Source organism: Aspergillus luchuensis, chromosome 7 (genome assembly GCF_016861625.1).
Source record: "Aspergillus luchuensis IFO 4308 DNA, chromosome 7, nearly complete sequence".
Taxonomy (NCBI): domain Eukaryota; kingdom Fungi; phylum Ascomycota; class Eurotiomycetes; order Eurotiales; family Aspergillaceae; genus Aspergillus; species Aspergillus luchuensis.
The window spans coordinates 956,702-2,041,119 of record NC_054855.1 but is presented as its reverse complement, the minus strand read 5'-3'; the positions used below and the strand labels follow the sequence as shown (position 1 = coordinate 2,041,119).

General features: G+C 47.8%; 343 protein-coding genes and 8 non-coding genes across 351 annotated transcripts in view; 181 read left to right on the top strand and 170 right to left on the bottom strand.

The window, feature by feature from the left end:
- AKAW2_70708A (putative triacylglycerol lipase) overlaps window positions 1-1,494 on the top strand; it is a gene marked incomplete at both ends in the record, with an annotated part of 1,739 nt that extends 245 nt beyond the window's left edge. The window contains 2 exons of the mRNA XM_041683319.1: window positions 46-393; window positions 451-1,494. Of these exons, the coding sequence (XP_041547592.1) occupies window positions 46-393; window positions 451-1,494 (1,392 nt within the window). The remainder of the gene's footprint in view (window positions 1-45; window positions 394-450) is intronic.
- A 399-nt stretch (window positions 1,495-1,893) lies between these two features.
- Window positions 1,894-4,713, bottom strand: NOP14 (snoRNA-binding rRNA-processing protein NOP14; the record flags this gene model as incomplete). Its single annotated transcript, XM_041683318.1, has 2 exons — window positions 1,894-4,365; window positions 4,426-4,713. The coding sequence occupies 2 exons, from the start codon at window positions 4,711-4,713 to the stop codon at window positions 1,894-1,896; spliced, it is 2,760 nt and encodes a 919-aa protein (XP_041547591.1).
- A 206-nt stretch (window positions 4,714-4,919) lies between these two features.
- On the top strand, window positions 4,920-6,120 carry AKAW2_70706A (uncharacterized protein; the record flags this gene model as incomplete). The annotated part of the gene is made up of 5 exons (XM_041683317.1): window positions 4,920-4,962; window positions 5,018-5,137; window positions 5,191-5,251; window positions 5,305-5,441; window positions 5,504-6,120. 5 exons carry the CDS (start codon window positions 4,920-4,922, stop codon window positions 6,118-6,120), a joined length of 978 nt encoding a protein of 325 aa, XP_041547590.1.
- A 144-nt stretch (window positions 6,121-6,264) lies between these two features.
- On the bottom strand, window positions 6,265-8,732 carry AKAW2_70705S (putative origin recognition complex subunit 3; the record flags this gene model as incomplete). Its single annotated transcript, XM_041683316.1, has 8 exons — window positions 6,265-7,252; window positions 7,302-7,423; window positions 7,472-7,745; window positions 7,791-7,930; window positions 7,985-8,219; window positions 8,273-8,346; window positions 8,404-8,619; window positions 8,670-8,732. The coding sequence occupies 8 exons, from the start codon at window positions 8,730-8,732 to the stop codon at window positions 6,265-6,267; spliced, it is 2,112 nt and encodes a 703-aa protein (XP_041547589.1).
- Window positions 8,733-9,030: 298 nt separating this feature from the next.
- AKAW2_70704A (pentatricopeptide repeat protein) lies at window positions 9,031-11,604 on the top strand (the record flags this gene model as incomplete). The annotated part of the gene is made up of 1 exon (XM_041683315.1): window positions 9,031-11,604. The coding sequence occupies one exon, from the start codon at window positions 9,031-9,033 to the stop codon at window positions 11,602-11,604; it is 2,574 nt and encodes an 857-aa protein (XP_041547588.1).
- A 464-nt stretch (window positions 11,605-12,068) lies between these two features.
- Window positions 12,069-13,025, bottom strand: SEC66 (Sec63 complex subunit SEC66; the record flags this gene model as incomplete). Its single annotated transcript, XM_041683314.1, has 3 exons — window positions 12,069-12,446; window positions 12,529-12,857; window positions 12,926-13,025. 3 exons carry the CDS (start codon window positions 13,023-13,025, stop codon window positions 12,069-12,071), a joined length of 807 nt encoding a protein of 268 aa, XP_041547587.1.
- Window positions 13,026-13,757: 732 nt separating this feature from the next.
- AKAW2_70702S (chromatin segregase YTA7) lies at window positions 13,758-18,796 on the bottom strand (the record flags this gene model as incomplete). Its single annotated transcript, XM_041683313.1, has 2 exons — window positions 13,758-16,651; window positions 16,705-18,796. 2 exons carry the CDS (start codon window positions 18,794-18,796, stop codon window positions 13,758-13,760), a joined length of 4,986 nt encoding a protein of 1,661 aa, XP_041547586.1.
- A 1,573-nt stretch (window positions 18,797-20,369) lies between these two features.
- Window positions 20,370-20,850, top strand: AKAW2_70701A (uncharacterized protein; the record flags this gene model as incomplete). Its single annotated transcript, XM_041683312.1, has 3 exons — window positions 20,370-20,501; window positions 20,580-20,706; window positions 20,795-20,850. 3 exons carry the CDS (start codon window positions 20,370-20,372, stop codon window positions 20,848-20,850), a joined length of 315 nt encoding a protein of 104 aa, XP_041547585.1.
- A 320-nt stretch (window positions 20,851-21,170) lies between these two features.
- On the bottom strand, window positions 21,171-24,059 carry AKAW2_70700S (putative C2H2 finger domain protein; the record flags this gene model as incomplete). Its single annotated transcript, XM_041683310.1, has 5 exons — window positions 21,171-22,050; window positions 22,115-22,810; window positions 22,874-23,137; window positions 23,195-23,925; window positions 24,054-24,059. 5 exons carry the CDS (start codon window positions 24,057-24,059, stop codon window positions 21,171-21,173), a joined length of 2,577 nt encoding a protein of 858 aa, XP_041547584.1.
- Window positions 24,060-28,152: 4,093 nt separating this feature from the next.
- AKAW2_70699S (putative C2H2 finger domain protein) lies at window positions 28,153-31,782 on the bottom strand (the record flags this gene model as incomplete). The annotated part of the gene is made up of 1 exon (XM_041683309.1): window positions 28,153-31,782. The coding sequence occupies one exon, from the start codon at window positions 31,780-31,782 to the stop codon at window positions 28,153-28,155; it is 3,630 nt and encodes a 1,209-aa protein (XP_041547583.1).
- Window positions 31,783-35,137: 3,355 nt separating this feature from the next.
- AKAW2_70698S (uncharacterized protein) lies at window positions 35,138-39,397 on the bottom strand (the record flags this gene model as incomplete). The annotated part of the gene is made up of 2 exons (XM_041683308.1): window positions 35,138-36,026; window positions 36,360-39,397. 2 exons carry the CDS (start codon window positions 39,395-39,397, stop codon window positions 35,138-35,140), a joined length of 3,927 nt encoding a protein of 1,308 aa, XP_041547582.1.
- Window positions 39,398-41,157: 1,760 nt separating this feature from the next.
- AKAW2_70697A (putative NADH-ubiquinone oxidoreductase 178 kDa subunit) lies at window positions 41,158-41,938 on the top strand (the record flags this gene model as incomplete). Its single annotated transcript, XM_041683307.1, has 3 exons — window positions 41,158-41,274; window positions 41,444-41,688; window positions 41,782-41,938. 3 exons carry the CDS (start codon window positions 41,158-41,160, stop codon window positions 41,936-41,938), a joined length of 519 nt encoding a protein of 172 aa, XP_041547581.1.
- A 452-nt stretch (window positions 41,939-42,390) lies between these two features.
- Window positions 42,391-43,714, bottom strand: AKAW2_70696S (protein-histidine N-methyltransferase; the record flags this gene model as incomplete). The annotated part of the gene is made up of 3 exons (XM_041683306.1): window positions 42,391-43,065; window positions 43,132-43,440; window positions 43,556-43,714. 3 exons carry the CDS (start codon window positions 43,712-43,714, stop codon window positions 42,391-42,393), a joined length of 1,143 nt encoding a protein of 380 aa, XP_041547580.1.
- Window positions 43,715-44,395: 681 nt separating this feature from the next.
- On the bottom strand, window positions 44,396-45,840 carry CYS3 (cystathionine gamma-lyase CYS3; the record flags this gene model as incomplete). The annotated part of the gene is made up of 4 exons (XM_041683305.1): window positions 44,396-44,974; window positions 45,042-45,489; window positions 45,567-45,652; window positions 45,724-45,840. 4 exons carry the CDS (start codon window positions 45,838-45,840, stop codon window positions 44,396-44,398), a joined length of 1,230 nt encoding a protein of 409 aa, XP_041547579.1.
- A 1,055-nt stretch (window positions 45,841-46,895) lies between these two features.
- Window positions 46,896-47,895, bottom strand: RPC25 (DNA-directed RNA polymerase III subunit RPC25; the record flags this gene model as incomplete). The annotated part of the gene is made up of 7 exons (XM_041683304.1): window positions 46,896-46,940; window positions 47,011-47,188; window positions 47,245-47,308; window positions 47,367-47,453; window positions 47,523-47,619; window positions 47,723-47,821; window positions 47,884-47,895. 7 exons carry the CDS (start codon window positions 47,893-47,895, stop codon window positions 46,896-46,898), a joined length of 582 nt encoding a protein of 193 aa, XP_041547578.1.
- Window positions 47,896-48,401: 506 nt separating this feature from the next.
- On the top strand, window positions 48,402-50,548 carry AKAW2_70693A (CCCH zinc finger protein; the record flags this gene model as incomplete). The annotated part of the gene is made up of 2 exons (XM_041683303.1): window positions 48,402-50,276; window positions 50,339-50,548. The coding sequence occupies 2 exons, from the start codon at window positions 48,402-48,404 to the stop codon at window positions 50,546-50,548; spliced, it is 2,085 nt and encodes a 694-aa protein (XP_041547577.1).
- A 2,558-nt stretch (window positions 50,549-53,106) lies between these two features.
- AKAW2_70692A (GPI anchored serine-threonine rich family protein) lies at window positions 53,107-53,850 on the top strand (the record flags this gene model as incomplete). The annotated part of the gene is made up of 2 exons (XM_041683302.1): window positions 53,107-53,314; window positions 53,381-53,850. The coding sequence occupies 2 exons, from the start codon at window positions 53,107-53,109 to the stop codon at window positions 53,848-53,850; spliced, it is 678 nt and encodes a 225-aa protein (XP_041547576.1).
- A 1,961-nt stretch (window positions 53,851-55,811) lies between these two features.
- Window positions 55,812-57,176, bottom strand: AKAW2_70691S (uncharacterized protein; the record flags this gene model as incomplete). Its single annotated transcript, XM_041683301.1, has 3 exons — window positions 55,812-56,993; window positions 57,056-57,107; window positions 57,169-57,176. The coding sequence occupies 3 exons, from the start codon at window positions 57,174-57,176 to the stop codon at window positions 55,812-55,814; spliced, it is 1,242 nt and encodes a 413-aa protein (XP_041547575.1).
- Window positions 57,177-59,424: 2,248 nt separating this feature from the next.
- AKAW2_70690A (uncharacterized protein) lies at window positions 59,425-62,139 on the top strand (the record flags this gene model as incomplete). The annotated part of the gene is made up of 2 exons (XM_041683299.1): window positions 59,425-61,741; window positions 61,802-62,139. The coding sequence occupies 2 exons, from the start codon at window positions 59,425-59,427 to the stop codon at window positions 62,137-62,139; spliced, it is 2,655 nt and encodes an 884-aa protein (XP_041547574.1).
- A 273-nt stretch (window positions 62,140-62,412) lies between these two features.
- On the bottom strand, window positions 62,413-62,979 carry AKAW2_70689S (DUF1993 domain-containing protein; the record flags this gene model as incomplete). The annotated part of the gene is made up of 1 exon (XM_041683298.1): window positions 62,413-62,979. One exon carries the CDS (start codon window positions 62,977-62,979, stop codon window positions 62,413-62,415), a length of 567 nt encoding a protein of 188 aa, XP_041547573.1.
- A 490-nt stretch (window positions 62,980-63,469) lies between these two features.
- On the bottom strand, window positions 63,470-64,800 carry AGNR1 (uncharacterized protein; the record flags this gene model as incomplete). The annotated part of the gene is made up of 3 exons (XM_041683297.1): window positions 63,470-64,243; window positions 64,309-64,546; window positions 64,637-64,800. The coding sequence occupies 3 exons, from the start codon at window positions 64,798-64,800 to the stop codon at window positions 63,470-63,472; spliced, it is 1,176 nt and encodes a 391-aa protein (XP_041547572.1).
- Window positions 64,801-65,876: 1,076 nt separating this feature from the next.
- AKAW2_70687S (uncharacterized protein) lies at window positions 65,877-66,854 on the bottom strand (the record flags this gene model as incomplete). The annotated part of the gene is made up of 2 exons (XM_041683296.1): window positions 65,877-66,398; window positions 66,504-66,854. 2 exons carry the CDS (start codon window positions 66,852-66,854, stop codon window positions 65,877-65,879), a joined length of 873 nt encoding a protein of 290 aa, XP_041547571.1.
- Window positions 66,855-67,564: 710 nt separating this feature from the next.
- Window positions 67,565-69,189, bottom strand: nop12 (rRNA-processing protein NOP12; the record flags this gene model as incomplete). The annotated part of the gene is made up of 2 exons (XM_041683295.1): window positions 67,565-69,040; window positions 69,106-69,189. 2 exons carry the CDS (start codon window positions 69,187-69,189, stop codon window positions 67,565-67,567), a joined length of 1,560 nt encoding a protein of 519 aa, XP_041547570.1.
- A 1,479-nt stretch (window positions 69,190-70,668) lies between these two features.
- On the top strand, window positions 70,669-72,930 carry AKAW2_70685A (uncharacterized protein; the record flags this gene model as incomplete). The annotated part of the gene is made up of 4 exons (XM_041683294.1): window positions 70,669-71,545; window positions 71,603-71,672; window positions 71,731-72,217; window positions 72,283-72,930. 4 exons carry the CDS (start codon window positions 70,669-70,671, stop codon window positions 72,928-72,930), a joined length of 2,082 nt encoding a protein of 693 aa, XP_041547569.1.
- A 1,100-nt stretch (window positions 72,931-74,030) lies between these two features.
- On the bottom strand, window positions 74,031-76,879 carry AKAW2_70684S (RNA-processing protein PTA1; the record flags this gene model as incomplete). Its single annotated transcript, XM_041683293.1, has 7 exons — window positions 74,031-74,454; window positions 74,524-75,344; window positions 75,396-75,744; window positions 75,801-76,004; window positions 76,066-76,196; window positions 76,250-76,415; window positions 76,542-76,879. The coding sequence occupies 7 exons, from the start codon at window positions 76,877-76,879 to the stop codon at window positions 74,031-74,033; spliced, it is 2,433 nt and encodes an 810-aa protein (XP_041547568.1).
- Window positions 76,880-77,738: 859 nt separating this feature from the next.
- Window positions 77,739-79,118, bottom strand: AKAW2_70683S (uncharacterized protein; the record flags this gene model as incomplete). The annotated part of the gene is made up of 1 exon (XM_041683292.1): window positions 77,739-79,118. The coding sequence occupies one exon, from the start codon at window positions 79,116-79,118 to the stop codon at window positions 77,739-77,741; it is 1,380 nt and encodes a 459-aa protein (XP_041547567.1).
- Window positions 79,119-80,014: 896 nt separating this feature from the next.
- Window positions 80,015-80,460, top strand: AKAW2_70682A (uncharacterized protein; the record flags this gene model as incomplete). The annotated part of the gene is made up of 2 exons (XM_041683291.1): window positions 80,015-80,134; window positions 80,194-80,460. The coding sequence occupies 2 exons, from the start codon at window positions 80,015-80,017 to the stop codon at window positions 80,458-80,460; spliced, it is 387 nt and encodes a 128-aa protein (XP_041547566.1).
- A 1,530-nt stretch (window positions 80,461-81,990) lies between these two features.
- Window positions 81,991-82,516, top strand: AKAW2_70681A (uncharacterized protein; the record flags this gene model as incomplete). The annotated part of the gene is made up of 3 exons (XM_041683290.1): window positions 81,991-82,004; window positions 82,162-82,286; window positions 82,437-82,516. 3 exons carry the CDS (start codon window positions 81,991-81,993, stop codon window positions 82,514-82,516), a joined length of 219 nt encoding a protein of 72 aa, XP_041547565.1.
- A 556-nt stretch (window positions 82,517-83,072) lies between these two features.
- Window positions 83,073-85,652, bottom strand: STT3 (dolichyl-diphosphooligosaccharide--protein glycosyltransferase subunit STT3; the record flags this gene model as incomplete). The annotated part of the gene is made up of 6 exons (XM_041683288.1): window positions 83,073-83,343; window positions 83,398-84,523; window positions 84,576-85,169; window positions 85,232-85,312; window positions 85,437-85,460; window positions 85,523-85,652. 6 exons carry the CDS (start codon window positions 85,650-85,652, stop codon window positions 83,073-83,075), a joined length of 2,226 nt encoding a protein of 741 aa, XP_041547564.1.
- Window positions 85,653-86,060: 408 nt separating this feature from the next.
- On the top strand, window positions 86,061-86,843 carry AKAW2_70679A (CSN8/PSMD8/EIF3K family protein; the record flags this gene model as incomplete). The annotated part of the gene is made up of 3 exons (XM_041683287.1): window positions 86,061-86,257; window positions 86,318-86,499; window positions 86,569-86,843. 3 exons carry the CDS (start codon window positions 86,061-86,063, stop codon window positions 86,841-86,843), a joined length of 654 nt encoding a protein of 217 aa, XP_041547563.1.
- Window positions 86,844-87,346: 503 nt separating this feature from the next.
- AKAW2_70678S (ATP synthase subunit e) lies at window positions 87,347-87,832 on the bottom strand (the record flags this gene model as incomplete). Its single annotated transcript, XM_041683286.1, has 3 exons — window positions 87,347-87,417; window positions 87,543-87,726; window positions 87,809-87,832. The coding sequence occupies 3 exons, from the start codon at window positions 87,830-87,832 to the stop codon at window positions 87,347-87,349; spliced, it is 279 nt and encodes a 92-aa protein (XP_041547562.1).
- Window positions 87,833-88,027: 195 nt separating this feature from the next.
- AKAW2_70676A (putative dynein intermediate chain) lies at window positions 88,028-90,374 on the top strand (the record flags this gene model as incomplete). Its single annotated transcript, XM_041683285.1, has 3 exons — window positions 88,028-88,333; window positions 88,415-89,194; window positions 89,250-90,374. 3 exons carry the CDS (start codon window positions 88,028-88,030, stop codon window positions 90,372-90,374), a joined length of 2,211 nt encoding a protein of 736 aa, XP_041547561.1.
- A 498-nt stretch (window positions 90,375-90,872) lies between these two features.
- Window positions 90,873-92,460, bottom strand: AKAW2_70677S (uncharacterized protein; the record flags this gene model as incomplete). The annotated part of the gene is made up of 5 exons (XM_041683284.1): window positions 90,873-91,192; window positions 91,268-91,719; window positions 91,777-91,900; window positions 92,107-92,239; window positions 92,302-92,460. The coding sequence occupies 5 exons, from the start codon at window positions 92,458-92,460 to the stop codon at window positions 90,873-90,875; spliced, it is 1,188 nt and encodes a 395-aa protein (XP_041547560.1).
- A 708-nt stretch (window positions 92,461-93,168) lies between these two features.
- AKAW2_70675A (uncharacterized protein) lies at window positions 93,169-94,552 on the top strand (the record flags this gene model as incomplete). The annotated part of the gene is made up of 6 exons (XM_041683283.1): window positions 93,169-93,339; window positions 93,391-93,427; window positions 93,490-93,566; window positions 93,622-94,001; window positions 94,060-94,127; window positions 94,194-94,552. 6 exons carry the CDS (start codon window positions 93,169-93,171, stop codon window positions 94,550-94,552), a joined length of 1,092 nt encoding a protein of 363 aa, XP_041547559.1.
- A 498-nt stretch (window positions 94,553-95,050) lies between these two features.
- On the bottom strand, window positions 95,051-95,530 carry AKAW2_70674S (uncharacterized protein; the record flags this gene model as incomplete). The annotated part of the gene is made up of 1 exon (XM_041683282.1): window positions 95,051-95,530. One exon carries the CDS (start codon window positions 95,528-95,530, stop codon window positions 95,051-95,053), a length of 480 nt encoding a protein of 159 aa, XP_041547558.1.
- Window positions 95,531-97,800: 2,270 nt separating this feature from the next.
- On the bottom strand, window positions 97,801-99,454 carry AKAW2_70673S (putative MFS transporter; the record flags this gene model as incomplete). The annotated part of the gene is made up of 4 exons (XM_041683281.1): window positions 97,801-97,824; window positions 97,883-97,982; window positions 98,052-98,416; window positions 98,480-99,454. 4 exons carry the CDS (start codon window positions 99,452-99,454, stop codon window positions 97,801-97,803), a joined length of 1,464 nt encoding a protein of 487 aa, XP_041547557.1.
- Window positions 99,455-100,978: 1,524 nt separating this feature from the next.
- AKAW2_70672A (uncharacterized protein) lies at window positions 100,979-102,100 on the top strand (the record flags this gene model as incomplete). The annotated part of the gene is made up of 1 exon (XM_041683280.1): window positions 100,979-102,100. One exon carries the CDS (start codon window positions 100,979-100,981, stop codon window positions 102,098-102,100), a length of 1,122 nt encoding a protein of 373 aa, XP_041547556.1.
- Window positions 102,101-102,738: 638 nt separating this feature from the next.
- pmt4 (dolichyl-phosphate-mannose-protein mannosyltransferase) lies at window positions 102,739-105,185 on the top strand (the record flags this gene model as incomplete). The annotated part of the gene is made up of 3 exons (XM_041683279.1): window positions 102,739-102,966; window positions 103,036-104,680; window positions 104,731-105,185. The coding sequence occupies 3 exons, from the start codon at window positions 102,739-102,741 to the stop codon at window positions 105,183-105,185; spliced, it is 2,328 nt and encodes a 775-aa protein (XP_041547555.1).
- A 406-nt stretch (window positions 105,186-105,591) lies between these two features.
- AKAW2_70670S (pirin family protein) lies at window positions 105,592-106,644 on the bottom strand (the record flags this gene model as incomplete). Its single annotated transcript, XM_041683277.1, has 1 exon — window positions 105,592-106,644. One exon carries the CDS (start codon window positions 106,642-106,644, stop codon window positions 105,592-105,594), a length of 1,053 nt encoding a protein of 350 aa, XP_041547554.1.
- A 934-nt stretch (window positions 106,645-107,578) lies between these two features.
- On the top strand, window positions 107,579-109,159 carry YOS9 (PRKCSH domain-containing protein; the record flags this gene model as incomplete). Its single annotated transcript, XM_041683276.1, has 2 exons — window positions 107,579-107,695; window positions 107,759-109,159. 2 exons carry the CDS (start codon window positions 107,579-107,581, stop codon window positions 109,157-109,159), a joined length of 1,518 nt encoding a protein of 505 aa, XP_041547553.1.
- A 1,257-nt stretch (window positions 109,160-110,416) lies between these two features.
- Window positions 110,417-114,221, top strand: SLA1 (cytoskeletal protein-binding protein SLA1; the record flags this gene model as incomplete). Its single annotated transcript, XM_041683275.1, has 5 exons — window positions 110,417-110,614; window positions 110,808-112,136; window positions 112,202-112,232; window positions 112,285-114,135; window positions 114,196-114,221. The coding sequence occupies 5 exons, from the start codon at window positions 110,417-110,419 to the stop codon at window positions 114,219-114,221; spliced, it is 3,435 nt and encodes a 1,144-aa protein (XP_041547552.1).
- A 1,905-nt stretch (window positions 114,222-116,126) lies between these two features.
- On the bottom strand, window positions 116,127-118,361 carry AKAW2_70667S (putative C6 transcription factor; the record flags this gene model as incomplete). The annotated part of the gene is made up of 1 exon (XM_041683274.1): window positions 116,127-118,361. One exon carries the CDS (start codon window positions 118,359-118,361, stop codon window positions 116,127-116,129), a length of 2,235 nt encoding a protein of 744 aa, XP_041547551.1.
- Window positions 118,362-118,895: 534 nt separating this feature from the next.
- On the bottom strand, window positions 118,896-120,187 carry AKAW2_70666S (phosphosulfolactate synthase; the record flags this gene model as incomplete). Its single annotated transcript, XM_041683273.1, has 6 exons — window positions 118,896-119,391; window positions 119,457-119,539; window positions 119,601-119,680; window positions 119,737-119,774; window positions 119,831-119,868; window positions 119,939-120,187. The coding sequence occupies 6 exons, from the start codon at window positions 120,185-120,187 to the stop codon at window positions 118,896-118,898; spliced, it is 984 nt and encodes a 327-aa protein (XP_041547550.1).
- A 3,692-nt stretch (window positions 120,188-123,879) lies between these two features.
- AKAW2_70665A (phosphatase PAP2 family protein) lies at window positions 123,880-125,394 on the top strand (the record flags this gene model as incomplete). Its single annotated transcript, XM_041683272.1, has 3 exons — window positions 123,880-124,272; window positions 124,379-124,913; window positions 124,973-125,394. 3 exons carry the CDS (start codon window positions 123,880-123,882, stop codon window positions 125,392-125,394), a joined length of 1,350 nt encoding a protein of 449 aa, XP_041547549.1.
- A 2,077-nt stretch (window positions 125,395-127,471) lies between these two features.
- AKAW2_70664A (PWWP domain protein) lies at window positions 127,472-129,667 on the top strand (the record flags this gene model as incomplete). Its single annotated transcript, XM_041683271.1, has 5 exons — window positions 127,472-127,637; window positions 127,725-128,214; window positions 128,280-128,655; window positions 128,716-128,944; window positions 129,000-129,667. 5 exons carry the CDS (start codon window positions 127,472-127,474, stop codon window positions 129,665-129,667), a joined length of 1,929 nt encoding a protein of 642 aa, XP_041547548.1.
- A 1,269-nt stretch (window positions 129,668-130,936) lies between these two features.
- ppmA (type 2C protein phosphatase PTC7) lies at window positions 130,937-132,262 on the bottom strand (the record flags this gene model as incomplete). The annotated part of the gene is made up of 1 exon (XM_041683270.1): window positions 130,937-132,262. One exon carries the CDS (start codon window positions 132,260-132,262, stop codon window positions 130,937-130,939), a length of 1,326 nt encoding a protein of 441 aa, XP_041547547.1.
- Window positions 132,263-133,222: 960 nt separating this feature from the next.
- On the top strand, window positions 133,223-134,991 carry AKAW2_70662A (putative pre-mRNA splicing factor; the record flags this gene model as incomplete). The annotated part of the gene is made up of 3 exons (XM_041683269.1): window positions 133,223-133,264; window positions 133,370-133,403; window positions 133,484-134,991. 3 exons carry the CDS (start codon window positions 133,223-133,225, stop codon window positions 134,989-134,991), a joined length of 1,584 nt encoding a protein of 527 aa, XP_041547546.1.
- Window positions 134,992-135,496: 505 nt separating this feature from the next.
- Window positions 135,497-136,285, top strand: AKAW2_70661A (J-type chaperone JAC1; the record flags this gene model as incomplete). The annotated part of the gene is made up of 1 exon (XM_041683268.1): window positions 135,497-136,285. One exon carries the CDS (start codon window positions 135,497-135,499, stop codon window positions 136,283-136,285), a length of 789 nt encoding a protein of 262 aa, XP_041547545.1.
- A 1,523-nt stretch (window positions 136,286-137,808) lies between these two features.
- Window positions 137,809-139,642, top strand: AKAW2_70660A (uncharacterized protein; the record flags this gene model as incomplete). Its single annotated transcript, XM_041683266.1, has 2 exons — window positions 137,809-137,834; window positions 138,007-139,642. 2 exons carry the CDS (start codon window positions 137,809-137,811, stop codon window positions 139,640-139,642), a joined length of 1,662 nt encoding a protein of 553 aa, XP_041547544.1.
- A 3,206-nt stretch (window positions 139,643-142,848) lies between these two features.
- Window positions 142,849-144,099, top strand: AKAW2_70659A (tellurite-resistance/dicarboxylate transporter family protein; the record flags this gene model as incomplete). The annotated part of the gene is made up of 1 exon (XM_041683265.1): window positions 142,849-144,099. The coding sequence occupies one exon, from the start codon at window positions 142,849-142,851 to the stop codon at window positions 144,097-144,099; it is 1,251 nt and encodes a 416-aa protein (XP_041547543.1).
- Window positions 144,100-149,497: 5,398 nt separating this feature from the next.
- Window positions 149,498-149,947, top strand: AKAW2_70658A (uncharacterized protein; the record flags this gene model as incomplete). Its single annotated transcript, XM_041683264.1, has 1 exon — window positions 149,498-149,947. The coding sequence occupies one exon, from the start codon at window positions 149,498-149,500 to the stop codon at window positions 149,945-149,947; it is 450 nt and encodes a 149-aa protein (XP_041547542.1).
- A 4,088-nt stretch (window positions 149,948-154,035) lies between these two features.
- Window positions 154,036-154,335, top strand: AKAW2_70657A (uncharacterized protein; the record flags this gene model as incomplete). The annotated part of the gene is made up of 1 exon (XM_041683263.1): window positions 154,036-154,335. One exon carries the CDS (start codon window positions 154,036-154,038, stop codon window positions 154,333-154,335), a length of 300 nt encoding a protein of 99 aa, XP_041547541.1.
- Window positions 154,336-159,818: 5,483 nt separating this feature from the next.
- Window positions 159,819-160,975, top strand: AKAW2_70656A (uncharacterized protein; the record flags this gene model as incomplete). The annotated part of the gene is made up of 4 exons (XM_041683262.1): window positions 159,819-160,030; window positions 160,099-160,332; window positions 160,404-160,478; window positions 160,567-160,975. The coding sequence occupies 4 exons, from the start codon at window positions 159,819-159,821 to the stop codon at window positions 160,973-160,975; spliced, it is 930 nt and encodes a 309-aa protein (XP_041547540.1).
- Window positions 160,976-163,245: 2,270 nt separating this feature from the next.
- Window positions 163,246-163,608, bottom strand: AKAW2_70655S (uncharacterized protein; the record flags this gene model as incomplete). Its single annotated transcript, XM_041683261.1, has 2 exons — window positions 163,246-163,296; window positions 163,465-163,608. 2 exons carry the CDS (start codon window positions 163,606-163,608, stop codon window positions 163,246-163,248), a joined length of 195 nt encoding a protein of 64 aa, XP_041547539.1.
- Window positions 163,609-164,619: 1,011 nt separating this feature from the next.
- On the bottom strand, window positions 164,620-165,837 carry AKAW2_70654S (RNA 3'-terminal phosphate cyclase-like protein; the record flags this gene model as incomplete). Its single annotated transcript, XM_041683260.1, has 1 exon — window positions 164,620-165,837. The coding sequence occupies one exon, from the start codon at window positions 165,835-165,837 to the stop codon at window positions 164,620-164,622; it is 1,218 nt and encodes a 405-aa protein (XP_041547538.1).
- A 335-nt stretch (window positions 165,838-166,172) lies between these two features.
- On the top strand, window positions 166,173-166,894 carry BNA1 (3-hydroxyanthranilate 3,4-dioxygenase; the record flags this gene model as incomplete). Its single annotated transcript, XM_041683259.1, has 2 exons — window positions 166,173-166,204; window positions 166,357-166,894. The coding sequence occupies 2 exons, from the start codon at window positions 166,173-166,175 to the stop codon at window positions 166,892-166,894; spliced, it is 570 nt and encodes a 189-aa protein (XP_041547537.1).
- Window positions 166,895-167,600: 706 nt separating this feature from the next.
- AKAW2_70652S (CAP-Gly domain containing linker protein BIK1) lies at window positions 167,601-169,631 on the bottom strand (the record flags this gene model as incomplete). Its single annotated transcript, XM_041683258.1, has 1 exon — window positions 167,601-169,631. The coding sequence occupies one exon, from the start codon at window positions 169,629-169,631 to the stop codon at window positions 167,601-167,603; it is 2,031 nt and encodes a 676-aa protein (XP_041547536.1).
- Window positions 169,632-170,389: 758 nt separating this feature from the next.
- On the top strand, window positions 170,390-170,815 carry AKAW2_70651A (uncharacterized protein; the record flags this gene model as incomplete). The annotated part of the gene is made up of 1 exon (XM_041683257.1): window positions 170,390-170,815. One exon carries the CDS (start codon window positions 170,390-170,392, stop codon window positions 170,813-170,815), a length of 426 nt encoding a protein of 141 aa, XP_041547535.1.
- A 62-nt stretch (window positions 170,816-170,877) lies between these two features.
- On the top strand, window positions 170,878-172,290 carry AKAW2_70650A (putative serine/threonine protein kinase ENV7; the record flags this gene model as incomplete). Its single annotated transcript, XM_041683255.1, has 3 exons — window positions 170,878-170,997; window positions 171,079-171,691; window positions 171,746-172,290. The coding sequence occupies 3 exons, from the start codon at window positions 170,878-170,880 to the stop codon at window positions 172,288-172,290; spliced, it is 1,278 nt and encodes a 425-aa protein (XP_041547534.1).
- A 1,329-nt stretch (window positions 172,291-173,619) lies between these two features.
- AKAW2_70649A (putative MFS transporter) lies at window positions 173,620-175,650 on the top strand (the record flags this gene model as incomplete). The annotated part of the gene is made up of 9 exons (XM_041683254.1): window positions 173,620-173,813; window positions 173,876-174,083; window positions 174,132-174,148; window positions 174,201-174,303; window positions 174,350-174,795; window positions 174,841-174,927; window positions 174,974-175,027; window positions 175,080-175,409; window positions 175,467-175,650. The coding sequence occupies 9 exons, from the start codon at window positions 173,620-173,622 to the stop codon at window positions 175,648-175,650; spliced, it is 1,623 nt and encodes a 540-aa protein (XP_041547533.1).
- Window positions 175,651-177,231: 1,581 nt separating this feature from the next.
- Window positions 177,232-179,528, bottom strand: AKAW2_70648S (oligopeptidase family protein; the record flags this gene model as incomplete). The annotated part of the gene is made up of 2 exons (XM_041683253.1): window positions 177,232-179,398; window positions 179,497-179,528. The coding sequence occupies 2 exons, from the start codon at window positions 179,526-179,528 to the stop codon at window positions 177,232-177,234; spliced, it is 2,199 nt and encodes a 732-aa protein (XP_041547532.1).
- A 1,203-nt stretch (window positions 179,529-180,731) lies between these two features.
- AKAW2_70647A (putative salicylate hydroxylase) lies at window positions 180,732-182,267 on the top strand (the record flags this gene model as incomplete). The annotated part of the gene is made up of 6 exons (XM_041683252.1): window positions 180,732-180,818; window positions 180,876-181,046; window positions 181,100-181,252; window positions 181,312-181,392; window positions 181,449-181,899; window positions 181,960-182,267. The coding sequence occupies 6 exons, from the start codon at window positions 180,732-180,734 to the stop codon at window positions 182,265-182,267; spliced, it is 1,251 nt and encodes a 416-aa protein (XP_041547531.1).
- Window positions 182,268-182,690: 423 nt separating this feature from the next.
- Window positions 182,691-185,453, top strand: AKAW2_70646A (uncharacterized protein; the record flags this gene model as incomplete). Its single annotated transcript, XM_041683251.1, has 5 exons — window positions 182,691-182,827; window positions 182,887-184,072; window positions 184,137-184,406; window positions 184,481-184,622; window positions 184,669-185,453. 5 exons carry the CDS (start codon window positions 182,691-182,693, stop codon window positions 185,451-185,453), a joined length of 2,520 nt encoding a protein of 839 aa, XP_041547530.1.
- Window positions 185,454-186,399: 946 nt separating this feature from the next.
- On the bottom strand, window positions 186,400-193,098 carry BRR2 (ATP-dependent RNA helicase BRR2; the record flags this gene model as incomplete). The annotated part of the gene is made up of 2 exons (XM_041683250.1): window positions 186,400-186,931; window positions 186,986-193,098. The coding sequence occupies 2 exons, from the start codon at window positions 193,096-193,098 to the stop codon at window positions 186,400-186,402; spliced, it is 6,645 nt and encodes a 2,214-aa protein (XP_041547529.1).
- A 448-nt stretch (window positions 193,099-193,546) lies between these two features.
- MSH1 (mismatch repair ATPase MSH1) lies at window positions 193,547-196,699 on the top strand (the record flags this gene model as incomplete). Its single annotated transcript, XM_041683249.1, has 3 exons — window positions 193,547-193,906; window positions 193,984-194,905; window positions 194,958-196,699. The coding sequence occupies 3 exons, from the start codon at window positions 193,547-193,549 to the stop codon at window positions 196,697-196,699; spliced, it is 3,024 nt and encodes a 1,007-aa protein (XP_041547528.1).
- A 120-nt stretch (window positions 196,700-196,819) lies between these two features.
- On the bottom strand, window positions 196,820-197,584 carry AKAW2_70643S (ureidoglycolate hydrolase; the record flags this gene model as incomplete). Its single annotated transcript, XM_041683248.1, has 1 exon — window positions 196,820-197,584. One exon carries the CDS (start codon window positions 197,582-197,584, stop codon window positions 196,820-196,822), a length of 765 nt encoding a protein of 254 aa, XP_041547527.1.
- A 1,768-nt stretch (window positions 197,585-199,352) lies between these two features.
- AKAW2_70642A (glycoside hydrolase family 76 protein) lies at window positions 199,353-200,926 on the top strand (the record flags this gene model as incomplete). Its single annotated transcript, XM_041683247.1, has 4 exons — window positions 199,353-199,443; window positions 199,548-199,792; window positions 199,845-200,294; window positions 200,345-200,926. 4 exons carry the CDS (start codon window positions 199,353-199,355, stop codon window positions 200,924-200,926), a joined length of 1,368 nt encoding a protein of 455 aa, XP_041547526.1.
- A 355-nt stretch (window positions 200,927-201,281) lies between these two features.
- Window positions 201,282-203,204, bottom strand: AKAW2_70641S (MDR family MFS transporter; the record flags this gene model as incomplete). The annotated part of the gene is made up of 4 exons (XM_041683246.1): window positions 201,282-202,007; window positions 202,070-202,529; window positions 202,582-202,919; window positions 202,971-203,204. The coding sequence occupies 4 exons, from the start codon at window positions 203,202-203,204 to the stop codon at window positions 201,282-201,284; spliced, it is 1,758 nt and encodes a 585-aa protein (XP_041547525.1).
- A 2,068-nt stretch (window positions 203,205-205,272) lies between these two features.
- On the top strand, window positions 205,273-207,009 carry AKAW2_70640A (uncharacterized protein; the record flags this gene model as incomplete). The annotated part of the gene is made up of 4 exons (XM_041683244.1): window positions 205,273-205,790; window positions 205,888-206,398; window positions 206,453-206,586; window positions 206,646-207,009. The coding sequence occupies 4 exons, from the start codon at window positions 205,273-205,275 to the stop codon at window positions 207,007-207,009; spliced, it is 1,527 nt and encodes a 508-aa protein (XP_041547524.1).
- A 395-nt stretch (window positions 207,010-207,404) lies between these two features.
- AKAW2_70639S (cytochrome P450) lies at window positions 207,405-208,927 on the bottom strand (the record flags this gene model as incomplete). Its single annotated transcript, XM_041683243.1, has 2 exons — window positions 207,405-208,197; window positions 208,407-208,927. The coding sequence occupies 2 exons, from the start codon at window positions 208,925-208,927 to the stop codon at window positions 207,405-207,407; spliced, it is 1,314 nt and encodes a 437-aa protein (XP_041547523.1).
- Window positions 208,928-209,153: 226 nt separating this feature from the next.
- On the top strand, window positions 209,154-210,288 carry AKAW2_70638A (Zn(II)2Cys6 transcription factor; the record flags this gene model as incomplete). The annotated part of the gene is made up of 5 exons (XM_041683242.1): window positions 209,154-209,170; window positions 209,220-209,248; window positions 209,306-209,784; window positions 209,832-209,878; window positions 209,934-210,288. The coding sequence occupies 5 exons, from the start codon at window positions 209,154-209,156 to the stop codon at window positions 210,286-210,288; spliced, it is 927 nt and encodes a 308-aa protein (XP_041547522.1).
- A 1,451-nt stretch (window positions 210,289-211,739) lies between these two features.
- AKAW2_70637S (Tim17/Tim22/Tim23/Pmp24 family protein) lies at window positions 211,740-212,804 on the bottom strand (the record flags this gene model as incomplete). The annotated part of the gene is made up of 6 exons (XM_041683241.1): window positions 211,740-211,797; window positions 211,867-212,090; window positions 212,143-212,356; window positions 212,469-212,495; window positions 212,582-212,697; window positions 212,790-212,804. The coding sequence occupies 6 exons, from the start codon at window positions 212,802-212,804 to the stop codon at window positions 211,740-211,742; spliced, it is 654 nt and encodes a 217-aa protein (XP_041547521.1).
- Window positions 212,805-213,385: 581 nt separating this feature from the next.
- On the bottom strand, window positions 213,386-214,433 carry RPF2 (rRNA-binding ribosome biosynthesis protein RPF2; the record flags this gene model as incomplete). The annotated part of the gene is made up of 2 exons (XM_041683240.1): window positions 213,386-214,358; window positions 214,420-214,433. The coding sequence occupies 2 exons, from the start codon at window positions 214,431-214,433 to the stop codon at window positions 213,386-213,388; spliced, it is 987 nt and encodes a 328-aa protein (XP_041547520.1).
- A 425-nt stretch (window positions 214,434-214,858) lies between these two features.
- Window positions 214,859-218,301, bottom strand: VAS1 (valine--tRNA ligase; the record flags this gene model as incomplete). The annotated part of the gene is made up of 4 exons (XM_041683239.1): window positions 214,859-215,862; window positions 215,922-217,934; window positions 218,032-218,151; window positions 218,271-218,301. The coding sequence occupies 4 exons, from the start codon at window positions 218,299-218,301 to the stop codon at window positions 214,859-214,861; spliced, it is 3,168 nt and encodes a 1,055-aa protein (XP_041547519.1).
- Window positions 218,302-219,642: 1,341 nt separating this feature from the next.
- On the bottom strand, window positions 219,643-220,859 carry CKA1 (casein kinase II subunit alpha/alpha'; the record flags this gene model as incomplete). Its single annotated transcript, XM_041683238.1, has 4 exons — window positions 219,643-219,741; window positions 219,794-220,213; window positions 220,261-220,634; window positions 220,745-220,859. 4 exons carry the CDS (start codon window positions 220,857-220,859, stop codon window positions 219,643-219,645), a joined length of 1,008 nt encoding a protein of 335 aa, XP_041547518.1.
- A 516-nt stretch (window positions 220,860-221,375) lies between these two features.
- Window positions 221,376-222,354, top strand: AKAW2_70633A (ribonuclease P subunit p30 family protein; the record flags this gene model as incomplete). Its single annotated transcript, XM_041683237.1, has 2 exons — window positions 221,376-221,451; window positions 221,543-222,354. 2 exons carry the CDS (start codon window positions 221,376-221,378, stop codon window positions 222,352-222,354), a joined length of 888 nt encoding a protein of 295 aa, XP_041547517.1.
- A 1,578-nt stretch (window positions 222,355-223,932) lies between these two features.
- AKAW2_70632S (uncharacterized protein) lies at window positions 223,933-226,021 on the bottom strand (the record flags this gene model as incomplete). The annotated part of the gene is made up of 2 exons (XM_041683236.1): window positions 223,933-224,452; window positions 224,508-226,021. 2 exons carry the CDS (start codon window positions 226,019-226,021, stop codon window positions 223,933-223,935), a joined length of 2,034 nt encoding a protein of 677 aa, XP_041547516.1.
- Window positions 226,022-227,081: 1,060 nt separating this feature from the next.
- On the bottom strand, window positions 227,082-228,326 carry AKAW2_70631S (DUF3431 domain-containing protein; the record flags this gene model as incomplete). The annotated part of the gene is made up of 1 exon (XM_041683235.1): window positions 227,082-228,326. The coding sequence occupies one exon, from the start codon at window positions 228,324-228,326 to the stop codon at window positions 227,082-227,084; it is 1,245 nt and encodes a 414-aa protein (XP_041547515.1).
- A 1,453-nt stretch (window positions 228,327-229,779) lies between these two features.
- hrdA (E3 ubiquitin-protein ligase HRD1) lies at window positions 229,780-232,209 on the bottom strand (the record flags this gene model as incomplete). The annotated part of the gene is made up of 3 exons (XM_041683232.1): window positions 229,780-231,921; window positions 232,025-232,129; window positions 232,186-232,209. The coding sequence occupies 3 exons, from the start codon at window positions 232,207-232,209 to the stop codon at window positions 229,780-229,782; spliced, it is 2,271 nt and encodes a 756-aa protein (XP_041547514.1).
- Window positions 232,210-232,977: 768 nt separating this feature from the next.
- Window positions 232,978-234,731, top strand: AKAW2_70629A (putative MFS transporter; the record flags this gene model as incomplete). Its single annotated transcript, XM_041683231.1, has 2 exons — window positions 232,978-233,229; window positions 233,313-234,731. 2 exons carry the CDS (start codon window positions 232,978-232,980, stop codon window positions 234,729-234,731), a joined length of 1,671 nt encoding a protein of 556 aa, XP_041547513.1.
- Window positions 234,732-235,602: 871 nt separating this feature from the next.
- AKAW2_70628A (putative GPI anchored glycoprotein) lies at window positions 235,603-236,456 on the top strand (the record flags this gene model as incomplete). Its single annotated transcript, XM_041683230.1, has 3 exons — window positions 235,603-235,734; window positions 235,801-236,045; window positions 236,123-236,456. The coding sequence occupies 3 exons, from the start codon at window positions 235,603-235,605 to the stop codon at window positions 236,454-236,456; spliced, it is 711 nt and encodes a 236-aa protein (XP_041547512.1).
- Window positions 236,457-237,460: 1,004 nt separating this feature from the next.
- Window positions 237,461-239,114, bottom strand: AKAW2_70627S (COP9 signalosome complex subunit 1; the record flags this gene model as incomplete). The annotated part of the gene is made up of 4 exons (XM_041683229.1): window positions 237,461-238,477; window positions 238,534-238,814; window positions 238,877-238,921; window positions 238,982-239,114. 4 exons carry the CDS (start codon window positions 239,112-239,114, stop codon window positions 237,461-237,463), a joined length of 1,476 nt encoding a protein of 491 aa, XP_041547511.1.
- Window positions 239,115-239,843: 729 nt separating this feature from the next.
- AKAW2_70626S (uncharacterized protein) lies at window positions 239,844-241,015 on the bottom strand (the record flags this gene model as incomplete). Its single annotated transcript, XM_041683228.1, has 10 exons — window positions 239,844-239,976; window positions 240,031-240,066; window positions 240,119-240,145; window positions 240,202-240,327; window positions 240,380-240,424; window positions 240,472-240,512; window positions 240,578-240,607; window positions 240,666-240,812; window positions 240,859-240,948; window positions 241,001-241,015. The coding sequence occupies 10 exons, from the start codon at window positions 241,013-241,015 to the stop codon at window positions 239,844-239,846; spliced, it is 690 nt and encodes a 229-aa protein (XP_041547510.1).
- A 157-nt stretch (window positions 241,016-241,172) lies between these two features.
- Window positions 241,173-241,550, bottom strand: AKAW2_70625S (uncharacterized protein; the record flags this gene model as incomplete). The annotated part of the gene is made up of 1 exon (XM_041683227.1): window positions 241,173-241,550. The coding sequence occupies one exon, from the start codon at window positions 241,548-241,550 to the stop codon at window positions 241,173-241,175; it is 378 nt and encodes a 125-aa protein (XP_041547509.1).
- A 669-nt stretch (window positions 241,551-242,219) lies between these two features.
- AKAW2_70624S (uncharacterized protein) lies at window positions 242,220-242,922 on the bottom strand (the record flags this gene model as incomplete). The annotated part of the gene is made up of 3 exons (XM_041683226.1): window positions 242,220-242,585; window positions 242,657-242,751; window positions 242,814-242,922. The coding sequence occupies 3 exons, from the start codon at window positions 242,920-242,922 to the stop codon at window positions 242,220-242,222; spliced, it is 570 nt and encodes a 189-aa protein (XP_041547508.1).
- A 1,942-nt stretch (window positions 242,923-244,864) lies between these two features.
- YPT35 (uncharacterized protein) lies at window positions 244,865-245,808 on the top strand (the record flags this gene model as incomplete). The annotated part of the gene is made up of 5 exons (XM_041683225.1): window positions 244,865-245,296; window positions 245,389-245,414; window positions 245,470-245,564; window positions 245,620-245,677; window positions 245,736-245,808. The coding sequence occupies 5 exons, from the start codon at window positions 244,865-244,867 to the stop codon at window positions 245,806-245,808; spliced, it is 684 nt and encodes a 227-aa protein (XP_041547507.1).
- A 727-nt stretch (window positions 245,809-246,535) lies between these two features.
- On the bottom strand, window positions 246,536-248,886 carry AKAW2_70622S (putative choline transporter Hnm1; the record flags this gene model as incomplete). The annotated part of the gene is made up of 13 exons (XM_041683224.1): window positions 246,536-246,702; window positions 246,779-246,963; window positions 247,042-247,173; window positions 247,234-247,291; window positions 247,359-247,571; window positions 247,628-247,655; window positions 247,709-247,732; window positions 247,789-247,976; window positions 248,035-248,223; window positions 248,274-248,450; window positions 248,501-248,551; window positions 248,629-248,709; window positions 248,778-248,886. The coding sequence occupies 13 exons, from the start codon at window positions 248,884-248,886 to the stop codon at window positions 246,536-246,538; spliced, it is 1,602 nt and encodes a 533-aa protein (XP_041547506.1).
- An 878-nt stretch (window positions 248,887-249,764) lies between these two features.
- On the top strand, window positions 249,765-251,375 carry AKAW2_70621A (Zn(II)2Cys6 transcription factor; the record flags this gene model as incomplete). The annotated part of the gene is made up of 1 exon (XM_041683223.1): window positions 249,765-251,375. One exon carries the CDS (start codon window positions 249,765-249,767, stop codon window positions 251,373-251,375), a length of 1,611 nt encoding a protein of 536 aa, XP_041547505.1.
- Window positions 251,376-251,720: 345 nt separating this feature from the next.
- On the bottom strand, window positions 251,721-251,792 carry AKAW2_t70009S. The gene has a single exon. It is a non-coding gene; the product is annotated as a tRNA-Arg (tRNA).
- Window positions 251,793-252,520: 728 nt separating this feature from the next.
- Window positions 252,521-254,105, bottom strand: AKAW2_70620S (sn-1,2-diacylglycerol cholinephosphotransferase; the record flags this gene model as incomplete). Its single annotated transcript, XM_041683221.1, has 6 exons — window positions 252,521-253,427; window positions 253,475-253,552; window positions 253,608-253,651; window positions 253,714-253,839; window positions 253,899-254,002; window positions 254,078-254,105. The coding sequence occupies 6 exons, from the start codon at window positions 254,103-254,105 to the stop codon at window positions 252,521-252,523; spliced, it is 1,287 nt and encodes a 428-aa protein (XP_041547504.1).
- Window positions 254,106-254,954: 849 nt separating this feature from the next.
- Window positions 254,955-258,942, top strand: AKAW2_70619A (transcription initiation factor TFIID subunit TAF2; the record flags this gene model as incomplete). Its single annotated transcript, XM_041683220.1, has 4 exons — window positions 254,955-257,279; window positions 257,342-257,710; window positions 257,761-258,555; window positions 258,610-258,942. The coding sequence occupies 4 exons, from the start codon at window positions 254,955-254,957 to the stop codon at window positions 258,940-258,942; spliced, it is 3,822 nt and encodes a 1,273-aa protein (XP_041547503.1).
- A 565-nt stretch (window positions 258,943-259,507) lies between these two features.
- SMG1 (putative small nuclear ribonucleoprotein SmG) lies at window positions 259,508-260,173 on the bottom strand (the record flags this gene model as incomplete). The annotated part of the gene is made up of 5 exons (XM_041683219.1): window positions 259,508-259,534; window positions 259,607-259,639; window positions 259,730-259,804; window positions 259,993-260,064; window positions 260,144-260,173. The coding sequence occupies 5 exons, from the start codon at window positions 260,171-260,173 to the stop codon at window positions 259,508-259,510; spliced, it is 237 nt and encodes a 78-aa protein (XP_041547502.1).
- Window positions 260,174-260,420: 247 nt separating this feature from the next.
- Window positions 260,421-261,692, top strand: AKAW2_70617A (uncharacterized protein; the record flags this gene model as incomplete). The annotated part of the gene is made up of 2 exons (XM_041683218.1): window positions 260,421-260,499; window positions 260,560-261,692. 2 exons carry the CDS (start codon window positions 260,421-260,423, stop codon window positions 261,690-261,692), a joined length of 1,212 nt encoding a protein of 403 aa, XP_041547501.1.
- Window positions 261,693-261,923: 231 nt separating this feature from the next.
- AKAW2_70616A (uncharacterized protein) lies at window positions 261,924-263,938 on the top strand (the record flags this gene model as incomplete). The annotated part of the gene is made up of 6 exons (XM_041683217.1): window positions 261,924-261,997; window positions 262,056-262,225; window positions 262,273-262,625; window positions 262,690-262,971; window positions 263,044-263,797; window positions 263,865-263,938. 6 exons carry the CDS (start codon window positions 261,924-261,926, stop codon window positions 263,936-263,938), a joined length of 1,707 nt encoding a protein of 568 aa, XP_041547500.1.
- Window positions 263,939-267,308: 3,370 nt separating this feature from the next.
- AKAW2_70615A (uncharacterized protein) lies at window positions 267,309-268,730 on the top strand (the record flags this gene model as incomplete). The annotated part of the gene is made up of 1 exon (XM_041683216.1): window positions 267,309-268,730. The coding sequence occupies one exon, from the start codon at window positions 267,309-267,311 to the stop codon at window positions 268,728-268,730; it is 1,422 nt and encodes a 473-aa protein (XP_041547499.1).
- Window positions 268,731-269,655: 925 nt separating this feature from the next.
- On the bottom strand, window positions 269,656-270,815 carry APA2 (putative bis(5'-nucleosyl)-tetraphosphatase; the record flags this gene model as incomplete). The annotated part of the gene is made up of 2 exons (XM_041683215.1): window positions 269,656-270,567; window positions 270,690-270,815. The coding sequence occupies 2 exons, from the start codon at window positions 270,813-270,815 to the stop codon at window positions 269,656-269,658; spliced, it is 1,038 nt and encodes a 345-aa protein (XP_041547498.1).
- Window positions 270,816-271,373: 558 nt separating this feature from the next.
- zfpA (putative C2H2 finger domain protein) lies at window positions 271,374-273,470 on the bottom strand (the record flags this gene model as incomplete). The annotated part of the gene is made up of 2 exons (XM_041683214.1): window positions 271,374-272,842; window positions 272,903-273,470. 2 exons carry the CDS (start codon window positions 273,468-273,470, stop codon window positions 271,374-271,376), a joined length of 2,037 nt encoding a protein of 678 aa, XP_041547497.1.
- Window positions 273,471-288,017: 14,547 nt separating this feature from the next.
- On the top strand, window positions 288,018-288,867 carry AKAW2_70612A (uncharacterized protein; the record flags this gene model as incomplete). Its single annotated transcript, XM_041683213.1, has 2 exons — window positions 288,018-288,536; window positions 288,598-288,867. 2 exons carry the CDS (start codon window positions 288,018-288,020, stop codon window positions 288,865-288,867), a joined length of 789 nt encoding a protein of 262 aa, XP_041547496.1.
- An 18-nt stretch (window positions 288,868-288,885) lies between these two features.
- Window positions 288,886-289,206, top strand: AKAW2_70611A (uncharacterized protein; the record flags this gene model as incomplete). The annotated part of the gene is made up of 1 exon (XM_041683212.1): window positions 288,886-289,206. The coding sequence occupies one exon, from the start codon at window positions 288,886-288,888 to the stop codon at window positions 289,204-289,206; it is 321 nt and encodes a 106-aa protein (XP_041547495.1).
- Window positions 289,207-289,406: 200 nt separating this feature from the next.
- On the top strand, window positions 289,407-291,259 carry AKAW2_70610A (CocE/NonD family hydrolase; the record flags this gene model as incomplete). Its single annotated transcript, XM_041683210.1, has 2 exons — window positions 289,407-290,660; window positions 290,735-291,259. The coding sequence occupies 2 exons, from the start codon at window positions 289,407-289,409 to the stop codon at window positions 291,257-291,259; spliced, it is 1,779 nt and encodes a 592-aa protein (XP_041547494.1).
- A 146-nt stretch (window positions 291,260-291,405) lies between these two features.
- Window positions 291,406-292,344, bottom strand: AKAW2_70609S (dihydrodipicolinate synthase family protein; the record flags this gene model as incomplete). Its single annotated transcript, XM_041683209.1, has 1 exon — window positions 291,406-292,344. One exon carries the CDS (start codon window positions 292,342-292,344, stop codon window positions 291,406-291,408), a length of 939 nt encoding a protein of 312 aa, XP_041547493.1.
- An 867-nt stretch (window positions 292,345-293,211) lies between these two features.
- Window positions 293,212-295,197, top strand: AKAW2_70608A (acetyltransferase SAS4-like domain-containing protein; the record flags this gene model as incomplete). The annotated part of the gene is made up of 2 exons (XM_041683208.1): window positions 293,212-294,010; window positions 294,074-295,197. The coding sequence occupies 2 exons, from the start codon at window positions 293,212-293,214 to the stop codon at window positions 295,195-295,197; spliced, it is 1,923 nt and encodes a 640-aa protein (XP_041547492.1).
- Window positions 295,198-295,841: 644 nt separating this feature from the next.
- Window positions 295,842-297,604, bottom strand: AKAW2_70607S (neutral amino acid permease; the record flags this gene model as incomplete). Its single annotated transcript, XM_041683207.1, has 8 exons — window positions 295,842-295,925; window positions 295,973-296,116; window positions 296,181-296,378; window positions 296,427-296,641; window positions 296,694-296,834; window positions 296,888-297,219; window positions 297,274-297,360; window positions 297,414-297,604. The coding sequence occupies 8 exons, from the start codon at window positions 297,602-297,604 to the stop codon at window positions 295,842-295,844; spliced, it is 1,392 nt and encodes a 463-aa protein (XP_041547491.1).
- Window positions 297,605-300,484: 2,880 nt separating this feature from the next.
- On the top strand, window positions 300,485-301,994 carry AKAW2_70606A (putative MFS transporter; the record flags this gene model as incomplete). Its single annotated transcript, XM_041683206.1, has 5 exons — window positions 300,485-300,638; window positions 300,714-301,328; window positions 301,376-301,612; window positions 301,691-301,774; window positions 301,825-301,994. 5 exons carry the CDS (start codon window positions 300,485-300,487, stop codon window positions 301,992-301,994), a joined length of 1,260 nt encoding a protein of 419 aa, XP_041547490.1.
- Window positions 301,995-302,716: 722 nt separating this feature from the next.
- Window positions 302,717-303,329, bottom strand: AKAW2_70605S (uncharacterized protein; the record flags this gene model as incomplete). The annotated part of the gene is made up of 2 exons (XM_041683205.1): window positions 302,717-303,235; window positions 303,294-303,329. The coding sequence occupies 2 exons, from the start codon at window positions 303,327-303,329 to the stop codon at window positions 302,717-302,719; spliced, it is 555 nt and encodes a 184-aa protein (XP_041547489.1).
- A 949-nt stretch (window positions 303,330-304,278) lies between these two features.
- USB1 (HVSL domain-containing protein) lies at window positions 304,279-305,373 on the bottom strand (the record flags this gene model as incomplete). The annotated part of the gene is made up of 3 exons (XM_041683204.1): window positions 304,279-304,714; window positions 304,797-305,022; window positions 305,124-305,373. The coding sequence occupies 3 exons, from the start codon at window positions 305,371-305,373 to the stop codon at window positions 304,279-304,281; spliced, it is 912 nt and encodes a 303-aa protein (XP_041547488.1).
- Window positions 305,374-307,559: 2,186 nt separating this feature from the next.
- AKAW2_70603A (uncharacterized protein) lies at window positions 307,560-308,370 on the top strand (the record flags this gene model as incomplete). The annotated part of the gene is made up of 2 exons (XM_041683203.1): window positions 307,560-308,195; window positions 308,251-308,370. 2 exons carry the CDS (start codon window positions 307,560-307,562, stop codon window positions 308,368-308,370), a joined length of 756 nt encoding a protein of 251 aa, XP_041547487.1.
- Window positions 308,371-309,817: 1,447 nt separating this feature from the next.
- On the top strand, window positions 309,818-311,762 carry ERO1 (ER oxidoreductin; the record flags this gene model as incomplete). The annotated part of the gene is made up of 3 exons (XM_041683202.1): window positions 309,818-309,916; window positions 309,999-311,566; window positions 311,627-311,762. 3 exons carry the CDS (start codon window positions 309,818-309,820, stop codon window positions 311,760-311,762), a joined length of 1,803 nt encoding a protein of 600 aa, XP_041547486.1.
- Window positions 311,763-312,449: 687 nt separating this feature from the next.
- On the top strand, window positions 312,450-313,950 carry pex13 (peroxin PEX13; the record flags this gene model as incomplete). Its single annotated transcript, XM_041683201.1, has 3 exons — window positions 312,450-312,501; window positions 312,597-313,124; window positions 313,181-313,950. The coding sequence occupies 3 exons, from the start codon at window positions 312,450-312,452 to the stop codon at window positions 313,948-313,950; spliced, it is 1,350 nt and encodes a 449-aa protein (XP_041547485.1).
- A 3,551-nt stretch (window positions 313,951-317,501) lies between these two features.
- On the bottom strand, window positions 317,502-318,822 carry AKAW2_70600S (Clr5 domain-containing protein; the record flags this gene model as incomplete). Its single annotated transcript, XM_041683199.1, has 4 exons — window positions 317,502-317,773; window positions 317,893-317,982; window positions 318,033-318,331; window positions 318,602-318,822. 4 exons carry the CDS (start codon window positions 318,820-318,822, stop codon window positions 317,502-317,504), a joined length of 882 nt encoding a protein of 293 aa, XP_041547484.1.
- Window positions 318,823-321,443: 2,621 nt separating this feature from the next.
- Window positions 321,444-321,794, bottom strand: AKAW2_70599S (uncharacterized protein; the record flags this gene model as incomplete). Its single annotated transcript, XM_041683198.1, has 1 exon — window positions 321,444-321,794. One exon carries the CDS (start codon window positions 321,792-321,794, stop codon window positions 321,444-321,446), a length of 351 nt encoding a protein of 116 aa, XP_041547483.1.
- A 3,680-nt stretch (window positions 321,795-325,474) lies between these two features.
- AKAW2_70598S (uncharacterized protein) lies at window positions 325,475-325,786 on the bottom strand (the record flags this gene model as incomplete). Its single annotated transcript, XM_041683197.1, has 1 exon — window positions 325,475-325,786. The coding sequence occupies one exon, from the start codon at window positions 325,784-325,786 to the stop codon at window positions 325,475-325,477; it is 312 nt and encodes a 103-aa protein (XP_041547482.1).
- A 714-nt stretch (window positions 325,787-326,500) lies between these two features.
- ATG6 (beclin 1) lies at window positions 326,501-328,224 on the bottom strand (the record flags this gene model as incomplete). Its single annotated transcript, XM_041683196.1, has 2 exons — window positions 326,501-328,038; window positions 328,140-328,224. The coding sequence occupies 2 exons, from the start codon at window positions 328,222-328,224 to the stop codon at window positions 326,501-326,503; spliced, it is 1,623 nt and encodes a 540-aa protein (XP_041547481.1).
- A 680-nt stretch (window positions 328,225-328,904) lies between these two features.
- AKAW2_70596A (Myb-like DNA-binding domain protein) lies at window positions 328,905-330,548 on the top strand (the record flags this gene model as incomplete). The annotated part of the gene is made up of 1 exon (XM_041683195.1): window positions 328,905-330,548. One exon carries the CDS (start codon window positions 328,905-328,907, stop codon window positions 330,546-330,548), a length of 1,644 nt encoding a protein of 547 aa, XP_041547480.1.
- Window positions 330,549-331,027: 479 nt separating this feature from the next.
- On the bottom strand, window positions 331,028-332,563 carry AKAW2_70595S (putative cysteine synthase; the record flags this gene model as incomplete). The annotated part of the gene is made up of 5 exons (XM_041683194.1): window positions 331,028-331,203; window positions 331,264-331,880; window positions 331,955-332,073; window positions 332,126-332,185; window positions 332,273-332,563. The coding sequence occupies 5 exons, from the start codon at window positions 332,561-332,563 to the stop codon at window positions 331,028-331,030; spliced, it is 1,263 nt and encodes a 420-aa protein (XP_041547479.1).
- A 247-nt stretch (window positions 332,564-332,810) lies between these two features.
- Window positions 332,811-334,262, top strand: AKAW2_70594A (uncharacterized protein; the record flags this gene model as incomplete). Its single annotated transcript, XM_041683193.1, has 2 exons — window positions 332,811-333,168; window positions 333,238-334,262. 2 exons carry the CDS (start codon window positions 332,811-332,813, stop codon window positions 334,260-334,262), a joined length of 1,383 nt encoding a protein of 460 aa, XP_041547478.1.
- Window positions 334,263-335,086: 824 nt separating this feature from the next.
- On the top strand, window positions 335,087-336,221 carry AKAW2_70593A (uncharacterized protein; the record flags this gene model as incomplete). The annotated part of the gene is made up of 4 exons (XM_041683192.1): window positions 335,087-335,525; window positions 335,593-335,705; window positions 335,762-335,985; window positions 336,041-336,221. 4 exons carry the CDS (start codon window positions 335,087-335,089, stop codon window positions 336,219-336,221), a joined length of 957 nt encoding a protein of 318 aa, XP_041547477.1.
- Window positions 336,222-336,272: 51 nt separating this feature from the next.
- On the top strand, window positions 336,273-337,114 carry AKAW2_70592A (uncharacterized protein; the record flags this gene model as incomplete). Its single annotated transcript, XM_041683191.1, has 4 exons — window positions 336,273-336,315; window positions 336,382-336,557; window positions 336,634-336,916; window positions 337,002-337,114. 4 exons carry the CDS (start codon window positions 336,273-336,275, stop codon window positions 337,112-337,114), a joined length of 615 nt encoding a protein of 204 aa, XP_041547476.1.
- A 124-nt stretch (window positions 337,115-337,238) lies between these two features.
- On the bottom strand, window positions 337,239-339,199 carry AKAW2_70591S (indolepyruvate decarboxylase family protein; the record flags this gene model as incomplete). The annotated part of the gene is made up of 2 exons (XM_041683190.1): window positions 337,239-338,867; window positions 338,948-339,199. The coding sequence occupies 2 exons, from the start codon at window positions 339,197-339,199 to the stop codon at window positions 337,239-337,241; spliced, it is 1,881 nt and encodes a 626-aa protein (XP_041547475.1).
- Window positions 339,200-339,635: 436 nt separating this feature from the next.
- PEX5 (peroxisomal membrane signal receptor PTS1) lies at window positions 339,636-341,683 on the bottom strand (the record flags this gene model as incomplete). Its single annotated transcript, XM_041683188.1, has 3 exons — window positions 339,636-340,776; window positions 340,855-341,435; window positions 341,513-341,683. 3 exons carry the CDS (start codon window positions 341,681-341,683, stop codon window positions 339,636-339,638), a joined length of 1,893 nt encoding a protein of 630 aa, XP_041547474.1.
- Window positions 341,684-342,100: 417 nt separating this feature from the next.
- Window positions 342,101-343,657, bottom strand: AKAW2_70589S (nucleic acid-binding protein; the record flags this gene model as incomplete). Its single annotated transcript, XM_041683187.1, has 4 exons — window positions 342,101-342,536; window positions 342,608-343,126; window positions 343,206-343,360; window positions 343,589-343,657. 4 exons carry the CDS (start codon window positions 343,655-343,657, stop codon window positions 342,101-342,103), a joined length of 1,179 nt encoding a protein of 392 aa, XP_041547473.1.
- Window positions 343,658-343,922: 265 nt separating this feature from the next.
- On the bottom strand, window positions 343,923-346,829 carry AKAW2_70588S (uncharacterized protein; the record flags this gene model as incomplete). The annotated part of the gene is made up of 7 exons (XM_041683186.1): window positions 343,923-344,216; window positions 344,273-344,980; window positions 345,031-345,807; window positions 345,865-345,896; window positions 345,955-346,177; window positions 346,234-346,648; window positions 346,705-346,829. The coding sequence occupies 7 exons, from the start codon at window positions 346,827-346,829 to the stop codon at window positions 343,923-343,925; spliced, it is 2,574 nt and encodes an 857-aa protein (XP_041547472.1).
- A 2,235-nt stretch (window positions 346,830-349,064) lies between these two features.
- AKAW2_70587A (putative RNA interference and gene silencing protein (Qde2)) lies at window positions 349,065-352,414 on the top strand (the record flags this gene model as incomplete). Its single annotated transcript, XM_041683185.1, has 4 exons — window positions 349,065-349,360; window positions 349,426-350,561; window positions 350,618-350,862; window positions 350,915-352,414. The coding sequence occupies 4 exons, from the start codon at window positions 349,065-349,067 to the stop codon at window positions 352,412-352,414; spliced, it is 3,177 nt and encodes a 1,058-aa protein (XP_041547471.1).
- A 1,079-nt stretch (window positions 352,415-353,493) lies between these two features.
- AKAW2_70586S (uncharacterized protein) lies at window positions 353,494-355,076 on the bottom strand (the record flags this gene model as incomplete). The annotated part of the gene is made up of 2 exons (XM_041683184.1): window positions 353,494-354,687; window positions 354,768-355,076. The coding sequence occupies 2 exons, from the start codon at window positions 355,074-355,076 to the stop codon at window positions 353,494-353,496; spliced, it is 1,503 nt and encodes a 500-aa protein (XP_041547470.1).
- A 1,559-nt stretch (window positions 355,077-356,635) lies between these two features.
- On the bottom strand, window positions 356,636-357,348 carry RPB7 (DNA-directed RNA polymerase II subunit RPB7; the record flags this gene model as incomplete). The annotated part of the gene is made up of 4 exons (XM_041683183.1): window positions 356,636-356,645; window positions 356,726-356,895; window positions 356,960-357,040; window positions 357,100-357,348. 4 exons carry the CDS (start codon window positions 357,346-357,348, stop codon window positions 356,636-356,638), a joined length of 510 nt encoding a protein of 169 aa, XP_041547469.1.
- An 849-nt stretch (window positions 357,349-358,197) lies between these two features.
- On the top strand, window positions 358,198-358,951 carry AKAW2_70584A (2-hydroxy-palmitic acid dioxygenase MPO1; the record flags this gene model as incomplete). The annotated part of the gene is made up of 4 exons (XM_041683182.1): window positions 358,198-358,230; window positions 358,298-358,321; window positions 358,374-358,433; window positions 358,499-358,951. The coding sequence occupies 4 exons, from the start codon at window positions 358,198-358,200 to the stop codon at window positions 358,949-358,951; spliced, it is 570 nt and encodes a 189-aa protein (XP_041547468.1).
- Window positions 358,952-360,239: 1,288 nt separating this feature from the next.
- Window positions 360,240-362,352, top strand: ATP1 (F1F0 ATP synthase subunit alpha; the record flags this gene model as incomplete). The annotated part of the gene is made up of 5 exons (XM_041683181.1): window positions 360,240-360,311; window positions 360,489-360,658; window positions 360,794-360,850; window positions 360,914-361,034; window positions 361,102-362,352. The coding sequence occupies 5 exons, from the start codon at window positions 360,240-360,242 to the stop codon at window positions 362,350-362,352; spliced, it is 1,671 nt and encodes a 556-aa protein (XP_041547467.1).
- Window positions 362,353-363,369: 1,017 nt separating this feature from the next.
- MTD1 (methylenetetrahydrofolate dehydrogenase (NAD(+))) lies at window positions 363,370-364,680 on the top strand (the record flags this gene model as incomplete). Its single annotated transcript, XM_041683180.1, has 4 exons — window positions 363,370-363,566; window positions 363,749-364,382; window positions 364,448-364,537; window positions 364,597-364,680. The coding sequence occupies 4 exons, from the start codon at window positions 363,370-363,372 to the stop codon at window positions 364,678-364,680; spliced, it is 1,005 nt and encodes a 334-aa protein (XP_041547466.1).
- A 412-nt stretch (window positions 364,681-365,092) lies between these two features.
- Window positions 365,093-365,908, bottom strand: AKAW2_70581S (signal peptidase complex subunit 2; the record flags this gene model as incomplete). Its single annotated transcript, XM_041683179.1, has 3 exons — window positions 365,093-365,377; window positions 365,439-365,737; window positions 365,863-365,908. 3 exons carry the CDS (start codon window positions 365,906-365,908, stop codon window positions 365,093-365,095), a joined length of 630 nt encoding a protein of 209 aa, XP_041547465.1.
- A 322-nt stretch (window positions 365,909-366,230) lies between these two features.
- EMC3 (ER membrane complex subunit EMC3) lies at window positions 366,231-367,288 on the top strand (the record flags this gene model as incomplete). The annotated part of the gene is made up of 5 exons (XM_041683177.1): window positions 366,231-366,280; window positions 366,350-366,383; window positions 366,446-366,809; window positions 366,868-367,029; window positions 367,095-367,288. 5 exons carry the CDS (start codon window positions 366,231-366,233, stop codon window positions 367,286-367,288), a joined length of 804 nt encoding a protein of 267 aa, XP_041547464.1.
- A 257-nt stretch (window positions 367,289-367,545) lies between these two features.
- On the bottom strand, window positions 367,546-368,340 carry AKAW2_70579S (uncharacterized protein; the record flags this gene model as incomplete). The annotated part of the gene is made up of 2 exons (XM_041683176.1): window positions 367,546-367,638; window positions 367,705-368,340. The coding sequence occupies 2 exons, from the start codon at window positions 368,338-368,340 to the stop codon at window positions 367,546-367,548; spliced, it is 729 nt and encodes a 242-aa protein (XP_041547463.1).
- Window positions 368,341-368,718: 378 nt separating this feature from the next.
- Window positions 368,719-372,249, top strand: AKAW2_70578A (MET18/MMS19 family protein; the record flags this gene model as incomplete). The annotated part of the gene is made up of 6 exons (XM_041683175.1): window positions 368,719-368,800; window positions 368,911-369,184; window positions 369,251-369,348; window positions 369,411-369,550; window positions 369,603-369,791; window positions 369,841-372,249. 6 exons carry the CDS (start codon window positions 368,719-368,721, stop codon window positions 372,247-372,249), a joined length of 3,192 nt encoding a protein of 1,063 aa, XP_041547462.1.
- A 428-nt stretch (window positions 372,250-372,677) lies between these two features.
- AKAW2_70577S (uncharacterized protein) lies at window positions 372,678-376,589 on the bottom strand (the record flags this gene model as incomplete). The annotated part of the gene is made up of 6 exons (XM_041683174.1): window positions 372,678-375,716; window positions 375,768-376,118; window positions 376,186-376,284; window positions 376,346-376,397; window positions 376,452-376,477; window positions 376,533-376,589. The coding sequence occupies 6 exons, from the start codon at window positions 376,587-376,589 to the stop codon at window positions 372,678-372,680; spliced, it is 3,624 nt and encodes a 1,207-aa protein (XP_041547461.1).
- A 1,168-nt stretch (window positions 376,590-377,757) lies between these two features.
- Window positions 377,758-379,393, bottom strand: AKAW2_70576S (uncharacterized protein; the record flags this gene model as incomplete). The annotated part of the gene is made up of 3 exons (XM_041683173.1): window positions 377,758-378,596; window positions 378,666-378,797; window positions 379,312-379,393. 3 exons carry the CDS (start codon window positions 379,391-379,393, stop codon window positions 377,758-377,760), a joined length of 1,053 nt encoding a protein of 350 aa, XP_041547460.1.
- Window positions 379,394-380,587: 1,194 nt separating this feature from the next.
- Window positions 380,588-381,301, bottom strand: AKAW2_70575S (GPI anchored serine-threonine rich family protein; the record flags this gene model as incomplete). Its single annotated transcript, XM_041683172.1, has 2 exons — window positions 380,588-381,094; window positions 381,155-381,301. The coding sequence occupies 2 exons, from the start codon at window positions 381,299-381,301 to the stop codon at window positions 380,588-380,590; spliced, it is 654 nt and encodes a 217-aa protein (XP_041547459.1).
- Window positions 381,302-383,038: 1,737 nt separating this feature from the next.
- On the top strand, window positions 383,039-383,983 carry AKAW2_70574A (uncharacterized protein; the record flags this gene model as incomplete). Its single annotated transcript, XM_041683171.1, has 1 exon — window positions 383,039-383,983. One exon carries the CDS (start codon window positions 383,039-383,041, stop codon window positions 383,981-383,983), a length of 945 nt encoding a protein of 314 aa, XP_041547458.1.
- Window positions 383,984-384,275: 292 nt separating this feature from the next.
- On the bottom strand, window positions 384,276-386,044 carry noc4 (ribosome biosynthesis protein NOC4; the record flags this gene model as incomplete). Its single annotated transcript, XM_041683170.1, has 2 exons — window positions 384,276-385,311; window positions 385,380-386,044. 2 exons carry the CDS (start codon window positions 386,042-386,044, stop codon window positions 384,276-384,278), a joined length of 1,701 nt encoding a protein of 566 aa, XP_041547457.1.
- A 236-nt stretch (window positions 386,045-386,280) lies between these two features.
- On the top strand, window positions 386,281-387,218 carry atp4 (F1F0 ATP synthase subunit 4; the record flags this gene model as incomplete). The annotated part of the gene is made up of 4 exons (XM_041683169.1): window positions 386,281-386,311; window positions 386,377-386,831; window positions 386,912-387,134; window positions 387,193-387,218. 4 exons carry the CDS (start codon window positions 386,281-386,283, stop codon window positions 387,216-387,218), a joined length of 735 nt encoding a protein of 244 aa, XP_041547456.1.
- A 1,021-nt stretch (window positions 387,219-388,239) lies between these two features.
- AKAW2_70571A (tetratricopeptide repeat protein) lies at window positions 388,240-390,055 on the top strand (the record flags this gene model as incomplete). The annotated part of the gene is made up of 6 exons (XM_041683168.1): window positions 388,240-388,833; window positions 388,887-388,926; window positions 388,988-389,081; window positions 389,192-389,498; window positions 389,677-389,741; window positions 390,025-390,055. 6 exons carry the CDS (start codon window positions 388,240-388,242, stop codon window positions 390,053-390,055), a joined length of 1,131 nt encoding a protein of 376 aa, XP_041547455.1.
- A 10,082-nt stretch (window positions 390,056-400,137) lies between these two features.
- AKAW2_70570S (putative bZIP transcription factor) lies at window positions 400,138-402,121 on the bottom strand (the record flags this gene model as incomplete). The annotated part of the gene is made up of 2 exons (XM_041683166.1): window positions 400,138-401,242; window positions 401,313-402,121. The coding sequence occupies 2 exons, from the start codon at window positions 402,119-402,121 to the stop codon at window positions 400,138-400,140; spliced, it is 1,914 nt and encodes a 637-aa protein (XP_041547454.1).
- Window positions 402,122-411,776: 9,655 nt separating this feature from the next.
- AKAW2_70569S (CCCH zinc finger protein) lies at window positions 411,777-413,397 on the bottom strand (the record flags this gene model as incomplete). The annotated part of the gene is made up of 4 exons (XM_041683165.1): window positions 411,777-412,348; window positions 412,454-412,509; window positions 412,562-413,300; window positions 413,352-413,397. 4 exons carry the CDS (start codon window positions 413,395-413,397, stop codon window positions 411,777-411,779), a joined length of 1,413 nt encoding a protein of 470 aa, XP_041547453.1.
- A 438-nt stretch (window positions 413,398-413,835) lies between these two features.
- On the bottom strand, window positions 413,836-415,186 carry AKAW2_70568S (transcription factor IIF subunit TFG2; the record flags this gene model as incomplete). The annotated part of the gene is made up of 4 exons (XM_041683164.1): window positions 413,836-414,225; window positions 414,288-414,484; window positions 414,535-414,799; window positions 414,887-415,186. The coding sequence occupies 4 exons, from the start codon at window positions 415,184-415,186 to the stop codon at window positions 413,836-413,838; spliced, it is 1,152 nt and encodes a 383-aa protein (XP_041547452.1).
- Window positions 415,187-415,991: 805 nt separating this feature from the next.
- Window positions 415,992-417,298, top strand: AKAW2_70567A (uncharacterized protein; the record flags this gene model as incomplete). The annotated part of the gene is made up of 2 exons (XM_041683163.1): window positions 415,992-417,209; window positions 417,266-417,298. The coding sequence occupies 2 exons, from the start codon at window positions 415,992-415,994 to the stop codon at window positions 417,296-417,298; spliced, it is 1,251 nt and encodes a 416-aa protein (XP_041547451.1).
- A 579-nt stretch (window positions 417,299-417,877) lies between these two features.
- Window positions 417,878-419,059, bottom strand: AKAW2_70566S (uncharacterized protein; the record flags this gene model as incomplete). The annotated part of the gene is made up of 3 exons (XM_041683162.1): window positions 417,878-418,681; window positions 418,738-418,808; window positions 418,873-419,059. The coding sequence occupies 3 exons, from the start codon at window positions 419,057-419,059 to the stop codon at window positions 417,878-417,880; spliced, it is 1,062 nt and encodes a 353-aa protein (XP_041547450.1).
- Window positions 419,060-421,504: 2,445 nt separating this feature from the next.
- AKAW2_70565A (aldehyde dehydrogenase) lies at window positions 421,505-423,133 on the top strand (the record flags this gene model as incomplete). The annotated part of the gene is made up of 4 exons (XM_041683161.1): window positions 421,505-421,965; window positions 422,014-422,407; window positions 422,473-422,924; window positions 422,989-423,133. The coding sequence occupies 4 exons, from the start codon at window positions 421,505-421,507 to the stop codon at window positions 423,131-423,133; spliced, it is 1,452 nt and encodes a 483-aa protein (XP_041547449.1).
- Window positions 423,134-423,839: 706 nt separating this feature from the next.
- On the top strand, window positions 423,840-424,695 carry AKAW2_70564A (uncharacterized protein; the record flags this gene model as incomplete). The annotated part of the gene is made up of 3 exons (XM_041683160.1): window positions 423,840-423,897; window positions 423,958-424,374; window positions 424,427-424,695. The coding sequence occupies 3 exons, from the start codon at window positions 423,840-423,842 to the stop codon at window positions 424,693-424,695; spliced, it is 744 nt and encodes a 247-aa protein (XP_041547448.1).
- Window positions 424,696-425,167: 472 nt separating this feature from the next.
- On the top strand, window positions 425,168-425,641 carry AKAW2_70563A (uncharacterized protein; the record flags this gene model as incomplete). The annotated part of the gene is made up of 1 exon (XM_041683159.1): window positions 425,168-425,641. One exon carries the CDS (start codon window positions 425,168-425,170, stop codon window positions 425,639-425,641), a length of 474 nt encoding a protein of 157 aa, XP_041547447.1.
- A 65-nt stretch (window positions 425,642-425,706) lies between these two features.
- Window positions 425,707-426,060, top strand: AKAW2_70562A (uncharacterized protein; the record flags this gene model as incomplete). Its single annotated transcript, XM_041683158.1, has 1 exon — window positions 425,707-426,060. One exon carries the CDS (start codon window positions 425,707-425,709, stop codon window positions 426,058-426,060), a length of 354 nt encoding a protein of 117 aa, XP_041547446.1.
- Window positions 426,061-428,814: 2,754 nt separating this feature from the next.
- On the top strand, window positions 428,815-431,003 carry osm1 (putative fumarate reductase Osm1; the record flags this gene model as incomplete). Its single annotated transcript, XM_041683157.1, has 5 exons — window positions 428,815-428,854; window positions 428,921-428,989; window positions 429,075-429,312; window positions 429,377-430,833; window positions 430,906-431,003. The coding sequence occupies 5 exons, from the start codon at window positions 428,815-428,817 to the stop codon at window positions 431,001-431,003; spliced, it is 1,902 nt and encodes a 633-aa protein (XP_041547445.1).
- Window positions 431,004-431,486: 483 nt separating this feature from the next.
- AKAW2_70560S (uncharacterized protein) lies at window positions 431,487-432,563 on the bottom strand (the record flags this gene model as incomplete). Its single annotated transcript, XM_041683155.1, has 1 exon — window positions 431,487-432,563. The coding sequence occupies one exon, from the start codon at window positions 432,561-432,563 to the stop codon at window positions 431,487-431,489; it is 1,077 nt and encodes a 358-aa protein (XP_041547444.1).
- A 1,660-nt stretch (window positions 432,564-434,223) lies between these two features.
- Window positions 434,224-436,143, top strand: CDC55 (protein phosphatase 2A regulatory subunit CDC55; the record flags this gene model as incomplete). The annotated part of the gene is made up of 6 exons (XM_041683154.1): window positions 434,224-434,267; window positions 434,469-434,509; window positions 434,615-434,712; window positions 434,772-435,417; window positions 435,493-436,058; window positions 436,120-436,143. The coding sequence occupies 6 exons, from the start codon at window positions 434,224-434,226 to the stop codon at window positions 436,141-436,143; spliced, it is 1,419 nt and encodes a 472-aa protein (XP_041547443.1).
- A 1,427-nt stretch (window positions 436,144-437,570) lies between these two features.
- SIN3 (transcriptional regulator SIN3) lies at window positions 437,571-442,280 on the top strand (the record flags this gene model as incomplete). The annotated part of the gene is made up of 7 exons (XM_041683153.1): window positions 437,571-437,671; window positions 437,750-437,817; window positions 437,908-438,563; window positions 438,633-438,733; window positions 438,783-439,488; window positions 439,554-440,894; window positions 440,949-442,280. 7 exons carry the CDS (start codon window positions 437,571-437,573, stop codon window positions 442,278-442,280), a joined length of 4,305 nt encoding a protein of 1,434 aa, XP_041547442.1.
- A 2,115-nt stretch (window positions 442,281-444,395) lies between these two features.
- coaT (acetyl-CoA hydrolase ACH1) lies at window positions 444,396-446,155 on the top strand (the record flags this gene model as incomplete). Its single annotated transcript, XM_041683152.1, has 4 exons — window positions 444,396-444,538; window positions 444,606-444,846; window positions 444,908-445,873; window positions 445,928-446,155. 4 exons carry the CDS (start codon window positions 444,396-444,398, stop codon window positions 446,153-446,155), a joined length of 1,578 nt encoding a protein of 525 aa, XP_041547441.1.
- A 915-nt stretch (window positions 446,156-447,070) lies between these two features.
- AKAW2_70556A (oxidoreductase, short chain dehydrogenase/reductase family) lies at window positions 447,071-448,129 on the top strand (the record flags this gene model as incomplete). The annotated part of the gene is made up of 1 exon (XM_041683151.1): window positions 447,071-448,129. One exon carries the CDS (start codon window positions 447,071-447,073, stop codon window positions 448,127-448,129), a length of 1,059 nt encoding a protein of 352 aa, XP_041547440.1.
- A 399-nt stretch (window positions 448,130-448,528) lies between these two features.
- AKAW2_70555S (uncharacterized protein) lies at window positions 448,529-448,957 on the bottom strand (the record flags this gene model as incomplete). Its single annotated transcript, XM_041683150.1, has 3 exons — window positions 448,529-448,565; window positions 448,656-448,780; window positions 448,880-448,957. The coding sequence occupies 3 exons, from the start codon at window positions 448,955-448,957 to the stop codon at window positions 448,529-448,531; spliced, it is 240 nt and encodes a 79-aa protein (XP_041547439.1).
- Window positions 448,958-452,539: 3,582 nt separating this feature from the next.
- Window positions 452,540-454,516, top strand: btgE (putative cell wall glucanase (Scw11); the record flags this gene model as incomplete). The annotated part of the gene is made up of 2 exons (XM_041683149.1): window positions 452,540-452,720; window positions 452,805-454,516. 2 exons carry the CDS (start codon window positions 452,540-452,542, stop codon window positions 454,514-454,516), a joined length of 1,893 nt encoding a protein of 630 aa, XP_041547438.1.
- A 1,866-nt stretch (window positions 454,517-456,382) lies between these two features.
- On the bottom strand, window positions 456,383-456,904 carry AKAW2_70553S (EthD domain-containing protein; the record flags this gene model as incomplete). The annotated part of the gene is made up of 2 exons (XM_041683148.1): window positions 456,383-456,679; window positions 456,755-456,904. 2 exons carry the CDS (start codon window positions 456,902-456,904, stop codon window positions 456,383-456,385), a joined length of 447 nt encoding a protein of 148 aa, XP_041547437.1.
- Window positions 456,905-457,529: 625 nt separating this feature from the next.
- gliI (aminotransferase gliI) lies at window positions 457,530-459,008 on the top strand (the record flags this gene model as incomplete). Its single annotated transcript, XM_041683147.1, has 4 exons — window positions 457,530-457,718; window positions 457,790-457,994; window positions 458,066-458,481; window positions 458,562-459,008. The coding sequence occupies 4 exons, from the start codon at window positions 457,530-457,532 to the stop codon at window positions 459,006-459,008; spliced, it is 1,257 nt and encodes a 418-aa protein (XP_041547436.1).
- A 198-nt stretch (window positions 459,009-459,206) lies between these two features.
- Window positions 459,207-460,766, bottom strand: AKAW2_70551S (uncharacterized protein; the record flags this gene model as incomplete). The annotated part of the gene is made up of 1 exon (XM_041683146.1): window positions 459,207-460,766. One exon carries the CDS (start codon window positions 460,764-460,766, stop codon window positions 459,207-459,209), a length of 1,560 nt encoding a protein of 519 aa, XP_041547435.1.
- A 616-nt stretch (window positions 460,767-461,382) lies between these two features.
- Window positions 461,383-462,339, bottom strand: AKAW2_70550S (alpha/beta hydrolase; the record flags this gene model as incomplete). The annotated part of the gene is made up of 1 exon (XM_041683144.1): window positions 461,383-462,339. One exon carries the CDS (start codon window positions 462,337-462,339, stop codon window positions 461,383-461,385), a length of 957 nt encoding a protein of 318 aa, XP_041547434.1.
- A 544-nt stretch (window positions 462,340-462,883) lies between these two features.
- AKAW2_70549A (uncharacterized protein) lies at window positions 462,884-464,106 on the top strand (the record flags this gene model as incomplete). The annotated part of the gene is made up of 4 exons (XM_041683143.1): window positions 462,884-463,036; window positions 463,099-463,477; window positions 463,527-463,644; window positions 463,713-464,106. The coding sequence occupies 4 exons, from the start codon at window positions 462,884-462,886 to the stop codon at window positions 464,104-464,106; spliced, it is 1,044 nt and encodes a 347-aa protein (XP_041547433.1).
- Window positions 464,107-464,843: 737 nt separating this feature from the next.
- On the top strand, window positions 464,844-467,111 carry AKAW2_70548A (putative NRPS-like protein biosynthetic cluster; the record flags this gene model as incomplete). The annotated part of the gene is made up of 2 exons (XM_041683142.1): window positions 464,844-465,155; window positions 465,213-467,111. 2 exons carry the CDS (start codon window positions 464,844-464,846, stop codon window positions 467,109-467,111), a joined length of 2,211 nt encoding a protein of 736 aa, XP_041547432.1.
- A 92,470-nt stretch (window positions 467,112-559,581) lies between these two features.
- AMY1 (alpha-amylase) lies at window positions 559,582-561,625 on the bottom strand (the record flags this gene model as incomplete). The annotated part of the gene is made up of 9 exons (XM_041683141.1): window positions 559,582-559,869; window positions 559,949-560,189; window positions 560,255-560,401; window positions 560,467-560,629; window positions 560,688-560,916; window positions 560,985-561,093; window positions 561,163-561,278; window positions 561,364-561,402; window positions 561,458-561,625. The coding sequence occupies 9 exons, from the start codon at window positions 561,623-561,625 to the stop codon at window positions 559,582-559,584; spliced, it is 1,500 nt and encodes a 499-aa protein (XP_041547431.1).
- An 11,949-nt stretch (window positions 561,626-573,574) lies between these two features.
- Window positions 573,575-574,734, bottom strand: AKAW2_70546S (glycoside hydrolase family 28 protein; the record flags this gene model as incomplete). The annotated part of the gene is made up of 2 exons (XM_041683140.1): window positions 573,575-574,459; window positions 574,507-574,734. The coding sequence occupies 2 exons, from the start codon at window positions 574,732-574,734 to the stop codon at window positions 573,575-573,577; spliced, it is 1,113 nt and encodes a 370-aa protein (XP_041547430.1).
- Window positions 574,735-577,341: 2,607 nt separating this feature from the next.
- Window positions 577,342-579,137, bottom strand: AKAW2_70545S (carboxylic acid transport protein; the record flags this gene model as incomplete). The annotated part of the gene is made up of 5 exons (XM_041683139.1): window positions 577,342-577,655; window positions 577,751-578,099; window positions 578,163-578,341; window positions 578,397-578,527; window positions 578,581-579,137. 5 exons carry the CDS (start codon window positions 579,135-579,137, stop codon window positions 577,342-577,344), a joined length of 1,530 nt encoding a protein of 509 aa, XP_041547429.1.
- A 2,476-nt stretch (window positions 579,138-581,613) lies between these two features.
- On the top strand, window positions 581,614-583,611 carry TRK1_2 (low affinity potassium transporter; the record flags this gene model as incomplete). The annotated part of the gene is made up of 2 exons (XM_041683138.1): window positions 581,614-582,867; window positions 582,928-583,611. 2 exons carry the CDS (start codon window positions 581,614-581,616, stop codon window positions 583,609-583,611), a joined length of 1,938 nt encoding a protein of 645 aa, XP_041547428.1.
- Window positions 583,612-588,755: 5,144 nt separating this feature from the next.
- On the top strand, window positions 588,756-589,601 carry AKAW2_70543A (uncharacterized protein; the record flags this gene model as incomplete). Its single annotated transcript, XM_041683137.1, has 1 exon — window positions 588,756-589,601. One exon carries the CDS (start codon window positions 588,756-588,758, stop codon window positions 589,599-589,601), a length of 846 nt encoding a protein of 281 aa, XP_041547427.1.
- Window positions 589,602-591,782: 2,181 nt separating this feature from the next.
- AKAW2_70542A (uncharacterized protein) lies at window positions 591,783-593,155 on the top strand (the record flags this gene model as incomplete). Its single annotated transcript, XM_041683136.1, has 2 exons — window positions 591,783-592,036; window positions 592,096-593,155. 2 exons carry the CDS (start codon window positions 591,783-591,785, stop codon window positions 593,153-593,155), a joined length of 1,314 nt encoding a protein of 437 aa, XP_041547426.1.
- Window positions 593,156-595,020: 1,865 nt separating this feature from the next.
- On the bottom strand, window positions 595,021-600,046 carry AKAW2_70541S (putative eukaryotic translation initiation factor subunit eIF-4F; the record flags this gene model as incomplete). The annotated part of the gene is made up of 6 exons (XM_041683135.1): window positions 595,021-595,165; window positions 595,217-595,593; window positions 595,650-595,733; window positions 595,795-598,497; window positions 598,687-599,118; window positions 599,366-600,046. 6 exons carry the CDS (start codon window positions 600,044-600,046, stop codon window positions 595,021-595,023), a joined length of 4,422 nt encoding a protein of 1,473 aa, XP_041547425.1.
- A 2,325-nt stretch (window positions 600,047-602,371) lies between these two features.
- On the bottom strand, window positions 602,372-603,386 carry AKAW2_70540S (interferon alpha-inducible IFI6/IFI27 family protein; the record flags this gene model as incomplete). Its single annotated transcript, XM_041683133.1, has 2 exons — window positions 602,372-602,592; window positions 602,762-603,386. The coding sequence occupies 2 exons, from the start codon at window positions 603,384-603,386 to the stop codon at window positions 602,372-602,374; spliced, it is 846 nt and encodes a 281-aa protein (XP_041547424.1).
- Window positions 603,387-603,523: 137 nt separating this feature from the next.
- Window positions 603,524-604,686, bottom strand: AKAW2_70539S (HVA22/TB2/DP1 family protein; the record flags this gene model as incomplete). The annotated part of the gene is made up of 3 exons (XM_041683132.1): window positions 603,524-604,316; window positions 604,377-604,526; window positions 604,658-604,686. 3 exons carry the CDS (start codon window positions 604,684-604,686, stop codon window positions 603,524-603,526), a joined length of 972 nt encoding a protein of 323 aa, XP_041547423.1.
- A 1,251-nt stretch (window positions 604,687-605,937) lies between these two features.
- Window positions 605,938-606,994, top strand: AKAW2_70538A (NRDE family protein; the record flags this gene model as incomplete). Its single annotated transcript, XM_041683131.1, has 2 exons — window positions 605,938-606,003; window positions 606,062-606,994. The coding sequence occupies 2 exons, from the start codon at window positions 605,938-605,940 to the stop codon at window positions 606,992-606,994; spliced, it is 999 nt and encodes a 332-aa protein (XP_041547422.1).
- A 1,890-nt stretch (window positions 606,995-608,884) lies between these two features.
- Window positions 608,885-610,406, top strand: egl3 (putative extracellular endoglucanase/cellulase; the record flags this gene model as incomplete). The annotated part of the gene is made up of 4 exons (XM_041683130.1): window positions 608,885-608,980; window positions 609,040-609,104; window positions 609,161-609,258; window positions 609,310-610,406. The coding sequence occupies 4 exons, from the start codon at window positions 608,885-608,887 to the stop codon at window positions 610,404-610,406; spliced, it is 1,356 nt and encodes a 451-aa protein (XP_041547421.1).
- Window positions 610,407-612,271: 1,865 nt separating this feature from the next.
- Window positions 612,272-613,630, top strand: AKAW2_70536A (alpha/beta hydrolase family protein; the record flags this gene model as incomplete). The annotated part of the gene is made up of 1 exon (XM_041683129.1): window positions 612,272-613,630. One exon carries the CDS (start codon window positions 612,272-612,274, stop codon window positions 613,628-613,630), a length of 1,359 nt encoding a protein of 452 aa, XP_041547420.1.
- Window positions 613,631-614,144: 514 nt separating this feature from the next.
- AKAW2_70535A (Zn(II)2Cys6 transcription factor) lies at window positions 614,145-616,168 on the top strand (the record flags this gene model as incomplete). The annotated part of the gene is made up of 2 exons (XM_041683128.1): window positions 614,145-615,020; window positions 615,080-616,168. 2 exons carry the CDS (start codon window positions 614,145-614,147, stop codon window positions 616,166-616,168), a joined length of 1,965 nt encoding a protein of 654 aa, XP_041547419.1.
- A 112-nt stretch (window positions 616,169-616,280) lies between these two features.
- AKAW2_70534S (MCT family MFS transporter) lies at window positions 616,281-617,865 on the bottom strand (the record flags this gene model as incomplete). Its single annotated transcript, XM_041683127.1, has 4 exons — window positions 616,281-616,710; window positions 616,762-617,345; window positions 617,408-617,514; window positions 617,616-617,865. 4 exons carry the CDS (start codon window positions 617,863-617,865, stop codon window positions 616,281-616,283), a joined length of 1,371 nt encoding a protein of 456 aa, XP_041547418.1.
- Window positions 617,866-619,913: 2,048 nt separating this feature from the next.
- AKAW2_70533S (uncharacterized protein) lies at window positions 619,914-623,408 on the bottom strand (the record flags this gene model as incomplete). Its single annotated transcript, XM_041683126.1, has 4 exons — window positions 619,914-622,735; window positions 622,792-622,920; window positions 622,971-623,179; window positions 623,230-623,408. The coding sequence occupies 4 exons, from the start codon at window positions 623,406-623,408 to the stop codon at window positions 619,914-619,916; spliced, it is 3,339 nt and encodes a 1,112-aa protein (XP_041547417.1).
- A 790-nt stretch (window positions 623,409-624,198) lies between these two features.
- AKAW2_70532A (5'-methylthioadenosine/S-adenosylhomocysteine nucleosidase family protein) lies at window positions 624,199-625,981 on the top strand (the record flags this gene model as incomplete). The annotated part of the gene is made up of 2 exons (XM_041683125.1): window positions 624,199-624,701; window positions 624,784-625,981. The coding sequence occupies 2 exons, from the start codon at window positions 624,199-624,201 to the stop codon at window positions 625,979-625,981; spliced, it is 1,701 nt and encodes a 566-aa protein (XP_041547416.1).
- Window positions 625,982-633,108: 7,127 nt separating this feature from the next.
- Window positions 633,109-634,782, bottom strand: AKAW2_70531S (uncharacterized protein; the record flags this gene model as incomplete). Its single annotated transcript, XM_041683124.1, has 2 exons — window positions 633,109-634,540; window positions 634,595-634,782. 2 exons carry the CDS (start codon window positions 634,780-634,782, stop codon window positions 633,109-633,111), a joined length of 1,620 nt encoding a protein of 539 aa, XP_041547415.1.
- Window positions 634,783-635,918: 1,136 nt separating this feature from the next.
- On the bottom strand, window positions 635,919-637,520 carry AKAW2_70530S (uncharacterized protein; the record flags this gene model as incomplete). Its single annotated transcript, XM_041683121.1, has 5 exons — window positions 635,919-636,268; window positions 636,407-636,861; window positions 636,915-637,038; window positions 637,092-637,218; window positions 637,287-637,520. 5 exons carry the CDS (start codon window positions 637,518-637,520, stop codon window positions 635,919-635,921), a joined length of 1,290 nt encoding a protein of 429 aa, XP_041547414.1.
- Window positions 637,521-638,952: 1,432 nt separating this feature from the next.
- AKAW2_70529S (cytochrome P450) lies at window positions 638,953-640,724 on the bottom strand (the record flags this gene model as incomplete). Its single annotated transcript, XM_041683120.1, has 5 exons — window positions 638,953-639,127; window positions 639,184-639,350; window positions 639,411-639,521; window positions 639,587-640,461; window positions 640,526-640,724. The coding sequence occupies 5 exons, from the start codon at window positions 640,722-640,724 to the stop codon at window positions 638,953-638,955; spliced, it is 1,527 nt and encodes a 508-aa protein (XP_041547413.1).
- Window positions 640,725-643,502: 2,778 nt separating this feature from the next.
- Window positions 643,503-644,814, top strand: AKAW2_70528A (uncharacterized protein; the record flags this gene model as incomplete). Its single annotated transcript, XM_041683119.1, has 2 exons — window positions 643,503-643,902; window positions 643,988-644,814. 2 exons carry the CDS (start codon window positions 643,503-643,505, stop codon window positions 644,812-644,814), a joined length of 1,227 nt encoding a protein of 408 aa, XP_041547412.1.
- Window positions 644,815-647,235: 2,421 nt separating this feature from the next.
- Window positions 647,236-650,137, top strand: AKAW2_70527A (serine/threonine protein kinase; the record flags this gene model as incomplete). The annotated part of the gene is made up of 2 exons (XM_041683118.1): window positions 647,236-647,934; window positions 647,987-650,137. The coding sequence occupies 2 exons, from the start codon at window positions 647,236-647,238 to the stop codon at window positions 650,135-650,137; spliced, it is 2,850 nt and encodes a 949-aa protein (XP_041547411.1).
- A 233-nt stretch (window positions 650,138-650,370) lies between these two features.
- On the bottom strand, window positions 650,371-651,259 carry AKAW2_70526S (putative mitochondrial genome maintenance protein Mgm101; the record flags this gene model as incomplete). The annotated part of the gene is made up of 2 exons (XM_041683117.1): window positions 650,371-650,641; window positions 650,730-651,259. The coding sequence occupies 2 exons, from the start codon at window positions 651,257-651,259 to the stop codon at window positions 650,371-650,373; spliced, it is 801 nt and encodes a 266-aa protein (XP_041547410.1).
- Window positions 651,260-651,462: 203 nt separating this feature from the next.
- Window positions 651,463-651,881, bottom strand: AKAW2_70525S (uncharacterized protein; the record flags this gene model as incomplete). The annotated part of the gene is made up of 4 exons (XM_041683116.1): window positions 651,463-651,531; window positions 651,593-651,657; window positions 651,713-651,744; window positions 651,811-651,881. The coding sequence occupies 4 exons, from the start codon at window positions 651,879-651,881 to the stop codon at window positions 651,463-651,465; spliced, it is 237 nt and encodes a 78-aa protein (XP_041547409.1).
- Window positions 651,882-651,957: 76 nt separating this feature from the next.
- On the top strand, window positions 651,958-654,268 carry BPL1 (biotin--[acetyl-CoA-carboxylase] ligase BPL1; the record flags this gene model as incomplete). The annotated part of the gene is made up of 5 exons (XM_041683115.1): window positions 651,958-652,009; window positions 652,123-652,759; window positions 652,824-653,387; window positions 653,437-653,708; window positions 653,769-654,268. 5 exons carry the CDS (start codon window positions 651,958-651,960, stop codon window positions 654,266-654,268), a joined length of 2,025 nt encoding a protein of 674 aa, XP_041547408.1.
- Window positions 654,269-655,376: 1,108 nt separating this feature from the next.
- Window positions 655,377-656,982, top strand: AKAW2_70523A (cytochrome P450; the record flags this gene model as incomplete). Its single annotated transcript, XM_041683114.1, has 2 exons — window positions 655,377-655,772; window positions 655,828-656,982. 2 exons carry the CDS (start codon window positions 655,377-655,379, stop codon window positions 656,980-656,982), a joined length of 1,551 nt encoding a protein of 516 aa, XP_041547407.1.
- A 2,127-nt stretch (window positions 656,983-659,109) lies between these two features.
- Window positions 659,110-659,976, top strand: AKAW2_70522A (uncharacterized protein; the record flags this gene model as incomplete). The annotated part of the gene is made up of 1 exon (XM_041683113.1): window positions 659,110-659,976. One exon carries the CDS (start codon window positions 659,110-659,112, stop codon window positions 659,974-659,976), a length of 867 nt encoding a protein of 288 aa, XP_041547406.1.
- A 1,009-nt stretch (window positions 659,977-660,985) lies between these two features.
- On the top strand, window positions 660,986-661,491 carry AKAW2_70521A (uncharacterized protein; the record flags this gene model as incomplete). The annotated part of the gene is made up of 4 exons (XM_041683112.1): window positions 660,986-661,072; window positions 661,135-661,208; window positions 661,266-661,325; window positions 661,389-661,491. The coding sequence occupies 4 exons, from the start codon at window positions 660,986-660,988 to the stop codon at window positions 661,489-661,491; spliced, it is 324 nt and encodes a 107-aa protein (XP_041547405.1).
- A 1,089-nt stretch (window positions 661,492-662,580) lies between these two features.
- Window positions 662,581-665,275, bottom strand: AKAW2_70520S (uncharacterized protein; the record flags this gene model as incomplete). Its single annotated transcript, XM_041683110.1, has 5 exons — window positions 662,581-663,509; window positions 663,563-663,703; window positions 663,759-664,017; window positions 664,067-665,048; window positions 665,112-665,275. 5 exons carry the CDS (start codon window positions 665,273-665,275, stop codon window positions 662,581-662,583), a joined length of 2,475 nt encoding a protein of 824 aa, XP_041547404.1.
- Window positions 665,276-665,571: 296 nt separating this feature from the next.
- Window positions 665,572-666,645, bottom strand: AKAW2_70519S (zinc-binding alcohol dehydrogenase family protein; the record flags this gene model as incomplete). The annotated part of the gene is made up of 1 exon (XM_041683109.1): window positions 665,572-666,645. One exon carries the CDS (start codon window positions 666,643-666,645, stop codon window positions 665,572-665,574), a length of 1,074 nt encoding a protein of 357 aa, XP_041547403.1.
- A 503-nt stretch (window positions 666,646-667,148) lies between these two features.
- On the top strand, window positions 667,149-668,083 carry AKAW2_70518A (EthD domain-containing protein; the record flags this gene model as incomplete). The annotated part of the gene is made up of 3 exons (XM_041683108.1): window positions 667,149-667,276; window positions 667,343-667,988; window positions 668,048-668,083. 3 exons carry the CDS (start codon window positions 667,149-667,151, stop codon window positions 668,081-668,083), a joined length of 810 nt encoding a protein of 269 aa, XP_041547402.1.
- A 420-nt stretch (window positions 668,084-668,503) lies between these two features.
- Window positions 668,504-670,331, bottom strand: AKAW2_70517S (CocE/NonD family hydrolase; the record flags this gene model as incomplete). Its single annotated transcript, XM_041683107.1, has 3 exons — window positions 668,504-669,783; window positions 669,847-669,970; window positions 670,029-670,331. The coding sequence occupies 3 exons, from the start codon at window positions 670,329-670,331 to the stop codon at window positions 668,504-668,506; spliced, it is 1,707 nt and encodes a 568-aa protein (XP_041547401.1).
- A 1,482-nt stretch (window positions 670,332-671,813) lies between these two features.
- Window positions 671,814-672,058, bottom strand: AKAW2_70516S (uncharacterized protein; the record flags this gene model as incomplete). Its single annotated transcript, XM_041683106.1, has 2 exons — window positions 671,814-671,855; window positions 671,930-672,058. 2 exons carry the CDS (start codon window positions 672,056-672,058, stop codon window positions 671,814-671,816), a joined length of 171 nt encoding a protein of 56 aa, XP_041547400.1.
- Window positions 672,059-678,255: 6,197 nt separating this feature from the next.
- Window positions 678,256-679,161, top strand: AKAW2_70515A (SDR family NAD(P)-dependent oxidoreductase; the record flags this gene model as incomplete). The annotated part of the gene is made up of 2 exons (XM_041683105.1): window positions 678,256-678,691; window positions 678,761-679,161. 2 exons carry the CDS (start codon window positions 678,256-678,258, stop codon window positions 679,159-679,161), a joined length of 837 nt encoding a protein of 278 aa, XP_041547399.1.
- A 510-nt stretch (window positions 679,162-679,671) lies between these two features.
- AKAW2_70514S (uncharacterized protein) lies at window positions 679,672-680,132 on the bottom strand (the record flags this gene model as incomplete). The annotated part of the gene is made up of 2 exons (XM_041683104.1): window positions 679,672-679,893; window positions 679,938-680,132. 2 exons carry the CDS (start codon window positions 680,130-680,132, stop codon window positions 679,672-679,674), a joined length of 417 nt encoding a protein of 138 aa, XP_041547398.1.
- Window positions 680,133-680,709: 577 nt separating this feature from the next.
- AKAW2_70513S (uncharacterized protein) lies at window positions 680,710-681,426 on the bottom strand (the record flags this gene model as incomplete). Its single annotated transcript, XM_041683103.1, has 1 exon — window positions 680,710-681,426. The coding sequence occupies one exon, from the start codon at window positions 681,424-681,426 to the stop codon at window positions 680,710-680,712; it is 717 nt and encodes a 238-aa protein (XP_041547397.1).
- A 1,577-nt stretch (window positions 681,427-683,003) lies between these two features.
- Window positions 683,004-684,011, bottom strand: AKAW2_70512S (uncharacterized protein; the record flags this gene model as incomplete). Its single annotated transcript, XM_041683102.1, has 1 exon — window positions 683,004-684,011. The coding sequence occupies one exon, from the start codon at window positions 684,009-684,011 to the stop codon at window positions 683,004-683,006; it is 1,008 nt and encodes a 335-aa protein (XP_041547396.1).
- Window positions 684,012-684,758: 747 nt separating this feature from the next.
- AKAW2_70511A (uncharacterized protein) lies at window positions 684,759-685,933 on the top strand (the record flags this gene model as incomplete). The annotated part of the gene is made up of 3 exons (XM_041683101.1): window positions 684,759-684,955; window positions 685,019-685,351; window positions 685,429-685,933. 3 exons carry the CDS (start codon window positions 684,759-684,761, stop codon window positions 685,931-685,933), a joined length of 1,035 nt encoding a protein of 344 aa, XP_041547395.1.
- A 2,090-nt stretch (window positions 685,934-688,023) lies between these two features.
- AKAW2_70510A (fungal specific transcription factor domain-containing protein) lies at window positions 688,024-688,697 on the top strand (the record flags this gene model as incomplete). The annotated part of the gene is made up of 2 exons (XM_041683099.1): window positions 688,024-688,145; window positions 688,235-688,697. 2 exons carry the CDS (start codon window positions 688,024-688,026, stop codon window positions 688,695-688,697), a joined length of 585 nt encoding a protein of 194 aa, XP_041547394.1.
- Window positions 688,698-689,600: 903 nt separating this feature from the next.
- Window positions 689,601-691,386, top strand: GIT1_2 (plasma membrane permease, mediates uptake of glycerophosphoinositol and glycerophosphocholine; the record flags this gene model as incomplete). Its single annotated transcript, XM_041683098.1, has 6 exons — window positions 689,601-689,747; window positions 689,824-689,873; window positions 689,924-690,040; window positions 690,098-690,249; window positions 690,303-690,671; window positions 690,725-691,386. 6 exons carry the CDS (start codon window positions 689,601-689,603, stop codon window positions 691,384-691,386), a joined length of 1,497 nt encoding a protein of 498 aa, XP_041547393.1.
- Window positions 691,387-692,574: 1,188 nt separating this feature from the next.
- On the top strand, window positions 692,575-693,498 carry AKAW2_70508A (uncharacterized protein; the record flags this gene model as incomplete). Its single annotated transcript, XM_041683097.1, has 2 exons — window positions 692,575-692,874; window positions 692,929-693,498. 2 exons carry the CDS (start codon window positions 692,575-692,577, stop codon window positions 693,496-693,498), a joined length of 870 nt encoding a protein of 289 aa, XP_041547392.1.
- Window positions 693,499-694,200: 702 nt separating this feature from the next.
- On the top strand, window positions 694,201-695,355 carry AKAW2_70507A (5'-methylthioadenosine/S-adenosylhomocysteine nucleosidase family protein; the record flags this gene model as incomplete). Its single annotated transcript, XM_041683096.1, has 1 exon — window positions 694,201-695,355. One exon carries the CDS (start codon window positions 694,201-694,203, stop codon window positions 695,353-695,355), a length of 1,155 nt encoding a protein of 384 aa, XP_041547391.1.
- Window positions 695,356-695,732: 377 nt separating this feature from the next.
- Window positions 695,733-695,805, bottom strand: AKAW2_t70008S. Its single transcript has one exon. It is a non-coding gene; the product is annotated as a tRNA-Phe (tRNA).
- A 487-nt stretch (window positions 695,806-696,292) lies between these two features.
- AKAW2_70506S (glycoside hydrolase family protein) lies at window positions 696,293-697,414 on the bottom strand (the record flags this gene model as incomplete). Its single annotated transcript, XM_041683095.1, has 1 exon — window positions 696,293-697,414. One exon carries the CDS (start codon window positions 697,412-697,414, stop codon window positions 696,293-696,295), a length of 1,122 nt encoding a protein of 373 aa, XP_041547390.1.
- A 1,044-nt stretch (window positions 697,415-698,458) lies between these two features.
- AKAW2_70505S (uncharacterized protein) lies at window positions 698,459-698,779 on the bottom strand (the record flags this gene model as incomplete). Its single annotated transcript, XM_041683094.1, has 1 exon — window positions 698,459-698,779. One exon carries the CDS (start codon window positions 698,777-698,779, stop codon window positions 698,459-698,461), a length of 321 nt encoding a protein of 106 aa, XP_041547389.1.
- Window positions 698,780-699,325: 546 nt separating this feature from the next.
- GAS1_3 (glycoside hydrolase family 72 protein) lies at window positions 699,326-701,122 on the top strand (the record flags this gene model as incomplete). The annotated part of the gene is made up of 5 exons (XM_041683093.1): window positions 699,326-699,403; window positions 699,461-699,498; window positions 699,556-699,581; window positions 699,633-700,361; window positions 700,416-701,122. 5 exons carry the CDS (start codon window positions 699,326-699,328, stop codon window positions 701,120-701,122), a joined length of 1,578 nt encoding a protein of 525 aa, XP_041547388.1.
- Window positions 701,123-701,417: 295 nt separating this feature from the next.
- Window positions 701,418-701,522, top strand: AKAW2_t70007A. Its single transcript has one exon. It is a non-coding gene; the product is annotated as a tRNA-Ser (tRNA).
- Window positions 701,523-703,274: 1,752 nt separating this feature from the next.
- On the top strand, window positions 703,275-703,347 carry AKAW2_t70006A. The gene has a single exon. It is a non-coding gene; the product is annotated as a tRNA-Lys (tRNA).
- A 900-nt stretch (window positions 703,348-704,247) lies between these two features.
- On the top strand, window positions 704,248-705,147 carry AKAW2_70503A (glutathione S-transferase; the record flags this gene model as incomplete). The annotated part of the gene is made up of 5 exons (XM_041683092.1): window positions 704,248-704,321; window positions 704,408-704,561; window positions 704,629-704,739; window positions 704,795-704,986; window positions 705,061-705,147. The coding sequence occupies 5 exons, from the start codon at window positions 704,248-704,250 to the stop codon at window positions 705,145-705,147; spliced, it is 618 nt and encodes a 205-aa protein (XP_041547387.1).
- Window positions 705,148-705,829: 682 nt separating this feature from the next.
- On the bottom strand, window positions 705,830-707,329 carry AKAW2_70502S (uncharacterized protein; the record flags this gene model as incomplete). The annotated part of the gene is made up of 7 exons (XM_041683091.1): window positions 705,830-706,210; window positions 706,271-706,668; window positions 706,726-706,808; window positions 706,862-706,951; window positions 707,002-707,025; window positions 707,086-707,156; window positions 707,210-707,329. 7 exons carry the CDS (start codon window positions 707,327-707,329, stop codon window positions 705,830-705,832), a joined length of 1,167 nt encoding a protein of 388 aa, XP_041547386.1.
- A 771-nt stretch (window positions 707,330-708,100) lies between these two features.
- Window positions 708,101-709,269, bottom strand: AKAW2_70501S (uncharacterized protein; the record flags this gene model as incomplete). Its single annotated transcript, XM_041683090.1, has 5 exons — window positions 708,101-708,584; window positions 708,650-708,792; window positions 708,848-709,066; window positions 709,113-709,217; window positions 709,267-709,269. The coding sequence occupies 5 exons, from the start codon at window positions 709,267-709,269 to the stop codon at window positions 708,101-708,103; spliced, it is 954 nt and encodes a 317-aa protein (XP_041547385.1).
- An 839-nt stretch (window positions 709,270-710,108) lies between these two features.
- On the top strand, window positions 710,109-711,110 carry AKAW2_70500A (uncharacterized protein; the record flags this gene model as incomplete). The annotated part of the gene is made up of 2 exons (XM_041683088.1): window positions 710,109-710,770; window positions 710,855-711,110. The coding sequence occupies 2 exons, from the start codon at window positions 710,109-710,111 to the stop codon at window positions 711,108-711,110; spliced, it is 918 nt and encodes a 305-aa protein (XP_041547384.1).
- Window positions 711,111-711,644: 534 nt separating this feature from the next.
- On the bottom strand, window positions 711,645-711,757 carry AKAW2_t70005S. Its single transcript has one exon. It is a non-coding gene; the product is annotated as a tRNA-Leu (tRNA).
- A 1,117-nt stretch (window positions 711,758-712,874) lies between these two features.
- Window positions 712,875-712,987, top strand: AKAW2_t70004A. The gene has a single exon. It is a non-coding gene; the product is annotated as a tRNA-Leu (tRNA).
- A 2,263-nt stretch (window positions 712,988-715,250) lies between these two features.
- AKAW2_70499S (uncharacterized protein) lies at window positions 715,251-716,609 on the bottom strand (the record flags this gene model as incomplete). Its single annotated transcript, XM_041683087.1, has 1 exon — window positions 715,251-716,609. One exon carries the CDS (start codon window positions 716,607-716,609, stop codon window positions 715,251-715,253), a length of 1,359 nt encoding a protein of 452 aa, XP_041547383.1.
- A 157-nt stretch (window positions 716,610-716,766) lies between these two features.
- Window positions 716,767-717,639, bottom strand: AKAW2_70498S (histidine phosphatase family protein; the record flags this gene model as incomplete). The annotated part of the gene is made up of 4 exons (XM_041683086.1): window positions 716,767-716,833; window positions 716,883-717,092; window positions 717,156-717,534; window positions 717,591-717,639. The coding sequence occupies 4 exons, from the start codon at window positions 717,637-717,639 to the stop codon at window positions 716,767-716,769; spliced, it is 705 nt and encodes a 234-aa protein (XP_041547382.1).
- A 1,117-nt stretch (window positions 717,640-718,756) lies between these two features.
- Window positions 718,757-719,343, top strand: AKAW2_70497A (uncharacterized protein; the record flags this gene model as incomplete). Its single annotated transcript, XM_041683085.1, has 2 exons — window positions 718,757-718,831; window positions 718,906-719,343. The coding sequence occupies 2 exons, from the start codon at window positions 718,757-718,759 to the stop codon at window positions 719,341-719,343; spliced, it is 513 nt and encodes a 170-aa protein (XP_041547381.1).
- A 932-nt stretch (window positions 719,344-720,275) lies between these two features.
- Window positions 720,276-720,551, top strand: AKAW2_70496A (uncharacterized protein; the record flags this gene model as incomplete). Its single annotated transcript, XM_041683084.1, has 1 exon — window positions 720,276-720,551. The coding sequence occupies one exon, from the start codon at window positions 720,276-720,278 to the stop codon at window positions 720,549-720,551; it is 276 nt and encodes a 91-aa protein (XP_041547380.1).
- Window positions 720,552-721,001: 450 nt separating this feature from the next.
- On the top strand, window positions 721,002-721,343 carry AKAW2_70495A (uncharacterized protein; the record flags this gene model as incomplete). The annotated part of the gene is made up of 1 exon (XM_041683083.1): window positions 721,002-721,343. The coding sequence occupies one exon, from the start codon at window positions 721,002-721,004 to the stop codon at window positions 721,341-721,343; it is 342 nt and encodes a 113-aa protein (XP_041547379.1).
- A 2,489-nt stretch (window positions 721,344-723,832) lies between these two features.
- On the top strand, window positions 723,833-724,168 carry AKAW2_70494A (uncharacterized protein; the record flags this gene model as incomplete). The annotated part of the gene is made up of 1 exon (XM_041683082.1): window positions 723,833-724,168. The coding sequence occupies one exon, from the start codon at window positions 723,833-723,835 to the stop codon at window positions 724,166-724,168; it is 336 nt and encodes a 111-aa protein (XP_041547378.1).
- Window positions 724,169-725,228: 1,060 nt separating this feature from the next.
- AKAW2_70493S (alpha/beta fold hydrolase) lies at window positions 725,229-726,152 on the bottom strand (the record flags this gene model as incomplete). Its single annotated transcript, XM_041683081.1, has 1 exon — window positions 725,229-726,152. One exon carries the CDS (start codon window positions 726,150-726,152, stop codon window positions 725,229-725,231), a length of 924 nt encoding a protein of 307 aa, XP_041547377.1.
- Window positions 726,153-726,719: 567 nt separating this feature from the next.
- AKAW2_70492S (class I SAM-dependent methyltransferase) lies at window positions 726,720-727,625 on the bottom strand (the record flags this gene model as incomplete). The annotated part of the gene is made up of 1 exon (XM_041683080.1): window positions 726,720-727,625. The coding sequence occupies one exon, from the start codon at window positions 727,623-727,625 to the stop codon at window positions 726,720-726,722; it is 906 nt and encodes a 301-aa protein (XP_041547376.1).
- Window positions 727,626-731,942: 4,317 nt separating this feature from the next.
- On the top strand, window positions 731,943-733,422 carry AKAW2_70491A (uncharacterized protein; the record flags this gene model as incomplete). The annotated part of the gene is made up of 2 exons (XM_041683079.1): window positions 731,943-733,307; window positions 733,363-733,422. The coding sequence occupies 2 exons, from the start codon at window positions 731,943-731,945 to the stop codon at window positions 733,420-733,422; spliced, it is 1,425 nt and encodes a 474-aa protein (XP_041547375.1).
- Window positions 733,423-735,111: 1,689 nt separating this feature from the next.
- On the bottom strand, window positions 735,112-736,029 carry AKAW2_70490S (uncharacterized protein; the record flags this gene model as incomplete). The annotated part of the gene is made up of 1 exon (XM_041683077.1): window positions 735,112-736,029. The coding sequence occupies one exon, from the start codon at window positions 736,027-736,029 to the stop codon at window positions 735,112-735,114; it is 918 nt and encodes a 305-aa protein (XP_041547374.1).
- An 882-nt stretch (window positions 736,030-736,911) lies between these two features.
- Window positions 736,912-737,280, bottom strand: AKAW2_70489S (uncharacterized protein; the record flags this gene model as incomplete). The annotated part of the gene is made up of 1 exon (XM_041683076.1): window positions 736,912-737,280. One exon carries the CDS (start codon window positions 737,278-737,280, stop codon window positions 736,912-736,914), a length of 369 nt encoding a protein of 122 aa, XP_041547373.1.
- A 582-nt stretch (window positions 737,281-737,862) lies between these two features.
- On the bottom strand, window positions 737,863-738,202 carry AKAW2_70488S (uncharacterized protein; the record flags this gene model as incomplete). The annotated part of the gene is made up of 2 exons (XM_041683075.1): window positions 737,863-738,033; window positions 738,092-738,202. 2 exons carry the CDS (start codon window positions 738,200-738,202, stop codon window positions 737,863-737,865), a joined length of 282 nt encoding a protein of 93 aa, XP_041547372.1.
- A 1,000-nt stretch (window positions 738,203-739,202) lies between these two features.
- Window positions 739,203-742,467, bottom strand: AKAW2_70487S (uncharacterized protein; the record flags this gene model as incomplete). Its single annotated transcript, XM_041683074.1, has 5 exons — window positions 739,203-740,009; window positions 740,069-740,974; window positions 741,074-741,718; window positions 741,778-742,001; window positions 742,068-742,467. 5 exons carry the CDS (start codon window positions 742,465-742,467, stop codon window positions 739,203-739,205), a joined length of 2,982 nt encoding a protein of 993 aa, XP_041547371.1.
- Window positions 742,468-744,227: 1,760 nt separating this feature from the next.
- Window positions 744,228-744,440, top strand: AKAW2_70486A (uncharacterized protein; the record flags this gene model as incomplete). Its single annotated transcript, XM_041683073.1, has 1 exon — window positions 744,228-744,440. The coding sequence occupies one exon, from the start codon at window positions 744,228-744,230 to the stop codon at window positions 744,438-744,440; it is 213 nt and encodes a 70-aa protein (XP_041547370.1).
- Window positions 744,441-744,941: 501 nt separating this feature from the next.
- AKAW2_70485S (uncharacterized protein) lies at window positions 744,942-745,434 on the bottom strand (the record flags this gene model as incomplete). The annotated part of the gene is made up of 2 exons (XM_041683072.1): window positions 744,942-745,058; window positions 745,156-745,434. The coding sequence occupies 2 exons, from the start codon at window positions 745,432-745,434 to the stop codon at window positions 744,942-744,944; spliced, it is 396 nt and encodes a 131-aa protein (XP_041547369.1).
- Window positions 745,435-746,791: 1,357 nt separating this feature from the next.
- Window positions 746,792-749,057, bottom strand: AKAW2_70484S (Zn(II)2Cys6 transcription factor; the record flags this gene model as incomplete). The annotated part of the gene is made up of 3 exons (XM_041683071.1): window positions 746,792-747,645; window positions 747,697-747,974; window positions 748,027-749,057. 3 exons carry the CDS (start codon window positions 749,055-749,057, stop codon window positions 746,792-746,794), a joined length of 2,163 nt encoding a protein of 720 aa, XP_041547368.1.
- Window positions 749,058-749,629: 572 nt separating this feature from the next.
- Window positions 749,630-750,752, bottom strand: AKAW2_70483S (uncharacterized protein; the record flags this gene model as incomplete). Its single annotated transcript, XM_041683070.1, has 3 exons — window positions 749,630-749,798; window positions 749,852-750,548; window positions 750,623-750,752. The coding sequence occupies 3 exons, from the start codon at window positions 750,750-750,752 to the stop codon at window positions 749,630-749,632; spliced, it is 996 nt and encodes a 331-aa protein (XP_041547367.1).
- Window positions 750,753-751,817: 1,065 nt separating this feature from the next.
- Window positions 751,818-754,662, top strand: AKAW2_70482A (Zn(II)2Cys6 transcription factor; the record flags this gene model as incomplete). Its single annotated transcript, XM_041683069.1, has 6 exons — window positions 751,818-752,042; window positions 752,113-752,210; window positions 752,276-752,774; window positions 752,824-753,413; window positions 753,466-754,418; window positions 754,493-754,662. The coding sequence occupies 6 exons, from the start codon at window positions 751,818-751,820 to the stop codon at window positions 754,660-754,662; spliced, it is 2,535 nt and encodes an 844-aa protein (XP_041547366.1).
- Window positions 754,663-754,874: 212 nt separating this feature from the next.
- On the bottom strand, window positions 754,875-755,776 carry AKAW2_70481S (RraA family protein; the record flags this gene model as incomplete). Its single annotated transcript, XM_041683068.1, has 2 exons — window positions 754,875-755,501; window positions 755,555-755,776. The coding sequence occupies 2 exons, from the start codon at window positions 755,774-755,776 to the stop codon at window positions 754,875-754,877; spliced, it is 849 nt and encodes a 282-aa protein (XP_041547365.1).
- Window positions 755,777-755,939: 163 nt separating this feature from the next.
- On the top strand, window positions 755,940-758,436 carry AKAW2_70480A (uncharacterized protein; the record flags this gene model as incomplete). Its single annotated transcript, XM_041683066.1, has 3 exons — window positions 755,940-756,041; window positions 756,100-756,545; window positions 756,603-758,436. 3 exons carry the CDS (start codon window positions 755,940-755,942, stop codon window positions 758,434-758,436), a joined length of 2,382 nt encoding a protein of 793 aa, XP_041547364.1.
- Window positions 758,437-759,416: 980 nt separating this feature from the next.
- Window positions 759,417-761,088, top strand: AKAW2_70479A (sugar porter family MFS transporter; the record flags this gene model as incomplete). Its single annotated transcript, XM_041683065.1, has 2 exons — window positions 759,417-759,662; window positions 759,721-761,088. 2 exons carry the CDS (start codon window positions 759,417-759,419, stop codon window positions 761,086-761,088), a joined length of 1,614 nt encoding a protein of 537 aa, XP_041547363.1.
- Window positions 761,089-762,109: 1,021 nt separating this feature from the next.
- On the top strand, window positions 762,110-763,220 carry AKAW2_70478A (alpha/beta fold hydrolase; the record flags this gene model as incomplete). The annotated part of the gene is made up of 3 exons (XM_041683064.1): window positions 762,110-762,481; window positions 762,592-762,945; window positions 763,044-763,220. The coding sequence occupies 3 exons, from the start codon at window positions 762,110-762,112 to the stop codon at window positions 763,218-763,220; spliced, it is 903 nt and encodes a 300-aa protein (XP_041547362.1).
- A 693-nt stretch (window positions 763,221-763,913) lies between these two features.
- Window positions 763,914-765,221, top strand: AKAW2_70477A (uncharacterized protein; the record flags this gene model as incomplete). The annotated part of the gene is made up of 3 exons (XM_041683063.1): window positions 763,914-764,066; window positions 764,127-764,605; window positions 764,669-765,221. The coding sequence occupies 3 exons, from the start codon at window positions 763,914-763,916 to the stop codon at window positions 765,219-765,221; spliced, it is 1,185 nt and encodes a 394-aa protein (XP_041547361.1).
- Window positions 765,222-767,287: 2,066 nt separating this feature from the next.
- AKAW2_70476A (cytochrome P450) lies at window positions 767,288-768,953 on the top strand (the record flags this gene model as incomplete). The annotated part of the gene is made up of 4 exons (XM_041683062.1): window positions 767,288-767,483; window positions 767,537-767,895; window positions 767,959-768,558; window positions 768,612-768,953. The coding sequence occupies 4 exons, from the start codon at window positions 767,288-767,290 to the stop codon at window positions 768,951-768,953; spliced, it is 1,497 nt and encodes a 498-aa protein (XP_041547360.1).
- Window positions 768,954-770,836: 1,883 nt separating this feature from the next.
- AKAW2_70475A (putative alkaline lipase) lies at window positions 770,837-771,970 on the top strand (the record flags this gene model as incomplete). The annotated part of the gene is made up of 6 exons (XM_041683061.1): window positions 770,837-770,927; window positions 770,976-771,103; window positions 771,152-771,215; window positions 771,274-771,644; window positions 771,703-771,747; window positions 771,809-771,970. The coding sequence occupies 6 exons, from the start codon at window positions 770,837-770,839 to the stop codon at window positions 771,968-771,970; spliced, it is 861 nt and encodes a 286-aa protein (XP_041547359.1).
- Window positions 771,971-773,134: 1,164 nt separating this feature from the next.
- AKAW2_70474S (uncharacterized protein) lies at window positions 773,135-773,575 on the bottom strand (the record flags this gene model as incomplete). Its single annotated transcript, XM_041683060.1, has 1 exon — window positions 773,135-773,575. One exon carries the CDS (start codon window positions 773,573-773,575, stop codon window positions 773,135-773,137), a length of 441 nt encoding a protein of 146 aa, XP_041547358.1.
- Window positions 773,576-774,317: 742 nt separating this feature from the next.
- AKAW2_70473S (uncharacterized protein) lies at window positions 774,318-774,638 on the bottom strand (the record flags this gene model as incomplete). Its single annotated transcript, XM_041683059.1, has 1 exon — window positions 774,318-774,638. The coding sequence occupies one exon, from the start codon at window positions 774,636-774,638 to the stop codon at window positions 774,318-774,320; it is 321 nt and encodes a 106-aa protein (XP_041547357.1).
- A 1,049-nt stretch (window positions 774,639-775,687) lies between these two features.
- On the top strand, window positions 775,688-780,724 carry AKAW2_70472A (uncharacterized protein; the record flags this gene model as incomplete). Its single annotated transcript, XM_041683058.1, has 7 exons — window positions 775,688-776,008; window positions 776,061-776,111; window positions 776,183-776,384; window positions 776,462-777,529; window positions 777,594-777,888; window positions 777,945-778,773; window positions 778,826-780,724. 7 exons carry the CDS (start codon window positions 775,688-775,690, stop codon window positions 780,722-780,724), a joined length of 4,665 nt encoding a protein of 1,554 aa, XP_041547356.1.
- Window positions 780,725-781,257: 533 nt separating this feature from the next.
- On the bottom strand, window positions 781,258-783,233 carry AKAW2_70471S (GMC family oxidoreductase; the record flags this gene model as incomplete). The annotated part of the gene is made up of 2 exons (XM_041683057.1): window positions 781,258-782,236; window positions 782,302-783,233. The coding sequence occupies 2 exons, from the start codon at window positions 783,231-783,233 to the stop codon at window positions 781,258-781,260; spliced, it is 1,911 nt and encodes a 636-aa protein (XP_041547355.1).
- Window positions 783,234-783,457: 224 nt separating this feature from the next.
- Window positions 783,458-784,672, bottom strand: AKAW2_70470S (phytanoyl-CoA dioxygenase family protein; the record flags this gene model as incomplete). The annotated part of the gene is made up of 1 exon (XM_041683055.1): window positions 783,458-784,672. The coding sequence occupies one exon, from the start codon at window positions 784,670-784,672 to the stop codon at window positions 783,458-783,460; it is 1,215 nt and encodes a 404-aa protein (XP_041547354.1).
- Window positions 784,673-785,454: 782 nt separating this feature from the next.
- AKAW2_70469S (uncharacterized protein) lies at window positions 785,455-787,690 on the bottom strand (the record flags this gene model as incomplete). Its single annotated transcript, XM_041683054.1, has 4 exons — window positions 785,455-786,299; window positions 786,363-786,978; window positions 787,040-787,349; window positions 787,596-787,690. The coding sequence occupies 4 exons, from the start codon at window positions 787,688-787,690 to the stop codon at window positions 785,455-785,457; spliced, it is 1,866 nt and encodes a 621-aa protein (XP_041547353.1).
- A 4,605-nt stretch (window positions 787,691-792,295) lies between these two features.
- Window positions 792,296-792,817, top strand: AKAW2_70468A (uncharacterized protein; the record flags this gene model as incomplete). The annotated part of the gene is made up of 2 exons (XM_041683053.1): window positions 792,296-792,338; window positions 792,402-792,817. 2 exons carry the CDS (start codon window positions 792,296-792,298, stop codon window positions 792,815-792,817), a joined length of 459 nt encoding a protein of 152 aa, XP_041547352.1.
- Window positions 792,818-795,390: 2,573 nt separating this feature from the next.
- Window positions 795,391-797,208, top strand: AKAW2_70467A (uncharacterized protein; the record flags this gene model as incomplete). The annotated part of the gene is made up of 4 exons (XM_041683052.1): window positions 795,391-795,726; window positions 795,777-796,176; window positions 796,225-796,771; window positions 796,827-797,208. The coding sequence occupies 4 exons, from the start codon at window positions 795,391-795,393 to the stop codon at window positions 797,206-797,208; spliced, it is 1,665 nt and encodes a 554-aa protein (XP_041547351.1).
- Window positions 797,209-799,094: 1,886 nt separating this feature from the next.
- On the top strand, window positions 799,095-800,690 carry AAT2 (aspartate aminotransferase; the record flags this gene model as incomplete). The annotated part of the gene is made up of 4 exons (XM_041683051.1): window positions 799,095-799,409; window positions 799,495-799,626; window positions 799,693-800,541; window positions 800,595-800,690. The coding sequence occupies 4 exons, from the start codon at window positions 799,095-799,097 to the stop codon at window positions 800,688-800,690; spliced, it is 1,392 nt and encodes a 463-aa protein (XP_041547350.1).
- A 141-nt stretch (window positions 800,691-800,831) lies between these two features.
- Window positions 800,832-802,051, bottom strand: AKAW2_70465S (putative SNARE protein (Ufe1); the record flags this gene model as incomplete). Its single annotated transcript, XM_041683050.1, has 3 exons — window positions 800,832-801,072; window positions 801,149-801,858; window positions 801,929-802,051. 3 exons carry the CDS (start codon window positions 802,049-802,051, stop codon window positions 800,832-800,834), a joined length of 1,074 nt encoding a protein of 357 aa, XP_041547349.1.
- A 221-nt stretch (window positions 802,052-802,272) lies between these two features.
- On the bottom strand, window positions 802,273-804,037 carry AKAW2_70464S (putative PB1 domain protein; the record flags this gene model as incomplete). Its single annotated transcript, XM_041683049.1, has 4 exons — window positions 802,273-802,302; window positions 802,356-803,780; window positions 803,826-803,975; window positions 804,023-804,037. The coding sequence occupies 4 exons, from the start codon at window positions 804,035-804,037 to the stop codon at window positions 802,273-802,275; spliced, it is 1,620 nt and encodes a 539-aa protein (XP_041547348.1).
- Window positions 804,038-806,393: 2,356 nt separating this feature from the next.
- CCS1 (copper chaperone CCS1) lies at window positions 806,394-807,303 on the bottom strand (the record flags this gene model as incomplete). Its single annotated transcript, XM_041683048.1, has 4 exons — window positions 806,394-806,911; window positions 806,970-807,104; window positions 807,151-807,223; window positions 807,286-807,303. 4 exons carry the CDS (start codon window positions 807,301-807,303, stop codon window positions 806,394-806,396), a joined length of 744 nt encoding a protein of 247 aa, XP_041547347.1.
- Window positions 807,304-807,631: 328 nt separating this feature from the next.
- Window positions 807,632-809,187, top strand: AKAW2_70462A (uncharacterized protein; the record flags this gene model as incomplete). Its single annotated transcript, XM_041683047.1, has 3 exons — window positions 807,632-808,167; window positions 808,226-808,640; window positions 808,735-809,187. 3 exons carry the CDS (start codon window positions 807,632-807,634, stop codon window positions 809,185-809,187), a joined length of 1,404 nt encoding a protein of 467 aa, XP_041547346.1.
- A 213-nt stretch (window positions 809,188-809,400) lies between these two features.
- Window positions 809,401-811,118, bottom strand: AKAW2_70461S (uncharacterized protein; the record flags this gene model as incomplete). The annotated part of the gene is made up of 2 exons (XM_041683046.1): window positions 809,401-810,970; window positions 811,030-811,118. 2 exons carry the CDS (start codon window positions 811,116-811,118, stop codon window positions 809,401-809,403), a joined length of 1,659 nt encoding a protein of 552 aa, XP_041547345.1.
- A 710-nt stretch (window positions 811,119-811,828) lies between these two features.
- On the bottom strand, window positions 811,829-813,126 carry AKAW2_70460S (uncharacterized protein; the record flags this gene model as incomplete). The annotated part of the gene is made up of 2 exons (XM_041683044.1): window positions 811,829-812,499; window positions 812,553-813,126. The coding sequence occupies 2 exons, from the start codon at window positions 813,124-813,126 to the stop codon at window positions 811,829-811,831; spliced, it is 1,245 nt and encodes a 414-aa protein (XP_041547344.1).
- An 856-nt stretch (window positions 813,127-813,982) lies between these two features.
- AKAW2_70459A (uncharacterized protein) lies at window positions 813,983-814,557 on the top strand (the record flags this gene model as incomplete). Its single annotated transcript, XM_041683043.1, has 3 exons — window positions 813,983-814,185; window positions 814,245-814,480; window positions 814,532-814,557. 3 exons carry the CDS (start codon window positions 813,983-813,985, stop codon window positions 814,555-814,557), a joined length of 465 nt encoding a protein of 154 aa, XP_041547343.1.
- Window positions 814,558-815,857: 1,300 nt separating this feature from the next.
- Window positions 815,858-816,977, top strand: AKAW2_70458A (uncharacterized protein; the record flags this gene model as incomplete). Its single annotated transcript, XM_041683042.1, has 4 exons — window positions 815,858-815,906; window positions 815,969-816,108; window positions 816,182-816,574; window positions 816,621-816,977. 4 exons carry the CDS (start codon window positions 815,858-815,860, stop codon window positions 816,975-816,977), a joined length of 939 nt encoding a protein of 312 aa, XP_041547342.1.
- A 402-nt stretch (window positions 816,978-817,379) lies between these two features.
- Window positions 817,380-819,090, top strand: AKAW2_70457A (class I SAM-dependent methyltransferase; the record flags this gene model as incomplete). The annotated part of the gene is made up of 4 exons (XM_041683041.1): window positions 817,380-817,553; window positions 817,606-817,875; window positions 817,938-818,139; window positions 818,198-819,090. The coding sequence occupies 4 exons, from the start codon at window positions 817,380-817,382 to the stop codon at window positions 819,088-819,090; spliced, it is 1,539 nt and encodes a 512-aa protein (XP_041547341.1).
- A 223-nt stretch (window positions 819,091-819,313) lies between these two features.
- Window positions 819,314-819,804, bottom strand: AKAW2_70456S (phosphatase YCH1; the record flags this gene model as incomplete). Its single annotated transcript, XM_041683040.1, has 2 exons — window positions 819,314-819,624; window positions 819,690-819,804. The coding sequence occupies 2 exons, from the start codon at window positions 819,802-819,804 to the stop codon at window positions 819,314-819,316; spliced, it is 426 nt and encodes a 141-aa protein (XP_041547340.1).
- Window positions 819,805-820,190: 386 nt separating this feature from the next.
- AKAW2_70455A (mitochondrial 37S ribosomal protein bS21m) lies at window positions 820,191-820,898 on the top strand (the record flags this gene model as incomplete). Its single annotated transcript, XM_041683039.1, has 1 exon — window positions 820,191-820,898. One exon carries the CDS (start codon window positions 820,191-820,193, stop codon window positions 820,896-820,898), a length of 708 nt encoding a protein of 235 aa, XP_041547339.1.
- Window positions 820,899-821,185: 287 nt separating this feature from the next.
- AKAW2_70454S (uncharacterized protein) lies at window positions 821,186-822,461 on the bottom strand (the record flags this gene model as incomplete). The annotated part of the gene is made up of 3 exons (XM_041683038.1): window positions 821,186-822,100; window positions 822,181-822,196; window positions 822,286-822,461. 3 exons carry the CDS (start codon window positions 822,459-822,461, stop codon window positions 821,186-821,188), a joined length of 1,107 nt encoding a protein of 368 aa, XP_041547338.1.
- Window positions 822,462-822,866: 405 nt separating this feature from the next.
- PGI1 (glucose-6-phosphate isomerase) lies at window positions 822,867-824,585 on the bottom strand (the record flags this gene model as incomplete). The annotated part of the gene is made up of 2 exons (XM_041683037.1): window positions 822,867-824,028; window positions 824,086-824,585. The coding sequence occupies 2 exons, from the start codon at window positions 824,583-824,585 to the stop codon at window positions 822,867-822,869; spliced, it is 1,662 nt and encodes a 553-aa protein (XP_041547337.1).
- A 2,120-nt stretch (window positions 824,586-826,705) lies between these two features.
- Window positions 826,706-829,168, top strand: AKAW2_70452A (uncharacterized protein; the record flags this gene model as incomplete). Its single annotated transcript, XM_041683036.1, has 3 exons — window positions 826,706-827,434; window positions 827,481-829,004; window positions 829,076-829,168. The coding sequence occupies 3 exons, from the start codon at window positions 826,706-826,708 to the stop codon at window positions 829,166-829,168; spliced, it is 2,346 nt and encodes a 781-aa protein (XP_041547336.1).
- Window positions 829,169-829,808: 640 nt separating this feature from the next.
- On the top strand, window positions 829,809-831,349 carry LGD1 (mandelate racemase/muconate lactonizing enzyme family protein; the record flags this gene model as incomplete). The annotated part of the gene is made up of 4 exons (XM_041683035.1): window positions 829,809-829,853; window positions 829,917-830,021; window positions 830,075-830,680; window positions 830,747-831,349. 4 exons carry the CDS (start codon window positions 829,809-829,811, stop codon window positions 831,347-831,349), a joined length of 1,359 nt encoding a protein of 452 aa, XP_041547335.1.
- Window positions 831,350-831,614: 265 nt separating this feature from the next.
- Window positions 831,615-832,620, bottom strand: tim21 (the record flags this gene model as incomplete). The annotated part of the gene is made up of 5 exons (XM_041683033.1): window positions 831,615-831,700; window positions 831,757-831,856; window positions 831,925-831,979; window positions 832,054-832,238; window positions 832,309-832,620. 5 exons carry the CDS (start codon window positions 832,618-832,620, stop codon window positions 831,615-831,617), a joined length of 738 nt encoding a protein of 245 aa, XP_041547334.1.
- A 748-nt stretch (window positions 832,621-833,368) lies between these two features.
- GLO3 (ADP-ribosylation factor GTPase-activating protein) lies at window positions 833,369-835,120 on the top strand (the record flags this gene model as incomplete). Its single annotated transcript, XM_041683032.1, has 6 exons — window positions 833,369-833,434; window positions 833,529-833,664; window positions 833,724-833,907; window positions 833,967-834,664; window positions 834,722-835,039; window positions 835,092-835,120. 6 exons carry the CDS (start codon window positions 833,369-833,371, stop codon window positions 835,118-835,120), a joined length of 1,431 nt encoding a protein of 476 aa, XP_041547333.1.
- A 655-nt stretch (window positions 835,121-835,775) lies between these two features.
- AKAW2_70448A (uncharacterized protein) lies at window positions 835,776-836,528 on the top strand (the record flags this gene model as incomplete). The annotated part of the gene is made up of 1 exon (XM_041683031.1): window positions 835,776-836,528. One exon carries the CDS (start codon window positions 835,776-835,778, stop codon window positions 836,526-836,528), a length of 753 nt encoding a protein of 250 aa, XP_041547332.1.
- A 408-nt stretch (window positions 836,529-836,936) lies between these two features.
- Window positions 836,937-838,960, bottom strand: FOL1 (folic acid synthesis protein; the record flags this gene model as incomplete). The annotated part of the gene is made up of 5 exons (XM_041683030.1): window positions 836,937-837,924; window positions 837,987-838,195; window positions 838,245-838,579; window positions 838,739-838,755; window positions 838,806-838,960. 5 exons carry the CDS (start codon window positions 838,958-838,960, stop codon window positions 836,937-836,939), a joined length of 1,704 nt encoding a protein of 567 aa, XP_041547331.1.
- Window positions 838,961-839,450: 490 nt separating this feature from the next.
- On the top strand, window positions 839,451-840,725 carry AKAW2_70446A (nitronate monooxygenase; the record flags this gene model as incomplete). The annotated part of the gene is made up of 4 exons (XM_041683029.1): window positions 839,451-839,463; window positions 839,556-839,817; window positions 839,885-840,386; window positions 840,435-840,725. 4 exons carry the CDS (start codon window positions 839,451-839,453, stop codon window positions 840,723-840,725), a joined length of 1,068 nt encoding a protein of 355 aa, XP_041547330.1.
- A 1,501-nt stretch (window positions 840,726-842,226) lies between these two features.
- On the top strand, window positions 842,227-843,032 carry AKAW2_70445A (uncharacterized protein; the record flags this gene model as incomplete). The annotated part of the gene is made up of 2 exons (XM_041683028.1): window positions 842,227-842,675; window positions 842,726-843,032. The coding sequence occupies 2 exons, from the start codon at window positions 842,227-842,229 to the stop codon at window positions 843,030-843,032; spliced, it is 756 nt and encodes a 251-aa protein (XP_041547329.1).
- An 87-nt stretch (window positions 843,033-843,119) lies between these two features.
- Window positions 843,120-844,626, bottom strand: AKAW2_70444S (cytochrome P450; the record flags this gene model as incomplete). The annotated part of the gene is made up of 2 exons (XM_041683027.1): window positions 843,120-843,618; window positions 843,677-844,626. The coding sequence occupies 2 exons, from the start codon at window positions 844,624-844,626 to the stop codon at window positions 843,120-843,122; spliced, it is 1,449 nt and encodes a 482-aa protein (XP_041547328.1).
- Window positions 844,627-845,086: 460 nt separating this feature from the next.
- AKAW2_70443A (uncharacterized protein) lies at window positions 845,087-846,915 on the top strand (the record flags this gene model as incomplete). Its single annotated transcript, XM_041683026.1, has 5 exons — window positions 845,087-845,165; window positions 845,230-845,290; window positions 845,343-845,575; window positions 845,631-846,473; window positions 846,533-846,915. 5 exons carry the CDS (start codon window positions 845,087-845,089, stop codon window positions 846,913-846,915), a joined length of 1,599 nt encoding a protein of 532 aa, XP_041547327.1.
- A 3,946-nt stretch (window positions 846,916-850,861) lies between these two features.
- FCY2 (cytosine permease) lies at window positions 850,862-852,547 on the top strand (the record flags this gene model as incomplete). The annotated part of the gene is made up of 3 exons (XM_041683025.1): window positions 850,862-851,089; window positions 851,185-851,401; window positions 851,460-852,547. The coding sequence occupies 3 exons, from the start codon at window positions 850,862-850,864 to the stop codon at window positions 852,545-852,547; spliced, it is 1,533 nt and encodes a 510-aa protein (XP_041547326.1).
- Window positions 852,548-852,951: 404 nt separating this feature from the next.
- On the bottom strand, window positions 852,952-854,029 carry AKAW2_70441S (uncharacterized protein; the record flags this gene model as incomplete). Its single annotated transcript, XM_041683024.1, has 2 exons — window positions 852,952-853,541; window positions 853,600-854,029. 2 exons carry the CDS (start codon window positions 854,027-854,029, stop codon window positions 852,952-852,954), a joined length of 1,020 nt encoding a protein of 339 aa, XP_041547325.1.
- Window positions 854,030-855,298: 1,269 nt separating this feature from the next.
- On the top strand, window positions 855,299-856,714 carry AKAW2_70440A (Hsp70 family protein; the record flags this gene model as incomplete). Its single annotated transcript, XM_041683022.1, has 4 exons — window positions 855,299-856,119; window positions 856,197-856,257; window positions 856,307-856,454; window positions 856,515-856,714. The coding sequence occupies 4 exons, from the start codon at window positions 855,299-855,301 to the stop codon at window positions 856,712-856,714; spliced, it is 1,230 nt and encodes a 409-aa protein (XP_041547324.1).
- Window positions 856,715-857,195: 481 nt separating this feature from the next.
- tif35 (translation initiation factor eIF3 core subunit g) lies at window positions 857,196-858,665 on the top strand (the record flags this gene model as incomplete). The annotated part of the gene is made up of 4 exons (XM_041683021.1): window positions 857,196-857,212; window positions 857,324-857,948; window positions 858,301-858,472; window positions 858,613-858,665. 4 exons carry the CDS (start codon window positions 857,196-857,198, stop codon window positions 858,663-858,665), a joined length of 867 nt encoding a protein of 288 aa, XP_041547323.1.
- A 7,707-nt stretch (window positions 858,666-866,372) lies between these two features.
- AKAW2_70438A (NDT80 / PhoG like DNA-binding family protein) lies at window positions 866,373-869,872 on the top strand (the record flags this gene model as incomplete). The annotated part of the gene is made up of 5 exons (XM_041683020.1): window positions 866,373-866,382; window positions 866,872-867,097; window positions 867,922-867,974; window positions 868,053-868,149; window positions 868,201-869,872. 5 exons carry the CDS (start codon window positions 866,373-866,375, stop codon window positions 869,870-869,872), a joined length of 2,058 nt encoding a protein of 685 aa, XP_041547322.1.
- Window positions 869,873-872,797: 2,925 nt separating this feature from the next.
- On the bottom strand, window positions 872,798-872,956 carry AKAW2_70437S (uncharacterized protein; the record flags this gene model as incomplete). The annotated part of the gene is made up of 1 exon (XM_041683019.1): window positions 872,798-872,956. The coding sequence occupies one exon, from the start codon at window positions 872,954-872,956 to the stop codon at window positions 872,798-872,800; it is 159 nt and encodes a 52-aa protein (XP_041547321.1).
- Window positions 872,957-874,645: 1,689 nt separating this feature from the next.
- AKAW2_70436S (uncharacterized protein) lies at window positions 874,646-874,920 on the bottom strand (the record flags this gene model as incomplete). The annotated part of the gene is made up of 2 exons (XM_041683018.1): window positions 874,646-874,838; window positions 874,907-874,920. The coding sequence occupies 2 exons, from the start codon at window positions 874,918-874,920 to the stop codon at window positions 874,646-874,648; spliced, it is 207 nt and encodes a 68-aa protein (XP_041547320.1).
- Window positions 874,921-876,380: 1,460 nt separating this feature from the next.
- On the bottom strand, window positions 876,381-878,742 carry faa4 (long-chain fatty acid-CoA ligase FAA1; the record flags this gene model as incomplete). The annotated part of the gene is made up of 5 exons (XM_041683017.1): window positions 876,381-876,470; window positions 876,523-877,667; window positions 877,730-878,125; window positions 878,189-878,214; window positions 878,288-878,742. The coding sequence occupies 5 exons, from the start codon at window positions 878,740-878,742 to the stop codon at window positions 876,381-876,383; spliced, it is 2,112 nt and encodes a 703-aa protein (XP_041547319.1).
- A 1,743-nt stretch (window positions 878,743-880,485) lies between these two features.
- On the top strand, window positions 880,486-881,751 carry AKAW2_70434A (S-adenosylmethionine-dependent methyltransferase; the record flags this gene model as incomplete). The annotated part of the gene is made up of 3 exons (XM_041683016.1): window positions 880,486-880,546; window positions 880,678-880,839; window positions 880,928-881,751. 3 exons carry the CDS (start codon window positions 880,486-880,488, stop codon window positions 881,749-881,751), a joined length of 1,047 nt encoding a protein of 348 aa, XP_041547318.1.
- Window positions 881,752-882,324: 573 nt separating this feature from the next.
- Window positions 882,325-883,760, bottom strand: AKAW2_70433S (uncharacterized protein; the record flags this gene model as incomplete). Its single annotated transcript, XM_041683015.1, has 2 exons — window positions 882,325-883,299; window positions 883,377-883,760. 2 exons carry the CDS (start codon window positions 883,758-883,760, stop codon window positions 882,325-882,327), a joined length of 1,359 nt encoding a protein of 452 aa, XP_041547317.1.
- A 6,192-nt stretch (window positions 883,761-889,952) lies between these two features.
- Window positions 889,953-892,206, bottom strand: HSP70_2 (Hsp70 family protein; the record flags this gene model as incomplete). The annotated part of the gene is made up of 4 exons (XM_041683014.1): window positions 889,953-891,733; window positions 891,858-891,923; window positions 891,985-892,111; window positions 892,180-892,206. 4 exons carry the CDS (start codon window positions 892,204-892,206, stop codon window positions 889,953-889,955), a joined length of 2,001 nt encoding a protein of 666 aa, XP_041547316.1.
- Window positions 892,207-894,122: 1,916 nt separating this feature from the next.
- AKAW2_70431A (uncharacterized protein) lies at window positions 894,123-896,685 on the top strand (the record flags this gene model as incomplete). The annotated part of the gene is made up of 5 exons (XM_041683013.1): window positions 894,123-894,142; window positions 894,218-894,286; window positions 894,342-894,824; window positions 894,876-896,549; window positions 896,601-896,685. The coding sequence occupies 5 exons, from the start codon at window positions 894,123-894,125 to the stop codon at window positions 896,683-896,685; spliced, it is 2,331 nt and encodes a 776-aa protein (XP_041547315.1).
- A 1,047-nt stretch (window positions 896,686-897,732) lies between these two features.
- Window positions 897,733-901,877, top strand: AKAW2_70430A (SKI complex RNA helicase subunit SKI2; the record flags this gene model as incomplete). Its single annotated transcript, XM_041683009.1, has 6 exons — window positions 897,733-897,962; window positions 898,021-900,520; window positions 900,573-900,852; window positions 900,905-901,092; window positions 901,147-901,326; window positions 901,377-901,877. The coding sequence occupies 6 exons, from the start codon at window positions 897,733-897,735 to the stop codon at window positions 901,875-901,877; spliced, it is 3,879 nt and encodes a 1,292-aa protein (XP_041547314.1).
- Window positions 901,878-902,555: 678 nt separating this feature from the next.
- Window positions 902,556-906,162, top strand: AKAW2_70429A (putative nonsense-mediated mRNA decay protein (Nmd5); the record flags this gene model as incomplete). Its single annotated transcript, XM_041683008.1, has 8 exons — window positions 902,556-902,645; window positions 902,714-902,792; window positions 902,911-903,371; window positions 903,445-903,629; window positions 903,686-905,553; window positions 905,605-905,783; window positions 905,836-905,953; window positions 906,005-906,162. The coding sequence occupies 8 exons, from the start codon at window positions 902,556-902,558 to the stop codon at window positions 906,160-906,162; spliced, it is 3,138 nt and encodes a 1,045-aa protein (XP_041547313.1).
- Window positions 906,163-908,069: 1,907 nt separating this feature from the next.
- On the top strand, window positions 908,070-908,291 carry AKAW2_70428A (uncharacterized protein; the record flags this gene model as incomplete). Its single annotated transcript, XM_041683007.1, has 1 exon — window positions 908,070-908,291. One exon carries the CDS (start codon window positions 908,070-908,072, stop codon window positions 908,289-908,291), a length of 222 nt encoding a protein of 73 aa, XP_041547312.1.
- A 401-nt stretch (window positions 908,292-908,692) lies between these two features.
- On the bottom strand, window positions 908,693-909,634 carry vip1 (putative actin cytoskeleton protein (VIP1); the record flags this gene model as incomplete). The annotated part of the gene is made up of 3 exons (XM_041683006.1): window positions 908,693-909,296; window positions 909,402-909,488; window positions 909,552-909,634. The coding sequence occupies 3 exons, from the start codon at window positions 909,632-909,634 to the stop codon at window positions 908,693-908,695; spliced, it is 774 nt and encodes a 257-aa protein (XP_041547311.1).
- Window positions 909,635-910,237: 603 nt separating this feature from the next.
- Window positions 910,238-911,316, bottom strand: AKAW2_70426S (uncharacterized protein; the record flags this gene model as incomplete). Its single annotated transcript, XM_041683005.1, has 3 exons — window positions 910,238-910,915; window positions 910,974-911,047; window positions 911,109-911,316. 3 exons carry the CDS (start codon window positions 911,314-911,316, stop codon window positions 910,238-910,240), a joined length of 960 nt encoding a protein of 319 aa, XP_041547310.1.
- Window positions 911,317-914,702: 3,386 nt separating this feature from the next.
- CPA2 (carbamoyl-phosphate synthase (glutamine-hydrolyzing) CPA2) lies at window positions 914,703-918,447 on the top strand (the record flags this gene model as incomplete). The annotated part of the gene is made up of 3 exons (XM_041683004.1): window positions 914,703-915,063; window positions 915,233-918,282; window positions 918,340-918,447. The coding sequence occupies 3 exons, from the start codon at window positions 914,703-914,705 to the stop codon at window positions 918,445-918,447; spliced, it is 3,519 nt and encodes a 1,172-aa protein (XP_041547309.1).
- Window positions 918,448-919,281: 834 nt separating this feature from the next.
- AKAW2_70424A (S-adenosylmethionine-dependent methyltransferase) lies at window positions 919,282-920,871 on the top strand (the record flags this gene model as incomplete). Its single annotated transcript, XM_041683003.1, has 3 exons — window positions 919,282-919,521; window positions 919,579-919,878; window positions 919,957-920,871. 3 exons carry the CDS (start codon window positions 919,282-919,284, stop codon window positions 920,869-920,871), a joined length of 1,455 nt encoding a protein of 484 aa, XP_041547308.1.
- Window positions 920,872-921,337: 466 nt separating this feature from the next.
- On the bottom strand, window positions 921,338-922,436 carry RPS15 (40S ribosomal protein uS19; the record flags this gene model as incomplete). The annotated part of the gene is made up of 5 exons (XM_041683002.1): window positions 921,338-921,407; window positions 921,478-921,774; window positions 921,988-922,045; window positions 922,326-922,344; window positions 922,419-922,436. 5 exons carry the CDS (start codon window positions 922,434-922,436, stop codon window positions 921,338-921,340), a joined length of 462 nt encoding a protein of 153 aa, XP_041547307.1.
- A 673-nt stretch (window positions 922,437-923,109) lies between these two features.
- Window positions 923,110-923,521, bottom strand: aspf8 (ribosomal protein P2; the record flags this gene model as incomplete). Its single annotated transcript, XM_041683001.1, has 2 exons — window positions 923,110-923,280; window positions 923,363-923,521. 2 exons carry the CDS (start codon window positions 923,519-923,521, stop codon window positions 923,110-923,112), a joined length of 330 nt encoding a protein of 109 aa, XP_041547306.1.
- A 663-nt stretch (window positions 923,522-924,184) lies between these two features.
- Window positions 924,185-925,273, top strand: AKAW2_70421A (uncharacterized protein; the record flags this gene model as incomplete). Its single annotated transcript, XM_041683000.1, has 2 exons — window positions 924,185-924,190; window positions 924,245-925,273. 2 exons carry the CDS (start codon window positions 924,185-924,187, stop codon window positions 925,271-925,273), a joined length of 1,035 nt encoding a protein of 344 aa, XP_041547305.1.
- A 675-nt stretch (window positions 925,274-925,948) lies between these two features.
- On the top strand, window positions 925,949-926,187 carry AKAW2_70420A (uncharacterized protein; the record flags this gene model as incomplete). Its single annotated transcript, XM_041682998.1, has 2 exons — window positions 925,949-926,045; window positions 926,108-926,187. The coding sequence occupies 2 exons, from the start codon at window positions 925,949-925,951 to the stop codon at window positions 926,185-926,187; spliced, it is 177 nt and encodes a 58-aa protein (XP_041547304.1).
- A 294-nt stretch (window positions 926,188-926,481) lies between these two features.
- Window positions 926,482-927,339, top strand: AKAW2_70419A (ATP-dependent (S)-NAD(P)H-hydrate dehydratase; the record flags this gene model as incomplete). The annotated part of the gene is made up of 1 exon (XM_041682997.1): window positions 926,482-927,339. The coding sequence occupies one exon, from the start codon at window positions 926,482-926,484 to the stop codon at window positions 927,337-927,339; it is 858 nt and encodes a 285-aa protein (XP_041547303.1).
- Window positions 927,340-928,446: 1,107 nt separating this feature from the next.
- Window positions 928,447-928,845, top strand: AKAW2_70418A (putative adhesin; the record flags this gene model as incomplete). Its single annotated transcript, XM_041682996.1, has 1 exon — window positions 928,447-928,845. One exon carries the CDS (start codon window positions 928,447-928,449, stop codon window positions 928,843-928,845), a length of 399 nt encoding a protein of 132 aa, XP_041547302.1.
- A 375-nt stretch (window positions 928,846-929,220) lies between these two features.
- Window positions 929,221-931,806, bottom strand: MCM7 (DNA replication licensing factor MCM7; the record flags this gene model as incomplete). The annotated part of the gene is made up of 4 exons (XM_041682995.1): window positions 929,221-929,280; window positions 929,342-931,259; window positions 931,308-931,438; window positions 931,492-931,806. The coding sequence occupies 4 exons, from the start codon at window positions 931,804-931,806 to the stop codon at window positions 929,221-929,223; spliced, it is 2,424 nt and encodes an 807-aa protein (XP_041547301.1).
- A 487-nt stretch (window positions 931,807-932,293) lies between these two features.
- Window positions 932,294-936,102, top strand: pex1 (AAA family ATPase peroxin 1; the record flags this gene model as incomplete). Its single annotated transcript, XM_041682994.1, has 4 exons — window positions 932,294-932,404; window positions 932,469-932,708; window positions 932,757-932,835; window positions 932,888-936,102. The coding sequence occupies 4 exons, from the start codon at window positions 932,294-932,296 to the stop codon at window positions 936,100-936,102; spliced, it is 3,645 nt and encodes a 1,214-aa protein (XP_041547300.1).
- Window positions 936,103-936,254: 152 nt separating this feature from the next.
- AKAW2_70415S (uncharacterized protein) lies at window positions 936,255-937,980 on the bottom strand (the record flags this gene model as incomplete). Its single annotated transcript, XM_041682993.1, has 3 exons — window positions 936,255-937,418; window positions 937,475-937,587; window positions 937,647-937,980. The coding sequence occupies 3 exons, from the start codon at window positions 937,978-937,980 to the stop codon at window positions 936,255-936,257; spliced, it is 1,611 nt and encodes a 536-aa protein (XP_041547299.1).
- A 2,183-nt stretch (window positions 937,981-940,163) lies between these two features.
- AKAW2_70414A (putative ABC multidrug transporter) lies at window positions 940,164-944,809 on the top strand (the record flags this gene model as incomplete). The annotated part of the gene is made up of 3 exons (XM_041682992.1): window positions 940,164-940,358; window positions 940,408-942,922; window positions 942,984-944,809. 3 exons carry the CDS (start codon window positions 940,164-940,166, stop codon window positions 944,807-944,809), a joined length of 4,536 nt encoding a protein of 1,511 aa, XP_041547298.1.
- Window positions 944,810-947,883: 3,074 nt separating this feature from the next.
- Window positions 947,884-949,108, top strand: AKAW2_70413A (uncharacterized protein; the record flags this gene model as incomplete). The annotated part of the gene is made up of 4 exons (XM_041682991.1): window positions 947,884-948,042; window positions 948,096-948,468; window positions 948,523-948,640; window positions 948,703-949,108. 4 exons carry the CDS (start codon window positions 947,884-947,886, stop codon window positions 949,106-949,108), a joined length of 1,056 nt encoding a protein of 351 aa, XP_041547297.1.
- Window positions 949,109-949,738: 630 nt separating this feature from the next.
- Window positions 949,739-951,615, top strand: AKAW2_70412A (acyl--CoA ligase; the record flags this gene model as incomplete). Its single annotated transcript, XM_041682990.1, has 3 exons — window positions 949,739-949,838; window positions 949,953-950,588; window positions 950,648-951,615. 3 exons carry the CDS (start codon window positions 949,739-949,741, stop codon window positions 951,613-951,615), a joined length of 1,704 nt encoding a protein of 567 aa, XP_041547296.1.
- A 228-nt stretch (window positions 951,616-951,843) lies between these two features.
- AKAW2_70411S (uncharacterized protein) lies at window positions 951,844-952,913 on the bottom strand (the record flags this gene model as incomplete). The annotated part of the gene is made up of 2 exons (XM_041682989.1): window positions 951,844-952,418; window positions 952,664-952,913. The coding sequence occupies 2 exons, from the start codon at window positions 952,911-952,913 to the stop codon at window positions 951,844-951,846; spliced, it is 825 nt and encodes a 274-aa protein (XP_041547295.1).
- A 5,117-nt stretch (window positions 952,914-958,030) lies between these two features.
- Window positions 958,031-961,441, top strand: AKAW2_70410A (uncharacterized protein; the record flags this gene model as incomplete). The annotated part of the gene is made up of 1 exon (XM_041682987.1): window positions 958,031-961,441. The coding sequence occupies one exon, from the start codon at window positions 958,031-958,033 to the stop codon at window positions 961,439-961,441; it is 3,411 nt and encodes a 1,136-aa protein (XP_041547294.1).
- A 1,578-nt stretch (window positions 961,442-963,019) lies between these two features.
- AKAW2_70409A (uncharacterized protein) lies at window positions 963,020-965,437 on the top strand (the record flags this gene model as incomplete). Its single annotated transcript, XM_041682986.1, has 3 exons — window positions 963,020-963,859; window positions 963,941-964,193; window positions 964,251-965,437. The coding sequence occupies 3 exons, from the start codon at window positions 963,020-963,022 to the stop codon at window positions 965,435-965,437; spliced, it is 2,280 nt and encodes a 759-aa protein (XP_041547293.1).
- A 548-nt stretch (window positions 965,438-965,985) lies between these two features.
- On the bottom strand, window positions 965,986-967,110 carry GAR1_2 (putative glycerol dehydrogenase; the record flags this gene model as incomplete). Its single annotated transcript, XM_041682985.1, has 4 exons — window positions 965,986-966,191; window positions 966,251-966,631; window positions 966,685-966,981; window positions 967,035-967,110. The coding sequence occupies 4 exons, from the start codon at window positions 967,108-967,110 to the stop codon at window positions 965,986-965,988; spliced, it is 960 nt and encodes a 319-aa protein (XP_041547292.1).
- A 744-nt stretch (window positions 967,111-967,854) lies between these two features.
- Window positions 967,855-968,028, bottom strand: AKAW2_70407S (uncharacterized protein; the record flags this gene model as incomplete). Its single annotated transcript, XM_041682984.1, has 1 exon — window positions 967,855-968,028. The coding sequence occupies one exon, from the start codon at window positions 968,026-968,028 to the stop codon at window positions 967,855-967,857; it is 174 nt and encodes a 57-aa protein (XP_041547291.1).
- Window positions 968,029-968,277: 249 nt separating this feature from the next.
- Window positions 968,278-969,287, top strand: AKAW2_70406A (inositol oxygenase; the record flags this gene model as incomplete). The annotated part of the gene is made up of 2 exons (XM_041682983.1): window positions 968,278-969,171; window positions 969,231-969,287. 2 exons carry the CDS (start codon window positions 968,278-968,280, stop codon window positions 969,285-969,287), a joined length of 951 nt encoding a protein of 316 aa, XP_041547290.1.
- Window positions 969,288-970,297: 1,010 nt separating this feature from the next.
- On the bottom strand, window positions 970,298-971,431 carry AKAW2_70405S (putative NAD binding Rossmann fold oxidoreductase; the record flags this gene model as incomplete). The annotated part of the gene is made up of 2 exons (XM_041682982.1): window positions 970,298-971,038; window positions 971,105-971,431. The coding sequence occupies 2 exons, from the start codon at window positions 971,429-971,431 to the stop codon at window positions 970,298-970,300; spliced, it is 1,068 nt and encodes a 355-aa protein (XP_041547289.1).
- A 959-nt stretch (window positions 971,432-972,390) lies between these two features.
- AKAW2_t70003A lies at window positions 972,391-972,462 on the top strand. The gene has a single exon. It is a non-coding gene; the product is annotated as a tRNA-Glu (tRNA).
- A 1,593-nt stretch (window positions 972,463-974,055) lies between these two features.
- Window positions 974,056-975,929, bottom strand: AKAW2_70404S (uncharacterized protein; the record flags this gene model as incomplete). Its single annotated transcript, XM_041682981.1, has 5 exons — window positions 974,056-974,664; window positions 974,736-974,825; window positions 974,883-975,466; window positions 975,527-975,681; window positions 975,754-975,929. 5 exons carry the CDS (start codon window positions 975,927-975,929, stop codon window positions 974,056-974,058), a joined length of 1,614 nt encoding a protein of 537 aa, XP_041547288.1.
- Window positions 975,930-978,749: 2,820 nt separating this feature from the next.
- Window positions 978,750-980,561, bottom strand: AKAW2_70403S (uncharacterized protein; the record flags this gene model as incomplete). Its single annotated transcript, XM_041682980.1, has 4 exons — window positions 978,750-979,494; window positions 979,551-979,687; window positions 979,743-980,175; window positions 980,269-980,561. 4 exons carry the CDS (start codon window positions 980,559-980,561, stop codon window positions 978,750-978,752), a joined length of 1,608 nt encoding a protein of 535 aa, XP_041547287.1.
- Window positions 980,562-981,559: 998 nt separating this feature from the next.
- On the bottom strand, window positions 981,560-988,492 carry tor (putative TOR pathway phosphatidylinositol 3-kinase TorA; the record flags this gene model as incomplete). Its single annotated transcript, XM_041682979.1, has 3 exons — window positions 981,560-987,302; window positions 987,356-988,307; window positions 988,366-988,492. 3 exons carry the CDS (start codon window positions 988,490-988,492, stop codon window positions 981,560-981,562), a joined length of 6,822 nt encoding a protein of 2,273 aa, XP_041547286.1.
- A 1,623-nt stretch (window positions 988,493-990,115) lies between these two features.
- On the top strand, window positions 990,116-991,386 carry GRE2_3 (SDR family oxidoreductase; the record flags this gene model as incomplete). The annotated part of the gene is made up of 5 exons (XM_041682978.1): window positions 990,116-990,137; window positions 990,203-990,254; window positions 990,310-990,442; window positions 990,530-990,820; window positions 990,880-991,386. The coding sequence occupies 5 exons, from the start codon at window positions 990,116-990,118 to the stop codon at window positions 991,384-991,386; spliced, it is 1,005 nt and encodes a 334-aa protein (XP_041547285.1).
- Window positions 991,387-991,635: 249 nt separating this feature from the next.
- AKAW2_70400A (mitochondrial 37S ribosomal protein bS1m) lies at window positions 991,636-993,012 on the top strand (the record flags this gene model as incomplete). The annotated part of the gene is made up of 1 exon (XM_041682976.1): window positions 991,636-993,012. One exon carries the CDS (start codon window positions 991,636-991,638, stop codon window positions 993,010-993,012), a length of 1,377 nt encoding a protein of 458 aa, XP_041547284.1.
- A 486-nt stretch (window positions 993,013-993,498) lies between these two features.
- Window positions 993,499-994,023, top strand: RPS17 (40S ribosomal protein eS17; the record flags this gene model as incomplete). Its single annotated transcript, XM_041682975.1, has 3 exons — window positions 993,499-993,519; window positions 993,592-993,717; window positions 993,805-994,023. 3 exons carry the CDS (start codon window positions 993,499-993,501, stop codon window positions 994,021-994,023), a joined length of 366 nt encoding a protein of 121 aa, XP_041547283.1.
- Window positions 994,024-994,553: 530 nt separating this feature from the next.
- AKAW2_70398S (Rtr1/RPAP2 family protein phosphatase) lies at window positions 994,554-995,558 on the bottom strand (the record flags this gene model as incomplete). Its single annotated transcript, XM_041682974.1, has 1 exon — window positions 994,554-995,558. One exon carries the CDS (start codon window positions 995,556-995,558, stop codon window positions 994,554-994,556), a length of 1,005 nt encoding a protein of 334 aa, XP_041547282.1.
- A 1,155-nt stretch (window positions 995,559-996,713) lies between these two features.
- Window positions 996,714-1,000,454, top strand: AKAW2_70397A (SH3 domain protein; the record flags this gene model as incomplete). The annotated part of the gene is made up of 3 exons (XM_041682973.1): window positions 996,714-998,448; window positions 998,507-998,602; window positions 998,656-1,000,454. The coding sequence occupies 3 exons, from the start codon at window positions 996,714-996,716 to the stop codon at window positions 1,000,452-1,000,454; spliced, it is 3,630 nt and encodes a 1,209-aa protein (XP_041547281.1).
- A 483-nt stretch (window positions 1,000,455-1,000,937) lies between these two features.
- On the top strand, window positions 1,000,938-1,002,260 carry cwc25 (U2-type spliceosomal complex subunit CWC25; the record flags this gene model as incomplete). Its single annotated transcript, XM_041682972.1, has 2 exons — window positions 1,000,938-1,000,963; window positions 1,001,039-1,002,260. The coding sequence occupies 2 exons, from the start codon at window positions 1,000,938-1,000,940 to the stop codon at window positions 1,002,258-1,002,260; spliced, it is 1,248 nt and encodes a 415-aa protein (XP_041547280.1).
- Window positions 1,002,261-1,002,624: 364 nt separating this feature from the next.
- Window positions 1,002,625-1,005,300, bottom strand: AKAW2_70395S (putative AP-2 adaptor complex subunit beta; the record flags this gene model as incomplete). The annotated part of the gene is made up of 6 exons (XM_041682971.1): window positions 1,002,625-1,003,651; window positions 1,003,701-1,004,129; window positions 1,004,180-1,004,544; window positions 1,004,598-1,004,673; window positions 1,004,740-1,004,924; window positions 1,005,262-1,005,300. The coding sequence occupies 6 exons, from the start codon at window positions 1,005,298-1,005,300 to the stop codon at window positions 1,002,625-1,002,627; spliced, it is 2,121 nt and encodes a 706-aa protein (XP_041547279.1).
- Window positions 1,005,301-1,005,886: 586 nt separating this feature from the next.
- AKAW2_70394A (ER membrane protein complex subunit 4) lies at window positions 1,005,887-1,006,620 on the top strand (the record flags this gene model as incomplete). Its single annotated transcript, XM_041682970.1, has 3 exons — window positions 1,005,887-1,006,018; window positions 1,006,104-1,006,456; window positions 1,006,545-1,006,620. The coding sequence occupies 3 exons, from the start codon at window positions 1,005,887-1,005,889 to the stop codon at window positions 1,006,618-1,006,620; spliced, it is 561 nt and encodes a 186-aa protein (XP_041547278.1).
- Window positions 1,006,621-1,006,956: 336 nt separating this feature from the next.
- On the bottom strand, window positions 1,006,957-1,008,588 carry bna5-1 (kynureninase; the record flags this gene model as incomplete). The annotated part of the gene is made up of 4 exons (XM_041682969.1): window positions 1,006,957-1,007,399; window positions 1,007,454-1,007,937; window positions 1,007,994-1,008,337; window positions 1,008,399-1,008,588. 4 exons carry the CDS (start codon window positions 1,008,586-1,008,588, stop codon window positions 1,006,957-1,006,959), a joined length of 1,461 nt encoding a protein of 486 aa, XP_041547277.1.
- A 260-nt stretch (window positions 1,008,589-1,008,848) lies between these two features.
- Window positions 1,008,849-1,010,121, top strand: AKAW2_70392A (HesB/IscA family protein; the record flags this gene model as incomplete). The annotated part of the gene is made up of 2 exons (XM_041682968.1): window positions 1,008,849-1,009,301; window positions 1,009,750-1,010,121. The coding sequence occupies 2 exons, from the start codon at window positions 1,008,849-1,008,851 to the stop codon at window positions 1,010,119-1,010,121; spliced, it is 825 nt and encodes a 274-aa protein (XP_041547276.1).
- Window positions 1,010,122-1,010,918: 797 nt separating this feature from the next.
- Window positions 1,010,919-1,012,501, bottom strand: AKAW2_70391S (putative eukaryotic translation initiation factor 3 subunit EifCl; the record flags this gene model as incomplete). Its single annotated transcript, XM_041682967.1, has 2 exons — window positions 1,010,919-1,012,040; window positions 1,012,193-1,012,501. 2 exons carry the CDS (start codon window positions 1,012,499-1,012,501, stop codon window positions 1,010,919-1,010,921), a joined length of 1,431 nt encoding a protein of 476 aa, XP_041547275.1.
- Window positions 1,012,502-1,013,358: 857 nt separating this feature from the next.
- Window positions 1,013,359-1,014,199, bottom strand: TVP18 (Tvp18 family protein; the record flags this gene model as incomplete). Its single annotated transcript, XM_041682965.1, has 4 exons — window positions 1,013,359-1,013,659; window positions 1,013,713-1,013,808; window positions 1,014,071-1,014,086; window positions 1,014,163-1,014,199. 4 exons carry the CDS (start codon window positions 1,014,197-1,014,199, stop codon window positions 1,013,359-1,013,361), a joined length of 450 nt encoding a protein of 149 aa, XP_041547274.1.
- A 421-nt stretch (window positions 1,014,200-1,014,620) lies between these two features.
- Window positions 1,014,621-1,016,134, top strand: AKAW2_70389A (uncharacterized protein; the record flags this gene model as incomplete). Its single annotated transcript, XM_041682964.1, has 4 exons — window positions 1,014,621-1,014,663; window positions 1,014,736-1,014,784; window positions 1,014,834-1,015,881; window positions 1,015,940-1,016,134. The coding sequence occupies 4 exons, from the start codon at window positions 1,014,621-1,014,623 to the stop codon at window positions 1,016,132-1,016,134; spliced, it is 1,335 nt and encodes a 444-aa protein (XP_041547273.1).
- Window positions 1,016,135-1,016,332: 198 nt separating this feature from the next.
- AKAW2_70388S (uncharacterized protein) lies at window positions 1,016,333-1,017,368 on the bottom strand (the record flags this gene model as incomplete). The annotated part of the gene is made up of 2 exons (XM_041682963.1): window positions 1,016,333-1,017,194; window positions 1,017,268-1,017,368. 2 exons carry the CDS (start codon window positions 1,017,366-1,017,368, stop codon window positions 1,016,333-1,016,335), a joined length of 963 nt encoding a protein of 320 aa, XP_041547272.1.
- Window positions 1,017,369-1,017,851: 483 nt separating this feature from the next.
- On the top strand, window positions 1,017,852-1,018,817 carry AKAW2_70387A (hemolysin III family protein; the record flags this gene model as incomplete). Its single annotated transcript, XM_041682962.1, has 1 exon — window positions 1,017,852-1,018,817. The coding sequence occupies one exon, from the start codon at window positions 1,017,852-1,017,854 to the stop codon at window positions 1,018,815-1,018,817; it is 966 nt and encodes a 321-aa protein (XP_041547271.1).
- Window positions 1,018,818-1,019,914: 1,097 nt separating this feature from the next.
- Window positions 1,019,915-1,021,057, top strand: AKAW2_70386A (uncharacterized protein; the record flags this gene model as incomplete). The annotated part of the gene is made up of 2 exons (XM_041682961.1): window positions 1,019,915-1,020,244; window positions 1,020,293-1,021,057. The coding sequence occupies 2 exons, from the start codon at window positions 1,019,915-1,019,917 to the stop codon at window positions 1,021,055-1,021,057; spliced, it is 1,095 nt and encodes a 364-aa protein (XP_041547270.1).
- Window positions 1,021,058-1,021,361: 304 nt separating this feature from the next.
- AKAW2_70385A (SDR family NAD(P)-dependent oxidoreductase) lies at window positions 1,021,362-1,022,557 on the top strand (the record flags this gene model as incomplete). Its single annotated transcript, XM_041682960.1, has 4 exons — window positions 1,021,362-1,021,524; window positions 1,021,608-1,021,798; window positions 1,021,913-1,022,064; window positions 1,022,146-1,022,557. 4 exons carry the CDS (start codon window positions 1,021,362-1,021,364, stop codon window positions 1,022,555-1,022,557), a joined length of 918 nt encoding a protein of 305 aa, XP_041547269.1.
- A 1,549-nt stretch (window positions 1,022,558-1,024,106) lies between these two features.
- AKAW2_70384S (serine/threonine-protein kinase) lies at window positions 1,024,107-1,025,454 on the bottom strand (the record flags this gene model as incomplete). The annotated part of the gene is made up of 2 exons (XM_041682959.1): window positions 1,024,107-1,024,744; window positions 1,024,821-1,025,454. 2 exons carry the CDS (start codon window positions 1,025,452-1,025,454, stop codon window positions 1,024,107-1,024,109), a joined length of 1,272 nt encoding a protein of 423 aa, XP_041547268.1.
- A 7,051-nt stretch (window positions 1,025,455-1,032,505) lies between these two features.
- PRP4 (putative serine/threonine protein kinase (Prp4)) lies at window positions 1,032,506-1,035,033 on the bottom strand (the record flags this gene model as incomplete). Its single annotated transcript, XM_041682958.1, has 3 exons — window positions 1,032,506-1,033,980; window positions 1,034,049-1,034,269; window positions 1,034,315-1,035,033. The coding sequence occupies 3 exons, from the start codon at window positions 1,035,031-1,035,033 to the stop codon at window positions 1,032,506-1,032,508; spliced, it is 2,415 nt and encodes an 804-aa protein (XP_041547267.1).
- A 580-nt stretch (window positions 1,035,034-1,035,613) lies between these two features.
- TMA7 (translation machinery-associated protein 7) lies at window positions 1,035,614-1,035,952 on the top strand (the record flags this gene model as incomplete). Its single annotated transcript, XM_041682957.1, has 3 exons — window positions 1,035,614-1,035,635; window positions 1,035,703-1,035,792; window positions 1,035,858-1,035,952. The coding sequence occupies 3 exons, from the start codon at window positions 1,035,614-1,035,616 to the stop codon at window positions 1,035,950-1,035,952; spliced, it is 207 nt and encodes a 68-aa protein (XP_041547266.1).
- Window positions 1,035,953-1,036,447: 495 nt separating this feature from the next.
- On the bottom strand, window positions 1,036,448-1,038,244 carry AKAW2_70381S (uncharacterized protein; the record flags this gene model as incomplete). The annotated part of the gene is made up of 2 exons (XM_041682956.1): window positions 1,036,448-1,038,011; window positions 1,038,078-1,038,244. The coding sequence occupies 2 exons, from the start codon at window positions 1,038,242-1,038,244 to the stop codon at window positions 1,036,448-1,036,450; spliced, it is 1,731 nt and encodes a 576-aa protein (XP_041547265.1).
- A 1,325-nt stretch (window positions 1,038,245-1,039,569) lies between these two features.
- Window positions 1,039,570-1,040,351, top strand: AKAW2_70380A (cytochrome b5-like heme/steroid binding domain-containing protein; the record flags this gene model as incomplete). Its single annotated transcript, XM_041682954.1, has 4 exons — window positions 1,039,570-1,039,582; window positions 1,039,659-1,039,686; window positions 1,039,788-1,040,025; window positions 1,040,121-1,040,351. The coding sequence occupies 4 exons, from the start codon at window positions 1,039,570-1,039,572 to the stop codon at window positions 1,040,349-1,040,351; spliced, it is 510 nt and encodes a 169-aa protein (XP_041547264.1).
- A 522-nt stretch (window positions 1,040,352-1,040,873) lies between these two features.
- On the bottom strand, window positions 1,040,874-1,042,688 carry ish1 (double-strand break repair enhancer MSC1; the record flags this gene model as incomplete). Its single annotated transcript, XM_041682953.1, has 5 exons — window positions 1,040,874-1,041,381; window positions 1,041,435-1,042,226; window positions 1,042,278-1,042,425; window positions 1,042,483-1,042,533; window positions 1,042,604-1,042,688. The coding sequence occupies 5 exons, from the start codon at window positions 1,042,686-1,042,688 to the stop codon at window positions 1,040,874-1,040,876; spliced, it is 1,584 nt and encodes a 527-aa protein (XP_041547263.1).
- A 985-nt stretch (window positions 1,042,689-1,043,673) lies between these two features.
- Window positions 1,043,674-1,044,700, top strand: AKAW2_70377A (PQ-loop repeat-containing protein; the record flags this gene model as incomplete). Its single annotated transcript, XM_041682952.1, has 3 exons — window positions 1,043,674-1,043,741; window positions 1,043,802-1,044,059; window positions 1,044,130-1,044,700. 3 exons carry the CDS (start codon window positions 1,043,674-1,043,676, stop codon window positions 1,044,698-1,044,700), a joined length of 897 nt encoding a protein of 298 aa, XP_041547262.1.
- A 490-nt stretch (window positions 1,044,701-1,045,190) lies between these two features.
- NTF2 (nuclear transport factor 2 family protein) lies at window positions 1,045,191-1,046,175 on the bottom strand (the record flags this gene model as incomplete). Its single annotated transcript, XM_041682951.1, has 6 exons — window positions 1,045,191-1,045,298; window positions 1,045,426-1,045,524; window positions 1,045,599-1,045,670; window positions 1,045,744-1,045,808; window positions 1,045,980-1,045,997; window positions 1,046,169-1,046,175. 6 exons carry the CDS (start codon window positions 1,046,173-1,046,175, stop codon window positions 1,045,191-1,045,193), a joined length of 369 nt encoding a protein of 122 aa, XP_041547261.1.
- Window positions 1,046,176-1,046,562: 387 nt separating this feature from the next.
- On the bottom strand, window positions 1,046,563-1,048,992 carry AKAW2_70376S (uncharacterized protein; the record flags this gene model as incomplete). The annotated part of the gene is made up of 1 exon (XM_041682950.1): window positions 1,046,563-1,048,992. The coding sequence occupies one exon, from the start codon at window positions 1,048,990-1,048,992 to the stop codon at window positions 1,046,563-1,046,565; it is 2,430 nt and encodes an 809-aa protein (XP_041547260.1).
- Window positions 1,048,993-1,049,453: 461 nt separating this feature from the next.
- AKAW2_t70002S lies at window positions 1,049,454-1,049,580 on the bottom strand. Its single transcript has one exon. It is a non-coding gene; the product is annotated as a tRNA-Glu (tRNA).
- A 2,558-nt stretch (window positions 1,049,581-1,052,138) lies between these two features.
- AKAW2_70375A (uncharacterized protein) lies at window positions 1,052,139-1,053,398 on the top strand (the record flags this gene model as incomplete). Its single annotated transcript, XM_041682949.1, has 1 exon — window positions 1,052,139-1,053,398. One exon carries the CDS (start codon window positions 1,052,139-1,052,141, stop codon window positions 1,053,396-1,053,398), a length of 1,260 nt encoding a protein of 419 aa, XP_041547259.1.
- A 2,410-nt stretch (window positions 1,053,399-1,055,808) lies between these two features.
- On the top strand, window positions 1,055,809-1,057,950 carry AKAW2_70374A (uncharacterized protein; the record flags this gene model as incomplete). Its single annotated transcript, XM_041682948.1, has 1 exon — window positions 1,055,809-1,057,950. One exon carries the CDS (start codon window positions 1,055,809-1,055,811, stop codon window positions 1,057,948-1,057,950), a length of 2,142 nt encoding a protein of 713 aa, XP_041547258.1.
- An 896-nt stretch (window positions 1,057,951-1,058,846) lies between these two features.
- Window positions 1,058,847-1,059,318, top strand: AKAW2_70373A (uncharacterized protein; the record flags this gene model as incomplete). Its single annotated transcript, XM_041682947.1, has 2 exons — window positions 1,058,847-1,059,051; window positions 1,059,116-1,059,318. The coding sequence occupies 2 exons, from the start codon at window positions 1,058,847-1,058,849 to the stop codon at window positions 1,059,316-1,059,318; spliced, it is 408 nt and encodes a 135-aa protein (XP_041547257.1).
- Window positions 1,059,319-1,059,698: 380 nt separating this feature from the next.
- Window positions 1,059,699-1,060,510, top strand: DPM1 (dolichyl-phosphate beta-D-mannosyltransferase; the record flags this gene model as incomplete). The annotated part of the gene is made up of 2 exons (XM_041682946.1): window positions 1,059,699-1,059,799; window positions 1,059,877-1,060,510. The coding sequence occupies 2 exons, from the start codon at window positions 1,059,699-1,059,701 to the stop codon at window positions 1,060,508-1,060,510; spliced, it is 735 nt and encodes a 244-aa protein (XP_041547256.1).
- Window positions 1,060,511-1,060,679: 169 nt separating this feature from the next.
- Window positions 1,060,680-1,061,726, bottom strand: AKAW2_70371S (uncharacterized protein; the record flags this gene model as incomplete). The annotated part of the gene is made up of 2 exons (XM_041682945.1): window positions 1,060,680-1,061,642; window positions 1,061,697-1,061,726. 2 exons carry the CDS (start codon window positions 1,061,724-1,061,726, stop codon window positions 1,060,680-1,060,682), a joined length of 993 nt encoding a protein of 330 aa, XP_041547255.1.
- A 684-nt stretch (window positions 1,061,727-1,062,410) lies between these two features.
- AKAW2_70370A (transcription factor TFIIIC subunit TFC6) lies at window positions 1,062,411-1,064,724 on the top strand (the record flags this gene model as incomplete). The annotated part of the gene is made up of 2 exons (XM_041682943.1): window positions 1,062,411-1,063,827; window positions 1,063,877-1,064,724. 2 exons carry the CDS (start codon window positions 1,062,411-1,062,413, stop codon window positions 1,064,722-1,064,724), a joined length of 2,265 nt encoding a protein of 754 aa, XP_041547254.1.
- A 3,171-nt stretch (window positions 1,064,725-1,067,895) lies between these two features.
- AKAW2_70369A (uncharacterized protein) lies at window positions 1,067,896-1,068,819 on the top strand (the record flags this gene model as incomplete). The annotated part of the gene is made up of 1 exon (XM_041682942.1): window positions 1,067,896-1,068,819. One exon carries the CDS (start codon window positions 1,067,896-1,067,898, stop codon window positions 1,068,817-1,068,819), a length of 924 nt encoding a protein of 307 aa, XP_041547253.1.
- A 931-nt stretch (window positions 1,068,820-1,069,750) lies between these two features.
- AKAW2_70368S (uncharacterized protein) lies at window positions 1,069,751-1,072,980 on the bottom strand (the record flags this gene model as incomplete). The annotated part of the gene is made up of 2 exons (XM_041682941.1): window positions 1,069,751-1,072,668; window positions 1,072,716-1,072,980. 2 exons carry the CDS (start codon window positions 1,072,978-1,072,980, stop codon window positions 1,069,751-1,069,753), a joined length of 3,183 nt encoding a protein of 1,060 aa, XP_041547252.1.
- A 1,694-nt stretch (window positions 1,072,981-1,074,674) lies between these two features.
- Window positions 1,074,675-1,077,510, top strand: VPS35 (vacuolar protein sorting-associated protein 35; the record flags this gene model as incomplete). Its single annotated transcript, XM_041682940.1, has 4 exons — window positions 1,074,675-1,074,811; window positions 1,074,891-1,075,528; window positions 1,075,582-1,076,540; window positions 1,076,590-1,077,510. 4 exons carry the CDS (start codon window positions 1,074,675-1,074,677, stop codon window positions 1,077,508-1,077,510), a joined length of 2,655 nt encoding a protein of 884 aa, XP_041547251.1.
- A 1,268-nt stretch (window positions 1,077,511-1,078,778) lies between these two features.
- NST1 (putative stress response protein Nst1) lies at window positions 1,078,779-1,082,551 on the bottom strand (the record flags this gene model as incomplete). Its single annotated transcript, XM_041682939.1, has 4 exons — window positions 1,078,779-1,079,248; window positions 1,079,305-1,079,415; window positions 1,079,473-1,081,359; window positions 1,081,429-1,082,551. The coding sequence occupies 4 exons, from the start codon at window positions 1,082,549-1,082,551 to the stop codon at window positions 1,078,779-1,078,781; spliced, it is 3,591 nt and encodes a 1,196-aa protein (XP_041547250.1).
- Between the last annotated feature and the right edge of the window lie 1,867 nt (window positions 1,082,552-1,084,418).

The window sequence follows — 1,084,418 nt, the reverse complement described above, 5'->3', positions numbered from 1 at the left end:
GGTTGGAAAATGTATTGCGAGTCTGTGCTAATGCCTAGGGCGCAGCATGGCCCCCGGTGTGTTCCCACCAGCCAATATCCCACTCCCGCAGGCACGTCTGAAGATTGTCTCTTTCTCGATGTATACGCACCCAGCTCAGTGAAAGATATTACGAGACTGCCCGTTTTTGTTTGGATCCAAGGGGGTGGCTTTAATGCCAACGCCAGCCCCAACTTCAATGGAACAGGATTGATTGAAGCGGCCAACATGTCCATGGTTGTGGTCACCTTCAATTACCGAGTCGGTCCGTACGGCTTCCTCTCTGGATCCGAGGTGCTGCAGGGAGGAAGTGTGAACAATGGCCTGAAGGATCAGATTAAGGTCCTGGAGTGGGTACAAGAACATATCAGCAAGGTATGCGAACACTCGAAGAAGCCATTTAACTACTGCTAACCGCAACCGCAACCGCAGTTTGGAGGCGATCCCAGCCACGTTGTCATCGGCGGCAGCAGCGCAGGCGCAGCGTCCATTACTCTCCATCTTTCAGCATACGGCGGCAAAGACGAGGGACTCTTCCACGCTGCTGCCGCAGAATCCCAAAGCTTCGCCCCCATGTTGACCGTCAACCAAAGCCAATTCGCCTATAACAACCTGGTCATCCGCACCGGCTGCGCAAGCGATCCAGACACTCTCGCCTGCCTCCGCCGACTAAACACCACAGAACTGCAGCGCGTCAACATCAACACACCCTTACCCACCGCCCAACAAGCACCTCTCTACATGTACGGCCCCGTCGTCGATGGCTCCCTCATCCCAGACTACACATACCGACTCTTTCAACAAGGCAAATTCATCAAAGTCCCCGTAATCTTCGGCGACGACACCAATGAAGGAACGATCTTCGTTCCCAAAACAACATCCACCGTCGGCGAAGCTGACACCTTCATTCAAGACCAATTCCCCAACATCAACTTCACCCACCTAACCAAGCTGAACAACTGGTACCTCAACGAAAACCAAACCCGCGAGTTCCCCAAATCCTCGCCCTACTGGCGCCCCGCTAGCACCGCGTACGGTGAAATTAGATACATCTGTCCGGGGATCTACATGTCCTCTGTGTTCTCGGGCGCTGGTGTCAGCAGCTGGAACTATCATTATGCCGTGCAGGACCCCGCCGCGGAGGCCTCAGGCAGAGGTGTCAGTCATACCGTGGAAGAGAATGCCATCTGGGGCCCGCAGTATGTGAGCGGCACGCCGCCGGCGTCGTATTCCACTACGAATGCGGGGATTGTGCCGGTCATGCAGGGCTACTGGACGAGTTTCATTAGGGTTTTTGATCCGAATCCGCTGAGGTACCCAGGGAGTCCGGAGTGGGAGACGTGGAATAATGGGCATGGAGCAGATTATCGGAGGATATTTTTGCGCACGAATGAGACGAGGATGGAGACGGTGTCGGAGGAGCAGAGAGAGAGGTGCGATTATTGGAGTAGTGTTGGGCCGGACTTGTCGCAGTGATTACATTGTCTTCGATTGTTAATTTGGGTGGTGAAGTTGCTGGTCTAGTATATATATAGTATTAGTGTAAATTATACGTGTATTAAATAGATGCGGAAAGATGATATTGTATAAATCAAAACATTCTTTTTTAGCTGCCATTCCACGATCATCATTCCCAATGATCAAACCAAGTAACTATAATCACGAATATATACATCTATATCAACTAGCTTCATCAAAATTACCAAAAAAAACCTGCCCGGCACACGCAGCTAGACCGAGCAGACTCGTCGACATGGACCCATGTGTTGAAGAATAATGCAACAAAAGAAAGAGAAGAAAAGGCGAAACAAGTGAGAAACGCTGCTTTCCCACATAGAGCAGTGAACAATTGATTGATGATTATGATTATCATAATCACCGCTTGCCCTGCCGCAACCTTTTCTCCCTTTCGTAAGCATTCGCCTCGCGACCCTCCTCGTTCTGCACCTCCGCCACAAGTCGCTTGTACTTGCGCTCGTACTCGGCATCGCGCTCCTTCTTCTCGCGGAGCTTCTCGCGCGCAATGAAGTTGGCATCCTTGCGAAGCTCGCGCATCGCTCCCTTGCGCTCGCGCTTGTATTCCGCCTTGAGGCGGTTGCTCTCGGCACGCTCGCGGTCCGGGTCGTAGTGCTTGTCCGGGTTGAAGGACTCTTCGAACTTGGGGATGGCGGTTTTGATGGCCAGGGGCCGGTGGTTGTGCAGGAGGAGGGGTCGACGGGTGAGTTTAGCTTGGGATAGTTGGGTGGTAACCTTGTCCAGGGTGGATTGGATGGTGTCCCGCACTTGAGTGGGAATGAGTTTCTTGTTGCCCTTAAGGCTGCTGCGAAGGTGGTTGAGGACGTTCTGGACTGGAGTGAAGATCTCGGTGTAGGCGGATTTGCCGGTCCAGAGGTCGGAGGCGGTGCCGAGGAGGGTGACGAGGGTGGTGAGCAGGGATAGCTTGAGCTCTTCGGGGTTGGAGGGGGATTGGTCGGTCGTGTCCCAGAAGCGGAGCTTGCGGGAGGGGATGGTGGTCTTAGAGGAAGAGAGGTTCAGGCGCAGGGAAGTTTGGGGGCTCCGGAGGGGGAAGGATCCGAGACTCTCGCTGGGCTCTTTCGGGCTGAGGTGGCACAGCATGTTGAGGGTGTAGTTGATGAACTCCGGCATGTAGCGCTTAGAGATGGACTGGTATTGCAGGAGTAGGCTGGCTGCGTAGGTGCCGGCGGACGCATCGGCGAGAGTGTTGACGATGCCCTGGCCCAGGTAGCGCGAAATGCAGAGGTGTGCCGGGGTTGCGATGGCGTGGAAGTGATCGGAGGTTGGGAAGGTGGTGGCAATGCCGGTGAGGATGACAAGGTCACCAGCACGGAGATTGAGCGGACGCTCCGTGGCAATCTGGCGGAGCTGAGCGCGATACGCCTGGCAGACGGTGTCAGGGTGAGTCTTCGCCAGGGAGTGGATGTGACGGAGGATGTTTTCCACAATGGCGAACGGAGGATGTTCTGGTAGATCGGCCATGTAGGCAACGTGCTCGACGAGAATGCCTGCGAATCGGCCGAGCTTCATCTTGTTGTCGGGGTGAAGACGGGGATGGTGCAGGGCACGAATCCGCTGGATGACGACAGGGAGGTCCTGCATGGACACATCTTTGATGATCTCCAGGAACTCGTCATGACTGCCGGGACAGGGGTATGTGTATGCCAGGCCGTCGGTGGGCTCTTCGGTGCCGTTGGGAGCAGTTGAAGCAGCGTCGGACTTGCTATCAGGGAGCGTAAAGCCGTTGATCAACTCGTCCTCCTGGTCATCCTCAGGCTCCTCTTCGGACTCCTCTGCGGAATCCATCTCCAGATCGCTTTCATCGAAGGAGAGACTGGCATTGGACCTCGTTTCCACAAGGTCGTCGTCGATGATGAAATCGTCTTCATCTTCGACTCCCAGTTCGGGACGAGTGCTCGTCTCGGCCGTGGGCTGTTGCAAACCGAAAGCTTTAGCATCGTCCGGTAACGACTCCTCATCGTCATCCTCACTGCCTTCTTCCTCGTCACTTTCCTCTTCATCCTCCTCTTCGTCCTCGCTTGACTCCTCACCGCGCATTCGTCGGACACGCTCTTCTTCCAGTTTCTTCAACCGCTCCGCCTCTTCCGCTGCCTTCTCCTCTGCCGTCTTCGTCCGGTCCGTCGGTTGAGACCTCTTATCGAAAGTGAGCTGCTTCAGGCGCTGGTCATACTCCTGCTCGGTCTCGTTCTGTGACTTTCCGGCCAGCAGTGCCGCACGAGCGGGGTCCATCGAGGCGAAATCGTCCTTTGGAGGCTCCGGTTTCGGGGGAGGCTTCACGCCTCTCAGCATATCGAAGAGATCGGGAAGACCTTTGTCGAGTTCCTCTCGGAGATCGTCGTCGTCTTCCTTGGCTTTCTGGCGCTCGGCTTTGTAGAACTTGGATTTGGCAATGACTTCTTTCATTACTTCGTGCTTCGACTTTTTGCGCCCTGGCTGCTCTTCCCCTTCCTCATCGTCAAACACTATATCATCGTCTAGATCCTCCTCATCGGCAAACTCTCGCTTTCTCTTGCGAGGCAGTTCCGAATCCGATTCTTCGTCCATGTCCAAATCGCCTTCGTGGAAGTCATCTCCGGGCATGCCTTCTCCAAATGACAGAGACTGGCCTTGATGTGTGAGTTGGAATTCTTCGTCGTCATCCTCCAGGTTGAACATCGACTCCTTGCGCAGTTTCTTCTGACTCTCACGGGCGAATCGCTCGGCAGCCCTCTCTTCGGGAGTCATTGTCGGATCATCCTCACCGAACCGGCGATCGAGGATTCCACCAACTTTGTTCTTGCGGTCCATTTCGCGCAGAAGAGTATGACGTCTCTGTATAGGAAGTACCCCGTCAGTGACACCCCACGTCGAAGGGTTTCCAGCCTAGCTCACCTTTTCTTCACCAAGAGACTTGGTCACACCGGGCCTCGCATGGCCAAGCTTCGACTTAGGCCCGACATCGCGCGTGGTCACATCGAACTTGGGGCGCGAAGTGGCCTTGATCTCGAACGGGTTGAAACGATCGCGAATGGCCTGCAGAGCGGATTCCCGCTTCATGCGATTTTGCGCGGACACACCAGTCTTCGCATTCTGACGCTTTTGTTTCTTGGACTGCTGAGGACCCAAGACTCCGCCCTCGCGGAGGGAGGCCTTGAGCTGTTTGAGCTGCGAAGGCGGCATGGCTGCGTGTTGAACGTCGATAAACAGCAGAAAGCGATGCTTGGGATCTCCACTGAATTTTTTGGCCGAAGAAAAAGTGGGCTTACCGCCTCGGTGGGTCAGGTTCTGCCGGCACTATTGGGGCTGCCGCGTGACTCCCCGCTTTTCCTCCGCTGCTGGACTTGCAACTATTATCTCATCGGCTGCCAGAATTGTCGAGATAAACCATGGGGTCTCATATGAGTGATCGTGTTGTGTGGGTGTGTCTGGGTATGTTCGTCGATCTTGACATGGATATAATTTAGCAAGAACTAACTGTGTCCAGGCGTCTCGCTGTTCTTCGCCGTGCGCGGGATTGTCACGGACCTCCGCCGAGTGCGCGAACTGACGGAAATCAAACATGTTGAGAAGGAGGATAAGATGATCAGTGAGGGGACGGAGGATGGTCCGTCGGTGTGCACTCTAATGATGTATACGCTGGCTAATCTATCAGTACAGCATTGAACTTAGACACCTTGCTGAAGCTCTCCGATAGCACCAGCTATGATCTCCGTGCAGCGTATGACCGGCATCGGATTTATTCAATAGCGACCAGCTAATATAGGATTACAGGGCTCTGCGCATTATCGCTGAACGATCTACCAAGGGCGAGACACGAGACCTGCTTCTCAAAGACCTTGCAACCAGGAACAAACAACGGCGGGGCAAAGCACTGACTGCCATGCACTTTCTTGTTTCAAACCGCGCTCGTATGCATCAACTACCTAGATTGCCTTACTATGAGCTCACATATGCTAATGAGTCTGTGCAGTCTCACGAACCTCCGTATGCAGCCGATTGAAAGACCCAGCCACCTACAACGCACTCATTGACTGCCTGTGCATCTTGACCGACGAACACGTCGAAGAAACAACAAACACAATCTCCCCCATCCTGCCAAAGACAAGACCTCCTGGTGAGAAGAAGGCACTTAGTATTTTAAATATCATTCTGCAAGAGAATGTACCCGCCGCATTAGAAGCCGGCATCGTGAGCCGCTGGCTAGTCAACTACCCGTTCCCGTGCGCCCTATCGGAGCCCTCCCGAAGACAGGATGTGGTGCTTCTTATGAAGACTTGGTGGATGGATGATACCGTGATGAGTGCTATCTTCGGTACCTTGTCTTCCCATCCCGAGGGAGCCAAGCAGCTGCGCAAGTATGGGTTGATGGGCAGCTTGATGGAAGAGAACGATCAGGATGACTACGATAGCGATGTGTGGATGGTTGATGGGGAAGATACGGCCGGGACTAGACGAATTCCAGGGCGGCGTCTTCGCACCGCTGAAGAACAAGCCGTTAGACGTCGCAGACGGGAAGCCATGGTTTTGAGCGATGGAGGACGTCCATTGGGAAACGATGACATTATACAGTTGCCTGTTTCCGAATGATGAACGATGGGCTACATGGATGAGGGATCGATTAGCGATGATGGTTGCTTTGCATGTTCTTTATGATACCCTTGGTTTCGAGTATGAAAGTCGCCGTATGTGATGATGACGAGTACTATAGCTTAATATACAGTCAATATAAATCTACAACCCCATCCATGCGCTCTTCGCCACATGGTCTGCCTTCTTGCGGCTACTCTTTACCATACCCAGTGCCTTGAGTTCCGACAAAGCGCGGTAAAACAGGGCCATGGTAGTGCGTTCATCACAGGAATCGCCCTGTTCGCTTTCAAATACCGCATAGAATGCCTGCCAAAGGTCATAAACATTGACCAGTGACCCGGACTCCAGATACAGTTGATACAGAATAGACGTGGCGGGCTGATTCGCGGACACCCTAGCAGCAGCCTCGGGTTTCTCCGGGGAGTCTGAGATGAGGTAATCGAATGGATTAGACAAGGCTCGTTCCACTGCGAAGCGTGGCCGTGGCGAGAAGATCTCTTTCAGAGGGTTTCTCATGTCAAAGAGGAAGATCTCATGCAGGACGAGATCTTGCGGGGTCTCGAGAGTTTGCTCGAAATATGCTTCGAGCAGGGCGTGGAAACGGTCGATAAGTTGGGTATACTCAACGTGCTCTTGGGGCAGCTTTGCTTTGCCTTTGCTGAGCTTCACCCGCTGCTGGACAACGGTTGTGGCGACGACGGAATGACGCTTGTCATAGGCGGTGCGAAGGGGTTCGGTGCCTTGATACGATTGTATTAAGGCGTCGAATTCGGTTTTGACCTGCTGTAGCTCGGGACGGTCTGCTAATGTACTAGGCAGGATATTTAGTACTTCCAGGAGGGTGGTGGAATCTAGTGTCTTTGCGGATTGGAGGATGTCGGTCACCAATTGCGAGTCTTGGAGCTCTCCTGATAGTGCACGGATTGAGAGTTCTGATATGCTAGTCTTCTTGACGAGGCTGAGTTTCTTCAGTAGCAGGTGCGTCAGTTTGACGCACTGAAAGAGATCGCGCATCTTCTGCTGTCCGTCTTTCAAGTGCTGCAGACATTGCTGGAAGAGAAATTCATCGTTTTCGAGCAAGTCACGCACTTGCTTGGCCGAGCCTTGCTCAATCAATTCTTCGCAATAACTGTTACGAGTTTAGTATAGCGAATCATGATGATGAGCAACTGACTTACAATCGGAAAGAAGGAAGATTCCGGATCGCCTCGCACACAAGACCCTGTCGCATGCTCGGAACCACCTCGTCTGCAATAAGCACCGCCAACGGGTTTGCGAAGAAATGTGACATGTACGCGTACTACAGGTGTAAGCTAAATGTATTGACACACGATCAGATTGAACATACCTTAACCGTTCGACTGAAGGCCTCCGGCGTCTGGAAGGAATCATTGGATTTCTCGAACAAAACATTCGTGATGTTCCTCCCCAGCCATATCTTCCCATCCTGTTCTGCTTGTAACCTCCCATAGATGCGGTCAACGCAGTTGCTCGCTTCATGTATTTCGAAATATCTACCCCGTAATAAGGCGACAGTTGACCGCGGCAGTCTCCCCTCAAAGAGTTCCACGGATGTCGAGATGCCGAACAAGAGTGTGAATGGTATCCGATCAAGCCAGGAGCTGGACAATTAGCCGCAGTGCCACACAATTCGGGGATGGACTCACCTTAGTAGAGACAAGAGATCCGTAAGAATGCCCGGATCGAAGGCTTCACTGTCTCGAAATGCAAGAACCAGCTTCTTTATGCCTTTCCGCTTCACATAGTCGCCTAGCAAGTCAAGATCGTAACCGAGGAGTCTAGGGCCCTGTATTGGCATTTAGCGCATGCCCTGTTGTGTTGTTGGGCTGTACATAGTCACCTCTCGGTCTGTAAGGAAAGATTGATAGCCATCGTTCCCCTCCGTGTTCGTGATAGCAAACCGGATAATGTTCTTGAGGGTCGTTTTGAGGTTAGGCGCATCACCGGATTCCAGCACAATAGCTCCACCGTCTCCCGCCGTGGTGAATTGGTCGTTAAGTCTGGCCAGCAAGCGAGCCAGCGATGAGACATTGGAACCCACGGTCACTAATGCCGCCGGGATACAGCCATCGTACCTGAAATTGTCAGGACATGCAGTCAATCCTTAAGAGCGAATATGCGCGCTTACGTTTGAGGAGAAGTCGAGCGGACAAAGGACGAAACATTGGAAAGGACCTCGGAGTCGACATCATCTAGAATTTCCTAGCCCGGATATTAGTCTTATACCACTATAATCTCTTCCAACGATACATCACTGACCTGAATCTTTGCCTCCTGGGTTGACCATAGTTGCTGGTATGTTTTATACCGCGCTTCGACGGACTGCTCGTCCTCCTCGCCGTTGAGGAGTGGTACGAAGGGATGTGCTTTCGATCCATCTTGTTCTTCTTCCTTCTTCTGAGCTACCTTGCGCCGTTTCGAGGGACGTTCCCCTGAGGATTTGCTTTGATCGGCGGGCGTGTAGATATACACACCCTTGGGTCCGTAAGTACGGGTTCGCGACAAGGGCATTGAGGGAGCGGTACCTGATTGTTGGTGCCATCTTTGGGCGCATTGGCTGCCTCCACCTCTAACGAGCCGAGATCCATGATGACCAATGTCTAGCACAAGGGGCAATGGAGCCTATTGAAAGGGACAGCTTGCGGGCTAGAAAGAAGCATGGAACGAGTTGATTCATGGAGTGACTTTCTTTGCGGCGATCGAGCTCGCGGTGGCGCTAGTCCCGATCGGGATGAAATGGTTTTCCGCCGCGGAGCTGCCATTCTTATTCTTCTTCTCCATCATCTTCCTGCAATTCTCGCTTTTGTGTGCTTTCTTACAGCTGTCGGTCGGTTTTATTTCGCATATCCATACAACCTTGTTCCATGATTTAATCGCCCATACTTGATGCTCCGCCAGGCTGTCCGAGGAGCTCGTTGGTATCAGCATGTGGCCCGCGGAAGTCCGTTCTTCCCGCGAGCATTCGCCGCTGTAGCGCCACGCTCCATACATTATGGCGGTCCCAAAGACAAGATAAATTTCTACGAGCAGGATACTCGTAAGAGCAAGACACGGAGGAAGGTCGATCCGGAAGCAGAGGGACGCGCCGAGCAGGAAGACGCCGAGAAGGAACTCGCCCGCCTGACCCAGGAGTTGGAAGAGCTGAAGGAAGGCCCGTTTGGTCCAAACAGTCAATTCATTCGAGAATTACCCGAAGAGGATAGGGCTATTGCGCTGGAAGCACTCCGGAAATATGAGGAGGATGAGGCGGCTGGGGCAGCCGATGTCAGTATAAAGGATCTCTACGAGAAAGAGCTCGACGGTCTCTTGAAGAACGAATTCGAAACCCTGGTCAAGGAAGAGGAGAACTGGCAGTCTGACGAGGAGGATGATTCGCGTACACTGGTTGTGCGGCGCCCATACGAAGTGGAATTGGAGAACTCAGACCTGCAGCCGTATGCCGACAAGTTGAACAAATGCCTTCGACGGATTGCAAGCGGCGACTCTAGCGTGCGCTGGGAACAGGAACTGTGGAGGTGGTATCGCCGATGCAAGCAGGTCGTTCCAGGATTTGTGGAGTCCTTGTCTGAGGAGACGCTGACTCTCCTGTGGGATACCCTGGCCCTGAAAAAGTCCGCCAAACCCCAGGAAACCGCACGGGCACGCACACTGGCTGAAGACTCGCTATCAGCTGGCCTCACCCTTTCCACGCCTCGTATTCTCTCTTACATCGAAACACTCCATGAATGCGGGGATACTCAGGTGGCATTAGAGAAATGGGAAGCATATCAGGCTGAGCTCAGCCAACGGAAAGAGGACCTGGAGGCATACTGGAAATTAGGAGTCCGGCTATTTGCAGCAGAAAATGATCCTCAGCGCGCACAAGATATTGCGCTGGCCTTTTTAGCAAACGACAAGTCACGGCAACCACGCATTCTGATTCCAGTCATTACAGCCTGGGGCAAACGGTCTGGGAAGGAAGCGGAAGTCAAAGCATGGGCGATGTACCTGCAGCTCAAGGCATTCCTAGAACGGAAGATGACGATGGACGACTATGACCAAGTCAGCATTGGCTTGCTCAAAGCCGGCCGGCCGAGCCTTGCCATCGCCGTATTCAAAGACATGATGGTAACCAACAGCGATCCCCGACACGACTCAACCTCTCTCTACAAGGCCGCCGTCGGCTTAGCAGGCAACCTGCAAGCGTCCAGCATCTCCGAACAAGACGTGAACAAGGTCTCCCTTTCGACCCTGACCGTCCTGCCACGGAAGTTCCAGAACCGCTTCTTCTACGCCAGCTGGATGAAGAAACTGATTGGCATGGGCGAGGTCGACTCCGCCGCCATGGTCATCGAGCTGATGTACGAACGTGGCGTCAAGCCAGATGCAAAGCATCTCAACGGAGTCATTGCCGCCTGGCTACGCGACGGCAGCAGCACCTCGCGCGAGAAAGCCGAACGCCTCGGATGGGCCATGGTCCAGCAGCGAATCGACCAAGTCTGGGCGCGCACTTCCACCGAGAAAGCCCCCCAACTCGACGTAAACCAAGAAAGCGCAGAGGACGTCCGACTGCCCGAGTTCATGAAACGGCCCATGCCCGTTGCCACGATCGAGACCTTCTCCATCCTCCTCCTCCATTACACACGGCGCAGCGACGACGACATGATCAAATACCTCGTCAAATGTCTCGGCGACGGCCGCATCCACCCGAACTCCTACTTTATGAACCACCTCCTCTACGCCGAGCTCCGCAAACAAGACATCGGCTCCCTCTGGAACAAATACCAATCCCTATCCGCCATTACACAACCCGACCTCGAAACCTACGCCTGCCTCTGGGACTGCGGCAAGCTACAATACGACCGCGGCCGAACCGCCTACGTAACCGACTTTCCCTCCGCGCGACATCTCTTCTCCGACATGATCCACTGGTTCACCAACCTCTCCGCGCGCGCACAAACCGCCACCCGCGACGAATTCTCCAAGGAACTCTACGACCAAATTATCCGCTGCTTCTGTCTCTCCAAAGACCTCCCCGGCACGCTCATCGCCCTGTACACCATGCGCGCGCACTTTGGCTTCTTCCCTGACGACACCACGGCCCGTTTGATCGTGCTACAGGTCGCCCGGTTAGCAGGTGTTCCGGCTGAGACGCCCAAGCGCCGACTCCGGCGGTTGTCCAGTACACCTAAGAGCAAGGAGAATATCAGCCATGTGAATCGGCTCGTAGATATCCTCAGTGATCGGAAGCTCGGGGCGCTCGCGGCCCGTGGTCTGGAACTGAGTGATCTTGAGCAGCCCGAGCGCGAGCAGTATCAGTTGGAGGTTATGACGGAGTTGTTGCGCGTGGTGATGGGTCGGCGGGCGGCTGGAGGGGAGGGTCACGATGCGGTGGAAGAGGAGATTGCGAAGGTTGCTGAGGAGATGGGGGTTACGGGTGTGGATTTGGGGGTGTCGCTGGGGGATGATTTGTTGTTGTAGGGGGTGAGGTGTTTATGAGCATGGGTGGCGTTTGGCTGTGTCTTTGGCTTCTTGTCTAGGTTGTTGGTGTGGGTGTATATATAAAATGGTGATTCTGGGGGTATACATGTAATATATTATAGTATCATGATAGAATCGGATGTCCTCTCTTCAATTTGGCTTCAACCACGTTGTTCCCAAATGTCGGTAATACTAGTACTAGTACTACTACTATCAGGTAATATACTTGACCGAGAACTACTCTGTTATATGTCAGTGTCATGAACCCTCACTGGGTCGCAACACCATTGCACTTGATATTCCACCTTGATCACCCTATACACTACAGCCATCAACCCAATCTACTTAATAGCTGCTAGTATCACCAGTATCAGAAATAGATAAGGATATATATTGTGATCATAATACACCGCACCCATATAACCTAATTCAAACCTAGCAAAAAGAAAAGATAAATGTCAAATCTATTTCTTCGCAGAATTCTGCTCATCCGCCTCCACCAACACCGCATCATCATCACTCCCCGCCACCGAAGGCGGCGCACCAGACGACTCAGGCGTCTTAGTAGCAGGCGTAGGAACACCGGAACCCTCCTCACTAGTAGTCGTTGACGCAGCAGTAGCAGGCTTCTTCTCACCGGCCTCCTCTACCACCTCCTCCTTCTTCTCCGCCTCGACATCCAACTCCTTCATATACCCCTCCTTCCTCTTCTCCCACCACTGCTTCTCTTCCTCCAACTTGGCCTGCTGCTTCTCCATCCGTTCCCGGAAAATAGCATTATTCAGCATTTCATTCGCAGATTGGAAGATCGTTTGGCCCCAGCCGGGAACGTAGGCGTTTGCCTGTTTCATTTCCCCCAGTTAGTATATCACAATTCCCACATAATATATATGGATATAAATAAAAGGGAGGGGATGGTCTTACCTCAGCAACAACATCCCTAACCTCATCCTCCATTTCCTTCTCAGCACGGAGAAACCGCTGCCACAGATCATCACCGACACTACCGCGCTGGAGGAGCATAGCGAGTGCGCCCTTTTGTGTGCGCAGGGCCATGACGCGTTTGATGTCTTCGATGGCGCGACGCAGGAGAGCGGATTTCAGGACGCTGTCGGGTACGGAAGACGGGAGTTTCTTGCCGTTGGGGTTCTTGCTGGCATCATTGCTGGCGGAGGGGTCGAGGTGTAGGAGGGAGAAGTAGATGTCGCGTTGTGTGTGTGGAGGGAACCAGGGTTCCAGGGAGAGGGACTTGCCTGGTTTTTGTGGTATTTGGTTAGTTTTGGGGAGAGGAGGAAGGAAGGGGGAAGGGGAAAGGACGTACGGGCTTTGCGCTTGCGGTAGAGGGAGGAGAAGGTTGCGAGGGAGCCGAGGAGGACGCCGAGGTAGGCGAAGGGAACGGCGAGGGTGAGCCAGTTGACCATTTTGGTTTGTTGTTGTGGTTTCTGTGTGTGGTGTGTTTGGTATGTGGTGAGTGTAGGTTGGGTTGGGCGGTGATGTTGGTTGGTTATGGTGTGTTTGTTAGACAGAGGTCATAGTAGGGACAGAAGTCTTGGGTGTGTATGCTCGCGACAGATGCAATGAACGAATGAATGGACTTGCAGTTGTCAATTAATTGCCTGCAAGGATCAACCCAGCCGGGGGTGAGAGTTGTGAATGGGTGAAGGTGGTTGTGGTGGGCGGACGATTGCGGCGGACCAGCGGAGATGGAAGAAGAAAGCGAGGATCGACGAAAGGCCAGCCTGGTGTCTTGGCCCGTCACATGCCACCGCCTAGCAGCCATTTATTTACAACTACTTCTTTGAACTATACTCAAGAGTCAAACATAGCAGTTAGAGTAACTGCATAGATAGTATAACCATCGTAGATGTATTCCCCAGTCTATCTACAAGAATACAGCCTTTTCCAGCTAATTCAACACGTCGGCAACAATATGCTGCACGCCCAGATACATGCAAGATCCAAACAAATGACCGCCCATAAATCAGTACCAGTAGCAAAAAGAGCAACGCAGAGCAAGCAACACAACAAACAAAAGTCCAAGACAAGCAGGTATAAACATACGATACAATCCATGTCGCTTCAAAGAGGTATAAAGGTAAAGGGGGTATGATGGTATCCCACAAAGCAATCACACATGAAAAACGCTCTTCCATCTACAACGGATACAGCTGCTCCTTCGTCTTCTGGCTGATCGGCCCGATCTCCTGCATTGCCTGCATGTCCTCCAGCACCTCGTTGAACGTGTCCTGGATTCCCGCTGCCACCTTGCTCCGATTCCATTCTCCCCGCGTCTGCCATAGGTAGTCCATCAGGTTCGTGTTGATCTGCTCTAGCTGCTCCACGCTGCAGCCGCTCGTCCGCTGTGTGAGCTGCTCGTGCAGCTTCTGCACGTATTCCAGGTCAAGCGTTATTTTCGGCGACAGGTCCTCATTGTTCAGCAGCGACTGCATTCCCGCCGGCACATGCGCTGCCGGCTTGGTTGGGTGGTCGAACAGGGGTACCGGCGGCTGAGCCCGTGGCTGCGAGTGCGCCGGGCCATTTTCCAGCGGCGCCATATCGGCAGCCGGTCGGGGTGACGGCTGGCTGCTGTCTCCCTGTTGCGTATCCGGAAGATGTTCCTCCTGCGATACCCGGTCCGGGTACTGCGTGAGATCGGGGAAATCATGTCGCATCCCTTGAGTGGCTACCGGACTCTGCGTGTACGGATTTGGCACCGAGGACTGCTCGGACGACTTCTTGTCCGACGTCGTCTGTGTCGTCGATGCCTCGTTAGTGTACTCGTGAGGTTGGGATCCGGGCGCCATGGGCGTCATGGGGCCCTTCTGCGAGAAGCTTGAAATTCCCGACTCCCGGCGCACCTGCTGCGATGGCGCGGTGTGTGAATAGGGAGGTTTGGGCTGCGCCGACGGACCAAACGAACTCGTCTGTGTCTCCCTTTCGGCAGAGTGATCCGAGTTGGTCATGTAAGTATCACCATCACCATCCGGGCGCTCCTCATGCGAGCCGTTACTGGTGAGCGCATGCGTACTGAGATCGTTCAGGTCCGATCCGCCCCCGGTATGGTAGCCATTAGTGATGAAGCTCACTGCCGACCGACGGGTAGGCGTCACCGGTCGGGCCGTCTCTTTCGGACCAAGATCCGGGAACGTCTCACCTAGGACCACCGGCCCGCTGGATGGGCCCGACTCTGTGTTGCCGTGCGGGACTCGGTTTGCCGCCGCGCGACCGATCAGGCCTGCCTCCTCTTCTTCCGCCGCCTTGCGCGCCTTTTCGATGGCAAGTTTCTCTCTCTCCAGTTCTCGCACGTAGACCCCTTCGCATTCCGTCACCAGAGCGGGCTCAGTTTGCTCGATGGTAGCAATATCCACCTCGACATTGGACAACAATTCGTTGGCGCGCAACAGTCTTTCCTGCTCTCCTAGCTGCCGGGCGTCCTTGGCGAGCCTCTTAATGTCTGCCAAGAAGTCCTTGGGCCGCTTGTAGTACCCGTTGGAGAGCCGCTTCTCGATGGTGACTATCTCGAGGTTGTAGAAGAATTTGCCCGACACGGCCTCGCGCAACCCAGGCACTCCATTCTTGTCGAAGGCCTTCTCAAACGGCCGGAAGGTGGTGCGCTGTTCAATTGGTAGATCACTTGTCACGATGTTCGGGTCTTCCTCCTCCCAAAGGTAGCGAATCTGCGATTCATCGATAACGCCAGTGCGGAACCGCTTGTACTTCTTGATCTGGTCCATGATAGGCTGGATGCGGATCTTGAGTAGGTTAAGAGTTTGGTGGTCTTTCTTTTTCTGCGCCTTGAGCTGCTCCTTGGAGAGGGGCGTTGCCGGCTTAGGGGGCGGTGGAGGTGCAACTTCCAACGTCTCCAGCTCCCTCTTCTTCCGATTCTCCGGGTCGGGAAGGTGTGCAGGTGATGTCTTAACGTAGTCAATGACTTTTGTAAAGTATTCGTAGCGTGCCTCGCTACCTGGCGCTCTGAGATCGTAAAAGTTTTTCTTTGAATACCCAAACAAGTTCCGCAGCACACCGTTGTCCATATCCTCACCTGCCGACTCCTGCACGCCCAATAGCAGCACAGGATCGGTCGGAGGAACTGACCGCAGTAAACCCAGGAACGTAGACATCACGGCCGGGCCGACGGTATCAGTCCAAGCCTGGATGTTCGGGATGTAGATCACACTCGGCTTGTGCCTTTTGACTTCGGCGAAAAGCTGGATGACGGCGGCCTCCGGTGACCGAGTCGAGTCGCTGAGCAGGGTAGGGAGATCGAAAGCTTGAACATGAAGTCCCTCGAAATGGTGCAAAAGGGCGCCGGCCAGATACTGCTGGCCCATTCCTAGCGGCCCGCGGAGCAGCATGCGAGGACGGAACACCCGGGAGCGATCGAACTCCTGCTGCATTTGTTCGCGCTGGAAGCTTCCTGATCCTTCCGGTTCCTCAAACTGCGCCTCTTCTAAGGCTGTAAGCCTCTTTCGCTGCGGCAAGATCAAAGACAACAAATTCTTGATCTCTGTGAGAGGCGTGCGCAGCAAAGGCTCGACCGAGGGGGGCAGGGGTGAGGCACCCGACGAGGTTGATCGCTCCGACGACGGGACCATCTTCTTGATCGCCAACATGAAATCCTTGGGGGTCACTTCAATGGTCTTCGGGTCGATGAGTAGCTTCTGGTTAGACTTGTAGATTTGGGGGTATCGTCGTTGCACTGCATTGAGGGCTGCCTCTGTGCAGAGGGCACGAAGATCAGCACCACCATAGCCCTTGGTGATCTCCGCCAGCTCATCCTTGATGGGACCAGGCAGCGGTGGATCCCAGCCCTTGGTGTGGATGTCCAGGATAGAACGTCGGCCATCCTTGTTGGGCAGTGGAAAGTAAAATTCGCGATCGAAACGACCCGGGCGTCGAAGAGCTGGGTCAATCGAGTCGGGACGGTTCGTGGCGCCAATGACGATGACTTGTCCACGTCCATCCATACCATCCATCAACGCCAGCAGAGTGGATACAATCGAGGCATGGATTTGTTCCTGCTTACTTGACCGTACAGGTGCCAATCCTAAAGCACTGTTAGCTCTCAATAATCTCCCGACAAAAAGGGGACTCATTTACCATCGATTTCATCGAAGAAGATAATGCTAGGCTGTGTCTTTCGAGCCTCTTCGAAGAGCAACCGAAGCTGTCGCTCCGCTTCACCCACCCATTTACTTAAAGCGTCGGCACCCTTGCGCATGTAGAAGGTCACCTTACGGCCATTCGAGCTGACACTGTTCGCCAATGCTCGGGCGAGCAGCGTCTTACCAGTTCCGGGGGGTCCATGGAAAAGCACACCTCGCGGGGGTACGATGTGGAAGCGTTGGAAGATCTCTGGATATAGTAGCGGCAGCGACACCATTTCCTTCAACTGGTCGATGTGGCCCTGTAAGCCACCCACACTGTCAAAGTTGACGCTCATGTCCACACCCAACGGGTCAGCATCAGCCAGTGTCTGCTTGTCTTTGACTTTGCCGAGATTTGCAGGCGTCCCGGCGTGGCCCTGGGCTGCATCGGCGCTGTGAGTCTGCGTACCCACGAGGCCGGCACCAGGCTGCGCAGGGCCCGAGATGGAACCCCCTGCACCACCCTTGGGATGCTGCATAACCTCGTCGTCACTACTATCGCTGTCTACCCCACCCGTAGCAGCCGGTGCGCCCGGGGGCCCCAAGATGGCAGACGGCCCGCCGCCTCCGAATGGCCCATATGTGGGAAACAGGGTTCGCTGCCAACTGTTGCCGCCGCCTCCCCGGCCGCGGCGTGAAGGGGATTCATTGACTTCGTTCTCGGCCTCCTCAATGGGCAGGATCAGATCAGGCCGGATGATGCGGTAGTCAACATCCTTGCGACTGCGGCGAGGCTTCTCGTAAACAATCTCCTGTTGCACTCGCCGACGAGGACGACCGCCGCGAAGATCCTCCAATTCCTCTGCGAGCTCCTCCGCGATGTCAGCACCCACTTCGGACTGTCCCCGGGATCGGGACGCGCGTTTGCGGAGACCCGGGCGACGGCCGGCGGTGCTGTCCTCATCCTCCTCATGGGCCTGACTTCCCTTGCGTGGTGAAGCTTGCGACTTCCCAGACTGTGAGATCTCGTCGTCGTCATTAGACTCTTCTTCCTCTGGCTCGAAATCACTCTCTTCGTCGTCTTGGCGTTTTCGTTGTGAACTTTTCGGCTTCTTTCGACTGGACCGGCGCGGCTGTGCAGCCTCGTCCTCCTCGGGCTGCTCGGCCTCGTCGTCTGCCTGCTGGCTGCGGTTGGGTCGATTCCTCCTTCGTGTCGTCGGGCCCTCATCCTCGTCGTCGTCGTCGTCGTCGTCGTCGTCGTCATCGTCGCCGCCGCCGCCCTCCTTTGCATCGCCATTTTCAGACTCTGGAACGAACCCTTCATCATCTGCCGTGGTTGTCTCTTGTCCCTCGCCTGCTGCAGGCGGCATGCCGTCCTCAAAGCTGATCTGAACATCGCTTTCCATAATTTCGAGTTGAGAGCCTTTGATCTCCATGGTGGTCTCATCGACCATCTCTTCATCCTCCTGCTTCGGCTGCAAGTCCTCCTCCTCCTCATCGAGCACCGGGGCCCGCTTCGAGCCACGGGACCCCCGACGCCGCTCTATCTCAGGGCTCCGTGTGGTTCCTCGTTCGACGGTCTCCATATGTCGTCCGGACGTCGTTAGGGCGTGGAAATCCTCCGATGGATCCCGCGTGCGCCGAGTGACCCGGCGGGGGCCCTGAAAGTTTTGTTTCAAGGCGTCGCCGACCTTCAGGGTGACCACCGTACTCTTGCGTTTCTGGGGCGAGGGTTTAGGGCGTTCGTCATCGTCCGTATCGTCGTCTTCGATGCTGCTGGATTCGGGCTCGTTGTAGAGGGGACGGTTGGTAGCGGCCCGGCGAGCGACTAACCCGCGAGCGTTGCGTTGAGCGTTGGTATCATCTTCCTCTTCTTCGGACTCGGCGAATGAAAGGTCCTCGGCCTCGTCGAAGATCTCGTCATCGGAGATGATGTCGTCGTCGGAATCGCGACGGGCCCTTTTCTTGACGGGCTTGGACTTCTTCTTGGACTTGGTTCGAGAGGCGGAGCGTCGAGATGAGCGCACGGGATGATCGCTGTAGTCGTCATCGTCCGAGTCGGACTTATTGGCCAACTCCTCGATGGAGCGCTTAGCACGAGGCATGATGCCGCGCCAGACAGGGGATCTTTTGCGAATTGCCATGTTAGTAGGGTGAGCAAGACGAGGAAGTGATGGATTAGCAAGCAGAGGATGGAGGGAATGACAGAGAGTAGAGAAGATACAAGAAGCACGAGGGCGATGAAGCGTGGAGTTGAAGCCAGAGACGGGGAAGATGTCCCGCCGCGGCGATTAAACAGCGGAGAAGAATGACAGTGGCACTTACAGAGGCCAATGTAACAAGAAAGTGAATGGGGGAAATGGAAAAGGCCCGTTGCAGTCCGACAGGAAAGGCTGGTAGAAGGGGAAGCAAAACTCGAATACACTCACTCGGACAGACACACACAGAGCGAGCGATGGAGAGGTCTCTCACTCAACGAGCGACGATGATGGTAGATTCTCAGGCAAACCCACAATGGAAGCAGGTTTCAACGGCCATCAATTATTAATGGAGAAGGAAACAGAGGCCGTTGAATAATACAACACGAGGGTAGGAGAGGGAGTGGGAGGGAAGAAAGGAAATAAAAAATAGAAGACGACGGCGAAGCGCAATGCGCCAAAAGCAAGAGGAGAGAGAGAAAGGCAGGGAAATGAAATGAACGGAGCGAGGCTCACGGACTGACCAACCGGAAGGGACGCGTCGCATGCAAGCTGCTCAGCACAGGGGGAGGGGAGGGGATTGGATCCCCGATGGAGAGGAGGGAGAAGAAAAAGATAAATGAATGAATAGGAAAAAAGAATTCTCCAGAGTGGCCAAAGTGATAGATAAATCCACCGGGGAAGGAGGACGATGGATAGATCAAGAAGACCGGAGATGCTCACAGCAACAAGCAGTGAGAGAGAGACACAAGAGAAGCAGCAGCTGAACTGCGCGGGCAATTCAGTGACCGGTAGCTGGCCTCAGGCCACCACCCACCCGACCCCGAGTGGTTACTAACCAGCAACCAGTTCCTAATGTAGTCTAGCGTAGCCGCCAATCCAGGACTGTGCGCACCACAAACCAAACAAGTATCAGCCCTTCCCATTCTTATCTTCGCTATTTCTGCCGTCCTGTTCCCCCCCGTTCCTTTCATAACAACATTCAACCCCCCTCCATACCCCAGAACAACAAACTCCCCAATTTCACCTTTATATAGACTGAATACACAAAACCAAAACTTAATTATCTCCTCAACTAAACAATATCTTCTACAACCTTTCCAATCATAACCCACCAAAAAATACAAAACCTTCTCCAAGATAGAATCATCAAAAGCATCGTAGATCTTGAACCACATTTCAGCCCCATAATGTGCCTAGATAGTTAAAAAATAAAAATAGTAGCCCACGATTTTTTCCCCACGAAGCTTATCGCCCTTAAACTCCTTGCCCCCTCCCCGCGTGTTCTCGACTTTCGCCTCTCGCTTGATATCATGTGACTGTTTGGCCCGAAGGCATCGCTGAGTCAGCACGGTCCGTCTTCTCTCGCCGAAAGCAACTTTCCAACTTGCGGAGATAACAATACATATCTACTACATAAACAAAAAAAAATCATATGTATTATCACTTCTATTCTATCTAATATCTACCATTGAAATTCATGAAAATGTTCTCCCGCTCCTTCAACCCCCTCCTCCGCTCCCGGATCCCCATCACTCAGCGGGCCTCCCTGTCCACCTCCACTGCCAGATGGAGCCAGGACTCGTCATCATCCAGTGCTTATAGGGAAGGAGTAAGTATATCCATCTGTTTATCTACTTTACCTGACTGTCTCACCATAAGTCAATTCAATGCTAACCCATGCAACCAGATGGCCCGCTACAAACTCTTCGTGAGTCCCTTCGCCAAGGTCTTCCTCGGTGCCATCTTCACCTATCAGGTCATCCACTGGACATGGCTGAAGTTGGAGATGGATGAGTCTAAGGCGGAGAAGAATAGTAAGTGTCCTTTATCCTCTACTTAATATTGGTTCTTGTGCTGTTATGAAAGTGAAGGACAGAAATGTGGCTGACTGATCCCATGTAGAGGAGGTAGAGGCGCTGGAGAAGAAGGCTAAGGAATTGACCGGCGCGCAAAAATAAGCGTTTCGTCGCTTCGTTCAATTGGTTTATTACTTGTCTCTTGGAGTGTATATATACCCCTACTTATCTTATATTTATATATTCATGTCTATGCCGAGTGCTTGTAGTACTGGTAATATTGTTCTTGAATCTTGATTGTTGGTATGCGTGTCTTCGTTATATATATGTGTGTATCCTAACGCTATGAAAAACAAAACAAATGATGTGACTGGACGTGGCTAAAGTTACATGCCCCCCCTTATCTGTCATGAGGATCCTCCAACCATAGTAGGCTCATCAATACTGTAAAGATGGTGGAGCACCGCTTGATCCGTGCCAAGTTATTGCATCACCTCGTGCGAGGCTAGACCGACACAATAAGCCGAGCTGCCTTCGTGAGGCAACCGACTCGGCTGCATGGTGTCGTCACCACGATAGAACGATCCCCATGAGGAATCGAGTCTTGACCGTTTGTCCAGACCTGCCATCTGTGCGGTATCTCTGTGAGGGTTCGTTGGAGACTGCAGCGCCGGAAATTTCCGCTTCCGCAAATTCGACGATTGAGGGTAAGAATTAGACTGATTGTGTTGCAACGAGTCGGTCTCGGGCGTCGGTTCCTCGTCAATTGCCATCAAGTCATCCTGCAGTGGCTCGTGCTCGGCAGCACATTCGCTGCTCACGGATTCGTCATCGCTGATTTCATCCATGGCCGGCTCACTATCATAACCGTTACCGTCGGCCCGTTGTTTCTTAATCTCGTCCCGCTCTTGGCTCTTGGTTAGATGTCCAGAGGGGAGGAGCCAGTCTTCCACGCGCTCGCCTTTCTTGAAATGCTCGACATCGATGTGGTTATATCGTTCGTTCCAGGCGCCCACTCCCTGTGTCTTCAGGGGCAGCAGGACCCGACAGAAACCGCACCAGTAGTGCGAGGGACGCGGATCACCGTCGCGGTTGATCCGATTGTTGCACAGCGACGCCCGGACCTCGTCATCATCGGTTTCGTGATGCTTCTTCAGGTGCTGGACGTATATCTCCTGGCGGTAGAATAGGCGCGCACACGGGAGGCCCTCTTGCGTGGCATCGGGCAGGGTGCACCGCCAGCACTGCGCGTGGAAATGCTGGGAATTTTCGTGGCGCTTCCAATCGGCCTTGCTGCCGAAAGTCTTGTTGCACTTGGAGAATGTGCATCCATATGGCCGTTCGTGTCGCTTCTTATGCTTCCTTTCAAAACGACTCAGTCAGCAAAGTCCCGGCTGATTTCAAAGAAACACCAAGGCTCACTTACTTCATCTCACATCGCAGACGTGTCCGCTTCGTGCAAAATTCACATTGAATCCAGCCCTTCTTCTCACGGTCTTCATCCGGAGTGGCTTGGGAAGGGGCGTGGCTGGAGCCAGACGGCCCTGACAGACGATCGAGGGCAGCGGACAAGATCCTTTGTAGCATATCGCGCTTGCGGTCCGACAGCTCCACATTCTGGTCGACAATTTCGTCCCCAGACTCGGATTGCTGGCTCCGTCTTCGCTCGTTGGTGTTCATGGCCTTTGTCATCGCATTGATCATGTTGACTGCAGCTTCATTGACCATGTCGTCCATCTTTCCGTTTCTGGCGGTGTCGAGCTGGGAGGGTAGGGGACCCTTTTGATCCAACGAAGATTCCAGATTGAGGGCTCTCAGAGCGGGCAGCTCGCTAGGGAGTGGCTTTGCAAGCGGCGGTTGGACCGATGCAGCGTCAGCGCTACGGTCGTTGTACTCTTCATTCATTCGCATGACGGTATCTGGTGTGAGGGTTTCAGGAGACGGGAATCCCCTATCAACGCTAACTGGTGAGGCCGAAGAGCCTTGAATTGTATCTTTCGCAAGGCTCTCAGACTGGGAGACTGGTTCGGCCTGTAGGGTTGGCGCTTCTTCCGACAGGGAATCAATGAAAGAGGACCCCAGCTCCTGCGGCTTCACGCAGGTTTCATACCACTCATGCGACCTAGATAACATGTTAATGCCTCCATCTTGTGTAGCTGATACGCAGAGTGTTCAAGTGACTTACCTCCGTAGCAGCTCCTCAACGTCCTCGTCACTGTGCATACGAGCAAGATGTTGACGGAAGTTGTCCAATCGAGGCCATTTCTTATTCCGGCGTGGGCAGTTATGTCCAAAGCACATGTAGAGGACTTTCGGCCCCCGCTCAGGCTCCTGCTTGTGAACACACTTCTTGTGACGAGCAAGGTCGTTGATGGTACCGAACCCCTCTTTGCGGGTGCAGTTCGGCTCGTCGCATTTGAAGAGCTTCTTATGTCTGGCTTCGTGTTTCCTGTGACAGTCAGCTTCCTAGCCCTTTTCACTGAAGCAAGCACCTAAGGGAACGCACCTCTTGTCGGAAGGACACTTGCCAGTCCATTGACAACCGGGGTAGTCGCACTTGATCACGTCCTGGCACAACAAGGACGGAGAGTCCAACGCATCCATGGCGTCACCATATGGGGCGGTGTTGAGGTCGAGGGCGGATACTCTATCATCCTGCTCGTGGTCGAGAGGTGCCAGGAATGGGCTGCAGGCCGACTCGAGGGCGTATGATGCAGCCACAGAGCGTGTGGTGCAGCCCTGCGTACTATATCCGGAGTCGGACAGATGGATCCCGGTATACTGACTACCAGCCTCGGAGGGAGTGCTGTGATGTCCACTTGATGATCGGCGATCAAGGCCGTAGACTTGGTGCGAACGCGGGACAACGAACGCAGCAGGATAGATGGGCCCACCTGTTACTTGGAGCGGGTTCCACGCCTCTTGGTCGTTTCTCCATCGTGCCAGCGGAGGGTAGGCGGAGGCATCGAATAGCTGGGGGAGGGGCGAGGATGTCTGCTTGTGATACAGTGACCATGGTTGAAGAATGGATGGATGACTAGGATGAGGAATGGCTGGCTCGGATGCGAATTGGAAGCCCAAGAATGACGCCGGATCGCCCAGCGTGAGGTCGGACGGGGACAGCCCGTCGGATGAGAGGTCGACCTGCGAAGAACCTGACGTAGGCACTGCCCGAGTGCCCATAATGCCTTGTAGGATATCACTGGAATTGTCCCAGGGCTTGCTGGGATCGGATGTCTGTGTCACCAAGAGTCAGCTCTGGGCCCGTCTCTTGGCCGGCCGGGCATGTACATATATCCCGCCCGCCGGTGCATGACTGAATATTCAGGGGGGGGGGAATAAACAAAAGGAAACCTGCAACATACACTCATGATGTGTGTGATAATGGCAGGATGAAGCAGATCCTACAGGAGTAAGCTCACCCGCTTTCTCGGTGTGTTATTGGCGAGTAGGAAGATAGCCTCTGGCGAGACGGGAGGAGAGGGCGGACACTGGGAGGTTTATCATATAGCAAGAGGGGACGAAACCCGTCGTGAGGGAACCGATCGGGTTCTAAACCGAGACGGTGATGATGAGCCACAACGCTCCTATTGATGATCAGGTTCCTTTTCCCTTTCGGGGTGAAATCGTTGGGTTAGGAGATTGTCGAGCACTGGGTCCCAGCTGAGAAGAAGGAAATGATAGAGAGCCGGTTGATCGACCGCGTATCACTAGAAGGAATAATATATTGGGAGACCAGAGGAGGAGGGAGGAGAAGGAAGAGGGAGGGGAGAATCAGCCGTGGTCGGCGACCAGAAAGACACCTGGGCTAAACGAAAGCAGGAAAAGAAAGGGAGGAGAGTGGAAATCAGCCGGATGAGCGACCGATGAACCGGAGAAAAAGAAATGGGAGGAGAAAAGAGACGAGACGAGCAGAAGAGGAGAAGGAGAAAAAAAAAAAAAATAAATAATAAATTTCACAAAAAAAAGCAAGACAGCGAAAGAGGGGGAACGATAGGAAGAGCGACTGGAACTAAGCATGCAAGAAGACGAGGAGCAGCAGCAGCAGCAGCACAAGCAAGCAGTAAGCGAATAGTTGGATGGGGAACAATGGCAAAGTGGATGGGAAAATACGCAGTCCAAGAGGTGAAAAAGGAAATAATGCAAGTAGAAAATAAAATTAGAGAAAAATAAATAATAATTAAGAATAAATAAATATACCGAATAATTATATCATTACTGTAAGAGTAAAATAAAATAAAATAAAAACCGACAGAGAACAGACGACAGGCCGGAAAAAGCAAAACTGGAGAGAGACCGAGAGAGAGAGAGAGAGAGGATCGACCGAGGATCTCCATTACAAACCCTCAAAATGCCTCCCCCCCACGCGATAACGTGTCGAGGTGAGGGAGGGATTGAATCAACAATCCAGAAAAAGAGGCATCCCAGGGCCCCATCAGAAAGCTCTGACAGGACGAGCTAATCGAAGCGGATGGTCATGGCATGTCCCACGTCAAGGTCTCCGCAAGCTGGCATTGCTGGAGAAGAGGAGGCCAGAAGGAATGCCACGCCGATCATCCTTAGTTAATGCTCACTCATCCTTCCATCCACTGGGTCTTCCTGCTGCAGGTCTTTTGGCTAGCACTTTCATTGCGCTTCCCCGATCGATCGATCCCAGCAGACCAGAGAGGAGTGAGGTGACAGGTTGAGACTCTACAATATGTGGAACGAAGCTGGGGGAAAGGGAAAAAGCTGCTGGAGAACTGGAGCCGGTCTAGAGAGGCCGGTGGACTCCATCCATCCCGTTAAGCATCCAAGCTAGTCCAGACGGACCTGTCAGAGCCAGTAAGCCGACCCACGGTACAAGACTCGATAGATCCTCTTTCCGATAGGCTGGGTCGATAGGAGTGGATGGATGGATAGATTGATTGATGGGATGGATGGAGAGAGATTGATGGATGGATGGAGAATGGCAAGGACCAGCTATCGTCCCTCCTCTACCGGCACTCGGGATCCGATCGAGATGCGATCCCAACGGGCGACACAAGGACCCTCTGGACCCATGGATGATGGATGATGGATTGATAGATAGTAGGAAGAGGAAGAATAGTCCGACAGACTAGACTTCTCGCTAGTAATGGGCTGTATTGACTTCGGCGCAATTATTCTCAGCCATCATCATTCCTCATCATCGTCGTTCTCTTCCTCTTACTCCCCACGGATAGTAGTTGTCGTTCTGAATTTCTTTTTCTTTTCTTTTCTTGTCTTGTCTTTTTCATTTTTATTTTTTTTTATTTTTTTCCCTTTACTTCTACCATTTTCGTATTGCTCTTTTCTCTTCTTTTCTTCTCTGTTTTTTCTTCGGTCTTCTTTTATTCCGTATTTATTTGCTTTTTATTTTTCTTTCGCTGTCGTCAACTGTTGCTTTTGCCCTTTTCAGCTTTTTACTACCACCTGGCTGGGGCAGGATCATCCTTGTTCTGTGCATCTCCTCGGAGCCTCCGTCTTTCTCGTATTTAGGCATTCAAGTGATACTATCCGGCATCACTAGCAGCTCGACGGGAAGGGGGAAACAAAGTCACAAACAGCCCGCATTCAGACTGTCTGTCCATTGTGCGTCCTCCCCGGAGCAGGCCATACTCGGTCGAGTAATCAGTCACTCCAAATGAATTGGTGGGAAAGCAGAGGGGGTAAGGGGAAAGGAAAGGGAAGAAGAAAAAAAGAGAGTAGAAGCCCTCGTATGTAAGGTGGTTGAGCGATCATCACGCGGCCGCAGCTCCATTGGCTGCAGGCCCATCGCCAGGGGAAGAAATCCGGTTCAACAAAAGACGGGGCGAACCTTTTTCCCTCGCGGAGAGCCGGACTAAAAGTCACTAACGGGGGCTGTGTCAGTAAGGAGGGCCCCCGATAAGCCGTTCGTCGTGAAGTGACAGCCTGGGTCAATACCCACTTGGTCAATCTTCTCGCTTGAAATCTTCATTGTCTCTGTCGCTCTCCTCCCTCTCCCGCTATTATCCACCCCGTTTAGGTTTCGCGTCTTTCATTCCCCCCCCCCCATCCTCATCCACCCCCGGCGAGTGATCAGTGAAGACTCCGATCGAGAGGGTAGGGTAGGGTAGCGAACCCTTCACCCGCGTCCCGGACGATCCCTCAGGGAGGTCCGTTATGGATCTACACCCAAAGTCATCACACTGCAGCAATCTATCTGATATAGTCTACTCGACTGACTGACCACAAGCAGACTGGTTGCATAGAGAAGGATGTTAGCTTCCCCATTTCTCTTCATTTGCCTTTCTTTCCATGTTCGTTATCTTTCACTTACCCATTCCTCCGAAACACACGACAGACCTACCTAATTTTACACCCCCTTCCCCCCAAGCTAGATGCATGCCGGAACCCTCAATACCTGTAGAGGTAGAGACCCAAGAGAGAAAGAGTAGCGTGTCCAGTAGTGTCATGGTCGTCGATCGACTAGTTTAGTTTCCACGCCTTTCCTCCCCGTGGATCCCTTACTCCCTTTCTTTCCCCATCATCATCCCGGTCTGCCTAAAAATATCACCTCCAGCGTCAGATCACAGCCCGAGGGATCTCCTTCAATAGAGCAACGGTTGAGGTTTCAAGCCTCATGGGCTGTGCTCGCAGCGTCGTCGTAACCACGGGGGGACTATGCTTTCACCCACCACCACACCTCCCATCCTGTGCTTCCGCCAGGGTCGTTGATCAGCCGTTGGTTTCGCCTTCTCCGACCCGACGTTGACAGGCAGCGAGGAGGGAATCTTCCGTCCTGCGTTGAATGTCGTCCGGATGCCATCCCCTCACCACCCGCTGCAGTGTGCCGTCAAGTTTCTCTGCGACGTGCGTCGTCTCTCCTCCAATCATCGCATCCTGACCAATTGACAATTTGGGGGCCACGCGTGCAGCGTGCATACGATGTCAGTAGGTAGCACACAGGGCAATAGATGCGAAACTAGCTCATTCCTAGATTGACGGGGTTCGGCGACCATCGTAGTCCTGGATCTCGGCTGACGCCATCCATCCCTGGCCAAGCCCCAAGAGATACGCCGAACTAAAAAAATTAAAAATCGGAACCCAAAACCTATCTGGACAAGAAAATAAAAAGAGATTAGGAGAACCTCTAAGCAGGTCAAAAAGGAATCCTGTAGGAGAAAACCGAACCACAGTAACATACATGCATACAATACAATATTCCTTCCCAAGAACGGTCAATGGTGCAATGTTCAATCCAATGGTGGGTATATAGGTGGATGCAGATCAACAAGATACAGAAATAAGACCTAAAAAGCAGAACAAGAATAAAGAAGTAAAATCCTTTCCCCAAAAATCTGAGAGTGGTCATGGGAGTATTTCCTAGGATAGACGACCGTTCCAAGCGCATTCCATCCTCCACCCTTCATGATCTGCAACTGCTGCGTTAGGGTCATAAGCCCCGTGAGACGTTACGGCGTCGCCTCTCCCGATCGAGGATCAGGGCTGTTCTCGGTAGCCCCCCGGAACGTAAGGCATGGCCGGTGGCATCGAGCCTTGATACCCATAGCGGTGGTCCGTGGAAGGTGATACGTAAACTGGCCCCTGATGATCATAGGTGGGCTGCATGTCCGTGGGGGATAGGGAGAAGCTATACGGGTCCTGCAACACACTGAGGTTTGGACTGGGGACCCTCAGTCGAGGCCCAGCGTTGAAAGGGGGCGGATAGGTGACCGAATTCTGATGCACCGGCATGAGCCGCGTCTGATCCGCACTCCCCCCTGGCAGGCCCATTATGGGCGCATCATCGTACGCGTCAATTGACTCAGGCTCGGCGGAGATCCAACCACCAGGCATGGTTGGCAAGTGGGGGGAATATGACGGAGTGAAGGACATCATAGGCTCCTGGGCGTTCTCGGCATTATTGCTGGCGTATGGTGCCTGCGTGAGATCCATCGATGCCACCGAGGGTCCGTCAACGCCATCCGAGTTTGGCATATAACGGCTGGCTTCATTTGGTGGGGTCCCTGGATTCAGTCCAGGAGCGGGCTCATCGCTAGGACCAGTAGTCTCGATCATTGGAAGATCCCTCTCATCTACAAGCGCCAAAACGGGCATAGCGATCTGTTCCATGTGCTTGGCCAAGTGCACCGTTAGCTTCTTCCAGGTGCTACAGACATTACCGCAAAAGCGACACGGTTCGTCCTTGGGTCCCCTGGGCGTGTCATGTCGACACTTCTCTACAAGGTCCCAGAGGTGTTCAATCTCCCGCTCGCGATTGCTGTCTTCCTGCGAGTCCGGAGAAACAGATTCGCCTTTGGTCTTGGTCGACGCCCCCTGGTTTTTCGGTTTCTTGACTTTGGGCTCTGGCATCTTATGTTCCCTGACAAGATGTTGTACAAAGTTGTCCTTCCGGTAGCAAGTATGGTTGCAATCAGGAACCGTACACGTCCACCACTCTAGTTTTCTATGTCGCTCACTTTCGTGTCGGACCCAATCAGCCTTTCGCTTGAAGGACTTGGGGTCCGAGCACTGTGGGAAGGTACATGTAAATGGCTGCACATCTTCGTGGACATGCTTGGTCCAGTCTGAAGGTTTCTGAAACTTCTTGACTTGGAAGCATACCGGGCATTCGAACTCCGCTGGCAACCGTTTGACCGGCGGTAGGGGTACACCCGGGGGAAACTGTGCTGCAGTGACGGCGCTTTCTCCAAGCTTGTGAGGATCGTCCTCGACCGCTCCATGACCCGGGATATGAAACTGCGTGTGAGCAGCTTCGGGGCTAGCGCGAGGTGCCAGCAATTTTGCCTCGCCACCCAATGCGAAACAGAACTTCCCTGATTTACATTTTTTGTTGCCAACAGCACGTGTATGGCTTTGCTTGCTCTCTACTAGCTTCCGGTACCGACGAAGCTGCTCATGAGCAAAGCGTTCAATTAATGCGGGCGGAAGTCGGGGATTGATCTGCGTGATTTGGTTCTTGAACCCCTCGAGAGTCGGCACCGGCAAATGCGATGGGAGCGGGAACTGCATCACCAATCCCTTTTCGTCCACCATGTCGTCATCCTCATCATCTGCATTGGCTCCCGCGTGGTCCTCTCCTGGACTCTTCTGCGGGGCTTCGTGGTGGTTGCTTGCCCGTGGTGAGTAGGCAATGTTGGGGATCGGTGGTCCGCCATGACTGGTCATCAGGTCCATCAACCCGGGAGCTGAAGCCCTTGGTAGCTCACTTCGGCTTCTTCCCCGACCTTTCAGATATGTCCAGGGGCCTGTGGCTGGATTTGGCGACGCAGCCCGGAGGGAATCTTTGCCTCCAATAGCCGCCATCTGTCCGGCAATAGCGATCACGGCACTGCTTGTGTTAAGGCTTGGAGACCTGGATCGACTGAGGTTCAACCGGTGAGGGAAGCTGTCCTTTCTCAACGGGGGACTCTTGACATCTTCAGCTTTGCTCGCGCCCTCCGTGCTGGGGGGAATGATTGAGAGATCCGATAGGCGCCGTTTCAAGTTGCTGGAGGGTTTTCTGTGTAGGAATTTTCGGAGGCTACTTCGTCTTTCATGTTTCTTGTCATTTAGTGACATATTTTCGAAGGAGCCACCTGGGCCGATAATACTGTTGACTTCTGCATCGTTCAAATGCCGGGTGCCCCAAGTCGCCGAGCGCGAGGCGGTGTCAATGTCCTTGGCTCGTCGTTGATATTCTACCATGGCAGCACTCGAGCTTGCAGGCTGCATCCGCGTCTCCTGGGGAAATGCGCCGTGCTCAGGATCCCGCCATGGAGGAGCTCCGAGGAACTGATGTGGGGACGGTTCTCCATCTTCGGGTCTCTGTTGCTCTTCCTCAGGGGCAACTTCTGCATCCTCGTGTGCCCACCTCGCTTCATTGACACTGACAGCTGGTGAGTCTGATCGGCTTTCTGCACTGTCCGACCCGCCTTCACTGATGCCATCATCGCTACTTTCATGGATCAAGATCCCAGGCCCCGGTACGGCGGGTTCCAAAAGTCGAGATTTCAGGGAGAAGTAATCCGGCTGAAGCGATGGGTCCCCGGCACTTTTGGCTCTGCGTCTGCCTCCCAGGTGGCTACGATTCCCACCAAGCAAGGAAGTGTCCTCGTCTCCTGCCTCACTATTCGCAGCGCTTACAGATGCTGACCATGACTGGATGTCGGCATTCTTCTCCTCTAGTCGTCGTCGATTCTCCATCTCGTTTGGACTTGGGACGAAAATCTCGTCTCGTGACGATGGCTCAACGCCGCCTTGCCCGGTAGTCATGTTGGGTAACCAGGAACCGTCGTTCGCTCGTGCAACTGTGTAGCTTTGCCCGGTTGCCCCGTAGCTTTCTTCGACGCCCTCATTTTCGGAATCACTGGTCATATCGTTCGGCGAAAGGTGGTTGGAAGTCAGACTCCTACGTCGCCCGGCTGAAGAAGCATCTCTGACCGGTGAGTCCCCGCGGGAGTAGCTTTCGATCTTGACAATAGGACTCCTTGCTCTGGCCGAATCCGGCAATGCATGAACACTGAGGTTATCGCTCTGGGGACTTGTGATCAATGACAGTGCTTGGGGTTGCCGCGCCATAATGTCGGGCTCATCAGTCTGAGACTTGATGTGATCCGTATCTGGCAGTAGACTAGATTCCCTGACCGGAGTCCAACCAGCTTGCTGTGGCGACAGCATGGACGTTGACGAGGGCAGCATGTCAGTAGCCGAGGTGTCAATATTCGGTAGGGGCCGCGCCATGTTGTTGTCATGTTGCAGTGCATTGTTCCCAAAATCCACGTCCATGCCAAAACCTGCGGATAATATATCGGCGCTGGGGGACGTGTGCGCACTCATATCGCTCGAAAAGTCATCGGTTGGGCTGAGAAACTCTGAGTAAGAAGCCGCTTGACCATTGGCATGTCCATAGGCTAAGTCATCGTGTGTTTGTATATTCAAGGGAGACGATGGATTTCCTGTGCTATGGTCTTCACCAGGAACAGGCGTCAATCTGATAGCGGAGGACTTGAAGGAAGCTTCATCGGGGTCCAAGGGGGCCGAGAGGTAAGGGTCGTGGTAGTTGGAATCGTAGAAAGTCATATCGGTGGGCGACTCGTCCTGGATGAGCCTCGGTGATAAGGTGGACATGCTTGCAGTGGGCCTTTGGGGTCGTATCGACCGTGCGATGCGCGCGGTAAGAATTATGCGGTGGATACAAGCGATCACCTCTTCAGTAAGAAGAAGTCTCGGTGATCCAAGAAAACAGCTGGGATTCTGCTGTTCTGCAGGCTTGGTTTTCAGTCTGTCTCGGTGAAGCAGACTACACACAAAGACCAGTGAACGGGAATCCGAGATAGCATTTCTAGATCGACATGGAGGAGAACAGGGCGCCTCGGCGTTCGTAAGCAGCGAAAACGGCGTAGAATCAATGAAGATTATTCAGGAATGCCCCTTAAATCAGTATGTGGCGGGCGCAACGTGAAGTGGGTAAGCCACCGTCGCAGTAAGCCGGGAGGAGCGAGTTAGTAGAGCGAGGAACAAATGAGGCCAAGACCCGAGCTTGGAGTACTAGTACTTAGTCACGAGCGAGGGGAAAACAAGTGACTGAAGATTGCAGAAGAGAGTTCAGCTAAGCGGGACGGAATCCTGAGTGGAGCGACAAGCAGTGGAAGTAGTACGGGGAAAGGGAAGGGGAAAACGATGGATTCAGGATGTTGGTTAGTTGTTGGTGGTCCAAGTTGAGGTGGTGAAGAGAAGTAGTAGAGAGAGGCAAGCGTGGGGGAGGGAGGGGGGAGGGAATAATAGAGAGGATAGCGATAGTAGTAGGATAGATTACGGGTATTAAATGTATTTCGATAAGTAGAGCCGCAGTCACGGGGAACGAGGATGAGAGAGAATAACGAGCGAAATAATGGGTGGGAAGGGGAGAAAGTAGGGGGAAAAAATAAAATTAAAAAAGAGAAAGCCCAGGAAACGAGGCTCTGGTCTTGAGAAGCCTGGCCTGAGAAGATGACGCGAAGGAAATGCGAGAGATTAAAGAGTGCTCAGGGTAGTGAGGGTGAGTGAGTGGGTGAGAAGAGACGAAGAGAAGAGAAAGAGAGAGAGAGAGAAAACGAGGGAAAGCGCAAAGGCGCCTTGCGGCTGTGACTTGACAGGGAATCCACATTCACCACTCGAAGAGAACTGAGCCACATCGGAAGGGGGTTGGAGTGAAGCTTACTCTGTCTAATACTACTAGTAGTACTCCTGTAGTATTAGGGGGGGCCAGTCAGGCCAAGCTACTAAATTTCCAACCATCATCTTCAATTGTCACAAACCGGATGAAGGCCTCAATCTGGCTGGTGAGAATGGCGACGATACGCGCCGGCGTGCAGCATTGCGGGCCACTCACAGCCAAGCGGGGTACCAACTAGTCTAGTAGCCAAACCAAAAACTAACAAGTTCAGGTACCAATCAGTCATAGTTAGTGTTGGTGGGGTGGTGGGAATTGCAGTTTATGTTATGCCATCTCCTGAATATTCACAGTGCTTGCTCTCTCTCTTCATATGTTCAGAATAATTTACTATCACAGCACAGACCTTTCCCCAATCATCCTACGAAAATGTCATAAAAATAACAGAGATAATAATAATTGGTTAGTAGAAGAAGAATCAATGAACAAGATAAAATAAAAATAATAATCCGAAGTCTGCACGCTGCTGATCCCTTCCTCTCAGACTATCTATTAACCAACCCTATGAACATCAAAAAAAGAAACCCACATGCTACAAATGATCAGTGGATCACAAACACACAACCCAACCCGATGAACACCCCATTCCCATCCCTACAAGGACTCCAGTCAAACCATGGATCCATCCTAACCTATCCGTCCACATTCCCCGTCATGAAAAATTTCAAAAGCAGCTCGGAAATTCGCAGGGCTCGTGCCGTCCCCACCAAGTTCCCCACTTGACCTTGATTATCGCAATTTACTAAAATACTCGCTCATCTCTTGTCACAAGGGAAGGAGAATAATAATAACTGGTAGAAGTGTGAGTGTTTCTATTCTTGCCATGTACCTACTACTTTACTACTAAACGTATCTACTGCATGCTTACTAGAGTGGTATACACCACAATGTCAGCCCAATAGTATAAGCAGTTATGCTGCTGCGGTAAATACTAAGTAACTGATGATAATATCGGCAGTTGCTATTTATAACCCCCACTCCCGTGCTGAAACGGTAGTAGCTAAAACTCAGCCACGACACAAGCCACCTTCTGAACCCCCGATCCACTCTATCTATCTATCTACTTTGTAACTCATCTACTACGGTGTAGAGTCTTGGTACTCAAGTAGCACAATTTTAATGGAAATTATTTCTTGGCAATAATGAGATGTTTTTTCCCCCGACTGGATCAGCCCTGTCTGAGGCTGCGCAAGTTGGGGTCAGAACCGGTGGAACATCTTGGCAGTTGAAGTTTGAATCCATTGCATGTACTCAAGTAGTGGGCATTATGAGCGGTGAATAACAGTGGACTATACTTGTCAAACAGTGGTACTGTGAAAGCCTTAGTCAAATCATGGAGGTAAATGGAATAGATTTGTCACACCGTCAGGCTGCTCTCTGTCTAGAACTCTCGCGAAGAGTATCCTGGTGTAACCGGCTTCCTCTCCCCGGATGTGGGACACAGGAGGCTCAAAGGGCGCGCACCAACCAAGCTTTGGCGCAGAGAGACTGTATGTTACAAATGTGTGGCAATGGCTGATCTTGACATCATGTTCGTGGCTGTGCAATTGCGCCCGGGTAACTGACTAACTACAGTACTTACCATGTATCTAACTATCTAGCTAAACTAAACCAACCAGACTGGTTGGTCTATGGTCTTACAGGGTACTTGTCGATTGGGTGAAGTCAATCTTCGGTTGGAAGAATTGCAAACAATCGGAGTAGATTGCTCATATGATTGATTCTGTCATTTCTCATCATGTCTTCATTGTAGATCATTCCCCAATCTCCTGCGCATCTTCTCATCACTCGTCCATCATATCCACTAAGTACATGCTGTGTAGGTGCTGTGAGGGGCTTCCAGGTCCTGGTCATAGATAAATATATAGTAGTAGTTTCACATACAGTATTTGTTTGTTACACATGAAATAAACAATCGCTCGCTAAAACACGCAAAGACGCAATCGTAACATATTCAAAAGAGGCATAACCCCGAAATGACATGATAGTGTCGAAAGGAAGAATAAAAAATGTGTCAGAAAAAATACATTGGTTAGAGAAAGGAATGGGTGCTGGGGGCCCTCTCATCAGAAATCGTTTCGGTCATGATCAAGAAAACGTTGGAAGACATAGGAAACCCAAAGGATTGTTGTGGCCCCGCAGCCCCGCGAGGGCCGGGCCGGCAAGACAAGACAAAATGGGGAAAGATCAAAAGTATATGAAACAAGCCGGTTATTAAAACAGTATCCTGGTCGACATAGCCACTCACATCGCACTACTCGAAGCTTTCGTTCATGCCCTCATGCCGTCCCGACTCCGGCGGGGAGAGGGCGACCCATCTGAGCGGCTCGAGTCTCTTGAACCACGACGAGGCGAGTCTTCTGACTTCTTCGCCAACTCTTGGAGACGGGCCATGACCACAGGGGAGTCGGAGTACAGAACACAGCCACGGGAGTATGTGCAGGGGTTGTACTTCTCTTCATCGATCGCGAAATCCTCGTGCGCTGCCTCGCGCGTGATCCGGGGGAAGGTGCGTAGGATAACATGACGAGTGGGGTCTTCCTTGGAGCTAAGGCTGCCCTCCTTGGGGGTGCCATACTCTTCCCAGTCATCATTGGAAACGGCATCGGCATCGGGTGACGGCAACGAGGCCAGGATCAGCTCTCGCTCCACGCGCGCAAGTCGCCAGGTCTCAGCTGCAAGCTTGACAATCTTGCGGACTGAGACGAGAAGAGCATCCAGGTTCTTCGGGTCGGCAAAGTGCTTGAGTTGGTCGATGATCTCGTCAACAATGACGGCCGCCACCACGTTGATCGATTGCTTGGCGTCCGAGGTCGTGTACGCCGCCTTCAGTGTCTGCTGTCTCCAGAACGCCTCCCGTCTCACGGACTTGCGGCGGATATCCATCGACAGCATCTGGAAGAAGGTATCGGCCTTATCGAACCGGCGGCCCAAGGTGAACAGGAAGGGATGGAAGATGCGGTAGGTCAAGGTCTTAGAAATGACATGCTGAACATATGCTGAACGAAGCTCGACGGATGCCGGGGTGTTATCAAGGAACGATGGTAGTTCCGATGGAAGTTTGGATAGAATGTCCTTGGGAGGATCAATTGGAAGGTACGAGAAGTGCTCCTTGGACAAGGAGACAATAAGCCGAGATAGTTGGCCGAAACAATCCAAACTAGATTTCGGAGATGTTTATCAGAGCACGTACATTTATAGCGTTATCAACATGTCATCATAGTCATCATCATGATCAGTCTATAGAAAAAGACAGGAGAACAGGAGAAAAGACAAAGGAAATGAAACAAACAAAAGACTGTGGTCTGGTTCTGGTTCTGGTTCATGTTCATGCAGAAAAGAAGAAAAATGCAAACATGACATCGACATTAAAATGCAAAGATAATGCAGAAGAAAGAAAAAGAAAAGGAAAAAGAAAAGAACATCGGAAGATGAGAGATCATAAACGAAAGTCGGGTACTAAAACACATTCTCAATGCACTGGGTCACTTACAAGAATGTATCACCCTTCGTGCTCTTGAGGTCAGTGGCTTCTCCAAGGCTGTGAAGAGTCTTTCTCAACCTGTCGCAATCTTTGTCCAAATTATCAATGGTGAGGCGCATTCCATCCACCGCATGCTGAACCTGTTTCTCCTTGACAAGATTATCCTCCTCCAATTTCTTGTTCTCCCGCTCGCAGAATTCCAAGGCCTGGATCTTGTCCGAGAGCCGTCCCTCCAAGTCGGTCTTCTCATCAGCCCACTTCTGCTGCCGGTCGCTGTGCTCCTTCTCCATCTCTGCCACCTTCTCTGCGTGGCTGTTGTTGAGGGACTCGACTTCGCTAGCGTGGGCCTGACGAAGGTCCTCCATCTCCTTGGCGTTGGTCTCAATGGTAACCTCCAGTTCCTTCTGCTTGTCTGCGAGTTCGGTAGTTCTGGTTTCAAGTTCTTCCTTTGTCGAGCCCAGCTCGGCAACCTTGGAGTCAAAATCGGCTTGCAGTGTGTCGTGCGCTTCCTGCATCTGTTGCTTCTGGTTCTCGTAATCGTTCTTCATCGCGTCCTGCTGGTCGAGCAACTCGCGCTCGCGTGCCGCGAGAGCCTCAGCTGCTGCCTTCTCGTCTTCTGCCTTGATCTCCTCGAACATCTCCGTCAGCTCCTTCTTCTGAGTGGCAAGAGATGACTCCTTGTCTTGTCTGGCAGCCTCCATATCCCTCTCGTAGGTCTCATGTGCCTCTTGAAGGTTGGTGTTGAGGGTCTTGACCTCCTCCTCCAGCTCGGCCTTCGTCTGCGTTAGCTCCTCATTGGCCTTCTCCGAATCATGTAGCCTCTCCTGAAGGTCCTTCTTCTTCTCATTCTCGTTGCCCAGCTCCATGCGAAGTTCATTGATGGTATTCTTCAGTCTCGTTGATTCCTCCGCACTTTCACTGGCCGCCTTCCGCATCTGATTCTGCAGGGCATCGATGTAGAAGTCTTTGTGCATCAATTCCTGCTCATGTTGGTTCTTCATCTGCTTGAACTCGGACTCCCGCGCCTGCAACTTGCCCTTGGTGGTCTTGTAGCTATTGAGCAGCCGGCCGATGTCGGGAATGGCATCCTGGATCCTCTGGAGAAGCTCAATAGGCTCCTCATGTTCGTGCGGAGGCGAGATGGTACCTCCTTTGCCATTGAGAGGATGGCCATTGCCGAATCCCAGGTTCTGCAAAGCCTGGAAGGAAGCAGCCGACCCGGGGTCTATTGAGCCTCGAGGGGTCGGGTGCATGTTGGGGGAAGGTTGGTAATAGGCATACTGGGGGAGGAAGCCATTGGCGCTCATGATAGGCGAGTGATAGGAGGGGGGGTAGGGCGGTATGGCGGTTGGCTGTTGATGCATCCTCGCCGTCATTGGCGGAGGAGCCATCTGTGGAGACATCATGGGAGACATGTGCCCACGTGCTAGAGGACTGCTGACTTTCGGAACGGGTGAAGCGGGTTTCGCGACAGGCGAGACGTGTTTCTGTACAGGTGACACGGTCTTTTGCACAGGTGATGCAACCTTCTGCACTGGAGAATATTGTTGCACGGCGGGTGAAGCTGATTGAAATACGGGAGAAGCGCCTGGCGGTGTGGGAGAGGCACTCCTTTGCGACAGAACCGTTGCTTCCCGTATTGGCGAGGCGGGTTGGGCCATCGGTGAGGTATACTGCTGCACCGGAGAATGGTAAGGTCGAACTGGCGACGCAGATTGGTGCACCGGTGAAGTGGCACGTGGTGTAGCAGCAGCGCTCTGAGGACCAGGCGACATAGACTTGAAAGATGGGGATGCAGTGCGTTGGATTGGTGAACCGCTTTGAGGAATCGGAGAACCAGGCTTCGAAGCGGGAGTAGCGCTCGAGGGGGCGAACGTATCAGAGAAAGGAGTAGGTTGAGCGACCACAGTGTCGGCGAAAGGCTCAGACATTTCAGGAATATGCGAGTAAGTCTCTGGAGCTCCGGTGTTGGAGCCAAAGGGTGCTGCCACGAATGAGCTGTCCGCCTGGGGCTGTGGTTCCTCCAAGGGCTCCCACGACTGGGTCGGGACGAATGAAGAATCCAGCGGTGTCTGCGGTGCTGTTACTGGCGTCTCCTCGACTGTTTCAGCGGCGCCGCTAGCTTCAAATTGGAAAGGGTTGGTCTCGTGGTGCTCCTCAGCGTCACCCGCGTGTTGTTCCGATGTGCCTATTTCCTCCCAGCTCGACTCTTGTGGCTGTTCAGAATAGGTCTGCACATCGTTCACGTCGGATTGCTCAACTTGGGCGGGCTCAGGAACTTCCGGTTGCTCGAACCCACCCTCCTCGTTCGCCGGCGACTGGACTGGTGCCTCGTCTACGGGCACAGTCGAGTCTGGCTCGACGGAAGCCTGTGGTTGCTCCAGTTCTGGTTCTTGGTTTGGCACCGACTCTGACTCTTGTGCAGGTTCTGGTACGGTTTCAGATACGGGCTCTGTTTCTGCCGGCTGTGATTCGATCGGCGCCTCAGCTGCAGGTTCAGCTACAGCTTCAGTTTCGATTTGAGCTTCAGCGTCAGTGGGTGATTGTTCGTGTTGCTGCTCGTCAGGTTGTATGTCTTGCTGTTCTTGCAGACCCTCTGGTTGCTCTTCTGCTTGTTCCGATGTGGGCTCAGGCTGAGCTGTCGGTGGCTCCTGAACTTGCTCTTCTACTTGCTGGGGCTCTGGTACCGGCTCTTCAGTGGAGACCTCTGGCTGCGATTGCTCTTGCTGCGGGTCTTGCTGGTCCTCCTGTTGGACCTCTTGTTGGCTCTCAGGCTGGACCGCTGGCTCCTCAGTGGAGAGCTCAGGTTGAGGTGCCTCTGGTGGTGGTTGTTGTTCCTCTGTCTCTGCTTGTTGTTCTGGCTCAGGGGTAGATAGCTCAGGCTGAGGTGTTTCTTGTTGTTCTAGTTGCTGTTGTTGTTCCTCTTGTTGTTCTTCTTGTTGTTGTTCAACAACAGGAGGGTCGGGCTGAGGTGTCTGATCACCAGAGGTCTCTTGGTTCTTGCCCTTCTTATTCTTTTGTTTGCTAGCGGACTTCTTCTTTGCCATGGTGGGCGATAGTGATGCGTGCCCAAGTTAGAATAAGGCTGTAAGACGTGTTCCCAATAGCTAAAAAAGTAACACGGTCAGCGGAGACTAGATTGGGTGGCTGCGGGTTTAACACTGTACATTTGTAAGCGCGTTCGGCGGCGTCGTGATATATTCCGAGTTGATATAGATACAGAGCGAAACGCAGGGGCCCGACAAGGTAGGTGATCACACGGTCAGGCAGGAAAGAGAGTAAGAAAAAAAAAATTTAGGGGGTAAGGAGAAAAGAGAGGGAGGAAAAAAAATTAGGAGAATAGGGAAAAATGGAAAATAATGCTCAGGCCCGTTGAGCAGAAGGTATGCAGGTGGGCGCAAATGGTAGGAATACACGGAAGACAAATCACCGGATGTCGAATGGCAAGTTTGCCAGTGGACAGACACTCCGGAAAGCCAGGATAGTTTTCCACACGCTGGCTCTTAAAATAGTTGAATTCTGAGGAATGGGATTCGAGAGAAGAGACGACGTTGGGGAAAAAGAGGGCAGCTAATAACCGGTTCCCAGTCACGCCCAAACAAGAAAAAAACTGCATCTACAAAGGGCTCCGGCCAGCCTCAGGGGGGCTGGGCGAGGCGCGACGGCGGACCGAACCTTAGAGGGCAATTGATACCCATTCTACCAGGGAGTCATAGACCGTAGGAGTCCGACTAGGCGAGAGAAGGCAAGAGTACACACTTGGGTGCAAGAAGGGAGTCATCGGAGTGGACCGAGGCGTTTGAGTCGGGACTCGAAGCGGATCCAATCAGCAGGCGGTGTCACCAGCATTGGGCATCAACGACTCGATCATTTGGGGGTGGCAGGGTGAATCAGAAGACGAGCAGCGGAGCAAGCGTCCTAGAGCATGCTATTTCGAGAGTCCAAGAGTCCGAGCTCTCTCTCACTTTCAAACACCGCCGAGGGGAAAGAAAGAGAGCGAGATGAGGGGGGGGCAAGTCGAGTGGGCGGGGAGTGGACAACGCTAACCAACGATCGATGACATGTCGCTGTTGATATCCAGACGTTTAGGAGCCCACATGAATTGGCAGAACCTGAAACCCAATTGCTGCCGCGCTAATCGCAAGCAGTGGGGAGCGCCATGTTGAAGTGAGGCAGTTAGCCATGCATCGGGACCACCCAGGGTGTGCGGTGTAGGAACACCATGACTGACGAGCCAACACAGCGACCCGCTCACACTTCACTGGATGGAACTGCCCCAACCCCCGTTCAAGGCGAAAAGGAGGATTGATTCCATGATCCCTCCAGGATGTTGCTGCAGGTAAGGCGAAGATCGGGAGGGTCTGACGGTCATCATATCATATTTGACCGACATGCAGGAGAGTTTAGGCCGACAGATGAGGGGAGTAGAAGGAAGGATGTGTTTGCACCGTAAGATGTCCGGGGCTGCAGGGAAGAAGAGTAACTAACAGGAAAGATTTACTTGCTCACTGACCAATCCACATGACAGTTGACAGACCGACTTAGTCATGGCAGCCTTACTGTTGTCCCTAACTAAGCTAACCAGTTTTGGAACCTCTACGCTCTATTGCACTAGTCCCAATATGGTTCACGTCACATGACTCACAATCACTGGAACTGGACCAATCAGCCCAAACCCAATCCAGCTTTCCAATCACGTGCACTCCGCCTCGAACCGCCTTTCTGCGCTTTCAACCTCCCAAAACCCCCCCCGGCGACGACGACATCATAACTCGATCCGCCGCTGCCAATTGTCTACCTCCACACCATGTTCTTCGCTAGGCGATCGGTGGCTTCGGCGCGGCTCCTACTGCGGAACCAGCAGCCCCGGCGATTCGACTCGCACGCAGCTCACCATGCCGAGCCTGTGAACGAGAGCTTCGGCGTACGTTCTCTCCCCTCCTCCAATGGGAACGCAAATGAACCCTCCCTCCCTACTACCCTCGCCCGACATTTACATCCCATTATACCCATTTGTGGCATTGGTTCCTGCATGGACGAAAAAGCAAGGCTCTCAAAAAAAGCTAACATCCTGATCTTACGCACCCATACAGCGCAGTTTCTACGTCACCTTCGGCACCTTCGCGTCCGCCTTCGTTCTGTACCAGGTGTCCAAGTCGAACGATAACTCCGGCTCCCCTTCATGGATCACCAACCTCATCCACAAGTGGACTCCGGACGAGAAGATCTTTGAGCAGAGAAATGCCATCCACACGGCCGCCATGGAGAAGGTCGCTCATGACCGTCACTTGTTCGCGAGTCAGGGTCCTCGCGAATTCATTGAATTGAAGCAGCCTGAGTACGTCAACGCATTCATTCCTTCTCCCCCCCCAATCATACCTCAATATGCGGAGTAGTACTAACCGGGGATTTTTTTTTGTTTTCTCTGTAGGGTCAGCTTCAGCGCCGTCGCTCCTTACAATGTCGCCCCCGGCCAGAGCGCCGATCTGAGCCATGTTGTCGCTCACTACCAGCGCCAGAATCAGGAAATGGAGGCCTCCCGTGTGGCCCGGATGCAGGACGGCAAGGTCGTGTCTCTTTATGAGTAGGCGAGCATATTGAACTAAGGAAAATGTGATTCTGTTGTTGTTGTTGTTGTTGTTGTTGTTTTTCTGTGTTATGAATATGTCGGTAATAGACATAGGAAGCAGGGCTTGTTGTACATATACCGGGCAGTGTTCAAGATATTTTTTTTTTCTTTATTCTTATTTTCCATCACTTATTTTCCGCAGATGCGGTTGTCTTCGGCATGGGCTTACTTAGAGATAATCTGCTGTAATCGCAAGCAATAATTATGTCTGTAAGTCCCTGTCGATCAGTCTGGCCCCATAACTGATACTACTAATGCCCAATATAAACAGCAGAGCCAATAACATCACACCTTTATCTAAGCTAACGCTACTCACCATAAACCAGAGTTCCTCAAGCCATGATATAGTACTTATATATATATAGTACTACCCACAACCCTAACTAAACAGCAATACCGATATCAACTCTACTAAGCACACCTAACCCCCAAAACCACCCTCCCGACCCCCTCAGACTTAACATCCAACCTCTCCTGCACATCGACCTCGACCCCCAGAGTCCCAGCAACACCACCCAAAACAGCCAAAAACTCATCGACACCCCCACCAACCCCAAAATAGACCTTCTTCGCCGCGACCAACGCTGCCGCGCTCTGCTGCTGTCCTCCTGGCGCAGCAGCAGCACGACGCAACAATGCGACTAACGTCTCGGAGAACGCCCCCAGCGACGCAGGCGAGTAGATAGTCTCGGAGGCGAGGACGAGTGTTTGGGAGTAAGTTACTTCCTGAGTGGAGAAGAAAACCAAATCCACGAAAGCGGGCGACCAGGCACCGGAGATGAAGGAGATGGTGATGCCGCGGGCAGAGATGTCATCTTGGAAGGATTGGATGAGGGTGGGGGTTATGTCGAGGAGTTCGTCTTCTTCTTCTTTTTTTGGCTCTCCTTCGGACGGGGAAGGGGAAGATTGTGTGTAGTGATACCATGTTAAGAGGAGGTTAGGGAAAGTGACGAGACGGAGAACGGCAGAGTTGTAGTCTGCGAATGTAAAGTGGGTTCTCTTGTTTTGCTGCTGCTGTCCTGATGCTGGTTGAGAGAGGAGTTGTGCGAAGAGAGATAGTGAGGGGATGGCGGTGCCGGCACCGAGCTGGAGATTATTGTTAGTATCCCATATGCTGGGGATTATTTAGGGTAGGTAGGTAGGTGTACATACCTCAATGATATGTCTATCACCAGTAGCCGTCGACGCAGCCAGCTCATCGGTGTCAACAAGCACCTTGGCTAGGTCAACCGCACATTCCCAGGTCTTGAACCCGCCTTCGTAGAAATTGGGCTTGATGTCGCCTTTCTCCAGACCGGCAATTAATTCCTCGTTGTTCTCGTCGGGAGTATCCTCGGCCATGAGTTGGGCGCGGATGTCGAAGATGTCCCGACGAGCGAGGGTGAGGTGCTGGTTTGCAGGGGTAGTTTTGGTGGGTAGTCTGAGCTTGTTGAATGAGATTTGAGATGGGAGTGTAGGGATCTATGGAGTGTTAGTTGTTGATACTCGAATGTAACAATAGAGTAGGGTAGGGTAGATGAGAGGGATATATCTGAGTGATAGATACTAGAAGAGTGCCATATATTGAGTTACTCACCCATTCAGCCACATCATGTTTCTTAGCTGGAATCAGCTCTGGGAGTGTAGAACCCGCACCAGCATTCTGGTCACTGTGAGTCTCGTGAGTCTCGTTCATTTCCGTATCATCGATGTCGATATCGTCCCCCGCAAAGCCGAAGCTGAATGTGGATGTCATGATGTATTGGAGTTCTTTGTGAATAGTCTCAGCTATCAACGACCAGACCAGACAGAGTTATCTATGAAGGGAACTTTTGTATGCCGCTTGCACAGCCGAGTCCGATGTCTGAGAAGTAGAAGATGGATATCCAGCAGTGAGGTGGGGGTATCCTATGATCTACTTCAATGAAGGATTGAATAGTCTGAGCACCGTGTTGATCCGGGGGAAAGCTCAAGACAATTAGTCAATCTCAGAAGACACTATCTCCGATATCTCCTGTCTAGACAGAGTTCGATGTATATTAAACCGTCAATGCCTGGTTCTTTTCTCTTGTTGCTTCATTCGTCCAAATTTTGCATTTTCGTTATCGGGATGACTAAGCATTGTGATTGGGTGCTGAAACCGGTCCTAGTATACTAGTACTTACATCGCGTATAAATTTGGTCTGAAGGACGAATATTATCTTTATTTTGATTTTCACTGATACTCTATGTAGTTACTAGGATAATTCGTACAACTACTTGTGTATAGTTGCTTGGCTTTAGAAGGTATAATCTGGTGTCATGACCGGGCCCGCAAAACTGCTACACAAGACCCTCTATCGTCTCACATTTATATATAATATCGTAGAAACGCTCTATGTATCGTCCCAAACACGCAGATAACGAAAAGAACAACAAAGAATCACCACGAATTCCTCTAAGCGGATCCGTTCTCGACCTTAGTCGCAGCCACAGCCTTCTCGAGAGCCTGAAGAGCATCGGCCAAGAGGTCCTCGGAGTCCTCAACACCGCAGGACATACGGACGAGGTCATCGAAGACACCAGCAGCCTCGCGCTGGTCCTTGGGGATACCAGCGTGGGTCATGCTGGAAGGCACCTCGCAAAGAGACTCGACACCACCCAGACTCTCGGCCAGAGTGAAGATCTTGGTGTACTTGCAGAAGAGATGAGCGGCTTCCTGGCCGCCCTTGATACGGAAGCTCAGCATACCGCCGCCCATGCCGTTGCGGTGCTGCTTGACGGCAATGGCACGGTTGGGGTGAGAGTCAATGCCGGGGTAGTTGACGGCGATGACGTTGGGAGAAGCCTCGAGGGCCTTGGCGACGGCGGTGGCGTTAGTGGTAGCCTCGCGCGCACGCAGGTGGAGGGTCTTGAGACCACGGTGGGCGAGCCAGCAGTCGAAGGGGGAGGGGACAGCGCCGATGGCGTTCTGGAGGAAAGAAAGGCGCTCCTGCAGGCTGTCGGAGTTGAAGGCGGCGACACCCATCAGGACATCCTGGAGATTATTCATGTTAGCATGATGCCCGTTGCTAGGGAGGAACGGTGTCAAGAGTTGAGCTTACAGAGTGACCGTTGATGTACTTGGTGACGGAGTGGACGACGATATCGGCACCGTGGTCCAGAGGGTTCTGAACGTAGGGGCTCAGGAAGGTGTTGTCGACGACAACCAGGATACCGTACTTGTGGGCGACGGCAGCGATCTTCTCGATATCGACCAGGCCGAGGGTGGGGTTGGAAGGGGTTTCGATCCAGACCAGCTTGGTCTCGTTGGGGCGGATGAGCTCCTCGACGTCGAGCTCAATGCAAGGCGAGAAAGTCACCTGAACGCCATGGGCGGAGGCAACCTTGGTGAAGTAACGGTGAGTTCCACCGTAGACATCGGAGACGGAGACGATGTGAGAGCCCGCGGCGAGAGACTGGAGGATGACGGCGGTGGTGGCAGAGCCAGAGGAGAAGGCAAGGGCATATTTGGCGTGTTCAAGAGCAGCAATGGCCTGCTCGAAGTTGTCACTAAATTCCAGCAGTCAATATCCATGCAATCAATGTATCTCAGCTATCTCAGCTATAGCGATTCCGTTCTGACTAACCGGTTGGGGTTCGAGCTGCGGGTGTATTCGTAGAGACCGACGGGGTTTCCGACGCTGGTCTGCGCAAAGGTGGTGGAGAGGGAGATCTATGGGCCAGCTGATTAGCGCGTGCACCGTAGAAGTGAAGGCAGTGTTCGGAGAAGAATGCGGAACTGACAGGAGCAATGACAGCGCCGGTGGTAGGATCATGGGGAGCACCAGCGTGGACGGCCAAAGTTCCGAAGCGGCGATCCTGAGGAGTCGACGCTCCGTTCTGAGTGGGGAGAGCAACCATTGTCACGAATTTGGGGGGGAAGAAGGAAGTTTAAAATGGAGTATACGAAATGGGGAATAATAGAAGAGGAAAAAAAAAGAAAAAAGCAAAAAGTGAGTAAATCAGAACAATAAGTCGCTGATAGTCTAAATGCGCGCGAGTACTTGGTCTTGTAGAGCAGTTGAATGCTTAAAGACAAGAGGTGGATGATGAAATCACAGGGCCCCTGCAAGACGCAATGCGGTCTAATATAAGCAGGCCAACCTTCAAGGTTTCTAGGGTTGCGATTTGTAATGGGCCAAGGAAACGAGAGAGAAAAATAAATCGGTGAGACGCAGAATCCCAGGAATGATAACGAGACGAGCCGCGCACAGAGAGAGGGGGCAAGTTTGCTTGAAAATTTCTGGCTGATGCCGGGTTTCTTTTACGTTGCGCAGACTGGATGCTGGAGAACTATAGGACGAAGTGGTCGAGAGGGACCCGCGCCGAGTTCCAGAATCTTTCTTCACTTTCTTTTTCCTTTTTCTCCACCCCGCCAGTTTAATCGCCGCCTTTAACCGTCGCATCGCCGACGCCCTTCCGTGCTGACAGCCGAGTTTAGTTCCCACTTCTATTAGTGAAGGTGTGTCTGCTTTGGTATTGTAAGGTGTCATTTGCATCCCTATCTCTATGTATGTACGCCCTGATTTATCTAGAGTCTGCAACGGTGCCCCTTCCCCCCATTCGGCATGATTGCACGGTCGCTGGTTGCTGCAAGGGGAAGTAATGATCCATGGTTCCTGGGGATGGGCTCATACCATCCCTTCATTTCGACATCAAGAATCACTATTGCGCCAACCTGAACAATTAATAAAGCCAAGATCATGTCATTATTCGTCTATCGATGGGATTCTTGATCATCTCTCTCTGCAACCTCCATCCCAACGTGGTATATCCAAATTTCCCCCCTTTACTTTTCACTTTTCTTCTGAACCCACTGTATGTAAGTAGTAGTAGTGGTAGTAGTAGTGTACAATGCAATCCCATCCACGGAAAGCTCTCGTATTCTTCCTCTCCAAAACAAAGCAAGTCATCAATCACCACCATGAAATCGGACCCAATCCGGCCATTTGCATAGATCCCTATTTCACATACATGTGAGAATGTCTTCAACATAAGATAATATATTTGAAAGTAAGGCAAGTCACTCACTATAATCGAGTATGGGGGTTTCCGCTCGATGGCGGCGGCATCTCCTAGATCCGGCGCATTCGGGATCTGGTCGTGCCATTCTTCCATCTCAACGCGGAATCGAACAACTTCACCAACATCAAAGTAGAACGTGGAGCCATCTTCGTTCTCCCAGATCCAGACTTGATCCGCGTAGTCACTGACATCAGTTAGCAAGGTGGAGAATTGCAGAGCTAAATTAGGTGGTACACTCACAATCTGGCGCCATCCAGGAGTAGATCAGGGGGCACGAGGATATCGTTGAAGAATTCCACGGCAACTAGTGAGTGTCAGCATCATATTTTGTCATATACATGGGTATAGAAATGAATGCCCACCCTTGATGCCATGTTCTGTCGCACTCGAGATCTTCCCAAGCATGATCTCGCCCTTGAACGGGCGGAAGACTATCAGACGGAATTTGACTGTCACTAGGTCAGTTTCTCTGCTACACTTTAAGAGAGAGATGATGGTAGTTAGGAAAAGTAACATACCATTTACATTTACAAGTCCAGTACCATGGCCAATCAGACCATCTGAAGACTCTAGCAGGTCATAGAAACCAATACATAGGCCGATTTTTTGAATGACCTGACCACAAAGAGGTCAACGATGTTTCACCCACAAGCATGGCTCGCAGACCGTGCTAAACATAAAGCACATAATAAGAGGAGAATCACGCGCTGGAACATACTTTATTGGCATACTTCTCGTTGATGTTATCTTCGAGAGCCACAGCGCTATATTTGGAGAAATCCTCCGGGGAGATCTGGATAAGATCCGAGATCGTAGTCTGTGAGATACAGGTCAGCTCATACTCCAATATAGAGGTGGAAGTAGTAGTCGATCACTAACAAGAATGAACATGATGAATCGAGTCGCTTGACGTAGCGCTCAAACGGCCGGCGGGGAAGAAGAAGAAGAAGAAGAAAAAAGATAAGGACGACGGAGATGATAGATTCTTCTTTTCCTTTCTTTCTATTTCAAGACAAGCATTCGGGTGGGAGTATTCAAGTGGTCGGGACTCAATCCCATATTAGAAAGCTAGTTCAATTGTCCTCCATCCAGCAACCATTTTACAATTATTATATTGGAAATCACTTTTAGCAGCAGCAGCTCAATGCGAGAACCCCCGGCATCCAGCCAATGGCAGCCGGCGGATCTGCCATGAAATTTTTGCCTGGACAGTGAGGTAGGCCCCACGTGAGCGGCACGCGATTCCTGATTCTGCTCGGAACGGAACAACCAAAGAGGCTCTGTCACTGAATCTCCGGCCGCCTTTTATTGAGTTGCGCCCTCGTCAGGTCTTCGCAATGTCGGGAGGATGGCGTGCATGCTGTTTCTCTTCGAAGGTCGTCTGAGATCTTCTCGCCATGAACTCCCAGGGGTTCTCTTTTCCTCCTCCCCCTCCCCCTCCTCCCTCTCAGCAACAACAACCGCAACAACCGCAACCGCAGCAGCAACAACAATACCGTCACCATAATGCCAACTACCCTTCGCAATATGGCGGTCAGGGATATCACGGCCAACGAGGTGGTCATGCTCATGGCGGCCACTTCAGAGGACGTGGGAGGGGCTATGGTAACCGGGGAGGCGCCCGTGGAGGTCACTTTATGACACCAGATAACCGCGCGTACCCTACCGCTACACCGTCTACTGGCTACGCTCAGATGAACTACTCTGGGTATGCCACGCACCCCAACCCAGTAGCCCAAGTCACTCCTTCGCCATCGCAAAATTTCCAACGGGCTCCGAATGCTTCTTCCTTCCCTCCTTCGCAGCCTTATGCGCAATCCGCAGCCCGGGTGCCGCCTTACCAAGGCCAGCCTAACTATGGGGGAGCTTACACTTCGCCTACGGCTCAACCTGGGTCTATGTATCCTTCGGTTATGCCTGCCCAGCAACCGGTCAACCAGCCAGTTCAGACGCCGATGGTTGCCCCTCCTATGCGCTGGGGGTTTGAGCAAACGGGACCGGCAGGCTCCTTCGCCGGAGCTCAGCGCGGCGGACACTTCAACGGTTACAACGCTCAGTCACATACTGGGGATAGAACAGCACACTATGCCAACAAGCGCGATCATAATGCGGCCTTTGGGAAGCCCCAGTCCGTCGCACCCCGAGTTCCCGCACCGCCTCCGGTTCCCAGCTTCGGAAATCCTCTTCCCGTCAAACCCCCGCCACCAGCTGACGCCACACGGAAGCCAAAGAAGAAGAAGAGAAAGCACAATCAGCTTGGATTGACCCCGAGAACCGAAGAGCATGAGTCGAGCGAGGATGAGGACGATGTGGATGAAGAAGCGAGATTAGCCGGAGGAGCTGCCGACGCCGCAGCTCTCAAGATCACATATCGCGGGAAAACTTCCACATTGCAGTCGCCGGAAGAAATTGCGGCCTGGATTGAGGAACGGCGAAAGCGGTATCCGACGCAGGCGAAAGTGGAAGAGAAGAAGAAGGCCTTGGAAGAGGCGAAAAAAGCACGCCAAGAAGTACAGCGGCAGAAGGACCAGCGAAAGCAAGAGTCAAAGCGAGCGCAGAAGGACGGTCGGAATAAGAAAGCGCACGACAAGCAATCTAATGACCAACCGGCCGATCCCATGGATGCTGCAGCGAAGGCGAAGGAGAAGGCGGACAGACTGCGGCGAAAGCTCATGAAGGAAGAGAAACGGGTGGCCAAAGCCGAGGCAGATGCTGAAAGGGCTTTGCTGAGGGCTGAAGCACTGAAAAAGGGATCAACCGATGCCAATGTAGACGAAAGTTCGGCCACCGCACAAGTCCCACCGGCTCCAGAAACTGGAATCAAGGCAGATGCAGATTCGGAAGACAAGTCTGTCAAGCCCGGGCCCGCTGCGGCCGATGGATCAGAAGTCACCAACGGCGACACGACGTCTGCAACAGACGTCAGAATAGACGCTGGGAAGCCCGAAGAGGCTGGGGACGAGGCCAACATCTCGTCTCAAGATGACTCCGATAGCAGCGATTGGACATCATCCAGTGGGTCAGATTCCTCGTCGGATGAATCCGACAGTGACTCGGACTCTGCGCCGGAGGAGGCGACTACTCGACGAGAAGGACCGGAGCGGGTGCTGCCACCCCCTCGCGAGAGTAAGAAAAAGCCATGCCATCACTTTGCTCGAACCGGTCGCTGCAGGAATGGAGATAGATGTCGGTTCTCGCACGAGGCACCTGAGCGAGGAAAGAAAGCGACGAAGCCAACGGAGCCGAAGGGGCGAAAGGGGCTTCTACAAGCGGTGAGTCCAGGAATTCCTAGGCTTATGCTCCTGAGAACGTGACTAATATGTGCAATTACCAGCTCCTGGACCGCCAAAAGGGAGAAGAAGACCGAAAGGTCATGGAAGCAATTGCATGGCTCGGGGAAAACGGATTCCTAGATGAGCCCAAGGCCCAAGAGGACACTAACAAGTCGACTTCGGTGACCGAAGGCACGGAAGCTCCGCAGCAGGCAGCCCCCAAGGACACAATCTCGGGGCAGGAAACCGATGCTGCCCCCGTGACTGCCTAGTATATAGTGTGGCACCATCTCGAAGGCCGTATCGTAGTGTGCTGTATATACATAGCTAGACTAACGCATTATAGTACGTCTCGTGTCAGGCTCCATCGCGCTCGAGCACTTGATATTAGTGACTCGTGCCTGTAGGCTGTATAGTGGGGAGTCATTTCAGTGTTCTCTCTTTAGTCCAGGATTGAGCTCAGACAAATCAGAGTTCGGCCATTGAGTATAGAAGCACTTCGGACGAGAGCGTAAAATTGCCATCGCACCATAATGGCCACCGGAGCTCACTAACAAGGCGATGCGGCTGCAACCTCGGTTTGAGCCGACTATAGATAGTAGGAAGTCAGGAAGATGGTAGGATGGATGGGTGGGATGGGTGGCGCCTCCCCGCTTCGCGCTGCGCTTGTGGGTTAGCTCAAGTTGTTAGTGCTCTCGTAGATATTTTTTTAGCTCCTCGCTGTACACTAAGTGAGGACCTCGAATGCTGGCATAAACGCTCGGACGGAGTTCATTTCCCATGATAGTCTAGACAGGATGGATGCCTAGCGAGGGCGTGGGTCTTGAATCTCCATACAGGATTAGAATGCCTGCCTGACAGTGTCCGAGGGAGAGAACACAAGGAGGAAGGCGAGAAAAGTCTAGCCCATAGTGAGAGTAGTGTAGGTAGTCCAGGGGAAAGAATGATGTCGGCGTTAAGTAGAACGATAGACTAAGTCGACGGAGGGGAGGTTCGAGGGGTGGGGAGGGATAATCCTTAACGAATTGGGAGTTGAAGTGGATGAGAAGCTTTGTGTCTAGATTACTGGATAAGGAAAGCGTGAACTTTGGGTCACTGGGAGAGGAGCCGAGAGAACTGGATACTCCTAAAGGAGTACCTCTCCGAGGAAGAGAAAGAGATAAGGGCGAATAAAGAGGTTCGTATAGCAAGTACTATGGACCCCTGGTTTGTGGACAGGGATCTCGATAGTGTGGTGGGTGGCTTAGATCCTGGAGATGTGATGTCTCAGTTCATTGAATCGCTTCTGAGCTTTGTATTGAACAGTAATTTAGTTAGATGGAATACTATATGGGAGTAGTCGGGTAGCTGCTTAGTTGGATACTACCGCAGGCCAAATTAATAATCGTGATCGGCCGCATCCACATGTCAGTTCCGCACATCCTGATAAGATAGACTGTTGGACACTAACAGCCGTCCAGTCGGATAGCCAATGTTGTCTTATGATACTTGCATTCAATTCCAATAGAAAAGAGCAAGCGTAGAAGGACTTGTGTTACAGCACGTCGGAAAACAAAGACAATCATACATCCAACAAGAGAGAAGGTTCCAGACTGACAGACAGACAGTACTAATAATACGGTGCCCTCGAGCTAGTCCCGAACGAGGGCATCAGCAGCTCCCACAAACTTTGGAGCGGAGTGGAACATGTCGGCGAGGGTTAATTTCATTTCTGCCCAATGATCGTCCGCGTGCCCTGAATTGTTGCTGCAGGAATTGGAAAAAACGCCCCTGAGCAGATACCACCTTTTCTGCCAATAATGCCTCTCTCAATCGTATCGAGGGCTATATTTACTTACACTTTTTCCAAGCGTCTCCTTGGCTTGTCGCTAAGGAAGTCATTCAGAGTCCGGACTCTCGCGGATAGGTCATATAAAATTTGCCATCTGTCTAAGTATGTATCTAGTGAGAGCTAGCCACTGTAGCCGACGAACCCCCGGTCGGCGAGCGAAAAATAGTACCATTGGAAAGACGCTACACCCGAGTCGGGTCTGAACTCTCCCAAAATGGACGAGAATGAGGGGATCCGAACCGGACTTCCACCGGAAGATGAGGCCAGAAGAGAAAGCAGTTGAGCGACTAGTGACGCCCAAGGGGGATTAGCGCAAGTGGAGGAGGTCCGATACAGCAGGTACGCCCGGTACGCTAGACCATAGGCTGGGCTGGTGTGGCCAGGAACAGGAAGGTCCGGATGTCCACTAGTCACAGGGTCATCCAATCCATTGTGCCCTGCGTCGGTCTGTCCGCAATGACAATGGATCCCCCCCTCCTCCTCTTCTCGTGTTTTTTTCCCACTTGATTTTCGCCGTCTGGGTCAAAGTCGGGCAATTTGTACTAAGAAGGTAACCTAGTCTAACTTAAGCCAGGTAGGCAGTAGTCTAGTGTGCGAGTAGACTAGTCTAGTATCTACCTAGTAACTTTTCTCCAGTCCAGTCAATACTCACGGACTAGTAAGTATACATAGACATCCTCCTCCCCCCCTCCCCGGTGGTCCGTTCCTTCCTCTTTTCTCTTCTTTCTTTCTTTCCCTTCCTCGTGCGATTTCCCCATTCGACGTCTGTCCTTCGTTCTTTCGTCGTCTGCATCTACTGACTCACCCCGGTTCACTCTTTTTGACCGTCGAGACTATCCTTCCTCTCCCTCTCTCCCACTTAGAAGTCATTCTTTTACTTCTGTACCACCCACACTTGCATCGCGTATTTACGCTTGTATATCGCATACTATCCATTCCCCATTATTGTACCGAGTCATTCTACTACTCACATATACTCCTCCACCAACATCCATCAATATGCGTTCCGTCTTCTACCTTGCTCTCAGCGCCATTGCGTCTCTCGCGGCCGCTTCCGACAACCCGTTCAACGTCCCTGAGGGTGGCTACACCTTCACCGCGGGCAGCCCGACTACTCTCACCTGGGACCCGACTACTAATGGCACCGTCACCCTGAGACTCCAGTGGGGTGCTGTCTTCACCACCACCACGGGCGACCTTATTGCCGGTAAGCTCCCGCTATGGATATGGTGTGGAAATTTTTGATGAGATAGGTGCTGACGAGACCATTTAGGGAGCATCGACAACTCTGGTAGCTACTCTTGGACTCCTTCTGCCGATCTTGCGGCCCGCTCGGACTACACCGTTGAGATCATCGATGATGATAACACGGACGATGTTAACTACACCCCGCGCTTCTCGGTTTCCGGTGCTACTGGAGCGGTGACCACCAGCACTGCCTCGTCAACCACGTCTTCTGCTTCCAGCACTAGTTCTTCCACCGACCAGACCTCCACCGTGAGCGCCACTACTCTGTCTACTACCACCTCGAGCGCTAGCTCTTCCACCTCGACCACCACGGCTGCCTCGAACTCTACCGTTTCGGCAACGTCCTCCAAGACTGCCTCGTCCAGCTCTTCGAACACCGCGAGCTCCAGCGCTGCTACCGCCAGCGTCACCACCGTGTCCACCAACGCCGGTATGGCCAACCAGGTCTCTATTGGCATGATGGCCCTTGTCTTTGGTGCTGTTGCGCTCATCTAAAACTATGACGTTCTGATTTCTCTGCCCGCCTGAGGGCTGCCAATTCCGTGGTCGGGTGATGATACCTTTTCTTACTTTCTGGTACATAGATTTTTGAGCACTTTTTATTTACGCCTTCTTGCATCCCCCTTTTACTCTTCTCACACCCTCTTTGAACTTTCTTCTTCACGTGCCCTGTTGGATTGTCAAGGATTGCATGGACCTTTCCCGTTGCTGAAGAGTATCCTTTGTGTCTCGGAAAAAGATGTTACAGATCCCGGCTTTCTCTGCCAATTTTCGCTCCTGGCGATGGTATGGGTATGTTAATTATTACTACGACATTGTTTTTGTGTCTCCGGATGGATGGACCTAATGGGTTGGACATCGGACTTTACGGAGTATGTAGATATGGATTGTGTAATGAATGACTACTAGCCTATCATGCATGCATTAGACAGATGACTCGGAGCGCCCCTGGACGAAGGGGTCGGTGCGTCGTAGCTGTGTGTAGTGTGTACACGGGACCTGCATGGTGAGCCCGGTGAAGATTCTGACGGGGTGGAGATGGGCATACCTTGCATGGCCCACTAGACTGCAGAAGACCGTCTGGGATAAGTTGGGGACATGCAGGGTAATGCTAGAGTGGAATTGGAAAATTCGAAGGATTATAAGACGATATATTAATGAGCCCAGGAAAACGAATCCGACAAGTACGTAGCCTCAATAAAAGGAATGATTTAATAAACAAATACCCCATAGGTAGGGCCGAGCAATGCCGGCTAACAGATAAAGTGAAACAAAACAATCTAACTATATGATAGGGATAGATCTAGAATATTATAGACTCCGTCGCCTCGACCTTTTCGAAATTAAGGCCGGTAAGTAAAAAAACAAAACAAAGGAAAAAACCAAGAACAAGACAATGAGCGTACGTAAAATGACAATGCGAAAAGGAAAATCGAAGGAGATGATCCAGACCCATTGGGCAAAGAAAAGGGCTCCACGGTAATCAAACCCAACCGTTAAATAAAGGGTCCACCCGAGTAAGTAAGTAAGTTAAGTAATCCAAGTTATCCACCGACGGACGGGCAAAACTTCGGTGTGTGGAGACTGGAGAGAGAGAGGCTGACTGAGTGACTGACTGACTCTTGAAATTTGAGATGGGTAATTTAATTACACTGCGACATTTTTTCTTTCTTTTTTCACTTGAAGATGAAAAAGATATTCCTTTTACTGTTACTTCAGTTTATTTATGGATATTATATCGAGGTTTAATTCTGATATTATTATCAAATATTGGTTGGTGAAATGCAGTATATTGATTTGATTGGGATTTGCTTCTTTGCCAAGATGACAGGACAGACACAACAGATGGATGGTATCGGGGGCCTTTTGTTTGTTTGGGGTTGTTGTTTTGGGACCTGCAAGGCACGTGAGGGGTTCAGTTTGTCTTGATTTTTGGTTTCGGGTGAGTTCCATGGTAAAAGACAGTTTTCCTGCCCGAGGAACCAATATTTTGATAGCTGTCCCTATTATAGATGAGTTCCTTTTTTCTTTTTCTGTTTTCTACCCCTGAGACAGACGGTGATGTAAGGATGGTTGGGGGAGGTAGTAATTTAAGGACTTCGACTCGAGGAAAAAGATTCTTTGTTTGTTTGAGATTGTCTATCTCTGTTACCTGAGCAGGAGCTGTATTGTATGCATGTTATGCAATGATACTAAGCCAGAATTATGTGCAAACTGCAGTAGTTGCAGCAGCTGACATTGGAATCGATGAAGAAAGTCAGTCCGAGGGAAAATCAGGGAAAACGACAAGCACGGATGTAATCGATATTGGGATTGACTTGATCGGCGGGAGACTTTCATTTAACTTCTGCGGGGAGGAGTATGATTGGTGGGTTGGCGTGACGGGATAGGGGGAATCTTAATTTCCGTTGGCACTTCAGAGTATTCAACTTGGATTCGGGATTATCGTTATCTATTTAAGCACTTTGGAGCTGTGCAATGGCCATCGCTATACTCATGCGGTTGTGATGATCTCTTTCCATCAACCCGTCCGCAACTTGGCGCAAGGTCTCTACGTACGGATCATCGCTTATCTGTGATGCGATCTCGGATAGAAGTTTCCCGTACGCCCAGATATCGTTCTGTTGACGTTGTTCAAAGGGAAGATCACACGGTGGAATGTCGCTTAGAACCTCGGGTGCACACCATTCAGACGTAAATCCGCCGATGCCGCTGATGTCGATGAGCACTGCGTTTCCGTCGGCGTCGAGAACAATATTCGACGGTTCCAGGTCCATGTGAGTTTTCTTTGCCACGTGGAAGCGATTCAGCGCGGTTCCGATCTGGATGGGCCATTGCTTCCAGCGGTATTCTGTGACGCGACGATCGGAGAGGACCTGCTGTAGTGTCCCTCCGGGATATGCTTCTAGTAGAATGCCCGTCACAGCCAGTGGTAAGCCGGTGTCCCAGTCAAAGGACTTGTAAGGGTTCGTAGATACGGCAATCCCAGCTGCCTGCACTATGTTTGGTACTCCAGCGAAGTAGTTGAGGTTCTCTAGTTCCTTGCGAATGACCTCGGTATCGTGACGTCGATAGAGAGGGCGGTCCACTATCTTGAGGACGTATCGCGTCTTGCGGTGGTAGACCCAGAATACCCCGGGCGTGATTTCAGTAGCACCCGTCAATTCTTTGTGGTGAAATTGTCGGAAGGAGGGGAATTCGTCGCATGAAGGATAGGCGACGCTGCGAAAGTCTTCTCGGACGTTGCATCTTATAGCTGTAGTGGGATTTGGCAAGGTGCCAGAAGCATCGTCAAGCTGGAGCTCCCTTTCATGACCGGTTGCTGTTGGATCTCCTATGATGATCTCTGTTACGGTGTACGGGAGGAGAGGAAGCAATTTGTAATCTATTCGTCGAACAAAGCTCTGGAAGAACTCGCGCCGTTCACGCTTGGTGGTTTGCTGCTCTCCGGCGTTGTCGAGGTGGAGGTTGGCGGTCGGGCCTACTAGAGTCACTTTAATCCAGAATTTGTTGCCTTCGATGTGATAGATTAATGTTTGCGAGCGACTGATGGGTACCGCATTTCTTTCTGTCGTATTGCCCAGCTCCTCAGTGTATTTTTTGAGAGCAGTGCGAGCTGAGTATTTAGTCATATTGTCCTGAATGAATAAGTTAGAGAAGTCTGGGATATCAGTTGGCCAATGCACGGTAAGTAACTAACTAACAAGTGCACGGGACAGCAAACATGACTAATCCATGTAGAATTGCAGTGACTGATTAGTTAATAGTTAGTATGACTTCTAATTCAATGCAAAGACGCCATCGCTTAGCCACTGGTGCATATTGCAATTCAGTTAGTGCAACTGATGCCCCATCATGTTGAGAACTCGACCGATGCACGGGCATAATATCCTCGGACTTAGACTCCCAGAATGAAGTAGTTCATCCCGATGCATATAGTATTGTATAGTGGCTTATCTCGGGTGCCTAATTTGTATCCCCGAATGCCCTCAAACAAGCTTTCCTGTTCCCCAGATTAGGCGACAGTATTGCTTAGCGTCGGGTACACGTAGTGAATGGATTTGCCCCATTCAAGTCATCAAAGTCAAGGTCTGTTTGTTTGGTTCGGAAGTGAATAGCCAGTGGGTAATCCTATTGGGAAATTACAATGTGGGGATACGACTATTCATAGGCTGCTAGGAGTGGTACCAGTTTGCCATAGAAATTTGATTAGTAGTGCCCATATGACTGCTCCCTCCCCATAGGAAGAAACAGTTACTGCACCTGTGATAGAACAAGACACCGTCACCACAAGCCAGACTCTAGATTGGAAGGCATTCCATGGATTGCCAGTAAAGAATGGCATGGACAGGAATTCTCCAGCTCCGCTTCTATCTAGATCAGGTCTCTATGGCTTATTCCGATCTCTTAAAGATTTTCCTGGTTCAAGATGAGAAGGGTGTCACGAAGCTCAGGTAGTCAAGTTCGCACACTCCCCCATATAAGGGGCCAGATAGTAGTTACTACAAGCACCATCAAGTTCCAGACTTTAATGTTCATTTCTACAACATCTCCCGCCCTTAAAGTATATTCCAGCTATCAGATCAAGAAGGGGGACGTCTGGCAATGCTCTACTGCATGTTAAAAGACCACCTGTCATTAGAGGCATCTTCATAAGGCCAACATAGAACGTGAGCCCCATTGGCGGTATTGCCATTATCGAGATTGATACAATGATTCGGATACGCCTCATTCATGATCCTAGAGGAGCATACATTAGATCAGGCAGACAACTCTGTTGGGGATTGCCAAGATGTATGTGGAGCAGTGAGCAAGGTTCCTGTGTACCTTTAAAAAGTACCAACTACCATCGTCAAGGTCAAGAACTTGGGCTCCCAAATTAATCCTGATAACGTAGACAAGATCGTTCAAGATCGTTCTCCGGTTTGGGCATGGTTAAAGATAGCTTAATTACTGGGTGTTGAGTACTGAGAATGATATGATATGCGAAGGGAATGATTGTGGTGGAATATATATTGAATTTTGTGGTGAAGGTAAGGAATACTCTTGATGTAGATTGGTGAATTCTACTGATAGATTTCTCATTATAAGTACCCCCGGGGCTGGGCTTCCAGTTGCGGGAGTGTCACTCAACTGACCACCAACTATACGTTTCATTGATGACATTACAACTTATATATGGGACTTGATATACGCATCAGTTATTATAGTCACAGTGGCTGTTCTGGGTCAGCCATTATATTAATGTTGATGGGAAGTGGTGGAACTGCAACGTCACCAAACCGACTTCTCTCCGGTAAAAGCTCGACCAACGAAAGAGGATATATCAAGGTGAAGAATCATGCTAGAATCCTGGATCAGATGTATGCCACTTATATCCTCCTCAGTTGTCAAAAACTGTAGAGGCTCTGAGGAAGAAACTTGACTGAGCTCGGAGCGATCAGATATATACAGATATCATATAATGGTCTCTCTTATTCTGGACATCTTCCAGTTCAATGGCTGGCCCTAGTCCAGAAATCAACGTGTGATCCCTCAAAATGGAACGCACAGTCTATATATATTTGTTCAGCTCTGAGTGCTATTTATGGCACCATAGCTGTCTGTGCATCAGCCGCTTGTCACCAAGGGAGCGGGGGTAAAGTGTTTGTCCTACTGTAGCCTCACGCACCCTGCCTGCTAATAAAAACCTCATCATCCTCTTCTGTTTGACACTGGAGATGTGTTGATTACAGAGGGTCATATATACCGCAAAGATCATCCATCCTGAATACTCAGAACAACTGTGTTGCACTTGATATCACTGGTCCTGAGGTGTTTTCGAGGAGACTCCTGAGTGCACGCTTTGCTGACTCGTTAAACCCCAGTGACTTGGGGCCGAGACTCGACGAGTGAAAACTTGTCTACCTCCATTAACAGAATCACAGTCTGGCATAGGTGGCAAATCAACTGCTTCCTCGATCGAGTCAGCGAGCATACCTTGTTCGGATTCAACTAGAGACTGGCGACCACCAACTCGATCTTCTAACGCAACCCATTCTCCAGGTCCTTTACCAACCCAAGTCCACCATGTCTGCATCGGCACCTGATCGTCAGGATCAAGCTGAGTTGGCTCTGAGACTGCGAAATACCATGGTCGCACCGGCATCCATTCCACAGGACCAAGTTGAGCTGCCTTTGCGACCGCGAAACACCACGATTGCTGCATCGGCGCCCAACAGTCAGGACGAACCTGAGCCGACTCTAGGGCAGCTTCCTCTTACATCCGCGATAGATATCTCGCAAAGCACGTTGGGACCTGTGCTTCGGAAAGAGCAGGATGCTATTCAAGAAATCTGTGGAGATTCCATGCCGCAGGACTTGGTGTCACGATCAAGGGCTCTTCCTTGGTGTCACACGGCCTTCGAACCGATGAGAATAGCAGACATCGAGAATCTCAGCTCCTGGGGCCAAACCGATCCAGGTGCTTTGTTGTACAGCCCCGCTTGCAAATTAAGACTTCAGGACGCCAGCATATGGTTTCTTTTGACCGACGGCCAAATCCCCGAGCCACTAGTTCAGAAGTTTGCCCATGCTATCTCCGCCGCAGGTATTCAGGGCACAGCCTGCGTGATAACGCTATTTGGATATCCGGAAAGTTCACCATTTCGCTGCAATGTCTCAGTTGGGATGTCTGCGTTTGCCGTGGCTCCACATTGCATCTTTCTCTTCTCAGATGTGATAACTGGCATATTGTACGTGCTACAAGCCAAGGGGAATTTCTCGACTATACTCCAGGCAGACAAGCAGTTTGTGCCCTTTGGAGAGGGTACGAAATGGGCGGACCTGGTGACAATCAGATACGACGATCTCAAAAGAGTCAAGGTCCCCAGACCCATCAAAATGTCCCGGGATATTGTCATACTCCCAAACGGAGTCCATTTTGACATGAACAGTATTTATACTGGCTTGATATCTGAGACGGACACACTTCACCTGCTATCGAACTACGCCGCCTTAGATGGCGTCATCCTGGCCGCGAAGACACAGGGTCACATTGACAAGATTCAAATGTGGATTTCGAATTCCCGTCGGACTATGAATTCGATGGATAAGATTCTGCTTGAGCCACGTGAAGACTTAGATGGGGAAGCAAAAAGTGTACTCCTCACCCTTCTGGCCTTTCTAGGCGAAGATGGATCACGACCATGGTCTCTGTGGCAAGCAATTCTTAATTCAAATCAGTCCTCAACTGCAGAGTTCATCAAGTCAGAACTCCGTAAGCAGCATCAAAGGAACTGGGACAAATTTAAACAGAATGTGAGAGCAGCTCATGAGCATTCTTCCCGGTTGGAGATGACCTTTGAGGATGTCTCGAGAAGATTAAGCGGATTGACTCGACGCCAGTCTTCAATGTCCCCAAGCGATCTAACCCCAATGAGTTCGCCAGATGCAGGAAATATGCAATATATTGGAGCCGCGCTTTCGTTTCAACAGAGAATCAGCCCACTTGCACATCTTTCTAGGCCTCCAGCTGATGGACCACTAGACTGCGAATATCTGTTTTTACCAGGATATAGAGACAGAAGAAACGTCGCTGCAGGATGTGCAGTTCCCCAGCACTACCAAAAGTGCCCTATATGTGGGACTGTTCAGACGATACAGTGTCTTCTCCTCCAAACCCCACGCGACTATAATGGCACACACCATGTTCCACAGGCCAATAGTTGTGCCAGGCACCGCTATCCAATGGTCTTGGGTAGTTACCCCGAGACGGATATAATCTTGCCCCTGTCAGCGTGTGATGCTTGCGCCTGGATACTGCTCGAGGTTAGAGAACTGCCCAATGGCCAGCGAGTTGATGCTGCATTGCCGCTGGTCTCTCTCGCCAAGGAGGTAAACCGACGGCAATGGGTCCGAACACTTGACCGAATATACGAACGCCGCTTTCATGAGAGCATCATTCTATACGTCTTTCTCTCTTCCGTTTGCTTCAAGATGCAAGACATATCCAAAGATAGGGAGACTGCCTCTAGCCTAATGGAGTGTCTTGGGTGCTGCTCCAGAGCAATAAGCCGACTTCCTGGCGAGCCTTGGAAGGCTGGTCTTTTACCAGTCCCAGAATCTACCTCGACTGGCAATCATAGATTGCGGACGCTTGAAAGACTTTTTATAACAGCTTTCCCTCATTCTCACACCACCAGTCGGCTTGAAAGCTTCCTACATTACCCTATTGAGGCGTCCGTCGTTTTTATCCGCATTGCCAGTCAGATGGAGACCATAGCGCCACACATGATTGAGCTCTACGTGTGGAAGCGGTTGCTTTACCAGATAGCCGAACATTACGCAGCGTTGCGCAGAGAGGAAGGGCCCGAAGAGGCTGATATATGCCTCAGAACCACACTCGGTGAGTCATTCCCTTTCACTCCTGGATGGGAGATGGCAGCCAATACTGACTTATTAGTAGAACAGCTTCCATCACTTTACTCAGTTTCTGTGGCCCAGCTGGGTAGCCATCTCCCATCACTTGATCAGTTCAGACGCCTGGATAATTACTTTGCGCCCATTGAGACAACGACCAAGTATAATGCTGCTCTGGCTGTCTTTCTGCACATCATGCGGAAAGTCTCGATTCTACTCCAGCATAACCACCCTGAAGTGGGATTATTTGTCAAGTACATAGAGGACTATGGGCTCCAGGTACAGCAGGCAGACAACCAATCTTGCAACGTATTCGATGAACCAACGCTAGTTGGAGGAGGTGACGTTGAGAAGATGGTCAAGGATGTCTATGAGTTGCATTGAGGGAAATTGGATAGAGTAATGCCTTTCTTTTTTTGGATCACTAGATGGATATCATGGTAGTATGACCATCAACCTTGAGTCTATGGAAAGGTACCTATATTCTAGTGAAACCTGGTAGCTACTGTTACTCCCAATGAATCAATCTCCATAAAGCGAAGGAGAGGAGAGATGTCCATATCTATTCCCAGGTAACCACGTACCTAACTAAACCAAACCCCCCAATATCGTACATACATACATACATACAGCACTTAATCAAACAAGAATCAGATCTCAACCCCACAATTCCCCAAACCCAGCATACAAATCCCTCTTCCCAATCTCCACGCCCTCCATGCGCACAATCGCATAAGCAATATTCAAATGAAAATAAATATTCGGCAGGACCATGGTATGCGCATACGTCGCATTCGTCACATCGATCTCGACTCCGGGTCCCGCGGGCGCAGGCTTGACCGTCTCGGCATGGGAATTCACCACCTCCTTCGTAGTAGCGTCATTATCCGCATCTTTCAGAAGCTCCAGCACTTTGTCGATGCGCTCGTAGCACTCCGCGAAGGATTGCGGGTTACCCTCTGGTAGGAAGGTTGTGGGGAGAGTGTCTGCCTCGGGGTGGTTGGTGAGGCGGGCGTAGAGACGGACGGAGTTGGATGTCACGAGGCGGATTTGGTCGGTGAGGGGGTACATGGTTGGATGGAGGCGGGAGTTGAGGAGGAGGGAGGATGGGTTGGAGTGGGTGCGTTCGGCGGTGCGGAGGAGGTGGAGGAGGGTTTTGAGGATGCTGGTGAGGATGGGGAGGGTGGTCGCGTAGAGGGTTGAGGTTGGTTTTGGGGGGGACATTTTGGATGGTTCAATTATTATTATTATTCTTGTTGTTGTAAGATTGGATGGTTGGATGATTGATTGATTTATTGATTGGGATTGGGAGTGGTTGTGGGAAGGGCTGGTTGATTGACTGTATTTATGTAGTCTGGTGAGTGAGTCACTGTGATGGATGAATACAGGATGCTTATATAGTAGTGGATGGTGGAACTACTAGCGTCGTGATTAAAATCCAACATCAGACAAAGTGGATATAGTCTCGTATTATAGTGTTTCATAGCCACAGTCCTCCGAGATGGTTGTTGTGTTTGTCGCAGGAATCAATTGTCTGTTGATGCTATTTCAACTTGGTTACTATATCATGCCTATGGCCATACGCATTACGAGATGGATGGTAGTTAGAAGATATATCATGCTCTTTGCAAGATTATTATATTCGTTCAAGTCATATCCCGACCAGCGGTGACACTGACGATGCACTATACTCAAGTCTGCTAAGAATACAGCCCTACGACACCCACTGGGGACACACCCGCTTCACAAAGTTCATAAACTTGAAGAAGCCGACCGCATGCTCGACGTTGCCATACGGATCGACCACCCGCTCCGGGAAAGCGATGCCCGCCCCATACAGACCCCGGACAACGCGGCCGTTGGAGTCGCGGAAGCCTCCCGAAACCGGGTCGAACTCGGGCTCCAATGAGGAGCCGTTGATTGACAGCTCTGGCAGCGGGTCCCGTGTGAAGCCGACGGCCTGTACCAGGTACGAGCACGAGGGCAGATGCCGCTCATACTGTGCTTGTTCCTGGTTGTCGCCGCAGTAGACCTTGGTGATGAACCGGCCAGCCTCGGAATGTGGCAGCTTGTCATCCTCCAGTTGCTGACGGGCGAAGTCGGCGGCAGACCCTTTGAGTCCGGTGTTGTCCCGGAGAATCCAGCCGTCCATGAATTCGGCATACCGCAGGGAATGCCGCGTGAACCACTTGATACGGAGCTCGGGATGGGATGTGCGGGCCAAGTCTACCAGGTTGAGGAGGGCAAGGATGGCGCTATGCGAGGCTCCTACTACGGCGACGGTCAAGGGCTTATCTCGGGGAAGATGCGACACCAGGTCGCTGGGCTTCAGTACGAGATCCAGGTCCAGCCTTTCGATGTGGTGCCCGGGAATAGAGATAGAGACCTCGGTTGGGGATGACCCTGTGCACACGACGAGTCGAGGCGTCAGCACCTCGACTTCATCCTGCGAGTCCTGCAACCGGATGCGAACGGTCCAGGTAGCAGTCTATGTCGACGGTCAAATGTTAGCGATGCGGGATCCTGAATGGCTCCTAGAGCGCTATAACTGACTTTCTCGGCCAGGTTGGCAGCTGTGACAACTCCTCGACACGGCAGAACCCGTTCCATCTTTGTGATGCCATCGGTAAGAGCACGAACCACATCAATAGCATGATGCAAATGACAGGTTTTATTTTGGTCGAGTTTGGCCATCGTCGTAAATGGGTTGGGGATACGAGTGTTTTCGATTACAGTGCGGAAAGGTTGAACGGCCGTAGCGTACGCCTGAAAATAGCACACCTTGGTATTGCTGATTGAGCCAACAGAACCAGTCAGCAGGAGTGTTCCTCTTCTGGCACCCTGAAGCTCATTCTGACGACCAGACCGAGGATTTGCTCACCTAGGAACCTCGCGGTATCTCTGGTTTATCCGGCCACCTTGGAATAACGGGTCAACCCAGGCAATCTTCCCTCCAAGTTGCTTCTCCAGGAGATTTCCCACAACCGCCAGACCGGCTGGACCGGCTCCCACAACGACAGCAGCACATTTCTGGGGTTGAGCCATGCTCAAATTGCTCCTATAGATGGGGTGGAGGAAATAATAGCAGAAAGTCGGGATATCACAAATTCACAGGGCTGATAAAAGGGTGGTTGTGACAATCGAAGCGTGATCTCAAAAGAGCGGGAGAGGCATTTATGGGGATGGGAGTCAGAACGCCAGGGGAGCTGGGTCGTATTGCCGGCGTAATTCTCGGCGAAACAGGCGAACGAGAATCAAGGCCATGTTTTGGCGGGAGAGGGGAAGCCACGAAACACAACACCATGAATGACCGCTGAGAATGGGATAGCCGAGTACCCCGATGGCCTAGATAGGATAGGCAGATGGGAAGAAAGCCGATCAGCCAGTCAATCCGCTCCAAATTCGAGTCACGGCGCAGGAAAACTGCGCAGAAACAAAGTCTCTCGGGCGAGATAACGCATGATGCCTCCGCTACGGCCGGTCAGGCGGTGATAACCGCACTGCTCACTGGTCACACTGAGTGTATCACCGCTTCTCGCACGACTGACCGGTTGTTGCGCAAACCAATGTGGCCAGCCCCACCCGGATTCGCTCCTGGAACATCCTGGGCCGCTTTCCGTCGGCAGTCACATTCTGTCGTCTTGGCTGGGAATGAAGGAGGGCCGCAAGGCGTAGAGGAGTCGGGGGGAAGGTCACCGTCAAGTAGGGAGCAACATTGAGCTTCTGTCTGGTTAATTGACGGGACTGTGTCTTCCAGTTTGGTCCAAAGAGGGAGGACAAAACCAGCGTTGCTGGTGATGGAGGAAGAGAGCGACCTTATATTCAAATGCACAGATGACGGGATTGGGTGGTCTTGGCGCAATTGCGTGATCGCCTTGGGGAATGAGGTGATGCTCTCTCCGGCCTGATTTGGCAGGCTACCATCTATACTACCCAGATACAGTAGTATACCCAGTCTATCGATAGCCGATAAGGATGTATAGTTACAGCTGTTTAGTAAATAATCCCCAACAATAACACTACGTAGTTCATAACTACATATCTGCTTATTGCTCCTCAGAGATTTACTTGTTTCTAGCTCTCGTGCGCTCTAAAGAGGCTGCTGACTTAGGATCCCCGCATTAGACCGCCCAAAACACCCGCACTGACACTCGCTGCACATGGTTCGACCACCCTCCAAACCGTGCCCGACCCCAGACAGCAATCGCATCTCCAATCTCCAGACTGCGGACTTGGCTTCCATCCAGTGTGGCTCGTCCTCGTCCCTGAGTTCGTTCAATTTCCTCCGCTTCACTCGAGTCCGGAGCGATATCATCCTGGTAGTGCCAAACAATAGTATGCTTTTGCGAACCTGGCACGGCCGTCTTATTCGACTGTAGCTTATGAGCCGTTGGCAGCAGGTTAGGATGATCGGGCCCAAAATGGAATGGACCCTGCGGTGGAGGCTGATTATTTGCAGCTTTCTTCTGATGTGCTGAGTGAATGACTTCGGTATCAAACCACGAATAAGAGCCCCCGTATTGGCCGCGAGACCCTGGGCCGCCACCCCATCCCTGATCGTGAGATTCAATAGTAAAGATGATCTGGCGGCATGGATGAGTGGTCCGATGGGGCAAAGGCTTTGGAGACGGAGTATTCAAGGTCTGGTGGTTTAAACACGGTGTCAGCAACAATAACCCGATGAGAAAGTCTCCGGCTGGAGTGAGACGCATGCAAACTGCCACAGTAGGCCAAAAGCTCCAACTTACCTGCACATCATAGCACAGAGGTACCGTCGTTAGAACAATCTGGTCCTGATCTTTCCTGATAACAGTCTCTCCTTCCAGGACGGACTCAGAAGAAGCCCAATACTCGGCTGCGTCCATAATCATATCTACAATTTCAGCTGGCAGCAACTCTTGCGAGTTCCTCGTCCATTGCCAAATATGCTGTAGCAGATACCGAACCTTCAAAACATCGAAACAACTGGGATAGTATGTGTCACCTTCCGGGGAAGAGTCCTTGTTATCCTCGTCTGGTGGGGTGCTTGTATCGTTGTTGTTGGGGGGGCGGTTTGGTCGTCGCCTTATAGCAAGCCGATTGACTAGAGGCAACATCATTATGTTTGTAGCCTGCGAGCTACTTGAAGGGGCCTCCTTAAGTTTGTACCGATACAAACCTAACGTTGGCTCATGCGAAACGACAGACTTAGAAACGGTCGTAGTTCGGTATCGAATCTAATTGTTGCCTTGACGAACTTAGCCAACGGGCCAACATAAGACAGCTACAAAATGAAGAGGATTGCTCACTCAAGACAAGCTCATTTCAATGGTTGGGCTCAGGCACCAGTCTGACTCAAGTGATGTCGGTCAACTTAGTGTAACCGTTTTGATCTCACCCCGCCTTCCGGGCAGAATGATAGAGGGGGAGGAGAGATACAGTAGGCACCACACGCGATGGTTAAAATATGGAACGAAAAGTCTATCAATGATTTGACTAAAACTAGCATTCATAGAAATATGTTACATGTCGGTTTATAAGAGTAGAGCGCTGCATATGTGAAGGGCGATAGCAGTGAGTGATATCGCCAGGAGAAAGGCGGCGCAATCTATAGGTGACGTCATGGGCGTGTTCCTGAAAGGGCCAAAGTTACACATCGCGTACAGCAGAACAGGCACAATACAGACAGTTCACAACCGATGAATTGGCATGCAACAGATGGATATCTACTTAACGAGTCTCGTATCAATTGGCTTTTTGACATGCAAAATACACCCGTGAAAATAGAATACAGATTTAAAAAACGCCAGTAAGCTCACATCCCAGTCCATTAATCGGTCTTCCCCTTCTTCCAACCACCAGCGGCTTTGTAGGCCGCAGCACGCTTGCTGCTCCGGTTGTTCGGCTTGCCCTTGGAGCCACGGCTCTTCGTCTTGACCCGAATGTGCGAACCTTCGGTGGCCCGATGGCCTTCGAACACCAAGGAGTTCTGCGAGATGGACTTCTGCGCATCCGCCTTCACCTTGGCTGCACCGGCCCGGCCAAAGAGTCTGCCTGCGCGACCCTGAAGGGTCTTGTCTGCCTCACCAAGCGTCTTCTTCTGGCCACCGCCGTCTGAACGCTTCTTGATAACCTTCTTGGCCCGGGACACGCGGAGCTTGCGGGGAAGCATAGGCGGGTAATGCTTTCCATTGAGTACAAGAGCCTCCTCGACACAGTTTTGATCATAGAATTGAACGTAGGCAAATCCTTTGCCGACACGAGTGAGGCTGTCGCGAACCACGCGGACTGATTCAACATTTCCATTCTTGGGCTTATCCTTATTCGAACGACCGGTGTGAGCGTTGAAGGTCCGCCAGAGACCTTCTTCAACATCTGCGGGGGCTCGCTTTTTCTTCTTCTGCTCATCGTCGGGCTTGACCTCATTGTCGACAAAGTCCAGATTACCAACGAAAACACAGCGTTTGTGGTCGATCGGGGCAGGATGCGCGACACTGTCAACACGCAAATGCCGGTCCAGAATCACGGTACCGTTGAGCGCAGCGGGAGCCTTGCGCGCGGCTTGCACAGTGCTGTAGACGGCATATGCGTTGGTGCACGGCGTCGTATCATCCAGTACTTCTTGCTTGGCAAATGAGGCTCGCTTGGGGACTCCGCCACCACTGGCAAATGCAGTGGAGCGGAAGCGAATAGATTCCACCTTGTGAGGTCCAGTAGACTCCGGAAGCGTAGAGAGGAACGATCCTAAGTGTTTCAGGAGGGTCTTCTTAGCGGACTTGGACTTGATCGCCTCACTAGAGACATTGCCCAAGAAAACAGTTCGGTTAGATTTGTCCAATTCCTTCGACTCGGCATCCCCTGTCTGGCTCTCGTGCTTCGGGGCGGCCGTCTTCTCCTCATCCTCTTCAGAACTCTCCTCATCATCTTCTTCCTCAGATTTCTCGGCATTCTCTCCCTGCTCACCCTCTACCGTCTTCTGTCGCTTCGCCTTCTCTTCCCGTCTCTTTTCATCCTCCTTCTTCTGCTCCTTCGCGATGCGACGCATGTATGAATCTTCGACATCTTCTGCAGTGGTCCTCTTGCGTTTGCGGCTGGGCGCCTCGGCGGCTACTTCGGCCTTGTCGCTGCCCTCATCGCTCGATGCTTCCGGGGCTTCCTGCATCTCCTCGTCCTCGGGCAGAGATTCGTCTTCCAATTCGGAGAGCACATCTTCGCCATCTTCATCCTCGTCATTTTCAGCAGTGCGCTTGCTTGATTGGGGAGCGGGAGCGGCGATTGTGACGGAAGGAGCTTTTACTGGGCCAGCCTAATGATGCCGTGGCCATGTTAGTTCAAGATACACTGGCGAAGCAGAAGGTGTGTGTTACGCACACTTGTCTCAAACAGGGCAGCGAGAGTAGGATCAATGGAGGCCTTTGCCCCCAAGAGAGGAAGAGAATTGTCTGACTTTCCCATAATGATAGAAGGCTAGGGATCCAGTCCCTTTCGAAAAATGGAGAAAAATGTAAGATGGAAAAGCTGACAGGCCTGTAACTGTCAAATTTCCGTATTGTCTGCGCTTGGCGTTTCTGTTCTGATATTTCCTACTTTTTTTACTTTTTCCTCTTTTTTTTTCTGGGTCTCGGCGATAGGCGCCGGATCAGTCACGTGGGAACTGATAGCGGTCCAACTGATGAAGGGGCATTAGAAGTCTCAGCCACAAGGAAATCAAATTTTGATAGCCGACCCAAATGAAATGATCCTATACCCACCTGAAAATATGACAATTACCATTGAAATTCCTGTTGTCCTCAAATGGGCGAGACACCGAGGATGATAAGATGGTCGCACGTCAAGGCGGTGAGACTCCACGGGGCGCGGCAACAATACAGCCGGCAGAACGCGATACAGGCGGTATACGGGAAGAGGAGCAGCGAAAGGGAAGCGGCCGGCCAGTCAGTGAATCAATCTCCATCATTGCTGCTGCTGCTGCTGCTGCTTTGCTGCTCTGCTGCTGCTCTGGTTCTTTCTCCCTCCGCCGCCGCCGCCTCTCCTCCTCTTTTCCTCTCACCTCCAAGCTGCCATCGCTTCCCTAGCGCTTCAGACTTGGTGGTCTTTATCTCCAGACTCTTTTCCCCACACTACTCGCTCGCTTTCTGCTGGTTTCAACAATTTCCTCATCCAACCGTCTACCCTCCTCTTCCATGCCGCCCATCCTCCCGCTACGCTGCACTGTCGTCTTGCCCGCTTCGTGAGCGTTGACTTTCACCACCTCCTCCTACGTACAATACTTCCTCTCGACGAGAGTTTGCTTGCGCGGATTCTGGCGAGTGCATTCATACTACATATTGGTCAATACTTTCGAGTTCTTCTGGCTTGCTCCTATCCTCTCTCCGCGATCGCGGTGGTTCAGGGAACCGGACTCGGTCGCGGCAGCTGCGTCTTACGAGTTTCGCTGCTGGCGCATTACTGAACGGTATGTTCTTCGAGGCTTTTCTTATGGATACTTGGTTGGTGCCAGATACTCGCGATGTTGTCACGGCTCTGGGACCTCGAGACAGCGCCCTGAGCGTTGCAGTTGGGTCGGCGCAGTTCCCAGAGCCCAAACCGGGAGCGAAAGTCACTTTCGCTCCGTCTGGGGTGTGATCAGAACCTCCGCACCGCCTTTGGCAACCCTCTTTCTCCCCTCTCATCCTCGACATTTTCCTCTTCCACTCTTCTCCCCAGCTAATGAGTTTCATATCGCCTTATTTTGCCGTATCATGTTTTTTCTCAAGTTGTCTAACGTTTTGTTCTCCATTGAACTAGATTTACGACCCTGATCCTACCAACAACCACGGATTTGCCTACCCCCCACAGGTCTTCAGACCACAATCTCCACACACCACGCCCTCAATTCTTCCTCTCTGACCTCCCCCCTCTTTCTACCGATAAACCTCATACTCGCGCATAACCATGGAGGTAGCCGAAAGCAGGGAGCCTGTTTCGGTGGGTGCGCCAGCTGGAGCAGACTCTGCCGTCACCAATGGCGAACAGAACCTCCTTCTGGACGACTCATTCATGGGTGATGATAGATCTAGCAGTTTGAGTGAGATTGATGACGTATCTGAAAATATTCCATCCGACTATGAGTCTCCGAAGCCCGATAAAGTGGCCCCGGAAAATGATTCAGAAGCGGAAACGGAGCGCATTGAGGACTCACCAAACTTCCGTTCAAAAACAAATATCGTCGTGAGTGCCTCTGGCTATGAGCCCAGTCCCAGCAAGCTGGCTCAGTCGACGACCTACGATGATGTGGAAGATGACGAAGAGCACGTGGCGGACGATTCCCCCAGTAAGCCCCGTGCTAAAACCACACGCACCGCTGAAGTGGACAACGACACACCCGGGCTCGATGACTCTGCGCTTTCAGAAAGCACTGGCAAGAAGCGCAAGCGGCTAGAGTCCGGTGACGAGGGGGGTATGGAAATCGACGAAGAAGATTTGCCGCCCCAGAAGCGCCGTGGCTCAGTCAAGAGTGACTTGAGCGACCCTCCGCCGGATGACCTCGTACTCACACCCGAGCCAATGGACGAACCTCCAAAGCTTGTCGAGGAAGACATCGCAACCGACGACATCCCGGAGTCAACCTTACCTGCGGTACCTGCTAAGGGTAAGAGAGCCAAGAAGGGTAAGCGGAAGGGTCGGAAAACCAGAGATGTCGACGATGAAGCCGATAACGGTGCGCTTGAGACCGGCGCAGAGGCCGATGACGTTGGCGATGATGATGCCGCGGAACGTGGTGAAGATGCGGATGACGGTGAAGCTGCTGCCGCCAAACTTGAGGAAGAGTGTAAGTTGCCCCAGAGATGCAGGCTCCAGTTACTCCGATTCTGATCTCCACACCTAGCAGCCAAGAGGATATCTGCGATGGATTCTCTCGCCGTATTGGAACGGGAGTTTGCGACCCTACGAGACAAGTATGAACCCATTTATCTTTGTGTGTTATGAGCAGATTACTAACCACATGGCTGCTAGGATCTATGACGAGAGGATTTCAAAATTGAACCGAGAGCTAGAGATGCTCGACGCAAAGAATCCCACGCATCCTGAGTACCTGCGGCAGCTTGAATGCATCGGACGGTATCGCGATACGAAAATCAAATACGAACAGACACTCTTTCAGTACAGGATGAAAGCCTTGTTGAACAAGAGTCTAGCTGAACGTGCTCAAGCGCATAGCACCTACTTTCAACGGACACGAGATATTCGCGAAAAGCATTCAAGTGCGATCAGCAAGCAGTTTTACTCTATCCAGCACGATCGCTTCAAGACAGACGAGATTAGCCCGCAACATTACATTCCGTTCCCCACCCGCCGGTCACAGCAGATCGCCCACCAAACCGCTTACAACCAAGAGGTGTCTGTCATGGCAGGAGTTGCCAAATACGTCGGCTTTCCAGCTGCACCTGCGCTGTCCGCTGCACGGCCATCGGAGCTTGATGAGGATCTAGAAAAGATGGGTGTAAGTCCAATCAAATCATAAAACTTTTCCGACGGTGAACGTCCAATCTGACATGGCATACGCAGATCTCCATCGAACCACGAGTTCCCGCATCACAGGCTCAGTCCACGCTCCCGCGGGGTGCCATGCCGGCCATGTCATCGAACGTCTACCGCACAGCTGCAGAAGAAGCTTTCTTGGAGCAGACGCCATGGGCTAATCCGCAGCATCCCATACATCAGCACCAGCAGCTGCCACAACGACCGCAGAGTCGGGTCTTTGAGAATCCTCGGGCTCCTGTGTTCACAACACCTGCCGCACAAAAACGAGTGGTTGACATACACGCACCCAACGGGTCTGCCTCCACAATCGCCGAAAACTCCTCAGCCAACAACACCCCCTACGACCAAGAACAACACCCTCAACATCCCGGACCCTTTGCAAACCCCGATTACGAGGCGGAGAGGAGATCTGGGTTCCGATCATTAAGTTCCTCTCCCCTCGATGTACGCAAACCACATCCCGCCTCGTATAATACAACACTCGGTCACCGCTCTCCCCAAGGGACCTCACAAAATGCCGCCTATTCACCACCTTCGGCCCGACTCGGTCTCTTTCAGTCGGCTACCGTGAAACGTGATTCCTCGCCGCCACTCTCATCTCGACCGGTCAACTCCATTCATCAGTCAACAGGACTCCTTGGCCCTGGGTCGAATCAGATGGCAGCGCGGTAATGAAAGTCTATCACGCAGCACCAAACTCACCATCTACCATCATTTCTTCCGAGGTGTGGACATTCTCCATAGCTCAATGTACAGGGCTTCGCTTTCAGGTGTTGTAGAGTGTTTTTAATGTATGTACGGATTTGGCATGTATGACTGGCACCAACAGGGACGAATTCAAGTGATCTATCTATTCTGCAATTTCTGCCGGTTCCTCTTATCTCACTGTTTTTTTGATGAGGAACTGCTTTGGGGCAATGTGTGAATATGGGCGAACGGATGCATCGGCTGATAGCTAATACTTTTTGCTGGGGGTTTTCTTCTTGATCTTTTTTTCTCTAAACAAACACCGTCTTCTCTTCTTTCTTCTTCTTATTTTCTTGCAATTCACGATACATACTACATATGCCCACGGTGTTATGTCTTAACCTCTTTGCTCTCTTGGCGTTGTTGGAATATGTGTATTCTTTCTCTGTTTATTACCACGGAAAGCCGTGCATAGGAGGTTTATTAGAATAGAAACTCTCTTTCACTGATCAGTGCAAACTCTTCAATTCTTATTTTATTCCTGTCTTTCGATCTTTCACCCTATACGGTGTGGCACTAGCACATCCCGTATCACTCAGTAGATACGGAGTGCAGACACTATTCTTTACCAAGCCACAAGCCACACGTACCGGATCAACATCTCCGCGCGGAATTAATTCCAATGCTACATAAGCCATGTATTGAATAATACTCTCCCTTGGTATAGATTGATAGATAGATAAGCCCCGCTAATACGAATACATGGATATCATTCCCCCCCACATCTAGATAAGATAAATAACTACTGTAATACTATAGTTAGTACTACTTAGTTGTAATGAAGCAGACAATGAATTGATTGGCTATTTAGTCTATGCGAGTGACGCAATCAGAAAGGAGATGGGGTGGGGAATCATCCGTAACAGAGGTAGGTATTGATGGATTTGCTTGTATGTATGTATGTATGTATTCTCTCTCTTTGATTGTGTCTGTTGCAAGTTACAAAGTGATACATAACAGGGTAGGTATTTCTTTAAATGCGAGAGGGTGTATTGGTGTTGGTTACGGACGCTTCCTCTTCTTGCTCAGGTGGTGGTTGGGGTGGCATCTGGTTGTGATTGTGGTTGTTGTTGGAGCGGCGGGGGAGCGGGGTTGGATTCATCCGTGCCGTTGGTGAGGGGGGTGTTGGACTCTGATGATGTGATAGGGCGGGATGCGAGGGTGGTTTGCTGCTGCTGCTGCTGCTGAGGCTGAGATTGAGGAGTCTGGGATGGTGTTTGTTGCCCATCTGGTTGTTGTTGCTGTTGCTGCTCTTCGGTCTTCTTGGGACGCCATTTGGCGAGTAATTTACCGGCCAAGGGACGGGATTCCTCGTCTGAAGTGTGGGGTGGAATGGTTAGCGTTGGGGTAGTCTGTGCGGGGGAAGATAGCAACATACAGGTATCGTAGACGTCCTCGAGGGCGTTGAGACACATCTCCCGTGCGGGGGGTCGGAACATTATCAGGTACCTTGGAATGTTGTTAGCTTCTTGATACTTGAGGGTTTCCTCTCTTCTTTTGGGTGGGTATGGAACGTACAGTAGAGATTGAATGCATAGGTTCACGCGCTCTGGATCCTTTGCTAGACTGGCCACTCGCTTTGTGATTGGGATCGTCACCTCGGGTATCTCACTGAGGAAGCGGATGAAGATCTTCGTGTCCCGGGAGTCCAGGTACGGGAGGAACCCGTCCAGGAGTCGCAGGACCCAGTGGTCGTAGTGTAACGGGACTGTTACCTCCTCATCCTCCTCGCGCCGATGCTGCGCAGTAAACTCCATTTGCATCCGGTCGTTGTACCATTCCTCGTTAAGCCACATGATGCCAATGTTTACGCGACCGCGAAAGTCCTCTAGGATATATCGGTAGAGGGTTTCTCGGATAGAGTCCGATATTGGGGCCTTTCCCTTCTCGACTTTTCCGCTTCCCGGTTCCAGACCAGCTGGGGCCCGAGTGGCAAGTCTAGTGAGCAGGGTCACCCAAGCGTCACGGTCGAAGGTGCTTCCAGCAAGGCGAGCAAAGCCTAGTTGCTGTTGACTCTTCCCTTTGGCTGGGTTAGGGGCAACTCCGGTGGACGTCAACATGCCAAACACTCTCCCAACAGCACTTCGACCAATGTCTGCGGCCTCATCTTCCGTCAGAGGCGGTGGCTGGGGTAGAACGAAAGGGCCTAGAGATACTAGGTCCGGTTGGAGGTCGGCCACTTCAGCGGATACGGCTTCCGCTTGTTCGGCTGCCGGTTCGGGAATGTCCATGGGCTGGTACTCGGGTTCGTAGTCGTCGTCATCTTCTGCCTCCGCTGGGGCTGCCGGAGGCTGTGCAGCCTGCTGCTTCTGAATTGTTTGATACCGCATACGTATCGCCTGCGGCTCCGTTAGCACTGATTTTTCTTCCTTATTTGGAGTTCAGCATACATCAATGGACTGCTGCATCATCGACTGGTCGACACGACCTAGGAGAGGAACAACAATCTTGAGTACAATATCGGTAGGCAACTGCTTCACATCGAAGTTCGACAGCTCCCGGTCTTCGGTGAGCGTAAAGAGCTGTGAATAGCTAATCGGGCCTGGTGGCAACGGCGGAACCTTGATCAGAGCTGGCGTTTCAGCATCGAGTTTCGCCCGTTTAGTGTTGTCTAGACCGTCCGTTGGCTCGGTAGGCAAACCGCGCTTCCGCGAGGCTTCGTCGGCGACTTCTATACGCGATTGCATCAATCGGTCGATATATTGCTGCATCTTGCCCGCCAGGGGGTGGTTGGGGTTCCTGGGTAGATCCATCAGCAATCCATCCGCTTATCTTATCCCACCATGTTGTCTCACCTCTTGAGTATATTGATCATCACTGCTCTGGCAGTCCGTTCCATCGACTTGACCCCAACTCGGACCGAGGGAGTTATGGGAGCGCGCACTTGTCTCGCAGGGTAGAAGTTCATGATCGCGTTGATGATCTTATTGCCCACGGATGGTCGGGTTCGAATGAGGACGGCCAGGCAGTTCAAAGTCGCATTGACGAGAAGGGGATCACTTTGAAAGTATTAGCGACATTTTACGTTAACTACCGCGGATGGAAAGGGGTCTTAAATACCTTGATTCTTCTTGGAAGACAGACAAAAGTCGATCCAGCAATCCGGACGCCTCTGCTTCCAAGTTTGGGAGAGACAGGATAGCATGGTTTCGGGGCACAATGGCCAAGGAGGTCTCATTCTGGTCGGGTCGCTAGGAAGACAGCGTTAATCTCAGCGAAATACGCAAGATCTCAGTGAACATACTCTAGGGTCGGCGATGGGGCCATGCGTCTGCACGTGGACGACTCGCTGTACGAACTTGATACAGCAGATCTTGACGGGGAAAGGGAAGGAGTCCCATCGACGCAGGATGTCCTGTTTGATGGCTGTCATGTTCTCCCAGGCGGTTGCCTCTGCGGGATGATTGATACTGCAAGGTCAAGCGTTAGTACACTGCGAAGCCCAATGGGTGCTCTAAATCACATTGCAGCATCATGCAGCAATCTACGAGAGCTCTCCCGAGGGGGCGAAACAGAAGCAAGCATCAGCCACCTACATATGCCTAAACACCAGCGGATACAAACTGGCCGCATTCTGCACTATATGTTTCAAAACCATGGGATCCTTTTCCGGCAATTCCAATATCTCTCGTAATGTCTGCAGCACGTTCGGGGCCAATTGTTCCTTCTGAGTCGAAGCCAACGCGGGACTGGCAAACGTCTCGGCCAGGAACTCCGATCCCCATCGTCGCAACTCCAGGCGTGTATTTGCGCCAATTAACGGAAGAACACCGTTCACGATCTGTGGGTAGAAGGCAGCATCGCCAAGGACGAGGTTTCGGGCGGCGTTGAGCTGGGCGATCTGATCGACGAGGTGATCGGTCGACTGAGCCATTACGACTGGTTCAATGGCCGACTGAGCCGGCCAGATGGAAGGAAGGACGAGGTTTGAAAGATCGAATTTGTAAAGCAAAAGGGGAACTGGTTGGGTTTGTCTACGCAGGGGAAGGGGAAATTCACGGTGCAAGCACCGGGCTTAGAATGCGACTAGATAATCTGCCGACGCGGCGCATACAGCGTAAAGGTGAGTACCGGTGATTGGTAAATATGAGAAGAAAGCAACGATGACTCGGGCGGAAACAAAGAGGTGATATAGGTAAGAAATACCAACCGAGAGACCCGAGGGGGGAAGGAGGAAAGGTGGAGGATAATGGTAGTTGTTGTTGATGGAAGAAGTCAAGCTGAATGAATGGATGGACGGAAGCCGAAGCAGGAATCTGGCCGGCGCTTGACACAATGGTCACGTGAGTCTGTCTCGCGGCATCCACCGTCATTTCCCTTATCCTGTCCCCCCATCCTCATTCCATATCTATTGACATCCTTTCTAATTGGACCGTCATTCTCATCCAGGAAGGGCTCAAAAGTAAATGTGCCTAATTGGTCGTTGACAATGGCATTTAGTCCCGATGCATCCTTAGTATAAATACTCATTATGCAGGTGTTAGGGATTCTACCCTAGATTAATTGATGATCGGCCGGCACCAAAATGCCTCGAGCACATCCATGAGTCCAGTATGAGATGAAACCTAGCACCATGTGGATATACTAAGCAGCACTGCTAACACTGTCTAAAGTGCCTTGTACCTGGCATCCTCAATTTAGAGACAATGCTAGTAGAGTCAAAGAGAACTTCAGTCAACACCGTCACGTAGTAAAGTCCAGACAGCCAATATACCACATTTCACCAGCCATTATCATGCCAAGATCCGGTTAAACAGTGGATCCTTCTCAAGCAATTGGGAATCCCCAGCTTTCAGGGTGATGCATACTTCCCACATTGGAGACGACCCACTTTTCTCCAAGGACGTTCGTGACGGCAGAAAGATACACCCACCAGGGACAAGCGTGAGCCCGGGCTCGAAGTCTACAATGTGGCCCAGTCCAGCGCCAAAATCTAGTGAAAAGACCTTGAGACCTCTCCAGCTGGTTACAATGATCCCCGCGGGTTCTGCTTCAACCTTGGTCCAATCTTCATTGTCGGCGACGGCGGCTGATGCGCTATACATGAGAGTCTTGTCCATGGTTGTAAGCTTCATGCGGATACGCAGTGCCAACTGAGCTAGATGTAGGAGATCCGCATCATTCCCTGTCTGGCCTGCCATCTCTTCAGAATAGATATCGTCATGGACAGGGAAGATCGCGTTCCCCAGGTAGGTCTCTGGTAGCGGAGGATCAACTCGGCTTCGTAAATCAACGGCCATTAGAAAATCGGCGCTTTGGGTTCTGTCTGCTCGCTCCGGGTGAAGGGCTCGGTCGACACAGATGGCCAGTGTTGCGGTAATAACATCGTTGCTAGAGATCCACTCTGAGGACTGCAACTGAGGCATGAGTTGAGTACAAATGTCCTTCACCTTGGCGACTTTCTCGGGTCTGAAGGTGTATCGCTTTGTCTCGACAATAGAGGACAAGGCAGATTCCATTGCATTCCATTGCTCAGTAGAAATGTTGGGATCAAAAACAGGCGTTCCCAACTCAATGCTGTGGTCCAGGCGCTTCACACATTTAGATGGAAAATTTGCGACTTCCTTCCGGAGGTCATCATGGGTCTTCGCGATATTCTGCACGAGGCTGGTTGTAATTTCTTCGTTGGTTGTCTTGCAGCACTCGGCCACTGCTTCCAGGATCACACCGGCCCCGGTACCATCAAAGACGCTGTGCCAGAAAGACATGGCCACAATGATCCTGCTATTAAAGACATTTGCCTGAAAGCGAAGAACAGGACGCTGTTGAGAGGCTGGGATAAATGTGGGCAGAGGCAGATAGCACTGGATCGGGTGAGAATGAGAGTCTGCATCGCCGTCAAAGTGCTTGATCTTCAGCATAGGGACATCAGAAAGAGGAACACATGGGGGCGCAATATGCATTCGGTTCTTGGGCCCGTCTGGCACACTATAGAGAACCACATCTCCGGCGAGCCAGGACAGTCTTGAAATCAACCTGTCAATTCCTTTCTGGAGGGTGGAGAGGGCTGTCTGCGTGTCGGTCGTGTCGAAGTACAGGATATACGGCAGGAAGAGCTTCGCCGGGATGTGGTCAAGTGGGCTTAAAGCCAGCAGACCAGGGCTATCCGACATGCTGGAAGATTGATATGAGGAGAATTCAAGTGGAATAATACAGTCACGGAGTTTGCTGTTGTTCAACGAGGTGATGATCCTCGCCGTTCAGACAAGATCTTTGATGCGAACCATGTCCTTGACAGGTTGCGGTCGTCCCATCCCTCCTGAATCCCCTTTAAAGCAGCCCACTACGGCCGTTCAACCCCGAAATTAATAGACCAGATATCAACGGTGTAACCGGGGTTGTTGTTAGTCTGACGCCGCCGCATACATAAATTGCGCCTCCCAGTAAGGTGCAAGATGCCATCAGACTCGAGCCAGTCAGGGCTGAGCCGGCTGATGCGGGTTCATGACAAAGTCCAAGAGCCATTCTCGCAGCATCACGCCTTGATTATGATCAACGATGGCTGGCCTTTACTGTGTAACATATCTCTTTGATCTTTATGTCAATGGGCGAGGCATTGACGCCATCTTGGCCGTGGCAGCCTCCGCGACCAACGGTCACTCCCCGGTTCATGCGCCAAGTGGGCCACTATGACAGCCTCGAATCGAATGTTGGTTCATGTTCGCCTTAAACAACAAAGTGGCACAGCACCGGCCCACTTGGTCACTTTCAGGATTAACTTCCCTGTTCGATAGATTAATTATCATTTCTATTATGTCTTTTAACAGGATATCTACCCTGCAGTCGGCCGCATAAGGGACGGATCCCTGCAAGTACACGCACTTAATCATTTCAGTAAATGGACTGTCGCGATGTCTGGATTTATCTTGACCGGAACGCCGGTCAGGGGGCTATTGTCGGTTTTTTTGCTTGCAGATTCCTCTTTACTGTTGCTATACTCGTTCAAATCAGCTCCGAATGATGAAATAAAACAAAAGCCAAGGAAGTCACCATAGCGGCTGACAAGAAAATGACCGGTACAGATGGCTCTCCAATGCATCTTTCTGATCCGGCGCCTCCAATGGTGCACACAGTGAGGGGAGTGATTGGCGCATTCGGTCTTCTCACCCTGATTGTTTGCTGTCTTAGAGTATGTTTACATTTCCGCAATGGCAGCATACACGGGCTGATCGACCTGCGTCTCCCTAGCTCTACCTTCGAGGATTTATCATGCACGCTCTCGGTCTGGATGACTGTCTTGTTCTTCTTGCCCTGGTATGTACAACTTTCACACAGGATGAAGATGAACCCGCTCTTAACCGCACTGAGCAGTCCATGGTCCTTGTGTTCGCGGCCCTCTCCATCATTCTTACAACGTACGGAATTGGCTACCATCAGGATACTGTTCCTACTGCAGATATGATCATGACGGAGAAGGTTAGTGCCTTTTCTGTCCTTCTATTCTATAGACGCTGACTTACTGTTTCAGTACGTATATATCTTGTTCTGCCTATATTTCTGGGTGGCCTTGGCTGTCAAATGTAGCCTTACTGTTTTCATCATGCGGGTGTCCCCAACCAAATGGATCCGGCGGATTGGTCTGGGAATCATGGTGCTCATGGTCATCGTGACAATTTCGGGGGAATTACCCTTGATCTTCCAGTGCTGACCAGTGCAGGCAGCGTGGGATTCGACTATTCCTAACTCGAAGTGCTTTTCCAATGCTGTGTTAGAGGACCTCCAGCTGTATCAGGCAATCCTGATGTTATTATTTGATGTGAGCATTATCACTCTTCCGATGCCAACTATCTGGAAGCTTCAAATGCCTATTCAGCGTCGTTTGTTCATTATTGGACTGTTTTGTCTTGGTATGTTTGCGGAGTCATCACTTGCCTTTACTGAACATCCTAGGCTGGTTGATGAAGGATTCGTGACATGCAGTGCCGGGCTGGCACGCATCCCGCTATTGGATTTCCAAGTCAACTCAACTGACTATACATGTATGACCTGTCTTCTCTCCGTTGATACAAATTTACTCCACTAACCGCACATCCTAGACGTCGGTGCTGTTCCCCTCATATAGATGAACGTCGAATATGCGCTCGGTCTAATCACCGGCTCTTTACCTTCGTTGCGCGTGCTTCTAAGAAACATTCCGGGGCTGAACAGCAGCAAAAAGAGCACTGATCCGAGCCGAGATTGGAGAATCGGCCCTTCTCATAGCGGATACCAGCTCAGCGAACGGAGTCACTGGGTCCTTGAATTCAAAGGGAAGGGTAAGCTCGATCTTGAGAGTTGCGATAACGAAAGCCAGCAGCAGATAGTCGTAACCACGACAGTGGAACAGGTATAGATACTGCTGATAAATGCTATCATTATATTCTCTTCCTTATAGCCTGAGACTTTCTAGCAGAGTATATAGCCATTGCGTGATCCTTTGACTTAGGTACAAGATGAAGTAATGAGAGGTAGGAGATAAGTAGTACAGAAGACCTCACAGAAAAGCGATAGGCGGTAAATTAAAAGCATCATACAGATGGAACTCTCCCATAATACTACTACTACTACGGTCATGATTATTGAAGCCTGTGATCAAGTACTAAGAGTAAGTTGTAATAGCCTTATAAGAAATATATAATTGGCAACTGATACTACTACAATTCCAAGAGAGTCCGACCTGATGCTAATCCAACATCAATGACCCAATCTACTGCATTTAAACTACGAAGATCCCATCAAGAGACAGATATATGAGAGCATCATGCAATAAGAACGAGTATACGGAGTATAGAGATAAACAAATTAAGTCCCCGCGGCTCCGCCTCGGCCAGCCACCACCAGCAGCCCGCCAAGCCCGGGCCGAATCCCCCCAATGAAGGCGTCAGTCGATCCTCTTCAAAAGTTCCCCGTCCACCTCCGAAAAGAAAAAAAGGCGCGCGCCCTCTCCAGAACCCTCACACTCATCCCAAGCCTCAACCAGTCAGCAACGGACTCATCCTTTTCACAATGCCTGCCGGAATGTACGTCCCAATATTTCCCCCCTTCCATTGCTTATTACATCCCCATCCCAGACAGAACACCCCACTACCACCTAACTACCCCGATCACCCCATCCCATCATCCATCGCAAGAGAGAGAGACACACTGACTGACTCATACCGTCAATGGGAAATACAGCTTCAACTCAACCTACTACGGCAAAGACTACCGCGCCGGAGCGGCTCTCCTCCGTGCCCGTCGTCCGTATTTGTTCAAGAATGCCTTGACCGGTCTGGCCTTGGTGTCTTTTACCATTAGTGTTTGTACGTTTCCATACCTCCTACTACCCTCCTTCATATACTCAGCGGTTGTCCTTGATGATTGTCGCTGCGCGCATGCGCAATGCTATCCCATTACACCCCCTGAACCTACTCAAGAGATAACAACCAGCTAATGTCATCTCCGTTGTATAGACGCCTACACCATCCGCGCCGTCGGACAGGATGAGTTCTCGGACGTGAAGGTTCCCGATGAGCCGGCGAAGAAGCAATAATTGATTCGAATATTGAATATTGCATTTGCGGATAATTGCTATCATTGTTACATTTACTTCCGGTTTCAGCGCATGCTGATCGAGCTGTGTGCTTGGATTGATTCGATTTAATTGATTGTTGATGGTGTATTGGGATTGGAGTTAGGTTTGAATAACTTTGAATATACTGTATATTTATCTTTTTGTGTGTTGGGTTTGTGCTGGGTGTGGTGGCTGATGGGGAGGATGTGATACTAGGGAAGGGAGGAGATGGATGTGTGTAGATGATGTTGCTGATCAAGTGGAAATCTCTGCTCGCGTCTTCTTATTATTTATCTGTATATTATTCGAAGGATATCCGTGTTCAATATGTCATTATCATTCTGACAAGGTTCAGCTTGGTTGCTCAAGGGTCGAAGTACAGTCTACGCTTCTAACCAAATGCACAACTTCTATAATTCCGCCTATATGGTGATGTGACACGTACAAGAACATGGAATTGAAAATGACATGCTAAGAAATGAAGAAGGGATCGATTTTACACCCAACCTGGTATCTATCAACGACACCAGGCCCTTTACTCGGTCCGCAGGACACGAGGGCCCTTGCGCTTGGTGGCGCGCTTGCGCTTGTGGCCCTTGTCAAAGGCCACCGCGTTGTTGTGGTCACGGCCGAGGTTGTCGAGATCCTTGACCTTGTAGATACGGATGATCCAGTTCTCACTGGTGAACGCCTCCTCGAGCGTGTTCAGCTGAGGGCCTTCCGCGGGGAGTCGAGATCCACGCACGCGGTCAACGGCCTGGCCGGGACCGAACAAGGAGTTGAAGTTGTAGTAGGACATTTTGTACCTGCAGTCATTGTTAGTGGCATATCAATGCCATGGCAAATAGGGGATATCTTACATCAAGCTGTTACGCATGGTGGGGGTGGCACCGTCGTCCACCCGGTACTCACCGCGGGCAGTGAAGAAGTCACGCTCCTTGACCTCGTCGGGCCAGATACCCTCGGCGATACGGACCATCCACAGGAACTTGTTGATGTCGTCACCGGAGTAGCCCAGCAATCCACCAAACACCACCAGCACGTAGTCAACATCGTGCTGACGGAGGATGGGGTAACTGACCTCCTCACGGGAGCTCATCGCCTTACCAACAGTGGCAATGTGGGTGTTGTTCCACGTGTTGTTGTCAACCAGGGTAGGGCGGTCCGCCATACCACCGATCTGGTAGCCGTAATCCCACCAGGACATGATCTTGGCGTTGTGCTCAGTGTTCTGGCGGAGCCAGTAGTACGCCTCACGGTAATCATCGATGATGTGCTGGCTTCCATCAGGCAAGCGGCTCGCGAGAACCACAGATGGGGAGGAGTAGGCGTTGGAGGTGACCCAGGTGCAGTGCGCAACGAAAAGAAGCAGATAGATGACAACGGAGGAGGTCATGACAGCCTTGGACAGGTAGGACGTGACCCCGACATCGGGCTTCCTGGTGGAACGAAGACCGTCCGAGTTGTCCTCGTTCGCCTTGGCGCGGGGGTTGGGGCCGTTCTTCGCGAACACATACGTGTCGAGAATGGTGGAGAGGGCCAGAGCAGCCGCAACACAAACAATAGGGGTCAGGGTCAACATCAGACGAACCATGACACCGGCGAAGTAACTGGCAAGCACCGAGTAGATGATGACAAAGACGTGCTCATCCTTGAGATCGCGGAAGCACATGTAGACACCAGCAGGGAAGAGCCAGATCAAGAAGTTCAGATCAAAGAAGAAGGCGGGCCAAGCGGTGGGCTGGTGCTCGGAGACGGAGGCAATGATAGGGATGTGGATCTTGGCATAGCCGGTGTCCCACAGAGAGTAGAAACGACCGCTCCAAGGGGCAATCACTCCGGACACGGTGAGGACGACAAGTCCGACGAAAGCGATTCCGAAGACAACGATGATCATGGTAGTCAGAAGTCTCTGGAAGTGCTTGCCCGGGATGAAACCACGGACGAAGTCAGCAAAGGCCACGAGCTGAATGAGGCCGAAGACACCTGGCAAGGTCAGTACAAACTATTTTCTCTAGCGGTTAACGAGAGTACACACCAAGTGCGGACATGTGGTCACTGTTGCGAATCGGCAGGAATCCGACGAAAGGAATCTGCATACTGGCCAGAGTTCCCAGAGCATACCAGGTGGTGTAGCTGATATAGATACGGGAGCTGTATCTGCCCATGCACAGAAGAACGAAAACGTGCAGAGGGATCAAGTTAGTGATGAAGACATATCCACCCCAGGCAGACACCATGTAGCCGTAGAACAAAGCTGCCAGAGAACCCCACATGATGGAGCCGTTCTTGACAGCCTTGATCCACAGGAAGAAGGTGAACACCAGCAGGAAAATAGCAATGGCCTCGTTATCGTAGCTGCCCGCGACGGAACGAGAGATGTATCCGGGGACGATACCCATGAAAGCAGCCGCAAGAAGACCAGCGGAGGGGGATGTCGCCATCTCGCGAGTCAGGAAGTACATTGCCAGCGCAGTCAGACCGGAGAAGGCCGGGGCAAGCAAGACACAGATGTTACGGATATCGACAGGGATGGTGAGGAAACGCAAGACGTGGTAGATAACACCGCTGGTCACCATCAGACCGGGGTATAGCGTGCCACCAGTGACACGTCCCAGGGGGTGCCATGTTCCTGAGCAGCATCGTCAATCAGTATATGCAGGTGGTAAAGCATGCTTGGCACGAAGAACGTACGGTCGTCGAACCAGTCCCAGAAGCTCTCAAAGCCATGGGAGACCAGGTATTTTGTTGCGCGGAAGTTGAACCAGGGGTCGACTGTAGAAGGGAGCTACATTAGCATCGGGTTGCCTCTGAATGGGAGCTGCCTGCACACGGTGTCGAATGCCGGGATCCGCGGTAGCGTCAAGGTATAGATGTGAGGATTGGTATCAAAACATACACTCGTGAATAATACTCTCGAACCCTAGAGGGTCAATGTTAGTGACGATAATTCAATTGATCAAGTATATGAGTCAAGAGACATACGGATAACACTGAACAGACGACTGGACACAGCGGCGGCGGCAATGGTAGCTAGAATGATAATCCGCAGAAGGCCGCGTGTTGTTCTGCCGGAGTTACCCTTCAAGAGGACATCGAGGGGTGATTCGGCCATAATGGCCAGGGGAGAAAAGAATCAAAATCCAATGGGAAAGAAGATGAGCAAACAGCCCTCGACCTGTCCCGGGAGCTGATGAGAGGGAAAGGGTTGGGTGGTGATGTGAACGGGGGAATGAATTGAAGAGTGTCGAGAGCTTCGCAAGGTGGTCTCTTCTGGGGCTTGGCGCCAGGTACGTAAGTCACCCAAGTCAAACCACAATACTTTGTTACTAGTTCCCTTTTCCGTTGCGGGTTTGGGGGATTTCCTCCGAAACGTCCCCGCACCGTCAGTGCTTAGTATCAGCGCAAGTCTAGTTGACCATCACTCGATCATCCGAATCGTTACGCCCTGTTTCAAGAAAATTTATTAAATTTTTGAGAATTAATAGTCGAACTCTCGCGATCGCTCAACAGTCATCTCACCATGGATCTTCCCCCACTCACACAAGAGCAACTGACCGCCGTCGTTGCCTCTGCTAAATCGCCGACGGAGCTCTACGAAACACTATCAAACTATGAAAGCGAAGCTTGTCTGCTCTCCATGAAAAAGGGCAACCACACGGAGCTACTCAGTCTTTATTATTCTACATTCTTCTTCTCCAACCTTCTCGTAGACAAAATGTGAGATATCCCGAGCTACTCCCCCACAGTTGGGAAATCGCTAATCCGCATATTATTCAGTCCCGAAGCTCGTTTATCGACACAACGCGTGCCACAAGAATTACTACAAAATGACTCGTCACTACAGAACTGTTTGACACTTCTCCGAGCGGTCTGGCAACGGAAATATGAACAAGTTTATAAGATTCTGCGAGAACTGCCGTGGCCCGAAGCACTCCGACCCATAGTCCAGAGTTATGAATGTAAGGCAAACCATCCTCTCGAATATGCCTTGCCTTTGCTACATCCTTCATATACTAACCTTACCCTAGCTCATTTCCAGGAAAAGACGTTAAAGGAAGCCAGCAGAGCCTATGAGGCGATAAGGCCAGCAGCCGCTGCAACCTATCTCGGTCTGGATGCTGCCGCCGCACAACAGGGTGACCCGGCCCTCATGCAGAAGTTCATAGCGTATGGATGGACATGGGATCAGGAAAAAGGGTTGTTGCACCCGAAACCGATCGTCGATGAAGTCCCTCAGAAAGATGTTCGGTTGTATAATGAACTGAGTCAGGTCATGGCCTTGATCGGAAATCGCCGGAGTTGAGGGTCTCTGGGAGTCTGCAAAAACAGGGGCTACCTTGCAACTCGATTATCCTACAGTAATAGGCGGGACATGACGGAGAGATTGGATGACTACATATCTAGAGCGCAACATCCCGGGTCCGCACGTAACGACTTGACGGCGTCACGGAGCATATCATAGAACAGCCCCATAACAATGGGCATAATATTGCGCAAGCGCACTCAGTACGAGAAGAAGATCAGCAATGAAACCGAAGCATACAGAATCTCTTGCTCTTCTGGTCCAACTGTAGTGATACAGACGCACAACAGCCCAGGGTATGTACAAGATGCGGGGATGATGTCTATAGGGGAAAAAGAAAAATCATTCCTTTCGCTCGCAATGACACGACTCTGGGAAATTAGACCAAACAATAATACATAATCGGGGCCGACCCGAGATCTCTCGCCTATACCTTCAAAGAGGTACGACTCTTAGAGAGATAACTGCAACTTCATCTGCGTGCCGTATACTTCGATTCCATTCTAGTTCTCGCCAGCCTTCATCTTCAGGAAAGCCTCAAGGTCAAACCGGCTGTCCTCGGGATCCGTAATGACTGTGCAAGTTCCCTAGTTAGCATTGGGGGGTCCGGTACATGCCGCTGGGGGTCCCAATGGGGACTGCAATTGGGAAACTGGTAAAGGGGATTCAGAGTCTGGAAAAGCTAGCACCAAGACGTACCTCCGCTGTTTTGCGTGTCCTTGGGCGCCGTCTTCTTCCTCCACTCAGCCTTGGCCTGCTCGATCAGGCGCTCCTGGCGGGCATATTCGCGTTCGGCCTCGGCGTGCTTAGCAGTGGCGGTGATCGAAGACTGGTGGTAGAAACCGTAGACGAGACCGGCAACGAGGGCCGAATAGCGCAGAACCTGGATGGGCGAAGGGAGCGGGTTAACCTCGAGGGTCCTGTATCATGACAATGGGTCCAGGGCGGATACTGATGACACTCACGTTGACACCCTGTGTGGTAGCCATCTTATGAGAACCCTGGCCTCCGGAGCGGCGAATGGAACAGATCAGTGAGACGAGAGATAGCAAGGCCGGATTCCGAGCGACCGTTATGAAGGGATCGACTGTCAATGGCTGGCAATCGGACAGGATACTTAGAGAGCTGGTAAAGACGAAGTTCCTGTCGCGAGTTTTTCCGGACCGTCGGGCCCTTTGGCGCTTATGTCATCACCAATCCGGGTTTCCCTGGGCGCGGGACAGACACGGGGAAGGTTCAAGGGAACGCGAACGAACCCTCCCCGTACTTTTATTTACTTCGTCCCCCAAGTTGAAAGACCAGCCAGTTCGTGGTCTGGAGGGTTTCACCTTCCGTTACTCCCTCTCCTCCCCATCATGTCCTCGGCTATGCAGCAGCGCAAGGCCGAGATCCTTGCCAAGAGAGCCAAACTCGCCGAACTGAAGCGGCAGAGAGAGCTGCGGCAGAAGGAATTCTCGCAAACCCGAGCTAACACCGGCGATGCTTCTGAGGTACAGAGACCCTTTCCCCTCACTTATGGTCGCCCATGTCGTCTGAAAAGGGCCAGCGCTTATGTCTACTTGTCTTTCTAGGTTGTCTCCCCCGCCCCCAGCCGCGCTGATAGTCGAGCTGAGCTCGATGATCTTATCTCACGTTTGGTTGACCGCCCGGGGTCGGCTTCCATCAGCCACGGGGCCGATGGCCTGTCACGGAAAGGAAGCAGGCCTAATTCAGTCCTGAGCGCTAGCCAACTCAGTGGCGACAACACGGAAGCATTCAGTCCAACTACGCGACCGCTTTCACAGTCAATTGCTGTTCAAACGGTCGGAACCGAGCCGTTTGTCGCGGCTCCTGAACCACAGCCCGCCCCTGAGCCCAAACCCGAAGTTGTCACATATAGTAAAGGAGTCCAGACGGACGACTTGAAACCATCAGGCGCCACAGAGTCAGACGATGAAGAGAACAATGGCAGCAAGAGAGATAGCGAACGCGACGAAGAAATCCGGAGGAAGCTCCGCAAAGAGATCGAAGAGGAGCTGCAGGCCACACAACAGCATGCTGACAATGAAGCCAGCGCCGAGGCCTTGAATATGCGTTACCCACTCCGTACATTAGATGATGACGAATTAAAGGCTGTCACGTCCTCTGAGGACTTTCTGGATTTCGTTGAACGATCAGCTAAAGTCATTGAACGGGCACTGGACGAGGAATACGACGTGCTGGCAGACTACGAGCTTGGAGGCGTGGATGGTGAACTAGAAGACGACGATGAACATGGACGGAAACGGCGCGGAATCAGGGAGGTCTGCCAGTTCTGGGACGAGCGATGGAGCAAGAAGCGTATGATCAGTGATCTTAGCTTTTCGCCAAAGGTTGGTCGCTTTTATCATCATTATGAGCTTCGCATTGAGATCTGACATCCCACAGTTCCCCGAACTTGTTCTGGCTGCATACACCAAGAACCCTTCTGCCCCTCATGAACCCGATGGTCTCGTCCAGATCTGGAACCAACACCTTCACTCCCGACCGGAGTATGTCTTTCATTCTACCTCCGACATCTTGGCCGCCAAATTCTCCCCATTCCACCCTAATCTCATTGTTGGCGGCTCGTACTCGGGGCAGGTACTGCTTTGGGATACTCGGTCGTCGCGCGCAGGCGGTGGCGCTCCCGTTCAGAAGACGCCGTTGACTGGCTCCGGGCATACTCACCCGGTCTACAGTATCTCCATCATCGGAACACAGAATGCCCATAACATTTTGACTGCATCAACAGATGGCGTAGTCTGTGGTTGGACGGTCGACATGCTTTCCCAGCCTCAGGAATACCTCGAACTATCGACTCCCCCACCCTCGAAAACAGAAGATCTTGCACCCACGACCATGTCATTCCCGCAGTCCGACCCCACATTCTTCATCGTTGGTACTGAGGAAGGAGGGATTTACCCCTGCCATCGTTACGATAGAGCCGGTGCTAAAGCTGGTACCGACCATCGCCTCGTGTATCGCGGTCATAAAGCCCCGATCATGTCCACTGCATTCCATCCCGCTCGCGGTCCAGTTGATCTGGGCGATCTCATGCTTAGCTCTAGTCTGGATTGGAGCGTGAGGCTCTGGCGCATCCGTCCGCCGGCCACGACTGCCCCTGCAACCTCTGCCATAGCCACAACTCAAGTCGTGGAGCCTATCCTTGACATTAATCGGGAGGATGTCGTGTATGACGCACGATGGTCCCCTCATCGCCCCGGTGTCTTCTCTCTCGTCGATGGTGCTGGAAACCTCGAAGTCTGGGACCTCTACACGGACACCGAAGTCCCCGTCGTGAAGACGACACCGTCCAAGGGCCGTGGAGGCATACTGACGAGAAGTCTCAACAAGGTAGCTTGGGAAGAGCGCGAGGGCAGGCGCATTGCAACGGGTGGACTCGACGGTGTGGTTACTGTCTTTGAAGTCGGAAAGGGTCTCAGCGGTACTCCGGAAGATGTGCCTGCCGATGAATGGGCGGGCATGAAGAAACTCGTTGGAAAGTTGGAACAACAGGACCGGAACAACTGATGCGCATTCAGCTCCTTTTGCGAAATGCAAAGGAACCAATGACCGTCTTGTGACTTCCCAGCGAACGAAGCGACAAGGTCGGTTTATCGTCTCCTTCGCTCAAGTCTGTCCTCGCCAGCCAACAATCCATCGATTGATCCATCCGAGGTGCTTTAGTCTTCTTCCCGATCTGTAACACATTTTGAGCGGCGCCGCTGTTTAGTTTATCATATACCCCGAGGCACCTCGTTGATGTATCTATATTTGTTCCAAGCTAGAGAAACGAAATGGGTTCGAATATTTCAGAGCCAGCCAACATTTGTACATACTACCTGCTCGACCGCAATGGTTCCTTTAATGGAGCCAGATGCCGTAAACGTATAGTAGGACGAGTACTACAGTGGACTAGAAAATAAGCGTGCAATCACGAGTCCCATGTGACCATCTTAGATGGAGACTTCAAATTCCTATCATTCCCGTCATCAAATCTCGACAATCTATCTATATACAGCATTCCATTCATTTATGACTTTTGACAGCCTCAATAACACCCTCCCCACCACCAGGCGGCTGATGGAAAACAATCTTCTCCAGACCAACAGAGTTAAGCAACTCACGCCATTGCTTCTCAGACCGCTCGAACGCGCCAACTTGGACCATCATCATGATACTCATGCACGCAGTGGGAAAATCACAGTGTCTATCCGGGATGATATACTCATTAATAATGAGGCGGGAATACCCCGGTTCCATAGCTTCGACAATATTGGTGAGGATTTGGCGGGCTTGCTCATCGGCCCAATCATGAAGGATCCAGTGCAGAAAATATGCCCGAGCACCTGCCGGCGAGATAGTTAGCGTCGGTGTGTTTTATCACGGTCTTGATTTGTGTGTGGATCATGGAGGCATCATACCTTTGACTGGCTGCGGAGTGAAGAAATCGTGAGACATCAGGTCAGTTCCTTTCGGGGGAGACTTGATACTCGATACGACGTGTGGCAGGTCTTGGAGGACGAGACGTCCGGGAAGGGTGGGGATTTTCTCGTTCAAGGCATGCAGGTAATGGCCCTCGCCTCCTCCGACGTCGACGAGGAGGATATTGTTCGCTGAGTCGTTGAAACCGTCGGTGATGGAGCTTTTGATGTCGAACCAGTCGGCCCAGTTCGGGGTTGTTTGCTGCTTCAGGGTCATCCATTGCTGGAAGTCCTTTGCCAGGGAGGGGTTGTGACCAAGCCATTCGAAGTAACTGAGCTCTGTGTTCATTGCGAGCTGGAAGGGTGTGTCTTTGGCGGATTTGGGAAATTGGTTGTTGTTATTGCGGAAGAACTCCGGGGCTCTCGTGGTACAGAAGTTGCCGATATCGAAGCTAGAGTGGGTATCAGATGAGGGTGTGCTGGCATGGTGGTGTGTCCGAGGGTCTTACCATGCTCGAGTTGTGGCTTCGAAGGTAGGCTCAGCCATTACCATTGTGAGAGGGGAAGGTTTGTATGATTGGACATCTTCTTCCAGAACGTAGCCAGAAGCTGCGAGTAGCCTCATGATTTGGTCTAGGTGGTGCCATGTCAGTATGCTTTATTCAGGATTTTGTCGGCATATGTGTTTGGCGCATGCCATGCTGCTGCATCTGCAAACTATTACGATCGACCCTTTCAGAGTGGGACCGCAGAGAAAAGAAGCGTGTATCCATCGCCGACCCACGAGTTCACATTTGATGAGGGCTAATATGGAGATTGATAAGATAAGGGAGATCTACCCACGAGAACTACACTTGCGCCGGATTCGCTGGCGATCTGCTGTGTGGTTGTTGCATGATTTTGGTTATCTCTGATAGTCTTGAAGACATCGAGCTGGACACCCATACGAAGTGCCATAAGAAGGACGGAATTCTTTCCATGCAAGTTAACGGGCATCACAACGGGAAATGGGCAGCATAATCCTGAAAACTCACCATAACAACATCCTGAATGACTGTCTCGGCTGGAGAGCCCAAGGCTGCCAGCAACCCCTGTGCGGCTTTGATGGCCTTGAACCGGGTGCTATCGTCGATTCCATCTCTGCTAGATTGGACGGCGCTTGTTAGCTCTGAGATCTGACTATCAAGAGACATTTTCTAGTCCGGCTCTTCGTGCTGTTTTGCTCGTTCTTGGTGGCTAGATGCAATATCCTGCAAGGACGGGTGAACATACAGGAGCCAACCTCAGATGTCGCGGATAGAGGGCTTTAGTATGATGAAAGGATAATCGGAACAAAAGCTGAGGAATTGCAAGCGTGGGGCCCCTGACTCGCGTGATGGAGGATACCCGAGAACGAATAGGATGGGAGATCGAGCCCGAGCACGATGTTAGCGTGCCTTAGTGGACACAAATCTGCCAGGAACTGGACACTCAGCGGCATAATATGTGGGCATAGTATCGGATCGAGGGTCGGTTCCAGAACCTGTGCAAGCCATCCGAAAGCCATGTGGGGATCGGCGGAGATTGAGTTTCGCGAATGATGCGAGAACCATCGATTTGGATACTCTTTTGCCCGTGGCACCAGCACGGCACACTCAACATTGCATTATGTAATTGACTGGATCCATCGTCCAAGAGTTTCAAAGACGGTCCCAGTGAAGCCGGATGCTCTCATTCCAAGGAACACGGCTTGAAGCTAACAGCTGTGGTCTTGGCCCTGTGCGCAATTAAAAGATGAAATTCCCTCACCCATTCAAGGTCCTCTTGCTTCGACAATAGTTGCAGGCTGCAGATGCGTGCAATTGTTGCAGTAGCAGCCTGGGACCTCCAATGGCAGATGAAAAGTCGAGTTTCAGGTGGCGATGAATGCACGATCTGATTCCGATGTCCCATACAACGGCGATGCGCTGATCGGCGTGTCCGTTGCGATTGCCGTTGTTCAGATCGTGGTGGTTATAGCACGCTTTTATACACGACGACGTCTGCAGCAGCTGGCCTTCGCTCTCGACGATTATCTGATTCTTCTGGCATTGGTACTTGCCTATCTTTCTGGTTACTACGGTTTTGTGCTTACATTTTTGCAGATCGCCAGCTTAGGCCAATCGGCTTTGTACATAATCTGTAAGTGGAAAATCTCGATAATGCGAGACCAAGCACTGACCGTTGGGTTTCTTTTCGCATAGTGGTCAAGCTCGCAGGAGTCGGACATCACATGGAATATGTCGAAGAGACGCCTGAAAAGCTGGTGATTTTGGAGAAGGTATAACCCTCTTGTTTGGTTGTTTACTCGGATATGCATGTCTAACATAATTCAGGGCCTGTACGCCAACGAGATTCTCGACTTCCCGTTTACGGTCACTCCAGCCAAAATATCCATTCTGGTCTTCTACCTCCGAATTTTCACCACTCGATCGTTCAAAATAATGGCCTATATAGTCGGTGCCATCGTACTCGGACACGGCCTCGGTATCCTATTTGCAGCCATCTTTCAGTGCTGGCCGATAGCATACGTCTGGGACAAAACCATCGAAGGAGGATCATGCTTCAATCAACTGGCCTTCTACCGCTACGTGTCACCGCCAAACATCTTGACAGACGTCCTCATCCTGATCATGCCATTGCCATATGTCTGGAAACTACATACGCGAAAAGGGCAGAAGTTAGCTTTAACAGGAGTATTCCTTCTCGGCAGTTTGTAAGAACTATATACTCCACCACCCCAACATCACCGGAATGAATTAACTCCCCACCAGAGGAACCGTAGCCAGTATCTTACGAATGACAATCTTCTTCCAAGAAAACGCCACGACCGACCCTACCTGTACGTCCCTTCCCCCGTTCCTAATCTACAAATAACCCTACTAACCACCTATTAAATACAATACAGGGACATCCACCAACCTCGGCATCTGGACCATCCTAGAAGGCGGCATCATCATCATCGCCGCCTGTCTCCCACCCATTTGGCCATTGATCATGCGCATCCTCCCTCAACAGCTACGCAGCAAGGGATCATCACAGACTCCGCAGCGCTACTACCAACGCCGCTACCCGACTAACCAGGCCAATGGCAAGACTCCGGAGGGCTTTTCTCGACTCGGAGATAACAGTCAGTCGCGCGGATCGCATGTCCCATCGCTGGGGAGTCAGACGATCGTGGCGCGTGAATCTGAGTATTATTCGGAGAATATCTCGTTGGAGGAGGCGGTGCATGGGTATAGGGTCGTGGAGAGGGAGGGGCCGTAGATTCTTTGATGTATGAAAGTATCATTGTTTTTGGGTGTTATGAGTTTAATGATGAAATCTGAACTGATTTATAGTGATATAGAAGTAAACACAATAGGAAACCCTCTACTTATTCTAGTAGCTGTATTAATGAGATTTTTATGAAAGATATATATGTATGAAGTTCACGTTCACGACTAACTCATGTGTGTGTGTGTGTGTGTGTTGGAGTTGTCTTCTGCATTGATTGTTTTGCTTTTGACATGTGTGTTATATTTGTTGGTATATTACTTGGGTGCTCAGACAATAGATCGTTTCCCAGCGCTGCCATGCTACTATGTATGTACTATCTCCCTACCCATTGATTCCCACAACCTCCCCTCCTAGAAGGAGGCTCTACCATAACAACAAACTCATTACTTAATTTTCGCTATAGAACAAAGCTGTTGAGCTTATCCAGATCAGAAGTACAAACGAAAAAAAAAAAAAAAAGAATGAGAGACCATGCGTACACAAGTCTCAGTGCTCATTACTCCACAGACTCTGAACTCGCCGAGCAAAGTAGTCCCGGTGCTCCATTTCCGTCGTATATTTTTGAGCAATTAATTCTGCCCGTTTATCGTACTCCGTCCATGTGGTCAAATGCTGCGTTTGCGCCATGAACATTGCCTGGTCCTCACTCTCTGACCTCCAGGGAGGTTTTACACACAACGAAATCCTCTCAACCTCCCTATCCCTCTGATACACTCTTTTATTAGCATTGATGTGATAGCCTTTGACGTTGTCGTAGTCGACACGTAGGGCCCACCAGATCTTCTTGTGGTTTCTTCCGGTGTCGTAGTTCCCATATATGCCAGAAACCAGGCTGTCATCCGCTCCGTGCAGCCCGAAGGTGTATAGAGCCACTCTAGAGTCTCTGATTAAGTCTTTTGTGAGGCCCAATGCTTCCTTCGCGTATGCTATCGGGAAGGGAATGTCGAGAATGATTTGCTCAGCCATGGTGGATCTTGGGGCGGATTATGGAGGAGCCAAGAAGGCTGCTTAATGTTTTCTGATGGTGAGTTAGCATAGCTGTGCTCGTTTGATTTCTGTGGGGCAAGGAATACACACCCAAACCCTGGTGGGCAAACTGATGCTTCAGCTAGTGTAACAGGAGTCTGGAGTAAATGGACTGCACGGAGATGGGAAAGATGTTGGCTGAGCAGGGGATATTGGGGGTGGGGGGCCAGCTGTTTATGTCTGGATCGACAGACAGCCTTGGATGTCTTCCGCTTCTATGCAGCCTAATCGTAGTAGGCAGCCTCGCATGCAATCCCAGCGCCTACTTCACCTACCTGACTGGCCCGGGCATACCGGCCTTGCACCCCCGTAGGTGGTAGTAGTGGGGGCCAAGCGCACATCCCTCCATTTACCACTCCTACTGACCATGACCATGTCATCCAAACAGTTCCAATTCGTCGAGTAGTATTTCCTTACTTGAACTCATGGATTGTTGGGTTCGTACGGCTGGAAGATCACTATCGCGGGATTGCATACATCGAGCTTAGCGTAATACTTATCAGAGAAGAAAAAGAAATTATTTAGAATTACTCTATTTATTATTACTACTACTGCTGCTTTATTAACTTACACGGGTAGCAGAGTATTCAATAGCTGGAAAACTAGTATTAGTCTGGGGACTCTATATACATCTTTGATAATCTTACAGGTCATATTGGATGAGTGACATCTGTCATGGTCAGAATACTATAATATCTTCTGTCCAATTATGCATCTCCTTCTCATGGACAAAAATCTGACAACTTGTGATACTTTGATAGTGGAAAGTAAGAAGATTGAAGATTATTACCTTTTCTATTATAATTCGCGATATATGGTGTCATTAATGGCTGCGGTAGACTACAGTATAAGGCCCATATCCTGCAGAAACTTACTTCGATTGGCTGCTCAGTAGACCCTTATTCCATCAGTTCACGACCCCGCACACTGGGTATGAGCCAATGAAAGCTGCCCTGATGCAGGCTGATAAGCAGCTACTATGTATCTAATAGAAAGAATAATCAAGAAGGAAAACTCCCTGAGCTAAGTAGAGCCTGATAAAAGATTTAAAGCATGACCAGTAATTTGATGATGATGATAAAGGCTCCGGTAATCCGAAGTAGACACCTTGAATATCTTTAGAGAGAAAAACTATGTATTTATAAGCGAAAAAATAGAAATAAAATAATACGCTCTAGTACAGGTCCTTTGTTCACATCAGAAAATCCCTTAACCACGAGCCCTAATTCACGCTGGCTGCTCTATGCACCCTCTAAAAAGAGAAAATCTAAGTATCATGGAAAACCATTTTATTACTTACTACCTAATATTTCTTTGATCTGGTTTAATAATATGTATACCAGTTAAGCTAAGCTAACAGGGACAGGAAAGTGATCCTAGGGTTTTGATAATCAGTTCATCCGGCATATAGCACACATAATATTATCTTTAAGAAATTTCCCATAGTCCTCCTTGGTGTAGTTAGTCACATCAAAGCTAGCAAGCTGCTGCATGTAATACTCTGGTGAATGCTTATTCAGTGCTCTCCTGTTCAGAGTCGCTGTCGTCGGACAACTGGTCAAAATTTCAACAGCGGCGAGCCATCATTTAAAGATATAGAGCAACAAGCAGTAGAAATGGTTTTTGACGAGAAGAAACGCTCTTGCTTAAGGTCTCTCTGTAGTACTCGATGTCTCGCCGATTTGGGCAGCCCATCTGCCGTCTTCTAGTCTAAAGTAGTATTATATGCATGGCTCAGGTGTGCTTATAGTAGTAGTATATATAAAGTCAACTAACCTCGATTTTAATAATACTGGAGAATGAATTGGTCATTGATGACAGATCACAGTAAGGTGAAATTTCAATGGAAACACATCTCTCTCACCTAAACCGTCTTTTAAGTAAGCGTCATATTTATATACGAAATCCTGTTACATGCCCGGCTCAGTTTGAGATGACTTATAAGTATACTACACACCACCCCTTACGTAGTAGTGCCCTCTTTAGATTCTTATTATGCTATAGTGCAATCACACTTAATCCAGAATACTACTACTCCTCGACGAGGATTTTCAAGATTCATGATGGGGCTAGTACAACTAGTAAATTCGATCAATGCTGCACGTTCATTTTCATTACTGATCTTGAGTCGTCATCATGAATAATGATATAACTATGTATATCTTCTTTGATTCTAATATGGCCTTGCCGTATATAACCAGAAACGGTAATTAATAAGTATAGCGAAATCCGACCTGCAACGCTTTTATTAATAGGGAAATTTTTATCAATAGCCTCATAAGCAAGACATACCATATTCTGGATAAGCTTTCCCTTGTGCTTTTGCTGCCGATTGAGGTGCCAGAAAAACAAGGTGAAAACACATACTAGAGCTATCATTAGGATATGGGATCTTTTTATCGATTAGTAAATCGGTCATTACTTTTTTTTTTCTTTTTTGTTTTTCTTGGGGTGGGCTTACCCGATAGACACCCACACTGCCGTCTCATATCGTGGTGCTTCCTGCTGTCGTACAATGTAGCTACCCGCAACACCGCCCAGGCCATTACAGGCTGACACTGCCGCCGCTGTGGTCGCGCGGTTCCATTGGCCAACCACGTTGTTCGCCATGAAGGCGTTCAGAGCTGCCCAATTGGAGACGTATGCTCCTGTCGCGAGGAACGTTCCTATGTATCGGACGGTGACTTGCGTGGATGACGGGAGGCCGAACATGAGGAACCCGGCGATGAGGCAGAGGGCGTTGAAGGCGATGAGGGGGCCGCGGATGCGGAGTCTGTCTCCGACGAAGGAGGTGAAGATGACGGGGATGACAGCCCAGTAGTATGGCTAGTAATAGGAAGCTATTAGTATCTGGCTCATGTATAGGGGATATACAGGTGATGGTATTACCGGCGTGGATAGGAGAATTGAAGCGTTGCTCGAGAACCCCATGCCATCCTCGAGAATCATGGGGAGGAAATAGTTCAACGCAGTTGATACCAGGTTCAACAGGAAGTACATGCATGCGAAGCCGTACAGTTTTGGGTCGGCGAAGGGTGCGAGAACCTTGCGCCATGAGAACGGGTCCGGGACGATATCATCGCGGTCTGCCTTGATGCGCTGAGCAGCGACACGGGCCTCCAGCTCGGACATGAAGCAAAAGCTGCGATGCGCATTCTCTGGAAAGTCGATGATCCACCAGTAGGTGGCTATTCCAATGACACAGCTAATGAGGCCCTGCACGAGGTACATCCAGCGCCAGCCTTGCATGCCTGCTTTTCCATCCAACAATTCTAGTCCGTAGTTCACGATGTAACCTGTCGCGAGTCCGATGACTTCACCCGACTGCATCAGGGCGAATCGCAGCTGCTGCTCCCGCCGCGGGTACCAGGCGCTGATGAGATAGGTCAGACCCGGGTAAATTCCCGACATGGACATACCCAGGAGCACGCGGAGGGCGATCATCTCCTTCCAGGTGTGAATGAAGGCCGTGCACATTGTGATCAGTCCGAAGGCGAAGGCGATGCATGCGAACCAGATGCGTGGCCCGACCCAGCGGACTGCGATGGTCGACGGCAGCTGGAAGACGATACTGGCGATGGTGAAGATGAAGACTGAGACGGAGTATCGCGTGCCAACTAGATCAAGGTCGTCGGGCATGCTGGTAACCGAGGCTGATGACAAGATGCCGGAATCAAGCAGATTGAGACTGCACAAGATACCGGCAATGGTGCAGAGGCGCAAATCGGTCTTCCATCGGATTCGAGTCTCGAGAGCCTTCAATTCTTCCGGGTCGAGATCCGCGTAACCTTGGGCTTCCCGCGTGCTTTCGACCTTACCATGGTGGCTCTCAACGACAACCGTCTCGGAATAATTGGGGTCCATGATGCACACGCGAACGATCGAAGAACAGATGCGACAGTCGCGAGCGTAGTGGCATATTCTGAGGCAGACGTTGAGCTACGTTTCTGAGGGGGAAGAGTTGGCAGCAGCCAGCTTATCTATCATGACTCCTCCACTTTTAGTTTTCAGCGGGATTTGGACAGCTTGCGACCCATGCATAACTCCGTTCGCTAGTCGTTCTTCAACCTGGACGGCCCTGCAAAATTTGTCCCCATCTAGGGCATCCATTGGCTAGGATAAGCCGGGAGATCTCCGAAGGAGAGCTGGGCCCTCGTAGCGCCCGACGCTGCATTGGAAGTCGCGGGGCATTAATCAATCGCGATTGCGACTAGTGATGGCGAGGGCAGACAGCCATGCTGATCGGTGGCGGTTTAATATCTAGCTGATGAAGCTGATGAGATTGTTTGCGTGGATGCTGCAAGAAGCCAATCGAAGCATGACTTGGTAGACTTTTGCTTTTGTTTAGCGACTGACACATGACACTGTAGGAGAAGCAATCATAATGCAGAACAAGCTCCAGTGGGGAGTGTATATCTTGAATATGTCCGAGTGACTATGAGTGGAGTAGCAGTTGTCCTCTTACTGTAGTCTAGACTACTAAGTTGTAGTTATGGCGAGCTGATTAGAAATCGATGGTTGGATAAGCAGATCCCGAGCTGAAGTGCGCATCAAGAATGCAACCAGCGACGAGCAGGAAACTATTTCCATGGTGAGACAACTTCTGCATGGTCCAGATAGAAACAAGCATACAAACATTATATTTAGTTACGTCATTGACGTGATTGAATTTCTGGAAGCAGCAGAATAAATTGCTTCTTTGACATGTATAAAAAGGTAAAGTCCTGCCTGAGGTTGGGGATCCGCATGATCCCTGCTTGGATTGGAATTCATTGAGAGTTAAACACTCAGCAATTCTTCTACACCCAGTTTATCTCTGCTATCTGTCTAACCATTATCCACTATCTATAAATTCCTCCAAGGATCGCCTCTCCATTCCAGTTGATTATTTGCTCCTCTCTCAATGGCTCACGGGGAACTCCATGGGTCCATCTGGCCCCCCCGCGTCTTCTCTCGTCAAGCCTGCGACCCACGCCGGTTCTTTCGGGCGAAGGGAGCCAAACAGCTCCGTGAGGAGATCCATGGGTTGAAAAGGAAGGGGACCTAAACACCTGCGATAGCCACGCTGCTGATTCTGACTGACTGATCGTCTGTCCTCTCCATTCCCCCCTGATTCTGCCATATAGAAAGATGGCTCTCTCCTCCTGATATTCATTCAGTTCTCTCACTCTCTCGACTTGCACTTGTGACTGCGCGATCCTGTGTACCCATACCTGCTGGCTGTGACTGATCCAATCTTCCCTTTTCACCGCCGCAGCTTTTCTCCCCCCCCCCCCCCCCCCAATTCAGCTGTCGACAGAGCTCCCCTCTTAAATCAACTTGCAGCTGCCACCTCAGCAGTACCTTCAGGCGACTTGCGCAACCCAGTCTCCTTTCTTCCCCTCCAAGATGGTCGCACTCATCCCCCCTCCTGAGCCCCGCACCCTGCTGCCACCTCTACTCGCCTGTCTTCCTACGGCTTTCGTATCGCCTCAACCCCCTCCGGCTCTGCTACCCCTCCTGTCTCCCATTCTACGTCAACGGGTTAAGATTCTAAGCTCAGTATCTGCCTCACCCACCGAATCATGGCTTCGACTGCTGTGCTGGGATGCCGGACAGGCGGAGCGCCTCCAAACATTGGTGGATGGCGCAACCTTTGAGCCACACCCAGTGTCAGGCGAGATTGAGCTCCCCGACGAGCTCCCCGTCAGGTACATGCGTGTGGACGAGGAGACCCTCCGGTCGCGCGTGATACTTCCCGAATTCAGTTTGAAAGTTATCTACCTCTGGTGCCCCGACGATCAGGAAGGCGGGGGCCCCGCGTGGCGGGTAGCAGAATTGTTGCCGCAAGAGGGCAACGTCGACGACGGTGAAGACTGGTCTGTGTCTATCGGAGAGGCCAACGCTCGCCAGAAAGACCGCCTGCTAGAAGATGCCCTGAAAGCTGGTGAAGCTGCTGACCAGGCAAAGAACCAGAAGGAGGAGGAGGAGGAAGATGATGACGATGACTACTGGGCTCAATATGATGCTACCCCTGGAAGAACACCTGCCAACAAGACACCCGCTCCGAACGCCGTTTCATCCCTGCAGCAGTCGGAAGCGGATTACTTTTCCCGCTACGGTGATGTACAGCCTGCCATGGATAATCATGATCCCGAGGAAGACCAACCCGAGGTCGGACCCTCCTCCCTCAATGGCGATATGCTGGCCAAATTGCTTCAGCGACAATTCAATGGAGACGAAGCTGACAAGCCGACCAATACTTCAAATGGTGTTGCTACCAATGGAGATCATGCTGGTCTAAACCACCCTCGACCCTCCTCCATCTCGTCTGCGAGCTCCGAAGCCGTGGCCCGACTCGAACAAGAGGCGGAGAACCAGTCGGCATATGAAGTGGGCGTCAAGCAGCACATTGGCTCGAGCATCAAGGGTCTGTTCCGACTGGCCAAAGCTACGGGCATCTCGCGCAGTGACTTCCAGTCACTTGTCAAGACGGAACTCGAATTACTGAATGTGTCGGATGACGATTGAAATAGGTGAATTTGGGGTTGTTTTTCTTTCTTCATTTTCTCAAATTGTATATACTGCATGCGGTCATGTTCAGCGTTGAGGTGCATTGATTTGGCATTGGATATCCCCGGGTAGTTTTGAGGAATACGTTGATCGGGTTCATCAGCACCATCATGATAACATTATATAATAGCTCAAATCCAAATATTGAATTTCCAACGGATAATGACGATCAAACCCTGGAGGCAGAACCACACAAAGCGCTGAAGTACACGTGTTTCATCGCGCGATGTTTCCCATAAATTGGCCCTGGACGGGGGCTTGTTTCAAGTTCGGACCAACGCCTTGTTCCGTTCCGCAAGCGTTTGGGAGGCCAGAAAGACACGCAATCCGCCCCCATCGGCAACAAGAAACCGCCCCCCTCTTGCTGCTGCGGCTGTGACCATTAAGTATATTCATCCCTCCGGTCTATCATGTTCTTTTCCTGACTGGCTTTTTCTTGCTTTTTTTGTAAGTAGCCCTCCTACAAAGGCACCAGCATGCGAATGCTTTCCTGCCCGCTCCGTCCAGCTTGCTGATCTGTTCCCCCCGTATGCGGCTTCTAGAAGTCCATTAGGTGTCTTTCGTTCGTTCCTTTTTCTTGACCACACTACCTAATCATGTCTTCATCTCCTTCGCCCTCTCTTCGCAAGAGGGGCGGCAAGAAGGAGAGTACTCCCGTTCCTGCGGATAAATTCTCTTCTCCTTTGTCCAAAGCGACTGCTCCTCGTTCGGAATGGGATTACTGGCTGGCCATTTCCATTCTGACCGTGCTTGCATTCGTCACCCGTTTCTACAAGATTTCTTACCCCAACGAGGTCGTTTTTGATGAGGTGCATTTTGGAAAGGTAGGCTTGCAATCAATTGATCGTTATGAAGCTCCATCATGGCGGGTTGCTGACAGGAATCTGCTCTAGTTTGCCTCGTACTACCTCCAGCGCACTTACTTCTTCGATGTCCACCCTCCGTTCGGCAAGCTCCTTTTCGCCTTCATGGGCTGGCTGGTCGGTTATGATGGCCACTTCCTCTTCGATAACATTGGTGATTCCTACATTGAACACCAGGTCCCCTACGTGGCTCTTCGGGCTATGCCGGCCGCGCTCGGTGCCCTGACTGTTCCCGTTGTGTTCCTGATCATGTGGGAATCTGGATATTCGCTGCCTGCTTGTGTTTTGTCCGCTGGTCTTGTCCTGTTTGACAATGCCCATGTCGGAGAAGACCGTTTGATCCTTTTGGATGCCTCGTTGGTCCTGACCATGGCCCTGAGCATCCTCTGCTATGTCCGCTTCTACAAGCTGCGTCATGAGCCATTCGGACGGAAATGGTGGAAGTGGCTGCTCCTGACCGGTGTGTCGCTTAGCTGCGTCATCTCCACCAAGTACGTCGGTGTCTTCACTTTCGTCACCATCGGTTCCGCCGTCATGGTTGATCTGTGGAACCTCTTGGATATCCGCCGTCGTGGCGGTGCTCTCACCATGTCCCAGTGGGGCCAGCACTTCGTTGCTCGCGCTTTTGCCCTGATCATTGTGCCCTTCTTCTTCTATCTGTTCTGGTTCCAAGTCCACTTTGCCATCCTCACCCGCTCCGGCCCCGGCGATGATTTCATGACCCCCGAGTTCCAGGAAACTCTCAGCGACAATGTGCTGAGCGCGCAGTCTGTCGGTATTGAATACTACGACACCATTACCATGAAGCACAAGGATACCAAGGTCTATCTTCACAGCCACCTCGAGAGGTATCCCCTTCGGTACGATGATGGACGTATCTCCAGTCAGGGCCAGCAGGTTACCGGATACCCTTACAACGACACCAACAACCAGTGGCAGATCATCCCCACGGTGCCTCTGGATGTAACGGATACCAGCGGACACAAGGTGCGCAACGGTGATGTTGTTCAGCTCCGCCACATGGGCACAGACACGATCCTGCTCACCCACGATGTTGCCTCTCCCTACTACCCGACCAACCAGGAGTTCACCACTGTCTCCCATGAGATTGCCAACGGTGACCGACACAACGACACGCTGTTCGAGATTAAGATCGAGAATGGCAAGCCTGGTCAGGAATTCCGCACTCTGTCTAGCCACTTCAAGCTGATCCATATGCCCACCCGTGTGGCCATGTGGACTCACACCACGCCGCTGCCCGACTGGGCCTTCAAGCAAGCCGAGATCAACGGCAACAAGAATATCCTTCAGACCAGCAACTTGTGGTTCGTTGAGTCGATTGAGTCCTTGGAAGAGGACAGTCCCCGTCTGGTCAAGGAAGAGCGCCAGGTCAAGCACCTGCCCTTCTTCCGCAAGTACCTTGAACTGCAGCGTGCCATGTTCTTCCATAACAATGCCCTGACCAGCAGCCACCCGTACGCGAGTGAACCCTTCCAGTGGCCTTTCCTGCTCCGCGGTGTCAGCTTCTGGACCAAGAACGACACCCGGGAGCAGATCTACTTCCTTGGTAACCCGGTCGGATGGTGGATCGCCAGCAGTCTGTTGGCCGTGTTCGCCGGTGTCATCGGTGCTGATCAGCTGTCTCTGCGTCGCGGTGTCGATGCCGTGGAGGAGAGTAAGTGAAATTCCTTGTGACCCCAGCAAGCAGCTACTAACGCGTGACAGTTTGGGGCCAAGGCTCTCGTTCCCGTCTGTACAACAGCATGGGATTCTTGTTCCTGTGCTGGGCCGCTCACTACTTCCCCTTCTGGCTGATGGGCCGTCAGCGTTTCTTGCACCACTACCTTCCCGCTCATCTTGCTTCCGCTCTTGTGGCTGGTGCCTTGATCGAGTTCATCTTCAACCTGGAGCCGCTCTCGGTTATCCAGCGTGTTCGTTCCGAGGACGACCCGTCGGGCAAGGCCAAGGCGTCGGCTTCGGTTGGACGCTTCGTTACTGCCAAGGAACGTATGGGCACCAAGTCACTCATTGCGGGCTGGGCCGCGACCCTGGTCATCCTGGCTGGCACGATCTACGGATTCGTCTTCTACGCCCCGTTGACCTACGGCACCCCGGGTCTGGATGTGCCGGGTATCCTTGCCCGCAAGTGGCTGGGCTACGACCTGCACTTTGCCAAATAGATGAATGGCGGTTGATTAAGCCTGCAGTTGGCAGGAAAGAAGAGTATGTAGAGTTGGTGAACTCCGGTTTTGGCCGGGGTAGGCGTTCTGTAAGATATAATAGGTGTCTTGGGGTCAGATTCTTACGTCCATCCAGAACCGCCCCTTGGCCTGACTGGATGATTTTGCTCGATTTCTGAGTTCTCCCTGTTGATATAGCGAATGTTATGCATCTAAACTCCTTACTATCTTCAGTATTGATCATACGGATTCACACTACCATAATTCTACTTGAGGAAGCTCCACTGATCTCATCACTCATAATAGTATTCAGTGATCTATACAAACATTCAAAAAAAAACTCAAACCAAACGCCAATACACAATACAAATCTCATCTAGCAGTTCCAAACAAACAAATATAACATCTAATAAGCCATGCGCTTCCCAATCTCACTCTCCCAATTCCTGGACTTCTCAAACCCATTCGACGCAGTCTGAAAGTCCACCATAGCCTGATACACCTCCTGCTCACTGTTCAGGACAAACGGGCCATACTGCACGACCTTCTGATCCAACGGCTGACCCGCCACCAAGATGAACCTTCCTTCCTCATCCGCATTCTCCGGCACCGACGCCTCGACATAATCTCCCTGCTGCTCAAACACCACATTATGAAACTCCTTAATCGTCTTCGTCTCCCCACCAGACCCGAAAATCGTCTTCCCAGCCAAGGTATACGCAAACGCATTCCACCCAACCGGCAACACCTGCTTGACCCGACCACCCGGCTTGACCGTCATGTCCAACAACCAAACAGGCGTATACGCCAGATCCCTTACGGAATCCACTCCATGCGACTGACCCGAGATGACCTTCACCGTGACGCGCCCATCATCCGCCTTCGCAATGGGGATCTCCGACGCCCGCAGATCGCGGTACCGCGGCTCGCACATCTTCAATTCCTTGGGCAGGTCCACCCACAGCTGCATGCCCACGTTGGGACTCCCATCGGGATTCTCGTGCGGCATCTCCGCGTGCATGATTCCCCGGCCGGCGGTCATGAATTGTAGGTCTCCGGGGCCGATCGTGCCCCGGTTTCCGGCGAAGTCTTCGTGGTCCACACCGCCCGAGAGGAGGTACGTGATGGTCTCCTGCCCGCGGTGTGGGTGGTCGGGGAATCCGGCGCCTTTGCCGATCGTGAAGTGGTCCAGCATGAGGAAGGGACTGAAGTTGCGCAGGTTGCGTGTGCCGATGGAGCGGCGGACGCGCGCGCCGGCGCCTTCGGCTTGTTCGATGGCGAGGAAGGCTTGGCGGATGGCGCGGGGGACGGACATGTTGGATGGATTTGTGGTGGTGGTGGTGGTGGTGGTAGATGTAGTAGTAGTAAAGTATCTAGTGAACTGGTTGAAGAAAGTAGATGTATTGCAAGTCAAGACAATAGCAATGATAGCGATGAAAAACGAAACGAGGAGTTTCATGTGGTCCTGTGAACGGCCTTTTATAACCTTGTCAGGGAGGGTAATGCGAATGATATAGAAGGTGCTGGCTACGATGGGATAGGATAGAACTTGGGGTTTAGTCAACTTCTTATAATGATTTGGGTAAGCTGATGATTCGATTTAGTTTAAAACTAGGTTAGTTAGCTCAGCTTAGCTTAGCATAAAGTAAGTAATCATAATCAGAATGATTCTTTTTGGCTGGTGGGGGTAAAAGGAAAGTCAATTGTGGGGGAGAGAGAAAATAGTATTACTACGTTCTTCGTAACCAGAAGTAATGCTGGATGTTGCCCATGGGTCGCGTTCTTACAAAGATTGCCGTCAGCAGTTTTAGCGCCATTATTCAGGGCTGACTCAGTGGGGTCAGTGCAGCTGAGCTGGGCTGTCTTTCTTTTTTCCGTGGACGGATGAATTGGGGGGTTAGTTAGTCAGTTCTTCATAATGACGGTTAACTAGTCAGTCATGATTGATTGGGAGAATGGGTGGTAACTGTATAATTCTGGAATATGCTATCGTAATCTGTGCTTCTTCGAATGCTGGTAGTTGCATAACTTTGTACTGCAGTAATTACAAGTTGAATTACTTGCTTTGTAGGTGCGCACGTGCTGATAAGATATATCCCCGGCTCTCCGCTGCTGCGCTGCTCTTCCCAACTGGCATGTCCCTGGGTGCATCACGGCCTCGAAGATCATCATACCCCAACTGTAATCCTGATTTTTATGCCATCATATTTACAATAATGTTCCCTTGATCGTATTTCCCGTGTATTCATTCCTAACCCCTCACTAAGCCACTGGCCACCCGTCTCCGTCACGCACCCAATCAGGCCAGATCGTCGCATTCAGGAACACCGCGGCCGGCGGCCTTGACCCCGACCCATCTCAATTGATACCCCGTCCCCTTTCTACAATCGACCATGCCTCGTCGAAACCAGGCTGCACATATTCTGCTAGCGCTGGCGTGTGCCAGCTCTACAGCTTGGGCTAGCAAGAAGGCCTTCAACATCAATGATGACCTATTAGCTTACCCTCAAGTATGCATCGCATCTCACTTGTGCACCCCTCACAGCCCAAATCTAACCGACTTCTACGTCTAGTTTGAGGTACATTTCCCCGATGACTACGTCCTCGATTCCCACGCCAGAGAGCTTCTACGAGAGCGCAGTGATAGCTCTTCGACCTTCGCCGATAATCAAGAGAAGTCCGCCCAAGTGTACCTAGGCCGCAATACTCATGACAACAACCACGCAACCCCCCGCGATGGCGACGACGGATTCAGCTATGAGGAAATGCTTCTGGGAGAACAGCGGTTCCTCTGCCAGATCCCCCGCGTCGATGTTGACGACCGGACCAATGCCACCGGACATCCTCACGAAGCGGACGAGCAGAAGGAGCTGGCGCGCGCGATGGATCGGGGCCTGGAGCTCCTGCGCGAGATGGAGGGCAAATGCATGTATTATATATCCGGATGGTGGTCCTACTCTTTCTGCTACAAGAACCAGATTAAGCAGTTCCACGCCCTCCCTTCGGGAAGTGGCGTTCCCAACTACCCGCCTATGGAGGACCATACAACACACTCCTTCATTCTGGGCAAATTCCCTCAGGGAGAGGGCGACGAAGATGAGGTAGAAGGGGCTTCAGACCAGAAGAAAGCTGTCACAGACGTGGCAGAGCTCCAGACGAAGGGCGGCTCCAGGTACTTGGTGCAACGATTGGATGGCGGCACGAAATGTGACCTGACAGGTCGGGACCGGAAGATCGAGGTCCAGTTTCATTGTCACCCTCAGTCGACAGACCGCATTGGTTGGATCAAGGAGCTGACCACATGCTCCTATCTCATGGTCATCTACACCCCGCGTCTATGTAACGACGTTGCCTTCCTGCCGCCCCAGCAGGACGAAGTACATGGAATAGAGTGTCGCGAGATCCTAGAGCCGGAGCAAGTATCGGACTGGGAAGCGCTCCGGGAGTATCAGTTGGCGCAACGACTAGTAGAATCCGCCGTGCTGGAGGAGTTCCCGGTCGTCGGAGATATCCAGGTCGGTGCTCAGAAGCTGGTGGGATCGGAAGGCAAGGAGATCGAGAAAGGACGCGTCGCGTGGGCTGGAGAAGAGATCATTGAGGTTGTGGCCAAGCGCGAAAACGGAGAAGTGCAACAATTGTCGCGCGAGGATCTGAAAAAGCACGATCTGGACCCAGAGAAGCTCGAAACGTTGAAGAAGCGCTTGGAAGAGTGGGCCAAGGGCAAGGACTGGACGCTGGAGGTCATCTCAGTCAATGGAGAACGTCAACTGCGCGGCCTCGTTGATGATGACGAGGAGGAAGACAACGGAGAGGGCTCCCAGGAAGAGATGGTCTCGGATGCTCCTTCCAAGGAGACGACTGAAGCAGAGACGGCAGGGCAGGAGCCACAACCGCAGCACCAGGAAGAACAGCAGCCATTGGAGACCGACGAAGCTGAGGAGGTAAGCAAGAAGCGGGTGAAGGATGAGTTGTAGCTATTGTGAGGGCTTTGCTTTTGGTCGATCGGGGTGCCCTTGTGCAACTTTCCTCTTTGCGTCTACCATGTGTTTTCTTCTTCTAGCGTGCGTTCGTAGCTACGGCTGATTATATCCCATTGCATAGATTACGATTATCCCGGTTGCCGTGTACTGGGACTATTGACCTGCCATTAATTAAATTCAATAAGTATGAAGTACATAGTAGTCTCAATTCCGGCCCATGGCGAGCACAAGAGCCAATAATGGATGGAGGCTTCCGGGGGGGAGGGGAGACCATGCGTGCCCAAAGAGGCTGGGCTGACCGATAAGGGGGGGAAGGCGGGCATTCCAGGCTTGTCCGAAGCATTATTGCCGTTCCCATTCAATTGTCAAAGGGATCAGGAGAGAAAGAGATAAAAATTTTTGTTAGGAATAATAGTAAGAGAATAAAATCACACCGAGTTACGGAGTAGAGAAAGAATTACTACATTTATTCTTGTATAAAGACTTTGTCAGGTGCAGATATGATCGATCGAACACCTGCTTGCTGGCTATTAATAAACTAAGTAAAGTAATAAATCCAAGAAAACGTGGGTGCAGAAAACGTGACCGCCCGGCCCCCTCAGCCATCCGCGACTCTCTCTTTTCGGGCTGTTGCTCTTCCTTCTGCTGCTGCTTCATCGCCGGTCCAGTTCGGTCCCTTTTTCCCTTCACCCTCTCTCTTTCCCTCCGCTTTCTTCTATTGCCCGTTTCTATTCCACTTCTCTTTTAATACTTTACCTTTTAAGGGCTACTGCATACCTTCCCGGTTTCTTCCCTCCGGCGAACAAGCCTGATATTGAATTCCCGTTTAGACTGCCTTTGAATCCACTACTACTACTACTACTTACTATCTACGTACTGCTTGGGTGCTTGCCAAGGCTGCCTCCCTCCACTTGGACCACTTACGTACCTGCCCACTACTAACTAAACTAGTGAGAGCAGAGAGATACTTACTCGACTCGGTACGTTTGTTGCACGGGTCTCCTGTCTATCACTCACTCTTCCTTCCTCCGCCCAATCTACCGATCTTCCTCGTCTGTACATACTACTATTTACCACCCTAACTTCCCACCCCTCCATTCCCTCCCGCCTTTTATCCACCCGGTTCGTCCGGCTCATCCTCTCCTGATTCCAGGCCCACAGCCTCGCTCGTCCACGCTGCCCTCCGCAGCCGCGGCACACAACCCCCGGACCCTTCTCCATCGCCGTTTGGCTACCTAACGGCTTCCCACCATGGGTTTCCTCGGTGTCTACACGGCCATCTACGACTACCTCCCCCAAGCGGAGGGGGAATTAGAGCTACGCGAAGGCGATCTGCTGTACATCCTCGAGAAAGGCGAAGAGGAGGATTGGTGGAAGGCTAAGAAGAAGGCCGAGCGTGAGGATGACGACGAACCCGAGGGTCTCGTCCCAAACAACTACGTCGAGGAGGTAAGGATTTTTAAAGGCCCCCCAAACATCTTTTGACGTAGAGTCGGACTATATCTTCAAGCTTGCATGCGTCATCGTCCGGTGTATGGTCGCCGCGGCCGGCCCCTCACGCTCAGGGGTACCGGCAACGCTGCAACTCTTGTCTTCAGATTTGAGACCGCTTGTGCTAACGCAATTTCTGTCGGACACGTAGGCTCAACCAGTACACTCGGCCAAAGCGCTCTACGATTATACACGCCAGACGGACGAGGAGGTCTCCTTCTCCGAAGATGCAGACTTGATCGTGTATGATACCTCCGACCCGGACTGGACCTTGGTCGGTGTCAACTCCGATTACGGCTTCGCCCCCGCGAACTACATCGAAATCCTTGAAGATGCAGGCGCGCACCATGCCCCTGCACCAGCCATCCCGTCTCCTCCCCCCGCCGAATCTGAACCCGAACCGGCGCCACCCGCCCTCCCGCAGCGACCGACGGTGACGGAGGAAGAAGTCAACGGGACCAGCGCAGCTCCTCCAATTGATGCCGTGCAGAATCCTGCCGCCGCGGCCATCGCAGATATCATCCACAAGCAGCATGCCGCTGCGACAGAACCGGAACCACCCAGAGCCGTTCCCCCGCCCCCTCAGCCAGCACGGCCAGCGTACGATGAGCCCGAGGAGGAGCCCTACCGGAACGAGCCCTCGCCACCTCCGCCTGCGTTACCACGGCGTCCTCCGTCCGAGCAGATCTCGTCGCCAGTCTCGCTGGATTCTCCTCCAGAGCCCGCTCGGCCTCCTCGTTCTCAGGTTTCTTCGGTGCGCGACAGCGACCGCGGCGGCCATGTGCAGGAATCGCCCCCATACAGCAGAGTCGGCCAACCGACCCCTCGTTCCCCTTCCGGCTACCATATCTACAGCATCAATGAGATGGTGGAAGTAATGGGCAAGCGCAAGAAGATGCCCACAACCTTGGGTATCAATGTCGCAACCGGAACCATCTTTATTTCGCCCGAGGAGGGTGGTGATGTGCAGGAATGGACCGCAGACAAGCTCACCCATTATTCGATTGAAGGAAAGCACGTCTTTGTGGATCTGGTCCGGCCCAGTAAGAGCATCGATTTCCACGCGGGCGCCAAGGACACTGCTCGGGAAATTGTCTCAGCCCTGGGTGAAATTTCCGGCGCCTATCGCGCAGAGGGTCTGAAGGAGGTCATCGCCGCTGGTACCAGTGGAGGACAGAAGAAGGGCCAGATTCTCTACGACTTCATGGCTCAAGGAGACGATGAGGTGACGGTGGCCGCGGGCGACGACGTCATCGTCCTGGATGACGGCAAGTCCGAAGAATGGTGGCAGGTGCGGCGTGTGAAGAACGGAAAGGAGGGTGTCGTCCCAAGTAGCTACATTGAGATTACCGGAACGGTCGGGACTCCGGTGATTAGTTCCGAACCGGGCCTTTCCACTGTAGAGAAGAATCGCATGGAGGAAGCGCGCCTAGCCAAGGAAGCTTTGCGCAAGTCGCGGACCGATTCGGTTGACGGTCAGGTATGTTCCTCTCCCGAAAGCCCGGGTGTCAATTGCTAGAGGTGATGCTGACTATTTGACGCCAGAAACGCGATAGCAAGAGCAGCCACAAGCCGAGTAAGTCATCACGTTCGCTCTCAAGTGCTGAGTCTGTTGCTAATGGAAGCAGAACCGGATCCGGCCAAAACAAGGCAATGGACTGATCGCACCAAAACGTTCACTGTCGAGGCGCAATTCATTGGCCTGCAGGATGGCAAGATTCATCTGCACAAAATGAACGGTGTCAAAATCGCGGTTCCCATCCCGAAGATGTCCGTCGAGGATCTCGAGTATGTAGAGAAGATGACAGGCGTGTCTCTCGACGAGGACAAGCCGTTGTCGGACATCAGACGCCGTTCTCAACGTGTCGAGCCTGAAAAGGCCCGGTCCCCCTCTGAGGGCAAACGTGCTTCAGCTACCGCCGGAGCTTCTTTCCAGCAATCCGACTATGACTGGTTTGACTTCTTCCTCAAGGCCGGCGTTGGCCCGCACCAATGCGAGCGGTATGCCCAAAATTTCGTCAAGGACTCCATGGACGAGGCCGTGCTTCCGGACATCACCCCAGAGGTGCTGCGCACGCTCGGTCTGAAGGAAGGCGATATTTTGCGAGTGATGCGCTACCTGGACAACATGTTTGGCCGCACCGGAGCCAAGTCGAAGCTACGTAACGTAAGCTTTGGCGGCGAAGAAGTCATCGGGAATGGCGAAGAGGGTGCCGCCGGCATCTTCTCTGGCCCTGGAGGTGTCCTTCGCAACAACACTCGTAAAGGCCGGCCCACTCCCACCTCGCCAGCCGGCGATGTGGTCGACCCTAAGGCCTTTGAGCAGAAGGATGCTTCGCAGCCTGCAGAGCGCAGTGCGACACCCCCCACCACTGCTGCATCTTCCGAACCCCCGGTTCAGAAGGGCTTCGACGACGATGCCTGGGAGGTGAAGCAGCCCAAGCAGCCTGCTACTCCCGCCGCCGCTCCAGCTCCCTCGACGCCAGCTACTCCCTCAAGCCCCCCTCCGGCTGCGTCCTCTCCCGCCACGACACAACCACCGGCTCAGCAACCACTCGCAGGCGCGATGGCTGACCTGTCTTTGCTTCAAGCTCCTCTTCAGCCTACGCCTGCGGCTCCTGCCCCGCAATCTCCGCCGGCGCCCTTGCCAGCTCTCCAGCCACAGCCGACCATTCAACCCCAGCACACTGCGGTGCCCGCAACGCAAGTGCAACCACAGCCGACAGGAGCCACGCCGGGCTTCTTCTCCCAGTTGGCACAAGCCGCGCAACAGCCTGCTCCGGGTGCCCAAGGGTTCAGTCCTCAAGCAACGGGCTTCCAGCAAGCTTCAAGACAACGCCCCCAGCCGCCTCAGAACATGGGACAGAGCTCTTTGCTTCCTCCGCCACCCCAGCGACCCCTCTCCGCGCCCCAGAACTTCCCTCAGCAGCCAAACTCGTTCGGTCCGCCTCCTTTGCAACCCCAACTGACTGGTATTCCTCAGTCGGGACCGCAGATTGCTCCGCCGGGACAAAGTCTGGCCGAACTGAACCAACAGCGGTTCCAGCCCACTCTCCAGCCCCAGCCTACTGGTTTCATTCCTCAGGCTCAATTCCAGAATGGACTGGCACCGCAGCCCACCGGTTTCCAGCCGCAGTCCCAGTTCGGAATCCAGCAACAGCAAGCTGGGTACCCGGGTCTGGTGCCACAGCCTACAGGCTTCGGGGGCTTCCAGCCGCAACCCCAGCAGCCGATGCAAACCGGCATCAACTCCGTTCTGCCTCCGCCTCTGCAGCCCCAACCCACGGGTATGAATGGTATTGGCAGCATGCCTTACAGCGCACCTCCTGTGCCGCCAATCCCACAACAACCTACGGCTGCACCATTGCAGCCACAGCAGACCGGTCCCGCCCCTGCTGTCCGGTTTGGTGTGAAGAACGAGCCTCCCAAGAAGCTCGCTCCTCAGCCGACCGGTCTCCGGGCCAATCTCGCACAAGCCAGTAAGTTCATCTACTTTTTTTACTTTTTCGGGTTGGGATCAAGCTAACGGAACTCACCAGCGCCTACCAATCCGTTTGGATTCTAATTCAAACCTGTATATATCAGTCTGTGACTTGGCGACACACGATTTTCCTTTACTATACATGGTCGCTTGCTATTTCTTGCTGGCGGGAATGGCATGCACATCATACATAAATGATGCCGCGGTTTGCTTTCATTACTGCCACTTCTGACGCTGTAATGCGTATATCAGAGCTCCCTCTCTCTCTACCTTAGTCATGGCCGGACGCAATGGACCCACGCAGCGAGTTCTGAAGCAATGTCTCGAGTCTTGTTTACATGACGCAGCTTCAGCGATCTAGAATTTCTTTCTGATGTTCTCTTCTCTCTCTTACCTCGACGCTGCTTCCATCCCATCAATACGTAATATTGGGAAGACAGAAACTCACCCCCATTCTTCTGCTTCCTGGTTTCTTTTGTATCCTATATTACCTCACGGTCTTCTTGCCGTGAGAGTACACATCCGCCCCCCAAACTTCTTTCCTATCAACTCGATCCTCATGCTCATGCTGCACGCTTCTTTTGCGTTCGGCCGGAGGTGTTGCATTCGTTTCTTCTCACCTTCTCATTCCGATTAATTCCTGAACATGACTATCTCTCTTGTCCCCGTTATACGTTCCGTTTTTCCTTTTACCCTTTTTGCTTTCTGCTCGATCCCGATGTGCATCTTCTTTTTTGCTTTGCAATCTTTGCATTACATGTACGGTACATATAGCTCGTGATTCAGCAGATAAAATAGGGATTATTAGTACTACTAGTGTACGATTCAGTTGCTTGGTATTGCTTGGTATTGCTTGATATTTGCTTTACTTGGATGGCGTATCACGGATACATATAATAGGTATACACGGATTACTATGATAGTAACAATATATTATCAGGGTGATGGCTCATAGAATGTGTCGATCACCTGATAAACAGAAATTGACCTTCCCAAGAGTGTGTGTAAGTGAATGAAGGATTATTGTTAGTAATTATACATTCCTCCTAAATTAGTAAATAAACAATCTGTAAATAGTAGTAGGAAAGAATGATTCACTGAGCAAGTGTCCCAATCAAGAGTGGTAGGTAGCTGATGACAATGCATTGAGCACTGTCAATAAAGACTAGTTGATTTGAATAAGTCCAAGGGTTACTTACAGTACTTAGTAAATCACTTTCAAACAATCAATAAAGGTCATCATCCATCTGTATTCACATAATAGTTAGTATCTACCGACTATAACATATTATATACTTAGAGTGAACCGAGAAGGGTGTGAATGTGGGTGCTATGGGGAAAAACAATGTTACTACTAATAATAATAATAACTGAATATAAATATAACATATATCATTACTGGTGGAATTATAGGTTTCAGGGGTTGTTGAGTACTACTTAGTAGTGCCTGCCCATCTTGGCGCAGTTGGTATGTTGTATGTAGTCTGGTAAATTTAACTGACAGTTAGAGTGACGGTTGGAGATGGGGTATATGGATAGTATTTTGGCAGTGGCAGTGTGCCCTGGTTGTATTGATCACTAGTATTTAGTCATCGGGATGTATTGAGTGAGGGATAAATTCAGTCGGGGATTGTAGTATGTCATATGTTTGTAGGTTTGTATGTACACGAGAAATGAAGTATATATGTGTTGTATGTATGTATGGATGGTGAAGTGGTATTGATGGAAAGTTCCAGTTTGCTTCATATATACATTGCCAAGAGATTCACGACTCCAACGCCATTCCACGCCACGCCAATTCAGACACGTTTAGTTGAGATCAGATAATATAATTGGAGGAAGGATGGAGGTTCTGGAAGAGGTCGAGAGTCATGAGGAGTCGTGTCGTGATCGGGTTGGATTGAGTTCAGATTTCCGGAGTAGAGATAATGTGACAAGTAGGACATATCTGCACTCAATTTCCAGCTGCATTGTGAGCTAGAAGATGCTTCAAGCATCTCCCCAAATCCCAAATACGGGAAGGTCTTCGGCCATATAGAGCAGGCCATTGTCCGGGAGAATCACATCCGAGAGTGGCGTTTGCGCCCCTGGAGCATCCGGAGGCATTCCACCGGCAGGGATGGTACCGCCTGGGGAACAGCCGATGGGAATTCCGGTTGTGGTGAGCGTGGAAATTGCGGTGTCGTATGGTAGCGTGTCGGCGCCTTGTGCGCCATAGAGCGTATCCCAGATGTCACTGTCGGTTGGGCCAGTGGCGGTAGTGGTGCTTGTAGTTAAGTCGGGCGGCTGAGAAGCAGAAGCTCCGGTGAGTTTGTCGGGGGATAAAGGAGATGGTACAGCGGGGGGTTCTCCGCGATGACTGCTCGGGGTATTTGTTTCGGCAATGGGGGTTTCTTTGGCGGGCCCGACTTGGCCGAAGAGCTGGTCAACTTGTCGGCTGCGGCGCTCCATCCAATGGCGGTTCCGTCGACGAACATACTCCGCCACTGCGCCTCGGAGATACTTGATGATCTGGAAGAAGCGACATGCGTGTGGGTCGTGGGGTACGAAGAGGCCCAGAAATTTCTCCGCCTTGTCCATGCCTTCCTCAAGCGGGAGCAAATTGTCGTAGTCGGCAAAGAAAGCGGCTCCCAACACCACGGCCGAGTTGAAGACGGAATTGATAAGGAATGGGAGTCTGCGCGGCAGGGTATTGTAGCGAGAAAGATCATCTACGATGTTGAGTCCGCGCAAGGCAGAGTAAACACATGCGTCGGCAAACAAGGCAATGCGGGAGTTGCTGGCCCTGCTGTCGGAGGATCCTGTTGTCTCAGTCCTATTCCGCACATATTGGGACACTCGGAAGATGAGGAACGGCCGAGTAAGGAGAATAATCGACCAGTAGTAGGAACCAAAGATGTGCGCAGCGGACAAGGTGCCTTCCAGCGTCTTGGAATCCAGCCGCTCAGTCTGCATCTGCAGAAACACCGGAAGATTGCGCACCCAAGCTCGATGTTGATTCGATATGGTTTCTGCGACGTTAATCGAGACGACTTGTCGCATATAGACTTCGGTCAGGATACGTTCGAAGATCCGGCACAGTGAGATCACCGTCATGGACAACTGCTCGTCCGGGTGAAGGCGCTGTTGCTCCCCTGGCGAAATCCCTTCTTCACGCAGATCATAGTCAAAGTCTAGTGTCGCAGGAGGACGTCCTAAGGAGGCACAAAGGTACAGATCCATCATACGAAGACTCTTCCACACCCGTTCTCGAGCCCGCCGTTCCCGGGTGCAGAAAAGCGCATTCGCGTCTTTCCGGTGAATTCCAACCGCATACGCGGCACGAAGCGCGATTCCCAAATTCATGAAAGCTCCGTTGCGTCGACAGGCTCCCAGCATGTACATCGAGATCAAAACATAGGACTGGATTGTATATATACTCGGGGTCTCCGTGAAAGCAGAAAACGCTAACTGACGGCCGCTGACGAAGTACTGCTCAGCCAGAGATTGATTGATATCAGACACCTGCGCGCCAATCGCAAGCACGAGATAAAATATCGAGCTGACAGTATCCTCATCACCAGTCGGATTCTCGACCCAATTTGCAAGCCGGGGGTGAAACTCGTTGAGGTCGAACAGATCCAACAGCGGGCTTGTAGCAAGCACAAACTGGCGCGCAAGCCTCTGAGCTTCTTCATTGCTTGGTGGCGATATCAACGGTCCTGTTTGTGTTGTAGAGCCACTCTGGAACGCCTCCAGCATCGAATGTCGCGAGTTGTCCTCCGTGAACTCGCATCTGCCGATCGAAGTCGATACGATCCTCCGCACACTCTGTAGGAAAGACAAGCTGGCGGAGTCGCCAACGTACATGAATTTGCCTTGTCCATCACGCAGTAACCTAGCCACCTTGGGCACAGGCGCTGTTCCATCCTTGTCATCCGTAGCCTGTTGTTCCATATTGGCACTCCGGTCTTCGAGCGAGTTCAAGAGTCGGTCCATGGCGGTCTGACGCTGTGGGGTCGGGACTAACCGTTCGCTGAGAAGCATGGTGTCCTTGGAGCTGCTGCTATTCGGTTTGAGCAGTCTCGCCGGTTTGTCGGAGAAGTGACACTCGGATTCTTTGCGCCGTTGGATGCAGATCGTGCATGGCTGTTCTCCGTTGCATTTTTGTTTCCTCCGCTTGCAACTATCGCAGGCGCGTCTGCAGCGGAGTCGGCCCCCAGGGGGTGGATTAGCTTTAGGCATGATGGTGCATGAAACTGATATAGCGTCTGATGATTCGGGCCCGTAAATCCGCTCGAGCCACAATCGCAAAGTGATGTACCTGACGAGGAGAAGAGGTGCAGACCGCCTGCAGGGGCAAACCGCGGGGTCGGTCTGGCCGGTGATGAGGGGGGGAGGGGGTTTGTGTCAAGACCCAGGCTGACTAGCCGAGTGTTGGATTGAACATCTCTCTAGCACACGGGAGAGAGCCAGAACGGCAAAGATATGCCCACAGGCAGATGGCGAGTCAAGCAGGGAAGGATGGCCAGAACGGAAGGATGATGGGATGCTTGGCCGCTTTCCCCGGATTGAGTCGGGGCCGCCTATTGGGGGGTCGGCGCTGACTAAGAATAATGGATCATCATCGGGCAACTTGCTTCGACTTCAAACCATCGATGGCATTATTGGCGACTAGTGGCTATTTACGGCCTTGATAACTACTTTCGTACATTTCCTCCGATGCCCGGCATGACCCGCACGGCTCACATCACTCCCTCTACGGCCGAGTTGGTCCCTTTACTCTGGCCGGAACGACACAATCTTGCCCCAGGTATCGGCCGTGCCCCAGATTCCATGGCGCAAGCATGACAACTGCACAATCTGGCTATGATCCACAAACAGATTCACATCAATACCAAACTCCCGGATATACCAGTTGTACACCTTGGGATCTGCCGCCTCGAACATGACGCGCTCTGGGGGAAGTTCCTTCATGATCTTGGACACCACATCAGTCCGCCACGACTGCACGTTCTCGGTGATCCCTTCCGATTCAATCATCAGGCGCTCGACACCTGCGTCAAGGAACTTGCGCCCCATGTTCACCAGCTTGGCCGGGTCGGAAGTGCCAATCGCCTCCAAGCCAGACGCCGGAGTGTCACCACCAGCACCAAACTGGATTCCTAATTCAGGCTTCGCCTTTAGCTTGTACGAGTGAACCTTGTCAACAAGTCGGAGCCAGTCGTCTTCAGGGAAGGACAGGAAGCCGGACGAGAGCTCAACCACGTCGAATCTGCCGAGAGGAATTAGTTGGATGAGCTGATTCTCAAGCAAGCATGGGCATAGAAATAACCGTACCCCAAGTCCTTGCACTTGCGAAGATATTTGTCAAAGACGGCATTCGCGTCAGGGTGAGTAAGTAGATGTTCAGCCCATCCGCCCTATGCAGAAGTCACTATTAGCAAGCCTATACCGGCGAACTCTTCCGAGCAAGAGCCTTACGGTCGAGACATAGACATTGTAGTCATGAGCAAGGTCAATCAGTTCCCTCAAGGGTTTCTCCGGAAAGAGAGAGAATGATCCTAGAAGGCTGTTTAGTATTTGTCTCTTGTCCCACCAGTCTAGCGGTAGTTTTTACCTCCTGCAAACTTTAAGCCGTCGACATGTGTTCCCATCCTGTTGAACATTGATCAGAACCCAGTCCTGTGGCAGAAGTGGTGGGTATTGCTCACGTCTCAAGCACGTCCGCCAAGTATCTTTTACCCATCACCTACGATTACGGATCAGCTCTCTGCTTTAGCGCGAGCACTCTCGCCAGGCTGTGCGTTGACATCGCATACAGTATAGTATGGGCCTCTAATTTCAGTGACACCCTTCGTCCGTGGCTTCGGGGGTCGGGGGTTTGACCGTGCAAATCCAAATCCATTTTTCTTGTCTTGAAGCAATGTGACCTCTTTCTGACTAGGAGGGGTGGAAGAAAGCGCTCGCGAAGCTCCCGTCAATACGGCAACTTTGGGAATCTGAGGTGACGCATGCTGGAGGATGCTCCTCGACGGGGCTGGGGCCACGCGGGATAGAGTGGAAAACATTATGTAGACTGATATTATGCTCTGGATAAGGGTGTATCAAGGAGAGTAATTAAGACACTATGTATGATTTTCCATTAAGGCTGACACTGGTTGTGCAAGCACATCAGAAGCTTCGGTTCCTTATAGTATGTGTTCATCTCTGTTCACCTGAATCCGGTCATGTCAGGAGTCACAAAAGACTGACGTAAAGGATAGCTCATCACTGAGACGTGGAGGAGACAGTGACAATCATTGGTCCCTACCGGCTGACAGTTAGGAGAATGCATTGAACGATAAGCAATAAGAACCCGTGATTCTCTTCCATTGCGGAACCGTTGTGTACCCCTGAGCAGTATTATGTGCTCACTGGCCAAAATTCATTGGTACTTCTGGGATGAATGGGGAATAGCGATGAAGTCAGGATGGCAAAGGCACGCGTACATGACGTCATTTGATATATCCGGTAAGTATGTATATTGAGTAGTTATCAATCCAGTTAGTGGGTTATTAGGGCTTAATGGATCAGGTCGAATGAAGCAAAAATATCTGGTTGCTGATATTTATCGACATAGAAATCCCTAGTAGGCATTTGGTAAGAGGAGCACACATGCAAGTACGTCGGTGCTTTGGTCGGTATGGATTCAACGATCTTCCCGCGCCGAGGTAGAATGATTAGTATTCGGGTCAAGCTTCGTAGCACCTAGGCACCGATTCAGCAACAACGATTGAGGGTCCATGGATACAAGATCCTCCCAGTAGAGTTTCTCCAGGGCCCGCATATGAAGGGAAAGTATTGGCGACGGAGCTTCGGAGACAAGCGGGTTTTGGGTCGGCACTTGGCACGGAGCGGAAGTCTTCCGGTCGCCGACGAGGATGATTGATAACGATAATAATAATATTCAGTCCCCCTATAGTAAATCGCATGATTTTTACCTCAACAATTGGTTGGTCAATTAATGAAACTTTGGTTGGGCCAACAAAAAGGCTACCGTCACACAGCCTCAAAAGACCTAACGCATGTATACTGCATGTAGGTTACTTATCTGTCTGCCTACAAGCACTCCAGAAGACCGTCTCATTGGAGCACGTGGACAATGTTAGATGTTTAAATAGAAAACAAAAAGTGATTGCCTACAATATTCTGCACTCTTTGTGAAGTATACGGGCGATCGCACCAGCCGTCTCGCAGGACTCAGTGTGGGATCACTAAGAATAGTGACAATCTCGGTGCACGGAACGTGGTAACCCCGCTTCAACTCACAGGGTGGATTGATGATCAGGAAGGCAAACCGTCGAACTAAGTGGATGAGACGAGAACAGACTAGGACCTCGGAAACGGATGTTTGTCGACCGCTGCGGAGCCCTCGGAAGCTATACGAAGTCCCTTGTTGTTAGGCGTTACTCCATAGTATTAAGGATAAAGTGATTTATGCGGGGTTTTATGCATCTGGACTTCTCCTGCCTTGGAAATCATCCCGTGGTCGAGACGGGAAGGGTTGCAAATCATGCGCCAGCTCTGTAGTTAAGCTAACACTAAGATCGGGAACCTGCCGTGATGCTTTTTGTACGGCTGAGTTGGTTTTTAATAGTAGGGATACGGGAGTGGCTTCGGAATCTTGGGGTTTCTAGGAGAGATACGAACGCTGATCGGATAATTGAGGCGCTCGATAAACATACAGGGGAAAACTGTCACGATGTCATCGCACGTCCTGGAGGCGTTTCGGGTTTCCACCTGACAAGGGTCATGAAGAGTTGAAGAGAGCAAGGACAATTGACCGTGGAACCAAGGGGAGAACAGGGGGGTTCCCACAAAGAAAGCAGGACCAGAAACGAAGTAATCAATATCTAGTCTAGATTCCGCTCACTGGGATCGCCAAGCAAGAAAGTGGACTGGCTGAGAACAAGGCTGGAAGCCTCGACCCTGTAGGGCCAGTATTTACATCGTATCGTATTCGCGATCGAGTACGAGTAAAGGCTCTACTAGGCTTCGTCGGGAGGGGAGTACATGCATATATTCAACGTAACCTGAGCACTTCACAGAGAGGCAACATAGACTGAATGAATTGATACTTCAGCATTTTCATCTCCTTCGTCGTCCATTTATCGGCAAACTTTCTCGTGCCGTCTTTTGTGCAGCGTGCTTTCCTGCCCATCCTGGCCAACATTCCGCTGACTCATGTGACGTCTTTCCGTAAGCTTACTAGCTTGCGAGCATGATGTAGGTAGGTAATTACCAAACTGGGAAGTGGATGCGGCTGACATAGGGTTTCCAGCCAATGGAAATAGCTCCAGCTGGTCTGACTTGGAACATAATCGTGGTAACAATACTAGTCGTGACGAGGATTGTCTGGTCGCGACGGCAAAATCCCTGCAGTGGATGAGAGACGGACTGATCGAATCTGGTAATTATCCTTACCATTGAACCGTGAAATAACTTACTCCGTATTAGCAGGTCGCTTTTTTTGCTGTCACCGCCAGTACAGAGTAAGGCCCAGCAAGTGGGAGCAAGGACCCATGTTCGTGGATCTTCCTCGACCTTTTTGACAAACCTTAATGGGCCTAATTGGGTGACACCGACAAAGCAATTTTCTTTGTGACTTCACCCATACCTTCCCCCCAATAAGTTACTAATAGGCATTCTAATGAGGGTGAAATTAGCATCCAGGTCCAAAATAGGAGGTCAGATTTAATTGGTATGATTACTGGAACGCGGATGTTTGACCCTTTCTGCCGTCCCTTTTCAGAGTTTCAATCTCCTTCCCCCCTCCCCCAAACGGATGGCTTTGTTTTATTCGGCATCCGGAAGCTCCGACGATGGCGTTCTCTCTGAGCCAAGTAGTGCTGGTGGTTCCTTGGTTTGCTGGCCCCGATCTCCAGCATGTGTTAATTATCACGACATGGAAATGCGATGCTAACGGGGCCTAATTTGGCCAAACACAACCAAGTCAGACACCGAAGAACCGGTGAAACCCACTTTGGAGAGCCATGTCATCCAATCCAGTGAGGAGCGATCCCTTATTTTTTTTATTTTTATTTTCATTTTTTTGCTGCCCACTCAGGGTCGGTGGTTCGGACTGGTTACATGCCTGCTGCTTTTTTGGTACTTGACTAGTATTTCTCCAGCCAAGCAGGTCAGGCTGGGCTGAGACCCTCTCTCCCTCTCCCTCTCCCTCTCTTCCTGTAGTACCTACCTAGTACCTACGTACTACTTACTTACTTTACCTATCCTAACTAAATCAAAACTAATCAACTAATGATTATCTACTAATACCCACACCCCCCCAAAAAGACGCAAGCAAGTTCCTACTAGTACCATCTGCCACTAGGTTGCACTGCGTAAGGTACATAAGTGCCGCCCCCCACTGCTGCCCATCTCAGAGAGCAATACTTACACGCTACTGCTACTAATTCAAGCTATTAGGCGGGAATAATTCAGCCCGCCCTTCCTTCTTACCGGTTTGTTGTTGTCTGGTTGGCCTTGCTAACCTGACGATGCTCTCGGTGTTCTTCAAGCCTTGTCTCTCTGTGCTTCACTCTTTATAGCTTGCCCCGCAGCATTCCAGCTTGGAATCTTGGAGCTGCTTGGTCTTTTGTACTTCATTAGTCTTAATCCTCACCCTTGATTTTCTTTCCCTTTCCATACAGTCGACTATTCCCACCTCCTCCCCCGGTATAGCGCATCTATTTTCCCACCCCGAGGAGGTCACACCATCATGGGAGTTGGAGCGTTCCTGGAGCCTCTGACGGTCATCGTCCTTCTCTTTGGAGGTACCTGGATCAACCGAACAACAGGATCGTTCCCTGCACGCAGAACCCGCCGCAGATCCAGCATCCCTTCACGTGGCAGCTCTCCTGATGCGACAGAGTCCGGACTGTCCACACCAACCGCAAAGGACGGCCTGCTGTCTCGTCGCTTGTCCTCATCTTCATCGGCACTCCTACAAGATGGCCAGAGTCGGTGGCGCAAGAGGCAACTGGGGATCTTTTCGTCGACCTTGGAGGTCACCTCTCCAAACACCATCGTCTTCCAAGATCGCCTGCTTAGTCGCCTCCTACGCAAGTTCCCTTTCTTAGTCGAATGCTGGTACTGGGCGTTAGTGTACTGGGTATGATACTCGAACCCTTGTGTTCCCTACACTTGCTTTACTCGAGTCCACAGCAACTACTTGCTTTCCAGGTTCTATGTGGCAATCGCTAATGTTCATGCCATAGACTTACCAACTAGGTCGAGCTTTTACTGCCGTTACGCTGCAAGAAGGCACCGTCGACGTGGCGAGGAAACATGCGCTACAGCTGATACAGGTTGAAGAGGCGCTGGGACTGTTCTTGGAGGTTCCTATCCAACGGTTCTTCCTCCGGCACACCAGACTCATGATGTGGACAAACTGGATCTACTCCTTTATTCATATCCCGGGAACCATTGCCTTCCTCGTCTGGCTCTACTACTACACGACCACTAGAAACCGATACGATGAGTCGCAGCCTGGCAAGCCTCGTGGATTCATGAGTGGCTCGCCCGCAGGCCCGCGCCTCTATCAAGCTCGCCGTCGAACACTTGCCGTGTGCAATCTGCTTGCGTTCGTGGTGTTTACTTTGTGGCCCTGCATGCCACCTCGACTGTTGAGCGACAAGGACGCGCAGGGTCCTGATGCAGCTCGGGGTCGTAGCTATGGATTTGTGGATACGGTGCATGGCGTCAACGGTGCAGGCAGCGTTTGGACCGAAAACCGCTTCTGCAACCAGTACGGTGAGTATTTATTCCGGGAACCACTTGGGCGAGGAGACCGCTGACCAAAACACGCACAGCCGCCATGCCCTCCTTGCATTTCGGCTACTCTCTGATGATTGGTCTCACGATCATGACCATACCGCTGCCGCCACATCATCGTCGGCGCTCGCGCATCGCGATTGGCCCTGTCGCGCTGCAGGTTCCGTCATGGCGCCGACTCGTCTGCCTGGCCATGGGCTTTGCTTATCCATTTGTCATCCTGGCCGCCATTGTCGCGACTGCCAACCATTTCATTCTGGACGCCGTGGCCGGTGCCACGGTGTGTGCTCTTGGGTGGAAATTCAACGGCATCCTGTTGAACCTGCTTCCCCTGGAAGACTACTTCCTCTGGGCTCTTCGTATCCACAAGCCGGTGCCGACCGCGCTGGAAGAATTCGAAGGGGCTGATGGGTGGACTGATGATGAGGGATTGCCTGAACATACTTCCCTTCCTTGGTGAGCGAGTTTGCGCTGCCTCGAGAGTAGCTTGTCTTCCTACATATATACCGTGGACTTGCATGATACCCTTCTGGAAATGGCTTCTCACCTCGTTTTTATGAACCTGTCATGACTCTTGATCTGTATTAATTACATTGATGGTACCGCCGGTCGGTCGTTGGGGCCGTACTATTCTTACTGTCCGTGCCTACTCTCCCTCGATCATCCATATGCTCCGAACTTCCCCTACTGTGTATATGGCGACCTGCTTTTGATCAAAGACAATGCATTTAATTTTTTATCTCTACTCAACATGATGAATGGTTTTGGGATGACTTTAGTTCTTGTGTAAGTCAAACATCGTGCACAAATTGGGATGATGATTGCTATATAGTAGTAGAACTAGAGACGAATTCAAGCAGGAAAGCAGGTGGGGGTGAATGGGGATGAATGAACGTCAGAACAGAATAACACGAAGATACCCTCCAGGTGGCTGGTGAGAAAAGGGAAAAGATGGGATCATTTAAAATTCTGCTTGTAGCACACGACGAGAAGGATTTGCAAGGTATTGATTGTCAGTGTTACTTGCGTGGGACTGACTCGACAAGTGCCGGACGGGGTGTTGTAGATGGGGAACACTCTACTAGGCTCATTGTCCCGCCCTTTAACGCACGGAGTCGATGGAACGAGCAAGTCTCTCGGAATAAGCCTGTAAAATCCAATGCGGAAGTGGGGGGATTAAGGTCAGTTGAGTGTTGTACTGGGGGATATAGATTTAGGATGGCTGGTGGTTTGGCAGCCAGCGAGGGAACTCTTTCTCCTGGCGTCAACCATCCGTCTTTCCCTTTTGTTGCCTTGTTCCCCCCGACCAAACAACTACAGACGCATTCTCACCATCACCCCTACTTCCTCCTCCCCCGTCGACTCTACCCTCTCCAAGATCCAGAGTCGATTCCGGGTGAGATTTGACTCCGGTATACTTGCTTGTTCACCTAGCTTCAACTCCTCGTCCGAATCTTGCAGATCCTTGCGACCGCGGGGTTTCTGGTGTTCCTCAACATCCTCAAACTAGAGTGATCGGATTCGGCGGTGCGCGACTGGATTGTTAGCTTCAGGTGAGTCGGCGATTTGGATGTCCTATGCAAAATAAGATACTAAAGCCCTGAACAGGTTGTGTCTCAACACCAAGTACTTGTGTGCACTCTATTTTGAGTCCTATCCATCTCTTGAATTGGCCCGTGATATTCGCTGTCTCGGTGATCCAAGCAGACGAGCAGACTGCGGTTCATCCGTGGGTGTTCATCACTACGATTCTACTGTCGCCGATTTCCGAATAGCCCCTTGGCTTTTTCTTTCCTGCTATTGAAAGCTCCGTGTCGTTGTTGTGCAGCAGCAGCGACTTCGCGTTTCCGGCTGCTGGAGGATCGTCAATCGCCGGGGAGTTTTCGCGTCACGGCCCATTAGCAGCATCACCATCATCCATTCAGCCATTCATCACCACAGGCGTCCCTGTATCGCCGTGTTTTTGAAGTGAACTGGATCGGATTCACCCATCGATTCTACGTTTGGGAGAAACGCCACGATTCTCAGCAACGACCCCCCTATTGGAAGCTCTGTCTTACAGTTGCCACAAGCGCTCCGAGACACGACACAGCGGTCTGCCGTGATAGGATCCCCCTCCTGCCCAATTGCTAATACAAGGGTTATTGGGGGCAGCTCCAGAAAGCCAGTGTTACTTGTCAAGACCAGTTGTGGTGGTGGTTGACATTGATCAACTTGTCTCTTGTCGTTGAAGCGTTTGCGTCATTTACGGACTGGGCGCAGCGCCGCTTTGCTTTCCCACCCCAAGAAGTGCAACGCGTTGTCGACTTCCCGCCTCCCGGCGTCGCGACCTTCTCCACCACCACCTCTCGCTCGCTCGCTCTCAACTCTCACTCACTCACTCCTCTCCTCCTCCTTCCACCACATTACCCTTCCCCTCGAACCTTCCACCCCACCCAAACCTTCTTCTCATCAGAAGGCTTCGTCTATCCTCTTCTCCTTCGCATCCTCCTTCCATTCCCCCCTCCTGATTAATTTCCGACTCCCGGTTGCGCATCATGGCCGAGGATACCCCTGCTGCCTCGGCGCCCGCCCCCGACGCCGGTGAGTCGTCCGTCGAACGCGCTCCCGCTGATGCCCAGCCTGCTGCTGCTGAGTCTGCGCAAGAGCCTTCCAAGGAGAAGGAAGAGCAGCAGACCAATGGTCCTGAGGACAAGCCATCTGGTAAGCTACCCCAGCACCACGCCCTCTCCTCTCGTCGCGGTCTTGCCTAGTGGCGCTCGCTAATATCACCCGCCCCATGCTTAATAGCGACCGAAACTGCCACTGAAGAGGAGAAGAAAGAGCCCGCCTCAGCAGAGGTTGAGGAATCGAGCGCACCCGCCGAGTCTGCCGACGCGAAGAAGTCCGATGAGAGTGCGGCCGCGCCTGCAGAGCCCGAAGCCGCACCAGCATCGGAGGCCAACGGAACACCCGCATCCGCTAAGAAGTCTGGCGCCGCGAAGCGGAAATCGACTGGCACCGTGCCCGAGCACAAGTCTAAGCTGAGCAGAAAGAAGTCCCAGATCCGTACCACACATTTGAACGCAAAGCCCGGCGAGTACTACCTGGCGCGTCTCAGGAGTTTTCCCCCATGGCCTTCCATCATCTGCGACGAGGAAATGCTCCCGCAGACTCTATTGAACACGCGTCCCGTGACGGCTCAGCGCCCCGACGGAACCTACAGGGAGGACTACGCCGATGGCGGCAAACGCGCTCACGAGCGGACCTTCCCCGTTATGTTCTTTGAGACGAACGAATTGTGAGTAACACTACATTGAGCTTGGATGAAGCTTGCGACATCGAGTTGGCTAACGAAGACCATAGCGCGTGGATCCCCAACACCGATCTGACCCCTATCGATGCTGCTGGCTGCAAGGAGGTGTCGGAGAAGGGCAAGTCGAAAACTCTCTTGGCTGCGTATGCTGTGGGTGCCGAGGGCCATGACCTTCAGCACTTCAAGGACCTGCTGGCAGATCACCAGCGTGCCCTGGAGCAGGAGATCGAAGAAAGGGAGGCTCAGGCAGCTGCCAAGGCCGCCGCCAAGGCAGAGCGCGAGGCCAAGAAGAACAAGCGCAAGAGCATGGACGTGGTCGATGACGAAGATGTCGACATGGACGATGCTGATGAGGAGACGAAGAAGCCCAAGAGCACCAAGAAGCGCAAGAAGGACAACGACTCTGAGGCCCAGAGCGAGGAGAAGGTAGGAGAGAGCTGTCGTGCTGAATTCGGGTGACTGTCGAGCTGACTTATTCCCGTCTAGCCTGCGAAGACTCCCAAGACCACCACGAAATTGAAGTTGACTACCCCCAAGACTCCGGCCAGTGAATCTGGAAAGAAGGCTCCTGCTTCCAAGGGCAAGCAGACCGCAAGCAGCAAGAAGGCCGCTAAGGCTGCTGCTAGTGATGATGGGGAGGAGTCTCGCGCGGAATCCAAGGAGCCCGAGAAGAAGTTGACTCAGGAAGAAGCCAAGGACAAGAAGGAGAAAGAGAGTATGTGTGGGACCAACCTGGTGGCCTAGGAACGTGTTATGCTAATGATGACTAGTTCTCTTTATCCGTCACAAGCTTCAGAAGGGATTCATTTCTCGCGACCAGCCACCCAAGGAGGAAGAAATGACTCAAATGTCCAACTTCTTCGGCAAACTTGAGAAGCATGCGGACCTTGAAGTGTCCATTATCCGTGCCACGAAGATCAACAAGGTCTTGAAGATGATCGTCAAGCTCAGCTCCATCCCTCGCGACGAGGAATTCCAGTTCCGGGCCCGTGCGATGAGCATTCTGTCCAAGTGGAAGAACTTGCTGGATGCGGATGCCACCGGACCCTCAGATGACAAGGAGAAGGGAGACAAGCCCAAGGCCAACGGTGTCCACAAGGAGAGCAGCGTTGAGACGCCGGCTAAGGGCGATACCGAGAACGAGAAGGAGGATGATACCAAGGAGAGCAAGGCTGACACTGCGGAGCCGCAGGATGAGCCGATGCCCGATGCCGATGCGGCAGAGAAGCCACAGGCCCCTGAGCCGGCTACGGAGGAGACTGAGAAGGAAGCTCCCAAGACCGAAGAGGCTACGACGGAGAAGGCAGTGGAGGAGAAGTCCAGTGAAGAGAAGCCAACCGAGGGCAAGGCGACGGAGGAAAAGGCCGATGCTGAAAAGACAGAGGAGAAGGCTGATAATGAGAAGACGGAAGAGAAGCCGGTGGAGACGGCAGCATAAAAGTGATGCTGATGGAAATTGTTTGCCGTTGTTACCACCCACATTGATTGTGGCGTTTTGTTTACTTGCCTTAGTTTATGGGCCTCTCTGTGCTGTGACTCCTCTCTGCGTTGTCTTGTTTGTTTTAATTTTTTTTACTATCCAATCCAACCAAATCCCCCTTTTTCTTCTTTCTCTTCTTCCTCTTGGAATCAAATTCACGAAGCTGGAAAAGTCAAAACACATGCATGCAAGCGTCGTTGAAAACACCCTTATCTGTGATCATGGGAAAGCTTTCACCATCATCTCTTTTGCCACTACGGGGTACCATCTGTACATCCATCATCCATGTCCATCTTCTCAATTGATAATTGATAGTGGAGTGGATAAAGAGATGCATATTCCCCCTCTCCGGACCTCAAAATGATCAACACACAACACCCAGTATGCCCGATTCCACGAGTAGGGATTGATTGATTGATTGATTGATTAACAAGCAAGAAGAAAAGAAGACTCTTACTTACTCTTTCTCCCTTCATTTTACCTCTATCCCACCCACTCACCCACCCACCTAAACCTTCCCGCCCTGCTCTGTCTGCTTTATTTCAATCCTGGAAAAAAAAGGAGGATATATCATCGATGCTTAATTACCGGGTTCTACTGCTGCTGCTGCTGTTATTATTTGCTTTGTTTGTTTTTTCTCAGCTTGCGGGAAAGGATGAATCGAGATTGTATACTCATTGTGCTTGTTCCTGTTAACTTTCTTTTTTTACATCTCTTCTCCCCGTTGTGCCGTATTCGTGGATGCGAGTTGAGTAGTTATTCTATCTATCTAAGGACTTATATCTTCTACTACTTATCTACTATGCTTACTAGTACTATCCTGCTCAAGTAAAGTATCTGGTATGAAGTTTCCCTTGTCAAGTCTATCAATAATAATAATAAAGTTCTATCTTGCTCTCATCCGTCTCTACCTGTTTTTTACCAATATAAATGCTGCCCTGACCAAGACCAATAAGGAAAAAGAAAAGTATAGTACCTGATGACCGCCGGAGAAAGAAATGGGAAAGGAAAGGTACAACAGTGTGTCACTGTGTATATATATGAATGACGTTATCCAAGCAGGGAGTATAGGTATAGAAGAGGTGTAGGTATAGGTATCGGCATGAAAATGCATGCATGTGCATGTGAATGGAGGGTCGTTCATGAAACAAAAGTCCAGTAGAAGGAAAGAAAAGAAATATTATACTGGAGGCAGAGAAGCCTCGCTTTTGGCAGAAACACCTCTCATCATCCTGAGTATCCCTCGTCCACGGCAACTACTGCCACCACACTGATATCGTCGACCTTCCCGCCGCGATACCAGTCACCGGGGTAATAGCGCTGGGCTTCCTTGGCGAAGGGTCCGTCACGACGCATGTCCATGCTGGCCAGTTTGGCCTCGCCGGCGATCGTGGCGGCGATGAGGGACTGAAGGGTGTAGGTCTGCTGGCGCGTGCTGGGGGAAGATGATTTCGGAGAGTCGGGCTCGGAGGATGGTGAGGAGGATGGCGTAGGAAGAAGAGAAGACAGACCCTCTGGGCTGGTTAGTTGTTTGAGATCCTCCGAGGGACGGATGCCCGCGTCGGGATCGGCGGTCCAGGCGCCCGTGAGAACCATGCGACTCGTGACAAGCTTGAGCATGTCTTGATTGTTGAGGTTGTCGAAAACACCGTCAGTAGCTAGGATGAGGACATCTCCATGTTGCATGTGGAGGTTGGTGACGGCCGCGTCGCGCGGGAAGTCCTCGAGAAAGGCGCCGCCAAAGATGGACGCCTGAGCGCGCATGCGCGGCGGAATGATGCTGAGTTGGTATGGGGTATTGAAGCCGTGGGTTTGCGGGACGGTGTAATGGTGGACGGCGGCAAGGCGAAGGAGAACTGAGCCCGAGTCGCCCAGGTTGGCCAGCTCAATTCGTCCATCTGGATATGCCACGCCGACTGACGCGGTGCTGCCTCCGGCTCGGATCGTCTCATCTGCGACGACCTGGTCGTATCCGGTCTGGAGGAGGTTCTTTGGTCGTAACTCTTCGACGGGCGACTCCCAGGATATGGCCGACTGAGCCATATAGCCACATAGCGCATGCGAGAAGTCTGCTGGATCGACGCGCGACTCAGCCCAGCCGCCCACACCATCGGCGACTCCAAAGGCTACTGCGCCAGAGTCCTTTCGGCCGACTCTGCTCACGAAGAACGCATCCTCACCACTATCCGGCCTCCTCTTTCGCCGGAGCGCCTTGTTCTCTGTGTCTGTTGCGACGCCAATGGCTTCGTGGAGGTCGGGGGTGAAGTTATAGGTGTTTTTGGCCGGATGGAACCGGCGGCCTTTGCCGGAAGAGGACGCGGCGACGCGATATGAGATTCGCGGAGTCGCCGAGTCTAACGGCGACGTGGAATGAAAGGCACGGCGGGAGAATCGCGGGGAACGAGATGTTGAGGCGAGGGAGGAGACGAGGGGGTATCGGAGGCCAGAGGATTTCGGAGCCGAGACAGAGGCCAAGAAGCCGTCCCTAACAACGGCGTGTAGGCTACTGCAGGCTGCACTGCAGGCTCTACCGGAAGACGCCAGTGCGATCATCAGCGAAGGACCGGATCGTCACCTTAAATCCTGTCTGTGCCAGCAGGAACAGGATGTAGTCGGGATGGAGCAGGGAGACCGGGGGAGCATGCGAAATGGCGAGCGAGACAGCCGCCGGGGAATTGAAAGAGTGGAGAGGGTCACGACAGGGCCAGAAATGGCCGGCTGATCAAAGACAACAAAAGTCGGGGATTATGTGAGGCCAGGCGAAGGGGAGAGACGAGGCGATCCAAGCTGGAAATTTCAGATTGCTGGGCCCGACGGGACTCCCGACCGCCTGGCGTCATCGACCGCCTCCGCGAGCATCGAGGAGTAAGAGGAATTTCCCGGATAAGCAGATCGGCGATTTATTCAAGCTGGTCGCTAATTAGTTGCTGGTTGCTTGTCTGATCGGAAAAAGGAAAGCGAATTCGACGTAGGAAGGCAGAGGGGTTGCTGATAGACATAAAAGAGCGTAGATACTCCGGGCGCGGAGCAGCTCCAGAGTAAAACCATGGACTTAAATTAAACTCACCGATTCAGCACACCGCTGGGTTGGGTAGTAAAGAGTTGAAAACGTGGTCGTCATCGTGCATGCTAGTGTCAGTCACCGTCTAAGGCAATCGGCCAGAACAGAACAATAAAGAAGGAAAGAACAGTCACGAGAGGCGAGGAAGTTGCGATCGAATTGGTGGATGCCGCCTTTTTCGGGCTGCCAGAAGAAATCCGAGAAAGGAAGGAAGGAAAGCAAAAGTGCCACTGTTTTGTTGCTTTTCGGCCTCCGCTTGTCTTCCACTCCTCCATCTTCCCTGAACCCCAAATACCCCTTCTGTTCCAGCTTCTCATATTATCGCGCGTCTGGACGGGATCTCTTTGGGATACCTGTTTCAATCTCTGTTCCCATTCGAACCACCCCGTGGCTGTTCGTGTCGGGTCTAAACTGTCGGAGTATCTGCGCACCCCCCACCCACTGCGCCCATCATGATGCACCCGTCGAGACAGGCGTACGTGGAGGAAGCTGAGGTGAGCAATCCTCTTCATCGTTATCTGTTTCTTCTCCTGGCGTTTCTATAGAATAGCGCCGGAGGATTCCTCCGTTGACATTGCATATACTGACGTCGTTTCCAGGACACGGACATGGGCATTGACTTGGCGAACATCCGTAAGTATTGCGCCTCTATCGAGATCCTATGTCGCTAGGTCATCTACAATGTATCCATTGCTTATCACCAATCTGTCTAGCCGTCGACCGCAATTATGACCTCCCTTCCGCCGCAGCGGGCATTCCCGCCGAAAGAGCGTCAGCCATCTTGTCACAGTTCGAAAGGAAGCGAAGAGCCGCAGCCATGGCGGTCCCGACGGATGATGGCCGGGTGCGCGCACGACTACGCGAATTGGGCGAACCGATTACATTGTTTGGAGAAGGCCCTGCGGATCGGAGAGACCGACTGCGGGAATTGTTGACCGATCTGGCAGAACGACAAGAAGCCGCGGCGGCAGAGGGCGATGTGGAAATGATGGAGGCCATGGGTGAAGGCGATGAAGAGGAGGCAGAGCAGCAGGAGGAGTTCTATACGGAGGGCACCAACGAGCTCTTGCAGGCCCGGAAGGACATTGCACGTTTCTCGTTACCTCGCGCAAAGGCGCGTGTGGCCCGACTCAAGGAGGAATCGACCATACCTCTACGCACGCATATCAAGCATCGAAAGGCGATCAAGGAAAAGCTACACAACTTCGACCTGTACGGATCCCAGATTGCGGGCGACCGCCCCGTCAGTATCTGTCGATTCTCTCCCGACGGGCAAACTATTGCGACCGGTAACTGGGGCGGTGGCATTCGCTTGCTTACAGTGCCTAATCTTGAAGAGAAGCTGTCACTCCAGGCACATAATGATCGAGTCGGTGGGCTTTCATGGTTTCCCGGAGCTACGCTGCCTACGTCGAATGTGTCGGAGTCAACGGTGAATCTAGTGTCGGGAGGAGGTGAAGGAAATGTCCGCCTGTGGTCTCTAGACAAGGATCAGCCCTTGGCGACGCTATCTGGCCACAGCGGCCGTGTCTGCCGGACGGAATTCCACCCATCCGGCCGATATGTTGCCTCTGCTTCTTACGATACCACCTGGCGGCTGTGGGACGTCGAAACTACGGCCGAGCTCTTGTTGCAAGAAGGACATTCCCGTGAGGTGTACACAGTCGCATTCAACAATGACGGCTCGCTCCTGGCGAGTGGCGGATTGGACAGCATCGGCCGGATTTGGGATCTCCGGACTGGCCGCACGGTCATGATTCTGGAGGGGCATATTCGGGAGATCTTTGGAATGGATTGGGGCGTGGATGGTTACCGAGTGCTGTCCGGTTCGGGCGATGGCTGGGTCAAGTGCTGGGACTTGCGTCAAGTTCGGAATAGCGGTGGCATTGGAGCGCATAAGAGCGTGGTGTCCGATCTCCGATGGTACAAGGGCGCGGAGGCAGACTCATTCCTTCCCTCGGCGGAGGGCCGCATGGACGTTGACGGTGCCACACCAACGGATGAAGCTCCGGCGCCTGTGCAGCCCAAGAAGTCAGGCACCTTCTTTGTGAGCAGTGGCTTTGATAAGAACGTGAATATCTTTAGCGCGGATGACTGGTCGTTGGTGAAGACGTTGAGTGGACATGCGGGTAATGTCCTCAGCACCGACATCAGCGCCGATGCCCAGTGGATTGCCAGTTGTGGACACGACCGGACGGTGAAGCTCTGGGGAATTGAATGATGTACATGTACTATAGAACAATCAAGTGATAATGACTGCCCATGAATTGCTCCTTGTGAAGTCCTTCGTAAGTACAGCTGTGAAGATGAGGCAATTCGTCACTGTAGCGTAGCATCCGATTCACGCCCAGACTTATGAGGAATATACATCGTTCATCGGTAATATATCTTCACCACACTGTTCAGTATCAAACCTAGCTTTACAACACCTCATCGTCTTGTATTTTTTACTATGTTCATGGAGTGTGACATGGTGAGACAGGACTTATCCCATCGTTTCCTATCTCAAACAGAAAGCGGTGAACATCATACATCATAATCACATGACCCCTCTGCAACCGCCACCCTATTTTGCCAGCAATTGCCACACACCGCCTTAACAAATCCGAGGCAAATCCGACAATCCATCAACAACCGCCATCTCCGAGTCCGAGCATCATCTTTCCAACAACTACCACAGTCCACCGAAACCAGGACACCTCACAGCATTCCGCACAAGATACACAATGCTACGAAACAGCCGTATTGCATCGCGGCTCGTCCGCACAGGCATTCTTCAAGCCCGCACACCCGCATCCCCGCACACTTCCTACCTACACCAACAGCATCCATCATCTCTACTATCATCATCGCCATCATCATCACCAACAACAATCAATACCTTCCGCCTCGCCTCCACAACAACAACAACCACAGACACCACCAACACCACCCCCGACATAACCAACCACTACACGATCTTCAAACAAACCCTCCCGGCCGGCCCACCCCCATCCTCCCCCTTCGACATCCCCACTGCCGACCTCCGCCGCGAATTCCTCCGCTGGCAATCCCTCATCCACCCAGACAAATACCCACAGGGTCCCCAAAAGCAACAAGCGGAGGCGCTATCAGCGCGCATCAACGAAGCGTACCGCACTCTGCTGGACCCGCTGCAACGGGCTCAGTACCTCTTGCGCGAGATGCACGGGATAGATGTCACGGCGGAGGATGGGGCATCGAAGCATGCGTTGGATGCGGAGACGTTGATGGAGGTCATGGAGGTGCAGGAGACGATTGAGGAGGTGACGGATTCCGGGGAGGATGCTGCGGTTGCGGAGCAGAAGATTAATGAGTTGAAGGTGGAGAATCAGGGGAGGGTGGAGGAGTGTGTGAGGGTTCTTGGGGAGGCGTTTGATAAGGGGGATGTTGAGTTGGCGAGGAGGGAGTGTGTTAAGTTGAGGTTTTGGTATAGTGTGGGTGAGGGTTTGAGGGAGTGGGAGCCTGGGTGTAGGGAGATTAGGTTGGTTCATTAGATGGATGGGATTTGGAGGAGATTGGTGGGTGTGTATGATTTTTTGGGGGGTTTTTTTTTTTTCGTTGGATGTATAGAGATACCAAGATTATCTTATGTGATTACTAGTATAGAGGGCTTGATGATAGAATGAGGGAGCAATCGATCATTTTCCACTCTTAATCACAGTCTTTACTACGTAAGATATGAGTGCATAGACTGCTACTGCTACTGCTATTATCAATGGGAGAAAAGTATATTCCTGAAAATGAATACCACGACGCTAAAATGGCCATTATAATCGTCAGTAATATGCTTTGAGTTGTTAAGCAACTATAATATAGTAGTTCATCTAACTCGTGGTCGACGACGTGCTGTCAGTGGAGTCTCTAGCTGTCACTTCAGCAAGGGACTAACTACTAAGTTAACTACTACTTACTGATTGTACTTATCTAGTTCAGTTCGGGGTGGATAATTTCCGCGAGGGTCCCACAGTTGTGACCTTTTTATGGAGATTTTTATTTTATTTTCCGTTTTCAATTGAATGACTCGAAACTCACGATTATATATATATTTCATTCCCTAGAGTGTAGGAAGTTTCCGGTGTTGCGGATTAGGGCACGGCAGTATTCAAAAGATTGAACTTTCAACATTCAATCTTTGATTCATCAGCACACTTGGATAATTGATTGAACCTGCAACTACGAATCTATGAAGCACTTTCAATTAATAAGAAAAGACAAAAATAGTCACTTGACCATGCACTCCAACCACCCCCACCACCGCAATTGAACTTCTACGCCAATGAGCTGACCGCCGTTGGGTCCCTAAGAGGCTGGGATGAAAAAGGCTTCCCATCGGGCAACAATATGACTGGAACCAGCAATACAACACCCACACCCGCACATGGGCAAGGATTGGCCTCGTTAGTGGGGAATGCGAACCATCCCAGCCATCCTGTGACTCCTATGGTTGGTTTCATTGCCGCTGGAGAGCAGATTCTGTCTCGTGTGAGATGTTGTTGCATTGAGAGCGAGCGTCTGGTTGGGCATGAGGATCAACGGGCGATTTCCCATCATCAATCTATGAAGTCCCCTCTGCTGCAGCCCGTGCAGGATACATATGTTACACCCAGGGATAGGATATATTGCTACAAGATTCAACCAGTCCGACGACGCTGATCTCTGGCTAGCGACGCCCATGCATCACCTGGTGGTCGCGATAAGACGAACTAAACGGGCCGTTGGTTGGCATCGCAAAAGCTGGCGGTCAACCCACTCCGAAACCCGTTAGCGATGCACACGTAGCAGACTGCCTTGACCCAGTTAGTCGGCTCCTGCGCCTATAGCTGCTTTGGCGTAGGGACTAGACACCCGGAGGGGAAAATTTCCAGGGCGCATGTATGAGTGGAGAGCTCCGCAGACAGACAGGAGTATTGGAGGATCGCATATATTAATCGCATTCTGAGTCCGTCTGTCTGTCGGCCCTTTTTTGCTTTCAACTCAATTCTTGTTGTAGTCACAAGGAACGCAACAGTTTTCGCCAATGGAGTCTGATCGGGACTTTAGTAGGTGAGTGCAGACCTTCAATCATAACCAGAATTGGGACTCTAGCCATTGCGATCTCTCGAATGACTCACACCATTTTGTCCGGCTTCTGCGCTTGATTCTTTTCTTTCCTTCTATCTCTGCTTCATGCCAACCACCACAGTGCTGCCACTGACCACGCTCTGGATGGATACAGCATCGTCCATTCACCGCCATTTACTTTTCTGGTCGGCCCCAACCACACCAAGCTTACCATCCAGTCCGGCCTCGCCCGTCATGTCTCCCAGCCACTCGACCATCTCATGAACAGTGGGGAGACCCGCGAGTCAAAGCACCACATCGCTGTTCTGGAAGAGTATGACGTCGAAACTTTCGTCGCCTTCTGCGAGTACGCCTATACCGGCGACTACCGTGTGCCGCCCCCGGGGTCGCGCGAAGAGGACCGCGAGGAGCAGGCCGTAAACAATCCGTTTCGCGGTGTTTTCTCCAACGATCCTTCCAGCCCAGCAGCTATTCCTCCGCGGGCCCCGACACCCCCTGGTCGACCGGTAGACCAACCCCATGGGGACGACCACGACAAGTCTCTCGATGATGGGTGGAGTCGTCCGGACGAAGAGCACAGGCCTGCTGTAGTGGAGCACAGTTTCCCGGGCAAGGATGACGACTGGGAGTGTGCCATTGCTGATGATGAGCCTCAAGAACCAGTACCTGCGACAAAAGAGGCAAGCGAGCAGCCTCCTCCAACTCCCGCAGCGGAGCAGAATGATGGCGATGGATGGGACGCCATTGGAGATGATGCATCCAAGGGAAAAAAAGGTAAAAAGAATAAGAAGGACAAGAAAAAGAAGAAGGGAGCGGCCGCAGAGGAAGCCGCGCCCAACCTGACACCTCCATCCACGCCACCCCCCTCGAACTCGAAGCCGGAAGAGGAAGCCGCCAATCCTGCTTCTGAAACCAACGCAGTGTCTGAGGATGTCCCTCCAGCTCCTGAGACTGCAGAGATACCTCCTGCTCCGGAGCCAGCTGATACTGCGGCGGCGGCGGCCTCATCGCCCACCGAGAGCTGGGAGCACACTGCGCCCACGCCTCCAGAAGATGGGGCAGACGCCCCCAGCAAAGAGGACAACAAAGACCCGAAGGAAGAGACACAGCAGAAGGAGAGGGAAGAGTCCAAAGAGCACCAGGGAGTCACGGCCAGACGACAGACGGGTCCAATGATCGACACCTCTTTCGCCAGGCAGCAGTACTCCCGGATGAACGAGAAAGGAACCAGTCTCTGGGACGAGTTTTCAGCCATCGACTACGTCGACCCCCGCTCTTGCTCCGTGACGAGGCCTCCAAGCGTTATGTCTGCTCGGTCCCCGTTTGAGCTGCCATACCTGGTCTTCCATGCCAAGCTGTACGTCTTTGCGACCCGATACTTGATCCCTGCGCTGGCCCAGCTCTGTCTCCGCAAGCTCCATCGCGACCTGCTGTACCTGGGATTCGCGGAATCGAGCATTGAGAGTGAGGACGAGGAGCAGCATAGCCTCAACACCACCAAGGCCAGAAAGATTCTTGATCTCCTGCACTACACGTACACCAAGACTACTCGTCTGGAGCCGATCACCCCCACGTCAGCTACACAGCTGCGGGATAACGAGCTACGGAAGCTGGTCGTGCACTTTGCTGCCTGCAAGGTGCGTGATTTGGCGGCCTACTCTCCACCAGTAGAGAGTGATCTTGTATCTCCGTCGAGCAAACCATTGAAGCCTTCAGCGCGGGGCTTCCGTGCCTTGCTGGACACCACCACCGAGCTTGCTTCGGACCTGGTGTATCGGATGATGATGTGAATGCCCTTGCACTGCGTCTGATCTCTCCACTCGTTTCTTCTTCTCTTTCTTTCGATACGATTCTTTCCAAGAAAAACTCCAATCCATCCTTCCTACATGTATATCCAGATACGCACGACCACAGAACCAACAACGCACGACAGATGGCATGAGATGCATGACCTGGCGTACGGGATGACAGATAAGTGTATGGAGTCTGTTTCAAAGTTTATGCGCTCGTCGTTCCCACTGCCAACAACGAATTTCCTTTTGTGTATATGATGTTGAATGATTATTTGCTATGAATTACCCTGGCTCCATCGTGGATGCGTAATAACAAGCACAGCTGAGTTTGCGTCGCAATGAGGTATCCTGATAGCGTATTGTATTGTCTTGGGGACAGGTTGCATGTGCATGTTTAGCGTTTCTGCATGTTGATCCAAGCCGCGCGAAGCGAGTTCCAGATTCTTCGCCTGCCTAAGATTTGACCTGTGTCTTGCAGCGGGCAGCATTCGTCTTACTTTCCCTGTTGTGTTATCGGGTAGTTGTTCTAATTCTAGCCGTGTCACTGCGGGCCATTGTCCATCTGCAGGGGGGTCCAGAAGCCGATCCGGGTTGCCGTGAAGAGCTGGGCGTTGGACATCATCTGCAGCCGATGTCGTCGCCTTGACGGAATCCTAGTAGATAGTGGCCATCAAACTCGCGCTTCATCTCTAGGCACTCTAAGGGGGGGAAAATGAGGAAGTGCATCGCCACTGGCTTGGCATGTTGTAGGCAATCACATTTTCCAGGAGTTCCGGAGTACCACGAAGTAGGCGAGGAGATAAGGGAGTCAAGTCACAGAATGGAATGACGACTCGAGGATTAGGCGACAAGAAGGGGATCGCCAGCGGACAAGAACGCCGAGATAGTTTCATCAACGATCTATCGAGTCTCAAGTATCTCGATAGATGGCTGAGCCATGCTTGGCGGCGATCCGGCCAAGAGCATCCAAGAGACGGAAGGGAAGGATCGGGATTGACTTTGTGAAGGAGTAGGAAGAAGATCAGTTCTATCTCTAACTGTCTACTCTATCTGGACTATCTGGACTATCTACTATCTGGTCCATCAGGTCAAACGTTCCGGAGGAAACTCGTGCCAAGGGATGCCCAGCCAGGATTTCCTCTGATGCCTTTCCGTCTTCCTCCGCTCCTTCCCCCCCAAATTTCACTTTCCCACAAACACAAACAACTTCTTCATTTTCCATCCTCTCCTTCCCAATTGTCTGTCTGTCTCCCCACCCCCATCCAGTTGGTTGAATAGGTTCAGTTTTTGCCCTCACCGGTGACCTCAATTTATGCGTATATGGGCCTGTTTTTTACATTGTTGCCATCCATGGGTCACCCGCATGGGTCAGGGCCCACTTCCGATTCCCCCCTCTCCATTACATTCTTTGGGTTGCGGTCGACTTTAGTTCTCTGACTGTCCACTCCCGAACCTCCCAAGAAATCTCCCGCAGTCTTAATAGTATTGGCAAAAACCTTCCTGCTCGCTTCCTCTCCCATATTCTGGGCATTTTATAGCCACCACTACTTGGCAGCGGAGATGCCATGGTGCGCTGTCGATCCTCCTCTTGGCCATCGCTCATCTGGGGAGCGAAACAGGTTGGAGAAATCAGCGCACGTTGAAGATTCCTGGATGCGCACTACAATGCATTTGCCCGCTTGATTGGCGCGGATGGTGTCCATCGAGTTCCACTTTTCCAGCTCCAACCTTGTCTTTGGGACTGCCTCCCGACTGAGTAAGTGTACTATCTCTGGTCCTCCAGGCTCCTGCTACTACTGCTACTGCTGTTCCTCGTCTCGTACCTTCCTGCCTCTGTCTCCCGTACCTAATCCTCGGTCCGAACAGGGCTTAGCATCGACCTCCTCCCGTTTGGCCACTCCTTTTGCCGCACCCGTCGCGGCCCATGTCGTAACTCTCAATGGGCCGAAAAGGTTTCGGGATGGATCCAGGGGCAAAAAATCAATCTTCGAAAATTCGGTTTTTTTGTCCCCGATAACAACACTCATCAAACTCAGATGTATCACCACCAGTTCAAAATTGAGACGAAGTTATACAGGTCTCTTGGCCGATTTAGACCTGTGGTCCCTGATGTGGCAGCGATTCTGCGGTGACAAATGCTGGCAATGGGCACGTCCGCACTCTCGGGGAATTTCCGGACCCCAACCCTTCAAAACGGGTAAAATTCTGTGATAATAATAACACAGTGCGTGGCGCATACCATCAATTCTTCTACCCAGAACTGAATTGCCCTGCCAGTTGACGTTGTCGATGCATACCGACCCACTGATGCAGAACCATAACCTCGCATGGCTTGGCGGAAGAGAGTCTCTGGAAGGTTGAGGATCATGAACCATCTACTCCCCTAGCCATCAGGTTCAACCTTCGCCTCCTATGATGCTTCGACTGAGTGCCGTGGATCCCTGTCCGCCTTGGCAATATGGTGGCCCCCCCTTGTTATGATTCCTAATTCTCCTGACCTAAATTGGAGATTACATACGCCTAGATATTGGGCCCCGCGATACTGATTATCTCAAGTCTAGACTGTGATGCTCTTCGCCTGGTGAGCCAACCACTCTTGCCATGCCCCTGCAGGTCGGCTGTTATGCTCTTGGCCATGCTGTGTTGACACTTGAAGGACGATCTTTCTGGCAGCCCAAGAAGCACTGCCTTACTGTAGCCCCAAAGCATAGGGGTTGATGCGTAGTCTTATATGACCTGTGGAATGTCCTGTCTGTTGGAGGTGCAATACATCGCTGGTAGTCGAGCTCGTGGAACAATTGGTTCTTCCAGAAGCCATTGCATTACCTGAGCAAACACCCTGTCTTACCAGAATTTTTTTTTTCATATCCACTCCACAATTATCAATTCAGTTCTCCGTATCCCAAAACGTTTTTCCGTGCTGTTTCGCTGTGGGCCCCCGGTGTACAATAGTAGTACGGGTCCGCTCAGCTTGCTAAGGCCTGGTCACCCCTCCCTGGTTAAAAGGCTGGCTCATTCCTTTCGAGGCACTTGAACCAGGCATTGTCTACTTCTTGATATTCTCCTACTGTTCACGAGCAGGGAAGCCGGTGGCTTTTGCTCTCCATCAGTTACACTGCCTCGCACATCTTCTCTATTCCTATCTTTGATTTCTTCACCTCATATCTTATACATCACCGTATAGACCATAGTCGATCGGCACTATGAACGTTGAAACGAGCCTCCCTGGCTCGTCTGGTTCGGATCTGGAAACCTTCCACCATGAGACCAAGAAACATGCCAACCATGATTCCGAGATAACTGTCAATCACGAAGCCGACTTAGGCGTCAACCATACATTCGAGAAACCAGGTCGAGTGGGCCTCCGCGAGCGTCTACGCCATTTTACCTGGGCCTGGTATACCTTGACCATGAGCTGCGGCGGGTTGGCCCTCTTGATTGTCAACCAGCCTCATGACTTCAAGGGCCTGAAGGACATTGCCCGGGTAGTCTACTGTCTCAACATTGCATTCTTCGTCATCGTCACTACTCTCATGGCCATCAGATTCATCCTGCATAAGAACATGTTGGAGTCTCTCGGCCATGACCGTGAAGGTCTCTTCTTCCCGACCTTCTGGCTCTCCATTGCAACTATGATCACTGGCTTGTACAAGTGCTTTGGTGATGACTCGAACGAAAAATTTACCAAGTGTCTCCAAGTCCTCTTCTGGATCTACTGTGGCTTCACCATGATCACCGCCGTCGCTCAGTACTCATTTGTCTTTGCCACCCACAAATACGAGCTGCACACCATGATGCCGTCGTGGATTCTGCCAGCCTTCCCTGTCATGCTTAGCGGTACCATCGCGTCCGTTATCGCAAGTGGACAGCCGGCTAGTGATGGAATACCTATGGTCATCGCTGGTATTACCTTCCAGGGTCTTGGTTTCTCTATCAGTTTCATGATGTACGCCCACTACATCGGACGACTGATGGAGGTCGGCTTGCCGAGTTCCGAACACAGACCTGGAATGTTCATCTGTGTTGGCCCACCTGCCTTTACTGCCCTCGCTTTGGTTGGTATGGCTAAGGCGCTGCCTGATGACTTCCAGATCGTCGGTGATCCCCACGCTGTTATCGACGGACGCGTCATGCTGTTCCTTGCTGTCAGTGCGGCCATCTTCCTTTGGGCTCTGAGTTTCTGGTTCTTCTGCATTGCGGTTGTTGCTGTCGTCCGCTCCCCGCCCAAGGGTTTCCACCTCAACTGGTTCGCCATGGTCTTCCCGAACACCGGTTTCACTCTTGCCACCATCACCCTGGCCAACATGTTTGAGAGCCCAGGCGTCAAGGGCGTGGCCACCGCCATGTCTCTCTGTGTCATCATCATGTTTATCTTTGTCTTGGTTAGCGCCATCCGGGCCGTTATCCGCAAGGACATCATGTGGCCGGGTCAAGATGAGGATGTGTCTGAATGATTCCTCACACCGCCTTGGTTCCTTTTCCATTTCTTGTCTCATATTTTAGCCTCAGCATCTTTTGGGTTTCAATGTTCTTGCATCTCTAGCGGTGAATTCTGGTGAAACGATTATATGCATACACTATATTGAGCGCTCATTCTTTGTGTCAGCCTTTTTACGACTCCTTTGGATTGTTGTTCTAGCTACACAGGCGTTTGGGATACATTATAGATTTAGAATTAGACTTTTTTCATGTCCTACAATCCCCCTTTCTTTTTTATTGTGATTCCACCGGAAGTTCCCTAAGGTAGAGAGCTAGTAATGACCCGCGTTCTCCTGCGTGAACAGCAACCCGATCCCTTTTTGCTACACAATACGGACTTTCTCGTAGTGTGATGTTCATTACGAGAGACTGCGTGGAATGGTATTTGTCGCATCGACCCGTTCACTCTTGCCTCCGTTCACACTTTTCGACCGTTCACTATCTCCACTTCCTATTCGGGGCGAGAGATGTCTCCATTCCACGAGAATATGTGAATCCTGATGTTCAGCGTAACGCCGTGAGGCTCTCATTCCACGATATGGGCCCTTATTCCACGGTTTGAAGCCCTCATTCCACGACTTCCTCTCTCATTCCCATGTATAGAGTGAACGGAGGCACTGGACTGTGAACGATGATCTGGACTCTGATGACTGATGATTCTCAGGTATAAAAAGGCCCTCCTTTACTCTCCAAATCTCTCCTTCGCATTCTCCCCTCCTCTCCATACTCAGAAAGGTCTCAAGCATCGATCTGACTGCTCATCAGCTCATCATACACTCTTTTGAATCATCATCATCTCTATCGTCTTCATCATCTGCATCTTCATCACACCCTCTTTCGAAACTTAGATGGCTACTGTATCCTTTCATTACTTTCTTCTTCCTTTCTAGTCATTCCTTATCTTCCTGCTTGATACTGCTTCTATTGTAACCTCATTATCTTGTCTGCTTCCCTTCTGTCAACGATGTATCCCTACTCAGTGTTTTGCCTCCCCTTCTACACCGCATACTGCCCCTCATGTAATCTCCACACTCTTTCTCCTGCTTTCTTACGCTCGCCTCACACTCTCCGTCATAAGTTGTCAAGGAGGGGTAATATACCTTGCTTTGGGGACCCTCCATCGCCTCACCTGATCACTTTCTTTTTTGGGGATGGGGGTTTAGTCTAACGAGCGGGGAACAACCCTAAGAAGCCGTCTGTCCCGATGGCACGACCTTCATTTGTTTCCGTTATACGTCACACCACCTCATTTGTGGTATTATTTCTGTTTTTCTTCATTATGACTCTCATTTGTGCTGTTTTTCTCTTTGGTGCCACGTGGGCCTATCCAGTTGGCCTCACTCAAGTTTTGGGGCGGGATGAGATCGACTAGCAGCAACATCCGCCTCATCTCGCCTAGCGAAACTGGAAAATCTCAGCTCGCATACCGAGTACTTCTAAAAACCCCCCGGGGAAATACCGGCTACGATGGGTTTGGCATAAGCCGGCTTCTCCGAATTCCCCGACCGTCGTGGGCATGCATTCGGCTTCGGCATGCCGAGGGAGGCTCTCTTTGCCACGGCATCTCCAAGCTCATTAACGCCGAGATACCCACAGTAAGCATAAAAAAGCCCCTGGTTCCAGCCACTCAGGAAAACTAACCCCACTTGGTCAGGGCACACCATGGGGATACAATCACCTTTTGGGTCACCGGTCTTGCCTCGGATGAAGTCCGTCGAGCAACCTGCCACTCTGTCATTCTTATTGGAAACAAGACAGAATAGCGTTGAAAAAAAAAGCTCTTCTCGGCGACGATCCAGCCCTCGATCGGCTCACTGTGCCGGAAGATCGTACCTCGGCCATCCAACCACATCCCCTCGATTATTATGCATAAAACGCCTTTTTGTGCTTATTCGACTTTGCATTTTTTGTCCTCTATGCTTATCCTCATGCCAATTTTCATTAATCTTTTCTTTGCCCCCCACCCAACGCGCCGACCGAGCGGTTTGCATCTCCGCAGCAGTTCTGACTCGCGTCCCCCTCTTCTCCAAAAACCGCCTCAGTCGTGGCTCCCTTACGACTCCTTATTGCATTGTCTCTCGTAACAGAATCACGCCATGATGCCTCAACAACTCTGAGACGCCCTTGCACAACTCCGCGGGACATTTAGTCTCCATCGTTCACGTGCAGTCCACCCCCGATGATCTGTGGCCGCGTTAGTGATTTCTATGACATACTGAAATCAAGCCCCATGGAGAAGGCCTGCGCCGACGATTCTGATTACGGCAACTCGCCCGTCACGATATATACGCTGCGAGACCAATTCTATACCCCATCTATCATTCGGTGGAGATGGCATATACGAGACTTCTCGACCTTGATTGGCTGGCCCAGTCTTCATCAACACCACTGACAGCTCTCACCTATACACAATGGATAATGTGCCAACCAGTGCAGAATTATATAATCTCCAAAACGGTGTACAACATTTCGACGCTTTGCAACAGGGTCGCGAATGGTGACTATAATTTCAACCGTCGCTGCGTACATATTTCGACACTATAAGCCCATCGAACACACCCGAAGGGCCAGCGGGGAAGAAGAAGTGCACTACTGTATTGTATACAATATATATTCCCGACATTTTGAGCCCATCGACTCTTCGGGCTACGCTATATATCGGAAGTAAACAGAGAAACTTTCGAGGCATCAGAAGGCTTCGTTGATCGGAACGAAAGCGACCTAGTGACAGATCCTCGTCACTTTAACAGATCAAGCACTGGCTGATCGGCTCCTTGACTTACGGCATATAGTGGAGGAACAACAGAGGAACTTCCGAAGCATCAGAAGGCATCGTTGATCGGGACGAAATCGACCTAGTAATAGATCTTCGTGACTTCAAGCGATCCAGCACCAGCTCATCGGCTCCTTGGCCTACGCTGTATATTGACAGGATGAGTGTGGACGCTTTCGAGATCTCAGAAGGCTTCGTCGATTGGGACGATAATGATCCCATGAGCCCACGAAATTTCATTCGCGACGCGACGCTGGCTCGTCGATGCCGCGCTGGAAGAGCCACTGATGTACGCTTTCGACATTCTGCAGCCATACATGCTCTCTCCACTCACTGCTTCGAGCCGAATAACCAGTTCTTCGAAACGACAAACTCAAGTCATTCCTTCGCTCTATATACTGGCACTACAATCAGCACGACGTTTCACCTCGTCGCTTCGATTAGCTAGCTGAATTTAGCCTTAGCTCCAAAAGGGCTCGGAAGAAGGAGGCATTGAGGGACTTTGTCCGTTGGACGGTCGCTCCTCTTAGCGTTCGACTGCTCCCTCTATATAGCGACTGTGCAGGTACCAGTCAGCCTCTATATATCTTTCCATCGCGGCTGGTCCGTGAACCATGGATATAGCCTCCAGAGTGGCAGTCAAAAAAACTCTACGAGGCAGCTTTCTTTAGGAACACCACTTCGATTCCCACATTGGAAGAGTTCGCTCGACGCAACCTATCAGTTGACGGGGCTCTCCTGAAACCGGAATCTCCTTAAAGCGAAGAAAATCTTGAACTGCGACGATGGTCTCCTTATCTTTCCGTCGATTCATTGCTCCGTGGCGTTCTCGCTTCGACGTCCACTGCTCCGTTGTCTCATCTCTTGAAGCCCAAAGCATTTCGTCGCTTCATTGCTGCGTCACTTTATCGCTGCGTTGATCACCTCCTGGCTAAGTCCTGCACTTCATCGTCTGCAGCATGACACAACACACCCCTCCTCACAAGAACTACGACGAAAGACATCGGACTAGCAGTCTAAATCTCTCATGTCTCTCACATCTTTCACTTCTCGAATATCGATGATCGAGGTTAAGCTTGCCAGAACAGTACCGAAGCGGAGGGCATGAACGCAGGCAATGGTGATGGCTCCGGCAAACGTCATCAGAGCCCATTGAAGATAGCATTAGCGATTCGAGGACCGAGAAGAAACGCCACAACCTCGCTACTCGTACGCATGACTAGGACGAGCTTTCCGACCGTCTGAGCGTCAAACTTCAATCTGATCGCTGCATAGACCGTGGTCTGTCTTTCTGTCAGCCTGACACTGGCTGTCCGATCTCCAACATCATACCCAAGTGGATTGAGCTGGTAAACCTTGGTTCAAGAACCATCACGAAAGGCACATCGGATTCAAGGTATTTCGCAGGCACTATTACTGGGAAGCCTGACTCAATCATATATATAAAGGCTGGAGTCAATACCTTCGAACGCGATTACGACCAGTGGAAGACGTTAGCTCTCGCAACAACGATGGCTCCGGCAAAAGTCTTATAAACGACCACCAACCGTCTTCGAAAACTACGACGCAAGGCAATATATATACGCGATGGAAGCCAACCTCGTCAAGGATGCCTTGGCACATCGGAAACCACAGGACTGAACATTGGAAGCCCCAGGAATGAGAGGACAACTTAAGGAGTGAGAATGCTTGCGACATCGGCTGCTGTCGCAAACGCTTCTCACACCCACAAGACTCGGAAACAAAACTTATCGGTGGTACCTCGTGGTCAACTTACAAAGTACAGCCATCGTCATACTTTCCTATATACACTTCAGTGTACAAGATGCCTTGGCGAATTGTTTGTCTGCGACAACTGTTTCGTCAAGACCAGTCAGCGTCCGCTGAATACTCTGGCATTCCCAAAGCAACTGCGTTGGCGCAGGTTCGCTAAATACAACGCAAGGCATCACTTTCTCCAAGAGTGTCGCCGCGATTGCGTTTGCCAATTACTATGGAAGGCATCGTTCTCGCCAATCTTACGACGATGGCCTTCCAGGTTGGTGATACACAATCGCCAGGACTTGCGCAGCAATGGAAAATCTCCTAGAACTACCTGATTGTTCCGTCGCATTATGTCTCCCTCCAAAAGTGACTGGTCGCTGCGAAAGCTCATCGTTCTTTTCACCTCGACAATCCAGAGTCACTGAGTCTGAACTTATCTCATCGAGCTATGACTGAAGGCAGGGTTTGCCAATTACTACGGAACGCATCATCTTCCTTGAAGCAGCGCTGAAGACATCAAGGATGCAGCCAATGGAAATCGCACAGCATAAATTGCTTGCGGGAATCGTCGCCGATACATCGGTCGCATCATGTCGCCTTCGAATGGTAGCTGGTCGTTGCGAAAGCTCATCGGTCTGTTCACCTTTGCAAATCCACAGAGCCAACAAGTTCGAACTTATGTATTCGAGCCGTGACTAAAGGCAGGATTTGCCAATTACTACGGAACGCTTCATCTTTCCCCAGCATAACGAGGGAGGCTTCAAAGACAAGGCCACTAGCAAATCGCACAGCATAAATTGCCTGCGGGAATTGTCCCCTGATTCTTCGGTCGCATCATGTCGGCTTTGGATGAGGGGATTCAGCCATCTGGCATCACACGGCATAAATTGCCTGGAGGAATTGTCACTTCATTGTTCCGTTGCAACATGTTGTTTTCAGATGATGGACAATTCCGTCTTGACATCACTGCTACGCTTGATGACCTTACATCTGCCGACGAAAATTATATCTCTGCACTCGCTCTGACAGACATGCCTCCTTGCATTCTCCGTCTCCGTACAGAAAGCAGCCTTACGATCAACGAACCAGGCTCCTCTTTGAGCAGTCGTACTCGTGTCAAGACCCTGGCATATGACACAATCTTGGCTAACTCACGGTTTTTTGGCAATGACTTGGACTTGGTGCCGCGGAGGTCACTTACCGTGGGTATTCAGACTATCATGGATGCTCGCGAAGTTGTCATCGTGGCTACCGGTGCTCACAAGACTCGTCATCAGCACGGATGAGAGCAAGTCGGCAATCGCACAGCATAAATTGCCTGCGATGTTCCGTCACAAGATGTTGGATGATGGGACACAGCCATCTGGAATCACACGGCATAAATTGCCAGCAATAATCATCGTCGCCTGACTGCTCCGTCGCTTCGCATGATGGCTGATAACTGAGAGGCTAGACTCACTCAACTTACAAACGCCTCTGCCTGATCTGGTAACCCTACGCTCTTCATGCAGTCAAGGACGATGATTATGCTACCTTCGGGAAAAAAAAAATAAAAATAAAGAAAGAAGGAAGGAAGGGAAAAGAGAAAGAAAAAGAAAAGGGAAAAGGGAAAAGGGAAAGGGAAAAATAAAAGACAAAAAGAAAGAGAAAAGGAAGCCTTTGACATTCGAACGATGTCCGACAGTCCTCGAGAAGTTCGAAGAAGGGTAACAAATCGGAATAAACCCCTTATATATAGAAGGCCTCCGAGCTTTGGTATGAACCATGACGGAGTGCGTCTCGACTACAATATTGTCCTTCAAAGGAAGCTTTTCGAAGAAAAAAGCCCATACGAGACATGCAAATTCGTGCACGAAGTCTACAAGGATATCATTATTCTCACCGGCTGCGACAAAAAGCCAAGCACCAAGCTACCTAGAGCTGTGATTTTGGACTGCGTCACAAGCTCGCTTTACACAGCGACGTATGGTGCTGGTGGAAATTGCCTACCTTTCATCATCGCAGAAAACAAGCGAGAAGAGTAATCGGTGGTGAAATCACTTGGAGGCTTAGTGGGTGTCATTGCCACTTGAAATCGCGATTGCGACTTCGTATATCGATGGTGACCTCGACTTAGTTGTCACTCTCACAGCCGTCTTACGATCCGACACAATCTATATACAATCTGACCCAGTGTCTCAGCACATTGCGGCGTCGACTCTTATAAGACTACAACGATCATCTTCGGATTCAGCAGCGATGCGATATCTGATGGGGCCTATAATTTCACGGTCGCAATCTACGGTTCCGACGCTTTAGTTTCACGCACTTTTCTAAAGCTGTCCAACCTCTGCTACCGCATCCGAAACCTCAAGCCCACTTCGATCGAACGACCCAGTTATGACTATTGCATCGCTGAATCTTCTAAGCATGGCATGGCTTCACAAAAACGCGTCACTGAGCCTTGCTACAGTCCCTGGTCGATCCTATAGCAGCTATGATGCCTATTATAACTTATCGTAACACACAACGATGTCCAGTTACTCTTTCCATGCGGTATCTGCCAATTGCGACTTCTCGTCGAAAAGACAAACGAAGATCACTATATACGGCTGCTTGAGTACCTAGGTGGACTCTGAACTTGACGATGCTCCGTTCAATAGTCTCATTTTGGGCCTGGACGGGTAGTTCGAATCTTCATTTACTATACATGCGGCCCTCGAGCCTGCTTTCAACCTCGACATTACTGGGGAGATGCTGGATCTTTCTGAAGGCGATCTTTTGCTTGAGTCATCTGCTCAAATGGACGAGATGTCGAAAAACGCGACATAAAATTATCATCTAAATATTTTTTTGGCCACGTCGCATGGGATCAGCCATATCAGAAAAAGAGTGAAACGAGAAAAGGTAGATCCATCTTCGGCCATAGAACTGGCAAAAGGCAAGCTCATCAGCAACCACCCTGAGCAAAGTTTGAACAAGCTTCGAACAACAGTATTGCCGGAAGCGCATTTCTCAGTGTAGCAGGTGGCACAGTGGGTGACGGGTTTGCCCGTCATGAGCTAAGTGCACCGATGATGCTATACACAAGTTCTCCCTTCATCGGTCCTGAGGTGAGCCGTGATTGCCAATAGAACCGACAGCAAACACCTTGCGTCAAATGCTCTATCTCGAATTGTTGGCACACGGTCTGGGTAACGAAGCGACATCTACTTCTTCAAGTTCTCAAGTGTCCTTACGCAAGCGACCGTGTGGTATCGCTCTTTCCAACCCATCGCTTGGTTCTTCCTATCTTGCCGGGGACATGCTCCTTCGATTGTTCTTTCTTTCGGCAACCATCTGCTAGAAGCCGGCATCGAATTCTCTTGAGCTGAATGGCCGAAGGCGATGCATCCAATGGTTCGGTTGCGACGATATTCTTCGCAAAAGAGGAAGCAGCAAGATATATTGCGGTTGGCTCGAATCTCGGCGATGATAAAGAGACAGCACTCTGTCGCGAAAACACTTTGGGGTTCTTGACAACCTCGTTAGCAGCCAAACTCCAATTTCGTCTACATCACACTCCGGCTCTGGTCTCGGTGCATGCCAAAGCTTGGTGAAAATCAATGATCGAGACGGCGACGTTATCGCTCTCAATCCTTCGACGCAGACTCTCATTTGGAAGAAAACACTCCAAGCAAATACCTAAATTCTCTGCTTGAACGTTGGGATCAAAAACGCGGATGACATCGACCATGGCTTCATGTCTTCGTCCTCTGATCACTCTCAATAATTACAAGCCCTTCGACACTGGCTACTAATCTCATTCTGCACGAATACATACCTGTGTCCTTGTACCTTTTTCATCTAAGGAACATTTCAAAATCTCCTATTCTTCAGAGGTAGATCTAGCCGATCAAGAGTTCACCTGGCCCAAACACACAGGAGAACCAAGCCCAAAGCGACAACCATTTCTACAAAAACGCCTAACGCATTCGGCTTTCCAAGGCAATGAAGAGGATTGGAAGCACCCGATCTCCCGTGCCATGGCCCACACGCATCACGAATGCCTTTGTAATGCTGGATGATGCGAAAGCGCTTATCTTTCTACCACAACAGACTTTCGCAAATACAATTGCCTCTCGATGCTGCAACCAGCCAGTGGTTGGGGTTGCATACGAACCCCAGCAGGGCGATTTCTCTATCACGCTGGGAGAAATCGTCGACGCTGGGACCACTCGACCGGATCATAAAACCCATGCCGTTATAACACAAGCGCTCGTCCTTTACATCTCTATCGCTCATAGCTCATCTCTCAAACGAGTCAATGCTTTCGCCATGACTTAAGAACACAAAGGCGCTTTTCTTAGGCTTCAGAGAAAGTTAGTCGAGGTTTTATTACACTTTCGAGTGGAAAGCGCTTCCTCAATTACCGTTTCACTGCGCGGTTTTATAAAGCCAATATAACCAACTCGCTTCACAAACCAATTCAGCTCACACGCACAAGTTAAAGCCATTGGATAGCCTTCTTTATGGCTTGGGCTATCGATCATTCTGAAGCGAATGGGTCGCTCAGAATGACTATATCCACTGGAGAGTGAAGTGAGAATTTCACCCCTGGAGAAAAAATGACCATGGGTATCTCAGATATCTCGCGTCGGAGATGACGACAATCGGTCGGAATTCCACTATAATCTTCACTTCAAGAACGAATGTGGCACAAAATCAAGGCCATCATTAATGTCGTTCTCTGGCTTATGTACGCAAAGCATGGTAGCATGCTACGGCCTATAGCCTACGTTTATATAGAGTGGCTCATTTTGAAGCCAACTTGTCATGTGGTGGCAGTTTGATCGCCAAAAGGGATCAGACGAGACGGGGTCCAGCATATGCTCAAGCTTGGTGCCTGTGGAAGCGGTTATATCCTCTGTAAGTTATCTGTTGCTCAGCTGGATGCTATCTATGTGGTTACTAACCTACCTACTTCCAGAGTCTCGATCGATCGATCGATCGAAGAATGATCGCTTCTTTATCTTCAGATATTATACACAGTCTTCGCTCCTCATTCTGATTTTACTATAATGGCGACCATTGAAAATCGACTTCAGCTACGATCTTCCGAAACTGCTTGCAGAGTTCCACCAATGCTGCTTGCACCGTGTGTGGGGGTCGACAGTAACTTCACCAGAGAAGTTTAACCGACTATATATCTCTATCTTGTCCAATGCAGCGATGACTGGGTTCATTCTCGACAAGATCTTGCTCAGAACTGACGACGAGGCACCTCGCTTCTATCTCTACTCTTCCATGTAAGGGCGGGTGTCTTCTACCATCGTCAAGAACTTGAGCATCTACTCAACAATTTGACAACCTACAGCAGTACAATACATGCTGCTTAGAAACATGAAGATCCTTCATGCTAACTTTGCCATTTTTGACTGGGAAGATTGCAAGGCAACAACGCGAGCAAAATGGCCCTGCCGTTTGCTTCTCGATCACAACTTGTACAAATGGAGGCTTGCACAATATTATACCAACATCGAAAGCGCTGTTCTATTACTATCGAAAAGTTGTTGTGGAACAAGCGAGCAAACTCGAAAAAGCTCGTGCTGCATCTTTGGCGGACAGCAGAATGGTAGATAGTCATTTGCATGACGGCCTTCTCTTCGTGCCAATTATACCTCGCTTTCTCATGCACATACTCAATCCTTTCTAGATTTGGTGGACGCCAAATTTAAGGAAAAATGCGGTCGAAAATATTCGAACTTCGGAGACAGTTGCATTGAATCACCAATCGAAAGCCCAGCAGTCTGATAGTACCAAGACGAGATCGCTTTCGAATGAGTGTGCTTTTCTCATATCGACCAAGGATGATCCTGTCAACAACCTCGACTGTCCGTCTACAAACAGGAAGAACGTATCTAGCCTACAGCCGATACGATGGTGCAGCGTTATAACTCCCGAAAAAAGGGATTGCCTTTAGATCTAATCACAGTATCGAGGCTATCAATAAGCTAGCGTTGTTCCACTTACATTCTTCCGTGATCTTCGAGTCTCGTGAGTGGTAGAGTGTGGAGAAAAGGAAAATGGGAGGTCGTTGGCATACTTGGCGAACCCACTTCCACCCAGACCACAAAGAGCAACGTCAAGCTCTGTCGCACACTATGGAACAACCGACCACAAGTTTCGAAGTTCCGGAGACTAAGGTCGACGAACAAATCCTCTTGCTCAAAGAAACAAAATATATAATTCAAGAGGGGTCTGAATTAGTGCCATTCAAACCCGAGTTCAGCAAAGCTCTATATAAACATGCCACCTCACATTAGCAGATACTGGCTAAGAACAGGGCCATAATGTCGGCACTCTTTGGCTTACGCGAAGCAAAATGTCACATCTATTGAATAAGAAGCCATGTAGACAGAGATCGGATTGGATCCTGCATGGAAGTCGAAATGCAGTGTCTGTGGCTCACGACTGGAGCTTTCCACAGACTTCAAAGGGGCATCCCACGATAGTGACATCCTCAAAAAACTCTGGAACTGGTTAGTTCTACCATGCGCACAATACATTCGACGCAATACTCCAGTGAAAGAAAGAACCTGCCAATTTACAGTGATTGACCTTTCCTCGAACTCACGCACTTCAGTCGCTGCCGATTGACTGGCTCAATCACTGCGTTGGCTGTGATGCAGTTCCAAAAGAAGCTCAATCAACTTATTATCGGGCTCATGGTCAGAAAATGGTCGAAGAGAAGACGCCAGATTTATATTTGACTATAAATATAGTCTACTCTCTCGACAGTCATTGTCCAAGGAAGAACACAGTGTCATGGCATCTTATTCGGCCAAGTTGACAAGACTCGTCCTACTCTACCTCACCATGGACGGAACGGTGTTCTACTTTTACTCTACAAAGACTATGATCCAACGAATGTTATAAAGAGATATTAAGCTTATAGCCAAGGAATATTTCCTGATGATCGGGAACTGGTGTCTTCCCTCTGACTCGGGTTTCCCTCTTTATTTACAATATGGGTGCTCAAATTTGATACCTCTTGGCGACTGCGCTTCGTGTAAATGGGACTCCGACAGCTGAAGAACAGTGGTCTGGTTTCTCTATCTACACAAACTCAAGTCCTGAACATAAAGAGGAAGCATTTACGAACCACAGGAAGCCACGAACCACGTTGGCTAGTCAATAACATCTCTACTTCTTACATCATGACTAGCCACACGGACAGGGAAGCCGATTTTCCATAATGGTGTCTTTCAATCCGCTTCTGAGGCTCCCAGGCGTTCGTCGACTGCCTCAATGTTTCTCCGCTTACTTCTGCTTGTTAAGCACTAAGCTGCCGGTCGGGCTTGCAATTTCGACGGACGAAATTCTCAAGTGGTGGTTCTACTTGTCTACACTCCATTAATCTTGCTAAGTTGCTTGATTGGTCCTTGCTGCTTGGAAGGTACAGCGACCTGCTTGGAAGCTGCTCAACTCCTGTTTCGATGAGCCTGGCTGATGCTTCTTTATCCTCTCTTTATCTTCCTGGAATCAGGCTTGCGACATAGAACCTCCAATCAGCCAGCGCGCAGACAAAACTCATCCAGCTCCGTCCTTTGAATGATCATCTATACACGCGACAAAAACTTATGAAGCGGCCCTTCAGACATTATTTATAATCTATAACTTGGACAGACGCGTTATAATCTCCGCTTAGTCGCATGCGAAGGAAAAGCCGCGACCTTACCCGCTATGAATGGCAAGTTGGTACACTGGGCCTTCTCAGCGCCTTTATCGACGCAGCAGTAGCTGTTGTACACAGCAACGTGGTATCATCCGATCACTGCGAATTGGCATGGCCCAAGCGAATCATGTTTAAAGGTACTAAAGTACCATATCTCGATCGAAAGGATGGTCATGTCATCATATTGTCTCTACTCAATGTCCGCGAAGAAAAGCCGCGAACTTATCCGCTATATGGTGGCAAGTTGTTAATAGGCTTCTTAATGGCCCTTTAACAACGCAGTGCTACTAAACGCAGTAATGTTGAATTATCCCATTACTGCGAAGCAACAAGGGCATGATCTTTAAAGGTACAATAGTACCGTATGCCCGCAGTAGTGTGGGTTCATCCGATTACTGCCAAGTATGCTTGCACACCTAAAGGCATGATCCATAATAGTACCATAGTACTATATTAAAAGTACTATGGTACCATATTAAAGATACTTTATCGACCGAACAAACGGTCTTATCTCTATATGATTCCTAAAGGCCGAGATAGTCATCTCGAGACTCGCTTCCCACTACTTATGGTGGTCTTCTTCGGGACTTATTGATAACGGGGCTTATATTCACGACTTATCTTCCTAGTCCCTGAGACGTACGTGGACGTAGCATGAAGCTCTAAGCATGCTTAAAGGCTGTCGATACTCTTTTCCCTCCATTCTAATATCGAGGACAAAGGGGTACCTAGCACATGGCGTGTCCGTGTAACTTTTGACGCTAGAGCCGATGTTCCTAAACATCTGCATCTTCTCTGCCATCCTGCTGGGTACCTTCTATCCTTTATCCGGTACGTTTCAGTTGGTATTTGAAAGCGTATATGGCTTCGAGCTATGGCAGCGACGGTCTTTGTTTCCTGAGCCTGTTCGTCGGGATGCTCTTTGCCATATTCTCAGATTCTTTCTGGCGTCGCAACAGAAAATGGCATACGTTCTAGCCATCTTTCGTACTCAATGCGGACAAGGAGAAAGCATTAAGACATTTTTATTCCCTTTCTATCACGCCAAAGTTCAAAGCAAAAGGCAGATAACCTGGTTTAAAACAAAACGCAGGATCCAGAAACATAGCAACCATCATGATTAAGTGATGGTACCTATGGAAATAGAATGGCGAATCTCCCAACTGAAGCGCCGTGTTACTTATTGCATCGATGTACCGTCCGGCATGGATTATTGTTCCACTTTAATAAGCTCGACTGGCTCACCTTTGGAACGGTCTAGACACCTCCCAGACCCAAAGAGCCTTGGATCATGGTCATGTTTACACGGATAAGTTAAACATTCGCGCACTACTTTATTGAATTTATCTTTGAATGGATAAATTGCATGAGCCTCATATACTCGACTGGGGGTTCGCGGTGCCTGCTCGACGGAGTGGTGAGAGTGAGCGGTTGGAGATAAACGCATGGCGTTCTCTATATAATAAAGGCCTGCGCAAATAGCCTCATATGAGGCCGTTTTATCAACTCGATCTGCGAATTAGCGCCCCTTGATCCAAGCCAGTCAAGACGATAAACGACGGCGGTCGCTGGGAGTATACATGGTATGCCCCTTTTCGGGACGGTCCTTCTATCATTGATGTTGCCTTTGATGAGATTTACCCTCTTTTCAAACTGCCCGCAAGACTCCACTCATCCAGGGCCGCGGTTTACTTATTTACTTCACCATGCAATATGAATGGTGACTTACGATCGCTCCCTCCAGTCTGGGGGTCCAATGTCTAGTTCATACGCTTCTTATGAAGGGTATAAGGCCTTGTCTAAGCGAATTATTACTATATTACAATGATTAGCTCCTCATATATCGGTGCGATCTACTCAACCGGCATACGCGGTCGTCAGATAAATGACGCAGGAGTTCATGGAGTTGGATGCATGGATAGCTTCCTCCAAACATGACTTTCCAGAAATTCGAGTCAAGACAAGTGAAAGCTTACAGACTTGTCTATCTCTTTGCCTCCTAAAGGACATGGACAATAATTGAAGCGATCCGTCAGCTTATCAGACTCCCATCGAGGTGCGACTTACCCAGCCCTTTTAGGTCGCATATATGATCGTCGGGGCTACTCTCGCAAAAGAACTTATACTTGGCTGAATGGGACGATGGAATATTCCCGTCAATAACGTCTTTCCAGAAACTGGGCTCAGATGAGGAAGAGTCTTCGGACATGTCTGCCTGTGCTTTTGCCCTTTTATAAAGGATGTTGGGGGGCGTTGCTACAGACAATAGGCATTTCTAGAGATATCTGTTTAAGAGTTCTAGTATGGTCCACGCCACACGATCATCGACCGACCATGCTTCTCAACTCTATATAAAGGCTACTCTCAGCATCGCACCACCGTTATTTTATATCATTTGACTTGAAATTGTTTACGGTGTCATCGAATATCCTGCATATTCGTTCGGCACCATAACTCTCGCCGAGGAGCTCCGCTCGAGGATTTCGCGGGCTGTCATTGTCTATCTGGCATTCTGCCGACGCTTCTTATGACTATCTGCCGGTGGTGTTGAAATGGGAACGATATCGTCTTATTGAAAGCTATGGATTATAATAGCGAATGATGAGATGGGGGGAACTCTTGGAATGAATTTGCATGTATTATTCGACTCATAAATTGAGTTGACTTATTCGTATTGAAAAGGAATAACATGAATACGAAGCTATAAACAAAGTTATAGACTTCGCTTCTTCTATTTTATCATCTTAGCGATGGAGTATGATCGATGTCAGCAAATGTTTATACTTTTACTTTAATAAATAGTATATCTAAACGTAATCAAACAATACAATATCCAGATCTGGCTCTAGGCCGAGTCACCTGCACTGCCCCGCTCAAGGAGCAATTCCTTGTTTCACAAAAAAGGACGCTACCCACTTTTTATCCAAATGAGATATAGATACTAGGTATCAATGACATACGTAGAATTAGAGTATAAACAACGTGGACATCTCGCCTCACATGCGTTGCCAATGAAGTCTGAGACTAAGTTTGATCCGCTTCGGCAGAGTGGGCACATCACTTCAAATGATTCGAGGAGACTCAGATCGATCCCCACAACCTCGCGAAATGGCCCAAAGAGGAAACTTTCATAATGCGGATAAGCTACATTAGCCTTGAAGGGGAACATGGTCAATGTAGTATTCCCCTTAGGGGTCATCTATCTTCCTCTTTAGGCCAAATTGCGAACCTGTTGGTCTATGCGACGTGGACCGGATACTCTTTCTACAAATGCAACAGAGGTGACTCACGTTCATTATGAAACCCGCAGATCTATATGTTGGAAGTTATATGAACTCCTATTTCTCCAGCTAGAAATTGTTTATTCCTTGATACAAGTGTTCAAACCGGCCCTGTCTCAACAGCTTCCAACACCGATCGTACAGTCTTTTTTTCCCAGAGCCCCTTGTCTTTTAAAAATCATGGCCTTCAACCGTATCGCTGTCTATGGTCACCGTGGATTCGTTGGCTCTCGAATTGTCCCTGCCCTAATTGCCTCTGGAGCTCCAATCACTGTTCTGCACCGCCCTAGCTCAGACACTTCCAATCTCCCAGAACATGTGAGAAAGATTGAAGTCGACGTTCTTGATGAAGACGCGCTGGTTGATGCCCTGCAAGATATAGACATTGTGATGTTAGTTCAAGAGCTCCTTGCGCATTTATGACCTTTTCGGATCTATGCTAATGAAATTTGTCACAAAGTTCTCTTGTTGGAGACGAGGGAACCGACAGACAGTATGGCTTTGTGAAAGCCATCCCTAGGACTAAAGTCCAGCTGTTCTCCCCTTCGGATTTCTGTCTGCGCTATTGTGAGCAGGGAATGCGCATGCCCTGTATGAAGGCAAAAGCGAAAGTTGAAAAGGCTTCTAAGGATGCTGGGATTCCAACTACCGTCATCCACGTAGGAAATTTCGCTGAATTCACCTTGAGTACAACGTCAGTCTCGTTAACCAATGTACCCGGGATGTATTATGCTGTAACTGACTTTCTACTAACAAAAATTATAGGGCAGTGGGTGTTGATTTGCAAAATAATATATTGGTCTACACTGGCAACTCTGCTAGCGAAAGAGTCACTATGTGGTGCGTTAACATTTTCACCAACCAGAGACTCCCTTTATCTTAAAAACCCCCTTTGGGTGTGATGTTTAAGCTAATAATTCCTTTGTAGCACCAAGGTCTACGTAGCAGCTGCATACGTGGACATATTCACCACCAGACCTATACACACCATCCAGAACCGGACTATCACCTTATCAGAGCTTGCACCAACAGGCATGGAAATTGCTGCGATCATGAAAGAGAAGAACGGCAGGGACCCCTCTATTGTGACGCGAAGCTTAGAGGAAATCAACCAAAGGATTGAGGATTCTCTCAGCAAGGAGAGTAATCTCGCTGTCCCGGCCTATTGCCGCAAAATGTGGGGAACGGGAGAAATGATGAAGATGCTTCCCGATGATTTATGGAAAGTTGAGGGCTACAGGAAAGCAAGTTTAGAGGACCTTGTCATAGGAGGGAAATTGGATAGCTATAGGGTACTACCCGATCATGTATTGGAGTATCTTAGAAAGATGCTCTGATTACTACAGACCAGTGGCAGCTGGTGGTGGTGGTCTTCTTGCAGCTTTCCTTTAAGCATGTTCGTCCAACTTGTCTCGTCCGTATCAAATGAGGGGACACAAATCGGATGAGTGGGACATCTCGAATCTATACTTTCACTATATGTTTTCCATTTTTGGACAAGCTTCAGGCCTTAAGACTGCGGCAGTTGTTTGAAGGCACGACTAGATCCAAAAAATCTGTTTCACCATTGCTCTGCCCGGGTTTAATGAATGCTGAATGGAATTCGGGGTGTCATACTCTCTTGCGGAAGCTTCACCGTGAAGTGGGCTTTAGTGATCTAGTTTATTTTGCGGGCACATGAGGTATTTTTATGTTATCGTACGATTAAGTGCCCCGAACAGGAGTAACGGCGTTCTATATCTAACGCGTAATGATCTCCAGAAAGAAGATGACAAAAACGTGTTCAACTTAGTTGTAGTTGATCTTTGCTAAATACATACTAGTGAAAGAAACATGCTATCGGAAGATGATGTTCGTGACGTCTTTTACTAGGGAAGGCACGGTTCAACGTCGCCTTCTTTGGAAAAGACGTTGTCCTGGACGTTGTTGCCCTCGACGGCTATGTAAGTATGATATGGATGGAATATGTCTTTGTTTTACGACTTCTTGATCATTTCTGTCCACAAAAGTCAATTTATGGGTGTGTGTGGAGACTTCCGCGAATACGGTGGCTTCTCTAATGTGGTAGCAGTGATGAAGATGGTAAGGTGCTTAGTTTGTTGGTGGAGTCGTCATAATATTCAAGATTTGGAGTCGAGGATGGACTATTTAATTATGATGTGTCAATTCAATTCAATTATATCTATAATTAATTCAACTTATTCTTGTAACTTGCAGTTGCATTCACATCCTTGACCTCATTGGACCGGGCTATAGGATGCTATGCTATATAAGCAGTGCTTCACTGTGTGAAGTAGGATGTGGCCTTGCATACTGTCAATTCCCTCAAACTCGCAGAAATCGAGGCATGATTGTTTGAGACGGAGTTAAAATCGATATTGCAACGTAGTGGACAAGATTGAGCCTACGATGGTCTACAGGGCACCATAAGAACACTGCTACGTTAATGTGAAGTATTGGAACATGTTAGAATTTATGTATTGATTTCTATCCTCCCTTACGGCCAAGGAAAACTCCCCGTAGGGTAGAAACCTTGACCAGGACGATACAGAGTTGCCAATCTGCATATATAATCCCCAACCACCATCAGTCCCTATGAGATGGTTAGTACCAGTATGTTGGGAAATCTGTTCTGGTTCACTAACCTATCGGCTAACTCTCCTCGCTTCCCTGCGGGGTGGCACTCTTTGTGTTTTCGCCAGCCTGCAAAGCCATCAGTACTAGTTGCAAAATAAGTGGCAGGACTACTTACAAGCTCTGTCACTTACTGGGCCTGCCACTGTGCAGGTACTCGCTCTTGGTCACGTCCCCTCCTGTGTATAATTGGTGCCCCAGTGGATATCAACCGGGATATCCTAGCGCTCGATGACTGCCTTGTTTAGCCATAGCCATATAAGAGATGTTGATAGGTATAAATGGCAGGCAGTTTAGTGCTGGGCTATGATAACAGTCAGCGTATGTTCCTCCCTAAATATGACCAAAGGGCACTGACATATGCACGGTAGAGGCTAGCCTGACGTGCGGACGATGTTTAACCAGCCTACAACAGTCAGCTCTGAACTCAGCCTGCTGACAAGGTATGACATACAAGTTCTGTCACTTACTGGGTATGACCGCAGCGCCAGGCATCGAAACAGGAGGACAGATAAAAGAGGAGGAAGGGCCGATGGTGGCCAGGAATGGGGAGGAGAAAAAGGATGGGTGGAAGGCACTGATTACGTTAGAGAGGCATGATATGATGAGCAAGAGGACTAACCAGAGCATTTCCCTTTTGGAGCTAGCCTGCGTGGTGGGCTGAGTGTTTTTAGCCAGCCTGGTGACTGTCAGTATAAGAAACAGCAAAGCATCTGGTTGTGACTCACAAGCTCTGTCACTTACTGGGCCTGCCCACGGGGCGGCTTATGCTCAGAAAGGAGGTGTTACGCAACTATCCCTGCTTTATTGCTCAGTTAGTAGCTAACTGCCTTGCCATCACACAAGCACCACCAGAGAAGCTCTGATGGAACCCATGCTAGACAAGGTCAAATCCCTAAGTATGCCCACCAAAAGAGCCTAGACGGCGGTCAGCCCAACCAGACCTGAACGAGCACTTACCCAAGCAGCATGTTCATAAGATCGCTCGAAGCAGAAACAGGGAAGGAACGACGGCGAGGAATACCTGTGAAGAGATGGCAGTTAAGCAGATTAGCAAAGGCAAGGAAGGTTGAAAGTGAAAGAAAAGGGAGGAAGGAAGAGATAAGGATAGAAGGAGAGAGAAGAGAAAGAAAGAAGGGGGAGGGGAAGGCCGTCATTATCGCCAGAGAGACTAGGCCGAAGACGGGCATACAGACACCGGCAGGGAAGGAGCAGATGCAGAACTGCGACTTCCTCTTCGGGAAGGTTCGAGCTGCATGGAGAGGCGGGCAAACTGCATCCAAGCCGGGATGACACTCCAAGGACGAGCAAGTGCGGTCAAGGTTGGACAATCCATCTGGTATCGTTCTCTCGCAAAGTCGGCTGCCTTTCGAACAGCATCGTTAAACGAACGAACGATCTGGTGTCAGCTTTAGAAGAATCGGAAAGACGAGCGTCAAGTCGAAGCATCGGGTATCGCAATCCATGTTGACGGCGTAGTCACGGGTGTACGGGCATCGACGGTTCTGGCAACGTAATGGCAAATTCTCCGATTCGTAGGCGAGCAGTGTTCCTAATGAGGTGGGCGGGAAGGCGACGGTGTGGATAGCTGGAGTTATATCCTGTCAAGAGAGTACTAAGTCGGGGGAAGAAATCAGGACGGAGCCGAGCATCTTATATTCATGCTATTTCTATGTACAGGAACGACGATCCATTCTCGTCTCAGAAACTTAAACTTGCTGCATGAAGCACGTCGGTTAGGCCGCAGCCAGCAAACCCTACTTCGAACTGCCAATCCCATTCCATCTTCGAGTGGCTCCCAGCGGTGAGGTGGAAGCCCACATACCAAACAAATAAAGGGTATCACGGAAATATGAACAACAAAGTGCCTCACGAGAGCACCCACTCGCCAGTCCGAAGCATCAGATTGCCCTGCCAGGAGATGGGAGTCCAACAGGCCAAGATCCGGGCTGCGGTGTGCGGCGAACAGCTGTCGGCTGGGCGCCAATCTCAGCCACGTGGCACATGACCCAAGTGAGCGATGCAACTTGGCGATAAAGAAGGTAAAAGTCGGAGGTCGAAGACGAAATGCAGCTTTTATTAGAAATGACGTGGTCTGCGCTTTTCCCCTCAGTGGAGATGAAACCATGGCCCTTCCCTTGCGCCTGCGTGATACACCGCTGTCGCCAGGGGCAGTACCCGGCGCTCACATTGGGCAATCAGATGCAAACTGGCCATACTCTGAAACCACGCTGTGACAGGGCCCTTGAAGCTCCACTGGACAGACCAACCGACCAGAAAAAGGTCGGTAATACCTGAAACAGCCGACCGCGGAGTTGATGTGAGGCTGATGTTGGGTCTTCAACAATCAAGCAACCTTACGGCCAACGTTGCCAATGCCGCGGCCAACCACACTGATGATCACGTCCCCATTCTCATTCTCACCACTCGCGTCTCTCAGACCCCAACCCGGAGCACCGAACTTGGTCAGGTCCCTGGCCAGCTGGATGGTGCTCTCCTCGGCGATCACGTCCCGACCAACCTGGATTCGTCCAACATCCTCCGATCCCATCGTCATCAGACCTAGCATGGTCGGAACAGCTGCAGGGGCAACGCAACCTCCCTTCGAAACGGCCTCGAGTAGCTGGTAAGCACATCGCTTCCCAATGTCTTCAGGCGCCTCGCCGCCTGCGGGAGGCGACGCCACATCGGCGGAGAACAGGCAGCCAGTAGACGACTCAGCGACCAACGAGAGTCCGAAACCAAGACCAATCTTCTTTTTCGCGGAGGGGTTGCTCTTCTCGGGGGCAGGCACGAGCGGCGCCGACGACACATCAGAGAAGATATAGGTGTCAGGGACGAGTGGGTTCAGAACACCACGGGCAGTTTCGATCATTCTTGCGTTATTGGATGCGGAAACACCGACAGAGTAGGCCACACCGCGGACCTTCTTGATGCGACCGGCGTTCATGAGGTGCAGGGTCTTCGGCAGCCGGAGCTGGTGGCCAAATACTAGCTGAACTTCTCCACCGCCGCCTCTGCCATTGGGTCCAGGGTTCGATCGCCGTAGGATACGCAGCTCGATGTTGTTGAAAATTCCAAATTGGTTGTAGAGAGGGAGAATGGCAGTCCGCACACTGTCCACGGACATGTCACCAGTCGGGGTGGACGAGGTGATCACACCTGGACCAGTAAAAAGGACCTTGATGGGCGCCTTGGAGAAGGGTGCCAGAAGGCAGAGTGGCAGCAGATAGTAACTCACACCACGATTGCACCCTGCAGGGAGCTCGTGCCTGACGACACCTCCGCTGCTCGTGGCCACGCCTGGCGAACTGCCTGTAATGAGACCGGGCTTATAAACAAGGATAGTACCGGTGTACGAGATCTCCATCTGGGAGCCATTGGTAATGGACTCCAGGAGACGGAGGAAGGAGATCTCATGAGGAGCGAGACCGGGATTCGTAGGCGACGAAGGACGGATCTGGGAAATTTGAATCGTGCGGCCGGTCAACGAAGCGAAGACGAGACGGTACACGAAGTTCTTGTGGGAAGTGAACCGAAGAGGGGGTTGAGATGTTGACGCCATTGTAGCTGTACTGGAGACTCTGCGAAATCTCCGTGGTCAATCAACAATCTGTAGATCGAAAATCTTCGTCGGCGCCAGATGCTCGCCTGGACCGCAAAAAGCGAATCGAGAAAATCTGCCGGGGCGGAGTTGTTCCGGCACCGAGCGCGGCGTTAATCCGCGGTTATCTCCGGGACGGATAAGGACCCTTCACCGGATAGATGCGATGGGTTGGGTTGATCTGATCTGCATTTATAATCAGTTGCTTTCTTCGATTACTTTGGTAATTGTCCATATTTATCTTCACTCTATCAATCCACAATACTGCACACACACAGATACAGCACATCGTCAACATGCTTCCACCAGCACTCAACATCCCCAAATGGTACAGTAATCCACCTCCACATCGCCACTACAAACTACTACTTCCTACTACCCCTCCCCCGCATTACCCTCAGCTACAAACAAACACACCCAACACAAACCACCCCCTCCCCAAATACACACATATGGACATTACTAACTTTATCATAACAGGCTTGAAACCAACTCCCACCTCCTCCAACCCCCCGTAAACAACTACTGCGTCTACCACCCCTCCTCACCCGCCACCCAAGGCTACACAGTAATGATAGTCGGCGGTCCCAACGCCCGAACAGACTACCACATCAACACGACGCCCGAATTCTTCTACCAATACAAAGGCTCCATGCTCCTCCGCACCGTCGACGAATCCACCACTCCGCCCACCTTCCAAGACATCCCGATCCACGAAGGATCGTTGTTCCTGCTGCCGGCGAACACGCCGCACTGTCCCGTACGGTTCAAGGATACGGTGGGCGTGGTGATGGAGCAGCCGAGGAAGGAAGGGGCGGTGGATGCGATGAGGTGGTATTGTCGTAATAAGGATTGCGGGGAGGTGGTGTGGGAGAAGAAGTTTGTTTGTACGGATTTGGGGACGCAGGTTAAGCAGGTTGTCGAGGAGTTTGCGGGCGATGAGGAGAAGAGGACTTGTAAGGCTTGTGGGGTTGTCGCGAGGTCGAAGTACGAGGAGGGGGAGGTGGTGCAGCCTTAGTTGTAGGACTCCTTTGGGGGAGGGCTGGTTTGTTGATTGGGGAGCTGGTTAGTTAAGAGTCGAGTGGTGGGCGGTGTTGTGGTGAAGAGATACCCTGTTGACGATATATATGGTTGGTTGGTTGGATGTAATAGTAGTTGTGTAAAAGTATCTATTGTCTGCTTTCTAAACTACCAGTAGTATGATGCTAGGTGTTTACCGAGGCAGGGTATACGTGGAAAGTGGATTCTGATTCCAATGTATAATTAAAGAGGTATCAGGCACAGTTCTGGATAGGGGAATATAAAAGATAGAGAAATAGCCACATAGCCAAGAAGCCGCTGTGACCAAAACAGGCAAGTAAAACAGTCTAAAGAATGTGACAGAAATAAGAAAAAGGCTAGTAGAGTAGTGGCACAGGAATGTAATGCAGCCGCTTTGAACAATCAGCAACCCTTGCAAAGCGCGCTATGCGGTTTCATACAGCCAAGGTAGAAAAGAAAGACCAGAAAATGCCAACATGATTATGTTGTTTATGAATGAACAAGAAGATGGATATCCTGAAAATGTGTTTAGACATAGTGCGCCTTGAACAGAAGAATACCAGAAATGACAGGTCCACTAAGCCGACATATAGGGCACACATCTCAATCATCGGTGCACGTAGCATCATGACCATTCGGTCATTATGCTGCCATGAATCTCATGCATCGGCATTCCGCTTCCATCAATCATCAAATGGACAGTCAATGCTCTCGTGGCCATCTCTCTCGCAAAGAGCACACCACTTAGACTCGTCAACGACGCCGCTTTCCTTGCCGCCAACAGGGCCCAAGGTTGAGGAAGAAGCGGACAAGTTGTTCGCTTCCCTTAGTCCCTCCATCACAGCATCACGGCCCGTTTTCTGAGGAGTCGCGTCCTCTTCATGTGAGGACGTGGACGGTTCACCCGTGGATTCCTCTGGAGTTGGCTTTTCATCCACAGAGCTGTCGTCATGGGGTGCCTCGGCAGCATCAGGGACCTTCTTACTTTCTGCGCCAAACATGTTGGTGCAGGTCAGAATATCGTGCCCTCCGGTTTCACAGATCTCGCACCACAAGGAGCCACCGTCCTCCGAGCGGCCGTCTGACTCGTGCATGGTCTCCAGACGATGATGAGAAGCGTCCGAAATACCGCGGTGGCGGGTAGAGTAGGCCTGATATTGTCCCTCGTGCGGAGGTAAATCTTGCCAGTCGTGGGGAACGACTGTGCGATCCGAAAGCCGATGCGCATGGTTGATTCCATGGCCGTTTGTGAGCTTCCCATTGACGCTGGGGGACTTTTGGTGGTTGGGCGACGAAGAGACCGCGGAGCCGGGAGCGTGTGTTTCACCATTCAGCTGCAACTGCTGGAGCTCGCGTTCTAGTTCTTCAATGCGGTATGTCTTTCTTTCGGCGATGCGTTCAAATTCCTCGACACGTTGTTCCAAGTGAGCCACATGGTCGGGATCATGGTTCGGCGGGCTCGTTCCAAATCCATTCTGTTGCAGGGCATGCAAATCTGGGTCGCCACGGCTCAAGGAGTGGATGATTGCTTTTAGACCACGGATCTCATCATCCTTCTGCTCCAGTTCCTTCGAGTACTGCGGCCCATCACTAGCTGCATGGGAATCCTTGGAATCCCGCTCCTTCTGTAGTTCGAGCTTTGTCCGCTCGACTTCCCCGCGCAAGAACTCAACTTCTGCCCTGGCTTCGGCCTCACCACGCCGGGCGTCCTCCAGACCTTCTTCGAGCTCCGACACCAATTCTTCCAATTGCTTGAGCTGTCGCGCAACAGCCTCGACATCCTCCCCGCGGTCCTGAAGCTCTCTATTTTGTTGCATCAATTCGTCCAGGCGCTGCTCATAAACTCGCTCCGTCTCGGAAGCAGCGATCTCTAAAGTATCCAAGGTGCTTCGGAAGTCGGCGCGGTGCAAGTCAAACTCGGCCGTCAGCTGAGCAATTCTCTCGTTTCTTTCACGCAACTGGGCCCGGATGGACAGCGAATCTGACCCCTCCAGTTCCTCCAGAGTTCTCTGAAAGTCGGACAGGGTATGAGCTTGCTCATCTAGCTGCTTATCTCGGTCGAGAAGTTGGTTCTCGAGACTCTTGATGTGATCCTTCAGCTCTTGCACCTCTGCTGCCATCGCTGATTGCTGAACTTCAGATACTCTAGATGCCGGACCATCATCCTCTGTGCTCACCCGGCTGACTCGCGAGGGAGGGCGGTCAGAGGCGCGCGACGGGGCTTTGATAGGACTGCGGGGGTAGGTGCTGGAGGGAGCGGCGCGGGAGGCTGAAGAGGGCGTGCGTAGCCCGGTCAAGGTGAGCTTGGACGGCGGAGGTCCTCTAGGAGATTCAGGGCGGGGGAGGGAAGGGCGTCGGACGCGTGGTGGGCGCATTGCGGGACCAGGGCCAACGGACTTGCTGAAATTGACCGGTCGGGAGGGGGTTGGAGGGCCGGTGCTCACTGTCGAGGTTGGACCAGACGAGCGCTTGGTGACGTATTTGTTGTTGTTCATAGGCACAAAGATCCCTGAGCCGGGGACAGACGTAGAGAAGTATCGCCTGCCCTCGACATCTCCATTGTTTTTGCCTCGTCTGGCATGCTCCGGCGCCAGCTCAATGCCTGCAAACTTTCCCGGCTTGCCCGCAACACTTCCCAGATATTTGACCGTCCCGAACATACCCCCGGGGACATTGACCAGGTCACCCACCTGGACGTCGTCGAGGGGCGCCATAGCGATGGGGGATGGGACGACTGGTGGTTGCGCTAAATAGAGGGGGTGGTGGAAATGAAGTCGACTTATACCGCACGAAGGAGGGGGAGAGCTTTTAGAGAACTTGCGACGGCGGGATTTAAGGAATGCGTTTAGAAAGGGGTGGTTGCAGAAGTAGTAGGGAGGTTGGAGAGGTGACTGATCATAGGCCAGTCGTCATGGTGTTTGCTGGATGCTGGGGTTCAGCTGCGAGGAGGAGAGGCTCGGAGGGTTTGTTACCTTATGCCGTCCAGCGTTTGCCTCAGTTGGGCAGCGAAGGACGGAAAAGAGAAAGAGCCAATCCGTCCGGTGGATAGCAAGAGATGGACTAGAGACTGAATTGTTCAGTCAGTCACTGCCTCAGGGAGTGAAATACAGAAGCAAAACAGTTGCTAAGGTTGAACGGCCAATGCTGTGTCGTCATGCTAGCAGGGACAGGGGACCCCTTCACACCGTCTAGTTGGTCACAGTTGGCCGTCGAAGACCAATTATTCTTCCATCTTCGCATCGCAGCGGCCTCGGCCACAATAAACACACGAACCATGGGTTGCTTCTTTCGGCGGGTGGCCTTGCCCCACCGGCCCGAGTGGGTGTTATGTATTTACAGCATACATGCTCATACCTGCATTAATCATGCGAAACCCGTCCATTCTGAGTATTCTGTATCAGTATGTACTGGTATGTATTACCCACAGAAAAGTAACAGTTTACCACCAGCTCCTTGGCGGGCTGACTAACGCATGACTAGTGGATGCCTTTTCATGCCTCAGGTTCTCCATCTCACCACATCATCGACTGGCTCTCGTTGCATCCACTCACTCACTAACTCCGCCTCAATTCAGTCCACGGATATCGACTCCGGTCTGAACACGCGGCTTCTAAAAGTATTCATTAATCGGTTCACGCTCTTCTCTCTTCCCTCAACCTCCCCAATTCATCTCCTCATTCCCTTCCTCCGCTGGACCTTACTTTGTACATTCCATCTGCTCAAGGGCCTCGGATCATTTGCTCTTCCCCTCTCCCTTGCTCCGCCGCCGGCTTCTTCTGCTGCCTGTGCGCCTGCGCCATCGTCGGGGTGGATCCCAGCCGTCAGAACGATAGTGCCGCGTAGTCACCTCCTAGTCGCCACGGGGACCCCGTCCCCTACAGCTATCGCGGCTCAATAATCAGCTTCCTGTAGCTGCATTGTGAATAGCTTTCTTTACACCGGCGTGCTCCTACACCCACCATGGCGCAATACTTCTTCGATCTTCTCTACAACTTCACAGATTGCATGTGCTGTTTCCCCAGCACGCCGCAATTAAAGATCAACAATCGTAGCTTTAAATTGCTCCGACTCCTCGGTGAGGTATGATTGATTGCCTCGGGCTAATGGTTTACTGCACGACACCCGGAACGCGAGATGCTGACAATAAACGCATCATGCTAGGGTGGTTTCTCTTATGTCTACCTCGTTCAAGACAAATCGACCTCGGAACTGTTTGCGCTGAAGAAGATCCGGTGTCCCTTCGGTCAGGAGTCCGTTTCCCAGGCGCTGAAGGAAGTGGAGGCCTACAATCTGTTCACTACCCAGAACAACATCATTCAGTCCATCGACCACTGTGTGTCCACCGAATCCGGCTCGAAATTCCGCGCCGATGGCGGCGACGCAGGATCGAAGACGGTCTACATTCTCCTACCATACTATCAACGGGGTAACCTACAAGATGCCATCAATGCGAACCTCGTCAACCATTCCCGCTTCCCGGAGAAGCGCTTGATGGTGCTGATGCTCGGCGTTGCCAATGCGCTTCGAGCGATGCATCTCTACCGTGTGAAAAGCGGTACGGGTCCTACACGCAAGGCTAAAGCTGTGAGGAGAGAGGGTGCAGAGGCAGATGCGGACACTGCTATGCGGATGCCGAAACCGAAGCGACGCACCAGCCAAAATGTGGATGAAGAAGAAGAGAACGAGCCATTGATGGATGACGAGGTCACAATAAGTCAGGAGGGCGTGCAAGACGGCGATCTTCGCCCGTATGCCCACCGGGATATCAAGCCCGGTACGGCTGCTGCTGCTCCTATTGTAGCTACTATGCGCTAATGTTTGCTTGCAGGAAACATCATGATCGCCGATGATGGCCGTACACCCATTCTCATGGATCTCGGATCGTTAGCACCCAGCCCCATTGCTATCACCTCCCGGTCGCTCGCCTTGGCCGTCCAAGACACTGCTGCGGAACACAGCACGATGCCGTATCGGGCACCCGAACTGTTCGACGTCAAGACGGGTTCGATTATTGACACAAAGGTGGATATCTGGTCGTTAGGATGCACGCTCTACGCCTGTCTGGTAGGCAAGAGCCCCTTCGAAGCCCGCAGCGAAGAGACAGGTGGCAGCTTGAGCATGTGTGTATTGGGTGGTGATTGGCGATTCCCCGACGAGAAATCGAGTGCGACCAAGGGCAAGGGCAAGGCCGGTGGCGATGATAGCCGCAAAGATAACACGATGCAGATCAGCGCGCCCGTAAAGGACGTGGTCCGCAAGTGCCTGCAGGTGGAGCCTGCAGACCGGCCGGACATTGATGAGCTGATACAAATCCTGAAAGATGTTATCAAGGATCTTCCTGAGGAGGATGACATTGCCAGTGGTTCCAGCTAGTGGGCTGCAGTGTCTACCTGTTTTGAGTCCTGTCGTGAGTCAGCTGGTGGGCCTGTTCCTGTCGGGTTGAACTCGTGCGGAATTGTCTGGCCCTGGCCAGATTGTATTATACCAGCCAGATCTGCACATATCACCTCATTCTCTCTTCCTGCATCTTTCTGTCTGTGGTTATTTGGGATTGTCATCGAAGATTCTCTGCTGTGGTTTCCAGATTCGTGAACTTGATACCAGAATAATATTAGCTGCAGGCGGCAGTTTGATTCCATTCCTCCTTGTTTATTGGGGGCCAACCCGGCGTAGAGATGATCGGTTTGGAGGATCCCTGGTATCTTTGATAAGATCTGGGGGCATCCCATGGGTTGACGATGATCTGGGCTTGTTCTGGCCCATTCGCAGAGTGATTCCGGCACACCAGATATCCCCCCGTTAGCCTGGTGATTCCCATTGAGAAAGTACGAATTAGATCATTATCCAACAAAGCTGATAAGATAGCTAGCTGAGTCCACCCGAACGGAGTACAAGGACTACCATGGCTCTGTCCAGTGTGATCCGTGCTGGAAGGGGGCCCATGTTTAAAGCGGAGTAAGTCCGTGAGCATCACATCTGTCCCCATCGAAGAGAAACGATCGGAGCGATGCACCAGTAACATCTGCTATCAACGGTCTTTTCCTGGACTTCCAATAAAGCAGCCTAGGCTAATCCCGATCAGCCTGGCGAGATACGATTTGCCGACAGCCCCGCGCCTCGCTTTAGCAACTAAACCGGTTAGCGATGGATGACGTCTGGATGGAGTTAAATGGGCCCTGCGCGGGGAAGTTCCATGCCGGACGGGTGGTTATCCAACTTATCCAGCTGCCATCAATGGATTGATCTGCTGGGAGGAGATAGCAGAGGTGGATCCCAGGCTTCTTTAGTTATCAGCTGGATAGAGAGTGTCATTCAGAGCCAACAATTGAGCGGTTGTCAGTCTGCCTCCTTGCTGCACAACGGAATGTCTTCCGCCTGCTTATCTGGTGGATGATGATAACAGAACCTACTAGGCTGGTGGACCTTTTGACGGATATCGATATGGACTTACTCTTTTATCTACTAGCATTGCTAGGGATGGGGTCTTGCAGCGGGGATGGCATATTTGCTATTTGCCGACGCTTTGACTTGATTTGTTCTGGTCGTTTTCGGAGTATTTCTGATAAACAGCCTTCGACCACCTCGCCTGCTGCTGTCATTGACGTTACATTCCTTTCCTTTCATTCCTCCCCATCTCCCCACTCTCTATCCTCCTTTTCTCTCTTATGAAAGACTTGTGCAGTTAATCCAGTATCTACCAAAATGACTCCAGGCCTCGATCGGACTGCTATTCCGGGCACCGTGACGCTGGTGGATTTGGAGCATGTCCTTGCCACCCGTCATGCGGATCGCGGCGATAGTGACATCGTTCTCATTCCGGAACCGTCCAATGACCCCGATGATCCCTTGAACTGGGCCCCATGGAGGAAGACCTTGTCTACCATCTGTGTGAGCGTGTATGCAGGATGATTCTATTAAGTTGATCTAGTGGATGCGGGTACTAACATGGGACCTGCAGGTACACTCTGTTTGCTGGTATTGCATGTTCGGTCGTCTACTCGGTGCTCACGCAGCTCTCCGATGCAACCGGTGTGTCGGTTGATACTCTCAATGAGGGAACGGGGTATATGTTTCTGTTCGCCGGATGGGGGCTTTTGTTTTGGCAGCCACTAGCGCTGCAGTATGGCAAGCGTTTGACATATATACTTTCTTTGGTCGGCATCTTGGTATGTACCCTGGGAACTCAACACTACCAGAACTAATGTATTCTACAGGGAACTTCAATGTGGGGGTACGTTCTCACATTTTGCGATAGGCGTATGTGTAAGTACTGACTCTGGCAGTCCCTATATCCACACCAACGGCCAGTGGATCGCGCGCAGTATCCTTTCGGGTTTCTTCACGGCTCCCATTGAAGCTCTCCCAGAAGTAACAGTAACTGATGTGGTAAGTCCATCGGATTCCATTCTATCAGCCAAAGCTGACAGTTCAGTACTTTACCCATGAGCGGGGAACGTACATGGCGCTATATGCATTCTTCCTGGCAGGCAGCAATTACTTCGCCCCGGTCATCTGCGGCTTCATCGCCCAGTACCAAGGCTGGCAATGGGTGTTCTACTGGCCCAGCATTTTCTGCGCCTTCAGCATTGTATTTTTGTTCTTCTTCATGGAGGAGACGAACTACGTGCGCGAGAAGCCATCAGTCGCCGAGGTGACTCCAACAGAAGCTTCGTCGCGCACGTCCGAGCAGGGTGAGAAGGAGAAACGTCCTGCTGATGTGGCACAGCAGAGTGACACAGAATGCGGGGTGATATACCCGAAGAAGACGTATCTTCAGAAACTCTCGCTTTTAGGACCCAGACTGCCGAGGAACAATATGTTCCGCCGGTTCTACCACACATTGTATTATCTGAGCTGGCCGGTGGTATTCTACGCGGGGTATGTTTGCCGCAACAGTTGGTTCTATGTAGCTAATCATAACAGGTTTTCCTATGGCTCATACCTTATCTGGTTCAATGTGCTGAACGGAACAGCTTCTATTATTTTAGGCGGCGCACCTTATAACTTCAGGTCGGTTGCTTCATTTCTAAATCATGCATTATGCTAACCTGCATAGCTCTGCCATGGTCGGACTTAGCTATCTATCCTGCATTGTGGGTACAATACTAGCGTGAGCTTTCCGAATCTTCCCAACTAGACAAAGAACTAACTAACAGCAACAGTTCCCTCTTCACCGGCCGCTTCAGCGACTGGCTCACCGTCCGACTGGCGCGACGCAACAACGGAGTTATGGAAGCCGAGCAGCGTTTGTGGCCATTCGCCATTTGTCTTCTCCTCGTGCCAGGATCTCTGTTGCTCTGGGGCGTAGGCGCTGCGCACGAAGTGCACTGGTTCGGACTCATCGTAGCGATGTGTTTGCTGGCGTTGGCGAACACGTGCGGTATCACGCTGAGCGTCAACTACCTGGTTGACAGCTACCGGGAGCTGAGCGGGGACGCAATGGCGAGTGTGATCTTGGTTCGGAACACCATGTCATTTGCCATGGGCTATGGGTATTTCCTCCCCTATCCTTCCACGGTGGTGTCTTGCCAAGCTAATAACTGCAATAGAATAACACCGTGGGTAAACCACCTCGGATACCAAAACTGCTTTATATCCGCTGCGTTCGTAGGCATGGCATGCGCAGCAGTATTCCTGGTGATGATCAAATGGGGGAAGTCGTTCCGAATGCACAGTCGCGAGAAGTACTGGCGAATCGTGGAGGAGAATTGGGCGAGAGGGATGGGGCATTAGTAGCTTTGCCAAAACATCATTCCAACAATGAAGTTCACCAGGACGCCATCATATATATATACACACACTCGTGACAAAACCAACCATGATAACAAATGATAGTAGTAGCAGTAGTAAGTAAATGATCACCCCCTCCCCATCTTCCACCTCATCGCATACTCCCCCTCATACCTCGCCCTCAACATCGCCTCAAACCACTCCCTCTCCATCCTTGCCAACATCTCCTCCGCCGTTTCCTCTTCCTCCTCATCCACCACAACTTCTTCCTCTTCCTCTCTAATCTCCCCCTCCTCAACCTCCTCCCTCCTCCCCTTCCCCCTCCCTAATTTCCTCCCCCTAGAATGATGATAATCCCCCTCACACCCCCTCAACCCAATAAACCTCCCAAACCTCCTCCTTTTCACCTCCAACCCCACCTCTCCATCCCCCACATACCCCCCCTTACCACCATCACTATCATCCCATCGAAGCCACGGTACAATCCTCACCGGATACCAGAACGAGCCACGGACCGGCGGATGCACCTGATGGAAATGCACAGCGAGTCTGTCGAGTTGATCCGACGTGAGGAGGTTGTATTGCAGTAGGGAGAGAGGGAAGTCCGGGTGTTCGTGGCCGGTTGTGCTGGAGACGAGTGGGTGGAGGGGTGTGCGGAGGTGGCGCAGGATGGCGGGGAGGTGGGGGTGGAGTTTACTACCCTTTCTCTCTCTCTTTTTTAGATGATCTTTTGGGGGTTGGGACGAGGGGGTTGAGGTGGGTGCTGGTGGTGGTGGTTTGGGGAGGATGTGTCGATATCGGGGGGTTGTTCTTGGTGGTAGAGGTGAGGATGATGGTTGTGGTGGTGGTGGAGGGGAGGAGGGTGCAGGTGGAATAGTAGTAGGTGATACTACCGGGGTAGTAGTAGTAGTAGTAGTAGTAGTAGTAGTAGTAGTAGTAGTAGTAGTAGTAGTAGTAGTAGTAGTAGTAGGTGATGCGTGGTGGTAGTAGTAGTCCTCCGGAGATGGAGGGTCGACGGATAAATACTGTCTGTGGTGATGTCGTCGCATTCGGCGTCGTTTAGGTGCTGGTGCTGGTGCCGATGCTGCTGCTGGGGATACTGCCGGTGATGGATCAGGAGATGGTGATATAGTTTCTGAGATGCGACGCTTGCTCATTGTCAACAGACTCTCTGAGTTGGTAGTATATTGCCTGTCCTTCCTAGAGATAGTTACTGGTTCTTCGAGGAACAACATGTAATTATATACCTTTACTGCTTTGTTGATTGCATCTACAATGTACTCTGAAAGTAACTATAAAAACTTGAAACGGGGGTCGCCGGCCCCTTGTCTCTGCACAATAGCATCACCCGGTCTTTGTGGGCGCATTGTTGCATAAAGAGATGGTATTTCCCGCCTCATCTTGCTCCATTGTTCGTATCCGCTTGATAGCTATGTATGGTGTAGTGCGAAACAGTAGCTACACCTGTTATAGCGTTATAAAGGTATTGGACAATGCCGACAAAGCATCGCTAGATGAGCATATGACCTCGTATTTGACTCCGCTGAATATACTACTAAACACTAATCTATACAGAACCAGTGTTCAGCTAGAGGCCCCATCCAACGTCACTTGCTGGAGGCGTCGCTCCATCGACGCTTGCTTCGTCGTGCTAAACTCTGCAAATTCCCGCGATGCCGGCGGCAGTCCCACATACTTGTTGATCCAGTTGAGCACGGTGTGGTGCCACATGAGCGAGTTCTCCGGGTTGAGCACCCAGTGGTTCTCGTCCGGAAAAGTCAAAAACGCACTTTCAACTCCCCGCATCTGCAGCACGTTGAAGGCAGCAAGACCCTCTGCGATCGTCAGCCGGTAGTCCAGCTCATTGTGGATCACCAGATGCGGTGTCTGCCAGTTTGCGGTGTGTCGAGACGGGTCCCAACGCTCCCAGTTCTCAGGGACCTTCCACAAGGGGCCCTTGAGATCCCGCACAGGGAAGTAGAGCTCCTCGGTGGAAAGCATCGACGTCATGCTGAAAACTCCATCGTGGGTCACCAGAGCCTTGAATCGTCGGCCCAGTGGGTGCCCCTGGATCCAGTTGACCATGTAACCGCCAAATGACGCACCGAGCGCCACAGCACGGGATGTGTCGACGTACTCCAGGTTACTCTCAATATAATCGAACCCCTTCTCGAGATCTATATATGGCAGGCTGCCGTAGTTGCCACGGATCTCATCCGTAAACTTTTGTCCGTAACTGGTGCTGCCTCGGGGATTGGGCGTAACCACCACGTAGCCCTGCTCAGCAAACACCGCCGGATTCCAGCGCGTGCTCCACTGATCGCACCAGGCACCCTGAGGCCCGCCGTGGATCAAGTAGGCTAACGGGTACTTCTTGCCCGGCTTGAAGTTAGAGGGCTTCACAACCCAGGCGTGGACGGGTGTGTCGTTCGCTCCTCGGTACCAGATCTCATCCACCTGCGAGGGCGAGAGTCCGAAGACAGCACCGTTGCGACCGATGGAGGAGATAACGCGCACGTCGCTGGGAGACTCGGGATCGACAATGGACCAGACGCTATTTTCCACCAAGCTAGTGCTAGAAATGAGCAGCTTTGTCGAATTCTTAGATGCGGGATAGACGTCCGTGACGTAGCCCGCATCAGTGATCTTCTTTAGCTTGTCCGGAGTCGCATGGCGAATATCAGCCATAGGAAGCTGGTACAACACGCCACGGCCATACTCCTCGACCTGAATGAACAAAGACTGGTCGTCATTCGAGAACGTCAGGCCAGACGGGCTGGAATCCCACAACCCCTCTCCGTCTGCGGAGGCAAACACCTCGATCATTTCGCCGTTCCAGGGGTTCGGCACATATAAGATACGTCTCTTATCCGACTCGTAACCGTCTTCGCGCATGGCGAGAACAACAATCGAGCTGCCGTCCGAAGTGAGGATCGGTGAAGACATGGCACCCTCGAGTCCCTTGACAGCGCAGACCTTGGCCTCCAATGCGTTCACACCGGTCCATGAAAACATAGGGCAGTAGTAGCAGGAGCAGGAGGTGTGCGTGGCAGGGTTAAGGTCCGGATCTTTCGCCACGAAAACAATGGCTGAGGGGCTGATGTCAAAATCGCCGGTGCCCCCGAATGGCGGGATAGGGGCCTCAACACCCGCAAGACCGCTCACCGAAATCAAGTTCGTCAGGCCTGACACGGAGTACTTGCCCGCTTGCCTGGTAGCTGGCGACAGAGGGGCGCGCTGCAGCAAGCCATACCAGATGGCATTCTTCTGAGGCTCGATGTACGAGTCCCAATGTCTCACGTAGAGCGACGTAAAGAGCTTCCCGGTGCTGATTGGTTTCTTTGCGTCATGCGGATTATGAAGTGTCCCATCAGGGTTAGCCTTACCAGTCACAGCAAAGCCGATCTTGCCCGGCTCGACGACCGTGACCTTGAGATCGGAAACTGGGCCAGGGACCGTTCCCGCCGTGTACGTCTTGTCTGCCTCACGTGCATCCCCCACAATAAAGCTGGTATTGCCATTGGCCTTGGCCTTGAGCCAAACCAGCTGGTTGCTGTCACCCAGCCACTGCGGACAGCTGGCGCCAGCGTCGTTGGTGATCAGAGCCGACCGACCAGTGGCGATATCCAGAACGCGGATCTCGTTCGTTTTGGAGTGAGATTCGAACGAGTAGGTTGTCTGAGTGTAGACAGCAAGGGTGCCTGAGGCGTTCGGAACTGGTCCGGAGCGCCTAGGGGCTCCGAGCAGAACCCTGACAGGTCAGCTTTAGTTGCTTAGATAGAAGAAGTGATGATATTTGTAGATAAAACGATGAAGTGAGCTCTGCTGCTGGTATTGGTGATGGCTTACTCTGGAGTAAACTTCATGGATCGGATGGTCATGTCACCTGCATCGAAGAAGGGTCAGTAGCTGATCGATGAGCAGTGATGAGATAGGGGGGGGGTGGATTACTGTTCCTGAACAACAAAAATTGATACGAATAGCCAGTGAGGAATGGACAAGTGCAGTTCCTCCTCGTGGCTGATGGATGTCAGACGAGTAGGTGTAAGAAAGATGGAGGAGAGCTGCAGGCAGATGAATGAGGAATGGGGACCGTGAGGGGAAGCAGCAGAAGGAATGAGGTGGTCGGTGAGGGGAGTTCCCTTATCGGCTGACCCATCATCTGCCAGCTTCTGCCATCATCTCTCCCCGGGTCTCCCAACGGAACTCCGGCTAGTCCCTGTTTCCACAAAGTTACTGGAAACTAGATGGCAAAGTTCGGCAGATCCCAATTCTAGCATATATAACCGCGATTTACATTGATTCGAGTTGATACGGGATCCCGAGAAATGCGGGGAATCAAGTGCCTACTCGCTACTGTGGTTCACCCCGGTGGGGACCTCAGGCACTCCATAATGATCACCGGTTCGCCCGCTCGGTTGTGAGAATCATGCCAAACAGTGGCCAGATTTCCTACAAACCGGCATAAACTTTGCAACAAAATCTGATGCTATCCAGAGATAGTCTTATATCTTAGTGGGGAAAATATTGATGACCTAGAACGGTTTGGTCTACCCATACCACCCGTCATGTTCGGCCTCTGCTGCAACCGGTTTACCAAAAGAAAAAAGGAAGGAGACCACAAACAAGCACAGCACTAGCACTGTCAGCCAGAGACCTGCAGATCGTGAACTAAGGGTCCAAGTCTCCGAGCCCTGCAGAAAGGATGTCTGACATCGTACCGAGGATTCGCCATTGCAGACAGCGGCTTCGACTCATTGCCACGGAAGGGATGCGAGCCATACAATCTAGTTTAGCATTTAAGATGTGAAGGATAATTTATGACTTCATAGCGCAAATGCAAAACACCGGTTCACTTGGTTCTCTCCTGTCCGGTGGAGCTACCATACAAAGGTCCGATGCTCAGCCAAGAACCGATCGGCTACTGTGGGCAGACCGAAGAGAGATGCCGAGTGGTCTGGCCGAGAACTTGATTCAACCACGTGTATAAAGCAAGCAAGATGTCCACTCGATAGCCACACTAAAATGTTTTCCGCTGCACGTCTACTTACTTTAATACTCTTCAATATAAGTGCTGTATTAAAATGCCTTTGAAGATTGTCGTGGTTGGTGCTGGCCTGGCCGGTCTGGGCGCAGCCATTGCGTTGAACCGCCAAGGTCATGATATTGAGGTGTGTCAATATGGGCTAAAACTATCGCTAAATTCCCAGTGAAGCTGACTTAATCAGATCCTCGAGCAGTCCGGCTTCCTAAATGAAGTAGGAGCTGCAATCCACATGGCGCCTAATGCCACGCGCATCCTCAAAGATTGGGGATGCAACTTAGAGGACCTGCAGCCGGTCCACTGCAACAAAATGCGGTTGTGGGATCACCAAGGAAACCTTATGCACATCCCAGTTGTAGGTGCTTTTCTTAAGGGTCAGATGGTCGATCAAGGCTAATAATCATGCAGGTGACTAAGGACACCCAGGAAGCGCTGGGTATCTACGATGAGTGGTTGCTCACACACCGAGTGGATTTGCACAATACTCTTAGAGGCTTAGCTGCCAAGGAGGTCAATGGCAAGAAGCCTACTATTCACTTGCGTTCTCGTGTAGCTTCGGTGGTCAGTATATATTCTGCTTCGTTCAGTGTTTCCAAGTTACTCACCTAGATGATTGGTAGGATCCCGAGGCTGGAGTGGTAACCCTCGAGGACGGTACCAAGTACACTGGTGACCTAATCATTGGGGCGGATGGCATGCATGTACGAACGACGCCCTTTGTGGAACCTATGTCTAGTATACTAAATTGTTCTACTAGTCTCGGTGTGTTAGCAGTGTCATCGGTGGACCTACCAAGAAGGAAAGCACAGGGCAGAACTGCTTTCGCTTCCTTATCCCTGTCTCCAAGATGAAAAGCAACCCTCTCACTGCCTCTCTTTTGGAAAAGATGGGATCGGACGCTGTGGACGTTTTCACCACGGAGGATCGCCGATTAGTCGTCTATCCCTGTCGTCACGGCGATCTGCTCAATATCGCCGCTATCCATCCCTCAGGAGCCGACTCTAGCGCTAGGGAGTCTTCTTGGCTAGACAGCGGCAATTTGGATTCGTTGCTTGAAACATGCAGTGTGTTCAGCCCTGAGCTTCAAGAAATGTGCAAATTGGCAGAAGACCTGAAGCTCTGGAGCTTGGCGTCTCGTTCTCCGCCGCGCACCTTCATCCGTGGCAAGCTAGCACTCATCGGAGATGCCGCCCACCCAACACTGCCTCGTGAGTTTCTGGTGACTCCGGGCTTATGCTGCGCCCATTGCTAACTACATTATGACGTAGACCAGGGCCAAGGCGGTGCGCAGAGCCTCGAAGATGGAGCAGCTCTGGGTGCCCTTTTCACCCCCGAGTGTACCAAAGATGATATCCCGGGCAGACTGGAACTGTACAACAAGGTACGCTATGAGCGATCTGTAACGGTGATGCTGATGTCCAAGGTAAGCGACGATCGCCGGGGCCAGATGTTGGACGAATTGAGGACCTATGTGCCCGATGCCGAGTTGCCTCCGGATATGTTTTCCTACACCTGGAATTCGTACCCCTGTCGGGAAGCTCAGCAGCTTCTCCGGGCGGCTCAAGTGAGCGCCTAATCTATCGTGACTCTTTCTAAGAGTACTGCAATAGACCCGAGTGCTTATAGTCTGTCACTCTTTTCTGACCCTGCCCAATAAGCCTGTGTACTAAATAGAATTGTTAAAAGGTTGCTTAATTTCACAGCCCATGTATAGATATCTAGGAACTGCACAGAAATGCCGTGTCAGGTTCGCGTAGGCAATCAAAGAGGAAGAAAGAGAGGTTAGATGTGGAGTCTTTGTGGATTGAACGGAGGAAGTGGGTTAGTGGATGGAGTCCTCTTCGGGATTAGCGGCGATGGCCCGAAGAGCAGGCCGAATCCCATGCCTCCCCAGTCCCTTTCCATCCTGGTAACAGCAACTACAATGCTACCTGAGTGCCTATCATTCAGTCCTTCAGGTGATGCTGCGCAACTTATACTTACAGAAGAATCTGGTGCAATGCAATCCACCCAGTGGCGCTGCGAAGCTTGCAATGCTTCATTCCAGCGGCCCGAGCACTATCAGCGCCACATCCGCACTCATACCAAGGAAAAGCCCTTTGCTTGTGTCGAGTGCGGTCAACAGTTCAGTCGAGTGTATGCCCTCGTTTACTTGTGAATTGAGTAGTACTCTCAAGCTGACATGCAGTCTGTAGAGACTCACTTGCTCGTCATCACGGCACAAGACATGAACACATCGTCTCCAATGGCAGCGCGCATACCAGTGAGCGACGTCGGGTAGCGCAGGCATGCAAGCAATGTAACTTGTCCAAAGTTCGCTGTGACGGACAGAAACCGTGTCAGAGGTGTCAGAAAAATGGGGCCGACTGTATTTACCAGTCACCCCAGAAGCGCAAGCTCGCGAATGCTGCTGCTACAACGCACCCTTCAATCTCAAAACGGCACCGTGGTACAGCTACACCTCAGAACTGGGAATCTTCTCTCACACCGGATCAGCAAGATGATGAAGGAGCATCAACCCAGCTCCCAGAGGACATTATTTCACCACCATCACCTACCACGCATTCAATGACTCAATTGCAGCCTACAACGTCAAGAGTAAATGCCAGGAGCATGGAAAACGTGGAGGCGTTTGGAAGTGGCAGTCACCTTACGAGCCACGTTCCAGCAGCTACGCACGAGAGTACATCGGCCTTGCTCGCCACCGATGGGATGGGGTTTGAGAGCTTCCTGGGCCTTGACATCGATGCTAATGTGCTATCTGGTATCCTAGAGCAGACCCCTGCATTGAACGATGGTCCGAATGATTTGTGGCTGGCCTCAGCAGAGACGGAGTCCTCATCTTCCCCTTTATATACAGTCTCGAGGATAGCTCGGCCATTCCTACCGTTGACACCAAGTGCAGTTGCCGAAATCTACGGTGATGATCACTCTCTGGAAATTGACGAAGCCATGGAACCAAGACGGTATTCCCCAACTGCTATCACCATCGATGCACAGCTGTCCTTCCCAGACATGGAGGGCCTGCCTATAGAACGAGTGGACGAAGAGAACTTTGCCCACGTGAACGACGTGCCTGCTGCAGCGGTGGAAGAAGTACATCGTGTGGCGCGGATCATGCAAGGAAACCCGACCTTTCCACCGTTCACTGAGCTGAAAATCCCACCCTTGCCGGTAATCAATTCTTGGGTGCAGCTGTACTTTGAGCACTTCCATCCCGTTTTCCCCATATTGCACAAGCCGTCTTTCTGTACACCTGGCACGCATTGGCTCCTTATCTTTGTCGTGAGTGCTATCGGCGCTCAATTCTCCGGGCTCCCACATGCGCAGACCTGTTCGAGAGCTATGCACGAGCTGGTGAGACGTCAGTCCATGCATCTGGTAAGTGAGGTCCCACAGCTTATATGCTCAATGCTTTACGGTTGACAATACACTTATTTGCTAGTGTGAGAATCTGAATGTACATGCCCGGGAGCTGTGGCTTATGCGGGTCTTCCTTCTCAACCAACTGGGGCTGCGATACTCTGGCGAACGGAGGGCCCTAGAAGTCGCTGAAGTGTACCAAGCGCTTCCAGTTACCGTGGCTCGGCGAAGTCAGATTTTTAGAAGCATTGTATCCCTCCAGAAAATCCATCAGCTAGAGCTCCCAAATGCCCAAAAATGGCAAATCTGGACTCTGGATGAGGAGAGGCGACGCACCGGTTACGCTATCTGGGTTAGTGGCTCCCCAAATCTTTTCGTGCTTACCTGGACATATAAGCTATTACAGCGTCTGACGTGGTCATGCAGCTAGCGGATACAGCTTTCTCCATACATTTTGATTTGTCTTCTATAGTACGGGACGATGAGATGCAGAATACCCTGCCCCAGGAAGAGGAGCTCTGGGAAGCGGCGACAGCACAGGGCTGGGCTACTTTCCCAACACGCACAAGTAGGTTTCGATATGCCATTTCCTATGGTCACTTCTAACATATCAGGCCGAAATAAAACCTTTACATTGGAGCATATTGCTTCTGATAGAAATTGGTCGGCTGTCTGGTCTAAAACTGGCACTCTTGGGAAGCAAGCTATTATCCAGCTCCTACTTAATGCCGTCAGTGGTCACCAAAAGCTCTCAGGATCCTCATCATCGGATTCAAGTGAAGTGGATAAAGATTTGAGACAACTACTGGAGATCATAGATAATGAGGAAGAATGTTCCTCCCCTGAGCTCAAAGTCTGCGCGACTCACAGGCTCATGATTCTCTACGCCCTCATGATCACCAATATTCCGAAACTGCCATTACTACCTACAGCTTTGAAGATCAAATGCCGGCAGCTGAGTGAGTTTGACTTTGGCAAACTAGCTGATGAATGGGGCCCTGTGTCACATAAAGGAAGATCAGCCATCTTTTACGCCGCACGGGTACTCGAAACCGTGCGATCCCATCACTGTGCACATTTTTCCACCCCCGTCTTCTTCTTCCGAGCCGTTCTAGTGATATGGCTGTACTCTTCACTCTGCAACCCCCAATGCTACCCTTCTCCCGCGACTGAGGCGCCGTCTATTACCCTCCGTGCCCCGGACTGGGGTGGCATGAGCGCTGTTGAATGGATCAACACTGGCTGGGGCCGCATCAAACTGCCCGGAATTGGTGATATCATGTCTGATCGAGGCCGCTCCAGATTCTTAGACGAATCAATCATGAGCCTCAGAGCGCTGAAATACTGGGGTATCAGTAGGATCTATGAGCAAGTTCTGACACGACTACGAGCGCCCTAAGCAACCTGCTGGTCTGGATTGTCCTCGATATCACTCAATATTCACTACATTATCCATTCCGTCTGTTTCCTTTCCAATAGCTCGCCCTCCACCAAAGCCCCTGAGGCTAGATATGTCATGAACTGAAGTGAAGGACCCATGCTCTTTCGGCTCGGGTCCACAGCACAGCCCTAATCGGTAAATGGGCACGCTCTCTCGGGTTTCGGGCTTCCGACATCCGCTGAATCATCTCTCCAACCATGGCCAGCAGATATTGTTCCTAACCTCAAAAAGGTAGGGATATGCAAAAAAAATCCTTCATTAGGCTAAAGAAGAGCCCATGAACTACCATACGCTAAAATCATGTAAGTCTCAAATACCAAACAACGCTGACAATCATGAAGTCAGTCTGTCGAGTCGGCTCGGCTCGGGCCCGCAGCAGCCATACATCCCACCTCCTGTCTCCATTTGGCTTCTTCTTCCAAACGGGATCTTCTTCATTTGAGTATGTTTAAGGAATATGGAGACTGTATTTCCCAGTGAAATAAGCCGCACTTGTACACATGGCCACTGCATAGTGATTGATTTATGTGGATTATGCAGGTAGCCAGGATTTCGGATTTAGTTACGAGAAGAGGAAATAATATGTTTCTTCCTAATCCTTCAATATCTCATGACGGTCTTATTTCTTACTAGAAGCATGCTGGTTGAGCTACAAGAAGGCAGGTTGAGTGAATTCAGGGATTGTGCCTCAGAATATTGCCCGATAGACTCTAGTTAGTAGTAATTTACTCCTATGAGAAATAGTGTACGATAGACTTCACACGTGCGTAGAAAAAAAAATCATAACTTTGAACAGCGATTCATGTTATTCCACATTACACATATAATTACAGAAATGCGAACCATAACGAAATCATTCTCAACCGGAACCATCCGCGGCGAAGAGATTTATCCATCAATCCATCTACTCCTCGTCTTCCTCTTCCTCGTCCTCATCCTCATCCATTCCCTCGGCAGCCGTAACAGTAAACGTAGGAGCCTGATCCACACCAACGTAACTGTCGCTCATCAAGTACAAAGTCAGCTCGTGCTCACCAGGTGTAGGCACGATGTATTCAAGACGCAGCTCCAACTTGCGACCGATAGTGATACGCTTGATAGCCAGCAGGTTCTTTGTCTTCTCGTCTCCGACCACGAGCCACCAGTTCTCCATCTTCTTGTTGGGGTAGAAGGGTGCGTGCACGGAGGTGTCGGGCTCTTCGTCTTCTTCGACCTCGCGCTCGATCTTGACCTTGAGGTAGCTTGGCTCGCCGGAGGTGACGCTCTCTGGATCTTCGACTTCGAAGTCCAGTTCGAGGTTGGGGTACTTCTCGTTGGTGAAGGCCGCGGCTTGTGCCAGTTGTCTGTTGTCCAGGCCGAGGCGCTTGACCAAGGTCGCGTAGTCCTTGTTCTCGGAGGGGTCCATGGCTTCCATGAACTCGAAGATGTCGTTGATGCTGGGAAGGTTGTTAGTGATGGTGGTATGAGAGGGAGGGGATGATGGGACATACTTGTACTCGTTGGCCACCTTGATGGCGTCGGGGCCGAAGTGAGGAATCTGCTTCAGAGGGCTGTCGCGGTCCCACATGGCCTGGACAACCATCTGAGACATCTCCATTGCGTTCATGGCGTTCAGATGGCCCTCCGAAGAGAGAACATCGACACATGCGCTGAGCAGGTTGAGAACCTTGCTGACAATGACCTCCTGATCCTTGGCAAGATCAATCGGCAACTGCATACGCGAGAAGTGAGCTTGCAGCAGCACGAAGGCCTTGAAGTGCGGCGAGTCGTAGGCGACCTGCGACATCTTGACAGGCACACGGTCGTATACGCGACGCAGGATGTGGTCCTCGTGACGGCGCATCTGGATCGACTCGAATTCTGTGGCTGACGTGACAATCTCCAGAATACCCTTGAGCTTTGTACGAGCCGACAAGGAGAGAAGGAAGGTCTGCATCGTGATGAAGGAGATGTTGTAGTAAGACCCAATCATGGCCGCGTTCAGAGGCGATACGCTGTCATCCTCCTCATCCAGGTCAACGATCTTGGCATCCGACAGTTCCTTCAGCGTGTTCTCCAGCAGTTCCGACAGGAAAGTACTGAGGCCCTCATGGCTGACATCGGCCAGACCGTAGAAACTGGGGTTGGCCAAAAGCCGACGGTAGAAGTAGGTGTGAGTCATCCAGTCGATCGCATCTTGAGTTGATCCAATCGTTCTGGTGCTGATCTCTGTGACGAAGGCGTCATGCAAGTAGGCTTGCAGGTGACTCTCAACGGGCAGAGCTTCGTTCAGGAACTTCTTGTAGTATTCCCGCTTCACAGCCGGGACCATGAGCACACCACGACCAATCTTATCCTCGCCAGGACGAGAGGCCTTGCCGAACATCTGGAGAATCTCGCTGATAGGGTAGTCGATATAGCGGTGCTCCCGGCCTTCGAAGAACTGCGTTCCCATGACAACTACGAGATGTGCGGTGAGATCGAGCTCCCAGCAGACATCTCTGGAGGCAAGGAGGACTTGGATTGCACCGATGCTGAAGAGATGAGAGACAATGCGCTTGTCAGTAGCGCTGAGCGCTTCGTGGTAGTAACCAATGCCATGTGACAGTGACTCTGCGAGAGTACGTTCATTGATGCGGCTCAGGAGAGGCGCCAGCTCATTGACATCGGCGTTAAGGAACCGGTCTTCATCATCGTCAGTAGCGCAAGCAGCCAGGAGATCCATAGCGGTGGAACGAGTCTGCTTGCGGCTAGGCACGAACACAATGGCAGGCTTGTCGGGGGATAGTTGAAGGATCGAAAGATACGCTGGTCTGGCCATGGCGAGCATGAGCGAGGGGAAGTGGGGGATGGTGAAAGACTGGATATGAAGCTCAAGAGGCACCGGCCGGGCATGCGGGCTGAAGTTGTAGATTGTGTGCTTGTTGGCACCAATCCACTCACCCAGGTCGCGAGCATTGGCAAGCGGCACACTCAGACCAACAATACGCATGCCACTCTCGGTTTCCAGCGCCATGGAGTGCATACGAGAGACCACCACCTCGTACACATATCCTCCATAGCCACCGAGCATTTGGATCTCATCGGCGATGAAAAGCTGCACTGCCCGGACGTTCTTGCGCTTCCGCCACTGTCTGGACAAGACATCCCATTGAGTAGGGGTGGCAAGGACAAGATCGGCACGTTCTAAAAGCCTGAGGTCGGCAGTCGTCTCTCCAGTAAGCTTCACAATAGTCTTTCCGCCGGCGATGTTGCTCAGTCGCTTCTCCCAGTCGACAAGACGTTGGTCAACCAATTCCTGGAACGGGGCAATGTAAACGGCCCTGCCACTGTCTTCCTGAGCCCAATGACGAAGCAGCGCAAGTTCTGCGCAAACAGTCTTGCCACTGCCGGTAGGAGCACCGATAAAGACATTGTCATCCGTATCGAACAGGGACTTGAAGGTCTGTGTTTGGATCTTGTTGAAGTATTGCCATTCAGGGTACAGTTGCTGGTATTCATCGCGCTTCAATGCCTTGATGGGGGCGCGTTGCATATCCAAAAGAGGAGTGTGCGGGGGGAAGCGCTCTGGAAGAATGAGCTTCTGGAAAGAAACAGCGATCTTCGTTTCCGAGTGCATCCAACGGTCCGAAACGAGCGAGATGAAGTAGTTGGGGGGCATGGGTTCGGTGATCGGAACAGTAAATTCGACGAGGTGCTCGTTCATCTCGGACTGTGCAATGTCTCCCCGGAGAAGGAACTGATCATGGAATAGAATTTCCTCTCCATCGCAATCCTCGACCAAGATCCAGAAGTCCTGCGCGTTACCATGGAGTGCCTCGTCCCAGACAAAGTTGGGGGTGATGGTCAACTCAACCCGGAGCATAGAACGAGTGACAGGCTGGACCTGTGCTTGAACTTCCAAGCGAGGGAATTTGGAAACGAGGTCGCAGACGACACGACCGGCCTTCGGCATACCGAGAAGCTCACCCATGCGAGGAGGATCAAGGTCGAAGTAACTAGCCCATGGCACATCGATTCTTTCAGCCTTTTGCAGGATGTCCCTAGGACAGGTTGGGAATTGACGCAGCGGCGTCATCGTCGGCCACATCCGTCGCTCAGCCATCTTACAGAGGTTGAGAGCCGTCTTGGCCACAGATGACCAGCCCTTCTTCAGGGATATCTCAAAGAGGGCGCGTAGAATACGACCAGCCGACTGTGTGACATAAACCATATCTGCCATAAGCGCCAGTCCCTCAAGCTTGAGTCTGGAGATATAGGCCTGCAGTAGAACATTGATCTTCGAGTGAGGCTCGTCGATGCCTTCCTTGACGGGAACAGGCACACGTCCCAACAACTTGGCAAGCTCGAGCTTTTCATCTTGACGGACTGGAATGTACTTGAATTCGTCACTCAAGGCGAAAATACGGAAGAGTTCGATGGGTGTGATAGAGGGCTGGATGTGCTGAGAGTACGTCAACATGGAGTTGTGGCCAATGTAGTAATGAGAGGCGATGCGTCCAAGCTCAGTCGACTGCAGGCGTCCCGTCTTCTTGTCATACTTGACAAGGCCTGCCCGTTCCAAGATGACTGCTGCAGAGTGGACAAGATCGACACGCTTCTGCTCCAGTGCCTCGTCGTCCTCATAATCGGCGCCAACGCTGTACAACCCGGGTGAGCGAAGCATACGGACGAACAGATAAGTGTATCCTAGCCAATCAACACCCTCGTCGCGCGTGCGAATATTGCCAAGAACGATCTCAGCGTTCATATTATCCGCAAGTTTACTCATAAGCTGACTCTCGATCGGCAGCTGCTGGTTCATAAGCGACAGATAATACTGAATCTCGGTCTGCGAGGTAATGATAATACCCTCACCGAATGTGTCGTACTGAGGTCGTCCAGCTCGTCCCAACATCTGGAGAACATCCTGAGGACTAAGTTCAACCCAGCTACCCTTCTCAGGCGAATAGATCTGGGTACCCTTGATGATGACGGTATGAGCAGGCAGGTTGACACCCCAGGCGAGAGTTGCCGTGCACACAAGGACTTGAATGCTACCATCACTGAAAAGGGCCTGAACTGAATCACGATCCGCAAGACTGAGACCAGCATGGTGAATACCGAGGCCGTAAGGCAGAAGATCTTTAAGGGAGGGATCGTCCACGGTCTCGGCTTCTTCGGCCAAAATGGCTCTACTGGCAGCATCGCTCCGCAGGATCTGACCAATGGTCTCCATCTCAAGAGCCTTGTCTCTGATGTACTTGGCGGTTTTGGCGGTCTCCTTTCGGGAGTGAACGAAGATGAGCATCTGATTCCTCCGTTGTCCAACCTGCTCAAGCACCTTGTTATAGCAAATATCGTTCATCGTCTTCAGCTGCTTGATAGCCTTCTTGTCGGTAACACCAATGAACTCCTGCTTCAGCGGGCATGGCCTATAAGACCCGTCGAAATGGAAGAGGCCCTTGAGGGGATCAACGCGCAAGAAGCTTGCAACGTCACGGTAGTTGGGCAGGGTAGCACTGAGACCAACAATTCGTACAGGGTCACCGGTCTGTTCGACCTTGCGAATCGTTCTGCTGACGATGCTCTCGATGACAGGACCACGGTCATCGTGAAGAAGGTGGATTTCATCTATAACAACAAGACGAACGAGCCTTGTGTAGCTCGTTTCCGACGCCTTTCTTGTAATGACATCAAACTTCTCGGGGGTGGTCACAATAATCTGTGTTTCAGCAATTTGCTGTTTGGTAAGCTGGCGATCACCACTGAGTTCAGCAACCTTGATGCCATACGGCTCCAGTCGCTTGCCGAGGTTTCCGACTTGTTCCTGAACCAGCGCCTTCAACGGGGAGATGTAGATGATCTTGAAGTCATCCAACATAATCTCACCGGTTTCGGGGTTGCGGTTCTTTCCGATTTCGCGGAGGATGGTGAGCATGGCAACATTCGTCTTTCCTGATCCTGTGGGAGCACAGACGAGCATGTTTCCATCGTCATGGAACGCAGATGGGAAGCACTTGGACTGGACCCGATTGAGCTCCTTCGCACTACCAAAGCCGACACGAGCCCACTCGGGCAGTTCGGTAGCAGGGATGTTCTTCTCCCCTGGCTCTCTCTTTGCCTGCGGAGGGGGCACATGAATCTCCTCATAGCCCTTGAACGTCCGCTTCGTAGAGCCCTGTGGTAGCTTAACGTTAGGATTCGTCATCAAGTGGTTGCCCTGGTGGAAGACGAGGTTTTCCAGGTTGATCAGCCTCTTGGGCTGCAAGCCCCTCACCAGCCCTCCCTCTGTAGGCTTCTCCTCGGGTTGTTGAGGTGCACTCGGGACATCGACGTCCATCAAATCCAGTTTGATCTTCTTCTCTGGTCGACCTGCACCTTCGGAACGAGTCGATTTACCCCGGATCTCGTCCAGAATCTGGCGATGTCCAGCCTCGACCATCTCACTCTCTACCAGGTGGCGGGCGTCTGCGTCTTCGGCCACTCGACGCCAGCGAGTGACCCAAACGATCTTATCCCGGTTGGTGACCAATTTGGCGACAAGGTCGGGGTTCTCGTAGTCGAACAATTCCATCAGGTCGTTTTCAACATCACGTAGCGGCCGCTCCGCGCCATCCTCGCCCTGACCACCAAGGATCTCAAGTGCTTGTGTAGCCTTTTCATGCTGTATGTGGGCATCGGAGTATGCGGCACCAATTTGACGCTGAAGCCAATAGGCATCGATCTCCCGGGCAGGTACCGTTGATCCCTTGTCTCGTCGATCTGTATCCCGACCCAGGCCACCATCTATTACCATCTCTTCGGCCTCCTCAAGACCATCGAGATCCGCCTTCTCAGTGGTTGTCTCGTCGATTCCTGTAGCTTCTTGTTGATCGGCCTCTTCGTCCTCCGAGAGTTCGTCGTCATCGCGTATCTCATCCACAGTACCCATGCGCTCGTCGTCCTCATCCTCCTCATCGAAAACGACGGCAACACCTTGGCGCTCATCCAGTTCGCCTTCACCTTCACCTTCCAAACCTTCGCCCATTTCTTCATCTTCGTCCTGCGCGTCGTAGTCCGTAATCTTCTTGCCGAGGTTGACGAGCTCATTGAACTCCTTGGGGTTCATCGAGCTTCCGAGCAGGTCATCGATCTCCTTCTTCTTGTCGAAGTCCTTCATCTCTTCATCCTTCAGCAATTCCAACACTGCATCAGCGGCACTTCGGACCACTTCGTGGGGGACGTCGCCAAGGTGGGTCGCGGTCATGGTGAGAATAAGGTCGTAGGTAGCTCGGGTGGCAGGCGTGCGGGGACGGTACTTGAGGCCCTCAATGAGGGCATCTGCGGCAGAGAGAATCCCCTGGCCTCGTAGTTGTGCCGGTTGACCCCGTTGGGTCTTCCTCTGTTCACGGGCAAGCACGTCCTCACCCTCTCGAATCGCACCGCGTTCAATGTCCGTCGGGCCGATAGTCTTTTTCTTCGTCTTAGGCGCATCATCACGCGCCATCCTGCCGCCCATCTCCCGGATACTTATGCGACCAGCGAGCGACTCTGGGTCTCCGGTGGGTTCATCGTTGACGCGAGAGATAAAACGACGGTCCGCCTGGAGAACCAGGTTGGACATCGCCGAGTACTTATATTGAGAAATATTCTGGTCCGCCATTTTGATGGTATATTATAACAAAAAACAATAGAACAAATGGTAAAGCGAACGTGCTGCGACGGTAATGTGTCGACTGGGCTCGGTGGAGCTCAGGTTCAGCCGGCGCGTCGAGACACCTGCGACAAGTAATGAATTTCGTGACGGTATGGGATCCTAAAAGGCTTCACAAACCTGGACCATCCTCCGGCAGCAAACAAGCACAGGGGTCGGCGCAAGGTTGCAAGCTGCTTGGGAGGAATTGGAGGAGTTTGAGTGAGTTGCGTTAGAGAGGTCGCGGGAAGTTCTTGTCAAGCAGATTTGCGTGGCAAGGCGGGAAGGTTTGGCGAGCGGGAGCCTGAGGTATACACCCGCTCGCCGCTTTTCTGCCGCGCTTCTCGGCCTGTCATCACATTGTATAGTTGCTTGTTCCCTTTCTCTCAACGCGCCGAGGACAACGCGCTGTTTCGGGATGATGCGCGCTCATGGACTACATATGTCCTACCTATGTCAGTCCCAAGCCCGTTCAATTGCTAGACCTGACATATTCCCACCATATCGTTGCCATGTACACAGGACCATCTGCCATCATGCCCGGCGACCGTCCACGCTTCTCCCCAAGGTAACTTGTTACTCGGTGCCGCGGCGAGGCGCCAAAACGAAGACTACTGTAAAGTTGAAAGATCTGCCCCAGGGGGCTTTGAAGCTGCAGCCTTATCAGGAGGTGGTGGATGACGCCCCCAAATATCCGGCTGTTGTCCAAGGACACTGGAACAATATGCAGAAGTTCAAAAATTGCGTGATCTTAACTAGAGTAGGCGGCTTCTACGAGGTATGACTACCAGCTTTATACTCCTTCTAAATCCGTGGAGTACAGATTTTCTGAGAGTATCCCTAACCTTATCCTAGCTCTATTTTGAGCAAGCTGAAGAGTTCGCCCCGTTGCTCAACCTTAAGCTTGCCTCCAAAAAGACCAGTGCCGGCCCTGTTCCTATGGCTGGTTTTCCCTTCTTCCAGCTAGACCGTTTCCTAAAGATTCTTGTTCAGGATCTGAACAAGTATGTGGCTGTCAGCGAGGAATTTCCGAATGCCGCAGAAGACAAGCTCCGATCCGGCGGTCTTCTCTTCGAGCGTAAGGTGGCCAGAATCATCACACCTGGCACATTAATCGATGAGAAGTTCATGGATCCTTCCGAAAATAACTTTTTGTTGGCAGTCTACATTGATAAATCTTCGCTGAAGGAGCAGTTGAAGCAACAGGATGCCTCATCCTCGCAACAGCACGTCCTATTATCCGCATCCCAAAACGTAGGCTTGTCCTGGTTGGACCTCTCCACAGGCGACTTCTTTACGCAAGTAACTACAGCACAGATGCTACCGTCTGCTATCGCCAGGATTGGCGCCCGAGAGATACTCGTGGACCAAGGTCTCCAGGATGTAGTCGGACAGGAGCTGCAGTTATTGATTGGACACGACCAACGATTGATGACTTTCTTCCAATTTCCGAAAAAGGTTGCGCCCATGGCCCGATGGGAAGCTATGCTTGAAGCCCCTGTATTAGACGCCGCCGCAGAAACGTTTACGCGTGAAGAAGTTGCCGCCGGGTACAGTCTCTTGGAGTATATCCGGGTTCAATTGCAAGGCTTGAATATGAAGCTTCAGCCTCCTCGTCGCCGACACTTGGACGAGTCAATGAGCATTGACCGCAATAGCTTGAGAGGTCTAGAAATACTGGAGACTGCCCGTGATGGCTTTGGGAAAGGAAGCCTACTTCATGCAGTGCGGCGGACCTCTACCAAGAGCGGAGCACGTTTGCTGAGAGACCGTTTAAGTATGCCTAATAATCTCTCTTGACCATTCTCCAAAGTCTAACATTGTGGCAGCGTCGCCTTCCACTTCTCTATCGATAATCAACGAACGGCTTGACCTTGTTTCGATATTCATCGAAGACCGTGATCTGCACGACAATGTGATTCAGTTTCTCAAACGCAGTTATGATGCCCAACGTCTAGTTCAGAAATTTACACTTGGTCGGGGTGACCCTGATGATTTGATCTGTCTTTCAAGGGCAATTGAAGCCTCTAAAGAAATCCGACAAGTTCTATCAAGGAAGTGGCATAGCGAGATTGATAGTCAAACCAAGCGCAGCATTGGAATTATGGTCGACCGAATTCACATGGATGGGCCTACAGTCTTAGCTGACAAAATCCTGGCAGCAATTGACGAGGAGGGTCTGCTGCAGAAGCAGCGCATTGAAGACGACACAGCTGCAGAGGCAGCACTTCTAGCACAGTCTGTCACTCTGAATGAGGGTATACCAGAGGACATGGCTGCACTACCGAAGAAAGTCAAGACAAAAAGTAGTGATCGATCTAACGCAGCTGCGGATGAGGGGACGATTGCCGATACCTGGATCATGAGACGAGATGCAAGCCAAGCTTTAAGTGAACTTCATCAGGAGTTAGAGCAATTACACACAGCAAAATCAGAGCTAACACAGCGTCTCCGCGAGTCGGTGGGTTCATCTGCGCTAACACTCAAGTGGACTCCGGGATTGGGTCACATATGCCATGTCAAGGGGGCTAAAATCACCCAAGAATCATTGGAGGAACTTGGAGTAACACGAAATGTCTCGGCCACCAAGTCGACGAGGTCGTTTTACTTACCAGCGTGGACAGAGCTAGGCGGTCAGATAGATCAAGTGAGGGCTCAGATCCGTCAAGAAGAACAAGTGATCTTTGAGCATCTGCGACGGGAGGTCATCCTCAATCTTGTCAAAATCCGACGAAATGCAGCCGTTATGGACGAACTCGACGTCGCATGCTCATTTGCCACATTGGCACAGGAACAGCAACTAGTGCGCCCGATCCTCAACGAAGGCACGAGTCACAAGATTGTGGGCGGACGTCATCCCACAGTCAAGCTTGGACTCGAGGAGCAAGGCCGACGGTTTGTCAGCAATGATTGCTTTCTCGGAGGCCCAGAGCGTATATGGCTTGTGACCGGTCCCAACATGGCAGGTAAAAGCACATTTCTGCGACAAAACGCACTCATCACTATCCTAGCCCAGGTCGGGTCATTTGTCCCTGCAGCGTACGCAGAGATTGGCTTGGTTGACCAGATCTTCAGTCGCATCGGAGCCGCTGATGATCTGTTCCGAGACCAGTCTACATTCATGGTGGAGATGCTGGAAACAGCAGCTATTCTCAAACAAGCAACCTCGCGCTCGTTTGTCATCATGGACGAGGTCGGGCGTGGGACCACGCCAGAAGACGGAACTGCCGTCAGTTTTGCATGCTTGCATCACCTGCATTATCACAACAAATGCCGGACACTGTTTGCGACTCATTTCCATGTCCTTGCCGACATGACTCACAACTTTGACACCCTCGGGAGATACTGCACCGATGTCAAAGAATCCGCTTCTGGATCATTCTCATTCGTCCATCGACTACGCAAGGGTGTAAACCGCGAGTCGCATGCATTGAAAGTTGCTCAATTGGCCGGACTACCCAGGGAGGCCATCGAACTGGCAAAGAGCGTGCGTCAGCGATTTTCTAACCACAACAACAGCCCACAATGGGATGAGAACTCGGCACCAAAACATACAGCAAACGGAGCCTGAAACTGCCCATACCATCAGTAATGTCATATCATTCACAATCTATGTACAATAGCCATTTTGATAAGAAGGTACAATGAACCATATACCCCGCAAAAGCTTCCACCCTTACTGCAACCGTTCTCAAAGCTTCGCCAGAGCCTTCTTAGTTCCCTCGCCCGATACTTCTACAGCGATGCCCTCCCCAAACCTCACCTCCTGACAATCCTCATCCCCAACCCCATTCACAAACTGCACTACCACAAAATCCACCCTCCTCTTCCCAATAACCACCATAGGCGCATGCCACGTTCCCGCCCCATACGTAACAGCCTGACCACCCCTAGCCACAAAGGCCCTCAAGCGACTCAGATCCGGCGGATCAACCACCTTTACAGTCTTCCCATCGTCCGTCCTCGCAGTAGCCGTAGTGCCCTTCAAGGAAGGCGCCACAATAACCAAGTAGAACGGCTCCTCCTCCACCTCGCCTCCCGCGCCTGACGTCTTCACCTGACTCGACAAATCAATTGGGGTGAAAGTTTGCGTAGTGTAGGGGTGTCTTTCCAGAATGCGCACGTCAAACACATTCACATTCTTATGGGCGACAGTGCGGAGTTTGCGCGGAAAGCACGAGAACATAGTCATGCGGGCGGAAGAGGGCCGGCCGCTCGGAGCGGTGGAGTAATTATCAGTCATTGGACCGATCGGGCTGTACTTCAGGGCAGAGGATTGATTGGCGAGGACGGGGACTGGCGATAGCGTTTTCAGGGTACTCTCTGGTGGAGGAGTGGTGATATTGCGAGCTAGGGGAGATGATATGGCTGTGCCGAAATCGGAGAAGGCATCTGGGGTGAGGGGAGCGGGGGTGAGGTTGAGGAGTGGACTGGTGGTGAGGGTTGGTGGTGGCATTGTTGTGTGTTAGAAGTATATGTTCTTTTTCGGGTTATTTGCAAGAAGAAATAATGTACAGTTTGGAAGAAGTATTGAAGGTAGGGGGACCTGCCCGAATGGTTGAATTGAGTGGTTTGATAGATGGGGAATGAGAGGAGAAGGGCGGGATGAGGTGATGATTTGTTATCTAAGTACCCCAGAAGGGCATCGGGAGTCGCCGTCATAGTATCGACGCTAAGATCGGCGGTCGGAAGGGCCCGACGTCAGATTGATTGGGTTGGAGAAGAGGAGTAGATCAACGTTGCTCTGCTATAGAAGGGGTCTTTTCATCATTGATAACATCATTTGTGGGACATGGGAGAGATCCCAATTCTTGTTCTGGGAGATGTATTTTTGGAAGTAGTAGTTCCTCCTTACCGGAAGTTTAGCCCTCTTCCCGGGCCCGTCACTTGCATTCTGGCACATTGAGATGCGGGTCGCAATGCAAGGGATGACGGGCGTTTAAAAGATTAACAAGTGTCATTCAATGACCGCATTATCTATTGAATTGTCCCGGTTTCAATGGTTGGTCACTTCCAAATGTGACCTATCTATAAGGTCAGGTGATCAGGTTCCTCTACGTACTAGTACCTTCTTCTCCTTCTTCCGTCTATCTTCACCTCTTCGGCTTCGCTTATACACTGTTATTTATGTTCTCATACGGCCACTGAATATTTTCTTAGTGGTTTCACAATTGAACTCGGAGCAATACAATTCGTGATCATATCAAGTGTGTGATAGATCTCTGAATACACACAATCCAGCAGCAGTGTTTAGCTCCAAATATATATTCAGAGATAGTACTATGCACGCTACTACCAGCCATCCAATTGATGCTGGCAGACGAAGAGCTGAAACAGTACTGGAGTTTTTCACCATCACCTTAACACACAGGCACACCGATTTCTCTTCCTGATAGCGAAATCATCAACTCCTTACCTTTGATGCTTTATTCTCGTGAATAATTTGCTAGGATCCGTCAGTTTCCTTTGGACATGCAGGATCAGCTGAGTCAGCCAATGGACTGCCACGTGAGGCTAAGCCTCTGACTAATCGGGGCGATCCATCGGGGCTGGCAAAAAAGCCAAAAAACCGACGAGTAAAACCGACTTCACGGTAGTGGATCGGCAGTGGAATCTCCCGGTCTAAAAGGTTGAAAGCGTTATCGCGCTTCGCTTGGGCTCCACAGAGACTCGTCAGTAGTTCGGATTTTGGATGCCAGTTTGTCTGGGCATCTTCCTCGGCGCAGGCTTGTCCAATGCTTTGTGGACAACGAGTGGATTCTCCCCCTCGAATTATGCAATCAAAATGAGTATACTCATCAGCTGCCAATTGATAGTCTGGAAAACACACTGCTGAAACTCGGTCCTCACCGGGATTCTGGTCTCCTTATATTTCTTGGATCAATAGTGTGACGCACCAGGTACCGGAAAAAGAATTTCGAGCTAGCCTTAGCTGGATTGAGGTCGGACTTAAGGCATGCAAAATTCATTCGGACAAGAAATGGCAGATTGTTGGTTGACGTACGCTGGTGCGGAGGGTGACGACTCCGGCTTAGGCAGTCACTTTTTTGTTGGCGCCAATCCAGTCTCATAAGGTGAACTCTTTGCCCACCAGTTCCGATCCAGTCAAAGGCGTTGAAATGCCTTCCCCGGTTCGCTAGTCTTTGCCTCCTGTTCGCTTTCGGGTTTCCGTTCCTTATCTTGTATCGATATCCTGTGATTGTGCCGTCGTGATCTTCTTTCCAATGGCGGGGAATCAGTGGCTACGATGTGTGCTGATTCTGGCCCTGGCGGTACTTGGGGTCCAAGGTATCAGTCTTGATATCAGCAGCGAGGGTATGTGATTCACAATCCGTGGTAGCTAATCGGGCCTGATATAGGGTTGATGGCTCAATCCCCGCAACCCAAACGCAGATGAACCTAACCGCTCTCGTTCACAGATTCGGTCAAGAATGCAGCATCAACCGCCGCCTACGGCATGATGAAGCATTACAAAGGAAATGAATCTGGCGAAATTCCGGGCAAGATCCCCAATACTTGGTGGGAAGGTGGCGCCATGTTCATGACGCTCATGCAATACTATCACTACACGGGGGATTCCACCTACAACCAGGAAGTCATCCAGGGCATGCAGTGGCAGTCGGGCGATTGCGATTACATGCCGGCGAACTGGAGTAGCTACATCGTGAGTTTCTCGCCTAATGACTGTCCCTTGCCCAACTAATAAAGGCATCCAGGGTAACGACGATCAAATGTTCTGGGGTTTGGCCGCTATGACTGGTGCCGAACTGAACTTTCCCGACTCTAGCGATGGATACTCCTGGCTTTCACTGGCGCAGGGTGTCTTCAATACCCAGGTCGCCCGCTGGGATAATTCTACCTGCGACGGGGGTATGCGGTGGCAGATTTACACCTACGAATCGGGTTATACCATGAAAAACGCCATTTCCAACGGTGGTCTGTTTCAACTGTCAGCTCGGCTGGCGCGCTATACTAGCAACCAGACCTACTATGACTGGGCAGAGCGCATCTGGGACTGGTCGACCACGACGCCGCTGTTGAGCAACTCAACCTGGAACGTCGCTGACTCGACATCGACGACAAACGACTGCAGTACCCAAGGAGATAACCAGTGGAGCTATAACTACGGCGCTTATCTTGGAGGAGCTGCGTACATGTACAATTACGTAGGTCAGCCCACAGCATCGAGAAATGATTAATTCCTAACCTGTCACAGACCAACGGTACCAGCACCAAATGGATGAACGCCGTCGATGGCCTGCTGAATCGCACGTTGAACACGTTCTTCCCTTCGAGCCACGGCGGTGAAATCCTAACGGAGATTCTATGTGAACCGACAGAGGTGTGTAACGACAACGAAATCATCTTCAAGGGTCTCGTTTCTGCCTGGCTCGCCTACACAGCCCTACTGGTTCCGTCCACCTACAACAGAATCCTGCCCAAGCTGCAAGGATCTGCCCAGGGCGCTGCCGCAACCTGCACCGGGTATGGTAACAACACCTGCGGCGTGCGATGGTGGAACAGTACCTGGGATGGCTGGAGCGGTCTCGAGGAACAGATGAGCGTTACCAGCGTCTTCTCGTCGAATATGATCGCCTTCAACTCCTCGTCTGCACCGCTGACTTCCAGCACGGGAGGCAACAGCACCAGCAATCCGTCGGCCGGAACCGATGACAGCTCCGATGACAAGACCATTCTAAGCACGATCACCACGGGAGACCGCGCGGGAGCGGGCATCGTGACAGTTGCTTTTGCTGGGGGTTGGATTGGCTTGATGGCATGGTTGATGCTCGGTTAATGATACCATAATTGGCGTTAGTTTTGTATATATTGTGTAAATAATTAGACGACGATATGTCTGCAAAAAACACCATTGCAAACACTATATTAATATATGAGAAGAAGATTCATATGACAGTGTTCGGGTGTATTGCTATTAGGGAGTGTTGTATGTACATCAGTTTGCTGGTAATTGTCACGGTATCCTATCAACTTCAAAAAAAGAAACACAGTATCTTGCATGGTATATAGACCGAAAAAAATCACGAACTTTGATAATCATTCTAATGCGATCGATAACCGCTATCACGTAGAAAAATGTCCCCGATAACCGGCCACAAGAGCACAATAGCATTCCTTCCCAAGGAAATGACCTACTGTTCCAACATGGGCTGCTTCTCCTTCAACCCGGTCTTCGTCTCCACATGCTCCTCGCTAAGATGCTGACGAGTGATAAACACACTAGCAACGAACCCACAAGCAGCCAGACAAGCATACATAATCCACATATTACGAAGACTCCACGCATATGCATCCGCCACAGCGTGTCGCTGAGTTGGATCCTGGACCGCGCGAACGGCATCAACATTAGCTGCCGCCTCCGTGCCAGAGAACTCAGCCAATAGCGACGAGGACAGCCCCGCAGCCTTGAGACCGTCCTGTCGCATGTCCATGCTGTTCTGGAACACCACACCCCCGAGCACTACGGACATGGCCATTGCGACGTTGCGGATGAAGCCGAAGGTGGCGGTTGCGCTGGCGGTGTTGGCCTGGGTGATGTTGCTTTGGAGGGCGAGGAGAGGCGGGAAGAAGAGCATTCCGCAGCCCATGCCGGCGGTGATTTGGTAGCCGACGATTTTTCCGAGGGAGGAGGTGGCGCTGTAGTTGGTGAAGAGGCCTACTCCGAGAACTACGATGGCAGTGCCGGCCCAGATGATTTCGAGGTAGCGGCCCGTGCGGTGGATGAGGAGGCCGGAGAAGAGACTGAATGCTGCTTCGGTTAGGACGAAGGGGAGGATTAGGACGCCGGAGCGGAATGGGGTGGATTCTTTGGCGGATTGGAAGTAGAGGGGGAGGTAGTATTCTGCTCCGAGGTAGACCTGGTGGGAGGGGGAAGGGTTAGTGGTGTGATTGATGTGAGGATGTTGGGGGAGGGTCGTACAAAGCCATGTGTGAAGTCGAGTAGGAAGCAGGCGACGTTGGACCGGTTCCTGAATACGCCAAGGGGCATGAGGGGGTATTTGGCTAGCTTCTTCTCACTGTAGATGAAGGCGAACGACATCAGACAGCCGAAGACGATCAGGCAGATCACCTTGGGAGAGCCCCAGGGGAATGTGGCGCCTCCGAAGTCCAGACCTAGCAGAAGCAGGATAATGAGTGCGAGCATGGAGAAGCTCCCCCACCAATCCACGACTTTGATTCCGGCCAGGACGGGGGTCCTTGGATTGTGTATGTCCAGGAACACATAGAGCAGCACAAAGGCCGTTCCACAGACGGGAAGATTGATCCAGAAAATCCACCTCCATGAAACAGATTGGGTGAAAGCCCCACCTACGATCGGCCCTAAGGCACCAGCGATGGCCCAGATGAACTCAATCAATCCGAGGAACAGACTGCGGAGTCTATCTTAATGTCAGCTACATACCAGAAAAGAATAAGAGGTGTGAGCAGTACCTGACGCTGAACAAGTCAGAAATGGTGATTGTGATCAGCTGGATGAGGCCACCACCAGCTATACCTTGTATACCACGGCCGGTAATCAGCATGGGCATACCATTGGCTTTGGCGCAGATGATTGATGCTACAAAGAATAGGGCAACGGCTGTGAGGAGGATAGGTTTTCGCCCCCAGATATCGGACAGATTGGCCCAAATGTTGGAACTGGCGGCATTGGCGAGGAGATAGGCACCTCCGATCCATACATAACCGGATGCTGAATGCAGATCGGACGAGATTGTAGGTGTAGCAGTAGCCACAATGGTCTGATCAAGTGCGGAAATAAAGAGCGCAAGCTACCTCTTATAAGCAGGGTGTTAAATAGGAAAATCTAGAGAGAAACACACCGAAAGGGCAAGCATAGTTGCAAAGATCTTCCAGTTACTGCGAGGTCCAGGAGTCTCAGGTTCATCGGACTGAGGTCCGTGTGGGGGAGTTTCTAGATCTTGTGCATTGGATACTATATTCTCCGAACCGCATTGATCAGGTCCATAGTTCTCGCTCACGGTTCCGGACGTGGATAGCATTTCGATTGGCTGCCGATCGGCACCAATCGAATTTCTAGAAGAACCCAACGCCATTGGGACCTCTTCTCCAAGAAATGGAACGCCAATATCAGCCTGTAAGGATTTTGGCGAGGAGAAGATAGGATGGGGAAGATGGATGCAGGGCGAAAAGATTGAGTCACGGCTGTTTGTTCAGTTTGTCTGTGTCTTGGCTGGGGTTCCCGTTTGCCGACATTCTCTCCATCTTTCATCCCTTCTTTGCCGAGTGAGTAATTAGAAGTAGAGCGATCTCATAGACACAATGCTTATGCACGTTGCAGGCTTCTCGTCGCTTAATACTGAAGGTATGGATCTAGCGTAAACCCCACGTCAATTGTATGACAGTTCATCGTTTTGAGTTGTTGACAGCTCCACTCTGCTGGCGCATAGTATATACAGTAATTGGTTTTAGTAGTATGATCTAGTGAGAAAGGTCTAGTACCGTAGTACTTATCTGAACAGGATGCCTTATTTTCCTAGCCCAAAATGAAGTTATATCATCAGGCTTTGTTGTGCACCCGTTACGAAATAGGGGAGACCCAAGACCGAAAATGTCGTCTCCAAAGACCGGAGGGATATTCCAGTCATAGCCAGGAGGAGATCACAGTGTATGATGTGATGAGCATGGAGAACACTGAGTGCTTTAGCAACCTGTTCACACCATTGGAGTCGAAGTTGAAGGGTTATATCTGGCATGTTATGTTGAACGTAATCTTTGAGATTCCCATCGTCCAAATATTCCATAGTGAGGCAGCAAGTTTCTTGATCCCAACTCAGTATTTTGAGAAGACATGGATGTTCTCCTATCATTGCATAAACCTTGGCATCAAGCCGCATATTACGACGGTGGTATTCTTCTTCAGGAGGGCAATATGGATTTGGAATAGGTGCCTTCATAACGGCACCAGAAGGCAATCGCTCAAGAATAGCGGTTCCTCCCCAAGCCAAGGGTTTGCCTTTGGTAACATGAATCACTTCTCCTGGACGTGCTTCCGGTATCTTGCCGAGACTTGAGGATTGCCCTCCTTCTGTCAATCCAGAACACATATGTAGGTTATCTCCTGAGGATAAGGTTTGGGCAGGTTACTCCTTTCTACGGTTGATTGCCTGGTTGTCTTCTAGGTAGAAGTGGTAAGGAAACAGTGAATCACACATGATAGAATTGAACATACTGCGTCTGGCTCTGCTTCCAAGCGGCTAGGGCACTCATTTTCAGCATTTTGTCTATGACGAGGAGCATTGCTGTAAAGAGACTACTTATAGAAAAGTAAACGAAGTAAAGAAGAAGACCAGATGGGATCAATGAACAGTAGCAAACTCGGCATCATAAATCTCATCAATGTCATCAGCAAATTACCTCCGGACTGTGTTTTTTTTTTGAGCTGAATCATGATACTGACTCGCAGTAAGGGAACTGCGTAGGGGTGATAGATTGATAGAGGGATAGTGTGAGGAAACGAAGACCAAAGAGCGATGTTATAATAGTTATGCACCATTTATTAGTAAGCAAAAAATAATATTTATGTTCATATGTCTCGTCTCTTGATTGCTTTACTGCAACAATCAACGTTCAACTGACGAGCACCATGCTCGCATTCTAATTTGATGGAATCCTCACACCGGCTTAATTCTTTTCCCTAGGACCACTTCGGGCTCCAAATAGCCTCTCGAACGACCGGAGTATTGTTGCATCGGCTATACGGATAGGCGTGTAAGCGACACGAGGTGTCTGCTAAGTCGAAATAGGCTTGAACTCCGCCTGCTCGTCTGTCGGAGTATTCCTACCGAGCTGTTCCTTCGAGGAGTTAGAATCCACACTCCGGACCAATGTGGGAGACCCTGGAAGTCCCTTCCCCAGTTTTCGGGGATTCTCCGCGTCTGGTGCATCTGCAAATGTGGAGTTGACGGCACAAATGACGCATTGGCGGCCAATGTAGAATCTACTAGCTTGCCGTCCTCGGAAAAGAGTGAGCGATCAAGCATCATGCTATCAAAAACTTAGAAGTATTAGTATGGCTGTATGTCACTTTCAACATGGCGTTAAGGTCATTGCTTCTCTGCTGTCGACCCGATTGAACCTACCAGTGGAAACTGCAGCTTAACAATGGGGGTAAGAGCCTTCAGCTTCTTCGTTGCTGCAGCTCAGCTTTCTGCAGTGACTGCGGCAGCATCTCGTCTAACTGTCGATACAACCGTTGGGCGGCTGTATGGCATGATCAATGGTTCAGCTCCGGATGTTGCGCAGTTTCTTGGGGTTCCCTTTGCAGCACCTCCTGTGAACGAGCTACGATTTGCACCTCCCCAGACGAAGCCTGCAGAGGCAATAATCGATGCCACGAAGATTGGGCCTTCTTGCCGGCAATATCCGTTGATCACAAAGACAGACCCATCTGTGTACACGTTTGACTCTCCTTGGCTACAACCATATGGACCGACATCAGAGGATTGCCTGACTCTCAATGTTTGGAGCCCATTGCATGCCGTCAATGAGACGGATGAGCCATTGCCAGTGTTGATCTGGATGTTCGGCGGAGGGTTCTACGAGGGAGGGCTCTTGACGAACGGTTTTGATCCGAGTAATTGGATCCAAAGGACACAGTCTCATATTGTCGTCGCCATCAAGTGAGTCCTTTTTCTTGTCCATTGCTTGGATCCGTTTTGTACTTGGCAACGGATGTCTCTCCTTCTCGGCCTTGCAACTGATCTCTTACAACTCTAGCTACCGGGTCAACATCTTCGGCTTTCCCAACGCTGCAGGCCTGGCTGAGACCCAGCAGAACCTAAACTTCGGACTTCTTGACCAAAGATTCGCCGTTGAATGGGTTCGTGATAATATTGCTGCTTTTGGAGGAGACCCATCCAAGATTACTCTCTGGGGCCAGAGCTCTGGAGCAGCCAGCACGGATTATTACAACTACGCCTGGCCCGATGATCCCATTGTGTCTGGCCTGATCATGCATTCAGGCAGTGTCTTTGCTACAGGTTCCAGTGTGGACTTCGAGCATACGAACTTCACCTTTGTGGCTGAGCACATGGGCTGCGGCGATCTCTCCCCTCGAGCAGAATTGGCTTGCATGAGGAACGTTAGCGCAGACTCCATCATTCAGTTTTACGAAAACTACACCTTGTACTCGACCGGTCCTACTCTGAAGTTCACAACTATTGTGGACAATGTGACCAAATTTGAGGACTACACTGCTAGGGCTAATGCAGGAAATTACTCAAAGCTTGTGAGCAGCTACCGTTCCTGATACTCGTTCTATGCTGATTGTCTTGCCATCAAGCCCGCTATTCTCGGCACCAACGCCAATGAAGAAGCCTCTTTGGTTGCTTGGGCTGGACCCCAAGGTCCAAACATGACCTACGTTCACGAAGAGACCGTGTCCACCCACCTCTGTCCGGCAAACTACAATGGGCAGTGCGTCTTTATCCACCCCATGTTTTCCGCTCAAATCTGATCGTTTATTGATAATATAGTCTTCGCTACAACACCTCATCCCTCTCCTTCCGCTTCTTCAATACGGCTAACTTCAGTAACATTTCCCCTCGACCTTGGGAAGGGGCTTACCACAGCTCCGAACTCCCCTTGCTCTTTGGCACATACTCGGAGTATGGCGGACCCGCTACGCCTTTCGAGACCGCCGTAGCATCCCACTGGCAAGATCTCTATGTTGCGTTCATGCGGGACCCGGTCAATGCGCTCCCAGCAATGGGATGGCCTGCGTATCATCCTGATGGGTATGCGATGATGTTTGCTGCCAACGGGACCGTTACGAGTCTGCTGCCAATGAGTACTTTGGAGACCCCGTGTGCTGGCATTCCCGAGCCAACTATAGGATGAATGCAGTAGCTGCACTGCCAGCAGGAGCTGGGAGAAAGCCGAATATGAGGCAGAATTGGACGAATGTACATACTCTGTCAATAGTCTACACTAGGTATATAAAGAACTGGGTTACTGAGCCAGCCCAAGGGAGGCTTGGTAGCTGGGAGGGGTACGACAAGGAGGCATGTATGAGTTTTATACCATCGCTTCATATACAGACCATCGCCAGGGATGGTAATTGATACTTGAGATAAGATCTGTTAAATACCTCCCATGTTCTGCGTATGCAAATATTAAGGCTTCGGAGTAACATTGGCATGCCCCAAATTACTTACCTACATGAGAACGCAATTTTCAGAAAGTCCACCTCCCATTTACTGTTGCTGATACTTACTCTACCAAAACATCGTAATCTACTCCCGTCTCGTGACAACAACAGGCAAGCTCCCCGTATGCGCACTAAACGTCTCCATAGTCTCCAACTCCCACCCTTCCTCCCTTAAGGTAAGATCATACCTCCAGACCAACGCCGCAATAACCAACTGCATCTGAAAATAAGCAATATTTCGTCCCAGACATCCTCTTCCTCCCTGTGAGAAAGCCAGAAACCCGCGCTGCATATCACGCGACCCAGGCTGCAACCACCGCTCAGGGATATACCGCTCGGGATCGAGACCGAAGACATCCGGATAACGGTGGACGGTATACGTGGATAGAGATACGGTAGTGCCTTCTTCTAACCACTCACCAGACACCATCATACCTCCCTTCGGGACAACGCGAGGAAGACCACCGGGGATGGAGGGACGAAGACGTAGGCCTTCATCTATGCAGGCACGGAGATAGGGAAGGTTTTTGACCAAGTCATATGATATGGGGTTTGATGAATCATTGTGTAGTGGAAGTGCATCTGCAAGTTCCGCACGAAGACGTCGGACTACGTGTGGATTGCTGGCGAGGTACCAGATGATGTTGGTCAGAGAGATTTCGGTGTTTCCTCCGGCAGCACTGAAGAGGTTTTGGGCCTCTGTCACTAGTTCACCCAGCTCCAAACACAGAGGTTGCTCGCGGTTTCTGTCCCAAACGAGCGTGGTCATAAGATCGTCTAGTGGCGGGAGACCTGCGTCCACTCGCTCAATGTCCATGCTTACTCGTTCGCGCACAAAGTGCGTGGTGATGTGTTGGAGCTGGTACCGTGCTTCCAGCCTGAATGCCAGCAGGTTAGATGCTTGAGCATGACCCTGAGCTTTGGTGCCCATCCGAGGCTGGTGGAGATGTGCAAGGCGCTACTAAGCAGATGGTGAATTTCGCCTTTGTATGGGGACCCGGACGGTGTTTTGATAGTGATACTGGTGCTGCCTCGCTCTATGAAGTGGGGATTGTGGTGGAAGAAAATGTCAAAGATGAGGTTGTACAAGAGGTGCATCATTATCTGCTTCATGTCCACTTCCTCCCCCTTGGAAGAGTCCAGTATGCGCGAGACACGCCGCAGGTGGTCTTGAACCACATGCTCGAGCTCAACGATACGTTTCTGGGAGAAGGCAATGGCAAATCGCTTTCGTTTGATACTATGGATATCTCTATCCTGAGCGTCAGATACGTTGAGGTGAGTTGAGTTGAATGTCTGGTAAAAATCATCTTTCAGTGCTGGTGTTCCGTGGCCGTAGATGTGGCGGATTGCTTCAGGCGTTGAAAAGGAGAGGTGGGTTGGCCCGACTCGAACAATGCTGCCATATTTGAGGTGTGCTTTATGAACTGCCACGGTACGTGTACGAAGATATTGCTTCCATACTCTCCAGAGATCAGTTAAGGGAGCGACTGACACTCCAGGGAAGCGCTTCAGACCTTTGGGGTCACGAAGATATGTGTATATGGGGGCGAGGACAGCCTTGAGAACGATAAGAATACTAAACACGACAATAATCTCTTTGTACATGATGTGCTGATATCAGAAGCCAAATAGCAAGCAGTATCCTGCCTCAATCTTCTGTCACGCAGCTCGATGCCAGATAAAGCTGATATACTTGCACCCTCGGCGCCGAGTTGCCTGATCGGGAACATTGCAGCAAACCAGGGCTGTCTGAGACTTCCCCGCAAAGGAAGAAAAGACCGAGCATGTCTTTCCACCATCCTCACTGCTGCCGCCTCCCGAATGCTGGAAAATGCGCAAGAAAACCTGGTAAGTTGTCTCTTGACTGCAGAGTTGTATGCTGACCGAGACAACGCAGTCTGACATGCAAATCTCGCAAGGTGCGATGTAAGGGCCCAGTGAACTCGGAGATTATGCCAGGTCTATAGAGCTGATCCCTCACAGGCGATGGAGTTCAACCTGTCTGTAGTCGCTGCTCGAAGTCAAGTCACTCCTGTCGCTACGCTCAACATCGGTCTAGGACCATCGCCTTTCGACATAGCAAATTGTCGACTCTCGTAGCTCAAGCAGAAGGATTCACCCAAAATGCTGAGATAGACGTTTCAGTCTCAACACAGCACCCTGCATCTACTCCGGTGGTGATAGAACCCACTCAAGTGCCATCAACGTCTCTATTTCCTACTGGACCGGTGGTGTTTGCTCTCCCCGCTAACGACCGAGCCCTACCGCATAATGTCATTCGCTATCCTGCCTCTGAGTCAGGAGAAGCAACATCGAGTCCATCCTTCCCACGAAACCCGTACACAGTTTCGCCGACTGCACCAATCCCCAGGCCTGGTTTCTTCTACAGACATGCGCTTCGGAGACTAACAACCATAGAGGGCGAACTATTACACTTCTTTGTGCAGAACATCGGACCCTGGGTACACCAACCATCTAATAGTACGATCATGCCCTGACAATGTAACAGCTAGATGTCACCAGCCCTGAGCGCCATTATACATATACCGTTCCTCGGTATCCATTCACATCCTTTGCTCTCGCAGAAAGCAAACCTAACAGCAAACCACAGACTATCGCTCCAATGCACCCTCCTCCACACAGCCATCATGGCCTGCTCCGCGCACATCCTCCGCCTCCTCAACCCCGAGCGAACCGAGCTGTCATCCGAAGAAGACAAATACCAATCCACATGCATCAATCTCCTCATCCCAATCCTCAACGACGTAGGCTCAGCAGTCCAGGACGAAGCCGTGCTCGCCACCATCACCATCCTCCGTATGTCCGAGCAATACGACGAATACCACATAGACCGCCAATGCCACCTAGTCCCAGGATCATTCGCACATCTCGACCCTTCTGTGCAAGCATCCACCCGCACAGGGGGGTCTACTACAAGCGACCTTCTACTCCTACGTGCGGGCTGATATCCGCATGGCCATTCTCGGCCGCTGCAGCACTAAGATCGCTGTATCTAGCTGGCCATTGGACGAAAGCTATCCCCAGACAGATGCTGACTGGGCGAATAGGATGACGTGGCTGCTAGTTCATGCGATCAATCACTGCTTTGGTCGTGAGTGTCCGGGTTTGTTGCCGAGGGCTCAGTTAGATGAATATATCGATGACTGGAGGGGTAATGTGCCGGATACATTTGAGCCGTATTACTATGAGGAGCAGGAACGAGACACGTTCCCGGTGATTAGGTTGCTTTGTCCATGGCATGGTATGTCCTTCCCCAATGTCCCAAATCCTTGAGACTTCCCTTTTCACGTGTTTACTCAGGTAGCTAACCAATCGATCAATAACTTATGAATGAAAATATAAATAGTCGTCGGCCTCCATTTCTACCACACAGCCAAGATCCTCCTCGCGTCGCACTTCCCCCAACCATCACCACCGCACACCACCCCAGATACAAACATCAACACGAACAACACCCTAACATACCACCACCACCACCTCCTCAAAACCACCATCCTTCCACACGTCTACGCGCTCTGCGCAATATCCTTCTCAAACGACCACTTCGGATGCCGGATCAACGCCTCCCATTGTGTCGCTATGGGTGAGTATCATACCCCACCTCCTTTCCTACCCTAGGATCCAAAGTATACTACCGGTATTGTGATATAGTCAACGGATATATAACTTAGGTCTTTGAACCTACTGGAGCTAACCTTGTATGACTGTATCGCAGGAGCACAATTTCTCACCGGTCGAGGAGATCAATGGCGCGTAATAGAGTATTTCAGGATGTTGGGGACGGAGAATGCGTGGCCGAGTCGGGCGTGTTTGGATATGGTGGGGGCAGTTTAGTGTATTATTTGTTTACTTTTACTTGCTAATAGGTTATCATCTAATACATTACGTGGGTCGATTCTGAGAACGGAGTTGGATTGATTATAGGAGATGGATTATTTTGAGGAAAGCTAAGATATGATGATCTAAAGTAGGAGTAGGAGGTAGTATGCATCAAGCTGTCGGAGGATTAATGCACATGCGTGCAGTTTGACTATTCTCCGAATTGCATGTCTAAGCTGTATTTGTAGATCGAGTTTACTTCGTATTTGAATTATGACCTGGATGACAATCTGATACCTCAACAGCTACCGTTACCTATCTCTCTCACTCTATCTTATCATGTACACCACATCACACAACCACCATCACTACCAACTCCCTATCCGCCAGCGGGAGGGCTCGAGTTTCTGAATAAGAATACCCTAGGCATAGACATGAACAAGAAAGAAAAAAAAAAACAATGCCAACCTTGACACCAATCTATACGCCCCGTGAACGCGACAACCCAATGAACGAAAGTATAACAAACCAAAAATTGAAACCCAAGTGCTTAGCACGGATACACTCCACACCACCTCTATTTGTTGTGTATCAAGAAATTGCGGAACGAATCCCAGTGGTCGGAGTCGGCGTAGCTGCAAGAGTCAGTATATAGCCACCTAGACGGCCTTTCGCAGGCCACTAGAACAGTAAAGAGGACGTACATATACACCATACTGCTCCTCAAACTCGACATCAGGGTATCTGGGTGCCACCGGAAAATATACATGACAAAGGCCCATGTCAAACTGGCGAATACTGGCCAGGCATTACTCTCCATCTTGGATCTCGCATCCGGAGTAATCGACGACGACAGCGGGTGCATGTTGGGCCGGACGGCCAGTTTGGCCATTGCGAGCATAACGCGCGCGAAGACGTAGATGACGATCTGGACTCCCGTTAACTTCTGATCATCGCCCCCGGCGTCGTGGGATTCCTACCTGTTGCGTAATGCTCGTCTTGTGTCTTCCAAAGACCACGTACCCTCCTACCAACCCAGCCATGAAACTATCGTATCTGCCTTCCTTTCCGCCAGTGGTGGGGTTTATATTGCGAAGTGCGAGCATGACGCCCTTCCAGATGAGTGCGAAGGTGGCTAGGTTGCGAGCGTGTTGACGGGTAGCTTTAAGAACGAGCTTGACCTTTTCTCGAATTCTGTATCAAGAAACATCGTTGTTGTTAGCTTTCGTGGTCTTCAACCGTGCTGACTGGGAGGAATACCCATGGAGAGGGGGGGAAAGAGGGACAGAGGAATGCGGGCACTCACGTTCCGGAACGGAAGAGGAAGATCATTCTGCACAGAAAGCACATAACTGATTAGCTCTGACCTATACCATAACCTGCTATAATAACAAGGGTAGTATGATATGATATGCATACACTAAAGCATGCGGAAACCGCACTTTGGCACCGTAGACGGCGCCATTGCGCACACCTTTGACGAGAGCTAAGAGCGGCGCAAGATCGGGGTTTGTGACTAGTGAGTCAAGACGGGACTGTATTGCGGTCAAAATCATATTTATCTCAAGTTGATTCAAGCTTTTAAGGTCTGGCTGTGTTGGAATGAACAACCGGCTTCATAACTCACCATTAGAGCATCCATCTTGTTCTTTCTTGTTTGGTCGTCGGACCTCGGCACGGATCCGGTGAGTGAGCGCGGAGGTTAGTAGGATGAGGGAGTTTATTTCACGTCCGGACAGCTTCCAAGAGCAGGGAGAGTATGCAGCCGCAGTCGCCAGGAGCACTGCTTGCTTGCTTCATAAGGGAGGGAGTGGCAGGGGAGCATGGCAAGTAATGATGGTGGGGGAAAGGAAAGGAAAGTCGGCATTTAAGGAAGGGAAGCAGATCCGCGACGAGCTCCAAAGATCCTCGGCATGTGAGAGCCGAACGTCATGTCACGTGGACACACCGGAATAGAGAAGAGTAGTAGGATTAGTTGCATGTTAGGTTGATGAAGATTTATTGATCATATATTTTGAACAGTAACAACTTTTTGCATGTCTAAAACATCATCACATATCAACAATACCGGTCCGAGCGAGCTGCTTTGACCTCAGTCAAGAGTGAAATCCAAACCCCCGGAACGCCGATAGAGAGGTAGACTATACTAGATAGTAGATAGACAATAGTAGACGACAGTATGCGCATCAAAGAAATGAATAAACTGTAGTGTGATCAAGCACATCAGGCCGTCTTCGTCCGCTTGCGTCCCTCATCCTCCGAAATCTCATCCACATCCATCATATCGGCATCACCCTCCTCATCATCCGACTCGACACCAGCACGACGCTTCAAACCCTTCATCTTACGAGTCTGCAGACCGCTAAGATCCTGCTTACCCAGATGCACGCGACCGATCTTATCACCGATCGAATCCAACCCAATGTTCTTCTTGAGCTTGATCTCCTCATTCGGCCGCTTACCCTGCTTCATGGCCTCCTTCATGACCTCCCTCGGCGCCTCTTGCAGACGTCCAACCTTGAAGTCAAACTTAGGACCAATCTCATCCAACTCCACACGAGGCAACTTATGCCCACTGCGCTTCGTCCGCAACTTGTACCAGCGAAGGTGCACAACAGGCGCCAGCCCGTCCGTGGCCTCCTCCGCGCCAATCATCAACACATACTGCAGACCCTCAACATCAATCTTATCACTCGTCTCTCCCTTGAACATATCCACAAACATGCTCTTCAGCATAACATGCGCCGTCGACGTCTCATCATCCCAAGCACTGCCCGAGAACAACAGCATCGGCCGCATGCCAATACCAATCTGCAGACTCTCCAACCCAGCCGTCTGGTCCTGATTCGGCAACAACAACAGCTCACACATATCCAGGATCTTGGAGTTGAACACCCGAGCCAGCGTCACGCAGTTAGGGCGCTTCTTGTTGCTGCTTCCGAACACGACCATGCCGCACTCGTTCTTGTCGGCCAAAAACTCCAGGCTCTCAACGCTCTCGAACGGGTGGATGTTGGCATTCTTCTTGTGGAATAGAACCGAATTGGGCCGAGTCAGTGAGTGGAAGGTCTTCAGCACCGTGTGCAGCGGTTGAGGGCATTTCGATCCGTGAAGGAGAAGAGTCCGTTTCGGGGGCTCGATAAGTTGCGGCTCTTTGGCTTTGAGGATGCGCGCGGTGCGCGCGTTCTTAGGTTTTCTGTTTTGATAGAATCCATTAGCCGTATTCAAAGTAGTAGTAGATTATGGTATCAACGTACACTTCTCGGAGCATCTTGGCGGATGGGACGAGATTGGGGGGCAGTGGAGGAGATTGAGAATGCTGGAGTTCGCTGCGGAAAATGAAAAAAGGCGGAGCAAAAACTTTTGGCGGATGGGGCTTGGCATCGCTTATCGATAAGCTTATTGTCTCCACGCCAACATCAATGCTCCTGCCTGCCAGTTAGGATACATCTATTTCTATCATATTTACTTAGATATTCTCTTTATTGGTAGTGAAATACGGTGTGCTCTGAAAGAAAGTTATGTGACATAAGTATTCATTACCAATAAGGGAGTGTAATCGGGTCACGTGCAGCCACTACATACAAGACATACAATATCATCGAAATGAACAAAAAGAAAAACTGTTATTTTGGTGTCTAAGTCCATTGTATGTGTATCACTGATATCTACTCAAAGCCCATCAACTCAGAGCATCTACTCCAACCGCAGCTTCTCGAACTCGCGGATCTGCTCCTCCAACCGAGCGGCCTCGCTCTCGGCATCGCGGAGCTTCTTCTGCTCGGCCTCGCGAACCTCGGGCTTGGCCTTCTCCCAACCAGCACTGCTGATCAGCTTCTGCTGGCGACCAACGGTCTCGCGAGCCTTCTCAAGACTGGCCTTAGCCTTGTGCTCCTGCTCAAGGGCCACCTCCTTGGACACACGGAGGTAGACGGCCGCCTGGGAGCTGACAGGAGCCACAACGCAGCCCGACGGGGGAACGGTGTTCTCAGGGCCAAGCACGCTGAGATCGCCCAGGAACTTACCACCAAGCGACTTGATGCTGGTGAGCTCGTCGGAGATGGTCTTGTAGCTGGTGGCGTCGTAGGTCTGGATGACGACATCGGCCTTGGTCTTGATCTCATACTGGGCCATGATGGACCGGACAGCCTTGGAGGTGTTGAGAATCAGCTCGTAGGCAGTCTCGGCCTCGACGTCATCGAACTCGGGAGTGTACTCGGGGTACTTGGCCTTCATGATCGAGATCGTGGCATCGCCCTCACGGCGGGGGAGACGTTGCCAGAGTTCCTCGGTGACGAAGGGCATCATGGGGTGAATGAGGGTCAGAGCACCCTCCAGTGCAGTGTAGAGGGTCTGCTTGGCAGACTCCTGCACCTCAGCGGGGACGTCCTCTGCCAGGAGGAACTTGGAGTTCTCGATGAAGACGTCACAGAGTTGGCTGTACCAGTACTGGTAGACGATCTGAGCAGACTGGGAGAACTCGCGCTGCTCCAGGGTCTCGTTCATCTCCTTGGCAGCCTGGTTGAACTTGTGCAGAATCCAGCGCTCAGACAGAGACTCCTTGCCGGTCTTGGTAGGGGTAGCCTTGGGCTTGAAGTTGTCGCCCAACTTGCCAAGCACGAACTTGGTGGCCTGGTAGATCTTGTTACAGAAACGGCGGTAACCGTGAATGACCTGGACGTCGAACGCAATATCACCACCTACATAATGGATGTTAGCAAGAGTTTCTTTTGCTTTGAGTTTAGTGGGTGAAACGTACCGCCAGTAGTGTAAGAAACCAAGGCGAAGCGCAGAGCATCAGCACCACACTCGGGAATACCCTTGGGGAAAGCCTTCTTCTGGTACTTGGTAGCAGTAGCAACTTCCTTCTCGGCGAGGTTACCGGTGAGCAGCTTGGCGTGGAGTTCCTGGAGCTGGATACCCTCCATGACATCCAGAGGGTCAACAACGTTACCCAGAGACTTAGACATCTTGCGGCCCTCGGAATCACGGATCAGAGAGTGGCAGTACACCTCCCGGAAGGGAACCTGGCCGGTCATCTTAATACCAAGCATGATCATTCTGGCAACCCAGAAGAACAGAATATCCCAACCAGTCTCCAAGACGGAAGTGGGGTACAGGTTCTCCAGGTCGTGGGTCTTGTTGGGCCAGCCCAGGGTTGAGAACGGCCACAGTCCAGAAGAGAACCAGGTATCAAGGACATCAGGATCCCGGACCAAGCTGAACTTCTTGCCAGGGAACTTGGCTTCAGCCTTCTCCCGGGCAGCCTCCTCGGTGCGGCCAGTGACCCAGCGCTCGCCATCGCTGTCATCGTTCTCCTCACCCTCGATCTGAACGAAGTAGGCGGGAGCCTGGTGACCCCACCAGAGCTGACGGGACAAACACCAGTCGTTGATGTTGGTCATCCAGCGGTAGTAGCTCTTCTCAGCAGACTCGGGCTTGATGACAATCTCGCCCTTCTCAACGGCCTCGAGAGCCGGCTTGGCGAGACTCTCCATCTTCATCCACCACTGGGGCTTGAGGATGGGTTCGATAACATCGTTGGACTTGGCGCAGCGAGGAATCTTCATGGGGTTGTTCTCCCACTTGACGTACAGACCCTTCTCCTTGAGCATCTCGATGACCTTGTAACGGGCGTCGAAGCGCTTCATGCCAGCGAAGGGACCACCCTTGCTGTTGAAGGTACCATCGTCGTTCAGCACAGAGATGAACTCGAGGTTGTGGGCCTTTCCACGGTTGAAATCGTTGAAATCGTGGGCGGGGGTGATCTTGACGGCACCAGTACCGAACTCGGGGTCGACATCCTTGTCAGCAACGATGGGCATCAAGCGGTCAACGAAGGGGTGGCGAGCGTTCTTGCCGACCAAGTGGGCGTAGCGCTTGTCGTCGGGGTGGACAGCAATACCACTGTCACCGATCATGGTCTCGGGACGAGTGGTGGCGATCTCGATACGCTCGGTCTTACCATCGACATCGACCTCGTAGCAGAAGTGAGTCAAGACACCGAACTCGATCTTCTTGTCGTAGCCCGGCACGTCGAGGAGAGTACGACCCTCAACCTCCTTGTTCTCAACTTCGAGGTTGGACAGAGAGGTGTTCAGAGCCACACACCAGTTGACCAGGCGGTTGGCACGGTAGATGATGCCCTCCTCGTGGAGGCGAACGAAAGTCTCCGTGACGGCGGCGGACAGGTTGGGGTCCATGGTGAAGGCCTCGCGGGTCCAGTCGAAGGAACCACCGACTCTGCGAAGGGCGTTCTTGATGTTGGCATGGTATTCCTTCTTCCAGTCCCACACGCGCTCGAGGAAAGCCTCACGACCCAGGTCGTGACGGGTCTTCTTCTCCAACTTCCAGAGCATCTTCTCGACGACACTCTGGGTGGAGATACCGGCGTGGTCCATACCGGGCAGCCACAGGGTAGTCTTGCCCTTCATGCGCTGCCAGCGGATCATGGTGTCTTGGAGGGCGTTGGTAAGGGCGTGACCCATGTGCAGAGCACCGGTCACATTGGGAGGAGGGATGGGAATGACGAAGTAACCTTCAGGCTTGACCTTGTTGTCCGAGCCGAACTCGGGCTTGAACAGGCCGCGTTCCTCCCACCATTCGTAACGGCCAGCCTCGATAACCTTGGGGTCGTACGCATCAGTAGTCTTCTCCTTCTCGACCTTAGGCTTCTTCTCGGCCTTGGGGGCGGCAGTCTTCGCAGCAGCGGCCTTGGCCTGCTTCTCGGCGAACTTCTTCGCCTTCTCGGCCTTGCGACGTTCACGCTCCACTATAGATATCCAGCGAGTTGTCAGAATGTTGTTGCATCAGGATGTCGGGTGGTGGCAGGACCGTATGGTCCTATGGTCCGGAGGATGGTTACGTACGTTCCTTCTCGCTCTTCACCTTCTGGCCCTCGGCGGGCTGAGCGGCAGCATTGGCATCCTGGTTCCGCAACTGGTCGTCGGCCTGGGGAGGAACGTCGACGGGAGCCTTGGGCTCACCAGCTAGAGTAGGCAACGGGTGGTCAGTCAGTCAGTTATTCACATTGAGCCCCTGCGGGGTGGGATGGAACGATAAGAGGGGAGGGAGGGAGGAGTAGTGGGAAGGCGACAAAGGAACGTACTCGGGTTTTGGGGAGCAGAGGGCTGGGCCATTCTGGAAAATGGACGATATAGAGAAAGGGGAGGAGGGAATCTCCAAGGCGCCGATCGCGCCACGAACCGACGGATAAGTATCTTGACCACCGGTGACTCAAACGGCGATAGAGAGAGCAAGAGGGGGAGGGGTTGGGTCGTTGTGCGAATGCGGGCAATTAAATTTCCTGGCGCAGAGCAAAAGATCGGAACGAATCAGAGCATCCGGGTGCGGGGCCTGAGGTCTCTTTCTCCCCCAAACAGTGGAGAACGCAGTGTGCCTTAAGTCGGAACTAAAGTAAACTGCTCGTCAGTCCCCTATGCACAGTGACAGATGTCAGAAATTGGACTGGAACTACCCTCGGTTTTTATGTTGGACAGCGATTGGGGATTCGCAATGTCGTCTTCCTTTTTTGTGACTCATCTGCTAGTCACCTCCGCGGATGAAATCCTGCACGTCCTGCGCCGGTTTGAGTCAATGCTCGGGTCACGTGAGGGCACGGCCAGACCGTCGCTCTACTACTTTATTTGATATCAGACAATCACAACTACAACAGGATGGACTACGTCTTTCCTCCAGTCACATCATATGGTGCCTTTGGTAGAGCCTGTGCATACGTCATCTAGTCTGTCGAAAGGCATCTTTTGCTCTATGTAGCCTCCAGCACTCCGCGAACCCAGGCCGGTCTCCCAAAGTGCCGGCCCTAGTCCATTAACACCCACCCATGGAGAGATCGGAATCAAGATCAGATGAGCACCAAAGATAACTAGTCCTCACGCCGATGTCAATGACGTATCAAACTGGAATTTGGCATGCAGATTATGGGAGAAAACGCCAGTAAAATGGCAAACGCGATAGATTGAATTGCAACGCAGACACATGTAAAACGAGATCCCATCAACACCAGACCAACTAGTCACGCGGAAAAACGGAAACGAGAAAGGCGCAGAGTATGGGGAAAGGTTATATGGTTACGCAGGTTCAAACAGGGGAGCGAAAGTCCTTCCCACTCTAAACACCGTCTCATAGATTCCACTCACGGGGTATGCCAAGAGGATTGAGTCGAGATATATTAGGCGTATGTCATCTGTCATCATCGTCGTCTCCGTATGCCATAACTCATCGCACCCGTGGCGCTTTCATTCATGCCACGACAAACTTCCCCCCGGCCCTTGCGGCACAATGTTTTGTGACGTTTTTATAGTATTAGATCCAGCATCCCATTCCAGACACAGACTAACTCAACATCCGAATCAAATCTCGTTATCACATCGGAGAACGACACTGGAAAAAATGGCTCGCTGCAGCGAGGATACCGATGCAGGGGTATGAAAATAGTCCTATCAGCACACGTTCAACTCTTAGGCAGTCGTGGTGTTGTTCCGGGCAGCCTGAGCCTCGGCCGCCCGCACGGGGGCGAAGTATGGATGAGCCATGGCCTCCTGGGCAGTAAGGCGTTCCTGGAAATCATCAGCAGGTGGATCCTCCTCGAATAGGGGGGATATTTCATACAGCATGGTCATAGCGGAGTAGTTTGTCCAAAAAGTCAATCGCTTCATCGCTGACGAAGCGCTGGTTCTCAGCATTTACAAACGAGAGCCAAGGCTTCCGGGGAAAGCGAGAAAGGATCTCATCATATTGAGGGTCCAGCTCAATCTCATATTTGTCCAGGTACTCGAACAGCTCCTCGGTACCAAGCACCTTGGCGATCTTCACCAACTGGTCGGAGTTGCTGTTACCGTGGAAGAAGGGCTCCTTGCGGAAGATCATGGAAGCAAACATAGCTCCCAGGGACCACATGTCCAGAGAGTAGTCGTATTCTTGGAAATCAACAAGAAGCTCAGGACCCTTGAAGTAACGGGAAGCGACGCGGACGTTGTATTCCGTGCCCTTGTGGTAGAATTCGGCAAGACCCCAGTCGATAAGGCGGAGCTATCCATATCAGCATAATGCCGGCGGAAATTTGAGCGGAGACCTACCTTGCGCTTCTCATGGTCAATCATGACATTGTGAGGCTTCACATCCCGGTGCATGATACCCTTGCTGTGGCAGAAATCCAGGGCCTTCAGAAGCTCGAAAACATAGTAACGGACATCATAGTCGGAGAACCGCGGGTAGAGAGTCCGGAAATCCGTGTTGTTGACATATTCGAACACCAAGCTTGGCGTCTTGCTCTGACTGTCGCGAACCACGTCCAACAAGGCGACCACATTGGGGCCACCCGCCAGGTTCTGAAGGATCTTGATTTCACGCTTAATCTTCTTCTTCTTGACCGGCTTGAGTACCTTGATGACGCATTTCTGGTAGTTGACAACGTTGATGCCCTCGAACACTTCGGAGTACTTTCCGCGGCCTGTTCCAAATGGTGGTTAGCACAAAACGTACACAATTCATTCGCCGTGCGGCCGGACGACGTTTTTGGTGTATTTGCGGGTAGATGACGGCCGGTCGTATTGGCCTTACCGATCTTGCGGACCACCTCGTAATTCTCCAAAACACCCCAGGAGATGTTCACACTGTCATAGTCCCAGTAGGACCGGGGCATGTGTTCGTTAACATCGGCATAGACGCGCGCCATGTTGATGGCGGCTGGCAGGCAGATCCGGAGTCAGCCCACAATGAAACGTATATCGATGATAAAAAGCGGCGGGGTAGGAAGGGCGGCGAGCGAAGAGGCGTCGTCGCGAGGGGAGAATTGCGATGGAGGGGACAGACAACAGCAGCTGCGAGGCCAGGTATGGTGGGGGCCTATGTCAAGAAGGCAGCCGTGCTATCGTCCGAAGCCAGCGATTAAGGGGAGGGAGGAGGGAAGAGGTGAAGGTCGAGTATAGACTGTCTTTGGGGATGGAGATCAGAATGGGCTTAGGCTAGTAAGAGCGTTTCGCTCCGCCTTTGCAGTCACGGGACTCCCGTTCGTTGAAGGCTAGATCACCTGCCGGCCCGGAATAACCTGCATTCCCGGCCGATTTCTCGATTGCCGTTCTCGGACAGTTCTTTTGCACGCGGTCGCTATCCTTTTGCTTCTGCTGCCCGTCTCCAACGTACTCTCGGCGCGCATTCGAGCTTTTTAAGCTCGTCGCAAACTGCCAGCATCATGTTCTATGATCTCAATCTGCCTTATGCCTCGGATGATCCCGAGATCTCCAATACCTTAAGTTTTCTTGCAGAACGTGCGTCATGTTTCTCCCCTCGGCACAAGACCCGATCATCGAGCAGTCCCTCCCCCTCCACGGCCACATGAAGCGCTGACCTGACGACCAGTTGGTTACACCACCGTTGCCCTATCCCAATCTATTACTGGAAAACTCCCCTCAAATCCTACTCCCCCACCAGCGCCAAAGAATGTTCCCAAGGGCCTGACGCTCCTCACTCGCCTGAACCTGACCCTCTCCGACCCAGCGCAGAACCAGCGACTTGCCAGCCTGACTCAGGTTTATGATCTCGTCGCAATAAGGCCCACCAATGAAAAGGCGCTCCTAAATGCATGCACCAACCTCGAGTGTGATATCATCTCGCTGGATTTCTCCATACGACTGCCCTTCCACTTCAAGTTCAAGATGGTTTCCGCTGCTATATCACGTGGGGTTCGATTTGAGATCTGCTATGGACCAGGAATCACCGGGAGCGGACTTGACGCTCGCCGCAACCTAATCGGGAATGCGATGTCGTTGATACGAGCCACGCGCGGCCGGGGAATCATCATTTCGAGCGAGGCGCAGCGAGCTCTGGCTGTTCGGGCACCCTGGGATGTGATCAACCTGGCATGCGTTTGGGGTCTTTCGCAGGAGCGTGGCAAAGAGGCGATCTGCGAGGAGGCCCGGAAGGTGACCGCCTTGGCCAAGCTGAAGCGGACCAGTTGGCGAGGAATCATTGATATCGTGGCAGGGGGAGTGACTAAGACGAAAGCGAACGTACCGTTGCAGAAGAAGTCCCAGGAGGCCACGGGCGATAACTTGAAGAGAAAAGCATCGGTGGGGTCAGAGCCAACGGGCGAAGAGGCGGAGAAACCGCTGTCCAAGCGCGAAATGAAGCGCCGGGCCAAGAAGGCTCGGTTGGAGTCTGCCGGAGCTTGAGCGAGTTCAGCTGAGGGAACCTTATGTGCTACAGCGGAGCAAGGGCGCGCTTGTCGATTGCCCAAGTTGCTCGCGGATCCACATTCCTCGCCTATCGTCTGCAGGCTGACTCTAGGGGCCTTGTGCCGGTCAGGCCGTCAGCTTGCTGGTGCGACTGACAGTATACTTATGACGAAATGAACCAACCCAAGGGAGCTGCAAGAGCCCAGGACCTCTATATCACCGAAGTTACTTGGGTTTCTGACAGGAACAGACTCCTGACATCTGGCATCACGACAGCGCTTGAATCACCAGAGCGCACTTGTATGCTCGATGATTCAATACCGGTGTGATTAGCCGCAGCTAGCCTTGCCATTAGACTTTAGGCATATTAAAGTCGCCCTTGTAACGAATCAACGCTAATCAATGACAAATTACCGCATCCGTGAATATACCTAGCGTCATCCTTTTGGACAGTACTAGTAGTTAGGAAGTCACTATGACATCCATGCACTTTTATACCAGTACAACTTATTCGAGCATCTGTAGCCATGGACCAGTAATAATATATATAATTTCACCTGATATCAGATAATAATCAATAGTGAGAATATCATACTAACGGGCAACCGAACCAGGCTTTCTCTTCGCTGCTTGAGTCTACTATCTGACTGCTAACTTACTCTGACTTCTAACTGATACTGCATGCCAATCACTAGTAAGTAGTTACTACCGCTCAGTAAATACCACCACTAGTAACTATACTACTAGGATATAGCGCAGATAGAGTAGCTATCACTGCTAGTCACCACTATTTGAAGACAACCTGTTCTTTCGCTCGAAAGAAAAAAAAAAAAAAAAAAAAAAGAAGGATGTCCAGGAAAAGGAAAGGTATTCCTTCTTCCACTACGCAACTACTATACACTTTTTAAGCAGCAACTAACCAGCACTTACTAGTAAATATTGAGCTTTCTTCTAGGCAATAGAATATGAACGAACAGGTCCCGTAAGTGTCTAGCACATAGTAATTATTTTAGGATACTATTAAAGTTTGTTGTGACTACATTTTTTTTTCCCCAGGGAAGGCAATATATACTTGCTAGTAGTAATTTACCACCACTACTACATCAGGGATCAACTACTTGAACTAATTGAACTATAAGCAGGCAAAAGACGATAATAAATAAATATCTTACACATTCATATTTTCATTAATCATCTTTCAATAAACTCATCCACCATCCCCTTAACATCCAGTCCAGCTCAGTACGTAACCCAACCTAAGAAATCATATACACAGACAAGCATCCATCCATCCAACCAACCATCCATCCCCGTCCCCTACCAACCATATCTCAACAGGATCAGAATTGAAAAGTCTCATAATCTCATCATCACATGCAATGCATATCATCAATGCAAGGACCACCAGCACCAGGGTATGATAACGAACTCAAAAGCAAGAAGGACAATAGCCTTTGTCTCCGAAAAAACTCCACGCAAACCCAACTCAACCAAAGCAGATTAAAGCAACCTAGAATCGACAACCATGACACACAAGTTATATCGCAGAAAATGATTCAATGAGCGCCAATTCCGTCAAGATGCCGACGCCGTCCCGTCTAATTCAACCAGAACTCGTAGGTCGCCATCCATCCAGTCCACATTGCTGGCTGAGACGAGGGCCATTGCCCACTCGTTGTCGTTTTGCACCGGGGCCAGTCCATCTGGGAGCCAGACCTTGAATTTCCAGTTAAGTTGAGAGACCCAGTCCATGTTAGTCTCGGAAGAGAGGCCTGGCAGTTGGCCGGCGAATTTGCGGGAGATGAGCTGCTTGAGGGTTTCAAGATCGGTGCACTGGCTTCCCGGGATGTCGAAGCGGGGATGCGCGCGTTTTCCGTCTTGGAGAATGTTGATTCGGAGTGAGACGTTGGTTGGAGGAGACGGAGAAGAGCCGACATTTCCAGAGACGGCGCTGGGGAGAGGTGGGAAATTAGGAGGAGGGAATGGCTGCGGTTGGGGCACGGGTGCCTGGCTGTGGGGTGATTGATGGACATTGTGCTGGGTCGCCAGGCTGTCTCGGATGATCCGCGAGATATCACGGGTAATGCTACTAGCACTACGGGGTTGTTAGTATAGTATGCAATGTGCTAACCGTTATGGTGGGAACGTACAATTCATTTCTGGCAGGCCGGTCTGAGTTCCCGCCAACACGCCAACGCAGGTCCGAGGTGACATCTGCATTCAGGATGCGATGGAGGTTCTCATCCTCACATGGCGACGGACAGTCATAACCGCCGTTGTGAATGACCTGAAAGTGGCTATCAATGGCAGCGACCAGTCCACGCCAATCCGGTTGCTGGAGACCCGAGATGTACCACAGGTTGTCAAGCTCATAATTGTGATTGTACATGTCATATGACTTTGAGAACGAATCCCAGTCAGTCGAGTACCCATCCAGCAAGAGATCCGTGAGACCCAGATCCACCTGAGACCCGGTCCCGAGCTGCGGTTGTGGTGCCGACAACCCGGTCTGTGCAGAAGCATAGTCGTCCGGGATATGGTGGTGCGAATGCATGTGGAGTTGATCATCTGTCGGTGTGGTCGCGTTCAGATTCTGCAGACTGTCTTCTGTCTTGCGTCTCCGTCGCTCTTCGGTGCCACCCCCTTTTCTAGTCTCCACTGCATACTGCCGCTGGCGCTCGTTGGTGACCATTCGGCGCAGCAAAGGAATAACCAAGGAGATGATCTTCTGCTGGTCTCGGGGCCAGATGTATGTCCTGGGTCCCATGCCCTCGTTGACAACATTCTCGCCAAAGAAGCGCTCACCATGGCCTTCGACCTCAAGAAAGTGGCGCACGCAGTTCCACAACCGCAATTTAACCATCTCCGTGTCTCCCTTTCCACGCTGACCAACACAGTCGCGCCGCTCCGGGTGGCGATCATCCAGCATATATGCCTTAGCCGCCGCCTGCAGATGCAAAAAGTTCTCCGGCGAGAGCTCCAGCGACGCAAACAACTTCGACATCGGCGGACGAGTGTACTTCTTGTTACTCGACGGTTGGCGGAACAAGGCAGCGGCGGAATGCAAACCCACAGCGCGAGCTTCGGAGAGTGACTGCGACGGCGCGACACCCAGACCCTCCCCGCCATAGTGATGCGCCTGCTGGTGATGATGCTGCTGCTGTTGGTGGTGAGGGTGGTGAGTGCCTGCAAGGCCGACAGCAGCTCCCGCAGTCAACGCCGGATCCAGCGCATCCTCATTTCTCTTCCGTTTCTTCGTTGGCACCCTGGTAAGTCCACCGGAAGGCTGGCCATGTTCACTCATAGAGGCAGACCCCGGTCCGCGCATATGCCGCTGCGGTCCCATTCCAGCACCAAAACTTGCATCTGCAAAGCTATCCTCATCGATGTGGGTATCCGTACCATATTCGAGGTGATGCTGGAGTCCCGCGGCCCCCGCCGCAGCAGCGACAGCGGCAGCAGCAGCCCAGTCGGAGACTTCCTGACCGGCAGCAGCAGTGGCGGCCTCCACCAATCCAGCTAGTTGATTCTCACTGGGCGCATATCCGCTATTTGCAAGGTGGTTATTAGGATCGACATTAGCGGAGGTGGTCGGGTTGGTCGAGAACTCGGCAGCCGAAGTGGACGGAGGATGTTGATGGTTTGAGTTGGAAGTCGATGCCATTTCAGTTCGAGTCGCGTGAGCGCGTGAACCGAACAGTCACTCAAAGGTATGCAAGCAGAGCGATATTAGGGGAGTCACGCAAATAATAGAATTATAACACAGAAGTGCGGCGCGGCGAAGCCGTCACAACTCCAGACAGCTACAAGCTTGATTAGTTGACCGTATGTGGTAACCAAGCTTCAAAGCCCAATTAACAGAACCTGAGCGTAGGGTAGACACTCTGAAACACCGAGTCGTCAGCTCGTAGTTCGTGGACCGCGATTTGGAGCGTCCGTCGCGTGCGGGTGAGAGTCGACGGTGCTTGTTGACAGTGCGCCAAACAACGCAGCTTCTAGAAAGGACACCCGGTGCTCCCGGGCAGGGAGGAAAACACGGCCGCCTACGGCGAGCGGGGCGCGTGAGTGAATAGCAGATCAGCAGCTCTCAACAAGAGACAAGAAGGTCTCGCGCAAAAAGGCGAGGACGGCGATATAGTTTGTATAGATGGAACTGTTTAACCCGATGACGCTGTTTGGCTGGTTTGAAGGAGGAGCAGACAGTGCAAACTCTGCAGGGAAGACGCCGTTGCACATTGCCCAAACTAGTTAGCCGTGGTGGACCCGGGTCACGTGTTATACGCCAGTATCATCAGGCATCCACATCACTGTCCACACTGACAGTGAAGGCAGTCAGCCAACTTATAGCATGATTACTACATAACATGTGCTGTTTAGGATAGTTATATAAATGGTTTTCGTTATTCAATTTGGAGCCTGCCAAACTGGTCCTAGTTGCAATGGATATCACAAGATCTGGCACAATCCCCAGCACATCATCCAAATATCGCAGGCCAAGAAAACATATCAAACACAATGAAATCAAAAATCGTATCTATACCAGGCATCACAGCAAGCCACCTGGACCCCAGACAAGTCAAATATGAACACAAGAAGATGAAGATGATGGTATATAGTCCCTCGCGACCAAGAACCGAGAGGTTATGAGATGTCGGGGTCTGAACAAAGAAAGTCAAAAAGACAATGATCGTCAATAAATCCTAGGCACTCTCAATGGAGAATACTTAGAATCCATCGCCCTCCTTCCAGGGTCTCCCGACTTCGCGGGCGCGTGCTTCGGGGTCCTTGCCACGTTCCGTAGCATTTACCACCAGTTCATTGATGAGCAGCTCCTCCATGTCGATCAGATCTGCGAGCGTCAGGTCCTCGCCTGGCTGCGGGAAACTCAGGTGGCTTTCCTCGCCCAGCGTCCCGCTCATGCGGGTCAGCTCGATCATGTCGGCCCGAACGTTCCATCCTTTGAATTGCTCCTCGAGCTCAGACTTCTTCGCATGGTGGCCTCGGAATGCATCGTACTCCTCCTCGCCGCCAAAGCAGATGCCGAATCCATCGCAGTAACAAATGTGCTCCTTGATGCAGTAAACGTTCTCTCCGGTGAAAACGACATGCCATAGGTATTCCCAAATTCGACCGGAGATGTAGTCGCTGAGCTCTGTCCGGAGCATCCAGTCGCGGAAATATACGAAGCGAGCTCTCGGAATGGCATGAATACGGTCGCGCGATACGGCGAATTGAGCGCAGCAGGGTTGGGCCAGAACTTCCGGGATCGGATCATCGGGGAAGATCTCACCCCAGGCTCTGGCCAGCATAACCTCCTCTTGCTTTGTTTGGTCCTCCACCAAGGTTCCCGGGTGCAACCAAGCAGGACAGCCGGGACTCCACGTGCATCGCAGATTTACGTAGCCCTGGCGGACCACCCAGGCGGGGTTCAAACGGCGCAGGAGATCAGCTGCATCTCCGGCAAAGAGGTCATCATTGTGCCAAGCGAACTGATGCGAATGCATGAAAGCGACCACATCAGGTAGGATGTCATAATGTTCGATGATGTAGCTCAAATAGACCATCACTTCATGACCCTTATTCTTCGGAGGATGCAGAGGTGCTGACGGGTCATCGACGGCATAGATTGCTGTTTGCCACTCAGGAAGCTCAACCTCCATCCAACTGGTATCTTCATCGGAAGTCTTGGGCACCACGAGCGTCTTCGTGTACGTTGTCCCAGAGGGCTTGGGGAGGCCAGGGACGAAGTGTGGCTTGGGTGCATACGGCGTCCGAATCGCAGGCTCTTCGTGAACCCTGGTAACATTGAAGCGTACTGACGGCGATGGAGAGGGGGTCGTGGCCAGTTCACCCAAACCGACGACCTGCGTCGCTTGTTCCCATTGTGACGAGAGGCTTCGGATGGCGAGGAGGATGAAAAGGATGAAGGCAAAGCCAAACAGGGGCACAGCCCGGCGCGAGGAAATCATGGAAGATAGCGTGATATGTTAATCGGGAAAGGAGACACAATAAAGATAGATGAACTGCGATTGGACGAAAGCGCTCGATCAGCAACTGCGCGAATGCGATGAGGGTTTGTTTGAGATAGTATGGAGCCAGGCAAAAGAGTTGCTCGCAAGGACTAGCAGCATCTAGGCCTAGCAACAAAAGTAGGGGCAATTCACCCACCTTGATATCCAAACGCTACAGAAGACACAAAGAAGCCATGGAAGAATAGGAATTGGAGATATTGCAACAGTCGGGAACAGTTGTCAAATCCCCGCGAAACTCCAAGAACCGAAGGGCGAGATGCGCGGCCACAGCCGGTCGAAGGTTCCACGAGCCAAAGAGAGAGGGGCAGGGAGGAACGAGGACCGTTCGTAGGGCGAATTCATGCGACTGGGGACTGGACAAGAAGAACAGATTGGTCGGACAAGCCAGCTAGAAGGAGGCATACGCAAAAAGATGGCGCAGGAGCGGGTGGGAGACGCGGGCGGCGGCGGAGCTGGCGTCAGCGCTGATGACGACGATCTTGGGCCCTGTCGAATGAGCCCAACTTTCCTCGAATTAAGTATAAAGACTAGATCGAGAGGTTCAGATGTGATCCAGCACCGGGAATCCAGCCTTTTTTTCCTGTAGGGTTACCGGCCACCGGGACTGGCTGGTACTCTCTAAATTGCTTTTGCATCCCGGAGAAATTCACGCTTGTTCCCCACGGGCGCAGGTTGGATGTTGGCCCGCAATTATGATTGGAGGCTGGCTGTCGCTGCCCCTGGATCGCATTTTGCCCCCCGAGACATTTTCTGTGATCGATCTGATGCACGGTGCTTATAGTCTGGATGTTTAGATAACTCGAAGAAACGTCGATGGAGTCTAGTAGGGAGTCGAATCTTAGCTAGAGTTCTGACAGACGCTATGTTATGTTGCACCTACTAACTATAGTAACTATGGAGTAACCCCTTGGCAATTTCAGATCCGCCCTTTTTCCAGCCAAGGTGGGTACGACAACCCTTCTTCATGCAATCCTGTCTACCTTACTCCGTAATAGTCTACAACGAACTGAAATTAAAACCAAGGAATTGTCACGATCATGTTTCTAGTATGTACAGATATACACCTGGTTATTAGAGACCCTCCTGATTCGCTGGACAAGGGGCTAATGTGGCAGCAAAGAGTAGAATGAAACCGGGACTGGTGTAGTAGGGGAAAATGACCATGCATGAGCCACAGTTCCATGGAATTCAACATACAGGCAATGGGGTATGAGTGAGAGCCGCTTCAAAAACGCCGGTAAAATGGACAACTTCCCCATAAGATGGGGTCAACACCAAATGAGATGGTAATACATCAAGCCAAGATAGAGACACCAGGTATGGAAAGGCAAAGACGAAAATGGGGGAGAAGAATTTCGCAGAGAGGAGAAAGAGTCAAGGAAACCCATCATCACGTTTCATCGTCAATTACATCTTCCACCGTTGCTACCCGTGCTTTCCCCTTTGAGGCCGAGTCTGATTCCTCGGCGTGATTCGCGCCGTCAATGTCGTCGGCGGTAGTGCTCTCGCCGTCCATCTGGGTCTCGGGCGCTAAATCAGTCCACTGTTGGGAGAGTGATTCCACGCCCGATCCCGTGGCTGTTGACGTTGCTCCCGACTGCCAATTGGGCAAATCCTGGGACGTGGAGGGTTCGGTGGCCGCCGCAGGCTCACTTTCTTGACTGGCAGCCGGAACAGTTGCTGTCGGGGGAGGGACCTGGGAGTCTGATGTAGGGTCAGACGTTTGGGCTGTTCCGGTTTCAGGAACAGTAGGGCTGGCGCGTTGTTCTGCTGGCTGACTGGGGCCCTGCTCCGGGGAGTGAAGGGGGATGAGAGACCATCCCGCGGGGAGACTCAGTCCCTCGGGAAGTCGGCTATCTCCAGCATTCATGGCGGGTGTCTGTGGGTCCGAGATGAACTGACGGCGCATGGTAACCGAAGAAGTCGAGGACGAGACAGCCGGGGGGTTCTGGAATGCGATACTTTGGGGGACAGTAGGATTGGCCTGGAGATTGCGAAGTCGCTGGAGTTCCGTCTGCAGTAACCGCACCAGATGAAGCTGGTCGGCCGTGACACGCAGCGTTTCAATCTCCTGGACAATCTGTTGCTCCATCTGCTGCAACTGAGTCTGCATGTTGGCCACGTTTGAAGCAGGGTTGGGGGCAGCCTGCGGCGCTGGGATCGGGAGAGGCCGTCCGAATCCGAAGCCGAAGCCAATTTGTCGGGCATTCGGAGCATTGACGTTGTTAGCTTGTGGCACAGGCGCATTGCCTTGATGGATCTGCTGGTGAAGGTTGTGGAAGAGGTCACCCCTGCCCGCACCGAAACCGATTCTGAAAGGCCCGAATTGGTAAACACGCGCTCTTGGTAGTCCATCTGGTTGCCCATCTCTGGCTTGGTTGCCAGCGGCCATGTTCTGAGCACCAGCATTGTTCTGGTTACCACCATCGCCCGCCCCCCCGGCCCGGGGTGGCGCAATAACTGGGCGTCGACAGGTGGGGCAGTTCTGTTGTCTCTCAAGCCAGCTTCGAAGACAGGCAAAGTGTAGAATGTGACCACAAGGCAGTTTCTTGGGGCGCAACCTCTCAGAGACCCGGTTTCGCTGTTGTGCGCCCGCCGGCTGGTGCCAATGGGTCATTTCTTCGCGACAAATGATACAAACCTCCTCGCGTGCGACTTCCTCGGCGGTGGCATCGGGATAGCGTTCGTTCATGTCGCGAGTAGCGTTGCGGTAACGCACGAAGTCCATGATGCGCCGTCCGAAAGACCGAATAGTGACGACAACGTCGCGCAGGATATGTAATGGGAGACCGTAGAATGTGAACAGGATCGCGAAAAAGGTGAGATATACTGTGAGCTTGAGGAAATCGGTAAGCAGGTCAAGGTAGAAGATCCAGCGGCCCTTTTCTTCCCAGCCAGGCACATCCAATTCCATCTCGTCGATATCGTTCTCATCCGGCAGGTTGGGAGTGGGCCCAGTCTCTCCCGATTCGGCGTACTGGCGCAGCGACTCCTCCCTGGCATCTCTAATTTCGCGACGGCGCTCCTCAATTTTAGCCTTCATTTGGAGATGGGTGATGTAGATCTCGACCAATGAAATGACGTAGCGGGCAGCAGTTGAGCTGGAGAGGATGGTGAGAACGGCGAATTCGAAGCCGAACATGACCATCATATCGGGACGTGCCTGTTCAAGGACGGTGCGGACGCAATATCTCAGCATAAGCGAGTTGAAGAGAACTGAAAGGAGCAGCGAGGCTGCGAGTCGGATGTGGAACAATCGCGGATTTGCTGGGGGTTGTTGCTCAAGAAACTCGACCCGACCCTCGCCGATCCAACCCCAGACCTTTCCAACCAGCAAGGAGACGAACATGACCAAGAACCAACCGCCCAACTCTCCTCTGAAAATCGTCATCGCCAAGCATGTCTCTGTCACGGCGAACCATGCTTTCTCGTAGAGCTGTTCCGTTTCTATAGGTCGAAGAGGTCCGTAAAGGAGACGTTGAAGCCAGAATAAAAAGAAGCCGACCGCTAGCAGGCTAATGTTCATCAATATCTAAGCAATCATATGTTAGCTAATTCATAAACGAGGAGTGAGGCATCCAATGTTGGGAGCGCCGAGGGAGCGCCTGTTGAAACCCGGGGCGGGGAAAGCTTACCATGAGATTTGCACTGCTCTGCGAGAGGTATACGCATGCAGCATAGAAGTTTGCTCTCTGATGCAGCGCTTTTAAGAAGACGCCAGTTGCCAGGGCAGCTGAGGCCTATGAAGACAAGTCAGACTGGATCTACAACAAGGAGCAAGCTGAGGGCGACATACCCCAGCATACACGGCCAATCTCATGGCGACGGGGAGAGGAGGGTGGGCGCAATGCCCGCTTTCATGAACAAGGGCGTAGCAGCTGGGCTGGTGAACACTCTAAAAGATCATTGAGGGGAGGTTGAGATGAAGAGGGTAAGCAGTAATCACTAAGAGGGAAAGAAGATGAGGAAGATCGCGTGGAGAAAATAGCCAGGATGGGGGGAAGAATGGGTGGATGAATGGATGGATGGAGATGTTCTGGACAGCTAATCTACTACTCGGTATCGCCCGGTACCTGGTACTGCGTAATGTTACCAATCCTGGAGTCACCGCCTTGGCAGCTGACTGTCCATTACTTCTTTCGGCGTTTGGTCTTCATTCTTGTTCATGCTTGGATAGTTGGAATATTAATCAATCTACAGTTATGAAAAGGAATTGATGGGATCTTTCTAGATGCAGGTCACGAGATCACATACAGACTTATGTGTACTAGAGAAAGTCTGAAGCTTCTGGAAGCTTAACTTATTACTACATTGCTTATTGACGTGTTACTCGTCTTCCTCTCCACTTGATCAGGTGACGGAGAGCTGGCCGGCATCCGGTGTGATTGACAGCTCCGTCATCGGTCACCGATTATCAGCTTCGATGGACGGAAAGTTCAGATCATATCAATCAGACAGTATAAATAAACTGTTGGACGGGCTCTGGATAAAGCTCGAGCAGCTCGACAGAACCGCTCCATTAGTTTGGACATCCATCCAAGCCGGAATGAGCTAAGGTTCACTCTTCCCTGTCTAGACTATTCTCACCATGGCTTCTCCACGGACACTATTCACGGCCAGCCGCGTGCAAACATGGACCTACCTGCTTGGCGTGTGTCCATTCTCGATTGCATTCCTGGTCTTCATCAACTCGTCCATCTCATTTGTCGTCACGGAATTAATTGGACTCCGTGACGGAGAAGGTGATGCGGTCGGAACCTTGGGCTTTGCCGACGAACTGCTTGCCCTGGTCGCCTGCCCCTTGTGGGGAGTGCTGTCGGATCGCATCGGCGTCCGTCATGTAAGCGCTCACCCCGTTGCTATTTACCCCCCAAGCCAGTTCACTTGTTGTAAATCTTCTCATACATTGTGTCTATTACATAGGTCTGCACTACCGGTTATGCTATTGTGGCGCTTGCCTTGGTCCTCTTCGTTCAAGCGAAAAATGTCTACCCCCAGTTACTCCTGGGAAGGCTGTTGTTCAGTCTTGGAGGCGCCGCAGTATCAACAATGGTCACAGCCGTTCTTCCAGCCGTAGCTGGCTCACACTCATCATCACAGCATCATTCTACATCAGACTCCCGGACGAGTAAGAGCTCATCCTCCCGACTGGCTGGATATGTAGGCATGTGTGCGGGATGTGGCGCGCTCGTTGCTCTCGTCATCTTCCTGCCCCTTCCAGCTCGGTTCCAGCAATCAGGACTTTCCCCTGCGGAAGCTATCCAGCGCAGCTACTATCTTGTGGCTGTGGTATCTCTAGTCATCAGTATCCTCTGTTTCTTTGGGCTGAGAAACCTCCCCGGAGAAGAGGGGAAGTCATGGAGCTCGCTGTGGTCCGCACGTCGGCGCGGGACGCCGGATAGCGGCGAGGCGTGTTCGTATGCTCGCAAATTCCAATTGCCATACCTCGAGCAGCTGGGCATTGCGTTCGCCCTGGGGTTCCGAAATTCAGATATCTTTCTGGGCTACTTGGGCGGATTCGTGGCACGGGCGTCGTCCGTGGGGATCTCGCTGTTCATCCCGCTCGCTGTTAACCATTATTATCGCATGTCGGGGCTGTGCGGGAACCAAGATGGCGAGGCTGAGAACCCTGGCGATCTAAAAAAGTCATGCCATAAAGCCTATGTGCTCGCTTCGATTCTGACAGGGGTCTCTCAGCTAGTCGCGCTGCTTGCAGCGCCAGCCTTCGGCTATCTGTCGGAGCGATCGCGACGCCGTCACGTGCCGCTTTTGGCAGCCTGCTGTGCCGGCCTTGTGGGCTATACCACTTTTGCCTTGCTGCCCAGCCCGGAATTCAGCGGGGAGATGGGCAGCCCCGGTGTATTTGTAGTCATGGGCTTGGTTGGTATCAGCCAGATTGGAGCGATTGTCTGCAGTTTATCAGTGCTGAGCAGCGGCATTCTCAGTTTGAGCGAGGTAGGTAGGATGGAGGACCAGTGGTGGAGTTCACCGAGTGAACCCAGCGAAGATGAGGGTGAGGGTGAGGAGGAAAACGAGAACAACCCAGTCGACGACGAGGAAGAGGAGCACGGAGAAGACCGACCTCTCGTGGCCCATCGTCCCGGCCGGAAAGAGCGGCATCTTTCGCACCTGAAGGGCTCAATTGCTGGGGTATATTCCCTGTACGGTGGAGCGGGTATCCTGCTCTTAACCAAGCTGGGTGGGCTCTTGTTCGATGTGCTGTCGTCGGGAGCACCGTTCTACATCATGGCTGGGTTCAATGGGGCATTGCTGCTGGCAGGCCTGGTGAGTGGATTCATTGGGCACTCACGATCCGCTGGACCAGCTGGGTTCGGTGTGTAGTAGCGTCTCCATTGTTATGTGTTTCTTTGTCTAGGAGACAAGGATTCAATGCAGTAGCCCAGCTGCTAAAAGAATTAGTATGGTTTTGTTTAGCTTGAACGATGAGCCGCAGCCGGCGCCTGTAGTCTACCGTGGCTCAGTTCGACTAAACATCTAGTCTAGTAATGAGTTTTTTGTTTGTTGCGGCGCTTTGAAACGAAGAATTTCGGCCCCCACGTCTGGCCCCAGTTTGGCTGCCGTGCCTCCGTTTCACGGAGAGATCAGGAGAAGTGAGAATGAACCAAAAGGAAAACTCTTGTACTATGAATCCAAATTACTGTTTGGTTTTCGAGGGCGCGGAAGAACTCTTGTCATGATCTTGAGGGAGATCCTCGATCCATCTAATTTCCCCGGCTCCATCAGCAGCTCCACCAGACAACAACCACCACCACATCCAAAAACCTCCATCCGTCAGCGCTTACAGGTTCTTCTCTAGGCTGTGTTGTTAGTTTCTCAGCGCCCATTAGTGCGAGAGGGTCTGCTTCCTGGCTATGGCCAATTGGGCAATTGCACTGCGATGTTTGACTGCGCCCCCAACAAGCGCTTGATGCCAGACCCTGTCCATCTCCAACCCTCTCAGCCTCGCCGCCATTTGCCCGTCTGCCTTCCAACACGCCAGGGGAGAGGGGAAAAAAATGGATTTCGCCCCCATGGCCCTGGACCCCATCCTGACGGGCCTTTATTTACCTCGCCATGCCCAGCGAACATGTTCCAAGACAGTCTCAATCCAAATCAACTCTCATCCTCCTTTTTCTCCTCATTCTCCCTAAGTCCTCACATACATACAACCCTATATACCCTCCTCCCTAATTCAACCATATAATCACACATCATGCGTCTCCAATTGACTACCTCTCTGGCCCTCCTGGCCACTGCCTCCACCGTCGTCGCTGACGATGTCATCTCGGTCCTCTGGCCTTCCTCTGCCAGCGGCGAGAACTACAACGCCAAGCTGATTGGAACCGTACGTCTTCTCCAAACATCCCCCTTTCACCATGGTATGCTTCTCCAGATCTAACTCTCATCCTAGACTGGCGGCGACCTCACCACCCTGGTCATCAACTGCCCGGCGACAGCCAGCGCCTCCGTGACCAGCTCTCCCGCTGCCACCGCCGCAACCACCAGCGCCGCCGTCGTCAAGCGTGCTACCACCGCCTCCAGCTCTGACGATGATGATGACGATGACTTCAACGACAGCTGCAACATCCCCGACAGCGGCGAGACTCTGACCGTCGGCAGCAGCACCTGGGCCTTCACTTCCTCCGGTAACGAATTGTAAGCTAACCCACACGCCTGGTCCCCCCGCAATTCCATATAATATCCGTCTGTATACTTACCACACCAAACAACAGCTCCCAACAGGCCACCTGCTCCTTCACCGGCACCACTGTCGCTTCTTGTGCCTTCACCTACAACATTGACACCCAGACTTCCTCCTCCAGCGGTGTTACCACCACTCAGCTTAACAAGGTCCCCATCACCATCACTTCTACTGCCTCTGCCACTGGCACTGCTACCGGTGGTGCCTCCACCGCCTCTGCTACGGGTGATGCCTCTGGCTCTTCTTCTTCTGCCGCCTCTACCGGTGCTGCTACTACCACCAGTGACAGTGGTGCGTTCGCTACTGGCGCTAGCCAGTGGGTTGCTGGTGGTGCTGCCATGATGGTTGCTCTGGCTATGGCTTAAACAGTACCACATATAGGTATGTGGTTGAGCTGTGGAAGTAGAGATGTGAGTGTTCCATAAGTGGAAAACGAAGCAGGTATCATAGTATATCGGAAAAAGGATATACAACATACACTACACAATGTCAGCATATAAAACCCTGCATTTAGAACTGCGCGCAAGCTGGATGGGAAAATGAGGCGTGGTGGATTTGATTGATTGATGATCATGTACCACAAGTGAAGAATGGTTTCTTTATTTTTTTTTTATTCTATATGTCTATCTATTTACTACTACTACTATTACTACTACCCTTATTGATGTGTTTATTATGATTCTAATCACCTCAATATTATCATGTCAATTGATTCCATCCAAGTTGAGATATGCTTACACTCTGTCAGCAGTTGTATACTTTGATAATATTAGGGAAGAAGTTCCATACCTATACTATATGTATGTCCCAACAAGACCTCCTTCATCTACTTCTAGTTCACACAAACCAACATCCACTATAGACATTAGACACACCTTACATCACGTGCATAAAAAGCGAAGAGCAAATACACAACTTACATTGTCTTAGTTCTAGGAAATGACCGGATAAGGCTCGTATTGTGTTACTAACCAGTACTAAAGTAATCAATGACCTGATGTTTGTTTCTCGGCATCAGACCCAAAGGAAGGCGTTTCTCTCTCTATTTGAGAACGCGAATAGGAGCCACTCCAATCTTTCACACTACAAAAATCCTTCAGTACTTATGAAGTACAAGAAGAAATAAAGTACTGTCCTTGGAGAAACTGGTTTCTGCAATAGATATATATCTCACGTGCTATGTCTCCCCACATATCAACATGGCTGAGAACGTGAATCGATTAACCTACTCCTTCTTCGCAATATGTGAACCATACAGGATGGTTGTACAAGAGGAGGTATCTCAAATAGCTAATGGTAATTTGATAATCTTTGTCGTATCTCATTCATCAGCTGATTGGCTGGCTGGGTGGCTAATTGGCTACTAGCATTACATGACCCCCGGACCGCGCGGAAGGAAATTGCCAAAGGTATCCCCGCCCTTTCCCCGGTCATCTCTCGGGCGTCGCTCGTCTGAACGGACCTCCAGTCCGGCTTGGATAATGTTAGTTCGCAGAACGCGAATATGTGCTTCGCGGATGTAATTATCCAAACTATCCAGGATGGACTGCTGGACGTCAGTGCGCAGATTGACCTGGTTGGAGACCAGCACCTTCTTTTCCAAGTCGATGCGCGCGTCGAGAGTGCCATCCTGAATCAGTTCGATGAGCTCCTGCACGAAGGGAGAGTTGGAGTCTGTAGGGTCGGCTTGGCCGCCTATGACTCCCGGGGCGAACATCTTCGTCATGGATTCGAGGGTCACGCGGCTGAAGGGTACGAGATACTGTTGGATGGACTTGGTGCGGATGCGCGTGAACAGTGTCTTGACATGGCGCTGTAGGTGGACGTCGAGGAGGTAGTCGGCCTTGTAGGCTTCTAGAATCTCAAGACAGGCTCGGAATTTAGAGTTGCAGAAGAATGAGATCGCCCGGCGGATGTGCGGCTCCAGCTCAAGGAAGTTGCGGAAAGAATTGTTGTCGAGGACGCGACGTTGTAGCTCATTGCGGTCCATTGATGCCAGCGCGCAGAGCCCACCGTAGACTGCAACGTCGTTTGATGTGAGTACTTCGTTGTAAGAGTCTCCTAAGCTCGGATCGGTGGCCAAGAAGCTGTTCGCAGCATCCACATATGCACCAGAGTGTAGCTGGGAAAGGCCCAGCGCAGCAGACATCTTGGGCTCGTTTTTGGCTTGCTCCTCCTGTTTCGATTGCAGATTGCGTAGCCGGTGCACATTCGTCTGCACATTGAGCCAGTCGCCGCGCTCAATTGCGACATTAATAATCTTGAACAGCATCGATGCAATGTGCGTTGGTGTAGTACAATAGTCCCTCATACGAGAGTATGCTTTGGAAGCCGACACAAGGTCACCTATCTGATTGTAATGTTGCCCGAGGTCTTCGTTGCCCATCTATAAGCAGTTAGGAAACGGTTTCCAGTCACCTCACCAGAGTCATCTTAACGTACCCTTATGCTCTCTTTGATCAGGTTGTTCTTATAGCCTCTGAGCTCGTGTTCTAGTCGATCTGTTTCCGCCTTAACAGACTTCTTCATATGATCCACCCAGTTTGTATCAAGTGTTGCCTCAGGGTCACCGGGTGCAACTTCGGCAAGTGCCCGAACTGCATTTTCGTATCTGGAAACATCCCTGCCGCCCTTGGCTTCTGCAACTGCGGCTTTCAATGCCTCGACAGAGAGATAAGTGGAGCATGTGCCTATGAGGAACAGTCGATTGAATCTGGTTCGGCCTAGGAGAAAGAAGTGGGGTTAGCCACAGCAAGGAGCGCGTGTGATCTAAGGCGTAACGTACCAGTGTAGTTCGCAATATATGACTCGAGTTCAAACTTAGGCGGATCTAGAAAATGAGAGTTATTCATCGCTGTTCCTTTGGATCAAACCAACAGAGCCAACATACCATCAACTTTCACCAGAGGACCTGCTACATTTCCACCCAAAGACTCTAAGTCCACGCCCCCGGCACCAGTGACTGACCCAGCACTTTGAGCTGGAACAGCCCCATAGAAAGGGTCTGACTGTGTGTAATCCATGTCGTCAATTCCGTGCGGCTTTCGGCTACTGACACGCGAGGTAATATAGAACGATGTATGGGGCCAAGAGCAAATCGTATGGAGAGACTTGTTCGGTCCGTAGCCTCCGGGATGTGTAGTCGAGTATCCACGAAACTCCTGACGTTGGAATGCAGTAAATCAGGCGTGATAACGCCGCACAGGTAGAGGCGAAGTGGAGAACGAGCGGGTCTTTAAGGCGTAGGCGTCTGCGGATGTCAAGGAACGGCTTCTTCCAAGTTCATATATGATGATCCAGCAAGGTCGGCCACTCAGCAGTATGAAGCGCAATCTGCAAATCAAAACAGCAGTATGCAAGCCGGCAAGGTGGGATGTGCGGGTGAGATGATCTATCGCAAAGGTCACCGACGGCCGCATCATTTGGCCCGATCTATCGACGTAGCTGCCTAGGCTGCATTTACCGCCTTTATGACCGCCTTGTAGCTATCCCTACTTCATTCCTCAGGCCACCATCAGGCCAGTGCCTGCATACTAACTGGTCTCCAGTCACTACATAATTACTGGTCGTACCTAGATAGTCACACCCGATATAGTAAATTTTTTCAGGCTGTATCTTTAGATACAAAGTCTCTCCCAAATACCCCTTGTAGTGGTTGACAGCTATTCTGCGTTACCATTAGGTTCGCAACACTCCATGTCCCCACTAAAAGCCCTAGAAACACTGCGAAGAGGTAGTCACAACAGGCCTTGCTACACAATAGTAAACAACTCTGTGCAGTGATTTTCGATTATCTCGTTAGTCTGACTTGAGTTCATCACCACGAAATCATCGGCTGTGACGAGCGTATCGAGAACGATCAGATCATCCGCAGGTTGTGACCGACTAGAGAGAATTGCAATCAGTATAATTCTCTGCCATACTCCACAGGGGGCCTACCTGGCATCTACAGCGTTTGGACTGATTTCAAGCTCTCTTCTGGCGTGTTATTACGGAGATCGGCACCAAAGAATGGGATTATACTTACTCAACTCCCATCGTCACGTCAGTGTCACTAATACAACAGTCAGATAATCATTCTTCGAGTAGCGTGGCTTCGAAACAACATACCTAGTTGCAGTTGGGACAGATGATACACTCTCTGCCTCAGGGGCAGGTAGGCTCGGTAGGTGGTGCGCAGGCAACGTCATTTCTTCCGCTGGAATGGCTTGGGCATTCGCGGGGCCAGAGGTCAGTCTTAACCAGCTTAGTTAGTGAGAACATAGAATAAGGATTATGGACCACCTACGCAGCTGCGGGAATAGCAGGCAGTCTAAGCATGCTTGATGGAACACTTATCTCATCAGTCACCATATTCCAGGAAAGAATCATATATCTTACCTGGGCGTTGTTGCAACAGCATGTATAGGACCGCGTCGGCTCTACATCAGATGGCCTTAGCATAAAGTCATGGCTAGTCCCTGTCAAATAGCTGCAGAGTACATACAATATTTAGAGCATGATTTCCACGTCTCGCCTGAACAGATGTACTCAGCACTGTGCAATATTGACAATTCAGCTCACGGAGTACTTACAACATCTGTCATTCTTGCTCGAACACGCTCGCGCCGTCTGATTGCTCGTCGTCTGTTTCTGTTGCGACGGGTCACGATTCTATCGAGAGCTCTTTGAGTTTCCGTGAGGTTCACTCTGGTTCCAGGCTGGTGTGATATCATGAGAGACTGCATGAGGATTAGTAGCCGCGCTGTAACAGCCAGTTCAACGTACAAGTTCATATAGGCCCCGGCAAAGTGTGAGGAAGTTACATTGCGTATCTTCGTGTCCAGGTCTCAAGCAGAAACGACAGAAACGGGATCCCTAAAGTAGCTATTAGAGTAGGATTATAACTGATGATGAGCACTGCTCTTACGCGGTCACCAGGCATGTTGTTTATAACAGAAAGCGAAACCCACGAGGCCTAACCTCAAAGACGTCGATAAGATGGTCAGACACAAGGCAAGGCAAAGAGCACTTTGGCGGTTATTGCTCGTTCTCACAGACTCAAGATTAAATGGAAGGTTGTTATAGGATGAGAGATAGCCTTAAGAAACAAGGGGTGATGAAGAGACACGAGTAGTAGCCGGAGATGAAATGAATGGATTAAGTCCTTTCGATGTGTGGGAGAAGTAGAAGACTGTCATCGAGGGGGAAACAGAATCAGCGCAAGGAAAGGTGTTGCAAAGGAAGAAGTGAATGGGTTCCGTGTCGACTAAATTGGCAGGAACACTGGGGTGACCTGCCCCGGCCAACCGCAGACCCGCCAGTGTTGTGGGTTGCCCAAAGAAGTTGCTGAACACATTGGAAGAGTGAATGCAAGATAGGAAAGAAGCGGGGACAATTGCTGCCAATACGTGGAGAAGAGAGGTTGTTGTTGCTCTGAGTGCGGATGTTGTTGACCTCTCTGAGAAAAAGATGCACATAAGCCATGCTTTGTGGTAAAGAGGGGCAAGTAAGAGTTGGGGAATTCTCGTCCCAGTCGTCGACTGTGATCCTCTTCTTGGTAGAAGGTCCCATGAAGAATAGTATCAGTACATTAAGAGCAGAAGGTGGAGAATTCTTCTTCCAAGGAGTGTAAGAATGTGTAAATGACCATCGCGCGGTACATCTCCACTCCAAACTCGACTCACTTTGTCTTCACCATACTGCTGCATTCTGATTCGAAAGCAACAAATGCCCAGGGATACCTTTCGGGGATAAACAGTCGCTCGTCTCGCAACATAGCTACCAGTCGATGCCATCCCCTGCAGCCTTTTGCTCCCAGCTGGGTAAATTGTTTGTATCTCATCTGGACATCAGAAACTGCGCACTACTGCCTCAAATGTAGCACGCCTGGATCAAAGTCTCTATTAGATCTGGAAAGAGTGGATGGTCTCATGAATTCCCATTACATAAATTGTGTCGACTTTGAAAGAAGACGCCCCATCAATTAGCTGCGAGCGCTCTCAGTGAAGAAAGAAGAATATTTCAGAGATCAACAAAACATGCGCGAAAAATGACTATTACATAAATGTGGCATGCCCCATTACAAATGTTCCAAACTTGGACTTGGTAGAGATGGCATAAACTTCATACTGACTTGTAGCCTGGTCTCAAAGCAATGTTGTAAACCCAGCCAGGAAAGCTCCCACAACTACAACCAGGCCATATACCTGCCCAAGGTCAGTCGACGGCCTGGCTGCTGCTCCCTTATCAGGGACTCCAGTAAATGGCGGAAGGGAAGTTGTGGCTGCGGCAGTAGTGGAAGCAGCGGTGGACGTCACGTTTACACGCTTGGGGTCCTGTGCACCACAGGGGTGCTGAGACCGGCAGTCTGACTGGCAGCTCGAGTCACCATTGCATTTAGTGACACATTCGTCATTCTCTTCAGTGCAAACAAAGTATGGGATGGTCTGTGAGTACTGTGATGAGTTGGGACTCAGGCCATTGCTACAGATGCACTGGTATTTGAGAGTTTTCTGCATTCAATCCCCATTGCATCAGTCAAGATGAAGTACATTGGATAGATAGGTTTATCATTCACACTTACAGCGTCGCATGTGTTTTCTTTGGGTGAGCCCGATGTGTTTGGCAACTGATAACAAAGTAATGGACATGACGAGGTCTGAGCCTGACACCATTGCTCTACCGTTACACAGTCAGATGAGACATTTGGCACCATAGTATTGCCTGCAGAGAGAACATACTTCTTGTTTCGATCGGGACGCTATTGGGATCAATGGAGGAGGTGGTGTTTTGCGAGAGAACCAGGCCAACCACGGAGGTTATAGCAATGAGGGGACGGAGGAGAAGCATATCGAGTGGCGTAGAAGCGGTGGGTACGACAGCGGAACTTGAGGGATACTGAAAGAAAGGACCTTGAACTGTGACGATGATGCAAGATGTCAGTGTTGATCTCTGTAACTAATGAATGGGAATCTGGGAGATATGATAGCCTCGCACATACGTGTTCAGTCTAGGGCAGCTTGAAGTGTAGTAGAGTTTTGGACAGGTAGTATGCCAATCTGATGGAGTGAGCTGCTAGTGATATCAACAACGAGGAACTCAAATAGGAAATTAGCAAGAGCTCAGGACTGCCAGAGGGAGAACCGAGAGAAAAGAAATTAGAAAGCCAAGAGGGCAAGCGATAAATAGTGAAAAAGCTGGCGCTCCAAGCTCGGTATAAGTATTCACGCACACCGTACTACTTTTCGCCCGTTACGCGAGGTCAGCTTGGGGTGGTGGCGGCGCTATCAGTTCCCTAAAGCTCCAGACGGCTTCTTCTGGATCCAGCCATCAAATTCCAGGCCGGGTTGGCAAGAGCTAAGTGAGTGGCTAGTCTCCATCTTTCTTCTTTTCTTTTCATGACTGGAGTCCGGTCCCATTGACCGTATGACTCTTTACCCACTGGGGGGAATGACAACGACGGGGCCAAAACAGGTTGAAGACAGAGGCGAGGGAGCAAGACAAGAAATGCCGGAAGAGAGTCCGGTCGAGTTGGTACCACTAGCCGATTGGCAAGTCATCTAGCAAAAGCTCCATACAGTACGATAGCAGATAGGACTAAGTTTCTGTCTGAACCCTCGTTGGCGGGTTGCAATATCGATTTAGCCTGTCAGGTAACATGGCCCCTCTTTCCTCCCTGCTTGCTTTGCTGCTATGTTTAGTTATCGTTCAGCCATTGACTGCAGGTTTGGGAGAATTTGCCAGCGCGCCTGACTTCTGCATGGAACAGAAAGCAGCAGACCAGCCTCTGATGGTGTGTGGATGTCTCAGAAAGAGACCCAGTTGATAGGGTGAATCTTTCCAGATGGCTGACAGCCGACGGGGACGGGGAAAGCAACCGCACCTCGGCTGGAGCAGGATTGGGGGAGAGGGAACCCGCATTGTCTCAGTTGAAGGACCCCGACTGGGCGATCCTCCATTACTGGAGAATGCCTGATTGGGCAAGGCTACTCTTGGCTTTTTCTAGCGTGGACCCTGGTCACTAGCCCCAGTTGGGACTAGGAGGAATGAACTAGTTCTGCGCCAAATTGGCTAGCGGGAAATAATGCGGCCGGAATTGGATTATCCAGATTAACTAGCCTAATCCTGAGAGGTTTTGAGTCTTGCTTCTGCTGCACAAAGAAAGCTTCCTGCGTGACCTTTTTTGGGTCTCATTTTTGATGCAGAATGGAGATCTCTTTCAAACAAAAAGCATAACCTTCGAACTAGATGTCTTGTGGTAATTTATCATACTTTCACCCATACCGAACAGACCTACTACAGTAACTACAGTACTGTATGTCTTTGCGGGTGCTAGATAAGCAGCACATGACTCGCTCCTTCTGGGAAGGCGTTGGGCGACGTGGTCCCGTGATCCCCGTTGGCTCCTTTCGGAACACGGAGCGTGGCCGGTGCAATGGCTTGATATCGATCGTCAATCCATGGGCTTCAAGCAGCAATCCCTTCCCCATCTGAGACATTCTATCTTATCAACATCCCTTTCCCCTCCTTTCAGAGTCTCCGCTTCTCTCACTCTCGGGTATCATACCGAGCTATACCTGACCTAAACCCGGGCTGACACCCTGTGGCTTTGAAACGCAGTACACAGACCTCCTGTTGTACCAGCAAGCTTCACTAGTAATTCCCGTATGTGACCGAACATTTAGCCATCCCCCGCCACTCATCTCCTCTTTCGTGGTTGCACGCCGTTTACCAACCTATTATTAGTGACAGCCAGGCTCGCATTTGTCCCGTCCACCGAATATCTAGATGGATGGAGCCAGCGAATGAGGACATCGCCTCCGTGCCTCCGCACCAGCCTCGCCCTTCCTCGCCTACCCAATCTTCGTCCCCTCCTTCGGACATCATAAACAATGATACTATAGCTGCATCCCTCTCCGACGGGGTCGCTGTGAGCAACGGATCGATTCTTCCTCGGGCACAGGACCTTTCGAATAAGGACCGTCCGGTGTCCGGCATAGTTCCGCCGTATTGGAGCCACCATAGAAATGCATCCAGGGCTTCACACATCTCTCTCGACCAGGCGCCAGGAATTACATTAGAGGACCATACAGAGGATCCAGATTGCGAGACTAGTCGTGGTTTGTGGGCGAAAAGTGTGGTTGTCGATGATCATGTCGTCGTACAAGGCAAGACGGGCATCGGATCCTATGTCGTGTGGAATTGCAGGATACAGACACTGGATGTACGTCAGCGTTCTCTCTCCAGGCTCTCGTCATTGCTATGCGATGCTATCTCACCATGCTCTTAGGAGATCTATGCGCTAATGACTTGCAGGGTGGTCCCATCACCGTTCGTTTAAGGTGAGCTTGGGAAATGCACTCAATCGTTGGTCTTTGCTAATATTTCTGTCCCTAGATACTCCGAATTCGACGACTTGCGACAACGATTGGTGGCATCCTTCCCACATGCGAAGAATGCCCTACCTCCACTTCCTCCCAAGAGCGTTATATGTACGTCTGAGACAATCCACACGAGTCTTGAGGCTGACTGACGGATGACACCCAGTCAAATTTCGCCCTTCGTTTCTTGAGTCCCGCAGGGTTGGATTGGAATATTTCTTGAAGTAAGCAGCAGGAACATGGTTTTTGTCCGTGGCTGATAGCTAACATCAATCGGCATAGCTGTGTCCTCTTGAACCCTGAATTTTCCAGCTCACCAGTCGTCAAAGATTTCTTATTCGGGAGACTGTGTTAATCTCAGCATATCACTGAACTCAATATCTAGCTACACCTATTTGATATAACGGACTCGACGATGTTAACGCCTACCTCGGATAATTATTGCATTGGGTGACGATCCAAGTAGGGACAACAATCCCTGCAAATGTAGGGTCGAAATCGACTAGACAAGCGATAGCACTAATGCAGCCTTTGAGCTGCTATATATTAATGCGCAAAGTTTACCCCATTCATCTGGACGGTAGCAGATGCATCTTCACTTGCAGCTGAAGGGATCGTCTTGCTTACGAAACTGAAATTGAAGGATCGAAGCTCTGAGAGGCTTAGAGACCGCTAATCATCTTTCCACAATTCGTCCATCGGACGCTATATGTGGCCGCCATATTTCCTATTGCGGATATGGGCGTCTAATTGACTTCTAGCTCAGTACTCAGAACAATTATGACTTGACTTTCAACACGTCAGCCACCTTGCACTGCAGGCATGCAAGAATTGCGACGTTGTTATTACATTTACTTTCTCCCGCCATCCGCAATGCATATGCACAGTATACTTTATTTAGCGTCAAGGATTTAATTAGCCTCAATGGCCATAAATAGCCATATATGCATGTCCGGGGCACATGCAGTATCATAGTCCAGAACATCCCAATTATTCCTAATAAATACACAAACATATCTCATAAATTCAATCTTGACTAAACCTCAGTCAACCCACGCAAGACCAAAAACCAAACCACAAACTCAGCTCTTCCCCACAAGGTCAACCACCACCGCCTGCGAGGCATTCTTCTCTTCCTCCCTTACCTTCTCCATCCGTCTCGAATACTTCTTTCCCGCCACAATCCACCACAATAGCTCCAGCAGCAGGAACCCACCGACACATACACACGTATAATTCATATTCGAGGCTGTCATGTAAAAATTAGCACTAATAAGATCCGACATCAACACAGACAAAGAGAGGGAGTATGATATATAACTCACCAGTAACAGGCATATCATAAGGAAACGAGAAAAACACAATTGCAAAGACCAGCCATGCAACAGTGATAATATTGACCGTCATTCCTGATACGTATTCTAATGAGAATGGGCCACGGTGCATGGTTTTGCGACCAAGGAGAACGTTTGTGAGGATGGGGACGAGGTAGGCGATGTTGTTGATTGTTCTGCGGGCGCAGGTCAGTATTATGGGGGACTTTCGCTTGATGTATCAGGGGTTGTGGGGAGTGATGGGGGTTGCGTACACAGCAGAACTCATCATCGAGTTGAATGCGGTGCTGGAACCAAGGTAGATACAGCCTAAAAGTGCAATGATGATACCCACGCATAGCTGGGCGTTGATGGGAGCTCCGAATCGTTTGTTGACTTTGGAACAACTTGAGATATGGTTAGTGTCTGTGGTCCAGGTTTAATGGGTTAGTTGGTGTAGAACGTACAACTTAGAGAAGGGAAGTCCGTCGTCTCTGGCAAATGCCCAGAGCATTCGCCCGGTGCCTATTGGAGTTACATCGTTAATATATAAATGGTTGATTCGTAGCTTGAAGAGGCAGTTCAGTCATACTCAGCTGTGAGCCGATCACGCATGGTCCGACTGCAACCCAGAGAAGGAAGACGAGGGCAAAGGCACCTCCGCGGCTTTGGGTTGCCTGGCGAAAGAGCTCTGCGAGGGGAAGACCTGTTGGGGAGTCGGCGAGGCTTGCGTAGTCCTGGACGGAGAACATAAGGCTGAGAAGGTAGGTGAAGCCGGTGACGAAAGCTATGGCGAGTGTGCAAGCTAAGAAGACAGTTGCGTTAGTATATATTATAGAGGAACAGAGTTGTTTGGCGTACCTAGGGCTAAAGGAGCGTTTCTTCCTGGCTGTTGCAGTGTATAGTTTAGCTTCTGATCAGGAGCTAAAGTGTGATACTTACGTTTGGCATTTCCTCGGTGATGTGCTGTAGTTCTAATTAGTAGTTAATTACTTCCATGCAACGCGAACTGGAATACATACAGTGATCCCATCTAGGCCGCCTAGACTGTACAGAGGGTTGACTAGGCCCGTTATGAAACAGACGACATTGTTCTTCCAACCGGTTTCGTTGATCCAGGTTCGAAAGACGAATTCTGTGTCATTGTGCTTGGGAGCAGTGGCTGCGACGGTGACCAGGATGGCAAACCAGGCCAGTTGAAGGTAGCATACTGTCCCGACACCCTCTGTTAGCAAAAGAGCCACATAAAGTGAGAAAGTTATACCAACACGAGAATTTGTTGATTGCTGGCATCCACTTATTGCCAAACATGACGATTCCAGAGGTTATGACGTTGAACCCTTGGTACGCAACGAAAGTCATCCAAGGCTGCACAACAAGGTTGGGTCTGTACAAGGCAATGAGGGCGATAAAGTTCGACGAGTAAACGAGGTTCGTAGAGGCAGTGGTAAATATCCCTATAGACATCAGCATCAAATGACTTAGCAGATATTGTCGAGGCTCATACAGCCGAACACTGTGCTCCAGCCAGTCGCAAAGCTTAACACATTGCTGTAACGTTTCGGAGCAATGGCTGCAATCCAGTGATACATCCCACCTTCGACTGGGTACGCAGAAACAAACTCCGCTAGTGATGTTCCCAGAAAGCATTGCAGGATAAAGACGAGGATAAATCCGTAGATAACTGGGAAGGTCAATCTCATGGCATTGTTCTAAAGTTACGGGGCTCCGTACGGGCACCGGGACCGCCAGCGTTGATGGAAGTGATGAGACCTAGGCCAAGTCCTATTGAGATATAGGTTAGATATTTTTTGGCGTCCAGAATACACCCTTGTTCAAGTGTGTAGTGGCACGTAACTCACCAGTCCAGGAAATGGTACAATTTGCAGCCAGACCGATGAGACTCCATACTGAAAAGTGACGTTTCAGCTCTTGCTTATGGCCTGTTGTATCGCAGGTAAAAATCCCGTTAGATGTGTGGAATTAGAAGCTTTGGTGACATTGAACTTACCCATCTGCGCCAGGCGCAATTCATCTGCATTCTGGACCCGAATATTGCCAGACTCTTTATCATCAAGGGGCTGGGCAATGGGCGCCGCAGATTTTATGGAATTGTCCATGCTGATTATGACCTATTAGGAGCTTTAAGTATTGTTGGTTTCAAAGGATAAATTGTGCCAAAACATCCTCGTGTGGACATGGAGATCTAGATGTATGGACTTTTTAGCATGGCCGCCGCCTTATCAGCGACACACGACAGTTATCAGACTTTATCAAAGCGGGGAATACTTATCTCGAGCACCGGACATGTTTCGAGATCACCGGTTGCCCGGACAGAAAGCCGGAGAATTAGTACGACTGGTCTCACGCTCATTGGCGTGGATAACAGAGGACCAGTCATGCCGGTCGCGGAGAAAGAAAGAAGATCCTCCTTCCTCCCGCCTCCCTTGCGGTGATGGGGGGGATTGACCATTGGGCATCAGGTGCCCTAGAGCCTCATCATTAGATTCCAGGCTAATGCTACGCTCTCCTTCATCTATGTTTCCGCTCGATACTGTGCTCGTCACATTTACAGTGCAAAACAATCTTTCTTTATGACAGCCAAGAGTTAGTCCATGGTTGTATTATTTCAGTCAGGTATATATCTGTGGGCGTCGCTAACACAGGCGAACAAACCAAGGATTATTCCACGAATAAAGCTACTAGTACTATACCTTCCCCACAGAACTAGACTTATCGAGGCAAGATAAGCTCAGCCTTGATTGCTGCAGATTGTTGCTGATGCTGGTTGGAGAGGCAGACACCAAGCGTAGTAAGCGCTACTAACTGCTGCCGGTTAGGGATACTAAGTTCTACTTACTTAGTAGTGGCGATCTATTGACCAACAGAGCTTCACCATCACCTTACTAAGCTATGCCTCAAACGCCCCTAATTACCATAACCGACTAGGATGTGAGCTAATTACTGCGCTCGATGATCTGACTCAGGGTCCAAGTTCATGCTTCTGCAGAATTCCCGTTGCTCGAGACTATCCGAAATGGAACCTAAAAGACGGAGAAAATATGCCCCCAAGTCCCGCACCGGATGTCGAACATGTCGGACGAGAAGAATCAAATGCGATGAGGCTCCTGGAGCGTGCAAGAACTGCACCTCCACCGGACGGACTTGTGATGGGTACGATTTCACCCGACTTCCAACAAGTGTCGGCGGGCATTTGCACAACGCTAGTCGCCCAAAGTTTCAGCTGCGAGTCTGTCTCCCCGGAATGAGTTCAGACGAACGTCGATGTTTTACCTACTTCCAAACACATACCGTGCCTAGGATGGTGGGATTCTTTGATTCGGAACTTTGGCAGCGACTGGCACTCCAGTTGAGCCAAGCCGAGGCCGCTGTATGCCATGCAGTTGTTGCTCTAGGGGCTTTGCATCAAGACTCCGAAGCTAGAGGAATGCTTGTGCAGAAAGTTGACTTGGATCGTAATGACCACCATCGCTTCGCGCTCGAGCAGTACAACAGGGCCATTTCTGCCCTACAAAAACGCCTGCAGTCAAACGATCCTCAGGCTCGCTTGGCTGTGCTTATGTGCTGCGTCACCTTTGTTTTCTTTGAATACCTTCAGGGCAATCGGGCAAAAGCATTCGCTCATCTTCAGAACGGGCTTCAGGTTTTGGCGAATCGCAAGGGGAACGAGGCACGTACCCTTGTAATGTCAAAAGTATTCCAGACGGCCCAAGAATCTACGGCCGAAAGGGCACTTCTGCGAGCGTTCGCACAGCTGGATGCTCAATCCGCGTTCTTCAAAGTATCTGGCCCCGTTACTAGATTGGGAGCACAGAACGGCTACTTGACTACTGATATTCTCAACCAAGAATTCGACTTCCAAAGCTTGGAGGACGTCAAAGGCAAGCTAGATCCTTTAGGAAATGTCATCTTCCGCTTTCGAACCACCTGCCGGTCATTGCTCTGCAATCCAATGACCGACGTCCTTCAACTCACCGTCGAGCACCACAAGCTACGGACTCAGCTAATGAAACATATCTCGGCCTTTGAGGCATTCAGCGCGCGAATCCATCTATCTAAGATGACCACCAAAGAAGCACGCAGCTTGGATACGATAAGACTTCACCATATCGTCTTAATGGTGGATCTGGAAACCGTACTTAGCCGGTCAGAGCTCGTATATGACTCCTATCTACCAGAGTTCCGAACATTCGTGGACCTTTGCGAGCGCATCATAAACAGCATGAGGGCAGAGTACGGCCAGGCTCTCACCAAAATAGTAGCCGACATAGGCATCATTGCTCCACTAGGCTGGACCAGTCTTCGGTGTCGAGATCTCCCCACTCGACAACGAGCATTAAGTCTTCTTGATTCTTGGCCCCATTGCGAAGGGCCATATGACTCTCGATTCTTCGCAACTCTGGCGCGTCAGGTAGTCGCTATCGAGAGTGAGGGTGAGGTAGCAGGCTTCATTCCAGAATATGCTCGTGTGCGCGACACGTCTCTGGAGATGTTAGGGGATGGACACCATGCAGTGCTATGCTATACGCTATCGGACCCGGAAAAGATGGACCTCCAAGTACATCGACGGCCGTTTCTTTTCCGATGATCTGATTAGTTTGGCCTTGTCATGGTAGAGACCACAAAGCTTATAGAGAGAAATGACTATACTATAGACTAGAATCCCATTTTTGTTTACTCAGACCTCTGGACAAACAAAAGGCGCGCAACGGAATACATACATAAGAAGCACAGTTGAACTATACTTACTAGGCCACATGCACAAGTTCATCATTCATATCGACCAGAAAAACCGAATTCCTACAGCGTACAGCCGAACCTCGAGATATATAATTAGCTGCGGCAGAGTGGAGTGGGGTGTATGTAGCATGCCATCGCGGGAAGAAGTTAAAAGGGTTCAAGTACAAAAAATGGAAAACAAAAAGAAATATTCCGACCCACATGGGACTCGAACCCACAACCTTCGCTTTAGGAGAGCGACGCTCTACCATTGAGCCAATAGGCCAGATCTTGATATATCGCTTTTTATATATGAGTTATAATGCTACTATTGATGAAATGGAATGCTTGAAAACTCGATCTGATAATGATAAGGTCTGGCTTTGTGGGGGCCATATGTGAATGAGAGACAGTCTTCGAAGTTTGATTCGAGCCTACCTTAGTAAGTTGTTCCTATTAATCGGTCTCGGTCATCGCATGATCTTCGTTGATGGGTATATCTCATTCATGGTGCGCATCTTCTGCAGTTAATGGTCGCTCTGCGTCTACTGCACAAGAGTGCTACAGTCCAAAAATCAAGATTTTGTACTCTATACAACTCTATCATTTCATTAGGAGCTATTATACTGTCTATCATCGAACTATATACCGGAAAAAGCTTGACTAGGGACGACTGTTCTGCGCCCGCGTCATCCATCCACTCATGTCGTTAAGTTCATCAGCCTGAATGCTGGTGGCATAATCCAAGGGGGGGACATTAGAATCGTAGATATGGGAGGACATGTACGTCGCCAAGGTAACCAGCAGGTAAGGAAAAAGAAAATGATGCTGCAGCTCGGGTCTGGTTATTTTAGGAAAGCACGAGTTTTCCGCTCTCGCCAATTCCAGTTGCGCAGTCTAAGGTCCAAAGTATTCAACAGGGAACGTGTAGACTGGGCAGCCATTTTATATACCGCGAACACAAAGGTATTTATTCCATCAGATGCGTTGTTCACACGCATCATAGGAAGATAGTCAATGGCTCTTGATACCCCCTTTGCTGGGATCGGAGTTTGGGTTGAGGGGCTGGTTCTCGCCAAACTCACGATAAGCCCTGTCTCTTGCTGCCGACTTGTCGCGACGGATCGTCAGACAGTTGATTCCGAGGAAAGTGGTGATCCTGTTAATCACAAGGAAGGCCCAGTGCATGTACACAACAAAGGCAAACACAAGGTAGAGGCGCAGGTACAGTAGCTCCACCCAGGCGCTCACCATAGGGAATCCCAGGCGGGGAAGGTTGGCTAGGATTGCGCCGCCAATGAGCGGAATCTGCAGCACCGTCCAATGGGGGAATGGCTGCCGTAACAGATGAGCGAGAATGATCTTGGTCGTCATGCGTCCAAAGACAAACGAGATGGTCCAGCAGTAGAGGACTAGTCGGTTCTCCGACAAAAGCGTCGAATACGGAGAGAAAAGCCAAGCAATGTTGCAGCCCGTGAATACAATCATCGGCACCCATTCCTTGAAGATGGGCGCGACCGGAAGGTTCTGCTTTCTACGAGCAGCAATAACATTGAGGACGCAGCCTGGCAGGTGTCCGAGGAAGAAGGAGAGGAGGAGAATGGGGACCCAGAGATCCTTCATCGAGTTGTTCCCAAAGATTTGCGGGTAGTTCAGGAATTCAACGATCGGTCGGCTCCAGATCTGAGGGCCATAGATGCCAGAGGCAATCATAATGGCGATCGCGATAAGAAGGCCTTCAGTGGGGCCATTGAAGTAGCCAAGGTAGAGTGTATGGGTATGGTAGGTTTCCCAGGTCGAAAAGTACATTGCGAGGCAAGGGACGAGAGCAGTGTAAGCACCAAGCTGTGAAGAGCCATAGCCCATGGCAGCAGTCTCGAGAAGACTAGCCAGAGTGCAGTTCAGAGAATCGATTCCGTGGCTAGAGAGAGTTAGAGCCTTGCATTCTATGCCTGGCTGGCCACTTACTCGAACAGCTCTCCCAAACCGCTGGATGTCCCCGTTCTGCGCGCCTGTTTTCCATCGACGTTGTCCAGCGTAGAATACCTTGGGACGCTATTAGAAGTGGTTTATCACAGCAACCGTGTAGCCATATACTCACATCCACATGCCCAGAGCAAAACTATAGTATAGCCAGGAAGGAGCCTACAATGACAACAAGTTAGCCTCACTGTACTGATAAAGAGCGCTTCCACGAGTCATCTTACAGGTCCCACGAGATCAGGCATATAGACTTCTATGAGCATCACGTTGCCCACAATGAACAGAAATCCCAAGAGAGTGACCATGTTGGGGGCCAGCCAAAGCGGCAAGATTTCGACGAATGCATTCCACTAACCCGCCCATGTCAGCGTCAGGGTATGAAGTATAGATCGGACCAGGGCGGCAGTACGTAATGCCTCAGTATATAATTGGAGATATAGGATTTATCGACACTCGAGTACTTGTAGCTCTTGAGGGGCAAGAGCACGTCGTCGGAAAGCGAGTCTTGGATCGCTATACAATGCGCGACGCGAATTAGCTCTACAGTTACGTTGGACTGAATGAGTGCTGCAGCAGGATATTACGAACCTTGGATCTTTTTGAATATTACACTCATCTTGATTTCGAATGTACAGCTGGAATGTTGGGGCAGAAAAAAAAAGAAAAGACTATCTCGGGGGGAAGAAATCAAACTTGGCTCATATCGCGCGGTATGCGACTAGACGGACAAGACGGGGATGGGGGAAAAGGAAACCAAAGCGCAATCAAACGGACAACGTCAACGCTCTATCGCATATAAAACGAGGGGGGAATACAGACAACGGAATGCTGCAAGATAGAGGGAGGGGGGGATGTATAGGGGAGAAGGGGAATGAATCCAAGGCTTTAGAAAAAGGTTAAAAAGGGTTTCGAAGAAAAGGGACCCGAACGGTTGACGATGCGGCACCGAAAGAGGAACGAACGGGCGGCTCCTCGCGCCATCCGCGGATCGGAATCACGTGGCGGTGCCAGCTCCGCAGGGAAGCTTTCGACCGCAAAGAGAAACGCGACAGGCAAAAAGATAGAAAAGCGATTGTTCAGTTTGATGGTTGTTGGAGGGACGATCCCAGGTCGTCCATCTCCTCTCGTGCTACTCCTCATTCCAGTCTCTCCTCTATCCCTCCCCATCCCCGTCCTCACGAACGGTCCTTTCGTGCCAAACCTCACTTAGTGTCAAGATCACCTCGAACGCTTGCTTGCTTCCCTTCGGTGTTGTTCCCCGCCCGTCGAAGCAGCTCTCCATCTCTTCCCAGTGAACAGTCTCTTCGCCCCCCCGCCTACACGAGATCGAACACCATCATACTCAAAGTGTCTGTCGGGATCAACGCGGTCGGGTGGGAATAGTCATCGCTCCTGGAGCTTGGACATGACGGTAGTTGGCCATCGTGGCGCTCGCGGCGCAGTGCACGACTGAGTATCTTGCGCCATGCCAGGCGTCGTGGAGACCCCAGCTGGGCCTGTCAGGCCTGAGCTGGGATTCACCGTCGCGCATCAGAAGGTCGAGCTTGAGATCGACTTTGCCAGCAAGAGCCTCAAGGGAAAAACGGAACTCACGATCCATCCGCATCACAAAGACCTTCGCGTTATCCGGTTAAATTTCCGACAAGGCGAACTCCGGCGTATCAATGTCAGTGGCAAGGTACCTAGCATCAAATACACGGACCCTTATGACACGCTTCAACTTTACGGCCCTCATTATCACCAGCGCCTCGCGACGAAGATAGATGGACTACTCAAATCTCCGCCAGAATCTGACCTTCTCATTACGGTCCCCAAGAGCGTCCGGATCGACGAACTTGATCCCTCTTCGATTGAAGCTCAAGACCAAATGACCTTACGTGCTACGGGTTCCGCTGATGATGCAGAAGGACCTTTAAGCGCCAAGGCAACCGAATCGTCACTTCCACGCTTTACGGCCCTCACGGTTACCATCGACTTCGTCATTGAGAATATTCGGGATGGGTTGCAGTTTGTCGGATTAGAGAGTGGCGACAGACGCTATCCTCACGCTTATACAACCAACTCCCTAGGGTACGGCGCTTGCTGTCCTCTCTTCCCCTGCGTCGACGATCCTTTGTCGCGCTGTACGTGGGAATTCTCGATCAAGTGCCCGTGCTCCTTGGGTGATATGTTTGATCGTAAATCCCGTGATCATTCCGGCGCCTCGGGTCCCAGTCGCTCGAAGCCTGCTTCTGGACATGAAAGGTATATCGCTCCGGACGATGAGACTCTTGATTTGTCTGTCGTCTGTTCCGGGGATTTGACGGATGAAATCATCGACCCAAAGGACCCTACCAAGAAGACGGTTTCGTTCGCCTGCTACTCCCCTCTATCTGCCCAGCAACTTGGATTTGCCGTAGGTCCCTTTGAATACATCAACCTCTCCGATTTCCGCGAAAGCGACCAAGACGAACAGCTTGGTCTAAACGCCATACCGTTGCACGCATTCTGCCTCCCGGGTAGAGGAGATGAAGTCAGGAATACCTGCTTTCCTATGGCGAAGGCGATTGACTTTTTCTCACTGTCTTATGGATCGTACCCGTTCGCTAGCTATAAGATATGCTTCGTGGACGACACACCTGATGCCACACTCCCCACGGCTTGTTTATCGATATGTAGCAGCCGCCTCTTGTTCCCCGAAGACATTATCGACCCGATGTATGACTCTACTCGCAGCCTGGTTCACGCCCTATCCTGTCAGTGGATTGGTGTAAACATTGTGCCAAAAGAGGCGACGGATACATGGGTAACGGTCGGTGTCGCCTGGTACATCACGGATACGTTCATGCGGAAGCTCTGCGGGAATAATGAATATCGCTTTCGATTGAAACAGATGTCTGATAGAGTATGTGAGCTGGACTACGAACGTCCGTCGCTCTACGACATGGGTACGATATTGACGATAGATCCGTCCGAGATTGATTTCATAGCGCTCAAGGCCCCGCTTGTTCTGTTCATCTTGGACCGGAGACTTACGAAAGCGAGTGGCAAGGCAACGATGTCGCGTATCATCTCCCGTCTTTTCCTGAACTCCCGGATGGGTGACATACCGAATGGTGCCGTCACGACTTCCCTTTTCCAGAGGACATGTGAGCGACTCGGCCACGCAAAGCTTGATTCATTTTTCCAGCAGTGGGTATACGGGGCGGGATGTCCTCGGTTCCAAGCCACGCAGCGATTCAACAAGAAGAAGCTTGTGGTTGAAATGATGATCCGGCAGGTGCAAGCTGATGCTTCAAGTACGCGCGACTTAGACAAGAATGCGTTCATGCGGGATGTCAAGGAAGAAATACGGGGCGTCTATGCAGGAGTTATCCAGCCGGTTTTTACTGGATCCATGACCATTAGAATTCACGAAGCTGATGGCACGCCTTATGAACACATCGTGGAAATCAAGGAGGGTGTTACGAAGTTCGACATACCTTATAATACCAAGTACAAGCGTCTCAAACGAAACAAGCGACAAAAGGAGCGTGCAGCTGCCGTAACAGGCGGCGACCCTAATGCCGAAGCTCAGGAAGATGTTCTGCTTTACTGTCTCGGTGACGTTTTGCAGACCGAAGAAGAGGTTGCTGAATGGAAACTAAGGGATTGGAGCGAAGAAGAGGAAGAGAGAATGAGCAGAGAGTCCTATGAATGGATTCGCATGGATGCAGATTTTGAGTGGATATGCAAGCTTTCGTTGGCGATGCCAGGGTACATGTACCTGTCGCAGCTTCAGCAAGATCGAGATGTTGTAGCGCAGCTGGAGGTCAGTCAACCCCTTTACTCATTTAGGTGACTGGACTGGAACTGACAATATATGATATCCAGTCATTGCAATACATGGCGATCCAGCGAGAGCACGAGCTCATTTCGACCATATTCGTCAGAACACTGATGGATCGAAGATATTTCTACGGAATTCGGGTGGCTGCCGCTCGAGCTCTGGTGAAACATGCTACGGAAGCTGTTGAATGGGTCGGATTGTTCCACCTCGAAAGAGCTTTCCAAGAACTGTTCTGCCTTCCAGGATCCCCAATGACTCGTTCCAATGACTTCTCTGACAGAGCAGCATATTTTATTCAATTAGCCATTCCTGAGTCCATATCTAAAGTACGTGACAGTAACGGCAAAACACCCATGCGGGTCAAGCGTTTCCTTTACGACAAGTTGAAGTTCAACGACAACTCAAACAACGAGGTGAGTACATGAGCCATTGCCTGATTGACCCGACGCTTATGCCACGACAGTATTCGGACAACTTCTATGTCGCGACCTTGATGGAATCGCTATGCCATGCTATGTTGGGCAAGCCTGAGCGGCCCTCAGACGAGATGGACGATTTTGACATGGAGCGTGTATTGGCGGCTCAGGCAGAAGAACAATTGGAGAAAGATGCCATTGCAGAGATTGATAGGTATCGCAGGATGGATGAATGGTCCAGCTCTTTTCAAAACATCTATTCGCGCGCCGCTTTGCGCTGCCAAGTGCGTCTCATGGAGGCCAAAATATTGAGCCTCGATATTATGCAATTTCTGCCGTATACTCGAGCGGGAACATACGATCTCCTCCGCTTGGATGCGTTTGAATGCCTCATTGAGCTTGACATCTTCCAATACCCCGAACTACTGCGATGGTTCATTTTCACCATGTCAAACGACTCTTCTGCCCTTATCAGGTGTCGCCTACATAACTTGTTCGGAAAGGCTCTCGCACCAGTCGCCTTTGGCCGTGAAACTAAGGAGGAAGCGCCTGCTAGCAACACTGATAACCTGATTATCGAGCAGGAGTCTTCAACCGAGGTCCGCCAGGCCGACCTTGCCCGGAGACAGACAGTTACCGGAGCCTTGAATGCGCTCAAGAAGGAGATCTCCGGCGATCAACTGCTGAAAGAATCTCTTTGGGCGGCGTGCAATTCTCCCTGCATTGGAATACTCGAGCTCTCCGAGTTTACCGATCTTTGCAGGGTTCTCTATGACGCAATCACGACTCGGATGGTGTCTCTGAAATACCCTCGTTACTGGACCGTGAAGCATCTCGGAAAGGTACGTAACATGAAAGAACAACATTTCTACTGAATTATTGCTAACTCAACCCAGGGACGCATGCACTTCGTCCGAACAAACAAAATCCGCACGACACTCACACCCTCAAAAGATACAACAGCCGCCCCGAAACGCAAGCGCGAAGAGCAAGGCATGGGACCACCGGGCCCTCGTATTACATTCAAGCAGTCCAAGGTGGCATCCAGTACTACACCATTCAGTCCAAAGCCACCATCGCAGCATATTCCAACAAAGCTGCACATTCCAAACCTTCCCTCCCCAGCTTCGTCAGCACAGCCTAAGCCAACGACTGCACCATCTACCCCATCCACGCCCAGTGGCGGTGGGTTCAAGCTGAAATTGAAATTCGGCCAGAAGCCGAAATGAGCTCAATTTTACTCACAGCTGTCTTCATTACACAAAATTCTAGATACCAATTTTAACTCGTATAGCTTCATTCATTCTTCATTGTTTGGACTTTGGGAACGGAGGTGGGCTGATTTCAGGTCAAGGAGATGCATGGCGTGGGGGTTCTCTTTTTTACTTTTATTATTCTTTCTAGTATTCTGGGTTATCTCCACAGGGTATTATCTAGTTCCAGAGGCCCATTTGATTATTGCCGGTGGGATAGGTTGGGCATTGGTTTGCCGAGAAGAAAAATGATAGACCATAACTGACTAGCTGTCATGGATCATTGCGTTGGGACAATGCACCCATCTCCCTCTTGAGCAAGGATGCCGTAATCTGATACATTCCAGATCTCTTTGTGCGTGAAGTATCTCTCGTAAATTGTTTGAAATGAAGATTTCTTTCTTTTCTGTTTCCTTTTGAAAGCGAGATGCCATCGATCATTCCGTGAGCAACCAACCCGTGAACTCCTTTGCAATTAAATCATTTCCCACAGTGAAGGTATAAAAAGACATGTTGACTTTCCCCGTCCACCCGCAGCAGTTTATTTGTCGCTGATACGTTCCAAGGCCTATTTAGAACAGCAGATTAGTCTCCTGGTTGGTACACCACTAAACGTGGTCCTATGGTAGGTGATACTGACCTCGAGCATAACAACCGAGTTACCGCGAATGACCTAGAAAGACGAACAGACCGTCATTAGCTTCCTGCCCCTCCTAGTCTCCAAGGCAAACGTAAATGTCCGGGAATGGGAATGGTCACATACAATCATTCCGATAGCGACCTTCTCTCCACCCTGCTTCTCCTCGAAAGCCTCATCAAGGACGATGTTCATGAACACCTGGATCATAATAGCGCAGACGTCAGTAATCCGCACACACATACACACTCTCCCCGCCCCCTCTTTCACCCCATGGATTGAACCAAGAATATCACCGATATTCGACCCCATCCAAGGCACATCAACCCGTATAACAGCGACACAGCAGGCAGAGCAGTAGGGAACAGAGGGACACAGGCGCGACGTACATCATAGCCTCGCAGGATACCAATGACTTTGCGGTTGCCGTTCAGTTGGCAGAATACCCGCTTTTCCATGTACTGTTGGAAAACCGCAATGTTAGCTTAGGAGCTCTGTGTCGGGGGAAGGTTGGCGGAATATCAATCGCGATTCTCGTACCTTCTTCAACTCGGGCTGGGCTTGAGGCATCTTGAATAGTGTGTTTTGGGGTCTAACTGTCCTATCGTAACGGCGAGTCGGGCGCGTTGCGGAACTTTGAGATACAAGCAGTGGGAATCAGCTGGGCCCGGAAAAATGATGTTCCCGCAAGCTCCAAAGAATCGCGGAGCTGCAAGTGACGCCAGCGGGGTTTCATCTTTCAGGCTTTTGGCTGATTTTATAGCTGGGGACTTGGTTTGAACAAGGAGACTATTCGGCTTTTTCATTCCCTTTGACAATGAGTTCCCAATTTGCAAATCGCCGAAAGCCCCGCAAAATTGGTGGCGATGATGAGGAAAATGACGCCGACGAGCAAGGTTGGTATCTGCGATCAAGCTCAACTTTACGTGATGGATATACTAATTGAAGGCTGGTAGACTCTGGACCTGTTGTCAAACGTCCTCCGACTTCGAAAACGAAGCAAAAGTCGAAGATGCGCCTTTCGTTCGGCCCCGGCAGTACCTCGATGGCCGACGATGACGACCAGGAAAGCGAAGTTGTCATTCCCAAACGACCTGGGCTCGCGAAACGGGCTATAGAGAAGAGCGCATTTCAGCGATCATTGACACCGTCGGGCGCAGGTGGTCAGATCCCCCTCCGGGTAGGGCCTGAGCAGGATAGGCCGAGTTACAACGACGAATATCTAAAAGAGCTCCGAAACTCGACACCCTCTACGCCGAAGCCCGCCGCTGAGGACGAATCGGAGAAGACAATTGATGTGGCTGCCAAGTTTGGTGAGGTCATGAAGGTTTCAACCCCTGCTGCTATTCCCAGCGAAGCAGAGATTAGAGAAAAGAAAGCTCGGAGAGCCCGATTAGCGAAGGAAGAAGCGGCGCTTTCCACCGAGAAAGACTTCATTTCCCTCGAGGATGATATGGAAGAGGACGACTGGGATCTTCAAGCGCGGCGGGAGGATACGAGGCTCGTCCGTGACGATGAAGACTTCGCAGAAGGATTTGACGAGTTTGTTGAGGACGGACGTATATCCCTTGGGAGGAAAGCAGAGAAAGAGCAAAAGCGAAAACAGCGGGAAGAAATGCGTGAACTTATTGATGATGCTGAAGGTCTGTCGGATGAGGATGATTCAGACTTGGAGGAAAAAGCAGCGTACGACGCCAGTCAGGCACGAGCTGCTATGGGTGCGAGCAGAGACCCTATCGACCGTCCGCGCACTCCGCCCAAGATGACCTCGTTACCCCGTCTGTCGAACTCACTTGAGCGTTTGCGTATGAACTTGGCGGTCCTAGAGAAGTCAAAGGCTCAGATGATCGACCGTATGGAGGAACTGAGGAAGGAGAAGGCGGACATAGCTGTTCGGGAAGTAGAAATCCAGGCTCTGATCAAAGAAGCTGGAGATAATTACGAGAAGCTTAAGCAGGAGGCTGGAATCACTCCTGGCTCGGATGGGAACCTCTCTACAGCCGATGAAATGGCGAATTCGCGAGGCTTGGAGGGTCTTGGAAATTCGGTGACAGCATCTGCAAACAACTCTGAGCATGAGGAGCCTTGATGCTTCAGAAATGCTTCATTGACGCCTGCCGCACGGTCTGCGGTGGCTGCCTCTTCGAAGTCCCTGTCCAAGAGCATCACCATCGCTCTTTCCGAGACAACACCAGTTGCTCTTCGTATCGAAACCGATCGACTGCGCCAATGTCTTGACGACCACCGACCAGGACTGTTCTTACTCCATATTTCATGATACCCATCGTTTAGTTGTCTAGTTTCCCTAAGGCCCATCACTATGATACCAATACTCTTCAAGTCCTGGTTTGACCACCCGTCGAGTAGAGATAGGCGTGCCAGAGCAGCCACGCAGTAAGTTGGACTTTCGGTTAGGAGAGATGGTACTTAGGTGATTTCTTAACTTCACTAGGCAGCGTAGTGTCATTGCGTTCATTGAGTCGCCAATTGACGAGAAGGAGGGAGATCTTCCGCATCTCCGTCAACAATCCGAGGCAACACCCATCGAGCTATTCTTTGACTTGTTCTTCGTGGCGAATCTCTCCACCTTTACAGCTACACATGAGATCAACAACGTAGAAGGTATACCAGCTCTCTAACATGGTTTGATCACAAACTGATGCTGCCAGCTTTGTGGGCCTACATTGGCTTCCTCGGGATCATCTGGTTTACCTGGCTTCAAGTCACACTATTTGACATCCGTTTCGCGCGAGACTCGATCTTCGAGAGGATTTGCAAGGCCCTTCAATTGGCTGCTATGGTTGGATTTGCCTCGGCAGGTTCAAGGTTCACCACACGTGTTCAACCAGAAAATGTCTGGGCCTTCCAGTCCTTGAGCCTTATACTCGGTGGCAGTCGGCTCTTACTCGCCTTGCAATACACTGTCAACGCCGTGTTTCTTCGGCGGCGTATGATACCTGCAGCTCGGGGCGTATCCATTATTGCCGGGATGCAATTTGTCTCAAGTTTGACCTACCTCCTGGTAAGTTACCTAAGGCAGACAACCATCGGTTAGCTCGTACCCTTGTCAAACTGACTTGCTATAGATGTATTATGCCTTCCGACCCCGTGAGGGAGTCAACCCCTATATCTGGACCGTTTGGTTTGTTCTATTTGGGGTCGAGATGTGGGTAGTAATGGGAACTTCAAGCGCCACACCTGGGATTGGACTTCAAGATACCCATCTCAACACAAGAATGGGCCTCCTAACTCTGATCATAATCGGTGAAGGTGTCATATCTGTCACTAGGCTCGTCAACCGGACAGTAGGCCCTGGTGGCTGGACGAAGTGGTCGTTTGTCCATATCCTAGGCGTCACAACTAGTGTGGTATGGCCCCGATGATTGACTGACCCACTGTTCAGTTCGTTTCTAATCGGAATCCTAACATGTCAATTTCAGTACTTTCTGTGGCAAGCGTACTTCGACCTTTCTCCAAGACGTGTTCTGGGCAAGTACTCTCAGCAAATATGGGCCCAGCTACATTTCCCGTTCCATGTGGTCCTCATTCTCCTCCTTGAAGGGTCTCAGATCCTTGCCTTAAGTCTGGATATCACATTGAAACTCCGGTACCTGGCGGAAACCATTCTGTGGGCTTGTGAAGACCCACGGCCCAGACCCGACTACGCCATACGAATTCTTCGAGCTACGATTGTTGATATGGAAATCGACTATAGCCGAGGGGCCGTAAACGAACAGATTACAATCTCCCGGATCTTGGATGATCTCCCCAATCACCCGCTTTGTCCCTCCCGTCGGACGGGCCAAGTCCCCATCGCCCGAGACATGCTCAGTGACCTGGTAGGGAATGTAACTGCGGCGCTGTTCTCCACCATGCGGATCATGCCTTCGAACCACCCTGATCCTGGCCGCTTGAGTAGTGAGCAGCTGCTGAGAGGGTATGTGGCCCTCCTAGAATTCGTCTATGTGTACTATTTTGCCGTGGCGTCACTCTCCATGATGTTCTTTGGTGCTTTTGTATTATTAGCGCGTCGTCACACGCTCCGCAGATGTATGGGCATCAGCGCAGCGGCCCGCGTGTCCCTTGGTATGCTCCTGGGAAGCCTAATGAGTTTCTCTCGTCACTTTCCGCTCGTCTATTCTTTCATGACATCCCCCGCCATATTATATGCGTTTACTCTTACATTGTTCATGGGTGAGCTACTAGCCATGCATTGGGGACGGAAAGGATGCTTAGATCCATCTGCTGACGAAAGTCACAGTGTTGCTGATGGACCGGCTTTTGGACCGGTACCAGAGCCACGGCGGACGGACGCAGGAAAGCGAAGTACCCTGAAATCACCCTGGCGGACCCCATTCTTTACTATACTATCTTTCCTGCATGAACCATCATCCCCTGTACAATCATATCCTTATACAAAGGGCCGGAAAAAGGGCGGCCAGCGGGGGTCTGCGACGATCTAACCATCTATCCACTTTGCGTAGGGCAATGGATGGCCTGGCTGTTGAGGGATGGAACTGTCATCTACCGACACCCGCGCAGGGTTCTAGCATACATGCATGTGGAAATAACAAATTAGTTCCCGAGCTCCCAGTAGGAAGGAATACCTCCATCCACGCCTCGGCCAGCCGGGGTTTCTCGACGCGGCCATGTACAGCAAAATTGCAGGAAAAAGCAAAATGCAAGCAGATTATAGTCACGATCCACGCTCATTGCGTAAATCTGGAAAACAGATTTGAAAGAAGACGGACACGCCATTGCCGCAAGCCAGCACCAGCAGCAGCAGCAGCAGCAGCAGCAGCAGCAGCAGCAGCAGGAAGGCCCGTCGTCAGCAAACCGGAACGACGGCAGCTGCAGCGGGAACAGACATAAGAGAAAGACTACTGCCGTTTTCCTTCCCTACTTGCTTCCTTAGCAGCAACAGTCCCCACCGTCGTTAATTCTGTTATTTCTCCGAATCTCTTCAGGCTCAAGCTCCGTCGATCTGAGCTAGTCTTCCGCATGCTGATCCCGGGGATTTGCAGAGGGTCGTAGAATAATCCCGTTATTGTCATCATCAATGGGGAACGCTCAGATCCCTACCGCCACCATCCCACGCGTTGTGTCTCCTTAATGATTTTCTTCTTCTATTTTTTGTTTTTCCGGTTTGTTCCTCAAGGATACGTGGTGAGTGGACCGTGCTGGACTGGTCTAGTCTCTCAGCGAAAAGGAAAGGGTGTGGTGAAACCCGTGAAACATGCTCATCCCGACGGTGTCACCGTTTCTACCCAACATCCGGGATTCCCGCAGGGAAGGTGTGTGCAACTCTCAGAAGATCCAGTGCATCAGGCTAGGACAGACGAGGTCAGTACTTTCTGTCTCTCCTTTCTTTCTTGTGTTGACCTTGGGCAGGCTAGTAAGCTCCCCTGTCTATGGAGGAAATTAGTTCTGTCACCACCCCATTCCACCCGCAACCCCCGGTAAGTCACAAAAGCCCATTCGCAGCCCGTGCACACATACATACATGTACGCGTGTGTATGTGCACATGCTTGGGGATGGTGTCCGGAGGAAGGAAGACCCACACAGGCTATACGTAGGATTTCCAGCAGGTGCAAACATACAGTGCACATGATAGATCTGCAATGAGCCACACGGAGCGAAATAACGATCGTGCGGGGAAGAAAATCCTGGTAGGGATCAAGGGGGTTTGAATGTGGTTTGTCTTTGCTTTTTCTTTTTTTCTTGATCGGGGATTGTTTGTCTTGTCTTGCATTGTGCGAGACGACAGTGGTGGAAGTGAGGCCAAAAAGTACCGTGAGATGAAAAAAAGAAATGTATCTGTAGGTGCCGTATGATGTAAGTTTCAAAAGCACCCTGTCATCGGGCTGGATGTCCGGAAGAAATGGCTCATGCAGATCCTATCGACCTCTCAAGCTGGACTTCACTTCTCTGGGGTCTAGGGAGCAAACCGGAGACCCATCCGGCATTTGACTTGAAGAGCAGGTTAAGCTTAATCTCCGACCGACATTTGCGCCCACTGCTTCGCCATGACAGATGGGCACGTCTGATTTGCACAATGACGGATGCAGAAGCGTTTGGGGCTGGCAGGACCTGGTGAAAGCTGGGGTGCAATGTACTTGGATGGCTTCAAGCGGTGAATCGGGAAACCTTATCGTGCAGGACCAACACGGACGCTTCTTTCTCCAACTTTCTACTTGCTCTCTTGCTATTGGTCTTCATGGGAACAGCTTCTGCGGCACTTTTGATCTTCAGAATACATAGGCCCTAGGTAGCGTGCAGTTGTCTGAGCTCTGGTGGATACCTGAATGATGGGAATGATCTGCATATGCAGTTTAATTCCGGCTTGTGCGGTAGCGCGGGTTTAAAAGGTCCGCAGCTGTTAGGGCAAAAGAAAGCAGTCAGATAAAGCATGTCAGTCGAGCCAATGGCGGAGAAAACCATACCTAAAGATCCGAACGGGAGCTTTCGGAACCATCCGGCCAAACGTCCCATTTTCTGGAGGTAATAGATGTTCTGGATTCTTTGGTATGAGGTCGCAGCCACCGCATCGCCTGAGGATGGTAGGATAAAGCGGATGTGCGAACAAAGCCCTATGTGGCTACCCGATTAGCGTCCACTGCTGCAAAACAACCACACCAGTACAACTTCGTCTGAACACCAGGACATTGAGTTCCCTTTTCCTAGAGTTCATCTTCTGCGCCACAAAAGATGGCTCTTCTTTCAAGGATCGTCATTCGGACCATGCGCGGCAGATTGCAAAAGAAGAGTTTGACTGATCGTTATGGGAGTTTGGGAAATCATGCTAAACCGAACCATGTGCCGTGATTGATCTTGTTCCGTAATCCCCATGCCTATTTGAACAGAAAAGGGTAAAGTGCTTCGATCAGCATTTTCTAGCGTTCAGGCCGATATAATCTTGGAATGAACAAGGGTTAAGCTCCCGGCGATGCGAACAGTTCAAGCCATATCGGAACATGGTAGCCATGTAATTTAGGAGCTAATGCGCGAGGGCGTGAAAGGGTCATCAATATGGCTTTATATTGATGTTGAAAAGCCCCGGTGTTCTCGAGTCAGATCTCTTTTGTCCTCGAGCGCGGTGCTGTGTCGTTACCTTTCCTTGGGGACTGAGACAGCCTTCTACATCCTCCGTTGGATAAGACATCACCTCTCATAGAACGAACCGTGAGTTCCATGAACCCTGTCCAGCTACTTCTCGAATGGCAACTGTTGCCTAAGAGGCTAGACTTCTGAGACATCATTGCCATTCTATCTGTGGCGGACAAGAAGAAGCATCACTCATTCGGTCGTCGAGCAACTGCAGAGAAGGCGGGAACCACACCGTCAGAGGCGCCTTGTGCCCATTACTTCCTCCACCGCTCAGTTGTGTTGCCTTCAGGGAAATCCCGTCTGATCTTGACACCTTCGGTCATTGGTTCCTTTCAACCCAATTTGGAAAATCAAACAATCGCAGAGTCATCAACACTCAGCCCTCATTGGTGAGTCATCCGAGAAAGTGAAACCCCTCCATATAGATCTTGGTGTACTGAGCAGCCACAACAGTCCCTGCAGGTGCCCTAGTAGCCTGATAGCGTGCATGACCTGACACCAGGATCCAATGCATAGTATTTGCCCAACGTCTATCCAGAGCATAGGGGACAGTAGCGGTGAAGAGAGCAAGAAAGATATTGGTCTTTGTTTAAAGCCATGCTGCGCGTCCTGATCGCTTCAAGAGACCGAAAGGCAGTTACCGTTAAGGAAAACCTTAATGCGTTAAACTTTCATTCCCATCTCTTCTTCCTAGACAACCGCGAGTCAATCTCCCATGGAAGACCTTCTACCTGGCATGACACCGCCTCAGAGCTCTCTGTGATACACCTTGAAGGCGAACGGACACATCACCTCATGGAGAACGACGAGCAACTGCATACACATTTCATCAATATGACGAGCAACGACATGACAATGCGAAACTTGCCCCAGATAGGGTGCCCTTATTGTTTTCCCAACTGTTACTCAATCTTCGAACCCGGAAGAACCGCCGCAGCAGCACACGGGCTTCAGTTTCTAACTGAAGAGCAAACTCATCACAACAAGCCGCAGGAGATAATGCACTTCATCAAAGTTGAGGATGGTTGTCAGTTCGAGATCCTTGATGCCCACCCACACGTCCCACAGACATCATTCGCCGATGATAATCTTTATTCCAGCGATGCTGCTTCTGATATAAACCACCAGGCCGATGATATGAATGATTATTTTGCGGTCAGCGAGCCCGTCCCACCCCTTATGGCGGAGGGGGAAACACCACTCGGGGCACCCATAACCATCCTCGATGAATGCATATCTCAGAACAGTGTGCCTCTTCTTGAACGGGACTGGACAAGCGTGGAAGAAGTAGCACTATCTGAGTCCCAAAGGTCGTCACTTGAGATTCCAGCACCAGCTGCAGATAGCATTCTTGATGCAGCTAGCACATCGCTTCCTTTGCTAGCTGCACAGGTTCATCAATTATCGCACTCAGCCAGTGAAGACACTAGTTCTGGTCTATCCATATGGGACGCAGGGAACTTGTCGAATGAGGCGCAATTTTACGGAGAAATCAACAGCGCACTGGCTCAGCTTGCGGCAGCGAACATTCATCTGGATCCGTCCACATTTGAGAGTGACGGTTCAAGCGCTGCCCAGTCCCTACTCCTCCCAGGGGCCTCCCAAAAGGCTGATTGCCCGGCCATGCTTTCGATCGGAAGTGGATGCGCAGCCAACCAAAGGTGTAATGAATCCTTTCCTATCACCAATTCCTACCAGCACCATGAGAGCCGGTATAGACTTAATGAGCCTTGGCCGCTACCGAGTTCCAGTGACATAAGCCATGTTGACCAAGGGAAACTACTTGGCAGGCCACTTACGTGCCTACGTGACAAGAGAAACGCATTCTTAATCGACTGTAAGCTCCGTGGGTTGTCATATAAAGATATCAAAAGGATTGGCGGTTTCAAGGAGGCCGAGTCGACTCTGCGTGGCAGATTCCGCACGTTGACAAAATCTAAAGAGCAACGCGTGAGGAAGCCACAATGGCATCAAAACGACGTAAGTCACCTATCCCGGTTACTTTTCTCATCCCCCTAGGTCTGCATTAAAGCTGGTACTGATTCACGGTAGATTCGCCTTCTCTGTGAAGCGGTTAACGTGTTGTCAGAAACCACGGGCCATGACAAAAGCCGTTACTCCTTCTGCTGGGCTCGCATTGTCAATCATTTGCCGAAGGTTTCATGGAAGAGGGTAGCTCAGTATATCAGAGCCCATGGGGGAACCTATCATTTTGGAAATGCTACCTGCAAGAAGAAGTGGTGCGAAGTCCATGGCGTGAAGATGTAGGGTTGATTGGAGTGGGAAGAGTTATAAACTCCGACGGTTGAGAGTCTTTTCAGTGTCAAATGGACTTGCAATCAAGAAACACTCACTTATTGTGAGGGGGCGATCAGTGAACAAATGAAGAGTGGGGAGGGGGATATCGAAGCAGAATCGGGAATAGTAAAGAGCCAGTTGTGTTGTCTCCATTTCGTTGTCTATTCTCTCAGTCAAATAGAATTCACTTGGGCTGATAGAACTAGGAGTGTTGGGGGTTGAGCATACAATCATGGTCAGTTTGGGGGAGTTGTCAACGGAATCCAGGAGGGAAGTGGCAGGAGACTAAAGAAGAAGCTGCCATCGCAACTTCCAGCTACTGCCTCGCCACGTGATCAGCTTCTTTCTATCCAAGACTTCTCTGTTAAGTACTACAAGTAGTTGGTCTGTATGTGTAAGCTGATGCGTCCGTGGCGGATTGTCTACCCTTAAGCTTATTCGGACTCAGCTAAGTAGCAGCTCCTACTAAGACCCTCTTGTTCGATGGCCGGTCAACACTCCTGAATATGAAACCATACAGACCGAGGATTGCAGATTGCTATGCGTAGTCCTGCTACAAGTCTGCCGCAAAGACGCTCAGTTACTTCTATTCAATATACCTCTCATGCAAAATATCTAATCAAGTCATATCTCTGCTCATATCGATCTACAACAAAGAAACTTCCCGCGCATCTGGCTGAGGGTATCCAATAGCTGCAAGCACATTATGTAGCGAAGTAGAGTTCCGACGCAACTCGTCCCATTCGGCCTCAGCCTTGACCATGAGGGTACCAGCAAGGACTGTGCCGTTGAGTGCGACAACGCCCGCCTCCGCAACATCTACAGCTGCTGTGGAGTCAACCATAATCCGGGCACTTTCACTCCGCCTCGGGCAGATCAGCATGGTTGTCTCGGTCATAGCAAGATTGTAACTAATGGCGGCAGGACCAGCGACTTGGCCGGCGTCACTGAGGCCTCCCTTGGCCGTTGCTACTGCCGCTCTGTACAGAGACAGGTAGATCTGATGGAGAGTTTCACTAGAGGGGTTTGGTGGCAAGGGACGAGCAAAATGCGCAAAAGGCACCTGAGCCAAATGTTGGTAACCAGTCCCGCTGGATGTAGGCTGCCGGGCCACGGCGTCAATCAGGGGCTGCCAGTTTTCAGAGTCACCTTGTGCCATGGCTTCGACGGGAAGAAACTGTAGATGTCTGTGGGGTTGACTTGCACCGCTCTCGTCACCAGAATTGAAGAAGGCAAAGAGTTTCTTGCTCCCTTGGCCCTCCGGCTGACTTCCCTCGGCCCATGCTTTGATACAGGCAAATGCGGCTTCCAGGTCTTCCTTGTCGAGGAGGTCTGTCTGCGACTGCCACGCCTTCGTAGCAAGAATGAAGTGATTCGGTATTACAGGGAATTTGTTCAGGACCAGCACGTGTGACGGGTTCTCACGAGGGATCTGAGCGAGGAGAAGGTCGGGAGACGGATCTTGGAAGGGATCGGGTTTCGGGCCACTGGGGGCCTTATCAGGTTTAGGGGCGCCTGTTGGTTTCTTCGCAAGAGCCGGGCAATAGCGAACTTGATACTGGACAGCACAAGAGAGGAAAGTCAGTAAGCTGAAGTCGGAGACAGTAGAACGGACAGTGACTGAGAGAACGTATTTGTATGTGTGTGTGGTGCGGGGATGGATGGGGGTGGCTTAGTTACCGGTATGCTTGATGTGCGGACGGTCGCAAGATGCGTCGAAGAGAAGATTAAGTGACCGGCATCCCTCGCAGCGACAAATCGCCTGCTTACCAGGGAAGACAGGCTTTCCGAGAGACCCAACTGCATGTTGCGAGGGCGTGTGTGATCTGGGTTGTTGATCAGGAAGGCAATCTGCCATGCGACATCCGCGGGAAGGGGAAAGTGTGGGGCAAAAGGCGGGCAGAAGACTCCGATCGCTGGCCGGCCCGACTACGGATAGATAGATAGATCTACTGCTGAAACCTTGTTCACGCTGTTCAAATAGAGGCAACGATATATATGCTTGCTCAATTGCGATTCTTACATTCTGAAGAATCTACCTTCCCATTTTGAAGTAGGATATGACCTGCATTCCAAGATAATCTCGTTTTAGTTTCCAAAACGCCCAATCCATAACCAAAACCAGAAGCAAACATAGGGGATATTATTACAGGACCACGGGCGCAGCCTCCATGGGTGCCCATCAATAGAACAAGAAAGATCTGCAGAGTGGTGGTATCAAGGTAAAACTGGTCGAACACAGAAAAAAAAATAATCGCTCTCGTCATGCCACAGATGCAAAACCCACGATATGCAAAATATGACAGTCAGAATCGAACAAAAGAGGGGGAATGGATGGAAATGGAGTCCTGTCTTCCTCCAGACTTAGTAGGTCATATCCATGGACTCAGCGTCATGCGGCCGGTACGTATCAGGCAGCAAAACAGCCGGTTGTCCAATGAGCTGGGCGGACTGATTGTCGGCCCAAGGGCCGCGTTCTTCCTCATTGGCACTGAGAACACCCTCCGCACGCTTCAGTGTCTCGACATCCAAGTCAGTCACGTAAGCCTCGCGGTTAGTGCCATCCCGTGCACCACCGGGAAGCTTGACGCGGACTTCGAACTCATTGTCGAGCATCATCTCGTCCTTCCACAGACGGCGCTGTCCATCAAAGACACAGAGGACACGCTTCTTCGTTTTGATGCTGCTGCTAGGGCAACCCCAGGACTGGGGGTAACGATCGCGGTTGTTTCGTCGCTTGGATGTAGTTGCACGCATCTTAGCATTGGCATTGGACGAACCTTTCGTGACAGCGTTGTTGACGCCCAAGATAGGACGGGCTACCGCCCCTGATCCCTTGGTGCTCTTCAGGGAGCCTTTGCCCGAGCGCAGGTTCGAATATTCGTAAGCGTCATCATCGTCATCATCATATTCGTCATTGTATAGGTCGACGGTGCCAGCCGTGTCGTTCAAGTTGTGCTTCTCCATCGTCTTTTGCACCTCCTCATCCGCTTCGACTTCGGAAAGCAGCCTCTGGTTGATGGCTTCGCTGGGCTCTGCCTGTTGGACAACCCGAAGCACACAGTCGTCCAGATGCTCGTAGAAGTCCTGGGCGTTGCCGAACGTAACGGAGCAAGTTGAGCACTTGCCGGTCGCATCGGGGTTGTAGTTTGATGCTCCCTTGCTTGCCGCTGCAGCTGGGCTCCTCTTCCGGCAGTTGGGTGGTGTCTGTTCGACGCCATGCACGGATGTCAAGTGGCGCTTGAAGACGTCCGCCCTGTTAAAGCTCTTTTCCGCGGGTGACCCAGACCCCGGGCAGAAACCGCAAACCATCGTTCCTTTGTAGTGAGTAAGCGTATGACGGTTCTTGTCATACTTGCGTGCGAACCCCTTGATATGGTATTCGCAGGTGACGATGGGGCATTTTTCGGGCCTCTCTGACTGGTGTGTCAGAATATGAGCCTTGAGGTCCTTGAAGACACGTCTGCACTCCGGGAAAGGGCATCGGCCCTTTTCCTTGGTGTCATCGTCGGACTCTGCATTACTGGCAGCCGGGCTCGGATGAGAGCGCTGGGACTGAACCGACGAAACTGATGACCTCCGGTCATAGGAGGATGGTGGTCGTGACTGGGGAAGGGCAGGAGCCATGGAAGGGGAAGAGGTCGGCACAACATTGGGATGCTGTGCGAACGGTTGGTTCGCACCGTAGCTCTCCGAGGGATGGAGGTGGGAAGGGTCAGGGGACTGAGGAAGGAACGCGCTTTGCGATACGACATAATCAGGCTGTTCCGGGAATGAGATGGTGGGTGGGTGGATGGGATGTTGCTGTAGCATTGGCTGGATAACAGACGGGTCTGAGGTAATCTAGTGGTCAGCAAGGGCCAGAGGACAGCGTATCGGACGTTGTAACCCACCAACAAAGCTTTCTGGGCATTTTTGCTGATAGAAACCCTCCGAGTCCAGTGTGTTGCCAAAATACTCATTGGGGAATAAGTCACTCATGACCGCAGTGGGAAGCCCCAAGCCATTCGTTGTCTGGACCCAGTCTTCCGAAATGACATGCGCAGAACCCGTATTGGGCGATCCGATGGCGGAGGAGGAGGCGCTTGCAACCGAGGGACCAGACGCAGTAGAAAGTCCAGGAATGAAGTGGTCAGAAGTATAAGGCAGGGACGGGGGAGTGGCGGGCATGGGTGGAAATCCGGCAGCTTTATTGGAGTCCGAGTAAGACTCCGAGTAGACAGGCGGCGTACCGTAGTTGGAGGACTGCGGTACACCGGATGGGTCGTGGGTCTGGCTAAAACCTAGATCGTCCACATGGAAGGCAAGAGGATCGATAAAGGTGCTAGGATCCATGGGGTAGGACTGGAAGTATGGGGGATGCTGCTGCTGTCTGGACGAATCCAAAGCCAGCATTTTGTTGTCACCGGTGAAGTGGGTAGGGAATAGTACAAAGTCGGAGTTGTCTGCGTGAGATTGCATGCCCACGCTCCGTGCAGTGGTTGGTTCGTTTCTTGGCTTCCAGGTTGGAGGATGCGAGGGTTAATGTAGAAGAAGAGGAGGGATGCAACCGATCTGCAAGATGATGAGCGTTAGCAATCTGATGTCTCAATCAATGGCATGAAAATAATGTCCGGCAAGACTCCCCTGGACCCGAGGGCTTGGGAGAGAATGTTATTGAGTTCAAAGATTGGGAACGGCCCGCTCGGGGAACCTACTATGGCTTGATAGTCTTGGTATTTATCGGGAGCCTAGTAGCGACGAGACGAGCAAGCTCCAAACGAGGTTCGGGGAATTTCCCAAAGAGGTCAAAAGAGGGAGCTTTCGAAGAACGTGTCTAAAGCTCGGGGTTTGGATGTACCAACCGCAAGGCGACGAAGTGTGTTGTCACTTGCAGATCCGAATCTTGGGGCGCTGAGGAGGCAGAAGAGGCAGCAAAAGTTTAACACCGCAAGCAGCAGAAGATGGATGATGAGGTGCGAAGCAATGGGGTCTTGGAAAGGTAAAAATAAAAGAAGGTAGGTGGGACACTGCGTTGAAGAAGAAGGAGAGGGCAGTGCAGAGGAGGTAGAAGAGGACGAACAAAGTAGGTAAGGATTCCCTTTTTGTAATGGTAATGGGAGAGTTGTCTCGCTGACAGCTTCACCAAGGTCCGACCCGTATGTGAGGGAGAAAGAAGAATGCGGAATGAGGATGGTAGAGGAAGATCAGATGGAGGGGGAAGGGAGGGAGTAAAAGCATAGATAAATGTTATATGATTGCTGGCCCTATGAGTCGCGCAGTGTAGGACTTTACGGAGTGGATATTTAGTGGACTGGACTGGGATTGACCAACTACGGACGAACTAAGAAAAAACCACACTAAAAAGTAAGAGTCGAGCCCATCGCCCGACTAGATAGTACTGGGGCGGGGGGGTTGCGTGCACCATCGCGACAGGGGAGCAGTAGAGCCTAGTGTTTAGCGCGGTTCCAAACGGACTGGGGTGGGTTGTGGGTGTGGGTGTGAGTGATGCCGATGATGATGATGGTGGTGATGATGATGATGGGTAGTGGGTGGTGGGTGGTGGGGAGGGAAGGACCACTAACTAACCACTAACTAACCAGAGTGGAGGACTGAAAAAAAAAAAGAAAAGAATTAAAATAAAATTGAAAAATGAAAAGAAAAGAAAAGAAAAGAAAAGGGTAAAAAAAAAAGAAAAAGGAACAGGGGTAACGCTGCTAGTAGGCAAAGTAGAACTGCAAAGGTGGAGATGCCGGGCGAGCAGGGGCAGGCAGTGAACCGGGCCTAAACCAAGTGGTAGGAGTAGGTCAGGTATGTGGTATTATTAGCACCTCGATACGCCGTACTGCTAGTCGGGTCAAGTCAGTGTACGAAAATAAGTATTACCACTAGCCATCATGCATCATCCATCCTGCACTGCCAGCCGGAGGGTTCACTTGCAGGATAACTTTCTGTTGCTTGGGAGTTTTCTTTACTTTTTTCTTTTTCCTTATTCTATTTTAATTTTCTTTTTCTTTCTCATTTTATTTTCCCAATTTCTCTATTTTCTTTAGGTCATTTTCATTTTAAAGCGATCTGCTCACGAATAATATCGTAAGGATATGTTCATATGCTCATTTTTCATTTCATTACTTTTTCTCGCTTTTCCTCTATCAGAAAATAATCTGTCGATTATTGTGTTTGGTTGTTTCCATTCGATTTCCTCTACACGATACTGTAAACAGTTATTCGTCCGTTCAATGCATTCTTTTTCTTCTTCTTGCCTCTTTCCTGAATCAGTCACCAATCTTCTGATCAGATTGTGTATGTGCTTATCTACTTACACTCATGAGAGTAATCATTACAACCCCAAATAATACAGTATTATTCGGAGATGCTCGATACCCAAGTCCTCCCCGATGATTACCTAAAACGGTAATAAGGGAACCCCATCTGCGATCCACTCCACGGCCACCCAAACTTTTGTCAAAGCCTCCACATTTACTAACCTCTAGCAAGCATTTCATACAATCGCCCTTGGAATTCGGGCCCTATCAGAATGTTAATCGACTCGCTCTTTTCCGAAATTCCGTGCACCCCCTCTCCCCATTTTTCCTTTTTTTTTAATTCATTTTATTTTATTCATCGTCTCGAGAGGTTTTGATTGGATACTTCTTATCCATGCCTCTTTGTGGTTTCTTCTTTCGCACCACCTGCATGTAAGGTACTGTCGAACTGGGGAATTCGCGAGCCCGTATCGTATTCGGGTACGACATAACTCCTGAATAAGTAGTATTCATTTATGAAACACGTCCCTTTGAATGTGTCTAGAACCCAAGTATCTGAGCGATCGATCGTAATAAATTAAGAATGAATAATATAAGCTAAGGACGATACTAGGAAATAATGATCTGGAGACCTGGATGCCTACTACGGGGTCGCCGTACCCCGTGCATTCCTGACATTCGTATCCGCAGGTGTCATCGGCAAGTCCGTAGTGGCACACGCCCATCCTCGGTTGAAAACTTGGCATTAATTTGTCGGTAGCCCATTTGACTATCTACCAAACCTTGTCGGTTACGTAGCAGTTTTAGCGGTTAGATATTTGTTTATTTCCCTTCCTCCGCATTCCTGCTAATCATGGCACGGCCATTGTTCCTGATAAGATGGTGGCAAAAAAGTTTTCTTTCCCCCTCCTCAATGTCTTTCACTAGACGATGTGACCTCCTGCGAGCGGATAATTGCTATGTTTTATAGGCTAGTGGCTACACCATCACGGGGATACGGACTGGGCAACACTTAGTGCTTGGTGACCTATCCGCTTAGTAGTGCGTGTCCAACCATTTAGTATCTAGTCGAATCCTCAAGGAGAAATCCAAACGAGCGAATGTGTCATTGACTTAACACACACCGCAGAGGAAACAGACGTTTGAAAAGTTTAAGGGTAATCAATTCTACCGTCAGTGGTCGATCTGTCATTCTTTTCCTCGGGCTGTGAAAAACAAAAAACGAAAAAAATGCCTATGGCGGGACGCTTCCTTCGTCCCATCAATGTGGTTCAGATCGTCCTCAATCCAGGAGGGACGTGGAGGACTCTTACTAGCAGCAAACTAAGCAACTGGATCTGGGCCGTGGCCGCCAGTTCCGAACACCCATCGCTCAAGTCGCCGACCTCATGGGTCCTTTTGACGATCTTAGCTCAGCTCCACTCCTCACAACACCCCTTTCAGAAATGTGCATTTTCCAGCGATCGGAACGATTGGTCAGTAACTCACGACGGACAAATGAAGCGTCATGGACCGACGACCCTCTTCGATCCAATCAGACTTCCGAGATTGTCCCAGACGGGAAGACGATTCTCATTTAGGGCGTCGGGCGAGGACAATCATCTTGCCCAAACTGGACGAACACGGGACTAGGGTTTTCGATATAGACAGAGCCGCACATTTTTTTCACCCTCCACTCGAGAGAGAGAGAGAATGTGTGTGGGCGGGCAATCTACGACTTTGCTATAATGTGGAATATTATAGATTTCAATAGTCCCGTCCTCAAATACGCCGAACACGTTGGGGGGCACACGACGGTCCATCGCACGTTCACCGTAGGAGAGCATGGCTGTCAAAAGGATCATGACATGCCTTGGCTTAGTCCCACGAAGCTGTCGCTTCATTCTTCCCATTCCAATCAAACCGGTATGGAACGCAAGTCAAACATGAGAAAAATGACATCGTGGCTGCCAGGTTGAGTGGGTCCACTGTGGCTCATGCAAGGCTGGGTAGTGTTGTTACATACCCTCCCATACTTCCATACGATCACAATACCTGAGTATGACAGGAGTAACAAAGGACAAAGAAACGACCGATCTGTGCCTATTACTACTACTTTGTAGTGAAAAGTCCCTTGAATAAGCCCCTCCCATTTTTAATTGTCCTCCACAAAGGAGGATATCTACACGAAATGACAAGATATTGTGGACCTAGGGGACACTTGGCCTGCAAAACGCTTCGAACTTGACAATCTACAAGGCAATGGACTTTGTCCCCCTTGTCATCAAGCCACAGAAGCGGTTTTGGCGCAGTATGCAGATGTAGAATGCAAGCGGTTGGGTTCGAAGAATTCGAAAACCAGTGACGAACGCACACACCCGACGCTCTTCTCCGAAGGGGGGCGCAAGAAGAAGAGACGCTAAGTCGGTGAGGACGGAGTTCCCGACCCGACCTTAGCGCCACATGTTTGGTTGAGCCACATCTTAATAGTTAATACTTTTCATCGTGTGTCACCGGGCGGATCTTACCGCACTTTCCATTGGAAGATCCCCGTGCGCTAATGCCGCAATGAGGATTGATCGAAGTGAGGCGCAGCACTCTGCTCCTCTCTTTCACCGCTCCCTCGGGTCGCGCTGTGGCATCCATCCTGTTATGTGGCTCTATCCCTATGTCATAGATTATCCACATGTTGTCTTGTCTCGGTCAGAATGTCGTCGCACGTGGTAGAACTGACCGATAGCCGAAAATTTTGGCGACGAGGTTCCCGGAGCATTGTTGCTAAGTTTGGCTCATCTATGTGCGACGGATCAGCTCCGTGGCTGGTCGCGGTAAAAACTATTCCACTACGATAGTATGAAGTAACACAGTGCACCACGTCACAGAATTCTAGAATGTGTTGATAACCAGCCCCAATATTGTTGCACAGCGACAGATGCCTCTCCGGTGGGGCATGTTTTGCTTCCTGTTCCTCCTTTCTCTTCCAACCCCTCACTCTTTTCTAGAAGTCCCAATATTGTGGCTTCGTTTCACTGGTGTGCTGACAGGGTATCCTAGATGTTCAGGAATCCTGTGACTTCTACCTAACTTTGGGTACTAGTATGCACTACTGGTCTGGGCTCTATCCATTCCCTACAGCAATATTATGGGTAGGGAATCTTACTCCGGTTGTGTGCCTCCAAAATCCTAATAATTTGAACTGACCCACAACTTATTATATGACCTTATGTGTGATAAGGGACACCATTTGCTTGAAACAGAAAAGCGAGCTCCATTCCTTTTGGAGCGTCGACAGATGACAAGTAATCACGTCTTACTCGGGAATTACAATGAAGCTGACATGGACGTGCACTCAGGGGCTTCACGTACTGAGCCTTTCTGTACACGAGGGTAATACGACACCCGAATCCCACCCAATGTATCCGCACGTGGCAGACCACGTCAATATGCTGATGCGTGTAACTTAATTGATCCAGATGAGATTTCAAAACTTTACCATGCTGACGGTCCCTTATTTTGGAGACACTCTCTCGGTGCGGCAGGGAAGGGCCATCGCCCACTCTTCTTTTTTTCTTTTTTCAGTCTTGCTGACACCAACGGCTTATTTCTTATTTCAGTATCTTGCAGCTAGCTCAAAATAAATATACCAGCACAAGTAGTCGGCGAAAACAGCCTGGAACATTTTCGTGCCAAACTGCCATTCAAGGAGCATCCCTGATCATCAGAAACTTAAGGTGACAGGTAATCCCAGACATTCCCAAGGATTGACAATGAGGGGTTCGCTAAGCCTTATTTCGGGTGCGCCCAGAATGTCAACTCGACGGAGAAAATAGTTAATCCCTGCTTCCATGTGTCAGACTCAAAACACACAAGTACGAAAGGGAAATCTCTTCTATTGCCAAGGGAAAATGATTGGTATTCGACTCATCGAGGAAATGATCGCCCGGCCACTAATTGAAAGATATCAACCTGACCACATTATTTGGTGGTGAAAAGACCTGGAGTGGGCTATTCTTAGGATGCTACGCTCCCCGTCAAGTAAAGTGTCTTAAGCGCCCACATGAGCCACACCAATCACGAAGCACAATAGGACCAACACGGCTAACACTCAGTACTACTAGACCACTATCTTATCCACAGCATCCGATATCTCCGGATGCTGCTGCGGGCATACAGAATTAGAAACAACACAGTGCGCCTGTAAGGTACGCAAGAAGTCCCGGATCTTTTCATCAAGTGCAGCACTGAGTTTAGAAGCTGATTCTTCTGATGAGAATCATCCTGGACGCATTCTGGATGGTATAGTACACTTTGGATACGGAAGTGACACATCCATCATGGCGTTCCGACGGATCGTGGCCGAGTCTCCACTGCACCCCACTTTTTAGAGAGACTGTTTCGCATGTCAGTGTGTGTCGGGTCCCAGCTGGCAGGTGCCAATTTTTCCAGGGGGCGCCCCATCGTTGTTGTCGCGACGACAGATAACTGATGGACCATTACTGTGGATTAACTATGGGATGGCTAGACTTTTGGCCCCAAATTTTACGAATGTCTAAATTACCTCGGCGTTGCGTGGGATGCAAGGAAGCATCCCTCGCCCGCCATCGTGCTTGGTCAAGTAAAGTAAGTAACACAAAGGATTCCATTAATATCTTCCTTGGCCTCGTCTCGTGGCGGCGCACTAAGAAACCCAGGAAATTCTGTCGCAGTTCCAAACAAGTGCCCGACTGTCTGATGCTAGACATTGCTAGACTATAGATAGACGGCAGCTAATTGATTAGCAAGTGTCGAGCAATGTCAGCGCTTTGTGGATATTTTTATGTTGTTGGGACTAGTCCTGCTTAGCTGCATACACTACTTTGTGTGCTGGCGCTTGCATTCGCCCAAACATAAGCGCTGGGATTCTAACCCCGGGCACTGTCTTTCCCTGCGGTCGCCAGTAGGAGATCAGGAAAAGGCTTCCAGAACAACATTCTTGCCGCCCATGAAACCAACTTGAAACAAATTCGATGCTTCCATAGGACTGCTATTTTGAGGGATGGTGAAAGCCATCGCACCTTGTTACTCATGACCTGGTTTTCTTTTCTTTTTCTTTTTCCTTTCTTTTTCCCGTCCCGAGCATCGGACACTCGCGTGGAAACCTTACGGACCAGAAGTAAGCGCTTGCAGCAATCCTGTTTATCAAGCCGTTAGGAAGCTACCAGCTACTAGCTTTACTCTATTGATTTTTTGGGGAGTAGGAATGATAACGGGTCTGTCCTGATTCACTCAGCTGTTTTTCCTTCTCTCTTTTTCTTCCTACTTCTCCGCACACTCACGGATTGATAAGCGCCCGGGTGTTGTGGATAGTCTTGTCGGCAACAATGTATGTCAATCAAGCTAAGTAGATTAAATAAACGAGTATTTTCTGGGGGTATGTCGGCCTACCTGCTAGTTATTCCAAATCACCCCTGACCCTTGCTCGCACGGGAAGACCCCGGTATATTAAATGACTCAGTAATACTGAGTTAGGTGGTAACTACTATTCACCTATCATTGAGACCTAACTAACCAGATAGATGGGTAGATAGACAGATAGTATAGTAGTACTTCATGTTCCCCTGACGACTTCCCTCCGTCCATTAGTACTTAGTCTACATCTCCTCGCCAGTCAACCCCCTTACTATCCTGGGGGCCATTAAGGAAGGACCAACGGAAATCCACGACCAATCTCCAGTGCCCCAGTCCAAGGGGGGAAAAGGTAAGTAAGTAGCTTCTCGGCATGCGAACTAGTAGATCTAGTGCCCGTACTACGGTCCCGGGGAGGCCGGGGAAAGAATTTAGCGTAGCACTTGGCATGGCGAATTCACGACCCTAATGGTGCACCTTGGATGGGCCACTTAATCAATCTATATTGCTTGAATATATTAACCTGCATCGTTTAGGAATTATGATTGACAGCTAACAGATTTGTTGGGAATTACTAAATAATACTAGTTTCTGTACCTAACTAGAAGACTGCTAACTTGGGTAATTAATTACTTAAGTGCTAAATGCATAAGCGAGATTCTTCTTGCTGATTGGCACGACTATATACCGCTTTGGGAAGGTTAGGTACGTGGAGGTCTTACAATGTAGTATTTCGTGTCGGGATTGAAGTTGAGGTGAAGTGCCTGATTAATTAATGAACAGAGGACTAAGCTAGTCTGGTACTTTGTACTTTGGATGGATTGTTGCTCCACTCAATCTTTTGGGTGTGTGTGTTTTTTGGGGTCGGGGAGGACGGAGGAGATGGGTGGTCTAGCTGTCTGGCCCAGACCTTTCTCTGGACGACTGACTCTCTCCACATTACGCACTTTACTCTCCCTTCATATTTTCTGTGCCAGGGGGCACTTATCGGATATCCGTCCTCCGATACGAGGTATCCTGGGATTTATGCAACCGGTCACTGACTTAACCCTAAGGTCTATAGACTGAAATTAATCAGGAGTCGGGTCATGCTTTGAGGCAGTACGTGGATTCCACACGCTGGCTGACACACGGATTCCCCCTGCGTCGATCCTGGAAATTACGAACAATAACAATATTCAGAGGAAGGAACTTCAAGTTGGGTTCTGGATCGTGATTCTGCTGGCTGTGGGTATGGTTACCCCTCCGTGTGACAAATTGTCGGGTCAACTTCCTGCTGGTCTGTCCCTGTCCCTGTCTCTGCTGTCGCCAGTGGAGCTGTCACGAATCATTAATTCTTGGGATGTACCGCCATTGCCGTCTGCTAATATCCATAGCATCCTTTCGATCGCTCTGTTCCTTCTACGAGACTGGTGTCATGTCGATCTAGGATGGCTTACATGGCCTCGCACTTTCTGCAGCTAAGGTCGATATCTGCAAGCCGCTCAGTAAGCCATCAGTGCCAGACAAGGGGGCGAGAGGGGGGGTGAGAGAACGAGAGAATGGCCTTGTACTCGGGATCCTTTCGGCGACCATCGCTCTTCATGCATGGCAGAAGACCCCGCGATTCACTCATGTCGTCCAAACACCCAGCAGGAGTCGTATGCACAGACCAGACATAAGCCAATAACTCCTCACTGACCCCCTCTCATCCTAGCAAACTTGTGCCGATCAGTGTCGACGAACCTGGTTATCATCTGACAACTAGCTTCCTCTCGGTGTTACCCAGTCAGGATATGTCGAAAATCGAGTCCCTGGCTTGGGAGGTCGGGCAGAGAGAGGGAGAAAGAGAGACACGACGTATTACTTCCCCTCGCAGTCACGGAAAGCTTACGCAGATGTGAATGATTGATTGATCATTGTTTGTTCACCCTGGGCATTTGTCTTGGGGTGTAACCTGCACACGCGAAACCCATGTAACACTCGCCATGCAGACAAGTTGCACCTGGAAGCTAATCAAGGTTTTATTATTACTCACTTATCCGGCTAGAGGAGCCAATGAACTTGGGGAAGAGCTACTCGGTTTTTCACCTGCTTCACTCGAGGTTACACAGAAGAGGGGTTGGACTGCCTTGGATAGAGAGGGGAATGGATGCTGTTGGACATCACAACTGACTACATATCTGGGCGGATGTCATCTACATACTACTTTCATCAGGTCCTTCCGGATTCTGCTTGGAGTCATGCAGAGGAGGGACCGATCTCTGCGACCCATGATCATCCACGGACATGGCAGCCACTTGACGGTTGCACCATACCCTTGGGGACTTTGTTGTCGATCACGGCGAATCCACGGATGGATGCATGGTTACCATACCGAACTGTAGTTACCGCGTATCCGGCAAGACCAGAACTGGCTCAAATTTGAGCGCAAAGACATTCGCTCACTCGGAGATCCGGGTAATAATCAATTTGAATCGACACTAAACCAGATCCCGCGGGACAAGATCTTGGGTCAGTCGCTGATCAAATGCACTGACTTAATAGTCGCTCGGGGCATTCGCCAGATTAGGTTCCGACCGCGCATGTCTTCCTGAAGTGGTCGACTACAGGCCTGGCAGTCTGAGCGATGCAATCCATCATACTGCTTAATCCCCACCATAGACTTGTGTTGTCTTAGTTCGAGTTCTAGTTCTCTCCTTTTACAGTCGGTCGGAAGCCTTCTCCGGATTCAGCAGGTCCTGCGACATAGGCGCGGGGAAGCAATTCAGAATTTTCTTCAGGTCCAGACTCTTGAGTCGACGACTGCTTCCCACCCACTCCAGCAGATAGTGGCCCCCATTCTGGCTCGCACTTCTGTTCCGCTACTACGGTTAGGGAGGGTCCTTACTTTTGACGGTCATGGATGCTCCGCATTCGTTCCGAGACAGCCATTTTTCCATTCATTCCTCTCTGATTTGCGCACCCCTGCTTAGGGTGATGCATTTTCGGTCAATCACGATGCGCAATGAAGATACGGGATTGGTACATCACATGCATCCATCATGAGCTGCCTATCATGTCTTCCTATTATCCCTTATTCTCTCTATGCATCGCGTAGGTAGGTACCTGCCTCCTCCAGGTGGCAGAGCGAGATCGGAAAGGCCTGAGGGGTTGACCACCACACAGTACTACGTAGAACGGCTACCCCCCGCATGAGAATGAGCGGCAATGATCAGCGCATTGTGCCCATTAGGGCTCGACAGGAGCGCAAATCAGCACTCTGACACCCACAAACATGACTCGGCATGTCAACCTGCATGCAGCTTTTTACTATACCATACCGAATCCACTGAAAGAAAAACAAAACAGAAGAAAATACAGGACCGTCCTGACGGTCCCCGAGATGGATGCCGTGTGCCTGACGCCCGATGAGAATGTGGCTGGGGCACACGATGGGCCCGAGCTAAGTGGGTGAATTGCAACCTGCTTTGGAATAGTCCATGTGGCTAAGCCCATGGGCTAGGGATGCGATTTGCCCCGTTCACAAGCCTATGACAGCAAGCATGGGCGCCTTCAAACCCCGAGACACTGGCACCAAAGAATTTCTTCTTTTTAGCGCCGAGTGCACATGAGGCGGTGTCACCCGCCGCCGTGTCTAGTGTGTGGGTGTGCACAGTCTTTGACGGAAACTCGGGACGGTCGTGATAAAGCACAGAGATCTGCAGCGCCGCGCCCCAGATGTCAAGCAATAGTGTCGGCATGTCCGATGAATAATGTCTCTCCTGAAGCGAGTGCCTTGCGGGACTAATACTGCATATATCATAACGGACTTGCCTTATCCGACTGAATAAGGTAGTAGTCTAGTCGCTTTGATTGATGATGCATGGATCTGCTCCTCCGGAAGCACTTACCCCGTTCCAAAGCAGACACTTCAACTGCTTAGTTGTCTCCAACCTATGACAGTGCGTTGAAAATTTTTCCAGTAGTCGGGGGCGCGATCTTCATCGCCCAGTCCAGGCCCTTGCCCGACAGTTGGAGACATCGTGGCATCTCCCTCCCCCTTACCTAGACGACTACCGTCCCCCTTACGACAGGAGACAGAACAGAATAAATCCTAAGGCAAAGAAAAAAGAAATTGACTAGTAGCGGTTACGACGGGAGTACACCCGGAAGCTAATTCCCCAACATGTCTATCCCTAATCGAAACAAACGGATAGACCCCCAAAGGTACCACCATCATAGTTATGGGACCCCGACTACGTACTCAACGGAAGGATCACCAACCTTTTGACATCTATCCGTACTAGAAAGCATTCTGGGTCTGGGGCCGTATTTTGCCACAATGGATCCAGTGGATGCTGTCTATTGAACATAGTTGCGGAGGAGAGTTTCCGTTAACAATGCCTAATTTTTTCTTGTCAGTTAGTTGGAGAGTTAAGGGAAACCTTCTCCACCATGCAGCTGTCAAAGCAAGCCACGAGGCTAAACTGGACGTCTAGACTGGGAGCTCAGCTGAAAAGGATAGTCGTTTATGATAGATAGTAAACAATGAAACGAATCGCTTAGGAGAGAGAGGAGATTTACATTGCGATGAACTAAGTGAGGACACACGTACAAAGTACGAATACTAACGGTAGAAGCGAGATTTACTTACTCCCACAGCATAACTTACTATTTACTCAGTAGTAAGTAAGGAACTAGTTGCCTTCACAATAAGAACATAACCACAATGCGTTAGCATCATAGTACATCATCAACTAACTTCTAGAAAATATAGTATACAGTTTTTACTCCGAACAACCGAAGAGACAATCGCAATAAAATAATACTAATAATACTAAATATAACAAAACCCCCCGATTGACTCAATCGTAGAATTAATCAACTTACTACTATCCCTTGATTCATTCCCATTCAAACTCACCGATGTATATATATATGCATATGTATGGTTGCCGCTATACCCGCAGAAGAAGAAGAGGAAGAAGGCATCTACTTATTTACTTGCCAAGTGTTACATCCGCAAGGGCACACAACATTAGCTAAGAATAGTAGTAGATCGGATAATTTATTTGACTCAAGCTTGTTGCCTTTTCTTTGCCTTCACTACATTGTGGACCATATCCCGAACATTACTTGGGAAGTTATCTAGCTATGTTAGTTTAACTAACTAGTTAGTTAGTTAGTTAGTTCGATAGGTTAGAAGTGTCAGTTGATAATGACGATGAAACCCCCCCCGGGCTCGAGAGGCGAATTTGAATGTAACCCATCCAAGATACTCCGTGAATGAAGCGAAGCGAAGGGATGAAAGGATGGGAGAGTCAAATCCCTAGCAAGAATCTTGTTTTACTCTAGGATCTAGCCTAAGATCTACTGGTTGCATTGTGGTTGGTGGTGTAGAACTTGACGATGGTGTAGATACTATATCATGTGGCGATATAGTTATGAGTACGTAGTAACTAGATAAATGAGACTAGTGGATATGATTTGATTGATTGAATGACGATTTGGGTAAGTAACTGAGTCATGGATGGATGGGATTGTGTACCTACAGGAGGGGATACCAACCAGTATCTCGGTCTCTGATACCAAATAGGTAGATACATTGTCGGGCACACTTGACGCATGTACAGCAGTAGTAGGAGATAGTAGTAGTTACTTATTTTACTCACATGCACGAAATCGCGATCGAATAAACGGCGAACACCGATAACTGGGAGTAACTACTAGTATCACCGAAGACATCCCCTGAATATCATTATATGTGTACAGTAGTATCTGTCTATGTATCTATTACTCCGTGAATAAGTATGTAATAGACAAATGATAGATACTACTTATTGTCGTTACATCGCTACATAGATAGACTGGCAGGAATAATACTAGTAGAACAGTGAGTAGTAGTTACCATTCCCACGGATAGTTAGATGTGACTGATGAATAGCCATCCCATCTCGGCCCGACCATGAAAACAACAAGAACAAACAAACAAAACAATAAATGAATAAAAACACCAGTACTATGTACGTTATTGGCCACTTCGCCTAACGACAGCCACTAGTAATAGTAGTAGTTATTCCTTCGAGTAATAATATTGACAATTTACGTATTCACCTATATACCTACAAAGTAGTAACTAGTAGAGAAGTACTAAATAGCTATCGTCATAAGGGAACGGAATTAACGTACGAATCCAAGTTAGGGAATAGGGAATCCCCCAAGGAAGGGGAGACTAAACCTATTCGGGGAGGTGGACATGGAAAGAGGCTGGCTGAACCTGAACAACAAAAAAACAAACCGAGCCCATGTTTTTTGTCTCCTTCCCCGTAGTTCATGCCCGAAAAGGGCAGGTATTGACACCATCCATCCATCCATCCCAGCACCCATTTTTTTTTCTTTCCCGCCAGTCCAGTCCATTCCAGTGAGCCGGAAACTAGGAGGAAGACGGGGAGGAAATTAGGCAGGTAGTTTTGCACCGGGGTTGGGTTTAGTTTCGTTTAGTTTGTCAGTTAGCTTGACCTTTCGCGGGATAGGGGAATACTAGGAGTACCAGACACTTACCACCTACCTGGACAGGATAGGAGGCGGTGCTACTGCTGCTGCTGCTGCTGCTATGATGCTAATCGGTTAGTCCGGTTGGCCGGGTTGGTATTCGGAAGTATCGGATTTAAACCTGACTGATTGATTGAACTTGACGGACCTGCAGATGGGGTTAACTTTATTACTGGTTAGGTTGTGAAACTTTACTTTTACACTGATGTTTATCGAAGGTCGATTTGTGAATGAGATGCGTACAATTACCAGTTAGATAGATGGATGGATACACGAATAATGGTGTGGACGGATACTGAATCCTCAGTAACAAACAGCTGCCTCCCCCACCAATTATCATCATTCCGAACAGACAAGGTATCCATTCCCTCAGGATGCCTTGCAGCAATCAGGCTCGCATTAGTTGCTTCTGCAGGTTGCCCGGTTTTTGCCACTTGTCGTCACAGTCGCTTTTCTGCTCTGTGCTGTGTGGTGCAGCTAGTCTAGCTCCCCGGGATTTGAATGTCTGTTTGGCTTCTTATCACTGTGCAGATTAGTGTTGGTTTAGTGCAGATATTGCTGGTCATGTGAATCTCCTCCCTGTACTCCGTAGGTAGTATAGTGTCTATCCCATGTTTGATATGGGCAGTACCAAAGATGGGCATATTCTGTCCTAGTTAGTTAGCTATGTAGCTGGCTATTCAACTTCGAAGGAGGTCTAAATACACTTATGAAGTAGCTACGAACCATGGTTTCTATACAGCTCAACCATGGATCCCATAAAGAACCATTGTATACCCGATGCGGCAACAATAAAGAACAACCCCCAGATAAAAGAATCATGAAACCACCAGACCCCGGTCATTTCTCTACATTAGAGTACTGAAGAAAGAAAACAAGAAATGCCATGAAATGCCATGAAATGTCCAAGACATCACTTTATACCCCTTGTCTCATCTCGCTGATCCTCACCACCCTCTTTCTCACCACCATCACCATCCTCCTCCTTACACCACCCACTTTTCTCCCACATATTATCCCTCCCATATGTCCCTCACAATTCCTAAGCCTACCAGACCAGACTCACAGTCGAGTCTTCAACGAGCGCCCTGAACTCGAACGAACAGTCAACGACTCGGACGAAGTCCAGACATGGGAATCCATCCTCCTCCCGCCCGGTGGCGGAGGCATCCTATCTCATACAATTCCCGACCGTATCCATCTCACCGCTGACGAGAAGAAAGAGAAGAAACTCCTCAGCTGGGGGATATCAATGTTCCATCAACTGCACTGTCTGATTGTGCTGCGGGCGATTGTCTTCCCCGAGACGACGGAGAACAAAATCAACTCAACCAGTCAGGCGCATTCGGGCAACATGGTGCATGACAAGGTACATTGGGCGCATTGCTTTGACTATATTGCTCAGGTGGGTTTTCGTTCATTGTACTTGTCTACCTCTCTGCTTTGCTCAAATCTGACCATGATAGGGCATCCTCTGTGCTGCAGATGACACGATCGAACGGCCCCGGAAAACAAAGGACTGGCGCGGTAAGACCATCTTCGACATCGATGGGGTGGGCGCGGTGCATCAGTGTCGAGATGCGAGGGTACTGTGGCAGGCGTCAGTGAAGTCGATGGAGGAGCCGGTGGATATGCAGGGCTGGAGGGAGGGAATGGGCGTGCGGGCGTTCTTGGGCGAGAGGAAAATGGGGGACGATGAGGAGGTGCCGGAGTTGTATAGCTTGGGTATGGAGTAGTACGTTCAACTTGCTGTGATGATAGATGTTGTATCCAAGGATGTTTGTTGCTCAGCTGAGACAGGCGCAAGTCACTTGACCCCAGCCAGGCCAGTCCTCCATCAACTCCGCACTTCCCCACTCTTGCGCTTTCTTTCTCCATCTTCTTCCCTGCTGTTCAGCCATTCCGGCTTTGTTCTGAGCCTGTGGATGTGTTCCCACTTGCCTTTCCCACTTCCCGAGGCAGATAATATAGATGTCATCGCTCGGACAATGGCTGCAATTCGGCAAATGCCAGTCCTTCTACCACTCGATTATGGACAAATGCCAGGCAGTGGTCGATCGCGTTCAAACCCATGAAGCAGTTCCCACACCAATCACCTCATACCTCCCTATATACTCAAAAGATGCGTCGATAGTGATGTGTTCCGAATGTGGGGGACCAGCAGTGGGGATGCGGGGATCTCTATGGACACCATCCGCTACTTTATATAAACTGCTAGCAGACCACCAGATACTACCAAATACTCAGACCCTAGACCTCGTTCAAATCAAACATCATGACTACCACTGAAGAGAAGATTCGTGCTACCTTTCCCGACCTCGAATGGTTCCCCCTCCCACCACCGGCATTGCATCCTGCCTACAACTATCAAGGCTTCCACCCAGGCAAGAAGACAGTCCTTTCCGCAGGACATGTGCGATCTCCAGGTCATCGCGCATTCCACACAGACGTGCTCTTCGAGCAGGATATAGCCATTACCCTCCGCGATGGCATCAAGATATACACCGATATCTTTCGTCCTGTCGACTCCGACGCCAGCCCCGTCCCAGCCATCATCCCATGGAGTCCCTATGGCAAGACAGGCACCGGTCCGCAGAGCTACGACAGCATGGCGCCCTTCCGCGCTGGGCTCGAGAAGAGCCGGACCTCAGGTTATGAGAAGTTCGAAGCCCCCGATCCCGCCGAATGGGTGCCTCGCGGCTACGCCATCATCAACATCGACGCCCGCGGCGCCGGCAACTCCGAAGGCAACATTACCTTCTGGGGCCAACAAGAAGCCGAAGACATCTATGACACGATCGACTGGTTGTCCAAACAACCCTGGTGCAATGGCTCCGTCGGGATGGCAGGCAATTCATGGCTCTCCATCGCACAGGTCAACTTCGCCTCGCGACTCGAGCATCCTGCCCTCAAAGCCCTCGCTCCCTGGGAAGGCTTCACCGACCTATACCGAGACCTAACCATGCGCGGTGGCATGAAGCACAACGAGGCTTTCCACAAATTAATCCTCACCGGCTTCGCCGGTCACGAAACCGCAGAGAACATGCCCGCCATGCTAAGCAAAAGACCCTTCGACGACGCCTACTGGCAAAGCAAACGCATCCACACCGAACGCATCGGCGACATTCCCCTCTACATCCTCGCATCCTACTCCTCGATGCTGCACACGCGTGGCTCCTTCGAAACCTTCCGCACCGCCAAAAGCACCCGCAAATGGCTCCGCGTACACCCATACCAAGAATGGTACGATCTCTACCGACCGGAGATGGTCGACGACCTCTCGCGTTTCTTCGACCGCTACCTCAAGAACATGCCCAATGACTGGGAAAGCACACCACCCGTGCGCCTCTCCCTCCTAGGCTTCGAAGGCAGTTCCGTACCCACCATCCTCGAACGCCCCGAGCAAACCTACCCTTTGACCCGGCAGGAGCTCAAGAAATTCTACCTCAACGCATCAACCAAGACCCTCCAGCCCTCTCTCCCAGACACAGTCACCTCAACAACCCATTCCGCTCTTCACGGCACTTCCGTACGTTCCCTTCCACTCACTCCCCTACCCATACCACCCCCCTTCCCTCGAACCCCATCCTAACAGAACAACAGGACTTCACCCTCCACTTCCCCACCCCCACCCAGTTAGCCGGGTACCCCCGCGTCCACCTATGGCTCTCCACCCCCCACCACACAGACATGGACATCATCGTGCAAATCCGCAAGATCTCCACGACCGGCGAACTCCTCGAACACCTTAACTACCCGTGTCCCGTGCCCGTCGACGCCGTCCCCAACGTCAACACAGCCAAGACGCTCGGGCCGCAGGGGTTTCTGCGTGCGTCGCATGCCGTCACGCGCGACGAGACGCTCTCCACGGAGCATGAGATCGTGTATAAACATGATCGCGCGGAGATGATACCCGCCGGGAAGATCGTGCCGATTGATATTACGTTGTGGCCGATTGGGATGGTGTTTGGGGCTGGGGAGGGGATTATGTTGAGAGTGGCGGGGCGTGATTTGTGTTATCCGGAGGTGGAGTTTGATGATCTAGTGGGAGGGGAGGTGGAGGAGCAGGTGCATGAGGTTCATTGTGGGGAAGGGTTTGATTCTTTTTTGGTGTTGCCGGTTGTATAGATTAAAGATGGTGATGATGGTATGTAGAAGAAGTGGGAGTAAGTAAGTATCTCGGGATGGATATTGATTGCGTTTGCATGTATATTTCAACCTGGTATATAGTAGGGTAGGGTAAGTAGGTAGGTAGGTAGATACAGAGTGAAAGGCTAAGCCTGCTTCTCCAATTGCCTCTCCAACTCCATAGCCTCCGCAAACGAATCCTTCCACGCCGTCGCCTGCTCCTCCGACGGCACCACACAGGGCCGTCTCGGCAAGGCTCCATATCCACGGTACGTCTGCAAGGCACTCTTGACGGCCACAAACCCACCCTTAATCGCCTGCCAATCCGCACGCGCCACAATAGCCTGCAACCTCTGAGCCTCCTCGACCTGACCAGCCTGATACAGCTCCATCACACGCACACTCAACCTCGGAATCAGATTAGCCACGCCACCAATCACTCCATGACCGCCTGCCACCAGCGTCTGGAGCGTGAAGTCGGCGGAGCCACCAAAGGTCAAGAAGCCCGGTTCAGCGGCGGCAGCAATGCGCGCCAATTTACCCGTGTTTCCACAAGTCAGCTTCACGCCGACGATGTTGGGGTGTTCCGCCAAGGCGAGGATGTCGTCTGAGGAGAGGTCCAGGCCCGAGGAGGCGCCGGGGAAGTTGTATACCAGGATAGGGATGGGGGAGGCGGAGGCGACGAGACGGAAGTGGTCGAGGAGGTCTTTGGGAGAGAGGAGGGATTTGTAGTACGAGGGAGGGAGAATCAGGGTATAGTCGCCTCCGGAGGCGGCGGCGTCTTGGCACAGTTGGATGGTCTCGCGGGTGGAGGCGGCGCCGCAGCCGACGATGAGCGGGGCGGAGGGCGCGTGGGTGTCGAGAGCCTGTCGGGTGGTGGAGGTGATCAGGTTGCGTTCTTCACGGCTGAGGTGGACGGCTTCGCCATTGCTGCCTTGCACGACGAGACCGGTCACGCCGGCTTGGGCTAGATAGGTGGCGTGTTGGGCGGTGGTGGTCAGGTCGAGGTCTTCATTGGGAGAGGTGAAGAAGGCGACGGTTGGGACGTAGATGCCGGGTTTGAGGGGGCGGGGGGTAATGGCCATTGTGGAGGTGGTGATTGGGTCGGTGATCAATCTGGGGTAGTAGATGTGGTGGTGAGGGAAGTATAGAGAGTGGTGGTGGTGGATGGGGTGAATGCGGGGGAAGATGAAGGAGGAGAAGGAGGAGGATAGATGGAAAGCAATGAGGATGTCGTTGCCATGATATAAGAAAGTAAAAAAAAGCCAGTGGGTGGCTAGGAGGGGAAACAGTTCCAGTCAAGTTTGGAGAGAGTCGGACATTGAGCCGGTTGACTCCATCCAGACAGCGTCGAGCAGAAAACAATCCAGCCAAAAACCCCCACGCACCCCACACTCTTCTCCAGCAGATCCCCTCCTATGGCAAGTCAGGGTAGCTCCCACCCCCACGTCGTGCAGGGAGACATTATGGTAGAGGAATGGGGTAGGCACCGGAGAATTGGTTCCTCGGAGAAATGAAAAAGTGAGCCCGGAAAAAGGAGTGAACGGGATGGATATGAGATTGAAGTTGATGCAGTGAGAGAGTTGGAGAAGGAAAGGAGAGGAAGAAGTAAACATGTTATAAGTAAAGATGTATGTATGTATGTATGTATGTATGTAGGCTAGTCAAGTGAGGTATCGTTGTGACAGGTATCATACACCATAACGGTAACACAGGTCCGGTCAGGTACTGAGACATACCTCCTGCGGTATCCGTAAAGATACAACTTTCAACTCCTCCCCAATCCGGAACAACATCCAGGCCTGCAGCTGCGATTCTCGAGTTGCTTCAATCCTACCAACTTCAATCCTCCGAATCGCCCCCGCCTGGCCCTGACATGCCGTGCACGCATCCCTCCTGACCTATTTTCCCCCCACGTCTCAATTCCTCTCTCCCCCCCTCGATCCTCCCGAATGACCTCCACCACCCTGATGCCTGTCCGTGTCTCCCTGCGACGAGATCCTCCTCATCACGGCCATTCCCCCGACCAGCCGGACTCCGAACCACCAGCAAAGCGAGCTCGTCTCCAGACTCAATCGTCATCGCGTCGTCGCAAGAGCTCCCCCGATCTGCTGGACACCACCACGACGGAGAACTCATCCTCCTCGGCTGCCACACCCTACAAACTCTCGTCTCATCATCATCCCCTGCGCCGGCGGACCTCGACGCGCCGCCCGCTGGCCAGCAATAATCCCACCTCGTCGTCACCGGCCACTCCGCGACCGAATCCCCGTCCGAATCCCCGTCGCATACTCCGCAATGATTCCACCCCCACAATCACATCATATTTCCTTCCTGTCGGTCGCGAATCGCCAGATCCATTAGATACCATTTCTCCCTCCGCGACGGCCAACTCGTCGGTCTCGCGGAGGGTCGCCCCGGCGGGGACACCCTCCGCCGTCACCACCACCGCCGCCGCCTCCTCTTCCGCCCGTCGCCCGCGCCGCTCAACTGCCGCCGCTGACCCCGAGCCTGAGGCAGCTGCAACGCCTATACAGCAGCCTACATCGGCCTCGATAGCATCTAAACCCTCTCAACCTGCCCCAGATGCGACCCCGCAGCAGCCGACAGTTCCGACCGAGCAGCCATCCACCGGGCGCGAGCAACGGCGCTCCCTCCGCTCCCATGATGGTGGCTCCCGCGCGCGCAGCGAGCTGGCGCTCTACTTTCCCAACTATGAGGAGCTCCTCAGTATGGAGCCGCCAAAGACCGGTAAGACTGCAGAAGAACATGCTTGATTTAACAAAATGTTCGGCTGACAATTGGCCTGCACAGAGTTTCTCGCGGGAAATACCACCATCAAACTCCTCGACGACCTCCACGAACCGCTCATACCATCCTCCGACCCCATTTCTGATACCGATACACCCTTTGGAAACCCTCTCGTGAACCTCCACAACTGCGAAACAATCACCCTTCCCGATCCGTCTACCTCCCCACGCATACCTCCCACCGCCGAAGATTCTCCCACAACCTCTCCCGACCCTCTCAGCGAAGAAACCTACTTCCGCCCGCACCGGCGCAATGAGCGACAAGAAAAGCAACTGCGCAACATCGAGCGCGACCGCGCCCAGCACGAAAAGCAAAACTTAGACCGTCTCCTGGATGACCTCCAAGGCCACGACTGGCTGCGCGTCATGGGAATCACCGGACTGATCAGCGACCCGGAGCGCAAACACTTCGAGTCCAAACGCACCTACTTCATCCGGGAGATCTCCGCCGTCCTGCAGAAGTTCAAAATCTGGAGGGAAGAAGAAAAGCGCCGCAAGTCAGAAAAGGACAAACCGGCCGAGGAAGAGCCCGTCCCACCCACCACCGCTAGCAGTAGCAAAAAGGACCACTCCCCAGAAACAACAGCCACATCCCCCAACGGCGACCCAGAAGACGGCACCACCCCGTTATCCGACGCCCAAAGCTGCGGTGGAGATCCCCCAGACCCCAACGACGTCGACGCCTGGGCAGCAAGACAACTACATCAGGAAGCAAGATCCGCCACTACAACAACCACAGCAAACACCACGAATCCTATAACCACAAGTACCTCAACGGGCAAGAAACTAACCAAACCCTCATCCTCCACCAAACACAAAGCCACCGCCTCCAACATAGCCCCTCCTCCTTCTCCTCCTCCTCCACCACCACCACCAGCAGAAATATTACCCCCCGAACCCACCAAACCCTTCACCTCCTTCTACTCGAAACCCCATCTCCGCGAACTAGCCCTCGCTGGACCAGCCCGGAAAGGTCGAACCCGCTTAGCCTTCGGACAACCTATTCCCGAGATTGAAGAGCGCGAGTTCGAGCTCCCCGCGGAGATTCTCACGCCCGAAGCGATCGATTCGTGTCGACGGAAGAGGCGAAGGATGAAGAGGGCGAGTGGACGCGGGGAGACGGGGTAGATTGCATGATTGCATTAGATTACTGGTGTTCTGTTTCCCTTCTTTCTGCATTTGAAGAGGGAATTTACTGGAGTGAGTGTGTTTGGTTTGGTATGGGTTGGTTCGGTATGGTACACTATGGATGGCGTTGAACAGTGGTTTGTTTCATTCTTTCGAATTCTCTTCTTCGTTTTCAATTTTCTTTTCTTTTCTACTTCTCTATACTTTTACTTTACTTTACTTTATCTATTAGGGTTTCTTAGTTTTGTCGGTGGACGGTTTACATATACCATTTTATTCATCTATTCTTATCGTTACATCTCTTCCTGTTTCTAGGGATAACTTCCCTGAGACTTTGTCCTCTTTCAAGTCGGATACATGGTCTGTTGTGTTATATCTGCGGCATTTAGTGCTTTGCTTTGACGCGTGGTGGGATTGGAGTTACGTTCATGGTCAAGACACTGGAGTCGGTTGGCGTTAGTCTCAAGCTTGTCATGCTTTTTCTCGATATCGATCATGCGCATAATGTATTTACAAGTTTATATACAAGACTCCATCTTGTTCATACCAGGACATCATAACGATCGTAACCAAGGTCGACCCTCAAACGCCATATTCCCAGTCTATCACGAGCAAACAGACAATTGACATAACCTCATCACACATTAGACAGTACTCATGCAGGTGAAACTGGCATGGTGGGGATCGTCGTGGATGGCCTTTCCGGAGACATAGAGCCCAAGACCGCACTGTATATGTGAGTAGACTGGTCTGGATCAGTGGAGGATATACATACCAGACAACATCCAACTGCCAAAGCAAGCAAGTTGACAGCAGAAAGGGCGAATTTCTTCGGAGACGAGAACCATCGGCCAGAGTTCATGTAGAACCAGAAGATCGCGCTCAGGCCGAAAGTGAACCAACTGGCGAAGAGCGCAGTCTGCATATTGTTAGACTGTCCTTGACTTGTACAAGTGCAACTGGGACCAGGGTGTAGGACATACAACCAAGCTCAGCAATTTATTGAACACTGGAATCGCTTCCGCAATGATCCAGGCGAGCACCCACAGTGTTAGGACAATTGCGGTCCAAGAGCCCACGGCAGTCCAGGTACGCTTATGCATGTGGTCAGTGCCACGGAAGATACGCACATAGACGGACTTGGCAGACACATGTCCGTTGATAACGCCGGCGATGATGATCTGTATGGTTGTCAGAAACCAGCATTGTTATACGGAGTTGCAACATACTGTCGGAAGCGCAATGCCATAAGCAACTTTGGACACAACCGTGCTGGCGGAACCCAGTGCGGGAGAAGTAACTGTGGATCCCCCATAGCAGTAGATCACGACGGCTGCAACGAGATAGAGGGTCATATCGACGCTCTGCAACAGCATCAAGGCTTTGGGATAGTCGGCTGGATTTTTCAATTCCGCTGCAAGGCTAAAGAATGCAGCATGTCCAGCTATAACAGGATTAGCTTGACAATCAAAGCGACTTCGGCAGCGGATACTAACAAAATGCAAAGACGATATTGGCCACCGCGGTGAAGCCGTGGATTAGGTCGGTTCTGACCGTTGCTTCAACTACCTTCCCAGGGTGTGAGATACCCACCCCGATCATTGTGATGAACACAGATGACAAGATGCTAATGAAAGCTGGCTATAGTCAGCGTCGCTCTGCACGATAACTACAAGTTTGGATTGCTTACAAATTAACGAGAGCCAGGACATCTTTTCCAGAGTGCGCGGCAACGAGCACGCGAAAGAGACAACCAGGCCCACCACTCCAAAGACGATGGAGCACGTGCCATGGTCAGTCAAGGCATTCATGGCAATCGTGAAGGTTAGCAGGTGGCTGGCCATGATGAAGATGAGGAATATGATCTGGGCAAATCCCAACAGCTCACGGCCAAAGCGGCCAGCAAGCACCTCACCCGCATCAGCCATGTTGCAAACGTGCGGATACCTCCACTTGAACTGGCCGATCACATAGCCCGTGTAGGTGGCCAGGCCACCCAGGCAGACCAGGATAATCACCGAGCTGGAGGTGGTGATGTCAGTGACAGATACCTCACAGGAGGTCGCATGCACCTACGGGACTAAACCCAAGCCGGCAACGGCAGCAGGCAAGGACAGCACCCCCAGGGAGACTGTTTCAGCCACCATGAGCAGGCCGCATTGCCTAGATAGACGTCAGGAACAATGTTGAGATATGTAGTACAATGGCTTGCATACCACCACTTGAGGACCTTGTACTTGACCTCCGCAAACTCTTCATTCCCAAAGGCATCTTGTGTCTGCTGAAGAGCGAGGTCTTTGTTCTCTCCGATTTCGAGAGAGCTCTGTTCAGTCGACACTTCCTTCTCTTCCCACAGCTCCTGGTCGGCCACCGTGGGGGGTGCCGGATAGATCTCTGAAGATCTCATGATGACGGCGTTACTGCTCGAGCAGAGTACAGAACGAAATGCTCGAGTTGTAGCACTTGAGCCCGTGCAATGGAGTAAAGAGACAGGCTCCCTGTTGACCTCAGCCTGCTCGTTATAAATATGAGGAGGGAAAGGAGCTGCGGGACGAGGAAGAGAGAGAAAACAAAGTGATTGCCTGGAGGAGCCGAGTTAAAGGCACATTGCAAAGAAATTGCGTTATTGCCATGGAGCCGCACGACCTTCCGAACAGCCAGCCTCGTTGGGGAGGGGGTTGTTCAGGATGTCGCATGCATGCGGTGGAGACACTCGAAGACGTAACCCAGACTTGCACTTGCCGTGAACCACGGCTTTCCCGATTCTGCAGGAATCGGTTCCACCATGATTTGACAGTTAAACTTCCGCGGATATCAATCTATCCCTTCCTTGAGGTCATCCAGAACCGAGCTGCAAGTTCAAGTGTCACAACGCCGGGCAACACCGGCAGGAGAACATCAGGCACTGCCTTGATTAAGCATGACTGTGGCATTGCTCGTGATAAGAGTGATACATGGCAGTGTAATTTTGCATTAGAAAGGGATTCCTTAGTCGATTCCAAGAATGCCCAGCCTTTCCACTTCCTGTTTGAAGATCGGCCTGTGTAACCCTGCCGGTCCCAGGCTGACTTCTGGTTGGCCCGTCACCCTCTGTGAAGATCCAACGTTACACTGGGCTTATCGGACGGATGCGACGGGCTGCTCATCCACTTTACTACTTACTACTTATTCACTTGTTCATACTCGCCATTGTTTCTGGATTGGGATACCTTGCTATGATTTAATATAGTTAATGTTGGCTACTTAAGCTTCAAAGGAGCTCAAGAACGTTCTCAACATGACATAAACCGCTCTCAACAAGACGAGGCATTTTACACCCCCGAGGCCATCTCAGGTCGCCATTGCATACCGCTCGTCATCAGTAATGTGCTCAGAGAATCCGGATAAAGGCGGAATGGGATCCCGCTTTCTTAATCAATTGGTCATGGAAATTCATATCCTCAGTTTCTCTTACATGTACAGTTCCTGCTTTGCGGGGAATATAACTCACCCCACAAGTATTATCCCTCATGGCTGGGGTAGAATTGATTTACTAGTCCAGGAATTTACCAGAATTGGCTTCCTTATGTCCAATGGGCGTCGGCCATCCCCTGATCTGGAAAAGATCGTGGATGCAGGGACCACACGGCATAAATACCATCCCCACCTCTAAGCGTTACCCCGTATTCGCCCAAGAAGATCCGGGGTAGATCTGTTAGGAACCCGGCTAGCTGCGGACAAGATGTCTTGACACTGCGGGGTTTGTATACACTGCTATTATCGAAAGACTGCCGTAGATTGTCACATGTATGCGTGTTAATGCAAAGAGGATGAGGTGGATGGTACTATTAAAGAGCAAAAGAATCGAACAGTATACTCTCTTATCGTGATGTACCTATAGAGAGTGAGATAGACGACCGGCCCAAAGACGTCGATTCTGTAGGTGTGCTACTGTACCAGGACCCTACTACTAGTACTTCTTTAAATCGATAAAGAGTGATATTGCATAGGCTAGGTCCGTTGAAGGGTGGTTTCTCGTTTCAGCAATATGTTTTCCGTCTATTCAAGTAGTCTCTGGGACCCAATGGGTACTAACTATCATCTCCCCTCATACCTCTTTGTGACAATCCCATCCCTTTCTCTTCATCATCCTCATGCCCAAGTGGCCAGGCAGCTCTTTGGAGGTTCAGATAAGACCCCCATGGAACAGGGCTACCTTCCAGTTGAACTATCACAACAAATATTCATCCGTCCAAACCGCTCTCCACCGCTCTTCTCTACCATTGAAACCAGCTCGCAACCCGACTGCAGCTTCATATGCCCTCAAATTAGCATTCATTCTCCCTTAAGACCATCTACATTACTTCTCTGCCAGAACATGGGCCAGCCAGCCATTATCTCGGAACGACCCGGATTGCGAACTACTGTCCAGACTGCATCTACGGCATTCGTATCTGGCACGAAAGACCGAAGAATGGAAACAACAATTTTCTCGTCCCCAATATCGCGAAGATAAACTCGGTTCTTCGCTGCCATACAGAGTGTTTTGCATCAGCCAGCCTGGGTTCGGTAAGACTTAATTCCTACAAGCCACTCCTACCCTTCCCCAAAGAGATGAAAATCACTTATCATTCCAACGATGATGTGATATGACTACAGAATAGCAGTGCATCTCCACTCTTCAGTGTTGAGCTACATCCACGACTACGCTTGGGTTACATGTTATCAACTTGAGCGACAAATAGCTATTTGATAGCAATCATTAGAGATCAACAGTTCAGTATGAAGCGTTTCCACGCTCCCTCGGCCCGAGTCCCCGATAACCTACTCAACACCAGGAAGGTCCTTCCAGGCGCTAATCGTCCAGCAATATGGAGACCATGAGTAAGCAGCTGGCAGACCTTCCCAAAACGGCAAAACAAGACGCCATTTGCCCGCTCGTCCACCTGACTCGGCTCTCGCCAGTCTCATCGCAGTTTTGACTCTGGTCTGCACGATGTGAGTCCCCAAGCAGAATTTGGAGTGGTGGGCTAGACCCCAAGATCCACATGTGGTTCCTCACCGACAGATAGAGAGGCAAGCTGCCACACCTCGCTTGAACTTCGGGTTTACCCCACCATCAAGCATCTCATCAACTGGGGTCGGTTTTTAGGTAGCCGCGATTACCTGCTATAGAGCTAAGCGACAGTGGAGCTAGTTGCTGCTGCCAAGGATTACGGTTGCTTTCTCTCGTATATAAGTAACTGGCTACTCCAGTGCGCGGTTGTCCTTCTCAATGCGACTCATCAATCCAGTCAATCAATAAAACATGGGCGACCACAGAGAAGCTGGACATGGCAACTACGCTCAGGATGAAACCACTCCGGCTGATGAGTCTACGTTCCTCCTTCCCAAGGATGTAGGAGATGTCAAAAGCAAGATTCTCAGTACCAACTTTGCCGCATTGATGGCCGGGCTGAACGGTACATTGCCCCGCCCCCTGTAACTCGCTTGCGATCGCAAACCGAAGCTGACAGTCGAATGGGTCGATCATAAAGATGCTGCATTGGGCCCTCTGATCCCGTACATACAACCGAGTTATGATGTTGGTCTTCTGCAGGTGTCCATCATCTACCTAGTCAACTTTGTGGGTTGGGTTGTCGCCTCATTCGCCAATATTCATGTCTGTTCTCATATAGGAACGGGTGGTACATTGGTCCTGGGAGCAACCATTCAGTGTCTCGGCTATGCCTTGATGTTCTGGAGTCCGCCTTTCCCCCTCTTCGTGGCAGCATTCTTCTTCACTGGTTGCGGCGTAGCTTTCCAAGATGCCCAGATGAACATGTTCACTATAACTGTCAAGGACGCCCATCGGTGGCTGGGCATTTTGCATGCCGTGTATGGCGTTGGAACCATCCTCGCACCATTGATCGCCAATACGATTGCCTCAAGAATGCCAGTCTGGCACCATTACTACCTTGTGACCATGTTGCTCGGCGTACTAAACATCACATCTCTGGTCTGGACCTTCAGAAAGGGGCTCTTCCGTCCGAATGTGAGCAATGCGAAGGAGACGGCCGGCAAGGAGCTTCGAGAAACAGTGTCAAACAAGACTGTGTGGATATTCAACGGCTTCTTCTTTTTGTACGTTGGCGCGGAGGTGACTGCTGGAGGTACGTTCTTCCATGATTGGAGCCAGCTCCTTGCTGACGTGTTTCAGGTTGGCTTGTGCAGTTCCTTGTTTCGGTGAGAAATGGCGACCCTACCAAAGTAGGATATATTGCGTCCGGCTTCTGGACCGGCTTTACCTTGGGCCGTGTTGCTTTAGCGGATATCACGCATCGCTTGGGTGAACGGCGCATGGTGTTTGTTTATACCGCGTTGGCTGTGGCGATGCAGCTATTGTTCTGGTTGGTGCCAGACATCACTATCAATGCAGTCACAGTGTGTTTCCTGGGTGAGTATGCTCCATCCCAGCGCATTGCGAGACACAAGGTACGCCACTGTTAAGAACACTGCTAATAGTTGGCACCAGGTTTCTTTATCGGTCCTTTCTACCCAGTTGGACTCTATGTTCTCACCAAGGTCATCCCAAAAGAACTTCACGTGGGAGCAATGGGTAAGTAGCTGGCATGTGAATGTGGACTTGCTCATGCTGATCATCAACAGGATTCACTGCCAGTCTTGGACAGGCAGGGTCTGCTGCATTCCCTTTCCTAACGGGGGCGGTGGCCTCCCAGGCCGGCGTCCAGGTTTTGCAGCCCATCATGCTGGGGCTGCTCATTGGGATTGCCTTTTTCTGGTGCTTGGTCCCTAGACAGAGGCCAATCACGCTTTGAGTAGATGTAGGAAGGCCATAGTGGCGCTACATTTAAGATGCGGCGCTATACCTACGCATGGGCAGTTTTGCTATGTTGATAAATAACATTTCGATCCTTGGACCGATGTGGTTTGATGAAGATATGCTGCTTCCATGAACATCACGAGTATCATGCTCTCAAGGAAGTCGAGAAGCATTTTCACTTCGAACCTGATCGTTCAAGCACCATCTCTAGGCGCGCGTCTGGACCGCAACATAGATGGCAAGTCGCACACCCATTAACAGGGTGTTTAAACCGTCAATGCATATAATGATGTGTCATTATTGGTTCTTGTTTCATCACGGACAGCACTAGTCAATAAGAGCATTAGCAACGGAACTTAGAATATGATTCAAGTCCAACAAGCAGCAATGACAAGTAAGCTCAGAGAGAAGATTTAAGTCGACATAGCCTTACACATCCGCAGATGGTATGGCGCTCCGACTAAGGATGACTGATACGATGTTTTCATCATGTAGGAAGCAGAATAGCAAGGAAGCAAACAAACAGCGTAAAGTAGACTTACCATGTCAGAAAGATCAGGCTGGTGTGCATGCAAAGCACCTTGGGTCTCGAACACGAATGTCGATACTGTCTCCTGCAGGGCCGCGGAACCCAGAGCGGCTAAACGCAGCACATATACCTAGGCAGGCAGGCAGGTAAATTTGAGGCAATCACATGAAAACCAATCTGATCAACCCTCAATCATCATACGAAATGATCCTCCTGCCCGTAAACTGCGGCACAGGCCTAGAAGCCGCCTTCGAATTCGTATTCGAAGCAGAAGCAGAAGCAGAAGCACCCCCAGCCCCATCCCCATAATCCATCTTCACATCCGCATCTTCTTCTGTACCAGCTGCGTCGGTCTTTACGTCCGCGTCTGCAACTACGGCACGCTCCGCAGCAGCAGCAGCAGCCGCCGCCTCCTCTTCCTCCCGCAACTCCTTCTCCCTCCTCAAGGCATGGATCTCACTATGTCTGAATATGCGGATTTGTTCGTCCGTGAGGGTGCGTTTCACGCCATCGGGGTAGTAGCCTAGGTCTTCTTCTTCTTGTTCTTCGTAGTATTCATACTGCTCTTCTTCCAAGGTGTATTGTTCTTCGTGGTTGTATGAGGGGTATTCTTCGGGCTGGTTGGTATTGGTCACTTGTTGTGGCTGTGGTGTCTGGGCGATGACGCTCCCAGGGAAGTGCTTTGCTTGGAAAGCGTAAAGGTCTTCCTGTGGGGGTTAGGTATTTGCTTGCACATTTGATTATCTTCTGGGGAGGATAGCGTACGATGGTAATGGGTGGTGGTGGGGTGATTAGGGACATTTTGGAGGGTGTGGGATGATTTTTTTTGTTGGTTAAGGGGGGGGGGGGGAGAGGATTGAAGATGAATTTGAGGATGAAGAAGATAGCTAGCTAGCTAGGTAAGCTAAGCTACGCGTGTGTTGGTTGGTGGTGGGCGGGTTAGCGGTTTGTGACGTGCCTGGGGCGGGATGTATTGTATTGTATGGGACGGATGAATATTACGGGTGGTTGGTTATGCTGGTGTGTTTCATAATCTACACAGGATGAAATTTTACTGGGGAAATAGACCAGACTAGAAGTATCTGAGACTATTGTTGGTTCGGTAAATGGCTTTACTTCTTAGTAGTTCACTATGTTTGATGGTTGAAAGGTCTGGTGATTGTATTGAGAAATTGCAGAGTGTGCATTTCTTTTGGGTATTGCTGTTGATGGAATATATATATTCTCTTATGACTAACAGTAGTAAGTAGTACTGTTAGTAGTAGTAGCTTGGTCGATAAATAAATAGATAGACAGACTATTAAGTACTTCTAGCGGTTTCACGGTATGGTGCCTGGTCGATGCCCGTGTGGATACTTAGTAGCTTGAGGTGCTCAAGAGGTAGAGAGTTGGAACAACAATCCACTACGACGGCATAGGCTACAATATTGCTCATGGGATGCAGTTATTACGACATAGTATGTGAAAAAGTTATGCACTTCTAGTAGTTACTAGTATATCTGTCAGGAGAAATCTAGTAATATAGGAATAGCCGATGCATGTTCGAGTTACACTGGGCACAGTAATTGACCGGTGTTGGTAGTTTCGTGCTCAATTTCTACTACTTCGATATCTTTGAACCTGGAAGCTAGTATAACCAGTAACCAATTCGGTCCCTGATATACTATGAGTATCGCTGGAAGAGTCAGCGTTAATATAGCAAAACCTTCCATCTACGTGCACTTCTATGTCTATATAACTTGTCATCGCTCTACTGCAGTGGTATACTAGAAACATGATTCCCAATCTTCACCTTGACACAATCAAACCGCACCTTCAACTCACGTGCCCTACGCAAATCCACACCTCCGATCAGCTCCCTCTCTGCAGACAATAGACCCGTCAAGCTCCATGCCAACGAGATATGGAAGCAGTGAGAGTAATCAGCCCCAGACTGGCCAGACTGGCCAGACTCGCTTGACACCCGTGGCAGTGTCGTACCACCACCATTTGACTTCCACTCAGCCGCCACATCCTGCGACGACTCGTATAGAGGAGGCTGTTCAAACCGCGCCAGGGCTCGATTAGACAGCCGAAGAAGACGATTCAAATTATCTTCCTCTGGCTTTTCCGCACGTAAGACATAGAACCACCGCGTCTTTTCGTAATTTGAGACACAGTCGAGGCTATTTGTCGAGACGTGGAACCTTGCACAGCTTGTCAGCATGATGAATTGGATCGATCACGAAGATAATAGTCCCCAAGAAAATAAGCAAGTCAGCTACTTACGTTGGAATTTGCGACTCTTTCAGCTGAGACTGAAACATGTCCAAGAATGACTGTCGCTGTTCTGTCCGTAGCACGACCGGTCTAGACAGACTAATGTGGAGGGGCAGTTGTGCGCCAAGATCACTATGTAGTAGGCTGTGGAGCTGAATCGTGCTTCCATCGAGCCTATCCTTGATCTGCGCTATGACATCGCTAAGAATAGAAAGCTCATCTTTGGATGGGTACCCTGTAGATTGGTCATACGGGTGTTATTTCCGTTCTCGAGAACCTAATTACTGCCAGAGGATGCTGGTGGTGGTGGTAATGATGATGATGGATGACACATACACTCCAAGTAGATGTGGGTCGGCCAGTTCCCTTCAACATGGGGAATGACCCTTTTTCGGCCTCCGTGGAGACTGGGGTCGTCGGTCACGCTGACACGAGTGCTGGAGGCATAGAGATCGTGAAACGCGGCTGGTAAGGGTGGGAGTGAGGAAGATGGATTGTTGGCGGCTTGACGGGGCCTTTTTGCTGGGGGCTGAGGGGGATCGTTCTCTGCTTCAGACTCAGATTCAGAATATTGCACCAAAGCCATGACAGGGTCAGGAACATTGGTTGGAAGTGGTCATCCAGGATGAATTTGGTGGCCGCAGTTGGAGTAGTAAATTGTTGTTCCATCGGGTCGGCATGGTGGAGCCGGGCTGTCCGTATTGAAACTCTGCTTTTTACGGGTAGGGCTGCCAAGACTCGCCAGTTGAAGCTGGAAGGGGTTCTAGATTGGAGTGGACTTTTTACAGATGAATAGAACACATCATGGTTTTGATTCTGTGAGAAGAATGTTCTGTCGTGAGATGACTCTTCTTCCTTTTCTTTTTTTCTTGATTACTTTCATGGTGGCTCCAAATGTCTACTCTGTACGCTGAGGCGTCCGTCTTACTGTCTCAGCAGAGGTCAATAGCGATCGGACCACAAGGGACCACAAGGTGAGCGAGGACAATAGCGCGATACTTCATCGACTCTTTGTTTGTTAGCATTAATTATTGCCCAGAAGACTCCGTAGCAGCAGGGGTATGGGCGCATATTGGATGGATTACGTCGAAGCTTGTTCGCATTATCCATGTCACCTCGGAAGGGTTGGGGCCCCTATCCATGGATAGACCTCAGCCCCCCCTGACAGGGAGAGAAAGTAGACCGAATGTACCTGGCAATATGCGTTCATTACACCTGGATCGTTTCTAATTATAAGCCTGCAATACTTCTAGTCCCTGAGGGTTCGTAGGACGAAATCTAGACCCTGTGTAACACAATCTCCATGCATTGGGTCGCCCATGCAGACCGTCGCAGACTGACATGCGATGCGGACCATCAAATTACTTTGTGCGTGGATGAGTGTGTAACAAGCAACTCGTAGAAGCGCCTGTCGGAAGCATGCAGATGTTAATACTGGCGCGTGCTTTTTAGTCGCAAACCAAAACTTGTTTCAAGACTAGCAGGGCTAGATCCAGCCCGCCGTTGGCGCTATCATGGTCACTAAAGATAAGCTTAAAGACGGAGCTGGAGCTCACTCAGCATAGTGGGTATTATTCCGTAGGTCACTAGTTAACTCAATAATATTTTAAGTCCGTACACCTCCCGTTAAGATACTCATGATACTCAACCTGTTTCTTTCAAATGATGTAAAATCGAATGTCAGAAGGAATTTGCAGGATGTCGCAGTCAGTTGGGGTTGGGAAAGTCTGGTGGTTATGATGTCAAGACTCCAATTGCAGAGGAAGTTGGTGCAAATGATTTAGTCAGCCGGTGGATGGTGGCCCTGGGCATCCACAGCTGACGACGACACGACAATCATGACGGTGAGAATTGCCACTGCGACTCCACTAGAATCCCTCAGGGACCTTCTAGAGGTTCCATGGTGATTTACTAATATCTACCTGGGCCATCCTGACTGGTTCTTCAAGTCTAGAACCGGGAGGGGCGGAGGGGAAGTGCCCTGGGGCCCGAGCCTTCCGCGCACCTACAGAATGAGGGCATTCCGTGCAAAGTCCTAACTAAGACTCGACAACAGGAGATGTTGCCCAGGTATTTTCATCATCGAAGAGAACATCCGATGCAACCGAACCGGTCTAGTCTTGACCGGACGTACTCATTTGTAGTAGACTCTAGCCTTATCGATAGGAGGCGTAATAGTACAAACCCACCCCCGGATCGCGTGGAAGCAAAAGTGAGCAAATGGAAAAGCAATGCGGCGCTACTCGTCACGTCACGGTCCACCGGTTCGGCTTTGCACTTGCATGACCAGCGATGACCAGAGCCTAAATAATCATGATCAATTATGAACTCTCCCCTCTGCTCTTCTCGCCTCTTTTACTCTCCGTCTTGTCCTCTTTCTCTCGTCCACTTCATACTTCTTCCTACTACTCCCCATCTAACAACTAAACCACTACCTTGCAAACCAACTTATACTACTTACTCTCTCATACTTCCAAACCTACTCTGCCACACTCATAACCACACAGACCCGCAGCTTCAACGTTACTCCCCAACTCTATAATCAATACCCGACTTCACCGCTGCTAAGCCCCACCACTCTTTTGAGTTACGGGCTGCAGACGCAGGCAGTCACTAGTAGGCAATACTATTAAACGCCTACATACATTTATAGGGAATCCCGTTGTCCCTATATATACCTAACTCTCATCCTCCAACTTTGAGAGGCATCCTCATCCCTCCATTTCTCTCCTCCCTTCGTATTTTTACTTCTTCCTCCGGCGTCCAGTTACTATGGCGTCCGCCGTTCTCCCAGTCTGTGCGACCCCATACCGGGCCTCTTACTCCCATCGGTATCCTTCCAACCTGATGGACACGGGCGTTGAAATGGATTCGTATGGATCCTACCAACGCTTCCAATCTCCCTCTCCCAGTCGGCGGTCCTTGAACCGTCAGCGCTCTACGTCATTTCCCTCCGTCTACTATTCGGGCTCTCCGGAGCACCATCCTGTCGAGCCTCGACGGAAGAAGGAGAGTAGTTCTCGGCGCCGTCGTCATGGCAGCCCGTCGAACCCTCAGCCGGCCAGATACTCGAGGAACTCGATGCTGGTCAATCCAGACGTTATTGATCGTCTGGACAGTGCGAGTCTCTGCCAGTACCATCACGAGGGGCCGTACGATGCTGTCTATGCGGAGAGGAACTACCACACCAAGCAGAGCCCCGTCGAGGCAGTCAAAGATTCAACTGCCGAGACCTTGAAGGCGACTCCGAAAGATAAAATTAGGGACTGCATCGATAGTCACCGTCCTCTGGATGGAGTGGCTTATTACCCTCCAGGTCACACAGACATGGAGGGCCGCACCTACGAATACGAGGAGGGGCCGAACATGATGAACGACTATGGAAACTTTATGCGTTGTCCGGGTCAAGTAAGTTTTTGATTTGCTGTGCATTGTTTTGCAACAGGCTCTAACATCCTTCTAGAAATTCACCGATGAGGATTTCAAAAAGGACCCCTTTTACAATGCACCCCACCCCAAGCCATTCGCGTCGCTCCGGAAAGCGCTCAGTATCCGTCGTCGCAAGCGCAGCGGAACTTCTTAAACCAGTTTATTTGGACTTTTTGTATACGGCCGCACTACAACATGCCTTTGCGGTTAGTTCGTCTATAAGACCGCAGTCTCTTTGAGAGAGCTGCGAGAGTTGGTGTTGGGTTTTGTGATGATTTTGGAGCGTTATTTTTCTATATGTATTTTACCATGATTCCCCTGCTACACCGGTCATGACCTCGGTGATTACGGTATGACATGATGTGTCACGCTCGGAGTTGAAGCCTGGAGTATCACGGTGGGAGGCGTTCATGGTTGCCACAACCCCTTTGATGGGTTTGAATTGGGAATATCCATGGTTGTTCTTACTTCTGCTGTCTGACAGTCAAACTTGACGATTCACAATCTGCCACTGCTCAATAAACCTGTAGAGTGCATACAGCGTAGTTATCTGTCCACCATACGGAGCCGCGTTAGCGTAACAATTCATCCAGTGTGTTGTATTGCACTACTAAATATACTACTCATACTCCTATCTGGAACAAGTAATCTGCGAGACATGCATCTGACATGTCCTAGAGCCTGCGGAACCTGTATGACTTCACGTCAAAGCGCATGGCATAGTTACTCGACCTACTAGTAATTATCCCTTATCAGTTTGTATATTGACTCGGCGAAATAAGAAAAGTAACTAAACCGATAAGTGATTTCATTCTGGTAGTTACTAATTGCTTGAGTATCGGGCATCTCATGTACCGTGACCGTAATAGCACTCCATGTCGCTCCTGACGCCCCTTAATCTTACCAACACGGCCATGCGACAGCATGATCTTGATCTCGTTATCCCAACCCGTCAGCTGATGCAAGGACTTGAACGTTGCGAGTTGCGATCGCTGAATAAACCACTATATATTGAAATCCTTGTGAAGTACCGCGCTAATCCCCCAAAATAACAACAAAAAGAACAAAGACAGAAAGTCGATTTGTAACCACTTTCTATAAGATATAGACCCATACATCTAGACTACCGTGGATCATCGCAGTGGGGAGCTGTCTGAAACAAGGGTTTTCTTTTTGGCGGCGATAAGCCGGCGGAGATGGAATTGATTTGATGACTATTGATGACTACTTGCGGATCATGCAACTCCGCGCCACCAAGGACAACTTGTCCACTTCGCAACGGACATTCCTTGAATACTCAAGTCCCCTCGTTCCACCTGCTTCTTTATTCCCATCATTCGTTTTTGCTTCCTTTTGCTGCAGTTGGAACTGCATCACCTCTTGTGCAGGGAAATGTCATTTGGCCTGATCGCGATTGACCGTTGACAATCCAGGCCTCCCTTCCGTCGCTGATCTTCATGTGAAGGACCCTGCTTCTTGGCTTACCTACCATAACCTTCATTGCATAGCTTCACTCTATACACTTTGAATTTTTGTCATACACTCCGATCCTTTCCTCCGTTCTTGTCAACTCGTTTCCGCCGGTCTCCGGCCATCCCAAGATGCGCTCCGCAGCCAAATTTTTCTATCTGGCGGTATTTGCCCTGTCGAGGCTTTCCAATGCCGAGACTGGGCTGCACCATAACCAGGACAAGTGTGCGGTAAGTCGATCCAACGCTCAGGCATGCGCTTTGGCTGCATATTGAAGACCAGACTTGGCTGATCCATTCTCATCTCTACCAGATTGACCCCACTGCCATGGTGTCCGACGCTTGTGTCTCCTACGCCACTATCGATCATTTGAACGATCAAGTCTACACCCTCCTCCAATCCATTACGCAAGATACCGATTTCTTTTCCTACTACCGTCTGAACCTCTTCAACAAAGTCTGTCCGTTCTGGAACGATGCGAATAGCATGTGCGGGAACATCGCATGCTCCGTCAACACAATCGAGTCCGAGGACGATATCCCGTTAACATGGCGCGCGGAGGAGCTGAGTAAACTCGAGGGACCCAAAGCAGGCCATCCGGGCCGCAATCAACGAAAGGAGCGACCTCTTAATCGACCGCTCCAGGGAATGCTAGGTGAAAATGTTAAAGAGAGTTGTGTGGTGGAGTATGATGATGAATGTGACGAACGGGACTACTGTGTTCCCGAAGATGAGGGTGCTAGCGGCAAGGGAGACTATGTCAGTCTCGTTGATAATCCAGAGCGGTTCACGGGGTACGCCGGTATGGGCGCTCACCAGGTTTGGGACGCAATCTATCGGGAGAATTGCTTCCTCAAACCGGTGCCAGAGCTGTCACCGGTGACCCCTCAGCTGGGTGGTCTTCAAGCGGTCAACGATTTCCGTCATGTGCTTCAGCAGGAGCTGAAGCGCCCCGACCTGCTTCCCTTGGACAACGAGTGTCTCGAGAAGCGCGTGTTCCATCGTCTCATCAGTGGAATGCATGCGTCTATCTCGACCCACCTGTGCTGGGATTACCTCAATCAGACGACGGGGCAATGGCATCCTAACCTTCAATGTTTCAAAGATCGCCTCCACGATCACCCGGAGCGCATCTCGAACCTGTACCTCAACTACGCGCTGGTTTCGCGGGCCGTGGCGAAGTTGCAGAAACACCTACACAACTACAACTACTGCGTCAGTGATCCGATCCAGGATGCCATGACTAGGGAGAAGGTCTCCAAGTTGACCTCGACCTTGGCTGATCGCCCTCAAATTTTCGACGAGAACCTCATGTTCCAGGACCCCAGCGCTGCTGGCTTGAAGGAAGACTTCCGCAACCGATTTCGCAATGTCAGTCGCCTGATGGACTGTGTCGGATGCGATAAATGCCGCCTCTGGGGCAAGCTTCAAGTGAATGGGTATGGCACCGCTCTGAAGGTGCTGTTCGAGTACGACGAGACCAAGAATGGCGAGAACCCGTTGCTGCGCCGGACTGAGCTGGTGGCACTGATCAACACCCTTGGTCGCATTTCTCACAGCATTGCGGCGGTCCGGAGTTTCCACCGGGCCATGGATGTGGGCGATGGGGAGGTCTTCACCATTCCCGCAAGCATTGCGTCCAAGGATCGCAGTGGCAAGAAGAAGACCCGACGACTTCTCAAAGACGGTGGCTCGACCTTCTACTACGAGGATGGCGATGATGACAACTTTGTATACATCACCGAGAAGCTTCCGTGGGAGAAGGTCCGAGTACGCCGCGACACGGATACAGCCTGGGACGACATGAAGGCTGAGCTCTCTATGATCGGGGACATTCTCGTCTACGTGCTGAAGAGCTGGGTCAATGCACCGAAGACATTGTAAGTGATGGCGCCCGATAACGTTCACTGTTATTTCTGTATACTGACTAGGCATTGCAGCTTTGAAATCGCCGTCCTGGAAATCGCTCGGGTATGGAACTACTGGCTGGGTCTGCCTGTGCCACCACGGTCCTGGAGGATCCAGCTCCCCAAGCGACCCGCCCCTCCGACACCCCCAACCCATGAGGAGCTTTAGACACTAGAAGTTGGGAGACGTGGAAGATGGCGGTGACTGGGATTCTATTGTATAACTAGCGTCGTGGAGGACTAATCTTTTTCCGATCTGTTTGGGCCGGCGTTGTTGACGATGCCTGTTGGAAAATCGCATCTCGGGAGTTCTGGGAGCATTTAGGCCGCTGTACATTTTCATTTTTTCAAGCAATGGGCCTGAGCATTTGATGGTGATATATTACATTCAGATAATTTGGACAGCAAATATGATATCCCACTCGATAGATAAGTGACTATCTACTAACTATCGGACTAAACCCAAGTAGATGATCGATAAGTGGTAACTAATCATCACCGGGGACTTAACTCGGCAAGCGGGAAGCCTCGGTCCATCGGGACCACATGCGACCTTTTCTCCTCTTTTCTGGCTTTTTCTCCACCGCCTCCATCTCCATCGCCATCCATCGCCTCTCATTCATTCATTCATCCATCACATTCAGTCCATCCAATCCATCCAATCTATCGCCCGGGCTGTCTCTTCTCCCCCTTCCCCTCTCTTCTTCCCCAGACTACTCCCACCCCCAGCCCCCCCTAATCCTTCTTTCGCGCTATTCCCACCGTCTCTCGCTCTCGCTCTCGCTTTGACTGGCCTCCTCTGTGAGGTCCATCTCCATGCGAGATTGCTGAGGTACCAAACCCCTCCCGCATATCCATGGCGTCCGTTTCGCCACCCAAACCGTGGGAGAGGGCAGGCGCTGCTGCTGGTATGTCCACAGCTCTCTTGGAACACAATACAACAATAAATCACTTTTTTACGTCTGTCTGCATACGGGGTAGCTGACATGTCACTCACTTGAAGGGTCTCCTGCTTTGACAACATCATCGGCGGCTACTCCGACCGCCTCATCCGCGATGACGGCCAGTTCGACTACTCCGACCGCGGCCGCCAGCGCCTCGGCCCCCACAGCCACAGCATCCTCGACATCTACTGCTCCCGATTTACCGTCTCGTCCTAATACCTTGAATTCCGTTGTCAATCGCACCGCCTCCAATTATTCTCCCTACTCGGCCTCCCGGTTCGGCGCCAGTCCTTACGGCGGCTACGGAAGCTACTCGTCGCCGTACTCCCGCTTCGGCACCATGGGCTCCATGTACGGAGGCTACGGTGGCATGGGAGGCTATGGCGGCATGTATGGTGGTATGGGAGGCATGGGAGGGATGTACGGCGGGATGCCCGGTGATCCCAACGATCCCAACAGCCTGACGAATTCATTCAGCCAAAGCACTCAAGCTACGTTTCAGATGATCGAGAGTATCGTGGGTGCGTTTGGAGGATTCGCTCAAATGCTGGAGAGCACATACATGGCGACTCACAGCTCCTTCTTTGGTACGTTAATACCTTTGTCTGTGCGTGTTGCTGTCCTCTCACTAACAGTTGTCCAGCCATGGTCTCCGTAGCCGAGCAGTTCGGCAACCTCCGAAACACGCTTGGCTCCGCCCTCGGTATCTTCACCATCATCCGCTGGTTCAAGACCTTGATCGCGAAGATCACCGGTCGTCCCCCGCCGGCTGATGCTACCGCACTCACTCCGTCCGCCTTTGCAGCATTCCTCAGCGGCCGCTCCTCCCCCGCCACCCTGCCGGATGGCACTCCCGCTCCCCCCAAGCCCTCTAAGAAGCCGTTCTTCATGTTCCTTATCGCCGTCTTCGGTCTTCCCTACTTGATGGGCAAGCTGATCAAGGCTCTTGCTCGGTCGCAAGAGGAGCGTCGCCAGCTGATGCTGGGTCCAAATGGGGAGCCCGTGCAGGGCCAGGGTGCACCGCTCGACCCTTCCAAGCTTGACTTCTGCCGTGTGCTCTACGACTACACACCTGAAGCCCAGGAGAGCTCCGGCATCGACCTGGCCGTGAAGAAGGGCGACATCGTCGCTGTCCTTAGTAAATCCGATCCGATGGGTAATGCCTCGGAGTGGTGGCGTTGCCGTGCCCGTGATGGCCGCGTCGGTTATCTGCCCGGGCCGTACCTGGAGACCATCCAGCGCCGCCCGCAACAGCAAGCGATCACCTCGGGCAGCGAAGCTGGCAGTCGCAGCAACTCGATGCAGGCGAGCGCGTCTGAGGAGATCGCCGCGGAGGCTAAGAAGCCCGAACTGAAGGGCAAGATGGGTGATATTTCGCCCGAGAGCTTCCAGAAGAGCGCTTTCTACTCATAACCGTCATCCATCCATTAATCTCCCTCATACACATATCTATAGTATCATAGTTACACTTCCGACGCGCACACTCACCCGCACACCCCAGCTTGACTGCATGCATGCATGCATGTCTGTATGTTACGAACCACGCGAAGCACGTGGCAGGACCTAGGTTGACCGCCTGATGATGACTTATTACCAATACTTTTCTTTTTCTTCTTTTCTTTTCTGTCCCCTATTGTTATTGTCGCCGGATTACCGGATTTGGATTGTCTAGCGTTGGGTACCTGGTATATGGGCATGTTTCCTTTTCCTTTTCTCTACTTTCTTATTCTCTTCGAGGGATTGAGTCATCATTTTCCGGTGCATGTTTGTTTCAGCGCAAAAAAAGAAAGATCTCCTTTACTTTTCTTTCTTTTTTTTTTTTTTTTTTTCTCTCTTACCTATATGGTTATCTCATGCAGCGGGAACGAAATATAGTATATTCATCATCATCATCATCATCATCATCATCATCTACTATCTATCAACTTTACTTTTTTTCACCTTCGGCTTTTTGTAAGAAGTACAATCGACATGTGGCCTACGTACTCACTACCTATCCAATCCAACATACATAGTAAGTTCTTCAATTAGTAAGTTCATGGTACCTAGTTACTACTACGTACATATCCATTCACCGAGAGGGAAAAGCAAGCTCACTCACCTAGTACTAGTACTACTAACTAATTGATACAATTGAAAACAACCAACTGACCCTTTCCCACCAACCAACAATCACCTCAAGTCCAGATAATGCATTCAGTCACTGTAACCTAAGTAGTAGTAATAGTAATCCACCCTATCCATTAACCCAGTAACCAAATATAATAAAAGTAACTAACCAACCACTTTATCTATTGTGACCACCACCCATTTATCCACTGCATTACCTTAATGACCCCATCCATAAAACATACACATACACTCCATTTTAGTCGACAGGCAAAGAAGACGTACAATTCACCAGTTATATGAATAGGTACTAGATAGGAGACCAAAGTATGATATGAAATAAACCATGTAACTAAATACATACATAGTATGTACATACTGTATCAATATTGCGCCACCTGCTAACCTGCTGACTGACCTGCTAGTGATTTTGCATACAGCGCAAGGATGAAAAGACGCTATCTATATGCATTATACATACCTTCTACCGTTACGTTCTGATTCAATGGAGCTACTACTGTCCATTGTCACTTCCTATGACGTTATTGCGGTGGTGGTGGTGGTGGTGGAAAGGAAGAAGGAACTAAAGTAAGCTAGCTAACTAACTACTGGGCAAGACGGGAAGTACGGAGGCTTTAGCTGACTTGACATCATCGTGCAGATCTGAGGCATCCACGGAGTTTAGTCCAAATGGTGCAGGAGGGGGGAAGGAGGAGATTGATTAAATTGGCCTGTTACTAAATAATAATATACGAATCGTTCGATGAATAAATAGGGATCAGGGCATGTGTTCAATTGGTGTAGTTGCTGCCCAATGGCCCAATACGTACTTTTGGCATGCCGTTTACATCATAGAGAGAAGGTACATCTTTGTAATTCCAGTCATAAGTACAGGTGGTAGATGATCTGTAAATATTGAAAATACATCAAGACGAAATTTAGGTAGATAGATGTAGGGAGCTGATGCTTCTAGATTGCGGGAAATCAGTATGACGCCCTCATTTGGGGCCACAGGAGAAACCAAATGAGCTATCGACGTGAAGGGTAATTTGAAATCTCCCCAATGACATTATTAATACCAAAGCCTGTGAGGGAGCAGGCGAGTGAGGATGAGCGAGTAGTTAGTCTATGCAGTGAGTCTGATAGACTGACAGGGACTAAGAGAGCTAGCGTCCGCGGGCTTGAGGATCAGCGAGGGCCTCATCAAGAATCCAAAACCACCGATGCGCTTCGCCCCTCCGATCTGCTGCTATTCATCGACTTTCAGCAGCCCCAGCATTTAGGCCAGGCGCACGCGCTCACTGGTACCAAGTTGTAGGTAGTCGGGCTCGGCTGCCGCATCGGAGACAAATCATCTCACATCAGCCCCTGTTTTCGCCTTCCCATTGGTCATTCTTGGCAGGCCGTGTCTGTAGCGGATATCGTTTCCTGGGCCTGTAGAATCGCTCGCGTTTTGTTCTTTCATGGGCCTTTGCTTTTTCCTTACTGCCAGTCTTCTCCCTTTTCGGGCTATGCTCTTTTGTGATCCCGGTCTTGCTGTCCACGGGCCCTAGCCACTTCAAGAGACCCGAAATAGAAAGATTAATCTATGTTAGTGGTACAGCAGGGTATGGAGGACTTGGCCCATCGGTTGACTTGCTCTAGAAGTAATGGCCCGACCACGACTGCACTACAGCTAAATGCAGGAGCGCTGTTATGTTTCCTATTCGGACTCGTCACGGATCGCTGTTGTCTGTGCTCAACCATGGTAGATAGAGTGATGCACGATCGGATCATATCTTCTGTCACCACTGGATCGACAGCCGTGATGCTAGCATATCAAATTATACTTATTGATCATTTAACAATGACGATCGACAGTCCCGATGATTCTGCATGCTGTCTCGATATTTGGATGCTCTGCTGGTATGATCAAACCAGAAAAGCCAACCCATAAAACAAACTGCAAGGATGACCGGTCTACTGGGTCCTGAAGGGAGACAGCAAGAAGCGGTTGTCTAACCTCGGCGATAGACCAGTGCATGGCTCGCCTTGTGATATAGTGTGACGATCGGAATTGATGACAGATTTGGGAGCCTTCGTATTGAGCCCAAGCACCGTGAGGGCAATTATGCGTTTCACCCCATCGCAGAATGTGCCATGCCACCCTTCTCCATGTTCATCCACTTGGCTCATAGCCAGTATGCTTTGTTGAACCGAGTAGCATGTAATTGAGATATTGAGCGAGAAGTATAGCCGCTGGTCCGATAGAGAACACTTCCGGTCATGCCTTGCATTTGGGAGTGACTCAGATGGAAGGCCGACCGTGGCAACAGTTGAACTCACGGTTGTATCCATACGAGTTGTGGATACCGACCAATTTCCAGATGTGCATAAATGGGGTCCTTCCCTGGATCGCATTCAACGAACTATCATAGTAGGGGCCGAAGAATTCGCCGAGCAAGGTTTGCTGCACTCTCTGAAGGATGTGTAGTAATGAGGTCACTAGAGTCACAAGTCAGACAATGTTTATACCATCAACAGCCAACAACCGCAGATGTCACCGTAAAATACCGCAATCTTCTTTCATCTTAAGGGTGTCTCGCAACCTACATTATACCGATTTCCCAATATATTCAAGCCATGGATGCTCTATATAGTCGGCACTCTGTGAAATAAATGAACGGGAAGAAAAGAAATAAAAAACAAAGGGAAATAAAGTGGAATATTACAGAGGGGACACCAAGTGGAGAAGGAGGCAATCGACTCAACCTGCCAAAGAACAGAATATAGCAGAGTAGAAGGAGGTTGACAGATATCCAAGATCTTTCTTTGTTTTCGTCCAAAGACATTGATGTTCTTCATTTTCCTCCTTCTCACTGCCCGATTGAGCGAGAATGCTGGTCAGAATTGGAGGGCTGGTGGCTGCGATCCTCGGCAGGAACAAATCGGGACATTGATTGATCGAGAGTTCTCGAAAGCTTCAAAAGCTTTTCCTGAAACATCTCGAGGGTCATCCAGCCATCTGGCCCCTGGACCCCGTCAGTCATTGGTTTCGTTATGTCGTTGGTCATAGTTCCGGATGAGACTGATAAAGATCGCGCGCTGCCAATTCCTGGATTACGAACTGGTTCGGGTGGATCGTCATCTGTGTTATCTAGTCAGTGAAATCTTCCACCGTCTCAACTACATGTTGCTTAAAACCAACAAAATACCTGGCCAGGGCACGTAGTAAAGGGAAATCAAGAGAAGGGTAGGGGATCTCACGGAAATGTGACGGTGTTTCTGTTGAAGGTGATAATGTCATTGCTCGTTCCTCTGGCGGTGGGGTAAAATAGCTCATATCGGAGGGAGTTTCTGACGACATGAGTAATTGCAGCACTAGGGGCGGATTGGGAGCATCTTACCTGGTTCGGGGCTTGTTGCCTGGATCGGCTGGACGGGCTGGACGGGCTGGATGATCTGATGGCCCTGAGGACTGTGCGGAGGGTCCTCGCGGGAATTATTGGCCTCCATGTTCGATCCATATCTACGGACAAAGCGTGAGATGCGTTTGGAGTCGACTTCCTGCCCAGCAACACGAAAACCTGTTTGCTTGCCTCGGGCCGCTCGTTTCTGTTGCTTTCGGATCATGACATGGACTTCTTTGGCCTTGATATTCTTGCGGACATGCCATGCAGCCAGGCGATCTTTGTATTGTTTTTCTCTAGAAAGTTTGAATGTCAGGGGAGCCTATAACCAAGCTGATTCGTCCAGGAGTGGGGAAGGGAAGGGAAATAAAAGAAAAAAGCAACATCAATAACAATGACGCACTGTCCTCTTCTTCCGCTTTTGGTGGTTAAAGGAAGAAACAGCATATTGCTGCAGAGAGACAAGCAATGCAAGCCAATAAGTGCGAAGAATGACAAATACGAGGGCGAGTGGGAGAGGCAAGAAACAGGGCAGGAATGGCAAATAAGAGAAATGGAGGCTGTACGATGCAACAAAGTTATAGTCACGCTCCATGATCCTCTTCACATCACGGAGCTTGAGCTGATTGTCTCGGTAGAGACTCTCGATAGCCGTGCGATACTCATTCCAATCTTCTGATTTGCGGGGTCGGAAAACGGTTGATGAAGAGGAGGTTGGAATGGTAGTGATGGAGGAGGTGGTGGAGGTGGTCGTGGTGGACGGCGGCGGAATAGAACCCTCCATCATGAATTAGTCACTGGATATTCCTCGTCAACCATACTCTGAATCGGAGCGGGACGTGCGAATCAGCTAGGCGGAAGCTCGATATCACAGCAGAGATCGGGAAGAGTAGTTGAAAAGAGAGTTAAGGAAAAAGGGTGAGTGGGAAGACGGGAGTTGAAAGTGGAGAGGCTAGATAGATGACTTGAGGAAACTAAGAAGGTCGAAGATAAAAAGGCGAAGTAGGAGGGCGAAGTGGTTATGCAGACAGAAAGCCGTACGGAGAGGAGACGTCGTCAGGAGAGGGGGAGTCGTGTCAGGGTAGCCAGAAAGAGTAGTAAGTAGTAAGTAATTAACTAGACTAGCTAGCAGCGGCGGAGGCTGATGAAGCCAAAGGCAGCAGCAAGAAGCAGCAGCAGCAGTAGGCGCGAAACAGGGTCGCGGTCTTACTAGCAGTTAGCTGGTGGGAGTAGATCGTGTTCTGCGGAGGGCGGGAATTGGTGGTGATATAGTTCGGGGGATTTCAGCGAGACCGAAAGAGTATGTAAGTAAGTAAAGTAAATTAGAAAAAAAGTAGTTGTTAGTTAGTTAGTCTTGTCAGTTCTGTCAAGTCAAGTGCTGTCGAGTTGTCACAGTGTTCGACAACCGCCAGCCAAGGCGATAAAATCAATAGCGATAATCTTAGTCTGGAAAAATCAGTAGAAAGAAAATAAGGAGGAGTAAGTAATGGCGACAGTAATAATAATAAATGATAATACTACCACAGCTAAATAATAATAGCAACCATAACTATTACTCTCTGGTTGCTGATGGGAAAAATAATTAGACTAATTGATGAGGAGCCAGCAGCGGGTTGGTTAGTACTACGGGGTATGCATGTCAGTAAGAGTAATGTACGTTGGCTGACCGGCCATCTGGATCCTTTCCTCCCAACCAAACGATGCCAACAAACAGGAGAAAACAGCTTTGGAATGAAACATTCGGGAAGTAAAGTAAGTCATCAATCTCCTGTCCAATTGGGGAAATAGACGCATTTTTTCAAATTTAACTCTGTTGGTTACAAGTTATGGGCGTATTGTGAGAGGAGAGGGGGGGAAGGAAAGTCAAGAGTATCATAAGAGAAAATACAGAAAACAGAAGGGTATAAAAAAAAAACACAAAACGGAAAGAGGAAATAAATTACATCAAAACAAGTGCTAATTCGGGCCATGAGAAAGTAAACATTGTCAATACCGCAGACCGGAGGCGTCTGGGCAGCAAGTAAGTACTTCCTCTCCACTACTAGGCGAGGATCCCACAGGGCAACCGGGTGGTTCGCCGCTGGGGTAAACCTAGTACGGGCGCTAAATAAAAGTACCGCTGCTGACTGGCAGGGCCAATAGCATCCGCCTACCCTTTGCGGCGACCTGCTGCTGAAAAGCCCGCGGATGTCGCTATCCTGGTTCCCGCGAGCCAATCATGGATTATATGAAGTGGTCCGTGTACTTTTGTCACGTTCTGTCTGACCGGTTCTGTATGGATGTATGAAGTTCCGACAGTTCGCGGTTTGTCGTAATTGTAATAAACCATCAGAATGTGGAATCACAATTATCATCAGCAGCAGCATCATCATCAGGTGGGCAGGCACTAATTTAGGCGTTACGAGGTACCTTGCCTGGGTCAACCTGGTCAACCGCCTCGGAAGCTAAGACCTATTTCCTGAATAGTGCAGGTGTATCGTTAAAACGGAAGGGGGGGGTGATTACATCCTTTTTTCTTCTTGAATTTCGTTTTTATTCCTATTAATTTCTTTTCTTCCCACCCTAAATGTTTTGCAGATGTGATATAGAGGAAGTTTGGGTTACAACGGTATGCCAGCATGAAATGTGGCAGTCGCAAGTCAGGCACTTCTAAATATCTATCTATTACTACTACCTCTTACTATCTATCCCTTTTAAAGAGTGAGGCACTGCTTGGTATACCCGGGTAAATAGCCTGGTCGCCTCCTTCGGGAAAAGGTACCCAGTTGCTCTAGACTCCTGGTACTTACTAACACCTTGGAGAATATTTCCACAATGACGCCATGGATGATTTTTTGCTTCATCCGCAACAAACGCCAAAACTGAAGCTAGTATTCTCACCTCTGCCGGGTATAAAACTGAAAAAAAATAAAAGGTGTAGACGGAAGGTTGAGAACCTGGTTCAATGCGCAAGAGAAAAAAAAAAAGAAAAGAAAAGAAAAGAAAACCGAGACACCTTGAACTGAAGCGCCGAGTTCTTTAGTCTGCGACCCATCCGACGGCCATACTACTTGGGAGTTAAGTGGTCCCTTCATATAAAATATGCGCCATTTCTGCAGGTGCAACAGCTCGAAGGATCCGTCTAGCTCCAACGTATATATCCAAACCCCAGTCATACTTCCGTTGCGTCTCCTAATTACTACTAGTAGACTCCTGACACCAAGGAGCTCGTTCCTCTCAAGCTTGACAGGGGGGGAGGGAGTCGGGGAAGGATGTCTACCTGTTCGCTCAATCATCGCCCCAAGATCTGCTAAAGGTACAGTGAGCATAGAACCCAGTGATCTAGAAAGGGAAAGAGCGATCATGATCATGCCAAATCATCAAGAATGGGCCAATACTCGCCTTAATTTATCTGCCAGCACTGTAAGATCAGGTTGCGGATGAAAAGGCTGCGGCTGCATTCTTTTCCTTCTTTTGCTGACATTTCTTTTTTTTTCCTTTTGGCTTGAGTTGGATTCGTGGATCTTCGGGACGGGACTTCCATACACGCGTCCGTGTGTTGATGAGTGGGCTCATGACCCGATGTGGCAAAGTTGGATCATAGCAAGGATCATAGGATGAGGCCTGAGCTCTCCCAAGCGAAACTTTCATTTCCATGACTGTGGCTTGGACGCTACCTTGATCAGGGGGGGAGGAATTGCCTCGTTTCCGAGAGAGAGAAAAAGGGATCACTCCAATTCCTTCCCTGTTCACATATTGGAAGCAATTCACTGCAGCCATTTCATTATTTCTCCGCCGTGAGAGTCGTCCCAACTCCCATTATCAGGTTTCTTCCTGAGCACAATCTTGGGACGATATTCAACGACAGCTGGAACTTTCGGCCCGTCAAGTTGACGGTTCGGATCGGAGGTCCGCCCGTTTTCCCACCCAAAGTTCTGCCGGGGATGCAAAAATACAACAAGAGCATAGGTACGGTATTTACGACCGGAGCCATTGTATGGACTATCTTCCTTCTTCTTAGTACCTGTCCAAGCTTGCCGAGTCGGCCTGAGCACGACCACTGTGGAATATTATTAAGAAATTTAGTAGCTGGCATTGTTCCAGTCCTTACAGTTTAGAAAAACATTATGGCTGCCTCTACGGGGGACTTAACATGAACAGGCACCGATGCAGTCTGACAAGTGAGTGGGTTGGATCAATGAACTTGTTCTTGTTACTCTAACCGTTTTTTCATTCTGGCTGTCAGGGTTGGGATCGGTTCGATTCAAGTATTGTATGTGCCTCACTAAACCGGCCACTGATCAACTTGGTTTCGCCCTCGTCGACCGGTGCATGGATTCGCCACTAGCACTCTCGGGGAACGATACACTTTCTGTCTTGATCGGTGTCTCACCATCACTTGCTGCGAGCAAATACTCGGCCCATGGGGATCTTCATGATTGATGACATCAGAACAGCCACAGAGGACACGAACCGCGGGAGCACAGACTGCCTAGGGCTCTATACTTAAATGATATAACTACTTGAAGCCATGGCTAGTGGCTTTGTATACCTTACCTTTCTGTACTGGTACAACACCGTGGAAACAGCACCATCTTGCCATTATATTTGCGATCCACCAACCTTGGTGCAGGATAACGATTCAGGCTATTGGAGCCCCGGCGCTGCGCATTACCTTGGAAAATGAACCAGGACATTCAGCAAGGTGCGCCAGTTAGCCAAGGGCTGACAGAGGTCAGCTTAGGTACTTTCGCACTTACCGGGCAAACCTTCTACAACCTTCCACATAGTGCATGTTGTCATCTGGTTCTGATGAGGCCTATTCTGTTTCTCTACTGTGACCCATAGAGCAGAGCGAGCTGAGTCCTGCTGAGCACAGCTGAGGACGACAGAAACTCACTTTCGTGCTCTGGCGTATGCCAGCCAATGTCATTTGAGGATCGCCCATCCTCGTGGGAGGGATCCAGCCAGCCACATTGCACGGTATAAGATATGGTCCGATGAATGGTGGGAGAGATTGTGCTGTATTAATTTGTTGCCCCTGATGGCTCTCGTTCTTGGGGTTGGAGTTTCAATCACCAGCATTCGATCTCAGGTTTCACATGCTGTGTCCGCCAGCAGATCCAAAAGGCCATCCTCGCTTGGGTCAGCACTATCCGTACGTTGCTCAACATGGTGAGGCTAACCTAGTGGGCTCTGCGGAAGAGCCGAACTTTCTAATCCTTCCGTCCAGTATTGTAGGCATCTATGCTTCAACGCCTCGGCGTCCTGCTGGCTGTCGGGCACTCTCTTTGCAGCTGACATAGGATTTACTCAAAATGCTTCCATGCATCGGCACTAGAAGGCTAAGTCCAGTCGATCATCGCCATGCGTCGTCGTCCTGAGAATCAAGTTATCGACCACGACATATCACAACTGATGCCTGATTTTGTTTTTCCTTCGAGGACTAACTCCTTTAAGTTCTAACATATCGAAGCAGCCTGCCCACCAAACCCCCCTTCCTTGTCCCAAAATGCCCGTATCTGTGTTACTTGTGTAAAGATACGCGATACAGTATGATACTCCATCCTAGTAATTCCTGCCTATCAGTGTCGGGAAAATCCATACTAACCCGTTCAAATCCATACCAAAGCAAATTCCACCCATGCCACCCTTTGATAACTATAAGAAAAGAAAAAAAGGAAATAAATAAAGCGCAGATAGACAAGAAAACTAAAAGAAGCAATACCATTTCCCTCGCTGTCTCTTGTTTTCTCCCTCCGCTCGGGAACTCACCCGGCCAAAAGTACCTACCTACATGCAGTGATGAAATAACCCATACCTATCTAGGTAGGTAAGCTGATAGCCGGATAGTAAGTAGTAGTAGTAGCAGCCGTAGTAGTGATAGTAGTAGTTCAGATGCCCTCCTCCACCCCCTCCTCTCTCTCTCTCTCCCTCTCTCCCAATCAAATATATCCTCCGCCCTAAGATTTAGTTCCGCTAGCATCACGTAAGGGCTGAAACACAAAGCACTGCATGCACGACGACAACCTGGACCATTACAATATTACTAGGTAGGTACCAAATGCAAAATGTCCATGTACTATATATGTATGTAAGCATTGAGATACATACATACATACGTACATACATACATACCGCAATACATAACATACATCCATACATCCATACAACCGGAAATGGAACAAGGCAACCACCGGCGGCATGCATACTTGCATCCAATCAATCTATACATAGATAGATAGATAGAATCCTAAGTACAAGTACTACTACTTAGATAAGTATTTACCTACCTACCTACCTAACGGAAGGGAGCAGGTTTTTTTTTATTGCTAACTTACTTCTTTCTCGGGGTAAATAAATGAGTAAGTAGTTCTTGGACGGGTGGTCTATCTGTCTGTCTTTACTAACTGCCAATTTAGGTTGTTTATGGGTGGACCCCCCACCCCCCACATATTTTTTCCGTGTCTTGTTTTGGAAAAGAGAATAGATTGATTATGGATGGGTGGATGGAATGGATGGGTATATAGGGAGGTGATAAGTACTGGGGGTGGTTTGGCAAAAGTACATATGAAGTTCAGAGGGATAAAGGGACCTAGCTTTGGGGGGGGGGATGTTCATATTACAGATTTTTATACATGGTGAGCTATAAACTAAACTACGGGGGGAAGATATAATGATTCTGGTAATTGGTTGTGGATTTTATGGCTGGTACTACTTACTTACTACTCCGTATGTAGTACTTAAGTTGGGGGGGAAGTTGATAGTAAATGGGAGCTGTAAGGTGGTTGTTTTTTCCAGTCTCACTACTAGGTATGTACGTATGTATGTATCTATCTAGTACCGAATCGACTACGGATTTTCAAAACAAGAAACGGAAGGAGAGGGAAGAGAAAAAAGCAGGTGGACGAGAGAAAGAGGAGACGCTAATGTCGCGCCGTGAATAGTGCATCCGTTTCCCGTGCGTGTCGCGCCCGCCAGTCCGTCACTTAGACAATGCGCTAAGGGACATCAATTAGAGGAAGGAAGAGGAAAAAGATGAGGAGGGGAAGAGCGGATGGGGTGGATGGATGGAGACGATGGGCGCTACCACAATCGCCTCCTCCTCTTTTCCTCTCCTCTTCCCTCGTGTGGATTGGCATGGGATGTAGGAGTTATCTAGCGTGGTTTTTTAGGGGTGTGGCCCCCCGGGGGCGGGCCGAAACATTCCCAGCAGTAGGTTATGTTTTCTTTTGTGACGGTTGTAGGATCATCCCTGGGCTATCTGTATGACATTGGAGGGTGAGGGGAGGGGGGAGGGGAGAAGAAGGAGCGAAGAGAAAGAGGAGCGCAGAGGGCGAGATTGAGAAAGTGGGTAAAGACCCAGCGCCATGGATCCGCACAATGTCCGAATGATGGTGGCTGCATCTCTAGGCTGATTTTCCCTTTGTTTCCTTTGTTTTCGCTCCCGCGACGCGGCGTCAACTTTCGTCCATTTGGCCTTTTCGTTCGGACTTGCAGGGAACCTGAGGGTTTGGCGCGCCCGACACGCTGGACCTGCGAAATTGAGATGAAGGCGCTGCAGTCCAATCACGATGCGAGCGCTGCAAATGGCCAGTCTGCGGGTGTCTGTGATCGAAAGAAGCAATGGAGGGTGAAACAGGCAGGAAGGCAGGCAGACGAGTCCAGGCAAGGCAGTCATGTCCGATGGGAAGGGAAGCCATGGCTGGCTCCCATGTGGCCCACTGTCTATCTTGCCTCTCCAAGGATAATCGTACGCAGGAGTCATTCATGAAGCCAATCCTGCATCTCGCTTACAGGATTGAGTGTCTGGTCGTGTCAGATTTCGGAGAGCCCACACACACACCCTCTCTCCTCTCACACACTGCTCCCGACAACTAGAGGACGATCTCCCGTCTCTACCACATTTCACTCAAAGGCATCCGTCAAGGCAGGCTGAACCTTCAGCCAATACCAGCAGGAGACTCAAAGTGACACTTTCCCTGCTTGTCTATCCCTGTCAGGGCCGGTCCACTGGATCCTAGCCGGCTTGTCGAGGAGATCATCGTCCTCTCCCGACACCGCCAGCGTTTTGACGCAAAAACTGGCCACGGAAGAAGACAAAAGAGGCAATACGTAAATAGCAACTACTGCGCGGTATAGTTGATCATATGCTGCTAATTCTCACTGGGACAAGATTGCTGCTGATGGTCATGCTACAACCGCGTGATGCAAGGAAGAGAAAGCATGGTGGACTGAATACATGCTGAAGTGCCATACTGCCAGCTCACACGGCTGATGACCAGATCTTCGCTTTCATCCATTCAAGTTTCAACTGGTCCATCCGGTGAAAGCTATGATGAGCGAAGTACGTTACCCAACATCGGGTTGTGGGCTGCAGGGTCGATGGGAATCAGTCCCATTGATGATCCCAGTGGAAGTAAAGCAGGGCAGGGGGTTGCAGTCTTGTTTAATCCCGCACTGTCGGTCTATACCGGATGACGGCTTCATTTGGTCGTAGGGTTAGACGTAGGCATCCCGGCTTGTTCGCCAGCTGCAACTGCTGCTGCTGCGACGGCAGCAGAATTACTGGAACCCGCGCTAGCAACGTTACTCGCATGCGCCAGCAGGAATTTACAACAGGTCAGGGTGTATTTGCATGCACGGGTCCAAGTTTCGTCGTTCTGGTTGAAGCCAAGCTTGATACTGGCGTCGCCAATCTTGTCGCGCTTGATCTCGTATGGAAGCTTCAATCCGGGCACTGTAGTGTTAGCCTGACCCCGGCGGTTTGAGGGCACAGGCGCCGGCGTCTTCTCCACAAATTCACCTAGTTGACGTAAACATTCCAGAAACGCCACCATGCCTGCATCAAACCGGCGGTGAAGCCAAGGTAGATTTAGGGGCAGCTCGCCCGAGGAGAACAGGTCGAGGACGGTGATCTTGGGCGGTGCGGATGACATCGCATTTGCTCCACTCAGCGCCGACTGAGCCGGGGACGGTCGAGACTGTTCGATCTTCTCTATTCTAGACATAGATCCCATTGGCTTGATCTGGTACCCTTGGAACTGGAAGCCTAACTTGTCGGCGATGGTTGCTAGGAGGAGCGCTGTCTGACCCCAAGCAGCATTGATCTCGGGCCAGTCCACCGATGGGTTAGCCAATCGACCAAGCCGCAACCCGTTGATCGTTCCAAAGTAGCCATCGTGACCGATGCAGAAAGCGTCATTGTACACATTGGTCCTTTGTAATCTTTCAAGCTGGCGAGAGTCATGGTCGTATTTCATATTTAGCGCATCGCGTTCGTTCTGAAAATCGGAGAGGGTCAACGCAAATGAATTGCGATCACGCCAGAACTTTTCCTCTTCAAGATCCAATTGACGGGCTTCCTCCTCCAGGCCGGCGATTTCTTCATCCAAAACTGACTTTTCTGCTTCCAACGCAAGGAGTTCTTCAAAGGCGAGCTTCTCCGCATCCAAGGTCTCCTGTAGCGACTTCTGGGCCGCCTCGAGCTCTTCAGCTGTGGGGACAGAGGAGTTTAGGTTTCGCAAGAATGAGATGTATGCATCCCGCTCCTTTGTGGCATCTGCTAGTCGTTGCTGTAAACCGTCCACGAGCATCTCTGTACATTCGGTGCAAATGGGATGGTCAATGTCGGATCGCGCGGAGATTATATCAAACAGCCGACTTGTTCGTTCGACTTGATCTGCGAATGATGCGTCGTCCGATCCGCGATCATTGGACTGTGTGCTGGCCGGCAGCTTACTGTTCGCGGGATTATCACTGCTAGGACCGGGCATTCCATGTGGCGGCCCAACTTGAGACTCCGTGAGCATCACAAAGGACATGTTACCACTGTCCCCTCGGCCCAGCCTTGGAGGGTTGGTCTGGCTACTGCTTGCCTGGCGGGGAGCTGGAACAGATCTCCGATATACCGGTGATGTAGCATGTTTAGAGGCCCGGTCGTAAAGCTCTCGTCGCTCTTGGGGGTAGGAAGGTCGGGATGATGAATGAGTGCCATGGTCCGGCAGAGATCTACCTGTTGAGCCTGGAGAGTTCGAGATGAGAAATGGTTAATTTCTGGCATGATTCCGTGCAATTAAACAGAGAGAGAGAAGGGAGGAGAGGCCAAAGCTGAAATTAACGTACCGATCAGCAGGTCGAAGGCGGCGGGGTTGAGGGACTCGAGAGAGCCATCCAACTTCAAGGGAGTCCGGCACTTCTGGCAATACATGGCGAAATAATGGAATCAGCCACCCTGGCATTATTATGATCGTGAAGGGGAAATGGTGATTTTGTCTGACGGGAGCCAGGAAGAGATCGAGACGGACGAGAGGGAGCTTTGGGGATGGTCGGCAGGGGATCGCATTTCACGAGACGTCATGCGGCAATCCGTGCGCGGCGCGTGTTTTGGCGTCGTTCTTTCCCCGACCGGCAGTTTCAATGGTTTCTATTCACTCAATGCAGCTCCAGACAATCGGAATGCAAAGTCGGTTGGTCTAAGACTCTGACTGGAAGGTATGCATAGTCCGTGTTACTCTCTTTGAGCTGAGCCTGTTCCGAAGCTTTTGAAATGTGTTTATGTTGTTCCCTAATCATTGAAATGTCTCTCTCTCTCTCTCTCTCTCTGTGCACTCGGGAGTTACTATGTCACTCCCAGTTCCTTTCTCAGTCTGCTCTACCTTGTCTCGTTTCGTCTTTACCTCTATGAATTGGCAGTTCCGCTGCTTTGTCTATTTATACTACCTGTTACTAACTACAAGTGTAAAGAGCTCTCAACAGGCGATGTCACAGCCTTGATCCAAAGACCTTTCGCTCGGTGTTTCCCGCAGAAGCAGCGCTGGAAACCTTCTTCGTCGCTACTCTCCCCGTCCAGCGCACCCAGAATAATTCAGCTACAAATTTAACGAGACAATGGAAAGGCCCGCGAAAAGACCACGCTTCTCCATGGGGCCGGAACCCGAGGAAGAGGTGGACGACATGGACATTCACGAAGCACGTGCGCAGAATGATCTCCGTCTGAAGTCGATCTTCGAAGGCATTTTTGAAAAATACGGCAAGGACTTTACGAACGTTGGCGACGAAATTGATTTACAAACCGGAAATATAATCGTGAACAATGGCCACATCCAGGCCATGGAGGGTGAAGATGATACCGGGGAACAGAATGGTTGGCTGTTTGAGACGGATTTATCTGCACCTCCAAATCCCGATGCGGACAATGTTAGGTTGGGCAGTTCTGCTCATTCTCCTGATGCAGAGGAAATCGGAGGTGATGCTGCAGGAGATGACGGCGGCACGCAATCGCAGCATCCACCGACGTCGATGCCATGGCAAACAGGGCTGGTCCCGGACCAGCCATGGGACGCCATCATGGGCGAAGCAGCCAATGACGACCCGGACACTAACGACGAGAGGTCTAGTGCGGACTCGCTGCTGGATACTGCATTGTGCGTCCAGAATAACCCGGATGGCTCTCGGGGCCGAAAGGTGACGGCAGATGCCACAGGGAAACCGACCATCAAAAAAGCAAATTCTGCGGCTGAAGCATCCGCCCAATCCAAGGAAGTCAAGTTCAGTGAGGCGGTGGAGGCAATATGGCGCGTTCCTGAAATTAGCGGGGACTTTTCTACGCCTACATGGAACAAGTCACGTCCTGCATCTTCTTTTAATACAGTGCGGTCTCAGTCTCCACCGGGATCAGGGTCTATCTGGGCACTTCCTTGGTCCTCTCGACGGGGCTCTGGACAGAAACGCGCAACGAAGCCTCAGAAGTCACCGCAGGGAAGGAAGCATCATTCTAGCCCCGTCGTGTGCGACTGGTCCTTTGCAGAGACGCCGGACGGAGACGAATCCGACGATCCGTTGCAGGAAGACTATGAACCCTCGCCGACGCCCAAACGGGGCGTGGAGATCCGAGGAAAGCGCTCGGAATCACACACCCCAAGCCGTGCGAAAGACCGATGCGAGACTTGCCAGCAATACTTTGGTCGATCAGATTACATTTCCCATTTGAAGGGCCTTCTATCGCAGGCCTCCGATGGCCAACATGATCAGGCAGCCATGCGGAAGCATCTGGCCGCCATAACCAACTCTCATGATTCAGAGAAGCGGGCAGCAGCGACCAGCACTTCCGCCCAAAAGAGTGGGGCTTCCTCTGAAAATATAACGAAAGTAGCGGCGGAGAACACTCCAGACGATCCTGATACGATGACGCCTACGAAGAAACGTGTTCGGACGTACATTAGTCCAGATGAAGCAAGGTTGATTATTGAGATGAGGCAAGTACAGGGGAGAAAGTGGAACGAGATCGTCGAGCGACTTCCACACAAAAACCTGCCCCAACTCCTTAACTGGAATAAAACGCACTGGAGTGAACGCCGAGCGAACCCGCCTCCATTGTCCAGACCGTGGACTAAACAGGAGCGGGAAGAGTTAATCAAAATCAAAGACCAACACAACCTCTCGTGGGCCACCGTCCGTGCAAGACTATCTGGACGCCCAGTTGCGGAGATCGAATTCGAACTATTGCAGCTCTGGAGTGGCGAGGCCGTTTAATGCCCACGAAGAAAGATGATTGGGTGCCCGTGTCAGACTGACAAGGACGGGATGAAGCCGATTCGCGGCAACTGAGTCAGAGTTCGATTCGATTCAGACGTGCAACCAGTCAGTGGGGACGATCGCCTCAAGCACGACTTCTTGCCAGATTCATGCCACGACCCACTAGGGCAAGTCTAGATGACAGGAGGGCCGTAGACAATCGCGCGGTTCTATCTAGCGCGAATGGGAGCCACCGCCACGGTTCGTCCGGGTAAGGCCGAGGGGATCCCAGCTTGTCGGTTTCAGCGGCAACGAGCATGGTTCTGGCCGCCGCCATGTCCGACACTAGCATCAGCTTCATGCATAGCGGGAATAGCATGTTTGGGCTTTGTCGCCCCTGTCCAGGGGTCTTCCCGGAGGCCCATAGATGATTATTTCTGCCTTGTCTTTCTTTGCCCGTGACGAACCCCATGCTTGTCCGCAATGAATCGTAGCTTCTATTGATCCTCTTCCTTTGCGTTCAAAACATCTTCCAGCTTTGTATCCACGGCGCCACCAACATCTCCGGCTTTGGCCCAGAACCTAGAAAGATGTCTCGAACCCGAATCAGACAGCACTGTCACAATCCTGTGACCGGGTCCCAGCTTCATTGCCGTCTTCACGGCCGCGAAGCCTGTGTGATGGGAGATTTAGCATGAGTAACACGGCAAAGGAATTCCTTGGGAGCACTCACAGTTCACGGCACTGCTACTGCCGATGAATATGCCGTCCTTTTCTACAAGCCACCTAGCCATAGCCAAAGCTTGAGCGTCCGTCACTCTGACTGCGTCGTTAACCAGCTCCTTCCCAGCCTCAAAGTTCGCCGTCACACGGTTGATCCCAATTCCTTCAACAATAGTATCGACTTGTCTTCGTCGTCTAGTGCCCTCCCTCTCCTTGTAATCGAACATGACGCCAAAGCGAACACGATTGTACAGTCCACTTCCCTGAGGATCGGCCAGCACTACATGCAAGTTCGGTATCTTTGGCTTCAGGAAGAGCGCCACGCCAGAGATAGTACCCCCAGTCCCAGCGCCCGCGACGAAAGCATCCAGTTTTCCCTCGCATTGCGCATAGATTTCAGGCCCCGTGCCATTGAAGTGTGCCCGCCAATTGGACTCGTTCTCGAACTGGTCAGCGAAGAAACCCCTTCCGTCCGTGTTCGATGCGGTTTGCGCTTGCGCAAGAGCTCGCGCCCGGTTGACGAAGTTATCCTTTTCCACAATGGGTGCGGGTGGTACGCGGTCGACAATGGCGCCTAGTTTAAGGAGGAGATTGGACTTTTCAATCGCTTGGTCGGATGGCATACAGCTAGAGCATATCGTTAGTATGAGAGCTTGTAGCGGGGTTGTAGCAAAGTGGGTGTAGGGCTATGGGAAACGGACATGTGCGCGAGATAGCCTTTCGCACGGGCTAAGGTAGCCAAGGAGATTCCCGTGGAGCCAGAAGTACCCTCGTAGATTGTGTCGCCTGAATGAGGTCTTAAAATTCCGTGTTCTTCGGCCTGCGGGGGGGTTGTAAGAGACAATCCAGAGGGGTAGGGTGGGTTGCGTTACTATTTGAATCATGCTCAGCGCGACGCGATCCTTGGAGCTTTGTCCAGCTCCATTGAGGAACTGCAACATTGTTAGATATACCCCAATTAATTATTGTTGTTGAAGGTGTAATTAAATTGTGGACGATGTAAGAGTGGAATGACGTACTTCGGCCTTGCCCAAAATCTCGCACCCTGTCGCATCGGACAAAGATTTGATTCGAAACAAAGGTGTATTTCCAATGCAGCCCTCAATGCCTTCGACAATGGCGGGAGGGCCTGGTCTCGCGCTCAAGGCATCTTCGGAGGTTGTTGCGGCTGTCTTCGCTTGCGAGCTTGCATGGTAGTAGTCTTTGACGCGGCGCTCTATTTCCGGGTAGACAAGATCCTTGAATCCCAGCGTGAGAAGAACACCAGCGACAAAGGCAGTGCCGATATACAGATGCGAACGGTCATCCATGCTTAGAGGGGATCAAGTATGAGTATCTGCAGTGCAGAGAAGAGAAGATATCAATTTCTATCAATTCATCTACGTCAGAAGCTGGTCGGAGAAGAGACCGGAGAAAAAGCTCGGGCCAACCAGAGCAACTCCGGCCAATGGATTTCGTGATTCGTCGCCTGACCTCCTCACTCTCTCGCTCTCTCTTCGTCTTTCACGATCCCTCCTCGGCCTGCGCTTTGCTGCTGCTCGCCGCCAATTCCTCCTCATGGACTCGCCAGTCCTGAATCAGCTGTTTCGGCAGCTGTTTCAACATCCTGCCTGTCGCCAATCATGGAGATCCTCATCTGCCCTGTCGGGGCGCCGACCGGGTTGCGTGCGCCTGTCATCCACCCCATCCCGTCAACAGTCTCGCAACCTCAGTTTCCAAAGTTTTAAGAGACGCCTCTTTGGACATTCGAAACTAGACCCTGGAACACTATGGGCCCCGCGAGATCAGGTCATGGAAAATGTCGACAATTTCGAAGAGCAATTGCAGGCGTATCCGTTGGTGACGGCCAAAGAGCTCCGTCATCATCGTGAGCGGCCGCGACAAGTGAAGATGCTGACGAGAGAATTTATCGATGGTTGGCAGGCCTGTCCACTATGTGATTGATGGTCACTGATGCTAATGATCTTGTCTCGTTCTTTTCTAGACAGTTTATACAATCACAATTACGGCTACTTCTCGAAACACGCCACCATTTTCCGCCCCGGAGAGCCATTTTATTTCAATGAGATCGAGGACGGTCCGGCATTTTATCGCATGCTTGGGCAACGTTACGACGAATTTGAGGATCAGTTGGATGAGACCAATCCAGATGTCGCTCGTCAACTGTGGCACACGCCAACGGAGCTTTTCCGACCTTATTACGGAGAGACGATTGCACGGTACTTGGTGTCGAACTACAAGTTGACGCTGTACCCCTACCACGACCTGATCATATACGAAATGGGTGCCGGTAATGGAACCATGATGATGAACATATTGGATTACATTCGCGACACAGATTACGAGGTTTATCAGCGGACCAAGTACAAGATCATCGAGATTTCGCCGTCACTCGCATCGCTTCAGATGCAGAACTTGACCGACTCGCTGGACGCGGCCGGTCACTCAGACCGTGTGGAGATCATCAACCGCTCGATTTTCGACTGGGATACATATGTACATTCGCCGTGCTTCTTCCTGGCGCTGGAGGTGTTCGATAACTTTTCCCATGATCAAATCCGCTACGACCTCAAGACGGAGCTGCCTCAGCAGGGTGGAGTGTTGATTGACGCCAACGGCGAGTTTCTCGAGTACTACAATACGCAGCTGGACCCGATTGCTTCTCGCTTTTTGCGAGTGCGCCAGGCTGCGGCGCGACGGAAGTTCCGCACTCCCTTGACCTCCAAGTACATGAAATTGATGCGCAGTCAGCTGCCCTGGCAGGAGGGCCATCGCTACAGCCTGCCGGAGTATATCCCCACGCGGCTCATGCAGTTCTTCGATATCCTGAACACCTATTTCCCGGGCCACCGCCTGATCGCCAGTGACTTTGACACTCTCCCGGATGCCGTTCCGGGTGTGAATGCGCCCGTGGTGCAGACGCGATACAAAAGACGGACAGTTCCAGTGTCGACACCATTCGTATGTTTCTCTCCCTTCCTTCCGTGTGCTAGGTTGGCCGTATATTAACTTTACATTAGGTCCACCAAGGATACTTCGATATCTTCTTCCCTACTGACTTCAACACCACCGAAGACATCTACCGTGCTGTCACGGGCAAGTTGACGCAGGTGATGAGCCACGAAGACTTTATGCGTCGGTGGGCGTATATTGAAGACACGGAGACGAAGAACGGAGAGAATCCGCTCTTGACCTGGTATAAGAACGCCAGCATGTTGATCACTGTGTAGAGGCGTCTATATGTACCATAGTATCAAATATCCAAGCAAGCATATCTCTGTATCTGCTCGTGTTTTGTCTCTGCCGTAACTCTGGTGCCTCGGCACCTGACGGAGCTTCATGGTTGGCGGGCCTTTCATCCGACCCTCGAACCACCTCTTCCATCCACTCCTTCTCCCTTCTCCTCTATTCCTTCCCATCATTTCATCCATCCATCCAAAGCACCAAGTTGCTAGCCCGTGAGGGGAAATCGGCACCAAATCCGGTCAGCTTCCCCTCCCATCCCCGCAGCATCATCCGGATAGAAACCTAATCCATCCTCCCCCGAGATAGGCAGGATAAGACGATCAGGAGCCCTTGATTGGCAGCACCACCGATATCATCCGGCCGTGCAACTTATCTCCTCCCTTGGTTCATCACCATGATAGCCAACCGTGTTGGACTGTCGTGTAGGACACCTGATACCCATCCGGCTTTAAGTCCGGCGCTGTGGCCTCTTCTTCCACCGTACGACTCTGGAATCTTCAATGGTTTCAATTCCCCCCATAGTCCTTCTTACCCATCTGCCCAAGACATCCTATATCCGCAAAGCTAGTATATAGAACATAACAACCATGACTATCCCAACCTGGAAATCAACCGTCTACAAGAAGCGCGCAGCTCAGCTGGCCGCTATTCCACCTAGTTGGCGTCTCCCGGAGTCCATCACTGCCGATCCGCCACTTAACGCTCTAGAGGCAATCCGCTCCTGTGACATTCTCACGGAGAAAGAGCTGGAATGGACGGAGATAAACGATAGTACTGTGCTGCTTTCCATGCTGGCGAGCCGCGAGATTAGTTCCGTTCAGCTCACGACGGCGTTCTGTAAGCGCGCGGCCATCGCCCAGCAGCTTACCAAGTGCTTGACGGAGATTTCCTTCGACAGGGCGCTGGCGCGGGCTCAGGAGCTCGATGATATCTTGGAGAAGACGGGGAAGGTGACGGGTCCGTTGCATGGGCTGCCGGTTTCGATTAAGGATCGGTTCGATGTTGAAGGGTTTGATACTACTGTCGGTTTGTGTCCATTCCCTGGTATTATTCCTTCTGGGAGACGAGTGGTGACTTAACTACTTGCATGTAGGCTGGGTCGGACTAGTTGGTAAACCCGCGCAAAGCCACAGCAGTATCGCCTTGTCGTTGGAGTCAATGGGCGCAGTGTTGTACGTGAAGACGAATGTGCCGCAATCTTTGATGGTATGCAATCATTATCCTTCTACCTTGCTCTTGATGACAGGCGCTGATTGAGCCAGATGTCTGATTCCTACAATCATGTGTTCGGACAATCCATCAACGCCTTCAACAACCAACTCATCTCCGGAGGAAGCTCCGGCGGCGAAGGCGCCCTCATTGGCACGGGTGGCAGTGTCGTTGGTATTGGAACAGATATCGGGGGCTCAATTCGTATCCCAGCCAATTTGCAGGGTTTATATTCGATCTGTCCTACTACAGGTCGAGTACCATGGAACTGCTCGTTGTATGGCTCCATCGCCTTATACCTGACTCTATAGACAACGGCTGACCATCCCCAGCATGCACCAACACTACCTCGTTCCTCCAGTCGCAGGGCCCATGGCCCGCAGCCTTTCCAGCATCGAACATTTCATGCAATCCCTCCTCGACTCCAACCCTTGGAACATCGATCCAGGCTGCATTCCAATCCCTTGGAGAAAGGAACTCGCTGCGAAACCCACAGGTAAACTACGACTATGAATAGTCTACGACGACGGCGTAGTCAAGCCGCAGCCCCCAATCGCCAGAGCCATGCGCGAAGTTGCAGAGAAACTCAAAGAGGCTGGTCATGAAGGTGTGTACACAGTCCACAACCCCCCAATCTTCTTATCTCCTCAACTTCCACTGATCATATGGGTAGTCTTCGAATGGGACACCTCCCTCCACGTCACAGGTCAAAACCTGTGGACAAAAGCCATCCTCGCCGACGGAGGCCAACACTGTCGCTACCTATGCGACATTGTCGGGGAGCCATTAATCGAAGGAATGGTCGTAGGGACAGAGAAAGATGAACTGACCATCTCAGAACGCGAAGAGGTTAGTCCCATACCCCCCAACCCATCTTTCTGTCCCATAGTCATCATCCCATGTTAACATAAACAAATATATATAGCTCGAAGAAACCAAATGGGCCTACCAAACCACCTTCCTCCAGCAATGGACATCAAGCAACATCGACGCCCTCCTGATGCCCGTCACGCCCTGGGTCGGCTACCGGCCGAAATCCTGGGTCGTCAGTTCCCAGTGGCTCGGCTACACGGCTCTCTGGAACTTGCTCAATTACGCAGCTGTTACTGTTCCGGTGGCTAAAGTGGATGGTGCGCTTGATCAGCCCGATCAGGAGTGGTTGGAGCATGTGCCTAGGAATGACTCGGATCGGTTTAATTGGGAACAGTGTATGCATACCCTCCTTCTCTCTTCTCTTCTCCCGTCCCTTTCTGGTTTGTATTCTTGTAGAGACTGTTTGCTGACGCTGTCTAGATGACCCTGAACTCGTCAAAGACATGCCCATCACGGTACAGATCGTTGGAGGCCGGTTTGGTGAAGAAAAGGCTGTTTCGGTGGCTAAGGTGTTGGATGAGGTTTTGCGGTAGTTGTAGATACTACATACTGGGGTATTCTGCTATACATTGGGCGTATATACTAATGTATAGTCTCAGACATGTGATGATGTACAGACAATATGAAGTGCATTCTGGTATAGTCCCCGCACATCGCCTACAGCTTCGCCTCCCTCTCACCACTACTAGAATCATCTCCCTTCGCCTTCCCCTGCCACGCAAACCCAATCTCCTTGCCAATCCCCGGCTCAACAATAACATTGACGACAGTCACACACTCACTCTCGAACCCTTCCCTAGTCGCCCTCTCCAACTCCTCCTCCGTTCTAACAAAGAACCCCTTTCCACCACACATCGTCGCCAACATCTCATACCTAGTTTCGTAGAGCAGACTCGTCGAGCGCAGGCCCTTCTTCGTCCCTCCAGCATCACCACCACCACCACCACTCTCAGAAGCCTTGGTATCATTCCCCACCGTCTGACCCTGCAATACCCTCCAATCATCCTCACTCACCGAATCCCCGTGATATATGCCGGAGTTATTAACCACGTAGATAAGTGCCGGGATGCGGTACCGCGCTAGGGTCTCGATTTCCATAGCGCTGAAGCCGAAGGCGCTGTCACCTTCGAAGGCTACAATTTTCTTTTGCTTGGTGGAGGTGGTGGATGGGAGGGCGTTGTATGCTTCATGCGCTGCGACGATGTACCCCATCCCGACGCCCATCGTGGCGTAGGTGCCTGCGTCGAGACGTTGGCGAGGATGGTTGAGCGGGAAGATGGAGCGGGAGATGTCCATTGTGTTGGCGCCTTCGGAGACGTAGATGATGTTTCCCTGTTCGAAGGGGGAGAGGGTGTTGAGGGTCGATTTGATGATGTGGTAGGCGCGCTGGTAGGTGAGGGGGGTGTTTGGTGGTGTAGGACGGAGGGCGGCGGTTTGGGCTTTGAGTTCGTTGCGGTTGGCGGAGGAAGTAAGGATGGATGTGAAGGTTTCGTTGGGTTTATTAGACGATGATGATTGGGAAGAAGTAGGGGAGTATTTCCAGTTAGAGAGCGATGAGAGGAGTTGGTCTACGACCAGTCCGATGTCTCCTAGGATGCCTAACTCGGCTGTTCCGGCGTTGCGGCCGATTTCTTCGGCGCATATGTCCACCTGGATGATCTTGGCCGTTGGATTCCATTTGGGTGCTTCGCCGAAGTGGAGGATCCAGTTCAGACGTGCGCCGAGAATCAAGACAACGTCGGCGTGCTTTAGGGCTGCGCTACGCGCGCTGGATGCGTTCAAGGGGTGCGAGTCTGGCACAACGCCCTTTCCCATGGGTGTGGGTAAGAATGGGATCTGGGTCTGATCCACGAGCTGGTTGATTCCGAGCTCTGCGCGCGCGTATGCGGCGCCTTTGCCTATCACCAAGAGTGGGGAGCGAGCGGTGCGGAGCAACTGCGCTGCCTTGAGGATCAGGGCTGGGTCTCCGCTCGCCTTTGGCGGCGAGGGGACGAGCAGGGTCTCGGGCTGCGGGAGACGGTATCCAGGGGAGGATTTGCCTTGGATGATGTCGGCGGGGAGGTCGACGAAGGTCGGGCCTGGGCGGCCGTACCAGCATGTGCGATAGGCATTCTTGATGGCGCCGGGGATGAAGTCGAGAGAGGAGGCGCGGACAGCGAGCTTGGTGTGGGGGGTGAGCAAGGAGATGGCGTCCAATTCCTGGAAGGCGCCTTTGGTGACGCCGGTGGTCTCAGCAGATCCGGCGAGGACCAGCAATGGGAAGTTATTTGCGGAAGAGTTCCCGATCTGGTGACAGTCGATAGTCTGGAGTTAGCACGATGGCCAAGAGCTGGCTAGCGGTGGAGAGAATGCTGGAGTAAGCTTACCCCGGCCAGCGCGTGGAGAACTCCCGGCCCTCCGACAACTAGACAGACGCCCGGTCGGCCGGTCATGTATCCGTAGACACTGGCAGCATAGCTGCAGGCCTGTTCGTTGCGAAAGGCCACGAATCGAATGCCCAGGTTGATGGCCTCTTCGGCGATCTCGACCACAGGGATGCCGACAATGCCGAAGATGACGGTTACCCCTAGATCGCGCAGCGATCGGGCGATCAGTTGAGCACCGGTGACCACGGCCATAGTATATAGTGGAGTTTTCCCCTTGCAAGGAGAATTGTGAGAGCAGTGCTGCTTCGGCGAGATGTCGTGCGGAGCTCGAGTTGAAGGAGGAGCAGGAGAAGAGCCGAGGCAAACAATGGCGGATGACGCAAAGGGGTGAGTGGCCCCAGGCAGCCACATGAATAGTATACAACAAAGGGATGGAAACTGTAGATAATTGATTACAACCATTTGATTAGAACAGAATATCTACAGATAATTCGCATTCTCATTTACACTGCATATCTCAATGAGCTTCGTTCAATACGGCATCCCTTCGTGGACGCCAGTCCGCAGACAATCATTCATATGGTATCCATATCCAAAACATCACCTTCCATCCAGCTAGACAACATCTCTCAGCAGACCAGGCTGAGAATGACCACTATATGCCCTTTGACTATGCTTAGAGCTATGCTTAGAACTCAAACTCCCGCCGGAACACATTGACATCCATGCCCGCCACCACCTGATCAGCCAGATCACGGCGTCCCATCTGGCTAAAGACTCGCCGCAGCGTGTCGTACAGGTTGGTGCTCTGGTTCTGGCTGACATGGATCATGCGATCCAGCTGCTCGTCGTCAATGCCACCCTCGCCTCCGACAATCTCACGCGCCCGCTCTCGACCTTCCTGTTCAACCACCCGGTGCATCGACAGTGCTCCCAGCAGGTGTTGGGCAGCTTCTGGGTAGCAGCCGATGTTGATGCACGACACACCCAGGTTGTACCGCGCCCGGACGAAGTTGGGGTTGATGTTCAGCGCTTGCTCGTAGGCTTCGATCGCCTCCTCGGAGCGACCCGAGTTGGCGAGCGTAGCACCCAGACGGTTCCACAACAAGTGGAGCTGCTCCTGTTGGTTCGAGGTACCAGATTCCGTGGATGCCAATGCAGCAGAGAAGCAATCAACCGCCTTGTCGTACTCCTCCGCGCAGTAGAAGAGAACTCCCAGACCGACCTGGACGTCCGGGTCCATTTGCTCGCCCGAAGGCGATAGCTGAGCAGCCTGAATGAAGAGATCGGTGACACGGTCGTGCAGGAGCTGACGATCCGTAAAGCCCAGGTCGGCATCCGATGAAACATCGTTGGGGTTGATAATCTGGGGGTACTTGACGGACAGCCAGCGCTCCAGAGTGCGGTACGATGTCGAGTCATAGCCCTCATTGGTGTAGGAAACAGCCAGTCCCATCAGCGCATCCAAGTTGTTAGCATCAATCTTCAGGGCCTGCTCCAGCGCCCTGATGGCCGGAAGTTCCTTCTCATTCTGCGCCTGGGCCGATCCCAGCATGGTCCAGGCCTGAACATGTTGGGGGTCTTTCTGGACTGCCGCCTCGAAAGCCAAAGCAGCCAAAGAGAGGTTTCCACCCTCACGCATAATCTTCACTCCCTCTTCGAAAGGATTGTTCACGCTCCGGAAAACGTTATCTTCTTCGAACATATAGTCGCCTAGTTGAGGATTCCGGAAGCGCGTGTTAAGCGTATCGAATCCGTCCCATTCGCCCATCTCACCCATATGCAGGTTGTCGTCAATGTTAAAGTCGGTCTCGCCCTCGGCCAGTTTCCTGTTTGTTGCGGTCTCAGCTTGGACCCGTTGCCACACGCTTTCAAAGGCACTATCGCCCGAATCTTGGGGGACTGACCTGTCCAGATCATTCAGCTCTGCCTCCACAGCTGCGTTGGCTTCATCGTCCAATTTCTGAGTATCCGCCGTCTCCATCTCCGCAAACTGTGCCTCCCAGTTCTCATCGTCCAACTCCACCATCCGTCCCTTGCCCTTATCCTGTGTAGTCGCCTCCGCTGACTGCGGCTGCTGCTGCATCGCCATAGGGTTAAAAGTCTGCGGCATCATACCCATTCCACCCATGCCCATATACCCGCCCATACCCATGGGCCGTTGGTACCCTGCCATCATCGGCGACGGGGCAGACGCCACAGGGTTAGCCGTCTGCGGCATGCCAGCCCGACTCTGCTGCTGAAACCGGGCAAATTCCGCGGGCGTAAATCCCGACGCATTGTTCATCATGGGACCTTGCGGCCCGGCAAATGCAGCCTCCATGCGGGCATGCTCGCCCGCATCGAACTCGGCAGCCCAGCCGGGCGAGCCCGTCCGGGGAGGTGTGGTCTGAAACTGATCTAGCTCACGTCGCAGCTGCTCCATGGCGAATGGTTGCGGTGGAGCACCGGGGATTTGGCCGGGTTGTTGGGCGAATTCGTCCATCATCTGAATAGGATTATCAATCAGGCATTAGTACTGGATAAGGATGTATAGTTTCTGATAGTATACGGTTCACTTCGTACCTGATCTTGTCCTCCCATCATACCCCGGGACCGCATGCCTTCTTGCATGCCTCCTGGGCCCCGCCCCACGAGGCGATCTCTCTGTAGGGACTTGTCATCTTGGACGTGCTTGGTGAACTGAGTCAACGGATTGCCTGCCGTCGAGCACTCGGCGCCACCAAGGAAGGACATGTTGTGTGTGTAGTAACGATCGTAGTGGTCTGGGTCTCAGTTATATCATGAAAAATGCAGGGGTAGATGCGGAGAGGTCGAGTATATGGTAGAGCTGATTATAAAGCAGATGTAAATGCGAGTTGTCCGAGGAAGAACAGCTCGAGCGCCGAACGTGGGGTTTCGGAGAGAGGCGCTACTGCCGATCGGAAAGATACCGAGGCTCCCCGACAGTCACGTGGACTGTCACTATCATGCTACGGAGTATACTAGTCTATCGATACAGAACCCCCGAGATATATTCCAGTCAGTCGAATGCAATTTCGTTAATATACAGACCTACAGTATGTAGGATATATCGTTCAATTAAAGTACATGAGACCTCTCCTCCTTTGACATGTTTACACAAAATGATCCTGATGCCAACCGCTCAAACTATTATGACTGCTCCGCGGGAGCAGACTTGTCGTTGCCAACCACGGTCCGGCTCGTGGCCTTGCTGTAATCCAGACGCAGTCTGCGTCCGTACGGGAGCTTGTTCTCAAGGACAGCCATGGCCGCCTTGGCACTAGAAGTGCTGACGAACTCAGCGTGAGCGAAACCGCGAGCCTGTCCAGTGCGACGATCAACCGCCACACGAATATCAACGACATTCTGAACGTCCTTGAACAGCTCGTTGAGGTCCCGGTCCGTCATCTCAAAAGGCAAGTTACCAATGTACAGCGTGCGGGTAGGAGCGTTCAATTGCCGGCGGTGGTAGACATTGTTCTGAGCGAATTGCACGGTCACGCGGCGGCCCTCGAACAGACGCAAGTTCAAGGCATCCACTGCGCGCTGGGCGGCGTCGATAGAGTCGAACTGGACATAGCCGTATCTATACCCGGGTAGTGGTTAGCTCTATACTGTCCTGCCACAGAAGGAATAAACTCCTTCAAACTAACTTACCCTTTGCTAATGCCCCGGTTATCAAGAACGAGAACCACCTTCTCAACAACACCATACTTCTCCATCGCCTTCTTCAGATCCTCACGAGTCACATCATAGAAGATATTGCCAATGAAAACCGTCTCCTTGGGGGTCGGCGGCTCCTGGAGTCGTCGCCTCCGCGCTTCCGTCTGCTTCTCAGCGTCAGATGTTTCCTGCTCCTGCTCCTGCTCCTGCTCCTGCGGCTTCTCCTGCTGAACCGGCCTCTGGCTACCAGCCTTCAGTTCTGTCTGAATAAACCGAATCGAGGGCTCTTCGCGCGACTGTTCCACCTCCTCGGTCTTCTCGCGCTGCTCGCTCTCCTCTACAGGTTTGCGCTCATTGTTCACATCGGTACTATTCCAACGACTCTGCAAAGTAGGCTGCGAAATCCGGGCAGGAACTGCCAGGCGAGGTTGGAGGGAAGGAAGTGCTCTGGTTGAGCGTAACGGCGCTGGGGCTGTGGAAGACAGCAGCCGGCAAGCTGCTCGGAAACAATGCCTGTGTCCGAATCGGAGTGTTAGAAATGTACACAGATATCAAAACATCGTCTCGAGGACATGCAGTACCATCAACTTACATTTTATCTGTAGGCCAAGGAAAAAAAGAGAAATAAATTACTTCTTTCTGGCCTCGTTGGGATTTTGGGGAAACTGCACTGCTGCTGTCTGCTGCTGCGGCTTGATTGGAAAATCTGGTTCGTCCGATCCGAGGCCGGTTGTCACGTGATTCTGCCTGTGCTGGGAGTTTGACTAGTAGTCTAGATATTATTTGGATTGTGTTTTTTCTGGTTTGAGGACAATGTTAATGTGGAGAATCCTGGGAGCTTCGTCATTGTTGAAACTAGTCCTTGATGTAGTGACGGTGCTCGTCTTTAGATGTTGATGCTCGGAGACTACATAGTATATATATCAGCACAGTACATACACTACTACTAGTCAAGAACTTTGAAACCATACGTACTGAATGTGCGCCACTTAGTAGTATATGGAAGGAGATTATTTCAAGAAACTGAATGTAACGCCATTCCATATTTGCACCTGACTAGGAGTCACTTAATTTACATTTTTGCTTTCTTTAAACCCTCCATTCATTAGTACCAGAGTTCATATCCATTCAGACACCAAACCCGCAAAATATACCAACAGAAAGATATGAACACGCCTCTTGTGAGGGGAGATAATCCAACCAAGAAGGAACCATATGGACAGAGGAATCGTACAGCACTTAGCCATCACATTAACTTTTGACATTCATTCTGTATATACTGCGTTGCCGGAATGAAGCCGAGAGACAATCAAGTTCCCGGCCCTGTATTACTTGGATGTTGGAGTGGGTTGGCGGCAAAGGCTGCCGCCGCAAGTGGAGTGCTATTGTCATAGCCACTGCTGTCCGGAGAGAAAAGGTTAGGGGGGCCGCGGGGCATCGAGCGAAGTCGATCAGCTCCGCCACTCTGCACGGCGGACAGTTGTACGGGTGAAAGAGGACTTTGGCTTTGCTGCTGCTGCTGTTGTTGTTGCACCTCGGCCGAGGGCCACCATTGTGATGACGCATCTAGCGTCGAATTCTGAATATAGGTATCCCAGGCATCCTGTAATACTTTAGTTAGAGATGGCTCACAAGATTACACCATACAGAAACACGTACCCAATCCAGATTGAGCTGCATATCAGGTAGCTGCCCAAACATTGCGTTGAAAGGCGAAGGCGCTCCTGGCATGTCGACCGTCGTTCCTAGTGCACCCTGCGCTGGCAAGGGCGCATCTGTCATCTTGTACGTAGGATCGTTGAGGACTTGGTGGCCGGAATTGACAGGGCTCATTCCGCTGCTAAGGAGACCCAGGGTCATCGCCGCACTTTGTTTCTCATCCTGCGGCTCAAATGTCGGCGCAGGAGCAGTACTTTCAGGATATCCAAGGTTCAGTTTTGAGAGCATCACCCCAAGGGCGGTGCCTGCTTTCCAAGCGTCTATCGTCTCGTCCTGAAGTTCCTCCCATATTCCCTTGGATCGCCGCAGGGCGGCTATTAATTCTTCTCGTCGCTCTCTACCCCAAGCAAATGAGTCACTGGATACTCTGCCTGCAGCCTGAAGTCGTTGTCCATGATACATATCGATGCAAATAATCGTCGCTGCCAGGAGATAGTCGGTCGAGCCGAGAGAGGTAACCCGATTGTGTCTACTTCGTAGTCGCCCCATGGGTTGAGTTTCAGTGTGGAGCAACGATTGATACCGCAGCAATTCCATTGCAGAATCTATGCATGTTCTTCTTGAGTATGTGAAGCGAGGGTTCTCGTGCGCTCGAACTAGGTATTTTCGATGGAGGACGCATTGCGCTTTGTGGTACACACTTGCAATCTGCAAATAGTCAGGACAAGCCAAACACAAACATCGCGGATTGGACTTACCGTAAAGCGAGAAAGAATCAGAGTGGGTGACTCCCGTGGAGAGTCTTCAATCGGACGAACAAGCAGGTGCTCAGGTATCAAGTCTCTAGCTCGCCGAAGCTGCGCATCAACCTCCATAACAGTGTCGTAAGAGACCGGAGTTTGAAGGGGGGCTGTTATTTCGAGGACACGGCCAAAGACAAATGTCAAGCGTGACTTGGCAATAAGATACGAGATTGGTGTAGGCTCATTCGGGGGTCGAGACGGAGGGAGCTCCTTGCAGTTCTCATCGAAATCGTCATCATACAAATTCCGGGGGAGTTCCGTGTCTGTGTCAGACGTGCGAATCATGTTTGGAAGGCCAATTTGAGAGGAGCAGAGTAGATCTGCCTGCCGTACGAAGGACCACACTCGGCGGCGCATTTCACCCTGGAAGGGGGTGATGTTGGGAAACATCTTCGAATCGCGATGGTATCCCATCCTCATGGCCAGCCTCGTAATCACACCCACCAGCACCCAAACTGATACGTCCGCTTCCCGTGTCTGGCAGAGGTCTCCATGAAGATGGAATATCAAGCTTTCAATCAGATTTGGATATGATTTGGTAAAGTCAGCCAAAGTAAGGCACTGCGCAACAAGATTCCTAAACGTGCCAGCCATGTCTAACGATTTACCCCGGAACTCCGGTGGCTCGTCTCCATCACGATGGTATGATAACATGGCCAGCCGCATCATGGCGAAGAGCATGGCAATCCAAACAGTGCACGTCTGCGAAGGATCCTCCCAGTGACGGTTGTACTAGACCACAGTTAATGAACTGCCTCCCCTCCGTTAGGGGGAACAATTTTGACTTACCTGGGCTTGGAAGGTTGGGCCGTGGAGGATATCTATTGCTATGTCAGCTCTAACAGTACTTTGTGTAGGTGGACGTAATCTCTGACTCACGAGTCGAAGGGTCGTAACAGCTGAAGTATCGTTCAATCAACATGTCCGTTGTATACTTTGAAGGAAAAGAAGACATGATTTCTGCTCGGCTAAGCGGCTTTGTAGCTCCAAACAGTAATGCAGAGCCTGAAACATCGGTAGGCAACTTCGTTGCCTCCAATTTCTGGGCTTGTTCCTCGTACTGTTTTTTGTGCGTCTGGAAGAAATTGCGGACTTCCGTGATCTAGAAAGTACCATTAGCACAACGATCGAAGCTGGTTGAGAATCAGATAGACGTACATCATGCATTACAGTAGCCCAATGGGCTTCGCTGAAATACCACGACTTGTTATTGTCGACTTTCATTATGCCAAACGATTTGGTGACCTGCTCGGTGTCACTCTCCTCCGGAGCATTGGGTGCGTCGTCCTCTATGTCTACATCTCCGGTATTTGGTACAGAGCCTGTGCTACTGCTATTGCCAGATATTGCAGCAAGGGCTGCAGCTGGACCGCCGGCCTGTGAACCGTTTGTCATGAGGGACAGAACAAGATTCTCAAGCCGGTCGATGCGATTCTGCATGTCGTCTGGCGAACTTGAAGCAGACAGCTGAGGTGGATTCTTCTTTCGTACGTTTGCCTGAGCATATGAACATGATGTGGCATCGCCTCGTTTGATACAGTTCTCACAAGGTTGTGCACGGTTACATTTCAACCTGTTCAAGAATGGTGAGCCATGTACGGCGCACTAAAAGTGAGCAGAGGCACTTACTTTCGTTGCCGGCAAGGCGCACAGGAAAGTGGCACCCTGTTTCTCTTCCTAGTAATTTTATGAAGACCTTCCGGCGAGAATGCGCTAGCGCTCGATGAGGTTGTGGATGGAGGAGTGGGAGACATTCTGCTTTAAAGACGTTTGCTGAAACGGTTTCTGAACCAGAAAGCAACGTTGTATGATAATCCGGACACCCTCAGGACACCCTTGATCTTGTCAGACTTCTCCAGAGCTGATACTGTGATACGCCAGACCGAAGCAAACAAACGGGTAGACAATCGTATAGTGGGACGCAGTGCGCGGCCTCCACAACTGGAGATTCTTCCAAGTGTCCGTCAGATGTTGTGATTGGAAAAATGGCGGTGTCGCAGTACGAATCCAAGCCACGTTCCGACGGTCGGGTTGGGTGCAGATAGGAGAGCGTGATGTAATGAAGCGCCGTGTGAGATATCGACGGGACGCAACTGCTGGTACGGGGGTGTGTTTGCGGTTTCACTCAGCGCAGTGTGAGACGGCGCGCGAGTCGAAAGTTCTGCTCGGAGACAGAAGTCAAGGCCAATTTCGCGCGATGTGGCTAGATCCTTCGCTCTTCTGCAGCTGCTGAAAGAGGCGGTTGGCGGAGGGCGAGGTGCGCTGAGCACCAAGGAGGGGCGCGATAATGTGGATTGGGGGGTGCTTTGCGGTCCGTCCAGTAGTCCGCAAGCAGAACTGGCAGCTTGCAGTCAAGGTCGCGATCACCTCAGTGCTGTCCAGAGCAGCTAGGCGCACAGGGGAGCAGCTGTGGAAAATTCAAAGAAAGACCCGGGAAAGGCCGAGTCGAATGATGGAAAGGTTGAAGGATGGGTAGGATGGATGGAACCCCAAAGGACCGACGACGAGTGTCTAGAGGCACGTTTCGGTGCTTAGTGTTTAAGTTGGTTATCTCCGTTATCGCCTTCTGCCCTTTTTCCAGAGGCGGTCAATATGGTCCTCAGGCAACAGCTGACGTAAGGCGGGATGGGAACATCAATTTCCTTTTTCGAATTCAAGAAGTAGAGAGAGGAATCAAGCACGGCTTACTGTCCTCTCACTTGGATTCCAACAGCATAGAGACAGAAGCAGAATTTGCAGTGGACACGGTTATGTAAGACGGCTATTCAGACCTCACACTATACTGCAAAAGGATTTGCGTCATAAGTACTTTTGATCTACAAGATGGCACTGGTCCCGTTTGTCTCGCCATGGGTGCAGCCTGGACCCGGGCTGTGATGGTCTTCCTGAGACGCCGTCTCAATCCTTAGGCTGAAAATGAGCTGCTTATTTGCCCGCTTGGTCCCGATAGTGGAAAACTAACTAACTAACTACATTACATGGTGCATATCTAGTTGTCTCGTATGATCGTTGATTGGTATCAACCATACACAACTTGTGATACTGGGAGTAGAAAGGAATAACCAACGAATCTGGATGCACAGTAACACCAAGACGTTCGCTGACAGGAAGTGTTATTTCTCCAAGGAAGAGCCAGTCGGATCGAGCCTGAGCGAAAGAGTGCCGACGCAGTATTGATCCGTGAGCTCATTCGCTTCCACTAAGAAATATTTTCCACCCAAAAGGCAGCGGCAGCAGCAGCTGTCAATCTACTAGTGAGGAACATACTTTGCTCTTGTACTCACTCCGATGAGTCCAGAAAGCTTCTGGCCGGATTGCGGACCCATCCAAGTGGATCCTCTTTATTTCGCTTTGTCAAATCACCCTATCAAAGCCATGGGAGAAAAACAAAGTCAAAGATGAGCTGATTTCCGCTTTCTGGCAGGCTGACCATGGCTACATAGATACCCCGTATATACTGGTTCTTACCGTTATCAATGCCCCTCATTTGCTCCCAGCCTAGACTATATCCCCATCATTTCTCTTCTATCCAACACCATGTGAAACCCCGGTCTCAGACCCAAATCATTGGGCGGCAGTCTTTGTTCCACCATGTGTGCAGCCTTCCGGTCTCCCCCCCTAAACGTCATGCCTCGATCAGGGATTCCCTTCCTAGACAATTGAATACAGTAAGATGATTGATCTATCAGTTGCGGTCGCATAAGTACACCAGGCCCACCAGCCATTCACCGTGTTTTACTTCATTGCCAACTCAAGGCTGCATGGCCATCCTTGCCGCGCCGTCTTGTCCTGTGAGTGAATGAGCAGCAGGCTGTGCTCCCAGCAACTCGATGTGGGGTGTGTTAGCAGCACCTACTAATTTACAAGCGCTCATCCCCACACCCCAAAACCTTCGCTCTGCCTTCATCCTCCCTGCAGCCTCACAGCGTGTCTATCTAGGTTGTGAGCTGTTGTGAAAGATAACTTATTTGGTGAGAAAAGCATCTGCCATGTCGTCGGGAGGTCAGCGGGGTCGTGGTAGAGGAGATCGGGGCAAAGGCGGAGACCGTGGTCGGGGCCGCGGCGGTGCTCCCAGAGGTGGAGGTGCAGGCCGAGGCTCGACCACTGAGCTCCCTATCCGTCCCGGTCCCAGTGATGGCGGTTTTAGAGGTCGGGGAGGAAGAGGTGATGGTGGTGGTGGGAGGGGATATGATAGAGGGCGAGGAAGAGGCGATGGGTTTCGTGGTGGCCGCGGAGGTCGGGGAGGAGGGCGAGGCGGTTCTGATCAAGGCCCGTCGGTATACTCGTGAGTAGCGTCCCCACGCGTTTGGCTGCATTGCACGCCAATCTAACTTTTGATGGCTACCTTAGTCCGGGTGGACCGGTCCCTACCCCCAGTCCCCAGGTCGAGAAAACTGAAAACGCTATCGGAGCAGCGGTGCTTGCGAAGAAGCAGAAGAAAGCTGCGGAGTGGCCGCTGCGGCCTGGTTTTGGCACCCAGGGACGGCCTGTCACGCTCTACGCAAACTATTTTGAGCTAAAGTCGGTGGGGAAGCAGCTATACCGCTACCACATCGATATCTCAGGTGACGCAGCTGGGAGAAAGCCTACCGGCAAGAAAGCCCGTCACATCGTGCGATTGTTGCTTGAAGAACATTTGGCTCAGTTCCGTAGCAGTGTTGTTACCGACTATGTATCCACGCTTATTGCAAACCAGAAGATCCTGATCGAAAAGGAGGCCGCCGAATATGATGTTCGCTATCGGGATGAATATGAGGACGAGTACCCCGAGGATCCTAAGGTCTACCGGGTGAGGTGCCAATATACAGGCACCCTCAACCCATCCGACCTCCTGAACTATCTCACATCTTCTGATGCTGCTGCCATGTTTGCATCCAAGGCCGACGTTATACAGGCCATGAATATCATCCTGGGCTTTCAACCCAAGAGTGATCCCACCATCGCTTCTGTCGGTGCCAATAAGCACTATGCTATCTGTGGAGGTCGTGAGGAGAAATATTCTCTCGGTGACGGGCTGGAGGCTCTCCGGGGCTTCTTTGTCAGTGTTCGTGCCGCAACTTCGCGTCTTTTGATAAATGTGCAGGTCAAGTACGTTGCCTGCTACCAAGAAGGCCCGCTGGCGCACATCTTCGGGTTGTATGAGCCATTCCGCCCTCGCGAGCTCAACAACTTGCGTCGGTTCATTCGCACCTTGAGGGTTCAGGTGATTCACATCAAGAAGACTAACAAGAAAGGCCAAGCTATTCCACGGTTCAAGCGCATTGCTGGTGTTGCAATTCCGAGAGACGGTGCCTCGCAGCCAATGCCTCCCAAAGTGCCAAGACTTGGTGCAGGCCCTAAAGAGGTGGAATTCTTCCTTGACGCTCCAGGTCAACAGCCGTCGGCATCACAGCAGACTTCTCGCTCGAAGAAAGGAAAGAAGCCCGTCAAGGCGGGACCTCAGCCGGCTGGCAAGTATATCAGTGTTGCTGAATTCTTCCTTCAAAGTCAGTGCTCCCCCGGCCTATCCTGATGTTGCGTCATTTAACATTGTCATCTGCAGATTACAATATCCAATGCGACCCAAAGATGCCCGTTGTGAACGTTGGGACGAGGGAGAACCCTAGCTATCTCCCCGTTGAAGTGTGTGAGGTCGTGCCTGGTCAGCAGGCTAACACCAAGCTTACACCTAACCAAACGCGGAACATGCTAAACTTTGCTGTGCGAGGCCCGCCGCAGAATGCTCAATCAATTGTGGCGCAAGGGACAGAAGTGTTGGGTCTGGGAGCGTCACCAAATCCCACCCTCGTGAGTATCTCTCCAAAGCTGTTGTGAGTGCTTTGTTAACGTCTGTGTTCAGGTGGACTTCGGCATCCAAAATGATCCGAGGCTAATAACCGTACCTGGACGAGTACTACCGGCGCCTAGCGTTCTGTACAGGGACGAGAGCAAGCCGAGTCAAAAGCAAATCAAGCCCTTCTCAGGAAGTTGGAACATGAGATCGATCCGGTTTTCAACGCCCACGAAGCTGCCTTCTTGGACTTGGCTTGCCTTGGACTACGAAGGCGCGAGATATCCGGCTATCAAGCCCGAAGACTTGAGCGCCAACCTCAAAGGCTTTACGGATAAGTTGAACGAGATCGGCGTGAATGCCAGCCCACCAAGGCCTGGGCAAACTCTACTTTTGACAAGGAGGGGATATGATGAGGAGATCAGGGAGTATAATACAAAGGCCATCGACAGAGCCGTTGCCGAGCTCATTGAGAAGCACAAGCCCATGCTCATACTGACGGTCCTTCCGAGCAACGACGCTGATATCTATAACATTGTTAAGAGGGCCTGCGATTTGACGCACGGCGTCCGCAATATCAACGTCGTTGCCGACAAATTCAGAAAGCCTAATAATGATCAGTATTGGGCAAACGTCGGGCTCAAGTTCAACCTCAAGCTGGGGGGCAACAACCAGCTGATTGATCCTAAAGAGCTAGGCCTCATTGGACAAAACAAGACCATGCTCGTCGGGGTGGATGTGACTCATCCTTCCCCTGGATCCTCCTCCTCCGCCCCTAGTGTTGCTGGCATGGTTGCCTCTATCGATTCGACTCTCGGTCAATGGCCCGCGGAACTCCGCATCCAAAAGCCCCGAGAAGAGATGGTCGCCGAACTCGACACCATGCTGAAGGCTCATCTCCGACGCTGGGTTCGTAACCGGAAGACCTATCCGGAGAACATCATCGTTTACCGCGATGGAGTCTCCGAAGGCCAGTACGAGCTCGTGGTGCAGCGCGAACTCCCTCTCCTCAAAGAAGCATGCAAGGAAGTATATCCCGCCACCGACACCTCCAAAGGCCTCCCTCGTATCTCAATCGTGGTCGTAGGAAAACGTCATCACACGCGCTTCTACCCAACCAAGCTAGAGGACGCCGACAAATTTGGCAACCCGGAAAACGGCACCGTCGTCGACCGCGGCGTCACCGAAGCCCGCAACTGGGAGTTCTACCTGCAGGCTCACACTGCCCTGAAGGGTACCGCTCGCCCGGCCCACTACTTCACCGTCTGGGACGAGGTCTTCTGCCGAGAGAAGGCCATGCCCCCATACGAAAACGCCGCAGATATCCTCGAAGGCCTCACCCACCGGCTCTGCTACCTCTTCGGCAGAGCCACTAAGGCCGTCAGCATCTGCCCGCCCGCCTATTACGCCGACCTGGTTTGCACCAGAGCTCGTTGCTACCTTAGCAAAGTCTTCGACGAAACCCCGACCGGAAGTGTCATCACGGGCACTGACCCTGGCTCTTCTGCTCGGGAGTTCCTGAACGTCAAGATCCATCCGAATGTTAGCGACACTATGTTCTACATCTAGGATTGTGAGAAGATGTTCGGATGGTGGACGTTGCTTATGAGAACTACTACTCATGATATTTGGATAGTTGCTGATTCGAGATAAACCATGCCTCTTTGCCACGTGGATGATTGATGATCTATCTAACCCGCATTTCATTGTTTTTTCCTTCATGAGATACGGATGGGGATAATGAAGACTTCTACACTATTTAGTTTTGTTTTATCTTGAGTTACTACTATCTGATGTTTTGAGTGAACCACCCCCAGATTTTTTTTTTTTTTTTTTTTTTTTTTTTTTTGACCCACAAAAAAATACCTTTCTTACATACTGGCCCTTTTGGGGAGATATTTTGATTTTTGTTATTTTACTTTACTATTTTTTTTTTTTTTTTTTTTTTTTTGAGGATGCATGCATGTAGTACATATCATATGTGACGGTTGTATGTACCCAGAATGAGCCAAATATGAAATACATCGTCACATTATGTTGATTGAACTACACATGAAAGATAGATTCAGTTTTTAAAAATAGTACTACTAATTCCATCAGGGAGAACTACTACTATGCTATTAGTCGCTGAACCTGCCAATCAATCAAGAGGATGGTATTTCATTTATCTGGGCATACAGAATGTGCCGACTACTGGTATTTGACAAACAATGCGTGATGTAAAATGATAATGAACCAAAGCAACCAAGGACATAACAAAGAGAATAAAAACTGGCGGTGGAAAAATTCTTACAAGAAGCGAAAAAAGACACATCAAGTAAGCAATAAGACAAAATCATATTGAACTGTAGGTAAACAAAATACACAGCTAGAAACTGGACGTGAATCGAAAAACACAACAAGAACAGAACATGTGGTTTATCATAGATCCGTGCATGCGTTGACTCTGCTATCGTTCACGGCGGGTAATAAGTATCATATGCAGGCTTTTTTTGGGTGCGCTCTTCAGTGAAACATGATGTGGAAGACTTGTCGTCGCTCTATGAAAATTTAGTACTTGAGTAAGGAGCGGAGGCCCAATGTTCAGTGAATTCTGATAGACAGGTGGGTGTAGACGTTCAGCTCATAGAATGATCGGAATACATCATTCAGTTCTCTCCCATGTCCCAGCTACGCTGGTTGAGATGACGGATGGCGCGACGCTGAGGAGGTGCCGCCTTCTCCGGCGACTGCTCGGGGTCATCCCACGACGACTGCATGTTCTTGAGAGCCTTCTGGCGATCCCCGCCAACAGGCTTCACGTTCTCACTGCTGACCTTGCTGCTCTGGGGCGACTCGGCGGTGATGTTCCAGTGGGTCTCGTAGTCCTTCTTGCGGTTGGGGCCGTTGTTGACAACAGACAGAGGGGCGTTCTCGCCAGCGGCTTCCTCTTCTTCGTCTTGGAATAGGTGGTTCTTATAGAGGCTCAATCCCTTGTTCTGGAAGGAACTGATGATACGAGGGGCGTTCTTGTCCTCGGCGGGGTCGTCTGTCAGGACGAAGTGGGTTTCGGCGTCGCGACGGGGACGGTGCACCGGGGGATGGGCCGGGGGCGAAGTGAGGTCCGGCTCATCATCGCTCCAGCCAAAGTGACGGATTTGCTCTCCACGAAGCGGACGCTTGGGCTTCTCGGGCGTGACAAAATCATCAAAGTCCCAGTGAGGCGCCTGGCGCGACACAGGACGGCTGGGCTTTTCCTTGATCTCCCTCTCACTGTTGTCCCCACCGAGCTCAAAGTGATCATATCGCTTCGGGTTGGCCCGATAGGCAATCTGCTCGTGACCACCTTCCGCAGCGACGGTTTCATCATCGTCGAAGATACGGGAGCGCTGGAAATTCTTGCTGGCACCAGCTTTGGGAGCGATCCTACTCCGGGACGGCGTGTCGGGAATATCGGCGTCTTCGTGGAAGATTTCCTTGGGGTCGCGGGGCGGGGGCTTTGCAGATGCAGGAGCACGAGGTGCGCGAACTGGCTCGCTTCGGTCCTTTTCAGGGGAGAGGAGCTCGAAGAGTGACTCAGCGGCGTGAGGATCTTTGATGTGTCTCTTTCCGGGGGAACCCTTCTTGCTACGTTCCTCGTTGCTCTCGGTTGTTGGGGGGAAAGAGGCCGACGTAGGTCCGTCGTCACCTGGGTTGGATGAAATAGCGGACTTGATCAGGCGAATCTGATCCTTGGGTTCGCGAATCGGCCAGCCGCGACTGCGGGATCCGATCACTTCGACTTGTTTCAGTAGCGACGCTTGGTCCCAGTAGATTCGGACATTTTGGATCTGATTCTGCGAATTGAAGCGAACGATATGGACCTGCGCAAAGGAAACAGAACACGGCGTTAGTACAGGGATATAAAGAGACGAGGGAGGTCGTCACAAGGCGCCCGACGTACCGTGGGGAAAGTCGCGACGTGGTCAGCCAGGAAGTTATCGTCCAACGAGGGAAGATAGGCCCCGCCTCCAGATACAAACTCTAGGGTAGTTTCAATGTCCAAGCAGAGGGAGTTGGCGCTCTCAATCACATCCAGAACATTCTCCGACCTGGTCTTGACAATTCTCTGCTGCTTGGTGAGGTGGCTGACCACCGTGGAGGCGCCATCCAGCTTGGTGGTGGTGGTGATATAGATCAAGGACGCATTGGAGGCCAGGGGCGCCGAGGCTGGGTTAGCCAGAAAGCGCTGGTACACGTCTTTCAAAGACATGGTGGATTCGAGTGGATTAATATGTCAAAAACGAATGTGAGGGGGAGAGAGTGTTGGGTTGGGGTAAAGGAAGGACAAAACACGGGCAGAGAGTGAGTAAGTAGTAGGGATGGATGTGGATGTTTGATGACAGGCCGAGGGAAGCTGAGAGAAGGGGAAACCGCCCGTTGCAGATTGGCGCGAACCACGGTTTGGCAGGGAATGGGGGGAGTTTCAGCGCTCGATTAACTTTCAAGCACAGAGTACCGAGTAAACCTGGACTAGGCTAATTGGAACGAATAAATGGATAAATGAATGAATGAATGAATGTGCTGAGGATGTGAGTCTTGAGAGAAGAGGAATGCAGGCAGAAATCAAATCCAAACAGAGGGAGAAATCAATCGCCACGGGGGAGTTTTTGGACTTTTAGTTGTTGTTGTTGTTGTTTATGATTATTATTATTATCATTTATTTTATTTTTATTATAAGGGCCAGATTCACAACTACAAATTTGACTTCTTCCAAGGGGGGTCTGGCGGATTCACCGTGAGCTATTCTTATACCTAACAACAACAACAACTACTACTACTACTACTACTACTACTACTACTACTACCAACTGCACCACCAATTGATTGATTATGAGCCATTCCTCGACTAATATAAGGTCTGGTTTGCCGTCCGGCACAGTAGACTGCTACTGAGAGTGACGATGATCAAATAAAAATCAACATGTGTCTTCAGACTCTGGCTGACCTGAATCTATTCGGGCCCATCACAATCTCGCGAGAAATCTCCCACGACGCTAAGGACTGGGGAAAGTCAAATGAGCCACGCGCACGGCTCCGACGATGGACACACCAGCGTTTCACTAATCGTGATGGGCCACCAACTAACTAGTAAGTACTAAGTAACTAAGTAACTAAAGTAACTCCCCGCGTCTCTCCGGCAACTGCGCTTGGGCTCGGCTGGGTTCTTTATTCGTGCTGCCTGTCTGCATAATTCGGCTCACTGCACTGCACTACACTATGTATACTTGCTTGGCTATGTAAGTAGTAGGGAGTAACCGGAGTCTAGATACTATTAGACTCAGGTCCCAGTACTGGTCGTGGTCTTTCATCTATAAATTAGTTCGTCTTTCTTTATTTTCTTTTAGACCTTCAGTCCGGCAAGCCAAATTCGGAAGTGTCCGCCTTAGATATACACACATATAGCTATCCTCCTCACTGGCCTGGGAGAACCTATGCCCTCCCCCGTCGCGGTTTTTCTTCTCAGGTGCATTTAGTGGCTGGTTTCGCAGCAATCAGTCAGTCCCGTTCGCCTGCGCGGGTTTCTGCAAAGAAAGAGGGCCACGATATCATGCCGGTGGATGATATCCAAGCCCAAGACTCCGGCCTTGGGCGCGCTCTCATCATTCTACCCGTGGGCGCACCTCCTTGCAAGGCAGAATTCTTTCAACATGGTTGTTCTTGTGTGAGAAATTGTAGAGTAAGGAAAGGGTATCAACGATCCTTTCAATAGTCACGCGATATCAATCATTAGGGTAAATGGTGGAGGTTAACGGCACATCACAAAAGGCATTACAATGGTCTGGTTAGGAAAAAGGAAAGTAAAATGTCAGTACATCTGCGTTGAAAAAAACTAATCCCCAGAGAGGTTGGGAAACTCACCCGAGGTAATCTTCCTTGATTGTTCCAATGGCATTGATCGCCGCAACGTCGGGCTTCACACCGAGAATCTTAAGCCGTAAACTGGTCCCCTTCTCGATGACTTGATCCGCATGGTCTGTGTATTGCGGCGGTACTGTGTTCGGTTCCCATTTGATATCGGAAGGAATGTTCTTGCCAACTCGTTAGCATCCGACAAGACTAGGTGATCCAACTCAAACTCGGTCGTCGACATACTTTCCGTGCAATGAAAACAGACAATGGACCGGCCAAAGTAAAGATACCCGTGGGCTTGACAGACGTAACAATCGCATCGACCTACAGGGTTCTGGTCAGAATCAAATGCAGCCCGGTTTCAGTGCGACTCCAAAACGTACGGTCTCTCCGCGGAAGGGCTTCCAGATAATTGCACGATACTTAATCGTATATTCTGCCTGTCCGCTGCCGGGGAGCACCCGTCCTTCGCCAATATCAACCATGTCCATCACACAGATCACGAAATGGTCGCCCGTACAACGTCCCTCTTCCTCCTCGTTTAACCGGTTGATGAGATACTCGCGCATGTTGGGCCCGAAGTAGGACGGGTGCAAGGTGATAACCTTGACCTCTTCTTTAAGGAAAAACATGTTGTAGACTTGTGATGGTCGATAGTATGATACACGATTTTGGTTCAACAGCCGGTGCGGTGGGGGTTTCGGTTTACGCGATAGATCAAGATTCAGCCAGTATCTTACTGTTTCCCGGGGATTGGATGGCGCAGTTCGAATATTTCAAGTGGCCCGTATCGTTAGTCCAGAGTAAGTTGAATCGCTATGAATGAGTGAAGCGAATGAACTAGGTTTGCGACAAATGGACGAGCACTTGCCGCCAATACTTGATGACAAGATATCAACGACTGGGAAGACCAGAAAACTGATTCAGCAAGTCAACAGAAGAAGGGAGCGCGCGTTCAGGATAAAGAGCGCAGAACAGAGCAATTGCAGCAGATAAACCCTGCCTTCAAACAAGATCGGACGAGAAGAAGGGGCAGTCACCCGTTAATTCGACACCAAACTCATAGCGGTCACGGATTTCCGTCTGATCAGCTCGAGCTGGATACTCTCACGTGACTATCTGGAGAGCACCCCCACGACGGTCATTAATTACACAGCCATACGCCGTTACAGAGCCAATAGAGAGTAGCTCCGCGCACTGCCGGTCATGACGAGACGCAGCGTGTAATTAATCACGATATCCTCGGTCCTGCCTTTGTGCAACGAGTTTACCTAGGCCGGGATGACGTCTGCACAAGCATAAAGCCAGGAACAAATCATAGAATGTCCTATCTCTCCACCTGCTGATCGGGTCAGATCAGGCAATATCCCCAGACAAGAAACATAGCAAAAAAAAAGGAGCTGGTCTCACGCTCACCGTTATTCTTTTGTTGCGCCCATCTACGTCGGACTTTCGAGCCATAGCAGTAATAGCATTTCAAGATGGCCTTGAATCTCGAAAAGCAGCTTCTGTTTGTAAGCCTCTACCGCAACACCTATCACTGTGTTTGGCGCAAGATTTCCATGCTAACGAGCCTTGCAGTATGGAGCCTATCACAATAACCCAGTATGCCATACTATTTGCCCCATTTGTGGCTTGCTCTAATGGTCCCGCCCAGGTCAACGTTGCGATACACATCACATGCGTGCCGATACTTTTGTTCACAGGAATTGCTCTGGTACGAAATGCTATTCCCTCAACCCTTCATAGCGATGGACCGCTAACGTGTTATGAATCTACTAGGCGTCGAACACACCGGCTTTCGTGAACCTACCCGATGCGCTGCAGATCCAAAACCTTCCTCCTAATCTCGGAACGATCGCAGCCATCATATACTCCACGTTTTACATCCTCCTCGAACCTGTTGCAGGGGCACTGGTCGCTCCCCTTATACTCGCCGGTGCGGCCTGGGCGAACCATCTACTGGCTACGTATGGCAACAGCGTCAACTACTGGTTTGCTGGAATCCATGTAGTGTCCTGGCTGGCTCAGTTTGTCGGCCATGGTGCCTTTGAGCGCAGAGCTCCGGCCTTGCTGGACAACCTCGTCCAGGCACTTCTTCTGGCACCCCTCTTCGTCTGGATGGAAGTGCTCTTTTTCTTCGGCTACCGTCCGGAGCTGAAGGCCAGATACGATCAGAATGTGGAAAAGCAGATTGCAGCTTTCAAGGCGCAGAAGGGCAAGACTGCCAAATAAGTGCTGCTGTAAAGTTATATGGTAGGATGACCCGATCTCTATTTTTACATGGGAGTTGCATGGCTAGTAGCGGTGATTTTGCTGCGAGTTATGTTGCCATGTCAATGATTCGAATTGAGAGCATTGCTCTTCCTTAGCATTAGTTTTTGGTACCTCTTGGAGTTTTTGAGATTGATGTTTGCAGAGTGCAATGTCTGTCAACGCTACAGTAACAATATCATACTACGTCGGTATTTGAATTTAATCATTAATGAAGAGCGAAATATCCCAAGGGAAGTGAATAAACCAATGTTGATGCAGGCTTGACATTCATGCATCCAAAGTGGATCATGATGTAAGCCCCGGAGGTACGGAGTAGGAACCTGGGCAGTGAGCACTGTAAGGAGGGAAAATGGGGAAGGGGAAATAGGAAAAAGGTCGGGTATGGTTGGTATGTGAATATAAGAGGGGGGTTTTTATTCTGTCATACAACATGCACAGAAGAAGAGGAGAACGAGAGACAAATTACATATAATTAAGAAGGGAAAGTTTGGGACAAGTCTTGGACTTTGACGGGCAGAAGGAGGAGAAAAGAGGAGGTATATGCTGGGTAGCGGTAACATACGAACGAACCAGTTGGTTCGCAGCCATGGGAAGGGCCCATGTCGAGCCGGTGTTTCCCACCGGGACAACCGGTCAAAGCAGTGAGGTGAGTGAGTGCGGTGTCGAGCAGAACGGGGCGGGTTGTTGTTGGCAGGGCCCTGCGGGCGGTTGCTGCGACGAAAATGAACTGAGTAAGCCAGCCAACCAGCAGTATCCGCAGATCCGAGAAAAGGAACAAATGAAAAATGGGATGGCCAGGTGGCCCGGAGAAACAAGCGGTTACCGCTTTCCCTCAACCCCCGTCAATTTTGAAGCAACAATGTTAACAATTCCCTACCATAATAATTTTTTTCATGAAAAGGGTTCAAAGTGTAGGGGAACTAATAATAATAAATTTATGGACTAAAAATAATGTAGTAGTAGATCGGTGGGAAAAAAATAGTAGACAAAAAAGGTGATGGAATACATCACCCGGCAACGAGTTTCTTTGGGGTGGGTGGGTGTCCCGTGAGCGCACTAGGGCGGCTTCGGAGGTTGGTGAGGTCTCGGCAAACTAGGATTAGTGGCAGTCCTGAGAATCCTCCCAACCCCGACGACAAAGCTCTCCTTCCATCCATCCACAATCCTTTCTCCTCTTCCTCCCTCCCCCCAATTACATCTCTCCTTCAGAGAAACCACTCTCCCACTCCTCTGAACCCCCATCACAATGTTCAGAAACGCTTTGCGGCAGTCTAGCCGCACCGTCGCGGCTGCCTCTGCCACTGGCAGGATCGCTTCGGTGAGTCCTATCCCTGTCCAGGTCGACCATACCTTCGCCATCTGGCCGATTCCATCCAAGAAGTCATCTCAATGATGCTTGCCATCGCCTCTCTACACATCGCAATGTTTCCTGCTTCGCTTTTACGCGTTTTGACTGCGTGGTCGTGATGTTGACAAATTTTGCGTACGACTACAGGCTCGCGCGGCTGTTCCCGGCCCCCTCTCTGGCGCCTCCAAGCAGATCCGTTCCTACGCTGCTGAGGCCAAGGCCTCTCCCACTGAGGTCTCTTCCATCCTTGAGCAGAGAATCCGTGGTGTTCAGGAGGAGGCTGGTCTTGCCGAGACTGGACGTGTCCTTTCCGTCGGGTACGTGACGAATTCTCCCTCGGTTGAAAATTTTGGCCGCCGCTTCAATTCCATCGATATCATCGAAATTTTCGAAAATCCGGCCATTGTTTGACGCTCTCCATCGAAATCAATTGAAACTAATATCAAAAATAGTGACGGTATCGCTCGTGTCCATGGCATGACCAACGTCCAGGCTGAGGAGCTGGTCGAGTAGGTGCCCCCGTTTTTTATATATGCCTTGTTAATGTATCAATCCAATTAACAAATCATTAGGTTCGCCTCTGGCGTCAAGGGTATGTGCATGAACCTCGAAGCCGGCCAGGTCGGTGTCGTGCTTTTCGGTTCCGACCGTCTCGTCAAGGAGGGTGAGACTGTCAAGCGTACCGGAGAGATTGTATGTATCTCTTTTTATTCTTTTTTCACGCCCAGATATCAGCAATTTTACTTACAAAATCATCTAGGTCGATGTCCCCGTTGGTCCTGAGATGCTCGGCCGTGTCGTCGACGCTCTCGGTAACCCCATCGATGGCAAGGGTCCCATCCCCACCAAGACCAAGAGCCGTGCTCAGCTCAAGGCCCCTGGTATCCTGCCCCGTCGCTCCGTCAACCAGCCCGTCCAGACTGGTCTGAAGTGTGTCGACTCCATGGTCCCCATCGGCCGTGGTCAGCGTGAGTTGATCATTGGTGACCGTCAGACCGGTAAGACCGCTGTCGCCCTTGATGCCATGCTGAACCAGAAGCGCTGGAACAACACCTCCGACGAGAGCAAGAAGCTTTACTGCATCTACGTTGCCGTCGGTCAGAAGCGTTCCACCGTCGCTCAGCTCGTCAAGACCCTTGAGGAGAACGACGCCATGAAGTACTCCATTGTCGTTGCTGCTACTGCTTCCGAGGCTGCTCCTCTGCAGTACCTTGCTCCCTTCACTGGTTGTGCCATGGGTGAGTGGTTCCGTGACAACGGCCGCCACGCCGTCATCATCTACGATGACCTTTCCAAGCAGGCCGTCGCCTACCGTCAGATGTCCCTGCTGCTCCGTCGTCCCCCTGGTCGTGAGGCCTACCCCGGTGACGTTTTCTACCTCCACTCTCGTCTCCTTGAGCGTGCCGCCAAGATGAACGAGAAGCACGGTGGTGGTTCCCTCACTGCCCTCCCCGTCATTGAGACCCAGGGTGGTGATGTCTCCGCTTACATTCCCACCAACGTTATCTCCATCACTGACGGTCAGATCTTCTTGGAGTCTGAGCTGTTCTACAAGGGTATCCGTCCCGCCATTAACGTCGGTCTGTCCGTCTCCCGTGTCGGTTCCGCTGCCCAGGTCAAGGCCATGAAGCAGGTCGCCGGTTCCCTGAAGCTGTTCTTGGCTCAGTACCGTGAGGTTGCTGCCTTCGCCCAGTTCGGTTCCGATCTCGATGCCTCCACCAAGCAGACCCTCAACCGTGGTGAGCGTCTTACCGAGCTCCTCAAGCAGAAGCAGTACTCCCCCATGGCCGTCTCCGACATGGTTCCCCTGATCTTCGCTGGTGTCAACGGTTTCCTCGACGCCATCCCCGTCGCCAAGATCCTCCAGTGGGAGTCTGACTTCCTTGCTCACCTCAAGAGCAACCACCCCGAGATCCAGGAGACCATCGAGAAGGAGGGCCAGGTCAGCAAGGAGCTCGAGGCTCAGCTCAAGGAGATCATCCCCACCTTCAACAAGTCCTTCAACGCATAGGTGAGCAACACAATGCTCTTGGGCGAATAGCCCGCCATGTACCGAATCAATCCTGACTCTATGTGTATAGACAAGATAGCTTGTACAATTTGAAACCCACTGTTTTATTTTTTTTCTGTTAAACCAGAGCTTCGGGTCGGTCGAGATATTGGATGAGGTGTAGTTTGAAACTATGCGATGATATTTTACTGCCAGATCTATGTAGCTTATGGGACGACGGAGAGCAGGGTAAAGCGGTGGTGCGGAGAAAGGCAAAAAAGATACGATTAATATCCTGTACGTTTAGATCATTTCGCGCGACAAAGGGAACGGAATTGGACGGATTAACTGGTTTGGCGTGTAATACCTTCCAGCTGGTCTCGGCTTATGAAACCTTTGTCTACATATATGCAGCCTGAATATGATTTCCTTTGTTCGATTAAACTTGGTACTCTGACGGCTGCGTATGAAGTAGTCTCTAGTAGTTGGTCTGATAGTCCAGTTGAACTACTAAAACGCTCCAGCTTGGATCTCTGGCGGTCATAGCGGCCAGTCTGGGGTAACTCGACCCAGCACGAACCCATGGCATTAAATGAGGGTCAAGGAGTGGGATATATATAGAAGCCATTGGGGTCTCATTGCCGGGTGGCGCCTTCTGCCCCGGTCGAAGTGGTAGACATAAAACTACTAGGGTAGATGATCTGGGGTTGAAAACTGCAAGCACTACGGGGGTCCATTCGTGTAAATGTCATATAGCCAGCAATCTGATGTCAGAACCATACCATCTGGGGAACCAAGGGACAATCGTCCCAGTAAATTTGCGGGGAATGAATGGATACTGGATGAAGCTGTGCTGCTCGCCGTCTGGAGCCGATGGGATGGGCCGAATGCGGGCATTGCGTTTATCGATAAGCGAGCAGCCTTTTCCGTCCCAAAATTTCGTTTAATGCCCCTCCGCCATAGCCCACCTTGAAAGTAGAGAGTGTACTCCCTCCCATCCCAGTTGCTTCGAATCATTCTTCCCTCCCATTCGCAAAGATGGCTACCACTTCTGACTCGGTCCCGGCCTCTTGCAAGGTCATGCTCTCGAAGCATGTTGCCAATCGCCTGCTTGCGGAGGTCCAGGAGGGCGTCCATACCCTGGAGAAGCCGCCTCACTTGGTGGGATTCCTTGCCAACAACGACCCCGCGGCGTTGATGTATGCCCAGATGACGGAGAAGACGTGTCAGGAAAAGTGAGCATTCTCCCAAATTTTCACTCCCAGTTGCGTCCGTCGTGCCCCTGTGGTTACTGCGTCTGGTGGCCCCTCGGCGCGCATATGACTCAACCCTGCGATGTCGGAGCTCTCCTGGCACGCAGGCAGTATTGTGGGATGTCACTTCGTAGCTAACGTAGTCTTTTTTACCCATTGCACAGTGGCTTCCGCTACTCCCTCCGTGAAGTTGCCCGCGATGATCTCGAGCAAGCTATCCTCGCTGCCAACGCCGACTCCGATGTCAACGGCATCATCGTATACTACCCCATCTTCAACAACCGCCAGGACCAGTACCTGCAGCAGATCGTCGACATAAATAAGGATGTAGAGGGTCTGAGCCACCGTTACATTTTCAACATGTACCAGAACATTCGTTTCCTTGACCCCGAGACCAAGAGACAGAAGTGCATCCTCCCCTGCACCCCCCTCGCTGTCATTAAGATCCTCGAATACCTCAACATCTACAACACGATATTGCCGTACGGTAACCGCCTCTTCGGACACACTATCTGTGTTGTGAACCGCTCTGAGGTGGTTGGTCGCCCTCTCGCTGCTCTGTTGGCCAACGACGGTGCCTGCGTCTACAGTGTCGATATCACCGGCGTTCAGAAGTTCACCCGTGGTGAGGGTCTGAAGAAGGGCAGACACGAGGTTGTCGACCTGGAGGATAAGACCCTGAAGGATGTGGCACCTCTGTGTGATGTTGTCATTTCCGGTGTTCCTGGAGAGAAGTACAAGTTCGATACCAGCCTTCTGAGAGAGGGTGCTGTGTGTGTCAACTTCTCCAGCGAGAAGGTACGTTCCACAACCATTTACAATGATAATACTTTATTTCAAAGGCTAACATAGGGTGTGAACAGAACTTTGGACCTGAGGTCAAGGAGAAGGCCTCCATCTTCGTTCCTTCCATTGGAAAGGTCACCATTGTCGTCCTGATGCGCAACTTGCTGGTAAGCAATTACTTCATATCTTCGCCGAAGCAACTTCATCCACTAACTATGTCCTGCAGAGACTCATCCAGAACAGCCGTATGGATGACGTGAAGCCCGCTGAAGCTACCGAGCGTCCGGGAACCCTGGAAGCCGCTAACTAACCATCCTACACTACGACCAATATTCTCTAAAACGTGCCACGGGAGACGAATCAAGAAGAGCCAGTCATAGATTCCTTTTTACTTCCACTTCTTCTATTGTATCTTTCCACTCAAGCCATATATCATGCGACCCATGCATTTTTGTATAAAAAAGACAAAACCTATGCCTCACTTTGGTCAATTATTCCCTGGTTCTCGCCTCTTGAACCCTTCCACGTGTGGGAAATGAAATGAACATACATGTATCATGTCAATATATTATTCCCTACGTCCATATTACGACCGAATCCCTGAACGACAAGACACACTTTCATTTCTGGAAAGAAAAGAAGACTAATGCAATCAAGGTCAATAAACTCCAATTTCCTTTCCAACCCACTAGATTATCCACAGCCAGCACCCCATATACATTTCACTTCCTCCTCTTAACGTCCTTGCTCTCCTCCTCAACACCTACTAAACTCGCAACACCCCCGGTCTTCTTCTCCGTCTCCTTGGCCGCCAACCCCAGAACCTCAATCTCACCAGCCAGCCAGGCCCTCAAAGGCTCGGGGTGGAATGTCCCATCTGCAGCAAACCACTTAGTGAACGAGGTCTCGATCTCCTTCTCCTGCAGCGTCTTGCCCTGCGCCGACTTATACTGGACCCGCAGCTTGTACAACGGAGAGTGCTTCTGCACGGAGGAACGAATGATGATCTAACATATCGTATTAGCTCACAGCCGAACTAACCCACTTTTCAGTAATATTGGAACGTACCGTTTCACCCGACTTCCGCTTCCCACGGAATACCTCACCTGCCTCAACAGCCCAAACCCAGTACGTGAGAAGCGAGTTCAAGGTAAAGTAAGACAGCACGGCTGCGATAATCCATGGTGAATGTGTCGCCTCCCAGTTAAGCTTGCGTTCAGCGTAGAAGCTGAACCCGGCAATGGCGACGGCAGCGTAGCCCAGGAATAGGTGGACATTGGTCTTGGTGTGGTCTTGGGCGAAGGTGTAGGGTTGAGGGAGGGAGCCGAGGTAGGGAGCTAGGGCGTCATCGGTTGTTGATTTTATGTCTGTTCGATAATATTGTTAGCTATCTCCATGAATGCGGTACATAGAAATGCGAGGGTAGTAGGTATTGCGTCGTGAGTGATAATATGAATGTATGTAGTAATACTGATGTCTATCGCGAACTAACCATTGACCGAGTAAACGGGCACTTTTTGGACTTCTGAGGACGCCATCTGGGAATTTATCTTTGAAGCCAAATGAGACAAGATAGAGTACTAATACCCCCAGCTCTTCAATGTAAAATAATTCAGGAAAAGGTGGAAGAATACTTCGTGGAGCTCTGATCTAAGCCGGGGAAGAGTTGCGGCGAGCTGTCCCTTTCGCAAGCTAAAGCGGCGGCAATGGCATGCGCCAAGGCAAGTCAGTCAGTCAAGTCAGCCAGCCCGCCGCGCCGCCCCATCCAACTTCCGTGGGGAGCTCCGTGTGTCTTTCTCTGCCTCCGAACCGCAACCCAAGGGATTAGACCGCACCTAATCTTATTCAATTCTGCTCACGATGGCTCTGCAAGGCGTTGAGCAGACGATCCTTCGGGATCCGGCTCTATTGTGAGTTTATTGCTAGGCACTGGGCGCGGTTTGATGCGTAATACTGATGTGATCGACTCGCACCTCTAGCTACTGGATTGTGTTCCCTATCACTGTTGTTATGGTATGTGCACCTCATCTGCTCCATTGGTGACTAGGATATATGCTAATGTTATCATCCATTAGATTCTGACAGGTATCCTCCGTCACTATGCCACCGTCTTGATGAACAACCCCCCGAAGCCGGCCTCGACGCTGGCCGAATCCCGCGAACGCCTCGGACTCATTCGCGGCGTCAACTTACGGAATAACTCCTCCGTTCTCTCTAAGGAATCCTTCGAGATGCGCAAGAACTACCTCGTCTCTGCCTACCAGAGCGGTGCTTTCCTCAAGGACCCCGCTAGCCGCGGCCAGCCGCCTGCGAACCCAATGACCGATCCTGCTGGCATGGAGGCCATGATGGGCATGATGAAGGGGAATATGATGATGATGATCCCGCAGACGCTGATTATGAGCTGGATTAATGCGTTCTTTTCAGGATTCGTGATCTGTAGGGCTTACCTGATACACTATGAGGGGGGGAGATGAGCTGACATGAGTGCTACTAGTGAAATTGCCTTTTCCGCTTACCATTCGGTTCAAGTCGATGCTGCAGTCTGGTGTTATGACCCGGGATTTGGATGTCAGATGGGTGTCCAGTCTTTCGTGGTATTTCTTGAACTTGTTTGGACTGCAGTCGGTCTTTGGGTTTATCTTGGGTAGTGATAATGGTTAGTTCGATGTGCTTTCTTATCCATCAGGTTGGAGTGAGTGTTGCTGACATATTTTGCTTTAGCGGCCAACCACATGGCTTCGCAAATGGCGTCGATGAACCCTGCTGCTGGGATTAACCCGTTCCAGCCCGGCCAGGATCCCGATAAGTTGTACCAGAGTGAGGCTGAGAATTTGGAGGTCATTGAGCACTTTTGCATCCTGGATGGCGTTGAGGAGAGAGTTCTGGCTCATTACGCGGGCAGGAAAAGCTATTAGGTTACGATTGGTCTGGCTTATGGGTGTGTTTGGACTCTACTTGTTGAATATATTAGATGAAGTGCAGATGTATCAATATGACATACTAGTAATATAAGTGCAGAACGTGAGTAAGTACTAAGACGCGAGTGTCCTCATTAATAGTCGCCTCTGCCACGAGACCGTATCCGGGCATCCATCAATCATGAAATCATCATCAATATCATCACAAACAATAACGAAATATATAACCATCATGACAGTCCGCCATCAGAAACCTAAGTATAATTAACGACCCCATTCAAAATCCACAATTCCCCATTCGACACCTTCTCAGCAACACTATCCACCTCCACATTCCCCGGTTGAATCTACCACAACACAGTCAGCATCACATCACAGAAGCAACGGAAAAGAAAAGAAGAAAAAGAGCATACATAAATCTTCCCACCCTCCCCTTTATTCCACGTTACCTTCTCCCCAGCAAGGGTAACCCCCTCATCACCCTCTCCCCAAGGACTCCCCACAACAACATGCGCCTTCACAAACCTCTCCAAATTCTTCCTAGCCCGATCCTGCCCCTCATCACCCTCATACGCCCCAGCCTGCCCAAACCGCTCATAATCCTCAGGATTCTCCCACGGCTTGCGCGGCAGGTTCTGGATCGCGCTGTTCCGCGGTGCCAGGACCGTCACGTTGCTTGAGGGATCATTGAAGCGGGATTCTACACTGTCGAATTGCCGGGTGAGCGAGGCGTAGACGTTGATGAGACGGTTCTTGGGCAGGACGTCGGAGATGATGGGGTTTTCGTGTGAGGAGGATTTGCTGCCCATTTTGTTGTTGTTGGTGGGTAGCTGTTGGGATAGCCACTCTTTGATTTCGGAGAGGTAGGGATTGTTGTTGTTGGTGGTGTCTTGGAGGTGGAGGTCGTGACGGAGGTGTGGTGCGGAGACGAAGGGACGGGGGAGACGTTTTCGGAGTGGGAAGCTGTTGTTGGCTGTGGATAGAGTGGTGAGGATGATTATGATTAGGGTTAGGGAGGATGCTATGAGGAAGAGGGGTTTCTTGGTCATTTTGATATTGGGATCTTTTTATATAGATTAAGTTATGTGATAATTAGATGGTATGGTATTGTGGTGGAGGTGATCGGCCTGTCAGCCGGACTGGGGGATGACGCAACGGCCAACAGCTAACTAGATGTAATCTAGATGTAATCTAGTTTGTTAGTTAGGGAGGGACTTTTGTAATAGCTGGAGAGTAATATGGTCAATGTAGCAGCACGTGATGCCTATCGATAAGGGCAATCAATGGGCGGGCCACAAACGGCGTCATGTTCCGGTCGCGGAGAAGATAGACTGAGGCACTTGACTAGTTGCTTTCTTTCCTCCCCCTCCCCCTCCCCCTCCATTTGCCCCCTCACCTGCGATTTCCGACGTCTCACCTGTCACAAGATGTCGGCGTTGCAGACGTTCCTGCTGGTCGTGGACCATGATAAGCAGGAGGCCAAGCAGATCGCGGAACGAATTGCTCAAGGTACGTTATGTTTGATGTTCCCATGCACCCCCCGCCGCCGCCGTCGCCGCTGCTACAGCAGATTCACAGATGATGGACTGGGACTAACTACTATTGCTGGGGACAAAAAGATGTGGAGACCAAGAAAATCACGCTCATTGAAGTCGTGCAGTCGTTAGGAGAGTACATCAATGACGAGGACCCGATTCTGCGCGGCAAGGCCGTTTCCTACCTCACGGCCGTGATCAGGGCGCTTCCCCCGAAGTTCCTGTCGAGACAGCAGATTCAGGTTCTGACGACTTTCTTCTGCGAACGGATTGAGGATGGAGGTGCCGTCGCTGGGTTGGAGACCTTGCAGAAGCTGGATCGGTTCAATAAGGCGTTGGCTGAAGAGGTTGCGCGGGCGTGAGTGCATCTGATATTGATAAGGTCATGCGTCGCGCGGACGGGATGTGTAGCTGACTTGTGCAGTGTCTTCGAGCGCTTCGAGGAGCTACAGTCTCGCTCGCAGTCTCAGAGGTTCCAGGTTTACCAATTGCTGAACGAATTGATGATCAATCATCGTGCCGGTGCGTTTCCATCATCCATACTTCCTTCGGTCTTGATTTGCGGGAATTGACTGATGGTGCAGCCCTCCATGATATGGGTGACGAGTCCCTGGTTGGCATAGTGAACTTGATGACGGGTGAGAAGGACCCACGCAACCTGATGCTGGTTTTCTCGATCCTCAAGGTGGTGATGGTGGAGTGGGATGTGTCCAACCATGCTGAAGTATGTATTGCATGTGGTGTGGGTGTGGTCTTTTGATAACTGACATGTGAAGGCTCTGTTCGACTCTGTCTACAACTACTTCCCCATTACGTTCAGGCCTCCGCCGAATGATCCCTACGGTATCACTGCTCAGGATTTGAAGGATCGCTTGCAAGATTGCATTTCGGCGAATAGTCTATTTGCTCCGCACGCTGTTCCTTCTCTGTTGGATAAGCTTGACTCCACGTCGCCCAATGTCAAGGTACGTGTTGACAAGACTGCGGCCCTCATGCGTTCTAACAATCCTATAGAAAGATGCGCTCAATGCACTTATTGCTTGCGTCAAGTTGTACGATCCAAACACCGTGTCCAAGTACTCGATCACCATCTGGGAGACTCTGAAATTCGAGATCCTCAATGCCCAGGAAGAGTTCCTTTCTGAGCTCTCACTTCAGGTCTTGAGCAGCATTGCGCAGCGCTTGTCGGAGGGCGTCACACAGGTCTCCGATCAGTTGCCTCTTGCGCAGTTCTTGCGCCCTATTACCAAGGAGTGCAGCGAGCAATTGCAGGAGCCTCAGCAAAAACAGGCGAAGCCTGCTCAGCAAATCCTCAGCTCGACTTCCGCAGCGTCCGCGGCCTCGTTCACGCTCATTGTGCAAACCGTCGTCGCGCCACTCTTGACGATCTACCAGGAAGCTGATGGAATTGCTAAGCAGAGAGCTCTGCTAGATACATTGACCGTTCTCTTCGATTCTGCTATTCAGGTATATGGCGCATGGACATCGCGGGAGTCGGAGCCTAGTCTCAGCAACCCCTTGCTCGAATTCAAGGACCAGTTCTCGGACATCTTCGGCCAGGCTCTTATGGGCGTTATCAAAGAGGAAGTCTCGTTCCGCACCTCCGCCCTGAAGGGATTCTTGCGCTTGTCTACCCTGCGCAACTACTTCCAAGACAACGAAGTCGGACTCTTCGTACAATACCTTGACGAAATCCTCCTCAAGGAGGAATCGGTCGGTCGTGACGATCTGAAGAAGGAAGCCATCGCTGCCCTGACTGAAATCTCGAAGTACAAGCCTCGTCTGATCCTGGACATCACTTTCCCTGCTTTCGTGGCCACGCTTCCTGACTCCGACGATGGGTCGAACCCTGGGTATATCACCACCCTCGAGACTCTCGCACAAATCAGTGTTGAGAGAGATATCTTCGACACGCTTGTCCGTCGTCTGCTCAGCAAGTTGAGCATACTGTTGCAGAAGGAAGATCCAGGGTCCGTGGACTACCCCAGAGCCATCCTCTTGACTATCCTTTATGTCATGAACCAAAGGAAACTCGAGGAGACCCCAAACCTGGACCTCTACTACGACAAGATCGTCGTGAGCCTGTGCCGCAGCGCAGCAACAGCAGCTCTAGGCAAGGCCCCGAACAACATCCTAACCGACGCTACCGTCCTTGATGTCCTCGGAAGACTATGCAACGTCATCATCAGATCCCTTCCTCAGAGCAAGCACGACGAAGTCGTTTCCAACATCTACACCCTCTTCGCCTCAGCGGATGGCTTCCAACAGGTGCCTTTCACGCCCTCCCCAACCGACAGCCACCGCCGCACCATGATCCTCTCGACCTACCTCCTCGCCAGTCTCCCCCGAGACACGAAGAACCTTCCCTCCTGCACACCCCCCGTGATGTCCGACCTCCTCACAGACATCGCAAGCCGCTGCACGACCGAGACCGAGACCGCCACCCAACTGGCCTTCCTCCGCCATCTAGCCCTCTACATCAACAAGCACCTCAACAAGGAAGATCTCGATCTCGCAACCTCCCTCTTCGACACCCTCCTCCCCCCAACCACCCAAGACCCCCAACTCACCACCCCCACCATCAAAACCCTCTTCTGGCTCTCCAAAGCCCTCATCCTACGCCTCTCCCCCAAAACCACCCAAATCCTCACCACCCTCCTGAACCTCCTCTCCTCCTCCTCCGAATCCACCAGCACCACCGCCGCCCGCGGCTTCGCCATCCTCCTCAAAGACGACGAAGTCCTCTCCCCAACCAACCACGCCAACATCCGCCTCCTCTCCAAACAACGCGTCTTCACCACCCTCACTCCACTCATCTCCGCTCGCATCCGCGAGGTCAACGTCGCCGGCAACACCACAACCACCACCACAGCACCAACATCACCACACATCAAACCCGCCCACCTAACCGCCCTCTCCGGCATCCTCTCCACCATCCCCCCGACCCTAGTCATGCCCGAACTCCCCACCCTCCTCCCCCTCCTCCTTCAAAGTCTAGACCTCCAATCCGCCGACTCCCAGCCCGTCCGCGCCGCCACCCTCGAGACCCTCGCGGTAATCATCCGCGACAACGGCGTCACCGTGATCGAAGATTGCGGACACGTGCAAAGCCTCGTCACTCGACTCCTCAAGACAGCCGAGCATGCACCAGCTACTGGAGCCGTGAACGGACCCAAACTGCGCGTCGATGCCCTCAAGTGTCTGTTCTTGCTTGCGCAGACGCCGGGTTCCGGTGGTGTCGCCGATGCTCCCAAGGTAGCTAAGGCGGGTAAGCTGTCGCCGCTGTTGCCGGTGAAGAGTCAGGTGCTTCGGGCGTTGAGGACGGTGCTGGATGATCCGAAGCGCGATGTTAGGAAGGCTGCGGTGGATGCGAGGGGCGCTTGGCTTAGGGGGGTGGATGATGCGGCGGAGCAGGATGATTGATTTGTCTTATCATTATTCTTCCCCCCTCTAGTACTTTCTATTTTTTTCGTTATGTTTTTTATGTGTTAGAAGGGAGGGTATATTTTGGTTTTTGGATTCGAGTTTTGGCTGCATTCTTGGTACGGGGTACGTGCTGCATGCTGGCTGCTCCTGAATGTAAAACGTGTGGTGGCAATAAAGGCAGAGAATTAGATGGAATGTATAGACAATTGGATACTGTGCATAACACTGATGTGAAAGTGACGTTCTCGAAAATAGCTGCATGTCGGTAGGGTCTCGACCTACGCAGACGTTTACGTACCAAAAATCAGAAGTGCTGTAACTACAAAGAAGAACAGAAATTGTAGCAATCACAAAAGAAAACCTGGTCATATTGACTAAATTTCAATTTGATCTCATTGATACTTCCTCCGCACTGCACCCCGACCTCACCAAAATTCCCGCTCCAGCCCTTCGAACGTTTCTCTCTGTGGGCAGGCGCTACCTAGGTCTTTAACGCTCTCTATGTCATCAAACTCGAGGCCCTTTGAAACGGGTACAATCTGAAGCGCGCCGGAGTGGACTGATGCCTTGGTTGAGACGTTGGCCCTCTGGTTGAAGTAGCCAACACCATCTGCCTTCTCAACTACCAAGCTAGTGAGACGCAGGAGATCCCCGAGCCCCCCGGTCCCAATGGCCATGGCGACTGGACTAAGTGGCGCATCTGGGGTTATAAGCGATGCATCCCTCCCGAATAAGTCGACGCTACACCAGTCTTCTGCACGCTCACCAACCTCAAGGTCGACATTGCTCTTTAAGAGAGATTCAATAGCTGGACTGACGAGCGAAGCCTCATACCAAAGCCTTCCCCGTCTGATCATCTCTTGAGGTGCCACCGCACGGGCGCGCACGGCTGTTCCTTCAGCGGCACTGGTCCCGACAATCAGATCCTGAGTCTCTAGTACCTGCAGATATAGATCTCCAGTGACTTCATTTGAGGGAGCCACATCTGAGCGAATGAACTTATGCCGAGTCCAACGCTTCATGTATACCTTCTCAATAGAGATCGTATTCCCAGCTGGAAGGCGGGTGAAAATGCGCAGAAGTGGTTTGTCTGCGGGTATCCAAAGATGGTCAATCATATGTTGAGCTGCTGATGCAAATTCCGGTCCACAATCGGTGACGCAGTTGACACTAAAATTCGCATCCCAGATTTGTAGTGGGATATGCAAGTTAACGCCCCCAAGTGATGAAACCGGCTTCCTCAAAGTATGACCACCCTGTTCATCAATGACAAGAACAAGAGGTTGACCAGGCTTCGTTCGGCAATGGAACTCATAAGATACATTGTATTCGTCATACTCTTGTTCGAACAGCCGGCGTTTTCCTTGCGCCTTGGACGTCCTCAGGTCAACAAGATGGTCAATGTCTGCACCAGAGGTCGTCAATCTATTTATGAATTTCGTCGTCGGTGCGGCCAGACCCGTCCGTGGCTTGAAGATCTTCTCCCAATCGCTGAAGAGCATCACTTGCTCGCAGCATGGCTTTGGGAGTGACGGTACTAAGATCAGCCCGATTTGCACCTCCAAAGTGATTGCTCCTGGGAATGTTTCAGCTGCCTCTAGAGTGGGCTTCAAGGCCTCATACAATTTCTTGATGTCTTCGTCAATATTCCCGCCCTCCTGGATTTGCTGTTCTTCTTGTTCGTGGCTCGCCGGTGTTGCTATTCTCTCCTTGATCGGTCCAGAGCCATGTTGGCTCCCTGAAACATCGACTGACGGCTTCTTGGCGGGCCTTGGAAGTATTCCCCAAGCATCTTCAAGGGTCTTCTGTTTCTTGGCTTTAGCCTCGGCCTTGCTAGTAACCTTGTCTTTGTTACTTGAATTAGGTGCTTTCTGTGTCATAGTACGGCGGAAGGCTCTCGTCACGACCTCATCATCGAGGTGTTTCGCTGCCCCGTGGGATCTCTCAATTTCCGTGACTTTGTCATGAGCTAAATTCCCCTGTGCCTGGCGTAGAGTTGGTGCATCCTTGTAAGCCTGCTCCACGATCAGTGATTCGCCTTCGTTGCTTTCATTGTAGACCATGGTCAACGAAGCTAGTCTGTTTGTCTGCTCAAACACCATCTCACTGCTGTGTGAAGTAGCCCTTGCGTTACTGAGTGGTGCCACCATATCACCGCTGAGTGAAGCGTCTCTGGTTCTGCCGGAGGAAGTCGCCCTTTCATTGCTATGAGAGGGAGTTCTGTCGTGGCTTGGGGAAGTTTCTCTGTCATTGCTTAGAGAAGTCGCTTCTTGCATGGATTCCGTGCTGCTAAGCTCTAACGGGGCCCCAGATGCCTCAAAAACTAAACCGGCAAGATCAAGACCATTGCCCTTGTTGTGCCCGACCACTTCTTCTGAGGCCGGGGTTGGGGAGACCGCAATTCGACTACAAGACAGACTCGATGGCACTAAGGCCGGCTGATAGAAGGAAATCGTCGGTTTAATACTAGGTCCGTCAGTTGTTACCGGCCCAAGAATATCAACAAGCTCCTTCCGGTTGTTAAGCTTCTTCTCCTGCCCCGGTCGGGTGTGGGGGTAGGTGCGGTGGTCGCTTTTCATAGCCTTGGGGGCGCTTCTGTTAAGACCATATTTTGTGGTGTCAAAACCCTGGATAAGACGCGGCTTGTTCTCCGGCACTGTTTGATCGATGGTTGGAGCTACCTGAGCCTGTGGCGCCTGCACCTCAGCCATCGGATCTGCTGTAACATGCTGGCCTGCCATGCCAGTTTCGGTGGAGTAGGTCATCTTCCACTTCTTACGACCCTTAGAGACATCGCCTTCAGCCTCCGCAGCTTGATCCACAGCATTCTTGAGTTTCGGCTCTGCACACCCCCGAGATGATGATGGCTGTATCCCGTCAGAGGTGATGAGTCTGCGCTGTTTGATACCTGGTGGCCTCTTAGTCATTGGAGCAGGAGATTTCACAGCTGACTGCTCGAGATGAGGCACAATTCTCATATCTGCTTCGGGTATAGGAACAGAATTTTCAGCACCAGTTCCCTCCACAACCCACCGATTCCACTGGTCCACTTGTTTTGCCTTCTCAGGCGTTAAATAAGGATGTGTAGCGATGTCGCTGGAAGCTGTAGCCGGAGCTCTGGCTCTAGCAAGCTCATCAACAGTACTCAAGGCAAGATATTCATCGCCTATTCCAATCCCTTGAAAGACGAAGTCATTCCAGAGACGTGTTCTTCCAGGCTCCTCGGTTATGTGAGGTGGATTAGTGATATTTCTGGGCTCTCTGAATGCATGGATCTCCTCGTCGAAGGGTAACGGCACAGTGACGAACATCTGACCGAGTTCCCAGGTGATGCTCATGTCTGGGTCGGTCAGAAGGCGTCGAGCAGTACTGTTCAGACTGCCGTAGCTCTGCATACGAAAACGTATGCGGCCGTTATCCGGAGTAGCATTCAAATTTGCTACTACTGGGTTCAAAATAGAGCTCTGTTACACAAGTAAGAAAATGACATGTACTCTAGCGAGACGGACACTTACCAGGGGCTTCTCAATCCGAGTGAGTTTCGCCAAGGCATCCTGTACGTCTTCGACGGACTTCCCGATCACTCGGATGCCATGGCCTTCGACAACGCAAGCCTCAGTCCCAGTCAAAGCCGCTATCTGCGAGAGAAAGTCACGGAACCTGTTGTCTGAAAAGCAACCCACGCCCCCAGTGGACGATAGCCAGAACCTAGTGACAAGAGCTGCGGGGTTAGGTATCAAGTCCTGGTCAGAGCTGTCTGACAGGGCTAGAAGCCCGCCTTCTTCGTCCTTGTCCGAGTCGGAAGCCACGGTGTCTTCGTCGACAGGCATAGTGGCAGAGACGTCAAGTTGATTGATCCGAGGCATCTAAAATTTCTGCTCGTTAGCGAGATGTTCTGTTGAAGTGGGAGAACAAGAAAGCCCCGAGACGTACGTCTAGCAAATCCTTATTCTCCTGACCATCGATGAAGTTTGATACAACCTTTGCAATTTGAGACGTGCTGCCCTCCAGATTACCCTTGACCTCAAGAACCTAGGCAAACAACTTTGTTAGCATTCTGAATCAAGTATTACTGGGTGGGATATCAACACACGTTGTCGTGCTTATGGTAATGATATTCACTGTCATACTGGTTTTTGAGTTTCCTACAACAGTCAGCTTCAATCACAGAAGAAGCGTGTGTTGGGTAGAGTCTTTACTTGATCTGATCTGTAACCTCCTCAACCTGTTATTGTGTTAATGCGGATCACCACGATATAACAACACTGGCTTTTGCTTACCCCAATATCTTCAAACGCCCACATCGACGCCAGCGTGAGCCGCTGCGTCCCCGACATTATGTTAATTGAAGATGTGAAAGATCGTGCAAATGAACTCTATGATGGGGGTGGTCAAGAAAACAGAACGAGATTGATGGTGATAACCGATGAAAGACGAACCAGTCAAGGCATGAACGAGATTACGAAGAAAAGAGAGGAAAGACGAAAGGAGGAAGTGGGAAAGAAAACAAGAAGTGGTGCTTGGGGGGAAGATGGCGGGGCAAAGGGTGGTCAGTTAATTCTCATGGCAATGAAACACCGGGGAAAGAGCCAGGGTGAATGGCCAGTAATCAATAATAACACGGGGCGAACTTTAAGGGAATCAACACAGGCACTTGCACAAACACAGAGCGGGTGGATGCAGCTGGAATTCCCTGCGAGTGGACGCCACTGGAACAGTCACGGTGTGTCATTGAAGTTAACAGAAATACGGTCTGGGCAAGAGAAGGCAAAGCCCGCGTTCTGTAGACCATGAAAGCAACTGCATCAAGGCACAGTGAAGTCCCTGATCCAGAAAGAAATACAAATACTCCCAGAAAAGGATGAGATGGTGGGGGAGATTTGCCGTTAGCAGCACAGGAAGAGGCCGTCCCAAGCCTTTCAAAGGAGAGTTCCGTCACATAGGAAGTTTTTGCATTACTGTAAGATTGCATTGTTGACATGCAAAGAATAAAAAAGTATATCTACACGGATACTGCCGTTCTGGTCATCCGAACACTCTAAACACAGGGTGACACGCAAGGACATGATGGTCTATTCTTCCGGGGTATCGAGCAATCCCAAACTCCAGATCTCTTCCAGAGATACTGTGGAGTGTGAATATGAGAGAAAAGAGAAACATTGAAGGGAAAGAGAAAGAGTTGTAAAGAGAGGTGGACAAGAAGAGGGGAAGGAAAAGCAAAAGAGTGAAAGAAAAGAAAAGAAAAAAAAAGAAATTACAAGAAAATTAAAAAGGGCCACAGCCGGAAGGTTTCCGTCTTCGCTGTCCAGGCGCAGACATGGCCAGTAACCTCCGTGCTGAAGGCATAAAAGCGCCGATAAAAGGGACGAAGATTGAGTCGAATATGCCAGATCAATGTACCCGCCATTGAATCGAAGCTGCGTAGGTAGCCCAAAGCGTATTCTGCCCAGTAGCAGCTTTCCCAGGTACGTTCCTTTGAATCGTCATTGGAGAGGGGGGTATCATTTATTCGGCATCCTTGATTTGGTGCTTGACTTGAATGGCCCATTTCATCTGCCCCTGGGTTTCTTGCAGCGCAGCAAGGGCCGCATTGATTTTGGCCTCACCCTCACGTCCGCTTTCAATCAGGGATCTCAATTCTTCGTCCTGGGTGCGTTTGTAGGCTTCGTACTCGGCGAAGAGGGCCTCGAACTTCTGCCTGCTGCTCTCAAGCTCACGATCCTTCTCGGCCATCAGTTCGTCCAGGCGCTCTACATGAGTGTCTTTTTCGTCACTTCGTTTCTTCAAAGCGACAAAATCATCCCGGAGCACCTTGAGCTTCTTCAGATGTTCCGCCCGTTCCCGTTGTCCGGTCTTCGCCAGCACATCATACTGAGTTCGAGAATGATGAGAGATTTCTTGGAGCTCGGCACATTTCCGATGAAAATCGTCTCGAGCTTCATCCATCAATTGAGTTGTCTTCCGAGCCTCTCCCTCAGCATGAGATCTCCGGTCTTTTTCGCCTTGAATTTCCAACCGAAGCTCTTCGATTTTCTTATCCTTCCGTGAAATGGAGTGCAGATTGGTCTCATTCGCTTGTTCGAGATTGCGGAGTCGTTCGGTCATATTCTGGACCTGGATCTTGAACGCATCGTTCATTCGCTGGGTCTCCTCGGCCCTCGAGCGATAGACGCTACAATCGCGGGTCAAACGCGCAACCTCCTCCTGTAGATTGTGTATCACCCGTCCCGACTTTCCCGTCGCTGCGTGGCCGACGGCGGATGACCATTCGGTTGCCGGAACATCGCCAGATATGGAATTGTGGATACCGTTCGTGCCGTTCGGTGAGGGGGCAACTACCGTTTCTACACACGTGCACACGAATTAGCTGGGGTCGAGGGCATGGGAAAGGGGGAGGGGGCGGAGATGCTTACCTGTGGACGACTCTTCCGCAGCGGATGCCTTCTGACGCTCCGGGGTACCAATTTCAAAGAGGCCATTGTACTGATGCATGTTCAATTCCGTTTCCACATGTGGTAAGCTCACACGAGGCGCTCGTTGGGGATCTGACGTAGGTAGCACAAGCATGTCCGAGTCAGCATTTTTTGTTCCTGCCTTAGGGGACTTCTTGACCCGACCGAATCGGGCCATTCCGAGCAAAGCGGATAGGGTTGGAATGTTGGCTAAAAGGCAGAATAACCGCAAAGGGCAATGCGACAATGAAGGGAACGGAGTAGGTATCCAAGCAGCAACCTACTCCCTTGGGAGGGGAGGAAGGAAGACCACGTAGGATGCCACTCCGTAGCCGGAGTTGGGGCCGCAGCAAGGAGCAAGCCAGCAACTTAAATCGACAAAACGAACACCGCCAAAGACAATAACTGAATTGTACAAAAGCAAATCAAGGGCGAGATACTAGTAGACCTAGTAGTAAAAGGTGCGCCCGCAGACTTTCTGACCCCGGAATTGACAAACGAGCACGTCGCGGGGAAGATTGGGAACTTAAGTGGCAGATGATGATAGGGATGCATGGAAAGGCACAAAATGACGAGAAAGAAGGGGAAGAAAAAGCGCAGCACATACCACGAAGTGGATCAATGCTTGTTTGCAGATCTGCAGCACGAATATTATTATTGTGATGAGGATTAGAATGGTGCTTATTCATCGCCGAGACATCAGAAAAAAATCCGAGATTGCGGTGGAAGAAGTTGAACTCGATGGATGCAGAAGCCAAAGGCGGCAAGTGCTGAAACAAGTAGACAATGACAGGGTCTGGGTCACTCTCAACGCACCTAAATGTACTAGTATTTTACCCGCTGATCCGCGTCGACAGCAGCACGAACCATAAACTCGCGCAACTGGGTGAATATCGTAGGGTTCACAGGAGACGAGAGGCTGAGTGATATATATATATATATAGTATCAACTACTAAGTATGGACAGTGATAAGGGAGGGGCAGTAGTATGGTTAATCGGTGCAGTCGAGTACTACCGAGAGTTTGAAAGGGAATGACCGGTGGTGACTCTGTCAGTTGCGAGTAGAAATAAATATTTTCTGGGAAGATGAGAGAGATCCCCGCACTTAATAAAGATGCAGCCGGAACTGCTGGGCAGCAAAAAAGAAAAGAAGGCACTAATAGGGATCGAGATGTCTGATGATGTGAGGTGTCTGCCTGGCAGCAAAAGAACAATAATAATAATAATAATAATTAAATGAATAAGATGAATTAAGAATAGTAGCGCCCGACCTGGGACTGCCGCCGCTAACCACGGCCGCTAGAAGCAAAACCTGTCTTTCGGATCCAATCCCCTCTGTTCGCCTCCCCCCATCGATCTTCCTACTTGAAACAATCCAGCCTCACTGTCAATTATGACTTGTAGGAACAGTCCGATTGATGATGCACACAAATTTACCCAACTCCAGACCTGTAATCAGTTCAACGATTGGCTAGTGGACATTGTACATGACATAATAAACTCGTTGTTTGCTATTGGCTACACTAACTAGAAGTTGGCTATCGAAAACCCTTTTTGAAGGGAAACCCCCATCACTCGTAATATCCAACCGAACCTATTCCCGCCTTCAGATATCGTCTCACGCCTGACCATTCAAAAACCCATAATCGTGAAATCTCATTATATACAAAGGAAATCTGACCAAAGGAGCGACTCACACCAAGGAAAAGTAAAGGTAAGGATGGGACGTTTTCGAAACAGAAAAGAACCATATGAATAGAAATTTTGTCGTGATGACTGAGGCCAACATAACTGGCAGTTCCCGAACCTCAGAACTGAAATAGACGATTAGATCCCAATGCTCATGCTACCTACTGAGGACTTCGGTCCTCCCACGTCAGATTCAACAGACGAGATAGAAACCCATAGCCACGATGCCAAGGACCAGATCAAGAGAGACCATCTGGAAAGGTGCGCCACCATTCTGCATTGCCGCCGCCATGGCACTCTTACTGGAAACATTGGAGTTACTGTCGTGGTTGGCATCCAATGTGAAATTCGTTGTCGCATTGTTGCCAGGCAAAACACTGTTCACTTCATCCCGGGGAGCAGTGTCGGTGGGTGTAGGAGTTGGTGTAGTCTGTGTCTGGGATGCTGTTGTCGTCTCCTGTGTGGAGGTAGTTGAGCTTGCAGCTGAAGTTGCAGCGGTTCTTTCCGAGTCATTGTTCAACGTCACTAGCCCCGAATAGTTTACCTGCCCATCCTGGTCGATCTGAAAGGCATAATCTGAGCCTGGTTCCAGAGAGTTGTCAGGTGTCCAAGTGTAAGAGCCTCCCTTTGCATCTTTGGTCAAGACTTGGACAGTGTCGAGGTCTGCGGCTGCTCCTTTACGCAGGGTGATCGTAACAGGCTAGAAATGTCATCAGCAAAGTGCACCAGAAATACTCAAGGAATGAAGAAGGGATCGTACAGCATCAGAGTCACTGTCCCAGTTCAAGGTTGTAGGGGCGCCGGCATCAATAGTAGTCGGCCAATGCGTGAAAGCCAAGGCTGCCTGGGCAATCTGGACTTGAGCCAGACACGCCGCAACAGCAACAACTGCCTCTGTAAAGCGCATAGTTGCCGTAGTGCCAATGTTTGTAGGTCAGGTATCAGAGATACGAGATGCAGTTACTCTCGCAAGCAACACTGGTTGATGCAAGCCGCTATCAATGATGACTCCCCTAGTACTGGTTCACTTCTTCCTGCAAAGATCTCCGCAAGATCTCAGTGAGTTGACACACCTTGGGGATTCCCTAGTAAGTACAGTCACGATGTCCTATACTCACCCTTTTCCGTGTAGAGCTACCGTCCAGAACGTCCAGAAATCGGTGTGGCTCGTACAGAACAGAGATCTCCAGAGGTGTGAATGGCATCAGGGCTGGACGATGGACTTTTATTTCCCTCCTTTACCCGTGCTTTGTTTACCTCCGAGTATGCTAGCATACCAGGTGAAAGGCGCGACAAACATGCCGGCATTGAGCACTAGCATTCCGGCTACGCTGCCCATGACTGGCACAGGCTCATGTGTAGGAATGTAGCCGAAGTACCGAGTCGAGGCTCTACATTCCCCTCCGCGCCTTTCACAAGGGGTGGGACTGTGACAGCCCAACGGCCTATCTTAGCTGGATCTCTCCGAGTTGGATTGAATACGATCGCGAGATGAAGCAGATATCTATACATTGTCTCAGCAGCACCTGCCCCCATCCGCTTCAAGGGCGGACAAACCGATTACTTTGAGCCGTGTTAGAACTTAGTAAAGTGTCTCGCCACATGTTGAGTCATCGGAACATTCAAGTATGTGTCCTTCATTCAAATCGTTTCAATATCTCTAGGCTCATGGATTTAGATTTCATTTTGCAAGAGCGAAGGGCGGTTATGTCACGGCTCTACATACTTGTGCATTCCCAACCTGAGGCCGTAATTCCCCAGAAAGTTGCACCATATCGAGTAGTCTATTCTGCCATCCACAGGGGAGGAAAATTAGCTTCGCGTGGTGGGCGGACTTCAAATCTGCAAGGGGTAGATCCCGAGGAACGCGATGGACTGTATCGGGCATGGACTGATGGAACATCATCATAACTTCTTCAATTTGTGTCAATCGGGAGTGCAGCATGTGCCGATAGCTCGGCCAGTCTCGGTTTCGCACTCCAATCAATGGTTCTACGGAAACTTATCAGAAATCCTCTAGAAATGCCCGATCCCGTAGGAAAGAGGACAGAGACGGGTTCCTGAAGTGAACCAGGGTTCAGAGTTTCCAAAAATATCAAAGACCGAACAATCGTCTGGTTTTCCACGAGAATCGCAACGGTGAAACTCGATCCTGATTGTTCGGTTACCGAAAGCGGAAAGCAGTTGAGCTTCGTCTGTATCCACATCGATAAACTACGACCTAAACGGTCTGTGAAGATACACTTCCCGATAAGCGATACGTGAAAAAGGCACTATCCGGATGCATCCTGTTCTATTCTCTGCTGAAGTTACAGTTGCTTCCACTTTGAACGCCGAGTGGATAGGCTCGTTCCTTCCCTGCGGATAATGGATCCATCCAGCGAACAAGAAAAGCAGGTTAAGACCCCCAGGAGGAAGGACTTTGACTTGACTTATTCCCTCATTCATTTATGTTCGTTTCTCCGGCCATAAAACTGTAATATTGTTGCCTTCCTATTCCTAGCAAATGACATAGACTGTCCAGTCGCTCGTTAACACCACACTCGTTTCTTTAAAAAGTTTCCCTTCTCGCGTTTTCAGTTACTCGAGTCTCTTGAAACTGCAATTTGAAAACCATTTCCTTTCTAACCTGGTATCTTCTTTAATGCTGCACTTTCTGCTTGGGATGTTACACGCGACCTTGCCCGTCTCTCTCAAGCGCAGTGCGTCCTCTTCGCTAGTGTGTGAAGCTGAGCCAGCACAGTCGACCACAAGAACAACAGACCCCAGCATCTCGCAACGGTTCTATCGATCAGTAGAATGTGAAGGCCGACATGAGACAGCCGAGTTCCCCGACCAAACGCTAGAACAGTCACCTGCTGTGCCGCACCAAGAGTCGCTCGAGCATACACGAGAAACTGCTCTGCATACGCTAGCGCTTTGTCGCAATGTCATTGCTAGCCTCGAAATAACACGACTCAGCAAATCTCGAACTGGGCTACACTACTGGCTAGGCTTCTGGGACCGAATCTATGGCCGACAGTTCGCTCGTTTACTCTCCTCTCGAGTGACCAATACATTAGCCAGGATCGATGCGCTATTTCGCGCAGTCTCCGGAGACCTTCATGAGCTCACACGACGAATGCAGCATGCTGTCACCTATGCTACATCGGAGAAAGAAATCCTGCGTCTGCTTGAGCGAATGGAAGACGAAGTCAGTGTACGCCGCAAGCGGAGACGGAAGAAGGCACAGATTATCATGAACAAACTGCGTGCCAGCATCGAAGCAGTCCCGATTAAAGTTACTGATGAGCTTTTCGATGACTTGAAACGCGGCGTGTTTGCCTTGGATGTGTTTTGTGATTACCACCCTGGGGACCCGGAGGCAGAAGAGCATGAACGGCAGGCATTGCAACCGATGAATATGGTGACAGTATCACCGTATCTACAACCGTGGCACGAATCGGCAGCGGCCGGAGCGTATATGCCTCTATCAGCATACACAGACATCCACCCGGACTGGACGGAGTATGCGGGGGACTGGATGCATAGGGTGGATTATCGCAGTCGGCAACCTCCTCCAAACAATCCTGCGGCGCACCATAGGTAGATCGAGTCTGAATCTGGGTGCGGAATGAAGATAACGGTCCTGGATAGATTTGATCATCTCCTATAGTGGCCGCTCACGGTCAGGTTGACCTATGACACTATTATTGTTCTTATAGATTAGACCGCAAACTATTGTGATTCATGCTTTGATGGCAGATAGATAAACTTGAAACTTTTAATAACTTTTCTTTGAACCCATCCGTGTCCCGCCAAATCTAATTATGTACGCTAAAAAATGTCAAGTCTAAGAAAAAGGGCACAGCCGTAGAAATAAACAATATATACCTTGCTCATCAAGCAAAATCCCACAATCCTCGGACATAGCTTCCAGGACCGGAATCCTGGCCACCATCCTCCTCCAACAACCGATCGGTAAAGATCCGCCTAGGTATTTGATACTCCACCACCGGCGTCCTTTTGAACGGCTTGTCCTCAGTGCCCAACTCTCCCTGCAACATACCCTGGTAAGTGTAATCCAGGAAATCCTCCAAGTTATAGAACTGTTTCGTGAACTGCTCAGAAATGATGTTCGCGATAGCAGCCACATTAGGATGATAATGAGACTGAAGAGTCTCAATCTCCCATAAACTGCTCTCGATGGCGTTTGTGCGGGTCGGATCAGGCTCAGTAGGATCGAAGGGATCGTCCATGCCTTCTGCTTCTATCTGAGCCTTGAGCCCCTCGTCGCGGATGTTGCGGTGCATCATGAAGGCGCAGGTCGGGTGTTCTTTGAGGAGGTTGTACATGAAGGGAACGATGGCCACGATGGCAGTGGGGGGCGCGTTGAGAGAGAGGCGAGAAAGACGCTTGAGGAAGCTTGCGATCAGGGCGGCGGGCAAGTGGGTAGAGGCGAGGAAGGTGTTCATGAGGCGGAAGAAGCGGGAGCGGTGCTTAGAGTGGAGGAGGTCGGCGTCGAGGAGCGAGTAGAGCTTTTGGTAGAATTGGGGGTAGTCGAGGTTCTTTTCTTGGATGAGGTAGAAGAGACCCGAGAGGGCGAGGAGAGAGGTGGCTCCTCCGACGTTGTAGGAGTCTGTTAAGAAGTCCATGAGGAGTTCGGGGCGGTTGAACCACGGCTCGATGTTGTGGACCATGATGCGCAGGAGGGTTTTACGCTGCGATTGGGAGAGGTTGTTGCGCAGGATGGCGAGCCAGGCGTCTTGGGCTCGTTTCTTGTGCGAGTTCACGGAAAGGACCTTTTTGTTTTGCTTGCTGGATTCCGTGTAGAAGCTTTCGAATTCGTGCTCCGCGCCGGGTACGGAATCGCATGCTGAGAGGATGGAGATTAGGACGTCGAGGGTCTCGGATGGTTGTTCGGTGTCTGCGTATTCGCTGTTGTATTGTGTCAGTGGATGTGGATTGGTGTGGATTTTTCTTGGTTCTGTGCAAGTGGAACGTACGCAAGTTGCATGAATGTGTAGTACCGCACGTCTTCGAATTCCTTTGCCTTCTCGATAAATTCGGAGAGCACCGCTTGTCCATTCTGGGCTTCAACAACCGCCTCGAAAACTCCCTTGAACAAACCCGATGTCCATTCCTGAGTGTTGTCGCCGGGGAGGTGGGTAGCACGTTCGTTGATGAGGCAGAGGCACAAGGTCAAGGCGCTGATCTGCTGGGGGTTAGTACCGTACGAATTTGTCCAGTTGGGGGAGATACGGACCTGAGAAGAGGAGTCGCATTCGCGAATGATGGACAGCAAGAGCTTCTGGTACTCCCGGCAGCGTTCCTTCAGCCAAGCTACAATGATTTTCTCATTCTCTGCGGCGCGGCTGGTCTCCGTCAAGTTTCCACCAGCGATCAATCGGCTGAAAACCCGGCAAAGGGCCACGGCAACAGCCATGTTCGGTTTCGACGAGCCATCGACATTGAGCATGGAAATCAGGGTCGCAATGTTGTTGTAGTATTTTCGCGACTCGGAAATTTGGTCTTCCAGCTGCTGGATATCGGCAATCGCATTGGGGCTCTCGGTCTCAGCGACTGCGCGGCGCTTGGAGGAGGGAACGGCGCTCGACTTGACATTTTTCCTCTTCTTAGAGGTGACGGCTGCAGTTGTAGGGGCAGGCATGGTCGATAGAACTGCAGATATCGCGCAAAATCGGGGAGACTTGACCGACAGGCAGCACAGCAGTTCCGACATCAACCATGAATTTTTGGAGATCCCTCGGTTAGCGGTTTTTCCGCCCACTGGCGCTAAGCCCGAGCGGGTTAGAGTCTTCCGCACCGTCCCAACCGCCATCCCGACCTCAGTCTCCTCATTTCCGTTCATCCATCACATCCTGTCAAGGTCTGAACACTGCTACAATGGCTTCGCGTTTGGCTAAGAGCGCCCTTGGTATGCCGAACTAGACTCTTTTCGGCTTGCTTTATCAACTGGCTATGATTGTTAACGCCCCCTAGGTGCTGCCCGGCTCCGGCCGACCCTTCCCACGCGCAACGTCGCTCCCATCACTGCCACCTTGACCGCGTCTCGCTCGGCCTCCAACGTTCCCACCGAGGACCCCAAGAAGAAGGCTCAGTCCATCATCGATGCTCTTCCTGGCAACTCCCTGGTCTCCAAGACCGCCGTCCTCTCTGCCGCTGCCGGTATCTCCATCGCTGCCATCAGCAACGAGCTCTATGTTATGAACGAGGAAACCGTTGCTGCTTTCTGTCTTCTCAGCGTCTTCACTGCCGTTGCCAAGTACGGTGGCCCTGCTTACCGTGAGTGGGCTGAGGGTCAGGTTCAGAAGCACAAGGACATCCTGAACGCTGCCCGTGCCGACCACACCAACGCCGTTAAGCAGCGTATGGAGAACGTTCAGGAGCTCTCCAGCGTTGTTGAGCTCACCAAGCAGCTGTTCGCTGTTTCCAAGGTACATTCAGATCCTTTCCACACTCATCCGATCGAAATATCATCGGGTTAGCGGATACAGGAAGCTAACGGTACGTACAGGAAACCGCTCAGCTTGAGGCCCAGGCCTACGAGCTTGAGCAGCGCACTGCTCTGGCTGCCGAGGCCAAGCAGGTTCTCGACTCCTGGGTTCGCTACGAGGGCCAGGTTAAGCAGCGCCAGCAGCGTGAGCTTGCCGAGAGCGTCATCGGCAAGATCCAGAAGGAGCTTGAGAACCCCAAGGTTCTCCAGCAGATCCTTCAGCAGAGCGTTGCCGATGTTGAGCGTAAGTGGACCACATGTGTGCCGCATGATTTCTGATACGATGCTTACAATTATTTTAGGTATCATGTCCTCCAAGGCCCAGTAAATGGACTAGCATGAATAGCCCCGCCGTCAGCCTATGTACAAATTAAAGATCTTTCCTGTTGTCGTTAGACATACCAATACCAAATGTGGTCCGTTTAAGAGACGTGTAGCCGAGTAGCTAGACCTAAATCACTCGGTCTAAAGCCAGTATGGATCTAGATGGTTGAATTTGTGCATTCTCCCGTTATTTTGCCGTGGAGGAATATGTTTCGCACCAAACTGTAATTCCACGTATTTAAACACTTCTAGCATCCAATGTATGTTATTACTTACTACTCCATACTAGGCTTGTATTACATGCCTCTGCTATTCGGCAGTTGAATCATGTGGTGGCTTCAGGGTGACTGTTTTGGGATTATGCTATTTGTTTGATATGATGCATCAACAAGCCAACACTGTGGTGGAGTAGCTGGGCTGTGCCCTGCAGGGCTGACGAAAGCCCTCTGCTGACGACAGTCTTCAATATTTTTATCGATTTCTTTATCAATAAATCCGTCTTCTTTCTTCTACTGGGTCATGAAACCCCTACAACTGCGGTTGTGGTTGTTGGAGGGAACAATGAGGGACGCTCTTTCAGTTGCCGGGAATTCATCAATCAGGACATTAACCAGGGGTTTCGTGTGGAGCATCTACAACTACCAGCGCCATCAATTCACAACGCTCGTCCAGCAGCGTCAAACCAATCAGCCAGGCGCAGTTGCTCGAGTCTTTATGTGTGACATGACAAGATGAAGAAATTGCCGCCGCGGAGGCCAAGACACCAGCCAAACCGTGGTTTGGCTGTGATTTAAGGAACGATAAAAATAACCATGACAGGGAATCCATCATCAAAGTTCACAGCCTCGACTCAGCGCCTGTGCCCTGCCACCATCCTTGTATACGGCTGAAGCGTCTGTTACTTTAAGCTCTGATTCCCTTTCACCAACTGTCTTCTCCGATTCCTTTCCTCATCATCTTCTCCCCATTTTCTTTACGGTTGTGGCGCTGAGTATCCACCCTCCGCGATAAGCCGCCGCGCAACAATGCCGCTCCGCGAGATACTTCACAAGAAGGACGCCCTCAACAACACGGCCGACCACTATGCGTCCGGTGCCGTTCCCACGACCTCCGGGAGGATTGTGCCTCAGATTACCTTCATTCGAACCGATACAACCTCCCAAGAAGTGATTCGTCCGCCTGTCTTCGACGGAGATGCCGATCACCCCGACGATCGATATCTAGAACCCGTTCCTCCTTCTCCTTCGCATCGCAAATCGTTGAATCCGTTCCGTCGCTCGCGTGCTCCCTCAGAGTCTTCGGGTACAAGTTCACCAACGCGCCCGCGCGGAGAAAGACGGCTGACGCACTTGCTGCACTTGGATCGCTCGGGGTCGCGGAATTCCAGCTCGTCATCAGTCAACGTCCCATCCGACCTTCCGCAGATAAATTGTGATAGAGGCGATGAGCAAGAAAGGGAGGCACAATGGGAGAAGAGGGCCACGATGCTAGCACAGCGCAGCCCGCAAGCCGGAGCTTCGTGTCTGTCGCCTACTTCGCCGACAGGCTTCGGATTGGATGGCGCGCCATCGAGGTCGCGGAGTTCTAGTCGGAGCCGCATAAACGATCCAGAAGGGGATGTAAGTGGTCAGATTGCATTGTTCTCAATGCATTTTATCTAATTGTGGCATAGATCAATGTACAAGAAGCGATCCGACTTCATGAAGCTGGAGGTATGGGCATAACTTGGGGTTCGGCTGTCCGCTTGCTCAGTCACTTACACCTGGTGTACAGAACTCGAACGGTCGACAAAGATGTTTGAGCACCTGGCGGACCCTAACGGTGCCAACAATGCACTCAGTCAAGTGCTCTATGGGCTAGCGCTCCGGTAAGTAGCAACCGTACCTTTGTTGAGCTCCATTTACGCCCGACTCTTATCGTTGTCTGCGTATTCGATGAACACTATTGCTACGTGATACTGATTTGGGCTTGATATAGACATGGTTGGGGCTGCTCGCCAGATCCTGATAGAGCCGTCATGTATCTCTCGGCCGCAGCGTCCAACTCGGCATCGATAGAGTCTCAGGCGCTCCAGGCCGGCATCAAGAAGGGCGGATCTGCCAAGGGAGAGCTAGTGTTGGCTATTTTCGAGCTGGGAAACTGCTTCCGTAATGGCTGGGGCGTCAAGAAAGACCCAGTCGCAGCGCGACAATACTTTGAAACGGCAGCCAACCTGGGTGATACCGACGCGATGAACGAGGTTGCTTGGTGCTACCTAGAAGGGTTTGGCGGGAAAAAGGACAAGGTTAGTGTTGTTTGCGTAATGGTTCATTCGTGATGATTATCGCAACATGATCTGCCCGTGTCCTGAGGGCCTCGCAGCTCGGGCATCAATGCCTGAAGCCCGCATCACTCTTTGGATCCGTCGGTGCTATCTGATCATCTGTATGAGCAGTTGACTGACTTGCAACGCCATGTTTTAGTTTACGGCCGCCAAATACTACCGATTGGCCGAAGAGAAAGGCAACAAATTAGTGGGAAATTCCTGGTACGTTAAATTATCCCTATTCAGCGTCGTATTTTCATTGTTTGATGCCCATTTCTGGGTCCTCCACGGGGCCAGTGTGATGAGCATTGCCTCAGACCCCAGCGCTCTGCACCCGGCTCTCCTCACTTGCTGGTGTTGTTGCGGGATGCATTGATAGGCGCTCGGAGTTTCCGCTTCCCTGCGCCATGCAAACCAGCGTCACGCTCTCCGCCAACCACAGCCCCATTCCCCCCCATCAGCGGGTTTCTGGAGTTTAGGCTGACATGATCTTGTTCAACGACAGGATATGGAAGGACAAGTACAACCCGCACTGAACCGCTAGGGCTGTGTACCTGCTGTTTCTAGTTACTACGACCTTTCATCCGTACCGTCCCATCAGATGACGATGGCGTTTTGGACCGAGCTGAAGCGAAGGCTAGAATGCTTCCACCTTCTCAGCCGGCTTCTTGCGGCCCAGACGTCCTTCTCCTTCCCACTTCGTATCCCAGCTCTGGGACACAGACCTCCTTACCTACTACCTTTTGCCGATTAATTTTCTTCCATTCTTCGCTACCATCACCATGAAGGGAACGGCAATGATGATGACCCAAGCATCCAGCCTCATCTTTTTTCCTTACTGACACCCAATCTCAGAGCGTACTTTTGCTTGCTTCCCTTCCCCCGGATGTTCATACTACTTCCTTTCTTGGACTTTTCTTCTAATGTTACATACATGCATACATACCCACTCTGCCTGTGCCACAGCCACCAAAGCAGAGCGAATAATCGCTATCATTATACCATTACCCACCCCAATTTCCTCTTTTGTCTCCTCTCAGGACCCACAAAGTACCTTGCATGGAGTAACGTGTATGTGCATGGCATAACATCGCTTCGCATCATGTTGTTTGCGTTCGTGGGCTTGCAAGGGTCCCAGTAACATACATTACTTTAGACTCACCCGTCACGTTGCATATTTATATACAAGGTAGACCACTTACTAGGGTAAGTAAGTAGGTAGGAAGTTACGTAGTACTATTTACTTCCTGAACAAAATGCATTAATCAACCAATAATACATTATATATACATGATGACCTGAGGTACGCACATATACTAGTCCACCCAAATAAGCACAGTAAATATTGGATGAACAGAACAGCCGTGTGCAGAATTGTAGCTGGCCAATTGGCTCCGTGGAATCATTGTTGAGAGTTAAATGCACTGTGTTGCGGGAAATGTCTCAATCTGTGTTCTTGGAAGTTTGTGAAAACGATTCAAGAAAGGAGGCTGGGGATGTTCCTCCTTTCAGTGAGATGATTGTTCTTGGGAAAGAGATTAGACGTGACAAGCGTGTGCTGTTTGACGTTATAGCTGGCCACTTGACTCCGCGCAGCAGCTGTTGTCGAGGTTGATGTGGAGTGGTTTCGCTTAGCGTCGTACTGATGCCTTCTTGGAAAATTGTGGAGGCGATTACTGAAGAGGGGAAAGAACAATTGATCAACATGAGACCATGTGTTGTATAAAAGTATAGCTGGCCAATTGCTGTTGCTCAGCCGCTGTCGAGGTTGATGTGGAGTGTCTTGTATGAGTTGTAGTTATGTTGTTCTGGAAAGTCTTCAGAGCTGACTGAAGGAACGAGGTAACCTGACGAGTCTAGTGGATGTTGTTTTCTCTGTCGGTTGGTTCAGGTTGGAACTGTTATTGGAGTCCCATGTTTCTTTCGTTGTGCTGGAGTAGCACTGTCGGAAGTGTAGGATGGTGTGCGAAGGTTATCTCTTCATCAGAATAGTGTTCTGGGTGTGTGATGGCACAAAGAAGAAGAGTGCACGAAGCGTTGAAGTTGGCTCTTCTTCCTGTGGTAGGGTGAGCTCAAATTAATTGTGTCCTTTTCGATGTGTTATAATAATGCCGTGGGGAGTTTTGTATAGTATGCGAAAATGACCTTTCCGTCTGAAGTGGCTTCCGGTTCGTGTGATGACACAAGGTGGAAGAATGCTCGGAAAATCGGATGAATAAAGTCTCTGTCGGTTGTGTGAGCTCGAAATAGTCAAGCCTCTTTCATTGTGCTCAAGTAGTACTGTTGGAAGTGTAGTATCAATTGGGAAGATACTCTTTTTATCAGGAGAGTGTTCTTGGTGAGTTCCAATAGGAAGATGCTTGACTGTTTGGACAGACGACCTTTTTCTGCTTATTGGGTAGACTTGAAATAGTTGTGCGTGCTTTGTCGATGTGCTGTAGCGGTAGAAATATTATCGACGGCACATGGGGCAATGCTGAACTCTGGGTCATAAGTGTCTTCTTCGTTTCTGCATATCGCAAGTATGAAGAAAGCAAATGCCAAGTAACAGAAAACACTTTCTATACTGTAAGGGAAGAAGACCTGCGCGTTTTTCGCATCTTTGAGCTTCTTTTTATGTCCTTGCTATCTTTTTCTCCTTACTGACAATGAAGTCTTATATGCGCTCTGACTATCAGCAGGCAGCACGTCATCATCTGATATTATCAGGATGACTTCTAAAGACCCGGTGTGTCCAAGATAGTCCGTCGTTGTTCCAAGTCACTGGAGTAGTTCAGTTCTTCTCTCCAGGTGAGGCGAACATGTCATTGAGCAGTTTCGCATTGAAGAAAGGTAGAGGGATTTCCTTTGTTAAATCCTCTTAGATAGATGGACCCCATGAAACCATGACAGACAGACAGGCGTATAACCCGTCAGTGACCCAGAGAGTATCATTGCCGTGTTCGTACCGTACATGCAATTCTTCATCCACTTCTTCGAAAAGTATGTACGTGAACTTCCACATAAGCAAGATGTGAGATGGTCGAGAAGTACACTTGAATATTTTCAGCAGTGCAAGCGATAGCCATCCGTGTCGATCTTAAGTTCCCAAGTATTAACTTCGTCGGAATAGTCTGACACAACTGGTATGGCGCGCAATCCTCCATTCTCCTCGACCGGGGGAGTCAAAGCAAATGTTGCTATTATCGCGTCGTTTCAACCCAGTCATGGCCGTCATATTCTTCCAACCACCAAACAGGCAGTCGAAGCATTTGTTCCAGATGTCATCAAGACGAGAGTAGCATCACATGGAGAAATGGCCCCGTACATTGGCTTGAGAGCTTTCCCTCGGCGGGCCATTGATTATTTGAAGAGTGATCAAGGTGCTGCTCGACGTGGAACCTTCTATGGAAAGAAACCCGGTTTTTGAGAGGAAGATTTGGCTGGTGTTTATATAGGCTAACAGGCGCAAGCCTTCCAGCTCCGCCGGCGCTATATCGGAGAAAGATGTAACTTATCACTTGCCTCCGAAATTGACTTTTTGCCGGATCTGACTCGTAGCCGTGATTGTACAGCGCCCAGAGAGCATTGGCTGATGGTTTTCGCCGCATCCATCACGCATCTGGAGCATCAAAAGCAGGAAAGAACCAGTGACCTTTGTCAGCTGCAGGTATGCAGTGAAAGATTCTAAGCTGGTGATTCCCAGGGAAAACGATCCGTAGACATACCCTTTGTCTGCTTCGTCTAAGCCTTTCCTTGAACACACCACCCGGCATTCGGAAAACGATACTCGGGAACAGGAAGATACGATGTTGGACTTAGCGATGTGAACTAAACTGGAGACTTTAAGCTTCGCGTATCAAGCAGATGAAGGCCACTTCTGCTGGTAAATTCCATTGGCGATGAGGTGTGAAGGAATACCGACAACGAGCCACGTCCAACGGCATCAATGCGGTGCACATGAGAATCGTGCACCAACCTTCACCATCGCTCATGGGAAATATCTCCTTCGGATACAGAAGAAGATTCCTTCTCATCCGGCCATTGTGCTTTCTTTGGCAATGACACGGACTGGCTGATCCCAACAGCTAGGGAGATGCCTGTTTTCGTAATAGTCATATCCAAAGGATAGAAAGGTGACCCAGTAAGATGGCGGAAAATATATGGGGCATGTCAAGGCGGTAAGCTGGCATGAAGCGTCCATAGATGGCCTGTACCTTGGCCATATAAATCATCTTCGGTTGCTCGGTGTGTTACACAAGCGTCCATTGCTCAGAGCGATGTGTTCTGCTGGTCATGAATCGAATCTTGCATAGCGGGAATGAGCCTTCCAAGATATGCACAAGGGCGCGATATGCAACCAATCAAGGGAGATTGCTGTGACATTGTCCTTTGAAGCTCCTAGACTGAGTTGATGTTGCAGGTATCCAAAAACGCTTCATTCGAGGAGTGAAAGATGAGCTGATGTCCCAGAAGCCTTTGAAGTACGTACGCTAGTCCATTAGATATACCAAGTACGTCGTTGCGCATCTTGGCTGTGTTTAACGCGTCGGAGCTTTCGGCAGCACTGATTGAAATCACGACAAAGGCTTTGATGACAGGACGGAGTGGTTTCCATATTCATCAAAGGTTGCTAGAACACGAAGCTGGATTGTTTTTCGCATTAAGTGAACCACAGGCCTTGGCCACGGGGAACAAATGGTACTTTTCATACCGCCAGACACTGCTCGAGCAGTTGCCAGAGAAAGGTAGTGAGTAAGTGGATGTTAGGCACTTTGTCATCCTATAAATATACTGACTCTTCCCTCTTCTGCGTCACGGACCAAGTAGTCTGTTGGTGGAGTGATCACAGAGACAATCACCCAGTCTACTCGTCAGGCAAGAGAGACATTTCACAGTGACGGAGCTTGAAGAACACCGTCGTATATATATGGCAGATAAAGGTTTCTTTCTGCAAGCTCCGTTTCCTCATCAGTAGACGATTTTGACGATTCTAGACGCGTGCAACTCGTCCTGTTGAAATTCGTCGTAGAAATGACGCCAAGAACGGGTAAGAAAGTGATTGAATAGCTCATGAATGATTCTTGGAAGACCCCAAGTGTATTCGATATAATTTATATTCCACAAGCAATTGTATTCTTCGTCACTCTGAGACTGAAGCCATCTAACACTGCTCTTGCTTGGCAGTGATGTGCGAACGATACCCGGCAGGGTGCCTTGGTGAAGCACATTTTGGCGTGCGCTTAGTGGTACATCGATACATTGCATAATTCGATGAAGCTTCCATTGTATGGCTTCTTCAATCATTATAATTTTGATCCTCTGGTATGGAGCGGTTCCCGAAAACGTTGCTTCTTGGCCGGGTTGGAATGCGGTTGATAACCACACCCAGGCTGGAGGTGTTTGTCATTTTGTCGAAAGACAAATACGTATATGGTATATAATGACTTTGAGTCGAAGTATGGCTGCCCAGCTTCCGTATGAGCTTCATCTGTTCGCTATCGGCAGGAGGCTCGAAAAAGGAGGAAGTATCTCGTAAAGCAGCGATTGAAGATACTCGGTATTCGGACATCTGTTTGGGCTGTGGCATCTTGGTCAACAATTATAGGCGTATATAGACTAGAAACAGACTTACTGCAGAGTTTCCCTAGAATCTAAAGCAGAATGAAACCAAGTGGGCTTCGTCGAGGAAAGTATTTCTGTATCACAAATCTTTGGGATATCAACATCGCTGGTCATTCCGCAGAAGAGCGAATCCCATGAGGCGCTCTTCCCGGAATGTGGGATTGCGGTGATTAGGTATCCCAAAGACGCAGTGCAGACGTGTCCATAGTGGGTTCCTTTTCTTTGTAGGAGGCACGAAGCCTGAGCCGGTGATTTTGTAAAGAATGACGCCCCGGCACGCACCAATGACTCAGGGGATGTATCCCCTCTCTCATTCGTCTTGTGGAACAACACTACCGTATGTGATAGGGGCTTAGTATAATTCGTCATGCCCGATGGTATCGCGCACAAGATCGGATACGATATTCGTCAGCGAATATGAAAAAAGGTAGGTTTGGTTGTGTGTGAAGCTGATTGGACATGACGGATCCAAGAGATGGGGAGAACCACTTGTCGAGCCCCACCCAAATGATGGGTGTAACTGATTGTTTTGACCGAGTTGAAAGCGAGTTCCTGCCATAGGTTGCAGAGAATGACGATGTGCTGTTCCTTGGATATTTCCTGGAGAGCGACCACACTTCCAAGCCAACATCTTCTCCCTCGTTTCTCGTAGCCCCGAGGAGATACATCAGCCTTCTATCCTCTGGTGAATCACATTGATAAAAGATCTTGTTTGTATCAGGAGCGAAAGTCGCAGGCACAAATTCCTCATTGTAATAAGCCCATCCGCCGTATTCGTGAGGAGGGTTTGTGGGAAGAGGAGGATGAGGTCATGCTGTAGGTTTCACCGCGGTATGAGCAAAGAGGAATATGGTTTCAATGTCAGCCTTGGGTGCCGCAGGTTAGAGATTGGGGCGAGTGGAAGATGGAGAAGTCTTTGCGAGGGTTGGCCTCCGTATTGCTTCTAAATAGAATTCAGGTGCGCCATCCTAGAGAAGAATTACACGGCACAGAACATGACACGCTTGGTCTGGGGTATATAGGCAAGCAGGTTTCACAACTAATAGGCCACATCGCCCGCACATTCGTTTTTTGGTAGTATACCCTGCCTATAAAAGGAGGGAGATAGTTCGGTCTCTAGTTGTCAATGCTTCCGTATATGTACCCATGACGGAGACCTGTTGCGGTCTAGTATCTCTGCAATTTGAGGAGTATGAGTGGATTATGTTTCATCGGGTAGTGGTCTCGAATATCGTCACCTGAGAGTTAAACCCGTCAGTTGAATGGTCAAGCGTTTGTTAACGAGGACTTAAGACTTACTCTGCTGGGGATATCCCATTAAAGTTGTGTATAACTGTTTGCTCTAGCATGGCTTCCATGGACGCAGACTGAAATATGCTTGCCCATGACGTATAAGCGACCGTTGTTGCCCGAATCCCAGGCCAATATATGACTCATCTTATAATATGAGTAGTCAAGGTCTCGAAACCCCTTCACAATGAGATGAATAGTAAGGGGAGACTCAATGTGCTCTGTCACAGAGTTATTGAACGCCAGAATAGCCGGAATGGATGATTTCATCTTCAGCTCTGCGGGTTCGCGACTTAAAGTCAAGCGATTATAATTTGGTGGCTTTCTGATTTATTATAGATATCTGTCTGATCCTTGCAGAATCATAGGAAATCAGAGTGCAATAATACTGTAGAAGAGATGCTGGAAGTATTAGAAACGGTATGATGGCTCCGCGTTCTCTTGGAGCTCGCATGGGTGTGACAGAGAGTCGCTAGGAGACTGGACAAGGGTCCTCGATAGTAGTGATTCCAGTATATCCACATCAATGTGTTACTGTGTGCGAGCAAGATTGAGCGAGTACAGTAACCGTGCTCGTGCATCCTGTGAAGTTATGTCTCACAAGCTACAAGCAAGTGGAACCTTGGTCTAGGCCAAGAACCAATTCCACCTGGACATGTCGACAGACCAGTTCTAGGTTGCTCGAAACCAAAGGGACATGTTTTGAGTAAGGAAGGTCGTCATCAAGTAGAGCATGCGAGATACACATGCGATTCCGTGAATTGTTATATTATTTGTTATATGATCCAGTCGCTTTGTGCTTGTTCGATTTGTTGACAGTCGCGCAAGTTCTTTCGGTGGTCACCGTATATAGAGGAGGAATTGACCTGGACCCGTGTTGATGGAAACGTGTAACACGACTCATCGTAGAGACCTTGTCGTCACTGAAATGGTTGCTGATCCTACAAACAGCCCAGCAGACAGTGTGATCCCACTGTAGCGGGTACTTTGTTAGAGAGTGATCTAATTTCTGTAGATGCTCCCGTTGTTCACTCACAAGACAACAAGACTCTGCAGAACCCAGCTTCGAGCGATATGACGTTGGCTTTGCAGCGATGCTGCGACGCCAGATTCCATTTGGTTGGGAAGCAGACGATTTTCTGGGAAAGTCGCATGCGTGTGATTAGCTGGCACCGGATGTTCCCGAGCTTTCGCCATAGACTTATGTGAATTGGTCCGACATGTTGTAGATCGTGCCAATATATGTTTCAGCACTTTTGAAGAACGCCTTCTTCGCAGACACTGCGTCCGATCGATACTAAAAAGCCAAGTATCGGCTGCTCCGTTAGACATTTCTAGGAGCTAGCGGGATAAAGCAGAGGAAGATGACGCGCAGAGCTTCTTCTGATGAATGATACTGCGCTCAGCAACGCTCTGCCTAGATCTCAGTACATTGTCAGTATGAGAATGGTAGTGAGAGTCAGATGTATGCAAGAAAAGGATGGCTGACTTAGTATCAGCTCCAGCAGTCTGATATTTGGCGCTGAAGCTGTATAGCATGAACAGAGTATAAGCTAGCGGTCTCGACGCGATGGTGAGACCCCCGTCAAATGACCATCTATGCTAGTGTTGCTGTTCAACTAGGGGCGATATAATGAAGGTCGTGTCCAAACCCGTTCGGTAAAGATGTATAGAAGGTATAGTAAGGAGAGATGCCTGACACTTGCGACGGTCGCGACCGCTTGAAGCTTGCAGGGCCGATCCACGGAAGCCTGAGCCTTCATTATCTTCAGAACTGCTATCACCGCAACTGAATTCGCGGTTGGGAAGCTTTTGCATCTTCCAGGGATATAATGCATGGTGAGTAGTGCTTATCAACATACTCCACGGAATGATGTGTAGATGATGCTGCACACCAGCGCTGTAGCGATGAATATAGACCATCCACAGTGTAGCCCCTAGAGGATATAGGGAATCAGCTGGCCCTATTATCCAGAGCACAAAGAGAAGAGTATAATGTGCTCCTCTTGAGGTGAGAGCTTGACAGGTTCTTATTGACGGGGTATAGAAGGCGAATTAAGAAAGATCAGAGATGAGAATATGGTAAGCCATGGGCCTGAGTCGCGTTGAGCAAGCGACAGACTCAGTAAAAAGAAATAAAGAAAGTAGTAGCTTTGCTTAGAGAGGTGTATATAGATCAGACGATAGTATAGTATCGCTCATGAGATGAGAGCCATGTTAGGGTAGTCATAGTGGAGATACCCTTTGTCTATACAATTTTTTTTTCTGTGTTATGAGAAGGATAAGAAAGAAAGGAAAAGCTCAGATGAGAGAAGAATCAGGACCCGTATTTATAACTGCTCATCCCAGGAAGAGACGGAATACAATCGCCGCGGTGATGGTCGTTTACAGTGACGGGGATACGTAGTGACGGAGACATCTAGTGACGGCGTAAACGGGACGTAGTGATTTGGAATATGGGGTGGCGTTTTTACGTTAATAGACAGGGTGAAGAGATGGACAACCTTAAGAATCTAGTGGGCTTTTGATCGTGAAATATGATAATCATGAATTCGCACCTTCACAATATCTAGGAAGGTAATATGCCTACAGTGACGCTTATATCAGGCGAATGATTACATTCATTGTCAATAGCTTAACAGGCAGTATTTGTGTGCAAGTCCGAGACCGGAAGACTTTTATTCCATGTGGTTGGCCAAACTCCTTAAAACATTGCTGCCAATACTATATACAGTACAAAAAGGTGATCCACAGATGACAAACGAAATATAGTTCTTTCAAAAGAGTGGACGGGACAAGCCCAAGATCATCTGTGTCATGCCACATGCACATGCACGGGCATTTGTCAAGTATCTGACAAAAGAAAGTAAACGAGTGGTAGGTTGCAGAGCCATCCAGTATGGCTTCTCAGCAGACCCAGATCGAATCATCATCGCAACATAGACATTAACAGGCATCCCACATCCCAAATCATAAACATGTCAGTCATATCATAACAATCATAGCAAATGCCACTGCAGCCCAACCTATTCCCCACGCGATGCACGCAAAACCAAAGCAAAATCAAAAACCACAACAGTTCAAAAGCAATAAAACAGAAACCCGAATCCAAGTCATATGCAAAATGTAAGCAAGCGCTCGATATGTTCCGTCCCGTTGTTCCGTTGGACTGCCTGCGACGCGCAGGCAATGTCCCATGGTGAAAATCAAAAGATGCCATCCGTGAAAGAAAGTCATAAAAATCGACGAGAAGGTGTGGAGGTAGATGTAAACGACTGCAACATATTTCAGATGCTCGAGAAATCCACACTCAACTCGGAGAATGAGAAAACGCTGGTACGCCGATAAAGCCGAAGGAGTGCGAAACGTAGAACAACATCGCTAAATTGTCAGACGAGGTCATCATGAAGCTAGTCCGTAAGATATATCCAGTCGAAGTGAATGGTAAGCTGTCTATGTATGTATATGGCTAAATCTGGCTAAAACTGGCCAACAGTCGTATGTCGTTAAAGCATGTAGAGAGAAGGTGTACGTCTGTCTAACTGTAGACGACGTAAAGGAGGCGGAGGTGGAAGCACAGAACTCGATCAGTTTGCTTGTTTGGATGCAGAAGAAACGCAGGCAATGTAACTTTGTCTGGGCACGGTGGAGATAGAGGGAGAGAAAGGAGAGAGCTGAGATGGGCGATGTACGGTCGGCGTGACCCAACCATCGCGGGGCTAAACTACTGGCTGAAGCCGGAGTCTTCCTCCTTTACGGGGGCGACACCATATTCCTGAACCATGCGTCTGAAGTCTCGGATAACCTTTTCAGGAACCCGGTCCCACATGAGGGAACGAGAGTAGACTTCAGAGGTAGCCTTGTTCGGAAGCTTGTGGGCAACGTTACCACGCATCGCAGCGAGCGCCTGCTGCAGATTAGAAGGCTGCTGCTGCTGCTGCTTGTAGTCGACACCCGCATCATCAAAAGTCGTCAAGGAGTTGTACTGGTCCGCGTTGAGAGCGAAAACCTGCTCCTGTTCCTGCTGCTTGGAGGGCATGGCCAGGGTGTTGTGGAGTTCATCCAGGTTCGACGGTGCCGCTGTGCCGGTCATCTGAGCCATCTCGGCTCCAGTGATGGTGGTAGGCATGGGCATGGCCGACGAGGAAGCCACAGCGCCTTGGCCCTGAGCAAGCTCGGGCGGAGAGGAAGACAGAACAGCCCGGAGGACGTTCGCGGACTCAGCGCGATACTCCTCCGAGAGCTGAGGCATGGAGCGAGCCGACAGCGTAGAGCTGTTGGAGGCAATGAATGCTCCGAAGAGAAGGCACATGTAAAAGGCGTTCCAGCTGAAGGGGTAGTCGCTGGTCGCAGACTTTTCCTTATCGTTCGTGGAGACCACCAACGAGGAAGAGTGTGCCGTCGAGGTGGGAACAGACTCTGCGTCAAGGGAGAGGCTGTTCACCATAGTAAAGTCTTCCCAAGGACTGCTGTCCATGGTCAAGTTCTCAAAGTCCGAGAACTCGGTGGTCATCGCAGGAGCGGCGGTTCGTGCGTGTCTCTCAAGCTTCTCCACGGTCTCCTTGAGGATGTTGTTCTTCTTTCGAAGATCAGCAGTCTCCAAGGTGTGCACCCGGATCAGTTCATCCTTCTCCATGTGCATGGTGTTGATGTACTGGGTGATTTCCTGCTGGGCGGCCATCCATTCGCTCTTCTCGCGAAGGAGTTCGGCCTCCCGTAGGCGCATGTTCTGCAGTTCCTCCTCGAGGTCGCTAATGACCTGGGTGAACTGCTTCTTCTCCTCTTCCAATTTCTCGGTGTGGAGCTTCTTGCGCTGACGGGAATCCAAACTAGAGGACAAGATTAGATATGGGCTGATGTCATCAATGTAAGGGGGGGGAGGGGGCAGTGGGTACTTACGCAGCTTGACGGTTCCTCAGCAGCCGCTTCTGTTGTTTGAGTTCCTTGATCTCCTCCTCATTGATTGACTGGCTGATCAGCTGGTCGATGTTGCTCAACGTCCGTTCTGCAGGAATCTCAAAGCGAGCGTTCTTCTTCCGGATCCCATCCCGGCGCACACTCAAGGGGGAACTGTTGCGGTAGGTCGGGCTCTTGGTTGGCCGCGACATGGCATCAGGCAGATCCGTTGCAGCGGGCATCCAGCCCTGACTGGACTGCGGCGACATAGCCACAGTGGCAGGGTGGGCGAAGGCCATGCCGGGACGGTAGGACATCGAGGGGATGTTGATGGTGCTGACAGGACCGACGGCACCGCCAGCAAAGGGGGCTGACGAAGCGTGATCCAACTCGGAGGGAAAGTGATCGTACATGGCGGTAGGAGTGCAGGAGCCCGATTCCTTTGCAAGCTGCCAGGAAGCCTGGTGGCCGTATGGAGCAGATGGATGAGCGCCGTCTACCCGCATGAAAGGATTGGGGGCGGTTTCAAAGAAAGCGTGGCCGACTTGGGAGTTGTGACGGGACTGTGTGCTAGAGACGGATTGGGAGAAATCGGACCAGACGGAATCTCGATGCGCAAATGCATCGGGTGCATGGTCATATGAGGTTCTCCGGTGGTCGGCAACAGTGGAAGGAAGTTCGGGGGAAGTAGAGTCGAGGATCTTATCATCAAGTACACTCATGTCGTCTTCTTCTGAATATGACGGTTTGGCATCCAATGTAGAGGGGGATTGTTGGTAGAAGTCAAAGGATTGTTGAGAATACCTTGCCATAACTGTGAATGTGTATATGACGAGGATAAAGATGAAAAATGGTGGCTTTGATCAAAGGAAAAAAGCCCGTGGTTGCTTGTAGAGCAGTCAAGAGGCGGTGTGTAAAATAAAGGTTCGGGAAAAAAACAGGTCAAGAGGTGCGGGGTTTTAGGGTGGTTGGTGAAAGTATTTAGAAAGTCTCAAGCTTGTGTAAGAATGGGAGGAATGAAGAGATAACCCGTGAGAAGAAAGACGAGAGAGTATAATCTCGAAAGAGTCTCAAGGGAGGAGGATTGGGGGGAATGAAAAAGGATAAGGTGTGAAGAGAAGTAGATCGATCGGGTGGTGGTCAAGGTGTAGAGTAGTAGGAACTAGCGAAGTGGAGGCAGAAGAGGAGCAGGGGAGGGAAGAAGAGGAATAAGTATAATATGAAGGAGGAGGGGAGGAAAGGTAAAATCGAGGTCTCTTGTGATCAGACAGAAACCTCTCGCGAAGAGAGTTTGAAGTTCAGTATATTGATTGATTGTGATGGAGGACAAGAGCAAGTGACAAGCGGGAGGGGGAGTCCATATATCCTTCGGGGCTGAATCAGGAAACATGCGATGAGGGAGTCCCTGACCAAGTTCAGAATAGTAAGACTGCTTTTCGACCCAGCACGAAAATCTTAGGATGAGTGAATATTTTTTTTTTGTCTTCCAGAAATTAAAATAAAAAATAAAGAAAAAATAATATTCAGATTAAAATCCCAAGAAATAAAAAATGCGAATAAAAATAAAAACACTAACTATAATCATAACCATACTTTCTCTCTGGGACCTGACCCATAACCTACAGACGGACCAACAGCGGCAATCATGAGGAGAACCAGAAAAATAGGCACTAGAAAAAAATATGGGAGAGAAAAAGAAAATAACAAAAATAAAAATAAAAAATAAAATAAGGAAAAAATCAGGAAGAGAAGCAGAGTGAGTGAGCCCAAGAGAAAACACCCCAAAAAAAACCAAAACCAAAAATCCCACCTAATTCCCGTGCCCATGATTTTCCCACGGCCTTCTTTCTTCCCTTCTCCATCGGCCCTAAACAAAGTAGTAGGTAGAACCACAGACCACAGACCCATCGCTCGCACTTCCTCGCTCACTAATCGGCCGTACCCCCCAAAACCACCCAACGAGCATCCGGCGGTCAGCGGAAAAGTCAAAAGACGAGGCGACATTTCTGACTGCTCCCGAGATTAACGAGGAGCGATCATTGGATGCTTCGTTGGGCAGACGTGCAGCTGGCAGGGGAACCTTTGGGACGAGAAGGGTGGATGAATAATCATCGTTCCTGGCTGGTTACTCGCCCAGTGCTTTTGACTAGAGACGAATCATGATCGTGACGCTGCTCGTGTAGTACCCATGATGATTGATCTTATCCCCTGGGTTGGTAAAGGTTGAGGTTATTCACATCGTCAAATGTAGGTACTAACTAGCGGACTAAGGAGGCTAACTAGCGAGAATATTGCTGCTCTGGAAGAATCCCGATGATCGCCTTGCCGGTAGTCTACTATCTACTGTAGTACTTTATTGTAGGCCTAACCTTCTTCATTTTATTTCCCAATTACATCAAAGGAAGCATCACCTTTATCCGTGAGAATATACTTACTATTTACTACCTAATCCATCTAGCAATAGTAGTAGTAGAAACTAGAAAGTAGGAGATACCTACCGACCTTAGTAAGTGAGTATGCTTTTCACCAGACGCGACTCATACATAGTGCAGGATGTGATAGATGATAGGCCGAAGGAATTCGGTGGGATCTTCCCCCCAACTGTCGCATAATTAGAAGAGAATAATAATCAACCCTAACCGCCAAACCTAACCAACAATATCGACAAAGAGCCCTCGCCCGTCAATAACGGCGGCTATATGCCGTTGCCTGTCTCAACTAACCTTAACTTTTGACTTTGGGAATACCAACATCAGTCAATCATCCGGACCGATGGATAGCCGCTCGGGATGAGTTCTCAACTGGGACTCTACTTTTCGTAGATACTACCCTTCCCAGTGAGTGCCGGTCTCCGGGTAAAGAGTGGGTTAGAGACCGGAGTCGTACTAAGTAAGTCCGTAGTAGGAGGAGTAGGGACCATAAGTTTCCATGCTAGTATAGTTAGTTAGATGTCTGTAAGTAGTGTAGTGGGTGCAGAGAGTGGTCGGTATCAGAACCATGGTTAGTATTACGGGTGGGGCCACAAATCGGATATCGAGAGCCTATCGATTCGATCATTCCTGACAGTACGACCCCTCTATCCGATACAGTCGAAACTTCCGTCAATCCATGTGCCTGTCCTTCTCTCTCTGTGTGTCTGTCTGTCGCTCTCTGCCAGTCGCTTATCCCGTAGCAGCCCGAACTCAGGCATGCGATTCCCTTCTCTATCCCTCCCGACAGTAATCGATTGAATCACATCCGGGAACGCAAAACGATTGATTGGTACCTGGGGTCCAGCACACTGGGTTCATGGTTTCAAGCACACACCACACCACAACACATCCCCTCCCTCCCTATTCAACCTCAGGTTCGATGATGATCCCATAATGTACGTACATATGTCGGTGGGTAGGTACCTGAACAACAGGCCCGTTCATCCTACCAGGACCTGAGGAGGGGGGCTCTCTTGGCTCCTCGGTGTTTTGGATTTGGGAAAGATGATGCCCAAAAGAGGAGATCGTCTGTGCGCTCAGTCAGTGTGCATCCATCCCATGATCGACCCCTGGGATAGGGCGAGTCGTGAGTTACAGGACGATACCAAGAATACCAGACAATGAGGCCATACCCCCCTCCCTCCCCCTCATACTTTTTTTTCTTCCGGTGGGAGGAAGAGAGGGCAGGCTGGCTTGGGATCAGATGGACGGACTCGATGTCATACAATACATACGGAACACCATCACCCATCCCACACCCCCGGGCATGAAGCGTATCGCCCTCCAGCCTTCAGTTGCGGGCATGACCAATCATTCGCGCGCGCGACAGTGCGACATCCCTCATGGGCTGAGAGGAAACTATTTCCATTGTGATCATCAGCATTGCACGCCAGAGCGCTGGGAACCAAAAGAGCTCCTGAGGCTGGATCAGGCTGTTGATGCTGATGAAGAAGTACGGAGTGTTTCCTGCTAAGACCGGCTTAGAAGAGAGAATGATCCGATGGGCTAGCATCGCATCCTTCATTGAAGCCTCGTTCTTATCGTAACTCTTATTGTTGGTGTGATATGCCCGTGACAGCAGCCTCTCCCAAGCCTAGATGTTTGCTTTCACTTGCTACCATTATCATTCACCACTACCACAATGCTATACACATGCTTCTATTTTGCTTTTTCCTCTCCATAGCACCTCGATAGAGTACCTAGGAAACCACCACGAATTCATCTCTGGTACCGTTAGGGCCGGCCCGTAGAAGGGGAGATCCATCCAACCCATCCAAAGCAGTTGATCCACAACCAATAACCACAAAGAAAACCAAACCCAGCCAGTCAGTCCACGGGTGGACGACAAAACAAAAACCAAAACAAAAACAAAAGGGCCCTTTTGCCATTTCGGTTTAGACTGGGTCATTGCCTGCCCGCGCGGCCCCCCTTCAATCGGCGCGCGCGCATCGCATGCACACCCGTTCTGTTGCGACACACCCTCACACACTGGCACCCGCACCCGCCCGTGCTTTTCGAACCAATTCCATGACAGATTTACCTGAAATGCACATACCGCACGGAAGCTGCAACTCAGATGCAGAAACAAAAAAAAGCACGGACACACACACTCTCTCTCTTCTCATCGGATTTCATCTTGGACTGGATGCCCTCGAATCAAATACAGATATTAATCAGGTTTACGGTTTGATTGATTTAATTTAATTTCTTTTTGGGGATGATTTGCCGAGCGGGTGTTTTTCTTTGCTTTTTTGTTTCTCGATTCTGGCGTTGATGCCAGGCTCTTAGTAGTTTAGTTTAGTTTACTGTAAGTAAGCAAGTCACTGACTTACCTACCTACCTACCTACCTACCTCTGTGCTTCACTAGTCAGGCAGGTAGGTAGTAAGTAGTCAAGTTAAATTACCTCTTTTGGTATAAGCACCACCCATCAACTTATGGAGCTTAATCCACTTTTGACGGTTCACCTGCATTTTCTTTCTCTTCGTGTGGCGGTTGATACTAGTATCTAAGTAGTACTGTTAGGCTAGCCATATCCACTCACCCTTCTGTTTCGTCCTTAGGTAACCGTCTTACCTAAGTAAGTCAACGGCGGGAGTCACGAGATGGAAGGTCATTCATTCATTTCATTCCACAATTCTATCGACCGAAAAGAAGAATCACAAGGGGAAAAAAAAGAAAACTTAATGTTTGTAATTTTCCCAATTAGGAAGGACACACGGAGTAAATTATCATCAATCAATCGCAGCCTCCATCCCGTCCCTCCCTCCCTCCACCTGTGACTATCACCAGTAACAGAATTCGTCATCCATCTAAGTACTCCGTACGTACTTTCCTATTACTTAACTAAGTAAATACCTACACACAAAACAAAAAGAATAAAAAAGAATAAAAAGATAATTGCCAGTAATTAACCCCAGGTAAGGCATCACTGCTTCTTCCCCCTTTCTTGCACTTTCCTGCGGGGAAACCAAACCGAACCAAACCAATCGATGTCATCGCATCTCGCTCGGATCCTTGGCCGTGCGCACCGCACGATCTGGGTTCTCATGCAGAGACAGGGCGAGTTTGGGTTGAAGCATATGGCCATCCATGGCCAAGGCAAAAAACGGTTTGCGCCTATCTTTGCTTGGCTTGGCAGGAAGGAAGCAGGAGTAGAAAGCAGAAGCTAGAGCTGGAGCTCGAGCTCGAGCTAGACTTCCGAGCTTGGAGGTGGTGATGTGATGTGATCTGAGGCTGTAGTTGGTTGTATTGTGATTTTCTGCAGATAAGGGGTTGAGGTAGATGTGGTATGTGCCTTAACTAGACAATGTGCGTTGCCCTTGGTTTGCCTTGTCTGGGTGTTGCCATATGGCTTTTGGTGTTTCAAAATATGTAGGTAGGGTAGACCTACTAGTAGTAGTGAGTGAATGGGTGAGTAGTACTAGTATGTAGCAAGCTTTCCCATCTTCCATGATTGGCTTAATGCAGTGATGCTACAATACATATCCTCAGACACCTATAGCATCATAACTACTTACTACCTACCACAGTAAATTCACTACGCTCATACTACTACTACTACTACCTGAAGAACCGAATGACGTCCGAGAACCTTCCCCTCCAATTCGGCCGATAGCATGATATCACAGCATCACCTTCCCCCCCCCCCCCCCTCCTCCTCCTCGCAAACCAACGTGTCCTAGTCCCCATGATTCGAGGCATCAATACCCCGAAAATCCTCAATATGTAATCAAAATCTCAAGCAGCGAAGCATAGTACATAGTTACACAACAATGCCTGCGCCGATCCACATCCACCCGCCCCAAAGCAACAACATAACATAACATAACATAGTAGTAGTCTAGTTAGTCCCCGAAATCCTACAGTATGCACAAGGACCGAAGTAGCAACTAGAAAGTCCACTTACTTACCGCCAACTATCTACTATCGATAAGATGAAACAGACCAGAAGAATCCATGACCCACTCCACTGCACTATACTAATTATCTACTAGAATAGTATGTTAGTAGTTAGTCGAATCGGCAAGCAAGTAAAGCAAGCTTGGACGTCGTCACCGACCACTTACTGTGTATGTACGCGGAGGTTTGTTGGTATGTGCGCTGCGTAGTATTAGTGCAACAGAAAGTAGAAGAGAGGTATGAGTCACACTGTCTACGGCTGCCCCTCCTCCGGTTTCTTTTCTCGAAGCTTTACCGGTCTAGATGATTTCCTAATTGGGATGGAATCCATCATCCCCTTGATGACTTGGTGTTTCAGGTTGTTGTTGTTGATGAGCTAGGATGGAGCTGTTATGGGGTTTTGTATGTGTGTTGATGTCATGGGTTGGTTCTGTTGCTTACTCTGTAGGTTTAGCCTTACTGGTCTGTGTTTATGTTATTGGTATACTGTGTAGAGAAGAATGAAGCTATTGTATGGAGTAAGATTGGATGCCACGTTTCACAGGTAGATAGGCAATTTTACCTTGTGGTACGTATAATCAAGGACAAAAAGACGGGATGAGAAGGCATTGAATGTATCGATCATCTCATCTACGCAGCGACTACTACCGATGTGCATTGGTATCGGGTACGCATGGAAATCCCAAAAGCAAAGAGTCAGTCCGTAAGCATGTCATACTTATCCAGGGTCGGCAAAGCAGCGGTGCCCGCTATTCGCGACAATCGCGTGGAACGTGAAATGCAAAAGAAGACAGAGAATGAAAAAGCAATTAACTTGCCCTACATATGCCTTCTGCTGCTGCTGCTGCTGCTGCTGCTGCTGCTGATGCAATGCATGAACTTTGCCGGTGTTCAGATCATCTCATGCACCAAGTGAAGAGGGGACGAAGGAGCAGATTGCATCCGATATCGAGTCAGAAGCAAATCAGTAGTGAACAACAAAGACAAGGGAAGCAAACCCAATCGGATACGAGCCAAAAAGACAACTTGAAACAATACCCTAGAAGCAGTAGTATTCTTTCTTGGTGTCCTTTTTCTTTCTCATTTCTCATTGGGCTAAGGCGAATCCTCATGGTGATTTGGAATTGCAGCAAAGGAGGCGAACATGTACGGTGTGCAGGAGTGGGTGGGAAGGGAAGAGTTGGGTGTGGGTATGGAACCTGACCGTTATTCAACCCGGGGTCCTGGATAGGATCAGGCCGGGGGAAAGGGGGTGGTGGGTGGTCAGCGGCAGACAGACACGTGAATGCAGTCGACAAGTCTAAATCTGATTTCTCATTTCGAAATTTGCCATCAGAACAAGGAGAAGGAGCATCTCGGGCCTGCCGTGACTGGCGACCTGTCCCCATTCCGGGTAATCGCTCGTCTTGCGATGACGATGCCGAGTGGCCATTCTGGCGGTGTACACCAGCCCCGGGTCCAATTGAAAGAGGCGAGAGAAGCGACCGGTGGAGTGGTGCTAATTGAACGGAAATTAATACTTCGCCTCTTGAAGAAATCAGCGCATGCGGGCTGCTATCTAGGGAATTGGCCGTCAGCAATGGGTTGAGTTGATTCTTTTGGCTCTTACAAGGGATCGGATTGGACGTGATGGTGGCTCGACCACAATCATAACCACACTGCTCAGAAGCCAATGGCTTACGGACGATCGACGACGATAGGCTTATTCAGAGAGGATGCATAAATTGTGAGAACATTGTCATACTCGAATTGAAAGAATTAAGAAAGCTCCCGGGTCAGTGGGCCGGTCAGTCTCGTTCTCGAAGATTGGCTTTCTCGGACTCGGTTGCATGATACCATTGTTGCCCAACGAGGCTGCTGATCGTATAAATTTAGTAGTTTGTATTACGAAGCAGGAAGTAGAGGGCGATGAAATGAGGTAATTCTGGGTGCTAAATGACTTGCAGTTGAGAATTGAGGTAGGATAGGATAGTAAGAATAGCATCTACTCTTTAAAATTGGAATAGTTCATTGCTAGGCACCAGAGTTGTAGTCTGTCAGTTCTTAGACACAGAACAAGCAACTTCCAGCAGCAACACCGCCCCAAGTCACGTTTCCCGGCCTGATCTACGGCTTTCCGCCAATCAGCGGTAGGCTGGGCATCCAAAGGAACAAAAGAGCCCTGGTTGACTACTCACCACTACGAAGCAAGTGACTAGTAACTACTAGTAGTATATCAATCTGCGGTATCATCTCCAGTTCCGTCCTCAACTGCAGTGAACAAAAGAAATTAACATAGTGGACCCCGTCGACCATTCTCGAAGACTCTGCCTATCGGATCCCACTTGCATCTTCCCCAGAAAGCTAAACGAGGGGCACCTCATCGGGTAGATACCAAAGTAACTATCTGAACTAAACTAAAGATGCAAAATATCGGTGTTTGAAGGAATGTCGGTCATTGGGCCATTCCCCCCGTAACTGGTCCATCCGAGCCAATTGGCGGTGATGCTTGTCATCAGGCACAGACTGAATGACTGCACCGGTCCGTGATCTGATCGCCTTTTTCTTTTCTTTTTTCTTGCCTTGTACCTTCATCCTGGACATCTATCTAGTACCTAGTTGGTTAGTTAGTGAGTAGGCAGTATGGATATTCCCCATGCATACATACAGACTACGGCTTGTGGCATGTGGCGGTAGGTCGCTAAGGCCCCCCTCCTCCCCTCCTCAATCCCCGGAACAAACATCGTGCCACTGAGACCGCCCCAAGGAGCTTTTATTAATTATCGCCTAAGCAAGGTCCCCCTGCCGGTAGTAGTCGGACGGAGCAAAGATTGTGCGTACAGATATGTACATGTATGTACTCTGTACGTGAGTAGGAGGATTGATGATAGGTGCCAGGACATCCGGTCCCCGGGCCAGGGCAGTAATAGCAAGCCACGAGGCAATGGGAGAGTCGGGACTAACAAACATGAAACAAGACCCCCAGGACAGGTGTTTCAACTCGACTTGCTTAGACTCGACTACTAAACAGCCTGGCTGGCAGCTTCTCGTTGGTGTCCGCAATCTGCATCCGCATCAGCACGGTTCAAGGCATGGCATGGCATGGCATGGAATGGCGGGTGTCGCGTCTCATCGTCGTCCTCCCGGCCGGCCCTGATCGCTCCAACCGGCACAAAGAACGCCCGTGCCATCCCGGAACACGCGGTAAGTAAGAGTTGGGTTAGGTAGAAAGAAAAAGAGGGACTCGGAAAGGGAAAGGGAAAAAAAAAAAGCAGCGTGGCTCGCCTTGGTCCATGCGAACCATATGGGTAAAGCAGCCATTGACAGGGCTAGGATTTTGCAGTGCACCAGCGAGAGACCAGGTACCTCCCCTTAGCTGGTTATCTTCACCGTTAGTCGCTACACTAAAGAGCTAGCTTGCATTGCATTGCATCGGACGCGGATCCACGCTGTGGGGGTCGTCGGCTTTGATCGTCTTCGACCTGACTTCCTGTCAAGTTGGGGGAGTATGACTCACACGTCGGTCTGCCTGTGTCTCCCTCTCTCTGGGGTCGCCATGTGAGGACACAGGGGGGATGGGTACTGCCTGACGCCCCGGACTCACCCTGGGCAGCACGTGTGGCTAGTCTGAAGCAATGTCTGCAGCAGGGAAGTAAGTGAGATGTAGCATACAGTAATCAGAAACAGAAACAGAAAAAATGATATTCATCTCCATTGGTATGCTACCTATGGCTTCACCTCCTCAACACAACAACGTCATCATGTAGAACTACATTTCCAACTGTCATCCCTTACCAACCCATAGGACTTATCCAAGATCGTCAAACGGACTCGTATACACACCGTCTGCAAGTAAACAACATGCTGAACGCATAGGGGTATCTTCATCTGCGACTGGAACACGACATTCCGTAAGGCATCAAACTTTCAAGGCAGGCATTAATTGGCCACTATGTAATGAAATTATTTCCCTCTTATTCTCTGTTTCTTTCTTTCTGCTTTATTTGCTTTTCTTTCCTCTTGCCATTGCCCGTTTCTTGTTCTGTTTGGGGTATCCGTAAAATCCAAGCCAACTTCAATTACAGACTGTAGTAAGGTTAGTGGGTATGAATGTTTTAGAGACGGATGTAGTCCTGTTGTTGCGACACCTCGCCAGTATCTGACTCGGGCGCGATGAGTTGGGGCTCATCCTCATCGAGATCGTCCGAATCAACGTCATCCGTGTCAATCTCATCGTACTCTTCTTCCTCGCTGGATGCGTCAGACTCTTCCGCAAGGCCCGTAGCATCTGTCTTAGAAGCGGCATTTTTCCTGATCTGTCCTGCCCGATCAACATGGGGGAGGCGGCAGCGCTTCTTGTTGCAAACACCCTCATTCGCATAGTCTGGGCATTCGTGAACGTGTCGTTGGTCGCATTCGGCACCTTTTTCGCAATATCCTAAAACCGCAAAGTCCCTGCACACAGGAGCGCCCGGGGTCACACGAACATGGGCATAGCGACATTCGGGGTTGGAGCAGCGCCCTCGCAGGAAATGCACGCAGGCAGGGGATCTGTGGGGCGAGGGCTCATGAGAGAGATCACAACTTATACCTGCATTGCATTGACCAGTCTGGAGGAAGTCCTTGCACATTGCAACCTTGTTCGGGTCGTGAATATAGGGACATGTTGGTCCTTTGTAACAGCTGCCTAAACGTTTGAAGATCCTGATCAGCGTGATCCCGCAGAAGATGAAACAATAATGAGATGGGGGCAAGGGCCACTTAGGGCCTCGTGTAGGGAAAGCATTGGTACCCGTCGTAGTGAATCGCTGGCAAAGCGCGTTCCTCTTCTTGACCGTCATTGGTTTTCTATATTTGAAGTAAGCTTCCAAACTCGCCACATGGACAACACAACCGCCACCTTTTTGATGTAACAGCACCCAAGCGGTGGAGATTTCCGTTCTTGCTCCGGACAAAAGCGACGCCTGCCACTGTCACTCGTTTTGGCGTAGCGTTGGCAGTATTCGGATTATCTATGACCGGTAAGCTAGTTCGCTTGACCAGAGCATCTACAGCGCACGCACCAGACACTCGGATCAGCTTGCCACCACCGCGCGACACCCGAAACGGTATGTCGTTGACGAAAACCTGATACTCCCCTGACGGGTCTGCAGTAGTTGACACCTGAGGAGCCGCGAAGCCCGTAGGATGGACTCTGCCGACGCCCTGTGCGTAATTCATAACTCTCGCCTGCTCGACCTGTGCTCTCTTTTGCGCCTTGGCCTGGCGACTCTCCTCCATCGCCTTCGTCCTCGCTTGTGTCTCTTTGTCGTATATCGAAGTGTTGATGAGCTGCATATGACGATCGCGTTTCACAACCCACTCATTTGGTGTTGCAGATCGCGCCTCACCGTCTGTATCAGTCCCCGTGCCAGCTGGAGTAGCCGATCCAGGTGTACCTGATGTTGCGTTGTTGAGGATGAGGGTACGGTGGCGATGGGGAGCTACATGACGGCCTCGTGAGTAGTGTCGTCCACGATAAGGCGCCCACCCGCGACCTCGGTAGGAAACATGCCGCGAAACGTGTTGGCCTGGAGCTATTTCACTACTGTAGGGAGACTCAGGCTGAGACTGTTGAGTTTTGTGCCTATTGATCTGACCTGGTGGAGGTTAGAGGCCGGCACGGTTGTGGATAGCTAGAATGCGCTTACCAGCAAGCTGGCTGATTTTGGCCATCAGATCCTGATCTTCTGTCATTTTAACCTGAGTAGGTGGCCAAAGCCACGTTAGCAAGTCACTCAAAGTAGAATCTTTCGTCTATACTGGGTAGCTGAATGACAGACGCCGCTGAGTTGTAAGAGATGAGCTTGTGTTGATGATGCGGATGATGAAATGACGAACGCGGTGTGTGGCGGCCGATGGTCACGTGTTCCTGCGCTTTGTACGGATGCCATTGCTGTCTATATTCTGACAATGACTACGGAGTACGGAGTATGTTATGAGATTTTCTACTTCAAACAAAGAAATACTCATTGCTTGAGCGATTCAGCTCGATGATATTGTTCTGTAAAAATGTGTGTTAGATGTCGGGCCTGTCATCTAGGCGCTCATAATATACTATCTAAACAGCCTGTATCAAATCACCCAAACCCCAAAGTAACGCCATGGCCCTTATGCTACATAGGATCCGTATCCTTAGACAACGTTCTCGAACTGTCCTTCATCATTATCTGTCATCATGCCAGAAGGAGTGGCCTCCTCTTCAGAGCCATCCTCGAAGTTGTAATCTCCTGGTGCGAGTTCATCCTTAGCATCATTGTACATCGCATTGGCGTAGTTGCTTTCCCTCGCTTCGGGCTTCAGCTCCCAGGTCATAGCAAAGTCACCAGCTTTGACCAAATGCGCAACCATTTCCAGAGTTTGTTTGAGATAAGCCTCGGGCTGTCGCAGTCTCGCCTTGAGGTTCTTAAATGGCCAGTACTTGTATTCCCTGAAGCACTGGTAGATAAGATCCAACAGTTCGTTTTGAGGCATACGCGTGGTTTTGTTTTCCTGGGCCTTGGGCTTGGCTGGCCTCGTTGCTTGCTGGAATGGAAAATATTTTGTAAGTCAAGTGGAACTAATAAGCACGGCAGAGGAAAACTTACCACAAAAGCACCCTTCTCTCCAGGCAATGCATTGCGCGGCTGGAGCATCTTGCCCGGAATCTTATCGATAAATACAGTCTCACGCTTCGGCTTGAGTGCCTCCAGAGCCTTCTTCTCAGAAAGGCGCCGGAATTCCTCATTTTCGACCGGAAGGCAGTTGAACTCTTCGCTCACGCTCCCCACCAGAGCCGTTTGTTCTGTTGCAATGTAAGCAAGACCTCCTTTGTCGCAGTAACAGGGTACATACTCGGTACAGTTTTTCTAACGTATGGCTCCCATTTCTTCTTGCGCTCCTTCTTCTTCATTTCCCGCTTCATCGACTCATAGAGCGCCGAACGCGCCTCGCCAAAAACCACCATTCGATTCTCATGACCTGGGAGGTCCCTCTCCGTGAAAAGGTACGTATTTTGCGTCAAGTGCGAAACGTTCTCTGAGGTTATCGTTTGCCGTTGCAGTAGGTAGTCTTTAGGAATATCGCGATTGTCTTCTCGTGCGTTTATGCGCAAACTGACCTACAAAGATCACAAAAGTCAGTCCGTGGTAACACAGAAACACAAACCGAGGTCCCTCGACATAGTTCTTCGCAGATGGAGACATACCCGTTTGAGATCATTCTGTGTACCCTCGATCCTCATTGTCCCGATCTGAATTTCCTCGTCGTCATCGCCGGCGCTGTTTGACAGATGCGCCCAATGTTCCCATAGTGACCGGGGCAGCCGTGAAAGCCAGACGCTTTGGTTTGCAGCCGAGAAGTCTAGATCGCCCGCATCCTCATACAAGTCTTCATCCTCGATATCAGCGAGCACCGTATCCTTGCTGTCGGGATCCTGTTTGATGTATGGGTCGGGTTTGATGTATGGTGTCTGGGAATCAGGCTCCTGTTTGACTTGGGGGACCATGGCGCCACACAGCCTAATACTGGAGCGAAAAAAAAAAGTGTTGACTAATAGCCCAACTTTCCGAAGATAGTGAAGCGATCGTAACCGAGGCGTAAGAGAGCGACAAGACAAGGGATTAGATGAGTCCAAAAGAAAGCGTCAGTGACGTACGCGATGTTGAAGCTTCGAATGGGGAAGATGCGTCGCCGCAAGCAAGAAACCCGCCGCCCGAGCGGGTCGTCAAAGGCGGTGGGCAACTTGCGCTTTGAATAGGAAAACATTAACACAATTCCATTCATACTTCTGCCTCAGCGGCCTAGCTTTCAACTTTAACATTAACCTAAAGATTCTTTTGGTTAATTCGCTTTTGCCCAAACTACTAGACACGGCTGTTCCAAGTCAGCCCACACAATATTTGGAAAATCCGTATCCTGAGGCGGTAACCCCCGTGACTAGGAATGTATTTCTTGGAGAGGTACAGGACGGGGTCTTAGTATACCATGAAGGGTCAGAGTACTCAAGCATTAGACAGGAATACCCCATTGTATAATTTTGCTCAAGGTCAGTAGTCAAAGAACGTTACAAATCTCTAAATTAGATGTGCTGCATTGAGTGCTGTGCTTGTAGTCCCTTATCGATAAGCTCCCCAGCTTCACTTCTCCTCCATCGGCATTCCACGCCATATTCCTGACGTACACCACCTCATCAACCCCTCTGCCCATCAAGAGAACACCAACACCACTTCCACCCGCAATTACCCGCCTACTCGAGTACCATAACCCACATCAACCTCACAATCACATACCAGTCTCATAACCACACCCATATGGCCTCCCAAAAAATCACCTCCGCCCTCGCGGAGATCGAATCCTCCGCGAACCCCCAAAACAAGCTGCAGCTCTACAACAACCTCCTCAGCGACATCGTAGCAACATCCACAGAACCCCAGATCTCCAGAGACCTAATCTACTTCCTGGACTCCGTCCTCAGCGAAGACATCAGCATCGTCGCCGCCCGCCCCATCCTCGACTCCTTCATCGCCGTCCTCCGCAAACTCACCCAAGAAACCCAAATCAGCGTCGGTCAACACGCCATCACCCTCCTCCAATCCCGCTCCACCTCCGTCGAAGAACAAGATGCACAGATCCGCGAGCTCCTCGCAGATGCCTACGAAGCCGAAGGCCAGTACACCGACGCTGCGAAAGCCCTGCAGGGCATCCACATCGACAGTTCGCAGCGGCTAGTCTCCGACGCCGCCAAGGTGCGACTATGGATTCGGATCGTGAGATACTACCTCGAGGAGGATGATACCACCAGTGCGGAAGCGTTCTTGAATCGCATAAAGAACCTGCCGAGTAAGATCGAGGATCACGAGTTGAAGCTGCATTTCAAGCTATCCCAGGCTCGTATTCTAGATGCTCGTCGACGCTTTCTCGATGCTAGTCAGGAATACTTCAATGTTAGTCTTGCGGCGGGAGTGGATGAACAGGATCGGCTGCAGGCTTTGGCGGCTGCTATTCGGTGCGCGGTGCTCGCTCCGGCTGGACCGCAGCGGTCTCGGATCCTCGCTACGCTGTATAAGGATGATCGGTCGACGTCGGTGGATGAGTTCGCTATCCTGGAGAAAATGTTCCTGGATCGGTTGCTGAATCCGGAGGAGGTGGCTGCGTTTGCGCAGCGGTTGGCGCCGCATCAGTTGGCTGTGACGGCGGATGGGTCTACCGTGCTGGATAAGGCTGTTGTTGAACACAATTTGGTTGCGGCTAGCAAGCTCTACGAGAATATTACGACTGATGCGTTGGGTGCGATCCTGGGGCTCCAGGGGAGTGGGGACTTCACGGCGGGGGAGAAGGCGGAGGATTATGCGGCGAGGATGGTCGAGCAGGGTCGTTTGAAGGGGAGTATTGATCAGATTGATGGGATAATATACTTTGACGGAGGGAATGCCACTACAGGACAGCATATCCGACAGTGGGATGCTGGAGTGCAGGGTTTAGCTGAAGATGTGGAGAGAGTGGCTACGAGCATCACCAATGCGTTTCCGGTGAGTCCTATTACTTGAGTGCTACTGCGGACTAAAGTGAGCTAACATAAAAGTAGGATTTTGCAGCTGGACAGCCGACAGTGCATTGACGGTATGAAATGATACACCATGAATCAGAAATTAGCTAGCGACATGTTTGCTTCACAGGCGTAATGATAACAAAATGTGCAGAATACATGATACATGATACATGTGGTTGATGGTCGTTAGAAGCGTATGTTATATCGTGCGTCGCATGTAGGTGAAGATCAGGAGCTGTGAGCTGTGTCGGAAACGATGTATCGAGAGGCCCGGATGATTATCAAAATTGGCCATGTCTCAAGCCAGAGGGCAATCCAAATCTGTGTACCCATAGACAATTCCGAGTTGCCTCTTTATGTATGCAAAGAGACAAATCTCATCTGCTGTGGCAGGTAGTAGCATATGCACGCGCAGGGATACAGCGACGTGCCATATAGCTGTGCGCGACACCGCTAAGCGGATGGGTCTGTACCATTTCAGGCACGATGCATAAAATCGAAGCTCAGGGGCGGGGGGATGTCAAACACCCCGACACGATCGCTCATAACGGCGTTGCTCGCCACAAGAGCGTGAAGCTCGACTGGCATATACAAAAGCCGAGGCGAAAGAAGGTCTGTAGAAGAACCAAGTCTGACAGTCCATCGACCTCATCTCAAATACCGCGGCAGATGATCTTGCCTAACATCAATTTCCGTGCGAACAGTAATATCCAGCCAGCTAGTATCATTACTCTTAACACTGGAGGGCAGACCGCCCTCACTCGAATTCGACCTTCTCGGGACACCATTCTCCAACTTAATCGACTCCGCAGTGGAAGTCTTGCGACCCGTAGCCACAAAGTTCGAGGTACTAACATCGGTATTCCCATAATAGGGGACCTCGTTCCGGTACTTGTAGTTATTGCTCGAGAGCTTTCCTCTCGGAAACAGGCCTCGGATGGTGGGCAGACAAGAGCAAATCAGCCCAATGGAGGGCTCAATGTGCGTCCATAGCGTAGCTTGATAGACGGTATAGGTCATATCGGACTCATTGATCCAGAAGAGGACGACAACGCGGAAGATACTCGCGAAGCAAACGAAGCCGCCGAGAGCGAAGACGCCGTTGATGGCGAGTTTGTCTTGCCAGGCGCGGTGGAGACCCCAGATTAAGGGGATGGGAAGGGCTAGGAGGACGAAATCCATGACCACGTTGAAGATCTGGTTGACAACGATTAGGGTATAGCCGTCTAGGCATTGGCCGTCGACGCTTTGGTCCCAGTAGGCTTTTAGAGGGCGGCATTGGAGAGCGCAGGCGAGGAAGACGCCCAGGCCCCAGAGGCTTATGAGGACGTTGATGCTGAAGGATGTCCATTGGAAGGTGCGGGTGGTGAAGATGCGGCGGTAGAAGCAGACGATTGAGACTTTGATGAGGGGACAGAGGGAGAAGTAGGTGAATTGGTTGGCGAGGAAGATCTGAGGTGGATTAGTTGGTGAAGATGGAATGTGAATGTGGTAGGGGCAGTTGGTACTTTGTAGAAAATCATCATTGTTTCGTTGCTCAAGTTGCTTTGATGAGAGCCATTGCCGCCGATGGTGACCCCTTTGATTGATTATTAGCGAGGCCAAATACTATGTATTGGTGAATATTCTTTAGGATAGCTCACAAAGAGACAGTTCGATGAGCATGCCGATTAGCAGGAGCATGCATGCGAAGCATAGGTAGTCGTCCACCCCGAAATGTACTTTGCGTTTGAATCGGGCGACTATGCGTAGAATGGCTGCTAAAAATGCGAGACTAACAAGCACCGTAACGATGCTTATCATTTCAACTCCTCTCGATGTAGGAGCCATGTTGGACAGGGTGTTACTGGGAACAATGGTTTTAGGAAATGAAGAATGGGTATGAATGAGTGTTTGATTGAGCGAGGGTAAGCAATATGATGCCTGCGATCATTACGCTTAGTAGTCCATTTGGGCGGTAGATATGGAAATGAGTGTTGATAACGAATGTTCAAGTAAAATGGAGGGAGGGTGCTGAGATATAACGAAGGCAACCCGAGTATATGCCGAAGCATGAACTACTATGTGAAATGGGGGAAAAGGACAGAGCTACAAAATAAGGTGGAAGCCTATTGAATATGTATGAAGTGGACCAAGGGTATCATACCTCGAACGCTTGATCGCAGGGAAAAGTGGTAGATCTAGATATGGGCCCTCTTTCCGTATGAGGATACTCACCGCGCCCATAGAGCAGGGAGCCAAAGGACCCATCATCTTGTGAGCTTAAAAGCAAGCCTCTCATTTGCGGGTGCCTCTTTTTCCACACAATCCGCAAACTGGAATTTTTGGTTCTTTGAAACGCACCCGAAAAACCATTCACCAGTGCACGCTGATAGCCTCCATGGTGTGCTAAGCAAGTGGAGCCGGTCGTATGACTTGAGTCGGAGTGGTTCCAATGTGTCCACTCTGATGTTGACAGACAGACCACCCTCGTGGCAAGGAACAAGCCATCATTGGATTTGCAAACAGTAATACTGGCAGCCCGGATAGTATAGATAATTCATTTGGCAACATAATCGCCGTGATTCCCGACTTGTGCTTCAACCTCAATTCATCAGGGTCATGCAAGGTAATTTCCGGCGTAATATCAGTTAATATAGATCCCAATCTACCTTCAGCTGGTCTATTTCACACTTGGCTCCAATGTATCGGGATCTCGGGATCCACGGCCTAGGAACCCTGGCTCCAAGTGTATTAATTGTGGCGAGCATACGCAATGGGCGGTGATAGCGCCAGAGTGTTTCACTCTCCATCATGTTGATAGTAGATCAGTGAAGAACCCCCCCCAGGCTTGGGGTAATTCGGAAGTTTATTTTTCTGCTATTGAATTTATTGATCTGCAATATCTTCTTCATCCCATAATCTGCAGTATAAAACAAGTTACTCAGGGCGATCGCGAATTCAATTGCACTCACTGTTGAGTGCGCATTCCGTGTTTTCGCACAAGCGGATCAGGCGATGGCTGACGAGGGGTGAGGTGGGTATAGAAGAGCCTATCGGGAACCCTAAGGAACTCAGATGGGTATATTCAGCCCCATGCTCCTTGAAACTGGAGAACTGTGGTTTCAGCTCCTCCAATCATGAGCGACTCTGCCAATTTGCAGTCATTCAGAAATTTTCACTCATCGCAGTAGTACTCGGCCAGACTGTCCCAGCTACTCCACCGCCCTGGATGAGGTGGTAATAATGACTCGCAATGAGGCATGTAGCACACTCACTGGTATTCGTCTAAAAGGCTATTAGAATGTAGCCATCCAGGTATCGTTGAAGTTTCCTCTCTTTCCGCTTTCTTCCCGCTTCTCTTTCCGTTCCATGTCTGTTTGATCCAAATGCTTTGATTAGCCGAACCACGGGTGGCTTTTTTGATCGACAGCCGCCGGTTCCCAAAAGGGCCGAGCGTTACCTAAACTCAACGATCAACCTCGGCGCTTCCGAAGAAAGGTACGTGGAAGGCAACAGTCTTGATTTCTCTCACGTCAGCGAGCACATGGCTTGCAATGCATAAAGTTGCGGCTATTGGAATAGTTTCCTCAATGGTCTCTTAAAAGTGGATTGGAGAGCCACCTTAACTGGCCCAGTATGAACAAGGCCCCATCCCTGTTCGTCTGCAGCACGCATGCATAACATTGATCGACTATATATGTAGTGAGATGAGTCTTAGCATTCTTAGCTGTCTAATGGTCACCACAGACTACTAGTAAGACATCAGGGGTATGGAGTAGGGAGTAAATAGTCATGTTAAATAGTGACAAGTCGGTACTTGGATTTGCCGTGGCATGAAACCCGAGAGTACTCCGTAGAACCCCTATCTGAGAATTGGTCTCCTTTCAATTTTATGCCCTTCACCATCTTTGGAAATGGTGGCACGCTCAACGTAGCGAGTTTCATATGTGTATAGGATAGTGATTTTAACTTTAGGGAGAATACATTGGTCCTGGGAACAATCCTGAGGCAGTTGTCACACGTGGCTGGAGTGAGGGCTTCCCCCCCGCCGAGCTGGAAAGGTGGGGTCGTGTTTGTAGAATTGGCTTTGTTTGTGTAATCAATTGACTCCTCGGCTGACTCTCCCACCAAATGCAGGGTCTTCGATTGTGGTTCAGTCCTTCAAACTGCATCTTACTTATTAATTCCGATTGTTAACCCCCTGGTGGGATACCCCTATTGCTTGAATGTTTCGTTCGTGAACACATACTATCGTTTGTTTCTACCCGCACCCCTACTTTTACAGACCCTACAATGGCTGCACCTGCCCGCCCACCGGTGATCCCATTGATCATCAACGGTCAAGAGGAATGCACGGGCTCTACTTTCGACGTCATTAGCCCATATACTAACCAGACCTGTTGGACAACTGCATCAGCCTCAGCTCAAGATGCTATCCGCGCAGTTGAGGCCGCAGAGGCAGCTTTCCCTTCCTGGTCGCAAACAAAACCCACAGTTCGGCGTGATCTCCTGCTGAAGGCGGCCGACATTTTGGAGAGCCGCCTCGAGCAGAATGCCGAATATATGCGAACCGAGATGGGCGCAGATGTGGGTGCGTCACAGCATTTTATCGTTCCACTCGGGATCCGCATGTTGAGGGATATCGCGGGGCGCATCACTTCCATTTGTGGTAGCGTCCCGGTTGTTGAAGAGGAGGGCCAAAGTGCCATGATCTACAAGGAGCCCATGGGGGTGATCCTCGGGATCGTGCCCTGGTAAGTCCGTCAGCATTCCTACATGTGAATTATCGACTGACCTAGCAGGAATGCTCCATATGTGTTTGGAGTCCGTTCTGCAGCCTGTGCACTTGCGGCAGGCAACACGACTATCTTGAAATCTTCCGAGCTCTCTCCTTGCTCGTACTGGGCACTTGCGCGCGCTTTCCATGATGCAGGCTTACCTGCTGGTTGTCTGAATTTGGTATCATGCCGACCCCAGGATGCCCCCGAAGTAGTTAACGCCATGATCGAGCACCCGGCCGTGCGCAAGATCAATTTCACCGGCAGCACGGCCGTAGGCAGAAAGATTGCGGGCGCTTGTGGTCAGAATCTCAAGCCATGCTTGATGGAGTTGGGAGGCAAGAACAGCGCCATCGTCTGTGCAGATGCTGATATCAAGACTGCTGTAAAGGGAGTGCTTGGGGGCGCTTATTTGAACGTATGTAGCTCGCCTTTACACCCTTTACTACTTTATTCTCGCTTCCGATGACTGACTTTGCATAGTCTGGCCAAATCTGCATGGCAACTGATCGCATTCTTGTTCACTCTTCCATTGCACCCGTCTTTATCGAGGCGCTGAAGGAGGCACTCACATCCAGCGTTGACCCTGCGTCTCAGCCTCCGACTTTGGTAAACATGGCGTCAAAAGCACGGGTTAGCAACCTCGTCAAAGATGCTCTGGCAGGTGGAGCCCACTTGATCCACGGATCTGTTGACCGGGACTCCGCTCAATCAGAAAATGGCGTTCGGATGGCGCCTGTACTCCTGGGTGGTGTCAATGAAAAGATGGCCGCTTGGCAAGAAGAGGCCTTTGCCTCCTTGGCAGCATGCATGATTGTTGAGAGCGATGAAGAGGCAATCAAGATCGCCAATGGTAGTGGCTATGGTTTGTCCGCGGCCGTCTTCACCGAAGATCTACGCAAGGGCCTGGCCATGGCCCGCAAGATCCAGTCAGGGTAAGCCATAATCCCTCTATGCGTCTGTCTCTTAAGGACTGAGGAACTAACTGATGGTTTGCAGTGCCGTTCACATCAACAGTATGACCATCCATGACGAAGCTGTCCTGCCGCACGGTGGAGTTAAGAACAGTGGATGGGGCCGGTTCAATGCGTCCCAGGGCCTGGAGGAATTCCTGGTTACGAAGAGTGTGACGTGGATGGATTAGTTAGGATTGCGGAGCATTCCTCTACATACATACGAGCGTCAATTTAGCATAAAAAAATTCCGACGGTTGCTGCCTCGAGGGCATTATATGCAGAATAAAAGGCCTGAGGGTTCTCTAATATTTTCAACCGTATTCACAGATTTCGAATGATTTTCCAAGAATTATATTCTACTATAACAAACAACCTTCCGCCATTCTGACACGGGATTTGATTGCCGTTGTAAAATTATGAGTGCCTACTTGCTCTCATTCATGTTTCAGTATTCCGATAGATGCAAGCCTGTCAGGTGATTAGGTTATGTGGTTACTGACATACGAGGCGACCGACAAGTCTCACAAGTACTACCTGAGTGGCTTTCGATCATGTGCCACACGGCCAAAAGGTTTGCTCTGTGAACCTCAAGCTCAGCTTACCTCCATTAACTAAACTTCAGCAGCCAAATACTGCGGGAGACAGCGCCGAATGGATAATAGAACAACTTGAGCATGATGGTCCTCTTACCTCATGTCTTTGCTGACCTTACTGCTTCATCTGTAACTTAGCATCATGTGTGGCTTCCTTAGAATTTCCCTTGCGATCTTCAATTTTCAATTTTCCTGCGCTCAAGTCTCACCTCAGCGTTCTTTCGTTTATACTGGCCAAGGATCCCAGTGGGCAGGTATGGGGAAAGAACTATTGGAGAAATATTTTTGTTTTCAGGAAGATATGTTAAGGCTTGAGAGAGCCCTGAAAGGTCTTCAAGATCCACCATGGTCTCTCCAGGGTGAGTCGGGTGTTCTCTCTACATTGGCAAGCACGAACTGTTTACTAACAGGCCTTAAAGAGGAGCTGTGCCGGACAAGCGACTCACGCGTTACTGAAGCGGAATTCTGTCAGCCACTCTGTACGGCCATTCAGATAGGGCTTGTCAACCTTCTCGCATCCTGGAGAGTGCGGCCAGCTGCTGCTGCTTATGCAGCAGGCGCTATCTCGGAAAAGTCGGCTATGATACTCGCATATTATCGCGGTAAGCTGGCCAAACAAAAAATGGGTCTGGGAGAAATGGCGAGTATTGGCCTCTCTAGCGACGAGGTTAATCTATATCTCGAAGACGGAGTGGTAATCGCATGCAGGGATAGTCCTCAAGGTGTCACTCTATCCGGTGAAAAAAGTAAAATCGATATTGAAGTGGAGAAGGTTAGAAATGATCTTTCTGATATCTTTTGCAGAAACCTTGGGCTCAAGATCGCAAATCACTCACGTGAGTCACCAGTATATCGCAACAAAGGGAATTGGTACTTACATGGCATCAGAACAAATGAAGTGCCTGAGGCCCCTTTATGAGGCCTCTCTAGCAGGTCACTTGCAAATAAACTCCCATATGCTGCCGATGCTGTCAAGTGTCACTACGGCCGTGGTGACAGACCCTCAGGAGCTTGGCGCGGCCTACTGGAGAAGGAACCTTGAGTGTACCGTTCTTTTTGCAGATGCAGTGAGAAATCTGCTAAAGGAAGACAAGGCCAATATACTACTCGAAATAGGTCCCCATGGCTTGCTGACCATATCCTCCGGGGTCATGTAGTATTTCCTGCAGCTTGTTGCATCGCTATGGCAGGTGAAGCAGTCCGACAGCTCAACCCAGGCACTGAGGGATTTGCTGCGAAGAACGTGCTATTCATGAGCCCTCTGGTCATAGATGAGACGGGTAGCGTGGAAATTATCACGTCTCTCAAGCCAGTTGCCTTCAATGACATGATGAATTCAGAGTGGTATTCTTTCGTAATAGCAAGCCACGATGGCAGTGTTTGGACGGAATTCTGCAGCGGTCAAGTCCGGGCAGGAGCCGAGCATGAGCCTTGCCAGATCAAAATTCCGCGTTATGCGCGCCAAGTCTCTTCTGAAAATTGTATGAGGCTCTGTCAGAACTTGGGCTTTCTTATGGTCCCCAGTTTCGCGGTTTACAGAATATTTCTGCCGACCCGTTAGGTGGAAGAGCCTCAGCCAGTGTGAACCTAGTGAAGCAACATGAGAGCCATTACCTTATCCACCCAACTATGCTTGATCAATGTCTTCAGCTTATGAGTGTCACAGGCGCAGCAGGAGTTTGCCGACGCATTATCAAGAATGCCATTCTCTCTTCAATTGAGCACTTGCTCGTCAGGAGCGTTGGCGAATACATGGACGTTAATGTGGATGTCAAACAGGAAACTGGTAACTTCACTGGGGATGCAACTGCGATGTTCGAAGGCAAGGTCGTACTTTCCATGAAGCGCGGGATGCTCTCCTCACATGGCAGTGAAGGAAATATAAGGCCCATCCCACTTATGGCTCCGGTTCAATGGAGGCCTGACATTGATTTCCAGCAGCCTCAGATGTTGCTCCCACACTTCGAGATGTCCAAATCCCTAGTGGAGACCCTAGACCAGACGAATACAATTGCAGGAATGCACATCTTACAGACAGTGAGAAGATCAAGCATATTCAGCCACAAGCCTCGCATTTATCCAAGTGGAAGGATTGGCTTTTGACTAAAGAAGCTAATATATACAACAATACTCAGATATTGAATTCCTATCATGACAGGTAGGCTCTGATGTCAACTGTGGAAAAGGAGGCCATCATTGAAGATCTACGCTCCGAACTAGTACATGAAGAAGACCCCATGATCCCAGTTGTCTGCATGAAACAGATTGATACAAACTGCGAAGACATCATAGCTGATAAAGCCACTGCGCTAAACCTACTCAATAACAACAATCTGATGGGGCAATACTACGCTTGGGGTCAGAAGTATGTTGACTGGAGTCATTTCTGGATCCTACTCTGCCATCTAAAACCAGGGTTACGTATATTAGAGATTGGCGGGGGCACTGGAACGGCCACCGCAGCTGCATTGCGTTCGTTATACAACTTGGGAGTGCCCATGTACTCCAATTACATGTGTTGAGGAAGCTCGTAGCAGATTTGGATCTTACAAAAACATGCAACATGTGACTTTGGACATCAGACGTGATCCTCTGGAACAAGGACTCGCAGAATCCGCATTCGATCTCATTATCGCATCCAATGTGAGACTTCTTTGGATGAAAGAGCTTGGGGTCACTAACATACTATGCAGGCCCTCCGTACAACTCCAAGCTTGACACGTTCGTTGGAACATATTAGGAAGCTGCTTTCCCCAAATGGGTACTTTCTGCTTCATGAGTTGCACTCAGGTAGAGGCGTCTTGAAGAAGTTTTGCGTTATTAGTTCCGTGCTAAACGTCTGGAGTAGAAGCACTGTATACCGATTATATTATGGTAAGTGTTCACATAACGTATATTGCTCAAATGTACCTCTCCGTCTGCGATTCAGATGAACGAGATATATTGTTTTGGTCTTCTAGTTAGCGCCGTGACAGGTTATCGTATTCATATGTGCACCTTCTGATTCATTTCGATAGGGAGCATTGCCTTCGTGGTGGATAGGTGAGGACAGACGACGCGACGGGCCTTACATGATCCCAGAGAGATGGAACCAAGAGCTCCAGGATGCTGGCCTCACTGGGACTGACATGATACGGTACGACTTTGATGCACCTTACCGATCTTCAGCAACCATGATCACAAACTCAGACCCGGATCGACAATCAAGCCAACTATTTCGTTGCTAGTTGCCGACAGGCAGTCTCCAGGTATCTGGGCGAATAAGCTTGAGAATCCGAATAGTGGTGTGCTTGATGAAGGGACAGCAGAGATGATGTCTAGCGAGGTGGTGGACTAGTAGCTGGTGAGATATGGAGCAAATTAGTTTGCTTTTTCGGAGACAGTGTGTTCTAGATTGTTATAGTCTGAATGGCTACCAGTACGGCATCATACAATTAGCTCTATGATACTAAATTAATTAGACCATTTTAGTCCATATATTACTGCTGTGCAAAAGCAAACCCGAAAAAAAAAACATACACAACTTTTCGGTGTATCTAATTGCCAATAATAACCCCGAGAGTATCTTCATGCTCAGAAGCTAACTGAGTCGTTCGGGGTATCTATTCCCGAAACCTCACACTCTCTCTCTCACTTTCTCTCTCGCCCGTCCGTCCGTCAACCCTGTACTGACCAGTTACATACATACATACATACATACGGCGCTAAGAAAACAGATCTCAGATTCAATATGTATTAAGCAGTAGTAGTGCAACTTAGTAGACAGTAAACAAGATGCATGCAGAACGCGGTCTGTTTAGTGAGTTGCAAACCCCTACAAAAAACAAAAGATTTGCGACGGCAATCGAACCTTCCCAAAAAGGCAAGTTCAATAAACGGGACGGATCTACGTCATTACGTAGTTGAGTCGTCGGAATTCAATCACGGGATGCTGATTGGTGGGAATGTGAGGTGGTGGTCAATTGCCGGGAGGGTCAGGTGACGGGGGAGAGAGGGATCGGTTGTTGGTATGTGGGGAGTACTGTGTATGTTTGTATTATGTGTGTGTTGTATGCTGAGGCTTTGTTTTTAGTATGCTTATGTAGCATTATGTTCTTCAGGGGTGATGTTGAGTAAGTAATGGTGTAGTGAGTTTGGGGGTTTATGGGCTGATCTGAGGTGGTCGGTGATGTTGATGATGTCTCGGTCCGAGGTAAGTATTCGAGGCAGACACCTGGGGTAACATTCATTCTTCAGGGTTCCCCTTCCCTGTCTTTGTTTGTATGGGTGTATGTTATGTATGGAGTATTTTTGATACTTAGTAAATAGGATGTATTAATAGTAAATAGATACTATGGAACTTATTGATGATAGGTATAGGTTGAAAGTTGTGGTGAATATATATTGTGAGACCAAGACACTATCTTCAAGAGCGACAGTACATTCCCAATCTATCTAGACATCTTATTCATGGATCTTGATGGACCATACACCCCCAGCATCTCAAAATTGAGACGAAATCTTGAATCCGGGGTGAGAGTTTAAATCCAAGAGCATGACGTGCCGCGCTGACTTAAGCCTACGATTTCATTTGCTGAGAGGTTACTTCTGGATTTCCAGGCATGTGAAAGTCAGGGAGAGTAAGTTCTAGTTTCTTTTTTGCCATCAAAGTAGTAAGTAATAGTATGTCATGGGAAGACACCGCAGGGGGGTCAGCTTGCAGCTCCTGGTGACGGACAACTTCTGCATGTGATGGTCCCTAGAAAACTCACTAGTATTTTGTGTCAAAGACAGGGGAGGAGATCAAATGTCTACTGTCTACTTATTATTCTCTATAAAACTAGTTATAGAACCCGTCACTCAGTCAATCATAAAGCACAGGCCAGACAGACAGACAGACAAGACAAGAGAAAGGACCCATCGAATCCACTTGAGATAATTTGAAGAATCTCAAAAAGAAGTAGAAGGAACATTACCGGACCGGAAAAGGGAGGGTAGAAGAAAGACTAGAAGATAAGAGGAGGGGGTCATAGAACGGTAATCGTACGGTACATACCAAGTTGGAATTGAATGGGGGAAGATGAGCCTCGGCCGAGTGAGCAACTCAGTCTCTCCCCCGTCGGCTTCTGAATGCCTGGCTCTCTCTCTTTCTTCCCCCGGATCTTCTGCTGCTTAAAGATCTCCTTGTTCCTACCTGCTTTTTGACCCTTTAAACTCCTCTTTTTCATCTCTCCCCCCATTCATCTTCTGATTTTCTCTTTCCTCAACCTCTCCTCCTACATCTTCCTCTCACAACGATGGCAACCGCCCCTAGAGTAATTGTCGTCGGCGGTGGACGTGAGTTGATCTTCACCGCCAGGAAATAGCTTTCCCCGCATTGCTGACCATTGCCTCGTCTCTCAGTGTCCGGGCTTAGTGCCGCCCACACCGTCTACCTTAACGGTGGAAATGTCCTCGTCCTGGACAAGCAGGGTATGTTTACAACCCCCAAATTCCTGCGATAGTAGCAGTCGCATTATTGTTGTTTATATAAGGACCTGCGATCTGACTTAAACAGCCTTCTTTGGTGGCAACTCCACCAAGGCCACTTCCGGCATTAACGGCGCCTTGACGCGCACCCAGGTCGACTTGGGCATCGCCGACAGCGTCAAGCAATTCTACGATGATACCCTCAAATCGGCCAGAGACAAGGCTCGTCCCGAGCTCATCAAGGTCCTCACATACAAGTCCGCGGCTGCCGTCGAGTGGTTGCAGGATGTCTTCAACCTCGATCTCACCCTTGTTTCCCGGCTAGGGTAAGTATTGCGCTTTCCTTGTTCATCTAAACTTTGGTCGCGCAACCCATGCTAATTTATGCAGCGGTCACTCCCAGCCCCGTACGCATCGTGGCCACGATGCCAAGTTCCCCGGAATGGCCATCACATACGCCCTCATGCAGCGGTTAGAAGAGCTCACCGAGGCTGAGCCCGACCGTGTGCAGATCCTTAAGAAGGCCCGTGTGACCTCCATCAACAAGTCCGGAAACAATGTCACGGGTGTTACCTACGAGTACAATGGCGAGACGCATACTGCTGAGGGTGTGGTCGTTCTGGCCACTGGTGGTTACGCCGCTGACTTCGGCGATGGCTCGCTCCTGAAGCAGCACCGCCCCGACACCTTCGGTCTGTCCAGCACCAACGGCACTCACGCCACTGGTGATGGTCAGAAGATGCTGATGGAGATCGGTGCCAACGGCATTGACATGGATAAGGTTCAGGTGCACCCCACGGGTCTTGTCGACCCCAAGGACCCCACCGCCAAGTTCAAGTTCCTGGCTGCTGAAGCCCTGCGTGGTGAGGGTGGTCTCCTCCTCAACTCGGACGGCCAGCGGTTCTCCGATGAACTGGGTCACCGTGACTACGTCTCGGGACAGATGTGGAAGGAGAAGGAGAAGGGCAAGTGGCCCATCCGCCTCATCCTCAACAGCAAGGCATCCAATGTCCTGGACTTCCACACCCGCCACTACTCCGGCCGTGGTCTGATGAAGAAGATGACCGGCAAGGAGCTTGCCAAGGAGATCGGTTGCGGCGAGGCTGCCCTCAAGAAGACTTTCGACGACTACAACCTGATCGCCGAGGGCAAGAAGAAGGACCCTTGGAACAAGCGATTCTTCCACAACCTGCCCTTCAGCATCGATGACGACTTCCACGTGGCTCTGATGGAGCCTGTCCTGCACTTCACCATGGGTGGTATTGAGATCAACGAGCACGCCCAGGTTCTCAACTCCGAGAAGGAGGCCTTCGACGGCCTCTACGCCTGCGGTGAGCTGGCTGGTGGTGTCCACGGTGCCAACCGTCTGGGTGGTTCTTCCCTGCTGGGCTGTGTCGTGTACGGTCGCGTTGCAGGTGACAGCGCTAGCCAATACCTCTTCCAGAAGCTGCTTTCCGGCGGTGCCTCCACGGCCGCCCAGCGTCTGGGCCAGATCTCCCTGCACATTGACCCATCCACCCCCGGAAAGATCTCCGTCGAATGGGGCGGCTCCGGTGCCGCTGGCGGCCAGGTCGCTGCCGGTGCTGGAACCCCCGCTGCCGCGGCCCAGGGCGCCAAGTCGGCTGCCACCCCTGCCGGGGCCGCTGAGACAGCCAAGCCCAAGGAGCCCGCCAAGTTCAGCATTCCCGAGAAGGAATACTCGATGGAGGAGATCGCCAAGCACAACAAGAAGGACGACCTGTGGATCGTCGTCAAGGGTGTCGTGCTGGACGTGACCAACTGGCTCGACGAGCACCCCGGTGGAGCTAACGCTCTCTTCAACTTCATGGGCCGCGATGCCACCGAAGGTATGTCTTGCACAAGTTTGTCCCATTCCATCACTGAAACATATATATACTAACTTGAATCGCCTTTTACAGAATTCGCCATGCTCCACGACGACGAGGTCATCCCCAAGTACGCCGGTCACATTGTGATTGGCCGTGTCAAGGGCCAGACCCCTAGCCTTGAGCTGTAAAAACATTTCCCTGAAAATTAGAATCGGAGATACACACGTTGGAGAAAGAGAGAGTAACCAGGAAGAGATCACATACCCATTTTTGTCTTTTGTTGATTTGTCGAGCATGTTCATGTCCACACGTGCCTTGGTGATGATGAATAGTTTTTCGTTGTTTTTCCAGGAGTCACTCTGTCTTTAGTATGTAAGATACAATCTTATTCAATTGTCCTTAGACCGTCACCAGCAGATATTGTAAGACATTAGTACTAATGATAGTAGCATATAACTAGTAAATAGTAGCTGCAACGTTACCAGTAATAGTATGTCTCCTTCGGGACCAGTGAAGATAGAATGGAACATGTGTATATATATATATGTGTGTATATCATATATCCTAGCGGCAGGAATCCATTTATCCGATCAGATCATTATAATACAATAACTAGTTATATCAATCAACATATGAATAAGCCGGGAGTACTAGTCCTCGGCAAATCCGGGTCATTGCTGCATGTGCCTCAAGATCATCTTCAGACGTCGCACGGCAGGCCCCTCCTCCGTGCTTCCGGACTCCTTATTGGATTCCAGTTCCTTGGCCGCAGCCTCTAGCGTAGGGCGCAGGTAGCCCCAGACTTCGTCGTGGTATCGGTCCTCGACACTCAGCCAGTCTGCTGCGCCGGGGAGACCGGTCAGCACGGTGTCTCGCAGGGTGGCTACGTCGGAATGACTTTCTGATGGGAGGGTGTCTAGGAAGTCGCCAATGTCCGGGACTAGACTGCGGGATGTCAATGTGTTATTGCCGGACGATGTCGGGGGTGTGAAACGACGGAAGGATTCGATCATCTGTTTTTCTTCGGTTGTGAGTTGCATTGGTAGCAGCTCTGTTTCGACGAGCTCGGCGGGCTCGTCGGCTGTGGGAGGGAATTCGGGATCGAAGGTCTGGTCTGAGAGGAGGGATACGACTGCGTCGCCGTCGGATGGGAGGAGAGAGGGTCGGTCGGGGAGGAATCTTTGTTCGGGTGTGATTGGATTAGTTGGATCGCTGGAGAGCAGGTCCGTTGATGTATCTCTTGCTTTTCCTTTTCCTTTCCCTTTTCCCTTGCTGGTAGTTTCGTCCGCGCTTAGACCTGTAATGAAGCTGCCATTGTCTCCAACAAGGGATTCCGCGCCGTAAGTACGCTGGAATTCATCTTCCGAAAGTGGAGGGAGCTGGAACCCTCCCTGTTGCGTAGTAGAAGATGAGCGAAATGTTTCCGCAGGAGCAGGTAGTGAGGAATTCCCAGTCGAGGAAGAGGCAGAAGTCGTAGAACTATCTGTGTACTGCTGGGCTGCTGCGGCTAGCGCCGAGTGTGACGATGAGTGCCCGGCCTTACCGCTGCCCGCCAGCAGTTGAGCGGAATCTGCGGACGAGCCAGGGGCAGAAAACACATTCTTTGCAAGCCCGGAAGCTGAGTTTTGAATTCGAGTAGCTAGAGAAGGACTTTCCGGGCGTTCATTGGTACCTTGGGAGGAATTGGTCTCGTTGCGGTGAGTGTTTGCGACCTTGTCGTCACTGCCCCGCTTCTTCTGGTCGGACATGGCGGGCGGGGAGAGTCAGTGCTACTACTGCCAGGAGGTACAGTACCAGGTCGCCCACAGCATTAAGACAAGTACAGACAATTCAAATGAGAAATTTCGGATTGAGTAGAAAAAGAAAAGATAAGAGAGGCTAGTGATTTTTCCTGTCGATATTCCGGACGAGAATGATTAGTTTGTTCGGCCCAAGGGAGTCGGGATCCGTAGGAAGGCGTGCATGTGAAGAGCCTCAGGCCAAGAGGGTGCGGGAGTCCTGAGATTCCAGGCAACGCGGCAGGAACCATGAAGCTTGCAACGGTTTAGTAGTATTGAAGATGGGTTGAGGAGGGTTAATTCTTCAATATGAAGATATTTCTCGCATTCCTGGCTCCTGTGTATATGATCCGACCGAGATCCACCTACTACCAACTTACCAGTGAACCCCTCAATCCTTTGTTGGCCTCAATAGTGGTCAGTAGTATATCTTGTTAGGCGAGCTTCATGCTGGATCAACAAAAAGGCAACCGCCAGGACAATCTTATTCCCTGAAGACGAGGGAGACCAGGTCAATTATGTATTGAATTTTCGAGTGTCTTTCTTCAATCCAGAAGAAGGACCTTCATGGAGGAGTATGGCATGCATAATACAATGGATGCAGATAAGAAGAAGCAGAACAACCACAATGAATGGGTTGCAATGGAGGGGACAGTGGTTGATGTCAGCGCCCGGCACAGTTAGGTTAGTTAGGTTAACTAGTACGGAGGAGGTAACTAAGGTTGGGTTGAATGCTGCGTGTGGGTTTACGGGCAGCCACTTTGCTCCCCACCACCGATTGAACGGGTCTTGCCAAACCACCGCCTCACCTCAACCACCACCACATCAGTTCTCTCTCTCTCTCTCCCTCTCCTCCACCATTTCTCCTCCATCTCGCTCCCATCATCGTCATCCTCTTCTCCCTCCCACTTTACCCGCCCTCAACTACTCTTCCCCTCCACCCCCCTCTCTCCCCCCTCCTTCTTTCTACCCTTTCAAACCGACCGTCGTCTTTTAGTACGGCTGGTCTGTGCTTGTCTTTGGGTTTTCCATTATTATTAGACACTAACACAAACACAACCCACTTATTCAAATCCTCAAGAAGAGAAGGGTGTCTCTTCCCGACTTCAAAGTCAAAAACCACCAAAAAGACCAAAAACAAAATTCCTCTCTCCCCCACCCCACCATTTAAACTACACTCTCCTCCTCCTCTTCTCATCCTGATCAGCTCCTGGCTGTCAATCATTCGTCTTCTCCAGTCTGCAAGTGACTCAGCCCGGTTCTCCGCCTCTCACGTTGCTGTCGGACGTTGCGGCCTTGCTTCCTTCCTCCCCCTCTCCGCCTCTGCCATTCCCTAGTCGGATATTCCAGACCTTCCTTGTTTCCACTTGGGGCTCACTCCGATCTCGATTCCTCGCCGCCTGTCCGTCATTCCCACCGCTACCCCTCTTCTCTTCGCTTCGATCGAAATTAGACAGTCGTGTGGAAAAAAAAAAAAGTTCTCTTCAGCTCGAATCTTTCGCAGCACGAAATCGCTATCTGCAGACCCCGCCTTAGCCGTCGCAACCGAGATCCTCGATTTGCGGCCCCTAGACCCTTCCTTTCTTGGTCGCTGATAGACAACCCCGACAAAGGGTAATTGCAAAAGAAAATGGTAGACCGGGAACCAGGTACCCCTACCTGGAAGTTCACCCAGTGAGTAGAATCCCTTGCATGTCTGTGCTGCAGTGGTGCTAGTTGTTTCCGGTGGATGCGCCGACTTTCGATCTTTGTCGTGTTTTCTACATTCGGGTGAGGATCGAGTGGGTGTCGGGATATTGTGGGGGACTGCGAGTCCGCCCGTTCTCGAGGAAATGACTTGCCCGCAGTATCCGATTCTTGCTAATAATTCTCTAGATGTTTTGGTGACAAGGGAGACGTGGAAGATATTACGGAAGGTATGTCTGAACACCTCATATTCCTGAATATTGAGCTCCCGCTCTACAACCCCGCACCATATCCCTTCAGAGTCGGCTAACATTGCTCGCTCGCTCGCTCGCCAGCGGATATCATCTCAACCGTCGAGTTTGACCACACCGGAAACTACCTAGCTACGGGTGACAAGGGAGGACGAGTGGTGTTATTCGAGAGAAACGAAACGGTAGCAATGCCCTCGCCTTCTCTATGTCCTCAGGACAGACGTTTCTAACAGTCTGTCAGAAAAAAACCTGCGAATATAAATTTCACACCGAATTCCAATCGCACGAGCCGGAGTTTGACTACCTAAAATCTTTGGAGATCGAAGAGAAGATCAACAAAATCAAGTGGTGCAGACGGCAAAATGCCTCCCACTTCCTCCTCTCAACCAACGATAAGACAATAAAGCTTTGGAAAGTCTTTGACAAGTCATTGAAGGTTGTCGCAGAGAACAACCTCTCGAGTGAACTGACTCCTGCGGGTGTCGGTGGTGGAGGGGCTCCCCGTGCGCCCCGTGTATCGTTCAAGGATCCCTCGATGCTGAAGCTGCCCCGCATGACACACCATGACACGGTTGTAGCGGCTGTACCTCGGCGGACGTACGCTAACGCACACGCATACCACATTAACAGCATCTCCGTGAACAGTGACGGCGAGACGTTTATCAGCAGCGACGATCTTCGGATCAACCTCTGGAACCTTAATATTCAGGATCAGAGCTTTAACATTGTGGATATCAAACCTGCGAACATGGAGGAGCTCACGGAAGTTATCACGGCTGCAGAGTTCCACCCGCAAAGTTGCAACTGGTTCATGTATGCCAGTTCCAAGGGCACAATCAAGCTTGCCGACATGCGGCAGCGAGCATTGTGCGATGAACATTCCAAGCGTACGTGTTGTTCTTCTGCGATTAATCCCTTTTGTCTGCAAGACACCCTCCTCTGACATGGATTCTTTCGTATAGTCTTCGAGCAAGAAGAGGATGCCTCCTCCCGTTCCTTCTTTTCAGAGATCATATCATCCATTTCCGACGTCCGGTTTTCACATGACGGTCGCTACATTGTGTCCAGGGATTACTTGACCGTCAAGATCTGGGATGTCAACATGGAAAAGCAACCCGTCAAGACGATCCCCATCCACGAGCACTTGCGACCGCGGTTGTGTGACACATACGAGAATGACAGCATTTTCGACAAGTTCGAGGTTGTTTTCTCGGGCGATGCGGAGAACGTGATGACTGGAAGTTACAACAACAACTTCATGATCTACCCCACCGACCCTAGCAAGGAGACGGAGATCGTACTGCAGGCGGATAAGTCTGCTTTCAAGGCGAAGAAGGTTGGCGTCCCCACGCCGATGAACAAGGGTGCGAATGGAAAGAAGAATGGGTCCAGAGCAGGCAGCCCTGTTGGCGTCGGCGGGCGCATGAAGAAGGAGACCGATGCGGATCAAATCGACTTTAACAAGAAGATCCTGCACATGAGCTGGCATCCTTATGAGGATAGCATTGCCATTGCTGCTACAAATAACGTACGTGTGCCCCGCCTTCCGATAATATGCGGACATCTACTGACCCTTGATGCGTGTACAGCTGTTTGTCTTCTCTGCGTTGTAAGTATGTGACAAAGTGGCCATAATCTTTAATGGACAAACATGTCATTATGTGATTCAAAGATAAGACAGGTATAAGACAATTAAGGTTTCCTAGCAGCAGCAGTCGCAAACCCAAAATTAAGTTGCCAGTTCCGGTTAAGCATCCATTTCTTGTGCTGTTTCTGTTGGAGTTAATTGTGAAGTGCTTCGTCGTTCCCCCGTTCCTCTTTTAGCCCATTTTTCTTCTTCTCTCCATCCTTGGACGAGGTGTCCGTTCTATCCTGTCTGTTTCGAGGAACATTGTGATGTTCTGTGGTCTTTTGGGGAGGCGTTTAGTGGGAACTTGATATAGAGAAAGACAACGTGGAGCCTGCAGAGGATATCTTAGTCCATTTGGCTGCCCGACGCCTGTTGAACTAATATGCTGTTGTGATGAGGCCATGGTCTCTGTTACCTATTGGGGAGGCGTCGGGCGATTTGAGTGCTTATGGCGTGATGAATCCACATCCGGTGTCACTGGAGCAAGAACTCCAAATGGCCCGGACTCGATGGTGATACTACTACCTTAGTGCCCCTGAGTAGATACTGAATCTATGGGAAGTTTGAGAGTTCGTTACTTTGCAGCAGCAGCAGCAGTTCTTTATTTAATATTGATAGTACATCTAGTATAGTGGGTGAGTGATGCCAAGTACTGTGTAGGCGAAAATCTGGAGACAAACCCCAAGAATCAAAATTTTCCACACAACTTGTTACACAGACATGTCTTGCATAAAGAATTATGCTTTATATCGGACCTATTTGCAGTCGAACATACCTGATGCGGAGTAAAACCCTACAGCTCGCGGCCACACAGCAGTTACTAAGGTTCAACTCGGACCGTCTCCAATTTTGTGTTACCGAGAGTTTAGAGAGACAGAGACCGTCAGTCAATGACGTCGGGGCCACACCCACGGGGATGCATCACTGTCGGGCCAATCAGCTTGCAGTGACTGTCGCGACCGGAAAATCATGGACCCGAGGGGCGGCACTATTGACTGGAAAGGGGTTAGTGCCATCAAAGGCCTCTCCGCCTTCTGTCGGGAGACCATCCGTGATCGGTTGCGCGCAAACCATCATCACCTACTGGATCTGCTGCTTGCTGGCTCTTCACCTCTTTTTTCGCTTTCTTATTCTTCCCTCTATCCCGGATCCTACTTATCGCTCCTGCTGATCGTCTTTTCGTGGCTTCCTGCGTCTTCTTGCCCGTCTGCTATTGGCAGAATCTCTAGCACAGTGATGTCGCTGTGAAATCCAGCTCGAGGAAGAGATACCCCAAGCCGTGTGTAGAGGAACCACCGTGCGAGACCCTCATCCGCAGGCTCACTACCTTTTTTCACCTTTGCCCTGCAGTTGCCTAGTGCTCTGAGCAGGTATCAGTACTGTCAACATTCTATTCATGTGCCACTGACCATGAACTCTTCTGGCAATGATAACTGGCACCCCGGTGGCCCGCCAGCGCACCCGGGGATGGATCAGATGAACCAAGGACCTCGTCCTCTGGGCTCCTTCAGGTATGTCACTACTGTCTCTAGCCACTTTTGCGTCTTTGTCAACAGCGATGACTGACTGGTGTCTCTGTCGCGATCTAGCCAAAACCCACCGCCTCAGCAAGGCCCGTCTTCGCAGCCCACGGGACCGGTTCTCCCCCCTCCAGCTGGTTAGGATTTTCACCTCCCTCCTGATCTGTCTCGCGATATGGCTTACAGAGCGTGTTCGGACGTTTGACTGACCCCTGCGCTGCTGTTAGGTCCTTACCACCCTGCGAATCAACCTGGCGGACACTCTCTTCCCGGCCTGGCGGAGCTGAGCCAGGGCCATGCTGGTCCGCATCAGCCTCCCGCTTACGGCCAACACCCTGCGGCTCCTGGTCATAATGCTGGTCACTCGCTCCCGGGTATCGGGCAAGCCATGCAACATCCCTCGCCCCAGTCCATCAACCGGGAACGCGAGCGAGACTCTAGAGAACGCGAGCTGATTGAGAGACAGCGCCAGGAGGAGATGGCCCACAGAGAGCGCGAGCAGCGCGAACGCGAACAGATTGAGAGACAGCAGCTGGAGCGACAACGTGAACAGCAGCACCACCCGGTCCAGAGCCACACCGGGTCTATCCCTATTCATCAGCCGGTGGCCTCGAAAGTGCCAAACTCCATTCACGGCCCCAATGGTCTGCTGTCAAATCTTGGGTCTAACCCGTCAAATGGCCCGCAAGGTTCGATGCCTACGCCGGGAGGGCCTGGTGGCATCTACGGCCCACAGATGCAGCATGGTGAGGGTACACCCAGGTCATACATGCAACATCCAGGTGGACCGCCCGGCCAACCCATGATGGGATTCAATGGCTCTGGCCCTCAGATTCCAGGCAATGTGGCGGCACTTGCCCAGGGCCAGCAGCCAATCCTGAACGTGAGTTATAGCACGCCGCGTGGATCAGTGCTCCACATCACGAAGCCGTGGCTTACGATTCCGTCACAGGATGCACTTAGTTATCTAGATCAGGTGAAGGTTCGCTTTGTCGACCAACCTGATGTGTACAACCGATTCTTAGATATCATGAAAGACTTCAAGAGCCAAGCGTGAGCGTTATACCGCCGCGGGAATCGTGCCTGACTAACTTGACAGCAGGATCGATACGCCCGGAGTCATCCAACGCGTCTCTACTCTTTTCAATGGACACCCCGCTCTCATCCAAGGGTTCAACACGTTCTTGCCTCCTGGATATCGGATCGAGTGTGGCACAGAGGACAACCCAGACGCGATTCGAGTGACCACGCCCTCGGGTACCAATACCTTGAGTATGCCCCGTGCTAGACACTCTCTGGATTCTTCTGGCGAGCTTGGTCCATCTGGTGGCATGGGCCCTCACGGACGCGCTGAATACTATGACCAGTCTCGACCTGGGTGGCAACAGCCCCAGCCTCAGCAGCAGCAGCAGCAGGGCAATCTTCCAGGATCATACTCTCCTGGGTCCCGCATGATGGGTCCTGGCATGTTTGGACAGCAAGGTGGTCAGGGTCAAGCTCAAGAGCATCACTTTGAATACCCAACCCAGCAAGAGCAACAAGCAGCAGCTGGAGCTGCCGCTATGGCTCATCAGCAGGATCAGCGAGGGGTTTCCCAGCTTCAAGGTGCTGCCTCTGCTGCTTCTGCGGGTCTCACGCGTCCATCTTTGTTGCAGGTGTCAGCAGCGTCTCAACAGGGTCCTAGTCTGACCCAGCCTATGAACAATTTGGCGGGCGTCGGCACCGGCATGCTGCAAGGCTCACAGGATTTGACCAAGCGTGGACCGGTGGAGTTCAACCATGCCATTAGTTATGTCAACAAGATAAAGGTGAGTACTAAACAAGCTATCTGTTATCTAGTTGCTAAGTCAGCTGACATTAAACTTCTGGATAGAACCGCTTTGCAAGTGCCCCTGAGATCTACAAGCAGTTCCTTGAAATACTACAGACCTATCAGCGGGAATCCAAGCCGATCGGGGATGTGTATGCCCAAGTTACCCAGCTCTTTAACACGGCTCCCGATTTGTTGGAAGACTTCAAGCAATTTCTTCCTGAATCTGCAGCGCATGCAAAGCAGCAGGCCGCAGCTCGTCAGGCCGAGGAAGCAGCTCCCATGAGCAATGTTCGCGGCGAGCCGAGCTATCCCAACGCCAATGCTCTTCCTTCTCAGACTCCGAACCGCGACGTCAAGATGCCCCCATTGGGCCAGTTCAATGTCAAGGACTCTGCGAAGGATGGCAAGAAACGTCGGAATGGGCCAGGCGCCCCATCTTCCATGGGTTCTTCAATGTCTGGTCCTTCGGCTGCGGATGCGGCACGCATGGGAGATATGCAGGCTAGGAACCCAGCTCTCCAAGCTGGTAATGCCAACAAGAGGGCTAAAGTTCATCATACGAAGCCTTCCCAGGCAGAAGTTCCTGCTGTTTCTCCCACCCTCGTACCTGCTTTGCCAGAACCGATTCAGCCGACTTTCTCCCTGACCCCTACTCAGGAAGAATTTGCTTTCTTTGACCGTGTCAAGAAGTACATCGGCAACAAGCAGACATTCAGCGAGTTCCTGAAGCTTTGCAATCTGTACTCCACCGACCTCATCGACAGGCATGTGCTTGTGAAAAGGGCGGCTAGTTACATTGGCTCCAACCCGGAGCTGATGGCTTGGTTCAAGCGCTTCATGCATGTCGACGAGCCAGAAGACAAGATCATTGATGTCAAAGCGAAACAAGACTCTGGACCTGTTAATTTGTCTCATTGCCGGTCCCTCGGGCCCAGCTATCGTCTGTTACCGAAGCGTGAGCGCCAGAAGCCTTGCAGTGGCCGTGATCAGCTGTGCTACAGTGTGCTTAATGATGAATGGGCTTCTCACCCCACGTGGGCGTCGGAAGATTCTGGATTCGTTGCCCACCGTAAGAACCACTTTGAAGACGCCCTGCATCGCATTGAAGAGGACAGGCATGACTATGACCACCATATTGAGGCGTGCACGCGGACGATTCAGCTTATCGAGCCGATTGTACAGCAATTCCTCGTTATGTCGGAAGCCGAGTGCGCGGCGTTCAAGCTTCCGCCTGGCCTTGGCGGACAGAGCGAGGCCATCTACCAGCGGGTGATCAAAAAGATCTACGACAGACAACGCGGGGAGAAGATCATCAAGGAGATGTTCGAGCGACCAACCCATGTTCTGCCCATCGTTCTTTTCCGTCTTAAGCAGAAGTGTGAAGAGTGGAAAGCGAGTCAGGTAAGACATAAGGCCAATTATTTGTTATTTTGTGGATACTGACCTTGGCAATAGCGTGAATGGGATAAAATATGGCGCGAGCAGATGCAGAAGGCATACTGGCGTAGTTTGGATCACCAGGCGATTGCCAGCAAACAAGTTGACAAGAAGCTGTTCGTGGCGAAGCATATCCATACTGAAATCCAGAACAAGTTTGAGGAGAGCCGGAATCTGCGCAAGAGTGGGTATCAGACCGTCAAGCATCAGTTCGAGTTCACCTTTGATGATCCGGCTGTCATCATTGATGCCACGCATCTGCTACTTACTTTCATCGACCGTAACTCTGCTGGGTTTGGCGCCGACCCACAGAAGGTGATGACCTTCATCAAGGACTTTGTTCCCGTGTTCTTTGGCATGGACCGTGACACTTTCCACGTGTACATGAATGAACTCTCGAATGGCACATCCCCGATAGATGAAGGTGACGATGAGAGTCTGGCCGCCGAGGAGTCTTCAACGCCGCGCAGTCGGAAGGGCATCAATGGCAAGAAGATCGACCTTCTCCGCGATGTTCTTGAGCGTCGTAGCGAGAAGGTACGCCGTGGTGACAAGGAAGGCAGTACGCCAGCCAGCCGCGATGGCACGCCAGATGCTGTTCTGGTGCCGTCGACTCCGATTCCCGATCCGACAGAGCCATTTGATGTGGCCGAGCTGAAGTGGATGGAGCACCCCGGGCAGGGTAACTTCAACCAACAGCGGGAGTACAACCTGAACGAGACGTATGAGAAGAAGGCCCACCACTTGTACGCCAACCTCAATATCTACTGCTTCTTCCGCACATTCGAGGTCCTCTACTCCCGGCTGCTGCGCATCAAGCTGCATGAAAAGGATGCTCATGATGATGTCCGTCGTGCGCTAGTGAGCAAACCGGCGCAGGAGCTCAACCTTATTGACAAGTACCCTACGGAGTTCTTCTACGACTGTGACCCCAAGGCGAACCTGTACCAGCAGATCGTGCGCATGTGCGAAGAGGTCATCAAAGGGGATATGGAGCCTTCTCACCTGGAAGAGACGCTTCGTCGCTATTACCTGCGGAGCGGATATCAATTGTACAACCTGGAGAAGATGTTTGCAGGGATATCCAAGTTTGCCGGGGCGATCTTCAACGGGGATTCGAAAGACCGCAGCTCGGATATCATGAACCTCTTCTTTAAGGAGCGGGACAAGGAGGAGACCACGCACAACCAGGAGATTCAGTACCGCAAGCAAGTGGAACGGTTGGTCAAGGACGGTGACATTTATCGCATTACCTACGTAAGTGTTTTCTATCTTGGGCTATTTAAACTGCTATCTAACACGAGTTGCCTTAGAACCCTACCACCAAGAAGACGACGCTGCAGCTGTTGACACCCGAGGATGCGACGTTGGAGAATGAGGAGCTGAGCCAAGAGGCGCGCTGGTCCTACTACGTCTCTGCGTACACGATGCGGGATCCGACCGAAGGTGTGCCATTCTCCCAGATGCGCATGCCTTTCCTGAAGCGCAACCTGCCGGCCAAGCTGGAGCAGGAGGAGGAGTACAACCGCTACTACCGCCCGCTGGTGCACCAGGACGGATTGATTATCCGCATCTGTGCCAACAGCTATCACATTCTGTACGAGCCCGGCAGCTACGACTGGTGGTGGCGGCCGACGGCGCCGGCGGAGGAAGCGGCCGAGGAGGTAGCCAAGGAGGAGGCGGCCGTGAAGGAGCGACGCCGGGATCGGTTTACGGAGAAGTTTGTCAATAACCCGCACTGGGCGCATGGCCTCAGCAAGGATCAAGTGGACGAATCGAACCAGCGATTCCGGTCCTGGATCAAGGGCTCTGACGGAGAGGCTGCTGCTGCTGCTGCTGCTGCTCCGGCGGAAGGCACCGAAACCGAGTCGAAGAACGACAAGGAAGATACGGAGATGGCTGATGTCGAGCAGTCTGCGGTGGAGTCGAAAGAGCAATGAACAGTGCTTTTCGCATAGAACAGCGCATGTCTGCAGCGTGCGGCCCAGTCAGCTTCTGCGGGGGATAGCTTGGACCCGCGGGCCTCCACACTGCACCATGTGTATGACGAATACAGGGGACCTCCTCTCTACATAAACGGTACATAGTGTCTCTACGGTTGCACGAATGGGAATTTCTGCTTGTTGGAAAAACGAATCCGCCTGGTGGGATAGCGAGGAGAAGCGACCGGTCTGGGGGTGGACTGGAGCGCGCCTTGCGACCGGCAGGGGGAGAATTGTCTGGCGTGGGGTCGGGGGGATTGTGATTCTGGGACGGGGTCAACTTTGGGATGTTTTCTTTTTCTTTATTCCTCCTATTTATTTTTTTCTTTTCTCTTTTTTTGTGCTGCGATTTCAAATTCTTCTTCACTGTGTATGTGTAACTAGGACTATGGGAGTTGTTGATCAACCGATATTGAATGAATCGATTTGGATTGAAGTGGAGTGGACTGAGTCTAGACTAGTAGAGTATTGATTTAGGCGTTAGTAATGGGCGGAAGCTTGCTGGAAACAGACGAGCAGAGAGACAGCAGCAACAGAGTAGCACCGATCAGATCAGCTTAGCTTCCGTGTGGCCGAACAGCAGATAACCGATACGGGCCGAGACTAGTCCGTCGGCGCTTTTCTGGACGAATCTCGGTGCTGTCTGCTTTTTTTGCAATTGAAGCACATTCATCGCATTGGATTGAGTGAGATAGATATAATCGATATTGAATCATTCGCGCTTGTCAATAGAATCATCATTTCCCCAGGGAGAACAAGTCACGGTTGAGTTCAAGGTGACGTGGGAGAGGCAACGCTGGACGAGGCAGAACTATGTTTGGCCGAGAGTTTGCCGGCGTGACGTCAGCATGAATGGACAGGAAACCCTTGAAGATGCAGACACCAAGAGGAAAAAATCAGTAGCAACCCACCTTTCACTGAGACAAGACACTGTCAGACCCATTTATCGCACTGTAGAAGAGTCTGCGACTCAGTTCCAGCACCATTGACCCTCCCTGCCCCAGAGGGAGGTGGTCCAGCAGCTGGCAAGACCTTAAATACATCCAGCTGGATGCAGGCTGTCTAGACTACTCCGACCTTCAGCATCGGAGTAATATACACCCTCCTGCATGCCCTTCCTGCAGCACTGGTCGATCGACAGCCACTCAGCATCCGGCTATCCCCCAGCGATCCCCCATAGTCCATGCCGGGATCCATATAGTAGTCGCTCCTTATCCCCGAAGACGCGCTGCTCCTCGCCTTCGTCTAGACCGGGGTAGTGGAACGTGGCGGGGGTTCCGTACCGTATTTCTACCTCTCCGTCACCCTCGTCTGCTTTCGTCTGCTTTCTTTCCCCAGTTCTTTTTCTCTCTCTTAATCTTCCTTTCATCCCTCTTTCTCTCCTCTCCTCTCCACTCCTCATCTCTTCAACCTCTCCCTCTTCCCCTCTCTATCTCTCCTGGACAACTAGTCCTTCCCTCCTCATCTCCCTCCCTCCCTCACAATGTCTGCTTCTGCCCTCTTAAGAAGCCGTGTTCGCCGGCCTTCCTATCTCAACCGGTTGGCCAAGGCTGAAGATCTCATCGACCTCTTCCCCAATGGATCGTATATCGGCTGGTCCGGATTCACGGGAGTTGGTTATCCCAAGTAGGTTGCGCCCGTTGTCCCCGCGTGGCAGCCACAGAGGCTAATCCAGATTGTTCCCGGTTTTCAGGAAAGTTCCCACGGCGCTGGCCGACCACGTTGAGAAGAACAAGTTGGAAGGAAAGCTAAAGTACACCCTGTTCGTCGGCGCCTCTTCCGGCGCGGAAACAGAGAACCGCTGGGCTCAATTGAACATGATCGACCGTCGGAGTCCTCACCAGGTCGGCAAGGAGATTGCCAAGGGTATCAACAATGGTCAGATCAACTTTTTCGACAAGCATCTGAGCATGTTTCCGTCGGATTTGGTTTATGTAAGTTTTCATCGGATGCTGCTGGGATGCTTCTGTGGATAGCGACTAATGGTGTTGGTAGGGTTGGTACACAATGAACAAGCCCAAGAACCGCTTGGATGTCGCGGTTATTGAGGCATCCGCCATCACGGAGGACGGTGGCATCATCCCCGGTGCTTCCGTCGGTGCCTCTCCGGAGCTGATCCAGATGGCCGATAAGATCATCATTGAAGTCAACACGGCTAGCCCGTCGTTCGAGGGTCTGCATGATATTGTCATGTCGGACAAGCCGCCCATGCGCAAGCCCTACCTGATCATGCAGCCCGAGGACCGTATCGGTACTCCCCACATCCCGGTTGACCCTGAGAAGGTCGTGGCCATCGTGGAGTCCGATTACCCCGATCAGACTCAGCCCAACGCCCCCGAGGATGAGGGCTCCCAGGCCATTGCCACCAACCTGATTGAGTTCCTGAAGCACGAGGTCAAGCACGGCCGTCTGCCCGAGAACCTGCTGCCCATCCAGTCCGGCATTGGAAACATTGCCAACGCGGTCATTGGCGGTCTGAGCAAGGGTGGTGCCGACTTCACCAACCTCAAGGTGTGGACGGAGGTGCTCCAGGATTCTTTCCTGGACCTGTTTGACAGTGGCAACCTGGACTTTGCCACGGCCACCTCCATCCGCTTCTCCCCTGAGGGCTTCAAGCGCTTCTACGACAACTGGGAGCGCTACGCCGGTAAGCTGCTCCTGCGCCCGCAGCAGGTGTCCAACTCGCCCGAGATCATCCGTCGCCTGGGCTGCATCGGCATGAACACTCCGGTGGAGGTTGATATCTATGCCCACGCCAACAGCACCTGTGTCATGGGCTCTCGCATGCTGAACGGACTGGGTGGATCGGCCGACTTCCTGCGCAGCTCCAAGTACAGTATCATGCACACTCCTAGTACCCGGCCCAGCAAGGTCGACCCCACCGGTGTCAGCTGCATTGTTCCCATGTGTACCCACGTTGACCAGACCGAGCACGATCTGGACGTGGTTGTGACTGAACAGGTAAATACCATGCTCGCTGCAATTTCTTAATATCCATACTAATAACTGATGTAGGGTCTCGCCGACGTGCGTGGTCTTGCTCCTCGTGAGCGTGCCCGGGTGATCATCGACAAGTGCTCTCACCCCGACTACAAGCCCATCCTGCAGGACTACATGGACCGGGCGGAGTTTGAGTGCCTGAAGAAGGGTATGGGTCATGAGCCTCATCTGCTGTTCCAGGCATTCAAGATGCACCAGAACCTGCAGGAGAAGGGCACGATGAAGATTACCAGCTGGGAGTAGACAGGAGAGTAGAGATATGAGTTATGTACAGAGGGGTTTTTATCATACGGTATCTATTTCTGCTGGCTTGGAGTAGAGTGTACAGTTCAAAATATTTACGGTTATTCGATAGCTGAATAATAAGGGAGATTCAAAGCAAGTGCCCGTATATTCAATACCGATGTCCCATTTACCTGCAAAATGGGTACATTTGAGTACTGTCGACATCACTGAGAGCATAGCCAGTCATACACCGTATTTGAGATAGCCAACTGTATACCCTTGACTGCAGAGCAAAACGCACTATCAACTCTACAGTAGTGTTAACCCTCACTTGACTTTATTATCATCAAAGATATGGACAGGCAGTGTCCACGTATTTTACCATCTATATAATCCTACTCAAGGCTATAAGTATGCTTGTCACTAACTACCATGCTACAAACGACTATAAACTGTCCAGACTATAATATAGGAACATCATACCAGCCACTCAACATTTGCAAATGTATTCATGAAATATCCGACTACTTCTATGCTCCACTCCAACTCCCTTTCTCGTAATGAGGAGATGCTGTCTTAGGACCGAGGATAACTTGACGATCTGGATGTCCAGCCTGACTCAAGGCCATTACTAGTATAGAGTAGTGAGTCCTCTACACTGCACTAGTTATCATGTAGTAGCTGTCTTCGAAGACAGAACTATATGTCGATAGTGTATTCTTCACCCTAAGTAACTATTAGCACAGCATCGCACCAGCATACCCTTGCAGCATCCACGTGGACCTGTCAGACCATACACCCTCCCCCGGCAAGCTGAATAGCAAGTACACCATCATACACAATTAATAATGCCAGCAATAATCTCCGACAGTCTTATCTCCGCCCGAACCCAACCTTAACCCCAGATCGGACTTAGCGGACATAACCAGAACCATGGATGGATGGTTTTATACCACACATATACTATACTATTCTATCATCACTACTTACTATATAACCAGAACATCCCCTGCTATCCTACATGATCACCAACCACCAACCAACCAAACTAACCAAGTACTCCTCAACAAAAGACCCCCAATATCATACAACCCTACCATCATCAACATGACCACTCCAAATACAACAATGAACTTCATCTCCATCAACAAACTCACCAACACCCGCGTCCTCCTCATCGGCGGCACCTCCGGCATCGGCTTCGCCGTCGCCCGCGCCGCCCTCGAACACGGCGCCAGCATCATCTTGTCCAGCTCCAGGCCAGAAAAAGTCCAGTCGGCCATATCCCGTCTCCAACAACTCTACCCGGACCCATCATTCACCTCGCGCATTACCGGGAAGGCATATGATCTCAGTGATCAATCTACCCTCGAGACAACTATCATCTCACTGCTGGACTACGCTACATCGCCTTCCATATTCCCCACTACCAATACAACCATTACCACCGAAGGTGACAAGAAAATCCTGCTCAACCACATAATCTACACCTCCGGCAGCCGCCCCTCCCGGATCCCCATCTCCCCCGGTACCACAACCCTCACCCCACAACTCTACACGCAAAGCGAAACGCTCCGGGTCCTGGCGCCGCTCATGCTAGGCAAGCATGCGAAGTCCTACATGGTGGATGAACATACCTCGTCGATGACGTTTACCTCCGGGGTATTGGCGTCGAAGCCTGTCCCGGGGACGACGTTGGGTGCGATGGCGGGGAGTGCCCTGGGCGGGTTGGTGAGGGGGTTGGCGGTGGAGTTGGCGCCCATACGGGCGAATGTGGTGGCGCCGGGGGCGGTAGAGACGGAGATTTTTGATGAGTTGGGGGTGCAGGAGAAGGAGGCGGTTAAGGAGATGTTTAGGAGGGGAACGGTGTTGGGGAGGGTTGCGGAGGCGGGGGATGTGGCGGAGGCGTATGTTTGGTGTATGAAGGATGGGTTTGTGAGTGGGGAGTGGGTGGGGAGTGATGGGGGGGCGTTGCTTAAGTCTGCGATGTGATGTAGATGTAGTATACTACTTGGTGATGATAGTTCTCGGGGGGGTTGTTGTGGTGCTTTTGATATGTAGGGGTGGGATGTTAGGGAGGTAGTTAGTTGATCTGCGCTGCTTTTTGACTTTGTTTTATATTTATAGTAGTATTGAAATAGCAGTATGAATATGTACTATTTAGTCAGTCGACTGTAAAAGTTTATTGAACTACTCCATCAGATACATCTGAGTAGTGCACATGCATAGTATACTGGATATATCATGAACAGAACACTTCATCAACTCAAATATAACCAATCTAACGCTAATAATCCCAAACACCAAACTCAAACACAAACCAACCCATCATAACCATAACCCAAACTCATACCCCATACATCCATCAATACCCTCTACTCAGTAGGTACCCTACTCAGTAGGAGGCTTATAAGCTCCCCCAATAAACCTACCCCCAACACAACAATTCATTAGCAACCACACTCACTCACAAATCAACAACCAAATAACCCTAAAGGTGAAATGGATGGATGCATACCGACTCAACAAACCCCCCAGAAACCCCTGACTTTCTGCAGTACTGCGCTTCGCCCAGCCTGATTCCACGTTATAGTTCTTGGTATCTTGGAGGCCGGCGAAGAGGCCGCGGCCTGCTGTGGGGTGCTGTATTATTATTATTTGTTAGTATGTGTGCGTAGTACAAGGGTGATAGGATATATAAATATGGGGAAAGGGATAGAGAGGGATAGATAGTATACGTACATGCTTAGGACGATTCTTCACCCATAGATCAGCTCCAAAGTCGTTTTGGAGGCGGGCGGAGGATGATGTAGATTTCATGGTGTATAATACAGTGTCGATTGTTGAGGTGTGTTTGTTTGATAAATGTAGTGATTCTTCTGTGTCCTTGTAGACTTTATCAAGATGTGTGTATAGTTGTTTGTGATTTAATTGAAAGCTTCATCTGGTTGCATCTACTATATATACTTACAACACATCCCAAGCCCTACAGCAGTGACAGTAAGTAGTATACGGCATCAATCGGAACCCAACTACCCGCCTTAACAAAGAAACAAAACCACATCGCACCATACTCCCCTACAATAAGGCAGGCATCTCTTCATCCGAATCACCTCACCTCTTTCACCTTCTCGTCGGGGTGGTTGTATCCGGGGTAGAAGGCATCACGTGTGCAGTGCATGGGACTCGGATGATCCGAGCGATGGCATCCCATAGATATGGATGGCCAATTAGATATGCTCGATTTGTAGAATTCTTTCCTCGAAGGATGCAAATGTGGTTGTGGTTGGGTTGTGTAGTGGTTGGGGTGGGTGGCATGATCCCGGTGTATAGTTACTTAGTGTTGTATGATGTACTTCCGATGGGTGTGGTGAGATGTGGCGCAGCGCAGTGCAGTGTAGTGTAGTGGGTGGTACGATGTGGTTGATTTTGTGGACTACGTCAGTGAGTACTGAGGTATTAGGATTGGTTGTTGAGGGTAAGGTATTAAGGATTTAGGGATATATATAAAGGCTTGGGTTCCTTATTTTAAAGGGATTGTGTTGGTTGGGTTTTATTCTGAGGAGGGAGCTGTGTGATGGATGGGACTGTGTAACTTCATTGCGACCGGTCGGTCGGCTTCAGCCATGTGGTTTCTCAACCATGAGTTGAGGTACAGGGTACGGAGGACTCATGTAGGGGATACCATTGACATTATTGCTGAGGAATTATAATTGTCCTGTCAGGCGTGTCAAATTTGACTCTTACAGACTTACAGTAAGAATGTGAGGTTAACTTGTGTGTGGGTGGGTGTCAAACTGACACATTCCTCGGATCGGTCAGCCCAACTCAACACCCACCACACATCCATCCTCTCTCTACTTAGGGTATCTCGTAGCTACACAACCACTCACCCAATACATCATCCTCTACACATAAGCGAGCATCGGCAATATCCGAATCTTCCAGAATCCGTCACAGTCAGCACTACAATAATACAAGTCATCGCCCCAGCTATATACCTCCGTAGTAATAGTATCAGGGTCCTCACCCCAAATTCAGGGGTCAAAATAGCAACACCATCATGTCTCACACCCCAACGCGACTATTGAAAATTAGCCCAAATTCATCCAAGACAACACACATTCTCCAAATTTCAGCTCAGCCTTCCCGAAATCAGCGCACTCAACGACTTTCGTTCTCGCTCTCTCTTTCTCTCTCTCAGATAGGCTCAAGCCAAGCCTGGTCAGGGGCAAATCGGTCCGCAGTGGAGGAGACTCTGCACTGACCGGTCGAGACCGGGCGGACGATGATCAATTTCTATTTTGTAGGGTTAATGGGTATTTCCGAGTAGTTCGGTGTGTGTTTTTTGTAAAATTTATTTTTTCATGAGTTTGTTTCAATAGTCAATAGTTTGGATATTCGTATAGTAATTATATAGTACGTATGTATGTAGTCGAGGGATCCTGGATCTGATCTGATCTGATCTGGGGTAAACTCGAAGTGATGGGCAGAGTGGTCAGGGGGGTTGAGGCGTGAGCACGAGGGGTTGGGTTGACTTTGGCCGCCACTGACAGAACCCTGACTCGTGTGGAAGATGGAAAAATTCATGACGGTTACTTGTGTGTCGACTCGAGGTGAAGCCAAGAAGGCCAGGCCTCGTTTCGGTTCTCGGCATTGCTGGAGTGCCAGTGAGAGACATCTCCACAGAGAAAACACTTACTAGGAAGTAGGAACACTCAAATGAAATGAATTGATCTTGATCGGCGTGGGTTGCTAGGTTGGTGAAAGTGAAAGTCAAGTCAAGGTGACTCTAGATGGATCAGCGAGTAAAAAGATAGATAGTTAGCTAAGTGAATCCATGGATTTATTGACAATTATTGACTAGGAGATGATGCGGAGGGAGTGAACCTTGCGCCGGGTGATAAACTCAGTACAGTAAGTAGTGTTGGATATTCTGATTATATTATTACTATGGATAGATCTCAGTAAGCCGACAGTAATTTCCAGGGGCAATGGCAATGGCAATGGAATGGTAACCGGATAGTAGCCGAACGGTGGCTGTCAGACTCCAAAGTTACCCGGGGCTGTTTCTATTCTTATGAATTCGCCTCTTTCTGCTTCAGCCTTCTGACTGCTGGCTGCACTGCTTTTGCCTCTCTGCTTGTTTCATCCAGCCTTTCAGACCCCGTACCTGAAATAACGCTCTCCTATTAACCGTGCAGAGGCTGAGTCCAACCATGGGTCGGTCTCTGGGCCATCCATTACTGCGCCCGACTTTTGCTCATTTCTGGCTGTGTTGCCCTTTGGTCGCTAATCCGGGTTGCGGTGGGTCCCCGGAAATTAAGGTGCTTGCCCTGATCCAATGATATTGAGCAAAGTCAGACAGTGGAGGCAGCCACTGTACCCGATCGGGCAAAGCCACAACACCTCCTGCAGGCGGGGTGGATCCCTGACTTTCCAGTGTTCCTTGCAGCTGCACAAAGCAGCCTCTGTTGCTGAATCTCATTTCACTTTGGGGTGTTGTGTGGTTGCCACTCTGCTAGATGGTTGTGACTGCTTTGAATATTGTTGTACACTATCTAAACTTCTTATGCTATACATACAGGAATATGGAATAACTACAAGTCTCAACGATGGATTGTTCCCTGTCATCAGGAGACAGATGTGATAGAGGGGTACCTACATAGGAGTCCTCCGTCTGGCAATAGAGTTTTCCTTCCACCATCGGAAAATCTTAATCCAAATCATCCATGTCCGGGGTCAGTTTCTGTGTCGAGCAAGTCAGTAATGAGTAGACACGTCGTTTGACTCCTCTTCCACTCATCGATGGCCCATCGACCCAAAAAATAGTAGCCAGACCCTGAATGTCAGGATTGCAGCTAACGGTCACCGTCACCGCATTGAGGGAATGGAACAAAAGATATTCTGAAACCCCCAAGAAGGGAATGGACGACGTGCAAACTAATACTTTACTTGACTCCACCAGGCTATCCGAGCCGTGCGGACATCCAGTCCAATAGCGGCCAGTGGGTGCCTGGCATCCATCCATCCATCCACCAATCCATCCACTCCCGCCCCCTTTTGTTTGCTTGGGGGCTTTTTCCCTGCTGGGCCAGACTTGCCTCTTTTCCCTTTCCTTCTTCTTATTCTTCTTCTTCTTGATTTTCCCTTCCCTCCCTCCCCTCTTTTTTTGTTTTTCCCTCTCGGGTTTGTTTTGCAGATCGTTTGTCTCTTTCTCCCTCTCAGAGAAAGATATCAAAAAGAGGCCGGCGTGCCCTTTTTCTCCCTCCCTCCCTCCCTCTCCCGCTTTCTCTTCTCACTCTGCAAACTTGACCACCGCTTCACTCTTTTAGCGGGCATTCATTGCGATTGAATTTGTTCCCGAACCCACCCCTCATTGATTTCACCCTTACCGTCAAGATGAAGGGTGCTTTCCTTGCCACTGCGGCTGCCCTCGCCGGTACCGCTCTGGCTGATGGCGGCGCTCACATGCGTCGTCACGGTCACGACTCTTTCCACCAGCGTCGTGCCGTTCAGGCTGAGCCCGAGGAGTCTTGCGGCTGCACCACCGAGGTCATCACCGTCTGGGGAACCCCTACCCGTGAGTCAATCCTTATCCCCCGCATTCCAACATTCCAGTTGATGCGACTTGCGATGTGGACAATACACTGACTGACCATCCCAGTCGTGCCCGCTGCGGTCCCTACCACTGTGACTTCCGACGTCGTCACCACCCTCCACTCCACCAGCTACACCACCGTTACCGTTGTCGCTACCCCCGGCGAGTCCACTGCCCCTGCTGAGGCTGCTACCACTGCCGAGGGTGCTGGTGCTACTGGCGGTGCTGCTGGCAACGCCTCCCCCAGCGAGTCTACCCCCGCTGCTGGTGGTGCCACCGGTGGTGCTGCCGGTGCTGCTTCTGGCACTTCCTCCACCCCCGAGGGTGTCGCTGCTACCGGTGCTGCTGGCGGCAATGTCGGCCAGGTCTCCTCCTCCACCCCTGTCGCTGCTGCTACCACCTCCAGCCAGGCTGTTGTCCCCACCCCGGAGACCACCACCTTCTCCTCCACTGGTGTCTACACTATCCCCGCGGCTACCGTGACCGTCTCTGACACCACCTCCGTTGTCGCTGGCACCACCACCTCCCTGGCTAGCGGTACCCAGACCTACGGTGGTGTCACCACCATCGTCGAGACCTCGACCACCGTCACCTGCCCCTATGCCACCGTCTCCCCCTCTGGCTCCACCGTTACCAGCATCATCCAGACCACCACCTACGTCTGCCCCGAGGCCGGTACCTACACCATTGCTCCCACCACCACCTACGTTCCCTCCAACACCGTTGTGACCTACCCCACCGTCTCCACGGTCACCCCCGGCACCTACACCCACAGCGCTATCACTGTGACCGCCACCGTCACTGACTACACCTACACTTGCCCCTTCGCCAACGCCAACGAGCCCACTAGCACCCCTGCTGCCGCTACCACTAGCGCTGTTGTGGTGACCACCCCGGCTCCTGCCACCACCACCGCTGCCGCTGTCACTTCCTCCGTTCAGTCTAGCACTGTGGCCAGCTCCAGCGCCGCCGCCAGCTCTGGCGTCAGCGCCAGCGGCAACAGCATGGGAATGACCTACACTCCCTACAGCAACTCGGGTGGTTGCAAGTCCAAGGCCACCGTCGAGTCGGACATTGAGACCATCGCCAACAAGGGCTTCACCCACATCCGTCTCTACTCCACCGACTGCAGCACCCTCGAATACGTTGGCTCCGCTGCCAGCAAGTACGGCCTCAAGCTGATCCTCGGTGTCTACATCTCCAGCACCGGCACCTCGGGTGCTCAGGACCAGGTCACTGCCATCACCGAGTGGGGTCAGTGGTCCATGGTTTCCCTCATCGTTGTCGGTAACGAGGCCATCTCCGACGGTTACACCACCGCCAGCGAGCTCGCCACCTTCATCTCCTCCTGCAAGTCCAGCTTCGAGGCTGCCGGCTACACTGGCCAGATCACCACCACTGAGCCTGTCGACATCTGGCAGGAGTACGGCAGCAGCACCCTGTGCTCTGTCGTTGACGTTCTCGGTGCCAACATCCACCCCTTCTTCAACTCCGAGACCACCGCCGCCGAGGCCGGTACCTTCGCCTCCACCGAGGTCGCCCTCCTGAAGAAGATCTGTACCAACATGGATGTCATCAACCTCGAGACCGGCTGGCCGAGCAAGGGTAACGCCAACGGTGCTGCCGTCCCCGGTACCACCGAGCAGGCCACCGCCATCAAGGGCATCCGCGAGTCCGTTGGAGAGCTGTCCGTCTTCTTCTCCTACGCCAACGACCTGTGGAAGGACCCCGGCGAGTACGACGTTGAGCAGTACTGGGGTTGCATTGACCAGTTCTAAGCGAGTCCCGCTTGATTTGTCTATAGTTTCCTGAACAATTTTTTCTTTTGCTTCCGATCTGCTTGGAGTTGTTTATAATCCTGTATCTGTCGTCCCGGGTACATTCATCACGACAGGACTTGGCTTATCTTTCCCTTCTCCGTACAGTTGAAAGTTTCATATAGTAGATATAACCTTTGGTGTCTGTTTCATTTCTTCATATACTCTTATCTATGTGTCTAGTGACCGGGTTTGCGTCTCTGCTTTTCTTTGTTGTATAGGCTAATTCTAACGGCTTACGAAGATACCTTGTAATATCTGTAGAGAGTATTCCTGCTAAACTATTTGATAATAGAGATTGTATCAGACATCCACCCACCGACGCAGCAGACTAATAATGACGAGGTCTTAAGTATAATCCAGTCCATACAGTAGCCAATCTCAAAACCCAATAAATCAGAACCTAGTACCCCCCCTCGTAAATAAAGTAACCCCAAATCCCACAACCCTACAGTCTGAAGCATTGACTCTCTCGTCCTCTTCCATGAACCGAGGGGCGTATATATACTATAAATTCTATCTTCTTGGCTTAAGATTGTTTATAAATGTCTTCCACAACATCATCCTCTTCCTCCTCCTCTTCTTCCTCTTTCTTACCATGATCCTTCCGGGTATAGGCTATAGCATTATAGCACATTGTGACACACTGCTTGATAGTAACTTCATACTCACCAGCTACCTACCTACTACTTCCTAGAGATTCCCAACATCCTGAACAGCCTACCACACAACACTCGAGCCTTTGAAAGGTACTAGTATCAAATTCTAGAACCTCATAGTAGACTATAGACCATCAAACCCGAAGGGTCATAAAATAAAATGAAATCAAACGCATGACAGATCGTGGTTATATAAAGAGTAGGGAAAAAAAAATAGAACAAAACGGCCCCTTGGTTGGAACTCCGCCCCGACTGATATCTGTTCCAGTGTAATTGTAGACAGCAAATGGAGAAGCCATACTAGAGCTTCCGCCAATTCCTTCACAACCGCAATTTCGTGATCACAGCGGGCCAGCCAGCTGTTCAGGTCCAAAGTCGATGAAGGTTCGTTGGAACATCAACGTCAATCCAGACCAGCCTATCGGGGTTTTCATGGACAAGGAGAAGGTTTTTGGGGTAAATAGATGTCTTGATAGTGAACACCCGCTCTGTGTACGTATCTCATGCATTCCCTCAATGGCTGGCCTGGGGATAGAGCGCGTCCGAGTAGTTTCACGCAGTTCAAACTCTCTACATCTGGGAAAATATTCTAGCAATATTGCTCTCGGCATTCGCTTGTTTTGGGCGGAAAGATTGTAAAGCAGGCTGTCAGCTGGAATGCTGCAGGATCCATTCGATTGATGTAGCCCGTAGTATTTGGGCACGAACCCGCGTGCACAAACACTGGAAGTGAGAAGCTTCATTGCATACTTTTGTACAGCCAGGTCTATCTCGAATATTGTAGACTAATCAGAGCACGTAAGCTGCCTTATAATGTTGATATTGGAGGGGTCTATGTTCTTCAAGGGACCGCTTCTTGAGTGTATTGTTGTGCTGTGGGAAGTGGTTTTTCGAACAATAAGGTTGGAGCAGGTCAGAGAACAAACAGTTGATAGGTCTTGGTTGGAAATAGCGAGATTATGTGAATTGAGTACATGTAAGTTTGATAATTTCTATATCTGCTCTTCGGCGATCTTCTGGACAGCTGGAGGAATGAGAATATGGTATCTAGGGATGCTTGCAGCCGAAGGAAATTCAACTGAACCCTGTAACCCAGCTGCCTGTTTCCCATCTATATCAGACTATAGTCAACATCAATTTGAATGTTTCATCTAACCTCCCCTTCTCTTCAAACAGTCTCCCTGCTCTCTTCCAGCCTATTACTCCTATCCATAGTCACAACCTGCCCATTATCCACAAAAACTTCATCCCACCCAGCGGTTACTTTAGCCGTCGGTTGCAGAATCTCAGAGTCACCGCTCAACAGCTCCTGAAATTCAGGGTCGTTGACGATAGCCGCCATGGTCTCTGCGTTAGGGACGTACACCGAGATGATCACGTCATGATCATCCAGCGTCCAGCCTCTTCCAAGCGCCCAAGGGATTTTCTCGGTGATGAGCTTCTTACTACTGCTGGGAGTGTGATACTGTTGTTTACCCAGATCAGCTAATAGATCCAAAGTGGACTTGATTGCTGCAAAGGGGTCGATGAGGGTACTGACTTGTATCACTTTGAGAACACCATGACGAACTTGAATGGGTGCGGCGCGCGGTCCAAAGACTTGTGTCATGTATGTCTGTAGCTGGGCTTCTGTGATGCCTTCTTTCTTGTAGCGGAATGCCGTGAGTCGGAGGGCGGTTTGGCGTTCCATCTCTATGGTCAATGTAATTTTCTCGTAATTGATTGCGATGGAGATGGAGGGCAGTCTGTTAACCTTGGAGAGTCTCAAATCGAAGGATATGGGTAACTGAGAAGCAGATGTAAGCTTATGCGTTGAGGATTGGGGGGCCTGAGACACGTTATTTCCTGAGTGGGGGCGAACGAAGGCATTGCGCTTACATGAGAGAGATAAACGGTCTGAATGAACAAAATAATAAAGTAAGGCCTGAGACATTTAGCCGACGTCAATGATACTAACTTGAAGCGAAGTGACACTTAGTTCGTTGCTATGGTCGAGGCTTGGGGATACTAAGAGGCGTAAGCCGCGCTAGCAACTCGTCACAACCTAGTCATACATGCTAGTTTGGGGGCTGAAAAAGTAGACTGGCAAGTTCCCGTATCGCGAAGCCTTGAACGAGAGAGTCTAATGCATGTTATGAACTCACACTCGTCAATCGAATAGTACATGTTCCGTCAATACGACACTACGGTTTACTGTTGTTTGAAGATATACCAGGGTCATATCCCCCACCTCCAATCCGGGTGAAGACAATCTTCAACCCTACCTCTTGCACTCTACCAAGTCTCGAACAATTTTTATCTGCTTCTACTGCACAATGGATCCATCATTATCCCACAGAGGGAATAAGAACCTGACGGATGTTCTTGCACGGTTTCCGCCCTACCTCCTAAATCCCAACTTCACATGGCACGGAATCGACTTGACCTTAGCGGAGAACCATGTAATTAGAAGCGAGATCCTCTCTATCTTGAAAACATGCATTGGCGAAGGGTTAAGCTCGCAGGTGAGGTCTATACCTAGGTGGTAGCTCTAAATGCTGCAGCTAATTGCTAACCGATGGTTTGTTTCTACTAGCATCTCGACTGGCCCAAAGGCCTCTGCGGTTACCCACCATTACTGGATGCGCTTGCGACGACATTCAACCGCTACTTCGAACCATACACCCCAATTGAGACCGACCATCTGGCAGTCACACCCGGCACTTCCGCTGGACTTGATATCTTGCTGTACCAGTTATGTGATCCGGAGGATGGTGTCCTAGTACCATGTCCGTACTGGAGTATGTCTCTTCCCACCCCCCTTCTCTCCAACACACACTTTCCCTTCAATCTAACCAACAAAACAAACCAGGCGGCTACGACACCTTCTTCGCCGTTCGATCCCAAGTCCAAATCATCGGTGTCGAAGTTACCGAACTAGAGGATTCATTCCACGACAGCACACTAGTCACTGCACTCGAAAAGCACTACAAGCAAGCTAAATGTCCCATCAAAGCTGTCGTTCTCTCCCATCCACACAATCCCCTTGGCCGACCATACCCTCCTCACGTCCTAAAGCAATGTATGGCATTCTGTCGAGACCACAACCTCCACCTCATCTCCGACGAGGTATTCGCCCTCAGCACATTCACCAGTCCCGATCTTCAGAACTGGTCTGCATTCAAATCCGTCCTAAGTATCGACCCTTCAACCGTCGGTCTTGACCCCTCACGCGTGCATGTTCTCTGGAGTATGAGCAAGGATCTAGCGGCTAGTGGGATTCGTCTGGTAAGATTCCTCTTCAGACCAAATTGCTTTGGTTTATACCTCTTTATTTTCTGTGTGTGTGTTAACGAATGGTCCATCAGGGATGCATAGCAACCCGAAACAATCCCCTACGACGCACAGTTGGACTAGCCGGGGCTGTCCAAGTATCTGCGCTCTCCTCCATCGGAGCAATAGCCATTCTGACATCTTCCCGTCTCCCGGACATACTAAAGCAGAACTGCATGGGGCTCGCCGTGGCATATGGTACCGTGACAGAAGCGTTTCGTCGTATTGGTATTACATACGTTCCAGGGACCGCGGCAGTGTTCCTGATGGCTCGATTGGCTCCGCGAGCTCAGACGCGGGAGGATGAGCTAGCTGCATGTGGGAAATATCGTCAGGCTGGGGTTGCGGTCGTGCCGGGGTCAGCGTACCATATGCCGGGGAATTATAAGCATGGGTGGATGAGAGTCACGTTTGGGGTGGCGCCGGAGACGTTGACTGAGGGGATTAGAAGGATTGAAGGGGTGTTTGGGGAATTGAGGTAGATTACTGGTTAGTTTGGTGGTAGTAGAGGGGAACTAGAAAGTAAGCACTAGGAGAGTAAGCACTAGAGAGGGCTAAAGTGACGGGAAGGATTGATTAAGTGGGGAATACTATTATTGCACAGGACGCATCGTACCATCATGTTAGTCTTTTTATTTTGCTCTGAATATCTATTTATCTATCTAGTATATACGTAGTCCTCATGAATCAAATAACGGCCCCATTGCAGGAATCCCTCGGCTCCGAAGCTGAGAAACCAGGGTATGGGTCAAGCTCCGATTGCTAATGACACAGACCATTTCAGCCTCGAAGCCGCGATAGGCCAAGCAATGGTCGACGACCCACGGGAGCAGGTCCACACGCCGACCTTGCTTGGAAGTGTCTAGTATCATGGCCTCCGGGTCCAACCGATACACTAAGTCCAACACCCGCGATCCGTACGTTCGCTGCGGCGACCTAGTCTGCCACACCAGACGAATGGCAGGGCGACGACACGTTTCTCCTCCTCCTCCTCCTCCTCCTCCTTCCGCTAGAAATGCGAGGCAGGGGCCGATCCCGGAGCCTGTTGCCACGATCACCACGCGCCTGAAGAGTCGCATCACTCGGGTGAATCCATACGGCTGTTCACCGCGGGTCCATAGTTCTGTGGGGGGCTCGTTGATTCGCGCTCCCGTCCAGTCTCCCGCCCTGGATACCAGGACTGAACAGCCCTCGGCTGCGCCTGTCTTTGCGGTTGCCGCCTCCTCGTCGTCAATATCTATGCAGCGTGGCTCATCTGGGAACGTGGCGAAGCTATGCCAATCCTGCAGTGGGTGCGTAGCGAGTGAGATGGTTTTCCCGAACCGTGCGTCAGCTCCAGACAGGTGGAGACGGATGGCATGGGTGGAGAGCCGCTCTGCCTGTACGTGGATGCGTCGCAGGCGTGTCCAGGGCTGAATGATGGCGATGACGGTGGTCAGGACGCACCAGAAGGCAGGTAGACGGACGAGGCTGGCCGCGGGGGATACTGAAATAGTAGCAGTAGCAGTACTAGGAGTGAGAGAGGAGTCTCCCACCACGAGCACCAGAAGACTCAGGAACAGCGCGACGACTAGCCAGGTGAGGAAGCGATGGGCGAACTCGAAGGAATTATGATAGCGGAGTCGGACCGTGGGATAGGCCACTGCGATGATAACAGCTAGCAGAACGAGGACAAGATAGGCAAGGATCAACGTAATCAGAGTGTGATTGGAGAGATGATGATGGGAGTCCCTCCAGACCCTGATGGCCAGCCGGGTCAGCATGACAACTGCCCCGACATACCAGATCAGCGCAGCCACGCCGCAACCGCTATGCACGCCGCCGTAATGGTAAATGTTGGCTGCCACACGACGAAGACGTAGGGGTAGGCGGAGTGATAAGGAGCACACTATCTGAAACATCCCATTTACCACGATCGCCTGACGAGCCAAGGCGCTTGCTAAGAAGTTCGCTGCCGCAGCATCCACGAACCGAATCGCAGACCAATCTCTGAGAATGAAGTAGATCAAAGCAGCCACATTTCCGAGGAAGACAAGGGAAAAGATGTATCGGTAGGTACTGGGCCAGAGGAAGAGACGGGTGTCAATGCTCTGACGTGAGGGTGTCTCTTCTTTTTCCACCGGGAGCACAGAGACGTTATTGGGAAAGCTGATGTTCGTTGGCCCCTTTTCTGATTGAGTGGGTAATTGAATCGCCGGAGGAGGTGGTGGTACTGGAGTGGATACATGCCCTGAGTCCATGCTGTCGTTCTTTATCAAAGTCTGTATCGTTTCTCATGAGGAGGTATGGGATATCAATTAGTTACGAGAGATGAATTGCTCAGCTATATACTCCACTACGAGGCTGATATGTCGTTGAGTGCTCTATTACGTCCTTCTTGTAAGACTGCTGTTTTTGGAGTGCGAGCGAAGAGGAAGGAAGTGTTTGGTATGGGGGCCAAACAAGTCCCAGGACGAAGTTGTAGAGACGCAAAATTAGTGGGTTTTTTTTTTTTTTTTTTTTTTTTTTTTTTTTGCTTTGCAGTAATACTGACTGGTATTACAGAGTAGCGATATATCTACGCGATCGATCGATCTCACTGTCTGTTTGGCACCTGCTAGGTAGGAGACCCACTTGGCTGTCAGACCGAAGCCTACCAGACTAGCCTGCGAAGTCCTAGAGTAGTCTATTAGAGGTCCCCGCTTACTGCCCCTCGCTTGCAAATTTCCGGCCTTGCCGAGTTCAGGGCTCATCCGAACATGATGGGCGAGTGAACTAATGGGTTTATAAGCATGTGCCACAAGGTGAGGTTGTATTGGCTAGACTAGCTACACACAGACACACACAGTCATGGATGGCGCGCACACAAAAGAGAATTCACAGAATCTTGTCGAGGATTTCGCGTAGTTCATTTGCCACGAGCTCCGGGTTGTCTCGCTGGACAAAATGGCCGGCCCCTGGTGCCTGCAGAGGACCCTTACTGCGAGCAGGCTCAGTAAGCTTAGCCAATCCTTCGTTGAACCGATGCCAGTAAGGATTCATATAGACTTCAGTCAGTCTTGGCGGGGCGCCACCCATCTGTTCAAACTCGGTTTTGAACGCCTCAAACTCATGGCCAACCACCGTTACCCAGGGACCGCCATCCGGTCCCTGCAACTTGGGTCCATCGCTATCGGGCAAAAGTTGCGCCAGATTCTTCCGGCTGAGCCCCTCGCGACTGCCATTACTGGGGTGGAATACCCGTTGCATGTACGCGCGAGCAGCACGGATCGCATCCACCGTCACCCCATCTGGCAGACTGGTTGGGTCGAAGCCAGGTGCATCAGGGTCCGGGTAGATAGAGACAAAGTCGGAGTTTGCCAGCACACTGTCCAGGAAGAGGAGGCCTGCTACTGTGCCGGGATATTCTTGAGCATAGAGCCGCACCAGCGCGCCACCAATAGAGTTGGAGACTAGCACGAGGGACAGGCTCCCCGGGTTCAGGTTGGAAATACCCATTTTCTCGGAGGCGATTTGAGTAATGAGTTGATGAAGGTCCCGGACCACAGTCAATGTATCATGGCCGTGCATGGGATCCTCGGTGTTGTCGTCGGGATCCCGGTCTGTGGTCTGCCCCTGACCATAGCGGTCATAGGTCAACATGGCGGGCAGTCCAGCAGCGGGAGGCTGTGTCTGCAGACGTGTAATGGCCCCCTCCCAGGAGGTCTGTGGCAGGCCAAGGCCATTGACAAACACAATCAGCACAGGCTTGGCAGTGCCCACAGCTGGATGGAAGCTATAGCATAGTTGGGCGGAAGGTTTGGTAGACAGTGACAAGAACTGGTAGGGAGACATTCTGGAGAGAACCAAGATGGCTAAAGGTACTGGGTAGTAGAGATGAAAAAGAGAAGGATACTAGTAGTAGAGCAGTAGTGGCCACTCTGCGTGGGCTTGCAGTGGGATATATAACTTGGGAACACCCGTCAAGAGACAATCAACGCAGAAGCAAGAAGGCAGAAACGTAAAACCGTAAGAAAATGTAAGCGTACCTTGACTTACCGCGCTAGTACCAGCCCATACGCTGACGCCCGATGCTTATGCTGCACGAAGCCTCAGCCTCGTCTGTCTGTGCGCACGGCAAGGTCCAGAGTCTCCACTCAGTCATCCTGCTTGCTATCTTCTGCAGTACGACTAGCAGTAGCGCGTGTGGGGGCTGAAAGCTATGAAATGGCCCGGTTGAACTCCTCCATAGGAGTGGTTCACCTCCTATGGGGTGGTATGTAGCTTGGACCTGGATGTCAAGGATCAAAAGGCTTGCCTAATCCACCCTACCTTGAAGCCTCGTATCTCGTTTCCTTCACGCAGCTTAGTCTAGAATTATACCTTGATATTGTTCATCATGACTCCCCCTGATGTGGACATTGGCTACAAGCTGCTGGTGGGTACTACCGTCACCTTTGTAAGTGCTTGTGTGGTGGTGGTGCTCCGTGCAGTGGCACGGATTCTCTATGCAAGTTTGGGTTGGGACGATTACATGATGCTATTTGCGGTGGTGAGTGACTCGAGCTTCTCTACAACACCTGTTCACAATTCAATATTAATAAAAAAAAATAGGCTCAAGCATTAGTCGCCACGATATGTGATTTTCTTGCTGTTAATCATGGACTTGGACGTCACATGGTCTACTTGACCAAGAAGCAGATACCTCCCCTGATGTTCTGGGACTATCTCGGGCAGGTGTTCTGTGTAAACGCCTTGACTTTTGCGAAAATCTCCATCTGTCTCTCTTATCTACGTATCTTGAGAGGCTCACATCAACGCACTCTGCGCGTTCTTTGTATAGTCACGGCTGTCTTGGTATTTGCTGTCAACACAGTCGTTATCATGTCCTTCTATGCCCGCTGCAACACCACACATAAGTCTTGGGACCCATACCTGCCAGGCACCTGCTGGCCGGCAGCCACCGAGACAGGCTTGGTGATCTTGCAAGGATGTGAGTGAACTCTTCAACCTGCTATGAATCAATAATTGACATTGGACAGCATTTTCGGCGCTGACGGACTACTTCCTGTCGGCCGTTCCCATCTTCCTCTTTAAGGACCTACAGATCAGTCGGAAGAACAAAATCGTTCTTTGTGGACTCATGAGCTTGGGTGCAGTGTATGCTATCCGTGATTGACTCCTCAATGCTTGGAAACATCGTCACTAACATCATTTCGGTTCTACAGCACAGGTATCTTTGCGACAATTCGTACGGTCGAGTCCGGGGAAAGTTTGACAGGGTCATCAGCTTCGGACTCAACATACACTACCGTCATGGGTCTGACCTGGGCTGGAATGGAGCGCAACATCGCCATGATGATAGCTAGCGTCCCTCCGTTGCGCCCATTGGCAGAGCCTGTCGTCCGGCTTACCAGTAACACCTTCTCTAACCTGATATCTTCCCGTCGTACCCAGAACAGCTATGAACTGGGCTCGCAAGCAACAATACAAAGCCCTGGTCTCGGGACACCCTCGAAGCATTATGCTTCTGCTAAGCAGGCGGCACTTGCCAAGGATGACCGCAGTACGAGCCTCGAACATATCCTCCCACCTCAGGTCAACACTACCTCGGTTGTTTAATAGCTATTTCTTACCTGAAAGTGGATTATCGAAATTCTAGCATAAGCACTATCTAAGTCATTGTAGTCTGGACTCGCTTTAGGCCGATTCACCCCGTCAGATATGGGGGAAAAAATCGCGCAAGCTATATGTGTAATTAGTCTGATAGCTATCATTACGTAGGTCTCGGAATGAAGCGTAAGATGCAGTCAGATTGGCCCCACAAGTGGAACAATACATGCTGCGTTATTCTTTTGTAATACGTGATGCGAGGCCTGCCAGCCTCGAGCAAAACATAACTGCCACGGGCGAGTTTGATCACAATCATGCATACATGCAACCCTCGGCTACGAGCTGTCAGCGCAGGACAAACCATGGCTCAAGCTAAAGTTGGCCCCCACACGGAAGGACTATCAAGTTAGGGTAATACTTCCTGTCACTGTATCTTGTCGGAGAAGCTAATCCTATTCAGCCTCGCCTCCTCTTCCCATCGCGGAAGACGAGCTTTTTCATCCTGCCTCGAGTAATCGTCTCGTCCCATCAGAGTCCAGCCTCTGCCGATCTAACCGGTGCAGCTCTGGGCACAGACGGGGTTGATACCGAATCAGCCGGACTGGGAATAGTATTTTCGCAGAGAGAAATGGTATAAATACGCTGCCCATATCTTCCTATACTTCTCTCATTCAAAGTAATAGTACAGAATACAAGATCCCTTTCTTTCCTTCACTTATCCAACATCCGTTTCAATCTCAGTCCCAATGGATGCCCTTCCTCCTGCTCTTCAGGCTCCAGTTGACTGTGGTCGACGGCTGCTGCCTGCTGTGCTAGATGAAGTTGCCATCACTGATCCTGAGCGAGTCTTTGTCTCCGTTCCACGCAATCCAGAGAACGTGTCGGCTGGCTTCCAAGATATCACTTATGCCACCTTTGCCCAGGCTGTCAACAAGTGTGCCTGGTGGCTACGGGACCGGGTGGGCATGCCCACCGATCCTCAAACCATTCTCTACATTGGTCCTCTGGACATCAGATACATTCTCATCATCATAGCCGCCGCTAAGGCTGGTCACACAGTAAGTGCACGGCAGCCCCTCCAATGTTACGGCTCACGGCTCATTCCCAACTCCTAGGCATTCTTCAGCTCTCACCGTAATAGTCTGGATGCCCATCTGTCTCTGGTAGAACGCAGTGGCTGCTCGGTTGCTCTGCGGCCAAAGCAGGCGCCGGCCGTCCTCGATCAAATCCTGAAGGCTCGATCCATGAAGGAGGTGGATATGCCTGAGCTGGATTTCTGGTTCTCAGACCTGGACCAGGTCAATCCTCTTCCTTTCACCCTAACCTGGGAAGAGGCTCGCTACAAAACCTTCTGCATCCTACACACCTCCGGCTCGACCGGTATCCCCAAGCCCGTCTTCGTTCCCTATGGTAGCCTGGCCAGCAATGACGCCCATCAGCTCATTCCCTCTCTTGGAGGGAAGCCCACCCTGATGAACTACCTGAAAGGGAAACGGTTCTTCCTAGCCCTGCCAGTGTTCCATGCCGCTTGCTTGACATTCGTTCTAGCATTCAACATCTTCTCCGGCGTGACTGTTGTCCTCCCGCCCCCTGGACCACTTACCTCCGACATTGCCAACGAAGTCATCACTTCCGCCAATCTCGACGGTGCGCTACTGGCACCATCACTGATCGTGGACCTTTACAACAACCCCATCCATCGCCAAAACCTCATCAAGCACCTCAACCTCCTCTCCTATGTCGGCGGCTCCCTCCCCAAAGCCGTCGGAGACGCCCTCTCAACCCAAGTCAAATGCATGTCCATCATGGGCACATGCGAGACCCTACTCTTCCCGCTCGAGATGAACGACGACCCAGCAGACTGGGAATACGTAACCGTGAGCCCCTTCTTTGGGCACGAATTCCAATCCAACCGTGACGGTCTATCGGAGCTCGTCCTCCGCCGTCAACCCAACCACGAGCTCTTCCAGGGTGCTTTCTACACCTTCCCAGACAAGCAAGAGTACCGCTTCGGAGACCTTTTCGCGCAACACCCACATCGCCCGGAGTCCTGGGTATTCCGGGCGCGGACAGACGATATTATCGCTTTCACCACTGCCGAGAAGCTGAATCCCATCACAATGGAGAGCGTGATTGTAGCCAGCCCCAAGGTCAAGTCCGCCGTTATCGGCGGTCAAGGCCAATTCCAGGCCTCGGTGTTGATCGAGCCATATGACTATCCAGCCTCACCCGCGGAAGAGGAACAATACATCCAAGAGATATGGCCGTATATCACCAAGGCGAATCGCGGATGTCCCGCTCACGGCCGCATCATGAAAGGCTTCGTCATGCTCACTTCCCCGGATAAGCCGCTTCCGCGCGCCGGTAAGGATACCGTTCAGCGTCATGCGGTTTTCAAGCTCTACGCTGCGGAATGGCAGGCTCTGTATGATAGGATGCGTCCTCATGTCGCTGCCCCTGTCCCTACTTCTTCTACTACTACTTCGTCATCTCCCTCGCTCTCACCCTCTACCCCTCCTCTCCGTCCCGACTCCCCCACCACCACAAATAAATCAGCATCAGCCCTAACCACCGAAATCGAAGAAGTCCTCCACCAACTCCTCCCTAAAGCCGTCGAGACAGCCGTCGAAAAAGCCATGCAGGGGGTTCTCACTCGTCTTCTGACAGGTCTCACTACTGGTTCTGCTACGACTGCGCCTGCTCTATCCCCTCCTACATCCCCCTCCTCCTCCTCCGCCTCCTCTCCTAACACAAAATCCAATATCCATATCCCCAAACACGACCTTAAAACCTTTATCCACGCCCACCTCGCAGAAACATTAGATCAGCAGCAAGCCTGGACCGACGACTCGGATCTATTCCAGTTTGGTCTCGATTCGCTCAAGGTCATCGAGCTGATTGCGGAGGTGAATAGGTTTCGGAAACAGCGGGATCCGAATGCTGCCCCGGTGGATCAGAAGCTTATTTATGCGAATCCGTCGGTGAATCAGATGGTTGGGGTTATGAGTGGGTAGATCTTTTTTCCTCTTATCCTTCTTCGTTGATGTCTGCGTCATGGTCATGTTGGTTTTGTAAATTGTTATGTATATCTCTGTTGGAATCTATCAAGTACATATGTTTAAACTGAGTTTGAGAGTTTTTTTACTGCTTTGGCTGTGAGGTGAAATCAACATTTATATTCCCAAGAGCTGCTCTCAAAGCCAATTGAATATTGCTTTAGCTACACCGTTTGCGCTGTAATCCTCGTCTAGATGATTTTCCATAGTTGCACAGTGATTGGTTGATCATTACGAGTAAAGTTCTGCCGAAACTTGAAGACGGTGATCCGGAAATAGTTAATAGATTTCGCACTTATTCCCGGGGATCCAGTCGCAGGATTATAAATATAACTAATAAGACTCCTAGAGATCAGTGAGTAGTAGAAAACATCAGCTTCACAAGATAAAAGTAGGGTATCTGAGTGTGACTTATCAGGGTTCAGGCAGGGAGGGTGAGCGTTCAGGCGAAGGAGTATGATGCACCGTTCGCTTTGTTCGAAAGCGTTAGATGCTCAGTCTAGTGAGATACAAGGGATCAAACATGTGTCTGTATTCTCTAGTATTCTCTAGGAAGAAGAAGATGAGATAAATACATGCAATCCTCAGAAAGGATGTAGTGTGGTCTGCTTCTTCATCCCCGAAGGGGAAGGTGCCTGTTGCAGATGAACAATCGCCGTAAGTGAACAGGATGAAGAGAAAGCAGTACGGCCATTAAATCTAGTAGAATAAGGAGGAAAAAAGACAAAAACATACAACAGAAGGTGTATGTCGGTGGTCACTGAGCGCTCCAGGTTGGCCTGTTACTGCTTTATTTAGTCCATTCAGTCATGTTCAGGTTGCTTCAGGGGTACTGTCAGTATTCTAAGCTGACCTCTCTAAAATATACTATACTACTGGGATATACTGACCAGGACAGCCAGGCTAACTAGATATAAGATCTGTTCTTCTCTTTTACTAGTTAGAATTTATATCTTCTATTCTCTACATGTTTGCTCTTCTCTCTGTGCGCTGATATATACTATTAAGTATAATAATAAAAGAAATATACTCAAAAGTCTATTAGTAAATTAATTTTAATAATTATAATAACTCAGAACATAAATCCAGAGTACTGGATTAGATTAAGAACTAATATAATAGAATTTTAAATCTTTTTAATAAATTAGAAAATCTCTTCTTTCTAAATATATCTTTTACTTATAAAATCCAGCTTTCTTAAGCTATATTCCAAAGTCTCAGATCCGCCTGATATATAAATTTATAAAGAATTTATAAAATTTGTGAGTAAAAATATACAAGATTAGCTAGAAAAATATCCTATACCTAAAATAATAAAAAAATTTTATTAATAATTTAAGTCTGCATTCTATCTATATCATAACTATAATATGCCAAATCATATATCCATAATAATTTAAGATTATATTATAAATAATCTTAAAGAAACTGTCCTATTTTACGAGAATAAAATATCTAAAGACTCTGTATTATCTAATAATCTTATAATTATTCTAATATATCTCTGGTACTATGATTTCAAAAAATACTATAAAAAATACTCTAACAGATTATAAGTCCAGCTTAATACTTTTTTATTATTATACTATTTTATATCAGTAAGAACTGGGGAGGTGCATGAATCTATAGCTTATTAAGAATTATTACAGAAGAAGATAAGCTTAAGTACCAGTTATAATAGTAATAATAATAATCTTAAAACTTATATTCTAGTAATATATTATAAAATATTTCTTTTTTAGCAGAATTTTATTTAATAGACTGACTCCTAAATAGTACTTTATATTTATTATTAAATAGATAGATAATATCAAGATACTCATCCTTATATATTTCTATATTTATATAAAAAACTACTAGAAGAAAAAAAAATAGCAGCTTCTAATTTATGGATTCTATAAAATATATAAAACAGAGACTTCTTTTTTTTTTAATTTCTTAATATTCTTTCTTTCCATGGCATGCGCAGATCATATTTTTATAAATTATATATTTATTAATAAGATTATAGATACAGCTGAAAACATACAAAGTAATAATAATAAAAAAATAATTATTAAACTTAAACTTAGATTAAAGATAGAAAATATTTCTATCTTTTAATTATATAATAAGCAGACAGTTAAGAATTTTACTAGTCAGTCTTATAAAATAAATTCTTTTAGTAAAGAATTTATAGAATTTAGATATTATATAAATTATATAAAAAATATTATAAAGTATGCCTGCTGCTGATAAGCACTGATAGAAGCTAGTAAATAATTTATATATATTCTTTATCTCTTACTAATATTAAACTTATACAGATAAAAGCTACTCTGAAACTGCAAGAATAAAGTTTATAGAATATATTAATAAGAATATTTTTAATAAATTATATATACACCCACTCTCTGAAATAAATAGACTAGTTATTTATCTTAATATTCCCGGCTGTTATAAATATATATAAAACTAGTGTAGTATAGAAATTTACAGATATTTATAACTTTAATAATTATTTTCTGCTAAGACAGAGTTCAAGTTTTAGAAATAACTAGATATTATTAAATTTAATTAATAAATATAATATCTTACTGATAAGCTAAGCAAGCTTTAGAATTTTATTAATAAAAAAAAATACAGCTAAGATAATATTAAATATATAATAAAAAACAGAGATTTTATATATAAGAACTTTAAATCTTACAGTAAATATAAAGAAAAATATTAGTTATACAGCCGACTGCTATATATAAATAAATACTTTTTAATTATATATGAAAAATAATACTAGAGTGTAATTTACTTACTTAATTTCTTTCTAGAAATAATTTTCTATAAAGTTCTATAGAGAGAGCAGCTCTGGAAGTTCTTAAAATTATATATATAAATTATAATATAAGTATTTATAATACAGGAATATAATCTGTAAATAGAAAGTATTTTTATAGATACTTGCTTACAGTATAAGTATTTATTTTAATATAAGTAATATCTACTAATAATATAGTCATTATTTTTACTGCTGTTGGTTCTATTTATATAACTATTATAAAAAGTACTTTTATAAACAGAGTCTTACGGATTTTGCATAGTACTATATCACTTATTATTATTAGTTTATAGAGCCTGAAAATTAGATATTATATTATAAATACTACTTGATAAAGCCTGATGATTTACTCTACTATAATTTTTTAATTTTCTGATATACTCTGGCTAAAGCAGTATATTACTTATTTTATTTTAAAAATAATAATCTTAAATCTCATAAGCACATGAAACAGTTTCTTAATTATAATAAATAAAATAATTATATTAACTCTTATCTTTTCTTAGATATATTATCTAATTAATATTATTACTGGCATCCAGCCTGTTCAGAGAACCTAGAAAGTCTGACAGAATTAAAATAGTATTTAGAGAATATATACTGTATATTACCTCTATAAAAAAAGAAAAGAAAGACTGATTTAGAATAACTAGATTTTAATATAGTATGGAAGTTCGCAAAATATATAATTATATAAGTAGCTGTAATTAACTATCCCTTACTAGTAGAATCTAGTATTTTACTTTTTTATTAAATTAATTATATATAAAATAATATTATTTACTTCCCTACTCTAATTTATATATACTAAATCAATTACTAATAATTATATAATAAAAAACTGAAATAACACTTCTCTTTTCTACATAATAACCAAGTACTCAGGAAAGTTATTTCTATTAATTTATTATATTTTCTATATACTTGTATTATCCCATCTACTGTAATTTTATCTTAGATATAATATTCTACTTATATTATCTAGCTATATATCTACAGGCCTTATATTAAATAACCCGTAAGCTCAGTATTGAGAATAGTAAATAGATATATAAGATAACTAATTAATAATAAATATTAATTATATCTCTTATAGTCTATCTTATACTATCTTAGATAAGTGCTAGTTACTGTATACTAAATTACTCAGATTTCTCAAAAATCATAGATTTATAGCATAGCAACCCAAGTAATAATCTTATATAAGATTTTATCATTAATTTTACTCTTTAATAAGATTTATAAAGAAAAAAAGGACTTTAGATCATGCAGGTCTTGGGTATTATATATAATATTTAAATAAGAAGATTATTAATATATATCAGAAAATATATCATAAACATCTACTATTATCTAAGATAAATCTTAGATTAATATTCCCAGCTATTTCTCTCAGTATTCTATTTATTTATTTTCAGAATATATCTGATCCGGCTTTCTTAAATATTATTTTTATATTAAGTTATTATTATTACAGATACCTAGTGGCTCTGTACTATTCTAGTTAATATTATAGTATTTATATTCCTAGAATTATATACTCTGATTACTTATTTTATCTTTACTTATCAGTTAATATTAAAATCTTAGAATATTATATTTCTAAAAAAATATATTAATAAAACAGCTATTTTTATATCAGTAGCAGTATTTAATATTATATTAGACTTCTATTTAATTACTCTATTTATTCTGCTGATATAGTATATATAATTATTAAACTTTTATAAAAAGAAATTCTTTATTCTTTCCAATTTAATATATTTATCAGTATATCTAAATCCTGTTATTAGTAATATAGTTAAAAAAAATAGGATATTTATTACAAGTGCTGTCTACTTATAATTTATTATTTTTCTATTAAAATTTAATAATCTGATATATAAAATGGTACCTGTAACCTTATTAATATAAGTTTAATAATATAATAGATAATTATACTTACTAAACTCATGATACTTAATAAAATAGAAGCTAATATAATTATTATTACTGTATACTTTCCCGTAGTAAGATAATTAATCTGCAGAACTATATTAAAAATCTTTATATAATTTTAATTTTTTATATCTCATATAAGAATAATATATTTAATAGTTATTTCTAGTCTATATAATCAAGCTTTCAACTGAAAAGCTGTCCAGGTTCTTATAAAATTTAATTTATTTTATATATATCAGTAATAATTCTCCTGTAATGGTTTTACAGTATTACTATAAAATATAATTTTAAAGTATATTTTAAGTCAAGCATTTCTGGCTTTTTTAATGTAACTAACCACTCTTTAAATAGATATTCAAGTTAGTGACTTGTCTGGGAATTACATCAAGTATAAATATACTTTTTATACTTATTATTAAAATTTATATAATTTAAATCTCTATATGTCTTATATGCAGGGATTGCTGCTTTCTTTTTAAATAATCTCAGCTTTTTTCTTTGTAACTTTTTTTTAGAGTTTATTAATAATTAATTTATTTTCTCCCGAAGTACAAAATTTCTTGAGGTAAGATAGAAAGATTTATAGTATTAGTACTGGATAAAATAGTTTTATATTTATTATCTTAAAATAAAATTAGATATTTTTTTTCAGTCTTCCTCTGTCTCTATTTTAATGTCTAAGAAATGCTTGACTCTATATTAACTTATATTATTACTGGATATAATAATAAAAAATACCTTATATTTAATTAAGTATCTGCCTGTAATATTTTCTAGAGACTAATTCTCTAGAATATTATATAAAAGCAGACTGGGAATAGTAACTTTTATATAAATTATATCTGTTTATAAAATTATAAGTTAGTCTTGTATATTGAACCATCAAATTTAATAATAAAAAAGAAATTTAATATATTATAAAGTGGCGGTGGTCCCTATTATAAAATAAAAATATTAAAGATTATTAATAATATAGATATCAGAATTTCCAGTTAAGCAGGCGCGTAACTGAAGATTTCTATATATTATTTTCTAAACTTCTAAAATTATATGCACACAGCAGAGTTTTATTTATCTTTTTATATAATTAATTCTTTATAATCAGATATTTTCAGAGATTTAGATCTATACTTCCCTCATATTTTAAATTTTAGTAAATACTGTCACTATAAGATTATAGAAACTGTATATAAAAAGAAAATAATTTCTATATTATTATATTATAATTTAATTAATTAATAATAATAATTAGTAGCCTCAAGTAAGGTATAATAATAATAGACTATAAATAGTAGTACTTACTGCAGATATTGATTCTCTCTCTCTTAAGATTTATAAAATTCTATAAATATCTGAAATATTTTATTATAAAATCTTTATTAATATCTATCTGCCTCCACCTGTAGTCTGTTAAAATTTAAATACTATATTTATATCTTTTCCTCCTTGTAAAAAAAAAAAAAAAAAAAAAAAAAAAAAAAGAGAAGAAAAGGATAAGTAAAATAATAAATTTTAAATAAATAACTAAAAGCATGCACATGTCAGGATTTTATTTATATTTTTAATAAAATTATCTATTTTAGTTAGTATTCTATCAAATCTCAGACTCAGGACATATATACTCATGAAAATAGACTAGTATATTTTCCCGGTAAATAAATAGTTATTATATTCCATGATATCTGAGTTCTAGAACTTATATCCTGATAATAATCTGTTTATATCAGCAACTGGTTATATACTAATAAAATTAATTTATATATTATGCCAGCCTTCAAGTATAATATTATAGGATTTAATAGATAATTTACTTATATTCCAGACTTTATTCTTAAAATTATAATAAGTTACAGATAATATTCCCAAGTTATCAAGATTAGGATTTTAATAACTAGAACTGAAAGACCTGCAAGTAAGTAAGCTAATAATTATATAAGATAATATCTAAAGATATAGAGGTATTGCTATAATTTATTCTATAATTTAAGAAAAGATAAATTATTATTAATTTAGCACGAGTAAAATTAAAAAATTAAAAGTTAGTATATAAATATTAACAAGATTCAAGAAATATTTAATATATATATAATACATCATAAAACACTAAGAATTGTGAAATATAAAAAAATAGTATAAATTAATTAATAGCTAGATAATACTACTTGATACAACCTGATATTATTTTAAATAAATACTTAACTTATGATAAAATAAGTACATGATCTGGATAAATATATTTTATTTACTAAAGTTAGTATCTTATAACCACTCGTAATACCAACCTCTGTTTATATATAATAGTAATATTTTAATCTATAATTATATTTATTTAACTAAAAAAGTCAATTTGCAGGCTCTATTTTCTGGGATATAATTATACTCTTCTACTAGAATATAAATAATACTTATAGTAATCAGGACCTTAGCTCTATATGTAATTTATTTTATATATTAAGTTTATTATTTCTTGTACTCTTATCTGAAGTATAATTAATAATCTGCTTTCTGTTCTTTAGAGATATGCTATATATATTAAAAAAATCTTAATTTTATTAATCAAAAGAAAACTATATTCTGGAATAATTATTTAATAGTATTATAAATACAGGCTAGTTATCTTATATCTAATTTGATCTAATCCATTCTACCAAATATTCAAGAAGAGAAGATATCTAATAATCAAGTTTTATTATCTGTATATATTCTTAAGAAAGTAAAATTATAAGTAAATAAGCTTATATGGCTTCAGTATCATGAATATAAACAGTTTTTTCTTCCAGTTATAAATAAAATTATCTTATATAAAACTGTTTTAATAAGCCTAGCAGCATAATAATATCTTTATATAAATATTAATAAAAAAACTTATTTAATAAGAAAGTCTATTCCACTGGTATAGTAGATATTTATTCTTAATAATTATTTATTAATTTTACACTACCAGTATAAACAGATAAAATTTACTTATATTTAACAGGTACCACGGAAAACCTTAATAACTGTTTATTTTATAACTTTATTAATCTGTATTTCACCTGTTATACTAGATTAATTAATATTTATAATTATATCTTTATCTCCTCAGGTACATGTGATATCGAGTTTAAAGTTTTTTTAATAAAATCTTTAGAGTATGGGTTCATTATATAAAAGATAAATATTATACTCTCGGGACTGTAATTATACTATAACTTTAATATATTAGAAAGTCTGTCAGACTATACACAAGAACTATAAAAAAAACTTGATTATATATATTTATTAAACTATACCAGTTCAATTACTAGAATCTTTTTTCAGTTTAAAAGACTTATTAATTAATTAGAAGCATTGGACCTTCCCCCAATATATTAAATATATAATATTTTATATATATTATAAAGCCTTCTCCATCAGATACTTTATTCAAAGTTATTTATTACAGTGATATTTTATCTTTATTAGATAATTATATTAATTAATCAAGAATCTTGGATTTATAAGTAAAATAAAATTAGCTTTTAATAAATAATATAAATAGAGTAAATAATATAAGACTTATTTAATTCAGTAGATAAGTCTGTATTATTTCCAGTTAGTTGACTGTCTAAAAAGCAGATATATAATAATATAATTTAAAAAAAAGAGAATTTTAATTATTCTTTAGTTCCTGAATACTAGAACCTATATAATCTATTCATATATTATAAAATTATAATTACCGTCTTTATAACTTGCATTTATAATATGAATAAAACTTAATACTATTCTTTATAATATATTAAATAATTATCTTAGCTTTAGGCTAGAATATCAGTCTATTTTAAATTTATTTAATTTAATATAAAATACTTTAATCTCTTTCTTCTACTTACTTAATTTTGTGTCTTTGTATTGCTGATTTCAAAGATTATTAAAGAATTCTTTAAATATGGCTGTACTAGTATTATCTAGTATTATTTAATTATTAAGCTATAATAAAAGTTTATCTACCTGTTATTTCAGCTCAGCTATCTATGATATTATAAACTAAGAGAATTCTACCAGGTATTTGCTGATATAAAGAGAAAGTAGTATATTATACTCCTGATAAAAATCTTGAATATTATAGTCTGTATTAATACTTCTTTATATTTTATAATAGTTAGTTAGTGTTATAAGATAGGGCTTAGATAATTCTAGCTTACTTTTATTCTGGAGTCTAATCCAGGTAATATTTTTTAATTTATTTTATTTAAAAACAGTCTGTACATAGTATTTTCAGTTATTTTTAGAATTATATTTAAAATTTATCTTCTTAATATATTTTTCTAATATTATATATTTATTAATACTGTCATGTCTGACTTTAGCCCCAGGCTATAATTTACTAATAGAGATTTTATTATTTTTTATAATAGTAATTTTATAGCTATTACCTATCTTCTGAATGCTATATATTAACTTATTATCTCTATTTCTTATCTCTAGTAGAGAAGGACTTAGCTGAGAATTATATTAACTAGATAAATTATAAGCTTAGATATAAGAATAATTATTTTTTATATATTAATTTTTTATTTTATTATTAACTGTATCCACCTTTCTCCAAGTCTTAATATTATTTAGATCTTGTTTGAGACTCGGAAGCTATTTTTATATTATTAAGTAAGAAGAATATAATTTTTCTATATTAATTATAATAAAGTTTATAATACTATTCTTAGTCTTATATTTCTCTATCTAGCTATTTAGTTTTTAAAGAGCTGTTAGAGCCTCCTCATCTCTAGATTATATTTTTAACTTTTATATATAATTATTAGTAAGTCTGTATAAGATCTCACAGCTGTATTCTAGATTCTAATTAGAAAATTACTATATTTCCAGCTAATTAAATATTTTAGTATATATAATTAATAATATCTGATATTTTTAATACTTAGTTTATATTTTCTCATCTCCTGCTTTAATCTTTGATTCTAGAGCTTTTATATTTTTAACAAGTTCTGTGAAGTATAATTAGCTAATAATAAACTATTTAGTAAATAATAGCAGTTCAGGATAATTTTTATAATATTATAATATTCTATCTGCCACCGCTGACAATTTCTTATATATTACTTTGTCTTTTATATTTTTGAATAGTTTTAAAATATAGAAAGTCACTTTCTGGTATATAGCTTTGATATTATCTGAAGTATTTATTTTTTTAGTCTCTTTTCTATAGTTCTTAAACTCAGTATCTGGTTTAATATCTGGTTTATTATTATTAAATAAATAACTGTTATTATTATTTTTATATATATTTAGATATTATAAAGCTGATATATTCAACTCATCATACTGTTTTTTAATAAAGATATTCTTGGATATACTAATAAGCACTATTATCTTGTCAGGCTAGATAATCTTATACTAGTATATTTAAATCTATATTTAAATATAGTAGTAGCCTTTGCTTTACCATCATTTTTATCAAGATAAATAAATAATATTTTTTTATAAAAGATTTTCTGCACAGTCTTTAGATCAGATAATTTTAAAATATCTAAAATTTACTTATATTCATTCTTATCACTAGTCAAGATTCTATTAATTTCTTTAGATTTCTTCTACTAAAGATTTTTTATCTGTAGATGACCTTCAGATGCTTTCATATTATCAGTAGACTAACTTAATATATACTGGACTTTTAGAATTATAGAAGGTATATATTTAATATTATTTAAGAAATATAATACCTTCTTGGAAAGAATTGGAATAAATAATATATTTTTATTATTACTTTTTATATTATTTTTAGAGTCTTTTTCAGTGTGATAAGTAATATCAGGTATATTTAATATATTCTAATCTTTAGGGGCCTTGAACAGATTAGAATTATCTAAAGAATTTATTATAATAATTATATCAGTATTTTTATTCTTATAATAATTTTTTTTAGTTCTAATATCTAAAGTAAGAAGAGCAGGAATCTTGTTTTCACTTATTATAAATTATTAATAAAATTTAAAACTGATAAATAATCTAATAATAAATTAATAGATAATATAATAGTAGTTTTAAATATAGTTTAACAGAATCTTTCTAAGTCACAGTATATTATAAAAGATTAAATATATTTATAATTCTTCTAACTGTGCAGAGCTAATATTTTAATTATTATTATTAATAATATTAGAGTACTGAAATATACTATATTTTACTGAAACTAATCTAATTATCAGGAATTCTAATAAATAATAGAAGTTATTTACTAACCGCTGCTAAGCCTTGTAAGATAATATAATTAAAGATATTTAATATTAAATAGTAACTTAATCTACCAGCTTACTAATACTAGAGTTATTTATATTATTTTTTTTTATTTATATACACTATTTACCCTGGACTAAATAAATTATTTCTAGAATAAAATTTACTTCCATTCTTCAAAGACTGGTATGGTTAGATATAAAAACCTTAGAAAAATACTTATTAAAAAGAATATTATATATACTCTAACTGTCTATAAAACTTCTTATATTAAGATTATTACTTTATCTAGAAACTTATATTAACTGAAAGTAATTAGTTTCTATTATTTAGTCTATATACATATACAACTGGTAAAATATATTAGTCATTTATAGTTTACCATAGAATTAATAAGTAATTTAAAGTAAAAGTATAAGATAATATAGCTATTACAGTCAAGAATACTTAGTAAAGAAATAATTAAACTTATTAAATCTAATATATATAGCTACTGTAACTTCCTTAGAGACTGTAACTTTTTTTATCTTATTTTAAATAACTTAATCCTGGTTCTGGATAACTGGCTTTCAGATATCTATATTTATATATAATATTTATTATAAGTTCTATATCTTTTTATTTCAGTCAAAGTTTTTTTTAAATTTATAATAAAATTAAGTTTATTCTTCTTCATCTAAATACAGACTTGAAATTCTTCTCTGTAATTTTTCACGTGTAGATTATTAATATACTATTAATATTAGAATAACAGACCTAGTATATAACAAGACTTAATAATATTTATATAGACTAGATTATTTTACTTTAAATTTAACTTTAATTATAATAGTCTCTGAGATTCAGATTATTATTAACAGAGTATAAACATTCTGAATAAACTCTTATCTACTAATTACTATAATATACTATCAGTATAAGAATAGAAAAAGTTTTAAAACCGGGCAACTGATCTCTGAAAAAATACTTAAAATTAATTTAAAAATTATCTATACTGCTAACAGATACTATTCTAGTAAATAAAATATAAGCAAAGAAGGATCTTTATATATAAGAAAAGTTTTTTAAGAAGATACAGGAAAATATAAGACTCTTCTTATATATTATCTTAAGGTAATACTTACTATGACTTAAAGATTTTATAAAGATTTATTATATCAGCTATACAACTATTAGACTTGAAGCTAAATCTAGCTATATAAATAAAATCTCTATATCTGATTTATTTAGATATCTAATTTCTTATTTTCTAATATACAGTCCGGAGATTACATAAGTAATATATAATTATATTTTAATATATATTACTTTAAGTTATAAATACCAAGAAATCTACTATAATTAATTAATAAAGTATAGTTATTTACTCAGAGATCTGTTTAATATTTCTATAATACAGACTGTATATATCTTGTAAATAATTTTTATTAAAATAATTTTTATTATTATATTCTATATTATATTTACCTCAGCTGTATAATAGTACTTTATAATAGATAATTACTTTCAAGTATAAGATACTGGAACTATATAATAATTTTTTTAGTAATTTTCTTCTATTATAATAGAGAAATCTCTTGGTCTCTAATAGCTAGAATATTATAATTTATAATTAAAGAGATTTTTACCATGGTTCTAGAGCTGTAAATATACTTATAAAAAACTTATATAGACTAGATTAAAGGTATAGACTAGTATTTTATAATTATATTAATTATATTATCAGATAGTATTCAGATAATAATTATTCTATAGTAGTATTAATTAAGAAGATCCATATAATTCTAGTTTTTAAATACAAAGAACTTTCTTAGATAATAATTATTTAGATATATCTCTTCTAGTAAAGTATAATTATTAGTATAATTATAAAACTAGGATATAATTATACAAAAATAAAATAAAATATAAATTCTGGGATGGGCTGTTATCTTATATATAAAAATTTTACAGATAATTAATAATATTATAGAAGACTATATATTTTATAATTATAGATTAGAAAAGTAGTAAATACTAGTGAATTACTTAGTATATCCTGATACTCTTGGTTAAAGTAGAAGCTGTACTAGATAATAAATATATTAAATTTATACTAATAGATAAAGACACCCTGAATATAGTAATAGTAATTAAGATTATATAGACTGCTTCTAGTAATATTATCTAGAATTAACTATAAATTCAGAGTTTCTCCTGCTAATGTAATCTGGAATAATATAAATTATATCAAAGATAACATTTCCTAAAAGTACTATAAAAGTAGTTTTTATAATCTAGAGATTAAATTTATTTTTTTTAAGTATAGCTCCTCAATATCTTGGTAATTTTTTAAGAATTGAAGTAATATATTTGAAGTTATATATATATTAAGAAGTATTAATTTATTAAGTAGAGAGAGATAAACTGTCCCAGTAATTATATTAAAAAATTAGTAATAAAAATTAATATTTTCTTTAATAATATAATATAGGCTGAGAACTAATAAATCCAGGTTTAGTATATTTTATAAAAAATAGGAGATATTATCTAAATTATTAATAAACACTAGATTAAAATTAATTTATATAAAGAAATTAAGTATAAAATATTTTATTAAGTGGCCTGTCAATAAGAATTATTTTCTTATATTAAGATTATTTATATTAATAATTATCTTATTATAAGATACTGTGCAGCGTATAGTTTCATGATAAATAATTAAATAGTATAATATAATATTATTCTAGATAAAAGTTAATATAGTTATTTTATAAATCTGATTTATTTTAATCCAGATTATCTGCTAATCACCCTAGACTCTAAAAGTATTTAAATAGAATATAGTTATTACAGTAATCTCTAAAGTAATAGTATTTAATTATCTAATATAGTTGAGAACAGCTACTAGATTATTTACTATATTATCTTTATTTACAAATTAAGATGCCGAAGAACAGGTTTCTAGCTATTTTAAATTTAATTTTATTTAATTTAGCTTATCCTGAGAATAGTCTCTAGTAACCAGGCGTGGAATATATACTTAGTCTTTATATTATTTTATATAAAGAACTTTTTTTATAAGTAATAGATTATAGATTTCTATAATAATAGTCAGTTTTTTAATAGTTTAAGACAGAATTAGATAGCAGAAAAGTATTAATAAAGACTGCAGACTTTTAATAATCAAGTTTATAATTTAATAGTAGAAAAAAGATTTAAAATAAAGGCCCAGATATAAATTTCCTAAAGCCCTGTTAATTAAGTATAATAACTTAATATTTTTAAGATTAAGATATTTAATAATAGTATTTACTATAATTACTAGAGGTGAGGAAAATCTATTTCTAATTATATGTATTCTAGCTATATATATACTATTGCTGTTAGTATATATTACTTCACTTGACTTTAGTCTAGACTAATTATTTATAATATTCAGGAAAAAAGCTCTTATCATACTTATAATATTCTTTTAATTTTAAAATATATAAAAAAATATTAAAAAACTAGATATACATCCGATAGGTCTCACAGAGTCTGGAAAATTTCTAGAAAGAATCTGGAGAGTAATAAAAATATAGAACCTTGAAGAATCTCATAGAAATATATGTTTTTATAATTTAATAGAAGATTTAGACTGTTTATCTTTATGTATTAATACAGATTCTAGAATTCTTAAAAAGATTTAGACTTATTTTCCTGGTAGAAGGATAAGGATAATAGCAGGATAAGTTATTAATAGAGATTATAAATTATTTATTTAAATACTTATAATATATTATATTGAGTTTTTATTTCTCTGCTTGGAATAATTGTTTGTCTTGATATTTAAAGAAAGTCTGTACTAAATTTTTTTAGAGATTATAAAGTTAAAAGCATCTTTTAAAACAAGATTATATATATAATATACTGTAGAAGTCTAGCTTTGATCTTTTGTTTTAGAAATATTATTAATAATAAATAGTCTGTTGGGTATCTTATTTTATTATTTTATTTAAAATTATATATATATTTACACACGAGTTTCCATGAGATATAGTATAAGACTGATTATTATCATTATTTAAAAAGCTTATAGGTTATTTTATTAGATTCCATAGCCTTAGTATCAGTTATATTTTCAGGTATTATTATATTACTACTGGTAAGCAGGACCTCTATTACTTATAATATTATATTAATCTTAATTATTTATATTCACTAGACAGTAATATCTTTATTTATAAATATCATAAGTAATAATCCAGAGATTAGTAAGCTAGTTATTCTACTAAAAGCTATTTATCTTCTGATTATAACATTAAATATATAATTATTTTATTTTATATAGATATACTCATCTATATGAAAGTACTGTTATCTTATCTTTATTATATAGATATCTTATTCCAGAATATATATATTATAATAGAATTCTGATAATATTACTAGAATATTATATATAAATTTTTATACTTATTACCTGGTTCTAGTATTCCATTGCTGTAATAAATAATTTTATATTCTTTAATTTCAAGCTATCTTATACTATCAGTCCAGACTATATTTTTTTATTCTGATTATTATAAGCAGAAAATCTATTATAATAATTTAATTTTATATATATCACACTTAACTTAGAGAAGGGCAGGTGATAGATATAGATCTTATTAAAAATTAATATTATATATAAAGATAGTACAGCTATGTACCTTAAGTATATCTTATATAAGAAACAGTAAATAATATATATCTAGTAAATAATCTTTCTTTATCTTCTAAGAAATATTCTCTTTGAACTCCCTGACTGAATCACAGAGAATATATATATTTTTAATAATACCTGTTATATCCAGCACAGGTTTAGATACAGTAATAATAGATATTTCTATCTTCTTGTGATTCTAAGAAAGAGTATTATTTAAGATAAAGTTTAATAACTGAGTTTAATTATCAAGTTTAATAAAATAAATAATAGCTGTAGTTCTAATACTATGTACTGAGCTTTTTAAGATAATATATATATAAATAATATATTAATTATTAAATATTATCTTATATAGGAAAGATACATAGATAATATAAGAATATATAATAAAGTATTATCTATTTTTATAGTTGCTTAGAAAGCATGACAGGTATATAATTAATTTATTTTAAGTAGATAATTAAGCTAAATATATATAGAATGTGTGGAGTTAATAAAGACTAAATTAATAAAGATTACATGTACTCTGAGAGCTAAGTATATTATAATTAATAAAAGTAAGCTAAAGTACTAGTTTTAATTCTATATCTCTGTATGTCAATGGAATATTATATTTAAATATAAAATATATACTAATATTCAGTTTCTGATTACTATTTAAGATATAAGATTAGTATGGTTATTTTAATATTTAATAAATTTAGTCCGGGATTTTTTATAAGATATTAATATAAAAATTAGATATAAGCAGCTCTCTTAATATCTGTTTAGATAATAATTTTTTAATATAATAGAAAGTTTCTAGGTCTTTTATATATAGCAGATTAATAGAAAGTTTGTTATATATAGTATATAGTATATTAAACTGAAGATTAGTATATAATTCTCTTAAAATTTTATATTCTTGTAATAAAAGATCTTGATAAAAAATAGTATTTAATTTTTAATACTAATAAAATAGTCTGATGTTGACAATATATAAAAAAAGATATAAGATATTTAAATTATTATTTCTGATATACTTAACAAGATAGTACCAGTAAATAATCTTCTTGTTTTTTAAAATATTCAGGATTTTCTTGCAGCTGACAGATCTATGTAATAGTTTCTTATTAAAAATTAGGTTTATAATGATTTTATTACTACTAGAATAGTTTTTTTTAATTTTTATAACTTCCAGCTAGCCAAGCAAAGATTAATAGTAAAAAGTATCTGACTCTTTTAATATAAGTAGTAGATATTAAATATATCTTAAGGTATCTTGGAAAAATCAGGATATCTTAATATAAGCTGTTGTCTTATATAATATAAGTAGTCTTAAAATAAAATCAGGATATTAGATAAGTTAATATTTATAATAAATTATATTAACTTACTTGCACAGTCCATGCTAATGGATATCTGATTATTATTTTTATATATTATAATCTTTCTGACCATATCCCATACTGTAATATGAAAGCTATGATATTTACTGAAATTTTTCTAAAATATTTTAAGGAATCTGGTAGTATTATTAGAAATTAGTAAATTTCCAGATATATTAAGTTAAAGAAGACTATTACTGCTCTGAGCTGCCTTGAAATTATATAATATTTTATTAATAAGTCTTAACTAATAATTAGTAAACACAGAGTTCTGGATATTTATCTATTTTATTTATTAATAGGTAATCTAAAATAACTAGGACCTGTCAGCTAATTCTGCTAGTATTATTTAATATTAAATATTTTATTATAGGATTCTTCTTCTTTTTAGATATAGTAGCTGAGTTATATACTTCTTAATTTTATGGTAAATTCCATAGTAATTATTATCTTCTGGAAATGTAGTACTGCTGTTTATATAATAAGTTAAATTATTTGTCTGATACTGAATTTCTATAAGTAAATAATTAGGATTATTAATCATTACTAATAAGTACTATAGATATTATTATAATTTTTTAAGCTTTATTTATCTTCCAGTCTATATTTCAGGAGTAGTTTATACTGTTATTAGCTTATATATAAAGTAATTCATTATTACTGTTCTGACTGCCTTATCAGAATATATTAGTTTTTAAAAAAAAATTTAAATAAATTCTCTGTCAAAGGTGGACTATATAATTTTAAATATATTTAAAAAAGAGATTTAATTTAATATCTGGAATCAAGTAATTTTATTTTATAAGTTTAAGATAATATTATCTAGATATATAGCAAGCCTGGTTAAGATTAAAGAATCAGAAGTAGATAAATTAGTAGAAAGCTTTTTAACTTTACTATTATTATATAAATTATATATAGCAGATGTCAGTTTATTTAAGTTTTAGAAATAAATATTATTTATACTAGTAATAGAAATCTCTAAGCTTGTAGGTATCTTAGGACAGGTTATAATATTAAATCTAATTAATTATTTCTTTTATAAATTGGGTAAGGTATGTAAATATAAGTCTAAATTTATATTTAAACCTGACTAGGGAATTAATTATAATATAAATAAATAATTATTTTCTGGTATAAATATGTTCAGGCCTGTGTTTATTCTTATATTCTTAGTAGTATTTATTATTATTCTAAGATTTTAAAATTAAAGTTCTTGAGGTATAAATCCTTGAGATACCAGGTCTAGATTATTATTTAATATTTCTCTGAAAAAGTCTTCTGGAAAGATAGCTGTAAGATAATAAGATAAAATAATTATATTAAGAATATCTATTTCCACGGAGCTCGGCTGAAGACTATTTAATTAAGAATTCTCAGTAACCACAGTAGTATTCTTCATGCTATTTTTTACTATAGATAATGAGTGTTCGGGTAATAATATAAATTTATTATAATAATTAATCAAGAGTATTAATAGAGATAGTAATAGATTATTTATATTATTAAGGCGAAGTAGGCTAGCAAAATATTTAATAATATAGTAATTATTTATTAGCTGACTAATATTAAACAGCTTAATCTATATAATACTTAATCTGAGATTACTTAAATATAATAATTTAATTATTATTAAAGATCTGTTTATATCTTCCTGACTACTCTTATTTTTTTTTATTTATTTAAAGCTTGATTAATAATTTACTATAATTAAATTAATATAGATATAACCATATTACATAAATATAATTAATTATTTTAGTTTTAATTTCTTATTTGAGTTCAGCCTGTATTATCTTGTAAGAATTCAAAATTTTATTTTAATAAAAAGAATCCAGTATTTAATATTTTTAAGCTTGATCTGAACCAATAATTATATCTATTAAATAAGATAGATGATGGCTAGGGGAATTAATATATTATAATATTAGTAATTTAGAAGTATGGTTTATCACGCAAAACTTACTAATTCTTGTTAATTTTTCTTAAATAGTACTAATTCTTTTATTAGTAATCTTTTTATTAACCAGATCTCCTGTGGTTCTAGTTTAAAGATATTATATCTAATAATACTAATAAAAGATATATAATATTAGTATTTTTAATTATTATATATATTATTTTTCAGTGATCTTTGGTATCTAGAGAATTAATTCTAGTATAAAGACTTTAAGCTAAGAATTAATATAAATAGTTAAATCAAAGAAAAGCAGACTAGTAAATTAATAATATATAAGTTACTTAGATACAGTATCAGTTTAATATCTCTTAGGCTTTTAATATAACCAGTTCTATATTATTTTAAGATCAGGATTCTTGGCTTATCTAGCTAATTAAATAAATATATTTCTATTAGACTGACTGCTAGAATCTCTGTAATTATATCTAATTACTTTAAGTATAGCTTAATTACAGCCACAGGGAATTGGCAAGATATTATTAAAATTATATTATAGAATATTACAAGCATGCCCAGGCTGTATCTAACTTAATATAATTATAGAATTAATTTTAATATCTCAGTAAATAGCTCTTTAATAAAATAGATAATTTACTAGTCCTAGTTCATTATCTTTTAAAATTAGAGACCAGGAGTTGGTTATTTAAACAGGTAGAGATAAGAATTAGCTAGCAGGTATGTACTTTACAAGCAGCTTGCCAGAATCTTAAGAAAATTATTATAAAATAATAAAGATTTCTAATTAGAGAGTATAGATATTCTCAGTGGTTTTTAAATAGAAATTCTAGACTTATTAATTCTTTCTGAATTTTATTAAAGATTTACAGTAATCTAGAACACAGTACAAGGCTCTAGAAAAAGAAATAAAAAATTTATATTTAATATTTATTCTAATACTTTCCAAGTTTTGTATACAGAGTGATAAAAAAGATAGATTATTATAATATTTATTATATAATTATATAGAGAAGTTACCTTATACTATATAAGTATAATAGGCTTAGATAAAATAGATATATTTTTTATAACTAAAATTTTTAAAATCTAGTCTAGTCTTCCTGCAAATCCAGAATTTATATAATTTATATTCTGTATATACCAGCAGCTTTAGTAATCTAGAATAACTAATTATATTAATTCTAAGCTGATTAATTAAATAGCACAGGGATAAGGAAAAACTACCTAATAATTATAATTAATACAGGTGAAGTTTAAAAATTAATATAATATTATTATTTAGTCTATTAACTTTAAATTTAATAAATATATAATATCTGGCGCAGTTACAGTAAATTATATTTTTAAAAGATAAGATACCCAGCCAGGACATCCTGAGAATAAAAATTAAGATTTATAAATAGAGTCAGTATAGTACCTGGATTAAATATTTTTCTTATAATTAATTTCAGATAGCTCCGTAATACTGATAGATATTATTATTATAGTAAGAAGAGGAGGAGAATTTAAAGAAAAAGTTAATAAGAAATAAAGAGATTAATACTTCAGGTACTTGTTTTTTAATAATTTTATTAGTTAATTCTATTATCTATTTTATCTAAGCGGCTGTATTCAGGAGAGGCTCCTGATCAGAAAAAATAATATTAAAATAATAGTAATTATACTTATTCATGGAATTTATTTAATTAAGGAGATCTTTCTATACTTATTCTATATTTATTAATACTAAGAACAAGTTATAAAAATAAAAAATAAATCTGTAGTATTATTATTAGCAGTACAGTCTACCGGTCTTATTAGTATCTAATAAAATTAAGATATTAGATACTAGATTTAACTTCTATATAAATAATATCTCAGTCTAATAAATTAAAATTAGATTATTATACTTAAGGCCACTATTTATACAGCTCTTAATACCAGGAATCTTAATCAGAAGAAGTAATCTGGCTTTTCTATAAATTTAATCTAAATTTTCTTAAATAGAAAACTGATTCTAGTACTATAATTATTACTTTTTTACTATAACAGAATCAGTTCTCTGTTTAGTTAAATAATTATTAACCTATTATTTCTATAATTGAGGCTCATGTTCCGGGTCTGGTACTGTATAAATCTAATAATAATTACTTAAGTAGACTAATAATATAATTTTAATAATTTATATCTCATAGTCTATGTAATATTATTTTAGGAGATTAACTATCCACCAGTAATTAATTAATAATATTAATTAATCAGCTATAACTATCACAGTAACTTTAATATCTGAGACCGGCTGTATATTAAATATATTCTAATCTATATTAAATTTCTTTTATAATAATTTATTTTATAGATTTATATTATATTAACTGTCCTTCCACCAACAGAAAATAGTTTAGATAAGTTTATTTCAAGTTATTCATAGAAAAGGATGACCTTGAAAAAATTATATTATAAAATTAATTAATATTTACTAGTATTTGTTTATAAATCAGTATTAATAAAATATTTTTAATATAATAATTCTCCCTGTGTACCATTAGTAATTAATTTATAATAAAAATTATTATATAATTTTATTATTATTTATTTTAAATATTATATTAATTATATCTTAAACAAGACACCCGGGATTAAGAATTTTTTATATATATTTCAGAAACTACAGCAGCATGATAGCCCGGATGCTGTCTCTGTTAATAGTAATTATTTAAATTAATATTATAGATAGTAGTACTCTGATTAAAATATTAGTAATCTTATAATAAAGAATACAGTAACAGACAGAATACTTATATTCTATTTTTTTTATTAAAAAATTATATTATATTATATATATATTACAGTATACATAGCCACATGGCAACAGGTACTGGAGAGATTTATTAAGATATAATAAATAGATATGATTACTAGTTATTATTTAGAATAGTCTATATTAACAGGCAAGATTCTTTTCATGAATTTAATAAAAAAGATCTTTTTTGAGTAGAAGACAGGCTCTGAGGCTGGTAAAGTAATATTTAATTAATTAATAATATAAGAAAAGCTTTACTGATCTTAGAGTCTCCTGATAGTAATAATAATATAATATATCAAAGATAATAACTGGACTAAAGACTACTCTAGTTAATCTTATTTTTTATTAATATTAATTTTAATTTATAGTGTGATCCAGGAGGATATATATTAATAAGAAAAGTTAATATAATATAAAATACTTAATCTTTTAAATTCTATTCTCTATTTTTAGTAACAATGAGAAAGTCTTACAGGTAAAATCTATAAAATTAATCTACTTTAATTCCAGCTCATGTATTTCTGATAAAATTAAAAAATATTTAAAATATCCAACAGACATAATTCAAAGTAATCTAAAAAAAAAAGTTATATATATTACTGAAAAGAGGTATTTCTACTTTTTTCTATTTTATTGGCTAATATCAGCAAGTTTGAGTAGATTATTTTTTAGTAAATAATATTAAATTATATTAGATAGCACCTGACCGGGTAAGCAGTGTAGAGTAAGTATTATAAAAATCTTAATAATATTAAGATTCTGTCCGAGTATAAAGTCAAAGTTTATTTTATCTAGAATTTTATATATAGAGCTGTTATGATCAGTCTTTATAATAATTAATATATATAATTAGTATTTTAAGCTGGATATATTATAGCTTATTATTATTTATTTTATTAATAAGTTCTGAACAGCATCCAGACTATCTAAATTATTAATAAATATATAGATTATATCTATAAACATGAACATAGCATAGCAGAGAATAATATTTAAGATATGATAGAGATTAATAAGTAGCCAGTATAATAATATTTTCTTATATTCTCTAGATATGCAGTCAGTCTTATAAAATTTAAGTTTAGTATTATAATAAGAAAAAAGCAGTGGGTAGTCTGTGAAAATTATATAATTATTAATATTTAATTAGATATATAGTTATTTTTAAAATAATATATTATCTGGAAATAATATACAGAGAATAATATTCTTTTTTTTATTATCTAGGAAGATTATAAGTAAAAAATACTGAGTCTAGAAGAAGACAAGCTGGTCTTTAATCTGAACAAAGTATCTGTTATAATATATATAGATTTTTCCATAGTGCTCAGCAGGCTGTAACTATCTATGATTTAATTAATTAGATATATTAACTTATTTAAAAATCTCTACAAATATAGGATATATTTATTGATTTTATATATGTAAGATAATTATTTTAGATTTCTAATCTAATTATTTCTGGATTTATTTTAATTAACTTTAATCTATAAGGCTTTTGAGCAGGGCTATAATATTACTCTTAATAAAATCTAAAATCTAATATCATTATATATTTATGAAACGGTAAAACTAAACTATATAATAATACTTAGTATAAAATATAAATTATAATATTATAGTACTGGCTTTATTTTATAGAGATATTTAAGTTTATGAGTATACCTGCAGTATCTTTTCTTAAATATATAGAATATAATTCAGATATAGTTAACAGCCTGTTAAATCTATTACTTAGATAACTAAAGAGTATACTTTTAATATTATAAGTCTTTTCTAGCTTTTTAAGATTTCTCTTTATCCCTTTCAGCTGTACCTGTAGTATATTATATTTCTTTTACAATATTTTTATTTTTTTCTGATTATTTTTTCTGCATAAGTTGATAGCCCCAGGATGCTGGTATATATCTATTAGTAGATATTCTGAGATATTATAAAATTACTGAATAATTTAATTAAACTTCTTAGCAGTATATTATAGAGAAATATTATTTTATAAATAGTTATAAAAATTACAGGTCTGCTGTAAAATCAGTAGACTAAATATCATGAATTTATACAAGAACATATATCTGTAATAGTAAATATAGAGATATTAAACTCTGTTTCAGTATTTATTATTTTATTATTTATATATTAATTACATCCATCATAGAGTGGAATATAATTTATATTATAAAATATTTTTTTTTATTCAGGGCTTTAACAACATTATATAATATAATATTATAATAAAATTACTTTATATACTAATAGTTATAAATATATCATGGTGTTAGAGTTTTTTAATATAAGATTTATCTATAATCTCAAAGTTATATAGATGAATTTAACTGCTAGAGACTGTAATCTATTAGTATATTTTTATTCAGGAAATATATCTCTAAGTTATTTATCTATATTTAGCTTCTTTAAATATTTTCTTATATTACAAGGTGGTTGTAACTCTATATTAAAAATATTATTATTAATTATTTAACAAGCTAAACAGAAGCCCCTGACAGAAAGTAAAGAGTATTAAAAAATAATTTTTAATATATTTTTTCTTAAGGCTGAGAATAAGTAATTTTACTAATTATAAAAATCAGTAACAGCACTTTATAAAGGCATGATTATACTATTAACAGAATTATTTAATTTTAATATAAATAATATCCAGGAAGTCTTTATATATTTTTATATTAGCTTTATTATTATAAAATAATTAATTTACTACTTCAGGCACTCTGCAACAGCTAATATTATAATTACTTTATAAGAACTGATCCCTGCCTTTAAATAATATTGAAAGAGATTAAACAGCTTACGTACTACTACAGCAAATCTTAAAGAAAAAGAAAGAATATTTTCTATATAAATCCAGAAATTAAATCACAGCTATACTGAATTTTTTAGTATTAATTATAATTAAAGTATTATATTAGCTGCCGGACCGCAGACAAGAAGAACTAGATAATAATTATAATTATAGAAATTAATATATAATAAAAGCTTTAGTTATGGATGATGCTAGGAACTAGTATTCTAAACTTTATATTTTAAATTATAGTAAATTTAAACTATGCTGCATATATAATTTTATTCTTTTATTTTTATTATATCTATAATCTGTAATTTATTGGCTCATATAGGGCTATTATTTATTAATTAAATAGTTAATTTTAAAGCCAGACCTGTAGTACCAAATCTTGGTTAATAATAAATAATAAGTATCTTTAAATATATATATATTATTCAGAGTAAGTTTAATAGCTGAATAAAGAATCTTAATAAATATTATTAAATAAATACTAAGAGAAATAGGGAAATGGGATTCTAGTTAATAATTATATTTTAATATTATATTACAGTTACTGCTCTCTATTTAACTTCTGCAGGAACTTGTACTAATAAAAGTCAGTACTTCTTTTTTTTTATTAGCTTATAACTTTATCTAAAGAAGAGCAGATATAGACTACTTATTATATAAAATTTAATAAAAGTTTTTTAGTTCAGTATTATTAGATTTATAATTCTTAATAAGTCTTTTTACTATAGACTTAAAAGCTTTAATATTTTTAATATATTCCTGGTCAGACTGGAGTAAGCAGTCTCTGATATTTATTTTAACTATATTAATTTATTATATACTGACATCCAGAGGATACTTCTCTACTAATCTTAATTATATCTGTCCAGTATAGATAAATAGTATTTAGAAATAAATTACTATATAATATATCTAGAGGTCCATGCATATATTTCAGAGTATATAATATACTGTGATAAACTGCTGTAGTATCAGCAAGATTTTAATAAGATTAAAAGCTTAGAATATTTTTTAATAAAGTAACACTTATCTTATAGATCATGAATATAGACTTTTCTTTAGTATAGATATACTGCAGATATAAAAGATTATAGTAAGATATTAATCTTAATTAAAAGATCCTCTTTGATAAGGAGCATGTCTTCTTAATAAGAATAAAAAAGAAAGAATAATTCTTTATTATTATATAATAATATCTGTTTTTAATTAATATTATTGAAGTATAATAATTCCAAATATCAACTTCATGTTACTTGAATAAAATATCTTTAGAATATATAAAATTAGACAGGAGAATAGAAAGATTTTTAAATAATTTTCTTAATCAAGACTCAGTGGCTTTGCTAGTCTTTCTGCACTTATTTATTATATTCAGTCTGTAACTAATATATTTTATAATAAAAGAGTAAAATGAATATAATACAGCTACTATTATATTAATTAATATTAAGAATATAGTTATATAAATACAACTTAGCCTTATAATTAATCACAAGATTACTCTGTAGTAAGAGTTATATAAATAATATAAATACTAGAAGTACCTGTGGATATACCCAGCTAAGTACTTATCTTAATATCTAGATTATTCTATACTTAAACTAACTAGGGTCTTCAGTAAAAGTGCTAAGAAAGTATCTTTATAAATATACTCACAGGATATACCCAGCTAGATACTTTAAAAAAAGTATTTTTACTATAATTTAGGTACTGCCATATTTGATATCAGATTTTCTATTAATTTAAAATAATTTCTCTAATCTTATCTAAAGAAGTATTAGTATGTATTTAGATTAGCTGTAGATTATTAATTATAAATATTATAATCACTGTTTATAATTATATAAAATATAGTATTTATTCTAGTTATCTTTATATCCAGGGATAAAAGTATTATAAATAAATAAAAATTATATTTATAGACAAGCTATAATCTATAGTTAAACTGAATATAGACTAGCACTTTTTCAGAAAGAATTAGAAAATTATTCTCTGAGTAAATAAAGAAGAATCTGATTTCAAATATAGTAGTATAAAATACAAGCTTTAATTAAATCTTTATTTCTACTAAGTCGCGCGCCTATACTAACCATACCGAGATGGAGTAAATTTATTCTAAAAATATAACTAAATATATACAATACTGACTGATAGATTCTTGGGCTTGTAAAATAGCTACTTTTGATATTATATAGTATAATACTCAGTATAGAGTATAGTAGTTAATATTATTCTAGTCCTAGATATCTTGATATTATATATATAATAATAGAAACAGTATACAGCTTTTATTATTTATAATTATTTCTTACAGTATATACAGTATTATCTCTACCAAGATATTAATTTATACAGGAATTTACTGTTCTGACTATCTCAGAGCTGGAATAAAAGAAATATCCAGATTATATAATTTTATAACCAGGTATACCGTTAGTAGCTAAAGCAGTTTTATCTTTAAAGATTTTTTTATCTTCCACTCCCTATACTAAGCTATTATTAGTATTAAATAGAAATATACCCGAATCAATGATATTCCCTATTACTATAAATAGTGTAATATTATATTAAATTATATCTGAATCATAGTAGTATTACTCTACTTAAAAACAAGCAGGATATTTTATAAAGAATATAATTTTTCCATGCATTCTACTTAGAGAAAGATCTAGAAATAATTAAAAAGTATAAATAATAAAGCCTTACTACAGGATTATATTAAAATACTGTATATAGTCTGTAGAATATACTATAAGATTATATATAATATCTATAATAAATAACTGTTTTCTTCTGGTTTTACTTTATATCATAGATATTTAATATAGAAAAAAACAGTTATAATAGCAGAAGCAGGTCTACTATACAAGATTTCATAAGATTAATATTATATATCAATCTTTATACTTTATATAATATAAATAAATTCCCAGATGTCTAGATTCATTATTAATTATTAAGACTATATAAATTAAAATTCTAAATCTATTATCCTCGTATGACTCCTGTGTCTTTGATTATCTAGAAAAAAACTAAATCTTAAATAAGTTTATCTTAACTAATAATAGTTAGATATTATTATTAGTTTTACCTACTGCAGTCAGTAAATCTTAAAAATAAAAACTTAGCTATCTACTAATACTACAACTATTGCTGACTTCTCGCAGAAAAAAATGGAAAAAAAAAAGAATTTTAATATATATAATTCACAGGTAGTTCCCCTGTCTTTCCGCTAATTAAGATAAAGAAAATAATATAAATACTAAGAATATATCTGTAGATATACCCGTGGATATACCCGTGGATACTTTCTTAATATAGTATCTATAGATAGTCCTCTTACTTTTTATTAATTAAAATTAAAAAAATAATATAAAATACTAAGAAAATACTTATAGGTATACCCACGGGGGTATACCCTGTGGATATATTTATAGATACTTTCTTAGTACTTTTACTGAAGTCTCTAGTTAATTTAAATATAGAATAATTTAGACACCAAGACAAGTATCCAGCTAGATATACCCCGTGAATATATCCAACTGGATACTCAAATAAAATATTATTTATATATTATCTAAACTTATTCTATTTCTAAACTAAAGTAAATACAGTAGTGCTATACTTCTTGACTAATTCTAATTTAATATATAGAATTATATATATATTATCTATTTCATAATTCCTGCTCGATACGGCAGAAAAAATACTTATAGATTATTTTAGTTTTACTGTCTATTTTATAAATCTATTATATTATATATATATACTAGGGGTTGAGCTTGTTACTTAAAAGTAAAATAAATTAAAATAAATTTTTATAATATATTCAGACAAGTTCTCTCTACAGGGCACTATAAAAGATAAGTTATAGATTAAATAAACTATAGTTTTCTTCCCTATGACCTGCAAAGCATAAGTAGATAAAATACTATAAACTAAAAATATACTATATTAATTAAGTATATATTAAAATATTTACGAGTCTGGCAACTTCCATATCCTATATATTATTATTATAGTAAAATTTATAAAATATATTAAGACTATATATAAAATCCTGGATTTATTCTATATTTATCTCTTGCTGTTTTTATTTCTATACTTAATTATATTATAAATAACCAGCTATATTATAATATTAAGTCATCCTTGTTTTAGTATTTTAAGAGAAAACTGAAGATAATATTATAATATTATAATTTAATTTAATTTAAGAAATTCTTTATAATATACCAAACACTATTAGTATAATATAATATATAAGTAGAAAAAGCTCTATAGTTAATATTCTTAGATATTAACCTTAATATCTTATATATTTTTATTACTGTTACTTAGAATAGAAAAGTTCATGTTATTCTAGATATACAGGGTTACTAAAGAATTTTATTATTATATCTATTTTATATTTCTGTTACTCCCAGTGTTAGTCCTGTAATTTAGGATTAAATATACAGTCCTCTTTATTATTATAAAAAAGATTTCAGGATTATTCTTGCCGCGGTTAAAGTCTTAATCAAATTCTATATTAATATAATTATTAAGAATACTGTTATTATTATATTATTATCTTATTATAATACAGAACATGCTAAAACTAGAAATACTGGATATTAAATTAGATTTAAGATCTATTAATTACTGAATACTCTAACAGCTACTGTTATAGTATAGTAGACTGACTTATTAATATCTAATATTTATCTTATATTAGTCTTAGATATTAGGGCCTGAAGGACTAAAGTTACTATTTTAGATATTTAAAATAGTCTTTTTAAGATTAAGTCAAGCTACAGTAACTACTGGCTGGATGGATAAGTGTATAATATTAAGTTATATTACTACTTTAAATATTATATAAGAGATAGAATTCTAGATAAAAATCTATAATTATTTCTTAGCAGGTCCAAGAATATTAAAAGATTTTTATTAGTCTATGAATCAGTATCTGATATAAGCAGTCTTATTATTATATAGAAGAAGTATGAGGATGTTTATAAAGATAATTTTATAAAAATAGTTATTCTAGTAAAGAAAACTATTTATAATACTGAAATTAAAAAGTCTGTTATTTAGAAGATAATTCTTGTTAATAATTCTGCTAGTATATTTATATTATAAAAGATTTTAACAGATTTCTTCAGCTGTTTAAAAAAAGATTTATACTGTTTATAAATAGCAGCTATTTATAGAATAGTATTACAGGTAGTATTATTAATAGATTAATTACTATTTTCCGAACTACTTATCCTAGATATAGTTTTTAATTTAATATATATTAAGCTTCTGCCTGGGCTTCTACTGTAATTCTAGTCTTGAAATACTATACTAACTTATGAATTAATAATTATTATTAAAGTTTTATTAATAATATATCTCCCCCAGTCCTTCAAATTTATAGAAAGAAATATTAGTTCAGTTAGGATTCTTAGAATTTTTAATCTTTACTATCTCTGGCTTTCTTCTAACTATCAGATTATAATCTAAATTAATATCTTAATTAATCTAAATAGTATCATGGATGCAGATATAACTTTATACTACTTAGAAAATAATATTATTATTTTATTACAAAGAAGCCCCCTGGTGGATAATTACTAAGATATAAATTATAATAAATTAATATTTTCAAGCGGGACATAGTCTATGGCTTTATTAAAGTTATATATCAGTTTTTTTTAATTAATTATTTCTACACTGTTAATTAAGTATCAAGGTATTTTAAAAACTGTAATTTCCTATATAGAATTTATAATATTATAATAATATTCAGTAACAGACTACGCACATGCTTTAACTTTAAAATATTTTATTTAATAATATTCTTCAGTCTCTCAACCTACTATCAGCCGTATTAATACTTGAGTAGAATAACTGATAGCTTAATTAATAATTATATTATCTCTTATTTTAATATTACAGATTAATGGAAAGTAAAATAATAGTTTATTTTTTTTATATATTATTTTTAGCTGCTATTCCCTTCCTGCTATTATACTTTACTTATGTATTATTTAAGTATACTTACTAGTCTTATAAAACTTAATTTTAAGCTGTAAAAATAACTGCATGAATAATATTATATATAATTAATTTTCTGATTCCAGACTTCTTCAGACTCTTCCCTTAATTTTAATCTATAGATGTAAATTATATAATAATTTAAATAAATAATATCTCTTGGTAAATTCATAGCTTAAAGTAATAGTAAGCTTGAAAAAAGATTAATATATGAGATACTCTTGATAAGTCTATGGGAATAGTAAGTAATCTAAAATTATCAGCAGAGTGGAAGATCCTTGCTTCTATAATAAATATAATTTATATTCTTAATTCTTATTAACTGTAAATAATAGAATAATCTTAATTTTTATATTAATATTGTGTATTTATAACAACTTTTATTTAATATTTAAAGTCTACGCTACTTGGTCTCATTATTAAGATTATTTTTTAAAATTTAATTAAGGAATTTTAGTCTTATTATAAATATATTCTGCGCGTGTTGATTGATTGATAGATATTAAACTATATTTATAATAATAATCTTATTTTTCTTATAGATCAAGCTTAAGATAGAGTAGGTAAATTCAAAGATCTTCCAGGAATATAGTATATTAGTTAACCAGTATTTTATCTAATTTAAATTTTTATAATATTTCCTGTACCCTTTTCCAAGACCTTACTATGGAGATATTAATTATATTATTAATTTCTTAAAAATATATTCCATGTTCTGTTATAGACAGATTAGTTTTTAAATCCTGATCTAGACAGCTAATCCAGAAGTAGTTATTAATTTTAATTAGTTTATTTTATATAAAAACTAATACACAAGCGCTACAGATATTAATAAAAAGATTAGACTTTCAGGCTTAAGGTTTGAAAAGCTGTTTTAAATAATATAATATAGTATTATAGGCGGTCTTTTAATATTATCTCTAATATTAGCAGAATATAATTTTTATATATTTTATATTAGTAATCTGGTATATACTAACCCAGGCTTTTATTACTTACTAATTTCTTTATATATTTTAAGTATTTCCCTGCAGAGTTTACCACTACTAAAATTACTAGAATTGTAATAAATAAAAAAGCAGTATATATAAGAAATATTTAAAATTATATTTTATATATTGCCTCCTGCACAGGGAATTCTTGGATATAATTAATAATTTTAACTTAAAAATATGTGATTTTACTGTATACTAGTAATGAATTTCCATTATAAAAAAATAATAAGAGAATAGATATTTAACTTATCTAGAAATAATTAACTTCTCTTCCAGTATATTAATATTATTATTTAGTAGAATGATATAGTAATAACTAATTAATTATAGACTAGTATAGGTTTAAAACCAAACTGAAGAGCTATTTAAAGATAATACTGCTATTATAACTAAGTATATTCTAGTTTATTTAACTATATTTAAATAATATAGTAAACCGGAAAGCTTTTATAGAATATTATAATAGATAAGTCAGCCATTAACTAATACCTGTAGAATAGTAATAAATAAATACTGACTTCTTTTATTTTTCCAGCAGCTAAAAATCTTAGTTCCAGGACTTAGCCAGTTCTTCTGTAAGAGAAAATAGTCAGTCTAAATAAATATTATATAATATATCATTATATCTTTCAGACTGTATTTAATTTTTATTATTATTATAAATAAAAGCTTGTTTACAAAGATTTAAGAGAATATTTATCTTAGATTTATTAGAATTTACTTTAATAATCTTTATTTTACTCCTTATATTAGCAGAATTAATAATAAGAAATATGAAGCCTGTTTCCTGAACTTATTCTAGAATTATTTCTATAACAGAGATACCTATAAGAACTGTATTTCTATTATAGTAAGCTAAGAGCTACTGCGGCAAGCTTTAAAGAAAGTAAATATATTTATTTTTTTTATTTATAAAGCTGTCTCTCCATTTCTTCTCCTTCTATTAATAATAAAATTATTAGTCTTACGTGGTAGGTATTACTAAAAGGCTATAAAAAGATTTTATAATAAATTAATAAATAAATAATAAACAGTTATTTTTTTTAATACTAACAGTATATTTTACTAAGTATATATAGATAAAAAATATTAATATATAGACTAGTACTACCTCCTGAGTGCCTTATCTTTATTTTAAAAACAGATAATAATTTATTACTATTCTTTGACAGAGAAATTAATTATAAAATCTGATTAAATTAATTACAAAATAATAAAATCTATATTTAAAAATAAATAAACTAAATAAACTCCTAGTAGAAGTAAATTAATTATACCAGGCTTTATAAGTCAAAGAATTTTAAATTATTCTATTATATACTTAATTCTCTTCTATTATTTCCTGCTCTTTTATTCTTATTTTAATTAGAAAATATTTAGTAGTTCTTTTATATAAAGTGTCCTGAAGAATTGGCCGTATATATAAAGTATATATATATTATATAAATAAGAATAATAAATAGATTTAATATTAATATACTTATAATATCTGATATTAAATATCTACAGAAATACTTATTACACTGATCTTCAGCTGACAAGAATTTTATTAAAGATACTTTTACTACCGGCAGGCTTTTTATAAATATCTATAATAAAGAATAATGTACTATTCTAAAAAGCTAAGTAATAATTACAGATAATATAATTTTATTAATAAAGACTTTCCTGGAAAATATAAAATTCCTAAAGCTAATCATAATACTATTAAAAGCTTTACTTCCTAGAAGATTCTGTAGAACTGTTCAGAGTAAACTAAAAAAATATTTTAAGACCAGTCAAGAACAGACAAAAAAACAATTTTAACTATTATATTAATATTTATGGTTAACAGCTCTTCATATATTTCTATATATTATCTTATTCAAGCTACTACAGAATAAAAGAACATATAGAATTAAATTTAATAATAATTACTGAAACTTTTTTATAAAATTAGTAGTCTGATATAGATTCTCCTTGTATTAAATAAATAATCTTATATAATTATATTTATATTATAATAAGCTTGTAGAATCCAGTTAGTATTCTCTTTTTTTAATAAATAATAACAGAGAGTGGAAGTTGAAGAGCAGATATAAAATATTAATAAAAATTATATTTTAAAATATAGTACTATATCTTATTTTGAAAAATATCTATAGCTATTTATAATATCTAGCTGGTAATAATAATATTATATAATTTACAGTAACTAAGAACATGTTTCTATTTTTTTTTAAGAATTAGAAATTTAATTTAAGTTTATTAAGTCCTTAGCTTTTAGAGAAAGACTAAAATAAGTATAATATTGAAATATCTGCAGAGTCTGAAGTATTTATAGTTTCTGAGATAATATAATTACTAAATTCAGGATTATTATATCTATTTGATGATATACAAGATCTTAATATAATAATAATATTTATAAATTATAATATATTATAATAACCAGATTCTAGACCATAGTCTGATAATATATAAAATATTATTATAATAATAAAATCTATAAATTTTAATAGTAATTCAGAGCTACTATTAAACCAGGCTCAGGATATTATTATAATAACAGAATCTATGAATTCTACGCCTCTGTTAATTTTAAAAAAGACAGAGACTAATAAAAAACAGCTGGCTGTTATATCTCACTAGTTAATTTATATATCTAATAATCTTCTAACTATTTTTTTCCCGTCTACTAACTTAAATTTAATATAGTATTTACTTGCTATTACCATGAATCTGTTTAATAAGATTATTAGATATAAACCAGATACTGAATATATAAAATTTAATAATAGGTAACTGGTCTTGTCTTTAGATCCTGGCTGGTTACTTTCAGTTCTATCTAATTAATTAATTTTTTTTTCCAGTAATTAGATTTTAAGTTAGTAAACAGTAAATATTATTAATAATCTAATCCCAGCTTATAGAAATTTCTTTATGGAATAAAATCATGCCTAAGAATGAGTAGAAAAAAACTATTAATAAGATTGAATAATATATAATTAATTAAAGATATAAATATACTCTTTATATTTACGGAACTTCACAGCTTTAAGTACCGGTATTTAATGAGATTTCTCTTATCCAGTATTTTATTAAGAGTCATGAAGAATAGTACTATCTGGTTATCTATTATAATAATATATACTAAATTAGATATGATTAAGTTCAGTAAGAGCTTTTAAATAAATATCTGATTATTTATATAGAATAAGATCAGCTATTCTAAGTTAAACTAGATATAGAAAATATATAACTATAAGCTTTATTTTAATTACTATTTAATACTACTTCTGATAATCTACACTGGCTGTGAATATTTAACTGAGTAATATTAGTAGTTTATTATTATAATATTACTAATCTATGCCAGAAGATATAATTAAATTTAGGATTACTAGTCTAGGCTATGATATAGAATAAATTATTTAAAAACTTAAATATTATTAAAGCTACTATCCAGTCTGGCTTATTTAATAGCTGGTTATAAGCTTAGACTATATTATAATATATTTAATTATTTTTTAGTACAGGCTATAAAGTAGTCTAAGTTAATTATAAGTCTAAGTAATCAAATAGAACAAGCTATCTGAAAATCTAAGTATTACTAGATATATCTTGTACCTAGACTATTAACAAGCCTGGGCTAATAAAAAATATATATTTATTTATTAATATTTTCTAGTACAGGCTATAGAGTAGTCTAAGCTATATAAAAATTTATACTATTAGAATAAACAAGCTATCTAAAAATCTAAGTATTACTGAATATATTCTATATCTAGGCTATTAGCGAGCCTGGGCTAATAAAGAGTATATATTTATTTATTAATATTTTCTAGTACAGGCTATAGAGTAGCCTAAACTATATAAAAATCTATATTATTAAAATAAACAAGCTATCTGAAAACTTAAGTATTACTGGATATATCCTATACCTAGGCTATTAGCAAGCCTAGGCTAATAAAAAGTATATATTTATCTATTAATATATTTTAACATAGGCTGTTGAGTAGTTGGTTATAAGCTTAAATTATAATATACTATCTAAAAGTCTAAGCATTACTAGAGCTAATTATAATTTTATTAATATTTAAACTTCTAAATAACTTATAATATATTATAGTCTAAACTTATAACCAGCTACTCAACCGCCTATACTAGAAAGTATTAATATATAATATAGACTATTATCCAGCCTGGCTTATAAAAATACTAGTTATAAGCTTAAGCTATAAGCTACCTGAAAGTTTATATATTAATAAAATATCTTATAATCCAGACTGGATAGTAGCCTAAGTTAATAAAAAGTCTATATTATCTACCAATACTATCTAGCATAATCTGTTCTTAATTTAAAACTACTTATATAATTCTGTAACATGAGTTGACTAGTATATATTTTATATATTTTATCACAGTATAAGATTATTTATTAAATTAAATTTATATTTAGCTTAACTAATTCTGGGTATACAGCCCTTCAACTCTTTTAATAAAATTATTTTATTCAGTGCTTACTAATACAATAATTCTATACTAATTTTAAGAACTGTAATAACCAGAAGTTTAAACTTCTAATTAAAATAATTTTTCTAGAAACTCCTATCACGCCATATTGACATTTTAGAAAATTTATATTATAAATTTTAATATTTTCTTCTAATATTAAAGTGGAATTAGCTGTAATTATAAAATTAATATCCCAGAAAAGATATCAGTGTGTATAAACAATAATATAATAAGAATTTACTGAATTACTTATAAATATAATATATTAAATAGAGAAACTCTCTTATATTAAGATATTAGAAATTAATAGTATTCTAAATTATAATAAAGATAATTTATATATTTACTATTATTATTAGTAGCATGCTTACTCTTCTACTCATAAAATTATTCTATCTATACTTTTATTTTAGATAATTACTATATTCTTTAATATTCTTTCTTTATTAATAATAATTATTATATTTCATGACTCGACATACATAGTTATACTAGATAAATTAAAAAGAAGCTTTTCTATAACTACTTTATTAAAGTAATATACTAATCTATATCTAAATTATTATTAAGTTTTTTAAAAATATCTAAATACAAGTAGGAAGTCTTACAGTCCTATAATTAAGTTTTCTTTAGATAAATTCTTAACTTTATTTAATTTCAGATATATTGGGGACTCTACTAGATATTCTTATTATAATATATTAAATAGCGGGCTGAATAGCCTTCTTATAAATAGACTTCTATATTATTTTTATAAACCAAAATATATAAATTTAATAAAGGAAGGTTAAATATTATAAAAATATTATAATAATAACTACCAGCGCTTCTTCATATTCTTTACTTACTTTATTTTAAATATCTTATACTTTTATAGTAATGCTCTTGATACTGCTTCTATTTTTTTAAAAATATATATATAAAATCTTTATTAAATTATACTACTGCCTTATACTATGTAGCTTAGTATTTTTATAATTATATATACTATAAATCATAACAGTTACTATGACTCAGCCTATATTTAATCTAGTATATTTTAAAATAACTACTAGTCTGCTTATTATTACTATAGTTATATAACTAGAACAGGTAATTTATTTTAATCTTCTACTAGAATAGTCTCTGATAATAATAGCTGTTTATTATATAAATAAGTAAATAGAATTAGAGAAATAAATAAGTTCAGATCTAAGTACAGAAAGTAAACCTGAATCTCTAATTAAAATTCAAGTAAAATTACCAAGGAGATGGGTATTAAAATCTGGTCAAACAGTTTATCTTTATATTTATATAATAAATTCTTAGTTAATCACGCAGGGATATCCATTCTTAGTAATTTAATAATATAAAGAGCTTAGACTTCCCACTGATTCTTTAAATAATAAAGAGCTTGGAAGGGAATTTTCTATATTTAAATAAAATAATATAGTAACTGCAGAGAGTATAATAAAGTCTATAATTAAAAAATTATTTATATTTTAGTTACTTATTTAATTATAATAAAATTTAATAAAATATCTTACTATCTATAAGTCCTTAACAAAATTACAAGCCGTTGTTAATAGATCTTATAATAAAAATTATAATCTTAAGAAATATAATCATGTTATTATATTTATACAAGATATTAGTATTATAGTCTAAATATCTTATATATATTATTTTTTATACAGATTATTACACAGAGAACTGCCCGTCCATCAAATTTTATTAATATAAAAAATATATTTTTATAAAAATAATATTTACAAAGCATGTAGTAATATACTAAATAAATAATATAAATAACCTAGCCACAGTCTCTTCATAAATAAAATATCTTTTAATAAAAGATTTTAATAATTATACTAAGATTCTGGTAAGATAGGGCAGACTGCAGTTAACTAATAATAACTAATATATTATTTAGATATTTAATATTAAACTGTATATTCTAGATATATATAATAATAAAAAGTACAGTCACCATATGAAAAATTTTATATATTAAGTAAATATCAAGAAAGTCTTGCCAAAGAAATTTCAGTATAATCAGAAAAAGATTCTAATAATAAGTTTATATTATCCTCACAGTAAGAATATATCCAGTCTAATAAGAAAAAGCATTCACAGATAAGAGATTTATAGATTTACTTTAGGACAGACTGCTGAAAATAGAAAAGAAAAAACTTATTTATCAAGATTTTAAGCTTCTATATCTTAATTTCTAGTCTGCAGAAGTTACTAAATAACCCCACACATAAGGTAACACATTATAATATTACTCTATTTATTTAATAATAATCTTTCTGCCTGTAATACTGCCTTTAATATTCTAACTTAATTAATCTTAGTAAAGTTATAGTCTTTATCATCAAATCTATTTTTTCTTTAAAAATGTCTACTTTAAGCAGCTTTAAAGTATATATAAAATTATCAAATATTATATCTAATCTATTACTAATATCAGATTATTATAAAAGACTATACATGCTTGCAGGGTCTTTAATCTTCAAGATTTTCTATATTATTTAAAAAAATATAATAAAAAGCCAGACAGTAAAAGCTGCTCAGTAATAAATATTAATTATTAATATTTAAATTCAGCAGCAGAATTCTGATAATAATATATAATCTGAACTGGGTATTATTATTTTAAATATTTTTATTTATATATAGTCTGTCCCAGGCCTTCAGTACTATTTATATAATTTCTGTCAGCTGTAATATTACCCTGTTAGATAAATATACTAATCTCTGCAGTTACATTATATATACTATTCTTATAAAAATTATTACTAGAATAATTATAATTAAAATATTTCAAAGTTATTATTCAGCTTTATTTAGCAGCTGTAGAAAGCCGGAGAAATACCTGAAATTATTAATAATCAAGAGACTTTAATTCTTGAACATGGATTTATATTTAATTAATAAGTTATTAAATTTTATTTATAACATAGAAATATAAACTCTATAATAGAATTTATATAGACTAATAATATTCTCCAGTATTTCAAGGACCTAGTATACTGTCTTATTACTGAAGATAAGTTAAGTTATAAAAAGAAATATAATAATCTTTACAAGGTATATATTTTATACAGGTATTCTTGTTTATTGATCCCGGGCATATACTTACAGAAAACAGTAAATAAAAAATAGCTTATTATATTGAGATTATTTATAAATCTTACCTACTATTATATCTGTATTTTAAGCTAAATATATTTTAGATATAATATTACATCGCACTGCGGAATATATAAATTAAAGATTTTTAATATTAAAATAAATAGCTCTAACAGAGTACATATTCCCACAATATATATAATAATATTAACTTTATAAAATAAATAATAAAATTATTACCATCCAGCCCAAAGGCTGTGCTCTTGAATATATTAATATTATATTTATATTATACTAGCTTTATATCAATACTACTGTACATAAATAAGCAGCAGTAAGTAATAATTATTTAAACTTAAATAATTTATACTTGAGTAAGATAGAAACAATATATTTTATACTATAAAAAAATAATAAATAAAGAGAAAGTTTATTAAGAAATCAGGAATATTATCCAGCTTTGACTATATTATTATTATAAATATTAATAAGTTACTAAGTACTTCCATAACCTATACAAAGCATATAAAGATAGATTACTTGAGCTTGTAAAATATATTATAAATAAAATAGAAATTATTAATTTACAGATTTATAATTTTAATAAAAAAAATAAACTACTGACAGACCTAGGAATAATTAATTATAGAATATTTTTATATACTTAGAATAAAGAGAAAGGTAAAAGTTATACTAAGATTATTCTGGAAGAGTTTTGTTAAAAAAAGAAATATTTTAAAGAATAGAATATCCTTCTCCCAAGCTATAACTTTTATTATTTTAAGGAATCAGTTTCCTCGCCTGGTAAAGACTGACTAGTAATCTAGAATATATTAAGTTTATAATTATAATTATTCTGGAATTTATGCAAGTATAATCAGGAGTAATATCTTATAAGTAATTATGAAATACAGCTGCTGAATTATATAAAGAATAAAGATTTTTTATTATATTATAATATTATTAAGTACTACTACTACATTCTTTATACTGTTGTTGTGTGCCTGAAGAAAATAAGTAAATATTTAAATAATTAGAAGATGAAATAACAGTCCATCTTCTTGGCTTTTAAGTATGAAATTTAAAGGAAAAATATATAAAGAATATATAAATTTAAAGGACTTTTGATTAGATAGATTTCTAATAATATTAATATAAAGAGACAGGATTAGATAAAGATCTGTATTAAGAATTAAAGCATATCTTAACAGACTCTGTTTCTAGATATAATATATTTATTATATTATTAAATACTGAAGTAAATAATTTTGTTTATGGTACATATTACTGCATAAAGTATTATGATCTCTATATTAAAATATATAATATTTTTATAATAAGTAATATTTTTTATTATTCTCTAACTATCACTGGCTAGCTTCCAAAGTTTTTTCTAGTCTGACTTCCAGTAGAATATACCGGGAGTAGAGAAAGAAATTTTAATATTTAAATATAATCTACAGGTAGTATATATTTAATAGTCCAGAAAATATATATATAGTAGCAGTACTTTAATATATACAGAATTTAAGTAAACTCTAAATATGCATATCTATTAAATATATTTATATTATAAACTGGATTAACTATTTTTATTTACTATTTTTATATTATCTTATTCTCTGAAATTAGACTATATCAGAAGATAAATCTCAGCATGTATCTAAATTACTGGATTACTATATTAATATATTATTTGATACAGAGAAAATCCTGCTTATTAATAATATTTTAACAGTAACTTTCTGCTTAATTCTATTAGCTGGATATCTGGTTTTTTCTAGTATATTTATATCTTTACAGATATCTGTATTCTTAAAAAAGGCCAGTAATATAAATAAAATTAATTAAATAGTATATAAAACTGTTTAAAATATCTCTTTTCTTGGTATTACAGCAACTTATTATTTTATCAGTTTTTATAGAATAAGCTGGCTGTACTATTATAACAGGCAGAACTATATATAGATTAAATATAAAATATTTTTATAGATATAATATATTTTAATTAAAATAACAGAATATTTAATACTCTCCAGGCTTATTCTGATTAATTCAGCTACTAGCTTTTTTAATATACTTATTAATATATATATAACCTGAGTTAAGACATGGTTAGTTACTGCTATTATAATTACTATAGTAATAGGATTTTTCACTATCTTATCTGGAATACTGTTTATTTTTTATAATAATTTTCTTCTAGTAAAGCTTCAAAAAGACTTTAATATTAATACCAGTAAATAAGGATAGTCAATCTTTACTTTTTAAAAATTAGAAAGAATTATTCTTTTGGCTTCTCAGTTTCTAGTATATTTATACTTAAATATATACAAAGTCACTGCTATCTTAATCTAGTATTAATATTTTATAAGATTTATATTTACAGTTTATAAATGATATGATTAAGTAAATTATATTTACTATTATATTTATATTATATAATAATTAAAATTAAGTACAATCCAGAATTAGAGTAACTTTAGTTAGAAGGCAGTTACTATTACATTTAATAATACTAGTTATATATATGTTTTGTAAAAACAGTTCTGCAGTATTATTTCTGGATAAACTTCTTGGTAATACTATATAGAATAATATACTAGTCTAAAAGTTATACAGATACTATAAACCAGATACAGTTATGATTATTATTATTTTTTATATCAGAAATACATAGATACTTTTTTAAACCCTAATTATATGCTGCACTAATCCAGATATAATTATTATATAAATAACAGATTATATATATAAAGAAAAATAATACCAGTTCTTTATAATACCAGTATAAAAGATTCAAGACTTAAGAATAGTATACTGGTACTTCTATAGAATTCTATATAAAAGAAGCAAATAAAAGCAGTACTTAAACTAGTAATCTGTTAATAATTCTTTTTCTATATCTTGTAGTTACTTTACTGCTAATTTTATTCTTTTCTTGAAATCTATCTAGGATCAGGCTGATAAGTAAGACTTAATAATAAAATATTTTTTTATAATCTCCGCCATGTTAATTATTATATTTTCTCTAGATCTTACTGAATATCAGATTTCTGGTTAATATAACTACCTTCAGCTTATTTTATCTAGGCTTATTATCTGAAGATATTTATTAACTAATAATCTTTTCAGTAATAATACTTATTAACCCAGGACAATTAACTTATAGAATAAGAATTTATAATATATTTCTATCTTAATAACTTTTATTATATATTTATTATTTTATATTCTGCTAGTCCTTCCCTGGATTATACTACAGTCTAGTCAGATTATTTTTATTTTCTACTATTGGCTGAATAAGAAGATAATAAAAGTCTCTTAAATATATTTATTATATTATATAATTAAAAATAGTTTTCTTCTGTAAATATATTATTTAATTTTTAGTCTATACCTGAAGCCATACTGAATTATATAAAGTTACTTTAGAAATAGTCACTGTTTAGATGTATTATATCTTTTAATATAATAGATTTCAGCACGGATTAAGTCTTTCTAAAATACAGTAAATTTCTAGAAAATATTCAAGTGGGTTCTTGAAAAGTAGAAAAAAATAAGATAGATTAATTTATTTTTAATATTTTTAATTTTTTTATTTTTCTCTGTACTCTTCAGCTCTATGTTTTATATTCTATAAAGAAGACTACTGCTGTAGATAATATAGCCTGGTTAAATATATATTTAATATATATATAATTTATTTTCTAGACCCTGGGACAATCTATGCTTAATTTAGTAATTTATTTAATTAAAAAAATATTTTTTAATAACAGGCTAGTTAGAGCTGAGCTAATAAATAATAAGCTTGATATTTTTTATTACTTTCTGAATTTTTCTGTCACTTTGTTTATATTTTAAAATTTCTTGCTTTATTCTAATTTAAAAGACTAGTTATTATATAATATATACAGTGCATTTTATTCCTGAGCATATTTCTTTATTAAATAGTATATTAATCTATAAACTAATATAGATAGTATTAGTAATACTATCTCCCTGGTTGTACTTTTTTAACTAGTAGGTATTATTATTAATTATTTAAGCATAGTTATCAATGCACCTGCTTAAAAAAGAAAACTATTTGCTATATTTATTTAGGCTTAAAATTTATTCTTTATTTTAGTTAAACTTATGAATAAGATTCAAGATAAAGATTAATTATATACTATTTAAAGCTTATCTATTTATAATAATTTATTATCTATATTCCAGAAGCTTCTTGAGCACATAGCCAGGAAATTAGATATAATATATTCTAGTATCAGAACTAAAACTATTCTTGATCAGCTTCAATGATTGTTTGATTAGACTAGTTTCTAAGAAATAATTACTTTGCTTGAAAAGCTAAAATTATATTTTTTTTTAATTATAATAAATAATTATATTTAGTTTTCTAAGATTATCTGAAGTAAACTTCATAAACTTCAGAACCAGTTAACTGAAGCTACTTTTCATATCTAAAGATAAATTATAATGTTATTTTCTAAAGAGTAAGAGCTTATTATGAAGTCTTTATCTTTAGAAGAATTATTTTATGAGTTAAATAGAAATAAAATTATAAAGAGGAGAGCCGGTGCTGAGTAGTTTTTATATTAAAATATCTTTAAAAAATAATATAGTATAAATTATATTCTAAATACTTTAGTACTTACAGGCTCTCTGGGATCAGGTAAATTATTAATTTATAAAGTAATCTAGTTCTTTCTTAAAACCTGGTATTAGTCAGAAATTGATACTTGTATTATATATTTTATCTTTAATTTTTTATAGTAAGAGAAGTTCAGTGAGGCTCTAATATTATTTAATATTATACAGCAAATATTATTGGAGTGTCTCTACCTTATGAAATATATTATTATTTTAAAAGTTACTGGTAGCCTGTTATTCTTAATCAAGAATATTAATCTAATTCATTAAGCTCAGCGTGACCTCAAATACTTCTATATTATATTAGATAGACTGGACGAGTGTAAAGAAATAAGTTAAAATATTATTAAATTTCTTTTATAAATTAAACTATTTATAAATATCTTAGTAGCAGAGTAAAGAATAAGTATAGTCTTTAGAAGCCTGTAAGATAATATTATAGTTTATATTAATAATACCATAACTTTATCTGCCCATTTTAATATAATCAAGAAAATATTTGAGAAGAATACTTATTTAATAGTATATCTTAATTACAGTTCTAAAACTGTTATCAAGACAGCTAATCTTATTTTCGAGTAGAGTAATGGGAGATATAAACTTTTTAAAAGTATTTATAAGTAACTTTACCTGACATTCTCTGGTTACTATAATGTGTATTATTAAATATATTAAAGTTTTTAATAATAAAAGCTTGAACGGGGCTTCTTTATAAAGCTAAAATATCTATTTTTTAATTTATTATTATTTATTTAAATATATATATATTACTATCAAAGGTCTTCTTTACTATTTCTATTATAAATAACATATTCTTAAATTGGTCTTTATTTTCTGTAAAGCATTATTGCAAGTATCTTAACTTCTCAGATTATCTTTATAAAACTTAGTATAACTGTTGGTTTTTACCTTCTAACTCAGCTATTCTATTATAAATATTGTTTAAATCTGCTTTGAGCTTCCTTTATTTAGTGTCAGGGAATTTATTGTATATTCAGATAATTTTAATAATGTTTTTTTTAAAAGTTTTTTATAATTTAATATAACTATTTGTTAACAATTTGCTTAGCGGTTTCTTAAATAAATAGTTTTTTGATTTCTTGTAAGATTATTTATAACTATTATTAGATAATAGTTATAATTATATTTTTAAGAATATAATAATTTTATTAGATAGTATATTATTTTCTTGGTATTAGCTGTGTCAGATTAAATATTTTATAATTTATAAATATACTTGGAAAGTGCCTCGTGGCAGTTATTATATTTAATGCAGTGATTTTCATTCTCTGGATTAGATATAATATATATTAATTAGTTAACATGATTATGCAGTATAAGGATGTAGGAATATAGAAAATTTAATAGCTAGTTTAGTAATATAATAAGATATAATAAACAGTTTCTTTAAATAAAATCAGTATTTAGAAAGATGTTTTACAGTCTGGGTAAAGGCTCTTACTATAAATAAACTCTATTATAATTATTATAATTTATATATTTAATTAAATAATTATACTATGTATAGTACTTTGTATAATTATTATATCTAATATTTACTTTTTCTGTTTTTTTTCTATAATCTAATCTACCTGTACTGTAATAATATGTATATAATTATTTTATAAATAAATTTAATAAGTATTAATTTATTTTATTATATTATAAGCCCTGGCTCATTCCCAGACTGTATTTTTAAATAATAGATAAAAAATATTGGTTTTTTAATTAAAATAAAACTATAGATCTTGGTTATATTAAGTTATAATTTTAATTATCTTCCATATTCTTATTACTGCAAGGTATAACTTGTAATATTAATAGACTGGATATTAATTTAAAAGATAATTATAGTATTATATTATTCTGTCAGGATTTTTTGTAGTATAAATTTTATATCTTACCTGAAGATAACAGCACACAGGTATATATATAGAAAGACTTACTTTAAAAGATTATTATTTAGTATAAAAATAAGAAAATAAAATATTTAGATAAGTATAATTATTAATACAGCAAGATATAGTATATATTATAGATTTATACTTTTCTTCTAGCTTCTGTAAGTAATAATAAGATTTAAGAAGATGTAATCCAGGATAAATATCTCTACTATAGGTAAAAGTATATAGATATTGATAATAGTTAATTTTAGTAAGTTTATAATCTGGTAAAAGTAAATAAATTATACTTGTATATAGTACTGTATATATATATTATATATTTAAATATAAAGGCTTGTCTTGCATCTCCTGCTGGATTATAGATTTCTTTTATTTATTTTTATTTAGAATATTTTTGATAAATTATAATATTATTATAATTATGGTGTCAGTAATAATATTAATTAATTTTAATAAAGCTCTTTAGTATTTTATATAATATTTAATTAGATATTAAGGACTTTCTGGCTCTATCAGATATTAAAAATATTCTAGATACTGGTTATGGTCTCTAGCAGCAGATCTTTAAAGATTTTACTTAGATTAATACTACTGTAAAGTCTGGTCAAAGTTCTCTAGTCCTTATTAGCTATAACTTAAATTTCTTTTATTTTAGGAAGTCTTTAAACTGTCTCTATCTTTTTCTTATTATAAATAATATTTTAGATGATTTCTGTGATATTAGTTAAACTTTCTTTTCTATACTTTAAAACGGCTGGTAATATAATAAAGAAAAATTTAAAGTCTACTTCTTATCTGGTATAACTTTGAATATATATAATATTATTAATAGTGATGAGATAATAAAGCTATCTTTAGAGAGAATTTTTATAAATAAAAAAAAAGGTATCTATACAGAATACTGCTACTATAAGAATTTCTTGATAAGAGAACTGCAGCTATCTAATATTATAAAATAAGATTTTTTTTATAAAATAATCCCATGTGCTTGTCTTGGTTGGTAGAATAGTTTTTTAAATAAGAATAAAAATATAAGAATAGACTGTAAACTGATACTTCTGGATAAAAATATAGAAATAGTTTATATTATATTTCTGATGTGCTTGAAAAGAAAACTATAAATAAAAATAATATAGAATAAGTATAGTTGTCTGTTGTGCTATCTTTATTTTTAATTTCTTATATTTACTTATATTTTGTAATATTCTTAATTATTTCAGAATAATCATGCTCTACATAGAAAAGATAAGCTGAATTAAGATTTTTTTTAAAGATAAATTAAACTAGTCTTCTAATCTAGGTAATTCTGAATCTAGACTATATTATATATAGTATACTATCCGGCAAAAGTATATACAAGTGATAAACTTTTCTAGATCTGATATTATAAAGGATTTTTTTATAATGAGTATACTAAATTCTAGTTCTTAAATATAAGAATCTCTAGATATATTTTACTGATATTTAAGTATTTTAAACTCCTGCGAATTAATGAAGCTGGTTAATTTATTAGTAAGATTACTTAATATTTTATTTAATTTAATATTCAGAATCAATCACAGATCTTTTAAAGATTAAGTTTGAAGAAAGTGATTAAATATAAGTTTTGCCTTTATAATATATAAATTATAGTTTGGAATTCAGAAATAATATATATCTGTCTTTCTTAATTTGCTAAATTAGTTATATTATATATTTTATAACTAGAATTCTGGCTTCTCTTTTATTATTGACTGACTTCTCTGATAATAAATCTAGTTAATTTAATATAATATTATAACCTGGAGTTCCTCATGACTGAAGCTAGTTACTGTAGAGATTTTATTTTTAGTTTCTATAGAATTATTATTAAAAATGAATTTTTATAATAGTTAAGGATCTACAGTACTTTTAACTAAATTATTATTTAAAGCTTGGTATTCTCTGTGACCTGATCTCATGGTATATTAGTCTTAGAGATAAGAGTTCGAGATATTTCTAGTAATTATTATCTTAGTAGAAATAATATATAAGATTAAAAATATAAGTTCTTAATATTTCCAGAGATAGCTATATAATATGGACAGTTTCTAATATTAGACTCTGTAGTTACTTGTTTTCAATACAGTAGATATTAATAAAAATATAGATTTTAAATGTTATACTATGTAAGTCAGTATAAAATCTCTGGAATATTATACAGAAGTTGTCTAAATATACAGAAATATAGAATAAAGATACTTGTTAGTCTATTTAGTATAATAATTTATAAAGTGAATAAATATCTTATAAAATAGATCTTATTATCTAAAGCTAATCTACAGTAAGAATTTTCAAGTTGGAAGAGATAAAATAGATAATAGACTATATTTATAGTATATTATTTCTTTGGATGGAGGGAATAGCTATTATTACAAGAATTAAAATATTTACCAAGAAAAAAGATATTAATATGAATAAAAGAAGAAGTAAATTATATATTATCTTATATCTTTTATTTCTGTATCTTTATAATATATAAGCCCGCAGAAAGTCAAGGTAGCCTGATACTTGTAGTATATAAGTCTTATATTAGTAGACTTTAGCTAGCTTTATCAGTTTTACTGGAGCTATAGTTGGTGATACTTTAATAATAATAGAAATAAGATATCTAAGAATTATAATAATTTCTTTTTTAACCTCTAATCCTGCTTGATCTTGTATGGTATTATATAATTTTACTAAGATTATATAACTATTATTAATATAGATTTTTGTTAAGTCCATATTTAATAATAATAATATTTAAATGATAAGTCCAGTAATAAAATCAGAAGAATTATTATTTTCAAGAAGCTTATGTGAACAGTCAGAGACTGGAGTTGAATTAAGATACTGTAGAATATTTTTAGCTTTTAATAATCAGATTATTAAGAATGATTGCTATTTTAAATATAAAAACTGTATTTAAATAGAAGAATACCTAGAAATTTAATTAAATTAATAAGAATATTAAGAATATTATCTTATATTATATTCATGTAAAGTTTAGTTATATTTTATTTTTTAATATATTATGCTTAGTCTAGCAACTGTAGAATAAGTACTAAAAGTATAAGATAAATGAAATTATTTATTGAAAGAATTATTAGAATTTTATATTAATACAGCAGTGAATGATCCTGTAAAAGTATATTATTTTTTCTAGAATCTTATAATTATTTATATTGATACACACTAAATCTCCTAGGCTAATAATATCTTTGTAATTAAATAAAGATATATATCTAGTTATATCTAGTTTATGCTAGAATATCTGTCTGGTACTAGTGATTTTATATATTTATCTAGATTATTGCTGCAGGAAATAGATTTTCTAGGTAACCAGTTTAATTATAGGCAGAATCCTGGAGTTCTATTTTATACTAGTTAATCTCATGTAGTATCTGCTTAATATCCTGAAATAATTCTATTAGCTTATTTTTTATAGCTAAAAAAAAGAAAAGCTCCTGGGAGCTAATTTAATTATCCAGTATTTCTAGTATATAAGCTAATTATCTTTGTAAATATATCTATGTATACTATGCCTGATATATATAGTATCTTTTATTTGCACTTATCAGGCAAGTAGCTGTAATTAAGAAATCTTTAAATAGAAATATATTTATATAGAATATATTTATAGAGCTTATCATCCTGGTTTTCTAAAGTCTGAATAATATAGATAACTGCTTATTTTTTTTTTATATATATAAATAGTTCTATGGGGTTTTCCAAAGATTTTAAATTATAATATTTAAATTAGTTATAGTATGTCTGATTACTTCTCTCTGAATATAATTTTTATTAAACTTATTCTTTCTGCTAATATACCTGGATAAATTAATATAAAATATTATAAATATAATATCAAGCTAGACCTCCTTCAGGATATTTATAAATATTATAATCTAAGAGAAATATTTCTTGAATCTGAGATAATATATAATAAAGTTAAAAAGCCTGTAGTCCCTCAGATAAATATTAATTAAGTAATTAAGATTATTATCTAATAGTATACCATGAAAATCTTTTATAATTTATATAGAAGTTCCTTAATATATTCTTATTTTATTTAAGTAAATACAGTAATTTATCCTGCTATAGATAATAGGCTCTGTGATTATATTATTAAAGAAATTATATTAGAATCTAAGAATTTTAATTATATACTGGACTATAGATATAGATATATAGAATATTCTTAATTTTATTATATATTAACAGCCCACTGAATACTGATTAAAAAGATCTGGCTTGCAAAGATAATATATTATAAAATATTCTCTATCTAAAATAATTATTATAACTAGTTTTAGTAATTATAGACAGATAATCCGGATAGGTCTCTTCAGGAGAAGCTGGATTTGATTAAAGTTATTAAATTTATATAGAGATATTTAAAGTATAATATCTTTAAAGAAAAGTTTATTTAATTATTAAACTAGATTTCCTAAGCTGATCTAGTATAATTTATTAAATATAAAACTTCTGACTCTGTATGGGCATCTTTTATTATTTAAGTTATTTAGAAATTATAATTACTATATATTATAGAACTTCTTCTACTTTTAAATTGGAATTCTGAGATAGTATAAAGAATTAATTAGCTAACTTACCTGCGCCAGTTAGATTTTTTTATAGAGTCTTAAAATATGGAAAAATAAAATAACACAGATTGGCTAGACATATAATTCTTATTAAATATCTTAGATGAAGATGTTATTAATAGTTTAGTTAATATGGTTAGTAGTAAGGATTTTTATAATTTATATAAGAAATAATAATATAATTATAAAGATATATAGTAGCAAGGTAATATACAAGAGTATATACTCAGATATAAAATAATATTATAGCAGCTTTTTAAACTGATCATGTTCTTTGGTAATATATAATATATAAAATAAGATAAAATTAAGACTTACATATTAGTCCCCTTGTTATATTTTATCTGTATATTCTAGTATAGTTATTTTTTATTTTATATTTAAAATAATACTACTTACAGTCTAATTAGAAAAAGAAAAGAAAATACCTGTTTTAACATGTGTCTAAGTTATATATTTAATATAATTAAATCTAATTTATTAATTTAACAGTTTAGTATAGAAATAAAAGTTAAATATTAAGATTATGTATTCAAGCTATTCCTAAATATTAAAATATTAATAAGTTTTCTTTTTTAACTGATCTATACTTATATATCTGCTATTCCAGTACTTTCTAATAATTTCTTCCTATAAAATATTATTAATATTTAGAAGTAAGTCTGTTTCTGGCTAACAGAGATCTGGGTCCTCGGAACTAAAGAAATAATATTATAAATATATTAAAATAAAATAAAGTAAAGTATTTAGTTAAGATGAAATTATCTAATCCTAATATACTTATCTGCGAGCTGTTATATTATACTTATTTTTATAGTATATATTATAGCAGCAGGTAGTTTAAATTAAATTATAAAAATCTCTTAGCTAGTAGTATAAAAAATTAATAATTATAATTTAAAATATATGAAAGTAATCTAAATTATATCTAAAATATATAAATAAAAATTAAAGCCTGATACTTCCAAGTATAGAATAATAAACTATTATTTATTATTAAATAAAAAAGAAACCCAGTAACCTGGTCCTTATGTAAATATTTTATAATATAAGATATTAATATTTTATAAGTATATATAGTTACTAAAAAATATAATTACTAGTAGCAGAGCCTCGTGGAGAAAAAAAAAAAGATTAATTTATTTTTTTAAATATCTAGATCACATGCAGGCTTCTGCTTAATTATAGATTATTTAATAAGATTCTAAGTTAATTTACTAATTTACTATCTTATAATCTTCTTAAATAATACTTACAAGAAGATTTTAACAGGATTAAAACAGGAATATCCTGCTATGCTTCGGAGAGTCTAGTATATAATAAGTAATAATATATAAATAAAAGAAGCTAACTGTGTAGTGATTTTCAGTATTAATGATATAAATTAACAGATAAAGAATCCGTCAACTGCTGAAGAGAAATTTATATTCTTAAGAATATAAAATTATAATAATAACTTTCTATTATTAAATATTAATTATTAAATCCGTCCTCTGATAGCCTAGAATGAAATAATATTAGAAGTAAATTAACTGGATACAGCAGTTATAGTCTTCTGGATTTATTTTATTTATTAAAATAAATAAATAACTAAGTATACTGTTAAGTTATAGCTAATTAATAATAAATTTTATTACTTATATTTAGTATTTGGCCAGATTAGATATATAAACTTACTTTAATAATAATATTGTTTATTAATGACAGACCAGAATTTTATAGAGAAAAGTAGATATTATTAAAATCCACGCAGTGGGGCATATACTTCATTAAAAAAGATTAAAATTTAAATAATTTCTTAAGTTAGTACCCAGTCAAATCATGTAATTAAACTTAATTAATTAAGATTCTTAGTCTTAAAACTGATATTATCTCTCTATAATCTTTTATATAACTGTTATAAATCTTTTTTCTTATAACCAGTCAACTCTTAAGGCAGGTATCTAATATCTATCCATTATAAAAATAATAGTTTATTAAATTATATATCTCTTTTTTAATTTTATTAACTTCTTTATATAAATACTAAGTATAATGAACTACCTGCTTTCTAAGAAAGCTAATATCCTGCATGAATAAATTAAGAAAATAATATTTGAGACAGTAACAGAGAAGAATAAAAAAGAAACTCTAAAAATTATTATTTCTATTAATATGGAAGAAAATAAGATTTATTCTAGTATATAACTCCACTCACTGATATTAAAAATGGTTAAGGAAATAGATATTAGAGAGGTATATCTATCTAGTAATATTTATTAATATCAACTTATTAATTTTAAAGCTGGGGTTGGAATTTAGAGTATTTCTTAATACTAAAATCTATATATAATAAATATAATCAGATGTACCTTGTTCTATTATCTGAAAAGATAATTTTAATATTTAGTAAATCTCTAAAAGAGAGAATATACACTTTTACTATTACTAAGTCTATACTTAATTTAAATACTACTGTGATATTTATTGTCCTATACTAAAGTACTGGAAAATAAACAGCTTCTTTATATATATAATTAATTTATAATTCCAGAAATGTTTTCACGCATGTAAATAGATTAAGAAAACCTTTATAAAATAGATCATGAATGACAGTTATGGCAAAATAAGAGATAATTAGAGATATTAAAGAAAATCTTCTTTTTATTTTATATATAATACTTACTGATTTACAGTATTTCCTGGTCTAAGACTGCTTCATAAAATCAGATAATAATATTAATATCTGTAGAAAACTTATTCTATATATTAATAAATTCTCAGTACTGAGAACCGGTCTTTCTATTTTAAGATTCTATATAGTAGAATTAAAGGAATATACTAGATTCTCAGTATTAAACTAAATAATTCTCTCAAGCGGATAGCAACCCTGCTGAGGATTAAAGAGATTTACTATATTTTAAAAGCTGGATAGAATATTACTACTAAATAAGTAGATATTCTGATAAAAATTAAAAAGATTTACCGTGTTTTAAGAGCTGAGTAGTATATTATTATAAAGTAAATAAATACCCTGCTGAGAATCAAAGAAATTTATTATATTTTAAAAATTAGATAGAATATTATCACTAAGTAGATAGATACTCTGATAAGAATTAAAAAGATTTATTATATTTTTAAAACTGAATAATATATTATTACTAAGCAGATGGATACTCTGATAAGAATTAAAGAAGTTTATTATATATTCAAAGCTGAACTGTATATTATCACTAAGCAGATAGATATCCTGATAAAGATTAAAAAAATTTACTGTATTTTAAAAGTGAAATAGTATATTATCACTAAATAAATAAATACCCTGGTAAGGATTAAAGAGATTTATTATATTCTAAGAAATAAATAATATATTCTTACTAAGTAAAAGATTATCACCAGGAGAATAAAGCTATATAAAAATATAAAATATAGAAAAATTTTTATATATTTCTTGAGTCTGGTTTTCCTTTTATAGCTATGATAATTGTATTCTAATTAAAGCTATATTCTAAGTTTTACTAAGATATACAGTAGAGTTTCTATTTAAGTCCGGCAGTTTTTCTAGGAAGCTGAAAGTGTCATGTTATGGTATAAGAAAATTCTGGATAATTTAGTTTTTATTATAACAAGAGATAGTCAGAGATATTGAAGGTTTTTATATATACTTTATTCTTATAGCCTTTTTCCAGAGATACTTTCATATTAATTTTAAAAGAAGCCGTGGTTTCGAATTTCCAGATTATCTAAATAAACAGGTATTTAGAATGCATAAAAATGTCTTCTATATATTATTTTAATATTTTTTATTATAGATTACTTCTTTAAACATAATAAGCATCTCTATTTTAATATTTTCTATCTTAGTTCTTTCAAACCTAGACTAAAGTCAGTTAATATATATTTTTTGAAAAGAGTAGACTGATTTAGATGAAGTAGCTTACAGGAAGATTAATACTAATTCTTTTTTTACTAGTAATAAATATCTTTGCCTATACCTTTGAAGATAGATATATTTATTATATAACTTTTAGATATTCTTTCCAGAATAAGCTTGTACTATAATATTTCTGATAATTATAGTAAAAAACTTAATTAACTGGACCTGGGAAGATGCTTGTAATTATAATATTTTTTTTAAATAATATTATAAAAAATAATAAGAAGGATCCTGTAGTATGCAGAGACTTTTTTATAATTCTTAGTAATTTTATTACTGTCTATGAATATTAAGATTTTAATTTCTAGATATTCCTGTACCCACGCGCCCTCTATACAGTAAGATTTAAATCTCTAGAATTTAACTAAAGGATCTGAGATTCAAATACTTAAAATATCAGATATAATAATATTTTTTTATTATTTTATAAAAGTAACAAGCTGTTCTATTTATATATTTAATAATTTCTAATCTTTTTTTAATATTTATTCCCGGAATTAAATATCTGTGTCTATCTCGAAAATAACAGTACTGAATCAGACTAAAATATTATTATAATTAAATATTCTATTAAATAAAGATAATAAACCATCCATCCAGGAGTAAGTATATAATTACTTATAGAATTCTTAAAATATTATATTAACTATAACCTCTCCTGGTCTGATAATGGACTGAGGTAAAGTAAAATAAAGAAAGAGTTATGCTTAAACTTTATAATTCTGGAGATTATTAGAATACTTTCTAAACTTATTATTTCATGTGATTAATAATTTATTAAATTTACTTAGATAAAAGACTCCAGAGAAATAACTTAATAATAATATAATAATATTTGCTGAAAGTATTTTTTAAAAAACTGATTTCCAGCTTTTTTATAAAATTATTAATATTCTAATAAGTATATGGAATTATACTTCTCAATTACTAATATAAGCTAAATATTTTATTTATATAGAAGTCTTCCTCCGAAGCAGTGCCACTCGAGATATCTATCTCAGAAATAATTTAATTATTATTTTTTCTTTAAGAAAGCAACGTCTAGTTATCTATACTTAAGAAGTTTTTTTTCTGAATTAGATTACTAGCAGGGTCTAAGAACAGCATAATTATAATAAAAAAAATTAAATATCTTAAATAAGAAAATAGATTTATTTGCTTATTCTAATAACAGTAAAGCTATGTTTTAAACTTTAATAGATTTTAAAATCAGAATTGTTATTCTAATATGGATAAGGTTAGTAAATATACTAGCTAGTATTAGTCAAGCTTATAATTACAGGTAAGATAAGTAAAGTATAGTCAGATTTATATTACTTATTTTAGATAAAGAGTTGTGCCTGACCTTAAACTTTATACTTAATATTATTAAAAATTTTTTAATATTACTGCTAGATTCTTTATTATTTTCTTTTAAAGCTGAATTTTATTAATATTCATAGTTTAGACAGTTTATTTTATATTTAATAAAGCTTTCCTGTGAAGTGGGAGTAAGAACTAGATATATTATATTATTCTCTAAACACGCGTGTACCAGCTGTTTTAATTCTATTTAAAATTAAATCTTATATAATTATCTGTTTTTTTCTAATATAGTTAAAATATATTATAACAGAATTCTGTTTCTCTGGTAATACATATTTACTAGTTAATTCAAATAGTAAGAGATAGAATATTTATTAAAGCTAAGATGGCCTGTTCTATAAAACTTTAGATTTAATTTAATTATTAATATTTATAGATTGATTTGTAATACTTATATAATAATCACCTATACTTATACAGTAACTACTAATAATTATAAGATAGTTACTAAGTCTGATCCGCCTCCAGTAAGCCCTGATCTTATTAAAAGAATACTGGGATATTATAGAGTTAAATAAAATTTATATTATCAAGATTATATTAAAAAAATAGTCTAGATTTATTTATATTTAATTTATAATCTAACCAGCCAAGACATCATGAGAGTAAAGTTATGATAAAAATTAATATTTATATATTATTTAAATCTCTTATATCTGAATAGCTTATGTTTATTATTAATATAGATTATATTTTATTTATTTTTTATAACTTGCTAGACAGGCCTGCTTATTTAATCTAAAATATATTAATATAAATTTATATATTATCTTGCGCATTACTTTGATTCTATAAAGTAATTTAATTATTATTATATATTTTCTACTTAGTGTGTACTGAGATTATTATTTACTAAGTATTTTAACTAGTATAATCACATGTTATATTATATAATTTCAGAATTAGATAAAACTAAAAGTTATAATTATTTAATATAATATCTAATCTTATACACCCCTTGATCTATATTCATTACTGAGACTATTTCTATTAACTGATTATATTAATAATTCTATATATTTTATATCCTGATTATATATGGCCGCGATCCATAATCTCTATAGTCTTAATAATAATATTATCTATTCTCTATGTCCCGTGCAGAATTATCTAAATAGTATAAGATATCTTATATAAATTATTATATTATTTTTCTTATTAATATTACTCCTGGTTCAGGATTTATTTTAATACTAATATTATATAATTATTATTCAGTCTTGTTATAAAATAAATAGATTAGATAAATATTAAAGAGATAATTTTTACATAAATAACAGATACTGCTGGTATTCCTATTTCTAAAATTCTATATTATAGTAAATATCTAAAAGCTTTATTTAACAGAAGAATCTTTATACTAATAACCCGGCTGCCTGATATATCTCTTAATAATTTAGATAATAAATTACAGAATAACTCCGAGGAGCCGTGATTAGAAGAGCTTAAAATATATATATATTTTATATATTTATAGACTTCTCTAAGTCCAGATTCCATCTATTTTTTTATAAGAATATTTCTATGAAGCTTAAGGATTCCTAATTATATAATAGAATCTTTTACAGATTAAATATAGTTTTTTAAATATTTAATTTCTCCTGCTTTATCCCATGGATTTGATTCTAAATTTGAATTTAAGAATACTTTAATACTTATAAAGAAATTTTTATAATATAAGTACTGAATTATGTTCACTCATAATGATTTTAAGGCTTATAATATTCTTATTAATAATAATAGATACTTATCTAGGTTTCTAGACTGGAAATATGTAAGATAATACCCAGAATACTGGGAATTTATAATAGTAATATAATTTAGAAAAGGAAGCTGGTGGTTTCAAGTAACTTCTTAAATTAAAGAAAATAATTATTCTAATAAACTGGATTTAAATATTACTTTAAATTTATTAATAATTAACTTATATATAATAATTTAACTTGTAATATATCCAAGATTAGTTTCTTAAATACTTGATTAAAAAGTATTTATTATGATTCCAAGGTTAATACGTGTGTAATGACTTGTATTAGTATATATTATAGCTAGTCTAAATTAAAGAATAACTTGTTTATCTGATAACTGTATAATCTTATGGTTTATTTAAATATAACAGTAGTTTAATGATAGAAATGAACTATTCTTAAAAACAATAAATTAATAAAGAAATTAAACTTTTAAGAAAATAAAAAAATCATGGATTAGCTGTAGTACAGGTATTATTATAGATATTATAAAGAATCAGGACTGGTATAACTACAGTTTATTTAAAGTTATTCTAGAAAGAAATAAAAGAATATACTACTAAGAATAATAAAACCAGTACTAAGATCTTGTATTATAATAAAAGAGTTACTAAGACTTCTATAATAATATAATAAATGCTAATAATTGTTGTGGTTCTTATTATATTAATTAATTATATTGAAATAGCAGAACCATATACCAGAATATATATATTGAACCACAAATAAAAAGAGTGAAATATATGTATGGTTAGACTATAAATAAATTAAGAGAAATTAAAGTAATAAAAATAAAAGATTATTGGGAGAATCTAAGAGTAATAAAAAAAGTTTAATATATTACTATATAAACATAAAACATACCTAACAAGTAGAGAGAGAGTATAGATTAAATATAATAAATAATAAAATAAATAAAATAATAATAGTCTTATATAATTATCCTGAAGGCCTGTATAATAAGCTTAATCTTAAAAAAATATTTATAATTTAATGACAGGCTGCGGTTGATTATTCTTTGTAATATTAATATTATATTAGTTTCTAAAAGATATATATTCCTGCTGTAATACTTCAGTATTATTATAATAGACTATTCTGGTTTAAATTAATAATTCTAAGATTACTATTAGCTACACGTGGTATATAATACCAGGAATAGAATTAATGTCTTTATTACAGGATCTTATAATCTGGTAAAGCTATTCTTGCTTAACTACTGGAATACTTATTATTTTAATAAGGGTACAGAGAAAATTAGATTTAAATATACTACCAGTCTAGCTGTGATCTGGTATTTATTTATTATTTAAATTTCTTATATAATATTTTTATCTGCTCTAAGTAGTATCATGGAAGTAATAATTTTAATGAAAGTTATCTAGTTAAGAAGAATCTAATTATATATAAAGAATAATAAAAAGTATATTTAATAGTAGTTAAGAAAGTATATCTTCTTAGTTTTTTTTAATAGTAAGAGTTCTTTCTCTGGCAGATATGGGTGGTTAAGTAGTGCTGGTACTAGAAGATACTAATATTTTATATAGCTGAGTTCGCAAGATGGGATATAAGAGTGTATATAAATATAATATTTATAAATAAAATAAAAAGTAGAAAACTAGATAATATTATACCTGGTACACAGTCTTGTCTTTATAATTTCAGATCTATTATAATTTATACTTTTATCATGTTTATAATAACGAAGGTTTATACTTAATTACTACTGGAAGATTAGGTCTTTGATACTTTTTCTTTATTATTTTATTTAGTATAATAATATCTATAAGAAAAAGAATTTATTATTTACCAATATCTACAGATAACCACGAATAATTATATAGTGACTATTAATAATTACAAATAGACTATTAAAACTTGCTATATAAATATTAAGGGTGGCCCGGGTATATTATTTATATATAATAATCTATAATTATATTAGAAATAACTATGAATACTTGCGGGGTAATTATTAATAATTATAAGCTAGTTAAATTACTATATAAAAAGTAGGCTAAACCCCAGTCTATGATCTACTTAGAATAAATAAACTTATAGATTTCTAATTCAAGCTTTTGCTTGTTACAGGCTGCAGGCTGTAGAGAATTTATTTATATATACTTATTTATCTGCTAAGAAGCACTTCATGGAAGAAAAAGATATTAGTTAATTAGTATACTAGATAACAGGTCTCTCAGGTCAAAGGATAGATCAGATTTATTAAAATATATAATAAAAATAATTATAGATTACCTGTATTATCTGCAGTATTACTCGAGTATTAAGAATATAAAAAATCTGAAAATAAATATTCTAATTGAATTTACTATATTTATAAAGCTGTTAGTCTTAATTCTAGATATATACTGTAATTAAGTACAGACCAGCTTATATTTATTAATACAGTTATATATTAGTTTATTACTACTGTTTAAAAATATAAGATTACTACTCAGGAGTATCTGTATTTTTTAAGATTATTATCATGCATGGGGTTTGGTAATATTAACAGTAATAGAAATCTTATCTTAATATAATCTATTTTTAGCTTGTCTAGTATTATTAATTTATTTATACTACCCATGAATAGCTAGCATGTATTTATTTTAATGTATATATTAATATTACTGGTATATAGTTAAATCACAGTCTTAGTCTAAGGCTGATAGTAATCACGGGAAAACTCTTTTATAATATGATTTTCGGTACTTACAAGCTAAAGATAAGAATAATTATATTAAATAAACCTGTCCTGTCTTGTCTATTTAAAAATATTATTTATTTTAATAATTATAATTTCAAAGTTTTTATGAAATTAAGTAACAGAAATATAATTGTTATCTTTATTCATGTAAATATTAATATTTAGTGTATTATTATATTTATTTTGTATTATATTATTTAATTATAACTTAAGTAATCTTTTTAATCTTCTTTAGTCTTTTTAGAGTAATAGTATTCTCCAGCTTCTCTGCTCTCTGTGAGGCTTATACTGTATATTTAAAATAGATTTAATTAATTTTAAATTTATTTTTATTAGTTCTCTTTCTTGACAAGGATATAAAGAACTATAATCTCTAATTTTTTTTTTAATATTAGTTCTTTTTTTGTGATATAAATACATGGACTTTAACTTTTTATCTTAATTATATTATATAAAAGTCTAATTGCTATGTTGACTGGAAAAGCTTGTATTTTATTTTATTTTTTTTTAAGTTTTAATTTAAAATATTATCTGTTTCCATTGAGCTATGGCTCTGATTCTAGTATAAAATTAAGAATAAATATTATTTTTAATGATATGGAGTTATATTCTAGCCAGTTATATTTTTTAGTACTTGTTTTTGGTCTCTGCAGATCTATTTTAATTTAATTATCTCTGGCACGAGAATCAAACTCTATCAGTATAAGAATATATTATTTATATGATTTTATTTCTATTACTGCCTTCTCACTGGATATAATTAATTTAGAGTAAGATTATTTTATTAGAGTTCCACGCAATTCAGGCTAACTTGAAGATAGATAGCTAATTAAATTACTGAAGTAGTTATTCTAATTATATTTATAATATTCTGTATTCTTAATCTTGCTGCTAATACTTTCAATATTTTTTATAGATGAAGATCCTATTATTAGGTTTCTGGGATTTAGTACGGCCGGGGCTGTTAACAAAGACAGAATTTTTTTAATGATTATATGTATGTTAGTAGTAATTAGAATTTATAATAATTTTATCAAAATTCTTTATTTAATTTTTATAAAATATCTAAATTAGTAAGTACATCTATTAATCAGGCTGTATTATAACTCTGTTTCAAATAAATTTAATTCTAGGCTTATAAAAAATATCCTAATTTAGATATAAGCCAGTATTTGAATCACTAATCTAAGACTAGATATGATTAGTTATATATATAAGTTTCTAAATCCTTTTCTCTTTAGAATAATGCTTCAAGTCTATTTTCTATTATTTTATTTAATATTTTTTATGTCTGGCCCTTTCTATGGCATATAAAAGAAATACTGGTTGATAATAAGTATTGATCTTCTATTATATTAGTATATTGCTATAATAGAGAACTATATATAATATTTATACTAGGATATAAATAAATTTGTAAAGTTATTTATAATATTTAAATCCTTTTTTTGATTAGTATTAATTTCAGATTATTTTTAGAAAGCTATCCACGGTAATTTTAACTGGACTTTTATATAATGTTTTTTATAGAGTAGATTATTAGATATTAAAAGAATAGAATATCTACTATCTCAATCCCAGAAGAAATAATATATAAAGTGTGGTTTCTTACTAGAGCTAATAATTTCTTATCATTTATCACAGGTCTTGGTATTCAGCTGTGTTTAATTATCTTAGTAAAGACTATAAATTATCTAAAAAAATATATAAGCTGCTTGGCTTGCTCACTCTATAAAAGATTATTTAATAATATAATAATATAGAGAATAACTTTAAGTTTATTATTATAGCTAGAAGATTAGTGTTATTTATACAGAGAAGCTAGAAAGAATATTATTTAATAAGATTTAGAAAAAAGCATCCAACAGAAGACTGGATCTTGAGTTAAGAAGATAATTATAAAATTACTCTTACTTTTATTTTTTTACTTGAGTTTATACTACTGTAAGTATATATTATTAAGATTATTATTTAAATATAATATATTCATATGACTGTCATGGCAGTCTATAAACAGAATAATTATTTATTTATTTTATTTTTTTTTTACTTATTATTTATTATGTGGTACTATGTTTTATTTTTTATAATTCTCTTCTTTTTTACCCGCTGCTTATATAAATACAAAAATATATACTTTATAATTTCTCTGCTTTATAGTTTCTCTAACTGATATTTTCTTATAAGAGATTAATAATATATTCTTAAATATAAAGGCAGTCCCACTTTTATATACTAATATAATATAGATTATTATAATATAATAGTAAGTGCAGGATTTAGAAGTAGAATTTATATTAGAGCAAGAGGCGAGGAGTACTATTTAATATAATAATTATATTAGCTCTAGTACTACCTGATTTAAGAAATATAAATACTCTAAGTTCTTTCTTCTAATTTATTTTTTCTATTTATAGCTAATTTCCTTGGCATATTCTTTATTATTTTTTATTTATTAAATACTAGTAGTCTGAATAACTTTTAACCAGTCATGTCTAAGTTAGTGTAGTAATTATATTTCTGATTATTTTGGATAATAAGCTTGAGACAGCTTTGATATATAAATTATTAAAACTTATTTTATTTCTAAGTAGTTGATATAGTGTGTCTGCTATAGAAATAGAAAATATAAAATAAAAATCTTGATACTGTTAATAATCTGAGAGAAATACTGGTTAGTAATATATTATAGTTATTCTATAAGAAATATAACTAGTTATATATTTTAATTTTATGGTGTTCTTGTACTGCATGTATAAATAGTATAATAAATTTCTTTAATAAAATAGATAGTTAACTATTCTAGATTATGATATCTAGTTTTAGAGTATAAGTTATTCAGAACCAGCTTAGTAATGAAAAATTATACTAAAATAACTAGGCTGAGAATATTACCAGTATTTTTTTATAATATAGTTAGCGGAAGCTAGAAGAGCCACTTTTATATAAAATATATATACTGAAAAGCCTGATCTGGTGAAAGAAAATAGATTTTATTATAATATTTTTTTAGGAAATCAACCAGCTTATTTACTGGATTAAAGTATTTATTAATATACTAGATCTGATCCCGGATATATTAAAGAATTATAATTATATAAAAAAAATTAAATAGATTTTTATCAGAAATTTAGTAGCTCGAGCAAGAAGGCAACTTCAAGATCTGAAAATATTATTAACTTTTAATAAAATTTACCAGCTCAGATTCTTACTTTTATATTTACGGCATTAATTTTAGGGTAGACTGTAAGTTATTCCAGAAAATTATCTAGTTTAATCTGAGTCTATCAGTATTTATTATATTAAGAATTAAGAAATTTATACTGTTTATTACTTGCCCACAACAACAGCATTATAACTGTAAGAATTATATTATAATTATTCTTAGAGAACTTACTAATAGCTATCTGCAGTTTCTTTATAATATAATAGTAAAAGTAAAAGATTATATGTTTAATTTTCTTCTTCTGCTCAATTATAGTCCAGAAATATATAGATAATATAAAAAATAAATTTATGATTAATTTATCTGTACTAGTTATGGTATAAAATCTGAATTAGAATTAGTTATAGTCTGGATATAGATTAGAACTATTTAAAAAAATATCTTTTAAATCTAGATTATTTAATCTTTCATGTCACAGTATTCAAGGCTTTTTTTAGAAAGTGTGATGAGAAATTTAATAAGACAATTTAGATTATTTAATAAGTAGCTTGGTTTTAGTTTATATTATTAATTTATAAGGTTTATAGTTTTTTCTGCGGTTAAAAGCCTAAGAATACTGTTGAATAAAGCTAATTTATTATAAATATTTACAGTATTTTTGATTTTGCAGGAGATGCCATATATAATACAGTAATAATTAATTTGAATATATTATTACAGTAAGAATTTATTATATTTTATAATAAACTGTAAGAGATGTCTTGTGTAATCTTTTTTAGAGAAAGTTATAATTAGATAGTAATCTGCTGTAAAATATTAAATAGAGAAGGAGAAGAAGAATAGAAAAATATATTAGAATAAAAAGATTTAGAAAGATATATAGAGGTTTATTATTTCTTAAATTATAATAATAATATAAAATATGATATAATCTAATAAGGCATGCAGGGAGTGAATTAAATATCAGGAGATTATAATAGTTTAGGATAATTAGATTTAATAAAAAAAAACAGATTAGAGCATGGTACTGGTACTATTTTAAAAAAGAAAAAAAAAAGAAATTTTAAATAAACTGGGAACAGGGGTGATCAGACTGGTAAGTATTTTTATATTTTATAGGATTTAGAGAAGCTGGACTATTTTACTAGTCTAGTAAGAATGCAGAGAATAATGCTAGTTTATATTATAACTAGATAATTTAATATAGAATAAATATAATAATATTTTAAACTCTGGTATTTATATAGATGAAGGATATAAAGATATCTTTATTAATATATTATAGAATAGATTTAATAAGTTTAAACTAAACTAAAGTAAGATAAATAGTAATTATAAATAGAGAAGATAGATGAGAATTATTTAGGTAGATATTTTCTATTTATAGATTAAAGATACCAAAGATTGTATTTAGAATAAAATTTCCTGTAATTAATATAGATTCTAGAGTAATATTATAATTTAGTTACATGCTAGTATATATTAATATATATCTTTAAATAATAGTATACTTGTTACTTATACATGATGCAGATAAAATATTAATACTAGCTAAGTAATAATAAGATTATAATAAAATAATCTTAGTTTTTTTATTATCTATATTATTTAATCTCAAGTATAACATTAACTTGTGGCCTAAGTGAGGAAGAAAATTTAAATACTTGTATATAGTATTCTTGGATTATATAGCAGGGCTGAACTAATATATTACTAGAGAATAATTTAATAGAAATCTAATAATTTTATATTAAATAGAGATAAATACTCAAGATAAGGCTGAAAGATTATAGATATAATAATATTAGTTTAAGTTATCTAGTTAATGTCCTGGACTGCCTGTGTGATAAAAGTAGATTATTTAATTAATAAATAATATTATTATTATTTTTATTCTATTAAATCTAATTTATTAATATCTGTTAAATTACTTATATAAATAAGTTAGATATAGCAGTCTTCATTACAAGAAATAGCCTCCCTATTTAGATATAGATAAGATTATTTATCCTTCTAATTAATTCGGGTAAGAATAAATAGTTTATTTCATGATTTATAGGTATCTGCGCTTGAATATATAAATATATTTTATAATTTTAGTAATTGGATGGATAGTATAAAAGATGTAAAGACAGAGTCTGTGTGGAAAATAACAGAAAAATAGTAGGAAAATAACAGAGATAATAGGAAGATGATAGGAAAATAACAGAAATAATAGAAAGATAGCAGAGATAGCAGGAAGATAACTGGAAAATAACAGGAAGATAGTAGGAAGATAGCAGGAAAATAACAGGAAGATAGCAGAGATAGCTAGAAAATAATAGAAAAATAGTAGAGATAGCAGGAAGATAGTAAAGATAGCAGGAAGATGGCCGGAAGATAATAGAAAAATAATAGGAAGATGGTAGGAAGATGGTAGGAAGATAATAGAAAAATAATAGAAAATATTTATTAGATAAAGAAAATATAAAAAAAAAAGATAATAGACCTGCTGGAAAAGTAACTTTGAGTATCTATAATTATAAATTATTATCCATGTGATATAGCTGATCAGGTATCAGGAATTTCTTATATATAAAATTATTTTTTACTATCTTCTTGTTATTTTCCTGTTATCTTTTTATTATTTTTATTATCTTTCTATTATCTCTGCTATCTTTCTGTTATTTTCTGGTTATCTTTACTATTTTTCTGTTATTTCTGCTATTTTTCTACTATCTTTCTGTTATCTTTCTGTTATCTCTATTATTTTTCTGTTATTTTCTGGTTATTTCTATTATCTTTCTGTTATCTTCCTGCTATTTTTCTGCTATTTTTCTGTTATCTTCTGGCTATACTTAACTTTTCTTTTTGCTTATAATGGTACGGGAGTTAAAGAAGTACTATTCTTATAAATTACTTATCTGTAAAGATATATAGAGAAAAATTATAGATATTAGATTTACTATTATCAAGATTAAGTTTTTATGGAATGGAAAAGATGAGCATGTTGTTGTTTTTATTATAAAATTATTATATGAAAAACTAATATTTAAGAATGAGTGAAGGTTCTATGATTTTCTAGTTATTATATGTAGTTAATATAGCCAGTATAATATTACTATTATATTTATAATTAATATTATAATCAGTAAGAATAAAATGATTAGTATGAATAATTCTCACTGTGATATATTACTTAATTAACTAGAATATAAATAAAATAGATTAATTTTAAGTTTCTTTACCTTGAGAGAAATTATTAAGGCTTATAGTATACTGATAGTTAGAAATAATAAATAGCAGCTATTTTTACTTATATATAATAGATTAAATTTTTATGGTATGACATATAAATATACTGTTTTAGAAAAGATTATTATAGTTTTTAGTAAAGATTTATGTAATATTATCTCTAAGATATTAACTTTAGTTAAAGAAAAAACTAGTTAGAGGGCAGCTGTAACTACAGCTTTTTTATTTTATAGTAATATTAATTATCTGATAAGTCTGGATATATATTTATCAGGAATTAATTATCTTATTCTAGAATTATTTAATACTAAAATTAATATAACTAGTTCTCTTTAGTATATTGTTATTGATGACAGATCTATATTAATTATACTGGTTTCTAAGTTAACTATTAAAGGTATTAAGAAGGAGGCTATTACTAAGGTCTTTAATATTAAGATATATAAGATAATTAAAGATAGTTATGTATATAGAATAGAACTTGAGCAGGGAAAGAAGCTTACAGAATATATTTTAATAATTATAATAGAATAAGAGGTAATTATAAATTTATTTTTAGATTTAGATTACAGTATTGAACTCAGCTGTAAGTTATATATTTAATATTTTATAATTCTTTCTTGATTTTGTCCAGAGTAATATATAGTTTTTTATTATTTCTTATTACTATTTAGCCATCAGGTATATCTGGAAAAGATATAATATATTTTTTTTATTATTATTAATCTTATAAAAAGTAATATTAGATCTTTTCCAGAAAACAATTTAGTTCTTGCCAGTGATTATTATAATATAGTTGTTAAGGATATTACTGAAGTTTATAAAGTTATTAAAAAAAAGTATTCTTAAAGCCTGATATAATGTTAGATATAATATAAGTTTTGTAGAGGTAACCTATTATAAAAAATCTCTAATATAAAGTATTAAATGAGAAGATATAGATTGTCTCTAATCTTAAATATATTTTATATTTTTTTATATTTAGTAATAAAATAGTACTTGTAATAATCTGATTTATAGTATTATAAATTTATATAATCAAGAATTTTATTATATAGTGTGAATATAAATGTGTTGAGTTATTATTATTTTATAGTAGATGTTAAGTTTAAACTACTTATAAAGAAAAAAACATGTGTTATAATATATTATATAATATATTATATAACTGAAGATATTTTTTATCCCACTTCGGGTATCAATAATGAGAAGTATAATATATATATTATATAAATATTAATATAATATGTTAAAAGATTAAAAGACTGATATTATAGCAGAAGATTACAGGCTGGTTATAATTATTATTTTATTTCTAAAATAAATATATATTAATAAAGTTGTTCTGCATTGTATTATATAAATGAGTTTATAATTTAAAAAATATTACTATGATACCAGTCTCCACTTATATTATATACTTCTGTTTATCTTGATAGGTAAGATTTATTTTTTATAAGATAAGGCTTATTTCTTATAACCAGTATAATATTACTGTTTTTCTAATATAGAATTATTCTTGTTTAAGACACCAGTTGTACTACCTGAAATAATAAATTATTATTTTAAAATAGATAAATAGTATTATTATACTAGCTCAGAAAAGTAAGTCTTATCTTATAGAGAGTAAGTCTTATCTATTAAGATAAGCAGAAGGATGTAGTGTAAGTAAAGACTAGTATAAAAATAGCCTAGCTAGTGTTGCAGTAGTATCTTTCTATAATTTAAGTAAATAGTACAGGATAATATATATTTTTTCTTCTTAAAGAATAGTGTTATAATATTAAGTAGAGACAGGAGTAGAAGTAAATTAATTTTATTATTAAAAAAAATATATAATAAACCACCTACTTAACCATGAGTTAATTATATATTTAATATAAATATTAGTTAATGGTAATGTACAGCTTATCTAATAAGATAATTTAATTATAAAATAATTATTTAATTAATAATTATAATCTCTTTTAAATCTTCTGTATCTGTTTTATTCTCTTTATAATCTATAAATATATCCAGTATTTCTATAATATACTGATTTATGGTAAGTCTTTGCTTAGAATATTATTTATTTTTTATTTAGTTAATATTATAATCTCTCTTATATTTTCTGTATTATTACTTAATCCTGCTTTATTCTCTTTGTAATCAGTAAATATATTCAGTATTTTTATAATATAATAATTTATAGTAGGCCTTTACTTGAAATATTATCTGTAATTACTTAGAAAAAATATATTATAATTACTTCTCTTGCTTTATCCGCAGAATTAAAATTAAGAGAGAAAATCTAATTATTAAATTTTCTAAAGTTTTTATATTATTTTTATCTGATAATTATCTTCTATTTTCTATTTTTTTTATTTATATATTATTTATCTTTAGTATCCTAGAGTGAATAAACCAATCAAAGATAAAATTTTATTATTATTATAATAGATAATAATAAGATATAGATTAGCTGCTAAGCTAGAAATAGTAAGTATTTTATTATAAAAAACTAGATATTTTTTTCTTGATTTAAGAAAGTTACTTCAGTATTTTTTTTTACTTATTCTTATATGTTATCTATTCTTTTAATATTTATAAATCTACTTTATACATGACTGGCGGGGTCAATAATATAGTAACTAGTAAATAATATAAGTTTATTAATTATTAGCTTTCTTTTTTATAATAATTTAGTTAATTCTATTTCTATTTATAATAAAAAATAAGTTATTAATACATAAAGAAAGTTCATAGTAAATAGCTAAATTATAATATAAAATTAAACTTTTTTTAATATTACAATAGAGCAGAGGCAAATTAAGTATAATAATATCTGTATAGAATACTAAGAGTTTATAGAATTTCTAAATTAATTATTTAGACTGTTAAATAGTTTTTTCAGATAAATGAAGATATATATCTTCCAGACTATTTTTAAAAGTATAAAATAAATAAAAATAATAATCTTTTTATACTATCCAGCAGTTTGCCTGATCTTAAATTTATTAATATATTTTATCTCAGTGGTCAAAGTAATTCTACTTAAATATTTAAATATTTTATTCTAAATAAATACTTACGGAAAAGCATTTTGCTAAATAGAACTGATATGTAAGTTATTCTGATATTTTATTTATAAAATCTCTAATAATAGCGGAAAACAGTATCTATATTACAGAATAAATAAAAGACTAGAGAATATCTTATATTTAAAAATAGATCAGAATTTTAACTGAGATAATATATTTGTAATAATAATTATTTAATTAACTAGAGATGTATAGTACTTCTGCTCAAGAAATATAAAGATATTAGATAGATTTATTATAAGCCGGTAAATATAGTAGTAACCAGAAGTTTATATCCTTATAATACTTTAAATTATATTGTAAATATCCATCACTATTAATAAAATATTACTTATTAAAATATCTTTCTTTTACTGCTTTTCTCAGCTTTAAAGTTATTTATTTTATATTAGCTGCTTTTTCTATAAATTTATAAATTTTTAGTTTTTTCTTATCGCCTGCCAGAGTTCTTAAGAAAAATTTCTATACTAAAATAATAAATTAATATCTATTTACTAGTCTTGTTAATATACAGTTACTTCTATTTTTTTTTAAATTCAGTTATTTAAATTCTGGTTAAATAAAGTCTGCTCTAAACAAATATATTATTTTATAAATTAATCTTTTATAGTAGATAAGTTATCTTAAGAAGTTAAATTCATTATTACAAGAATTATAAGATCTGGCTTCAATAATCCACCACAGATATTAATAGATTAGTAAGATATGAGAGTTCAGGGAAGATATTCTTGAGTATAATTAGTTATAGATAATATAAGTAGATTTTATACTAGCTGATATTAAAATTTCTAGTATATAATAAATTCTAATTATGTATTTAATCTAGCTAAGAAGAACTGTAAACTAGAGAAAAATATCTAGTTTTAAATTTTTATATTACTTTATAAATTTAGTCTGAATATAGTCTAGGCGATAAGGCAATACTTTTATAAGTAGAAGAGAAAGTTGAGTTTATTTAATTATTTTTAAAGAAAAATAAACAGCTTGATAAGAGTAAAAAAAGAAATAAGTTTTTTTAATATAAGTCAGAGAAAAGGATATCTCAATAACTTTTATTTTAATTAGATACTGGATGTACTGTAAAGCAGAAAGAACAATATATTATAAATAATCTTTTATCTGATAGAATAGAAAATATGATCTGTTTAAATATCTAACTATATTTACTAGTAAGATATAATTATTACTGAGATTAATATTCTTCCAGTCTAGATTAAGATCTGGATTTTCAAATCTGCTGTCTCCCTGTATTTTTCTATAATTTTTATCTTTTTACTGTATTATTTCTTATAGAATTTTCTATAATTTTTTTATTATTTATTACAGTACTAGTATCAAGTATTTTATATAAATATATTATAATTCCTGCTAGAATACTTATCTATTATTTTAGTTTAAATCTTTTACTAGATTTCTTTTTACCATGATCTTTCTATTATCTTGTAAGTAATCTTTGTTAAGTATTATTATAATTATTTATAATATAAAATTTAAATCTATTTTATTTATAGATGAAAAATTATTTAGCCAGCTGCTATAATTTTATTTATAATTAATTGGATTCTGCTTTGAGTTATTTAGTATAAATATATTTAAGATATCAGAAGTACTGGACTCCATTCATTAGAAGTAATAATTATATTTATTATAAGATTCTGATATTAATATAATTATGCAGCAACTGATTAATAAGAGTAAAAGATATTTTTTTTTTATTTAATTTAAGAATTAGATGCAAGAAGCAAGGAATTGCTTATTATCTATTATTAAAATACTTAAGTCTAAGTATAATAGATTAAGTATAATTTTATATTACTATCTCAGAAGGTACTTGAACAAGTTTAAGAAATATCTAGATTTAATAAATATATTATTCTTTTATTTTTTATTTATTTACTGCATATCCTGATATCTCAAAGATTTTAGAGAAATTTACTGCAGACTTCTTTCTATCCGGAGCGGTGTATTATGCGTGTGAATATATTTATAATTAATAATATATAAAATATAATATTAATATTTAATTTATTATGGATTTAATAAAAGCAGTTTTTTTAAAAAATAACCCGATTATCTTTATCTATTACTAACTTGAAGCTCTGGCTGTATGCTTCTGAAATTTCTATAAAAATCTAGAAATTATCTATTTACAAGATTTTAATATTTAAATTATATTTCTTAATAAATTTTATTATACAGAGTTAAAGAAACTGGAGATATTAGTAGTAAAGCTTATAATAACAGCTCTTTCTCTCTTTTAGAAGCTTATTATTAAAATGGTGAAGAAGAGTAGCGGTAATTTTTTAATAGCTTTAAATAAATAATAAAATAGTATTTATTAAGTAGTAGAGGAATACTCAGTTACTGAACCAGCTTTGTATTTAAAATTAAATTAATTAATATTAATAATTATTTTTTTTCTTATCTTGGTTCATACTAAACTGACTATAGAAATTTTATTATTTATATAATTTTTATTTATTTACTGAACTTTTTTAAAATATATATTTAAGCAGAAGGCACTTAGAAGTACTATAAATACTTAATTATTTAATAGATTTAAAAGAAAACTATCAGCTGTATAAACAGAATATTAATTCAGATATTATACTTTACTTTCTTCTGTTCTTTATAAAGCTTTAGTTCTAAGAATTTATAATTATATTATAAATTATATCCACTGCTTAGAAATATACTCTGTAAAATATATTAAATAAAGTTTTATAATATTTTCTTTTATTCTTAATTTCTTTATATTTTTATATTTAGCTTAACTTCTTTCCATTATCTCTGGCAATATTTTATTAAATCTTTTAATACTCTCTACTGAAATAAGAGCCCTGGTGTGTATACAGTTTAAAATAAATAATACTATTTTATATAATATATTTTATTTAATTTTCTATTTATTATATATTTTCTCTTTTTTCTCCTCTGAAATCCACTGTTAGAATAATAAAATAATAATTTTAGTTAGATTTAGTTAATACAAGTTAGTAGTTGTTATCTTATTATAAATCTGCTAATAATACTTAAATATAATAGATATTATAGTATCAGATATCTAGTCTTGATTTATCTTGAATATTCTAATTATATTATAGCCGAGGCTCCAGCACTGCTGGAATTTAATAAAAGTCTTTCTAAATAGTATAATTATACTAGCTAAGAAAACCCGGGAGTAACTGTCAGTATAAGAGATTCTAGATAAATTAAAAAGCTTGTAACAGATTATAGAAGATATTATTTATATTAAAAATATAATTAATAATATTACTTTCATTACCTGTTTCTATTATATTTAATGATTTGTTTCTTAGGTAGATATAATCTACTCAGGTATATATTTATACCTATTAATATTAAATAGTAGAGTTTTTATAATCCTGTCTTATGTATACTGGCTGCAGGTATCAGATAAGACTAGATAATATAATAAAACTTATAATTTATATAGTTACGCACCGCTGCAAGCAGTGACTGATATAATAAGTAATTATTTATTTTTATTAATTATTAATATAAACTCAGGGGCTCTAAGCCTGATAGCTTATTAAATTATTCTGATTTTATTAATTTAGTAGCTTTTCTAATTTAAATTTATGATAGCATCCCGCGAACTAGTTTATAATATTAAGTTTTAGAATATAGCCACTAGCACAGAATAGTATATCTGTAATAATATTCTTATTTATTTACTTATTTAATAATAAAAAGCTTGACTAATTATTAACTGATATTCTTAGATAATTAAGTTATACTAGATATAATTTATTTATTTTAATAATTATAATTATATTTTTTAGATTTTTATATTACTCCAGGCTTGTCTACAGCTTGCCTGAGAAAAAGAAGTTAAAATAATTTATATTTAGAATATATAATATTAGAATTCTCTTCAGAAGGGTCATACTCTACGCAGTAAATAAATATTAATTAGAAATAATTTATTAAATGTATAAAGATCAAGCTTTATAGGCTGTAAAAAATTTGTAATTTTAAAATATACTAATATTAACTATTTCAAGTCTCTAGTATTAGTTAGTTATTGTTTAAATAGGCTAGATTAGTAAGCTGTTAATATTTATATTATTTATTATATTTTATATATTTGACACAAAGGGCTAATCTCAAATTTATTAAATTATCTAATTATAAGAATACTATACAGATAGGAAAGACATCTAGATAATATTTATAAGAAATAACAGTATTAATAAGAGAAAGAGAGAAAGACTAAGTATATAATAGATTTTTAAAGGATAATCTCTAAGTTCCTCCTGGTATAGTCAGATAGTAGTATAGTTTGTAAGTAAATATAGATCTTTTTATTTACTTTTTATAAGAGTTCATGATTAATCTTAATATGAAGTAATAGATACTTGTCTATTAATTAATATCTAAGAAGAGACTAAAAAATTTTTAATAGTAATAAAAAGCTAAGGAATTATACTATAAGATACAGAGTACTAATAATAGTCACTGAATTAAAAATATAGATTAGTATATCAGGGATACTGATAAGCCTGGTAAATATAAAATTCTGGTATATAAAGTTATATAATATAGTTAATAAATAAGTTACTTAAGAATTAATAAAGCGATATTAGAGAGCTTCTTCAGCTAGCTTTAAATTTTATTACTAAAGTATATTCATACTTTTATTAAAATTTAAGGTTATGAATAAAAAAAATAGTTAATAATTTTTAATTAATCTTATTCTATTACTTATCTATATAAACCGAAGTCCATTATATTAACTTATAAAAATCTTATAATAACAGTTGTAAAGTGCTGAACCAGAACTACTTATCAGATAATTACTTATTAAAGAATATAATTTATAAAGACTTAGTATACTGCAGGTTTCTTGATTTATTATCTTTAAATAAGCCTGAATAGCTTGGATTCCAAGTGGAATAATATAAATATAATTATTAAATATAATAGATAGAACTAGATGAAATAGAAGAAGTTATTACTAGTAATATTAAATAAATTAATTTTTTTAATGCTTTTATTAATTCTCTATATATATATTATAAAACCAACTGTGCTAGCAGGAAGATATTATTTATATTTTCTAAAAAGCTTGGAAGAGTAATATAATTATAAAAGTATTATTATTTTATATATACTTATTCTATCTACTGTTTTAGTCCTAGGCATGTAAGGATTATAGATAACTTATTATTTATATTAATATTTTAATATGTGAGGTTTCTGGTAAAAGAGAAGCAAAGTTTATTAATATAATTTATAGTATAGATTATATTTATAGTATTATATATTCTTGCTAATATATTATAAGATATAATTATATAGATATTTTCGGGCAACTCTGATATTATTTTATGTCTTCTAATAGTACTAATAACAGAGAGTAAGGATTAGTATAATAATTATTCTATTTTTTTATATTATAATCTTGATTATATACTGTATATTTTAATATAGAACTGGTTATAAAGCTCTTGTATAGCTACAAAATATCTGTTATCTAACTTATTCTAGTATTAGTTATTAGAATATTTATAATAAAAAGAAATACTAATAGATACAGAGATATTAAGATATCTATTATATAGAAAGCGGTATCCAGAAAGAATATTATAAGAAAAACAGTATTAAAGAGTTATAGTATCTTTATTTAAATATTCTATATTATATATTTATATAAAGTAATAGAAGTTTTCAGGCCCCGAGTAGTACAGAATAATATAAAATCTGGTAAGATAATTTTATTCTTAGTATATAATAAATAAAGAAATATTTTTTATAAAATATTATAATATTTTATACTGCTGACTGGCTAGATACTTACAGACTAATTCTAGTTTTTACAGATTATATTATAAATTATATTCCCTGATATATATATATAGCATAACTGGTGATAATATATAACAGTATATTAATAGTAATAAGTCTGGGAAAAATGAAAGTCTGTAAAGAATATTCAGAATTAAAATATTTTTAATTTAATATCCTATACCATGTAATTATTAATAAAATAATATAATTTTTCCAGTTTCTGGCAACTTAGTAGGATATAGAAGTCTTTAAAATAATCATGATTTTTAAGATCTATATACTGCCCGGGAAGTACTTTATATAATAAAAATATAATAACTTGTATTATTAGTCTGCTAGATATTTATATATTAATACTTATCTTCTTCTAGCTTACCTGAGAACAGAGTTATAGAAGAAGTTATTAAAATAATTATAGTAATAAATAAGACTATAGTCTAGTACTAGATTTACTATCTTATAATAATATATCTTATATTTATAGTATATTTCTAGGGACCGGCCTGTATCTTTTTTTAATAATATATTACTTTAAGAGTATTTTTATTTTTTATTATTTAGTATAAGCTCAGTCTGGGCCAGGCTTACTGGTAAGAAAGTAATAAATTTAGTTATATTATTTATTACTATGAAAATTATATCAAGATTAATTAAATTTTTTAGTTTATTATCAATTTATCTTCTCCAGTGGAATTTATGCTGTAATATACTAATACTATTACTGGGATATTATAAATTATAAGAGATAATATTATTATTATTTCCCGTGTTTTTGAGAGCATTAATATTGATTAAGTTATTTAAGAAACTTTAGATTACTTGCTGATTTAACTACAGAACTGCTGCTTATTAAAACTTGATTCAGGAAGTAGATATAGTAAAATTAGTAATTTTCTAATAACTTCAGAGATTTGACTATGATAAAGGAACTAAGTCTGAATTTTTTTAAAAATAAAACTTGTAATAGTAGAAGGCCTAGATAGTAATATTTCTTAATAATATTAATATAGAAGCGCTGACAGGTTCTTGGGTTTGAAAAATATATACTAAGATAAAATATAGATTAGCCCGCAATCTGAGACTTTAAAAAAATATTTATATTTATTAATTTTTTTATTCCATACAAGGCTGAGCCAGTATTTATATTAATATTATATTACTTAAAATATAAAATAACAGTAATATATATCTGTCCAGCTCATCTGCTTGTTATATTTTAAATAAGTTTATAAAGAATAAGTATATATTAATATAATATTTTAAAATTTCTAGCTATTATATTTCTAGATATACTAATCTTGAATTTGTAGACTGTATATAATACTGTAAAGATAATTATTAATCTCTTATATTTATTATTTTGTATTCTGATATCTTTCTAGCTTTGCTTTTTTCTAAATTATTATATAAAAAAAAAAAGAATATATATATAAAGTATATAAATTTAAGAGAATAATTAATAAGTTATTTATTTAAAAGTCTTAGTATATATAATTTTAAATACCACAGCTAATTAAGTATTAGTTAAATATAAGCTGGATTAACAGTATCTATATAAAAGATCAGTTGCCGAGTATATAATTAAAACCTGGATAATTTATATTATTTCTAGATTTAATCTTTTACTTTTTATTTCCGAGCAGAGATATCTGCTGTATTATAGTAATTATATTATAGTAAATTTATCTATTACTGAGTAATATAATCCAGCTTAATTACTTTATAAATTCTGTGGTTAAAGAGACTGAAGATCTATTATAGAATTTAATAATAATTTTATTCAGAGAAGTAATAGCTCTAAATTATATATTAATACTTAGAAGTATACTCCAGAAGGAGTAGTTACTGATCTTTTTTTTAATAATCAGATAAGAAATCTGGCTGTAAATAAGGATTTCCAATATTTTTAAATTAGTATACTTATCTTGGAGAAGTTGCAAATTCTGTAAATTATTTTTTCTGAATTAAATATTATCTGATATATTATCTATGCTTTTAATAACTAGAAAGTTTATATATAAATATAACAGAAAACCTGCATTCACAGGCCTGATATAAGTAAGAAAAGAATCTAGAAAACTGCTTTAGTATTTAAAAATATTCTTAAAAATAAATTTATTTATATTATAGAAAATAGTCCTTGTCTTTATAGAGACTTTTTAATTAATATATAATAATACCAGCCATTAGTAAGGTTTCTCTGGTATAAAAGTCTTTATCAGATAATCTGGATCCTAGAAAAGAAAGAGTAGATATTATATAGTAAATACTTTCCTATAAATAATATAATAAAGTTTAATAGAAAAACTGAAAAAACTATTATAAATTAAGTTTATTAGCTAAGAATAAATACTTTCTGATCTTATATCTGATATTATAGAAGAAATTCAATATCTTTACTAGTAATATATTATGTTAAGTAAGTAATTTAATATTTATGTCTAGTTACTTCCAGATTTATATTTAGATATAATGTTTCTTTCCTTTTCTGGAGATATTAGATAATATATTATCTTTTAATAGTAGTTGGTTTAGAGATCCAAATAATCTTATAGTTATATCTTTAGGTACTTCTATTATAATACATCTATAAAGAATAGTAAAGCTGGAAATAATTAATTATAGTTTAAGAATGATCTAGCCAGAAGCCCTGTTAATATTTATATAATATATAGTATTTCTAAATATACTGCTTATATAGGATCTAAAAAATAGATAATAGAAAAAAAAAGAATATTAATTATATTTTAATATTTCCATATCTAAGTAGTAGAAAAAGATAAGAATTATTATATAAAAGAGGCGGGACTATTATATATTTATAAAAGTATAGATCTGGTATTAAGATCAGGCCTGATTTAAGTTCTATTAGAAAAAATAATTTATTTAATATTACTATATTACTCTCAGCTTTTAGATACTGTAAACTATGGATATAAGTAAATAATTCTAATTACTTCTAGAATAGTTTATAATAGAGAATTCTCTATACTAGGATAAATATCTTATAATTAACCAGTTAACTAAAAATATAATTCTAGTATATTTTATTATTACTAGATTGTTACTATATTACAGTAATATTTAAAGTATTTTATTTAATTATTTTATTAGTATTTATTTGACCATGTGAACCGATGTTTTCGGAACTAGATTTAATTATATAAAAAAAAAGACTTGATTCTTAGAAATCTTAGGATATTAAATAATTTATAAATATAAATAATTCAGACTGGTAGTTTAAATTACTTGAACTGGAGGATTTTCTGTATAAAATATTATTTAAATCTAAAGACTATAGACAGAAGACTATAGATATTAGTTTATAGCTTGATTATAGATCCAGCCAGAGAAATTCTGTCCATGGTAAGAAATAAAATCAGTCTTAAATTAAGTTGAATTAATTCTAGTTACTGGGAATCCAGTTATTTTAATAAAAAAATAATTATATTATCTAGATTTTCATATTTTTTCACATGTTAATTATTAAATAATAATATATTTATTAACTGATAAAGACTAATTTTAATATAAATTATATTAGTAGTTAAATAGATTTCAGAATAAATTTTAAAGTCTGTTTTATAATATTATAGATAAAATTTATTCTTACTTATTACAGGATGCTCCAGGGGATTTGGGAATTTTAATTAAATAAATATTATATTTTATTAATTAAATTAAGTTAACTAGGTAAGTAATCTACTATAATTTACTCTACTTAAGATTAGTAATACTGATTAATTACTTTTTATTTTAATTAATAATATCTCAGAAACCTTGAAGCACATAAGAGAGGATGGATTGGATTATATAAGACTAAGATTTCTATAAGAAGATATTACTGAATAAAACTTAATAAAGAATTAATTAAATCCAGATAATAAATTTAATAGTATTATTAGTTTTTCAGATCTTTGGAGTGCAGCTTATAATAAGGTAGTAGTAAATCTTTAAGATAAAATAAATATTATTATTTTAGAAGAGAGAAGTATTATACAACTATTTATAGAGCTAGAATAATTAGAGTAGAAAATAGCTCATGAATCTGCTTTTAATAGAGAAATAAAATAGTTATAGTTTTTACAGATATTTCTTAAAAGATTTAAGCTATTACTAGATTTAGTAATCTCTTTAATAAATATTAAACCAACGGCAACAACAGTTATTGGTTTGATTAAAAGTATAATTATAATAAATTATTATATATATATATTTATTCTAGTAGATATAATTTTCTATGCTGACACAGACACAGATTATTATAAATTTTATAACTACTGATTTGGACTTTGTAAGGCAGATTATAAATATATTAGAAAAACTTTCTTATATTAATAATTATAACATACTCAGCTAGAAAGCTGATAGAAAAAATATCTATAAGATATTATTATTATTATTTTATATAAAATCTATCTAATTTATTCAGGTGCTTATCATGGTATACTAGAAGCTACTTGAGTTTTATAAAATTACTTATAAAATACTAAGCTGGAAAGGGACAAAGTTAATAATTAAAATAATTCTAAAGATTAATTGCCTTCTGAATATTGTTTAAGAATTTCTGAAATATTCTAATATTCTCTGGAATCTCATACAGAAAATAATATGGGAGATTATGAAGGATATTAAAATAATATTTTATAATTATAAGAATAAGTTATATAATTAGATTTATTAAGTAGGTACTTATCAGACTAAAGTTTTTAAGTAGTTAGGGAGCAGTTAGATAAGCTATTAAAGCCAGTATTATATTTATTTTTAAGATCTCTGAGCTGATACAGCTTGTGAATAATTATTTAAAAATCCTAATTTTATTAATTAGTATATAGTATCTGATACTAAGTAACTAGTTATTCTTAGTAATATAGAATATGGAAAGACTGTTGCTATATTATATCTTATAGATATAATAAGAAAGAGAATTAGATACTATCTATCTAAGTCTAAGATATGCTATTATTACTACTAGAATAATAATATAAGAAAGACTATTTATATAATCTTAATATTAATTTTATTACTTCTAGAGCAGTTTTCAGACTTGAAAAGATTTTTTTTTAAGTAATATAAAGAGGCTCAGATATCTGGGATATTTAATCTAGTAATAAGTCTTAAGATATTAGAGAAATATATGAAAAGACTGCTCGAAATAACTAATTATCCTGTTTTCTTTGTGATTAATAGTCTGAATAAGTATAATCAGATATTTTAAGATAGCTTTCTGTATTTACTGGAAATATTATTAGAAAAAATTCTATTTCTGAGAATTTTATTTTCCAGTTATTCTAAACAGGAGATATTAGAACAGCTGGATAAAATAACTATTATAAAGCTAGATATAAATACTAAGAAAGATATAGTTATAGTTAAAAGACTAGTTCAAGACTAGTTTTTATATTTATTAATAAATGTCAAGATACTTATTTAAAAAAAATTATCTTATTCAGCGCGAGGGAGTACTATATAAATAAAAATAATAATAGAACTTATTAAAATTTATAGAATCAGAGTAATTAACCCTATGTAACAGTTCTTGGAAAATATATTATTATTAAAATAATTTTCAGATCTTTATAAAATATTACTTTTCTATTATACTTCCGACAAACCTGAGAATTAAGAACTTGTAAATATAGTATTAAAACTTCTTACTATTATTTATAGATCTTTTAGCTTACTAGAATTAGTATAAGCTGTAATACTGGGCTTAGCTTATATTATTATAATAGATACTTTTATAAGTTTAATAAATTATAAAAGAATTATAAGTTTAATTTATCTATTTATTACTCACGTTGATATGAGTAACATAAAGAAATATTAAGTTTAATTTATATATTAATTAATAAAAGAGTTTATATTAAAAAAATAATTATTTAATTTATTTTCTATACAAGGCATTTTTCTAATAGAATTTGATTAACTGATCTTAACCTGGCACCTTAAAACTCTGAATATATTTATACTGGATATATATCTCAGATATCTTCTTTTAAATAATATTAATAATAGAAATTTTTTTTTTAAAAATAAATAGTAATCACAGAATTGCTCCAAGATAATAATTTTTTTAAAAATAATAAAGAGCCAGCTGACTACAATTTTTACTACAGCTAGAAAACTTAGAAAAAGAGTATGATTTATTATAATCTGACTGAGTATAATTTTAATAAATTTTTTATATATATTTCATGTTACTGGCTAGAGTATTTTAAAGTTATTTTTAATAAAGATCTTCTGATCTTAGCTAGTATAAAAGATATATATTAAATAGATTTTTTTTAACTCTGTAACTGGATTTAACAGAATTATTATTTAAATTATATAATTTTACCTAGATTCAAGTTTAAAAGTAGTTTATATAATTTTTTTAATATTATATTTTTATATAATTCAGAAACCATGTTACATATTATATTTAAGAACTTAGATTATAATAATAATAAATTTCTACAGGACCCAGCTATGCGGGTTACTGATTAAATTTTTCAGTAAAAAAAAATAATAAAATTTAGAATATTATTTTTTAATAATAAATTAGGTTAACAGCTACAGAATCCTGATTTTTTTTAATTTATTATATAAAGATGAGATGACCGCCCTCCAAGATACTAAGATTAGAAATCTATATTTAATCTTGTTAAGTATATACCAGATAAATCAGATCAAAGTAAATAGTGTAATAAGCTTTTATAAGTAGCTATTAATATAAATTATATATTTCTAATAAAGTAGTTGGACAGACCTAGCCATGGCATAGATTATTAATATTCTTATTTAGTTAAATTTATTTTTCTGCAGAGTATCCTCCGCACTTATAACTGATTTTAATTATTATTTATAATATATTTATTAGATAATTATATCCCATCAATACTTAATAGATAAAGATAATAGAAGAGAAATATTTATAGGCTTTTCTCAGTGCACTTTTCTTGGACTAATAAGTTATTAATATAGTTTTGGAAGAGTAAAGTCATATTAATATTTAAATTATAGAGTATATTTTCATATTAAATATATATATTATATATTAAAGTATATATTATAGAAAAAGAATATATATATTATAGTTTTATGAAGTATACGCGAGGCCTAAATTGTTAAACTAAAGAAATAAATACTTTAATATTCTGAAGTAATTATACTTCTCTTAGTAAAATCCATGTACTTTAAAATTCTAGTTTTAATTTAATATTTCTGTTGTCTTTTCTCCTTATTATTACTTTAGATTAAATAATTACTAATATAGTAAATATTACAGTATCAGGTGTTCTGCTATAATTTATCCTGAGTATTTTAATTAAATTATAACCGAAGCCCCAGCACTGCTGGAGCTTGATAATATTAAATATATTAAATTACCAGTTTAATTCTTAGAAGTCTTTCTGAATAGTATGATTATATTAGCTAAGAAAATTCAGGAAATAATTATCAGCATAGAAGATCCAGGGTAAACTAAATAATTTATAACTGATTACAGAGAATATTACCTGTATTATAAATATAGTTAATAATATTATTCTTATCTAATCTCAGAGTGAAGTAACAGATGCTTATCTTTTAAATAGTACCTGGAAAGAAATAAAAATTCTTTAAATAATAATAAAGTTAAGGAGTTACTACAAGGTACAGGATTATATATTAACAGTAATTACTGAATTTAAGATATAGATTATAATTGGAGTTATTACTACTGTCATTTCCTTATATTCTTTAATTATTTTTTGAACCCTAATACCAAGCACGCTAGTCTATTATAGGAAAGAATCTGGATTAATATATTTTTATAATACAGTATTATATAATACTTCTGTATTATATCACTGAAACTTATATATCTTATATATATATATTATATAAATATAATCTTGGTTACCCTACCATGATATTTCCTGCAGATAATCTCCTGATAATTAATCTTATTATAAAAATATAATAATATCTAATCTAGTACCTTCACAATATTAAATTATTTATAATATAATTAAGTATAATCCATTACTTACTAATATCTAGATAGCTAAAGCTGTTAACTATAGTATATATATAATTCTTAAGATTTAATTAAATCTCCAGCTATTCAGCAGTAGTAAAACTCTTTTAAATAAAAATAAATACTTATAAAGTATCTTATTAATAATACTGGAGGCTCTTTATAATCATTTTTTTAAAAAGCCTGATCTATATCTTAATAAAATAATTATTTTTTTATAGAATAAATTCTAAATATATACAACTATATCTAATATCAGGCGGGTTCTATCTTCTAAAGATTAGTTTAAAAAAACAGCTTAGTAAAAAATAAAAGAATAGAATTCAGATCTATAAAATATATATTTTTATTTAATCTTAGATTTTTATTCCTATCAGCTTGTATATATAAATAAATCTGAATATAATAAATAAGCTAGTTTTTAATAAACAGGCTGATCTTCTCTAGATATAATTTTTATTTAAGTATCTAAATTTTATTATAATTAATAATATTAAATATTATTTATATATTTTTAAGACAGTATTATTCTATCCTGTATTTTTCAAGATATAATTAATACTTTAGTCTTTGAAAATTTTATTAAAAAGCTGTTTCTTTAATATAGAAAATAACTAGAATTAAGATCTGTTATAATTATAGATAATATATCTTTTTATTACTCCGAGCAGATTAATTAAATATACTTAAAAACAGAGATTAAACTAGTATATTTACTACTATATTCACCAGACCTAAATTTAATTAAAGAATTCTTTATTAAATTAAAAGTCTTTATTCAGCGGCACTAGAGCATATATAAAAATAATCTAGAATAAGAATTTAATATCTTTCTTAAATAATATATTAATATTATAAAAATAAAAAAATAAAATATAAAAAGACACTTCCGGCATACCAGTCTGACTGTTAAAGAGTTATAATATAAAGATAATTATTTATAAAATAATTTTATTATTTTTATATATATTTATTAAGTCTCCTCAGAGCTAGCCAAAAGATATTAACTATTAAAATAAATATATCTGTTTACTACTAAATAAATATTAAATTATTTTAATCTGATAGCTATGTATAGTATAGTAAAGTAATTATTATTATTTTATATTCTTTAATTCTATAATAATAAATACTCTTCTCTTTAAAAAATCTAATAAATTAAATAATAATTCCCCCAGTTGTTTCTTAAATTTTAATTTAATAATTAAATTAAATAATCAGCTTTCTATTTTTCACAGATTAATCAGATATATGTAGTAAATTATTCTTTTAACAGTAATTAAATTAATTAATATTATTATAAAATACTGTTAAATAATAATAAATTATATTTTTTTTTCTTTAATTATTTTTCTTTTAATTATAATTTTAAAGCACCTTTCTTCTGGCCATATAATTTTTGTATTTATTTTAATTTAATTAATTCTTAATTTTAAAATATAATAAAGATTTAATAAAACTACCTAGAATTTACTAACAGAATTATAATATCTATATTTAATATAAAAGAATCCCGCGATTCTTATTACTAAAATATACTATTATTAAACTTATATTTTTCTATACTCAGTAATATTAAGTAAATATTAATAATATATTTATTAGAGTTATCAGTAATTAAAGAAAATAGAAAAAGTTTTACAGACTACTATCAAGTCAGTTCTAATATATATAGCTTATATAGAGTAATATAGATAATAGCTTCTTTTATAATATTTTAAATATTTTATTAACTAGATTTCTTTATTATAATTAAAAAAAGTACAGGTTTTAAGAATAATAGCCAGTCTACTATTAATATCAAAGTTTTTTTATTCTGATTTATAACTAATTATAAAAATAATATAAATATTTATACACTTCTTTTTTCTGAAATTCTTAAATTTAAACTGTATTTGGAAAGACCACAGAAAAGCTATATTTTTATAAATAATAGATAAAACAGTAAAAAAAAATATTATTATAAAGAATATTTATAATATCTTATACAGGTAATCCATAAATAGTGATATTTTTTTAACTTATAAAAATTACTGCTCTAGTACAGAATATATTCTTAAATAAACTAATAAATAAAATAAAAATCTTTATATTAAGTTTCTCAGCAGTATTCTAAAATAATTCAGTAATTTTTAATAATTTTATTAATAAAGTCATACCAGTTAACCCAGTTTATATTAGAAACAGTTTTATTTATAATGGCCAACATAACTATACTACAAAAATAAATCCTAGAATAAAAAATAGTTTATTATTAATTTCTATTTTTCTCTTTTTCTTTTACTTCTTTTCTACAGCTATTATAATAATTATTTTTAATTTAAACTTTAATCCTGTTTTAAACCTATCTGAATTATTTTAGGGTAAAAATAGTAAATAATAAATCTATAACCACAGTATATAAACTGTTATATTTTTTAATAAAAGAGATAGTTAATATAAAACTATTTTCTACTAATCTATTTTATTTAAATAAATTAGCTACAATGGTTGAAATTTTATAGATAAATAATAATTACTTATTTTCTTACTAATTCATATATCTTTTATTTTTAATAATATAATTTTATAGGATTTTACGCATAAACAGAACTTTATATTTAATATTATAGAATATATTATCTTGAATCTAAAATCCTAGTTCTCTTTTTAAATTATATATTATTATTTATTTAAGATTATTATTCTTATCCAAGCAGATTTTCTAGAAAATAATACTTTTTTTATTATTATTCACCCAGTACAGTACTTTAGTTTTGACTATATTAAAATTAAGATATATAGAAATAAATAATATCAGATATCTATTCTTCCAGTTTAAATATTACTGGATATATTCTACAAGCTCTATAGTATTATCTTATATAAGAGGATTTAGTATTATTTAAAAAAAAGTATTTCCTGTAATAAAATCTTGTCCCGGTTTAAATATAGTAATAAAATCTTTATTAGTTATTTAATAAAAAAATATTATAATTATATATACTGATAAGTAGCTAAGAAAAGCAGAAATCTGATTTTAAAATATAATAAGATAAAAAAGATTAAAATATAGTACTTTAAGAATATCAGAACTTCAGGATCCTGAAACTAATATAATAAAAAAAATAAAAAAATTAAAAATAATTTAAATATATATAACATCGCCTCCCTTACTGTATAATAAATATAATAGTATAAAATATAGTAATTACAGTGCCTGTTAAATACCTTATATTAATTTAACTTATTAATAAGCTATGTTAGATATATATATTTAAACAGTCTTATTATACAGTCTTATATTAACAAATAGTTAATACTACTCTGCTATAATATCCATGTAGTATAGAATAATTAATTTATTAAAAAATTATTATATAAAATTATATAATCTTCATGGCTATAATTTAAATTAATAAAGATAAATTAATAAAAATATAGCTAAATATTATTAGATATACTTATCTTAGTAAATTATATCTTATATAAACTCTAGTTTTAATAAAGCTAGATCAGGAGCTATTTATATTATAAAAAATAATTAATAAAATCTTCCAGAAAGAATCTTTGGTAGGTTCTTAGGATATATTCTCTATAATAAAAGAATATATTTATATATAAGTTACAGGCTATATAAAATATACTAAGTTATTTAAAATATAATTAACTATTATTTAATACAGTGGCCTCTACTATAGCTTTAAATATATTTTAAAAACCTGAAGAATATAAATAATTATATTAGTTTTATAATCAGCTGTACAGAATGCCTAGTATAAATAAAAATATATATAATAAAAAAATAAAAAATTATATACAGCTAGTTATAAAAATAATATAAATATCTATACTTTTCCTTTTTTTCTGAACTTTAATATTAAGTCTTTTTAGATTAGATTTCAGATCAATTATAATATACATAATATACTTGTTATACTAGTATAAATATATAAAATTATACTGTACGGCTTTATAATAAGCTCAGTAAAAATAAAATAAAGAATAAATAAATAAGTATTTCTAGTCTTGATTTTTAACAAAATAATAACAGTCTGAAAATATAATATTTCTTTAAATATTATCTTTTTTTTATTTTATAATCAGTGAATCTTCAGCTATCAAGCTCTATTATTTTATAGATCAGACTACTTCTGTTTATTAATATTTAATTATTATTTATCTAGATTTATATTAAATTAACTTTCATATATTATCCACAAATATCAGATATAATTATTATAAAATTCTTAGAATATCCTATAATACACAGCCAGCTATTATTAAATTAATATATAAATATCTGGCTTTAGCCAGATATCTAAATAAATAAAAAAACAAATCTAATATAACAGCTAATTTTTAATTAATAAGATTTATTATTATTTATTATCTATTTTTCTAGCCTCTTAGGGCTTATATATCTTATTATTAATATAATTAAAAACAGCTTAGCAAAGTTTATAAAAAGTTATTTAATATTTATAAATATTAAGAATATAATAAGTTATATTACTCAGCAATACTTCCCAGAAAAATCAAGAGTTAAAAAATAGCAGAACTTAAAAAATGACTTCAGCAGTTTACTCTTAAATATAAGAAATCAAAAATATTACTATATAATATAAAGAAAGATCTTATTAGACTCTATACTGAGAAAAACAGTATTAAAAAAAAAATATTTCTTGAAGAAAAAAGCTATAAAAAAGATATAGTAATCTTATATCTTATCTTTAATAATAAGAAATACAGTAGAATTTAACTAGTAGAGATAATAACGAGAGCATGAGATAACTAACTTAATTAGAAAATAATAAATAAAAAAATAGAATATTAATCTTAAACTAGCAGAGATTTAATATCTTAAAAGAATATTTAATTTTATCTCTTTTACTGAGATTAAAATTAAAATTAAAATAATAAAAATAGAAAAGTACTGGTACGAAAGACTATTATTACAGAAAATAAAAAGAGTATTAATAAAATAGAAAAATTAAAGATAATTAGCAAAGAGAACTTGAGTAATAATATAATATAGATTTATAAAGACAGAAATTATAGCTATTAATTATATATTTAAAAAATTATAATAGAATATAGCAAAGTATGCTAAATAATACTAATTAAAAAATAATTAATAACAGAAGAAATTTTGGTAGATTTAAGATAAAATATATATATAATAAAAAATATTCTTATATAAAAGAATATAAGTAATAAAAACTGCGCTGAGTTACTCTAATATATAATTATATTTTAATATAGAAGCTGGTAATAGATATCTAGAGAAATAATTATAAAAAAATTTAATCTAATTCTGATTAGAGCTTTTTAAATATAGAAAGAGTATAAATATTTATACTATTTTTATAATCTAGTATAAATAAATAAAATCAAAAAATATATAATATATTAAGTTATTTATCAAGTTATAAACTTATTATATAGCCTAAGTTTATTAAACTGTCTGCTTTCATATCAATCTTCTTTATATTTTAAAAAATATTTTCTATATATTTACCTGCACTGCTAAGTTTTATTATAAATATAATAATATAATAAATATTAAGAAGCTGCCGTGAGAACATATTAATTATATAAGTAAAATTAAAGATTAAAGTCTATATAATTAGAAAGAGTAAATCACATAAAAATAGATTTTACTTTATTAAATTAATTTTATACTGATATAACATACCTGTAGATTTAAAATAAATCTGAAATTCATTAAATATATAATAATAGTTAAGTATTAAAGTAAGGATATTAATAGGGCTGTTAATCTTTAAATTATTAATTAAATAAATAATACCAGGATTAAATATATCTAAAATCTAAAATATATTCTTTTTCAAATTACTTTATAGAACTATATTAACAGAATAATAAAATATATTTTAAATTAGATATACTAGGTCTGTATCTCCAGAGGAAACTATTATAAAATAATATAATAAAATATAAACTATTTCTAGAAACTAAAAGTAGTTATTTAATTTATTTTTTAATTTTATTTCTTTATTATCTTTATAATCTTCTCTATACTGCTTGAAATATTTTCTAGTCTTATTCTTATTAAATTTTTAAAAAATTATATAATAATAGTGATCACGTATAAGATAACTTTTTTATAAGATAGATATATAATATAGTATACTAGAGAGTATAAATATTTATATTATAGATAATAATACAGACATTAATTACAGAGTTTTAATAAATAAAGCTCAGACTATAATCATCTAAGTTAAATAATACTTCTTATAATAGAATAGTTAATAACCAATATACATAGAAGGAGGAAATTCTTAATAATATAATTAATAAATTTTTTAATTATATTTTTTATTTTATTCTTCTTGTCTGGACTCCAAGACATAAAATTATTAAAAAATATTAAGATAATTATAATATTAAAATTAATTAAATCAGCAGGCTGTGAACATAGATTTTTATATATTAATAAAAAAAAAATATTAAAAATATATTCTTAGCTACTATATATTTATATATAATTTTAATAAATACTGCTGGCTTGTAATCTTTTTATATACTTTTTTCAGAGCTATAATACTGAATTAAGACCTGAAGAAGGTTGGCTGCTGATTAACTTTAATAAAATAATAATAAAAAAGATTTTAAGAAATTCAGGACTTTTTCTAAAGATGACTAGTATTAATATAAAAAATATAAAGATATTATTAATAAGTTTAATCTATTATATAAGATATGCAGAGGAAGTTAACCAAGAATATTTTTATAATATATTTTAAATTATATAATTAGGAGATTATCAGGTTCTTATTAAATTAAGAATTATTAAAAAATTAGTTACTTATATACCTGCTAATCCTACTTAAAACTGTATTATTATCAGTTTATATAATAAATCTTAGATAACTGTAATAATATATATATATATTTTAATAATTAATTAGGCTAGTAACAGGTTAAGCTATAAAATAATATAATTATTTTAATATATTTTAATCTCAGTTATATCTGTATTAGTTGGTTTAATTTCTAATTTTATTAATAAACTAGTATATAATACTAATTATTATCCCTTACTTAATAAAGAAGTCTGGATCTTCTTTTAAAACCTGTTAAAAATTTAATCTATTTTCTAATACTATATTATATACTTTTTTAATATAGTCTTTATAAATCTTACAACTAATATATAATAAGTATTAATTAGTATATTCCTCTACTATATTATCTAAGAATCCAGGAATATTAACAGAATCAATATAGTTAAAACTTGAGCTTGACTGCTCAGCTATAACAGATTTATTTATTAAACTTTATAATAACTGCGCGGGGAGGACATTAATATTAATTAATAAATAAATTAATTTATTTACAGAATACTTTAGATTTTTTTGTTTTTTAAACTGTAGTATCTTTTCTGTATAGAATTATTTACAAATATTATCAGGAATATTATTATATATATTTAAGATATTTTTATCTTTAATATATTTAACAAGTCTTCTTAGATAATGTATTCTAAGTTTATAATACTTTTTTCTAATAAAATCCAGCCAGTAATACTGCTCTTCATGGTAGCAGGATAGCTCAGAATAATATATTATTTAATATATTTCTTATTAATATAAATATTATCTAGAAGTCTGTTTAATATTAATTTAAATATCTTATTCTATAAGTATTTTTTTAATTACTGATAACTTTTCTTTTTTATCTATATTTTATAAAAGAGGAGAGCCACTGTCCTTTATATAATTTATAAATATAAAAAATTTAAGTTTTTTGCTAATATAAAACAGATTTTCTTATATTAAGAGCTGTTTCTCTATAAATTTCTAATTAATATTAATATTATTAAAATATTTATTCAGATCAGATTATTTATATTTATTTATAGATACTCTGACTGTAGTATTATTTAATCTTATATATTAATTATAATATATTTTTTAATATATAATATTTTTAGTATCCTGTGTTATCTTTATTTAATATAAACTAAATATTATAATTAAGTCCTGTTCAGTATTCTTTAATATAATTCAGTTATTCAGAATTATCTTTTATTTAATAATATAATGAATATAAGATTTTTTTCTATATTATTTTATAATTCTTTCTTCAGGCTCCTGGAAAAAATCTAAATAATTAAATTAGAATTAATATAAAAAAATATATAATTTATTAAATACATGTTCAGATAATGGGCAAAATATAGATAATATATAATTTCTACTGAAATTACCAGGAGTGGAAACATATAATAGAATTTATATTTATAGATTAGATAGCTGAAGCTGAGAGATATTATTATTATAATAAGAATTAAATATTATTTTTTAAAAATAGTAAATGCCACTGAGAAGTCTAATATTAGAATTATTATATATTAATCTATATTATATAAATATTCCAGCAAGAGTATCCATGAGGAAAAAGATATAGCTAATAAAACTAATAAAATAATTAGATTTATAAATAATAAATTAAAATAAATATAGTATTATAGCCCTACCCGTCTTGGTTAACCTGATAAGATTAAAAAGGATTAAACTATAGCTTAGTATAAATAAAAAAAATATTAATAGTTTACAGAAGATACAAGGCATATACTTTATTATATTTAATATATTTACAGTATAAAAGCTTCCAGCTACTATAGATTACTGATATAAACTTAATATATTATTTCTATAATCTTACTATTCAATACAGTACGATCAAAATTTCCAGAATATTAATATTATGATTACTTTTTATATGTAGACTAGTATACTTGGCATTAAAATTTAAAATATAATCAAAGAGTATTAGAGGGGGTGATAGCAGTAATAACTCTAATTATAACTAAGATTATATCTGTATAATATATACATGTAAGATATATAAACTTTGGTAATATAATACAGAAGTACCATACAGTACCGCGTTATAAAAACATATTAATCTGGATTCTTTCTTATAATAGACTAGCGTGCTTGGTATTAGGGTTCGAAAAACAATCAAAGAGTATAAGGGGATGACAGCAGTAACGACTCCAACTGTACATCAAACTCAAACTCACTGTCCAATGCCAGATTGAATAGCAGTACCATCATATACTCTCCACCCTTCACGAGCTACTACAGATCTTGCTACCTGCCAACTTCTCAGTCGGATACAATACCCTAGGTAGCCCACCTGCCATAGGAACAGGCACATTTCCATCCGAACCAACCGTCACGGTCGTGCAGCCAATGACCTCCGTCAATTGCTGGCCGGCTGTGTAACCCGCACCACTCAAGGAGAGGGTATACGAATCACCCGAAGCACCCTTGTTGGACAAGATAGTCACGATCTGCGACCCATCTGTGCCCTTGCGCATGGCGATCGTTGTGTCGTCTTTGTAGATGGGCCAGTTCTGTATTGCCAGTGATTAGTCTCTTGTGTCAGATACTCTGAAGATAGGCCATTAGGGTATGCTTAGAGGTTGTGCTTACCTTGTAGGTCACGAATCCTGTATCTTTGCTAATGGCATAGTTCCGGATTGCGTTCGCGGAGGCAATTAACTTGTACAGCTCGCTGTCGGTCGGGTAGCCCGAGAGCCAGGTTGCTTCGCGGTTCGCGGGGTCGTTTCCGCCGGCGTAGTGCTGTTCTTGGCCGGCGTAGATGATGGGGATTCCGTCGTTGAGGATGATGAATGCTGCGACGTTCTTGGCGAGGGCTATGTCGTTGGTGTAACTTTGCTCTTGTTAGGTGGGGTTCTGTGTGGAAATTGGGAACGGAAAATAAAAGGGAAGACTTACGAAGCGAACCGTGGGTTGTCGTGGTTCTCGACGAATGTGCCCAGGAGTGTTGAGTCTGGACAGTCGGATTTGACGGTGTTGATCATGTTGTAGAGGTCGTCCATGCTGCCGGAGGTTGACTTGAAGGCGTTGAGGAGTGGATAGTAACTGGTTTTAGCCGTTTCGTTAGGAGATGAGACTTGCAAGAAGGCTCATGGTTGGAGGAACCATACATGGGATAGTTCAGTACGCCGTCCATGACGTTCTGGTAGGGACAAGTGTAGGCCGGATCACCGTCGAGCACCTCGCCGATACAGTACACGCCTGCGGCTTTGTTGTACCCGGGCCAGAAGTCCTTCTGGACGTGTTTTACTGTGTCGATACGGAGGCCGTCAACTGATTTCGTAAGTATCATCGATCAGCCAAGTTGTAGAATGAGGGAGAAATATCTTACTGGAGTAGTTCGATACCAATGATCCCACCCAGTCGTACCATTCATTCTTGACCACATCCTTGGTGGTATCGAGATCAGGCAAGGAGACAGTGTTATCTCCTAGCCAGCAATCCTCAACCTGAGTCTGATCTTCATAGTTTTGAATGAAACAGAACGGGTGGAAGTAGTCTTGGGAACTGAACGGTTTAAACACACTGTAATCGACTGAGCTACCCGCTCCATCATAGCCCTGATATTACTCATTGTCAGTACTGAAATGAACCATATCCGCGAAGTCAGTTGCAAAGGACCACGAACCATATGGTTAGCAACCACATCGACCATAAGATACATCCCCCTCTCATGAAGGGCCGAAGAGAGCGCCTTCAAGTCATCTGCAGTGCCGTAGTTTTCGTTCAGAGAGTATCTAAAACCATCAAGTTAGTTCATATTGATGTAAAAGATGACAGGTAGATATTTAAAGAAATCGACTTACATATCCTGCTGCCAGTAGCCATGGTAGGCATCTCCATATGCGGTGGTCTGGGGCAGCTGGGCTGTAACGGGGGTGATCCAGATGGCTGTGAAGCCCATTCCCTGGATATAGTCCAACTATGTGATGGTTAGGACTAGAGTTCTTTTTATTTTATTTTTCTTCTGCTTTTCCTTCTTTTTTTTTGATAAAGGGGCAATTTACCTTGTCGATGATGCCCTGCCAAGTTCCACCACAGTATTTCTATATCAAGTCAGTTTACATTCCTCTTTCTGAAAGCTAGTAGGTAACAACACACCTGATCCGCAGTATTACAAGTCGCAGTCGTCGACCCATCCGTCCTTGCAAATCGATCCGTGAGAAGGAAATAAATGGATTGCGATCGCCAGTCCGCAGGCGTTGCAGCCAAAGCAGGTGCCGCGACCTGAAGGCCGTACAGAAATAGAGACCACCACGCGACCATCATAAATGCCTTCTGTGGGGTTTATTGTTCAGAGAAGGGAGAGCTTGATGTGATGTTGTCGGTTGCTATCCTCCAAGCATGGCATCCCTTGCTAGTATTTATATGTTGTGATACATCGCATCGACAAGGGACATACTTTAAGCTCTACGGCCAGGGGCGGGGAATCCAAGCGATTCGCAGAAGAGTTTAAATTGCATTCTGCAGGACAATACCGGGGACGACTGTGATTTGTGGTTGAGTGGAAATTAATCCCTTTAAATTTCCGCCGGGCCGACCTTTTTCTTGGGCTGTTTCGCTTTGCTGCTTCTAATTGGATGGTGCGTCCGATGCCTAGAGGTGGTCCTTCGCTCGTGATGTGGACGCTGGGGTTTCTCCGTGAAGGACTTGGGCTTGGATGCTGTTGACTCCGGGGTTTTACTACTTTGGTCTTGCATCCCTTGACGATTTTTACGTAAATATCAGCCCTAACGTAATCGGTAAGCGAGTTGCCCGCGCAAGCGAGTTGCCCACCACCCGCCATATAAAAATTTAAAATGATCAAAACACCATGAATTCTGACTTCTATATAAAAATGAGTAGTTCTATCGATTCGGGTAGTGCGTAATTTTATGCCCCTGTACACCACAGCCAGAACATTTAGATGGAGCGCGCCTAGAAGCCGATTTAATAGGTAGAGGTCTATCTGCCTGTATGGCTTTATCTGCCTGATTTCGGCGCTTAATAAGGATTCGGGCTTTAAATACTGATGTGCCTTTTTCAAAAGTAATCTGTTTAGTAGAGCGCTTTCGCTTTTTAAGTTGCCTTTCGTGCGCGGCCTGATATTGCTCTAATTAATGCTTTAATATTGTTATATCATTTATAGCTCGTTCGGCACCTTTAATCAGTTGATTTAAACTGGTTTTGATAGGCGAATTATGCAGAGCTTGCGTCACCGCTATACGTGTCCACCGGGAAGAAGTGGATCTGGACCAATGAACAAAATCGCGCATTCTTGGCAGTGAAAAATGCCGCATCACACGTCATCGACATACACGAACACGACCCAACCAAACGATGCACACTTATCACAGACGCCTCACTTTTCGGAATTAGCGCTTGGCTTACCCAGAACGGAAAACCCACCGGCATATGCTCCCGCGCACTGACCCCCGCCGAGAAAAACTATGACACATACGACAGAGAATTGCTCGCCATTACGTACGCATTTGAGAGATGGTTCCACTTGCTAGAAGGATCACCAGGCATCAGAGTTTTGACGGATCACATGAATTTTGAAAAGGATTTGAAGATGACGATCACCAACCGAAGAAGGAATAGGCAGATATTGTTCCTGGGAATGTTTAGAATCACATGGATGTACATAGAAGGGCCGAAAAATCCCGCAGACCCACCATCTAGACGGCCTGATTACCAGACCCCTAGACATAAAAGGGGGGGGAGAGCCCACGGTAGATAGGACCTCGTGGTCAAGCAAATCAATGGACTGTGACACCCATTATAGGCGAATCGGGACTGCGAGATCGATTTTTAAGTAGCTTTTTAAGCGTAGATTCTAACTTCTTTAACTGCTTAATTGTATAAGGCGTTTTAGGCGCTGAGCTGGCTCGGCTGCTCGGTCTACTACCCGGAGGCGTACAGTTGGAGTCATTACTGCTGTCATCCCCTTATACTCTTCGATTGTTTTTCGAACCCTAATGCCAAGCACGCTAGTCTATTATAGGAAAAGATCTGGATTAATATGTTTTTATAATACAGTACTATATAGTACTTCTGTATTATATTACCAAAACTCATATATTTTATATATATATATTATATAGACACAACCTTAGTTACCCTACCATAATGTTTCCTGCAGATAATCTCCTGATAATTAATTTTATTACAGAAATATAATAATACCTAACCTAGCACCTTTATAATATCAAATTATTTATAATATAATTAAGTATAATCTATTATTTACTAATATTTAGATAACTGAAGTTGCTAACTGCAGTATATATATAATTTCTAAAATTCAGTTAAATCTCTGGCTATTCAGCAGTAATAAAATCTTTTTAAATAAAGATAGATACCCATGAAATATCTTACTAATAATACTAGAAACTCTTTATAATTATTTTCTTAAAAAGTCTAATCTATACCTTGACAAAATAGCTATCTTTCTATAGAATAAGTTCTAAATATATATAACTATATCTAATATCAGGCGGGCTCTGTCTTCTAAAAATTAATCTAAAAAAACAGCTTAATAAAAAATAAAGAAATAGAATTCAGATCTGCAGGATATATATTTTTATTTAATCTCAGATTTTCATTCCTATCAGTTTGTATACGTGGATAAATCTAAATATAATAAATAAGCTGGCTTCTGACAAACGGGTTAGTCTTTTCTAGATATAACTTTTATTTAAATATCTAAATTTTATTATAATTAGTAGTATTAAATATTATCTGTATATTCTTAAAATAGTATTATTCTATCTTATATCTTTCAAGATATAACTGATACTTCAGTTTTTAAAGATTTTATTAAGAAGCTGCTTTTTTAATATAGGAAATAACTAGAACTGAGGTCTGTTATAATTATAAATAATATATCTTTTTATTACTTTAAGTAAATTAACTAAATATACTTAAAAGCAGGGATTAAACTAGTATATTTATTATTATATTTACCAGATCTAAATCTAATTAAAAAGTTTTTTACTAAGTTAAAAGTCTTTATTCAGCAGTACTGGAGCATATATAAAAATAGCCTAAAATAAGAATTTAATATCTTTCTTAAATAATATATTAATATTATAAAAATAAGAAAATAAAGTATGAAAAGGCACTTCCGGCATACTGGTCTAATTATTAAAGAATTATAATATAAAAATAATTATTTATAAGATAATCTTATTATTTTTATATATATTTATTAAATCTCCTCAGAACTAGCTAAAAAATACTAACTATTAGAATAAATATATCTGTTTGCTATTAAATAAATATTAAATTACTTTAATCTGATAGCTATATATAATATAATAGAGTAATTATTATTATTCTATACTTTCTGATTTTATAATAATAAATATTCTTCTTTTTAAAAAATTTAATAAATTAAATAATAATTCCCCCGGTCATTTCTCAGATTTTAATTTAATAATTAGATTAAATAATCAGCTTTTTATTTTTTATAGATTAATCAGATATATGTAGCAAATCATTCTTTTAATAATAATTAAATTAATTAATATTATTATAAAATGCTGTTGAATAATAATAAATCATATTTTTTTTTTCTTTAACTGTTTTCTTTTTAATTATAATTTTGAAGTACCTTTCTTCTAGCTATATAATTTTTATATTTACTTTAATTTAATTAGTTCTTGGCTTTAAAATATAATAAAGATTTAATAGAATTATCTAAAATTTACTGGCAGAATTATAATACCTGTATTTAATATAAAAGAATCCCACAATCCTTATTACTAAGGTATACTGTTACTAAACTTATATTTTTCTATACTCAGTAATATTAAGTAAATATTAATAATATATTTATCAGAATTATCAGTAATTAAAAAAAATAGAAAAAGCTCTGTAGACTATTATTAAATTAATTCTAATATATATAGCTTGTATAGAATAATATAGATAATAACTTTTTCTATAATACTCTAAGTATTTTATTAACTAGACTTTTTTATTATAATTAAAAAAAATATAAATCTTAAGAATAATAGCCAGTCCACTATTAATATCAAAGTTTTTCTATTCTAATTTATAACTAATTATAAAAATAGTATAAATGTTTATATACTTCTTCTTTCTGAAATTCTTAAGTTTAAACTGTATTTAGAAAGACCATAGAAAAGTTATATTTTTATAAATAATAAATAAAATAATAAAAAAAGATATTACTATAAAGAATATTTATAATATCTTATACAGGTAATCTACAGGTAATGATATTTTTTTAATTTATAAGAATTACTGCCCTGGTACGGGACATATTTTTAAATAAATTAATAAATAAGATAAAAACTTTCATATTAAGTTTTTTAGTAGTATTTTAAAATAATTTAGTAATTTTTAATAATTTTATTAATAAAGTCATACCAGTTGACCCAGTCTATATTAGAAATAATCTTATTTATAATAGCTAATATAGCTATACTACAAAAATAAATTCTAGAATAAAAAATAATTTATTACTAATTTTTATTTTTCTCTTTTTCTTTTACTTCTTTTCTACGGCCATTATAATAATTATTTTTAATTTAAACTCTAATTCTATTCTAAACCTGTCTGAATTACTTTAAAATAAAAATAATAAATAATAAATCCATAACCATAGTACATAGATTATTATATCTTTTAATAAAAGAGATAATTAATATAAAACTACTTTCTGCTAGTCTATTTTGTTTAAATAAATTAGCTATAATAATTAAAATTTTATAAATAGATAATAATTATTTATTTTCTTACTAATTCATGTACCTTTCACCTCTGATAATATAATTTTATAGGATTTTATATATAAACAGGACTTTGTACTTGGTATTATAAAATATATTATTTTAAATCTAAAATTCCAGTTCTTTTTTTAGATTATATATTATTACTTATTCAAGATTATTATTCTTATCTAAACAGATTTTCTAGAAAATAATACTCTTTTTACTATTATTTACCCGGTATAATACTTTGATTTTAGTTATGTCAAAATCAAGATATACAGAAATAAATAATATTAGATATTTATTTTTCTAATTTAGATATTACTGGATATATTCTATAAGCTCTATAATATTATCTTATATAAGAGAATCCAGTATTACTCAGAAAAAAGTATTTTTTATAATAAAATCTTATTCTAGTTTAAATACAGTAATAGAGTCTTTATCAGTTACCCGGTAGAAAAATATTATAATTATATATATTAATAAGTAGCTAAGAGGAGCAGGAGTCTGATTTTAAAATATAATAAAATAAAAAAAGTTAAAATACAGCACTTTAAGAATATTAAGATTTTAGGATCCTGAAACTAATATAATAAAAAAAACAAAAAAATTAGAAATAATTTAAATATATATAATATCACCTTCCTTGCTGTATAATAAATATAATAATATAAGATATAGTAATTACAGTATTTATTAGATATTTTATATTAATTTAACTTATTAATAAATTATATTAGGTATACATGCCTGAATAATCTTATTATATAATTTTATATTAATAAATAACTGATATTATCCTGCTATAATATTCATGTGGTATAAAGTAATTAACTTATTAAAAAACTATTATATAAAATTATATAATTTTTATAACTATAATTTAAATTAGTAAAAATAAATTAATAAAAATATAGCTAAGCATTATTAAACATACTTATCTTAATAAATTATATCTTATATAAATTCTAGTTTTAATAGAGCTAGATCAGGAGCTATTTATACTATAAAAAATAATTAATAAGATCTTCTAGAAAAAATCTTTAATAAGTTTTTAAAATATATTCTCCATAATAGAAAAATATACTTGTATATAAATTACAGGTCATATAAAATATACTAAGTTATTTAAAATATAATTAACTACTATTTAATACAGTGGCCTCTACTATAACTTTAGATATATTTTAAAAATCTAAAGAATATAAATAATTATACCAGTTTTATAATCAGCTGTACGGGATGCCTAGTATAGATAAAGATATATATAATAAAAAAATAAAAAATTATATACAGCTAGTTATAAAAACAGTATAAATATTTATATTTTTTTTTTCTGGACTCTAGTACTAAGCCTTTTTAAATTAGATTTCAGATTAATTATAATATATGTAATATACTTATTATATTAATATAAATATATAAAATTATATTATACAGCTCTGTGATAAACTCAGTAAAAGTAGAATAAAAAATAAATAAATAAGTATTTTTAATCTTAACTTTTAATAAAATAATAATAATCTGAAAATATAATATTTTTTTAAATATTATCTTCTTCTTACTCTATAATTAGTAAATCTTCAGCCATCAAGCTCTATTATTTTATAGATTAAACTACTTCTATTTATTAATATTTAATTATTATTTATCTAGATTTATATTAAATTAATTTTTATATATCACTTATAAGTATCAGGTATAACTATTATAAAATTCTTAAAATATCTTATAATATACAGCCGGCTATTATTAAATTAGTATATAAATATCTGGCTTTAGCCAGACATTTAAATAAATAAAAAAATAAACTTAATATAATAGCTAATTTTTAATTAGTAAAATTTATTATTATTTATTATCTATTCTTCTGGTCTCTTAGGACTTATATATTTTATTATTAATATAGCTAAAAATAGTTTAACAAAGCTTATAGGGAGCTATCTAATATTTATAAATATTAAGAATATAATAAGCTATATTACTTAATAATATTTTCTGGAAAAATCAAGAATCAAAAAATAGCAGAGCTTGAAAAATAACTTTAATAATTTACTCTTAAATATAAGAGATCAAAAATATTATTGTATAATATAAAGAAAGATCTTATTAGACTCTATACTAAGAAAGACAGTATTAAAGAAGAAAAAGAATATTTTCTGAAGAAAAGAATTACAGAAAAAATATAATAATCTTATATCTTATTTTTAATAATAAAAAATATAATAAAATTTAACCAGTAGAGATAACAACAAAAGTATAAGATAACTAATTTAATTAAAAAATAATAAATAAAGAAATAAAATATTAATCTTAAACTGGCAGAGATTTAATATCTTAAAAGAATATTTAATTTTATCTTTTTTACTAAGATTGAAATTAAAGTTAAGATAATAAAAATAGAAGAATACTGGCGTGAAAGGTTATTATTATAAGAAATAAAAAGAATATTAGTAAAATAGAAAAATCAAAGATAATTAATAAAAGGAACTTAAGTAGTAATATAATATAAATTTATAAAGATAGAAACTATAGCTATTAGTTATATATTTAAAAAATTATAGTAGAGTATAGTGAAGTATACTAAATAATATTAATTAAAGAATAATTAATAACAGAAAAAACTTTGATAGATTTAAGATAAAATATATATATAATAAGAAATATTTTTATATAAGAAAATATAAATAACAGAAGTTATACTAAGTTATTCTAGTATATAGTTATATTTTAATACAGAAGCTGGTAACAGATATCCAGAGAAATAATTATAAAAAAATTTAATTTAATTCTAATTAAGACTTTTTAAATATAAAAAAAATATAAATATTTACACCATTTTTGCAACCTAGTATAAATAAATAGAATTAAAAAATATATAATATATTAAACTATTTACTAAGTTATAAATTTATTATATAGTCTAAATTTATTAAACTATCTATTTTTATATTAACCTCCTTTATATCTTAAAAAATATTCTTTATATATTTACCTACACTACTAAGTTTTATTATAAGTATAATAATATAATAAATATCAAGAAACTGTCATGAGGGTATATTAATTATATAAATAAAATTAAAAATTAAAGTCTGCATGACTAGGAAGAGTAAATTATATAAAAATAAATTTTATTTTATTAAATTAATTTTATACTGATATGGCACGCCTGTAGATTTAAAATAAATCTAAAATTTACTAAATATATAATAATAGTTAAATATTAAAGTAAGAATATTAATAGAGCTGTTAATTTTTGGACTATAATTAAATAAATAATACTAGAATTAAATATATTTAAAATCTGAAGTATATTCTTTTTCAAATTATTCTATAGAACTATGTTAACAGAGTAATAAAATATATTTTAAATTAAATATACTAGATCTACATCTCCAGAGGAAACTATTATAAGATAATAAAATAGAATATAAACTACTTCTAGAAACTAAAAATAATTATTTAATTTATTTTTTAATTTTATTCTTTTATTATTCTTGTAATTTTTTCTATACTATTTAAAATATTTTTTAGTCTTACTCTTATTAAATTTTTAAGAAATTATATAATAATAGTAATTATACACAAGGTAACTTTTTTATAAAATAAATATATAGTATAATATACTAGAGAACATAGATATTTATATTATAGATAATAATATAAATATTAATTACAGAGTCTTAACAGATAAAGCTCAGACTATAATTATTTAAGTTAAATAATATTTTTATAATAAAATAGTTAATAGCTAATATATACAGAAGAAGAAAATTCTTAATAATATAATTAATAAATTTTTTAATTATATTCTTTACTTTATTCTTCTTGTCTGGACTCCAAGATGTAAAATTATTAAAAAATATTAAAATAATTATAATATTAAAATTAATTAAATTAACAGGCTGTGAACATAGATTTTTATATATTAATAAAAAAAAATATTAAAAATATATTCTTAACTACTACATGCTTATATATAGTCTTAATAAGTATTATTAACTTGTAATCTTTTTATATATTTTTTTTAGAATTATAATACTGAATTAAGACCTGAAGAAGATTAGCTGCTAATTAATTTTAGTAAAATAATAATAAGAAAGATTTTAAGAAATTCAGAACTTTTTTTAAAGATAATTAGTATTAATACAAAGAATATGAAGATATTATTAATAAATTTAATTTATTATATAAAATATATAGAGAAAGTTAATTAAGGATATTTCTATAATATATCTTAAGTTATATAATTAGGAGATTATTAGGTTCTTATTAAATTAAAAATTATTAAAAAATTAGTTATTTATGTACCTGCTAGTCTTATTTAAGACTATATTATTATTAGTTTATATAATAAATCTTAGATAACTATAATAATATATATATATATTCTAGTAGTTAATTGGGCTAGTGACAGGTTAAACTATAGAATAATATAATTAATTTAATATACTTTAATCTCAGTTATATCTGTATTAATTAATCTAATCTTTAATATTACTAATAAACTAATATATAATACTAATTATTATCCTTTACTTGATAAAGAAGTCTGGATCTTTCTTTAAAATCTATTAAAAATTTAATCTATTTTCTAATACCATATTATATGCTTTTTTAATATAGTTTTTATAAATTTCATGGTTAATATATAACAAGTATTAATTAGTATATTTCTCTACTGTATTATCTAAGAATCTAGGAATATTAATAAAATTAATATAGTTAAGACTTAAGCTTAACTGTTCAGCTGTAATAAATCTATCTGTTAAACTTTATAATAATTATATAGGAAGAATATTAATATTAATTAATAAATAAATTAATCCACTTACAAAATGCTTTAGATTTTTTTATTTTTTAAACTACAGTATCTCTTCTATATAGAATTATTTATAAATATTATTAAAAATATTATTATATATATCTAAGATATCTCTATTCTTAATATATTTAATAAGTCTCCTTAAATAATATATTCTAAATTTATAATACTTTTTTCTAATAAAATCTAGCCAGTAATATTACTTTTTATAATAGCAGGATAGCCCAGGATAATATATTATTTAATATATTTTTTATTAATATAAATATTATCCAGAAGCCTGTTCAGTATTAATCTAGATATTTTATTCTATAAATATTCTTCTAGTTACTAATAATTTTTCTTTCTTATCTATATTCTGTGAAAGAGGAGGGCTACTATTCTCTATATAATTTATAAATATAAAAAATTTAAGCTTTTTACTAATATAAAACAGATTTCCCTATATTAAGAACTATTTTTCTATAGATTTCTAATTAATATTAGTATTATTAAAATATTTATTTAAATCAGATTGTTCATATTTATTTACAGATATTCTAACTATAATATTATCTAATTTTATATATTAGTTATAATATATTTTTTAATATATAATATTTTCAGTATCCTGTATTATTTTTACCCAGTATAAATTAGATATTATAGCTAAATTCTGTTTAATATTCTTTAATATAATTCAGTTATTCAGAGTTATCTTTTATTTAATAATATAATAAATATAAGATTTTTTTTTATATTACCTTATAATCTTTTCTTTAAGCTCCTAGAAAAAATCCAGATAATTAGGCTGGGATTAATATAAGAAAGTATAAGATTTATTAAGTATATATTCAAGTAATAGATAAAATATAAATAATATATAATCTCTACCAAAGTTACCAGGGGTGAGAGTATATAATAAAGTTTATATTTATAGATTAAGTAGCTGAAGCTGAGAAGTATTATTATTATAATAAGAATTAAATATTATCTTTTTAAAATAGTAGATGCCACTGAGAAGCCTAGTATTAGAATTATTATATATTAACTTATATTATATAAGTATTCTAGTAAGAGTATCCGTGAGAAAAAAGATATAATTAATAAAACTAATAAAATAATTAGATTTATAAATAATAAATTAAGATAAATATAGTATTATAGCCCTACCCGTCTTAGTTAACTTAGTAAGATTAAAAAGGATTAAACTATAGCTTAATATAAATAAAAGAAATATTAATAGTTTGCAGGAGATGCAAGATATATATTTTATTATATTTAATATATTTACAGTGTAGAAGCTTCCAGCTACTATAAATTATTAATATAAACTTAATATATTATTTTTATAATCTTACTGTTCAATACAGTATAATTAAAATTTCTGGAATATTAATATTACAGTTATTTTTTATATATAAACTAGTGCACTTGGTATGGAAGTTTAAAATATAATTAAAAAATATTAGAAGAGGTGATAGCAGTAATAACTTTAATTATAATTAAAATTATGTCTGTATAATATATATATATAAAATATATAAGCTTTAGTAATATAATACAGAAGTACTATACAGTACTGTATTATAAAAATATATTAATCCGGATTCTTTCCTATAATAGACTAACATGCTTGGCATTAGAGTTTGAAAAATAATTAAAGAATATAAAAGGATGATAGCAGTAACAACTCTAACTGTAATATATCAGGGATGCTGATAAGTCTAGTAAATATAAAATTCTGGTATATAAAGTCATATAATTTAGTCCATGAGTTATTTATATAGAATTAATAGAGAAAGATATTCAGAAAACTTCTTCAGCCAGCTTTGAATTTTAATATTAAAGTATATTTATTAGTTTTTCCCCAAAAAGTAAGATCATGAATAAAAAAATAGTAAGTGGTTTCTAGCTAATTTCATTCTATAACTTATATATTTAAGATATAGTTAATTCTTCCCGTTAACTTACATAATATATTAGGAGAAACTGCCACGTCAGCTTTATAAATCAAAGCGGGATATTTGGATAAGGTTTATTAGAGTTCAGGCGGGAAGGCTGAGTATTCAGGTAAAGGAGGATGAACAGGATAAAGAAAAAGCAGTACAGGAACTAAGCCCAATAAATCATAAAAAAAGGGTGAATACTGATATATAATAGAAGGGATTTGCTGGTGGTCACCCACCCAACTACTAACCTCCCGGCGTGTGGCTTAAGTACGGCTGAGCGGACGGGAAGCCCTGTTTTCCACACCCTGTGGTCGTATGTACTTGTTCTATAATGGGAGGGGTTTATATAGTTGCTGGTGATTAGTATCAAGGACAGAAGAGGAGAGTGGCGTGGTGTATGTTCGTGATATGCAGGGCTGCGCTGCAGGTATAGGTTTGGATCTAAATATGGTGAAGCTAGTATGGCAAGAAAAGGTATATCTTCCTTTAAAAGGTGCTCTATACAATTTGCTTGGTTATTAGAAACGCCTTTAGGAATGAAGTAAGAATCTACTACTACTTCTACAATGTGTGCTATGCTTTGCTCCAGAGTGTACAGCCAATGGTTTTTATATTATAAATGCACGACTGTGTGACGGCAGAATGAAAGAAGATTAGCAATTATCTGAAGTGTACAGAGCGCACCACAGCTCTTCAAACTTTCTTTCAGTTAAGAGAAAGGAAGGCAAGCCCCTTACTGACTGCAGGAAGCGCCAGAGGGAACATTCTCGCAATCGCTGCTGGTCTCACCGCCGGTGATGTCAATGCCGGACATGGTCCAGTCAGTGCAGCTGCCGTCACCGCAAAGGATGTAGATCTCAACAGCGTCGGAGTCAACCGAGCCAGTGATATCCTCGAGGGTAACATCGGAGATGGTAACACCGTTGGAGGGGGTACCGGTAGGGTCACCGTTCTCGTAGTCCTGCTCGATGACAATACCGTAGTCGGAGATGCCGGAGAGCTGGATGTTGGAGTAGGTGATGTCCTCGACGGTACCGGTAGCATCATAAACGGTCTTGATGCGAACACCGTTCTCGGAGTCAGAGACAGTCGAGTCGATGAAGGTGACGTTCTTGACGGTGTTGTCGTCGCGGCCACCAACGGAGCCGATGGACAGACCGTGACCGCCGGAGCAGGTACCGCCGGAGAAGTAGATGTTCTCGCCGGAGTTGATGGCGACGCAGTCGTCCTGGTTCTTGACGGTGGCGCCGGTGATGGTGATGTAGGTACTCTCGCTGATGTCGAAACCGTCGGTGTTGTGGCCGCCCTCGGAATCACCGTCGCTGTTGTCGATGGTGACGTCCTCGATCACGAGGTTGTCCGACTCGACGGAGATGGCCTGGACAGGGGTGTTCTTGATGTAGAGACCGGAGATCTTGGAGTCATCGAGGTCATGGGCGTAGAAGAACTTGGGCTTGGTCTTGCCGCCGTTGGTTCCCTCACCGTCCCACCACTTAGCACCGTTGCCGTTGAGGACGGCGTCGGAGGACTGGGTAACGGTGATGTCCTTACCGGAGATACGGAGGAGGGGTCCGTCCCACTCCTCGTACTCCCAGGTGGTGGTTCCCTCAAAGGTGACCTGGAGTCGTTAGAACGGGGCTGACGCTAGGGCCGGGAGAGGCTTACGGTGGTGCCATCGTTGAGGTCCTTCAAGTTAAGGGTCTCACCGGCAGGGACGGTGATGTCCTTGAGGACGATGTCGGAGCAGGAGGTCTTGCTCTCGGAGGCGGTGGCAGCATCAGTGAAGGTGCAGGTGGACCGCTTGTTGAAGTCGGTGGCGCGGGAAGGCGCAGGAGCAGCCAGAGCGGCACCGGCCAGGGTCGCGAGGCAGAACAAAGGCTTGGCAGAAGGCATGGTTGCGAGTTGGATGGTTATCTGATCAACAGAGTAAATGAAAGACTGGGCAGTTCTGATCTACAGAACAGAGACAAGTGCAAACGAGAGAAGGAATGAATGAATGATTGGCTTGCGCTGAAGAACAAAGGAAGCTGCAAATCCGGCGATGAGCTGGGTCTTATATACCCTGGAAGCAAGCTTCCTTCATTGCGACTTATCCAATATCGATGCATGCATTAGACCTAGCTGGGTCAGGCAAAACTTCGGTAACACGCCGTGAGAGAAGCTCTCATAACGCGAAGGATCGGTCTAATGCTGCCTGCATGGGTTGTGAATGGGTGGCACCCGGGAGCCATCAATCTCTAACGACCCATCAAGGCTAGAAGGGCACTAAATGAATGGGTTGACGCGGCATTTCTTAATCGAACTTGGCTTTAAACGTGGGCCCGAGCCTATCGCGGAGCGTCCCGATAACATCGCACCCAGCAAATCTGATTATGCTTCAGCCACCCGTCTCAGAGACATCAAGCCCCTTTTCGGCAGTTGATGTTCTTACAGTTGTTGATCTTCGGATTTACTCGCGGGTGATTTTCATCTCCTTCCCTTGTATGACAGAAACACATGTCTTAACCTATGATCAACTCTGTTGCACCTACGAACCAGGGGCCCATGGTCCGCGATCCGATTGTGCCGATGAGATGAGGTCCACTCCACCCAAAGGAGTTAACGAGGCCGAGTCACACCGTTCGGGATCTTCGCACCATAGGGAGCGCACACGGAGGATTGAAACACCACCAATCTCAGTGCCCCTTTCTGGCGTCAAGAATACGGAGAACGGCGGAGACTAGTCCCAGAATTCTTCAAATCTTCCAAACGAAGTTCATATTAGCAGCGTGCATAGCGATGTTGAAATGCTGATCAATTCCCATTACGTCGGTATGGGGCATGCCATTCCCCACCCGGCGTCGCCAGTCGGCATCATCAGGGGTTTTGGGCAATTAAGTCAAGCTCATCTCGGCAAATCCAGAGGCAGGAGGAATGCAGGTGTCCAGGTTGCAGGGTCCGGCGTTACAGAGCCAACCGGGGAGTGCATTAGCGCCCACATTGAGAGCGGCATGACCAAGGCAACGGCCATACAACTAATGAACGGAGAAACAGAGCACAAGCTTTCCCTTTCTTCTAGAGATGCCTGAAATCTTGGGTCTATCTTAGTTAGCAGTCTCAGCTAAACCCACATCAAAGAACAGGCTTGGTCCATATGCCCCTTTCAGGTCTGGACTAAGCCTAGACCTTGGCCGAAGCAATATTGGCATGTCATTCGTATGTATGGCCTCGTAACGAGCACTGCTCTCAAGCAAGGCATGCAGGTCCTATAGTGCTTCAGGATTATAGCAGGTACCACTGTTAATCTGCATCAGAAATGGATTCGTTTGGTAAATCGCAAGTATTCCAGAGTGGCCAGTTGTAGTAGCCTCCAATTAGAAAGCAGCTTGCAGTAATTGCTCAAACGGCATCCCGAGTCATTGGAATATTTGCTATCGTCTAATCGCCCCATCGCTGTAGGGCTTTCGGCATCCGCGTAAAATTCGGAACCCTTCAGCAGGAAAGGGCCCTTTCTGCCCCGTAGGATGGAATGGCGCAATCCGGCACAACGTATATCCATCGTCATGCCTGGTGGGTTCGGGATAGAGACCAGTCCCTTTGAGAAGTGGATCAGAGAGGAGTCGAAGTGAAATAGCGGAGCCAGGATGTTGTTGACACCCACTGATAAAATCCGCAGGGCTCCTATAGGCTCCTGAACGAGCTATATAGTACTTGAATGCAGGCTTGTCTATATGATGAAGCTTGTCGCAAATATGAGGGGCATAGCAGCTGCCCCTTTGCGTTCAGTGGGTCTTAGGGAGGCATTCAAGGGACATCACAAAGTTACCTTCTTTCAGGCTCAATTGTGGTACAGATGGATTTGATATTGGGTTTCTGCGTATTGTTTTTGTTGGTCGTCTTTCGGTCGTCTGTGATGTCAGAATAAGAAATGGCAGTAGTCCATCTGCTGCAGCAGTGGTCATGTGACGGACAGAGATCATCGTGCTTTTTGTCTCTTTTGCATACATCCTTCTACCTTGTTATAACTCTTTTTCTTCCTCTGTTTTCTTTCTCCACTTTGGCCGGTGAAGAAAGGATTTGCGCTACCGATGTGAGCCGAAATCTTTTAAACACCTGTTGAGAGTCTCTCGGAAACCGCTTCAATTTGAGACGGTGCGGTAATCCCAATGCCACATCGTTGAGTTACAGAGATACTGTCTCTATGTGCAGATTGAACTGGCCAGCTCAGCGGCTGCAACAACCCTCATAGTTGTCAGCAGCAGACAACCTGATGTCCAAGCCGCCATAGTTCTTGAAGAACCCATAAAATAATGTCTTTCTGACTCAACGGTTCTCTATTTGTAGCTCCTCATACCCTCTGCCACGATGGTTATACAACTAGTGCACAGTGTCTGTAATGGTAGTTTCTTACTTCTCAAGCAATCAAAGGCAGTCAACTAAAGTAGTCCATTTCTATGCATAGAAGAACCAACCACCACCGCCCCAGCATCCACCCACCCACCCAACACATTGCATCACAACCTAAACCTTCCCAACCTTCTCCTCAATATCCCCCTTCAGCCCTTCCTCAAGCTTCACCTCCTTCTGCAGTGTCGCCGCATCAGCATCCTGTGCCCCCGCAACAGCCGTCTCAAAGCGACGGCCACGCTTCTCGGGTCCAAACGCAGTAGTAACGGCAATGCCCGTCGCAATTATAGCCGTAGCGACGCCCATGACGGGTCCGTACGCCGGAGCAGGCTTCCCCGATGAAGAAGTCACGAAGGTCTTTTCAGCAATTGCGTTGACGATCTGCGCGGAGGGAGAGGAGATCATGTTTCCGACTTGGTAAGTTATTCCTATAACGGTTCAGAATGTGTTAGCAACTCCAATTAGGATAGTGGAATAAGTCTGCCGCTATCGATAGGAAAGTGATAGAGACAGCGAAACAAACCAGGAAATGAAGACCGGAAAGCAGGAGGCGACAGCTCGTTGAGATGGATCGGGATCACGCCCCACGCGCCCTGAATGAAGAATTGGATAAAGAAGCCCGTCACGCTGAGGGCGCGCTCGCCTTCAGGTAGGATCCAGGCCGGGATCAAAATGCCGGATATGATGGCAGAGACGATGATCGCGCGACGGCGACCGAAGAACTGAGAGAGATAGCCGATGATGGTGCCACCGACGCAGGCGCCAGTTTTCATGAGGATAGAGGCACGGGAGGCGGCGGCATTGTTCAGGTCTTTTTGTGTGAGCATGAATGTTGTGTAGGAGTCTTGGGAGGTGTGTGAGTAGTAGTTGAACTGTTAGGGGGATGGGGTGAGGTGTTAGCTTTGTTGGTTTAGGCATTGGGGCTAGGGACATACCCAGGTCATGAGGATGACGCAGTAGACACACATCTTCCATTCTTGGGCAAGCATTTGTTTGGTTTCGCGCCAGAAGGCCCCAGGGTCGGAGGAAACTCTGCCTGCTTTCTTAGCTTCGATGAATTGCTTCGATTCGGGGAAAAAGATGCGGATGACGCCGACGCCGAGGGAAATGCCGGCTGGGATGTGGTTAGAGTCACTCATGAAGTTAGGTTTTATCGATATATAACTAACCTGCAATCCAGAAGACCGTCTTCCAGCTATCTGTCGCGCCGCCCACGCCGAGATTGGCACATGCTGCTAAGACGTATCCGAGGGAGTATCCTTGCTGAAGAATGCCGGACATGAGACCGCGAGCGCTGACACTAGAGGTTGTTAGTGAGGTGAGTAGGGTATGTTCTCAGTGTATCACACTTACGGGCAATGTTCCAAAGCCATGGCGATTGCGTTACCATACACACCTCCCATGAACAAACCGAAGAGGCTGCGAACTGCCAGGAATTGCTGGAAAGTGTGGCTGTAGATAGTGGCGATCTGGAGCACGCCGAGAACAATCATATTGAGGACCATTGGCCATTTGCGTCCAAACTTATCACCGGCAAGACCGAAGAATGCAGCTCCCACGCTTCTCAAGAGCAAAGTGAGAGTAATGGCTGTGGTCACATCTGTTTTGGAGCGACCATAGTACTTGGAGAGCTTCACAGTCTGGATTGACAAAGCGTGAAAGTCAAAGGCATCCGCAGTCCATGCAATGAGACCAACGATGAAAAACAGCCAATCCCGGGCACTCAGCTGTAGCATCATACTGATGGGGTTCTGAAGACGATCTGGGGCTTGCCATTCTGTGTGTGTCTCACCATGCTCGTTGGTCACCACAACTCGCTGCTTCCATTTGAACAGATCCCCCCACGCCTGTTTGGCAGTAGCCAGGATACCATCGGCAGGAGGTTCTGCTGGTTCATTTGCAGTGCTCATTTTTGCTCGCTTTGGGCTTTATACTGCTCTGAATTCTTGTAAGGAAAAGGGAAGATGCATACGCTGATGCATGCGCTCCTCAATGCATCTACCCCCCTCTCTTTATAACTCTGCTGCATTCACTGTCACCGTGTCAAGTGAATTCCCACCCAGCACCCCACATCATGCGGTGGGATCAATCTCCGCATATTCCCCAGATTTTCGTCCGTTCTTCCCCGCGAGCAATCTGGGGATTGGGCGGGCCAAGGTTGCGCCAAGCAGTTGGGCGGCATGCTCTCGTCCATGCGCCAGCAAATGTGCCAGCCACGCGACATGGGGCCCGCTCAACATCACTAGTAGTTCCGACCCTATCGTGAGATGTTGGGAGTGAAGGAAAAGGTTTATGCCAAGGCCAACAGAGAGGGGTTTGTCCTACTGCCATTAACAGTGGCGGTGATGGCGGTCCTGTGACACGGGTGCAGGCAAGGGTCTGCTCGGTGAAGATGGCCATGCGGGCTGGGCAGGCGATTGTTTAGAGCTGTTCCTCTATCTGGAGCAGACATGGCTACTGGAAGTACTGGAAATGTTTTTCGCCTTTCGTGAGGATATTAGATGAGGCAGCTTCAATGGCTAGAGCAGACGCGTTGCTGGCCGGATATCTAATGCGGACCTGTGTCACAGTGAGTCAATTTCAGTCTTTTGCCACGAAAATACTACAGCACCAATTTCGAGTAATCTAACCTATCGGCAACAGCGACACCCTTGGCAAACCTTCAAGCGCACGAGCAGGGAGGCGCGACTCATCCGCTGTGGGGGTTATATGCTGGGACATATATCCCTCCGTCCGCTATCCAGACAGACACAATATATCGTTTTCTTTTGGTCCACCTTTTAGCGCTTTGACATTGTACAACCCAAATATCCGTTTTGGCGAATCATTTGCGCATGAAGGTTGCGAAAGGAGAGAGAAGCTAGAAGGCGTCCGGGACAACTCGGGAGGGCAGAACAAAGAAAGAGAGCCGATCACCTTTTCCTTTGCAAGTTGGACTTGATTGATATCATCATTCTTGCTCTTGTTGTTCATATGTTGCCATCTTCGGAAACAGTGTATGTCTCTGGGGACAAGATCACTAGAATGGCCTTCCTTCTTTCCATACTCAGCTTCCGTTATAGATTGACATTTGGCTGTTAACTTTTCATAGATCATAACAGTCGATCTTTTTCTTCCATTGTCCTTTGACCTAACATCAATATCATCCTCAGTCTACACTTCTTTTTATTGAATTTTCTGAAGAATTCAGCATGCATTCTTTACCGAAATATGGTGCTTATTGCCATAGTAGCAATGGCTCTGATCATTGCCGCCTGCCTTTACTCCACGGTGATGATTGAAAGCGATCTGGCAGCCAGTGTGGTTCTGGGACTGGCGAGAGAGCCTAAAGAGGGATCCTAAAAGCCCTCTCGATGGGGATTCTCCTTTAAAGAGAGAACCTCTTCGAGCAGAGATTAGCCTCACCTTCCTGCGCAGGCTGATCTGGGGTTCTCGTCTCGCCGGGGCCCTCCCAGCGATGGCGACCATGTCGCTTTTGGTGTTGCATGAACAGCAGATAAGCCCCGGCTGCACTGGCAATTGTCTGCCAACAACATACTCAGTTTCCTATGCCCTAGGCTGCTGGCAGTGACCGCCAAGGTCAGGGAGAGTCCAGCTGTTATCCTTACTCACCAACTTTTTCTGGGTGTCGTTTGATTACTGCGTGCGTCTTCATCAGACATGCCCATGCTGCACATCACTGGATTGTGTAGAGTTTTGAGCCCGAAACTCACGGTCGGGGATATTCTCATGAGAATTTGTAAGTCAATTGATGAACGTCTCAGGTACGGTCTAGGATATTCTATCGAACACATATGATGAAGCCGATTATTTGTCAAGCTAATGCCGGCAAAACAGTCAGAATCCTGTTCCTGAGTCCTGCAAGGGTTGAAGCCAGCCCTAGTAGTAATGAACGCGTTAGAGTTGATCAAACTATGGACCGTGCGTCAGTGGCTGGAGGGGAAGAGAGTGTCAAGTTGAGCAAATCAAGGAGGTCAGTATGAGCGATTATTGTCGTCCACAACTTGGGTCTTTGCCATCTGCAGTGCAACTCCTCTTGCTGTCTCGGAAATGGGCACTGCCCCAACCAAACATGTTTCTTCCCGATTAATTGGCAATAAATGGTGGGTCATCAACCCGTATATATCTTTTTTGTGTTCCCAGTGACGATACTGACATATTCACCGGGCGATCAGTCAAGCCAGCCCAACTCACTCTTGTGATGCAGCTCGTTGAGGCATTTGTCGGCTTCCAATAGCCATTCTCCTTTCAACACGCAAGGAGCCGATCTCGGACTATTTATTTCAATCAACAATCGAGACTCTGCCGACCAGACCATTTTCAGTTGTTCTCCTTCTCAGCCGTTTTACCTCAAGAGCTACCCCGACCGACTGAGGCATCTCACGCATGCCCCCACGCGAGTCCGTGGTCGACAATCCCAAGTCACCCCTACGCCGCTGTCACCACTACATCTACATCATCTCCTGGGCTCTACTATCGTCGCTTATTCTCTACTGCGCCGGAGGAATATCCTACGTCGATGCCTTGCTTCTCGCCTCCGGCGCAGCTACACAGACCGGCCTCAACACGGTAGATCTCAATCGCCTCCATGTGGTTCAACAGGTCACCTTGTTGGTGGTGTCAATGGTCACCAATGTCATCTTTGTCCACTCGCTGCTCGTGGTGATCCGTCTGTATTGGTTCCGGAAACGTTTCAAGAGAGCCATCAATGAGGCAAAGATGATGTGCCGCGCACAGCGGAATACCCTGAACCAAAGGCTTGCCGATGTAGAGAATGGGCCTTCTCGATCATTCTCGCGCGAAAGGCCAGCGGAGGACACGCCTTTACTTTCAACAGTCACCGAGGAGAGCTTGACTGCCTCGCCGAGCGAGTCTCCAGGGGGCAGGAGGTATGGCGCAACCGGCTCCATGAGCCCGCACATCACCTTTTGTGAGACGGACGCCGAGCACGAGGTAAAACAACGTCGACGGACATACTCTGGTACCTGGTCGCGTCGCTCCTTTCCTGAGATCGATAGTCCACAGCGGCGGCGATCATTCTCCGAGATGCAGAATGACATGCCGCCGCTGCCCTCGTTGATGTGGCAGTCGTCGATTGCCAGCTATTCCGATTGGAATGAAGCGCAAAAGGAGGAGCTTGGAGGTATCGAGTATCGAGCCTTGAAGACGTTGTTTATCATCCTTGTTTGCTATTATGTGGTCATTCACCTGCTGGGAGCCTTGCTCTTTCTGGTGTGGATCCTACCAAATAAGCACTATGGTCAGATCCTTGCAGACAATGGCCTCAGCCGGCCTTGGTGGGCTATTTTCACCGCTGGCTCGGCCTTCAATGACCTGGGATTCACTCTGACCCCAAACTCAATGGGGTCGTTCAATACTGCGGTGTTCCCGCTACTGGTGATGACCTTTCTCATCGTGCTGGGGAATACCGGGTTCCCATGCATGCTCCGCTTCATCATATGGACACTATCGCAGTTCACCACATATGGCAGCCCCCTCGACGATGAGCTCCAATTTCTTCTGGACCATCCGCGACGGTGCTTCACATTGCTCTTTCCTAGCACTGAGACCTGGCGACTAGCCGCAGTCCTCCTGCTCATCAATGCTATAGATCTGATCATCTTCTACACCCTCCAAGAGGTGAGTTGACCCAGAAGAACAAAGGCCTCACCTGAACCAGTTTACTCATGACCTCATCAGTTCCCTCATCCCAGCCCCATATCAGCCGGCCTCCGCCTCGTGAACGGGCTATTCCAAATCGCCTCTACCCGTACCGCCGGCTTCACCATTGCCTCATTAGGTACTCTCCACCCCGCCGTGCAAGTTTCCTTCGTAGGGATGATGTACATCTCCGCATTCCCCATCGCGATCGCCATGCGTAAAACCAACGTCTATGAAGAACGCAGCCTCGGCATCTACAACGAAGAGTACGACGAGCATGACAAGCCGCACCAATCCGACTCCCTAGGCGCTCATATCCAACGTCAGCTGGGATTCGATTTGTGGTTTGTCATGCTAGGATTCTTCTTCGTTGCCGTCGCCGAAGGGAAACGTCTGCAGGAAAATCGAACGGACATTGCGTTCTCGCTCTTCCCGATCCTGTTTGAGATTGTGTCTGCATACGGTACCGTGGGATTATCCATGGGATACCCTGGTACGGAGACGAGTCTGTGTCGGGAATTCAATGGCTTGTCCAAGGTGATTGTCATTGCGATGCAGGTGCGTGGGCGCCATCGTGGTTTACCACATGCGCTCGATCATGCGATACTGTTGCCATGTGATTTAGTGGAGCCCGACGAGCAGGGACGGAGGCCAGAGTGGTGGTGGAAACGGTGGATCAGGAAGAAGAGCTCCGACCTGGGGAACTTGTTTACACATGATTGACAGGTTATTCAGCATGTATGAGCATAACTGCCTCCTGGCATATATCCATGTCCATCATAGTTCAAGTATGAAATGCAGGAATGCATTGCATGTCATAACATAAGCCTTCCCTGCATAATCTCTATCGATCGGAGCGACAATATCTCCACAATATAGCACTAACAGTCTAACACCGCTAATATTGCTATCTATGTTCCTCGGCAGCACCGGGGATCCAATCCCCAACTCCGCTGGGTGGCAAGAGCCCACCTTAATAGCGAAACCCATACATGTGAGGCATTAAATGTGCTGTGCATTACCACTGCTTGCTCAAGGATAATACATTAAACCATTCACAATTTATTATGCATGCATGCCTCCATCCATCCAAGTAATTACTTCTTATGTAACTCAAGACCCTTAAACATCGCCACCTACCCACCCGCCTTACCCACTCCGTTCTGACTGTCACGCGCAAGTAAGTCCCTTAAACACCGCCAACAACATCAAATTGAGATGCATAGTGTGTACGTACTACTATCGACGATAATCGCACATTATCCCCGCTATCTACGGAGTAGGTATCTAGCCTACCACGCGAAAACCGGAACCCAAAGGATAGAAAGAGAGAAAGAAAGAAAGCCAGTGACTCATCTAGTATCAAGCCTCAATCATCACTTCATCACGAGGTATGTAGCTAATCACTCAATCAGCAAGTAAAATCCATACCAAAGCCCACCCTCGGCCCGAGAGATCAACTCCGTAGAAAAAGTCATCTCTACTAATCAAAATTCCCAGATCCTGGGAACCCAAATCCAAAGTGAGAAAGAAAAATAAAACCGGCAGAAAAAAAAGAAAAGGAAAGTATTAGGTAAAGATCCCGACCCGACTACAAGGCTGAAGGCTGAAGGCTGAAGAGAAAAAGAAAAAGATTTAATTTTAATTCCGAGTATCCGAGTGATTCATTCTTCACATGAGGTTTTCTCATTTCTGATTGATTAGTGGATATTAGGGGTGGTTTTAAACCATGGGTCAGATCACGGGGCTGGTGGTTTTGGTTTGCCGGTTCCGGCATATCCTTTGCCTGTTGCTGCGTGTCGGTCGGAGGTTGGGAGTGCGAATCGCCGATATCCCGTTCTTCTGACACTGACACCCTTCGGGTAAGTGGGTTGGTTGTGCTGGGGAGATAGGGATTAGGAATTTACGGGATGGAGTTGGGTTATGTCCGATATACTTCAGTTACTATTATTCCAGTTATGGGGTAAGTAGGTGAGTAGGTTTGCAGTGGTGTGTATTACCATGGATGTAGAGGGGGAAGTGAGTGATTATTAATGCTTCTGTCAGTTTTGTCAGAAGTTAAGGTTGTGGTTAATATAGTTTCAAATCAAGATAGTGTTTCGAAAATGGGGACCCCGTAGGGATACGAGGACCACTGCTGCTGCTGCTGCTGCTGCTGCTGCTGTTTGGGGATGGTTAGGTGATGGATGATAAATCTGGGGGAGAATTAGGTGAAGTGGTCGGGATATGAGGTCAACACTTTCTGCTTCGTAATGTTTGTTGGATTTGCAGGGATCTGATGTCGTGACGTCAATCAGGATCAATCCAGACCTGGCTCTCTCTCTCTTCTATTGTGTGTTGATCATCATCGAGAGATAGTATCTGAGCGTGAATAGGAAAATGATATGTGTTTGTTCTAGAATCAACGGTCGTGGCGGATCAGACCGCCTGTATTATCATGATGATGATGGTGGTGATGATGATGATGGAGATGTCAGTGTGGCCAATATGAATGTCAAGATCATTGTTTGCAAGGCCAGGTTGATACGAGCGAGTCAAGCAATGATGTGGACTCCTGTCATTGGACTCCCCGTCTGCACAGTCCTTTGCTGGAGCGAGGGTGTGGCAGTAAACAAAGTTCCGGTGTTGCTATACAGGTAGGGACCAAGTATGGGCGCTGGCAGCCTGAAGCCATGACAGCGGTAGCGCCCTCCCGGTCGCCCCGAGGCAGTGGTTGCGGGTGTGAAGAAAACGAGTCCAGAGGGGTGGTTGATGTGGTTAACATTCATTGTCCTTCCTGGGTTGAGTAAGCTTGACTGATTAACTTAACCTTCACGAGCAAGCCTCGAGCAGTTAACTAGTTCAACTGCAGACAGGCTGAATCAGGCACTTGGTAGGAGATCTCCGTCAGGTCCCATCCCTCTCGTATTTCTGTTTTGGGGGAGAGCTGGATGCCATGTCAGATTCTCTCTTTCTCACTCCTCCCTGTTTTGCCCCACCGGCTGGATCCAGACATGGTTTGAGGGAACACAGCGACATTCCTTGACACGCTGGGCGTTTTCATCGTAGACGGATTGCTGAAACTGGATGGATCCAGACACTCATTCTGTACGAGGGAATTGCGATCGTCTCTTCTAAATATGTTCATTACTATCATTTGGTTATTGAGGGGTGAGATTATTGTTCTCAGCTGTATTCTCTTTAATGAAACATGAACAGACTCGATCCTCAACTGATAGTATCACATGACCCACTAGCCACGATAGTTGCTGACTAGTCTGCTGCTCCCCACAAAGTCCCCATCGAGGCTGTGTAGATACTAGTAGATAGATGTAAGGTTTCAGATAGACGACAGATTAACTGATAGCAAACCAAAACCAGCACGTTGATTATCTTCATGATAATCCAGCCCCCTCAACACGATTACGTACGATTTCCGCCCCCATACTTTCCCAACTAGCTGGACAACTCCGCGAAACACAGCCATCTCTAATACGTACTCAGCCAGCCAGGGGGTGATCATCAAGTACTGCGGAGGCGGAGGCAGGCAGGCAAGCAGGGCGTCGCCAAGAGCAGGACACGTTTGTCGCTAGCGGTCAACCCTCACAGATGGAATCAACACAAATAGCCCAACTTGGTAAGTTAGCTACCCAATTTTTGCGGTGGTGCCCTTGATCCTCCCTACGTGATCAGGGTTACTTGGCCAAGCCTGGCTTGGACGTGCGGCTCTCCGCACAGGCAGACAAAGCGCACACGCCTATCATATTGTGATGGGCAGGCAGACTTCCCCGGACTTCTACTAGTCGGCTTAGCAGGCAGATACAAAGTTGGTACTTGTACCTTGTAGGCACTGATCAATTAGAGGCGTGAAATGTGGCAGCCTGTGGGAACTTCATCGCCGAGTCCTGGCTGGCTTACGTGGGCTTTGCAAAGGCTGCCAGACAGAAAGAAAGGAAGCGAGATTATGCACGCGTACTCCATACAGTACGCGATATCCAATCCATTCAGCGAATTCGGAGGTATCAAGGGAGTGAGCAAAAGCAGGCAAATGTAAGTAGGTAAGATAGGAAAGGAAGGAAGTAGGCATAACTCCGTACCCGTCGTCGTATTCGCTTGGCTAGTTAACCTCCCAAGGTACACGCGCCTCGGCGCTCGCGAATTATTGACCACCGCCCGGATTACTGCTTCCGTGCACAGGTCAATCAATCCCTTTCCCCAATGTATTAGCATTAGCTAGTGCAGTGCACGCACTTGGGTCAATGCTCTTGCCTGCCAAACGCATATGCTCGACGCCGTAAACTTTCTAGTTATCCCTCGGGTCACAATCAGAGTGCATGGTGAATGCTGATTAGTATTCTGCGCGACCGGAATACGCGTCTACTTCCACGGTTGGTCACTTGGTATACATCTCGCTCAGGAACGTCGTTGTCCCCGAGAGTGGGGATGTGACTGGTGTCGTCGACTAGACCTATTGCAGTAGTGAGGCTGGCCTTGAAGTTAGGGGACTCCTGGTTCTGCACCGCGAGCTTATGAATCGGGGATGCTGATTTCAAAGCGGACAGAAGTGTCATTACTACAGACTACATAGTGAGTAGGTATGACGAGCTGGCGCATTGACCCTAGGCGGCTCATTCAGAACCAGCTGGCCCCTTTGGTCCCGTGGAAATAGCAACCTTCACGGATGATGGGAGAAAGGGAGCACAGTTAGTAATCGGGAAGTCTGGCATGAGACGGAGCGATGACTGGGCATCTGCTGGAATTTTCTAGGCTTAGAAGCTCCCGTCAGCCGGAAATAACGGCGCGGAAAGATTGGTCATCCGACGCCCCGTCCAGGGTTTTTTCTATTTTTCATCCCAAATAATTTTATTTTTCTTTGCTGGGCTGGGCTGAGCGGTGATCGTCCACACGGAGTTAGCGGGCGGAGCCTGGCCGTGACTCATTTTTAGGAGTGATGATTGGGTCTAGCGAGGGGCGGTGAACTAACAGTTGCCTTTTCGAGCGAGGGAAATCGGCCCTGGTGGATCCGGCACCCTCCTTCCGATCCACGGATGGGCATCGATGGTTTCTGCCTCCGAAGGTCCGATTCCATATCCCTTCTAAACCCCGGTGCGTGAGAAAAAAGGTAAAAAAAATAAACTAAGGTTAATAATGGAGATAGGATTAGAAAAACGGAGAAAACACTGAGTAACGAAAAACAGAAATCAGCAAGAAAAAATTATCAGCCTAGAAAGTGGATATATCATATTAAATTGGTCCCTGTCTCCCGGTTGATCATTTTTTTCTTTCCCCTACACAGGTTTACTCAAGTACATACACAGTACCTATTTCCTTCCTCCACATACATACTACATACACTCCCCATCACTTTAGGGTGACCACCTCAGACCGACTCTAGTACTGCTGTGCACCATCCTACATACGCACACAGGACATTACTCAAACCACATACCTCCAACACATCCGCTTTCCCCGCCACTACTGCTGCCTCATCCTGCCTGTTGTTGAACAGACAACCAGTGGAGACGCCTGAAGGAGCCAGGAACGGACGACGCATCGCTGGTCTGGTCGCGCCCATCCATTTTTTGCGCCGACATAGTGCAGAGAAACTATCTATTTTCCCATTTCCCATTTTTGACGCCGGAAACGAAAAAAAGCGGATCAAAGCGTAGTCGCGCCCCAAGATAAGGCGTCGTGATTTATTGATCCGCCTGCAGTCAACCTTGACTCACCGCCCCGCGATCTCTCCACCCGCTGATTGGCCCCCAGCCTGAGCGGCCGCCGGAAAAGGGAAGGCTGCCTGAGTCACCGCGCAGAGCGAACGAGTCACCTTTTGGCATTGAGCTCATAAGCACATCAACACGGTCCTCCCGGACACTTTCTTTGGCACCATGGCCTCTCGCTCTTCTTCTACTTCTACTTCTACTTCTTCTCCCTCTCCCTCCCCCCTTTCGACCTCTGCTTCCACCATCACTCCTAGTTCCTACTTCACCTCTCTCGTGCGGAGACGCCAACAAAAGAAAATGAGCATCACTCAAACATACTACCTCGCCCACACCGCCCGCAAGAAGCTCACCCGGGAAGCTTCGCGGGCAGACCATGACCTCCGCCTCCTCGTTGGCCATGCCAACCTTCTGGATTCCCTCATGCTGGAATTGGCCGATGCCGAAAGAGAACAAGAACGTTGGTTCAACCAAACCGTCAGCGGAGTGACCAAGACCTCTTCGCAAGGTTCAGAATCCCGACACATCCAATGGGCAGAAACCGTGGTCGAAGACCCCGAGGAGGACTGGGATCCCGAAGACCTCTCCGACGCCGACTCCGATGTCAGCGACTCCGACTCCGACTATGATGAAGATGAATATGAAGATGAATCTCACATCTATACCCCCGTGCGTCGGCGGGCCCCGTCACCTGTCGCCATCATCACCGAAAAGGAAGTGGAGGAGGATTACGATTCCGACTCGGACTCGGACTTTGAATACGATGACGCGGAAGATTTGGAGGAATTGACCTTGACCCGCTCACCCTCCCGACAAACCCCTCCCGACTTACTGTCGGACTCGGATGGGGAATCAGAAGACGACACCATGCCCCCGTCGCCTCCCCAACCGACACTTGAAACATTCAACGAGAAGGAACCTCAAACCACAGAGATCCCCCTCTCCCCTACGGATCTCGACAATGGGTATTACGTCCCTGGCCAGGCACGCAGCACGATTATCGAGGCGTACTGATTGTGCCCTGCCAATTGACGACCACGTCAATGTACCATACGTGATACCCCTCATCTATTGATGAATTGTTCTGGAACGGTTGATTTTGTTTTGGGCGAGTCGCCACTATCATAGCGGGTCCGGCGTTTTATTCTGCGACATGATAAAAGGAATTCTTTGGTTGGGCATTCTGTTTTGGAGACTACTGTTTTGCATTGTTCGAGATCGCATCCATCTACTTTTTTTGCATGCCCGAGCGCTTGGGCAGTGATTCTCTACTCTTTGATTTTTCCTTTCTTGGATCGATATGGTCCCCACAGTTAGGCCGCTGGGATAGACGGTCGAGAACATTAGTTTTTTGCTTGTCCTCTTCGGAGGCAAATATTAGATGAAACCCCATGATGAATGAATATCAGATTACAAAGAAAGACCAACCAAACCCCCCGTAATACTCCATAATAATACCAATAGATAAAGTAGATAGAGAGATATGCTCATCATCAACAACACCTTCCCGATGAGATTTGATCTTCACCGTAGATTAAAGACCAGCCCACATGGCCGCCAATAGCCGATTGATAGATGGTTGTTTAGTCCGTACCTGGTCTCCACTTTCTTGGAACCGCGACTAGTCAGTCAAGGTTAGGCCTCTCGCCTGAAGTGAAGAAGACATTGGGCGACGACTGTGATTGTGCAAGTCCGACACATCGCCGTCTCAACTCCGCTGGGCCAGAACCGGGATGGCAGTGCCGATCGCCCGTCCATCCAATCCACTCCTCAGCTACACCTTTTTTTTTGCTCCCTTCTGCTATGTATCTATCTCCATCCAGACCCCGACTTGTCTACTAGTCATTGAGCACACCGCCCCGTGATGCATCACATGGGCGATCGATCCCGCCCGGCGGATCATCACTGCCGATCCTGACCACAACTTTCATTTACTTACTTGTACTCCGTACTTGCTTGGTGAGGGAAGGTTTCCGTGGTGTTCCTTAGAAAAAGTCTACTTTGTACTCTTTATCCCGTCCGTCCCTTGCCCGGAAGTTTCGGGTGACGGATGTAATTCACATCACAAGAGAATTGTCTGGGGCTTCTCCGATCATGTGAACTTTCTGGTAGGGTCTTTGCCGTTCTCTCCGAAAAATTTCTTTCCCCTCATGGCTGAACTAGACTAGACCCTGAGAAAAAATAAAAAAGAAAAAAAAAAAAGAAAATTAGAGTCGCCGTTGATGTGGGTCATTCAGAATCAGACTATTACTCTAGATAGGAGAATTTATTTCCCTCATGATGGGGCAAATGGTTAGTTTAATTCGCGTTGCGAGGGGGGATACAGTGTTGTAGTTGGGCAGATATTTGCATGGTATTATTGGATTTTTTTTCTTCGTGATAGTAGTGATTTCCTTGGTGTCGCGATATTTAATTAACCATTCAGGAGGGTTGTGTACAGATTGTTTTGTCGGAGGGAGGAGGAGAGGAGTAAAAGAGAGGGGTAGTTTAGTAGCTGGTGGTGTTGTCTGATAGCAAATACTACTTACTAACTTGCCAGATGCTTGTCCTCTTGTGCGCCAATGACTCTGTCCCGTGGATGCATTAGTCAAAACCAGCATACTGTCATACTGCCATACTGTCCAAGTAACAAAGTAACTAACTAGTCAGTCGTTATAACATCATTGAGTAAACCCCCCCTCTCACCGCCCTGCCCCGCTTGGAGGATCTCCTCTCCTTTCCGGCTTTTGTGCTGCTTCTCATTCCTCTTCCGGCTTCCGCTCCGAGTGACCATCCCACTTCTCCATTCTCCATCCTGCTTGCTTCCATCCTCTCACTGACTGAGCAGCTATCATCCATCCATCTATCCTTCTACCTGCATCCACCCGATCCTCCCTCGCCAGTCCTCCCGTTCGAGCTCACCATCCAAGCATAATCTGCCCGGGGAGCTCCATCCTGATAAGCCCCGATACTTTGTACCGCCAAACCATGGTCTGCGTCTTGCGCATCGTACCACTGGCAGAACGTCTGGAGCTTCACGGTGGCTGAGCAATTCTTAACTTTAACTTTGTTATTCTCCGCTTGTCAGCCTGTATTCTTTGCAACCAGGCTACATCATCATACAACATAATCTCCGATAAGAAGTACCACCACCACCACCACAACCCCTCTTCCACCCCCTCACTCCCAAACCCACCCGGGCGCATTTCCTTGGTCATGTCATTTCCTTCACTGGACGGCAACGAGCCACTCCCTGGCCGTCCCAGAACCGCTTCTACCACGCGAGCTTCACGTGGAGACTCTAGGAGGAAATCCATTTCATTCAATATCGGCGGTTCCGAATCCCTGCCTCCCAGTCGCTCGGCAAGTGTCTCGGATCGCCGGCGTTCGCCTTCACAGGTGCCTACGGAGAGGGAGGCTAGACCTGCTACTGCTGCTGTTAGCCGCGGTCCATCCCCTCCTCCGCCCAAGTAAGTGCTGATACGTACTGGTCCTGGTTGTAATTATCGCTAATACGGTGGCTGCTTAGGACCTACGAACGGGGCGTCTCCTTCGATACCTTTGATAATCCCGACGCGGCAGATTTCTCCTTGACACTGAACTACAAACACAAAGGGTACCAGAGTACGCGGCGCAGTCGGACATTTCTCTGCGGCACAGATCAGAACGATTATTCTGACTTCGCGCTCGAGTGGCTCATCGATGAGCTGGTGGATGATGGCGACGAGATCGTCTGTCTCCGTGCGGTGGAAAAGGACTCCAGTATTGCGAGTGACGCTGCAGTCGAGGCGGGAAAATACCGGAAGGAAGCAGAGAAGTTGTTCGAACAAGTGATCCAGAAGAACACCCAGAATGAGAAAGCGATCAGCTTGGTTCTGGAGTTGGCTGTCGGCAAGGTCCAGGACATTATACAACGCATGATCAGGATCTACGAACCCGCTATCCTCATTGTGGGCACGAGGGGCCGTAATCTAGGTGGCATGCAAGGATTGCTGCCAGGCTCCGTCTCGAAGTACTGCTTACAGCAATCGCCGATTCCTGTTATTGTGGTGCGACCTACCACCAAGAGGGAGAAGAAGAAAAAGAAGCGTCTCGCAGATCCCTCCCGGCGCAACTACAATAATATACTGGAAATGAGTGAGCGACGAGGAAGCCACATCTTCGATAGAAGCTCCAGCAGAGACAGCAGTGTGTCAAAGCTGCCTGACGAGGAGGCTGCTGTGGCTGCTGCTCTCGGTCTGCCTTCAACTTACACTCACTCACGGAGCTCGCTCTCCACGTCGGAGCGAAGCAGCGTCAGTCATGACGAGTCTCCCTCGCCCCTGGGCTCACCTGATGCTGCTTCCCGAAGCCCTCTTGGCGGGAGCGTGGAGAACTCCGAGATCGACACCGGGTCAGATGATGAGCCTACCGTATCGCACGTGGAGAATCACAGCGACGGGACTTTGTCGCCAAAACAGGCGTCTGAGACGCAGGAGGTCCCAGGATTGTCTGAGGTCGATGCAGGCGCATTCACGTCCAGCATGAATGTCCCACTTATCGTAACCGAAGACTCTCCTCCAGGCGGCACAGAAAAGCAAACCGATTGAGCGAGAAGAGCCATACCGAACACCAACCTGGTAACAATCATTTTGGGTCGTTGCGCCCATCAACCAACACACACTCAGAGATCACATGTCTGAAGATAACAGGCAATTGAGCCCTTCCTTGCACGTGAGACTGTCCGACAGCTGCCACCTGAGAATACTTCTTGGTTCTATCACAGCATGATGGGCCGATGCTCACTTAACAAAGGGCATATCCAAGAAAGCAACCTGCTTCAAGCAGCGTGGATGCTGCTAGGGGCGACACTATGATGGACCCCGAATGATCTTTCAACTCACATACATATTTCATTTTGTTCACTTAGCGAGTTGTCGAGTCAATAGAGCGCAAGCACGCCAGTGCACACACACACATACATAACCTACATATACACACATAGATCAAAAATACCTGATCATAATCAACAATGTAAACTACCTATATGAGCTACGTCCATGCATGCATCGTTCCAAGAGCTTCAACTATCAATATATGTTGTTCATTCCTACTACAAAAACAATACTAGTATCTCACTCAACCATAACCCTTCCCTATCTCCATCTCCTCTTCAAACCAAATCAAAATTAAACTAAGCATATCAACTGGAGAAATAGATTACCACTCACTCACTCACTCATAGTCCTTTACCTCGAAGACATACACACACACACACACACACACACATGCATTAAAAACTATAAACATGCACCATCGATAAAGCCCAGAGACATACATCGTTATGTTTACTATAAGAGGTGGGGGGAACAAGTACAAGATACTAACTACACATTCCTCTCTCCTCCTTCGTGGTTATTGATATGAATCTACCTACAATGACAGGTAAAGTGAAACGAATGTAGGGGTTGGTGATGGGAATGAGAGTAATTGAAGAGTAGGCCATCGCGAGCGATGAATACTATCACAAAAAACACCACTACAACTACTTGGCTCTCATCTAAGTTATCAAAGCAAGATGTTATTATATTAGAACAATGAAGAGATGGGGGGAGGGGGCCTTAAGTATGCCGAAGATCCGGATGTCGACAAGAAAATAAGTTAAGTAGTTGGGAAGAAGGATATTGAGAGGAAGAATAATGGAATAAGGACCAAGAATGGAAGAATAATGAAGAAAAAAAAATAAGAAGAAACTTTTCTAACGAGATTTTGTCTAAGAAAGTAGAAAGAAAAGGAAGAAGAGCAACTGCAGGGACACTGCAAGCTATCGCCAGCAACACACCGAAACCCAGTGTAGATGCATCAAATGCAGAAGTGAAAGAAAGAAAGAGGCAAAAAATAAAAAACAACGTGACTACTAAAACTTGTCTCTCGCATGACATAAGTAAAAACGTCGTGGCTAGCCTGCAAGTCCCGCCCCGGTGGTCGACGCTGGTTCTCTGCTTCTTTTTAATCGAGAAACTGCAGCGTCGTTTCGGAGAGGAGAAACCGTCAAAGCTCTCCGGGTATTGAAAATGCAAGGAAAAAAGAAAGCAAGAAAAAGGACACATAGAGCAATACATGATATGATAGCAATAATGGAAAAAGAGGATGGTCAAAAGCAAGGGCATAGCAAAGGTCACCATGGACACTCCTGCGAACCAAACCTATCTCGCTAGATTCAAGAAACCCCCACCTCCGTTATGGGTCGTAGCAACAGAATTGTACAAGAGAATGTCGGAAGTCCCCTCTATTTCCACGGGAATAATATGAGCGACCGATCTTTTTGGTTTTCGCCGAAATCATGGACGAGAAGATTAGGGAGGAATGTTCATTTCAAATCACATGACGGACATGGTCGTGACTAGGTGTCAAAAAAGAAGTGAGGAATTTTCCAGAAGAACGGAATCATTTTTCATTATCATTGCGACAGAATCTATGAGGCCTCCTCACCGTCCTTGGACGGGGTCTTGGAAGGCCGGCGCTCGACCGCGGGTTGCGACTTGGTCAGCAGAGGGGAGGTAGGGTTGGAGGGAGGGGAAGTGGCCATGTTGTCACGGTCTTCCAAGCTTGCCAAAGCACTAGAAATATATTAGCATCATCATGAAATAACAACTTCTGGGCTCACGAACCTGAAGGCATTGATCGAGGACGCGGCCTCCTTGTCTTCCTTCTTGCCGGTAGGAGTGCCCGTGCGGCTGCTAGCAGCACTGTCATCACTGCCACGAACCAAGTTGCCACCAGGGCCCAGATTCTTCCGTCCGCTGTTGCTGCGGGAGCCCAGCATGCTGGAGGGGCCGAAAGACATCGGCTGGTTGGTTTGACGAGAGGTGCGAAGGCGGCGGAGATCGTCACTGCCGACCTTGCTAGACGCGAAGTCTTGCGGGGGAGCCTGGTTACCATATCCGCTGTAACTGCGGGCATCGCCACGACCCAAGCCGGGGCGGCTACCACGGTTGGCCTGTTGGCGAAGACGCTCCATCTCGGCTTCCTGTTGGGCACGAGCAGCCTGGTAGAATAGTCAGTAAGGGAACAACCTACACATATGGAAGACCAAATACGTACCTCTTCACGGATCTGTTGGATCGTCTTGGGACCCTTGTCAGCATCCTTGGACTGCCAGCGAGCGGAACGCAGATCCACGATATCCTAATGCGAGTGTTAGCAGATGTGTCGCCAGCCAGTATGTCAGCGGTAACGGGGAACTTACCATCAGCATGAAGCGCAGACGGCTGGGCAGGCCAGGAGTCTGGATCATCAGACCGATACGGTGGAAGTAGGCGTTCATGAAGGCGTGGCCCTTCTCAGAGGCATCGAGACTGGCACCAATGGTGCGCAGCAGACTGGTCAAACTCTCAACCTCGGCCTCATCGGGCATACCTTCGTAGTCGACAAGCTTCTTCACACACTCGTGCATGATACGCTCCGTCAACATACCCAACTTGTACAGCTCACCAATGAACTTGACGAGACCCAGACCACGACGCTTAGCGGCGGCAGCCTTGTAGTATTCGTCAGACATCATGGCGGCCTCCTCGGTCTCACCCTCCGGCTTAGGGGGCAGGTTGACCTTCCAACCACGCTCGAACTCCTCCTGACAACGGTTGAGGAGGTACTTGCGGAACAAGCTACCACCAGCGACAACGTTGCCATTCTTGTCATGGATGTTCTCATCCTTGATCTCAGCACTCATACTCTCAAGCATGCGCTTACAGAACTTCGCATAGATAGAAGCCCAGTGAGCCTCGTCGGTAGCCTTCTCGAAGGTAAGCTGGATGACCTGGCGCAGGGTACGTCCATCGGTCTCGTCCTTGGACTGAGAGACGATTTCCAAGAGTTGGCCGGAAATACGGTCGAAGTTCTCGGGAGTCATCTTGTTCAGAGCAGCCTTGACCTTGCGCTGCACCATATCCGGAGGCATGTAAGCGGCGCCGGCAGGAGTAGGCCCAGCAGCAGCAGCAGGGGCTTGGCCAATGCTGCGAGGCTTCCAACCAGTAGAAGACACCTGCAGAGCCTTGACTTCCATTCCAGCAGTAAGAGGCATGGACTTGGCCATTTCCTCCTCCTTCTTGGCGTTCTGCTTATCACGCTTGCTGCCAGTCCGCGTACCGGAGCGGTTGCTGGAGCCAACACGAGGAGACGAGGGCATACCGGGGTGCATGGCGCTCGCAGAGTTGGTGCGGCTGAGACCAGGAGCACCAATGCCGAGACCGGGACGTCCGAAGTTGCCGAAGGGGTTGCCCATGGAAGAAGTGCGTGCGGCGTTCGACATAGCGAAGCGCTCGGCAGAAGTGGTACCAGGAGGCAAGTTGGAGCGGCTGGGGGCCTGGCCGAAGTTGCCCATCTGGAAGGGGGCGGCACCAGGGCGCGAAGAATTGCGGCCACCCATCATGGGCGTCCGGGCGGACTGAGGGCGAGAGGAATCACTATCACCGACGGTCTCACGCACGCGCGCATCCCAGTCAATGGAAGGCTTCTCCTTGAAGACACTCTGGAACTGCAGCAAGAACTCCTTGTTGTAGTGGAACTTGCGATCGGCAGGGGCACTTGCGTTCAGCGCAGGGTTCGGGGAGGCGATAGAATCAGGATAAGTAATCTTGCTGAGATCATCGACGAACCGAGCAGAGTGCAGAGCCTTCATGGCTGCACTAGGCTGAGGAGGCTCAACGGCCTTGGTGGTCTCCAGCTTAAGGGCAGCCGGCTTCTCGCGCTTGTTGGCACTGGCGGGCTTCGCGGGAGGTCCCATTGACATGTCAGAAGCGGGAGTAGCGGCACCGCTGTCTCCAGGAGTGCTGGCCTCGGTAGCCGGGAAACCACCCTTCTTGAGAGAAGCAAAGAGATCCTTGTCCTTGGACTCCTCTTCCCGCTTCTTAGCACGAGCCTCTTCCAGGGCCTCGGCTTCACGCTCAGCGTTCTTCATGTTGGCCTCGTAAGCCTCGAGCTCCTCCTTCTCCTTGCGCTCCTTCTCTTCCTTCTCAGCCTTCTTCTTGGCGTAGTAGGCCTCTTCAGCAGCACGCTCCTTAGCCTCAATCTCGGCCATCTCGCGTTCGATGGCATCGTAGTCGATATCGTCATCGTCAGCAGGGGCAGGGGCAGGGGCAGGCTTGGAAGGCTCCTCAGCCTTGGTCTCGGCGGGCTTGTCCTTCAAGCTCAGATCCTCAAGACCCTTGCGAGCCGCTTCTTCATCCGCAGCCTTCTTCTGTGCAGCTTCCTCCTCTTCCTTCTTCTTTTGAGCCGCATCCTCTTCGGCCTTCTTGCGCGAGGCCTCTTCCTCTTCCTCCTTCTTCTTCTGGGCCGCTTCTTCTTCCGCCTTGCGACGCTCAGCCTCCTCCTTCTCGATTCTGTCCTGCTCGATCTTCTGGTGCACCGCGTCTCTCAGCTCCTTCTTCTTTTCCTCATCCGTCTTAGTGGACTTGGAATCGGTGCGAGTGTGGTCGGCACTGCTGCCGGTACGCGGGGGAGGAGTCGAGGTCGGGGTGGCAATCTTGACAGGCGAAGGAGTGACACGGGCCGGAGAGGCCGGGGCCTTCTCGAAGGTCTTCACGGCGCCACTGCCAGGATCCTTGATGACAACGGCATTCTTCTTGGCCGTGGGGATGACGAAAGAGGACTTTTGAGGGGCGGGGCTGTTGGAGGAACGGCTGGCATTGTGGGCATGAGCGGGGCCAGGAGCGCCAGCCGGGGGCTGACCTTGACCCAAGCTCGAGCCGGGCCGATCGTTCGAATGGGACGGGCTACGAGACAGAGCTGTGGCCTGTGCGACGGGCTGCACCGGGTACTGGTTCTGCATGTACGGGGCCTGAGGGTTGTAAGGAATGCCCGGGCGAGGCTGCGGCGACGGGGGCATGTATGGCACACCGCTCACGTTGTAACCAGGGTAGAAGCCGTAGTTCGGGTCGAAGGTGGGATATCCCTGCTTTGATTTTATCATGGTTAGATAGCGTTCAAAATGGCCGCTTTCTGGCGCCAGATTCGGAGGCAAAGTTATGTGGGGGCTATGGGTAGCAGAAGAACGTGGGGGGACCGGGGCACGGGATGTTCCTTTCTTGCGGTTCAGGGCGCCACCACGGCGTGCAGGCTTTTGCAAGGGATGGGGTCTCACAGGTTGAGGGGGCATGGGTTGGCCATAGTAGGGCTGAGGCGCCATCTGGGGATGGGCCATCGGGACCTGGTTCATCTGAGGAGTGGCCGGGTGCGCATTGGCCAGCGCGGGACTGCGACTCGCCTGGTGAGGAGAGTTGGGGAAGGGCATCGGGCGCGGCTGGTTAGGGAACTGAGGGGCCATGTTGGGACCACCACGGGGTTGATTGGGGGTCGAACGGAAGCTGGCGTTAGGCGAGTAGGGGATCTGTCCCTGGTAGCTCGACTGCGAGAATCCACGTCCACGACCGCCCTGGTGGTGGTAGCCGCCGCGACCGCCGGGACCGCCGCCCATGTGGTTGCTCATGTCGCTGTGGGTCGACTGGGAGGATTCGCGACGCAGATGGGTCGACTGAGCGCCAGGACCAAGGGGTGCCTGAGGAGCCGGGCGCATCTGTTGCTAGCGCATAATTGTTAGTCACAGCATTTCACAGGGTAGGTATGCAGTCGGAATGCCAAGCAAAAGAGATGTGATCCGCAAGATTTGCCCCATTCCTAGCTAGGGAATTCCACCCGATCTGATCTTCTTTTCTTCCACTCGACGAAGGATTTATTTTCTTCGATGTGGAAAAGATGGTGGAAACCAAAAGGGAGAGATAAATGGGCTCGTAGAAAGGATAGACAAGAAGATCGCCACTTACGTTGTCACCAGAGTCACCGAAGCTGCCAAAGTTCGGGACGTTGCCCTGAGACTGATACGACGACGGCGGTGGCCGGCCACCGCTCGAGGCGGGCTGCGGGATGGGAGAAGGCGAAGTCTGGGGAGAAGTCACGCGAGGGTTCATGGGCGGAGTAACACCGAGACCGGACTGAGGCTGGTTAGCCAGGACAGCGGGATTGCCCATGTTGGGAGATGACTGCTGGTTGGCGGCGAAGCCAAACTGCAGACTGTTCGGACGACCGGTTTGGCCACCGTTGGGGATGTATCCCGAGGTGCCAGCGGAAGTGATAGTCACGGAAGGCTTTCTAGTGTGGTCGCCCTGGGAGGCCGGGGCCGGGGCGCCATTGACGATGGTGACGCCGGGGGTTTGGGATTGCTGCATGGGTTTGCCGCTCACAGGAGATGCTGTAGTCGACTTCCCATGTTGCGACTGGCCGCCCACGGTGACGGGAGCGGCGGTCGAGTCCGTCGCGGACTTCTTGGTGGCGTTGGCGTAGGAACGAGGAGCCGTCGTCGAGGTAGACGAGGGCGTAGGAACCGGCGCCTGAGGCGAAGATTTCCCACCCACTGAAGGAGAGGAAGTGTGTGCGGAGGAGGCGGCCTGAGTCGAGGTGCTCTGTCCTTGAGGTTGAAGGCCTGACTTGGGAGGGATCGAGCTCATTAGACAGGTGATACGCGAAGAAGGTTCAAGCGCTGATAGTTGAGTTTAAGATGGGGGAGGAGAGGGTGTAAGAGAGGACGGAAAGGCTGTTTTTGACAAGAAGACGAGTGCGTTAGAAAGGCGTGAGGCTTTTCGGAGGGGGAGCAAGGGTGATGTCAAGGGTGTGTGTTACCGCAGTCAAGAGGAACACGCTCTAGAACCGCACATCCAAAGATTATTCCCACACGAAACGGGAAAGGAATCGAAGAGAGGGGTGATTGGGTCGTCTGCGAAAAGACGAACGAGATGGGGAGGGGAGGGGGGAAGGAAGAAGTGAAGACCACAGAACAAGAAAGATATCACGTCGTGGTCAACGACGATGGGTCTGGGGAAAGAAAAAGAGGAAAAAGGGAGAAGAGGGAAAAAAAGAGGGGGGAGGAAAAAAGGCGAGAAGTTTGGAGGGAAAAGATTTCGGTTCCCTATTTTTTCCTTTTGGTGTTTGACCGGTAAAAGTTGGTGGTGGTGGTGGTGGTTTTTTTTCTTTTTTTATTTTTTTTTCTTCTCTGGTGGTGCTTTTCTTTCCCTTCTCACTTTTTTTTTTTAAAAAAATTACCGTTCGGGTTTAGGCGTAAGGACATCCGCCAGAACCACACCAAACGGGTTGTAACTTGTAAGTGACTACTCGGAACAACCCACACAACAACACACAGCAACAAAAAGAGTAGGTGTGGGCTAGAACCACGTCAATAATTTCCCAGCTTTTTTAGACCCTAGTCAGAATGAAAAGGAATGTGCGACTAACAGAAAAGATGAATCACCCCATTGTGATTTGAGTCAGACTTGGACTTAGTGACTGTGCCATCTGATTGTCATTTTTGGCCCTACACAATACACCAGAGGTACATCTTGACGCGGAATCTCCGCTCCATCGGGTCAAGGCGGCGACGGCCACCGGAGCCAAGGATGTCACTAGGCCAAGAGTGGTATCATTGGGGGTAAATAACCATTAACCAACCCTCTTTCATTGAGCATTACTGACTAACGGACTAGTAGTACTGTGTAGTTAACTAGTCTAGTAAGTAAGTGACCAAGATCTTGTCGCTCAGGCTCGCACTGGCGCTTCCTGGTTCAACCTTGGGACTGACACCCACAGAGTAAAGTAACATTGTCCGTGGCGAGTCGCTATCCTAAGCGCGTATATTACCCAGTAAAATCATATGTTGGATGAGAAATGATGTGTTAGATCGGAAAAGGCACCGCAAATTCTTTCTCTTCTTCTACCTACTATCTATCTTCAATGCTCATCATCATAATTAGTTAGTAGTGAATGGGTGATCCAAAGCAATGACGCTGGATGCTATCATTTGACACCTCAGGCATAGGGTAGGTTTTGGCGTTTGCCACACAAAGCAAGCAGCTTACTTTCCAATACCGTATGATACGGTCATGGGAATCATTCGGCAGCACCACCACACCTTAACTTACTGCTGCTTGATTGCTTGTGTTACTTGCACAACTTCTTCAGCTGATGGATTATCCCCAAGCTGAACGATATCTTTTACAATTTTCAATAATAATATGGCTTAGACAGGATTTCCTTACTCAAGATTAAGCATAAAAGGGAAGAAACATGAACTGAAGAACTGAATAATAAAAATAGAAGACGGAAGGGTATATATCACAAAACCGATCTTCCCTTCACAACGCCCGAGCACCCAACCATGCACCCCCGATCGCCCGGTCAACAAACCAAAACCACGTTAAGCCCGATTTCCCAGCATTCCAAGCAGATACCGACATGCATCCAGCCTACCACACACCGGCGAAATCCCATCCATCCATCCATCCCTATCGATAACTAACTACTAAGCAAGAACAGACAGGCAGACACAGACCAGGTAGACACCGCAGGTTTATTAATAGAAAGTAATCTTTATTTTCTTTTTTTTTTTCTTAACCCATTAATACTTCATTGGGGATTTGTGCGATCTCGCCTCATCCCGGCTATGCAGAAGAGTTAAGGCCGTGTTGTGTTTTTTTTTCCCTTCCCTTTTTAATTCCTCACATGCTTGGCTGACTGACATCGGCCAGCCGGCCGACAATACTAATACTAGCCAACTAGTACTAGTAGTAATCCACTGCCTATTCCATCTTTCCTGCCTTGATTGGGCCGACGCTATTGACTGCCAGCATGTACTTAAACGAAGAGTAACTAGACAAGACAAACTGCCTTGGTTATGGAAGAGATACCGGTGAATGAAGTATCCAGCCTCTCTTTGTCTCTTTGTGAAATCATTCCCATTCTTCTGTCCATCCCCTCAAGATCACATATATTCACCCATGATTTCATTCTTCCTTTCCTTCGTTTCCCTCTTGTTGTTCACCTTTCCCATTATTGAACCCCTCCTTCCACACCATATAACCCCCAGCTGACACTAACACCCCCCGCACAGTGTTCAACACCGGAGCCGCCGCATACCCATTCATCGCCGCGCTTTGCAAACACGCCCGGACACTTCGTGCGACAGGATTTCCCAGGTAGGATTGGCTCCATGCTGCCAACGACCCTATAAGCAATGTATCAAGTGATCGGGGTCAGTAAGTTGGGTAACTAAAGTAGAGTAACTCCGTTCCTAGAACCTCGAAGAGCGGTGAATAGTATGTAGTAAAGCAGCAAACATATAGCAATATCACCCCGGAGTTGCTATGGTATAATCAGTTGCATTGTAGACATACCTGCCCATGGCCCCAACCGACCATATCCCACCAGGTTAAGCAACCCTCCCGGGTAGACAATACCCACGATGCTAAAGATTGTCTGGTAGGGATGTTTCACAACATAGTCTTTTGTCGCATTCCCCGCTCGGGCGATTTGCGGCTTCGCAGCATCCACGTAGGAACCGGTCCGGTTGGCGAGTTGAGTCAGATTCAGATTCAGATCCACGTTCGTCACATTCAGACCCGTAAGATTCAGACTGGATGTATCGGAGAGATGTCCTGCTACTTGTTGGAGACGTTGGATGGTTGTCTGTGTGGTGTTAAATACAGACCCCAACCCCATGAAGTTGCCTGTCATTGCTGCGGAGGTGAGCGCTAAGAGATGGACGAGGGTGAAGAGGAAGGTGGTAAGTTGCATGTTCAAGTGTGATGGCGCTGCATTCAACGGTGGCGGTGCTTGCGGGGATCGTTGGTGGTTTTTTCCTGAGCCTTGAGGGAGGGGTAGATAAGAGTTGTTATTAGTAGCCAGCTGCGACGCAAGGCTGTCGGTATCTACGTGGTGGTGTTGGTTCGGTTGGGCTTTTCTGTACAGTGACAGGGGGCTCGTGCAGAGAGGCTGCGGCAAGGCGCATTTACTTCGCATACGTCGCTGCTACTTCTGTTTCAGCTGGATTGCGGCTGCTTTTGCTTGAAAAGACATCCTGCCCTATCAATCTTGCTTTTTCATTGAAGAAAGAGTGCTAGTCTCATGCAAGAGAACTGTCTGCTTGGTCTAGATATTCAGTGAGCCCGACTTCTCGCGCCCTCGTTCCCATGGTCTACACCCGAGGATCCAGCTTGCTCCCCACTTGCAAACCAACCAGAGGCCCAGTTGCCGCTGCTTGTGCGGCCATGCGCATCGGACGAGCGTTCCTGAGTATCCTCATGCTCCACATGAGTAAAAGAGTTCTCGCTGCGGTTCTTTCGCAGCGGTGCACCACCGTACGCCAGGTCATCCACCTCTGCGCCTGCACTGTGCAGGTCGCGCTCCTCCTTGGCCAGAGCGCTACGCAGTACTTCCAACATGTCTCTTTGGCTCGAGATATACTTGGCCTTATCCGCACGGGACATGGACGCGACCTCCCGTGGCAGTAGTGTTCCGCTGGCAGACAGCTCCTCTCCGCGTGCTTCAGCACTCTTGCCAGATGCAACTGAAGCGACCGCAGAGCCGATTGCAGAGAGCCAGTCGTTGCCTGTAGCTGGGGCAGTGCCTCCAGCGGCAGTTGGAATATTGAACCGGGACAAGAGCGACTGCGCATAGGCAGCCGGGCCAGTCGGGGGCGGAGGAGATGCGGGACGTTGGGCCGGCAAGCCCAGAATATTTTCCCGAACGTAGTCTAGGGCTTGGTAGAAATACTGAAGTCCTAGAGCCTTGGCACGCTCATGGCTGCGGCCAATGAATTCCTCAATTTCACGCTCATGGTGCTCTAGGAAGGGGTCGACATATTCCTGATATAAACTCCGAGCTCCCTGCGTTTGGGGGAGAACAAGATAGGAGAAGAAAAAGAGTCGGAACCAGCTATAGAACGGGAACCTGCAACAACCTGTCAGCAGACAACTTTAAGCATACCCTGATATTGTCTCGTGGCCGTACCATCCCAGAATGAAGATCGTCCATGACTCCGCCATCAGCACGGCCGACAGAACGACCCAATACATCAGCCATGGTGCCAGCTGGGAAGGGTCGCCAGTCCGGAGGGCTTTGTAGGAAGCAAATATAGGAAGCAGGATCGTGATGATTGAGCTAAATGCATAACCTTGTTAGCATATGCATAGCGTATGAGAAAGTGCAGAGAACAGCTCATAGGGCCGGGGTGTCCGGGGTCGACCGGCATCGCCGGGACTCGATGACGAAAGACAGCAGGTAGTACTTACGACAGAAGGTCCGCAATAATACCGAACATGATGGGCGATTGTAAACAGTTCGATCCGTTTGCTGAACTGAGTTCCTTTGGAGAGAAGGGTGCTAGGAGGGGGAAAAGAATTTATCGGTAAGCTGAGCTGCTGCTGGATTGCGGGGCAGAAGCTTCACGCGACCAACGGACCGACACAAAGGAGAGCGGCCAGCCGCAAGAAAAGTCTAGTACTTGAAGAATCTTAGCGGATTGGCCTGCAGTTTCCAGGAGGGAGGATAAGGTGGTAGTAAAGAAGGAATGGAAGTAAAAATCGGGGAGAGAAAAGGCCCAAGACGGAGCGTGGCTGCCTTGAGAAACTGGGGCCAAGCCACGATGATCCATCGAGCCCTACAATGGTACCTACCGCATTAGGCAAGTATCGGTGCGGATGCCTTAACTCAGCCGCGTGGCTCAGGCGACCGAGCTCTCTTCTTTGGGACTAGTTCCATCCTAAGGGCAGCCTGCCCACCTTGCCGTTTCGGGAAATGCCGCGGTCTTGACGTCATGAACATCATTATCTACATAATATGGTACAGTTCTATCCAGCATTTTATTACTTATGAAGAATGACTTGAGTGAATAGGACATCTTCAAGGCAAAATCAGCAACTTCAATTTGACTCCTCCTTTAGGAGTTGTCTTTCAGATGGAGAGTAGTACTAGTACTAATACTAGTACTAATATATATATGCTGCTACCATGATGTATTAAATGTGATGATGATGATGTTCCATACAGCTTTCACGATGGGGGTAGTAGTGCTTTGGAACTGAAGAGAAAAACCATTGTAACAAGCCCCAATGAAGAACTAATCATATTACCCATCTACTAAAAGCCTACTTTAGCATTGAATGATAATACAATGCCATCCTTCACTGCCAGAGCGGAGGGCTCTCCCTTAGCATCACAAAGGCGGTGGGGCTGAACTGCCGGTCATGTTGTCGGATGACCTCAGTGCCCAACAGTCGCCCTGTCTTCTGGACTCGTCAGAACAACCTCGCCCTACGCTTTGGAGCCAATTCTGCTCATCGAATTCAGACCCTGCTACTAGTTGTCATTGGAATCAGACAATCTCACCGAAAACTTGTGATTGTATATCAATAGCACTCGCCGCCTGATCCTGCTCGCCTGTCGCACGAGACTATCCTTCCCCTCATATAGGTGGCGGCAGCTCACTTGCCTGACGCCAGAGTTCAAGAATACCCCTACTACACCAATACCCCCTTCCTACCTGCATCCTCTGTTCCTCAGAAACGTCGCAATGTGTATCGCGCTATTATCCACCGCACATCCTTCCTATCCCTTGATCATCGTCAACAACAGGGATGTACGCGACAATTATTCAAACCACATGCTCGGATCCGTCCAAAACTAACGGCGTCTAGGAATACATACGTCGACCGACATCTCCCGCTGACTGGTGGCCTTCACCAGAGTCCAATATCTTAGGTGGCCGTGATCTAGCACGAGAGCCACATGGAACATGGATGGGGGTGACCAGAGAAGGCAAAGTGGCAGTATTGACCAACTACCGCGAAAATACATCAGAACAAGCCATTGGGGCGAAGAGTCGGGGAGCCATTGTATGTAGCTGGCTTGGTGCGCCTTCTGACGAGAAGCGGTCAACCCGGGAATATGTGCAGGATATGGTTGCGAGTCCCACCGCCAGGAATGTCGGTGGGTTCAGCCTGCTCTGTGGATACATCAATGAGCCCCTGGCAATCGTCTCCAATCGCTCATCCACCATGGATCAAATTGCATGGGTCGCCACGAAATCGGGCCAGACGTTGGGCCTCAGTAACACAGTCTTCGAGGATCGCACATGGCCTAAGATCCTTGACGGCGAAAGACTAATGAATGAAGCCATTGCTACGCACGTGCAGGCTGGGGAGGACGAAGATGCTCTTATTACCCGATTCCTTGATATGCTGAGCACCAATACCCTCCCAAAGCTCTCAGAAGATGCGACTGCGGAGGACTACCTTCCGTATTTTCGGAAGAGCATCTTTATTCCTGTCCTGGGTGCTCACGAGAAACCCCCCAAGCCGGCAGGCACAGTATCTCCTGCGTGTGCTGATAGCACGCATGCGAATGGTGCTGCGGGCGGGGGGCACCATGCAATGGATCTGTCATTCCTGCATGGGCCTTATGGAACTCAACAACAAACGGTAGTCCTGGTAAGTGACGATGGACGTGTGCGGTATTTTGAACGCACACTATATGACAACGACGCAAACGTGATCCCCATCGGTCAGGGTGATCGATCATTCGAATTTCATGTCGGTCAACACAGCAACGAAGCCGACAGAATCTCATGAGTCGCCGATGGTATGTCCTGGGGTGCTCCGAACAGTATCCATAGCAATCTAATTCTCCGCTCACGGCCTTCCAATCGGCCTCGGTGATTGTGGCTATGTAAATATTTATAACGGCGTGCAATATAACAAAGCCCTAAAATAGTAAACCAAGGTCAATAGCTCCGGGAAAGTCGATTGCGATATGGAGTGAATTAATAGTAAGCCTCCTAGAAGCCAGTAGAAGCCGGCCATTGCCACGATCAATATTTAGCCGGCCGAAAGTGACATGCCATGTTTGCTTCTAGAGTTATTCCAGGTGGAACTAACATCGAGGAATCCTGAAGTCCTGGCAGATTAGGAGGTAATTCATATTAATGGCTCAAGGGGATTATTGTACTATTGATTTTTTTTTAGCCTGCCTCGGGGTTAATTTCAGCACGTGTTTCTCAGGAGTCGCTGTCACCTCCGTGTCCTGAACAACCTCTCCCGCTCACTCCCCTCGCAATAATGCCCTCATTATTGCCCCCAATTTGCAAGACTCTGCATCCCCCACAGCAGCCAGATGGTATCTCGCTAGAAGAAAGCATGAGATGTCAATAGGTCGACTGAGGACGGCATGATTTCCACCGACGGTCCCAGTGGGTCTCCCAAATTCTTGTCTCACCGTTGGATACAGACGGGTCGGCCAGAAATTACCATTGAAGAAACCAGCCTGGACAGGAGGGCACAAAAGTGATCAATCAATCTGCAAGCCGATATGAATGCTAATAGACTAACGGTATTCTTTGTCTTCGGGCCTATTGACCAGTTCCGTGCTCCCACCGGCCCGGAAGAAATTTAATTAACCGTGGAATCACTCCACCAACGAACAGGAAGCTTAGGCTGCTAACTCGTTTCATCTTAATCAGATCTCCTGCGCGATGCCATGGTATGGCCCCACGCCTTCCAGGCAGGCAATTTTCGCCCGGAGAAATGAAGGATGACTGACACGGGGCCAGTGCATCCCCTCCGATATGGTCGCAACAATGCGGGCATGGCTGTTTCCATTAGGTGGCTAAGCCTTGAGGTGTAACAACGGTCTACGCGCTCTCTCCACCACCACCCCAGCGTTCTACAAAGGAGTTCGGGGATATGCCGTAGTGACTACCGACACTCGAGCATATTGCTTGAAAGTCACATTTTTTCAGCAGCTCAAAAGCTGCTTTCCTGGTTCTTTTTTCCTGTTTTCCGCCCGTGGCGTATCCAGATATTAAGGGTCGCTCAGGGACCGGCGCTAGCCCAGCGCCGGCCCAGTGCCCTTATTTCGGAGGAGTCGGGCGAGATGTTCTCGACTTCAGGGAGTCCACCCTAGTGGATGGATCCCCTGGCGGGCCACAAGGTAACTGTCTCAGAGAAAGCACCTAAGGCGTTTGCTGAGATTAAGCTGTGGGACCAGAGAAATGATAGGGAATTATGGGATGGTTGCTTTTGCCCGAGTGATCGATTATAAGTATGGGGAGTCCGAACCGTTCGTTCGTTCTACTTGGCACATCACAATCAAGACTGGCTCTTGACATTCATTACTTGTCTTCTATCTTGTGTTTTCACTCCTTCTTTCTTACCTTTAGTCATTCATTCCTTTGATCGACCAGTTCGACGTACATTCTTTTCAAAATGAGAATCAGCAACTTGATCGTTGCGGCCTCTGCCGCCACCATGGTGTCCGCTCTCCCCAGCCGCCAGATGAAGAAGCGTGACTCTGGCTTCAAGTGTATGTGATGTTTGTCTGAAGTTCGATGCATTAGTCTAATTGATGTAGGGGTTGGTACTAGCGAATCCGGCGCTGAATTCGGCTCCGCCCTCCCCGGTACCCTGGGAACCGACTACACCTGGCCCGAGACTTCCAAGATCCAGGTCCTGAGAAACAAGGGCATGAACATCTTCCGTATCCCCTTCCTCATGGAGCGTTTGACCCCCGATGGCTTGACCGGCTCTTTCGCTTCGACCTACCTCTCTGACCTGAAGTCGGTATGTTGTCGCTCATGCCCTTGGTATCATCGTCGTTATGACACTAACCGGTTACACAGACCGTCGAATTCGTTACCAACAGCGGTGCCTACGCTGTCCTTGACCCCCACAACTACGGACGTTTGTAAGTAGATACAGTTTGCTGAGAATGAATGGCATATGATGGCTAATAACTTGCAGTGATGGAAGCATCATCGAGTCCACCTCCGACTTCAAGACCTGGTGGAAGAACGTCGCTACCGAATTCGCCGACAACGACAAGGTCATCTTCGATACCAGTGAGTAGACCTTCTATACCGGTTATACGAAGAGGTATCTAATTTAAATAGACAACGAGTACCATGACATGGAGCAGTCCCTGGTTCTGAACCTTAACCAGGCTGCCATCAACGGTATCCGTGCCGCTGGTGCCACCACTCAGTACATCTTCGTCGAGGGTAACGCCTACACTGGTGCTTGGGACTGGACTACCTACAACGATGACCTGTCTGGCCTGACCGACAGTGAGGACAAGATCATCTACGAGATGCACCAGTACCTTGACTCCGACAGCTCCGGTACTTCGGAGACCTGTGTCAGCTCCACGATCGGCAAGGAGCGCATCGAGAAGGCTACCGAGTGGCTGAAGACCAACAACAAGCAGGGTATCATCGGTGAATTCGCTGGTGGTGTCAACTCCGTGTGTGAGGAGGCTGTCGAGGGCATGCTCGCGTACATGTCCGAGAACTCCGACGTCTGGGTTGGTGCTTCCTGGTGGTCTGCCGGTCCCTGGTGGGGAACCTACATGTACTCTCTGGAGCCCACCGATGGCACCGCCTACTCCACCTACCTGCCCATCCTCGAGAAGTACTTCCCCAGCGGTGATGCTTCCTCCTCCAGCTCTGCCTCTGCCTCCGTTGCCGCTGCTACCTCCGCTGTTTCCACCACCACCACTGCCGCTTTTGAGCAGACCACCACCCCCGCCACCCAGGTTGAGATTGCCTCTTCCTCTTCTTCCTCTTCGGCCGTCGCCGCCAGCCAGACTACCCTCAGCAAGGTTAAGTCCAAGTCCAAGTCCCCTTGCAAGCTGTCCAGCGCCACCTCCAGCGCCGTCTCTAGCGCTGCCGCTGTCACCACCCCTGCCGTCGCTGCCACCACCCCTGCCGCCGCTCCTACTTCTTCCAGCGTCGCTTTCGCCACCACTTCCGTTTACGTTCCCACCACCACTGCCGCTGCCCCCAGCCAGGTTAGCTCCAGCGCTGCTGCTAGCAGCAGCGGTGTCGTCGGTGTCAGCGACCCCCAGGGTCCCTCGGCCACCAACTCTGCTGGTGAGGTGAACCAATACTACCAGTGCGGTGGTATCAACTGGACCGGCCCTACCGTCTGTGCCAGCCCCTACACCTGCAAGGTCCAGAACGACTACTACTACCAGTGCGTTGCTGAGTAAATGCACTCACTCCGGCCGTATTTCTATCCGAAAGAGAGAATGGGAAGAAGGAAGGAGGACGAGGAGGTGATATAGAGGGTCCAGGATGAAGTTGTTCACGTTCTTGTATATAACTTTGTAAACACTATAAATCAAAAGCGACCCGAGGTCCCGTCTACTTTCACAACAAATGTCCCATCTAGAGCATTACTAGGTACACCTCATTCTCACACCTCATAATATTTGGTATTATAGAATTGAATGCGTAAGCAATACTACTCTGAAGTAAATAGTCCGTTACACACCACTCGTCCCGCCCGGGAGAGAAAGAGAGAGAGAGAGCGGGGGCCGTTGAAACACCGACCGAAGCTGAAACGCAAGATCCACCAGCCCACACCCTCAACGGCGGCAATTACGGCACATTGTGTGGCCCATCGTTCGTTCGTGACAGGACTTGGATAAATTGTGATACGCAAGAAGGAGGAGTACGTTTCAAGAATGTTTTCGGATATAACGGGGAGCAGACGGAGATACGCAGTCTAGAAACAGTATGCTTTCTAAGAAAGAATGCTGTGGGGGGCTTGTAAGCGGATGGTGAACCAATTAGGGTAAATTGTTTACCCGGGTAGAGTGGACTCGTTCTTTATTGTTTGTGATGGAAGGTAAGGTGATGTTTGTAGTAGTATAGGTAGTGGTAATTGAAAGGGGTAGGGGTATGAGTTCTACTGGATAAATGGAGAGTTTCCCGCAGTATTAAAATTATCAGATAGCAAGATCATATCAAAAGCGAGATTTACCTGTTCGCTGATTAGTAGTCTTCTTAGTACTGGTCCTGACGAGGTAGATGTCACCTGACCCAGGGGGATACTCTCTGTTCTTGCCCTCACTTTCCCCTTACTATCCCTTCACTATTACCTGGGAGTGTTTTATGCTGCCTTTGTTACCACTATGCGAGTAATATCGGTGCATGGAAAATGCTGCTGTTCGCAAAATACCTCCCGAATAGCCACTACCGATGGAGGAAGTTGGCCTTGGGGACAGTGCATCTTCGTCTGTGGCACCACCATCATGGCCTGCATCTTTCGGAGCAGGATGCCTTTTCCAGCAGGCGGTAGTAACTTAGAGAGTTTGTTCAGCCAAGCGAGCACCAGCATAGCTCTCAGTTCATTGGAAAGACGAAGTATCCTGCTTGCAGTGTTGGGGAAGAAGTGGAGGCGCTGAGAAGGGATTGTCTGCCTCACCCCGCATCTCCGCAATGCCCTGCACTTCTTCAATCCCCTCAAGGGTCTTTGATTGGCGGGTCAATACTCCCCGCACCACTTGTTATGTCGCTTGCAGTATGACTTCTCGGGATTGAATTATTTGATCTCACTCTTAGGGGATAAGATAATGTACTCGCGCTGATGTGCCCACGCAGCTTGGCAGAGCAACCCAGCTATGAGTAGGTGGTCTCGAAACAAAGGAGCAACAAACCTGCTGCGCACATTTATCACGCTCAAGACCGCTCGCTTGGGCTTTTCATCGACAGTATTCAGCCGATCATGTTGATCGAAACCTCGGAGATATCGCAAGAAGTGCATAGAAGATGGTTTCTCTGCATGACGCCACATCGTGGAGGGGCCCATAAATGCTGATATCCTGCGCTATCCTACCGTCCATCACGAGCTAGCTAGTCTATAACCGAGTGTCGCTAGCCACCGCAATACGCATTTAGGTACAGTTATGAAGACCGTTGATGGCTGCGAGGTGGGGCTACCTCGACTTGCAATCCTTGATCGGTGAGTATTAAAGCCAATGGCCCTTCCTGTGAGGAGAGAGAGTAAATATACTCTTGGTTGACTCCTTCTCACCGAATTGATGTTGTCGCTTTCGAATATACGACCAATATGATTCTGTCCTACCCCTCCGGCTTTACTACCCTTGCTGGGCTGGCATTGCTCGCTCAACTTGCTTCTGCCTCTGAATTACCTCTCCCCATTCTGAAAGACTTCGATGATACTGGTGTTCTTGGTGGGCTCTACCGACCTAACTCTACGAGCCCGAGCTCGCGCATCGGTATCTATATCATGCATGCGGAGCAGGACTACACCTCCTTTGTCGGCTGCACAGAGCTTCGGGAGCGTGGGTTTACTGTGTTTTGCGCCAACAACGAGGCCAGCAAGTCCGGTTATATGTCAGACATCAATTTTGAAGATATGATGCTCCAAGTCAACACGGGCTTGGCCTGGTTGCGCAACCAGACTGATATCGACAAGGTGGTTATCCTTGGCCACAGCGGTGGCGGTGCGATGATGGCCCAATATCAAAACGTCGCAGAGAATGGCGTGTCCGCGTGCAATGGCCCAGAGAAGATCTATCCGTGTTCCAATGCTCTGGCTGGCCTTGAGCCTGCTGACGGCTTAATGCTGCTCGATGCTAACTACGGCATCTCCACCATGGGCCTGCTGAGTCTGAACCCGGCTATTGAAGATGAAACAAAGGCCTCCAAACTCAACCAGTCCCTCAACATATATAACGCTGATAATGGGTTCAGCAATGGCACTCAATCAAACTTCACTTCAGAGTTCAAAAAGAGGTTTACGAAGGGGATTGTGGCTCGTAACAATCGTGTCCTGGAACATGCTCAGCACCGTCTTAAGGAAATCGAGAAAGGCAATGGGATCTTTGGTGATGACGAGCCTCTCACCATCCCTGCGGCTCTTTACCTTGCTACGAACAACCTCTATATTTCTCAAGATGTTCGAACTCTGCATCACACTACCTATCCTTGGACTTTGCTTGAAAAGAACGGTACGACCGAGCAGATTATTCAATCGGTGCGTGTCCCCTCCGGCTGGGTCGATGTCTCCAACTCCTGGGAACAGGCTGCTCTCAAGACCACCGTCCGGCGGTACCTCTCCACCCTGGCCATCCGAGCCAACGAGAACTTCAACATCTTAGCAGATAACCTTGAAGGCATAGAGTATGATTCCACTCAGATGGCACCTGCGTCATCGATCAAGGGCGTCAGCGTCCCGCTCTTGACCGTGGGAATGACTGGGCACTACGAGTATTTGAACGCCGAAAAGATCCACCTCAATGCCGCCAAGAGCAAAGATACCTCGATCGCATTTGTTCAAGGCGCTCAGCACGGCATTTACCCCTGCACCGAGTGTGAGTCGTACCCGGGAGAATATGGAGACACCGTCAAAACATGCTTCAATTATGTTGCGGGTTGGCTGTCCGAACAAGGTCGCTTCCTGTGAGCCTTTCGCATTTTGCAGGATAAACTATAGCCTGTATGTTCGCGAATCCGTCTGTGGAAACCTAACTTTACTATGCCCCGGCTTGTGTGTGCGGATTTGCGACTTTCGATGACGGTGATGTTTCCATGTCAATACCAAAATAGGGCTTCTTTCTCGCACGATGTGCGCTTCTATAAATATGAACACAACACGGGAGCCGCAATATATATTTTTTGACGTATATTATTATTTCACGAAGATACTCATGTCTTAGAGTCAAGTAATCGACTCGCTCGAAGCTGTTGGTGGGAGACTCATAGGCTGACTCAGCAGTGTCAGCTGTCGGATCTTCGGACGTTCGCGAACAGCCGCTTCCCCGAGGTTACTTTGGCGTCGCATCAACTCTCCAACTCATAGGCTGATGATCGAGTCGCTTCCTAGGTTTTTATCTGCTATAATTCATCTCTGGGAGCCAGTCGGGCATTACACAATCGAAGCCTGACCCCCTTGCAGCGTGCAGAAGACAAGCGTAGCCATGGAATCCGCACGCCGCTACAACGTCGAACGGTCCTGCCTGCGCTGCCACCAACGCAAGGTCCGCTGCGATAAGAGCTCTCCATGTGGGGCTTGTATACGAGCGAATGTGCTCTGTCAATACCCCGGCCCCAATCGCGTCAAGCGTCGGCCTCCAAAAGTACACAATTCTGATGTCATCGCCCGACTGGAATCACTTGAGCGCTCCATCGCGGCTCTAGTTGGAACCCGATCGCTGCCTCACCTTCAGCACGAAGTGACAGACGGACGGGCCGTTTCTGCACCAGATGCGGGGTCCCCATCTAGCAAAGAACCGTCTCCGACGGGCACAACTGCGGCGGCGGAGTCATCGCACGACGGCCTTCTAGTTGAGGACGGCCGGTATATCAATGAACAACTCTTGTCCCGAGTCTTGGAAGACGAGAAAGAGCTTCAATCTGCCATTGGGACGCCGAAGAGCGACACCAGCAGCTCCAGACGACCACTCACGCTCAGAGCGGAAGGTCTCCTTGTCAGTCGCTCTGTGGAGGAAGGACATCTCTATGCACTGCACCCGTGTCAGTGGCAATCGACACAGCTCTGGCAAACCTTTTTGAATCGCATTGACCCGATAATCAAGATACTTCACGTTCCGTCAACTCAGCCACGGGTATTTGCAGCCATTAACCAGCCGGCGGCCGCGCCTCCTGATCTCCATGCTTTGCTTTTTGCCATCTTCTTTGCGGCCACAACAAGTGTGCTTGCCGAGGACCCAGCACATGAACAGAGGCAATCAGAAGTCAAGCGATACCAGCAAGGGCTGGAACTGGCTCTCTATCAGTCGAACTTTCTGGATGCTCCCACCCTAACATCGCTGCAAGCGATGAGTATTTACCAGGTAAGAATCAGATGGCTAGTATTTCTATGTGCGATGTAGCTCATGACACGGTATGTTAGATGTGCCTACGTTATTACAATAGCGGACGTTCTGGATGGACGATGCGAGGGTTGGTAATTCGGGCAGCACAGTCCATTGGTCTCCACCGTGACGGGAGACACTTTAAGCTGACTCCGCTGGAATGTGAGCTGCGCCGCCGACTCTGGTGGCACATTTGTACAGCTGACAGTCGCGCGGTCGAGGATCATGGGGTTGGTGTCAATAGCGGCGAAGAGGTCTACGACACCGCATTTCCAGCAAATATCGATGACCAGGACCTTTCTGCTACGGCGATGGTGCCGCCGGATTCCAAGGACTGCTGGACGGAGATGACAGCATCCCTGATCACGACAGTAGTGAACGAAAAGCGCCTGGAATTGCATCGCACACTGACAACGAAAGTCACTGGAAAGGATCCCGCTGAGATAGTACGGGAAGCAAAAGAGCACGTATACAATACCTATACAAAACATGGCGACCCAAATATTCCGATCCAGCGACACGGCATGCTGCTAGGGGAGGTTCTAGTGCTAAAAATGGAAATGTACCTGAACCAGAAAGCTCTCCAGACAAATAGCACCTCGATACCGGTCGCTGAGCGCCGTGAATTGCAGACCAAAACCCTGGACATCTCCTGCCAAGCCCTCGAACGCACCAATGAAATGTTTACGGACGCGCTTCTCCGCGGATATCGCTGGCTCTCTTCTACATTCATGCCTTACTTTCTCCTCACGTACATTCTGTGGCACCTTTGTGTGTATCCACTGGGGGTGCACGTCGAACGCGCATGGCGAGCAGTCAACTTGGTCTTTGACCTCACCGAGAAGGACCCGTTGTGGCCCAATCCGGGGCCAAAGTGGGCAATAATTACTCGCTTGCGTGACAAGGCGTTGTATATTCGACAGATGCAGGTGGCTGTGGAGCAGGCCGCAGGCTCGGTCGATGAGACCCAACCGACAGGTACCAGCCAAGTGGAGGCGCCAATGGTAGAGTCGTTCTTCGACTTTGTGAATTGGGATATTGGCGTCCTTGGATTCCCGGACTGGACTGGCTTAATGCAGAGTGTCGACATAACGGGCTTCGAGCATTCGATGGATACTCAAATTTGAGTTCGTGCTTGGCAAGGTCGATCCAGCCATAAGAATATACACATTATTTATTCACAAGAAAGACCAAAACACATGAGCAGACAATGTCAGAACATTGCCAAAAGGGAAACACTCAGAACTTCGCCTTGAGCACCAAGCCCGTTTGACGAATACGAGTCATCAAGACACACACGGTGCCTGCCAACAGAAAGACGCCCGAATAGATCTTCATGCCCGTGTACGACCCATCATCGCGCTGCAAAATTGCGCCTGCGATAGGGTTGGTCGTCAAGGCACCAATTGACGCGAACAGGAAGAGCACGCCAGTCCAGTAACCCATTTCCCGGAGCGGAGCAATCTTCGCTACCAGGGCAGCGGACAAAGAGAAATACGCGCCAGAAGTGACACCAAAGAGGACTGCGAAGACAATGTTTCCGGGGTTATTAGTCGCAGGGATCCAGAGCGCGAGGACCAGGATACCCGTCAGTGAACAGACCACGACAAAGATGTTGTATGGCCCGACTTTATCGGAGAATGCACCTGCTCCCATTCGACCGAAGAGACTACAACCCATTAGCATAATAATCATCTTCGGTGCATAGTCAACCACTCACCTTCCAGCATTCAGTATCGGAACCAGATATTGCGCCAAATTTGTACTCATCCCATCCGCGATGGCCGACGTCTCCATGTAGTTGATCGGAATAAACACGCCGAAAGTCAACAGGACAAACCCGGAAACAAGAAACAACATCTTCACCTCCTTATACGGCCGCATAAAGGCCTCCTTATCCATCTGCTGTTTCATAGGCGGGATCCTCGACCTCACAGTAAGGCAAGTCACGACAAGCAACCCCAGAATCAGAAAAGCAGCGATGCGCATCGCCCACCCGAAGCCAACACGAGTGATGAGCCGGTCTACCATGATAGGGAAGATCACACCCCCGGCACTTGACCCGGAAGCGATGATTCCATACGCCGCGCCGCGCTTCTTGTTGAACCAGCTGGGAATGGAGCTCATGGATGGCTGGAAAATAGCACACAGTCCCATAGCACTACAGACACCCTGCGACAGCAGGACTTGGTAATACTCCGTAGAAATGGAGGTCATCATGAGCCCAAAGACATGGAGGAAGGAGCCTGCGATGATGACCACGCGAGCACCGAGTCTATCGCTCAGCGTGCCGACGATGGGGCCCTATAGAGTGTCAGATCATTCTCAGATGTTCAATATGTACCGAGTAGAGATAATAGACAAACCATAAAAAACATGAAAAACACCTCCAACGAAGGAATCCACGCGATGGTACTCGTCGAGTACCCGTTGAGCAGCGTCGTCTCATAATAAGTCTGGAATGTTCCAATACCTGTACTTATTAGCATGTACGTAGCAACAAGCCAGATTTTTCTCTCTTTTCCCGCAAGATAGACCAACACAGAATAGGCAAAGGGAAAAGAATAAACATACTATTAATCCACCCAAAGGTACAGAAATACGCGCACCACGCCCCCAGCACCACCGACCACGCCGCAAATCCCCCATCAGGCGGGGGATCAGCCGTTCCCCACGGCGATTGCATCGGAGGTTGAGTCGGCGCTTGCTTTTCTGTGTCGTGTGCTAGATCTGACTCCTGTAGGGTATTTTGAGAATTTCGATCATCTTTCTCGTATTCATCACCGGGATGAGCGTTTATAGCTGCTTCATGGGAAGGAGCCATTATATCCTGCTGTCCTTCCGCTCGTGCGTTTTCAGCGCCGGTGAGATGAATATTATAGATTTAAATGAGCGGAAAAACCAAAAGTAAGTCGCTATTTATTAATGATCACCCAAGTAAGAAATCACCCTATCTTAAGTAAAATACATAATAAATAGGGCTAAGCTGAGCCGAGCTGAGCTGACTGACGCTCCGCGCGGCTCGGACGTTCACGAACGACCGTCTCCGCGGGCTTTATCGGTCTCGCGCTCGGAGGGGAGGATCGGATCCGATGATTAGGGGGTGATTGTCTTTCTACCTTCCTTCATGGAGTGAGATTGGTTGGCCTTGTGCATTGAGACTAAGCTACTACCTGTATAGAGTATATTGTTTGTCGATCACTGGGAAATAGATAAGCTGATTTGGGCAGAAGGGTTGTGTTGTGTGGGTGGGGGCGGAAAGTACAAAGAGGGTGTGGTAGGTATAGGGCTGGGATATCGCATACTTCACGTTCGTGGGTTAGGGGGGCTCTCCTTTGTTATCAGTGCTTGTGCAGTCACTGGAGGCTGACTGGTCGCTTCTGGAGCCATTCGCTGCTGGTGCTTGGTGTCGGTTTTGTCGGTTTTGTCGGTCCTATCGGACTTGATGTCAGCCATGGTGCCAGCACCGTGGAGCCAGCTCGTCGCCGGCCGTCCAGTGCGAAAGGGATCATTCATTCGATACCAAAGTTCAGTAGATGTGAGAGAGCTTTATCAACTGAAGAAGGTATAGTTGAAGGAAGAGGTGATGTCGGAGAATTATCGGCGACAATGATATGCTTTCGGGAGAATATTCCGCAATGTGACATGTCGCTGCGGGTTTATGTGCATGCATCGAAGGCCATGTTGGAATGTTAATCTAACCTCATCTAATCGTTTAAGATCGCTCTGCTCGCCTTCCTGTGATCTGGAAATGTTGTCTCTTGGGCGTTTTGTCCATCTCACAAGAACAATAGTTGCTTAGTCTGCGATGCGTGGTTCTACTTAAGTCACATATTTCAGGCTCAAGGTAGGGGGCCGAAAGTGTTTGTGATTAGAATTTTATGGGGACTGGATTGGCCGCCAGATATAGCAGGGCAGGAGCAATGTCGGCTGAGGGATCCCGTTTCTTATACGTGGCCTTGGATGAACCGAACAATTCATTAAGGTGAGGGCCTGAGTTTTTGTAGGCACGCGAACCTATCTATGTTGTTGTTGCTTTCCGTTCGCTTTGCTGTTCACTGGTAGCAACATATGGGCCTTACGACCAAATGCTACGAAGAGGCAATGGGCCAAAGTGTACAGCCAAGGGAATCTTAGCCAGTTCATCTACCCAAACACAAGGAAGTCATATTTGTCTAAATGAAGTAACCGAGAAACCAAGAAGCATCAACAAACCCCATCCCCCGCAAGTCTGTAAATCCTGACATCTACAAGGTACTTCTCTTGCTCTTAAGCCTGAAGCAATACCGCTCGTGCGCTCTAGATGCACTGCGTATCGGCGTTCGATCCCAAATTAGAGTAGAACGGGCCGAGTTGAGGAAAATGTCAACTTGTGTACGTTTTGAATCGCGCAAGTCGACCTCGTTCAAGGGGTTTCCGGCCTGTATGCATACGCGGCGGTACCATGGAGGAACGAAATTGCGTTTGGATTGTTCCGTGGGAATTGGCAGGGCGCAGGGCTTTCCACGAGTAGAGAAAGCTGTCGAGTATCTGGTTCAAGTCATGGTAGATGTGTGACGACCTGGGACAGGGGGAGAGAGAGCAACATCAACGAAGTCGATGGCGGGACATGCATCAACGGACAACCATCCCCAAACGGTATCGTCATTCCATGGTTGCCCTCAAGGCGTTGGTGAAAGCGCAGTCTTCATTTATTGTACATAGAGTTCAGTGACTGGGAGTCCTGAATGAGAAAACAATTAAGATAGATTGACACAGATGATCGTTTGGGTGAAAGAAACTACCACCAGTTCTGGATATAGTTATCGAAGTCCTGTTCAAGCGGTCAGATCGATATATCGTTACACTATGGCCCTTGCCTTGAGATTTCCTTCACGCAGGTCTCCGAAGGGCCATTTGCAGCGGATGGCCACTTACCCCTGCGACATGAGCAGGATATTCAGCGCCATCCTCGACGAAATCTCCGGTTGCTACAAGCGAGACCTCAAAAGAAATCAAGAGCCTTGATGCGGCATAATGGCCATTATTTTTCGCCAGCCTCACGGCTTCATCAAAATAGAACCGATGCTCTCCCACAATGAGTGCTCCTCGATCAAGCAGCAGGTGCAACATATCAATTCGACCGTGTTCGGCAGCACCCATTAAAGCCGTGCGCCCGTCTTTCACTGCAGGTTTTGCATTGACATCCGCGCCGAGGTCAAGCAGTCTCTGAGCAATGCCGATGAATCCACGTATGGCCGCAATCTGTAAAGCGGTCGCACCACCTTCCCCAGCTGCGGGACCATTAACATCTGCTCCGTAATGCAGGAGAAGATTGAATATCTCCATGTTTCCATTCTCAACAGCGAGTTGTAACGGCGTACGACTTCTGGGACCGTATCCCAAGTAATTGACATCGGCTCCTTTCATCAGCATCTCACGAACGACCCACACCAATTGTGATTTGACGGCAGCTTGAAGAGGATTAAAACTAAACTCCTCTGAAACCAGCCAATAATCGTAACTTAGATCAAAGTCAAGTTGCATCAACTCAGCCAGCCGGCCATGTTCGTTCGATAGTATTGTCCTGATCAAAGCACGAGACACAAGTTCTGGCTCCCACGGTATCCCAGCCGCGGCTGCCCACTCAAGAAGGAATGTGAAATGAGAGCGTTCGGCGTCCCAATCAACCGCCACTTCAAGTACGGATTTGACCTCATCCTCCCACACTTGACTCCACCTGTTAAGCCTCGATCCAACTGCAAGTGGCCGAAATGCTCCTGTAAAGTCCACGTTTGCCTCTCGAAGTAACTTTAACGCGGCTATTGAAGGTTCTCTCAACGCAGCTGCCACCGCTGTTGGGGCCCTCCCCGAAAAGCTTCTTAGTAGAATTGATAAAAGTCCACTATGCCTCTGTATCGCATATGTGAGAGCATAGTCTGTCACCGCAACACCATGCTCCAGAAGGGCCTGTATAAGTCTTATGTTATTTGTTCTGGTGGCCGCATCTAGAGGGGTTATCGGATCTGAGGTGGAGAAGGGATACCGGGCGTCGTGCTCTTTATGGGCGCCGTTCTGGAGCAAAAAGTATGCTAAGTTCTCATGTCCCGCTAATATAGCAGCTACAAGAATCTGACGGCCGGACGAAAAGAGGACATTTGCCAATACTCCCTTCTCTTTCATTAGGATGGCAGTCTGCAAATTCCCGATTTTCTTCATCTTAACTCCAACGTATCTAGCACCGGCATGTATCAACTTGTCGATCACCGCATCATTTCCAACTTCGAGAGCGGCAGCAAGAACGCTACCTGGAGCGGCTTCGAAGCGATCATTCAATCGTGCGTTTGAGTTGATCAAAAGCTCAACGATGAGCATATCATCTTCCTGGATTGCAGTCATGAGAGCTGATGGCGACTTTTGCGCATCACATGGCTCTCTGTCAACCTTGGCCCCATGCGTGATCAACATCTGGCAAAGAATCAAATTGCTCTTCCGTGCGGCATACTCGAGTAGTGTCTTTTCTCCCTTGTCGGCAGCTCGGACGTCAGCGCCTGAGTCAAGTAGAACTCGCGCTATTTCAGTTGTGCCCTTCATAGCTGCTAGGGTTAATGGGAACATATACTGCGGCCCGGAACAAAGTCCGTTTGCGCCAACAGTAGAGTCAGTAAGAAGTCGGACAATATCAACATCCATATTCATGACTGCAAAGCCCAGCAAGCAGATATCCCGCCCTTCATGACCAAGGTAGTATGATGGCGTGATACTTCCATTCAGCTTTGCACCTCTGTCAAGGAAATGTTTAACAATCCACGCATTTTTCGACTCCACCGCTGGAACAACGAGACCTGGATCATTGCGTCCAGCTGCAAGATGCTCCTCAAGGTATATGTCGATTATCTCCCTAACCAGATCAAGTGCCTGCGGATAAGAGTAACAGGTTTCCATCGCTGCACGGGCACACTCTCTTGTCACTTTTGCACCTTGCAGAAGTAGCGCCCGAACAACCGCCAAGTCTTCGCTTGTAATGGCAAAATACAGAGCAGTTTTACCCACCTTATTCGCAAGGCCATGTTCAATGTCAGCACCGTGCCTGATCAGAAGATTGGTGAGGCGAATATTCCCCTCCTGAGCAGCAAATTGCAAAGGAGTCAAGAACCAGATGTCGGCCGCTTCTGTCAATACCTCAATCAACCCATCCGCGCTCATGCCAGACCGGAGCATATTCTCAACAATATCCAAGTCACCTATCCAAAGTGCACTTTCAAACACTTTCTCTGCGATAGATTCGGCGGTGGGCTCACGGGTTGATAGCAAAATTCTGAGATGATCCGGATCACCCCAGCCACTATCTTTGAGCAGACTTAAAATCAATCTGGAATCACGTTGCTTTTGTTCTTCAAAGGACAAATCTTCATCTGGGGGCATTAGGTTATTTGAGATGAGGTATAACACGACACTCAAATGATCTCTAAGCCCTGATTTCAAGGTACTCAGATTTGTTGACAATCCATCAAGTTGTCCTTGCTCCGTTTCTGGCATGAGAATACTCAGAGCTGCTAATGTACGTGACCCACTGTAGATGTTCCCGAGATGCTTGTGTTTATTCCAGGGTACCAGCGAGTTCAAGCATCGCATTAGCTCAAAACTGGCGTCTTTGGTGACATTTCCTGAACGCGTTGAGTCCACGAAGAGAGAGGAGGAGGGCAAGGAAGGTGCTGGAAAAAAAATTATATTAGCAGTCAAGTTCGTGTGCGTGTCAAACACATCTCACCTTTTTCTGTTGGGGGATCAAGGAAGCTCATGAACCGCAGCCAGGGCAAAGAGCTGCTCCAAGAGAGGCACATGCCGGTCGTTTGCGGAGTTGTTACGAGATAACCCTCGGGGGTCTTTGGAGAAGGGGCTAGATATTGGTCAATTCCATGCTCAGATGGGATCAGATGTTTAATTTACCATATTGCGATATGGTTGACACGAAGCCCTTTCCGTATTTTGCCTTGGCGATCTTCTTCGGATGGAGCTGAATTCCATCTATAAAGACCTCACTCTCCTTTCCGTTTCGCTTCCGCTTGGCCACTCGTTTCAGGATCCATTCATCATCTCTGGACTCGGAGTGTTTTCTAAACCCCCATTTGTTGAGTTGTCTAGTGTATGATGCCTTGCTAATCTCCAGTCAGCTGCGATGCAACAAAACATAGTGAATTGTGCTTGCCTTTTCTTCCACGAGTGCTGAGTTTCCATATAGCTCATCACGTCTTCCAGCGTTTGGTTCTCGTGGATATATAGTCGTTCGATCTCGCTCATGTATCTGTCCCATTTCTGGTTGGCCATGTTTATTGACACATTCACCAAGGTTGAGGGGAGATTGATGATTAGGTCCCGCGGGGGCATGCAGGCTTTAAGAGCCAAAGTCGAAGGTCCCAAACTTTGCTTTTTCACAGCTTTTTCAGCCTTGTCGTGCGTCAGGCAACTTCATATCTAACCAACGCACAGGGCATGCCCGCAGGTGTGGCGCAGGAGCGTAGAAGATCTCATTGGCTGGTTCACGGGTTCTCATTCATCTTTTGAGAGCTCTCATTGGCTGCTTCCGAAATTCTCACTCATGCTCTTCGATAGGTCTCATTGGCCGGTTTCGAAGTTCTCACTCATATCTCTCGACAGGGGTCTGATGAGTCTCATTGGTTGCTTCCGAAGTCCTCATCCACCAAACTGTAGCCTTGATTTGTTAGTTCCCCAGTTCTCATAGAGACTAACGCCGGAGCCCTGGAGATCAGCAGCAACACGTACTCGGTACCTTAGTTCGTCGCATATCCTGGAGGCGGTTAGATGGCCTAGAACTGTATATACGCCAGCAAGTTAGGAGAAAATACAGTGAACGATACGATCGAACACATCACCGCACTTTTATGGAGTCTTCAATTGATGCGCTGATTAGTCCATTCCCAAATGTTCACTTTGATCGGAATTTCAAGCCCCCTGACCTTCTAGACACATCAAACCCATCAGTGCGCAGACGACTTTTGGGCTCACCATTTTTCGAAAACATATAATAAATCTCACCTCCCAAGCCATGTATACATCTGGCCGAAAGACACACACCGTTCCAATTCCTGACTCTTTCTAAATTGCTTTTCCCCCTATCACTTTGAAACTTTCTAGTTTCCGTAGTAGCTCTTTCACTATGCCATGGTCCACGACCAACACTGTACGAGACAATTATTACGCCTATTACCACGGGAACCCTCCCATTACTCTACTTGAGCGCCGGGAACAGCCATTCGTCAACATACCGCCGAATCTTCATAGGGACCTGAATGGAGTTCTGCTACCCGAATCCATATCAGCACAGCTGTTGCATAACTGTGTTGCACCACCCTATCGTACAGCAAATGTCAGGGGAAACACCATCTTAGATGTCCCTTCTCCGGCAGCGGGTGTCTATGGCACACCGACTGGCAGGCAGTACTACATCTCAAATGCTGGTCTCAGCTACGTGCCAAACAACACGGCAGCTGCTCTTTGGCACACTGGCCAATCTTCTCCGCTGCCCCCGTCTACCCAACTACCCAAACAACCAATCCACTGGCAAAATATAGGCGATCGTGATTTTCAACGCCCAGTCATTAGGGATCGAAGTCAGGCTCCTGTTCGGATCACCAATGAACATGCCGGAATGCACCAGCAGTATGTCTCTTTGAAGTCTCTGGAGTCTCTTGCGAAAGCGATTGCTTTATATGACCTTTATGCTTACATATTCTCTTTATAGATGGCAGGAGCACCTCACAGACGATTTCATACGATACCGAAATGATGCTATTCATCATACTGGCTTGGTCCAGGCAGGATATTCGCCGAATAGGGGTCTCGAAAACATTCAGTTCGCCCCTGGTCCTTATTCCCGCGCTATCCCAGACTTCGATACGATGTCAGCCCCGAGAACCCAGTTAGAATCGCGTATGACAGAAGCGCGGCAATATCCAGCCCATGGAGGTTTAGATCAATTTGAGCTCGGCCATGAAGCTGCTACGCTAGGCAGTTTGTCACCTCCGCGTCCCACCTCACGGAGTGACTTCGAAATTGCTATCATCTGTGCTCTGACAGTCGAGCAAGACGCAGTCCATGCCCTCTTTGACCATTACTGGGATGACAATGGGCCCGCATATGGCAAACACCCCTGTGACCCTAACGCATATTCATGCGGTGCGATTGGCCGGCACAACGTCGTGCTCGTGCACATGCCAGGTATGGGAAAAGCAAGCGCCGCAGCAGTTGCCGCTCACTGCCGAGTGAGCTTTCCAAACCTGAAACTGGCCCTCGTAGTAGGCGTCTGCGGGGCTCTTCCGTTCACTAATACTGATCAGGAGACTATACTGGGCGATGTGATCATCGGTGATGGCGTCATCCAGTACGACTTTGGGAGACAGTACCCAGACCAGTTTGTCCGCAGGAACACCCTTCTCGAAGCGCTTGGCAGACCTAGTCCTGAGATACGTGCACACCTGGCAAAATTGAAAAATCGCCGCGGTCTTGCGTCACTTCATCATGCTATGTGTGCCCATCTTCGCTTTCTTCAAAGTCACCCTCAGTTCAAGGAAGACTATCATTATCCTGGCGCTGAACAGGATGTGTTATATAAACCGGAGTCTAACATTGTTGTCTCACGTCGGCGACTGGAACAACCCAGTCCCAAGCCTCATGTCCACTTTGGTGCCATTGCATCTGGCGATACATCGATGAGAAGCGGAATGCGCCGCGACTCTATCGCAACAAGAGAGGGGATTATTGCATTTGAGATGGAGGGTGCAGGTATCTCCGACAACATACCACATGTGATTATCAAGGGTGTGAGCGACTATGCAGACTCGCATAAGACCAAGGCTTGGCAACCCTATGCTGCCGGCACTGCCGCTGCTTGTATGAAGGCCTTCTTAGAAACTTGGGTTCCAACTCGGAGGCTGTGCTAACGAGACAAAAAATACCGAAGGAGGAAGGATAATGATGTATGTTATCTCATTAGCCCTGTTATATTCTGATTATATTCTGGTTGGTGTATTGGGCATCATGTATCATGGAGGTTATAATAAAAGCTTGATTTACACTCAAGTTTCAAGAGGTCCTCTCCCAGATTGGGCTGATCTAGGACCACTCTCAACAGATCTCTTAATTACGGGGTCGAGGACTCGGAGAGGTCGCTCACGAAAGACGTGAAGGACACATATAAGTACTAGTTTTGTTTCTGACAGCCTAGTTCACGCATATAGGCCACACGCCAGTAGGTTATAGTTGGAAAGGTGATCGCTAGCTAATCCCGCCTACTCTATTGGATTTGTCTCATGGTTCTCTCTAGGGATAGCGATAGTACCTTTAACCCCATCTATTCCCCTACGCCCGCTTCCACTTCCCCTCTGCCTCGGAATAAAGCTTATTATTCAGTCGAAGAAGAAGCGGACGGCCCCATACCGCGATATAGATCGCATGGAAGGCATCAGACGGCAGTCGATGGGCATAAAAGCCGCAAGCTGCGGGTGCAAATACAGCGACAGGATAAAAGCATACGAGATGGCGTTCCTTCCTTCTATTACGCGCATTCCGGTATTGACCGTCTATGGCCATGAACAATATCGTAGGTGGCGATGAACCCCTTCTTTCTCTTGTCTCTTCTCTCAACACAACTGATAATTTTTCTATTCTCCTTCAGTCCCCAGCTGTTAATTTCAGTGATGCTGATAGGTCAAGAAGATGTTAATTCCAGTACATACGACCACAGGGTGTGGAAAATAGGGCTTCCCGTCCGCTCAGCCGTACTCAAGCCACACGCCGGGAGGTTAGTAGTTGGGTGGGTGACCACCAGCGAATCCCTTCTGTTGTATGTATTTTGCTTTTTGATTTTTATTGTCATGCTTCTTATTTTATTCTATTCTAATTTGTATTTTGATGCTTGGTAGTGTAAATTAAGACCAGTGCTATTGATGCGTATCTTTCTGGTGTCGTAGTTGGGGGTCCGACTTGAACAGAAATGTCTAATCCTAAGCACTAAGCCTATGTTACTAATGATAACCAAATAGTAGCTGAAAGACTGTCAAAAAATATCGATTCAATAGCAATAATAGTTTGTACTCCACTAAAACCTCACGAATTACATCTGTAATTGTTGAGTATGTTGATGAAAGAGACAGAAGCCTAAACCATCATGAAGACCATAGCAACCACACAGTAATAGCAGCATGGGTCGGTAATAACAATACAGATAATCCAAATCAGTGTCAGAGGTCTGATATATCTCCTGATAGTATCGCCGCTGGCCGTAGTATATTATTGTGTATAATTAGATGAGCCTTACTCTGGTAGCTCCCATAGCAGGCCATTTACTATCTATTGACGTATATGAGAATCACAAATGATTGTTTTATCAATATTTGGATAGCCAGCTGTGGTTGATTGGATGATCACTGATGAGGCTGGAATTGGGGCGGTGTGTGAAAGTGGCCTCGTGCTTGAAGCCTTGTCAATTAAGTAGTCAAAATCGGTGCTAAATCTTTAGAGTGATCTCGGACAAATCATTTGGTCAGTTGCCGATTCGCAAATCGCAGCACTCAACCGTGTTTGTTAAATCAAATCATCCGTTCAGAGTTCAAGAGGGACGGCATTTCGTATTAGAATGTTGTGGTAATAAAAGTACAATATGTGTATGTGATGAGTAAAATAACCGAAGTAATCAATAAGAGGAACAGAGAAAATAGAGAAAAAGGGAAAAAAAAAAAAAAAAAAAAAAGAAGAAAGAAAAAAGAAAAAGAAATATGTGAAGTAGGTGAAATAGAGCATGTCGGGGAAACAAGGGACACATGGGTAATATGGGGCAATATGGGAAATATGGGAAATATGGGCAATATGGGAAATATGGGAAATATGGGCAATATGGGCAATATGGGGCAATATGGGGTAATAGGAGGTAATAGGAGGTAATATGGGGTAATAGGAGGTACTAGGGGGCAATATGGGGTAATAGGAGGTACTAGGGGGCAATATGGGGTAATAGGAGGTACTAGGGGGCAATATGGGGTAATAGGAGGCAATAGAGGGCAATATAGGGGGGGATATGTCAGATAATTCCTATGCACCTTCCTGTTCTGCAAATTTACCACACGTATAGTATAGCTAGCATCTATTAACAGTAGGGGACCTCTTCCGTTCTTCTTATAACCAATCATTCATAATACAAGAATACTACATGTAGAACACTGCCGCAAAATAGGCGTAAGTAACAGAGGAAGAAGAAATATTCAAGGTTCATTTACACTTTAAACCTATAAATTAAGTGAAATAGCAAGAGCAACAACGGAGGTCAATGGTAGAAGTGAGTAATTACACATGCCTCTGAGTAGAGCTGTGATAGTGCGCATTGCGTGAACGAGTTCAAGACAGGCCTAAACCTCTACTTAGTTATCGTGATGAGAAAGTGCTCTATATCTAGTATCAATTACTAAAAGATCAATGGTCGACAATGGTAATGTTTCCAGTCTAATTTTCAGCTTATCATGTATTCCATAGGATATAAATTATGTCCCACTGGCCGTCTACAACTATCCTATCTACTCGCTAGGCCTATCTTGAATATATTTTGAGATCCATCACCAAAAACAAAATACTAATATATTTGCGCTGTTTATTTTGAGTGGCGTTTCTCTGAAAGTATACAACAACTCGCTAACCAAGGCGTATCCATACATCGCTTCAACACATATAAGTCTGGCCAAAAAATCGACAAACACAGAAGCCCCATTGAGACCAGTCCAGATAGTGGCGGCCCCGATAACATATCATGGCCGTGGGTGCAGAACTAGGACACTGGGGCATCACTATGAATTTCGCCCACATTGTATCGGTCGGGCTCACTCACTGATGTATATCTACTCTCGAACATCCTCATCCATGATATCAGGATAGTCAACCTGATGAGGTCCTTGCATCATGTCAACCCCCAGTGGCTTAAAAGTTGGGAAAGAATAACTACCTCTGTGAAGTCGATAAAGAACACTAATCCGTGGTTGAATTCTTCTCATCGGATCGGCGAAGATGGTAATAGTCAAGAACATGGTCGCAAAGTTGCCAGGTTCTTCACTTGATCGCACAGACCGGTTTGACGAGGTGTGTACGGAGAACGTGAGAGAAACACGAAATGCGAGAGAACTCATCATGGGACGATGAATGATCTTGATGATGGAAGGGAGCAGTCATTGATGGAAATTGGCCCTTTATATAACTTTCGCATAGGTCATGAGGTGTAGAATTCTAGCCCGATGGAAAGAGTCATGGCCCCGGAATACAGCTAAGTCTCCCCATTATGCGTAACCCGAATCCGATATCTGGTCTAGAGGGCTTGATAGGCATGCGCAGACGGTGGGTTGGGGGCGCAACCCGACAGCTCACGCATGTCTTTTTTCTTACATGGTACATGTCGGGATGACACACTTAACGCCTGTGCGTGTCTCGCACCCGAAATGATGATCTCTTAGGACGAGCTAGCTCAGGCACAGAGTGTACTGCCAGACCGAACACTGGGCTCAGTTGGCTTGGTCCCACTCTGCCTCGTGCCCAAAGCGCCGCCGGGATTGGCATGCGGATACCTCGCGGCAATGAGATTGATGGCTTCTCGGAGGCACTAAAACCTTCTGCTATATCTATCAAGCCTTAAAAGCTTTTATCAACATGGAGGCGGGTCTTATTCCCTTTCCGCTAATGAGTTATGATCGCTCCAGTTTCCATTCTTCAATCTAGTGAAGGAGACAACTCCTGATGGTACGTAGATCTCATATGTTACCTATATTTACTCACCAAGATCGGAGAGCCTTGACGGTTATCTGTACTTGGGAAGACCACTTCTAGAATGGCAATTCTATCTACATGAACGGTTCTGCCAATGGTCACTCTAAAAGTTTACGCGGTTTTTAGTCTATCGTAAGGCATTTTCGCCACGACCCCCAGAGCAAGAGATGCCGACCTGTCTTCGGCTGTTTCGCATCCAGGTCTGTGCAAAATGGTAGCAGGTACTGCGTATGTGGTTCTGGAAAAATATGGAGCTACGGTCATGTTGGGACGTCGGGAAGCTTCGGCACTACTCCGTATCTACCTATCACCGCAAGGCTGGCGGCTGGCAAAGTTTTCTAGGAGCTGTCGCTATGGGAAACGCTCCGCCTCATTGATGAATAATGCTAGCCTGTGAGTCAGGTTCATGTAATATTTTCGTATATTACATATTAGTACCGCCTCAAAACCAAAGATAGGAGACGAAAGGCGTCATTGAATCATCCAGTCTGCCTACGCTAGTTACGTACAAATATCTTGTGGCTGCTTTAGACATATGCATAACTAGAAAAAAGGAAATTTGATCAATGCCTTTGGAAAGTCATCTGCAGAGGTCTCAATGAGGAAGTGGGTAGGGGGAATTCCTTCCAGCTCTCTCGAGATAATCCTAGTACGGTGTCACTGCAGAGCGCATCAGGATGCGAGTTCTGCCGTTGTGCGGCCAAACCCCGGATATGCAATAAACTATGCAGACCCATTGTCCTTGTCTTCCCTTTCCGATATTTATTATTATTATTATTTCTTGGGCAGGTAGTCAGTAGCCAATCAATTAGTCTTTATTCAAAAGTGCTTTTGAAGCGTTCTTGTTTTTTTTTTTTTTTTTTTTTTTTTTTTTCTCCAATCTACTTCAATTCCTTAGTTAAAAAGAACAAGAAGGAGTAAACAATAACATTATTGCGAGTCCAAGAAAGAAAAAAATGAAAATTGAAAGAAGTAGGGCATAAGTTCAAATCTATGCCTAGACAATGCTGAGCGACACCCGGAAGCAAAACAGCCTGATAGAACAACAAAAGTACGCATCTACGATCCAGGTCATATTTTGACCTTGAGTGCGAATGACTGCAGATCACTGGAGCACCAGAGGGAGTGTGTGGGAAAAGCTGGATCCGTCGAAGGTGTACTGGGGTCGGATTTAGCTTGGACGGAATGGCCCGTCAATCAGCTGTGGCACGAGATTGTTCCTGAGCAATGAACGTTTCTTGAGTTAGCTTACCTCCAGCTTTGCCAAGAATGAAGATTCTGTCGGTCCCATAATTTCTTTTTCAGCAGATCAACGTGTCGGGTTGTGTTCATTCAGGAATTGATCCTTGTAGGAAGTGCTACAGCCCCACTAAAACATCATTGCTCCTTCTGTGCTAACCAACAAAACCCCTGATTATAATTGGCCTGGGCCTTGCTTGCAGTAGTCGAAAGGTTAACTTATTGCGCAACCGAGTCGTCTGGCAACGGTACCGGAGGATTAACTGTTTCAGCACACCCTCTTCGCTTTTGCTGATCGACAGGTCGGTCGGAGAGGTTTGCTACTGTCCGGTTCCACAGGGCCTTGTTCCGCTCATCAATAACCGTGGGTGCGATTATTAGCCCAACGCGTCGGATCTAGTTCATGTCTGCCAGGGGGCGAGGATCGCATTCATTTACATCTATGTTATTAGATTTTGTACTCTTCTGAATTGTTAGTCTACTTCAGGTGTAAACTGGATGTACCTCCTACTATCGGACGGGTCCTGCCATCAAGGATTTTGGATCTACTCATCTGCCTTTCGTAGATGTCCCGTGATAGTGAATTGGACCTGTAGTTTATGTCATTGCTCATTTCTATCGACTCCTGTGCAATTTTATCGTATTCCTACTCGATCCTACCATTTTGTCTAGGTCTTCCTAGATCCAATTGAATCCAATATGAACTTTCCCTGGTCTACCTAAATTACTTTGGAAAGTCTTCTCTTACCCCCAGCCCTCCACCTAAGCAAATGACATTGGTAGATTGTTATTTCCTATTTGGGGGAATATCCAGGATTTGTGTTTATGTCCTATTCGGGAGGGTATCCAAGATTTGTGCTTTTGTCCTATTTGGGAGGATATCCCGGATTTGTGTTCCTTCCTTCATTTAGCTAAAGTCCCACCCTATAAGCTTTTCGCTTGAAATTCTTTCAGGATAATCGCCGATTCAGACAGCCAATCTTCATTTCCGTACTTTTTCCATCGCCTCTCCATTTCCTTTCTCCCCTTTGCTGGACTTTCCAGACTGTTCACACCGCGCCCAGACCCTCCCTAAATCAGACACAATAATATTTTTCTGTACATACTTCCTTCTCCACCATAAATTACCTTTAGCTATTCTTGTTTAACCTATCTTTCCTCTCCATCCGAAACAGGTTCAAGCTGATTGACGAAATAATCCTCACACTCCAAAGCAGTATCTAGTCATTAATTTTGCCGCCATTTCAAACCTAGCTTCTTCTAGTTAGATTGCTAAGTTTTCTTCTGGTCGTATGATAGTTCACCTATCTAGTTAATAGATAGTGGTAGTAGTGGTAGTAGTGGTAGTAGTGGTAGTTTGATTGCGAAGTGGACTGGTCCTATGGCACTTCCGTGTTGATTATGCGGGATAAAGGTGCCACTACGTAGTAAGTAGGTTTTGACTATCTGTTTATCTGTTTATCAATTTATTTATTTTGTCTGGGAAAATTGGGATAGGTTGGTGGCGATGATCGAATCATTTCCGTATGGAGTGATGATCATGATCATGATCATGATCATGAAGATGGGGGGTATTTTTTCGTGTCGTGTGCTCATTCATGGATTATGCTGTGTTCATTGCTGGTTGAGGTTTGATGATCTGATTGATCGGATGCCAGTGGGCCTTCTTCTCTACGGATCATTCGTCCCAAGGCTGCCTACGTCTACCTAGTGTGCCTGGTTTTGTCCCTTCGGAACCAGGCCCCTAGACGCGACACCCGCGTGATCTGGACCCCCCTCGGACTCGGCGTTAGGGCCGAGCGAGGGAGCGGAATCCTTGTATAGTGTACCTGGTAGCCTCAGATTTTTCACCGTAAACAACAATCCATTTTCTATTCTGCTCGGGTAAACTGTGATATGCAACCGAATTCTATTCTACAATCTCCACACCCTAGACAGTCCGTCCACGCACACCTCACCTTACTTCAACTCACTTCATCTCACTTCACCTCACTTCACCTCACTTCACCTCACTTCACCTCACCTCACCTCACCTCCCATACAATAAATCCCCCCGTTCTGCTATCGTCCTCTGGCACTTTGCCAAGATTGCAGCCTGACGGCTAACCTCCGCCAAACTGCCCACAACCTTCTGATTACCATCTACGAACCCATACAGCGCATAAGGGATGCCCACCTCCCGACAGAACTCCAGCACAAGCTTCTGCGTCCTCCGCAGATTATGTCTCGGGACACGGGGGAACAGATGATGAATCGCCTGGAACTGCAACCCGCCATGGATGAAATCCAACCACTCGGGACAATCGATGTCCATGGTTGTGCGGAGCATGCGCTGGGCGAAAGATTCACTGGGCCCGAGGTCCATCGTTGACATGGCAAAATGGGAGAGGGTGAATTGCACGTGCAGTGGCATGGTGACCATGTGGCTTATCATGACGAAGAGGAATCGGTCCCAGGCTGTCGGGATGGAGCGGTATACGAGGCCGTAGCCGAACCAGAGCCAGAAGAGGAGGTTGCCGACGATTTCGAAGTGGCGGTGCCACCAGGCTGGGCCTTTACGGGGACCTTGGCCCTGGATGAGGAAGATCCAGGATTGGACATAGAGGTTGAAGCGGCCGAACATGAGGACGGGGTAGTAGAGGTAGGCTTGGTAGGGGACGAGACGGCTGGCTGCTCTTGTGTAGGGCATGAGGCGCTCGTGATAGCTGGAGAAGAGGTTTCCCAGGAAGCGGTGGTTGACGGCGAAGAAGGGGAGGTGTTGGTTGTCTGGGTCATGCTCGGGGGCGTTGGTTACGATGTGGTGGACGTTGTGGGTGCGTTTCCACCAGCCCAGGGAGAGGCCGCCGATGGGGGCAGCGATGATCATGCCAATTAGGCTGTCGATGGTGAAGTTGTGGGTGATGGCGACGTGGGCGGCGTCGTGGGCGGAGAAGACAAGTTGAGACCAGAAGAAGCCGAGGAAGATGGCGCTGGTGCAGTACCAGCCATAATGTAGGAAGAGGAGCATGGTGGTGAAGATTAGTGAGCAGCGTGCGAATTCTTTCGCGTAGGCCATGTAGTTGCAGTTGTAGAGGCCTTCGGCTTGAATCTGGTCATGGAGATGTTGGTACTTCTTGATGATGTCGCCTTGGGTCGCTTCGTCGAGGGATGGGTAGCGGGTTAGGGTGAGGCTGATTTCTTCCTTGGTTTGGCTGTCTAGGAAGGTCATTGCTTCTTTGGTGTTGAGCTCAGTCGCTGCTTGATGAATTGGACTGAGGCGGCCATCTCCATTGTCAGTTGGCTCACTTTTGTCCGTGGCAGAAGTAGTAGGAGCATTTTGCTTGGTGTCTGAAGGTGGCTTATCGTCCAGATACGGTCTGAACTGTCCACCCTGGATGGGAGGCACAAAATTCCGCCATCGTCCCTCTACCCGGCCGATCTGGTACCGATCGGCCATTTTGATGGTCTCCTCTGAGTGGAATCTGCCCCACAAGTTAGTTTGAGCTACATCCCTACATCATTGATCGTGTGCATACACGGTGAATTCATCGGTGGCGTCCTTGCCGACCATGTGTTGGATGGTTTTGTGACCCCCGGGATGGTATGGGATCCATGAATCGACACGTAGCACTTTCTGATTGACAATGACAATGGATTGTCCGGCAGCAATCAAGCCCTCGATTTCTCGGGACGAGAGAACCTGGTCTTTCCGGGGCAGTGCCATTTTGCTGGGTTCTGCGTGGAATGAAGTCTGTGCCACTGGTAAGCAGGGGTAACCCTCCCAGCTGTAGGCAGAAACCTCCCAACGGTAGGCAGCAACTCTGGCGATTGGGGGTAATAAGTAAACGGGTGGGTTTATGGGACAGTGCGGCTCGGGATTCGGGAGGCAGAAGACGCGTGGTGGAGTAGGATCCCGCAAGTGTCAGATTTTAGTCCCAGGGGATCAGACGATTTCCGCCTCTTCTTAAGATGTTATTCGCTTCTGATCTCTGATTTTAGGAGCTTTTCAGGTCCTTCGTGCGCTACTCTGTATTAAGTGGGATAAGATGGTTTAGCTGACCTGTAAATTTGCTGATCTTTATCATCGGTCAGGTACTTAGGGCCAATTCGCTATATCCGTTATGCCGAGTTCCCTTGCGCTATGACTGACTTTTACGCCGCAAGACATTATACAGAATTCCATTACAAGATCTGATTGACACTTTGATGATTGAATACCATTATTATACAGTCTATACTAGTCTTCATGAGAGATATCCATTAGACTACTACAATACCGTTGTGCCGCGTGTCGGATAAAAATTGTGTATTTTGATACTATGCTGAAGGATGCCCATGATAAAATATGATCGTATTTGTGACAGGCAGATAACTTTGAGCCCCTAGTCACTTGATGGTATGTAGACCGACAGGTTGGCCACTAACTTGCCCAAACAGCTCCATATGTGAGAGTAAGTGATAAAAAAGGCCGGTCGTTCAAAGCAGGTTACATACAGAGTACTAGAGTTCCTTCAAGCAGCCCACAGATCTACTGATCTCAGCGACATACCCACTGATCCTGACAAGATCGCTCGATTATGATCTTGGTAAGGATCGGCATTGACTATACTATTCTTTCCAACAATGGCCGACTACAGCTGCTCACGATGTCACCATCCCCTTATCCCTTACTAACATGGACCGCCTTGCTTCGGATGATCCTCAAGATAACTTCTTTGCCTACCTCAAAACCCATAATCTTGTCGAAGTTGATAGATAGAGAATTGATTAGGCTTGTGATAATATCACCACAAACACACAGCAAGGCCCGATGAAACAGTGCGATGAGACCAACAAACTAATAAAATGAACGAAGATTTTCTAAAGTCTGTCTCTGACAGTCTCACTCGCCGAAGAAGCCACCACTTCACACTCAATCAAACTCTCCGACCACCAATCAACAGTCCATACATTAACAACGCGGAAACCCGCCTCGGTCAACAACTGCCGCCACTGTGATTCAGTCCGCTCTAAGCTCCCCAAAATCGACATCATGTTGATGTCCTGCGATGTTGCCTGCCAGTGCGCACCCTGTTCAGGCATAACATAATCATTGATTAGGAGCCGACTGACCCGTGGGATCATGGCGGCTCTGAGGGGTTCGAGGATTTGATGGCAGTCTTTGTCCGGCCAATCGTGGAGGATGGAGTGGAGGAAGTAGGCGCGAGCTCCTGGATATCCGCAGTCAGCCCCAGTCAGCCCCAGTCAGCTTCGGTCAGCCATACGAGATGGCAGAACAGTGAAAGAGGGAAATAAGAGAAATAAGGATAAAGAGATACAATAAGCGAATGAAACAAGATGGGACATACCCTTGATTGGCTGCTCGGTGAAAAAATCATGGCTCATGGGTTCGATAGACGGATGTAGATTGGTAGCCTCAGCTAGGACTGCAGGCTGATCTTGAAGAATCAACCTCCCGGGAAGGTTCGGCCACTTGGCGCGCAACTCGCTGATGTCGTGGCCTCTTCCACCACCAACGTCGACCAGAAGCACGTCATGCTCACCTATCGGGGATGGAGACATGAGTTGATCGACCGGGTAGAAGCCTGGGTCCATCCAGCTGGCACGACCCTGATGGTAGACTTCCATGAGAGTGTTGAATTGCGCGCCAACGACTGGGTTATGAGCGAGATACTCAAAAAGCGAGTCCGTCGTGCGATAGACCATTTGAAGGGGACAGTGACGGCCGTCGGAGGGATTTTGGTAGCCAGTTTGGCGAAGAAACTCAGGTATACCATTGATGGAGGGGTACATGGAGCCCGCGCTATTTATATTAGTATGCAATAGTACAGTATCATGAAATCGAAGAGGACCAACGCTGCGAGGATAGAGTCAGAATATTTCCTGTGGGCGAGTGTGAAGGAAAACCCATTAGTAGTGTATTCGCCGCGTTTTGTTTCAACGACGGCGTGGATAGCCCCCAGATGCCTCATAATACGCCCTGTAGGAGAGTTACTCTTAATTAGAAAAAAGCCAGAAGCTAAGACCACTCACCCAGCAGGACAGGGTCCGCACCGGTGGCACTGGCCAGTTCCGGGATCGACTTGGGCCGCTTGGTCTCAACTAGCAGGCGAAATATGCCCAGGTCGATGGCAATATTAATGGCAGCCCATCCACTGGGCTACTAAGATAGTGAATAATTGTTTCTCTCCCCTCTATAATTCACGGATAGTACCTAGAAGAACTTACGTTCCGAAAGCTCTGCCTATGGATCGTTTCTCGTGGAGTTTCGAGTGCGGCCAACAGCGACTCCGCAGCGTCTGCCAATTGAGCTCGCACGCTAGACTGCCCCATCATAAAGGCCTGACCATGTGTATTGATCTTTGAGATCAGACGTGGTACCTGGTCGGGGGCATTTGGGGCAATGGCGATGCGGTCGACCTCGTCGCTGTCAATCACATGGTCGTTCTGGTGCACGCTCATGTCGGGTTTTAGCTGCCGAGGGGTGCAAAAACGTAAGCTCTAAGGGAGGATACTGAGGCTTCAAGAAGGAGGTGGCTTGATTGGTAAGTGTCTCAAACGAACTGTAGCCGTCAATATCTCATGACAAGGTTATGGACCCCCTCTTATAGGGTTAGATGGCACGCTAGAAAGTGGAGAGCACACGACATGATGCACAGGTCAACAAAATCGTCACGAAGGTTGATCAGTGCAATGAATAGGATTCAAGAAGTGGTGGGGAGTTCAGATGTGTACCAACGGAATCTACATGTGCATATGTGTAACACTGTCCGAGTGTCTGATTTATCACTTTTCCAATAATCATGAGAGATCCGCGAACTATGCATACTAGAGGGGTCTACGGGCAGGCGGAAAACACCACCCGAACAGAACACCCGAAACACGCGCGCGATCCTAACCACAATATTCCAATAATTGATATTATTTCAATAGTGTTATTTGTTGGGACAGATATCTCTCTGTCGCCTGGCTGACTAGTGCGATATATCATTTTTGGTCTAGCGGTTAGTGCCTCGACATTATTCTGTATATGGAATTTATATAATACATTAATGACTGCTTTATTTGTCAATGAATTATGAGTATTACATGCAAATCAGTGGCAGGAGCATGGTGGTCAGGCGCGCGTTTCGAGTGTTCCGTTCAGGCGGTGTTTTCCTCCTGCCCGTAGACCCCTCTAAACACCAAATTCTCGGAGTCCATCGTTTCCTTTGAGATACTCCGGCATAACCGAAAAGTCAAATCCCTAATATCTCAAATCTACTAACCTCTTGCTTTATTGATTCCATGACTGTCTCCTGTTCGGTGGATGATGAACATGAAAGCCATGTACAACTGCGCACACGTAGTTAGAACATTCCCTTCAGAAATTGTACTATCCGAATTTTTTTTGGCCTGATAGCTGTATATATTAAGTAATTGCAGGGAGCTCCTAGTAGTGCTGCTGGATATTCCACTTAGCAGGCAATGCATCCAACTAACGCGTCCTACCATGTTCAGCCGACAACGATCTCCTTGCAGAGCTGTGTACGACCCTCAGCAACAGCCAGAAAGTCTGCTAAACAAGGTACTATTTTTTGTGTATTGCGTTGGAATGCCATGTGCTAGATCGTGGTACTTCATCCTGTGGGACTGAATCTGGGTACCGCAAGTGATACTATAGATTGATATCAACCAGCGAGCAGGGATTTACATTCAGAGATATCCACATGATATAGATGTGCTCATGGGAAAGATGATAAACGTTTTGCTACCTTTATATGAACAAGAACTGACATAACTATCACATCCATCATGACAACTAGATACTCCTTTATCTGCCTCGACTACTGATAGGAGATACTTAATCCCCAAGAGCTGAGTGAGCACTTTGCTTAAACTTAATCGGGTGTACCTACTCCTGAGCCAACCCCGTAATTCTCGCTTTGATGAACAAATTTCCCTTCTCAGGATACGGCGCCCCAAAGTCTCGGGCGAATTCAATGGTCTCCTTGGGAGTGTCGACCAGCTCCATATCAAATTGGCGCATAAGAGAAGCGATAACAATGAAAAGCTCGGCAATAGCGAGTCTATATATTGAATTAGTAACCATTTGATCCGCTCATCTGTAGGCATGTTAACTTACTGCATGCCAAGGCAAATCCGAGCACCCTTGGAAAAGTTCACCAGGTACCGGTCTAATCGCTCCCCCTTTTCGGCAGCTCGAATCCAGCGTTCCGGATCGAAGTCGTGGGGATTGGGGAAGATGTTGGGGTTCATGAGGATGAAGACGTTGGATGAGCTAAATAGACTCTGTTGGCGTGGAGGTATTAGTAGACTGACGTCAACAGTATTGGGAAAGACGATGCGTACACCAGGGGGAATGACATGTTCCTTATAAACCAGTGCCTCTGTGGGAGCTATTCTGGTCATCCTGGACGATACACCTGTTGCAAGACGCATGGATTCGTTGATGACACCAGACTACATGTCGCAAAGCTTAGTATCTAGTGTTGATAATGGAACTCGAAAATGAATATGTTACTCACCAGATAAGGCAACTTCTCCAGCTCCGTGCGACTAACCCGCATATCAGGTGTAGGCATAACGGTCTTCAGTTCCTCTTTCAACTTGAGCCGAACATGCTCTTTTGTAAGCAAGTGATAGGTCCCGACAGAGAGCGCCCGCGCTGTGGTTTCTGTTCCCGCAATAGCCAGAGAAAGCCCCTCCTCCATGAGTCTTTTAGGCGTCCGCATATGTTCAGGCATACGAGGCGCAGCAATAGCATCCAGGATTGCACCTTTGCTATTACTGATCTTTTCATCTTCCTTCACGGGGGTCTGGTTCCTCTCTAGCGCTGCCGCGCTTCGCGCCAACAAATCCTCTTTCTCCTCCGCTAATTTCACTGCTGGCTCATTGATCAGGCGCAGCAACCCGTGCGGCAGCAGGCCAAAGACCACTTTGATGAAAGGGAAGAAATTGAGTAAGTGCATCCCTTGCAAGACCGCGTTGGCGGCATCTCGTACGCTTTCGTTGAATCCCTCCACGTCTAGGTTGCCCGGGTTGAACCCAAAGGCATACTGGTGGATGATATCCGCAGTCAAGCCTGCAAACCCGGCGTCCAAGCTCACTACACTTTTACTCTGGAATGCCTCCTTGTAGGCTTTGATGACCTTGTCTAGGCTGTCGTAGATGAGGTACTCGATGTTGGAGATGGCTTGTTTCGAGAAGAATCTATCAAGAGGGGCGCGTCGTTGACGATGTATCTCAGGTGTGATGCTCGAGAAGGCTGCGCCGTCGATGTCGAACTGGGCTACTTGGAAAGGGTCTTTCTCTCGCCGGCGAGCACGGGAAGTATAGATTTCCTCGTAGTAATCCGGGTCGTTGATGTGGACTTCATCGGGGTTGATGCGAATGATCGGGCCTGATTGAAGAGATGGTCATGAGGGAAAGATGTGGAAGAGCTGGGACAAAGTAATAAAACGTACCATATATCTTATGCATGCGTTCAATTTCCCACACGAACTTGCCGCCCTTGATAACATTGTAGTAGAATTCGTAACCGTAGGTGATAGCTGCTAGCTTCGGGCCAGGAATTTTGCGAAGTGGATGGAAACACAGCCTATATATGCTGCGGAAAGCATGGTAAGTGAGGAGAGCTATGCCTAGCCATGCGTATACAAACATGGTGGTGGTTGGGGGTAGGGTTAGTGGTGGTTTGGGTCGATTTCAAGGTCAGAGTTGCACCCAGGACACAAAATTGAGAGCAGAATCGAGCAGGGCTATAAATGATGGGCACCCCCGGAGACTCCGTCGACTGGTTGAATCAGTCTGCCGTGCCAGAGGGGTACAACCTGAGTCGCTAATGCAGAGCATCTGCAACTCGTAGATAGCGTACGAACGATCTGTGGCGCCGTTGCGGGTCCAACTTCTCTTCCCCGCCCGTCTGACGGAGGAAAAACGCTCGGACAGCCAGCCACGATTAGAAGTGTTCTTGTTAATTGGCGCATCTGGAAGATTGTCCCGTCGCCTGTCCACTTCCCATCTTCTTTAGGCAGTGAGCTACAAGAGGACCATTCAGGACCGGGCCGCCAGACCTAACCCGTCCCGGGAAAGACTGACATATCCTCCGAATCCAATGAACAGTTGGCAATTTCGAGAATATATTGCAAGATAACAAGCCCTGAAACTGGTCTCTTGTGGGCCGTGCGCCCCAAGGTCGGTTGTCCGCTTGTTCTCTTCACCCACGGCTCGTCCCTATCCAGCTTCTGGCCACCCAACATTGCTTCTGTGAGCTGATTTGAGCGCGCAGTGTCGTTGAAACGCATTTAATTGACTCCAAAGGCAGTAGTATACCTTTTAGGATATAATCAGCTGTCAAGGGCATGGCACCGGTCGGCACCTTCTAGGTCAGCACACTGCCGTCCGCCAGTGAATCCCAGCTGAAGCGGCCTAACCACCGAGGATGAAGCCAGCTGATACTACTACCATAATGGGACCCATTGGACACTAAACTGCACGGGATAAAGTAACTGGTTATTTAACCGGGGAAAAGAGGAGGCATTCAAAAAGGCGAGCCATATGGCCCAGGTCTGAGCACGTTGAAAATGTTAGTCATCGTGCATCCTAAGATGCCGTTACGATGATCTTATAGCTGCTCAATGCGGTCATTCTGCATTTTTTATGAGATATACTCTGTGACTGCACTAAGCTAACTGAAGCTACCCGGAAAACAGGTTCAATTTTAGATACACTTCCTATTTGGTCAGTCCATCGGATAACACTAGGCTTTTTATAAGGATACGTTAACAGCCACTCTTCGACGGATTTTAGTAGAAGTTCCCATCAGGGGTAATACAGTGAAAGTTCATTGACTGCAGTCGACCCTGCGCGGTTTTATTGAGTACAGCAACATTAAAATGAGCTTCATCATCTAAAACCTTGGCACAGTAGACACGAGATTCGGATCATTATCAGAGGTATGGGAAGGAAAAGCATAAGTTTCACGATTCTTGTACCCAGCATCAATGATTTTCGGTAAGAGTCTGGGTGTCCCAATATTTCCTATCCCTCTAATACTTTCATCCAGTTCATGAGGGTTACCCCGGCAGATATGCAGAATTTTCGCTCTAACAAGGCTGACGGTATGCGGATTTACTCGAGGTCGTTTGTGATGTCACATATCTAGCTCTCGTAGATCTCTGTATTCCATAGAAGATTTTCTTTCTTCTCGCCAAAACCCCGAATTCAAGTATTGACGCCTGTGCAATCTGTTTCTGCTGGTTCCGGAAAGTGTCCATAGCCAATCTCAGGGGCTTCGTCAAGCTCTTCCTCAGGTGGCCAGACAATATCTCCACTACTCTTCACCCAGGTGTCCACTCTCCTTTATTCAGTTGATCTTCGTCCTTGTAGCAAAGCGTCACATGTGGTCCGAGGGGGTCCTTCTGAGGGCGTCCCATGATGTTGGTTGTAGCATGGGCTACAGATCTGTGTAGTCATTTAGATTTGCAAATCAAACGTAACGGATATAACATGAATAGTACCTGATTAGAACGGCCTTTGGGTAGAGCCTTCTATCTCTTGCAGTTTGATAGGCTACTGCGACTAGTTCTTGGAGCCTCTGCTGAGTATCCGGAAGGCAGCCTTTGTAAAAGAAGTACCTAACCATGTTTACTGTTGACATTTTCAGAATGAGCCTAGAGATCCGTCAGTCGGGCAGATGTGAGAACTCTATGATTATGGAGTCAGGGAAATGGCAACTACTCTGACAAAATCAGTTTGGTAGTTCTGTCTGGGTGTCAAAAAGCTGGAAATGAGTCTGTGCTCCCAAATAAACTCAGTGAATGATGACAACACATGTAGCTTCAGCACTGTGTGTTTCACTGAGATACTTCACTACATTTCTGCTGCTTTCAAATGCCACATCACAAACGGAGCCATAGCGTTGACTAATTCCATGACTCCTCCCAAGCCAGCTCTAAATCCCTAGGCCTTTTGATCTGTTGCGGGATCTGCCGTAAGATATACCACAAGGCTATAGATCAAAGTCAAGCCGCAAGCTCCAGTTCTAACACAAATATACGGTACATGCTCATAGATCTGATAGGAAATACCCTTTATACACATGACCCTTGACAGTGACAGCATTGTGCTTCATCTCGGACGTCATCACGAACGAAGTTCTGAATTTCACGAACAACCGGGCTCGACAACATCTACATCCGGCTTAATCATTATGAGAATGCCTGGTCACTTAATGAGTGGCTTGTATTATTCTTGCTGTGAAGCTACTTTTTCCTCCAGTCGCTCTGTTTTCCGTGGGTATCTACAGTCGCCTCGACGCCTGAATGTGACCATCCGAACCGCCATGACTTCTACAACCAATGACACTCACGCCTTTCAGTATCAACTTATTGAGGAAGTGGAAATGATAGAGAGGTACAGAATAGGGGGGTATCATCCAATATGCGTGGGAGATGTGCTAAGAGCAGGTACCGAGTGATTCACAAACTGGGCCATGGGACCTTTTCTACTATTTGGCTGTCACGAGACGAGCAAAAGGCAGCCTCCGTGACGGTCAAAGTAAGCACTGGAGATTCCTCCGCTCATGAAGCAAAGATATTGCGTATGCTCATGAATCGCTGGCCGGCACATACAAACGAGCCTCTCTTGTTTCCGTCCTACTCGGCCTGGACGAATTCGAAATTGAGGGCCCGAATGGGCTGCATTGTCACAGCACCCGCTCAGAGCAGTGTATCTGCAGCATCATTCTGTTGCTACTTCCAAAAAGAAACGGCTCGTGTTGTAGCTGCCGAACTTGCTCTTGCTGTTGCATTTGTTCATGCTCAAGACTATGTTCATGGAGGTAAGTGAGGAGATACTCACCCTGAATGCTTTCGTGTATATGAGAGAAGGGCAATGCCATAAAAGTACCGCTAAATCGACTACAGATATTCATCCTGGAAACATCCTGATACACCTACCTACTAGCCTTGACAAGCTCTCAGTCCAGGAATTCTATGAGCAGTTCGGTGAGCCATATACGGAACCAGTTGTGAGACTGGACGGACAGCCTCCCCCTCCTGGCGTCCCTAAGTGTGGGACAATGCCGGTCTGGTTAGGAAAACGAGCATTCGAAATTCCGCCGGATGAGGCCCAGCTCCTTCTTAGGGACTTTGGCGAGAGCTTCTCCCCTTCCGACACTGAGCAGCGGCGCCGTGGGCAGGACTGTCCCTCGCCGCTTCCAGTCATACCGCCTGAAGCCTACTTTGAACCGGACAGCCCTCTTTCATTTCCCTCGGACATCTGGAGTCTTGCATGTGCTATGTATTCCATATTTGGCCTGCGGTGGCTGTTTGATGCAACACTCGCCACTCGACATGACATAGCCTCTCAACAAATAGATGTCATTGGAGAAATTCCGCCTGAATGGTGGAATACATGGGAGAAACGCCATGAGTATTTTGAAGAGATCGGAAGGTCTAAGAAAGATCGGTTTGTTTATCCATCTCTTGAGCAGAGTTTCGAGAAGGACGTACAGGCCGCACGACAGAGGGACAATATGTCCTCGTTCGCCAAAAAGGAGCAGGTAGCCATTCTAAGCATGCTTCGCTCAATGCTGGCAATGAAACCTGAGAAGCGAGCAACAGCGACGGATGTCCTGAGCTCAGTCTGGATGGTGACTTGGGGATTACCAGCTGTGAAGAGGGCGCGTGATAACCGGAAAACAGGAGGTGTATGGCATGGCCAAAAGGTTGATGCAAGGTCCTTGATTTAAACTAGCTAGTACAATAGCTCTTGAGCGCACCTCTTTCTAACCTTGAACAACCAGAAGGAATGGTGTAACACTCCACGCAAGAGGCGTTGGCCTCCATATACTTGATGTTTCTTTATAATGTCTAATATGGTCTAGCTTGAAAATCACAAATTCATGGTCTGCGAAACCTCTGAGTCGTGAACAGCCAAGAAAGGCATCCTTTCTTTATTTTCATCTCCCTTGGGTATAATATGAAGATCGCGAACTCTGTCATTAGTCGAATGATGGCTCACTTCCATGTGAATATGTGATGAAAGATGTCTATAGAATACTATGATGCTATACCCATCGGAGAAGCACCACTAGAGGTGGGTATCTGTACTCAGATTTCATATATTCCGAAGTGCATGATGTTCATCCAAGATTCCTTAAAATGCCATTATAAGTACCTTCAATTTCATTCGAATATCAGTTATTCTGAGCCCATGTAGCAAGATTATTCTTTTCTCTCTATTTTCCTTCGCCCAGGGGTTTGAAGTTATCCTGTGGTGGCAGTGGAAGCATGCAAAAAGTTAAACTTCTCAAAAAAAGTTCAAGTCTCAGGAACGGATCTGCCATTAACATTGAGTAATCCTTCAAAAACAGAGTGCCGGCACAGCCTAGTAATCCAATTAATTTTGTCGCCCCTCAGCTCTGATGGACTGGCCACAGTGGAAAACCGCGAGAGTTTGAGACGGGCTGGCCGAGGGACTAAAACGGTCTAGAAGCCACTCTGAAACAGCCGACGGAGTGACCTGTCATCTTTATTCCGGTACCAGTGTTAAGGATGCGTGATACTGCAACGGGCTGTCCGATGTGAAAAAAACTCCGATCTCCCGCAGATAGATCTTCACTGCGTCCTTTCAAACATCCGTCTTTACTGCAATATGCGATACACTATACAAAATGTTGTGGTGGTCCAAGTAATGTGGAGCCGAGAGTGTACTATTCCGACTCTACATCTTATCATACCACACAACGCGGCCGAATCTAACGCCTCCAATCCCACGCACTAATCACAATATCGACTAGTTCCAGGGGCAGCCGTCTGACGGGCTGACAGGTGTGCACGAAATGGTTTCAGTGAGATTGATTGCAGCAGATTTCAGGGGCGAGAAGTGGCACTGAACGGCAAATCAGCCTTACAAACTAACAACCTTACAAGGTTCACTGTTAAGGAAAAAGTAAAGATAATGCTTGAAGGGGTATAGTAAGCGACCGAGTTATTACAAAGTAAATGCACTAGCGTCAGCCACACAATCAGAACCACAACCCCGATATTTTGGTTAGTTTTGTGCCTGAATGAAATGTAGGGGACTGGTTCAGTTGTAACCAGGGAAATAATTAGCCAAGTTGAAAGGAAGACAAGAAACTGGCTGGAACCACCTGAAAGGATTGACTGGTTCCAACGGTCGCGGGCCGTGGAAAGTGCGAGAGGAAGGAGAGAGAAAGAGAGGGAGGGAGAGGGAGAACCTGGACAGAGCAATGCCCTAGACTGGCCGGAAGTAGGCAATAGGGCTTTGCCGGTATGGCTTGTGTGACGTTCCTCGTAACGTGACCGCCACCCTGACTAGTAATCATTCTAGTGATTCTACGTACTCACTTCACGCAATTCAACTTCCCAACTCAAAACTAGTGCCATGAACTAAAATTCACACCAGTGGGGGCTGTCTCTCCCCTTCAACATTCAGATCGATCGCCTTCAGGGACGCTGATAGGGCTTAGAGAGGCCTATAGTCTTGCCTATTATATCATCGCGACGAACAGAAAGGCACCGCCAGCAGTCGCCAGTCCGACAGCAACTATGGGCCCGGGGAATGATCGGCGGATTCCAACCAGGCCAGCCCCCAAAAAGAGGATGACTCCATTATTGCACGCCAGTGACTTCAGCCCGACTGAAACATGCTCGCGTGGGTTGCTCCCCTCGATTTTCCCTCTGGCTTTCTGACACTCGCGTCTTTGACATTCCTTCGCCTGGCTTGTCGTTGTTTCTCTCCTTCATCGGGCCTTCGGCCTGTTCCCCCTTGACAGCGCTCTACGCATTTCATTTCCGATGCCTGTCCCTCTCGTTTCTTTTTTTCTCTTTCTCTTTTCCACCTATTCCCGATCCTTTAACAAAAAATATACGTCCGTTCGCTGCCGCTCTAATTCACCAACTAACGTCTCAAGTCCTGGTCCAGTCCATGCGGTTTTACTTTCGCTCGACCCACCCGCTCTCCACACGAACCAGTGGACTCCAACACTCATTCACCCAGTGATTGTCAGATCCTGCCTGGACTGTGCAAAGCGATCTTACGTCCCTGGAAGTTAAGCCGACCAATTGCGACATCGCTCGCTAATTGGAGCTGCAGGGCAGCTTCTGGCCGTACTTTTTAGACCGTCTCTTTCCCTAATTCATTCCCAATGCCATTTTCAAAATTCATGTCCGGCAGACCTGGTATCACGGAGAAGCGGCTGTCGGCTCATCGCTTCCAGCAGCTTCCCGACATGGCCCCGGACAACATGATGAATCCCAACGACGTCACTATTGACATCCCCTTGAACCCAGTTCCCAGTCGGAATCAGACCGGCGCTCGCAAGACAAGTAGTAATGTGGGAGGATCGCCGAATCCGTATCAACCACCCGGCGATGACAAAGGCATTGACGGCGAGAAGGAGGGTTTGGTCGCGCCAAATCCCGGCATGCGCAGACGCATCGACGAAAGCACCGGACGTTCCCTAGAAGACCCCGAGGATGGCACCGTCACTCGCATGGGCCGCATCTACCAGGCCATCCTTAATTACTCGGTTCTCACTCGCTACTTCATCTACGTGGCCCCGCTCGCAATTCTCCTTGCCATCCCCATTATCGTGGGAGCAACGGTCGCGCAGGACGCGACTATCGGCGGCGTCACACTGCCGTGGTTCTGGTTCTGGATTGAGATCGTCTGGATCAGTCTGTGGTTGTGTAAACTTGCGGCCAAACTCTTGCCGTACATCTTTCAGACCCTTATCGGATTTGTGAGTTCAGGAACTCGCAAATATGCTCTCATTCTTCGCAAATTGGAAATGCCAATTGCAACCGTGCTGTGGTGCGTGGTTTGCTTGGTTACCTTTTTGCCTGTAAGTCTAGTCTGATTCCATTATACGTGCCATCCACTAACTTTTCCTCCAGGTCATGACGCAAAATCCCCATCAGCAAGCCAAGGGCGATACCTCTACCAAATCCTGGGAGAAGTCCATCAAGAACATCCTGTTTGCCCTCTTCGTCTGCAGTTTGATTTTCTTGGCTGAGAAAACCATGGTTCATTTGATCTCGATCAGCTACCACCGCAAGCAATTTGATGCCCGCATCAAAGAATCGAAGCGCAATGTGTATCTGGTGGCTCTGCTATTCGACGCCTCGCGCCACATGTTCCCCATGTACTGCAAAGAGTTCCAAGAGGAGGACGCGGCCATTTCGGACTCTATTCTTCGCTCCGCAGCCATCAAGACCCGCACTGGTAGCTCATCAGCGCCTCTGCGCCTCATCCGGGGCGTGGGCCAAAATGTCCACCAGTTCGGCAACAAAGTCACGGCGGCTTTTGGCGACGTGGCCCATGAATTGACTGGCAAGCAAGTTTTCAACCCCACTTCCACTCGGTCCGTCGTCACCCAGGCTCTGGAACACAGACGGACGTCTGAAGCGCTCGCGCGGAGAATTTGGATGTCTTTTGTCATTGAAGGCCGCGATGCTCTGTACTTTGACGATATTTGTGAGGTCCTGGGAGCTGGCATGGAGGCTGAAGCCGAGGAATGTTTCCACATGCTGGATCGCGACGGCAACGGGGACATCAGCTTGGAAGAGATGATCTTGGCCATCGGAGAAGTCCGCCGCTTGAGAAAGTCCCTGAACAACAGTCTTCACGATGTTGACCAGGCGATCCACGTTCTCGACAACCTTTTGCTGACCGTGGCGGGTATCATTGCTATTCTGGTCTTTGTTTCTTTCGTGACAAGCGGCTTCGGCACCGTTATCGCCGCGGGTGCCACTTCTCTGCTGTCTCTCAGTTTCGTCTTCTCGACCACCGCTCAGGAAGTGCTGGGTTCGTGTATCTTCCTCTTCGTCAAGCATCCCTTTGATGTGGGCGACCGTGTGGAAATCAGCGACAAGCCGTACTTTGTCGAGCGCATTTCATTGCTCTTCACCGTGTTCCGAAATGTCAACGATCACCGTATCACGCAAGTTCCGAACGTCGTCCTCAACACCCTATGGATTGACAACTTCACCCGTGCCAATGCGATGCATGAGCGCCTCACCGTCCCCGTCAGCTTTGAGACCACCTTTTCCAACGTCCAGCTTCTCCAGGAGGAGATGGAGAGCTTCGTGCGCGACAAGGACAACTGCCGCGACTTCCAGCCAGAGGTCACCATTGATGTGGTTGGTCTGGGCGACATGGACAAGATGGAGCTGAGTGTCTTAATCTGCCACAAATCCAACTGGTCAAACGAGGCTGTCCGAGCTGCCCGTCGCTCGAAGTTCATGTGCGCATTGATCTCCGCTGTGCGCAAGGTACCTATTCGCGCCCCAGGCGCCAGCGACGATGACGATGACAAGACCGAGAAGGACGACAACAAGTCGGATGCTGGACACGAAGACCAAACTCTCCCCGTCCGCCAGGTTTCCATCGCCAGCGAAGGCATGCGTCGGGCTAATACCACCGCTGGCGTCTCATACACCGAATCGCGCTCGACTGGCTTCGACCTCGGCAACTCCCCACAGTCGCTGCAGCGTCGTGGAATGGGCGCCTCCAGCTCCTACAGCGAAGGACTCACCGCAGAGCACGCAGCCCGGTCGCAGGACGGCTCCCGCGACGGTCACGAAGTCGACCACTACCAGACACCCGTGGGATCCCCCGGTCAGGAGCGCCAACTCAATGTGACCTACGGACTCATGACCCGCGAACCGTCAACGGGTCGTCGCAAGGAGGGCCGCACTTCACACGCCGAGCCTGAACCCGAGCCCCAGCCCGTGGCTGCCCCTCGAGGCGATGTCCCGGTGCTCTCTGAACCAGTCCCTCCCCGTCATCGCCAGGAGGCGCAGCCCACGCTGCCCCAGGTCGCAGTGCCCCAGCCGCCTCAGCAGCCGCCCGAGTACTACAACTACCCGGGACAATACTACGACCCAACGGAGGACCCCTACGACCCAAACCAGCCGTTCGAGCTTCCGTCGATGCACGAGCAGCAGACGCCAGATGGACGGGAGCACCATTCGACACACCTGACAGAAACCGAGCCAGGACGATATGTGCCGAGACGGCCGTACGAGGGAGCGGGTAACCAGTAGCCATGAGTCATCATGATTTCTTCCTTTCTTCTTTTCCTTGCAAAAACGGCCACTTAGATTGTTGCATATGATGTATTATTAGTATTTTATGAGTGGACTGATCTATTAGCATGTAATTCGCAATGATATCGTACATTGACCTGTTATACAGAATTTAGTGTATCACGTATTCATCATGAGACTTGCTCCCCACATTAGAATAGAATGAGAATGGAATGGAAGAGACCGGAAGACTAAAACTTGGTCTCCTTCCACGGATACCCAACGGTATCATCCTTCCTCACCCAAATCTTCGTCTTCCGTTTATTCACCACATGCTCCACAAACGCCTCGCGGGTATACTGCGCCTTGAACTTGCGAATCCACCTGGGATCCCACAACTCACTCGCAATGCCCAAATCCTTACAACACCGCACCAACGCATTCGACCGACATCCCTCCGTAGCCGTGGGGATTCCATCCGGGGAGAAATAATCCTGTTCGCCGCGAGCAACTGAAACCAACCTATACCAGCACACACAAAATTAAATCAGCTTACTTGATCGTTCCCCACATCACTCACTCACCCCCAGGGAAAGTAGAAAATACTAACCGCCCATTACAAACAAGCGCATACTCCCTCGTGACCATCTTCGGCGTAACAATACTCTCACTCCTCGGCACAAGACCCCATCCACCGGGTCCAAACGCCTTATTCAGTATCCGTCGGTATTTGATCTCGGGGAGGTAGAGGATGCCGTCGGGTTTGATTTCCACTTCTTCTGGGTCGGTCGGGGCGAGGAGGATGTCGGCGCATTCTTTCGGGAAGGGGGTTGCGCTAAGCCCGTGGAAGGAGCGCGTCCAGTCGATGCGGTCTTCCGTTGGGTTTGCTGGGGATGGGGGGTGGTCAAGGAGGTCTTTAAGGGTGGGGGTAGTTTTTGGGGTGGAGGTTGAGGAGGTAGATGTAGTGGTGGTGGGCTTGGGTGCTGTTGATGTTGTGGAGGTGGTGGCGGCGGGTTTCGCGGTGTTGTTGTTGGTGGTGGTGGTGGTGGATTGGTAGCGGGTTGTAGTGGTGAGGGAGTAGCGGAGGGTTTTGCTAAGTTGGGGACCGCGCAGGGAGCGCGTTAAAAGTGGGAGGGACATTGTAGAGGGCTGTGGGGAGGTGTTGTGGTTGGGGATGTGGTGAGAAGGTGCAGCGGAAAGAGAAATGAAGTCAGAGCTGTATAGTGTCACGTGATTACAGAGTAGATAGCTCTGGGGAAAGGAGGATGGAGGATAAGTGGAGAGTATTTAGTAGAATACTGTTCTATTGTACAAATGGTCTGTGGTATCGGTATCGGTATCAGTTAGGCATCCTTGGTCTGTGTGCGCTCGTCGTTGCCCTGACGTTTCCAGCACTCGCGGAAGGTTTCCATCTGATGCAATTTAGTGAGTGAGGGTTGCGAGATGATAATGGATGGGATGGGGATATTGTACCTCACTCTGGCACTGGCGCCAGTCTTTCTTTTCGAACCAGCAGTCGTTCATTTTCATTTGCTCCGCTGTAATTGTCTCTTAGCAGTTATTTAGAATAGGGCATGGAAGATGGCAATGTACCTGCACAGCCGGTGCTGAAGATCCGCTTGTCCCTGGATGGATGGTCAGCTCAACCAACGCTTTTCCCTTCCTCCGATCTTCGCATCCCAACAACTCACCATTCATCCGGCTCGTCGTCGTCTTCCTCCACCTCCACGGGCGGGTTCTCCCTTTTCTCCTGGTCCGACATTGTGCTTGCTTGCTTGACTGTCTGACTGCTTGCTTGAGTGGTTGCTCCGAGAGAGTTGCAGGTAGTTGCCGCAAAAATGGCGACCCCCAATATGACCGGCAAAAAGGTCAACGTTCTGGTCTATTCCGGTGCGTCACTCTCCCCTCTATTCTCCCCGCTTCACCATCCACGATCCCATTGACTGTCACTCAACCAATACTATACACTACCGTCTACTCACTATAACATACTTGAGTTACAGGCAATGGAACCACCATCGAATCCGTCCGCCACACCCTCTACTCCCTCCGCCGCCTTCTAGCCCCCCACTACGCCGTCATCCCCGTCACCTCCGACGCCCTCCTCCGCGAACCCTGGACTGCTACCTGCGCTCTCCTCGTCATCCCCGGCGGCGCTGATCTAGGCTACGGTCGCGTTCTCAATGGTCCGGGTAATCGCCGCATCGAACAATTCGTCAAGCGCGGCGGCGCTTACCTTGGTTTCTGCGCGGGCGGGTACTACGGTTCCCGACGCTGCGAATTCGAAGTCGGCGATAAGACACTTCAGGTTATCGGAGAGCGCGAACTGGCCTTCTACCCGGGGACATGTCGCGGAGGGGCGTTCGCGGGGTTCGTCTATCATAGTGAGGCGGGGGCGAGGGCCGCGGAGATTTCGGTGAATAAGGATAGCCTAAATGCGGGGATTGTGCCGGAGCGGTTTAAGTGCTACTATAATGGAGGCGGGGTGTTTGTGGATGCGCCAACTCTTGCTGATAAGGGAGTGGAGGTGCTGGCGAGCTTTGAGGAGGAATTGAATGTTGACTCTGGGGAGGGGAAGGCCGCCGTGGTGTTTTGTCGCGTTGGGGAGGGGAGGGTTGTTCTTACGGGACCGCATCCGGAGTGAGTACTTCTAAATCCTCTGTGGTTCCAGGTGGACTAGGTGACGTGTGCTGATGACTGGTAGGTTCGCAGCTGCAAACCTGGATAAAAAAGCCGGTGGCCCCGACTATGCAAAGGTCGTGGAGGCGCTGGAGGCTGATGACAAGGCGCGCACGGACTTCCTCAAAGCCTGTCTGGTCAAGCTGGGCCTGCAGGTGACGCAGAGCACGACCACCGTGCCGTCGCTGTCGTCGCTGCATCTGTCCTCGCAGGAGCCCGCCGAGACGGCCGATCTGGTGGCGTCATGGCAGGAGATCATCACCAAGGATGGCAATGAGGAGATCCTGAAGGATGAGAATGACACGTTCCGGATTGAGAGACCCGGGGCATGGAATCTGAGCCAGCTGGAGGACTCCCTTCCAGCATCATCGCAGTCTACGGAGGGTATCGTGGATTACAACGCCATCGTTAAGCGACTGGTGGTGCACGACGACGTGCCATCATCGAAGCTGACGCCCTACTTCAATCACCATGCCTTCTACTCCAACCTCCACCAGTACCAATCACAGTCCCGCGAGGGTGCATCCGAGTTTGGCTCCCACCTCGTGTATGGCGAGGTCGTCACCAGCACGAACACGATCTTGGAAAAGTAAGTAGACCTGTCCGATGAGAGAAGCGAGACGCGACTGACGGGTCAGAAACCCCAAGCTGCTGCGCAAGCTGCCCAATGGCTTCACCGCCAGCGCCACGACCCAGGTGGCAGGCCGCGGCCGCGGATCGAACGTCTGGGTGTCGCCGGCCGGAGCGCTGATATTCTCAACGGTGCTGCGCCACCCGCTCGAGAAGATACAGTCAGCACCAGTAGTGTTTATCCAGTATTTGGCGGCGATGGCGGTGGTGCAAGGAATCAAGAACTATGACGACGGATATTCGGAGTTACCGGTCAAGCTGAAGTGGCCGAATGACGTGTGTAAGTGATCCTTTCTTACGATCTGATTGAGGGATTGGGACGATGCTGATCAGCCGACAGATGCACTGGACCCGGAGAACCCGGATAAAAAGCAGTACTCGAAAATCTGCGGCATCCTGGTGAACTCGCATTACTGCGCGAACGAGTACACCTCGGTCGTGGGCATTGGCATCAACGCAACGAACGCATCGCCTACGACGTCGTTGACGGCGCTGGCGGCGCGGTTCCTTGGGCCCCGGGCCGCCCCGATCACACTGGAGAAGCTGCTGGCGCGCATTCTGACGACGTTTGAGGAGCTGTATACGCGATTCCTGCGGGCCGGGTTCGATCGGGGATTCGAAGAGATGTATTACGCAGACTGGCTGCACATGCACCAGGTGGTGACGTTGGAGGAAGAAGGGGGGGTGCGCGCGCGCATTAAGGGGATCACGCGGGATTACGGGCTACTGCTGGCAGAGGAACTGGGCTGGGATGACCGGCCGACGGGCCGGGTGTGGCAGCTGCAGAGCGACAGTAACAGTTTTGACTTCTTCCGTGGATTGGTGCGGCGGAAAGTGTAGTGGGGATGAAACCATCCCAGCCAGTCGATTTAGGATGGAGCGATTTTAGTGACTAACGTTCTAAATTAGCATAGTTAGAGATCGGAAGTGTTGCTGGACAGAGATAAAGTGCCGGCAGGGCGACCGAAATGAGCGGCACGCACAGATACCGCATTGGGAAGTCGAGCGCGGGCAGAAACACTTGCATTTGCCTAATTCTGTAGGTGAAACCTACCTCGGACCTGGCATGGGAACAGCATGTGGTTGGGTTCTTGGTTCAGTACCCCTGGAACCAAAGAGTGAGTGAGTCATTCCACAGAACATGAAGAACTAGTTTACGTAGTGAACTATCATAATCATAATAATAGAAAGAGGAATGAATGGATGACTGAACACACAATGAGATTGTTATGGTTGGGATTGATGCAGTGGAGTGTGCCCTAAGATGGGGCCGGGAACACCCAATGCCATCCAGGCTAATATAGTGTGCAAACTGCAAAGTACATACTAAGTACAATGTAGATGCAAAGCCGTGATGTTGGAACCAACCAGTGTGGCTGCAGACTAATCATCCTCCAGGATGCATCTTTCCCGTAAGCCTGCAATCCGGTTGGCCCTGTTCGTTTTAGGGAGAAGGTATAGTGGTGGTGCACTATAGGCCAGGGGAATGCTTGTGCAGACTCGGCGGTAATAAGGATGAACAGATGGCGATATGTCCGGGTCAAACCAGATACTTTTTCTCCACCCCTGAAGCCTGTCATGGCCGGCCTCCTGCTTCCATCCAGTTGGAAGCTCCGAGGTCTCAGACTAGGGGTCGCCGGTACTCCACTGCCACGACTAATCATCTGAAGTTCCTTTCCAACGGTCCGATGTGTCCATACTGCTTTTTTGCTTTCTCTATCATGAGGATGGTCCGATCTGCCTCGGTTGCCGGCCACTCGGTTTGCTGGCCATCCTGATACTCCATCGTATTCACTTGAGTAGTTGTACCATAAATGAATCTAACTTCCCGCCCGGTACATTTATTTACCTTCATCAACCCCTCTTCGCCTCGCCAGTTTTGGCTTTTTCTCTTCACTCCCACTTTCATCTTTCTGTCCCTCTCTTCCCCCCCACCTCAACCCTCGCCATGTCGACACTTTTGTTTGTCGCAACGGCCTCCCCCATCCTCTACCTCCTATATGTGCTGCTCTCTCGCTGGCAACATGCGCAAAATGCTCGTAAATGGAACTGCGGGAGTATTCCCTCATACCCCGGTGATGTGCTGGGCATCAACACCCTGAAGGAGGCGCTGGCTATGGACAAGGCTCGCCAGGTGCCCACAGTCACCCGCCGCCGTGTTGACATCATGTCCGCCCGCGAGAATCGCTATACCACTACATTCCACTTCCGTCAGCTGGGCACCGATGTCATCAGCACCTGCGATCCCAAGAACGTCCAGGCCTTGTTGGCCACTCAGTTCAAGGACTTTGAGCTGGGCCAGTCCCGTCGCAACGCTCTGCACTGGCTGCTAGGCAGCGGTATCGTACGTCCACCACTTTCTCACTATCCAAAGCATCACTCTTCTAACTTGTATCCAGTTCACTGCCGATGGCGACCACTGGTCTCGCTCTCGCGCTCTCCTCCGTCCTCAGTTCACCCGCGACCAGATCAGCGACCTCGATCTCGAGGAGCGTCACGTCCAAGTCGCCATGAGAGCCATGCCCGTCGACGCCACCACCGGCTGGACCGCCGCCACCGACATCCAGACCATCTTCTTCCGCCTGACCATGGACACCGCGACCGAGTTCCTCTTCGGCGAGAGTGTCCAGAGCCAAGCCGCCGCCCTCAGCAACGGCGCCATGCCCCAGGATGACTTCCCTGCCCAGTTCGACCGCGGTCAATGGTACTCCGCCCAACGCGCTCGCTTCGAAAAGCTCTACTGGATTGTGAACAACAAGGAAAGCCGCGCCATCAACAAAGCCGTGCACGCCTACGTCGACCGCTTCGTCTCCGCCGCACTCAACTCCGACCCGGAGAAGAAACCCACCGGCCACTACGTCTTCCTGCACGGTCTGGCCGAAGCCACCCGCGACCCCGTCGAACTGCGCTCCCAGCTCCTCAACATCCTCCTCGCCGGTCGCGATACCACTGCCTCTCTCCTGTCGTGGTGCATTCTCTTCCTCGCCCGCCACCCGGACTACTTCAACTCCCTGCGCGCCACCATCCTCGCGGAATTCGGCTCCTACTCCTCCCCCCATGACATCACCTTCGCCAACCTCAAGTCCTGCCGTCCCCTGCAGAACTTCCTCAATGAAGTTCTCCGTCTCTACCCCATTGTCCCTGGTAACCGCCGCACGGCCGTCCGCAACACCACCCTCCCCACGGGCGGTGGTCCCGCGGGCACGGACCCTGTCTACGTCAAGAAGGGCCAGCCCGTCTTCTACAGCACCTACGTGATGCACCGCCGGCCTGATCTGTGGGGCGCCGATGCTGACGAGTTCCGTCCGGATCGCTGGAACGAGCGCAAGGCCGGATGGGAGTACCTGCCGTTCAACGGTGGGCCGCGTATTTGCATCGGGCAGCAGTTTGCGCTGACCGAGACGGGCTATGTGTTGGTGAGACTGTTGCAGCGCTTCGATGTTATTGAGGGCGTGGGCAAGACCAAGGAGGGTGAGATTACGATGCAGATGAGTCTGACAAATGCACCGGGAGATAACGTGACGGTCCGGTTGCATGAGGATGCTTCTAACTAGTTTTTTTTTTTTTTTTTTTTTTTTGCTTCTTACTGTTGTTGATGTTGATGATTGGATTGGGATACCCAATGTTCATATGGTGTTAGCGTATATAGATTGTGATTGGCACATTGCATTGCATTTAACAAACATTCTCTAGTAACTATCGTACAACTCATACGCCTGCAGAGTAAGTAGACTAAAACCAATGGATGTATCTAGGCTCCAGCACCAGCAGGATTTCTCTTGAAACAAGGTTTACAAAAGGCAGTTTACACTCTCCTCACCGCCTACGAAATCCCTTCTCCACTTTGACAGGGGGCGCGCGCGCGCCGCTCTGTGGGGTGGGAACTCGGACAACACCGACAGACCAATTACATCCCAGGAAATGAGATTTCATACCTGCTTGAAGTTCAAGGTTAGGAGCAGATACTCAATCTGGATAATCAACCGTGGTTATTTTCATAAAGACATAAAACCACTGCCACCGGTGTATTATGTAATAGTTATACTAGTTTGTGGATGAGGCGATAGTAGATGAACTTATTATCTAATTGGGTATTTATACATAATTCAACCTATTGGGAAGTTATTCAGAGGGGGAGAGAGAGAGAGAGGCTGAAATCAGATGATAATTGATGATCTAGACTAGACTATCGGCCTCGCCGACGCAGCATACAGTTGTCCCATAGATACTGTCCGTCGAATGTCTCAGATTTGAGTTTACTTGCTGCTGCTGCTGCTGCTGCTGCTGATGCTTCTAGGTTGTGGTTTGTTCGTGTTTTGGGTACGGGAATCGCTTGCTTCTCTTTCATCTCTTATTCTGGTTCTGGTTCGGGTAAGCCTACCAGCTTTCATTCTAAAAACGGGAGCTATTTCCGCCTGAGTTACTTTAGCTGTAGTCTGGAAAATGACAGGTCATATGCAAAGTGTAATTGGAATTCGATTGGTGTTCTGGAATGTTTGATACGAGAGGATGGGTGGGGGGTAAGTGGGAAACTTTGAGCTTGTGTGGATGTAGTGTAAGGGGGAACACTCTGGATTTTATTCATTATTGTGTCATATTGTACATACTAGGAACAGGTAGCGAAATACTCTGCTCTCTGCTACTAGGGTAGCGTACGAGTCAGTTAATGCTGATGGTAAATGAGCAAGGACTCGAGCATTAGTGTGTCTGTGGTCATCTGATCTGAACCAGGGATCCTTGTCATGGAGATGCTCGGACTGCTTGCTTAGACTAAGGCTAAGAGAGCTTTGTTTCATTGACAGCTCTTGCTTACCCTGCAAGTGTGAGCTTACCCCGCAGTTAGATGCATGGGTAATATGTTTGTAGGCTTGTTTTATGGTTCAGGTGATTGTTTGTATTTACTTGCTGTTATTGATTAGTACTTTTAGGGTGTGGTGAACGAATTGGTGTTGGGGGTGCTTATGCATGTATATTTTAGGTGATGCTGACTGCATAAAGTGTATAATCTGTCAAATATGTGTAGTGCTCTATGTAGTAGTGGTGGTTATATTTAGAGTTGGCAATGCTGACTGCGTCTGCATTGGTTTGTGTGCTGTTCTCATCGTGGCATTGTCATGCTCAGAAGGTTCGATTGTTCATAATATATAGCTGCTCGCTGGTAGGATGAACGATACATGGACAATGCTCGAATGAGGTTATTTCAGTATTTGAATCAGGGCATACCGTATGTCATGCCTAAACCAAAAGTACATTAAATCAGCGATATATCATGGAGGAACAGATACTATCCTGCTGGAAGTTGTTACCTCCAATCTTTCATGTATCGGCAGCGGCAACGCGCTGTCACGTGCGGGTTGTGGAAGGCCCCGACGAGCTTGTTGATCCGATTTCTGTATGTTTTCAATCAAGTACCCGCGCCTTCCGGATTGACAGCATAAGATGATATCAGTGCAATAAGCAAGTAAGCAGGATCTGACCGAAGAATGTTCCTGTCCCGTGATACTTGAACGGGGAAGCCAATCATGTTTCCGCCGAGACCGGCACTTTCAACTAACCACTTCCATAGTAACATCATCTCCCACTTATATACCTCACATCAAATATAACCAGATATAAATACTTCTATACACCATCAACACCAACAACACATTCATCCACAGCCAGTAGCTATCAAACCATCAATGTTCCGTCCTCGACTATCACTCACTCCCCAGCGAATCACCCAACTCCTCACCCACCCGGCCAAAATGTCCGACTGGAGCGCAACTCAATACCTCAAATTCGCCGACGAGCGCGCCATCCCCACCCAAGATCTACTATCACACATCCCATTGCAATCTCCCTCCCACATCGTCGATCTTGGCTGCGGCCCCGGAAACTCCACCGCCATGCTTTCCGCCCGCTACCCATCCTGCCCGAGCATCGCCGGTATCGACTCCTCCCCAAACATGATCGCTCGCGCCAAGGAGTCATCTACATCTACTTCAAACACCACCTTCGCTGTCGCCGACGTGGAATCCTACTCTCCCCCACCAGACCACCCCGTAGATCTCTTCTTCTCCAATGCCGTCCTCCACTGGCTGCCCCGCTCCACTCGTCTCCCTACTATCCGCAGACTCTTACTGACTCTTCCCCCGGGCGGCGTCTTCGCCTTCCAGGTCCCGGATACCTTGAACCTGCCATCGCATACTTCCATGCGGGAGGTCGCGAGGACGGGGCCCTGGGCGGAACATCTACGGAGTGCGCTTGTGGAGAGGGATGAGTTGGATTCCCCTGAAGAAATCTATGATGCGTTGGTGGATGTTTGTGAGAATCTGAGGATCTGGGAGACTGTGTACTATCATTCCCTTGGGGATTGGAGGGACATTGTCGAGTGGGTGAAGGGGACGGGGTTGAGGCCGTATTTAGATGGGTTGAGGGGAGAGGAGGAACGGAAGGAGTTTTTGAGGGTGTATGAGGGATTGTTGAGGGAGAGGTATGAGAAGAGGGCCGATGGGAGAGTGATGTTGAGATATCCCAGGTTGTTTGTTGTTGCTGTTAGGAAGTGATTTTCTGCCTTTGTTTGTTTACATGGTTGGGTTGGAGGTGCAGTGTATGTATAGCTTGTGGGACAGAATGTAGTATGCTATGATCATATTGTACAAGCTTCCCGTGTATATGGCAGGCATGCATGCTGGTATAATTCTGAAGTTTATACGGAGTAGCTCGCATATGGAATTGATCGTCAGGTCCATGTAAGCCGTCATGCAGATACATAGCTTAGCCTAGCAAGCTTGCGGCTGGACTGAACCACTCAATTGATCCTGTGATACAAAATGAGATGCATGACTCAACAGTTTGAACCACAAATCTTGATCATTCCCCGGACGCCAATGTCCATTTATTATAGGAATGCCGAATTTGAAAGCGGATCAAGATCAAGAAACACAGTCACACAGAACTACATTACAACCTTGTTCAATGCCAATCACATTATGTAAGTGGTACGGATCGACAACCCTGAATAATAATATTAGCATTTTCTATACCCCAGTCCACCCACATAGATCTCAATCAATACAAGTCCCTCCTTCACAGCATACCCAACGGCCATCCCGATCAAGGGACCGAATGCCCCGGGAAAATCAACCCACATTCCACACATCCCTTATACCACCACAAATCTAACCCTGACACGCGGATGATCCCCGCGTTCAAGGAACGCCCCCTAGCTAACTCAATCAAGGGCGCGTCAACAACGACCTCAACAACAAACAGCCACACGGCGTAGCATCCCTCATTCCGCCCTGAAGAAATACTTCCCCACCAATACCTTACTGCGGAAATTACTTGCCCGGAGTATCCAGGCACAATCCAATCAAGCCATGCATGCACCCCACGCAGCTATATCCAGGCATGTTATGAAGATGCCAACGCCTTCGCTTATTTCCTCCTTCTCTCCCTTGAAGATTTGAATATAAAATCCAGCTGGATGACCACGATATCTCTTTTCATCCATCAGCAGCATCAACGGTAAAGCAGTCTAGCAGCCAACACATCTCTTCCAAAACAATCAAAATGCAATTCACCACCATCCTTTCTCTGGCCATCGCGGCCGTCGTTCCCGCTCTGGCTGCGGATAACGCTGCTCAGGAGAACATCGAGGTAACATCCATCACCTCTGGACCAATCCAACATCGAATTCAAATATGCTAATACAAGAATAGGCCTCCGTCTTCCCCCTCCCCCACTTCAACGGTCCTCCCACCTTCAACGACGGTGACGCATCTTGCTTCACTTCGTGAGCTACCCCAAATCACCATAAACTCATGAACCGACTTCTAATACTCGAATACAGCGTCACCGGCGAGATCCACTCCGTCAAGCAGGTTCATGGCATTACCTGCCACATCTACTTGTAAGTGCCACATCTTCTCAGCCAATGTCCCTTCAATAAGAATGAACATCTAACAAATAATAGCGACCACAACTGCGGCGGCGACAACCTTCCCGTCACCGTTGACATCCCTGATGTCGTTCACGCTCACCACAACCCCGCTCTCAGCGCTCGCTGCTACCGATAGATGCCTTATAGGCATGGGGCAGTATATGATTCCTAGGGTATTGGCTTGAACCTCGATATATTTACAACCTGTCTTTGGTTGGGGGACGGCCTCGTGATTCGAAAAGTTCTACAGCACTGGCTGGGTTTATGGACTGGTCGGGCATTTAATTATTAGTAATTAATGTGAACTTGAGAGTTGCGATGTACTTTTCTTCCCTAACCATTCTTTGTAGTAGAGTAGTGATCCTTAGGACAATATGAATGGATCTTTACTTGTGGTTCAGGTTAAATGGGCTAGTGTCTGTGATTCTTTAGTTCATCTTCAAGTTCTGTTAGTAGTTTGTTATGGTGATAAACGAACACGGATGAGTATATCCTTTGTCTCGAGGCTCTTTAGACATACGGAGTACGATATCATGGAATGTGGGGTGCTTTGAGAATGCTCTCGATGTAGAACTTCACCCCTCGGGGTAGAGAAGTAGTAGTCTACTAATCCATGCACATCTAAACGTCATATATAGCATTAGTACTACCACTGAGCATATTCAGAGACCACTGGTAGTAGGAATTGGTGAGCAGATAAGTTACTGTGTGTCATGACTAGTTTGTAAATAGTTGCAGTGATTACTACTAGTAAATATATATCTTAGTCCGTTCCCTCCGGAACTAATACCGCACACACAGCACTCCATCTCAAGCCATGGTGCTAGTAAATCCCCCAGGCCAATAGATATTAGTCGTGAATATTACATATCGAACCTGAAATAATCTCGTAACTTCATATAGTCATTATTTCAGTCTGCACCATAAGATCTCAATGCGGTTTACATCAGCACAACCTGCACTGGACGTGCATCGGGCCGCTGCACCCGGCAGGGAGCATAGAATTTTACCCCCTTACATCCATCCATTATATAAGCACCGCAAGAGAATGCAGGTTTCTTATATAGCTACTAGAATATACCGAAAGGGATAGATATTATATTGTGGTGTCTGCGCGAGTCAAGCTGCTGTTCTGTCCTGACGCGTCATAGAGCGGAAAGCGCCCTGCTAATCTCCCACACATGAAGATTACACAAAATCCCATCTCTCAATCATTCGCGTGTATCTATGCTCGAGTTTCTCTATTCACGTTCTTCCTCCACCCACTAGACTTCAACTCCGGGCTAAGCGACGCAAATCTACCATCTATCACCTCCGAAATAGAGTATATCAAACCATGTCGAAGCGAAGGCCAAGACCTATGGCTCGACAATGCGAGTCTAAAGCCCTTGAGAACACGAATCGCACTCTCCGGGTTGTTCAAAATACCCACTCCTTTGACATATATAGGAGCATCTAGGGTGCCTTGGATCCAGGAGTTCTTCACATCATCGGGGACACCTCTATCAGGTCTCAGCGGTCTTTGACTGATTGTCCGTGTCCCGTTCGCTCGCGCAGTCCCGTCTTCTCCACCCACGATACAATAAGCCCAGATATAGAGACCCGCGGTGAGAAAGGCCAAGTGGTGACACCCTGGTCCTGTGGTCTCGTCATAGAGAACTCCATACAACGTAGTTGCTTGTAGAAGGGTTTCTCGAGCTAGTGTCGGATTCTGCTGCATCCACTGTGTTAGGGATGTAGCGGCGGCGGTCATCTGATCCACTGTGACTTGCCATCCGCTCAAGGCGTATAAACAGCGCAGTGGCGTGCGTCGGAGTATGTTGGTGACGTGGAACATCACTTTCAGGAATGTAGGTGCGTTGTTCGATATGGAGTTGAGCATGGAGAAACGTATGATTGTAGGGTCGCACTTATCGTCTAGGGCTGTTCGGAAGGATACTAATTCGTCCGGCCATTTATATAGCTTCCGCTCGTTGAGACCTGTGGCTATGTCGGCTGCGAACCATGGCTGGGCGGATCGTAAGAGGCGCCTTTCTTCGACGTTGAATGTTAGAAGTATTACTAGGCTGCTGAGGTCGGAGTTGTCGTTGAGTAGAGTATCGAGTAAGTCTGGGTTAGAGAATGCGGTTTTTAGACTTGGTCTATCGTTTGCTTCTAGGCTAGGTTAGATCTGATGTCAAAGAATTGAAGATACGATGGCTTCTTACCTATATTGGCAGGTATATTATCCTGCGATTTTTCAAAGTCGGATGTCCATAAGATGTTGTTGCATGGAAGGGCTATCTTGAAATCGTCGAGGGTCATTGATGAAGGAGCATCTTTGAATATCCAATAGCAGCATTCGATCACTGTATCGTTCATATAAGTTATGCGATGTCGAGGTATATCAAGAAGCGTCCTCACCATACACACAGTAGACGATCCTTCTCTGAGACTCTAACCCCACCCAGCGACGCCACCTTTCATACGGGTCCAAATCATCTGGAGAATGTATACTTTCAGTAACGTTGGCAGAAACTAATTTAGCCACTGAAGTGAGCATGTTCCTCTGGTACTGAGACGTAAGAATCTCATCTTCGTAACCGCTAAACAGGAGAGCTGTATTGCGTAGAAGAAGACACTGCGCAAGTGTCATCTGGTCAAGGGTAATAGTTTCCGTGGCCTAGCGAGTCAGCTACACTGAAGCAGATAGTGAAGTTAAGGCAACTTACATCCTTCGGAAGTGCCTTCTGTAGAAGGTCCTGTAAACCTAGGACATAAAGCTCCGAGCGCTCCACGTTAGAGTATTGGCACCCGACAGATGCCACCGCTAATATAAGGACCCACGAGGCATCTCCTGTGTCGAAAGATGACGGATGAATGAAAGGCATCCAAGGGTCATGGTGCTCGAAGTAAAGCTGGACCATCGCGTTCAAGAAGAAAAGGCTGATGAAAGGTGATGCACACGAGGAACATTGCTGGCTCTTCCAGAATTCACAGATCTGTTGATATTGCTTGTCTGGAATGGGTCTAACACGCCCATAATCCTCAGCTGCAATTACGTCTTCATCTGGCTGAGTCTCTGGAAACCGAGTGCAGCAGTAACGGTGCGCACGAGACTCTTCTGGCATGGAGAAATCACTTTGCAACGAAGGAATCTCATCGTTGTCTTCCCGGGTGGAGGGTGAGGTGACTGATCCTCCTGATGGTAGACCCATACTCATGTCCACTGCCATGGCGTCGCCTAACCCTTGGCTAGGTAGTAATAACACATGTGGATGGATAGCGTTTTCACCGGGGTGATGGATAGGGTACATACTGCAGTCTTCTCGATGTTGTTCGTCAGATCTCATAGTAGCTGCCAGGTCTTCGAATGAAAAGTGGTCGGCTCGTACATGTTGTTCGTCGAAGGTGACATGATCGCCACTGCCATTTGAGATGAATGTAGTATCGCCGTTCAAGAAGAGAGTAGAATGGACGAACTCCGGCGTCTGTATTAGTGGAGGATCCTCCATTGCAGGCGTTGGCTTTGGAAATGCACATTGTATGTTTCGCTTAACACATCGACGACATGGCGACTTTCCATTGCAGCGTTGCTTCGCCTTGGCACAATTTAGACACGCTTTCTGGGACCGCCGACGATTGCGGGTGCAAGGTGGTTCTTCACCATCACTTTCTCTCGAATGAGTGGCTTGGTGTTTCCTCATAGTATCCCTGTAACAGTTATTATTCTCAACAATATACTAGTGAGATTAGCTATATGATGAGGACACAAACCTTCTAGAAAACATGCGAGAACACACATCGCATCGAAACGGCTTCAATCCGAGATGGCTGAATTCATGTCGTTGGAGATGCTCTTTTCGGGCAAAACTCTCTGGGCAGAATTCACACGTCCATCTTCCCGACGTGTCCAGCCCGTCTGCTGTTGGGGCTTCCATAGTCAGGTACAGATTGCTGGGTTGGTGAAGTAGAAGGACCAGTTGCAGACTCGGAAACCACGAGCCGGACAAGTGGGAGTTCACTGACGCAAGCCCCCACATCCCGCCACCCCACATTCTCTTATTCATCGCTTTCAACCGAGGTAAACAGCAACAACCAATATAGGGCCTTGTTCGATCATACATTGATCTTTAGTTAATGGAACTCCCCGTATTCTTATTGCTGAGCTTCAAATCTATTTCAACTAGCTGGAGTTGTACAGCTCGATTGCTTAATCTCAGATATCTAATTACAACTACTGTAGTGGATGCTTCAACGCCAGCTTCCCAAACCTTCCTCCATCTGCTATCGCCTTCAACTCTTCCATCGCCTCTTCTGCCGTCCCTTCAAATACATCGACAGAAGGCAGTCGAAACTTAACACCATAATTCTCCACGGCCCAGGTCAGCGCACGCCACGCACGCTGATAATCTGCCGGTCTTGCAGGGATCGTAATCGGGAATGGCACATCCTGGACCTTGATAACCACATTCCTGTTCGGGGTGGCAATAGGCATCTTGAATTTGAGGTCACTCTGAACAACAACAGATACAAGCGTTGCATCTTCCGAACAGCACTCAGCAACTAGCTGTGCGGAGCTGACACCTCCCTTATGGCTTCCAACTGCATCAAATCCGCATGTCAATGGACCCTGCTGAGAATCTCTCACGGTCGCTTTAATATCCGAAATAACACTGGAAGACTTGTAGTCAAAGCAGCGAGTGGCCCCAAGCTCTTGTAGTAGGGAATGTCTCTCTGGAGAAGCAGTGACGATAATCGGATGAACACCACTCACACGAGCGAGCTGGAGAGCACAAAGACCAACGCTCGATGAGGCGCCCCAAATCAACAAGGACTTCGTAGTTTTCGCTTGGTTGTCATGTTCATGCGGCAGAGGAAGGTTGAAGATATTATATAGAGCATCCGCAGCAGTCATGGCCACCACCGTCAAACTCGCAGCATGGTGTAGTGGTAGTGCTGCAGGGACTGGAAAGACCATATCCTCGGGACATGCCAAGTATCGCTGATGGGTACCGTATTTGGGCGGTCGGTTTATTCCGGTGGGTGTGTATCCAGCAACTAGGTCTCCGGGTTGAAATGTCGAACTGGTAGGGGCCTTGAGAACTGTGCCGCAAAAGTCATATCCAAGAACTGCAGGATAGATGCCTAGGAGCGTGGCATGTTTGAGATCGGCGGGATTGGTTCCAGAAAATTGCGTTTCGATAAGGATTTCATCATCGGCTGGAGTAGGAATTTCCTGTTGGCGACGGACCGAGAAACTCACGTCTTCATCCACGTACAGAGCTGTGTTCTCGTCTTCAGGAGGCATTGGAGGAGAGCAGGGTCAAGTGCAGAGTAACTAATAACAAGGGTAGATGTAGATAATACGCTCAGGGGGTATTAATACTGTACAGTTGAGCGCCTCAGAACTTCCCCGTCGGAAGTAAACCTCTGGTCACCACGTCATCCCGCCTTCTCTACCTGACAAGAAACCTATAGAACTTGGAGCCTCTCTGCGTAATAGTGGAACTATACAGTTAAGTTAATTGATCATGACTTTCTTCCCGGCACCCCGCCATCGGCCCAGTACACAGGCGGCCCCGTTGCGGCAAACCCCATCGGCAAAGCCGAGAATTCTCCCCACCGGCTCCATCGGCAGCGCCCGCTTGACGAGTAACGTTCCTAGACTGTGGACGTTTCGCCTCTACACCATTATAGCTCCATTATCTACAGCCTCAAGAGCATGTACTGAATAAATACTACCCGTCTGATCATACCACCCAACCCAAAAGAATAGATGCCCCATACTCCCATTACCCACACGTACCCAAGATGCCCATCATCAAACAATTAATCGCCCTGCGACGAAGAGCCGGCTTGACAAGAGAAGAATTCTTCGACTACCACTACCAAGTACATGGGGCCCTAAGTAAAGGCCCTAGTCCATCTGAAACGCCCTTGTATGTGACTATCCCCCCCATCCAGGCAAACATACACAAATGGCACCTCACTTACATCCAAGTCAGGAAATACTTCCAAACCCACTTCCTCGACACCGCATATCACGTCGACCCTTCTCGAAAGATACCAAACGCTCACCCAGCATGGGCCTTCAATGACGGTCTCACAGAGCTCTATCTCTCCTCGGAGGAACACATGGTCCAGAATTTTGCTTCCGAGTGGGTCAGGACGAAAGTAGGACCTGATGGGGCGAACTTTTCGGATTTTGGTGCTGTGATGCCTATGTTTGTTAGGGAGGAAATGGTTCCGTTGGCAGCTATTGAGTCGGCGACTCCAACACGGGAGCGTTCTTTTGTTGGCATGTACTTTGTCGCGTTAAGTGATGCGCAGCATTCCGGGGAGAAGAATGGAGAGATGATCGATAAGTTTACATCTCTTCTCAAGCAACATGCCTCCACTGAAGTGCTAGATTTGGTGGTTAATGCTCCTACTGAGGTAGGCTTTGATCTTAGTGCTTACTTTGGGGGTGGGCGGTCTGTTCCCAGTTATTATGTGTTCATGATTGTGCTACGGGGAAAGGAGTCGATTAGTGCTGTGCGGAAGGTACAGAGGATCTTTGAGGATGCGTATGCGGGGGTGTTAGATCTCCCGGCGACCTGGATTGGGTTTGGTGAGCGTGCTGTTGTGTTGGATCAGAGTGAGGGGATTGAGGTAAGTTGTTGCGTTGCTGTAAGGGCTTTCTTGTGATAAAGATGGCTGACATTTGGCAGTTTGATCTGAAAAGACAGCCGTATAAGATGGAATGAGAACTACGCTATAAGTAAGGTGTGTATCGTGCAGTATGCTGCTCTGGGCTGGCTTGAAGCCGTGCTTGCAGCGTGGGTGGAACTGTAGTGTCAGTGTTCAGTATACTAGCTATCAACATTTTCTTCTTCTCTAGTGGCGATCTTCTTTAAAAGCAGAATGAATTGCTCGTGCAGCTGATTACCGTGTTTACTGGGAACTAATTGTGTGTCAAGCTTCTTGACAAACGTGGTATTTGAAGATCGAAGTATAGCTAATCGGAATGGACTGTGGAAATGGCTGGAGTAGGTCAAACTACCGTCCACGAATTGACAACCCGTCTAGTACTATCTACCCATTTATCAACATATGCCGACTCGAACTACATGAATAGTCCTATTTACATACATTGACAATGACTGACAAATCCAACTCTAGACACATCACCGCCTCACCCGAGGAAGAACCAGCTTTCCATGAGAAATAATGACATTATCCCCAGAAAATCTCTCCTTCACTCGATCTCCGCCCTCATGTCGCATAGGACCAATAGTACCGGCGGTATCCACAGACCCAATCTCAATGCTGAGTGACTGGCCCTGATCAAAAAGAAACGCAGCAGGGTACAAAGGAATAAGCACAGAGTAAACCTGGCCCGGAATGACCTCCGACTTGGCAACAGCTGGTTGTGAAATGACCTTATCATCCATGAAACCTTTGGCGACTTCATCACGATGAGAAAGACGGAAGTAATCTCTTGCAAAATTGTCCATCGGTTCGCCGTGGTTGCCGTGTAGAATAATATTCTCGCCGTCTGCATTGATTGCGCGTAGATAGATGAACATGTCCATGTCTTTGGCTGTGGTGCCGACCTCAAGCTCTAGGTATGGTGAGCCTAGTAGCTCGAAGGGCTCGGGGAATGGGCTTTCGAGGGAGAAGTGGAGGTTCTCGCTGTAGCCTTCATATGTAAAGGAGGTCTTTGGGCCGGTTGGTTTGTTAGGGGTGATCACTTTCTCTGGGGTGAAGTAAAAGGGCACATATTCCGCATCGGCTGGAGGAAAGGATGTTTCATTTTCACGATAAAGAGTATTTGTGCCATGGTGTTGAAGAAGCCTGATGCGGGGAACATCAAGCATGCCGTTATCCTTGCCGAAGAGGAAGAAATCCAAGAACTTCCTCTGCATTTGCAGATGCGCCGGCTCATAAAACGCACTTAAATGGTTCCCAGTATGCATTTCAAGCCACTTGTATTCTGACGAGATGGCGTTAAATGCCCGAATATTGCCAGGTAAATGGAGCTCAGCATCTGTCCAGTTTCCAGCAAGATAGAATGGGACCTCAATATCAGAAAGATTGCGAGCTCTTTTCAGAACTTCCCAGACACCGTCGGTGGGATACTCAGTCTCTGAGAGCAACTTTGGAAAATCGACCCTGTTGGCTGAAAGCTCTGCTTCTTCTATATGACCTTCTTTCTTCCCGCCTTGATAGGGAATGACTAGATTCCGGTACCAATGAGATTGGAAATTGTCACTGTAAATACCGCCTCGTCTTGATGCTTGGTACATATCACATGCAGACTCGTATGATACGACGCAGCTTAGGTGGGGTGGCTTCTGCATCGCGGCCCAGTATCCTACCATTCCGTAATAACTGATTCCAGAGTATGCCACCTTGCCGGTTGACCATGGTTGAATGGCAGCCCATTCGACGATATCGTAGAGATCTGAAAGAGAAAGAGGATTCGAATTAGCCATATAAATTTGATGTAGTCAGTGGAGATCAATACCTTGTCCCTCTGCATCTGCTTGAATCTGCACTGATCTTCCCAAGCCGAAAGGGTCGAGCTTCCCTTGGCTGCCGCCAATGCCACGACTGTCAACACGAACCAACGCATAATTGTACTCTTTGCACTAAAGGGTAGGGAATAAGCACAAGGGAAGTTTAGCCTAGTAATGGGTTGTCTCGTACCCAGATAGATGGATCACATAATTCAAAGCAAGCATCGGGGCCCAGTGGCTTGATGTGCTTATACATTTCTGCATAAATAGGTGAATGAGGGAGTCCAAACGTAGAGGCATGGTTGTCTTTCCCATAAGGACCCATGCTGCAAATCACAGGCAACTTCTCTCCATTTTTCGATGCGGCTAAAGGGAGAAACACATCGGCGCAAAGCTCAATCCCATCGCGCATGGGTATGTATATGTTTTTTATACGGGTATAGTTGTCGACGTCGGTCTCAATTGTCTCATACTTAGGTCTAGTGGTACTCATTTTGAAAGAGAGGGTATAAATTGCGTTTTTCAGGGGAACATATGTATGTGAAAAAGCTGTATACAAAGTGTAGATGCTGATGTCACTGATATACCCAGTTCAGGTATCGGTAGTAGTAAACATAGGTTCTTTTTTTCCTCGGTAATATAGGAACCAAGGTGGCGATACCCCATGCAACCGGCGGAGCCGGTGGGGCCGATGGGGATGCGGCAAGCTCGACCCGTCCGACTAAGTAGATTCCTGAATTATTAGGCGCCACAAATGAACCAACTATGTGACAGTCACTTTAATTGCCTGGCTTGGCTGTAGGCAGAGCTAAGTCCAGTTGCAATATTTTTAGATTTCGTCAAATCATACTTGATAGATGAAATCCAGACAGCGCGCGCCAATGGAGTAGTACTGCTGAACATCGGTGAATATCGGAGCCGCCTTCGTGCCTGCGTAACTGGAACTAGCTGCTATGAAAATCCCGGACAGTCTTCTTGATAGCCAACCTCAATTTTGTCCTCTACGTAGCTACTAGCTTTGTCTCACATATGTAAAAGTCATGTTCGAATCGAGATTTGAGTAGAGGTAATACAAATTAACATCAGTAGTTGCCCTTGAAAGCTATGCTTTCAGTAAATTCACCAAGTCATATTTAGGGAGATCATATAGGAGTCACTGCCTAGGAGAACAGCCGGCCAGTGATTTTTATAAACTCACGTATGGTGAGCTATTGATATGATACCAAACTCGTCTAGTCAAGGTTCTTGTAGCTGATCTAGAGCCTACAATCGGATAATCGGCAAAAGTAACGATATCCTGCTTCACACGTAATGAAAATAACGGGAAGCCAGATCATGAACGTCTGACATTGTTGCCATTACGGCTACTCGTTCCATAATTTACGGGTTCAAAACAAGCACTTGATTGGCATAAAGACATACTCATAGAATTCATAACGAGCGTTTCAAATAGGACAAGAAGCTGGCGCCATTAACCTCTTGCCTCTTAACAAATCGTAAACTCATGAAAAACATTGACAACACAGACGTCAAACCTCGGGCATGCCCTCAATTACAACCAGACCCAATTCATTACCACCCATACCACCATGAGGTCATCCTCCTAGAGACTGTAGTATACCATGGGGGGTTCCTCTGACCCAGAGCATATATCAGATCTAGCTCAAGCTTTTCCGGGGCAAACGATGTGTCTGGTTCCACCGTAGTTGTTATCCCAGCAGTCCTTATCATCACCTCCTCCACTCTGGGCAGTGCACTGTGATCAAGAAAACAATGGTCAGCAAAGTTAAGACAAAAGTGAGGATGATGGTTTCAAGGTAGCTATGGTAGGTAGATAGGGCTCGACTGGACGAAACTGGGTGTTTATAACATACACTGCCCTCATCACAGGGACTATATACGGGCCACTACTGTCAGTGTGCTCTTCGTTCACGAGTATTTTTCATGAAAGATGCAATCTCGGTGGTGAAACTCACTAGTTGTTGAATCCAATTTGGCAGCTGGTGCCGTTGCAGCCCTGTCAATGGGTATCAATATCTGGAGCTCGATACAAGGAAGAGGCCAATAAGGAATCTTGAATATAAAGCTTACTCCACAGTGAATCTTGTCGCCATCTGGGCAGGTTTTCGCGTTGGCTGCATTGTCTGCAGGGGCAGGAGCGGCGAGGGCAGCCAGAGGGCCAGCGGCGAGGGCAGCAAAGATAAGAGTAGCGAAGCGCATGTTGGCGGATGTTAAGAAGTGAGATATATGAGTTAGGTGGTAAGAATTCTTCGGATGATTGAGGTAGTCGTCGTTAAGGCTTGGAGGATTGAGTTGGAATTGAGGCTTGATGGCCGGAGATGATGGCTGTATTTATAGGTTTTGGGACTCTTCTTGCTACTGTGATAAGGCTGTCTTCACAATCCAGAGATGAGTGTAGCATCCTGGTCAGTAGGCCCCATGACTGCTTCTGATCGACACACATATGACTAGGCTGTGTCTTTTTTCCCTCCAAGATGTCAGAGTTAAGGCGTCCAATATCACCGGCTAAACTCATCAGTGCATTGATATTATCAGCTTTGGCTAGTGCGGCTGTCTGTCAAGGTACCTCGTACGTCTGGTATTGACGTCCTCCATGGTCATGAGCTAATGAGAAAGCAGAATCTAGCCATCATTGACCACTATAGTAGAGGATCAGACACTATCCGCATATAGCAAATGGGCTGGGCATGAGGCTCACTTGGTTTTCTCATGCGAGCCAGTATACGAACTCAATTCACTTTACATTATCAAAATTTTCAATAGGTCGGACGGGAACTGCACTCCGAAGCATACCTCGGAATACCATCTTTTCCTTGACACTTCATGAGGTCGGGACTCCTTGGCTTTGAGGCGTGGCTTCTACCGGAGGTTTTGATCCAGGTACCGCAGAATACATCCACCCCATTCACGCTAGCTATACGCTTCACTCTATAATAATAATTACATATCATTTTCATCAAGTTCAAAGAGATCGTCAATATGTGTTCTCATATCAATCAAACAAATGCTTTTCCTTGGAAAATAGCTATCAAGGCACACCTCCACTACGAGATAACTATCCGTTAGAGATTCAAGCACTAAAGCACGCTGCTGATTATTCCCTACTATGTGCTATACAGATCTTCATGATCATCACAACCGGAATGCCGCGGGTATGCGGCATATACGTGCCCACCATGTCAGAATATCCCCTCATGCATGAAATACACGGAATGTAATGTCTCATTTGTTAATAAGAAGGCTCAGCTATAGCTATGAGATTTGGAATTCGCTGACGCAGAAGAGCGACATTAGTTGATATCGTGTTGTTACATCGGGCATTCGATACTATACGTTAGATTATTCTAGTCCGCACAAGTACTTTATTTGTCTATGTTTGCCAGGCCATAGATGTTTTCAATATGTAGCTTATAGTGGACTTTTGATAACCACATAAAGTCATGTTATGACTCAATGGTCTGTACATCGTCAACATATTGAGAAAGCCAAGCTTACAAAAGGTCACCACCAGTACTAAGAGAAGCAACGTCATCGTTATGCAGCAAACTTGCACAAGTGGCCGATCAACGTGGTCACCTACCCGATTTGTCCTTCAGCCTCGTGCAAGTCATAGCTCCGGAAGCAACAAATGAGCTCATTAAGGCACAACTGCAAGGGTCCACCAAGGTATCTGATCGTCGTGCGGGGAGGGGTTTGAGGCTGAGGAAGGCACACAAGAGAGAATAACTCCAATTCCGCACGGCACTTTGAGCGCTGTATGGCCACTCGGCATTTGGTTACGACCCATAGTAATCCCGTCGATTATTGATTGCCTAACTTCCTACACTTTCGATGCAGGGTTAACGGCCCGGACCCGGACGCCTCGGACGCCTCTCGGAGATCCGGAATGCAACCTGATTGCACCGTTACTGGGTACCTCCTTGCGTGCGTATAGCTAGTGTTTACTAGAATAGTTTCGTCACTAGTCGCACGGATAGCAAGTGACCCTATCATACGCTGTCTCCCTCTCTCCTGCGTCTAAAGAGTCATCGGGACTGCTGATCTAGGCTACCTAGAGTATTCAAGTTTAGTAAATTTATTATTATCAGATTATGCTGCAACTCAGGGTCCAGCACTAACGTAAGCTTGCCAAGGTTATCATGACATCTGGCCTTAGGATAGTAGCTGTAGTGCGACCTTGCAGCCATCAGACAGACATTTGCGACAAGAACCTACTTACTTTCCTAAGAAGTGATTTTTCGCTGTTGGCTCGGCATTTGCTACGCCTACCAATGAAGCTAATGGTCACACTCGATACAGCTTACGATTGTGAGTGAGAATTCAGCCTCACCCCCAATATGCCAAGACTGCAGTTCAAGCGGGGTAATGAAATCTGTGTTGGACCTAAGAATGGCAGCTACACGAATCCACAGCCACCAAAATGACAAATACAAATTGATATAACTGACTTTCCAGGTCGTATTAACGGGATACTCTGTGTGGAAGTGAATTCGACCATATGGAAGGAATGGGGCGGGGGTGGGCTCTTAAGGAGGTCATTAAGACATGCTATACGGTGGACGGTGAGCTATCCTCATGCTACATGAAGAATATAGATTGAAACTATCACAATAAATTATAATTGAAAAGAAGAGGCAGACTTTTCCTTGATGATAGAACCCGCTGATGGACCCATGATTAAGAAGACAACTTGGGCCATACATTGCACGGCACTGGGTATTGTAGTTAAGGCAAATAGGCATCGATAAGAGATTCATATGTTCATATGTCGACCGAGGATACAACCCATCACCAGGCATAACATGGGTCGCTGACCCCCTTCTTCAATTGTTGGAGGACGATCAATGCACCAAGTTACATAAGAAATCCATCTGATCGACAAGGTCGGGTTAGCTTCCCGAATCGGACCATCGAGTAAACCTTTAACAAATCACTGCTGCAGATATTGGACACATAAGTCTCTCATTATGCTCTTGCAAACTAAGTATTCTATCCTATCAGAAGATGGAAATCGCGGCTTGGGAGGCGGCATAATACGATGGGAGTCGGACGGAAGTTTCTGTCCGCTAGAGACACGAACAACACATATGAGGGGAAGACTGTCGATCTCTGTGCTGTCCCCGAATAAAGTACATCGTGGTTTCTCATCTACGACATCCATTCCCATGATAAAGCAAATATAGTATATACTACTACACATTTTCGCACGTAGGACCGAATTGGAGGCGGAGGCGGCTCAAAGTGCCTTGGTAGTGGTCTCCCTCTCCTCCCCAAGCGAATCAGACGGCCAGCCATTCTGCTCCTGAAAGTCTTTCAGAATCTAGGACGTTGAGCGAGTCCTGAGCCTAGTGTATCACTTGATTGTGCAAATTGGAGATCAAAATGTGAGAGAATAGAAAGAAGGTGATGTAATTATCTTCATAGCGCTTATCGCAGGTCCTCTCTGTAGAGTGAAAGACGGACTAAACGTTTTGCATATATCAAAGTGAATCCCTAGAGAATAGTCACTGCAATGGCCTGATACGGTGAAACAAAGGTCAATCAACAGCCCTGGGCTTGTTAATCCTTGCAATCAATAGTAAGCAGCAGATTCACCATAGATACTTGTATTGAATATCGCGGTCTATATAAAGCACTCTTCTTCCTCATCGCTCCTCTTTCTCTTTCCATCCTCTCCATCTACCTTGGTCTTCGTGCTCATGCCTCAAGAAAAGTAGTAGCAGTCATCATCCCAGATAGCATAATATAGTAATGATTCAATAATGAAGACTTACATGCTATTTATATCATCATTTCCACAGGTGGGATTTATAATATTTCTGCCTCATTAGGAAATCTCATTGTCAGATTGAGCATCTTCTATTGTCATACACTTTTCATCAAGCAACTTTGATCGCGCGTCCGCCGAGTACCTATGGCTTGCCGACACCGAACATCTCAAATCTTTGAAAATCTGATGCCAAACGACTGGTAGACTACCAGTCACTCTAGTATCATGCTATGTCGAATCCAATGCTAACTTCAGTAAAGTATAAAGAAAGGGACGATAATAAGTACCTGATAACAAGAGCAGGTATACCAGTTGAGATCACCCACTTGATCCCGTACTCTATGAGATAACCGAGCAGCGCTGATACCTTAAACAACGTCTGGGAGATGGCTACATTGTTTTGATCTCGCGATGAAACTTCAAAGTGGAGAGAAGCAGTATCAGTCCCCAATAGGACAGAGTCGAGTCTTGCACAAGCTTAATAGCGCTGTAGTCAAGCGTACATGGCCTGTGGAAGAGAGCATGTTTTGCGATAAAACCACTTAACCTTAGCAACGACCAAAGAAAGCTAAAAGTCAAATTGTGTAACTTTAACACCCATTCGAAGTGGCGATGTTATTATCTTCACAACAAAGGGTCCCGAAAAACTAACCCTCCACTCGGTTGATATGATATGAATACAGTGGCACTTGACCAGGGCGTTGGCTCTAAGTGGTGCTGGAGAAGCGCCTGGAGACTTATACTCTGATGATGACGAAGTGGAAAGAAAAGAAGACACCTTGGTACGACAAGAAGAGGAGGATGAGGAGAATGAGCAGATACAGGAAGAAGGAGATTTCGTAGAGGTTCTAGCTTGTGGCACTGCCCCTAGAAAAACTCGCCGGACTGGGGAGAATCGCTCGCCTAGGGATGTTCAACATAAGGTGCAAGAAGCATCGGAGCCAGGGCTGGCACTCCGTCCGTGAACAAATGTGCAGTAGACTATTTTATCGGTTGTTCCATTGCATTGCTAGTAATCAACAAATTAATTTCGTCTTCTGGCCTAGTCTAGTAATTGAGTCATTTGCAGGCAAGTATGTTGCGCTTAGTAGTTCAAATCCCGGAAAAACGTATCCCTGCTATACGCGAGCTTGGATTCTCCCCAACGCTTGCACTGCTAGAGGTGTACTTAGGCTTAATTGGGTGGCTATGGTCCTACGTCAAGCATTATGCCGCCCGTGCGAGGTCTCTTTAAACATGTAAGATGGCACTGCTCAATGCCTCTGCTGCCAAGGAAGACGCGCTTTGGATTGCCCACGCGACTCGAATGACGTTCACTACTACGATCTTGAACAACGTGCGTTTGAAGATCTACAACTAGAATTCTTCTTTTTTGATCAAGTGTTTGGTCTACTTCAATCCTGCCTATCTGTTGTATGTCGATCTCAACGCTTGCTACAAAGGCTACGGGACCATGATCTACCATTTTAGTTACCCACACGAAGACCTAACGAAACAACCCTCGTGTACGCAGGTTGAAATTATTATGCTTCTAAGCAGGACCTTGGCCCTTGGCTGGCTGGAATTACAAGTCTGCTGCCTTGTTTGGGTGCTCTGCAAGCTTTGCCTTGTAACACACGCTGCTAAATATGACCTGCTACGTATTGTGCATACCGACCATGCTTCTATCGTGCTGTAGGCAGAACATGATGAAGTAATCGATTGTCTGTGGAACGAGGGGAGCTAGACTTTACAGGGCGGAACAATGTCGTGGCAGAATAGCTATCATTCTACCTACTGTGTGCATGCAGTGGTTGGCTCAATTCATTATGTCTACTTGCTGCCTTACATGATTGCCTCTATCAAATACGGCACGTTCTGTTTTTTTGGAGCATGTACTATCGTTGCTTTGGTCTTTGCGTACTTATTTGTTCCGAAAACGAAGGGGATTCCGTTGGAGGATGTGGGCATTTTATTTGGGGCAGATGTCAGTGTCTTTGCTACGAAAGCCCGAAAGAATTATCTGGAGTTTCGACAGGCGGAGTCGAGGGTGGCTGCTGAAGTTCGGTTGGAAAAGCAGACTAGTTCTACCCATGTGGAGAATGTGTGAAGGAAAGTCAAGCTCTACACTTTAGATGGCGGAGAAGGATGAATTCATATGGAGAGCCGCTAGCAATGAAGGGATATATCTTCCAAAATACTTCAATCTATGAATTCTGTTCTCGCCCAATCTTTCAGATCTTTCATCTCCAGTTTCCCTGCATATGTTCGCATGGGGAAGTCCGTATCAGTGTCTCGCTCTTTCGAGCAAGCTCTACGATATACCTTTTTTTTTTTTTTTTTTCTTATTTTCCTCGCGGGGCTGGGGGTGACTAGACCCTCCCGGCGACAATGCCCCTTGACACAACGCCGGTAATGGCTCCGAAGCTGCTCCGAAAAAAGTAGACGTTTCGGGCACTCCTCCGAACTTCCCCTCACCTCGGACTTCCTGCATTATCTCACTAGAAGGAGTGGCTCGCCAAGTCACTCATAAATGTTAATGGATAATCCCATAACTTGAGTGAGGAAAAGAAATTTCATCGAAAAAAGGCCTCCGCAATCTGTCATAGAGCTCATTTTAATATCTGTACTGTCGAGCCTGCCGAACATGGATTCGACCATGCCCCGATCTCTATCACCTCAGGAACCGATCCCAAACCGCCTACATGGCCTAGTAGCTCTCATAACCGGAGCTGCAGGGAACATCGGCCTGGAATCTGCTCGGCGATATCTTGTAGAAGGCGCCAAAGTTGTGCTGGTCGACATCAGCTCACAGGGACTCGCTCAGTCAAAAGAAGAGCTACTAAAAGCGATCGCAGATTTGCCAGATGGAAAAAGCCTGAATGGGAACGATTTTATTCTTACCCTCCAAGCTGATGCCACATCTGAAGGAGATGTTGAGCGATATGTTACTGAGACTATTCGGAGATTCGGGAAGCTTGATGTTGCGCTTCTTTGCGCGGGCATATCGTATTCGTCGACAAGTATTTTGGATACTGATGTTGAACAATATGATAAGGTAATGCAAGTGAATTGTCGGTCTGGTGAGTACTTTTCTTGGAGTTAGTCCGAAGCTGCTAGAATGAGCAGCTAATACTATGTATCTCTTTTAGCCTTTCTAGGCGTTAAACACTGCGGGCGAGCAATGCGAGACTCCGGTAACGGAGGCAGTATCATCTTGGTCTCTTCAATTGCTGGGCTTCGCGCAACACCCGGTCTATCAGCATATTCTACTTCCAAGTTTGCTCTTCGCGGCCTATGCATCACTGCAGCTGCAGAGCTGGGCCAGTATAACATTCGTGTTAACACGGTCCATCCGTGCGGTGTCAATACGCCAATGTTTCTCGCCGCATGGCCAGAAGAGAAGATGAAAAGTATGCTGGCTACTGTTCCTCTGGGTCGATGGGCGGAGGTTGCAGATGTTGCGGCGTTGGTATCGTTCCTGGGGAGTGCGGATGCTCGGTTCATGACAGGGGGAGCCTTGAAGATCGACGGCGGTATTGTGATGTTTTAGAAAAGGGAAAGATGGTTTACTTTATAATCTAATATGCTGCCGTCTCAATCTGTAACAGGTAATCTATGAGACAAAAGCGCCTTGGTCGCCATCCTATATCTCTCTGTTCTGCATATATTTCAGAAATAACACGGCAACACCTATTGGCATCAATCTAGGTCGAACTTTCCAAAACGGAGGTCAGTTTTCGCATAGACTCCACGGCTCGGCTAATACTGTCACTTAGTCGCCTCGACTCATCCCTCATTCTCCAGTCGAATATATTTCAGTCGAAACCACACCTTCCCACCCTTTCCTAATCAGCTATGCGTGAGCGATCACTGCAACGGGAAATTAAGCCCTAGATACTCAAGGGAGAACGGGCGCATGTTGCGCGAACACCACTCTCGACCGTATTATCTCCCCCACCCGAGCAGCCACATGAAAAGGTTCCAGACAAAGACCAAAATTTTCGCGGTTCACGTCTTGGACCATCCGGGGCGATTCCTCCCAAGTATCGATATAGGTGCCTCAAGCCACAGCCTCGTAGGCAATGCCAACCGAGTACGAAGCCGCTAAGTCACTAAGCGCTTGAAGATCTCCCACCATCCGAGTCCAATCTCCCGAGCTGTTCCCGGTATCAAACTGGGAGGGCACTTGCAGGTACTTAGCCTTCAAGCAGGCGGCGATTTCGAGCCAATTCCGCGCACGAGCGAGTCGCTCTTCTAGGGGCAATTCATGGCCCTCAAAGTTCTTGAAGGGGCTCAAGGATAATACACTAAGGTTTACGGACAAACATAGATGGGAGATGGTTCTAGCAGCATCGTGTATGTGGGTGGCGTGTGGGAGAGCGCGTACTCTTCAAGCTCTTGGTAGACGGTTTCGATTGCAAGAGACGAGGCGGACGCTGCAGCTCGAATCCTTTCTGGTAGGCTGTGCGAGGGGTGGAGGTCCAGAGAGGATGCAGTGATTGCGAGTGGGTTGTAAAACATGTTCAATTAATATTCAGAAAGTTCATATAGTGTTCTCGTCCCAATAAACGCGCTTTAGGAATGGGGAAAATCATCGATGATATCATTTACTACTTCTTCTATCTTTACATTCTATATTGCACTTCACGATTCTCTAGTGGTAGATACTCTCAATATAAAAGATAAAAATATCTTTTGTATGGCATTACATGGGTGGCCAACCTGGGCGGGTGACCGTCGAAGTTTCCGGGGGCGTCTCGGAGACCCCCGATGAGTCCCCACAATAAACCCCATTTTCACTCACACATTACCCCGATTCTCTCTGCAGTATTTGTCCTTCTTCTGTTGCCCGAAGTGCACCAGGCTGGATCCTGACATGTATATATAGACTATTTGGGGCATAGTATAAAGAGGCGTAAATTCCAATCGCTTTGTCCTTTCGCTTGAAGACTTCTTAATAATATAGATATCGATGAAAATGACTTGCAGTAAACAGACTTTGAGTGAAACTTGTCTCTGCCTGATGGTTGTTGATCACCGACGTACTTTACTTATCCCAGCATAGTTGCTGCTGTATTTAAATAACCCGCTCCACGGTTCAGTTGTCCACTCCACCCTGCAGCTTCTCACGATCCTCAAAGAATGGCTTGAACACCGTTTGGATGATGGTATCGGGATGGTAGCCCTCGGTGTAGCCACCAGTTTCCGGGTCAACAATGCGTGCGCGGATCAGCGGCATACCGACCACAACCCGAGCCTCCTGCGGGAGTGTCTGGGCAAAGAGACGGCTGATAGTTTGTGATGCGGCCTTGGCAGCAGACAATGAAGAGCAGGAAATCTGCGGCTCTCTGTCGAGCGTGCCGCCGGTGACCAAGAAGAGCGGCCACTCACCCTTGGGGATATTGTCGGTGTTGGCGTTGCGGGTGAACCATTGGCCTGCGACCAGGGTACCCACTGCAGAGACTTGGAGGTCGAGATTCAGCTCCTCCGGAGTGACTTTAGTGATGTGCGAGGGGGCGACACAGGCGGCATTGTAGTTCAAGACATCCAGCTTGCCACAAAACTGCTGGGCACACCAATCCAGGGTGCTTGTCAAGCTATCGGGGTTGCCGGCATCAGCGGTACGGTAGATCACTTTGGCGTCCGCGTTTGTCTGGGCGGCTTTGACTTCGTCGGCGATTTTAGACAGGCTATTCACAGAGCGAGACACGAGGGCAATGTTCCATCCTACACTTGCGAGCCAAAGGGCAAGCGAGCGGGACATGGTCGATCCCACGCCGATGATGGCGATTGAGCGGTTCGAGCTAACAGTCATGGTTGAGAGTCTGGGTAGTAGCAATGATCTTGATATAAGGTTCTGAAGGTGTAGTCCAAAAAGAAGATAAGTACTTTTATGAGTACCATACGCAACTCATAAGGAAAGAGAGTTATTAATCACGTCGACTAGGGCTTCTGTTCGAATGTTCGAGTTCATGCAAAAATGGTCGTCACTGTGTTGGAAATATCTCCGAGACGGTTTGGTGATCCCCCGATGAAGCATATCGTTATATAAGTGCGGGGTCTCAGTTGGGACGGTGTCAGAAATTAGTGCGTTGGGCTCAAAGCAATTCTGATATTGGACAGTCTCTGTCTCGTGTAATGATATTCAGTGTCAGACTAGTTAGTTATCACTCTATATCAGCTTTTCCTGAATTACTATAAGCAATTATGACTACCCTCTAGGGCCTTTTAGTGGTTTTTATAGTATCTTATGGTATTAGAGAATTTTAAGAATATTTTATATCTTCATTAAAGAGAATTCCAAATCTTATTTAGAGCTGATTTGGTATCAGATATAGTAATAAATTACATGTATGATACTTTCCAGTATCAGAATTTGCCTGACTTTGACTGGACTGATTTTCCAGCTCCGTTCTGGCACTGTCGCAGTTATTTCTGACCACGTCACATGTGGGTGCCCCATAAGTGCAACACACCCGGATAGGTGGACAATAACATATCAGCATATCCACCAATACTAACTTACATGCCAACTGCTAGAAAAAATTATTGTCAAGTACCTCTTATGCTTCGCCGAAACGGCTAATATGTATCTGGTTCTTCTGAAGTTCAAGCAGGATGTCGCTGCAGCTACCCGGCTGGGAGTAAGTGGCAGTATTGCTCGTTATATTCTTGGACAGTAGTCCAGCTTACATGTTGATGCATATAGGGTATAAAAGACTGTTGCCGGGTTACAATATGTCTGGTTCAAAGAGTTCCAGATACCAAATGAGCTCTATGACGTACAAATATAGTTAGTTCTGACCCCAAAGCAGTAATGCTGAACCAGAGTCGGCTTTCTATATCTACCTTTCCTACAATAATTAGTTTCTAGGCGTGTGGTAGGATCTACTTGTCACAATAGAGTGCCTATTTACTAGGTAAAAGTAATCATATACGATTTACTATTTATTGTAGATATAGCTGAAATTGTCAGGAATACATGTCTGACAGTGTCATTGCCGACCATACCCCATAGTTATTCCGCCAAAGAGCATACACTTAGTCAGTCGTCCTGCTTGACGTTGGTTCGGGGTTTTCGCTCTCAAACAGCCTTTGGATGTCTTCCAAGGAACGGCCTTTTGTTTGGGGGTACATGTAGTACTCGGTTATGCCGTATACAATAAGGATTGCCAGAAATACAAAATAGTACTTCCACGAGATGGTTTCGAGGGCGATCGGATTGACCAGCGAATTGAACGAGGCAAACAAACAGGATGAAATCCATGTAATACTAAGCCCTCGGGTACGGAGACTAAATTGCCATATTTCACAAGGATAGGAAATGAGTAACGGGGTCCTGGGAGCATAGTGAGTAACAGCGTTTGTTTAGTAGGCGGTAGGGTGGATGGCTTACAGGGCAATGCCGTAACCAGCAAAATAAATGAACAGAAATGGAATCACAGCAGTTCCCACCGAGCGTTCATGATGTTCTTCAAAGCTCGCCGTGAATGCTGTTATCATAATATAGCTGATGGTCATGATGATTGCCGATGAGTGAAACAGAGAACGCTTGCCCACTAGGTCCACCAGGAGAGCCGCGCTAATTCCGCAGATAAGATTCCATATCTGAAGGCAAGCTGTAATGATAAGTTGCTCGCTTGACTTGGTGATGCCGACGGCTTTGAGGACCTCTGTAAGATAAAACGAGACAACCCCATTTCCACCCCATTGGCTGAACAGGGCTATGGATAGGGTGATTATGAGAAGGCGACGATTGGCCTTTGTCTTCAGCATATCGAGGTAGCTTGTGTGTTGTACAGATTCGGTCTCAATCTTGAGAGCAGCCTGAATCTCCTGCATTTGCTGAGAGACAAGTGGGTTGTTCCTATCACCCCCAGCATGCCACTTTGTAAGAAGTGCGTGGGCCTCCTCAGCTCGTCCCTGCGATAGGAGCCACTGAGGACTCTCTGGACAGAGCAGGAGACCAGGCAGTGCACAAAGTGGTAGAATAAGTTGCAGGAGCGAGGGAATTTGCCAGCTCGATGAGGAAGAGTTACCCAGCATGCCGTAGATAATCCAAGCAGCGAGGGTACTTCCGACATAATAACCACATTGATAGAAGGAGCTAACGGTTGCTCGATGCGACGGGTATGCGATCTCGCTGATGAGTACTGGAGCATTACAACTCCAAAAGCAGGCTGCACACCCTGCCAGACCACGTCCAACAATCCAGCCGGTCGAATTCGGCGAGAGTCCTTGTAGTATTGCTCCGGCAGTCACGAATAGAAGCCCGATATATAGACCTATCTTTCGCCCAAACCGGTCGGATATATACGGAGCAACGGTGTAAGCTAGAAGCAGTCCTATCCAGTACACAATGGTGATAAATCCCAGCCAGGCTCCTGTGGGGCTTGACATGAAGGATACCCAGGGGGGTAAGGACTGCAAACTATTGATCATACTCGAGTCGTATCCATTTGCCGAAGCTGCCGGTGCCGTTAGCCATGGATCTGGTTATCACTTATCCTAAATCTTGAGGAAGCACGGCGCACCTACCGAACAAGACAAGACTGAAAGCACAAAAATTCAGCCTCACCAGATGAGGTGCAGTCCATGGAAATGGTGATGCTATCAGCATTCCGTCCTCCAAGTCCGCCCCCATATCAGAGAGGTGGTTGGCGGTTGGGTTATCTTTGCATTGCCCCATGAAGGAATAAGCGAAGTTGATGATAACCTACAGCAACAAATCCAAAGTCTCTTGGCCATTTTTGAGACCATTCCAATTCTATTTGTAAAGTAGGGACGGATGCTCCATGTAATAGACCATCGAATCAACGACTGATAAAACATTAGCCAATCGGGGAGTTGCGGCGTTAAGCAATTCATTATCTGATGACACCAAAGTGGACCGATAAGGACTCGGACAAGAGTACAACGTCGACAGTGACAAAAGTGGGTCAAATTCACCTCAGCTCCGTGACTCCCCGAACCCATCAACAAATACTATATCCTAGCTACTATACTTTAGCTTCAAATAACCGGGGACTAGTGATGGCGAAGCATAGAAAGAGATACAAATACCCATGAGATTACAGCCATACTTCAGCCCAGCCTTACCAGTGCAATCACCCTCATCACTCCTCCACCACTAATAGATCTGCAGACATGGCTGAATCTCAAAAGATGAAGGTGGCCCTTGTGCGCTGCCCGCCACCAAACTGGCCGCTTCCTTTGCAGAACCGCGACTGGACTGGTATAGATATCGACATTTCACAAACAATTGAAGTTGGTCTACGCCTAATGCGCGAAGCCAAAGACGCCGGTGCCACCTTGATCACGTTTCCTGAACTTTGGTTCCCTGGGTCTGTTTCCTTCATGTGCCCTCTTACCTCGCATGACACATTCCACTAACTCTACTTACGCAGATTTCCCAAATGGAGGGAACAGAATGACTGGAAGAAAACACATCTGGCCTCCTACATTGAGAACTCCCTGGAAATTGGGAGTCACGAGTGGGATACGTTGATTGATGGGATCAAGTCCGTGGGTATCTGGGCTGCTGTCGCATTTTCCGAAAGATCTGGGAACCAAATCTATATGGCCCAGGCACTGATCTCCGAAGCTGGCGAGGTGGTCATGCATCGTCGGAAACTGAGACCATCTGGTTCAGAACGGGATATGTTTAGCGATGGCACGGTCGACCAGCTCAGAGTGGTGAACACCCCCCTGGGTCGTGTTGGCATGCTTCAGTGTGGCGAGTATGGTCCTCCCTGTTTCCTTTCAAGTTTTATAGTGACGGTGTGTATATAACTAAGTTGCTGACTGATTATGACAGACACTTCTATCCAAGCATGAATTTCGTCATGGCTGCTCAGCGCCCGAAGCTCCATATTGGCGCATGGCCCTTTGCTGCAAATTTTGATGACGACACCGATAGCATATTCTACAATGCCTCCCTCGTGACCAGGGGCGCTGGCTCTTATGCCCTCAACAGCGGCGCATATGTCCTGATGCCGTCGGTCGGCTACTGCTTCATATACGATCCCCTGATGCGTATTGTAGCCGCCATGGACAACAATGTTGACTACCAGAAGCACCCTATTTTGTACCACACATTAGGAATCAGTGACCTACACGGTACCCAGGATCATGACCCCGATGCACAAGCTTCCTGGGCTGTTTTGCAGCAGCTCAACGATGCATTTCCAGCGACCATACCTCACGAGCAGGGCTCGTTGGTGCCACGACGCGAGACAAGCATACAATACCTAACTTCCACCGAAATGAAATGGTCTGAAATTGCCCCTGGAACTCCCTGGCCAGAGAATCTTGCCCACTAGCCAATAACCGCAGGGCAACTGCATCGGTTGTCCTCTTGTCTTGGCATGTCAGTTAGCCAATCTCGGTGCGCTTGGAGATGATAATACGGCATCTAACCTTCTCTCTCGTTCGAGTCAACGGACTAGCTAAGATGGGTAACCCACTGAGGTACGACAAATTGGTGCTGCGTACAGTTCTTGTGAATAATGGATTCCATATTTTTGGAGGACAACCCTTTCTGATACAACAAAAACTTAATCTTTCTAAAAATGAAACGTAGATGAAACATATGGAAATTGAAGATGGATGTAGAAATCCTCATGTTCTTAGAGCATGTTAGAATTTCAGGCAGAATCTAGAACGCAGAAGTCGACTGGCAGGGCCCGTAGGGGAGGCAATTCCATTTCGCAGTGTAAATTTAGTGCGTAATCGGGAAGGGATAAGATAAGGGGAACGGAAAATCTAATTAGGAATAAACAAAGGCTTCCTAACCGTGTTTGGCCAATCTGACTATTAGACCTTATCACTGCCGTAGATCCTTAGTACTTAGCCTCCACTTCGTCCCATCCGAGCTTGGAGTTTGGTGAGGTACGTTCGCACTTTCGGGAGAGTGAAGGATGACATCACGTACCAGCAAATACAGGGTGTCTCAGCGAGAAGCGAGAGCTTTCACTCGCAAGCGGGCTGTGGCAGCATGTAGGGTCTGTCGCTCGCGAAAGATCAAATGCGACAATGCTCGTCCGACCTGCTCTTCGTGCCAGCTCTCTGAATCGCATTGCGTGTATCAAGACCATGTAGATTTCTCAAAGTATGCTGCTTCTGCCCCCAAAGTTCTATTTACTACACACACATGAATGCATGTGTTCACACACTTGTGTGGATCTACGTTTCCTACAACATGTTCACATATAACGCTTACTAGATTCGATCCCGCCACCATTGCAATTCTCGATCGCTTAACCGAAATCCAGCAGTCTCTCGATTCCATAAATTCTGAAGGGGTGACGGCGGCCCTGCCTTTGAAAGGGCCGCCAAAAGAGTGCACGGCTGACTTAAGCCCACAAATGCCACAGAATGTGTCTCTGAAGATCCCTGCAGCCAGGATATGTCCTGATGCAATCTTGTCGTGGCCGCTTTTCAAGGAGGTTCGCTTGCAAACAACTTTGAATAGTCTCACTCTTGCGGACCACGATCATGGTCTCGAAGAAGTTGCCAGCACTGATGTGGATTTGGCCCTCATACCATATCTCATTGAACGCTTCCTGCAGTTTGTGCACGTTAAGAATCCCGTGGTGAATACAATTGTCCTACGTCAATCGGCCGTCAGGGTCGAAGTGGGCGAGTCCTCTCGGAACGCTCATTCCTGTTTAGTGGTGTGTGGATGGATTCCCCCTCCCCAGAATTGCTATGCAAAATAGACAGTCACCGTCACCTCCGATCTCACAGCCACGCTAAGAATATCTTTGCAAGTTCCTCGCCTGCGCCTTAGGCTGTTTAGCAGGTCCACTCCGATATGATGATCGCTCGGTAGAACGTGATGACCATGCCGAATCACTTCGCGCTACAGGAGAGCAGTTCTATCAAAAAGCATTGGAGAGGCTCTCCCTACCCGGCGATCGTATTCTGACCACGCAATGCTGGTTTCTTAGCGGGGTCTACCAGATGTACAAGCTAAATGCCGCTAGAGCATGGATGGACTTTTCTCGAGCCTCCGCCATTCTGAGCCTCCACTTGCAACACAGAGAAGCAGCTGTGGGTAATGACTCGAACGGGAGGCATTTAGATCCGGCAGAGTTGAGCCTTTACTGGACATGCTGGAAGTCAGAATGGTGACTTCTATCCTCCTTTTCTCTTCTGCCAGTCTCTTTTGAGTAACCTCTCGGTCTAGGTTGAGGCTAATATTCGTTATCTATCCAGTGACTTACGCGCGGAGCTCAACATACCCGATTCGATTTTGTGTGAGTTCAACGTATCTGACGGGTACCCAATACCCTCGTCCGTAAGCGCGACCAATTCCGAAGCAGTGCTGTCCGGGACGCCAACAGACTCAGAAGACTTGTCACACCTCTGGAAGTTGTCCACGTATTACTACTTATTAGATGTTGCACTCATGCGCGTAGAAGCGCAAATACTTAACTTTATGTACAGCACTAACGACTCGCAATGGTCTCCTAACAACCTATCTTACATGTGCCGGACAGCCGCGGATCTCGAATCCCAAATAGATCACTGGTAAGTTGCCAGAAACGAAATTCTAACTTTATTAACGGGGAAGGAGCTCCCATACATTCTTTTATTGACTGCCTGGTGTCCGACGTCAGGTCCAGAAACCGACCATCCATAATCCACTTCGAAGAATGGGACTCGGCACCCAGATTTGAGCTAACGTACAACCTGCAAGCACGGGTTCTGCAGCTGAGATCGTGGCTCTATCGGCCATTTGTATACTACGCAATTCATCATGATAGTGGGCAGATTAATGAGAATGAGGAGGCTAAGAAATTTATGCGGAAAGCTATCGAGTGCAGTTTCCATATGATCAACTCCAAGGCGACGCAGCACCGACATCATGGAACCTGGTTTGTCGCCCGCGGTGTACTCAGTTCAGCCCTGTTAATCATTGCAGCTGTCAAGGCGGACAAGGGACTTGTGGACTATTTGGCAGATTGGCCGGACTTGTTAGACCAGGCGATAAGGTCTTCGACTCATTGGGCTTCGGAGGCGCGGGATCTGGCTTACGCGGCTGTTGTTCTTGCTAATCTCAAGGAAAAGTTGTGTACTTAAGCTGATTGAGCTATATATATAATGATTTGTTATGCTCGAAGCTTGAAGGAGCTAGGGTAAGAAAAAGAAGACGCGACCATTTCTTCATAAATGTAAGCATCAGGGACCGTTGAAACATCAAACCGTCCCAAAACAGACCGACTGCCCAAGTGAGTTACAGCCAGTATAACCTGTTCTGCATTGGCGAAGGCGACGCTGGCAGTGGCAGATGGTTAAAATCACGGCTATTGCAAAGTCATCCTAGTCATCCCGAAAGTGACTGCTAAGGTCCCACATAACCATGCGAGCTTTCATCTGTTTCATCACCACATCAACAGCCACTAGACCCATTTCCTTGAGTCATGGCAGAGTACTATGGTTCTTCTACTCAGTGCTGTTACAAAGAGCACGTGTCCTCTTGGGCATCAGCCCTACGAAAGCTTCTGTACCACGTGCCGGTGAAGCGGCAAAACTCCGTTCCTATTGGGTAAGTCCGAGAAAAAACAGGTAATCCGTCCCACTCCGTCTGTCGGAATCCCAGACAAGATATCTCATCGGAAGCCCTACTAGCCAAGCACCAGTCAAATAGTGCTTGGTATCAACGTGGATGAAATGGTGCGCTTCAATGAGCATCGCATCTTATCCACGGCTCCACGCACGTGAACCCGCATGCGGCAATGATTGGTTCGGCTCCACCGAGCTTTATCTGATGCGCCAATTGCATGAACGCATGATAACAAGGATGAGATCCCTATTGCGACCGGCTTTTGATTGGTAGTCATGCTTGCATACGCATGTAACCATCCTTGTGGGAAGAGGCTACACGCCCAGATAAAAACCTGCCCTCGTGCTCATCCTCCTGCAGTGCAATGAGATTCTTTCCAATTCATCTCCCGCTGGTGTTCTTTTCTTTGCAACATTGCGATGTCTACTGAGAACTCGTGGGAAAACTCTCATTCGAAGGATGTCGGCGTCCTGGAGACACACGTTCAGGGCGTCGATACCTCCGACGCCGATCCTTCGGCCGAGGTGTCCCGCAAGAGACAGACTCTCTCCGACTTTTTGACCATTGTTGGTTTCCCACTTTGAAAACAAGTTTACTCTATCTGAAATACTTTCAGGGAAAACTGACTGACCGTCATTCTAGCTCGCTAGTGGATTCGCCCTCATCAGCGATGGGTACCAGAATAACCTCATGTACTTACCCCGCAAACGATGGGCCGATGTACCCCGCTGATAGTATGCAGGACTATGACCAATGTGCTTCTACAGGCAGAATACCCCAAACAATACGTTTCGGCTGTATCGACACGTGTATCAAATGCCCTGCTTGTTGGGGAAGTTATTGGTCAGATTGTGATCGGGTATGTCTATGGCATTCTTTTCACACACATAGAGAAACTTGCTAACTCTACGCCTAGATTAACATGCGACTACATCGGACGCAAAGCTGCCATGGTTTTCACAACTCTAATGATCGTAATCGGCGGTATCTTGGCCACCGCATCACACGGTGTCACTATCAACGGCATGTTCTGGATGCTGACAGTTTCACGTGGTATTATTGGCTTTGGTAGGTGCAAATCCTTCCGGTACGCTGGATTAATGAGATGCTGATTATCTCAGGAACCGGTGGTGAATATCCCGCATCGTCAGTTTCGGCATCCGAAACCGCCAATGACTTGACCTTGAAGCAGCGCGGTCCAGCCTTCATCATGGTGACAAACTTTCCGCTGTCATTTGGTGGTCCCTTTGCTGTTCTGGTTTTCTTGATTGTATTCTCAGCATGCCAGAAATCCCACTACAGCACCGTCTGGCGCGTCTGCTTCGGTATCGGGTGCATCTGGCCTCTTTCCGTGTTCTACTTCCGGTGGCGCATGCTGAACTCGGCGCTCTATCGTCGCGGAGCCATCAAGAAGCAAGTTCCATATGGCCTGGTGATTCGCTATTACTGGAAATCACTCATTGGAACCTGTGGTGCCTGGTTCCTCTACGGTACGTACCCTGCACCATCATCTGATATGTCAATCACATCTAACCTTATACAGATTTCGTCACCTTCCCCAACGGCGTCTTTTCCGCCAGCATCATTTCCTCCGTGGTCGGAGACGACTCAATCCTCAAAACCGGCGAATGGCAGCTCCTCCTCGGAGCCATTTCCCTCCCCGGTGTCTTCCTCGGCGCTCTCTTCTGCAACAAACTCGGTCGCAAGAACGTAATGATGATCGGATTCGGCGGCTACCTCATTTTCGGTCTGATTATCGGCTGTGCATTTGAGAAAATCACCAAGATCATCCCCCTCTTTGTGGTATTCTACGGACTCATGCAGAGTTCGGGCAACTTTGGCCCAGGGAACATGCTCGGCTTACTTTCGTCGGAGCTGTACGCCACCGGTGTTCGGGGTACTTGCTATGGATTGTCTGCGGCTGTAGGGAAAGCAGGCGCTGCTATTGGTACCCAAGCATTCACTCCCATTGAGGATAATCTGGGTAAGAAGTGGACGTTTATCATTGCGGCTATCTGTGGTATTGTGGGAATTTTGGTGACTTATTTCTTTGTTCCGGACATATCGGGTGAGGATTTGAGAATCCGTGATGAGAAATTCCGGGCCTACCTTGTATCGAAGGGGTGGGATGGTGCCATGGGTGAGAATGATATGCAGGCCTTGGCGGATGAGGGCATTCCGCCGTCTCTCAGGGAGGAAAAGTGATAATGCTTTCCTTGTTGAGCATAGGGATGGAATGAATGGCAGAGAATATCTTTACAAAATTATATTGAATTGATGACTTTTATGAGCCGACCATAATGATGGATCACACGATGATGTTCCAGACGACTTAGCAATAGCTTAACGAACTATAAGGAGGGTGTCTGCCACTACGAAGGGGGTGGACAATCCTTGTAGGATTGCAACCCCTTCGAGGGTCTGTTAGATCGGAGTGATCCCCTAGGGTTTTCCTATCGTTTGATTCCCAGGCACGAATATTATCTTTCAACCTTCATCCCTTGATTGGTATGCACTCCAGGGTCTTTTCGTAATCTCGGGTTCCATCTGTGGCCATCAGTGGAACAAGGGGTATATCTGGGAACTGATTTCCGCACCCCAACCACACCCCTGAGACCTGCATACCCGCCCTGGAATGCAACGGTTGCCAAGGGGTGTGGGCCTAACAGCAGCACCGTTGGTGGAGTTTGTTCATGTTGTTGTGAGAAACTAACACTGACTTAGTGCACTCCAGCTCCAACCTTGCAGCTGTTTCTCAGTATGCAGGTTTACCTCCCCTGCCAGTCTTTCGTAGCTAACATGGTAGATAGGAATAACCGAGCGGACTATAGCATGTTCAGCAGGTTGTTGCACCTCCAAGGAGCCCACCAATGCAGTGGTTCTAGTTGACAAATCCTGTCCCGGTTTCTGCACAACACCATAACATTCCTGCCTTGCCGATCGGGCTCACCACCATGGAGTCTTCCCAGTTCTTTCTTTCGAGTATAGTATGAAGGGATTCTGTCAAATCCTCTAAAGACTACCACCCACCCACGGTACCAGAAAGTCAACAGCGAAGGGCCAGTCAGATCCTCCCTCCACTTATATCCCCAAGAATGTCCTGTCACTTAAGCATCTCCCTCAATAAGATAGTCCCCACAATTTCCTAGACGGGAACAAGTAAATCGGGTAAGGAATCCGCACCGTTACACAAAGTCTCGCGAGGCAGATGCAGGGTCTGTTTATGTTTAAATCCCTCTGTTAGCCGGAACTTGGAGTTCTGTCAACTTGTCTTAGTTTTTTCTGTCAACTATCTTAGTTTTTTCTGTCACCACATCTTAGTATTTTCTTTTTTTTAATTTTCTATAGGGTGTATCTCACCCGGTTTTTTGAAATCACCATCAGACAGTCACAATGAAGATAAACACGGGCACTTTCTGGGCCCTCATCCCAAGCTATATTTCTCTGGCAGCAGCAGCAGCATCACCATGCTATGCACCGGATGGCTCACAAGTGGACAGCTCCATCTACCAGCCATGCGTCTCCATCTCGGGTGTACATTCGATGTGCTGTAAACTCAATGATGCGGATCCAGATACGTGTGACCCCTCAGGACTTTGTCAGACAAGTGGAGGAGCATACTATCGGGAGTTCTGCACAGATCAATCGTGGAATTCGACGAATTGTTTACCGAAGGACATTTGTGGTAATCAGGTCAGTCTCTTCCCTATCTTTATCAGATGAACTGGCAACTGATAATAGAGACAGAATGGCGGAAACTCCGACTGGACCTACCAACTGACCAACTGCGGGGACGGATCCTGGTGCTGCGGCAGTACCACTGCCTGCTGCAACACATACGAGACATTTACCCTTGATTCAACACTCCTCAAATTTTCTTCTAACGACGACTCGAATTCTAACTCAAACTCCGGCTCCACTTCCAACTCCAAGTCTGGTTCTAGTTCTAATTCCGGTTCTGATTCCGACTCCGATGGTTCTTCTACCTCTGCACCCACAACAACAGGAACTGGATCCCCATTGGGTGACGGTAGCAGCGGCGTCAACAGCGAACCGAATCAATCCGATTCTGAAAAATCGAAGAGGCTCGCGATCGGACTCGGTGTTGGACTACCATTGGCATGCATAGCCGTGGCTATGCTTGGGGCTGGATATGTCTGGGGCAGAAGGGATATGAAGAAGGAGTTACAGCCAAAATTCCAACCTCGTATAATAAATCTTCCGCTGGAGAAGCCAAAGGGTGAGATAGGGTGTCCGCGTCCGGCGGATGATGATTCGAGCGTGTCTCATTGTTTGGAGATAGTGCGGAGCCGATAGATATGAGATGAAGGGGCGCTAGAAAGGAGTTTCTTGGGGGTTAGGATGGCTGTCTGTTATATCTTATGCATGTTTTCTTGTTTCCATTTCGCCGGGCTATTGCTGTCCCCGCTGTTGTGTATCAATATCCCATCATGTAATGTCTAATTTCATTAAATCGATACCTTGTTCGCAATTGCATCTGCAGTTTGCTCCGATTCTCTATCACGTCTTATCTAGAATTAAGTTCATGCCTGTCAGGACCTGCCTCCTACAGCATAGCTTCAAGCATGTATCACCTCTCTACGTAATAGTGACAAGCCCTTTACTTCAACTCATAACAGCAGACACCTCAGCTAAACGCAACACTACTTAACCCGTACAACCTGCGCCGACTCATCCTTGCATTAGACAGTGACAGCTGCAGCCAAGACAAGGCTAGATCGTAGCCTCATCCTACACCCCTTTAGCCGGCGCACCACATATGAGCCACCCATCCACCTCAGCACTCGGCGCTTAACCCTCCACCAGACATCTATCCACCAACCATACAGCATATATAACCGCTTGCCAACAAGAACCCGACACACTTTTGAACTACGTTGCCAAAAGTTCCCAAATGCTTCAGGCACCCATCCCAATGCATCCCACACCTAGTACTATATATTTATTCATATAATCCCAATCCTACCACCATGACTACCAACCACACACCCCCTCACAATGCTCCAACCCACAGAATCAAAAGAGACTCTCCCACCCCTCCACACCTACACCATCGCCTACATCACCGCGCTTCCCAAAGAACAAACCGCCGTGCTCGCCACCCTCGACACTATCCACCACTACCACATCCCAACCCCCGCAAGCGACAAAAACACCTACACTCTCGGCTCCATACCACCGCACAACATCGTCCTAACCTGCCTCCCCACCATAGGAACAACCTCCGCGGCGAGCGCAGTGACATCACTTCTGCACATGTTCCCATCCATCAGATTCGTTCTGCTCGTTGGCGTGGCGGGCGGTGTTCCGAGGAATGGGGTACGGTTGGGTGATGTGGTTTTTAGTGTGCCGGTTAGTGGTGGGTATGGGGGTGTGGTGGGATGGGATAGAGGAATGCTGGTGGGGGATGGGAGGGTTGTTCTTGGTCAGGATGGGGGCGGGCTGGGGGTGAAGGAGGAGGTAGGGGTAGGGCTGGGTGTGAAGAGGGTGTTGGATAGGTTAAAGCGTAACAGTGAGATGGTTGCACGGAAGATCGATGGGTGTTTGGATGATGTGGAGGGGAGGTTTCCGCGATTAGTACCGAGGTGGACACGGAGTGATGGGTTGAGGGATCCGCTGTTGGGACGGTGGTGGATGTATTCCTATCTGAATTCGGTGGTGTGGGTGTTGTGGAAGGTGGTCGTTGCGGGTGTTGTAGGGTTGCTTGGCTTATGGGGTTTGGCGATGATGGGGTTTGGGTTTGGGTTTGGGTTTGAGGCGGGGATGGGCAAGGAGGAGATGGTGGGCGCAAAGGAGAAGAAAGGAGGGAACGTCCATGTTCATTACGGCCTAATCGCCTCCGGCAATTTTGTTGTCAAGGATGCTAAAGCTCGTGATGCTCTTGACAAGGGGTTTGAGGAAGGTATATTATGTGTGGAGATGGAGGCAGCTGGGGTGATGGATCTGGTTCCGTGTATTGTTGTTAGAGGGATCTGTGACTATGCGGACTCCGGGAAGAATAAGGATTGGCAAGAATATGCTGCTATGGTTGCTGCAGCGTATGCCAGGGTTTTGTTGGAGTCTTTGTCGCCTGGGGATGTGGATATGGTTGGCGATGCGAGGGATATACACCTTGGTTATCCAGTTGAGCTGGAGTTGGGTATTCGAATATAAATGTTGCTTATACGTAGCAGATATATAGTCTTGTGTCATGGATAGCATATATTGTGTCTAGGGAAAGTCTCATTGCATGAAACTTGGAAAGGCTGGCAGGTCACAAATGCTCCGATTTCACCCCGAACCATAAAAGGCTGCCAGGACCACTCATTGTAGGACTGGGTACCCTGGTTGTGGTGTTTATCCTTCTACAGTTCGGGATGCTTTTTCACTGAAATCAATCAACACATCAACTTGGTCCCGCAGGTAAGGTCAAGGGTATTAGAAATTCCTCAATGAGGATGTAGTTTCGGACCAATGCATAGGCGACATGGCATAGTGGAGCTGTCTTGCTTTCTACCCGAGAGGAAACAAAAAAACAAGAAAAAAAAGAATGGGACAAGCCGGGCTTGAACCGGCCACCTCCAGATCTTCAGTCTGACGCGCTCCCAGATGCGCCATTGTCCCTTGTTCTTGAAAAATGCTCTCAACTCATGTTATACAAAGCAGTGCTAAGATACTAAAGCAAATGGTCATGATTACCTGATCGCACTCCGTAGTGGCTGCCAGATAAACTTCTGGGCGACTTTGCAGATCCATGATTGTCACGCCAAGAAAATACGCCCTTGACTCCTCGGTCGGAGCTAAATCAAGAGGTAGATCTCGTCTTATTGGTCAGTGATAAAGAGTATGCAGGATAACCTGGCAGCTAATTTATCGCATGTGCTTCTTGATCTATATTGAGACTACCAAGAGTGCCATCGACAGACAGCTTTATACTAGATTGAACGTAATAGCACGGGAATATATCTCATATTAACAGCCAATATCTGCGCTAAGCAGCGAAATAATACATGAGTGAAGCGAACGAAAGCCAAGTGAAAACAGAACATGGAGCATGACGTCCAGAATTCAACAAAATATCCGACTACACATGTGACAGGCAAACAGCAGCCTACCATCCGTATGCGGACTTCGTGGGCACCGAGCTCCAGGCAGCCTGCGGCGTAATAGAAGCAGTCTTGGTGTGCGTTGCAGTCTTGGTGGACGTGACGTATTTGGTAGTCTTGACCGTCTTCGTTTTCTCTGCAGTCTTAGTCGTGTGGGCGGATTTGATACTTGTGGACTTGGAAGTTTCTGTGGTCTTCGTCTTTGATGAGGTCTTTGTGGAAGTCTTGGTCGAAGTCTTCGTAGAAGTCTTCGTCGAGGTCTTCGTCGAGGTCTTCGTCGAGGTCTTGGTTGAAGTCTTGGTCGAAGACTTAGTCGATGAGGTCTCAGAGCTAGAAGAAGACGACGAGGAGGTCGAAACATAAACCTTGCCCAGGGCGTTGACCGATCCACTGGTAAGCAAGAAATTGTTTGCAGTATAAAAGTAAGCGTAACGGCCCACCTTGGGGTGGGAGTCCATCCACTTGATCGATTTCTCAAGGAATGTCTTAGCCGTGGACTCGTTGGTGATGCCGCTGGTGTCGGTGTCAAGGGCAAACTCGGTAAGCCAGACCTCGTCAATATCATACTTCGAGGCAGTCTCGATAGCTTCCTTCATGTACGACTCGAGCTGAGCAAACGACCCACCGTACCAGTGGACAGCCATAGCAGAGATGTTGCAGCTCTTGCAATCGCTCATGAAGGTCTTGAACCAGCTAAGACCCTCGCCGGACTGGGTGGATGAAGTGATGGCCGGACTGACGAGCTTGGCGCGATCTCCGTACGGGGTGATATACTTCTTGTACAAGGTAGCAGCCTTGGAGGCACCAATGTTGGCCTGCGAGGCGTTGTCCGGTTCGTTGAAACCCAGGATATGTTTGCTGCCATCCTTCAATGCAGTCTTTACCGCAGAATCCCAGTCATCCACCGAGTCGGTACCCCAGAGCATCGGGACGAATTCAACGCCCGATGGCATGTTCCCGTTCTTCTTCATGTCCCAATTGTACGACCACGACATACCTCCAGACTTGCTTTTCGCCAGGGTACGGACAAGTGACGCATCGTTGTAGGCTGCACCACGCTTGCTGGAGGAGGCTGCGGCTGAGGCTGCCACCAGGGCAGCAGTAACGAGCTTTGAGAAAGAGACCATATTGCTGCCGAGACGGATTGAGCTGGTAAAAAAGAAGGAATGTGATTGACGGCACAGAAAAGAGTGATATGTCTCGTCAGAGTGAAAGAGCAATTGAGCTGTGAAGGAATGGCACTGTGCGCAGCACAGGATTAGGATAGCAATATTAGGGACACACGAGTAAGATGCAAATCACCCAGGGAAAAGGGAGGTTTTATGTAGGTACACTGCATGATGGGCAGCTCTCTGTAACTCCCATAGACAGCCTTGCATCAGCCAACAGTGAGCCAGCCAAGCCCGGTTTTAGATCCTGGGATATATTAAGGATCAGGTAGATCCTAAGGCCTGGCTTACGATAGGTCACAGGAGCTTGAACAGGAGCTCATGCAGCCAATGTAAAACAGCAGTCAATGGGGCCAAATGGTGCGAACAGGTATAGTTGGGAACTCCTGTCTCATTCACAGCCCGGTCAGCTGGGTGATACTAAACCATGTTGGCACAGCTCGTTGGGGGCCATCTTCCATCGACATTCGATTTCGAGCTGATCTATGCTTTGCCCAAATGGGATTAGGGTGTGTATAAATCATGTGATACATTATGAAAACCACGTGTTGGTATGATGATTCAGCAGCCGCTTAGTAAGATTAACAGATGTTCACGTGATATAAATCTGGAAGCGGACCGAGAAAAAGAAGTGAAGGATCGGCGGGTCAAATCTGGTGGATCTCGGATGATGTCTATTCCATGATATGGCTCTGCAGAATGTAACTGCAATCCTGGCAGAGCATTAGGCGAGTCTCGAAAATTCAATTGACTTTTCTCACCTACGAAAACATGATGTAGATGGCATGAATACAGGACGATCAAGTGCACAGGCAAGCTCTTAATTCGCCACGTAGGAGGCGCAGGCATGACTCGCTAAGTTCGCCATATCGAACGATCGTGGAAGACTGCTAATTCAGACTTCGGGAGAAACTTTGACTCGGAGGTGGTTTCCGCATTGGTTGGCGGCGACAATAATGGCTGAGTCCACCGGGCCGAGTGCACGTTCCATTTCAAACCCATTCAGTCTCCTTGCAATTCCAAGTCTTCATCCAGAAATAGTATTCTTTTCAACTGACCATGTGCCCTGGATTCCTCCACTTTGAGCTTGAATCTAGTCAAGGATCCGTCGTGGATGGGGGCGAAGTTAGAAACGATAAGATAGACTTCCATTTTGCGACGGCATTGGAATTGTTCTTCGGGAGCAAAACCGAGTAACCATGGCAGGATTTGACGCTTGCCCATCTCCCGAAGTGGGTCGGCAGGCAGCCAAATATCTAGACGACCGTTTATTGATTGGATTGACCACCTAAGGTTCTCGGCTAGTGCCGTTCTCATACGCATGCACTTACGTGATGTTCTCCTATACCAAGAAGCCCTATCCCATTCAGGCTTCGCTTCCACGAATACAGAGCTCGGGAGCCCCGGTACGGAGTCAACACATTGAAATGGAAAGTTGGAAGTCTCTTCTCAGGTGAGAGTCTGCGTCGTGGCGAAAAGGCTTGACTTATATGTTCGGACCAGACTGGGTGGGGATTCAGCAATGACTCCTATCTATACTGGCGATGGCTGCGTGGGGTATTCGCGGACCTCTGACGCGTCACCACCTATTCGTAGAATCAAGGGGATGAAAGCATAGACGGTTTTCTTGGCCGTGGGAAGTTGGATCCAGGACTCCACAGGTGCGGCAGCATTTCTACAAAAGCCCTCTTGGTCGCGGAGGATGATGAAGTTGTACCAAACTCCCACTCTCGTTAATAGTCAAACATTGGTAGACCCAAGCTCAACTTTTGCTGTCCATTAGACTTTCTTTCGTTTTGCGGTTCTTGTTCATATACCAGTACTCTCGTTTGTATTCGCCAATTGTTTGATTTTATAAAGCATATCGCCATGAGACTTTCCCATCTGGCTGCTGGTGCAGCCCTTTTCGCCAGCTCGGCGCTCGCCGTCGACCCCATCGAAATCAAGGTATGATCCTGTCCTGTGTCCTTTTCTTATAGCATTTTCAATGCTCATTCCATCTAGGGTTCCAAGTTCTTCTACTCCAGCAATGACACTCAATTGTAAGTATTCATCCGAAGATACTTCCACAGTACGATCAAATTCTAACATGTTTCCAGCTTCCTTCGCGGTGTGGCGTATCAGAGTCGGTAGCCAACCTCCTGAAATAACGTTCAAAACTAATACTCCAAAACAGAGAGCACCACTGCCGACCCCTTGAGTACCAAGACCACCTGCGAGCGTGACATCCCCTACATGAAGGAGCTCCGCACCAACGTCATTCGTACCTACGACATTGACCCTACGGCCGACCACGATGACTGCATGCAGCTTCTCGCTGATGCAGGCATCTACGTTATTGCTGATCTTTCCAACACCAGCGTTGCCATCGACCGCAGTGACCCTGCCTGGCAGCTCACCCTCTACAACCGCTACACCAGCGTCATCGACGCAATGGCTGGTTACAACAACACTCTCGGTTTCTTTGCTGGTAATGAAATCGCCAACAGTGTTGGAACCACTGAGGCCATGCCTTACGTCAAGGCTGCCATCCGTGATATGAAGACCTACATCAGCAACAAGGGATACCGTACTATTGGTGTGGGATACGCTACCGCTGACGTTTCTTCCATCCGTAATGACCTGGCCGACTACATTAACTGCCAGTCGGAGTCCGTCGGCATTGACTTCTTCGGTTACAACATCTACTCCTGGTGCGGTGACTCGACCTACGCGGAATCCGGATACAAGGCCCGTACTGAGGAATTCGCCAACTACTCCGTTCCTGTCTTCTTCTCCGAGTACGGTTGCAACAGTGTGACTCCCCGTACCTTCACTGAAGTTGCGGCTCTCTATGGCGACACCATGTCCCAGGTCTGGTCTGGCGGTATCGTCTACGAGTACTTCCAGGACACCAACGACTATGGTACGTCCTCTCCTTTCTTCGCAACATTGACATATTCATTCTAACAATCTACAGGTCTGGTCTCCGTCATCGACAGCACCAGCGTCAGCACCATGACCGACTTCAGCTACTACTCCAAGGAAATCGCCAGCGCCACCCCCAGCAGCACCAACAAGGCCTCCTACACCCCCACCAACACCGCCCTCCGCAGCTGCCCTACTGAGGACTCCTCCTGGAAGGCCAAGGCCTCTCCCCTTCCCCCGACTCCCGACGCTGATCTCTGTGAGTGCATGGTCGACGCCGCCACCTGCACCGTCAAGGACTCCCTCGACTCCGACGACATCGGTGACCTGATGGGCGAGGTTTGCGGTATGATGTCCTGCACTGGTATCACCGGCAACGGCACCACCGGCAAGTACGGCGCCTACAGCATGTGCAACAGCAAGCAGCAGCTCGTCTTCGTCCTGAACGAGTACTACGAGAAGCAGAAGTCCGCCGGTAACTCCGCCTCTGCTTGCAGCTGGGGTGGCTCCGCTACCACCAAGTCTGCTACCTCCGCCACCGGTTCTTGCAAGACTTACATGTCCGAGGCTGGTACCGCCGGCACGGGTCTCGTTACTTCTGACGCTACTGCCACTGCTGGATCGAGCGGTTCGACTGCCTCGTCTACTTCCGGCTCCAGCGTTTCCGGTGGTGCCAAGGCTGTCCACGTCGGTTACTTCCAGCTCGCTGTTTACGTGGCCGTTGCTGTTGCTAGCGGAATCGCTATGATTATGTTGTAGATGGATTGAATGGGAAAGCTCGCTGTTGTGTGGGATCGTTAGATCGCTTCTGCGTGTTCTTTTTTTCATCAGCTATTTTGTTTTCTGTTTCTGTTTCTGCTCTTGTTGATCGAGTCTGTACTTGACAATTGGACAATATTATCTTTATCTAGTATATATTTATCTTCTTATTTCAATCAACTTGAACATTATTATATTTCTTTTCCAAAAGGCACACATTAACTCATAGACATCTCCACGTAACGAAAAATGTCCCTCAAGTATCAAACAACACTGCACTAAAACATAACAATTAGACACTTTGGCCGAGTGGTTTAAGGCGCAGGCCTGCTACTACATCTCCGTACTAACTGATTAGCCTGTGGGTTCGCCCGCCTGGGTTCGAGTCCCAGAGGTGTCGCATATTTCTTTTTCCCAACTTTATTTTTTTCTAGACCCACTTTAGGCAAACCATTGCTATCACAGTGGAGTTCATTTTTCTTGACCATGGTTAAGCATTTAAGCGTGAATCTATAATTTCATGGCGTAGTGGAGGCCAATATATCGGATGGGGTTTCTTGGCGGTGTTCGTCTAGATTGGCGAGGTGGAGCTGCGAGGGAGGGAAGTGAAAAGGAGGTATGGTCGTGGGTTTATATATACCCGTGATAGCACCATTTTTCAGAGGAGTTATTCTGAGGTAGGGGCATGTTCTATATTTGCTAGCGGTGGGGATTGGGGATGGATCATATGTGGCGGGTGGGTTATTGTATGACTAGGGAGGGAGGGGGGAGGTATCCATGTGAGACGGCATCCGATAGTATGCACCATTTACCATCGGTTGTGGGCATTACTGCGGTTGAAACCTTTTAATCGCTCGGCTTAACACCAGGTCCTCTAATCTGTCTGATTGTCTGCCCTCTCCTTCATCCTAAGTCACCTCGGTTCCTATCCTCTAAGCCCATCAACGATTCCATCCCCGTTCTATCTTCTCCACCGGAAGGCCAACGCAAAGACTCGCCATGTAAGGGACCGCAGGCAGATGATAGTAGCTTGTTAGCCGCGCTCGAGTAGTAATGATCAATTATCCCGGTCTTTCCCTCCCCCATCACTCATGGCGACACGATTTGGGCGCATGTAGATAGGACGATGGCGTTGAAGGATATGGCATTTCAATTGACGGTCAGTAGTCGGTGTCTTCTTCGGGGACCGGGTACGAAGGACGCATGAGAAGGGGAACTTGGGGTTTACCCTTGAAAAATTGTTCAGTAAAGAAGCGAGACATTGCTGCACGCTTCTTCTATGCTGTTTGGCCATCTCGAGGAATGCCAGTGCGCACGTGCATGCTGCACCTTCCCCCGCGGAACAATTAGGTGGGGGATACGCGCTGCGGTTTCCCTGTATGTTGCAGGTTGGCGGGCCGTGTTATTGAAGTTGATTCGGTACTATGAGCAGGTTTGGATATGGGTGACCAGGGGTAGCTAGCATGACTTATTGCGCCGACGTGGGGGAGGGAGAATGGTGCTGCAAGAATGACAGAACGCAAGAGTACTTGTTATTTACTGTGCAGTTCTCAAGACCCCGGGGGAGTGCTGACGTAGATGGCAGAAAATGGAGGCCATGGAGCAGAGGGATGATGTAGACTGCGAAAGCTGTACTATGTACTCAATGAAATGCGGCTAGGCATTTTGTATGGGCTACTAGCTTGAACATCTGGTCCTTGACTTGATCTCTATGGGAATTACTCTCACTGGCGCGTATATACCAGTAGTTGGTGAGAATGAATACAACATGATTGGTGCGAGTTCAGAGATTTAGCTACTAAGTTAGTAGTAGTAGTGAGTGATAGTTTCAAATGGGCAGTGGCTTCATGACCGTCCTGGTGTGTTGGTGGGCGACAGCCAAATTATATTGCACTACTATTTTTTTACACAATGATCACCCAGAACCACAGTTTCTTGAACGACGACGCCTTCGCTGGTGGCATATCTCATGCATTCAAGTGTATAACATCACATGATAGTATCACATAGAACGCTGATTTTTGGGAAGTAGTAGATGGCGAGAGGTTGAGGTTTAGTGAGAATGTTCAACCGGATGGTGAGAGCAGGCATACGACAGGACCCTTTCTAGAACCTCATAAAGCATATATGGTAAGCGTCTTTCACCGAACTAGCCCGGCTAGCTCAATCGGTAGAGCGTGAGACTCTTAATCTCAAGGCTGCGGGTTCGAGCCCCGCGTTGGGCTTTCTCTTTTTACTTTTTTTATCTTTCGCCATTTAGCAAACCTCCCAGCTACATGAAAGCTTTTTCTCTTACCTGTTGTTGGCGCCAGAGATAAAGTATAAGACTATCTATCAATGATCAATTGAAACAAATTAATTTTTTGTCCTCTCACTGGATCAACTACCGTCCTTTTCCATTGTCTATTTGGGCCGCATTCCTGATAACCTTGCGGCCCGCTGGTGATCACCCCACCAGAGAACCTGGAACAGTTGCGGAGGTTATGGACGAGGGGACAAACTACTGTTTCATGGTGGCCAAACGAAGTCATTAGATAGACATGGAAATCAATGTAGACCACCTTCGAAATGAAAGCTTTCGGACCCTGAAATTGCATTCCAACACGCACTCCTTCTGGGACGCTATCTCGACGTAACACGTCATTACTCGTAAGGAATGATGTCAGTAAAAGAGATTGCTGGATCGACTTCGTGTTTCTGCAACGATGGAAGAGGGGGTAATTGCTTTCCAAAGCAAGTATCGGTGCTATTCTAGAGAAGAGGTGCGAGATGTACTAGAGACTCGTATATCAGTCCACCTCGTAATCTATAGTAGTCGGATCAAACTCACCAATACGATACTATCCAATCTCTTACCCTAGCATAGCTCTCTACTAGATAAGGAGTAGATTCAAGATCTTCTAATTGACCAACCTGACCGAGCCAAGCTTTCAACACCAAGTAAGTCGGCGATATAGTGGATCCCCGAAAGGTCCCTTCCCTGCGGGGTTGCCCTCATTTGTAAGCACTCCTTCCCCTCAATCGACATCATCTATAATCGTACTCGATCCATACCATATCGCCAATCTCTAACTTGGACTTCGAATACCCCAATTCCAACAAACCCACCAAAATTATAAGTCAACATGTCCACCCAATCCTCCCAAACAGTCTACCACTATCTCGACATCGGCCGTCTAGGCCGCGGCGAAGTCCTCAGGTCAGTTAACATCCACCTCCACACCCCCACCCCGCATCTCACACCATCAATATCCACTAACCACAGAATACCATGTATGGAGATAGACTCTTCCTCAAAGACTCCGGCATCGAGTTCAGCGAAGTCCGCTACCCGTATGATGAAAACTGGCCGCAGGTTAGCAAGAAGCTGCAGGAGCAGGGGATCACTCGAACTGGACTGGTGCCCGCGCTCGAGTATAAGGGGAAGATTCTGACGCAGGTGCGCATTGCATTCTATTCAATGTGTTTGTTGTTATCATCGTATGAATAATCTAAAATGAGTCTAGCATATCCCCACCCTCCGCTACCTATCCCGCGACCTTGGCCGCTACGATGGCGAAACGAGCTGGGAGAAGTATATCGTTGATGCGGTGGCGGATGTTTATATTGATTGGAGAGTAAGTAGTAGCCCCTCTTCTCTTATATATCACTGGTGCTTACACCATAATGTAGAGCGAATGGGTCTCCAATTTCATGCAACCCTCTGAGAAATACAAGAACGAGTCCACAGCCAAGTACTACGATGTTGTGGGGAAGTACTACGCCGAGACGGAGGGTCCGTATCTTCTGGGGGATAAGGTCACGTATGCCGATTTCGCTATCTATCAGATTATGGATAATGATCGGAGGACGGGGACTATTGTGGTATGTATATTCTTTCTTTGCATTTATTTCTCGAGGGTATGTGGAAAGAGGGCTTACTCTTTTTCGTCGGTTAGGCAAATCTTCCCGAGTCGCTTGTTAGGTTTACGGAGGCCTTTGAGAAGAGAGAGAATATTGCGGCGCTTATCAAGGAGACGAAGTAGAGGTGCTGGTTCCCATTGAGTCAGACGGAAGGGGTGGGGGTCAGATGTAATCTGCGTTTCATGTTTTACTCTCCCAAGTGGACACGGCGTGATCAACTTGGCAATGGAAGTAGGGATTGATAAAAGGACTCGATAGCCGTTCTGTGTACCGATTGTAGCAACTTTTATATCTCCATCTATCATAACTCATATCATCTCAATCCCGATTAATCTCCACCACCGGTCCCGTATACTCCTTCCTAGCCCAAATAACATAATACACCGTACTAATCAGACTTGTACCCACGGTACCAACAACGGCCCAGTTCATCGTGCTAGCCGTCGGATTCATCTCATCAGGCCAGAAGCTGAAGAATACGCCCACGACCAGGTAAGCAATGGTAAAGGCATTCACTGAAACACCCAATATGCCACGCAGTCTGAAGGGGCCCCAGGCAAGAGGCGCACCTGCCGTGTTTACAACTGTGTCCGTGGGTGCATCAGATGGTTCGCGAATACCGCCAGTAAGGCGCTGCCACATCAGAAGGAAGGCTGAAATCAGGTAGGAAGAGTAGAGGGCGCTGACGCAGAGAGAGACAACGTCGTTAAGGACCGCTGCTGAGCCTAGGATGATTAGTGCGAGCAGGACGGCTGCACTGGTTACGACGAGGATGGACCATTGAGGGACGGCTTGAGCGTTGACCTAGGGTTGGGTTAGTGGATTATTTTGAGCTTGCGAGGACGGGAGACATACCCTGCTGAGCACTTGCCATCCGGGGAGACCACGGTCTCGGGCGAAGGACCATGCCATGCGAGAGGAAGATGCCAATGATCCTACAGCGGTGGCAGTGACTAGGATGGGGACGATGGCTGACATGACGGTGCATCCCCCGAGGGATTTGGTGGCGGAGCAGAAGATTTGCATGTAAGGGTATCCTGTGGGTGAGGCTAGTGCGGCGGTGGCGTCTGTCATAGTAAACAATGTGGACAGGATCATCCCAAAGCCCAGCGCTCCGTTGATCAGGACCGAGGTGAGGATGGACTGCGGAACAACGCGCTCTGCGTCGTAAATTTCTTCGCTCATCTGCCCAGTTGTATGTCAGTCAAGTAGAGGACATTTCAGGTTGAAGGTGCTGAAGCTTACGTGGACAGCCGCATCCACACCGGTAAAGGCAAACATGTTACCAATCATACCAACCATGAAAGCTAATCCCTGGGTTTGGAAGCCGCCATCATTGGCAAACTGCCCAAAGACCTCAGAAGCAGAGTTGTGATCTCCCAGGTAAACCAACGGGATGATGATTCCGAAGAACCCAAACACGTGCAAAATCAGGACAAGACCCTCGAATTTTGGCAACAAGGTGCTGGTGATTACGTTGACGAACACGGCAAAAGCCACAATGGCCCAGAACAGAAGCATCGTTTGCCAGGGCTCTGGGGTATAGGATGAATGGTTCAGGACCACCAAGCCCAGAATCTGAGAAGCACTTAGGTAGCAGGTTGATGCAAAGGCTCCCAACCAGCCAATGACAATTAACCATCCTAGAGATAGCTAGATTAGTGCCATGAGCGGCAGGGGATCATGGTTAGTATACGAACCTGTGAGAAAGCTGAGGTACTTCTGGCACCATCGCGGGGACATCATCGATACCCAGTGATATTGTCCTCCGGAAGTAGGGGCCCTTCAGATGACATAAGATTAGATTGTAGCCAGATAACATGCCAATAAACTTACATCGAAACAAGTTCGGACAGCGTGAGAAACGTCGAAAACGTACCCAGCCAGACGACCAGGAAACTGTAGACCGTTCCAGCAGGACCTCCACTGTTGGCATTGTTAGATGAGCTATCTCTTCCTGTAGAGTCGATACATACTCCTCAAATGGTACGGTAAACGTCCTAAGCATCAGTTAATAAAGACACGACGCACCATATTTCCGTCAATTGGGAAATACGCACGACAAAATGCCCTCCCAGGATGCCAGAACCGTACAACTGAAACCCAAGATGGACAAGAAACCAAACCGACGCTGTAAGCACTGGTAAGCCACTGTGGAAACACAAATCTATGGTTTTCACGTACCTTCAAGATCTGTTTCTTGCCCACGCGGCCCAGTCCCTGCTCATCATTGACTTGAGACTGGCTGCTGTTGGCGGCCTTAGAATCCAAATTACGGTCGCGCAACTCGATCGGCGGCCCCATTGTGGCGCTGACTTATGTGTGCAAATGCCCGAAGTCAACCCCTTCAACTGCGGGAGATAAAAGCAAGAGCAGAATGCGTAGGAAACCGAAAGCAAAGCTTGTTCCTTCGGTTAACCCCTCCCGTCTTCTGATCGCTGTCTTATCCGGTGTAAAATTGGCTTGGCTGCATATGCAGGATGAAGAAAAAGAAAGAAGGGGAGCGGAGACAAAAGGCCCTCAACTGAATTAACAGGGGCTCGCTTGGTTTTTTTTTTCCATAACTGACACTGGTCAATGTGTCTAAACTCCATAGAAGGAAAACAATTTTACTAACCGGAGAAACTTGACGAGGGGCGGTAGAATGTCAAGCTGCAGAGCGCCACCCGATAGTTAGCATTGTTAGGACCACTGACATGGCCTAACAGGATCAAACACCGCGCAATCCTGCTGGATCCTTCGGCGGGTTGCATGTCTTTAGTGGCGGGTCAACCCTGTTCGGTGCCTTACTAGGGAGAGTTAAGCTTCCACTTCCGGGATGCTAGGCTTCGTGCCGTCGGATTACGGGCCAGCCTCCGGTCCGAAACTAGAGATTTTAGACAAGCAAACAGTAATTGAAGGTCCACAGTCCGGGAAAGCTGAGGCAACTTGGAAACCTTAAAAAAGTGCCAGGTGCTCTCAGGGAACGGCTGGAGATCGCCCAACCCGCTGCTTCTTTCCGGGATAATTTGAATCTGAATGTGAAATAATTCGTCCAGTCGTAATGCATGTAAATATTACCGTGTAAGACGATCTCTAATGGCTAATTGATTCGTGTAGTCCATGGCTACCATTGGACTCACTGTCCATCGGTCGGTTTGTCGCAGCATCCGGGCTATACTGCTCTTCTACGACCCAGGTTCTAGTCTCTCGAATGATATGATCCTGGCTGGAGTGGCTCATAGTATCGTCCCAATCCTGCTGTTCCCTCCCTGCCGAGACAGCGGTGCTGTTGGCTACCCCAACGTGCCCGCTAAGCTCGTGTGCAGCAGCCTTCGCTTTGCTTACGCGAGCGTACTCTCCGCGTTCAGATGTCTCGCCTGGGAGGTAGTATAAGCGGAGCCCAGTGGACTGTAATCCGTCCATGAACGGCTTCAGGTGCGGAGCGCAGGCCATGACAATGGACAGACACTGCACTAGCTCGACGCAGACGGCAGCCTTCCAAATGGCCAGCAGGGGGTCTGAGGCGTGATTGTTTTGATGGCGATATACAAGCTCAAGAATGATCGCAACGATGACCCTGTCATTATATAAGCATCAGCTACTGTTCACGGACGTCGAACGGGTTGTCACCAGCTAGCATACAAGAAGCGAGTGAGAAAGCAGGCGATGGCAACTACCTTCCTAGGAACCGCCATTTGAATCCGGAGTATGAGCATACTAGGTACTAGAATCAGGGCAACTTCACTTAGAATGTTGAACGCCCCGAAAACCATCCACCAGGCATCCTGACCATGAGATTAGTCTGTATCCTTCGAATTCGGTAAGTGCATGGTATCTCACTCGATTAAAACATCTCGTCTGATTCCATCTCCATGGCTGCGGAAGATCGCATTGAAAAGCTACGGCAAATTCCGCCGCCACAGCCCAGGCGCTGATTAATGCAATGAGTACCCATTCAGCCTTGCGGGTGCGCTGCATAAGAAAGGTCATGAATGCCAGGGCGCTTAGCTTGGAGAAAGTCAAGCTTGCAACGTATAGCATTTCTGCGGCATAAACAGACTGACTACGTCAGCGACCAATTAATCCGGAGAATTGGATGGTGTACCTTCAGAGCTATATCAATTCGCTCTTGTGAGGAAGCACTTTCTGCTTCCCCATAGCCATTGCGCGCGGCGATGGTAATGCATATTGTCTGTAGCACACTGAAGGCCTGCGTTGGAGTTAGGGCTTGACACGCCAACGAAAGTTTTGAGACTCACCATTGACACAGAGATCAGGTGATCATCTACCGTAAATTTTCTAGTGATGGCATATTTGATCCCCAGCCGTGCAGCCCCAGATAATGTCGAAATTACGGCGAAAAGCAAGGCTAGGATCCCTATGATAGGGGACCGATTGGCGTCAGTGACCGCAACCATGACTGCCACATCTGTTGCTGGCCTGCATCCCTCGAATCTGGGACCAGAAAGAGCAGCCAGGCTGATAAAAGGGAACAACGCATCGTAGTTGCAAGGCGACCTGAAGGATTTGTTCGATCTTTTTTTATTTGAATTTTGTTGGATTATTAGCAATCTCAGCCCGGCGATCCTAACCCCGACGAAGGATCGGGGTGGAGGCGTCTAAATCCGCTAGGGCCGCAGTAGTCAGCCCACCAACCAGCGCCGTCTCATGGCTTGCATCACGCAGTATTTTCTCCCTTGCGTGCCGCACTTTTATATAGGGGCCAAATTGCTAGGGAGTGAGGCACACAATTCAGGAGAGACCCCTGAAATCGGAGGCTTAATCAAGCCGCCGACCCATCCCACATATGCTTCGAAAGCTGTGTGCTGACTGATAGACATTCAAAGACCCCGGACTTTGCCCGGGGCCTTATCTAATTGACGCAAGTTCAATATGACAGTGATATAGTGCTGGTGGGGTTGTCTCACAAGCTGGAGGGGCCGGGCCATGGGCTAACCTCGGGGAATCTCTTGGGTGTGGTGGTGTCAAACTCAAGACAGGCTGTTTTGTCTGAACCTTCACCCCCTCCTTTTTCTTTGCACGTTATCACAACTCCATACTATTACTGCCTTGACAAACATTTTGCGTCGATCTTCCCAGTATGGTGGCAAGTACTGTTCAGGAGGGAACAGCTCCGTTCCATTATGCTAGTCTTCCCCAGCCTGCCCAAACGTGGTACCGGATCTATGGCGACATCAAGGCAGGCACACCATTAGTAGTCCTGCATGGCGGGCCGGGCTTTTGCCACAACTACATGCTGCCCCTGGCTGCACTGGCTTCCGATCGTGCCGTGATTCTATACGATCAGATCGGAAATGGATTGTCCTCCCACTATCTGGAGAAACGCGGCGATCAGGAGTTCTGGACGGTCGACCTATTCATCGCGGAGCTGGAAAACCTGCTTCAGCACCTTGGTATTGCAGGTCATTTTGATCTGCTGGGTCATTCCTGGGGCGGAATGATGGGGATGGATTTCGCCGCTCGTCAGCCGGCCGGACTGCGCCGGCTGATCCTATCGAACTCCCCGGCCTCGGTCGCACTGTGGCTTGAATCAGTCAACCGACTCCGCGCTACCCTGCCCCAAGAGATTCAAGACACGCTGCAGAAGTGCGAAGCAGAAGGGCGGCTTGATTCGAAGGAATATGAAGATGCAACGGTGGAGTTCTTATCCCGATTCTGTTGCCGGACACAGCCATGGCCCGAGGAGCTTATGCAAAGTCTCGTCTGGACCACGGAGAAGGATTCTACCGTCGCTGCCAGCATGTATGTTGCACCTTTGCCCGAGTTCTTTCTCCGTCCACTTTTTGACTTCGTGATTTCCATGATGCCACATGCTAACGGCAGCAGGCTCGGTCCCTCCGAATTCTGGGTCGAAGGGTCTCTTAAAAATTGGAGCGCACTGGACCGCATTCACCGGATCCAGGTTCCCACACTGGTGATCAATGGTAAATATGATGAAGCGCAGGACAGCGCCGTGGAACCGCTCTTCTGGGGTATTGATAAGGTGAAGTGGATCACCTTGTCGGAAGGTTCGCACTGCCCGCAGTTCGACGACCGCGAGAAGTACCTGCAGGTTGTTGACGAATTCTTGGGCCGCGCATAGTGCTGGGGGTGTTTCTTCGAGGGGGTCACTTATCGGTTTTAGTTTGAGCTATAGGGGCCTGAAGAAAGTCCGTGCCGTTAGTTTCAGTTGGTTGCAGGAAACCAACCGACTAGTTTGAGATGGTTGATGTGCTAATGTGAACCGAATTATGACCATTGTTCAATTTGGCATTAGCCTGCATGACCGACCGTTTATTGTGAACGAATGCTCGTAGACAGGCATGGAACGCTTTCCAATTGAAGAATGAGTGTATGGCTGACAAGGTAAAGAGAAGATGTTGGGGGGGTAATCCTTCGGCGGTAGTGAGATAGGGTCGGTCTCCCGCTCTACAATGTTGGCCTTGCTGCCTCGGGAGTACTTTCTGTACAGGGAAGGACAGCGCTGCTGATCACGTTGCGTTGTAGTAGTTGTATATCGACGAAAACATAGAGGAGCCTCTGGCCTGCCTTGTGAACAGACTTATATACTCTTCTAACTAGCATTGTACAGCTAAGCGACTGTATTGGGTGAAGTCGCCAAAAATGCAAAAAGTTATGACAAGAGTGGGATTCGAACCCACGCCCCTTTCGAGACTAGGAATGTTCTGAAGAACATGAGATGATCAGGTGACCTGACCCTAGCGCCTTAGACCGCTCGGCCATCTTGCCAGTTGATGAAAATTAGCCACCAACAAGTGTTCTATGAGCTAGCTGTCATACATGTGAAAACAGCACGCTACACGGTTCGCAATGAAGGCTAGATGGTCATGATTTGGACTATTAGCCTGGATAGTTGCGTGTACCAGCATCTAAATAAGTTCTGCTCTGATTTGTATGTTTGAATATGTCGTTTTAGATGCCTTTACCATGTTGGTGTTGATGTTGACTTTGCAACGTGCACCTTCCCGATTGGGAGGTAGACTCATCTGCCCTCTTCCGCTAGATAGCCTTAGAAAAGATTGAATAAAACAACTATTTGCCTTGCTTTACGTCTTCTTCTTCTTCTCTGCTTAGAACTAGATTCGTTCGCTCCAGAACGGAGCAGACATTGAGTGGCTGATTGACCTTTGGCTTGGTATATATACCCATAGGAACCTACAGTAACACTTAAGGCAATATAGTTCATCGATCCTACGCTCCAGCATCATCACCCACCCTTCAGTTGATCCGTTGAAAGCATGAATAGTAACCTGATTAATACTACACAAAAAGCACGCTGAATGTACACCAAAGGTGAAACCCACAGGATGTACATTGCACCAGCATACAAGCAAAGCTACGCCGTCCCTGAAGGCTCCGCCAACAATGTAAAGCCAACCCACTCACCACCAGGACAGATGCCACCAGAAATAATTTCAGCAAGCACCTGCATCAAGAGAGTTAGTACTACTAGTGTATACAAACGCTACAAAGGCACTGCCAGGGAGGCAGAGCTACGGTAGCTCAGCAATAGATTCCCCGTGCCATGTTTACTTCCCAGCCGACGCACCGTAACAACAACACCGGAAGGTCCTACATAGAACAAAACGATCGTCGGAGTTAGTAATCTACTAGAAGGGAATATAAAACGACAAAAAAACCAAAGAAAATAAAGCATCGTGTACAAAGTATTGCCTGGAAAAAAGCAAGCAATAGACTAGTAGACCAGTTCGCATAATATCCCACTGCATGGGTCTGTGGACCTCCCTCACTGCACAGCAGAGTTGCTCGGTTGCATCCTGATTGCGAATGTTATGATGTAATCTTGGATTATGTATCGTAAAGTTGCTGCCCCTTTCAACAATTGGGCAAGATGGCCGAGCGGTCTAAGGCGCTAGGGTCAGGTCACCTGATCATCTCATGTTCTTCAGAACATTCCTAGTCTCGAAAGGGGCGTGGGTTCGAATCCCACTCTTGTCATAAGTTTTTCTTCCCTCTACATCCATACAACTCGTTCCTCTCCCTCACTCTTTTGTTTTTTCAGTCCTTTTCCCCTCCTTACTCCTGTCACTTCCAATTCGACAACAATACTACATGACCCCTATATCCATTAGCCTGATATCCAACTATCAGGCTGTCCATGTCCTTACCAACGGTGCTCTTTCTCTCGCATCGCCGGTTCGCACCGGCATTGGACAATGATGGACGGGTATCTTCTTTTAACGCACACCCCAGCGGAACATGACAGCTTGTAGGCCCGTGCAGTCATGTAAGTGGTCTTTGGTGGCATTCCGTTACGCACCGTCTCAATTCGGAACGAAATATTTACGGGGGCCACTGCAAATGATGTTGCCGAGACCTCCAAAGACCAACAATTCATATCTCACTAGATCAATAGATTACGAGCGCGCTGACAGAGGTTTGCGGGGAACAGGGTATCATTTTATGATCGCAGCCCCAACTAGCTAAGCACAAAAAGCCGGAACCCGAAGGTAACGGAGATACAAATATGCTCGTTTAGTGAGCCCTAGAAACGCAAGAAGACACAAAGAGAAAAAAGATGAAGAGAAAAAAGAAAAAAGGAAATACACTGGTGCCCACCCACCTAACCCCTGAAGAGGCGAGGAGAATGCAAGACGAAAACGGCAGAGTATAGGAAATACAAAGATGCCCACCCGCCCAGCCCTAAACGGGGAGAGGAGAATGCAAGACGAAAACGGCAGAGTATAGGAAATACAGAGATGCCCACCCGCCCAGCCCTAAAATCGGAGAGGAGAATGCAAGAAGAACGTAGGAAGATACAAAGATGCCCACCCACCCGACCCGGAAATAGGAGAACAAAACGCCCACAACGCAGCTCTAAATACAACAGACACTCGAAATAGGCAAGGAAAAAACGCCAGAAAAACATAAGAACAAAATTAAAGATGCCCACCCACCCGACCCGGAGATAGGAAAACAAAACGCCCACAACGCAGCTCTACTTACAATAGAGACTCAACACATGCAACGAAAAGGCAAGAAGCAAGCAAGCACTATATACAACAGAATCTCGACACATGCAAGGAAATAAACGCCCGCAAGAAAAGCAGCTCTATGTACAAGAGGTATCTCAACACATGCAAAGAAATGAACGCCAGAAAGCAATGCGATTCTATATACAAAAGAGTCTCGAAACATGCAAGGAGAATGAACGCCAGAAAGCAATGCAGCTTTAGTTACAGCAGAGACTCAACACATGCAAAGAACAAACGACAAGCAACGCAGCTCTATGTACAAGAGATATCTCAACACAGGCGAATGAAAGGAAAAGCAACGCAGCTTTATATACAATATTGTCTCAGCACATGCAAAGAAAAAAAAAGCAAGAAGCAAGCACTATATACAACAGAATCTCGACACATGCAAGGAAATAATCGCGAAGAAGCAAAGCAGCTTTATGTACAATAGAGTCTCGACACATGCAAAGAGAAGCAAGGAGCAAGCAAGCATTATATACAACAGATCCTCAACACATGCAAGAAAAATGAACGCCAAATGCCAATAGCCGAAAAAAAGTAAAACGAACGCCCAATGCCAATCGCCAAAGACAAAGGAAAGACAAAGGAAACCCCCCAACCACCGCCCCCCGGATCCCCCGACGAACAACCCCCGCGAACCGTTTCCGACCCAAATTCCATCGATCGCCTCTGTCGCGTCCCCGGAATACCGTGGCCCTACCGACACCCCTTGCCCGCCGGCTAGCTGCTGACATACTGACCGTGTATGTCGTCGCTCGGGCATCCTTTGAACCGCCGGCCAGATCGATACCCGGTAAGCGTGGATGACAGGTTCACCAAGCTTTGCTGCCCACACAAAGCCCAGATCCGCCGCCAACCTTGAACGCTATCAGGTCGATTGCCTCTGTCATTCTCGGAGATGCCTCCGCTCAGACACCCGGGGTACCGGAAACTAGTGTCGCAGCGGGGTCGGAAATGCCGGCGGCTCGTAAGCACCCGAGGGTTAGCCGGTACGAATCGATGTTGGTGAATCTGTCGCCGGCTCGATCATTCGTGGATGGCGTTCAATGTCGTCTCTCGCTCGGACCTGTGACCTGGCCATTAGCAGTAAAGGGCCCCGACCTGGCTCCAGCACAGCCAAGTCGGGGGCAATGGATAAATATACAAAAATAAAATATACAGGAAAACGAAAGTGTTCAAGGAAAAGCCTGCAACAAGGAGAAAAGAAAGGGGAAAAAGACTAGTTACCAACAGCAACGGTGGATATCGCGCGCTTTGATAATCCACCGATTAACGGTAATGACTGTGGTGACCTCGCTAAACTGGACACTCTTCACCGACTTACCCTTGCGAGCCGCGGACTTCGCAGCCGAAGCTGCTCCATCCTCGGTGGACGCAAGGGCTGCATCGGATCGAGCCCTGGCCTCGCGGGATCGGTGATACGCCTCCCGCAACGCCTGAAGGCGAGACGGGCGACTAGCACCAGAAGGAGTGGACGTGGTCCGAGGAGCCACAGGAGAAGGAATGGATGTGGTCCGAAGATCCACGGGGGAACGAGTGGATGGGTGCTTTTCGTCGAACCTTTTCAGGAACGACACACCCGCGGAAAGGGGGCGGGGAGAGGGAATGGACGTGGCCTGAGCCACAGAAGGAGAGGACGTGGTCCGAGGAGCCACAGGGGAACGAGAGGAAGGGGTGGGGATAGATGAACGAGTGGACGTGGCCTTGGGAGCCACAGAAGAACGAGAGGCAGGGGCGGGGATGGAAGAACGAGTGTGGGTTGGGTGTTTCTCGTCGAACCTTTTCAGGAACGACGCACCCGCGGAAAGGGAAGAGGAAGAGGGAGAGGACGTGGTCCGAGGAGCCACAGAAGGAGAAGAACGAGGGGAAGTGGCGCTATGGCCGTTGGCACTAGTCTTTTGGGGGGCGGAAGGAGAGGACGTGGTCCGAGGAGCCACAGGGGAACGAGCGACAGGGACGGGGATAGAACGAGTGGAAGTTGGGTGTTTCTCGTCGAACCTTTTCAGGAACGATGCACCCGCGGAAAGGGGACGGGGAGAGGGAGTGGACGTAGCCTTAGCCACAGGGGAACGAGGGGCAGGGGTGGGAATGGAGGAACGAGAGACGGGGGTGGGAATGGAAGAATGAGAGGACGTGGTCCGAGGAGCCACAGGGGAGGGAGTGGACAAGTGCTTGCTTGTACGCAAGTACTTGAAGGCAGTGGGGGCAGGCACCCCAGAACGAGAGGACGTGCTCACCATGGTGGGCACAGACGGAGCGGAACGAACAGAAGGACGTGCTGGATCCTTCTGACCGCTGGGGGGGAGAGAGGAGGAAGAGGAGGGGGAGGACTGAGGAACACGCAGACGGGCCATCTGGTGTCCTCGACGAACAGAGGAACAAGTATCCATAGCGGAGGGGGGAAGGAAAAGGTAAACCAAGACAATAGAGCAGAACAGCAGAAGCAATGAGTCTGATATTGGAAGTGGTATGAGGAGGGGAAAAAGAAGAAGAGAGGATCTCAAGGGGACGAGAAGAAGATATAACAGACTGAGAAGATTGAACAGGAAAGAGCATTGTAGGGAAGGAAGCAGGAACATCATGAAGCTGAAGGAGGAGTGTCTGTAGCTCTTTCCTCGAATACCTTGAGATGTGGTGACGGAGCCGTTAGGTTGGTGGTGGAATAATCAAATTGTCTAGTAAATCCGGTATTTATTCATCTATACGACCTTTCATATAATTTAGATGTCTCCAAGTGCATCATTTCTCCAAGGGAAATCCATATCCAACCAGGAAAGCAGGTTCATCAATGCTGTGGTGCTGGTAGCTACAGACACCATTAGCAATCCACTCATATAGAACAGGAAAAAACATACCTAAGGACTCCGACGGCACCTGGTTCAAGCATCATGGACAACGGAAACTCCATCGGATAGCCCAACCAGCGCTTGGTAAACGCCCGGAGCGTATGGCCATGCGCAATGAGGACAACATCGGAGGGCGCCTCTCCGTGCATGTTTCCCCGATGAAGAGCTCTGATCTCTTCGATCAGGCTATCAATTCGGGCCGTAACATCCGCAGGTGATCTAAGCTGTTAGCCTCTCCAACAGAAAAGAAACGGATCTAACATGGTTATAGGAATGACTTACTCTCCCTCCTCACATCCATCCCTCCAGATATCCCACGCCCTATCACCATCGAGGCCATGCTCCTTCCTCAGCGCGCGAATCTCCTTGGTCAACATCCCCTCATACAAGCCATAACCCCACTCTGCCAGCCTTTCCGTCTCCTCCACCTTGCCAGCTTCCTTCAGACCCTGCTTCTCGGTCTCTCCGAAGGCCAAGTCGAAGGTGTGCTTTGCCCTTTGGCGCGGAGACACATACACACGAGCCAGTTTAGCTGTGTCAATAAGCTTACCAGCTCCTACGAGGATCTTGCCGGAAGCGGTCACTTGCTTCACTCCGTCGTCGGTTAGCTGAATTTCGCTGATGCCGGTGTAGCGGCCGCTTTTGGACCATTCGGTCTCTCCTGTGGGATTCTTAGTGGGGTTTCATGATATTGTTGGATAGTGGGGATAGAGGTACCATGGCGGTAGAGGAAAACACGGGGCGTTCCGGCGTCTTTGTCGGGCATGGTGTTGGTGATGACGTAGCTGACAGACTGGGATTGATCTAAGGGGAGATGTGACTATGACCAGGGTAGTAGTACGTAGTGGTAGTATCTGGTCTGGGGGAATGGCCAAATTGAGCGAGGGCAACGCGGGGAGAAAGAGAATTTTATTTAGGTAATGTTCTTGATGTGGGTTCGCGGTTCACCGGAGCTAAGATTGGGTTTGGGGTCAGATTTCCCTTCGTAGGGTTTACTGCACGATCACGCGGGATGTTCAGCCATTGCACATGAATAGAATACCGGTGAAGGTTCGGTCTTCAGACAGTCTGTTGGTTTGTCTATGAGAGTTTCCCGAGATTCTTAGCTATTCGAATGCCATTTAATTCTAGTAATTTATTCTCCAGGGAAAGTGGGGTGGCGGGGGCAAAAACCATATTGATAACATTCAGACATTCGCGATAAGAGCCTTATCGTTTGTTGATCTCATATCGGCATTCGGCAGATGCGGGCTGGAAGGCACGTGCTCAGAGGAGCCGCTGTCACTGGCCTGAGGCTTCAAGGCACCAGATATTGATGCCTGATGCTTTCATACTACTCATGCCAATCCCACAAGGAATCGAATACACAGCACCCTATTGCTTCTTATTCTGATGCTTGTCTTTGGGTTGGGTATGCTAGCATACTTAGTGTCCATACGATACACTATGAACTATTCTTACTCATCAACATCCAAATGGTACGTATCTTCTCATTCGAAGGCGACACTGCTAGCTGTGGACTATGGCATACCGACAATTAGTGCCAGTCAGTTATCAAGCAGCCGTCCGATGTAGCAGACCGTACACTGAAGTGCCATGACCTTACAAAAGTAGCCTATGACCACCAGCATAGAACTCGTTATAGAGGCTCACACATACAGTCAGCACTATGACCCTGTGGCTGTGCATGGCACATGCACTGCGCCCCGAATCCTTCCTTCCCACTCACCCAGTTAGTTACACATAAGGCTGTCCCAGGCAGCACCATTCCCCAGAATTGTAGATAATACTCCCATAATGCCTCATTAAGTTGATCAATAACTCAGAGAAAAAGAGAAGAAGCAAAGCCTCTTACTTTACCAGAAAACACAAATCACCTCAATATGGGCCTTCCACCACCAACCGAACCAACTCCTCCTTATGAAGAAACGGAATCGACTAGCCGCCACAATCACACTGTAAACTTCCATAATGCCTTTTTACTGATACTCAGTGATGAAATACAGTATACTAACACGTCACAAACACACAGTACTCCACTCTCACTCAAGCCATCGATGACCCCGAAATCCAACTCCCATCATTCCACGAACATGATCATGGCGATGGGCCTACCACGTCCTTGATTCCGGGCGCTACCCCTCAAGAGCACTCACACTGCGAAGTGTGCGAGCGGATCATAAATCGGCGAGAGACGACAAGCCCATGCAGACTGCTGTCGGATAGTAGCCATGGTATTTGTGGTCATGTTTGTGTGTATGATGATACTGGGGATAGTTATAGCCAAGGCGGCATCGAGACGGAAATGATGTACTCTGTCTTCATTTCAGAGAAGTGTATAAGCGTATATACTGGAGGAATGACCCTTGGGTTGTTGTTGTACAAACAGGACGAAGTGATATCTAGTAGAGAGGAGCTTCGCTGGTTTGTGAACTTCCATTTTCTACGCTGCCTGTTTCCGTGTTGGTAAAGAGTAGATGTAAGAGATATCCATCAATGCTGAAGTAGTTCCCATCCATTTGCTAGTAGAACTATAGTAGTTGGAAATGTGTCTAGGAATAACGTGAAGAATGAAGCAGAGTTTTGTCTTCATACTAGAAGAGTCGCTCCGATCTGCGTTGTTTGCTGCACGCCATCGCTATCCTCCTACCTCTGCCCACACCAACATCAGAATGCTCCCCAGATTGCTGGACAGGTAACCTATACCATGCATCTTATCCTTCATTTAGGTAAAGGTTTTAGTAATCTTCTGTTACTAAGTGATCGAGACTACCATCAGCGGCGAGTTCCTTCCTCCGTCGCCCACGTGGCTCGAACAGGAAACTATTTTACTCAATATACTCGTACCCAGGTCTATTATCGACTGCAGGGCGTTTCAGGAGTCGCTTAGATTAGCTTATACCAGATGGGAGGGAGACGTTATTCGCTTTCGTCTGAGGGCTACCCGCCGGTTAGACAGTGGCATGCCTCTGACATGTCTTGCTATCCTCGACTGCCCTTGAACAATCTTGAGATTCAGCTTCGCTAATTATTTAGTGATTCTAGAACTCCCTACCAGTTTCCACAACATCATCAGCTTCAGCGTCCAACGCAAACGCCGGGCTATTCCTCGTCGTATTTCTCGCGGTCAGCACATTTGTGACTATGGTTCGACAATACCCCCAAACGCAACTGCTGCGCTACGCAAGACGATATAAAGGCGATTTAGTGAGCGCTCAAATTGGAATATTTACTCTGATGAAGGTGTTACCTGAAGTATTACCAGCGAGGTTTGCGTGGTGCTTGGCTTTAGAGAATTCAATTGAATACCTATCGCTTATTGCAGCCTCCGTTCAAGAAGTGGGGAAAAGCCTGACCCCAATGGCATGTAGTCGACTTCGCAACGGTCGATAGTCAAGGGAAATGGGCCAGTTACCTCCAAAGTTCGTTGACGCATCTCCTGGGACCGCTGGGCCGACAAAGGAACAACTCGATGTGCACTACAAACGCAGTCGGCCCTGCGATATGGCCAGAGGACTTGGGGATGTTATGGCTACACTCCGTGGAAGCACTTACCACGGACTGAAGAATATCAGAATTGACCCTGCCACACGACCGGACATACCGGTAGCTGACTTCTTCGTTAATGCACCCAAGAACGCCCGAATGGAGTACAAGGCGCCCATTGTTATTGGCTGATCGTAGATCACCTACTTGATGGTACCGTGGTCATACATGCTTGACCAACCAGGCTTCCAACTCGATATAATCTTATATTCGGAGAATGCATCAATGTAGTCGCGTATCAGCAATGGACCTGTAGTCTTGCGAGCCTTGCCCGAAGTGCCGAAACCAAGGACTTGGACCAAAGCTATGCGCAAATCATCGGGTCCGAATTACCTTCTTCTAACGCCGAAGGAACCTGATTACCTACTCCCAGTCAACTCTTTCTTCGATCACTTCGAGACCGAAGACCTTCCTCCCTTGGTCGCAGCAGTCGGACCAAAATAAGTAGATGAGTATCCTCCATTGGACCTCCACTAGAAGTTCCCTGACCGCCACCAAAAAATCATTTCTATCGCCTCGGGGACGCATACTATCCTTCCTCACGCAGTTGCTCGGGAGGTTATTCAAGGTCTCGTCCACGTCATGGAAGAAGGCGTTGTCGACGGCCTAATTCGGTCAATGGGTGAGAGCGGACGGAACGACGCACCAAAACATTTCACTATCCAAGAACAAACAATCAGCTTTGGGAAACTTTTTGACGAAGAACATGCCGACTGGATATTACCTTCCTTTGCACCGCAACGGTCGATCCTGGACCATCTCCATATCCACACGATCTCACCCACGGAGGTGGGATTAACACCAACAAAGGCCTCTGTCAAGGCAAACCGATATGCCATTCTACTTCGACCACATCGGCAATGCGGCAAATTTGGCCGGCAGTGGAATATCAGAGGTGCTCCACATGTTCCATTTCACGACTGATACACTCTAGTCCCAGGCGAATGGATTATAGAGGATCGTGACGATGCGCGCAATGTGCATTGTCTTTAGTGTATCACCCGTGTGGATCCAGACGCAGGGTTTTGGGCGCTGATCTGATTGAAGAAGTTCTTTATGATACTGAAGCGAGGGTTGTTGATGGAAGGGAGATCCGTCCAATACATCTGCAAACATCGATTATACCGATGCTGACTTGCAGGAACTGGGACTTGATGGCCGTTTCACAGTGGTGATGGGTTTTTTGGTGGGGGCTTTTACTATGCTCGGGGGTTCGCTTGTAATAACTCGCAGGGCTATTGGTGGATTACTCAATTGCATAGTTTGTTTTCTAGTTAGCTTTCTTCACCACAATACTGCAACCTCCAAGAAAAAGAAAAAAAAGAAAAAATTAAATAAAAAAAGAAAAAAAAGTATCTAGTGAATGTCCGCAAACTGAGTATTTCGCTCTTTTAGGAGATGTTACGTGACGGATTAGCAAGAACGCGACTTCCTGGCAAATTAGCTCCTTCCATGGCTACTAGTAGGACGCCCGTGACACTTCCATTTGTCTGTAGTCGGAGCTCCACAAAGGTTGCACAACTTTGCTATCAGTAAGGATTGTGACATCAAGTACGGTATAAGCTTTAACTTCCTCATGATGAGGGGCGGAGTGAGTTCTCAACGTGCAGTTATGCTTGATATTTAGCTAAGACGTTCATGTCAGTTATCCTTCGCCACCTCTTCCAAACCTCAACATACAACCATCCCCTTAAGATCAGAAAGATCGAATACTGTTGGGACACATATCTCTCCGTCGCCTGGCTGACCTGTGCGATGTATCGTTTTTGGTCTAGCGGTTAGTGCTTCGACAAAAACACATACGACTCTCTCTACGTACGACATGTTTGCCCAATTATTTGATGAATCTTGGTATATTCTCGGATGACTCGAGATACCGGTGGCGCAGGTGAGTGAGTGAAGTGCTCTTACGTCTTCGCGCAGAAGAGACCATGTCGAGCATATACATTCAGCGCAGAGAAAACATACACAAGCTGATTACCCAGGACCTGACAGGCTCTATTTATACCAGCAAGACCTTCTGAATAAAAACTATATGCGTCACCTCATAATATCTCCGAATCATCTCAAAACCCGCAGATCCCCGGGAACCTCGTCCGCGATTATATCCAGCTCTGTCGGCTGAATATCATGCCCACTACTCCTCATCACCGAATAACGAATAACGAGACAGGGATGAGAAGGAGGAATCAAAGGACATGGTATAATACTTCTGACCGCTGGGAGGAGGGGAAAAGGTTGGGGAAGAGTTGTAGGCTCTCCTTAAACTTCATGATATTCCTCCTTCTTTCTCTACACTCCCCTCTTTTGTGCCATCTTCTTGCTCTCTCAAGTCCTCTTTTCGCTTCCTCCTCATACTACTTGTGGTTCATGCCATGTTGATGTTCTTACACTCACATTCATCGCTATTACCTTGCCTTGGGTCTTTACCTCTTTGCCTCCTTCTCGTGGAGGACACCAGATGGCCCGTCTGCGCTCCAGCCTTCCCTTCAAGAATTTCTCTCTTCTTCTTTTTCCCCTCCTCATACCACTTCTGGATCAGATCCGATTGCTGTTCTGCTTGCACTTCTCAGGAATATCTTATATTTCCATGTTTTACCTGTCTTGCTTCTTCCTCCCCTCCCCGCATACCATGAATTCGTCTTCCTCTGTTCATTGAGGACACCAGATTGCCCGTCTACGCGTTTCTCAGTCTGTGGTTCTGGGTGTCGGTTTGCTGTTGCCCTCGCCTTTTCACATCTATCACTTTGTCTCTTTGCTTATATTGCCTTAATTCTCTGTCTTGTTTCCCCCTCCCCCATATCCTTTCCCTCTGTTCGTGGAGGAGATCAAATGGCCCGTCAGCGTATACCTCAGCCTTCTCTCTGAGGATTCCTCTCTTCTTCCTTTTATTCTCCTCATACCACTTCCGACTCAGCATACTTACGGTTTCTGCTGTTCATCGCACCATACCATCATCTTATCGTCTTGGTTTACCTGTCCAGTTCTTCTTTCTATCTCCGACCCCACACCGATATGGATCCTTGTTCCTCTGCTTGTCAAGGACACCAGATGGCCCTTCTGTGCTCCAGCCTTCTCTCTGAGAATTCCTCTCTTCTTCCTTTTCTCCTCCCAAAACCAGTCTTGGTCCTGCGATTTCTAACTCTGGAAACCTGCCCATCTTCGTTCTGTTGTTGTTCTATTCGTCTTGCTTCTTCCCTCCACCCCCCCCAGCATGCAATCGTCTTCGTCTTCTCGTCGAGGACACCAGATGGCCCGTCTGCGTGGAGGTCAGCCTTCCTTTTGAGAATCTCTCTTCTTCCTTTTCTCTCCTCTCCATACCAATCTTGGTCCAACGTTTTTTGACTTCGAAAACCAGCTTACCTTTATTCTGTTGTTTGATCTGTCTTGCTTCTTTTCCTCCTTCCCCCAGCATGCAATCTTCTTTGTCTTCTCATGGAGCACACCAGATGGCCCTTCTGTGCTCCAGCCTTCTCTCTGAGAATTCCTCTCTTCTTCCCTTTCTTCTCCCATACCACTCTTGGTCCAACTTTTTGTTCCTGTGCAAAACAGCTCACACTTATTCTGTTGTTTTATCCGTCTTGCTTCTCTCCTCTCCCCCCCTCAGCATGGAATCTTCTTTTTCTTCTCGTCGTCGAGGACACCAGATGGCCCGTCTGCGTGTACCTAAATTTCCCTTTCTTTTTACTTCCTCATCAGTCAACACACGATCGCCCACCAACTGTGAGACCTTGGCCTCCCATGCTTAGTCACGTGACAAAAACAGCTCCCAGAATAGGACATTTACTTCAAAGATGGAACCTGCCAACGAAGTTAGTAGAAACGACTGAAGGGCTCCCGGGAAGGGTTGAGATAGATTAAGAAGTTGGCAACAGGAGCTGGAAGAGGTGAAAGAGACTTACCGGATGTATGATCGGCCACCGTGATAATAAAGTGGCCTGGTTCCGTTGCTGTAGATAGCTATTCTTTCTTCAGTTTTCTGAAAGTCGTTTTACTGAATGTACAAACTTCTTCGACAGCTTATGTCAAAATTAATTTCCAATTTCTCACTTTAGGCCAACAGTATTCATGTAGACTAACCTATCAGTGGCTCACTTGATCAGATCGTTGAAGAGATTTATGTCAAGACGAAGGGTCATAGATATATGGATTTGATCTATCTAGATCTCAAGGGGCTGGGTGGTTGATTGGTTGAGGTGGTGGTCGGAGGCCACGCAGGAAGAAGAGGCGAAGGATCAGCTGACAGCTGCCTGGCTGCAGTGAATGCCTCAACAATTTATCGTACCTGATTTAATATGAATCGCTGCAGACTGAACGCTTCACTCCAGGAATTCTCGAGCAACGGATCAGTATGAATGCACTCTTCTGCTAGATTGGCTCTTTCTATAAATGTCTAGTTCATTGTGACGAAATTGCGCAAAGCCTGCAGTCGAAGCTCCATGTGAGTTGCTTGAGCTTGTCACGGGCAGCAACATGGTATCTGATAGTATCATCGTCACCACCGTTGGCTTATACTGACGTGCGTCATTGCCAGTTCCCACGGAAGAGCCACGTCTCACGTTTACTTCAACAATGGGTGACTCCTTACGACCAACAACCCCCCTACACAGGAGCTTGAGACAGCGGTGGCGCAGGCGAATCTGTGACATGGAAAAAGCATGGGGTTGATCGTGAACTTTCCATATTATCTGCGTCAAAGACACTATACCGAGTATCTGCGCTCAGCCAAGACAACCCCTGTGGACCTGATAAGCTATATCTTTCTACCAGCAGGGCCTTCTCCCAAGTGGAAACAAAATGCGTGCCAGATCATTCACGAATCATCTTCAACACCCAACGAACCTCATCCGCAATCAACTCCGGCTCCGTCAATTGGATATTATGCCCACTCCGCTTCGTCACCGAATACCGCGCAACGCTCGACAAACTCAACAACTCCCGATGAAACTCCTCTTCACACCTCTCCCACCTCGCCAGGCACTCCCTGAACCTCTTTCGCTGCGCATCCGTACCTCCCCCCTTGGCTACACCAGCCTCATACAACAGCTCATGATCCCTCTTTGAATTTCCTCCCAGCACACTCAACGGCTTTCCCCTCATAACATCCTTCCCAGGAACAAGTTGCTCCTTCTCTGCTAGTACACCCCGACTGACCTGCAGAAACGGCATCTCTAGTGCCGCCTGTTTCGCATGCTTTTCACTATTTTCCTCAGCCATCAAATCGTCCCATTCTTCATCAGTCAACACACGATCGCGCACCAGCCCAACAACATCCATGTAATCCAACCCATTGGTGACAGCAGCAATACTCGGATCCGGCCACGTTTCCATCATCATACGCTCCTGCACTGGATCTACGAGCACCATGCCGCAGATATCGTCTGGTCGGGCGGCGAGGAATTCCCGCGCCAGGATGCCACCCCAGGAGTGTCCGATGACGAGGTATGGCGGGGCTAGGGCTGCGGCATCAAGGAGACGGCAGAGTTCGTTAATGACGGTAAGAGAGTCGAGTGGGTTTGGGGATGGTTCGCTGCGGCCGTATCCGGATCGCTCGTAGAGGAGGATGGATGCGTCGGTGGAGAGGTGACGGCATACGGCGCTCCATTCTAAAGCGCTGCTGGTAATTCCAGTTAGGATTATTACGAGCGGAGTCTTGGGTTGGCGGGGTGGGCCGCGGAGGGCGTAGCTGAGGGTGTGGGTGCCGATGCTGGCTGTGTGGTTGAAGTGGTCCATGGTGTGGTGGCAGGCAAAGAGAGATAAAGATGAACTTTTGGGAGGGATGATGGAAATCGATAGAGAAAGACGAGAGAATTGGTTCAGCATTGGAGTTTGTTTATATTGTTAGTGCTTATCTAGTGAGTCATTCATTTACGGGGCTAGTAATTGACTAGTCGAGTTGATGGCCCGATAGGCCCCTTTGAGCTTGTAGGATGATGCTTCAAAGATACTATGGTTTCTGTATCCATATGTGGCCTGAGATTCAGTGTCTCTCTAAAATGGGATGATCTATAGACTGCCTATATCTATTACGTCTTGTGACAGAGGTATTGGCAGATACAATGTCCATCACGAGCCAGAGATAATAGGACAAGACCAACTCCTCACGAGCTAAAGAACCCTCAACATTGTGGACTCCTATATGCTACCGGGCTTCAAAGAGGGAGGTCATCAACAATTGTACGAGTAACGAATTGATTATTATAGCCATAAAAGATAGATAACAATGACAGAAGTCCAATTGGACACATCCAGATAGTGAGCCTAGATATAGAATATCTTCTCAAGAACACGAAACGAAGTTTAAGCAAGTGGCTTCTGACCCACAGCCGTTATGATCCGGTTCTGATGAAAGACAACACCCTTCTCCGTCTCCTTAACCGCAGCAGAAAACATCTCAATCCAAGCCTCCCGGGACAGAGGCGCATTGGGAGCATCAGCCTTGGTTGGAAACAAAGGCGTCAGGTCCTCCAAAACCATGAGATACGCATCAGTCCAAGCCTTGTAGTCGATCTTGCGCTTATCGTGTGTAAGAAGGCGTACATTCTGGAACCCGAATTCCGTCAGGGGTTTGTCGAGTTCGTCTATCCAGGCGTAGCTGATGCCCTTGGCTTTAAGACCGCCCTTAAGCACCTGCATGACGCTTTCGCAGGCCGCAGTCGGAATCTTGGAGTTTGGTGCCTCGACGAGGAATATGTCGCCCCGATTTTCTTGCCACTGCAAGTAGCCACCGGGTTTCAGGAGTGACGAGGCCGCGGATAGTGTGGGAATGAGAAGATCGGTGCCTGAGACAGTGCTACCAAAAGAGCGGATGTGCACCACATCGTAGGTGCCGAGAAGGTGGGCAGGAAGGGGATTGGCGAGGATGTCTAGCTGTTGCAGCGAGATCGAGGGGGGCAGGTAGGCGGGCGCCGGAAAGTGGATAGGATTGATGTCGAAGCCGTCAAGCTGGGCAGTGATATTTTTCTTCGATAGCTCGGTGTGTAGCTGCGTAAGCCAGATGGCGTTGCCGCAGCCGAGGTCAGCAATCTTCAGAGGCTGCTGGGCGGTGGTCACGGCCTTCTCGATTGCGGGCTCTAGGAGATAGCCAGTGGTGTTCTGGTACAGGAAGTGCTGGAGGTGCAAGCGGGCAGAGGATCGGAAGTTCCGGTCTGGAGAAGTCCAGAATGTGTACTGGTTGTAGTTTTCGATATGGGAAGTGACGGTCATTTTGGCCAAGTGCAAGGAGGAGGATTTTTTGGGATGGGAAGAAGAACGTGTTCAGTTCGGCGCATGCTTGGCCTTAAATAACTCTTTGTTGATACCCTAACACACTTCTAGGCTCATGAGGAGACGCATCATTTGCCCGTTACTGGGGAGTGTAAAAGAGGCGTACTATTCCTCAGCCGGATTAATGCTTATACGATGTAGCCTAAATCAAGCTGGTGTATGCTAGCATTTTTTGATTCGTTGATCACCGCTCACTGACCTCTGTACCGGCCGTTCGAGGTCGGTTTAGAAGCCGACATGACAGGAATCATGACTCAGTTACGCCCGAGAGCACAGAACTTGGTATGGAGCTCATCCAGTTGGAATTGCCCTTATACTCCCGGTTCCCGCCCCTCTTTTGACAGCCGACGATGCAGGCCAGCGTGTCAATATTTCATAGGGCACTCCAGGACAAAGAGACCATCCCCATTTCAGATGAGGGGTTGGCGCGGCCTGCTGGTGAGGAAATAGACTTAAGTGTGATTGGGCAATTAGGAATTTGATAAACATGGCACTGATGCTGTACATAAACATAGCTATGACTTGATACTCCAATTCACCCCAGAATAATCTGATGGCGCTGTTTACTCAGATATACTCTACAGAACTATTGAACAAGCCGGGGTATCCATGACAACCTGAGGCAATCCCGAGCACTATCCCCCACAAATGAGCGCATAAAATAAAGCGCAAGAGGCGACATAGCCAGCAGAACAAGAGTTTGGCAAAAGATAACCGCATTTGACTGATGGCATAGCACGGAGCGTATACACACAGCATCAAATACGAGAAGAGCTGCAGGTGACCAAGCCAGAATCGGCGTACGAATCAATCACAAAGGATCATAACTTAGGGTGTGAAGAAAGAAGGGGGGTGCGGGAGGGGTGGACGTGTAATCGAGCGAAGAATGGATGGGTGAAGCCGCCAGACCCGAGTATCGTTGGATCTTTTCAAAACACTTCACCGCACTCAGTGGTGCTCATCACACCATCCCAAGCCAACATCCAAAGCTGTGTATAATGCTGCCCCCGCTAGCTTAGAGGAGACTTACGAAGGTGGGGTTGTTAATATGCCAGTGTTCTCAAGAAAAACAACCGACAAAGTCCGTGCGTGGTGTCAGCCCCTCCAGCAATGACTAGGTGCCTTACCATATTCTCCACCGCATTCCAGGTCCACAGTTCAAAGGAACGGGGGCCCGAACCTTAAGAGCTTTTAACCTTGAGTATATCCGGTCGAAGATATAATGACTGGAGTGTGCTGTTTTATATAGCAGCTGCTAGTAGTTATTTTCCGTTCGCCTGTCTTTATCATCTTGGGATATAGGATGGTATTGCCCAGTGCGTAGTAATAACTAGCGTAGATGAATAACCACAATCACTAGATGATTCAAGTGGGAGGAAGCATCAACAATAAGACGATAGATAAGTGAGGCGAGGTGAGGGGAACCCGGCATGCAGCATCTACATGATTGGATTGTCTGCTCGCCGGCCTGCACGAACCCCTGCTAGAGGGACGCCTAGACCTAATAGCCAAGAAACTATGACAAAGTGGGGGGAGAGAAACGAAGGAATGCTTATGGGACTCAAAGTTGGATTGTCGGATTGATGGATACCTTTCATTTCCTGACCGGGCCTGTTGGTGGTAGACTCCGCCTCTAACAATTTGCCGAGTAGCATGCTTGTGGCGATATGGCCTAAATTGTCACCCGAAGTTTTATTTTGAAGTCAAGCACTACTACCTTCATTTATTGGATAGTCCAATATTTCCACAGCTGCTGAATCATGATATCAGGGTCATAAAATTGTGCAAGTGCTATAATGGTTCAACTTGAGGCTGGTCGGATTCGTCAAAACCTCCTCTTCCTCGGGGCCTTCCTGCTGTTGATATAGCTCTTTGTCTAAAGAAGAGTGCCGACCTATCCGTGTAAAGTCATAATGGATTCTCCGTTCCGGCGGCCCAGCACCATGTGGTACACCACGTTGCAGCAAAAGTCGATTTTGACTGGAAGCGCCCGTTCGATGTATGTCCTCTTGGTCGGACTGGTGATAAGGGCTTTCACAATAGCCAGACATGCACCGTTCTGACTGATCCGATACAGCATCTGGATCACAGTATAGAGGTCTTCATCCCAGAACTTTTTCTTCTGGGCGCTAACATCATCAATGACACAGATAATCTGTTTGTCAAGGATGAGCTGCAGGAAAAAGCTCCCGGAAAGTCAGACAAAGCAATATATCGTCCAACCATCTGGATTATCGCTGAAGGAGCGTGTACCAATGGACTGGCAGTCGAAGGCCATTCGTACAGATATGCTGCGTCATGAGACTTCTCATATGCTCCTGTGGACCACTAAGCCCATCTATGGAGGACTCATGCTAGGTTCAGAAGAGATGCAACAGAAAGTGATTTCGGCCCTGGGATAGATGCAGTGCCATATTAGCATGGATCATAAATAGAGGTGAACAACCACGGAATCGAAATTGCCGTTGACTAGTAATAAGTCGGACCTGAGAAAAGAAAGACAGGTGGTAAAGCTCTGGTCTTTCTCAATTCCGAGGAGCGTTTACTTGCACATAATTTGTCTTAAGGGTCATCTTCACTGTTTTCTGCGTTGTAGCAAAGCTGTACTCAGTTGGTCCGACAAAAATCCGGTTAGGCCAGTGCGGGTACTGGTAGTCTAAGTTATAATGATATGGGTTTTCAGAATTGCCCCAAGAAGATAGAGCAAGATATAGGGAGTATCGGCAGGAATCGTAGTAAATCACACAGTAGATGAAGGGCAAAAGGATCAATCGCATCTGCTCAGCTTTGCAGATCTTACCCACATCAATGACGCCTTCAAATCTCGCAGTCACATCAGTTAATACTTTCTCTAATTGTCCCTGAAACGGAGAAAGCGAATTTGGAGAATAAACCTAGACCAACTGGAGTTGATCGGAAAGAACGGAGCGAAATAACAGGAAAACCGGCTCTGACGATCGCAAGAACCAGCGTCGAAGAGTTTGCCGAAAAGCTATATCAGCACGAAAGGGTAGTCTGGATCGGTAGATAAATTCAAAAGGCCTCTGAAATTGCGTCTTCATTGGCACGTCATGACAAGTATATAAATAAGCTTAAGTGGAGCCAGACACCACATTACATGCGTGGGATGAAAGGCAAGAATGACGATGGGATCGCCTTCATGAAAGGTAGTGGAGCCGACTTTGTCACCAAGCCTGTACCAGAGTAAAGGACTCATTCGAACGTCGGCTATCACTGTTAGTGGTTCCAATCTCTCGTGGCTAGTCAGCCAACGTTCTCTTTCCACCTAAACAACGAAGCCTATTCTCACCCATAGCCACCCTTTACTAGCCCTGAGATGCGGGGGTTTTTGGGCTAGAGGGATTAGGTAAAGGATAATCAGCCCTTTATACTATTAGACTAAAAATCAACACGACAGTCGCTAGGCAGCATTTGTATTACTGGATGGATTGTATAATAGCAGAAATCTTACTGTCGCACTCCAGTAATATTTTTCGAATTTTTATAGAATGCCCCAGATGGACCACCCCCGGATCAGATATGACAGGTCAGGTGGACAACTTGGGGTGGGTGGCGCCCACATGGCTTGAGGCTGCAACGATCATCCCTTGCGGCGCCAAGACTTCTTAAATCGGATTGGCAGTTCGAGATCGGAGGCTGCCAATCACGTCCGGATTCCGACGGAATATAATTTATCGCCCGTCGCACAGCGTCATAAGATTGGACAAACCAAACACTATAGACTGAGCTTCCATGTAATTGATGCAGAAGCCAAAGCTACATTTACTGTAATAATGTTCATGCCTACGTGAGATTTGGCATGATAATTTGAAGCTCACTGGCGATTATGAAGTGGCTACTGTGGAGGAGACAGACTGATCATGCAACTACGTCAACTCGAACCCACCAGTGCAAAAATTTCACAGTTTTCCGCAGGAAAACCCTTCGCGGAAGGGTTGAAAGCGGAATACGCGTGAGTTTCCCGCGAACCCATAATTGGTCAATGCTGGACCCAGATGGTATGATTCCCGCTCCCCACCCAATCAGCGGGCCTCAATGGTGACTGATGCAACGGCGGGGAGTAATCAGGTTTCGGACAGCAATACCCCGCGGTAACGGACGGTGAAAACTCGATGTCAATGTCTGGGAGGTGCGAATTACAGTCACCACAAAAATTCAAGCTTTGATTCGATTATTCATGTGTTGCTGCTTTTCCTGTCTTGCGTCCAGTACAAGCTCGGAACGGCTCAGCTCACTATGGAGTCTTCAATTGGCAATTTAGAGGCCAACCTCCCCGGCAATGGGAGCAGTAAGTCCAACAAGGAGCCACTCCCCGCAAAGCTGAACGCCTGGGTTGATGGCAAGCTGCCCGACGCTGTGGACGATGGGGAACAGCAGATTATCGAGGCTGGAGAAGCCAAGTATCATCGCCTCGGCTGGAGGGGTCTAACGGTCATGCTCATTGTGGAGGCCATTGGCCTAGGATCGTTATCTATTCCTTCCGCATTTGCATCTCTCGGCATGGTGGCCGGCGTTATCTGCTGCGTTGGCATTGGCTTGATAGCCATCTACACCTCGTACGTGATTGGGCAGGTGAAGCTCGCCTTCCCGGCTGTTCGGGATTATGGTGATGCGGGTGCCTTGCTGATGGGTACCTGGGGTCGGGAACTATTCACCTTTATGTTGATCCTTCAGCTGATCTTCCTGACGGGTTCCAATTGCTTAACCGGCACCATTGCCCTTCGCCATATCACGTCTAGCGGCATCTGCTCCGTTGTCTGGAGCGTGGTGTCCGCGGTGATTCTTCTCTTGCTCTCCATCCCGTCCTCTTTTGCCGATATGGCCTGGCTCGGCTACGTGGATTTCGTTTCGATCGTGGCAGCCATTGGCATCACCATCATCGCTACTGGCATCCGGGGTACCGATTCTACCGGAGGCTTGGCAGCCGTGGACTGGTCGGCCACGCCGCAGGGCGATCCTACCTTCTCAGATGGTTTCATCGCGATTAGCAATATTGTCTTTGCGTACACCTTCGCTAGCTGTCTCTTTTCGTTCATGGACGAGATGCATACCCCTAGGGAATTCACCAAATCCATCTGGTCCCTTGGCATCCTTCAAATCGTCATCTACACTGTCACGGGCGCCACTATCTACGCCTTCGTGGGCACCGATGTCCAGTCTCCTGCCTTGCTTTCAGCTGGCACAATCGTTAGCAAGGTCGCCTTCGGCATTGCCCTTCCGGTCATCTTTATTTCGGGCGCTATCTGCACCATCGTGGCTGGACGTTTGATTCACGGCCGGATCTACGCCAACAGTGTGACCAAGTACATCAACACACCCAAGGGCTGGATTACGTGGCTTACTGTGATCACTGTCTTGACCATCATCTCGTGGGTCATCGCAGAGGCTATTCCGTTCTTCGATGATCTTCTCTCCATCACATCGGCATTGTTCACCTCTGGTTTCTCTTTCTACCTTCCCCCGATCATGTGGTATGTCCTCATCCGCAAGGGGCCATGGTACTCCAAGGAGAACCTGTTGACCAGTCTGGTGAATCTGTTTGTCTTTATCTTCGGCCTCATTGTTCTTGTTGGTGGTCTTTACTCGAGTATTCAGGATATAGTAAGTTATCTCCCCCTCACCTCTCAACTAACCTTTCACTAACCCTATCCAACAGCGACTTAATTACCGCGAAGGCGATGTCCACAGCCCTTTCACTTGTGGTGATGTTTCATAAAAGCTTTGTTTTCATCATTATATATTACCCGCACATGTTAATAGACCTTTGTACCGAGCCATTCGGCTTGATGATTCCCATGCCATCTGGAATGTCTAACTTGTCATATCTCACGAAGACATGATAAACGCCAAACTGGCTTTGCGTTGTTGGAAAAGAAAATGCTGTATATTAGCTGCCTGTACATATATTGAGCTCTGTTGAATCGGGATACAGAGGACAGGACAGCCTTTACTCTGAGATTCTTTGTGTTGACTTTTGTCACTTGATTTTCCAATCCGCCACATGTCAACAACGAACATCACCAGGCAGTGATTCTTATCTGTTCTTGGTCCGCAACCTATTTACCATACTACCTTTCGGACTCTGTTCATAATAACAACTGACTCACACTTCAATTCGACCCCGTTCCGAAATTGATAGACGACCACACTCGCAACCCGCCATGATCAAAGACGTTATCTCATCTACAAAACGGAGCTGTTGAGCTCACTGTGACCATCTCATGATGACTCGCTATTACCTTGTTCTATGGAGCATCAAGTTCAATAAGGAACCTGATATCTGGGTTCATATTATCTTTTGGAATATATATTCCTAGATAGTTGTTTATCTTACTACTAATATATATTACGGCAGAGCTGCCACTAATTGATCCCTGAAATGATCCACAGCTTGAACCTAATTGCCATTCTTCCAATAAATAGAGTATGCCAAAGAAAATTGAGGATAGCGAAAAAGCATAGTGGGCTACCTTTTTTTTATTCATGTAATTTCGAGTGGGGACGTGATTCAATTTGAAGATTCAGTTGAGTAAACTGTCGCGGAGCTAATTCCATATAGCGTAAGGTTTCGTAAAGGAGAGATTGGCTAGAACGTAGCTATCTCGAAAATTGTTTGCCATTTGATGTAGAAAGTGCCAGAAAGTCATGAAGAAAAAGGGGAGTACTCGGCTCAAAAGTACATGGTCGACCTATTTCGTACGCTTTGATGCTATCTATCCTTAGGCTAATGAGCCCTAGTAGTTTATTCCCCCCAAATGCCGCTGCAATAGTTCGTTACCCTCTACTATACTATATAGATTAAGAAGTAGGAGGTGCTATCAATTGCCTCTCTCCGAACTTTAACCGGAGCTCATGCAAGGCCGGCCTAGAACTCCGCTTCCCGAGCTCAATCCATGGTACCGAGCTCCCCAGCAAGTGCGCGATTGTAGTTTCTTCGGAAACATGTGAAATGCTTTGCAACTTATTCCATAGGTTCTTTTACCAGATATATTTGGGTCGCCGATCGAAGACCCTTCTAAAATGGGCGCATCAGCGATTCATGTATACGTGAAAATGTGCTTGTTCATGTCACCATGTAAACCAGAAAATATCCATATTGATGCAGTAGATTGCCTACATCAAGGTTAGCATGTGCGAATTGAATAGAAACTTCAAGTCTCCAGGTGCTATATATGAAACGTATAGAAGCGTGTTTTAGCACAGCCCGTACTCGGAAGGCACGTTCGGTTGAAGAACCCCGTTCAATAAGCACCTCGCCAGTGTAAGATAAGACTAGTCAGAGTTCACTTTGAATGCATGCATCCCTAACGCTCCCTTAGGATTGAACAACCGAGCAAGAGGTATGTCATTGTCATTAACTCCTAACAACTATGACAGACTCATGTACAGCCAAACCAAAGCGCCATTACGCCGAATTCTGCCAATTCTGCACCACAAGCCAAGTAATCTTCTCCGTATGCCTCACCTCCTTATCCATCTCTCTTGCTTTCTTCACCAGCTTCTTTCTCGCTTTCAGATCTGCAGTCTGCCCTGCCATCTCATATAACAGGATAGCTTCGCCGCGCCAGATCTCATGTTGAACCTCTGATACGACCTGCCAATCCCGAACAACCTTCGCCGCATCCCTCCGCACCTTTCCCTTCTCCTGGCTCCATCCCCTCTTCGCCTCCGCCGCAAGATCCAAGTCATAAACATAGTCGATAAGCTGACATAGCTGTCTCCCAGGTACGCGAACCCTTGAGCGCATGCCCTGAACAAGGTCCGTTTTCGATGGTACGGTCCACCGCGGACATAGCGACGCACAAAGCGGAAACTTCGGATGAAGGCCTAGTATCTTCCTCAGCTGCTTACCACTGACAATCGATACTTCAAGATGCTTGGGATGGAACAGCAGCCGATTCGCTCTGTTTAGATAGGCCGTCCTCCGCGCAAACGGTCCCTTGATATATGCCATGTGGATGAGACGAGCTGTGAGGTCCGAACATTGTCCCAGAAGTGTGGTGATTTTCGTGGGGTCGATATGGTCAGCAAAGTGGATGACCTGACCGGCCTTTTGCATGTACTTCAGGGCTGTGTGTCCGGCCTGTATGATGTTCAACTCGTCGATGAAATCGAGGAAGACTTCCTCGGGGATCCCAAAGTTGGTTAGAATGTCGGTGTAGGCGCGGATGAAGGGGAGATTAATTAAGAGTCGATCGGTGAGATTGCATACGCGGGGTATGGCTATTAGACGCTCTAAGGGTTGGTAATTTGGTGGTTGGGAGTCGGTGGAGTTTGTTTCAGTGGTTGTGGTTTCGTGGAGGTCGGCGGATTGAGTATCCATAGTGGGTGAGTAAGAGGGGCTGTTTTTGGGCTTGGTTGAGGTGGGCGTTCATCATGGAGTGTAAAGGTGGAAGTTGTAAGGGTGAGGCTTTGTGGCTGTCATGCTATGCTCGGTCTTTTATGGTTCTCTCAGTGAGTCTTGCCCCTGATAACTAGACGAACAAACTTGATACTTCTGACATGTGGCAGACTGCGCCTAGATCCTCATATCTGGGCACTATCGTAAAACGTATGAAAACTATATGCACCGCCGCGATGTTATTGAACTGCCATAGAGCTATTGGTCGCCCAGGTCATGATACGAAAGAACAGCTTCAGAGGCTGGCCTGGTCAACTGACAGCTCAATGGAAGTCGGAGCCGATGATAGCGCAAGCACAAAATTAGGTTCTCTTTACCAAAATCTATCGTTAACGGGGTTGACATGCTGCCTGGAACCAACAACGACCCCTCCCGGCGATTTGGATTCCAGGCCCGCCACATCCGGGCAATGGTCCCGAAGCGAGCAATTTTAAGCTAGGGAGGCAACCCCACTAGGTTCCAAAGAACATTATTAGTTGGTAATTAAGGTGCTCACTCGTAACCAAATAAAAGTTCACGAGAAAGTTTCAACCAAATCATATGATCTGTCAATCCGACCACGTCTCTCTTGCATTCCACCCAGGTATTTGATTCAGGATTTCACCCACCCTTCCTCTTCTTTAGGACTATCCAATAATGTCCCATCGTTGAGACCTAGCATAAGCCAATCATAAGAGAACACACATAGCATTAACTCGCCCAATACTGGCTAGGTATCTATTTTCAGCTCCTGAACCAGAACCTCCAACCCTCCACCCCACACCTCCCCTCACACATCCCCTACCAATCCACATCACCTAACAGCTAAGTCTCATAAGACATAAAAGTCCCACAATATGGAACCCATCTCATCTCCCAAACAACCCCATACGGCGCATACCTCGCATTCATCCCATCAACATAGGTTCGCAGCCGATCATTAAAACGATCCACCGCGGCACCGTAGAAGCAAATCGACAGCCCACACGTGAAGCAGACCAGGAATATCTCTCGACTTCGGTCTTTGGAGAGCCTTTCTGCCATATGGCGTATGATGTACATGTCTTGATCCCACATGAATTCGGGCACTCCACGTCGTGCTAAGACTGGTGGGAAACCGGTGGGGAGACCGTTGACTGTGGTGGGGAATTCGACCCTTTCGTGGTCGGCTTCCACGATGCTGATGTTGGCCATATAATTTTAGTGTTCCTTTGTGGTAGGTTAGTCTCGAGTATTAGTGTGTGGGAAGAAGACTTACATTCAAGGAGATCGGGAGCGAATGTGGTAAGCTTTTGCGGTCTGTGCGATGTCTGTCAGGTCGTGTTGAGGGTTAAAGGTAATAGTCCTTGAGAGAGTGTTTTCTATAAATACACTATATACTGTACTACCAAATCTAGAACCTAGTTCCTTGGGAAAGTAGATTCGATAATAATGGCCAATCCACGAGATGGCTGAGTTCTAGACTGTTTTTCTTGCCATATAGGCAGTAGGATTTGGGGAGATGAACGAGCAGTACTCTGTATGCTGCGTACCCGAAAAGAGAATCTTGGTCAGATGTTCTCGGGTTATTCCTTTGGACTATGGTTCTCCCCGTAGGCTCAACCTAAAGAAACACATTTACAGCAAGAATGAGGAACGCTATAGATATAAACGAGTTATTTGAGGCACTGAATGTACAACATCTCTCTCATCAAGCCAACGCTTCTGATTGTACCGTCCTTCATGCTCCATGTAACTAACATCCCGCTAAAGCCCCTCTCCAAACCAACATATCCTTCACTCAGTGTAGCAAGGCGTCCGACCCTGCGCCGTAATGGCACTAATACACTCATATTTACCCCCAGCATTGCACGCAGTACCGGCTGTGCCATCCGCATTGCTAACGCCGTCGGCCCGATGAGCTTTAGCGCAGATGCTGGTGCAGTCCAACTCTCCGATAGTTGCATCCTGTAGGAAAGCTTATTAGCTTCTCGGAAATAGTATTGCTGTGTGGGACAGTACTTACCGAGTATACGCAGCAGTGACTGCTGTCGCTGAACTCGCACTGGCAGTACGTGCAGGCCTGCGCGGTGAGGGCGCTGATAAGGAAGAGTCCGAGGGCCATGAGGCGGACCATGATGAATAGTGAGTTTGGATAAGAGTCTTGAAAGGTTTGGCAGGTGTCTTGGTTGACTGAGTTGTATGGTTTAGTGGATAAGTTCCTTTGTAGTGCGACAGGAAAGGGCGCCCTTATATGTTCTTTCCCGGATTTCGGGGTGCCAGGATCATGCGGACGAGTTCCCCGGCAACCCTAGGGCACCGCGAAAGGGATTGAATATGGGTATAGTGGTTCTTAATTGCCCATATCTAGAAAAGGTAACTTCTACGGGGCGATATAGAGGATCCATGCGCATAGAGTATATTAGAGGAAGGTGATAAGTGTTGTCAGGATCGTCAACCTTCCTAATAGTGGTTCAACCCACTCTACATAACTTTAGCTATCCACTAGCTACATAACATGTTTTACCGATAATGTTCCGGCCCGCCTGCATTCATGTTCAGGGGCCTTTCGGTGACAGCGTTCAGATACCGCCCGAATCCTTCAGATCCTTCGCCTCTGATCCTCCGTAGCTTAGCAGCATTAGACCCACAATCGCGGTGGATCACCTGTCGCGACAATCTTCTTAGGAGCTTAGTGAACACTTTGGCGTTGATCGACAACTAGTCATTTGTGAATTATTGGACTTGTTTCATATCGAAGGATTGGAATTCCGTGGTGGTTCGGGACGAAATTCCTTCAGTAGACAAGGTAATATCTCAGGATTTGATGTAGCCTTGCCTTTTTAAAACCCCTCAAAAAAGGGAAACATGCCCTCAAAATTCGAAGCTGTCCTAAGGAGGGCTCTCGGCCCAGTATTGTCCCTCAGTGTTTATCCTTTGAAGGGTGGCATTGTTCGAGAGAGACGGAAAGAAGTGATTCAGAATACTTGAGAAGTAGTTCAATTGACATAGTATTATAGTAAGATAGATGTATATGTAGATCCCATCATCCCCAATGATGTTCCTCACTATCCTGTGATTATTACTCAACACCATCATACCATCACACCGCCAACCACATCAACACGTTAGCACGCCTAATCAACCTCCTCTTCCTCCTTACCGGAAGCCAAAAAGACCCTCCCATTGCCATTTTCTCCCCTCTCAAACTCCAGCGACAAGTTAGCCATATGAGCAAGCACGTTCCCAATAGCCGCATCCCCTTTACTTTGTTTGCTCCTGCCCAAGTTGTCCAACCAGGCGATCTTATTCAAGACGTAGTAGACCAACGCAATGACGATCTCTACCCCAATGCAATACCCCCACAGCCGCACAACTGTGACGATGTCCGTCCACCCATTGCTCGTCTCTTTGCTGATATACTGATCATACGGATCGGTAATCATATCGCGGTTCGAGAACCACCCAAACAAACAAAAGATAGTTGCAAGGATGTCGACACCCAAAATCGCCGCCACGAGAGGTAAAGATGGCCAAGTTGAGCTTCCGCGGGTCACGAAGATTAGCCAGTTTTCTGTTAAGGCGACTTCCAAGAAGATGATTTCTTGAATGGAGCCCCAGTTTTGGACGATGCCGCCGTCGGGAAGGAACAGTGTGCCGCGGATCACCCATGTTCCTGCTGCGAGGAGAATTCCTAGGATGACGGAGATGACCCAGATTTTGGGGAGTTGCCATTGTACAGGGCGAAGTTCGTAGGAGGCATTGTCGTAGGCGACTGCTACAGTAGCCACGTCGGCGAAGAGGGCTAGGAAGACGACGAGGTCGGTACGGATACTTTCGTTCAGGATGATCATTGTCGTTACGAGATAGATTTCTAGGTGTAGACAGAGCGCGATTCGGTATTGGATGTAGGCTTTCATGCGATGGAAGATTTGGCGGGCGACCTGCTTGTTGTCAGGATGGACCAATTGTGACTGTGGGATTGGAACAAGGGGTGACTGACCTTAATGGAATCGATGATGGTGGAAAGCCCTGGCTCCAGAAACACAATGTCCGATGCAGATTGCGCAGCCTCTGAGGCACCCTCGACCGCAATACCACAGTCTGCTTTCTTCAAAGACGGCGCATCATTGACACCATCTCCAGTCATGGCTGTAAGATGACCACGATCCTGGAGCATCTCAACAACCTGGTATTTGTGTTCCGGAAAGACCTCTGCGAATCCATCTGCTTTTTCTACCAACTCGCCGGCCATGGCGCCGCTGAGACCACCACTGATCAACTTCTCCGAGTTGTAGACCTTCGTGCCCAGAGCCAGCATTTTGCACGTCTCCTTTGCAATAGCAATAGCATCTCCCGTAAGCATCTTAACCTTGATGCCTAGCTTTTGTGCCTCAGCAATAGTTTGAGCAGTGTCATCACGAGGGGGATCAAACATAGGCAGCATGCCTAATAAGGTCCACTCTTCACCCTCTTTCTGAACAGCAACGCCAAGCGACCGGAAGCCACGTTGTGCGAATTCGGTTGCTTTCTGTCTGTACATTCTTGCAGTTTCCTCTGAGCAATTGGTCAATGATAGGACTGCTTTAGGCGCTCCTTTCGTGCAAGTGTAGCGGGTGCCGTTAAGGGAGACATTCGCAACGATTCGTTTCGAGACTGGGTCAAAGGGTGTGAAGTTCTCAGTTTTCCACCCTTGTTGGAGGATTTCCTTTGCCTTGGGGTATTGGTTCACCGAGAGGATGGTCACCTTGTCAATGGGGTCGAGCGAGCGCACATTATGAGAAGAAGCGAGAGCAGCGACTGCGAACATCCAGTTTACGTCGACTCCTTCGGATACGAAAGGTTCCCGGATGCTGAGGCGATTAGCGGTTAGGGTTCCGGTTTTGTCGGAGCAAAGGATATCGACACCCTATTTATTTTGTTGTCAGTATCTAAAATATATGACAAAGAGAGGTAACCTAGAAGTCGGGTTCAGGGCAAAAGAGAAGATGCCCCTAGTAATACTTACAGCAAGCGACTCAATAGCAGTCAATTTCTGAACAATAGCCTTCTTGTTCGCAAGGTAAGCCGCACCGACCGCCAAGGTGGTCGTTGTAACGACAGGCAGACCGACTGGGACTCCAATGATCAGGATAGACAAGGTGTAGAAAAGAAGAGTCTGTTCACCAGGTGAGGCAATTGGGATGTTTCTGAAGAAGCCACCAATCCAGACTGCCAGTAGCCAGGCCATGACGATTACCAGCAAGGCAGTTCCAATGCTATCCATGACCATCTTGAAGTGGCCAGTATCTTTTGCATTCTGGACCATTGAAGCAGTGCGACCAACAAAGGACTTCGTCCCAGTGGCTTGGACGACTGCGTAGGCTTTTCCACGCTTGCATCCTGTTGTGTAGAAAACTTGGTCACCAACAAATCGATCGACGGCAAGAGACTCTCCCGTAATAGCAGAATGATCACAGGCCAGGATAGGATAGCCTTTCTCATCGTCGTCAGAGTCATCCTCGCCCTCCTCGTCATTGGACTTTTCGGCGTCCTTTTCCAATTTTCCTTCGCTCCGCAATCTTTGGTATTCACTCCATCCTTGGTCGGGTTCGTCGTAGTCGCATATCACCTTTGCATCGGCGGGGACAGTTTGGCCTTCTTCAACGATGATCTATTGGAACGGAACATGAGCACCTGGTTGCCTAAGTGATCTCGTAAGAATACGCTTACCACGTCGCCAGGAACCAGTTCCCGTGCCAAAATATCCTGCTCCTCCCCGTTACGCACAACAGTACTGCGCATGGCAATATCGGCCTTCAGACTGGCAACCACATCCTCAGCCTGCTTCTCTTGATACCAGCCAACTGCCGCGTTCAGGCACAAAATGCCAATGATGACACCAAAGTCAATCCAGTCCTTCAAACCCGCAGCAAGTAGAATCGCAATCTCCATGACTAAAGCACAACAGTCAGCATATGCAAATCACCAGATCAGTAACCAAACCGATCCTCATGTCTCACCATATAGGATTGGTCCCTGAAAGTACGACAACAACCTCGCAACCGGATTCTCCTTCTCCGAGCTCAACTCATTGAACCCTGCCGACCGTCTCCTCGTCTCGACCTCCGACCCCGATAACCCATGATGAATATCAGTCAGGCGCCACTCTTCCGGGAACTCGCGCGACGACCCAACGTGCTTCCAGCGAAATCTTCTCTTCTTCCATGGCGCATACCACACCCGGCTTTCGCGGATTTCTCCCTCTCCGGGATCATTCGTGTCTTTCTCGCGGTACGTGGACATGAACTTCACCAGCCGGGTATACTCGTCAAGTTTCGTATCTGACCGGGCAGACCGACTGGAGAATCGGGAGGCACGGCGCGAACCGGCATCGCGTTCGACGTCGCCGTTAGTAGACATACTGAGGGCGATGGCGCAGCCGTGGGTGATATTACTTGGAGGGAAAGAGAAGAGAGAAATTGTAGCGCGGAAGGTCCAACCAACTGCACCGTGGACGGAGTTCGGGAATTAAGGGGACAGGAACAGGGAACGACATGCAGTTTTGTACACGCAGACAATATAGGCGGTCTTTAGTAAAACTTTACTGGGATCCTTGCTCATCCTGTTTTGCTGCTTACTGTCCGGTCGGAAATCGGCAAGCTCGGAGATACAAAGCTGAAATACCTCATGACGTCGCGTGCTGCATGATGCATGCTCACTGCAAGTGTCTCACTGGGTTGTACGCCTGAGCTGATACTGTGTAATATTTGGCCATTCCAAATTGAGTTAGAGATTTTCCTTGACTGTATCTACGAGTGGCTGTTTTATTAGGAGATGGTGTGAAGCTTGTAGCGGTGGCTCCACTTGCACAATGATGCCCAGGATCGCTGGCAATGATCCTCGGTCATTACTTACAGTCCAAAGTGATCTGAAAATACCTCAATGTGCCCTTGGAATTGTCCACCATCTCACGATCTCACTTGATACTGCTATCTACTGCTCATCAGGATGAGGCTCAAGATGGTTTGAAAATACCTCAGCCGGTCCGAGGGTTGTCTACGAAGTATAACGCCCCGAGAGGTCAGATGAAGCTTTGTTGATGTCATGTTCGGCAAAAGGTACGAGTCAGTCGACGATCTGTGCGGAGGTCAAAAGCTTGATTGGTCCTGACCCACTCTGTCACAGGCCTGTGTTATCGCCACGCCCGTCATTGCCCTTTACACGCACGAAATGGATGGGAAAGACGGGACGCAAATAGGGTCGGAGTAACTACCAGGCACCCCCTTTGATCGAGTACAACTTCAAAAAAGACAGGGTAGTATGACTGTAACATCACTATAGAATTGAAGAGTTCTAGCCTTCAACTCCCGCGATACATCGTCATGCGATAGCAACCCCTTTGTTCTTTAAACCAACAATCTAGACCTAATCCAAGCATGTCCTTCATCCATATCCGTGCCCCGTTTTCTCAACCACGGCCAGATCCCGCCATGCCGACGGACCGAACCCCTGCCAGCACCAACCAATGCGTACCCTGTCGGATATGCGGCATATGGGGTTGGGCTCCATGATAGGCCCCCCGACCTTCATCAACTTGGCAAGAAACCGGTCTCAAGCTTCCGAGAAATCCGCGATTGCCCCGCGGAATACTCCCCTCTCATATCCTCGCCAATAAACTACTCACACCCTCAAGGAGCGCATGCTGACATCACTATAATATGATATCCTATTGGATTTCGTTGGCAGCATGCTTCGTGATATGAGCCCTATGACAAAATCACGCAGTCAAGGAACGGGAAGGTAATTCGGGTGGTGAGAGATTTGCTTGACCATTGGGACTGGACTGCTACATATTATCGCGGGATAGCCAAGGTATTTTCTGGGATAGACTAGATTGACCTTTTCACGTTTGGGATATCAATAGGTAGCTTACACCCCTGAAGCTGCGGTCCATTTTCAATCCTCTTAGTACACTTATCCCGTCTATTCTTCTTGGACATAGCAGATCTGGTCGGTAGTACTTCTTCACTCCCTTCCAGCCACAAAAATGTGAGTACTACACCCCTAGTAGATACCACACAGAACTCCAAGCATAACGCAGATCATATCAAAGCAGACTTCATCGCACAGCTTCTTACCAATTCAACGACCTTCCTCCACATTCGAACAAGAAGCTTACAATGGCAGCCATCAACTTCCCCCGATCGGCTACGGTCCTGTCACACAAAACCATCGGCAAGCGCAGTTGGGCTGGTGAAGAGCCCGGTGTGATTCTGGATTTTGTCGTGGTCTTCATCGTGCTCTGTGGGATTTTGGGCCTCATCATTCAGAAAGCGTGGCGGAATCGTCAGGCTGAGAGGGCAGAATGGGAAATAACGGAGATTAAGGATTAGTGGGCAGTTGACGTTGTCGTTATACTCGTTTTGAAATGTGCGCCTGGCGTGAGCGTTGAGGATGGTATCTTGGAACTCTTAATCAATAGCTAAATTGATACGCTTGTGATGAGAAGTGATGTAGGGTATAGTTAACTACTATTTGCCATTCTTAGGTCTGCAGGTGCGTTACTTTGGGCGGAGGCGCAGCGCGTGTACTTGGAGTGACGTACATATAGCGGGTCGCTTGCTGCGGTAATATCTTGTCCACACATGCAGCGAGCTATTCAAATGTATCCAGAGGTAATGGTGTTTAGGAGTTATCTGTGGTCTTTCTATTTCTCATGATGATCATGATGCTTGTACGCCCCTAATTCTGACTATCTCCCATGACATAAACTGCTTCCGTTGTACTCCAACCATGGCCATAGCAAAGATGATCAGCCTGGGGTTGTTTCATATCGTAGGAAACTTCCCAACATACAGTGTTAGATAGCATCAAATAGCATCTGAGGAAAGAGCTCAGACGACCTTGTGTCTCATCAGGCTCAAGGCAAGCCACTGCTTTGTAATTACCTTGTTGTTCTGCAAGTGTCGTTTGAGGAAACCTTTTGACGACGAGCAGCCATGGTACAATGTCTTTACTTGTTAGCGAGTACCTATCAGATTGACAACTCAGCCTAATCAATTTAGACTTCTTGACAAGCTCAACACATGGCGGCCATGTGCGACGTACGTTCCACGTGCGCAAACCCCTCGAGACCCTGAACCCGGAAAACCCAGTGGGCATTTCAACCTGCACAGCACAGAGGGCCGGTAGCTGATACGCTGGGTCGGGGAAGCCGGTGTCAGCTGCCGGGGGCGTGAATGTGCCATTTTCGGCCACGCGCTTGGCTAGTACGACTGAGGCATTGGCAGGTACAATCTTCTGGAAGGCTTCGGTCGAGCAGTTGAGGGTGGTGTTGGTGAGACCAGCACCTGCAAACAACGCTGTGGCTGCTGTAGGCTTCTTCATTTCACAAAGCAAGAAAGTCAAATATGTCGAAATTGAACGGTCTTAAACGCAAGACTAGACATTCGGGGTGTAACCCTCGAAATGACTCTCAGGCTCAAGTATTTATCTATCTTTAATCAAGCCAAGAAGAGTTGATACTCAGGGATGACCCTCTGAAAGAGCATTTGCAGCATCCTCGTTCAAGCCTACCCTATCCCTTCAATATCAGCCTACCAACAAGGAACTCGCATCAATCGGAACGCTTACGCGTCAATCTATCACAGCATGACGACTACCGATAACTACATCTCCCACCGCACCTACGAACACAAAAAGTAGATATGCAGTATCTTCATTGTTGCAAGGACTAACCTAGACCCCCGAGCGAAGAAGTTTCAGCATCAACACTAAACTTAAGCTTTACCGGAAGTTAACCGAGGATCTGATAATTATTTACGCATCCGTGCGTAGACGCGGTCCGAATACGATTGTGATAAGTCTGTGCCGGACGTCGGATGTGGTTGTAGTGGCATCCCCGATCTCCGCCTGCCGGCTTTTCCGTGGAAGGGTCCATCCGCCCACTGATCGCATCTTATCAGAGCTTCCAGGCGCCAACAGCCGAGGTATGAGCATTTATGATGGGGTAAATAGGGCGGGTTAGAGGGCAAAGTGGAGAGGGCTACGCGGCCGCCTACTAGTTAGTCCCTGGGGGTCCAGTTAGGGTTGACGACCCTGACGATTATGTTCCAGTTTTCTTTTTCTTACGTCCATTGTGTCAATTCTACAGAATACAGGACGAGATATACGTGGACCGTGCATCTTTCGGAAGAAGTAGGGAGAAGGTTATTGATACTAATGATCAGAAAAAAAAAATAAGAGAAAATTGTTCCAACTCGTTACGCGTATGCAAAGTCCGCTATTGCCATGAGCTATTACCTATCAATAACAAGGGGTTATTCTGAGCAATGAACTAACCGGGCTTGGTAGTATAGTAAGTGGGACCATTGGTGATGGACGCGTCGTCTTTGATTATGGTCACCCCGGCGGATATTCAAGTTCCGCGAATAGGCCCAGCCCAAATGCATAGCGTTTACCTCACCGGACTTCGGGAGGTTATCAGAAATTAAGAGGGCCTAATCTACATGAATTGAATGAAAATTCCAACTGAACCCTGATGATAATCATCAGTGCCATGTAGAAATGTTAGCACTTGGGGGGTTTCGTGACAATTTGATCTTCTAGAAGAAGGCTGTCATTGTTCTCCTCGCTAACCAAGGAATGGGATGTTCGTAGCAGTCGTTTATTTACAGATCATCTTGGATAAGTCATTGGCATCAACCTTCAGACCGTTCAGGCCAAATGTAAGGCATTGGCGGCATCAATATGGGAATGAAACGCTATCTTGAATCGACTCATCCAGCCGCCACGGTTCGTCACCCACTGGTAATGGAAACGCGTTCTCACCGATATCTCCTTCTACTGGCTGCACCTGTCCCATATACAAGACTGGTGCATTCACAGCAGGGAAAGACCGTGACAGATCAACTCTTCCCGCGGCATCGTCTACATACCACGGTTCAGCATATGCGGGACCCGCCATGCCACCCCCGAGCGAGGGTAGTATGGCAGCTGAGCCTGGGCCGCGGTGAGGGTCCAACATGGGGACACCCGATGCTGGTGGGGGAACTCCGCCGCGTAGATAGGTATGTGTATCACTCGGGCGAGCAATTATCCGTTTCTGGATCTGTTCAAACCACTCTCGATTCTTGATCGCAACAACGTGATACCATTTGCTCGGGACGCGGTACTTCTGCTCTCCACTCGCTCGTAATAGAGCTTGTCCGACGCGGTCCAGGTAGCCGTCAACGTCCATCATCTGGGAAGAGACTACCTCACCGAGAGGGCCAAATTGGGCCGTGTGATATATCCGAAGTAGGGATGAGATGCCCAGGATCATTCGGGTGTAGGTCATGTTAGGTAGCTTGCGCATGGTAGAGGTGTCGCATTCTAAGAACGCGTCTAGCATCTGGTGGGAGGCCAGTAGCCATTTCGTTATTATCTGGACCCGGGCAGCTGTTATAGGTGTGTTTGCTTTGTGTCTTTCCATGTCGCCTTCTAAAGGTGGGAGGGTGTAGTATTTGCGGGTTGGGGCGTCGGGGTCGCGGTAGCTTTCACCAGCGGCAAGTTCGTAAATAGCGAGGTACATGTGGTGATATTCCAGGTTCATCCATGCTTGGAATTATTGTATAAGCAGGATTCCATTTATGTGTGGATGCAACTTACTTGTGAGCATGTTTTTCGGGGTCGTCCTCTTCCAATGAAGCATCCGAGAATCGAACCAATTCAGGATTGGAAGCATCTGCGACTCACGAAGAGAGATATCCACTAGGGTATTGTCCTGGCCCAGTGAGGATAGTGTATCGTCAACGATCCGCTGAAGGCCAAACCATGTTGCTATTTGCTGATCTAGGCCGAGTGTAGATTCTCTCAGGTGGTGTATGTACCCGTCTATCACATCGTTGAAGCGGAGCATATTCGGTCGATGCGTTCGAATCCCTATGCTACGGCTAGGTCAGTCGTGTAACGACTACGTGATAGTCATAGAGCCCATACTTGGACGCGAAGTGATAGCAGCCCAGTACGGCGCGCGCCTGGGCACTATGGATGGAAGCTGGTAAATCACCATATCCGCCATGACAACGGTAATTTTTTCGTCCCGCCGGTCCTGCTGCTATACCAAGCTCTAGAGTCATGGTGGTCGCAATGTGTGTGTATTGGTAATATTGACCCTGTAAACGCGACTTTGGGGGAAAATAGAAGATAAGCATCAAGAGGATTGATTGAATCAGCTCCACTGACTTTTCCTGCCTGAGGAAAAATCGTTCTGCATAGACCTTGAGCATCTCCTCATTCAGAGTCTCCGCCAAGTGAGGGTTTAAGGTCATTGATGAAGCAGCGAGAATAGACAGGAAAAGCACCGGGCTCGTTCTGCGTAATGATTCCGCAGTTGTGTTTGATGGCAGTACAACCATTGGGTAGAATTGCATCTGTTCGTTGATAAAGAATGAGACCAACGTTTGCGCCATGTCAAGCGATACGATGCCGCGATCAACCACATCCCCAGAGCCAGCTGGCGACTGCATCAAGGTCAGGCTACTGTTGGCGGGAGCAGGCCCGGCAGGAGGATTCCCAGCATGCTGATCTGAGTCACTCTGAGCAGAGGCGTTGTGGACAATAGGGGGCTCTATGCGCGTGGATGATGAGAGGGCGGGCAAGGGCGCTACGTCGCGGCCAGACGCCCCCGGAGGGTCAGTAGCTGCGGCCGCGGCCGCGGCATCATCTGCCTTTCCCCCGCGGTCTGAATCCGGTCGGATCTGGTCATGTAACAGGGAGCGCAAATCTCGCACGTCCCTTTCCAGCTGGGCCACTCGTGAGCCAGTCTTCTTCCGTGGCTGTCGTCGGAGCGTGCGGGCGAACACGCAGGTTCTTCTCGTGCGGGTACAGCGCTGACACTGGCGCGGGACGTTGGGATCCGGCAGACAGCGTACTTTGAGTGCCCTACAATTCTCGCACGACTGATTTAGCGGGGGCAGGGAGTTTGGTAAGTTGAGGGAGCGATAGCTAGAGGGCATAGAGGCCGACATTGTGCGTGTCAAGGATGTATTTCATGAGGAAGCAATGGTCTGGAGGAATATTTAAGAGGGATTGCGTTGCGCCAAGCCCGGTAGTGGAGGATTGAGATGGACTCGGATTCCAAGCCGCGTTTGTTGGTTGGGGACCCGCTTGATGACGATCGTCAGTCACCCTTGGATCCATTTTGATAAAATAGATCAATTGCTCCAAAGATTAGATGGAGGTTTCACAGCACGGGTACCGTCGAAGGGAAAGTGGGTTACGTTGGCAGATATATACTAAATCAGGGACCAGAATAAGACTATTTTCTTCAGGACAAATGTGACCTGCAAAAGGTGGACCTTTCGACGGTCGGAAATCGGACGTCGGAGATACCGCTGAATCCCGAATACCAGCTATTCCCAAAACGGATTAAGCGTGTCACGGTTCTTCCGATCCCCTGTTTTGTTGTGTACTTTCTGGTTCTTCTCTGCCGGGGTTGAGCATCTACGAGCTCTACGTAGTTCAATAAGAGGTTATAGTTATCTATCATGTGGCATAACCGCCATACTCTCATATTCTATCGTCGCAATAAAACGCAGCTTTACCAGTTATACAGTCTTGTGGGGTTGGACACCATGATCGCCTGCCACTCCTCTGCACTAACCCAGGACCGCAAGCTCTTCAGCCATTCCGCGTCATCGATGACCAGATATGGGGTCTCTGTCAGTGCTTCTTCACGCGTACGAACCTTCATATGCGGGGTATGAGGCCTAGAACCAATGTTAGCAGCGAATCATGATAGTGCTTATTCTAAAATCCTCACCAGTCGCTTCCCCAAAGGATCTGTCGCGGGTTGGCATCCACATAAGCGCGCACCAGTGGCTTCACGTCTGCATACCACGGTGCTTCATGACTCACGCGGTATGGCGCGCTAAGTTTCACGTATAGAAGTCCAGAACGGACCAGATCCATGATTTCCGTAAACCCGGGCTGTCGACTGATATCTCCCTCGTACTCTGCAGGCAGCATACTAGCGGCCTTGAGCAATGCAAAGTGATCAGTGACCAGATGAAGGCTAGTGGACCCAATCTCCTCCTCGATGATAGGCTTCAACTCTTTCCAGAACTCGGGATGCACGTGAGTGAATGCTATACTCCATCCTGGACAGTGTGGCTTAATAGATCTGATGTGGGCACGCAAAGCTTGTTTCTGCCGTTCCACATCGTGCATTGCCTGATATTGGTACAAGTTGACTCGAATCCCTCGGATGCCCCTTGCGTGCATTTCCTGGAGCTCCTCTGGTGTTGTCGTCTCTGGGTCAATGACGCCAATACCCCTCGTTCCCGACTCCCCTAATTCGCGGACAAATGTTTTGAGAGATGTACAGTCTGACCCATATGATAAACCATGCGTGAGAACCGAATTGGTGATCCCAATCTTGTTTTTGAAGGCGAGAAATTGCTCGACGGTCGCGGGTGGTGGTGTGAGATGTCTGTCAGGGGCGTAGGCGAATTTCGCCGCTACACATACGATCGCATCAGTATGATGTTACTTAGTAGAGTGTTTAGCTTATGAGGGAAGTCCAAAATCATACGCTCGAATATGTGGTGGTGGACGTCCCAACCACCGTTCGGGAACAGCACCTGTTCCGGGCATGGTTGGTGTCCGACGGTCATGATGGGCTTTGGGAAGAGTTTAGCAAATCTGATACCTTCGAGGGACATCGAGGGAACTGAACAATGGAAGGGATCTGGGAGCTACACGTTATTTCATATTTGTAAGTCTGATCGACTCGCCTTGTCTGTATACGGATCCATTTCGGGATCGCGGGTTACTCCGGGTCCCAACGGCAGCCGGAGCGACCCTGTCCATGTACCGGGGGTCTCATGCAACACAACATACAATCTCCCCTCAATACCATGTTGGTTGTGATCTGCAATCTTGTCTTGATAAAGACTTGTCTTTTGATAATTGGACAAGAGATTGGCCTTCCCGATCCTCCTGGCTGTAGTATCTTCCGGTTTAGTGTTAGCACCGTAAGAATCTGGTGTCTGCGGTTAGGTCTGATCTGCAGATGATATGCAGCGCTGGAGGCCGTCAGACATGCCTTTCAGAAACATATAAACTCCTGTCAATCTGGTGAATTGAGAAAAGTGGCGTCTGCAACAGTAAGCTAGAGGATATCATCATTTCTGCAGCTGAAGGCTTCAAACTTGTCACATCCCCCTATGAGGTCCCTACTATATTGAAGGCTACGAATTGGCAAGCCTGCATATTGCTTTACTCTGTAGATAACCCTAGATTATGAATTATGCATTGACCATATGTCAGATTTTATACCTGCGCTTACAGAGACCGCCACTGATGCTCTCAACATGCCCCGAGGATGCATCGATGTGAGCCTGCAGAGTGGCGACATCGGTACAGTTTCAACGTTGAGATGTCATCAATCCCTCTTTGAGTTAAACATGTTGAATGTTAAAATAACTATACCATTAATATTGTATACTGGGTTTATTCTCGATAGTTCTTTTCGTCATCCAAACTCTTAATCAGCTCACCTGGCAGGTTCATACCATCCACTAACAGTACTCGATATATGTAGTTTCGCATAAAGGAAAACTACTAGGTACTAGAAACTTGACAGCAGTATCAGTCAAGAAAGGTAAATCTTAAAGCTAGCAAAACATACATTGTGGTTATTAGTATCGCACATTGAAGATATAAAGGGTTTGCAAGGGGGGAAGAAGAGAAAAGAAGCAGGAACCAAAACGGTTGTGGAGTAAATCATGTGCCGACGGCCGAGTCAAAAGTCACCCGCCGCCCCCGGCAATCCGCTTCCCCCCACAAATCCGACCCCGTCGCATGTTGCCGTTACGCTGGTTCATCGTGCTTTTGCACACATCATCTCGCAAATCTCCAAGATGAGTCCCCGAGACATAGAGCGCCCGGGGTCTCCTGCTCCGAAGAAAGTCCGGATCGCCTGTCGACGGTGTCGAGCTAAACGCGTCAAGGTTGGCCCACATTCATGTTCATGTTGCCAAGCTTGTGACTGTGCATCTTTGCTAATTACCTTCCCCGGAGTGTGACGGCCGCATCCCTGCATGTAGCAATTGCTCGCGAGCGAGGGTCCCTTGTATCGATGTTGATGGTCGGAACCGTGATATTTCGATTCCTCGCGAGTAAGATCTCCTCCACCCGTGACTTCTGTGCCCTCAGCCGCACTAATTGTCCTGTGATGTCCCAGTTTCATCGCGCAATGCCGTGCCAGACTCACATGGCTCGAACAACAGATCAAACTTTTGGACCCGGACTTCGATCTGACCAAAGGGCCATCCGTGAATATGGGTGAGAATGAATTGACATTGCCGTCTAGCTCGGGGGTTTCCGATTGTGCCAATGCTGTCACTACTATGCTGGAGACTGACACACAGAGTCGCGACAAGCCAGCCACAAGAAAACGACCATACGACTTAGTCGAGGACCCAGAACCTGACCAGACCCCACGTGCAGAAGCATCATCTGTGGCGAATGCATTTGGGATGCTGTCCTTACATTCAGATTCCCGACAACAGCACTACATGGGTTCTTCCTCAGGACTACTGTTCACGAAGCTGATTGGAGTGGATAGAGATACACAGGTATCCAGCCCATCATCCAATAGTGAAACTAGCAAGTATGGCAGGCATTCAACCTCTCAAGCCTTGAAGCAAGGCTATCGCTCTCTGTACCAGAGCTTGACAAGGGTCTGTCGCTCCCCTCGGTTTCCGGTCACGCTTCTCATCATATATTTAGGAACTCCCTCCCCCCGAGGAAGCTGAAATCTTATTTGCGGTCTACTTCCAGCATATACATATTGACTACCCCGTTCTTCATGCGCCTTCGCTAGTCAATGCGTATTTGGCATTGTATGAGAGCACACAGATGGAACCCACGGGCCAATACGATAGTAACGGGTGGATGGAAGGCCTGGAACCCTTCGAGTACAATGGCATGGCTGATCATGAAAGCGGCAAACCGTCTACGCCGATATCAGTATTCACAGCCGTGTTTCATGTCTTCATGGTCTTCTCTCTGGCAGCGACCGTACTAACGCGCAAGAAGAACTTTGATTACTCCCCGACAAAATTCTACAGAATGGCCTTAGCGGAAACATCTAGTTGCTTCTCCTCTGTGTCAGTGACATCTCTGCAGGGTATATTACTCTTGGCGATTCATAGCATGATCTGCCCGGCTGGCCTGAATATCTGGACACTGGCACATATAGCAATGTCGCATTGCATTGACTTGGGCCTTCATCGAGAACCTAGCCCGTCTACGCGCGTTTCCAGAACGTCTCTGGCTGTCAAGAGGCTGATATTCTATACAACATACTCCCTCGATCGGTAGGGAAATCATTCATGTTCCCCGATACGCTTGAGTCTAACAAAGTCATAGAACAATAGCCACTATCCAAGGCCGTCCTTTAGGTATTAGGGATGAAACATTTGATATGCAACGTCCCGAAGTAGAAGATGTCAGTGAAGAATCGTCTATAATTGGAAATTGCCAACTCCATGTTTCAGCGCCATCATCCGCCCATATGACAATGTCCATTCGTCGTTTCAGACTGGATCAGTACATAACTGAGATAAAGCTCCTTTTCTATCATTTACCCAAAAAGCTTCGCCCGCTCGTGTGGCCGAATGACCTTGAAAATCATCAGGCACAGATCAAGCTTAACCTTGACGCATGGTTGACCGAGACATCTCTCATACAACCGCCGACTGACCGAGAAGAGGACAGAAAAAGCGTTGAGCATGAGAAACTCAGGTTGGAGATTTTGTACCACTCAGCAATAACGCTCCTTTTTCAGCCTTCCCAAGCATTCCGTTCGCCATCGCCAAGTGCTTTAAAACAGTGCTATCAAAGTTGCAGTCGAAAGTTACGCATATACGATCATCTTAGTGCAGAGGAACAGCTATTATACAACTGGCGAAACATTCACGGTATATTTTCCTCGGGCGCGACACTGATCTACTGCATCTGGGCATCACCCTCTCTTCAGGCCACCACCCCGTTCGCGGAGGTATTGAGGGATCTGCGGACCTGCTCCAACCTCCTCAGTATCGGTGGTCAGTGGTGGCCTTCTGTACGTAATGGCAAGGGAAGCTTCGACAAGATGGTCGACCTTACCATACGGCAGTTAAGTCGTACTCAGACCTCTCCATCAAAAATGCGGGGCTCACTACACACCCAACATGCTGAGATTGGCTGTCAACCTGATCTACACCCTTCCAGTTTGGTTCCTGAATTTCCTAATAATTCGAGTATTCAACTAACGGAAGACTCATCCCGCCACCCTGAAGGGCTCGGTGGTCTCCCAAATGCAGAGTTTCATGACTCTACAGGTGAGTATTTTCGGCCTAACTCACATCCACGGGCGTACTATTCACTTTGGGTGCTAATGTCTCTGCTTGTTTAGGAGACCATTTGGATCTTGGTCTAGGAGAACCTGGATTGTTGTTTCCCAACCCGAATGGCATGGATGTTACTGACACATATTCCATTGACTCTGCGATGGAGAGCTTTCTCGCCGAATTTATCCGCGGAGACTGGGGCTGGGACCCATTCTCAGGCACAGCGACCTTGTGAAAGCACACCAGTCTGTTATCACCGTTACCCCCATCACAAGGCCTTTGTCGATCGGAGCCGACAGACTATATAAAACGAATACCACAGTGTGTCTCATATACTATACATTCCGATACAATCCATAGAGGCACCAATGTTCACTTAAAGGCTATTCACAAGTTTGCGAGAAGGACAAAACAGTCCCTCAAAACAAGCTGGATCGCACGGCTAGCTTATTTCCTCAGCCTCTTGATAGTGCTCCCTATTTCATCACCCTGTTCCAAACAACGCCGTGTCTCCTCATCAATATCAAAGCGTTCCTGGCAAAGGCGCACGCACTCTTCTGCCTTTTCAGGCGGAACGACAACCACCCCATCCGCATCTCCAAGGATATAATCACCAGGATTAATAACAACCTGCCCCCCATTCTCTGAGTTCTCGTAGGTAACTGGTACATCCAATTCAGAAGAACGAGTGAAAGAGTTGGATCCCAAAATGCTAATGTCGCGCGCAAACAGGGTCATTCCCAGCTCCCGGTGTTCATTGATATCGCGAAATTTGCCATCAATGATAACTCCGGCAGCACCACGTTTCTGAGCCCGAGTGCTCATGAGTCCTCCCCAACAAGCACTGATCAAGTCTCTCGGTTGTGACACAAATACAACGCTGTCTTTGGGGATGGCATCGGCGAAATGAAGCTTAGGCGTTGGCGAAACCTTGTTTGAGGCATGCACCATTTTCACTGTGTATGCCGGGCCGAGGAACTTTGCTGTGGGTGACATGAAATCCGGAGAGTACATTTTGAGGCCGGATAAATAGCCGCCCTGAGGGACTCCAAGCTTCACGAGGGCGTCGCCGACCTGAAGGGATTGGTTGAGCTCAAGCCAGAGTCGTGCTGAACGGTATAACTTACATCACAAGAGGTGAAGCGCCGCAACGCGCTGAGGACGTTTGGTCTGACTGCCATAGCTACTTGTTCACGATTGATTCGATAGTGCGGGGATGCAAAAGGGCAAGACAGTGGCCCCAGAAGGTAGATGGTAGTGGTCCAGCTTACAAAAGCGGGGAGACAATCGGGCCATCCGACGGGCCATCCCGCATTCTGGAGTAGCCCGGGGCAGATGCTCTTAGACATTGTTCGGATAGCTCCGAAGCCGGATCCGGAGTAGTCCCGCCCTTTTGCCTCGGCCGGAGACAGAGCTTGACCTACGCAATCTGCGATCGAATTCGAGGATATCCTTTGTAGATTCCTTTTCCTCAATGGCTGATACTCGTATCTCGATACTCAAGTCAGCACAATGCAGCGATGTCGCCAGAGATTACCGATGCTGAAAGCATCATACCGACCGCTCTCTCTGAACGGAGTCCGGAACTATGCGACAACCGTTTCAGGTAACCCAGTCAGTGCGCCTCAATCTCAACCCAGAGTAGTTGACGCTGATATTGGCCATTGAACAGATTCTGGGTGTTCATTACCCCAAACAGATTCGTGCTATCGAAGCGATTAAGCAGGGATCAAATCGCCCGCTCACACTAGCCGAGAAGACTCTATACAGTCATTTACTGGACACGGATAGCGGTCGCTGGAATATTGATAAGATTGCCCGGGGAAAGACCATTTTGGAGCTGCGCCCCGACCGAGTCGCCTGCCATGATGCGACCGCAACAATGGCCTTGCTGCAGTTTATCAGCGCAGGCCTTCCGCGCGTACAGGTACCGACAACAGTGCACAGCGATCATCTGATCATCTCGGAGAACGGCGCGGAAAAGGATATGCAGCGTGCGACCACAGAACATGCAGAGGTATATGACTTCCTGAGTAGCGCTTCGAAGAAGTACGGGATCGGCTTCTGGAAGCCTGGATCTGGAATCATCCATACTGTCATCTTCGAGAACTATGCGATGTATGTCTACCACATGAGCCCCGCGATTACCATGGCTGAAATTTTTTTGAAATATAGGCCAGGAGGTTTGATTATTGGAACGGATTCTCATACCCCCAATGCAGGCGGAATGGGTATGCTTGGAATCGGCGTTGGCGGAGCTGATGCTGTCGACGCTATGTCGGGAATGGCTTGGGAGCTGGTCGCACCCAAAGTAATTGGAGTCGAACTTACGGGTGAGCTCCGAGGCTGGGCATCAACAAAAGACATTATCTGCAAGTTGGCAGGAATACTCGGCGTGTCTGGCGGAAAAGGCCGCATCATTGAATTCTTCGGTCCGGGTACGGAGACTCTGGGCGCGACAGCTATGGCCACCATTTGCAACATGTCTGCGGAAATTGGCTCGACTTCTTGTATATTCCCTTACTCGGATGCGATCGCTCGCTATTTGAGTGCCACTGCCCGCGGACATGTTGTAGAAGCGGCAAACCCAGTCAAAGACCTTCTGCTCACCGCCGATAAGGGCTCCGAGGAGTACTATGACGAAATCATCAAGATCGATCTGAACACTCTGGAGCCGCATATTAACGGCCCATTCACACCGGATCTCGCCCACCCCATTTCAAAGCTGGCTACTGCGGTCGCTGAGAGTGATTGGCCAATGAATCTAAGCCACGCCATGGTGGGTAGCTGTACCAACAGTTCCTATGAGGATTTGGACAAGGCCCGGCAGCTGGTCAATCAAGCCCGGGCGGCCGGAATAACCAAATTCAAAACTCCTTTCTTGGTCTCGCCGGGCAGCGAAAGAATCCGGGCCACCGCTGAAGAGGCTGGTATCCTGAAGGATCTCGAAGACGCCGGTGCTATGGTTCTCAGCAGCTCGTGCGGACCATGTGTCGGGTCATGGGACCGCAAGGACGTGGATGTCCGCGGAAAAGAGAAGAACTCTGTGATCTCCAGCTACAACCGTAACTTTGTGGGGCGCCATGACAGCAACCCGGCTACTCACTCATTTGTCACGTCGCCGGAGCTGGTCACGGCCTTTGCTTATGCTGGCCGCCTGGACTTCAACCCTGTCACCGACAGTATCTCAGTGGAAGGTTCCCAGCCACTGCGGCTTACACCTCCCGTAGGCCAGGAATTGCCAGAATCATTCAATCCTGGTGCAGATCGCTTCCAAGAGCCCCCGTCCGATGGCTCCTCTTACTCCGTTATCATCGATGTGAAGTCCGACAGACTACAGCTCTTAGAGCCCTTTCCAGCTTGGAAGAGCGGAAGTGCTAGTGACATGGAGTTGCTGATGAAGGTCAAGGGCAAATGTACGACGGATCATATTTCACCGGCTGGTCCGTGGTACAAGTATCGTGGCCATCTGGAGAACATTAGCCACAACATGCTCACAACCGCAACCAATGCATTCTTAGACAACGACCCGCAGATGCTAGGCCACACGAGACATCCGCTGACGAACGAGGTCCAGCTTACTCATGAAGTGGCTCGGGACTTGAAGCACCGCTCTATTCGTTGGTGCGTGGTCGGAGATCACAACTATGGTGAGGGCAGTTCGCGTGAGCATGCCGCACTGGAGCCTCGCTTCCTCGGTGGCGTTGCCATCATCGCCCGGTCTTTCGCTCGTATTCACGAGACGAACTTGAAGAAACAGGGAATGCTCCCACTTACATTCGCTGATCCTGCTGACTACGACCGAGTGCAAGAGGGAGATCGCATCACTCTGATTGGTGTAGAAGATGGAGAGCTGCAACCGGGCAAGAATGTTACCATGCGGGTTACTCCGCGCCGTGGAGACAGCTGGGAGGCTGAGTTGTACCACAGCTATCATGCCGGACAGCTCCCGTGGCTTCGGGCTGGCAGTGCCTTGAATCATATTAAGGCCACGGTACATAGCTCATGAATGTTTTCAGAGAAGTAAATGAATTAAATGTATAGAAACCTTGTATATATAAATGGTAATTGTTCTTTTTGGACTTACCATCTCGCCTAACGGACTTCAAAGTAAGCAACCTCAGAGAAACTGCATTATGTGATTCACTCAGACGCACTCTCCCTAAGCAGGAAAACGAGACTTGCTTTAAATTCTACTTTTACAATTACTTTAGGGCTCGCCTCTGTAGCAGTCTCATAGCACCCAGATAATGCTCCGGGAGCTCGGCCTCGGATGTTATCAAGAAAGTATCTAGGTGATTGCCTTGCAGGTGTCCTAGAAGGTGCCTTAAAAACGCCTCAGATGTGTTTTAGTGCGTCTCTAAGCGAGTGCCTCAAAGAGGATCTCGAAAGATACCACGGGGATACCCTGGAAGGCAGTCTAGGGGTATTCTTTAGCATATAAACTCAACAGTATACGACTGAGATTACTTTCTATAGCCTAGCTTGAACATAATTTCCGGGCTAACTCTATCTAGGAATGATCGAAAAGTACATTCGGCAATATATTGAGCTCAAACATCAGCCGCCTATATATATGCCGTATCTCCCGGTCTTGCATGCTATCCCCGAGGTTCCACAAAAGCAGCATTACGACTAAAGCGCTGCCCTCATTGGCGGTACCACAAAGCCACCATGTCAGTGCGCAGGGTATGGTTTTCATGGACAGCTCCGGCCAGCCGGAGTAACCCAAGAGAAACCCCGGATAGGATCCGCATACCCCAGACTTGGCTGGCAGCGGATGACATCCGGCCAAATTGGATTGGCTGCTACCCCCCAAACCTGCAGTTGTGGACTGATCATGCGTTTGGTTGCATCGGCCGTGATAACCTGGGGTATTTAGTAGATCCCTTTGCCTGGGTTGTCAATTGCATGTTGACAGCCCAGTTCTGGTAACTTGGGATCTCTCTCTGTCGAAAAAAACCCTCAAACTCATACCCTTAGTTCAGCATGGGAGCAGCAGGCGGCGGGTTCTCCCCCCAAGCCATCAAACAGGTGCCTCCTGCGGCTCGTGGACTATACATCTGGCTGGCCATTATTTGGGCGTCGTACTGCGGTGGTCTGCATGGCTTCAACACGTCCAATATTTCGGGTGCCATGCAGATGGAGCAATGGGATCCAGATTTTGGCTGGGATAAACTTTCTAGCACGGCTGTTTCGAACAATGAGGGCTGGGTGGTATCCTCTATGCTACTGGTATGTGATTCTATAGTCCCATGAAGTGCACGAACTAAGCAAGTGCTATTATATACAGGGCCAAACCGTCGGAGTTTTGCTCGCAGGTCCACTAGGAGAACGTCGCGGCCGAAAGGCAGTCATCCTCGCTGCCGCCATCTGCTATGCGATCGGAGCCGTTCTCATGGCTGCCAACCTGGGATCCTTTGCCGAACTCCTCGTCGGGCGTGTTCTTTCCGGATTAGGGTCTGGACTGGGAATGTCAGCAGGCCCAGTATACATCTCTGAGGTTGCACCCCTCGAGCTACGCGGAATGATGACCACCTTCTACAACGTGAGCATCATGAGCGGCGTCACAGGAAGTTACTGGATCAACTACGCCTCGTATCTAGTCATTCCCGACAGCTCCAGCTGGCAATGGCGTACCACACTCGTCTTGCAATCCATCCCGGCCATCATCCTCTTCCTCGGATACCCCTTCTTCCCCGAAAGCCCTCGCTACCTCATGATGCGCGGCCGCGTCGACGCCGCCCGTCGCAGCCTGTCTCGACTTCGTGGCGGCATGGACGAAAGCACCGAGTACTTTGCACGCGAATACACCGAACTCCTCAGCAAACTCGACACCACATCCACTCCCACCACTCCCACCAAAGCCTTCGTATCTCTTCTCCATGAATGCATCAACCACCCACCCACCCGCAAAATCCTCCTCTTCGTCACCCTCATCCAAACCTTCTTTATTATGTCCGGTGGCAACAGCATCACCTACTACACCCCAGACATATTGGAATCCATCGGCCTGGGCCATTCCCAAATCCTCCTCTTCACCGCTATCTACGGCCTCGTCAAGGTCCTTTCCGTCTTCTTCTACGCCTGGTTCCTGACGGAACGCTTCGGCCGGCGTCCTCTCCTGCTGATCGGCTCCACCATCAACGTCGTCTGTCTGTTGTACCTGACGTGCTACCTTGCCCTCAGTCCACCTTCCTCATCCGGAACAGCTTCCCCTTCCGCCGCCTCGTATGTTTGCATTGTCGCAATTTGCCTCTACGCTGTAGGCTACGGCTTCGGCTGGGCCCCGGTATTCTCCCTCACAGCATCGGAGATCTGTCCGACCCGGATCCGCGGCACGGTGGTGACGATTGCTTTCACTTACCAAAACCTGCTTAATTTCGGTATTACGCGCGGGTTCCCCAGTATGACTGAGAGTATGCAGGCTTGGGGCCCGTTTGCGCTGTTCACGGCGTTTACGACGCTCGCGACGGTGTGGGCCGGGGTTGGGTTCCCGGAGTGCAAGGGACGGAGTATGGAGAGAATGGAGGAGTTGTTTACGAAGAGTTGGTGGAAGATCGGGTGGGAGAAGGTGCCGGAGGAGCGGATGGTAGAAGATGGTCAGGAGGTGGCTGATGATGGGGAGAAGGGAAGCAGTTCCCACGAAGAGAAGGTATAATCGAGTTGTCTTATAGCAGCGGGCTAGTTATGAATATGCTATGATATGATTTGATTACGATCGCATGATGTCTGTATGCCTGTGCATCTTCATGTTTCATGATCATAAAAAAAATTTTCTACTATGCCGGAACCCTCGGCACATGGCAAAAGCTGCAAACCCACCATGACGAATAACTCTCCCCACCAACCACGCGGCATTAAGCTTAAGTTTTCCTGTCATAAGTTTGTGTTCCACGGTCCTTCTCCCTTTCTCCGTTTCTTCCGACAGTTATTAATCAAAGTTAATACCTTTGCTTGAACCTGATGACATGATGAGTTGCGAGTCAGTCCCCAGTGTGACAAACACAAAAAGCTATCTACCCTGCTTCACACCCCCCTGCATAGTGGCTTACCCGCTAAAAAGCGCCCGAAACGCCCATCAGAAGTTTAATCTGAGCTGCAGGAACCAATCGAGCGCGTGGCAGGGACCCAGCCCTGCGGATCCCTTTTTCTTTATTGTCTCGGTTGAGACTCGGGAGGGGCTCGGGGTGAGGCCGAGGTACAATGCAGTACTAATAGATACTCCGTAGTGAGGCGAGTTACAGTTAGGGTTTAACTTTCTGGCTTTTGTAGGCTAGCCTCCGAGGTTTTTCTTGTGTTGGAGATGGAGTCAGGGTTGCCATCCGAAAAGGGTAGCTCCTCCGTTCAAATGAAGTGTCATTTGGCCTGTCAGTGTCAGTTTCGGGAAGGAGTTATCCCCATCCCCCGCTCATTCATGTTTGTTGGTTGGTTCCTTGGTTCTTGTCCGCGCGGTAAGTTGTACCTGGTACCAAGAAATGAATTAGACTATTGATTTGACACGACAACGACAGTTGAGTTGTCGTTGAGTAGAGTTCAGTGTTGGCCCCACGTGATACCATCACCAAAGCTTACCCCTCCTCAATTTCACCTCCTTTTTTGAGTAGAGCGCCATCTATCTATCTATCTCCTCTCTTTTACACATACCACATTATCGTTCACTGGAAAGAAAGAAAGAGAACATGGCCGCTACTACTACCATCACCGTCCCTCATCTGGGCGGCATCGACGTCGGCTACCGCCTCAGCAACAACAACACCTACGACCCCGCCAAGCCGACCGTAGTGCTCATCAATTCCATGTGCATGACTGTTGCGCTCTACGAGCCCCAATTCAACGACGAGACTCTCACTAACGCGGCGAATCTTCTCGCTATTGAACCTCTCGGTCATGGCGCCACGCACTGCCATGTCGCGGAGCACTTTACTTACTGGGATACGGCCATCATGGCCCTGCAGGTGATGGATAAGCTGGGTATTGAGAAGGCGTTCACTCTGGGAACCAGTCAGGGTGGGTGGATTGTTATGCGAATGGCGCTGTTGGCGCCGGAGAGGGTACGTATGCCCTGTTGTTCTTCTCCATTGGTTTTGCCTTCTTGTCGGTGAAGATGGGTAATATTTTGACGGTGGTGTTTGTACTAATTGCGTGTGAATGATGGTGGTAGATCCTCGGCGTCCTCCCTCTCGGCACATCCATGGACTACGAGTCCTCCGATTCCAGAACCAAAGGCTGCTGGGATCCCGTAACGCTGCTGACCCCATTCCTGGAGAAATGGAGCAGTGCGACACCCACCCCCGACTTTGTCGTGGATGATGTGTGGTGCGGCATGGTCGGGGGCATTGGCTTCGGAAAGGGCGCGACAGAAGAGACGGTCGGATTCTGGAAAGATGTCCTGAAGGAAGTTTACAAGGGCGATGAAGGACGGAAGAAGGTGCGCATGGCACTGATGTGTCTGTTGACGAGGGATGGGTTGGTGTTGAGGCTGGGAGATGTGCAGTGTCCGGTTTATTGGTTGCAGGTGAGTTTATTTCCAAGACACATCGGGGAAGTTGTTGCAATGGTTCGATTCGGTTCGGTTTGGTTGGGGGTGGGGCTAATACGAATCACTATCCTTAGGGCACGGAAGATACCCCTTTCCAGACAACGGTGGCAAGCGAGCAGATCTCGAAGTTCACCAGGTCCAAGGAGGCGAAATTGGTGTTGGTGCAGGAAGGAGCGCATTATCTGAATGCGACGAACCCGCGGGAAGTCAATGCGGCGGTGTTGGAGATGGTTCAGAAATATGGGGCGTAAGCGCGATTCAACCTTATCAACCCCCATACTAGGTAGGACTCTGTAGATCAGAGCTATATGTATATACGAGAGAATATTCATGTAAGGACGGGTATATTTCGCGTGCCTGAGCTAAGAAGTTCTATCGAGTAAACTAATCAACTAGTCCACCGGGAAGGAATCCGATGGACACGAGATTCGAGGCTCGAGAGTCCCCCCCGGATCGAATCCGGGCGTGTGCCTGTAAAAAGCAAAACAGTCTAGAAGGCAAGGAGTCCAATATTGGTCGCAACTAAAGCGAACCGGTCGCGGCTGGTGTGGCCTTGGCGACAGACCGGCACAGTCGGACCAGTTCCCGCGCGTTCAAAACATCAAAAATTGAGTATTTGACAGGTCAGACCTGGGGATCACTTGTGGATGATTCGTTGGTCACGGCTGCCATCTGCTGAATGGGTAAGTGTTGGATCCGCACTGAAGTTTGTGTGGTCTGGCGCCTGGCCCGAGTGGGGACCCTCTGCCGGATCCTGGCCTGCTGCTGAAGATTTTACTCATTCTGCATGATCCATTTCTCCCGCCTTAATGCCTTTGCTATATTAAATGATCCGCTCTCGCCCTGACGGGCGTGGGACCACCCGTTCCTGTTCCTGTCCCTGTGCTGGTGCTGCTGGTGCTGGTGCTTGAACTGCGAGTGTATGTGTGTCTCCGTCCGGGGCGATGGGTGAGAAGCAAGATCTCCAGCCATGGGCCACGGCCACCACGGTCTCTGTGACGGTGTTGGCTTTTATTTGTGTTGTTCTGCGGGTGATCTCCCGTTTAGAACGCAAGCAGAAACTATGGTGGGATGACTGGATGATTATTTTCTCTATGGTAGGGTTTCTCTCTTCAATACTACTACACTCATACATGCAGCTAATAATCCAAACTCAGTTATGGAACTTCATTGTCGTTGGCTTCATCTTTGCCATGATTCACGAGGGCATGGGAATCCACGCCGACAAACTCCCTGCCTCTCAAATCATCCTGATTGCCAAATACCTCGTGGTCGCTGAAATCCTCTACGTCTTCAACCTGGTCTGGACCAAGCTCAGCATTCTCCTCATGTACTACCGCATTTTCCGCTTCCCTTACTTCAAGAAATGGGCCTACGCCATCGGCACTTTTGTCGTTCTCTGGGTCATCTGCATCACTTTCCTATTCATCTTCATCTGCGTCCCCGTCCAGAAACTCTGGTACCCCAGTCTCCCCGGCCACTGCATCAGTCAAGTCGGCACCTGGATCGCCAACGCAACCTCCACCATCGCCACAGACCTCATCATCCTATTCCTTCCTCTCCCGCAAGTCTGGAAGCTCCAGCTCCGACTGTCCGAGAAGATCGCCCTCACTGTCGCCTTTGGCCTGGGTTTCTTGTAAGAACCCCCTTCTCTCCCTTGATATATTACCACCCACTAACCAAACACCTTCAAAAACAGCGTAATCTTCGACTCCGCCTACCGCTTCACCGTCCTATTCAGCTACACTTCCGCCGACTCAAGCTACACCCTCGCCCCAACCGTCGGCTGGACGGCAATCGAAATGTCCGCTGGCATCGTCTCCGCCTGTCTCCCCACCCTGCGTCCAGCGCTCCAACTCGCCGCCCGCAAACTTGGCCTCAAATCCGCCCTCGTGCCTGCTCTGTTCCGCAGTCGCACCTCTCCACTCTCCAAATCCGGCGATAGCCAGATGCCCGCTGACAGCACGGGCAGCACGGCGGGCATGACGGCGGCGCGCGCTAATCGCCACTCCTTCTACCATCTACCTGACGACGAGGGAGGTGTAGGCGTCACACAGAAGCAGATCAAGTTGGATGCGGTGTTGCGGCCGAAACACGATCGCGGCCTGACGGTCACGAATATTAGGGGGAGTAGGGGAGCGAGTGGGTTGGTTGGAGGAGGTGGTGGTGGTAGGTTGGGCAATGGCGAGGAAGGGGATGAGGTGCCGTTGCATGGGATTATGGTATCCAAGGATTTTAGGCAGGATGGATAGGAGTTTTCCTTTGTTGGTGTTTCCGGTTTCTGTGTATGTTAGGCTATTGTAAATAATGAGATTCCAATTGATTAGATGAAATGCGATTGTACCTGTAAGATGGATTAGATGGATAAGATTGTCATCGTGATGATTGGGCGGGTGGCTGCATCCGATGTGTAACATAGGTTATCCCTGCATGAGTATGGTGTGATAAGGCTGCCATCCTGCAGGATTGGTAATATAATTCCGACGCATGGAACTAGTATAGCACCATACAGGGTCTTCCGGCTATTAATAAATAATGCGTCCATGCCGGAAGTACTGTTAGCCAGGGAGAGTTGTTAAATTCTTTGCTTAGGGTCCCATCTACTTCATCTTCATGCGACTATGGAATCTGCACTGCAAGGTTTCTGTACCATTTTCATGTTCAAAGAAATTGATATCGTTGGCATCATTATGAGGCTTGTGAGAGTAACTCTGCCATCGCAGTTGAGACCATTGGCTTGCGTTATGGTTCCGCCGGGGTTTCCTAAATCAACAAAATACTTGCACGCCGCTTCTGAACAACATCATGATGCACCATGAACCAAGTACCCGCACCGCGATTCCTCGGTCAATTGGTTAATTTGTTTTTTTCGGCATCTTATTAGAAAGTTGGAGGAGGAGGGCAGTATATTGCTTTTTATTTTATTTATGCTTTATCTTATTTTATTTCTCTTTTCTTTGACCTTTTTGATTTTCCAGGAACCTTTGGCGAACAGCCATCCTACTTTACCAGGACGCGTATTATATATTTGAGTACTGGCACAACCACCCACTTAGTCAAGCATAAACATAGAAGATCAATAGCCCACTATGGCATCTTTGGTATTGATTCTCGGAAAAGTTTTCTATGTTATTCTATCTGTACGAACATTGCACGGTTCCGTCACTTCTGACGGGTAATGACGTAGATATCGCTGTGTGTACAGAGGAATTGCACTGCTTAGAAGCCGTTATTTCATTAGCGCCATTCAGAATTGGTCCCTTTTGTCATCGAACATATATCGCGATGTCCCTCCTTCTCATCTACAATCGTCTCCGGGTCGGCCAGCGCTGGTGTCTCTTCTTGGCTTGGCGGGGCTATATATCCATGATCCATTAGCATGCGGGCATGCGCTATAGGTCTATAGGTATCAGATCGACACTGGTACCTGTACTTGGCAAACGCCTGATCCAGAGGATGTGGTATATCTCTCGACTGCCAGGAAGAATTTGTAAAATGAGCAGTGGAGTTTACTATGCTCATTGTATGTGAAGGTGCTTACTGGAGAAGTACTATAGGAGGGTTCACCTCGAACGGAAAAGTACTTTTGGCAGACAAGACGATGTCAAGACCCGTGCTGTGATTGGCGTGATCACCAGAGATGGTGAGATTCACCGACAAAAGTCGTACACAGCAGTCGTCAATTGATCAATTGGTTACAGGTTTGGATAATGTGGGCTGGAGCCGTCTTATCGTGCAGTCATGAAAGGGTACCCCGGGCCGTGGGGTATTATTCCATCTTCGTCTCATTGGCGGACATCAGAGCCACCTGGCGGGTTGTTGACGGGATGCATTGAACCCTGATCGGAAAGCCCCCGCGTCAGCAGTCCGCACTTCTGAGGACCGGTATGACTACAGACGATTCAGAGGGTAGCATATGTGATATGAAATTCTTTATGAAGAAGGAGGTAATGTTTAAGCCAACTGCTGAGTCCATCATGTTTTTCAAGCAAGCTGCTCAAAAGCATATTCGTTGTTCGATGTTCAATGTATAACAAGATCCTGTTCAACTGCAACTTCCGCTCATCGAGCCGAGATCCGCTTAGTCAAGCAAATATCCCTGCAGATCAAGTGCAAGTGGAGACAAAAATCGCTTAGATTATAACATTCAACGCAATATGCATGCATGGTCAACATCTCCGAGACCGAATTCTCCGAGGACTAGGTGGATATATGCGTGGCAGGAGTATAAGAGTGTGGGCTGGTGCTCTAAATAAACGCAGACTTATCAAGAATCTGCTCACAACAGCAGAGCTTTGGTTCATTTCGGGATCTCAAAATGCTCATGTCCTCCACCCCCGCGCTTTCTGCTCTGGCTCTAGGCCTAGTCCTGTGGGTCTTCGTCAGACGGATTTTGTCCCCTGACCGTGACATTCCCGGCCCTTTTCTGGCCCGCTTCACTCTGCTCTGGTATCTCAGACAAATGACGAGAGGTGATTTCCAATATACCAATATTAGACTGCATCGGGATCATGGTATGTGTAAAGATTTGAGAATGAACAAGACTGGATGCTGAACACCTTCACAGGCAAGATTGTGCGAATCGCACCCGGCTGGTACAGTCTCACTGGTCTCGATGCTCTCAAGACCATATATTCCCATGGCTCCAAGTTTATCAAGTCGGACTGGTACGAAGCTTGGAACTTTTCACCCGACCCGGAGGGCCATAACCTCTTTTCCGTCCGAAACACGGCCGATCACTCCAGCGCCCGTCGCAAGGTCGCAGCCATGTACGCCATGTCTTCTGTAGTATCGTACGAGCCCTATGTGGATAACTGTATCCGGCGGTTGCGTGCGAAGCTCGACTCCACTGCAAAGGACGGGTTGACTTTGGACCTGGGACACTGGCTTCAGTGCTTTGCTTTTGATACCATTAGCGAGATTACGGTATGCTCGTCCAGCCCAACCTTTCCCTCATTTACCCCGATAGAGCCATGCTAAATTAAACAGTACGGCGAGCGATTCGGTTTCCTGGATAAGGGCAAAGACATCAACAACTTGATCTCCAGCTTGGATAACACCTTCACATTTAGCAGTATAGTGGGCCTTCTCCTTTGGCTGCGGCCATTGGCTCTATTCCTCGGCAGCTTTTTCACGAAGTCAGATGCCTTGTACGTGACTCGTTTCAGCGCGCAGAAGTCCTTGGAGTTGTCACAGGAGTTTCTCAAAGATCCATCTCCTGAGGGGCTAAAGCCTATGGTCCAAAGGTTTCTTCATGCTCAGCAAGAGGACGTCAAAGGCCTGACAGATAGGGATATTCAGACAAGCGCAGCATCCAATATTGGTGCTGGGAGTGACACCACGGGAATTGGTCTTAGCTCAGTGATATTCTACTCGTTTCGGTTCCCCGAGAAGCTGCAGAAGCTGCGACAAGAAATTCAAGATGCTGGTCTAGGAAGTGAGCCTTCTTTCCAGGATACTCAGAAATTGCCGTATCTGCAGGCTGTTATCAAGGAGTCGATGCGTCTGCATCCGGGTGTTGGATTTCCCCTTTTCCGTATCGTGCCGAAGGGTGGTGCTGTTATTTGTGGACGATTCTTCCCGGAGGGTGTAAGTTGTGCCTTTCCTGGATTCGTACACCACATGTGCTAATGGAGTCATAGACGAATGTCGGTGTAAATAGCTGGGTCATTCACCGGGATGAGAGTATCTGGGGCTCCGATGTTGATGACTTCGTCCCTGAGAGATGGTTGACTGATGACTCTGAAAAGCTCCGAGTAATGGAACAGTGTCTGGTTCCTTTCGGAGTCGGATCAAGGACTTGTATCGGCAAAAACATCTCGCTGTATGAGATCAACAAGCTCATCCCCCAGCTCGTTCGGGACTATGACATCGATATACAGCAGAAAGATGGTACAGACATGAGGTCAAAGAACATGTGGTTTGTCAAGCCTGTGCAATTCGGAATAAAGATTAGGCAGAGGTCAGCTGGATCTGATGCATGAAGTACGTGGTGAAGATGGAGGGAGTTCACAATAGCTCTAAGCAAAGGCTTACTTTACAGGAGGGCAGCATACTAACCTTCCAGGTGTATATCGGTATATTGGCAGTGACGTGCTAGAAATCAAAATAAGAGTGATTGGTCATTTTCCGGCTAGCGCATGCTCTGCTACACGTAAGCTTTCATATCCTCTATTTTGGTCATATCAGCAAATATGTTACCGGGAGTTTCGCGGGCATGAACGATCCGATTGCTGGTTAGTACATATGAGAAGAAAGGCGGCTTTCACCTGGTTTGATCTGAGGGAATTGAATGTAAATTGATCCAGTAGGTAAATACGATCGATTCACAATCTATTCCATAGAAACTGCAAAAAATAGACATTTAACGATCAGAGTGCCAAGCGAAACCAGAACAATGATCGAAGGTTTATTTCAGGCAATCACAATCCTGCTATCAATGATCAAAGAGCCGCTTGACCAGAAAGAAGTCCATGGAGTTCTAGGCAGTATTGTGCTTACGTTGCACGGCATATAAGCGGACCTCGGCTTGGTCTCCCTATAATTTCTATCTGGGGGAATCCAGGACATAACAGGAGGCTATCCATATTTCCGCATTACACATTCTAACCAAGCTGACTAGGCCCATATCGCTGTGAAACGACGATTACGATCAAGTTCCTGCAATTTGTCGCCTCAGGAAAACCGGCAACAACAACTGAGAATTGGGCAGGACCATGTGGGCCATGAGAATGGCCATTGTGACGGTTCACACCTTCCAATTCCTACGATCATCCCGTGGTCATACTTTGTGGAGACAGATCTTCTCGAATTCGGTCCACAGTTGTAATGATCAGCAGACTGACAGTCCCGTCCCATGCGTGTTCACGATCATGGACAGTGCCTCGTGGCTAATAATCGGACTGGGATACGCCGGAAAATGAAAACAAGCGGATATTTTCTTTTCCATTACCTTGAAGCTGTGGGACAGGGCACTTGCCTCGCGACCACAATCTGCCACAAAAACCGGATAAATGGGTTAAATGTTGAAGATGACTTGGGCCGAGTGTGTTTTAGTATCATTTAACGGCATGCTCGAGTTCGCTTGATCCATGCCACCGTTCAGTCTCGGCATCCAGACACGGTACATCAAGGACAAGTGTGAGGCCATTTATTTATCCCGCGACAATGGCGGAATTGGCATCCGATTCAATGATCTGCGACAGTCAAAGTTCAGTGTGATGGCGGGCGAACATCTATCGAAAATGATTGAGTGGGGCGGAACCCGCGTTGAGGTCTCAAACACCTTTCCGAGGTTTTTCCAGAGGTACTGAAGACGAGACATGTCGAACGGTTCTAAGTATACTCCTGGCAATCCATTTACCGGCCGCTAAGGAGCTACACTATTAGGACAAAGGGTGCGGTCCGACCACTGAACGCCCGGGGCTCAAAATTGGGTCGCCCGAACGGATCCCCACTATAGCCGATCATGAAACAACGGAGCAAGCCCTAATCACATCCCGAATTCTGGTGAGCCACTGATGGTTCTCAACCGCAAGCAAGCTGCCTTTTTTTTTTTTAAAAAAACCTCGGTGCATGGGTGACTGCTGCACATGGTTTCGAAGTCTAATCCCTAATCTAACCCTATCCAAGGATGATTTCCGTTCCGGTGATTTTCCCTCCCGGGGTACCCGACCTATGGTGATGTATCAGTGTTGTTTCAACCGATCAAGCTTTTACCGGCACACAGATCATAAGGATGTAGCATTATAAAAGGAAGTTGGGTAGAACGGTTCTGTTTTCCTTTACCTGCAATCTCGAGACTCATTGTAGCACCATTCGTTTCTTACTTCAGTCTTTTTTTTCCTTGTCCCTCATTTCTTTCATCATGCGTGTCGGAAAGTCCACTCTTTTTGGCGGTCTCGCCCTGACTCCTCTGGCTTTGGCTGGGCCAATGCTCCAGTCTCGAGCCACTGCCGGTTAGCCTTCTACGACGTTTTGGTACCGTCGTTTTCTAACTCTTGCAGATACGGCCGAATGGACGGAACTACACAGAGCTGCGCAGCTGTCCTCCGCAGCATACACCGGTTGTACCGGTACTGCGTTCGATGTCACCATCACCAAGCAAATCAATGAGCTCACAACCGATACCCAGGTATGTGCCGTGCTCCTATCAAGCCTGTTTATACTAACAAACTACAAGGGCTTCATCGGTTACTCCACTGAGAAGAAGCGTATCACCGTCGCCATGAGGGGTTCCACTAGCGGTTAGTACATCAAAACCATAACCATATTGATTAAGAACTAAACTGACCTCAACGACAGCAACCGACATTGCCAACGACGTCGACACCACCCTGGTCGAGCCCAGCCTGTCTGGTGTCAACTTCCCCTCCGGCGCCAAGATGATGCACGGCATCTTTTCCCCATGGTCTTCTGTGCACGATGATGTGATTTCGGAGGTCAAGTCGCTGGTCGAGCAGTACCCCGACTACACCATCGAATCGACCGGACACTCTCTCGGTGGCTCTCTCACCTACATCTCCTACATCGCGCTTGCGCAGAACTTCCCCGGAAAGACAATCATCAGCAATGCCCTTGCCGCCTACCCCATCGGTAACGAGGACTTCGCCAACTTTGGTGCTTCTCAGAACGGCACCCTGAACCGGGGTAACAATGCTGATGATGGTGTTCCTGTAAGTTGCTCTAAACTCTATCTGACCTGACATTCAATGCTCACTAGCTATCTTTCAGAACATGTACGTCATGTGGCCTTGGGACTTTGTTCACTATGGCACTGTGAGTTTTCCTACTTCTATGAGTCCGCTTTGTACGCCCTCCTAACCTTGGTTTACTACAGGAATACTACAGCTCCGGAACCCAGACCAGCACGGTCAAGTGCAGTGGTGAGCGCGATACCTCTTGCTCGGCTGGTAATGGGCAGGTTGGTGTCACTGCTGGACACTTTTCCAACTTTGGTATTTCTATGGGTCTTGCCGGATGCTCTTCGTCGCTTTTCTAAGCCGATGGCTCTGATGGCTATGCTGAGAAGGGGTGGGCTTAGATGGTGGGGTTCAATTGGAGAATTATGCTACTTTGGACTAGACAGGGGTCTTGGTATCCTCGCAGCGGGTCTTGGCGGGGTTCACAGTCATTATATATACGATAGACCTATTTTGGTTATGATAAATGTAGTTAGTTCATGTTTATACTATTACACAGTTAGAGCTTTTGTTTACTCTCCTTACCTTATAGACACACACATGTTTTAAAGGTTCTACATACTCCCAATCAAAAAATTTATTGGTTTGTAAAACTAAAGTGAACACTAGTACTTAGACTAACCAAATATTTAAGTGCAGTCAAACATCTTCCGTGTTCGGCACTTTCCCACTTGACCAAGATTCATCCGAGTGCATATGTATTTCCAACCCAGAGAAACGCAACATGCCCAATCACCTCTATACAAACCAACCCGAAATATACATGACTCAAATAAGAATTGATAAGCCTTTTATACCAGTCGTAAGCATTGCCGAGGGCGGACTAATGCAAACCCTACCCGAAGCGGTACAGGGCGCCGAGCTTTCCTCCCCGACTGTGTGCCAAGGCGCGGCAGCCCCAACGCTTAGTTGCATGACCTTGGCCGAACTAACTTCGTTTTCGGTTAACGAGCGCCATAGCAAGGTTTTGGCCGGAAGTGTTGGGCCGGGAGGGGGTGAGGGGTCCCTCGGGTATACGGTGCCGAAGACTCTTCTACTCGCTTTGAGGGTAACTAGGCGGGTGGCTATCAGAGATTGAGGTATGGTGGCATATTTTTCCTCGTTACTTCTTGAGTGAGAAACAAATCTATATACATAATGGTAGAGGCGAAGAAAGATAAAGAATAGCTCATTAGAAAGTATTGCCTCGGTGTGTTCGGTCCTGCGTAATTCCTTTCCCTTCAGGGTAGATGCGGGAGATCGTGGGTATATGATAACGGCATCCATGATAGACTTGCTTTCCACGGTATCGATGGTATGGTAGCTGAGCCAGTGATCTTGGGTATAGTGTATTCACGGAAATGACGAAAAACCTGATCAGGTTGAAGGTTGTTAGTCGACTGTCTAGGACCAGCAGTAGTTGGACATTGCTGACGCCTCAACCCGGAAGCACTTACCCAATTTGTTGAGTTCAACCGTCAGGCTTAGATAAACAGGGTGGCAGCCATGGTGCCGAGACCCCAGAGGGCAGCTCCGGCTCCAAGCCTCTCTGCTCCATTGTGCTCAATTGGGAACTCATCAGGGTCGTCAGTGTTGCAGTGACCTCCCTCCTCAGTCGAACTCAGCGTGCAGTTAGCCGAGTGGCCATTGTTATCCTGGAAGGTGACCTGGGCGGTGGACCAATCCACGGTGACGGATGATGTATCGCAGATAGACTTGGTCTGGATGCCCCTGTTGTGGCCGCACTTCTTTCCGAAAGGCTTCGAACTGCCCTTGCAGCCAAAAAGCTCATCATCGAGGATGACAGTGCAGTGTGTCACGTACTCATTCGCAGGCGGCGTGGTCGTCCTGAGGGAAATCTGAGATCCGGCGACGGTATGCGCCAAAGCCACAAGGGCACCGAGCTTGACGATCCAGGAAGGCATGGCTGAGGGCGTTGTCTTGGAGAGGAGCAGCTGGCGGTTTGGGGTTTATTGCAGGAAAGAAGCGATTGGGACACCACAGCTCTAGCTTTCCTGAAGAGAAGAAGGTCCTCTTATATGCTGCTACCCAGACAGGCGTCTGCTGTGCCGGCATAGCCGGATAGCAAAATTCATATAGTATACAGAGTGACCATCCAATGACAAGAAGTAACGAGTGGGTACGTAGTAGGTCGTTTATCCACTGCTCGCTGACAACGAACAAATCGCGCAGCAAGTATTCGCGCTGAGGTCGGCACTGGACGGGCTTGGCGCTTGGCGCTTGGCTTCAGGGTTCAGGGACTGTCAGGGTTCACGGACCCTGAGAAGTCCCTGTAGCAACTACTCGGCGAGCGGCGGCGGCGGCGGCCATGAAAGTGTTGAACCATATGATGCGACTAGAAGAGAAGCCCCTTATTGAGAAGCCCCTTATTGAGAAGACCCTGTATACAAGTATCCAGTTATGGCAGCCCAAAGACGTTGTTTGCTCTTTGTTCATAAATATGGTCGGTCAGACGACGTGAGCTTTGGAGCACCGAGATATCCGGTCAGGCCCCACCAACAGTACCTTAGGCGGAAAGTCGCATAGCAGCGCACGTTGGTAATTTCGTTCTCAATCGGTGCCAATGGCATTGTCAACATAGCGTGTGGCTTTCAGCGTCTTTGCAATAGGTAAACTGCAAGCAATCTCTCATTTTGATGCTTGCTTTTACGCTCTATCGTGTTTGTGATATGTTGATGTCAGTGGTTTTGGGCTCAGTGTAGGTTGGAAGTCATTTTCGAGCGGGGAAGGCCGAAGCTGCATTAGCAGACGTCTGGCTAATTGCCCGACTTGCCAGGTCTGGTAGGAGCCATGTCGAATGAAGAAGTCGGACATTGATCCGCGGGAAGGAAGAGCGAGGTCCATCGGGAGACTCATTCCATGAATAATTGATTCCATCAAGAGTTTCGATGGATCGGAGAAACGGTAACTCAAAGAGGAATAGCCTCGAATGGCTGCTATCACCTGATACATTATCACGTGATGCATGGGCGAGAATCATACACGTGATGTTGAGGTACGTAGTTACTTCCGACTATCGGAAGTTTGGCACCAAACTATGTACTTACTCGTTGTGTACCCACCTCTCCTTACGATAACAAGCAGCCATGTCATTTTATCATGACTTGCATGAACCTATGACAGACACAAGTCTGTGTTCATACTTCGCTGCCCTTTCTATACCTCTCTCTCCCTCCTCCCTATTCTGTAATTCGTTTACACAATGATTCCAGCATTTCCGTCATCGGTGGAGATGAAGGGGCCCATGCCAGGGCGAAGCATATCATTCCCCCTTGGGGTAATGAATTCCGTCACTGTGTCAGTGCCATCACTTTCTTGCAATCACATCTTCATTACTGACGACCACCAAAGAACACTTCTGATTCGTCAGATAGTCCATGGTCGACCTGCAGCTGCAGTTCCAATGCTCCGGGTCCATGTTGGGAGCATGGAGCATGCGACGGGGCCTCCGCATCGCGATCCAACCAGGAGGAGTGCTAAACTTTTGACAGTGGGTCTCTCTGCTGATCGTCAACTCACCGGAGATGCGCGCTAGCCACCCATCCCTCATGCCAATCCATGGATCACTCCATGATGTACGTGCTGAAATGGAGGACATCATAAGTATATTTGGTTTTAGCCGTCACATTCGATGAACTTGCTCCGCTAGAAGTCAATCCGTGCACGCGTCGCGAGCGCATAGAATCAGTAAGCTTCTGAGCTGAAGAACCACGCTGTCAGCTGGGTAGCGATTAATCTCCCGTGTCCCCACCTGCTCGGGATCTCTGCCACTGAGCTTCGATCGATCGGCCCAATGAGGGCCCCTGCCGTGCTCCATGGTTCGTCTAGTGTGCCTCTAAGTATGCAGGTCGATTCAGATCGAGCAATGATGGAGCGAGAAGAATAGGGATGGCTGACGAAGTTCAGCTCAGCCGCACCTGCCTCCCCCTGTCTTATGTATTTCAGTTCGCCCCATCGCGACGACTGTGGGATTGCTTTTCGCAGGTCTCTGACTTCCACGGTCGGATACGCCCACAATGAAGGACGTCAAAACGCTCCTGAATCGCAAAGATGGGGACGATGAAAGATTGGGGTATGGCGAGGAATCGATGACGCAGCTGTGGGATAAGGCTTTTGCAAAGGCAAAGGGAGATTTGAAATTCGACCCAGCCGAAGAAGCGCAGCTAGCCGACTTCCACTCAGCAAGCGACCCTCTGGCTCAAACAGAGGCCCTTTTCCGCGATTGGAGACACCCACAAGCTCACGAGTTTGGCAACAAATTACGCGAGCCAGTGCAACAGTGTATGTCCTGGGCACAGAAAGCGTGCACTTATGTCGAAGGCCACGCAAGTGGGACTGTATGTATATGGCTATTCCAGAGGATTTTGCTCAATTATCTAACCAACTTAGTATGCCGAACCAGCCAAGCTGCTCGCTGGGGGCATATCGTATTTGCTCAAGGTAAGCCATGCGCGGGAATCTCTGCCCCATCTCACCAGCCCAATTTCGATCAGATAGCTCATATCAAGCAGGCTGCCCAGGATGTGAGCGCAGACCTGAACACTGTTCAGGCAACGTTTCAGACAATCACTGCTGCAATGCAAGAAATCGATACTTTCGACAAATATCCCGTCGTCACGCCAACTGCCAAGCAAAGCCTAGTGGGTGTTTTCATCGCCTTGTTGCAGTTTTGCTCCTATGTAGGGCACGATCTGCGAAGCCAAAACCGTATCAGTAAGTCTATACAAGTCACAGAAAGGTGCACATCCTTCGCCTTAAGAGTTGCAACTAACGGGGGTCTCCAACCACAGCGCTTTTCACAAAAAAGCTCTTCAAGTACCAAACCGACTTGACCACCGGTAAATGCGAAAAGGTTGAACAAGCGATCAAGAACTTCCACAAGTCAATAAAAATCGAAGGATACAATGATACCAAAGAGATCAAGGATGGCGTTAATTGGCTGATCAAGAATACCAATACCAAGATGCAGCAGACTGCCTTCTCGTTCGATATGCACAGCATGTCTGAGAAGGGTAACGTGTTTGATAAGCTGACCAAAACCCTCCAAAGCAAGCTCAATCTCAACCTCACTGTGATGTCTCAAATGGCCACTCGCATGGACTCATTCATGCCACAACTGATTGATGGTGGTTTGCTGTGGGTTGAAAAGCATGACTATTTTAGGAAGTGGCTGTACCCGCACGGCACCTGTCCTTTATTATACTTTAAAGGCGGTGATGGCGTGGGAAAGACCTTCCTGACAGCCCATTGCTATCAGCTGATACCGTCAATAGCCGGAAGAGATCAAACTCTGGTTCAGAAAGAAACGGTGCGACAGCAACTAATAGTCACTTACTTTCTGTTCGAGCCGGGCATGCAGTATAATCAGAGCTTCGCCAGCGTTGTGGCCTCTATTCTATTCCAGATTGCAGCCCAGGATCCAAAGTGGTGTGACGCGATAGCCAACAAACCTGTGTTGGATTCGCGCGATGCGAAAATGGTGTGGGATGAGCTCGTGCTGAAGCGGTTTGAGAAGCGGTCACATTCGTCCGAACAGTTGTACATCCTCCTGGACGGTGTTTCGGAGATGCAGCCCAAAGAGCGAGAATCACTCTTGGGTCTCTTATATGAGACACTCGGGGAAAGGAACCATCGTATTTGGGTTCTCCTGACAGGGTCTCACGATCAGGGAGAACTCTTTCCATCCGACTTGGCGGAAAAAGCATCCATTCCTGAAATCAGCATATGGAATACCGATTCTCTTCAAGACAAGATCATTCTCCAACGCATGAGTTCCTTTAACAAGCTCTCGCACCTTTTACGTTTTCATCAGGACCTCATCAAGGAGGTCTCGGATTTCATAAAGCAATTATCAGAAGGTGAGCTGACTGGTCCCTCCTATGTGGAAGTTCTTTTTCTTTTAACGCGGTAGATGGCTACTAGGAAACCTGTCTGTATTGGACCAGACCATTGAAATTATGGAACAGTATGAAGTTAAAGGTCCGAAGAGCTTTGGCAGGTTCAAAGAGATGATAGGTGATGGAGAAGACGCTTTAGTGAGGAGAGCTCTGGCAAAAGACAACGAGCCACTTGAGAAAGCTGTCAAAAAAGTGCTATTTTGGTGCGCATTTGCGAAGCAGACTCTCACGGTGACCAACCTAAATCAGATACTTGCCCTTGACGATGATGCGCGGGTAAGGGGTCTGGGGCTGGAGACCATCTTGTCTCAGTGTAAAAAGTAAGGACTGCTGAACCCAGAAAGCGCGACACACGTTCAAACTGACCTTTTCATAGTCTCCTTTTCAAGCGGCAGATGCTTCCTCCGGACTTGGGCCCCTCGAAATTGGACCGCGAGCTATATTGGTGTTCCCGACCCGAGCACGAGACTGAGAACTCTAATCAGAAATCCCGCAAAGCCCCGTCTATCGGCGATTATCAATACATCGAGTTCCGTAACGCCAAGGTCAAAGAATGCGTCAAAAGGGGTCAATTCCAGCCAGGTCTGAACGTAAATACTGAGAAGGTTAACATATTTGTCACTCTTTGCGACGTTCTTTGCGATCACAAAGCGGATAAACCTACCCCTCTCTGTCAATATGCGGCCTGTCACCTCATTCAGCATCTAAAAGACATTGACAGAGAAATGGTTCCCCAATGGCAGCGTCCCAGTACCAAGGATACTAAGAAGGGCTTCAAAGATAAGATGTCACATTACAGGGACACGAGGCCCGCAAAACCACAGGAGATCGGGGGTAGGGAGCTGAAGATGGTCGGAGAAGCTTTGGGCAGGGTTCTAACAAACGAAACTGGCGTTTCTTCTGTGTTCGAGGATATACTATGGAACTCATCTGACAAGCAAATCCACTTCGATATCTATGATACCGACAAGGCCAGGAGCACCAATGAACTTGTGCGGGCTTGGATAGAAAAGCTGACAGAAAGAGACGAGAGGGAAAACTTATCTCTTCCGACTCAGATATGGACCTGGGCCCAAGCCTTGAAGAAGCGTCCTGAAGAAATGCTGGAAGATCTAGCTAAAGGCCATATTCGCAGCTGGGTTTCAAAGTCTACTCCTGAGGGCGCTAAGGGGCCATACAGGCTTGCCTATCGCGCGTTATTCAATGTACGTATCTGGGTACCGATAACAATCAATCCTGGTGAGCTAACATATTTAGACTGGACAATACAAGCACTGGTCCCGAGATGACGATCAGATCAATACGAGGATCGCTCAAGATCTGTTTGCGTGGTGCAGAGACTCGCGCACACGGTTTGCGCAAGCGCGACTCACAGCCGCCCTTCTCTTGTATGAGTCGAACAACCAGAATGACCGAGAGTATGCTCTTTCCTTGTATAGGCATAACCGGTACTTGGACGATTCAATGTGTGCAGAGAAGCTATATTCATTGCTTGGACTTGCAGAACATTCTGTGCCCAAAGCCGGAGTCATCGCTGTGGAAGAGTGGAACAAAGTCAAGGAGTACACTGATGAAGCCCTCAAGTGCTGGAAAAGTACAGATGCCGCATTGCGACCTAATTTCAATCTTAACCGGTGCAAGAGGGTCTATATGCTTTCTGTCCAAGCCTGCATGGCCCTCGGTGATAAGCAGCTAGCCTACAAGAGATGCACAGACGCGCTAAGCGGCGACTTCAAGACCTGCTGGGGGCTGAATTATTTCTTGACTATTCTTGTGCAGATTTATGCGGAGAAGGAAGATCATATGGAGATCATCAATACGGTTGAAAAGCAGATGGTTACCCAGGCACCCAACTTCATTCCCACTTGGCTGATGAGCCGCTCTCGCCAAACGAACAAGGATGACTGGCTCCGCAGGGCAGCCGTGGCAACTGGCAACGTTGAAGTCGTTATACGAATTTACGACAGTGCCATCAACTATTGGGCTCATCAAGGGCTGTTCCATGAGACATGCGTCATGCTATCGGAACTTGCGGTCATCTACCGACAAGATTGCCATGCAATCAGGATGGCCGAGGATATCTTCAACAGGATACTGGACGCTATGATAACAGACGAGACCCTTCAAGTCGACTCTAGACTGCTCAGCATTATTACCACAGAGCGCTTCGACATTTACTATTATCGATTCAGCAAGACCAAGGTCCATTCGTTGAGGACGGCTCTGTGTTTTGCAGCATCCGATCTGATCAACAATGTCCGGATAGCAGATGTGATAGAATCATCTGCCAAGGCTAATGCTCTCATAACGCTCGCCAAAATGTTTTCACTCATCAACCATAAACGTCGGGCTTACGAATTAGCCGACCAAGCATTTAAGCTCTGCATTGCCGATCTGGATGATTGGGTTGATGATAACGACATGTCTGCTTTCCGAACACTGGCAAAGGTGCTGAATTGGCTTAATCTCCGAAAGGATGCCGGAATTGCAGCGTCTCTTATCTTTGATCGTGCCAATGCCGACGCGGTCCAAGTCAGTGACGATGAATTCCAACATACCTTGTCGGCATTTCTTTACGATCGCGATGCGCCAAAGCCTGCTGTCGATGGATGGATGGAGTTGAAGGTGGTCCCAAGCAGCACCGCCGCTACGCCAGCAGCCCATCCTGGGGAGCCGTTAAGCCCACAGTCCGTCAAGAGCGCGTGCACGTGTCATTGTTCCGTTGATGGTACAAACGAGTCCCCAACAACGGCAGTGACGACCCCCGACAGTATCCCCATTCCGGACGAGACTATCGACGTCGATGAAAGTAATGGCTGCACGCTGCAGTGCATGGGGCCCTGCAATAAACCGAAGTTAAGCAAATGGAACTTGGAGGAACCTCAGTGGTACATGTGTCTTGACTGCCCGTCAACCGACTACTGCAATGACTGCAACAAGAGCCGGGCTGGGTTGCGGAACTCGCCGGACAAGGGGCTCTGGTCTAAGGTGTGCTGGGGCAATCACAGTTTCATAGAACAACCCATCAGAGGATGGAAGGGTGTGAAGGACGGTGTGATCCGGGTGGGAGATAGTAGTCGGGGAGTGAGAGATTGGCTCATGGATGTGAGGGAAAGAGGCAACCAGGAGATCAAAAACTATTTGAACAAGAAATGATCTCCTCCTTTCCCTCACCACACACTCATTCACACTTACCCTCACTTATTCTGTGTTTCCCTTCTCTTTCTTTTCCCCTCTTGCTTACACACTCTCTTTGCAACGTTTTTCTTCTTGTTCTTCTTCCTATTCCCTCTTTGCCTTTTCCTACTCTTTTCTTACGACTCCCCTCTTTATCGTTCTCTTACCTACTTTCACTTTTCTCTTTACAACGCACTACCCACTGATATCCCTCGCTATATAATCCATAATACTATACCCGGGCAGAATACCATTTCACATATATGTCACCCATGCCTTATGCTTCCAGTTAATACCATTGTTCTATTCCAAAGAAAACAACAATACCCTGTAGGGCACGTAGATCCATTAGTAATTCCACAACATCTGTCTTAATCATTCTTTCACTGGTAGACAGACCAACTTAGTTAGTAACAGCCAATTTGACCCACTAACTACTACGGCCGAGCCGAACCCTACATCATCAAACCGTTATCTATCATCATCCCATCCACATACAACCCCACCCCACCTCAACCCCCATCATCCCCCAAAATATCCCCCACCGCCTTCTCCGCCAACATATAAACCCCCAAAACCGGAAATGTCCCCTGCGCCCTCGGAAACACACTCGCATCCACGACCCTCAGTCCCCTTACGCCCCTAACCCTAAACTTCCCATCCACCACCGCCCCCTCATCATCATCATCATCCCTTTCACCCCTTCCAATCCTACAACTCCCCACAGCATGATGCCCCCACGATGTATCCAACACATACTGCCTCAGTTCTTCATACCCGCGTACCTCCTTTCCCGGGAGCGTCTCCCACGTAGGGATAAGTTGTCTCTTCAGTGCTTTTCTCGCCACCCTAATCGCATCCACTAAGGCGAATAGATCCTTCTCTGAATCAGGATCTGAAAAGGAGTTGAAGAGGATATGTGGAGGATCGAGCGGATCTGACGAACTGATGTTCACTGTTCCGGCTCTGTTGGATGGATGCGCTTGGATGATCGCCCATGTGAAGGAGTGGTGCGTTAGGGTTATGTTGACTTCGAAGCCGGGGAAGTAGCCGCGGAAGTTGACGAGGCCGCCGTAGATTGTTGTGTTGTAGTCATCATTGTTGTTGTCTTCATTGGTATTGGGGGTGGTGGATGTGTTGGGAAAGGGGGTATGGTGGAGTAATGTACTTGTGAACCCTGCAGAGGAGTAGATACCGCGATCTTTGTGTAGACCTTTCGGATTCAGCCATCGGATCAAACACGGGTCGGACGTGTAGTTGAACGTGCAGCCGTTTAGGATGCGGAAGGGGAATGGGGCTTCGACTACGACGGAGGTTTCGTAGTGGTCTTGGAGGTTTGCGCCAACGCCTGGGAGGTTGACTAGGACTGGGATGTTGTGTTTCTGGAGGAGGTCTGCGGGGCCGATGCCGCTTAGTTGGAGGATCTGAGGCGTGTTGAAGACGCCTACGGAGAGGATGACTTCGCGGGTGGCGGTGGCGGTGCCGGGGGTTCTGGGGGTGTTGGGGGAGGAGAGAGGGCTGGCGCGGTAGAGATAGGGGCCGTCGAGGAAGGAGACGCCTGTTGCTTTGGGGGGTGGGAGGTGGTGTCGAAGAGGACGCGGGTGACGTGGCAGTTCGTGCGGATGGTTAGGGGGTATTTTTGGGTGCCGTCTGGGTTGGTAGCGGAGAGGACGGCGCGGAGGAAGTCGGCGGCGCCGTTGCGGACGTTGGAGGATGTGGCGATGGGGGTTTGGTAGTAGGCGGGTTTGGAGTCGCGGGATGGGGAGGGGGAATTGACGTCGCCGAGGAGGAGGGAGATGAGGTTGGAGAGAATGGTTCGGGGTTGAGTGAAGACAGCGCCGAGGAGGAGGGAGAGGAGTTGGGGGTCTTGGAGGACGAGGTTGATGGGAGCGTGCTCGGTGGAGAGCCAGCCGGTGTAGCCGTGGCCTGGGATGTCCGGGGATAGGTAGTGGTTGTTTTCGAGGCGGATGTAGTATTTGCGCATGGGGTCGGGGAGCCACGAGGGGTCGTTGGTGAGGTTGGCGATGTAGGTCCAGTCGGAGCGATGGGGGTAGATGGCGACGAGGGCGTTGTGAGCAGTGCAGCCTCCTAGGGTACTGGCGCGGGTGTAGAGGATGCCTTTCATGATGGATCCTGAGGGTGGATTGAGGCCGACATATTGCTCGCCGGTGGGCGTGGTGTAGACGGTTTTGGGGTCGCGGGCTTGTTGGGCGTCGTCGGCGTAGTGGCGGATGAAGAAATTCCAGGAGAGATGGTCGTCTGCGGCGGCGAGGGCTGCGTAGGCTGGGACGGAGGTGTTGAGGTTGTGAGCTTGGTCGGTGCCGGCTTCAAGGAGCAGGGTTGAGTGGCCTGCTAGGGCTAGGCGGGCGGCCAAGGGGCCTCCGCCGGCGCCAGAGCCTACGACGATGTACTCATAGCCGGTGAGGTTGATGGCTACTGCTGGGAGGGTGGCCAGCAGTAGCTGGAGGAGCTGCCAGAAGGACAGCATGTTGGGTCGGTATGGGAATGGGCATGGTGGAAGCGTGGACGGTCTGATCGTGAGAATAACGTAGGATGATAGGGACGGATCACATGGTGGCAGTTGTCCTACTTGAACTTCGTCTTGTGGGAGTGTAAAGTGGAAGAACACGAGTTACGGTTGCATCGGAGAAATGGTCCTCCATAGGGTTATGATCAACTATCTATACGTACAACAGAATGCAAATTTATCAACTACACCTCCTGGTGCCCCCGTCCGTCTCGCTGCAGCGCTCGCAGCTCCTCCACAATCCTGGTCCGATCCCAACCCTCCTTCAAACCCCGCAGAATCATCTCTTGCTCGCTCTCCGGTGCCATCCCACTCGGAGCAGGGGGGCGACGATCCAGGTTCGAGGGGAACGAATAGCCATCTGCCACGGCATATACCCATGCCTCCAACTCTGCATTCAGCCCTCCCTGCCGGCGATACTTCTCACTGACCTCCTCCCAGCACTTGTCCACCACCGGTACTGCATCGATGTGCTCCATCGTTTTCCCCAAGGCACATCCAATCTGCAACAGGTTTGCCTTACGATGGAAGCCCGTGCTCTCGGCCATGTCGTTGGCCCCTGCGGCATGGAATACCGCCGGATTGAAGAACAACCCATCGCCAAACTCCAACGGCAACGCCACATAGTTCTCTTTGAAGTATGCCCGGAAGTCGTCCCGGCGCCATGCCAGATATCCCGGCGCATATGTCTGGCTAAACGGCAGGAACCGCGTGGGACCGCTCTCTGCCGGCATCTCGCTATGTGCGACGGCCCCCTGCAACGTGAGATACTGGCTGGCGATTTGAACACTCCGCGGGAATGCCGCACATCGATCCAGCTCTTGGAATCCAAGATGGTAGTCTCGGTGGCTATCCTGGGCGGCGCCACCGGGCTTGACGATATTGACCTGGGCGGTCACCCGATAGGCGGGGCCTAGCCAGGCTTCACTAACCACACGCAGCCAGGGATTGCTGTAGTAGTCGATGAAAGAGCTGGGGTCGACAAAGGCGTGCTTGCTAAAGGAGTTCCAAATGCGGTCATTCTTCCCGCTGGCAGCGAAATGGTCGCCCTTGGGACCCAGGGACTGGCGCTCCCGGTCGATGATGTGTTGAAAAGCCGTGTTGGTGGCGTTCAAGGTGTCTGTGTACCGGGAGGGATGGTACATGCCTTTGAGGACGAAGATGCCCGGTCCAGATTCAAGAATGTGATGCCATTCTGCTTGGAGAGCCGGGGTGGTTTCCGCACTCAGGGGATCGAAGGTGGCGGCATCATAGATGGGGATGTTCTTCTGCACGGCCACGGCCAGCGGGTAGGTGCTGGGGTCGGTGGTCTGGGAGCAGATTTTCTTGAAGTCCTCTACATTGACGGAATCCAGCTGAAATAGCCGGTTGGAGCTGGTGCGAAGTCCGTTGGAACCCATGTTGGAGATGGTTTAAGACGATTGATGTTGACTGCGTTGTCCCTCAGCATGAGAGAGTTCAATAAATATATATCTGGGACGGAGGTGCAGTCCCGGATCCACTCCCACGTTGAATTCCGAACACAGCAGGTCACGCGCACAACCAAAGGAAGATGCAGTCAGTGGAGAATTCTCGCTTGGCTGACTCGCACAGACTCCAGAGGAGGATGCAGAAGAAAAAAAAAGAACGATTGTGGGGAAGAAGATGGGATGCACTGCATCGGAAAATGAATCCCGAGGGTGCCAAGAACACCCAGCAATCCGGGGAAAGACAGCTAATAGAGAATCTGATCCAGATCAGGACAGCCACTGCAACTCAGAGTATCAGCCTAGCAACAGCCTTCGTATATGCATGTCCTCGTCGAGCTGCTATAATTACAAATGTACACCCAAATGCTCCCTCCCAACCAATCCTATCATATACTCCGTGCTTCCGAGATAGATGAGATGTGCCTGTCCCAAACAATAAAAGTATCTCCATCAACATGCAGAAAAAAAAGAAAAGAAAAAAAGAAAAACCATCGACTGTAAGCTCCCCTTATTCTAGGGGAGGTGACGTTACGAAAGAAAGGGAGAATCCACAGCAATGCATCATCCAGCAGCCCATATCAATCCATCTTATATCCAAAACATGAAGAATATTCCCAGCCTGCATGTATTCTATGAGGACCCCATTTTTCACCCGAAAGAAAAGAATAATCAAACTCAAATCGCAATGCGGCGTCGCTGAAGCATCGAAATGACTATGCAATCATGGCCGTAGGGCCTACATCGGCGTCCAAGGCGGCGTCGGTCGGGGCCAGCTCCTCGGTCGTATTCGACTCCCGCAGAATGAGCTGGTTCTCAGATAATGTCTCCACTAGCGAGCTTGGCCGACCAGCCACCGTGAACAGCACCTTCAGTAATACGCTCTGGCTCTGTTTGCCGTTTGGCAGTAATTCTGGCTGGTGCCGCGTATGAGTCAGAAAGGTCCGCACCAATGAGCGAATGTACGGATCTGTCGACGCATCTTGAATGACATCGAGCCCATGAATCACGCACACCAGCAGGGGTGGCGCAAAGTGCAGGAGTATATCAATCAGCGAGAGCACCTCCTTCCAGGACGTCAGCGAGCCGTTCAAAGGTTTGAATCGCTCGCCGCTCAGGTCACACCCCGCATGGCTTTCGACTACGGGAGGCAGGTATTCTATCAACTGGCGGATCAGGCTGTACGCCAGGGCAATGAGGTGTTGCTCATAGGTCAGTTCGTTGGCGGCATCGGTGGATCGGTTGCAAAAGTGGGAAATCACGGGCAAGCCCGCCTTGCGAGCAAAGTTGGCGTAACACGTCGAGACAAGCAGAACCGGGCTAGGGTAGACTGTCGATTGAGGGCCTCCCACGGCCAGGACCTGTGAGTGGGCGTCGGTCGCCCATTGTTTCAGCGAGGTCATCACGTTATCTTCCGCAATGACTGGAACGTCGACTTCGAGCGCGGGGATCTGGTCGTCGGCATCAAAGAAGTCTTCGAGCTTTTGGGAAGCCATTTGCAGTTCCATGCGCGTGTACTTGTGCTTGTGCCCCCCTTTTATCAGGTTGAACCTGTCTGTGTCTTGTAATGCGTGCACGGTCAGCTCTTCGAGCAGTTCGGGCCATGTGAGCCTGGCTTCCCTACCTAAATCCTGGGAAGCGGTCGTGGTCAAACAGGCAATGCCGCTGTTTTGTTTACTCACGGACTGTAGCTGTAGACTAACAGTGTCCAGCAATCGCGCCAGGAGAACATCTCTGTCTTGCAACAATCGCTTACGCTCCGCCGCATCCTGATGAATCTCCCACATCAACTGACGGGTGAGGGCATTCTGCGCTGCAAAGCGGCGGGCCCCGTTCTGAAGACCCACCTGGCTCAATCGAGCCCGCTCAAACCACCCCCGATAGTCGTCATGGGTCATTTCACATAAGCTATCGCAGTCGGGGTCATCGAGGTCCATAGTGTCCGTGAGATCTTCCATCATACTTTTCGCGCTGCGTCGAATCTGGCCAATCAGGCGTTGAAAGGCACGGTACACGTCTTGGTTGGGGCTCCGCAGAAGCCCGCATTTGGCCTTTCTCACATACCAGTCCATCACTTCTCCAAGAAAGAAGAATAGGAGCGTGTAGAAGCGGGCAATGGCGTTGATGGAGTCCTTCGTCGTCGGTACTGCCTCGCCCGAGGCTGGCGGGGCAATAAGGCGGTTGATTTGGACCAGTGCTTTGATCAATCCTTCCATGATTCTGGGATAGCCCGCGGATGCCTGGGACTCATGATTTAGTTATTGGCTGGGGGAGGGGGATACGAACAACATCCGGGCTCACCTTCAGAAGAGATTGCAGGACGCCGTAAAAGATCGAGCAGTACAATTCATTCCTTGGTAGAACGGCCAGTAGCCTCCCGTGTGAGCCCAGGGTCGAACGAAATTCGTCGCAACATTCCCTCAACATTCGCTGTCCGGACGTGGACGTCCAGACGGGCTCGATGCTGGCGACGACGTCCAAAACATCGTCGGGACCTTGCAGACGTTCGTGGAAGAGCACTCGATCGTTGGGGAGGAGGTTATCCTGGAAGCGTTTCCAAGACTGGACCAGCTCGTTGTATTCTATATCAAGGGTAGCGATAACTGGGTTGCTGTCGGATGGTCAGTGGGACGAACGATCACGGTCTTGTATCCGCACCGTGCTCTAGCTATTCCGGAAGAGTATTAAAGCACGGACTATCTATCCTATCATGGGGGATGGGGCTTGTGTAGATCATCCGCGGGCACAACACACACAGACACACAAGGTTGACGGGAACTCAAACGAGTCACGAAGAGACGACGGCCCCACGAGACTCGAATCATGAAAGGAAGCAAGGGGGTGGAAATTGGCTTACGTGGAAAGATGTCGCTTGTCGAAGCGTTTCTTCCAGAGATGGAGAGATTCGGCCACGGGAGAAGTGGCCGGAATGGCGAGGGACGGAGGGGACATGGTTGCCGGGCAGGCGTGGGGGCTGCTGCTAACGGACGGCAAGGCACGACGAGCGCTGTCTCGTCGAGTGAGCCGACAGGTGCATGTCAGGGGCGGACGTCTGCAAGGGAGAAGAAGATGGGAAGGCTAAAGTTGGGCGGGATCGATCATCTAGCGCGAGGGGGTGAAAGTTGACAATAGAGAAGGGCGGAGTAGTAGTGGTGGTGATGGATGGATGAGTGGATGGATGGATGAGTGAGTGAATCAATGAATGAATGGATGGAGTTGAAGGTGAGGTTTCAGATTGAGACTTTGGGGGGGAAGCGGGAGGAAGAAGAGGGGAAGGAATGAAGTAGAAGGGGGATAGGATAGGATAGGGATTGAAAGGGAAATTGTAAATTGGAATTGGGATCTAAATGTCTGCGAAGGGGGAGGGAGAGATTGGGGAAGAATTGGAAGTAGTGGCAGTGGTAGTAGTGGTAGTAGTTGTAGAGGTAGTGAGGAAGTAGTAGGAATAGGAATGGCAGTAGGAGTAAAAGAACGGGGCGGTGGATTTGTTCCTGATCGCCTCGTTGGGGCCTCGATGAATGAATTCCCTGTCGACGGATTGTTTGACCGATTAAAGCCTCGTGGAGCGCATCCTGATCGCGTTTGCTTCAGCGGGAGGTCCCGCCCGGGAAAAGGGGACTTTTGAACTGGGGGAGGGGGAATAAAGACAGGATGAAGACAAGAATGAGAAGAGAGAAAGACAACAGCGTCAATAGTGAGTTAGTTAGTAGTAGAGAGAGTTGGAGAGGAAGAGAGAGAAAGAGAGAGAGAAGAGGGGGGGCTTGGACACAGAAAAAAACATCCCCCCCAAGAGGACCAGGGAAAAAGTACTACGGTTACCAGTCAGTGCAAAACAGACTGTCTGTGCCTTCTTTGGCTCAATCGTTGCTGATTTATTTGGCTTTTAATTTTCCATGTTAAGCGGATGATTTATCATTTCTCTGGTTCTTGTTATTCTTAACTGCCTATCTTATTTAATGCATATTTCTGGTATTTGTTTCCACGACTGTCTTCTTTCGGAATGGAGAGAGAGAGGGTGAGTGAGTGAGAGAGAAATAGAAAAAAAAAGTTAAGTTTAGGCTTCCACTGGGATGGATGGATGGAGGTGTTATTATTATTATGATAATTATGATTATGATTGATTTATTATTTAATTTCTTGTCTTGATCAGTAAGAAAGGAAAAAGGAAAAGAAAAAGAAAAAAAAAAAAAAAACCAATGTTCCTCGCAATTAGAATTCGAAAGGATTTGAAATTTCAGATGCACCGGAAATATCAATCATTTCAAGCTTCTCTGGTGCTTGATCGGGAAGACGGCGTCAGTAGTTCCAAACAGACAGCACCACCATTTGATCGCATCCCGTGTTGTTGTGGTGGTGAGGATTCAAAATAATAGGTAGGGGGAAAAAATAAAATAAAAATAAAAACCTTCGAGCAGGGTGGTATAACATAGCAACGGCCCCCCTATACCTTCAGTTACAGAGAGAGCATCTGACCGGGTTCCCCGATCCATTTTACTACAATACCAGTTCGATGGGAGGCCTCGGCCCTCGACTGGGAGGAGGGAGTGACCCTCCTTCAACACCTTCAGCAGGGAAGCGGGCGCGCCTCCCTGGGCGGCGGTGGCCAATCAGTCTGGATCTCGCCGGGGCTCCAGCGGTCGAGGCCCTCGAATAGAAGCGGGGAGGAGGACGCGGGATAACTCTTCCAGACCCTCGACCGCCATCCATTCATCCACCCATCCATCCCATCTTTCGCTCTGCTGCTGCTTCTGCTGTTGCTGCTGCTGCTGCTAATTTTGGTTCGGCCTGACATGGCATTCTCTCTCTGCCTCTTGTCTCTGAGCGCTTCCCGGCGCCCTTTTTGCCTTTTTTTCTCTTCCCCATACGAGCCTGAGGTTGACTCGTTCTTCTCCTCCAGAAGCAAGTGGGGACTGAAACGTAGAAGTAGGGTAGGATTTCCGCAGTCAGTGTCAAACAGTTCTGTCAATTCCTTTGACTGAACTATAACCAGCGGATACTTAGCAAAACTAGGCATGTCATGTCGTCTCTTTCTTCCCCCCTTCCCCCATAAAGAAAGCAAAGTACTGACTGACTGACTTACTTACAGTAGGCTGGAGCTTTGACACCTGGAGCTAGTGGGTGATGGGTTGGATGACAATGAACAAACATCCCTCCCCATCCACAATATTTTACTCACATTCATCCATCCCTCCTTTTTCTTTTATTATTCATTTTCCTCCCTCCTTCCCTAGTCAATGTTAATTGACTCTATTAATCAACACCCCCATGAAAATAATAAATTAATGGCCTCACGCCCTGGTTAATTATTTTTCCCGTTTCATTTATTCTTTATCTTCTGCTCTTTCTAGTACTATCGTCTGTCCTTTTTCTTCGGTCTTTCCTCATTCCCCTAAGTAGCTATTTACCCCTTTAAGCACTCTACTGCACTCTTCACTAAGATACCAACTACCCTACTTGGTATACCCTTGACCAAGTACGGAGTACACAAACCACAGTACTAATTTAACTCATTCCAGAAAAATAAAAATCCCTACAGTAGAAAAGACACCAGCTGATCATACCACCACCCTTTCCATGGCCCTTATACCCAGGTAAATAAAACAACTAAACAAACCGATGAACCCAGTCGGTCGGTAAGTTCCCATCCATTCCATCGCATCCCAGAAAAATGAAAAAAGAAAGAAGAAAAAACGAACGAACGAACGAAACAAAGCCCCAATCTTTTGTCTCTCATCCCACCATCCACCAACGCCCCTTTATCCGAGGGTCGGATGAGGCGAATCTGTCCAAGCCACGACCACATTCATTCCTTTCTTGAGCTTTGGTTAAATCGGGTAGTGAGTGCGGTAGTAACTTAGTACCTGATGTACGTGGCTTGGGAGTTACCTTCCATCATGCTTGGTACGGTACAATCCATACTTAGTTGCTTAGTTACTTACCAGTTATCTACTACCTACGGATACATATCTACTACTTCTGAAGCAAGTTAAGTTGCGGAATCTATCCACGACGGAGATTGGTGGCAGCTTGTTCCGTCGATAGGAATGTGTTTCCAGGTTGTCGGGTACTACTAGAACTTCTACTGAGTAAGTAGTCTTCTTACTTGCTTACTTATATGATTAATTGGTTATGGGTGTTGTTATGTATGTATGTAATCTTCTATATTCGACTGGTGGAAGTTGGCCCCATTCATTTTACTTGTTCATTTATCTATCTATCATTTATCCACTATATGTGGGTATGAAAACGGTCCGCAGTTTAGTATAGTACGTAGTAGATCCATCCTTATTGACTATCTAGATAGCGAGTGTAGAGGGAATTAAGTAAGGAAGAAATGGAACACACGGACCAAGTGTTGCTGGCTACACTACAACACACTACTTAACAGTAGTAGTTTGTAAGTAGGTTATTTATTTAACTAACTGCTGCTCCTACTGCTGTCACAAGCCCCACGGTAGTATAGAACACGGTCGAGACCACCGCGATACTTCCGCCAATCGTTGGCGGTGGCTGCTGCTGCTGCTACTGCTGCTGCCGCTGCATTTATCATCAACCCGTCCATCCATCCATGCCTCCCTCCCTCTATTCCTTTCTCTTAATTATTCCCCATCACAAGGATGGGAAAGGGTAGGGATGCATGCATGGCGGCGGCGGCGACGGTCTTAATCGGCTGTATCCGTAGCAGCAGCAGTAACTCCGTAGGGATTAAGTAGGTTAAGAGATAGGTAGGTAGTAGGTAGCACTGGGAGATAATCCTCGGCGGGAGCCCCTAATAACACCGTTGCGATATAACAGTATGTTGTGTGTTCCATGGCGGGTTTGGTTCGTCGGTGCTTGCGTGCTTGCTTGCTTGCTGGGCGAGTGCTACGATACCTAAATTCTGACTTAGTTGACTATCTTACTAGTAAATCTTTTCTCGTGTTGATAAATGAAATACTGCCCAGTAGTTACTTCTTCTCAATGGAAGATGAGTATATCGTAAAGGTGGTGGTAGTACTGCGCTGCTGTTGCACGCCACGACAGATCGGAACCCTCAATAACCTATGGTCGTCTGATTGGGGCGTTCCCCTGAGGTAGAATCCATCTTCAGACATGTCATGTCATGTCTGTCATGTCTGCTCTACAGCATCTACACCCTGCATGGTTGTGATGGTAGTGGTGATGTGGTGGTTGCCAATACTTTTGGAACGAGTGACGAGGGTGGCTATCACGCATAGGTTAAGATTGGGTGGTAGCTTTGGTACTAAAAGTAGCTCAGCTCAGCTCAGAAATACCAGAGGAAGATCCTCCATTATTCAAGCAAGCGAGATCCGATCGCACTTTAAGCAAAAAACAAACATGAATCGCATTATGCTTTGTATGTTCTTGTTTTCGCCCTGATTCAGTCGGTGGTCTGTTCTCCGTCTTCCAGTTTTTATCTACACCTAATTCGGCACGATCATCACACGCGACCGCCGCAGTGTGTGTGGGGGGATGCAGTGGGCAGGTCAGGTCTGGTCACATCAACCCTGCTAGGACAATCCCACTTGATCGCCCTACGATCCGCTAAAAGGATGGATGGGTGACCGATCAGGGTTGATGGCTGGATGGATTGGCGGATGTTCGTCTCGCTGATCTACTATACTCCCTCCCAGGTAAGGTGCTGAAACTTACTTATTGACAGTAGGGACTGTGCTTGGTCGCCTGCTCGACATGGATGGCAAGTTAAAGCGAGAAGATAAGAGGGAAAGAGATGTGACACATGTCACACGGCGTGTTGGAAGCAACCCATCCCAGCAGCGACCAGATGGGCTAGAACATTGTCGGCTGAGGAAAGCGAGTCTGCAAAGTGGGGGAAGTGGAGGACACCCCAGAGACCGTCTTCTTTCTACTGCTAACCTCCTGGTCGGAGGAATGTTGCTGTCTGGAGAAGAGCGAGCTGAACAAGCTGAGGATGGGCGGATCCCTCCGATCGGCCTAATTCATAGCTTATTCCAGACAGGGCGAGTGACTGGCAGGGACCCTAACCCTAGTGCTCAAAGAGGGAATCCCTGCATGAGGATGAATAAAATTGTGTCTGCCATTTTATGCGGATCATGAACAGTCAGTCAGTCCCTTTGGTTTTGGTCAGATGAGATTCAATGCAATCTTGCGCCCGCTGCCTCGTCATCTTCACAGCAGACATGCTCGCAACATCGCCGAGTCCCCGCAAATGGAGACGCATGGACTCCGGCATCGGAGAGTCCGTTGGAGAAATGAACACAGACTCACTGTGGACGTGCTTGATTCACCCCCCACCTTGAGAAGCGGAGAATCACCGGCGAAGCAAAAACGGGGATGAGTTCTTGGACCTTCCTGATCGGGACAGAAACGGAAACAAATCCGGTCAAAAGGCAGGGAAGGTTAGTCAGCTCGACATACCTACCTTTTTCCGTTACGGGTAACCATCGCCATCAAGGGATCTGATCTGATCCCATCCAGATCATCCGATCACTGGTGAATTGGCGACGGAGGATGGTTTCGTCTGCACACCATCATGACCAATTGCTCTTGCTCTGGCTGGAAGGGGAGGAATCCACGTTGGAAGAAATCGGAGTTGGCGAGGAAAAAGCAATCAAATTCCCATCCCGCGAAAGGGTCCATGCGCGCTCCCTTCGACCCAGCAGCAGCAGCTAGGAAAGGGTGTGGACGAGAGGACATCCTTTACCCCGTTCTCAAACGAGATCCATGCACGAGCGCAACTGTCAGCTTTTTATATGGTGCGGTGCGGTGAGAGAGATCTCATCCCTTCTGCATTGCTGGAAGCGGAACCCCTTGATGGGATGGTGCTGAATCGGGAAAACAAAGTTCAATGAATGATGCAATGCCGCACGGTGATCTGGCTGCCTATTCGTGCTGCTGCATCCATCATTGGGGGTGTGGGTGTGTGGGATAGATTATGGTTAATGCTTTCTTGTGGTGCGCGTGTGTTGACCAGGGCCACCTGTCTTGACTCTTGAGGGTTAATCAATCGGAAAGTCAATCCCCGTCAGCCTTTTTTTCTTTTTTTCCCTCCGATTGACAATAGCCTGTCTGGCAGCTGGTTATCTTTGCTAGTTAGCTGGCTAGCTACGGAATCACTGGTTATCTTTTAGTCAGTCACCGGAACCATGAACGGCTCCCGTCCGAAAATTGGGACAAGCACAAGCGATCGGCGGGTTTGCCCAGGATCCCCCGCACTCGGTCCAGTTGCAGCCTCTTTCTCATGCCTCCAGGACCCGTCATTATTCTCCTGTGGAATGGGGGATTTTCATTGCCATTGGGTTGCTTGTCTGCTTGTTCATTCCTCCATGACCCCCCTCAAGAATTATTGTAGGCGGAGATTCCGATCGCGGGTGGATTGACATTCACTCCAATCTAATCAGAGGGAGGGCAGAAGAAGAGAAAGAAGACCCAAAGTGGATGCGACCAGGCTTATCTTATCCTGCCCCATCTTTTTCCTTGGATTCTCCAATGTTCTATTTGTGATTCCATTTTATCTCTCTTGCTTTTGAGTCTAGTCTAGTTCTAGTGTCTCTCTTTTGACACACTGTCTCTTGTCGGCGTCCCACTTTTTCTTCCTTTCGGCTCTCAGTGAACCGCAAGCATCCATCATCACGCCGCAAATCCTCGGCCACGACTATCTGCAAGCAATCAGACCGAGGCGCTGCGATGAATAATCCTTCATCCACCGGCATCGCTCGGTCGATCCATGGAATCCCCGCCGGTTGCTCACTGCTCTTTACTTTCTGACTCTTGCTCGACCCTCTCGTATTCGCTTGCTGTCTCCCCTGATTGAACTAAAAAGTTGGAAACAGGCAGCGTTTACGGCTCATTCTCCTCGGGTGGATTGGCTGAATTTATTGATCGATTGATTGATTGACTGTCTGATTGATTGAATCTCACTCCCAAACAACCCACCGGGCCAGCAGTAATAAGAATAGTAACGAGGCTGACAGACCAGTGGCATTATTATTATCATCATTATTTGTCTTGCTCTTATTTCATCCGTCGCTTTTCCTGCCGGATCGCCCGGCTGCGCAGCTTGCCAGCCATCCGCCAACCTCCCCTCGTCTGGTGGATAATCATCATCCTTCTCCCCCATCGCCAGCCGCTGCTAATTCCCATTGCAGCCAGTCTGCTTGCTGAAGGTTGTGAACTTCCGATCCACACACACTCAATCACTCACTCACTCACTCACTTACTCTCACCCAACTCACCCACCCCATTTGAATTTCCAAATCGTCTCATTCACACCATTCCTAATTTCCGTGGTACTCAATCCACTACCCAAAATCTTTCCTAGTCGCCCCAATCGCTCTTCACTTGCCCGTATCAGTGACGAGGCATCCCTACCTCTCACTGTTGTTCACAGCCCCCCCTTCCACTACGGTCGCTCCAATCCTGTTGTAGCCGCCGCGGATCGTCCGGTTCCTACACGGGGGTGATATCACCGTCCTCGCCAAACGCTGACTGGCAGTTGGGTGCCTCTTCGGCTGTCTCTGGGTCCCTCCTGGTTTCTTGGTCCTGGGCCGATCCTCGTCCGTGGCTCATGATCTTCGTCCGTCCCCCATATCCTCCGCCGTCTCCGTAGGCCTCGTCACTGTGGGGAAAGTTCCATCGCCGGCCAGCATCATCAACTGGGCGATTCGCCGATGGGTCCTCCCCGTTTCCATCCTGCTTCACTCTTCTTTCCTTTCTTCTTTTTATTCTCCTTCTTCCGTCGTTTTGCGTCCCTACCTGCTGCTTCTGCTGCTTCCTCCACCTGTTCGCTCCCCGCTCGCCTCATCTTCCTGCTCGCCCTCTCATCCCTCGGCTCTGCAGTGAACACGGCCGGTTGGACCGTGCGGCCCTCCAACAACTCTGGGGATCTGTCGTGGACTGGTGGCCTCCGGTTCCTTTTGAACAGCAGTCAGGTTCACTTGCCAACGTCCGTCCGTCTGGCCCCGTTGACCCAGGCTTTGGTGGATCTCAATCAGGCCGAACTTGCGGTTAGTCAGCCCCATCGATGCCTCACCATGCCGAGACTGATGGAATCTAGCAATATCTGGTGTCGGGGACTTTGTTGGATGTGGATGCCACCAACTCTCTGTCATTGAGCCGCAAGGATATCGCGGTGATCAGTTGCGACCCATCCGCCTATCCCGGGAATTTGGATGCCAGCTCCACGCTAGGCAACGTCCTCACCGCACAGCAGCAGGCTCTCGCTGTCATCTTATATAGTGGCACCTCACTGCTCTGCAACTATACGACGGATGAACCATCCGCCAACCGCTACATCAACGTCTATACGCTCGTGAATCCGACCTTGAATCGGCAAGTCCAGTCCCAACTCGAAGCTCCAGGGAACGGAACGACGTATATCGGCACCAACATGTCGTATCTGGGGCCCACCACAACGACCCAGGACCAGACCGATTCGTCCGGGAGTCCGAACACGGGTATGCCGATTCTCCATTGCCGCGGTAGCATGTGCTAATCTGCCACAGCAATGATCATTCTGTATAGTATTACAGGCATTATCACTGCCCTTTTCTTAGCCATTATCATTACCGGTGCGGTGCGTGCGCACCGCCATCCGGAGCGCTATGGGCCTCGGTATACCGCGGGACGACCGCGACAAAGTCGAGCGCGAGGGATAGCGCGAGCCATGTTAGATACGATCCCAATCGTCAAATTCGGGGACAACAACCAACCCGACGGTAAGACGGTTGGCCCCAAGGGGGATGTTGAGATGGGTTCGGGGTTGGAGGTGCCGACCAATGAATTGGAGGAACGAGATGTGACCACGACTGCGGAGGTCACTTCCCCACACCAGCCACAGACGGAGGCGCCCCCGACTGAAGCGCATGAAGAGAAGCCCAGCGATACTCCTGCGGCGGAGACGACGACGGATCACCCGAACTTCTCGTGCCCTATTTGCACGGACGACTTTGTCAAGGGGCAGGATTTGCGCGTGCTGCCGTGTAACCATCAATTCCACCCGGAGTGTATTGACCCGTGGCTGGTGAATGTTTCTGGCACGTGTCCTCTCTGGTGAGTATTCTATCGAACTTCTCTACGTGATATACACATTTACTAACTTCTGCAGCCGCATTGATCTCAACCCCCCACAGCAAGAAGGCGAGGAGGAGGAGCAAGATCTGGGTGATGGTCAGCCAGAGACGGCCGAAGGAGCCGCCGAGGCAACGACTGAGAGTGGCCATGGCCGCCACCGTCGCATTAGCAACTACCTGCACGGTACGTTGAATGCGCGCCGCATGCGCGATGCCAGCGTGGAAGAGCGCCTCGCGGCGCTGCGGAGCGTGCGGGAAGAGGCCAACCGGGAGGAAGCGGCCGACGAAGCGGATGAGCAGCGAATGCGGCGACGCAGTCGACTGACGACGCGACTACGCGAGAAGTTCCGGGTGCGCACGCGGGCGCATGGAGAGGCGGTCGAATCGTCACCATCGAATGACGCGCCGCCTGCTTGATCCTTCTCTTGACTTGTTTTCTCCTTCTTCATTTGCATTACTTATTTCTACGTGCATGCTGGCGTGATTCGGAGCATTGAGTGTTCATGTGCTATATTGAAGATGAGAGATGGGGACGGTTATGTATGAAGCTGATGGAATGGGATGATGATATGACCGGCCTGGCTGCCGGCGACTCCCCCTTCTGGTTTCTGTGACCTGGGATATATGGGTTTATGATTTACATGATTGATTGGATTGATGATGGGGAAACTATCACCTCATGATGTTTGCTTATATGGCGATATTGGCGATACATGGCGTTTAGAAGTGATGGGAACTTTTTTTGCACGCGGGGAAAATTGTGTATATAGGACCGATGGTTTACCTGGAAATGACCAGTGAACAGGCACATAACATACACCGAAGCAGTGTGTAAATGTATCCTATGTACCAGCGATATACCTACTACATTCGGACAAAGAATCCGACTGTTCGAGTATGGGTCTAGAATTGGTAATTAGTAAGTATTCGCGCGAGCTCTAGTGAGTTAGCCTAAAGTAGACAAACCTAGTACGTATTTAGGAAACAAAGCAACCTCGGAATCTCATGCCAAATCCATGCCAATTGCATACATTACGAATTATTCAGTTATGTAAAAGTAGTACTTTTCCAGTGACGAAATGCGACGATCCCAATTCCACACACAACAAGTTAGTTCAGTTAAAAAGCACGAAATGCAAATCGGATTCCGGAATCCGGCGAGGCTCGTAGAGGAGCTGTCCCGATTGCACCCCGTGGGGTAAGCGATCATCCTTTATTTGTCTTACTTCTTGTCTTTGTGTCTTGCAGGGTGGAATGCTTTTCCGGTTCTTTCTTTCCTTCCTTGGAAAAGATTGGAGTACACTAGAGTGGATAATAGATATCTGGATATATCCTCATCCATTGAGACTATACTACTGTGATTAGTCTGTCATTGTGAACAGATTATCCTGGAGTAAAAAATATGAAAAGGACAAGACGGTCGGAGCGGGGAAAAAGAACCTAGAACTTTTTGCTATTATTGTTAGTCAGAAAAAGTGAGTGATTTTTGGCTGAATGCGGCTGGCGTCGGGCTGTAGGTATGAGTAACAGTAGATTGTGATTGGTGGTTAATGCCGCGTTTTAAGCAGTGTCGATTTAAGTAAGTACCTTTTAGGGATATGATGGTGGATGGAATTACTCAAGTGGGAAGTATTATACCATTACTTAGTACCTTGGTACTATCTAGTAGTAATAAAGGAGAAAGAAGAAGAAGAAGATTCGGAGAGATGAGGGATATTTGTATGCTTTCTTAACTATTTTCATACTTCGTTTGTAGAAAGCAGAAGTGGATCTGTCATATGATGATGTCAGGCCAGCTCGGGCAATTCTGTCCGCTAAACATCTAATCCTTGCTAATTGTCGATAACTGCAGTATAGCTGGAATGTATCTTCAATGATAGACAAAATAGATAGATAGTATCCAGATAGAGGTCGAGATAATGCTTTAACTATCTGATTATTTTGCAGTCATGTGAATGCGTCATCATCATCATCATCTGCTCAACTCATCGGCTCAGCAAGTCTGCCACATCCTCGGCTCATTCTCCAACCCTCAACTTTTTGTCTCGGTCTCAAGATCAATAACATTCCCAGACTATATATGTACCCCGTACTCCCTCCTCCGAACCTATCCCCGATCGTGTCCATTTCTACTCCGTCCCGTCTTTTTCTTTTTTTTTCTTGTCCTGCATCTGCCCTGCCCCGGTGTATCCATCGGGATTTATCTGTTTCGGTCAAGTTCATTTTATTGGCGCCGGTGAACGCAAGCAGCAGTGATTGAGGGAATCAGGTGGTGTGACCTCTTCTCGACCTGACAATACATCATGTCGCCCCTTTCCTCTTCTTCTTCTCCATCTTCTTCTTTTTCCCTTACTTCTTCATCCTCTCCATCCTCTTCCTCCATTGCTACCTCTACTTCTACCGCTCGCTCCCGTCTTGCTTCTCTCTCCTCCCACATCATGGGCTCTACCACCCCCTCCGTCTTTTCCACCGCCGTCGTGCCCGCCGCACCTGAAGATGCTCTCTTCGGTCTGGCTCAGGCTTTTCGCCAGGATTCCTCCGACAAGAAGGTCGATCTAGTCATTGGCGCTTACCGCGACGACAATGCCAAACCCTGGATCCTGCCCGTCGTCAAGAAGGTACTTTCGCTACCCCTCAATTCCCCACCTGCACATCATTATCTCCTTCCATCCCCGCAGCATCTCAACTAACCAACTCCGACAGGCTGACGAGCTCGTTCGCAATGACCCCGCCCTCAATCACGAATACCTCCCCATCAAAGGTCTCGCCGACTACACCACCGCCGCCCAGAAGTTGATGATTGGCGCCGACAGCCCTGCCATTCGCGAGAACCGCGTAAGCATTTCCCCCCCCCCCCCCCCCCATCCCTTCTGTGATCCTATCCATTCTAACATCTCCTAGGTATGCACCTTCCAGACCATCTCCGGCACCGGTGCCGTGCACCTGGGTGCTCTCTTCCTCTCCAAATTCCACCCCTCCAACCCTAAGCCCACCGTCTACCTCTCCAACCCAACCTGGGCCAACCACAACCAAATCTTCACCAACGTCAACCTCTCCCTCGCCAACTACCCCTACTTCGACCCGCAAACCAAGGGTCTCAACTTCTCCGGCATGCTCTCCGCTCTGCGCGACGCTCCTACCGGCTCCATCATCCTCCTGCACGTCTGCGCCCACAACCCTACCGGCGTCGACTTGACCCAAGACCAATGGAAGGAGGTCGCGGTCGTCATGCGCGAGCGCAACCACTTCCCCTTCTTCGACTGCGCCTACCAGGGTTTCGCCTCGGGTGACCTCGCCCGCGACTCCTGGGCCGTGCGCTACTTCGTCGAGCAGGGCTTCGAGCTGTGCGTCGCGCAATCCTTCGCCAAGAACTTTGGTCTGTATGGTCAGCGCACGGGCGCCTTCCATTTCGTCTCCGCCCCGGGTGCCGAGGCCACCCAGGCGAATGCGCATATCGCGTCGCAGCTGGCAATTCTGCAGCGCAGTGAGATTAGTAACCCGCCGGCGTACGGTGCGCGCATTGCCAGCCGGGTGTTGAACGATGAGGGTCTGTTCCAGGAGTGGGAGGAGGATCTGAAGACGATGAGTGGTCGCATTGCAGAGATGCGCAAGGGACTGAGGGAGCGCTTGGAGAAGAAGGGCACGCCGGGCACTTGGAACCACATTACGGATCAGATTGGCATGTTCAGTTTTACGGGGTTGACTGAGACGCAAGTAAAGGTGTTGAGGGAGAAGTGGCATGTCTATATGGTATTCCCCCTCTTACTGATTACTATGTGGGTATATACTGACAGAGGACACAGACCAAGAACGGCCGTATCTCCATGGCCGGGCTAAACACACATAACCTGGACTACTTTGCCGAAGCAGTGGACAGCGTAGTGCGGGAGACTTCATAATATACCACAGGTAGTACATGATGATGAATATGGAATGGATATATGTAAGGTACAACAGCTAGACTGGTAGACAAACACCTCAACAATACAAAAATATAAACACACTCGAATTCAAGATGAGATAGTAATAATGAAATGAATCTAAAAAACCAAATCCCAAACAACCAACCACGTACACAACCCCACCGTTCCCCAAAACACCGCCTGCGCCGTACTCCGTCTCTCCGTCGCCCGCTTCAACTCCTTATTCCCCTGCCCAATATTCGCCTCGGTATTACTCGCATCCGTCACCAGCTGCGAGATATATTCCTCTTGGGTAGATAGATGCGACACGAGGGTTTGCTGGAGAGAGGAAATCTCAAGGAGGGATTTTTCTGCGTTCCTACACACATACCCCACAGTCAATCATTAGCAAGAATATAACATAACATAAAAGATAGGGGATAAGGGTATCATACTGAACCTTCCCCACCACATCCTCAAAATACCTCACCAGGGAATCATTCTCCTCCTCGAACAGTTGCAATTGCTGCGGAGTTAACTGTTTCTCGATCTCTTTGACCTCATTCTCATCCATCTTCACCACACCAGTAGTATTATCCCCCCTCCACTCCTCCCCATCCACCCTCCCCCATCCACCACCACCAACAATTCCAGCAGACGAAGAAGTATTCTTATAAAGCACACTCCTCTCCCTCTCCCTCACCCTCTCAATCCTCTTCTCCACCATATCCCTCTGCTCATTAACCACATTCCCCAGCTTCAGATTCAGATAGAATAGCACGCTTTCCCTCACCCCCTTTAACACTTTTTCCTTCTCCTCCTCAATAATCTGCTCTTTATCCTTTCCTTCATTTCCATCACCCTCCGGGGAAGTTAGAGTGGTGGCTCCGCCAGCCCAACGGGCAAATAATCCCTTCCCGAATCTCTGTGCGATGCTCCGCGAAACGGTCTCCTGGCGGAGATTCTCTGCTGCGCTGAGGGTGGTTATTGATGTGGAGAGGTTGGAGAGGAGGGTTGAGGTCGTGGTGGTTATGGTGTCGCGGGCGGAGTCGTCTAGTATTTCGGTTTGTTTGGGGGTGGTGGTGGTTGGTTTTGTGTTGGTGAGGGAGAGGTAGGATGGGCGGATGGTTTGGAGGTAGGATAGTAATGAAGTGATATGATTGTTCTATTCCATTTCGTAGGTGTTTGTTAGTATGTGGTGGATGGATAATGGGAGATAGTATGGGAGGGTATACAATTCGGTAGGCTTCTTTGAGGAATTCGTCGGCGATTTCGGTCGTCATATACCCTGTGGAGAGTTTCGAGGTCGGCGATTTGCTGTGCACCAGCTGGGTGAATGTGGGGGTGAGGTCGGTCATTGTGCTATGTGTTGCTATATACAACTTCGGGGTTGTGGTCTGTTGGTGCGAGCTGGCTTGTATCTACACTACATCTAGCTACGGAGAGGTAATGATCACGTGATGTATGCTTACGTGTTTATGCATTGTCATAATTCATATCATCCATACCAGCCATACAGCCATACGACCATACAACCATACCATATCAACCAAACTCCAGGGTATACGCTAATGCAATCCTAAATCACGCCTCGCTCCTCAACCCATATCTGTCATAGTTAGTACGATCCCTTCTCTTGTTGCAGTCAAGTGGGTGTATTACCTCCATCTTCCCCATCTCGCTCCCCTCTCGCCGTGCCACCTCGCGCGACCCCGCCATCAACAAGTCTAAATCCTCCTGGTCCACCATCGTAATCATATCCCCATCGTCTTGCATGCGGATTCGCAGCAATGTGCGGAACCCAAACTTGTCCCGGATCCGATTCTCAAACTCCCTAAACTCAATCGTCGGCTCCATCATGATGTACCGTGTATCTTCTCGCGAGTGCGCCTTCACTCGGAACTTGCGCACCTCCGGCCGTCGTGACGTCCCCCGCCGCGACCCCCGGTTCGGAGACGCCTGCGGCCGCGTTCCCATGATCTCAAACTCACCGTCCGGTCCGTTGTCCTCGTATGCATCACTGGCATACTCTTCTTGTTCGTCAATATACCGCTCTTGTTGACGGCGCCAGGTGGCGCCCGCTGGCATCGATCGAGTGCCCGAATACGACTCCTCCGAGCTCACCGTAGGGGCAAAGCCCGTGTCACTCATGCCTCGTCGATGGCCATGGGACTCGCCCGGCCCTCGTGGCCCTGGCCCCGGCCCCGGCCCCGGTCGACCCGGACCTGCCCGCGACTCGGACGCCGTGCGCGTCGTGCCGATCCGCGGCTTTTCGACCAGCGTTTCTGTACTGTGGCCCGCCGTCAGGTCGAGCCGGGGCGGGCGCGCTGCCCGGATGGACCCCGGTCGACTGTTCATCGCGAGACTACCTGTGGAGCTGTTGGTACTCGCCTTGTCTGCGTCCGGCGGGGGAGTAGGAGGGAAGAGATTACGGTTCAGAGGCGGCTCCGATTGCTGACGGCTCCGACTCTGCAGGTTTTTATGCACCAGGTGCGACGTGGCAAACGGCAGCGTCTCTGGCTTTCGGTGGTCCAGCATGGACATGGTCCGCTTGAGGTCGTCGCTGGCTGCGGACGGCATGCTGCTGCGCTCGGATGCGGCAATCAACCGGGACTTGCCCAGGTAGTCTTTTGCCTTGAGGTTCTTGACCTTGGCCTCGTTAGGTCGGTACACCACTCCCACCGGGATCGAAAAGACCGTGTAGCCCTGTTCCGTCAGTATCATCACTCTCACAAGAGGAAGCTGACCTACCGCCGCTTGCTCACGAATAGCATCGTCGATCACGTCGTGGTCGGGCGTCACTTTCTCTTTTGATGCATATTGGAGATCTTGCATGCCAGGTCCCATTTGCTGCAGGTAGATATAGCACAGGCCGCGATTGAACAACACCTCACAGGAGAACAGCCGGAACTTCAAGCCCAACTGCTCATAGTCGATGGAGGTGTTGCCCCGGAGGTAGAGCAGCGTATCATTGAAATTAGCCAATGCCTCCTCAAAGTCCCCCAGAAGAAAGTTGGACACTCCCTCTTGGAAGTAGGCAATAGCCAGATACTGGTCCAGGCCGACAGCCCGCTGGTAGCACTCAACCTGCTCTCGTCAGTAATGACCAGAGAATTAAAAAAGGTAGCATACCGCTCTTTCATGTTCTCCTAACGTGGCATAGATGACCCCGCAGTTGAAGAGAATCTTGGAGGTCTCTGCAATCGCACCAAAGACCCTAAGAGCTTCATCATATTCTTGATTATCGTAGTGGTCAAGGGCCTGTACCCAGGTTTCGATTTCCTAGCCCACATTAGCATCGTCCTAAACCATAAGGCTGTCATAAGTACCTGCTTCAAGGACATGGTCAAGTTGTCCGTAGCACGGCCACTGGCCTAGTTGACTTGGGCGAGGCGAGACGCCGCAGCTACTAGCGAGTGTATATGTATGCGACTGGCTATGGCCAAGACGCAATGGCTGGGTCCTGGCCACGCTGGAGCAGGGATGTGACGAGGGGCAGCGAGTCCACTGGGACGATGCCGTAAAGGGGATCCAATCGAGGGTAAGCCGGTTGGGGTCGGCACGCGGCAGTCGGTGTGGCTGCTAGTCGAGAGAGCGATAACCACCGTGAAGGAGTGATAGACCATGCGCACTACCCAAGCGTCGAGAGCCGAGAGTTGGATCGGATATATAATTAGATCACGGATCCAGCGACCCAGCCGCTAAGAGGGACCGGAGACCAGCCAAGACGCAAGGAGGGCCGTTGGCTGGATGTGATGAGTGATGGGATGAGGGGAGCACGGGCAATGTAAGGTGATTCGAGGGAAGGATTGGCAGAGATTCGTAAAAACGGGTCTGTTCTTTGAGTTTGCAGATTGGGTCGTGGATTGTAAAATGTGGGTTGTGGTGTGTGTGCCCTGAGATAATTGAATTCCAGCGGGACGGGAGAGAAAGAGGTACGGATCGCGATGGAAGAAGTCAAATCCACATGTAAATGCCAAAAAGGAAGAAACAGGGAAGGGGGTGGGATTAGCGTGCAGAGACGATGCAGCCGACAGGGGAGCTAGTTAGTTTAGCAGCAACAGCAGCAGTAGTAAGAGTAGTAGGTGTAAAAGGTGACCGTCATGCCGGTTTAGATGGAGAAGACCAGGGAGGGGTGAGCAGCAGTAGATTGATGACACTTTAGGCATGGCATCGGGCATGGATGGGAAGGGGGAGAGAGAGATGGAGAGAAGTATAAGCTTGTCTGGTCAGTCGGTGTAGCCAAGAGGAATACTTTCAGTCTCTTACAGCGTATCTACTGAGTGGACTAGTAGAGTGAATGAGTGGTGATGAAAAGAAACAGGAACTGTCACAGCTGCCCCGTTCGTAACGCCTGAGGGGGAAACTGGCGGATGAATGGCTGATAGCAAGCCACCCCCGGTCAGTGCCCAGGGTGCCAATCCGGTGTGCGTGATGATCATTGGCTCCTGCAGGGGGTTGGCACTTCATCACAGTGCAGCCAAGATCCATCTCTTCCCCCTTGATTGGCTGCTGGTCGGGGTTCTTTTCCAGTTGACGCCCGTACCTTACAGTACTCAGATACATACATACACACTCTCTTTTGGTCTTTTGCTTTCGGAGATACAAGATACAAGCAAATTCAATACCATTTAATTTACACCAGATTACTCCAATGCTACCTCACTATCTCCTTACTACTTGCCATCAGCCATGGATAGATGAAGACTGGATGTTGGGCTGAAATGGGTCAAAGGCCCGTTCCGCAACCCATGCCGAGTGGGGAATTGTGGGCAATCTCCGATGTCACTGAAGAATTCAATCAAATCAATCAATCAATCAATCACCCTACAAGATAGTATAGTATGATACATACAATTAGAGGACCTCCGGGACAGGAGGGAAAAGAAATTAACCAGGACAAATCAGAATTCATCACACAACAGTCTGCTTCAGAATCCGCATCACGTTGTCCCAATCCTTCTTTTTTCCAACTCTCTCAGGGGATGATTAACTTTTGGGTGTCCCCGCCACGGCGCTTGCAGGAAATGGCCGAACTCCCCTTCGGTACCGATTTCCTGCCTGGGGTTCCTCTCCGACCCTCGCAGATGGTCCCTCGCGGTTGGTGCAATAATCACCAGCATTAATCACTATCCACTAAGCAACTAACTAACCATCCCATTCGATTTCTCTCCCCCCGCCTTCATCAACCCCTCGACGACCGTTGTGACTAGACTACGACTAGTCCTGTAGACGCTGCTGGCTGACCTATCTTTAGCTGCGAGCCACCGTAGTCCCCCGACTAGTCGTTCTGTCGTGCAGGTCTCCTGCATACTCGTCGGTCACCTGAGTCTGGGGTGTCTACCATTGGATCCCTCGTCCATCTCTATCCCCATCCACCATCACCATCACCACCAACCACCACCACCACGACCACAAACACAAACTATCGGTGATGCAATGGGTACCCTGGTCCGGTCGCTATTTCTGGAAACCCCTCGCCCACGCGTTTCTATTTAAAAGTTCGGCAATGCGCTAGAATATCGTCACTCATGCTTGCTCGTATTCCTTATCTCAGGGCTGATCGATCATCGATCGTGGGTATCCTATCCCTAGTATTATGCACACTCTAACCACTGACCGCACTGCTTGCTATACATAGACACACCCGCCAGTCTAGCTTCCTCCAACCACATCCTCAATTCCCTCTCTTCTTCCTCTTTAGGCCATTCCCTGGGCCACCTGCTCCTGCCGCTCCTGCCACACATTCTTACCGGAGCAGGAACACACCATCTTGTCGTTATCCCACACCCCCGCGCTTCGAGCGATCACTCCCACTAAAGTGTCAGGGTCTTCCTGTCGAAAGGGCCCCTCCTGGCTCTTCGACACTACCATACTGCGCCCAATCATCTCCCACACCGCTACCGGGCGATCCAAAAATACATTGCCCCGGCCCTTGTCGTTCACCTCAACCGATCCAAAAATGCCGCGGGGTTCCTTGACTGGCTCCGAACCCAGCACTTTAGCCTTGACGGCCTCCCAAATGCCGCCGGTGGATCCAGCACCCTGCGAGATATCCCCTGTGTCGCGTACCGTGGCATAATACTTGCCGGGAGTAAGGCCGTTGATCGTCAGGTCGACCAGGGTCATGTTGGAGGAGACCTGGACCATGCGTGCCAGACCACGAATCTTGTTGGAGACGCTATTCGAGTGGGTTTCCAAGATACACACCGCGGAACCTGCAATGGTGCCATCAGCCTCGGTGTACTGCCTGGAGTAGGCAGGTGATAGACATACTGTTGGAGGTGCCACTGCCTCGTAGAATGGCATCCCGTCCCGTAGCTTGGATAGCGGAGACAATCGAGCTGGGTGGTGCCGTCCCCTCGATGAAGACTAGCTGGTCCTTAAGGTTTGCCTCGACCTTGTTGATGCCTGACCGGTCAGCTCGAGCACAGGGTTGCAATGCGGATGCGCCTACCCTCCAACTTCTTCAGCGATGCGGAAACATCCTTGACGCAGCCCTCGCAGGTCATCGGGACCGCAAAGGTAGTCTAAGCGATTAGTTAGGCATTCCCCTCACGAGATGCATCGTCAACCCCTGGCAAGAGCCCACCTGAAACGGTTCAATCATCTTGTCTGGATAAAAAGTACTACAACACCAATGCACATGTGAGTGTCACCGTAGAAGAATGAAGGAAAAAAGAAACTGTGGATTCTCATGGAATGCCCCTCGAATGTAGTTGATGCGGGACGAGGCGGGGACGCTTTGAAATCAACCCAATCGGGCTTAGTCACTCTGTTCTCGCCGATAGCGTCATCCGACCAATCAAGCATCACTTTCTCGCCGCAATTCCGTCCGCGTCCAGCTTGTCTACAGCTGCTGCTTTGCATCCGGCACTCTCTCCACAATCCCATCCATCCATTGTCATTCGCCCCACGCCAATTCAGGCCATCGCAGCATGTCCTCCAAATCCAGATGGGCCACCGACGACGACCCCGAAACGGAAGCCATCCTGGCCCAGCGCAAGCGCGAAAAGGAAGAAAAGCGACGCGCCAAAGCCGAGAAACAGCGCCAGCTGGACGAGCAAGCCAAGCTCCAAGCCCAACAAGCTGATACAGATAGCAGCGCACCGCCAACAAAACGTCGCCGACTATCAAACGACCACATCCCAGACCAACAACAAACAACAGCCAACACCACCACCACAAACAATGAACCCACCATCCTCACCTTCCCAGCCCAAGAATGGGGACCCTGTCGAAACGTCACCAACTTTGAACGCCTCAACCACATCGAAGAAGGCTCCTACGGCTTCGTCAGCCGGGCCAGAGATATAACCACGGGCGAAGTAGTAGCCCTGAAGAGACTCAAAATGGACAACTCCCCAGACGGATTCCCCGTAACAGGACTCCGCGAGATCCAAACCCTCCTCGAAGCCCGCCACCAAAACATAGTCTACCTACGAGAAGTAGTAACCGGCACGAAACTAGACGAGTATACCTCTCTCCACCCTTCAACCCTCCCACCACGCAATCCTAACCAAAATCCACAGAATCTACCTAGTAATGGACTTCCACGAACACGACCTCAAAACCCTACTCGACGAAATGCCCGAACCCTTCCTCCCTAGCGAAATCAAAACCCTCCTCCTCCAACTCCTCTCGGGCCTCAACTTCCTCCACGACCAATGGATCATGCACCGCGACCTCAAAACCTCCAACCTCCTCCTCAACAACCGCGGCGAGCTCAAAATCGCCGACTTCGGCATGGCCCGCTACTACGGCGATCCGCCCCCGAAACTCACCCAGCTCGTCGTGACCCTCTGGTACCGGGCCCCGGAACTCCTCCTGGGGGCAGAGAAATACGGCACCGAGATCGATATGTGGAGTGTAGGGTGTATCATGGGCGAATTGTTGACCAAGGAACCGCTATTGCAGGGGAAGAATGAGGTCGAGCAGGTTTCGAAGGTGAGCCTAACCCCTTCTTGCCCCCTCCAATCCTCTTTCCAAAACCCATTACTCTGTTAAGATTCACGTTGACTGATAAATGATTGTGGTGTAGATATTTGCCCTCACCGGCCCGCCCACACCCCAGATCTGGCCTGAGTTCAGATCACTACCGAACGCCAAGTCACTACGGCTGCCGCCTACTGCATCTACTGCTACGGCGGGAGGAAACCCGCCTTTACTGCCTCGGACCAAGTTCCCGTTTTTGACGAACGCTGGGCTACATCTGCTCTCGTCGTTGCTGGCGTTGAATCCGGGGGTGCGGATGTCGACGAAGGAGTGTCTGGCGCATCGCTATTTCAAGGAGGATCCTCGGCCGAAGCCGAAGGAGATGTTCCCGACGTTTCCGTCCAAGGCGGGTATGGAGAAGCGCAGACGGAGGGAGACTCCCGAGGCGCCGAAGCGGGGGCAGGAGGCTCCGAAGCTGGACTTTGCGAGTGTGTTTGGTGGGCAGGGTGGTGGGGAGACGGGGGAACAGGGGGCTGGGTTTACGCTACGGCTGGGCTAGTATGGGGCCTGGTTTAATGTCTTATAATGTGCATATAGAACCTCGTGTGATTCAGGTTTTGGAGCGAGATGTCTCGATATCCAAAATACCTGGAGGTATCACTAAAATACACTTCCAAACTGAACAAGCAAGGTGTGATAAGGAACGTCACAGGTTAGGTAAGATGTAAAATGATATGAAGGCGGCGTCGACATCACTCACGTCAGCATGGACTCACGAAAAGTAGTGTCTGTCGATAGCCGGGTATGTCATAAGGTACTCGTCTGAATCGCTGGTGTTATACTCGCGTCGGAACGGCCGTGTGCCACGTACCTGGACGGGCGTGCGCGGGCCAATGATCTCGGGGATATCATGCACTCTGGCCGACGAGTTGCGGTCGAGCCCTGGCCCACTATACAAGCAGCCATCACCGCTGAAGCTGCGCTCCGCCTTGGTGGCGTTGTTCCCCCTATCCGGACGGAGGTCGTTGGATTTGTCCACTAGAAAGTACTCGTCTCGCAATGCTAGCAGCGACGCCAGATCGTCCTGAGACGATTGGCTGCGCAAGACCGACGCATCGGTACTATGTTCACTCAGACGATCCTCTGCTCTAGCCGGGATTAAGGGCATATTTTCTGTCGAATCAATGCCGCGGACAATGCGATTACCGGCGCCTTCCTGCAGCTGTCCAGAAGTAACGCGCATATCAATCGTAATGCGAGGTATTTCACCACCATGATTCGACGGTTCGGAAATTTCAGCTGATGGCGCTGCTGGGGAGCAGCTGTTGGTCGAATCCACTACCCTCGGTGAGTGACTGGCTGAATGTCCAGCGTTCTCGTAAGCTTCGTATGTCACGAACTGTTCCCCGTCATGACTGTCACCCAGCTCTAGCTGTTGGCACAGCTCCAAAGACTCTATAGCCAATTCAGCATCTATGATTTGTGAGTTGGAGACGTAGGGTGCCATGTTGGCGCTCGTGCCAACAGGTCTGGCGCTGCTTGTGTCGACGATTGGCACCGAAAGATTGCTGGGTCTGCTCGCGCTGGCCGCACCATCCCTGTCACTATCGACTGTTCCAGACGGCGACTGTGGCTCAGAAGCGCCACTGTTGGGAGGAACAGGAACTGCGATGCACAGACCCTCGGTCTCGCTGCCTGCTGCTTGCGAAAAGTACGACTCGCTAGGATTGCGGGAGGATGAGCTCGGAATCATAGGCTGAGGATTGTCTCCTCCGATAGCATCTGTAGACGCCACATTATGAGACTCCGTTCTCCTATCTTTATTGCTCGAGGTTGATCGAGCATTTGAGAAGGTCAAAGTAAGGAATTCTTCGGTCTCCCGATGAGGCACAACGGTCGACTCTGAGGAAACGGTGCCATCTTCCCATACAAATGGTCCCGGCAGACTCCGTAAATACCTGTCCATGTTTCCATCTGGCGGGTAGTTGCAGCTGATGCGCTGTAGGTCAGTACCAAACTCAACATCTTCCTCTGTGCTAGCCTCTGACACAGTCGACGAGTAGAGCGTGCCCTGCTGGTCGGAGGAGCCCTTGGCTGAATCCGTGGATGACCAAAGACTAGGTATATCATCGTTATGGCTTGGACGAGGAATGGGACGTCTGCGAAACCTAGATCGGAAGGACAAAGAGTGCATTTTCCCCATGGACTTCTTCGGCAGGCTTTGCATCCACTGTTGCCATGATGTAGATGCAAGCGAAGGGTTGTGCCGCGGGTTTTGCGGATCAAAGACGGGGTAGTGGACGCTTTCTTCGCAAGTGGTGGGGGGTGGTGTTGATGGTCGTCTAGTTCTTCATGCTATCTGTCAGCTTGCAGAACCCACAGGATCATATAGTTCGCCTACCTATTCCGGCTCATGGACGGACGAAGAGACGAGAACGACAACGACTGACGACGTCTGCTTCGGCCACTGCTTGAACCCTCAGGCTTCATGGCTGTGCTATTTCAGTGTCTGATATTGACTCAGTGAATCAGAAGCTTGGAGCGGAAGTTGCACAGAAAGATACTTTGCGGGGGAATGATCTGGATAGTGGGGTCCCCAGTTGGTAAATAACCAGCAACAGGCGATGCCAAAGTACATACGAGACGGGTCATGCCGGGTGCATTTGCAATGTTGGACAAGGCAGGCATTGAATTGAGTGGCTGCTTCTCTGCCTGTATTACCTGCATGGCGGTTTCCTGAAATATCTCGGCTGTGAATGTACAAACAAAGTGTCGGGGATATACTTTGATTGGCTCCTCAAACAGATCCTTACTATTTCTGTTTCGTAATGGATGCTTCTCTTGTATCAGAGTTAAGCTTAAATACAGAATATTGCAGACTAGTCCTGGCGAAACAAGCTTCGTGATTGGGTCATGCTATAAAATACTAAACCAAGGTGTTATTTCTGATAGCTGACAGTTACTAAACGGTCAATAGTATCACGGAGCTGTGCTACCACCACACCAGCCTTCGTCCATACCACAACCTCTCTCTACCCTTTTCCTGCGCTAAGTCTACCCCAGAAGATAAGGCTTGTTTTTAGTATATGCAGAAGCCAAAGCCTACCGCCATCCCCTTGAATTCAGATCCCTAGTGTGCTAGGCCTGAGACGCGAGAATAAAGAGCAAAGTTTATCACGTCACAACTCCATATCACAGGATCAACAACCATACCGAGCCATGAGAGCTTTGAATGAAGAATCGGCCAGAAGCTGCGTCGCAGTCAGGCGCTCCTCGGGCGAGTATAGGAATACCTTCTGCATGATGGAGAGCACAAGTTCTCGTTCAGCTGGGTCGGCATCGGGTCGATAGCGCGCAAGCCCTGTTGCGAGGGTGTTATTCTTATCGGGCGTTCGATTCTGGTCGTACCAGGAATCCAGGCAATCATCATAGATGTAAGAGCCTTTCCATCGCTCTGGTAGCGGGCCCAGACGGGCGGTAATAGTCGTCAAAACTCCGCCTATGTACCCATCATGGAATGGTCGTCCCCCTTGGTAAAGTTCAACAAAGTTGACCATGTAGCTCCACATGTCGCAGGCAAAGCTTGGAGCTTCTCCGTGGAGACGCTCCGGGGAGCAGAAACACAGAGGTGGATCGCCGGGTTGAGCCACAGGGTCGCCGACCTTCATGGCCAGACTGAAGTCAGCGAGATAGAAATCTTCTGTGCGCAGAGTTTCAGGGACTCGTATGGGCCGCACCAGTTCTCCGGGCTTCCAGAGTTCGACGTCTTGGATAGCTCTCTTTAATGGCCGAGTGAGTAGTTCATATTTAGCAGTCCTGCTAAGATTGTGAAGAGGTGCCATTCCCCACAGGCAGTTTCTCTCGCTCAGATCTTGACGAAGATTCATCAGATGGCGACGATATGAAATGTGTAGAGTAACTTACCGCGGTGCACAATTCCAGCGTTGTGCAGAGCTTCCAACGCCTTTAGCAATTGCTTCGCAGCTGACATGCGAGTACTTATAGCTAAGTTCGTCACTGTATAACGGTCAAGACACGGCCCCATCAAAGGAAATACCATAGCCCTATGGTGACCTCCGCTTCCCTTTAGTATAAAAGTATCTGAATATGTCACAAGGTGGGACCTGTCCTGCACGCTCTGAACGATCTCATCTTGTATACGTAGCTCAATGCCTCCGCAATCGCCAGTGCGCAAGACTTTGACAGCAACATCTTTATTTTCCTGGAGGTCAAGGGCCATCCAGACCGTCGAGAAACCACCAGAACCGAGCTTATGCTCTATCAGATATCTTTCATTGAGAATCTCTCCAAGGCAAATAGGATAGAAAACGCTTGGCGTTACCTTCCGATCATACTTTTCCCAAGACTCAGCAAATTCATCGAGCTCAATCTCTTCATCCTCTGTGCTCGCAAAGTCTCCGAAGTCTGTCATGTCATCTTTTGCAATTGCTTGCGGTGAGACGCCAATACTCACAGTCTTTGAAGCTGATTGCGCCATCGTCCTAAGGTGTTTGAGTCGGTCTCAAATTATCCGTGATATCTGACACTCAAATGTGCTGGTCGGCTGCCCCAGAGTCGCTTAGGAATATTGTGGGTAAGACAGTAGTATGTGAGCTTTGAGACCCGGCACAGTTCAGACACTATGCAGTCGATAAGAACGGGTTGCACTGCCGGTTGTTGGTGGTGATAGTCCTAGTTGGAAGGGACCTCAAGTTTTATATCGACCATACTTTAGGCCTGAGGTTGAAAGTGGAGCCTGAGCACTTCACTTGACGTACATTTACAGTGAAGTACAGTAGGTGCTCTATGAATAATCTAATTCAATGACCAGTAGACCACAGGTAGTTCCTGATCATCATACTATCACCGAGCAATAAACACAAGAATTCAATTCAGATGTCATTTATACGGAGTACCCTACTGCTTATACTTTAACACCCGATTTCGCGGCAACCAAAGGTTGATGTAGATGCTTGGATCAAAGACCTGCTCACCTGTTGAAACGCAATTAGGGAGTAACTCTTTACCTTTTCTAACTATAATGTGGCATTGCAGGCACCTGACATTGTTGCATCCTCCTAGTTTGTATGGCCAGACAACAGTTGTATCTAGAGTATCTCCTATATCAGAAGGGACCCCCTCTCTTCTTCTCACAAATTCACAGTGCTGCAAAACCTGCTCTTCTACCTAATCGAAGGGATGAAGTGATTCATTCACCTCTGGGGTAATTCGGGCTAGTTATTCATCTCATTCAAAATGAATGTTGTTCCACTCGGTCTCCAGCCTCCTTTCCCTTCTTTCCTATATCAAGCTGCTATGCTATCTGTAACATCAAAGAGTACTCAGCTTTTGCAATGACGTTTATTAACGTTCTCCCCGCTGATCTTCATGAGGGAACCGTCGATGGAGTTGCCATTAAATGGAATCACAACGCTAAAGCTAGGCTGGCTACTAATGCCATCGATTACGAAGTGGACGCTACCGCTATGAAGGCAGCTACTGGGAACTTTACGCACAAGCGCTCTAAGCGCCTGGGGAAGGCCACTGCCATAATAATGTAGGTCTTCTTTACTCATTTTTAGGACTTGAATCCGACACTCACTTCTTTCCTTCTAGTGGATCTTTCCATAAATTCACCACGGTCACCAGATCCGGCAAGAAGAAAGCGGCCCACTCCCATATAACGCTTTCCCTAAATCCAGGAGGCGTCAAGGTCCATCTGAACGTGACCTTGCCCGATGGGGGGGCCGTAGAAAATGCCCAGTGGAGAGGTGAAAGCGTCGTATTGAGAAGAAGGGCCATAGCAGACCCAAGCCTGTCCGTAGGCGAGTATGCTGAATTGTCCGACAGGGGTAAGTCTACCATAGCAAAATACATGAAGCATTACGATCTGATCCATATAGATACACCGTCCCCGGTCTTGAACTAGTTCAAGCGCCAAAGAGAAGATAGCAGAGTTGCTATAAGAACCCTATCGGGTGGTTGACCGTACCAAAGTTCCGTGGATTGGCTTTCTTAAGTTATCAGCAAGGACAACAAAGGCTTGAGACTGATCAAAAGCAACAGCAGCGCTATTTAGGGCTACAGCAACGCCGAATGCAGAATGATCTTCCTGAGGAACACTGACAACATGCATCACAGCCGTGAGCAGCAATGACGAGCCAAACAAGCCTTGCAACACTGTGAGGTATCAGAAATACAAGCACTGGAAAAGGTCTTTGCAGAATAACAAGGGTCGCAGGGATAGACGCTGAAGATTCTGGGTAATTGGACCCAAACACGCCCTGTTTCGAGTCTTCCGGGGAGGCTACGCATATGAGAAAGATGAAACATGTAGGAGGCAAGTCATAGACAAAAAGAGGAGGCGATAATGGCTCACACGTAGCTGACCAGTCAGATGCAGCACTTTCTCAAGTTAATGACAGCTTTGTAGATGTCTCCTCCTTTGTTGTTAATGTAGTTGTGTTTAGCTGCGGCGACGACCTTCCTGCGTTGTAGCATACACTGCTTATGGTTTCAAGTTTTTACGTGAATCTGACGTATTTGACGATATCCAGGGCTTATTCTTTACTTAAATTGATGAAGCACCTACATAGCTAGCATCTCCTATAGCACGCTCGAGCAGGTGCAGTGTAAGAGGATCATTTTGATATGGTATAATTTGACTTGAATTTATTTGCACAACAGCAACAGCAGGGGGGGAATAGCGGCTGGAGCACTCCCGACAAACCCTCGCAAGACAAATAGAAAGAGAATATCCAAAGAACCTCATCTTATGTTAGACGACAAATCTGAAGCTATCTCAGCAAAAAGGAGCTCATCCAGACCGTCCCACACCTACAAAGAGTACTGCTTGGACAACTTTCGATTGAGTGTGATCCTATAAGAAATCTTGAACATGTGAGAATATACAGAATGAGGCTAGGCGTGGTATCTAAACTGATCTAGAATAAAGACATACTTCGAGCTTTTGTAGGATATCCTCACCTTATGTAGTTATATTCACTCAGCAGCGGCTGCGGCGGGCGAGATGACGGGAGCGGAGCTAATGGCGGAGCTCGAATTCCTTCCGTTCTGTCAGCTCCTCCTGCTGTCACCAGTTCAAGCACCCGACAGATTCTCATCATTGGTGACTGAGTTACACAGGAAGCTCAATTGATTCCATAGATTATTGCTTCTAGTCTTATTGTCATTCAACCCTCACTTTCAGTCCCTAAGTCTCTACCGCCATGGCCGCGAGCCAGGATACCGTTTCCTTCGATGCGATCATCCAAGCCGGTATGACCATCATTCCCTGACTCACCCACGCAGAGCGCTTGAGACTAACAGGCTTGATCCAGATCGCAAGAGAAGACGCAACGAAGAACTAGCAAACAAGCTCCTGAGCAAGAAGAAATCGACCAACCCGCCCACGAAACCGACAGGGAAGACGCAGAATGTGAAGCCAGGCAGCCTGGCAAGTCGGATCGGAGTAGCGAAGGTGAGGAGATCAGGACCTCTGCAAGCTAGCTCATTCTTGTCGCATAACTAATTCGATGTATCGCCCCATTCAGCGCTCCGCATCGGCTACTCTACCGGCCAAAACCACTCCTCCAATCCCAGCGCCCGCGCGACAGGGTGCCCGACAGAACGCAAGGCCATCGAACAAGCGCCGTCCTGATGAGAACCGCCTTCTTTCTGCGCTCAATCCCGCGAGCGGCCAGGCTACCGTGCGAAATGGGGGTGGACTGTCGATCAAGGGAAAAGGGTCCGGGCCATTCGTTGTTGTCGGTAGCAACTTCGCGCCAGGGACTACGGCGGCCGATATACAATCAGCTCTGGAACCGGTTTCCGGCCCGATATTGCGCTGCTGGGTCACTGCGCAACATCCTGTTGTCACAGCGGAGATTACATTTGCAGAGAGACAGGCCGCAGAGGGTGCCGTTGCCAATTTTCACAACCAGAGGGTAAGTCACTCGTCGCAACTATTAATGATTTATTCTAATCGATCAGGCCGACGGTCGGATCCTCTCATTCCACCTAAAGCAACCTGCGAACCCCGACCTGTTCGAGCGCTCCAATACCCAGCCCGCTGTACAGAACTCCCAATCGTTTAGTGACCTCCGCGAGCAAGCGGACCGCGATCGCCGTTCTCATCGCTTGGCCGATGCAGCTGTTCAGGACGGACGGTGGGGATTCAATGATCAGAACCAGGCTGGCCAAGGTCCATCCAGGGGGAACAATCGCAGAAACCGGGGTGGGCGGAAGGCAAGGGGTGGAGCACAGAATACACAAGAAACAGGCCTCTATAGCGATGAGATGATGGTCGATGCACCTCAGCAGAACCAGCGAAACCGGGGCCGGCGGTAATGCAGCCATCAGTGGTTCAGTCTGAAAATACGCTGTTCTTTGATACAGGCTGTTCTGCTGATCAGGCAGAATGGATTTATCTCTTTTCGGATTACATGATTCTGCAATTGCCGTGGCTACTTAGAATGAAGACCTGTACGATATGAAGAAATACTTATTTTTTCTGGACGAATACCCTTTGGACGTAGACAGATCAAAGAACTGACTGGAGCGGATTATCGGCAGCTGATATGATAAGAACGCAATCACGTGTGCGGAAGTTTTGCGGAGAAGTTGGAGAGCTTCATCTGCATTATTTGCTGGATGATGATCTTGATCCCTTCATATAAGGGTTTCCCTACCAATATCGTACCAATTAAACATATGAATTAACTCACTACCCTTTAACCGAGAAACATCGAGATGAACCACGCAACGAGGCGCGCCGTGAGGCAGCTTCTCAGAAAACATCCCAACCAGACCCTTTGCCTCAAATCGCAACGATGGTCCTCAACTACATCCACATCTTCCACATCTACCTCTGAAACAAGAAAATGGTCGACACCACTAGCGCAAACTCTTGCTAATGCGATCAAAGTACGACATCAATCCAATTGTCATTGAGCCAATCTAATCAGCACTCTACCAGGTAACCGGACCCGTTCCTATCGCCGCCTTTATGCGCCAGGTCCTCACAAACCCCGAAGGAGGCTACTACACGACGCGACCAGAAGGCCACGGCGAAGTATTCGGCAAGAAAGGTGATTTCGTCACCTCTCCCGAGATATCGCAGGTCTTCGGAGAACTGGTGGGGATCTGGACAATTGCGGAATGGATGGCGCAGGGACGGAAGCGCAGCGGAGTGCAATTGATGGAGGTTGGACCGGGGAAGGGCACATTGATGGATGATATGTTGCGTGTGAGCTGTCCAGTTGTCCTGATTTTGCCACATCTTACAATCACTGATACGGACGGAGGTAGACATTCCGGAACTTCAAGATGTTCTCGTCGAGTATAGAGGCGATATATCTGGTGGAAGCTAGTGCCACGCTACGGGAAGTGCAGAAGAAATTGCTGTGCGGGGATGCAGTCATGGAGGAGACGGATATCGGACACAAGAGTACATGCAAATACTTCGATGTTCCGATCGTTTGGGTGGAGGACATCCGACTGTTGCCGCATGGTATGGAAGCATGACTGATATCTGTGCGATGAACATCTTACTGATGGATTGCCTACAGAAGAAGAAAAGACCCCCTTCATATTCGCCCACGAGTTTTTCGACGCCCTGCCCATTCACGCCTTTGAATCCATCCCTCCCTCTCCAGAGAACCAGCCTGAGCAGAAGGAAATCATGACTCCCACCGGCCCAGCAAAACTACACCAGCCCTTGAAGCCAGCCAACACTCCCCAATGGCGCGAACTCCTGGTCACCTTAAACCCGAAGGCCGTGGAGGAGAACATTGAAGGCGAGCCCGAGTTCAAGCTCACCCTCGCCAAGGCATCGACGCCCTCCTCTCTCGTAATCCCGGAGATCTCCCCGCGCTACCGCGCCCTCAAATCCCAGCCGGGATCCACCATCGAAGTCAGCCCGGAGAGTCGTATCTACGCAGCTGACTTTGCGCGCCGCATCGGCGGTGCCTCAGAACCGCCCCGCACGGCCACAAAGGGCACTGCTGCTTCTGCGCCGGCCCCCGCGAAGCGCACATCCTCCGGTGCTGCCCTGATCATGGACTACGGCACTCTCAATACTATCCCGATCAACTCCCTGCGGGGTATCCAGGAGCACAAGAATGTGCCGCCGCTCTCTTCACCGGGACAGGTGGATGTCAGTGCTGATGTGGATTTCACGGCGTTGGCGGAGGCGGCGATCGAGGCTAGTGAGGGTGTGGAGGTGCATGGGCCGGTCGAGCAGGGTGATTTCCTGCAGGCGATGGGCATCGAAGAGCGCATGCAGCAGCTTCTGAAGAAGGTCGATGATGAAGAGAAGCGCAAGACACTGGAGACAGGATGGAAGAGACTGGTTGAGAAGGGCGGTGGCAGTATGGGCAAGATCTACAAGGTGATGGCCATCGTTCCGGAGAATGATGGCAAGCGTCGACCGATTGGATTCGGCGGTGGACTTGTGATGTAGTAGCTGTCGATACTGCCCATGTATAATACAATATAGACATGTAGACAATCAACCAAATACCATATATATGGCTGTTAGTCTATAGCGCCAACCATGCATCTACCCCATATTCTTCACCCATCTATCCAACCCGACTCAACTCACCAAGTGAAAATAAATGAACCAAATAAAAAGGGTATCACCACCAAACCAACCTCCTATCCATAACTGAAATATAAAAAATCTAATACTCCCTCCAAATATCCTCCACCCAAGCCTGCGTCAACCTCTCATCAGGCCCATACTTCTCCTGCCACTGCACGAACCCACCCTCGAGGACAAACACCTCCTGCTTCTTACTCTCCTCCTCGCCGAGGATGCGCTCGCGCTCGCGGGCATACCGCAGCGCAGCAGACGGCCCGCGTTGCTGGCTCAACGCGCAGTGGAAGACCACCTTTTCTTTGTCCGCCAGGGTGCGGATGAGTTCGGGGAGGCGGTAGTCTAGTGAGGAGCTAGGGACCCAGGTGGAGGTGGTGATGTGGCCGCCGACGTGGTCTAGAAAGCTTATTAGTATATCGAATTGAGGCAGAGCATAAAGAAGAAAAGATGGGTATACGTACCAGAGTCACGCACATCGATAATGGCGAGTTTGCTAGGCGTGGAAGTCGAGAGGAGGAGGGCTGAGAGGGCGTCGCGGCTGATGCGGGGGAGGGTTGCGATGGTTATGGAGGACATTTTTAGGGTATGATTTTTCGGACTGGCGGGGGAAGATATATATTGATGTGAGAGGGAGAGAGAGCGGGGGTGCTATGTTCTGCTTCTGCAGAACCACACGTAAGTCAAACTATACTGTCCTTGACTAACTATCAAATGTTAGTCCAGCGTAAGTATACTGGAGTATGTAGCGGAGTTCCCGGCGGAAATCAACCACGCAGTCACGTGCCCGCAATTTCCGATCCGCAACCCGCAACGGGCGAGATTTATCCTCATATCCAACAATAATAATTTCCTCGACGCCTGTCCGCCTCCCACCACAACATTCAGCCAGGATAGGACGGTGTTATCCTGGGAAATACACCCCTCCAGCTACCAATTGACTAGGATTTGTCGAATCAATCACCATGGACATGCGCGCTCTATCCCGCAGCCTCCTCCGGGCGAAGCCAACCACGACCCTCTACAAGAGCTGCCAGCAGCAACAGCATCTCCTCCCAGCACGAATTGGCCTGCGCTTCTCTTCTGACGCCTCCTCCTCTTCCTCCTCTTCTTCCTCTTCTTCTTCCACCCCATCCAACAAGAACAACACAACCACACAACCCCCGACCCGCCAAACACAACAACCCTCCTCATCCCCATCAACGTCCCAAAAACCCACCGACTTCGACCAAATCCTCAACAAGCTCAACTTCAACAACACCACCACCACCACTCCCACTCCCGGCAGCAATGCGGCAACTACACCTGGAAGCACCACCCGCGCCTTCAACGACAGCCTCTCCCTCTCGCGCGCGGTAGGCCTCTCCGCCGAGACAGACGGCCTGCGGACGGCTACATCCCTGCGCAAGATCGATCTGAAGCTGGGCCCGACGCTGGGAAGACAGGTGACGGTTGAGCCGGAGCGCGGGATGGATTTGCCAGCGGCGTTGAGGTCGCTGAGCACGGTGATCAGTCAGAATAAGATGAAGCAGTCGTTGAATAAGCAGAAGTATCATGTGCGGAAGGGTATGGTGAGAAAGCAGCTCAGGATGCAGAGGTGGAGGAAGTTGTTCAAGTTTTCGTTTCAGGCGACTGTTAAGAGAATTCAGAAGATTCGGGGGCAGGGGTGGTGATGCAGTGATTTCTTTTGGTTCCCCCAATTGGGGGGTTGTTGTGTATAGAGAGGTATGTATGTGTATGATGGGGTGAGTGGGTAAAAGGGTTATTATTTTGTGTGTACTATATTGTTGTTAGTGTTGTTATTTTTCGTTGTGTTTTGTTTTGTTTTGTTTTGTTTTGTTCTGCTATGTCTGTGGAATTTTACATGAGATACTATAACTGGTAGTATATCTTGCATCTGTTTGTATCTCCATCTATCATCATCCGCATCAATCATACATTCAATCAGTCAATATACACATCAATCCCTCTTCCCACTCATATACCCTCCATACCCATACCCTCCATACCCAGCTCCTCCCCCTCCTACACTACCACCACCACCACCCACAGCAACAGTCGCAGGCGAATACCCTCCATATCCATTCATCCTAACCCCATTCCCATTCCCACCAAACCCCTTCCTCCCAGCACCGCCAGTAACACCCAAAATACCCTCCCCCCTCCCCCGTCCCCTGCCATAACCCCTCTCCCAATAAACCGCCAACACAGCCCCAACCACCGCAGCCAACCCAAAAAACACGACCCTCGAAAACCACCCCCCACAGCTTCCCCCCTCCTCCTCCTCCTCCTCATACCCATCCCCACCACTAGGCCACCCAATCCCCCTTCCCCCCTCCACCCACTTCACACTAAACCGAAACGTCAACGGCTCCCCCCTCACAACCTTGGTCCCATGACCCTCCGTCCAAGGCTCCCTAGCCCCCCGATTATCAAACTCAGGCACACTATACGCCGTACCCGCAACCACATACCCGGGGTCTTTGCGCTTCTTCTTCTCCGTACTAGCCATATTATGCACCAGGACATTCATATCCGTCCATATATGCAGATGGCTTAGCTGTAGCGTGCCCTGAATGGCGAAGGTAATGGGCGTGTAGGCTTGTTCGCCGCCGGTGGAGACATCATCATCAATGATATCGATGTCCGGAGAGGAAGGGGAGGCAGAGAGAAGCGGTGCGGTGGGCACGCGACATGTCATGGGCACGTCCGAGTGGACGTAGTACTCTAGTAAATGGTAGAGTTCATCGGGGAGGGAGGCGATGGTGCATGTTAGGGTCTGTTCGGCGACGCCGTAGTGGAGGGATAGGGGTTGGGAGGTCTCGTTGCATGTTGGGAAGGGGATGTATTGGAGGTTGCCCAGGGGGTCGGTTATCTATATTTTTTTTAATTCCTCAATGTTAGTTGTGTTGTGTTGGGTTTGGGGGGGTTATTGTGGGTGGGTGGGTGGCGTACGTGTTCGCCGGAGTCACTGATTGCCAACCAATTATGTTAGTAACGTTGTTGGATTGGGATGGAGTGGATTATTGAGTGGACATAATATAGGGGATTGGAACGTACATCGTCCGGTTCAGACATGTTACTGGCACCGCTTGGCCATAACTGTAGCCGGGGTTTGCTGTTGCGCGTTGCTCACTGCTGCTTCTCCCCGCTGCGGTGGATGTGTGGAGGAAGAGGAGACTCAATAGTCCATAGTGATAGATCCGATGGAGGGGTGCCCTTTCAGGAATGGGCATTATGAATAAATCGGAGAGAATAAATAATTGATTCGGAGCTCTCGCCGGCCAGCGCAATGGGGAATTTCGCGCGCTGGCGAGGTAGAAGGCGGGTTTTGATGGTCAGGAGAAGCGGCGTGGTCGGAGCCGCGGTAAGGAGACGGACCCTTTTTTGCTTACCGACTTGAGTCTATTTAAACGGCATGTTGCACTTGCTACGTTGGAGGCTCGTCAGTTCAATGCTACGGGTTATTCCTTGGTATATTTCTAGGATTCATGCGACTTAATTGTCTACAGTTCAGTTGCAAGTAACTGCACTGTCCAACAGTTTCATTGCTAACTCATAATTAAGGATGACACTCGTGGCTTCATCAAAATGACTATGTACTCCTTTTGCTATTCCAATCCCTTTTCGTATCCAAAAATTTACGCCAGGTTGGCCTTCTTCTTGAAGGCAAGCAGCAGACCGCTGGTCGACGCATCGTGGTCCGAGCCAGCGTCCGCGGTCTCGAGCTCCTTCTGGATCTTCTTGGCAAGCACCTTGCCCAGCTCCACACCCCACTGGTCGAAGGAGTTGATGTTCCAGATGGCACCCTCGGTGAAAGTGAGGTGCTCGTAGTAGGTGATCAGAGCTCCCAGAGTGGAGGGAGTGATCTTCTGGGCCAGGATGGAGGTCGTCGGGCGGTTGCCCAGGAAGGTCTTGTGAGAGACCAGGTTCTCAGGGGCACCCTCGGCCTTGACCTGCTCAGGGGTCTTTCCGACCATCAGGGCCTCGGACTGGGCCAGGAAGTTGGAAGCCAGCATGCGCTGGTGCTTGCCGCCCTCAACGGGGTTGTGCGACTCGGCGGCCATGATGAAGTCGGAGGGGATGAGCTTGGTGCCCTGGTGCAACAGCTGGAAGAAGCTGTGCTGGGCGTTGGTGGCGGGCTCACCGAAGAGGATGGGGCCGGTGGTGTACTTGACGTACTCGCCGGTGCGAGTGATGGCCTTGCCGTTACTCTCCATGGAGAGCTGCTGCAGGTAGGCAGGGAAACGGTGCAGGTACTGGTCGAAGGGGGCCACCAGGTGGGTCTGGGCGCCGAAGAAGTCGCTGTACCACACGCTCAGCAGACCACCGAGAACGGGGATGTTCTGCTCCAGAGGAGCCTCGCGGAAGTGCTTGTCCATGGCGTGAGCACCGGCCAAGAACTGGTGGAAGTTGTCGTAGCCGATGTACAGAGCGACGGACAGACCGATGGCGCTCCAGACGGAGTAGCGACCACCCACCCAGGACTCGAAACCGAACATGTTCTTCTTGTCAATGCCGAACTTGGTGACCTCCTCCTCGTTGGTGGACAGGGCCACGAAGTGCTTGGCAATGTGAGAGTCCTCCTTGGCAGTCTCGAGGAACCACTTCTTCGCCGTGTTGGCGTTGGTGGTGGTCTCTGCAGTGGTGAAAGTCTTGGAAGCGATCAGGAAGAGTGTGGTCTCGGGGTTGGAGTTCTTGAGGGCCTCAGCGATGTGGGTGCCGTCAATGTTGGAGACGAAGTGCAGCTTCATGTCGGGGGCACCGTAGGGCTTCAGAGCCTCGGTCACCATGACAGGACCACTAATTGTGATGTTAGCAACGGCTTTTTCATTCCATCACTTCCATTGGCCGACTTACAGGTCGGAACCACCGATACCGATGTTGATGACGGTGTCGATCTTCTTGCCAGTGTAACCCTTCCACTCACCACTGCGCACCTGCTCAGTGAACTCCTTCATGTGCTCGAGAACGGCGTTGACATCTTCAACGACGCTCTTTCCGTTGACCTGCATGGGCTCGTTGGAGACATTGCGCAGGGCAGCGTGGTAGACGGCACGGTCTTCGGTGAAGTTGATGTGTTCACCCTTGAACATGGCATCACGGAGCTCCTCGACATTGGCTTCCTTGGCCAGCTTGACCAGCAGAGCCAGGGTCTCCTCGGTGAGGAAGTTCTTGGAGAAGTCGAAGAGGACCTCGGAGTTGTCGACGGTGTTGTTGAAGGTGCGGCTGAACTTCTCGAAGCGCTGGGGGTCCTTCTGGAAGCACTCCTTGAGGACGATGTTACGTCCGACGGAGTTGTGGTGCTCCTGGAGCTCCTTCCAGGCGGAGAGCTCGGTGGCCTGCGAGAAGCTGGGCATTGTGGTGGATGGTATAGAGCTTTGACCGACGACGGGGAAAGTGTTAGCGCGGGGCACAAACAGAGGGGGGATTGATGCAGACGAAGCTTGGATGGAGCTGGAACAGAGACGGATGCTTACCTTTTACTTTAAAAACAGATGAAACTTGAAGGAAGGAAGAAGAAGAAGGCAGGGAATAGGGAGGAGGGGTAGCAGGGAAGAATTGAAGGGGAAGAAGAATAGTAGTTTTGAGGCGGGAGTCGCGGAGGGGAGAGGAGAGCAACAAGACAAGGTATGTCGTCAACCGGCGTGTTGGGGTCCGTAGGAGGGAGGGGCTGCCGTGGGGCATCCACCACAACCAGCAAAGTGACGCAGATTCATTCCCCCGGTGGGCGCCTTTCCCATTTGCCCTTGCCAGAAACCTCTGCCGGTCAGCTGAACGTTTGTTTCCCGTTGCTAAACAATTGTCTTGCGTTGATCCTGTTTGTCATCACTTTATTCTAGACTTCTACACCTTCTTGGTGATCACCACTGGAAAGCTATCCGTATCATCACTTCCACACTCACAGCAGTTATCTCCGTCGATTTCGTGTCTGTTTCTCCGGCCGCATCGTCATGGGAACATGGGAAGCTTCATCATCCAGATTGACCGGGCTCCACTAAGACAGTCCTGGCCATTCTGCCCAGGATGAATCACAGTAATAGCCGGTTTCAAGGTCACACCGGGCCCTCAGTCCCATCCTGCGTTATCAGGACCAAAGACCACGCCCCCAATAATAGAAATGGAAAGAGTAATAGCTACAGATGTATGTTCCTGTCAGTCCCTCGGAAAAAAAAGGTCGCCGTGGAATTGTTACCCCCACGTCCTGCCTTCCAGATCGTCTATCGAAGGCTCGGGAGCTTCGGTCGAGATCGTTCCATACTTTCCCTTTTAGCCGGTTGCGTTTACTGTGTGTACTGCTGTGCCTTTACCGATGCCTCCATTCTACCCCTTATGGTTTACCCCTGGATTCAATTGACTATTGCCTCATCGTAATCATAGCTCACTTCTTCCCTAACATTCTTCTGATGTTCAACGACCAGTGGAATCTGGATGTGGCCAATTCCACTAGGTAAAGGGCAAACCCAATGACAACTCTTCCTTCTGGATCCGAGGAAGGCCGGGTTAACAGGGAATGTCACTAATGGGACTGCTGTATGATCCTCCCAATAAGGAATTGTATTCAATGGTCATCGTTGAACAGCTTCGAAGCTGGTGAACCTCAGAGCTATTCATATACAATTGCCTATTCGATGCTGCATATGCATGAAGAGGCTCTGTCTGTCGAAGAATTAGCTCTTCCTTCACTCACAATTTCTGCAGTGTCTTATGAATCATTAGTAATTGCGGCATAGAGTAGCTGCTTGACTTCGTTGCAGATATCGAGTAGCACCCCTGCCCTAGGATACTGGCACGGGAGTCTTCGACACTGGCTAGTGAGGCTCTGCCGAAGCTATGTGTTGATCTTCCTGAGGGCAATGATTTGAAAAAGCCAGTATCATAATAATGTAGATCTGAAATTTTAGTTTCTGAAAAGCAAGTCTATTAAATTATTAATATATTCTAGCAGAAGCAACTGAAGTGCTGAGGCCTAGCATGTTGGACCCCTCGCGGAGAGCAATCGAATGTAGGGCGGATTTCAGATTAGCATAAACCAGCTGCTTTTTCATTGCATATTAGTAAAGCGTACTTACTGTTTACGCAATGATTGCTGGACGATAGAACAACACGGATAAGGCGAGAGCGGAAGCACTGCTGGGCTGCCAAGATAAGTCCGCACGGGCCACATGGTTCTTCTCGAACTGCGATTCCGCCGCAGCTCGCGATCTTCTTCATCTGCTCAAACGTCTCTTCCCCGCCGATCAGACGAGGATTGCGCTCCCTTATACGGGCGAATCTCTACTCTGAACTGATTGAACTTTCGATATAAACCCCCCTTTCTCTTATTCCACGACTATTCAAAATTTTCCGGTACCTGGGGACGTCTTTGATCAATCGCTACTGAAGCTGCGATTCCGTCGCAATGTACAATCCTTACCAGCGTACGTCTCCCACCTCATTGGATAGCATCGCTGCGTGTTCTTATGAACTCAATGAACGTATGCTAACTTTCTTAGCTCCCGGTCTCTATGGCAGGCCTCCAGACTTTGGCGCCTATCCTGGTGCGCCCCCGGGCATGGGTGAGTCTACCATTTCTTCAATACCCCGTCTGTTATCTGTTACTGACTTTGTAGCTCCTCCTCCCGGTATGGTAGCCCCCGGAACCACTCCTCCCCCTGGGATGCAGCCTGCAAACGCCCAACAGCCTGGTCGTCCGGCAGGCTTCCCTCCCAACTTCCAACCTCCTCCAAACATGCCCAACATCAACTTCTCTGCCCCCGTCATTCGCCTTGGTACGTCCGGACCGAAATCTGCCACTCCAGATACGAGCAAAGAACGCGGTAGCGAGGCCCCGGGAAGACGGGCAGGTCTGGGATCCACCAGTCTGGAATCCCAGCGCCAGAACGTTCGGGATGCGATGATGCAACTGCAGCCCCCTACCCGCGAGGAAATTGTGCGGACGCTCTTCGTTGGTGGAATTACTGAGGGCGTTGGTGGTGACGAGGGTGTGGAGAAGATTCTCCGTTCGGCGGGCAATCTCAGGCGCTGGATCCGCGCTACGGATGCGGACGAAAAGCCATGCAAATTCGGTTTCGCAGAGTACGAGGACCCCGAAAGTCTAGGGACCGCGGTGGAAGTGCTAAAGGACGTGCAAGTGCCTGTGAAGAGACAGACACCGTCCGAGGGAGATGACAAGGAAGAGCGTGAGGTGGAGAAGAGCACACTACTGGTATGTTAGGTCCAAATCTGAGAACTACGGAGCTAATCGGGTGCAGGTTGTCGTCGATGAAAGCTCCTTGAGTTACCTGGAGCAGTACGAAGCCACCAGAGGCGATCAGGACCCTGCTGAGCGCCAGGCGCGGTTAGATGCTGCACGTAGTACCCTCGCGAACGTCCTCTCTGACTTGTGCCATCCTACCTCCCCTACTCAGAAGGAAGATGTCTCCGCAATCGATCGCGAAGGAGACACGGCTATGAAGGACTCCGAAGGTCAGACCGATGGTACGGGAGCGGAGGTTGTCACCATTCCCATCACAGTGGAAGACGAACTTTCCGATATTCCTCCCGAGATGAGAGAGACAGTCGCCAAAGAGATCGCCGCCTTCCGTGAGCGCAGCAACCGTCGTGATATCGAGCGTTTGAAGAGGGAGGAAGAGATTGAGTCCATGGAGAGAGCACGCAATGCGGGCACACGGTTCAACCGACTGGCATCGCCCCCGCCTTCCGCTCCGAGTGGCCCTGCGGCTGGTGCCAATGGAGTCCCACTGGGTCCACGGGATCGCAGCGTGTCTACGGCGCCTTCTGGCCCTAAGGGCTTTGGCGTGCAGATTCCTAAGGACTACCAAAAGGGAGTGTCTTTTGTCAATGGCGGTTCTATAAACGGGGCTACTACTGTTCACTTTGATCGCGAGGAAGAAGAAACAGACGCTAGTGATGAGGAGTTGGAGCGTCGCCGTCAGGAGAAAAAGGAAGCGGAACTCGAGAAGCAGTTCCTTGATCAGGAGCGCCGCTGGCTGAACCGTGAACGCAGTCGAACTGCCGCCCTGGAGCGCGAAAAGAAGAGAGACAAGGAAGAGGAGGCTAAAATGCAGGAAGTTCGTGAGGAGATGGACAAGCGGTACAGGGACTGGAACGACGATAACGAGGCCGCGCGCAAGGTGGAGGACTATTATGCCGACCGGGGTGCATGGCTACGTAGCCGGGCAGGATTCCGAGCTCGCGAGGTCAGCATGGACGAGGCAGATCGTGCGGCGGAAGAACGCGAACGGGCCCGGTCTGTCCAACAACGGGAGCAGGCCCGCGGTATGGCCGACGACTTCCTTGCGCGCCAGGCGGAAGAGCTGGAGACTCGGAACCAGGCCCCTCGGGAGCCTCAGCGCTTCAAGCTCTCCCTCGGAGCCGCTGCGCAAAAGGCCCAGGCTGCTACATCCCGCCGGACGGTGGCCGAGGTGGAAGGCCTGCTGGAGGACGAGGAAGAGCCTCAGGCCACGGCTCGGCGTCCTCTCATCCCGATCAAGTTCGACAGTGCCGCCGAGGCGGCTGGTCTCTCCGACGAGGAACGGGCACAAGCAGCCCGGCAACTGGCCGCCGAGATCCCGACGGACAAGGAGGGACTCTGGGGCTGGGAGGTCAAGTGGGAGTTTGTCGACGAAACGGTGGTCAGCGAGCAACTCAAGCCGTTCGTCGAGAAGAAGATCGTGGAGTACTTGGGTGTTCAGGAGCAGATGCTTGTGGATGTGGTGGAAGAACATGTTCGCAAGCATGGTCATCCCCAAGAGCTGGTGGAGCAATTGGAGGAGGTAAGCTTAACCTGCAATCTACTGATGTTTCTTCTTGTCTATCTGCATATCATGCTAACGCTGCTACTTAGGCACTCGACGAAGAAGCCGAGGTGCTGGTCCGCAAGCTGTGGCGGATGATCATTTTCTTCTCGGAGAGCGAGAAGCGAGGTCTTTCCGGATAAATGGAGTATATCTGCTGTTGGGGTTCAGCATCACGCGGACGCTGTCTCTATACCCATGCATTCCGAAGATTGTCTGTACCTAACCGCCAGCGATAGTGATTTGAATCTGATATCCGCTCTTAGGAGCAACCTGTATCTTCATCCGTACCTAAAGCCCGTCCGCAACACCCTAATGTAAATCGCGCAAATGACCTAGTCATCCATATTCTGCCGGTAGAAACCCTGCAGACATTTGAGACGCGGATTTATTCTGGCCGGGCAGCGCTGGCCTCTGACTGGCGGAGAAACCCAACCCACGCGCTGGAGCAATTCCTCCGCCAATGAGGGGAGATTCCCCACACTGCGTGGAGGGGGAGGGGGTGTCTGCCCGCCTTGTATAAGTAACTTCCCCAGCCCAGTTACATTCCTGGTCGCTTCAATTTTGTGTTTTGTTTTCTCAATTGTCTTTCGCTACCTTGCAGCTGTCTTCTGTAGCATCCAATTGCTTCTTTTGCGTGGTCACAGCCTGTGTTGACAGCCCAGATTTCATACTGTGCCTGCCGACGGCCCCGCATTGCAACTAGATTGCGATTACCTGGAGAGACTTCTCTTTCCAACTCCAATTCCTTTTCAGCTCAATTGAACAGAATCAGCCATCACCATGGTTAAGATCACAAGTTTCACCACGAGGGACGTGAGGTTTCCCGTAAGTCGCGCGCACATCCTCTCAGCCACCCATCTATCTTCATGCCTGCTCACCAAATGACAGACTTCCCTCGATAAGACCGGCTCCGATGCCATGAACGCCGCAGGCGACTACTCCTCCGCCTACTGCATCATCTACACTGACTCTGACTACACCGGACACGGCATGGTACGCACATAGTCCCCCACTTCCACCCCCGAAACATTAACTTACATCCCTAGACCTTCACCATCGGCCGCGGCAACGAAATCGTCTGCTCCGCTATTTCCCTCCTCGCTCCCCTCATCGTCGGTAAAGACCTCGATGAGCTCACCGCTGACTGGGGTAAGACCTGGCGCTACCTGGTCTCCGACAGCCAACTGCGCTGGATTGGACCCGAGAAGGGTGTTATTCACCTGGCCCTTGGTGCCGTCGTCAACGCTCTGTGGGATCTGTGGGCCAAGACCCTGAACAAGCCTGTCTGGCGCATCGTCGCGGACATGACTCCCGAGGAGTTCGTCCGCTGCATTGACTTCCGCTACATCACTGATGCCATCACACCCGAGGAGGCCATTGCCCTCCTGAAGGAGGTCGAGGCCGGCAAGCAGGACCGCATCAAGGAGGCGGAGCAGAGCCAGGCTGTACCGGCTTACACTACCAGCGCGGGATGGCTGGGATATGGTGAGGAGAAGCTGAAGGTCCTTCTCAAGGAGAGCGTTGAGCAGGGATACAAGCACTTCAAGCTGAAGGTTGGCGGAAACGTCGAGGAAGACCGCAGGAGACTGGCTATTGCTCGTGAAGCCATTGGTTATGATAAGGGTAACATCCTCATGGTTGATGCCAACCAGGTACTTACCCACCTTTCCACTATTCCCATCCATCACCCACAGTGCTAATACCTCATGTGATAACAGGTCTGGTCCGTCCCCGAAGCCATCACCTGGATGCAACAACTCGCCGAATTCAAGCCCTGGTTCATCGAAGAGCCCACCTCCCCCGACGACATCCTCGGCCACGCCGCCATCAAGAAGGCCCTCCAAGACACCCCCTACGGCCCCATCGGTGTCGCCACCGGTGAAATGTGCCAGAACCGCGTTGTCTTCAAGCAGCTCCTGCAGGCAGGAGCCCTGACCGTTCTGCAGGCTGACGCCTGCCGTGTCGGCGGTGTCAACGAAGTTCTGGCCATTCTGCTGCTCGCGCGCAAGTTCGGCGTGCCGATTGTGCCCCACTCCGGTGGTGTCGGTCTGCCTGAGTACACGCAGCACTTGAGCACGATTGATTACGTGGTGGTTAGTGGAAAGAAGAGTGTGCTGGAGTATGTGGATCACTTGCACGAGCATTTCGTGCACCCGTCTAGCGTCAAGGATGGATACTATGTCACCCCGATGGAGCCCGGGTATAGTGTTGAGATGAAGGCGGAGAGCATGGATGCATTTTCGTTCCCTGGTGAGGAGGGCAAGAGTTGGTGGAGGTCGGAGGAGGCGAAGACCATTTTGGAGGGTCCCCGGATAGTATAATGGAGAGATAAAAAAGGTTTGTTGTATATATGTGATATGAGTTTTGTTTTTATATGATGTTTAGAATTATGAGATGCATGCATACATTACATTGGTCAACATAAAGTGAGGTATATTTAGGTCGCTACTAATATCGACCGATCTCCGAATTCAGCTTCTCCTATGGTATATTTTACACTCATGAACGATTCACGTATATAATACAGTATTCATATTCGGGATGACTGCAGTCCCTTCATATGCCGGCCCAAATGGCGCTTCTCATCTACCGCCACTTGATACCAAAAATCTTCAGCGCCTGTCCAACACCAGGCTTCTCGCGCGCTTCTTCAAGCACAACCCGGGAATGTCCTACACAAGTCAGTTCAACCCTCCCAAAGAAATTGACGTCTATGAACCAAACATACCCGGCACTTCCAAAGCAAGGAGCTGATACTCCCAGTGATGCTCATTCAACGGCTTCATCATGTGCACAAACACAGTTCCGGAATTAAGCGGACCCTCGACCTATATCACAACCAATCAGTATACCACAACCAATCTCAAAGGATATAGACAAGACGAGCATCACATACATGAAAATTCATCTTCAAATGCTCGCGACCCAGTCTATCCTGATAAACGGACGTCCTATAACCCAATTAGCACCACACCCCAACCCGCCCCCCGGCCGAGCAGTCAAATAGATAATAGAATCAACATACGCGATAGGCCTATTCCTCGCCCACCTACTCCACGTATTCTCCCCATACGCCTTGATCTCCCTCCGATCACCCAGGAGATCCGTACACCGAGCATCATCCTTGATGCGCTCCACCGCCTTCTCAAACTGCCATGTCTTGCTATTCGGGGAAAAGACCTCCGTGAAGAGAAGGTAGAAGACTCCGCCCTAATCGCAACACACACACATATACTATCAGCAATCACTCCCACACACTAACTGTCCAGCTTGAACGAACCGTCAACACAGCCCCCGCAATAATCACCACGAAATTCACCGACTGCTGCGTCGCCCTCGCGACTTTCTCCCGCCCGCTCAACTCTCCCCACTCGTAGCGTCCGTCGTCGGATAGAACAGTCACGTTTCGTCGTTTCGGGGCGGCGCCTTGTGTCGTGGCGTATTTTCGTAGGAATAGTGATGATGTTGTTTCTGTGGCTGTTGTTGTGCTGCTGCGGGGAAGTAAACCGATGTGTTGGAGTTGGAGCCGGCGCAAAGCGGCACGGTTACTACTAGGTCGTAGTAGTTGGTAGGGCGCTGTGGACGGGAGCATTGTGGGTGTTGTTGTTGTTGTTGTGTTGGTTGTTCCGGTTGATTTAGGTATTGTTGACTGTCATACCACAGGTCATCCCCGTCGAAATTCCAGCTGTTGTTCACCGCGGGGATTTGGGTATCATGAAATTATTGTCGGATGGGACTTTAGCAGAGAGCCGTGGATGATGGGCGTGTGGGGAATGGAGTGGGTCACGTGGTAAATCCACTTCCGGCGGTGTTTCAGCCGCGGATGTTTGCAAAGTTTCGGGTATGGATGGAGTAGTAGGGTGGGTGTGTATTTGTAGTACGGAGGGTCAGGGACCAGGACGGGGTTTCTATTTTGGTTGGAGGAATTAGTATCAAGGGCTCGGGGATTTATGTCTGCCATGATCTGTAGATTGAGTTATCAGATGAGAGAAAGTATCTTCTGATCAAATCTTAAGAACACTCTATAGCAAGTCTTCAATGACAATGGCTGTGAAACATCCTCGCCACTAGCGGCTGTTCTAGACGTGCCACCCCCCCGAAATCCAGACCTGAAGTTTAAAATTACCGGATCATCCTGCAAATCTGGCAGGGTCACAAAACGGGGCACTTCCCAATCCCAATCCGACCACGTTCGTCTCTCCCGCTTCGCCTTTTCGGATCTCCCTCTCCCTCTCTCTCCCTCCCCGACCTCTCCGTTGTGTCATAATCATATTCCGCCTGCTGGCCCGTTCCTCTTCCTCTCCCTCGGGTCCTTTTCTATCATATTCAATTCGCCCATCATGAGTGCCTCCAAAACGGAGTCTCAGAAGATCTTTGAGAAGCTAAAACTCAAGCCCGCAAACAAGGCGCGCAGTGCCCCTCCCCGCCAGACTTATTATTATTATCATTACTATTACTCCGACCAGCCATTCTAACTCTTGCTTTTTTTGACCTCCACAGATCTGCTTCGATTGCGGCTCCAAGAACCCAACATGGTCGTCTGTGCCTTTCGGTATCTACCTGTGCCTTGACTGCTCGGCCAATCACCGTAACCTGGGCGTGCATATCTCCTTCGTTCGCTCCACCAACCTCGACCGTATGCTTCATCGCATCTCCTGACTTCCATGTCCGTCGGTGCTAATGTGATGCGTGCAGAATGGCAATGGGAACAGCTCCGAGTTATGAAGGTCGGCGGTAATGAGTCCGCTACCAAGTACTTCCAATCGCACGGCGGTTCTGCCGCTCTCGCCAGCAAGGACGTCAAAGTCAAGTACACCTGCAACGCCGCCGTGAAGTACAAGGAGGAGCTCAAGAGACGCGCTGCGCAGGATGCGCAACAGTTAGTGGGCCCGGGTCTCCTGCAGATATTACAGGTCTAATGCTTTTTGTTACGCATAGGTACCCCGGTGAGGTTGTCATTACCGATATCCCCGCTGGCACTCCGTCCAACGGCTCCAGTACCCCCGCCGCTGAGGATGACGACTTCTTCTCCTCCTGGGACAAGCCCTCCATCAAGCGCCCCAGCAACCCCCCTTCCCGTACCGGTACCCCTCCGGTTGTCAGCCGCACTGGCTCGCCCTTCCTGAACTCCGGCGCAAACGGCTCCCGCTCCAAGTCGCCCCTGTCCGCATCCGACAAGGACAGCTCTTCCCCTGCACCTACCGCCATCCGCGCCAGCACTGCTGTCCGTAAGACTCCTTCCACCACCACTGCGAAGAAGGGCAGCGTGTTGGGCGCCAAGAAGGCCCCCAAGCTGGGGGCTAAGAAGATCGGCGCCGCGGAAATTATCGACTTCGACGAGGCTGAGAGAAAGGCTAAGGAAGAGGCTGAGCGCATTGAGAAGCTGGGCTACGACCCTGAAGCCGAGCAGGCTGAGGCTGATGCTAAGGCCAAGACGACCACCACCGCTGCCACGGCGATCGCCTCGCCCACTCCTATCAGCCCTAGCAGGAACACCCAAGAACGCAGTTCAGGTGATGTGGAGCGTCTTGGCATGGGAATTGGACGACTCGGATTTGGACAGACTGTCGGCGTGAAGCCGGCTGCCCCGAAAAAGCCGGGCTTCGGTGCTGTTGCCCCTCGGTCTGCAGCTGATGGTATGCGACTTGCTCAGTTCTTATAGCGGTTAGGATGACGACTAATGATGTTTACAGATGAGGAGTTGAAGCAGGCCAAGTCTCGCTTCGGTAGCCAGAAGGGTATCTCTTCCGACGAGTTCTTCGGACGCGATCGTTTCGACCCCAATGCCCAGGCTGAGGCCAAGGAGCGCCTTCGTCAATTCGACGGCGCCCAGGCTATCTCGAGCAACTCCTACTTTGGACGTCCTGAGGATGATCTTCCCGTTGCCGATGATACCTACGGTGATCTTGAAAATGCTGCCAAGGACTTTGTGCGTCGCTTCGGTATCACCGCGGGTGATGACCTTGAGAACCTGACGCAGCTCGTTGGGGAGGGCGCAACTAAGCTGCAAGGTCAGTCTATCCCCATTGTCTTCATGCCGACTCTTACTCACAGGATATATAGGCGCTATACGCAGCTACCTGAACAGCTAGATATGTGCGCGACAACTCACTGATAATCTTTCAATTCTTACCTCCGGCTTATCCTGACCCTTGTTAGCCAGCTTTCTCCTCGATCTCCTTCATCTGTGGCGTTTCTGTCTCCGTCTTCTATTCCCCTGATTAGTACCCTCATAAACAGAACTTTTCGACAACATGGCTGGCGCAGTGCTCTCCGTTTGCTTAGACTAGCTGGGTGCGCCAGGTTCCGTTTACTGAATGAACGGTTCAGGTTGGTATCGCTCGCATCCATGCTGCTCTTCCGCGTTAGTTGAAATCATTAATTGCCTTCCACTGAACATGTTTGGTTGCTTTGAATCCTTGTATATTCATCGTTGAACTTAGTAGGTTACGAGTCTAGAACTGAATTAGTGAATGAAAAGCCAACTCCATTGCTTCAACATGCACGCAATAAGTATATTGTTTAGGTCAACAATCTTCCGCGATATATACATAGCACAGGCGCGCCTTCCCTAGCCTCTCCTTTCCATTTACATTCAACCAATGCCTCCTATATAACCTCTTCATCCCGAAGATGCCCACCATTTTTCCTCCCTCTTCTCCGCCTCATAACCCTAATATCCATACTACCTACCGCACACCCTAAACACCTCCATTCTTAATCCTCACCCACCCCCTCTAAACCATCATGGCCAGCCAAATCCCCCTCAACACCGAAACCCGAACCACCTTCTACACCGAAAGAAGAGGCCCCATCCAAACCGACGTTCCCCTCCGACCAGAAACACAACCACCACCACCTCCTCCACCACCAGATTCACTCACCACCCACCCCAAGCCAAGAGCCCCCTACCCATCCTGGAAAATCAGCCACGTCTGGTTCCACCTGCCCCCAGGCGCCGAAGACCTCCACGACAACTCCTGGCCCCCATACCGGCACGGTCTCTGGATCGAGCACGGCCCCGCAGGCCGCGGCCACCTGCACCACGTCGTCGGCAATTCCTCTGACCGGGAAGGCCTAATCTACGCCGTCAAACACTTCAAGCACCCCATCACCAACGAACCCACGTACGCGGGCGAGACCGTCATCGGCTACCTCAGCCCAGAACGCTACCCGGATCTCAAACAGGCGTTCTTGACATGTCAGCCCCCGTTGCAGCAGAAGAAGTATAATAGGAGCACGGATGTCACGGAACCGTTTGGCGTTAATGAGGATGGTCAGACGGTTTTTTATAGCCAGTATAGGTTGGAGAACTTTATGTTTCCGCCGTTGAAGTTGGATCGGTACTTTGTTAAGTTGCAGTTGTTGGAGAAGGTTAGGGAGATGACGTTGAGTAGGTGCCAGGCGGGAGGATATGTCGTTCTTAGTGGGTTTTTTCCTGCTGAGGAGTGGGATGAGCCTGAGTTGGGGCTGGGTTCTGTTGGGGAGGGGAGTGGGTGATGAGTTGGTCTGCTGTATTTGGTTCAGTTTGGGTTGGCTTGGTGATCTATCTCTGCTTGTGGGTGATGCTTTTGTTTGCTCGTAGCGTAGCTAGGATAGATTGCTGAACATATATTCCTTCATCTATCCACTTACCCCTCATGGCTTTTAGTATAGATGTGGATGTTATCTGATTGACAAGATGCCAACCGTGCACTCATCATCACAGGACCATTGACTCAATCCTGCCAATAACTATCTACAATTAATAGTATCCGGGGTTGAACCCTTCCCAACGCCCAAAAAAGCTGGGAAACCAATACGCCAGACCCCTTCCACCCTATACACAAAACATCTCTATCCCATCCACAACCCTATAGTTGAATATACAAACCCGCAAACCTCCCCACTTTTCACAATGCATTCCCATCAAACAACCCCCCTATAAATCGCATCCGCCACCCTCCCAACCTGCCACATCTCCTTAACATCATGCACCCTAACAATATCCGCACCCCCCGCAACACTCGCCGTCACCGTCGCCGCCGTCCCCCAAGTCCTATCCTTAGCCTCCTTCACCCCCGTTAACCTGCCCACGAACCTCTTCCGACTCGGTCCCATCAACCACGGGAAGTACTCCAACCCCTCGATCCCCGTCCTCAACTTATCCAAACCCCTCAAGATAGCCAAATCATGAGGTTCATTCTTTGCAAACCCTAACCCGGGATCAAGAATCATCCTCCACCGTCTAATCCCCGCTGCCTCTGCGGCGGCGACCCGTTCGAGGAGTTCATTGCCTACATCTTGGATGATTCCATTGGGGTAGTCGGTTAACTTTGTCATTGTGGCAGGCGTGCCGCGCATGTGCATCAATATGACTGATTTTCCGGTCCTCGCCATGGTAGGCAGCATTTCGGGGTCGAGGAGACCCGCTGAGACGTCGTTGATGATGTCCGCGCCGGCGGCGCAGGCTTCTTCGGCGACGCGGGCCCGGTACGTGTCGATGCTGATGGCGATGTGGGCGGCCTCTGGGATGGTGGTTCGGATGTGTCTGATGGCGGGGATTACTCGGGATAGTTCTTCGGATTCGCTGACCGGGGTGGACCCCGGGCGGGTGCTTTCGCCGCCGATGTCGATTATGGTGGCGCCGGAGCGGATCATGTTGTGGACTGTTGTGGTTAGGGTGCTCAGGTCGGTGGGGGAGTGCGTGCCCCCGTCGGAGAAGGAGTCGGGGGTTAGGTTCAGGATAGCCATTATGTGGGTTGGGCGGGACGGGTTGGTGCTGTGGATTGGGGGGAAGAGGGGCGATATGGGGGTTGTGGTGTGGGGAGTGGGTGATGGGGGTGGGAGGGTTTTGAGGTGGTTGAGGTAGCTTTGGGAGTGGCCCAGAAAGGGGGGGCGTTCGTGCGGGATTAGTCTGTTGGTGGTTAGTCGGGTGCGTAGTGTTGAGGATATAAGATGGGGAGGGGGAGGGCGTACTGGCAGAGGGGTCGGAGGACAAAGTCCCGCTCAAGCATCAGTTTGTGCGGAATGTCGAGACGCTCGTGCGTGAAGATTTGCTCGTCGTACAGGAGGATGTCCAGGTCGATTGAGCGTGGGCCTTTGTCGATGAGCTTCTTCCGGCCGAGGCCTAGCTCGATGGCTTGCAGGGTGTCCAGCAGTTCCATGGGGGATAGGCTGGTTTCGACCTGTGGGAGGTTAGGGTTTGATGTGTTGAAAATGGGGGTGGGCACGTACCTCGCACACTCCGTTGATGAAGGGGTCCTGGTCGAGGACGTACATCGGGGCTGTCTCGAAGAGGGAGCTCGTCCGCTTGATTCGGATGTTGGCGCGCTCCAATTCGCGGCAAGCAGCCTCGATCATATCAATGCGGTCTCCGACATTGCTGCCAAAGGCAATGAATGCCCGATGGGTGGAGGGATGTACTCGATCCATGCTGGGGTTGAATTGATGTGCTCGGCTGGTTGTAAGCTTGCGGGTGTGGCACAGGGGCTTTAGGATTTCATGGCGGGATCTCTTTGCAGTGATGCCGCTCAATATGCCTCTGTTAAGACTACTGGTGTGCAATGGCTCTGAAAGTGAGTTAGTTCAGCTCTAGATACTACACATGCGAACCTTGTGAGCCAGGTCCTATCCACAAAAAGATTTACTGTCCTCATGAATAGGGTGGTCACCAATGGTAGCGCACAACGAGCAGGTTTTGTAGCAATTGCATATATAAGAAGCCGTACCAGATACAGATGAGTTTCTATAGAAGTTAGACTGTGATATCACTAATCTTATCAATGAAAGACCTGCCTTGCTACCAAGCTGCCAAATGATCTGCTAAGAATTGATTCGCCTCTACATGGCTGAGAATGCAGTAGGCTTGTGCTGGGGAACCGACAAGCGCGGACAGCTGATGTCAAGGCGACAGCATTGCTATGCCAGGTCACCGTTGGCTTAGGTCTCATACTTTCTGCAGCAGCCACGGAGCTCAGAAACGAAGTGCAGAGGCGAGATCTACAGCGAATCCGGAATGAAAATACGTCATGCGCGGACCGTGCTACTCCCGTCACCTGACTCCGGCTGTGACAGCCTGAGGCGTGAACAACACTGTTTACTAGCCACACTTCACCAGCCACCAACGACTAATCATAGGCTAACTGAGAAAAGGCAAAGTGTGGTAACCCCGCAACGGGAATCAGGTGGTTCGGCTGGAAACTCGGGGTAGTCTGCCGTCAATAGCCTGGTCCATCACACGCCCTGGACCGAGGCTCGTGCTGGTCACTCTTTGTCCTCGGCTCCTCCAGCCTGCACACTCGCTCCCTTATAACTGTGCTTGGATACCCTGGGTCTCCGCATCCCTTGTTTACTCGCTAACTGACATATTATTACCTTGTACCTTATTTTTGGTCTCCGATCCACCTGTCATCCATCTATCGCCTCTTCAGATACTCCAAAATGGCTTCTCCGCGTGAGTTCCTCGCCACCGCCTCTTCATATGCACTATGCAATGCGCCGGAATCTTCGGGGATCTTGAATGCTAATGCCATCCTGCTTTTGTAGAAAAAATCCGTACTACTCTTACTGATCTGCTCAAGATCAATCACCCCGTCTTCCTGGCGGGTATGAACGTGGCCGCCGGCCCTAAGTTGGCCGCTGCGGTCACCAACGCCGGTGGTCTGGGAGTCATTGGAGGTGTCGGATACACCCCCGACATGCTCCGTGAGCAGATTGCAGAGCTCAAGAGCTTCCTGAATGACAAGAACGCTCCCTTTGGTGTTGATCTGCTGCTCCCCCAGGTCGGTGGAAGCGCCCGCAAGACCAAGTGAGACACCCATGTGATTGTATGACGAACGGAAACCCGAGATGCTAATGCGCTTTCCGTTCCTCAGCTACGACTACACCAAGGGCAAGCTCAATGAACTCGTGGATATTATTATCGAAAGCGGCGCTAAGCTCTTCGTCTCTGCCGTCGGTGTGCCCCCCAAAGCTGTCGTGGACAGACTCCATGCTGCCGGCATCCTGTACATGAACATGATCGGTCACCCCAAGCACGTCCAGAAGTCCCTCGATGCTGGCGCGGATATCATTTGTGCTCAGGGTGGTGAAGGTGGTGGTCACACTGGCGATGTTCCCACTACGATCCTCATTCCTACCGTGGCCAAGCTGGTCCAGGGCAAGAAGAGTCCCTTGACTGGTCTGCCCGTGCAGGTGGTTGCTGCCGGTGGCTTGTACAATGGCAACTCGGTGGCTGCTGCCTTGATGCTTGGCGCATCGGCCGTGTGGGTTGGTACTCGCTTCATCCTGGCTGACGAGGCTGGTGCCCCCAAGGCTCACCAGGAAGCTGTCCGCACCGCTGGCTTTGACGACACAATCCGCACTATTATCTTCACGGTAAGTTCAACGAAACACTACACCTGATCCATATGTTAACTTCTTTAGGGCCGCCCGCTCCGTGTCCGTAACAACGAATACATCAAGAACTGGGAAGAGAACCGCCAAGACGAGATCAAGAAGCTCACTTCCCAGGGTATCATCCCGGCCGAGCACGACATGGAGAACCTTCCTGATGATGTCGACGACGAAACCCTTGAGAACGCTCGCCCCTTCCTGATGGGCAAGGTTGCTGCTGTTGTAAACGAGAAGAAGCCTGCCAAGGCTATTGTTGATGAGCTTGTGGATGATGCTGCTGCTCTGTTGCAGAAGGGCAACAAGATGTTGGCCAAGTTGTAATATTCCCATTCCAGATACCATTTGCATGCATATTGTCAATGTCACTTTAAGACAGTTGAACTGTTCATGATTTGATTCATTCATACTCCTACCGAATACCAGTGAAACTGTTTTGGCGATGCTTGCTCTTTAACCTAGCTATACATTAAGAATTGAAATACAAATATTTTACACTCCTAGAGACAATGGCTTACTATACTCCTAACTCGGCTTATCCTATACCATTGAGATCAATGCAGATAGTACGAGATCTTATCATTCCGAAAATGCACTATCCTTTCCCCCTTTCATACTGGACCCTCGCATCATTCCGCGTAAGGCCATAAATCTCTCAATACATACGTAGCTGACGCCTGCAACCGCATCCTACTCCCGGTAACACAGACGATCTCGACGTCCATCGCCCCAGACGGAAATACAAGGCAAGGGAGCACCCACCACCCAAGTGCCTGTGCCACCCTCAAGTAAAGCCGGATGTACAAAATATGAATCCGATGTTGCACAAGTGTGAAGATGCGAGATCGTACTAATAATCTAGTCGGACCGGCATTGCAGCTCGAGGTAGAACTGGTATGTGGCTTATAGAGCGCAGGTAAATTCGGGCTATGGGACAATGTCAGGATTTAGATTTCCCGGGAAATTTGGTATGTGAGATAAGAGTGCTAGTGACACAGACAAAGAATGGGCGTTGGAATGTCTCTTTACTAGAAGCAGAAGCTATAATGAAGTTGATCTAAGCTCATCCTAAAAATCAGGGCTATCGAGGCCGTCATGTGGAGAGAGCGGGTCTCACGGTCTCATCCTTCCTACCACTAACTTGACATAATCCGACACTCTTGGGAGCCACTGCATACTATCGTTTTAATCCACCTCCGCATCTACCATTGGGAATCCCTGCTTGCCATGGCCCGATCCGCAACTTCATTTTCGGGTACCACCCTGCAAACAGACTACATGATGGCTCTGCAATCCAAGGGAAACCTGGTATGACAGCCGCTTCCAAGATCCACCATGGAACGCAAACGGCACGAAAAGTATATTCCTCGCTACTGTTGAATCTTGAAGCTTCCGGTCTGAGCTTCATCATAACCAGTTTTTGAGTGACTGGTTCCAGGTTTGTCGACCAATTCGCAGCGCCGGGTGTTTCTACCCTGCACATCTAAGGGTTACTCTCAAGGCCGAACTTGCAAACTCGATGAGCACTCTTGAGACTTATATTGACTTGCCTGGAATTCAAGGGGCTTCTTCTCCGAGACTTGATCGATATTTACGCCCAAACAGAAAACATATCACTAGAAGTGGACGGTTCATGATGTTCTTGGATATACTTCGCCACTACCGGTAGGTCATACAATTAGGTCATTCAAAAGTAACCGCAGTCAATTCTGACACTCTATTGATTTATATCTAGGCCTCTGTCTATCCATCATGGTACCTCCTATCCCAACAGATTGTCATCTACACTCCATCCACTTGCAAAGCTCAAGAACAGACAGATACAATGAGCGGCATCGGCCATTCGGCCAATATCCCCTCTACTGGAAAGCCTGCACTTTTCAAACTGCCAGATAAAGGCGACTACAGCTTGGGTGCCGAACCGCCTTCTGCATCCAACCGTCTAACATACAATACCGATGACGCTTCCACTCTGGAGCGGTTTAAAATCCGTGAACTCTGCGAAGGCTGGCCTCTTCACCGTGATGCCTGCGAATGGTCTGATCTGAGGGAAATATTTGATCCCAAGGCCTTCATAAATATCAGCTGGCAGCAAAACTATCGGGACAAGGCCATTGATACTTGGGCTGAAGGATGGGCCAAGAGTGAATTTATTTGCCATCGGGTTCTGGGTCACGCCGTAGATATCAAGGGTGATCGTGCCATCGATAAAATGAAGTGTACGATTTCCTGGCGTTTTGCGGATGAGAATGGCGTTGAATGGGATAGCGACTGGTAAATCTCTCCCATCTCGGATATGAGCCTACTAATATGGATGGTTTTAGTGACTGTCGCTTTGGGTACTTTTTGAAGAAGCAGCCGCAGGGATGGAAAATCCTCTGCAATCATCCAATCTATGAGAAGGATAAATGTGTACCAGTGGACCCTACTCGACCGCCACATATTGACCATGAATCTCTAGCTAAGGAGCCCAAAGGCTACCGGTTTCTGGCTTATGGTATGCGCCGGCTAGGCTATCCGATTAAGCAGAATCTGCCCCAGTTGTTTGGCAAAGAGCGTGACATGGTATACAAGGAAATGGCGGAGTGGCTGGATGGTAAGGACATTGATTTCTCTAAAGATGACTTTTGACGTGTCTATTCTGCGCGGCATCCCATTCGAGCTTCTCAGACACACGTCTACAATTAGCTGTTTCACTCTTGGTGAGTGTATGTCGCTTCACTTGCTGGCGAACTGTATCAAAATCTCGTGCCCTTTGACTTTGGAATTGAACCATTCTTTTATCTCAATTCGGTCCTCCACAATCGACGCACCACGCAGCACATCTTCTTTGACCACGGTGAAAATAGCCATGGTGACTTCATACATTGCCAACGACTGGGCAATACATGCTCTAGTCCCTTTGCCAAACGCAAAGAATGCCGTGAGCATTTCGTCGTCCGCGTTATCCCAACGTTCGGGAAGGAAACGATGCGGCTCAGGGAACACGCTGCTATCTTGATGCAGCTGAAAGGCCGCAACTCCAACACTCGTACCGGCCGGGAAATAGTAGTCACGATACTTCCAGCCTCCAGCCGGAACTGAACGAGGCAGGCGAATTGGATTGGCCCAGGAAAGACGAAGGCCTTCTCGGACGACGCCGCGCAGGTACGCGCACGCGGTTGGATCCTCATCGTTCTCGATACTCTCCATGACTGCTTGTCTGAGACGATCATAGCTAGAGGAAAGCCCAGTTAGTGGCATTGGGGTACAACTCTGGCCTTATTGCTACTCACACTTCTGGGTGTTTCGCAAGATACCACATGATCGTCGCGGTGTTCATTCCCGTGGAATCGGTTCCTGCAAAACAGACATCTTTGACTTCAATCTGAGACTGTGCTATGGTCGACTTCTCCAACAAACGGCTCTGATAGCTTCCACTTTTTGGTACCGCTGCCCGGACAAGCCTTCTGGCGTACTGGTCGATCAGTCCGTGCGACTGCTCCACATTCTTGGTCGTGCTCCAACGCTCAATGACCTCCGTGACAAAACTACCGACTTTCCCCGGCACGATATTGAAATAGGCACCTACTCCAACGAAGGAATCTACAAACGGCGATGCCGACATTGACTCTGAATCCTCCGTGATGGCGCCGTACCTCTCGTGGAACAGATACGTACTTACAGCGTCAATTGCCATCGCACGCGTCACATTAAGCACGTTTACTGGCCTGCCAGTGCGCGCTTCAGCCTGCAGTCTTTTTGCAAAGTCGTCAAAGACCTCGCGTAAGGCTTCTTGAGAGTTGCGAATAGATGTCGTAGAGAAAAGAGGGGCGACAGCTTTCGCTCGTGTTGCTCGCTCAGGCAAAGTCAAACTGGAGAATATGGTCGTGTGTCCGTCGATGTCGAACTTGGAATATGCTGGTGTCTTGGGGAAACCCCCGCGAGCAACGTAGATTGGCTCCAGCGCATCTTTATCGGCGATGTCGACGTCATTGGGAGCGACTCGTAAGACCGGGCCGTATTTGCGATGCAAGTCATATACTACTGTACATTCGTCGCCGATATATGTATGGTATGCTAGCCATAGCGAAGTGCAGGCTGCGAGCTTAGGACCCGGTACCGATGACAAAGGATGGAGGTAGATGCGATAGAAGCATCTGCAGAATATGGTGCTAGAAAGTGCGAAGACCACCAATGATAGCGATTGGGCTATGAGCCCTTGTAAGTTCTCAATGTAAGCCATTGTGAGGGGTCAAAAGTGACCTCGAATCATGTGGGCACTGATTGTGATTCACCGATTATATAGCAAGGGATTGGGTATGTACCCCGCTAGTTAGTTCACCACGATCGGAGTCACTAGCAGCTGAGTCATACTCCGACCGCGCTGCTGGCTCATTCAAACGAAAACTGCAGGTCAAAGGCATGTCGGAGGGTCCGAAAAAGCAATAAAGTTACTCCTTTGATAGGCCCAATGCCCCTTGCTGAAGATGCGCGTCCTGCCAATGGCGGTTCTCCAACTCGGTATGTCACCGGTCGATCCGCTGATAAGCACCACTTGGCAAGCTGAGCTGCAGAGCCAGCCGACAGACATGGTACATCATCGACACGAGCTTATCATGCTGGCCCGGCTGGATATATAGCAGATATGTTGTCAATCTGATCGACCTCAAACCCCTTTATGCACAGTCACCACCATCGGCATCATGTCTGCGGAGCCCAAAGATGTCTTCGGCCATGGCACCGAAGAAGACCTCACGCTTGAGCACCTGGGCTATCAGCAAGGTATGACTGGATTAATGATGGAGTCTCGAATTAGAAGTGTATTGACTGACGTTCATGACTCCAGAATTCAAACGGTCGTTCGGCCTCTTGGATATGATAGGCTTCAGTTTTAGTATCGTTACCTGGTAGTCCACCCCAATCTTACCATGTCGAACAGCTGACTAACATGTACGACAGCTGGAGTGCACTCAGTGGTGTATTCATCATTGGAGTAGATGCCGGTGGTCCACCGGTTATGCTCTTCGGATGGTTAGGCGTGTGTGTAATCACCTTTGCGGTTGCCCTATCCATGGCAGAATGGTGCTCAAGGTGGCCTGTAGCGGGAGGGCAGTATTCATGGGTCTTTCTGCTAGCACCACCAAAAATCGCTCGAGAGATGTCGTACATAACGGGGTGGTTCATGCTAATGGGTAAGCTTTGGTATATCTCCAGAATATCTGTGTCACGATGCTCAGTTGAGAACAGGTATTCTCGCCATGGGCTCTGCGAACAACTCGTTCGCAGCCAACTTCATCCTCGGACAAGCAAACCTGGTATATCCCGGATATGTAATCGAACGGTGGCATACCGTCTTGGTCACTTATGCAGTCGCAATCTGGGCTCTTCTGGTCAATATGTTCTTGCCCCACCTGCTCAACCGCCTATCCCGGGCCATCCTGCTGTGGAACGTTTGCTCGTTCATCATCATCGTCGTAATTCTACTAGCAACCAACAAAAACAAACAAGATGCCGCATTCGTATTTCAGGATTTCCAAAACACAACCGGCTTTGGATCCGCCATGGCAACAATGGTCGGAATCCTTCAAAGTTTCTTCGGCATGTGCTGTTACGATACTCCAAGCCACATGACCGAAGAAATGACCCATGCCTCGCGAGATGCGCCCAAAGCCATGGTCATGTCTGTTGGGATGGGCGCTGTAACAGGATTCATTTTCCTGTTGACGCTCTGCTTCTGCATCGGCGACATTGATGCTACTGCAAACTCCTCCACCGGTGTCCCCGTGTTGCAGATCTTCTACGACTCAACCCAAAGCAAAGTCGCGGCCTGCTTTATGACTAGTATGATGACGGTGATCATGATGGTAGCCTCAGTAAGTCTTGTTGCGGAGGGCTCCCGGGCGCTATTTGCATTCGCACGGGACCGGGGAATGCCATTCTCTGGGATCTTATCCCGGGTGGAGAAGAGGAGAAAGATCCCGATATATGCGATATTGTTCACCGTTGTGGTGCAAATGGCTTTCAACTCGATCTACTTTGGCACCGTCACTGGGTTTAATACGGTTGTGTCCATTGCGACCACGGGATTTTGTAAGACGTTCCCTTCGAATTTGGCAACAAGGACAAAGCTAACAGTATTATTATCATAGACGTCTCCTACGCACTAGTTCTTCTTGCTCGCCTCCTCGGGTATTTCTTTGGCCATGACATCGCTCCCGTCGACGGTCCTTATTCTTTCCCGTTGCCCATATCGCTCAGCCTGCACGGGCTTGGGTTTCTCTTTCTGTTCTTTGCATTCATCACCTTTAACTTTCCGTCAGATGCACCAGTCACTCCGGATTCGATGAACTACACCAGCGCGGCGATCGGGCTGATTGCGTTGCTGAGCATTTTTACGTGGTTTACTACCGCTCGGAAGCAGTTCAAGGGACCGGCTGATGTGCAGGGTTTGGTTGTAGATGGAGTGGAGCAGGTGGGAGAGATGGGGGAGGCGGGTGCTAGTTGTTCGGAGAAGGGGAAGTCAGATACTTGATGGACTTTTCCATGTCACAGTTTCCGGTACATATTGTAGCGATATGACGTGAATGATATTAGTACAGAACAGAGTGTTGGATGTTCTGACATGCGTAAATCCATTAACCATTCCGTGGCATGCATATCAACATTTGAGCTTATACTTGATCCGTGTCAATCGAATCGCCAATGGCTGGTTTCTGACCTTTATCTACATAATGACAAACTTGTCATTTGTCCCTGTTACTAACATGTCCACAATAACACACTCACTCAGTACGGAGTGATAGCTACCATCCCGATTATGATAGGCATATCATTTTCCGCTGATCACGGAAAGATGCCGAAGATGATGCTAAATATATATTCATTATCAAGCAGCAGCACAATGCAATGATCTAAACATTGGAAGGAATTGAACCTTCATGATTACTACTAAGTAGTAAGCACCCACTAGGTACCACTTCAAAAATACATATCCTACATGACATGAATGAATAACCTACTACAAAGCAGTAACCTCCAACTTCCCAACGTCTTGCACAAGTGAAAACCCACGTCATCCCTCTCCCTTGGCGCCTCACCTAAGTGAGCTAACCAATCCCCGAGTCCGAACCCACATTTTCAACGCCCCAGCGTTCTACAGCGAATAGCCACAACATTTTACCTACAAGCAGTCTAGTGCACAGTCAAACAGGCACCCGTATTCGGATTTGGGAGTTTCGATTCCATCATATATGACTAGCAACAAGACTAGTTCTGAAGTAGTTAGCTAGTGAGGCATGTCTGTACCTGCATATCCTTATCCTGAAGGGGTCTAGGTATATCGTAGTTAGTACGTGACTCCAACTGCCCCAGAGCTTAGTGTAATAGGAAGATATTGACGGGCGGGAAAAGAAAAAGCCTCAAGGACAATTTTATCCAATCTGGTTTGATCTTTACCGCGGAGTTCGTATAAAAATCAAATTTGTGAGTCACTAACCCTCAATAGCGAACTACAATCTAGCCCATTTCAGAAAGAAACAACGAGAGAAAAGAAGAATGGAATAAGTTTAGTTGGTTATGGCTTCGGCTCGGCAAAAACCCCCGCTTAGTAACTGTCTACAGTCTAATAACCAACTAACTAATTAACTGGTTGGTTGGCTATTTGGTTGGCTGGTCCTTGGCACACTATCCTACAAAGCATATAAAACCCACGGTAGCATAAAATGGTAATGCTCGGCAGACTCGGGAAACCGAGCCGATAGTTAAGTAAGTACTAAGTTAGGAGCTGAATCGGGACTGGTGAGACTGCGTTGGGATTGGCGGGTCGAACCGTCCCATCCATCCATTCTTTTTCATTCATTGATTAGTGGTTAGATAGTATGGAAGGGAAAATGAAAAAAAAATTTTTTCTATCGAGGGCACTAGAAACGGGTTATCCGACGCGTAGGTTAGGAAAGGTCGTTCGGGGTTGGGAGACGCGTTCGGTACCGTTCTTTTTTGAGTGGTGTTCTTTTATGGGTTGGGTATGATGGAATGATAATTATATTATTTAGTTATTTTGGGTCAAGGGATTATGTGCAGTTATGTATAGATAAATCTTAATGTAGGTGATATTAGATGGGTCTATCTCTATATCATTGAGAGAGAGAGGAAAAAAGACTCTTCCGTGTCTCAGCTTGAAAGGGAGGGGCTGGGCACGCAGGTACATGCCTACTTTGGTATTGTCTACTACAAGCACGCGACGACGGGAAAACGTCTTTCCAATTTTTTTCTAGGTTACTTTCCCGAAAGTTACTGTTGGAGTCACCCTTCAGATCCCGAAAGTTTCCTCGGTGGGTCGTTGGTGCGGATTGCAGTTGTGGAGCGGCAGGGTGGAGGTTCCACTGAGGGTCGTCTGAGTAGGGTATGTAGATAGATTACAGTTGGAAGCGTCACGGTTTGGTTGGGTGTTGTAGTGTCACTGCTGTTCGTACACTGTGGATGGTTGTGGTATATGAGATGAGGAAGGGAAATAATAAGAAGGATTGGGCTAGGCAACAGGAAAGGGTAAAGATTTAATGCAGGGTTGCATGTCCAGGGCACTGGCGGGTTTAATTAGCTGCTAAACGGGAAACGAGGAAGACGGCGGAAGTTAGTTGACTAGGCGGGAAGGGGAGAAGGGCCCTGATAACGATGGACTGTCTAGTTCGGCTGGTATCAGACACAAGCGGCCTGAGATGCTATCTTTGTTCTAGAATATGTGTAGTATTCCATGACGATATGTGTCAGGTGCCAGGTGGAGGATAGATACACTCCATACTCCAGACTTGACCTAGAACTATCGCTCATTTTGACGATAGCTGTGGCCAGAACAGGCAGACATTCCGGGGTTGATGCTGCTATGAGCTGGCGGTAATTTAGGGGCTCCCGCGCTAAGGGGTTCGTATCATGCAACTATTGCATCCCAGAGATATGGACGAGGAGGCCCTTATCTGGGCTGCATGGCGTCCAATCAAGGCTTATGCATAGCCAGCTGTGAAATCAAGTCCTCTCCCCAATAAACAGCATCCAACTTCACATGTCTGCTTGCCAAGTCGATATCGCTCGGCGCAGATATGCTTAGCTGAAGCTTCGCGGGCGGGCTGCACATGGCAAAACTGTGAGATAGCGATTAGAGGCGGCGATCACCGCTTCCCTGTCAGCCCGAAGCACAATTCTTCGTAGGTTTCCGATGACGCGGGGTATCAGCAAAGTCTGGGGAAAGATAGCTGCTTCTGTCTTTGTTGATTATGATGATGTTTCTGAATTTGAATGCCTCAGGCTGGTAATTGAAGCTTTACAACAGACCAGCGATCGTGGCATAATTATTACGTTGATCAGCCCAGTGCCTGTGGCCCCATGACTACACTACGGGGAATAAATATGTGCGATGAGGCAACTGTGGCAAGTCTACATGCAGTAAGCAGGACAGCGATAGAGTTCCTGCGCCCTTCGGCGTTGACCGACTGCAGGAATGATATCAACACCCCCTAGCATCCAAATTGACAGTCCGGGGTGATGATAATCAACACCATGAGATAGGTGGCTATCGGGCCTGACAGAGATGGTCAGCCTTGGGGGGACCAGCTGCAGGCATCGCGGTAAGCCGTACAAACCGAAATACCTAACGAACCTGAAGTGTTATCATTATCAAATCTCTCAGGGTTACGGGCGCAGGTGTGCCTATCACCAGGCGAGACCTTATCAGCGTGGGTTCCTTCGCCACCAGACCCACTCGGTCCTGGTAGACAAAGAAATCCAATCAGAGGCAGACTGCTGATAATTTCTGCGATCTATGTGGTGCTTAACCATGTGCCCAGCCTCGTATCCTCCAATAACAATGATGAAGATGGGGCCATGCTGCATATAATTGGTGGCAACATAAGCTTGTGCGCACTAGGGCTAAGCTAAGACAAGTTGGCGGCGGTGGGGCCCGTAAGAAAAAAGTAAACGTGAGAGTTTTTTCTCGAAACAAGAAAGGCGGACCAGGCCAGGGCTGGGACCTCCGCCGGAACACGCGACAGGAGCTGAGCCCATGGGAAGCTGTTACGCGGTCGCGGCGGCGTTTCTCCGTCGGTGCAGAAGCGATCAATCATCGTGCCTGATACTCGTTCGGATCTCGTGGGGTGGGCCTCGTCACGGTGGGTGTGAGAAGAAATTCTCGTTGCCTCCGAACACATATTAGGAGCTCTTCTCCCACGCTCTCTTGCAGAGAAAGAAAGAAAGAAAAAAGAAAGATGTGGTTTCCGTCTCCTCCTTTCCCTTCCCTTCCCCTTCCCCCTTGAACTATACTTGGTACCTGAGCTTTACAGCTCTCGTATTCAAGAGTTCCAAAAAAAAAAAAAAAGACTTCTTATCAAGTCTACTTGATTCCTGACCGAGGGTTATCTTCCCAACGTCAGCACATTTTCAAACCTTACGCCGTTGAGATATACGCGTACCTTTTTTTCCATTCCAACACCATGTTCGGAGGAGTCGAGTCCGATCTCGAAAAAGCCCCCCAGGTGGGCAAAACGCCCATGGATGACAGCAGCGATGGCGCTGTCCCTGGGGAGAGTTTCATGTACGGCAATTCGCTGTACGCAAAGCTGCAACGGTTGGCGGGAAAGCTCAATATTGAGCAGCGAGGTGTCGAACGTGTCCCGGACAATGAACGGACTGACACGTCGTACTTCAATATCAGCAGCATGGTGTGTTCTTAACTCTTGTTTGCCTTGTGCTTTCGTCTTCGTCGGCTCTCTTGCCGGCTGCTCCAAGACCGCCCTCCCAAACTGACCCGTCGCAGTGGCTGGCGGCCAACATGGTGAGCAGTTCTTTCGCTATCGGCGTGCTTGGTTACTCCACCTTCGCTCTCGGCTTCGTCGATGCCATCCTCGTCTGCTTCTTCTTCAACCTGCTGGGTGTCTTGACCGTCTGCTGGTTTTCCTGCTTTGGTCCCGCCTTTGGTCTGCGCCAGATGGTGCTCTCCCGGTTCTGGTTTGGTTATTGGCCTACTAAGATCAGTAAGTTTCCTGAGACAGCCTGGTTACCACCATCATATGCTTATACCCTCTTCTATAGTTGCCCTTCTGAACGTTCTCTCCTGTTTGGGCTGGTCCGCCGCCAACTCCATCGTCGGCGCCCAGCTTCTCAATGCGGTGAACTCCGACGTTCCTGGATTTGCAGGCATCTTGATCATCGCCATCTGCACCCTTTTTGTCACCTTCGCTGGATACAAGGTCGTTCACCTGTACGAGTACTACAGCTGGATCCCGACCTTCATTGTCTTCATGATCGTCTTCGGATTGTTCGCCCACTCCGGTGATTTCAGGAATCTCCCCATGGGAACTGGAACTTCTGAGCTCGGCTCTTGCCTGTCTTACGGTGCGACTGTCTATGGTTTCGCCACTGGCTGGACCAGTTATGCCGCCGATTACACCGTCTACCAGCCCGCGGACCGCAGCCGTCGCAAGATCTTCTTCGCCGCCTGGGGAGGACTGATCCCCCCTCTTCTCTTCACCCAGTTCCTGGGTATTGCCGTTATGACCGCCACTTCCATCAACGGCGGAGACAACAAATACGCCTTGGGTTACAACCAGTCTGGAAATGGAGGTCTGTTGGGCGCTGTTCTTGATCCCGTCGGTGGATTCGGCAAGTTCTGTCTGGTGATCCTGTCTTTGTCCATCATCGCCAACAACTGCCCCAACATCTACTCCGTTTCCTTGACTCTCCAGGTCCTGAGTCGCTACTCTCAGCGCGTTCCCCGTTTCATCTGGGTCCTTCTCGCCTCCGGTGTCTCCATCGCCGTCGCCATTCCCGGTTACTCCCACTTCGAAGAAGTCCTGGAGAACCTGATGGACTTCATCGCCTACTGGCTGGCCATTTACTCCGGTGTCGCTCTTGCCGACCACATCGTTCGCCGTGGCTTCTCCGGATACCGCCCCGAGACTTATGACAAGCCCAACAAGCTGCCCTATGGTATCGCCGCTTGTATCTCCTTTGCTTTCGGTGTCGCGGGTATGGTTACTGGTATGAGCGAGACATGGTACACAGGTCCCATCGCCAAGCATGCTGGTAATGGTGATGTCGGTTTCGAGTTGGCTCTCCTCTTTTCTTTCGTCATGCATTCCGTTCTGAGACCCATTGAGCTGAAAATGCTGGGTCGGTAAATGCGTTTTTCTTTCTTTCTTCATGTCGATTTTTCTACCTTTTCTTTTTCTTGTTGGACTAAAACAAGGACATGTACTTGGGATACAGATTTATGGGTTGAGCTTGGTTGTCATGTATGTCTCCGTTGGGAATCTACGATGGATGTGATGATGTTGGTTCCGTGGTACGGAACCTGTCTGGCTGCTTTTCATGATGTTGGCTGGACTTTTATGTATATAGATGTAATCATTGATTCTAATATACCATTCCGTGCAGATGTGCCGGAGATGAATGAAACATGCAGAAGTGTCTGAGAAACATTGTGATTTATTTGGTACTATGTAGTAACATCCGATAGATCATCGGCTGTTCCTTCCATCGCGAGTGATGCATGATGTTGCTCTCTTGCCAACACAATACTTTCTCAGTTCAGCCGTCCTAGGGCAGAATCCTTGGAGGTCTGGGGAACAGTTTTGCCAAGCACGCTTGGTTTATCCTCCGATCTCTTCTGTCTTTGCAAGTCCTCGTTTGCCCGAACAAGAATAACGGCTTTCTCAATCTGAATTTCCTCATGTCCACTATCCGCACAGCGAAACAATGCCGGGAAAACGATGACAAGGAGCTCACCTATCGCGGTTTCATCCGGCAAAGTCTCTACATTCGCTATAGGGATTCGATTATGCGTGCGGGCATCTTGCACGATGAACAGTTCCAGATGGTACTTGCGTACGACTCGTTGAGGAAAGTGTGCCTCGTGATACCATTCCCACCGGTATCGCGAGGGCGAACTGCTCATCTTTGTCGCGAGACTTGCAGCTGGCTCCAGAATATCATCCCTCAACCTTTCCATTTTATTGTTCCAATTGACGTGGTGTTCAAAGTCAAAACACGTGAAAAGGTTGTACAATTTATCAATTATGCCATTGTACTCCTCATTGACACCTCTTTCGTACCTTTGGCAAGCAACATAAGCCCTAATGGTGTTTGTTTTCCAAAGGTTTAGATTTTCGATATCTTTCAAGTGTCAGCGACACTGAAGGCCGTGCCTCATACCGTCTCTCATGATGCTTACCTTTCTTGGACTGTAGTGATACCATTCCCGCATCAAGATCACTTAAGAGCGCCTCATCCGATGCCAGCATCCCGGGGACTGAGGCCTTGAGCAGTCCTACCTCGAGACGGCAGAACACTACATGCATCAGTAATTCAGACTGGACCTCGAGGACCCCTTGCGGATAGCTGTTTATGCCTCCAACGATATGAAGGTAGCACTGAAATTCTTTCAACGCGCATTCCAAATGAGTATCAAAGCCCGTGCATATTTCCGGAAGCCCTTCAACCCAATTGGAGAGGTTGTCCCGAATCTTGACGAACTCTTGCAAAACAGTGGTGTCGCTCAGGTCGCTCGACAGAGTGAATTTGAGGATCCTGGCTTGACATTCTTGCAACTGTTCTTCCAAATCCTGGTTACGTTGCTTCAATTTGGCGTTCTCCTGTCGCATCAGGTCTATGGCGTCTCGTCTGTCAACAGAGACACTCCTGAGGGTGGACAGTTCATGGTATAGTGAGGCTGATAATTTCCCCACACGGTCATAGAGCCGCATCAAATTGTGTTCAGATTGACCATCCATGTCTCTGTTACTCAAGATTTGACTGTCATTGACTGGTCTATTTTGACCTGTGTAGTTGGCCTTCCCCTGGGTATTGATCAGATATTGTGCCAAATATAAAGGAAAATCGACTGTTTCCCCTTCGACTCATGATCCTACCTTTTCCATTTTTTTCATTCGCCTCTCTATAATTGGAAGTGAGTCACAATGAAATGAGATTAATGATGTGGAAAGCACAATGAGGAAGGGAAATATATCATAAATCAGGGATTCGGTGTGGAAAGAAGTTCCTGTCAAGGCAGAAATTATATGGCGTGGTACTGAATTTCCGAGGACTTTTCTCTTAGGACTCAAGGACCACATACTACTCAATTGAATGAGCTTTCCAGCCACTGTGTTTACTAGGTAGCACCTAAGCGAATTCCACAAGGTAAATCATTCCAATGCAGAATCACCAAGTGCTCATCTCTAACTTACTGTCACCTTTCTTCTGCAGGGAACCTGGACCAAGTGCATTTGGTTCGTCATACTGTACTTGAAACCGCCTTGTCATAGATCCAGTCATTCTGCTCCAACCAAACAAGCTACATACGTCGAAGAAATGGCCAGTTCTTCCAATCAGAGAACCATCGTCGTCGCGGTGGATTTCGGTACCACTTACTCTGGGATCGCCTGGGGTCAAATGATTAATGTTTGTCTAACGTACCGCTACCGTACTTGGGTTCACATCACTGATGTTCTCCTCAGCCGGATAGTCATTACATTATCAATCAATGGCCGCAGAATGCTTCTGACACATGTGATGGGCTGACTAGTGAAAAGGTACCCAGCGAGGTCACCTATGAGTACACTAAGTCCGGAAAGAAATGTCTATGGGGTTTCCAAATTCTTGACAGCATGCCTCGAATTCAATGGATCAAACTCGGTCTTGTTCCCGACCATAAGCTTGGGGTAGGATCTCGATTGTCTGCAACATACAGTGACTGTCGTCGTATTCCGGTCCCTTATCATTCATCACCGCAAGACGTTGTGACTGATTACCTACGCTGCATTCGGGAACATGCTGTTAACATTTTGAGGTTGAAGCTTGGTAGTTCATTGGACAGTACGGGCCTTGAATTCGTCATCACAGTCCCAGCGATTTGGTCAGATAAAGCAAAAATGACGACAATGTCCTGCGCAGAAAAGGCAGGTTTTGGAGAAGCTTCCAAAGTACGCATAGTATCCGAGCCTGAAGCTGCTGCTATACATTCCCTTCGTGCTTCTAGCCCCCATGGACTGGAGGTCGGAGATACCATCGTTCTTTGCGACGCGGGAGGAGGCACTGTCGATCTTATAACATTCACAATCATGGAATTGTCTCCTAATATGCGTCTTAAAGAGGAAGCACCCGGTACTGGATCTTTGTGTGGCAGCACCTTTCTGAACAGACGCTTCGAAGAGATGCTAAACGACCGTCTCTCTTCCCTCCCCGGATGGGACAGGGATACACTGGATGAAGCAATGCATCGATTCGAAACCGTTGCCAAAAGAACCTTCAGTGGAAATGCAGACGATGACTTCATGTTCCCTGTTCCAGGCATAGCAGACAGCCAGGAAGTCGGGGTCCGTCGCGGCCGATTCAGAGTTACTGGCCAAGAGATGCAGCAACTGTTCTTGCCTATTTTACGAGACATTGGGGACCTTGTCCGAGAGCAAATTGAGACGTCTAACGCTCAGGTCAAAGCAATTTTCTTGGTTGGTGGGTTTGGACAGAGTCCATACCTTCGCACATATCTTCGCGACTGCTTCTCTCCTGGAGTAGAAGTGATAGCACCAGTTGACGGCTGGACTGCTGTTGTCAGAGGCGCATTGACAAAGACTCTTGGGGAGGTGTCTGATACAGAGATAAAAACATTCGTCGATTCCCGCAAGGCAAGGGAAAGTTATGGAATGATTTGCTCGACTAAATTCAATGATGAAGTGCATGATGCGAAGAAGAAGTAAGTGGCGATTGCCTGCTCAATGTGTTTCAACATCCGTCTTCTGCTTTTTTGTTCCAGTGGTCTGATAATTCCAGGTACTGGAATGCCAAAGAAGGAAAGTTCTATATCGACGTTATGCATTGGTTTGTTTCCAAGGTATGGACCGATATTCGAACACGCTTTTGATCTCTGGTAACATGTTCAGGGGGACGATATCGAAGAAGCGAAGGCCATTGAGACGACTTGGTCTCAGCACAAACTTGTTAAGGATGGCACGTTCGACTCAATTCATGTCAATCTCTACAAGCTCGATACTCCTATGGGTGAGAAGCCACCCTTGTACTTCAATCGCCGTGAGTACTATCGTGTAGATGAATATGGATGATTCTGTTTTATTGACGTGCCGTGATTAGACGTGAAGAAACATGCCAAGTTGAATCCAATCCTGAGCCAGATCGAGCAGGATCGTGTCCCAACCTGCTGTGGTGCAGATGACGAGCTCTACTATACGATTGGATTTCAGATCCATGCGGTGTACTATTCCGCTCATTGTGAATACATGCTCTGGTATGAAGGCCGCAATTACGGGAGTGTCAAAGCCGACTATGTCTAAACAATGAAATCTGCGCACCGCCATTGGATGCTGTCTCATGGACACATTTAGTGGCCTTCAGCCAATTGTTTACGAGAGAATCTAGAATGCGAAAGGAGAAGAACCCCGGTTACCCACGGACGGAGAACACTTGCGTTGGGCATTTTTCATCTTAATTTGTTTTTGGCCGTGGAAGATTGATATAGCTATTGAGGCAGATCTTCATTCAATAGGCCGTCTAATATGTATCTAAATTTGAAGAAAATAAAATGAAATAAACCCCCCCGTCTTATAGTAGAAAGATGTTCGGTGCATGCATACCAACGGTAGCCATCATCCAACTTATCACGTGACCCAGGTACCTAAGCACCAGCCACACTTAGCATGCGCCACAAGGCATTTGCCGCGCCGAACAAATCCACAACGGATCTTGCATCTTTCGCTGAAATCCAGAAATTCAGCAACAATCGGCGACATCATCAACCCCCCCATCACACACACAATGTCGAAGCTTGGAAAGTAAGCGGAAACTCCCCCCCAACCCCCGAAAATCCAGGGTCAAGAAGCGACAAAAAAAGAAGACAACGAAGAGAAAGAAAATCTGACCAGGACTGTTTTTCCACTTTCCAGCCGCGCCGACTGGGCCGACGACGAGGAGTTCGACGACCCCTCCGCTCTCCCCCCGCAGCAAATCACGACCAACAAAGATGGCACTAAGACGATCGTCTCCTACCGATTCAACGACGAAGGCAAGAAGGTGAAGGTGACCCGCCGGATCAAAACAACCGTTGTTCGCGAACATGTCAACCCTCAGGTCGCGGAGCGGAGGACCTGGGCCAAGTTCGGTCTGGAGAAGGGCAACGCGCCCGGACCTTCCTTCGATACGACCTCCGTGGGTGAGAACATTGCTTTCCGGCCCAGCGTCAACTGGAAGGTTCAGGCGGCCGAGGCGGAGAAGAATGGTGGCGAGAAGGGCAGCATGAAGGATCAGCTGAAGGACAAGAAGGTCAAGTGTCGTATTTGCAGTGGCGAGCACTTTACTGCTCGTTGTCCCTTCAAGGATACTATGGCTCCTGTCGACGAGCCCTCTGCTGGTGGTGAGGGTGGTGCTGAGGATTCTCCGGCTGCTGGCGCTTTGGGTGCTGGTACTTCTAGCTACGTGCCCCCTCATCTGCGGAAGGGTGCTGCTGGTGGCGGAGAGAGAATGGCTGGCAAGTATGAGAAGGATGATTTGGCGACTCTGAGAGTTACGAACGTGAGTTTTCCCAATTACCTCACCCTTGTCCTTAACTTTACTGGACACTGTTTTGCTATTTGCTGGTCTCCCCGGAGGGGAGGGGGAGGGGTAGAGGGGACAGGGAATCCTAGTTTTCCTCCTTTTGTTCCTCTCTCTCTCTCCTTTTCCTTGCCTGCTCTGCCCTCTCTTTGCCCTCTAAACACTCCTATTGGTGTTGTTTTGAGAGAGGGAAAGAGAGAAAGAGGAAGCAGCCCTTTTGGGCACACACATGGATGTCATGAGAACAGCAATCAGCTTCCTCTACTTTCCTTGCTTCTTTTGCATTTGGCTTCCCACGGACACATCACTGACTGACAACAAACCCAAACAGGTGAGCGAGTTGGCAGAGGAAGGAGAACTGCGGGATCTGTTCGAACGCTTCGGTCGTGTCACCAGAGTTTTCCTTGCCAGAGACAGAGAAACCCAGAGAGCCAAGGGCTTCGCTTTCATCAGCTTTGCGGATCGGGACGATGCTGCACGTGCTTGCGACAAGATGGATGGCTGTAAGTTATTCCTCCACTTGATTCTTCATTTCATTCATTTTTTTTCTGCGTCATATTTCTTTTTCTACCATTGCCATCGTTGCAATGTCAGCAACAAAGCAAGTTATCGGAATCGCAACTAATATTTCCTCTTCATCTAGTCGGTTACCGTCACCTTATCCTGCGCGTCGAATTCGCCAAGCGTGCCACTTAGATTTTCTCCTCCAAATTTCCAATTCCCACACATTTTTCTCTTCCCACACTTTATTCTCCTCCTTATTAACTTCTTCTCTTGCTTTTTGGTTTTTCCGTACGTATCATGACATGACACCCTTGGGTCTCTTTTCGTCAGGCAGGCGGGTTTGTCCATCCATCCACATTTCCCCATGGCTGAAGAAGATCTTCATCTCTCATCTATTGACTCCTTTTCTTTGTATTGTATGATCCGATCGATAATGATGATTACTGAAGAACAAAAGGCATCCCAGTGTGTCGTGCGTGTGTCGTCTTCTCTATTTGCTTTTTTGGGGTCGATTTGATACACAGAAAAGCTGCGTGGTCTGGTCTTCCTTTTCCTTATTCGCGCACTACTCTCTTCCGGTTCATTGTGTCTATTTGTCATGCTGAGTTGCAAGGCAAGGCAAGGCAAGCTTGCTTGCTTGTTTGCATGCTCCTCTGTTTCTTTTTTACTTTTCCGTGCATTGATCGATCGCGGGTGGAAGTATTCTTAGATCGAGGGAGAAGGTTCAAACCCGAAAACAAAAGTATTTCAATTTGTTCGTTGGAGTCTCACTACATAAGAAGTGAAATAGAGTAATAAAGTAAAAAGGTTCGGTCCTGCTTACTTGGGAACCTAAGTAGTAGTACTGTCCAGGTTCCTAGGACGGAGAGAAACTGGTTTTATTGGTTATTGGGGTAATGCTCCCGTATCATCGTCCGTCAAGTATCGATAGCCTGGCTGGGGTCTACATCTCAATCAGACGGTAGATATTGAAGAGCCTCCTGCTTGGTATGTCTCGGGTAGTTGGTTATTAGATCCTTGCTATGATGACTCAATGCGTATTAGCTGACAAGCTTCTATGATTTGGCGGCATGTGTCAGAAAGGCCTAGATTCGAGCCACTCGGGGCGCGACAAGGCAGCATTGACTGTACTGATCAGGCTTTGCAGAGACGAGCTGCATGGTGAATAACGACCATGGGGCTACAGAGTGCGGACCAACGAGCCAAGATCATGGTCAGTCCGTAGATGGTCCGGGGGTCAGCAGCTAGTTGTCTATGAACGCCGGGGATGCTGAGATATTGGTCATGACAGTTGCGAAGGGAGGCTGTGTTGTCGTTCGGTAAAGGTGGAAGGCTGCTGGCTGATAGTGTGTTTGCATGAGCTTCGTCATGAGTGTCATCGGCAAGGCAGCTCTGCATGTATGTCTATCTAGGGAAGAAAATCGGCATGGCAAGCGGGACGACGCACTTCTCAGTAGACGATTCCGCCTTGTATGGAGAGCATGACCAGATGTGAGATCGATATCGAGCCGCCATGACCCCCGGGCCACAGAGGACATCTCCCAGCATACGAGTGGATGCATGGGACTATTCAGAGCGTGGCGCCAGGCCAGTGGCTTTCGATATTCAATCAGGTCAATTCGGTTTCGTGTAATCTTCGCTCACAGCCCGGAGCATTCGCTGCTCGGAAGGATTGTGAATGGTGCTGTGTGTCCAGATGGCTGGTTACATTGCATGAAAACGGGTATGGAACGGGAAGTTGTTAACAATGGTTTTGTGTATCGTTGGGGGGACGTATCCAGCAAGTCCTGAAACTAGCCTTTCTTGGCTCTGAGACAGACCCTCTGGCTTCATTCTGTGCGACTTGAAGAGCGTACAGGACTGGCAGATGGGATCCCACTGCCTGCTCTGTGTCCTCGTGCACTTGGACATGCCAGTCCGTTGGCTGAAGCTCCATCAACGTCACCATCGCCACTACCGCTCAATCAGGCATGACGGCCGCCCTTCACCTCGTTTTCTTTGGCGCATCGGGTTTTATGACTGGTCCATCATCAGACTCCATGCAGGCATATGCCTCGCAGCCACCGGCGACTTTTTCGGTTCTTTTTCGTTGCTAGATTTATTCGTGCCGCTCTCCGTACGCTGCATAACAGGGGATACTGCTGAGGCTGGGAACACGTCAGTCATGACCTGAGAAGAGTATACAGCTTACCTGTAAAGCCTTACCGCCATGGACTGGCATAAGGGATCGGGAAAGATAGGGCGTCACTATTCAGTGTATCCCAGCACCACTCGCATCAGTATTGGAACCGGGCTGTACTATGCACCGATGATAGACATCAGCATAGACAATTGATCGACTGACTAATAGCCTAAGAAGTTGCACAGACAGGATGGATGTAGTAAAGATGCGCCGGCTTGCGGGCGCGCCCAAAGAAAAAGCTGCAGGCCTATTCGTAGTTATAGCGTGCTTTGTCGAACAACCAGATGCATATTGCAATTGGTGAGAAAGAGTCATATTGCGGAAATTAGAAACGAAAGCCCTTGTAGCTGACAAGGTGCAGGGCAATATCAATAAAGCAGAAAGTGGCCGGAGGCCGTCCTTTCACTACAGGTGGTGGCAAAACCAAAGAGAGCTATACTCACCAAGCAAAGGGTGCCTTACAACAAGACTACACCTGACCCTACCTTGACAAAGAATCCTAGTTAATGGCAATTGGGAAATCGTACAAGTGGCTGACCAGAGTCTATGCAGACCGCATCCAATACTTTCGGGTCCGAGGCTACAGCGTTTTTAGCGCAAGTTGTCGGCTATGACACGCGTTGCAGTGATACTTGTGCTCCCATTATAGTAGTTCATGAAAATATATTGGACCGCTTGTGCTTTGGGACGCCAAGAACGATCGTATCTATCAGGTTTATCCTGTACCTGTACATTAGCATGAGGGACGCGGTTGACCTTGTCGAGATCATCTTCTCGATGTGATGGTCCGTTAAGAATAATTGAATATATGGGGCCAAATGCAAAGTGGAATTCACACTTCGTCGGGCAGCTGAAGCTGGGGCACTAAAAGCCTGCCAAGGACTCATTCAAACGTGGGAACATTAGGGGATCCCGGAAATTAAAGCCGATTGTTCTGGACTCTAGATGAGCTCAGCTGCCTTGATTGGCATGACAACCGATGTGCGGACTATCTTGATGGTCCAAACCGTAATATCGGCCAGTTGCAGATAGGAGCATGCCATGGCTGTCCCTTCGCTCCATTATGGCTTATAAAGGTAATTATTCGACTGTCGTACAGGAGTGCCATCCGCAGAGGGTATCAGCCACCGCCAGTGCGGGTAGAAAAAGTCAGCAGGTGAAGAGAAGAGCGTATCGCAGCTATTGCTCCTGGAACACTGAAGATGCGAGTCAATCGGAAGTACTCCATCTGCACAAAATGTTAGCACGGGCAACCCTAGGACAGGTCCAACACATTCCCGGATAGGCTAGAAGCCACGGTCTTGAATGGGACCTTGTTTGAACTCTAATATGGACGGGTTTCCGGGCGGACGGGCCTCTCTCAACCAAGGAAAGGCTGGGGCCAGTTGAGACAAAGAAAAAGGAATTAGTTAAAGAAGTTTACTCACTATGGACATCGGTAGTGGAGAAAGGTTTCTTCGGAGTAGGAGTAGGCTTGCTTCCCACAAGTCACGGTAACTGCGTCTCCATAAGATGATACTCTGTGATTCGCTAATCAGTCCCCACGGGTATTAGTGGACTCTAGATCGAGCTGTGAATGGCGGCCAAGACAGCAAGCAATAAACTTTTGCTATTGTGTAGGCGGCCATCGTGGAGGGCATCTATCTGGACATGCCAATAATAGACGGAAGGCCATGACGAGGACCGTTGCCTGAACAAAGTTTTTTTCTGACGGTCCCAACGGCAAGGCTAATCGTCAGTTGGATGCCATAACAATAAAATATATCAATCAGAAAAGAAATAAATGGATGGGATGGAGGAGACAAGGACAGGGACGATAACGGGGTGGATGGTCGAAGGCTCAATTGTTGTTGTAAGAAGAAGGTCCATGCAGGTATGCCGCTATACTCTTTTGGGATGACCCCATGCGGGGCACGTGCCTTCGGTCGGGTTGGGTTTAGCGTCACGATGCGGATCCCGATTCATGTTTTGGTGTGTCTCCGCCGAACCAGGCGCACGAAATTCAAAGGGGAAAGAATAAGCAGGGAAAACAAGCAACTCACACAAACAAATTCGTAAGATGTTTACCATCTAGAAAAGGATCCAGTTCGAGGACTGTCTTGTCTGTGTTTCTGATCTTTCAGGAGAAAATTCGCCCCTTTGCCGATATCATCATCACCTCATTCATCATGACCGATCAGCAATGTCCTTTCTAGGGAGAAATTTGAATCTCATGGGTCTTTGACGCCCTACCCTTGGACTTCAACCCGCCGACAGGCTCCATTCAACGGGCTAATGGGGCTTACCCTGGCTTGAAATGCAACCTTCGTCTCTAGCCCCCCCCTGGTTCAAGGTTACTATGGGATTCGCGCCGCATCCCGCGGACACATCCTGCACGACATTCGCCCTCCCTCCATTAGGGACCCCATACCCTTATACAGGTCTCCAACAAATGGCTCTCAATTAAAACCCCAGCACTGGGTCTCCACCAATTATACATCCTTGGCTACTTTTTTCAGCACGGTGCATATCACATCTCAACCAACTAGCTTCCTGCGAGCCTGGATGATCATGCAGCCACATAATAATCCTTCACCGGATAAGGAAAAGAAGCCAGAAAATAAGAGGAAAAAGGAAAAGGGGAAAACACAAAACTAATTAAAATTAAGGAAAGAAAAAGAAAAGAAGCGAGAAAGAAGACACTTACGCCCACCCCCACTGGCTGAGATACCAGAGACCACTACTTGACCTACTAAGTATTTTTTTTTCCCGCTTCAGGTTCGGCGGTCTCCTTTGCCCTCTCACCAATCAGTGCCTCTTCTCGATTCTAGAAAACATTGCCGTGTGCTCCGTACAGCGAATGTTACTTTCTCCGTACTGGGCAAGGGTGGTGTGACTGGAAGAAGGTATCATTACTGCTGGAGCATATTCCCTAACTATAACTAGTACAGCCAAAAGTTCCAACCGATTAGTGTGTATGGGGCGGGTCATGACTACACACTGCTCTTTGTATCGGCCGCATTTTGGATTCGAATCGTTTCCAAATCGTTCAAGCCCATGTCGGTGAGTGAACAAACCACCATACGGTAACAAGAAAGAAAATTAAAAAATAAAACAAAAATGACAATAATGAATAAAACAACCGTTGGATCGAACATGTCGATCGCCTGATCTCTCATTCATGCAAGAGCTACTGCTGCTCGTGCCTCAAGCACCCGAGATCCTCTTGAGAGCATCCAAGGCCGGAGCTCATGCCTAGAACATGGATTCTTTTTTTTGGGTCCACAGGCCCCTGTCTGGGACTGTACAATTTTTTACGGAGTACATCGACCGTTCGTCAATGGCCTTGAAAGCTATTGGTTGTCTGCATCTGCCCAAGCTCAGTAGTTATCAACAGTCTCCATCATGCGACTGGGGTCTGCACGATTCCCGGAGTGATGATCGTCGCTACTAATCCGTTCTAGCACCATTCTAATTTGTTTTGCTGCACTTTGCCGTTCGCCGGGTGTTCACACTAAGGACAGCTGACTTTGCCGGTGATGTTCTGTATGGAGTATGGACAGTTCACCAATCACGCCGCCAGCTGAACCATGTCCAAGTTGGTCTCCATTCTGCTCTTGAGTTTGTGCAGCCTTGAAATCTGCCTAGACGTGGACCATGGGGATGTAACATGGATTTCAACGAATGCCGTGTCTCTCCAACGGTTTCGACAGGGTCCCAAACTCTTTTTTATCCCTTTCGCGCCATTTTAGTTGATACACCCATTATCAGCCAGGAAGGCAATTGCTCACTCCACCCGCTAATACAATAAAAAAAAAATCCAAATAGAGAGAAAATGAAATAAGAAGAAAAATAAACAATAAAAAGAAAAGGAAAAAAAATAAAGGTGAAGCATATTGTTTTCTGGGAAATGAATGGGGGAGGGGGGAGTGTGCCGAAGGGACGAAAATGGAAAACGGAAGAAAAACAAAAGAGCGCCTTTTCTATTCGCGCAAGCGTATCCCAAAGGCAGCACGCATTGTAGTCCGTTTCTTTTCTTTTTCTTCTGCTCAGTCATGGATCGGAAACAACAAATGTCTTTGACCCTGGCCTCGACTAAACTCAACAGCAAACTCGTGGTGAAAGTGGTATTCGCTTTCAAGCTTAAATCGGCAACCTGAAGCTCCCAGGGCTTGTGCACAACGAGCTTCTGCAGACATTTCCGCCGCATCTTACCAGGATCGCTCATTGGTCACCGTAAAGGGGCCAGGCTAGGTAGACAGCGGAGAAAGTGGGCGTCGTGTTGGTGTGGGCAGGAGAAAATACCATGACATGAAGGAAGTGGTTTTTCATCCAACACCGGGAAACAGATATCAAGCGACCAGATCCCTCGACTGCCGGTCCAGGGCATTTTTACCAGTCAACTGCTCGTTCTGCACGGCGGCTAACAGTCCTCTGCGACTCAATTCTCCATCTTCTTTGTCAAAATTCCTGATTAATCCACCGAGAGGCCAAATTGGAGCCCTGAGCCCAACAGTTATCTCCTTGACGTGGACAAGCGGAACATTGAGATAACCGATATACATACATATAGGGTTGCATCTCAAATTGAAAGCTGCAGTGATAGATGCAAAATAACCTTCCTCATTCTTGACTCAACTTGCTCGTCATCCGCCAATTGATACATGTGAGTCCATTCCACTTACTTATAAAATTCAGGATTCTGCACCAGCAATAACTCTATGGCACATGCATCTCTATCTTCTCCCTGTCCTTGTCTTCCTTCTGACTCCATCCACATTTATTGCTTTCGTTCTTCTTCTTGTGCCTTGTTGAGTGGTCCCATCACTATTCCGTTGTCTGAAATGCTTCGGCTACCACTTGATACTTCCATGGTTATTGTTTTAAACCCTACATCTTTTGTTCAGCCAAGCCACTTACCACCGATTACTGCACCGTGGTGTGGGTAAGCTTATGCCTTGACAGCACTTGCTACATTCTGCCTCTATTGTAAGATTTACCTAGCAAGCCGTTGAGAGATCCTTTCCGTCATGGCTGCCGTGGCGAACATGGAAAGCTGAGCACAATCATCTACGGATGCTTCTATGTTTTCTTTTTTCTTTTTTTTTTTTTTTTTTTTTTTTTTCCCTTTCTAAATCCACGGAATTTCCTTTCTTGTTTCGCTCTTCTTTTCTTCCCTAGATTAGTTCCGGTCACCCCTCTCTGTCGCCCCTTTTACATGAACATGTCGTCTACCTCAGTGGGATCGAATACCTGATCAGCCACAATATCATCAAAGCAGATTTACTTCGTGCACTAGTCGACCTTTGCTATCCTCGGGGATGTGGAAAGGTCCATAATCGCCTGTGTTGCTTTCCTTTCAGCGGTTTGTTGAGTCACTAACGGTGTTATAGAATCGCGTCGCTATACCAGGGATCTCGCCATTTTCTAATACCTCCGAATAAGAGCGATAGTGTATGTCGAGGCGCGCGGTTGTAAGACCAACAGGATACTTCACTAACACCTGTCGCTAGCTATCGCCTTTTCAGCTTCTAGCGTACCCCTGTTGGGCGCCGCCCAAGCCTAGCGCTCGCCGGGCGTACTTTTAGTGCTTTAGTTTGCGTTGATTCCAAGGGTCCCAGACGTGAATCGGGCTCCTGCGTCTAGCTTGCTAAGCCAAGATACCCTGATTTACTGATCTACCTTGTCTTGAACTTCTTTTAACGGCAGTTTGCTAGTTGACTGTCGCAAGTTTGCAAATGAATCACTGTAAGTGGGCTCATTTCTTGTTAGTACCGTTGCGAACTGGGTTTTTGTCACGGGTATGGTTTTCTTTATTACCGCCAAAGATACGATCTGAGGAGCGGGCTTTGCACTCGTGACCCAGTTGCGATTTGCTTCTGACAGGCGATCTACATTCGGGGTGACGTTTATTTCTTCCTTTTCGCATCTCAAGCTCTTCTACTCGGTTACACCATTTCAGGCGCTCCGTTCCTCTGGTATTATAATGACATCAGGAATACTGCTTCCTTGGTGGACAGGGATGGGGATCCCTATTTCATACCGGGCTGATCAGATAATTTGTGTCCTTTCTTTTTCGTTCCTTCCGGCTTCCTTATTTCCTCGCATTGTTCTTGGTGAATTCCTATGATATTCGTTATCCAACTCTGTTTTTTCTTCTCTCCAGTATTGCGCTGTGGATCTGCTCGCTACCGAATGGGACATGGCAATGCGATCTAATCATGAGCTCTTTCTTAGCAACGCTTCTGCAAAGCACATTTCCACTGGACGGCCCGATAAACACCGACGGGGACTATACAGGGACATCACGACCATTTTCGAGTTCGACAGGCTTTTCCATGGATGAAGAGGAAAATACCCGAAGGGGCGGTGCTGTTGGCCACCCGCTGGCGCAGCCAGTGTCAATACCAGCTACCAACGGCCTGCGATACAACACACAGCAGCCTGCGATGCAGGAGGTACCGTAAGTTGTCTTTCAATTCGGACTGCCCTTGTGCTCCACTTGGCCCGCTTGCAGCCACTAGTCACAGCTTCTCCCTTCTAGTCCGAACAACCTGAATAGTCGGCCCAACGCCCTCGATTGATTCATTATTCTTTATTATTTTTGCTGTTATTATTATTATAATTACGATTATTATTGCTATTCCTTTTCTATTATTCTTTTTCTTTTTCTTTTCTTTTCTTTTTTTTTTACCTCCAACCTCCCCTACCATCAATTATTATCAACATGATTTTGTCGTGTGCTGTTGATAATAATGATGTTGATGGCAATCTTGATTATTCCTGAATATTCCAAATTTACTCACTTTAGCCCTGGGGGTGTTGAGTGGCTTTATTGTCATTTTCATTTTCTATTTTCCTTTTTCGATGTTGTTTCCCTTTTTTTGTTTTTTCCCTTTTCCTTTTTCCATTCTTTTCCGTGTTGAGCGCCTATTTCTCATCATCCATTTTCGTCACTGCTCCCTTCTTTCTTTTTGAATTTCATTTTATTCCTACTTCCTTAATTTTTTTATGTCAAAGTGCCGTCCTTAATGGTCTATACCAAACTGCTGCTTGCATGCGTCTACCTGCTGCTCCCTGGTCGCATTACCGAATCTTTAGCATATCCTCTCGCAAATGATGGCCGCACAGCTCGTCGCTGGTTCATTTATACATGCTGTATGGTCGTGATGCGTTGGGATCCAAGCGTTCTATATCTTGCTTTTCTTCTGCTGTCATCCTCGACGATTATTTTCGGCAATAACCCAGCAGATGCAACAACTTACTGACCTGGGTCTGTTCTTCTAGCTTTCCGACGTCTCCTACCTCCATTCTCATGAGCCCTACTGACACATGCTCTGGTTCGTTTCCCTTTATCTCTCGGTCCCCTGCCATCGGCTAACATGCGCCCTCCATCAATATGGTGCGGTGCTTCATAGAAACATTTTCTCCTTCATCGAACTCACTGTATACACATTCTTCAGGAATGTCATACGATAGAATGTCGGATTACAGATCCCACCGGGTGCCCCCACTGTAAGTGTGTCTCAATCTTTGGTACTTTGTTGACATGCACCGATTGATAAGAAAACTTTGGGACCTGTACAGTCAGCCGCCCGCCAACATGTCACCTAGTCTGCAATCGCAGGGGACAACCGTCTCTGGAAGTACCTCCATTATGGGGCGAAATGATGGGTATCCGGGAGCATACACACTCCATCGAGGACCGTTCCAAGGACCTTTGGCAGGTCTTGGGGAATTCAATAGGATCACACCCTTTGGAACAACCCCTCGAGGTGTTATCGAGGGCACTATGGATCGACCCTCGAGCGTGTATATTGGGTCGGGGACTATGTTGGTGGACGCCGTCCAGCAACGTTTGCCCCAGCCAGTTGCCGATGCTCCTCCGTTCGGCGAAACTATGGTGATTCAACCGGTCGTCTCCGGAGCTCAAACCATCACTCCTGAGATACAAGCCAAGATACATAAGGGTTTCTTCCAGGTCGATGACAAGTGGACGTGCTATAGACGCAATTATTTCTCAGTCTCGTGTTCGTTCACGTTGCAGCCGTGGTCAAACGCTCCACTATACGTGAAATTGTCGGAGCATGGGCCAGAACGCATTACAAGATTTGCCATGTCAATTTCCGCTGTAGTGAACCAACAAGTTGGAGAAGTTCGGGAATTGGTTCAACACACCCCAAAACGCGACAAGCAATCGGAAAGAAAACCGGGGAAGGTCATATTGCAACCCTCTCAACCTACGCCCTTGGTTCTGGGCCACGGAGCATCACCAAACAGCAGTCAGCATGGGTTTTCGTTGGCCTCACAGTCGGCTGGATTATCTCTCGATTTCGCTGGTTACCCAGGAGCGGGCCAGCCTTCACAGCCGCCAACCCAGCACACGTTTGAGCGAATTCAGTTCCAAAAGGCGACGGCGAACAATGGAAAACGGCGAGCCCAGCAGCAGTACTATAATCTAGTCGTTGAGCTCTATGCTGAGGTCGCCAGTTCGATTCCAGGGACCGATGCCCAATGGGTCAGAATTGCCAGGCGACTTTCGCATCCAATGGTAGTCCGGGGTCGCTCCCCGGGCCATTACAAAGACGGCCGCCGCGATAGTTCGACCAGAATGGGCCCCGATGGAGGGAGCGGTGGCTCCGGCGATGGAAGTGGAGGGGCTGTCCTACCCCCAGGATTAGGAGCAGGTGCACGGTCTCACTTGGCCCTCATGCCGTACGACTCTTCTCAGCGCGGTGGGCCACATTACGGTCGAACAGATTACCATCAAATGACCGCGCCAGACCGGTCACCGCTAAGCGAGAGTCCACACATATCGTCATCCTCGTCATCGGCGTTTGATATTGGACTCATGAATGATAACACCATGGATCCGATGGACTCGATGAAAAGCTCTTCCAGCATGGATACCTATCAGGACTCTAACTATAGCGTTATGAACAACCGAAAGCCGGCAAGCCATTACCGCCATCCACATCCCTCATTCGAGTACGAACCCGTTTCCAAAACCAGCGAAGAGACCGGCCATGCATTTCCCCAGCCATTTGAGTCGATGGTCTCTATGGTGACGAATAATGATCAGCATGAACCTCCGCACTACCTGAAACAACCCCCTCGGCTAGCTTCTCACCTGTACCAGCACTCTAGTAGTAGTGGCTTTGACCCCGTCTATTCGACTCGCACCGCTGATGGGAGCTCTTATGGTCGATTTACCAACTCCCAAAGTCTGTGCGCTTAGCAGGTCTCTGGTATTTTCCTTTCCATCTCAACCTTTGCGAACCTTTCATGCACATCTCTTGTGTTGTGTGTGTTTCCGTCGTTGTCTTTTCCTTATCGCACTTATGTTTACATTCTCTAGTTTCTATTATCTTTTTGTCATCTCTTTTATTTCCCTACTTATTTTTTTTTTCCTTATATCTTTTCTTACTTCCTTTCCTCCTATTCTGTCTCTTTGTGATCCAGATGTTTTTGGAAAGCTTTCCTTCCAGTTTCTCATATTACCCGTTCATGAAGCAGAAAAGACTTGCCCCAGATGAAGTTCTTCTGTCCCGAGCGCCTGACCCTACGTTTGCCGAAACGCGTTGGTTGCATTCGCCGGACATCCGATGACTTATGCGTGCCTATAGACTGCGAAGCTGAGCTGACTTGCCCTCTCTCCCATGTTGAAAGAAAGTTGAAATTGCATTACCACGGTGACAACCCCTTTTGGAATCCTTGTGCACCGGGGCTTGTTTCATTCCCTTTGCTTTTCCTTCGCCCCACTTATTTTTTTCTTTCTTGTCTCCAGCCTGTCAATTTCCTTCTCTCCCCCTCTCCCCCCCCATCGCAACCCCCTATTGATGCTGCCTCCGGAAGGACCAAAGGGATGATGCATTGCTTCCATTCCCCGTTCACAACAGACGGGGCCCAAAACATATGAGTTTCTACATGTAGACGAGACTTGAGTTTTCCTTTTCCAGAAAGGCCAAAAAGAAAACATAAATACTATTTACTATGATTTTTGGACTTATTGATATTTTGATGCTAAAACAAACTAGCAAAGAAACTTCGTTTTAGAATTACGAACCAACAGGAAGGCTAAAACCGAGCGTCTTCCTCGGAGTGGAGCATTTCATGACCATTCGAGAAAATAGCGAACCAAGATAGTAATAATTCGCATGCAAGACCCAGCCTGCCAGGGAGAAGGATTATAGTTCGCCGGGAGGGGGTAATAATTGGTTACTGCCGGGGTAGAATTTTCTCCGATATGCTGCCCTACTTGGCCCAGCCAGGTATGCCGCTGTCAAGTCAATCCAATCTCAACTAACTAACCCTGTTCGCTGCATGCGGAGAGGGGGGGGAAGTCTTGAAACTAGAACCAGAACCCCATGCACGGAAAAAGCAATATGGAAGGGTACGAAGAAACCCAACGAAGCGGATCTCTCATATTATTATTCTTAATTAGGATTTGAACGTACAGATAACATGAATTGCCAATGAATCAATGAAAGAGGGGGGAAGAGATGTGTGTGAGAGAGAGGGAGGGGAGCCGGGTATGGAACAACGGATTGAGATCCGAGACTTCTAGTTATGCAGTATGCCGTAATTGATAGATGATCGATAGTACCAAGATTAGTAGATGATCATCATCATGCTTCTAGCTCACAGCCGTGGCAAATTCCGCGGTAAACTCAAGGTTATGTGTTTACCTACTTGAATGGAGGTCAGGGAGAGGATCAGGGAGGGGAGAGGGTGGGATGGGGGGGAAGCTGCGTGAGGAGGGAATTGGTGGTGGTGGTGGTGGTGGTGGTTGGTTAGGGGAGGTGTGTGAGAGGGAGAGTGAGAGACAGAGAGAACAAGCCATTAACGACCCCGAGCCGCCCGGATCTCAGGCCAGATGACGAGGGAAGATCGACGAAGGGACCGAAGCTCCATCCTTTCATTTGTTGTTGCCGAGTTTGGCGGTCGGTCACCGACAGCCATGGAGGGGGGGGGGTAATTCCCAGTAAGTAATTTGGTGGCAGACATGCCTAATAGGTACATACACTACTAGTTTGTGGTAGTAAGTAAGTTACTAGTACTTAGTTAGTGGGTGGATGATTGCTGTGACGGAAGATCGATGGATGGGAATCGATCGTTTAGTTTACGGTTAGTTTTAGTTTTAGTTTAGTTTTTTTTGGTTCTTAATTTCTTTTAGTTTTTAGTTTACGGGGAAAGAATTCCTGGGGGTGGAGTTACTCTCGGTAACTACTGATACTACCAACTTACCGTACAGACGCGCTTGCCCGAAACCAAATCAACCAACACACACTTACTTCTACTTCCACTTGCTGGTTGCTCCATACATACTTACTACTCCAAAAACTCACATTACTCCCCCTTCTGTACTTCCTCCCGCCCACTTACGCTGCCAGACTCAGCAGGAATGATTGAAGAACCAAAGAATAATAGACTGCAATAACAGACACCTATGCTAGAAGCAATGGAGAGAGAAAAGGGAAAGAAGATAGGGCCAATCACTCCTTCTCCTTTTTTTTTCCCGCGGCTTTTCCTTTGTTGTCGATGTGCCGGAAGGGAAATGGGATCCTTTTTCCGCCTCACCGGCACCATCCTGGCTGCTTCTCTGTCTGTCTGTCTTTCTCACTACTCCTCACTAGACAGCAGACTAACTACTTAGCTCCTGCCCTTGACTACTGCCTAGTCACAAACTAACTAACTATCTACCTATTGATCTATTAGGTGAGCTCACTCCTGACTTGCTAGCTTGGTAGCCAGTTCATCCACTACTATCTATACATACAGCACGCCAAGGTGCCCCGGGTAGAGTAAGTAATTGTCCCCTGAGCATGGCTCTTCCTGCGATCCTCATCAGCCGGTGTCCACCTCAACATCACATCACCTCTCATCTCATCTCATCTCATCCATGTCTCTCGGTTGCTTCCCGCCTTTTCTCTTAGGCCCATAATGTCGCCCCCCACGTCAGAAGTCCCTGGTCCTTCCATGGCTGCAGGTGACGGCACTCGAGCGACGTCAAAAGGAAGATGCAACTAACGCGACGATCATCCCACCAATGCGTTCCATGATCGACCGGGCATACATTAGGCCGCTGATTAAATCTGGTTAGTGAGCGTGCATGCTCTCTCCCCTTTTAGCGCCTCCCATCGCGGCGGCAAGTGTAACTATCCTACTGGGTGCTATCCAGGATATCCAGCCTCCAAGCCTTCGGGTACAACTCCATCGCCATGCGGGATGACCATTCACGCTCCAGGCGCTGACGGGCGCGTCTGTCTGGTTGAGCCACTCCTTCCAAACCCTTGGGCCTCTCGGCACGTTCCGGAGTCATCCTGACCCGACAATTGTTTTCCCTTTGGTCTGAATATCAGCCTGCAAGGACTACACCATCGCCGTTCTTTCGGACCCGATAAATCCTGAATCTGCCGGTCCTTATCTCTCTCACTCTCTCTAGTGATGCATCTGCATCCATCTCATCGGGAAAAAGAAACGCGAGAATCATTAAATTCATACTACACAACATGTCTCCTTCCGTCGACCATCCAGGCGCCATAAGCAGCAGCCCCCACCCCCCAACAGATTTCGGCAGCGTGGAAGTATTGTCCGTCCCAATAGACCATGCAGAATCAAAGCAATGATAAACAATCTCACACCAACCGGACACGCTTCACCTTTCCAGTGGTTTCCAACCTCTGTAATGCCCGCAGGCGGGGTCCCCGATGGCTACCAAATACTCCAAGCATTGCTGAGGCAATATTGGCTTCCCTAGAATGGCCCACCATGCACGTCGTACAAGGGAGGGGGTGTGAATGACCCGGGCAAAACTGATGGGGCCCAAGCCTTGCAAGCCACAGAAGGCCTGGTAATTTTGACCGACAGAAGTACGGTCTGGTAGAGGGCGGCCAACGAGAACGCCGCAATGTCCCTTTGGACAACTCTCCGGATCGTTGTGCAACCGTTGCATCCAATCTGCGTCAGTTTCACCGCACCAACGTCAGCGCCCAACGCAATGTATGAAACTTGTCGACTTGCCCTTTTCAACGGCCAGGGCTCCAGTCGCTGCCACTTCCATGCGCGCCCCCTACTCTTCCCACGGGCGAGTCGATGGGATGCAACCCGCCCCACCCATCTTCCTGGAGCAGTTGATGTCGCAGATTGGAGCCTTCGGAGTCTTGCATGCAATAGCCGAGCAGTATCTGAGTCAAATAGGGACCCCATGTTCGTCTGTACGTCAAATGATCCTGGGTCGCTGATCTCACTCCGTTGGTTTCTGCTCAGAACCTGAGACCATGGGTCCAGTGTCGATTTTAATCCCTGGAAAGAGAAAATCTACCAGCCATGCGAGCCCCCTGTCGAGTGCTGACAAGGCTGCTTTTACGTGTCAACATTGGTCTTTCATGGCCAACCCCCTTTACGAGCTGGTGAAGATTCTGTCCCAGACAAACCTTCTTTCTTTCCGTAGATCATACCCTGTCACCATCACCCTGCGCTGAGCTGCGTGGAGATTGTCTCATTTCCTTCTTTCGCCCTTTACTCGCTCAGTCGCTTGCTTCGACCCCTACAAGCATCAGCGAACTGGCAGCGCAACTCTCTGGCTTCTTCATGGACTCGTCAGCTAGTCGTCTCAAGACTTCTCCCGACATTGCATGCATGAAAATTCTGTTCCACGAAACGGCCTCCGGATGTTGTGTCCCGCCAACAAACTTCTGACAAGGCTAGACACACGACAAGAATTGAGCATCTGCTCCCCCTCCCTCATTTCCTGCTTCCTGCTGCAAATTCGCCTAACTCTCCTTCTGACTCAAATGCCGCCTATCTGCTTCTGCCTATTTTTATTCTGGCCTATTCCCGTCCCCAGCTTCAACTCGCAAGAACATGTGAAAGACGCCCATTGGTGTTTCAAAGTAACCGGTCAAGGCGGCCTGCATCTGCGATAACCAAATGTTGGGCTGCTGACGTCTCAACCCAGACCCCCAACCCCATTACCGTAGCCGAGAGTACCCGCCTCCATCTGCATCACCTACTTTACATCTTTCTCGACTCTCGATATCCGGACAGCCAGTTTCCGATCCAACTCCTCCTGTTCCTCCTTGGTAGGCGCCATACCCATAGCATTTTCCACTTGCGGCGAGGCCCAGAGCCCAATCGACGCCCAGGCCATCACGCCGATTCCGAATAGAGCTCTCGTTTTGGGCGAGAGGGACCGATATGAGCTGTGTGGTGCGTATCTCCCAGTCAGCATAAAGCTATTTCCTCATTAGATTTGTAATAGACCACCCACCTCCAGAAAGACATCCTTGTAAGTAAAAAGAAGGTAAGTATACGAGAAACGGATGTTAAGAATGTAATCAGGCACCAGGTAAGTAAGGTAGTTCCACTCAATTGTTCTTTTGCAGTCCGGAAAGGTTGCGAATCGAGCTCTCGTTGGCAGTAACTTGGAATACCAACTAGTCTCGATACGGTTTAGTCAAATGGCGTTCAGTTCCGCCTTCCTATTACGTCCCAGTCAATATAGCGCCAGGAACCATCGAATTAACGAAATGACCTGTATCATCTCCCCCCTCTTTCAGACACATCAGAAAAAAAGAAGAAAAGAGAAGAAGGATTGATCTGACATATTACCTATCACAAGAAGCATGCACTGCATGTATATCACTCAAGATAGAAAACAAGATTTCGGCAAAGAGACGTATATCATACTTGATACTCATAAGTAGATCCTCTAGCAGTTTCCTCACTAAACTAATACTACTTACCTACTAGTCATGAAATCACATAAATAGTAAGTCATGAATCATATCATATATAACGATAACCCAGTAATATCTATTCAGTAGTGAAATTTATTGACTCATGCGTTGCAGCAGCTATCTACTAATGCTACGTAGTCTGCTACGTACTAAATATTATTCGCTCTGTGATATCTAGCTATCCTATCTATCATCTTACGTGGAATTGAAAGAAACTTGGCGATCAGTACTACTCACTAATATCTATCTATCATAGGGACTCTCTATACCTGCAGGTTAAATGCTATATAGCATATAGCATATAGATAGATAGATAGGGCCTTTTACTTACCTTATCAAATGTTGGGTTGTGGAATATATTCCATTTAGGAAGAAGAGAGATAGTTAGATTGATACTATCTTATGTATGGTACGAGTTATCCCACACTTTAGCTTGAGTATACAGTAGATATCTATCTTATTTACTTTTTACTTTCGATGGTAAAACTAGTAGTAATGGCTTTAGCGAGACTATTACAGGTACAGGAACTAGGTTAGTGTCGAGAGATAAGGAAAGGGGTAGAGAGAGAGAGATAAGAGATAGTATGAATAGGGGATGAAGCTAATACATATCCATCTATCTATCTGTTCAATGATTACATCTCAATCTGGGGCATTTTGGTCTACTTCATATAGCTGCTACTGGTAACTTACGAACGAGGTAGAGTTGACTGAAATTGATGAATTTTATATGGCATAGACACCACCGGGATGAGTGAGTATCACATGAGAGTTAGCTAAGCGGAGACATACACACACGAAGAAAGGAGAGAACATGATACATGTATATCATAGAACAACAGAAAACGAAATTAGCAGGATCAAAAACATGATGCGAGCCGAACAGAACAGTTGCTGAGGGATATAGAGGATATACTAATTAAGCAGGCATAAGATATGCGGCTGATCGAGATGAGATGAGTTGTTCGCTGTGCGCGCGGACTTGAGTTATAATCGGTGGTGTTTTTATTTCTTGCCGTAGGCACGGTCAATGTCGTCCTGGAAACGGTTGAGGATCTTCTTGCGCTGGAGCTTTTGAGCGGCGGTCATGAAGCCCTGTCATTCATTAGTATACCATTCCATAGAGGCGAAGATATGCGTTACTTACGTTCTGAGGGGTCCACTCCTCGTCGGAGAGGACAACACCGTTGATGATCTCAATACCCTTCAGACCACCGGCCTTACCGGCGGTCTGGAGCTGCTTGAGGACAATAGACTTCAGCTTCTCGTTGTGGACGAGAGACTCCAAAGAGTCGCCCTCGATACCGTTGTCGTTGGCCAACTTCTTCAGGGTGGCTTCGACAGGGACAATGATAGCAACGGGCTTGTCCTGATCTTGGGCGGCGTAGACGCAGATGTTGCCGACCACGGGGGAAGAGCGATAGATAGACTCAAGTTTCTCCAGAGCAATGTATTCACCATTGAGAGTCTTGACGAGGTTCTTCTTGCGGTCGATGATCTTGAGATGGCCAAAGTGGTCGAACTCGCCGATGTCACCAGTCTTGAACCATCCATCATCGGTGAAGGCCTCCTTGGTCTCCTCCTCGTTCTGCCAGTAGTTGCTGCTGACACTGCCTCCACGAATGTAGATCTCTCCCTGAGGGGGAGTGTTCTTCGTAAAGTAGCCAGCATCCGGGAAGTCAACAAGCTTAACCTCGATAGAGGCGGGGATTTCACCGAGCGCGTCAGGGTTCCAGGCCATGGGATCGTTCAAGGCACCCATGGCGGAGGTCTCGGTCAGACCGTAACCGCTAATCATGGGGGCAACGGCCATGGACAGGAACTTTTGCGTGTCCTTGGAGACCGGACCACCACCGTTCATCATGATCCGTAGCCGGCCACCAGTAGCTTCCTTGAGCTTGCGGAAGGCCACAGAGTCCAGGAACCAGGCTCCCGTGTCAGCGCCGGGGAATCCAACAGTCATGAGGAAGTTCTTGGCCGACATGGCACCCCAGAAGATGCTCTTGATGAGGAAGTTGTTCTTGTTCAGGTTGTTGAGCACACCCTTCTTCACGGACTCCCACACAGCCGGAACACCAACCAGGATGGTGGGCTTGAATTCGCGGATATCACCCTTGCAGTTACGCATGGAAGCGTCAGACAAGGTGCGAGGGTTGCCGTAACCCATGGTACCACCCCAGAAGAGACAGAGGTTCTCGAACATGAATTCCAGAATGTGCGCTTGAGGGAGGTAGGTGAGGAGAGCATCCGAGGGACCGATGTAAGGGCCGACAATCTCGTGGATACCGGCAGCTAGGAAGGAAGTTGGCGTTAGCGGCGACTGACCAAGGGCATCTTGAGTAGCAACTACTTACTTGCGGCGATAACGTTCGCATGCGTCAGAGAGACACCCTTCGGGGGGCCGGTAGAACCAGAGGTGTACATGATACAGCAAAGGTCTTCAGGAGCCGGGGGGACGGGATCCACGGGGTTCTCTTCACCCAGCTTCCGCAGCTCCTCGAGACTCATGACGTTCAGGTAGTCATACTCGGACTTGAGACGGTCCAGGTGTTCCTTCTTGGGCTCCTGGTCGGTGTTGTAGATGACGTGCTTGATGGACTTGACATCCTTCAGAACGTTGGCCACGGAGGGGATGAGAACGGGATCGCAGAAGATGGCGGCACTGGATGTCTGGACCAAAGAGTGCTTCAATCCCTCCTCACCCAGGGTATCATATGCGGTGACAATGGTCAGGGACTGAGAGGCGGAACCTGTTCACAAGGATTGCGATTAGTTGTCGACCAATGAGCCAAGGTGGATGTTTGGGCACAAACCGTGTGACATGGCCAGCCAATGTGCACTGCGGAAAAAGAAAAAGATGCAACGTCAGCATTCCTCATGTACGTTGGTCAAAAGCTCAACTGCAGACTTACCTAGTTGCGCCGTAAAGGTGGATCTTGTCGGGCTTCTCCAAACCGAGCTTTCGCAATCCACAGCCGAGCTCCAGGGCCAGCTTCTCGTATTCGACAAAGCTCTTGTAGCTGTAGCCGCTCATCTCAAAGTAGGTCCACTGCTTGTCGACCTCCTTCTCGACACCATCAACGATCTTCTTGACCTTCTTGTTCTCGACATGGGTCTTGACCAAGTGACGAGTTCCGACGGCCTTCGCATTGCCGTAAACACGCGCGGAGCGGCGGAAGACATCGTAGGTGGTTCCGACATCCTCAGCCGGGCGAAGGATGAGGCCATCCTTGGCGGCGGGCAGTCGACGAGGAATGGTCTCGCCCTCAACCGGCTCGTATCCAGGAGCCTCTACGGAAAACGGAGGCTTCTTGTACATGCGCGGTTGGATGCGAAGCTCCTGGAGCTCCTTCTTGGACATCGGCATCTTGGTGGGACAAGGGTTCTAGACGGAGGGAACGGGAAGACAGGATCTGTAGGGGGACTTGGTCTGTCCAACAAAGTATGGGGTGAGGTGGTCAGTCGATGTTGGAGAATTTAGGTTCGGTCTGAACGAATACGGCAATGGAAAAAGCAACAGCACAGAGAGACGGGAACCAAAGGAAGAGGGACGGAGCGCAGAACTCAAAGGACTTACGGGAGTGCAGAACCACACTGACGGACCGCAAACCGGGGGGAGGAGGATGAGGTTGCAGGTGGAGCCTTTAGCAAGAAATACAAGAGGCCTTCCAAAGCGGGTGATATTGCGGGGAGAAAATACGGGCGGTAGATGGTAAGGGACCCGGATGAGATGGGGTTGAATAAGGGAGAGAAGAAGAGGGGGGAATAGGAAGGGAAGCTGGAAAAGAGGAGGAGGAGGTAGTGGAGGAGAAGAAGAAGTAGCAGCAGCACCAAAAGAGGAGAAGATGAAGCTGCAGATCGGAAATGAAGTCAGAGCGAGAGAGAGTATTTGTTTGTGGCTGGACGGGAGGTCAAGGCGGTCCCCCCCAAGTTAAGTTGCTTTCTCTGGTTCGTCCGCCACCACCTCCGGTTACAATGACGGATGGGTCAAAGTCCCTTTTTGCGATCCTCCTTCTTCCCCTGCCCATCGTGTTCCTTGGTTCTATTATATGGTCTTGTTTTACTGGCTATTCGACTGATTTCTCCGCTCTCGCAATGCGCTACAATGGTTGCGATCGTGACAACACTCTCCCCTTGAGGCCACGACTACTGTACCAGTAGTACCTCGCCTACTACTAGGCTCATGCATCGTCTAGATCGGTCGGGGATCTGAATGCAACATCATAAAGTACTAGCCGCGGTCCAGCACAGCCGACAGCTTCAAGGTTCTGACACACACACACGGGGAAGAGCAGGGGATCATGGAGACAGACACAAACACAAACACAAACTATGAAGCTTGTCAAGCTGCCCCGACATGACAGCAGTACAGTAAGCAGACTAGATTCACTACGTACCTATAGCCAAGGAGAGATATATGAACTAATTGAATCCACAATTCCAGAGATTCCCGCCCAGATGACGGCATAAGAAGCCTCTAGAGTCCAAGGGATTCGCCGTTCATGATTCAAGAAAAGCGATCGGAAAGTCTCGGTCGCGGGCTAAGCCCAGTTCCGCTTTTGTTGGGATTCCCACCGTCACTCTACTTACTACTAGTAAATGAAGCAACTCAGGCACCAGACATTCAGTCCAAAGACTATTGGCAATTAACTTTGTCAAGACCTCCTTCATCCACTTATGCATCAACCCCCCTTATGCAGTCCCAGCATACATGAAGAAACGTTTTAAGGATCTCTGCGGTGTGACTGTGAGACCCCCTTCCCGCCAACCAATCAGAATGCCAGCCGTTACAATGCTGGAAAACTTCCCGTCGGTCAGAACCACCGCAAATTCAGTATCATCGCCATTTCTTCTTCCATTGCAAACCCAGTTGCAGTCAAAACTTCAATTATCCCCGTTTCACATCCTGGTTAATCTCCGTTGTACAACGCCCGCCACTGCAGATGGAATCTTCCGATTGACAGAATTCATAACTAAGTACTACTGACTGACCCAGGACAGCCAATATCAGAAGCAAAAACAGGCCTGGAACACCCAAAGCACATACCCTCTGTATACCTAGTAGACACTAGACAGACAGACAGACAGACATATCCTATTCCAAGAAACCATGGATCTACTCACAAACTTCCTCACCACCATCGGCGAAGAAGTGGAAGACGCAGAAGAGGGTATGTTCCCATGATCGATTGCAAACATCATCATCACCCATAAGCGTGTATACCTATATAAGCCACTATAAACCCCCGTATACCCACACATAATAACTATTGAAACCAAAAAACCATTTTCAAACAAATAGAATCCTTCCTCCTCTTCTCCCAAGACATCCCCTCCGCCAACCTAGGGTTCGTCGACTCCCGCGCCACAACCATCGACCTGACCATTCACGACCAAGACTATACCATTCATCAATCTCCGACTCTGCTATCATCTTCCAGAGCAGGCGGTACAACTGGTGCAGGTGAGCATTTACCATAACCCACCATCATCACAACAATACTAACCCAACCAACCAATTGCCCTATTTAAACTAATATGATATACAACAGTCCTCTGGAAAATCACCCCCCTAATCGCCGAATGGCTCTCCAACAACACCAACAATAACAATACCAAAGTCAACCCCCTCTGGACACACAACATCCTAACCCCAACCTCCACCATCGTCGAACTAGGCAGCGGCATCTCCGCACTCCTAGCCCTATCCCTCTCACCAAAGATATCCCACTACATCGCCACCGACCAGGAATACGTGCAGAGATTATTTCGCCAGAATCTGGATGAGAATGCCAATACCATTACTTCTACCTCTACCGGTAGTAGTAGTAAATCTTCCAAGGCGGGGAAGAAATCCAGCAAAGCGTTAGCGGCAGCTCGGAAAACCCCCCAGGGACAAGCGACTGGGAATGGGAATGTGATATTCACATCCCTAGATTGGGAGTTGGATGTTGCGGGATCGCTTAAGGAAGGGTTGGGATTGTGCACTACTACCGTGGGTGATAGTGGAGAGGAAGAAGAAGAAGATAAAGGTTTCGACGTGGTGGTGTCTTGCGACTGTATCTACAACGATGCGTTGGTAGCGCCGTTTGTGCGCACGTGTGCGGATTTGTGTCGCTTGAGGCCGGTGTATACTCCCCCTGGTAGTAGTGGTAGTAGTATTGGTGAGGGGGGTTCTAGTGGGACAGGGAGGGGGAGGGGGAGGACGCCGACGGTGTGTGTGATTGCGCAGCAGCAGCGGTCACCGGAGGTGTTTGAGGCGTGGTTACGGGAGACGTTGAGGGTGTTTCGCGTGTGGAGGGTGAGTGATGAGATGTTGGGGGAGAAGTTGATGTCTGGGAGTGGGTATTTGGTGCATGTTTTGGTTTTGAGGTAGATCTAGACTGGAGATGGGACTGAATGATATGTCTTTTGATTGACTATGGACATGGCCTGAACTGTGGAATTCTCAGATGAGAGACTGGTGTCGTCTCTCAACTGCATCTTTCCGGCCAGAAGCTAAACAGCTATGCATGTATAAACATCCCAAAGCAGTATATGGACATTCTTGTGGGAAGCAAGAGCAAGAAAATAAACAGACACAATAACTGTGCACCCGGGGTTTCAAGAGGTCATCTTTGACTGGGGATTATAAAGGGTATAGAATGTACTAGTGATTGGAGGCATAGGGATGGATGGGCATGTGTAGAAGAGCAGAATCCCCATCAATCCAAGCATACATGGAAAGAGGGTCAATCATTGCGACAAGAGTAAGACATTACATTATTAATGAACGTGCACACAAGGCCTCCCACAAATAGAAAAGAGGGTATTGACGCAAGAGCTGCTGCATATGAACAGAATCAGAAAAGCATGCTCGGACTATGCAAGGTGATAAAAATGCAAGTTTTTGCCTGGTCACAGGCCAACACAATGAAAATAACCAGTAATTATGATGTATTTGTATATATTACTTTGCCTCGGTTGTGTCTTTAGGGTCAGTATTCTCTTTCTCGGTCTCATGTGGCCGAGGGAACTCGGCCTCGTCCTTGATCGAGGGCTTTTGATCCGGGGACGCCTGGATTGGTGCCTCAGCCGGCCGAGGCGGGATTGAGCTTAGTCGCCCCCGGGGTTCATCCTCCGGGTCGCGATCGATAATGGACGAGATGGATTGCTTAGTTGAGCCGTTCATTCTCGGCACTGGTATTTGCTCCGGCGCCGGAGGCATGGTCGCCGGCGGCGCAGGCAGTGTCCTATCTGAGGCCTCCGTTTTCACAGGGACCTCCCGACTCTCCTCCTCATCTGACGCAGAAGAATATTCCATCTCCTGCTGATATCCCTCGCCATCCGCAGGACCCGATTCCAGGCGACTTTCTTCAGTAGATGCCCGGTTCACGGTAGCCACGGGCGGCAGCGGAGCGTTAGGATCAAACACTATACCGCACACCTCAAGCGCCCGGGATTGACTGCCCAGGCTACGATCCTTGTGCTTTTTGGTCAAATGGCACATGAAGCCATGCAAGGTCACGAAGTCGGCCTTGCCGCAGCCCGTAACAGGGCATGTGAGATACACCAAGCTGCCATCCGACGGCCGCTTCCAGAGCGCCCGTCCAGAAGGGTCATGCGCGGCCGGACGTCCATGACGCTCCCCCCAAGCTTCAACGTTCTTTATGGTATATTTTTGTTTCCGTCTGATTGACGTGGCACCGGTAGGATCATGGTGAATGTGTTGCGGTGGAGGATGGGGCGGTGCCGCTTGTGCTGGCGGGGGAATTGGACGAGGCTCCGGAGGGCTCTGTTGCTTGAAGAATGCAAGGGTGGTCGCTGCATTGGTTTCCGATAATCGGCGAGGCGGCGTTGGTCGAAGCGGCGGAGAGTCCAGGCTTGCATTAAATCCCAGTCCCATTGACTCCCGCTTAATTCGTTTCCGTTGCCTACGCAGTTCCTGATTTGTAGGCAAAAAGAATTCATGTCAGAGTTGAAACGGTGGGGAGATTTTATATCACAACCTAATAACCATACCTCTTCTTCTGCTTCCGCATTTTCAGTCATCCTACGAAACTCCTCGTCCTCTCGCTTCCGGATGGCGAGAAGATGACTACGGGCCGCCATGCGAGCCGCCTCTTCATGTTCCAGTTGCCTGAGGCGAGCCTCAATATGATCTATCTGAAATGGTTGACCCGGCGGACCAGGTGCAGGCGGACCCTGTTCCTGCAGTGGAGGGGGGTGAAAAGGACGAAATTGATGATGGGCAGGCATCATATGTTCTGGTGGGATTGGTTGCGGCGGATTCATTGCGATTGGATGGAAACGGGGGAGGCTCATAGTGTTGACATGATGTCCGGGGGCACCTCCGTTCATGCCATTCTCGTGCACGGGTGCTACAGGAGGTGCTGCAACTGTCATGGTAGAGAGGACTGAAGAAGAGAAATCCAGTCAGAGAATTAGTTGATCCAATCTACCGCTTTTGAGTTCTGGCATGCACATGGAAACTTTGTTGGAGAGTGCAGATGATATGACTCGGAGGAGGGGGGGATGGAGCGGAAGAAAAAGCAGCAAGAAATGAGATCTGAGGAATGGCTGAATAAGATGAAAGAGGGGAGAGGGGAGAGAGAGAGAGGAACGAAGGAGTACAAAGTGTGTAAGGCAGGGTGAGAAAGGGAGATGCGAGAGGGAGTCGAAGGAGAGAGGACAAAAAAGGGAAGAAGTTTATGACTGGATGATAAGAAGAGGATACAATGGGCTAGTTGGCAGAGGGAGAAAGAGGCCAAGGCTTCGTGGAGAAGGACCAGAATGCGTGGCAGATGTAGAGTTTGGGGTATTGACGAGAGCAAGTAGCAAAAGAGAAAGAGAGGGACTTACACTTGCAGCAAATAATCAGAAGAATAGAATGTCAAACGCAGCCAAGGACTACTTCCACCAAGCAGAGAAGAAAAAGAGGCCGCTAGTGCGATGCACCTTGCCCGTTTTTTTGTTTTCTCTCACCAGGAAATTTCCCGCGGTTTTTCCCTCGAATGTTCGGTTGAGATGGTTGTCAACCCACTAGAGTTGAGGGACAAATGCAGAGTGGTTAACGGCTAAGCAAGGGATCCAATGGATTGAAGGAGGAAAGCAGGCAAGACTGTCACAGTTGGTGCCTGTTTGTTGAGAAGCGCGCGCGCAAAAGAGATAGTTCTAGCGGGCAGCGATCCTAATGGAAGGTTTGCATGTAAAGTTTAAACCAAGGGGGGGAAAAATAAAGGGAAAAGGAAAAAAAAGGAAGAGTAAATGTAAATAGAAGTAAAAGGGAAAGGGAAATGAAAAAAAGAAACAAAAAATAATAAATTTAAAAAGAAAAGCAAGAGAAGGGGAGAGAGGGAGAGAAAGAGAGAGCAGCAGGAATACTAATCACAGAAGAGCGAGCGAGGGCGAGAGCAAGATTGGAACAATACTGGTCAAAGTAATTAAACCAGATCGAATGGGACAGCTCTAGACAACCACTAGAGAGGTACGCTAGCAGCTAATAAAACTAGTCAGTAGATAGTAAGTAGTGATTTTACGGTCAGTTGGACCTTGGAAACAAACAAGTCCATGGATAAAGTCTGGGACCTGCAACAGCACTAGTGAGCTCCAGTGTCAGATGTAGTAATAATTGACAATAATGCCCTTAGTACGATGTAGTACAGACTGCACAACTTGTCTGGTTCATTGCCCGTTTCTGCAACCTGAATGGAATTCCGACTTGTGGGATGGCCGATTCAGATCCATTTTCTTTTCTGTTTATTGTTTTGCTTCTCTCTTTTGCTATCATAACTTCGACAATCTCATTTCATTCCTTTTCTTTTCTTTTTCGTTCCCATTAATTTATTTGTTCATTTATTCTTCTATCTTAAATTAAATTAACATCCTGCTTGAGATGAATAGATAGATCGATCTCAGATTATTAGTACCCAAAGTAGGCCCAGTGGTGGTGGTAGTGGTCTTCGCGCCATCCCTGAAAATGAACCATGAGCATCAGTGTAATTACTCAACTCACTTTCTACCCTCACTGGACTGATTATTCTGTGCCAAAATCCTTCAGTCTCCCCCGAAAATCATGTCTCTGTGTTGTACACTAGCCTGCCCCTCCGATAGAAATCCACTACTGTCACACTAGTGACAAACACAAACCAACCCAAGTAATCTATATTAAATTCTATTATTTATCGGATCCCCCCCGGGTCTATCTGGGATCTGAGATGTGTACTTTTTAGTAGTGTTATTCTGCCGGAGCAGAAGCAAAAACCATCGGTTTAGACCAGGGTCGATATGTACCATGACCATAAAGGTAATGCGCCAACATATTAACTTTGACCTGATCTCAACAATTGATAAAGAAACCTGGATGATTGCATATATTGTAGAAGTATTTTTTTTTATCTACTAGGAAATTGTGAGTTAATGTACCAAAAGCATTCTGTGGCCTTTTTGTGTCATCGGTCCAAGAAACAGTCGTAAAATATTTTTCTTTCCTCATCCCCTTTTAGTCCCCTTCGTTCACTTCCAGTTTTGTCTGGCTGGAGTTGGTAATGTTTATTTTTAGCTACTAAAGGGAGTGACCAATGAGGACCGGCTGATCTACTACTTGTTTGTAACACAATTTAATGAGAAGGAAAGTAGAAGATCATGGAAGATCGGGGGTTTTGTGCTCATGGCCAGAGTGGATTACAAGGGTATTACAGCGTGTCAATGTTATCAATTTTTTTACTACTATTTCGCACTGACGAAAGCCGGAGTTCCCCAACCAGCTACGTAGCAAATAGACAGGGGGGAAGTTAATTGGAAAGAGCAATGAGAATGGTGGGAAAAAAGAAAAAGGTCCCCGCCCTGAATACGGGAGAGACTGAAGGCGAGAGGAGGACACGGGTTGGGAAAGGGCAAAGATTGGTTCGCTGGGTTGAGTGTTCCAAGGGGCAAATGTGAAGGAAAGTGGGAAGATACCCGCCTTTCCACTGGTAAAAAAGAGACACACACACACACACAACCCAGCTAACTAACTAACTGTGGATTCCTGTGGGATTGGATCCATGAGGGCCAGCCAGGGCAGTTCAAGTCCTTCATCCACACTACCACAGTAGTAGTAGTAACAAATACTAATAAATAATGATAAATACTAATTATAATCAAAATTATAAAATTCATAATTATAACAACAATAAATAATCAACCGAGCGGGGCATCCCTCTCATCCTTCCACCCTCCCTCCTTCTTACCCCCCCGAAAAAAACACCACTGACTGGATCATTCCTGGAACAAGGTACATTATTAGTTAACACGGTGATCGACAAATGATGGAAGGGGAGATTTTTTTGCAGCCAGACGCAATTTATCCAGTCTAAATAAATAGACTCGTTCCAAGTGGTTCTCAAATTAGGCTGGACGTGAGGAGTGCCCGTTTGGTCCAAGTCAGGGCAGAAAAATGGGGCGTTCCAGCAAAAGAGATCCAGGCTTTTTTGGCCTTTTGGTACCAGCCGAAACACAAGCAGAAAATAACAGCTCTCATCAGGATGTTTTGCCAGAATCATCTGTGACACAGATTGATTCATTAGTCACAAGTTATCCTGGAGGAGAGGAATGACTCCCGTAGGAATCCACCCTCAAAGGTCTGTCAGATTATTGGAGAGCGTTGTTACCGGCCATGTCAGACCACAACTAGATAGTAGTAGTACTACTACTACTGCCAGGATCGTCATCTTCTCTTCTTCTTCATTGATTGACCAAAGAACAGCACAGGATTTACTTGCGCTCTAACGCCCCCCTCCCTTCGTCTCATCCACTCACCCTCCATTCAGTCCACTTGCCAATTTCCATAATATTTTCCTTGCCCACCCTACTGTGTAGAAGAATGAGAGATTCCTTGGCCAGAGCTCCTCACTGCATGTGTGTACATCGATGATTTGTTCCTTCATCTGCAACGCTCCTGCAAGTCTTCCAGCGGCGATTGGTTGCAGTTGGGGGGCTTACTGCCGATAAGAACCAAAGTACGTCCTGCACTTTCTCCCCGTGCCTCCTACTAGTACTTACTCATAACCAATAAGTACTACAACTACGCAGTAAGTAATAAAGTAGTAAGTTGTACCGACCTCATCGTTACTAATCTGATTCGACCGTCCATCGATGTGGTGTGTTGATTGGGACCTCGATCGCACATCCTGATAGGGAGGGACAACAAACAGGTCTCTTAAACTCTTAACAACCCCTACTATAGTCCCCTTACCCCATACTACGTACTATGTGTGTATGTTCAGAACTTGTGATGTTCTGGCCTGCCGTCACCATTGAACTATATTAGATCAATATGATGATAAGTCCAAAGGTCTTTTCTATTTTTTTTAATTTTTCTGTCCATCCTGCATATCACTAGCTCCACTTCTGGAACGCTGCTTCCTGCTCCCCGGTTGTTTCGTCGTCCCTTAATGGATGGATGAGAGTAGCCCCAAGCACACCATCTCTCTGTGTTTCTTTGCTCACATTCCAGTCAGAAGAAAGATTATGATTTTTTTTCCCTTATTTATTTTTTTTACTTTTCTTTCCCTGCTCACGGACTCTGGAAGTCACTTCCGCCCCTCTCTTTCACCCAGTGCAATTCTCTCTTCTGTTGCCCTTATGAAATTATAATCTGTGCGTGCTAGAAGCTTCGATCTAGCGGAAGGATCGTCAGAACAAGGAAAAATAACTTGCACCCAGGACAGGTCGTCTCCTCTCTCAAGGCATCATCGGAATCTTTGCAGGGAACTCGTGGCAGGTTTTCATTCCTCGTTTCAATCCACTTTTCTTCTTACTGTGTACTCTTTCCTTTTCTCTCTTTGTAGATGTCAATGCAAGGTTCATCACTCCTACTTAGTGAGAATCCATCCACCCCCTTCAATGATAAGAAGAAATACTCCGTAAAAAGGAGATTGATAAATCTATCACGACATTTACAAAAATGTATACTAAACAAAAACAACAATATTGATAGCTATAGACAGTATATAACAACAACCATTTACAAAATAGTCAATCCCAGATGAAGATAACTAAGTACACAATGTATGTTTCACCCCAGCCAGACCTTCAACCTGATTCGCAGCAGCCACTTATTACCATGTCAATTAAATTAATTAATCACATCATCTAATGACATCCCTCCCTCACTCCCTCCCTCCCTCCCTCCTGCGATCATCATCACATCACACACAACACAGCACAACATAATTAATAAATAAATGAATGTATGTATGTATGAACAGCTGGCAAGCCAAAGCCAAATACTCTCTCTCCAGAGTAACTAATGCCAGGTTTGAAAGAGTGTACATAATCTAACACCAACAACCAAAGTCTCATCCTCTGTCCCAGATAAAACCAACCTCCCTAGACCGACCCGCTAAATTTCATGGCAACGAAAAAACGAGGCTATCGACTTTCTCCCCCAGACACCACACAGTATACTAAGTTACTAACTCAGTACGTATCTAGTCCCATTGCAGTCAAATCCAAAACTCACTACCACTACTACGTACCAAAACAATGACACTAATAATAAAATACATAATAATCAATTTCTGGAACACCTCTAACAGGTAGTCTTAATTATCCACAGGAAGAGAGAGAGAGTGAGTGGGTTTCCATCTTCGAAGCTTGGGTTGATTGGATAATATTACTCATTACATGCGAATGACTGAATTGAAATGGATACTGGATAGTAGTATGGAATCCACCCACAGAAATTGAACAAAATAAATAGATAAATGGGATCTTGACTACTACTAGCCAGTCCACTCACTTAACTAGATAGTTGGGACCTGTCAGTCAAGCTACTAGTAGTCTAAAAGACAAAGACAGACTTGTTTTGTGTGTACGCGGCGGCCGCGCCTTTTGCCCTGCCCTGCTCTGCCCTGCCTGGCCCACTTCTCTTTGCCCAGCTGGGATTTTTTTTTTCGGGGCGATTTCCAGAATGTTGGTATGGTGGTCACTCACTCACTCACTCACTAGTCATAGTAATTAGACTACTAGTAGACTAGCTAGACTTGGGTGAGTTCTCCGTAGCTGCAGTGGTGAAATCGGCCGTGTTTCACAGGACATGGCTACGTATGTGTCTACGTATGTTCTCTTGTTTTCTTGTATACAGCCAAGTTCTACATCCTTGTATCAGGTCCAGCACAACACAGTTGTTAAATCGAGAGGAGAATTTCATATTCTATTGTCACAGATTCCAGCCCACCACATCCTTTTTTTCGTGGTCTCCCAGCCGTAATGTCATTAAGTTACAAAATGTAAACTCCATGCATCCGTTCCAACGGATGGCCCTCCTGTCAAAGAAGTGCAAACGCTCACCCGGCCCAAAAAGGTATGAAGAGGGGATTGGAGAAAAGAGAAATCAGAATACAGAAGGGAAATGAACATAAGAAAGAGTAAATAAAAACACCAATACACCGGAACAGGGATAGATCAGTCAGAACTATCAGGTATGTATACATATCATGCGTGTTAAAACATCGGAGAGAAAAAAGAGGAAAGGCTCTAGGGAATAACGCAAAGGTGAAATACAGGAAACACCCATGGCTCGTTCAAGTCATGGGGAGTTCAGTGGTTGTACATTTAGGCCTTGTTCTCGCCCTCGCCGCTCTGCTGCTGCTGCTGCTGCTCGGACTGAGCCTTGTGCATCTTGTCGAAGAGGGTCAAGCTGGCGTTCTGGAGCTCGTCGGTCTTCTGCTTGAACTCCTCAGCGGTGGCAGTGCCCTCACCGGACTGGTTCTGGGCAATGAACTCGCGGAGAGTGGCAATCTTCTCGCGGATCTGGTCGGCCTCGGCCTTGTCAAGGCGGTCCTCGAACTCCTTGAGAGCCTTCTCAGTGTCGTTCACGACGCTGTCGGCGCGGTTGGCAGCCTCAATGGCGGCCTTGCGCTCCTTGTCCTGAGCACCGTACTTCTCAGCATCCTCAACCATGGACTGGATCTCAGAGTCGGAGAGACCGGAGCCGGAGGCAATGGTGATGGACTGGTCCTTGCCGGTGGACTTGTCCTTGGCGGCAACGTGGACGATGGAGTCGGCATCAATGTCGAAGGTAACCTCGACCTGGGGAACACCACGGTGGGCAGGGGGGATACCAACAAGCTGGAAGTTTCCGAGGAGCTTGTTGTCCTTGACGAGCTCACGCTCACCCTGGAAGACCTTGATCTCGACAGCGGTCTGGAAATCAGCGGCGGTGGAGAAGGTCTGGGACTTCTTGGTGGGGATGGTGGTGTTGCGGTTGATCAGACGGGTGAAGACACCACCAAGGGTCTCGATACCGAGAGAGAGGGGAGTGACATCGAGCAGAAGGACGTCAGTGACCTCACCAGCAAGGACGGCACCCTGGATGGCAGCACCGATGGCGACAGCCTCATCGGGGTTGACGGACTTGGCGGGGTCACGGCCGAACATAGACTTGACGGACTCGGTGACCTTGGGCATACGGGTCATACCACCGACCAGGATGATGTCCTGGATGTCACCGGACTGCAGGTTGGCATCCTTGAGGGCCTTGCGGACGGGCTCAACGGTGCGGCTGATGAGAGGGTCAACCAGGGACTCGAGGCTGGCACGGGTCATCTTGTGGTTGATGTGCTTGGCACCGCTGGCATCAGCAGTGATGAAAGGAAGGTTGATCTCAGTCTGGAGAGAAGAAGACAGCTCAATCTTGGCCTTCTCAGCAGCCTCACGGATACGCTGGATAGCCATGCGGTCACCGGAGAGGTCCAGGCCGGACTCCTTCTTGAACTGCTGGACAATCTGGCGGACAAGGGCAATATCGAAGTCCTCACCACCAAGGTGGGTGTCACCGTTGGTGGACTTGACCTCGAAAACACCCTTCTGGATCTCCAGAACGGAGATATCGAAAGTACCACCACCAAGATCGTAGACGGCGACAACGCGGTCGGCCTCCTTCTCAAGACCGTAGGCAAGAGCGGCGGCAGTGGGCTCGTTAACGACACGGAGAACGTTGAGACCAGCGATCTGACCGGCGTCCTTGGTGGCCTGACGCTGGGAGTCGTTGAAGTAGGCGGGGACAGTGACGACAGCGTTCTTAACGGGCTTGCTGAGGTAGTTCTCGGCAGTCTCCTTCATCTTGTTGAGGACGAAACCACCAATCTGGGAAGGAGAGTACTTCTGGCCACGAGCCTCAACCCAGGCATCGCCGTTGGTGTGCTGAACGATCTTGTAGGGGACCTCCTTGATGTCACGCTGGACCTCAGCGTCGGTGAACTTGCGACCGATGAGACGCTTGGTGGCGAAGAGAGTGTTCTCGGGGTTGACAACGGCCTGACGCTTGGCGGCAATACCGACCAGACGCTCACCGTCCTGGGCGAAAGCAACAACGGAAGGAGTGGTTCTGGCACCTATTTACATCTCAAGTCAGCCACCTATCGCTCGAACTGCATGATACCAGCGAGATTCTGCGTGTAGCTCCGATTTCGGAGTCACTGCGGAACTGGCGCGGCGGATGAAAAATTTTTCGCGTACCTTCGGTGTTCTCAATGATCTTGGGGGTCTTGCCCTCCATGACGGCAACAGCAGAGTTGGTGGTACCTGTGTGACTGCATTAGATACTGTGTAGATTACATCACGAGCACAGGGATTCTCAACCTACCCAAGTCAATACCGATGACCTGGCCCTTCACCTTCTCCTCACCACCCTCGGTGGAGTTCCATCTGCGAACGGCAGCACCGGGGACTCTGAAAGCGGGAGCGCGAGCGAAAGGAGTGGTGCGCGGGAGCTGATTCACAGAATGTGATGTTAGGAACAAGACTCTAGCATCGACAGTGATGATGATGCACAACTTACCGCGCGGGTGATGCGAGAGGACAGCATTGTGATGAGATGTGATTAGAAGAACAAAATAATACAACTAATTAAAAGAGAAATATAGAAATGGGCCAGTCGATTCAATCGAAGGGCCGGAGGATATAGGAGGGAGGGTATAAGATGGAGACAGGAGGGAGGAGGAGAGTTGAAGGAGAACAAGAATTTTTCAGCTCTTTCTGGGGAGGAAGAAACTTGAAAAGAAGGGAGGACGCCGGCTGCCAGGACTAGTAAAAATCGTCCCGGAGAGCTTCGGCCCGTCGTCGAACTTGGTAGAATCACGGCAACACCGCGTGCCATCCAATCGCAGCTCAGCGATCCTTTTGACCGCTCAAGCTGAGTTGCCGAGCCACTGCCCCGGCCGGTCTCTTCTTCCCATTGCAAAAGCTCGCAGAAGCTACCAGTGTCCTCTACTCATTGCCACTGTGGCTTGAATACCTTTTCCATCGCTCTCTTTTCTCTTTCCCCTAACTGCTCAGGTGTCAGGGTGAGTCAAAAGTCGATTGCTTTGCATGAATTACTAGTCAGTATGATAGTAAAATAAGCTGTTGCTATATACACGTCACTTGTAGCAATATGTCCAAGTCGAAACTTAATAGATTCAATTTCATTGGAATTAAGTGCTGCATCACTCATTTCTAGGCCATATCTATGTGATGGCTCTTAATTTCCATGGTAGTATCAAGTCAAGTTAATATGAATAAATAAAGAATTCAATGATTGTCAATGTTATTGCTTTTCTGTCCTGAACTAGATGCCTCGGCACCTTGACACTGGCTAGCTAGGTACTACAATTTATATCTCAGAAAAGAAGTAATAGCTAGTGCTAGTATGACTGACTACACTTTCTGCATCCTCTAATATCCCTATTCTCTGAAGCGAGGCTGCAAACTGCGATCGTAAATAAAAATTAGTTCTGAAATGTTTAGACCTCACTATTGGCCAATTTGTCGACAGAAATCGACCAGGATAGACTTTCAAGGGACATGAACACTTCATGAGTCATCATCGCCAAGCAGAATATGTTCCGTAGCCTTTAATCCAAAAATTAACATCCAGAACTTCTAGTCGGTGTCAATATTTTCAACATTCCCTATTCCATTCAACGTCATGAAGAAACTATGGAATAGAAAGTTGTACGGGCAATTGATAGTCCGTCCGAGTTTGAATCCATGGATGCTAGACAGTGGTGTGTCGAAACACTGCTTCCCGTTAAGCTGTGAACCTAGACGGGAAACCCTCACGAGACCTCGGTCTACTGAGTACTAGGCGTACTGCAGAAATTTGAGACACTACAGGGGGATGGCATTAAAGGGCATGCTGCGTGCAGGCAAAAGCGATAGTATGATCTTACAGGATCCGATAATTACCTAGGTACACCAGATAAAGACTTGAGGATCTATCTTCCTTACCGTCTAGAGAGAAGAATGTAAGGCAGGCTGGAAGCGGTGGACTCGAATTGAACTCGACCGCATTCGCCGCTGGAGGTTCCCCGGATTGGGTCCGGCTAAGTCTTACGTCATCCGTTCGCACCCTCCGAAATCGTCCAAACAGTGAAGGGCGGATCAGTTGGGAGGGAAAGCGATGTGGGAGCAGAAAGCAGAGAGACAGAGTGAGAGAGAGGAGGTATCTGGTGCTGGTGGTGTGCTCCCTCTGCTTTACCTACTTTACTCGAACAAGCTCTAGTTTTCCAAATCTCCCACTCTCAGGCTAGACCCTGTTTTCAATAATACCCTGCGACACCGGCCTCCTTTTCAGCTGTTTCCCTTCCCATTACCTCTTTTCTTTTTCGTCGTCTCTACTACTCACCATCAACTCTTTTGCTCCCTCTGCGTTGTCCGTCGTTCTCCCGCAACATCGGAGCTCCGCCATAGCTGTACTTCCGACCATGTCACCTTAAAATATTATATCGACGTTCCTTCACAATGACTACGGATTCGCTCGCGTCAGTCTCCTGCTTCCCCTTCCACTCATATAATGAAATTCCCTGGCCGATTGCTAATGTCGTATCAATCTGCAGGCATCATCCGACGGAGTCTCTTATCCTTCCCAACAAGCGCCGCTTCTTCCCCTTCAAAATACCCAACTTGTCTGTACATTGAGCTCGCAGAAAAGCTGGCTGATTAGTGCTAATCGTATGATAGCCATCAACAACTTCGCAACTACATTAGCACCGCGGACCCGGACAGGATCTACGTTGTCGTCGAGCGAGTCATATACTCGATTCACATTTCATCACAAAAGCGGGAGACCATTGCCGTTATTCCGTTCGAACCAAAATGTCTTGCTGCTGGTCACGGTTGGATTGGGGTGGGGGGCGCCGATAATGGGGAATGCGCATTTGTTGGGCTATCGTCCGATCGGAGTCCGCGCGCCCGTGCCGATACACCGGCTTTCCAGCCGTCGGACGTGGACAGTGCTTTGCCAATCGATCTTGAACCGCCTGCGAGGATATCACCGCCTTGGATGCCTGGCGACGAGCCTGGACCAGCTCGCCATGGCAATAGTAGGCAGGTTCCGGAGGTGCAATTGCACAAGTTTGGAGGCAGCATCGTCAACTCGGTGACGATCCATCGTCTGCCCGGGGATGGAAAGGAGCTAGCGGAGGAAGATATAGCCATTCTCAGGTATGGACACGGCAATTTTTAGGTCATCTGAGATGCTGATCGCTTTTGCAGTAATAACGATAAGACCGTTACCGTCTACTCCCTGGCCCGGTCAAAAGTCCTCAAGGTACTTCATCATCCGGCGTGCATGAACTATGCGATCATGTCACCAGATTCAACTGTCCTTGCCGCGGTTGGTGATGAGACACGTGCATATTTCTATGATGTTACCCGCGACCTCGATGCAGTGACTGTGACGGATGATGGTGACAAAGTTTGTGGGTGGAACTGGGACCTTCTTCGTTGTATAGAAATGGACATAGGCACACGCTTTGACGATGGATGCTGTTTCACTGTCGCCTTTTCTCAATTCAGTCGATTATGTGCGATTGGTTCGCAATCTGGAGTTATCACCATCTTTGACGTTGGGACTATCCGCGATATTATACGCCAGCCTCAGGGCCAAAATGCGATAATTTGTCGCTTCAACTCGTCAAGAGCTTGCTGCAATGGAGGCGCTGTACGATGTATGGCTTTTGCACCTGAGCCCTGGGATCTCCTGGTATGGCTTGAAGACAAGGGGCGAGCTGGGATTGCCGATGTCCGTCGCGGTTTCGTTCGCAGACAGATACTGGAATTGGATATGAACGAGCCCGGCTTGCAAGAAGTCCGTACGGAGCCATTGCTGGATGACTTATTATTCGAACTCGATAGTCGAGCCTCCCCGGACACACGGCATGAACTCGACGCATCACAGCGAGCGATTGACGCATTAGATGAATCACTCCATAACCGAGGCGCGACGGGTTCTGGCAATTCGCCACTAAGTGAGAGCCTGATACAGGACCTCACAGAAAGAGAGAGGCTGATTGTTGAATTCTTGAATACAGCACGATGGACGTCGAGGATGGAGGACGGGTTAGCAGAGCGGCGAGCTAGAGCTAATGCTCATCCTCACCCTACAGTGCGCCCCCGATTCCACGGTCCCACGGATGAGGCCAGTCGAGCCTCCGGTCCTACTTCGCCTCCACCACGCAGCCATCCAAACCGAGAATTGTACCAAGAAGACTCGCAAACGGGAACTGGTGATCGCAGCCAACATGCGAGACGCCAGGGCTCTGTCCTACTGACTCCTAGCCATAATGAAGCCAGCAGTAGGACACCCGAAACGGGACTGGTAAACCCCGATCCGCAGCCTAGTATTACACTCAGCTGGACTGCTTCGCCCTCAGAGATATACCCTAATCGTTCGGACACCCCTGCGCATGCTGCAGATTCCAGCTCCAGTGAGCTTAACAGTTCCGGTAACGAACAGGGCTCTGCGGCTCGGCTTCATGGCACAATGAACCGTCCGTCGGCCAATTTTGATTATTCTAACACCACAGCAGACTTGTTGCCCCCGCCAAGAAACCACCAGCGATCCCGTTCAGGCCACAGGCGGCTTGAGAGTCAGGACGGCACGCCCGAGGTTTTGCAAGATACACCGCGGCTGTCCGGCACTGAACTGAGAGCCAGTGTGGCCGTGGAACGCCTTCGACGGCAACAGCGACAAAATGCCATGTTACCACACAGCCGGCAAAGTCACCTGCGGTATCGGCAGACACAGTGGGATTACGAACAAGCTCGTTCACCTCGATGGATTCGTAACGTGTTGAACGAACTTCCTGACCGTAGCCTGGGCATTGGTCGAGACCAGGAACCGGGTAGCACAGCTGGTATTGGTTGGGGTGCAGATGGCCGGACATTGTAGGTGCCATGTCTTGCTGATTTTAGGGTAAACTCCAGCTGACTGTATAGATACGTCGCCACTGTGGACGGAATCTTCGAATACCAGGTCAATGTAACAGACAGGAAGACCTTCCCTGTCATCACCTATCGTTAGCGAGTAATTCATTAGCCCTGTCACGGGTAAATTCTGGGATAGTTGCTGAGCACGACTTTCGCCTCAAGGGTGAGCGGCTCATCCAACACCCCCATACTCTTTATTTTACTAAATCCTATTTGGACTGTGTGATATTCTTTCAATTTGCGGTGGGTATATGAAAGGGCGCAGGGTGTGACGGATAATTGGCATTCAGCATACGAGATTGGACGACTGGAGATAGAACACCATCTTTTGATGTTTTGAGGGGGGAATCGGGCCTGTCCACGACGACGGACGCCTGCTTGTTCCCTGGCATCCCCTTTCCAGCACGGGTATTTGCGCGTTTGTTTCGGGAGCATTCCGATTGTAACATTGGGTTTCAAATCATCGTTTCGCATTTGCTTTTGGCGTTCTGGTGACTGTACATGATGGATCACTCATTGTACAAGGACCACACTACCTTGTATTGTTAGTAGTAGGGCACATGAACAGGAATAAAAAGTTGTGATATCCTGTGCCGACTGGCTAGAGGTGCCTTCCCATTCACCACTCTGGGGGAAGCAGAATTTGTGCGAGACCACAACCCCCTGGAGGAAAATCTGTGGGGAAGAAGCTGATCGTTGAGATTTTCCGATTCCCCTCTGTTTTCCTCCCAAATGGCTTTAGTTCATCCGGATGTGAATTAACATTATTCATCCCACCGGTGGGCGGAAGCTGCAGTCCCCACACGACGTCAGAGCCAGAGCTGGTTGGTTCTGGCGCCAGCGAACTTCCCGCCGCCAAACACATCGAATAACCACCGGTGCTAACTATTCTTTCCCATCTCGAAGCTACTACTGACATAGGGTCCATTGTCAATCTACTACCCTGTGAATGCTGGATTCTGCCAGCAGGCTTTGCATAGATCCTATTAACCTTGGCTTACCGCTGTGATAAGATCTTCCTCCCGTCACGCTACCTTGCGGGGCTCTCTGTTAGATCTCTGCTCAGACGTGTCGTGCGATGCTGAAGTAGATCGCGTACCATCAGAGCTTTCCTTACCCCTTTGGCTAGAAGTCATAGAAAATGGCGGAGACTCTGACATCGGCGCTGGCGGAATTAAGCCTAAACTCGCAAAACCTTAGCGCATCGGCTTTCGACGCAAGGCTGGCCGAAGAGGAGGATGGTGTCTACAAGGACTTCAAACCTCGTCAAAAGGCTCGGCAGGATGCTGCTGATCTCAAGCAGGAGCTAGAGCAGGAGTTTCTAACCCCTTCATCCACGTTTAGTCCTGAATGGCTGAACCGCTTACAAAGGTTCGATACCCGACATTCGCTGGCATACCCATCGGTTTTGTATACTGACATCGTACAGGAAGTGGGATGTCCCGACGGATTACACTGATCTGTTCGAAGTCGCTGGTACACAGACACGCACTATCGTCCGATTTGATCGGGATGGCCTGGAAGGCCGCGTTACGGGCTACCACGAGGTAACCGTTCCCGCCACTAGTGCAAATGCCAAAAATTCAACGTCACTTCTTCGCCGGCCAGCCGGTCGTGCAGACTTTGTAAGAGGCGCGGCTGGCTTCTTCCCATTCGCTCCAGGTGGGCTGGACGGTGTCGAGGCAATCGCTGAAATGGAATCCGAAGCTCAGACGCCGGAGCACTCCAGAGCCAGCGGCAAGCAATCAGGCCTCGATCGGATCATCAACTTTGGTGCTGAAGGTGGCCTGTTGGAGATCGCTCCTGGTTTCTCTCGGGGACTGAAGTTCGAGGAAGCAAAGACTAAAGAGGCCGCGGAAGGAGACGAGGAAGTGGAGCACGCTCTTCAGCAGGAAGAGGCCGATCTGCATGTTGAGCAAGAGGAGACAGCGTCAGATGCCGGAGGCGTCAAGATCGATGATGAGGCGGAGCTCAGCGATGAGGAAGATATTGACTCTTTGCTGCCTGTCGAGTTCCCAGCGCTGGAACCCCACGCGCCGCTGCTCGCAGGCATGCAGCAACGGAAAGCCGGTAAGGAATGGGCTCATGTCGTCGATGTCAACAAAGAAATCCCGAACTTCCGTGATCTGGTTCCCGACATGGCTCGGGAGTGGCCGTTCGAATTGGATACTTTCCAGAAGGAGGCTGTCTATCATCTTGAATGTGGCGACTCCGTGTTCGTTGCTGCCCATACGTCTGCCGGTAAAACTGTCGTCGCCGAATATGCCATCTCTCTTGCCGCGAAGCATATGACGAAGGCTATTTATACATCACCCATCAAGGCGTTGAGTAACCAGAAGTTCAGAGACTTTAGAACAGAGTTCGATGATGTCGGTATTTTGACCGGTGATGTTCAGATTAATCCGGAAGCAAGCTGCCTTATCATGACTACTGAAATCTTACGAAGCATGCTATACAGAGGCGCTGACCTGATCCGAGACGTGGAGTTCGTGATTTTCGATGAAGTGCATTATGTTAACGATCTCGAAAGAGGTGTTGTTTGGGAAGAAGTCATCATTATGCTTCCCGAACATGTTACTCTGATTCTCTTGTCTGCCACCGTTCCTAATACTTATGAGTTTGCATCCTGGGTTGGCCGCACGAAGAAGAAGGATATCTACGTTATCTCAACCGCGAAAAGACCTGTTCCCCTCGAGCATTATCTCTGGGCCGGCAAAGGGAAGTACAAGATTGTGGATTCCAACAAGCGGTTCCTTGAGAACGGCTGGAAAGAGGCCGACGAGATCATCTCCGGAAGAGACAAAGTCAAGGCCCAGAAAGCGGCCGAGGCTCAAGCTCAATCCCAAGCGAGTAGAGGAGGAACTCCTCAAGGACGAGGACGCGGACAAGCCGGTGGAAGAGGCGGTGCTCGGGGCAATGGCCAGCGTGGAGGAGCTCCTCGTGGCCGGGGACAGCCTGCAAATAGAGGCACTGGAAACATTGCCCGTACAGGAAGAGGTGGTGGGCGGACCACAGCCGCGCAGGACAAGACCGTTTGGGTGCAGCTTGTTGGGCACCTTCGCAAAGAGAATCTGCTGCCTGGTTGTATCTTCGTCTTCTCCAAAAAGCGCTGTGAACAGAATGCCGACTCACTGTCCAACCAAGACTTTTCCACCGCTTCCGAGAAGAGTCTGATTCATATGTTTATTGAAAAGTCTCTCACAAGACTTAAGCCAGAGGACCGTACTCTCCCACAGATCCTTCGCCTTCGCGAATTGTTGAGTCGAGGAATTGCTGTCCACCATGGTGGTCTTCTACCGATCATGAAAGAAATTGTCGAGATTCTATTCGCTAAGTCATTGGTCAAGGTTCTCTTCGCTACAGAGACATTTGCCATGGGGCTCAACCTGCCAACGCGAACAGTTGTATTTTCCGGATTCCGCAAGCATGATGGCAAAGGCTTCCGAGATTTGCTACCCGGAGAGTACACTCAGATGGCTGGACGTGCTGGACGTAGAGGTCTTGACAATGTGGGATACGTCATTATCGTCAATGCGGGGCGAGATGAAGCTCCTCCGGCCGGCGCTTTGAGAAGGATGATTCTTGGTGATCCGACTAAACTGCGGTCTCAATTCAGGCTTACATACAACATGATCTTGAACCTCTTGCGCGTGGAGGCCCTGAAGATCGAGGAAATGATCAAGAGAAGTTTTAGTGAGAATGCCACTCAGGCACTGCTCCCAGAGCACGAGAAGCAGGTGCAGCTTTCGGAGGCCAGCTTGGCGAAAATCAAGCGAGAGCCTTGTGACATATGTGATATTGACCTTGCGGCCTGCCATGCTGCCTCTATTGAATATGAGAAGCTTACAAGTGAGCTCCACGTGGGCCTGCTTTCCTCCCCCGTTGGGAAACGCCTCTTTGTGCCAAAGCGATTGATTGTGTACAGAAAGGTAGACATGCCCCATTTACGATAATCGAGGAGTCCAGCTAACTATCCTACAGGAGGGTTTCCGAACCGCAGGTGTCATTGTTCGCGAGGGTGTTAGCGGCGGTCAGACACCTAGTATTCAAGTTCTTGAGATAGGAAGGCTCGGACACAAGCGCCATCCCAGCGATATTCTTCCCTTCCTCCCAAAGTTTAGGCACTTGTTGCAGACTTTGCCCACCCGCGCCGCCGATATGGCGTTGAAGGCGTACAAGGTGCCCCTGTTGGACCTTGAGTGCGTCACAAATACGATAGTTAAGCTTGGCGGTCCTACATGGTACCTTAACATCAAGAAGGGTGAGTTTTGCGGACGCTTTGTGGAGGTCAGTGTTACTAACGGCGTGGACAGAGGCAAGCAAATTCGCAGACAAGGAGCTCACCAAGCATTGCGCTTCGTGGACCAGTCCAGTCTGGGATGAAATAGACTGGGCCCGAATCAAGGAATTACAGGTCAGAGATATTTTAGAAAAGCGGCAAAAGCAGGCCTCCATTGCGCAAGGGTGCAAATGCTTGCAGTGTCCCAGCTTCTTGAAACATGTAAGTGACTTTTTGTCCTAAAACACGCTCGACCGTAATGCTTACACGCGGCAGTTCGAAATGCAACACGATGAATGGCAGGTTAAAGAGAATATCACCCAGTTGAAACAGCTCATGTCCGATCAGAACCTTGCTCTGCTGCCTGATTATGAGCAGCGTATCCAGGTGCTGAAGGAGCTGGGCTTCGTGGACGAGCAGTCTCGCGTGCAGCTGAAAGGAAAGGTGGCATGTGAGGTAAGTTCTCCAGTTCTCCTCGTTCAATTCAAACGCTAATCACCGAACAGATTCACTCCGCCGATGAGCTTGTTCTGACTGAGTTGATCCTCGAGAACGTTCTGGCTGAATATGAACCCGAGGAAATTGTTGCGTTGTTATCCGCATTCGTTTTCCAAGAAAAGACAGAGAACGTTCCCACATTGACTCCTCGCCTTGAGAAGGGCAAGGAAGCCATTGTGAGGATCTCCGACCGCGTGAATGATTTCCAGATTCAGCACCAGGTGATCCAAACCAGCGAAGACAGCAACGATTTCGCTAGTCAGCCACGGTTTGGTCTGGCCGAGGTTGTCTACGAATGGGCGAAGGGAATGTCGTTTAACCGTATCACCGACCTTACTGATGTGATGGAAGGCACCATTGTACGGACCATTACGCGTCTAGACGAAACATGTCGGGAGGTGAAGAATGCGGCGAAGTTGGTGGGTGATCCGACGTTGTATACGAAGATGCAACAGGCACAGGAGCAGATCAAGAGAGATGTGATCTTTGCGGCCTCTTTGTACATGTAAAGCTACTACGGAGTACTAGTAGTGGGAAGCAGGGCAACTGGTCAGTGCTGGGGGGATGGACTGTTGTTTGAGGGGGGAGAGGGGAAACCACGTGGGGAATTACTCTTTCCTTTTTTTCCCACTAGATACTATACTTTTTCTTTTCTTTGCCTTTTGTTATTGTTGTTTCCAGTGCGTTTCATTAGTTCCCCTTCTCCTTGCCTGAGGCGGCTGCTAGAAGCACACATATAAAGGAACCGAACCCCAGACTTAAATCAATAGACCCTCTTTTGTAAGAATAAGGATAAAAGTCGCTCCAAGCTTGGACCAGGAAAAATTCCGCCTTAAATTGCCCCCAATCCCGAGGCCTCAGGCTCAGGAGAAAAGCAAAATTCTGTTACCGCGCGTGGCGGCGAGGCCTCTGATTAGCTGCCATAGGCGCGGGGCGGGCACGCTTATTTGAAAAACCACGAGAGAAAACCAAACCCAACAAACCCAAAGGGCACTTTTGCTGTCTCTCTGCACATTATTTGACTATCAATCCCTCCTTCTCCTCCTTCCCCCCCGCCTACTTTATCGCCCTCATCTCGCCCCCTCCTCCTCCCCTCACACCTCCCGGCTCACACACCGCGTAACGGGGTCTTTTACTTTATTCTTCCAGCTTGATTTTCTATTACCGGGGGCCCTTGCTGGTGCGAGATGGATGTTGCCGCTTTACGAGACCGTATACAGTCTACCCTCGACCCCAATGCGGATAATCGACGCCAAGCTGAATTGGATTTGAAATATGTATGTGTGGGAATAGAGGCTCAGATCTGCTGAGTGTGGCATCATACTAATTTCATATTTCTCTCTAGGCCGAGACGCAACCTGGATTCATAAATGCGCTCTTGGATATTTTGCAGGGGGAACAGAACAATGCCGTCCAACTGTCGGGTAGGTTTTTTTTTTGTGGTGACCGTCCGGGCGATCACCCACCGCCCTTTTTTTTTATTCCACACCCTCATACCATAAAAGAGAGTTAATGATCTAACGTAACGATGATTTTCTCTAGCCGGTGTTTACCTGAAGAACCGCATCAACCGTGGTTGGTCCCCTGTCGAAGAAAGTCCGCTGCGCACACCGATTCCCGAGGAGGAGAAACCGGGGTTCCGTGAGAGGCTGATTCCCGCCCTGGCATCCACGCCGCCGAACGTTCGGGCTCAACTGGTTCCTCTTCTTCAGAAAATCCTTCAGCATGATTTCCCCGAGCAGTGGCCCGGTTTTCTGGACATCACTCTCCAGTTGCTGGGCATGAACGATGCCAACTCTGTCTACGCTGGTTTGCAGTGCCTGCTGGCCATCTGCCGTGTATACCGATTCAAGGCCGGAGAGAAGAGGGAGGAATTCGATAAGATCGTCGAGCACTCGTTCCCTCAGCTGTTGAGCATCGGTCTGAAGCTTGTCGATGAAGAGAGTCTGGAGGCGGCGGAAATGCTCCGCATCGTGGTCAAGTCCTACAAGCATGCTATCTACGTGGGTGAACCAAGAAGAGATGAGAGATTTCCAATATGGGTGGCTTAATGAGACTAATGCGATGGTGGTATAGTTCGAACTCTCGCCGCACCTTCAAACACAACAAGCGACAGTGGATTGGTGCACGCTCTTCCTGCGTATCATCGCTAAGGAGCCTCCTGCCAGCGCCATGAACGAGTCGAAGGAGGAGAGAGAGCTCAACCACTGGTGGAAGTGCAAGAAGTGGTCGTATGCCAACCTGAACCGTCTCTTCATCAGGTATGTAGATTGCGCGCAGTGTATGCGTGGGGCATTCATCTAATCACACTTCGCAGGTACGGAAACCCTACGACGATGAGCAAGTCGAGCACTCCCGACTACACCCAGTACGGCAAGGCTTTCATCACTACTTTCGCCCCCGAAATTCTCAAGGGATACCTGCAGGAAATCGACAAGTGGGTTTCCAAGGGACAGTGGCTCAGCAACCCCGCGCTTGCTTACACCATGATCTTCCTCGAGGAGTGTGTCAAGCCGAAGGCTATGTGGGAGCACCTGAAGCCTCACATGGACAACTTGATCGCTCACTTCATCTTCCCCATCCTGTGCCAGTCCGATGAGGACATTGAATTGTTCGAGACCGATCCCTCCGAGTACCTTCACCGCAAGTTGAACTTCTACGAGGAAGTTTCGGCCCCCGACGTTGCCGCTACCAACTTCCTGGTGGCCCTCACCAAGAACCGCAAGAAGCAAACCTTCTCCATCCTTACGTTCGTCAACAGCGTCGTGAGCAAGTACGAGTCTGCTCCCGATGACCAGAAGCTGCCCAGAGAGAAGGAGGGTGCTCTGCGCATGATTGGTTCTCTGGCTTCTGTCATCCTTGGCAAGAAGAGCCCCATTGCGGACCAGGTGGAATATTTCTTCGTCCGCCATGTTTTCCCCGAGTTCCGCAGTCCCCACGGTTTCCTCAGGGCTCGTGCCTGTGACACCCTGGAGAAGTTCGAAGCTCTGGACTTCCAGGATCCCAACAATCTGATGATCATCTACCGTAACATCCTTGAGTCTATGACTGACTCTGAACTGCCCGTCAGAGTCGAGGCCGCGCTCGCTCTGCAGCCCCTTATTCGTCACGATATCATCAGGACTTCCATGCAGCAGAACATTCCCCAGATCATGCAGCAGCTGCTCAAGCTCGCGAACGAGGTTGATGTTGATGCTCTGGCCAATGTGATGGAGGACTTTGTCGAGGTCTTCTCCGCTGAACTCACCCCCTTCGCTGTGGCACTTAGCGAGCAGCTTCGTGACACCTACATGCGTATCGTCGGCGAGCTCTTGGAGCGCAATGCGGCCAAGGGTGACGAGGATGCGTACGGCGATTTCTTGGATGACAAGAGCATCACCGCTCTGGGTGTCTTGCAAACGATCGGAACCCTGATCCTGACCCTGGAGAGCACCCCCGATGTCCTTCTCCACCTCGAGACGATCCTCATGCCTGTGATCAGCATCACTCTTGAGAACAAGCTCTATGACCTTTACAATGAGGTCTTTGAGATCATTGACAGCTGCACTTTCGCTTCCAAGTCCATCTCTCCCACGATGTGGCAGGCCTTTGAGCTCATCCACAAGACCTTCAAGGCAGGCGCTGAGCTGTACTTGGAAGACATGCTACCCGCCCTGGACAACTATGTTGCCTACGGCTCGCAAACGATGGTCCAGACTCCTGCTTACCTTGCCGCTGTTGTCAGCATGGTTGAGGACATCTTCCAAGATGAGAAGGTCGGCGGTGTCGATCGGATTTGCGGCTGCAAGCTCGCCGAGACGCTGATGCTGAACCTCCGCGGTGGTATCGATCAATACATCCCCGTGTTCATTGAGCTGGCGATGCGCGTCATCGACGCTGGCGAGGCCCGGACGAAGTCTTACCGCATCCACTTGATGGAGATGGTCATCAACGCCATCTACTACAACCCCGTTCTCAGTCTTCAGGTTCTGGAAGCCAAGGGCTGGACGAACAAGTTCTTCAGCACTTGGTTCTCCAACATCGACAACTTCCGCAGAGTCCACGACAAGAAGCTGTCGATTGCCGCGATCAGCTCTTTGTTGACCTTGAATGCCAATGATGTCCCGGCTAGCGTGCAGCAAGGTTGGCCCAGATTGCTCCAGGGAGTGACCAGGCTCTTCCAGACCCTGCCGGCGGCCATCAAGCGTATGTTACCTGTCCCTAACTATGTAAACAAGTGTACTAACTCTGCTATAGATCGTGAGGATGCCACCAAGGAGTCGGACTTCACCTTCGATGAGGAAGAGGACGAAGGTGATGAGGAGAATGACTGGGATGGTGAGGTTGAGTGGACCGAGCAGGATGAGGCTGAGGCGCTCTTGGAGGGCGATGTCCCCGATGACAGTGCCGCTTACCTTGACTTCCTTAACAAGGAGGTGAGTTATATCGAATCGGGATTCGGTTGGTCACCATTGACACATCATATAGGCCCAGAAGTTCGGCTCTTTTGCCGATGAAGACGAGGATGACCTTGATGAGGAGAGCCTGCTGGAGACCCCTCTGGACAAGGTTGAGCCTTATGGCATGTTCAAGCACGTTCTTATGAGTACGTCCATGTTCGACTATGTGAAGTGTATGGCCACTGACAATGAAATAGGTCTCCAACAAGAACAGCCCCAGCTCTACGAAAACCTTGCGAAGATCCTGAGCCAAGAGGAACAGCAAGTCCTCCAGTCCGTGTTCCACGAGGCTGAAGCGAAGACTTTGGCGGCGGCCAACGCCGAGGCGGCTGGTGTCCAGACCAATGGGAACTAGAAGCGCTACGATGAACCCGGAGGGCTGACGAAACGAGCCAGTCGGTCTCTTCGAGGCAACGAACATCGCAACGAAATTCAAAAAAGGAGAAAAAGAAAAATGCCATCCCAGGTTGGATGTCTGTTTTGGCAGGCTTGTAAATCTTCACATCTGTCGTGGCGACGGCTAGTGTTGTCGAGCGGCCTGCTGGATACGTTATAACGCCATCTATGCCTTTTCTTATTTTCTTTTCCTTTGTCATTTAGAACAATTTCTTTTTTTCTGTCTCCTGTTCCGTTGACGTTTTTACTAACCTAACCCTCTGGTGATGTCCCCGGTTATTTTCCCAAAAGTTCCTTTTACCCCCCAATGTTCGAGTGCAGTGGTGCTGCAAATCCGAAGAGAATCGATTCCCCCCAATTAATCCTGTCAATTGACTTATGGTTATAATGTTGGACAACGTGAAGGCTATATTTATGCATTCTGCCAACCTGCAGCTGAGTATGAATGATCAGTGCTCTTTGTATGGTGGCCGATGGGCAGCGCGTGCATTTTTGCAGTAATTTGAGTCCGTGCCTTGAGAGGCATTTAGAAATGTGTAAATACTGTGATACTCCTGTGAATGATTGCCATTTGGCTTAGCATGAAGCAATTGCTCCTTTCAAAACCACTGGCTTCTGAATTGTTGTCTATGACAAACTTCCAGCCAGCCAGACAGATGTTAGAAGTCTATCTCCATACATAGTGGCCCAAGGGGGTTCAGCTGTCAGGCTTTTACAAACGGTGCCATACATGTATTGAATTTTGTTGAAAGCGGTGAAATGTTGTCTTTATTTATTGGTTAATTCCAAGCAAAGTTAGATATCATCACAATATAGTTCCAAAATAGTTGTGATGATGTCGCCATCACCATATCCTCCTAGTTACATACAATTAATGCATTCTATCCACGATAGCTTGAATTGAAGAGACCTATTGACTATATGCTGGTTATTGACTGATAAGAACGAGGCATGTTAGTCAGACTTACGTAGAAGAGTCACTAGCAGTACGTTATACTATATGCATTCGAGCTCTTTATATATATATATTCATTGCACCAACACAGCACAATTCTAATATGACTACTATAGTACGTAGACCTCGCAGTCCAACTATACATAACGACTTTCTTTTCGTAAGGCAATGCCAAAAACACCCAACAGAACTACTCCACCATAGGGACGGACTAATGTCAATCAAAACATCACAGAACTTGATGAATCCTTACATAAGTTATTCAGCAATCCTGTATATCATTACATAAGCACATATATCACGTGACACAGAGTAAAGGAATGACATCATCGTCTCCAAGACTGATCATCTTCGCTCATCATCGATCATTAATTGAAGCTGCCATTCAATATTACAATATCTGTTCTAATGAATAGACTAATAAGCAGTAACTTATAACTTAATACTAGGTATTATCAATGATAAACATACTACTATGTACACCCCCCACACAATGAAACAAACCAAAGTATCTACGTAACCACCGCTTTTTTACAAGAGCCATCGATCCATCCATCACCAACTTACACGTCATGATGATGTTTCCCAGAACCACTTTCATCCACCCCCAACGCAATTAACCTTGCTTGACTGGCCTGGGTGTATATCATAGCTAGCTGACTGAACTTGGGGAAAATCTGGACCCTGAGTGAATTGATATTTAAACCCTTCCTTCCTCTTCCTCCAGTTATCTACCTACTTACATACCACAATCTATATCTATTCTAAACCTCATATACCTACTATAACTACCTAAACCTACCTACAGTAAGTCAAATCTTCCCCTCATTTCACGGTCGTCACGAATCAAAAATCTAACCAACCCACTCTAGTCCTTCAAATCAATTTTTGAAGAAATAAAGGGATTGAAAATGTCCGCCCCCAACGCCGGCCGCCAATCGCCCTCCCCCGAGCGCCAATCCGGCGCCCAGCAACAAGACCCTCCCTCGCAGGGCAAAGCCCAGCCTCAATATGCCCCGCCCGAACATGACGTCCAGGATCAGGCGGCCCAGACGGCTGGATTGTCGAGTAACCCCAAGCATCCGTTGGAGGATATAGAGAGTGCGAAGTTTTCGAAGGGGGGTGTTGCCTAACCTTCCTTCTTATTTTCTTTCATGTGTTTAGGGATGGGGGCTAAAGAATCGGAGTGAAATGTATTTATGATATGGTTATGATATGATATTATTTTTTGTGATCTACTTTCTTTTTATGGGGGTTGGTGGTGTAGTGTATAGTCGTCGAGGATGGGATAGTTTAACTCCTTTATTGGGATTAAGTTGATTATATAGAAATGAGGTGGTGTCAAATTGGTTGGTATAGAGGTATCGCTTGTTCCAGACAGCTAGCTATCGCAAAAAAGATGTTTGTCACTGAAGCATTACATGAACTGAATAAAGGTCAAGTCATTATGGCATACAGACAGAAACCACACCCTCGTTGCTCATTACCCCTAATCCTGTTTTCTTCGGATTTCCAATTGGAATTTTGGATTTGCTTACGCCTGCTCAGCAGGGGCAGCAGTACCCGCCGGCTGAGTAGCAGGTGCCGTGCTAGGGGTAGGAGCCTCACCACCCTCAGTAGTGGTCTTGCCGCTCTTCAAGTCCGCAAGTCGGCGAGCCTCATTGTGGATATCCTGCACCTGCTTGTTGGTCTGGGAGTAAAAGTCCCGCAACTTCCTGCCAGAGGGAGTGTCGAGGGCCTTCTCGAAGTAGTGGTTCAGATTACGCCAGCCAGTGGTCGCCTTGTCGCTGAGCTTGTAGTTCTCGTCCAGACCACGAGCACGGTCCGTGGCGTGGTACTTCTGGTCGAAGGTGGACAGAGCGCTGGTGAAGCGCGACGAGAACCCGTGCTTGTTGTCCAGGGCGATGGCCTTCTGGATGGCATTGTCGCTGAGGGTGTAGCCGTGGGCCAAGTACTCAGCTACAATACGAGAACGGGGCTTATCCTCCTGCTCGAGGTCGTGGTTGTGCTCGTCCTTGGCCTGTCCGGCGCTGGCGGCCTGGTCGCCGGCGATGTCGTCAAGGGTCTGAGCTGCCTTGACATGCACAAGGGAGGAACCAAGCTGGGTGTTGTCGAGGAGGAGAGCGGTCTTAGCAGCACTATTGCAGGGGATATTTGGTTAGCTTTGATACTCTGGGAGGGAGAGGTAGTTGATGGTGTTATTTGGCGACAATGACGGACGGGTAAGGTGCGGGGTAACTTACGCTTCCTTTTCGAAAGTGACGGTGGCCGACTTTTGGGCTTCAGCTTCGCCTGAAACGGGGGTAACAGAAATGTGGGTGATCTTTCCGCTGTAAGGTTGTCAGCTGTGCAGTTCATGCAAGGGGTGGGTTTGAAATGCCTGCATTGCATACCAGAAGCTAAAGAAGTCCTGGACCTCCTTGTCGGTGGTTGCGGGCGCAATGCCCTCGACGTGGACGGTGGAGCGTTCAGACATGATGTGTGAGGTGAGTTTTGGAAGAAGGTAGAGAGAGATAGATGTAGGTGGTATACTATTGAGAGAGTAGATTTTTAAATCTGAAGAGAAAAAGAGAGAAAGGAGGAAGAAGAGGAGAGCTGTTATTTAAGAAGACTGGACAATGTTTCGTGTTTAGGGGGCGGGCCTGGAGGCGCCACAGATGACGTCGCGAGGGGCAGCCAGTCTCGCGCACAGCCACAGTGGGCCACGGCCGCGTTGGCCATTCGAAAGACAACATGTGAAAGTGGGAGGGAGAAGTGCAGAGTGAAACTGAAACATTCTTAGTGCTACCATCCTTGGACTATCATCTATCTAGATGGTACCAGTGTCTTCCCCCTATAGGTCCGCCCTGGAAGGCAGTAGCATTTTCCCCGAGGCCCAAAGCGTCTAATCGCAGAAGCAGAAGCAAAGCCGGAAAAAGAAAACCGAGATGTGCGCCCGAACAACCTAGAAGTAAATAAATAAATCTGACCCAAAAATGGCAAAGCAAAGCGAATAAAATAACGGCTGAAAGATCCTGCTTTCCGTAATTCATCCATAGCACCCAATCTATAGCCAAAGAAGCTTTTAGACATCTCTATCTCATTCCTTCGTCTCCGTACCGGATGGCTCTTTTGAGTCTGGGGTAGGTGTAGATGGGGAGTTGTCGTCTCTCAGATGAGACGCATTCGACTCCTGTAAATGAAGCTTGGAGATGACAGACTCAAGGTCTCGGACACGTCGGCGTAGCATCTCGTTCTCGCGTTTGAGCGAATCGACTTCTCCGCGCTGCTGCAAGACCTCTTCATGGCGGCTTGTAGAACTAATACTGGGCGTCTTCTGCTGGGACAGCGAGCTGCGGTGCGGATAGCTGCCCGCATGATGGGCTGCGTGGTCAGTCGGTTGTGTCTGATGATGAGATCCTGGCGTTGATGGCAACGCTCCTTCCGATTGCCGATGAGAGGTGAGCGATGATTCCCTGCTTCGGCCCGGTCGCGAGGGATCAGGACGGGTCGAAGGAAGATATGTCTCTCGCGCAGGAGCAATGCCGGAAACACTTCCCGCTCTCGAGCCTTGCACCGCTGGGATGTAGGAGGAGCTCAAGCTGGAGGATGAGCGGTGTCTTCGCGATGATGTGGGGTGCGCAGTGCTGATAACGTATGGCGATGCATGGAGCCCATCTACCGAGTCGTTAAGGGTGGTGGATGTCGAGGAGGCTGTCGATGCGACCGAGTTCGTTTGTTGACGAAGGAGGGAAAGCTCTCGCGACAAGCGATTTACCTAGAGTAGGATAGAGTAAGCATAGACCCAATAAAAGAAGGATTCCAGCGTGTCGTACCATTGCCTCCTGCTCTTGCTCGAGCATTGAATGGATATCGGAAGGAGTGAGCGGTTTGGGATGACGAAGTGGACCTTGAGCTAGTCAGTCAAGTTGCTCTCCAGCTTTCTTTGTCTGCATGGTCCTTTGACTTACCCGACGTAGACATGTTGTTTGTCTGGTCGCTGACGGTTGGGATTGCAGCTGTATGAGTGCCCGGTAGAGATGCAGCGACTGAAGGAGCCATGACTTGCGACGAACGACGTGAGGATAATGTCGACGTGGTGGTCGGTTGCATTGTTGTGGCAGCCCGAGGTCGTAATCTGGGAGAAGAAAGAGAACCGGGGTTTAGTCCGGACGCCATATAAACTAATCTTTGGAAGGAAGATGCAGGATGACCAAGGGTTTTGACTGGTGGGATGGACGAATGGTAAAAGGGTAGGACCCAAAGTAGTCCCTGAATTGATAGGTATAATCCGGCGGAGACAGTCGTCTTTCAGGTTAGTTTCGTTAGTTTGTCGGTAGGAGGAAAGCAGCAGCAGCAGCAGCACTACCACTCACTCTTAACTTCTTACTACCGACAGACTAATATTAATTTTGGCAGACCACCGATGAAGCACAGGCTGCAGCTCCCCCCCTTGATTGGACTGACTGGAATTTTAAAGCATACCAACCACTGAGCCACCACTGAATTGTGCGCGAATTCTCCAGCTGAATGGAGAACGACATGCATGGAACCTATCATCCATCCTTTGCCAGTTCCTAGCTTTAGTTGCTTTGCTTCACGCTCGGCCGGATGGACCTGGGGCCGCTCCCCGGGAGTCCAGAGCTTAATTATCTGTCCGAGGGAGCTTTAACCAGTCTTTTGATTCTGAATGCACAGAACAGGGGGTGATTCAGCTGGAAGATTGAAGTTTATATTTGGATTGGAGTTCCCGCCAATAGTCAAGGGAGGCGATGTTGGCGCAACGATCTTGGTCGTTGTCCCACCATCCATCGTTTCCCAGATTCTCTCATCATGGCACAGCAGGTCGTAATCTGAATCCATCTGACCGCATAATTATGTGCACACTAACGCTGTCTGTCTGCTCGTTTCTTTTCCCGCTCTACCGCGCTATCCTACTCTAGTAAGCTCGGTCGAGATTGGCTCGGCATTCTTCCTCACATGCATGAGTTTCTACCTACTATGTACTAACTCGCCTATACATAGAGCTAAGGCAGAGGAGTCCCCATCCTGAGGCTGGAGTGAGGCCCACTCTAAGGCACCGCTTGAGCTGCTCTGTCAGATTTCTCTCAATGCAGAATCATCAATGCGATGGATTTTTCTTTGCTAGTATTTATAGGCACACGACTCTAAGGTCTACTGACTGTATTAGTGCGCACTCAGCAACATAATCCACTAAGCCCAGCCTGGGTTATGCAGAACTGCCAATCGTGGGCATGCACATCATACATGCCTGCCAAACGGTGCGCATATGATATACTCATGTGTACTGCGTACAGAGCATGTCTAATCACCAGTATGGAGGTAATGCCCATAAAGTCGACATCATCGTACTTGGTCGAGATCATATGCTGGAGTAATTGTTTCAAGTGGGACTCTTCCCCCATGCGTGCCCGGCCAATGCGCCAAAAGCGGCACCGCGTCGGGCCGAATCAACACTGTAAGGCGGATGCTCCAGTATCCGCGTCTCTGCAAAGACTAGCGCAATCCTACACACACCGCGCCTACTAACACTCTGGTCTCACGGTCCTGTTCAATGACATGAGTCACGCGACACCCAACCCATATCACCTCAATCGCCAAGTCTATGAGGCCTTAGTCAGAAACCATCAAGATACTCTCTGGATCTGATAAGCCTTGATTATCTGCCTTGTTCTCGGAGAATTGACCCTGAGCCTTTTGAAATACCAGTGTCAACCTCGTGTCTTATGATCAGTACTTCACGAAGTAGTCATTGACTTGAAGCAGATTCCGCCAGAGTTGTCAGGGCCGCGAAAACAATACCAGAAAGCGCTGCGAGCGAATGTGCCTGCGAGGAAGAAACACCAGTTGGTTGTGGAGAACGCCACTATAAAACGAGAAGAGCAAACTAAAAGTGGGAGGATTATCGGTGGATTCGCTGTTGGGATTACAAGAATACCCTCGGACTCCGCAATCGTCGGCAGGATGCAAAGTCTAGACTATATGTCTCAACAGGAAACGACACAGAATGCACGGCAGCTGGTGGAAGACGTATATAATATACTCATTCAAGACCTGAAGGATGCTTTATATAACCGGGAAGATGAATGAGAGAGAACACTATATCTGGGCGTCCAAGGCACGATAAACCGGGTCACGGACCTAAATGTGGCGGATCCAACAGCCAGTCAAGGGTCCATGTGTTGAATTACATGGTCGAGTGGCTGTTGGGAGTTGATCTACTATCTGCCCCCAACTACGTAGTTTCGAAAGCGAAGACGTACATACTTAGCAACAGGTTGAGACCAACACATATAGGCTAAATTAATGTTGACACTACTGAATAGAGTTGAGTTGGAAGGCTCAGATGCCGATGACTCACGGCATAAGTGCTCCTTCTATCAAGGAACCATAGACGAACAGTGGAAAGCGTTTGGATGGGCAGGAGGTGTATTCCGGCGCGTGGAGACCCTCCGAAAGCCGGTGTTGGCCTGGTGAAATGGGATTGGCGCAGTAGCGAGCATTGCAGGCTGGGCGGACACTAGATAGGCATGGATCTGCTTGACGAACCATCCAAAATTTCCTGGAAAATGAACAATGATGAACAGACGACGGAGTCATGATCTGCCTAGGAGAGCACTGGTGGTCCGTTCCCTGGCAGGGAGTTGTGAGTCAGACAAGCTTTGGCAGGGGGTTGTCTAATAGCAATTGAATAATGATTATCCTATAATAACGCTTTACAGCTGGGATAGCAGCCCCTGGACAGCTGGGAAAAGACTGGGACGGGCTATCAAGTCAGTAAATTAGTGATCGGTATTGCTAACCGCCGGCTCCATTTCTGCCACTACTGCCGCTAGTCACCACTTAGTCACCACTTAGACTTGGCCCCGAACCTGTTAGCCTGCAGTTCCCCATGTCCTCCCATTGGCCAATGGCACAGGCGGTGAGTGTCCGGGCCGGTCTTTTGGGGGAATTCTGGAGTCCCAGCGATCCAGAGGGCCAACTGAAAGGGGAAAAGAGGGAAAAAAGGGCTCCGCACACCGGAGCTCTTATCGGCCCTCCCAAGGTTGGGGCATCTTTTTTTTTCAATGCAAAGTCGGAAGTCCCATTGAAACTCCTGGTCGGTCGGCAGCCCGCGCTCCATTTTGGCTGGTTCTTGGTCTCCAGAAAAAAAGTGCCGCATTGACTCATCGCCGTTTCCCGCACCTTTTCTTTACTTCTTCGTTTCCCGTCCCCTCTCCATCTTCTTTAGCCATTTCTTCCTTCACTCTAATTCTCTCCCAGAATCCAAAACAAGGTCCGCCTGGCCAATTCATCTCCCTTTAAGTCCTCCCCTTTGGTCGTGGGCGTGTGGCATAAAGTGGAATACACCAGGAACTCAATTGCCAGGGAAGTTCAAAAATTCCCACAGAGCCGGACCAAAAGCGGAGTCTCCAGATCCTCCTCTCCGGAACTCTGCCAGGCCATAAAGTAGAGAGTGTGCATCCTCTCAATTGACTCATCTCTTTTTTTATTTTCCCACCTCTCTCTCTTCCCTGTCCTTTCAGCTACCAGCGCAGAGCGCAATGGTTCTCGCTACTCGTTGCGGGCAGGCTACGTCCGCCCTCCTGCGTCAGCGCTGTCTGGCGGAGTCTCGTCGCTCCACCCTCGCTTTGCGCCCCTTCTCCTCCCAGACCACCGCTCACTCGACGGCTTCGAGTCTCAGATTGGCCAAGGCCCCTTCTCCGTGGCGACCGCAGCAGCTGCGCTCTTTCTCTAGCGCCCTTCGTCGCTTGGCTTCCGAGACCTCCAACGCTCCCTCCGCTGACAGCTACCTCGCCAGTGGACTCGTCAAGCCTGGCAGCAAGTTGGTCGATGTCAAGAAGGTCCTCGTTATCGGTAGTGGTGGTCTGAGCATTGGTCAGGCCGGAGAGTTCGACTATTCCGGTAAGTTGGACGAGTCGCTGAACCTTGGCTTTCTCATCATGATTCCTCTGCTCCTTTTGGTGTTTCGCGATTAATTGAGCGATGACTACATGGGGTAAAAAAAGGAATTGGATTTAATTGGTCAAGGTAATTTTGTGAGACAGTTACTAACTCTAATTTTCTTCAATAGGTTCTCAGGCTCTCAAGGCCCTCAAGGAGGCCGGTGTCCAGTCCGTCCTGATCAACCCCAACATTGCGACGATTCAGACCGATCACAAGCTCGCGGATGAAGTGTACTACCTCCCCGTTACCCCCGAGTATGTCACCTATGTCATTGAGCGGGAGAGACCCGATGGTATCTTCCTCTCTTTCGGTGGTCAGACCGCCCTGAACTTGGGTGTGCAGATGAACCGCATGGGTATCTTCGAGCGCTACGGTGTCCGCGTTCTGGGAACCAGCATCAAGACCCTGGAGACCAGCGAGGACCGTGATCTTTTCTCCAAGGCCCTGAACGAGATCAACATCCCCATCGCCGAATCCATTGCGGTCAGCACCGTCGACGAGGCCCTGAAGGCTGCTGAGACCGTTGGATACCCCATCATCGTCCGTTCTGCCTACGCCCTGGGTGGTCTGGGTTCCGGTTTCGCTGCCAACCCCGAGGAGCTGAAGAACTTGTCCTCTCGCTCCCTGACCCTTTCTCCCCAGATTCTGGTCGAGAAGTCTCTCCGTGGCTGGAAGGAAGTCGAGTATGAGGTTGTCCGCGATGCTGACAACAACTGCATCACTGTTTGCAACATGGAGAACTTCGACCCCCTTGGTATCCACACCGGTGACAGTATCGTCGTTGCTCCCAGTCAGACCCTGTCTGATGAGGAGTACCACATGCTCCGTACCGCTGCTATCAAGATTGTCCGTCACCTGGGTGTCGTTGGTGAATGTAACGTTCAGTACGCTCTGCAGCCCGATGGCCTGGACTACCGTGTCATTGAGGTCAACGCTCGTCTTTCTCGTTCCTCGGCTCTGGCCTCCAAGGCCACCGGTTACCCCCTGGCTTACACTGCTGCGAAGATCGGTCTGGGACACACCCTCCCCGAGCTTCCCAACGCGGTTACCAAGACCACTACTGCCAACTTCGAGCCCAGTCTGGACTACATCGTCACTAAGATCCCCCGGTGGGATCTGAGCAAGTTCCAGCATGTCAACCGCGACATTGGCAGTGCCATGAAGTCCGTCGGTGAAGTCATGGCTATCGGTCGTACCTTCGAGGAGTCTTTCCAGAAGGCTATCCGCCAGGTTGACCCCCGCTTCGTTGGCTTCCAGGGTGACCACTTCGAGAACCTTGACGAAGTCCTGAAGAACCCCACCGACCGCCGCTGGTTGGCTGTTGGCCAGGCTATGCTTCACGAAAACTACTCCGTTGACAAGGTTCACGAGCTGACCAAGATCGACAAGTGGTTCCTGTACAAGCTCCAGAACATCGTTGACTGCCACCACGAGCTCAAGGACATCGGCAGCCTCTTCGGCCTCCAGAAGGAGATCCTGCTGAAGGCCAAGAAGCTTGGTTTCTCTGACAAGCAGATCTCTCAGCTCGTTGGCGCCTCTGAGGACGACGTTCGCGCCCGCCGCAAGTCCTTCGGTATCAGACCCTGGGTTAAGAAGATCGACACCCTCGCCGCCGAGTTCCCTGCCGACACCAACTACCTTTACACCACCTACAACGCTACCTCCCATGATGTCAGCTTCGATGATCACGGTGTCATCATTCTGGGAAGCGGTGTCTACCGTATTGGAAGCTCCGTTGAGTTTGACTGGTGTGCTGTCAACGCCACTCTTTCCCTGCGCGGCATGGGCAAGAAGACTGTCATGATCAACTACAACCCCGAGACCTACTCCACTGACTTCGATACCGCTGACAAGCTCTACTTCGAAGAACTCAGCTACGAGCGTGTCATGGATATCTACGAGCTCGAGAGCGCCAGCGGTGTTGTCGTCTCTGTCGGTGGTCAGCTTCCTCAGAACATTGCTCTCCGCCTCCAGGAGACTGGTGGTGCTCACGTTCTCGGAACTGACCCCAAGGACATTGACCGTGCTGAGGACCGTCACAAGTTCTCTCAGATCCTGGACAGCATTGGTGTTGACCAGCCCGCCTGGAAGGAGCTTACCTCCGTCGCCGAGGCTGAGCGCTTCGCTGAGACTGTTGGCTACCCTGTCCTGGTTCGTCCCAGTTACGTCCTGTCTGGTGCTGCCATGAACGTCATCTACAGCGTCGATGAGCTCAAGGAGAAGCTCCTCAACGCTAGTGCCGTCTCCCCCGACCACCCCGTTGTCATCACCAAGTTCATTGAGGGTGCCCAGGAGATTGACGTTGACGCTGTCGCTTCCAACGGCAAGCTTCTGCTCCACGCCGTCAGTGAGCACGTTGAGCCTGCTGGTGTTCACTCCGGTGATGCCACCCTCGTCCTCCCCCCCGCCAATCTGGAGGAGTCTGTCATGAACCGCGTTAAGGACATTGCCGAGAAGGTCGCCAAGGCCTGGAACATCACCGGTCCCTTCAACATGCAGATCATCAAGGCTGATCTGGAGGGTGCTGAGCCTGAGCTGAAGGTCATTGAGTGCAACCTTCGTGCCTCCCGCTCCTTCCCCTTCGTCAGCAAGGTCCTGGGTACCAACTTCATCGATGTTGCTACCAAGGCTCTGGTTGGCCGTGACGTCCCTGAGCCTGTTGACCTCATGAAGGTCAAGCGCGATTACCTCGCTACCAAGGTTCCCCAGTTCAGCTGGACCCGTCTTGCTGGTGCCGATCCTTTCCTCGGTGTCGAGATGGCCAGTACTGGTGAGATTGCTTGCTTCGGTAAGGATGTCGTTGAAGCCTACTGGGCTTCCCTGCAGGCTACCATGAACTTCCGTTGCCCTGAGGCTGGTGAGGGTATCCTGCTCGGCGGTGATATCACCAACCCTGCCCTGGCCCAGATTGTCGAGTACCTCAAGCCCCTCGACTTCAAGTTCTTCGCTGCTAGCCCCGCTGTCAAGGAGCACCTTGAGGCTGCTACCAAGGTTCCCGTGCAGGTCATTGAGTTCCCCAAGCAGGACAAGCGTGCTCTGCGTGAAGTCTTCCAGAAGTACAACATCCGTGGTACTTTCAACCTTGCCAAGACCCGTGGCAAGTCCCTCCTCGATGAGGACTATGTCATGAGACGTAACGCCGTTGACTTCGGCGTTCCTCTCTTCATGGAGACCAAGGTATGCAACCCGTTCCTCTTCCTCTCTACTTGTTTTGATGCTAACTGTTCCTTCTAGACTGCCCTCCTCTTCGCCCAGGCCATGAGCGAGAAGCTGCCCCGTCCCGATGGCATTCCTTCCGAGGTCCGCACCTGGTCCGACTTCACCGGCGGCAAGCTGCTGTAAACGCAAGTTTACCCACCAAAAGGACGAAAAGTTTGATTTCATAGATATAATCACGGTTTTGTGTTCGTTCATCTTTCCAGGCACAGAAAAGCCGCCGTGTTTGGCGTAGCGGATAAGGCTTCATGTTGATAGATATGTTTACTCCGTCTCTAAAAAAGGCGATATGAGGAATACGGTCATGCGCTCTGTGATTATCTTTTTCTGGTTTGTTGGCCTTGTGGATGATTCCTTCTGTTGCCTTCTGCTTCGCAGTCTATAGGTTTGTAGGCCGGCTTTGTGCTTGAGCGAAAGGTCAATTATTCTTGATTCTAGTTGTATGTAGTATAGCCTGTCAATTATATCCAATTTCGATTTCTGATATGATCTTGGCCAATTCCGTGCTTTGTACTTGTTGCAGTTGTATTATTATGTGATTATCATAGATTAACACTATAATTTACTGCTCTTTGCCATCATGATTGAGAGAAGTAATCCACCAAAGTTGGCCTGCGAGGCGGTTGACTCGGCCACACAAGTAGAGGAAACCCGGTCTCTGGCGTCACGGACAACCTTGAGCTTGACACAGTATGCGTAATCTATGCTAGCATCATACTACTTCGATTTCCATCTTATTACGTTTTGAACAGCAACGTACCACAGTTTAATTGTATAGAAGGATATCCTCGAGTAGAAACATTTTTCCATTCCGAGCTCGTCCACGCCAAGCTTAGACGAAAAGGGAAATAATTCTATAACTTCGATGATATACAACTACAGGACCCTACCAACCAATTATCCTGCCTCGAGCAATCCAACCAATACTCCAGACTTGTACATGGAAACCCACAAGATCCAATGAACATAAAAACCACACCCCAGCCCGCCCCAGGTGGTCTAGGACGAGGCCTCTTCGCCTCGACAGACATTGCCGTTGGCGAAGACGTGCTACACATCCCCGTTCCATTCGTGGCAGTCCTAGACACAGAACACCTAGGAGAAGTGTGTTCCGGCTGCTTTGGTCAAAGACAGCTCGAAGAGGAAGGGATTGCTTTAAAAGGGTGCAGAGGATGTGGTGTTGTGAAGTACTGTGATAAGGTCCGAAAAACTGCCCTCCGCACTCTCAGAACACCATCACTAACTCCTCTCTTGCAGACATGTCAAGCAAAGGACTGGAAACTGGGCCACTCTTTCGAATGTACCATCTATCAGAAATTGAAGCCTCGTATTCTACCTATCAACGCACGAGCCGTGCTCCGCATGGTCTTGCGCAGCGAACGCCAAAAGTACTCCGACGAGGAGCTGGATCAGTTCTTACAGCTTGAAACTCATATCAAGGACATTCGTGACGAGAGTGCGTCACATTGGGAGCGTATATCCCTTTCCTCGAAGGCGATCAAGGCCTACTCTGGTACGGAGATGAGTGAAGAGGTCATATCTGCTATGGGAGCTAAGGTACGTACATACATCCACCCACACACAACGTTATACATATACATACCCTTTTGAACACACAACTCACATCCTCTTCAGCTCGACCTCAACTCCTTCAATCTCACCAACGCCGTCTACGACCGTCTCGGCGTCTACCTCCACCCCTACGCCGCCATCTTCAACCACAGCTGTGACCACAACGCCGCCGTCAGTTTCGATGGTCCGAACCTACACATCAAAGCCATCCGACCCATTCAAAAGGACGAGCAAATCTTCATCACTTACATAGACGTAACAGACCCCTATCCAATTCGCCAACATAACCTCCAATCCCGATACTACTTTACCTGCCACTGCTCGAAATGTACCTCAGAAGCAGCTTCGCCAACAGCAACGACTCTACACCCAGCACAGCAAGAAGCCTACGACATCCTCCAATCTCTATCTACTTCAGAGGAGAACCCCGCCCAATCCATCCTTAAAGCGCTCACCACCCTCCGAACCACCTCCATCCCCGCAACAACCCAACCCTCCATCTCCCTCCTCGACGAACTCATCACGCCCCTCCTCGCCCAACAGAAATACAAATCGGCCTTCGCTTACGCCGCGGCCCGATACCGTGTCGTCGATCCCGTGGTGTACCCGCTCAAGGGCCATCCCATCCGGTTGTTGCATGCGTGGGTGTTGGCTAGGTTGGCGATTCATTTGTCGCAGGGCGTTGAAGTGGAATTTACTGGTGGGGCTGCTGCTGGTGAGGAGGTTGCGTTAGAGAAGTACGAGGTGAATTTTAATCTGATTATTTGGTCGGTGTTGGCGGCGTTGGTGGGGATGGAGGGCACCGGGGGAACAGGGCCTGGGTTTTGGAGGTTGGTGAAGAGGGAATTTCGGGCTGTGAGGGGCGAGTTTGTTGCTGCGGGGTTGGATCCGAGGGGTTCGAGGGAGTTGGAGAGGGAGATTGGGAGGGAGTGGGGGAAGGTGGATAAGGTAGTTAGGGAGTTGGGGTTTAGTATATAATTAAGAGTAGTGTAACGGTTGATGTTGAAGGGGATGATGGTTTATGTCTACACGAGTACCTTAACGAGTGAAAATGATGAAAAGTTGAAATCGTTAAAATTAGACTGGACTGCCGAAGACAGCAAAGCCTACTTAGCCTCTGCGCTCGCACCCCCCTCTCCCATCTCCAGGGCTTGGATCGTAAAAAACATTTAGGAAGGATCCGGTTGGGTTTCTTTCTTTGTTTTTTGTTATCTTTTTTCGTTCTCATGATTGCCGACAAGACCTTTATATTGAGATGCAAACAGCTGACCCGCACTTGGACATACAAGGTAAGAAGATGAGAACCCAAAGAAATGCCATATGGGTATCCATCCAGTTTTGAATTCTTTTTTTCCTTTATCCGTAGATCCTCCCAGCAACATTCCGTACGCCTGAGTTCCTCCTCCACACGACGAGACACTCCATCCAATAAAGCTTTTCTTCTTTACTTGAGGGGAATGAAACGGGAAGAGTGGGTGGCACCGATACCGGGACGACCGTGCTTGACGGGCTTGCTGTGTGGTTGTTAGACATACCCATATTCACCTATTTCTGCTATCGGGGAAAAAAAAGTGGTATACGTACTAGGAGATAGAGAATTCACCCAGGTAGTGGCCAACCATCTCGGGCTTGACTTCGATCTGGTTGAACTCCTTACCGGAGTAGATACCGATGACGCTGCCGATCATCTCGGGGACAACGATCATGTCACGGAGGTGGGTCTTGACGAGGTCGGGCTTCTCGTTGGGGCGAGCCTCCTGCTTGGCCTTGCGGAGCTTCTTGATGAGACCCATGGGCTTGCGCTTCAGACCGCGGTTGAAGCGACGACGAGCGCGGGCGTGAACGACATCACGGAGCTGTTCGGAGGAGAGGTCGAGGAGCCTGTGCAGATATACAGGTCAGATTTTCATTCCATATCATCTCATTTCGGTTCTTTCGATAGTGTGATATATTGCTTCCTTCGGCCGTCGACTCCCACGAGGATATTCCGCAAATATCCATAAATGTCCATATTGCTGAAATTGCTCGTTCGGAGTCGAGGCCGTCGGATCGGAGTGCAGTGTGGGTATGATAGATGTTCATGGTGAAACGTACTGGTCGAGGTCAATTCCGCGGTAGGTGAACTTGCGGAACTGTCTTCTCTTCTTGATCTCTGTATCCCGGATACGTCAGCGCCTTATATCCCCTTCACTTCATTGCTGCGTGGTTCTCGTAGTTGGTGTGCGGGTAAAAAGCAAGAATAGAAACGTCGACAGAGAATTCGGTCCGTTGCCCCCCATCCCTTCGTGAAAAACTTCCAGTGTCGCATCATCGAAATATATCCATATTATATCGCAGATCCAACCAAATACCGTATCCCACAACGCGAATTCGTCTCTGTTTCCGGGGTCCAGGATAGGGAAAGGTGATTCAGGTGAAAAATTCAAACGTACCGGCAGCCTCCTCGGCGTTCTATAGGCAAGATAACGTTAGTTCAAACTCTTCCTAGTCCTCTTTGACATGTATTCTGATATCGGAAAACTCACGTAGTGCTCGTCAGCCATTTTTGCGGTGTTCCTCTCAAGGTCGCTTTCCGAACGGGTCTCGAAAAGCGAAAGGACGATGGGTTGTCGTGTCGTGTCGCTGATGAACGTACGTCGGGCGTCTCTTGTGCCTCTGCGCTGGGTTGGGAGGTGGGCTGGAGCCTCGTCTAAGCGACCCGTCTAGGGTTGCGACCCTACTACACTAGGCCGCTTTGGGAACCCATCTATAGGGCCGCCGGTCCAGCTGCCCTAAAGATTTGTATGGGGTATCTATGGACTATCAATGGATTAATTATCGATTGGGCTTGAAATCGTGGTTCTGTCGGAGCTTATTGGCTTGTTGTAATGATTTCAATGGTCTCTTCTATAAATTTCGACCAGCACTTACCGTTTTTGGTAGTAGTATTAAAAAGCGTATCTAGTAGTTACAGAGAAACCCGCGCAAAGAATCCCATACTACGTACGTTCTACGAAATGTAATGTCACTCAATCAATCGGGAGGTCAGAGAATCTGTATTGGCTAAAGCTCTTTCCAGCTCACGCATGCATAATTCGTAACTGCATCAGAAAAGCCTGGCAAACACCGGCTTGACTGGACCAATGGGTAATTTTCCTCCCTAGACTGAAAATAACCGCCAGATTTCTGTGCCCCCACGAACTGTTACGTTTTTCTCGGTGTTCGGAGTGAAGGCGCTTAGTCGAAGAGACCGAAGCCCATGTCCTCATCGGACTCCTCAGCGGCCTCCTCCTTCTTCTCCTCAGCGGGAGCCTCAGCAGCGGCGCCACCGGCAGCGGGGGCAGCAGCAGCGGCAGCGGCACCACCGGAGGGAACGGAAGCGAGCTTCTGGGTACCCTCGGAGATGAGCTGTTGTAGTAGAAAAATCATCGTCAGTATTCCATCTCGTAAATCGCAATTCTTGGTAAAATTCATATGGGCGTTAACTAACCTCCTGGAGGTCCTTGCCCTCAAGCTCAGCAAGGAGCTTCTGGAGGCGCTCCTCCTCAGCGTCGATGCCGACGGCGGAGAGGACGGACTTGATGTCCTCAGCGGAGGGGGTGTTGTTGCCAGCAAGGGCCAACAGAAGGTAGGCAGCGAGGTACTTCATTTTGAATCTGCACAATAACCTGTCAGAACAACTGCGCCGGGAATATCGTGGTCGTACTGTCGAGAATTCGCAACGAAGCAATCAAGAGGGCAACGTACAGTTGTGGTGGTGAACACGAGAATCAATCGATTTAACCGCAAAGTTGGGCGGAGACTGACACGTCGAGTTCGCTGGGGGTTGAGCGATGTGATGGACGGAAAAAGAGAGAAATGGAATCCGAAGTTGAAAATCAAGAAAAGTGCGATGCGGCTGGTGGGTTGTGGCTAGTGCAGATCGTGCTAGTTCCGGCTAAGCGAGCGGGCGTGGCGCATGCGGTAACTCCCATGCCTTGGGCCCCGGTCACGTGGGGTCGCTGCTTCTAGAAGACAGGATGGCGACTTCTTGCACCGTTTTTGCCCGGCGGCTTTATCTGGTCGACCTCGTTGTATCCAGCTATCGCTTTGTTGGCATCGGCTTTGGGCCTTAATTCACGTCGTGCTTTATGCCTGGCACTAAGACGTGAATTTGGCTTATCTCTAATCTGAAAACGATCGATTTTTAGTGGTTCCGCAACAAGTCATGAAGGTACCCCGTCATACTAACCACCGACGGTGAAACTACCCCCCTTCGTGACTACTCATATTCGATAGCTTTTGGCGCTTTCTTTGCCTACTAGGTGACAAAATGAGTGTAAGGACTCTATGGATGGCTGCTGTTTGATGGCTTTTGCTGATCATACGACAGTTTCTCGATTCCGTTCTTTCGTCTATCGAGACGGGTAAACCGTCTCCAATCCCCCCCACCTCTGCCTCACCGTCGCCTCCTGTAACCTCTTCAAATGCTAAGACCGAGGTCCGCAAACCGGTTAACGTCCCTCGAGATGGCGCTTCAGAGCGCAAACCTCTGGTTTCTGGAATCAAGCGAAAGGCCGAGGAGCAGCTAGCTCGTCCTGCAAAATCTGTTACTCCAGCACCTACCAGGGCAGCAGCAACATCATCAACAACCAATACCACTACCACGGCGAAGTCTACCGTATCTACAGCTCCTAGACCTCGTCCGAGCGCGCCTTCTACAACAGCGACCACTGCAGTCAAGAGCCGCTCTTCAACCCCCCAGCAGAAGGCGCCTCCAGTGTCATCGAAGCCTCCCCCTAAAGGCTCCTTTGCGGATCTCATGGCCAAGGCTAAAGCACTACAAGAGAAGGCCCCGACTCAAGTTGGCATGTTCAAACACCAATCTGCCCCCAAAGAGAAGCTCAGCAAAGTCGAACGCAAGAAGAAGGCAGTGGAGGCGCAGACCAAGGACAAAGGTGTGCGGTCGGCCAAGAAGGCAGGCGTTACTGCTGGTGGAGCTGCAGGCACGAAATCCGGTGACGGCAAGGTCGTCAGGAAGAGGGAACCCGAGCCATTATCCTACAAAGGAACCGCAAGACCGCCTCCGTCTACAGGCCAGCCCGAATACCGAGGAACCGCCGGTCTGCCACCACGCAAAACACTTGGCGACCGGAAAGCACAGTCTCGTTCCAAGCCTCGAATGGATGAATACCTGGGGACTGATGAGGAAGACGAGGGTGATTATGCCGATGACTACGACGACTACTATTCAGAATCCTCCGATATGGAGGCGGGCTTGTACGATGTGGAGGAAGAGGAGGCTGCTGCACTGGCGGCCGCCCGACGGGAAGATGAGGAGGAATGGCGCGCAGAGCTTGCCGCCAAGCAGCAGAAACTGGAGCGTCGCAAGAAGCTCGCTTCGTTGGCATCGCGACGATAAGAAGAAGTCTTTTGCTTCCACGATACATCTACCTAATCAAGCTTTTTGCTAGCCCTGCAAGCCGACTTACCCGGACTCCCACAATTTTCTTGGATTTTTTCCCTTCTGTTTTCATTGTTTTCTTGTTTGGATACGGAGCATCAGCGAGGAATACCCCGAGGGTGCGTTACATACGACGTTACTGGTCTTCTTTGTTTTCATTTGTTCATTTCTGTACCAATTTTGGATGAGCATCAGCGAGCGTCAAGGTGTCGATAGATGGAGGGCGATTATCTTCATTTTCACTTCACATATTAACATTGCTAGTTACATACAATAGCGGGCGTGTCTGTTACTGTCACTGTTCTCGTGGTAGCATTGAATGCGATTGGATAGCTGCATATATTGACCACTCTCATCGTCATTGCTGGTAATATGATTAATATATAGTAAGGATTGAGCAAAGCAATCAAGACCGGATTCTTATCGAGAAATGACCCCATCTGCCCCACCCGTAGGCGGTGACATCACTCTTCCTTCTGCTCCTACAGCTGCTGCTGCTTCTTCTCTCCTCTACTTACTACTTCTCTCTTCAATTGCTGCGCAGTCGATCTGCTCTTTATTATAGAACGCATAGTATACCATTCTACAGTTACAGATTCAGCATACTGATCGATCGCTATTTCGCTCGCCATCATGGAGTCGTCGGTTCATCACATTACAACCTCGTCCAAGGTTTTGCTGAAGAAGGCGCGCAATCTGGTGCCTCCGATGCTTGAGAAATTCCACAAAGGTAGGCTTTGACATTACAGTTTCAGTGTTTCACTTCACGAACTTTCTTCTGACAGATCAAAGGACAACAGGGACGTGTTGCTGTCATCGGAGGAAGTATAGAGTATGTTCACCCCGCTCCTCTTCATGCGAACGGAATGTGAACGTGTCCAAGTTACACAGGGGCTCCCTATTTCTCTTCAATGGCGTCGGCTAGACTGGGTAAGATACTTATTCAATGCTAGTATAGCTAGCTTTTAGCTGACTTGGCAGTGCAGGATGCGATATGGTAGGCTGTTCACCAGAACGTTAGCCGCTGTATACACTTTCTGACAGATCACAGAGTCACGTAATTTGTGACAAGTCTGCTGCAGTTGTAAGTTTGCAGTCTGCTAGACTCAAGCACGTCTGTTGTCATTGACTGGGGCTAGGTCATCAAAACTTATTCTCCGAACCTTATGGTTCACCCGATACTGCCAAGCAGCGACAACGTCAAAGATCCCGAGTCTATTGACGCCCCGTCACTCGCTAGTCCCATCATCTCCATGCTTTCCCGTCTCCATTGCCTAGTTATTGGACCAGGTCTAGGTCGCGACGGAGTTACGCTCAAGGTGGTCACGGAGGTGATGAAGGAAGCCCGGTCCCGATCGATACCGTTTGTTTTGGATGCGGACGGTCTGCTCCTTGTCACGGAGGACCCGGATCTAGTGAAGGGCTATAAGGAGTGTATTCTCACTCCCAATGTAAATGAGTTCAGTCGCCTGGCGAAAGCCCTGGGCATTGACGTCCCCAGCCAGGCCGAGATTGGCTCTAAGCCTGGTGGCGGCGACAAGACTAGCGAGGAGACTAGGGCTTGTGAACAGCTTTCTCAGGCTCTGGGTGGTGTTACTATCATTCAGAAGGGTCCTCATGATATTATTTCGAATGGGGTCACCAGCATTGTCTCCGACATTCAGGGCGGGCTGAAGCGGAGTGGTGGACAGGGAGATACGCTTACTGGCTCGCTGGGCACACTCTTGGCCTGGAGGGCGGCTTACCATAACGGACTCTGGGATTCGGGAGAGCAGGACAACAAGAAGGAGGCTGAGACCAAGCAAGATGTTCAGGCGGAGCTGGAGTCCGAGAATAAGAGGATGTCCCCTACCACGACATTGCTTCTTGCGGCGTTCGCGGGAAGCAGTATCACGAGGGAGTGCTCTCGTCGTGCCTTTTTGGCCAAGGGACGGAGCATGCAGGCTAGCGATCTCACCGATGAGGTCCATGAAAGCTTCCTGCAGCTGATTGGGGAACCAGAGGCGTCGAAAATGCGCTTGTAGGGTTTATTTACGAAGTGATCGGAATGCTCGTGTCGAGATGTATAGGAATGACATAATGAAATGTTATTTATAGGTTTAAAGTATATCTGGGTAGCGGAAGTTCTTTGTCTATATACATACCGCACACTTTTAGTATCTCTGCTATCGCACTGGACCCGTGACTTTTTTTCTCCAAGGTTGATCCAGCATCGAATGCGAGTACATTCTGCAACACCGGTCAGCAAGTAATAGGGCCAGGAGTTGCTTCGGCAATAGCGATGGCACTAAGCCTACTAGACGAGACCAGGTGAAATCGTCCGATCGAACAGTCACATCGATACCGCTTAAGCTCTGGTAAACATCAAATCGTAATCATTGCCTTATGTTCGGATGTCACGAGATAGAATAAATGTATATGTGACACTCTACTAACTTACGTAGTTCGACTCCCATTGATACTAAGCGTTCAATAGTCAACTTAACCCAACTGAAACATCACAGCCTCCACCAAACGGACATTTAAACCATATTGACCTTACTCACCTGACCGTGAGCGATATCAAAGCGAAAAGAATGAGACCCTTTCAACTTAGCATAAGTCATCTCCCAAATATCTCTGACCCATCTGTAGTGATGGAGTCTATACTTCTAACCTTGCTAAAGAAAGCAACAATCGCCTCCCGTCAATGCTGGGTCCGCAGGGCTGCCTCGTATTCGCCCTCCACCACCGGCACAGCCCATATAACAGGGAGTGTAATGGTCTATTTTCAATGTCCTGGTATGTCTCAGAGGAACCACACCATCACCGCATACTGAGCTAATCTTGGATGTTATCCCTCGTGACGTCGTAGTCGCGATAGTTAGATTACCAGCCACCATGTTTTCCGTCCTTCGGCAACGAGGAACCCCAGATGATATGGTCAGATCTATACGAAGTAGTAGACTTGATTGAATTACTCTATTTCAAGTTTTAGTCCACACTAAACTATACATCTGCTTCTTCCAGATAGTTAGGTAGATGACTAGAAGATGGATATAAGATCCCCCCAACCCATCCCCTTTTCCTAATCCTCATCCTCACCATCATAACCACAATTTACAACCTCATTGGATTATCCACATCTCAACATGTACTTCTCAACCACCTTCACCTTCCTCCTAGCCACCACCACCACTCTAACCCTCGCCTCCTCCAACCCAGCTGCAGCTCCAGCTCCCCAAGCTGCATCCCCAGCATCCCCCCCAACATGCGGAACCTGCAACCCCCTCTCAGGCGAGAACCACTGCGACGTGACAACCTCATGTATCAACACCGGCACGCGCTTCCATTGCGCTTGTCGTGCGGGATACAAAGCCTCCCGCCAGAATAACGACATCACTAAACAGTTCCGCTTGAATGTCCCAGGGTATCAGTTTCTGGTCTTCACGCCTGAATTTACCCGGTGTGATACGCTGTGCGATAATCCGTATGGAGCGAGTGCGCAGTTGTGTTCTGAGGTGCCGGTTTATGGACAGTGTGGGGTTTGAGATTTTGAATTCAGTTTGGAGGAGGTGGAAGGTTTGGGTGGAAAGGGGGATGGAGTGATAGTTAGGGGGTTTTGGGGAGGAAGGGATTTGGTTGATCTTGATCTGTCAGTGGAGGGCTGTTAGGAAGATTGTTACGCTCCTTTACTAGATATATATATTACGCACGTTGGACTGCTTGATTATTCAATGCCATTCATTTAGTTGTGATGATATCAAGAAATAAACACCAAACACCGGTCCGGGTTCTACCCTCCCACAGGAATCTCACATGGCCTCGTGCACGTCTCTGATGAATATAAGTAGTTCAAAAATAATCGATGAAAAATAGCAGAAACGTATGACTGCAGACTCGTGCTAAATTAAGTAATAGCCCTTTCACATGTCCATAGCATCAACAAAGACGAGACGGGTACCGCCGCCCAGAACTTGCCAGACCTATAAAATAGAATGATTAGCAGATGCTCATATAGACGTAGTATACAGCAGCTGAACTTACATTGTTTTGCTCATACTCGTCAATCGTCACGTTGAGCTGGTCCTCCGTGAAACCCTTGGCAAGTACTCTCTCCCGGATTCTCCTCATGCTCAATTCGCTTCCGTCTCCATCGCCCACAGCCGCAGCACCACTCTCCATCATGCTGCGGATGAGGTAGTAGATCTTGCTGGTGGGGCTCTGGTCCAAGCTTGACTGGCCGTCGTTGGCCAGCGAAGCCTTGCTGACCTCGACGAGGCGCAGGGCCTCGTCGACATCTTCGGTGACAACTTCGTTGCTGAATCGGAGACGTGCCAAGGCCTGCGACAGACGAACAACACCGAGCAGCGTACGGGGCGTAACATGAGAGAACTGCTTCTTCTCTGCCTCGTCCTTCTTCTGCTGCTTCCTCATTCTTACATAGGCTCCGACCATGTAATCGGAGACAGCGGAGGGAACAACAGGACGGTAGGCACGCGCCCTAGCAATGTACTGGCGGACTTCCTGAGGCGTGAACATAACGCCGGCATCCTCGTGCTCAGGGTGCTTGTTGTGCATGTGGACATAGGTGACGTGGCTAGCCAGCTCCTCGTCTGCTTCGCGCGAAGGGGTATCGAGAATAAGGAACATGACATCGAAACGCGAAAGGAGAGCCGCGGGAAGGTTGATGTTCTCAACTGGAGAGACTCGGGGGTTGTAACGGCCGTAAAGCGGGTTGGCTGCTGCCAGGATCGAGGTACGAGCGTTGAGGGTGGTCGTGATTCCTGCCTTGGAGATGGAAATGGTCTGCTGTTCCATCACTTCGTGAATGGCCGTACGATCCGAGTCATCCATCTTATCGAATTCATCGATACAGCAGATACCGTTGTCTGCCAGGACCAGGGCACCTCCCTCCAGAACCATCTCATCCGTAACCGGGTCCCGCATAACAGCCGCAGTAAGACCAACACCACTGCTTCCTCGACCGGTTGTGTACACACCACGAGGGGCAACCTTGGCAATATACTTCAACAGCTGGGACTTGGCAACACCAGGGTCACCCATGAGGCAGATGTTGATGTCACCACGAATGTGCAGGCCGTCGCCCATCTCTTTCGTGACACCACCGATCAGGAGGAGAAGCAGCGCCTTCTTCACATCAAGATGTCCGTAGATTTCAGGGGCAATTGACCGCGACAAGTACTCGTACATATTTCCGGACTTCTGGTACTGGTCGATCTTGCGGAGAGTTCGGCTGTCCATGGCCGTGTCGTTGTATGACTTCTTGTGCTGCGTGATATGCTGGGCTTCCATGTAAGTATCAGTCAGCAAGCCCGCACGGATGGCTCTGAAACCGGTGTAAGGCGTGGGGAGGAAAATTCCTGCGATGTCAACAACATCTCCCGGGTTGAGCTGGCGTGTGAGACTTCCATGGCAGTGGATAGTCATGGTTCGCGGGATATGGCCAACGGGCACCTGATCCGCCATTTCTTGGATCTTGACCTCTTGGAAAGGAACGAATTTGGAAGCGCGAGTGGAGAGGAACAGCTGCCCCTTGGAATTGTTCGTCCTACATTCTTCGGACACACATTCGGACATAGGAAGGAACTGCTTCGTAGTAACCGGTTGGAACACTTCACATCCACAGCGATCACAAGTGTAGGCGTTGATTTCAACAGCTGGCTTGACATCCGAGACACGGGTTGTAATACCCCGAACAGTGATCAAGCCACCAATGTGCTCTGCGCGGACGTTGCGCACTGCAAGGGCCTTGGACTGGCGGTCGCTGCTCGAGCCGGAAGGGGTGAGGGGCTTGAAGTTCATGGTGTACCGGCGTGTCAGCTCGGGTGGAAAGATAGACTGGGCGGCATCGGCGTCGGCATTGGCCTCTGCAGCCATGTTCATGGCCTCGTTGCGCTTTTCACGCTGCGACATGATAACATCGAGTACGTCATCCTTGAAACTGTGCGCGATTAGCTTCAAGCCCTGAAGGGTAGAATTTTCGACCTACGTGATCTCCTTGCTTTCCTTCGGCATCAAGTCATCAACCGCACGAGAGAAAAGATCGATATAATGGTAGGTGTTCTTCTGCACGGATTCAACAAGCCGCAGGTCCACGTCATCCGAAAGGCCTTTCTCATACTATAGCAGGTCAGTCTTGGTCGGGAGATCAGTCGCAATAAGGAAGCACTCACAGTAGCGAGATCGTCCAGCTCGATCAGAATGTTTGTGCGCTCCCGGTCAGCGACCTCCTGCAATACCTGCATGTATTTGAGCTTAGGCTCCCGACGTCTGCGACCAGCGCGCTGTGCGCTGCCCTCCTGGGCGACATCATCCATAAAGTCGTATTCATCGCTGGTGCCATCCTCGTCAATGCGAAGGTCTTCAATGGCTTCTGTCGCAGCCGATTCCGAAGCAGACTCAAAACTTTTGAAGTGCTTCAGAAAATCCTTGAAGGCATCGAGCTGCGCTTCGTAGTTGACGTTAAGGGTGTAAGCGTTCAAAGCCATGATGCTGTAGGGCAACAAGCCAGTTCAATTGACCAACAGCTGGCGATGAAGCGGGTTTGTGATGGTGCTAAAACTGCCTGGGGCCGAGAAGGTAAAAGAAAGGCGGCGGTTCGGCCAAAGCGTCCCTTGGCGGAGTTTCTTCCCAGTTGGCGGATTGCCTTTTTCGGCTGCCGCAGCAACACGTCGCGAAACGCGTCGATTTCGCGTCTTTCATGCCATTTCTACTTTATTGCCATTTCGGGTCTAGCGTAGATTGGTCAGTATAGCACGTGCTCTCGGAGAGGAACAACTCTCGGCCCGAACATCGGCGGCGGGCCACCTCGGCCAACGGCATCTGGTTGGTTTGCGGAGTCAATGCGAGTCTAATGAGTCCGGGGAGATGCTGAGGTCTGGTCTTCTCTCATTCTCCCCAAGATCTCCCGATCCCCGACTCCAATTCTTTTGCTGTGTTCGCTGACCGCACGAGCTTGCGATCCTGCGCCTGAGAATGGCGCCCCGAAAGCCCTCCACCACCGCGGAAGTTTCCCTGGTACCTTTGAAGAACTGTCTTGTAAACCTGCCACCGTCGCTGGTCGCACTGCTGGTCAATGCCAATACTGTAAGCTAGTCATCCCACCTGGACAGAGCACGGTGATATTCCAGCCCAGCTGACTTAAAAATAGGCCGCACAAAATGTAATTGTCGAACTACAATATCGCCAGACTACAGGAAAGGCCAATGGCAACCCCGCGCAGCGGTCATGCTATCTGGGATGGACTGGAATGCCGAGTAAGCGGAAGCTGGCTCCCGTCGTGGGAAGGGACGGTATTAGCAGTGCTTCTGCCGCCAGGGAGCAGGACATCGCTACAGTAGAGCTGGATACAACATTTGGGCGACTCTTGGGTCTTGCTGATGGCCAAAGGGTAAGTGTGCCGGTCGCGACGGGGACCCTCAGATGCTAATGCGCCTAGGTCGGGATATACATCCATCTTGATCCACCCGTTGCGCATACCATTAATATTGAACCTCTGACTCCGGAAGATTGGGAGAGTATGTTTTGGGTCCCCTTCTATGATTTACCGGCTCGTCTAATCACCTGCAGTTATTGAGCTTCACGCGACCTTCCTCGAGCTTAACCTTCTATCGCAGATTCGAGCTCTCCCCAACCCCACATACACGACGCCTCAACCTGATCACATGCACCCTCTTGCATTGCATTTATCTCCAACATCCACGGCCAACATTGTCATCACATCTTTGACTCCTGCCCCCCCAAATACCTCGCCCTTCGCGAAGATAGCGCCAGATGCGGAAGTCATTGTTGCTCCGAAGACACGTCCGAAGGCCAACAGAGGCGCCCGGGGAGATAGCCGGAGTGTCACTGGAAGCAGCAGAAGGAGTGTTGGGGGACGGAGTAGTGGAAGCACCGCCCGGGCAAAGGGCAGTCGATCTGACTCAACGAGCAGGGGCTCCCTCTTCTTCCGGGGAATCGACCGCCAACTGTCGGAGCAGTACTTTGATGAAGAGGCAGAGGAAGACAACAATGATGGGTTCCGTGTTTGGCTTGATCCGGACATGCTTGCCACCAACGAGCTTCGGGGTGCAGGATGGGCTTGCATTTCGGTTGTCCAGCCTGCTGGCTTGAAGGCGCCACCCGACCCGCAGCAACAGGTAGAACAAACGGAACAAAAAGGTAGCGATGCCGGAACACCGGCGGCCAAGCTGGTTGCAAGGTTGATCCCGTGGACTGATGCTCCGGACACTCAGCATATTGCAGTATCCACTTTGTTGTCTGCGGCTCTCGGTGCTGAGGGTATGGTGGGTGGTATTATTCGAGTCGAGGCGGCCCCTCCGCCGCTACAGCGGTCCACGGTAAAAACGCTCAAGATACATCCTTTTATGGCTGATACGACAAAGAAGAAAGATGGATTGAAATTCGGGTCCGATACTGCGGCAGCGAGAGATGCATTGGCAGAGCGTATCAAGATGATCTATGGGAGTACTGGATCGGATAAGGGGCTACTAGCAGGGCCCTTGACCGATGGGATGGTTTTGCCAAATACAGACTACCAGGCAACAGGACCCAGTTTCGACGGTGCTATTCTCCGATTTGACCCTCCGCTGAAGACTGGTTCCGAAACGGCAAAACCAGCAACAAACTGGCTCTTGGGATCAGATGCTAAGCTGTCGCTGGAAGTGCAGGCTGAGATACCCCGTCCAGCGGAATCAAGCTCCTCCACCCATCCATCTGAGGACGCAATACCGCCTACTGTTCCTGAACTGGTCGGGATCGACCGTATTATCTCTCAGTCTATCGATAACCTGACCAAATCCTCCTCTATCTTGCTCACAGGCGGTCTGGGATCTGGAAAGACAGCTTTGAGCCATCTACTAGCTCACCGTGTGCGGACGGACTATCTGTTCAACGTAAAATATTTCTCTTGTCGGAAACTGGTTACCGACGAGACCCGGATTTCAAACATCAAAGAAACGCTGAACCGCCTTTTCATGTCCGCTTCCTGGTGCGCACGTCTTGGCGGACAGTCGCTTGTGATTCTGGATGATCTTGACAAGCTGTGTCCTGTCGAGACAGAGCTTCAGGTTGGAGGGGACAATGGCCGCAGCCGCCAGAACAGTGAAGTTATCTGCTCGATGGTGCGCGAGTATTGCACCATGAACTCTTCGGTGGTTCTGCTGGCCACGGCACAGTCGAAAGAGTCCTTGAACAATGTCATTATCGGAGGTCACGTTGTCCGAGAGATCATCCACTTGAGGGCTCCGGACAAGGAAGGTCGCCGCAAGGTGCTGGAGCAACTTACCAGCCAGGACAGAGGTGTCCCACCTGCGTTGAACGGTCATGCACGGAACTCCAGTTCCTCTACGCAAGACTCCTGGCTGAACCCTTCCAATCCAGGAAGTCGTCCCAGCTCAGCAGGCGCAGACGGGTTCGTGCTTGGTAGGGATGTGGATTTCTTGGAACTTGCTGGCAAGACAGATGGGTACATGCCCGGTGATATGGTCCTTCTAGTCTCCCGCGCACGGAACGAGGCTCTTATTCGCTCTGTTCAGGATATTTCATCATCGTCGAGAGCCATCACGCTCGGGGCAGATGATTTTGAAAACGCTATCAAAGGCTTCACTCCCGCGTCTCTTCGAAACGTTACGCTCACCTCGTCTACTACGACCTTTGCTGGCATCGGTGGATTGACTGAGACCCGTAAAATGCTTCTCGAGACGTTGCAGTATCCCACCAAGTACGCGCCTATTTTCGCACAATGTCCTTTGCGTCTGCGCTCAGGTCTGCTACTTTACGGATACCCTGGATGTGGAAAGACGTTGCTCGCCAGTGCGGTAGCCGGAGAGTGTGGCCTGAACTTCATCTCCGTGAAAGGTCCTGAAATCTTGAACAAGTATATCGGTGCGAGTGAGAAGAGTGTCCGAGATCTCTTCGAACGGGCGCAGGCTGCTCGACCATGTATCCTCTTCTTCGATGAGTTCGACAGTATCGCACCTAAGCGTGGACACGACTCTACTGGTGTCACCGATCGCGTCGTCAACCAGCTTTTGACACAAATGGATGGTGCCGAAGGTCTCTCCGGAGTGTACGTCCTTGCAGCTACATCCCGACCTGACCTCATCGATCCCGCCCTGCTCCGACCAGGACGTCTCGACAAATCTTTGATCTGCGACATGCCCAACCACGCAGACCGACTCGACATTATCCGAGCAGTGAGCGAGAAGCTCGCAATGAACGAGGAAGTCGCTGCTCGTCTGGACGAAGTGGCCACCCGTACAGAGGGCTTCTCCGGAGCTGATCTACAGGCTGTCGTATACAACGCCCACCTTGAGGCAGTTCACGATGCCCTGGGCGACCACTCCGTGAACGACAAGTCCACGGCCAAGAACGGCACAAAGTCCTCATCGACAGCCATTAGCACCAAGTCATTCATCCAGTTCCTCTACTCCGCCTCCGAACAGGAGGCCGGAAAGGTATCGATGCCTTCTCCAGCCGTTGTCGCGTCCAAGCTCGATGCAATCAAGAGCGCACGACGACGCCAGCGACAGTCGGAGCAAGGCACGGCGAACAACACCCAGACCGCAGCCCCCAACGGGACCGCGCACGAGGAACCCCGCGAGGAGATCATCGTGCGGTGGGAGCACATGGAACGTTCCTTGAACACAACGCGTAGCTCCCTCAGCCCAGCTGAAAGACGCCGCTTGGAGGGTATTTACCGGGAGTTCATCTTTGGACGGAACGGTGAGATGCCCAACGGCGAGGGCAGCCAAGAGATTGGAGGACGGACGAGCTTGATGTGATCCATGTATATTAATACCACATGCATATATTGTTCGATATTTCATTGCCATTTACGCTGCTTAGATCATACAGGCTAGAGATTTAAACCGTAGGTCGTTATCTATTACGGCTGGGAGGCTTTTCTTGGCCAGCTTTGACCTTGTGCTTGCTATCATCTCCATGCTTTGAGAGAAGATAGGGAGACTAATGAACTCCGTCTGCGAGGTCCCTTCGCCAAAACTTCCTCTAGACTTTCCTTCTTCAATCCCGGCAGTCCCTTTTCGCGCCGGGCCTCGACTTCCTGCCAGAACATAACAACTACTCGGCGAACCCAGTCCTGGTAGTCCTGCGCCTTTGATGATGATGCTGATATCTCATCATTAGACACAGCAGCCTCCTGATCATTCCGCTCTATCTCGCACGACCAACAACGACAAGCCTCATACACCCCTCTGAATCTCTCCGAGTAAGCCTTCTGAGTAGCTTTGAACGAGCTACTCAGGTTTTCATGGATCACTTTATCGCTATATTCCATAGACTTCCTTACATGTCGAATACAGAACCGGCGATAAGGTTCCGGAGATAGCTGATGCGTGTGCCAAAATAAATCCACGTCTGATGTTGGAGTAACGGATAGGTTATTTGACAGGCGAGCTAGGCCCAAAAAGTTTCGGTATTTCTGCTGTGCTCGTGGCAGGGTACCAATTAGTTTTGATGGAGTGGTTGTAGACTGACAGCAGAGGGCTGGTGAACGCAGCCAGCATTTCTGGTGCATCTCGTCGATGAAGCATGTTGCGCGCAGTACTGAGGAGTAGTGAGCTGATGATGCTTGTGTCACTGGGGAGGTTGGTGTGTAGAGTGATAGCAATGTCTCTACTGCCCATTTTGGTGTGTTGCTTTCGTAGCTTGCGGTGTGGATAGCTTGGAGGAAGCGTTCGCGCTTGGTGCAGGACTCTAGGATAGGCAGTGGTAGTGCTCTGGATAGGGGATATAATGCTTGAGCGAGAGCAGGGTATGAATATGTTCCCCGTAGTCGGGACTCTCTGGTTTGGCGGAGATGAAGAAGATCGCTGCGGAGTGCGTCCACGGACGGTACGTAACCGCAGCCGCATTCTAGCTCGAAGCCTTGGTTTATGTCTTCGGTTTGGGCGGTGGGTATAATTGGTAGGTTTCTGGTAGTATGGCAGTATGGACAGTGTATGTGGTACACTAGTGGATGCGTTTCGTTACAGAGCTCTTCAAGTAGGTCGGCTGATTGTTCGGAAGTCTTTTCGAAGAAGTCTCTGGCAGCAGAAGGCATGCAGTATTCGGTCGTCCTGATGTCGATTGCATTAACCTAGTATATTTAGTCAACAGTGGTATTTTGAGGGCAATTGTTTATTATCCTCTTACCACTTCCTTCCAGGGGAACAGAACCCGGCGCATATGAGGTACGTCCAGCCGAGAACAGTCGTCCTCGTAGATAACAGGTCGTAGCATATATGCATGCCAGATTAGCATAACATCTTGAGCAAGTATCAGTCAGCCCTGTGCAGAGTCTATCTTCTTAGAGGGGAGGAGCTACCCATAGGAGGCAATAGATCGGCTGGTAGCTCCAAGTAATCTTCCTCAGGCATTGTCCTTGATAATTCCTGGTTTACTGCGTGCCACCACGAGTAGAATCGAGGAGCAGCAACCTCCATAAGCCCAGCCAGTAACTGACTGTGAATTTTCTCATTGTCTGGCTGCAGGTCTACACTGTTCGCCGAGAGCAAGGTGAGCAGTTTCATGGCAGTCTCTCCACTAGTTGCCTTTTGCTTCCATACCCACATAGCTTCCATTAACAGTAGATGAGCAGCTGCTTGAGCCACAGACGGTACAGAGTCTTCCGCTAGATGGGATAATCCGGACGGGCTCATGATGGACATATCGGGAGCAGAAGCCTCTCTATCGTATGTGTCCGCTTCCGCAAAGTCTGGACGCTGTGTGGTTGCCAATGGTACATCTGGAATGATTTTATTGGAAGGCGGGACTCCTGACAGAAGTGTCGATACAATGGAGGGAGCTCTCATCATGGGTTGCTTTCAGATGCAGCAGTAATGGGGTCTCTAGAATCAGATGCAATTTCTTGAAAACGAAGTGATGGGAGCAGGATCTATGGGATTAGTACCCTATTTCTATATTCTATTGAAGAGACGGATGTAGTACATCATCAGTGTAGACCCTCCGTGGGCATTGAATGTGCATCTTGGCAGATCAATCATCCATCGATGATATCCACGGTACTGGAACAGACGACAAAGTAGTTAAAGGAGAAACAGCGATGTGGGTAACACTTGCACCCACTCATATTGATGCAGATCTGTGAGATGTTTGGGTGGCTCTTTCGATCGATGTAACATCCCTTATTCATGCTCAAAGCAACGTGCTGGTCTAGGGTTGCATCCGTGGGGAATACTAGGATCTGCACCAGATCTCCAGGCCGAGTAAATCACTTACCAGGTACATTCAGGACTTAATCGTAGTAGTCATTATCTATGCATATGTACCAGCCATACTCGCATATCTCTGGTATTGAAAACGAGAATACTTTTCGGATGTTGTTGGAGATGGCGTTTTAGCACATGCAATTTCAGTAGTCTTGGTGACCATTGGTCGGTGCATATGAGTATAGAATACTGGGATCCGCGGACTTAGAAATGTATCCACAAGATGTTGCAGCATAAAACGATCTTTCCACGATCCAAGCATACCGAAGCGGAAACTCAGCGCGGCTCCGCGGAGGCTGTGACATTATTCCACACTTTCGGCTTTCCCCGAAATTATGGCGATCATGCAAAGTATCGTAGGATTATTGGTGTTTCTTTTCTTTTCTTTTCTTTTTTTTTTTTTTTTTTTTTTTTTTTTTTTAACTACTCTTCTTCCAACAACTCTTACAAGTGGCGTAGCGGTTAGTCTACGATCATATCAAGTACTACGCATTTATGCCGATAGGCCTCGTACGAGTATGGTTGTTCTGTCCCTAGCATTGTAATCCAAAAAAGAAAGATAGTGAAAAGGGGAAAAAGAAAAGGATATACATATCGCAGCCTCTGTCTGCTATGACTTCCCCATAAAATAAGGTCATAAACGTTACACATAAAGTTCATATGCAAATATCCCGAACAATGCAATGCATATGCGACAGGGGCTCCATGAATCAACTAGCCAGTTATGTTATTTCCAACCCCATACAACTCTCAACGAAGTATAACCACATGTCGTAACCTTCTATAAATGTAAATGTCCGTCATGTAAGTAATAATGTTCAATTCCTACCGAGGTGGTTGAAATGCAGCTGAGTGGCACAGTACCGAGTCTCATACTAGATATTTTCGAGGTTACGACTCATTCCTTTTCTACATCATGTGAAGTACTCGATGAAATGCCCGGATTCTCATGCCAATTATCCCAGCAGCATGGACATCACTGCATCTCTCGTGCATGCCCTAGGGAAGGAGAAGTAGTATATAAGTAATCATGAAACTCCCCGACCTAAGGTAGTCATTCTGAAGGAAACTATAGAAAGGAAATCTACGTTCTCCCTTTGTTCCTTTTCCTCGCACAGGTCGTTCTTTTCTCAAACTAAAGCTAGACTATCGGAGAGTACAATGTACTATCTCAAATCTCCTTAGTTAGCTGCACTTGCTACTAGTCTGTGGCTGACATTCGATGGCTTACAGCTGGATTAGACGCTGCTGACGGGCACGAATTGCCCGATATGTGCCTAGGGGGGTCTTAATTTCAAGTAAGTGCCTGACTACAGAGACTACTGTTATCTAATACACGACTCATGATACTGTTCTGATCCTAATCTAGTGCCGGAAAAGGTACTACTACTAATGGCGCCATGTTCCGTCGGCCTATAGCAAGTGCCAGATAAGGCATACTACCCCTGCATCAACTCCCGGCTAGTAATTGGGACTTGCTGGACAATATGGCGTGTGCGCTAGCGACTGCACTTATAACGCAACTTCACCGTCAGCTCTTGAACCTCTTCCTTCCCCTTCTCTTTTCCCCCAGGGAGTAGAGACCCGGAGGAGCGGGATCCGACGTTCTCAAAATGCCCTTCACTAATGGGGAGGGCAATATGCTCCACTTCGACCAAAAGCAATTTGACTTCAACCTTCAATTCGAGACTCTCTTTTTCTCGATTATTCCTTCCATCCTGTTTATTCCATCGTCGCTATGGCGAACTCTAGCAGGGATACGCAGGCCCGTCGTGGTGAATGCACCCGTCTTGCAGTTCATCAAGATAGTACGTCCTCTAATGCTGGGTAAACGGTTTCTGCCTACTGACTGCTTAGGGGGCCATCGTAATCTACGCTGCCGTAGAACTTGCTCTCCTCATACTCGCCGCGGTCGGCTTCTTTCACATTAGCCGCATGTTTATCGCTTCTTCCGTTCTCCAGCTGCTATCAGCCCTGTTCATGCTGACAGTGAGTATGGTGGACCACAGCCGCAGCCCTAGACCCTCCATGCTGCTGAACAGCTACTTGTTTCTTACTCTACTCCTGGACATTGCCCGAGCGAGGACTCTATTCCTGTCGTCAGACTACATTTCCGAGGTCGTATATAGCAATTTATTCTGTGCATCGGTCGGGCTGAAGACCGCCATCTTGGTGCTAGAGGCCTGCCAGAAGGCGAAATGGGTAGTCTGGGATGCAACGAAACACAGCCCCGAGGAGACGAGTGGGATATTCTCCCTTGGTGTTTTCTTCTGGCTGAACAAGCTCTTCTTGGCTGGGTATAGACATACCTTCACCATCGAAAGCCTCTACCCCCTTGACAGTACCTTCGACGCACATGCCCTGCATGAGGAATTCGCGAGAAAAATGGACTATACCAAGTTAAAGGGGGATAAATTCGGCCTTCTGAAGGTGCTAGTACGTACATTGTGGGTGCAACTACTCCTTCCTATTCCTCCGAGGGCGGCTTTGATTGCGTTCTACATCTGCCAACCTCTATTCATCGAAAGCCTCGTCACGTATTTGTCTCAATCGGAGCCCGGTCCAGATGTGGGATATGGGCTTATCGGCGCTGCCATACTCATCTATTCCGGGATTGCAATCTCGTACGGCTTGTACTGGTACTGCCACCATCGACTGCGGACAATGGCCCGCTCCATCCTAGTCACTGAGACGTTTAAAGCCGCCACCAGAGCTCGGATGGGATCAGGTGATGATAACGCTGCGCTGACACTTATGAGCACCGATATGGAACGCATCCGAATGGGGCTTCGCTTCGTGCACGAGACATGGGCGAGCTTGATTCAGGCTGGTCTCGCCGCCTGGCTGCTCTATCGGAAACTTGGGGTCGTGTTCGTTGCTCCTGTAGGCGTGGTGGTAGTCTGCTTCGTTGGATTAGGAATTCTAATCAACTACACTGGGGACTCACAGCGGTCTTGGATGTCTGGGGTCCAGAAGCGAGTCGGGCTTACAGCCACCGTCATTGCCAGCATGAAATCACTCAAGGTATCCGGTCTTGCTGGTCCCGTGAGGGAGTATGTGCAGCAGCTGCGTGTCGATGAACTCGCCGCTGGTGTCCGATACCGCAGGATCATGATCATCGCCGCTGTCTTCGCATTTATACCGCAGTTGATCAGCCCTCCGTTAACCTTCGCGTTTGCCCAAAAGACGCTGAATGCCTCGACCATGTTCACCGGTCTTTCATTCCTGACTTTGTTGACTCAGCCGCTGTCGCAGCTCTTCCAGTCCGTCCCAGAGCTGGTTTCAGGCTTGGCCTGCCTGGGTCGGATTCAGGCATTTTTGGAATTGGAGCCTCGTCGGGACTATCGGCAACCCCTTATAGAAGCCCAGAGTGGCGGCTTGGAGAATAACTCCAATTATATCGTTATCCGAGCCGCGAGCTTTGGATGGAAACCAGACAAGTTTGTCCTGAATAATATCCATACTCAAATTCCCACATCGTCCCTCACGATGGTCGTCGGTCCAGTTGGCTCAGGAAAATCCACATTCTGCAAGGCCCTTCTAGGTGAGATGCCCTTCAGCCAAGGTAGCATCGCGATGCAAACTTCCCCACGCCACGTCGGCTTCTGTGAACAAACTGCTTTTCTGTGGAACGGTACAATCCGAGAGAACATCGTCGGATTTGCCCCTTTTGACCGCGAGCGGTATGACCAAGTCATTGAAGCCACTTCCCTGCGCTTCGACCTCGCTACCCTGTCCCAGGGGGACCAGACGAACATCGGGTCGGATGGTGTAGCATTATCGGGCGGGCAGAAACAGCGTCTGTCTCTTGCGCGAGCACTATACCTACCATCCAACCTTTTGGTCTTGGATGATGTGTTTAGTGGCCTGGACGCTGATACTGAGGAAAAAGTCTTTCGACAGGTCTTTGGATCAGATGGTCTCCTGCGACAACGGGGATCAACGGTGGTTCTGTGCACCCATAGTGTTCGGCATCTCCCAAGCGCGGACTACATCATCGTCCTCGGAAACGGCACCGTTGAAGAGCAAGGCACCTTCATTGATTTGTCCACCCGTCCGGGTTATGTTCGGCGGTTGAAGGTGGGACTGAAGCAGGAGGGCGAGGATAATAATATCGCTGACGATGAGCCTGGTCCTGGTCCGTATCAGGAACATAAAGACCAGGCGGAGGCTGACAACAAACTCCAACATGAGATCACTGTCGACAGCACGCAATCATCCACCCCAATTACCCCAGTTGTGGCCACCGCGCGGCAGGTAGGTGACGCCACCGTCTATAAGCTATATCTCAAAAGCATGGGATGGTTTGTGGCGGCTTGTAGTCTTTTCTTTGCGGCCCTGTGGGGTCTGTTCACCAATTATCCAACGATCTGTGCGTCTCTGCTGCTCCCCTCCATCTCCAATGTCCTTAATAACTCATTGTATCAATGCAGGGCTCACATACTGGAGTGACGCGACCGACTCCGTCCATCCTGCGCACTCCCACTCCTACTATGCGGGCATCTATGCCCTCCTGCAGGTCTGCGCCATCCTCGCCCTCCTCCTCCTAGGGGTAACGCTCTTCATTATCTCGGTAAAGAAAGCCGGCGCCAATCTCCATCAGCAAGCCTTGCGTACCCTGATTCGTGCCCCGCTCGCCTTCTTCACTAAAACCGACACCGGAGTGGTCACGAATCTCTTCTCTCAGGATCTCAACCTCATCGACACTGAACTCCCCGAGGCGACCCTCAACACCCTCTTTTGCGTATTCCAGTCGGTTGGCCAAGCCGCCGTGATGCTTACCTCGTCCGTCTACCTAGCCATCAGCTACCCGATCCTGGGCGCCTTGCTCTACTTCGTGCAGAAATACTACCTCCGTACGTCGCGGCAGCTACGATTGCTCGACCTGGAGGCCAAGAGCCCGCTGTACACGCATTTTCTTGACACTCTGAAAGGGATTGCCACGCTGCGCGCCTTCGGATTCGTCCCGGAGGACATCCACAAGAACGCCCGTCTAGTGGACTCCAGCCAGCGCGCGGCGTATCTCCTTCTTATGATCCAGGAGTGGCTGAATCTGGTGCTTAATCTTGTTGTGATGGTCATCGCGGCGGTCCTGACCACGCTGGCCGTCCGGCTACATTCCAACTCGGCCTTCGCCGGTGCATCCATGTACTCGCTCATGACCTTCGGCGAGAGCCTATCCGGGATCGTGATTTATTACACCCGACTTGAAACCTCCATCGGCGCGATCGCACGACTGAAGACCTTCAACGAGACCGTCAAGCCAGAGGACCGTGACGGTCCCGGAGAGGAGGACATCGTCCCAGACACAAACTGGCCGGTTCGCGGGCTGGTCGAGTTGCGCGGTGTATCCGCCCAGTACAAATCCACCACCCATAGCGTGTCTGAGTCTGACTCTGAGTCCAACTCCAACTGCATGGCAACAACTTCTGGTGCCACCACTACTGAGCCACAAACCTTAGCCTTGAGGAACATCACTTTAACCATCTCCCCAGGGGAAAAGGTCGCCATTTGCGGCCGCACCGGCAGCGGCAAGTCCAGCTTCCTCGCTCTCCTGTTGAAATTACTCGATCCACTTTCCTCTCCTTCAATCGACCATGAGAGCAGCAGTCTCAATGATGACCAAGGTCGTCAGAGCGCTCCGGTCTTGATCGACGAACTCCCACTGCACCGCATCCACCGCGCGACTCTCCGCCAACGCCTCATCGCCGTCCCCCAGGACCCCGTTTTCCTGCCCGACGGCTCCTCCTTCCTGGCGAATCTCGACCCAACCAACACTGCAACCCCGGAAGAATGTCAGCAAGTTTTAGAAGCGGTCCGGCTGTGGGAATTCGTGCAAGAACGGGCAGAGGGGCTGCTCGCGCCGGTCACGGCGGGGACTTGGAGCGCTGGGCAGAGGCAGCTCTTCTCGCTGGGACGGGCAGTCCTCCGAGCTAAGATTCGCCAGCGTGCACAGTCTTTATCCTTCCGCAACGATGCGGGATCCAACAATGCAGCGCAAGGCGGGGGAATACTCCTTCTCGATGAGGTAAGCTCCAGCGTAGACCGCGAGACCGAGCAGATGATGCAGGAGATCATTCGGGCAGAGTTTCGGGCGTACACCATCATCGCGGTCAGCCATCGGCTCGAGATGATCATGGACTTTGATCGGGTAGTGGTGATGGACCGCGGGGAGGTCGTTGAGGTAGGGAATCCGGTAGCCCTAAAAGAGGCGTCTGGTACGAGATTCGGGGAATTGGTGGCCGCCGCTGGGGCGTAGGCAACTTCTCATTATTCTTCTGAATTTGACTACTAGCTTCTACCCAGGCACAACTTGATTCAGTTTTAAATGGAATCATGGCTATATGTAATTGTACCGTTGACGGCGAAATACAATCGAACACCGACCAAGCACTAAGAGACAACAGGCACATTCGCACTCGCAGCGTCCAAAACTGTGCCTACAAGCCCCCCGCAAAACGCGCATACAGCCCTAGCAAATGCCGTCGACTGACTCTCAAACGCATCAGCAGATAGCCAATCCACGGACATCCTATTTGTTTCCCAAACATGGGATATTGGCATCAACGGTGCACTCAAGGGCATGGTACTTGAATGGGCAAAGGAACCATATACAGAGGAGGTGGGAAATACCGGTGCTAACATTGCAACATACACTGCTAGCTGCCATCTGGGAAATGAGTGCCTGTTCGGTCTAGGAATCCGTTACAATGAGGGAGATAATGTACGCGGAATTTGGATTGGCTAGAAATCGTCGGATTTACGGCATCTCTGGCAAAATGGACTCTTCGTGGATCAATAAGATAGGCTTCTTGTTTGGTTAGAGTTTCTCCTTTGGAGACCACGGGTGTCGATCGTTGAATTGCTTATAAGCTTGGATATGTTCACAGCGTGCCTTGATTCAAGGGTTTCTTCTCTATGCTGTCATTTGGAAGCAAGGTATAACTACTATCACAGAGTTACCAATTTTTAATACACAATGAGTAGCAGTATCTGCGGCTATACTCCAACTAAAGGTGCAGTACCTCGGCCGATTTGATGTTCTTCCCTTCCCGCCCCTCGCCAAACCGACCAATAAGAACCCTTCATTTTTACCCATCCTTCCTATATAATTCAAAGTAAAGAAGTAACTGGTGCCTTCGGGCATTTGGTCAATTTGAAACGATACAGAGAAGATTAGCATGGCCCCTGCACTAAGGATGACACGCTCAATCAAAGAGAAGCTACCAGTTTTTTTTGCAACTTTTACGGACGCCTTTTGAGAGGTATGCTGTTTTGGAGGTCTCGGGTGTGGTTTGTAGAGGGAGGGGGTTCGAGTCGCGACGGAGTTGGCAGTTCTTTTCCCCCCACCCCTCTCTTCCGGCTTATGCGACAGTTGGCCAGCAGCATTAAATGGGGTGATGTTAAGGGTCACTGGGTTTCTGGATATTTAAATGGGGCCAGAAGAAGACATTAGATTCAAATATTACTTCATAATGGGGCATGTGATTTGCACAAGCGTAATGGGGAATCACTACAGTTCAAGGGGTCGATTGAACTTTTCCTTGCGATGCGAAGAGTTGGTTCTTAAGGTGCGCAGTCGGAAATAAGAGATACAATAAGCTGTTCGGTCCCATACTCCTTGTTCAATTTCAACTTCTGGTCTGATCAGGATCATAGTAATGACCGACAGGAACGTCCCACTAAAACTCCTATCAATCCTGGGTGTATAGCTTCCTAGTAAGAATCGCCACAGCCCAGGTTCCTGCATTTTGTAGCACGGACTAAAGAATCCTTTGCTGTTTTACGTGCACAGTCAGGGCTTAGTGACGGGCCTTATACCGAGGTGGGCAGTGCCACCGTGGGGCGTGGACGGCAAGTTTAATTGTCGTACGTAGGCCTGCGCGGGGTAGTTAATTAAGACTTTTGGAGTAGGTAATAGACGGTGGCTTTATACTTGCATTTTAGAGGTTATTCTCGAAATATCCGCTCCGGACGGCATTCTTTCTGGATCATTGTTGTATAGTTGGTAGGGTGATGATAACTTATTTTGTTTAACCCCGCCGACGCTGTAGAGGGTAATTTTCCTCGCGCTGGTGAGATACTCCTTCTTTAAAGGGTCCACCATGCACATTCGGTGTGACAAACCCTTTGTTACTATTCAGGACGGCGGACGCGCCGAGCCGAGTTTCAGGAACGGCTTGAATCGAGACGACTTCATGCCACCTTCGGCGGAGGCTACACCTTATCAGGCAATCCTCGCTGGAGCATTAGCGCGAACATCTCCTTTTCTGGCGGATATAGGTTGATGCACGTTATTCGGAGCGGCTTGGCGGATTGTGAAGGAAGGCCATCGCCGAACTCTCGATTGGAAATTACATCCGAGCCGTGCAAGGTAGCCCGTTGCCGGGAATTAATCATGTCTTTTGTATTGAGTCATGGTCGTTGATGATCAGTTCTACGTGAACGGAACTGGGTTAGCCTGCGGGGTTATATTCACACTGCCTTATAGAGTTGTAAAATGAAGGTTCCTGCCATGCGACGACGCTCGGTCCTGCTGGCCTGAATGATCGACATGAAGTATTCTGCTTAGTTCTAAGCACTGCACAGACACGAATACTAGGGACACTTGATTGCTTTGAATCATGGCGGGTTCCGCACCGCTCCTAGTTATATCCGCTGGGATGGCTGACTTTGAACTAAGAAGCATCCTTGCAAAGCAGCCAGAGGCAATCAGAACCTTCTACCGGATCAGATGGACTCGATTGCTATATATACATATTTCTGCTGGATTCTAGGCAACGAACTTAGTTTGCGATAAAGAACAACGAACTCCGAGTCTTTTCGTTGACACCACTTACAATAATCCGAAGTTGGACCCTCAAACCCATTGAGGGACTGTCCCTTCGGTGGAACGAACCCACTATAGACTAAATGATGGACATGCTCGGCTTCCCAGTTGGTGCGAGTGGAGAACGGCGGCCATCCGTCGACGGTCATAAACGCGCGTTGAAGGAAGCTGCAAAACGGCCCATGTTGATTGGAGCCAACTCTAATCAGATAAGGCTCCGTGGATGGGAATTAACGGACAGGGCAGAAGACGGCCCGGTGGAAAATGTCATTACCATCCATCATTATGCTTATTTATAGTGGGGGGCAAACAACCTGGTCATCATTATCTGCTGTTTCTCGTGGCAGCTGGCCTGCTTTCCATTCGCCTTGTTTCTTGAACTTCCCTGAAATTACTTATCCTTTGCTGTGCACTTTTCTTGAAGCCTGTCTGGCCTTTATTTTATCTACATTATCTAGTCTGTCAGCCACTACAGCCGGTATTCTATCGCAAATACCCTGCTGATGTCATTCCAGTCAATATCATACAATGCAGGTCCCGGTATTCTGGCACTCAATTGGACGGCGGCGGCCATCGCCATCCTGGTGATGATCCTGCGAGTCATTGCCAAACTCCGCATTCGACATTATGCTGTGAATGACACGGCTATGTTATGTGCGCTGGTGGGTTCCATTAAATTGGCGAAAGTCATGTTCAGCTGATTAATGCGCATCAGGTACTAGCTCTGGCGGCATCCATCATGATCACTTTGGCTATTGCCCATGGCTACGGGCGACACTTTTGGTCCCTGAGCCAGGCAGATCAGGTGCTGGCCTTGAAGTATTACACGGGCTTCCAATGTCTATCGATAATCGCCACTGGCGCTGGAAGAGCTGCCTTTACGCTTTACCTATTGAATATCCTACGTCAAGAGAGGTATCTAGGATGGATCCTGTGGTTCATCTTTGCGCTGCAGATCGTCATCAATAGTGTCTCGGTGGTTACCATCCTTGTGCAGTGTCAGGACGTTGACTCTCTGTGGGATGTGCATGTGAGCACGACATGCTGGGATCCAAACGTCGAGCGTATCTACGGCTATGTACAGTGCTGTATGTTGATTGACCCAACCAGAAAGAACGAGGACACTGACAGGTATGATAAAGCGATCAATACTGCATCCGATCTTTTCCTCGCCGTCTTCCCAACCTACACTTTCTGGAGCCTGAGCTTGAAATTGCGCGTCAAAATAAGCCTCGTCGTGTTGATGGGCTTTGGTTTAGTGTTCGTATTCTTTCGACAAGTGGCCTACACATAATCTCAGGTCGCTAACTACACACTCACAGAGCTATGGTGGCCTCGATCATGCGAATCGTCCACCTGGGTTCTATCGCTGAGCGTGGCGACCCAACCGCAGTGACGGTGCAACTCACTCGATGGGCGCTGGCGGAGTGTTACCTGGTTATCATCACGGCCTCTATGCCATGCATTCGGTCCCTGGTTATCGCGTCTGTCCGAAATATCTCGAGTGGCAACCGTTCGCGAGTGGTCGGATCACAATACAAAATCAGTCCGCCAATTCCCAGTCGCGCAGAATACAGCACCTGGGCGGATGCACCGCCACCACACAGTCGAGAATATATTCTGAGCAGCTATCCTATGGAGCGGGAACGGATTGGTGGGCGCGCAATCACCAAACAGGTGGATATCACGGTGATCAGAAATCGCTCGAGAAGCACGAGGAACGGGTGACTATTGCGGGTAATGATGAGCTATGTATATATCTTATGTCTGGTATCCACTACCAGTGGTTATGTGTGATGGACTGCGATGAATGATATATATTCACCCTACTGGGATACTAGTACTGTGTGATGATGATCTGACAAATAGTAGGACCCAGATCGGTGGTATGAATGCTTGTCGCCTTTCAATCTTCGGGTACACCGAACCCCTGAAATCCCCGTTGTGGTCAACCCCAAAGACCAGCCATGGTTTTAGGAACTCAAGGCCGTTGATTGCCGAATGCCGGCCAGTTCCTCGGCGTGGATGTGGAGAGACGGGCGGCGGCGATCCGTGGCGACTCTCCACCACTTTTCTACCCCAACAAGCGTTCACTAACCCAAACCCCGGCTTGCGGGCTTATCATTTGAGTGCCGAGGGCCGAGCAACTGCTCCCTGCCCTCTCTTAAACAGCGGTCTATCATTCCATTCCTCTCTCCTTCCTTCATCCCTCGCAGACGGGCACATATACTACTAAAGACCATCTCCCCTCCTTATTTTTACCTTCGTGATCGCCCATTCCTGTACAACCCTACCTTATTAATTCCCCGATCTCCCTCTTCTCCTCTTCCCCAGGCGTTTTCCCCGCACGACTCCGCCATGCCTGTCTCCTCACGCTATCCCCCCGTCGACATTCCAGACCTTGACATCTGGTCTTTTCTCTTCGAACGCAAAAATAAGCCTTTTCCAGATGACAAGGGTATGTATATCACCTCTCGATCATCACAAAACTCCATGCGAAGTACTATAATCAAATTATCCACTTGCGCGGCTGGTATACTTCGTTCAAAAATTCCCCGCTGACATCATGCAGTAATCTACCAAGATGCGGACACACAGCGATCCTACACATACCAACAAGTCAAAGATGCCGCCCTCACCTTCGGCAAGGGCCTCAAGGCCACCTTTGACTGGAAAAAGGGCGACGTCCTGGCCCTCTTCACCCCGAACAGCATCGATACCCCAGCCGTGATGTGGGGTGCCATCTGGGCCGGCGGCATCGTGTCGCCATCCAACCCAGCCTACACAGCCGAGGAGCTGGCCTTCCAGCTCAAAAACTCCGGCGCCAAAGTCCTCATCACTCAGGCGCCCTTCCTCCCGGTAGCCACCGCGGCCGCGAAGGAAGCCGGCATTCCAGAGGACGGAATCATCCTCATCGGCGACCAGCGCGACCCCCAAGCGCGCATCAAGCACTTCACCTCCATCCGCAACATCTCCGGCGCTACTCGCTTCCGCAAACCCAAGGTCAACCCATCCCGCGACCTCGCCTTCCTGGTCTACTCCTCCGGCACGACCGGTGTCCCCAAGGGCGTGATGCTCTCACACCGGAACATCGTCGCCAACATCCTCCAACTCGCCGAAGGCGAAGCCGGCAACCTCACCTGGAACGGCGGCGTAGACGGCACAGGAGACCGCATCCTAGCCTTCCTCCCCTTCTTCCACATCTACGGTTCGCATCTCCCCTTGGCCCCTCACCTTCCACCAGACTCCCACTAACCAACAACCCAGGCCTAACCTGCCTCCTCCACCAAACCATCCACAAAGGCCTGCACCTCTACGTCATGACCAAGTTCGACATCGAGCAATGGTGCTCACACGTCCAAAACTACCGCATCACATTCAGCTACGTGGTACCCCCCGTCGTCCTCCTCCTCGGCAAACACCCCATCGTCTCGAAATACGACCTCTCCACCCTCCGCATGATGAACTCCGGCGCCGCCCCGCTCACCCAAGAACTCGTCGAAGCCGTCTACGCCCGCATCAAATGCGGCATCAAGCAAGGCTACGGTCTCAGCGAAACCAGCCCTACCACTCACACCCAACCCTGGGAAGAATGGCGCTCCACCATCGGCTCCGTCGGTAAACTCCTCCCCAACATGGAAGCCAAGTACATGACCATGCCCGAGGACGCGTCCGAACCCGTTGAAGTCCCCGCCGGCGAGGTCGGCGAGCTGTACATGCGCGGCCCCAACGTCTTCCAGGGATACCACAACAACCCCGCCGCCACAGCGGAATGCCTCTCCGAGGACGGATGGTTCCGTACCGGTGACGTCGGGTATCAGGACCCCCAGGGCAACTTCTATATCACGGATCGTGTCAAGGAACTCATCAAGTATAAGGGCTTCCAGGTTGCTCCCGCGGAGTTGGAGGGCATTCTGGTCGACAATGAGGCCGTCGACGATGTCGCGGTTATTGGGGTCGAGAGTGAGGCCCATGGTACCGAGGTGCCGCTGGCGTATGTGGTGCGGAGTGCGAAGAGCTTGAACTCCGGGGTGAGTGCGGCGCAAGAGGCGGAGAATATCGTTAAGTGGTTGGATGGGAAGGTGGCGTATCATAAGAGGCTTAGAGGGGGCGTGAACTTTGTGAAGGAGATTCCGAAGAGTGCGAGTGGGAAGATTTTGAGGAGGCTGTTGAAGAAGAAGGCGAAGGAGGAGGGCGTTGGGGCTGGGGCTGCGGGGCCGAAGGCGAAGTTGTAGTTGTTTTGTTCCAGATGATGTCTTGGGTTGTGGATAGATCATGTGTCGTGTACATAGATTTATTTTCTTATTTATTTTTGGTCTTGGATACTATGATAATGCTACTATCTACGGAGTAGTGTTGGAACAATTATTTGATTGAATTGGTTTAGTCGTATTAACATTCGTTTCAATATCATTATCATGAATATAGCATCATCCTGAATATCATAAGTATACGGAGAAGACTTACAACCCAAACCTCCTCACCATCCCCTCCACATCCTCGCCTTCAACAGCATCCACCCCCTCTCTCGCAACTCTCTCAACAGCAACCTCCACATCCTCCCCTCCCTCCAACAAATCCAACCACCCCTCAACATCATCCCTCGCCAGCAGCGCATCCGCCACAATGGCCACATCCTCCCTCGACACATTCGCCCTGCCCTTCTTTGTCTTCCCCAGATCCACCTTCCTCGTCGCAGGCGTATCCGTCAACGTTCCCGGTCGCAGATTAATCGCCTGCAGGGGCTGCGCGGCCCCCGCAGCAACAAGCTTCTTGCGCGCCGCCGCCAGCGCAGTCATGTACTCGTCCGCTTCGAGCTTGGCCTTGGCGTATGCGGGGAGGACGTTATAGAAGACGTTCTGGAGACCCGCCCATTCGTCGTCCGATAGCCAGGTGGGTTGCTTGCGTCGGCTGCCGATCCAAGAGACGAGGAGGAATTTGCGTACGCTCGGGTGGGAGAATGAGGCGCTCAGGAAGTGCTTCGCTGCTACTTCGTCGATGGCGTGCGTGCGTGCGGGTCCGCCTTTGCCGCCGGCTCCTATGGTTTTTTTGTAAAAGGGGTGGTTAGTTTGGGTGGTGGTGGTGGTGTGTATTTTGGGGGACCGTTGGATGAGTGGATAGGGAGGGGCGTTGGATGTGATGTGTGGATTTGAGCTGGGCTTGCAGGTGTGCAGGGGTGGGTGGAGGATTATGATGATGATGATGCAGATTGTCTTAATAGGATTGTGGGTATGTTTCAATCCCAACCACGGCTTTTTGCATGGTTTGGCGCATTATACATACCTGCAGACCAGACGACATAGTCTGGGGAAACGCGGTCGAGGATGTTCTTGGCATCGGCGTCGCTTTTCACATCGTCGAGACTGGAGAGCAGGACGTTCAGTTTGCCTTTGGTGCCTTTGCCTAGAGCGAGGATCTCGTTCTCGTGCTCGGCGTTGCGGATGACGCTGGTGACGTTCCAGGAGCGGGCGAGGAGAAGCGGGGTCAGTTGCAGGGCTACTTTGCCGTGGCCGCCTAACAGGAGGACTTGCATGGTGGTGATGGATCTGTCGAATTGATTGATATGTTAGATGGAGCTGGAGCTGTATCGGTTTAGTGGAAATCTGATAGAGAAGATTGAGAGCTGGTATGTTTGATTGAGCTTGATGCTCCAGAGTTGGAGCTTGTTTTGTTAAGGCCCGGCTCGGTGCGGAGAACGGATTAGTAATGCCGAGAGGGGTTGATGTTTTTTGAGCTGTTTGGCTGTTAACTAACTTACTGTAAGAAGATACTGTAGTAAGTAGGTAGTCAGTGGTTACACCGCGGTCGGATGGCGTCATGTGCATGACTGTCTGTTCTGTCTACGGCGTTTCGATTCATACGCAAAGTGTCACAGCTCTGCAGGCACCAGCTCTTCTAACTTTTCTCCTACGATGTTGTGTTCGTGCACAATGTCTTAGGTGCTGCAAGGGTGAGTGTGGGATAGAAAACCCCATTGTCCTTTGCAGTAAACATCTCCATGGCAGCCAGCCAGCCAGCCAGCCATCTGTTCGATAAAGATCCGCCTTGCGATGCCCCTTGATAAAACAATTTGTGGTGATGGTGTGGTTGTCGATCAGACGAGCCTTGCCAGGAGCCGGATTCAAGGCTGGACTGTTATTACTCGGCAATCAGGGTGTGCGTATCACACTAGGATGTTCCAGGAGCCCATCTCTCCTCAATTAAGTGTAAAGTTCCAAACCAAGACCAGGTACATGGCATTGGGGATATGAAAGGAACTCGCATCTCTAACCCCCGCTGGAAGTGAAACACCGGCCGATCGGTTGGAAGGAGAAGTTATTTCCGCGCGAAGCTTGAGCAGCGGACGATTTTGATCCCCAGGACCCAGTCGATCGGGGATGGATTGGTTCCTCTCCTTCGCAATTTTTCTTTCTTAACGAGAAAAGAACCTCGAGCCGTGGCCGATGCTCGCTCATAATAGCGGAAATTATTTGTTCGTTCGTTTGTTAGCTAGTAAGTTAGTGGATGTCTGGAACCTAGGTTGAATGGGATTAGTCAGAAATGCTGTCCTCTTCTTCTTTCCCCTCTTCATTATGGATCTCGGAGATTGAATTAATTAAGGGAAGGTCGAAAGGACTGATCTGGAACCCTCGGGAGGAGTCGAGGATTCTTGGTTGGGCCTTTCTTGGGTCTGGTCCACCACCGGTTAGCGATAATTCCAGCGCGGGAAGAGATGGGGGTGTTGTGCCTTGACCTTGGCAGCATCTGCTGGTTCTTGTCTTGTCTTGTTTATACTAGATGAATGAGATGACAGGCTGCAGGAGAGGATGGAGACGCGGGATGGGGACGAGATTAATGACTTCATGATGATGTGGCTGACTATAGTCGATATGATTTACTCCAGTTATGATTATTTCTTATCTTATGCCGCGTATGCTAAACCAAGTAAGTAAGATGAATGATTATGGCAGTGCACCCACCGACGTCGTGCCTGTGCCTTTCTTTGTTTGTTTGTCTGTGCCAGAGTTCTACCGAACGAGCGGAGATAATCCGGCCCAAGTCCCGTCTGGTCTGCCACTACCGGACTCTTTCTACAAATCTTACCCATTAGCTTCATTGCAAATACTCACTGTGTGCTCACGAAGATTCTAATATTCTCTCCTCCTTTTCTACTGTGTACTATCAGTCAGTAGTGTATAGTTTCCGTACCACTGGGCGTAATGACTAACCAAAATATGGTCTAGTCAGGGGCACGACTGGCTGGCTGACAGACTGCTAGTCTGACTGCTGGCTTGATCCTGTGACTGGACTTTAATTCCCTTCGGGGTGAGGCTGCTCTCTCCTGGGAAAGCCCCATCCGAATAAAGGCGGTACCATACCCGTAAGGAGGAGGTGAGAGTAGAGCTAGTTGGTCATCAAAATCCAAAGTAGGTTCGACCATCCAACGGCTGTCAATTTCTTTCCCGAAACCAGACCCGTGACCCTGACTCGGTCACTCTACTTTTTCTGTCCTGCTATCCCCCATTCTCTTAAGCATCCACCAAATGCTTAGGTTCACCAGGAATATCAATGGAGACCGTGGATGACGTACTGGATCTCGAACTTCACAAACCGGTCCACCTTAACCAAAAGCCTGATGAACCATGCCGCCTGGTCCGCACGAGAATCCGGTTCCCAGTGTGATTAGTCAGGATTATCACTTGTCGGAGTTTGAACTTTCTTGAGAGACGGTTCGGATTAAGGTGCTCCTCAGGGTTATATCCCCATGCTGCTAAAACTTGCCTTGCTGATGGCCCTGTTTGGCTAGCGAGTCATGCTGGACCTCTTGTTTGCCCCCTCTCTCAAAGAGGGGTATGCGCTATTTCATGCATGTTCAATTATGGCACTGGGTGCGCTCCACGGAGTACTCCGGACTTACAGTATCTAAATCAGTATTTGACATTGGTATGGCGCGGGAGGAGAGCTCAGATTGCGGAGCACTTCGTATGCTTTGATCGCGACTAGCTGCATCGGATACATGTCCATGCAGGAGGACTGCAGGCCATGTACTCCGATTGCGTCCGTGAGTCTATCTAGGACGATGCGATAACCGTCTACTAATGCCGATGATATCAAATACTCGCGTCGACAGTAGCGTGGGGACAGACACCTCCGACTAATCCTACTATCGATCCAGTAATATGATGGTGGTGACATGGTGTAGTCTACCCGACGGCAGTCGAGATGATCGTCCCGCTCGTCCAAATTTCCGGAACCCCTCTAGCGGTCTTGGGATAAAGTTCAAAGGGCATGAAACAGCATCCGATAGATAGGTCATATTCTCGCGAGGGTGAGGTGGAAGAAAGTCCCAGTTCAGCTGGTCGCTTCAGACTTTTTGCCTCTGAAGGTAGCGCCCCCCGATTGCCTGATGAAGAGGGTCCCTGAAGGCAGCAGTTGCTTCACTAGATTTCAGAACACCACCAATGAAGTTTGTTTGAGGGGGGTGCACATCACAGCGTTAAGTGAAGGGTGCCCTGAGCAATACTAGCCACTTAACTACTTAATTCAGTAGTACTCGAGGTCGCGAGGACTTTTTTGAGGCTTAGGCTTCAGCCCTCAGCCCCAGATCGGCCCACATCCCGTGAGACGCGGTCATAAATGATTGTGTAAGTGAAATGTTTTCGATTGTCTTTACTTTCCGTAAACGAGATTGGGTTTCCGGTCATGATGAAAGAGAGGGATATTAAGATTGCTGTTTGTTGCACTATCCCAAAGTTAAAATGGCATTCATGAGTAGTAAGTTAAAGGAAAGGTCGGCGAGAAGTGGTTGTTTTGTTGTCATCAGTAAGAGAAGAGAAACAAACAAACCTTGGCAGGTACTCTATCTAAGTAAGTAACCTCCTTCCCAGCCAGTTCCAGGGACGACAATACGGTAATAGGATTATAGGAGTGGTAAGTAAGGTACCCGACCAGGACCCAGTGACCAGAGCTCCATCCGATTTGCAGTTCATTTCATGGTTGGTGGAGCCTGCAAGGGGCAATTGGGTCCTGGTCGGCGGTACCGTACGGTATGGACAAGACTCATCCATGGATTTCGTGACAGTTTAATCTGTTTCGGGTTCTGTTATGATCCAGGCACCGGAGTACAAGTGGAGTCGGTGCCTGAGGGGAATTAATATGGTCTGCCCCCAGTTTCAAGCTGGCTGAAAATTCGAGGTTAAGAAGTAACTAGCAGTAGCTATTTTGCAAGGAACTTCTTCACAAGATTGGTTATCAATTGCGGTGAAGAACAAGTAAAGAAAAAGAAGAGAAAAAGAAAATAACATTATAAGGACAGCCACGCTGCACTGAAAATTCGGCCGTCGGAAGATGAAAAAAACACATTGAAATGGGATTGGAAAACTGGCCAGCGAATCTCGTGTCGATCCGCTTTGGGTTCCAGCGACCATCGCAGCGCTGGCCAATTGGGCCCCAATAATGCGATCCCACATAAAAATAATAATAATAATTCAATCCAGTCATTCAGAATCATAATCCACTTTCCACGCTTCTGCTTCCCCCCGTCAGCTTGTGAGGGACGGAGAGAAGTCTGAAAAGTGGTAGCCCATTGAGTCAATGTCAAATCATTGGCTTTGATTAAACAGGCAGTAGAAAAAAAGAAAACAGAAAATGGAATAATACTTTGGGACCTGAGATGTGGAAGATGAGAAAATTGGGGACAAAAAAGACCAATACAGTAAACTCCATCAAGAAAAATAAAGGGTAACCAGAATGACGATCGAAAGGAATCCAGATCCCTTCTTTTTTTTCTAGTCTTCCATACCTTCCAAAGCGATCGTTGCTCTATTTTTCCCATTTTGTTTTATTTTCCATTCTACTCTCTCGCCTTCCTCCAGCTCTCTCTCTCTTCCTCTCTTTTCTTTTCTCTCTTGCATTGCTTTCTCGCGTCGCATACTTTTCGGTCACTGTCTCTCCTTTCCCCTTCACCCCCTCATCCTCTTCCATATTACCGGAACCACATTCGTTATTCAATTGCACTTTCAACGCCGTTCCCTCGAACTATCGACTCCAGCAATCAATTTCTTGGGGGTCACTCTCCACCGGATAGTATCCAACCGGCTTCAGCATCAAATAGTAATAATCTACTTACTCCGCTTCCGCTGTCGACGGCGCAGCCACATTCCTTACCCGGCTCATGCAGACGCCCCTTCTGTCCAATCCGACCGATATTAGCATCTATCCTTAGTTCTTGGACTTGGTATCTTCATCGCTAGCAATTATTATTTCTCTCGCGCATTATCGACCTAAAACCAGCCCACCCGGCAAGCGACGCTTACTATTGGCAATTTGCTCAACCTCTCCTCCGTTACACTGGCATTCCCAGGGGATGACCGGGAATTTGGAATAGCGTCCATTCCTCGAGCTATTCCACCACCACCATCACCCTCGTCCCATCCATTCGCTCATTTCTCTCTCGTCCTAGCTCTCACCTGGTAGGTTCAAGACCCATTGAGCACCCTTCCATTGTGCAACCTCAGCATATCTGACGGCTTGGATCTTATCCAGGATTGGCTCTTCGGTGTAGGTGTCGGATCGGCTGTCACTCCCTTACACTGTGAACTTCGACTGTCGGATCTCCACCCCCTACGATCGCCTTGACTGTCGCTCTCTACACACCGCCGTCACACCATCATGAACCGATTTCGCAAGACAAAGAAGGAGAAGGTGAGGGAAGATGGCGAGTACTCCGAAGCCAGCTCGGTCAGCCTCAGCTCTATGTTGTCAAAGAAGTCCAAGAAGGAGGAACCCGAGGAAAAGCAAGACTTCGACCTTTCCAATGCATTGCCCTCGACCGACGACTTTCGCACCAGTCTCCTGATGCCCAAACTATCCGCACGATTCAGCATGTTGAGGGAACAAGACGATCCAGAATCAATGATCGGAAAAGCCAGCGACGACAGTGTGCTCTTCCCCCGGCGTGCTTCGCGATTGAACCTCTTTGGCCACAACCCCAGCCTCCTGTCGGACATTGACGAGGTCTCCATTGACGGCAGTCGGCCGTCGATGAACCTTGGGCGCACTCACTCTCTCGCCTCGGATAGCAATAATGGATATGGTACGGACGACGATCCTTCCCAGCAGGGCAGCATTATGAGCCGGGCTCGTCGAGCTGAGGGCAACAACTTGTTCGGTGGACGACAAAAGGTGTACAAGATTCCCTCCTCCAAGACGACCTCAGGAGGGAACACAGAATCCGGACGAATGGGGGGCCGTGCGCTATATGACCATGATTTAACCATGTCATCATTTCAACGACTGAAGATAGCCGAGCGCGAAAATGCGGCGACAGAGGACATACCGCAGGACAGTCCCACTCAGGAATCAGAGGATGCACTATCGAGCGCTGGTTCCACAAAGCGAACAACTTTCTCCTCAACGGCATCTGGGCCCATTTCGAATGGGCGTACATCAACAGCGGCAACATCTTTCGACGAGCAATCTTTCATCGCACCTCCGTCGCAAACAAATTCGGCGGACACGCAAGCCTCCCAGTCTAAGCCGCCAGTGCCGAACATGGCTCCTGAGCGTGGCTCGGTCAAAGCCCGCCGTCTGTATGGACAAGGTTTGGCACAGTCAGCGCAGAACCAGCAGACCTCCACCTTGCAACGACTAGAAAGCCTGAGCCGCCAGCGCGGAGCGGGTCCAGAATTGCCTCCCCTGAACCGTGCCTTTTCTAGAAGCGCCACAAACTTACGCGACAGGCTGCAGCCACTCACTATTGCCGAACCGGCCGGCACCAATTCGCGGCCGACCAGCCCTCCCTCGCTGCCCAGGTCGCCAGAACAGTCTGCCCGATTGAATCCCAGGGAACCGCAAACTCAAGCAGATTCTGCGTACGGTGCCCCTCCGCTGAGTCCTCCCGCCAGCGAGAATGAGGATAAAGCCCCCCTGATGGCCGCTCTGAACCCGGAAGACCATGGGAAAGCCACAGCAGCCGGCCTATTCAACAAACCCAACAGCATGTTTGATGAGAGCCAGTTTACACGACGTCAGTTGCAAATGCATCAGGGAAGAAGCGCGCCGCCTCAAGGGCGACTACCTCCCCTGCCTGTCCAGGCTATCCCCCAAGAGCGCGCCGGCCGTGCCAGAGGGCTTTCCAACACGAGCTATGCGTCCAGACCAGGCTCTGCATCTTCTCACTATAGCGAAGCTCAACGGCCAGGCAGCCGATCCGCGGTCAACTCCCCTCCCACAAGAAATGACAATGGCACGTTCTTCTCCAACCCCAGTCCTAGTGACTCGGAGGATGACGGCGGTGCTTCCCGCTACGCCACTGACGAGATCCACCCCGCGCTTCGGCCGGAGACACCCTCCAAACCATCCACTCCCACTAGTGAGCACCGGAGCCCTTTGCCTGAAGTCAGGTACTCGGATCTTGGTGACCTGAAGCCTATCGCGGAAAATGAAACTATTGAGAGTGGACTCGGTGATGATGATGGCCTTCCTGAGAAGCCCGATTCACCCACATTGGGACCGGCTGGCCTGGGTCTGAGCGGCCTCGTTCGTACTCACTTGCGATCCAACAGTGACAGATCGTCCATTTACCCGCCTCCTTCTCCTGGCCTTCCTTCAAAGACTACCGACACCGATATCCCAGAGGAGCCGGTTCTGCAGAACCATGCGGGTGCCCAGAACAGTGCACACTGGCAGAACGAGCTTATTGCTAGACACAGACGCGAAGGTAGCACGGAGACACAGAGGGAGCGCGAAGAATTTGCCAATGAGTTGGCCGAGAGGCGCAGGAAAGTGCAGGAGAAGCTTCGAGGATTTGCAGAGGGAGAAAGCCGGTCGGCCAGCCCTGTTTCAGGCCGTCAGACCCCGGATTTCACCCCAAGCAAACCCGGAAATGCCTTTGCCTTCCTGAAGAACAAGTCAGGGAAGCAACATCTGAAGGGTGCAAGGGGCCTCAACCTTGCTAATGCATCCACCCCGGCTTTGGTCTCGGACGACATGTGGCGCGAAGAAGAGGAGAGACCATCGTTCAACTTTGCGAAGCACTCCAACTCCAGCTCGCCACATATCGCTGGAGAAAGATCCTTCCGCTCCAAAGTCTTCGGGCGCAGCAGCCAGGAAGATTCTCGCGAGTCTAGCCGCAGCCGCGGTGCATCTCCGCACTCCAGCTTCCGTTCTCGCCGGGACCGTTCAACCTCGGATGCCTCTGGTCGTTCCAAGAGTCGCACGCGGCGAGACAGAGATGGACTGGAGACCCTGGAAGAGGTCGCTCACGGTGTTCATAGGCCGTACGCGTTCCCTGATTATGACCAACATGGTCTGGCTTCTGTCCCAGCTTCCACTCGTGCCTCTGCCGAAGTTAGCGAACCCGTCACGTACGATCGGTCCGCCTCTGCCGCTTCCGGAAGATACCGTAGCGACAGTCGATCTGCGGTCTCGAGCTACCACGAACGCCCCTTTTATCCTCCAGCTCCAGCTGCTAGCACTACCTCCCTGATCGGTGCTGCTGCCCCACGGCCTTCGCCTATCGCCCCCTATTCTGCCAATGCCACACCACCTTTGGAGGATATGTCTCAAGGCCATTCGTTAACCCCGGTGACCACCAATAGCTCTACCACTGCACCTCCCCCGCGAGCTCCGGGTCATAACGCTCTCCACAAGCGACCAGTCACCAAGGCGCTGATCTCCGAACCAAGATTTGTCTCCTGCACTTCGAACGTACCGACCGTTGGTCTCCCTCCCGGCGCAAGCTTGAGCAATGGCAGGGAAACGCCTCCAGTCCCCCCTATGAACCCTCGCCGCCGCCGCCAGACCACCACACAGACTATCCTTGGCGCCCTGAAGGGTGAAAGACACGAGTCACAGTATGCGCCATCGCTCGACGCAGCTATGATGGAAGAAACCAGCAATTTCTCCGACGATGGCGAGAAGCGTCCCAGATCCCGTGCCCGACTACGCAAAACGTCCAGCGAGGGAGGCAACCTGAACGCAAAGGCGCGGCAGCAGCTTCAACACCTGATGTCTGAGGCACCGCCAGCCGTTCCTTCATATCCACCACCAAAGATTCCCATGGATGGAGGCATGTTCTAATCCTCATCCTCAAATCACGAACCTCATTCAATCCTTTCTTACTCACTTGTCCCTTCCTTCCCTATTTCCCTTTTTCCTTTTCATCCTCTATCTCCTTCCTTCATTCACCTACCATTCTCCGATCATGATGTATTACTCGATGTCCTGAACTAGCATTCTGCATTTTAATGTTCGATACCTCTCGTTTGGAATTCTCGCATACATCATGATATACCAACAGCGTTATATTGAGCGGACAGGACCTGGCTGTCATTGTTTCCTATTCTGTGTGTGTTCATTTCCCATTCATTCTCATATCTCGTCTAGCGGATTTTCCTTGTGTTCTATATCATATCATACCATATCCCACAAATTCAGGTTTAGCCTATCAATACTGAAAGATAATCCAAAGATTGACAAAGATATCCTTCCTATCCCTAATAATAATAGTAAATGACTACTTCATCGACGACCATTCCTATCCTCCCTCGTAGTATTTTTCCCAATCCAGAAAAGCAAGCCTATCCTCGAATCCCTAGGTTCTCAACTCCTGGCAGCCACTTGTAGCAGCAAAAGCATTCAACATGTTAACCAATCAAAACCTCTCTACCAACCCAGCAAAACCCAGGCAATCTAACAAGCCAGCAAGCCAGCCAGCCAGCCCAGTGAGACCAGGCACCTCCATTCACTCGTAATAAACGAATCGTCAGGCCAAAACGCACCCAAAAATAGTAAGGTTGTGCAGAAACGAAGAACGGAGTGGGTCACGTGTTTCAGGAAGCCCTGTTCTGCACGATGTCTGCGCAAACCCTCACCACCATCTCCGTTATAGGATTCACATATAGATACGAGATGCATGCATTGCATTCTTTCTCTTCCTTTCGCGGATTTTAGTTTTTTTGGGTGGGGGTTCTCGAGATGCATATGTAGTTTGGTGATTTACTAGGGATCTAGCTATATAATGAATTTCTTTTGAAAGGGAAAATAAAGGAAGTATGATAGATTGATTCTACGACAGTATCAAGACCAAAAGTCTCTGTGCAGATCCGCACCCACCCCCACGGGAAGAAGTCATACTCCTATTGCATGATCGGCTAGGGAACTGAATTACCCATACGGCTGGAGATTCTGAAGCACGAAAAGCAAAGTAACAGAGAATCTGTTTTGTTTGATCAATTTAGTAAACTATCTCTCTGGAGTGCATAGTGAATTAGTAAGAATGTAAACAAGGTTATTCTTTTTCTTTTCTTTTCTGTTTCGTGTGTTCAAGCTCTGACTATATCTATCTCTCCGAGAAATAGTACTTCGAGGAAGTCAGTCAGATTCTGAATCATCATCAAGGTTTCTTAGGATTAGGTGAGTGGTTTGGTTGTTGAGAAGATCATCATTATCATCTCATCATAAAGAAGCTGATCGATAATCGGTTCGACAATAGTTCCCATCAATCTTTGCTGTGTTGATTCTGATTGCAAAACTATTTCGATAGGCGAGGAGGAAACGCGAGTTAGGTGAGTAATGAATATTCTTTCGTTGTTGTGTTGTTTCTTTCTTTTCTTTCCCTTTCTCTTGCTCATGCCGCGTTTAGTGGTGTACGTCGTTATGCCACGTCGAAGCGAGTCTTTCTGCACGTCCGAATTACCCTGCGTCATTGAAGACCTTGACACGTACTTCTGGATCTCACGAAAGCGCGGCGAGATGGGCCCGGAAATTCGTCGGACTAAGTCTGCGGACCCTGTCCTCCCTTCCGTGCCCCAAGTGGACGGACCGACCGAACAGCGCAAGGCCACCAAGAAAAGTAAGTCGAAGAAGAAGAGTAACAATAAGAAAAACAAAAACAAGGGAAAAGGCAAAGCTGTTGAGGTTGAGGTCGCGGTCGAGGATAATGTTGTTGTTGCTGTCGTTGATAGTGGCTGTGACGTGGCCAAGGAGGGACAACAACAGAAGCAGACTGAGAACGGCGATGACCATCGTGATGATGATGTTGCTGCTACTGATAGCGCCATTTCTACTGCTGCTGGTGGTGAAGAAGTCAAGAATGGTGATAATATGCCTCCACCCTATTCCAGCGCGGGAGAGGACACAAGCATTGGCGAGCCTGCCTCTTCGGTGGTGACCAACTCGCCGGTGGCCAGAATGGCACCGGCCGCCGAAGCAGCTGAACTCAAGGCGAAGATCTTGGAAGCGATGAAAAGAAAAGAAAGACTCGAACGCCAAATCCAAGAGGAACGCAACTCTAGTGCTCAGGCTAGCTCGTCTCAGAGATCTGTGCCTGCTAAGTCGGATACTTCGTCCATTAGCCAGCGACGGCCTGACAGTGGTTGTGTCGACAATCTTTCGCACGTCAACCGTTCGCAGCACAGTCCAGTGAGTGAGATGCGTGCCACAGGCAATCATTCGCAACCTTCCGCCTCAGTCGTGGACTATTCTTCTGAAGAGGCTGTACGTACTTCGGGCTCTCGATTCGATGAACCAAACAGCCAGGACCATCATCGTGTTGCTAACGACAGAGAAACTCAACAGTACTGTCGGGCTCACATGCGGGCACCTTGCCGCTTTGATCCAAGCTGCTGTGTTCATAAGCCCATTCAAGGATGCAACTGTCCCCCGAGATCGTCTTGCTGTTGTTCGCACCACAAAGGCGACTGCTGCACCTGCTTGACATATCTCAATACTGTGTCGGCCAAGAGCGACACTGAGACACCCAGCGATGTCGGTCAAGGTATGGAAGGCGGTAGTACGGTTGCTGAACGCAACACTTCGATTGGAAAGAAAAGTGAGTTAATTGTGTAAATGACACTCTGTTCGGATTTCGAAGCTAACAGAGTGCCAGGCGTGGTAGATGAAAGAGGCAAGGGTGTGGATTCACTTTCGACACATCTCATTCAGTTGTTCGAAAGTCGTGAGCTATGCGATTTTCACTTCAAACTGACGTCGTCGAGCAATGGCTTGTACCAATCCACCATAATCCCCGTGCAGGTGGCCGTTATCGCTCGCAGCCCGTTCGTTGCCGCGCTCCTGCGGACCCAACTTTATCGGGAAGGGTGCCGCGAAATTGCTGTGACACTGGGCGACCAAGTCAACTTGATACAGGGATTCGAGCAAGCTATTCGCAACCTGTATGGGGCACCCCTTCTCCACGGCGAGCAGCTGAGAACCGAGGCCCTTGCAGTACTGGGGTACACCGAAGAGTCTCAAAGCATGTACCCATTCCCGATCAGAACAGCCATGCTCGATTTGGCCTTTTCGTACGCTGCATCTGGTGCCTTCCTTCACGTCAATGGCATCCTCGAGGCAGGCATCAGAATGGCACTGGAGCTGATCGACTGGAGCACTGTCGAAACAATCATCCACTTTGGGCTCCGTGTGGATAGATTCTCAATTATCCTGGAGGGCACCGAGACTCCTCCGGGCAGTCCTCGCGCCAATCATACTCGGTCCGGACATGTCCTGGTCAGAAACCGACAGCTCCGAGACATCTGGGCCCCATTGCTGGTCAGAGCCGCGTTGTCGTTCATCGCTGAGAGCATCGATGACAAGTTCGTCTTGTACTCTCAAGCCCAAAGCCTGCATGTTCCAAACCGTATCCCAGAGAGCTTGAACACTGGACCTGGTGCCATAGGCTCTGAGCCGGGATCTGCCTCCGCGAACTCAACAACGACTGAGAGCAAGCCAAACCGCGAGACCTTGGTCGCCTCCGCTGTCCTGATAAGCCTCCCGTTCGTGCATCTGCAAGAGGTGTTCAGGACTTTGAGTGCACGTCGCGTACTGTCTAACAACCTCGCACAAGCGATAATGAGTGAGAGGGAATCACGACGGCTGCAGGCACTGCGAGAGCTTGGCAAGAAAGGCGAGATCAATGAGAAGAACCTCCCCAGTGAGATGAAGGAGTTGGGCTACGGGGAATATCTTGTCTTCAAGAGTGTCTGCAAGCAAGGCCAAGGACCCGTGACGGTGACAACAGAAGTCAGTCTGGAGAGGGAGTGGATTGGTTGTCGGTCGCCAGACGCCAAACAGTAGCGAACCACCCCTGCTCTCCCTGGTGACGTGGAAGAGAGGGGTGGCACGCCTACTTGATGCTTTGTGTGGCTCCTGTGTGCAGGTGATGAAGACACACGAAAGGTGCTTGGTATGGAAAGGTAGGAAGGATGAGGTGGATAACACAGGAAGGGAGGAAGATGAAGGAGCACGCGAGAGAAGTAAACAGAGCTGGAGCGGTGAAGCGAAGCAATATTTGGTTTTTATTTTCACATCTAGGGACTTCTTTGTGTTTTGTGCGGTCTTGTCGCTTGCTGGAGGGCGTTACTATTGCGAGATTCACTGGAGGGTGTGCACGTGCTCACATTGAATAGCCCTGGAGTTTGTTTTTTTCGTTCTTGTTCTTTTCTGCACGGGAGTTGGCGGACATGCCAGATGGATATCATAACAGTTTCATTTTCATTATGCACAGTAAAGTAGGAAAAAATGCACAGACATCTCTGCTCTATGAGCTATACATTTCCCGAGACCATCTATACTTCTATACCTTTATTGCTAACATCCTAGACCGTCGACCACTCGCCAGGAGCTTATACACGGCCGATCTTGTCTGGGAATCCAAAGTCGAGCTTGAAAGGAGGGAAGACAAAACGCTGGAAGGCGTTCTTCGAGGCCAAGTCATTCGTGTACTTGGCAATGGTGGCCATATCAGCATCATCCAGTGCCACCAGGTTGCGGTTTCCCTCAATCCGAGAGGGGTTCACGGACTTGGCAAGGACGGAGGAGCCGCGGCTGACTATACGGATGAGATAATTAGAGATGATTGTCGCAGCATTTGACATGGGAGATACGTACTGTGCCAGCTCAGCAAGACCGTGGCCGGGTCAACACCCTTCTTCTTGGCAACCTCGACGATGGGCTCTGCCGTCAGCAGCGGACTACCCGTGCTGCCGAGAGGGCTGTATGCGGTGATGTGAATGCCCTTCTCCTTGCAGAAGTCAACAGCCTCCTGCTGGGGAAGGCAGGGGTGGTTCTCAATCTGGTTGACGGCCGGAACCACGGTGGCTTGGGCGAGGAGGTCCTCAAGGTAGGGTCTGCTGTAGTTGCAGACACCGATGGCCTTGGTCTTTCCGCTGCCGACAAGCTTCTCCATATCCTTCCAGGTGTTGATATGGGAGTGGTTGAGGTGCAGGTCGCGGGAACCGTCAGGAAGGGTGGGGATGTTGGGATGGTTTCCTTCGCGATGTCAATATACGCATCAGACCGAATCTGAATAACGCAGGACTCACCGTTAGGGTTCATGGCCACAGGCCAGTGGACCAGGTAGAGATCAACATAGTCCAGTCCCAGGTTCTTCAAGCTCTGGTCCAGAGCCTGTTCCACTCGGTAGTGCCATGTGCTCCAGAGCTTGGTGGTCACGAAGAGTTCCTCTCGCTTGACAACTCCAGACTCGATGGCTGCCTTGATACCCTTGCCAACTTCTCCTTCGTTGCCGTAGGCGAAAGCGGTATCAATGTGTCTGTATCCAACGGAGATGGCATGGGCCACGGCCTTTTCGACCTCTCCAGGACCTGACTGCCAGGTCCCTGCACAGGTATTAGCCAGAAAGTCTTTGTGGTCATCCAGAGTTAAACCATACCGAGTCCGAGAGCAGGGATCTCAGCCCCGGTGTTCAGCTTGAAGCGAGTGTCTGCGACGGTCGAAGTCGAACCCATCTTGGCGATATGTGAAGAGAATCGGAGGTGAGAAGGTATGTAGAGACTGCGTGAGGGTGAGGAAGAGGCTAAAAAGACAGATAGACGACAAAAAGACGAGGATAAAGCTGTTGTAGAGGGTGGGGGAGAGGAGGGGAAGAAAAAGGCGACCCCCACGCTGCCCCTCCGCATCCCCGCCATTCGGGCCAAATGAGTCCGAGACCCTCTCCAGCTTCGTCTGTCAATCTTCATTCTCTCTAAGTCCCTCCCATCAACAGCCACAGTCACATCCTCTTCAGTCAACGTACGATGACTGCTTCACGCACATATCGCCTGCTGGGCTCAATTATTCACCCACAGAATAGCAAAGGGCAATACAACAGCAAGAAGACGGCAACCCCAATTGCGGGAAGTTTATTGTTCGATAGCCGTCGACTCCGTTGCAATCAGCTCCACTTTCCAGGGACACTGGCTCAGTACGCGCGACTGGCAGACTGAAATCCGACCTTGCAGCGATCGTGGGTGCGCCCAGGAGTGCTGAGATCGTGACGAGAATCAGGACAGGAAGAACAAAGTCCAGCGATCATTGTCATGATCACCACGACACACAGCCAAAGAGATTGCAGAAGACAAGTTTAGCAATGAAGGGAATCTCTTTGGACGACGACGGGCCGTGCGTGAACCCGAGGTTCGTCCGCGTCGGAAACCAGTATCCTAAAATGCGCCCACAGCAGCAGCCAAGACTGGGGCTGGAATGGGATGATTTCACTGCTCCGCAACGCTGAGCGTATCCGTTGGATCCAGATCTGTAGGACAGATCGCCGCACGTTCCACGCTGGCGGGGACGATCCCTAGAGGCATATCACCGACATTCTCTGCCTGCGGAAGCCACTTTCCGGGCTCCAGCCATGCTCCCATTCCCCAGGACCCCAGCGCCATGGTCTCGACGATCAATTCTCTTCGGATTTCTAGAATCATACAACGTCATCCACACAAGGACTGGCAGGCGTCGGTCTTTCGGAATTACCATACATTTTCGGCATTCTAGTGTGTGAAACATTGATATTTATGCTCCTGCTCCTCAAGCCTGTTTTCTTCCCAGCAACAAACCTCTGAGCATTTTTTTTGATACCCCAAGCTCAACACGCATTCTTCTTTCGTCTTCCTTCAGAAGAATTCACAGTCACAATGGCACCAGTCGCCGTAGCTTCTGAATCCCCGGTGTTCAACACCAAGCGTGACGGACAGGCTCTCGAGGAGCTGTCGGACGCCATCGACAATGTCAATGTCCTCAAGGACAACATGAAGAAGCAGGAGAAGGGTCTGTACGAAGAGTCTGAGTTCGACAAGAACAAGGACAAGACCAAGTTCCGTCAGTACGAAGACGCCTGCGACCGCGTCAAGAACTTCTACAAGGAACAGCACACCAAGCAGACCGTGGCCTACAACCTCAAGGCCCGCAACGAGTTCCACTCCAAGACCCGTGCTGAGATGACCATCTGGGAGGCGATGGAGAAGCTCAACACCCTCATCGACGAGTCCGACCCGGACACCAGCCTCTCCCAGATCGAGCACCTCCTACAATCCGCCGAGGCCATCCGCCGCGACGGCAAGCCCCGCTGGATGCAGCTGACCGGTCTCATCCACGACCTGGGCAAGCTGCTCTACTTCTTCGACGCCCAGGGCCAGTGGGATGTCGTCGGAGACACCTTCCCCGTCGGCTGTGGCTTCGATGAGCGCATCATCTACGGCCGCGAGTCCTTCAAGGACAACGAGGACTTCAACCACCCCATCTACGACACCAAGTTCGGAATCTACAGCCCCGGCTGCGGTCTCGACAACGTCATGCTCTCCTGGGGCCACGACGAATACCTCTACCACGTCGTCAAGGACCAGTCCACCCTTCCGGACGAGGCCCTCGCCATGATCCGCTACCACTCGTTCTACCCCTGGCACAACGCCGGCGCGTACCACGAGTTGATGAACGACCACGACAAGGAGATGTTCAAGGCTGTCAAGGCATTCAACCCATACGATCTGTACAGCAAGAGCGACGATGTTCCCAGCCCCGAGGAACTCAAGGTAAGCCTATTCCTTTCATTCCAACATTGATAACATCAAACTAACAAATCATTTAATAGCCATACTACCTCGACCTGATCGACGAATACTTCCCCAACAAGGTGATCAAGTGGTAGAGATTTGATATGCTGTATGATTTTGACTGGATGATTACATGTATTGCTTCTTCTTACAACATCTTTGCTTTCTTATTCCCCTTTTTACCACCCTAGCATGCACGCAAGCGATGATCTATGACCTACTGCAGTCACTTTTGAATCAAAGAACGGGATTGATTCCCTGATCCTTTCCCAATAAAACTCTTGATTTAATTGTATCCTCCATCCATACTCCGTAAACAAACCATAAACCACACGACCCCCAAACCCCGCAGGGGATGAAACACATGAACACACTACGTAGATCAGATCAGAGATGAAACCAGACCCCAATCCAATCACCATGATCTAAGCGAACAACAAGCAAGCAAGCATCTACACCTCAAATCTACCTAACTACTTTCAGATTATGAGTATGATCTACAATCTGCATAACCACACGCACCACCCCGACTAATTCATTGGTTCCTGTCCATACTTCGGAAACAAGGTCCCGGAGACGGCTTCTCTCCGGGGAATGTTGCCCATCTCGGTAAAAAAACCAACTTTGGAAGCTCTGGAACAACGGCGGAGCTTGCTTTTTTTGGTGAAAGTGGCGGGGTAGGTAAAGTAGGTTGTGGTGGGGTGTGGGGCTTGCAGCATTTAGCACAGCCATGTATGTAATTAGTCCAATAGTTACGTTACTGAATTAGCTGGGAATAGACTGAGTTGTTGAGCTGTTGCATGTCTCGCATTTAAGTGATTCAAGCATTATGCATCGTGATGCTGTAGTGAAAGGAGTCGTGTCAGTTAGTAGCCGGGAATGTACTGGAGGTGTGTGTGTGGAGTGATGTTGGGTGGTTGGGGGGGGGCGGTTAGTAGCAGTAGTTGGTAATCAGGTGGGATGTAACTATATACGAAGGATTACAGCTTAGCTCAATGGAACATGGTGAGAGGGCGTCAAGTAAACAGCGATCGCGCTTTTCATTAACATAATGATGAAGGAAATACTAGTCATAACAGGAATCTATCGTGTCTATCATATCTCTCTAAAGTCTTGCCTTGGGAAGACGCTGGCCCGCCTCGTCGAAGAAGATCTTCTCGCCTGTGATCAGCGATTCTTGGAGGGCAGCGCCGATGCGGACTGCCTGGACGGCGCCCTCGAGCTTCAGAGGGACAGGAGTGTTCTCGAGACAGCATGCCGTGAATTCATTGGCCTCGGTGACGAAGGCGTACTCGAAGCGGTCGTAGTAGTGCTGGGGAATCTCGCGACGGACACCGGTCTCGTCGAAGATGTTGACCAGGTTCAGAGCAGGCTGGGTGTTCACGGCCAGCTTACCCTTGGTACCGATGATCTCGGTGGTGTCTTCCTGACCGGCGGCCATCATGCGCGAGGCGTAGAAGTAGGCAATCTTGCCGTTGTGGAACTCCACCAGACCGACGGCGTTGTCGCGGTCGTTGTGCTTGCGCAGGTCGGGCTCAACGGCAGTGATACCCACTGCGGACACGGACTTGACCTTGCTATCCTGACCGAAGAACCACAGAGCCAGGTCGATGTCATGGATGGAGCAGTCCACGAAGATACCACCCGAGAACTCGGCGTAGGCGACGAAGAACCCGGTGGGGTCCAGCTTGTCGCAGGTCTGACTGCGCATGACGGAGGGAGAACCAATTCCACCAGCAGACATCTTGTTGAATGCGTCACGGTAGGAGGCATCGAAGCGACGGGAGAAACCGCACATCACTTTCAGTTCGGGCTTCTTGGCTGCTGCGTCGAGGACGGTTTGGGACTATTGAGGAGAGACATGTTAGCTGCATTGCCAGAAGGCATTGAGGGCAAGGAAGTGGGAACATACGATCTCGACACTGGTCGACAAGGGCTTCTCGCAGAGAACGTTCTTGCCAGCCTCAATGGCCTTGATGGCCTGTTCAGCGTGCACGGCGGTCGCGGAAGCAACGACGACGGCCTCCAGGCCTTCGTGCTTCAGCATGTCCTCATAGTTCTTGTAGGCCGTGACTCCGTACGGACCAAGGTTCGCCCTGGCCCATTCCAGCTCCGAGTCGTCCGGAGTGCTAACGGCGACGAGGTCTGCACGGGGAGTACGCTGCAGGAAGTTGAGGGCATGACGCTTGCCCATGCGGCCCAGACCGGCACAGCCAACCTTAAGCTTTCTGGCAGACATTGTGATGGTAAAGGAGGATAGGAGTAGTGTAGAAGAGGAATTGGTTTAAAGAAAGGGGTCTTGTGTAACAGTCTGTAGAAGATGTGAGGAGAATTGAGGACAGTGAGAGGGAACGACAACAGCGAGGACGTGCAATTTAACCGCACGACGAGAAGCTCCAGCAAGAGTCGGTCTAGCTCTATCGGAAGGGGATGCGGAGAAGCTGGACCTGCCAAGTATCTTCTCCTCAGGTGTCTAGTTGGCCGGGGGAATGATTCCAGATTAGCCACTAGTAGTAGGAGATCAGCCCGGGCAAGGCGCCTGGAGGTGGCCACTGCGACCCCGGATATCATCCTCCAGAGTGGCTCCGTGGGTCGGAATACCGGTCGGAAAAGGGATTCCTGGAGGAAGCAAAGCATTCAGAATAGCAGGCATCCAGGCATCGAGGATGATAAAATGGACCAACCTCCTCATGAGGGGGATGCAGTTGGGGATGGATGCATGACTTCTCCATCAATATCCCACCCATTAATCGGCTTAGTTGACTATCACTTGCCAGTCCTTGAATTGTTGTCAGAGACACGAAAACAAAACATCCTTACCGCACAAGGATAGAACCCTTCCGCTTCTGGTAATCACCGGCGCGAGTTTCCCCCGCCGGGGTTGGGGCAGCGGGGATTGGTGCCCTTTCCGGGAAAAGACTGGGTCTGGACCCTCCATCCAGCATCACCCGGATCTATTCGGGGAATCAATCGCGCTCAATTGATTCTGCCTGGTTTGTAGAGCGGGCATTCGTATATCAGCAGATTATCTCTGGAGCTATGACTATGACACCTTGAGAATCTTGTTACCATTCTGGCAATTGAATTCCAGTGGGTTTTGGTTTCTGGGCCATACCGTCATAACAGCCCGGGTAGGTCTGGCTGACAGTTTAGCTTCAGTTCATGACGCTTCAAACTGCGCGGACATCTCGAATATCATCCATTGTAGTGTAACGGCTATCATACCTGTCTTTCACACAGGAGATCGGGGTTCGATTCCCCGCAATGGAATCTCTTTTTGTTTTTGTTCTCTACAAGTGCATCTCTGGACTACATTCAACAGTTCTGGAGTATGAAATCTACCAGCCTAATGTATTCATCTACGCTTGGGGTTCCTTCTTAACGGCTACCACCCACCCAAGAGGACGGCTTCCATATATTTTTGCATGCTCATGCTGTAGACTGGTAAGAGCCGCCACCCTCCTTAACATAACTCTTTTAGACGTCTCTAGCCATCTGGGCAACTATGAAGATGTAGATTCATACTTCATACACTGCCCAGAGGCCGCGCAACCAACCATTACATTCCTCGGCACTGTCTGCGAGCGTGAAGGTCAGCTCAACAACAGGCCAACACTATTACATTATCATCTTCAATCAACAGTTTATCATACCTCCAACCACACCCATTATACCTTCCCACTAACCGCCTACTTCAAGAGCAGCCAGCACGGGGTCAACTTCCCGTCCCTATCTATTAACACCCAGATATTCATCACCGGTCACATTTTCGGACTAACCAAAGAACACCAACAATTAGCAATTATAACAGAAGATGTACCCTTTCTGCCTGCACTACCTCAATCTATGCCCACGACTCTTTCATCTATACTTGGTAAACGGCAACGGTTAGAGTGACGGACTCAACGAGCTACCCCAAGCACTCCGTCCAAGTCCGCTCACAGTCTGGACCTAGATTCGTCCGCTCTGTATCGCGGCTATCAGAACGCCGAGCCTCGAGACGTATCCGGACAAAAGGAAAAGACTAAACAAGATGATGACACAGAAACCCAATTCACATGGACAGAAACAGCCGATGAAACTGAAAATTTACCCCAAGTCACCTCCCCTGCACCCGAGCGACGTTCCCAGAGGATGCAGAAAACCTCATATGCAGATATTCTTGCCCAATCAAAACAGGCCATCTGCCCTCAGCTGCTTTGTCATTACCCACAATGTTCTTTCTTTGCATGCTTTAAAATTCCTTGTTCAAAGTCATCTCAATCTATGTCGGTAACCTCAACGTATCTTATATTTCTTCCCCTTCTTGTCGTTTCAGGGCCGCAGCGTGCGCAGCGCGCGTCTTCCAGTATAAAACCAAAATAGGTTTAGTGTTGAGGACAAACCCAAAAGTAATTTAGTATTGAGGAATTTAATCGAAAAAGGCTTAGTTTTGAGACTGAAAGTCGAGCGAGATGATTAAGTGATCTTCTACCCGGAAAACCTCAAAACTCGCCAACTTGGCTAACGATTCCACGCGAACAAAAGAAGATAATAAAATTATGACTGAAGGGCAGGACTGTGCATTAGTTATTCTATACCTCAGCGAATTTTTACAGGGCATCGACGTTGTTAGAACTCTAAGTCTAGTCGGAAAACACCCTATGGCTACCGATCTTATTGGTCCTTATTAGGTCTACCACTTCGATCGCTATACAAGAGGTCGGTTAATGCGGGAAAACGAACCATGACTACTCCTTTTCGACGGCCACGGATCTCATCCAACGTACAATTTCCCTGAATTCTGCGAGTCTAGCATTATATTATCAAAACGTTGGGGGTCTTCGACTTAGCCCCGTCTAGCAAGTAAAGGATCCGCGCTATTTAGGAACTAGATATCTGGCCTTCGAGATCCGAGATCTTTTCATCAGTCCCCTTTACTGGCGATGATGGCGTCATCAGGCTGTTTGAGCAGGACTGTGGGGATGCCTCTATCTCGAATGTTTTCGGCGCCCTCCCCCCATGGCCAGACAATCCCACAGACAGCTTGGCCTCTGGAGTCATGGAAGATCTCACTGATGTATCCAGGGGCGCAAAAATTGGTGTATATTGCAGCAATGAGCGCCCTGCACGCTGCGCGGGATTGTGCTTGAGCAAAGAGCTGTCCTGTAAAGCAGCAGAGGTATGAGGTTGCTCGGCTCCACCGATTCTATTTACCAGAAAGGGGGGATACGATGGCGTTTCTTCCGGGCCTTCTATTTTGGCGTGAATGACTTCCGAGGGTGTAGAAAGCGAATCATTCACATTGATCATCGAGGCCGATCCTGAGGTCTTCCTATACGACCAACGCATGGTGGAGAGACCAAGCACATAGGTATAGATCCCACGCATGGGGAGAGCAAAGGGCACGAGGAAAACGACCAGTAAGGCAAGGCAGGCCCACAAAGGATACCAGGCAGCCGAGATGGAGAATTGAGTCATTCCAAAAATACTCTGCGGAACAACGCCGTCGTTGATGAGAATTCGAGTCACTTGAGAGGTGAAGACAGGACATTTTGACCTACCGCCACCCAGGAAATTGGAAGAAAGGCAAATGCGAGCACGTTCAATCGAGCGACAGCTTGACCTTGAGTCATTGTTTCGATGTTAAAAGCCTGGAATTATGCTGTCAGTTATTAATATCGTCATTGCGAAAATGGGAGACTAGCTACCAGGCTCATCATGTTGTCAAGTTGCCGGAGGATGACTTGGGAAGTTTCCTCGTGATAGTTGATGTCGTCAAAATGCTCTTGCACCCGCTCTGCAAGCTCATGGAGTCCCTTCACCTGCTCGAGATGAAGGAAACGGGTAAGTGCGCTAGCATGAACCCGAAGCTGCTCGCGCACCGACAAGACCTTGGCGGCTTCTTCGTGAAGTCCTCGGGTCAAATCGAGTAAAGGACGCGTTAGGGGATATGTGTGAATGTCATGGTGATATATGATTAGTTTTCCCTTGGTCACGTTCCAGACTTGGCTCCAGTCACCAAAAACATGAAGTAAATCGGCGAAGATCCATAAGGGCTGCTTTTGTAGTCGCAACCACCTTGCATACTGGATTTGTGTCGGGTATGAGGCGAAGTGCGAGGCCACAAGTCCAGGCACTCCCTGGTCTGTACAAATTAAGAAAATCGTGGTTCTGTGTCCTGCGGAGCCCCTGACCACTGAAGAGGGGCAAATCCAAGCTCCCAGAGGTAAAAATCCAACAAGAGCACGCTCATTGAGGGTGGCCAATGGATAGTTGATGAGGAATCGAATATCTGGAAGGGACGTGAATACTCCAGATCAAGTAAACCAAACCTAGTTGAAATTCCACTTACCTGAGGAATCCTTGCGGGCTCTTGGAATCATACAAACTCTTTGGCCAGTCGATGCGCTATAGACGACATTCTGAAGAAGATCAGGAGGAAAACCAGTAATTGCACTCTCCAATACTGTGATAACTGCTCGCGTATAATCATGTAGCTGGATAATGCTGATAAAGCACGATAGTTATGATCAATTGTCATTCCGGGGAAGATTCGGAGACCAAAGCAAGTCCACTCACGTGAGAAGTGACTGCCCGAGGGCTTCAGCCTGATCAATGCGAGAAACTAAATGGCTGGCTAAGTCATCGCTGCCTGTCCTCTTGAACTTTTTTGCCTCGAAAAAAGTGTCTGAACTATGGGAGTGGGATGCATCGCTAGTGAAGACTGTGAAATCGTACTCATCGTTCGAGTCCATGCCGCGATTGATCAAGCCGGGATGTGAGCTTTTTAGCCTCTACGCGGAGATGGCCAACCTCATAAAGTCCATTCGCTTCCCTTTTTTTCAGGCTGATATGAAAGTTGAGATGGGGGCTGAGATGAGGGCTGAGAGGGGGGCTGAGAGGGGGGCTGAGAGGGGGGCTGAGATGGGGGGTGGGATGGGGTCTCTCCTGAGTGCAAAAGCTCAAAAACTCGCATGATCAATGCGCTCCTACGCTACGATTGGACAAATTTTTCCACAGCCCCCAATGCCCTTGTCGTCCGTCATTTATAATGGGGGGCATTTTCTCGACCGCTGACCGTATCTGGAGAAGCAACGCAAAAGGAAAATCGAATTAAGCTGATGTTAGAGCAAAAAAACAAATAAAAAATTAAAAAAATAAAAAGAAAAACAAAGGCTCTGCGGGCTAAAAATGATCGGAAACGTCAGAAAAATGCAGAAGGCATGCGATAATAGGCGATGGCCGCCTTCTTCGGGTACAGGAAGGTCATAATCGCATTCAACAGCTTGATACGCAGCTAGACTGTTATGAGGTATAGTAGGCTTCATTGTTTTTGAGGGCTAATTTGGTGCAAGTTGATTAGGACGGTTTGTGATGGTTCATTGGTGTACAGTGTGACTTCGATACGCAATCTTTATCACATGATGTCCTCTGGATTTTATCCTATATGCATATGAATGACTTGATGATCATTCTTTACGTGATGACGTCGCTCGATAAATGATAAGTAAAGTACCTACGGGTTCAGTGCATGTTCGCCTTTTGACATTGCTCTTGCCCTACTTAGAACCGAGCTGCATCCTTGCAACTAACGCTGTAATCCATGTTTCATGCCACCGCAAATTGACAGCCATGATTCCAGGGACCCAGAGCAGCGCACAGCTTCCCATTGGGAAAGCCGTCCGCATCCTATCCTTGGTTAGACAAGTTGTGCACGGTCGTACTGGCCCAGAATCTTCCAATCGTGGCCCTATCGTTTAATATGGCCACAGGTAGTAGAATCAAAGTTTCGGGAAGCCTTTCCGCTCCTTCGCGCCCAAGAGAGCTGTCTGACCAGATGTGTTGAGGGACGAACAGAGATGGATATCTCCCTATCTAAGCGTGCCGTATGAACAAGAAGGAATAGCCAAACAAAGAATAGGAAGTCGGGCAATGGTCAGACATCAAGTAGAGGAGGGCGGTGTGTGTTGGCAGAATAACCCTTTAGCCTGTGGGGCTAGGGATTTCAGCGACGCCCTGCCAAGCTCCAACCAATGGTTCGTACAAGGTCCGTAGAACCCATAATACTTATTTCTTAGGGTCCATAAATTGTATTTATGACTCTTCGGGGATAGAACTTGCTTAATTACGACTTTAGGAGTTAACAAACTAGTTTCTGCTATCATCAGACCCTACTCTCTAACGTCTTCAACTAATTGACCCGGCATTACCACCGAACTGGCAGGCTCCCGGTGACGCGTGCAGCGTATCAATCATCATTCAACGCATATTTCCCCCATTTTTCATCATACAATATGGCAGTCTCTTAAGAAATCGCCTTCCGATGGCCATACCTGCATACAAAAACCGTCAAATTAAGACCCAGATCAAAGCTGCCAAGATTTTTAGTATTCCTGGGACCTAGGTCTACCATTTATGGACGGCTACGCGGTGTTAATTTACGAAAAGAAAGCGGTGCCAATATATATAAATCAACCGGAATCGAAACAAATCGCTTTTAAGGCGATTATCAAATACAAATATAGAGGGATTTCTAATTCAGCCCAAATCTTTACATAGAATAGCCTATATGTAGGGGTGCACGTAGTGCGGGTGAGTACAACCCGCCATGCCAGAAATTTACCCGCGCGGGTTTGCAGATTTTTAATAGAAAATCCGTACTGTACCGTAGTTTGTAACGACGTAAATATCTAAAATAGGCTTGCTGTATAATTTATATCTTATAGAACCACTGAGTAGTGGCGTGTAAACGTACCCCATTCTTCAGAAACCTTGTGATCTCCGCGTTCTTTCTATCCTTAGTACTTCGGCAGGACATAGTTGCAAGATGCTTGGTCATGGTCTACGTGCCATGATACTGATCCTTGCCCTCTGCGCTGGTATGCGTAATATATGGATGCTCACGAATCTTTGCGCAGCGCCGACACATAGTTTTGGCGCAATATCAGCACTATGGGCAACCTGATCAAAGTGTTCCTAGATAGCTGTATGCCTGGCTGAATCCCATTTAATCTTACTCCTCCTCCCATAAGCAGTTTGTAACCACTAACCAGCCCACTCAATGTGCAGTATATTGTCGTATAGAATAAATGTCGTTCGGCGATCGGGTCCAGCGCGCGTCAGTGAGGGAGGTACTACAGTAGGTAGATTCGGTCGGAGGAACCACTGCGGTCTCAGGCTCGCCGTGTTAGCGATTGCACCAGTCAAAACAACTGCCGCTTGTCGGATTGCCCTGGTTTTGCCTGTCGTCATGATAGCAATTGATAATATATACATGGGTTTTCTTTTCCGGGTGATCCAGCTGAGTGGAGATCGACAAATACTAGGTGGGCTATCTCTATGCCGCTTCTGCCATTGAGTTTTGCGGTGACGGCCAAAGTAGTACTGTGACAGTGTGAATTGGTAAGAACGAGATGCTGATAGTAGGAACAGTAATGGTTGCATTTCTGGCACTTGCATCAAGTACGCGACAAATAATTACACCCCGCCCATCGCTTTGCATAAACAGAACCTATGAACAAGAGTGGTAGAAAAATGCACCGGAACTATAAGAATCGCTAACAATCGAATGTATCTCAAGGCTCATTCTCCGCTTTTCCCGCCTTCAACGCAGCTGCTTTTCTCGCCCTCCTCTTCGCTGCCACCTCAACAGGATCCGCAAAGCCGTCCCCCTTCAGCCACGCCAGCGCCTTCCGCACACCCTTCCCTTGCACTGCGGACGGCCTCGTCTCGAGGATAGACCCAATGAGTGCCCACGCCAGCACAATGATACATAAGTCTCCGCCCTTCCAGCCCTTCCATAATCCGCGCTTGACGCCTGTCTTCCAGGCCGAGTCCACGGCTGCCCGGAAGAAGTACATGAAGATACCACGGCTGTTTGTGAGGAAAGCGAACGGAACGCCTGCGAGCGCACCACTAAGGAAGAAACGTTTGGCGGGAAGCGCAGAGCGTGGGAGAAGGGTATTCCAGAGACAGATGCTACCCCATGCGGAGCCAGTAGACGCTGAGAGGATGGCGGTCAAGGTGATGATCTTTTTGGAGAGTTTGTTGATGGAACTGATGGGCTCGTTCATGAGGCCCTTGATGTTGCGTAGAGATAGGGCTAGAGTGACGGTGGTTAGGAAACGAGCGAGCGGTGGGACTAAGAGGAGGATGTGGTGCAAGAAGGCGGTGCTGCAGCTGGGGCTGTTTGGGTGGAGCAAGGCACACGAGAGGCTGGAGATTGCTGGATGGGCAGGGCCGGTGATAGGGGAGATGGATGTGAGAGTAGATGGCAGCGTGTTTGGGCTTCCTGGGTGCAAGATAGGGGAGGCAAATGCCCTGGTAGACACATTAGTTGGAAAGGGCCGATTCTAAAGTAGATGGCTAGTACTTACGGCCACCGTAGGTTGGCAATGTTGGCCAAGGAGTCCACCACATCTTCCTTCTCCGGCCATGGTATCTCCAAGGGCAAGGACTCGGGGCGGCCGCGCACGTAGCTGGGAGAAAGCCTCAAGATGACATTTCCAAACCACTGTTCGTATAAATCAGCGTATGTACCCCGCGAAGTATAATACAGATCAACGAACCTTGGGTACAGTCTCGCGATCGAAGATGAAAGCATGGAAGAGTTGGGCGCATGCAATTGGCATTAGCAACCAGCTTCCGAACCATCGAGGTCGATCCTTGAACCACCCCTTCTCATCTAGCGCATTGAACAGAAACTCCAAGCTACGAGTAGCTGTGTAGATTGCTGCTGTCAGCCGCAGTTGCTTCTGTGGACACAACCCCAGCGCAAACCCCGCGATACTGGCACCAACTGCGGGCGCATATCGAGACGTGAGTGCTCTCGAGATCCGTGGGTTGCGATCCCGGAAAGGTCGAGCATCGTCTGTACGGAGGTTGGCACGCAACTTGACGAAGAAGCGATAGAGGAAGCGGTGAAGGAGGAGAAGTAGTGACAGGGAGATGGACAGGCGGAAGTTTGGGGAACGTGTATAAGATGTGCGCGATGTATTCTTTCTGAAATAGATGCCGGAGATCAGCCACGCACATGAAACATCGCCTCATACTCTTGGTGATCGTTAAGATGCGTATACATAAGAGAGAACTTACTGGGATAGGTCGCCGCGGATCCTCCCAGCCACGACGTCAATGAGCTTCAACAGGGAGCTGGACAATACAAACACGCGTAACGACGTTCGAATGGAAGCTTCATTATGCTTGTTCTTAGACCGAACTATAGCCTCGAAAGCTGAAGGCGAGGGAAACTTGTTTTGGATGGCCGAGGGAGTGCGCTGAACGGCATAATCGTGGAGCAGCTTGTACTCCTTGGCGCTGAGGGAAATGCGGAGAGCGTTGCGAACCACCGGATGGAGGTCGGGGTTAGGCGTGGAGTCGGACGCCATGGTGCGGTAAAATTTAACGGGTCATACGCGTGGGTCTCGACGATGGACTAAGCTCACATCATGAGAGACAGGTGATGGAAAGATAGAAAGCAAGGGACCGAGTGTGAGGAAGGGAGAGAATTAAGCTCCAGCGTCCGGGGATTTGCAGCTGACCGTCCTGCGCGCCCGTGACCTCGGCTATTTCGCGCAATCACCTGAAAATGGACCTCGAGACAGGTTATACTTAGGTATACTTCAATTTTGTCAGAACTGCACTGTACCGATTTCAATACGAATTATTGGTAAAATCAAATTCACTGTCTATATCACAAACTGTTCCATGCCATGTTGCCGTTGCAAGATGTAGAAAGCAATAGTATCACCATGAAAGGCCCTTGATAATCCATGCGTCCCCATCATGGGTACATGACAAACAGGGTACCTGGGTGAGAATGATAAGGGAATAATGCTACATAGAAAGTAAGAACGGAAATTGTAAAAAACATGATCGAGAAGCTGAAAAGGTGGGAACGATGAATGATGCCATGCAAAATCCGTTGCCATGATTTGCGCCACAATAAGACCCTTGAAAAACACGAACGGCGCTACAAGAATCACCAGAAACTGCACCATCCAATCCAATGCTGACAGATGTTCTCGACACTGGTGGCTTGCGCAAGAAGCTTGTCCACCTGGTCACTGACGTTGAGTTCCTCACTCGGCTTGAAGTCTCTTCCTGTCAGCTTCTCCTTGACACGGGCAAGCACCTGGAGCGCTCGCGCGTTCTGTGCCTCTCTAGCTTCGTTGGGAATGCCCTCCTGTGCATCCAAGATACCGCCCTCAAGAATGGAAGGCCGGCGGTGACGAGAGAAGTTGCTGGGCTGTACCCCATGGTCGATGTTAATGTTAGAGACGACTGATTGACGGCGCTCGGCAGAGAATGGCATTCGATCTGGGGACTCGCGGATGCCCAAACGCCAGTTGATTAATGGATCGTGAATAAACTAAATCATCAGACATTAGCATGGATTCATCCATGGGATATGATATGTGCTTACCGCTTCCAAAACAGCCATCAGAGAATCCTTGTTCTCTCTCAAGACACGCATGACAGCCTCACAAGTGATGCGGTAACTGCCTTCGATGTTGCTGACTTCCATGGCAAATGTCAACATACGAGTCAGCCGGAAAGGTACCCTCTCAGGATACTTCTCGCGGTGCATCGCCACCTCGAAGCAGTCACCGAAGTCGATATGGACCACTTTGCCGGTAACCCTATCCAGAAGTAGATTGGATGGGTGACGATCGCCAAGGCCAAGAATGTAACCAACCATGGACATGACACCAAGGGAACGCGTGTAGTTCGTGCGGCGCTCCAGCCAGGCCTCCGAGCTACTACTCTTGAGCCATAGAACGCGGTAGAGGTCCTTTCCAGTGGTATTGTCCATGGCATAGCCGAACACCTCCACCTTCTGCATGAGTGTAAGATTATCATAATCCGGCGCCATCTGCAGCATAATGCGGTGTTCAATGTTCAGCAGGATACGTCGACTCTCTCGGTACTCCTTGATCAAGGCATGTAATGTGTCACTATTGGAAACCCATCCAAGGATACCAGAGCTCTGTGATAGCGGGATTGCAGGGAACCGTTGCACAGACAGATGCCGTTTGAAACTCTCTCCATCGTTATCAAGGAGTGTGTTGACCAGGCCGAAGAGTTGCATGACACGTTCATCTTGCCGGATATCTTCGTGTCCCTTGACACAGTACATGTACGAGTTTCCGTCACTGCCCTTCAGTGTCATCCTGCGTGGTCTCTTCTTGGTTTGTAGTACGTGTAATATGGGATCGAAACTGAGGATGCGAATGATGGGCCTGCCACTTTGGTAAGTACCAGGAACGGCAAGGTCAAGGTCATTACAATCCTTGAGCTTGGGTGAGACGTATTTCAGATCGAGCGTGGAGAGCTGCGGCAGCTGCCGGCTGATCTTGCGGAACACTGTGTAGTAAAGATCCCATGCTTGGTTCAAATCACCAATTTCTTCAGTCTCCCGGTAGAGCATACAGTAGTGCTTAGCCTCTGCAAGATCGCGACCAAAGGCCTGAGCAAATGACACCTCGCGCAACGTCTCGGCACCCTTATCGAGCATCTCATGCAGGGGCGCTAGAGTTGCAAACATGCCTTCCACATTGTGATCGCCAAAGTAGAGTCGAGAGGCTTCTTCTAGACCTTCATGCCAAAGCTCGTGCCACAGGACCGCGACTCGAATCAGTTCATGACTCACAACATCAGCTTGTTCCACGAGCTTCGCACTGTGCTGCCGCATGCTGTCCATAATGTTGCTAGCTGATTGTGATCGCCGAGCGACATTAGACTTCATTGCAACGGTCAATGGATACACCAAAGCCTGAGGATGCACTTTGCCAACTTCAGCCAGCAGGCGATGAACAGCACTCCGCACTCGGATATTAGGTTGATTAATACGAGCTATGAGCTGTGGAGTGACAGCAAGCCAGGTGTCAATGTTCACTGCCGTGAAGCCCTCTGCTACAACACTGTTCACTTCTTGATCGCCACCGTGAGTGAACCAGAGTGTCAGCAACCGCAATGTATCCTGCAAAGATGAGGTCGACGACAATGAAATAGACCTGAGGAAGCCGCGAAGTGCAGGTATTACATGCTCCGTCACAATGTGTCCGGGGACCATGGCCATTGTCGTGCCATCCCTGCTGGCTTGGCTAGCAATCGTCGTAACAACTTCGAAGTTGGCCAAAGCCCACGAATGCCATGCTTTGTATGAATCACGGTTGTATTTGGTCGCAGCGGCATACGCATTGAGAACTTCACGAACGTGCTCTGGTCTCCAATCACCTCGTTGCAACGTTGTCTGCCATTCTCCCTGGCGGAGGTAGCTCTTTGCTAGTAGCCTTCTGAACTTAGCAACATCGCCAATGCGTTCTCGCAGCCCCATGGCATCCGCATGGTTGGCATCCGCGATACCGTTGACTCCGTTCACGCCATTGACTCCGTTTATTCCATTGTGATCCGCCTGCGATAACATGAGAGCATTGAACCGGGTAAGGTCCTCTGTCAGACCTGAAGTGAACTCCTTCAACATTTGAAGGGCTTCGCGCTGACGTCCGGTGGCCCAGTTGAACTTCAATCGGGCATAAGTAACTTCTGGGGGAGCGATTGCCCTTGTGCCGTTGCTGTCGGAAACCACGGTCTCCAGTGAGGCGAGTGACCGCTCGGCGAGTCCCATGCGGTTGGATTTGCGACAGAGATTAGCGAATTTGATCCACATGTCGAGGTTCTCACGAGGAGAGGTGACTAGCGCCCTAACCTTGAGCATGCGCTGCCATACCTCTACATTTTGTTGACAGCCAAGTAGTCGCTTGTTCCATGTCTGACGCATCGAATCCTGTTTCTCAGGATCGCCAATGTTCTGTTTGTACGTAATGATCTCCTCGAGCTCAGCAAGCATTTGAACACGCACAACAACATTGTAGGCACGGTTGTATGACTCTCCCAGGAGTGCTGAAAGCTCGGTATCCAATCCATTGCGAGCCTTTTCAATATACATGGTTGCTTCGTCAAACTGATTCCGGTGAATAGCAAGAATGGCACCGAAAAATGATCGATCTGGCGACTGCTCCTTCATTACGCCAAGGTAGGAATCCATTAATTCCCACTGGCCCCGACCCCAGGCAGCCGCTGCAGCTAGAGGTGCAATGGCTCTGCGATGTTCGAGGGACGCCTGGTTCCACTTTTCCTGAGCGAGGTCGGAGAGCACCTTCCACTCACCGAGAGCGTGAAGACAGCGCATCTTGCCCATCGTGACCCCAAAGGAATCTGGGTCTATCTTCTCACGTCGTTTGTACGCAGCAAGAGCCTCCTCCCAACGTTGAAGTTTCTCAAACCATGTCTCTTTGAGCTCCACATCGCGGTAAGCCTGCGCTTTTCGCAAGATACCAATAGCAGCATCGGATTGCTGAAGCTGATTATTGATAGTAATTAAAGCCTCCACTGCCCCCGAGTTTTGGTCTTGCTCAAACTCAAGTTCCTTGTAATGCAAGGCCTTCGCGAACGCGTGGCATTTAGCAGCGTACTTGCCTAGAGTGCGAATATCGATGGGCAGGGCCTTGTCGTCATGCTCCATGAACTCCGCCAGATTAAGAAGAACCTGCAGGATTTCGGGAGGAATATTAGGTGAGGTGAGGGCCTTCTCGATCGACCGAACCAGCTCTTCTTGATATTGGTCATACAACTCGGTCCAGCAGGAAACAAAGGCCGCGTTGAAGAGATCCCTCGCTAGGGGCTGATAAATACCAGCCAAGCTCGCGCATGCTCGAAGAGCGGGAGAAGGTGACTCTTTCAGCAATTCAACGCTAAATCGTCGAATCCACTCTTGCCAGTCTTCACGAGTAGACTTTTGCGAGGCGTCCCAGGCATTCTTCAAGTGCTGTTGATTGACAACCATCTTCTTTTGTCCAATCTCGGCATAATTGGCGTCATCCGCCAGTGCTGCGTAATTTTCATCGGGATTCAGGTCTTGTGGGAGCGGATCGCCCTTTTGTAGCTTCGTCACCAAGATTTGGTAGTTGACATGATTGATCTGGTTATACTTTAGGACCTTATTCAGCAGATGGATGTAGTGATTGAAGTCCTGGCCCAGCTGGAAGATGAGCGCGCAGATACAGTCCATAGCAGCTTGTCGCAGCACGCGGTCGGTGCCTGCGACAACCCGAGACAGAGAATGGACCATCAACGATGCGAAGTCTGAGACGTTCACCTGCCGTGAAAGTTTGGTGAGGGTCTCGATCGCAGACTTTCGAATACTCTGAGGGTTTTGGGTCCTGTCAAAAAGACGCACGATAGAGGGAACAATCAGGTGCATATATTCCTCTCCGCTCGTACCGAATATCAAGAATGTGTGGAGGATCTTCTCCGAAGGTTGACGACGCATCGTCGTGTCCTTCTCAAGCGTGTCAAGCATCGGAGGGATTAGGCCTGCGAGGTATTTTTTGAATTCACCTTCCAAGGACTTGGCGATCGCTTCCACGAGCGAGAGTATTGTAGCCTGAACTTGGTAAGATGCTTCCCAGAATTCGCGGACGACTTCAATGATTTCCGGCAAGAAGGCTCGTATGTGTTGCCGCACGATATTGACCAGAATCGCCATCTGATTAAAGTACGATTCAAGGCGGCCTGGGGGTGATCCTCTGATGACCGATATAAACCCTGGTATTATCTGTCCAAGAAACGGTACGCATTTCAGACCAAGGGTTTTGAAGATCGTCACAATGGCATCAATGACTGCAGAGTGATACTGCGCGAGAGACGATTCACGCAAGATATTTTGCATTAGCGTGTTGATGACAACCGTAGGGTAGTACTCCTCGCTGGACGGCGTGAGACCTTGCATGATAAGAGCGACATCTGATACGGTCTGCACTTCATTGATGTGATGAACTACTGGCGCAGTCTCACTGATCTGCTGGTATTTGTAGGGGTCCAAGGCTCCAAGAATACCCAGCAACTTGATTGTCTCCTTACGCAGAGACCCGGTTTGCTCGGTCTTGATGATGTTGATGAGGACTGCGAGTAGATGAGAATATTCGAGGTACGGGTCAATAACGTAGCCGGAGTTGCTGGCCAGCTGGCCCAGTGTCTTCAAGGCCGCCTCGCGCTTGGAATGAGAAGAGAGATCCTGTAGCGCATCTAGGATAATCGGCATAAGCTGCGGCAGGTACGTTTTCATTTCACTGCCACCCACGTTTGCAAGTTCACCAACGGCCCTCAATGTAGTGGAAGCAACACCAGGATTGGCATCAGTTGCCTTAGGTAGCAGTGTAGTCACCATGGGATCAACATAGGACCGGATCAGTTTCGTTGCGTTCGAAACAAACAGGCTGATCAACTGAGCACTCTCTTCCTTTTGGCGTGCAGTACTGGCGAAACCGAGACTCGTCAAAAGGTTGACAAGCAGCTTCCGCAGCGGTGGGAAGACGTAGGCAGGATTGACACTGGAAAGACGACCTATGATACAGATTGCAGCTTCCCTGACGGGGAACACTTCGTCATTGACGGCCAAGAATAGACAGCGAATGTTCTCCGGTCTAGCGAGGTGCCGATCAAATTTCCTATCCAGGGACCACAGGACAGTACGTCGAATGTCCGGGTCAGGATCTCCAACACCCACAGTCAAAAGCTTGTCAATTACCTCGCTCACGACCTGGATCGAATGACTGCTTGTCTGGTTGATGATAGGGTCATGAACAAACAGCTGACAGCAGGTGAGTGCTGAAGCTTTCCGAATCTCAGGGTTGTCATTTTCAACATAGTTGATCGCCACGTCACGCACGAATTCGTTGAGAATATGACCAGAAAAGTCGAAACTGCCTAGCGTGTGCAATGCAAGGGCGATTTCCGTGTCGGAGTGTAGTTCTTGAGGAGCGAAATCCCTTGCGAATGATGGCATTGGAGGTAACCTGCTCTCTGGGCATCCCAAAGGCCTGAAAGGGGTGCCGTAGAGAATCAAGCTTAGCATATCCAATAATTTCTCTTGAATTATGGGCTTTATTGGCGGGATGTAGTGAGCCATGTCGACCAGCGCTTGTGTTAGGGACTCGCTGAGCCCGCAGGCGAAGATGGGATCGAGTAACGCTTCCATGTACTTGCTGAGCGCCTGGCCTACAGCCAAAGACAGCATGCTGATACACTCGAACATTGGCGCTTCTTGGACGGCAGCTCGATTTCTCCTTCGACATGTTAGCTATACCGCACATGAATACACTGGAGCTTGAGGACTTACGCTTTCATTGCAAGACCTTCCCTGATGTAGACGATGATGCCATCGAGATATTGTGCGATGGCGACCCCAACGGCATTTGCAATCTTTCCTATAGCGATGAACGCAGCGTTTCGTTCTTTATCCCGTTTGAGCTGGGCCTGGAGGTATATCATGAATCTGTGAAGGTAGGTCTCTGTGAAGTCAAGGGGGGCGTAGGAGGCGAGAATCGGGATTGTCTGAACAACCTGAGTGCGGATCTTCGGATCACGATGATCCTTGAGACGGAGGACGATCTCACAAGCATTCCGATAGTGCTCATTCATGAACATGGCGCCCTTTAGGAGAAGCTCCTTCAGAACCAGGAGCGAGCCATGTATCCAATCCACATTGCTTGATTTGAGACCTAAAAGCGCTTCCTCGTATACCCTTGAGAACCATAGCTGCCGAACCTGCAAGTCTCTAGCAGCGATTATATCAAAGCATTCGCTGACAGCATTAGCCGCAGCTTCCCGTATGAGAACCTTGGGATCCCTCAGAGCGACCCAAATCAGCTCGAAGATCTGGGGAACGAAGCCGTAAAGAAGCGTGGGTGAGCCTTTCGCGAGTTCCCGGATGACGAGCACGGCAGCGAATCGTCGGCTTTCTTGTCGTTCTGACTGAAGGGCCTCTAAAGCAGATTGTATTTCACTCTCCACTAGCTCCGCAGTCAGAGCCCCGCCGGGTTTAGCCAAACGGCCAAGAGCCGCAGCCGCATAAACCAATACTGCATTGTCGTTGCTGCGAAGAGCATTGCGCAAGTAACTGGCGAATCGAGTGGTCTTCTGCGCGGCGTCCACACCTTCAAAGTCTATCAGACGATCGAGAGCCAACAGGCCACCGATCTTCTCGTGTGCGTCATTCCCGGTAACTACCAGTTGTGCTATGCGCTGGCTGACCGCGTTAAAGAACTCCAAAAACTTCTCGGGGGACCAATCTAAGATGAAGAGCCAGAATTAGCGTTAGTCAGTGTCTGATACGAAGCGATGGCATACCTCGAGAGATAGCGAGAACGTTGTCGTAAAGCTCGTAAGCAGCTCGCACCCGTGTCTCCTCATTCTTCGACTTCAACTCGGCGAAGAGCCGATGAGTTACGTCCGTAATAGGACCTGCTTGCGCCATTTTTGCGAACCACACCCCAGGGTGGACATTTGAAGTCAACCTCTAGGGCATGTATGATGGCACAAAGGGAGCATGGGCGAAAGAGCCGTTGATGGGCGGCGTTGGAGTGATGCGGGAGGTGAGGTCGAGGGCGTTCGGAAATCGTGCACGGACCAGGCGCTTCTGGCCTGGGGCATCCGCGGTGGGTTACATGGGGCAGCCTAAGGTGTTTGCGACTGATCTTACCCTTACATTCACCGTCTTTGGAGGGATTATTGTTATGCCTATAGAAGTCCGTTAATTGGCTACTCGAATATGCTCGGCTACCTGATTAGTATTTCATTATCCCTTCTAGATTCGTTCAACTTATCCCTAGGATTAGGCATCTCTGAAGCCAGTGCGACCCGAGCGTAAGTACAGCCTCGTTCACATTTTCATGTCGCCGAAGGAGGTGCCCTGAATCAATCCTTGCTTTACTGGTGGTCTTCTGATGCCCAATCTTAAAGCTTTGGATGTCATGGGACTGTTTGACGGTGAGGTAATGCAGATCATAAGCCACATGCACACCTCAAGAGTTATTGAGGGACTACGGAATCCGGGGCGCCGGGGCTTCCTGGCTTCGTCCGTACAAGTGTAAGCAGGTAATTGAGTAGTTGCCTGTGCGCGAACAGCGACAAAAGTACCATGATGTACGTGGTGTCTGACGAAAAGACCTAGAGCCTCTTCCCAATGATATGAAATACTTTGCCCTGGAATGTGATATCTTGCTGCCTGTCCCTGAATATTATATAGGCCGAAGATCGAAAATCGAGGGTGTAGTACGTATTTGCGCTTTAGTGTAACTGAAACAAGGACCGGCACTTACTACACGATGTATATGTGTAGTGGCTGAGTATATTTAATGGCTCTTTGAGAAGCTTGACTTCCGCCCCGCGCTTAGCTGAAGTAAGACGTCTTGAGGCCTTCGCATTTGTCTATGCAATTCAACAATTTAGCTTCCAGAGGTCATCTGGGAAGGGCCTAGTAGACATAGAGAAGCCCCTTATCTTGTCATGATATGCGGACCGATTTCTTTAATACCGCGTTGTACATTATAGCCTATGACCAGATGATATTGGCTAATGTCGAATGGCGTAAGATGTTGTTTTCTATGACAACATTCGAGACCGCAGGGTAACTAGTACTAAGCAGTAGCTCCCTTTCGGGCCGGGGGGTATGCCGCCAGTAGATAGTGGATAAGGGACACGGGCATCATCCACCTTCCGTGAGGATCCTCGGCAATCTTAATAGCCAGCGCCTGCCGTAACCGGATCAGTGGCCATAAAATGAGGCCAGCTAGAATAATCACCTCACTGGCTTACATTTCGTCGGAGTTAACCCTGCAACGTAAGTACCATAATTCCGGTCTCCTGGGATTTGTAATCGAGGCGGGAGCCTATCACATCCGCACGATAATGGCGACAGTGGACCTCGGTGGGGGATATGACGGTTCAGGTTGAAGAGGGGTAGCAGTCCGGAGTAAGTATAAAGGCAATGGCGTGCTGCCATACTTTCCTTAGGTACGATACTGAATCAGACCCATCAAGTGCCCCTGTATACGAACCCAGCCATCAATTGACCCCCCGTATAACTAGTATAGCAACCATGCCCAAAGTTCTCTTGAGTGGTAAGTATCAAGTTCTACAGATTCTCAGACATGGTTTTCAACAGAGCTAACTGGTTCTTTTGTAGGAGGTAGCGGCTTCATTGCTGCTCACGTTGTTGACATCCTGCTCGCGCACGGGTAAGAGTCAATGGCTCAGATTGCTTCCATGATATCACTAACCTGGCCACCGCAGCTTCGACACCGTAGTCACCGTGAGGTCCGAGGAGAAGGGCCAAAGGATTCTAGAGGCTCATCCAAATACGCCAAAAGAAAAGCTTTCCTACGTTATTGTCAAGGATATCGCAGCAGAGGGTGCCTTTGATGAAGTACGGCTCCCTGTTATGCCGACCCATACCACCAATGCTTCCATGAAGTTGCTTGCTACGTTCAATACTAAATCACTGCTCGTGTAGGCCGTCAAATCTGACCCGCCATTCGACTATGTCCTGCATACTGCATCGCCCTTTCACCACAATGTGCAAGATCCAGTGAAAGACTTCTTGGACCCCGCCATCAAGGGAACAACCGGTATACTGAAGGCAATCAAGGCCTATGCTCCAACAGTGAAGAGGGTCGTTATCACTTCTTCATTCGCAGCGATTGTCAATGGCAAGAAGCATGCCGATTCGTACAGCGAGAAGAATTGGAACCCGGTAACTTGGGAGGAAGCCTTGATCTCCTCTAATACCTACCGTGCGAGCAAGGTATGTGAAGGACCCTATGCTTGGACTTACATGAAATGAAATCTGACTCGTCTGTGCAGACTTTTGCAGAGAAAGCAGCCTGGGACTTTGTAGAGAAGGAGAAGCCGAACTTCGATATTGCAACTATCAACCCGCCCTTTGTTTTTGGGCCAGTTGTGCATTATCTGAACTCATTGGACGCCATCAACACTTCGAACCAGAAAGTTCGTGACGTGATTCAGGGAAAGTGGAAGGACGCCATTCCTCCATCCTTCACATTCCTCTGGGTAGATGTGCGCGATGTTGCACTTGCGCATGTTAGGGCTATCGAGGTCCCAGAGGCCGGTGGCCAGCGTTTCTTTGTCACCGCCGGTTATTACACAAACAAAGAGATTGCAGACGTGGTCCGAGAATCGCTGCCCGAACTTGAAGATAAATTGCCCTCGAAGGACATTCCGAGTGATTTTCCGGCGGACATCTACGGCTACGACAACAAGAGATCCGTTGATGTTTTGGGCATCCAATACCGGACATTGAAAGAGTCCATTGCTGACACGGCTAAGTCATTGTTGTCCATTGGCGTCTGATGTGATATATGTTGGGATATAATATGTACATTTCAAGAACAACCGGACCAGGAAGAAAGATACTATAGATAGGATGGAAATGATAATTGAAAATGCAGTGCTACTATTCGTTGAAATAAGAAAGAGGCTGCACAAGATGTAGTTGTAGTTTCCCGTATTACGTGGCTTGGCGCGCCTTGGGCATTGCAACCAAGTTTTCTCCAGCTTTCTCCGGAGATAGAACAATACCGCAAAACACCACATTGCCCAATGTCCGCCATGGCAACAGCCAGGCTATCTCCGACAGCAAATCTGCTGCGGAAGTCTCGCCTTTTCGCTCTTCCACAGGCTCTGACGCCACCCCCGACTCCGCCGACCTCGAAAAATGTCAACGAATCCGAGACCGCAACCCTTCCTCATCCTATCCGAGCGTCCATCGTCACACCATCGTCTTCTCTTTCTAGGGGTGACTGGGGTCTGAAGAGGCCTCTCCCCGCCAAATCGACGTCCGAAAGATCTTCCAGGCCCGTGGTCAGAGTCAATGCACTCGATACCTTCGAACACATCACGGACTTCGAGTCCGCGGCCGATCATACGGTGACCCTGGAGAAATTCCAGGAGCTTAACATGCCGATTTCGCTCCCCGCGAGAGTCACTTACGGAACCAGCATCATTCCCAGACACCAGAGTCCATTCGAATCGCATGTCGACAACACACATACCAGCGAAGGCCTGAAGGAGCCCGGCGCGAGGCAGTTCAGGCACTCTGGGCCCTGGCTTGCCGGGCAGACGGAGGCCGAGTTCCAGGCATACTTGAAGAAGGTCCGCAAGAACAAGCCCGAGATCTTACAGAAGCTTCGCGAGTATTTTGTCGCCAAGCGCGAAGCCGAGCAAAGGAAGCAGGCACAAGATAACGGCCAGGATCTGGCAACTCTCCGACCTGTCGAGATCACCGACGAAGAATTCCAGGTTTACCTCAAGAAACTCCGCACGGATCCGTTCTCACTCGGCCCTGTTGTCTTTGAGCTTCTGGATCTGCCGTCTCCTCCGGCCGTACCGAGCAGCCGACTCAACAACCCATACTACCAGTCCCCCGGCAGCAAGCTCTCTTCCGCTGAGTATGTCGCATCCGGACCTCCAAGGACGCATCCCTCGGCGGGTCTGTCTTACACGAGATCGCATGCTTTGATCTACAACCACCCCAAGTATGGACCCCAGGCCCACCAACGCCCAGTGGAGGCACGTATCTTGCGCCCCAGAGGACGGAAGGGCAAGAACACGAAGGCAATTGCGGGTGTTGCTGGTATTGCCGTGGAAGACTTGAACACCGTCACCTTCACTGAGCAGGACTCTCCGGCTGGGCTTGCCTACTTTGACGCCTCTATCCCCGGTGGTGCTAAGTACTGGGCCACGCCCATCCGGGCCTTTGTCGACTCGGAAGGCAAGATTGGCCTGGCCTCTTACCGCGCTAGCGCCACTGCTAAGGCCCCCTACGGAATCGATAGCCAGAAGAAGCCCGGATCGTACAGCATCTCTGACGTGGCTCGCGGCGACCAGCGCGTGGTCCCGAGACTGGATAGACAGCGGAACGCCGCAGCAGAGACCGAGGAGGTTGCGCGGAACCTCATGAAGAGCCTTGGCTCATAGAGTACTGGCGTTGCATTCCAAACAATTTTCGTCTCATGTGTCAGACAGGTTCCATCTTCCACTTAGAGAGTTTTGCTGTATGAATAGGTTTCTGGATGGTAAATGTATAGTTATTTCTTTGCACTTGTTCTCGTTCCTTTGTGATATAAGCCGGCTACATCTCATTTGAAGTATAAATAAATTGCAACCATCAAAGACGTCTCAGTAAGCATTATCACTATAGATCGAACTTCCATGCATAACCCAAAGCAACCCAGCCATCTTCATAGTTTGTTACATAATCAACTCTTAATAATCCAGCACAACGACCGACCGCTTTGGCAGTATCTTCACGTGACCGCAAATAGGGCAGTCACATCAGGGTAGATAGGCATCACATGACCCGCACATCCTAAGCGAGGGCCGGGTAAGTTGAAGGAGCAAAAGACACCAGAACAACTTGGACGGTCTTTCGAACATCCATCCAGCCAGCAACAAACCGCCAAAATGGGTCGCGTCCGTACCAAGGTGAGCATACACGACCGCAATAATGGAGGAAAGAAAGAATATTAATTCTAACGAAAATGCGCGCCATAATAGACAGTCAAGCGTTCCGCTAAGGTCGTCATCGAGCGTTACTACCCCAAGTTGACGCTCGACTTCGAGACCAACAAGCGTATCTGCGATGAGATCGCTATCATTGCCTCCAAGCGTCTCCGCAACAAGGTTAGTGACCTCCCTTTTTTCACTCCGGAAATTCCGAATGTGATATTCGAAAAGGGAATCAATATGCTAATATGAAATTTGATATAGATTGCTGGTTACACCACCCACCTTATGAAGCGTATCCAGCGTGGCCCTGTCCGCGGTATCTCCTTCAAGCTCCAGGAGGAGGAGCGTGAGCGCAAGGATCAGTACGTTCCTGAGGTCTCCGCTCTGGATGTTTCCCAGACCGAGTCCGGCCAGCTCGACGTCGACTCTGAGACCAAGGACCTGCTTAAGAGCATGGGCGTACGTTTTCCCCCTCAATGAAAATTATCCTCAAATTGTATAATGGCTAACTCGATCGTGCTTTAGTTCGACAACCTCAAGGTCAACGTCATCCCCGTCTCCCAGCAGCAGGCTCAGGAGCGCCCCCGTCGCTACCGGTAGATCATTGCGCCGTTGAACGGAAAATGAAAAAGTTCTGATTGTCTTCGGTCGATCCATGGCGTTTCCCCCCATGCTTGTTCTGGTTGGCTCACCCAGCTATCGATTTAGCTTAGAGACAGTCCCGGATGAGAAATGAACACGAATTCTGTCAAACAAGGTGTCGCTGATTCCCCTGATGGGGATGATGCTTGATTGCCAATTTTATTCCCTCGTCTGGTCTTACGGCCGGATGTCTCGTAGGAGATTCTACGGGGGACGGCTGTCTGTTGAGGACATGCCGGACTACGGAGAGTCGATATCGTAGACTTTACAAGTCATAAGCCATTGATTTGGTTCTTATCTGACACGCTATCTTATCGGGGTATCAACCTTTGTTCAAAACGCCTCATAATGCCATGCGCCAAAGCATCTTAGTTCTCATGAGGAACATATCCTTCGATGGAGCCTCCCTTCTCGTCTCCAGGACGCATCTGCGGTGCTTTCGCTGGCCCGCGGGGGTTATCGTTCTCTTGGACTTGAATATCCACTCTGCCAGTATAGAGGGCAGGATGCGCATCTCCTCGTTCCATGGCCAGTTCTCGTGAACGAGCCTCGTCGCGGACGGAGAGTCGTGCAATGTCATCTGCCATATCGCCAGGGCCTCGTAGTTTCTCCAAGTGCATACTGTCCAACTGGCCGGCAACGTCGCGGATAGAGACGGGATCTCTCATCTTGCCCTTGCCTTCTTTCGCCCTGGCCTCCTCCAGCAAGACGAGATGCTTGCCACGTGCATCGTCAGCCCTTCTTTCCCAGACCGGTTCTTCGGCCAGCTGTACTCGGATGTACATGGCTCTTTCGGCGCACTCATTTGAGCACCACATCTCGAGCTTCTCTTTGGGAACGATATCCATCTCGCGGCCGCGGCCACCCCGCCCGCTTCCCTTCGCACCCCACGTTATGCGAAACGAGCCTCTACCATCTTCCTTGCGACGCTCTCGAGGGCATAGGCCGTAGCCACAGAGACCCTCGATATTCCTCTCCTCGATCAGATTGTCGTAGTCGGCGGGTTGAAAGGGGACTAAGGCGGACTTGAACTCCCGAACATCGTCGGGGGAGGGTGATGCAGGATCTGCTGAACGGGAAGACGGAAGTTCAACGAGTCTCAGAATGCGGTCGAGAATCAGGACCTCTGTGTCCTTCTGGGCTTGAATTTGATTCGCATGATGCAAGGCGATAGCTAGATGGCGCGGATCGACATCTGTCCGGTTTGCAATTGAGCTAGGTAGTTGCTGCTGTTGCTGTTGAGGCATTTGAGGGGGTTTAGAAGGTGACGCCCGACGGTTTGGGGCGGAATTGGAGGGGCCAGATGCAGCGGTCGCTGCGTGGATCGAAGGAAGAGAGGTCTTCAAAATTGGGGTTGGCCGTCCAGAGGGCATTCCAGCAGATATTCCGAATGGAACAGGTCAGAAAGCGGGAAATATTATAAAGTCTGCGTCACTTGTGGTGGAGGAAAAGTGTAGTATGGTGAGGAGTAAGATAGCGGTGGAATGGATGGGAAGGTTGGATGGATAAGACAAAGTTCCAAGGTTGTTCGGGTCGGCAGGGAGGCAAAAACCCCGGATTCAAGACGGCAAGCTACGGATACGTAATAACAAGGAGGGTCTTTAAGTAGTTAAGGAAGGGCAGGTTTAACAATGACTTTACATGGTGCATGCAGGATTGATTAAGGGGAGGGAAATATAAGCTGCATCAGGGACGCCACCAGTAGTAGTAGTAGTATTAGTATAGTAGTAGTACTTTCTAGCTACAATTCAGTGTAAATAGCAATGATGTACCACCGCGATTAATTCCACGGCCCTCAGGCAGCTGTTCCATCGTAAGTTTTTGTGTTGGCTTTTGGTGTCTGACGGGCTGTTCAATCTTATTAGCTGCCGATCGCAGCGGGAGTGGAGCAAGTGTCCCGCCAGGCAAGAAGAGTTGTGAAGTGTTAAGTTAGTACTGTGGTCGTTGTCGTCGTCGTAGTACAGCAGTCGTTGTGCTCAGTGTCTCTCTGTCTCTCGCCGTCCCTCCTCTTCCACTCTCCCTCTTCCCTCCTCCCTTTCCAACACCACACCCACCTTCCCCCCCATCCCACTCCTTCCTTTTGTCTTCCTTCCCTTGTGCATTAATTTCCTATATTCTCCCGTCTCTCTGGACATTGTTGTCTTTTACCCTGCAGTAAGTTATTTCTCTTCCTTTACTTCTTCTTCTTCCCCTCCTCCTCCACTCCCCCTCCCCCTTGCGGTGTTTCCGATCTCCGGAGGTACTAAGCTCTCTGACTACGTCAGTCAGTCCAACAGGCTGACATATTATTATTGTTATTTTTGCTCCCTCCGAAGCATACCGGCTTACCTTCCAAAACCCCGCTGTTAAGCATATCTGCACTGCACATGTCTGTCTGCATTAGACGCTTTCCAGTCTAGTGCTCCACTACCTGCAATTATTATTGTTCTGCCGTGTCATTTGCATTCCGCCAGCCTCCCTCTCGCTCCGCTCCCCAATCTACCCCCCACCACCACCACGTCCGTTGTGACAGCGTCTCGACTTGCCAGATGTCCAGTCCGCCGTTCACAGTCAAAGCGGTCTTCGAATACGCTTCGGACCACGATGACGACCTTAATTTTGCCATCGGCCAGATTGTAACCGTGACGGCGGTGGAAGACGCAGAATGGTACTTTGGTGAGTATACCGACGAGTCGGGGCACAAGCGAGAGGGTATTTTCCCCAAGAACTTCGTGGAAAGATATGAACCCCCAGCTCCTCCGCGGCCTACACGTCCGAGCCGACCGAAGAGAGAACCAGAGGTCGCTCCCGGGCCGCCTCCTCCAGAGCCCGCTGTTGCTGTCGAGTCCCCTACGACTGAGCCCCCGCGCTCCCTGGAACCCGAAGTGGAGGATACACCTGCACCTGTGCCCCAACCTCCTCAATCGCCGCCTCCTGCGTTGGCGTCACCAACCCGTGAGCTCCCCTCGTCCCCGAAGCCAGCGCCTGTCCCGGCTCCTGCCCCGGTTCCTCAACCCCCTGCAAATGACATCAGCGAACCGGCTCCGAAACCCTCGTCCAAGCCCCCACCTCCCGCCGTTGCGGAGAAGCCGACGGGGTCATCGTTCAGGGATCGCATTGCTGCTTTCAACAAACCCGCCGCACCCCCAATTGCACCCTTCAAGCCGGGTGGTTTGAGCGGCCAAACCACTTCCTTCGTCAAGAAGCCGTTCGTTGCGGCACCTCCCAGTAGAGATGCATACGTACCCCCGCCCCGTGAGGCTCCCCGCAAGATCTACAGGAGGGAGGAGGATCCTGAGGTCCAAGAACGTCTGGCGAAGGAGCCGCCCGTTTCCGAGACTCGGCCACTGTCCAGTGGAGGCGTGGAGGAAGGTGCGGAGGAGCAGCCCAAGCCGACAAGCTTGAAGGAGCGGATTGCTCTCTTGCAGAAACAGCAGATGGAGCAAGCTGCTCGTCACGCTGAAGCCGCTCAGAAGAAGGACAAGCCCAAGCGCCCTCCCCCCAAGAAGCGCACCGAGTCTCACGAAGAAGCGATGCCTGCGGAAGAACCGCCAACCGAGAGCACCCCATCTGGCGAGCCTGAGAGAGACCACAGTGTTGAGACGGTGAAAGCCGCTCACCCGCCAGCCCCGCCAGCAGCTATGCCCCCTCCGCCAGTGCGGGAGCTCGTCAGCGATACCAACGATGCCGATGATTCAGCCGCCGCTGATACGGAAGATGCGGAGGAGACGTCTACGAGCAAGGAGGATTATGACGAGCGCGCCCGAGCGGAGGTTCAGCACGAAGCTCAAGCAGAATCTCGGCAGCTGGAACAAGCCGAAGAACGTGAAGCTCAGGTTGATGAAGGTGCAGAGGAGGAAGAAGAAGGGGAGGAGGAGGAAGAAGAGATAGACCCCGAAGTCAGGCGCAAGATGGAGCTCCGCGAAAGAATGGCCAAGATGAGCGGTGGAATGGGTATGATGGGCTTCTTCGGGCCTCCTGGTGGCATGCCTCGTCCGGCTGCAGCTCCTCGGAAGCCAAAGGCACCCGTGGAAGCCGAGAGACCTAGCGGGGAGTATGAACGATCCGGCCCAGCTGCTGCCCCTCCAGTGCCGATCATGGCTCTGCCGGGGATGAACGTGGCCAAGCCTGCTGCCACACCAAGCGTGGAGAAGGAGGAGGAGGAAGCTCAGACGAGCCCTGTGACAGAGCAGCATCCTCCGCATGAGGTCCCTGATGTCGAAGATGTGGTAGAGGAAGAACCTCCCCGGCGTACATCCACCGACAGGCCACCTGCGCCTTTAGGTACGAACATAAGTTATTGATGATCCTCGCATACCATCTAACTATTCTCTCTAAACAGAGCGCGCGGCTCCGCCCCCTCCGCCACTCGAAACACGGCCAGTTCCACCTCCTGTCCCTCACGATGCGCCTCTGTCTCCGCCCCCTGTTCCCGGACGTAAGTTCTCCACGGTATCAGTGTCCTTTGCCACGCATGCTGACCTGGGATAGATCAAACCACCCCTAAGGGCGTTGCTCCTGCTGACACGGGCGAAGAGTCTGATGATGAGCTCTCCTTGCATACTAAGAATCTCTCCCTAAACGCTGCGGCAGCCGATCAGTCTGCAAGCCAACCTGTTCCTGCTCCTCCGCTCCCCGATCATCTAGACTCTCGCCGCTCGTCGACATACGATGTCACCTCCCCGAAATCGCCCACACTTCCTGCAGATAAGAGACTTAGCCGACCTCCACCTCCTATTCCAGGCAACCCACCCGCCCCGGCTCAGAGCCGAGCAGCTCCTCCCCCGCCGCCCGTTAATATTCGCCGGAGGTCGACTGCCGACAGTCGAACCAGTGTGACCTCACAGTCTCGCCAAGCGGGCGAAGAGGTGGAGGGCGAGGTCACCGAGTATGACGGCGACTACGACACTGACATTGCATCCGGTGCCAAGTTTAAGGACGCACTGAAATCTCATGGACGTGATTCAAGTTTCGACGAGGGGACGACTACCGACGACCATTCACTTCAATCTCCTCGGAGCCCGCCACAAACTCGTCTTCCGCCTCCGCCTCCCCCAAATGCCCCTAGGGCAGTCCCTCCTCCGCCCCCAATTCAGCCTCCCAAGAGTGCGGGCAGGGCCTCTATAGATTCCCCCCGCGGACCCCCTCCTCCTCCTCCCCACCGAGAGTTGTCTTTTGGAGGTGATGATGAAGAGTATGATCCGTACCGTTACAATGCCCCGCAACATGGACTGCCTACCCCAAGGGGGCCTCCACCTGTTCCCGCTGGACCGCCGCAGCTACCTCCTGTTGTCCCTTCCCAGCCTGCGGAGGAAGAATCGGAGGAGCTCTATGAAGCTTCGCCCGTCCAATCACACCACGAATCAACATTCTCCCAGTCTGAGAAGAGAACCTCGATGGCACCCCCGCCTCCTACGTTACCCCCACCCACGCCGCGTAGCAACCGTGCATCGCTTGATGTCCCCAGAGCGCAGCCCAGCATGCGGCGGTCCATGGATGTCAGTCGTCCGTCCGCCGACCAAGGCTTCATCGCCATGGACGTAGACTTGGCAGAGAACACGCTCTGGTGGACGCAGCACAATACCCCCCCTCCCGTGTTCCAGAACCGCAAGGACATCTTGCTTGAATTCGAGGAGTCGAGTTCTTCCAAGAGAGGTGGTAAGACCATGGTGACCAAAGACATCTACGTTCTTTTCATGGACCACTCGCAAACGGTGATTACGGTCAACTTCGACGCTCGGAATCCCACGGATGTTGCCTTTGAGCAGCGCCACGAGGCTCCTCCTATCCAGCCTCGTCAGGACCAACTTGAGAACGCACATCTGCAGATTGGCACTCGCATCGCCTCCACGGCCAATTCCATTCAGAACACCACCGTTGCCGACGGCACTCCGTTTGGCCTCGTCCAACACGTACTCAGTCCCTTGTCGGATGCCCTCAAGCCGGTTGGAACACGTGCCTATGGCGCTTTGGTCTACTCCAATCTAGCCAACGCTTCTGTACAGCAGAACGACGAGATCCGCGCCGGTGATATTGTCAGCTTCCGCAACGCACGCTTCCAGGGACATCGCGGCACGATGCACCAGAAGTACAGTGCGGAAGTGGGCAAGCCCGACCACGTGGCCATTGTGGTTGACTGGGACGGAACTAAGAAGAAGATCCGTGCTTGGGAGCAGGGCCGCGAAAGCAAGAAGGTCAAGATGGAGAGCTTCAAGCTCAACGACCTCCGCAGTGGCGAATGCAAGGTGTGGCGAGTGATGCCGCGTAGCTATGTGGGCTGGGAGAAATAAGTACAGTATGAAATATTTGAAGTTCTGTGAAGAGTGGAGACGAGCGGAGACGAGTAAATGATTTGATTCTGGTATATCTAATGCCGCTGGTACATGGACCGCAGGCGGACAAACCTCGATTGCCTCTGTGATGTGTTAACTAACATTCTTGTTGTATGTACCTATTGATGTTATCCATATGTGCTTAATCTGTCATTTGTTTACTGCATAGTGCGAATACATTCTATGTAAAGTCCTATTGCCATAAATATAGAAATAATCACCGTTCAAACGTATCATGTATAGTGATGCCTCAGGCAGAACCAGGGAAGTCAGACAGCCGCAGTGAGTGGCAATACAATACTTCCCTATCGGGAATTCACCTCCATCCATCACCATCTCTCACACCTACCACTTCCTCCCCCATCCACCTACAACTCCCAGTCCACACAACAAAAACAACACCAAGAACAACCAGCTGGACACCCAGCCCCCTCTCACAAAATGGGTGGCGACCTCAACTTAAAGAAGTAAGCAACCCCATCCCTCCCCCAACCACACCTCTCCCCCCCAAACCACTAACACAACAACCCAAAAAAAAATAGATCATGGCACCCGTCCCTCCTCCGAAACCAAGAGCGCGTATGGGCGGAAGAAAAACGCGCGCTGGAAGAGCGCAAACGAATCGACCAACTCCGCCGCGAGCGCGACGAAGAGCGACAAATCCAAGAACTCCAGCGGTTACAAGAAGGGACGGGGAAACCGAAGCAGATCCAGCGCGTGGACTGGATGTATCAAGAACCTGGGTCCGGAGGGGCTGCTGGGGGTATGTACGCGGAGGAAATGGAGGGGTATCTGTTGGGGAAGAGACGGATTGATGGGATTTTGTTGAAGAAGGAAGGGGGTGAGACGGAGGGGTTGAAGAAGGGGGCGGAGTTTAATGCGTCGCTTGGGGGTGGGAGTAGTGCAGTGCAGCCGGTGGTGAATTCGAGAGATACGATGGCCAAGGTGTTGGCTGATCCGCTTTTGGAGATTAGGAAGAGGGAGCAGGCGGCGTTGGAGGGGATGGTTAGGGAGGAGGTTAGGAAGGGGGGAGGTTCTTCGAGGGGCGGGGGGGAGAAGAGGGATAGGGATGGGCATAGGGAAAGGAGGAGGGAGAGGGAGAGGAGGCATAGGTCGAGGTCGCCGGAGAGGAGGCGGAGAGATGATCGTGATCGTGATCGTGATGATAGGGATAAGGAGAGGAGGAGTGAGAGGGACCATAGGAGGGATAGTGATCGAGACTATCACCGCTCGAGCAGACATCGGGAGCATCGTGATCGTGAAGATCGATATGACCGGCGAGATCGATCCCCTGCGGATCGCCACCACTCTGACAGACGGCGCAGCGACGATCGGAGAGAAAGCGATGGATACAGAGATTCTCGAGACAGGGACCGTGAGCGTGATCGCAGAGACCGCGACCGCGACCGATCCAGTCGCTACCATCAAGACAACAAGAGAGACCACCGTCCCCGAGACAGAGATACATACAGCCGCGACAAGCCCAACGCTGAAGAAGCCGAGCAGAAGCGCAAGCAGCAAGAGGAAGAACGGCAACGCAAACTAGCAGAGATGCAAGCGAACGCGAGCGAGATGGAGGATGCTCGGCGACAGCGCATTGCGGAGGTCACTGCTATTGAAGCGAAGCAGCATGAAGAAGATGAGAAACATCGCTCGGAGAAGGGTCGTTTTGTGTCGGGGCTGCATAAACAGCTTCAGGAGGATAGTCTGGATGAGCGGATTAAGCGCAGTCGGGGCGGGTTAGCTCGCTTGGATGAGGATTAATTATTACTTTCTTAGTTAGTTTTTTCATGAATGTCGTTGGCTTCGTATGATGATTATGGGATGGATGGAAGGTGTGCTGTGCTCTGGAAGCACGATATGGATGCAGTCATCCTCCTTTCTCATCATATCTATGCTCGACATGCTCTCGATGTATCATATACCAAGGGTTTAGGTTATTATTCATGCTCTAACAAATGCATGTTTACCTACATATCCAAGCATCAAGGACAATAAAACAGAATACATCACAAGTCCCTGCCTGCGAAATAATTGATAAACCGCTCCAAACAGAATTAAGAACCTATCTAGCAGGAAAGAAAAAAAGAAAGAATAATAGAAGCACAGAATGTTACAACCAGTACAATTACAGCAACAACAACTCACCCGTGGCTGCTCCACCCGCCAGCTGCGGCTGATACACCTGCTGCTGGTTCTGAGTAACGACATACTGCGTCTGGGGGGCGCCACCACCGCCAACACCACCGTCTTCGCGACCGCCCAGGTCCAGCGCAGCCATTTGCTGAGTGCCAACACTGTTGAAGTAGCTGTCGGCGGCGCTGACGGCTGCGTTCATATCGCTGGGGGCAGATGCGCTGGCAGCCATGGCGGCGGTGGGGCTGTTGGATTGCGACGGGGCGGGGAACTGCCAGACAGCAGTGCCGGGTTCTTCCTTCGGTTTCTGCAGGGCAGGGCTGTACTGTAGGCGTCTTGTGCGCGCGGAGCGGAAGACTTGTTGGACGGGTTTCAGGTACACGGTGGCGAGAGTGCCGACGTTGAGACAGAGTTCCTCGAGGGTGCGGGAGTCGAGTTTCTCGCTTTCGGCGCTGATGGGGGGCTTCTCGCCCATGACAATCTGCTTTGCGGTTTTGGGGTCGGTGGATAGCAGACGCCAGTACATGTAACCTCTGTCGCGGAGGTCCGGGTCGTCGGTTTCTTCGGTGCACCATTTTAGGACCTGGGGGACGAGCTGTTGGCCCTTGGTAGGACGTTGGATGAAGAACTTGACGGTGGCTGTTAGGAGGGCAAGTTGGACTTCGACGGTCTCGTCGTGGAATGTGGCCAGATAGTCCTGGAGGAGGCCGTCGGAGTTCTCGATGCGGTCGGCGTACTGGCCGATGATCCAGATGATGGCGGCCTTGGCTTCGGGTTCGTCAAGTTCGTCGATGTTCTGGATCACGTTGCCGATGATGTTCTCGTATTGGTTGGGGTACTTGCGGAAGATGTTGCGGATCACAACCGTCGCCTCCTGGACGATGTAGGGAATCTTCGCGTTGACCAGCTCCAGCAGGGTGTCGATGCATTGTTTTGCGGCGGACTCGATCTTGATGGCGAGCTTTCCGATGGCACGCACTGCCTTGCGCACGAAGTGGACGTCGATCTCAGTCGCATACCTATGGACGCGTTAGTAGTTAGGGTTAGAGGAGGGGAGGACCGACGTACTCTCTGAGTTCTGCAAGAACCACGGAAATGTTCTCCTTGGTGGTCAGCATGAAGATCAACTCCAGCTTGGTGACCTTGACGTAGATCGGATCGTTGTAGTTACAGAAGAAGCAGCGGATATCGTTGCGGAGCACTTCGGGCCTCTTCTGCAGGATAAGGATGGCGTTTCGGAGGGCCAGATACTGTACTTCTGGTGGCTTGGAGAGAAGGGTGACAAGGGGTGGTGAAAGCTTCTTTGCGAGGGAGGTGACATGTCTTTCGTCGGCAATGTAGTTCATGAGGTAGAGGATAACGCGGATAGAGGTTAGGACAACAGCAGAGTTGGAGTGCGACAGGCGGGGGGCTATTCGCTCTGCCAGCAACAGGGATTCTGCGGAGTCTTGAGGGACATAGGACATCAAAGCCTCGAGGATATAAGATTGGCCCCATCTGCACAATGTCAGTTAACCTGCATCGGACACAGAAGCATAGACACATACTCAGAGCAGTCTGGTAAGATGGAAACGAGCTTCGAGGCACTGGTGTAGTCAATAGTCAGAGAGATCGATTCACTGCGACCCCAGATGTCCACCAAGGAGGCCAGGACGCTAGAAACCACCGTCGGGTTCTCATCCTTGAGCATGCTGTTCAGCCGATCAATCAGATCCGACGCCTCGACCATCTTCTTATCGTGCTCGTAGAGCTTCGCGACGCAGAAAGCGGCGGTCTTGCGCACGTACGGATCCATATCGCTCATCAGTCGCTTGACCGGTTGCACTGTCGCTTCGACAAACTCGCGGACATGGATGTAGGAGATGGTCCTCAGTGCTAGGGCACGCACGAGAGGGTTGGAGTCCTCCATATCCTGGAATATTCAGATTAGCTGACACATCCCCAGACGTCAAGGGAAACACTTACATCGATGAGGAATGGCAAAGCCTTGAGCGCAACCTCGGGTTTCGCTCTCGAGTAATTGACGAGGAACAGAAAGCACCTGTAGTGAGAGAGAAACTATTAGTCCCCACACAAGATGCGATACAACATCTTCCCGGAGACGTACATCTTTTTGATCTCCAGGCTGGGCAAGTTCATACAGCCGATCACGTCGGGGAACAAAGCGACCATGTCATTATTGCTCATGGTCATATTGGCGACGATTTTCTTGAGCGCGATCTTCTTGGCCGAATGGTTCTTGTCCTTTTTCCCCCCACTGTTCAACTCCTGTCGCAACTCGGCGACTTTGCCCTGTTTGGAACGAGAGAATGGTGAGCCATATTGCGCTGTATACGGAACCACGCTGAGAAACATAATAAGGTAAGGATGTAGACCGAACTAGGAGGGAATTTGGGGGCCAGCCAGGAGGAGGGGATTCGGAGGAAGCAGCATGAGGAGCATAGTGAACAAGATCCCCCGCAGAAGGAAAAGACAAAGCCAGCGCTGATTCATGTGAACAAGGGGAACAGGCATGAGGGGAAGCACGGGAAGATAAGCACACGGCCAAAGGGCTCTTGCACGTCATCTATGGATGGTCCGACTGAGCGGCAGGAAGGAGAGCAGTGCCAATGCACATCAAAGTACTCACCCTGGCGAACAACTTCGCATCTCCCCCGCTGGAACTCATGGTGCAGGTTCACAATCCTCCAATCGTCTAACCCAGTTTGTTGTCACGAATAAATCACAAAAGACCTCGTCTTGATATCGTCCAGGAAATCGTTCACGGACGTCGGAGAGCTTCAAGGGGCACTCGATCGGTAGACTAGTTGGCTTGGGTGGTCTGCTGCTCCGAAGCTTCAATTGCATCGGAGGGGGGCAGACTAGACTCATTAGCGTCAAGGCACACAGGGGGAGATGAATCTGTTTGAGAGCGCGACAATGTACTTACCTATCTCAATAAATATAACCCCAGATTATCTCCCTCTCTCTGTCCTTGATGGATGTGAAATCCAAACCGACGTCGACTGGAGCAACTTTGTTGGAGAGGCAGCGTGAGAATCAGGAGTGGATCGGGGGCCGCCAACTCCGCGCTGGTGGAGAAATCCATCCATCGATTCCGGCCGGATCATCGTCACTCTAATCGCTCCCTCCTCATCTCCAAGCTCGGCCTGGCTTGCGGCATCAACCTTTTCCGCTACCTCTCTATTCCTCAATATCTCCCAGGCACATAGAAGCTACATACGGAGAGTTCTTTCGACTCTCACAGTCCAACCATGGTTTCTCTACCCCCTCCACCGCCGCCGCAATGGGTGGTGAGAATGAACACCCCCATGCCACGCCCATCCAAAGAGGCTACCAGTATCCCTGATCCTCCAGGCTTCTCCAGGAAATTGACTGGCAAGACCGTACGTTTTCTTTGCCGATTACTATACCCATTCCCCTTATTCGCACCCAGCTCCATACTAACGCGAACATTCACATCCACTCCAGAACCGCGCCCAGCAGTCCTCAGCCACCTCCGCCCCGTCCAAACCCGTCGAAACCGATACCCTGAAGCTCAAGAAAGCATGGGAAATTGCCCTCGCTCCCTCGAAGCAGATCCCCATGAACGCGATCATGATGTACATGTCCGGAAACAGTCTACAGATCTTCAGTATTATGATGGTGTTTATGCTGTTCAAGGGCCCCATCCAGGGCCTGATCAATACCAACACGGTGTTCGCCAAGTTCGATACAGAGGGCACGCGCGCGAAGCTTCTGGGTGTGAAGGCGATATATGTCGTGATGCAGCTGGTGCTGTTGTGCTTGGGTATTTGGAAGGTTAATGCGATGGGACTTTTGCCGTATGTGGTGCCCGTGTCTTGTGCTTGTTGCCGCGTGGAATGTGCGCTTGGTCGGTTATTGTTCATTGCTAATACTACATTGCGACAGGACTACGAGATCGGATTGGCTGGCTTGGGAGTCGGAACGGCAACCGTTGGAGCGTGCTTACTTTGCTTTTGGTTGATTGGGATGATCGTTTCGGGATGAGTGTATGTTCGATGCTGTGTTAATTGAGAAATATGAAGCTATAGTCACCTGGAAGGGAGCTGCTATGGTAATTGGATATGATAAGGTTGGCACTACTAATGTATAGCTCATCATATAGAGGGGTAGTGGTGTCGGGTGCTTCAAGACCTTAATCTGATGGTAATAAATATGTTCATATATAGTAGGTAATATGTAGATTGTCTGTCCAGTGTCATGAATAATAGACATAAATAACATTATATATCCAAGATTACATAGACGCAATATCAACCCAGATTCGGCAATGCAAGATACTTCATTATCTCTCTATTGATTATTTTCGTGACTCCAAGGCCTTCTGACAGGCTTCGAAGAAGATCTGGCAGAACTCCCACACCTCCGTATACGTGTTGTACAAAGGTGCCGGTGCAACTCGGATGACGTCGGGCTTCCTTTCGTCGACCACCACCCCGTGCTCTTCTAGTGTCTCCAAGACGCTATCCAAAAGTCCCGGTTCCAACAGCAGACTGAGTTGTGCACCACGTTCTGCTGGGTTCGAAGGCGTAATGATGGAGAAAGGTCGTTTCCCAGTAGAAAAGTCTGCAGGAGATTTCAAAAGGAGATGTTCCAAGTAGCCAGTGGCGTTCAAGGACTTTTGACGAATCTCGGCCATCGAGGTCCGATTGAACAGCTCGAGAGACGCCACGACCGCATTCATATCCAGAACGGAAGGGTTGGATAGCTGGAATCCTGCGGCACCAGTCTGCGGAACGAAATCTGTGTTTCTTAGTTAGTTGTTGAGTAATCTGTGGCAGAAAGTTGCCTACGTACTGTTGTTCATAAGGAAGCGAGTCTTCTTGTCGCCTCCCCACCAGCCCGAGAGGCGCGGACGGAATGGCTCCTCATCACTGCCAACCTTGTCCATCTCGACTCGGCCATGTCTCTCATGCACAAACAAAGCTGCCATCCCGCCTGGACCACTGTTGAGGTACTTGTAATTACACCACGCAGCAAAATCTACATTCCAGTCGTGCAAGCGCAGGTCGACATTGCCGGCTGCATGCGCACAGTCCCAGCCAACGAGGATCCCCTTGGATTGGGCATGCGCGGTAATCTTCTCGATGTCGAAGTACTGCCCTGTATAGAACTGGATACCGGAAAGGAGCACAAGCGCCGTGCTTGAGGCATGTTCATCAATAACTCGGAGAATTTGCTCCGTTCGCAGAACCGGCTTCAAGCGGTCCTCCGGCTCGATAAGAACCATAGCATCCTCTGGGCGAAGATCGTGGTGTCTAATCTGTGACTCAATGGCGTACTATATTCAGTGGGTTAAATAATTGCTTCTCAAATGATTATTAGGTTCGAACTCACATGGTCACTCGGGAACGCCTTCCCTTCCAAGATAATTTTATACCTCTCCTGGGTTGGGCGGTAAAAGCTTGCCATCAAGAAGTGTAAGTTCGCTGTCAGTGTGCCCATCACAGCCACTTCACTTTCCAGGGCTCCCACAATTGGCGCCATGAGCTTCGCGCCGGCGTCATCGACGTCAACAAATGGTGGGAGCAACTGGTCCTCGTGCGGAAGAAAATGTCCAGTTACGCCCTTAATAGCCCATGTCCGTAGATAGTAGTCAATATACTTGCGGGCATTACGAGGTTGCACGCCCAATGAGTTTCCACAGAGATATATACACCGGGGATCAGACTCATCATTGGCTAGATGAGAGAGCAATTGATTAGTGAAATCGTGACAATATAGCAGCGCTACGATACGTACAGCTATCGTCAATTGCTAAAGTCTTTCTTTTCAAGTCAACTTTAGAGGGAATAATAAATTCCTTTCGGAATTCGCGCAAAGGATCCTGTGCATCGAGAGACTCTGCATATTCCTTGGTGAAGGCATTGCTATCAGTCTTGTAAGAAAGCGGGGAGCTGACGCTCGATTCATGTGCAAGTGTAGAACTCATGGTTCACAAGCTCCCTGGGTATGGTGGAGGTACTATGTACTGGCAAAAACAAAGAATAAATATACCCAAAATCCTCGTCTACTATACAATCATAGACTCCATCAGCGAAGAAGGAGAAAAAGCTACAGTCATGCGAATGTTACGCAAAGCGAATGAAGTTCCCCGCGATTATCTCGATTCTGCCACTTCTTGCCGGTCCCCGATCGACCAATGGCGTCATCCCGAACCCTCTGACTAACGGCAATAATACCTTCTTTTCGATGGCTGCTCCGAGCCTCCGATCATATTATCAATCCAATCTTTATTCTCCCTCAACAAAAGTCCTCCTTCACTCGCCTTTCCTAACACCTACTTTCTCCTCTATGACGACAAACATGTCCCGTCCGATCCTCTCAACAGCCGCCCGCCGGCTCTCTCGCTCTCATTCGCCTCGCACCGCGGTTTCTGCACTTTCCCCGGCAACGTTGCCGACATTGAGCTTCTCCGCATCTTTCTGCGATACCGTTTCCCAACGATCCACGCTCAGGCCTAGATTCCTTTGCCCCCGGGCGAGCACATCATCACCGCGATCAGTATTCCGCTTTGACGCTTTCGGACAACGCTCTTCCTTATCCACCACGAGTATCCGATCAGCTACCAAGGTGCTACAAAACCCGAGAGTTGACGAAGAGGGAAAGGACTTGTTGATTAGTATCTCGCCGAGGGCCGCCGAGGTACGTTGAGACAATATTCACTTTCTGTCCCTGCTTGCATATACTATACCTCTTCCGAAGAGCATTGCGATAATGTGGCGATGGTACGGCTTGAGTTGCGTTCGGAGGTTGAAACGGAGATGCAAGCACATTGGAAGCAAATGCGCCGGATCACCGGAGCTAGCCTACTGTTAGCCACGATAAGAACCCTCTCAAGTATGAAACAAGTACATACGACCACAGGGTGTGGAAAACAGGGCTTCCCGTCCGCTCAGCCGTACTTAAGCCACACGCCGGGAGGTTAGTAGTTGGGTGGGTGACCACCAGCGAATCCCTTCTGTTGTATGTTTTTTCATTTTTTTTCCCTTCTCTCTCCCAGAGGAGGGATAACAACATTTCTTTCTTCTTTTTGGCTCTTCAAGTCGCTAGAATAATCCAGTTACATCATGAACTAACATATCTCCAACAGCGTCTCCGCGAAATCACAGACCCTTCCTCATCCCCCTCCATCACCAAGGAAGAAAACCCCTACCACCATCTCCGCATCACCGTCACAAGCGGTGGATGCCATGGATTCCAATACTTGATGTCCCTGGAGGCCGCATCCAAGATCGACGCGGAGGAAGACACTGTTTTCGCAGCCGAGCCTGAGGAGGGAGAGGCAGAGGTAGCAGGTGCCGGAGAAGCTAAAGTAGTCATGGATGAGCCATCGCTGGAGCTTCTTTCGGGCAGTACGGTGGATTATACGATGGAGTTGATTGGAAGTCAGTTTAAGATTGTGGACAACCCGCGCGCAACGAGTAACTGTGGGTGCGGAACTAGTTTCGATGTTCAGGATTGAATGAGGACCTAGCTACTTAGATAGGTCTATCATTCCTGGACCCAACCGAACTGTATATGTGTATCATACTAGAATATGAGATAGAGTAATGCTATACCCCCCAGGCCCTGCTTCTTATTTTACTACAGAATTTGAATGGAAAATATTTGCTTAAGTCATCATCTATTTCATCATGCGGATTCTACATCCCTGTCTGTCCTCTGCTAGCTAAGACACAAACAGCTCGATGCACACAGACCAGACCGTGTCGAACCGGAAGCAAAACCAAACACAAGCATAATGGGATACGCCTTGGAACATTTCCTCAAATGAAAAACAAAAAAGGAAAAGAAGAATTCTTTTTGTCGACTCCAACCCCGTATAACCAGGATGGTCAAAGGGTTGTGCGACCAACCCCCTGAGTAATGAGAAGCATGGACAATCGAAGCAAGATATGGGAAGCGGAGGACAGAATAAATAAATAGATAAGATAAAAAAAAAGATTCATGATGTTGGTGGGATAGGGAAGACGTGAGTAAGTGAACGGGCCACAAAAGGTGAGAGGGTAATTGATGACCCGTTCGAAAAAGCACGACTTGACTCGATTGCCAACGATCCCCCTTCCCAGCTGATGATATCTCCTGGACCACACATCCCCTTTCTTTCTGGTTGCACTTCAGTGTGTCTCTCGTGGTTCCTTGCTGAGATTGAGTACCCCTTCGTGGAGTCTAGTTACAGACCGGACGCATGTCTCAAGTCAAAATGACGTGGGGATATGCGTTTTGGCACTAGAAGGGGTCGCTGTAGCGTACTCGGACTTAGTAGACACGAGCAAGGTTCCTGAGGTACCAGTCCACGAGACGGCGTCCGGCCTTGGTCTCGCTGACGTGGATGAGGTCGTTCTCCAGAGCGTAGTCAAGGTCGTTGGCGTTGACCGGCTCGCCCTCCAGAAGGCCGCCCTCAACCCAGCGCACCTGACGGCTGCGCTGCTTGTTGATGAGGAGCCAAGAGCGGAGCTTCTCGGGCTCGACCTCCAGGAAGCCAGCCAGCTTCTTCAGGTCCATGGTGGTGTAGAGCTTCAGGTAGGAGCGAATGGTAGGGTTGTACAGGGTGTTCTTAACCTCATCCATGAAGATGGCGGTGTGGTGGTCAACAGGGTCGACGTTGAGGGCCGGGTTCTCAAAGTCGGGGGGAGTGGGGCTGATGAACTTGGGGCAGGCCGAACGGAAGAGCTCCTCGAACAGAGGAAGGGCCTCGGGGCCACCATGCTGCAGGCGGTTGAGCTGCTCGCCGTACTTCTCGCGCAGGGCGGAGTGGATGGTGTCATCCAGGCGAGTGGGGTGGAGAGCGACACAGATGGCGATGAGAGCGTACATCTGGTCGTTCTTCTTGGCGATGGCATCGTAGCTGTTGCCACCCTTCTGGAAGTTCTTGGTCCGGGAAACGTAGACCAGGATGTGGCTGAACATGCGGATGGCATCGGCATAGCGACGCATCATCATGTAGGAGAAACCGACATAGTAGTAGGTGGTGAAGTGGGCCGCCATGACACGGGCGAACATGGCCTTCTTGTTCATCTCGATGTCGTCGAGGGTCTTGAGGGCAAGGCTGAAGTCACCCAACAGACAGTGGACACGCAGGAGTCCAATGATGGAGAAGTATCCCAGCATCTTGTACAGAGGGCGGGAGCCATACTCTCCGGCAAACGCCAAGGGGTCCTCACCACGCTTGATGGCAGCCAATTGCTCGTTGATCTGGGACCTTTGGATGAGGGAGTAGAGGACGTTCAGCACGGAGTAGCAACCCCACGTGTTCGGGTTCTCACGGAGAAGCTGGGCCTCCTCCTCGTTGGAGCCGCTGCGAGCGACGCGGTTGCGGTAGCGGCAGAAGGATTCGAACTGGTAAATGAACTCGTCGATGACATCCCAGGCCCAGTAGTACTGTTGACAATAAGATGGGCTAGTTAGCACAGTGTATCGACCGCGGTGATTCAACCGCACACAATTGCAAGTCAAGGCAGCGAAGCATGTATCAATTACAGCTGCAACCGCAGCCGCAGCCCGTCGCACATGACAGATGGAGGAGTACATACAGAAGGAACCTCGAGCTCAACCGGACCCTCAGAGTTCAGGATGTAGTGGAAAAGGCTGCAGTAGTTGTCGTAGCTTGCGAACTTGGTCTCGAGAGTAGCCTGGTACTCGAGCGGGGTGGCAGCAGCAGCGAGCTGTGCCTGGAGGTCCTGCGTCTGGGAACCACCTCCAAGGGATGTCGTTCTGTCCAACTCACTCATGCCATCGTCGAAGTTGACCTGCTCGCGGTAGTCGTTGACAAGCGCTTCCTCCTCCACATCGGACTCGTCGCCCAGGTTGGGGTGCGCGTTGGCGCGCTCTTCGTAGGACATTTTGCGATAGAAGTACGTCTGTCGACGAGTAGGAAATTGTCCGGCAAACGGTCGGGGAGGATGGGTGGGGAGGAGAGGGGGCACGTCGTCTGGCGTAGCGGTTCGGCGTCGGCGTGTGGGATTTCGATTGTTTCGGCGGAGTCGAATTTTGAGGGTTTTCGCTTGAATGAGTTGTGCTTATCTTATCTGGGGATAACTTCAGTGCTGAGTCAGCTATGCACGACCATTCGGGCACAACTGATCCCTGCATGTAATTGTAACTAGTTTACTAGTATAGGAGATCACTTCAATTAACATTCGTTCCTTTATTGTTCCCCGCGTTGGAACAAGCTTATCTTTAGCTCTCAGCCCCTACAGCATATTCTATGCAAACAAATCCATTCATTCATCGCCAGGATGCTAATCGGGTATTCGCTGGGGCGAGATGGTAAATATTACATGATTCATCTAAAACTCATTGTAACAGTTTTTGAGCAATTCTCAAGAGCAAAAACAGGACTGCAAATACAACACAAAGAAGAAAGTCAAGAAAGGCACATGAGCAGAAACTTCAGTAGCCCGAGCCGTAGGGGTCCCAATTTCTCAAAACAGTATGCTATACGAGTACAAGACCCTGCTCGGCAGCGTCAAGAACAGCACAGTCGATTCATAATCGTGGCGCATTTAGCCCAGAGATGGTTCTTTAGCCGTCTCTTTTTCCATTCCATGTCAGTCACCTGCAGCAGAATCAATTAGCATGAAAACAACATATGGCTCCTTTCGAGCGCAGTGCACGAATGTTGAAGACGACATATACAATAGCTGCAAGACAGGCGAAAGGCGTACCTTAGTTTCATAGATCACGTTTCAGACCAGTCTTAGACAATCATCTGCGCAAGACCTTGGCCGCCCAAAGTCTTGCTGCCGACGAATTCCTGGCTCTTGAGACCCGCCAGTGCATAGAACAAACCGGCGATGAGTAGGAAAACAGCAGCCGCAATCAAACTGGTAGCGGACTTGATAAGACTGAGCCATTGCACAACACTCATCACTGTATACATTGCAGCGCGCATCCAGTTTGTGGTGAAGCGTCGGATAAATGCATCGAATTTTGGTGATGTGGGGCATATTCTGAGGAGGAAGGGCACTTCGGCAAAGATGAGGATCAAACCAGAGATGCTATGTATTGTAAGCTTCTAACCCAGTATAAGAAGAGAAAAGGAAAAGCTCACAGGCACAGAACACTAAAGATGATAATCACGACGTCGAACGAGAAGATGTTGGCGATACCGAGAGCCAAGCACAAGACGATGCAGATCACACCCGTCCTACGTCAGACATCGATTAGCAAAACTGCCTTTAAACGCCATATTTCTAGCTCCAATGTTGTCGCAATCGCCCAAATCCTATGCGCGAACATTCAAAGTGTATGGTTGTCCAAGGCGGCAACTGAAGCAGGTCCTTTCAAGACAGCGCCAAGCGCTGTGCTCAAGAGATTCAGGCAACCATCATTCGTTTTCGCAAATGTTGTAGAGGCGCACAGTTGGGCAGCGGCGGGCGAGAAAGAAAATAGAGAAAAGCGTTACAAACCATTGTCCATAGATACCTATGTGATGAGTTGTTAGTTATCCCTTGCTTCGTATGTCAAAGAATAAGTCATTGTAAACAAGGCAGGTCCGTACTGAAGTTTCTCGAGCGGAGCTCCTCGGCGAGAGTCATGGTGCCGAATGAAGTTGCGGGATATTTGGGTGTGCAGAGAACAGTTCAAGTCAGGGAGTATATAGTAACAACAGTGCGATGCTGAAGGTAGCCTTATGTAGAGACGGTGGGAAGTATGGTCGGTTGATCGTGTGGCTACTACTTAAGATTACCAGCCGGGAGTAGACGCGATTGACGGTTTGAATGGGGCCAGTTTGTCTGTCCGGGCCGATCCCTTCACCGCGCGGCAGAATGGCCTCTTCCGCCTTTGAGGTCGGGGATCCCGCATTATTATGTTGCCAGCAACTTTCCCCGGTTCCTAGATCAAGAGCTCGCCAATCTGCAACAGAAGGCTTTCCACCGCGGGAACTGAGTACAAGCCTCAAGAACATTTCGACTAGGCTGACTATCAAGAATTGTTGCTTTCTCCATTGCTACAGCTATGGAGGCTTCGCCAAATAAACACGCCCGCAATGTCTCTAGATGTAAGGAGCATTAATGTTCGATGCTTGTTGTATCATCGGCAATCTAGAGAATATAAGGCTGATTCATCCTAGCTTCACGGCCGCGTAGCACAACGAAGGGTCCTCTAGATCAGCCAGATGAGTGAGCAGCGAATCTGCTTGATTAGTTAGGCCCATACTAACAATTACAGCCCGCTCGGGTCCGAAACAGTGAACACAGCCGCATCCCCAAGGCCGCCTACAGCAGACTTTGCTGGATTTACCGGCGCTTCGTTTAGCAGGCTGGATCCATTGGGACCGGATGAACTGCCACCAACAGTGGAGAAGGATCTCTCGTACCTGCTCCGGTATGATGTGTATCATTCGCTGTCTCAGGTGGAAATACCGCACGCGCTTCGCTCTGAGTTCCTTGCCCCAACGTCAGATGAATCGCTGTCCACAAGCCTAGCCACCCTTGAGCGGCTCCTGGCGGAAGGTCACTTTCTGCTCGCTGCTTATTTGTGTGGGACGATCTTAACATCCTCGTTGATCTCGCCTACTGACATCAAACGAATCTTTGCTCTGTTTTACACTCGGCTAGCGTGCCTGCAACTGTCAGGAAATACGATCATTGCAGCGCAAGAGTCAAAAGCACTCGAAGACCTGAGCTCCGCCTTCTATTATGTGGAACCGATTGCCGGGACGTCTGATAAGCACCCAAACTATCCTCGTCACATCGTACCATGGCCCCTACGAGTGTTGGCTATTAGACTCCAGAGCATTGGATTCGGCGACTCACGTAGGGGCATTGGCGGACTCTACGAGGTTGGCTTGGAAGCGCGAAGGGAGATCTTGCGGCCAGATATGGACACCGAAGAGCGCAAGTTGTGGAGAGAGCGATTGTCTGACCTCGGCATGAGAAATGTGAACGCGCTCATTGAAATGGGGGATCTGGATGCCGCCAGGAGATCACTCGCCAGCTTACGTATAGCAGAATCGGAAAGTGAACTCAATAAATTGAGAAAAGTACTTTTGATGCTCATAATTGGCGATCTTGATGCTGCGAGGCAGGTATGTGGCGAGGCGAGCGATGCCGGGAACACCGTGTTTCGCCCGCTCCTCAGTATGGCCGAGGGTCGGTACGACGACGCAGTGGCTGAATGGCGCGCCTTACTTGGCAACGAGGAACGCAGACCCGATGAGTCCATGATCTCGCAGAACCTGGCGGTGTGCTTGTTGTACACTGGTAGGTTGAACGAAGTAAGTCATATTCCACAAAGATTACCTACTACCAAGCCCGTGCTTAACCATGCCACAGGCACGTGAGGTCCTTGAGTCACTGGTGCACGCGAACCACTCGTTCTCGAGTCTCGTGTTCAACTTGTCAACCGTCTACGAACTATGCTCTGATAAATCCGCCAAGCTAAAGACCGACCTTGTAGAAACAGTGGCTAGACAACCAGTTACTGGGACTACTAATCTTGATCGGCCCAACGGGGACTTCAAACTTTAATGACAGCATGAATCACGGAAAGTCTACACTTGATGCAGGGAGGTCCCAGGTTCTAAAACCGGTGCGCTATTCTAAAAATGCCTGTCGGATCCTCCTACTATATAGCCGTCTATACACCTGAAACAAACGCCATACTCCGTCAATGCCCGTATAAGCGCCAGATTACGATGCAGCAGTGACAACATCAAATCGACAACATCATGGATTCTCCTTTATAGGTGCAAGGTTATTTTGAGGCCTTTGCTTTGGCTTCCGGATGATGATTCTGTCGCCCTCTTTCTCCCAACCTAGGCTCTCCGCCTTTACCAGGTTCTCCCATGTCCAATTGCTGTCACCGGTGCAACCTTCAGTGACCCATCTGGAGTCAGTGCTGAGATAAGCTTTGCCGACTGCTTTGAGAGCATGTCGTCTGACGCGGTCTTCAGCCCAATTCATGACGGCGCGCATCCGGGAATCTACATCTTGCCGGATCTGCCAGAACACAATCCAGTTATCATGTGCCAGGGCGTTCAAGACACGGTCTATAGTCGATGACTGAAAACCGTATCGTCTGCGCGCACGCGCACGAAGCTGATAAGCAGCAACCATGTCCTCCTGTCGACATGCGTAATCCAGGATCCAATACGAAATGAGATCTTTCAGGTCAGAGTCCGGCAACGGGTGAGAGGAAGTGTGTAATTCCTCTAGGATGTAGCGAAAGGAAGGAAAATATGATGGAGGATGTCGGGCTTGAATCGCGAACTTGATGGAAAAGATGTGGACCTGCTGGGAGAAAGAGATGGGAATTGTGGAGCTGGTAGCCAGAACCGCCTCGCGCAGCTTGCGAAGAGAGAGGAGAATGGTGGATAGTTCAGCGGATGGGGAAGGACTACGGGGCCCTGTCGACTTATTGTTCAAGGAGGGAAGGGAAGCTGGTGGATTGCTGGTGGCATCGCTCGAAGCGCTCCTGGGAAGTGACGTCCATGCCGCTTCTAGGTTTTTGGAATGGCGGGCGCAGAATTCCATGTACCGATTTACAATTTTGTCATAGTACTCCTTCTGAACCTTGTGGTCTAGCAATCTGTGAGCGTCAGCGCTGCCGCAGTTAACCGCATCGTCGCTCCACCATGGGCATCAGGAGGCCGTGAGCATACTTTCGATCGCCTTTAGATACAAACCCCACGGTGTCGAGCGAGTCTGCCACAGGCTTTAACCGACTGCCTGGGGATTTTCCGGGCTGCGCATGACCAGACATGGTGTATATATAATGGGTCGCAAAAGAAAAAAACAGAGAGAGGGGTTATTGATATTGCGTCATGCTCGAATTGGAGATGAAGCTATCCAAAGTGATGGACTGGTGAGTTGATCTGCGGGGATCCCGTCGGGGAAGTGCCGGGCTGTTTGTCTCATTTGCACTGTTTGTCAGATTTCCCAACGAGCCAAAAGTCCCAAAAGGGAACGGCGATACTCCGCGGAATCCCCAACGCTATTCTTCAGGTTCCTCACCCATCACTTCGGGTTGAGGTGTTTTAGGGGGGTTGTTTTGCTTCTTCTTGACCCTTTAATCTGCTTTTCCGTGTACATATTTCTTTTTTTGCTCTTACTAGACGGTCATCTTACCTCATTCTCACGCGTATACTCCCCCCGAGGACCACCCCGATTACGGAGCAACCGCTAGCCATCTGCTCACCGGAGATCTGGGATCTGTCACTCTGTCTGCATCCTGCATGTGAGGAATATGTCCACTCGCCAGCGTCGCCCCACTCAAGCCCATGAGAAGGATCTGGGTACCAGCCAGCCTGCTGTGGTGGCAGCTGCGGTGTTAGAACAGCCTTCCCAAGTCATCAGAAAGCTTCTTCACTGGGATGATCTGCCCCATTGGCAGCGCGACAACCAGCACATCCACACGGGCTATCGGCCGGCTTCATTCTCTCTTCTGGTCTCCCTGCAGTCCTTGACCTACCTTCACAATGAAACGGTCAACATCTACACGCATCTGCTGCCGTCCCTACTGGCCGTTCCAGCGGCTGGGCTTCTCTATCGGGCACTAGCTCCGCGATATGAGAATGCCACCCAGGCGGATCTGATTGCTTTTGGATGCTTCTTCGCAGGAGCAGCCTTCTGTTTGGGCATGTCTGCAACATATCATACCATTTCGAACCATTCCCCCCTCGTGGCCCGCATCGGAAACACGTTTGACTATGTTGGTATCGTAGGGCTTATCGTGGGCAGCTTCGTGCCTAGCGTGTACTTTGGATTCTACTGTATGCCTGATCTGCAACGGTTGTATTGGACGATGATCTGCGCCCTCGGTCTTGGCTGCATCCTTGTTTCGATCTTCCCTCATTTCCGGACGCCTCGGTGGCGGCCATTCCGTGCGGCCATGTTTGTCGGCATGGGTCTGTCAGCGGTGTTCCCCGTGATCCACGGCTTACGCTTGTACGGTCTGGAGCAGATGACACGCCAAATCGGGCTCGGTTGGCTACTTCTCCAAGGTTTTCTGTACATTTTGGGAGCAACCATCTATGCGGCCCGGGTGCCGGAGCGCTTGCGACCAGGCCACTTCGATCTCTGGGGCAGCTCCCACCAGATCTTTCATGTGCTGGTGGTCTGCGCCGCCATTGCTCATCTGACCGGGTTGCTAAAGGCATTTGATTACAGACACAGCGGCATTGCAGACAGTTGTCTTGGGGCCGCGCAGTGATTCGCCCGCAGAACCTTGGGACATCGCACAGGCAGGACGTCCTGTGGAGGGGGGAGAAGGGGGGAGGGGGGCGCGCGGCGCCCCCTAAACATCACCACCTGTAGCCATAACTTAATCGCCTCAAGAAGTAATAGAGATGACATGATGATGATGCTGACGTCTTCACGGCTGATACGAGACATGTCTAACCTTGAATTTCACATGCTGACCATTGCAACATGGCAAAGCCAGAGATGAGAGAAGCATTGCAGAAAACCTTCTTTCCCCCAAGAAGGCAATAAGAAAAGGGAAAGAGGAATCAAAAAATACGCAAACGAGGGGAAGTCCAGGATACAATCATAAGAATAGACCTTGGGTCTTGCGACAGCATGAACGTTCACCGCTTGCCTGGGCATTTCAAACCGGGCAGGCGAATAGGGATGCGTTCCCGCATCGATTTACAGCTCACATGGTGTGCTGGCCTGCATACCGATAGAATCACCCTAGACGGCATGCTGCGCTTCCTCATTGGATGCTACGTCAGACACAATAGTCTTGCATCGTCGTGGCTCCTTCGAGCACATTAGAGTTATTCGGCCTAGTGGCCCCCACTGAATTGACGACGATGTTGCACCTGAGCTTATTCTTCCAGGCTTCTTACGTTGGAGGACCGTCCCCCGCGGCACTGGCTGATGTAGGCAGCCCCTATCAGAGGCAGTTGGGCTGGTAGCCAAGCAATCTGGCATTTGCCATTTCTGACAAGTAAGATGGAGGTCAGTTGGACTATTGCTGAAGAATCTGCCAGTTGGAGGACTGGACACGGCTCCCATGCGAGGTGGATCAGATGAAATCTTAGGGTTTCACAACGGCTGACTTCATCTGCGCTTGCCGTCGGTTCATGAATCCCGATACGAGCCCTGCATGCCAGGGCGGCTGGTATATATAAGATTGCGCTGGTTGATGCGCTGATGAAGAGTGGTTTGATCTTTCTCTTTTCCTTGGTATTCCCAGTAATATCGCCACACCCGTTTGCTTGAGGCTCCCCTTTTGGTCGACCTCACCTCGTTATCCTCTGATATCACGACGACCCTGCTTTACATTCCGTACCTACAATATAAATGCTGGCCGAATCCGAAACCCCCGTCAGCAACGGGGATCCGCCGAAGCTCCGGGCTGCCTGTGAGAATTGCCGACAGTCAAAGGTGAAATGTAATCTATCTGGGAAAGACACCTGCATCCGCTGTATGCGTCATGGGTTGCCCTGTCGATACCGCGTCGCCAATCGTTCTGGGAAGCCAAAAGGGAGCAAGAACCGTGCCACGCTGCGGAAACTTGGGCAGTTGCAAGACGAGAAGAAGCCTACAATACCTGCCAACGGATGGGCAGAACCAGTAGCCAAAGGACAACCGCCTCGTATCAGCTATGATGACAATGGTGTCGACGCAACGGTTCGTTCACCTTGTGCTCGTTAACAATCAATATTCTAACGATTATAGAGTACGCAAAGCACCAGCCCAGCCAGTCAGTCCAGAAGCCCCGATAGCCACGGGGCGAATTTGGCTGACACGACGTTGCTGACCGATCAGACCATGGAGTATCCATCAATAGGGGAGACGCTGGCCCCAATGTTCAATCCCTCCATGTCGCCGCCATTCCTCCCGAAGGAGTTCATCTCCCGGGGCTTCACCGGCTGTCCGCTCGCCGTCCAGATCCCCAACCCACTACAGCCCTGTGATTGCACCAACACACTCTTATACAACGTAAACCAGATCCGGACCATGCTGGCAGAGAGCATGCGTCTTCGACTGGACCAGATCCTACAGGGCATCAACATTGCATTGACCGCGTGTCGGACCTTTCTCCGATGCCCCAATTGTCACAAAGACCACACAAACCTACTGTATTCAGTATCCATACTGGATACTACACTCCAGCTCTTCGAGTATTGGACCTCGTATGAGCTCTCATCCGCGCCTCCTGGCGACCACAACATGATCCTTCCCTACGGCGAGTACGAGATGGGCCCGGACGAGACGCGCCGGATCCGCCGGTACCTCATCCGAGGTCGAGCCCTGCAGTGCAGAGAGGTATTGGGGCTACTAAAGGACGCAGTCGAAATGAGCCGACATCTGACTCCCGAGCTCCGAGAGCTCAATGGGACGGACGGACTGGAGGTGGAATGGTTCCAGCAGATGCTGGGGGGGTATGATACGATGGTGGAGACGATTTTACGAGCGATGTCGGATAATCTGTGCACGTAGATTAAGCTTGAATCCTTCAATTACTTTATACATCGTTATGTAGTATGCGACCATTCGTAGGGTGATTGTATTCCCTTCTAAACATAGTAAGTAGTTAAGTAGTAAGTAGTCCAGGAACCAACCGAGCGGCATTCGGCAGACAAAACTGAGCCTCGGCATATCCAACTCTCCGCATTTGTAGATCCTCTTATATCCATCCCCACCGCACCTCCAACACTACCTTACTTCCACTCAACTACACTCACAGAACTCTAACCTCACCCACCCAAGCCGCAGCTCAGCTCAAACTAGAAACAAACATAACATGAACCGCCTCACCCAAATAACCTCGCACCTCAACTACCCCCACGGCCTACTAGCCAACCAAGTGGCCATCATCACCGGCGCCGGCCAAGGCATCGGGGCCGAAACCGCCCGGTTGTTCGCCAACGAGGGAGCGAAGGTGATTATAGCTGATATAGATGGAGGTATATCCCCTTCTCCTGTTACAGGATTTACCATTGACCGAAAAAGAAGAGTGAAATAGGGATATGCTAATGGATTGAAACAGAAAAAGCCTCCGCCGTCGCAACCTCCATCAACAACGCCTTGAACGATACCAGAGCCCTCGCCGTCCCGGGGGACATCCTCAATGACACGTACATCGAGGAGCTTGTCACCAAGGCCGCGGACTTTGGGGGTGGGAAGATACACATTATTGTGAATAATGCGGGGTTTACCTGGGATGGAGTTATACATAAGGTATATACCTCCCCCCCACACCTTCTCTCCTCCCATACAATTATCTTCTATGCTATACTTAGTAGTATACTACATGATGTGATGATGATGATGATGATACTGAAGAGTTTACAGATGACAGACACCCAATTCACAACGATGCTCAACATCCACGCCACAGCGCCATTCAAACTCGTCCGCGCAGCAGCAAAATACTTCCGTGTGAAGGATGGGGAATCTCGCGTGGTGATTAATATTAGTAGTACGAGTGGGGTGCATGGCAATGCGTACGTTACTACCCCTTTCCCTCCCCCCTTCTAACCCATTCCCTACTTCTTCTACATACAATCTAACGTAATATGGCGCAGCGGCCAAGCCAACTACGCCGTCGCCAAAGCAGGCATAACGGGACTGACGAAGACCATCGCGAAAGAATGGGGACCTGCGTTCGGAGTCCGGGCGAATACCATTGCATTTGGGTTCGTGAAGACCCGACTTACTGCGGCGAAGGAGGAGGGGGCGTTTATTACCATGGCGGATGGGACGAAGGTCGCGTTGGGGATTCCGGGGAAGCAGTTGGATAGTAGACGGACTGGAACTACTACTAGTAGTCCTGATGAGAAGAAGAAGAATAAGGGAGGTAGTGATTACCCTGATATTCCGCTGGGACGGCCGGCTAGTCCGGAGGAGGCGGCGAGGGCGGTGTTGGGGGTGGCGAGTCCGTTGTTTTCGTATGTGAGTGGGGAGACGATTAGGGTTACGGGGGGGAGGAATATGTGATCTTTCTTTTTCTATTTCATTTCATTCTATTCGTTTATTTGGTATATTGTTATATGGGATCTATTGATTGGTTGGTCTATAAATGTGTGGATGGTTATTGGATGTGTAGAAGTATGTGTGTGGTGTAATGCGATATCAGAAGTCGCATTCATATAGTTCAGTTGTGGTTTGGTAGATGGTATCTATCATACATGGTACCATAATGGTACAAAGCCAATTGATTTCTTTTTGTTTGGTCGTAAATCATCACTGGTCCGAAATGTAAGGCTGCGAGAGAATCTGACCAGGCCCAGCCAGGTCACACTCAGAAAAACCATAGTATACTGCATATAGACAATGACTGGTTGAGACAGGCCTGCTCACCCGCCTGGTGGCTGCCTCCCCGTCGGACAGCTGGCCCCTCTCTTCAGGGGGTAGTCGGGAGGGTCCAGACCAGACTCCAGTGTCATTTTTTTTTTCTCGCAATAGGCGCCGGCTGATGGTTGCATCAGCAGCATTGACTGGTTGTGCTAGACTGCTACAGCATAGCAGGGAACAGACGGCGACTCGCCAGTGGACCACAGCTTCACGTCGTGGGTCTCACTGGAAGAGCGTGTCATCAGGCCCAAGTCAGTGTACCAGCAGAAGGGGAGAGAGATAGAGAAAAAGCATCGTCTAGTCCTCGTCTATTGCAGATATCGTATCCAAGGATGTTCCACCCTGGTTCACGCGGTTGCACCGAAAACACATTCCAGCCTCTCACCACAGCCAGCCAGTCAGACTGAATATCAGCCTGGCGGCTTCCCCCTAATAGGGAGACAGTCCGAAATCAAAACTATTTATCGACAGATTATGTAAAATGAAGTAGTAGTAGTAGTAGAGTAGTAGGAAAACGAAGAAGAAGAGTAGTCCTCAACGACTCAAGGTATCATCCCAAAAGAGCGACCAAGTGTGCCATCCAACTCCTAGCGGTAAAATTCGACAATCAAAATGCAAATGCTTCATCTCTGCTCCGGGGTATTTTTCTTTTCTTCTTTCCATGACAAAGGCCGATGGTGAAAACGCCAGCAACACCACCCAGTAACACCAAACACAAGTATATCACCAGAAACGCAAGAGATCCTCCCAATGTGGTGACAAATTAATAATAACATAGCCACGGTTTCTGCCTTCCAACGGACTCGCAGGGCGAGCTGACAGAACTCCGTTTCCTCAAAAGGGCAATTTATGCCCGACGGCTGAGCTCCAGTGGATGTCAATCCGGGTATAATATCCAAACTCCAAGGAATGGAAGCCAACGGTGTAAAGAGTGGGAAATAGAAAAGGCGTATGTCCAGAAAGGAAATCGATCTCCTCGGATTCCCTCCGGCGGAAATAATACAATGTCGCTGGAATAATGCAAGGCGGAGATGATCCAAGAATAGGTGTAGTAAAGATCCAAATCCAGGGGGATGTAATATCGAAAGAATTGCCGTAAATCGTAAACCTGCGTTAAGTGGGCCTTTTTTCGTTTTTTATTTTTATTTCTTTTCTTGCTTTCCCTTGTTAGGGTGGGACGGTGAGGTCCAGTTTAGCAAACAGGAATTGGAATGGTAAAAGGGGCATGGGCAAGATGCGGCTCCGGGATACCACCGCAAGAGACAGGGTCCATAAAGTCATCTTTGCATTCCAGTCCCGGCTCCAGGCCCACGGAAGACATCGACGAGACACTGTCAAGGTCGGGGTAGCCTTCCGTGAAGGATGAAGCATCCGAGACGGCAGACTCCGAAAAGTCGGAGTACTGCGATGACCCAGAGGAGACAGAGGAGGTTTGGGTGTTGAAGGCGTCCACGGGAACGGACACCGGAACCGGACCGTTGACGTAGTCAACCGGCACCGGTCCGCTAGCAGACCAGGGGGCCATGGGGTTCATGGTAAAGCGCGGGCACTCCAGGATCAACTGGCGAAGCTCCGGGATGGTAATCCTCTTGGAGGGGTCGCACTCAAAGATGCGGTTCAGGATGCAGATCATCTCATCCGACAGTGGCAGGATGGACTTCAGGAAGTAAGGATCCTTGAGATAAGCTCGGAACGTGGAGTCCTCGATCGAGGCACGTTTCCAGGGGTTGCGACCGCAGGTCAAGTTGACGAGGATAACACCTAGACTCCACACATCATTGGGTGCCGACTCATAGCACGACATGGGACGGGGGTTTGGTTGCTGGCATTCTTTGGTATCATCTTCGTCAGTGAATGTTTCATCGGAATGTTTCGGGTGGGGGTAAAGGGAAGGGCATTCACGCACCTGGTGACATGTAGAAAGTGGATCCGCAACCAAAATCCGACGTCAGGTAGTCCGTAGTAGCCAGGCCAAAGTCAGCAAGCTTGACCGTCAAGCCCTGATCCGTTACCAAGATGTTTTCCGGCTTGAGGTCCCGATGGTAGATTCCCAGGGAGTGGCAGAACTGGACGGCATCCAGGATTTGAAGGAAGACACGCTTGACCAAGGGGTCATTGCCCACGAAGTTGCCCTTTTCAGTAATACTGGAGAAGAGATCGCCCTCGGGACAGAACTCAATCACCACATAGGTGCAATCGACGGAATCCATAATGCGAACCAGGGATACCACATTGGGATGTTGGCTGGCCAGATGGTGGAGCTTGATTTCCCGCTGCTGGAACTTGAGCTGCCGGGGATCCAGCCCGGTCTTGTTGAGGGCCTTGACAGCATACAGAACATTGGTATGAATGTCGACGGCCGTGTACACCACTCCATAGGCACCGACGCCCAGGATGCTGGTGAGTTCCAGACGGTTGGCCAAGAGAAATCCTAGACGGTCTTCCGGAGCATAGCAACGGGAGATGGGCGGAGAAGGAGGCGGAGTGGGGGGCATGGGGGGATACATGCCGTACAGGGGAGAAGGGGGTAGCATGAGCATGAGGGAAGGTAGGTTTTGGAATGGGCTTTTTTCTTGCTTTGGTGAATTGGTGACAGGCAAGTAAGACTCGAAGCACGCACCGGCACTTGAGTCTTTCCCTGAAGAAGAGTATAGTATTGGAAGGGAGGGGGGAAAGGAGAGGGAAGGAGGGGGAGGTAAATGGTAGTTTCTTGTCTCAACGGCTGTAAGGGGTGGTTTGTTGATATAAATCCTGGGGGTCCAAAATCCGGTGGCGGGTTTCAGGTAGTCATCCAAACCAGTGAGCAAAGTACGGGATAACCGGGAGTGAGAGAGAAGAGCACCAAAGGAGAGTCGCCAGTCTTTCCTTAATAGAGAATTTTTTTTTTTTCACTTGTTCAAGGAGCCATTGAAGGAATGCAGTTGATCAACTTGGATAAGCAATCAAATCCTAGGGAATGTCCAACGGAAGGCCGTGGGTAGGATGGTGATGGTAGTAGTAGTAGTTGTTGTGGTGGTTGAAGATGAGTAGTAGCGGGAGTGGCAGTGGCAGTTGGTGGTGGTATTATTTTTGGCTTATTGGGGAGCAAGTAGTCCAGGGAAGTTGCACAGCCAGGGATGGATGCAGTTCCAGGGAAGCAGTCAGATGGGGGCCAGCGGATAGTTAATATGGCCGTGGGGGGGAAGAGGGAAAGGGAAGGGAAGGGGGGTGGAGGGTATAAAAGGGGGACGTGCAGTGAAGGATAAGGGGGGGGCAAATGATATATATGCAAAACAAGTCCCAGAAACTATATCACGAAGAAGAGGAAGAGAAGCCGAAGAAAGAAGAAAAGCAACAAAAATGCAAGACGAAGATCAATGAGTTGACGGGAACTTGTCGGAAAGAGGAAAAACGATTAAACACGCCAGAGAGGACGAGGACGGAATAGGAAGAGACAGAGAGGAAGAAGAGAGGTGGAAGTATAGGGATTAAGACGGAGCGCGGAAGGCCAGGTAAAAATAAGTAAAAATAAGATTAATATGGCGATGATGGACGGGGCGGCGATAAGAGAGAAAGAGACTCTCAGTCCAGAGAGTCAGAATGAGGGAGCCAGCCAGATCCATCCATTCTCAGCAGGAAATGGCGAAAAATAGGGACCCAGAAAATCCCCAGGGACCCAGAAAAAAAAACAACACCACCACCACCAGAAGAAATTAAAATAAGTCGAAAGTAAAATAATAAAATTATTATTATTCCCTTAACAGAAAATCCGAAAATAATAACACCTAATAATTAAATTCGATGAAATAATAATTATCCTCCCTAATAAAACTCATAATAGTAACACCTAATCATCATCATCAGCAGCAGCAGCAGCAGCATCATCACCCATCCATAACACGAATAATAATCCTTCCTCCCCAACTGCCACTAAGCCTGGGACCACTCGTGGCCAGAGCCACTCTCACTCACTCCATTCTCATCTCCATGAGCAAGAACTGAACTGGAACTTACTGAAAGTCTCCATTACCTCAGAGGCTGCAGCCCACGAATCATCATCTCGAAAAAGCTGGCCGACCATTCAGAACTTATTACACCCAGGTGACCGACCGACCGACCGACCCCCCTTCTCTCTCTTACACCATCCACCATCCACCGTCCATCCATCCATGCCCCCTAAAACTCACTATGTAACTCCCCCGTTACATCTTCAGCCTGCAGACCAGAAACCCAAACCTCGCCACCGGATTGGTCGGGGGCATGCATCCAGCTGGGTGGAGTTGGCCAACTCCACCCAACCAACCCAAGCTAACATGTATGATGCTTAGACTAGTTTAGGGTCCAGCTACAAATAGGAAAGGCGTATGTGAGTGTGTGTGTGTGTGTGTGTGCCAGTGTGGATGAGCAAAGACGGAACCAAACCAAACTGCCTTTCCCTCTCCCCCACTAGAGACACTGACCGACAAGGCCGCGACCGCGAGATCCAGGCGGCGAGAAACGAAACCAAGAATAACTAACTAGCACGCACCCGCGGCGTAAGCTGAGGAGAGGAAGCCTAGGAGGATCCATGAATCGACATCATTAGTATCCACTGGGTCCTGACTAACCAGCTTTGTTTCTTGCCATAACCAAAGTAGTAGATTAGATACCACGCGATTGCTGGATTCTCTCCACACAAACACTGTGACTGACTGAGTTGACAGACTATCTCTAGTTAAGGGGGGGGATTGTCCACGATCTGGCAAGGCGAGAAAAGAGACACCTCCCCTTACTAGTCGGGTGGATCTGTTGACTAGATACTGTGCTATGGAGGGGGGGGGAGTGGAAAGGGAAAGGAGGGCCAAATGGGCACGAGTGCGTGGAGGGAAACCGAAACTCTGGCAGCACCGCACACCCCCTTTCAGTCTAGTTAGTTAGGAGGGTCACAAGGCTCTAAGCTTGGATGCCTGGACCTGACCCTACAGTATACAGAGGGTGTAGTATAGTAGTAGTGGCCTGAAATCTATCCATCCATCCCTACAGTACAGCCTACATGATAATAATAATAGACAATAATTCTCAAATGGAGTGAGACTCAATGAATGGGAAGAGCTCCGCGCAGACCCGATGAGCAGACGGCCAATGCCGCCGCCGTCGTGGCTGTACGGTTTTAGTGTCCGGTCCCCGACCAGGCAAAAAGCAAAAAAACAAAAAAAGAAAGGTCTATCCCCAAAGATCGACGATCAGAGAAAGTTGGAATGGAAACCTGAGAAGGCAACGCAGAACAGACCGCAACTGAAGGGCGGTGATTTGCTGCCTCCAGCACACAGTGCTAGGTAATGTTTGTTCCAGGAGGCGGTGTGAGTGTAGGAGGGCGAGTTGTGACAGGTCATTCGGGTGCAGATTGGCTCCACTCACACTTTTTCCAATGCCAATGCTGTTCCAGGCTGGCCCGAGCACATCCCCTCGTCATTGGCTGAATGCGGTAACGCCCAGGGAAGATAAATCCGCCTCCCCGTGGGTATGATTGGTTTGAAGAATGGAGTTCAGTCAGATGAACTGGGATGGAAGTGCTGGAAGGATTGCCTGCCATGGAGAGGTGGGCGGCATTATTACTAGTAGGTCCAGCCTCTTTTTGGGGAGGAAGGTGGTGGTGGTGGTGGAAGAGGGGGGGAACGCACAAATGAGCTCATGGCCACACACATACACACGCGCCCGCCTATATTCCCACTGGGTCTGTTGGTTGATTGTATCAGCGCCCGGATGCCCCGTCGTTGCCATTGCCTGGGCGGCTGTGTGGTAGGAATGAGGCTGGCAAGATGGATGACTGGCTGAAAGGGACCCGGATGGGGAAGGGGGAGGAGGTTCCTTTGCCCCACATTTACTATACTGTCCGTGTCTGAAGTTCTAAACTCTCAGACTCAAGAGATGCAGGGCGGGAAGATGGAAAATTAGTTGAAACTTCCCAGGGCGGTTATTATTATTATTAAGATGATTATGATTTTTGTTGACAGGGCACGATCCATCTCCATCTCTGACGGTTAGCTATCTATCTATCTACTATCGATTTACTCCGTAACTTGCGTCACAACGATATACGTGCTGGATCGTCAGTGTGGTGAAACGTTGAAATCACCTCCCCGATCAACAGTGGTTCTTGCAATCTCACCGGGCGTTCGGACGGTAAAAGCGAGTAGTCTCTACGGAGTAGAAGGTTGGCTGTATAGGCTGTTCTCTGTACTGCCAGCTCATGACTCCACCAGCAACATCTCTCCTCTCCTACAGTTGGTTACTGGGAGATGAGTGATGCTGGGACAAAGTTTTGAGCAAAAGAGGTCAACGATTGTTAATCCGACCATGGAGTTCTAGGCTTATGGACCACAAGCGGGTACAACAGCATGACTAAACGAGGAGGGGGCAACGAAGGGGAGGATTGCAGGACGAAACGAATTGGATGTTCTATACGAAACGGTCGAGCCAAACGGAGATGGCTGGATGGGGCACCATTCAACTTCCCGCTGCGTGTTGTGAATGACGGGCAGCCTGACTGACTTTGACTTGACTTGACTTGACTCCATAGTCAGTACGGAGTAGTAGTCTAGTCTACTGTTTAGTAGTCTAGTTACTAACTCATCGCCTTGCCAGACAACAACGGTGCGACAGTTGCCAGATTCTGCTTTTTCTCCGGCCACCAACTTCTTTCTTTCCACCCAAAAAGAAGAACATCTGGTTTAGATCTCACCGTCTTTTTGAAGCATCGTCAACCCGTTGGCTAGCAGCGAGGACATTCATCCAACACATGAACGAACTATTGCCAAAACTAAAGTGTAAAGTTCAGCAAGCAGACGCCTTCTGAATCAACCCGACCCCCTCCGAACTATACTTACTGACTTACTGACTGACTGACCAGCAAGCAGGCAAGCAGGCAAGCAAGATGGGATGTGTTAATGCCAATCCATGCTAAACTAGACTTCCTAGTCGTAGGTCAAAGTTGCAACCGAACTCAATAAAGTGAGGCAATGACGCCGGGGCCAATGACAGCTCAGTTCGTCCGCTTCGAGAATTCCCGAATGACAGCCATGGCGCTTGATGATTGGCTGCTTTGCTGCCACGTTTGCTGTCCGAAGCCTTGGCGGTGGGGATCTCTCGGGCAGCAGACTCCAATGATAATTGGCTCAATTAGTCCATGCTTTCTTTTTTTGCCCGCATCCATTCCAGTCCACATTTCGAACTATTCTTGATCTGGTAGGTCCTGCACAGACCATGAGCAATAAAAAGAATTAGCCCGGTTTGTTTGCGGTTTGCCCGGGGCGTTGTTGTTGCTTCATTCTTTGGCCTGGTAGGCTGCCTGCCTACTACTCCTAGTCTTATACTATATTACTGTGATTGCAAGGCTTGCAGGGTCATGCACCTTCGTCTATATAAAGCAGTTCCGATCCACAGCCCCGTTTCTCAATTAAATTATAGTATCAGCCAAAGACATTGTGTAGTAGAGACAGACACACCGGATAATAAAAGAAAAGAACTATCTAGTACAGAGTACACTTGGCTCATAGTAGTAGTTCTAATTGTAATCACACACACAATGATAACAGCCCAAGCTACCAGCCCTCCCACGGAGAATTCCCAAAGTAACTACCTTCGCCTTACTTACCCGCTCAACAGACAGACAGACAGACCCCTGCTATCTTTTGAGACATGTACTAAAGACTCTCCATAATTACGGAGTAATAATTTCTTAGTATAATTGCTTTTTATAACTACGTAAAGAGTAGTCTAGGTACTGTAGGTAAGTTGAGCCCTGAATTTACGATCAGCGGTTGAAACCACGATTTATTCGGACTCGAACCTACGTTTTACGGAGCATCACAGCGCTTAACAGGTAACTATGTGGATACACAGTAGGCTGTGATGATGAAGTTCATGTACAGGCATGGCATGGCATAGCATGGCATGAAAAGTGGCTATGTAAGCAGGTAAGCAAGCAAGTAAACTTAGTTTCTTTTATTCCTGCTTGCATGCTGTACCTTAGTACATTAGAATATGGAGTAACTCCATCACTATGCTTGCTGTGTGATGAGTAGGTTTACTTTTTTTTTTCTTTTGTACTCCATCCATACTTAAGGGTACATAGAACATGTATTCTATGTACGTATGTACTGTGATGCGGATGTGCAGATATGCATATTTGCCTTGTTTTCTTTGCTAATATCTAGCTATCACAATCTTGTTCAACGGTATGGTTTTCTATACTATAAACTATAAGGTGTTATAACCTTCAGTAAAAGCAAACATTCATATACTCTTGCGTAAATAAATAAATATGTAGATATCCCGAACAAACACAACACAATATATCTCCATATCTACAAAGCACCTCCCCATGAGATACCAACTAAGTAATAAGAATAATATACTACTTCTGACCCATCCAAAGACCAACCAGATACATCTATTACTACTAGGACAGAACATCGGTATATAATAGTATTCACATATCACATCACATCCATCACCATACTGTAAGTAGAAACCCCGATAGATAAACAAACTGAAACTGAAACCAATAAATGACCTCATTAATTCTCCGATTTCACCTACCGCCATTATAGTCTCATAAGCAGCAAAAGCAAAAGTAAAAAATAAAAAGCAAAAGTAGTACCGTATAGAGTATCAATCTACGGAGTACTTACTTCCCTACAACTAATGATCCCATATCCCCTAATTCCATTACTTTACCATATTCTTCCGCTTACGAAGTAATTAAGTTAACAAATATTAATCATCACCATATACTACAGTATACTTCCTCCACCCCCCCCTTGACAATAACTTACCCACAGTATACTAAACAGTAGCTGAGAGGCGCGGGGAAAACAAAGCGGCACCTCATCGGATTTACCATGTCAAGTAAGTACAAAGTAACATAAGTGGACCGGGATCTCATCCCGTCTGTTAGTCAATCATCAACCGATCAATCAATCGATCAGTCAATCAATCAATCAATCAACAAGTTCCGTCCCATGGAACCATCTAAACCGTTAACCCTCAGCTGAACGAAGCCAGTGGGTAAGTAGACTACTAGGTGGCTGCCTGGACGTTGTGGAGTACGCGGCAAGTAGCGCAGCTGAGCCTCATTCATTATCATCATCATCATCGAATGATTCATCAATTTGAAGACGTTCTAGAAAGTGCTGCGACCCGCGGTTACTATTAGACTACTAGGCTTCTGGGGTGGCACGCGTCGAGGAGTCGTCCGGGTTTGCCTCCCGCCGGGATCACGGATCATGGATGGATCCATGGGGCGTAGTTCTACTAGTACGTACTCCGTAGCTTGGTTTGCCACTCACTGGGCGTGCCCCGGATCCAACATCCCAATTCATCCGCCATACTCAGTGTGGTTATGGATGATGATCGGATGCGATCCTCGCCCTTTGTTTACTGGCGAGTCATCTTGTCATACTCTTACTTACTTGGGACTCTGGTATCATCAGTGGCAACAGATCTTCGGTGGATATATTCTCAATTGAGAGCTGAAAAAAGTACTACTATGACATAATATGTACAACGGATGGGGCCCGCAATCATCTCAAAAAAGTATACTCCAGATAAGAAAAAAAAGAAGGAAAGTGATTACGCCTTGGGCCGAGACAGAAACGGATGTTTCAACGCCTCTGTCGGCGTGCACCGCTTCTCCGGATTGAGGTTCAAGCATCGGTCCAGTAGATCCACAAATTGGGCCAGCTCTTTTGCCTCACTGTCTGTCATGCCTCGTGTCTCCTTGCCTCCCATTAGCCGGGTCTTCAAGTCCCGCGTCGGCTTCTTGAAGTCCAGCACCCGCGTGACTGGTCGCCCGGTGATCTTATCCTCTTCCATGCTCAAGAAGTTAAGCATGTCATCGAAGTGCATCGGCGTCAGCGACCCTCGCCGCAGCAGCTTCGGCGGATATTTGCCACGGCATTCCATGATAGATCGTAGCATCTGGTTGTTGTTGCGCCCCGTAAACAGGATCTTGCCCGTGTACAGCTCGAACAACGTGCAGCCGATCGACCACACATCAATAGCGTGGTCGTACGGGATTCCCAAAATAATCTCGGGCGCCCGATAGAATCGACTCACGAGATACGGTGTGATCTCGTTCTCCGTCGCCGGGGATGCCGATCCCAGGTCGCACACTTTGAGGATGTTGCGTTGCTCGTTGACCAACAGGTTGTCGGGCTTGAGGTCCGCATGGAGAATGTTGCACTTCCGCATCAAGCTGAGTCCCAGGAATATCTGCTGGGCATACGCCCGGATGGCTCGCAGGTTCAAACCAACGTCGCGGCCGAATTTCTTCAAGACCTCCCGTAGGTTCATGCTCAGGTTCTCAAACACCATGCACAGATGTCCCTTGTGGTCAAAGTACCGCTCAAACTTGATAAGATGCTTCTTGTCCTCCGGATCGGCCTCGTGGAGCTGCTCCAGGATGCCGATTTCCTTCATGCCCGCCTTCTTCATCGTGTCATTCTGGCGGATGATCTTGATGGCAACCAAGCCACCAGTCTTGGAGTCCGTGGCGCGTACGACCGACGAGAACATGCCTTTGCCTAGATTCTGCTGCACATGGTATCGCCCGTTAATCAACTCACCCAGCCGGACATTGTAATATCCTTCCGGGTCGTCCCAGTTGTCCATCATACTGATGTCGAGCTCTTTGGGCTGCGGGACTGCCGACTTAGCCGATGCATGCGTTGGCTGCGTAGTCTCCTGCGTGTCTTCAGCGAACATATCATCGTCATCATCCTCTGCGAACATGTCATAAGGATCCTTCGCTTTGGGCTGAGGCGGGGGTTGAACAGCGTCGGGGAGCAGGATGTCCTGTCGGGAGGTTTGCGTCTCGTCATAAGACGCCGCAGACAACTCCTCATTAGTACCACGACTATCATGCCTCTCCCTCTCCGCTTTCATGTCCAAGGTAGGGTCGTAGTCTGCTGCAGACGGACCATCTTTGTCCACACCGTTTACCGGTGCGCCGTTCATTAAATCAGCATCTTTGCCTACTTTGAAGTCAGAGAACAACTCCCCTGGACTATCAGCAGGTGTCTCAGGTGCTGACAACGGTGCTGCTTCTGTAGACAAATACGCTGTTAGCTACAAATTCACTCACTTCGACACGATCTAGCGGTCAGAAACTTACCAGAAACAGCACTGCCTGATGCGGCAGTATCAGCACCTGGAGTGGATGAATCTCTACTACTTTCACCGATGTGAAGTGCCTGCAAACGCATCGGGGTAGCTTGGCCGCGGTATTTAGCCCGGATTGCTTCACGTCGTTTGCGACGGGCCTCTAACTGGGCTGCTTCGTCAAGGGGTTCGGCTGGGGGTTGTTCGTCGTGATTTTCGGACGCCCCATTCACACTAAAAACATTAGCTTAATACCATCTACCGACTGGGAAAACCTACCTATCAACATGGGCATGTAAGGTGGCAGAAGCTTGCTGCACCTGAGGTTTCTGAGTTTCAGCATCTTGCTTAATACCTTGAGCGACGACTGGAGTGTTCCCTCGCTCGCTCACTGACTGTTCAATAGAAGCCCCCCTCCTGCGATTTCGAGAGGCAGTACTCTCATCTCTCGGAGACTCCCACTCATCCCCGGAATACTGCTTAGGCTTGCGAACTTCGCGGTACGGCGACCGGCTCCGCGTGCGCGCGCGTTTCTCTCTGCGGCGATCAGATTCGTCGCTATATCGAAGGCCATCGCCGTAGTGCTCTTCACGGTCGTAGTCATAATAGGAAGGCCGTGCGCGTCGGTCGGGCTGACCTCGTCCGTAGTACCGGCTGTCATCGTATCGGGATCCGACGCGTCGGGGTGGTTCGTGTCGGTATCGCCGGTCGTCATGGTCATAATCATCATAGTCATCGTCCCGGCGCCGCTTGTAGCCTCTGTAATCGCGGTAGGGAGAACGGGACCGCGTACGCGAGGTCGACCTGGTCCTGGTCCTCGATCTCCGGTGGCGTGGTGATCTGCTCCGCGTCACGGATGCAGGACTAGCTCTGGTGGGACGGTCAACGATGCTGCCATTAAGAGGAAGTTTCGACGTAGTTGCCTTCGTCTCTGAACCTGATTCGATGATCTCACCCTCTGAAGGGGTCGATGGAGACCTCGACCTGCGGGATGCCATGGTGGTATAATACCAGGCTCACTCAGGGAATCCTGAAGATGAACTAAAAAAGGTATGGGCTGGCTCTTCGAGCAGCTTCAGAGACAAAAGAAGTAAGTCCCGGTTAGCAAGAACGTTTCCGACGAAGCGTTATTTGGGAGGAGTGTATTGAGAAAGTCCAACCGGCTGAGAATGCCACGGCCCTTGCCCTTGACTACCGTCTCAAGAAAGCATGAGACAGTGTTATGATGTGTGATTTTGTTTGAGGTTCCCTCAGATCCTTTTGTATTTCAAAAAGTAGACCGACAGAACCAGATAGATGGGATGAAGGATGGAAAGTCTGGATGGATGGAAACTTGGCTGCGATATGAGGTGCGAGAGAAGCCAAAGTTGAGATGGGGAGATGCCCGGGCGGTGAGGGGCGGCCGCCGAAGATTTTGCGGCTAAGCGGAAAGTAGACTAGTGGCTCCCCGCGGGACAATCGCTGATAAGCAGCCGATTTTTTGCGACGCCGCGATTCTTCCCCTCCTCCAAGACTCGCAGCAAGCGCCACTTCACATCCTCTTCCTCCACGCTCACTACACTTTTATCCTACGACACAATGGGTGGTCAAAGCAGAGAAGGTAGGATGCCGCCACTTATTCAGAAGCTCACCTTACATAGCCTCATACTGATCCGCTTTCTGCACAGGTGGCAAGGTCAAGCCTCTCAAGTCCGCCAAGAAGGACAAGAAGGAGCTGGACGAGGATGACCTCGCCTTCCAGGCCAAGAAGAGAGCTGGTATGTATCCCATTGCATGCACATTCGTGGCAGTCACTTTTGCTAATCATATTGGGCATCTGCAGAGGAGAAGGCCAAGAAGGAACTTATGGAGAAGGCCAAGGGCAAGGGCCCCCTGAACACTGGTAACCAGGGCATCAAGAAGTCTGGAAAGAAATAGTCGGACTGTGGGCTTGAGGTTCTATATGTCCTCACGAGATACAACGAGCTACGACCCACAACTCGGTGTGGAGTATTTGCATATGCATTGAGCACTAATACCATGAGCAACCACTTTTCTTTAACACCTTTTTCATTTCATACAAGAATGCACCTTCTGCTATCCACCAGAAATATCCATACCGTCAATCACCAGGATCAGCTTCATGATTAGGAGCCCCAACAAGCGGAAAGGGTATCATTGCGCACGGCACAGTAAGAAGATAGCCCACTGGCATCGTTAGGAAGAAGTAAACATAAATCCGCTGTATGCTGCCCAAGGGTATTCGCAACGCTCAAAGACACGCCTCGGCCAATATCCAGCAGCAGGAAAATCTGACCAAAGGATGGTGAAAAAGGAAATAAACAAAATGACAATGATAGAGGATTCAAGGGAAGGGAAGGGAATCCTGAAAAATACCCAGAAAAGAAAGCCAACGGCCACAGCCGATGCTCTTCAACTAGTCACTCGTTTGACCCACAAGCTACCCCCACCATACCCAAGATCGTCGCGCTTTTTCCAAGCCCTGAACAGCTTCAGACCGATTTCGTGCTCTTCCCGCTTGATCTCCGCAAGTTCTGTTTCAAGGCTGGCCACCGTCCGCTTCACCTCGTCCCTGGCTGCCATGTCGTAGGCAACGGAGCTCGGCTGGATCACTTGAGTCAAATCATAGATGATTGTTTCGACGTTCGCTCTCCGGCGCGTCAGGGTGTCTCTGCGAGCCTCCAACGTCTGGATGCGGTTCTGGATCTGTTCTTCTGGTGTAAGTTGTAACTGATCCTTGGGCGGTTCGGCTTCAGCGGCCTGCGCCGGCGTGGGCTTTCTGGTGGGCTTTTTTGCTGGCGCAACGTTACTAGGTACAGGTCGTTTCCGAGACATGATTGATGGTACGTGTTCAGTGGACTGAGATGCGGCATCTATGCTACCGCGTGCACTTCCAACGGAGCTGGCGGTTTCTGTAGGTTCATATGTAGTAGCGCTGAAGCGGCTTGCAGGTTGTTCGGCCGCGTCATCAGTTGTCAACTTCAAATCAGCCAACGATGACTCCCAGTCATCTGGTGCGGGGAAATCAACACGGGGCGGCTCAGCACTGCTGACAATGCTCGGAGCCGGTTCCTCCGGGGTTCGTGCTCGGAGATTATCCCTGCTAGTTGTGTGCTTAACCCTCTCCGACGCCTTTGGCTTGGAATCGCCAGCCGTAATGGTGGTCACAACAGTCGGAACAAACCCGCAAGTGGCATAATCGGGTGTCGTACTGTGCGCTTCTCTTAGTCGATCGTTGCTCCGGGACATGTTCACACGTGATGGTGATCTAGCCCTCGGCTTTTCCTGGATGGGGGCTATTATCGGAGCTCGTCCACTAGGACCCTTCCAGGGCTCGCGCACGCCAGGTGGGAGCGTGTTCTCAGTTTTGGACAGCCGGGTGCGTGGCTCCGATAGTTTCCTTTTTGAATTCAGATGATCCTTGCTCCAGCCAAAGATATTCGAGCTATGGGATGAGGTAGGCTTTGCCGAGATTTCGGTGCGAAACGAAACGCTGCCGGGAGTTGTCTGGCCAGACCTGCTGAAGTCGCTGGGCGTCAGCTCGCCAGATAAGTCGTCCCATCTGGATGTCTGGCTTCTTGAGGACTTGGGCGTTTGTAGCCGGTCTGCCTGCGAGTTGGCGCGCTTGCGCAAGACGGGCAAATGGCTAGCAAATCTAGTGTTCTCCTTGTTCTCCATGGATCCGGCGCTCGAATCGAGTGTGAAGTCGTCCTCTATGGGTGACACACGCGAGCTGTCGCGACTCGCCGGTGGGCGACCGAAGGAGATGGGGGAATCCGGGGGCGAAATGCTTGCACTTTCGGGTCGATATAGGTCGTGAGTGAAGGTAGCTGGGTTTAGGAGATAATTATGTGATAGGCTAGCGGAACGCTGGTGAGTCTGGTCACCAGTTGCAATGTCCAGGGCATGGGAGGTGGACGCGACCCGTCGACCCGTGTCGGGGCGCTGCGCAGGAAGGAGCGAGTCCGTAGGGTTGCTAGAACGTATTAGAGAACACAGCTACTTTTGATTACAGTCAGGAGAGAAGGATGAAACGACTTACCGGGCAATTGCGGGACGAGACTTGGGATGGGCCAGTGTGTCACTGCTCTGGTTGCCCGGAGCGGGGGACAGAGACCGGTAGACACTATCATCTAGGGTCTTGTCGATCAGTGTAGGCTTCCCGATCACGGGCTTCCGCGAACGATGGAAAGACATTTTCCCCCACATGTTGCCGGTTGGACTCTTGGGTTATAAAATTGGGTGGAAAAATGATGGAAGATCGGTGGTTAAACTGATTCAACAAATAAGTATCAGACCCCGCGAGGCTAGAACGAGAGTCGAAAGGTCCGGAATGTGACCCGTATCTCAACGCATACCTTTAAAGTATTTCTAGATCGTGGTGGAATGGCTAAGCAAGGAGTGACACAAAACGGTCGCTGATTAACATAGAAGAAGAAAAAAGCAATATAGTTATGCTATGGCGAATCGAGGTGGGTTTCATGCAGCTGACATGCCTGCACGTCAGGGAATAGAGCTGAATTGGAGCACAGCAGAACGAAGGGGAGGGGAGAGGGAGAGAGAAAGAGAAGACGAAGAGGGAGGGGAACTAGTGGAGAAGAGCGAGTGAACAATTAATTAAAGGGCTAAAGCTGGTGTTATACTACAGATAAGACCAGACAATTGGCTTTGAAAGAAAGAAAAAATGAATTAAAAACGCACGCAGATGCAAAAGCGAGGGGAAAGAATGGAGAAAGAAAGAAAAAGAAAGAAAGGAAACACAGCTGATCAAGGTGGTTCTCTCTTTGAAAGCAAACCGGTTTGCCTGCGTGCGAGAAGCGGAGAAAAGAGTAAGTAATGGTAGTAGTTAGTAAAGAAGGGATGAAAATTAATGAATGAGAAATGAATGGAGCACGGAGAAGCAACTGACAGCAGCACCAGCACCAGCACCAGCACCAGCACTACTTGGATGCAGCCGGGAGGATCCTGTTTCAGAGTCAGTCGGTTAGTCGAAGATGGTCCTTCAATTCTAATTTTAACTGCCCCCATGGTCGAGAGCAGCCCAACGCTCCATCGCAATTAGAGGAGCATCCCAAAATTAGTATAATTTAGTATAACAGCAATCTCCGTCGCACAGACTCTCAAACGGTCTCCCAGGAATGGTCCGATCAGTTGATCTTCTCTGCCTTAAGATTCTTTGGGTTAATCGTCCGAGCAAAGATTATCCAGTAACAACTAGTTAGTAACTACTTAGTAACGGAGTAAACAAACACTCAAAGAGATTCTTTCCTGCCTGACCCATCAGGCATGCACATGCATACTATCACGTGCCGATAACCCGTGCCCGTACCGTATCAGTACCGTAATCGGCCCTGTTCTCCGCACTCAATCCGCCTTCATTGATTGGCTCTTCTCAACTTCGTCATGATCGCAAGTTCCGCGGCTCTCCAACTCCAGCATCATCATCATCATCTTCATTCCATCACTTTCTCTATCCCCCTCACCTAACGTTGACACACAACCTATACCACAAATCTCCTCTCACTCAACTCACCATGTCTACCCCAGGTAAATCCCTAAATCTAACATCATCCCCTAAACCAACAATAACAATCAAACAAAGTAACTAACCCCATCCCTCTAGACGAAGCTGTCCCGCAGCCCGCCGAAGTGTCAGTTGCTTACTATCCTCCACCCACCACCAACATATCAACCTCTCCTCTACTCTACTCTCCCCCAAGGAACCCTCACTAACAAATAAACAACAATCCAGCATGACAATCGCCACGCCCATCAACCTCATCCTCCTCTCCCTCTTCGTCATCCTCGTCTACCTCCAACTCCGTCCCAAAGCCCCCGTCAGCCTCCCCAAGGGTCCTCCCCCCGTCGTCTTCCGCACCTTCACCCCAACCACTCTCCTCCCTTTCAACGGCGAGAATGATGCACCCGTCTACCTCGCTGTCCGTGGTCGTGTCTTCGACGTGACTCCCGGCAAGAACTTTTACGGACCGGTACATACACACCTCCCCTAAACCCCATTCCTCTCATTTGAAGGAAGAACAAAAGAAAGAATAGAGCGACTAATAATAACCTATGAAACGTGCAGGGCGGTCCCTACGAGAACTTCGCCGGTCGCGATGCATCCCGCGGTCTGGCATGCCAGAGCTTCGACGAGGAAATGCTCACCAAGGATCTGAAGGGTCCGTTGGATGATCTGAAGGATCTGGATAACGAGCAGTTGGAGAATCTGCAGTCGTGGGAGGAGCGCTTCTCTGAGAAGTATTTGGTTGTTGGGAAGTTGGTGGCTGAGGGGGATCCGGAGGCTAAGAATGCTTGATCAGATATTCTTTATTTGTTATATGGTGGGATGGGTCTCATGGGCTGGGATTGTGGGTTGAGTTGGGCGGAGAGGGCTAGATAGATGTACGTTTGGAGATGGTTTCAAGGGACCAAGGATATTATCATCGAGTTCGGTATGAGCGATTCATATCTTATTCTAAAAGCGTTGGTATTTTAGTCATGCTGAATGAGGATCAGTTCAATTCAGTTCAATGATTTCGGGATCTTAAGCTGACATTGATATGATCGGGTTATTGTACACTTGGTTGCATTGTTCGATTTGAAATATCAATAACTACTAAAATTTATTACTCGAAGAATTCCACTTCCACTATTCATCCTTCCCTTCCGTCCCCAACTTTTGCACCAGACAGGATTCAGTGAATATCGTAGACCGCCTCCACCCCCTCTCAAGACCCGCAGTCATTATGTGATGTCATAACGTCGTATCCCTTGAACAACGCCCCCCGTAAACATGAATAACATCGAAGGAAAATATCAGAAAGTCGGGTTGGTCTGTTCACAGTTCGACCCGCATGCTCGAGGCAGCATGGGATCCCTGCGCCTTGGCTTTCTCAGCAGCCTCAGAACCCTTAGCCTTGGCCTTCTCTGCGGCTTCCTGGCCCTGGGCACGACCACTGGACGCGCCAATCTTCAACTGGTCTAGAAGCCACTGGCCGGCCTCTTGCATCTTAGCGAAGATAGTTCCCGAGGGGGACGAAGTACCGTAGCGGAAGTACTCGGCATTGCGACGAGCAGCGGCGCGAAGTTCGTTGATTCCGGAGCCCTGGTAGACCGGGATGCCGTACGAGTCAAGGTAAGCCTTGAGATCTGAATGAGTCCAGCTGTCGAAAGCGGAACCCTTGGCTGCATCGGTGGCCTGCGCCATGTAGGAGGTGGCCGATGCGAAGTTTGCACCGCCGGCCTTGGATGCCTTGGCATAGTTCTCCTGAGCTAGCTTGACAAGCTCGTCGCGAGTGATGTCGGCGCGGTGGGCTGCCTTGGCGTTCATGGAGGACAGGTACTTCCTAGATTTATGTTAGATTATTCCCATAAGGATATTGAATTTAGAGTGACATACTTCAGATGTTCGGTGTCCCAGGTATCAAAGGTCCAAGCAGACCAGCCAGTGGCTGCCTTGTGGCTGTGGAGCCTCACCTTAGCAAGGAGCTCGTCACGCTTGCCGCTCTGAGGCACAGGGACTCCGCGCGCATCGAGGAAAGCCTTCAAACGCGAGTCGGACCAGCCTTCAATGACAGTATCGAAGCTATCTTGGAACTTGGCCTGAGCAACATCTGTGGCCTTTTCGTATTCGTTACCAGCTTTGGAGGTCGCAGCACCGATGATCTGAGTAGCGGTGGACGAGATGGTGGCAGAGGCCTCCGAAGCCTGGCTAACAAGAGAGGCGCGGTGCTTCCTCGCCAGAGCCATGAGTTCATTGCGTCTAGAACCCTGGGGTACCTTGACACCGTGCTCATCGAGGAACTTCTTCAGATCGGAGTCGGACCAAGCCTTGAACAGGGCATCGCTCAGAGTAGCCTGCGCAGCTTCCGCGGACGCGGAGGCAGAGGCAGCGATGCTCTTCGCATTCAAACTGGCCAGTCGAGCGTTACGGCGGACCGATGCAATAAGCCTGTCGCGCGTGGTGGGCTGTGGAACCGGCCAGCCACGCTCATCAAGCCATTCCTTAAGATCAGATTCGGTCCATTGCTCATATACCCAGTTACCAGGATAGGCGACAGCCTCTCCAAGCTTCCTGGCAATAGACTCGTAGTTTTCGCGAGCAGTTTTCAGAAGCGTATCACGCTTGCGAGGCTGGGGAGCAGGAATACCATGACGGTCAAGGAACGACTTCAACTGGGAGTCGGTCCACCTGTGTAGACTATTAGTACAGTGTCTTACACGAAGGACAGTCTGGTCTTACGTGTCAAAGAGCCATTCCTTGGCATCATGCCAGTGATCATGAGAGTGCTGTGTAGCATGTGCCAAGGGCTTCTGGACTTTAGCTTCCCAGTTGGACTTCACAAGAGACTCTAGATCCTTGCGATCGGCCGGCGACGGGTACGGGATGTCTATAGACATTGTCAGCTATGCAACAGAGAAAGATCTATACGGGAAGGGAAGCATACCATGATCAGAAAGCCATCTTTCTAATTCGGTTTCATGCCATTTGTTGTAAACTGATGGATGTTAGCGGTTGTCTCGGCATGGGAGCAGTCAAAGCAGTCAATGGTATAGAGGTTGACATACCAGCCTTGCTAAACCAGCTGGAAGCTCCAACCGCCTCAAAGGTTGCGAGCGCAAATACCAGATACGAAGCCAAATGAAGCTTCATCCTGGCGAGAGGTAGAGATTATATCGAGCGTTGAATGTTGTTGTTGTTTGCTTATAGAGTCAAGGTCAGCTCTCGTTCTACCACGAACCATGTAAAGTATCAGTGAGAGCAACTTACAATTGTGAACTGTGAGATCTTAAGCAAGAGAAATTAAGACCACAACGTCCCGGGATGAAGATATTTATTGGTCGCAGAGCTGGCGATCTCTCGTCAAAAAGAAGAATCAGGGAGGCGGCGCGGGATGAGCGTCGAGTGACGTATGACGAGGAGCAGGCCAGCTTCCCCCAATTCTGGCGTCATCGATGATAGAGTGGCCCATAGTTAGTGACCCAGCAGCAGTTGAGTAAGCTTTGCTGGCTTGCTGACTGACTCCATTCACTGTCCGGTCCTTTGTCCCACCGCCTGCGACCGGGGGGGAGTAACTTTCGTGACTTGGTTGACTCTGTGAACAAACAATATACATCAAGTGACTATACTATTGATGTTTCTTAATGCAAGGCACATGATCTGCCGCTAACTCTTTAGGGCGATCGGCCCAGCCTTGCCTAATTGGGCAATGCGGAGACGGGCGATAGGGAGAACAACTGCTTAGTGATGGCTAGTCAAGGGAACTAATCTGCTAACTCATTCCTCACTCCTCCTACTTTGGCACTATCTACCCTACTCAACTAATGTCTACCTGACAAGTCATCCTCATCCACTCCCTCTGCCACACAGGTCCAATCAACGCGGGTGTGTGCTGGTATGAGAATGTTGTTTTAGGATCCAATAATCCGCCGCTGTCTCGGGCCGCCTCCGCCTTTCCCTCTAAACCGCCCCCTATGCTCGGGGTATATCTAATGGTCCAGCTGTGCTCGACGTCCCGCTTGCTGAATTAATTGATTTGATTCATACCATCTGTCTGGAACAGTTATCTCTGGCTGGTGACAGCCATATATCGGATATATACGTGGTCCTGTGTGTGCAGTCACAGTAGCTTCTCAACATGGACCTCTCTAATCCGCGATGCGAGCATCTGGCCTCGCCTGATATCAAAAACTTCATCCTCTCCATGTATGTATTGTCTTCCAACCATTACCCAAGTCAACTCTAGCTCAAGCTAACTGCATCCAGCCTCATCGTCTTCGGGATCCTCCTCTCCTACACCCCCCAACATGTCCGCATCCTAACAATGAAGACCTCCTTCGGTATCTCACCGTACTTCGTCCTCCTAGGAACCACATCTGGTTCCTCGGCACTAGCCAACGTCATCTCGCAACAACAAAGCCTCCACGACATGGCCTGCTGCAAGGAAGTCAACGGAATGGGCTGTTTCGCAGGAATTCTCGGAATCCTCCAAGTCGGAACCCAATGCCTTTGCTTCTTCATCATGTAAGTCCAGCCCCATCCCCCCTCTCATTATTCTCACCCAAAAGATCCTAATACTAATATCAAAATTTAGTCTATTCCTCTTCGTCCTCTTCTTCCCCCGAAACACCACCCACCTCCCCAAATCCAGCCCAACCTACCGCACCGCCCTAACCGTCGCCGTCATCTGCATCATCCACGCCGCCGTCATGCTCATCACCACCCTCGCTGTCGGCTACACCCGCCCTTCTTCCCTCCAAGCATGGTCCAACTTCTGCGGCATCCTCTCCGCCCTCCTCGCCTCAATCCAATACTTCCCTCAGATCTACACCACCCTGCGACTCCGCTGCGTCGGATCGCTTAGCATCCCCATGATGTGCATCCAAACGCCCGGCAGTCTCGTCTGGGCGGGCAGTCTAGCAGCGCGATTAGGTCCGAAGGGGTGGAGTACCTGGGGTGTGTTGATCGTGACTGCTTGTCTGCAGGGGACGCTGCTGTGCTTGGGTGTGTTCTTTGAGTTCCTGGGACCGAATCGGGGACACGGTCATGAAGGACATGATAAGGATACTGTGGTTGCGAGGGGAGAGGATGGGGAAGAGGAGGTGGCGCATGAAGATGATCAGGACTTGCCGTCCGAGGAGACGCCTTTGTTGAGGGATCAGTGATGAACATCTTCATTTGTTTGGCTTTTGGAGAGTCTGATATGTGGTTGGTTGGTTGGTTCGAAGATGCAAAAGCGCAAAACTGTACTTCTTCTTCTTCTTCTGAGATCGTCCTGTTCTGTTCACATGCCATGTATATCCTACCTACATACCTTGCTTGGATAGACTATACTTCTTGGCTGCAATGTATCAATCGCTGCTGGCGCAGCTGTGTATGATTGACTGTTCTCGGTTCCAGGCACAAACATGATAGAGAGAAAGGGGCGGACAGTATAGTATATATATTAGTAAACACGGAAGAGAATGATATAAACTCTCACAATGAAAGGACAGGGGAATATATTGAAACACAGCAACCAAAAGCATGTTTCGATCCTCTTGGAACTAATTCATTAACTTCATCTCATGGAAAGCTGTCTACTGAATGGGCCCCCCCTAATCACCCATCACACACGTCACACCAAAAACCCCGCTGATTCCTCATGATTCAAATTTAACCCATGATGAGACGGAAGATGTCGTTGAAGACGTAGTAGCTGCCACCCTCGGGGTTGAGAGTGAAAGTCTGGGTGTAGTTCATGGGACGGGGCTCATCATCGACCTATCAAAAAAGGCGGAATTAAGTCAGTTAAATGAACAGCAAGCCAACCTCGGTTGATTTAGGGGGGGTGCGGGCGCGGGAGAAGAGGGAAGGTATTCTTCCGCTAACGAAGGCAGGGTGCACATACGATGAGAGCACCGGTAACCATGACGATGATGCTGCCGTTAACAGAGGGCTGAGCATCGAGAGTGGAGATCTGGTGCTGGACCTTCTGGAAGGGAAGGCTCTGTAATGTATCGCATCGCATGTGTCAGTCAAGCTGGTAATGGGTTCTCAGCAAAGGCTAGTGAGAAAACTAACGGTCAGCTTCTCCATGATGGGGGCGACGCTCATCTGAGAAGAGGTCTCGAAGGTGAGCATAGAGTTATCGCGCTATCAATCAGGAGATGAATACGTTAGCCGAATAAGAGCATACTTTATAGGGATTGCGGGGTATTTAGCGTACGTAGAGACCGGCCAGCTGCTGACGGTCCGAGTCAAAGGTCTGGTAGTAGAATTGCACAAATTGCTCTGTTCATAGCGACATATGTTAGGCCATGTTATGGAGGCAGTCTATTTGGGTAGACTCGGGCGTCTGCGACGCATATGGGAATAGGAGGGGGACTGTCTGATGCGACGATGCATGCAGTCATCCCCTGATTGATGGGTTATGGGGGCCAGATCGGAGGTAATGACACGTACGTGCGATGTTCTGGAAGTCTAGATGTTGAAGGCATTGCGTAAGCTTTCATTCTCAGGATTGTATGTGAAGGTGGTGGTGGGTTTCGTCGTGGAGGGGAGCCCAAGAGCCTCAGAGAGGGGCAGCAAAACATCAGATGAGATGGACGGGGCGTCGCATCGAGGAGAGCGACGGCGCGAGAGTGGACTTACCGGCCATTTTGATGGATGTGGTATTTGTGAGATCTAAAAAAGAAGATGCAAGGAGATGAGGCAGTGGCAGTGGGATAGACAGGAAGGAAAGAGTCGAGGTTGACATCAACATCAAAAGTATTTCCGTCGCGAGGGGAATTGTGGGGCGCCGCCAGGGTCGGTGCCTTAGCGCCCTTAAGGCAGCAAGCATGACACTCCGCTCACTTTTTACAGCTTCACTTTCATACATCTTGTTGACTGATAGTTTCTACATCTGCAACAAATTCCTAATGCATGGTAGACAGCGCCCATTGTGATGTAATACTACGAGAACAGGTATCGTAACCCGACATTATAACCTAGTAATATAGACATATCATTCCGTCTTCACCATCCATACCCGAGCAGCCCTATATCACTCATCGTCTGAATCGGCAAACATATCTTCGGCTTTAGGCCGCGGCTTTCGGGCTGGCGGCTGGTACTCCGGTTGGGCTGGTGGCTCGGCTGGTTTTTGTGGTTGCTCTTCCGACTCCCTGGGATCTTCCTCTGCAGCAGAGTCTTCTTCCATTGGCTCTCCATCCGGCCCTTCCAGGTCGCTGTCCTCCATAGGTTCTCCATCAATATCACTCATAGATTCCCCATCAAAACTCTCAACCGCTGCTGGTGCAGCCGTCGGCTTATCAACATCCATCCGGTGAGGATGTGTTTCAGACGCTCGCCCAGGATCAAACTTCCCGGAGGTAGCATCTTCATCGACTGTCTTCCAGCGGCTCTTGTTCTTGGAGAATGCACTCGCAGCGCGTTCGGCCTCGGCCTTCTCCCTCTCTTCTCGTAGCTCCTCTTCCGTGAGCGGCGGCTTCTCAAAGATCTGGAAGAAGTGTTCTTGGCTTGACTGTGGAAAAACACACCAGCCTTCCCACAGATGAAGAAGAGTGCCAACGCTGCGCTTCCACTTTTCGGCCCTCAGCCGACCCCATCTGAAGTCCTTCTCGAGTCTTCCCAAGTGCTCGAACACCTGGTGTGTCTTCAGAGCAGACTCAAACAGCTGCCGATACCGCCAAGCATGTCGCACGCCGCTCGTGGCGGAAGATGAGAGGATGTCGGATACTAAGTAGAGACCAACTAACTTTGCAGCTGATGTATCCAGATTCTCCTTCGTCGGTGGCCGCCCTTCGTCGGCGGGATTATCCTTGGCTAAGTCTGCTTGTTCACGACGGGCAATTCCTGTTTCTGCCTCACGATCGGGATTTGCCCCAGTGTAGGCAAACGGGTTCATGATGTTCGATACAATCATTTCCACGACTTCGTCGGCCCCTGCGCCCGCGTGCTCAATGGCGAAAGCAGTAACTCGAGCAACATCTCCCTTTCGTAATTTGGCATGTGTAGTCGGAAGTCGAGCAAGCAGATGGGTTAGCTTGGCCTTCTGTAAAGGATTCATATAGCCCAGTCCCTCATTTGCGGCGCCAGGACCCTCTGCTGGCGGTGCACCGCCAAGGTTCCGCCTTTCGTCCTCATAATCCGACATCTCTTCGTCAGAGGAGTCGTAGTCATCGTCCGTTACAAACTCGTCCATGCGTGTTGTATACTCGAACTTGATATGTGCCTCCGGCGGGGCCCAATTGGCACCACCCTCGAATATAGTGCATGGTGGTTGCGGCCTACCCCGTCGATTTGCAGGAGGGCGGGTATTGGTGAGAATCTCCCACAGTTTCCACCTATAGTACACCCCACCAGCACTTCTAGCATTCCAAATCCATGCCCATTTCTCGTCTCGTTGAACCTCGGGTCTGCTCATGAGCAGCGCCTCGAACTCCGGTCCATAGCTCAATAAGTTCTCCAGTGTCTTGTGTATCAACTTCAGCTGTTTCAAGTCTGACGGTGCCTTCACCTCAACCTGGGTGGAAGGACCAGGTCTCCCATAAGCCGATCCGTACGACGACGGTGGCGCGAATCCTCCACGATGCAACCCCGGGGGTGGAGCACGATTGAGTCGTCCAGGGATATCGGGCGTAATCGACTTGGCGCCAAAAGGAAGAGAGCTTGCGGACGACAGGCCGACAGTGACCGGCATCGTCGAGCCAATAGCGGCAGAGGAAAGGTGTCTCGAGATTGTCAAATAGTATCCCCATCCTAGGTATCTGTTCTGTAGAGCGCTAACAGTGCTATCGATATCCGAGGCCGCAGACTCATTTGCGAGAGTCACAATGGCGGCCACCGACTTCCGGTCGTTTATAGGCTGACCTGGGGGTCGCAGGATCTTAACATTATCGACAGTCAACACAGAGGGTATCAAAGACTTAAGCACCGAAGGCGAAGTTCCCGGCGGTAGAGACGCAAGATATAACGTAGGTTTCGCAGCAGCCCGTTCGGCCTCTTTCGCATCAGCAGCTGCTTCATCCTCATCATCCGAAGCACGGAAAGCCGACGCAGCAGCCGGTGCAGTATTATCAAACCCAAATACCCCCGACGCTGTATCCCGATTACGGTGCATTGGCTGAAACCCTTCGTGTGGGCGCTTTCTCGGAGGTGGTGGTCCCAGAGTACCAGGACCGCTCAAGCGCGGCCCCGAGCTCGTGAAATGGCGTTTTCCGGGGCCTCCAAAGCCTGGATTCTTGGGGGGGAATCGGCTCAATCGTCCATCGGAGGAATGTCGGTCGTGTGCTGGAGAGTCATCTTCGAATGACTTGACGAAGTCCTCGTATACGGCGGCGGTCTCGGCTTGCTCGCGGGCTCGTTTGGCTTCCGCTTCAGCTTTCTGGCGTTCGAAGAGCGACTTCTTGGGGATTGCGGACAGTTTGGCCGAGATGTCCGGGAAGCCTTTTGATTTCGACTCATCCGACATGGCGGCCAAGCTTCAGCGGCGAGAAGCCTCTTGTTGGGGGAGTAGGTATGTTTGACAGAGGGGGGAATTGGAGAAGCTGATCGGTCGGTCGGCCTTGGGCGCGGAGGCGGAGATAGACCTGTTGCGGCCTGAGGCATGCATGCATCAGCATAGCTACTGCGACTGCATCTTTCTACATTAGGATGCTATCTGCATGTCTAATTGCGAGGGACTTGCTCGTAGTACTTGCTATGTCCAGCCTACAAATTGTTTCTTTGAGACAGAGACGGAGAGTCAAGCTCAGCAAAATGACGCCTGTGTGATTCTACGGACTTCATGGATAATGAATGATGCAATTCTGCAATAGCCATGAACTGACCATTGTAGCACCATACAGCATTATCTCAGTGGACAAGGCAACTACGATAACTTGCAGGTTACTAGGGTACAAAGAGAAGAAAAAGCAAAAAAAAATATGGGAATGAGCCCAGCCCGGCTCGATCGGACAACCTTACGATCTGGAGTCGCTGTTGAAGTGGTTAGTGGATGTTGGAACCATTGTTTGATTCAGTGAAACTTACTACGCGCTACCAATTGCGCCATAGGCCCATTTGTTAAAAAGAACTTTGCGTAGGCTAATTCATATCGAGCTAACTTAGGATCCGTATAGAGTATGCTCGCTCGTTGATTCTTCTTGAAGATAGTGTTGAGGAAAGCATAAATGGTTGATAACAAGTGATTACTGTTAGTTCATTTTAATATGGAACTGCCATAGCGCACTTAACCTAGTTAATTATATTTGGTGACTAATAAAGCCATGCTAGCTTTGGTTGCCCCGCATTCTTCGCCTCAGTTCTCGTTCACGCTCTCTTGCTCTTCACTGTCTAGGTCTGGTGGCAGTATGGCAGCGGTTGAGCTCAGGCTTTTGTACTATGTGAGATTTGTATGCTAATAATATAAATACACATGCTGTCATTGGCTTTTTTTTTTTTTTTTTTTTTTTTCTTTTCTTTTCGTGGTTGTAACGCAGTAAACTCCTCCGTCGGAGGAGTCATTGGATGTGTGGATATATATTTCCGTAGGATCATGCACAAGTCATGCCACCAACCTTCGGCTACCGGTGATTTCCAGTAAACAGTACTAGTACTAGTGACACGGTACCCCAATACCAAACACGCCAGCTACGGAAGCGCTCTTAATGGTAGTACCGTGAATTCTCCATGGCTGGTGGCATGCCAAGGCTTTCAAGCTGTAGACCTCAGATCCAGTAGCTTTGACCATGGAGTATATATGAGAGGCTTGGATACCAAGCCAAGTGCCATTCATACAGACCATGCTGCTTTGTGCCGAGCGGCTCATGCCCGACCCGTGCACAGAAGGCATGACATAGTGGCACCGAGACTGTGCCACACAATATGAGAGCGTAACATAGAATGTCACACAAAGACACCGCTAGACTTGCCTGTCTAGCCAATCCAGTGGTGGTTGGATACGTCGATAGAACAAACCCCAGGATCCGAGAACCATTTCTCCAAGCGTACGGTAACCGCGAAATTTTGCCTAATCAGCAAAGAAATCCTATTGTACCCTTGCGGAGATATGCAAGAAGTATCCATACAGGGATACCAGACTAGCCGGCACACATTATCAGCACACATACATACCCACTGTCGTTAAGCGGCAAGAAAGTTTTCGTACTCAGACCGCCAAACAAGTGCGAGGGCATGCAAAGCTAAGATGACGATCCTGCCGCAAGACCAAAGGAAAGAGCCGTGCTTGAGATCGGACAATGGCGATATCGGTGCGTCACTGAAGAAGTAGAAGATGCCTGACGTGTGACCTAGAAAATATGCGCGCCAACTAGTACGCTTAGAGTAAGTGATTACTTCACCCAATTGCCAGACGCCTCTGCAACAAGGTCGTGAAAGAACTCGAACGGATCACAAAAGACGTCCCAAATGATTCCAGAATGCAAAGAGCGTTGAGGGGAGAATGCCGACGACTCCATTATCAGACAGTCAATGCTGCCCATCCACCAATAGACGTTTAACAGCACAGCGAAACCGAGTGCCTCAGTTGGAGAACCTGCAGGCTCCGATAAAAACCCGCGTGTGTTATCGGATCATCCCAGAAGCACCACTGGGCCGATTACGAGTATCGACAGTTCCACTAGGCCCCGGGCGATTCCTGGTTACACGACCCAGGGACTGATGTCAGACAAGTAGTAGCAGCCTTGTGCCAACCCAGACCTGTTTTCCAACCCAAAGCGTTGCGTCCTAACCGGTGGGGGATAATTCACGATCTGGTCTGGAATGTGGACTGGTTGGAAGGTCTGGCCGGGCTTCAGACAGAACCTGCGGACTCCGTCGGTTGTAACTGCTGTGAGGGTGTAGTCTCTCCACAGAGCGTCCAGGGTACCTGACAGCGGATAAACCCAACCACATGGCATACCCAATGTAGAAGGTTCACGATGGTGGGCCATTTGGAACAGAACTAGTCAGAGCCAGTTGTGAACTGTGAGGGGTTATGGTGGCTCCGGGTCTTTTTCTCAATTGTTGTGGCCTGGTCATCGTTGGTTCTCAGCAGATTGCAGTCTGACTGGTTGATTGTTACTAGCCAGAACTCCACCTTCAGAACCACTGTTTCTTGGAGATCGGTGCGTGGATCCATCGACGGGAAACTTCCTCTACTGTTGTGTTATATAAACGGTTCAGCCAATCGGGCCGGCCACCAACACCAGAATGAAAGAAGGATGCCGCTTAATCATCTTTTCTTGATCAGAACAAAACACAGCTTGAACAATGGACAGCTTCAAATTGTCGACCGTCTGAAGCCATGCCAACAAACAAAGGCAGTTCATTGAATAGTAATACCTCGACCGAGGAAATGCCCGCCATTGTATGAGACATAGGCACGATATGGCGGCTTTTTTCATGGCCTACCCATTGCCTTGTTCGTCATCATCCAAAACCCATAGCTGTAATAAGCCAGTCTGGGAAGCCATGGGATCCTTGTGTCACCATGGCTTGCCGTCTGATTGGATTAGTATATAGGCATCTCATGCTGTCCATGGCAGAATATGTTGAAATCATAGTTTATAACGAGCTGGCATCATAGCTCCGGCATAGAACCCTTTCCGTGCTATAATTCGGCACCAATCATTCGCCATGGGCAACTGCGTTTCTTCAAGTTGGGGGAAGTGGGCATTGTGTGTACAAGATAGCGCGACTTCAGCCCGATCTTGGTCTTCCACAGACTTCAGTGTGAGGTCACTTCTATCCCAGTCACTACCAGAGCAGCCATCGACCGAGCCGTCATCTCCTGCGCAGGAAACAGCGGAGCAGGCAGTGCTCGAAGAACCCCGAAAGGCATCTCAGAACCTCGATACTCTGCCTGCAGAGCTATTCGACATGATCGCCAGCTACCTTGACCGAGATGGGCTCTATAGCCTCTATCTCGTCTCCCAAAGGGTGAGCAAACTGGCCTACCCGTCCATTCTTGCTTCCTTACATGCCAGGAAACACACCGGGCTCACGCCCATAGAGATCGAAAACATCCACACTCTGGCGATTGACCCCACAATCAATCACCTTCCCAGGTCGTTGCATGTAACCGTGCCCTATATCGGGTACAGTACTGCACGGAAGGTAAGTTGGGGGCGCCTATCTTACGACCGCAAGGCCCTGCATGAGCTTCCAGAGATGAAAGCATTGAGGCAGGACTTGAATCGGTTAGTCAATTGCAAAGAGTTTCATTTCACACTCGCCAGGGCAGGGTCGACTTTGGAGAACAAGATCATGTACATCGAGGACGCTCTTTATGCAGTCCTTGCCGAAAACACCGTCCCAGTCGAGAAACTCATACTGGACAGCAGGGTTGTTAAGTCGCGGGCGAACGAGAAGTCAATGATGCACCCAAATCTTGCAAGGGTGTGGAGGCGCCTGAAGTCGCTCAAGATTACCGAGTCGCCCTCATTGGATTTTTCGAGAGGTACTGCTCTCTCCCACATCCTTCAGCACGCCCCAGAACTTCGAAGCCTTTCCCTCCACAGTCTAGCTGACACCCCTGCACGTCGTTCAACAATATTCAATTTAGCCAGCTCCGCAAACATACGAACTAACCGACTCGAGAAGCTGAGGCTCTCTTATCTCACAGTTGAGCCGGAAGATTTGATCATGTGGCTGACACGCTTCAATAGTACCCTGAGGATACTGGACCTTCAATCCATTGGCCTGGCGCACGGAAGCTGGGTAAATGTAGTCCAGCACATCCTCGACTCATGTCCTAACTTACAGAAAGTTGTTGTGGACTACCCCTGGGTTTCTGAATGGAACCGGCGTGCCTGGGATAAATTTGAGTGCTCGGGGCCTGATATTCGAATCAAGCTAGAGCAATTCAAGCAGAGCGCCACTGAAGCCAAAATTTGACTTGTCAAGGGCGACGTCCTGGCAAGTATCCACTCGTTTGTGTGCAAAAGTACGATCTCTGTATATGTTTGAGTTTGGAGATGCTGTCTAGTACATAGATTCCTTTTGTTTGTTGTGTGTACATTTCTGTGAACATTCCCATATTTTCGTCGTGTCTATTGCATGTTTGAGGTTCCGATCTATGTGATGTAAGCTGCCCACCCTTTCGGTATTTGCTTTTCTTTTTTGTCAATTTTTGTTCTGTTCTTTCTTTTTTTCTACCCCTCTCATTCATTGGCCCTTGATTAGATGGTTCCTGACAGACAGGTACCAGATGCCATGGGTCGCCCACCATCCAGATCATCCCATGGTCTAAATGACCGGCAGGAGATCGTGCATGGTAGCGAGCCAGGCTACCATCACTTGCTTAGACTATTGCCCTTAGCATAATGATAAATCAAGAATTGTGTTCAGCCATTGTGTGTGTCTGTCACTTGACCTGAAGCCTGTGTGACAGGCCGGAAACGGCGAAAAGAGCGTCCGTCCATTCCTATGATATAATCGCCCGACCGCATGATAACCAAACTGCGTAGATCTTGGAGATGCGTGCATCCTTACCCAAGCCAGGGATTGCGCGCGCCTTTCCGAATTCGGCCAGATAGAGTTTTCCGAACCATGCACTACTTCAACTAGGTCCTCGCGGGTTCCACCGGCAGCACCTCACGAACCCTTCTTCAGAGTCGGGCGGATATGACTAGACCCCTCTGTCTCCAGTAGTGGCCGCTAGTTTGGTTGGTCCTGACCGTTTTAGTTTTTTTTCGTTCCTCGCTTTTGCCTCCAGCGAGATAGTCCGCCTCCTGGAGGTTGTCCGAACTCGAGGCGGATCATACCCGATTGAGGCAAAGAAGGTGTGGGTTTCCATGTGTACGGTTAGTTTAGCTCATTTTGGCATATTTTGATTGTGGAGGATAGGGCGGATCAAGGGACCAGGGAAGATGAATGGATGGAAAGAAGGGAATCGAAGTAGAAGAAAAAGAAGAAGCGCCCACAACGCAGAAAAACAAAATATCCACCGATCGGATCAGATCACCTATGGAAAGGTCTATAGACGAGATACTTGGAATTAGCGAAGTCATGCTGCCAAGGAACGGGATGATTCCGGAGCACACCGCTTGGGACTAAGGGAAGAAGCGACCGGTGTCTCTGCTGCAGGCGCCTCTGACGACGACGGGGGAGGAAGATGTAGTGTAGTGTTTCAGGCCCAAAGTTGCTTCGCAAGGAGGGAGAAGAGAGAGAGAGAGAGAGAGAGGGGAGAGTGGGAAAGTGGGAGTGTGGGTGCGTTACTTGAGTGGTCACGCCTCCACGCCGGTTGCTTGCCGGGGTACTTTGCCTCATACTTTCAGCGCCGGATAGGGCCTGAAAAGATGACAAGAACCATGGCCAGTGTTTCATGTCTGTTAATTCGAAAAAATCTCGTTTTTGATTTTTATTTTATTAATTTTTACCCTCCATTTTTTTTTCGTCCTTCTTACTTACATAGAAGTAAGTGGATAGTGAATGTTCTAGGCCAACACGGCAGAACAGAGAGAGGGAGGTAGACTACCCCGTATCTGTCACTACGACAGTGCGACTAGATAGATAGATAGTAAGTAACCCGTAGTGGCGAGGCGCAGCAGTAGCTACATGCCACAAATAGAACACAAATCGACTATGACGGGAGGAGACGGAGTATCTATCTAGAGACTACGCAATAAGAATGAATGGTTTGATAGTTAAAATGGAAGGACTTGCTGAAATTTAATTCCTTTCCAATGTCCCAAGTCCATCCTTTCGTTTTCATTAGCGTGATTCTTGTTATTGTTGCACTCCAGCGTCACTCTCTTTCTTGGGTCCCGAAAAGAAAAGAGGCCGCCCACTTTTTTCGCTCGTTTGCCCACTTCCAGTCCGCGCTAAACCCCCTTCGGCCACAGCTCGGGCGGCCCTGGCTTCCTGAGGCAGCAGCCACTCCGTCCCCAACTCGCCCGACTGACTTGAACTGGCCTTGACTGGCTTGAAACTCGGCTCTTCTTCCCCTTCCCTTCTCCTCTTTCTCATTCCTCCCTCCACTACCTAATCACCACCACCACTACCACCACCATCACGACATCCTACCCTCTCCCACTCCATCCCACCAACGCTTCATCCTCTCTATCCTCATCCTATCTTTTTAGATACCTTTCTTCCCTTGGCTGTCGTGATTTTTATCACTCTTTTATCCCCTTCCTCTCCTTCCGACTCGTCACTCTTTCCCGCTCACTCTCTCTCGCTCTCTCCTTCTTAACTCTCAATCACCTCTATTCGGTAAACGGCTTCAGTCGACCCAGGTGACTGGCCGACTCCTCTGAGAGATTGATTGAAACAAACAGGTAGCCCGACAGGGCTGTTCAACGCCATGTCTGGGCGTCTATCATCCGACCACAACCGTTCCTTCTCGCAGTCCTCGCGACCCCCGTCTCAACAAGTCGATTCAATGCATCATCGTTCCATGTCTGGTCGCTCCTCCAACCCCAATGTCTTCTCCGACGAATACTCCTTAGAACCTATTGATGCCGAACAAGCCACTCTCACCCCTCGAAGCCCCTCCATCTCCTCCAGTGTCTCCTCCAACACCCTTCGTGGTTCGGTACCCCAACAGCAGCAGCCCAAGGCCTACAACACCATCCCTCCGACCGATGCCGAATTAGCTGAGGATCCTTTTGGCGATGAGGCTCGGGTTTCCTTCGATGAAACCCCCCACCGATCGAGTCTTCCTCCGAAGGGGGTGGATCTAGCGAATCGCAACTCCGTCGCGTCCACCGCTCCTTCCATCACCAGTCGCAGCCAAAGTGCCTCCTCGCGTTTCTCCATGCCCGTTCGGGCTTTGAGCCCCTACACGGGGGCAACCGGTCCCAGCCATCCGTATGCGATGTACCCGCAGGTCGGCGTTAGTCGCTCTCCCAGTGTGGCCACCACATCGACATTACGACCGGTGGACCGACCGTTAGAGGACACGACTGCCCCTCAGCATCCGTATGCAATGTACCCACAGAACGTAGTGGCAGAGGATGACGGAATTGACAACTCCATGGTACCTCTTGGCTTTCCTGGACACAACGCCCAAGTCTATCAGCGACCACCTAACCGGGCCGATGACGACCTTGGCGATTTAATTGGACCAGATGGTCATACTGAACAACTACCTCCTTACTCTCGTTATCCCGAAAATGCTGTTCCCAAAGTGGAGGGCACCTTTGCGACCGTCAATGATGCTGGCATCATGCAAGACGAAATCCTTCATAATGAGCGTGCTGGACCACCCATGTCGGAGGTTTCCTCAAATACACTAGTGATGGAAAATACAACCAGTGGAGGCGGTAACGCTAACGGTAACGGTAATGGAAACAGAGGCCTCGAAGAACCGCCGGTCACTGGGGTCATGGCATTTGAGGAGAAATTGAAGAGTAAAGGCAAGAAAAAGGCATGTTGTGGATTACCGGTCTGGACGCTGGTTTTGGTGGGAGTGGTTATGCTTATTGGAGGATGCATCGGTGGTATTATTGGCGGTGTGCTAGGAGCAAGAAAGGCAGCCGAGCAAGACCACGGGGGCCAGCCGAGTCGCCCACATATCGTGACGGTGACGGAGACGCCCAGGATGGACGCGACTCCCGTGACAGCCACGCCCACCAACCTGCTGACGCTTCCTACTGGCCAATACGCTATCCCCGCATCACCTAAGAACCAGTCGAAATTCTGCGTGGCTGATTCGGACTACCGGGTGTCGTGGGGTTGCCTCAATTCGGGCAAGATCCCTATCAATGTTGGAGGAACGGACGAGCAACGCAATATTACATTCGAAGACTCATACGACAGCGCTTATTCTTCGTCACTCACTTATGGTGCCCAGCAGCCCGTCTTCTCTAACCCCACTCAGAATTTGAGTATGATGATGGACTCCAATGATCTCAGCTTTGGCCCAGCTTTGACCTTCATGACGTTCTATGATAAACTGGTCATTGTGCCGCAGGATAGCTTCCCATCGAGCTCGTCCTCAAAACGAGACTATGTGACTGAAGATGAAGTCGTGTCGAGTATGCTGAGTCGCAAGCAAACGGCTCAGGCGGGCGACAAGCCGTGGTTCTGTTGGTGGAATAGCACGGTCATGGAGTTCTTTTTGTACATCAACGAGACGACCAAGGAGTATCAGTACAGCAGCACCGCAGTTGTGACGACGACAAGCACTCAGATAGCGCAGGCCACTCAAGGGAGCTCGAACTCCTACTCCAAGAGAGACAGCAGCAGCAGCATCGCCGACTACCCTCGCCGGATTAAGATGGAGGAGAAGCGAGACAATCCTTCAGCCGCCAATCCATACTGCCAGCAGATGCAGGTCCTGGATGACGGCCAAGTCGGCCCAATTTCGCAAGAGACAGTACAAATCAAGGTGGTTCAACCCACGCCGACGACGACCGTGGAGGCCGCCACGGGGACATCGCAGACTTATACGGCCAAGGCCGAATATGAGAGCTATTGCTATTGCATATCCCTGACGGACTGATGCGACAGGGCATGAAACCGAAGAACGAAGATGAAACGAGAGCGGCTTTTGTTTTCCAACGTGGCCTCTTACAACCACGGCGTCGGCGTTAGACCAAGGAACGATTTTCTTCTCGACTTACGTGCATACGAATGATTGTCTTGCGAAGACTGCTGGTTTATTTTCTGGGTATGAGATCCGGTACTGTTGACAGAGTACGGCGTGCATTCCGTGTATTGAACACCCCTGAAGCTGGGTGGCATTGTCCTTGAGCTATTTTCTGGTTGATTTTGGCTTGCCTATTTGCATTGGCACATTTTCACATTTTTGTCCGACAATAGTTCGGCGGCGTTTTTTGGGTGGGAAACGGTGCCAGGCACTATACACTACGGGCATGACAAGTCATTCGTTTAATTCTATCGAGGCCCGCAACTTCTGGACCTTTCCTTGCTGGCTTTTGTTTTCTATTACCTTGTTATCGGCGGCCATCAATGGGATGGCGTTTGGTATTGTGGCATTTCGACATGTTCTGGCAATATTGTCTGAATTCATTTGCTCTCATGGGCTGAAGCAGCCAAGATAATAAATTCTGGGTTCAAGAGATGCTTTTTGGTCTCGCGGGCGAGCGTAACGAGTGCGTCTATTCAGTGGAACAGGTAAATCCTAAGAACTGGGGCGATGTTTGGTCGATCCATAAGTTGCAAGGTGGATGACCGGTCGGCAACGTCATGGCGATCGCGACATCGACCTCTGCCTACTATATAGGCGAACAGCCACTGAATGATGTTACCTCATACTATCTTTTTTCAAACTACTATCAACTACTTATCTAAGATCTATCTATCTGTCTGCTAGATTGTTATATTTTCCACCACAGATATACCATCAATTATCAAGTTTGCTACCATACCTACATCATGAGCGTCTTCCTCCGTAACCGCCTTTCCCTACGAGCCACACCCTCCTCCATCTCCGCCCGCCAACTAGCACCTCTTCGCAGCGCCTACTACCCCCTGGGACAACGCCTCTACGCTCACAGCTCGTACGGGGGCGAAGGCGACACCGAAGCCCAGCAGCCCAATAATCCGCGGAACCAACCCACGCGAGACATTGAGCACCCAGGTACGCAGCAGTGATGTTATACACCGGTCGCATAGAAGCTGATCATTCAATTCTATTTATTTAGGACCGCCTGCACCGGACACTGGATCCGCGAAGAGCAGCAGCAAGGAGCCATCGAACAAGGCCCATCCGACTTTAGCTGATGGGGATGAGTCGCCGTATGTCGATAAGGATGGGAAGACCTCGGCGGATGCGCCCGAGGATGTGAGACGGCATAATGAGGAGATTGAGAAGAGGGCGGATCGGCCGTCGGAACGGGTTGGTTGAATCTTTCAATTGTTAGTGCGTTTGTGTTTGTGTATGGTTTGTATTTTTATCTTTGATGTGGAATAGATTGTGTGGATGGGGATAAATAGGACTATACAATATGTAATCTACGTTGTGAGAGAAAGAGAGAGAGAGAGGAAGTCCGTGCCCTGTTCTGCTCCGGATAGTACAGTAGTAGTAGTACTCCGTAGTCTAGTCTAGACTGGCCACGTTACGACGAACGCGGATCTCCCGCGGCAATAATAATACGACTAACCTAACTCACCTCTTTTCTCCTGACGACAACAGTTCCAATCTGTCTGTCACCACTCACCCACTCACACACACTCGCTACCCTACCTAACTAAATCCATTCTCTTTTCATTCAACTGTCAAACACAATGGGCGCCGAAAACAAATACTCGGTCATCCTGCCGACCTACAACGAGCGCAGGAACCTCCCTATCATCGTCTGGCTCCTGGAGCGGACCTTTCGCGAGAAGTACACCTCCCACTTCCTTCCCATCCCCCCCCCCTTTCCCTAAGTACAAGACCATACTAACGAAGAAACAATAATAGCAACCTAGACTGGGAAATCATCATCGTCGACGACGGCAGCCCCGACGGCACCCTGGACATCGCCAAACAACTCCAAAAGCACTACGGCGCGAACCACATCCTCCTACACCCCCGAGCAGGCAAACTCGGTCTGGGAACGGCCTACATCCACGGCCTCCAATTCACGACCGGCAACTACGTCATCATCATGGACGCCGACTTCAGCCACCACCCGAAATTCATCCCGGAGATGATCCGCATCCAGAAGCTGGGGGACGCCGACATCGTAACGGGCACACGGTACGCAAGCCGCGATGGCATCAAGGGTGGTGTGTATGGCTGGGATTTGTTCCGCAAGTTTACTTCCCGTACGGCGAATCTGATTGCGGATGTGATGTTGATGCCCGGGGTGAGTGATTTGACGGGCAGTTTTCGGTTGTATAAGAAGAGTGTGTTGGAGAAGGTGATTCATAGTACGCAGAGTAAGGGGTATAGTTTTCAGATGGAGATGATGGTGAGGGCGAAGGCCATGGGGTTCAGGGTTGCTGAGTGTCCGATTACGTTTGTGGATCGGTTGTATGGCGAGAGTAAGTTGGGGGGTAGTGAGATTGTGGAGTATTTGAAGGGAGTGGTGACGCTTTGGTTGAAGGTTTGAAAAACTATTATACTATTGGGTGGTGGTGGGTGGTTTCTTTTATACCCTCTATTTTCTTTTTTCCTATATTCTTTCTAGCTTGAGTGCTCTGTATAGTATTTACTGGGTTCAATGTGGTGTTTGTCTGCTGTCTATCTATATATGACTTATAGGTAGTGGTTGTATGGGGTTAAAGTCTAGCCAAATACCCCCTCACTCTCTCCACCAATTCCTCTTGTCCAACATCCTGCACATTATGACTTGCCCCCTCAATCACCGCACTTCCCTCCGCATCCCATTTCACCTCTCCAGCCCCCTCATCCGTCACCTTCTGCCACCTCTTCATCAACCCCTCCACATCCAACCCAGGCTTCCTATACTCATCCGCCCCCGAGTACAGCGCCATAAGCCTTCCTCCCAACAAACCCCTCTCCCCCACAACCCCAAACGTCTGACGAAGCTTCTCATCCCCCAAATCCGCACTAAACAAATCATCCTGGCTCGGATTCTCAGGACTCTCAGGACTCGCCAAACTCAAGAACCGCCACGCATTGACCGGCGTCTCCGCATCCAATCCCACCAAACTCGTCAAGTTCAACGGCAAGATCGCCCTTGGATCCTCAACCACAGCAGCCTTTGCCAATCCAACCAGCTGTTCGTACGCACCTCGCGCCTCAGCCGTAGTGATGGTGATGTGCATTCCCTCGCGGTCCGAAACGGGCGCTTGCATGATTGCGCCATCGACGGGGGGTCTGGTGAGGTATTGGAGTCCGTTGACAGCGGGGTTGTGTGGAATTGGGTTCGGGGCTGAGAGGTAGTGAAGCACGTCTTGGGAGCCGGTCGAGTGGCCCATTATGACGATCTTGGATTCAGGGCCTTTGAGCTTCCGGATGTAGGTTATACATTGGGCGAGGTCTTCGATGTCGCGGTCGAGACTGTTCACGCCCCAGCCTTGGTAGGAGGTTGTGAGGAGGACGTTGAAGACGCTCCATGTGTTCTTGTTGTTGGGGGTAGTGGTGGAGAGGGCGGAGGCGAGGGTTGGGACGTAGGGGACTGTGAGGAGGCCGTCGGTTAGACCGCCGATGAAGAGGAGGGCGTTGGTACTGGGGGTGCTGTTGGGAGGGGTGAATTCGAAGGCGACGAGGCGGGGGGCCTGGAGTGGTGGTGGTTAGATGGGTATAGATTTGGAGGGATGGAGGGGATGTACGTAGTGGTGGAGGATGCCGGGGTGAGACATGTTGGTTGGTTGGTTGTGCTTGTAGATGCGTTATAGTGTGTGAGTGGAGAAGGGATTGGAGGGTAGTTCCTTGTTAGATAGATGGTAGGTAGAAGGTTGTCAAAGCATTGCTGCTAGCTGCGATGGATTGTGGTTCAAGAGATGCGCAACTACTGCCGGCCCACTGCTTGCATGAGCGGGGTCTTTTAGTGTGGACAGGCTGATACGGAGGTCATTAGATAGTAGCCACATGAGAAACAGGATTGATGAGTAATACTAGCAGCTAGAAGGTATGCTCCTTATATACAGCACGCTATTAATCAATCCAATGCCGACTTATAGTCCTATAAGATTCATCTTATAATCTGACTGAATGATGCTGGTATCACATTAGTGGGGCGTAATGCGTATTTACAGGTACCGCCAAGCCCACTTGCCCGGAACAGGAAAACAGCATAGCTCCATCCATCATTCTTCATTTCACTTATCGTTCTTTTTCTTGAATCTCCCCCGCTAATCCATGCTTCAGTCTCTCAATCGCAAAGTTATAATCCGTCTACAGCATGCCCGATAGCTAGCGCAGCGATTGCCCGCCAGCAGCCAACAAATCAACCCGCCTACCGCAGCTCATGCGCAATGCGACGAACATCTATTCTGACCCTCTAGGAAATCGCATTTAGTACTCCGCACTCTGCCCAATTCACAATGCCTCGTCCCCGCAGATCCAATCGCGCCTCTAGCGCCAGGACAAAATATGTCCATGACCCTTTCGAAGCGGCCGGTCTTAGCGACGAAGGAGAGGGTCCCTCCACCTCCGAAACTCCGCAGCGCAAAAAGGGCAAGGGAAAGGCGAAACAAGCTGTCGCGGATGAGGGTTCCTCGGACGAAGACTTTGCCATGGACGATGCCAACGGAGCTGATGACGACGACGATGATGATGATGAGTATAATGACAATGACGTGGAAATGGTCCTTGAGAATGAAGATGAAGATGCAGAGGAAGACGACGATGCGTCGGCCTCAGAAGTTGACGGGGGCAGTCGTCGTCAGCGGAAGAAGCCCGCTGCTGCCGCTACGCCAAAGCCCAGCAGCAGTGTTAAGAAACGCCGTCCGGATGGGAGTCTTGCTGTTCCCGGGGAGGAGACGCATTCGCGCGGATCGTGGAACCCCCTTGAGCATGTTGGAAAGGCGGTTCATCTGCGCGTTACATTCGGCACGGATGAGAGGGATATACTTTCTATTATAAGTGCGCGGGATCGCTGGTATAAGGGGGTCGACTCTACGTTTCCGACGCGCGAGACTTTGAACGAGTCGCATGATTTGCCGGATTATGGATATGGGAATTCATTCGGCTTGGAGGCCGAGGACATGAAACGGGAAAGCTCCCGTGCGTGGGACTGGTACTATAGTAAGGATGTGGGTGCACCGTTTAGGAAGAGGCAGCGCATACAGAAGCTCAAGGAGAATGACGCTCGCTCGGTCTACTTTCCTCGTTCCAGGGGACCACATACCGTGCTCGCTGGCCCGGTCAATAACCAGAAGGTCTTTTCCCTAGCCCAGCATGATGTGCTTGATTTCGGCGAGGCATGGGATGATGATGCTTCTACAGCTCAGAAACAGGGGAAGCAAGCTAAGACAAAACAGTCTGAGCGAAAGAAAAAGAAGCGAGAGGGTTGGCTCCTTAATTTAGGGAACAAAGTCCAGTGTTTGGCTTGGGTGCCAAATCAAACTGGCCTCACGCAGTATCTGTCTGTCGTGGCTCCAATCCTACCAGACCAAAAAGAGCAGTATCCAGATCCGTACAAAGACCAGGCGGCTCCAGCATTCAGACCCTCAGCGCCTTATCCGTCTGCCCTGCAGCTTTGGGAGTTCAAGGCCGAAGAAGCCGCGTCATTGACCAAGACAACCGATATGACCTCCAAGCCGCGATTACGCCTCGCGCTGTGTACCGACTGGGGAGATCTGAGGCGAATGGCCTGGTGCCCAATGCCTCGAGCCCCGCGGAACGAAGACGACAAAGACGCACAGAAGAACGTCGGCCTACTGGCAGGCATATGGGGAGACGGCCGGGTGAGGGTCATCGACGTCAAACTGAGTCGTGACCCTAACCAGACTGAATACTGTACGTCCAACTACCAAAGCAAAGCCCAAGGCGCAAACTAACTGTTCAGACAAACTGCAAACCCCCGTCTTCGAAGCAAAACCACATTCGACCGTATGCACCTCTGTAACTTGGCTCTCTCCCAGCGACATCGCCGTAGGCTGTGCCAACGGATTCGTCGCCATCTGGAGCATCGTCTCATCGCCATCCTCCCCCTCCAATCCCATCCCGTACTTCTACCAGCAACTCCACTCGACGTGGATCCTCAACCTCGCCTCCGCCTACCCAACCCATCCCTATCTCATCAGCACCACCTCCATGGACGGCGAAAGCCGACTCACCTCCATCATCGACCCCCAAAAAGACAGCGTCAGCGCAAACCGCATGCGCGTAGGCACCGCTCACCTCACCTACTCCCCGCTCCTGCACTCCTTCGTCTCGGGCGACGAAAACGACTTTCTGCGCCTCCTCGCCATCCGCCGCTTCTTCACCTCCACCGCCGTGGCTCGTCTCCCGAGCATGGTCTCCGCCCTCGGACCCTGCAGCTTCTGGCACCCAAGCCTCCTCGTCGGCTGCACCGGCGGCACCGTGCAAGCCACGAATCCTCTCCGACGAATGATGCACGCCAAGGAGAAACAATGGCAGCAGACCTGGTTCCAGCATGAGTGGGCGCGTGGCTCAGGCACAGGCACAGGCACTAGTCGGTTTCACGACGGCTACCGCGCCGAACACACCAGCTTGCTGCGTAATCTGGTCGGTGACCCGAGACTGATTAACGGGACGGCGGTGATTACGATTTTTGATGAAGAAACCCACGTCACTGCGCTCTCGTGGAACCCGAATCGCGTGTGCGCCGGGTGGGCTGCGGCGGGGATGGGATGTGGCCTGGTTCGGGTTGAGGATTTGGCATTGTCGTGAGGTTTAGAGAAATCGGTATGGTCTGATTGTAGAGACGAAGAACATATCGGTCATAATCGAAGGACCAAAAAAATAACTGTTCGACCGCTAAATGTATTACGTAGACTCTTATGTCTGAGGAGTATCATACATGCATGCAGGGTCCGTCGATCAGCCAGCAGCATCTTGAAGCCCTGCCTGAGGCTCGTAGGGCAGCATGTGCGCCTCTCAGTAACTACTGATACTACTCTCTTAAGGCATGTATAGTATGACGTTTAAATGCAAGACCAGGCACATATACCTAAGGTATATGTAGTATGTTATGCCGTGGAGAATGCCAATACTGTTAGTATAGCATAAGATGATGTAACTAACCCCAACCATACGGAAAACACCGAAACTCATCGAACAAACCCCACCAGGACTAACTAAAGACACATGCGTAGGCATATCACAACGACCGGTATATTGCAATCACACAATAATCCTACTAGCTAGCTAGCTACTATACGCTCTTAATATGTTCCTAGCTTGGACCATAACTGAAATGCCTAAAAATTATAGGGGGCAAAGTAAGTAAAGTACCATGCCACATAAAATCTCCATCTGATGGTACCAGCTACACGCCAATCTGGTGAGTAATTGCAGATGATGACGTCTCATCTACAATGTATCATTAGTAGCATTGACTCCCAAATCTTATCTTTCTCGACGAACAACAGGGTGTACGTATCACCCATTCAAATATTCTCCTGGAGATTACTTACTTACGTTCCGGAATCTTCTGGATGGATTGCGTCATCTCGGTTCATGTTTGATATTGCTACTATAGTTCAATAGTTCCTGAGGGGAGGAGGGGGAGGGTTCATGTACGGGGATTGATGGCGTAATCTTTCATTGTTCTTTCTCTATGTATTACTCTGCGGTGCGAGTCAGGAGGATGGGATGTTTAGGAAGTATAGGTATAGCGTAAGGTAAGCTTGAGTGATGGGATGTTAGTTAGGTTCTAGGTGGGTATGCTTTCTTTAATGTAGACATCTCTGGGGTTATCCCTGTAGGTGTGGGTGAGAGGAAAGTTAGTAGTACTATCTAGTTTGGATTTAGTTCGTGATGTTGTAGTATTACTATAGTTTACTCTTTGCGTTGGTTAGGGTATATATTGCTTTGCTTTCTCTGGCTGTGAAGTAGTTCTGGAATGATTTGACCAGATTTTTATCCTACTGATATGTGACTTACCTTTGAAACTCACTAAAATGGCTGCTTTTTCTCATATAGTATCTAGAAGAAGCAATCATACGATCTACAAATATATATCTATACTACCTACGACGGAGTAAAATCCCTCAAGGCATATCGGAGTATATCTACTTGCAACGCCGCGGCCGGAGATATTATTACGCGGCCCACCGTGCATGAGATAACCGCTGGCCACGAACCAACATCATGTTCCCCCATGGCTGTGGCTTTTTTAGCCGCTAACTCGGTCACACCGCAGCCAGATGCGTTGAGCTGTTCCTTGGGATCGACACGGGGGACCGTGGGCGCTTGCATGGTTGATCACCGAACCTCGAGAGGGTGCGTGCTAAATAAAGGGATTTTATTGGGTTGAGCAGTGAGCCACTAAGATACGATATACTTAGTAACACCTGAATGGCTGGAACTCATGGCGCGAGTGAATTTGGATGGATAGCTGTAGATATGGATAGAATCCATGAACAGAATCCCGAATCCCACTACCAGATACTTACCATGGTAGGAGCAGCACTTACCTATACAGGTAAATAGACAACGGCTCGACGCGTAACACCCCAGATATCATTGTGTCCGTCGTAGAGTGTATGCTTCTCCCCTATGCATCCGGAGGTGCCGTAGGAGATGCAGGCAACTTCGAAACCTGAGTTGGCATCTAGATCTGAGAGAACACGGGGAAGGAGATCCCGAGGACCCTGCCTGAGCTGGGGCTGTGATGCGCTGTGATGTGATGTGATATGATATGCCCATGGCAAAATGCTGATCCTGCTTTATTAGCTATCCCTGTTGCGGTGCCATGCCTAAAAGGGAGTAAAGATGAGGGAGGAAAAGGTATGATGCCTCTTTAGCGTTTGGTCATTATCGTTACTGTTATTCTGTACCACACATTCTGTGTTTCTGCTGTCGAGATAAGGTGTAAACGGGGGATAAGTGGCGCTCACACCGCCGCCGTGTTAATGCTCCGGTAAGCTCTGCTGGAGGTTAGAAATTCGGAGCATGACGTAGACGTGATGGGGATCTACGGTCCAGACTTTAGACATTGTCTGATCCAAGCAGGATGTAGTGAGTACGTCGTAACAAGGGCAATGAGACAGTCTGAGATGAACCTGGACTGGGCTGTGAGGGGATCAGCGAGGATGTAGATTAGAGAAAAGTGGATCCTCTCCCCAGCCACTTTGGATTTGACAGCAAAAGAGGGCCCGGTCAGGTCACGGGATTTCCAGCTTTAATTAGCACGTTTAGTGCCATTTTCTTATTTTTTGGCGCGACATTTAGTATATTTAGTAAGAAAAATAAAAAGTAGTTTTTTCCTTTCATTATCTTCATCCATTGGCCATCTAAATCATGCTGCCTGTCGAAGATATAATTGGCACAAAAGAAATCAATTAACTCACAGGGTCTTTGCCGCTGGGAAAACGGCGATCCGTTGTTCTAGTGCCCTTCTGCCCACCAGAAACCAACGTGGCTGGCAGAAACAGACTCCATCCATCCCATCCCAGCCTCCTTTGACAGTATCATGATGCGCCAGCCTGCACCTTTTTTTTTTCTCCCCGACGATGGGGCTTCGTGCCGTGTATGATGGCATATACATCTGCCGCACCCGTGTAGATCTTGCTTGCTTGTCACTGATTTTCTTAATTTATTTTTTCTAGGCGCCAATTTTTATTGTGTTCATAGCCTGGTTGGTCGGTGTGTGTGTGTGCTGTGTTGCTGGTGAATCCAAATCATAAATTGAGCCCTTGTCTCGTCGGTTGTTACTATTGCTCCAGTTTCAAATCACTCGGTCTAATCAAAAGACTCTTATACTAAGAATTCTAATCTTCTTATAATCCTTGTTTTTCCTGATAGACTACTTCGTTTCTCTGCTTCTGTGTTATATCTGTCCTGGTCTTCCCTTACATTCAGCATCTACAGACCTTTCCATATTGCACCGGCAGCACCATGCATACTGCTGCTCTCTTCCTTGCTCTCTCCCTCTCTGCCCATGCGGTGCCTGTCCTCAATGCTCGTGGAAATGACACCGTCGAGCGTAGAGAAGAAGGTCCCTACAAAGTCGTGAATGTTGCGGGTCCTACTACTCCCGTTGTTGAGACCATCACTGCGACTAACCCTCCGGCGCCGCCTACCACTATCACCGTTACTGAGTTCCCCTCGTCCACACCAGCTTCCGTGCCTGGCGCTTCTCCCTCACCTTGGAATGCCGGGCCTAACGTGGGTGGTGCTCCGCTGGGTCGCCGCGACACCAACAGCAGCGCAAGTGCACTGAGCCGTCGTGCGATGTTTGAGGAGGATGCCCCTACCAACAGCACTGCCAGCCGACGTGGACTCCTCGACGATGCTACCAACAGCACCCTGAGCCGACGTGCGATGTTTGAGGAGGATGCCCCAACTAACAGTACCGCGAGCCGACGTGGAATCCTCGATGATGCTAGTAACAGCACCCTGAGCCGACGTGCGATGTTTGAGGATACCCCGACCAACAGCACCCTGAGCCGACGTGCGATGTTTGAGGAGGATGCTCCTACCAACAGCACCGAAAAGCATGCAATGGCCGCTCGCAGTAACACCACTTCCGAAGTTTTGGCTCGTAGCCTGAACGAGACAGCTGTGCAGACTCGGGAGCTTAAGGATGCCCTTGTTTCCGAGCATCACAATGCCAGCGATGTTAGTGGCAAGTTCGGGGTTGTGGCCAGGGACACTCAGAAATCCGAGAACGCCACTGATATTGGCAGCAAGGTCCCAATTCGCGCCCGGAATGATACAGTTTTGCAGGCACGGGCATTCAATGACACCCCCTCTGACACCGCCATCATGTCTTCCAGGCCTCACGCCAGGGGCCTGAACCACACAGACTCTCAGGCGTAGTCATCATCTTCAGGGGTCAATGTGTCGCTTACCCAGGTGCCTGCCATATCGTTCTGGAGGTTGAAGAATTGGGTTGCCAACGACTGGTATGAGACACGTTTCATGAATTTGATGGATAATGAGCATGTGGTTTTTTTCCACGATTTCGGTTTTTGCATTGTCACGACGAGTCATGACTGCTCATGGTGGGGGGTGGGGATATGGTCATGATAGCATGCATCTAAAGGGGCGTTTTGATTTTTCCTTTTTATCCCTTCCTTTCATTGCTTTTTTCTTTTTCTTTATTCTTTTTCTTCTTATAGTTCTCTGGCGGTTTTATGCTCTCTTGTGGGAAAGGCTTTTCTTGATTTAGATAAGAGGTAGCGATTGCTTTCGTTGCGATTTCGGGTTCATACTAGGTCTAGATTGTCGTTGGGTTATTTTAGGTACAGGATAGATTGCTATAAAAATAGGAATGGCTGATTGATATACGAAGAAGCATTTGATTTAACTACTAACTAGAGGACAACAAACGGACTGACTAAACCGGCCGCAGTTAATAACTAACTAGTTACTTGTTTGTGATGGCAAGCAGTGTTCAGAGACATGACCGGATTGCAGCATATCGTTGTATTGAGTTGAATTACTAATATGTTGATTAGGGCTTAATTCTTTCATATTTTTCTTTTCTTCATTTGTTTCCGCTTCTACTTGATATTCTAGTGTAGATGTTTCAAAAGGAACAGATTTAACTAAGTAATTTTTACTCGGCAGTGAGATCGAAATCTACATTATAACAACATTTTCTTGGGCCCTTTATATATTTATATCTATTGCCATCCTTGGATGGAAAGGTGGAGGAGAGATAAAAGCGGACACTTTTGGCGTAGGTACATGATTTTAGACCACGAGCTTCAGACGGGTGACTATATCTCAAAGTCAGGCATTACATCTATTCAACCGCGCCAGCCTCAACGAGCAATTCCACCATTCTAGTGAACTCCCTCGATCGGGCAAACTTCAAAGCTGTGCCTGTGGTACCGCCTAGCTCACACTGCTGATTCAGGTCTATCCTTCCAGAATCCAGTAACAGCTTGACCATGGCCTCGTCATTTTGTATGACCGCCACAACCAGTGGTGTTTTGCTTTCCAAGGATGATGGGATCGTCTCTACCGCCTCCATATCAAGCAGTAGCTTCACCATATTATATCTTCTATGGTACACTGCCATTGCGAGCGCGTTGTAACCCCTCCAGAATCCATTCACATCGATACCTTCGGTATGAACAAGCATTTCGACCATCTCGTCGCTTGAGGATTCCAATGCGTAGATCAACGGTGTAACTCCTCTGCATTTGTCGCGGACATCAACTTTGCCACTATCAAGCAAGCATCGCACGCTTGCTACATGATTTGAGCGTATGGCGTGGAACAACGGAGTATCACCCAAACCAAGATTGTCCTTCATATTCCAGTCTAGTTTTCCACAGTCAAGCAGGAGATTTAGGACCTCGACATTACGACAGGATGCAGCGACGTGAGAAATCCTTTCTCCCAAAAGAAACATCGAAGCGTCTTCGATCTCCTCGTTGTGAAGAATTCTCTTAACTACGGAAGTCAGGCCGAGTTTGGCGGCCATCCACAATGTATTGCGGGTTTCAACCAGCCGGAACCAGAGTAAGGCCGGGGAATCAGCCCTGTACCAAGAGTCAAAGACATCGGATTTTGGATCACAGATTCTGGTGAGGATTGGCTCCAGGTTCTGGTCATCTTCCAGTGCTGCAGCCCAGATATGGGAAGACCACTCGTCAGCAGAATATTTGGAGAAGTCTCGATTTTTATCAATCGAAGTTAGATCTTCAGCTGAATTGGTCTGATGAGCCCGTGGCATAAACTTGTCGATATATGTGATGCAGCTGATTGCAAGGACGCCGTGTGCCTCCTTTGGATCGATTGGGCCACGTTCGCTGCAGCGACCAAAGCCTTCTTTCTGCGCCAGGAATTCTCGTGCTGTTTGGTGTAGGAAAAACACCTTCTTATTATTCACTGTCAGAAGTAAACCGCACCAGCTTCGCAACGAGGCCTGAAAGTCTTCATCCGATTCTAGATCCAGCTCATCTGAGTCAAGATCTAGATTAACAGCAATGTTCATCTCCGTCAATGTCAAGGGGCGGGATGCAGCCAGCATAATGCAAAAGGCCTTTCGTGCCATGTCCATGTCCTCAGACTTACTAAGGATCTTGCAATATGAATCGTTGACGTCCTTGGGGAGCTTATCGATGAAAACCTTGTCAATCCCTTTTTGGACTTTTTGAAAGCTATGTGTTTCGAAGTATTCAAAAACAAGATGGACCCAGAGGTATGTCCGGTGCTCCATTTGAAGTAGTCGCTCTTCCAAGTAGCTCTGGATGAAGTCAGAGAGACGCTTCTTTCGAGCCAGGCGCTCAACACGATGCTTGATGACGATGTTCACTTCTTGGCCAATCTTGTCAGATTCATTTTCGCCCGGTATGTAAATATGGGGAGAATGATCAATGAGCTCTTGGAATTCCGATATGACGTTCTCGTACGGTCGGCTGGTCAGGAAGAACCTAGCTCTGGTTCCACCATCGTTTTGAGTGGACTTGATGTTGTCTGTCAGGCCAACTAATTCGGAATCCTTGCATTCATCTAGCGCATCCAACACAAATATTGTTTGTCCCATAGCAGGGTCCTTGATGACCCGGGAAAAGATATCCCAGAGCTTAGTAACCACGTTGACGGTTTCCTGCCCGTTGTCATCGATTACGTTCATTGCAAGCTTGATCAAGTCAGGCTTGTTCGTAAAGATCTGATGCAGCAATGCGCAGATAGCTTGCTTCTGTGTATTCTGGTCTCCATCTTTGAAGAAAAAGTAGCATATCGTGGCGGATGGATTGCACTGGGGCAACACATTGTCGATGAGATGCTTGGCAAGAACAGACTTGCCACAACCAGGATCTGCTGAAACGATCAAAAGCCCTCTATCATTGTCCAGCCACTGGTTAAAATGGGGCTGTTCTAGAAACCATTCGCAGGTGCCCTCGAGTCGATCGTCAACTCGGCTCTTGTACAATTCATAGGAAGAGTCCTCCTCGTTTCTGGCCAGGCGGAAAAGCTGCCTACATTTTTGTTCCTTGTCCGACAATGCTTCCTCATGCATCTGGCGTTGGAGGTTGAGAGCCTCCATATCCACTTCAAGGTGCCGTTGTGCCAATGGAAGAAGCTTTTGCATTGACTCAAAATTGTGGCGAGTACTTTGTTCCACTTCGTTTAGATGCCGTCGGGATACCTCGGTGCTAATGGTGGCAGCATCTTGCTGGACCAACTTTTCGAGATCTTTGATCGAGGAAACCATGCCGTTCCAATCTTTCGGTCGGAAGATGTCACCAGCGGAGTTTCGCTGCCAGCTGCGATGGAAGCGCAGAACGCTCTTGACCTCAAAGTGCAGGATTTCCTCGTACAACTTGACAATGTTGGCATTGAATTGTTCTTTCAGTCCCGTATGATCCGAGCTCCGGCTGGAAGTTGACCACAAAATCCGCTCCAGTTCGACATAATAGCGAATGCGACCGTTGACATACGTAAATCCACTCTTGTTGGCCTGTGCCGCACTCTGGGGGTTCGTCAGCAATGGCAGGACAATGCAGACCCCTGCCCATGCCAACGACGCTTCTGGCGATGCCTTGACCGCTTCTCCAATGAAGTCTTTCACGGACAAAACCCAGCTTGCAGCTTGGGCCAAGCCTTCCTGAACACCCGTCCTTTGATTTTCTGCCTGATGAAGCCCGTGATTGATGATGATGTCCAAGTCTTGTTGGCGGTTGGTTCCATTCTTGCAAGAATTATCATCTTTCCTTGTTAGTATTCAGTACCCAGGAAAAGTAAGAGAAACTCACTAATCTCCTGTCTTTGTTTCGCCAATAATTCTTCATATTCTTCAACCAAGCCTGGATCGAGATTCTTATACGCCTGGTCCCAGAGCGATTCATCACGGGCCGGTGTTTCCTTGCTGAGAGAAGCATCGGTTGCCTTCACAGACCGATCTTGTTGAGCTGGCCGAGGACCAACTGCCCCGTTTGCAACCGCCGTGTTTGCTGGCTGAACATGTTTTTCGTGCGTTGGCTTCTTTCCAAGCAACCTTCTCAATCCCAAACAACCCATCTTGCCCGTGCGTGTGCCGTGGGTGTTGACGGGGGGAAGAGTCTGTCATGTCAAGTTCGATTCTCTCGTCTGCAGCTGAACACGTAGCAGCTGAAAGATACGGCCTAAAGACATGGCCTAAAGACACGGTCTAAGCACCTAGTGAAAGGCGTGATAGGCGCGATAGGCGTGTTTGCTTTTGCTGCTCCACCCCGCGGAAGTCCATCCCCCAATTCGCTACCGAGGGCAGGGATGTACAACCAGTGGTTTTCAGTACCTTTTTGGACGATCGATCTTCCTTTTTATTAACCAAACCTCTCCACTTGCGGAGAAGATACCCAACAACTTGACCGACGGAGTAGACTTCATCCGTACTGAGGGCATCCAATTTGTCGTTGACGCCAGATTAAACCGACGTGATTCATGTGTTCATGTGGACTAGGTATATGGACCGCTCTAAATCGAGGCTCGGCCAAGTGAATAATCGAGCTTCGTATACGAGATTTATTCCTAGAGATGGAAGTCAACAGGCGATATGGTCTCCCTACGCAAGGACGAACTGATGGCAATCCTCTGCGCCAGTGGAAACTGCAATGCTTGTTCGATACCAATGTCTCATAGCACACTACATCCAGTTGACTAGCGGGCTTGAACCTCCGCCATCGAGATTACCCCGCATGAGGATGATCTTTATATGCGCATTAGGATGAACTTCTATATACGCTCCCCACGCGTGGGTATTGTCACCCCATCTGCCTTGGGTTGTTTAAAATCACCTCTGCTGGCACAGTCGGCAGCCTGGTCATGCCATTTGATCTCTCCCAGCTTCAGGTAGTGCGAGAGATAGAGACTAGCGGATACTAGAATCGGAAGACACGATCTGTCCTTACCATGAAGACATCGACTTCACTATCTCAACGATATTCGGAGTATTTCGGGGCTTGTTTTCTTTGGCCAGCCTGCTGCTAGCGAACAATGATTTATACCCTGCTGTGATCGGGAAACGCGAGACGAGGTGTGACGAGTGTAGAGATGGTGGGATCCAGAGGCAGTCCAATGAACTGGACTCTTGTTCAGTATAATATGATCATGTTGTTTGTCATTATTACTCGACGTTAGGGAGTTGAGTGCAGCTTAGGGAAATGGTCCCCTGCAAAGACAGACAACTGAGATGAGGGAACAAGCTGTCAAATGCCTATCCAACAGCCTGTCAGTCACCAGCACGGGATCAAGGCATTCTTCACATATAGGCCTGGCAAGATAAACTGGCACTCAAAAGTATTAGTACAGGTCTCTTCAAAGGGTCGCGCTTGGTGCTCCCGTGGTAAAAGTATATCCTCAATCATTGAGAAGAAAGAAAGTATTTATACCTGGGGAGAGGGAGAATGTGACGTACAGAAATGGGGCGGGGATTACATAACCCATGCCCAGCCCCAGGCCGTAAACTAACTGGCATTCTGATCGCATGTCCGCATTCGCATTCACCTTCCCATCCTCCCACCTTCTCCTGCGCCTGCTGTCCCTTTTATCCTACTCCTGTCTATGGATCAGGAGTTATTTGAATCCCCGCCTGATCTTCTAGCGCATCGTGTCTTTCTGTTGCTCCCATCTACGAATTCCCCTCTCCGCCCCTCCCCCTTTCCGACCAGGTGTTTACCGCCCGATTCAAGCCACTGAGTCCGACACTCCCCTCACATCATCACTTCATATCCGCCATGGCCACCCCGGTAGCGGCCCCCGAAGACCAAAGCCGTCTCCTCGAGGAGGCATTGGGAGTCGTGCGGCAACAGTCGCAGATGATGCGAAAATGTTTGGAAACTCCGGGGAAATTGATGGATGCGTTGAAATGCGGGTAAGCTTGAGCTTCGGAGACTCCAGGCAGCAATGACATTGGGATCGAGATAACTGATGTCTTCTGCCAATTGCTTCAGATCCACCTTGGTATCCGAGCTACGAACCCCTAGCCTTGGTCCGAAACAATACTACGAACTTTACATGGCCGTCTTCGATGCCCTGCGACACCTCTCCGTCTACCTGAAAGAGAACCACCCGGTTAACCATCTAGCGGATTTGTACGAACTCGTTCAATATGCCGGAAATATCATCCCGCGACTCTATCTTATGATTACTGTAGGTACGGTATACATGTCTGTGGAGGATGCGCCGGTCAAAGAGATTATGAAGGACATGATGGAGATGAGTCGAGGCGTGCAGCATCCCATCCGCGGGCTGTTCCTGCGGTACTATCTGTCCGGGCAGGCTAGAGACCACTTGCCCACAGGCTCTGGAGACGGTCCGGAGGGCAACTTGCAGGACTCGATCAGCTTCGTTTTGACAAACTTCGTCGAGATGAACAAGTTGTGGGTGCGACTCCAGCACCAGGGCCCTTCGCGCGAGCGCGAGAAGCGGATGCAGGAGCGCCGGGAACTGGAGCTGCTTGTTGGTAGCAACGTTGTGCGACTCAGCCAGTTGGTGGATCTGGAAGGATACAAATCCGGTATACTACAGGCACTGCTGGAGCAAGTCGTTCAGTGTCGTGATGTTTTGGCGCAGGAGTATCTCCTCGAAGGTAACATGACGCAATTGTCTGTCGAAGGTCTGGCATGCTAACTGAGGGTGCAGTAATCACCAAGGTGTTCCCTGACGAGTTTCACTTGCACACCCTTGATCTCCTGCTATCCGCAATCAGTCGACTCAACCCCCACGTGGACCTGAAGAAGATTGTCATTGGATTGATGGACCGCTTGTCAGCTTATGCAGCTCGTGAGACCGAGTCGTCCGCCGAGCCCGATGCAAGAATCAAGAAGGAAGAGGAGGCTGTCACCAAGCTCCTTGGGAACCTCAAGGTATCTGAGGAGCCCAAGAAGGAAGCGCCGGAAGAAGCAACCCAGGAGAACGGCGTGGAGCAAGCCGCAACAGATAACGCTGAACAGGCTGAAGCTACGACAGAAGGCGAGCCCACCGCCAATGGCGGCGACAAGGCTGGAATTCCAGCCGATGTCAAGCTGTACGACATCTTCTATGAACAAGTGGTTAACCTGATCAAGAGCCGCGGTCTCCCTATTCAAGACACAATGGCGCTTCTGGTTTCGCTTGTCAACCTGGCTCTTAACACCTACCCGGATCGCCTAGAATTTGTGGACCAAATCCTCGACTTTGCGACTAAAGAGACTGCGACGTATGCCGACCACGCCGACCTGCACTCTGCCCCGACACAGCAGAACCTTTTGCACCTCCTTACCGCACCTCTCCGTTCCTACGCCTCCATATTCACGGCGCTTGCCTTGCCCCACTACATCCCACTTCTGACTTCGCAATCCTACACGACCCGGCGAGCTGTCGCAGGCGAAATCGCTCGCAGTCTTCTCAAGAACCGAACTTTCATCACGACTACGGAAAACCTCGACCGCGTGCTGCAAGCCCTCAGGGTTTTGATCAAGGAAGGCACTCAGCAGTCTATAGGCTATCCTGGCATTCAGTCTCAGCGGCGAGGTGAGACTGATGAGACCATCGAGGAACAAGGGTGGCTTGCACGTCTGGTTCATCTAATCCAGGCCAAAGACAATGATACCCAGTTGAAGGTAATGCCTATTCCCAACACGATATGACCACCATTAACGTCCCTTTAAGTTACTCCAAGCAACCCGCAAGGCCTACCTCGACGGTAACGAGCGTATCCGATACACAACACCGGCCCTGGTCACGAGTTCGATCCGTCTGGCACGCAAACTCAAGGCCCGCGAGCACTACGACGACAACTGGCAGTCGCAGTCTTCCGCCCTTTACCGGTTCATGCACCAGTGTGTCAACAACCTCTACCAGCGTGTGAACCCTGGTTGTGCTGATTTGTCCCTGCGTCTGTTTGTGATGTGCGGAGAAGTGGCGGACCAGACGGGCTTCGAAGAGTTCAGTTACGAATTCTTTGCACAAGCCTTTACCATTTACGAGGACTCCATCAGTGACTCTCGTGCTCAGTTCCAAGCCGTCTGCGTCATTGCGGGAGCCCTCCACGGCACCCGCGGGTTCTCCAAGGAGAACTATGATACCCTCATTACCAAGGCCGCTCTGCATGGAAGCAAGCTGCTGAAGAAGCCCGACCAATGTCGCGCTGTATACCTAGCCAGTCACCTGTGGTGGGTTGTCGAGAACCCCCAACGAGGCGAAGAAGACCCCAAGAACGTAAGTCCACCTTCATCTAGTGACATCCCACAGTCAACTTCTAACATCAATCAGCTCTACCGCGACGGCAAGCGCGTCCTCGAGTGCCTCCAACGAGCCCTCCGCGTCGCAGACGCCTGCATGGACACCGCCGTGTCCGTGGAACTCTTCGTCGAGATTCTCAACCGCTACGTCTACTACTTCGACCAACAGAACGAAACCGTCACGATCAAATACCTCAACGGCCTTATCGAACTCATCCACTCCAACCTGCAGACGGACGAAAACGAGCCCAACCCCAGCCTGGAGGGCCCGAAGCGACACTTCCAACGTACACTGGATTACATCCGATCCCGAGATTTCGAAGGCGTAGTCACCGATCCCAGACAGTGAAATTGCATGACCCTCCTCCCGTATGAATGAGCGATGTTACCTACCACTACCACTACCACTACAGCCCATGTATCCCCAGACATCCGTTTTGCCCTGTGTTTTTTCTATTCTTCTTCTTCTTTCTCTTCCAGCCTCGCGCGTGTAAGATTCCCTGTCCGTTCTCTCTCCTCCCCCACTTCTATTTTCTTCTGCTTCATGAACCGATTATCACCCCTACCCTACCCTACCCTATCTTATGTCCGCCCTCAATCCGAGTCGAATATATCAATCAGTGTATTATCATCATCTTCACATCATTATCATACCCTTTTCTTTTCCCTTCACCTTTTCTTATAGTTACTAGGGAGGAAAATTTGATCTCCGATAGAAAGCTCTTGATTTCATTCTACTTATATCATATTATTCTGCTATTCTAATTTACGTCTCTACTGTTATCATGGATAGTATCCTTCCATTTTTCTATCCTAGGATAGCTTCTACTTTAGTACTAACTGGGGAGGAGACTGAAGACACCTAGAAGATGGTGCTTACTAGTTACGTAGTGAGTATTAGGTGAGTAGTTACTTAGTTGGATACTAATACTAGTATAATGCCTACGATACCTTACTATCTAACTAATAAATACTTCATACCTTATCTAGTCGCCTCTACACAAATTCTATAATAACCCCACCGTCCAAAATTGAACGATATGAACTAGAAAAAGAAGGAAGAAGAGAAGGTAGAAGAAGTTTAAGTACGGAATGATCAGGATCAGTCAATCAATTGACCACCTGATAAAGATCCGATTCGCATCATGCAATTGTTTTAACACGGAGTTTCAAACGAACATGAGGTATTTGGGAGCCTTTTGGAATAATGCTCCTTGGGAATCGCTACATAAGGAAGAAAAAAGGGAAAAACAAACAAGAAAATGGTGAGGGTTTCACTTTCAGAACACCCACCTGGATTTCCGGTGGGGAAGCGGTGCAAGAAAAAAACAAACAAGGCAAAAGGAAGAGAACAACGTAACGTACATGACATGATTGATGTCTGTTCAATGTGCGTAGGAAGAGAAGATGGAAAAGGGTAACTAGGAACACGAGGAAGCTCATCAGTGATGTGGTAGGATGGAGGAAGATAGGAATGAGGATGGAAGAGGGTTTGATGACATGATGGACGCTTTCATTCGGTAGAGTAGGAGGAATCGATGGAGAAGGAATAGATGACGGAAAAGGGCAGAAAGTGAGGATGTCATCAATGATTCTCGTGCCATTGCAACTGGAAGCCTAGAACCCCGTAGGAGAAGAAAACTGCCGGAGCACGGATGGTGTCGATGAACCGATCCCGCCGAACGCTGGAAGACTGCTACTGGGAACCGGACTGCCGATTTCCCCGGGGACAATGCTGCCTCTGTGACCTGAGGACGCACTGTTGGTGTCCGGTTCAAACTTGACACATTCGCCCGTTTCGTCGCTCCTGATCGAGAACGATCCGCCTCCGTTCTGCGTGTTGCCTTCTGTGTCGCAGATGTCCAGCATTTCCTTCAACGAGATCGGAGGCTCATTGGCCGGCCGTAGCTGATTTACCTGACGAAGGACAACGTTCACATCATGGTACCCACTGGCTCCCTTGGAAGGGCTCATCATGTTGAGTTGCTTGCAGGCTTGGATGACCAGCAGTCGTATCGTCACGGGCCGAGAGGCATGCGCACGGTGGTGACCGCCGGGGGCAAATGCGTTGTTGGACCAGCCACTTCCTATAAAGGTCGTCAGTTGATGGCACAGAAAGGACTGACGTCGAGGTGAAACTGACCAGGTCCTGTTCCCCATGTGGGAGCGCTGGGGAAAGGAGACGTGCCGAAGGGAATCTGTGTACTCCACGTGTTTCCTACACTCGGGCCAATCGGGAAACCACTATGCTTGGCTGCTATGAAGATGTCAGCTTATGCGACAGCCATGACTACTTGTCAACGGTACTTACCTAGGGGATCTGCGAAGAGGGACGTTCCTGCAAAGCTGGCTCGGGTCGGTCCAGGGAAGGTGCCAGGAGCAGTCGCGCCAGGAAGCGACTGGGAGAGATTCGAAGTAAACGGAACATCACTGTCATCGAGAAGAGCACTGCTGCCCAGATGCGCACTTAGATCATCCACATCGCGCTGCGCTGACCGGTTGTTCTGGTCTTGTTGGGTGCTTGACGGGCGCTTGATAGGGCTAGGCCGGGAGATCGGGAACGCATGCGCATCCAGAGGCGACCGCTCAAACGAGCTGGACGGCTGTCTGGAATGAGCATGAGACAGCCCGCTCGGCTGCGCAGCGAACGCATTGGTTATGGGCTGCTGATGGAATGCTAGACCATGTCCTGGATCGAGCGGAAAGCCACGTCCCGGAGGCATAGGACGAGTTCCGTTCATGCTTGGAAGCACGGGCAGTCCATTTGGCGCAGGAAACCCTCGCAGTTGGTTCATCAGCGGACCCGAATGCGGCGGGTATGAAGGCAACTCATGACCAATCGGCGGACGGGAGACCAGGCCCAAGCCAGGCGGGTTCGATGGCGAGAATCCGGGTGGATGAGAGCGGTTCAACGCACCAAGGGGAGACAGGGGAGTCGAGGGCTGGGGGTGGTGAAGCAACGGCGGTTGTCCATGACCCTGCTTGGACGTAACGCTGGACGCTCCTGACGACTGCGACGGCGCCATCGATCGTGGGGAAATGGATACTTGCGATGGCTCGGTGCTTGCAGGCTGGGACCGCGGAGACGATGTATGGGAGCCCTGTTGAGACGGTTGCCGCGGCCTGGCAGGTGTCGGAGCTTTGGGGACAATAGGAGTGGCGATTTGGTAATGCGGCGACTGCAAGTATGCAGGGAGCGCCTGGGCGTGTTGCAAGCTGGCTGGGATCGGAACCGGTCCTGTATGCGACACTCGTTTCGCTTGGGGATCGCGTTTCTCCTGACCTTCGTTCTCGGTCTTGGGGGCGGCCTCCCGACGTGTCTGCGCATCCTTGACTTGACGTTCTCGCTCATCCTTCGTCTTCTTCTCCCGCAGGTCATTTTGCCGTGCTTCTTCTCGTCGCTTCTTCTCCAGCTCCTTCTGCTCTCGTTGCTTTCTCTCAATCTCGGCCTGTCGCTCTCTTTCTTCGCGTAACCGCTTTTGCTTCTCCGCCTCCTTACGGAGACGCTCCGCTTCTTGGGCTTTGCGTTCTGCTTCTCGCTTCTTCTTTTGTTCCTCGCGCTTCCTCCTTTGCTCTTCCAGCTTCTTCTCCTGTTCAGCCTTGGCCGCAGCTTCCTCGGCCGCCTTCTCCGCCTCCCTTCGCGCCTTCTCTTCCTCCTTGGCCTGCTTTTGGAGCTTCTTCTTATCCTTCCTCTTCTGAGCCTCCCGCGCTTTCTTGGCGTTTCGTTGCTCGTTCCGCGTTTGCTCCTCCATCAGTTCCTCGATCAGTTTCTGCTGACGTTGTTCTGCGACCTTTTCTCGATAGGCTGTCAAGACGCGCTGTTCGAACATTCGGGCCGCAAATATTTGGAACATCCGTCGGCCTTCCTCCATGCGTTGCTCTTCCGTCATGGCGTCCTGCAGAAACGAGTCAGCTTGCACTGCATCACCACCCGGCCAGTTCCCGGAGCTGACCATTTCATCCTCCTCATAATCTTCATCTTCCTGACTATCGTAGTCCTCATCCTCTTCCTCGTCGTAATCGTCGTCATCTAGAGGACCGTGGTTGTGGCCGCCATGGAGGGATTGGTGTGCTGCTGCTATGCCGTACTGGGTATCCTCTTCACGTTGCATTCGGCGCTCAGCTAATTGCTCCATCATGTCGATGAAATGTTTCCCGTCGTTCTTTAACAGATCGTCCGCGACTGTAAGGATGCCATCTGCAAGTGATGCAAAGAGATTAGTATACTAGCTTCCGAGAATTTAGAAAGCCTCGAATCGTCGCCTACCTTTGACAGTTAGACTATTCCCAAAGGCGAAGAAATCTGCGCGGGCTGCACGGGTCTCTTCGTCTTCGTAATCGTCGTCGCTGTACGGCTCGTCATCCTCATCATCTTCATCGTAGTCCTCCTCCAGATCCTCGTCGTCTTCCGGCAACTCATGAATTCGGCCTCGCGAGTGATGAAATTGGCCTTGCGTCCGTGTATGTTGACCGGGTGATCGTAGAGGCGGGTGGTATAAACGCGGAGGCGGGACCATGGGCGGGCCCTTTTCGAACGAGCCTTGGTTGTTGTTGGCGTACTGTTCCAACTCCTCATAGTAGGCGTCGTATAGTACTTCCAATTCCTCCTCGATAGCTGTCCTTTTCCTCCCACATACGGTACAACTGCACGAGTGTTTCTGCTGCTCCTTCATCTTTTTCAAGACCGCATCCTTTTCAACCTTGACGAGCTGGCGTCGCTCCTCCTCCCCAAGCTCAAGCCAGAACGTCTTGATGTTCTCTCGCTCTTCTTGCGTGGAGGTGTTCCAAATGCTGCGGTCCTTACCCGTCTTCAGAAGCGTATGAGGCAGATGCGGCGGTAATGGCGGGGGCAGATGCTGTGACATGGAGACGGAAGGAGTGGACAGTGGTGTCGAACTTTCGTCGCCCATGGTCTGCGAGCCGGCCCGATTCTTCTTTCCTTTCTTCTTCTTGGATTTCCGAGCCGTGGCATTTTGTTGTCCCGATTGCCCGTTTGACAGACTCGGCGGGTGGTCGTCCAGATCATGTGTCGCGTCGTGAATTTCCTCATAGTACGTTTCGCCGTTGGCGCGTTCGTCGAGGTCGTGCTCGTCGGATACATGAGACGCTGGCGCGGTAGGGCTCAGACCGTTCTGCTCAGACATGTCCGCGGAGATGTGGCCGTTTCCGAACTGACGCTCCGCAGCCAAGCGGGCGGCCTGTTTTTGTCTGCGTTTTTGCTTCTTGCGGTTGACCGACACGGGTTTGGAGTCTGATAAGGGAAGTTGGTCGTGGTGGTGGTCGTTGGGCGCATGGGCCTCGCCGTTCGTGGCGTGTGCAGGGATGGATGTCGACGCAGGATCGGACATTGTGGAACCGGGATTCGGCCGGGGCGTTTGCGGCGGAGCCATGGGAGAAGTGAGGACTTAGGAGGCTATGATAGTGATGGATAGGGAGGACGAAGAGGGCGGGCTTCTCAGTCTCCTAGGATGTTCCGACCTAAGCACCATGCTAGGGAAGCGTTCCGGCGGGAAAAAGTCAGCAGGAGGGTACGGCGGAGATAGCCAGGTAAGAGATAGTAGCGAGGGTGTAGACTCAAAGCTCACCGGACAGCGGTCGGGGGACGAAGGCTGAGGAAATTATTGGGGATGGGAGGAAGGGACAAGGGGGAGGCCCAAATCCAGGATGTCTGGTGAATTCACACGAGGCAGGCGAAAATAGAGGCCGCGGGTGGAAAGCAAGCGCCCAGGTGAATTGGGGTGAATCCCAAGGGTCGACAAACGGGGAACGAGGGCGGAGAGGGGTGGAAAGGACCCGGGAACCGCACGACAAGAGGGGAGAGAGAGGGGGGGGAGGATAGCGTTCAATCCCCCAACAATCGGGGGAGATAGGGAACAAGCGGAGAGGAGAAAGAGGATATTGAAAAGGCGAGACGGATGACAGCGAGTGAATGCAGTAAACCGGAGATGGGAGGAGGGGATTCGGCGACACAGGCGCAGACACAGCGAAGATGATGGGGTTTGGATGGTGGACCTTGACGCCGGGCGTTGGGCTCTGGATGGTTGCCGTGCCGCTGGCCGCAACTGGATTAGCCGCCGCAAGCGAGGTTGCTCGCCTCAGTTCTCAGGCTGAATCTACTTATTCTGCCTACATACAGAGTATAAGGTCAACTGTGTCTTTTCTACATACATTCTCTATATATCACATCTTTTTGGAGAAATTACCACCAACCAAAATAACCTGGACTTTCCATCCCCTCTATAATAAATATAAAGTTCACACTTGTCAATCTGCCCACCATAGAGATCTATGCAATCAAGCGCCCAACTTCAAGATCACCTGCCTAGTCTTTAAGCGCCCTTTTTGCCAGCCACCCAACCAGTCAGACAGCCAAAACCGAACATGTATTATATCTAAACTACTAAGCTTTAAATCCGACAGGTAATTCGTAGCGTTCTCCAACCTCCCACTGCGTACTACTAACGATACCTGCCTCGGACTACCGTCGGAACTTAACCTCTGATATGACCGGGGTTTGGACTATTATAGCGTTCCCTCATCTTCCTTCTTCCCAACTCTCCTGCGGGGTCATCAAAAAGAGGGGGTTTTAAATCTCATGATCGGCGCGCGCGCATTCCATCCTACCTGACATAATCTGATGCTGTCAGCCCATCCGGAGTGGATTACACAGGTATCCCTGAATTGGGGTAAAATATGTTGATCGATTGAACATGCTTGTTTGTCTTGAAAGTGACATGCCCATATGGGCAGGTGACTACGTAGTTTTGGTAATTAACAGGTGTTCGTTTGGTTTTAGCATAGTTAGCATGGATGTCTCAGTGCGGAGTAATCTCCCCACTGACCGCCGGTGTCTCTAGTACTGTTGGGTTAGCTTGGCATAAGATGGAAATCACACAATTGTGGGCATTGTTATTGCTGATGGCAAGGGTTCTCTTGCGTGTCGTTAGTTCCTTTTGAAGGGCAGTGTTTATTCTTGAAATTGTTAGGGATGTAGTGTATCGCTAGGCAGTCTGAATGTGAGGGGAACTAACCGTGTGAAATTCAAAAGTGTGATAGGTGCTATAGCCACTCACTGTAGGTTTAAACTGCTGAACTCAAACATTCGTAACTACGACTATCTATAAATGCTTTGAGACATACGAATCACCTTATGTGAAACACTTACTAGGCAGAAGTATCTGAGTCTATTGCAAAAGTCTGTTCGTATTGGACGTTCGGCTACAGAGTAGCGATCGAATCATAACCCAAAGTCAGAAA